This window comes from Mastigoproctus giganteus, chromosome 7 (genome assembly GCF_048544385.1).
Source record: "Mastigoproctus giganteus isolate SK-2022 chromosome 7, ASM4854438v1, whole genome shotgun sequence".
NCBI lineage: Eukaryota > Metazoa > Arthropoda > Arachnida > Uropygi > Thelyphonidae > Mastigoproctus > Mastigoproctus giganteus.
Window position 1 is genome coordinate 160,322,499 of NC_143581.1, and position 1,077,866 is coordinate 161,400,364.

Below are 1,077,866 nucleotides of genomic sequence, written 5' to 3' on the forward strand. Positions count from 1 at the left end.
ATTAAAATGTTAGTTATGGCATTAATGGTATTTTTATTTTAAAAATAAAAATACCATTAAAATGTTAGTTATGGCATTAATGGTATTTTTATTTTTATATATGTTTATAATTTATGGCTTATGTCATGGCATAGATTGATTTTTTCCAGGTCACGTTGGGTACCCGCCATGGTTTATGGTTTACCTGATAAGCTAGTATATCATATTTTACCTTTAAAAAACTCTTACCATTATTAAATTAACTCATATTCATACAGACCGATGTAATGTTTAATCGTCCTAGATGGCATTAATTGGTTATGTGACTACTTAATATTTATTATAATATTTATATTTATTATAACATTTAATATTTGCTTTGTTATACTTGGATATATATATATATATATATAGAGTACTCATTCATTCAGTGTACAAAACTGTAAGCAAAAATTATTACACGATACAAGATGGATTACAGGCAACAATCCTTACCAGTTCTCTTGCTTTTTCCAATTATGTTTTAATAGATAATTACTCATCAAAAGCTCTAAAATGCTCAGGAATGTCTCAGGGAAGAGACTATACAATATTTGGAATCTAAGAATGGCAATCACTCTAAGCACAATTAAAATACCAGCGTGGAAACTGAGAAGTCCCACATGTACTTGCAAACCCCAGGGGCTCACATCCGGTGAGTATCGGCTTGGCACACCCAGGGTCCTGAGCCGGATATCGTCATTCCTCTCTTTCTTGGTGATTCCCTTCTATTTCTGACTCTCAATCTCTCACTCACACAGGGTAACTCGGGAATTTTTTTGGCTGGTACAGCATAAGCCCCAGGCTTCCTTGCACCGTGTGGCTAATAATAATACACAAAAAAAAATTTGCAAAAAGGGATGTCAAACCTTTCCAATACTTTTCTTTAGCTGCTTCCTTATATGTTTGCCACTCTGTTATCCTTAATCCTATGCACATTCATACAAAGCCAAAATATTATGACCATCTACTTAACAGCATGTCGCACTGCCTTTCACTGTGATGCTTGGAGTCAATGCCACACCCTGTGTGGCACTGACTCTATGAGGCTTTGGAAGGTGTCCTCAAGTACCCTGGACCAGCTGGATAGAAGGACATACAAGAGTTTGGGAATGTAGCAAGGCATTGACGAATGAAGTATTCCACTGAATCCCACAAATGTTTGATGGGATTGGTGTCGGAGGAATTTTGTGGCCAGGGAGAGCTTGGGGAACTCAATTCCTGCACAATGCAGGCCTTGTGACCTGGGGCTTCATCTTACTAAAAGAGTCCAGTGCCACCTAGATACATGGTCACCTCATAGGGAAAAACTTGGTCTGAAACAATGTTGAAGTAGGATCTGATATTGGTAAAGGTGTGTGTTCATTGGGGATGATGGACCCCACCTGATGTCCATGAAAACACCCCAAATATCACCACTGCCACCGGCCTGTTTTTGTCCAACCATGCAGTCAGGTCACAGTTCACCTATTTTCTATCAAATACACACCTATTCATTGCAGTGATGGAGCTGGAACCTAGATATATCAGAGCAGGTGACTTGCATTTAACCAATGTCCAGGAATGATATGCTCCTGTGTCCACAGCAGGGGGGGGGGGGAGGTGTTGATGATGATCAGTCAACATCATCAACATCAACACCTGAACATGAACAGGTTGCCTACTCTATAGCCCTATCTGCAAGAGTGTCCACTGGATGGTGTGTGCTCAGAAATGTTTCTCTGTGCCATTCAGATTTATAAATAATCCTGGTTGTAGTCTGATACTGAGAGATCACGAGCTGTCTGTTTCTGTTGTTTCAGCCAGCAGGTGCGAACTGTCGTTCACCTCAACTGTCAACCAGTGGTGGTGGTTTCCCCATCCTGGCATGTTGGGTGGTTGCATGTCCCTCCTTCAAACCATTCCTTCACTAGAACAGCCTCTCAAATTTTTATCACTGGTCATTTGTAATTATCATGTTAGTATCACGAATGTTCATTTATAACTTTTTGAGTAAGGTTTTAAATTCTATGTGTAATGGTTGGGGCAAATCTGAGAGCCTTCACTCATTTTTCTATTTCAACTTGTTCAATACAGGATAACTGGTCAATTCCAATCTCAAATCTTCTATATATTCTGATTTCTTAAACTGTTTCTATAATGATATAGCCAATTATGCTTCCTCTATCCAAATGTGCCAAGATATATGCTTGGCACATTCACATGGAGGAAGAAAAACATAAAGTAACCTGGCAGTCAAAACATAGCAAAAATGGTGGTGCATCACCTGACAGGTACCAATTTTTTTTTTTTTTTTTTTAAATTCTGTTTACACAGTGCCAATATTCCATCTTTTCTTAATGGATTGCAATAATTATTTATGCCAAAACTTGCAAAAAATGTTTTATATATAAAATTACTGGTAACGTCAATCTCTTATTCTCTTCCATTTCCAGCTTTAAAGACTTATGTATATAAATATTATTTAAAAATTATGCAGATGTAACTAGTGGGAGAAGAAAAGTAACACAAAACTTTAAACAAACACAGCATTGGTCCAGTGTTATGTTATTCTTCAAGCAAAATGCCAAAAATAGTTGCAAAGATGGTGGAGTGTAACCTAACAGGTTCTTGAGTGCAATTTATATACGAAAACAATGAAAATGTCACTTCAGAAGCTATTGCAATAAAGTTTGACTTTGCTATTTCAAGAGTAACCTGTCAAGGTTACCCACCACTACCACCACATTAAGAATGCATGATATTCTAGTAGCCTTTTACCATTACCTTAAGACATTTTAGGTAATAAACATTTTAGTTATTTTAAATTTAATTTCCTACCCTCTCATTTAAATCACCAACTCAGATTACTCTTTCTTCATCATCAGTTTCTATAATATTTAGTGGAATCTTCCATTTCACTTTTTTTTGGAGCCACTTGCATAGACAAATTTCTATCTTAAATTCTGGCTGGCCAAATAACTCGACTTGATAATGCTAACCAGCCAATTAAACTTTCTTTCAAGAATAAATAAATTTATAATTGTTATTCAGCTGTGGCTCTTACTTGTATGCACCATCTTGTGATACTCACTATTTTGATATAAATTAGTTTTCCTAATTTCACTTGGATGTATAAGCTTCTAACATTCATAGTGCCTACCTTGATGGTTAGAGTATCAAGTTAGCATGGCGTGTTCTTGTTTCCTGACAAGCACAGTAGGACCATGCTGACCTAGGCAATGTACTAGCTTTAGTTAGTTTAGTCCCATACTGGCAGTCCATCCTCATTCATGCTATAGACATTGGATAAGGAGCCTAATCAGTTCCCTGAACAAGCCTACATTAAGAGATGTGGTGGTCTTCTCCAAGTTAGACAGCCTGAGACCCTTTCTTATTACAGTATTTATACAGTGGAGGGAAAACTGTACTTTTATTTATTTTTTGAGAAGTTCACTTCTTTTCATTTCTGAAAGGCAGACGTGTAGAATTTTTGTAGATAATTTTCCAAACATTTCCACAAAGGATATTGGCTATTGTCTGCAACTCAGGATTGTTTTGTCCTCCTAACATATTATTAGTGGATATTCTGGGTTTGGTTTGGTTTTTTTGGCGCATTAGCTACTAAGGCTATAATGCGCCAAGACCAGGTCATTTATAAAAAAATTTTTAAACTTTCAGTGACCTAATTAGTTAGGTCACTATGTCAAAATGTATAACAAATATATAAAAGAAAAATGTAAAAATTTTATATATGAGTAAAAATATTTATTGATTTTAAAAAGCTAAAAACAGCAGACACGTTGTCATTGTCAGATAAAATCTGACTGAGTGTATATGGCTCAGTCAGATGGTTAAAAGCGGTAAGACGGATATTGCTAAAATCTGAACATTCGATTAAAATGTGTCTAATTGATAAAACTGTGCCACAAGACTCACACATAGGAGGGTCATCAGCCCTCAGCAAAAAAGAATGTGTCAAATGACTATGTCCTATGCGGGTCCGGGCAAGAACAACTTCCTCCTTACGATTCCTGCGCAGACTAGACTGCCACGGTTCAATTACAGGCTTTATTTGATATAATTTATTCGCAGTCTGTCTATTCCACGAATCCTGCCATTGGGAATGTATTTTCTCGTGTATTATTTGCATGTAGTCTGTATAGGGGACTAACAGGCAGCGGTTTTTATTGGGAACTGCTGATTTCGCTGCGGCGTCAGCCAAATCATTTCCCCTAATCCCAATGTGGCTGGGAATCCAGCAGAAGCGGATGTCATATTCGCGTTCATGGAGAACGTGAATCTTCTGCTGAATGCTAGACAGAACTGGATGAGGATTATATCTCACAGATATTAAAGCCTGTAACATGCTAAGAGAGTCAGAATATAAAATGAACTGTTGGTATTGGTATTTACTAATATGATCCAAGGCTAACTCTACAGGGCGTGCAGCTCTGCAGTAAATATGCTGCATTCAGAGGGAATCTGCTCTGATATAGTGCTGTCTGTAAAGACAGCAGCAGATACCACATATGATTCCGACTTCGAACCGTCTGTGTAGACAGGCGCGAAGTCAGAATATTCAGTTCGGTGTGCTGAATGAAGCTGCAGGTAGACACATGATGGAGTGTCCGACTTTCCCCAGTTTCTAAGCGACAAGTCGCATGCCGGGACACGAGCATGCCAGGGTGGAAAGGGTTGCTTTGATGTTTGGGCAACCTTGTCTAGCTTGATATTAAGTTCTTTGAGTAGCTCAGGATATTCTGGGCAGTTGTTCAGTTGACTGATGATGTATATCAAATATAGGACTCTGTTGGAATGTCTGACATATCATGCTTCTGCTGCTCTTTATGATTATTTGTAATTCAGTTCCTGCAAAATATATTTTAGCCCCCCCTCCTTTGTTCTTGCTTTCCTCCCTGACATTATTTCACCATTCTTTAATTGTTTTTGCTGCTATGTATACATTAGTAGCCAAGACCATACCACGTGTATACACACACGCTATTTTTAGTAAACACCCGAAAGTTCAACTGGGTGGGGCCGCAAGGTTAGGATAGCAGAAAGTGCAGCCTGTCCACCTTTGCTGCAGTAAAGAACAAGGTTTCATCTTCAAAAGAGCAAAACATCCATGGAAAATTATGCAATGATGAAAGTCTAGCTAAAGTAATGGCTTTGTACAAATTCATATTATTTGGTTATGGAAAGATTAAATTTTCAGTGGAGTCAGCTTTGCTTGAGATAACTAGCTTATTTTTGTTTACGTAGTAGTGTCATCCCCCCCCCCCCTCCAGTGTATGAAAGGTTAATTTAATAAGTTACGTGAATAGCTGTCAGTACGTCTGAAACAGCTGAAGAATACCTCGAGAGCACTTTGTATTTCTATTGGATTCGAAGAACCAATGCTCAAAGTTAAGACCAACAATAAAGTGCAATCCAACTTACACAGCAAGCACAAGTTTTGATTACAACCCATAGTATGTTAATGTTGATCCAGGCAACTCAATTTAGCTATGTACTTTGAGATGCAAGTGTATGAAATATACTGCTATTTCAAAGGAGAAGTCTTTGCTTGACAAGCTATTTGGAAGTGTTATTTCTTTTTGGGCTAGAAAAGAACATGGAAGAAGTAGCTTTAGTATTAACTAATAAAACAGATTAAAGAAACTTGAATTAGAAAAATTTAGACAAATAAAACATTCTTTTAGCTAACGGCAAATTAATGTTGGATTATATTTTATCTGAATTTGAAGTGATTTAAAATGAAAAACTCTGATTTGCAAACCCATACCCAAATGCAGTTTACTGAAGTGTTGTATTAGCAAGACAGGAGTTATAATATAATATTTATTTCATAGTAATGTTGTCATTTTTGTTGTTAATAACGGTTTGAAGCAGTGATATGCTGCAGATTAACATAAACATTCATGGGGTAATATCTTCTTCTCTTTTCACTCCTTTCATCACAGGAAGGCTGAAACAACAGAATGTTGTTTCAGCTCTTTTGGGAAGATCCCACTCTCCAAACACTTCTTTCAATAAAGTTTTCTATTTGGTGGGTGTAACTAAAATTTGAATTTCTCTCCAACTGATTACTTTCAGTAGTCATGTTTTGGCCAAGTAGTTTCAACTAACATGTCTCCTAATTCAAACTTTTTAAATGACAAGAGATGTTCCTGTTATTGCCCCTTTTATTTTCTGAATTAGAAATAGTTTGTTTTGCTAGCAGGGACAGGGAGGTGATTGTCCCCTTGTATAAGGCAATGGTCAGGCCACACTTTAGGAATGATATAGAATTGCTGAAACGAGTACAGAGAAGGGCAACGAGATTGGTGAGGGGAACAATGGGTTGCTCTTTTGAAGAAAAGCTTAAGTTCTGCAAACTAGCATCTGGAAACTAGGAACCTGCAAGGTGATCTGATCAAGGTGTATAAGGCTTTGAATGGTTTGAGCAAGATTAATGCTGATGGGACATATATTCAAACTGAGGAAAGATGTGTGGAAATTTGCCTTTAGCCAGCGGGTGGTTGATAGGTGGAGCTGTTGTTATTATTTGGTTTTTAGGAGCATTAGCAACTAAGGCCATATTGCTCCGGGGATACGTGGTGGTCATTCCCTGACCTTTCCGCATCCTCCGTATTTGGTGGTCATGGGCTCGAACCCCGGTCTAATCAAGAAGCGTGTGCTACGCACTGCTGCTCCTGCCCACCTGGCTACGGAGGTGCCGATAGGTGGAGCAAACTTCCATCTGTTGTAGTGGAGGTAAACAACTTAAATAAGACAAACATATGGAGTGAATGGATGGGTGAAATGAGAAGGGGTTTTTTGGCTGATAATATATAAGCTTGCTTTCTTGCATCATGTGTTTGTACTAATGCTAATAGGAGGATGAATGATTAAGAATTTTAAAGCAGGGTGAGCACTTATGCTATTACTTTCAGTTTTATTATCAGTTTCTGCAGTGTGAAAAATTATGAATTTTTATGCTGACTGTCTACACCAGTGGTTCTCAACTTTTTTTGCTAGTGGCCCCCTTCTGAGTTTCATTCACCCCTGTATCCTCCATATTGTTTAATTATGATAAATGTAATATTTATAATAAATATGTACTTTATCAACTGTACTTTTTATTTATAAAAAGTATTATTTGTTTATAATATAAGGAATATTAATAATAAAAAAGTTAGTTTATTAACTACAATCTTTATTTATAATAGAATTTTTACTCATATAATACTTTGTTTATTCACAATAAAGAATTATGCTCCTAACAAAAATATTACAATAATATTATTGTTCCTTAGTTTTGGCCCCTGTTGAGAACCACTGGCCTAAACAGGATATCTGAATCAGGTGATACCTCAACAAGATTTATTTGTCCTACATAGGGAAATTCAAAATACAAGCATTAACTGCCACTTATTTTTTTTTGGGAGGCAAGAATTTAGTGTGCGTGCCTGTTGAGAGGACAGGCTCAGTGACAGGACTTATTTAGTACTCGAGCAAGTTCATACTCAAGTGCTGCAAATTTTGGTTGACATGTACAGCGTGTGCTTTATGTATAAAATATAAACTAGCAAAAACATTCAGCAGAAAAATTCCAATATACTAAAAGTCTAGCTATATGAAATCCCTGTATTCTCAACAGTGTACTCAATTAAACAAAATTATTATGTTATGAAATGATTGGATACGATCCCAAATTTCCAGTCAAAACTATACCGAGGTTTTATTTTGTAATGAATCCACTGCAGAGGCCCACCACAGTACTTTCTTATATTGTCTGACTTGAACATAACTCATATCTAAACAAAGCACATTCAATTCATATTATAAACTCTCCAGCTGCATGAACTTTTTTATAACTTACAAAACTTATTTTATTCTTGCAAAGAGATTACTGATTAGACTATTCATAATATATATATATTTTTTTTTAATTCAAAAAAACTTTATAAATAAATCTCAACATTTGAACACAACAAAAGCTGTATTGGCATATGAAATGGCAGTTGAAATCCAGCTGGCTGCTTAATATATAGGACAAGATAGTCCAATTTAATCTCTTTTTATTACTATTATCATAACAAAATTTATGAAAAATAAGGGCTCACCTTTAACATCAATAATCCAAAGAAGACTCACAAGCCACATATACACACAAACAATGCAAGAGCTTGAATAAATGACTTTTATTTGCTGCATTATTTGAATACACCTTCTCATTTAATTTCAAAATCCCCTTCAAGTCTACAGTTTTTTTTTTCTGCACCACATGTTTATATCCACATAGTCACCACTGTCTCTTGTCACTGGTGCATTATTTCATGTGAATTATCAGTTTCTGCCACTCATGGAACCCACAGGGAGAGATACCAGGATGACTAGCTGGCCAGAACTCTTCCCCCCCCTCATTTGAAATCCAAACAGCTTCATACCAGATTTTGGAATTATATCAACTACTAATTTTCATGATATATACTCAACTTCTATGGCGAACATGTTCGTGAAAGATGTACAGGGCCAAATGCAGAGTCACCAAAGTCTCCCTCCCCCCCCAAATTTAAACCTGGGCCTGTCCATAATCAGAGTTCATGTCAGGTTGGAGAATCCAAAAAGTAGGTTTAGTCTGGTGGGTTCCTTGTCCGAGTGACTAATTTAGGGCCACATTTATCTGGCCCAAAATAAAATGCTATTGAGCCTGGTATTGTTGCATAGGATAGGCACCAATCATTCCTGGTTGTTGCAGTCCTTGACCCATTGGGTTCTGAGCTGCTGCAGCTGCTGCCATCTGTGGTTGACCTGGAAGTCCTTGCCATGCCATTTGCATCCCCATTCTAAAGCACACAAAACAAAATAAAAGGATGTAATAAAGTGCTACTTGAAGAATTTAAATACATTTCATCACACACAAAGAAATAATAAAAAATAAATAAAGTTATTACACACACATGATTAATTTAAAATTTTTAATAAGGCAAATACAATGATGAGTAATGGTTATTATATGCTGTATTGTCAATATCATGACTAATTAATCTGAATTCAAGTTCTGTAACAACTGTCCTGATAAAATGATCCTCATTTTTATCAGGATTCTTGTTGCTGTGAATTTAATAATATTAAATACAGTCAAACGTCCCTATAACGAATTAGATAAATCCAGCAAAAAAATTTGTTATAGAGAAATTTCGTTATACAGAGAATATCTTTTTTATTAAAAATTGTTATTTAATTAGAAAATGAAAATGAAGCTACATTTATTTTTAATGTATTTTATTTCAAAAACACTTATTTAAATTATGTTTACAAAATTTTCGCCGGTAAGTATCACAATTAAAAAAAAAAAAGTGTAATTTTCGTTTGCACAGTACAATTAAAAAATGTCTGATTCTCAAAGAAAACCTCACATTTGTTCAGAGCATTAAGAACATTATCAGGAACATTTTCACAAAACTGTAGACCCATACGAACCGTTTTAAAAGCGTGAATCATTTTTTTCGCGAGTCAGCTTTGCTACGGGTTTTTCTGATGCATCTTCAGCGTCATCGTTAATTTCTTCGCGATCATGGTTGTGTCTAACACTGTTCAGCAGTATTTCATCTTCATTTGGATGTTCTGTTGTAGTCAGATCTTGATCTACATAAACATAACTATCCAGTGTTATTTCGTTTTCGATGTTTCCGGACGATTGTAATAATGTTCAAAAGTTTTTCAGTTGTGAAAGGGACAATTCATCTTGTTCATCCAGTTGTTGTTCGACTTCTGTATTCAATGCAAATCCTGCTTTCGAAAAACAATTTTGAATATTGTATTCAGTGACATCGTTTGTCCAAACTTTTGACAGTTCAGAGATGCAATCTCTAAGGTTAATTGTAACCTCCAAATTTCTATTTTCTGATAACGCACTGACAATCTTCATTATTATTCTCTTTCGATAATGAAATTTAAAATTTTTAATAATGCCTTGGTCCATTGGCTGGAGTTTTGTCGTCACGTTTGATGGTAAAAACAACTTCACACTTTTAAGTTTGGCAGAAATACTGGCAGGATGTGCCGGACATGTCAGTTACCAACATTATTTTCCTTTTAACCTTTGTTATACGCTTGTCTAGTTTTAATCTCCGGTCTTCAAAGATATCACTTGTCATCCATGCTTTTTTTTTATCAAAGGTGTAGTCAACTTTCAAAGATTTTGTGCCTCTAAAACATCATGGGTTTTTTGATTTTCCGATGACTAAAAGTCTTAATTTTTCACTTCCTGTCATATTTGCTCCAACTAGCACAGTGATTCTTTCTTTGCTTTGTTTTTCGCCAAAACATTTATCATCCTTAAAAGCAAGTGTTCTATTCGGTAAACATTTAAAGAATAAACCCATTTCATCAGCATTAAAAACATCCTTAGGTTCATATTCTTCCAAAATCTTCTTTAAGGTATTGTTCCTCCAACTGTTGCAATCTTCTTCACTTACATTAACAGTTTCTCCACAAATAACCTTTTCCACAATCCTGTGACGCTTCTTAAATTTATCTAGCCACCCAGTGCTCGCATTAAATTCTGTATGTCCAAGGGATGCAAATTTCAGAGCTTGTTGCTTAATTATTGGTATATTCTTTCACGTATTGTTTGCACCAATTTTAGAACAGCTTTATCAACATCCTTGTATATAACTTAATTAATATAACACAACTTAATTCGCTTCTTGTCTGCTCCTCCTTCAATTGATTCTCAATTTTTTAAAATTGTTGATAAGCTGCTTACAGGTATGTCATATTTCTCCGCAACATCTTTTTTCTTAAAACCCTGGTCACTATCATGAAGAATCTTTACCTTATCATTAATACTTATACACTTTCTCTTCGACATTGTTTCCGCAATTGTAAAAATTACTCGACTGCAGTGCTTACCGATACACACACCACATACTTTGCTGTGCTGGCCATATAGTGAATTGTTAGCACTGCCTACTCAATGACATTCACTTGCCAATTCAACAGTATCACGCGACCTTTCCTATCAATCACTTTGAAGAAATATACGACTTTGTGAATTTCTTTTATTCTGCTTTCATTCTTATATTAGAATGATAGAAAATTTATGGTTAATGTATGCTGTATGTTACTTTTCAGCAAAAAAAAAAAAAAAAAATACAAGAGTATATAGCCCACGTGATTGATAAAATTGTTCTAAAAGAAAGAAATTTAAAAAAAAAAAAAAAATCATGAAAACCATCTACAGTACTGGAAGTCCAGTTAGACGAGAACGGACATATCATATAATGATTGACAGGAAGGTCACATGGTACGGTTGAGGTGAACAGTGAATGTCACTCAGTAGGCATTACTAAAATCTGACCATGGTAGCTTTCTGTGTATTGCCGCCGCAGCACACTAAAGGTTTACCGCACCGAATTTCGTTTTCCCCTGAGCCAACATCAATTTACAAACCTACCCTATTTATTATAAAGTTTATGACCACTTTTAAGAAACCCATTTGGTTTTATAACTGTAACAAAAATGAAACAAAGACTGTCCTATGGGCGTCAATGGCCACAAGTATTCACTAAAAGGATGATTAATTCCAGATGCTAATGTGCAATTCGGAGGAAAATGGGATGTATAATTCGAGCAGCTGTTTAGCAGTAAATGCTTTAAAATCTTCAAAAATGCTTTTACTAATTTTTTTTTAAAAATTCGTTACAGAGAGACTAACGGCTCGCTATATGGGGTTAATTTTACATGTAATTTTGTTTCAAGGTACAATGTTTTGCAAAAAAATTCGAGAATGGAGTTTCTGTTCTAATATGTTAACTTCCTTAAATTTTCCATGCTGATTTTAAAATTGACACTTTTATTTATTTATTTTTTAAATTTTTCTTTTTTTTTGGTTAATGCAGAGATTTTCCACAAATAAAAACATCTTGATTTTATTTAATTAAATCTGTCCAAATAACAGTGTACTCTATTATAAAATGGACAAAACAATCAAAGTGCAGAAAACAAACATTTAAGGTGAATCTGTATACCATTATTATGGTATACCTAAGGGAGTATTAATATACCATAATAATGGTATACCCCTTAAATATTCTTCCACACACTTTAAAATGAAAGTGTATGGAAGTTGTGTATTTCTCCTTTAAGCGAAAATATCTTAGTTATGCACAAGAAAAACTTGAAAACAGATTGCAAAGATTCTTAAAAAGCAATAACCATGCTTATTGAAAGTCTTTAGCTTCATTAACCCTAATTTGATAATGGAGGTTAACTGGACTTTCAATGGATCCATCACTTTCATGTTCAATACTTTCTGAAACTAGTAGAAAGTTGTTTTTCTGCATGGACAGTGCTCCTTGTTCAAATGACTTCATGCTATGCTGTCTCATTCACATAGGAAACACAGCATTTTCAAATAGCACGACTACTCACTTGTGTGCGATTCAAGTCTCCACAAAGAGGCCTCTCATTTAACTTAATTAATAATTAGTTTGGGGTCTTCACACAGATCTTTAAATGATATTTGAACAAAAACAAATTCTCTTATGAAAAGTACATTTTAGGAGGAATCAATGAACTGTCTCATTCACTTGATTCATGTACTGTTGTTGTTGTTTTTTTGGTTTTTAGGAGCATTAGCAACTAAGGCCATATTGCTCCAGGATATGTGGTGGTCATTCCCTGACCTTTCCGCATCCTCCGTATTTGGTGGTGATGGGCTCGAACCCTGGTCTAATCAAGAAGCGTGTGCTACGCACTGCTGCTCCTTCCCACCTGGCTACGGAGGCGCCTGATTCATGTACTGGAACCCATCAACGCAGTCAATCTAAAAATACTAGTCCAATAGGCAAGTGAATCTTCCTTAGGAAGTACGTAATGCAGGGTTTCCCAAACTGTGTTCCGTGAGATGTGAACAAGTGTTCCAAAAAAAATCGAATTAATAATTAAAAGAATAAAATAAATAAGTTTTGCATATTTGTAGCATACACCACTTTTGTATCATTATAATTTTTAACATTATTTTTTTTTTGGTTATGAACCCCTTCCCGGAATATTTTTTTCCTGAAAATGTGCCACAACAGATCAACTTTTTTAATTTTACAGATTAAAAGTATGCATCATGCGAATACTCATTGTATAGTTTTTTTGTGTTTTTATAAATTTTTGAGTATAAAATACATGGGAGTAATTAAACCATTTGGGCTACCGAATTATCTTGTGTATGCCAAAAGTGTGCAAATTATACAGATTTTGTAAAATAAATTAGCGTTTGAGCTAAAAGAAAGAAACAGAAAAAACACAAAAAAAAAAAAAAAAAAACATGCAAACTTACTTTATTCCCTGAAAGACAAATTGCATTCCATAAAAAAAAAAAAAAAAAAAAAATTTTACTTGGTGTGGTAGGTCTTGAAGCAAGAAGTGATGCAAAGGCCAATTTCACATGTGGCGTGTCTCCTTTCGAATCTTCTTGCCATCTCTGTTCCACTTTTTGAAGCATACCTGACAAGTTCTAGTTGGAAAGTTCTTCGTTGGTGGAACCTCAATGGGGTAATGGCCTGGTGAATAGCGAGTGATATTTCTTGATAAATTCATCAATCAGGTTATTTTTTGACATTCAAGGGCGAAAGAGCTTTTTGGCCATCTGAAATTCTGGCTTTATACAGCAGAAATGAATTCCACACAGCTAGGTCCATTAGGTGAAAGAAAACCTTCCTGTAGTATTTTTTAATCCATTTCCAGGGCAGGGGATAGTTTACCAAATGCTGGTAAACTTTATCTACACCTCCCATGGAAAAGTTATAGTCACTACTTTGGGTCTCTTCACTACTCCTGTTCAAGTTTCTATTTCTTCTTGAGAAGGATTACGGACCGTAGATAACAACACTAAATTTTTTTTATCTTTCCAATGTAAGGCCACGACTTTCCCTCTTTGAAAAGCAAGCAGCAACCTCTTGCCTCTTCAGCATTTCGGGGATTTCCTTTCTGTTTAGTCTCACTGTACCATAAACATCAGTTTTCTTTGTGATGAGAATATCAGCTAATTGGGGACTGGTATAATAATTGTCAACTGCTGTGAGGCAATATCCTTATCCAAACAGAGGCTTTATGAGAGTCAAAACCACTTGTAGACACTGGAAGACCAATAAAGTCTGGATCCATTTCTGTACCTTTTCCTACATATATTATGAAAGTCCAAACATAGCCACTTTTGGATTCACACAGCATATAATACTTATGCCAAACCTTGAGCGCTTCAATGGCATGTACTGCACACAACCGAGTCTTCCTTTGTACATCATCAAGCTTTCACCTACTGTTATGTCTTTTAGGAAATTTAGAGACTTCTAAATTTATTTTCTAAGAAGCAATAGACATCATAAATCTTGTTTAGTTTTGGATTTGGGTACTTATTTGCATCATGACTCATCTGAGAAATGAAGGTATTGTTTTATCTTTTTATAACACCTAAGAGCCATTGTAGTTCCAAACGCTGGTGTCTCAAGTAATGGCTTTTTTGACCAGTGCATATATTCTTCAGGCCTTTTCACAATACTTTGCAGCATTTTCAGAGCAAAAAATACTCTTAACTCAGCATGCATCACTGGAGTCCAACTAGAATCACGAGCGTCACTTTTTCTGCAAATTTATTAGTCTCAGAACACACTAGATTGATTAGTTCTTCATCAAAAAATAAAGCAAAAAAGTCTATGGGAGTCATTTCATCTGTACTGCTTTCAACGCACAAACCTGGCTGTGCAGCAAATGGAAATCTTGGAGGTGGCAGGGGGAGGTCTTTAGTGCAGTCAATTTTGAACCACTGTCTAGCATCTAAAACACTGACATCACCATTTTCTTCATGTAAATCAAAACCTGAAACAGATTCATCAGAATTGGATTCAACAGAAGTTTCCAATTCACAATATGAATCTTCACTAATCCTTCTTCACTACTCATTATATAAATAAATTCAAAAAAATCAAGTGGATGGCACAAGCAGTAACCTCCTCCTGCCATTGCTGTACAATATAATTAAAATGAAAGCCAGTCGCCTGTTGCAAGGTGTAAGAAAATCCTGAGAAATTTCGGGATTTATTTGGCTAATGCAAAATTAGCCTGATAAATGCCTGAGAAAATACGTTTCAGTCTTAAATTTGGAGGTATTATTGTTTTTTATCCCGAGATTATTCATGAAGGGTTAATATACTGGCATAGACTAATAATCAAATAGACCGCGGAACACTTTATTTTGGAGGGCTTTGCATAGAAAACTATGCGTAGGAATAATAATATCTACGAAAAAGTAGCAATGTAGTGGTCTAATATGCCATTCGTATGCATTTTAGCCTGGAGTACATGGGTTGAAGGAAAGGGGAAGCGAATCAATATCACAGCTAAACCCACTTCCTTGTATAATTTATTTTTGATAATTATCAGTATTTTGAAATATTATTATTAAAATAAATGACCATGGATTTGTGGTTGAAAAAAGGAACTTTAAAACGAGAAGCAAGTACTTCTAGCATTACAACTGTGGTCGATGAAAACGAACATAATATTGTCACACTTCAAAGTGAGGATGAACAAACACAGCCATTTCCCCCCCAAAAATTCGAAGTGAAAAAACAGGAACCAACTAATAAATGACAAAAACGAAAGTATGATGACAGTTATTTGAATTTCGGCTTTGCATGTGTTGGAAATAAAGTGCTCCCAATGCACAGTGTGTTGTATGTAATAAAATGTTAGCAAATAGTTCTTTGGCCCCGCTAAACATCACACCTTCTGACCAAAATCAGGTTCTTAGCACTACCTTGCAGGCAAGTAGAAATATCCATAACCTTCAACAATATCTGGCCTCAATCAGATTACAGATTAATCAAGCAAAGACAGCTTGGACGTCTTTCGTATGGAAGAAGTCATGCAATGATATCAATCTTACCATCAACGGATCACCCATTCAGAAAGTAAAAGAACACAAAGATCTCGGATTAGTATGGGAAGAGGGGCTGACATTCCAGGCTCACCACCTGAACACAAAAACCAAAATGTACTCTGCTATGTGGGTGATCTGCCAGGAACTAATGGGATTCCATGACGCCGAACTGGTAAAGAAATATGTTGTCCAATGTCTCTATCCCATACCTCTCTATGCAGCAACTATGTGGTCCTCTGCTCCCACAACACCAACAAGTTCCTCAGTCTGGAATACTGGCTCCTGAAATAGCTCAACTGGCAGATGGGAAACCAATACACAATTTCTAGGGCCCAACTCTACATAAATCTCGAAGTCACACCATGGAAACAACAGATTCTGGCAGCAAACCTTCTTATACTTGCCAGACTAATCACAGGATGACCTGACACCACTGATCTGATAAAAACTCCTCGCATTGCCCGAAAATAACAACAAACGGACACAAGGCTCCCACTTAGGATCAGTTTCAACAACCTGAAAGGCTTGAGACGCATGTTCCCAGGCAACACAGTAGATTTGATCAACAATCTAGCAATCAACCTGGATAAATTCTGCCAGCAGCATATATATAGGAGTCAGAAGCTAATGGACACACATACAAATTTACAGTTATAACAGACCACAAGAAGGAAAATTGCCACGACAATGTTTCCCATGACACGATGAATAAAAAATAAAATAAAGTGACACCATCACTGGTCCCCTTTCTTGGCATCTATTACTCCAAAGACGCCTGGCTGTGAGCACTAAGACAGTCAAGATTGAAGAGATACCACGGGCAACAACCGGTGATGGACTGACTCAATCCTTTATATTTTTGTACATATTTGTCATGTTTATGCAATTTACAGCATTTTTGATAAAATAATATCCTTTAATTTGGGACACTTTGGTATCCCATAACTTTCAAGAATGTAAAATAATAAACACTATAAGCTCTGTACCTTTCAGGTACAGAGCTTATAGTGTTTATTATTCAGAGGTTATGGCAGGTACACATGTGCCTGCCACAACCTCTGAATATAAATATCACCCCCCTCCAGCTTGCTGCTGTCCAGGGGGTGGCTCTTGAGCATAGCAATAAACAGATTTAATAAATAAATAAAACTCGTATTTTGTAAGTGTTCGGTAAATATATTGTGAGATGAAGAGTGTTCTGATACTAAAAAAGTTTGGGGAAATGCTGACACAATGAATGCCCAGTGTTTTTATCAAGAAAATTACATGCCCCAAGAGAGAGCAGGATTTTAGTTTGGAGCATTGATCACAGGATTTCTGTAGAAGATTTTGAAGATTCAAATCTCACACCAAAGCATTTAGCTTGTTCTGTATGAATTGTTGCAATGCACATAACATTTTCATGCCAGGAACTGTCACCATCAACACCATGTGTGTTATATTCAGGATGTGATGTGTGTTATATTCAGGATGTGATGATGAAACTTTTGAGTTTCTGGTGGAGAAGGTCAGGGGAATTGACACTTCTGGAAAGTTCTCTGTGATTCATCAATCATGTAATAATGGAAAATAAATGGGCAAGTGTGGACTAATTTCAAACTTACTTCAAAAATGGCCTATTTCATATTTAGTTTGAAATAAGTGCCATTTTAAAGGTTATTTTCAGGAGGCATGAGTTGTCTTCATCATTTTCATTGGTCCTTGAAAAATTAGTACTAGCCATATGGTACAAGCAAGCCCCAACCTTTTGCTGCTTGGGGCTTCCTTGCGCCATATATATAAAGCAGAGCAATATAAATAGAAAGGAAATATCTATTTAATGTGATTGATATTAAAAACAAAAGTTATGGATGGATGGAAGATTTTGAAATAAAATATGGGAAATGGAAATTATGTTTATAAGTGCAAAGTAAAATACATGTTCACTTAAGAATGTACTGGAGGAAAGGGTGCAGTCTTCAGTACACGGGTTATCAAGCATAGAAAGCTAGAAAAGTAAGAGGCTGCGTTTCCACTCTTTGGATTGTTCATTTGTCTCTGCGTGAAAGTGATGCCTTACCCACGGTAACGAATGGTGCATTTTCTGGATCTGATCAAAAACCATGCAAATATTCATTTGACTTCTGTGCACCTTTGATCTGCTGTCAACAACTTTGGGAACCACCAAACTGACAACTTTAGCATAGCAAGAACCTCTTTTATTATGTGACGTCCAAGACTGCAGCAGTGTAGTAAACAGTTATTTGTCAAACACTCATCACCAGATCATTTACACCGCCAACAACTTCTGGAGTGATGGATGTTGTAGGTCTTCCACAGCATGTGTCATCTTCCAGGCTCTTCCTTCCTCGTTTAAATTCTGCTGCTCAATTCTTAACCATGGAATATGAGTGGAGGATATCCTCCCAAATGTTCTCACCATATCCCCATCAATTGTACTGCCTTAGGAATCATCCTTCCCACCCTCTCTTCCCCAAATATTGGATGACTGATTTTTCCCATTTTTCCTCATTCTCACACTTTTTTTTTTTTTTTTTTTTACTCTAGGGCCTGTAATTAGAAAGAGACATTATTGAAATTGCATGAAATCTGACGTGTTATACATTAAGTATAACACTTCAAATAATAAACAAAAAAAAATCTATACACTGTACTACTGCCCTTTCACACACAACCAAACTTTCCCATCCCCTTGTATTTTTATATGTAAACTGGAAATTAAACAATTTAATCACATATTTATATTGTTTATATTGTTAGATTAAATAGATTTAATATGATCTTTTACAAATATATAATTGTTGTTTTGAAAATCATCCTCACTAGTTTTACCAAATCTTATTAACAATATTTTAAAATGGAATCTATCTCTCAGATAGTTTTGCTTATATTGTGCCTGTTCATGAATTAGTTATTACTAATTTCATGTTATTATGATTAGATATAATAATACAAATTTACGCATTTTAAATACTGAAACAGTTCCTCCAAATTTGCTTTATTACCGAGAATATGTGATAAGGTTAAAGGTTCCTGTAAGTTGGATAGGTAGCTAAAGCTGGATTTTTGGTTCAGGACATTCAATGAGAATGTTTTATTGTTAGGTGCAACTGGCAAAAGAAACACCGAGAAGAATTCTCTCCCAGAAGCAAATACAGATGAGTTGGATGCGAAGCCTTGCCAGAATTACTTCTTGTCGTCTGCTTAACCAGAAACTAGATGACCACTGTTGTGGCTCTTTTTTAATCTGCAACAGTTTGATTTGAGTTTGCCAGAGATGAGACCATTGTTTTCTACATGTTTATTTTATAATGGATTTGCAGTCAGTGTAGGGCACTTTCAGTTGAGTGGAAAATTCAGAGTCGGGATGTTTAGCAGCTGCATCCGCAAGTTTGTTACCTGGGATGCTGACATGGATAGGGATCCAGCAGAAGGTAACTTTTTGGTTGTATCTTTGATAGTAAAATAATTTAGACCTGACCTCTAAGAATGAGGTGAGGGGGAGATAAGGTAGCTCGAATGGCAGTGATTGCGCTTAAGGAGTCTGTATACAGGAACTCCGTAAGGTTTACGTTTCAGTTACAGGACTTAAGTAAGGGTTAAGCTTCGCGGAACTCTACGTAATTTGGAATTTCCCCCATGCTTCGGCAGCACTCGCAACTGTGCTCACTGAATTGATTGAATCAAAAAATAAATGTTCGACAAGCATGTAAATAGAATTATTTAATGTATAAATTTTTTATCTCATACACAGGAAAAATTACAAAAGAAAGCAATTTAAAATTTCAAAATTATAGAATTACAAAAAACAGAGAGGAGACAGGCACAACATTAGTTTTACCTCTCGAGCATCACTGCCAGAATCGACGTCTGCAGCTGATAAGTACGCTGCTGTGAAAATTCAGGGCTATGGAGATTTAGAAAGGGTCAGCTGCTCAACCTTACGAAAGAACATATTAATGGTTGTTGTTATTTGGTTTTTAGGGGCATTAGCAACTAAGGCCATATTGCTCTGGGGATACGCGGTGGTCATTTCCTGACCTTTTCCGCATCCTCCGTATTTGGTGGGCACGGGCTTGAACCCTGGCCTAATCAAGAAGTGTGTGCTACGCACTGCTGCTCCTGCCCATCTGGCGCCACGTATTAATGGATGACTGGACGGAGTCTTTTTTTATTTTCATCGTAGATTTCTTTGTAGCAAGCAAGAATATCATTCACTGCTATGTTAACTTTTAAGAATCGTTCACTGTCAGAATCCATCTTCTCAAACCTCGCCATTGCTAATGAAATGTCTTTGTCAACTCTGTCGATGAAGCGTCTCAGCTCCTCATTTGGTTCATCTTGAGCATTATCAGCATTTTCTTCTTTCACTATCGCTGCCTGCAAGTCAATAAGTTTTTCATTAGATAATTCCTTCTCTTCATCCTCTAACCCTTCCACGTCTTTGGCATCAACCTCCAACTGAAGTAGCTGTGCCGATTTTGCAGCTGCAGAGCTGCAAAATATATAATCTTACAATATTTACCACGCCATCTTAAACATTAATAAGGCCTTGGCGGAATTCCAAAAGTCTCTTAACGTAAAATTTTTCTCACTATCTACTGCAGACGATGCCTGAGCAAATGTTGTGTGTATATAGTATGCTTTTAAATTCGAAACAACACTGAATTTCTCTGCAGCTGCAAAATCGGCACTGGTGACTTCAACGTATACTTTAAAGATGTGGAAATCAGCGCGATGCTTGAACCTATTATATCACCCATTGCTTGTCATGAACTTGGGTTGGGATTCGCCATACTTATCCTTAATATCTATATAAATAATTGTTGCTTTTGCTTGAATGGTCAGTAGATTCAAGGGCACTCACTTTCGAATCTGATTTTCCATCCATATTATTAATAGCTGTTCCATCTTTGACACGTTCTTTTATACACAAACTGTCTCTTAAAATAGTATTCACTGTTGAAGCAGCTAGACCTAATTCCCTGGCAATAGATGACAAACTTTGTCCTGCTTCGTACTTCTTAATCATTTTCATCTTCATTTCTAAATCAATCTTGTTCCATTTCCTAGCACTACCACCACTTGCATTTCCATCAGTCCCTTTCCCTTCATCATTGTAATACGTAAATAGGAATGAAGAGAAGTTTCTAAAAATTTGCTTTTTATGTGACTGAAGATTTCAGTGAAGGGGGAAACACATTTCACCTTAATAAGGTAAAAACGCACACAATTGAAGTTATCAGTATTATCACAAATGCAGTAAGATCAAGTTTACTATGTGTTTATAATTAGATGCACTAACAGAACATAAACAAGAACTTGCATATTGTTTTTTTAGTCGTGACCTCCAGAAACGTGCTTTAGAAAAACATCACAAAGGCAATTAAAATTGATTATTATAACCCAAACATATGATAATGATGAAAGGGTAGTGCAATTTCCATTATAAATATGACCTTTTAGAGAGATAAATAGCTTAGTAATATAGCGAAATTTTCAACTTCCAAGGGCTTGGAACGAATTAAAAAAAAAAAGTATTACAGGGTTCACATTATGATATTTTAATGATACCTCCATTTATTCCTATAGGAAGCAAAATACGTTTCCACGTATTTTGTCAAAATTCTGTAAGTGGGGGGGGATTTCCTGTTTATAACAGATTGCTTGATATGGTAGTTTATTTTATCTACAGCCAGTTTTATTGCAAATAATTCTGTGCTATAGATACATAGATAAGTAAAGAACTCTTTGTTGTTTTTTTTTTTTGCATTCATTGTTAAAGATTTCTCATAATCTGCATTTGCCAACATAACCTAATTTGTGACAATTACAAACTAGTGTATATCAGCTTCTGTGTTGCCTGATAATTTATATGCATCCCATGCATTTTTCTTCTCTGCCACGGAGCCTCATTACTTCATCTGACATTCATTTAGGCCTAAACCCTGAACAATATTTCTTAATCCGTATGAAAAGCTCAGTAGCTTCCACGATTAGTTGGTCCCACTGTATACTGAATTTAAAAACTGTCTGAGACCATTGTAGTCACCTTTACGAAAGCAAAAACCCTTCCCTTTATCCTGATGGTAGTTACATCTTTAAGTAAATCCCACATCAGTACAATGCGATCACTGCCACCTAGTGGTTCCTTTATCTGCAAATTCTTAATGCAAAAATAATCAAGAACATGTTAAAGGACCAATGCATTCAAGATAACCAATGATCACAAAACAGCGGTACGGTGCTATATCGAAGATGGAAAAGCTATTAATAATATGGATGGAAAATCAGATTCAGAAGCAAATGCCCCAGAGTCCAATGGCCATTCAAACAAGAGCAAGAAGTATTTATGAATATAATAATAATAATAACGGCGAAGCCAAGTTCGCGACAAAAAACAGGTAGTTTGATAGGTTCAAGCATCGTGCTGGTTTCCAAAACATTAGAATATGCAGTGAAGTCACTAGTTCTGATTCGACAGCTGCAGAGAAATTTTGTGATGTGTTGGACAGTTAATTCTGGCAACTGTGCTCGAAAGGTAAAACTTGCTGACATTATGCCTGTCTCCTCTCTCTTTTTGTAATTTTTCCTGCACGAGTTTAAAAAATTGAATAAATAATAATTATATTTAAATGTTCGTTGAACATTTCTCTTTTGCTTCAATCAAATTTAGCGAGTGTAGTTGCGAGTGCTGCATAAGCATTTAGGGAAATCCTACAGAGTTCCACAGAATGCAACCCTTACTGCCTCGATAGCATCAACAGATATTCTTGCACCCTTTCTATTTAAGAAAGGGTGCAAAACAAGGATGCATCACACCCCTGTAGAAGCAGTCACCCCTGTTAATAAGCACAGACTATGCTGAGAAAAATTCTACCCCATGAGCCTTGCACAATGTTTTCAGGGCTGAATTGATTGACAAGGCTCTCATCATATACCCCTTTCTATTGTGTCTGGGCAGAATTGCAGACACTTTCAAATTTAACCGTAACTCACAACTTGTTTTTCAGTATTGACCTATACTTGTTAAGTAAATCTGCAGATCCCTACTCTTAATGTCGTTAGTGCCAACGTGTACAACAATATCACCCTTTGTGTCCTTAAAAGATAATATCTGTTCTACAACATCAACTTTTGCTCCTGGCAGACATACTCTAGTCCTATTCCACATATCCTTTTTACACAATATATTTCCTGTCTCCCTGACAATAGAATCGGTGACTATTGTCAGGGAGACAGGTATTTAGTAACATTATGTCATAACTCACTTCACTGGCTACAATATTAGTTTTAGCCACCAGCTTTATTTTATCCCATCCCCAATCAATTTTTAGAAAAAGTATGAAAAATACATGGATAAATACTAGTGCTTTGGAGGTGTCTAACTTGTTAGAAATTCCAGGCATCTCTCATAAATTGCAGACAATAGCCACAGGTTAGCTGCACTGGAGAAAGAAGAGTATAAGATAGGCATGTCGACTATGCAGCATGAATAACCAAAAATCTGTACATTAGCTGACTATTTGGCTATCATCTTGCCCATGGGGGAAAAAGGTATATAATGTGACATGACACAAGAGCACTAGATTACTCTCTGTCTTACTAACAAAATAAAAATTGATTTGTGCACTCATGTTCTCGCAAGCTTTTTCTGGGGTGATCTGAATAATACTATCAACTCAGCAACCTACAGATTAGATTAATAAAGTCATTAACAGTATAAAATTTATTTGTAATTTAATCCGTGTATTGTGTACTACAAATATGTGCAAAATGTTGTATGCTCATAGCATAAGCATAATTTCTTTATTTTTAAAGCATAATACATTATTCATAATGTGTTATGCTTTAAAAATAAAGCCTAACACATGAATAATCAGTCAATTATAAATGTTATTTTCTGATTTATAACTGATTGATTATATAGAATTAAGAGAAACAAATATTTATATAAATATACAATTGAAGATACCCTATCTAGTATCGTGATGCAAGAGTTTACACAACTGATGGATTATATAGAATTGTGAGAAACGATTAATCATATAAATGTATAGTTGAAGATACCTTATCTTAAAGTTAAAAATATCAATAAAATGAAAATTAATACATTTTGTAAGTACATAAAGAAGACATACCCAAACCCTTGACCATAATATTGACCATATGGGTATTGTACACCCTGCATAAATTGCCCTTGCATCTGAGGATAACTCTGCGGATACCAATATCCCATCTGTTGGTAAGGATATGGATACTGTGCAGCTAAATTCTGTAACAGAAAATTTATTTTATTATTTCAATTTTCTCTCCTTTACATATCTGTTCTCTTTCAGCAGTGAGGCCACCAAATGCACATGGACTTGGGACAGTGAGTTGACAGAATTTATAAGTTCAGTAAAATTGTAAACATATATAAATATTCTTATTTTGACTTGATTACCCAATATTAAAGTGAAATTGCCAAAAATAAAATTATATCTGCAATAATAACTATTCAATCATGGTAGAGAAGAGGAAAAAAACTCACAGGGGGGGCTAGGTATGGCGAGTATGACATGACACACAGGGATTTGTTTTTTGCCTGCCCGCCCACACACACTGTTGAATGTTGCAATGCTGAACTCGCTCTGAAATTGCTTCAGTTGGCACGTGAGAGCAATGGCCTACTGTGATATGTACTATATGTTAAGCACACGTGAATACATCGCTATTGCAGCTGCTAGGAAATACCCATCGCCATTCAGATACGAATGTCACCTGGTAGCTTCACTATAGGTTGAGAGCAAAGGCTTATAAGCATTATACAGTGATGATTTCAGCTGCAAATAAATTGTCTGAATCACAGTACATGATGTAGAGTTGCAGCCTGTGCATAACCCTTGTCATTTGGCATTTTGTGATTGGTTGCTACAACAGGATAAAGCAGACCCAAACCTACTGGACCACATTCTTTGTACTAACAAGGTTAGCTGACCATTTCTTGAAAATTCATGAGAATTGATATCCTTTAACTTGCCAGAATGCACAGTTCAAAAATTAGGAATTACGTCAATCCATAAAGGCATTCTGAGCTTTTGAAAATAAAGAAAGAATAGCTCTAGCCTTGAAAGTTTTAACTTGAAGTAAAATTATCATAAAGTAAAGTAATTTGGTAATAATACCAGCTCTATCTGCCAAAACAGCTCTGGTCAGTCCTTGTAGCTATGAAAGTAGTCATATTTGGTAATTTTTGCAATTTTCCAGGAGCCAATAAAACAACAACTGTGACAAGCAATGTGTGAAACAGCCTGGCTATTTAACTACCCACCTTCGGTGGAGGCAACCATCTACATGGTGGTCCAGTAGGTTTGGGTCTGCTTTATCCTGTTGTAGCAACCATTCACAAAATGCCAAACGACAAGGGTTATGCAGAGGCTACAACTCTACATCATGTACTGTGATTCAGACAATTTTTATGCAGCTGAAATCATCAATGTGTAATGCTTATAAGCCTTCACTTTTTGAGAAGATATTTGACAATTTGTTTACACTGAAGCACCTCTTTTATTTATTTTTTTATTATTTTTTTTATGATCTCAGTGAGCAAGGGAGAGTGAAGAGCTTATGTACACAACCTTTTCAGATTTTAAATGAGAACTTCACTTTTTTGTAAAAATTAATGATGAATCTTGACATGCTGCTCTGTCACAGATGTTGTTACAAGGCATTCTGAAAGATCGTACTATTCTTTACTAGAAGAAAAGAAAAAATTAATGAAAAATATTTGTTTATTGTAACCCTATGTGCTTTTAAAGTCGAAGGTTTAAAAATCCACCTTTCTAAAAAAAAAAAAAAGCCAAGATATCAGTTTGATATGAGAATTATTTCAATCCTCATGCAACTAAAGGTTTTACAACAGCTGATGCATCTTCTATCACGTTAATATTCACAACAGATGAAAATGATCCAAAAACAATTGCCATGCCATCAGATTTTGTTCTCAATAACGTTTAGACTAAAAAAAAAAGAGAATGTCATTCGGCCCCATATGCTTTAACTGCCTACATATTGTTTCGGAAAACAATTTGATGACAGTTGCAACTGCATACTTCAGTTTGGAGATTTGCTGACTATGATTAAGACTTACTGAAAAATCACTTTAAAAAAATAAAGTGCTGCTGATTAATTTGTAGGACAAGAGATACATTCTGCTTAATTGTGAGCTTCTTATGCCCCCCGGTATCACAATTTTAATAATTCTCTGGATTGTTTTGCTTTGGGGACATTCAAAACAGCACCTTTGCTTTTTTTGCTTACATTTGCTGCTGCGAATGTTCCAAAAGCAAATGGAAACGCCATATGTAATCTTGCAAATGCTGCAAGATTACATGTGATCCTATCCATATACAATTATTGATTTGGATATGTTGCAACATATCCAAATCAATAATTGTATGTGGTTTGCTTGCAATGTTATGCAAAGTCGAGATTTAAAGACCATGTAGTAACTTAGTAGTGTCTGTCTTGCTCTTTATCCTGTTTCACACTAACAATCCTATTTTGCTTATAAATGCATATTTTGAAGTAGTACCCATTCCCTGTGTTACTGTTACCCATATACTATAACCCTATAGCAAAACAAAATGCCTCTAAAGTTCTTTTGAAGATGTAATAGTGATAAACAGATTAAAAATCTGTTGTTCTTAAACCCACAGATTTCAATCAGAAAATCATTATACAGGAGGTATTGATGCCATGGTTCTGATTAAACGTTGGTAGAGAGCTTGGACCAAGAATAGGAAGTGACAAAATTTTGTGGGGTATACATGAAAATGATGCCCTTAACATAAAAATGGCATACTACTTTTGCCTTATTTTTGCCTCAAGAATCCAGTCCATTTGGTTTTCATATGCCATAATTTTACACTCTGCATGTAGTACTGCTGAAAGGGTTAATATAATTTTCTTAAATAAATCTATACAGAAATAACAAGAAAAAATGTACAACTTAGACCTAAGCTGAACAGTGTCTCTTAGTTAATATAAAATGCCCAATTGCTTCCATGTTTGCTTTCAATTTAGAATTCGCTGTTGGTAACATCATCAGTTGGTCCCACTAGACAAAATTTAAAAACTGTCTAAGACCATTATAGTCAACTTTACAAAAGCCCTTTCCTCTGACATTGGTTGCATCTTTAAGTAAATCCCACATCGGTACAGTGCGATCACTGCCACCTAGTGGGTCGTTTTAAGACATTTGGATTCAAAAGCCAATTTGATATGTTCAATTATATCTCTATCATTTATCAATTCAACAATTGAACACCAGTGATGCTATTCCTATTTAACTGACCATTAGATCAATGAAATGCATTCTTTTGAAACAAGATCTGAGCAATGATGTAAAATTTACACTGGTGTTCAAAGAAAGTGCATCACCCCTTAAAATTGTAATTGTGGTCCGAATAACAGTATATGGCAATATTTTTCACAGACTGCATCCGCTGTTACTTTCAGTTATATAAGCATACTATTCAAGAGTTGCAGTCATTCCATACTTGTATCAGGATGGCGAGTTATGTGCAGTTGACACCACGAAGGAAGAGTACTATTGTTGCTTTACGTGAGGAAGGATGTACTTCCCGCCATATTGCTTATGGAGTGTCTTGTAATCAGTCAAAAGTGACTAGATGTCTTTCCAAACTCAAGAATACTGGTTCTGCTGACAGGAAAAAAAGGAACCAGACGTAAACAAGTCTCTACGGCAAAAGAGGACTGTGCTTTGAAGCGCTTATGCCTTAAAGACTGCAAAGTTTCTTCATCTGAGCTGAAAAGAGAATGGGAAGAACATACAGGAGTGGTAGCAAGTGCAGTAACAGTCAGAAGACACCTATTCAAAAATTGACTTGTAGCCCCCCCCCCCCAAAAAAAAGAAAAAAGGCACGATTAATTTGATGTAAGGAGAATGTCAAATGAATCCCCCCAAGCAGTGGAAGTCAGTTATTTTCTCACATGAGAAGAAATTCAACTGGCATGGCTCTGGTGGGATACAAACTATTCGCCGTAGACGGGGTGAAGAATACCATCCAGACTGTATGGTGTCTACAGTGAAATTCCCACCCAGCCAAATGACATGGGGGTGCATTTCGTATCGCAGAGTAGGTCACCTGCAGTTTATAAAAGGTTCCGTAAATGCCAATGGATTGGAAGGCAAATTGCTGCCAACCATTAGAGACCACTTCAACCTGCCAACTAACTGCATCTTTCAGGACAACTCTGTTTCTTGTCATCGGGCAAAAACTGTAAGTAGGCACTTCTGCATTAGAGGTTTGACAGTAATGTGTTTACAATTTTTACAGGTGAAAAAAATGGTTGGAAGAACGGTCCATTACAACTTTTAGCTGGCCAGGAAACAGCCCAGACCCGAATCCTACAGAGAACTGTTGGCATCGTATGTAATCTGCAGTTGCCAGAAAGAAACCAAAGACCCTTTGTGAACTTCAGGAAGCCATAATCAGTGTTTGGAACCACAAACTATCAGCTGATTATCTTCAGAAATTGATCTTGTCAAAGCCTCAACGGTGTGCTGCTGTCATCAGGGCCAGAGACAGTTCAACTAAATATTTGTTTGCACCTGGTGAACTTTTCATTTTGTTTTCCATTTAAAATGATAACTGAAGCAAATTGAGGGCTTCTGATAGCATTTCAGCCACAATTGTTGTATAAAGGTTGCAAATACTCATTTTGAAATATTTTGAGAGCACCTGTCAAATATTACTTAGCTTTGCCTTAATTATTAATAAATATCTTTTTTCGTTTATATTTCTATTTGTGATGCTATTCATTAATGTAAAATACCATCTTGAAAAAGGGTTAGAAATGTGAAATTCCTAGGTGATGCACTTTCTTTGAACACCAGCGTATATACAAAAATAGACACCTTCCCTATACTGCACTTGCAGATCCTGCCCTCATTTGGTCACATGCTGAAATCTCACCAGAAAATTATACATATTTTGCAATGTGAAAGAAATTTACACAATATTCATAACTGTGAAAAATTTTTTAATTTTTAAGGACCAAACTGAATTATGAGCAAGCTACATCCAAAACATACTTTCACTCACACACGCATGTGTTAAAAAAAAAAAAAAAAAAAAAAAAAAAATTGCATCACCTTATTTTTTAGGACAAACCACCCGGCTCGTCCTAAAAAATAAGGTGATGTTTGCACCTGGTGAACTTTTCATTTTGTTTTCCATTTAAAATGATAACTGAAGCAAATTGAGGGCTTCTGATAACATTTTAGCCACAATTGTTGTATAAAGGTTGCAATTGTTATTGTTGTAATAACAATACACATGAAACTATTAATTGCAGAAAACTTTACTCCTATGCTTATGTGTAAAAATACAATGAAATAAGTACTTTTCTTCAAAATAAAGTATGTTACTTATAGTTCACATAATAACAAAAATTCTAAAAGCATTCATTTCTTTCATCACTTGCTCATACTAGGAAGACAGCTATATATACAGTAGAATCTCATTAATACAAAGTTCAAGGGGGCTAAATTTTCATGTTTTGTAATAATGAGTCCTCCAAAAAAGTGTCAAGATTTTACCTTAATTTTTTTTGGTATATACTATATATATAAGGTTTTGATTTTAATAATATCAAACAAAAAAAAAATAATAATAAATAAATAAATAAATAAATAAAAAATAATAAAAACAAAAGCCTTTTCTAACAATACAGTAGGATCAACACACTTTTTAAAGATATTATTTTATTTGTAAGATAAACTAAGAGAAATGAAAATATTGTACAGTATATATATTTTGATATACAGGTGACCCGCGCTTAACGCTGATAATTCGTTCCAGAAAAACAGAGCGCTAAGTGAATCCACGGTAAGCAAGTGCAGCATTCCCATAAGGTAACATATGTATTTGTGAGTTGCGGTTGGTGCCATAGGATATTTCCTAATCAATAATAAATGGAAGTGAAAAGATGCACAAATGTTGGTAAAAATATTTAATATTCAAATATTTGTACATATAAAATATTCTGCATTGCATACGTATATAATTATGTGGTAACTACTTACATATCAAAATTAAACTAAAAATTCCAATTAAAATCATGAATTTAATTGATCTAAATTGATTTAATTTAATTGATGAAACTAACCATGAAAAATGTGTCGATTTTGGCCCTCTTCCTGGTAAACTAAAAGGGATTTTAATTTTAAATCCCCTGCAGCATTACCAACCGACAATAAAGTCAACTGATCCTTCACCACTTTGAAACCTGGCATGTTTTTTTCTTCTTTCGATATGAAACTTCTTTTAGGCATTCTTTTCCAAAAAAATCCTGCTTCATCTATGTTAAAAACATGTTGAGAAGTATAATACCCCTCTTTAATAATTTTAACAAGTTCTTGTTTGAAAGTTTCAGCTCCTTGATCTGCACTAGCGGCTTCTCCCTGGATTTCAAATCTATTCAACCAGCCCTTACTGGTTTTAAATGGTTCCACTTTTTTTTTTAGGTGAGTTTTCTTCAGATCATCATACAGGCTAATCTCTCTCTCTCTCTCTCTCTTTTTCTTTATAATATTTAACTTAACCGAATTCTGCATTGAATATTATCTTCAATAAAATTATTTAAAGTCTCTCCATTTAAATCCTAATAGCCAGCCTGGCCCTAGTTGCTTGCAGTGGAACAGCTGTCTTTCCTGCTGCTAAAATTAACTTTTTATTTTTTATAATTGTTCTTACAGTTAAACTTGCCAGTCTTAAATTATGGCACACATCTGCTTGCCGTTAACCAGAATCGATTCGCTTCAAAACGTCTAATTTAATTTTCAAACTCAGTCTTTTTCTTACATTTGCAGTCTTCGTACGACGTCCAGATATTGTTGCTTTTTCATTCTTATCCACCATTATTAACTTTTCGAAAATGTAACTGCGTTGGTTGTATTTAATTATGATACAATGTTCGAGTAAACTGTCCGTTACGCATGATGTCTAATATTGTACTGAGTGATGACTAGACTTTGGATAAATGTATATAACGCAAATATTACAAGCAATATACTTGATCATTTTTTAAAATGCTGATCTCAGAACTACGTAACAAGTTACCGCACTGCAATTAAATTAGCATGCGAGAAAATTTCTCAAGTCGGCATGGGAAATGTTTTAATGCTGTTTTGCTATTAATTTCAAGTTACTGACTCCATCAAATGAAACGATTTTGTTAAATATGCTAAAAGTGCAATCTGTAAAAGAATGGTATAGTGATTTGTGACAGCGTTATAGTCAGATATGGGTTATAATATAAGAACAGAGTTATAGCAAATCAGCATAAAGCGAACTGCGTTATAACGGGGGGGGGGGGGGGGGGGGGCTGCTGTATACAATATTTTAGTATCATACTAAAAGAATTAATGTTAATATAAATGGAGACATACAAATCCATTAACTTTTTGATAAATTAATTTAAAGAAAGAATACAATGTTGTCTGCACACTTTTTGTCCTAGCATTTTTAACTACAGCACAGACATTATAAAATGCAACTGTTTCTTTATCAACGTTACTGCAGGCCAACACATTCTCTATTATGCTCAATGCATTTTTGGCAGATTTTTTAGATGGTAGTGTGCACGCGCTTCTTCATTTTCGCTGGTGCTTAGTAGCTCTTCTGGTGTTGCATTGTTGTATTAGAAACTACACTCTTTAAATTCATCAACAAAATCCACAGCTCCTTCAAATTCCCCCATTCCTCAAATGTTATCACAATCGGCTGCTGGATCATGTTTTTCGATATTCTCGCCAAAGCCACTCTTTCTGAAGCAGTTGATTATTACACTTGATGCAATACTGTCCCAAGAAATAACAAGATTACAGATAGCACTCAAGACATTCCAATTTAGATGCAAATCGTTCCCTCCCCCCTCCTATGTTGAGGATCAAGTACCTTATCAGGCAGGCCCTATATGCTCCCTTGTGGTTATAAATAATGCCTTTGTCCAGTGGCTGAACTGGTGGTAAAATAAAATAAAAATATAAACTGCAGCCATATTACCACCCACTGCAAGATGGAAGCCTCCTCAACAATCATGTTGGGGGAAATAGACCTAATCTTCCATGATAGTCCAGTGCAAAATGCATATTGGCCATATTTAGTAGTCAGGAACTTGATCCCCGGTCTACTCAAAGAGCATGCACTACTGCATTCCCGCTCCCAGGTGACCACTCACCTACAGGTGGTAATAGGAGGTTAAAAAAACAGCCGTATATTTGTCAACTTAAGTGTCTCAGCAGAATGTGCTGTACAACGATCTAGGCTTGAAAAACTTACCAATCACCAGTGTGCATAATTATGTATTGCCATTTGAATTGCAGCATAGCAGAATAGTGAGTCTCTGTTTACTTAATTTACCATAACAACAAGATTCTCCTGGAACAGCGAACATTTTGTTTGGCAGCAAATTAAAAAATATACCTGTCTCATCAAGATTAAAAATATCCTATGCCTCATATTTTTCAAGAATGGACCATACAGAACACAACCAGTCTATAACCACTGCATATATAAATATACAGATCACTCAAGATATTTTGCATTGTTTCTGTATGTGCACGTGTGTGTGTGGGGGGGGGGGGAATGCTGGTTCTTCAGTCTGATTTTGCTGAAATTTGAAATGTTGTTAGTACACAAGAGCAACTAAGACCATACTGCACATGTTGTAAGCCAAAGGAGATGCATATATCACCTCCAGAGATCTATTCTTTAATACTAGTTTATATTCATAAGGCGTTAAAGAAAAATTTTCACCCAAACCTTGTCATGTTCAAGAACTTGTCGTATGGTCCGAGTCCATTACAAGTGAAAGAGAAGCTGTTTGTCGCCTCCTTTGAAATACAATGGAGAGTCAGGCTTAGATGACAGTGGCAGTTTGGATATTGCAGATGGCTGTTTTTGGTAAGCAAGTGAAAATAAATTAGATGGGCATGTCCAATGTGTATTCTACTGTGACTAATTTTTTTCCATCCTGTTTGTTCTTCAGCATGATATTCACTACTTAGTTTATATTTAATACAATTTTTTATTTACTTGATCCTGCCACAGTTTCAGCTATTATTATTTACGTATTCATTTGATGACAGGTTTGTAATACGGTGTCTTAAGGAGAGTGGGCGTCAATTTTTTTTTTTGCAGAATGTTGTTTGTTTGTTCGTTATTTGGTTTTTAGGAGCATTAGCAACTAAGGCCATATTGCTCCGGGATATGCGATGGTCATTCCCTGACCTTTCCGCATCTTCCGTATTTGGTGGTGACGGGCTCGAACCCCGGTCTAATCAAGAAGCGTGTGCTGCGCACTGCTGCCCCTTCCCAACTGGCTACGGAGGCGCCTTTTTTTTTAGCAGAATGACTAGCATGTTCATTCAATTTAATTCCTAATTCCAGCATATCCCAGAATCATGCAGAATCTGTCCACACTGTTTTCACTGAATTGTAACAAAACGATAATATAGCTATGTAGCCAAATCCCATCAGGATATTCATTTTAGGTTTGTTATAATATATATTTTCCCATTTAGGCGTACAGAGATATTACCACATTCGATACAGCAGCTATATAATTTAAATTATATAGCTTTGCTATATAATTTTTGTAGAGAAGTAAGTAGTAATATTAGAAAAGCAAAGTAAGTATCAGTATTAGACTAATCTAGTGAAATACAATACATACACTTCCAATGCAAACTGTATATCAGTATGATGAATTGGACTAGGCCACTCTAGGCTGCTTTGCATAGTTGAATCATAAATAGGAGCACCATAATCTACTTTTAATCCAATTAAAGCTGAATGTAAGTGGAAGCCTGATAATTAGCACCCCATGAAATAGCATACTGCTATGGGATGTCTTATGATCTCTAAGAAGTTTGCAGTCTAAGAGAATACAAAGAAACTTGATACAGTCAGTCCTTGTATAACACGTGTTTACACTACACGAATCCGATCAAACACGATTTATAAATATCGTGTATAACACGAACTGAATGCAACACGATAGCAATGAAGAGAAGATTCTGAAAATGTATTTATGTTTTTTATATCAGTGAAAGGGAAACAAATTTCACCATAATAACATAAAAACCCACCCAATTACAGATATCGGTATTATCACAAATGCAATTAGATCGAGTTTACTACCAGTTTATAACTGATTTCACTAGGAGGAATGCAACTGGAAATTGTTTTTATTGTTTTATGGTAGTAACCCCCAGAAATGTGCTTTAGTAAAATGTGCTTTAGTAAAATTTAGTGAGGTGTCAATAGTGTCTCTGCCTTTACAGTGTGTTTATTCAGTTGCTACATGTGCGCAGCTTTGTTTATGTGCTATGTTAAAGCGTGCCTCCTCATTTTGTAATTGTGCTTTATACCCTAAAAATGAGTAAAATACTTAAAAGCTGTGAAAAGGAAGCATCCTGGTGAAGACACTACAGATTCAGAGAGAAAAAGAAAAGCAATATCGATAGAAAGAGGTGGACTGGGTCAAAAATTCTTACCTGGGAAAATTTGTGGCGGCCTAATACTAGCATTTATGGCCAAAATCACACCGGCCTCCGGCCCACAGGGGGTTTCCCCGGTAAGGCTTATGGCCAGTCCGCCTAGGTGGATAGAGAAAAAATATAAAATTGTGAAATACTTTGAGCGAAATGAAAGACCATGTGATATTGCATGTGCTACAGGACTAAATGAGGCAATGCAGAGAATTAGAAAGAATGCAGAGAAAATAAAAACAACTTTAATAGCAGGAACAACTCAAAGTGTAATAAAATCCATTAGATCAAGACACAAAGAATTGGAAGAGATGGAACTGCTGTCATCTGTTTGGATCGGAAATCAAACAAAGAACAAGTTTGCTTACAATAGAAACAAAAGCAGTAGCAATGTTTTATTACGCAATAGTCATAATAAAATACTTACATATTTTATTACGACTATTTATTGTGTTTGGGAATGTTTTGGTTACAAATGTGTGTTCAATCTTGGGTGGTTGGCATCTAACCCTATTTTTTCCATAGGGTCTATTATTTATATTGCATGAGGGTTTCAAGGAACAACTATCGTGCTATATGAGGACTGACTGTACTAGAAATCAGAGGAATCCGCATTCAAATTCTGGATTAGAGTGCATTTTACAAAATACAAAATGGATTGCAGTTGTTTTCTGATCAGGTTAAACAACCATATTTTCAGTCTATATGTTTATTTTATTTACTGTACTTTGCCATTACCTTCCTATCATACACATAATTTGGCAATGGCAGTATTTGGTAAGGATAACCATAAGTAGTTAAACATCAACAGCATGAAGTCAGAACTAGTTTGAGCTGGTGTCCAAGTGGCACTCAAGCCTATTACTTGATACTGTATGGCCTGCAGTTATTATGTAATCAACTAAGTGTTGTGCATCCAAATTTAAAATTAACATTTCAAAGCAGAGTTTCACACTCTGAATTTTGAAAATATCCAATTACAGTAATAACTGATTTTTGTGTGTTGCTTTCTTATGATGTTTTCTTATCTTCTTTGGAATTTAACATTATTGTATAATCATATGTTATAAGGATATGTTAGTAGATAATAATTGTTGGATAAATATTCAATTACAGTAATATCTATTTCTGATAACAAAAATTAAATCTTTTTTTAAAAAAAATGTACAATTAATAATGGCAAACTGTTCATGCAGACTGCCAACTTTCAGAATTTTATCTGTTTTGGCTCCTACACCCCCAAAAAAAGGTTCGATGCCCCTTGGTTAATGCTCAAATCAAGAGGCATCCAACCTTTCAGATTTTCCAAGCTGTTAAATTTGAACTGCAAAGGATGTGGCATTACAAAAAGGAATTTGGAAGGGGCTCTTGCAACGCAAAACCAATCAAACCAAAATAATTCAAGCATCTTCAAACAGGCCTATGGGGGCTGGGAAATTCCATACTGCAATAATTAAAGACAAACACCAGGCAAGGAATAAAATTTTTTACTATAAAAATAATAAAACAATGTGATACACTATCGGAAGACTAAAATATTACAATAAATTACGATAAAATAAATAAACTACGACAAAACGTTAAAAATATACCGAAGCAATAAAATTATCTAAAATAAACTGGATTAAAAGCAATAAAACCTGAAGCTTTCGGAGACTGCTGTCAACTTCTTCAACAGTATACTATTACTGCAATGACACATCCTTAAGTAGCAGACCCATGGCACTCATGCATGTGGTCCATCAGACACATGGTCGGCATTCCCCATGTGCACATCGGAAAAGGAAGTGGCTCGGGAGCGTGTCAAACAGAACCGGTCATCCCGTCTGAGGACAACCGCCTCAAACAGGGGGTGTAAACGTGTCCCCCTGTCCCTGTTAATAGCATCGCGACTGGATGAACCGATTCGCAAGCTCTCGAGCCATTTGCGTTCCCAAAATCCATGGGCACGGTCCTTAATGACCGCGTCTTCAGGGGAGATCCGATGCTGCTTCTCCCAGAAATGCTCTGCCACAGCAGACCTCGCATAATTAGCAGTCTTAATAGCGGTCATGTGTTTTTTTTTTTTTTTTTTTTTTATAGTAAAAATTTTTATTCCTTGGCTGGTGTGTCTTTAATTATTGCAGTATAATTCAAGCAGTCTGCCTTGGTAAATTTGGTGAAATTAACAAGATGATTAAGGAAAAATGTGGGGATATGCATTCTGCTTCTTTTCTACATTTCTGCTGTTCTTTTTGCTTAGATAATATTTTTATTTACAGAGTTCACATAGTTCAATTCTGATTCCATGAAATTTATTAAATCCATCTCAGATATTATTCTGTTTTCAGTTTTCAAGGTAGTGAAAGAAGTGAATATTGTGGGGTTCCATCAAAAACTAGACATTCTGATCTCTTCAGTCATTACTCCTGTAGAAGTCTACCTATATTTAAGAAGCTATAAAAATTTTTAGATTTTTAAAAACAATTAATGAGGAATAATGGTTAAACCATATTTTTGGCTACTAACCTGCTGCTGTTGTTGATTATTTGGATCACCTGCTTCTTTGCCCCAAGAACACTTTACTATTTGTCCATTAATATCTGAGTTGTGTGTAGCTACAATAGCATGTGTTGCTGATTCCTTTGTTGAAAACCTATTTCATAAATAAAAAACCAAATACTCTATTAATAATGTCTTGCAATATAAAATAAACCAAAGCATAAACATATTATGTAATTCATTAAATATCTGTAGAAGAATAAGAGAAATTTACCTCAATATGATACTTACAACACTTTTGTATGATCTCGCCAGAAATTAAAACAAATAAAAGGTTTTTATTCGTAAAAAATAAATTGAAAACAATTAATTAAAATTCAAAAAACACAATTAAAAAGTTTAACATAAATTTTGAAAAATGATTTTCCTTCCTATGGACATCACAGCTCTGATATTCTATCGAATTCATATTTTAAACTCTTGTTGACTATTTCATTTACTTCCTTCCTCTCCATGCATAACTATCAATTTTGAATTTGATATATGTGCCACAAAATGTGCAAAATTTGAATATCATGCATATTGCTAACTCGCTATCCCAACAGAATATCCTTTTGTGTTTTCTATTCAGAAATATTTCAAAAATGTCATTTATGACCTTTAAAACCTGTAATACCTATAGATCATGTGGGAGAATTCTGTAATAACTAAAGATTGGACATACAATTGCAAAGCTTCAAAGTGTCAGTTATTGTTTATTTGCTTTTTAGGAGCATTAGCAACTAAGGCCGTATTGCTCCATGGATATGCGGTGGTCATTCCCTGACCTTTCCACATCCTCTGTATTTGGTGGGCACGGGCTCGAACCCCAGTCTAATCAAGAAGTGTGTGCTACGCACTGCTGCTCCTGCCCACCTGGCTATGGAGGCACCACCAAAGTGTCAGTACTGATTAGGTTCCCATGCCAGTGTTACTATGAGTTAAACACAATTTAATAACTTTTAGCCAACAATTTTTATATATATATATATATATAAAAAATGCTAGCTTACCTATATATATATATATATATATATATATCCAGTTTATAAGTAACATTTCTTAATGTAAGCAAAAATGGTTTGTGTGCATGTTGCAAAACACACACACAGCAGGCAACAACTTCTGACTTTCAAAAAGCTGGTGATGAAGGAAGCTGAAGGCAGGACTCAACTAGATTTTTTTTGGGGAAAAAAAAAAAAAAAAAAGGCTTTTAGCAAAATGCAGATCTTAAAAGAACAAGGAGGATAAACATTTTGGAAAACAAGCTGTTTTTTATAGTTCACAATGCACTAAAAATTGAACTTCACTGGCAACAAAGATATTTTTTATTTTAAAACACAATCATAGGATTGGCTACTAGTACATTATACCTTCAAATGCTAGCTTACCTATAAATTTTCTTTCTGTGGATTTCTGTTTGGGTTGTCTGTTAAACATCACACGATTCAACTTCTTCAAGAAAAACACTGTTGCAAACTTTGCTCTCTTCAGAAATGACGAGTCAGTTTTTTTTTTCACAACAAAGGCACGCCTGTTTAAATTTGGATCTCAAGCCATTTCCAAAATTTCACCAGGAAGAGATCAAGTTGGTTTATTTTTACCCACCTTGCTGAATATTTTCTCATGCTCAGCATCTCTATGATTAAATTGTTAAAATGCCAAGCATAAGTCTGGATAATCTGTCACATTTCAAGCCTTGTGCACTTGTGTGAATTGAAGGAACTGATACTATAAATATCTATTTATCTTCAATTATACTATAAAAGAGTTAGCAAAAGCTTAAGATGCCGAAGTTCATGACAAGAAATATGCATTTAGTCAAAGCTTAATAAAGAAATGGCACTCACCTCAATAATCCATTGTAGTTATATGAATCATGAAATGGTAGTGTGAGAAATCATTGGTTAAACTAAAAACGAAGTTTAAAGATCGCGATAAGGAAAGCGTAATTGAAAAACTTAGCCTAGAGAAGGAGGAGTGCCAAATTACAAAGCTATATAAATAAAATTTAAAAAAAAAAAAAAAAAAAGGAATAAGGCCAATAGTCGAGAACAGCGGACTTTCAATAGATTCATCCTCAGTTGGCGATAAAAAGAAGAGCGAAAGGGTTGATGCAGATCTTAAGTACCCGAAATGTTTTGCTGAACACGTGATAATTTAATTCGGATGAGATTCCAAATGGTAGACAAGGTAAACAGAAGTTGTGTTTAAGATGTCAAGATCGGTGTTGAGACTATACCATTCAACTAGGAGGATTTTATAATTTGAATTTAATTTGACGATGGTTGTTGTGGCATCAACTGACGGGTTGTGGTTATGAGTGTGTACATGCTGAGACAGTTCAGTATTTCCCTGATGTGTCAGAAACTTTTTGGACATGGTAGTAGGCGTGTGATGATCCAAATTTATTAGTAGTGCTTCCGATGTAACATATGTTACAGTCGGGTTGACATTTGATTAAATAAATTATGTTATTGATGTCTTTAGTGTCGTAAATGTGGGTTTCTTTATATTTGTTAAAAGGGGCTCCTAATTTATTATAGGTAGAAAAATTTTTTTAGAGACATCAGTGTTAGTGAAGCTGACGTAATCGTCTAGCGATTTGGCAGTGGTAAGGGAGAACAATGCAAATGTTGGACGGGTTGGATTTTTTATAACTGGGTTTAGAAACACTAAAACTACTAATCTTATTTTTAAAAGTTGAAATAATTTGTTGGATTAGTTTGACGGGTTATTTCCTGGCTGTAAATTTTTCAGTGAGATATTTTAGCTTGAAAGAGAGATCATCCTGTGATTGGCAGTATTTGAAGGCATTAAAAATTTGGTTGTAAAGAACTGATTTCTTTACACTAAGGGGGGGTGGTGTGAGAGAAAATGCAGATATTGGCCTGTGTTAGTTTTTTTCCTGTAATTTTCGTCTTTAGCCTGTTATTTTGTTTATATATGGTTAAAAATTGCTTGTGTTATTAGTTTCTAGTTCTAAGGTGTATTTTAATCTTGGATGTACCGAATTAAAACCGGTAAAAAGATTGTTGATGGTGTTTCACATCAGGTTTCTTAAAAAACAACGTAAGAAAATTTGAATTTTCACAAATTTTTATAAATTTTGCCAGAATCTGTGCACTGAAATTATAACAAAATCCTACTTTTACATTTAAACACATGTTGATTAAAAAGGGCAATGTGGTGAAAAGTCCACTAAACATTCACTTCTCATTTTAAAAACTGATCTATAATGGATCAAATTTTCATTTCTTTGATTTTCTTGCAGATTCTTCTATTTGCAGTTTCTCTTCAGCATTCAGCAATAGTCAGCCATCATGTTGACATTCCACCTTCCCTAATACCCCATCTCTATGTCTTTAATGTCTTGGTGAAACCTCTTACCCTGTTCTGCTCTAATGCTGTCTAGATTTTCTGGGAGGTAGTTGATGTGAGAGTGTAAAAAATGTCCCTTGACACTGTGTTGCTTCTTGAAGTTTGCCAACATATTTTCAAATATATTCTCGTAGGTCTGGAACTTTCTTGTTCCCTAAGAAATTCGAAACAATGGACCTGAAGCTAACCCAGCCTGTTTTTCTCTTTTATTCATAGTTCTCTCAAAATCTTGGTCCCTCATCAGTGTGCGATTTTGTTGTACACTCAGTGTACAACAAAAATACCTTGTTTTAGCTTATTTTGGGTGATCAATGGGAATTTAGGTAGCTGAAGCAGAGATCTTCCTGAGGTAAAACCATTATTTGCCTTTCATCACTTAACCAACTTTTTAGTCAATGGGACATCAATTCAAACAAAAGAACTAGGACAGGGATCAGAAACCTTAAAGTCTAAATACATGATACGATCAAAAAAGCACATAACTGTTTTTCAATCTAATAAACTTGACTACTCGAACAATTTTCCATTGGTTATAATACACAGGGTGATTCAAAAAGGACTTTACAACTTCGTAAGTGTATAGAAATTTATCCAGGTGACAATTTCTTGAACTGTAATATTGTAGCAAAAAACATCAAGTTTTACTGACATAGTGCTGTAGTACTGAATTCTGTCAGTGCAAGCGGCTTGCAGTTTTCAAAAATGGCTACTTTCACAGGTCGGTGGATTGGTCAAGCAGGGCTGTTAGCATGGCCATCTCGTTTCCCAGATTTGACACCTCTAGACTTTTTTTTCTATGGGGTTTCATCAAAGATAGAGTTTGGGAGGAAATTGAGTTCAGATGGAATGTCTCCTGTATCATAAATGGAAGTCACAGCAAAACAAAATGACTGTTCTAAGTAAAACTTTATGTTTTTTGCTACAACATGACAGTTTAATAAATTACGTCTCCTGAATTTCTATACACTTACGAAGTTGTAGAGTCCTTTTTGAATCACCCTGTGTAGTTATAAGTTGTGTTAAAACATTGAGGACTGAACTAATGTTTTGGAAATAAAGCTTTTTTTTTTTGGAATTGCTAATTCGTGTGTTCTGAATAATTTTCTTGCCAAATCTGAGACCTTTCCAGGTGGTTTTGAATGGGTGGGGGAATTACAGGGAGATAAATTTGGTGAGTATGGACATGCATGTTGTGTAGGGTGACTAATTATTAGTTCTACTCCACCGCAGTTCTCTGTGATGATACACTGCTCTGTAAAATAACCAGATGTGTAAAGTATAACGTTTACTTAGTTGTGTCTGCTGTTATGTTGGAAATGTTGTTACTGGCTACTTTGCCAGTACAAAAGTTTTTTCCCAGTACCCATCCATACCAAAATATGGCAGGCCACTTATTTCTCATAACTGTCTTATTTGCAGTTAAGAGCAAATCCTGCAAATACAGGCAGTAGTGGAAAACCTACAGAAGCCAGCAATCCCATAACACTGCACTAAAACAAAAAAGAGTGTTAGTCCCAGTTGCAGAAATCCAAAAACCCCGAGGATGCCAGCAACCCCTGCATCGGTGCGCAAACTAATAACACATGCAGAGAGCCTAATCCTGGAGGGTAGGATCTCTGCTGGTGGATCATTCCAGGGACAGACCAACTTTGATAACCAAGTCTAACCAGCAGTATGATTCTCTGTAAACCCCACCAGTTACCTCACCTCTGCCTGCATAGAACTCTCCTGTTGATCCTTGCTACCTCCCAGGGAGTGTGATCAATCTGCTGACTCACTCCTTTACTCCTCTGGCCTTCTTCCTTCCTTCTTCTTGGGAATGACTTCTCCTATCTTTCCTCCACCTGTCAGTAAATTCCCTCTCTACCAATACCGCAACTATACAATCTCCTACAATTTTTCAAGGGCTAGCCTCTTGCACCTCTTAATACAGGCAGGTGGTCCAGTAAAAGCTATGAAGTAGATGGTCCTCTTCCTTATAGCAAGGTTGGGTATCAGAAGCAACCTTCCAAGTGATACTTCCTAGTAGCTATTGCCACTCAGACAGGTGCTGATTCTCTTTAAAAATTACAGCTGTGAGTTACAGGCTCCGAAAAAGTGATAAGTGTTTGCCTTTTTATTTACATAATTGTTATTTTATATTGTACTTATTACGTAGTCTTATAGTTATAGTTACGCTGGTTATTTTTATTTTAATTTAGATAAAGAGTTTTTGTGGATTACTACTTAATATACATGAAACCATTATTTCGTTCGAATCTTGCAGCCATCGTTTTTGTATATAGTGGTAGGGAATTCAAATTTTTAATTGAGGTAGCTAGGTAGCTATAATGCGTAATTATATAGAGTAATACACTTCACTGTTTCTATTAGATAGTGTAGTATTGACATTTAATTAATTTAATTTATTGATCTTATTAATTTAAAATAGCATGCCCCAAACTAGAGCACCAAAGCACCGGGCACAAAGTGGCAGGAGTGCTGTGACTCGGGGAAGAACTGAGGGGGGCAATTCTCCAACGCATCACAGCCTAAAAAAATGTGCAACTTGTGAAATGTTTGCCGAACTCTCTGGAACGGAACATGATATTGCCATGGGGGATGTCTTTGTGTGTGCGCGGTGTAAAGAAATCAGGCGACAACTCAGCGTTGTTGTGGGCCTATATGAGAGTTTGAAGGACAGGGTGGATGCCCTCGAAAGATCTAAACTGAGGGGCCCATCAAGTTCTAAGCTGCCCTTTTCAACGCCAGAGCTTGCACTTGGTCATCACGCAACACAACAGCAACCCCCAAGGCAGAATGCGCTGGTCCCAAAGGAACTAGTAGTTGTTGGTGACTCTATTGTCAGGGAAACGGGTAACATGCTTTGTAAAAAGGATAGGTGGAACAGGACCAGGGTATGTCTGCCAGGGAGAAAGGTTGATGATGTTGTAGAGCGGATATCATCTTTTAAGGGCACAAAAGGTGATATGGTTGTACACATTGGCACTAATGATATTAAGAGTAGGTCATTATTGTTTTTTTTTGGTTTTTTAGGAGCATTAGCAACTAAGGCCATATTGCTCTGGGAATATGCGGTGGTCATTCCCTGACCTTTTTCGCATCCTCCGTATTTGGTGGTGATGGGCTCGAACCCCGGTCTAATCAAGAAGCTGTGTTATGCACTGTTGCTCCTTCCCATCTGGCTACGGAGGACCTTTAAGAGTAGGAGACCGGCAGAATTACTTAAGTACAGGTCACTGTTGAACAAAAGCCAAGAATTAGGGCTGAATTTGAAAGTGTCTGCAATTCTGCCCAGACACGATAGGAGGGAGTATATGATGAGAGCCTTGTCAATCAATTCGGCCCTGGAAAGATTGTGCAAGGCTCAAGGGATAGAATTTTTTTCAGCCTGGTCTGTACTTGTTAACAGGAGAGACTGCTTCTACAGGGATGGGATACACTTAAATAGAAAGGGTGCAAGAATATTTGCTGATGCTATCAAGGCAGTGTTAGGTGGGTCGGAAAACTGATAGCTTGGGGGGGATACAAAAACTAATAGTCTAACAGTAGCCGTAGGCAGAGGTGAAGGTGATTCTTGCACAACTTCTATTAGCATAAGTAGTGACCTGGAGCAAGGGGTGTTGGGGGTTTCAGGGATGGATGGCAGTCATCCTGAAACAGGTGGGTATATGGGATGTGTTAGGGTGAATAGGAATAGGAGTATGTATACAAATGCTAGAAGTATAGTAAATAAATTTGAAGTGTTCGTCAAGACATCAAAGGCGGATATTGTTGGGATAGCAGAGACGTGGTGTCACACAGATATAAGGAATGCAGAACTGGAATTTGGGGAGTACAATGTATACAGAAAGGATAGACAGGGAGGAGGTGTTATGCTGTTAATTAAGAAAAACCAAAATCAAAATAAGTGCACCCAGTAGATATAGATGAACAGTGCACTGTTGAGTCAGTTTGGTGTGACATAAGCACTGCAAAAGCAAAAATTAGAGTAGGAGTGTGTTATAGGCCTAATGCCTTGAATGAGTACAATGAACAATTGTACAGAGAAATAGAGTGGGCTAGTAAATCGGAATGTCTTATAATGGGGGATTTTAACTTCCCAGATATTGACTGGAACTTGTGAGTTGGTCACTCACACACTAGTCAGACTTTTGTGGATTTATTGGATGATTGTTTTCTGCAGCAGCATGTTCGAGAGGCAACCAGAGAAAGTAATACTCTTGATCTGGTTATCAGCAGTGATCATTCATGTATTAGGAATTTGCAGATAAAAGAACCACTAGGTGGCAGTGATCACAGTGTACTGACGTGGGGTTTACTTAAAGATTTAATTACCATCAGGGGTAAAGGAAAGGGTTTTTGCTTCCGTGAAGGCGAGTACAGTGGTCTCCGACAGTTTTTAAATTCTGTACAGTGGGATCAACTGACGACGTTACCAACAGTAAATTCTAAGTGGGAAGCATTCAAGGAATTAATCATGGAGGCTACTAAAAGTTTCATACCTATTAAGAAATATTGTTCAAGGTTTAGACCTAAATGGTTATCTAATGAACTAATGAGACTTGTAACAGGGAATAAAAATGCATGGGATGCATTTAAATTATCAAGCGACTCAGAAGCCTATGGCAGATAAAAGGTAGTCTGTAATCAGGTCACAAAGGAGGTTAGGCAGGCGAAGGCAGATTACGAGAAATCCTTGGCAAAAGATGCTAAGAAAAACAGCAAGGATTTCTTTACTTATATAAACTCTAAAAGGAAGGGGATGAATCTGATTGGTCCACTTGACATCGATGGTTCGACCGTTGATGATCCTGCTCAGATAGCAAACAAACTGAATGAGTATTTTGCATCTACATTCACACATGAGAAATTATTAAGGTTTGAAAATGGCAGAAGGTTATCAAATTGTAGCAGGATACTTAATGATTTTGTAATAACCAAGAGCAAAGTGGAGGAGAAATTGTTGAAGTTAAACATAAGAAAGGCACCTGGGGTGGATGGGATCTATCCAGTTATATTAAAGGAGGCAGCAAAGCAACTAAGCAAACCCTTAGCCATAATTATGAGAGCATCCTTGGACTCAGGGGAGGTTCCCACGGACTGGAGATGTGCAACTGTATACCCAATTCACAAAGGGGGATCGAAGGGTGACACGAGTAATTACAGACCAGTTAGTTTAACTTCTGTTCCGGGTAAAATAATGGAGTCACTGGTTAAAGATGCATTGCAGGATCATTTAGACAAGACTGCAGCAATAATTCAGACACAGCATGGGTTTGTTAAGGGAAAGTCTTGTCTGACAAATTTGATAGGATATTATGATGTGGTTACAAAGGAACTAGATGCAAAAAATAATTTTGATATCATATATTTGGATTTCAGGAAAGCTTTTGACACTGTTGAGAATGGAAGACTATTGTACAAATTGGAGCAGAATGGTATTAAGGGTAAGTTGTAAGGGTAAGGGTAAGTTGTAAGGTGTGTGCACGATGTAAGGAGTGCAAGGAAATCAGGCGACAACTCAGCGTTGTTATGGGCCTTTATGAGAGCTTGAAGGACAGGGTGGATGCCCTCGAAGGAAATAAATTGAGGGGCCCATCAAGCTCTCAGCTGCCCACATCAACGCCAGAGCTTGCACTTGGTCATCAGGCAACACAGAAGCAGCCCCCTAGGCAGAATGCGCTGGTCCCACAGGAACTAGTAGTTGTTGGTGACTCTATTGTCAGGGAAACGGGGAACATCCTTTGTAAAAAGGATAGGTGGAATAGGACCAGGGTATGTCTGCCAGGGGCAAAGGTTGATGACGTTGTAGAACGGATATCATCTTTTAAGGGCACAAAAGGTGATATAGTTGTACACGTTGGCACTAATGATATTAAGAGTAGGAGACCGGCGGAATTACTTAGCAAGTACAGGTCACTGTTGAAAAAAAGCCGTGAATTAGGGTTGAACTTGAAAGTGTCTGCAATTCTGCCCAGACACGATAGGAGGGAGTATATGATGAGAGCCTTGTCGATCAATTCGGCCCTGGAGGGATTGTGCAAGGCTCAAGGGGTAGAATTTTTTTCAGCCTGGACTGTACTTGTTAACAGGAGAGATTGCTTCTACAGGGATGGGATACACTTAAATAGAAAGGATGCAAGAATTTTTGCTGATGCTGTCGAGGCAGTGTTAGGTGGGTCGGAAAACTGCTAGTTGGGGGGGATACAAGGACTAATAGATTAACAGTAGCCAGTGGCAGAGGTGGAAGTGATTCTTGCACTGCTTCTATTGAAATGAGCAGAAGTCTGAAAAACAGGATGCAGGATATTTCAGAGACTGCTGGGAGTCATTGCGGTACAAGTAAACACATGGGTTGTGTTAGGGTAGCTAAGAATAGAAACAGGTGCATGTATACCTGCGTGTACACCAATGCTAGGAGTTTGGTAAATAAATTTGATGAATTTGAGGTATTGCTCAAAACATCAAAGGCAGATATTGTTGGGATATCAGAGACGTGGTGTCACACAGATATAAGTAATGCGGAACTGGAATTTGGGGAATACAATGTGTATAGAAAGGATAGACAGGACAGGAGGGGAGGAGGGGTTATGCTATTAATTAAGAAACACATAAAGTCCAAGGAAGTGAAGCCAGTCGACATCGATGGACAGGGCAGCGTCGAGTCAGTTTGGTGTGACATAAGCATAGGGAAATCAAAATTGAGAGTAGGAGTGTGCTATAGGCCTAATGACTCTGATGAGTATGATAAGATATTGTACAGGGAAATAGAGTGGGCCAGTAAATCAGAGAGTCTTATAATGGGGGACTTTAATTTCCCAGATATTGACTGGAATTTGTGGGTTGGTCACTCGCACACTAGCAAGGCTTTTGTGGATTTATTGGATGATTGTTTTCTACATCAGCATGTTCGTGAGGCAACGAGAGGGAGCAATACTCTTGATCTGATTATCAGTAGTGATTCCTCATGCATTAAGAACCTGCAGATAAATGAACCACTAGGTGGCAGTGATCACAGTGTGTTGAAGTGGGATTTACTCAAGGAGGTAACTACCATCAGAGGTAAAGGGAAGGGTTTTTGTTTTCGTAAAGGCGACTATGATGGTCTGAGACAGTATTTAAATTCTATACAGTGGGACCAACTGATGATGTTACCAACAGCAAACTCAAAATGGGAAGCATTCAAGGAACTAATCTTGGAGGCTACCAGGCTTTACATACCAACTAAGAAATATTGTTCAAGGTTTAGGCCTAAATGGTTGTCAGATGAACTAATGAGACATGTGGCAGAGAAGAAAACTGCATGGGATACATACAAATTAATGGGTGACATGGAAGCCTATGATAGATATAAGTTGGTCTGTAACCAAGTCACAAAGGAGATTAGGCAGGCAAAGGCAGACTATGAAAAATCCTTGGCAAAGGATGCAAAGAAAAACAGAAAAGAGTTCTTTACATACTTGAACTCGAAAAGGAAAGGGATGAATCAGATTGGTCCACTGGATATTGATGGTTCAACAGTTGAGGATCCTGCTCAGGTGGCTAACAATCTAAACGAGTATTTTGCATCTACATTCACGCATGAGGAGTTATTCAGGAAGGAGAATGATGTAGGTAAAGTAAACATTGGCAGTGAGCTGGATGATTTTGTAATAACTGAGAGGAAAGTGGAGGAGAGATTGTTGGGGATAAACATAAAAAAGGCACCTGGGGTGGATGGGATCTATCCAGTTATATTAAAGGAGGCAGCAAAGGAAGTAAGCAAACCCTTAGCCATAATTATGAGAGCTTCCTTGGACTCAGGGGAGGTACCTATGGACTGGAGATGTGCAAATGTGACCCCAATTCACAAAGGAGGTTCAAAGGCTGACACAAGTAATTATAGACCTGTTAGTTTAACTTCTGTTCCAGGTAAATTAATGGAGGCACTGGTTAAAGAAGCACTGCAGGATCATCTAGACAAGAATTCAGTTATAGCTCAGACGCAGCATGGTTTTGTTAAGGGCAGGTCTTGCCTGACCAATTTGATTGGATACTATGATGTAGTCACAAAAGAACTGGATGCAGGGAATAACTTTGATATTATATATTTGGATCTTAGAAAGGCTTTTGATACTGTTGCACATGGAAGACTGCTGCACAAATTGGAGCAGTGTGGCATTGGAGGCAAATTGCTGCTATGGATAAGGGGATGGTTGAGTGGCAGAAGACAGAGAGTGGTAATCAATGGACACTGCTCAACGTGGACTAATGTTATTAGTGGAGTTCCTCAAGGTTCAGTGTTGGGTCCGTTGTTGTTTTCGGTGTTTATGAATGATATTGATGATGGGATATCAAGTTTAATGTCCAAGTTTGCAGATGATACAAAGGTTGGCAGGGTCGTTAAGGACAATACTGACGCTATGCTGCTGCAACAGGATCTGGACAGGTTGAACAGATGGGCTGAGAGGTGGCAAATGAGGTTTAACATCGACAAATGTAAAGTGCTGCATATGGGAAACAGTAACCCCAGAGCAACGTATCAACTCTGCGGTACTACACTGACAGTGGTGGAGAATGAAAAGGACCTGGGGGTAATTGTGCAGGCAGATATGAAGTTCTCTGAGCAGTGCAGACGAGCTGCAAGAGTAGCTCATGGTGTCCTTGTCAATGATATACAGGAATTTTTCTAGCAGGGATAAGGAGGTGATTATTCCATTGTATAAGGCAATGGTAAGGCCACATCTTGAGTACTGTATACAGGTCTGGAGGCCTCATTTCAAGAAGGATGTAGAGCTGCTGGAACGGGTACAGAGAAGGGCAACAAGATTATAAATGGAACAAAGGGTTGCTCTTACGAAGAAAGGCTTAAGTTTTGCAAATTACAGAGTCTGGAGACTAGGCACCGGTGAGGTGATCTGATAGAGGTGTATAAGGCTTTGAATGGTTTGAGCATGCTCAATGCCAATGGGATTCTTCATCTTTCTCAGAATAATCACCTCAGAGGGCATAAATTCAAATTGAGGAAGGACGGATGTCGGATAGATGTGCGGAAATTTGCCTTTGGCCAGCGGGTGGTTGGTTGGTGGAACCGACTTCCATCACTGGTTGTTGAAGTTGATAGCCTAAACAAATTTAAAGCTCAACTGGACAGGTATTTCGAACGAACGGAGGGGTGAAATGGGAGTGGGTTTTTTTTTTTTTTTGTTTTTTTTTTGGCTGATGCTGAATAAGCTTGCTTTCTTGCATCATATGCCTCTGCTAATGCTAATGCTAAAGTTGCTACAATGGATAAAAGGATGGTTAAGTGGGAGAAGACAGAGGGTGGTAATCAATGAGTGCTGCTCTTCGTACACTATTAGCAGAGTCCCACAGGGTTCGGTGTTGGGTCCACTGTTGTTTTGTATATTTATCAATGATATTGATGAAGGTATATCAGGCTTAATGTTGAAGTTTGCAGATGATACAAAGGTTGGTAGGGTTGTTAATGACAGTAATGGCAGTGTGCTACTGCAACAGGATCTAGATAATTTGGGCAGATGGGCTAAGAAGTGGCAACTGAAGTTTAACCTTGACAAATGCAAAGTACTGCATATGGGTAGAAGTAACCCCAGAGAAACGTACCAACTGTGTGGTACTACACTTCAGGTGGTAGAAAATGAAAAAGACCTGGGAGTAATTGTGCAGGCAGATATGAAGTTTTCTGAGCAATGCAGACAGGCTGCCAGGGCAGGTCATGTGGTTTTGTCAATGATATATACGAATTTTGCTAGCAGGGAAAAGGAGGTGGTTATCCCTCTGTATAAGGCAATGGGCAGGCCACGCCTTGAGTACTGCATACAGGTGTGGAGGCCTCATTTTAGGAAGGATGTAGATATACTTGAGTGTGTACAGAGAAGGGCAACAATATTGGTGAGGGGAATGAAGGGATCCTCTTACCAGGAGAGGCTTATGTTCTCCAAATTGCAGTGGCTGGAGACTAGGCACCTGCGCGGTGATCTGATTGAGGTGTATAAGGCCTTGAATGGGTTGAGCACACTGAATTCTGATGGGATCCTTCCACTTGTTCAGATTATGAACCTAAGGGGGCATAAATTCAAATTACGAAAGGACAGATGTAGAATAGATGTGCGGAAATTTGCCTTTAGCCAGTGGATGGTTAATTGCTGGAACAAACTTCCATCAGTCGTTGCGGAAGTTGATAGGTTGAATAAATTTAAGGAGGAACTGGACAGGCATTTGGAGGGAATGGTGTGATTTTTTTTTTTTTTTTTTTTTGGCTGATGCTGCATAAGCTCATACACATGCTTTATTGCATCAGATGCCACTACTACTACTACTACTACAACAACAACATAATCACAGATCACAACACTACTCAAACAGGATGTCTGAGTGGTGTTCGGCTCTAGAGTACGTAAAGTTCGGCTTTAGGATCATCAAAATAGGAGAAACACACAAATTAGGAATGAATTAAGAAAGAAAGGATAACTGTTAGGGTGAAGCAAAAACATAGCATAAAAGGAGGAAAGGGAAAGACAGAAGAACACTATTTTAAAAATCAAATGCAGCAAATTCTAGCTGCAACTTAGTTGCCTAAAAGCAAAGATACCCTAACACTCACTCACACTCGTGTAGTTCTTCAGTATAGTCCAAAAATTTGAAACAAACTGCAGCCTGTTACTGTCATCACTGGATGGCAGTAACATACTGCAGTAAGCAACTGAACCGCTTACTGTGTGGAGGTATGGATAGGACATATATAAACGCATTTGTTTTGTGACAGCATGCACTGATATATCAACTCTGTGCAATAAGCATAATCTGGACATTTTTTGAACAGAGACCAAGATAAAATTATCTAGACTGCTAAGGTACTAAAAGCAATGATTCAAAACTAACCTTTAGCGAATACACTTGACACGTTCACTGCTGGCCTGACCTACAAGAACTGAATTCGTAAGATTAAGGGATTAGGGAGGAAAGACATTTTTGGGCTTTCTTTTGATTATGGCTGAATAAGCCAGCCACTGGTGAAGTTTGCTCAAGATAAATATAAGTTTTAATTCCATCAAATCAGGAAAAAAAGTTTCATGCAAGTGGATTTTAACCCCCCCCCCTTCACAGACATATACATCAACACAACAGACTTAAACACGAGCTAAAATGGCTCTGAAAAGACTAAACAATAGAAGCCCCTTAAGTTGTAAAACACCAAAGAGTATGAATACCCCCCACCCCAAAAAACACACACAAAAGGTAAGCTGACTTTAAAATAAGCACTCAAAATGTTTAGTATTGCAGGGCCTATAAATATATGTAACAGCTGCACATGTCATTTTCCTACTTCATACTTTGGAGAGAGATTAAAAAAAAAAAAAAAATCCTCCCTCAAATAAAAAGATTTCTGAATCCAAAATGTTTTTACTAAGAAAGACAAACCGCTTTTCAGTTGCAAATAGAATAAACCTCTTGCATGGAAGTTGTGTAGATTTGTAACGGAAGGTTCTTTAGAAGTCCAAAAAACCTTTTAGAAGTTCACTGCACTAGAAATTAAATTTCATTGAGAAAATACACATTTTATATCAAAATATAGCCATAGAATTGTTTACTAGTGCAGCATGCCTTTAAACATTAGACTACCTAACACTTTCTGTCTGTAGAATTCTGTGTGGACATTCTATTTATATCACCTGATACTGACTGTTCCAGGGTATATATTGTTGCAGATTTCACTCTCTTCAGAAATGCTGAATCAAATTTTGTTCATAACAATGACCTTGCTCTTACTTTGATGTCAGGAGCATCGAAGCTTCACCAGAAAGAAGATGTGAACTCAGTTTTCTTTTTTCTAACTGGTTGAATACTCTCTCTTTCTCTCACACTCAATACTGCTATAAGCAGGAATTGTTAAAATGCCAAGCACAACTTGGGATAATTTGTCATATTCCAAAACACTGCACAGCAATTGATTCTTCTTTCATAATACTATCTGGAAAGTTTATGCACTGAAACTGACAGAAATGATGCTGCAAAACATCTACTGCTTCATCTATTCCTTTATTTTTAAAGATACCAAGAAGTACTGGAAACTTGGTGACAAAAAAAAAAAAAAAAAAAAAAAATTCAAATTGAAATCCCCCCCCCCCCTCTGTTAGTTGTTGGCACATCAGCTTCTATGGCTATAGTGCACCTCCCAAAGTTTTTGCATTTTATTGTGATCCAAGCCAGAGGCGGGAATCGAACCTGTGACCTTTGGGTTGCCAGGCAAGCACTTTACCTACCTGGCTAGTCCGGTCAGCTAAACTGAAAATGATGCACTGCCAACTGATAAAATTTGTACTACCGCATTTATTAGGTAGTATAATTTTTCAGTGGAATGTTGTGTATCGTGCAGTCACTGGATACACAACAAGGTACTTAGTCACTAAACTAATGAACAGAATCTTCTGTTTTAGACTCCTCACAATCTTGGTAGAATAAATGCCTATGACCAAGTCTGAATCTTCCATCACATTTAGTCTGCAATGGTAATCTATTCCCAAAATGAAAGTAGAAGATTTATAAACTATTCAAAAATAAATCTGTACACAACATTCTTCAACATATCTAAGATGTAATAACTCGGAATGTGGATTTGAGGTACGCTGGATTGACTAGCTGTTTGGATTTTCAAATATTGGCATAAAAGAAACAGGCTATCTGAAAAAATGAGGATAACATGCTTGGATTTACCAACCTGTTTGGTCTGTTTTGATTGCTTCTATGAAAACTTCTCAATTCAGAAGTTCGTTTTCTTGAGTTAATCAAGAACATAAGGGTTTGCATACGAGTCAGACCTCTCACTAGAGATCGCTTGTTATACTTTAACTCTGAAACCTCTTCTTTCAACAAACTTGTTAAAATATAGCTACTTTTTTACCAGTCCAGTTATACAGTTAACCAGACAGCCCATGCTGCAGAAGCTTTTTTAATTCAGTGGCATACATCAGTTGAAATCTTTCTTTTTAGCACTTCTTTCTAGGAGAAGAGAATTAAGTTTCCATCAAATACTCATATACTTTCAGAGGAAGGAAGACAGTTCCCTTTTAAGCACAAATATTAATAGGATGACAATGATAGCCTACCACCACCAAGTACCCAATCTCCTCTTTTAATAATAACCTTGCTACTAAAGTTTGCAGGCCTACCATAATATGTACACTATCAACACTAAATCTCAGACAGTTCTTTAAAGAAATCGAACATATTTTTATTATTTTTTTAAAGGTCACAATAATGGGACTCTATCTGGGAATCACTTTGATTACTGCTATTTGTAGCTATAAAAAATGGACTATAACCACCTGTTCTTTCCCTACCTGTACAATTTCACTAACAATATGCCTGCACAATCAGCACAACTTGGAGTAAGATTATGTTCTATGACAAAAGAAGTAAATACAGTCGAAGCTCTACACAACCTCCCCCCGAAAGGGGAATGAGAAAAATGGATGTTATATCGATCATTCATAAATTCAGCAACAAGTAACAGCTTGAACATTTAACATAATTCTCCTAATACAATATAGTACAACCTCATTTATACCTTGATATGCACTACAGTAACAATTAAATTGTAAATTTCACTACATAGGCTACATACCTATGTGTTTCATACTTTAAAACAATCTTTCAAAACACTGTTCAGTGGTAGAAAAATTATTTTAAGAGAGAGTCATGAAGGGGCGAGATAGCAGGTATTTCACTTTCGTAGTTAGGCTGTGTGTGTGAGAGAGGAAGGAAAAAAAAAAAAAAAAAATCATGGATGTACAAGTTCTAATCCCTAATGAGTATCTTTTACTGAAACTTCTTGTTCAACCACAGTAGGCTCCTCATCTTCATCATTACAAATTTAGACGATCCCATTACGTCTTCATTGAGTTCCTCTTCCTTCGTGCATATCCTGAAACATTCAATGTCCCCATCTATTTCTGCATAATCGTTGAAGCTTAGGTGATGATGCCATGGTCAAATATTTCATCCCTATTATCAGACTGTTCTCATGCAATTAATAGAGGAAGAAGCATGCAAAACTTCACACATCTGCATCATTAGGCAGTAAATCTAGCATGTTGGAAGCAGTTGGCAATCACATTTTCATCAACTTCACCCAAGGTTGAAATACATAAATACATTGCCTTTAGGATGTTGATTTTGCACTGAATTTTGCTCTCAAAACATAGCACGATTTTGTGTAATAGCATTCTTTGGTAGTTTTTCTTAAAACTAACTGGATTACACCTTGATCAAGTGGCTGAAGAACTGATGTTATATTTGGTGGTAGGTACTTGACAGTGATTGCACGCAACTCATTTACTTGACAATGAGGGATGCAGTTATCCACAAACAGCAAATTTTTTCTTTTCTTCTCACTCATCCCGAAAACTAACTCTTTGACCCAGTTTCATAGATTTGTTGTGTCATCCATGCCTTTTTGCTTGCTTGATACATAGCCGGTAATTCCTTCAAACCTTTAAGGGAAAGAGGCCAGCCATGTTTGCTGATAGTGATTTGGTAATCTGTTGTCTGGCCTTTTTTCCACCACTACACTTCTTGCCTTTAAATGTGTTTTATCAGGTAGCAATTTAAGAGTCCAGGTACATCAGCACCGAAGATGTTATTGTGGTATGTTAGAAAAACATTTCTTAAACGATTTTCCTTCCATTTCTTTGTAGCATCAATGTCCATGGCTGCACTTTTGCCACACTTTTTTGAAAGATGGCCATGACAAATCTTAAATTTCTGGACCATCCACCCGAACCTTTATATTCTTCAAAACCCATTCTATGTGCAAACGATTCAGCCTAAGTCATTCCAAAGTACCCTTTCAAGATCTGGATATGTTGCCTTTTGTGCTCACATTCAACTAGAGTCAGCAGATTTCTTTAAATTTTTGATCTTTTCCCGATCTTTCAGAAAAGTGAACAGAGTACTCTTAGGAATGCCAAACTGATTGGCAATGTCCATCTTAGAATGCACACCATTATTTACCGCTTTTCTGGAGTCATTAATCTCTAGCTGATGTTCACTTCATTACCTCACTGCGATAAAAGAGTGGAAAATCGTAACAAATGAATTCTCAGTCAGGTTGCAAGCTCATCAATTACTTCAATATACTTGAAGCATTCTGTCATTTTTAAATGCGAATATTGTAATAAAAAAGCAAAAAGTCAGATTATTAAGAAGTAGAAATTTATGGCTGTTATAGATAAATCCTTTTATTTTCAATGTCATTATACTGAATGTAAAATAGCATTAAATTAATGAAAAATTAGCTAGGCTGAACTATGTGCAGGACGTTATAACACGATACATTAAAAAGTGAGTCACTCAAGAGAGCTTTAACTGTATAAACATTTGGCATGTACAATATCCTCATCATCGTGAAACACAACATCTATTTTTGCATTTATTTCTATGTATTGCTTGCTTGCAAATGTCTGATTACATTCATGTTTTCTACTATATGAAATTGAAATATTGCATCTACATAGGATATACAAGGGAAACGTATTATCTTTTTCAGACTGGCAGGTCTTCTAAAACCTTACAATTTATTTCTTTGGCATTTTACTGAAGATATTCTTAATTAGGTCTGCGTCATACATATCTAATGAAATTCACACATTAGTGAAAATAACAACAATAGTATGTTTCGATTTTGCAACATAGACTGACACTGTGCACTTCATGTCCAATTCATTGAGGAAATAAGAAATTTGCCAAATTAAAAAAAAAAAAAAAAAAAAAAGATGGTGAAAAACCGAGTTTCTTGTAAAAAGACAGAACCTTCTCCCCAACTATATTATGACACATGTGAGAAGGATGAAACTGATTAAAAAAGATGAATTCTCCATTGTAAATCTGGAAAGTTGCAAGCTATGCATGCTACTATTGGTCATGGGCCAACCAACAAAGGCTAACTTCACGAATCTCCTGCGTAATAGCAGAAGTTGATAAACATGTTAAACTGAGATGCTCTCACCTTGTATCTTTGTGCTGATAGCAAAAGTAATGCCATCACAGGAAGCTGTTATTCTAAGTCTAAGTTCACCATAAAAACTAGCACTAGTCCATGGTTCACAGGAAGTCCTGTGGACAAACACGCAATTCTCATTGAGATACCTTGCACCTTCTGCTTGAGAATGACATACCGCATTTTCTTTATTGCAAGGATATTGTCTAAATGAGAAATCAGCATAATTAATAGCATAATACCACCATCACATTAAAAATTTTCACATTTCATAACTTAATCCTTACCTGATAAAAGCATATCCCTTGTCCTTAAATACACGAATTTCTTGAATTGGGCCGAAAGGAGTGAAAGTTTTCTGCATTACTTCCTCTATTTAATTGGGGTAAAAAAAAAAAAAGAATTATTTTTTTTCTACACACACACGCGCACACGCACGGTGAACTCCCCCCCCCACCACCACAACATTCAGTGAAGCACAACCACATTAGCTACTAATAAAATATATTTTTTATATATACGTTATAGTAAAAACCCAAATTTTGCTACTGCCAGTAAAAACAACAAGCTCCCAACACATTCAAGAAACTAGTTTTTACTAGTAAGAACTAGAAACCACTGCACTTGCTAGTAAAAAATTGAATGCAAAGTATAACTCCAAGTATTTATTGGCATGTTTAGTAAAAACTAGTTCCTTCGAAACTGAAGTTAGCATAAACCAAAAGCACACTGAATAGAGGGGAGGGTTAAACTCTAGAATAAGACTCTACCCATGGATCTTGGCAAAAAGCAAATGATGGCCGAATCTAGCTCTGTCCACTGCTTCATGCTGATTGGGTGCTAATTAGCATAATTTTGTGTTAGTGTATGTCATTTTGCAAGAGAGTATAACCAGCAGGAATACAACAGACAAGAAATCTCACCTTTGTTTGTAGTAGGAGTTTTCTTAACAGACTTTCATTTCAACTAGTAAAAAAAAAAATAAATAAATAAAGGTCAGGTTAGTTAAAGCCACCAAAGTCTGTGAGGATTTAAGCCAAAAATGGTTCATACTTACATTTTGGACAGTTTTTCGCTAGAACCTGTCCTGAATTTGGTGGCATAAACTAACCTAACATTTTTTACAGCTTAACATGAAAGTCTAGTAAATTCACATTTCTAATTTTGAAAAAGCCTACTACTTGATTCTCACAACACAAGAATCATGCTTTCACCTCATCAACAAACTGCTTCACATAGAGAGTGGTCAATTTTATTTTATTCAATAATCAATTTTACAATGGTATTCAACTTAGCCAAAGAACTTTGAAATTAAATATACACCTAAGACGTAATGTAATAGAAAATAAGAATGGATTACCATTGGGAGAAGACCACAAAAAAATTGAAAACAGAAGAACCCTACTAAGCTTTCTGCTTTACATAATACTGAAACTGCAGTAACAACAGTAAAAGTAGAGGGGGCCAAACTTTCAAATTGAAAAGCCAGGCACTATTTGCAAATATACAAGAACCATGAATGCTATAAACAGAGCTGACTCACTATTCTGCTAGTTATTCGTTCAGTTGAAAATCGTTTCTTCTGTGATTCAGAAGTCTTAAATGCAAACAAGAAGGGCAACAAGATTGGTGAGGGGAATGAAGGGATCCTCTTACCAAGAGAGGCTTAAGACCTGCAAATTGCAGTGGCTGGAGACTAGGCACCTGCGCAGTGATCTGATTGAGGTATATAAGGCCTTGGATGGGTTGAGCACGCTGAATTCTGATGGGATCCTTCCACTTGTTCAGATTACGAACCTAAGGGGGCATAAATTCAAATTAAGAAAAGACAGATGTAGAATAGATGTGCGGAAATTTGCCTTTAGCCAGTGGGTGGTTAATTGCTGGAACAAACTTCCATCTGTCGTTGTGGAAGTTGATAGGTTGAATAAATTTGAGGAGGAGGCGGACAGACATTTGGAGGGAATGGTGTGATTTTTTTTTTTTTTTTTTTTGTCTGATGCTGCATAAGCTCATACACATGCTTTCTTGCATCACATGCCGCCACTACTACTACTATATATAGGTGGGGCAGGGTATAACAATCTGCGCCCACGTCATCCAGAGTGTATTCATTTTATTTGTGGAAGCAATTCATATAAGTTTAACATGATCTTGGAAGTTTAGCTTCTTGTCAAAAATGGGACCCAAGAGACGAATACTATTTATACTGATAAAGGATGGTTGGCTAAGTGTAGCTTGGGTACAGAATATATCCCGTGCTTGTTGCATAAAAGTATGGCCATAGAATGTGAGATAATCTGTATCCATTTTAAAGTTACGATTATTACAAGGATCTTATTGGCTGTGCTTAATGCATCTGTTTCATGAATAACAAATTCAGAAGTACATAAGTAGACCTGTCTCACATGCAGCCTCTGGGGAATATCTACTTGGATCTAAGGTTTGAAGTTCACTGTCTTGAAATTTTTATAGTACATCTGTGTTTTCAACAATACGTAGACAGTTTATAATAGATGGTAGCATGAGAACAGTTTTGAAAACCAGAAGAATGAACCAATTGACCTCAGTTGTCTGATTTGAGCTCACAAAAAGCCAAAAATGTAAAAAAAAAAACAATACATAAACAGATGTAGAGGACAACTTTGCATCAGAAAAGTAATGATAGAACTAATAAAAAAAACAAAACAAAAAAAACCACACTTATTTTTTTTAAGGTCCTGATTTGATTTTTGACAGCGTTTACCTATTTAGCCAATAAAGTCAAAATAAGAGAACACACAAATATTCTAAAGCATTTATCTACAAAATTTTAATTTTTACAAAAATACATACAAAGATAAAATTCAACACACACACACACACACACCCCGCAGAAAGAGAATGGGAGAATTTTACAGGAATATAAGAATTTACCAATTCTGCCATAACAGCATGGGTTGTGCTAACTATTATTCTGTCAATACAATACAGGTAACCCCTGTATAGCATGGTAGTTAGGTTCCAATAAAATCTCATATAATGCAAAACCATATTAAAAGGGACTAAGAACCAACGCAAAAATTTGTTAGCTCTTGGAACAAGAGCTAACAAATTTTAGCATAACAAAAATTAGCATAACGGAAACAGGCAAAATTGGTCGACTTTGAATGGTACCGGCAGTTAAACCGAGAAGTCCGACAGAGGATGAAAGTGGAGAGAGAAGCATACTGGAACCAAGTGGCAGACGATCTTGAAGAGGCAGCATCCAAGCACGAGTACCGCACTCTACTGTACCCTCTGAGGGGAAAGACCAAATTGACTAGTGACAACATCAAGAACGCTGATGGGACCTTCGTGCGATCACCGTCCGAACGCCTGCAACGGTAGAGTGAATTCTTTAAAGCATCGTATAATCACGACCTACCTCAGGGACCACCAGCAGCCGCACCACCGATCGATCTCCCTGAGGTCTCCATGGTCGATGTCGAGCCTACAGTAGAAGTGAAGGCAGCCATACAATCCCTAAAGAATGGCAGGGCACCAGGAGTGGACCACGTCACCACAGAAGCGATCAAAGCCGGGGGAGATGTACTGCTTCGCCGACTACACTCACTCCTCAAAACCATCTGGTGCACTGAACAAATTCCGCTAACATGGAGGAAAGCCATTATCGTGCCAATCCACAAGAAAGGTGATAATCGGGATTGCAAGAACTCCCGTGGCATCAGTCTCCTTTCCATCATTGGAAAGGTCCTTATGAAGATCATTCAGTCAAGGCTGAAAAACATCGCAAGCAAACCAGTCGAGAAGAACAGGCGGGATTTAGACCCGGGCGAGGATGCTGTGATCAAATCTTCGCCATCCGTCAACTGATGGAGGAGAGGATCCGGTGTGGACAGCAAACCGTCATTGTTTTTATTGACTTTAAGTCTGCTTTTGACTGTGTCCACCGACCCGCCTTATGGAAATTGCTAGAGGTCGAACATGTACCTCGAAAAGTCATCACACTCCTCCAAACTGCATACGATGGTTTAACCAGCCAGGTGCATATCCAGAACGATTTAGCTGAGGAATTTACCATCCAAGCTGGAGTCCGCCAAGGGGATGTGGCCTCCCCGTTGCTTTTTAACATTGGTGGTCGACGCCATTATGAGGCAAGCATTCAGCAACAGACGGGGTATACAATATGGCAAGGATCACTATGTGACTGACTTGATGATTGCCGACGATAGTGCTATCTTTGCTGGAAATGACGCTGAAGCCACAGACATCCTCTACAACATTGCCCGGCCATAAGGGTTGGAGATCAATGGCAATAAGACAAAGACCCTGACAACAGATGGGTCGCAAGCCATCATCTATCTTGAAGGCGTCCAGATCGAGCAAGTGCAGGACTTTAAATACCTTGGGTCGCTGGTCCAGGAGAAGAAAGTTGCATCCACAGCAGAATTGGACAGGCGGCCACTGCGTTCGCCTCGCTGTGGAAGAGGACCAACATTTCCTCAAAGACTAAAATCCGATTCTTCCGGACTTTGATCCTGCCCATTCTCCTTTACGGATCAGAAACATGGATTTGTCTCAAGCTAGATTTAAACAAACTTGAGGTATTCCAAATGGGCCTGCGGCAGATCCTGGGCATCTCACTTCGCGACCACATCACTAATGATACCATCTGCGCCAGATGCCAACAGCAACCAACCATCGCCAACCAAATCCAGAAGCAAAGGCTTAGATGGTTTGGCCACGTATGTAGAATGGGCGCGAATAGAATACCATCCACACTCCTTTGGAGACAACGACCCACCCAATGGAGCATTCAACGGACCGCGCCTAGGAAAACGTGGGCCTAGCAAGTGGAAAATGGCCTGAAGAGCCGACGTCTCGACCTTAATCAGGCCAATCTCAGTAAATCAGAGAGTCTTTTAATGGGAGATTTTAATTTCCCAGATATTGACTGGAATTTGGGGCTGGTTACTCATGCACTAGCAGGGCTTTTGTGGATTTAGTGGATGACTGTTTTCTACATCAGCATTTTCGGGAGGCAACTAGAGGGAGTAATACTCTTGATTTGATTATCAGCAGTGATTCTTCATGCATTAAGAATCTGCAGATAAATGAACCACTAGGTGGCAGTGATCACAGTGTGCTGAAGTGGGATTTACTCAAAGAGGTAACTACCATTAGGGGTAAAGGGAAGGGTTATTGCTTCCGTAAAGGCGACTACGATGGACTGAGACAGTATTTAAATTCTATACAGTGGGACCAACTGATGATGTTACCAACAGCAAATTCAAAATGGGAAGCATTCAAAGAACTTATCTTGGAAGCTACTAGGCTTTACATACCAACTAAGAAATATTGTTCAAGGTTTAGGCCAAAATGGATGTCAGATGAACTAATGAGGCATATGGCAGAGAAGAAAAATGCATGGGATACTTACAAATTAACACATGACAGAGAAGCCTATGATAGATACAAGTTGATATGCAACCAAGTTACAAAGGAGGTTAGGCAGGCGAAGGCAGATTACGAGAAATCCTTGGCAAGGGATGCAAAGAAAAACAGCAAAGAGTTCTTTACTTATGTAAACTCTAGAAGGAAGGGGATGAATCAGATTGGTCCACTTGATATTGATGGGTCAACTGTTGATGATCCTGCTCAGGTAGCTAACAAACTAAATGAATATTTTGCATCGACATTCACACATGAGGAGTTATTCAGCAAGGGGAATGCCAGAGGTGTATTCAACTCTAACAGTAAGCTAGAGAATCTTGAAATAACTGGGAGTAAAGTGGAGGAGAAACTGTTGAAGATAAACACAAGAAAGGCACCCGGGGTGGATGGGATCTATCCAGTTATATTAAAGGAGGCAGCAAAGGAAGTAAGCAAACCCTTAGTCATAATTATGAGAGCTTCCTTGGACTCAGGGGAGGTACCCATAGACTGGAAATGTGCAAATGTGATCCCAACTCACAAAGGAGGATCAAAGGCTGACACAAGTAATTATAGACCGGTGAGCTTAACTTCTGTTCCAGGAAAATTAATGGAGGCACTGGTTAAAGAAGCACTGCAGGATCATTTAGACAAGACTTCAGTTATAGCTCAGACACAGCATGGTTTTGTTAAGGGGAAGTCTTGCCTGACCAACTTGATTGGATACTATGATGCAGTCACAAAAGAACTGGATGCAGGGAATAACTTTGATATTATATACTTGGATCTTAGAAAGGCTTTTGATACTGTTGCACATGGAAGACTGCTACACAAATTGGAGCAGTGTGACATTGGAGGCAAATTGCTGCTATGGATAAAGGGGTGGTTGAGGGGGAGAAGACAGAGAGTGGTAATCAATGGACACTGCTCATCGTGGACTAATGTTATTAGTGGAGTCCCTCAGGGCTCAGTGTTGGGTCCATTATTGTTTTCTGTATTTATAAATGATATTGATGATGGTATATCAAGCTTAATGTCCAAGTTTGCAGACGATACAAAGGTTGGCAGGGTTGTCAAGGACACTACTGACACTATGCTGCTGCAACAGGATCTGGAAAGGTTGAGCAGATGGGCTGAGAGGTGGCAAATGAAGTTTATCATTGACAAATGTAAAGTACTACACATGGGAAACAGCAACCCCGGAGCAAGGTATCAACTCTGTGGTACTACACTGACAGTGGTAGAGAATGAAAGGGACTTGGGGGTGGTTGTGCAGGCAGATATGAAGTTCTCTGAGCAGTGCAGACGGGCTGCAAGAGTAGCTCATGGAGTATTGTCAATGATATACAGGAATTCTTCCAGCAGGGATAAGGAGGTGATTATTCCATTGTATAAGGCAATGGTCAGTCCACACCTAGAGTACTGTATACAGGTCTGGAGGCCTCATTTCAAGAAGGATGTAGAGCTGCTGGAACGAGTACAGAGAAGGGCAACAAGATTAGTGAATGGAACAAAGGGGTGCTCTTACGAAGAAAGGCTTAAGTTTTGCAAATTACAGTGTCTGGAGACTAGGCACCAGCGAGGTGATCTGATAGAGGTGTATAAAGCTTTGAATGGTTTAAGCATGCTCAATGCTGATGGGATTCTTCCTCTAGCTCCAAAAAATCACCTGAGAGGGCATAAATTCAAATTGAGGAAAGACAGATGTAGGATAGACGTGCGGAAATTTGCCTTTAGCCAGCGGGTGGTTGGTTGGTGGAACAGACTTCCATCCCTTGTGGTGGAGGTTGATAGCCTAAATAAGTTTAAGGCTCAGCTGGACAGGTATTTTGAACGAACAGAGGGGTGAAGTGGAAGTGGGTTTTTTTTTTTTTTGGCTGATGCCGCATAAGCTTGCTTTCTTGCATCAAATGCCTCTACTAATGTTAAAATGCTAATGCTAAAATGCTAAGGACTGACGCCATGGATCGTAAAGCATGGAAGAACATCACAGAGCAAGTCTGAAACCCTGCGGCACCTACAGCAGTGTACTGGTTGCATGGCCAACCGCCTCCTCCAGCCGTCAGCTAAGGACCAAAGAAGAAGCAGCAGCCGCATAACAAAGTTTATGCCTTCCCACATGCCTTTTTAGTGTAAAATTTGGAACTTCAGAATTTTCATCTGCACTCCCATCCTCTGAATTGGTTTGGTTCACTTCCAATGCCATTTCCACCAAATTTGCTTCACCAGCCTCTTTTTCTACCAGTAATTCTTGAACATCTTCAGTAGTCATATCATCAAAACCTTCCCCTCCTACTGACTAAACAAGTTCTACTATTGCACCGATTCTGTTTTCTGCTGGTTCAACCATATTTCCTGAATGAACTGACTATGGCCATATGTTTTTCCAACACAAATTTAATGTTGACACTTTTACTTGTTTGAGAGATAAAGCTATGATTCTGATACAGTCCACAATTGAAAAATGTTTCCATGCCTCCTCTATCATTTCAATGGATTTGAAATAATTTTTCCCCCACAAAATCCACCATAATTATTTTTTAATGTAATGAGTTTTAAAGGTAGACATAATGCCTTGATCTAATGGCTAAATTAAAGAAGTTGGATTAGGTGGTAGGAACATTACTTCAAGGTTTGGATGGCCTGATGCATTATCCAATAGCAATAAAACTTTGAAATCTAGATTTTCCACAGCTAGCATAAAACAATTGTGCTAGCTATGGAAAACTGTGTGAAACCATTCTTTAAATAAATTGGCAGTCACCCAAGCTTTATTTCCTTTCCTATACATCAGTAATGCATTTTTACTTACACTTTCACTGCAAGAGGATTAGAGGATCAAAACTAGCACATGTAATCTCCCGATGCATTACAGCACATAAGTAACGCTATGATCTTTTGATGCCATTTAACCTGGTGTTTCCCCCCTTTTTTTTGAAATAAACATTCTGTTGAGCATTTTTTTTTCAACCAAAGACCTGTCTCATTGGGACTGAAAACTTGCTGTTGTGTATCCGTGTGCTTCAATAAAGTTTTGAAATTCCTCTACATACTTCTTGGCAGCTCATTATCAGCTGATGCACTTTCCCCTTGAATTCTTATGTTATGTAATGAGAAGCAATTTTTAAATCACTGAAACCAACTTTTACTAGCAACAAACTACAGGTTAACAAAAGATTTTCCATTTTCTTTTAAAGAATTATAAATCTTTTAGTGCTTTCTGTTTTATTACATTGCTGTCTGATGGGATCCATTTTTTACTGCTATCTTCAATTCAAACTAATTACTTTTTCCACTTCTCAATTACTGTTGCTTGGGGATGAGCTGTCATATTTGTGGGAATGAAAGATATTGAAGCAACAGCAATTCTAATTTTCTGTTCATTTTTCTTTATGGTCCGGATTGTTGCTTAATTTAATTTTAAACTACAGGTAGCCCCCCCCCCCAACATAACACGGTACTTATATAACAAGGTTTCATTCTAACACGGTTTGAGAATTGCAGAAAATCTCGCACAACACAGTATTTTTGAGCTTTTGAGCTAGGAAACCCTGCTATTATCTTAGATGTAAATTTCAACGTTTCCATCCCTTTTTGTGAATCCCTGCTGTTGACTCCATAGTTATCGACTTCATGGTATTTTTATAAAGGACATTTCTGGAGGTCACTACCTTAAAACAATTTGCAGTTTCCGGTTTATTGGTCTTTTCCGTTAGTGTAATCAATTATAAACGGGTAGTAAACTTGATCTTCTTGCATTTGTTATAGCACCGATTGCTGTGGGTGGTTTTCACATTATTATAGTGAAACGTGTTTCCCCTTCCATGATATATTCAATTATATAAAAAATCATAATAAATGCTCAGAAACTCATTTCATTACAGTATTCCATATCTCACTTGTGCATATAGTGTTTGTAGCGACTTTGTGTGTGTCATGTTCTTTAATTAAATGAACATACATATCTGACATTGGTCCATTGTTGTTTTCTGTATTTATTGATACTGATGAAGGTACATAAGGTTGATATCTAAGTTTGCAGATAATACAAAAGTTGGCAAGGTGGGCAAGTAATTAGAGTAAGCTACTGCAACAAGATCTAGAAAAATTAAACAGATGGGCTGAGAAATGGCAGTAATCCTAGATTAACGTACCAACTGTGAGGTATTACAATATGGAGAAGTGAAAAATGAAAAAGATCAAGGAGTATCAAGGTTTCATATCTGACTGTCTGGACAGTCAGATGTTAAATTGTTTTAAGTAGTGCAGATAGGTTGCCAGGAACAGTTATGTGGTTTTGTTATTGATATAGTAATTTTGCTAGAGGGATAAGGAGGTGATCATCCTATTGTATTGCAAACAAGTCTGGAGGCCTGATTTCAGGAAAGATATAAATCTGCTGGAACACGTGTAGAGAAGGGCAACAAGATCGTAGAAGAGAAAGAAAGAGTGGCCTCACCAAGAAAAGTTTCAGTTCTGCAAATTTCAGCGTCTAGAGACTCAGAACTTGCAAGGTGATCTCTGATTGAGGTGTTTAAGGCTTTGAATGGATCGAGCAAGCTCAATGCTAATGCAGTCTTCCTCTTGCCTAGCCTACACAAATGAGGGGGCATAAATTCAAATTGAGGAAGGAAGAGTGCAGAAGTTTGCCTTTTGCCAGTGGTGGTTGATTAGTGGAACAATCTTCCACTCACTACTTTGAACTTTTACTTGATAAACTCCCCTGTCATTCCCAAAATCAAAGCAAGGGCATCCATTTTAAACAAAGTGTATCATGTTCCTTTTGAACATGCAGCATTCAATTATTAGTGAAAGCCAAAGAGAGCCAATAGTACCAATATTACTCATCAAATCAAAAGAAATCAATGGCAAGAAATATTGCTGCAAAGGTAAAAAATACACTACTCTTCACATATCTGATCATAGGCCATGAAACCCTCTATAAAACATACTGAGTTTGTATTGCATTAGTAATAATTACCTAACACCCCATGCAGCCAACTTTCCCCAGTAATACAGCCCATACATGTCTTGTCAAGGAACCAAGATGTTGCAGGGTGTTCTGTGGTAATGCTACCCATGCATTGCATGATGTGTTCAGTAATGCCTGCACATCGTCAGGTGGACTATTGTAGCAATGAATGTCCCTTTCCAATAGGCACAAGCATGCTCAACTAGTTGATAGTGGGAAATTGGGCAGCCGTGGGAGGACAGAGAATTCACTTAGCAATCTTCTGGGCCCTTGTGGCATGGCTGATAGGTACATTATACATACCTGCACTATGACTGTGCAGGGTTGTATAATGACAGACAGGTAAGCATTCCAGTTGAGCTGTTGATTAAATTCAATGGGATCTGATCAGAGGACCCATGGAATGCCATGAAAACAGTCCCCATATCATAACACCATTGCCTACAGGACCAATAGCCTCATGTTGCTTTCTCCAAATGTAGATTTGCCCATCATCAAGAGAGAGCTGAAAATATGATTCATCACACCAGGTGATAGATTTCCACAATGGTGCTGAAGAGTCTATACAAGGTGCAGCTTCTGGTATCTCAGAGTGAGAATGGCTATCTGACAGCTGTTGTCTGCTACAGTATGTGGATATTGGTCTTTCTATTTCCTAACTATACTACTCTACTCCCTAACTGTACAGGAGACACGACATTCACCAGAAATGTTTATTACATGTAGATGTCCTAGATGTGATTTTTGGCCACTTTTACCTGTTCTTTGACCACTTTTGAGCTAGTCACGGTTGACTCATGGCGGCACAGAATACTTACTTAACCGTGCTGGTTGTTGTCAAGATACAGCAACTGCATGCATGTCTTGCAGTTGCCCCCAAATCATTCCACATTTCAAGTCAGAGAGATTGACACCAACCTATTCTTCTTCTGAGACACTCAAAAACTGATCACCATGTATGTGTGTGCTACAATCTTATATCAGCCAATCGAAACTCTGAGCCTTCACCAGCACCAGACGAGCCCACTGTTGAGATACTGACACTTGCATAACTTGCTCCAACAATCAACCCACATTCAAGGTCAGCACGATCTTTGTGCCGACCCATTTGTTTCTAAGACACTCAAAAACCGATCACCATATGTGTGAACAATCATATGTCAGCCGATCCTGACTTGAGCCTTCATCAGCATCACAGACCAGTTCATTTTTACTAATCCAAAGCTAACTTGGGTATATATGCCTGTTCCTTAACTCTCAGACAGCTTATATAAATTCTTATCCCACAAGAAACAAGGCTTTGTAATCCACCTCTACCCTGCTTTAAGTCTACTCAAAAAACCTGAATATAAGCACTGCTAGAATCAATGACACCTCTGTTTACATCTGACATCACAATCAGTTTGCCTATCTCCTGTCCCAAACCAGCACTTCTTTTGACCTGACTGCTGATGATATTAGGTCAGAAAACTGCCTCAATGGCATCAGCAACTATTTTTCCACCCTTCTATTTTAGCATATCCTATTTCTATAAAAGTAATCCTTCTGTTAACAAGTTCAATATGTAGAGAATCCTCCCATCATGTCTGAGCAAATTCCAGACTTTTTCACTTCAGCACTAACTTGCAAGCCTTTTCTGATAATTGCCATGTAATCATTACATAAAACCCCAGTTTGCCAATTCTTAATATCATAGTGCCAATGTGGACAACAATATCAATTTTTGTCCTCTAACTACTGTTCTACATTCATTTTTGCCTCTGACAGGCAAACCCTAGTCCTGTTCGACCTATCATTTTTGCATGATACATTCTGTTTCAATGACAATTCAACACCCTTTTGTGGGACTAGAGCTTTCTGATACTACTCTCAAGTTGCGCTTAAAGATTAAGATTAATGAATGGAAATGTTTATTCATACCATGTAAGAAATGGTGTTTATTTATTTTAAGACAAAGATGATTATAATAACAGACACAACATTTCACATCAATTGCAAATTGATGTGATATGTGAAACCGCAGAGAAAATAGGTAAATGTTTCATTGAAAAGTGTATGTGCAAACAAATACATACATTTTACAAATGTGGTACTATAGATTGCATGTGTATGTACCATATTTACACATGGACTCCTGCAGTGTGAACATAAGTGCACATTTAGAAGTTTGTTTCAGATATCCATTTGTGTACAAATTCTTTGTATTTCTGATTTAGAAACTCCATGAAATTAAATGAGGTGATGCATAAATGTATGTATGTAAAGGATATTATTGTATCAAAAAAATGTAACATTAAGGCTATGCTTAAAGAAATAATATATATTTCATTAAGCATAGCCTAAACTAATATATACAACAGTATGACGTTTCAGGTATTTTGCCGATACCCATCATCAGACCGTGCTGCTGACTGCCTTCAGACCTGAAGAGGAATTCCCCAACTATATTAGAACTAGGTAGGTATGGACCAACCACTGTCCGTGGCCAGGAGCAGTAGTGCGTAGCACACGCTTCTTGATTAGACAGGGATTCGAGCCCGTGACCACCAAATACGGAGGATGAGCAAAGGTCAGGGAATGACCATCGCATATTCCCGGAGCAATATGGCCTTAGTTGCTAATAACAACAGCAACAACCACTGTCCGTCTTATCCGCAAATTAGAAAATATAAGCATAAAGGTATTCCCCAACTACATCAGAACTGGACTCTTATTATTTCATGACCCCCCCCCTCCCCATTATTGCGATAATTAAAAAATAATAAAAATAAAAAAACACAGAAATTTCGCCCTAATGTTGGATAGTTAAGTCAAATTAAGAACAAATCAATTTTAAAAACATTTCTGCACAAACTTTTCAATATTACAAACTTCAAAAGTCCATTTCTATCAGGAAAACTGACTACTACTACTATACACATGTATTCTAAGAACTGATCTCCATAGGCTCACATGAAAAAGGGTTAAGAATATAACCTTGAGCTGAACTTCTCTAGAGAAAAGAAATTCTTTGCAGAAACTGCCTCTCAAGTTTCTTCAACAAAATTATGGAAAACAATCATTTCTTATTCCGAATTAAATAATCTTACTTTTCTACCCATCTGTATCTGACCCACTAGGGTAGAAAGAAAAATGTCAGTAGAATGAGAAAAAAATAAAATAAGATATGACATGGCAGAACTAGGAAACAGTCCAACTCAGATCAATCCATTTACCCCCAGAATTCACAGATCCCACTACAGAAAAACAATCCAAAAGGACTATATAACACAGACTATGTTATAATGTCAAAGGAACTTTTTACTGGCAAGTGGTTGAATAGCACCCCCCGCCTTACTCTGCTTAATTTTACTTGAGATTCTTGTAAGGCAATCACAGTCAATTTACTCCACAACATCTAAGTTAGGGGTGCATCATTTCACCAAAGACTAGTGGAACTGTTTTGTGCTTGCTATATCAAAAATAAATACACTCACCAAGTTTCCATTTTATTCATATTTGATGAATAATTTCAGTTTTAACTATGGTTTAACAGTAGATCCTAACACCAGATTGTGTTGAAAATATTCTATGTGCTCTATACAGAATACATCCCAAGAAAAGACAATTGTTTGTAATAACAAGGTAATTTTTTTTTTTAAATAATAAATTTTTCTAAGATTTTAAATGAAATTTAAAAATAGATGTTTTACCTGTTAGTCCCTGCCACCACAATAAATAGAAATGTTTGTAATAACAAGGTAATTTTTTTTAATAATAAATTTTTCTAAGCTTTTAATTGAAATTTTACCTGTTAGTCCCTGCGTAATGCCACCACAATAAACTGTGCAATTTGTTGGGCTTGACTGATTATATACTTCATCAAATGTGAGCGGTTTGGAATTTGTTGACAGTAGATCTAGGTTGAAACAAAAATAAAAAGGTAGATAAATAAATTGCACAAAGGAAAAGGGGTTTTTTTTTTTTTTTGGAAATTTTTTAAAAGTAAAAGTTAATTAAAACATTCACAAACATAAGCATATCTCCTTACAGTCATTCTGAGTTCGGTTAGCAGGGGGTTTACGAGTAGCCCAGTTGGTTCTGATAGCTCGACTTCCTAACCACTGTCCATTCATTGTGAGTATTGCATTTTCAGCATCCTGTACAATAAAAACAATTATTAAAAAAATTATCAAAATTGCATTTACTAAAAACTTATAAAAGAACAAACTTATTCGTCAATGATGAAATTTTTTAGTATCTGTGTATCAAACAAGCAAAATGATTTGTTGGCAATGTCAAAAAAAAAAAAAAAAAAAGAAAAGAGAAAAAAAAGAAAAATCACGGTACTAAAATAAAAATCTATTTCTCAAGTTAAAGACTCAAAGAAAATTAAATAATACAGCGGAACATCATCATCAGTAATCTGGAATAATTTGGAAAGGCTGAATGGTATTATTTGAGACAAATGTTTATTATGCTACAAGGGTATTTTTGTCTGTTTTTTTTTTTTAATGTTGTATATCTGGTGAAATGTTCGATTAGGTCTAATGGGGTTTTCTTTGAAACCATGAGCGATAGAATTTAGTTATTCGCTTCTGTGAAACCAATTTTCGATGACATATTTTGTTCACTTTAGGTCCATATTCGGTAAGAATACAGTAACATCGGCCCGAAACTGCGATTTATTATTGAGCTCAGTTTTTTATGATAAAATGTCAACAAAAAGAAGCACCAATATAGGCAGAAAATTAGGAAGAATGCAATATAATCAAATTGATATTATTAAGGAATATGAGAGATTTAGCGGATAAAAAAATATATATGATCGAACATTATTTTAAAAAATTAATTTTTTTCCACATTTGCAGTAAAATACCTATCCGAATATACAATGTAAATTTTTATATATAAGTTATTATTATTATTTATTAACTAAACAAATGCTTTTTTTCCCCGATGCTATTTAAAGTCTTTTTCTTTTACTTTAATATATTATAACAGAATTTATTTAATTTTACCTTACATTCGATTATCCAGAAAATTTTGCTATCGGAAAGAGGTCTGACAATTATTCTGGATAACTGACACTCTACTGTAATATACATATGGTGGAAGAAAGTCCTAGACTTTTGCTGCATCAGCAAAAAAATAAAATAAAATAACATAAAAATAATTTAAAAATACCTATTTTGAATGTAGGTGTACAGCCAACTGATCTTTGAATTTCCCCAAGCTGTCAGCCCTAACTTCAAAGCTGACAGCTTGGAAATAAGTTACCCACACATGTAAATTATTTCTTTTAACATACTGGCTAAAAGAAAGCTTTCTGCTATTCAGTCAAAACTTCTTCCCAAGTAATTTAAATTTATGGCCCCTAGTTCTGGAATCATAATAGCAAAAATTCCACCCTCATTCATTTCACTTTCACCTCTCAGTGAACTATCCACTAGTTTCTAAGCTCTGTATACAGTTCACATATTTGAAGTCTTTTTTCATGTGAAAACCTTTTTGCCAATCTCACCAGCGGCATTACCTGACTTTGGATTCTTTCAAGCTATCTCTATTTGCAGGTGTGGTCTTGATACTTGAACACAGTATTCCAAGTTTGGTCTTACAATTGCTTTATACAGCAGGGTTATTACCTCCCTATCGCTAAGTATGATAAATTAAATCAATAGGAAATTATGGCTTCCTTGATTCCTGTCTACGCTGCTCAGAGAACTTGATGTCTGACTGCATTATAACCCCCAAATCTATTTTTTATCTCAACCCCAACACATGTATAAGTATTTGGTGTATTACTATTCCCGATGTGCAAGACCTTGCATTTTGCTGCATTAAAATATGCCTACACATGAAGTTTATCTAAGTGATCCTGTAGATGCTCTGTACAAAAGATACTGCTGCACTTTGCCCTCGTCAGAAATTCTGTCAAATTTGTGTTTATAACAGTGGCCCTGGCATCCAAACTTGGCTGTCTTCAGCTTTCCAAAGCTTCACCAGAAAGAGCAGAACTGAACTAAATTTTTGTTTATCACCTGACTGAATCATCTCTTGTTGTTAGCATTGTTATGAGGAATAGTTAAAATGCCAAGTAGTACTTGAGTTAACTTGTTATACTTCAAGCTTCTTTATGCCTTTGTCAGTTCCCCAAACTGACATCAGAAATCATCTACTGACCATTTCTTTCTTTTCAATGACAGCAAGAAGTAAGGGAAACTTGACCACTCAAATTTTCAAAATTGAAACCTATTCACTGCAAATTGAAGAAATTTATGCTACCCTGGCATTTATGAGAACATTTTTCAATAGTAACTTGTGCACCATGTAGCCATATTCAGCAATATTTCTCACCAAACAAAATAACAGAATCTGCTCTTCTGCTAAATTCTCAATGACTGTTGCAGTATAAATGCCCATGACTGGATCAGGTGACTGTTCTGAATCTGTTTAGTTCAGTAATCTACTTCTGAAATGGAAGTGGATTTAAAACATTTCCATAAGAAATTTATGCATTAGTCTTTGACATATTTAGAAGAAGTGATCTCATCACACAAGGTACAATTTAATGAAAGGTGCATTAAGATTTTCAAATGTTCACATAAAATTTAAAAGAAACAAGCAAACTGCTTTGTTCAGTTTGCTTGTTTTTATTCATGCAGTACTTTCTGCATGAATAAAAGTAACATGCCTAGAGTTATCAGCATGCTTAGCCAGTTTAGGGTTGCTTTAACGTGACGTTTGTGATTCAGAAGTTCATATTTTGGAGAGTTCATTAATTAACGCTCTTTTATAGATCATGAATTGAAATTGAACACGACTCAAAGCCATTAGTGACCACTTGTTCTTTCCAATTTGTCACTGAACTGTACATGACTTTTCTCACCACTTCTAACCTTTTTTTTTTTTTTTTTTTAATAGACTGTCAGAGGATGCTACTTTTCTAACAAACTACTTAAACATTTAGCTAAACACAGTTAATGTGTACAAACATGCTTTAAAATCTTTTCTACTTCAGTGACATGAATTAGTTGAAACTGTTCAAATCTGTCTTTCCTTTTAGCACTTCCTTCTAATCAGTAATAAAGATCCATCAAATATGCATCGACAGAGGGCTGCATGACTTTTACATGAAGGCATGCAGCTCATTAATTTGTTTGTTTTCATCAAATTAATGAGCTGACAAGGACAATCTATTATCATAAAGTACTCAATACCCTGTTTAATTATCCTTACTACCCAAGTTTTTAAAGACTGCCATAATGGGCAGAATAAACAAAACTAAGCTGCTTTCAGTTTCACAATGCTTTCTTTTTTATTTATTTTTTAAAGGTTATCACAATGGAATATAGCTTGGAAGCAGTTTCCTGCCACCTGTAGTAACTGAAAATCGCATATTACCTCTCTGTGCAATTTTACTAACAATACCTACTTTGTTTTCCAGAGCCACACTTTTTTTTGGCCATTTCACTATTAGCAAACATATTTGTGAATAACACATGCATTATTAGCACAACTACAAGAAAGATTGTCCTACAATTAATAATTGTGAAAAAATATTCAGGTTATATTACAATATGATTATCACTGAAATGCTAAATCTATTTTTGCATTACATTTTATAGGGTGGACATTATCCTTATGATTACTGTTTCAAATGTCTTCTGAAATCTCATTCCCTGCAACTTGAAATTTAAAAATAATATCTGCATGCAGAACAAAAAGTTACCCTTTTCTGATTTTTGTTAAATTACATTTAACTTCATTTAAGTTACATTTCTACTTTCCTTTTAAAATATTATTAATGATGTCTCTTGAAATTTAAAACTACAGGCAAGCCCTCGTATAATATGGTACTTCTACAACACGGGTTTGTTCTAAAACGGTCAGAGAACTGCAGCAAAACCTCGCATAACATGGTATTTTTGAGCTCTTGTGCAGAGAAAACCCTCTTATTATGTTGGGAGCAATTTTTCAACATTTCCATTATTTTTTTGTGAATCCCAGGTGTTGATTTACTAGTCGTTATGAAAAAAACAAAACCAGAAATCCTCCTGTTAGGTTCTGTGCTATTGAACTTGAGCTTGTTTGAGACCATAAAAAATTGTGACTTTGAAATGCACAATTCTTGACTTTTGTAAGGTTATTTTGGTTTTTGTTTGATCGTTCATACACTTTCCAGGTATGTATTACTAAACTTTGTTCTTAAGAATCGTATTGGAATCATTTCTTTGTTGCCTGGAATTAAATTCCAGACCTAAATCATGCCTAAGAAACTTAAGCATAATTTGGCTAACTACACATTTATTTAAAGAATGGTTTCTAAATTTTTTTGTGCCAGTAGAAAACTAAAGCGGAAAAAATGTAGATTTCTAAGTTTTATTACTATTGGATAATGCACCAGGCCATCCAAAAAATGTAAATCATCTAAAAGGTTGATGTTCATCATCATCATCCATCATTGTCAATCCACTGCAGGATGAAGGCCTCTCCAGCAACTTTCCAGTTCCTTCTGTTTTGTGCAATGGCCATCCATTTACTCCCCACAAACTCATAAATTTTATCTGTCCATCTCCGTTGTTGTCTTCGAGGTTTTCTCTTAGCTCCTCTTGGGTACCATTCTGTTATTTTCTTAGTCCATCTGTCATCATGTCTTCGAGCTATGTGTCCTGCCCAAGACTATTTCAGTTCTTTAGTTTTGATAAGAATGTCCTTTACTTGAGTTTGCTGCCTAAAAGGTTGATGTTCATCATCATCCACCATTGTCAATCCACTACAGGATGAAGGCCTCTCCAGCAACTTTCCAGTTCCTTCTATTTTGTGCAATGGCCATCCATTTACTACCAACAAACTCACGAATTTCATCTGTCCATCTCCGTTGTCTTCTTCCAGGTTTTCTCTTAGCTTCTCTTGGGTATCATTCTGTTATTTTCTTAGTCCATCTGTCAACATGTCTTCAAGCTGTGTCCTGCACAAGACCATTTTAGTTTTGATAAGAATGTCCTATTACTTGAGTTTGCTGCCTAATCCACGTGTTTCGCTTCTTATCTAACAGTCTGATTCCCAATATAATTAATTCCATTCTTCGTTGTGTTGTTCTCAACTTCTCTTCCATCCTTTTGGTGAGTGCCCAAGTTTCACTTCCATGTCATGGTGGGTAGTATACATTGGCTCATTATTTTACGTTTCAGACAAATTGGAATATTGCTCCTCAGTATGTGACTATATTTCCTGAATGCTATCCATCCAAAATTTATTCTTCTCTTGACCATCCATTTATCATTATTACAGCTAATGACTTGTCCCAGATAAGCATATGACTCCATCTTTTCAATTACTGCTCTTTCAAACATTATATCCCTTTCATTCATCTAACATTCATCTTTAGTCCAAAATCCTTACTAACTCTGCATAACTGATTAAGATTTTCCTCCAATTCTTTGGGATCGTGGCTTAGGAGAACAATGTCATCTGAAAATCGTAAATGGTTTAGGTACTCTCCATTCACACTGACTCCTTTCTGCTACCAATCTAATCTTCTGAAAGCTTCCTCAAGGGCAGCAGTAAACAACTTTGGAGAAATCGTGTCCCCTTGTCGAACTCTTTTCTCAATTTTAAATTTATTACTATCTTTGTCTAGTCTAATAAGGAGGTAGCATTCTCGTATATTTTCTTCAAAATCATAATATATGGGGTATCTATGCCTTGTCTTTCCAGTGCTCAAAACATTGCCTTATGCTGTCAAATGCCTTTTCATAATCCACAAATGCCAGGCATAATGGTGTTTTATATTCATTTGCATTCTCCATTAGCTGTGACATAATGTGAAGGTGATCCTTCCTAAAGCCAGCTTGCTCTTTCGGTTGATTCTCATCAAGTATTCTTTCTAATCCGTTAGTAATGTCCCTTGTGAACAATTTGTAGAAGTGGGATAATAAGCTAATTGGTTTATAATTTCCAATTTCTAATTTATCTCCTTTCTTATGCAGCAAAACTATGATTGCATTATTCCACTCCTTAGGTGCCACACCTTTTCTAATGTATTTTGTGAAGGGTCTTACCAGTTTTTGTGTCACGTCTCTTCCTCCCAATTTTAACAACTCTACAGTAACTTCATCTTCCCCTGGAGCTTTCTGATTCTTCATTATCTTCAACGCATGTTCTAGCTCATCAGGAAGGGTATTGGTTATGTCATATAACTTACTAATTTGCGATCCATCTTCCCCACTGCAGGCATCATTCCCTCGCTCCTTGTATAATTCAATATAGTAGTCTTCTGCTATTTGAATTATGCCTTCTCTGCTATTCATAAGTACACCATTGCTATTCTTCAGTTTCAGTATCATTTGTCTTTCTGTATTACTGCTGATTTAAATCCTTTGTTTTCCCTTAACGCTTGTTCTACTTTTGTGTTAAATTTTCTTATGTCCTCTCTAAGTCTCTTTCTAATGGCTTTGGATAACTCAGTATACTCAATTTTCTCCCTGTCAGTGTTTTTCTTGCTCTTCATTTGTCGTCTTCGGTTCATCCTGACAGGTGTTTCTTGGGCTTTATCACTTTCAGAAAGTTGTAATATTCCTTGTCGATATCTTGGTCCTGAACAGTCTGCAGAAGTTCAAACTTGTTCTTAAGTTCCAGTACATACTGCTTTTTCTCCTCTTCTGTTATCTCAAAAACCTTTGTATTATTTACTCAAGTCAAGTTTTTTTCCTTTCTTTTCTTACATCTATATCAAGTGTGCATCTTACCATTCTGTGATCACTTCCAAGATTTACCTTGTTCAGGACAGTAACATCATTCATGATATATCTTCTGTTAGTGAGGATGAATTTGATTTCATTAGTTGTTAATCTATTTGGGCTCTTCCATGTCCACTTTTTGTTCACCCTTTACTTGAAAAAAGTGTTCATTACTGACATTCCTCTAGACTCTGCAAATTCTACAAGTCTTTCACCAATTCCAAAATTTCCTATGGTTCCCCTTTCTGCACTGTTTTGTCTCTTTCCAACCTTAGCATTGAAGTCCACCATAATGTTAGTGTGGTGGATTTTCTGCTCAGTACATTTCTTCAACCTCTTCATCATTGTGGCTCGATGTTGGTGCATAAATCATTATAACCTTTAGCTTGTATCTCTTAGAAATCCTGAGTAGTAGTCTTGACACTTTTGGTGATGTACTTTTGAATTCCAAAATGTTTTTTTAATATCTTTATGGACCAGAAAGCCAATTCCACCTTCACTCCTTTCACTGTTTCCATTGGTGTACAAGCAGATTTCCACTTGATAAACTTTCATTTCACATGAAACAAGAAGAAGAAATGAAGTGATTCATTTCTTCTTCTTGTTTCATCCAAACCGATGATATTCCAATTTACATTTTCTAATTCCTTTTCCATCTTCACCAATGAGCGATCTTACGTCGTAACAGGCCAAGTTCAGTTTCTGTGCATGGCAGCCTTATCATACCCAGAATAATGTAGTAATGTTACTACCACCTAATACAACTTCTACTTTTAAAACTCATTACATCAGAAAATTGTTACAATAGATTCTCGAAAAATTTGATTCCGAATCCATTGAAGTGAGGTATGGAAACATTTTTAAATTGTGGATTGTATCGGAATCATAGCTTTATTGCTCAAAGATGTAAAACTGTCAACACATGTGTGTTAGAAAAAATGTATGGCCAGCATCAGTTCATTCAGGAAATATGGTCAAACTGGCAGAAAACAGAAGCAGTATGATAACAGAACTTACTAAGTTGGCAGGAGGAGAAGATTTTGATATGACTACTAAATATGTTCAAGAATTACTGGTAGCAAAAGAAGCTGGCAAAGTGGATTTGGTGGAAATGGCATTGGAAATAAACCAAATCAATTCAGAGGATGATAGTACAGATGAAAATTCTGAAGTTTCAAATTTTACACTAAAACCATACAGGGAACATTTAGCCAAGCAATTAGAATCTTATTTTTTGAATGCAGATAAACTTTTGAACTTTGTTCCTTTCAACTGAAAGGAACAAAGTTCAAAAGAGAGCTTCAAAAATGCTTAGCTCCATACCATGTAATTATCAAGACTGATTAAGAAAAAGCAAACAATCCCAGAATACTGATTTATTTTTAAAGACAGCAGAAGATACACAAAGTCTAGATATTGCAGAAGAAAATTAAATGAACGTACATTATCTGGTATATATGTATCACAGTTTGTAAGTTCAGTTATTTCTATGTTTAATGTAAATTAAGTTTCTGAGAGTTATAAAAATTGACATATTTTGTTAGCTTTTGGAACGTAACCCCCGCCCCCTGTGCTGGTCCTTGGTTCTTATAACACAGTTTCGCACTACACAAGATTTTATAGGAACCTAACTACCGTGTTATACTAGGGTTACCTGTATACCCAATTTTAGCGATCTCAGTATCTTTCCATTAATGTCATTAATTATTAACATACCATTAGATTCATTGCTTTAATTTAATTTCTCTATCAGGTATCTCAGTTGGGTGTACACTAATAGAATTTGTAAATTAATTAAAAAATAATTTTATCTGACTTTCACATAAAAACAACAATTGCTGATAAAAATTAAGAAAAAAAAAAATTAAGAAGTGATCTCTTTTCAGAATACTGTCAATGATGTCTGCTGATATTTTAAAACATATCCCTTTCCTTATCTCATTATATTTTCATTAGTATCAGTTAAAACAATTCGTAAAAGCTCTCTTAAGGTTAACTGCCTTACTCAATTCACCATTATCTGTTAGTTTCTTTTAAAGATTAGTCAATATCACTTCTCATTTCATCCTTTAAAAAGAAAGTCTCTTCAAAACTATTAAAGACTCGTCATTTCTCAATCAGTCAACATGATTTTTTGTATACTAACAGCATTTGTACATTGGTTGAAAAAACAAGTTATTGGATTTTACATAAAAACGATGACAACTATTGATAAAATTAAGACATAACAGCCCCTTAATAATAATATTAGGACTTACCCTTATTAATAATTAACTTTATATTAATTTGGATTGTACTATATAATTTTAGAGTCTAAAACTCAGCAACCAAATACAAAATTCAATTCTGAATTAAGAAATGAAGACACTTTCGATGATTTGTCAAACTAGGAAAAGTTTTTAATTTTAAATGTTTCCTACCAATTGCCACTAATAAAAAAAAAAAAACTTAGTAAAGTGTGATTTCTTAAAACTTCAATACAGTCAGTTCTCTTATAGCACGATAGTTGTGTTCCTAGAAACCCTCGTGCAATGCAAAATCATGCAATATAAATAACAGGCCCTATGGGAAAAACAGGGTTAAATGCTGACCACCCAAGATTGAACACACATTTGTAACCAAAACATTACCAAACACAATAAATAATCGTAATAAAAAAACTGTAATAAAATATTGCCAATGCTTTTGCTTTTATCGTAAGCAAACTTGTTCATTGTTTGATTTTCTATCCAAACAGATGACAGCCGTTCCATCTCTTCCAATTCTCTATGTCTTGATCTAATGGATTTTATTACACTTTGAGTTGTTCCTGCTATGAAAATTGTTTTTATTTTCTCTGCATTCTTTCTAATTCTTGGTGTTGCCTCATTTAGGCCTGTAGCACGTGCAACATCACATGGTCTTTCATTTCGCTCAGTGTTTCACAATTTAGTATTTTTTCTCTATTGATAGAGGTGGACTGACCATAAGGATTACCGGGGAAACCCCCGGTGGGCCAGAGGCCAGTGTGATTTTGGCTATAAATGCTAGTATGACGCCGCTACAAATTTTCCCAGGTATGAATTTTTGATCCAGTCCACCTCTGTCTATCAATATTGCTTTTCTTTTCCTCTCTGAATCTGTAGTGTTGCTTCCTTTTCACAACTTTTAAGCATTTTTAGAGAATAAAGCACAATTACAAACAAAATGAGAAGGCACGCTTAATATACATTAACAAAGCTGTGCGCTTGTAGCAACTGAATAAACAACACTGTAAAGGCAGAGACACTATAACACCTCATAGCTCACATTTTACTAAAGCACATTTCTGGGGGTTACCACCATAAAACAATAAAAACAATTTCCAGTTGCGTTTCTGCTAGTGGAATCTGTTATAAACTGGTAGTAAACTAGATCTAATTGCATTTGTGATAATACCGATAGCTGGAATTGTGTGGGTTTTTACGTTATTTTGGTGAGATGTGTTTCCCCTTCACTGATATAAAAAACACAAATACATTTTCCGAATCTTCTCTTCATTCCTATCGTGTTGCCTTCAGTTGGGGGTGATTCTGCGTTGGACTGCCATTTCTTGTAAACACAAAGGCGAATCCGGTTCGTGTTATATACAATATCGTTCCCCTATTTATAAATCGTGTACGATCAAATTTGTGTAGTGTAAACACGTGTTACATACGAGGACTGACTGTACTTCCATGTAATGGCCTTCTCCAACTTAAATAGAAAGTAAAAACTTTCACTAGGTGTATTTTTGCATTTACACAATTTACTTTCATATTAAATATATGGGATATGAAACTAAACTACATGGAAATGCAAAATTATATTGCTTGAAAAAAGGTTGCCACTTTACACAACAAACCAGTTTTTTTTCTCATCTTAACTCAGCAATGGTGGTATAAGAGTTTGATCTGCCATATATTTATAGTGCATTAAACAATTGTTTGATAATACTGGTTATTGCCTAAACATCTTTCTAAACATACAGTTTTGGCAGTGATGTGTTTATTGAACAGTTATTAATATGTTCTAATAGATGAGAAACAGCTGTTTCGATTACTATTTTTGCATTTGCTTTATGCTATCACTATCGCTTTTATAGTATATAAATAAATAAATTTCTTGCCAGAGAATACTGGAGGTTCTTTTGGTCTTTATTTTATGTTTAATTGCTGAGAAGAACAAGAATAGCCAGGGGCAGAAAAGGACTTAAGTTCTGTAAACTGCAGCATATGGAAACAAGGCACTTGCAAGGAGATACGACTGAAATCTTGAAGGCAAATGGGTTTAGTAAACTAACTTCCTTCCTCGGATGACACACGCATTGAGATATAAATTTAAATTGAAAGAGAAAGGTTGCCAGATAGATATGCAAAAATGTGCTATCAGCCAGAGGGTAACTGATTATCAGAACAAACCTCCATCTGGTGTTGTGGAAGTATGTAATTTGAATAAATTTAAACAATTAGACAAATTATAAGATGGGATGAGAAAATGATGTAGGTAGTTTTTCCTTCCCACCTCCAATGATGCTGTATAATCTTGCTTCCTTGCATCATTTCACCACTACTATTAATAATGATTACTACATATAAAACGGTTTGCTGTGTCATTTATGAACACAATTTCTTGTCTTAATTATTATTGTTTAATGGCAACACAGTAATACTTCCCCATCCATTAATTTGAATTGTTGCATACTTCAGGGTGTTATAATTTGTTTTTTCTCTACAACAGAATTAATTTAAAAATGATTCATCCCCACCCCCAGACATCAAAAAGAAAGTGGTGCTTCTTGCCAGGTAGTATGCTTATTGGAAAATAAGTACATTTTTACAGAGTCAAAATGTCTACAACCAACTGTTAAATGAACACTGTAAAGTTTTTGGCTAACAACATAACAATAAGTTATTAACTCTCCTGTCACATAAAAAACATTTTTACCATTATTAAAGGTTTCTCATTTTTGTTTGACATTATTTAAAAATAATATTTAAAAAATTACTATTATCAAATAAACAAAACAGCTAAATATTACTTTCTTATAAAATTGATAAACAAACAGGGTTTGACAAATGCCTGCCAGGGGCTAAAGTTTATGTTGATGCAGAGCAGTTATCTTTTTAATGCACAAAAAGCAATACTGTTGTACATGTTGATTTTAACAATATCAAGGGTAACAGGATCCAAGGATTTAATATAATGATTACAAGTAAATAGTCAAAAGTCAGAAAAGGCAATGCCAGGATTAAATTTTAGAGTATGTGTAATTCTGTGCAGACAGAACAGGAGGAAGTGCACGATGTGAATACTGTCAATCTAGAAAAGACTGCAAGGTCTATGGAGTAGAATTTTTCTCAGCATGGTCAATACTCATTAACAGGAGACACTGTTTTACAGGTATGGGATACATTTAAATAGAAGGGATGCAAGTATGTGTTGCCCTACAGATTAGAAGTTTTCCAACACACCTAACACTGCTTTGATAGCAAATATTCTTCGCATTAGTGTCAGAGATTTATGTGGCTGCCTGCTGTTCTTTACAGGACAGGCATATATGTGAGCTATGTTAAGCTTACTAAAAGCAAAAACAGGTGCACAAGTACTTGCATGTAGACTAATGATAGCAGTACAGTAAAAAAAAATTTGGATGTCACAGGGATATCAGAAACATGGTAAGTGCAATGTGACTTGAAAGGACAGGAGTTATGCTCTTAGTTAAGGAATACACAGAATCTAAGGTGGTACTCATCCATTTGATTGAAAAGCCAGTGCCATGTTCAGTCAGTTTGTGACATAAACAGTAGGAAAATAAAAATGAAAGGAGTGTGTGTTGTAACCCTAATGACTGTAATGAGTATAACAAATGATTACAGGTGAAAAGTGGGCCAAAAAAGATAAATATGGTAAAATGAAGGATTTTAACTTTCCTAATATTGACTAGAACTTGTTAGCTAGTCACACAATGAACAGGAATTTTGAGTATTTATAGGATGACTGATCACTATAACAGCATATTAGAGAAACAGTGAGAGAAAGCAATACCTTTAATCTGATTATCAAACTCTTGAGTACAAATCTGAAAATACAAGAACCACTAGGTGGATATGATCATAATATACTAGTGTGCAAAACTTAAGGACCAACACTATTTCTAAAGGTTACAACCACAAAATCTTTACTTAAGTACTCATTACTCATGAAAGTAGACTGAATCTCAGCAGTGATTGTGGACATCAACTAATCTGGTGAGAGGTTGGCACAGGGTTTCACCCAGCAAACATCACTGACAGGGATTGATATGGGGGTTGAGATGTTATCTTGGATGGATGTACACAACTCCAGAACTGGAAGGTGGTACTGTAACCGGTGCATGCTACCATACTGAGGTAATCCTTCCTCATGTGCATCAGTTCCGAGGTGCCATTCGCCCCGAGTTTGTGTTTATAGATGATAACACCACTACCCAATCGCACTGCAGCTGTTGATATGCTTTTGGAAAGTGAGGACATTGTTCGTATGGACTGGCCTGCCCGTTTCGCCCAATCTAAATCCCATCGAAAACACATGGGACGATCTGGGGAGACACCTGGCAGCATGTCTGCACCCACCAGAAAATGTTTACCAGCTGAAGATGGCACTGATAGAGGATGTTACTGCAAGAACTTATCGACAGCTTTGTTCTAAGTATGGACAGGCAGTGCAAAGCCTCCATCGACATTAGGAGTCACCATATCTCCTACTAAGGACCACCTCTTCCCTTTGTTCCATCTTTGGCAGTGATGCATCTGTATCATGGCAGCCAGTTCTATTTTGCCATTTTTGAATAAAGTCCCTCTTTTTGTTTCCATTGTTGTGTCGACATTGTTTCCTTCCTTACTTCTGTACCTCACAAGGTTCCTTTGGTATGCTTTTCTCATATCCAGGCCACTCCTATGAGAAGCTACAGGCGAAAACCTGAATGGTCCTTAAACTTTCACACCAGTATACATCAATGTGGGATTCACTTAAAAATATAACTACTGTTGATGGAAGGAAATTTTGGTTATAAAAAGGAATACAGTGGTCTCAGACTCTTTTTGAATTCCATCCCTTTCAGAGGCACCATCTGATGACAGTATCAACTGGAAATTCTATGTGGGCAGCATACAGTGCAGTAATCATATAAGCAATAAGGTTTTTACAAGAACTAAAAGATACTCTTCAAGGAATAAGATACCTTGCAGCAGAGAAGGAAAATGCACAGAACACTTATAAATTATCAGGTGACACAGAAACCTACATTAGTTATAAACTATTCTACAGTCAAGCCATGAAGGGAAGTTAGGCAAGCTAAGGGAGTTTATAAGAAATCTCAATCAAGGAATGCAACGTAAAGTAGCAAATACTTCCTTTCTTATATAAACACAAGGAATGGAAAAAAAATATATGAATGGTTTTTTTTTTTTGGTTTTTTTTTTGGTAGTAGTTGTTGGCGCATCGGCTTCTATAGCCATAATGCACCTCCCAAGATTTTTGCAGTACTTTGATCCAAGCCTGAGGCAGGATTCAAACCCACGACCTTTGGGTTGCTAGGTAGGCACTTTTACCACCCGGCTATCCCGGTCGGCATGAATGGTTTAACTGCTGATGATGCATTCAGGTTGTTGACAAACTGAATAGATATTTTGCATGACGATTTTTTTAGGGAAAGGAATGCCATAAGCGTATCAAATTCTAACAGGAATAAAAAGCATCTTGTGATAACACTGCCATTAGTAGAGGCACATGATGCAAGAAAGCAAGCCTATACAGAATCAACAAAAAAAAAAAAAAAAAACACATTCCCATTTTACCCATCTCTTCCTTAAATTCATTTAAGCTACCAACTCCCACAACAGACGGAAGTTTGCTCCAACAATCGCCACCTACTGGCAATTTCCCGCATGTTTTACAACTGCCCTTCCTCAATTTGAATGCACCCCCCTCAAGTGCTAGTCTGAGCAAGAGGCAGAATCCCATCGGCATTGAATTTGCTTAAACCATTCAAAGCCTTATACATCTCAATCAGCTCTACTTCCTTCCCAAAATGACACCTCCAGACCTGTAGGCCTCATTAGAGTTTGATTATGGCTCACGAGCAGCTAAGTGTGGCCTGACCATTGCCATGCACAAAGGATAATCACCTCCTTATCTTTGCTAGCAAAATTCCTGATTATCATTGACAAGGCCATATGAGCTGCTCTAGCAGCCTGTCTACACTGCTCAGAAAACTTCATGAGTGCACAATTACTCCCATGTCTTTTTCAATTCTCCAATACCCTCAGTGTAGTACGTACAGTTGGTATTTTACTCTGGTGTTACTGCTAGCCACAAGCAGTACTTTGCATTTGTCAAAGTTAAACTTCAGTTGCCACCTCACAGTCCATCTGCCCATCTTTTCTAGATCCTGTTGCAGTAGCATACTGTCATTAACAACCCTGCTAACCTTTATATCATCTGCAAATTTGGACAGTAAGGCTGATATACTTTCATCAATATGATTGAAAAATATACAAAACAGCAATGGGGCCCAACACCGAACCCTTGGGGCGCAACGGATAACATTAGTCCACTGATTACCAGTCTATCTTCTCCCACTCAACCATTGCTCCATCCTTTATTTATTCTTTTGTTTCATTTGTCAATATATGAGGCATGGATGGGATGAGAAAATGTTTCAGGCTATTATTTCTACTTTCTAAGTGGCAATTAGTATTGATTTATCATTTCCTTGTGGAAGCTGTTTATTTCCAATCCACAGTGTTTTTGTGAGTGACATGGCTATGAGAGTTAAATTAAAACAGTTTGTATTTTATTATTTAATTCTTTGTAGTTATTCAACCCATCATCAATCATGTCAAGTGCTGGAAAAAAAAAGTGTTGACAGTATCTGGATGAATATCTAGCTTGTGATTTCATTGAAATTCCATTCGACTCAAGTCTGTCTTATGTGTAATAGTTCTTTTTCAAATGAAGCTATGAAACCATAAAGACTTTTAGATCACTTAAAAAGGAAACATCCTGATAAAGTTGATACACACATCAAATATTTTTAAAATCTAAAACAGAATTTTGACCAACGTAACGCTTACTTCCTTATTTAGGATGAACACACAAATGATGGTATGATTGCGTTAATGAAGTCACATAGCAAATACGATCGCCTTTTCAGAAAATTTTGTTGATAATGAAGAACCATATGTCAGGCTTCTTTTACATTCAGAAGTCAGATGGCTTTCTAAAGGAAACTGTCTTAACAAGATTTGTAAACCTTTTTGACATGATTATTAGTTTTTAGAAGAAGATCAGTAAAGGAGATCAGCAAACACAAAAACAACATATACTATATGGCTTGGTTTTTGAAAACTTAATGAAATGTCACTTCAACTTCAAGGGAAATTAATTATAATGATAGACTGCACATGCATATTAAAAGCCTTCACAGAAAAACTGGAAATATTTGAAAGAAATGTAATGGGAAAACAATTTCATGGTATGCAAAGATTAGCTGAAATCAATGAATCTCTCACCGAGAATGATCTTAAGAATTATTCAGATCATTTGTGTTCTTTAAAAGGTGAAATTAAAAATGGATTTTCAGATTTATTTTCTTTATACAACCATGCGGTCTGATATGGCCATATAAAACAGAAAACAAAGAGTACTTCTTTTTCTGTTTTATATGGTTGAAAGTGGTTTTAGTTCAGTAAATAAAATATTAAAGGAAAGAAACAGAATTGATATATGTTCAAGAGGAGACATTAGAACTAAACTTACTAGCATCATACCGAACATTGAATTTTTAGCTAAAAACCTCAGCTCACGGAAGACATTTAGGAAAAAAACCCATTAGGAGACAGTAATTAAAAAAAAAAAAAAAGGTTGAGAAACACTGATTTAAGCCTAAGCATTGAACAATATTTCTCAGTTGGTATGAAAGGCCTAGAAGCTTCCAAGATTCCTTGAATGCTTCTCATCCAAAATTTGCTGTTGGTCTCACTATATAGAATTTAAAAACTGCATGAGACCACTGTAGCCACCTTTATGAAAGCAAAAACCCTTCCCTTTACCCCTGATGGCAGTTACATCTTTCAGTAAATCCCACATCAGTACACTGTAATAACTGCCACCTAGTGGTTTCTTTTTCTGCAGATTCTTAATGCATGAATAATCACCGTTGATAATCATTATCAATAGTATTATTCCTTCTGGCTGCCGCAAGAACATGATGAATTAGAAAACAATCATCCAATAAATCATATTATCTTGCTAGTCTGAATAATATCTGGAAATTTAAATCTCCCATTACAAGTAACCCAATTCTGTTTAGTGACCCACTATTTCTCTGTACAGCCGTTCACTGTACTCAGAGTCATTAGGCCTATAACACACTCCTACTCTCATTTTTGCTTTCCCAGTGCTATACAGAACTGACTCAACGTTGCATTGGCCACCGATGTCACCTAGATGCATAGTTTTAGATTTTGTTTCTTAACAAAAGCATAATCATCCCTCCTCCTATCCTATATGTCTTTTCTGTACACATTGTATTCCCCATATTCAAATTCTGCATCTATTATATGTGATTCAAATTCTGCATCTATTATGTGTGTGACATCTCTGATATCCCAACAATTTCTGCATTTGATGTCTTGACCAGCACTTAAAATTCATCAAATTTATTTACTATGCTCCTAGCATTGGTGTACATGCAAGTATACATGCATCTGTTCTTACTCTTAGAAACCCTAACACAACCCATGCATTTACTTGTTCCTTGATGGCTCTCAGCATTACTTGAAATCCCCAGCAACTTGCCTTACAGGCTGCTGTTCATTCCAATATAAGTGGTGCAAGAATCACTTTCACCTCTGCATGCAGTTTTGTTAATCTATTGATCTTTTTATCCCCCCCCCCACCAAATTAGTTTTCCAAACCAGCTAACACTGCCTCGATAGCATCAAGAAATATTCTTGCCCCCTTCCTATTTAAGTGTATCCCCATCCCTGTAGAAGCAGTCTCTCCTATTAACAAGCACACACCACGCTGAGAAAATTCTACCCTACGAGCCTTGCACACTCCAGGGCTGATATGATTGACAAGGCTCTCATCCTACAGTCCCTCCTATTGTGTATGAGCAGAATTGCGAACTTTAAATTTTAACCCAAACTTGCAATTTTTTTTCAACATTGACCTGTACTTGTTAAGTCTGCAGATCTCCTACTCAATGTCACTGGTACCAACAGGTACAACAATATCACCCTTTGTGCCCTTAAACCAGGAGTGTCAAACTCATTTGGGCCGTTTCCTGTATTAGTGTACCCCACATGACATACAAACCTTGCCACTGGTAAGCCTAAAGACCCTTTTTAATTGCTCAGTTGTTGCTAATTGATACTTGCAGCTGAGAATGCACTAATAACTAATTAAAGGAAATAAAAGTCTGAATAACCAATAACGAAAAGCAAGTTTATTCCTGGTAATAAAATATTTCAATGAGGGAATATAAATGAAATTAGATAATCTAGGCTTTATTGTCAGATATTTGACTCCATTTATTGTCAGATATTTGACTTGCAACCAAATCTCTGATTGCAAGCAAATGAGATTGAGTAGACACACCCTTCATTAGGGAAGACAGATTGGTGTTGGTTAGCCTTGATCTGTGAGCTGTTTTGCTAGCTTTCATATACGAAAACAGTTGTTCACATAAATGTGTTCCCAAAGCAACAGAATTTGTGCTGCTAACTTTCTTATCTCTGAGTACTTTCCCCTTAATACAAGGAGATTTTTGAGATCCCAAATTCTCGGTATTTCTCTTTTATAATTAAGTCATTCTGCTGATCACCCAGTTCCATTTGTATGGAAATGGGAGCTCTCTCAACATTAAAAGAAAAAAGGACCCATGAAGAGAAATCTTTAAAACGCCTATCAAATTTTGTCTTTATTCTTTTCTATTCTGTAACAATATTTTGAAAAGTTATAACTTTGACTAATTTTTTAACTGTTCACACATAGAAAAGTAAGTCATAGTACATTTTATTAATTGATTTTTCCACACAATCAACTTTTTTTTGACAAACTAGCTAGTGCATCATGCATGTCTGTTCTCAATTGATCTTTCCCTTGTAGTTTGATGTTTAGATGACCTGTAATATCTACTAGGAAGGCCAGATCTTGTACCCAAGACTGATCCTTCAGAAGCAATACATCCTGACCTTTCATTTCTAGGAACAGTATTATTTCTTCCAAAAGTAAAAAAAAAAAAAAAAAACTCTTTAGTACGTTGGGCAAGCTAACCAACCTCTGTGTAGTACGGCAGCCCTTCATATTCACAGTTTTGGCCACAGTCTTGAGCACATAGTCCATTTTCAGTATTTTCAAACACAGAACCGGCTGATGAATAATGCAGTGGAAAGATTGCAATTTTTGTTTGTCCAGATACTCATCCTTCAGTTTTGCTTCTAGTGTTGATAGAAATCTTTTGATACTGCCTGTCATCACTGGAGCACCATTGGTAGTCACAGCCACAATGAGGCTGTGACTACCAAAGCTTGTATTTCTCCAGGATGCTCCATACGACATCACAAATGTCTTCCCCAGTAGTAGTTCCATGGATGGGAATCATTTCCAAAAACTCTTTGGTTACTTTCAAATTGTCATTCCTGGCTTGAAGAAGCAGTGCAAATTGCACCACGTATTCAATAACGTTACTTTCATCATGTCCAATTGAAAAACATTGAAATGTTGTGGATGCTTCCTGCAGTTGTTCATGAAAGTTGTCTTTCTCTGTTATCCTTTCAGCCACTGTGTTTCTTGACAATGAAATTTCTTGGAACACTTTCACATTTCAGACGTTTTCAGCCACTTTTATCATGCATTCCTTAACCACAGAGCCTTCGCTGAAAGGTTTGGAATGTTTTGCCAGAAAATAGCTGAAAAAGAAGGCAGCGGCCTTCGTTAATTTTTGCAATTACATTTTGCTGCCTTTGAAGTGAGTTCTTCACATCCTTTAGTTTTTCTCTTAATTTACCCTTAGATCGGGAAAATTTTTCTTTGTGAATTGTATCATAGTGTTGTTTAATATTATACTCTTTGACGACACTAATTGATTCAGTGCAAATAATACACACAAAGTTACCTTTTACCTCCATGCAAAAGTAACTCAAGTCCTATCTTTCTTGGAATTGTCTCCCCTCGTTAACAACCTTTCTTTTTCTGGTTGGCTTGGAAAGCGATATCATTTGTATATAAGAGTCACAATGCAAAACTGTTTTCTTACTGGCTTTATTAAATAGAAACAGCAACACAAATATTAGCTCACTCACATTAAAACGTAACCGATTCAAACAGTATGAAATCTGCAGTAAAATTAACTGTCAGTGTGCGAAACGATCACTTAAATAGGCAATGGAAAATTCTGGAAATTGCGTGATAACAGAAAGCAGCAGACAGTAGTGGAAAGCGGTAGAAGCACATTTTAGAAATGTCACAATATTCCATGTATGTGATGCAGGACGAAAAAACCGTCACAGGCTGCCAGTTTGACACCCCTTGCCTTAAAAGATGATATTTGCTCTACAACATCAACTATTGCTCCCCGGCAGACATACCCCGGCCCTATTCCACCTTACCTTTTTGCACAATATATTTTCCATTTCCCTCCATTTCCCTGACAGTTGAGCCACCAACAACTAGCTCCAGTGGGACCTATGCATTCTGCCTTGCCACTCTGATCATGATCAAGTGCCAAGCTCTGGCTTTAATGGGCAGCTGAGAGCTTGATATTGCCCTCAAAATTTACATCCTTCGATGGCACCTACCCTGTTCTTCAAGCTCTCCTATAGGCTCATAACAGTGCTGATATCATCACACTCTTCATATCGAACACCAACAGGGACATTTCCCTAAGCAATACCATGTCCTGCTCCAGATAGTTCTGCAGACACTAAACAAGCAGCAAATTTCATAAAGCTGTGATTCAGTGGACAACTGCCACCTAATATCATCACACTCTTTACATCGAGCACCCACAGAGACATTCCCCTAAGCAATACCACGTCCTTTTCCAGATAGCTCTGCAGACACTAAACAAGCAGCATATTTCATAAAGCTGTGATTCAGAGGACAATTACCACCCTCAGTTCTCCCAATACCTTGAACCTTTTCCTTTGCTGCTTTGGTCTAATATATGGTTTCTGTTCAAATTCATTATAATTAAAAATACTACACTGAACTTATATACCTAATGCAGTAATAACACCTTACACCAGTTATGATATGAACATTACATTATTGAATACATATCAATATTGCAATACCAAGCTTACAGTATATACATTTTGTATCTCCTATCAAGTTTGTTCTGCATATTATGCTATACCGTTACGCTTTAAGTTTTGTGTAGTTATAATAGATAATAAATTTATGTAATTAATGCCAAAGTATGTGATTCAAACTTTCAAGTAGCTTATTTATTTTGATCAATAAAAAAATAATTCTGATATCACATACTTGGATTTCAGGTAAGCTACTGATGCGGTTGCATATAAAAGACTGCTGAATAGTTGGAGCAGCGTAGTATAAAGGGCAAATTGCTGCTATGGATAAAGGATGGTTGAGTGGCAGAAGACAGTTGTAATCAATGGACACTCCTCTTTGTGGACTAATGTTATTAGTGGAGTCCCCCAGAGTTTGGTGTTGGGCACATTTTTGTTTTCTATACCAATGATATTGATCAAGGCACATCAGGATTAATGACAACTGAAATTTAACATTCACAAATGCAACATCCTGCATATGGGCTGCAGTAACCTCAGAGTAATGTAGCAGCTATGTGATACTAGATTCAGAGTAGTGGAAAATGAAAAAGACATTGGGATTATTGTGCAGTCAGCAGAGCTCATTGGGTTTGTCAATGATATACCAGAATTTTGCCAGCAAGGATAAGGAGGTGATTATCCTGTTGTATAAGGCAATGGTCAGGCCACACCTTGAGTATGCATGCAGGTGTGGAGGCCTCATTTTATGAAGGATGTAGAGCAACTGGAACAAGTACAGAGAAGGGCAACAAGATTGGGAGGGGAACAAAGGGGTGCTCTTACCAAGGAAGGCTTTAGTTCAGTTCTACAAATTACAGAATCTGGAGACTAGGCACCTGTGAGGAGATTTGATTGAAACTTTTGGGGATTTGAATAGTTTGAGCAAGCAACGCTAATGAGATTCTTCCTCTTGCTCAGATTATGCATGTGAGAGGGCATAAATTCAAGTTGAGGAAGGGTGGTTTCAGAATAGATGTGCATAAGTTTGCTTTTAGTCAGCAAGTGGTTTATTGCTGGAACAAACTTCCATCTGATGTGAAAGTTGATAGCTTAAATAAATTCAAGGAAGAAGTATACAAACTATGGGAGGGAATGGATAGGTGAAATTAGAAGTGTTTTATTCCTCCCTCTGTTTTTGCTGATATAAGCTTACTGTCTTGCAGCATATGCCACTACTGCTGATATTGCTAACTCTACATAAGGAAGTGCTATAAGCAAAATAGGAACTCTATTTCATCTGCGCACAGCATTTTGTATTTCTCTCTATCATTTCAGATCTACTGAATGTATTGTCACATATATGCACTAGCCAAAAAATTAGAAACTGTTATTTAATACCTAGAAGGGCCACCTCTTGCCCAAATTACAGTCCATAGACACTGTGGCATAGATTTCAGTAGATGTCTAAGGGAAGGGGGTCTCCTGGAGTCTTGCTCTAGATTTGACCATTCTTCCCAGGATATTTCTCAGCTGCTGTACTGTGGTCAGTAGAGATTGCAAAGCTGAACTACTCTTTGAAACATACTGCAGACACTCTAATTGGATTATTATCTTGAGAATTAGGCAGCCAGGATAGATGTTGGAAATCTTGGGAATGTTCCTCAAATCACCCAGTCCAATATTTGCTCAATGGTGGTTTTCTCATCTTGAAAGAATCTAGGTAAAAATAAAGCACTGCAAGATGGTGGTGTTCTCATCTTGAAAGAATCTAGGTAAAAATTAAGTGCTGCAAGGTGAAATTGGTCCAATGTGACAGAAAGATTCATTGCAGGTAACATTACTTTCTAACAGTATGAGTGGTGGATATGAGCAGTCTTGGTTTCATGAGGCTCACACCACAACGGTGCAAAGAAGTGTAATGAATCTTTTTCCTGTTTCACGATTCAACCCTGGATTTAATGGCACACTATCACCCCAAGGAGGAAAAATTGCCTTTCATATGAAGGAAATGACTACCATATCCCACATTCATTAAATCCAGCCACACAGTTTGGTTAGAAACAGGTCTTTCTTTCTCTAAATTAAATTTTTTGGTCATTTGCTGGACACTGGACCATCTATTCTGACATCCAATTTCCTTTAAATTCCCAATCTTGTTCTTGAAGTATTGACTTTCTGTTACATTTCTTCCTTTTAGAACAGGGGTTCTTAATCTGCTGCTTGCGAGCACCATTGTGCTTTTTAAAAAATAAATTTTGCTCACAACCAATCCTAATATTGGAAATATTTGGCATGATTTGGTAATAGATAATAGTAGTGGAACTGGTGTAATTTGCTTATTAAGTCAGCAGTGTTTGGCTGGCTATCGGAGGTCGAATTCTGAAAGACATTACAAAACATGCCATAGGAATTTTCATGAAGCCTTTCCCAAATTTAGTGATATTAGAAAAGCTAAACTCCAAGAAGAAAAAAGGAAACTTGAAAGACAGAAAAATAGAAAGCAACCTTGATTAGCTCTGCCAGAAATATTCCTCTGAGTAATCATAGTTTCAAATCAAGTTCAAAGGAGACTTGATTGAGGTGTTTAAGGCTCTGAGAGGCATAAGCAAAATGAATAAGGACGAAATTTTCAGTTATATATGATTCTAGACTAAGGGGCCATAATTTCAAGTTACAGTGAGAGATGTTTAGACGGGTTAGAAGGAAGTTTTATTTTAGCCAGCGAGTTATAAATTACTGGAATAAGTTACCTACATGGGTGGTAGAGGCTGACAGTTTGGGGAAATTCAAAGGTCAGCTGGATAATTACCTAGAGGAGGAAGGAAATGCACAGACTGCATTTCCTTTTTATTATTTTATTTTGGCTGGTGTAGCATAAGCCGTAGGCTTCCTTACACCATGCGCCATTGCTAATACTAAATACTAAAACTATATTCTTTTTTTCATTTTCCACTTACTGTACAATTTTTTTTAGATGGCTGCATTGATTTCTTCTGTTTTTTCAATTGTGTCTCCTACTAAACATGCTTTCTTAAAATAATTATGGTCATAGGAAAAGTTACCCCAATTTGACCTAAGATTAAAGATGACCTTGGTATCAGGTAAATACCAAGGTATGCAAATGTATGTGATCATACCATACATTTAATTATCTATTGATGCTGACTGCAAAAAGTTTCTAATTTTTTACCCCGTCAGTGTACTTTCTTTTAGCAGATATTTAGAACAGGCTTCAGCTGTAGCACTTACTATTTTTTTTGAGGAGAGACTAATGTGTCCTTCCAGATAATGTTTACAGATGATATCTCAAGTTTTTGTCATTTATTTAAAAATTTTCTTTAGTAGTCTGCCATGTGTATTCTTGTTAACACTACAGGCAATTTTACAATGAATGCTTTCTTTGAGTTTTTTTGTAGTTAACAACATTATTATTTGTAGTAGTGGCTTATTATGCAGGAAGACAAGCTTGTTGATAATCAACCGGGGGAAAAAACAAGGGGGGGTGGCCTGACCATATACAATGAGATAATCACCACCTTATCCCTGTTCACGAAATTGCTGTATATCATTGACAAACCTTATGAGCTGTCTTGGCAGCCAGTCTGCTCAGAGAACTTCCTATCAGACTGCGCAATTATCCCCAGATCCTTTTCATTTTCCACTACTCTGATGTAGTATCACACAGTGGATACATTACTCTGGAATTACTGCTACCCATATTCAATACCTTGCATTTATCAATGTTAAACTTCAACTGCCATTTCTCAGCCCATCTGCCTAATTTTTCTAGATAGTTTTGCAATATCTTACCTTGCTTACTGTCATTAACCACCCACCAACCTTTGCTATCACCTGCAAACTTAAACCTGATATACCTTCTTCAATATTACTAATAAATCAAGAAAATAACAATGCGCTCAGCACTGAAACATGGAGGATTCCATTAATAACATTAGTCCATGAAGATCAGTATCCATCAATAACCATTTTCTTCTCACAATCATCCAAACCTTTCATCCAAAAAAGCAACTTGCTCTTAATGCCACACTGCTGCAATTTGTACAGCAGTCTTTTAGGTGCAACAGTATCAAAAGCTTTCCTGAAATCCAAGTAGATATTGAAATTATCTTTTGCATTCAGTTCCTCTTTTACTTCATCATACTATCCAATCAAACTGGTCAGACAAGCTCACTCCTTAATAAATCCGTGTTATGACTGATATATAACTGCACCACTGTGTAGATCATATGCTACTTCTATCACAAATGACTGTGATAAGTGAAAGGGAAGTGGAAGAGAAACTGCTGAACCTGAAAATAAAAAAAAGGCACCTAGTTGGATGGGATCTTTCTAATCATAATAAGGGAGTCAGCAAAATTCTGCAAACCTTAAGCCTGCGTTTCTCAAACTGTGTTCCTCCAAAAATCAAAATTACTAATTAAAAAAATAAAATAAATAAATTTTGCATATTTGTAGCATATACCATTTTTTTTTTATTATTTTGGTAGTTGTTGGGGCATAGATTCTGCAAACCCTAAGCCTGCGTTTCTCAAACTGTGTTCCTCGAAAAATCAAAATTACTAATTAAAAAAACTAAAATAAATAAATTTTGCATATTTGTAGCATATACCATTTTTTTATTATTTTGGTAGTTGTTGGCGCATAGACTTCTGTGGCCATAATGCCGTTCAATGTGGCCATAATACTGTTCAACTTCTGTAGATTGTAATTTTCAGGAAATACGTATGAAGGAAGGTTGTTCCAGAAAACAGCAGTTGAATGAATAAACGACAAAGATGAAAAGCTGGTTCTGTGGGTTTGAAGTTGGACAGTAAATGGATGTTGGCTGGTGGCGGCACGTGTTTGGACTGTTTTGAAAGAGAGAGCGGGAATTATAGAAGCCAATTCAGAAGAACAGTGCCCATGGAAGTATCTGTAGAAGAGGCATGCAGCAGAAACAGTACGTCTACGAGAAAGCAAGTGGAGAGACTCTGTTAGAGATGAATCGTTAATTAACCTAACTGCCTTCTTCTGAATGGAATCAAGAAGCCCGAGAGAGGTTTTGGAGGCACCACCCCAGATGTGGGAACAATATTCCATGGCAGGACGGATTTGCGATTTATACAGAGTGAGCAGCTGTTTGAAAGAAAAGTAACGCTGAGAGCGAAAGAGAAAACCAAGTTTTTTATATGCAGAGGAAGCAATATTTGTAATGTGCTTGTGCCAAGAGAGATTAGAAGTCAGGGTAATCCCCCAAAAGAGATATATCATTTTGCCTAGAAATCAGAGTGTCACTAAAGATAAGCATAGGAGCAGAAGAATCCTTTTTGCGAGATATAAAACAAGACTGGGTTTTAGAAGGGTTGAAATCAACTAAGTTGTCTTTGCCCCACTGGAGAATTACCTGAAGATCGGCATTTAAGGAATTGGTAGCAGTTTTCGAAAAGTTGAAGCTGATTCAGCAGGACAAGATTTCTCAAAATGGAAAGTGGAATGCAGTGTGCTATCATCGGCAAAACTATGGATAGGATTTCCAGTCAAATGGAAGGTCATTAATATACAAGAGGAAAAGAGTGGGGGAAAAGAACTGAACCTTGGGGAACACCGGCATTAGTGGAGAAGTTAGAAGACAGAGAGCCATCTATCATCACCCTCAGTAAGCGATCAGAGAGAAAACTGGATAACCAATTACTAAAAACAGTTGGCAAACCATAAGATGGAAGCTTGTTTAGAAGACCTTTATGCCAAACACGATCAAAAGCCTTTGAGACGTCAAGAGCAACTACTTGTGTTTCACCGAACCTTTCCATTGAATTAGTCCATAAATGGGTAACATAGGCCAGAATATAACCAGTGGATCGACACTGACGGAATCCCTACTGGCGATCGTTGATCAGACGGAAGGTTTCTAGGTAGTTTAAGAGTTGGCGGTTAATTGATTTCTCCATTACTTTAGAAAGAGTAGAAGTAATTGCAATGGGACGATAATTGGATGGGAGGGATTTGTCACCCTTTTTACAAACTGGCTGGATATGAGCAAATTTCCAAGCAGAAGGAAAAACACCTTTGGAATAAGAAAGTGAAAACAGGTGGCAAAGAATAGGAGTAAGTTCAGGAGCACAGGTTTTGAGACCAAGTGGAGAAATACAATCAGGACCTGGAGCTTCCTTAGCATCAAGATTCATCAAAATTCTTTTGATATAAGTGACAACAGAACCATCTGGTTTGGATAGAGATGGGCAAAAGTTGCGGCCAATAGCTTTGGCAAGAGACAAGAATGCTCGGCTACCATTAGGGCAAGAAGCAAGTTTTCTACTCTTAGCCTGTTCAAACTCTAGTTTGGACTGATTAATAACTGCTTTACAATTGTTGCGAGCTTTGGTGTAAGCAGAAAATGAAACTGAAGAATTAGAAACAAGCCAATTACGATATGCAACATTCTTCTCTTGAACAGCCTTAGCACATTTATTGAAAAACCAAGGTTTAGATAAAGGACGAGATTTTAAAGTGGAGTGCGGGATAAAGGATTCCATTCCTGCAAGAATAATTTCACTGACACGATCTGAGCAAACGTTGACAGCAGAAGTTTTTGAAACAGTAATCCGATCAAGGAAAAGAAGAAAAGAAGTCTCGCAGGTCATCCCCTTTTGCATTCTTGTAATGCCAAACAACACAAGGTTGAGAATAGCCATGAGATAAAGGTTCCATTGGAGAAGAGACAATCACCAAGTTGTGATCTGAAGTGCCTAAAGGACTTCTCACTTCGACCGTGTACTTAGAAGGGTTGTTTGTGAGAAAAAGATCAAGCGTACTGGCTGTATGATTAGGATTGTCCGGTATTCTTGTAGGTAAATGAAAAATCTGTGCTAGGTCATTAGTAATTGCAAAAGATTCAGCATCTCGACCCGCTGGGTTGGTGTGACTAGAAAACGGAAGCCAGCTCGAGTTGTGAACGTTAAAATCACCAAGGAAAATTACCTCACTGTTAGGAAAGTTGGACTGGAGAAAGTCAAGTTGTAAAGAGAGGAAGTCAAAGAGCTCCAAGTGATTAGTGGAGTTGGGAGAACGGTAGAGACAACAGATGAATTTGACACAATGAGGTAGAGAGATTTTAAGCCAGAGAAGATCAAAGAGAGGAGATTCCAAATTGCCAAGTCCTTTTGCCTCAAAGGCAGCACAAGTACCACCTTTGAGGCAAAAGGAATCATACAGCGAATAATTTGGGCATCTGAGATGAGCAGTAGTTGAATCAACCGATAACTGAGATTCTGTCAGAAAAAGTAAATGGGGTTTGGCAGACTGCAAGTGGAAATGGACATCGTTGAGATTACAATTGAGACCATGTATATTTGTGAAATGAATTAGGAAGTGTTGGCTGGTTTAGATCTTTTCGCAGATACGCCTACTCTATTAGTTTGACAATTCACGGTGTATTCAATAGTAAGAAAGTGGGTGGGACATGCTGTATGAAGTAATGAAATTTTTGGATATGGCATACACGTGGTAAGAATATACCCAGATCCTTGACATAACGTGGCCTCGACAATGCGCCCCGCATACACACACTACTCGGACTCCCTCCGGTCACTACCTGGCAGAGTAGAGGTAGCAAAATTATACACTAGCTGATCCGGAAGCCTCCTAGAGAGTTACCAATAGGTTCGGTCCGGTGTACTAACTAGCGGCCGGCCTGCGAACACCGTTTTAAAGCTGTACCCTCGAAAAGTAAGGAATGCTGGATCTCGCCACGACGTTCATCATAACCTCAAAAGTCATTGATCATACTGCATGATGGAAGAGATAGGGAAGGGTTAACCAGAACTTAGCTCTAGAGACTAAACATGGATTCCACCACTTCGAGCCTCTAATAAGCAAAGTGGTGGTATTTCACCGGTTGATGAGATTCATCTACCACCTAGTACTGCCTGGTAACATAGAGGGGCGGCGTTCCTCCACGTGGTGTGGGCACCACACCTCGACCCCTGCTTACGTTGGTTCACACCTGGGTGGTCACCCACCATGTACTTGTGCATGGAGGGTGATTATACCCAGGATTACTAACAGTCCCACCATCGTGAAGGTGCAAGCAGAGGATTTGGCTGTCACAGACCATACAGACTTCACCGAAATTGGGTCCACTTGACTTGAGTGTCACTCGAGTATCAGTTCCATCAGCGTTTTAGACTCCCAGGTAGCAAGTACAGCTTTACAGCAAGTACTTTAAAGATGACTTTAAAAGGCAGTTAACTATGTCCTGCACAAGAGGTTACTATATCTGAGGAAAGATCCTTACACTGATTGCAGAATGGCTACCAAACAGAAGAGGGTTGTGATAAACAACTATTCTTCAGATTGTGCTAATGTTAACAGTGAAGACAGTCAGGGATCATTCTGGGATTATAGCTGCTCACAATATTTTTTTCAATGATGCTGACAAAGGAATACAGTAATTAATGCCAGAATTTGCAGACAATATCAAGATGGGGACCGGTGCTGAGCAGCATTCCTCCAGAAACACATGGATAGGCTATAGGAATGGTAACAAACATGGCAGATACGTTTTAGTATTGCTAAGTCAAAGAATTTATAACTGGGTAGTAACAATTCCAAAGTAACTTATAAATTAGGAGAGGTACAGATAGTAGAGGAGGAGGAGAAAGATTTATGGACTAGAATCTAGACAGTTTTCACCCATTATTTCACACACAATAATGGGTTATCCATGCAGAATAGACAGGAAGCAAGGAAGGCTTGAATCCTATCAATGATTTATTGAGCATTTCAACAAAGAAAGATATCATAATTCCACTGTATTATGATAATCATGAGCCTGCATCTGGAATATCATGTCCAATTATAGAGATCACATCTGAGAGAGAGATCAATCTTATTGGAAAGCTTTATAGATGCACTATATACTTGGTAGAATTGGTAAAAGAGCAACCACATGAGGAAAGACTTCAATTAGCAAACTAAAAAGTTTGCTAACAAGACAAATCAGAGGGGACACTAAAATCAGAGTGAAATTTTTATGGTTTTATAAATGATATTACAACTAGGAAATACGTTTAGACCTGATTTCAGCTTTCTTTCTTTTGGCCAATCGGTTATAAATCACTGGCATAAGCTACCTCTATGGAAATTGAGACGACTGTCTAGGAAAGTTAAACAGTACGCTGGATCAGTACCTAGGTGAGAAAAGAAACACCATGCAGAAACCTAGCCTAGAGCTTCCGTGCACCACATGGCAAATACCAATACCAATACATAAGTTTACCTATATGCATAGATAATTTGTAATATGAAAGAAAAAATGTTTCTAGTTTTTTATATGATCATTTTAATGAAATCTTTTCCTTTGTTAAAAGATAAAACAGATTCCAGAGAATCTGGAATGTCTATGACTAAAATATGATACAAACTTGATCCTCCTCATTCAAGTCTGATGTCAATAACAAAAGACAATGAATTATAATCCCCAGTCCAAGCAAGAATCTGCACGAGAATGTCAGGCTAGAACCTGTCATAAAACCTCAGGTTTTATGACAGGTTCTAGCCTGACATTCTAATGCTGACTAATGCAGATTACTGCTTGTACTATATTTTTAGTATATCTTTAGATTTTAGAAGATTTTTAGTAACTATTTTTAGTAACTAGGAAAAAAATGCATACAAAGAAAAGGTAATTGCTTAGTTCTGCTAGATGCAGTTTTTTTAATTGTTAGTATACAGTAGATTCTTGATTTTCTGGGATAGATGGTAAAAAATAAATCCCAGATAACAGATTTCCAGGTTAATCCAAAACTACAGAAGTCCCCGATATATGTTCCAGGGCTTCTTACTTCGTCGAGTTTTATGTAACTCAGTAATGACCAATAACAATTGCTACTATATTATTATTGACAACTCTGAATTCAGCGCAATACTTGTTAATGTTTGACCATTTTCATACATCCTTATTAGTTTAAATTTCTGATCCAAATTGATCACTTTCCTTTTCTTGGTAGATTTACTAGTACAGCTGACACTTATTCTCTTAGTCTGCACCATGATAACGGTAAAAATGAAATTTTCTGTAAAGAACTTCACAGGGTTAAGGCAAAAACTCACTATTATCACCCTGCACGAGCTCACATTTTGTTAAGGCACATTTCTGGAGGTCACTACCATAAAACAATAAAAACAATTTGCATTTTTTGTGTTATTGGGCTTTTCTGTTCGTGCATCTAATTATAAATGGGTAGTAAACTCGATCTTATTGCATTTTCAAAAATACTGATAGCTGGAATTCTGTGGGTTTTTAAGTTATTATGGTGAAATGTGTGTCCCTTTCACTGAAATCTTCAGTCATATAAAAAAAAATAATAAATAAATTGTAAGAACCTTCTCTTCTTTCCTATTTCTTCGCACTTGTTACCCCATATCTCACTTGTGCAATTTGTGCGTGCCATGATCGCCATTATTGATTACTTATTTTATTTATTATTTTTGTTTGTTTTAAATATTACAATCCTAAAAAAAAAAAAAATTGAGTGAAATTTTTTTTATGTAAATCCGTAGTTGTGTAAGTCGGAGACTTACTGTATTGAAAAATGGTCAGCCACCTACATAAAAAATATGGCAATAGAGAAAAATATGAAAAAGCTTACCAAAGTACACTCACGCGCCCAATACGATGCTTCCCTTTATTTTTTTTTCCGTTGTCGATTTTAAGTCTAATAGTTTTCCTATTTTGTTTTAATTATATTTTTTAGGATGTTGCATATGGTTTGGTCACCAACATTATAATGGTGCATTAGAGATTTAATGGATGCACTGTCTTCAAACTTTTGAATAATTTCAAGTTTTTGTTTAACTGAAAACAAAAACAAAAAAAATAAATAAATTGACATCCCTGACATAAATAACGAAACAAAATTTGTCTTTTTGCAGTGCAACGGAACACAACGTACTAAAACAAACTAAACATTTGGTCTCTCTCTTTTCTTTTCTTTTCTTTTTTTTTTTTTTTCTGAGCGGCGGATGTGAAGACAGCGGGGGTTGCAAGATAATAGGTACACTAATCTCCCAACAACAACTTATGATGCCGCTTGTTGCTTATTTACGACTTGCAAAACATCTGTTTATACCTATTCCATTTATTACTTTAATTTTATGATTTCTGGTTGATTTTTTTTTTTTTTTTTTTAATTTGGAATCTTGAAGTGTCCTGGTTAATAGAGAGTCTGCTGTTTATTTTTAGTTACCCGGTTTGTTATATTTGGTTTTTAGGAGCAATAGCAACTAAGGCCATATTGCTCTGGGGGATGTGCAGTGGTCATTCCCTGACCTTTCCGCATCATCTGTATTTTGTAGACACGGGCTCAAACCAAGAAGCGTGTGATATGCACTGCTGTTCCTGCCTACGGAGGCGTCCGTTACACCTGGACAACCAGTTTACAGCCTGTACTAATATACCAACAAATGGGAATTATGCCAACCTGCACTGCCAAGGTATTTAATAAAGACTTTGTAGTTGCCTCTAACAGCAGTTGGTGAGCATCCAAATTAATTACTTCATCAATAATAATCAATAATTATTCCCTAATTGCTCTGCATTGGGGAGCATTGCAGAATCATTAAGGTATAATCAAGCGTCAGCTAACCAAATTTTCAGTTAGTTGTGATGCATTCCCAAATATTTGCTATCAAATATATATAAAAGAATTCTGAAGCAGACCCTATATAGGTATTCCAACTAACTGAATTTTGGGTGGTTGTTTTCTTATTGTTTGATATTTATTTTTATAGGCAGACCCACAATCCTATGAAGCTGGAGGTAAGGCTTTGATTTTATTATTTAAATAACAGAAGTTATTTAACAATGAAAAGAACATTGCGACTGTACTTGTCCAATCACTAAACTTGAAACATGACTGATCTCAGATAGTCACTGTCTGAAGTGTGTGTAATAGTGCAATAATCATGTGAGTCTGCAAATCCTGAATGGCTTAAATTCAAAAATGTATCAGGTTGGAGACTGCATTTATAAACCAGTAACCATTGCATTTGTAATAAAAATTCAAATAAATAATCTATTGGAAGTACTATATGTAGAATATGAATCCTTTGGCTAAAATTCAAATTTTATGAAATGAATAAATCGACTATTAACATAATTTCATAAAAGATTCCACTGTGATTCTGTAAAACAGGAGAAACTAACCAAAAAAAAAAAAAAAAAAATCAGATGACGGGTAAAGATTCTTAAGTAGTAGGTACATATATATATCATGTTTAATAATGCCAAAGTAGACAAAGCTGTGAAGAATGCTAAACACAGAACTATTATATTTGAAACAATAGTTTCATTTTGCTTGGTTGTTACAAGTACTAAAAGCATAATCAAATATATACAAAATTGGTAGTTTATTGTATAATAATTATTTGAAAACAATATTCAAATTTAACAGGTGGAAAAAAAATAAAGCTTAAATTTTGCTTTTCGTTTTTTAAATATTCCTTTAATTTAACTTTGATAGTGGTTAAATCATAAAAATACACATTCTCATATATATATATACACAGGATGTTTTCAATTCATGGGACCATTTTCTAACATTTTTATAAATAATGATAGATACAATACTATTCAGGTGATGAAGCTGGATATAGTACAGTATACCACTGTAATTTGATAAAAATACAATGCAAAATACTAATACTTTTATATTACAACTTCACTAAAGGAACAAACTCCCATTTGGATCAAATTCAAAATGAGGAACAAACAAGGACTATCTCAGAATAACACATAAAATGGGAACAAGTGTATAAAGATTACCAAGTTGTAACAAATAACCAGGGCCTTGCCATTTTCAGAAGTTGTATTTATAAAAATGTCCATGAATGGCAAAGTTCCGAGTTCTTTGAAGGGAGGAAATAGGGTTCTTGGTTTGTATGAAATCATTGATGTTTAATAGATTCCTGCAAAACCAAAATTAATGGGGGGGGGGGGGATTTCATCTCTTAAATTTCACCAAGAACTATTTAATAAATATATCACACTGCCAAAAGTATTATAAGTACAACTTCTAATGGGGAATCACCACAGCATACTATACTGGCAATCAATCTATCTATGCCACGTCAGCAAAACTGTAACACGAAATCATGGTGGCTAATGTAATCACCAATTGAAAATGTCATGGTGATTCTACTGCTAGGAAACATCTTGATAGACTCCAAAATAACAGTAAAGAGACTAGAGAGCACTAGGAAAAGGGGAATGTGAATTCTATAGCTATCAGGAGGCAGAATGCAGGACCTGACATCACAACAAGACAACATGTAGGTAATAACAGCACCAAACCAAAAGCAACAGCATGTGATACAGAGATGACCGTAATTGGTCCCTGCAATGTATAGATGTGTGAAAGTGTATTTATCCTAGAACATTTTCCTGGAATTTGAGGGACAAATAAGTACAAATCATTTACATATGCACAGGGAGGGTTGTTCAAATGAGCAGGGACTGCATCAATAATATGTACAAGCAAATTTCAAGGATAGAAAAATTGAAAATTTTACAACTTTACAAGGATAGTAAAGTTGTAAAAACAAATCTAGGCAATTGCTCTGAGTAAAAAACTTGTCTTTGGATTGTGACAACTGCACAATCAACAGTTGTACTGTCCAACAGCTCATTCATGTTACATCTTTTATTGATGGAAGTAAATTTTGCAACCTTTTGATCATTGCTACATGATCAAACAATCCCCTCATGTGAATAGCTTGCAACTGTCGCATGTTAGTCCAACAGCAAGCTGCTATTTTTTAATCAACTGCTACACTATTTTCAGGAGGTGGCAGATCATATAGATACGCACAATTTATTTGTATTTTTTAATTTATCTCCTGAACAAAACTTGAACTAACCACAAGGTCAGTGGATTCTGCCAAAAACCCTTGTAGTTCTGTTCCATTCAAGCTCATATCATTAAATCACAATCCATGCATATGCATCTTAAGATTCACCAACCAATTAAGGACATTTTTGGAAGCATAAAACTAAGTCTCAATTTTAATTAGGCCTTAATTTGATTTTGTAATTCAATATGTGTTCATCAAGTGGCTGAAATATTAAACCCACTAGACATTTCGGCAGAGGTAAAGAAAGCTAACATGAGAACGACGAGAAACGTCGGATAACTTATGTGAAAAATTAGTTTCCTGTACGGCACTCTAGCACTGCTCGCTCGGTAAACAGACAGGTGTTATCGGTCTGGGGCAAAGTTGAGAACGATATACTGATTGACAGGTAGGCGTGGCAAACGATGTGCCGACTGGTGTGTGAACACAACACGAGATCGGTTTAGTACCCCTCAGAAGCACTAATGGTAACTTGCCCTCATGAACGGTTTCCATAATGGTGAAAAAAGGTCAGGTCACCTCCACTTGAATTCCATGGGAGCTTGAACCCCTCCCAAAGTGGAGGGGATAACCTAACCTTTTTTTTCTCTTTAGAATCACAGTCATATTTAGAAATATATTCATAAAAAAATAAATTGTTTTATGACTATTTTTATTTTCTTCTTCAATAATATTACCTAATGGTGAAAAAATGTCATGGGTAACATAACCTTTTTTCTTTAGAATCATGGGTGGACTAGTGCATAAAATGTTTATTAACAAAATATTAATTTTTTATTACTGTACTTTTATTTTTAAAGACACTCATGCAGATACACAACACCTCAATAGCTATTCACTATATATATATATATATATATATATATATAAAGAATTTTTATCCTATTATTTCCTAACCTACCATTTAAGGTCAGTTTACGAAATACTGTATAACGAAAAATAAAGAAACCTTTTCCTTTTTTCGTAACCAAACCTAAATCAGCAATATATTATATATTATTATTAGTAGCCATAGGTGCAAGGAAACCGAGACTTATGGTGCACCAGGCAAAAAAAAAATAAAATATATATATATATATATATTCTGAATTACCCTGAGAGAGAGAGAGAGAGAGAGAGAAGTAGAAGGGAATCACCAAGATAAAGAACAATGACATCCAGCTCAGGACCCTGGGTGTGCCAAGCTCATACTCACCAGTATATGGGTGAACTCCAAAAATCTGATTTTAATAATGAGAAAAAAACATAACGAAGAACATAAAAATGAACGGAACGAAACTTTTATTAATTTAGTTTTCATCAAAAAATCAACCCGAACATTTTACTTTCTTACAAATTTCTTCCATCTCTAAAAGATTCATCACTGCTATTACCTTTTTACTGTTCATCACAAAACTATTATGCACCGTTCTTTACTCATAAATACATATAATGCCAACCAATGACTACATAGCTTTTGTCTGTCGTCCACCAATCATTTCATCATTTGCTACGCCTACCCATCAATCAATATATCCTTTTCGATTTCGGCTCCAGACCGATAACACCTAACATCTGTTTACCGAGCGAGCAGCACTAGAGTCTGGTGTCAGGAAACAAATTTTCCACGTAAGTTATCCGATGTTTCTTGTCGTTCTCGTGTTGGCTTTCTTTACCTTAGCCGACATTTCAAATGACTATTGGAAATATTTTCAATACTATAGGTGAAACGATCCTACTTTTCCATTGAGTGACACTGAAAGCACACACCTTATACACAGTTTTTTTTAAAAAAAAATCAAACTGTGTGTATAAGAGAGCACAACAACTACTTAATACACTTAAAAGGAATTTTAATCATTAATGCATGTCCATATTCTTGAATTCTACCAAATTCGCCAACAGATTCTTTGTAGATTTAATTTATATAACAGATCCAAATTTAATAAATAGGTTTTTATATATAGATTTTAATTTGATATTCTATTTAAATACCCTGTGAACTACAATTTATATTAGTGTATCATTTGATAATGTGAAGGACAATATGGCTGCTGAATGAAAACTAGATTGTGTACTTGAATTTTGATATGCGTATATCGTTTTGTTTTTCACTATGAGAGTGATTGCCTGGATTTGAGTCAATTTTGGAAAGCTTGTGGCTTGCCAAAATTGCTTATCTGAACAGCTCTATAACTGCACAGGTAAATACTCCATACACATTTGTTCCTGAGCAAATCCCAGTAAAATGGGTAAAAATGCACCTTTGTGGTGTAAAATAATTACAAAACATGAATTTTCTGTCTGATGACTATGTTGGGTCTGGTGACAGAATGTTATTTTCTAGATTGGGTTATCCCACATGTTAATATGTGGCAGAGTTGATGTTACCATCTCTGGTTTTTTTTATCTTGGTTTCGGCTCAACTAGTGGTTGTTGTTCCCGGAACAGCAAACGCAATACGGTACATTGTCGACCTACTGAACAATTCTGCTCTTTCTACACTGTGGCAGCAGTATGGGGAAGGTGCTATTCTTTTTCAGTATGAGAACGGGCCACGTTATACTGTACAGCTCATAGTGACTTTATATTAATCAAATATTCTCAGGGGTGAACCAAAACTGCCACTTTGGGCAAGGCCAACACATGCAATCATTGGCTGTATTGACCATTAGATTCAAGGAGAAAGAGATCAAAACACAGCATTCTTCTAATCAAAAATTGGTTCTGACATGTTATTAAATATTTTATTATCAATAAAAAAGTTTTTGAAACATTTCCCCCTAGTCCCCCTGATCATTAATAAACCAGCTGAATTATTTTTGATGAAATGCTTTTTTTTTTAAAATTGCTTTCCTTTTCAACTTAGTTATGCTTTTCTATTCTTTCACATTCAAGTAAATTAGTCTTGATAATCCAAAAGTAAATGAATGGTAGGTAACCTCTAAATCTCTATCAAAAATATTTGAAGGCTTAGATATTGCATCAGAAGATGCTAATGAATGACCTCAAAAAATCAAAAAATAAATAAAATAAAAATAAAATAATAAAAAAAAAATCAAAAACCCTATATTTAACACTTCAAAATGTGTGATGTGGATAATTAGAAAATAAATCACATATAATGCACAATACTTATTCTTAAAATAATTAGGACTTTTTTTTAAAAATGAAAACTCAACTATTAGAACCTATAGTATGTACTTCTATTATGTGCATTGAACATTAAAGAAGATACTTTGTTGACATTACACTTGAATTTCTGTAGATTGTAATTTTCAGGAAATATTTGAAGGAAGTCAGAAAATGGAAGTTGCACTGGCTTGCACGAGAGAGGAGGAATTATAAAACCAATTCAGAAGGACACTGCTAATAGAAGTATATATAGAGGAGGCATGCAGCAGAAACAAGGCTTCTATGAAACAGTGAAGCGATTTTGTAAAAGATGGGTCATTAATCTAGCTACCCCTTTTAAATGGTGTCTAGAAGTCTGAGAGACATTACAATAGCACCACCCCAGAGGTAGGAACAATATTCCATGGTAGGGTGAATTTGAGATTTATACAAAGTGAATAACTGCAAGAAAAATAATGGCAAAAAAGCAATATTTGCGAAGTGTATTTATGCCACTAGAGATTAGAAGTCAGGTAATCCCAAACAGAGATACAGAATCTTGTCTAGACATCCAGGTGTCACTTAACACAAGTACAGGAGCAGAAGAATCATTTTTTTGCAAGATATAAGACAGGATTGAGTTACAGAATGATTGAATTAACTAAGCTATCTTTGCCCCATTGGAAAATAACCTGGAGATTAGCATTTAAGGAACTAGTAGTGGATATTCTAGAAGTTAAAGGTTTTTGTGCAGGGCAAGGTTTCTCAAACTGGAATGCAACGTGCAATCAGCAAAACTATGGATAGGATTTCCAGTTAACGGAAGGTCATTAATATACAAGGGGAAAAGAGTAGGAGAAAGAAGTGAACTCTGAATAATACCAGCATTAGTGGAGTGGTTAGAAGAAAGAGAGCCACCTACCATCACCCACAGTGAATACTCAGAGAGAAAGCTAGATACTCAATTACAGACACCAGGCAATCCATAAGATGTAAGCTTATTCAGAAGACCCTTATGTCAACAACAGTCAAAAGCCTTTGAAATGTCAAGAGCAACTGCTCAAGTTTCACCAAACTTTTGCACTAAATTTATGATGATGATGACTGTTTTTGGACACAAGGGCAACTGGGGCCAAAATTATTAAATTTAGGTAGAGATGGTTAATAAAATAGATTATTTACCCACATCCGGCAATTTATCACCAGTGGATCTAATCTGACAGAATCCGATGACAATCACTGATCATCACTGTAGATAGTTAAGGAGCTGGATTTCTCCATTACTTTGGAAAGAATAGAAGTGCAATAGGAAGATAACTGGGTAGAGAGGGATTTATTGCCCTTTTTAGAAACTAGCCAGATAGGTACAATTTTCCAAGAAGAAAGTGTAAAAGGGGACATAGAGCAGGAATAAGCTCAGGAGCATAGGCTTTTTGGAGCTCTCCTGGCATCAAGATTGTTCAGAATTCTGATATTGTTTTCACTGAAAACCACAGGAGACACTGAGAAGAGCATACTGGGAATGATCAGAGGTGGTTGATCAAGATCGTCAACACAAGAGCTAGAAGAAAAGTTAGATACAAGCATATCAGTTTTATCTTTAGCTGAGATGGCAATAGAACCATGAGGTTTTATCAGAGATTGGAGTACAGATAGGAAAAAGTTGCATATAAAAGCAGTGACAAGAAAACGGAATGTTTGACCACCATTCGGACAAGAAACAAGGATTGGATTGGATTTTTAAGGTGCATTAGCAGTAGTGCCTACAAGAAACAAGCATTCTAATCACAGCATATTAAAAATTTAACTTGGACTGATTAATAGCTGCTTTACAATTATTGTGAGAATTGAAGACAAAAAAACCTGGAGAAATGGATGAAAGCCAATTACAATATGCGAACTTCTTACCTTGGACTTCATACCTAAAAGAATAATTTCACTCATGACCTAGGCATACATGCAAAACGAAGATTTAAAACAGTAATCCAACCAAGCAAAAGAACAGAAATCGCACATGTCATTCCCTTTTGCATTCTTGTAATGACAAACAACAAGAGGGTGATACTAGCCATGAGAGAAAGGCTGCACTAGAAAAGAGACATTACCAAATTATGATCTGAGGTGTCCAGAGGCTCAATCACCTCAACCTTGTACCTGGAAGGGTTTTTTGTGAGAAAAAGATCAAAAGTGTTGGTTGAATGGTTAGGATTGTCAGGTATTCTGATAGATAAATGAAGAATCTGTGTGGGATCACTAGTAATTGCAAAAGCCTTGGCAGCTCAACCAGCTGAGTCTGTGTGAATAGAAAATGGAAGCCAGCTGTAGTTGTGAACAGTAAAATCGCCAAGGAAAATTACTCCACTGTTAAGAAAGCTGGGATGGAGAAAGTAAAGTTTAAAAGAAAAGTTAGAGTTCTAAGTGATTAGTAGAGTTGAGAGAATGATAGAGTCAACAGATGAATCTTTTAGAATGGGGAAAAGAGGATTTTAAGCCGGAGAAAATTAAAAAGAGTAGATTCCAAATTAGTATGTCTCTGACAAAAAATATCAATGTGGACATATGCACAGTACCACCATTGAAGCAAGAGGAATCATACAAAGAATAAATAGGACAACAGAGATGAGCAGTGGTTAAACCAGTCGACAATTGGGATACTATTGAAAAAAAGTAAGTTGGGCTTCGCAGACTGTAAGTGGAAATCATTGAGACTTGAACCGAGATACTGTATATTTGTGAAATGAAGGAGGAAATTTTAGTTATTTTTGTAGATAAGTTTGTTCTATTGGTTTGACTATTCTTGATGTGTTAGGAGTAAGAAAAGGTGGGAAGAATACGATGTATAGTAATGACATTTTTTACATGGCATAAAAAGAAGTTCCTTTACATAACGTGGCCTTGACGACCCCCACATACACACTACTGTGACCTTCTCCGGTCACCATCTGACAAATTGGAGCCGGTGGGATAATACACTAGCTATTATCTAGTGGCTGGCCTGAAAACACCATTTTGGAGCTGTAACATCAAAATGTAAGGAAGATTAGATCTCGCCATGATGCTCATTGTAACCCCAAAAGACATCAAAATCATACTACATGATGGAAGAGATTTGGGGGGGGGGGGGGTAAACATGGGTTTCACCACTTGATGGGTCATTTACCACCTAGCATTGCCTGGTAACAGATGGGATGCATTTCACTGCGGTGTGGACTCCATACCTCGACCCCTGCTTATATTGGCTCACACCTGGGTTGTCACCCCCTAGTATACAAGGTGCCATATTTCAACAATTGCAATTGGGGGTTATCCCAGCATTACTAACAATCCTACCACTATGACAGTGCAAGCAGAGGATCTGGTTGTTGCAAAATGACAAGACTTCACTGAAATTTGGTCTACTTGAGTCAAATGTCACCCGAATAGCAGTTCAATCCGCATTTTTTAGATTCCCACAAGGAGAGCCATAGCTTGTCATACCCGAGAGAATGTGTGCGACAGCCTGACGGGCTCTGCAAAAAGGATTACAGATTACATTAAGGCTCCCAACAAGAAAAGATTCAAAAAAATTTTTCCTTGTTGGGGAGCTGTGGAACCCCAGGAATCAACATACGCTGGACAATACAGGATGTCTGAAATACCGTATTTCCCCATGTGTAAGACATACCTTTTTTCGAAAAATTTGGGGTCTAAAAACAGGGTGCGTCTTATACAGTGGGTGTAGAATTTTTTACTTGCATTTTCCGCTTTTTCGCGCTTGTTGTCTTTGCGCTCATTGTTTTGCATTTGTTACTGGTATATTAGGTAACGTTTTGCCACGTTCTGCCCAGAAATGGCTCAGAAAAGATTTTCGAACAGTGCTGAATTCAAGTTAAAAGTGATCCAGTTTGCAAAAGTAAATGGAAATCGTGCTGCTGAACGTAAGTTTTGTCTTCGTACAACTGAGAAAACAATCCGAGACTGGCTACAGGAAGAAGAAACCCTACTGAAAAGGCCATGAGAGGCAAGTCAGCAAAATGGCCTGATTTAGAGAGGGAACTGAAGATATGGATTGAAGAGCAAAGGGCAATTAGAATTCCTGTGTCCACAAAGGTTGTTCAGCATGAGGCAAGAAGAATTGCTGATGAAAAAGAAGTTACCGATTTCAAAGGAGGACACAATTGGTGCTTCAGGTTCATGAAATGGAATGGACTAAGCATGCGTACACGCACAAGACTTGCCCAAAAGATGCCTGAAAACTATGAGCAGAAGGTCCTTGAATTTTGTTGTTTTGTCATTCAATATCGGAAGACATCGGTTTCAGTTGGGACAGGTTGCAAATATGGATGAAGTCTCCCTTCAATTTGATGTCCCAAGTAACAGAACTGTTGATAAGAAGGGAGTGAAAACTGTAACTGTGAAGACAAGTGGACATGTAAAGAGCCATTATACAGTTGTTCTAGCTTGTTGTGCTGACGAAACCAAGCTGCCTTCTATGTTGATTTTCAAACGCAAAACAATGCCAAAAGAAGACATTCCTCGAGGAGTGATTGTCCATGTTCATGACAAGGGTTGGATGGATCAGGATGGGATTAAGATCTGGTTTGAGAAAGTTTGGAGCGGGAGACCAGGTGGGCTCTTATGCAAATCTGCCCTATTGGTGCTTGATCAGTTCAGGGCGCACACAACAAAAAAACACAAAGAAGATTGCGGTAGAGCAAAAAACAAAACTTGACGTCAAACCTGGAGGCTTGACATCCCAGCTCCAACCACTTGATGTCAGCATTAACAAACCCGTCAAAGCTTCCAAGAGAGACGAATGGAACCAATGGATGAAGCCTTCTGGGGACAATTTGACACCAGCAGGAAGAGTGAATAAACCAACTATAGGAGAAGTTTGTACCTGGGTGAAAAGATCCTGGGATAATATCAAGATTGAGATCATTGTCAAGTCATTTAAGAAGTGTGGCATTTCAAATGCCATAGATGGAACTGAGGATGAGGCAATATATGAAAACAGTGATTCGTCATCAGACACAGATGAGGACAAGCTAATGGATGGGAGTTTTGACAGTGATGAGGAGTTGTATGAATTTTATGATGAATAAAACTTGAGTTCAGTAATTTTATGTAATACATTTTTTTTCAAATTTCGGGCCCCAAAATTAAGATGCATCTTGTACATGGGGAAATAGGGTAAGTTACTTAGATCTGTCTCACTTATTTTTAGGTATAGGCTACTTTCTGTCTGGAGTTCTTCTGTCTTATTTGGGATGAAAATTCTGAATTTAATGATAAAATTGAACGAATCCCCCACATCTATTCTATCATGCAGTGTGGTTGACATCCTTTGAGGTTATGATGGAGATCATGGCAAGATCCAATCCAATCTTCATTTCATTTCGAGGGCACAGTTCTAAAACAGTGTTCGCAGACCAGCCACTAGATAGTCCAAGGAATCAAAAGTACTGGCAAGTGTCCAGGAGACTTCTGGATCAGCTAGTGTATAATCTCGTTGCCTCTATTGTGCCAGATAGTGACTGTAGGGAGTCCGAATAAAGTGAAGGCCATGGTATGTCAAGCAGCTGTGTATAATTTTCTTATGTATATGCCACATCCAAAAATTTCATTACTTCATACTTATCTTTTTACAGATAAGAACAAACTTATCTGTGAAAAGATAACCTCCCACACACTTCCTCGTTCATTTCACGAATATACATGGTCTCAGTTCTAATCTCAATGATGTTCATTTCCCATGTACTTTTTGACAGAATCCCAGTTATCAGTTGATTCAATTGCTGCTCATCTTAGTTGTACAGATTATTTGCTGTACGATTCCTTTTGTTTCAATGGTGGTACTTGTGCATGGGTGTTCTAATATTTCCTGTCAGAGACTTAGAAATTTAGAATCGTTTTTTGACCTGCTATGGCTTTAAATCTCTTTACCACATTTTGTCAAATTCACCTGTTGCCTCTATTGTTCTCCCAACTCCACTAATCACTTGGAACTCTTTGGCTTCCTCGATTTGAAACTTGACTTTCTTCAGGACAACTTTCCTAATAGTGAGGTAATTTTAATATTCACAACTCTGACTGGCTTCGGTTTTCTAGTCACACAATCCCAGCTTGTCAAGATGCTGAGCCTTTTGCAATTACTAATGACCTTGCACATATTGTTAATTTACCTACCAGAAATAACAGATAAGTCTAACCTGCAGCCAACATGATTGATCTCTTTCTCACAAACAACCCTTCTAAGTGTTTTTTTTTTTTTTTTTGGTAGTTGTTGGCGCATCGGCTTCTGTGGCCATAATGCACCTCCCAAGGTTTTTTTTCGGTATTCTGATCCAAGCCCGAGGCGGGATTCGAACCCGCGATCTTTGGGTTGCCAGGCAGGCACTTGGTACTTAGAAGGGTACCCACCTGGCCGTGTACTTAGAAGGGTACCCACCTGGCTACCCTTCTAAGTACACGGTCAAGGTGAGTGGTGCTCTAGGCACCTCGGATCACAACTTGGCAATGGTCTCTTCTCAAATGGAGCCTTCTCTCACATGGCAATTCTCAACCTCATTTTGTTTGGCATTACAAGAATGCAAAATGGGATGATCTGTGGGATTTCTTCTTTCCTTGGCCCTGTTACTGTTATAAATCTTTTGATGTTAATGTTTGTTCAGATCGTGTCAGTGAAATTATTCGCGTAGGAATGGAATCCTTTATTCTACATTCCACCTTAAAATCTTGTCATCTATCTAGCCTTGGTTTTCCAATAAATGTGCTAAGGCTATTACAGAGAAGACTGTTGCATACTGTAATTGGCTTGTATCCAAATCTCCAGGTTCATTTTCTGCCTAAACAAAGCTCACAATAATTTTAAAGCAGCTATTAATCAGTCCAAACTAGATTTCGAACAGGCTAAGAGTAGAAAACTTCTTGTCGAAATAGTAATCAAACAAACTGGTCTCTTGCCTAAGCTTTTGCCCATCTCTATTTCCACCTCTGTTAAATCCAGATGGTTCTGTTGCCACTTCAGCAAAAGATAAAGCTGACCTGCTAGCATCCTATTTTTCTTCCAACTCATGTACTGATGAGCTTGATAAACTCCCTCCCACCATTCCCAGTACACTCCATTCAATACTTCATGTGGTTTTCAGCCAATAGAATGTCAGAAGTATTTTGAACAATCTTGATGGTAAAAAGCTCCAGGCCCTGATGGTATTTCTCCACTAGTTCTCAAAAAACCTGTGCTTCTGAACTTACTCCTGTTCTATGTTGCCTTTTTTTCACTTTCTTATTCCAAAGGTCTTTTTCCTTCTGCTTGGAAGTTTGCCCATATATAGACAGTTCCTAAAAAGGATGACAAACCCATCCCATTCAATTATTGTCCCACTGCACTTACTTCTGCTCTTTCTAAAGTATTGGAGAAATCAATTAACTGCCAACTCTTAAATGATACAGAAACCTTCCATATGATCAATGATTGCCAGTGTGGATTCTGTCAGTGTCAATCCACCGATGAGTCTGGCTTGTTATCCAACTGTGGACAAATCAATGGAAAAGTTTGGTGAAACTCAAGCAGTTGCTAATGACATTTCAACGGCTATTGATCGTGTTTGGCATAAAGGTCTTCTAAATAAGACGACTCTCATCAACCGGTGCAATACCACCACTTTGCTTATTGGAAGCATGAAGTGGTGAAACCCGTGATTAGTCTCTAGAGCAAAGTTTTCGGCACCCCCCCCCCCCAATACTTCTCCTTCAACCCATGCACGGTACTAAGTACGACAGGTTTTGATACTTTTCGTGTTTGGGGTTTTCATAAAAAATAAGCTTCCATCTAATTGTTTGCCAACTGTTTTTTTAATGGGGTATCCAGTTTTCTCTTTGACTGCTCATTGCAGGTTATGGTAGATGGCTCTGTCTTCTAACTTCTCCACTAATGCTGGTGTTTCCCAAGGTTCAGTTCTCTCTCCCATTCTTTTTTTCTTGTATATTAATGACCTTTTCCATTGACCAGAAATCCTATCCATCATTGTGTTGATGGATAGGATTGCATTCCACCTTTCAACTTGAGAAACCTTGCCCTTTTTCTTAAAGCTTCAACTTCTTGAATATGCACGATCAATTCCTTAAATTCTGATCTACAGGTAATTCTCCAGTGGTGGCAAAGATAACTTAATTAATTTCAATCCTTCAAAAGTTGAGTCCCATATCACATTCTCCAAAAAGGATTTTTCTGCTCCTATGGTTATCTTTGATGACACTCTGATATCTGGGCAATTTCATATATCTCTATGGGAACTGACTTCTAATCTCTCGGCATAAGCACATTACGAATATTGCTTCCTCTTCATCTAAAAAACTTGGTTTTCTCTTTTTTTCCCTTCTTAGTGTTACTTTTCAAACAGCTGTTCACTCTGCCATAACATGGAATATGGTTCCAATACCTGCAGCAGTGCTCCTAAAACTTCTATCAGGCTGCTAGATTCCATTCAAAAGAACGGCAGCCAGGTTAATTAATGACTCATCTCTAACAGTCTCTCCACTCTGTTCCGTTGTTGTTGTTGTTATTTGGTTTATAGGAGCATTAGCAACTAAGGCCATATTTCTCCGGGGATATGCGGTGCGTCATTCCCTGACCTTTCCGCATTTGGTGGTCACGGGCTCGAACCCCGGTCTAATCAAGAAGCGTGTGTTATGCACTGCTGCTCCTGCCCACCTGGCTAAGGAGGCACCACTCTGTTCCGCTGCATGTGTCTTCTGCAGATACTTCCATGGGTACTGTTCTTCTGAATTTGCCCTCTTTTTCTCTTTCTCTTCCAAAGCAGTTCAAACGTGTACTGGAAATAATCAACATCCTTGTACTGCCCAACTTGAAACTCACAGAACCAATTTTTCTTCTTTTTCTTCTTCTTGTAGCATTCATTCAATTTCTATTTTCTGGAACAACCTTCCTTCATACATATTTCCTGAAATATCACAATTTACGGAAGTTCAAGTCTAATGTCAACAGGTATCTTCATTCATCTTCTTAACCTTCAACCCATGCATGGCACAAAGTACCATAGGTTCTAATACCTCTCGTGTTTGGGGTTTTCATAACAATATTACTCTTTAGATTTTATGATTTCTAAATTTAAATTTAAATTTGGTTCAATTTTTCTTTTCTTCTTCCCCCACCCCCTCAATGGGAAATGTGCTCCTTGCACTTGTTCTTAAAGGTGACTTCTGAATAATCTAAATTTTTTTTTTAACTTCTGAAACAAACAAACCGATCAGTTTGAAGGAAGGCAGGGGAAATATCAGTGGTTTAATGTAATATACACCCTTCAATACATGCATTTAACTGTAGAAGGTAGCTGGCTGTTCAAAAAGCTTGTGTTGTTTCTCCTCACACTGCTGATAGGTAATTTTATTTTTGTTCCAGTAAAATCAGTTTGTTTCAAAAGTATAACAATGGTATTTCCAGACTAAAGTGAGGAGGGGAATCACTTTCTCAATGAAAAAAATAGCAGCTGATAACACAAACCTTAAATTTAGAAATCTAAACCTTGTCTAATTTAAACATCACATTCAAATATTTGAGCTCAGACATGACAAAAAAGGGTTTGGACCACAACTTAGCCTAATCCTAAAAATGAGCAATATAGACCACGGTGCCATTTAATTGAAATACCGTGGATATGGATAAAACATCACAGGTGATGCCTCACAATGCATATATCAATATCACAAAATGCTCGTGTTATATACAGTTTAATATTAGAACACAATTAACCAGAATTGTATAGAAAATAAATACATTCACAACACAAAGACAGGTTGTCATGCAAAATCAGTATGTAATGTAATGAAAAGTAACAAGGGTCCAGACTGAAACTCACCTGATATTTGTACTAATTAATGCTAGGGCAAAGGGTTAAGTATCTAAAAGAATCTGACAATGGTAGATGGTGTTAGCTTCTCTCATAGAAGGTTAAAGATTAACTTGTAAGAATTCATTTCAACTTTAGAGTTCTTTTTATAATACTGCAAAGTATTTTTGCACAATTATCTCTGACAACATAAGTATTTCTGATAAAATACTTGGCATTGAGGTTTAAGTACTAATTCCTTATCAATTTTACTTAACTGCACCTGCAGTGGTAGATCACTAACTGTCAGTTCCTCCGAGTGCATTTCAATGAGTTTCTTAATTTCACTAGACTAATCCTCATATTCCCGACCCTGCTTCAACTTTTGCCTTCCTGATAACACTAATGATTTCTTCAGTAATGGAGTGAGAAATCTCACAGGTCTTTCTTGCCATCTTCCCATGATTTTATCAAATGAACAATAATAAGCAAGTGAGCATATATGCATACACATAGTAAAATTTCATTACCACCATGGTTGCAAGAGAGATGTCATATTTGGTAGCAAAAATATGCAACTCATTCCACAAGATATTCTTCAGATAACCTAGTACGTGTGGAGAATTACAAAATGGGAATTTTGTCTTTTTGTTGTAGGATCACACGAGTTTGTTTTGTGGCTCATACACAAAGAAAACCTGTCAATAAACAATTAAAAAATTACCTATACCCCTCTACCTTAATTCTCCAATAGACTGGCATTTTTGTCCTTTAGATGCATAGGGATTAAAAGAGTCTTCCAACACAATTTCATCATGAAGACTGCAGGGCCACTCAAGAAGAGGGGGATTATAAAAAAAATTAAAAAAAATAATAATAATAAATAATAAATAAATAAAAAAAAATAAATAAATAAAATAAAAAAAAAAAAAAAATAATAATAATAATAATAAAAATACAATTTCACTCTGCATAGCTAGGTGATAAAGGAGTTTACAACCCCAGTGTATCATTTTTTATTGCCTCCACTGTATAAGCACACGTTAACCAACCAGCCACACACATTTTGTGGTAGCATAAAGCCTATCTTAAAATGTTCAAATCCATGTCTGAATTCCTTGTGCCAGGAATCATAGCCACTCAGATCTTTAGTTGTTTTAAAGGAAGGTGCTGCTATCTTTGTAAAGAGAAATGTTCCAGTTGGTATCCTCAACTACAACTTTTCAATTTCTTTGTTCAAGACCTGGTACAATTTGTAGAATCTTCCCTAAACTATACTGATAATTTTGTCAAGAAATTCTTACTACAATTGAGAAGAGTTTAAAACTGAATACAGCTTCATAAATGGCATGTGACAATCAAGCTACCAACTTGGTACTACAAAGACTGAACATTTCCTTAAAATCACCTTTTGCTAATTTTAAGAAAATATTAACTGATGATACACTCAATACCACTCTTTCACAGTTGCAAAGTACAGTAGCAAAGCTTTGGATCACCGTTGACTGCCAAGGATTCCTCTATGACTGATTCCTTCACCCACAGCTTAGTGTCCTTTCTATCATTTACTTGGAAATTAAACACAACACTTTTGGCATTTTTTTTTTTTTTTTTCCCCAAAACACCTCACTGAAATAATCAATCATTCCATTTTAACCTTTCTTAACATATGATATATGAAATCTGCTTATGACAAAATGCCTGCCTACTAATGCATGCATATTCAACTTTTAAGTTTATCCACTAAGCTGCATTTTGTCAAAGACTCTACTCTATATCTCTTTATATCAGAATCTAAACCACCTGCCTTTCTCATACTGGCTATGGTTAGAAACTTAAAAAGGACACTACGTAAAACAAAAAAAAAAAAAAAAAATCAAAAGAATACTCACTGACTGCACAAACCAAGCTTACGTATTGGCAGCAAACAAACTTTGGCACGTGGCATCTGTGTACGTATTCTTTGGTTGCAATTTCATTGTGAACTACTGTAAAATGTTATAAATCATTTCACTTTATTCCAAATTAAATGAGGTTTTTAATAATAAATCTGTTTACCTAATGAAATAGAAATGACTGCTTACCGTCAAATGGATAAATTGTGAACTTATTTAGATTAACACTGCAGCGAAGTATTTTATATTGTAATTTTTGGAATATGATAATACATATCATCTGTACCCTCCAAAATCTGATTATGAATTTTTATTAAATATATTTGTTTATTTATTAAACAGCTTGCTTATTTTTTTAAAATATTGTGGTATAAAGTTCCAAAATAACACCGTGATTCAGAGATAGAGAGAAGCTGACATCATCTGCCCACAACCTACCATAATCTTAGCAGTTTAGCTTTACTATGAAATGTAATAAAAAAAAAAAAAAAAAAAAGTAATAATAATAGCAGATTGGTCTCAGTAGAAGGCTGTAACAGCATAGCAGCCATAATTATTCTGAGGATGAAAATTTCATTCTATGGTAAGTTACATAATAACTATTAAGTTACATTATCCGTATTATTGTAATATATCAAGAAATTAAGAAATTTATATTATGAAATTCTTTGTCTAACCAGATAGTCTTTTGAAAATTAATGTAAACAAAATGGAATATTTTTGTATATATATTGTCTTTTATCAACTATATCAATTGTTAATAGCTATTTATAACTGGATTTTCATATATATTTTTTGCAGGATTGTTTGATATCATTTAAAGTATTTTAAGGAAGAAATTAATTTTTTTTTTTTTTTATGAAAACCCCAAACACGAAAGGTATCAAAACCTATAGTACTTAGTACCGTGCATGGGTTGAAGGAGAAGTATGGGGGGGGATTGCCGGAAACTTTGCTCTAGAGACTACACATGGGTTTCGCCACTTCAAGCCTCCAATAAGCAAAGTGGTGGTATTTCACCGGTTGATGAAAGTCATCTACCACCTAGAAATGATAATTACACAGGGCAGTGCTTTATACAGAAATTCTGAGAAGTGCTTTAGTTTTGGTGTTCATATACAAAGGATACTAGGAAAGTTTTGCAATACAGCTTTGTTTATTTAATTTTTTCAAAGTAATTTCCTCTACATTCAATACACCTCTCCATCCTCCGAAACCAATCTTTAAACCAGTTCTGCCAAGTTTCACTAGGGAGTAAAGCACACTCGTTGTCCCAAGCCCGTAGAAGGTCCTCATCACTGGAGAACCGCCTCCCTTTTAGCTTCATTTTCACATGCGGGAACAGTGCAAAGTCGCAGGGAGTAAGGTCTGGCCTGTAGGGAGGGTGCTCGAGAAGTTTCAGTCCTGTCGTGGTCAAATATTCGGTGCAGGCTTTGGCGCGGTGAGCTGCAGCATTATCGTGATGGAGGTACCAGGTGTCCATTCTTGACTTTGGCCGCAGGTTCTTCATAGATCCAATGACTTTAGGCAGGCATTGTTCAGTATACCACTTAGCTGTGACTGTCTTCTGCGTGTCCAAAACGACACGTTCCACAATTCCACTCGATTTGAAAAATACAGCTACGGGTGTGTCGTCATCATCAAAGACCCAAACTTTGTTTTGAACCTTGGTTGGCAGATCGTAATAGTACAGCCAAGTCTCGTCACCTGTCACGATGTTGTTCACATACCGAGATTGTCCCTTATCAAACTTTTTTAACATCTCCCGGCACCAAGTCACACGTCGTGTCAACTGCTCTTCAGTCAGTTGATGCGGCACCCAGAGAGAACAAAGTTTCTTCACGTGCAAATGATCTTGCAGAATCGAACGAATTGCTGGTGCATTTAGGCCCAAAGTATCCTGTATCTGTTGGTAGGTCACTCGCCTGTTTTCGTCAAGCATTTTCCTCACAGCAGTAACGTTTTCCTCCGTAACTGACGTTCGTGGCCTTCCCGGCCTCTCAGAATCCTCCAGAGTGAAATTTCCCCTTTGGAATTCTCTATACCACCTGAATATCATTGTACGATGTGGACAATCATCATCTAGTGCAAGAGTCATTTCTTCTAAGCACTGGTCTATGGTTAAACCACGCACGAAATTATACCGCAAAACTGTCCTTATCTCATTTCGTGACCACGATGCCATCGCAAGCACTTTACACTCTCACTACTAATGAATAACTGCGCCCATCGACTTGGTGCGGCGGCTACCATGCACGTATGAACATGTCTCAACATGCAGCAACAAGCAGCTTCCTGTGATTCATTGTTGCGTCATATTGCAAAACTTTGTATCTAGTACCCTTTGTATCTTTCATTGCACACATATATTTGACTCCAGAAAATGATCTAAGAATATAAACTTAGATGCATATTTCCCTTACTGAGAGGGGGATAGCAGAATGGTATAAGGTAGTTTGGGAGCTGTTAGCCTAATAATCAAGCTGAAACATGAGAGTTGTTTCTAAATCATACTTCAAAGAAAAGAAGTGGAATGAAAAGAAGCACAACAGATCCTCGTTATAACCAATTCTGACTTAAAGTAGGATTTGGATGGATCTCATGTAAAAATACATCAACAGTCCATCACAGATATTTAAAGGTTAGCCAGAGAGCTAGTAATTCAATCAAGAATGGGAAAAAAAAGATGACTGGGCCATATGTATAAAGATCTGGACTAAAGTAAATTGGATAAAACTAGATTTTGTCTTTCTGGTGAAATCCATTTGGAGGTGCAGGTAATAATAATAATAATAATAATAACAGAAAAGGAGGTTAGACAGAAAAAGTGTATCTGCTAGGCATACGCACGCAATTAAAAATTTGAGTGACAATTACAAATATATACTAATTTTAGCAACAAAATGTTGTTAGAACTGAATAAGCAAGATGCAATTGGGAATGCTTTTTGTTCAGCAGGACATTGCTCCACATCATTCATCCAAATAAACCATGCAATTTTTTAAAAGAAACAACATAAAGGGCTTGGAATGCCTGGAAACTCTACTGGCCACAATCCAATTGAAAATCATTGGGCGATCAGTAGTCCAGCCCAAAATGGATGATACTACTATCATCCATGTTTTCCTGAATGGGTTTTAAAAAACAAGTTTTGTAAAATGCATTATTATCAAAAGGAACTGAAAAGCAGAATTGTATAAATGCAGAAAAGTATGTTATGCATTTAAATTCAAAGATACAAGAAAAAGTACAACTGACACAGATGATATCAAATATAATTTTATAGTGGAATCATGCAATTTGTTCAAGTTAAAATGGCACGAGACAAAAAAAAAAAAAAAAAAACACCCTTTTTTTAAAATGTGTGCGTGTGGTGTCTTGAATGAAGAAGTAAACAGTTTTGGAAATCTAAGAAAAACTTGAATAAAATGAGGTAACTGTTGTCATTTTGTGATTGACTACATATAGACCGATGTTGCATAAATAAAAATAGCAAATTGTACTGTTTAATGCATGACATGCACCCCTCACAAAGAGAACACTGTATTATTTCTTGTTGCATGCTAATGTTAAATTTATTTAGGAAGAACTTAATTTTTCATTTTTTTTCTTTAATTTATGCTTTTTTTACAATTTCATTTTTTTTTTTCCAAAATTCAGATTAACATGATAATTCATGTTGGGATATTCATGATGGGCATAATGAAGAGGACATAACTCATTCCATTATATACTAATATTACTTAAACCATAATATGCGCAACCTGGGGGAGAGGGGGCTACCAACATGTATCTGTTGGGGGCAGCCATACATCATTTAACAACTTTTCAAGAATTTTTTTATTTGCAAATTTTCTGTTAAACAGACAAGCTGAAATTACACTATCATTCAAATTTTGAATGAACTTGATTTTTAACAAATAAATATTCTGATTATTGAAATTCTCTCAATTACTGATTTTATTATGCATATCACCAGTGGAAACACAAGGTCTGATAAAAAAAAAACTCTAAGACACTATTTAGTACAAAAATAACTGTGCACGTAAAGGGCCAAGATCATGTGTAAGTGTAGGGGAAGGGCTACCACATTACACATGCAACAACTTCCCACTTCAAATATTAATGAGCAGCATGTGTTGAAATTCATGTCATAGGGCTTTGCTGAAATTGTAACAGATATGAAAGCAGAATTTTTGCATCAAGTTGTGTAAAAATACATGACAGAAATTCTCCAAATGTTAAGAACCACATCAGGCAATGCTTGTTTAACTCTTTCATGAGCAAACTTCCCAAATGTATGTGGGATCTGTAAGTTTTCCATATGGGTGAGCACGGTGGAACAATTTTATAAAAATAAAAACAAATGCTTATGCTTTCATAAATGTACATGAAGTCTTAAATATTAATTTCTTCTTATTTTGATTATTTCCGAGTATTACAGTAAAACTGGAAGTGAAAAGATAAATAATAATAAATAAACACACTATTACTCTTTTTGAAGTAACGACATCTCTACATCTGTTTATGTATGATATCGGCAGAGGATATTCAACTGACAGGTTGCGATCTGCCAACGTTCAAAATTATTTTCATGCTGGCAAAAGATAAGAAATGACAACATGTACTGGACAAATCAGAAACCATTCTGCATAAAAGCAGATGCATTATTTGAAATGTACTTGAAGTGAAAACTTGCAAAAACGTTTCTACAAATGCACTTGCACAAGCTCACATGTCAAATATACATCTGCATCTGCTCAAGAAAAGTAACATTTGATTTATCACTGTATGAAATCTTTAGTAAAGAAAAAAAAAAAAAAAAGATGCTGTCAAGGGTAACCAATGATCAGGCTACAAAGGTGACCAATGACCTATAAGAAATGATCAAATGGTTGTTAATATTCATCAAGTAATTAAATTAATATTAATAATTAAATATTAACAATGATTTGTAATTAATCATCCAAGAAATTGCTGAAGAACTGGCAACTTCCTGTGGAATAATGTCAGGTACTTTTGATTGAAAACCTTTGCATACACATACAAAGAGTGCCAGCAAAATTTGTTCCAAGACTGTTGAATGATAAACAAAGTACACCACGAGAACTGTACAAGAGCTAAATGGAAGGTTTGAAATGATCCTAATTTCACCTATTGCATTGTTATTAGTGATGAAACATGGATGTGCAGTTATGACACTGAAATAAAATTCTGGTCATCACAGCAGAAATTGCCAAGCATGCATTATATAAAAAAAAAAAAAAAAAAAAAAAAACAAGAGAGACAAATTCAGCGAAATGTGAAAACGATGTTGCTTGTTTTCGTCATTTAGGGTGTTATTCACTATTATCACATATCAAACGAGAATTATTATAAAGAAATTGATTTCAAGCAAAATGCTGATAAAATACATCTAGCTGTTTGAAATCATTGTTGATTTTTCCACCACCAAAATGCTCCTATAGTCATTTAGCGGCAAATGCCTGGAGTGTTCTGTTTCTCTAGTAGAAAAAAACACATTACAGTGCAAAACTTAAACTCATTCCTTGCACAGAGTAAATGCAGGAACATACTACAGCAAAAAGCAATGAAAAAGTTAATTTCCAAGAGGTTAAAAATTAATGTATTAATTTTCAACTTAAGATTAATATTAAACATATTAATCAAATTATAAAACCAAGCTAAAAGGGCTGTAAATTATCTCACTTATTTGGGAATAATTAGCTTACACGCTAGCAGTATCAAACTTTAGGTTCTGTGATGTCCGCCTCATTGTTTACAGTAGAGATAAACATTATGAGAGGCACTATAAAGCTGTTTAATTTTGCCAAGTTAACTGATATGATTTTAATTTATGGCAAGGTTCACATGAATATAGTAGTTGTTGCTTGCATATCTGACAAGAAATTGCAAACTTTTTTTTTTTTTTTGTTAGTTGTTGACACATCGCTTCTGTGGCTATAATGCACCTCCCAAAGTTTTTGCATTTTACTCTGATCCAAGCCTGAGGTGGGATTCGAACCTGCGACCTTTGGGTTGCCAGGCAGGCACTTTACCCACCTGGCTAGCCCGGTCAGCAAATTTACCAAGTACCAAATCAGAGAACATATGCTCCTGTGGAAAGACAACTGAGAGAAACACATTCTGAAACCATTATAAGTAAACACTGATAGAGAGAGAGACTGATTGTATCATTTCACAGTACAAAACTGTTGCCTCAAGGTATGGATAAATGCAGAAATTTTTTGGCAGCTCATTTTCTTTAGCCATGTTCTGGTCTTAAATGAATCATATTTTTTTGCGGGAATTCAACTCCCGAAAAACTGTAACACATGCAATTGTCAGTCCTCATTAACAACATATGTTTTCCTTTTGTGTGGCAGTTTTGGGAACAATTGGACTTTTTTATTATTTTTTTTTACCAGTACTGCTTTAAGGAATGGCAATATTTTCTGCAGAGCAATCTGTGGTAACTACGAAGATATATTGCTTTGAAATCTTAGAGGATTTGTTTTGAGCATGGGTGTGCCAGCCCCACTTTCTCTGTGATGTTCCTGATTTTTGGATTTTTTTTTTAAAACATATGGAGTGCCGTAACCAATAAACTAATTGGAACAGCCCTTTATAATGATCATCGTAATCAAAGCTCACTGTTTTGATTACTTTGATGGGGATAGCATGAAATCCTTGGTTTATTTTGTATTTTGGAAGCTTACACTATTAAGCATGGTCCTGAAATTAAGATATGCCAGAGAATCATGAATTCATCACACTGAAGAAAACAGAGGTTATTATAAGCAGTTGTTTTATGTACTTTGTAATTTATGCTTAATGTTTAATATATCAGAAATAAAGGCTTTTGAGAAATGTAAGAACTTTTTTCTTATTTCTAACTGTAGGATATACTATATTTGTTCCCCGTAATTCTGTAACACTGCTGAATACAACTGGATGAATCAACATCTGTATTAAAGAGAAAAAAAACTGTTTCTCTATGATATTTTGGCCAACAGAATAATGAAACTACAAACTGTTAAACTTTTTTAAATTAATTTTATGCATCTTAAAAAAAAGAGAAAAGATAATGCTATTTGACTTTACTAGAAATCAAAAGGAGTTTTGAAGACTGTCTTGTCCTTACATGTGTTTTTGCAACCAGCAGGATTTAAACTGCCTAGTCAATGCAGTGGGGTCTTAATTCAACAGAAAATTGAGCTGTCTTCACAATGTGTTGCCAACCTTAGAACAAATGGCATCTTGTGAATGTTAATTTGACCTAATGTGTTGCTGCTATAATCCCTGTTTGGAGATTGACTGATCCATCAGTAGCAGCCACTTTAAAATAAATGGAAGAATAATTTCTTCTAACACCCCCAGGGGCTCACATCTGGTGAGTATGTGCTTGGCACACCCAGGGTCCTGAGCTGGATATCATCATTCTTCTCTTTCTTGGTGATTCCCTTCTACTTGTGGGTTGGTCACTCACACACTAGTCGGACTTTTGTGGATTTATTGGATGTTTTCTGCAGCAGCATGTTCGAGAGGCAACCAGAGAAAGTAATACCCTTGATCTGGTTATCAGCAGTGATCATTCGTGTATTAAGAATTTGCAGATAAAGGAACCACTAGGTGGCAGTGATCACAGTGTACTGATGTCGGATTTACTTAAAGATTTAATTACCATCAGGGGTAAAGGAAAGGGATTTTGCTTCCGTAAGGGGGAGTACAGTGGTCTCCAACAGTTTTTAAATTCTGTACAGTGGGATCAACTGACGATGTTACCAACAGTAAATTCTAAGTGGGAAGCATTCAAGGAATTAATCGTGGATGCTACTAAAAGTTTCATACCTATTAAGAAATACTGTTCAAGGTTTAGACCTAAATGGTTATCTAATGAACTAATGAGACTCGTAACAGAGAAGAAAAATGCATGGGATGCATATAAATTATCAAGCGACTCAGAGGCCTATGGCAGATTACGAGAAATCCTTGGCAAAAGATGCTAAGAAAAAACAGCAAGGATTTCTTTACTTATATAAACTCTAAAAGGAAGGGGATGAATCTGATTGGTCCACTTGACATCGATGGTTCAACTGTTGATGATCCTGCTCAGATAGCAAACAAACTGAATGAGTATTTTGCATCTACATTCACACATGAGTAATTATAAAGGTTTGAAAATGGCAGGTTATCAAATTGTAGCAGGAAACTTAATGATTTTGTAATAACTGAAAGCAAAGTGCAGGAGAAATTGTTGAAGTTAAACATAAGAAAAGCACCTGGGGTGGATGGGATCTATCCAGTTATATTAAAGGAGGCAGCAAAGCAACTAAGCAAACCCTTAGCCATAACTATGAGAGCGTCCTTGGACTCAGGGGAGGTTCCCACGGACTGGAGATGTGCAAATGTATCCCCAATTCACAAAGGGGGATCGAAGGGTGACACGAGTAATTACAGACCAGTTAGTTTAACTTCTGTTCCGGGTAAAATAATGGAGTCACTGGTTAAAGATGCATTGCAGGATCATCTAGACAAGACTGCAGCAATAATTCAGACACAGCATGGGTTTGTTAAGGGAAAGTCTTGTCTGACAAATTTGATAGGATATTATAGTGTGGTTACAAAGGAACTGGATGCAAAAAATAATTTTGATATCATATATTTGTATTTCAGGAAAGCTTTTGACACTGTTGCGCATGGAAGACTACTGTACAAATTGGAGCAGAATGGTATTAAGGGTAAGTTCCTACAATGGATAAAAGGATGGTTAAGTGGGAGAAGACAGAGGGTGGTAATCAATGGGTGCTGCTCTTCGTGGACTAAAGTAATTAGTGGAGTCCCACAGGGTTCGGTGTTAGGTCCACTGTTGTTTTGTATATTTATCAATGATATTGATGAAGGTATATCAGGCTTAATGTCGAAGTTAGCAGATGACACAAAGGTTGGCAGGGTTGTTAATGACAGTATTGGCAGTGTGCTACTGCAACAGGATCTAGATAATTTGGGCAGATGGACTAAGAAGTGGCAACTGAAGTTTAACCTTGACAAATGCAAAGTACTGCATATGGGTAAGAGTAACCCCAGAGAAACGTACCAACTGTGTGGTACTACACTTAAGGTGGTAGAAAATGAAAAAGACCTGGGAGTAATTGTGCAGTCAGATATGAAGTTTTCTGAGCAACGCAGACAGGCTGCTAGGGCAGGTCATGGGGTTTTGTCAATGATATATAGGAATTTTGCTAGCAGGGAAAAGGAGGTGATTGTCCCTCTGTATAATGCAATGGTCAGGCCACGTCTTGAGTACTGCGTACAGGTCTGGAGGCCTCATTTTAGGAAGGATGTAGATTTACTTGAGGGTGTACAGAGAAGGGCAACAAGATTGGTGAGGGGAATGAAGGGATCCTCTTACCAAAAGAGGCTTAAGTTCTGCAAATTGCAGTGGCTGGAGACTAGGTACCTGCATGGTGATGTGACTGAGGTGTATAAGGCCTTGAATGGGTAAAGCACGCTGAATTCTGATGGGATCCTTCCACTTGTTCAGATTACGAACCTAAGGGGGCATAAATTCAAATTAAGAAAAGACAGAGGTAGAATAGATGTGCGGAAATTTGCCTTTAGCCAGCGGGTGGTTAATAACGACAAATGGAAGTTGACAGGTTAAATAAATTTAAGGAGGAACAGGCATTTGGAGGGAATGGTGTGATTTTTTATTTTTTTCTTTTGGCTGATGCTGCATAAGCTCATACACTTGCTTTCTTGCATCACATGCCACTACTACTACTACTACTTCTCACTTTCTCTCTCTCACTCGGAATTTTTTTTTGACTGGTGCAGCATAAGCCTCAGGCTTCCTTGCACTATGTGGCTAGTAGTAATAATAATAATGCGCACTGAACATAGTTCAATGCCACAAACTTTGTGAAGGCATATACACCTCATCCATTCATCCCCTCCAATAAAATAAATGTCTAATTCTTATTTATTCAGCTACCCACTCCCATAAAACCAGATGCAGTCTGTTCCAGCAATCGGTTACTCTCTAGCTGAAAGCATATATTCACACATCTATCCTGTACCCAACATTTTCTTATATGTCTCCACAAAATGGTGTGTGTGTTTTTTTAATAAGAATCAGAACACCATGTTTTGTTAATTCATTTAAAGCCTCAAACATTTCTAGTCTCCTCATCAGTGTCAAGTTTCTAAGCACTGTAATTTTTTTAAACTGAAATCTCTTGTGGTAAGAATACTCCTTTGTGTTCTTGACCTATCTAAAAAAAGACATCCAGACTTTTATGCTGTATTCAAGATGTGGCCTAACCATTGTCTTACATAATGGGATAATCCCATCCTCGTCCCTGCTAGCAAAGTTGCTCTGCATCACTGACAGAACCCCCACAAGCTGTTCTATCAGACTCTGCACAGCTCAAAAAACTTGATGTCAGAATATACAATTACCCAAGTCTTTTTCTAAAAATTCTCTACTACTTTGAGTATGGTTTCACCTAACTGGCAATGTTATTCTCGGATTACTGCTGCCCATGTGTAGTACCTTGTATTTATGAACATTAAACCTCAGTGGTCACTTCTCCATCATACTCCTTTTTCTAATTCTTCTTGCTGCAGTAGTATGCCTTCATTTGTGTCATTAACCACCCTGCCAACCTTTGTATTATCAATATGCTCAGACAAACTTGATATTCTTTTCTCAGTGTCCTTAATAAATATTGTATACACAGTAAGGGATCAAGCAGCGAACCCTGAGACACTCCACTAATAACATTAGTCCAAGAAGAATAGCTCATTTATGACCACACCTGTCGTCTACCTCTTAACCACAGCAGTATCTCGGTATTAATTTCACACTGTTCCAATTTGTACAACAGTCTTTTGTGTGGAACAGCATCAAAAGTTTTGCCGAAATCTAAATGTATGTCAAAATCATTATTTCTGTCCACTTTCTTTCTTACTATGTCATATTAGGTAATCAGATTGGTCACAAAAGATCCAAACTTAACAAATTCATGCTTCAATTTCCATTTCTGTTACGATGATCCTGCAATACTTCTTTATACAGTGACACCATAATTTTCCATGGATCAGAAGTCAACCTTACTGGTCTATAATTGCCCACTTCACTCTTTGATCTCCCCTTTGTGAATAGAAGACACATTTGCATACCTCCAATCTATAGGTACCAATATGACCAATATGACAAATTATGACCAATAGTTTGCTATTTTTTTTTTGCTAATTCTTTTAATATAACCTGGATAGATCCCATCAGCTTCAGTGCCTTATTTACTTTTAGCTTCAGCAATTATACTTACAATTTATTCTCAGTCACAACAAAATCAATTAGCTACCAGTTTTAAGTTAGTGTACTTCTGGTATGCCCATCCCTTAAAACTTCTTCATGCAAAAATGTAGATACAAAATAAATATTTACTAAGAAAAGGCAGTTTTTCTTAGTAAGAATTATGCACAGCAGATGAGGAGTCCTTTAAGGCAAAGGACACCTCATAATGTGTCTTAGCTTGCCTAACTCTCTTAATAACCTGTTTGCAAACTAATTTGTAGTAGGATTCGGAGTACCCCTCTTAATTTATAATCATCCGTACACATTTTTCTTTTTCTGCCACAAATCTCATGAGTTTATCTGACATCCATTTAGGTCAAAATCTTGAATTTGAATTTTTGTGGCACAAAAACAACAAGGTGTGCCACGAAAAGTTAAAATTCAAAAAATATGAGTTTGGTAACCTTTAAAAATGCTACCTCGTCAAAATTTTGTACATATACAGACATGTCAAAAAAATAAATAAAAAATCACCACAAGGGTAAAAATAAATTGTATATTTCATACGAATGTATATATTGAGGATTTAGTGTCAAACAATGTTAACTACAAAATCATTTTGTAGTAAACATTTTTGTAATTAACCAAGAAAAAGTTATTTGATATTTTCTTGGTTTACTGGAAATGTGCTTATAGCCCAAGCTAACTTGTAAAGCACTAGAGAAATACATCTGTGTGACATGATATGCATTGTTACTTGTATAAAGTAACACCAAAATTATCTCAAAACAAAAATGCAATTTTGTAGTTAATGTTGTTTGATACTAAACCATCGATATATTAATAGATTTTAAAAATTTAAACTGCTGACACATTGTCACTGTCATTTAAAAGCTGATCGAGTGTATATGGCTCAGTCAGATGGGAAAAAGCAATAAAACGAGCATTTTTAAAACTGGTACAATTGGATAAAATATGTTGAATGGATAAATTGGTGTTGCACATAGGTGGATCATCAGCTCTCAGCAAAAAGGACTGTGACAGATGAAGTGTCCTATGCATAGCCGAGCAAGAACAACTTCCTCTGTACAATCTCTGCGCAGACCAGAATGCCAAAGATGGATCACAGGCTTAATCCAATACAGTTTGTTTGTGACCAAATGATGCCTTTAATCTTGCCACTGATATAACTTGCTACTGATTACTTGCCTGTAGTCTGTATGGGGAACTTAGAGGTCAAGATTATTCATCAAGGCTGCCAATTTGGCTACCCTGTCAGCCAAATCGTTTCTTCTAATCCTGATGTGGCTGGCAATCCAGCAGAAGCGGATATCGAATCCACCTGCATAGAGAGTGTATATCATCTGCTGAATCCGAGACAGGGTTGGATGGATAATGCATGTCATCACTGTTAAATCGTTAGTGCGCTCAATGATTCTGTATATATAATACACCAGTGGTATCGGCGATTTCTTATGTGATCTGAAGCTAACTCTATAGCATGCAGCTATGCAGTGTATATGCTACATTCAAGAGGCATCTGCTCAGATATAGTATTATCTGGAAAAACAGCAGCAAATCCCACCGACAATTCAGACCTTGAACCATCTGTGTAAACTGGCAAGATGTCGGGATGTTCTAGACAGTGTTGTGAATAGAGCTGAAGGTAGAGAGAAGAGGAGGTATTAGAATTGATCGAATTCTTGAGCAAGAAGTCTCATGCTGGTATTTGAGCATGCCAGGCAAAATATTGAACAATATTTCTTATTTAGTATAAAAAGCTTGAATAGCTTCTATGATTACTTCCTTAAATGCCTCCCATTTAGAATTTACAGTTTGTAACATCTTCAGTTGCTCGTGCTGAAAAGAATATTAAACTGTCTATATCACCTTCAAAACAGAAAAATCCCTTTCCATTACTCTTGACAGCAGTTATATTTTTAAGTATATCTGACTTCAATACACAGTCCATTCCGGTTATTTGGGACACATCGGGACTGGTCACATTTTGGCCCGATTAAGCGGCTGCCCCAATTATCCGAAGTTTCACGTAAATAGTTAAAAATACAATGTACCCCCCCTCCTTTACAGTTGGTTCACTGTACAATAAAATCACGTTATGACGAACTCAACATAGCAAAGTACCGTTCACTATACGATGCAGTAAGTGTTGGTCATTGTGATCACGTTTGTGAATTGAATTTTAATTCTATTAAACAGCAATTCTAATCAGCAAAAATAGGAGGAATATTATCCACAGGCTATAAAAGCAAAGATATATTAAGCACAAATTTACCCTTTATTACCTTACCAATTAAAAAAATTAAATGAGATGTGAAAATCGGAAGAATATACGTGATAATCGGAATAATTAATATGTATTGTAATACATACATACGAACTAGTTGACATTTCTGTTCACCGACATTTGTGGGTGGGGATTAAAATTTAAAACAGTAAAAAGATAAGCAATCAATAACAAAGAACATGGCACACACAAATTGCAAGTAACATGATTACACGCAAGTGAGAACGGAGTAATGAGTTACAAAGCTTTAAAAATAGGAATGAAGAGAAGATCTGAAAATTAATCTAAATTTTCAGATCTTCAATCATATTTTTTATATGACTGAAAATTTCATGGAAGTGTAAACACATTTCACCATAATAACCCACAGAATTCCAGCTGCCGGTATTATCGCAAATTCAATAACATCGAGTTTACTGTCCATTTATGATAGATTTCACTAATAGAAAAGCCCAATAAACAGGTGACTGCTAATTGTTTTTATTGTTTTATGGCTGTGACCTCCAGAATTTCGAACGAACCACGTGGTACCGTCGGAGACAATCATAGGGTAATCTCCAGTGCTGCGGTCTCCTGCCCCAATTAAGCGAAGTAAACCCTGGCTATTTTCTCGATTGGTTTCTGTTTTTTTAAGATTAGCCCCAAATAAATGGCTGCCCCGATTAACCGGTGGCCCAAATAACCAGAATCCACTGTATTATGATCATTGCTACCTAGTGGTTTCTTTATGTGGATATTCTTAATGTATGACGAATCACTGCCGATAAACAGACGAAGAGTTTTTTTATTCGTTACCTCTCCAACATGCTGCTTCGGTTAAGCAACCAATAAATCCAGGAATTTCTGTTACTGCATGAGTGACCAACCCACAAGTTCCAGCCAATTTTCCCCAATTATAAGACATTCTGAAACCACTTTATTTGCCTGTATACTTGTTTGTTATCCTCATTACTATGATCAAACCTATAATGCATTCCTATTGTTTTGTTTACTCTGTACTAATATCAAACCAAATTGACTGAACATTGCACTGGCCACCCAAATCAACTGGTTGTACTGTCTTAGATTATGTGCTCCTTAACTAAGAAATTAAAAAGTTTAAAGCTTTTATAGGTAATACAACCTTGTTTGTAAGAATTAGGGGCACCACCACTGCCGGGTTAATATTTTAAAACTATAATTAACCTTTAACGTGTTCAGGCATTTTCGGGTATTCAACATTAAAACAGTAAAGATATGTATAGCAGGAGTGACCAACCTTATTCTGTAGCATGCTTCATATGTTGGAATTGCCTTGGGTGTTGCATAGGAATTGATGAAGAAGCTACCAGAATCAATAATCCCCACTGATCCACGCCTGGAGTCACTAAATATTTTTTTGTAACTACATCAAAGAATTTTTTAACCACTTAATAAAAAAAAATTAAAGCAATCTTATAATTTAGAGTTAATACAGATTAATGAATGAATAGGCTACCATACAGAATCCACATTACAAGCTGGTAATTAAACTTGCATTGAAATTGGATCATAATTTGTCTAAGAGTGAAATTTCAAGTGTTTAATCTTCAGTTCTCTAATCATTGGTGCCAATTGTGACTTTCAAAAAACAACAGATTTATGTAAAGTCCACATTGCACTAGAAATTAAATATCACTGACAACATAAAAATTTTATATTAAATTACACACAAAGGATTCCATATAATTTAATATAAATTGTCTAGAATTTTCTAGCACATGGATTTTTGTTTAGATATTCTATAAGACAACTGATTTTTATTTCTTCAAGGAAGATACTGCTGCAGACTTTACTGATGCTACAGACATCAAGAGTCAATATTTCTTTTCTTTACCCAAAACAATAGACCTAATGTCTAGACTTGGCTGTCAGAAGCATTTCCACACTTCACCTTTTGAACTGTTTTTGTTTTTCTAACCTGGCTAAATATTCTGTTAAAATTCCAAACATCTTGTCAGTTGTGCAACGAAGGCCCACTAAACATCAATTGTTTCTTTATTATAATAGCATCTGATAGATTCCCAAATTAAAACTAACAGAACTGATGCTGAAAAACATCCACCCCATCTATTTCCTTATTTCTAATAATATCGAGTACTAGAAACGTATCCACAAAAACTTGCAAAATTAAAAATGATGCGCTGCTGGAAATGAAATTTGTGCTAGTTAGCATTTATAAGAGCACAATTTTTAAATGTTAACGTGGGCACTATGTAGTCACATTCAGCAATAAAACACTTCCTCGAAGAAAACAATGGAACAGAATCTTCATCTTGTTTTAGACTCGACATGACTTTGACAGTTGAAATGCCTATGATTAAGTCAGAATCATCTTTCTGGTTCAGACTGCTGTAGTAATTAACTTCCATAATGGAAGTGGAGGATTTAAAAACTGTTAATTGCACAAAATATTCTTCAAGATATCTAGGAGTAATTACCTCAGTACATGGATGTTAGGTGCACTAGTTTGAAGAGCTATGCTCAGATTTTCGCATATTGCCATAACACAAAATAAAAGCAAACTGCTTTATTCAAGCCACAAAAGAGATGTTATGTTGTTATTTGGTTTTTAGGAGCATTAGCAACTAAGGCTATATTGCTCCGGGGATATGCAGTGGTCATTCTCTGACCTTTTCTGCATCCTCCGTATTTGGTGGTCACAGGCTTGAACCACGGTCTAATCAAGAAGCGTGTGCTGCGCACTGCTGCTCCTGCCTACGGAGGCGCCCCCACGAAAGAGAAACATCAACAGAGACTTTCACTTTCTGCATGACTGAGAATAACATGCTTAGAGTTATCAGTTTGCTAAGTTATTTGGTATTGCTCTCACCAGAAATTTGTAATTCAGAAGATCTGTTCCTTGGAGAGGAACAGACTGTTCCTTCATTCATTTGTCTTCTTTGAAAACTTCTTTCTGGTTATGAACTCTATTTGGATAGGAGCCATTGGCACTCTCATAGTGAGCAATTATTGAACTTTTCAATTTGGAAACCGAGAAGTAGTGATGGCTTTTCTCACCACTTTCAAGCCCTTCTTTAAATAGACATGTCAAAGGTCGCCATTGTTCTCGCCATTTAAAAAATTTTTTTTTTTTACCTTCAATGGCAGCACTTAGAGCAAGCTGCTTTCAAGACTCCCCCCTATACTCTTTACAAAAGGTTGCTACAATAGGATACAATTTGGGATCGCTGTGATTAATGCCTTCTCTAACAATCAAAAATGACTTATTTTTCAGAGCCATCACTACCCGTTCTTTCCATATCTGTGTAATAAGACAGTGTGTGCTGTGTTTCAATTCTATAACCATAATTTTTTTGCTTTCACTATCAGGAAATCGACTTTTGAATAACATGCCTGCACGACAGCACAACTCAAGGGAATGTTCTAGGACATAATATGTAAACAATCATTTGGTACCTATGACATTAAACTATGAAATACAATGTTCTTGCATTTCTTTTTATGTACTACATGCTGCCAGTACAGTTATTTCCTTGCATATGTCTAATTACATTACATTTCCTGTTGATTGAAAGCAAAAAATCACATCTACATATAGTATAGAAGGAAAATATATTACCATTTCTGATTTTACAATGCAAGCCAATGTAAGTTGATCACACAAACGTACAAAAACAGAAATTGTTTAAAGCCATAGTGAATAACAAAACTGTCAACTAATAATATAAGTGAAAGAAATTGCTTTTACCAACAGGTTTTAAGTAACGGCCACATTCAGGATGATCAAAACTGCACAAATGTTATTGGATAGGAGCCATTGGCACTCTAAATATCTAAATTGAATGAATGATTGGTATTGAAAAACTCTAAAACGTTTTTACCAGATCAATTCCTGTTACTTCTTCAGCTGATCCACTTCTGTAACAATAATAACAAAAAAAAACCCCAGAAATAACAAAGAACAAGAGAGGGGGACTTTCTTAATCTGTAAGACTTTAATCTTTAATCTTAGCAAATTTAAAAATTAATTATAATCAAATTATCAACACCATTTGAATATCTGTATTGATGATAGTATTACTGCATGGAAAGGAAGGCCGAAGACCAGGCAATATCTTCCTTCCAAGAAATCGTCATTTTGGACTGAAATTATTTCTGTTGCTGATGTACATTATTTTATCATATACGTATTTATTGTTTTTTTAGGAGCATTAGCAACTAAGGCCATATTGCTCCGGGGATATGCGGTGGTCATTCCCTGACCTTTCCGCATCCTGCGTATTTGGTGAGTATGGGCTCGAACCACGGTTAATCAAGAAGCGTGTGCTACGCACTGCTACTCCTGCCCACCTGGCTATGGAGACACTTATCATATACGTAAGTGCTACTATAAAAATCAAACACTATCCAGGTCTATAGGAATGAACCTGCAATTATAGAAAGGGCATTGTACTCTTTACTGTAATTGGGTATACTGTTCCACAACTTGTTGGAAAAAAAATAATAATAACTAAATATATATATATAAAGCCAAAAAGGAAGCAAGCCGAAAATAACAAAGAAAGGCACAAAGCGACTGAGGAAATTTTAATTGTGAAATGTTATTATTTGTTATTTAGTTTTTATGAGCATTAGCAACTAAGGCCATATTGCTCCGGAGATATGCGGTGGTCATTCCCTGACCTTTCCGCACCCTCCATATTTGGTGGTTACGGGCTCAAACCCCGGTCTAATCAAGAAGCGCCAGCTACGCACTGCCGCTCCTGCCTACCTGGCTACGGAGGCACAAATTGTGAAATGATATAATGGAAAAGTCCACACGTGACATATGACAGTTCACAAAGTAAATGATTAAAATAAATAACAGATCAAGTGGTGGTAAAAAAAATAAATGAAACCCGATTGTGTTAATACATTATCAAATATGCTTAAAAACAAAGCAAAAATTATTTAAGTAGTGTATATATATATATATATATATATATATACACAGCCACTCTCAGGCGTAATCCTGGAAACGTATTTTGCATCCCATAAGAATAAATGGATGTGTTGTGAAAACATCCATTTACTCATAATGTGAACCCAATAACACATTGTGTGTGTTTTTTTTTTGGTAATTTGTTCCAAGATGCCAGAAGTTGAAAATTTCACTATATTACTAAGCTATTTATCTCTGTAAAAGGTCATTTTTATAATGGAAATTGCACGACCCTTTCTTCGTTATCATATGTTCCATTATAAGAATCAATTTTGAACTCTTTATGATATTTTTCTAAAACACGTTTCAGGAGGGTCATTACCATAAGACAATAAAAACAATTTGCACTTTTCAGTTTATTGGGCTTTTCTGTTAGCACGATCTATTATAAATGAGTAGTAAACTCGATCTTATTGCATTTGCGATAATGCCGATAACAGGAATTCTGTGGGTTTTTACGTTATGGTATTATGGCAAAGTGAGTTCCCCTTCACTGAAATCTTCAATCACAGAAAAAACAAAGAAATGTTCAGAATCTTCTCTTCATTCCTATTTACTTATTGCAATGGTGAAAGGAAAGAAACCAACGGAAAGTGCAAGTGCTGGCAGTACTAAGAAACAAAAAATTGATTTAGAAATGAAGATGATTAAGAAGTACGAAGCAGGACAAAGTTTGTCATCTATTGCATGGAATTAGGTCTTGCTGCTTCAACAGTAAATACTATTGTAAAGGACAGTGCACATATAAAAGAATATGTTAAAGGATCAACAGTGATCACAAAACAGCATTCAGGTGCTATATTGAAAATAGAAAAGCTATTAATAATATGGATCGAAAATCAGATTCAGAAGCAAGTGCCCCTGAGTCCAATGGCCATTCAAGCAAAAGCAATAAGTATTCATGAAGATATTAAGGATAAGTACGGCGAACCCAAAGCCAAGTTCGTGGCATAGGTTCAAGAATTGTGCTGGTTTCCAAAACATTAAAGTATGTGGTAAAGTCGCCAATGCAATTTTGCAGCTGCAGAGTAATTGTGATGTGTCAGAAAAAAATCCCTTCTAAATCTCCACAGCGGCGTGCTTATCAGTTGGACAGTTAATTCTGGCAAAGGTGTTTGAAAGGTAAAACTCGCTGACGTTACGCCCCTCTCTCTTTTTTCGAAATTTCTTGTAATTTTTCCTGCGCATGAGATGAAAAAAATAATTCTATTAACAGTATGTTGTGACCCGCGTGGTCATATTCGGTCCCGGGGTGCCATTTATGCTGTGATACCCGTACAGCATGTTATTCTTATTTATCACAGCATAAATGGCACCCCGGGACCGAATATGACCACGTGGGACCCGTCTCTTCATAGCAATGGTCACTTAGCATACAATGCCGTCACACCACATGGGAGTAAAGAAGCAAATAACCAAAAACGTATAAACAATGAAAATATCGGGCTACACATGAAACAACTCAATTTCAAAAAATGCAACAGCAAACTCTGTAAAACCTGTCCCTACATGCACAGACACCATCTAAATTCTGAAGAAGCACCAACATTCTGTCACACCAAAAATGTAATCTACCTAATTACATGCGGGATATGTGGGATACAATACATCGGACAAACAGGTACAGAGCTCCACCTTCGTATGAACCTTCACAGATCACAAATAAACAGATTTGATGAAAACGCTGCAATAGACGCTCAAAACAGAACAGACAAATACAATAACGAAATCGAATACAGACACTTCAAAAAGCATGACTTCGCCAAAGTATCCATTGCCATTCTAACCATCATCGATAACAATACACAAAGAGGAATCATGGAAGATATGTTCATTCTTTTATATAAATCCCTATATCCCTATGGATTACACAATCGATTCAATGGAAGGAACTTCGCATTCACCAGCCCAGAAACATGTACTTACAACATCTTCCAGATCAGTAAAAACTGGCAATATAACGGGATTAAAAACGGAAAATTACAGGAATACAACAAAAACAACAACAAAATACCAATAAATATAAATGATTTCGAAAAACTATTAACAGAATGGGACACAAACCCCATAAACATCAAAAATATACACAACATACTTTTCTCTATTAAAATAAGCAAGCTTAAAGCACTTAACAAAATATACCAAAGGCAAAAGACACAGAATATACACCTCAACAATATACTTGAAGATATATTTAAATTCAGAATAGGCATAAATTTTAACGAACACAATAAAAAAGAGTACTGCATAATTAAATACCAAAACCGTTTATACGACACAGTTAATATAAGTAATATCATAAATAATAACAAATGTTACCTACCCATCAAAAACACACAAATAAATATTAGATACAGATACACCAAGCCAATAGGACTAACCATCTGCAATTACAAAAACACCATTAATAATATGAATGAAGGAGAACAACCTTGTCACTGCCAGGAAAGTAGATATAAAAAAATTCATCAATACACATTACAATCATATAGTAACAGGAGACCTCAATATCATCGAAGACAAAACGCTAAGAGAAACAATGAAAAAGGGTACAAAATTCAGACCCAACACCCCAATTAGATTGGAAAACATTAAAAAATCAATATACACAGATCTGTTACAATTTGCATTCCAAATCGCATACAAAAACAATGAACCCATAGAATCATTCCAATGTTGGATAAACGCCAATACTGAAAACATACTAGACCGTTTCAAGGAAAACTTAAAAAAACATCATATAAATAACAATCAATTAAATTTAAAAAATATCTACAATAAAATCAAAGAAATACAAAACAAATTTGTTATCACTAGAACCGACAAAGCAAACAATAATTTCAGTATCATTTGCAAAAGATTCTACATAGAAGCCATCAAAGAGGAATTGAACGACAATGAAACATACAAGTACATAGACTCCAATCCAAACAGCATCAGCAAAAAAGTATTGGCTATGCATAAAAAGCTTAAAATTAAAATAGACAAGATACAATACCCCTACATATATTGGATTCCAAAATATCACAAGATTCCTACGGGAAAAAGATTCATTACATCAGGCAAAAACAGCTATATCAAGTATACCAGCAAGATCATGGAAGACAAATTAAAAAACATCACCAAAGAAATTAAAAACACCAGAATTATCAACAACAACAAAGAATATTTGGATGTTATTAAAAAACAAAACAAAAATATTAAATGTATAAACACGTACGACTTCAAAAACCTCTTTACAAGCATAGCACACGACAACCTAATGGAAGTACTACAGATGTATTACCAAAAATATCACAGCATACTACAATGCAAAAAACAATATTGGAATGACCTTACTAAAATCAGTGTAAAAGGGAACTACATTCTAATGGGAGGCAAAGCGTATATACAATGCAGGGGTATAGCTATGGGATCCAGCAGTTCTTGCGCCATGGCTAACCTCTATCTGCACTATTATGAAAGTAACATTACGGACGATATAAAATTCTATAGATATATAGATGACGTAATTGTGTTCAACTATGACAACTTTATAAATGTAGCAAAGAACAATTACCCAGCAGACCTTAAAATTGAATGTACAAATCCGGACAACAACCAAAAAGCTGAAATCCACCCAGACAAAATATATACAAATCACTATGATAAAAGAGACCATTTTAATTTCGAAACAATAAAACTCACACACTGGGAAAGTAACATAGCAAAGCATGTACATGGTAATACCATAAGAAATCAGACAAACAGACTATTACAAATATGCAACAATATAAATAACGTAATTATAGCTATTAAAAAACTCATTATAACGCTGGATAGAAACAAAATTCCCAAACAATACAGCAGATATCACATAAAAACTGCCATATATGCAAGTAGTAGAAAACACCATCCCAATATAGACCCACATGCATTTATCAAAAGCCAGCTAAAAATATAATAGTATTTGCTCAGAAGAGTATCCCCTTATTTATTAGGTTTATTGCACTCAGGCGAGGCTCGTCGCCTGACTGCACTACGACCTATTGCCAAAATTCACCCCCCACCCATTGTAAGAGGCTGTATATATGCATATAACTTTGCCTCTGGACAATCAAGTGCTGTTACGCCTTGGAAAAGCGGTACTGGCACTGTCCGAGGTAAGGCATAAAATAAATGTAAAAATAAAAATAAATGTAAAAATTATGTAAATACACAACTAAATAAATTCATCGAAATCCAACTACAAAACCACCATAATAGACATTGGCCAATACACCATCGGCACACAACCTAATGGAAGTGAAACGTGAAACCTAATGGAAGTAACACATTGAAACGTCAATGCGACTGCGCAATAAAAATAGCCATCCTTAAAACAAGTTAAGGGCGGGAAACTTCCCTTTTTCGACTCTTCGACTTCCATTGAAACACATCAAGTAAGTAATGTTATTGCAATATATTAAATAAACTTACCCGTTGGGCTTTGTGTATTCTATCACAGTTGCTGTAGAAATTATGGGGAATTAATTTGGTTCATAATAAATTTTAATAAATAATACTGATTTAACTAATAACAATTAAGATAAACATGGGACCAAAAAATTAAAAATAGAAACTTAGAATTTAGTAATTGGATAAAATAGAAAAGCTGTGATAGATGCAAACAGAAACGGGTAAGTAAGTAATGCATTACATCGAATGGACCGTCAATCCGCTCAAAGCCCCCGATGAAGTAGGGGATTGACGTCCATGTGATGTAATACAAAAATGTATAAAAACGTATAAATATGTTTAATATTATATTATATTGTTTTAAAATAGTATTGCTACAGTTTTTCATCAATAATTGATATGACTTTTTTAGCAATACGTGACAAGTTGAAAAATCCTGAATGTATAGGCCATGGGAAATTAAGATAACCGAGATTAGGCTAGCTTAAAGACCAGTAATGTATTAACTATAATACCTATGTGTAGAAAATACCTGTAATTAAGAAAATGAACAAAGACGGAATAAACCACAATAGAAAGATAATACAAAAAGAATAACAATATGTACTCTGTTCGTACCCATGCATTGCTAAAAAAGCTACTGGGACAACAGAAAAAGCTAGAGATAGAAATAAATTAAGTAAAACTACTATAAAAGCATATTAAAAATAAAATACAACATGAATTATCATATTACAAAAGAATAATATATATATATATATATATATATATAGGAGAGAAGAAACACTTAAAATGAGCAAGATGTCCTGCTAATATTGAAAATCCCTATAGAATAACTGCAGTCATTTTACTAAACTTATAGCTGCCACAGAAAAGAAAAAGAATTCAATAAAATATGCCATGTATGCAAAAATAATTCTAGACTTCAGAAACATGAAGGATTTGTACTTGAATATGTAGATTATGTGGCTGGTTTATGCCTTCCCCATTCATTGAAATGTTTTTAAATTATTTTACCACACACACACACACACTACATACAGGGTGTTTTGTAACAAGTAAGCCACTTTCAGGATTGATTCAGAAACTGAAAAACAATAAAAGTGATGTCCAATTCTGATGATTACAGAGATTTCAATGATAAATGTTTATTCTATTCTACTATACGTATTCACTTGCCTATTTTTAATTTTTAACTGTTAAAAACTCCATAGCCATTTTTCAAAATTCACACCCATTCAGATTCAAACATGTCTACGTAAACTTTTTTTCACTGTTTCCAGATCCTGAAGGAAATCTCAGATATTATTTAACACCCTCTCCATGTGCATGCACAACAAGGGTGTTAAAATTATAGTTAGTGCTACATATCACAAGTAAAAATTTTATATAACCAGGTGCTCTGATTTGGAATGGTTAAGGAGATACAGCTGTTTGAATGTTAAAGAATAATAAAATAAAAATAAATACCAATAATAAATAAATACAGTGAAACTTCCCTTTAACGGACAGCCATGGGGAACGAAAATGTGTCCGCTAACAAGAAGTCTGAGGGAGAAAAAAAAAAATTAGAGAGAAGTGTCCACTAACAAGAAGTCTGAGGGAGAAAAAAAAAAAAAAAGAAAGAAAGAAAAATCGTTAAACGTTTAATGTAAAATTAAATTAAATTATATACAGATTTTGCACAATATTTTTGTAAATAATATACATACAATTGTGCTATGCATATTATGACTTTATCTTAAGAAAAATACATACAGTAATCACTTATTTTCTTCTGCACCTTCTTCCGGCTGATAATTTTGTTTTCAACATTTGTTTCGAGTGAAGAAACCATTGAAAGTCCTTCAGTATCTTCTTCAGCGGCGAAAAACATTTTTAAACGATTGATTTCTATGAGCGCTTCTTCTATTTTCATCGGTGGTTCGTCGTTAATACGTTCTTCGACAGAATGACCTCCTTCCATTTCTTCATCCTCATGAGGAACTTCTTGAAAAATATCGATGATAATGTCGTTAATATCTAGAGCACCATCTTCTGTAGTGAGTTTCGAGTCTATATCTTTGTAGCCAGGGTCACTTGCAGCGGAAGTATCGTACATTATCAAGATGTTGAAGTTCTTGTTCTTCTTGGTGCTCCACATTGCTGTTCACAACTTCAATTTTTGTGTTTGAGAAGCCAGACTTTACAAAACAGTTCACGACAGTTTGTTTTCTAATTGCGTTTACTGAAGAGGAAATCCACTGAATCGCATCTAGGATGCTGATTTTCTTTGCAAGGTCACTCGCACATGTTACATCGTTCATGTTTGCAATGAGATGTCTTAAAACACGTTTTCTGTAGTGAGTTTAAAATTTTTTATTATCCCTTGATCCAAGGGATGACACTCTGCAGATGTGTTTGGTGGTACAAAAATTATTTGAATGTTGGACAATTCAATGTGCGGGTGAGATGCAGCATTATCCATGAAAAGAATAATTTTTCTGTTTTGACGAATCATGTTTTGGTTAAAGTGACTTATCCATTCGCTCATGATATCTCGTGTCATCCACGCTTGTTTATTAGACTTCCAGTCAACATTCAAAAGATTCAACTTTCTGCCCTTGAAACAACGAGGATTTTGTGGTTTTCCTATAACAAGAGGTTGTTCAAAGTCTCCCAGCATATTTGTACACAATAGTACAGTCAAGCGTTCCTTAGAAATTTTTCCGCCCTGGCACTTTTCGTTTTTAAGACTCATTGTTTTTTCAGGAAGAGCTTTAAAAAAACAACCCTGTTTCGTCACAGTTGTAAATATCCTTAGCTTCAAAATCACGACATAAATCTTCCAATTTGACGGTCCACTCTGTTACAACCCCGGTATCAACAGATCCACCTTCACCACTTACGGTTTTCCAAGAAATTTTATGCCGAGTTTTGAACTTGTCTAGCCATCCCGCAGAAGCTTTGAACTCATTTACTCCCATAGATTTCACAACCTCCAAAGCCTTTTCCTTAATAATAGGCCCATTAATGGGAATTTTTTTAGCATGTGCGCGACAAATTTAAGTCCAACAATTTTTGGGAATGATTTTTGAACCTGATCATTTCCGTGTTGCCAAAATTGTTTGAGCAGTTCATTTTTTTTTTCTTTAGGATGTCGCTTACCTGCGTCCTCCCGATTTTGAATTTTGCAGTGAGATTGCGAACACTTTTTTTTTGCCGATCATGCGCATTAATGAGTTCGACTTTATCTTTTAAAGTTAAATGTTTACGAGAAGACATTGTGCACTTCACACGACACTGAAAAAAACTGAAAACTGAAACTGAAAAGACGAAAGGCCAACCATATCCCCACCCCCTGCACACACCGAATTCATCAGAAGTTTTACACGTGCCTTAAAATTCTTGAAAAAGGGTTTAGAACCTCAACGTAAACCTTGATAAAATTCAGAGAATTGGAAATAGAAAATAAACACACGACTGAGGCAATACGTGGAAGAAACGTTCCTAGAAAAAGGGCCGTGAGCTCGCCCGCTGTCCGTTATGAGGAGATCAAATTAAGTGCTAATCTAAACGAAATAGTGCAGATTGCCTGTCCGCGTCCGTTACAGAGAATGTCCACTAGACAGAAGCTGCAAATACGTTAAAACCAATAGAGGTGAGTTGGGGAATTTGAAAATGTCCGTTGTAGAGAGATGTCCGTTAGGAGAAGTTTCACTGTATAAGCAGCAAAATACCTAGTATGAATATACATTTTAGTAGTTATGTCTCCTTTTCTTCATCATTTTATTATTATTATTTTTTTTTTTTTTTTGCCATTCAAAATGCCACGGCATTTTTAAATTCCAACAGCCATAGATTTGTAACTGTTTGGATCCAGACATGTTTCTGTGAACTTTTTTGTTCTGGCATATAGAACAACAGTTCTTCTGCTGGTTATAATACAGGCATATAATAAAATATTCTTCTGTATTACAATAAGAATAAATAACTCTTTTATAAGGCAGTGACAAACAGTTTCATTTGTCAGAAAACTTCTTAATTCAATGAAACAACCTGCTCTACACAGTACCAAATGTACTCATCACTAAGACCAAACATTCTCTGCTAAAACTCACTGTTTTGAGGCACCATTTGGCCAGAAATTCACTTATGAAAGAGTTAAAGATACTGATCAGAGATGGCCACTGCTCTGCAAGTATAGCTCAATATTTACCTAAGACAGCCAAGAAATATAACTTATAAACTGTGTGGTGCTACACTCAGGGTACTGGAGTACAGAATGAAAGAGACCTGAGGTTAATTGTGCAATCAGACATGAAATTCTCTGAGCGGTGCAGCTCATGGGGGTTTTGTCAACGATACACAGAAACTTTGCTATAAGGCCATGGTTAGACTGCATCTTGCCTACTGTATATATATGAGTACTTGAGTCCTCACTTTAAGGAAGGATGTGAATCTGGTGTAACAGGTGCAAAGAAGGGCAACCAGATTGGTTGCCCTTCTTTGCACCTTTCTTTGCACAAGAGAACAAATAGGTTCTCTTACCTAGATGCAAATTGCAGCGTCTTGAGACTAGGACCTGCAGGGAGATCTAACCGAGGCGTTTAAAGCCTTGACTACATTGAGTAATCTGAATATTAATGGTATTCTTCCAATTGCTGAGACTACACTTGAGGGGCATAAATTCAAGTTGAGGAAGGATGGTTGCAGGACAGACGTACAGAAGCCAGTGGGTTGCTGATTGTTGGAACTGGCTTCCATCTGTTGTTGTGGATGTGGTTCAGTTGAATAAATTAAAGGAAGAACTAGACAAATTCTTGGAGGGTACAAATGGGTGAAGTGCTATTTTTTTTTCTTTTTCTTATGCTACATAAGCTTACTTTCCTATATAATTTGTCATTATTACTATCATGTTAACAAATGTTTCAAAATCTTTTTAACTTCATTAGCATGAATTAATGAATCTGTTTCAATGATTCCTTTTTTTTTAACGCTGATAGTAGCAGATGCCCACTAAATATCCATCCACTTTTAGAGGAAAGTTGACAATGACAGTATTATTACAAAGTGTTCGATCTCTTTCTACTCCAGTTTATTTAAGCCAATCATGCCAAGGGCATTTATCATAACTACCAAACTGATTTCTAAATAAGCCTCCCATGTGTTCAGATTAGTGACAAGATCATCATATCTTATAGTCAATGCTCTTAATTTGCTCCTTTTATTTATTTTTCGTTATTTTTTTAAGGAAACGTCACCACAACAGTAATCAAAAACTATTGGCAGCAATAAATAAATACATCACTGGGGACAGCACTTTTTTCAGTGTATCACCATTTCTTCCCTGTCTATTCAATTTCACTAATAACACCTACTGTCTCTGCTCTTATACATCCATATTTTTATGGCACTTCACTACTGGAAAGTAGTGAAATAAGTCTGTACTATCAAGACTGCGGTACGCTATATTTTATGGCCTTAGCTGCTCTCTTGGATTAAATGACAGGAACAATGTGCAATACGTTCCTAATGCTTATTTGCATTAGGAATGTCATAGAACACCCTCTGTTTTGTGCTGATCATTTAGGTACTTGTTCAGGTATAGTAATAGTGCTGAATTTTTGTTGTCTTTGAACCATCAGGGTATATTTTGGTGAAAATGGAAAATCAAAAAGAGTGAGTTGCATAGATTTTCTTAACACTGAAATCTGAACTACATACTTCCCCATTGTTTACTTAGTGAAGTAGTGTTTCACTAATACTGAGTAAACTGAGTGAAAAAGACCTGAGAGTAATTGTGCAGTCAGATATGAAGTTTTCTGAGCAGTGCAGACAGGCTACCAGATCAGATCATGAGGTATTGTCAGTGATATACAGAAATTTTGCTAGTAGGGAAAAGGAGGTGATTATCCCTTTGTATAAGGCAACGTTCAGGCCACGCATTGAGTACTGCATACAGGTCTGGAGGTGTCATTTTAGGAAGGATGTAGAGTTGCTTTGGAAAGTACAGTCAGTCCTCGTATAGCACAATAGTTGTGTTCCTAGAAACCCTCGTGCAATATAAACAACAGGCCCTATGGGAAAAACAGGGATAGGAGCCGACCACCCAGATTGAACACACATTTGTAACCAAAACATTATCAAACAGAATAAATAATCGTAATAAAATACATAAGTATTTTAATACGACTATTACATAATAAAACATTGCTATTGCTTTTGCTTCTATCGTAAGCAAACTAGTTTTTTGTTTGATTTTCTATCCAAACAGATGACAGCCGTTCCATCCCTTCCAATTCTTTGCGTCTTAATCTAATGGATTTTAATTACACTTTGAGTTGTTCCTGCTATAAAAGTTGTTTTTATTTTCTCTGCATTCTTTGTAATTCTACGCGTTGCCTCATTTAGGCCTGTAGCACGTGCAATATCACACGGTCTTTCATTTTGCTCAAAGCGTTTCGCAATTTCATATTTTTTCTCTATCGACAGAGGCGGACTGGCCATAAGCCTTACCAGGGAAACCACGGTGGGTCGGAGGCCGGTGTGATTTTGGCCATAAACGCTAGTATGAGGCCACTAGAAATTTTCCAGGGTAAGAATTTTTGACCCAGTCCACCTGTTTATCGATATTGCTTTTCTTTTTCTCTCTGAATCTGTAGTGTCTTCACCAGAACGCTTCCTTTTCACACCTTTTTAAGTATTTTACTCATTTTTAGGGAATAAAGCACAATTACAAAATGAGGAGGCACGCTTGATACACATAAACAAAGCTGTGCGGGTGTAGCAACTGAATAAACAACACCGTAAAGGGAGAGACAACTACCTCACTAGCTCACATATTACTAAAGCACATTTCTGGGGGATTACTACCATAAAACAATAAAAACAATTTCCAGTTGCGTTCCTGTTAGTGGAATCTGTTATAAACTGGTAGTAAACTCGATCTAATTGCATTTGCGAAAATACCGATAGCTGGAATTTTACGTTATTATGGTGAAATGCGTTTCCCCTTCACTGATATAAAATACATAAATACATTTTCAAAATCTTCTCTTCATTCCTATCATGTTGCGTTCACTTGGGGTGATTCCGCGTCCGACTGGCATTTCTTGTAAACACAAAGGCGAATCGTGCATAAGCGAATTCGGTTCGTGTTATATAAGATATCGTTCCCCTATTCATAAACCGTGTATGATTGAATTCGTGTAATGTAAACATGTGTTATAGGAGGACTGACTGTACAGAGAAGGCAACAAGATTGGTTAGGGGAATGAAGGGGTGGTCTTTACCAAGAAAGGCTTAAGTTCTATGAATTGCAGCTTCTGGAGACCAGGCACCTGCGATTGAGATGTATAAGCCCTTGAATGGGCTGAGCAGGCTCAATTCTGGTGGGATTCTTCCTTTGCTCAGATTACGAACCTGAGGGGGCATAAATTCAAACTGAGGAAAGACAGTTATAGATGTGCAGAAATTTGCCTTTAGCCAGCAGGCAGTGATTGCTGGAACAAACTTTCATCTGTTGTTGTGGAATTTGATAGCTTAAATAAATTCAAGGAGAAACTGGACAAACATTTAGAGGGAATAATGTGTGAAATGGTTTTTTTTTTTTTTTTTTTGGCTGATGCTACATAAGCTTGCATCACATGTCTCTACTACTGCTATACCGGAAAAAGTACCTAAATGAGCAGCACAATACAGCGGATGTTCTCTGATAACCCAAATAAGCATTAGGAAAGTATGGCAGATTGTTCTTGTCATTTAGTTCAAGAGAGCAACCATAAAATACAGCATACTGCAGTCTTCATAGTAGAGGCTTAATAAACAGCTGGATTCATATAAGATGGTATTTGTTTATCATTTTTAGAAAAGTGAAAGATCATTAATGTTCTTGTTGACCTCCCAGAAGCTGCTGTAACGTTGGTTGATCAGTGGAATACAAATGAGAAAAGAAAGCTAATCATCATTCTCTTAGGAATAATGGGAATTCAGTGATAAGATGCCTTACTGTGAGTTGGCTTTGACAGTTGCTGCATAGCAGAAGATCATCCCAAGTGAGTAGGAATCTATGAATTGGGTGGATATGCCCAAACTATAATCTGGCAAGTATAACGTCTTCCTTCCTGTTTTCTCTTAGGCTCAACAGTAGCCATTGCTTGTGACTGTTATTCATCTGGAACAATTTATTGTTTTTGTGCTCCTGCAAATGGATAACTACTTTATACCGGTATGATGTTTGTATTCGGTGTAAGGTATCTGGATGACTGGTGGTACAAGACTGTCATCCTTTGCAACAGTTTCCTTGTTCATTTCCCGTGAATCTGGCATCTAACAGAAGATTATTTTTTTTTGCCTGTTTTGTATAAAGCTGCAGTAACTTTATTCAAATTTCTGTAGCAAGGGATGAGTGTGTTAGAATATCTGAAGCCATCAGAATAGCATATAATTCCACAGTGTAAGTGCTATACTCCAAAGGGAGCTGCTAAGACGTAATGTTCAGCAGAACTACAATTGCACCAACTTTGCTGTCTTTGAACCATCATGGTATATTTCGGTGAAACTCTAAAATTAAAGAGTGAGTTGCATCGATTTTCTTAACATTGAAATCTGGAAGTACATTCTTTCTCCATTGTTGGAAACGATCATCAACATATACCAGCAGTATATGTTGTTGTTGTTGTTGTTATTTGGTTTTTAGGAGCATTAGCCACTAAGGCCATATTGCTCCAGGGATATGCGGTGGTCATTCCCTGACCTTTCCGCATCCTCCATATTTGGTGGTCACGGGCTCGAACTCCGGTCTAATCAGGAAGTGTGTGCTACGCACTGCTGCTGCTGTCCACCTGGCTACGGAGGGGCCACAGTATATGCCATGGTGATGTAGCTATGCTAGCATCTAGAATGACATTCATGTTTATTTAGTCTTAAATATACATTTAAGCTTTCTTTACATGGTTCATTCTGCAATGATTTATTTTGATACAAATTATCCATTTTGGTGGGAACGGGTATTGCCACATGGGAAACTTTTAATTTTAGCTGCAAAGTTTAATAGCAGAGCACGTTGACGAACGTGTAACAAAAGTTTGTGTGCAGCCGTTTAACAACTCTGAAATGGCAATGTACATAAAGTCTCCTAGCACGATTCATAATGCACTGTGATGTACAGGGTCAAGCCATTTTAATACACTTTATCCTTCTGAGGCATAAACAGGAGACCCAAAGTCCTATCCAAACCTAGTTAATGAATGGTATAGCACCATTTAACAATCTGAACCCACAACATAGCAGAAATTACTCTAATTATATTTAGTAGTAGAAAAGTTGTATGGATAGGCTTAACATGCCCCAGAAAAATTTTTTTTATCCAGTATTAGATCAAGAAATATAATACTATGCTGAAAAGGTACTTGATGAGAACCAAGTTGCAAGACTGGATCAGAATGTAAATTATATTTACAGCAAAAATGAATAGTGGTTCTTTGTTGATTTGAGGGTCAATAACCATTATTTTTTGTCCAATAGAACCCTGTTAATGGTGCCACAAGATTGCAAAATCACCTATACACAGGTATGTTTCAAATGGGTCAGGGATACATTCGGTAACTAAAATGATCCTGAAGGCAAAGAATATGGTATTATGCACAGAACCCTATAGAATTTCTTGTAAATGTTTGGGAGAGAGCAGAGTGAAAATGTACCTGAAAGGCCCATTGCTAAAAAAAATTATGGATAAATTTTGGAAGATTACATCAATTTGGATTCATATAGACCATGGATAAATTTTGGAAGATTACATCAATTTGGATTCATATAGACCATGAAAAATCCAATATCGGTTTATGAATGAACACCACCGAATATTCATTCATAAACAATGCATTTTGAATGTTTGCTTCAGCTCCGACCATGAGATCGGGTGTTGACCTAACTATTTTAAAACCATACTGATTTCAAATTAAAATGTTTCCAGTCTCTAGAAACCACATCAATCTGGCATTATTTTTTCCAATTTTTTTCCCCTGAACAACTACTTAAAGTGATAAGTCAATATTTGGTGAATCAGTGTGGTCCACCCTCAGCTTTGAGAATGATAATACAATTAATTGAATGACACCAGCTAACAGGGTAGGAATCCACATATTAGATTCTATTAAACAGCTATAGACAAGCAGCTAGTGACTCTTCACCCAAATATTCATTCATGGCATAATAAACTCCATCTGGGCCTGCAGCACTTCTCTGATTGTGGAAGTGCACTGAGTAATTCGGTGATGATAAGAGGTACATTATAATGGAAGACTGGGTGTAGTATTAAAATTCAAATTATATCTTGCTCTCCGTACTTTATAATCGAAAGGTTGGTTCATATTTAGTTGCAATTAAAAGATAAACTTTTCGCCAAAAGAACTGGCAACTACTTTTCCTTTAGAAGTAGTACTGGAATAGGCAGAGAAGGGTACTTCCCGTTAATTCTTCTGATTTATTCCAAATTGTCGTAATGTCTGCGGATCTGTTTATAGTGAAAACATATCAGGCCCATGCTTCTCTTATACTTATTTTTTGCACATGACAAGCTTTAACTCTTGTTTCCTTAAACTAAATTAGATTAACAGTAGTTGGGTGTTTGCAAAATAAATTCCAGTATTTATTCTCCTCTCTCTCTCTCTCTGTTTTGCATTGCAACATGCTTCGTTCTAAAATATTTTTGGGTGGTATGGTATATGGATAGTCAATTTAGGTATTGTGGTAAGTGATAGTTTACTGCAAAGTCAATGGGGAGAGACGTGATGGTTTGCACATCTAAATTGTGCTTTTTTTGATATTTTATCCAGTTAGCTTTGTCAAACTTCCAAACTGTTCTTAATTCAGTTTGAGGAGGAGAGTTAGTCCAGTATGTTCACATCACTGGGAAATGGTGTTATGAATGTTATCAATAATTAGTCTGAGTCGAAACAAATTTGTACAGCATACTAAAAGGTCAATTGTAAAGGATAATCCTGAAGAGAGATACGTGTATCTGTGAGTGCCATAGTTTAATGTTAAATTGTGCTTTAAGGAAGTTTACAATAATTTTCTTCTTTTATCAAGATCTTTCAAAGGAGCTCCCATAGGGTGAATGCCTGTTCCTGTCATCCAAGATACAAAAGGAGCAAGGGGTACCAACAGTGTAAAAAAATCATGCACATCAGCAAGATCATATAAATGAGGTATAAAGAAACTACTGTTATTGCTATCCCGATCAAAACACAAGCTGCAATTGCTTCTAAAGGTGTTCTGGAGTTAAATAATAATGCCACTTCTCTGTGATCTATATTAGAGCCATTCTTTTCCTTTCTATAAATTATGTGATGTTTTTACTATCATAGATATAGGGGGAAGGAACCAGATTCATTTCCTGTAGACAACAATTGATGGACTGATCAGGCCACATGTATTGCCCAAGATTGTTCAGAGTCCACAACAGTTCCACTAAAATCATATTTGGGTTTATCAGGTATGCCTGTTTGCTTATGGGTGAGTAGTTCGTTTCCACCTGTCTACTTTTGCTTTTATTTTTCCCCTTTTGATATTATTGGTTTGCCAATATCCATTTCCTCCTTGGCATGCATTTCAAGAAGTGTATCATCTTCATGTCTTTTTTCATCAATATCAGTAGTGGATTTTTGCTTATCTCTTTCAGAACTTCTCGCTTGTTCTGTTGGCTGCTACTGTACTTTTACCAGCCGGTACCATTAGTGGTTTACTTACTAAATGAGTTGCATGCTGGTGGGCATATTGTACTTTTAATGAGGAGAGGGCCTTGTTGATCAGATTCTGAAATGCTTGGGGGAAACAGAATGCTACATAATAATATAGAATTGCTCTTGGATAAGAGAAGCATATGAGGGCAATCAGTAGACACTAAAAACTGCCTCTTTGTTCAACTTTGTAGAAGTACCGTGTTATACGGCAACCCCCCCCCCCATAACACGGTACTTCTACAACATAGCTTCGCTCTAACACAACTGATAAATTGCGAAAATCCCTGCACAACATGGTACTTAAATAACACAGAGAATTGCAGCAAACCTCGCATAACACGCTATTTTTGAACATTTCCATTATTTTTTGTGAATCTTTACTGCTGACTCGTCAGTCATTATGCAAAGAAAAAGAAGAAAAAAAATTGGGAAATCCCCACATTAGTTCTGTGCTATTGAGCTTGTGCTCATTTCAAACCATAAAAATTTGTGACTTTGAAGCATGCAGTTCGTGACTTTTAAAGGATGTTATAAGGTTATTTTGGTTTTTATTCGATCATTTATAAATTTTTCCAGGTATGTATTACTATACTTTGCTTTATAAAAATATAAAGAACCATGTTGGAATAATTTCTTTGTTGTAAATTAAATTCCAGCCCAAATTTATGCATAATTTGGGTAACTGTTGATTTATTTAAAGGATGGTTTCTAAATTGTTTTGTGCCGGCTGTGGAAAACTATTTAAAGCAGAAAAATCTAGATTTCGAAGTTTTATTACTATTGGATAATGAACCAGGCCATCCAAAAGATTTAAGTCATCCAAAACATTGAAGTAATGCTCCTACAACCTAATACAACTTCTTTAATTCAGCCATCAGATAAAGGCATTATATCTACCTTTAAAACTCATTACATCAGAAAATTGTTACAATGGATTTTGGAAAAAAATGTTTTAGAATCTATTGAAGTGATGGAGATATGGAAGCATTTTTCAATTGTGGACTGTGTCGGCTTTATCACTCAAAGAAGTAAAATCATTAACATGTGCATTTTGTAAAAATGAATAGCCAGAGTCAGTTCATTCATGAAATACGGTCGAACTGCCAGAAAACAGAATCGGTGCGATAGCATAACTTGCTAAGATGGTAGGAGGGGAAGGTTTTGATGATAAGACTACTGAAGACTTACCTGGTAGAAAAGAGGCTGGCAAAGCAGATTTGGTGGAAATAGCATCAGTGGTAAATCAAACTAAGTCAGAGGATGATAGTGCAAATGAAAATTCTGAAGTTCCAAATTTTACACTAAAAAGCATACTGGAAGGCATGAACTTAGCTGGACAATTAGAATTTTATTTTTGTTTAATGCAGATTCTTTGACTGGAAGGAACACAAAGTTCAAAAGGGAGCTTCAAAAATGCTTAGCTCCATACCATGCTGCTGTTGTTGTTGTTATTTGGTTTTTAGGAGCATTAGCAACTAAGGCCATATTGCTCGGGGAATATGGGGTGGTCATTCCTCCGTATTTGGTGGTGACGGGCTCGAACCCTGGTCTAATTAAGAAGTGTGTGCTACGCACTGCTGCTCCTTCCCACCTGGATATGGAGGCGCCTCCATACCATGCAATTTGCAAAAACGTATCAAGCAAAAGCAAACAGAATACTGATATTTTAAAGAGAGCAGAAGATAGACAAATCTAGATGCTACAGAAGGAAGTTCAGAAGGTGAAGATATTCTGCAAAGGTGAAAACATTCTTGTTTCATTGTGCTTAGTAGTAATTAAGAGGAAGACAATTAAATGAATATACATTAAGTGACATATCAGTTTGTAAGACTGTTTGTTGCGTTATTACTATTTTTAATAAAAATTATGTTTCCGATAGTTATAAAAAAAAATGTATTTTTTTAATTAGCTTTTGGAACTTAACCCCCTTTTTTGTATTTTTTCTTAGTCCCGTATAACATGGTTTTGCACAACATGAGATTTTGTAGGAACCTAACTACCATGTTATACAAGGGTTACCTTGTACTTTAATTTTCTTTTCTCTCTTCCATTGGATGTATTCCTTTGCATATATCATATGATTTCCCTGACAGTCACTCACTGCAGTCTGTGAATAATGCTTGAGTGTTCAAATTTTGCATCTTAGATATCCAGCTTTTATGGTCAATGGCAGATTTGGTGTTGCAAATGACAAAATGATTGTCAGAGTAAGAGTGAGTATTCTATCTTTTGTGATAACTAATCCTTTTGTCATGTATTACAACTTGACTGCATCTCACTCGCCTATTACCCTTTTAGAGGATGGGTGGCAAGCAGAGCAACCTTTGTGGGAATCCCATCAAATATAGATGCTTGTCTTTCTGAGTGTTAATGTTCGCTCATCTCTAGTAGAAGACCCCCAAGATTGTTGTCTTCAAACCATTTTTGAAGTGCCACCAGATTTTCAAGACATTCCTCAATTAAAAATGGAATGGAAAGACCTGAATAGATGGCCTGTCAAAGAGTGCAGTATAGGGGAGGTGGGGGAACAGGGTTTCAGTTCTTTCCCCCCTCTGCATTAGATGCATTTATTTCATCCATCCACACACACAAGAAAAAGAAAAGTACATTTCCCTTCTGGGTTCTTACTTCAAATCTTTGAAGTACAGAACCACTTTAAGTGAACGACAGAAAATGGCACTAGAAAAGAAACAGGTCTGATTACACTGTTTCCAGCAACTTGAAACTGAAAAATCACATCTGTATAGAATATGCCCAGAAAGCAAGTAATGATTTAAGAAATGAGCATACTATGTTGCACTGATTAACACTAAATTGACATTTCAATTAATAACTATACATTTAGTAAAACCTTAATTTTTCAGAGCTCTGAAAACAGAGAGGTATATTTTAAAAAATGTTAATTAAAAATTTAGATATATAAAAGTAAACACCATATTTTCTCAAATAACTTGTGCACCTTAGAAATAGAGAGATAGGTGAGCAAATATATAAAAAATTTAGTAGCACATCTCATTTGAAAATTTAATCCAAAGCTTAGGATCTCTCCATGGGCTATGGCCAGATAAGCAAACGTCAATTAACACTGCTGTGATTAAAAAATGGTGAAGTTAATACATGCTAACAATGTGTATTAACTTCACTTTTTTATTTGCATGTCTCACTAGAGAAATTTTTCATATCATCTATATTTATTAAACATAATAAATTGCTGCATAAAAAGTTATTTTCTTTAAACGAGCAGTCTTGTCTTATCTTCTCGTAATGCAAAAGAATATTTAAAAGAAACAGATAATGGCAACGTTGGTTTTTTTTTATTGATGAGCAGAAATGAAAGATTGGGGATAATGGAATACATTCATTTGTCACTTTCCCTTCCCAATGACAGAAATTGCCTAGCTCACTTCATGTAAGTCAAAGTTAAGTTCTGTGTACCTTACTAGTGGATGTAACTGTAAGATGTTGCATATATGTTCTGCTAAGCATGATTACTTCAAAAGGCATATGGTTACTGTGTTTTGTGGTTGGTGTAAAAATGAAAACGATTCAAGAAGAAAAAATATCTAAAACCAGGCTGCTGGCAGAATATAAATTCCCATATTTTTTTTTTTTTTTTTTTTTTTTTCACCACAAAAAAGTGCACAGTTTATTCAAGAAAATTTCATAATAAAACCTATAAGAATTCACAGTACACATTCTGCAACTGATTAGATGATGCAACAGAGCTAGATGCTCAATATGTTCTACATTGTATTTTAATATTTGTAGAAGAATAAGAAAAATTTATCTCAATATAATACACAGAACCTTCCGTATGACACTCTCCAGCAATTAAAATAAATATAAAATTAACACAAAATGAGTAATCATTTTGTGTTAATTTTATATTAATTAGTAATTTTGTGTTAATTAGTAATAAAAATCAATTTAAAATTAAAAATTTTAACCTAAAATTTGAATAACAATTTCCCTTCCTGAAGCTGATGGAGCTTTTTTTACCATATATCTTGATCACAAGAATAGGAATAACATGGAGTATGCGTGAGTCAGAATGTTAAATAGAGAGATTATTTGTCTTCACGCATGTGTGCAAATGACCATGAATCAGAGATTAGATATGGATGGCGAACATTATTAGAATTCTCATGTAATTTATTTTAATGGTTTCTGCAAGTAACAGTCTAGTATAATTACGTTGGACACCAAGTAATTTGGATTAGTGCTGCAGTGTGCATTGAGTCAAGCCCTGATAAGACATGTCACAATCACTGCAAGGAATGTTGTATACCAGGTCATTTATTTGTGTTACAAAAGAGGAAAGGACTGAGCGATTGTTCAGTATAGTGTGTAATTTCTGTAGCCACAATTTTAAATTCGGAATCTTTAAAGAATCTGTTAAGCTGTTTGTCACTGTTCAATGTATGGGATGGAAAAAGCATTTTTCAATGTTCCTATTGTTGGTTGCTGTAGTCTTTTGTATCCTATCCATAGCCTGTACCCTAATTTGGTTTATTTAATCAAGAGGATAACCCCATGTTTAAGAATCCACTGGTTAATGTCTGTATCTCTGAGTCTAAAGCAGGTTCCGTCGTTGAATATTTATAGGCACTGAGAAATTGATTAAAAATAATAGACCTTTTGTAGGTGAACAGGTGATAACTGTTATAATGCAGCAACATATTAATGTTTGTCGGTTTACAATAGATGTTAACCTGGACTTTATTCGCATCTTGAGTAAGCGTGAAATTTAGAAAATTTAATGAATTTGTTTCAGTATTTTCCCTTTCCAATGTAAAATTGAGTCTAGGATGAATATTATTAAATGAATGTAAAACATCTTGAATGGTGCTACTATCAGTAATAACAAGAACATCATCTAAATACCTACCATAATATGTGATACAGGGGATAGAAAGGGCATTAAATGTATATGTTCAATCATTAGAGGTAGACCTCCGATATTAAGCTGCTTAGACTCAATCCCACTGGTAAACCAAAAATTTGTTTGTATACCTTGCTTTCAAAATTTACATTAATTTTTTAAATTGATTTTTATTACTGTAAGCATTTTCTGTTAATTTTATATTCGTTTTAATTGGAGAGTGTCATATAGAAGATTCTATGTGTATCATATTGAGGTAAATTTCTCTTATTCTTCTACAAATATTCTGCAATTACACCACATACATTTTTTGGTGCTGCTTTCGATTCCATGTAACAGCAATTTTCTTGGTTATGTGGGATTGTTCAGCAGAGATGAATATTAATATGATTGAGGTCCCCCCTCCTACCACAGACTTGGGGTTTACTGGTATTAAAAATGGTTTTCATTGATGGTATGGTACTAATGTCATTTTGGTACACATTATCCCTTCTTGTGTACTTGGCATATTTGTTGATCCCGACAATTTTACTTTTAAAATTGGTAAGATAACATGTTTGAAATGAGATGTCCTTCAGCCATCTCATTTCAAACATGTTATCTTACCCTGTTCAATTAGTGTTATTAGTTTTTCAAGTTAATTCATTATTTTTAAGATTGCCAGTATGGCCTGGATGGGGGTGGAAGATAGTGCACACCTTATATTATCCACTAGCAATAAAATTAATATACAGTGTTTTTAAAATTAATGTTATAGAAATCGCTCAATATACCAAAATAATTAAAAAACTCATATCTCCCAAAAAGCTTTTTTTCTCTCCCCCCCCATTCCTTCTCTCTAACTCTTTTTAAATTATATCTGTTTCTGTATTGGATTGATGGACAAAATCATCTTCATATATGTTTTAGAGGTAGCTCATTATACAAAAAAAAGAATGTGTCCTGAAAACCTTCATTTTCAAGTTACAGCTGGTTTTTATATTTTGAATAATGGTTAAAATCACTTGAAATTGGTGATTCTAACAGACAAAACTAATGTAATATGCATATAGCATGATTTCTGTCAAGATGCACATTAAGTCAAAATAGCAGGAGGAGCTGCATGCCATTTGCAAGCAGTCTGTGATATCTCCTTCAGCTTCAATCAGTGCACCTCAGCGAATTACTTCACTGCTCTCTTGCTTTGTGCTCTCCACTAGTATGAGTCTGTGTTTATATTACGATCAGATACATATTTACTGAGTTCACTGACATGAATCTTGTGTACAGTGCTGCAGAGTGTAATGAACATGTTACTGCACAATGATACTAAGAACATTTCACATATTGAAAAGCATCTCTGCCTGCATGGTTCTGTAGAGGTTAATACATCAATGTTGGATGGCTGAGGAACACACACACACACACACACGCACACACACACACACACACAGAGAGAGAGAGAGAGAGAGAGAGAGAGAGAGAGAGAGAGAGAGAGAGAGAGAGAGAGAGAGAGAGAGAGAGAGAGAGAGAGAGAGAGAGAGAGAGAGAAAGATTTGGAGGAAGACATACTGGACTTGATTGATGCTAACCCTTTAACCAGCATTTGTACACGTGTAGAAAAAGTGTACAAGTGGTGGTGAAAGTTGTATTGAAATGTTATTCTTTGTGTGTATTGCAGACATAAATTTGATACAACAATCTTCTTTAGTAAGATGCAAAGAAAATTGATGTAACATTGTTTAATAAGACAAACATTTCCACGTAAAGTAAACTGCATTAATAACACTCCCACTTGTAACACTATCTTGCTTTTAACACTATATCGTTTTGGTCTTGCATGGTCAATCCTATGAAGTTCCAAGCATTTTTTTTTTTTTTAGTTCCAAGAAAGAAAAAAATCCAGATATAAAATCCTCCTTTCTCTTGGGTTTTGGGAAAGAGTTAATAGAAAGAGAAGTCTATGAACTGTTTGTGATGCAGTTTATTTCATATTTAACTCAAAGCTTTTATATAGAAACGCTACCTCCTTACAACTCACAGCCTTCTCATTTATTACACCTACATGCTCTCTCCTTAGCATTTTTTAAAATTCCTCATTGTTCATAGTAATCAGTGTGCTCTTCATCAGCATTATTATTATTATGTAAAAAAAAAAAACAAAAAAAAAAAAAAACATATGCTTAATAATACCCAAAATGTTTGATTTAATTAAATGAAATCTTGTATTTTTTTATTTTTGTTAATAGCATTAAAAAAAAGCAAGCATCATAGTTTTAAGTGTGCACATTTTCAAGTAATAACCCATTGCTTTAAAAAAAAAAAAAAAACATCCATGAGAATATTGATGAAATATGAAAAATGGGTCCCAAACAGGTGACCCATTAAGCAAATTATAGTAAAAAGTAAACTGCTGCACAATAGAATTACTCAATAATCAGTGATATTTCTGGATTCCAGGTTAAATCCCACTGTCAGACCTAAATAGGAAAGATTTGACTGTTGTTACAAATTGTACAGGGTACAATGCTCTTCTTAATGATACTATTAAAATTAACAATTATCAAACCTGATACTTTTTTTGAAAACAACCATGTATATGTCAAAATTCACAAATGAAGAATGAACACCATTATCACTATTTTTTTTTTTTTTTTTTTTATGAAAATCCCAAACACGAAAGGTATCAAAACCTATAGTACTTAGTACTGTGCATGGGTTGAAGGAGAAGTATGGGGAGAGGGGGATGCCGGAAACTTTGCTCTAGAGACTAAACATGGGTTTCACCACTTCAGGCCTCCAAATAAGCAAAGTGGTGGTATTTCACCGGTTGATGAAAGTCATCTACCACCTACAATGACTAGGTTCTGACTGGTAAAGTTATATCAATGTGAGGAATACATCAATTTATATAAATTACTTGATATAATGGCATCCCAGGACAAATTTTTTTCCATTCAGCCACATAACAAGACAATGAAAAATTGCAGGGGTTCAACAAATAGTTTTGTGTGCATTATCAATATCACTAAAATCTTTGGTCTGGAATTCACTAGAAATGTAAGAATTCTCATTGGTTTTAATAAGATTGTCACTGTTCCGGAAGAATTCAAACCACTGTACTTCAAACTGTGAATGTTAATTCTTTGTGTAAAATCCATATATACAAGGATAAACTAGGACTACAGTATATGAAATCTACAACTGCTTCTGCTTGTTAGTATAAAATTCAAAATTTTTCTTTGCTGAACAACAGGGAAATTATGGACCACACACAAAGTGATCACTGAATTATGATCATCTACCTAATACAGTTTTTGCATGGCTGCTGTTCACTTAGGCATGGACTCCACTAGGTGTCTGAAGGCATCTACCGTCATGGTGCCTGGGCTATCCACAGTGTTGGAATAGATGAAAGTTGTGTGCCCATATGGCTCACTTCCCATTCCCAAACATCCCACAGATATTCAATTGGACTGAGGTCATACAAATTTAGAGGCCATTCAAGATGGATGATATCTTCAGTGTTCCTTGTACCACTCGTGGTGCAAATGCATGCTCAATGACATGGCACATTGTCTTGGAAGATTTAGTTTTGCTCCAGGAAAAAAATGCAACCTTGCAGAGCACATGGTCTCCTAAGATCTGGTGATAACCTCACCAGTGAAACACTGGCCCATACAGACTAGGGGTACTAGTTCTTGCCAGCAAGACATGCCATACATTCAGAAACCATCATGAACTGCTTGGAAAGTGAGTACCACATATGATGGGTCCATAGACTCATGTTGCACCAGGTATTTTGATTCCTCTGATCAGCACACACTTCAGTCCTCCAGTGTCAAACTAGCACGTTGCAGATGACATGGCATTCATCATTGAAAATGATGGGCGGTGAGGAGAGGGTGTCTCTTGAGCTGTCTGCAAGTGGAACCCTATACGCCTTAGTGTGGGACACATTGTAATTTTATATGTTGCTCTTCCATTCTCAAAACTGTATTGCAACAGTGACCTGCCATTCAGCCTGTACAACATGTTGCACCCTTCCTCACCACGAACATCCACTACAGGAGGTGGTTTCATCCATTCTTTGTACACATTGACTACTGTGGGTCGTGAGCAACTGACAAGTCATGCCATTTCCACTATGGAAGAATAGAATAAACAAGCTCCCACAATCATGCCCTTTTTTGAAACTCTAGAATATCTTCACTATGTTTATCAGAGTTTGAACAGTAGGGTAGATGCCCCCAAAGGAATAAAAACAAGGGACAATCAAGCTCTCAGCTGCCCAATGCAATGCCAGAGCTCACACTTTTGCATCAGGCAACATCAGGGAGAATGAGCAAGCCTCATGGAGTAGAATTTTCCCCATGGTCTATGACTGTTAACAGGAGAGACTGTTTTTAAAGGGACAGGATACACTTTAATAGAAGGGTGCAAGAATATTTGCCGATGTTATGGAGACAGTGATACGTAGGTCAGAAAACTCCTAGTTTGGGGAGGATACACAAACAAATAGATTAACGAGAGCCACAGGCAGAGGTGAGTGTGATTCTTTCACTGCTTCTATTAGAAAATGAAGCAGACAGGAAAGCAAGGTGTCGGGGATTTCACACCCTGCTTTGGGTCATCATGGAACTGGTGAGTAAAAGGATAACGAAGAGTAAGAATGTGCACATGTATACCTGCATGTAGACCAATGCTAGGAGTATTATAAATAATACTTGAAAAATTTGAAGTGCTAATTAAGTCATCAAATGCAGACAATGTAGGGTTTGTTTGTTTGTGTTTTGGTTTTTAGGAGCATTAGCAACTAAGGCCATATTGCTCCAGTGGGGTGGGGATATGCGGTGGTCATTCCCTGACCTTTCTGCATCCTCCATATTTGGTGGTCATGGAATTGAACCCCAGTCTAATCAAGAAGCGTGTGCTATGCACTGCTGCTCCTGCCCACCTGGCTACGGAGGCGCCAGACAGACAGACAATGTAGGGATATTGGAAATATGGTGTGACTAAGACAAGTGATGCTGAATTTGAATATGGGGAGTACAATGCATACAGGAAGGACAGGAGTGGTTATGCTCTTAGTTAAGAAGCATTTTAATTCTAAGGCAGTGCATCCAGTTGACATGGTTCAGTCAGTATGGTCTGATATAAGCACTGGGAAAACAAAACTGAAAGTAGTAGTGTTATAGGCCTAATGACGTTAATGAGTAAATTAAACAGATATACAAAGGAACAGTGGGACAGTAAATCAGAATGTCTTACAATTGGAGAATTTTAACTTTCCAGAAGTCGATTTTTGAAGTTGAAGAAGACTTTTGTAGATTTCTTGGATGACTGTTTTCTACAGCAGATTGTTAGAGAGGCAATAAGAGGAAGCAATTCCCTTGATCTGATTATTGCAATGATTCTATATGCATTAAGAATCAACAGGTAAAAGATATACTGGTTGGTAGCAAGCACAGTATACTAGTTTGTTTGTTTGTTATTTGGTTTTTAGGAGCATTAGCAACTAAGGCCATATTGCTCCGGGGATATGCGGTGGTCACTCCGTGACCTTTCCACATCCTCCGTATTTGGTGGTCACAGGCTCGAACCCCAGTCTAATCAAGAAGCGTGTGCTGTGCACTGCTGCTCCTGCCCACCTGGCTACGGAGGTGCCAGTATACTAGTGTGGAATTTAATTAGACTTAACTACTATCAAAGGTAAAGGCTTTTGCTTTCGAAAGGGTGACTACAGTGATCTCAGACAGTTTTTAAATTCTATGCAGTGGGACCAACTGACGATGTTACCAACAGCAAATTCTAAATGGGAAGCATTCAAGGAAGTACAGTAAACCCCCGCTATTCGCGGGGTTTACGTTCCTGAGAAATGCCGCGAATACCGAAAACGCGAATACTGAGTTATGGCTCCCATAGTAATAAAGGGGTTCCGTTCCAAAGTATGAAATATATAAGAAAAACTAGTCTAAGATTTTGTCTATGTATGTGTTATATGTACCTTCATAATATGACTATGTACATAGACAGTACATAGTAAAATGCAAGCATATGGCATCAAAATGAAAATAAGAAACAATTTAATATTAAATGTAATATTTATTAGAAATTTCAAACAAATCTTTCAAACCAGCGTCTTTGCTAGCTAAAAAACCTATCCCGCCAGTGCTATCACCAGTTTCGCTAAAGCGTTGATAAGGAGTTTTGCGTTTTCGCGAATGATGAGTGAATTTAACGGAATTTTATTTTGAGTTCGGTCTTCTATCCACAGATTTAAAGTTTTTTCCATTTTTTCTAATTTAACATCACGAGTTACAGAGCAAATTTTTGAAGCAATTAGCGCGTTTTCACGGACACTACGGCGGACTTTTTCTTCCGATTTCTTGATTGATCGTACCGTTGACTTATTGATTTTATAATGTTTTGCCACTGAGGAGACACTTTCACCATTAGAAATTTTATCTAATAACTTAATTTTATTTGCTAATGTCATCACCTTCTTTGATATTTTCACATTTCTCTTGTTATTCGTAGTCATATTTTTGTAGGGGTTAGAAAGAACTTGTCCACAATAAAGTCACTTTCTTCCGTTAACATACTCGAAAAAGTCTGTTTTACACTGCAAAACGGGAGATTTATCACTTTTGTAAGCATATCAATTTATAAATTGATAAATTTATAAGCATATAAATTAAAAGCAAACGACGAAACCTTCCATAACAAGCGCATAACACATATTGAACAAGGATTAGCGAGAAACATTCAGCTCGCGATTTTGTCACCACTCTTCCCCCACCCACTGAGCGCTGTTTTGACCGGGAAAGATAATTTTAGCCACGCCCATGTTTTTTTATGGCGGAAAATATTCACGGCGCTTTAAAATTCACATTTTTTAGGTTTCATTTTATATTAAATCGGCGATCGCGAATACGCGAAACCGCGAATAACGGGGGTTTACTGTAATCGCAAAAACTACTGGGCTTTTCATACCAATGAAGAAATACTGTTCAAGTCTTACATCTAAATAGCTGTCAGATAAATTATTGAGAAAAGTGTCAGAGAAGAAAAGTGTATGAGCTGCATAAAAATTAGTCTACAGGAAGTTAGGCAAGTTAAGGCAGATTAATATAAGCATAGACTTCTATGCTTATATTAATAGTAGAAGGAAGGGATTGAATCATATTGGGCAATTTGATGTCAATAGTTAATTGTTGATGACCCTGCTCTGATCACTGACAAATTTGAATAGGTATTTTGCATCTACATTCATACATGAGGAATTCTTTAGGAGAGGGGATGTCAGAAGTCAATCAAACTGCCTTTTTAAACTTCCAAGTGGATCGTTGATTAGGAGTTACACCTGTTTGTAAGGAGCAAATAAGCGGAAATGATCACTGTTAAAAGGATCGGTTAATACAGACCATGTCATGAATGGAAAGATGGATGGTGAGCAAATTGACAAGTCAATTTCAGAAGTAGATCCTGTAGAAAGGTGGATGTAGAGTTTAATGAATTCAGATCATTATAATTCATAAATTCCTCAATCAACTTGCCTCTTCTGTCCACTGTAGCTGATCCCCACAATGGGTGGTGTCCATTAAAGTCAATGAAAAGATAAACTGGAGTTGGTAGAGATGGTGGAATATAAATGGAAACAATGGTAACTGAAATACCAACTGCAATTCGAGCTGCCAGCCTCTAGGGTGGTTCTTAACTGAATCAGTCTGGATGATATGTTAGAATTTACAAGAATGGCTACTCCTCCATGGGCAGGAGACTGGATTCCTATCTCGTCTATACATCATATAATTTAAGAATTTCGGAAAAACTTGGGGTGGCAACAATGTTTTCTGTAAGCATCATGGGACTAATTGAGAGATTAAATCCCCCCTAAAGTCATCAGAATGGCTGCTTAGTCCTCTACAGTTCCACTGTACGATGTTAGGCATTATTTTGATTTGGCTGAGGATGATTTATCTGACATTTTTTTTTGGGAATAAGGGGCATCTAGTTTCCTTAATGTCATTGGCATGGAGTTCAAGGATAGGTTCTTCATAACCTGGGTGTATATCCACTTCCATAGTGTTGATAGGTGGTTCAGTTTCCTTACAGTTTAGTAGGTTTCAATTTTTCTGTGTCATTCGAGACCGTCAGGGTATCAGAGTAGATACTAATTGGGGTGTTGGTGGTTTTTAGTTTTAGGATTATCTTTTCCAGTGGCTGATAAAGTTGCTTTAACCCAATCAGCTAGTGAGATGTTCAGCACTATTGACACTTCTGTTTGAACAGCAGTTATATGAAAACTTCAGGTGCAAAAGGCATAAGATGGACTAGACATGGTCAACATTATTTGTCTGCATGTCTCAGGATGTGGCTTTATGTTCTACTTTGTATTTTTGGATTTTCCTACCTGCTTTCCACATTCCATATAATTTAGAAAAGGAAGGGTGACTGCCTTCGCAGCTGGGGCAAATGGGAACTGCAGCTAGACAATCTGCTTGTGTATGATCTTTTGATCCACAAATAGGACAGATGGTGTCACCTTTGCATGCCTGCTGTGAATGGCCATATTTCTGGCATTAAAAACAGCAAACAGGATTCGAAATGTATGGGCAAATTCGGCAGTTTAGATATCCAGTTTTTATTGAGGATGGAAAATCAGGAGTACTAAAAGTTAAAATGATGGAACGAGTGGGAATGAGATTTCCATTTTTTTTTTTTTTTTTTTTTTGTCATTCTTTTAGCACTAATTAGCTTTTGATTGCTAAGTTCTTGAACTAATTCCTCCTCAAACACAGTAATTAAGTTCCATTCTGTGATGATGCCTTTTGATGAATTTAAGGTATTGTGGAGAGAAACAGATACTGGCAACCCACCAAATATCGTTGTCTTTATGTTTGAAGGTTGCTGTTTCAATCAGGAGATCTCCAGATTGTAGTCACTTCACCATTTTTGGTGAGACTGAAATAGATTCCAGATGTCTTGGAATCATAAATGGTGATAACTGGTCCACAGGCTAGGTGGACAAAGAGTATCACCAGAAAATTAGGAAATGCCTGGACACTGTGCTTCTGTTCAAAGCCTTTTAGGTTGACTATTGTTATCATGACAGGATTCTTGTCTTGAAGGGTATGAGGTGGTTTATTAGAATCCATGATAGCTCCTTTTGGCCCTGGGGGTTTATCTTTACCACCCCCGGCCACAGGGAGGCAAGAGCAGTGCCACAAGCTGACCAAGAGGCTGAGTTAGTATAAATTAGTACTTATAGAAAAAAATAAAAAGGTGGTTTCCCTTTCTGGGCATCTGCCTACTTCTTGTAGAGCGAAAGTGCTACTCTGATATACAAATCAATTCAAGAAAACGGTTTTTGAAACAAAAAACAGAATATGTTCACTCAAATGCTCTTTGTAGAAAACGCTTGGCACCCAGGGTCAAAGAGTAATTACAGAACTGTTAGCTTAACATCTTTCCCAAAGAAAATAATGAAGTCACTTGTTAAAGAAGTAATGCAGGGCCACGTAGATAGGAATGCAATTATACTGCAATCACAGCATGGATTTAAGGGGAAGTCTTGTATGATCAATCTGATTGAATACCATGTTGTGGTTACAAAGGGAACTGGATGCAAAAAATAATTCTGATATCATATACTTGGATTTCAAAAGCTTTTGATACTGTTGCACATGAAAGACTGCTATACAAACTGGAGCAGTATGGCATTAACGGCAAGTTGCTGCTATGGACAGAAGGATGGTTGAGTGGTTATCAACAGGCACTACTCTTCATGGACTAATGTTATCAGTGGAGCCCCTCAGGGTTTAGTGCTGGGCCAATGTTTTCAATATTTATTAATGATATTGATGAAGGTATATCAGGCTTAATGCCAAAGTTTGCAGATGATACAGAGGTTGGCAGGGTGGTTAATGACAGTAATCAGGGTGAGCTAATGCAACAAGATCTAGGAACATTGGGTCAATGGGCTGAGAAATGGCTGTTAAAGTTTAACATTGACAAATTCAAGGTACTGCTTATGGGTAGCAGTAATCCCAGAGTAACTTATCAACTGTATGGTACTACACTTAGGGTAATGGAAAATAAAAAAAGACCTAGGTAATTGTGCAGTCGGATATAAAATTCTCAGAGCAGAGACATGCTGCCAGAACAGCTCACTGGGTTTTGTCAATGATATACAGAAACTTTGCTAGCAGGGATAAGGCAGTGATTATCCCTTTGTACAAGGCCATGGTTAGGTCACATCCTGAGTAATGTATAAAGGTCTAGAGGCCTCACTTTAGGAAGTGATGTAGAGCTGCTGTAACAAGTACAGAGAAGAGCAATGAGATTGCCGAGGGGGAAAAAAAGAGTTGCTCTTACCAAGAAAGGCTTAAGTTCTGCAAACTGCAGCATCTGGAGACTTAGGCACCTGCAAGGTGATCTGATTGAGGTGTATAAGGCTTTGAACGGATTGGGTAAGTTGAATGTGAATGGCATTCTTCCTCAGACTACGCATGTAAGCAGGGATAAATTTGTGTTGGGCAAGGATGGTTGAGGATATATGTGCGGAAGTTTGCTTTTAGTCAGCAGGTAGTTGATAAATTCTAGGATGAACTAAAATTCTTGGAGGGTATGAATGGGTGAAGTGCATAGTTTTTATTTTTTTTTTGTGAAGATGCTATATAACCTTGCTTTCTTGCATCATTTGCCACTACTACTACTATTTCTTCCCATAACTGCTATTTTATCAGTTTTACTTGTTCACACATATGCAAATTTGCACTCTTCTAGCGTACAAAGCTGTTCTGCTTTTTATATAGCAAGCTATGTGGCACAGTACATTACGAATGGGGTGGTCACAATTTAGTGATCACTGAGTGTGTGTAGAAAGAGATGAACACAGGAAGGCAAACAAACAATAAAAATTAGTTTAAAGGAATATAGAGTGTTGAAAATATCCAAAGATCATAAAATTGCGCCATAAGAAACAACTTGCAGTTTTACATACCCAGGCCCCTTGCTTCAGAATTATAAACTATATTTTAAAGTAGACAGAAAACTTTGAAATTATGCCAAAGAACATAAAATTGTACTATAAAAAACAATGCAATTTTACCCACCTAGGCCCAAAATTTGCTTCAAAATTAAAAATACATGGATTTGTCCCATGAATAAAAATCACCCTGTATATGTGGTGAGAGAGAATAGCACCAATAATATAGTTATACACAGTGGTATAATAATGCTTATTTTAACACCCTCCCCCCCCCCCTCCCCCCTACCAAGATATATTTCCATTTTTTTTTTTTTTAAAGAAAGCTTTTCTTTTATTTCCCCAGAACTTCATAAAGCAGTGAAGCGGCTTCAGGAACTGAAATGAACACACTAAATTAATATGTAATTTAATTTAATAATACTATTTAAAACTAATTCATATTAGAATATAAGTTATATATATATGTACACACTCAATACATATTTTCATTCCAGCTACAGATTCTAATTACATGAGAACTTATTTCAATTTCTGAAATATAATATTCAGTTATTGCTCCTTTCTATAAGACTAAATTTTCTAATCCTCTCTCTATTTTTTTTTTTTTATAATCTAAATTACCTTTTAAAGCCGGATAACTAAATCTTTCTCTCACTCTCTCCACTTTTTTTCTCACTTTTCTATGTGTAAATGCCATAAGCTAAACGGGAAATCAAAGAGTCACGAAGCCATCACATAATTACCCGCCACTGTGTTCCCGGTAGACTGCGCAACACCCTATCCCTGTTTGTAGCCTACCTTCCTCTCCTACTATAACACGTACCGCTTTTTTAACAAAAGACACAAACCCATAGCCCTTCGACTTGAGAGTCTGTGGATCTCGTACTACCCGGCAATCTCTGAAAGAAAAAAAAAATTTGAATACATATTAGAAGACCATATAACTTTTAGCAATTCTAAGCCTATAAACAAACACACACAAACAATCTATACACACAGAAGCAAATGGGGATGAATGTGAGTATGTAAAAAAAACATAAAAAATAAATAGAATAAAAATCAGAATTATCCTTCCACAGATATTTTTAACCCAGTGGTGGTGAGATCGGACTTTACAGGCCCACCACCTGAAAAATTTGCTGTGTATTTAACAGATTATAAACTCGTCTTCTGTGTAGCTTAGTGTCCTCCCTGGAGTCTTCCATTACAGCTTAGTTGGTATGATACATTGCCAATGCCACTTGTTTGTAGAGTTCCAGATTTTATTCCCAATGTCAACTGGAAGAAGTGATCTAAGTAAGTTTCTAATTTTTTACCGATCTTCATTGCTGCTTTTATACTTTTTTAAATAAAATCAATCAACAACAACAATAATTAAAAAGTCCTCTTCAACTGAGGCTGTAGTTATCTGATCCTTAAACTGAAAGAGTAGTCGTCCAGGGGTTTCAGCTTACACAACACGAAAACTGACCCAGACATGCACACTTGCTAAAAAAAAAGAAAAAAAAGAAAAGAAAAGAAAAAAAGAACACAAACAAAACACAGTACATGGATATGAGCAAAACTACTCTGGGTCCCATTAAAATAATAATTTGTTACTGTGCGTTTATATTTCATTTATATATTTCTTCCGTCTAGCTTTCTAAATACAGTTGAACCGATTATAACAAGTCCACTTACAATGAGTAAACTGAGATACTTTGTTTGGTCTCATTTAAAAACATAGCATTCAGTTCAGATGAGGGAACATACCAACATGTACAGCAAACCAAGTGCTTCTTGTCATCCTTTACAAACATTAAGGAAGTTCCTACTTGTTCTTCAAAAGAAAGTTTATAAAATTGCCTGTAAAATCTGCTGTCGATCAACGTCAAAGCAGCAAATGCTTTAAGCTCTCTAAGTCTGCTTTTATCTACTCTGTAGCAGCTAGCTATTGGTCATCAGAAACCAATCAGGGAGCTGTAAAACACACCCCATTTCTTTTGTGATGATCAATCACTGGCCGCTGCTGAACAGATAAAAGCAGTCCACCGTCCACCGGAGAGCTTAGATGCATTGACTGCTTTGACATTTATCGCTTCGGATAGTGGATTTCACAGAAAATTTTATAACCTGTCCTTTTAAGGACAAATTCTATTCTCACTGCTACAGGACAGTATGAGGAACTTGGTTTCAATCTCATAACCCGAAAATATCGAAGAGGAGAGCATTATCGGTGACGGAAAAGGCCAAAATGATTGAAGGAACACAGACTGGTCAGAACAACAGAGGTATGCAAGAATTACGGACTTTCTTCATCTACTGTTTCAAACCTGTAGAAAAATAGAGATGCAGTGTTGAAGGCCTGCGATGACGTCTAACAAATGTGAAAAGACTCAAGAAATGTGACAAAGATGACACTGATCAAGCTCTGGTGGAATGGTTCACTTCACAAAGAAATGCAGGTTTACCAATAAGCGGACCAATCTTAAAGGCTAAAGCAGAATTTGCACGACTTTTCAACTATGTAGGATTTTGTTGGTCAAATGGGTGGCTTGATCATTTTAACAATCAGCATAAAATTTAATATGGCAAAATCAGTGGAGAAGCCTCTGCAGTGGACATGGAAATAACATGCAAGTGTGACCACTTCATTCTCAAGGCTACAGTGACGATGACATCTACAATATGGATGAAGCTGGAATTTTCAATAAAATCACTCCTGTTAAACTTTAAAATTCCAGGGCAAAAAATGCATTGAACTCCGGGAAAACTTTAAAATTCCAGAGTGAAAAATGCGTTGAAGGAAAGTTGTAGAAAAATAGACTTACAGTGGCTATCTGTGCAAATGTCTGCGATGTATAAAAGAAGGCTTCTAGTGATTGGAAAGTATGCCAAACCAAGATGCTTCAAGAATGTGAAGCAACTTCCAGTAGCTTAAATACATTGAACAGAAAAGCTTGGATGACTTCAGATATTTTAACGGATTACCTCAAAAAGTGGGACAAATCTTTGTACAGAAAAACACAAAATTATACTTGTTGTAGATAATTGTCCTGCACATCCACAGAAAGTCAACAATCTAGGTCACACAATGCTCGTTTTCTTTGCCTCCAGACAATACAGCAGTGCTACAACCAATGGATCAAGGTGCAATCAGAAGTTTCAAAGCCTATGTTCGTCACAACTCAGTCCTTTTGCTCATTGACAGAATAGACAAGGGAACTGAAACAAAAATCTCAGTTTTTGATGCTATATGTTTTATGAGTGATGAGTGAAAATGTGTTGCATTCAAAACTATTTCAAGAAGGCTAGATTTCAGTCAAAGCAAGATAACGTTACCAGTGAGGAAGATCACATTCCATTATCTGAGTGGTTGCAAAAAAGGAGTCCAGAGTATTTGAATCAACTTACAAACATCAACAGTTGGGAGCATGGTGATGATGACGTTGTAACTTTGGGAGCTTTTACAACAGAAGACACTGTAGAAACTATCCAAGTAGCAGGTGAAGAAGTGGACGAAGGAAAACTCCATTCAGCTTCCATCATATGGAGCAGCTTTTGAAAGTGTAGAGAACCTTCACGTGTTCAGTGCTTTAAGTCTGATCAGAAGACCAGTCAAATGACCCTACATTCATTCCTGAAAATTGGAAAATCACTTTTCGAAACAATCTGCCCCTTTTAGAGCCACAAATAATTTCTATATGTAAGTTAATCTTTTACAGTTTGCAATTCACATTTGCCTCTGGTTCCTACACTTCTACTGTTCAGAATCACCTAACCTGGGTATAAGGAGCACTCCTTGCGGTCCAGAAAAACTCATTATAAACAAGTTCAACTGTATCACAAAGTTTTACCTCAGTAGTTTCAGAAGTTGTTTAGAACATGCAAATTGCCATTTGTAAACAACACATATAATTTCTAGTTGTTTAGAGTTAAGTGAAACTGACAAAATGTATTAATTAGCGCACTTGTGATAATCCAAATTTTTGCATGCATGATTCTTTTATGTATCTTGAAAATGGAAGTTTCTAATAGTTTCATGTTTGTATTTTAGGCGTGGTGTTTCCCCAAAATGGAAATAATTAATAAAAGTTACCCATTTACAAGTGTAAACAAAATATTTTTAAATTTTAAATTAAATTAAAAATTTTCAGTAAAAGATTACATTTAATGAGCAATGATATTCATTAGGAAAAGGGTCAAACAATGGTATGCTGCAAGGAGAATTTGAAAAATCACGAAACAGAAAATAATAAATAGGTGGGCCTGCTAGGCCCCACACCACCATGTTTGTTATGGCTGAAGGTGTCACCATTACCGGGTTAATATTTTAATAGTATTGCAAAATCTAGTACATACCAAATGGACACACCAGTCTGATATACCCGCTTAGTTTCTAATGTTTAAGAAAATATTCTGAAATATTTTTTAATATCATATGAAGGAAGAGTAAAAACATTTTATTACAAAAGGAATAATCTGTTATATAGTAATGGAACTAAAAATTATATGGAAACTCTCGAATGAAAGAGTTGCCTTAAAATAAACATCAGAAATTCATTACCAATAAAGTTCCTTCTGCCAGAGAAAGTTGTTCAAGTGGAACAGTTTCTGCCAACTGGAACCATAAGTTAATTTATCAAGTTATTAAGTCACTCAGTGTCTCTGTTAATTTATGCTAAAATTTATATAAAACAACCAGGAATAAATTATTAATCAGCAAAAATTCAGTTTTCTTATTTGATTCTTACATAAAAATATGAGAGGAACAACCAATATAAATAAGACTTGCAGTATTAATAAGCAATAAATAAATAATAAAACTATACTTGAAAGTCAAATTAACAAAGTTGCCTTAAAAGTGAAGCTGCTGATATAGCTTTTTTAACCTCTAACAGATGCAATTGGTATGTAACTGTGTGTGTGTATACACTGATGAGCCAAAACATTATGACCAGCAAGTCGTTATGCAAATGACATCATTTCCTAAATGACGCCAACTCAGTCACTGACATTGATTTGGTAGAGTAAGCAGCAGGTAGTAATATTATGCAAGAGTAAAATGCAGACTTTAATAAAATCTGCTTCTCAAGATTTTGATCAACCTGTTCAAAAATTTAAACTGTTTTACTCTAGTGCCACCATAGATGTTTCACATAAAATAAAACATCTTTCATGCGTACAAGGTACACGTGCTGCTTTTCTTTTTTTTTTTTTAATCAGATTGCAGGTCATCTCCAGCGATAAAGTATTATCACTGGAGATGACTTGCTAAATTAAGCTATTTAACAACTTTTAAAACTGATTTCATATACTACATGGCAACCAGATCAAATAACATCTTTATAACTGCTTTGTTTGCATGTCACTAGAGACCAACTTCTAGTAGCTGTCCAATGTGGGACCAGTTAGTTATGACATGAGCATGTTGTTGACAGCCTATCTTTTAAGCAAATGGCTAATCAGCCTTTTGTCAAAGCCATCTATTTGAAAGTAGTGCAATACCAGAAAACTCACTGTAATGGCAAATTTGCTTTGCTGTGAAAATTAAGACCATTACATTATCTATCAATTTAAATCTTGCTTGCCAGAAGGATTTAACAGATTAAAGGACAAGATAATCCTGTAAGAATGTTAAGATAGAAATGTCATCCATTTTTTTGTGGATTCTTAAAGACAAATGTGCTGAGGAGTACCAGATTGCTTTCTTAATGTTCCTGAATTGTGTGTACACATACAATTCAGGAACATTAAGAATATATATATATACCAATGAGCCAAAACATTATGATCAGCGAGTTGTTATGCAAATTGCAGCAACTGCAGATGTGAACTACGGCACATGCGAGGGTCTGGACACGGTATAAAAAAACACCTGATACTGAGCTCAGTTAATCAGTGTTACTTTTGTTCTTCAGATGAGAAAGGCAGCAGTTTGTTTTGTTGTTTGTTATTTGGTTTTTTAGGAGCATTAGCAACTAAGGCCATATTGCTCCGGGAATATGCGGTGGTCATTCCCTGACCTTTCCGCATCCTCCGTATTTGGTGGTGACGGCCTCAAACCCCGGTCTAATCAAGAAGCGTGTGCTACGCACTGCTGCTTCTTCCCACCTGGCTACGGAGGCGCCCGAAAGGCAGCAGACTTAAGTGATTTTGACAAAGGCCAAATTGTAATCACCACATGACTGGTGGTATGCTCACGGTCAGCCATGGTTAGAATCTACCGAAAGTGGTCCGAGGAGGGGAAACCCATGAACCTCTGGAGAGGTGTTGGACAACCACGGCTTATCAATGCTCGAGGTGAATGAAGGCTCTCCAGGTAGTACATGGCAACAGAAGGGCAACTGTGGCGCAACCCACCGGTAATTGGAATGTTGGTGACAGAAGTAATGTGTCACAACACACAGTACATCAAACCCTGCTGAAAATGGGGCTGCGTAGCCACAGGCCACACCGAGTGCCCATGCTAACCACGGTTCTATGGCGACAGCACCTACAATGGGCACACGAGCATCGAAACTGGACGAAGGTTGTCCGGTCCGATGAATCACGTTTTTTGCTGCACCATGTGGACGGCTGGGTATGTGTGTGTGTGTCGTTTACCCAGGGAAGTGATGGCACCTAGATGCAACTTGGGACGAACACAAGCCGGTGGCATGCTTTGGGTGATGTTCTTCTGGGATACCCTAGGTCCAGTCATTCATGTGCCAGGCACACTAATGTCTACCACCTACCTAAACATCATTGCTGACCAGGTACACCCTTTCATGGCAACGGTCCCCCCCACAGTGCCGTCGTTCAGCAGAATAATACACCATGCCACACTGCCCGGATTGTTCGAGACTGGCTCGCAGAACATGAGGAAGACTTATAGGTGCCCTGGCCTCAAAATTCCCTAGACATCAATCCCATCGAGCATCTGTGGTTTGTGTTGGAACAGCAATTTCGATCTACGGCGTCTCAACTACAGACATTACAGGAGTTAAAGGATCTGCCGGTTACATTTTGTACCAGACAATATAAGACATTTAAAAATCTTGTAGCATACATGCCTCGCTGTGTACGAACTGTTTTGGCTGCACGTGGGGGACTAACACCATATTAGGTAGGTGGTCAATAATGTTTTGGCTCATCAATGTATGTTAGAATTAGATCAATATGAATTTCTTCAACATTCCACAGTACAATATTCTCCTTAGATCTGCAATGTTAATTATTTTTTAATCTAAGGCGCATTTAGGGCTAGAGCCTCAAGCTGCGAACGAATTTAGACTATGTATATAAAGTGCTTAGCATCATAATACACAGCCATTTCTGAATAAACAGAGAATTTTTAAGGTGGCATCGTTTTAGGTTATATCTCATATTGTGAATGCCTTCACAACGAGTTGCCATGATATTGCACTACTTCGAATAAGTAACGCTTCACCTAAGGAGAAGACTAGTGTTACTTATTCTCAGATAGGTACCACCACCCAGACAGCACTGTTTCAGGGCTATTTGGCCCTTCGTCAGTGAGTGGGTAGGTACCCAAGTGATGCAATGATGGCAAAAACAGTTATGAAGTATAACTCCACAATATGAGAGATGCCTGATGGTGTATGATGTATTTAGACTAAGGCGCATTTAGGGCTAGAGCCTCAAGCTGCGAACGAATTTAGACTATGTATATAAAGTGCTTAGCATCATAATACACAGCCATTTCTGAATAAACAGAGAATTTTTGGGTACCTACCCACTCACTGACGAAGGGCCAAATAGCCCTGAAACAGTGCTGTCTGGGTGGTGGTACCTATCTGAGAATAAGTAACACTAGTCTTCTCCTTAGGTGAAGCGTTACTTATTCGAAGTAGTGCAATATCATGGCAACTCGTTGTGAAGGCATTCACAATATGAGATATAACCTAAAACGATGCCACCTTAAAAATGGCTGTGTATTATGATGCTAAGCACCTTATTTTTTAATGCAAAAATAGCTTTAAAAATTCTTTACAGTTCAGTGTGACTGATTTCAGCTTTGATTTCCATGCTCCTATTACTGAGTAGGGAAGAGGAGTATTTGGGATTTTTATTTTTAAATATTTTACTTTCTTTTATTTTTATAATCAGGTTGTTGTCAGCTAAATATATTATTCTTATTATCCAATATAATGTGAGTACACCATTTTGAAATATTTCTTAACTTTTATCCTGAAAAAATTGAATGGTGAGTAAAGTACAACCACATGCTTACTAGGTCAGTGGTTAACATGTAGGAGGAATAAATAACTTCATTAAAATAAGAACAGCAGCAGAACGGATGTCTATGTGTCATGGCTTAAATATGGAAGTAAAAATAGTTTGGTTACTGTGCAAAATATGATGTATGCAGAATTTAATGGTTTAACAAAGCTTTTTTACCTCCCACCTGACTCTATATTATAAGCTGCTGAGCTTAAGTGAAATTCACTGGAAAAGAATGAAATAAAAAAAAGATATCAATATCACTTCTTAATAAGTGAAAGAAAAATAGTTGTTGCATTTTTAGTTTAATCCATCCTCAGACTTCTAATGTGCAGGAGGAAACTCTGAATAAGATAAGAAACAAACACACAATGAGAAGGGCTCAATTCTGATTGGTTGAAAGAAATGGAATGTTTACTAGATTCCACGCATTGGAAATAGCCAAGGATAATTGCACATTAAGATTGTTTATGCCTTCAGATTGATATTTCTTAATATCCAATGTTTTCATTTATGTGGTTTATGGTCAATTGAAGTATACCTGAAATACTGCATTATCAGCATCCAGGTTATGGAAACTAATGATGGAAATAAACTAGTGTTTAATAAATTGGAATGACCGCATCTAGCAGAGGCGAAGCGATGTATTATTTATTATTACTATTTTTCCCCCCTTTCAATTTTATGTATTTAATATTGAGATATTATAGTCAGGTACTGATGTAGGTAGAACAGACATGCTTTCCCTGTTGTAAGTTTCTAAGTGTGGGACTTTTCTTCCAAAATATTTTCTGTCTATAAATTTTGACAAAAAAAGACAGCTTTAGTTATCATAACTGTTTAAACCTACCAGTTACCATTTTCTCCTATTTCTAGATAAAAGAAATCCAAGGTTCCACACATTTCATGAAACTGCAAGACAGTTTGCTGTGCAATGAACATTGATGTGCAAGCACACATTGTTGAAGTGTACTGCACAGTGGAATTCCAGTGATTAAGGAGAATGTGGATATCTCAACTCTACTGGATTATTTTTTATGGGAAATAATTAAAAAAGTGTATGCAGTCATTTAATTCAATATTTATACTACACCATAGATCTTTCAAGTAATCCTATAAAATCATTTCCTACCACAAGAAGGGGAAAGGGGAAGAAGTACAATTTCTTTTATATTAGTTGCCTGTAGACTGTAACAACGGACCACAAAACAAGCGTTAATTCAGGGTCACTAATGATTTGGCTGCCATGCCAATCCCTGATCCAAATGTGGCTGGAAATTCATCAAAAATCAAATTTTAATTTGAAAAGAGAATGTAATCTCTGATATGATGCAGTATGGGATGAGGATCATGCTTCATTGTAGATACAGCCTGCAATGCACTTAAAGAATTGATATATAGAGGGAGCCATATGTCAGTTTCCAAGAAGAGATACAATTTACCAAGGTGTAAATTACCAAAACCACTTTGGAAAATTCATTTAAAATGTTATAAAAACATTGTGTAAATATGATAATAGTAACAAGAGTACGAAATTGTATTTGAGGTTTAAACTGTACAAATTACTTCTCGGTAAAGTTACATATTGCCCACCCTGCATGTGTACACTATTGATGACGATAACTTTCTGTAAAATTCAAAACCAGCTGTGGTATTACTTAATTCAGAAAGCACATGGTCATACAAAGTAGTGCATGAAAAGAATACCAAATCCCACAGTTGATGCTGACTGACTCGCAATAACTCACAGTAGTCAATACTGTGCACTGAATGTGGTTTCAGGTATACAGAAAACTGAGTGGGGAAAAAAAAAAAAAAAAAAGATTATTTTTCCTTCTTGAACACTTGAATGTTGTCTCAATATAAAGGTAGCAATCTTCTGATCTGTTTGTATCCCTCAGAGAGAAGGGGACATTCCCTGATAATCTCCAATGATTAGTTCTCTTAATCAATAGAGATTATCAGCTAGGGACAATAACAGAATAATTCTGTCAATACAGATGGAAAAAAATAAATAAACCAGGGTTTCGTTCAGAAGCATTTCCAACCTGCTTGGTATTAGCAGAAGAGTTCAGATGAGTTGTTGGAAGTCTACCTGAATTTGATATGATTCTTGTAAACAAGCATAATACTTAGCTTCTTCTTCTTCTTCTCAACGTCTTACACTTCAATCTCTAAAGAAAGTCCATTTGCCAGTGTTACAATATTTTCTGTAATCATTTCAAGTTCATGTTCACTATCAAATTCATCAACAGTATTAACAAAACGCTGGACATAGTTTTTCCAGATTCCACTCATGCATTTCTTTGTCACAGCCTCCCATGCGGCCGCAATATTTTTGATGCATTTATAAATATCGCACTGTTTCCAAAACTCTAGCAAAAATAGTTCTGGGTCGGCGTCTGTTGCGGCTATAGCTTAGGCGAAAGTTGTTCGAAAATAGTGCGCCTTAAATGTGGAAATCGCCCCCTGGTCCATAGGCTGAATGAGTGGAGTTGTATTTGGTGGCAAATGAACAATTTTTACAACTGGATGGAGGTGGTCTAGGTGAGGTGGATGGCCAGGTGCATTATCTAAGATTAATACAATTTTGAAATGAATTTCTTTTGCGAAGCAATATTCACAAACTTGAGGTACAAAACAATTTAGAAACCAGTCTTTAAACAATGTTTGAGTCATCCAGGCTTTTCGGTTTGAACAGAAGTATATAAGCAGAGTGTGATTGTTTACATTCTTGAATGCACGGGGACTTTCAGAGTGATCAATTAAAAAAGGCTTCAGTTTAAAACCTGCGATGTTCCCGCCAAGGAGCAAAGTCAGCATATCTTTAAGTGCCTTAAAACCAGGCATGCTTTTGGCTTCTTGGTGAATGTAAGTGCATTCTGCATCCTTTTCCACAACAATCCAGTCTCATCCATGTTGAAAAGCTGCTCTGGTTGATACCCTTCTTCCGTAATTATTTCATCCAGAATTTTAACAAACACTTGAGCTCCTTACACATCCACACTTGCTGATTCTCCAGTGACTTGAACCCTATGAAGGTTGAATCTTCTTTTGAATCTTTTGAACCATCCTGTACTTGCTATAAATGTCTGAGTGTAATCTTTTCCGGCATGTTTCTTCAGCGTCTGAAAGAGACTTCTAGCTTTCGACTGCACTGTAAGAACGCTTCTGTATCTGATCTTCCATCCAAAGAAACAATAATTTTTCCATTTCATGGATGGGCCCTGTACGTTGTTTGGTTATCACTGCTGCTCGCATGGGTGCCGAACCTTTAACAACTTCACGAATCCTTTCTTTGTCTTTCAAAATCGTCGACACTGTAGAATGAGATAACTTAAAATCACGTGCGATCGTGTACACCTTCTTCGTGCTGCTTGATCACTTTCAATTTTGTATCTAAATCAATGGCCTTTCTTTCTTTCTTTCTTGAGAGGTCTAGGAGTAGACAAAGGCACTTTCCTCTTGGTTGACATGTTTAGGGGTTTTAAAAAAATGCTAATTGTAACACAAATATAACTGAACCAAAAACAGTGAACAAAAATAGAAACCAGTCCTGTTTACATACATTAGTGAACGTAATGTATGCAAACAGAGATCGAGACGCATGAATCACGACATACATACATCGGTAAGATGTTTTGTTCGACTGTGATGGAAAAGCTGACTAAACGGATTAAGACTAGCTTATTCGTGGCAAACACACGTTACTAGGAGGTGGGCTGACGCTATACGCACAACCGTTCCCATTAGGTTTTGGGGACCACACGGATAGGGTGTGTGAGTGTAGTAGAAAAATCTGAGAGCACTGCATTACGAGAGGGTTGACATGCGTATAGCATTCTACCTAGAAACAATCTTCTATGTATGCTCAGTTCAGACTGAAACTTGGAGCGAGATGCAGTAACAGTCGTAAGTCGATCAGTCGTAAAGTGCATAGGTCGTAAGTCGACGACTACCTGTATATGGAAAAGAAAAGATGATTAAACCAACTACAGGTCTTGGTTTTCAGTCATTAACCTATGATATTTGAAAACTGAGAGCGATGAGAACTTTTTAAGCGCATAACTGAATTTTTGAACATATTTCCTCAAAGAATCTGTCAAAATTATTTCAGGGAGAAAATTGATAACAACCAGTGTAATTTATTTTAAAAACAGAACTGTTGCTATTATATTCAAATGAACTATTTTATAAAAACCCAAGGTTAGTTTTTTTTAGCAGCTGTTGATGCAGGTGACCTCTAACATGTATATTTTGTAAAGAATAACAATTACTGATACTGATTGATAAAAAAATAATAAGCGATGAACAACAGAGTCAAGAAGCAAAGGGTGAAACAGCATTAGTAGCGGCACATGATGCAAGAAAGCAAGCTTGTAGAGTAGGGTGAGACAGTTTTATTCCCCTTTGACAGAGCATTTATGACGCATTATAGTCCATGTTCTCTTTCCTCATGTGCAAAGTAGAGGCCTACATGTACTGTGCAGCCAAACCTGTTACAGATACTAGAAACACACGTGAAGTACATTAAAACAAAACTAATTCCATACAGTTTGCATTATTTAATGTACCATGTATACATGTTTCTCACAACATGATAGTGCAATACACTGGTGTTCAAAGAAAGTGCATTACCCCTTAAAATTGTAATTGTCGCCCGAATAACTTAAGTATGCGGCAACATTTCTTACAGATTACATATGTAGGTGATGATGTTGTTGTTGTTGTTATTTGGTTTATAGGAGCATTAGCAACTAAGACCATATTGCTCCGAGGATATGCAGTGATCATTCCCTGACCTTAATGCATCCTCCATATTTGGTGGTCACGGGCTCGAACCCCGGTCTAATGAAGAAGCGTGTGCTACGCACTGCCGCTCCTGCCTACGGAGGCGACATAGGTGATGATGTAATATTGTGTCGGCTGTTACTTTCAGCTATGTAAGCATGCTCTGCAAGGGTTGCAATCATTGCTTGCTTGTGTCAGGATGCGAGTTACATGCAGTTGACGCCATGAAGAAGGAGTGCTATTGTTGCTTTACATGAGGAAGGATGTTCTTCCCATCATATTGCTTATAACTGAGTGTCTTGAAATCAGTTGACAGTGAGTAGATTTCTTTCCAAACTCAAGAATACTGGTTCTGCTGATAGGAAAAAAGGAACCAGATGCAAACGAGTCACTATGCCAAAACAGGACCGTGTTTTGAAACACTTATTTGTCTGAGCTGAAAACAGAATGGGAAGAACATACAGGAGTGGTAGCAAGTTCAGTAACCGTCAGAAAACGCCTCTTCAAAAATAGACTTGTAGCCAGTCGTCCTAAGAAGTCCCCTCCTCACACAAAAAAAGAAAAAGGCCTCATTAAATTGGTGTAAGGAGCATGTCAAATGGATCCCCGAGCAGTGAAAGTCAGTTATTTTATCGGATGAGAAGAAATAAAACCTGCATGGCTCTGATGGAAGACAAACGATTTGACGTAGACGTGGTGAAGAATACCAGGCTGTATGGTGTCTACAATGAAATTCCCTACCAGTCAAATGATATGGGGGTACATTTCGTATCGTGGAGTAGATCATCTGCAGTTTATAAAAGGTTCCGTAAATGCCAATGGGTACCTGGCTACACTGGAAGGCAAATTGCTGCCAGCCATTAGAGACCATTTCACCCTGCCAATAACTGCTTCTTTCAGGACAACTCTGCTCCGTGTCATCAGGCGAAAAGTGTAAGCAGGCACTTCTGTAGTTACTTTAGTTTCGTTTCTGCATTAGAGGTTCGACAGTAATGTGTTTAGATTTGGTACTGGTGAAAAAATGGTTGGAAGAATGGTCCATTACAACTCTTGGCTGGCCAGTAAACAAACAACCCAGACCCGAACTGTTGGCATCATGTGGAATCTGCAGTTGCAAGAAAGAAACTAAATTCTCTTCATGAACTTCAAGAAGCCATAATTCCTGTTTGGAACCACGAAATATCAGTTGATTATCTTTAGAAAATTGATCTTGTGAATGTTTCGACGGTGTGCTGCTGTCATCAGAACCAGAGGCGGTTCAACTAAATATTAGCTTGCCCCTGGTGAACTTCTTCCCCCATTTAAAATGATAAACTGAAGCAAACAGAGCTTCTGATAACATTTCAGCCATAATTGTTGTGTTTACCAAAACTGTTGTATAAAGGTTGCAAATGCTCATTTTGGAATATTTTAAGAGCACCTGTCGAATATTACTTAGCTTTGCCTTAACTATTAATAAATATCTTTTGTTTATATTTCTATTAGTGATGCTAGTCAATGTAACATACCATCATGAAAAAGGGTTAGAAATGTGAAATTCCTAGGTGATGCACTTTCTTTGAACATCAGTGTAGGTGGAAGTCACTCCCATATCTGGTGCAGGTATTTTTTGAATGTTTCTCATTGAATTTATTTTTAGTGTTTAATATCTATTTATTTTATACATATCTATTTTAATAGATAGATATTAAAATCGTTAGCAGTTAAACTATAATATCCATATTTTTTAATGGATTTCCTAATGTAAGTGGTTATACTATTATTTTTGCATCTGAACATTAATGTAATTTTTTTATTCTGCAACACTTGACACATATCCCAGTCACATGTACTTCCCCCTCCCACTTTTATATTGTAAATTTTTTTGCTTTATTAAGTGAACTATTTATGAAATTAAAATATTTTCACAGTGACAACAGTTATAAAAATCCTTCTCATATTCCGGTTTAATTGTTCATTACACGATGGCATTTACTATTACTTAATAAATTTCCTGTTTGAAAACATGACAGGTATTATAAACATATATAATCATATTTTAATTACAGCAGTTAAGTTTTCATAAATTTTGGAAATTGCCAAAATCTTACATTTGCATATTTAGCAGCTCATAAGCTGTCATGAATGCAAATTTCTTAAAAAATTTTTTATGCATCAATACAAATCTAAGTACTATAAAAATGCATTATCTTGTTCATAAACCAAATAGGTATTTTTATTCTTAATTTCATATTCTTATTGACTGCACTCAGTTGTCACTGAACTACAGCTTATATAATTATAATGTACCTGCAATAAAAATTTCACACTACTGTACTGATCTGCACCTTTTCCCCCCTAGTCAGTACAAACAATACTGAGCAATGTAAAAGTAAAATATCTTATTTGCACTACAAGTATTATTCCCCCTTCCCCACAGATAGTGAAGAGAATGAGGATGCTGTTCACAGCCAGCCTATTTACATCATTTTGCGCATGAAAATAACAGTCCAAATTTTAGGGAGAAACCGCGTTTCCAAGAAATTGGAAATACACTTCTTCATGTATTTCCATGTCACTTTTTTGGCACCACAATAATTTCACCAGCAGTCAAAACGGAGAAAAATTATGCCATTATTTCATGATCAATTAATGTGCTACAAAGAAAATGGAAGAGTACATCAGTAGAATTTCACTATTTAATGGAGCTGTAAAGGTCTTTTTATTTCATATTATAGGTTTCACTCTAATCATGTGCACTTTCTCACATGACATTGGAAATGCAAAGAAATTCATACTTTCTAAAGTATGATTAAAAAAAAATTTTTTTTTTTTTGCATTTGGTTTTAATCAGGGAGACTGAATAATCACTCTGAACAATCAAGGGAAACTGTTTCTGTTTGCTTATTTCTGAAAACAATCCAACATTCTATAGAATGTAATCACTTCCCCCCTCCCCCCTAAAAATTAAAATTGGAAGATTTTACAGAAAATGGATATAATGGCTATTAATGAATGTGAAATTATATATTTACAATGTCGTCGGGTACTGGGGCTTTATTCTGAAAAATTAAAAAATATATATTAATGAGTAGCCACATCATAAATGTCTGGAAAATCTACAATTATGAATATATATTTCATTTAAACAAAGCCTACAGTATTAAAGACCAATTTAAAAAAAAAAGGAAAGAAAAAACCCTTCCAGAATGCTGGTAAAAACAGAACGTTGTTTCACAGATTTTTCTTAGAATACAGCATTTATTTAAAGGGGTAAAAAAAATAAAATAAAATAACATAGTAGTGCTTCACTGTGATTTTATGGTATGCAGTTTGTGTAGGGGAGGAAAACAAATTAGAAAACTTACTAAGTGAGCTTTTATTTGACTCCATATCAAATAAAAGCTCACATGACTAATTACTGAAAGTGACTATCCTCATCAATATACAATAGCATACACATACGGAACAGATCATGACAGTCCCAGAAGGGAACAAGTCTGCTAAAAACACAGGAAATGCTCACTGTGTGATTTATTTTAATACTTAAACCATACAATATATTTATATTGACTTAGTGCTATTGTAATTAGACTAGAATGTAATTAGAATGCATCCTGATATTAGTGTAGTGAACTCTATTACTTGTTTTTCTGGGAACGAACAAAGTAATTATTCTGTTACTCATATACAGTTCACGTAATATGCTTTTATCTCGCCGATCTTTTCAGGAATGAATCTTCTGCAAGGGAGATATGTTCCTTAAAAGTATTGCATTTGGCAAACCACAGTTGGAAGACTGAGGTCCCATTTAAAATAGGAGGACATTAGGCAGAACAATACATATACCAATGATATATGGGGAGGGGAGGGACAGTAAACCCATTTTCAATTTATGCAAAATAAAAATATTGATAACTATCAAGTATAGTTATCTTCTGTTCCAAGGTCTTTCCTTGGTCTTTTCACATTTACTTGAAACACTTCTTGAATCATCAGAGACCATAATAAACAGTGAAATAAATGTTAATTCACAACAAAGCAATCTTAAAAGTATTGCAAAAACAAATCCAAAATATACAGAGGGGAAAAAACAAATAATAGTGGAAAAAAATTAACATCTACAGAGAAGATGTAGGGACATGTACACGTGCAACATTGTTTACCAGGTAATAACAAGTGTAAACTAACAATAAAGGCTAGAGCATGAACATATTCTGTCCCTCTACAATACCTTACAGCCAACCACTCACCTGACAAAGGTATGGAAGGCAGGAGGGGGCAACATTTTTACAAAGTTTCTAAAAAAAATTTTTCAAAGCAATGCTACTTAAATAGTCTCTTACTCTCTCTCTCTTTTTTAATCACATAGAGATCTGGTGTGAAAAATTTTTAAAAATATTAAAAGCAATACAATAAAAAGACTAGAAATGTAATCCCACTACTTTGTTTTAGTGTTATTAAAAAAAAAAAAAAAAAAAATATTTCACTTTAAATTGGAAGAAAATACATACAGGTACTTTACAATCTGCGGACTTGTAAGCAATTTCAAAGAAATCTGATTTGCAAAACATCTCTGAAATTATGAAATAGAAACATAAAGCAACAGAATCACTAGTGAAAGTGGAACTTTACCTGTGTTGTACTAATTAATAACCTTGGAAATTCAACCTAAAAGAATAAAATGTCATGGCTACTTTACTAAGCTTTATTACATAATTACAGGAATTTGATAATATAAACCAGAGTTATGAGGTTAAATACATTCTACATTGATTTCAATATTTGTAAAAGAATAAGAGAAGTTTACCTCAATATGATTTGTAGAACACTTACGTATGGTACTCTCCAGAAATTAAAACGAATATAACATTACAGTAAAAAATAAATGGAAAACAATTAAGAAAAATCAATTGAACACAATTAAAAATTAATAAAAGAATTTAAGGTCAATTTTGCAAAACGATTTTCCTTACTGAAGCTGACTTTGACCATATGTCATGATCACAGTAATGAAAATTACGGGATATGTGTGAGCACGAATCTTAAATAGGGTTATTTGTCTTTGCACATGCGTAAAAGACCACAAATCAGAGATTAGATATGGACATAAAACATTAACAGAATTCACAAGTACAGTAAACCCCCGTTATTCGCAGGGGTTACGTTCCAGAGAAATGTCGCAAATACCGAAAACGCGAATACTGATTTATGGCTCCCATAGTAATAAAGGGGTTCCGTTCCAAAGAATGAAATTTATAAGAAAAACTAGTCTAAAATTTTGTCTATGTATGTATTATATGTACCTTCATAATATGACTATGTACATAGACAGTACATAGTGAAATGCAAGCAGATGGCATCGAAATGAAAATAAGAAACAATTTAATATTAAATGTAATATTTATTAGAAATTTCAAACAAATCTTTCAAACGAGCCTTTGCTAGCAAAAAAAAAAAACTTATCCCGCCAGTGCTATCACCAGTTTCGCTAAAGTGTTGATAAAGGAGTTTTGCCTTTTCACGAAAGATGAGTGAACTTAACGGAATTTTATTTTGAGTTCGGTCTTCTATCCACAGGTTTAAAGCCTTTTCCATTTTTTCTAATTTAACATCACGAGTTACAGAGCAAATTTTTGAAGCAATTAGTGCGTTTTCACGGACACTGCGGTGGATTTTTTCTTCCGATTTTTGATTGATCGTACTGTTGACTCATTGATTTTATAATGTTTTGCCACTGAGGAGACACTTTCACCATTAGAAATTTTATCTAATAACTCAATTTTATTCGCTAATGTCATCACCTTCTTTGATATTTTCACATTTCTCTTGTTATTCGTAGCCATATTTTTGGTGGGGTTAGAAAGAACTTGTCCACAATAAAGTCACTTTCTTCGGTTAACACACTCGAAAAAGTGTTTTAAACTGCAAAACGGTAGATTTATCATTTTTGTAAGCATATAAATTTATAAACTGATAAATTCATTCAATTTTTAAGCATATAAATTAAAAGCAAACGACAAAATCTTCCATGACAAGCGCATAACACATACTGAACAAGGATTAGTGAGAAACATCCACGCTCGCGATTTTGTCACCCCTCTCCCCCCACCCACTGAGCGCTGTTTTGACCGGGAAAGATAATTTTAGCCACGCCAAGGTTTTTTTATGACGGAAAATATTCACGGCACTTTAAAATTCACATTTTTTAAAGTTTCAATTTATATTAAATCGGCGATCGCGAATACAGATACCACAGGAGTTTACTGTAATTTAATTTCGACAGTTTCTTCAATTAATAGTTTCATATAATTATGTTGGATACTAAGTATTTTGGCCTCGTTAAATAAAAATGTATGTTTTTTGTTAACAGCAAAGAAAGGCTACTTCTGACGCTGCTGAACAAGAAGCATGAACTGAGGTCGTATGTTGTTTAAAATGAAAATTCAGAGGGAACCGCATGGATCCTTGATAAAACAAGTTGCAATCGCTGTAAGAAATATATACCGGGTCATTTATTTGTGTTGCAAATGAGGAAAGGACTGAGCGATTGTTTAGTATAGTGAGTAATTTCCACATTGGTTTGGCCACAGTTTTCAATTCGGTATCTTTAAAGAATCTGTTTGTGCCACTGTTCAACATATGGGGGGGGGGTGCCTCCATAGCCAGGTGGGAAGGGGCAGCAGTGCGTAACACACGCTTCTTGATTAGACCGGGGTTCGAGCCCGTCACCACCAAATACGGAGGATGAGGAAAGGTCAGGAAATGACCACCGCATATCCCAGAGCAATATGGCCTTAGTTGCTAATGCTCCTAAAAACCAAATAACAAATCAACATATGGGACAGAAATAAAGTATTTTTTAATGCTATTATTGTTGTAGATTTTTGTATCCTGATTCGGTTTATTGTAACAAGGGTAACCCCTGTTTAAGAATCTGCTGGTTAATATCTGTATTTCTGAGCCCAAAGCAGAATCCGTCGTTGAATATTTACAGGCATTGAGAAATTGAAAGATTATAGACCTTTTGTAGGAGAACGGGTGATAGCTGTTATAATGCAGAAGCATACCGGTGTTTGTTGGTTTATGATAGACTTTAATTGGATTTTATTCGAGTCAAGTTTATTTTTTTGTTTTTAGTTGTTGGTACATCGGCTTCTGTGGCCATAATGCACCTCCCAAAGTTTTTGCATTTTACTCTGATCCAAGCCTGAGGTGGAATTCGAACCCGCAACCTTTGGGTTGCCAAGCAGGCACTTTACCCACCTGGCTAGCCGGGTTGGCGAGTTCAAAGTATCATGCGGAAGTGTTCTACGTATCATATTGAGGTAAACTTCTCTTATTCTTTAAGAACAATTACAGGAGTAGCTGCTTGCGGTTGAAAGTCAACCCGGGGAGTTTTAAATTTATTTTTTTCAAACGCAGTTAATTTAAAATGTGTGATGCTATTGGCTCTTATAATATGTGAAATAGGCATGTTATTGTGTTGACAGATTTGGCAGTTTAATTTTGTTTTCAATGAAGCATCTCAAATTAATCTGACTTAAAAGCGGCATAAATGTTTGATAAACAATAATGCATCCTAAAAAGTGGAAACAAAATTCCAAGGCCTACAGTATTAGAATACTTTTTTGTAATTTTAAAATAAACAAAATAAAATAAAAAGTGGTATCACTATATCCGTGTTTTTGTGATGTCAGAAATTGATGCCTGCAGTTAAGAGTTAAAAATTCTAAACCAAAAGTCTAAGGGCAACAATAATTCAAACCATTTGAGTTATATGGTACTGAATTCCACTAATGGTAACATCCCTAATTAGAAATAGCACAGGGTAACATCCCTGTACTATCCCTAATTTCTCCCCCAAGAACTAAATTACTGTTCTGCCACTTCTCCAAAATTCTAAATTAGTCCCTTGTGCTCTTTAAAAACCATTAAAAAAAAAAGTCCCACCCACAAACTCTTCACTCCTGCCATCCCTCTGTAATAGTCTTGGCAGTATGGTAATTTCATCAAAGAAGGCAAGCAATAATAGGTCCTAGTGAATCCTTGTTATAAATAACACTGCTTTTAACACTTGTTTCTTCTGGTCCCACTATGAAGTGCTATATATATTTTTAAATGGACACAGTGCTCCTATTCAAAAGCTTTCCTACTTTTAAGGTTTAAAAGGGACAAAACTGGACATAACCTTACCTCCTCTTGATTTGTGGCTTTGGAAAAGGTTTGATAAAGATTACATTTTACGAATCATTAATCGTAGCATTTACTTCATAGGTAGGTTCCCGGTGCTGATGACATTTGTTTCATATTTAACCAAACCCCTGAAGATAAATAGGTTTATTCTTTACAATTCAGTGTCTAGCTATCCACTGTTATATCCATATTCTCTTCTCAGTCTTCTTTTCTTTCCTAAAATTCAACATTATCTGTCCACCTTCCTTGCTGTGTCTTTTTGGTATATACATTTTAAACTTTTTCAGCCTTTTAAGAATAATAAGATTGAAGATGTCAAAAAAAGCAACAGTACTACATTAGGTGTACAACCTTTCAGCATAATATAAACCATTTCTTTATAAACACTATAAAAAAGCTAATAAAAAAATTAATATTATCTATGAAAGTTATCTTCCCTAATTTGATATATTGACAAAAAGTGAAAAATAACCTGCAAAAAAATGGGGGAAATAACACCGCCCTAGTGTTCTTGGAAGCCAATCTCCTTAAAAGTGCCCTAAATGAGAGCTTACTGTATACAGGGTGTCTCAAAAATATTGGTACAAACGTTTAGGGGAGGTAGCTAACATCTAAAGGAATGTGAATCGCATAGGAACCCATAACCGGAAACGTCACGGGAAAGTAGTAGCAGAAATGACACAAGACAGTAATTAGTGGCAAACATTTATTTGACATAATATTAACAATGGAGTATGAGATGGATGCATTTCATGATGTTACAACAGATGCTCGAAGGTTCCACCATGAGACGCGATGCATGCGTGACACATACGCAGCATGGATTGGCGGTGAAATAAGCCTCATCCATGACCAAAACAAAGGCTGGAAAATTCAAGTCTTGAACACTTTCTTGGAGAAACCACTGCACAAAAGCCAAAAAATCAAGCTTATACCCCAGCAGCCAATAAAAAAAAAAAAAAAAAAGCCAATTCACATATCCATGCTCTAATCATAATTTGTTGGATGGTTCCTTATATTTATTCAAACTACTCACTTCTACAAACAATACCAAATAGCAGTTTCTTCAAACAGTCAATTACCCTCTCAGAAAGCAGAGGTACTGTTCAACGTTTAGGCCTAAATGGATATCAGATGTCCTTTTATCTGTTTTTGCTGCCAGCAGAATTTAAATGACGTAGAAAATGCAATGGTCTCAGATTTCATAGTAGATTAAACTTATCTTTATAAGTTTATAAAGATAAGTTTTGCCCCATACTGCAGTACTTTCAAAGAGATGGCCTCACCGAGACGTTAATTAGCCATCTGTTTAAAATTTGATACACTGCTAAGACAGTGTTTCAAAACTGGTTTTTGATGTGAAAACACCTACAGCGACACTAGAGTAAAATCGATTCGTAACAAAATTTTCTCACGATAACGGATATGACGCAATTGATTGTTAATGAAATTTTTTAACGGAAATTATGCAATTGATGTCACTTCCTATTAGGTGACTGTTAGATTTTAAATGATGCAAATGACGTCACTTCCTAAATGGCACTAAACATGCTAGCCCAGTCACCAACATTGACTCGGTAGAGTAAGTTCATTCATAGGATATAGAAATGACATCACTTCCTAAATGATGGCAACTCAGTCACTAACGTTGATTCGGTAGAGTAAGTAGCAGGTAGTAATACTATGCAAGAATAAAATGCAGACTTCAATAAAATCTGCTTCAAGATTTTTATCAACCTGTTCAAAAATTTAAACTGTTTTACTCTAGGGCCGCACATAGATGTTTTCACATAAAATAAAACATCTTTCGTGTGTACAGGATACACATGCTGCTTTTTTTTCTTTTTTTTTTAAATATCAGATTGGAGGTCATCTCCAGTAATAATACTCAAACAGATGGCCTAAGCTATTTAACAACTTTTAAAACTGATTTCATATACTACATGGCAACCAGATCAAATAACATCTTTATAACTGCTTTGTTTGCATGTTGTCACTAAAGACAAACTTCTAGTAGCTGTCCAATGTGGGACAGCAGGGTTTAATGTACTTTGTGTTGTGACACATTACTCCCATCAGCAACATTCCAATTACCAGTGAGTTACGCCACAGACCAGTTAGTTATGACATAGGCTGTCAACAACATGCTCATCTTTAAAGAAAATGGATAATCAGCCTTTTGTCAAAGCCATCTCTTTGAAAGTAGTGCAATACCAGAAAACTCACTCTAATGGGAAATTTGCTTTGCTTTGCTGTGAAAATTAAGACCATTACATTATCTATCAATTTAAATCTTGCTTGCCAGAAGGATTTAACAGATTAAAGGACAAGATAATCCTCCAAGAATTTTAAGATAGAAATGTCACCCCCTTTTAGTGGATTCTTGAGAGTAGTACCAGTTTGCTTGCTTAATGTTCCTGAATTGTGTGCACGTGCCCACACACCAATAAGCCAAAACATTATGACCAGAGAGACGTTATGCAAATCGAAGCAACTGCAGGTGAACTACGGTGCATTCACGGGTCGGGACATGGTATAAAAAACACCTGATACTGAGCTCCATTACTCAGTGTTACCCTTGTTCTTCAGATGGGAAAGGCAGTGGACTTATGAAAGTTTGACAAAGGCCAAACTGTAATGGCCAGATGACTGGGTCAGAGCATATCCAAAACGGCACGGCTGGTGGGATGCTCACGGTCAACTGTGGTTAGTACCTACAAGTTGGTACATTGCAACCAACAGAAGGGCCACTGTGGTGCAACTCACCGGTAACTGGAATGTTGCTGACGGGAGCAATGTGTCACAACACACACAGTGCATTGAACCCTGCTGAAAATTGCAGAAACCAATACACCTTTTTTTTCTGGATCCACATTAAATCATTTGTTAAAATTCTTAATTAGCATTGTTGGGTGGGAGGCAATGATATCCCTAAATTGTAAAATGTCAATATAATTGCTATTAACAAAATCAGAAAAACATGGGGACATTTGAGTGTTATTACACTCAAATTCAGTTTTCCAAAGGTTAAGTTTATTTTTGAAAGCTTCTATTTCTTTCACTGAATTTTAATACATTTGTTCCCTCCTTGAAGGCTTACATTTAAATCCTTAAGTTTTTGAAATCTATCAACAAGGCAGCTAAGTTTTCAAGAAGCCATTTTTGATTTATAAATAGTTGAGCAAGATTCTGATCTGTATCTGATAAAAACAATTAAAATTCATGTTTGAGGCCAAAAACATGTCACAATTACCACTGGACAACCACCTCACTTTTGTATAGAAAAAGAAGCGCTTCATAAGTGGATCCCATTTCATTACAAAGGATAGTGAAAAGTCTGCTATTTAAGTTTCTACTTTCAATAAAGTTGTTCACACTTACTGCATCTTTCAAAACTTCGTGCATTTCAGTTTGCATTTCTTTTGCTACTAATGCTTCTCCATGTATAATGCAATGATTAAAATCTATAATCGAAGCAATTTCCTTTACTTTACCTTTTAAACCTTTATTTTCTACTGTTAATGCAGCCATCAGCGCAAATCGCAACACAGTTGTTCCATGTTAGATTGTTTGATTGAAAGAAAATATTTATAACATGAAAAATCTTATCGGCTGTCGTTCTTCCTTCCAAAGCTTTGCAAAATAGAAAATCCTCCAAAATATATCCCTCGTAGCATTATCCGACATATACAATAAGTTTAGCAAGTTTGGAAATACCGTATTTCCCCATGTATAAGACGCACCTTAATTTTAGGGACCGAAATTTGAAAGGGAAAAAAAAAAAAAAAAAAAATGTATTACATAAAGTTATTGAACTCAAGTTTTATTCATCATAAAATTTATACAACTCATCACTGTCAAAACTCCCATCCATTAGCTTGTCCTCATCTGTGTCTGATGACGAATCACTGTCTTCATATATTGCCTCGTCCTCAGTTCCATCTATGGCATTTGAAATGCCACACTTCTTAAAATGACTTGACAACGATCTCAATCTTGATATTATCCCAGGATCTTTTCACCCAGGTTCAAACTTCTCCTATAGTTGGTTTCTTCACTCTTCCTGCTGGTGGCAAATTGTCCCCAGAAGACTTCATCCATTGGTTCCATTCGTCTCTCATGGCAGCTTTGAAGGGTTTGTTAATGCTGACATCAAGTGGTTGGAGCTGGGATATCAAGCCTCCAGGTATTCCAATTGGCCTTTGCTCTTCAATCCATATCTTCAATTCCCTCTCTAAATCAGGCCATTTTGCTGACTTGCCTCTCATGGCCTTCTGCCATGGCGTTTTCAGTAGGGTTTCTTCTTCCCGTAGCAAGTCTCGGATTGTTTTCTCAGTTGGAGGAGGACCAAACTTACGTTCAGCAGCACGATTTCCATTTACTTTTGCGAACTGGATCACTTTTAACTTGAATTCAGCACTGTACGAAAATCTTTTCTGAGCAGAATGTGGCAAAGCGTAACCTAATATACTGGTAACAAGTGCGAAGCAATGGGCGCAAAGACAACAAGTGCGAAAAAGCGGGAAATGCAAGTAAAAAAATCTACAACCACTGTATAAGACGCACCCAGTTTTTAGACCCCAAATTTCTCGAAAAAAGGTGCGTCTTATACATGGGGAAATACGTATCTGTGGATATCAACAGATATTGGAAATACCTGTTCATCTAACTGTATTGGAAAAATTAGACTTTCTCTAAATCGATCTAATAAATTGAATTTTGTGTACTTTTGTCCGTGATAATTGTAATACACCGCAAGACTGTCTCTGGATAGAGGAATGGTATTTCGTTGCTGTACTTTTTTCTCCATGCACAATTAAAATAATTTTTAATGCAGCAAATTACAAAGCAGCATAAAGCTCGCATCCAACACTTGCTATATACATGTATATTTACTGCTACTACACATTTGCACCTCTGGCCTTTAGGCAATACAATACAGACAATTTAAGAATTTGTGCTGCTGTAAGAAGCACGAATTAAGAGCTAAAGGGATTGCCATAGAGGAATTAATTACATAGTACTTCTCAGCATTTGAGTAGTATTGAGAAGTATTAATATATACTGAGAGGTCAATTAGTCAGCTGTTTTCTTTGTGTCTATAGCCATTGAGCAAATTAAGGCGTATCCCCGACTCCGCAGGCAATAGAGTTTATTCATTTCTCAGACTTAGTTCGAGTAGCAAGAGCTATACACCTACAGTATTGAAAAATTAATTTTAACAACAGGTTTTTAGCTTTAATGTACAAAAAAATAAATTTATTTAAAAATTTCTGTGTCCCCTTTAATTTATCCTGCGACCCTTCTGGGGGGTCACACCCCACAGTTTGCACACCACTCACCTATATGGTTGATGACAAAATCTAAAAGAAGAAAATTTAAAAAATTTCTGAAAAACCATCTACCAGGAGTCCAGTTAGATGAAAACCATCATATGTATAATAATTGACAGGAAAGTCACATGGTACAGTTGAGGTGAGAAGAAAATGTCACTCACTAGGCGTTACTAAAAACAGACTACTAAAGCATTCTAGGTATTACCCTGCAGCGAATTTTGTTTACCCATAGTCAACATCAATTTACGAATCTACCCTATTTATTGCCAAGTTCATGACCACTTTTCAGAAAACCCATTTGGGTTTATCCCTGTAATAATCCATTCTAGACACACCATCATATCATGAATATATGGTAATCCAAACCCAATAACACAATACTTTTTGGTAATTAGTTCCAAGATTTCAGAAGTGGAAATTTTCGCTATATAAGTTAACTATTTATCTCTCTAAAAGACGATTTTTAAAATGGAAATTGCATATATTGATTAAAAAAATTCATCAAAACTAATCCTTTAAACAAAGTACAATGCAAAAAATGTCTTCAAATAAAGGATTCAAAAACAAACAAGTGGCCAGTGCATTTACAAATGCTGCTACTGTCTGAGAGGAAAAACCACAAGGTCCGGTTGGGAACAATCAGGGCCCATCCGGTCGTAAACTGAAATAAGTAGGCGCTGGTGAACATGATTGGGGGTTAATGTAATCAGCTGCTTTAATTTCAAAAAACCAATTCAAATCATTAAAATGCACTACACTTTCATTATTATCATATGTTCGGTTATAAGAATCAATTCTGAACGTTGTGATATTTTTCTAAAGCAAATTTCTGGTGGTCCTTACCATAAAACAGGAAAAAAACAATTTACAATTTCCAGTTTATTGGGCTTTTCTGTTAGTGCAATCTATAACAGATTATAAACAGGTAGTAAACTATCTTATTGCATTTGCGATAAAACCAATAGCTAGAATTCTGTAGGTTTTACGTTATTATGATGAAATGTGTATCCCCTTTACTAAAATCTACAATCATATAAAAAACAAATAAATTTTCAGAATCTTCTCTTCATCCCTATTTTTAAAGCTCCGTAAACTTGTTACTCGGTTGCAATTTGTGTGTGCCATGTTCTTTGTTATTGATTGCTTATCTTTTGTACTGTTTTAAATTTTACAACCCCCCTCCAAAAAAAAAAATTTTTTAGTGAACAGAAATGTCAACTAGTTAGTATATACACATTACAGTACTTATTAATTATACTATGTAGATAAGCGTAAATTTATTTTTATTTTGCTAACCTGCTAAAAATATTCTTACGATTTTCACATATTATATAATTTAGTTAATTGGTAAGGTAATAAAGTGTAAATTTATGATCTTTACTTTTATAGCCTGTGGATAATATTCCTCCTATTTTCACTTATTAGAATCGCCGTTTAATAGAATAAAAATTCAATTGGCAAACATGATCATTATAACCAGCTTACCATACCATATAGTGAATGATATTTTATTATGGACAGTCCATCGTAAAATGATTTGATTTTATAGTGACCCAATCGTAAAGCAAGGGCGAGTCCGCTGTATATATCTACATACACACTTTTTTGGTAAAATATGCCAGATTTTAAAGAATTCCATATCATAAAGTGCCATTTTACAAAGTTTACTATATAATTACAGAGTACTAAAAGTGATTTCGTAGAAGTTAAATAATTCGGGACAGAAAGAAGTTAACTGAATTTTAGAGTAGAACAAATAAAAACATAAGAGAATATAAGTTTTAATTTTTATGCAAGGATTTGTTGATCAAATTTTTGACTTAGAGATATGAAAAAGCATTAGTATTAGCAATGGCCACATGGTGCAAGGAAGCCTATGGCTTATACTGTGCCAGCCATAAAATAAAAATAAATAAATAAGAAAATTTAAAAAATAATAAAATAATTAATAAGAGAAAAGGAAATAGGCACCTGATGTGCTTCCCTTCTCCCGCAGGTAATTATCCAGTTGACCTTTGAATTTTCCCCAACTGTCAGCCTCTACCACCGATGTGGGTAACTTATTCCACTAATTTATAATTCACTGGATAAAATAAAACTTCCTGCAATCCAGTCTAAACATCTTCCCCCGTAACTTGAAATAATGGCCCCTAGTTCCAAAATCATTTATAACCGCGAAAATTTCATCCTCGTTCATTTTACTTATGCCTCTCGGAGCCGTAAACACCTCAATCAAGTCTCCTCTAAGGTGCCTAGTTTCCAAGCTCTATATTCGAAGTCTTTCCTCATGTGGATGCCCTTTTGCCGATCTCACCGGGTGAGTTACCCATCTTTAGACCCTGTCAAGAAGCACTATGTCTTTCTTTAGGGCGGTCTCCATACTTGAACACAGTATTCCAAGTGTGGTCTTAACAATAGCTTTATATAGTGGGATTATGACTTTGTTATCTCTAATAGCAAATGTTCAATAAACCATTGATAGGGCACCATGGGCCTTCCTTTCAACCAGTCTACAATGCTCAGAGAACTTCATGTCTGACTGTATTGTAACACCCAAGTCCCTTTCCTCCACTACTGGCTTTAGTTCAACTCCACCATTGATAGGGCACCATGGGCCTTCCTTTCAACCAGTCTACAATGCTCAGAGAACTTCATGTCTGACTGTATTGTAACACCCAAGTCCCTTTCCTCCACTACTGGCTTTAGTTCAACTCCACCAAGTGTATAAAGTTATTTTGGGGTTACTGTTCCCCAGGTGCAATACCTTACACTTTGCTGGATTAAAGCATAGCTGCCAATTTTCTTACCATCCCTGAAGTCTGTCTAGGTCACTCTGAAGAAGCTGTGCATGGCAGTGATCATTAACTACACTACAATCTTTACATCATGTGCAAATTTAGACATCACGCCCTCTATCCCTTCATCGATGTCATTTATAAAAATCAAAAACAACAGTGGTCCTAATAAGAAGTGGGGTTCCCCAAGGAACCCCACTTCTTAAATCAACCCTATCTCAGGAATAACCATTTAACACAACCCTCTGTCTCCTGCCCTGAAGCCATCCAGCTACCCCACCTACCCACCTAAGGACTTTTCCTGATTCCAACCTGTTCCAGCTTATAAAGTTACCGCTCATGCGGGACTGAGTCAAATGCTTTGCTGAAATCCAAATAAACAATGTCGAAATTTTTCCCTAAATCTAGCTCTTGAGTGACCCTGTTAAAATAGCTAACCAGATTAGTTAAACATGATTTTCCCTTTACAAAACCATGCTGAGTATCCTTCAGGATTCCATTTATATCTAAATGATTCTGAATTCCATCCTTGTGATAATTGTCTCCATGATTCTCCCTACTACTGAAGTTAGACTGACCGGCCGGTAATTTCCTACTTCACTCTTGAAACTGCCCTTGTATCGGAGATGGATTGGCATTTTTCCAATCCAACAGAATCACTCCCGAGTCCAGTAATATTCTCATAATTAGACTCAATGCAATCAACCCCAGAAGCTTTACCTGCCTGAAGGCTCGAATGTTTTTTCATTAAATAAACATGTGAAATTTCAACATCATTAATTACATTTTTTTCAACTTCACTCCCATAATTTCTCGTTGACACAAAGGGCTTTTCCTTCTGTAAATATCGATGCAAAGTAACTGTTCAGTTCATCTCCAATATCAGCTGGGTTATCTAATACTATCCCAGGTCCATTACATAAGAGTCCGATCTGGTTTGTCCTTCTCTTCTTTGCATTTACAAATATGAAGAATTCCTTATCACTACTCTTTGCCAGAGATTTCTCATAATCTGCCTTTACCAGCCTAACCTTTTCTATGGCACTATTACAGGTCAATTTGTAGCTGTTATAGGCTTCAGTATCTTATTGCTCTGTAACTTTTCCATGCAGTCTTTTTCTGTTCAAGTAATCTGGAATCTTCCTCAGTCACCCAACTTATACTCTTCCTCGTGGAGTATTTTTTTAATGGTATATAAGTATTCAAGACTTCTTTGTCTAAGGTTTTAAAGGTATACCATAATTCAACTGTATCCACTCTCTGTGCAATATCTACCCAGTTAATAGAAGCTATGTAGCACCTTCCGCCGTCGTAATTTCATTTCCTGAAATTATAACCCATTCCTTTGGCTTTAACTATTGCTCGCTCTCCCTCTCTCTCTCTCTGATCATCACTTCCTGCTATTGGTTCCTTTTCTGTCACCCTATGGTTCCATGGGTTATGATGAGGTCTAGAATATTCTTTTCCCTTGTACTTTCCCGGACACGTTGATCATCTAGTTGGCTTAAAAATTGTAATTCCTGTGGTTTGCCTCTAATTGATTGTAACTCCAATCAATTAGAGGCAAATTGAAATTACACATAAGACATTGATGCTTATTTGCCCATTCCAATTGCATGTAGAGGCTCTCATCATAATGTTCACAATCACCTGGCCTGGAGATTACTCTTGTTATACATTTGTTACCAACTATCTCACACCATACAGATTCTATAATAGCATGTTAAAAGTCTGAATTAGGGAAAGGTTTTGTCATGCTCAGACTACTTTCTTTAATAAATTAAATGGCAAAAGGCAAGTTTTTCTTAATGACTTAAATTTGTCCAAGTTTCAGTCTTTAAATTATTTTTTGACTACACTGTCTAATATTAAATCAGTTTCTGACCATACAAAATTCTCAAAATTAATTCATACAATCTTAACATTTACGCTGTTAAACAGCATTTTTCTAGTAATGGAAAATTTTTAAATGCACTTCTTATTTACAGCACATCAGATTTTTCAAAATTGTTTCCCTCTCACTTTTTTTTTTTTTTTTTTTTTTATATTAAAGCCGTATTTGTGTTCGGCATAACCAAAATATATACAGATAACATTATATATACATACATACATACAGGGTGTCTCAAAAATATTGTTACAAACGTTTAGGGGAGGTAGCTAACATCTAAAGGAATGTGAATCGCATAGGAACCCATAACCGGAAACGTCACGGGAAAGTAGTAGCAGAGGCACAAGAAGCAGAAATGACACAAGACAGTAATTAGTGGCAAACATTTATTTGACATAATATTAACAATGGAGTATGAGATGGATGCATTTCATGATGTTACAACAGATGCTCGAAGGTTCCACCATGAGACGCGATGCATGCGTGACACATACGCAGCATGGATTGGCGGTTAAATAAGCCTCATCCATGACCAAAACATAGGCTGGAAAATTCAAGTGTTGAACACTTTCTTGGAGAAACCACTGCACAAAAGCCACACGTGCAGGACGATCTTGGAGGAGCAGTAACTGAACCCTTTGGAGATGAAAGGGGTGTAAGGAATCGTCGTGCCAGACACGCTGTACACTGCAACGAGACACTCCTGAGGCAACGACACGTATGCTGGTAGTAGGATTATTCTGGAAGGCATTCAACACATTTTCTTCCACGGCGGGAGTTCGCATCAAACGTGGTCTGTCCGCACTACTCCTGTTACCTCTAAATGACCCATAATTGCACAAATTTTGTTGCACACGTACAAACAAAAGCCGGTCCGGTACATGACTGTCTGGGAAGCATTCTCCATAAATTCATTAAGGGCTCGTCCATTGTCCTCTGATAATCCATACACTAGGTGCATGTCTGCCAGCTCACAGTTCGTATATCGATGCATGCTCTTCGTGCGGCGACTACTGCTCGAATGAGTAAACTAGAAATTTTCCCTCTCACGAACTGATGAACAGCGCCGTGTGCCGACTTACTGTGACATTTCCGGTTCTAGGTTCCTATGCGATTCAAATTCCTTTATTTGTTACATACCTCCACTAAACGTTTGTACCAATATTTTTGAGACACCCTGTATATATACAGGGTGTCTCAAAAATATTGGTACAAACATTTAGGGAAGGTAGGTAACATCTAAAGGAATGTGAATCCCATAGGAACGTAGTAGCAGAGGCAGAAGAAGCAGAAATGACACAAGACAGTAATCAGTGGCAAACATTTATTTGACATAATATTAACAATGGAGTACGAAATGGATGCATTTCATGATGTTACAACAGATGCTCGAAGGTTCCAATGTGAGATGTGATGCATGCGTGACACCAATGCATGCATGCATTGGCGGACACGGTCGAACATACCTGGAGTTTCTTTGACAGTAGCAGCAGCGCAGAAGAATCTCGCCACGAGATCCAGTTCCGTCTCCACAGGCGATTCATACACGATAGATTTGTGGGGTCCCCCACAGAAAGAAATCAAGGCTCAATAAATCAGGTGAGTGTGGTGGCCAGGCAACAGGTCCACCACAGCCAATCCATCGACACCCAAAATGCCTGTTCAAATGGTCACGAACACACCTTCCATAATGGGCAGGCGCCCACTCACGTTGAAACCAAATGTTGCATCTCACATTTTCTGGAACATCGTCAAGTAATCCTGATAGAACTTGTTCAAGAAAGATCCGATATTTAGCGCAGTTCATGCGGGATGGTAACAGGTATGGGCCGAATAAGCAGTCACCGATCATACCTGCCCACACATTTATTGCGAAGCGATGTTGTGCCGCATGGGCGCACAGACCGTGTGGGTTGTTGTCAGCCCACACATGAGCATTGTGCTGATTGATAAGCCTTCCCGAGTCAAATAAGCCTTATACCATGAACAAAACATCGGCTGGAAAATTCAAGTCTTGAACACTTTCTTGGAGAAACCACTGCACAAAACCCACACGTGCAGGATGATCTTGGGGGAGCAGTAACTGAACCCTTTGGAGATGAAAGGGGCGTGAGGAATCGTTGTGCCAGACACTCTGTACACTGCAACAAGACACTCCTAAGGCAGAGGCAAAGGGACGTGTGCTGGTATTAAGATTATTCTGGACAGCATTCAACACACTTTCTTACATGGCGGGAGATCGCGTCGAACGTAGTCTGCCCACCCTAAATGACACATAATTGCACAAATTTTGATGCACACGCGCAAACAAACGGTGGTCCGGTACATGTCTGTCTGGGAAGTGTTCTCCATAAATTCGTTGAGCGGCTCATCCATTGCCCTCTGCTAATCCACACACTAGGTGCATGTCTGCCAGCTCACAGTTCGTATATCGATGCATGCTCTTTGTGCGGCGACTACTGCTTGAACGAGTAAACCAGAAATTTTCCCTCTCGTGAACTGATGAACAGCGCCGTGTACCGACTTACGGTGATGTTTCCGGTTATGGGTTCCTATGCGATTCACATTCCTTTAGATGTTACCTACCTCCCCTAAATGTTTGTACCATTTGTGAGACACCCTGTGTATATATATATATATATATATATATATATATATATATATATATATATATATATATAGAGAGAGAGAGAGAGAGAGAGAGAGAGAGACTTCATATTTGTTGTACCATGGTATATGATGAATAAGAAAACACTGCGGTCAAAGAGGAACTTCATATTTAAAAGCATGATAGAATAACTTTTCTTCTAGCTTGAAAGTCTAATTCACAGACTCAGCAGTACAAGCTGACTCTCTTTTCAGCAAATACACAGATCTAAGTTAAATGAGGTATTGCATTTAATTAGTTCTTAAAAATGTAATCTTAAAAAAAATAAAATAAAAACAGGCATCTGAATATATATATATATTTGCATTTAGTAACAAGTAAAATTAAGTGAACCTTGTATTTCATTATTTCCAACATTGTGATCCTCATTACAAAATACTAACTGGCAGAACTAATAAAATATTGCACAGAAAATTTTTTAAACAAGTACTCCATCATAATCATCAGTAATTCAGTCTTGTGACTGGTCAGTTTCTCTGATCAGCTGTTGCCGTCTTTGCCTGTCCTGTGCCGTTTGTTTTAGTTCCTAAAAATTTCGAAGTCCTGCTTCACCAAGCAATGTGCTGATGAAGATCTTTTTTGACCAACACATAAATAAGGGTTCTAATTTAGTCTAAATAAGAATTCTTATTAATACTAATATTGTCCAGTATTAATAAGGGTTCTAATTTAGTCTAAATAACAATTCTTAATAATACTAATATTGTCCAGTATTAATATGAATTATTATTACTGAGCAATGGGCCACCACAAAAAAATGTATAAATACATTTTTTTGTATTTATAAATACAAAAAGAGTTTCAATTTTATCTTACAACTACGAATTACAACACATGCAAGACTTTTATCAAATAACTATCTATCTGCTATTTTCAAGAAATATCATAGAAGTGAAAACTAACCATCGCTTGTTTTTTGTCAGTTCAACAATGTTGCTTTTAAAATTTTCTAGATCTTTTCAACAAAATCCTAATAAAAGATTGTTCTTCATACAGAATACCACCACTAAACGTGTGCTGGGGACCATCCACTTACACTTTCTAAACTCAAAATGTGAACATATTGCCTTCACTTTCACTCTATTCATATGGAAAACAATAACTAAATAAAAAATGTTTTTAAATTAAGTAACAAAGCAATGATAACCTTACAGATAGGAAGAAAGTTACTCCACTTCTGTTTGTAGATATTCTCTCAACTTCAACAAATAATATTAAACTATAAGCCTTCGGAACTATATTGTTTAAGAGACTTACGATATTTCTCCAAATGGTGCAAAGGCCTCTTTAAGTTGTTGTGTTTCTATTTCCGGACTAAGGTCTCCCACAAAAATATGATAGTGTTCTGTAAGATATTATATAAACAATTAGGAATAAAAAACTAAAAAAGGTGCTACTTAAGGATCCATGTATAAAATATTTATATATATATATATATATTTCTTTCAATAAGAATTAGAAGAGAATAAAATATCAATAGTTTCTTGGTTGCCCGTGTAGCCATGGGTAACCAAGAAACTCTTAATTTCAACCATTATAAACTAGGAATTTTTGACAGCCCACTTTTAGACTAAATAAGAATCTGCATAACAAGGATTCTTATTAATACTAATATTGCCCAGTATTAATACGAATTCTGATTATTACCAAGCACTGGGTCACCATGGCACCTAAGAAATCCATAACAGCACCCACCTATTTATTTATTTTTTTTTTTTTGGAACAAAATATCTCCATACACTAATTTTGGAAAACTGCTCTCAATTATGTGACAATCAAACAAATATGGAAGCAATAATAACTTCAGCTAGTATTTCTTAGTAATGTTTTAATTTCAAGGCAACTCATTACCAACTCTATCTGACCATGTTTGGGCATAGGCAGAAGTTTACAGACAGGTTTTAATTGAAAATGGCTTTGAATATCAGGTGAGGATTGTCCAATTGTCCCATGTGCTGGCCAATGTTCTCTGACTTTGGCTTAGCCAAAATTTTGAAGAGTTTAGATACAAAAATTGAAGTAATTCCAGCCCTCCCTTTTATTATTATGGTTTACTTTTTATAAATGTTACTATCATGACAAACAATAGAGCAAAAATAAATGTCCTCATAATCCTAGGGAGTAAAGTTCTTGCAATATGCCATACCTCCAGGTTGTATCAAAAGCCTTTTCAATATCCAAAAACTTACCATTACAAGATGTTCATTTTTTACATAAGCATTACGGGATATTAGTCTCTGCTTTCACCGTGAGATCCAAAGTGGTTCTATTTTGTCGGAATCCAAACTGATTGTTGCTTAGCAGCTTGTCAGTTTCAAGAACCCATGCTAGTCGTCTGTGTATCATCCTTTCTAGAGCCTTACCTAGACAACTGGTGAGGGAAATTGGTTGATAATTTTATGGGAGTGATTAATCCTTTCCTGGTTTGGGAAAGGCTAAAATAACAGAATGATGCCAGGTAGAGAGATATTTGCCCTCAAGAAAGATCTGGTCAAAGAAAGTTATCAGTAAATTCAAATCTGCATTGTTTAGATGTTTTAGCATTACATAAAAGATTCCATCAGCATTATCAGGTGATCTATTTAATGCTGTTTGGAGTTCAAGTAGACAAAAAGGTTGATTGCAGCAAGACTGAGTAGATTCAAAATTTATCTTGTACCTTTCTGCTAAAGCTTTGATTTGTAGAAAGGCAGCACAATAAGTTGTAATGTAGACATTTCAGAGAAAGTCTCTGCAAAGTTAAGATTGGAACAGAAACCAGTAGATATTTACCATTTAGTCGTTGAATTTTTTTCAAAATAATTAGACTGCTAGTATTCTTTGTGAGAGGAGGCAAACTGTATCCATGAATCTTTTTTGGCTTTTCTTCTGATTTGTCGTGCTTTTGCCTTAAGCCTTTTAAACTGAATTAGGTTGCTGGTGGTTGGAAACTTATGGAACAGATTAAAGGCTTTATTTCTTTCTCTTTTTGCTATGGTAAAAGCATCATTCCACCAGTGGTGTTTGTGTTTGAAAGCAAAGACTGGTATTGCTTCAGATGCTACTGCCAGTATTTTCTTAGTAATGTGCTCAGTTACATCGTCGATGGACGCTAGTCGTATCAATTTGCTATCAAAGGAGATGGAGGTAGAATACTTTTCCCAATCTGCTTTAGAGAATTTCCATATTACCAGATGATCAGGGCACAGCGTCTGCATTGTTTGAATTCTGCATATAATTGGGAAATGATCACTGTTGTGCAGATCATTTAAAACTGTCCAATCTATAACGGAAAATAATTGAGGGGTACAAATAGTTAAGTCAATTGCTGACATAGATCCCATGGCTGTTGTTATCTGGTTTTCAGGAGCATTAGCAACTGAGGCCATATTGCTCCGGGGATATGCGGTGGTCATTCCCTGACTTTTCCGCATCCTCTGTATTTGGTGGTCACGGGCTCGAACCATGGTCTAATCAAGAAGCGTGTGCTACGCACTGCTGCTCCTGCCCACCTGGCTACAGAGGTGCCCAGATCCTGTGGAGAAATGAGTGTAGGTGTTATGACCAGTGTTCAGCAATGTTAGGTTCAGTTGGTCTATGAGCTTATCTATCAAGTGTCCTCTATTATCCATGTGAGCAGATCCCATAGTGGATGATGCTCATTTAGGTCACCAAGAAGACAAAAAAGGAGATGGTAATTGTTTTATAAGATCTTTCAATCCTTTCAATCTGTAGATATTGTTAGGTGGAAGGTATAATGAGACTACAGTTATTGTTTGTCCCACTGCTATACGTACTGTATTAGCTAAGTGGTTTCTAGCTTGTATTTTACAATCCACTAGAATTGCAACATCTCCGTGTGCACAGCTTGAAGAATTTCTTTTCTGTAGACTGTATAATTTTTAATCATATAAGTTACCTGTGGATTAAAATTAGTCTCTTGTAAGCAAATGGTTATAGGGTTATATCGTGAGATCAAATCGTAGATATCAACGGTATTACTGCGTAAGCCTCTGCAATTCCTTTGTACAATGTGCTACATTATTTGGTTTTAGAGAGGGAAGATGAGTGTGTTTTGTGTGAGATGGAGCAGTTTGCTTTTGACGATCATATTTAGTATTTTCTTTCTAGGAAAGGACGGGCGTCCATAATCTGTACTCTATTCTACATCATCGGATCAAACAATCAGAAACTGTTTTCATAAAGCCAGGTGTTGTGATAAATATTGAAGAAAGCAGTGCAGTGCTAGAATATACCAGCAATTCATTTAATACTACATATTTCAATGAGTGGGTAAAAATTGATGAAAATATTCCAACAACAGGTAAAAACTGATGAGAATGTTCCAACAACAACAGGTAATCTGCTAGTAAAGGATACAGTCGATGGAATTACACCACATAAATCTGACACTGAGGAAAATGAAAATTCTCATATCAAAGACAGAGAATTACAGAAAGTACAGAGTACTTTGCCAATGACCACAGAAATTAGGAAATATTTTGAAGTGTTACACAGTGCACTAGAATTTAAGGGAGGGAAAGGTTGTTGTTATTTGGTTTTTATGAGCATTAGCAACTAAGGCCATATTGCTCCGGGCATATGCGGTGGTCAATTCCCTGACCTTTCCGCATTCTCCATATTTGGTGGCTCATGGGCTCGAACCCCGGTCTAATCAAGAAGCATGTGCTACGCACTGCTGCTCCTGCCCCACGTGGCTACGGAGAAGCCGGAGGGAAAAAGTGAAGACTACAAATTATTGTACAGGCTACAAAAACATATTTAAAATTTAACTGCTAAAGATTTAAAACAACAAACATTGGAAAAAAATTTTAAATAGGTATGTTTATGTGTTTTCGTATATATATATTTTTTTATTATTATTATTTTTAATTTCAACACTGAAACTGGTTGATATGTTTTTTATATTGTAGTTAATATTTAGAGTACTATATATACTGCACTGAATATTAATAAAAAAAATGGTAAGATAAACATCTTTTTATATTTCTTCAAAAATAATAAATAAAAAAATAAATACTTGAACCTCAATACAGTAATACCTCGACTTACGCCACCCCGACCTTATGCGAACTCAGAGTTACGCGGTTCTTGATTTTTTCGTTTGGTATATATCTAAAATTAGCTTACCAGTGATTTGGAAGTCAAATCATAAAGCTTGGGTGACAGCTTCCGTTTTTGAGGACTGGTTTGGTCACCATTTCATACCCGAAGTCGAACGTTATTGCAAGTCTAAACAGATGCCATTTAAAGTGAAGCTTCTTATTGACAATGCACCCGGTCACCCTCCTGCCACCCTAATTAATTTCGACCCACGTGTGTAAGTTGTGTTTTTGCCTCCAAACACAACTAGCTTGCTTCAACCGATGGACCAGAGGGTCATCAAAACATTCAAGGCTTACTACACGAGCCGTTAATTTGCACGTCTGAATGAAGCTATGAGACAAAATAGTGAGATATCTGTTAGACTTTTGGAAACAATTCAATCTTTTATATGCCGTAAGAATCATTGAAAAATCTTGGGATGAAATTCACAAAAAACATTGAATAGTGCCTGGAAGTAACTTTGTCCATTTTTTTTTCAAAACAGACGAAAACAATGCCAGAAACTGATCATGTCGCTCATGTGATAGAAGAAGTTGTTAATCTTGCCAGGAAATTAGATTTGGAAGTCAGTGGTGATGATGTCAACGAGCTGTTGGATTCACATAGTCAGGGGCTGACAATGAATGAGCTCATAGAGATGCGTGAGCACTGAAGTATCTGACACTTCAGACCCAGTTCCACCAGAAAAGCACATAAAGCACATGACAATTGCAAGCTTGACAGAAGGTCTCAGCTCAATTGAAGAATGCGTTATAGCTATATAGCAAGGAATAAAAAATTTATTAGCTTGCTACGAAGAAATTCTGCTTGAAAAAAAGAAGGCGCTGTGTCGTCAGACGAATTTGTCAGATTTTATGAAGCCATCGACATCGAAATAACTTTTTTACATAACTCATTTATTTTTTTAATACATATTTTTTATTAATATGTATAAAGAACTGCAATTTTATTAAATATTTTTCTTCTAAACTAGTGTTTTTGTTAGTCCTCGGTCCCAATTAAGCAAAATTTATATGTATTTATATGCAAAGTTGTACCCCGACTTACGCGAATTCGACTTAAGTGATTTTCGTGGGACCCACCTATCGCGTAACTTCGGGGTATTACTGTATAACGAAATCGACTGTTCACTTGAAAAAATTCCTTATAAAGAAATATGACCTTTTCAACAATGAAAAATACTGTAATTTAGAAATACAGTAAAACATGGGAAATAAATCAGAAATGAGTGGGAATAAATAAATTTTCTAACATTTTAAAACAATTAATTTATTAATACAAAAATGTTAAGAAATGACTACTTACATGATGCACACAATATATTAGTACACTTTTACGAATTATTTAGTTATATTTTGTTGTATGCTGGATTTTACTGTACGTTGTTCATAAAAATGTTTGCAATATCCTGAAAGAGGCCTCTGAGGTCGGGAAAACTCATGTCTAAAAAATATATAAATTCATACACCGACCATTGAATAAAATTTAAAATTTAATATGACTACAATCTTTACACAAAAATATTTACAATAAACTATTGCGGAATGCTAAAAACTGTAATAAAAGATCATTTACAAAAAAATTTGCTAAAACATAAACCATTAAAAGCGCTAAAAACCTGAAGCTTTCGGGAGCATCAGCTCCCTTCTTCAACAGTGACATGACTTCCTGCAACATCTCCTTAAGTAGCAGGCTCACGGTACCTCCACACGTGGTATTTCTCCACGTGGTTCAATCGGCACATGGTCAGAACTGGAAGCGGAAATGTCTCGGGAACGTGGCAAAGAAAATCGTTCATCCGACCTTAATATAATTGTTTCAAAGATAGGATTAATACCTATACCTCTATCTCTATTCATGGTATTCCTACTTGATGAACTAATCCGTAAACCCTCGAGCCATTTACGCTCCCAGTATCCATGTGCACGATCCAAAATAATAGCGTCCTCCGGGGAGATTTGATGCTGCTTCTCCCAAAAATGTTCGGCCACAGCAGACTTGTTGTATTCAGCGGTTCTTATGGCATTTAAATGTTCCCCCAGACGATCCCTGGGCCGTCGTTTTGTTTCCCCCACATAACACTCCCCACAATCCGGGCATTCTATTCTATAAACCACTCCACTACTAAGATCTTTTGGTATGCGGTCTTTGACCTGAGACACAGCTGTGCACAGTCTCCGCCCAGGAAGCTGTACACAGCGTGTCCCATAACCCCGTAAAATTCTTGCCAGATGTTCAGTAAGGCCCGGATAGTAGCTGGACAATACAAGAATAGTGTAGCAAAAGCTTTATTTGACAGAGTAAGATCTCACTGTACCACTTCTGAGGATAAAGAAAAAGAAATTAATCGTGTCACGGCAGAACTTAGAAAGTGCGGATACCCCCAGAGGATCCTGGATAGATATAGTAGAGGAGTGTCCGAACGTAGTGAGTCGTTCGTTCCGGTAGCCACCGCATACATCCCCTACTATCCGGGCCTTACTGAACATCTGGCAAGAATTTTACGGGGTTATGGGACACGCTGTGTACAGCTTCCTGGGCGGAGGCTGTGTACAGCTGTGTCTCAGGTCAAAGACCGCATACCAAAAGATCTTAGTAGTGGAGTGGTTTATAGAATAGAATGCCCGGATTGTGGGGAGTGTTATGTGGGGGAAACAAAACGACGGCCCAGGGATCGTCTGGGGGAACATTTAAATGCCATAAGAACCGCTGAATACAACAAGTCTGCTGTGGCCGAACATTTTTGGGAGAAGCAGCATCAAATCTCCCCGGAGGACGCTATTATTTTGGATCGTGCACATGGATACTGGGAGCGTAAATGGCTCGAGGGTTTACGGATTAGTTCATCAAGTAGGAATACCATGAATAGAGATAGAGGTATAGGTATTAATCCTATCTTTGAAACAATTATATTAAGGTCGGATGAACGATTTTCTTTGCCACGTTCCCGAGACATTTCCGCTTCCAGTTCTGACCATGTGCCGATTGAACCACGTGGAGAAATACCACGTGTGGAGGTACCGTGAGCCTGTTACTTAAGGAGATGTTGCAGGAAGTCATGTCACTGTTGAAGAAGGGAGCTGATGCTCCTGAAAGCTTCAGGTTTTTAGCACTTTTAATGGTTTATATTTTAGCAAATTTTTTTGTAAATGATCTTTTATTACAGTTTTTAGCATTCCGCAATAGTTTATTGTAAATATTTTTGTGTAAAGATTGTAGTCATATTAAATTTTAAATTTTATTCAATGGTCGGTGTATGAATTTATATATTTTTTAGACAAAAATGTTTGCATTTGTTTAAGAATTGAAATATATTTTCTGGCACATTTTCTTCACACTGAAGGCCTCGACTCAAAGCATCAAATGTTGCCAACATTTCATGTTTGGAAGGTTTAATATTGCCCTCATTTTCATCCTTTTTCATCTTTAAATACTTTAGAGAGTATTTTCATCTTTAAATACTCTCCAAAATGTCGGAGTCACTCGGATATTCAGCTACTATGACATCATTATCAACTCTTAAAAATTCTTCAAGAACAATTTCTCCACCCATCAAACCCCTCGCTTTCAGTTCTTCCCAACATTGCTCGATGTCTTGTAGCAGTTCATCCCTCTCATCACTGTTAATTGGCATTTTAGCAAAACCTGCATTTCCAAACTATTCTTAATCATTTTCCGTCACACCTTAACTCCACACTTTTGCCAACTCTGATATGCACATCCGCAAATATATAACAGAATCTATAGGTTGCTTGGTTTCTATTCTCAGTATAATTTTTTTCAGTACGCGCCTTTGGTAGTGCATTTTCAAATTCTTGATAATGCCTTGGCCCAGTGGCTGCAGTTTAGAAGAGGTATTCGGAGGGAAGAAAACAAGCTTTACACTTGTAAGTTTCGAAATTACTGAGTGAAGGTGGGCAGGGCAGTCGTCGACAATGAAATCAATTTCTTTCATCATCTTTCTATCGAAATTTAAAATCCACTGTTCAAAACAAACGACTATTCCTTTGAAACATCGGGGTTGTTTACTTTTGCCTATTACCAAAAGCTGTAGTTTTCCATTACCAGCCATATTTGCACCAACAAAGACTGCAATTCTCTCCTTACTATTTTTACCCCTTACACATTTAACCACCTTAAAAGTCAATGTCTTGTTCGGCAAACATTCTTTAAATGTTTGCCGAAGACCAGTTTCATCCTCTTTTCTTTTATCAATGGCCCTGATATCAGCATGTTTTGGTCTCGAATCAACTTCACCCACTTAAAATTAGCTTCATCTACATGTTCATACAGGCATAATTTTGCACCCTTCTGACTGGGTCCTGTTTCCTCAAACAGTTTGAGAATCAAAACACGGTTTTTCAGAATGGTTGATACACTACTGGCAGGGATAACAAATTTTAAAGTGATTTCTTTCTTCTTTTTTTTTTAATGCCCCGACCTACATTATTAAGCACTTCCACTTTTTCCACTACACTCAAGGATTTCCTCTTAGACAATGTAGGGTTACTTGCAGAGCAACTAAAACAAAACTGATTTGGGGATCACTTGTATCTACTATACAGAGACAGGTGAAATTTAGTGAAAGTGTGGATGACTCAAATCTGCAAAAAAAAAAAAAAAAAAAATGAATTTCTGGGTTAAAGGAAAATCACTCTCTCCTAATTCTTTAATAGGGTGCTTAGAATAGAAAACAGGTTGGCCAGAGCCAATGTCCATGTCGGGAATATGTCTTAATCTTTGCCAATATACTGTGGACACATAGGTAGCAGTTGAAAAGCGTGGCTTTTCAGTGCAGTAAAGGCTTTACAGACACCACTAAATTGTGGAATGCACTTATTTTCTTCATTATACGGAAAGTATTTTCAATGTAATGACCAGGGGGAAATCAAAAAAGTTCGCTACATAGAAAAATTTGTATATATGGAAGTTCGTTAAAGAGAGGTCCGACTGTAAATAAAATCCGTTTAATGTAATCAGCTGCTTAATGTTATCAATTTTCATAAACCAATGTACAATAATTAAAATAACTAATTATTTAATTAATCCATAGACCAATTCTCCTAAATTAGGTTGGAAGGGCTTTCCCATTTATGTGATTCCTGGAGGGGAGTTTCCCGGGAGTCAACTGAGCGAGGTGTTTATATAGGTCTCTAATAACGTTAACTTAAGAATTTACAGCTAAACAGAATTACTGCAACAAGAAATTGCAACCATAATAGCAATAGTTTTGAAAAACCAATAGACCAAATCATTGACAAAACAATGGCTTCAACCTTCATAAAAAAAAATAAGCCAAAGAACCAGATCATCATAACATACATTCCAGGAGTTAGCAGCAAAAACATTTAGCATACTTACATCCTATGCAGGAATCCAATCCCTAAAACAAAAGCTTTCCAAGAGTCACCATCAACCATCTAACCCTAGACACCCTATATGCAATGATCTGCAACTCAATCTACATCAGTTAATCATAGAAGACTAAAGAAAAGAATATAGGAACAAAAGACAGACACCCAACACAGCAGAATCCACAAGTCCAAAACAGCCACATATGCCCTTTTATGCAGAGGCACATAGGACTTCACTAACACCTTAGTACTTTGGGCAGATTCATCATACTCAAGAAAAACATTTCAAGGAAGTCTATTTCATAAAATGCTTCAGAAAGTCAGCAATAAGTAAGACCTGAGACTGTGCGAAGGCACAGTGCATATTATCTATTCCATGCAGAAATCCTAAAAAATCACTGCAAAAAGAAGATTCCAACAACCTTTTTTACTCTCCTACCTTAACCTCATATCATCACACCCAGATGTAAATCCTCATAACATATCCCGGTACCCCAAAACAACCATAATAATAATATATGCACTGTAATAATCTTCCATTGGCTAAATCAAAAATCAAGCCCATACAGTCAGTCCTCGTACAACACATTTACACTACACGAATTCGATCATACACAATTTATAAATAGGGAAACGATGTTGCATATAACACAAACCGAATTTGCTTATGCACGATTTGCCTTTTGTGTTTACAAGAAATGGCAATTGAACACAGCGGAATCAACCCAACTGAACACAACACAGTAGGAATGAAGAGAAGATTCTGAAAATTTATGTTTTTTACGATTGAATATTTCATGGATGGGGAAACACATTTCACATACTAACGTAAAAAACCCACAGAATTCCAGCTATTGGTATTATTGCAAATATAATTAGATAGACTTTTACTACCCGTTTATAACAGACTCCACTAGCAGGAACCCGCAATAAACCAGAAACTGCAAATTGGTTTTATTGTTTCATGGTAGTGACCTCCAGAAATGTGCTTTAGTAAAATGTGATGAGCATAGTGTGTTTCCACCTTCATGGCATTGTTTATTCAGTTTCTACGCGTGTGCTGCATCGTTTATTCAATTGCTACTTGTTCGCTGTGCGTTATGTGTATCAAGCTTGCCTCCTCATTTTTGTTCTTTTTATACTTGTGCCCTATTCTTAAAAAAATGAGTAAAATACTTGAAAAGTGTGAAAAGGAAGCGTTCTAGTGAAAATAATACAGGTTCAGAGAGAGAGGAAAAAAAAAAAGCAATATCGATAGAAGAAAAATATGAAATTGTGAAACGCTTTGGGTGGAATGAAAGAACATGTGATATTGTGCATGCTACAGGCCTAAATGAAGGAATGCTGAGAACAATTAGAAAGAATGAAGAAAAAATAAAAGCAACTTTCATAGCAGGAACAACTAAAAGTTGTAACAAAATCAATTAGATCAAGACACAAAGAACTGGAATAGATGGAATGTCTTTTATCTGTTTGGATAGAAGATCAAACAAAGAAGAGATCAGGAACAAGTTTGCTTACAATAAAAGCAAAGGCATTTGGCAATATTTGAAGACCTCAGAAATAAAGCTGAAAACCCTCAAGAAGTGCCTCCCTGCCAGTAGTGGATGGTTCAATAATTTCAGGAAACGTCATAATGTGAGATTATCAGGTGAAGCTGCAAGTGCAGATGAAGCAGCAGCAAAGGCATTTCCGCAGATACTGAAAAAACTAGTTGAGGAAGGGGGCTATACACTGGACCAAATTTTCAACTTTGGTGAAACCGGACTGTATTGGAAAAAAATATCTCAAGAGCAAAACGAACATATATCTCAAGAGAGGAAGCACGAGCTCCAGGTTTCAAGGATGCTAAGGATAGATTGACCGTTATGTTAGGAGCAAATGCAAGTGGTGACTTGAAACTGAAGCCTGTTGTTGTTTATCATGCAGCCAATCCACGAGCATTAAAAGGGATTGTTAAGAACTACCCTAGGTGTTTACTTTAGGAGCAGCAAAAGAGGGTGGATGACTGGGCAGATCTTCACTGATCTTCTACTAAATGTGTTTCGAAGCCACTGCAAGAAGAAAAATTTGGATTTTAAGATTTTAATTGTTTTGGACAGTGCAACAAGTCACCTCCAACCCTTGCTGAACTATCACCAAAGGTCAAAATCCTGTTTTTTATCCCCTAACACTTCAACCTTTTTTTTAATAATGGCACCCCTAAGTAATTTAATTTTATTTTATTTTGCGGCACCCCTACTCAATTTTCTGCCTGTTAGATCCGATTCTCTCCCTGTGTGTGTGTAATATTAAAAAATAAGAGGGATTTTTGATAAGTTTCGGATCTGACAAGGAAAAAAATTTCAATAGATAAATCCTTTTAGTATGTTGTTACCCAATGTCTCATAACATGTTGTGCAAAATTTCATTCATTTTCTGATAGCAGTAATTTTTTTACAGGTCTAAAACGACCATGGTGACACAAAGTGTGAGTTTTTCCAAAGGTGAGAAGAGAGCCGTCATCAAGCACCTCTTCTCCAAGAAAATGGGAGCCAAAGAAATTTATGATGAATTTAAACAAACAATGGCCAAGGGGAGTGCCCTTCATACAGCACAGTGAAATCGTGGGGGGGGGGCGATTTCAGGAGGGGAAAACAAGCGAAGATCAGGAAAGACCAGGAAGACCCAGGACCGTAGTGACCGTGGAAATTGTCGATAGTTTCCACAACCTGATCCTTGCAGACAGGAGGACCGGTCTGCAACGTGTAGCAGACACACTAGGCATCAGTTTGGAGCGGGTGCATTACATCGTGCCTGAGAAAACTGTCTGCCAAGTGCGTTCCCAAACTCTAGACATTTTTTTGACATTAGGGAAAGAAGGGACTGTGCGAAGGCACTTTTGGACCGTTTTTCAAGTAGTGCAAGCAATGTTATTCAACGAATAGTGACAGTTGATGAAACACCAAAGTATGTGTATGATTCTGAGACCAAAAATCAATCCATGCAGTGGTGCCATGTGGTTTTTTAGGTGGATTACCATGACCTAAAAAATTTCGCAGACAGAAATCCGCAGGGAAAGTGATGGGTGTGATATTTTGGAATTGTGAGGGGAATAATACTCAGCGAATACCAAGGGAAAAGGCACCACCTTGAATGTTGAACATTATGTGGTCATGTTGGTCAAATTGCATACTGTTTTGAAGGAAAAGTTGTCAAAACGCATCCTTTTCCTCCAAGGCAATGCTCCCTGCCACAAGGCCAGAACTTCAATGGAGAAAATTCATGACTTGCATTATGAAATCATTGAACACCCCCCCCCCCATTAACCAGACTTTTCTCCCTTTATTATCTGTTCCCAAACCTCAAAATGTACCTCAAAGGTATTACATTTAGGGACACAAGAGACATTATATCAGCAGTAGAGGGGTGGTTTGCAGACAAAGACAAAGACTTCTATTACCATGGAATAGAATTGCTGCAAGAACATTGCGCCAAATGTATCAACCTGGAAGGGAACTGTGTTGAATAAAATGACATTAATTTGCCACAGGCGTCATGTTTTCTTTCTGAGGCAGGAAACTTATCAAAACCCCCTCGTATATATGTCATATGATAGTTATTACAATAATATACAGGCATACCTCGGTTAACGTTACCTCTGATAACGAAGCTTCGATATAACGAAGTCCGCAATTTCAAGCCCCATTTAACATAAAAAAAAATATTCCAGTTTAATCACCTGAAATCTAAACAAACTGAAGAAATTACGGAAACCTTTGGGGCTTCTCGTGGTTGGTTCGAGAAATTTAAAAAACGGGCCAGGATTCATAGTGTAAAATTAACAGGAGAAACTGCAAATAAGTTTCCAGAAAAACTAAAGGAAATAACTGAACGTGAAAATTTTCCACCAAATTCGGTGTTCAGTGTTGACGAAAACGGTTTGTTCTGGAAACAGCTACCAACAAAAAGCTTCATTTCTATTGAAGAAAAATCAGCTGCTGGGTTCAAAGCAGCCAAAGACCGTTTAACGTTACTCTTTGGATCAAATGCCTCTGGCGATTATAAATTAAAATTGTTATTAGTTTACGATTCAGAAAATCCGAGGGCGTTAAAAGGTAACATAAAAATGAATTTACCTGTAATATGGAAAGCAAATAGAAAAGCTTGGGTTACCAAGAGTTATTTACTGATTGGTTTGTTAACCACTTTTGTCCTGAAGTAAAACGGTATTGTCAAAAAAACAACTTTGAAGAAAAAGCTCTTTTGTTGTTAGACAATGCTCCGGGACATCCTACTGATCTTCACACGTTGGACACATGCATTCCTGTCAAAGTTGTGTTTCTTCCAGCAAACACAACTTCCCTGATTCAGCCATTGGATCAGGGAGTAATAGCATCATTTAAAGCTTATTATCTGCGTCGAACATTAAGCAATTTAACTGAACTAGAGGATAAAGAGGAAATGACAGTAAAACTTTTTGGAAAAACTACACCATTAAAAACGCAATTGAAAACATTGATAGTTCTTGGAAAGAAGTCACTAAGAAATGCTTAAATGGAGTTTGGTGCAAAATATGGCCAGAAGTTGTACTAGAAGAAGAAAATAACATCCAAGAAATTAGAAATGAAGTTATCCAGATGGCTCAATCAATAGGTTTCGAAAATGTCGATGAAGAGGATGTTAGAAATTTATTGAATGCAGAAGATGATGGTTTTTCAGTGGAAGATTTAGAAAATCTTGTTAGCAACGAAGACAAAGATAATGAAGACGAAGTTAAAGAAGTTCCTGCCGAAAAAGTGTTAACAACCAAAGATTTAAAAAGGTGCTTAAATGACATTGAAAACGTTTTAAATTTTTTTAGTGAAAATGATCCTGATTTAGGAAGAAGTTTTATTGTTAAGCGATCAGTGTTAAATGCAATAACCCCGTATAGGCAATTGTTAAATGAAAGAGAAAAAAAAGCATAAGCAATCAACTTTAGACTCATATTTTAAAATGAGATTTCACTTTGTATGTAAGTTGACTGTTTATTTAATAAAACTTTTCTTTGTTCGAAAAAAAAGCTTTTCATTTTCTTTAAGTGGGAACGTATCCCTATTCTGGCCATAGTATTTTTACCTCTGAAAACGAAGTTTCGCTTAACGAAGTAATTTCGTGGAACGCATCCTATTCGTTATTCGAGGTATGCCTGTAGTTATAAAAATTACATATAAACAGTATATAATAATTTTATTCTTTATACAGATGTACTGAGTAAACATAAATTTAAAAAAAAAATAAGTTTAAATAACTTAAACCCAAATTACGTGGCACCCCGGTTGAAAACCACTGCCCTAACACAACATCTCTTATCCAGCCACTTGACCAAGGAGTAATTGCTTTTACAGTCTGTCCTCGTATAGCACGATAGTTGCGTTCCTAGAAACCCTCGTGCAATATAAACAACAGGCCCTATGGGAAAAGTAGGGTTAGGTGCCGACCACCCAAGATTGAACACACATTTTGAACCAAAACATTACCAAACACAATAAATAATCAGGTAATTTTAATCGTTATAAAATACTTACGTATTTTATAACGATTAAAATACGTAATAAAAATAATACGTATTTTATTCGTAAAAAATTTATTATATTAAATAAAATAGTCGTAATAAAATGCCTACGTATTTTATTATGACTATTACGTAATAAAATATTGCTAATGCTTTGCTTCTATCGTAAGCAAACTTGTTTTTTGTTTGATTTTGTTCCATCTCTTCCAATTCTTGTCTTAATCTAATGGATTTTAATTACACTTTGAGTTGTTCCCGCTATGAAAGTTGTTTTTATTTTCTCTGCATTCGTTGTAATGCTCCGCGTTGCCTCATTTAGGTCTGTAGCACGTGCAATATCACATGGTCTTTCATTTCGCTCAAAGCGTTTCACAATTTCATATTTTTTCTCTATCGACAGAAGCGGACTGGCTATAAGCCTTACGGGGGAAACCACGGTGGGCCGGAGGCCGGTGTGATTTTGGCCATAAACCGTAGTATGAGGCCACTACAAATTTTCCCGGGTAAGAATTTTTGACCCAGTCCGCCTCTGTTTATCGATATTGCTTCTTTTTTTTTCTCTCTGAATCTGCAGTGTCTTAGCCAGGACGCTTCCTTTTCACACCTTTTAAGTATTTTACTAATTTTTAGGGAATAAAGCACAATTACAAACGAGGTGGCACGCTTGATACACAGAAACAAAGCTGCGCGCGTGTAGCAACTGAATAAACAACACCGTAAAGGCAGAGATACACTATTAACACCTCACATTTTACTAAAGCACATTTCTGGGGGTTACTACCATAAAACAATAAAAACAATTTCCAGTTGCGTTTCTGCTAGTGGAATCTGTTATAAACTGGTAGTAAACTCCATCTAATTGCATTTGCGATTATATCGATAGCTGGAATTGTTGGTTTTTACGTTATTATGGTGAAACGTGTTTCCCCTTCACTGATATAAAACACAAATACATTTTCAGAATCTTCTTCGTTCCTATCGTGTTGCATTCAGTTGGGGTGATTCCGCATTCGACTGCCATTTCTTGTAAACACAAAGGCGAATCGTGTATAAGCGAATTCGGTTCGTGTTATATAAGATAACGTTCCCCTATTTATAAATCGTGTATGATCGAATTCGTGTAATGCAAACACGTGTTATACGAAGACCGACTGTAAGCACTATTACACAAGATGCACATTTAAGATGCTGATAGCAGAAACAGAGGGTGAAAATGCATCAACAGTTAAAGACTTCCAGAAGCGATTCAACATAAAGAATGCAATTTGCATAATTGTGGAGATTTTGAACGACGTGACAAAAGGAAGCTTCCATGGTGTTTGGCGGCCTCTTTTACCAGATTTTGTTCGTGATTTTAAAGGCTTTGATCCTGTAAATGAGTTTCCTAAATTAAAAGCACATTGTGTTGCCCTCGCAAAGCAGGTTGGCTTTGGGGAATTGGAGGAAGAAGATTTAGAAGAGTTGCTTCCATCTCATGAAGAACTTTCAACTGAAGAACTGCAACAACTTGTTGCTGGTGGGCAGGTGGAAGGCGAGGAAAATGACAATGTTGAATGCCTGAATGCCACCATAAAACAGCTTTCTACTTCAGAGAAAAGTATGCAATGGCTAGAAGTATGCAATGACTAGAAGGTAACAATTATAATGCAGAAAAGCACTTCATACAATTCGATCTGCTTTGGAGTCATATAAGCAGCTGCTTTGTGAAAGAAGGAAGATAGCAAAACAGAAACGATGTCTTTTTTATGAAAACACCCAAGAAAGAGACAGAAAATGAGCCACAGCCCTGTAGTTCTGGCGTGGCCACATTTTGTCCAAAGTCCTCATCTGCATCTTCTCCACCTCCCAGTTCTGATAATGACAACCTGCTGCCACTTTCCCCATAATTCTACTGCTTCAACCCTTTCCCTCAAGCTGTCTTCATTTATTTTTAAGGTAGGAATCTAAATTTAAATGATTAAATTTTTAATTTTACATTTTTCAACTGTGTAAGTGTTTTATTACGATTATTTATTGTTTGGTTACAAATGTGTGCCCAATCTTGGGTGGTCGGTACCTAACCCTATTTTCCCCATAAGGCCTGTTATTTATAATACTGGATTTTGCATTGCACGAGGGCTTCTAGGAACACAACTATCGTGTTATACGAGGACTGACTGTACTATATAAACATTGCTCAGTCCACTCCAAACACTCCCAAGAAACTTCACTCCAGAGATCACATAAACAGGTAAACTATTCCAAGATGGCAGCGCAAACTGGGAGATATTAAAACGTTAATAACTGCCTTATTTGAATAGTATATGAAATGACCTTGGAAAACAGGTACTACCCAGAACCAACAAACACAAAACATAAATTTACACATGAAAGAGTTAGTAACTAAGATTTTAATTATTATGGCAGTATAATCATCATTATAGTTTTCTAATATTAATGATTACATAAATAAATGACTTAAAAGCTTCCCCTAAACTTCTGTCAGGCTCTCTGAAATTAATATAGCTACAAACAGATTTCACGGAGGAAAAACATGTACTTGGCTGGAGAAAATTACAGTAAAGTTCTAAAGCAACACCAAACCATAGTGGGCAAGAAAAGACCCAATCTGAAACCAACTGAATGGCTGTTGCATCATAAGAAAAAAAAACTGTCAGATCTCCTTTGTGACTATTTCCTGAGCTCAAGAGTGAAGTCACCATTTTACTCTATACAGTATTTCAGCTAATAAATTTTCTAAATACAGCAGGTTTTCTGAATTATTTAGGAAATGGGTAGAAAGACTGACAAGCATACTGGCTCAGAATTATTTTGAAAAGAAATACCATATCCAGCATATAAATTGACCTCAATTTGTCTTGAATAGTCTTTACATAAGCATATTTGACACATAATTGACCTCTTTTTTACAGAAATCTTTTGCATCTAAGTATTGATGGTTACAATATAATTTGCATTAAGAATCAGTCCTTTAATTCAATTATTTCTGTACTTTCTTTTAAAAGTTTAGATTGCAACATTTTATTAGACTGCACAGGAACCTATAATGAAAGTGCATACTGCTTTCATTACACTTACACAGTATAATATACCACAAATCACATGTACACAGGTTTGTGTACATCTGAGGTTTTGATGTAGTAGTAGTAGTAGTAGTAGTGGCACTTGATGCAAGAAAGCAGGAGCTTATGCAGCATCAGCCAAAAAAAAAAAAAAAAAAAAATCACACCATTCCCTCCAATTGCCTGTCCAGTTCCTCCTTAAATTTATTTAACCTATCAACTTCCACAACGACAGATGGAAGTTTGTTCCAGCAATTAACCACCCGCTGGCTAAAGGCAAATTTCCGCACATCTATTCTACATCTATCCTTTCTTAATTTGAACTTATGTCCCCGTAGGTTCGTATTCTGAACAAGTGGGAGGATCCCATCAGAATTCAGCGTGCTCAACCCATTCAAGGCCTTATAGACCTCAATCAGATCACCGCGCAGGTGCCTAGTCTCCAGCCACTGCAATTTGCAGAACTTAAGCCTCTCTTGGTAAGAGGATCCCTTCATTCCCCTCACCAATCTTGTTGCCCTTCTCTGTACACGCTCAAGTAAATCTACATCCTTCCTAAAATGAGGCCTCCAGACCTGTACGCAGTACTCAAGGCGTGGCCTGACCATTGCCTTATACAGAGGGACAATCACCTCCTTTTCCCTGCTAGCAAAATTCCTATATATCATTGACAAAACCCCATGACCTGCCCTAGCAGCCTGTCTACATTGCCAAAACCTGATCAGACCATTTCTTGTTGCCTGTTTAGTGGTCCAAGGCAAGTTGATTTCTCTGTAAACAATGCCACAATATGGATGAGCATTTGTTATCTGAGGTTTTGATGTTGCCAAAACCTGATCAGACCATTTCTTGTTGCCTGTTTAGTGGTCCAAGGCAAGTTGATTTCTCTGTAAACAATGCCACAATATGGATGAGCATTTGTTACAATAAACTGACAACCACAAATCTTTATTTTTCTACAACTCACAAATTAAACCAGAAATGTCACTCACAACAAATTCTACAATATGTTTTATTAAAAAATATGAACTGTGGAGTTAAGGAGAGTAACAATGTACAGCAGGCCCCCGTTATAACGCGGTTCGCTTTATGCTGATTCGCTATAACGCCGTTCTTATATTATAACCCGTATCTGACTATAACGCTGTCTCAGATCACTATAACACCCTTTTACAGATTGGCATTTAGCAATCTGTAAAATCTGTAACAAAATCGTTTCATTTCATGGAGTCGATAGCTTGAAAATGAATATGAAAACAGCATTAAAACGTTTCCCATGCCGACTTGAGAAATTTTCCCACGCTCAGTGATATTTTCTCGCATGCTAATTTAATTGCAGTACAGTGACTTGTTACGTAGTTCCGAGATCAACATTTTAAAAAATGATCAAGTATATTGCTTGTAATATTTGTGTTATATGCATTTATCCGAAGTCTATTCATCACACAGTACAGTATTAGACATTGTGCGGAACTGACAGTTTACTCGAACATTGTACTGTAATTAATGCAACCTACGCAGATACATTTTCGAAGAGTCAATAATGGCAGATAAGAATGAAAAAGCAACAACGTCTGGACGCAGTACCAAGACTACAAATGTAAGAAAAAGACTGAATTTGAAAATTAAATTAGACGTTTTGAAGCGAATTGATTCCAGTCAAAGACAAGCGGATGTGTGCCATAATTTAGGACTTGCAAGTAAGAAAGTAAGAACAATTATAAAAAAAAAATAAGGAATTAATTTTAGCAGTGGGAAAGATAGCTGTTCCACTGCAAGCAACTAGGGCTAGGCTGGCTATTAGGATTGAAATGGAAAGACTAACTAATTTTATTGAAGATAATATCCAATGCAGAATTCAGTTAAGTTAAATATTATATATAAAAAAAAAAAAAAAAAAAAAAAAGAGAGAGAAAGAGAGAATGATTAGCCAGTATGATGATCTGAAGAAAACTCACCTAAAAAAAAAAAAAAAAAAAAAATGCGGAATCATTTAAAACTAGTAAGGGCTGGTTGAATAGATTTAAAATCCAGGGAGGAGCCGAAACTTTCAAAAAAGAACTTGTTTAAATTATTGAAGAGGGATATTATGTGTTATACTTCTCAACAATTTTTTAACATAGATAAGTACAGCTTTTTTTTTTGTTAGTGCATCAGCTTCTGTGGCCATAATGCACCTCCCAAAGTTTTTGCATTTTACTCTGATCCAAGCCCGAGGCGGGATTCGAACCCGCGACCTTTGGGTTGCCAGGCAGGCACTTTACCCACCTGGCTAGCCCGGTCAGCAACATAGATGAAGCAGGACTTTTGTGGAAACGAATGCCTAAAAGAAGTTTCATATTGAAAGAAGAAAAAAACATGCCAGGTTTCAAAGCGGCGAAGGATTGGTTGACTTTATTGTTGGGTGATAACTCTGTGGGGGATTTAAAATTAATACCCCTTTTAGTTTATTTGGAAGAGGGCCAAAGTTCAACCCAAAATCAACACATTTTTCTTGATTAAATTCATCAATTAAATTAAATCAATTTAGATCAATTAAATTCATGATTTTAATTGGAATTTTAAGTTTAATTTTGATGCGTAAGTAGTTACCACATAATTATATACGTATGTAATGCAGAATATTTTATATGTACAAATATTTGAATATTAAATATTTTGACCGACATTTGTGCATCAGTACCGTTTATTATTGATTAGGAAATATCCTATGGCACCGACGGCAACTCACAAATACCTATGTTACCTTATGGGAATATGGCGCTCGCTTAGCGCGGATTCACTTAGCGCTCGTTTTTCTGGAACGAATTATAAGCGTTAACGGGGGTCACCTGTATACTTAAGTCAAAATATATATATATATATATATATATATATATATATATTGTTATTAATTCATGTCATTTCAACTGTCTTGAATTCATGCTTAGGATTTTATACTAGACATAAATAAACTGACTTTAAAAATTTAGTACTTGTGTTTATAATAAAATAACATCACCCAGAAGATCAATCTGTTATTCACAAAAAACTTGAAAGCACTGCTATGATCATTTTTAGACCTATTTGGTTCTAATTAGACAACGGTAGCCTTGATTAATGGACGGATGTATCAAACCTAAATGGCCAGCCAAGAGGTGTTCAGAAAAAAAGGTCGTGATCAAAATTCTGAAATTGCTTCTTTTTGTTATCCTCAAGATATATCGTAGGTCCCTATTAGTAGGCTGAGTTGGCCCAATGCAGCAACCAAAGAAGTTAGGGTGCTATTTCAATAGTTTGAGAAAATGGCACATTTTTGGTAAAATTAATGGTTTTCCTGTCTTTACTGCCTGGAGACCATACTGTTCTTCCTGTAAAAATCTTGGGCTTCTTTAAATATGACCATAATTATCAACAAGCCTAAAGTATCTGATATCATTTTTAATTAAATAATGTTAATGGTTATTTTCTCAAACTATTTCAATACCCGCATCGAAATAACCCTATTTCTTTATTTGATCACTGCACTGAGCCAATGCTGCACAGCTGCAATGCCAATGCTGATCACTGCACAGCTTACTAATAGAGATTTATTACGCAATTAACAAAATTTATATTTTCAATTGGAAGTTTTCCTTCAGAACAACTTGGATGCTTGTTTCCAATGCATTAATTCGCTGCTAAACAAAATGTTGCTAACTGAGTCTACGTAATGTCTCACAAATGACCTTAAATATTAAAAAGCCAGAGTACATACTCTGGCTTTTTAATGAATAATGGATTCATTACTTTAGCTCAACTCATGGATAAATTTCATTTAAGAGCCCGGTCACCATCGCAGGAGGGGCAATATGGTTCCCAGACAATAAAGACTGAAAAAAACTTAACACACTGTTAACATTTTTTTTTAATTTAAACTATTCAATACCTGCAATGAAATAGTACCATGCTTCTTTGCTTAAAAAGGAGTTTTGGTTAACATCACTTCTCTATAATAGTTCTAGGCCAGTACAAGGCAATATCTGCCAATCTACACAAAAGTTGGACTGAGTTTGGCCAAACAGAGGAACTGCTTTGTGCAGTGGGCCACTACCTCAGATCTTTACAATTCTGAATACTGTTATGAATTTGTGTGAAAATGTCAGCCCAAAGTTTACAACACGACAAACTGACAAAGCTACATGTTTTTTAGTATCAGGTAATAAGAAATGGTTGTTTGAGGCATAGTAGCTTGATAACCTGAAATGGTTTCAGGTGTTACCAATTAATTAGGTTAAAAGATGTCAGGTATAAACTGAGTGTAAAGCCCATTTTGTCTGCAGGATAAAATATACTAGGAAAAATTACACTTCTAATTTTCAAAGGGCTAATTAAGGCCAACTTAAAGCAAACGTAGCTAGAGTTTACAGATATTATTTCTCCATCACCATCTAAACGTGTTGTACTATTTGGTTTACAGGGCAACTGATATAACACATTTATATTAAGATAGTACAACTGTTTTATCCTACTACAGTGAAAATGTTTTGTCTTATAATTCGTCAATCTGAAAAGGTTGGTCAAATAGTGGCAGCTGATCTTCATTTGTTCTTCAGTAGCTATATATCTCACTCCCTACTAAAAGTTATACCACAAGAAAGCAAGAAGTGGACATTGGGTCTGGCCCCAAGTCATTTCTCCTACAAGTCTAGCTTTAAGTGATATAATGATGTCCTACTCCTGGTTACAGAGCCTGTAAACTTGGAAAAACTACTACTATTTCAAGTTAAAAAATATATAGATAGCTGGTTTATCACAGCTGAGAAAATCCCCAAATAGAATGTCCTTGTCACCAGAGGACCAAATGCTTATTAAACAGCCACTTTTCATAGCCACCATTAATTGTGTTGTGACATAATGACAAAGATCATCTCCAAGTTCCTAATTTTAGTTCTGCAAAAAACATGCATTACAGATTCTACACTATGGAACTACCTATGCATTCTGATTAATGTCATTGCTGACAGGAATCAATTCATCTTCATTCTTCTCTATTACCAGAAATTAATTACCACTTCCTGAGGTTTGCTTATTTTCTGGGAAATTCTCTACTGTTTAATCCTCTCAAGAGTACATACATATATACACACGTTTTGAAGACTGTTTTAATGCAATATATAGCGCAGATTGCCTTAAAACTCTATAGGGACACGCTGTCATCTATTAATTGTTAATTGTGGTTAAAAATAAAAATAATAAGAGTAGAACTAATAACTTTAAATTTACAAGTTTCAAAAATTAGAATAGGTGGGCACAACCTTTCAATAAGATTTAAGACTATATGGGCTTACACAAACTGATACTGAATTCGGGGTCAGAAGTTTAATGAAATGTAATCTCACTCACACACACACACGATTTTTTTTTCTTTTTTTTCTTTTTACTTCTTATTTTTTAAAATTAAACTTTGATTTCATTTATTTTTGTCAACAATCTCACTCTACGATTAGAACGTAAAGTTAATATAGATAACATTTAAATGCAGTCCAGTACACACTCTTTTTTTAATATTTGCAAACTTGGAATTCCTTGAAAAGAATTGCTCCTGGTGGTTTATTCTGCCGGAAACTCATTCAAAAAAGAATTAAAGGTTAATTAATAAATAAAATAGCAAAACATAACCGAACATATAATGAAAAAGAGCAAAATACACTTGAACATAATGAAAGATAAGCAAAATTCAACTTACTGCTAGTATCTTGTTTAGGTGTGTTACTAGGTGATGTGGCCCAATTTACCTTCATCTCCTATTATATAATGATATCAAGACATTACTTATTGCATTAAAAACACCAAAAAATATAAACAAAAAAACACTGCTTAATACAGACCAATAAATTTTTAAGGGTTCATAAACCGATATAATTGTAACCTAATAAAAATCACCATACTAATATATACATAACAGAAATTTATGATTTTAATCACTTATTAAAAGCTTATTAGCTTAGTTTCTCATTATACAATGTACATAGCTTTTGTGACAGTCTTTTTACACTGCCCTTAGAAAAGACTATGAAACCACCTCAAGCTTTGATCCATTCATTTTGTGTTGATTATTCATTAGTGTCAGAAGAAATTAACATTCCTAATGCAGCTGTGCATAGCAAGATTTTTATCGATCAGCTTACCTTCTCCACTCAAACATCTGGCAATCACACCAAAAATAAAAAATAAAAAAAACCAACCATACAAATTCAAATGATACATCCAAATTTAGTCCAGAAAAATACCAACATCGCCTCAGTATTGCAGCACTACAAATAAATAGCACTTTATTACTGATAATAGGATTGCTATAAATTTCTAATATGGTGTCAACAACCATAAAGCTGCTGTAACAGTGCTATCATTTGATAAGACAGACAGGCACCAAATCAGTGCAACTAGCTTTATCACAAAACTGTGATAAATCTACAGTGTGAGAGATTGATTAGGTTGAGTAAATTATTAGCTGATCACATGGACATCATTAGAAGGTACAGACCATGTAAACATTCTATATGATCAAAGGACACCCATCCACGAATACTGTGTCAGAGTTCTCCAGTGCATACATATCAGTTCAGTTATATACCATTGTAAATCTCTCTTGTGCTGAAATAGTATTTGTGATGAGAGCTCTAACTTTCAACATAGTGGCTGGCTTAAAGATATATGGATATGTACAGTTGGGGCCATAATGTACCAGTATGCAAAGTTTAAATATATTCTGTTTATTAAAAAAAAAAAAAAAAAAAAAAAACCTGAAGGTCACTTGATATTGATAGGTGGTATCAAATTTCTACTTGAATAATTTTTTTTTTACTGTTCAGTGTGAGTTATGTCTTTTGCATTATGACAGAAAAACAACAAACCATCTTGTACTCTGTCCGTCACCTAAGAGCTGCTTAAGGGTGCATTGTAGAGGTTTCTAAAGGCATGCCAATGTTCTCTTTCAACAGATTGGAATTATTAACGAAATAGGTTGAATAGTTTGGATGGAGCTGTGGAATGAAACATCCTTTCTGAGTAAACAAGGGTGAGTAATTAATATACAAATGTTTTAAATGCAGCCTGGCTAGGCTAACTTTCCACATCTTCAGTTTCGTTCGCTTGTATTCCAAGATTCTATTTTCGGTTTTATCCGATACAATTTGTTCCTGGCCTTCTCATCATTTGCGACTATTTAAGATAGCAGTGTGGAGTTATTCACTTAGTCTGTATACAGAATTAAGAAGCCTTTAGCAAAAGGAGTAGTTGATTTTGCTGCTATGTTGGCCAACTCACTTCTGGGATTCCAACACAAATGGATATGTTATTTTCGAAAGAAATTCTGTTAGAATGTATTAAATCTGAGAAAGAAACAGATGAGAATAGATTTAATGTACTTCCTTCGCTTGTATATACAGGGTTATTACAAGGTATCTTGACTTGGTATGCTGATATCAGTTTATAGATAAAATAAATCGGGTATATGGTGGTAAGGAAAGATAGTCACAACAGTTTCTGAAATAGTAGTAGTGTCTGTTACCAGGAGTCCGAGAAGCAATCAACTGTTTCTCCCAGCAAACACAAACCCTGGTTTGGTCTACCTATTTTTATTACAAAAAAAATGTTACCTATTTCCCTGACAACAGGATCACCATAAATCTTCTTCAACCAGAGCACTATGCATTTCTTTATTTTTTTTTTTATGAAAACTCCAAACATCAGAAGTATTATAACCTACAGTATTTAGTACCGTGCTACGGTTGGAAGTTGGGAAAACGAAAGAAGATAATTGTTGACATTAGACATGAACTTCTGTCGACTGTAATTTTCAAGAAATATGTATGAAGGAAGATTGTTCGAGAAAACAGCAGTTGAATGAAGAAACAAGGAAGATGAAAAGTTGGTTTTGTGAGTTTGAAGTTGGACAGTAAATGGATGTTGGCAGCACGTGTTCGGACTGTTCTGGGGAGACAGAAAAAAAGAAAAAAAAAATGGGAATTATAGAAGCCAATTCAGAAGAACAGTGCCCATGGAAATATCTGTAGAAAATGCATGCAGCAGAAACAGTACGTCTGAGACAAAGTGGAGAGACTCTGTTAGAGAGGAGTAATTAATTAACCTAACTGACATTTTCTGAAGGGAATCTAGAAGCCTGAGAGAGGTTTTGGGGGCACAACCCCAGATGTGGGAACAATATTCCATGGCAGGGCGGATTTGCAATTTATACAGAGTGAACAGCAGTTTGGAAGAAAAGTAATTCCGAGAGCGAACGAAAGAAAAAACCAAGTTTTTAGATGCAGATGAAACAATATTTCTAATGTGCTTGTGCCAAGAGAGATTAGAAGTCAGGGTAATCCCCAATAGAGATATATCATTTTGCCTAGAAATCGGAGTGTCACCAAAGATAAGCATAGGAGCAGAAGAATTCTTTTTGTGAGATATAAGACAAGACAGTTTTTGAAGGATTGAAATCAAATAAGTTGTCTTTGCCCCACTGGAGAATTACCTGGATATCAGCATTTAAAGAACTGGTAGCAGATAAACGAGAAGTTGAAGCTGATTGAGCAGGACAAGGTTTCTCAAAATGGAAATTGGAATGCAGTGTGCTATCATCGGCAAAACTATGGATAGGATTTCCAGTCAATGGAAGAAGGTCATTAATATACAAGAGGAAAAGAGTGGGGGAAAGAACTGAACTTTGGGGGACACCAGCATTAGTGGAGAAGTTAGAAGACAGAGAACCACCTACCATCACCCTCAGTGAGTGATCAGACAGAAAACCGGATAACCAATTACAAAAACCAGTTGGCAAACCATAAGATGGAAGCTTGTTTAGAAGACCTTTATGCCAAACACGATCAAAAGCCTTTCAGATGTCAACAGCAAATGCTCGTGTTTCATCGAACTTGTCCATAAATGGGTAACATAAGCCAGAATATCACCAGTGGATCGACACTGACGGAATCCATATTGGCAATTGTTGATCAGACGGAAGGTTTCTAGGTAGTGTAAGAGTTGGCAATTAATTGATTTCTCCATTAGTTTAGAAACAGTAAAAGTAATTACAATGGGACGATAATTGGATGGGAGGGATTTGTCACCTTTTTAGGAACTGGCTGGATATGAGCAAATTTCCAAGCAAAAGGCAAAACACCTTAGGAATAAGAAAATGAAAAAAAGTGGCAAAGAACAGGCATAAGTTCAGGAGCATAGTTTTGGGAACAAGTGGAGAAATACCATTGGGACCTGGAGCTTTCTTAGCATCAAGATTTGTAAAAATCCTTCTGACATCCTTGTGATGGAAGACCACAGGAGGCATTGAATAGAGCATGTTCGGAATGGTGGGAGGTGTTTTACCAAGATCATTAATTCATGAGTTGGAAGAAAAATGGGATGCTAGCAGGTCAGCTTTATCCTTGGCTGAAGTGACAACAGAACCATCTGGTTTTGACAGAGATGGGCAAAAGTTGCAGACAATAGCTTTGGCAAAAGACCAGAATGCACAGCCACCATTAGAGCAAGAAGCAAGTTTTCTACTCTTAGCCTGTTCAAATTCTAGTTTGGAATGATAAATAACTGCTTTACAATTGTTTCAAGCGTTAGTGTAGGCAGAAAATGAAACTGAAGAATTGGAAACAAGCCAATTACGATATGCAACATTCTTCTCTTGAACAGCCTCAGCACATTTATTGGAAAACCAAGGTTTAGATAAAGGACGAGATTTTAAAGTGGAGTGTGGGATAAAGGATTCCATTTCTGCAAGAATAATTTCACTGACACGATCTGAGCAGACGATGACATCAGAAGTTTTGAAACAGTAATCCCACCACCAAGGAAAAGAAGTCTCGCAGGTCATCCCATTTTGCATTCTTGTAATGCTAAACACAACACGAGGTTGGGAATAGCCATGAGATAAAGGTTCCATTGGAGAAGAGACAATCACCAAGTTGTGATCTGAAGTGCCTAAAGAACCTCTCACTTCGACCGTGTGCTTAGAAGGGTTGTTTGTGAGAAAAAGATCAAGCCTATTGGCTGTATGATTAGGATTGTCCGGTATTCTTGTAGGTAAATGAACAATCTGTGCAAGGTCATTAGTAATTGCAAAAGACTCAGCATCTCGGCAGCTGGGTCGGTATGACTAGAAAACGGAAGCCAACTGGAGTTGTGAACATTAAAATCACCAAGGAAAATTACCTCACTGTTAGGAAAGTTAAACTGAAGAAAGTCAATTTGCAAAGTGAGGAAGTCAAAGAGTTCCAAGTGATTAGTGGAGTTGGGAGAACGGTAGAGACAACAGATGAATTTGACACAATGAGGTAGAGAGATTTTAAGCCAGAGAAGATCAAAGAGAGGAGATTCCAAATTGCCAAGTCTCTGACAGGGAATATCAGTAATACTTGTGCATACGGACATATGCACATGTACCACCTTTGAGGCGAAAGGAATCATACAGCGAATAATTTGGGCATCTGAGATGAACAGTAGTTGAATCAAACGATAACTGAGATTCTGTCAGAAAAAGTACATGGGGTTTGGCAGACTGCAAGTGGAAATGGACATCGTTGACATTAGAATTGAGACCACGTATATTTGTGAAATGAATTAGGAAGTGCTTGGGAGGTTTAGATCTTTTCGCAGATAAGCTTGCTCTATTAGTTTGACAATTCAGGGTGTATTCAATTTTAAGAAAAAGTGGGTGGGACATGCTGTATGAAGTAATGAAATTTTTGGATATGGCATACAGTATGCAAATAGCTGCCACCTCTTAGCTTCTGAAAAGTTAGAGATTTGATAATCTTAGGCAGGAGAAAAGAAAGAGATTTTTTAAAGTCCACATTGAACTTAAAATTAATCTCACTGACAATATATACATTTTATATTAGGATATGCCAAAGAATTGCTTACCAATAATGTTTTCAAACATCACCACACCTAATATTTTTCTGTCTGTGGATTTCTGTTTGGATTATAATTCTTCAAAAAAGATACTTTTGCAGAATTTGCTTGCTTCAGAAATGTTCAGTGTTCAGATTTGTTCATAACAACGTGTCTGCTATCTAGACACGGCTGTCAAGGACATTCCAAAGTTTCACCAGCGAGAGAGAGATATATATCTGAAATCAGTATTTTAACCTGGCTAAACATCCTCTCAGAATTAAATCTCTGCTATGAGGAACTATTACATAATTAAAAAAAATAGCGTAGCATTATGATCCCAAAATAGAATCATTCTAAACAGCTCTTATACTTCGAAACAATTGCTGGTAACTTCGTAAATGATAAACACCATAACATATAAAATTTATATATTGTGCTATTTTACCTGAATCAAATCATTAACCACTGTTCAATTTATTTTACATCGACAATCTTAAACTAACATTCAACAAATTTTACAAAAACGTTGCATACTAGTAATCTATAAATTCTGATCAATGACAATGTTTTTTCCTACCTTTCCTAAACATTGACGCTTATTCATTGCCAGAAGTGCAGCTCCAGCAGCCTGGTGGTCTGTGAACTCCACAAAACAATAAGGATCATTTCCTGGCTGTAAAAATAGAAAGCTATCTTATAATAGCATGCCACATAAGAAATAGCAAGGTAGTGGCAATGCACTATCATTACTCTCCCAAATACAGAAGGGGGGGGATTGACAAACTACTAATATTATACGGTATCCCACTTTTAATAGCAAAGTCCCCCTTAATATAATAACCACATATTGCATTTAGGAGCTATATGCACCTATTACTTTTGTTATACTTTGTTTTATTCATTCTTTTTACCTCTAAACTTCCAACCTAATAACAGGAGCACATCTAATACAAGACACTTTGTGCTAATATTTGGAACTATATTAAGGGAAATATAACCACAAAGTGGTTATAGTCACCCTTAATGCAATATCCGCACATTACATTTAGAAACCTATATGCACATATATAATATAAATTTTTTTAAATACTTTTACTCATTTTTTTCCCCTCTAAATTACAACCTAATAACAAGAGCATAGCTAATACAAGACACTTTGTGGTACAGTTGGCAAAAAACATTACAACTGTAGGGATTAGTTATCTCTCATTAAGACTCCACCCTGTGACATGATTACAAAAAATAATCATAGCACCCTGTGCTATTATTATTATTTGTTGATTACAAAAGTGTTCAGCAACACTGCTGCATACAATTCATATTTGCAATACATTAATAGAGACAGTGGAGTGAGGATTAATCTTGTTGTGGTGTGGTGTGGCAGTGGTGAAAGACAAGAAAATGGGGGAGGGGGTAGAGGTAACTGACAATAATAAATGTGAACATACTGGTGTTTCCAGATGTCACTAAGGGATGGAAGCGCATTGTTAGGACCAAACAATGTTCTGAACTGTTTAAGAAGAATCAGCTGAATTATTAACTTGATGATGACAGTACTCAGTTATCAAAACCTCTAATATAATTTGTTAGTGGAAATCTTATTAAGCTTTACTTTCAAATTTCCAACAGGTTTTAATCACATTTCACCTCAAGATATAGAGTAACCTTCTGATTTATGAACATTGTGCACTCTTGAAAAGCGACTTAAGGTCAAAATTTGTAAACTGAGTGCAGGTTCACTATAGATAAGCATTTTTTCCACCAAAAAATAATGAATGACACAAGAATGTTTTAACTTATGGGGAAAAAATAAACAAATAACTAATACTGACTCAACTGTTATACTGAACTATTACTGTAGTACAACAGTTTAGAGTTAGTACTGGTATTAAAATGACATAACGATATAAAGAAATGAACTTATTCTTTATCTATTGAGGGGGCAGGGACTTATTATTCTCATCTTCAAATGAAGTGCCTATCCAATTACTCCTTGAATTTTGCCAAACACCCTTCCATTCCTTGCAGGCAGCATATTTCAGTGTTCTATTCCATGCTGCCCATAAGTACACTGTTATTACCTGCATAATTTAAATGGAAATAAACTATTGCAAAACAAACAATTTTATAGTTGAAGCTTCGAATAGTTGCATATGTTGAAGCTTTATAGTTGCATTCAAATTGCAGAATGCCAAACCAAATGGAAACCCTTTGTCCTTTATAAAATAGCAACAAAATTATCGAAAAGCTGCTTATTTATCACTGAAAACATCAAATGATGTTTGGGCAATAATTAAATTATTTCACAGAACTCACTTTTATCACATGTTGCTTGATAGTACATTTTCAAAATCTTCATCTAAACAACGAGCTGCATTTTCAACTCAATTGTTAAATATTGAACTCTTCCCACTTTAAAAATGTGATGCTTTATGAAGTTGCAGAAAAGTCTCTAAGATTGAAATAAAGATTCATAAATTAATTGTCAAAACTTTTTGTTCATAAGACTAAAAGTTTGTAAATAGTATTTTTCATGAGTCCCAGTTTGATGTGGGGGGTGGAGAAATCAAAACTTTTATTTCAATCTATCTTCAATTCCAAGTGTCAATGATTTTCGTCGAGGCCAACTTCTCTTCTAGTAGTGCATATCCTTGGCACAACTATCCCACTAGCAGAGAAAACAACAATACTTAGGCCTTGAATGGGTTGAGCACACTGAATTCTGATGGGATCCTTCCACTTGTTCAGATTACGAACCTAAAGGGGCAGACATGTAGAATAGATGTGCGGAAATTTGCCTTTAGCCAGCGGATGGTTAATTGCTGGAACAAACTTCCATCTGTCGTTGTGGAAGTTGATAGGTTGAATAAATTTAAGGAGGAACTGGACATGCATTTGGAGGGAATGGTGTGTTTTTTTTGGCTGATGCTGCATAAGCTCATACACTTGCTTTCTTGCATCACATGCCACTACTACTACTAATCCTTTTGTAGCACTAATAAAATGGCGATTACCTTTAAATCACCACATATCAGCCACTCATACTTCTGTTGTGTACACCTAAGAGGATGTTTTCCATGTTTGCACGTTTATTTTTTGTGGGTGTCAAATGCAAGATGTACTGAAGACAGCATATTTCCATTGTGTAATAACACAGCCTTAAAGCTAACCTTAAGAGTCTATAAATAGTCGCCATTCTGTGGGAACGTACCTCATGTTCATTGCTGCCATTAAACCATCAACATTCTTACCAGTGAGTTCACCTTCTGTTTGATAAAATTTATCATAATCTTTATTTCGAGCATGAAATGTTGTCACTTTCACAGAATGATCTGGAAGATTCCACACAGTTGTAGCCTGGAGGCCAAAAGCTCTGCCCTATTCAGCAGCAGTTCGAAATCCCTGATGAGGTCATTAAGCTCACTTTCAGTGATCTTATGTGGTTCAGAAGGATAAAGGTTTGGACAATATGGTGGATCCCTTGACGTATACAGTTGCTGTACTTCATGAATATCAAGTTTATCTTCAGTGTCTTCATCTTCATCAGTGTACATAAAAACGATCGGGTGGTTCAAGAATAGGTAGTACTTCACCATGAGGCACAGGACGAATTGCAGAGGCTATATTTCAGTACATCACTGTCCACTTTTTCTTCATTGTCATCCCTTTTCTAATAAGAGGCACCATATAGAAGTAACAGTATGTGACAATTTGTTGGCTCCCTCCATATCGTGGGCACTGCAAAAGGCATAAAACAATTTTGATTCACTCACATGTTGAGTTCTGATAAACAGGTAGTGCGGCATATGTGTGGAGCCCAGTTCTTGTCCTGTTTGCCTATTTTACACCCAAAGTAAAAGTAGGCCTTTTTTATGGATCAAGTTAAGGGACACTTTTTTGAAGCTAACGTGACTTCTCCACATATGTAATAGAAGTCATCTGGACTATTCACACAATTATGGGGAATGTTAATCTTACACAACACAAATACTGCGTTAAAAATAGGAATCTCAGAGAAAACAGCCGTTAACTGAGAACAAATCACCCAGTACCTAGCCATATTCAAGGATTACTGCAACAGAGTTGAAGATACATTTGAGGTGACAACTTATCACATGATGCAGAGCAAGGCAAAAGTTGCCAATCACGTGATGAGTATGTTGGTACTGAAAAAAAAAACTGCAGCGTTGCCAAGAGCCGTAGTCGATAATGTAGAGTAACTCGTTAGTGAGGCCCCAACTGTAATTCAAAAACAGGATTCAATCAACAAATTTTAATGGGATTTTAGTGTTCACCAGCATGAAATTAGTCAAGATTGGGTATTTTCGTTTTCGTAACATTTTACGTGTTGACCAACATAACTTTACACGAAATTACTGTGAAGAACCCAAATGTACAACAAGGAATTAGTTCACAGCAATCTCATGTTAAGTTATAAACTTGGGAGCAGCACTGCCAGAGGTGAAGAGTATGGAACTTGTAGTACATCACATTCTGCCAGTGTTAAAGCCTAACTGCAATATTTTAAACCAATTTTTCGATTAGATTAAGTATTTTGGTTCTCATTAACAACACATACTTTGGTTCACATTAACAACCCCATCTTGCCCACCTTAATTTTATCAGCAAATTGACATAATCTACAATTGCATCATTTCAATAAAAATGAGAAACAAGGACATCTAAAAACAGAACCCTGAGGGAAGCTACTCATCACACTGGTACATCCGAAACACAACTCATTTATAATCAATAAATCTGTCTTCTACCACTTAATCACTGTTTCATCCACTGTAGCAATCTACCAACTTTTTTTTTTTTTTTGGTAGTTGTTGGCGCATAGGCTTCTGTGGCCATAATGCACCTCCCAAGGTTTTTGCAGTACACTGATCCAAGCCCAAGGCGAGAATCGAACCCGCGACCTTTGGGTTGTCAAGCAGGCACTTTACCCACCCGGCTAGTTTTTGGGAAATATTAGAGAGAAGGTGGTTCCAGAAGACACATGTAGATGAAATAAAAGGGGAAGAATAAAAATTGGTTGGAGTTAAGCAGTCAATGGATGTGGACAGCTAAAGTTCAACACCTCCAGCTCAGAATCGCCTATTAAGTTAGTTAAATATGATTTTCCCTTAACAAAACCATGTCATGTGTCCTTCAGAATGCCATATCTATCTAGATGTCCCTGAATTGCACTCTTAATCATTGCCTTGAAGATTTTTCCTACCACTGAAGTTGACTAACCAGTCTGTAGTTACCAACTTCTCTCTTAGAACCACTTTTATATACTAGCAATACATTTGCACTTCTCCAATCCAAAGGAATCTCTCTCAAACCCAAAGATGCCCTCATAATTAACCTCAAGGGTTCAATAGATTCCCTCCCTCCCTCCCTCCCTCTCACTCACTCACTCACTCACACACACACACTCACACACACACAAAACTACAGGGTATATGCTATCATCTCCAGAGCCTTACTTTTTTTATTTAATGAAATGGATATCAGACATATCTGCTGATCATCATAAATAACCAGATTCTGATTCTGAGAAGGCAATTATCACTTATCTACAGGATTATCTTCAATTACTTTAAAAAGCACATATCTGGGATATCTGTACAGTAGACTCTTGATTTTCTGGAATAGATGGTAAAAATAAAATCCCAGATAATCAAAAAATATTGAAAAATGTTGCGCACTATACCTAAAAAATATGGCGATAGATATAAAAAAAACCCTTACCACGCTGTTTTGAAACTTTTGAATAATTTAACGTTTTTCTTCAATTGAAAGCACAACTCTTTTGTATTTACTCATCATTTTTGCAATTTCTAAGCAAAAAAAAAAATTTCAATACTACTGACATAAATAACAAAACAAAATTTGTCTCTTTGCAGTGCGATGGAACACTACAATCCACACGACACATTAAAACAAACTAAACATTTGTTCTCGTATTGTTTTTTTGAGCAGTGGGTGTGAAGTCAGCGGGGGTTGCAGGATAATAGGTACATTCATCTCCCAATCATGACTTATAATGCCACCTCTTGTCACTTATTTATGACTTGCAAAACATCTGTTTATACCTATTCTATTTATTACTTGAATTTTATAATTTTAGTGGTTATATTTTTTTCTTTACGAGTCTTGAAGTGTCCTGGTTAATTGAGAGTCTGCTGTATATACGGTTTTTTTATTTTTTATTATTTTTTTTTTATGTACATGAAAGGTATTAGAATCTATAATACTGAAGGCTGTGAAGACAGAAGATACTTGTTCACATCAGACAACTTTAATTCCTGTAGATTGTAATTTTTCGGAAATATTAGAAGGTGGTTCCAGAAAACACAAGTAGATTAAATAAAGTGGAAGAATAAAAAGTTGGTTGGAGTTAAGCCGTGAATGGATGCTGACTGCTTGTAGCATGTGTTTGAAATTGAAAGTAAGTGAGGAAACTACAGATGCCAATTCAGAAGAACGGTACCCATGAAAGAATCTGTACAAAAGACATGCATCAGAAAATGAACATCTGTATGAGAGACAGAGTGCAAATGAGTAAATGGAAATTCTTAGGAGATGGACCATTTAAAAAATCTGACTACTCTGTTTTGAATGGAGTCTAGAAGTCAGAGGTTTTGGGGGCACCATCCCAGACATGAGAACAATATTCGACACAGTAGATTTGTACAGAGTAATTATTCAGAAGAAAAGTAACAGCTGAGAACAAAAAAAAAAAAAAAAAAAAAAAAAAGTTTTTTTTTTTATACGAAGGAAGTGATATATTTGTGATATGATTATGCCAAAAGAGTTTGAATATCAGGGTAAATCCTGATATTCAAATATGTGATCTTGTCTAGAAATCTAAATGTCATCAAGATGAACACAGGATCAGTCGCTTTTTTTTCTTTTATGAGAAATGAGACAGGACTGAGTTTAGAAGCATTGAAATTATCTAAGTTACCTTTGCCTCATTGGAAAATTACCTGATATCTGCATTTAAGAAGCTGAGGGTGTTTTTCTCAAAGTGGAAGGTTAAATGTAGTGCTACAATCCTGTTCTATTCATATTCACACATTTGCTAAAACAATGGATAGGATTTAGAGTCAGAAGAAAAAGGTCAAAATATGAAGAGGAAAAGAGTAAGAGGAAAAAACTGAACCTTGGAGAACACTTCCATTTATGGAGAGGTAAGAAGATAGTGCAGCAGTCTGGCATTACCCACAAATAACTTTTAAAGAGGATATTGGGTATCATCTCCATATACCCAATTGCAAAATACGGTCCACAGGGCATAAGATGGGAGTTTGTTTACAAGACATTTATGCCAGACAGACCAAAAACCTTAGAAATATAAAGAGAAACTGCTGGAGTTTGACCAAATTTTTCCATTGAATTTACACAGAGATGACTAGCATACACCACATATCAGTGGACTGACAGAATCATATTCTTTAGAAATTATGTACTGTCTTCTGTACAGGAAGTAGTAGAGTGTACTGGGTATCACAGGATTGTAGAGACAGGGGTTAGTTAGTAGAAAAACAAGAGGCTAATAAGTCAGCTCTGTCCACAAAAGAGCTGCATTGTCTTTCGAGGGTGTCTGACATTGCTTGATGGAATGTTTGTTGGGAGGGTGAAAAAGTTAGGTCTACCCACATAGTTGATACCTTGATCTAGAGGTATTAAATGGATTGAGTAAGCTAAATACTTATAGCATCCTTACTCTTTCACAGACAATATATATAAGGGGATAAACTTCAGACTTATCAGATATTCACTATGGTATGACATAGTGAAAGTGAATATCTATGTCATATGACTTTTATATCTACCATAGGCTTCTGTATCACTTCACGTTCATCTGGTATTAGCATTAATAGGATATATGATGCAAGAAAGCAAGCTTATATAGCATTAGCCCAAAAAAAAAAAAAAAAAAACACACACCCATCTATTCATATTCACTTCAAATGATTGTCTAGTTCTCCCTTGAACTTATTTAAGTTGCTGACCTGAACTACAACAGATTTTTTTGACTACAACAGATGGAAGTTTGTTCCAACTATCAACCACCCACTGGCTAAAGGCAAATTTCCACACATCTGTTCTACAACTGTCTTTCCTCAATTTGAATTTATACTCCCTCAGGTGAATAATCTGAGCAAGAGGAAAAATCCCATTAGCAATGAGCTTGCTCAATCCATCAAGGCTTTATACACCTCAATTATATCACCTTGCAGATGCCTAGTCTCCAGAAGCTGCAATTTGCAGAATTTAAGCCTTTCTTGGTAACAACAACCTTTTGTTCCACTCACCAATCGTGTTGCCCTTCTCTGTACTTGTTCCAGCAGCTCTACATCTTTCCTAAAATGAGGTCTCCAGACCTGTATCCAGTACCCAAGGTGTGGCCTGAACTGTTCCCTATACCTATACAAGGAACCCTACTTATCCCTGCTAGCAAAATTCCTGTATATCACTGGCAAGACACCATGAGCTACTATTGCAGCCTTTTTGCACCGTTCAGAAAACTTCATAGCTGACTGCACAATTACCCCCGGGTCCCTTTCATTCTCCACTACCCTGAGTGTAGTACCACCCGGTTGATACATTAATCTGGGGTTACTGCTACCCATATACAGTACTTTACATTTGTAAATGTTAAACTTTAGTTGCCACATCTCAGCCCATCTGCTCAACTTTTCCAGATCCTGTTGCAGTAGCATACTATCATTATTGTCATTAATAACCCTGCCAACCTTCATATCGTCTGCAAACTTACACATTAACCCCGACATACCTTCATCAATATCATTGATAAATACACAAAACAACAATGGGCCCAGCATCGAACCCTGGGAGGGGGGGGATTCCACTAATAACATTAGTCCACAAAGAGCAGTGTCCATTGATAACTATTCTGTCTTCTCCCACTCAACCATCCTTTTATCAATTGTAGCAACTTGTCCTTAATGCCATACTGCTCCAATTTGTACAGTAGTCTTCCATGTGCTACAGTATCAAAATCTTTCCTAAAATCCAAGTATATGATATCAAAATTACTCTTTGCACCTAATTTCTTTGTGACCACATCATTTTATCAGATCAAATTTGTCAGACAAGACATCCCCCTAACAAACCCATGCTGCGTCTGAACTATAACTGCAGTCTTGTCCAGATGATCCTGCATCGCATCCTTAACCGGTGACTCCATTATTTTCCCTCGAACAGAAGTTAGACTAACAGGTCTGTAATTGCTCATGTCAATTTTTGACCTCACCCTTTGGGTATTGAGGACACATTTACACATCTCCAGTCTGTGGGGGCCTCCCCTGAGTCCAAGGAAGCTTTCATAATTATGGCTAAGGGTTTGCTTACTTCCTTTGCTGTCTCCTTTAATATAACTTGTTAGTCCCATCCACCACAGGTGCCATTCTTATGTATAACTTCAACAATTTCTCCTTCACTTTGCTCTCATTTACAAAATCACTTAGCTCCCTGTTAGAGTTTGATAAACTTCTGGCTTTCCCTTATTGAATAACTCCTCATGTGTGAATATACAAGGTGCCTCAAAAATATTGGTACAAACGTTTAAGGGAGGTAGGTAACATCTAAAGGAATGTGAATCGCATAGGAACACATAACCGGAAATGTCACGGGAAAGTAGTAGCAGAGGCACAAGAAGCAGAAATGACACAAGACAGTAATTATTGGCAAACATTTATTTGAAATAATATTAACAATGGAGTATGAGATGGATGCATTTCATGATGTTACAACAGATACTCGAAGGTTCCACCATGAGATGTGATGCATGCGTGACACCGACGCAGCATGGACTGGTGGACACGGTCGAACACATCTCGAGTTTCTTTGACAGTAGCAGCAGCGCAGACGAGTCTTGCCACGAGATCCATTTTCATCTCCACAGGCGATTCATACACGATAGATTTGAGGGGCCCCCCACAGAAAGAAATCAAGGCTCGATAAATCAGGTGAGCGTGGGGGGCCAGGAAACGGGTCCACCACGGCCAATCCATCGCGCCCAAAACATTGTTCAAATGGTCATGAACACACCTTCCATAATGGGCAGGCGCCCCATCATGTTGAAACCAAACGTTGCGTCTCACATTTGCTGGAACATCATCAAGTAACCCTGGTAGAACTTGTTCAAGAAAGATCCGATATTTAGCAGAGTTCATGCGGGATGGTAACAGGTATGGGCTGACTAAGCAGTCACTGACCATACCTGCCCACACATTTATTGCGAAGCGATGTTGTTCTGCATGGGTTGTTGTGAGCCCACACATGAGCATTGTGCTGATTGAATAAGCCTTCCCCAGTGAAATAAGCCTCATCCATGAACAAAACATTAGGCTGAAAAATTCAAGTCTTGAACACTTTCTTGGATAAACCACTGCGCAAAAGCCTCACGTGCTGGATGATCTTGGGGGAGCAATAACTGAACCCTTTGGAGATGAAAGGGGTGTAAGGAATCGTCGTGCCAGACACGCTGTACACTGCAACGAGACACTCCTAAGGCAGAGGCAAAGTTGTAATGATATTCTTCACTGTCTGCTGGGAAAATATGGATTCATTTGTTGAAGGTTGTAGTGTGTATAAGGCATGATTGAGACTCTAAACCACAATTATTAACTCCAGCTACCATATTTGCTCCTGAGTCTCGCAATACCAGGAAGTTATTGTTTGTCAGCTTATAATCTTCAAGTGTTTTGCTTAACTGTTCACTGATTCTAACAGCTGTGTGGGAGCCAATAAAATTGTTGTTGTTATTTGGTTTTTAAGAGCATTAGCGGCGCTTCCGTAGCCAGGTGGGCAGGAGTGGTAGTGCGTAGCATACACTTGCTGATTAGACAGGGGTTCGAGCCCGTGACCACCAAATACGGAGGATGCGGAAAGGTCAGGGAATTACCACCGCATATCCCCGGAGCAATATGGCCTTAGTTGCTAATGCTCCTAAAACCCAAATAACAACAACAAGAGCATTAGCAACTAAGGCCATATTGCTCTGGGATATGCAGTGGTCATTCCCTGACCTTTCCCCATCCTCCGTATTTGTCGTGACGGGCTCGAACCCTGGCCCGTCGTCCAAAGTCATTTGAAAGCCAGTGACCTGTCACACCAAAAAAAAAGGGGAATTGTTTGTACTAACTGTCCAAATATCTGTGGTTAAAGAAATGCACTTGACTTTCTCAAGGGATATCTGAATTTTTGAAATATATCTGGTATAATTTTTTCAGTAAAATAATTTCTGCTTGGGATGTAGTAATTGGAACAGATCTTCTTTAATCTTTAATCATTTTTGAAATCCAATGTCTGATACCAAAGAATATGGTTGCAGATCAACAGCTTTCATTTCTCCAACTATATAGTAAATCTCTTTGGACTTATGATCATTAATATCCCATAACTTTTTCTTTGCTAATACAGTTTCCAAGGTAGGTTGTACTTTAGTAGGAGGCTCATAGGTGCCATCGCTTGTTCTTGAACCCATCTTCTGTATGTTTTTTTTCAATTTATTTGATTCTGTTTCCTTTGCTATTTCTTGAGGATGGAACTTCCTAAGATGATTCATCATGTTAGATGTTGTAAAGGTTTTAGTTATTTTTCCTCCCCTTCATATGCTAGCATCACACAAACTGCATATGCAGAGAGTTGTATCTTTTGGGTCTACCTTAAAAAACTTCCACACAATACTTAATGATCTGAAAAAATTTGATTACATTTACATTAGAATTTTAGAAAATGTTAGTTTTTAAATATTTTTAGGTACTCGACACGAAAACAGTGAACCTCTCGAATTAATATCTTCGAAACTATAACTCGGAGATATGCTGTTGCACTCTTTTCTTTTATAGCCAACGAAGTCCTCTATCATAATGCAAAATTTAATTTACACTTTACAGATTGTATTACAGCAAGGGAAGCGAAAAATGTGCTTCCTGATAACAGCCTCTTTGACAGCATTCTCATGATTGCACAACTGATTAAAAAAGGGACACAGATTTATTATCTCGTACAGGGAAGATCGATTTTAATATGAATTAATAATAGACATAGGAATAAAATAATCAAAAATTTATAAAATTATGTATTTTAGCGTAACTGATGTTCCTCTGAAAGACCACCCGTCCGCTTCCTATCTCGAATATCCTTTTAGTCGTAGAGTGCAATGATGCTAATTGCAGTTATTTTTTAAACTAGAAATTTAATGAAACATATTGCTTGCTATCTTGCATCAGATTTTGTCTCCTGTTTTCGCCAGAAGTGTCATCCCCAGTATATATCTACCCTGATTTTACTTATATAATGAAGAATCTAGAAAAAAATTGAGTCACAATAAGCACATATGAGTGCACTAATCATATAAACTAATGAACCACATGCGAAAGTCAATAATCAGCCGATAAGCTAAGGCCAATTAATCGGTAAATTTGCTTATTGGTGCATCCCTAGTTGAATCACGCTGTCCCAGTTGATGATGGCTTAACTGTTAATGATTCTCCCCAGGTTGCAGACAAACTGAATAGGTATTCTGCATCTACATTCATGCATGAAAAGTTTTATTGAGAGGAATTCCAGAAATTCATCCGAATCTAACAGGGAGATAAATACTTTTATAATTGAGATGAAAGTGGAAGAGGAATTGAAGCTCAACATATAAAAGGCATCTGAGGTGAATGGGATCTATCCAATTATATTAAGGGAGGCAGCAAAAGAGGTAAGCAAACCCTTAGCCATAGTTATGAGAGCATCTTTGAATTCAGAAGAGATCCCTGTGGACTGATAATGTGCAAATTATACCCAATTCACAAAGTGTGACATGAGTAATAACAGACTTGTTAGCTTAACTTCTGTTCGAGGAGTCATGAGGAGGTTTGCCTTTAGCTAGTTGTGTGTAGGAATAAACTTCCATCTGTGTTGTGGAGGTGGGCAGTTTAAATAAACTGAAGGAAAAACTGGATAAACTGTGTGTGTGTGTGTGTGGGGAGGGTGATGTGGGTAGTTTTTTTTTTTGATGGTTTATAAGCTTACATCATATGCCACTAATAATAATAATCCATCCTCATAGTTGGCATGGATTATTATGTAGATCCCAGCACTGAAGATCTAGAAAGTCAATCAGCCGGTGACAAACTTCATAGAAGCAATGATGGCAAAATGGAGTACCACCATTAAATGTCGAGAATATCACAACCAGACCGATCACCATTAGGAGAGGAATCTTTCAAGAAGATTGCCGGAGTCCATTGTGGCTCTGTCTAACACTCAATCTGCTGTCCACCCTGCTAAACAGTAGCTAGTATGGATATAACCTCAAAGAAGGAAGGAAGGCTGACCGGGCTAGCCGGGTGGGTAAAGTGCTTGCCTGGCAACCCAAAGGTTGCGGGTTTGAATCCCGCCTTGGGCTTGGATCAGAGTAGAAAATGCAATATGGCCACAGAAGTCGATGCGCCAACAACAAACAAAAAAAAAAAAAGGAAGGAAAGAAAAACCAATATAACCTCACCCACCTGATGTACAGGGATAACACCAAACTACACGGGAACCGAGTAGCAACTACTCCAGATAACCAAAGAATTCAGCAATGATATCAGGATGGAATTTGGTCTAGACAAATGCAAGATCCATGAACTGCACCAGGGGAAATTAGTTGGCCGAAACTACAATGAAGACTCAAACTGGGAATGATGTAGACTCAGCAGTTAAAGCACAAGGGAATCAAAAGTCTGCCCGACAAAAAAATACTACCAGACTCAGAAGCCTGCTGAAAGCAAAGTTGAATGAAGGGAACACAGTTGAAGCCATAAACACCTATGCAGTCCCAATGCTAACATACTCCTTCAGGATCATAGACTGGACTAACACCAAGCTGGAGGATATCATTAGGAAGACAAGGACAATGATGACCAAGAGCTGCCAACATCACCCAAAGTCAGCCATGGAGTGACTGACAATAGCTCAGAAAGAGGGAGGAAGGAGCCTGATAGACCTCATCGAGCAATAGAAAAGTGATAGCTAACCTGAAGGATTGCTTCCAGAAAAATGTAGCAGTACTCTATCAGGACATAAAAGAAAACAGACAAGCAGCATACCCCACTTAACCTAAGAAAGGAGTTCCCTCCCGCCCAGACGGCACAAACGAAGCTAGAAAGATGGTCAAAGACACTCCGGGACAGACACTACATGACCTCCATCAAGACCACGTAGATCAAATTGCTTCCAATGCATGGTTCAGGAGTGGGACGCTCTTCCTTGAGACTGAAGGATTCATGCTCACCATCCAAGACTAGGTAATCAACATCAGAAACTACATCCTGAAGGAGCATGGAGTGTCCAATTACACATGTCAACGATGCCACCTAGCCTCAGAAACGATTCAACACATCACTGCGGGATGCAAGGTGACCCAGACTGAGTACACTCATAGACACAACCAGGTAGCCAGGATAATACATCAGAAGATAGCAAGGAAATACCAGTTGATCGAAGAAAGTGTACCATATAAGTATGAACCCCATACAGTACTGGAAACCCCAACTCACAAGCTGTACTGAGACTGCTCCATAATAGCAGACAACACAATCCCACAGACCGGACATAACCATTGTCAACAAGAAGGAAGAAGGAAAAGGCTACCTATCTGACTGACACAGTGATGACCAACACTGGCAACCTCCAGAAAATACAGGAGGAAAAAAACTGGAAGTACACAAGCCTAAAACAGGAGATCAAAGAAATGTGGTGTATGCAACAAGTAACGACCAGCCCGATCATCGTGTCAACCACCGTTATGGTGCCAAAGACCCTGCATAACAGCCTAGCAGTAATAGCTCTCCCAGACAACACCTACAGTAATACCCCGAAGTTACGCGATAGGTGGGTCCGACGAAAATCGCGTAAGTCGAATTCGCGTAAGTCGGGGTAAAACTTTGCATATAAATACATATAAATTTTGCTTAATTGGGACCAAGGACTAACAAAAACACTAGTTTAGAAGAAAAATATTAATAAAATTGCAGTTCTTTATACATATTAATACAAAATATGTATTAAAAAAAACAAATGACTTACGTAAAAAAGTTATTTCGATGTCGATGGCTTCATAAAATCTAACAAATTCGTCTGACGACACAGCGCGTTCTTTTTTTCATGCAGAATTTCTTCGTAGCAAGCTAATAATTTTTTTTATTCCTTGCTTTGTAGCTATAACGCGTTCTTCGTTGGAGTCTATGTTTTCTAAAATTTTTAAGCCCTTTACAATTGAGCCCTTTTCAATTTTCAACCTGTCAAGTTTGCAATTGTCATGTGCTTTTCGCCGTTGCTTCATTTAGGCCTGTAGCACGTGCAATATCACATGGTCTTTCATTTCGCTCAAAGCGTTTCACAATTTCATATTTTTTCTCTATCGACAGAGGTGGACTGGCCATAAGCCTTACCGGGGAAACCCAGGTGGGCCAGTGTGAATTTGGCCATAAACCATAGTATGAGGCCACTATAAATTTCCCCGGGTAAGAATTTTTGACCCAGTCCGCCTCTGTTTATCGATAATTGCTTTTCTTTTTCTCTCTGAATCTGCAGTGTCTTCACCAGGACGCTTCCTTTTCACACCTTTTAATTAAGTATTTTACTCATTTTTAGGGAATAAAGCGCAATTACAAAACGAGGAGGCACGCTTGATACGCATAAACAAAGCTGCGCGCATGTAGCAACTGAATAAACAACACCATAAAGGCAGAGATACACTATTAACACCTCACATTTCTAGGGGTTACTACCATAAAACAATAAAAATCCAGTTGCGTTTCTGCTAGTGAAATCTGTTATAAACTGGTAGTAAACTCGATCTAATTGCATTTGCGATTATACCGATAGCTGGAATTGTGTTGGTTTTTACGTTATTATGGTGAAATGTGTTTCCCCTTCACTGATATAAAAAACATAAAAGCAACAAAGTTGAATTTTGTTCATCTTTCGCTCTCATTCTCCGCCGTCGCACCGTATATCGATAACATATGAAAAACGACCTTGAAGATAGTGGGCGGCAGCGTTGCCAAACGAAAAAAATCAAGAACCGCGTAACTCCGAGTTCGCGTAAGTCGGGGTAGCGTAAGTCGGGGTATTACTGTACAAGGAACTCCAGAAAGTCGCAATCCTTACATGTAGGACAGTCAGTGTTCCTCAACCAACAGCAACACCAGACATAACCACCATGCGTACTTGGTAGCAATACCTGTCACGGGGTAGAACCCCCCCCACAGTCAGGGAGAAATAATAAGTACGCATGGAGGTTAAATGATCCACAAAACTATATCATAATCTTTAAAAGTAAGCAATCGTTTACTACTAGGTAAATAACGCAGACAAAGATCATAACTGGCACAGCTCAATGATGCCACACATCGTCCCAATCACTTAATCCTTGGCTGGGGACCTTTTTTTCCCAATACAAAATTTTTTTTGTGCCCAATAATATAAATGCATATAAAAAAAAAAATCATTCTTTATTTAATCTTAAAACAAGGTCATTTATTTTTTGTAAACTTTATAGCTTTTATATAACTAAAAAGAGAGCTAATGTGAACATGATGCTTGGCATCTCATCAACTTTATACCAGGAGTAAAAGGGGATTTTATCTTTAAATACGGCTCAACATTCAATCTACAAAGTTGTAATTCTATACCTGTTTTTGAAGTAAAAAGAAAAATTAGTATCATTCATACCTGTATCAATATGACTTCCAGCAATCACAAATTTTGCAAAATATTATTTGGCTCATGCATGACTTGTATATTTTCGAAGTATTGGTATAGGGCCACAGACCAATGGAAAATTAATCCCAATAATGCTAGTTACTATCCTGTTGCAAACATATTTCTGAAAAAAAAAAGTATTGTAATGCAGTTGATTTCTCGTTCCTGTATTATAACACGGGAACGAGAAATCAATTGACGTGCACTCCATGTGGCGGATTCAGTTTGTAATTGGCATCATTGTAAGGTGTTTATCTGTTTTGGTGTTGATTACCACACAAACTTTTACGCATTATAATACGTAAATATATATATTTACGTAATTTAAGAATACGCAAAAGAATTTACCTTTATTGTCTCGTGGGAATTCTTCTTATCCTACTTTCCTATAATATCGAAAAAGCAAAAGATAATTTAAAACTCAAAATGCGTTCCTCACCATTAACCCACGAAAGATCCAATATCCCAGAATCACAGCCAAAGAACCCAACCCAACCCCAGATATAGCAAACTCAGTGTAACTTCTAGTGATGGAAGACATCATGTCAGAAAAAACGAGGCATTAAAAATACACGCTAAAATACGATAAAAATGTGTCAATAAAAATATAATCCACTAAATTTCCACCCTGAGGTGGACAGAAACTTTGACATTTGTCGTGCTCGCAGGTTGAAATAAAACTAACGAATGTTGTGTGTGTGTGTGTGTGTTACAATATTAATGGGAGATTAATTGTTAGTGTGCATGCATTCAAATGACCACGAATCGGAAATGAGAAAAGGTTGGCGGATGTTAATAGAATGAATGTGAATTTTTGTCCCCAAAGTGTCAGTAATTAATAATTTTATATAATTGTAATGCTGGATATTAAGTACCTTAGCTTCATTAAAAAGAAAAGTGCGATTTTCATTTATAGCATGAAATGCTAATTCCTAAGCATTGGCACGCAACGCTATTTACTGATTTAAAAGATCATAGAATTGGGGAAGAAGTAAAATTATTTTCATTAGATGTCACATGTTGTTGTTGTTGTTGTGTTTAACGACACATAGGCTGCTAGGGCCATATTGTGTCTTTCTAATAGTGAATATAACTATATTTTATGGTATATTCCTATACGATTTAGGAAAATAAATAGTTCTTTTTCATTAGAATCATCACCCAGAATCTGTAATAAATTTATTGATGACTGTGTATTAGCTATTGATTTAAAGGTGTTTAAGCGGATATTTTGAAAGTAGGGACAGTCCACTAACAAATGGCGAATGGTCAGTTGTACTTGACAGAATGTACATTGTGGAGCGCTGTCACTAGTTAATAGATATAGGTGAGTGAGGTGCGTATGCCCAATCCTTAGCCTTCCTAAAATTATTTCATCTCGCCTGTTTTTGCTGAAGCTGGATTGCCATAGCTTTGGTTCCGGTTTTATTTGGTAGAGTTTATTTCCTGAATAACCTTTCCAGATTAATGACCAACTGTTATAACATGCTTTACGGATAATGTATTTGTAATCTGTATATGGAACTTGAAAATTCTGCGAAGTGGTGGTTTCTGGTTGTTTGGCTGCATGATCCGCTCTTTCATTGCCAGCTATTCCAGAATGACCTGGGATCCAGCAGAATGTCACAGTTTGGTTTAATTCCTTACAGGCAAGTAGCTTAGAATGAATCTGTTTTATTACAGGGTGAGAAGAGTTGTTACCACTTATTATAGCAGTGACAGCACTGAGTGAGTCGGTGTATATTAAACTGGTTGTAATTAAAAATTCAGTTATCCGGTCGAGAGCTAAATTAATAGCATAAAGCTCAGCAGTAAAGATACTGCATTCTGTTGGTAATGAAACAGAAATGGTGAATGAAGGGAAGACTGCTGCAGCACCTACTTGAGTCTCAGTTTTTGATCCATCTGTATAGATTTTGTAGGCCTCTGAGTTAGAAGAGTGAGTTTCATGTAATTGTGCAATATTGGAGGGCGACAAGGTGTTCTTACCCCACTGTTGAAAATAACCGTCGTAATTAACAGAAATATTTGTCCAAGGCGGATCAGGAGGTGTCATGTCCTGAAATATATTGCTGATGTCTATATTCCATGCTTGAGTGAGTTCTCTAAGTCTAAGTGCAGCAGGTCGGTTTTCATTTGGCTTACTGTTGTAAAATGACTCCCATTCGGTATTATACAGATATTTCCAACTAGGGTGGGAGGGCAAACTGCGAATTTTTGCGGCAAACATCAAAAGTAATGTTTTCCTCCGAAGATGTAAAGGTGGCTCATGAGCTTCGATATAAAGGCTCTGAACAGGGGAGGTTCTGAAAGCTCCTAGAGAAACTCTCAGCGCACTGTGCTGGATCGTGTTTAATCGCTCTAAAGTAGTTCTTCTCGCAGAGTCATACACTGGAGAGCCATAGTCTAAGCGGGATCTGATGAGGGCTCGATAAAGATGGATCAGGGTATGTCGATCAGCACCCCATGACATAGATGACACACACCGGAGAATATTCAACTTTTTCAAGCAGATAGTTCTAAGATAAGATACATGTGCTTGAAAGTTCAGTTTCTTATCAAGTACGAGGCCAAGAACACGGACAGTGTGAACAAGAGGAATTGAAATGTTATTGATCTTTAGCTCAGGATCGGGATGCAGTGACCGTAATTTGCAAAAATGAGTAGTGGTGGATTTCTGCTCAGCTAGGCGGTATCCATTACGTAAGGTCCACGATTCTATTCTGGAAAGAGCAATTTGTAACTGTCTTTCAACAGTATTCATACTTTGTGACTGACAGGATATGGTGAGGTCATCTGCATACATGTATATTTGTATGGATTTTGGAAGTTCTTCCAATATGTGGTTGACCCGAATAGCAAATAGGGTAGCACTCAGTATGGAACCCTGAGGAACACCCTCTTCTTGAATGTGAGTTGCTGATAGCATGTTTTGGTATCGGACTTGAAAGGTGCGTAACCTTAAAAAGTTCTGGATGAATTGTGGAAGGTAGCCTCTCAACCCCAACTGATGTATATCTTTAATAATACCATGACGCCAAGTGGTATCAAATGCTTTCTGAATATCTAGGTTCACCATCACCAGATGTTGTCTCATGACAAAAGCGTTACGTATGTTAGATTCAATTTTGAGTAGTAAATCTAGGGTAGATCTGTTTTTACGGAAGCCATATTGGTGATCGGAAAGAACGTTTTGGGAGTCTAGCACCCACATGAGCCTCTTATGCACCATCCTTTCAAAGATTTTGCCCAAACAGCTTGTCAAGGATATTGGTCTGTAATTCTCAATTATGGAAGGATCTTTACTTGGTTTTAGAATAGCACAAATGTAGGAATGACGCCATGAGAGAGGATATGTATTTTCTGAGAAGATCCGGTTATAAAAGAGTAATAGTATGTAGAGATCGGCTTCACATAGATTCTTCAGCATACTATAGTGAATGCCGTCTGGTCCTGCTGCACTATTTGGAGATTTGCTCAAGGATTCTTTGAGTTCAGCTATAGAAAAGGGTTGATTATACGGAAGTGAGAGTCTAGTTGAAAAATTAAATTTATGACGTTCCTCAACAGATTTAATGCGTTGAAAGGAGGTGACATAAGAAGAGGAGGCGGAAATGTTATAGAAAGATTCTGCTAAAGCATTTGCAATGTCAGTAGAAGAGGATAGGTCCTGTCCATTCCATTGTATTATCGGGGACTGCTGCGGAGGAAATTTTCCATTGAGAGCTTGTATTTTTTTCCATATAATTCGTGTGTCAGTATTTTTGTTAATAGTTGATGCAAAGTTTATCCAGGAGTCACGTTTTGCTTTCATTCTAATTTGCCTTGCTTTTGCTCTGAGTTTTTTGTATAAAATTAGGTTGGCAGTAGTTGGGCATTTGCGGAACCGGTTCCAAGCACGGTTTTTTTCTACTTTAGCTTTAGAGCAATCCGTATTCCACCATTGGTTTTTGTGTACATGTTTGCATTGGTCTGATTTTGGGATGGAAATTTCTGCTGCATATAGGATTTGGCTGGTAATGTGGTCAGTTACGTCATCAATATGTTGATGTTGAACATATTGAGTGTCGAGAAGGACACAAGCTGAGTAGTTTACCCAGTCTGCTTTATAAAAATTCCAAGAAGTACGGCCTTTTGGACATGACACAGCTTGGGTTTCAATTGAATTGATAATAGGAAAATGGTCGCTGTGGAATGGATCATTCAACACTAACCATTTCATGCTTGCAAAAAGAGATGCTGAACAGATGGACAAGTCTATGGCTGAGGTTGTACCTGTAGGTAGTTGTATATAAGTTGGAGAGCCAGAATTCAGCAGAGTCAGGTTATGGTTATCCAGGAATGATTCAATTAATTGGCCTCTCCTATCCATGGTGGAAGATCCCCACAATGGATGGTGGCCGTTGAAATCGCCGAATAAGCAGACAGGAGGCGGCAGTTGTGCGATTAGATTGTCAAGTTCAGCCTGGGAGCAAGGATAATTGGGCGAGATATAAATGGATGCAAGCGTTAATGATATTCCCAATGCCATCCGAACTGCAACAACTTCTAAGGAAGTTTGTAGCTGGAGATGTTTTGACGGTATAGTAGATTTTACAAGAACAGCTACGCCCCCACGGGCAGGACCATCAGAATCTCTGTCTCGTCTAAACATGGTGTAATTTTTGAATCTGAGAGAGACTTTTGGTGATAGAAATGTTTCCTGTAGGCATACACCTACTGCATTTGTTTGAAAAAGTAAATCACTCAGGTCATCAAAATTACTACGTAATCCTCTACAATTCCATTGTATGAATTTATTCATTGTTTGGATTTGATTGAATAAGATTGATCTGACTGTTTTTTCTGAGAGGGTTTCAGTCTGCTTTGTTTTGATTTTTCATTCTTTGAAAAGGTTGGGCGTCCTGTTTCTATGGTATCATTAGCATATAATTCTAAAACTGACTCTTCATCCTCTGGTTGAATATCAATTTCCATTTTCCTATTGCATTGTTTCCCTTTTTCTTGGTCTTCAACATTTGCTGATTTTACTGTTTCGGGCAATGATGAGATAGCATCACTTGGGATACTAATTGGTGTATTGTTGGTCTCATTGACTGTAAGTTTCTTTTTGGATGTTAGCAGTGCAGTTTTGGCCCAGGTGGAAAAAGAACTGCTTGGTTCTATGGAGACATCTGTTTGTGTTGCAATTGAGCGGCTACTTCTGGTCACTGATGCGTATGATCTGCTAGGCATGGTTAACAGCACTTGCTTTCTTGCTTCAGGATATGTAACTTTATGCTCCACTTTATATTTCTGGATTTTTTTCCCTGTTTTCCAGAGGTCACATGCTTTAGAAAATGCAGGGTGGCTTTCTTTACAGTTTGGGCAAGTGGGAGTGGAAGCTGTACAGTCTCCTTGGGAATGCTCCTTGGAGCCACAAATAGGACACACAGCATCGCCTCTGCATGCAGTCTGTGCATGGCCGTACTTCTGGCACTTAAAACAGCGAATGGGATTCGGGATGTAAGGTCTAATCTTGCAGTTTAAATAACCTGCTTTGACAGAAGATGGAAGATTCGGAGTGCTGAACGTCAAAATAATGGACCTAGTTGGTAGTAGGTTGCCATCTTTTTTGGTCATTATTCTCCGTGCATGTGTCACCTTTTGTTCGCTAAGCTCTTGTACTATTTCTTCTTCAGAAACAGTTAATAGGTCCCATTCACTGATAACGCCTTTAGACGTGTTCAGGGTGTTATGGGGCGTAACTGACACTGGAATATTGTTGAATGTTGTTAAATTTAACAATTTTTCCGAATGAGATGTTTTTGAGGTTTCAATTAAAAGGTCTCCTGATTGGAGACGCTTCACCATTTTAGGGGATCCAACAACCGATTCTAAACATTTCTGTATCAGAAAAGGCGATAGCTTGCCGACAGGTTGTGTGGACAATGAGTGCATTATGAGAAATGCTGGCATATCTGAAATCTGTTTTTCCGTCCGAAGTCTCTTCGGACGATTGGACTCGTGTTCTGAGACAGAGTTAACAACTTTGCCACCTGTGGGCTCCAGAGATGGATATTCATTACAATCCATCGTTGCTCCTTTTAGCCCTGGAAGAGGGAAATCCTTCTCCCAGATTACCGGCCCCGCCACGTGGAGGCAGGAGCGGTGCCAACCAGTGACCAAGCGATCAGCAGAAGAGGAGAGCAGTACGTTGCTAGCGATAGCAGTGACGTTGCAAGCGGGGTTAGCAGTAACGTTGCTAGCGGTGAAGCAGTGACGTTGCTCAGCGAGGGAAGCAGTAACGTTGCGAGCGGTCAGCAGTAACGTTGCGAGCGGTGGAGGGATTATCAAAGCACTAGTACTCGCCCTAGGAAAATCGCTAGAAAATCGCACTAGAAAGATCGCTTGGGAACTATCGCTTGGCACTCGGGGCCTAGATGTCACATTGTTAATGTGTTATGTGCATTGGACATAATCTAGGATCTACTGAATAACAATACTATCAGCACTAATCATACCAAGTTACCAAGGAGGAAAATTTTTGAGTTCATTAAATTACTGATTGAGACAAATTACATTTCTTTTCAGGGTAAGATTTACAGACAGATTTTCGGGTTACCCATGGGCCTAAACCTAAATGGCCTTATCATGGAAATCTATCTAGATAGAATATAAAACATAAATTTAACGTCGTTTTTACCGAAAATTACATATTACAGTAGAGACCTAGATGATATTTTCATTATCAGAGATCATAACACTATGACTTAGGTTTTACACACCAATAATATTCACACTAGAGATAGAACTGGAAGCAACTAGGGGAGAAAACATGTTTTAGTATCTATCATAAACCTACAAACACAGGAACGTTTCTTCACCACAGTAGTTATCGTCTGTACTCTCATAAGAGTACAGGTGATAACTACACCCGTACAACTGCAAAGTGAACAGCATACTTCACGATGAATTAAATGTTGTTCTTAAAATGTAACAAATAACACTTTTAATAAATTTACAAATTTATTGCGAAGCAAAAAAAAAAAAAAAAAACCCTTTAACATGATTACTAATGATAAAATATTAATACTAAAAATTAATACAAATACTAAACTTCCAGAGCACAAGCAATAACAACAAAGATACAAAATAAAATAAGATATTTGCATATAAGCAGCAAGGGATGCATTATGTCAGAGGTGCAATAAACAGGATCCCTGTATCTGATAATTATCAAAAACAAGCTTGTTGTTATTTTCATTATTTGGTTTTTAGCATTAGCAACTAAGGCCATATTGCTCCGGGGATATGCGGTGGTCATTCCCCGACCTTTCTGCATCCTCCGTATTTGATGGTCACAGGCTCGAATGACGGTCTAATCAAGAAGCGTGTGCTACGCACTGCTGCTCCTGCCCACTTGGCCACTGAGGTGCCTTCAAAAACAAGCAAAAACTAGTTTATTATTAAACCATCACTAATTGCACGTGTTTGGGGCATGACTAGGGTTGCCAGATTTCTATGACTGGATTAAAGGACACTCAAAAATAATCAATGCTACCACTCTACAACTCTCACTCCACCCCCTCCCACCCCAAAAAAGGAAAATTGAATGATTTTTTAGTTAATAATTAAACATTTTGCTTATATTTTGGTTTAAAAATTATAGTTTTTATACAGACTATAAATATTTGAAAATTTCAGTTTAATTTAGAATTTAAAATATTTATTGGTAAACCATGGCTCTCTATGGGGAAGGATTGATGTATCAGGAAAACGAATGATATGGATGATTAAAAAGCAACTGATCCAAATACTTTAATGCAAGTTTAGTGCATTCACATTGGACATATTTTGTACTGCTTCGAGCAGCCTTAAGAACTTCACCATGTTTAATTTTTAAGATTACAGGAAACCCTTGATTAGTGCGGTTAATGAATCCTTGAAATATACCGCACATATTAAAACCGCACTAATCAAACTTAAGAAACAATGGGAATAATTATAATGAATCCTTGAAAATTATGAAATTGTAAAAACATTTTTTCTTACTCAATACGTACCTATAATGCACTGCATAGTTCTTAAATTATTAAGGAATAAATTTAAAAAAAGATAGTATGATTTAAATTTTATTTTTTGCAAAAAAACTTATCTAACTTCATTTGAACAGTGGTAGCTTTCTTCCTTTCCTCTATGATTTTGCGATAACAATCAATTTGCTTATCTAACCCTCGACGAACGTTCATGCTTCTCTCTGCATCTGGATCAATCTCTAGTACGAGTTCTTTTGCTCTTTAAAGTGTATTAAATAGTTCAAATTTTTTGAATGAAATTTCTTTGGGAGCAAATTGCTTTTCTTCTGCTTCATTTTCGTCTTCTTCCTCGTATGCATGTTGATGCTCAATTTCAAGATCGTCGTTACTTAAGTCTTTTGAATGCGATTCCAATAATTCTCCAACGTTTTCTGAATCTACTTCCTCAAAGCCGAAGTCTTTTCCAATTGTAGTAATTTCATCAATAACTTTGTTGACAGGATTAATGAAACCGCAAAAATCATTTGCGCATTCAAGCAAAAGATTCTGCCAGACTGCTCTCATGCAGCTGTTCGTCATTTCTTCCCACGATTTGTGTATGTTCTCAACTGCTTCTTTAATATCGTAATATTAAAGAAGTTTAATATTAATAATAAAAGAATATGAGTTACCAGAGCAAATTTCAATTTCAGAGTGGTATGGGGTGCTGCTGTCAAGCATTTCGGAGTCGATTCCCATGCATTTAAGTTAGAAGACCCTGGTGAGTGCGTGTCACGTATTTGCCGCTTCAGGCGCCGTTGTGAGTTGCCAAGTACCGCAAGAAAAAAACAGCGCACTAATCAAATTTGATAACGCATATATTAAGGGGATAGTATCAAAAAAATTTTGCGGACTAATTAAAATCGCATTGTTCAAAACCGCATTAATCAAGGGTTTCCTGTATTCTTAAGAACTTCGAAATTTTTAATTTTCTCAGAAAAATCTAAACAATTATCTTTAAAATTGATGTAGATCATTAGTTCGCTTTTTACACGTGAAGCTGAACATCTATTTCGCTCATCCCTCCACTTCGAGTTCATTACACTAAATATCATTTGTGAATTTGCCAAAGTCCCCGGCATTGAAAAAACATATGAAATGACCTTGAAATTACTGGAAAGCTTAAAAGCAACACTTTTCAAAATTAAATGCCATTGAATCAAAGTACTAGAACAAGTTTTAAATCTTTCAGAGGTTGACAGTTTCAGAATTTGTTTTCAGTACTGAAACCTCATGAAATAAATCATTCTGCCATTTCAACAAATGAGTCATAATTTTTAAAGCTTAAATTTTCAGAGTTTCAAAAAAAGGGGTATTTTCATTAAAATTACATTTCTTTCCTAAATATTTCAATGCAGCATTATAAAATGCTTTAAAATCATTTATTACTATGCTTTTAACTACAGGGTCTAATTTCTGAAAATGCTGATGAACTTGATACCCAAAAAATTCTTGATCTTCAGTGAATTTTTAGATCATTCATTATATAAAAAATATTCACTGGCACACGTTTCATTGTTTTCAAGCTTTTATTGCTTTGCAAATTATTTTGATCGCATAAATTGAGAAAAGAAAATATAATTCTATAATTATAGGGACCTCTGATGAATTTTCATTAATTTAAAGGATTTTAAAAAGCTGTTTGGTGTTGTTTGAGAGCTACTGGCACAAGAGCAGCTTAGGCTATAATGCGCCTAGTCTAGGTTAGAGAGTTTCATATTTCGACATTTTTCTTGATTTTCTTTAGAAAGCCAAGATTTTGTTTTATTATCACGTGGCTTTTTTCGTAAATGTTATACTATTAGTTTTTATATGTTTTGGTAGTATCTGATTAAACTTAAGGAAAAAGAAACAGTCATTAATATTTGGCTGGTCATCTAAAATTGGGGGCCAGGCAACGGGGTCCACCACAGCCAATCCATCGATGCCCAAAACGCCTGTTCAAATGGTCACGAACAGACCTTCCATAATGGGCAGGCACCCCGTCATGTTGAAACCAAATGTTGCGTCTCACATTTGCTGGAACATCGTCAAGTAACCCTGGTAGAACTTGTTCAAGAAAGATCCGATATTTAGCGCAGTTCACGCGGAATGGTAACAGGTATGGGCCAACTAAGCAGTCACCGACCATACCTGCCCACACATTTATTGCGAAATGATGTTGTGCCACATGGGGTGTACACCGTGTGGGTTGTCGTGAGCCCACACATGAGCATTGTGCTGATTGAATAAGCCTTCCCCCGTGAAATAAGCCTCATCCGTGACTAAAACATAGGCTGGAAAATCCAAGTCCTGAACACTTTCTTGGAGAAACCACTGCGCAAAAGCCTCACGTGCTGGACGATCATGGGGGAGCAGTAACTGAACCCTTTGGAGATGAAAGGGATTAAGGAATCGTCGTGCCAGACACTCTGTACACTGCAACGAGACACTCCTAAGGCAGAGGCAAAGGCACGTGTGCTAGTAGTAGGAATATTCTGGACAGTATTCAACACACTTTCTTCCATGGTGGGAGTTCGCGTCAAACGTGGTCTTCCCGCACTACTCCTGTTCCCTCTAAATGACCCATAATCGCACAAATTTTGATGCACACACACAAACAAACGGTGGTCCGGTACATGTCTGTCTGGGATGCGTTCTCCATAAATTTGTTGAGTGGCTCATCCATTGCCCTCTGCTAATCCATAACACTAGGTGCATGTCTGCCAGCTCACAGTTCGTATATCGATGTATGCTCTTCATGCGGAGACTACTGCTTGAACGAGTAAACTAGAAATTTTCCCTCTTGCGAACTGGTGAACAGTGCCGTCTACAGACTTACAGTAACGTTTCCGGTTATGGGTTCCTATGCGATTAACATTCCTTTAGATATTACCTACCTCCCCTAAACGTTTGTACCAATATTTCTGAGACACCCTGTGTGTGTGTGTGTGTGTGTGTGTGTGTGTGTGTGTGTGTGTGTGTGTGTGTGTGTATTTGGTAATTTGGAAATAATAAATAAATAATAAATAAAAAAACTAAACTTACCAGAAAAGAAAGACACTAAATTAAAAGATAACTTCCAATAAAAGAACCCCAGTTACAGTGCTAAGCATGGGATGGATACCTGTATACCTTCTCAATAAACAGAGTTTTTTTTTTTTTTTTGTCTAGGGACATTAGTCAATTTTTTGTTTTTTTAAGTGTGTCTTCTGGTATGGAAGGCTGTGACATCTAACAACTGGCATACCATCACCAGAATATAATTACATCTTTCAGTCATGGCCAGTCAATGCAAGTACTTAAATTTCAGGCAAAGCAAATCATAGGCCTTTTTGCTTCCTGAAAAGTTGTGTCGACAGACTTGCCACATTTTCCTGCATGATATCCTCCCAAATCTGCTGGAATACATCCCACTACATATGATCCAACATGGCATTGTTGTTGTTTTTTTTTAGGAGCATTAGCAACTAAGGCCATATTGCTCCGGGACATGCGGCGGTCATTCTCTGACCTTTCCGCATCCTCGGTATTTGGTGGTGATGGGCTCGAACCTCGGTCTAATCAAGAAGCATGTGCTACGCACTGCTGCTCCTTCCCACCTGGCTACGGAGGTGCCACAATCCACCATGGCAGAACCCAGCATAGATCATGAGATGGCTGTACACCACTTTAAATGCATACCATGACAGTAGAACCTATATACAATACAGTAAGCGCCGGTTATAGTGATCACTGGTTATTAGAATCAGCCACTCAATAGAATCAAATTTCAAAGAAACAATCCAAATCAATAAAATGCACTACACTTTCATCATTTACTAGAATCACATTTTCGGTTATAAGAATCAATTTTGAACACTTCTGTGATATTTTTCTAAAGCACATTCCTGGAGGTCACATTTATAGAAGTCACAACCATAAAACAATTTGCAGTTTCCAGTTTACTGGGCTTTTCTGTTAGTGCAATAAATGGATAGTAAACTCGACCTTATTCATTTGCGATAATAACAATAGCTGGAATTCTGTGTTTTCACGTTATGGTGAAATATGTTTGCCATTCGCTGGAATTTGCTCATTTCTACATCTAAACTTCATTTCACTTGCGTGTGACGTGTTAGTTCCAATTTATGTGTGCCGTATGCTTTGTTATTGATTGAAGATTATCTTTTTTACTGTGTTTTTAATTTTACTACAAAAAAAAAAAAAAAAAAAAGTCAGTGAACAGAAAGAGAGTGAATTTGAGTGTAAAAGAAAAGTTATGAATTATAGAAACGTACGATAAATTAAACTTAGGCAATATGTCTCAAAGGGAAGCGGCAGTAAAATTAGGAGTGCCTCAGTCATCCTTATCAAAATTGTTAAAAATCACGTCACACATTAAATACTAATGTAATTAATGAAACCAAAAAAAAAAAAGAAAGCATGAAGGGAAATGCCAAACAGTACATGAAGCTCTGTTCGTTTGGATGAAACAGGCCAGCTCATTTAATGCGCCAATCAATCATAGCATTCTTCTTCAAAAAGCTGAAAAACTACAGAGTTTAAGGCGACGGACAGATGGCTGACGAGGTGGAAGGAGAGGCATGATACTGTTTACAAAAACTTCACGGAGAAAAACAGGATTCCAATGGTTCTGCAGCTGACACACGGTTGGTTGAAACCTTTTGGCAAACTGTGTTAAGCACTTATAATCCTGAAGACATTTTTAATACAGTTGAAACAGGGTTGTACTACAGGGCTACCCCAGACCACTGCATGATTTTTAAAAATTCCTCTGCATCTCCAGGAAAGAAGATCAAGGACAGAATTAGTTCTTTTAACATGCAACATGACGGAAACAATTAAGAAGCCGTTTGTTAAATATGCCAATGCTTCAATGACAGCTTCTTTATTTGAAATTATCTTCATAAATGGGATTTGAAATTGGATAAGAAAAACAAAAAAATTGCATTGGTTTTGGACAATTGCCCAGCTCATCCAAAGTTGACTTTGAAAAACATTGAATTAGTTTTTCTACCTTCAAATACCACATCACCGATTCAACCTCTCGACCAGGGAATAATAAAAAACTTTAATAAGACCTTTTATTGATCGATTATGAGGCGAAGAATCAACCTGCCTGTACATATTTGGGAACATCATCCGACATCACAAAGCAGATAACTGTTCTAGATATACTTCATATGACAATGAATGTCTGGAATGAAGTTTCCGAAACATGCATTAGCAACTGTTTCAAAAAATGTGGATTAATTATTCATGATGGACAACTAAGTCACAATACGGATTACTTTGAAAAGCTTGAAGACATGGGTTAACAGAAGTTTAATGATTGGGTGGACATAAGATGGCGATCTAGAAGTAACTACAGCTTTAACAGATGAAGAAATTGCCCAGTTTGTTATTGATAATTTCACCAAGGAGGAAGAGGAAAATGAAGATGAACCCAAACGAATTCCAGTTACAAAACTGGCAAACTCATGAAGCTATAGCCGTCCTGAGGAGAGCATTGGAAGAAAACTGGTGCAAGTGATCTTGAATATAGACTTTTATACAATATTGAAAAATCTATAAATAGACTTTGTAGTGATAATTTAAAGCAATCTAAAATAAGTGACTATTTTAAATTATAATCAGATTACAAATTGTTATGTTTAATTAAGCTATGTACGTAAGAATAAATTTATTTTTATTTTGCTAACCTGTGGATAAATTTATTTTTATTTTGTTCAGAATGTAAAAATTGAAATATTCTTCCGATTTTTACGTATTATTTTAATTGGTAATAAAGTGTAAATTTGTGCTTTAAATCTTTATTTTTATAGCCTCTGGATAATATTTGTTGATTTTCGCTTATTAGCATTGCCATTTAGTAGAAGCAAAATTCAATTTGCAAATGTGATCACTATAACCGTGCTTACTGTATATATATATTCCTCCCCCACCAAAACAGAAATTCACATATAGATTACAAATGGGAGACTCTAGAAACTTACAAATGACACAGTTAACGACAGATAATTTATGTCACACTGATATATCCTGTCACCATTATATTATTACAATGTAGCGCATGCACACACATATAGGGTTATTCAAAATAATTAATAGAAATTTACATAAAATCGCCTTTCTCAAAAACATTTTTCAAAACTTTTCATTTTAACCCACATGCTTTTACACTTTAATTTGACTTAATTTAATTGTTTTATTTTAACTTCACACACTGCGTTGGAGGTTTTATTTTTATTCCCCCCCCCTTTTTTTGTATATTTCAGTTATATTTTAATAGTTCCTCCATCAACATGGGTTTGTATAGAAACAGTGTTTTGGTACACGATCAGGTGTCCCCTGATGAAATACCTGATTCATGTACCAATTTTAGCTTATTTATTTTTATCCAGTTTGCATCAAAATATACATTATATATTTTTCTTTTCACCCTCATTTTGATGCTCACTACATAATTTTACATTTATTAATTTATACTTCCCTTTCAGCTTTTGTACATATGATTGGCCTCTTAATTCAGCCATTAATTCTACATAATTCTACTTGTTTTTTTAGGTTCTTAATATTATCTCTTTTTTCTTCTTCTATTAGGCCTGGCACCTTGTGTTAATAACTTCTCCATCTTTTAGTATTTTCTATTAATTATTTTTAATTCTTATCTTTATATATTTGTATCCTGTTTTTGCTGCCTTGTGCATTCAGGTACACTTCACTTATTGTTTCTCTTTTCTTTTTCTTACATTTTATATATATATATATATATATATATATATATATATATATATAAAAATAACAGTGACAGGATACATCAGTGTGACATAAATTGTATTAACCAAGGAGAACATGCCCTGGAGTAAAATTTATCCACTGAATGCTGAAAAGTTCGAAATATGAGAGCACACAGCATTCCCCACTCAAAGTACTTTTCAAGAACAAACATTCCATTTATGACATACCAAGATTTCTTGAAACAATGGAGCTTGAAAACAATATCCTGTTCCTCTTTTGTGGAGACTAAAGATTTAAACTGCATTATTGTAATTATTTAATTAATTTATTTATTTTAATGCAATGCCTGTTGCAAAGTTTAACTTTACTTATATTATAAAAAAAAAAAAATCATCAATATACACTATTTGTTGCTTATTTCTGTGTTAATGCATATCTCTTCCCCATTAATATATTTTGTGGTTTACAGCTTATTAGCTTAATAATTACCACATTAACATATGAAAAAATGTTTACCTTACACACATGCCAAAATTTCAAATCTCACATGTTATAAGTAAAAAAATTCAAATTTTAAAAATATGAAAAGGATATGCTTAAAGTTTTCGAAGACTGAATTAATGTTATTAATAACAGCAAATCTACTATGATAAAACTTAATATTTGAAATATTATAGTCAATAAATCACATGACATTACAATAGAAACTTAAAGAGAAGTAGTCAAGAATATAGTTTGCATTATGTGATTTTACCTAGCCAGCAAAATTGCAGTTATTTTTTTATTTAGTTCATGAGAGGTCAATGCCTAGTTTTCTGCCACCACACAGAACACAGTACAGTAAACCCCTGCTATTCGCGGGGATTACGTTCCTGAGAAATGTCGTGACTACTGAGTTATGGCTCCCATAGTAATAAAAGGGTTCCGTTCCAAAGTATGAAATATATAAGAAAAACTAGTCTAAAATTTGGTCTATGTATGTATTATATGCACCTACATTATATTACTACATACATAGTGAAATAAAAGCATAAAGCATCGAAATGAAAATAAGAAACAATTTAAAATTAAATGTAATATTTATTAAAAATTTCAAAATCTTTCAAACCAGCCTTTGCTAGATAAAAAAAAAAAAAAAAAAAACTTATCCCCCGAGTGCTATCACCAGTCTCCCTAAAGTGTTGATAAATGTGTTTGCCTTTTCACGCATGATGAGTGAACTTGATGGAATTTTATTTTGAGTTCAGTCTTCTATCCACAGTTTTAAAGCCTTTTCCCATTTTTTCTAATTTAACATCACGAGTTATACAGCAAATCTTTGAAGCAATTAGCACATTTTCATGAATACTACAGCAGATTTTTTCTTCCAATTTCTTGATTGATCATACCGTTGACTCACTGATTTCATAATGTTTTGCCACTGACGAGACCATTAGAAATTGTCTAATAACTCAATTTTACTTGTTAATATCATCGCTTTCTTTGATCTTTCACAATTCCCTTGCTATTCATGGCCATATTTTTGTAGGGGTTAGAAAAGAACTTGTCCACAATAAAGTAACTTTCTTTTAACCTTTAACACACTCGAAAAAGTCTGTTTACACTAGCACACTTCAAAACGGTAGATTTTTCACTTTTGTAAGCATATCAATTAAAAGCAAACGATGAAAACTTCCATGACAAGCACATAACACATACTGAACAAGGATTAGCAGGGAACATCCATGCTTGTGATTTTGTCACTCTTCTCAACCCCCACCCACTGAAAGCTGTTTTTTGACCATGCAAGGTGATTTTTGCCACACTAATGTTTTTTATGGAGGAAAACGTTCACGGCACTTTAAAATTCACATTTTTTAGGTTTCATTTTATATTAAATCAGTGACCTCGAATATGCAAAACCGCAAATAGTCAGGGTTTTATTGTATAAACAGCTTATGGTAGCTTCCTGTTGCTTCTAATGCCTTGGAAGTGGGGTCGTCATTAATTAACATAAAATCACAATCCTCTTATTTTTACAAAGATGAAAAAGAGAGAGAGATAATTTTTATTGCCCTTCGCGGCCATAAAGCCAGGGGATAAAGCCAAGTGTCTACCTGAGCAAACCTGCTACTGTAAAATTACTTTGATAAAAATAATATCATATGATAAACAAGCCAATTATACTGTACAGCCTTGAACTTAAAAACCAATCAGCAAAGTGAAATATTGTCAAAGTACCACTTCTTAAAATTCTGTCATTTTTTAAACATGACATATGACTGATATTTAATTTAAAAAAAAAATCAAGTTATAAATAAAAGCCTACCTCCTGAATTATCTTACAGCCTTTGACTGGTCCTATTTGTCCAAACAGTGCCAAAATCAACTCTTCGGTAACTGATGGGTCTAAATTGCCAACGTACCTAAATAAACATTTCGGAAGACAAAACGACACGTTGAATATCACATGGTCACTTCAATCAGATAATGAACAAACCGGCAAACTGAAAAGGATTACAGACATAAATACACCAGATACTTACAATGTACGTGGTTGACTCTCGTTACCGAGGTCCTGCAAAAAAATAAACAACACTTAAAAAAACAAACCAAAATTATTAATAAAAATTTAAAAAGCCATCAAAAAAATTAACTACCTGGTAGGACATTATGGCGTCTATACATTAACGATAAAGACGCGTGCGCATCGCACAGTATTGTGGGATATTTACTGTCTCCCGCCAGAATTTAATGGCTGCACCGATTTAAGATATCAAAATTTAAGTGAAAAAATAGCATATTTAAAGCAACTTCCTCTTATATAAAAAACACGACGAGCGAAATTACTATACATACAAAATATATTTAAGAATTTAAAGTAGCAAAATGAACTGCTTTCTCCAAAACAATATCTGTACACCAATGAATACCTTATAAAATCATACATGGCTTTTCTAACACTAACAGATCCAACGCTCATATGATACACCTAATCCACGTCCTAAACCACATCAAATAGTTAGGTCTACAATGTTAATTAAAACTAATTACATAAAATAATGAAACATAAAGAAAAAGAAATAAATTCATTACATTCATCCAATGAGCAACCCGCGCTTGCATCTTCTTTATGAGTACAGCAAACTCCACAAAAAAAAAAAACGCTTCAACAATACTACCGGAAGCCAGTAACGTGGCTGTAATTCTGCGCAGACAGATCAAAATGGGGTTACTCTCGACCTCATTACAGTTCCAACACATATTACTTTTAATGCTTGAACACCGCCCCTCAAGTCAAACCTAATGTTATTGTTAAACACCAATAATCAAAAATACTTTTTTTTTTTTTTTATTGCGCTGTCATGAACAGCTGATACGGCCAGATCATCCTATGATTCTAAATTTTAAAAAAAATTACACCCAATTTTGATCAATAAATCGAGACAAACATGAATTATCAAATTCAAGCATAGGTAAATAGAACACAAGCATAATTTTTATACAGTATAAATATTTTAGTAAAAAATTTCAGAACGGCAAGGCTCAATAACTTCCACGATTTTTCAATATATTAAAAAAGTAAGAAATTACATCAATCTTTTTCGTGGAATGCTTCCAGCCAATTCTCTCCAAATGTAACAAATAAAATAAGATGAAAAAAAAAACGAATTAATGAATTTCCTCACTCATAGAGATATGACCAAATTCGACGCGCAACGGAATCGAAAGCAGAAAGCCCCAAACCGACCCCGAAACACATAAAACCACCGCAGCAAGACCATGAGTGTGAGAAGACATTGTGTCAGAATAAACAGTTAAAACTGCTTCCGATAATAAATAATTAAAATCACAATTAAAATTTGGATGAACGCTCAAATTAAACGAAGTGCACAGCCGTTTCCCTTCCTTAAACAGACCACGCTTTTCGGCTGATCGCTGTGTTAACAGGATGGGAATATCGCCAGGTGTTTGACACAATGTCTTCTCACAGTCATGGTCTTGATGGGGTGGTTTGATGTTTCGGGATCGGGTTGGGGCTCTCGGCTTTCGATTCCGTTGCGCGTCGAATTTGGTCGTATCTCTAAGAGTGACTGGAAGCAATTCACGAAAAAGATTGAGGTAATTAGTATTACTAATGGCCGCATGGTGCAAGAAAGCTTATGGCTTATGCTGCACCAGCCAAAAAAAAAAAAAAAAGGAATAAAACAATGATCTCTTACTTTTTTTAACAGTATAAAATAAATATATACAGTCGTACCTCACTTCTGCGAAGTTCCATATAGCGAATTTTTTTTATTCCCCCCTTGATCATTACATTGAAAATAGTTTCTGTATTATGAAGAGAATTTCCATAAAAAAAACTTTCGAGAGACCCAGGTACTCATTGTTCGCACCGCTGGCCTTTAAGCAATAGAGTTCACGCTGTAGAAAGCACGAATTAAGAGCTAAAGGAAATACGAATTAATAGCTTTAGGTTTTAAGAGATATCGGGATTAATTCAGCAAATTAAGAGCTAAAACATAATTAGTGGTACCCGAAAAACCGTGATGGAGGAACCTGGCCAATCACAGCGCGGGATAGAAAAATATGGAAGGTTTTGAGAGAGACCATTGCCCAGGAGTGGGTCAGGAATGCTAAAAAGAAGAAGTAAAACCTATACACACTCCGTCGCTCAATTAGTTGGTATCAGCCGTAGACAGCAAGATTTTGTCCAAAAAAAAAACTGGTTTTTCGTCCAGAAAAGCAGGCAAATCGACCAGAGAACACATGCAATTAACAGACACAAGACACACAGCACGGCAGAATAAGGTAATTATTCAGGTAGCTAAAAAATAATAGTATACATCCTATACAATATTGTACGGAGAAATAGCGCTGGTGTCCACAGCCATTGGTAAAGATGAAGGCATGTTCCTGATGCAGACATTGGGTGTGATTAACCTGTTTTCTACTATAAGCATCCTGTAAGGGAATTAGGAAATGTGATTTTCCTAATTCCACCAGAGTGAGTCGAACGCCCCAGCAAAGTCTATGGAAATAATCAGGAAATATTTTGTACTGGAGTTTGTGACAGTTGTGAGGATATTCTATATTCTCTAGTACATCAGCTGTTGAGCATCCTTTTTTGAAACCGTATTGGTTTGTAGAGGATAAATTTTCTGCAGTATACTGTACTGTAATTCTACTGTGTAGCAGGTATTCTAAAAGCTTGCTTAGCGCAGATAAAAGGGGAATGTACAAGATATTGACCAGCTGCATAACCAGGAAGATGTCATACCACTTGAAGAGACAGAACATAATGGCCGAACAGCAGAAAGGATGCAAGCGGCTGAGCAAAGGACGCAAGGATCATTTAACAATAGATGCCGCGGTTATGCAGCAAGCCTACAAGATGAGCCACAAAATATACACAGCCTACAACGATTACCGCAAGGCCTTCGTGTGAGCCTCATAGCTGGCTAATAGAGGCGCTGGACATTCACAAAGTCAATCCGATAGTGACAAACTTTTTATGAGAAACAATGGCGAAATGGAGTACCACCATTAAGTTCGAAAACATCACAACCAGGCCAATCCCCATCAGTAGAGGAATCTCTCAGGGAGATGCCCTGAGCCCACTGTGGTTCTGTCTAGCAGTTATACCGCTATCCACCATGCTCAACAGTAGCAAGTACGGATATAAACTCAAAGAAGAAAGGAAGAACCTGTACAACTCTCACCCATCTGATGTAAACGGATCACATCAAGCTCTAAGTGGGAACCGAGAAGCACTTCCAGCAACTACTCCAGATCACCGAAGAATTCGCCAATGACATTAGGATGGAATTTGGTCCAGATAAATTCAAGCCCACGGATTGCACAAGGGAAAATTAGTACAAAAAAAAAAAAAAAAAAAACTACAACTGCAGACTGGTAAAGAGATCGAAGCCATGACAGAGGGAGAAGCCTACAAATACTTGGGGATGATGCAGGCTCAGCAGTTACAGCGCAAGGAAATTAAGACTTGCCTGACCGAAAAATATCATCACAGATTCAGAAACCTGCTGAAAGCAAAGCTGAACGCAGAGTTAAAGCCATAAACAGCTATTCAGACCCAGTACTAACATACTCCCTCGAGGGTCGTAGAATGGTCTACCACCAAGCTGGAGGATACCGTGAGAAAGACAGGGATAATGATGACAAAGAGCCACCAACACCACCCGGAATCTGCCGTGGAGAGACTAACAATTGCACGGAAAGGAGGAGGACGGAATCTGATTGACCTCAATGAGCAACAGAAGACAGTGATAACTAACCTGAAGAATTACTTCCAGAAACACAAAGCAGCACTCCAGTAGGCCATAAGGAAGATAGACAAAGACGTATACCCCACTCAACCTAAGCGAGGAGCCCCCCCAACCAGGAGTTAAAAACGAAGCTAGGATGATGGGCAGAGAAAACACCAGGGAAGATACTACAATATTTTCCATCAATATCATATAAATAAAATTGCTTCCAATGCATGACTTACCAGCGGGAGGCTCTTCACCGAGACTGAAGGATTCATGCTCGCCATCCAAGACCAGTTAATTAATAATCAACACCAGGAACTACAGAAAATACATCGCCAACGAGCCCGGAGTGTGTGAAGACACATATTGACGATGGCACCTGGCCTCATATACGATCCAACACATCACCACGGGATGCGGGGTGATCAACCAGACTGAATACACTCAGAGCCACGACCAAGTAGCCAGTATAATACATCAGAAGCTACCAAGGAAATACCAGTTGATCGAAGAAAGTGTACCGTATTACAAGTACGAAACCAAAGCAGTACTTGAGACCCCAACGCACAAGCTGCACTGCTGGGACCGTGCCATAATAACCGATAGGACAATCGTGCACAACATACCGGACATAATCCTTTTTTACAAGTAGGAAAAGGCTAACTATTGGATTGACATAGCGGTATCCAACACTGGAAACTTGCAGAAAACCCATGGGGAAAAAATCAGGAAGTACACGAACTAAGACAGGAGATCAAAGAGATTTGGCAAATGCAGCATAGAACGTCCATCGCGATCATCCTGTCAACCACAGGTATAGTGTTAAAGACCCTGCGTAACAGCCTAGGAGCAATAGGTCTCCCAGCGGGCACCTACAAGGAACTCCAGAAGGTCAAAATCCTGAACACCTGTAGGATAGTCACAGAGTTCCTCGACCAATGGTAACACCAGACATAACAACATCCACACTGTGTACTTGGTAGCAGTACTTGTCTCGGAGTGGAATCCCCCAATCAGGGAGAAATAATATAAGAGCAACAATAACAATAATATAATATATCTATCTGTAAATTGCTTTTCTGTTGCTGGTCGAAAAATCCGAGTTTCCGGGAAAAAATATGCTTCCCTCCCCTGAGACCGACTAACAGCCACGTTGTGAAAAAGGCCGATAAAATTTCCTCTTGTCATCGACGGGACTATAACGCCGGTCTTTACCATCATGTGTGAGCTCAAAAGACAGTAACATGTTTTTTCTCCAGGAAACTAGGGTTTTTTGTCCAGAAAGTCGACAACAGAACACACCTAATTTAGAGACGAAATAGAAGGCACAACATGGTCTAAGACGCTAATTCCCTTAAAATATTTTATTACAACAATGACATGGTACAGTTTTTGCTGTCGTTATTCCCTGAAAGAAAGTCAATAGTCCTACTATACTGGCTGTATTACACTGAATGGAAAGAATTAGTGGGATAACTGGTTTCTGGGAAACTCAGCATTGTGACCCCACAAGCATTGGGTTCGTCCACTATTGAGTGGACGAACCCAATGCTTGGCAGGTATATAGGTACACTGCATCCATGTAGACGGTAATTCGATGTCAGTGTGGATAAATGTCGTCAGTTAACTGACTTTGAAAGAGAGATGATAGTGGGTGCTCGAAGCATGGATCACTTTATCAAAAAGGGGGTACGGAAATTGCACATTCCCGTTACATAAAGTGAAAATTGCACATTACGACAGTATCAAGAGTGTATCGGGAACACGCCATTTCCGGAATAACATCTCATTCTGGACAGCGCCGTGGGCAGAGAAAGGTGGTGGATGAACGTGGCCGTCGACGTCTGTCTCGAATTTTTTTAGCCAACCGGAGAGCGACAGTGGCATAAATCACCGTCGACTTCAACGAGGGAGGTGCCAGAAACGTCTCCACCATGTCCACCCACCGATCATTAGCCGCAATAGGTTATGGCAGACACGAACCTACAGAGTCCCATTGCTTACACCACAACACACGACTGTACCCTCAAGTGGGTGAAAGAAAATCGGCACTGGTGCTTGGATGATTGGAGACGGGTTCCTGGTCCTATGAGTCCCCTTTCCAGTTATTTAGAGCGGACGGGAGTGTGCGTATCTGGCGGAAACTGCACGAAACTATGCACCCGTGATGTCAAGAACGAACTGTTTAGGCAGGTGAACGGTCGGTAGTGGTGTGGCAGACCACTGCCGTGGTCTGCCAGACCACTACCGTAAAATGGCACACGTGGGAGGGACCTCTGGTACGTTTAGTCGTCTCTCTGAACTGTCCAGGTTACGTGTCCATCCTTGCAGAACATCGGCATCCCTTCATGGTCGTCGTGCACACACAGGCAACGGACTCTTCCAGTAAGACAGTCCTCCTCTCCACAGAGTCATTATGACTAGAGCATTCCGCAGATTTTACTACCAAGGAATGGACTCCCCGGTCACTGGACATGAACCCTGTGGAGCATCTTTGGGATGCTGTGGAAAGGTTCGTTCGAGCTTTAGATCCTCCACCCAGGAATGCGACGGAATTATGGACAGCGGTGCAGCAAGCCTAGAGGGAAATACCCGTGGAACACTTTCGTGAACTAGTGGAGTCAATGACTCATCGTGTGACTACTCTTATCAGGGCGAAAGGTGGGCCTACCGGTTACTAGGTAAGTATCCCATGCTTTCCGTCTACTCACGGTATATGTTCTGCACTATGCTCAATGCCGACGACCACACGCGCAAACTACATGGGTGCTTGACGTTGTCCGTAACCGTAACTTTGTCTTTCAATTTGTGCGTGTTGAGAAAGTGAATTCTGTTGTTCTTGGTGTACCATCTGTTATTAAATAATATAATAATCATTTTAATTATTTTGGTTACTATCGATGCTGTCCTGTAGTTAAACTAGTAGCGACTGTAATATTTGCATTTAAATTTTTGCTTTGTTATTAAGGCACATACAACTGGCCATCAAAACAATATTCCCCGTTTTCAAACGCGTTTAGTTTAAATACTTTTTTTTTTTTTTTTTACAAAGTTCGTCTTAGAAGCAAAGCGGCAAAAATTCTTACCGGCGAAAACTTGTAGCGCCCTCATATTAGTCTTTAAGGCCAAAATCACACTGGCCTCCATTTGTCTTTATTATCTGGCCCACCAGGGTTTCTCCAGTAAGTCTTCCGCATCTCCCTACAAACCATTAAGTTAGCACTAAATTTTTGGAGAGCAGATTTATAAGAAGTATACAGGCGAGCCTTTATGTTTCCTGAAAATTGATTTTTTATTTTGATTTCCATTTATTTTACATTTTACAGATATTTTCTGTTTTTTCAAGAACTTCTTTAGATTGATCCCAACAAATAAGTACAAAATGAAGCGAAATCGACCCAGCGGACTTCAATAGAGAAAAGCAAAGAAAGCATGAGAAGTTATTCATGCAATATCTGGATCATTGAAGAATTATGTTATATCTTTAGATATTCAATGGATATTCAGCGGAGAATATCCAATTCAATGGATATTTAGATGCAATAGATATTCAGCATGATATATCAGAAGAACAAGTATAAGAGTCATCTTTTTAAGATGACATAACAGAGAAAGTTATTCATCCAATAGCGCAGATGAAAGTTATTCATCCATTTTCATCCAATTTGGTAAAAATGAACACATGAGCAGAGAGGAAATTCTGAAAAGGAAGAGGGAATAAACATATTTTTAAAGTATTCCGACGTCGCTTTTTGGCCTATTACGGTACGAAGTAACTTAAGCATTTATTTTCTTAAGAAAGGCAGGAAATATTTTCAAAATAAGAGAAAAAAAAAAATATATACTGCGAGTACGCGTCACTGAAATGACAGAATTCTTGAGATACCTGGTTCCTGGGCAATGCAACGTTTTCACCCCTCTCGCTAGTGGACAAACCAACCGCTCGGCAGTTATATAGGTACATTGAATCACTGCATTCACGTAGACGGTAATTCGAGTCAGTATGGATATGAATAACAAACTTATTTCAACTAAATAAAAAAAAAAAAAAAAAACTTGTATACTAACTTTACCCGTAATCATTCTCATAAATTAGCGATTTTATTATGCATACAGCAATGCTCTCACTAAAAATGAATCGAAATATTTATTTGCTCGTATATAAATTATCTCTGTAATCAGAGGCGGACTGACCTATTACTAGATGTTTATTTTTGTTGTTTCACTTGCATTATTTCTCCCTGATTGGGGGTTTCCACTCCGTGACGGGTACTGCTACCAAGTACACAGGGTGGTTGTAATGTCTGATGTTACAGTTGGTCGAGGAATTCTCTGACTATCCTACAGGTGTTAAGGATTGCGACTTTCTGTAGTTCTTAGTAGGGAGACCTATTGCTGCTAGGCTGCTATGTAGAGTCTTTGGCACCATACCGGTGGTTGACACGGTGATCGAGATGGTCATTACTTCTTGCTTATGCCACATCTCCTTGACCTCATGTTTGTGTACTTAATTTTTTCCACATGGATTTTCTGGACATTGCTAGTGTTGGGTACCGCTATGTCAATCAGGTAGATAGCCTTTTCCATCGTGTCCACAAGGATTATGTCCGTCTGCAGTGCGGGATGGTCTTATCCGTTATTTTTGCGCGGTCCCAGTATAGCTTGTGAGTTGGAATCTCTAGTACTGCCTAGGGTTCGTACTTGTATTATGGTATACTTTCTTTGGTGAACTGGTATTTCCTCGCTGGCCTCTGATGTGTTATCCTGGCTACGTAGTTGTGTCTACGAGTGCACTCAGTCTGGGTGATCACCTTGCACCACCCCTGTGATGTGTTGGATCGTTACTGAGGCCAGGTGGCATCTTTCATCTGACATTCCGGGCTCCTTTGCGATGTATTTTCTATAGTTTCTGGTGTTCATTACGTGGTCTTGGATTGCCAACATAAATCCTTCAGTCTCAGCGACGAGCGTCCCGCTTGTGAGCCGTGCACTGGAACCAATGTTATCGCGGTGACCTTGATGGAGGTCTTTGTAGTGTCTGCCATGGAGTGTCTTCTTTGCCCATCTTTCTAGCTTTGTTTCTTGTGCCGTTTGGGTGGGAGGAGACTCCTCGCTTGAGTGGCGTATAAAACTTATCTATGTTCCTTATGGCCTGGTGCTGTTGTTCTCGATGTAATCCTTTAGGTTCACTATCGCTGTGTACTGTTGCTCTCATCTGCGCGGTAGCACAGTGGCTGCGTCACCGTCCTTCCCACACCGGGTGGAAAAGGACCGAGTTCGAATCACGTCGATGACGGAAGGAACTTTAATGGACTTTTTTCACTCCGTGGCTGAGTTAGTCGGTCTCTGGCATAGATAGCAAGGTTCTCCCCCCCCCAGAAACTGGGGTTTTTCGTCCAAGTAAACAGAGAAATCGACCATAGAACATACGCAATTAACAGATATAAGACACACAGCACGGCAGATGAATTTAATTATTCGCTGGCCTAAAAATTTAATAATAATAGTTTTCTTTTTGTACTGTTGCTCTATCAAGTCTATGAGGACCCTTCCTCCCTCTTTCTGAGTTATTGCTAGTCTCTCCACTGCTGATTTCGTGTGGTGTTGGCAGCTCTTGGTCATCATTGTCCTTGTCTCTTGGTCATCATTGTCCTTGTCTTTTTATGGATTTAACTGTTACCTCCATTCAATTTTGCTTTCAGCAGCCTTCTGAGTCTCTGATGATATTTTTCGCTCAGTCACTTCCAGATTTCCTTGTGTTTTAACCGCTGAGCATGCATCATCCCCAAGTATTTGAAAGTCTCTCCTTCTGTCATAGCTTCGATCTCTTTACCAGTCAGCAGCTAGTGGTTTCAGTCGCCTAATTTTAAATGGTGCAGTGCGTGGGCCTTGCGTTTTTCTAGACCAAATTCCATCTTGATGTCCTTGCTGACTTCTTCGATGATCCGGAGTAATTTCTGGATTTGCTTCTCGGTTGCCACGTAGAGTTTGATGTCTTCAGTGTACATCAGGTGGGCGAGGGTGTGTAAGTTCTTTCTTCCTTCTTTGAGGTTATATCCATACTTGCTGCCATTAAGCATGGTGGATAGCGGTATAACTGCTAGACAGAACCACAATGGGCTCAGAGCACATCCCTGAAAAATTCTTCTAATGGGGATTGGCCTGGTTGTGATGTTCTCGACCTTAATGGTGGTATTCCATTTCACCATTGTTGCTCCTAGGACGTTTGTCACTATCGACCTGACCTTGTAGACCTTCAGGGTCTCCATTAGCCAGCTATGACGTATGGAGTCGAAGGCCTTGTGGTAATCGATGTAGGCCGTGTATAGGTTGCGGTGATTCTTGTAGGCTTGCTCCATAACTGCGGCATCTATGGTTAATTGCTCCTTTCATCTTTTGCTCCTCTGCTTGCACCCTTTTTGCTGTTCGGCCATTAAGTTCTGACTCTCTAAGTGGTCTGATATGTCCTTGGTTTGATATATTCTTGCAGCTGGTCAGGATCTTGTACATCGTTGGGAGGCAGGTGATTGGCTTATATTTCGCCAGGTTTCTTGTATCTTCGTCTTTAGGCTTCAGATTTGTGACTTCTTCAGAGAAAAACGTCGGGATTGTGTCCAGGTGCATTGTCACTTGAGTGAACTGCTCTGCTAGGTGCTTGTGAACTTCTTGTACTAATAGTGGTGGATGAAATCAATTCCTGGGGTTCGCAAGTTGTAAGAATTCTTGATCATCTTTTACTTCTTCATGAATCTCCAACTATCTCATCTCTTGTATGTCCTTGGTTTTTTTGCGTTCTAGTTCTATCCAGCGGTTTCGGCTGTTAGGTCTTACTTCCGTGCTTCATAGTCTGCATGGTTAGCAGTGGTATCGTCACCGACCTCCCCACACTGGGTGAAAAAGGCCCGGGTTCGAATCCCGTTGATGACGCGAGGAACTTTAATGGGTTTTTTCACTCTGTGGCTGAGTTAGTCGGTCTCAGGCGTAGAAAGCAAGGTTTCCCCCCCAGAGACTGGGGTTTTTCATCCAGCAAAGAAGCAATTACAGACACATGACACAGCATGGCAGATGAATTTAATTACTCGGGTGGCCTAAATATAATAGTTTTTTCCCTGCTCCATAAGTTGCCCCAGAATTCCTCAATCATCTTCTACTCGGGTGGTCCGTTCACTTCTTTCCCGTCTTATTATTATTATTAGCCATATGGTGCAAGGAAGCCTGAGGCTTATGCTGCACCAGCCAAAAAAATAATAATAAAAAAAATTCCCGAGTTACCCTGAGAGAGAGAGTAGCAGAAAGGAATCACAAAGAAAGAGAAGAATGATGATATCCGGCTTAGGACCCTGGGTGTGCCAAGCCCATACTCACCAGATGTGAGCCCCGGGGCTTCTTATTGGAGACCGCTGCAGAAGCCTCTTTGGTCCTCATCAAAGATTCGGTTATTTTGCTGTGGGAGTTCTCTTTGTATCAGCATAGCCTCCTGCCGAGTGAGAGGAGTTTCTGCTTCAATGTGTACAAGTATTCTCCTATTCTCTGATTTCTGGTCTCATGTTTGCTGTGGACACTCTCTCTTTTGGATGCTCTTCACCTTTCCAATCAATTTCTTACTTCTATTACCCTGTTGGTACTGGGTCAACTGACCATATCTTGACTCTTAATTCTTCTATCTTCTGCTTAAGTCTTCTTTCCCAAAGTGGGAAAGAAGACTTAAGCTGAAGACTTTTTTAAGAAGAAGACTTTTTTCCATTAATCGTAGTAGCTGCTATAGCAGCACAGTATACGGCTGTGTGCATAGCCTCCAGGGTTGCGCCATTGTTGTCATGTAATGTGGTATAATATTCCGATTAAGGTGGTCTGTTACTCTCCACAGGTTTAATTTGGCCTCTGCTTAGGTATCACATGGGTTCTTGTGAGGTACATTTATTCAAATTGTATTAGGGCCTTCTTCCATTCGTTTTCTTTTCTGGATATCATGACTTCATCTCTTTCCACTTCAGCTACTCTGGGTTGTATTTCTTCTTGCTCTTTTTCCTCTGGTTCCATAGTGTGCTGTTCCTCCTCTGGTTCTGTTGTATGTTGTTCCTCCTCTGGTTCAATATTCACCATATTCTTTGTAGCTGATTGCTCACATCCTGCTTGATTTTTTCCAAAATGGCCATAGCTATTAGGTTCCTAACACCGATGGTCCTTCTTTAGTCTGCTAATCGGTGTTCAGTGACATGAATATCTGGGAATCATTCCAGCCCCTTGGTATGTAGTCTCGCCCTGTAAGTTGTCATATCGGTCTCTAGCTTATTTCGTAGTATCCTCACATGATGCCATCTGTGTACATCAGGAACCATATTCATTTGGATACTCCACTTCATACGTTGGCATCTGCTTCCTTCCTGGGTGATCACTAGTGCAGTTGCACAGGAAGCACTTTCAGTTGGTGAGGCTGGATGATCTTGTGGAAGCCATATCTTGAATGGTACTTTTTCACCATTCAATAATCCAATTAATAATCGCTAGAGAATTGAAACACTTATTAGAGTTAGCATTAGTAGAGGCATATGAGGCAAGAAAGCAATCTAATGCAGCATTAACCAAAAAAAATAAATAAAAAACACCCCCCCCCCCCGTTGTTTGAAATAACTGTCCAGCTGAGCCTTAAATTTATTTAGGCTACCAACTTCCACAAAACAAGGGATGGAAATCTTTTCCACCACCCAACTACCTGCTGGCTAAGGCAAACTTCCGCACATATATCCTACCTCTGTCTTTCCTCAATTTGAATTTATTCCCTCTCAGGTGATTATTCTGAGCAAGAGGAAGAATCCCATCAGCATTGAGCATGCTCAACCCATTCAAGGCTTTATATACCTCTATCAGATGACCTCACCGGTGCCTAGTCTCCAGGTCCTGAGCTGGATATCATCATTTTTCTCTTTCTTGGTGATTCCCTTCTACATCTCTCTCTCACTCTCAGGGTTACTCGGGAATTTTTTTTTTTTTTGGCTGGTGCAGCATAAGCCTCGGGCTTCCTTGCACCATACAGCTAATAATAATAATAATTTGCAAAACTTAAGCCTTTTTTTGTAAGAGCAACCCTTGGTTCCATTCATTAAACTTGTTGCCATTCTCTGCTGCTCTACATCCTTCTTGAAATGAGGCCTCCAGACCTGTATACAGTACTCAAGGTGTGGTCTGACCATTGCCTTATACAAGGAAATAATCACCTCCTTATCCCTGCTAGAAAAATTCCTCCTGTTTATCATTGACAAGACACCATAGCTACTCTTGAAGCTCGTCTGCACAGCTCAGAAAACTTCATATCTGCCTGCACAATTCCCATCAGGTCCTTTTCATTCTCTACCACTGTCAGTGTAGTACCACAGTTTTTTATTTATCATTTTAATATTATTATTATTGGCCATATGGTTCAAGGAGGCCTGAGGCTTATGCTGCACCAGCCAAAAAAAAAAAAAAAAAAAAAAATTGATATGTTACTCTGGGGTTACTGTTTCCCATATGTAGAACTTTACATTTGTCAATGTTAAACTTCATTTGCCACCTCTCAGCCCACCAGCTCAACCTTTCCAGATCCTGTTGCAGCAGCATACTGTCAGTAGTGACCTTAACAACCCTGCCAACTTTGTATCATCTGCAAACTTGGACATTAAGCTTGATATACTGTCATCAATATCATTTATAAATACAAAAAACAACAATGGACCCAACACTGAACCCTGAAGGACTCCACTAATAACATTAGTCCATAATGAGCAGTGTCCATTGATTACTACTCTGTCTTCTCCCCCTCAACCATCCCTTTATCCATAGCAGCAATTTCCCTCCAATGTCACACTGCTCCAATTTGAGCAGCAGTCTTCCATGTGCAACAGTATCAAAAGCCTTTCTAAGATCCAAATATATAATATCAAAGTTATTCCCTGCATCCAGTTCTTTTGTGACTGCATCATAGTATCCAATCAAATTGGTCAGGCAAGACTTTCCCTTAACAAGACCATGCTGTGTCTGAGCTATAACTGAAGTCTTGTCTAGATGATCCTGCAGTGCTTCTTTAACCAGTGCCTCCATTAATTTTCCTGGAACAGAAGTTAAACTCACAGGTCTATAATTACTTGTCAGCCTTTGATCCTCCTTTGTGAATTGGGGTCACATATGATTACTTCGAACCTGAGAAATTTTATTTGAGCTATCAGCACATGAAACAGTACAGTATATCGATAGTCAAAGCCCTGTATGTCTCCTCATGTGCAGTCTTATCAAGAGGAAGAACCCTTCAGCATTGAGTTTGCTCAGCCATTCAAAGCCTAAGATAGATATACTCTCATCAATATAATTAACAGATACAGAAAACAACAATGGACTCAGAACCAAACCCTGTGGCACTCTACTAATAACATTAGTCCATAAAAATCAGTGGCCACTGATAACCAATCTGTTTTCTCTACTCAACCATCCATTTATCCATAGCAGTAATTTTCCCTTAATGCCACACTAGAGCAATGTGGCATTAAAGGATGTAACTTCTATGATCATTCAGAGAAATGATCATAGAAGGTACTAGGCATTTAATAACAACTAAGAAATAGTTCAATACTCAGACCTAAATGGATGTCAGATTAACTATTGAGATATGTGGCAGAGAGAGGGCCCGACAAAGGTGTTCTCGCACCCCGGCCAGAATGATTATATCGGTGTCCATTTTCATATCTTAGAAATGTGTGTAAGGTTTTATAAAAAAAATTCTTCCCTTGCTCTTCAGCTTATGGTGCCTCCAGCGGTTGCCCTGCTAGCTCGTGCCTTAATCCGGCACTGGGCAGAGAAGAAAAATGCATGGGATGCATATAAATTATCAGGTAAACAGAAGCCTGTGGTAGATATAAACTAGTCTGTAATCAAGTCACATGGTGATTAGGCAAATCAAAATTATATCTGAGTGACAACAGTTAGTCTATAATCTTAAACATAAAGACTAACTTGTTGTAGTAATGCAGGATGTTGTTGACAGGAGATCTTGTGAGACCAATTTGATTGGATACTATGATACACTGACAAAGGAACTGCATACAAAAAATATTTTTGATATCATATACTTGATTTCAGGAAAGCTTTTAATATTGTTACAAATAAAAGACTGCCTGTACAAATTTCTGCAGTGTGGCATTAAGGGAAATTTTAATGCTTATTGGCAGTGGCATATGATGCAAGGAAGCAAGTTTATAAAGCATCAGTCAAAAAAAAAAAAAAAAAAAAAAACACAACAACAACAAAAACTCCCACATCACTTGTCTACCCCTCTCCAATAATTTGTATAAATTTTCCTTAAATATTTTCAAACTGTTCCAGCACTAAACCACCTGCTGGCTGAAGGCAAACCTCCTCACGGCTTTCTTACCCCCATCCTTCCTCAGTTTGAATTTATGCCTCCTCATGTGTAGCCCTAGAAGAGTAAAAAAGCCATTAGCATTAAGCTTGCTCAATCCATTCAAAGCTTTAAAAACCTTGATCAGATCATCTCACAGGTGGCTAGTTTCAAGATGCTGTAATTTGCAGAACTGAAGCTTGTCTTGGTAAGAGCATCCTTTCATTCCCTTCACAAATCCCATTGCCCTTTTCTGCACGTGTTCTAAAATTTACATCATATCAACACATTTACATCACTAATCTACATCCTTCCTAAAGTGAGGCCTCCACACCTGTCCATGCCTGTATGCAGGACTCAAGATGTGGCCTAATCATTGCCAATTGGATAATCATGTCCTTGTCCCTGCTAGAAAAGTTTCTGTATATCTATGCATATCATAGACAAAACTCTATCAGCTATCAGGGGTGATCGAGCGGTGCGGCCACACTGGGCGGCAAAATTTCAAGGGCGCAAAATGCCCTACAAATTCATTGATTTGCAGTAAATCTTTAGTCGATATGAAATCAATCTTAGAGATGGGGGGAGGATCACCAAGAAAGAGAAGAATGATGATATCCAGCTCAGGACCCTAGGTGTGCCAAGCCCAAACTCACCAAATGTGAGCCCCTGATAACATTAGTCCATGAAGGCAGTGTCCATTAATAACCATTCTCTGCCTGTCCCTTGTCCGTTCAATCAACTCTTTATCCAGAGCAGTAACATGCCCTTAATGGCACACTGCTACAATTAGTACAGCAGTCTTTTAAGTATCAAAAGCTTTTCTCAAATTCAAGTATACGATATAAAAGTTATTTTTTGCACCGCTTCCTTTGTTACTGCATTATAATATCCAATCAGATTGGAATGACAGGAGTGTCCCTTAACAAATCTATGCTGTGACTGCAGTATAAGTGCATTCATTCCAGTCTAGATGATCCTGCATTACTTCTTCTCCATTATTTTCTCCAGAACAGAAGTTAAGCCAACAGGTCTGTAATTACCTATCACCTTCTGATCCCCCTTTGTGAACTGTGGATACTTTTGAACATCTCCAGTCTATAGGGCCTCTCCTGAATCCAAAGATGCTCTTAATTTCAGCTAAGGGTTTGCTTACCTCATCAGTTTTTGCCTCTCTTAATATAACTGGGTAGATCCCATCCTCCCCAGGTACCTTTTTTATGTTGAGCTTCAAAAATTCCTCTTCCACATTCTGCTCAGTTATCACAAAATAATTTTGCTCCCTGTTGGATTCTGATGTTTTTCTCAGATTCCTCTCAATAAGAAAACTCCTAGTGCATGAATGTAGATACAAAATACCTATTCAGTTTGTTAGCAATCTGGGGAAGGATCATAAACCATCATCATCAAGTGGATCCATACGATTCAATCCCTTTTTCTACTGTTAATATAAGGGAAGAAGTCTTTGCATTTTTTGGCATTCTTTGCTAGAATTCTCATAATCTGCATTAGCTTGCTTCACCTTAACCTAAGGATGGGGATGAATCATATTAGTCCACTTGATATCAATGGTTCAACTGTTAATGATCCTGTTCAGGTTGCTGACAAGCTGAATAAGTATCTTGCTTATCACCAAAATCCTAATTCATAAAGTATCAGAAATTCTTCAGGCAATTGGATATACCAGAAGTTTATCAAACTCTAACTGGTAGCTAAATAAGTTTGTAATAACTGAGAGGAAAGTGGAAGAGAAATTGCTGAAGTTAAACATAAGAAAGGCACGTGTGGTAGGTGGGATCTATCCAATTATATTAAAGGAGGCAGAAAAGGAGGTATGCAAACCCTTAATCAAAATTACAAGGGCATCTTCAGATTCAGGGGAGGTCGCTCCCTTGGACTGGAGATGTGTGAATGTATCTCCAATAAACAAAATGGCATCAAAGAATGACACAAGTAATTACAAACCTGTTAGCTTATAACAGCGAACATTTCACAAAAGAACTGGTTACAAAAAATAATTTTAAATCATATACAGTAAACGCTCGCTAATCCGGATTAATTGGGGGGAGAGGTCATCCGGATTATGTGACAATCCGGATGAGTGAAGCAATAGATAGCCTTAAAAGAACGAAAACTTAGAATACAAATAAATGGAAAATTAAATAAATAAAATGTAGGTAGTGTTGATGAAAATAAATAACAAAAATATCACTGTAGAGTCTATTAAAAAACTATAAAAAGACAATACATTTATCAGGTGGTGCTCGCATTGCATGCTAACAAAACTTGATCGTTGCTGTGAATACCACTTAAATCAGCTTCTTTAAGCAACACTTCTTTTGGCTTTTTTAATGTCTGTCTATTTGATACATTGCTTTTATCACTTCCCACATCGAATTTTAAAACAAATGTCTTTATAGATTCGTTTTGTTTTTACTATTGAACAGTCTGTTGGCCAATACCAAATTCTTCAGCAATTTTTTTTCCAGGAACACCATTTTCAAGTTGTTCTATTACTTTAGCATTAGCTGAGGCATATGATGCAAGATAGCAAGCTTATACAGCATCAGTCAAAAAACAACAAACACCCCTTCCCATTTCGCTCATCCGTTTGTCTAGTTCAGCTTTAAATTTATTTAAGCTATCAACTTCAACAACAGATGGGGGTCTGTTCCAGCAATCAACTACCCGCTGGCTAAAGGTAAACTTCTGCACATCTATTCTACAACTGTCTTTCCTCAATTTGAATCTATGCCTCCTCAGGTTCTTGATCTGAGCAAGCGGAAGTATCCCATCAGCATTGAGCCTGCTCAAACCATTCAAGGCCTTATACACCTTGATCACATCACCTTGCAGGTGCCAAGTCCCCAGATGCTGCAACTTGCAGAACTTAAGCCTTTCTTTGTAAGCACACCCCTTTGTTCCCTCACCAATATTGTTGCCCTTCTTGGTACTCATTCTAGCAACTCTACATCCTTCCTAAAATGAGGCCTCCACACTTGTATACAGTACTCAAAGTGTGGCCTGACCATTGTCTTATACAAAGGGATAATCACAGTCTTGTCTCTGCTAGCAAATTCCTAAATATCATTGACAAAACTCCATGAACTGCTCAGAGAACTTCATATCTGACTGCACAATTATTCCCAGGTCTTTTTCATTCTCCACCTCTCTGAGGGTAGTACCACACAGTTGGTACTTTTCTCTTGGATTACTGCTACCCATATGGAGTACTTTGCATTTTCCAAGGTTAAACTTCAGTTGCAAATTTTCAGCCCATCTACATAACTTTTCTAGATCCTGTTCAGTATCACACTGTCTTTACTGTCATTAACAACGCTGCCAACCTTTGTATCATCTGCAAAGTTGGACATTTAGCCTGATATACCTTCATCGATATCATTGATAAACATACAAAGCAACAATGGCCCCAGCACTGAACCCTGGGGGACTCCGCTAATAACATTAGTCCACGTAGAGCAGTGTCCATTAATTACTACTCTCTGCCATCTCCCACTCAACCATCCCTTTATCCATTGCAGCAACTTGCCCTTAATGCCATACTGCTCCGATTTGTACAGCAGTCTTCCATGTGATACTGATACTGCCAAGGGGGATGTCTTTGTGTGTGCGCGATGCAAGGAGTGTATCGATATCAGGCAACAACTCGGCGTTCTTGTGGGCCTATATGAGAGCTTGAAGGACAGGGTAGATGCCCTCGAAGAAACTAAATTGAGGGGCCCATCAAGCTCTCAGCTGCCCACATCAACGCCAGAGCTTGCACTTGATCATCATGCAACACAGCGGCACCCCCCAAGGCAGAATGCGCTAGTCCCGAAGGAACTAGTAGTTGTTGGTGACTCTATTGTCAGGGAAACGGGGAACATGCTTTGTAAAAAAGATAGGTGGAACAGGACCAGGGTATGTCTGCCAGGGGCAAAGGTTGATGACGTAGAGCGAATATCATCTTTTAAGGGCACAAAAGGTGATATAGTTGTACACGTTGGCACTAATAATATTAAGAGTAGGAGACCGGCAGAATTACTTAACAAGTACAGGTCACTGTTGAACAAAGCCGAGAATTAGGGTTGAATTTGAAAGTGTCTGCAATTCTGCCCAGACACGATAGGAGGGAGTATATGATGAGAGCCTTGTCGATCAATTCGGCCCTGGAAAGATTGTGCAAGGCTCAAGGGGTAGAATTTTTTTCAGCCTGGACTGTACTTGTTAACAGGAGAGATTGCTTCTACAGGGATGGGATACACTTAAATAGAAAGGGTGCAAGAATATTTGCTGATGCTATCGAGGCAGTGTTAGGTGGGTCGGAAAACTGCTAGCTTGGGGGGAGACAAAGACCAATAGATTGACAGTAGCCACTGGCAGAGATGAAAGAGATTCTTGCACTGCTTCTATTAGAATGAGCAGAAGCCTGAAAAACAAGATGCATGGTATTTCAGAGACTGCTGGGAGCCATTGCGGTACAAGTAAACACATGGGTTGTGTTAGGGTAGCTAAGAATAGAAACAGGTGCAGGTATACTTGCGTGTACACCAATGCTAGGAGTTTATTAAATAAATTTGATGAATTTGAGGTATTGCTCAAAACATCAAAGGCAGATATTGTTGGGATATCAGAGACGTGGTGTCACAAATTGCAGTTCTGCATCCCTTATGTCACGTGATATAAGGGATGCAGAACTGCAATTTGGGGAGTACAACATCTACAGAAAGGATAGACAGGATAGGAAGGGGGAGGGGTTATGCTATTAGTTAAGAAACACATAAAAACCAAGGAAGTGAAGCCAGTCGACATCGCTGGACAGTGCAGTGTTGAGTCAGTTTGGTGTGACATAAGCATTGGGAGATCAAAATTGAGAGTAGGAGTGTGCTATAGGCCTAATGACTCTGATGAGTATAATAAGGAACTGTACAGGGAAATAGAGTGGGCCAGTAAATCAGAGAGTCTTATAATGGGAGATTTTAATTTCCCAGATATTGACTGAAATTTGGGGGCTGGTTACTCACACACTAGCAGGGCTTTTGTGGATTTATTGGATGATTGTTTTCTACATCAGCATGTTCGGGAGGCAACTAGAGGGAGTAATGCTCTTGATTTGATTATCAGCAGTGATTCTTCATGCATTAAGAATCTGCAGATAAATGAACCACTAGGTGGCAGTGATCACAGTGTGCTGAAGTGGGATTTACTGAAAGAGGTAACTACCATTAGGGGTAAAGGGAAGGGTTATTGCTTCCGTAAAGGCGACTACGATGGACTGAGACAGTATTTAAATTTTATACAGTGGGACCAACTGATGATGTTACCAACAGCAAATTCAAAATGGGAAGCATTCAAAGAACTTATCTTGGAAGCTACTAGGCTTTACATACCAACTAAGAAATATTAGCATTTAGCATTAGCATTAGTAGAGGCATTTGATGCAAGAAAGCAAGCTTATGCAGCATCAGCCAAAAAAAAAAAAAAAAAAAACCCACTTCCACTTCACCCCTCTGTTCGTTCAAAATACCTGTCCAGCTGAGCCTTAAACTTATTTAGGCTATCAACCTCCACCACAAGGGATGGCAGTCTGTTCCACCAACCAACCACCCGCTGGCTAAAGGCAAATTTCCGCACGTCTATCCTACATCTATCTTTCCTCAATTATAATTTATGCCCTCTCAGGTGATTTTTCTGAGCTAGAGGAAGAATCCCATCAGCATTGAGCATGCTTAAACCATTCAAGGCTTTATACACCTCTATCAGATCACCTAGCTGGTGCCTAGTCTCCAGACACTGTAATTTGCAAAACTTAAGCCTTCCTTCGTAAGAGCACCCCTTTGTTCCATTCACTAATCTTGTTGTCCTTCTCTGTACTCGTTCCAGCAGCTCTACATCCTTCTTGAAATGAGGCCTCCAGACCTGTATATTGTTCAAGGTTTAGGCCAAAATGGATGTCAGATGAACTAATGAGGCATATGGCAGAGAAGAAAAATGCATGGGATACTTACAAATTAACACATGACACAGAAGCCTATGATAGATACAAGTTGATATGCAACCAAGTTACAAAGGAGGTTAGGCAGGCGAAGGCAGATTACGAGAAATCCTTGGCAAGGGATGCAAAGAAAAACAGCAAAGAGTTCTTTACTTATGTAAACTCTAGAAGGAAGGGGATGAATCAGATTGGTCCACTTGATATTGATGGGTCAACTGTTGATGATCCTGCTCAGGTAGCTAACAAACTAAATGAATATTTTGCATCGACATTCACACATGAGGAGTTATTCAGCAAGGGGAATGCCAGAGGTGTATTCAACTCTAGCAGTAAGCTACAGAAGCTTGAAATAACTGGGAGTAAAGTGGAGGAGAAACTGTTGAAGATAAACACAAGAAAGGCACCCGGGGTGGATGGGATCTATCCAGTTATATTAACGGAGGCAGCAAAGGAAGTAAGCAAACCCTTAGCCATAATTATGAGAGCTTCCTTGGACTCAGGGGAGGTATCCATAGACTGGAAATGTGCAAATGTGACCCCAATTCACAAAGGAGGATCAAAGGCTGACACAAGTAATTATAGACCTGTGAGCTTAACTTCTGTTCCAGGAAAATTAATGGAGGCACTGGTTAAAGAAGCACTGCAGGATCATTTAGACAAGACTTCAGTTATAGCTCAGACACAGCATGGCTTTGTTAAGGGGAAGTCTTGCCTGACCAACTTGATTGGATACTATGATGCAGTCACAAAAGAACTGGATGCAGGGAATAACTTTGATATTATATACTTGGATCTTAGAAAGGCTTTTGATACTGTTGCACATGGAAGACTGCTACACAAATTGGAGCAGTGTGACATTGGAGGCAAATTGCTGCTATGGATAAAGGGGTGGTTGAGGGTAGAAGACAGAGAGTGGTAATCAATGGACACTGCTCATCGTGGACTAATGTTATTAGTGGAGTCCCTCAGGGCTCAGTGTTGGGTCCATTATTGTTTTCTGTATTTATAAATGATATTGATGATGGTATATCAAGCTTAATGTCCAAGTTTGCAGATGATACAAAGGTTGGCAGGGTTGTCAAGGACACTACTGACACTATGCTGCTGCAACAGGATCTGGAAAGGTTGAGCAGATGGGCTGAGAGGTGGCAAATGAAGTTTAACATTGACAAATGTAAAGTACTACACATGGGAAACAGCAACCCCAGAGCAACGTATCAACTCTGTGGTACTACACTGACAGTGGTAGAGAATGAAAGGGACTTGGGGGTGATTGTGCAGGCAGATATGAAGTTCTCTGAGCAGTGCAGACGGGCTGCAAGAGTAGCTCATGGAGTATTGTCAATGATATACAGGAATTTTTCCAGCAGGGATAAGGAGGTGATTATTCCATTGTATAAGACAATGGTCAGGCCACACCTAGAGTACTGTATACAGGTCTGGAGGCCTCATTTCAAGAAGGATGTAGAGCTGCTGGAACGAGTACAGAGAAGGGCAACAAGATTAGTGAATGGAACAAGGGGGTGCTCTTACGAAGAAAGGCTTAAGTTTTGCAAATTACAGTGTCTGGAGACTAGGCACCAGCGAGGTGATCTGATAGAGGTGTATAAAGCCTTGAATGGTTTAAGCATGCTCAATGCTGATGGGATTCTTCCTCTAGCTCAGAAAAATCACCTGAGAGGGCATAAATTCAAATTGAGGAAAGACAGATGTAGGATAGACGTGCGGAAATTTGCCTTTAGCCAGCGGGTGGTTGGTTGGTGGAACAGACTGCCATTCCTTGTGGTGGAGGTTGATAGCCTAAATAAGTTTAAGGCTCAGCTGGACAGGTATTTTGAACGAACAGAGGGGTGAAGTGGAAGTGGGTTTTTTTTTTTTTTTTTTTTTTTGGCTGATGCTGCATAAGCTTGCTTTCTTGCATCAAATGCCTCTACTAATGCTAATGCTAATGTGCAACAGTATCAAAAGATTTCCTGAAATTCAAGTATATTATGTTAAAATTATTTTTTGCATCCAGTTCCTCTATGACTACATCATAGTATCCAATAAAATTGGTGAGACAAGACTTCCCCTTAACAAACCCATGCTGTGTCTGAACTGTTTCTGATTGTCTAAGTGATCCTGCATTACTTCTTTAACCAGTGACTCCATTATTTTCCCCGAAACAGAAGACCTGTTAAACTAACAGGACATATAGACCTGTTAAACTAATAGGTCTATATTTATTTGCATCACCCTTTGTAGCCCCTTTGTGAATTAGGGATACATTTGCACAACTCCAGTCCATGGGGATCTCTCCTGAATCTAAGGATGCTCTCATAATTATGGCTAAGGGTTTGCTAACTTCCTGTGCTGCTTCCTTCAATATAATGATAGATTCCATCTGCCCCAGATGCCGTTTTTTATGTTTAACTTCAATTTCTAATTTCTCCTCCACTTTGCTCACAATTATTATAAAATCACTTAGCTCCCTGTTAAGGTTTGATAAACTTCTGGCACTGCTCTCCTTGAATAACTCCTTATGTGTGAATTTAGATGCAAAATACTCATTCAGTTTATCAGCTACTTGAGCAGGATCATCAATAGTCCAACCATCTATGTTAATTGGACGAATCTGATTCATCCCTTTCCTTCTAGAGTTTACATAAGTAAAGAACTCTTTGCTGTTTCTCCTTAGGTCCTTAGGCGCCTCCGTAGCCAGGTGGGCAGGAGCAGCAGTGCGTAGCACGTGCTTCTTGATTAGACCGGGGTTCGAGCCCGTGCCCACCAAATACGGAGGATGCGGAAAGGTCAGGGAATGACCACCGCATATCCCCGGAGCGATATGGCCTTAGTTGCTAATGCTCCAAAAAACCCAAAAGGAAACCTTAGGTCCTTTGCCAAAGATTTCTTGTAATCTACCTTCATCTTCCGAACCTCCTTTGTGACTTGTTTACAGACTAGCTTATATTTGCCATAAGCTTCTGTGTCACCTGATAATTTATATGCATCCCATGCATCTTTCTTCTCTGCCACGAGCCTGATTAATTCATCTAACATCCATTTAGGCTTGAACCTTGAACAGTATTTCTTAATTGGTATGAAAAGCCTAGTAGCCTCGAAGATTAAGTCCCCAAAGGCTTCTCATTTAGAATTCATCGTTGTTAACATCATCAGTTGATTCCACTGTATAGAATTTAAAAACTGTCTGAATCCACATAGTCACTTTTACGAAAACAAAAACCCTTCCCTTTACCCTTGATGGAAGTTACATCTTTAAGTAAATCCAACATCAGTACACTGTGATCATTGTCACCTAGATTTTCCTTTATCTGCAAATTCTTATGCATGAATTATCACTGCTGATAATCAGATCAAGGACATTACTCCTGCTTGTCCCTCGAACATGTTCCTGTAGAAAACAATCCTTCAATAAATCCACAAAAGTCTTGCGAGCATGCGAGTGACCAATCCACCAGTTCAGTGAATATCTGGAAAGTTAAATTCCCCCATTACAAGACATTCTGATTTACTGGCCCATTCTATGTTCATTGTACTCATCAGAGTCATTATGCCTATAACATACTCCCACTCTTATTTTTCCTTTCCCAGTGTTTATGTCACACCAAACAGACTCAAAATTGCACTGTCCACCCATGTCAACTGGATGCACTTCCTTAGATTTTGTTTCTTAACTAACAGCATAACCCCATCTCCCTTCCTCCCGTGTCTGTCCTTTCTGTACACATTGTACTCCCCAGATTCCAATTCTGCACTGCTTATATCCGTGCGACACCATGTCTCTGAAATCCCAACCATATCTGCCTTTGATGTCTTGATCAGCACTTCAAATTTGTCAATTTTATTTACTATACTTCTAGCATTAGAGTACATGCACTTGTTCTTACTCTTAGTTGCAGCCCATGTATTTACTTGTTCCATGATGACTCTCAGCAGCTCTTGAAGTCTCAACTTGCTCTGTAGACTGCTGCTCATTACAATAGAAGCAGTGCAAGAGTCACTTTCGCTTCTGCCCATGGCTACCGTTAATCTTTTAGTCTGTGAATCCCCCCAAACTAGCAGTTTTCAGACCCACCTAACACTGCCTCGACAGCATCAGCAAATATTCTTGCACCCTTTCTACTTAAGTGTATCCCATCCCTGTAGACGCAGTCTCTATTGTTAGTAAGCACAGACCATGCTGAAAAAAATTTTACCCCGTGAGTCTTGCCAACGTCTCCAGGGCCGAATTGATTGAAAAGGCTCTCATCATATACTCCTCCTATCATGTTTGGGCAGAATTGCAGACACTTTCAGATTTAACCCTAACTTGTGACTTTTATTCTGCACTGACCTGTACTTGTTAAGTAAATCTGCAGATCTCTTACTCTTAAGTTCATTAGTGCCGTGTACAACAATATCACCTTTTGTGCCCTTAGAAGATGATATCATCCTACAACATCATCAACATACCCCTGTTCTTGTTCCACCTATCCTTTTTGCACAATATATTCCCTGTCTTCCTGACAATAGAGTCACCGACAATAACTAGTTCCTGTGGGTCCAGTGCATTCTGCCTTAGAGATTGCCAATGTGTTGCCTGATGCACAGGAGTGAGCTCTGGCATTCAGTTGGGCAGCTGAGAGCTTGTTGGGCCCCCTCATTAATTTTTTTGAGGGCATTCATTTACCCTACACCTCAAACTCTCATAAATGCCCATCAGAATGCTGAGTTGGCACCTAATTTCTTCACAGTCTCTACACCTAGCATACACAAAGACATCCTCCTTGGCTAGAAAGTGCTGGTCTAGACAGGCCTGCAAACATTTCACATTTCGCGCATTGCTTTAGACTGTGACGCATTGGAGAATTGCCCCTTTCGGTTCTTCCGCAAGCCACAGCACTCTGGCTATTCTGTGAATGCTGCTTTTCTGCTCAACTGGATCATGATTCTGTTAAGTATAATTTAATTAACAATGAACTTTAATAAGATTAATAAATTTTACTGATTAATTGATAATACTATACTAATCTAACAGATTTCTAGTAATTATTAGTATACTATACTAATCTAACTTTGAGCTTGTTAAATAAAATATGTTAACTTATGTACATGAACACGTATAAAGAAGTACGCAAATGAAGCGATATAAGCAATAACATCTGTCCGACTCAGAGTCAACAATGATACTGAACAACATGCAAGACATTGTAATGTATGTTCTGTCTCTCTTTGCACACAGTCAGAGTGACTTATCTGACTAAATTCCATGTGTCTTTAAAACTACTCAACTGTAAGCAGATTTTCCATATATCGATCTGGATTAACTGTAACCAGATTAGCAAGGGTATACTGTACTTAGATTTTAGGAAACCTTTTGTTACTTTTCCACATAATAGACTGTTGTACAAATTTGAGGATGTGGCATTAAGGGTACATTACTGCTATGGATAAAGGGTTGGCTGAATGGGAGAAGAGAGAGAGTTGTTATCAATGAATACTATTCTTCTTATTATTTATTATTATTACTAGCCATATAGTGCAAGGAAGCCCGAGGCTTATACTGCACCAGCTAAAAAAAAAATTCCAAATTACCCTGAGTGAGAGAGAGAAAGAGAGAGAGAGAGAGAGAGAGAGAGAGAGAGAGAGAGAGAGAGAGAGAGAGAATCACCAAGAAAGAGAAGAATGATGATATTCAGCTCAGGACCCTGGGTGTGCCAAGCCCATACTCACCAGATGTGAGCCCCTGGGGTTTTCTTAGACCTATGTTATTGGTGGAGTAGTCCAGGGTTCAGTGCTGGGCCCATTGTTGTTTTCTGTTATTATTAATAATACTGATGAGGCTTAATGTCTGAGTTTGTAGATGATAAGAAAGTTGGCATTTGCTTTTCCAACGAGGACCAACAGGTCTTGAAATTCTGATACCTTGCTATCCAGGCTGCTGCATGTCCCAATATTAATGCAAGAATCACTTTAAGACTGATACACTTCTTACAACAGGTACAAAGGAGGGAATCATCAGTTGAGCTAAGAATATCTACCAGATTTCACTTGGAATATATGACACAGGCTGTACAAGCAATAACTCATTACCAACAAAGGAATTACCTGCAGCCACTGCCATCTAAGTCGTGACATCTTCTTGTGACAAAACATTTGATAGGTACCGTGCAGCAACCATTATTAACGTGAAAATTACACTTAAAAAACAATACACATATTAATTTAAAATATTATAGTAATTAAGCCAAAATTTTATCTACAACTTAAGTATTTAAACTTATGAGAGAAAATAAAACTTACAAAAGGTAAGAATTAACTTTACAAAATATTACAGAAACAACTTCACATAATAAGAAAATTAAATTTAAAAGATATTAAAGAAATTAAGCAAAACCAAAAATTAATGTCCTAAATTCAATCCAAAAATCTTACAATCCACCCAAACATTCAAAACACATGCACTCTCCCAACTGCCAGCTAACTTCCGTTATTTGCTCTCTTTAGCCTATGATTTCACTCATTTATTTCTATTACAGATCAATTTATAACTAATATATATGCATCATCATAAAACTGTCCTAAGCAATCTTTTTTAGCTCTATTAAAATAGTCACTTTCTTATTCATCTGCCTCAGCATCTTCCTTATACTATAATTTCTTGGTGGTATAGAGTGATTCCATAATTCACAGTATTGTGAATCATGACCCAGTTGATAGAGGCCATGTAGCATCATCTCAGACTGTCATTACCCAGATTTCAGAAATTAAAATCTATGCCTTTAGCTTTAAACAACTGAGATCTCAATCATTGCCATCCAACATTGTGCTCCCTGATCACCCAATGAAATAACAATAATCCAGTTCAGTTATAAATTGTCCCAAGGGTGGATTTCTTTCCAACTACTCTGATTAATTAGGGGAAGATTGAAATCTTCCATAACAAGGCACTTTCAACTGTTCACCCATTCCATTTTTGTGTAAATATTCAATCATTCTCTTCAATCTTCTAGTGTGTAGCTTATCCCCATTCACTCTTTGCTTTCTACTATTCTGCCCAGACACAACAGGAGGGATTATATGCTGAAAGCCTTGTGGATCAACTCGAGACTTCTTGTTTATTGTCACAATAGCCAACATTGGCAAGATGTTCTGAGGAGGGAAGGCAATGTTTCAAATGATTGAGAAGATAAAGCTAGCGAAACAAGCCGAAATAACTTCAAGGTGTATGTCTGGCACAATAATAAACTATAATAGAATTAGTTTTAACTATGTTTACAGTAATGTCAAGTGTTGTAAGTAAAATGATGAATTCCAACTCCTGGTTAAGACAACTAATACTGACATAATAGAACTAACAGCAACGTGGTGCCACCTGGAAATTAGAGATGACAAGTTACACTATGGTATGTATATGTATTTAGGAAAGACAAGGAAGATAGGAGGGGTGGTGTGGTCATGCTTTTTATCAAAAGCAGCCTGAGAACAAAAAGCACATTTGCTGAGTTTGAAGTTACATCTGCCAGCACAGAATCTGTGATGTGTGTTAGTTGGAAGCAAAGGAACAACGAGAGTGGGAGTAAACTACAAAAGAGCAGATTGTAATGAATATGACAAGAGTCTTAACATGCAGATGGAATAGCAAACAAGCGTGAAGGTCTTATTATGGGTGACTTTAATCTGCCCCAGATTCATTGGAATAAGTGGGGAGGGGAACTCACCAGGGGAAAAAACTTTTTAAAATAAATCAGATGATTATTATTTGTACCAGCACATTAGAGATAATACTAGGGGGAGAATATTTTTAACCTCATCATTATTCACCAACTAGATGACATCACAGGGTTCAAAATACAAGAATCACTGGCAGCTAGTGATAACACAGTCATCAGTTGGAAGATTAAGAAAGATGTTGCAGTAGTTGAAGGTAAAGGCATGGGTTTTAATTTCAGAAGAGGGGACTGACAGTTTAAGGTGTTATATGGCATCTATTAATTGGGTAGAATGCTGAGTGAGGGTGAATACATTTGAATTATGGAACACTTTTAAAGCAAAAATCCCAGAAGCCAGGAAAGCATACGTACCTCTAAGAAAATATTGCAGGAGGACGATGCTGAAATGGATGACTGTGGAGCTGGCTGGCCAAATAGAGCAGAAAAAGATAGCATGGAACGGTTATAGAGCAATCTTGAAAAGTACTGAAGCCTATAACAGGTACAAACTGATCTGTAATAGTACCACAAATGAGGTCAGGGAGGCAAAGGCTGTGTATGAGAAAGCATTGGCTAAGAGAGCAAAGAATAGGGACCAGGAATTTTTGATATATGTGAATACAAGGAAGGAAAAAGCAAATCAGATTGGACCCTTGTGCAGTGGGTGTGGGAAAGTCTCAGTTGATGTTGCGGACGAATTGAATAGGTACTTTGCATCAGTCTTTATTGATGAAAGTCCCTTCATGTTGAAACGAGGCTGAGCCGTATGAAATTAGTGATGTTGTAATTACAGATGACTGTTTATTAAAAAAAACTTTCAAGCATAAAGGCAAAGCTCTGGAGTTAATGGCATATACACTGTAGTTTTGAGAGAGAGCATGACGGAGTGCATTGAACAATTCAAGTTAATTATGAGGGCATTTTTGGACTTGAAAGAGATTCCTTTGAATTGGAGAAGTTCCAATGTAATGCCAGTATATAAAAGCAGTTCTAAGAGTGAAGTTGGTAACTACAGACTGGTTAGTCTGACTTCAGTTGTAAGAAAAATCTTAGAGGCAATAATTAAGAGTACATCCAGGGACATCTAGATAGATATGACATTCTGAAGGACACACAAAATGGTTTTGTTAAGGAAAAATCATGTTTAACTAACTTAATAGGGAATTCTGAGCTTTGTTTATTTGTTTTAGGGTTTTATGGCGCATTAGCATCTAAGGCTATAATGTGCCAAGTCAAGAGAATTCTGAGCTGGAGGTGCTGAACTTTAAATTCCAAACACACGCCACAAGCAGTCAGCATCCATTCACTGCTTAACTTTTATTCTTCGCCTTTTATTTCATCTACATGTGTCTTTTGGAACCACCTTCTCTCTAATATTTCCAAAAAATTACAATATACAGGAATTCAAGTTGTCTGAAAACAAGTATCTTCTGTTTTCACAGTTCATCACAAAGAAATCTGTAATAGAGCCACAGAAAAGGTTCAACAGGCAAAGGCAGTTTATGAGAAATTGCTAGCAAACAGAGCAAAGAGGGGATAAGGAATTCTTCACATATATAAATGCTAAGAAGAGCAGGGAAAACCAGATCGCAACTTTACATAAGGGAAAGGGGATAGTATTAAATATACCAGCTGCCATTGCAGTGAACTCAACAGTTATTTTTATCAATATTTACAGAAGAAAAACCTTTTGTGGCAATGGGAAATTGCGGGAGCGAAGTTGAAAAAAATGTAATTAATGATATTGAAATTTTGCAAGATTATTTAATGAAAAAACTTTCGAACCTACAGGCCAGTAAGGCTCATGGAGTTGATGGAATATACCCTATAATCTTAAGGGAGGCGACAAGTGAGTGCATTGAACCATTGAGGCTAATTATGCGAGCATCACTAGACTCTGGGGAGATTCCGTTGGATTGGAAAAGTGCCAATGTATCTCTCATACATAAGGGTGAAGTAGGAAATTATCGACCTGTCAGTCTGACTTCAGTGGTAGGGAAAATCATGGAGGCAATGATCAAGGGTGGAATTCAGGATCATTTGGATAGAACTGAAATTCTCAAGGATACTCAGCATGGTTTTGTAAAGGGAAAATCATGTTTAACAAATCTGGTTCGCTATTTTGAAAGGGTCACTCATGAGCTGGATTTAGGGAATAATTTCGACATTGTTTATTTAGATTTCAGCAAAGCTTTTGATTCAGTCCCACATGAGCGGTTGCTTTATAAGCTGGAACAGGTTGAAATCACTGGGAAAATCCTTAGATATATAGCAGGATGGCTTCAGGGCAGGAGGCAGAGGGTTTTGATAAATGGATATTTCTCAGATTGGGTTGATGTAAGAAGTGGGGTTCCCCAAGGATCAGTATTAGGACCACTGTTGTTTTTAATTTTCATAACTTCATAAACGATATTGACGAAGGGATAGAGGGCGTGATGTATAAATTTGCAGATGACGTTAAAATTGGTAGAGTAATTAATGATCACTGTCAAGCTGAGCTTCTTCAGAGAGACCTAGATGAACTTCAGGAATGGTCAGAAAAATGGCAACTATGCTTTAATCCAACAAAGTGTAAGGTATTACACCTGGGAAACAGTAATCCCAAAATAACTTATTCACTTGGTGAAGTTCAACCAAACCCAGTACTGGAGGAAAGGGACTTGGGTGTTACGATACGGTCAGACATGAAATTCTCTGAGTGTTGTAAACAGGTTGCAAGGAAGGCCCATGGTGTCTTATCGATGATCTATCGAACTTTCACAAGTAGAGATAGGGACGTGATAATCCCATTATATAAGGCTTTTGTTAGACCATACTTGGAATACTGAGTTCAAGTATGGAGACCACACCTAAAGAAAGACATTGAGCTTCTTGAAAGGGTGCAAAGACTGGTAACTCGCCTGGTGAGATCGGCAAAAGGGCGTCCTTATGAAGAAAGACTTCGAATATGTGGGTTGCAGAGTTTGGAAACTAGACACCTTAGAGGAGATTTGACTGAGGTGTTTATGGCTCTGAGAGGCATCAGTAAAACGAATGAGGACAAAATTTTCAAGATCATAAATGATGCTAGAACTAGGGGACATAAATTCAAGTTATGGGGGGAGATGTTTAGATTGGACTGCAGGAAGTTTAAAAGTTATAAATTGCTGGAATAAGTTGACTACATGGGTGGTAGAGGCTGACAGTTTGGAGAAATTCAAAGGTCATCTGGATAGATGACCTTTGAATTAACATAAAATAATGGGTGAGGGAAACGCATAGGATGATAGGTTTAATTTCCTTTTCTTTTATTAATTATTAGTTGTTTTTTTATCATTGTTTTATTCGGTTTTTTTAAATTTATTTTTATTTTTTTGGCTGGTGCAGCATAAGCCATAGGCTTTCTTGCATCAAGTGGCCATTACTAATACTAACACTATACTCAGTATTATAGGTTCTAATACCTTTCATGTTAGCTGTTTCATAAAAAACAACAACATAAAAAAAAATAATAAAAAAAGTGTAAAAACAGGTATCTCAGACTTGTGCCTTTTAAAGCAGTTAGAAAGATAATCCCTAAGATAAGCGATGATTGCCTTCTCAAAATTAGAATCTGGTTCTTTATGATGATTAGTAGGTGTCTGAAATCCATTTCATTAAAAAAAAAAAAAACATGAACTCTTTACAGCAAAAACATGAAGCAGCAATCCCAGATTAATGTGCATTCGGATATGAAGTTCTTTGGGTACTGCAGACAGCAAAAGTTCTGTATATAATTGACAAAACCACTCATGTGGGTTTTGTCAATTATATACAGGAATTTTGCTAGTAGGAATAGGGAGGTGATTATCCCTTTGTATAAGGCAATGGTTAGGCTACATCATGAGTATTGCATACAGGTTTGGAGGCCTCATATTTAGAAGGATGGTGATCTGTTGGAATGGGTGTAGAGACCAACAGGACTGGCAATGGGGAGGTAAAAGGTGCTCTTACCCCTAGGAAAGGCTTCAGTTTTAGAAATTGCAGTCCAGAGACCTGCGGGGAGATCTCTCATCTGTTTAATTTGTAGTTAAATACATTTTTTCTTATAATTGAGTGATCTAGGTTAAGGCCTCATTATTTACTGTATTTTTCCATTGCTCTGGAAATAGCATATAAGAGTAATATCCAAAAATAATGGTACTTTGGTAAAGGCATATATTTCTTTTGGAAGCTTTCTCAAATAGCTTGAGTAGCTTTGCTTACAGTATTGACTCAAGTGAAGTAAAATGAAAGTAAGGCAAAGGTACTATTGTCAAATATATGCTAAAAAATTAGGAATGATGAACAAAACGATATTTAAAATAAATTCACAACTGTCTACCCTTTTATTTGTTATTTAATTATACTGAGTGGGACATAGATTATCTTAACTAATTGGGCATTGCATTTTTATAAATTTCAGAGTTTTCTTCTATATTAGCTTTATTTTGGATGGCACCATATACAGTGAAACCTCATTAATTTGAAATTCCTGAACATCTTATGAAATTTTAACAATACAGTCAGTTCCTAAAAATCTTCATGTTATGGTATTTTGCACATTAAAAACAACAGGGCTTATGGGAAAAATAGAGATGGGGCAGAGCACTCAAAAAAAATGTTCAGTCTGGTAAGTAAAACACTAAAAAAAGTTAGAAACCCAATAAAATTGCTAACACAGGTTTAAACATCTTAAATTTCTAATAAATAAATATTACAGCAAATATAGCACTTTACCTTGACAATATACCTTCTATTGGTCAGAGACCATGTATGCTTATGTAGATAGCTTAATTAATACTGTAATATATGCATACCAATTGAATATTACAGTAAATATAGCACTTTACCTTAAAAGATACCTTGTATTGGTCAGACCATGTATGCTTATGTACATAGCTTAATTAATACTGTAATATATGCACACTAATTGATATTTCTGTTCGTTGAAATTTTTTTTTTTGGATTTTTGTAAAATTTAAAAGAGCAAAAAAGATAAGCAATCAATAATGACAAATACAGCATACACAATATGCACAAGTGACATACGGAGTAACGAGTTTACGAATCTTAAAAATCAGGCATGAAGAGAAGATTCTGAAAATTTGTTTTTTATATGATTTCAATGAAGGGAAAACTCATTTCACCAAAATAACATAAAAACCCACACAATTCCAGTTATCAATATTATTGCATATGCAATAAGATGGAGTTTACTACTAGTTGATAATTAGATTTCACTAACAGAAAAGCCCAATAATGGGACTGAAAAATTTTTTTTTTTTTTTAATGGTAGTGACCTCAAGAAATGTGCCCCTCTGCTCAGGCTATCCTGCTTCACAAAATTTCTGTTCAAACAGAAAAATGTGAGCTCCCAAAAACATGAGTTGGCCTACAATATCACTTGTTATCTTGTGAATACAGCGAATGACAACAGTGTTTCCAACCAATAAAACTACAGTAAATGGGAAATATAACTGTCACACATTTGACGTTTGACATTTTTTAAGCTTCATAAACTTATATGTATTGCTCCGCAGGTCACTACATTCAGCTCGGTGCCGGGTTTTGCATTCACCTGTGCCAATTGCAGATAAAATTGGCATGAGCCAACACGAAAATTGTGTTATACTCGCATTGTTCCCTAATATATCAGTCGCGTTGTGAAAATACGCAGTAAAGGAGAATTGTTAACCAAACAAATCTGAACACATCTGACCATAATTTGAGAATTGAAAGTATTAATGCCAAACAAATTAAATATAAATTAGCATTAGCATTAGTAGAGGCATTTGATGCAAGAAAGCAAGCTTATGCAGCATCAGCCAAAAAAAAAAAAAAAACCCACTTCACCCCTCTGTTCGTTCAAAATACCTGTCCAGCTGAGCCTTAAACTTATTTAGGCTATCAACCTCCACCACAAGGGATGGAAGTCTGTTCCACCAACCAACCACCCACTGGCTAAAGGCAAATTTCCGCACGTCTATCCTACATCTGTCTTTCCTCAATTTGAATTTATGCCCTCTCAGGTGATTTTTCTGAGCTAGAGGAAGAATCCCATCAGCATTGAGCATGCTTAAACCATTCAAGGCTTTATACACCTCTATCAGATCACCTCGCTGGTGCCTAGTCTCCAGACACTGTAATTTTAAAAATGTTTTGGAATTATCGATTTCAAAATTAAATGTGCAGCATAGCTGTGATTCCATGAATGTGTACCAGCATTGTATGTCTGATTGTGAGATTATGTATCTGCACTTGGGGCAGCGATGGTGGTTAGTAGCATGGTCGGAGTGAAAATAAAGCGGTTCTACCTGAGATGATAAAAGTATTTTTGTTTGAATCTGCAAGGCAGAACATTGGTATTTCCAGTGAGCCTCCTAGAACTTTTTCAGTATTTTTCATGTCTGCCATTACCCCAATTATTAATAAAGAAATGGAAGCTGCTTATTTGACAGGTTTAGTAGTAACTATAAGTGCTTTCTTATTCCACATCCAAAAGAATCTACTGTTGCAATCTCCATATAAAGACTTCAGATATTCATTACAGAGGGCTTTTTTTTTTTTTTCTTTTTTGTTTTCCCCATATCATGATTTTTGATGTTGACAGCTTGCACCCTTCATTTTGATTGTAAACAGTAAATTTTAACAGAAATATAAAGAAAAATATGGTATTTTTATATAATTTAAATCAGTTCTAATGTAAATTATATAAATTTATTTTTAATCTGCCAACTCGTGGTTTATGGCACACCCTTAGTTGTTGGTTGGCTTACATACAACTCTCATTTGTGTTTATTTTATGCTTATACCTCTACTTCTTTACAAGTGGTATTTTTCATGTTTTTTCTCCATTGGCATTCCAACTCAAATCAGTTGAAATATCTTTTGAATTTCTTTGAAACTAGACTCTACAGTCCCATTTTAAGTTCAACTGGCTTTGTTTTTTTAATTGTAAAGATCTAGTTATCAGTGATGCAATGGCTTTTGCAGTTTATTATTAATTTATTATTTTATGCTCGTTCATTTACCTACTTCAAAATCAGACAGTTGTAATCACATGATGGCTAATTCTCTCAATGATTTCCTCACTGGCAATCTGTCAAAGGACAGTGCTTTGAAGGGTTGAGAAGAGATACGTGTGTGTGTGTTATTGGTGTTTAATGGCTATAGTGTACCTGTCAGTAGAGATGTCTTGGGAAATAATTCAGAATTGAAGGCATTTCAATTTCATTTTAGAAAAACTATTCAGAATCGATGATACATTCCAATTTTTTTCAGAAAGCTGAAAAGTTCATTAATATTTGCTTGATCACCAATAATATGCTCTAGTGATCTTGGTTGTTGAAGATTTGTTAAAGAAAGCAGGACCGATGTTCTGTCCTCCGATGTTGATATGCTTTTGGAAAGTGAGGATATTGTTCATGTGGATTGGCCTGCCCGTTCCCTCGACCTAAATCCCATCGAATACATATGGGAAGCTCTGGGGAGACACCTAGCGGCATGTCCACACCCACCAGAAAATGTTCACCAGCTGAAGTTGGCGCTGACAGAGGAATGGACGATGTTACCACAAGAACTTATCAACAACATTGTTCTAAGTATAGACAGGTGGTGCAAGCCTGCATCGACATTAGGGGTGGCCATATCTCCTACTGTGGACCACCTATTCCCTTTGATCCATCTTTGGCAGTGATTCATCTGTATTATGGCAGCCAGTGCTATATTGCCATTTTTGAATAGTCCTTCTGTACCGTTTTGTTTCTGTTGTTGTGTTGGTGTTGTTTCCTGCATCATTTCTGTACCTCACGAGGTTCCTTTGGTATGCTTTTCCCATATCCAGGCCACTCCTGTGAGAAGCTACAGGTGAAAACCTGACTGGTCCTTAAATTTTGTACACCAGTGTAGATCGCTGTTCAGTGGTGTTCTTGATTTTCTGGAATTCCAGGGAATAGCTTGATGCCGCTGAGACTTGAGCAAATGCTTTTCCAAAGGCATTTGCTATAGCCAGATGAGCAGAGAGTTCTTGCCTATTCCAGGAAAGGATTGTGGAAGGGATGGTTGGAAACTTTCCAGAAAGCTGTCTAATTTTTTTCCATATTAATTTGGAGTCAGTGTTTCCATTTACAGTGGGTGCACTCTTGCCCTTAGTTTCTTAATTAGATTAACCGTTGTTGGTGATCGTCAAAATAATTCCATGCTTTATTTTTTTCCCCTCTTGGCTTTCGTGCATTCTTCATTCCACCAGTAGTTAATATGGTTTTGGGCCATAGGATTAGTCAATGGAACAGTTTTTAGCTGCTGATAACAAGTGGGATGTGATATATTCCGTTACTTCATCAATGGGCTGTAATCATATAATTTCCTCATCCAGGGTGACTGAAATTTGACCCAGCTGGCATGAGAGAATTTCCATTTCCTGCAGAGTTCAGCTAATGGTGGCTGTGCAGTGAGCATATTACAAATAATTGGGAAATGATCGCTGCCCATGGGATTATTCATAATAGACCATTCCATGACTGGAAACAGTACCGGGAACATATTGAGAGATAAATTGCAGTTGGCAGTTGTATGTGAGTAGGTTCACCTGTATTAAGAATGGTTATGTTTTGCCTATCCAGAAAGGTTTCAAACAGTTGGCCATGTGTTTCTAATTTAGGTCCCCATAAGGGGTGGCAACCATTGAAATCCCCTAACAAACAAATAGAGGAAGGTAACTGTATTAGGTTTTACAGATCTTGTTAAGAGAAGGTATGATTTGGTGGAAGATAGATTGAAACTAGTGTTATCGCAATCTGAGTAACAAAAGGTACAGCAACAGCTTCAATTTCTGTTTGAAGAACAATTTGCTTCATGGGATGTGTGAGTTGATCAAGATGGCCACACCACTACGGGCGGCATTTGATGTATTGCAATCTTTTCAATATATAGAGTAGTTCTCTACGGAAGTGGAAATTTGGGAAGTTAAATGGGTTTCTTACAAGCAGAAACCCACTGGAGAGTAGCGAAGAAGAAGAAGGTCATGGATATCGTCAATATTGCTGCGAAGTCCTCTACAATTCCACTGTAAAATATAATGCATTACTTGAGATGAGTACAAGGAGCTGTATCTGACTAATTTTCAGTATGGCAGTTTTATGTTGGTCTGACTTCTGTTTGTCTTTTTTTGGAAATATAGGCTGACCAGTGTCCATTTCTTCCTCCACACATATTTCTAAAATCGGGTCTTCCTGGTTGGATGAGTAATTAGTATCCATGGAGATGTCTTGGATATATTTTTTAATTAGAACTTTTACTATGTGATGCAGTAGCAATCACTGGTGGGGAAAAACATGTTGCTGGTACTGTAAGAGGAGTGTTACTTGCCTGGTCTAAGTACTTAGGGACACTGGACTGTTGCTGAGAGAGGACAGCTCGAACCCAGTTGGAGATTAACATGTTTATGGGGACTGGAACATCAGTTTGGGTGGACACTGTTTGTTGTTTTTGTGCAATAATGGATAGTAGGAGCAATTATTTTCTTTGATTCTTGATAACTTATCTTGTTCTCAACCTTATATTTAACAATTTTTTTCTCAGTCTTTCATCTGTCACAAGTTTTGGAATATGTAGGAAGGCTGCCTTTGCAATTGGAACAAGTCATTTCTGTTGACAAACATTCAGACTGAGTATGATCAGAATAACCACATTTCAGACAAACTGGGTTTTCTCTGCATGTCATCTGAGAGTGGCCATACTTTTGGCACATAACATTATTATTATTATTATTATTATTAGCCATATGGTGCAAGGAAGTCTGAGGCTTATGCTGCACCAGCCAAAAAAAAAAAAAATTCTGAGTTAAAGAGAGAGAGAGAGAGAGAGAGAAGAAGAAGAAGAAGAAGAAAGGAATCATCAAGAAAGAAAAGGATGGTATCCAGCTGAGGTCCCTGCGTGTGCCAAGCCCACACTCACCAGATGTAAGCCTCTGGGGTTAATCTCAAGGGATTGGGTATGTATGGACGAACATGGCAAAGAAGATAACCCGCTTTCCCTGATGATGGTAGGTTTGGGGAATTAAATGTAAGGGTAATATTCCTAGTTGGTGTAAGGTTATTGTCTTTTTTAATCATGATTCTTTTTGCCGCAATAACATTTTGATCCTGAAGTTCTTGAGTTATTTCATCCTCCATCACGTTCAACAGATCCCAGCTAGATATCACACCTTTAGATGTATTAAGAGTTTTATGGGGAGATACACCCACTGGTATACTTGCAAAATTTGAGTTTTAAAAGTTTCTCTGAATGTCTACAGTTTGCGGTTTCTAATAGGTCTCCAGATTGTAGCTTTTTTACAGTCTTAGAAGATCCAGCAATACTCTCCAGGTTTTTTCTGGATGAGGAAAGGAGATAACTTTCTGACAGGTTGGTCTGAAAGTGAGTACATAATTAGAAATTCAGGAAACTGGTGAATTAGTTTTCAACCTCTTGGGTTGTGAGATGTAAAAATCAGTATCATTCTCTGGCCAAGAGCTTGTCAGCTCTAGAGGTGGAAACACATTTTGCTTCATATTTGCTCCTTGACAGATGAGCTTTCCTGCCAAGATTCCCAGCCCTGTGATGGGGAGGCAGGAGTGACCTGGTGTGACCAAGCAAAAAGTAGTAGGGGGTTAGTAATAAAACTATGAGAAAAAAGAAAGGTGGCTTCCCTCTCTTGCTCTGTCAAGTTTTTTTTTTTTTTTTTTTTGTAGTTGTTGGCGCATAGGCTTCTGTGACCATAATGCACCTCCCAAGGTTTTTGCAGTACTTTGATCCAAGCCCGAGGCGGGAATCGAACCCGCGACCTTTGGGTTGCCAGGCAGGCACTTTACCCACCCGGCTAGCCCGGTCTGCGCTCAGTCAAGTACTTTTGTGACAAAAGCTGTTATTAAATAAATAGATTGCTTAACGAGAGGAACGTAAAAGAACTATATATCACTTTTAAGAAATCACTCTGAAAGTCACAGAGAAATCGCTCAGTCACAAACACTTGGCACCTGGGTCCTCTCTCAAGTAGTGCCTTCATCCCAAGGCACTTCATTCTTAGTTCTTGTCTTTTATCTAAACTATGGATTTTTAAAAAAAATATGCTGCAGCTGTTCAGACAGAATAGAGCATATTGCAGTTGGCTTGTATTCACGTATGTAGCATTATTTTCAGCCAAAACCTTACATTTTAAGCTAGTTATTCATAAATCCAAACTAATTTTTAAAATATTAAGATTAAGGAAATGTACATCTTGGCTTAAAGGTTGTTGAGTCTTTTGATCCCTTGCCAAAGCTGTTAGCAATGATCATTTCCATCTCCCTTTGATTTCACCTATTTCACATTGTGGTGGTCCTATTGCACCTTCATCTAAACGTAAAGTTGACTTGTGTAACTCTTGTATTGATCATCTTGGTAAATCTTTCTACCATAACAAATACATCCCATTCAGTGTGTGCTTATCTAGCTTTTCTGACATTAAAATAATCCTAGTAAGCACACCCTTATCATTCCCCCTTCACCAATCTTGGTTCTCTTCTCTGTACCTGCTCCAACAGAGCCACATCCTTCTGCAAATAAGACTTCCAGATCTGTATGTCAGTACTCATGATGTTGCCTGATCATTCCCTTATACAAAAGGATATTCACCTCCTTACTCCTACTGGCAAAATTCTTGTATATTATTGACAAAACCCCATGGGCTGTCCTAGCAGTCTGTCAGCACTGCTTGGAGAACTTTGTATCTGACTGCACAATTACCTATAGATCTTTTATCATTCTACACTATACTGAGTGTGGTACCATGACTTTTACCCAAATGAAGTACTTTGCATTTGTCAATGTTAAACTTCAAATCGACACTTCCCAGCCCATTAGTCTAATTCAGCATTTCTCAACCCGTGTGCCGTAAGTATGTGGAAAATGCAAATTTAAAAAAAAATTGTAAAAATTTAGAATGGGGTGCCACTCCAAAATGCCAATCCATCCTGAATTAGTGGTGTAACATAACCTTTTTCACTGTAGTGTTAATCACTACTAACTAATAATCCTTACTAATCTGTTTGTTAATTGTTAATTGGTTTTTAGGAGCATTAGCAACTAAGGCCATATTGCTCCGGGATATGCGGTGGTCATTCCCTGACCTTTCCGCATCCTCCGTATTTGGTGGTAATGGGCTCGAACCCCAGTCTAACCTTACTTATCATTAATTGGTTGAATCTGTCCCAAATTGGTGGCGTAACTAACATAACCTAACCTTTTTTTCCCCACTGGAGTGGCACCCTGTTCTAAATTTAGTCAAAAAATTTATAAATCAAAGTTTTATAATAAAAATTAATTCTATTTTTGTTTGTTTTTATATAATTATGCTAATTTTTTTACATATTTTCTTTTAAATTTCATGTTCAAAAAGAGGATATTAAAAGCATATTAAACAAATAATAAGTGCATTATTAAATATCCAACAGAAATAACTTCCCGTATGTGAATACAGGCATACCTCGAATAACGAATAGGATGCATTCCACAAAATTACTTCATTAAGCGAAACTTCGTTTTCAGAGGTAAAAATACTATGACCAGAATAGGGTTACGTTCTTACGTAAAGAAAATGAAAAGCTTTTTTTTCGGACAAAGAAAAGTTTTATTAAATAAACAGTCAACTTATATACAAAGTGAAATCACATTTTAAAATAAGAGTCTAAAGTTGATTGTTTATGCTCTTTTTCTCTTTCATTTAACAATTGCCTATACGGAGTTATTGCATTTAACACTGATCGCTTAACAATAATACTTCTTCCTAAATCAGGATCATTTTCACTAAAAAAATTTAACGTTTTCAATGTCATTTAAGCACCTTTTAAATCTTTGGTTGTTAACACTTTTTCGGCAGGAACTTCTTTAACTTCGTCTTCATTGCTAACAAGGTTTTCTAAATCTTCCACTGAAAAACCATTATCTTCTGCATTCAATAAATTTCTAACATCCTCTTCATTGACATTTTCGAAACCTATTGATTGAGCCATCTGGATAACTTCATTTCCAATTTCTTGGATGTTATTTTCTTCTTCTAGCACAACTTCTGGCCATATTTTGCGCCAAACTCCATTTAAGCATTTCTTAGTGACTTCTTTCCAAGAACTATCAATGTTTTCAATTGCGTTTTTAATGGTGTAGTTTTTCCAAAAGGTTTTAACTGTCATTTCCTCTTTATCCTCTAGTTCAGTTAAACTGCTTAATGTTCGACGCAGATAATAAGCTTTAAATGATGCTTTTTCTCCCTGATCCAATGGTTGAATCAGGGAAGTTGTGTTTGCTGGAAGAAACACAACTTTGACAGGAATGCAACGTGTTAAGATCAGTAGGATGTCCCGGAGCATTGTCTAACAACAAAAGAGCTTTTTCTTCAAAGTTGTTTTTTTGACAATACCGTTTTACTTCAGGACAAAAGTGGTTAACAAACCAATCAGTAAATAACTCCTTGGTAACCCACGCTTTTCTATTTGCTTTCCATATTACAGGTGAATTCATTTTTATGTTACCTTTTAACGCCCTCGGATTTTCTGAATGGTAAACTAATAACAATTTTAATTTATAATCACCAGAGGCATTTGATCCAAAGAGTAACGTTAAACGGTCTTTGGCTGCTTTGAACCCAGCAGCTGATTTTTCTTCAATAGATATGAAGCTTTTTGTTGGTAGCCGTTTCCAGAACAAACCGCTTTCGTCAACATTGAACACCAAATTTGGAAAATTTTCACGTTCAATTATTTCCTTTAGTTTTTTTGGAAACTTATTTGCAGCTTCTCCTGTTAATTTTACACTATGAATCCTGGCCCGTTTTTTAAATTTCTCGAACCAACCACGAGAAGCCCCAAAGGTTTCCGTAATTTCTTCAGTTTATTTAGATTTCAGGTGATTAAACTGGAATATATATTTTTTTAATGTTAAATGGGGCTTGAAATTGCCGACTTCGTTATATCGAAGCTTCGTTATCAGAGGTAACGTTAACCGAGGTATGCCTGTATATGAATATAGTAGAGTGTAGTGTGCAGCAAAATTTTAGCATCTTTAAATGTGTGTCAAAGCAACGAAAAGGTCGAGAAACACTGGTCTAATTTATATAGATCTTATTGCAGTTGCATACCCTAATTACTGTCATTAACCTCCCTGTCAACCTTAATATCATCTACAAACTTATACATTAGGCCTGGTTTGCCTTCAAGAATATCATTAATGTTTGTCCAAGACAAGCAGTACCCATTGATAACAACCTTGTCTTCTCCCACTGAACCATCCCTTTATCCATAGCAGTTATTTCCCTTAATGTGTTTAACCTGCTCCAATTTGTACAGCAGTCTTATTTTCAATTGTATCAAAAGCTTTTCCGAAACCCAAGTATATGATGTGAAAATCATTTTATACATCCATTCCCTTTATTGTTGAGTTATAGTATCCAATCATATTGATCAGACAAGACTGCACCTTAAATCCATGCTGTAACTGCAGTATATATGTATTCCTGTGTATATGGTACTGCATTGCTTTTTTTTTAACCAGTGACTCCATTATTTTGAATATAAGATGAACTAACAGGTCCTATTACTTATGCAACCCTTTGTTCCCCTTATGAATTGGGGATACATCAGCACATCTCTAGTCCATATGGACCTATCAAAATCAGGAACTGTCATAATTATGGCTAAAGATTTTATAACCTTTTTTGATGCCTCCCTTAATATAATTGGATATTTCCCATCCACCACAAGTGCTATTTTTACATTTACCACCAATTTCTCTTCTACTTTCCTCTAATTTATCACAAAATCATTTTACTCCCAGTTACATTTAATACACTTTTGGAATTCCCACCCCTAAAAAAATTTATGTGCATGTAGATTCAAAATACCTATTCAGTTTGTCAGCAGCCTGAGCAGGTTTATCAGCAGTTAAATCATTCACATCCAGTGGACCAACGTGATTTGTTGCCTTCTGCCCTTCTAGTGTTGACATAAATAAAGAAGGCTTTCCTGTTTATCTTTGCACTGTTTTCCAGAGACTTCTTGTAATCTGTCCTAGCTTGCCTAACTTCCTTTGTGACTTAATTGCAGACTAGTTTATATTTATTGTAGGAGGCCTGTGTCACTTGATAATTTATATGCATCCCATACATTCTTCTCTGCCGTGAGTCTCATCTGTACATCTGACATCCATTTGGGTCTTAGCTTTGAACAGTATATCTTAACTGTATAAAAAGCCTATTAGCTTCTACAATTACATCCCTGAATGATTGCCATTTAGAATTTCCTGTTGGTAGCTTCATCAGTTGGTCCTGCTGCACAGAATTTAAACTGTCTGAGACCACTGGTTACCTTCATGAGATTAAAAGCCCTTCCCTTGCCATTGACAGTACTGGTTACGTGATTAAGTAAATTCAATGTCAGTACACTATGATTGCTGCCACCTTTGTTTATTAGAAAAACTTTTGAGCATAAAAACAAGTAAGTCTACTGGAGTTGGCGTATACCCTGTAGTTTTAAGGGAGAGCATGAGGGAGTGTAATGAACCATTGAGGTTAGTCATGAGGGCATCTTTGAACTCAAAGTGATTCTTTTGGATTGGAGAAGTGCCAACATATTGCCAATATATAAAATCAGTTCTAGAGCAGAGTTGGTAACTACAGACTGGTTAGTCTGACTTCAGTGGTAGGAAAAATCTATCTTAGAGGAAGTGATTAAGTGTGTTATCCAGGAACGTTTTGATAGATAAGGCATTCTGAAGGACACACAACAAGGCTCTGTTAAGGGAAAATCATGCTTAACTAACTTAGTAGGCTATTTTGACAGTTAGTCATGAGCTGAATTTAGGGAATAATTTCAATATAGTTTATTTGGATTTTAGCAAAGCATTTGACTCGGTCCCTCTCATGAGAAGGACCAAGTCAAATTACTATATAAGCTTGAAAATGTTGGGATTACTGGTAAGATTCTAAGATGGATTGCTGGGTGGCTGCAGGGCAGAATACAGAGGGTTGTGACTAGTGGATATTCTTCAGATTGGAGTAATGTGGGGTTCCTCAAGGATCAGTTCAACTAGTGTTGTTTCTCATTTTCATAAATGACATCGAAAGGACAGAAGGCGTGATGTCAAAATTTGCAGATGACGTAAAGATTGGCAGAGTCGTTAATGATCAGTGCCAAGCAGTACTCCTTCAGGATGACCTGAATATACTTCAAAGATAGAAGAAGTGGCAGCTATGTTTTAATGCTGCTAAATGCAAGGTTCTCGTACTTGGAGAATAACAACCCACAAATAAATTATACACTTGGTAGGGTTGAATTAAAAACATTGGAGGAGGAAAGGGATCTGGAAGTTACAATATGAGCAGATATGAAGTTTACTGAATAGTGTAAACAGGCAGCAAGGAAAGCCCATGGCGTTCCCGTCAATGATTTATCGAACATTATCCTGTAGAGATAGGGAGGTCATACCATAATCCCACTGTATAAGGCAATTGTAAGACCACATTTGGAATACTGTATTCTAGTATGAAGATCTCACCTTAAAGAAGATACTGAGCTTCTTGAAAGGGTCAAAAGATATCCAACTTGAATTGTGAGATCAGCAGAAGGATGACCGTATGCGGAAATACTCTGATTATGTGGGCTGCAGAGCTTGGCAACCAGGCACCTCAGAGGCGACCTGATTGAAGTTTACAAGGCTCTGGCTTGAAAGGGTCAAAAGATATCTAACTTGAATTGTGAGATCAGCAGAAGGATGACTGTATGCGGAAATACTCCGATTGTGTGGGCTACAGAGCTTGGCAACCAGGTACCTCAGAGGCGACCTGATTGAAGTTTACAAGGCTCTGAGAGGGGTTAGTAAAATGAATTCTCACTGTTATAAAAATTCTGGAACTTGGGATCATAAATTTAAATTACAGGGCTTGAGTTTTAAATTAGATTGTAGGAAGTATAATTGTTATAATAGTCTCAAAAGGCATTATTTACACAATACGCAACTAGTTGCATATGAGGCAATTTTCAGAGGAAAACATATCATTTGTTGTTGTTTTTTATTTGGAGCATTGGCAACTAAGGCCACATTGCTCCGGGATATGCGGTGGTCATTCCCTGACCTTTCTGTATTTGGTGGTGACGGGCTAGAACCCTGGTCTAATCAAGAAGCGTGTGCTACACACTGCTGCTCCTTCCCACCTGGCTACGGAGGCGCCCAATAGAGGAAAACATTTAACCATGTATTTAAATTCAATCAATTAAGCATCAATTAAATAACAAACAAAAGAAATTTTATTCAGAAAACTACATCATGAGAAAATGCACTATGTTAGCAGTAGAAGAAAATGAATAAGTGATGTCTCATGCATATTATTCTTCAAAAATGCATGGCAGTAAAAAGTTATCACTCCAATAACAACCAAAACATAACACAATTTCTATTTTTTTGTTCCAGCTTTTGCATTTTTGTAAATCTCTGATGATTCTGAAATATGGTGTCTGCACAGAAGCTATAAATATCAACACCATACAAAAAAAGAAAAAAAAAAAAGAAAAAAAAAAGTGATGTATAAATGAAAAGAATTCAAATGATAATGTATATAAATATCACAGTGGAGTAGATCAAAACATATACATTATTTCAGCAAAATATTTTAGATTAAAAATACAAACATGCATTAACAATTATTAGATTACAATAATTCATTTTGTAACAAAAACTGTTGCTTATATCTAAATTATTCATATATTTTCTTCTGAGTCTGTACACTAACAGACTGCATACTTTACAACAATATGAAATGCAATATACAAAATTAAAACTACATCCATTAACTGTTTCTGTAAAAATACAATAAACAATTTAGGTCTATGCCACAAGCAGGCTACATTTTAAATAGAGAATAGGTTATTTTTAGTGGACATTTTATTTGCTTATTTTTTTCTCTGTACATAAATAATGATTCACAAAAAGAAAATTACTTATTTATATATGTACATATATACTTGTACAGGCTGGTGTGCATGTGGCGTGCACACACACACACACACACACACACACACACACACACACACACACACACACACACACACTTCTTAAACAGTAAACAAAATCCATGGTATCAAAATTGTTAATTACTGTATTTTATATTAATTTCCTAAGAGTTCTAAATTCATTGTTATTTGAGTTGACAGTATTATTTTTAAATATAATTTCTTATAAAACTGTTTTCACTTGTAGGGTGCCATTAATTTAATAAATAAATATTTTAATAAAAGTTTCCATTAAGCTAATATATTATCTAAAAATAATGAAAACCTGAATTATAATTCATTAAAGTACAGTTCTATAAGTTTTCAACAGACCTATTAAAAGAAAAAGTAAAACACTGCTTCATATAACATACCTGATTTATAATTTTCTAAATTGATCAAATTATTGGAATGAACATGTCATAATATTATATTTTACAAATATTTTTGTAAAATATAATGTACATGTATACATGGTTATCTGAAGTTATATATTTCAAAATATAGCATGACTTCTAAAGAGTAAAATAAACATAATTCACAGTAATTACATATCTGAACTGTTCAAAATAAATACTTTTCTTTTGTTTATTTATTTATTTTTTTTGTCCATTCCATTTTTGTGTTCACACAATGGCAAAAAGCATTAGCCTTATTTTCTTTAAATGAGTGCAGTCACAGAATAAAATGTTGAGCTAGATCCACTGCTGAGTTCAGAAGGAAGTGTATTTATGAAAATCACAGGGAGATGCAACCAATGATCACTATCACATGATAAAAAGAAAGAAAGAAGAAAAAAAAAATCTTTGGCCAGAGAATGGTCCTTGATGTCCACCTCGGTGCACAGCATTTGCCACATGTACATTAATGCTACAATCTTGTTTCATATGTGGCAATAATTCTTTGTTGTTCATTTAAAGTTATTCATGTATATGAGGAGTTTTTATTAGTCTACAGAAACAGCATGGAAAGATATCCCACAATATCCACATTGTGGAGGAAGGCAATCATCATGAATTTCCACTTATAGGACATTCTACATCAGGCTTGAGAATCTGATAACTTAGGAGGTATTCGGGATATGCCTAAAAAGTAAGAAAACCATAAATCATAGTTATTTGATAAATGCAGAGAATTTCAGTGAAATACCAACTGAGAATAAACTAACTTTTTACTGCCCAGTACTTTTGTTTATAGGAGCATATACTACATTATAGAAAAAATTAGAACAGTAACACTAATAAAAGAGGATGGATTATACATCCTATATATTCCATTTACAGGTGGATAATTCTGTATTTATCCAGCCATAATATATACTTGATAGGCTGGATTGGCATATCATATAACTGGCCATTGGCAACTAGCACAAGGACCTACTGATACTGATACAGTAAAAATTTAAATATTCATTTATTCAGATTAATTTTCTTAAGAAATGTTTATCAGTCATAGAGAGTCAGCAACCAGAAATTCAGGTTTTTAGGAGAGTGGTGCAAACAGCTTTATTCCTTTTGATCCCAATGAAAACAATACTGTGCACATCAAGTCTGACTGCAGCACTGGAAGCCTCATCATGTCTCCTGATGAAGTCACAGAGCAGGATATATAGGTTTGTGACACAGCAGCACTCTCAGTAACAAATATGCTAACTTCAGTTGCAGTAGTGTAGCTACCCTTTTTTGGGCCTGGAGGCAAAGAACATGTTCGGGCCCCTACTTAATGAAAATTGCAAAAACAGGAGACAGCCAAAGACGTCATGTAGGCAGGCAAGGCAATTGCCCCTGGGTCCGGGCCCTTTAGGGCCCCGGAGGCAATTGCCTTGCCTGCCTACATGGTAGCTACACCACTACTCATTTGATATTTTCTTAGGGTCATATGCAGTATATGCATACCAACACAGAACGTTAACATTTGAATAACACAACCTGAGGTTGATTCGAGGCATATGTTAAGTTGGTTAACTCAGCATTAGTGGTGTCTAAAATTCAGCAGAAATATGGCAGGTCACTAATAGTCCTTTCTTTTTAAATTTCTGTAAAATGTTTTGGGCGTTTTTGAATTCTGCTTAAACAGTGCCAAAATTTCATCTTTTCTTAATGGATTGCAGTGTATATTGTATGTACTTTAAAAGTTTTAAAAATTAATTAAAATTTTTAAAACATATAATAATAATTCTGTTTGAAAATTGCAAAAAAAAAATTCAGACAAAACAGAAACTTTAGTCTCTCAGCCTCTTCCATTTTACAGTTTAAAAGACTTAAGTGTGTGAAATTTCAAACATGCACAATATAATACATTTATTATTTATCATATTTCTGTTTCATGTCCATAAAAGACAACTGTTCTACAACATCATCAGGGTTGCGCACATAATGGCCGTCCGTGTTCAAAGGAAAAATATGCCGCCCCGGAACGTTGTAATCCCTCCCCCCAAATAAAATTTTTTTTGTAATAATATTTTATTGATATTAGAATTTATAAATGATATTTACATTTTTATTTTAATTCCTTATCACGCTTTATTCGTGCTACACATATTTGAACATGAAAAGGTAATATAAAATTAAGACGGCTTTGTGCAATAAATTTTATTGAAATTTGATATGTTTTAAATAATATCACTTTGTTTGAAAAAAAAATTAAGAAAACAGATATTAATAATAACCTTTATTTATAACTAAACATAATTACATGTATAAAGTTTAATTCATGTGTTATTACATATTTAACTTATAAAATAAATTGAAATAAAATGACTAGATATTAAACAAATTGAACTTTTCGGGCTTTCAGTTCTGAAATTTTTTTTTATCACATCGTGCATATCTAAACTTCCAGCTAAGTCGTGTTCTATCGAGACTAGTGCTAAATCATCCAATCTGTCTTGGGACATTGTACTACGAATATAATTTTTAATTACTTTTAATTTGGAATATGATCTTTCCCAGTAGCTACACTCACTGGCAATGTAAGAAGTATTCTTAGAGCAACCACTACGTTTGGTAAAGTGGTGCATAAATTGTTTTCAAAAATATACTCTAATACTTCTGTTACTCTCAAATCTGGTTTTGGAATATTTTTAAGTACTTTTAATTTGTCGGTCATGTCAATGGCATCGATATTCTTTTTGTTCTCGATATCGTCTGTTAATTCATTTTGCAAATCTTTACAACACTAGAATTTCTTGATTGGTTACATGATTTAAATTATGTATGTCATATAAAAAATTGAAATCATCACTATGTGTTCTTAATAAATTAAACCTCTCTTTATTTAATTGATCAAGCCAAGAATTTATATTCAATTTTGGATTTTGCATTGTTTTACATACTGCATTCAAATTATTTAATATTTCTTGCCAAATTACTATTGAACATATAAATTTAAATGATTTTAATTTAGAGGCTAAACATTTTGATTGGTGTAATGATATAATATCTTTATTCTTATCTTCCATTATTTCTAAAAGGGCATCATAAATTTTGCCAATTTCTTGTCTTAATGGCCTTATTGCATCTATACGACTTTCCCATCTTGTATCGCTTACTGGTTTTAAAAGTAATTTCGAAACATGTTTTTTCAAAATGTCCCAACGTCGCATGGATGAAGAAAAAAATATAAACAAATCTTGAACGGAGTTAAAAAAATCTACTGATTCAAAATTAATTTTGGAAGCATCATTAACCACCAAGTTGAGACTACGTGCAGTGCAGGGTACAAAAAAAGCATGGGGGTTGATATTTAAAATTTTTCTTTGCAAACCATTATATTTGCCCCTCATGTTAACTCTGTTGTCATAACCTTGCCCACGCATATCGTATATAAATAATATCAAGGCCTAATTCATTAAACTTATTTAAAAGCACTTAACCCTTCTCCTGTGGAATTAAATATATAATTTATAATAAACTTAATGCTGATAATATTTATTACATTTATTTTTTAATATTCTTATGTAATACACTGCACTTTATCATAAAACTATTAAATGCTAAATTTCAGTTCATTAACCTCTGTAAATTTTTTTTTGTTGTTGTTATTTTGGATTTTTAGGAGCATTAGCAACTAAGGCCATATTGCTCTGAGGCTATGCAGTGGTCATTCCCTGACCTTTCCGCATTCTCCGTATTTGGTGGTCATGGGCTCGAACCACGGTCTAATCAAGAAACGTGTGCTACGCACTGCTGCTCCTGCCCACCTGGCTAACCTCTGTAAATGATACTCGCTATAACGTAACTGAACAAAAGTTTTTAGTTGGTGGCGACTAGGTACGAACGAGTAATTCCCCTAAATTTGATCCAATTGTCTCAACGAATGCATCCCTATCGTTAAACAAGGAAATACTGTAAATGGGCTCTCAACAACTATTAATATATGAATGAAGAATCAACAAAGTTACAGGTTCACTATCTAATCATTTTTAAAAAGTTTACTGTGACAAGAATTTCTTTATTCAAATTATGCTTAGATTCTACGCCATTTCGGCTGCCCATGTTCATTGCACACTCGAACAGAGGGTTACTGCAGCCCTGAATATCATTAACTTTAGCCACTAGCACAAATACACTGGTCCCATTGCATAATATCTCTTTCCCGTTCCCCTGACAACAGCAATACCAACAATAGCTACTTCTCGTGGGACCAGTTTTCTGCCATTGGGGATTTCACTGTTACATAAGCAGAGGCTCAAATGCTGAGCTGAGGCTTGTTTTAATTCCTTTGAGAGCATCAAACCCTGTTCTTTGAATTCTCAATTATGTCTATCAGAAATGTTGAATTTGCACACACTCTCTGCATTGAAAACACACAACGGGACATGATACAATCCTTTGGCTGTATTTTCTCCCACTACAGATGCTTCCAAAACACATGTTGCAAGTACTGACAATAAAACTATGACTGGTGGGAGAATTGCTCTAAGCAGTTCCCCGACTTAGAGGCCAGAGCATTCCCACTATTTTGAGCTCTTTAATTTGAGACATGATTTTAGCTTATTATTATTATTATTAATATCCATATGATGCAAGGAAGCCTGAGGCTTACGCTGCACCAGGAAAAAAAAAGTTCCTGAGTAACCCTGCGAGAGAGAGTCAAAAGTAGAAGGGAATCACCAAGAAAGAGAAGAATGATGATATCCAGCTCAGGACCCTGGGTGTGCCAAGCCCATACTCACCAGATGTGAGCCCCCGGGGTTAATATTTAAATTAAAGATACGACACTAAACCAAGAGATATGCAAGTATAAAAAATAATGTTGCACCATTCCCAGGATATTCCAAAGCAAATAAGAATTGCATTACTATTTGTTGTTATTGTTGTTGTTTGTTATTTGGTTTTTAGGAGCATTAGCAACTAAGGCCATATTGCTCCAGGATATGTGGTGGTCATTCCCTGACCTTTCCGCATCCTCCATATTTGGTGGTTACGGGCTCGAACTCCGGTCTAATCAAGAAGCGTGTGCTACGCACTGCTGCTCCTTCCCACCTGGCTACAGAGGTGCCATTACTATTTGTAACAAAATGATAACAAAAACCAATAATAATAATTAAGTAATTATTTAAATAAAAAAGAGATATTTTCAAAAGCTGCTAATCTAGTTAGCAGCTTTTGAAAACGGCTCCCACTATGTAACCAGAACATGCCCAGTTTCAGTCTGTTTGTTTACTGGCACAGCTGCGACTAAGGCTATATTGCACCAAGACCATGCCATAAAAAGTATAAAAAATAAAAATTATAGTTAACTCCTTAAAGATTTAAGAGGTTACATCATCAAAAAATAAATGCTCAAAATTATATATAACCGTACAAATTAACATCTCATAATGTATTAGAAGACGTAATGCACAAGGCATAATTTCTTATGGGTTTAGATAATTAACTATATAATATCGGTATAGACACACCATAGTTTACCCATAAATTTGAACCACGTATGTAGTGTAAAGGCATCGTTTTAATTGTATCTCATATTGTGGGTGCCTTCACAATGAGATAGCTGGTATTGCACTATTTCAAATAAATAAAGCTTCTCTAGTCGACTATTGTTATTTATTTTCAGTGGATGACTTCGTCATCAGTGAGTTGGCAGGTACCAGGATACCTGCCCACTCATGATTACAAAGCCAACTAGCTTCGAAACGATCGTCTGGGTGGTGGTATCCACTGAAAATAAATAACAGTAGTCTTTCTCTGCTAGAGAAGCGTTATTTATTTGAAGTAGTGCAATACCAGCTATCATTGTGAAGGCACCCACAATATGAGATACAATTAAAATGATGCCTTTTACACTACATACGTAGCTGAAATTTAAGGTTAAACTATGGTGTATCTACACCAATATTATACGGTAAATTAATATCTGTAAAAACAGCTGACACATGGTCATTGTCTGAGAAAATTTAAAAGCATGTATAAAACTAAGTCAGATGGCTAAAAGTGGCAAAAAATAATATCAAGTACTAAGAAATTTGGCACAAAAATATATTGGATAGTTCACATGGTGTCCCAGAATTAGCACAGGAGGGGTTATCATCCCTCAACAGAAATGAATGTATAAGATGACAATGTCATATGACGGAAGCATGAACCATTTCCTCTTTATCATTCCTGTATAGACTAGAATGATCATTTTTTTTTTTTTTTTTTTAATTACAGGCTTAATCTATCTGGTATGATTTGTTAGTAGTCTGTCCATGCCACAAATTTTGCACAATGGGAATTTAGTGTGTTGCATATTATTTGCTTGCAGCTTGTATAGGAGAGTGACAAGTCAATTGAGGAGAAATGATATGGCTGCAGTATCAGCCAAATCATTTCTCCAAATGCCAATGTGGCTAAAAATCCAGCAGAATCAGATGTCAAATTCAAGTTCATAAAGAGAATTCATCATCTGCTAAACTAGAGGACCAAGTGGGTTGAATATCTTACTGCTGATAAAGCTTGTAACACACTCCACAATGTCATATCACTATGAAGAGTAAGATGATGTTGCAGGGATATAACAACTTATATTTCAGACTGCTTCAGTGCTAGCAGACTGCACAACAGAGGACAAATCCTTAATTCCTTTTGGCTCTGATATCAAACATAGTGCTCTTTGGCATATGCAAGTCTAAAGGTTTATGGGATTACGCATCTTCTAAACATCTCTCAAGCTTAGTTTTTAGCTTTTTCTGCTGAATAAGTCTTTATGTGAAAACTTGAGGAATTATTACAGTTTGAAAATGGAAGAAGGTTATCAAATTGTAGCAGTGTGCTTAATGATTTTGTAATAACTGAGAGCAAAGTGGAGGAGAAATTGTTGAAGTTAAACATAAGAAAGGCACCTGGGGTGGATGGGATCTATCCAGTTATTTTAAAGGAGGCGGCAAAGCAACTAAGCAAACCCTTAGCCATAATTATGAGAGCATCCTTGGACTCAGGGGAGGTTCCCACGGACTGGAGATGTGCAAATGTGTCCCCAATTCACAAAGGTGGATCGAAGGGTGACACGAGTAATTACAGACCAGTTAGTTTAACTTCTGTTCCGGGTAAAATAATGGAGTCACTGGTTAAAGATGCATTGCAGGATCATCTAGACAAGACTGCAGCAATAATTCAAACACAGCATGGGTTTGTTAAGGGAAAGTCTTGTCTGACAAATTTGATTGGTTATTATGATGTGGTCACAACTGGATGCAAAAAATAATTTTGATATCATATACTTGGATTTCAGGAAAGCTTTTGACACTGTTGCGCATGGAAGACTACTGTACAAATTGGAGCAGAATGGTATTAAGGGTAAGTTGCTACAATGGATAAAAGGATGGTTAAGTGGGAGAAGACAGAGGGTGGTAATCAATGGGTGCTGCTCTTCGTGGACTAATGTTATTAGTGGAGTCCCACAGGGTTCGGTGTTGGGTCCACTGTTGTTTTGTGTATTTATCAATGATATTGATGAAGGTATATCAGGCTTAATGTCGAAGTTTGCAGATGACACAAAGGTTGGCAGGGTTGTTAATGACAGTAATGGCAGTGTGCTACTGCAACAGGATCTAGATAATTTGGGCAGATGGGCTAAGAAGTGGCAACTGAAGTTCAACCTTGACAAATGCAAAGTACTGCATATGGGTAGAAGTAACCCCAGAGAAACGTACCAACTGTGTGGTACTACACTTAAGGTGGTAGAAAATGAAAAAGGCCTGGGAGTAATTGTGCAGTCAGATATGAAGTTTTCTGAGCAATGCAGACAGGCTGCTAGGGCAGGTCATGGGGTTTTGTCAATGATATATAGGAATTTTGCTAGCAGGGAAAAGGAGGTGATTGTCCCTCTGTATAAGGCAATGGTCAGGCCACGCCTTGAGTACTGCGTACAGGTCTGGAGGCCTCATTTTAGAAAGGATGTAGATTTGCTTGAGCATGTACAGAGAAGAGCAACACGATTGGTGAGGGGAATGAAGGGATTTTCTTACCAAGAGAGGCTTAAGTTCTGCAAATTGCAGTGGCTGGAGACTAGGCACCTGCGCGGTGATCTGATTGAGGTCTATAAGGCCTTGAATGGGTTGAGCATGCTGAATTCTGATGGGATCCTTCCACTTGTTCAGATTACGAACCTACGGGGACATAAGTTCAAATTAAGGAAGGACAGATGTAGAATAGATGTGCGGAAATTTGCCTTTAGCCAGCGGGTGGTTAATTGCTGGAACAAACTTCCATCTGTCGTTGTGGAAGTTGATAGGTTAAATAAATTTAAGGAGGAACTGGACAGGCATTTGGATGGAATGGTGTGATTTTTTTTTTTTTTTTTTTTGGCTGATACTGCATAAGCTCCTACACTTGCTTTCTTGCATCATGTGCCACTACTACTACTACTTTTTTGGCATTGCATGGTTCTGGAAGACCATTTCCAGATTAAAGGATGGAACTTCCCCTTAACGACAGAAGCATATATCATTTAATCACAGCTCTTCTCAACATCAGGGATCTACCTTTTGTCAATAAATTAAGGGGATTTATTGACAAAAGAAAGATATACACTCAGTGATCACAGAATAATTAGCATTAGCTAATTATTCTGTGATCACTGAGTGTATATCTATCTTTTGGTTTCACCAATTATTTCACCCATCTAGTCGCTCCAAACGTTTTTCAAGTTCTGCCTTGAATTTATTTAAGCTATCAACTTCTACAACAGAAGTAGATGGAAGTTTGTTCCAGCAATCAGCCACCCGCTGGCTAAAGACAAACTTCCGCACATATTTTCTACAACCGGTTTCCTCAATTTGAATTTATGCCCTCTCAGGCGATTATTCTGAGCAAGAGGAAGTTATTTGTTTGTTATTTGGTATTTTGGGAGCATTAGCAACTAAGGCCATATTGCTCTGGGATATGCGGTGGTCATTCCCTGACCTTTCCGTATCCTCCGTATTTGGTGGTGACGGGCTCGAACCCCAGTCTAATCAAGAAGCGTGTGCTACACACTGCTGCTCCTTCCAACCTGGCTATGGAGGTGCCAAGAGGAAGAATCCCATCAGCATTGAGCATGCTAAAACCATTCAAGGCTTTATACACCTCAATCAGATCACCTCGCAGGTGTCTAGTCTCCAGACACTGTAATTTGCAAAAACTTAAATCTTTCTTCATAAGAGCAACCCTTTGTTCCATTGACTAATCTTGTTGCCCTTCTCTGTACTAGCTCCAATAGCTCTACATTCTTCTTAAAATGAGGCCTCCAGACTTGTATACAGTATTCAAGGTGTGGCTTGACCATTGCCTTATACAAGGGGATAATCACCTCCTTATCCCTGCTAGAAAAATTCCTGTATATCACTGACAATACACCATGAGCTACTCTTGCAAACCATCTGCACTGCTCAGAAAACTTCATATCTGCCTGCACAATTACCCCCAGGTGATTTTCTTTCTCTACCACAGTTAGTGTAGTACAACACAGTTGATACGTTACTCTGAGGTTACTGCTTCCCATAAGTAGTACTTTACATTTGTCAATGTTAAACTTCATTTGCCACCTCTCTCAGCCCATCTGCTCAACTTTTCTAGATCCTGTTGCAGCAGTGTACTGTCATTAGTGTCATTAACAAACCCGCCAACCTTAGTATTGTCTGCAAACTTGGACATTAAGCCTGAAATACCATCATCAATATCATTTATAAATACAGAAAACAACAATGGACCAAACACTGAACCCTGAGGGACTCTACTAATAACATTAGTCCTCGAAAAGCAGTTCCGTTGATTACCACTCTGTCTTCACCCACTCAACCATCCCTTTATCCATAGCAGCAATTTGCCTTCAATGCCACATTACTCCAATTTGTGCAGCAGTATCAAAGGCCTTTCTAAGATCCAAATATATGATATCAAAGTTATTCTTTGCATCCAGTTCCTTTGTGACTACATCATAGTATCCAATCAAATTGGCCAGACAAGACTTCCCCTTAACAAACCCATGCTGTGTCCGAGCTATAACTGAAGTCTTCTATAGATGATCCTGCAATGCTTCTTTAACCAGTGCCTCCATTAATTTCCCTGGAACAGAAGTTAAACTAACAGGTCTGAAATTACCTGTGTCTCCCTTTGATCCTCCTTTGTGGATTGGGGTGACATTTTACTGTTTCAAAAGTTTACTGTTTCGGGATTACTGTTTCAAAAGTTCTGATGTCAACGTTTGATCAGGTCGTGTCAGTGAAATTATTCTTGCAGGAATGGAATCCTTTATTCCACACTCCACTTTAAAATCTCGTCCTTTATCTAAACCTTGGTTTTCCAATAAATGTGCTAAGGCTGTCCAAGAGAAGAATGTTGCATATCGTAATTGGCTTGTTTCTAATTCTTCAGTTTCATTTTCTGCCTACACCAAAGCTTGCAACAATTGTAAAGCAGTTATTAATCAGTCCAAACTAAAGTTTGGACTGATTAATAACAGGCTAAGAATAGAAAACTTGCTTCTTGCCCTAATGGTAGCCGAGCATTCTGGTCTCTTACCAAAGCTATTGGCCGCAATTTTTGCCCATCTCTGCTCCCACCTCTGGCCAAACCAGATGGTTCTGTTGTCACTTCAGCCAAGGATAAAGCTGACCTGCTAGCATCCCATTTTTCTTCCAGCTCATGTATTAATGATCTTGGTAAAACACCTCCCACCATTCCCAACATGCTCCATTCAATGCCTCCTGTGGTCTTCCGTCAAAAGGATATCAGAAGGATTTTGATGAATCTTGATGCTAAGCAAGCTCCAGGTCCCGATGGTATTTCTGCACTTGTTCTCAAAACCTGTGCTCCTGAACATACTCCTATTCTTTTCCGCCTTTTTTCACTTTCTTATTCCAAAGGTGTTTTTCCTTCTGCTTGGAAATTTGCTCATATCCAGCCAGTTCCTAAAAAGGGCGACAAATCTCTCCCATCCAATTATCGTCCCATTGCAATTACTTCTACTCTTTCTAAAGTAATGGAGAAATCAATTAACTGCCAACTCTTAAACTACCTAGAAACCTTCCGTCTGATCAACGATCGCCAGTATGGATTCCGACAGTGTCGATCCACTGGTGATATTCTGGCTTATGTTACCCATTTATGGACTAATTCAATGGAAAGGTTCAGTGAAACACAAGTAGTTGCTCTTGACATCTCAAAGGCTTTTGATCGTGTTTGGCATAAAGGTCTTCTAAACAAGCTTCCATCTTATGGTTTGCCAACTGTTTTTAGTAATTGTTTATCCAGTTTTCTCTCTGATCGCTCACTGAGGGTGATGGTAGATGGCTCTCTGTCTTCTAACTGCTCCGCTAATGCCGGTGTCCCCCAAGGTTCAGTTCTTTCCCCCACTCTTTTCCTCTTGTATATCAATGACCTTCTTCCATTGACTGGAAATCCTATCCATAGTTTTGTCGATGAGAGCACATTGCATTTAACTTTCCATTCTGAAAAACCTTGTCCTGCTCAATCAGCTTCAACTTCTCGAAAATCTGCTACCAATTCCTTAAATGCCGATCTTCAGGTAATTCTCCAGTGGGGCAAAGACAACTTAGTTGATTTCAACCCTTCTAAAACTCAGTCTTGTCTTATATCTCGCAAAAAGGATTCTTCTGATCCTATGCTTATCTTTAGTGACACTCCAATTTCTAGGCAAAATGATATATCTCTTTTGGGGATTACCGACTTCTAATCTCTCTTGGCACAAGCACATTACAAATATTGCTTCCTCTGCATCTAAAAAACTTGGTTTTCTCTTTCGCTCTTGCCGTTACTTTTCTTCCAAACAGCTACTCACTCTGTATAAATCGCAAATCCGCCCTGCCATGGAATATTGTTCCCACATTTGGGGTGGTGCCCCCAAAACCTCTCAGGCTTCTTGATTCCATTCAGAAGAGGGCAGTTAGATTAATTAATGATTCGTCTCTAACAGAGTCTCTCCACTGGCTTTCTCATAGACACACTGTTTCTGCTGCATGCCTCTTCTACAGATACTTCCATGGGCACTGTTCTTTTGAATTGGCTTCTATAATTCCAGCTCTCTCTTTCAAAACAGTCTGAACACGTGCCGCCACCAGCCAACATCCATTTACTGTCCAACTTCAAACCCACAGAACCAACTTTTCATCTTTCTCATTTATTCATTCAACTGCCGTTTTCTGGAACAACCTTCATATGTATTTCTTGAAAATTACAATCTACAGAAGTTCAAGTCCAATGTCAACAAATATCTTCTTTCATCTTCTCAACCTCCAACCCAAGCACGGTACTAAGTACTATAGGTTCTAATACCTCTCGTGTTTGGGGTTCACATAAAAAAAAAAAAAAAAAATTGGCCAGACAAGACTTCCCCTTAACAAACCCATGCTGTGTCCGAGCTATAACTGTAGTCTTCTCTAGATGATACTGCAACGCTTCTTTAACCAGTGCCTCCATTAATTTCCCTGGAACAGAAGTTAAACTAACAGGTCTGTATTACCTGTCTCCCCCTTTGATCCTCCTTTGTGGATTGGGGTGACATTTGCACATCTCCAGTCCATGGGTACTTCCCCTGAGTACAGGAAAACTCTCATAATTATGGCTAAGTGTTTGCTTACTTCCTTTGCTGCCTCCTTTAATATAACTGGATAGATTCCATCCATCCCAGGTGCCTTTCTTATGTTTATCTTCAACAATTTCTCCTCCTCTTTAATCTCAGTTATTACAAGATTATTTAGCTTACTGCTAGAGTTTAATACACCTCTGGCATTCCCCTCCCCGAATAACTCGTTATGTGTGAATGTAGATGCAAAATATTCATTTAGATTGTTAGCTAGCTGAGCAGGATCATCAACAGTTGAACCATCAATATCAAGTGGACCAATCTGATTCATCACTTCCTTCTAGAGTTTACATAAGTAAAGAACGCTTTGCTGTTTTTCTTTGCATCCTTTGCCAAAGATTTCTCGTAATATGCCTTTGCCTGACTACCTCCTGTGTGATTTATATGTATCCCATGCATTTTTCTTCTCTGCCACATGTCTAATTAGTTCATCTGACATCCATTTAAGCCTAAATCTTGAACAATATTTCTTAGTTGGTGTGAAAAGCCCAGTAGCTTTCAAGATTAATTCTTTGAATGCTTCCCATTTTGAATTTGCTGTTGGTAACATCATCAGTTGGTCCCACTGTATAGAATTTAAATACTGTCTCAGACCACCGTAGTCACCTTTACGAAAGCAAAAGTTCTTGCCAACAAAACATGCCCCATATTATGCAACCACTGTTACCTGCCTACGTGGGCACCATGCATGATGGGTCCATGGACTTGTGTTGCTTGTGCCACGCACAAAAGCAACACAAGTCTATGGATGTGTTATACCAGGTATTTAGACTCATCTGACCAGCACACTTGTTTTCAGTCTTCTAGTGTTCAACCAGCATATTGTTAACACCACAGAATTTGCCATCGTCAGTGATGAGCAGTGAGGAGAGGGTGTCTCTTGGGTTGTCCTGCTGTGGAACCCCATACATCTGAGTGTGCAGCACATTGTCATTTTGGATATTGTTCTTGAATTCCCCATATTGTATTGCAACATCAACTGTTGCACAAGATGAGTTGCCATTGAGCCTGTACAACTTCATTCATCACAAACATCCACCTTGCATAATCCTATACAGTTCTGTCGGTGGAATGTGGTCTGACCCATTCGACACTATTCTTTGTACACCTTAACACAGTGGGCCATGAGCAACCAACAAGACGTGCCATTTCCGATATGGAAGCACCTGACACATGATCTTCCCCACGATCATGCTCTTTTGAAACTCCACGATATCTTTACCATGTCCCACAACTGCTACTTTATCACTTTGACTTGCGCAACCAGATGCAAATTTCCAATGCTCTAGCGTATGAGGCTGTTTGGCTTTTCATACTATGAGATATGTGGTTTAGTCCTTTATGGATGGGGTGGTCACAATTCAGTGATCACTGAATGTAAGTTAAAAATATAACTCTTAACAATAATAAATTTTTATTGATTCACCCAAATTGAGTTCAAAGGTTGTTATCTATTGTATAATATCAGTTCCCTCAGAGATGCTGTATATATGAGGGAAACATGTGGAAACATGGAACTTCTCCTCCTCAATGATAATAAATTTAACAGAAATAAAAATTAAAATAACTTTGATCCTGTATAGGTTGCCAAAAAGAATAAATATTTTTCATTCATGAAGAAATTTTTAGAAAAGGGGAATAAGTGGCTGATACAGTCTATCCAATTATATTAAAAGTAATATGAGTAGCAAAAGACGAAATCAAACTTCCAGTTATAATAAGGGTGCCTGGATTTAGGGGAAGTCATTGATTGAAGATGTGCAAAATGTTTCTCTTATTCATAAAAGGTAATTCAAATGGTGATAACAACATACTTTTAAGTTTCACTCCTTTACCAAGGAAAATAATGGAATCAATAGTTAAAGAAGTTTGTTGTTTATTATTTGGTTTTTAGGAGCATTAGCAACTAAGACCATATTGCTCCGGGATATGCGGTGGTCATTCTCTGACCTTTCTGCATCCTCCGTATTTGGTGGTGATGGGCTCGAACTCTGGTCTAATCAAGAAGCGTGTGCTATGCACTGATGCTCCTTCCCACCTGGCTACGGAGGTGCCTAGTTAAAGTAGTAAAACAAGATCTTCCTCAAAGGAATGGAGCCATAAGGCAATCGCAACATGGATTTATTAAAGGGAGGGTATGTCTGACCAATCTAATTAGTTAATACGAGATTGTTACAAAGGAAATGAATGCAAAGAATAATCTTGGCATCATACACTTAGATTTCAGTAAAGTTTTTATATTGTTCAACGTGAAAGACTTTGTGGACATATCACAGCAGTGATATGTGCACAAATTGTGGGCAAGTTACTGCTCTTCATGAAATAATGTTATGGGCAAGGCCCCTCAGGGTCAGTGTTAAGGCTTCTTAACGTTTTTAATATTTACTGACAATACCGATGTGGGCATATCAAATTTAATATGCTAAGTTTTCTAATGATACAAAGATAGCAAACAACAGTAATCAAGGTATGCTAACCCAATAGGACTTGTATGAATTGAGGAAATGTATTGAAAAATGACAATTTAGGTTTAACATTGATAAATGTAAAGTATTCCATTTGGGTAGCGTAATTCCAGAATAACATACCATTTGAGTGGTGCCAGACTTGTTAGTAGAGAATGATGAACCTGGTGATAACTGTATGGTCTGACTTGAATTTATAAGCAGTGCAGGATAGGCTGCTATGACAATTCATACAGTTCTGTCAATGATATATAAGGATTTTTCCAACAAGGTCAAGGAAGTAATTACCCTGTTGTAGGCAAAGGTTAAGCCACATATTGAGTTCAACACTACAGATCCGGAGGCTTGATTTTAGGAAGGATGTCGATCTATTGGAATGGGTGTTGAAGAGAGTAATAAGATTGTCCTCTTTAAAGAAGCACAAAAGGGTACTCTCTCTCCCAAGAAAGACTTGATTTCTGCAAACTATAGCATTTGGAAACTAGCTACTGCAGTGAGACATGATTAAAATGTCTAAGATGGAGTGAGTAAATTAAATGCTGATGATATCATTACTCTTTTTCAGATGACTCATGTAAAGAGCATAAATTTAAACTCAAAATGAAACATAAATTTAAGGATAGAAATATGAAAATAAAGTGGATAATATTTATATATATATATTTTTTTAATGGTGATATTGTATAAAATTGCTTCCTTACATCATTCTAATAATACTAATAACTTGTGACAGATTACATAAAATGTTGGAAAGACTGGCTAACAGGCTTTAATTTTCCTTGTGCTAGTCATGGAGCAACAGGTACTTGTAGCGATTATCCATCTAGGAAGCGATGATGTTTTAAGTACTTTGAAGTGGAACTCAGTGATCTATTCTTCTAGTTGGTGGAAACTGTGATTACTTTTGCTATGTTACCCTTATAGTGTAGTGTATTACAGCATGATATAATGAGATAACAGTTATAATGAGCATGATATAACAGTTAGTATGCAATCAGTGTCATTAAGATTTTTGACTGCATATTCCTCCATTCTGGCAGCAGCTAAAGTGTACTGACATCATCATCAGCCATTTTAAATCCACTTCAGGATGAAAGCCTCTACAGCAACTTTCCAGTTCCTTTGTGCAATGGCCATTCATTTACTGCCCACGAACTCTTGAATTTCATCTGTCTATCTCCATTGTTGTATTCCAAGTTTTCTTTTAGCTCCTCTTGGGTACCAATCTGTTATTTTCTTAGTCCATCTGCCATCATGTCTTTGAGCTACGTGTTCTACCAAAGTCCATTTCAGTTCTTTAGTTTGATAAGAATGTCCTTTTATTTGAGTTTGCTGCCTAATCCATGTGTTTCTCTTCTAATCCAAAGTCTGATTCCTAATATAATTTGTTCCATTCTTTTGGTGACTGCCCAAGTTTCATTTCCATAAGTCATGGTGGGGAGTATACACTGGTTCATTATTTTACATTTCAGACAAATTGGGATATTTCTCCTTGGTATGTGACTATATTTCCTGGATGATATCCATCTGAAATTTATTCTTCTCTTGACTTCCAGCCATTCATCATTATTACAGTTAATGACTTGTCCAAGATAAATATATAAATCACCTTTTCAATTTCTACTCCTTCAATGATTAATCCTTTCTGTGGCATATTTGTTCATCATTACTTTTGTTTTAACCATATTCATCTCCAGTCCGAAATCTTTACTAACTTTGCATAACTGATTAATAATATTTTCCTGTAATTCTTCGGGATCGTGGCTTATGATCACAATGTCTCTGCAAATTGTAAATTGTTTCAGTACTCTCCATTCACATTGACTCCTTTCTGTGACCAGTTGAATCTTCTGAGATACAGGTGACCCCCGCTTAACGCTGATAATTCGTTCCAGAAAAACAGAGCGCAAAGTGAGTGTTGCATTCCCATAAGGGAACATATGTATTTGTGAGCTGTGGTCGGTGCCATAGATATTTTCTAATCAATAATAAACGGTAGTGAAAAGATGCACAAATGTCAGTCAAAATATTTAATATTCAAATATTTGTACATATAAAATATTCTGCATTACATACATATATAATTATGTGGTAACTACTTACATATCAAAATTAAACTTAAAATTCCAATTAAAATCATGAATTTAATTGATGAGTTTAATCATGAAAAATGTGTCGATTTTGGGCTGTACTTTGGCCCTCTTCCTGGTAAACTTTTAAATCCCCCGCAGCATTACCAACCAACAATAAAGTCAACTGATCCTTTGCCTCTTTGAAACGTGTTATGTTTTTTTCTTTTTCTTTCAATATGAAACTTCTTTTTGGAATTCGTTTCCAAGAAAGTCCTGCTTCATCTATGTTAAAAACTTCAGAAGTATAACACATAATACCCCTCTTCAATAATTTTAACAAGTTATTTTTTTGGAAGTTTCGGCTCCTTGATCTGCACTTGCGGCTTCTCCCTGGATCTATTCAACCAGCCCTTAGTAGTTTTAAATGGTTCTACATTTTTTTTTTTTTTTTTTTTTTTCTTTTTAAGGTAAGTTTTCTTCCGATCATCATATAGGCTAATCTCTCTCTCTCTCTTTTTTTTTATATAATATTTAACTTAACTGAATTCTGCATTGGATATTATCTTCAATAAAATTAGTAGGTCTCTCCATTTCAACCCTAATAGCCGGCCTAGCCCTAGTTGCTTGCAGTGGAACAGCTGTCTTTCATGCTGCTAAAATAATTGTTTATTTATTATAAGTGTTCTTACAGTTAAAACTTGCCAGTCCTAAATTATGGCACACATCCGCTTGTCATTGATCGGAATCGATTCACTTCAAAACGTCTAATTTAATTTTCAAATTCAGTCTTCTTCTTACGTTTATAGTCTTCGTAATGCATCCAGACCTTGTTGCTTTTTCATTCTTATCTGCCATTATTAACTCTTCAAAAATGTAACTGCGTTGGTTGCATTAATTATGATGCAATGTTCCAGTAAACTGTCCGCTCCGCACGATGTCTAATACTCTACTGAGTGATGACTAGACTTCGGATAAATGAATATAACGCAAATATTACAAGCAATATAGTTGATAATTTTTAAAAATGTTGATCTCCGAACTACGTAACAAGTCACTGTACTGCAATTAAATTATCGTGTGATAAAATTTCACTAAGCGTGGGAAAATTCTCAAGTTCTCAAGTCAGTGTGGGAAATGTTTTAATGCTGTTTTGCTATTCATTTTCAAGCTATCGACTTCATCAAATGAAACGATTTCATTAAATATGCAATCTGTAAAAAAGCGTTATAGTGATTTGTGACAGCGTTATAGTCAGATATGGGTTATAATATAAGAACAGCGTTATAGCGAATCAGCGTAAAGCCAACCGCATTATAACGAGGGCCTGCTGTATTGTGTCTCCTTGTCGAAATCCTTTCTCAATTTTAAATTTGCTACTGTGTTTGCCTAGTCTAATAAACGAGGTAGTGTTCTCATATATTTTCTTCAAAATCATAATGTGTAGGATGTCTGTGCCTTGTCTTTCCAGTTCCCAAAACATTTCCTTATGCTGTATGGAGTCAAATATCTTTTCATAATTCACAACTGCCAGGTATAATGGCGTTTTATATTCATTTGCTTTCTCCATTAGCTGTGATATTATTTGAAGGTTATCCGTAATTGAGAATCCCGCCCTAAAGTCAGCTTGTTTCGGTTAATTCTCATCAAGTATTCTTTCTAATCTGTTAGTAATGACCCTTGTGAACAACTTGTAGATGTGGGACAACAAGCTAATTGGCCTATAATTTCCAATTTCTCATTTATCTTTTTTCTTATGCAGTAAAATTACGATTGCATTATTCCACTCCTTAAGCATCACACCTTTCTTAACATGAAGAGCCTTGCCAGTTTGTGTCATGCCTCTTCCTCCTAATTTTAACAACTCTACGGTAACTTCATCTTCACCTGGGCTTTCTGATTCTTCATTTTCTTCAACGCATGTTCTACCTCATCGGCAAGGATATCAGGTATGTTGTATGTGTTGCTAATTTGTAATCCATCTTCCCCACTGCTGGCATCATTCTCTTGCTCCTTATATAATACTTTATAGTAGTTTTCTGCTATTTGAATTATGCCTTTTCTGCTATTTATAAGTAGACCATCACTATTCTTCAGATAGTATCATCTTTCAGTATACTCAATTTTGTCCTCGTCAGTGTTTATCTTGCTCTTCATTTGTCGCCTTCGGTTCATAACGATAAGTGTTTCTTGACTAATTTTTTCTTCTTTGGATTTCTTTTTACCTATAGGTTTCTTGGGTTTTATCACTTTCAGAAAGTTGTTATATATTACTTGTCAATATCTTGGTCCTGAGCAGTTTGCAGAAGCTCAAACTTGTTAAGTTCCAGTACATACTGCTTTTTCTCCTCTTCTGTTATCTCAAAGACCTTCATATTATTTATTCGAGTCAGTTTTTTTCTTTTCTTACATCTATATCAAGTGTGCATCTTAGCAATATGTGATCACTTCCAACATTTACCTTGTTTAGGACAGTAGCATCGTTCACAATATATCTTCTGTTAGTGAAGATGAAGTCAATTTCATTAGTTGTTAATCCATTTGGGCTCTTCCATGTCCACTTTCTGTTCACCCTTTACTGACCTAACACCATAAAAAAAAACAAAAAACCTTTGTTTAGTTATTAGTTATAGAGGTCCTAAAATCCGATATATTCAGATCTGATATATTGATTTGTGTGAAATCATATATAAGATATTGCCAATTTTTCATTTTACTCAGAGAAGTCAAATTTTTACAACAGAATGTTCTTGAATGAAGTCAGTACAATACTGCAATAAGATGGGGAAGGCTCAGAAGATTCCCATGCAACTAATGATGGATAAAAAATGTAATGTCATGATTGCATGCTTTGAGGATATGATTTTTGATGGCATAATTTCACACAATAGATTTTAAACTTCCCCTTCCAAAAAAAAAAAAAAATGAAATGAGGAGAGCAATTAAAAAAAAAAAAAAAAAATCTACTTACCTGCTCACCTCTATAGACTACATATTCAGGATATGACAAGCCCCCGACACTGGGTCGTCCAATAACTGAATGATGTCCAGGAGGTGCATGTGCCATCTTCATGGCACTAAACTGAAGAAATGATTTACCTAATGTCACTCGACAAAGTAGCATTTGTCTAAATTAAAAAAAAAAAAAAAGAAAAAAAAATCTATACTTAAATAAACATAGGTATGTGTGAGCACACGCACCCCCCCCCTAAATATTTTATCATTTTATGAACTTGCAGTGAGCATACAAGATACATTCAAAACATTCCTGGAATTTTACTATAAGAGTTTATTGAGTGACCAGTTGGGCATACTAACCTAATCACCCTCAAAGTACCTCCCTTCTGCATGCATGCTTGCTTCATTGATTTTCCCAAGATTTGAAACATTCTTTAAAATCATGTTTTTTTAGTGCATGTGAAGTGCACTTTGGCATTTTCTCTGATGTTATCCACTGTAGCAAAATGACAACCACAAAGCCCCATTTTCGGTTTAGAGACAGCCAGAAGTCAGATGGAGCAAGATTGGCAAAGGAAAGGAGGCTGCTGCACGACTGATTTTTTTCAAAGAACTGTTGAATTGCTATCACTGTGTGACTGGGAGCATTGTCATGGTGCAGGATCCAGCTATCCTTCCATTTTTGAGATTGTCTGCACCTCACATTCTCTCCTTAGTCACAAATTCGTGGTGCACTATGCCCTCATCATTGAAAAAAAAAGTATGACTTTGATGTTGGATTTTCTTGCACGAGACTTCTGGGGCTGTGGGGACATTTTTATGTGCCATTCAGATGATTCCACTTTGGTCTCAGGGTCATAATTGAATACCTAACTCCTCATTCACAGTGTCTACTTTTCTTAGGAAACTCAGATCTTGCATAGATTTTCAGACAAACCACTTGTGATGGCTTTCCTGCAGTCCATCTGTTTGCCTTACAGCAAGCATGGAACAAACTTTGCATACAAGTGATGCATCCCTAAACCTTACACCAGGATTGTGCATACTGAGCCTACAGACAGTTCAACTTCATGAGCAATCTCAACAAAAGTCATTATCATTGAGCATCAGTTCCTTCACTTTCTTAACATTTTCGTTGTTTTGTAAGGTTGAAGGGCATCCACTGTGTAGTTCATCATATGGTATTTGCTGTGTTTTTAAACCATTATTCTGTTTTCTTTAAAGCATAAACTTTCTGCAGGGTCTCTGCAGCACTTTTCCCAAGTTTAAAAGAGAACTTGATGTGAGCACTGTGCTCAAACTGGGACATCAGCTATGACACGAGTGAAATTTGTTGAACTAGTTTCCACTTGGCAGCATGTGTGCATACCAAGGTCAACATCAATGCTCCAGCCCCACCAGCCCCATGAAACTTTACAGCCATAGCACAAATCATTCAAACACCAGCATATGAGCAACTGCATGAATTTTTGAAAACTTTTCCAAAGACACTAGCATATTAGCATAAGCCAAGATATCATCAGTGAACTGACACTTATAACGAATCCATACTGATAACTGTTAATCAGCTGGAAGGTTTCAAGATAGTATAAAAGTCAAGATCAGAAGTGCCAGGGGAGATCAGCCCATAATCCTGGAGTGTGTATGTTGGGGAGGATTGCAGTCCTGGCAAAGATGTTTGCCCCCATGGGCCCATGCTGACTCACAATGCAATGATCAAATTAAGTGTATTAGAGAGAAACTGAAACTGACTGGATATAAGCAAATTTCTATGAAAAAGGGAAAACACTATTGGAATAAGACATTTCAAAACAGTTCACTCTGGATCACATTTTTCAGTAACAAATTGAAAAAAGCCATTAGCTTTTTTTTAGCCCCATTAGCCCCTGAGCCATTCAAAAATTTAATTAATGTTCTTCTACTGTTAGAGTCTTTTGTCATAAGAGGTTACCCTTCTATGCACCTATTCTAGAAATCTGCAATCAAGTAACAAAGAAAGTTAGGCAAACTAAGACAGATTAAGAGAAATCTCTAGCAAGAAATGCAAAGATGAACCTGACCATGTTGCTGACAAATCAAGTAGGCATTTTGGATCTATATTCACACACGAGGAATTCTTTAAGGAAGGAAATGGCAGAAGTTTATCACACGGGGAACTAAATAATTTTGTGATAACTGAGAGGAAAGTGAAAGAGAAATTATTGAAGAAAAACATAAAATAGGCACCCGGGGTGGTTGGAATCTACCCAATTATATTGTGGTAAGCAAGCACTCAAACATAATTATGAGAGCATTTTTAGATTCAGAGGAGGTCGCTATGGACTGTAGATGTGCGAATATATTCCCAATTCACAAAGGGATCAAAAGGTGACATCAGTAATTACAGACCTATTAGCTTGACTTCTATTACAGGGATAGTAATAGAGTCACTGGTTAAAGAAGTAATTCAGATTCATCTAGAAAGGAATACTTAAGATAGGAATACTGCCACGCCATACAAATTGGAGCAGTATGGCATTAAGGACAGCTACTGCTGTGGATAAAGGTTGTTGTTGTTATTTGGTTTTTAGGAGCATTAGCAACTAAGGCCATATTGCTCCGGGATATGCGGTGGTCATTCCCTGACCTTTCCGCATCCTCCGTATTTGGTGGTGTGTGGATAAAGGAATGGTTGAGTGGGAGAAGACAAAGTTGTTATCAATGGATACTGCTTTTCTGGGACAAATGTATTAGTGGAGTCCCCAAGGATTTAGTGCTGGGCCCATTCTTTTCAATATTTATTAATGATACTGATGAAGGCATACCAGACCTAATGTCTAAGTTTGCAGATGATATGAAGGTTGGCAGGGTGGCTAACGACTGTAATCAGGATATGCTACTGCAACAAGATCTAGATAAATTATACAGATGGGTTGAGGAGCAGAATTTCTGCTACCCATATGAAATATCTTTTGTCAAACCTTAATATTGACAAAAGATATTACATATGGGTAGCAGAAATCTGATTAACATACCAATCATGTGGTACCACACGCAGGGTAGTTGAGAATGAAAAATGATCTGGAATTAATTGTGACTTTAGACTTCAATGGGTGTCGGACTTCAGATATGAAGTTCTCTGGGAAGTGCAGACAGGCTGTCAGGGCAGCCTATGAGTCAGCAAGATATAAAGCATTTTGAAAGGTCTAAAGACAGAGGATTCATCTGGCAAGGGTAGTAAAGGAATGTCTAAATGAGGAGAGACTAAACTGGCTTAACTTACACCTGCAAATTATATACAGAATCCACTTACCTCATAATTAATGTTCAAAGAGATAAAAATCAGCCCGAGAATTTTTTTTTTTGCATAACTCCTTCTGTTTAAGGATGCAAACAATGAGAAAAAAAAAAAGAATTATCAAGACACTGTAGAACAGAGGAAGACTGGCTCTACAGCTGCAAGTTATGCGCTGCACAAACCTCTGAGCCTTGGGACAGTCTCATCCTTACACAGAAAGCACAGTGTAAGTTTTTAAGCTTGAAAAGAAATTACAGAGGAGAACCATGTCCTCAAAACATTTTTCATGTTGGCCATATTGTATTTCCTGCTTATTTTGATATAATTGGAGGCTATCCAATTATAATAAAAAAAGCAGTGAAAGAGGGATGAAAAATCTGATCACATTTATGCAAGATGCTTTAGATTCAGGGAAGGTCACTACACGTAGATGTGCAACGTATCCCCTATTTTCAAAGGGGGATCAAAGCCCAAACAAGTAATTACAGGACTGTAGGTTTGATTTCTGTTCCAGAAAAAATAATGTTAATGTTCCAGAAAAGTCAGTAGTTACAGAAGCAATGCAGTTATATGGCAATTGCATCATGGATTTGTTAAGGAGATCTTATTAGCTATTATGATGCAATAACAACGAACTGGATTCAAAAAAATAATTTTAACATCATATACTTATATTTCTGCACAGCTTTTCATACTCTTCCACATGAAAGACCTGTATAATTTGGAGCAGTATGGCATTTGGGGAAAGTTATTGCTATGTAGGTTGAGTGGAATAAAGACAGAGGGTGGTTATTAATGGGAACTGCCATTCTGGGACTAATGTTTTTGTGAAATCTCTCAGGATTCAGTGGTGGGGGCCCCTTACTGTTTTCAATATTTATTAATGATACTGATAAAGGCATATAAAGCTTAATATCTAAGTTTGGAAAGGTGATTATTGTCAGGAATAAAGTCATACTACACCAAGACCTAGAAAAATTAGGCAGATGGGCTGATAAGTGGCATTTAACACTGATGTGATGGATAGTAGTAACTGCAGAATAACATACCAATTGAGTTGTATCACACTCAAAATGGTGGTATGAAAAAAGACCTAGGGATACTTCTGAGACTCTCTTTAAGCAGTGCAGATGAATGCTGCTAGTCCAGCTCATGTGGTTCTGCTAATGAACCTACAGGAATTTCTGCTACAGGAATTTTTCCAGTGAGGATAAGGAGGTGACTATCCTGTTCCATAAGGCAATGGTTAGGCCATATCTTGAGTACTGTATACAGATCGGAAGTTGCCATTTTAGGAAGGATCCAAATCTGTTGGAATGGGTACAGCGAAGAACAAATTAGTGAGGACAAATTAGAAGAACAAAAAAGAGTACTTTTACCAATAAAGATTTCAGTTCTGCAAATGCAACAGCTGGTAACTAGACACCACCTGTGAAGAGAATTGACTGAAATGCTGATGGCATCCCTACTCTTTCTTGGACAACGAAAGATAAAGGGACATACATTTAATTGAAAGAAATAATTGCAGAATAGTTGTGTATAAATCTGCTTTCAGCCAAAGAAGTATTTTTTTTATTTTTTTATTTTTTTTTGAAAATCCCAAGCACAAGACATCTTAGAACCTATAGTACTTAGTACCATGCATGAGTTGAAGGTTGAGAAGATGAATGAAAGAAGATACTTGTTGACATTAGACTTGAATTTCTGTAGAGTGCAATTTTCAGAATACGTATAAAGGGAGGTTGTGCCAAAAAACAAAGTTGAAGGAATAAACGAGGAAGGAGAAAACTTGGCTCTGTGAGTTTGAAGATGGACAGTAAAAGGATGCTGACTGGTTGCAGCATGTGTTCAGACTGATTTGGAAGAGAGAGCAGGAATTATTGAAGCCAATTCAACAGTGCTCATGAAAGTATCTATAGAAAAGGCATGCAACAGAAACAGAACATCAATGAGACAGTGAGTAGAGAGACTTGTCAAATATGGATTCATTAATTAACCTAACTGCCCTCTTTTGAATGGAACCTAGAAGCCTGAGGGAGAGGTTCTGGGGCACATTTGCAATTTGTACAGAGTGAACAGCTGTCTAGATACTGAGGAAGCAATATTTGTGATCTAAAAGATATTTCTTGGCTAAATGCCGAAGAGTATGAAGGAGTTTACTTATGCATGGGTAATGCACATACATCAATTCTACTACCAAGGTAGTTTTAATGCATCGTTTTAATTATATCTCATATTGTGAATACCCTCACAAGTTGCCATGGTATTGCTCTACCTCGAATAAGTAACGCTTCACCTATGGAGAAGGCTAATGTTACTTATTCTCAGTGGATGTCACCACCCAGACGGGCACCCTGTTATTGCAACAACAGGGTACTTGCCCACCTACTGATGAGAAGCCAATAAGCTTCAAAAACAGTGCCTTACTCAGGAAGTAAACTCCTAAATTAAGGAGTTTACTTATGTCGGTGATCTTTCTAGAAATTGAGTGTCACTGAAGATAAGTATAGGAGCAGAAGAATCCTTTTTGTGAGATAAAAGACAGGACTGAGTTTTAGAAGGATTGAAATCAACTAAGTTGTCTTTGCCTCACTGGAAATTTACCCAGAGATCAGCATTTAGGGAACTAGTAGTGTATATTTGAGAAGTTGAAGCTGTTTGAGCAGGAAAGGTTTTCCAAAGTAGAAAGTGGAATGCATCATGCTACCATTAGCAAAACTATGGACAGGATTTCTGTTCAAGGGAAGAAGGGCATTAATATACAAGAGGAAAAGAGAGGGAGAAAGAACTCAACTTTGGAGAACACATGCATTAGTGGAGAAGTTAGAAGACAGAGAGCCATCTATTATGACTTGCAATGAGAGAGAAAAACTGGATACTCAGTTACAAAACACAGTTGGCAAACCATAAGATGGAAGCTTATTTAGAAGACCTTTATGCCAAATATGATTCAAAAGTCTTTGAAATATAAAAAAAAAAGGGCAACTGCTTGAGTTTCACTAAACTTTTTCCACTGAATTTGTTCATAGATGGGGAACATAAGCCAGAATATCACAAGTGGGTCGACACTGACTGAATCCAGTATGGACTCCATCAGTGTCAATCTAGAAACCTAGATCTAAAACAACCAAGAATCTAGATACCTTTCATCTGATCAATAATCAGGTGAAAGTAAAAACACATGGGTTGTGTTAGGGTAGCTAAGAATAGAAACAGATGCATGTATACTTGCGTGTACACTAATGCTAGGAGTTTAGTAAATAAATTTGATGAATTTGAGGTATTACTCAAAACATCAAAGGCAGATATTGTTGGGATATCAGAGACGTGGTGTCACACAGATATAAGGAATGCAGAACTGGAATTTGGGGAGTACAACGTCTACAGAAAGGATAGACAGGATAGGAAGGGAGGAGGGGTTATGCTATTAGTTAAAAAACACATAAAATCCAAGGAAGCGAAGCCAGTTGACATCGCTGGACAGTGCAGTGTTGAGTCAGTTTGGTGTGACATAAGCATAGGTAAATCAAAATTGAGAGTAGGAGTGTGCTATAGGCCTAATGACTCTGATGAGTATAATAAGACACTGTACAGGGAAATAGAATGGGCCAGTAAATCAGAGAGTCTTATAATGGGGGATTTTAATTTCCCAGATATTGACTGGAATTTGTGGGTTGGTCACTCACACACTAGCAAGGCTTTTGTGGATTTATTGGATGATTGTTTTCTACACCAGCATGTTCGTGAGGCAACAAGAGGGAGCAATACTCTTGATCTGATTATCAGTAGTGATTCTTCATGCATTAGGAATCTGCAGATAAATGAACCACTGGGTGGCCGTGATCACAGTGTGCTGAAGTGGGATTTACTCAAGGAGGTAACTACCATCAGAGGTAAAGGGAAGGGTTTTTGCTTTCGTAAAGGCGACTATGATGGTCTGAGACAGTATTTAAATTCTATACAGTGGGACCAACTGATGATGTTACCAACAGCAAATTAAAAATGGGAAGCATTCAAGGAACTAATCTTGGAAGCTACCAGGCTTTACATACCAACCAAGAAATATTGTTCAAGGTTCAGGCCTAAATGGTTGTCAGATGAACTAATGAGACATATGGCAGAGAAGAAAAATGCATGGGATACATACAAATTAATGGGTGACGTGGAAGCCTATGATAGATATAAGTTGGTCTGTAACCAAGTCACAAAGGAGATTAGGCAGGCAAAGGCAGATTATGAGAAATCCTTGGCAAAGGATGCAAAGAAAAACAGAAAAGAGTTCTTTACCTATTTAAACTCAAGAAGGAAAGGGATGAATCAGATTGGTCCACTGGATGTTGATGGTTCAACAGTTGAGGATCCAGCTCAGGTGGCTAACAATCTAAACGAGTATTTTGCATCTACATTCACACATGAGGAGTTATTCAGGAAGGGGAATGTCGTAGGTGAAGTAAACATTGGCAGTGAGCTAGATGATTTTCTAATAACTGAGAGGAAAGTGGAGGAGAAATTGTTGAGGATAAACATAAAAAAGGCACCCGGGGTGGATGGGATCTATCCAGTTATATTAAAGGAGGCAGCAAAGGAAGTAAGCAAACCCCTAGCCATAATTATGAGAGCTTCTTTGGACTCAGGGGAGGTACCCATGGACTGGAGATGTGCAAATGTAACCCCAATTCACAAAGGAGGATCAAAGGCTGACACAAGTAATTATAGACCTGTTAGTTTAACTTCGGTTCCAGGAAAATTAAGGGAGGCACTGGTTAAAGAAGCACTGCAGGATCATCTGGACAAGAATTCAGTTATAGCTCAGACACAGCATGGGTTTGTTAAGGGCAGGTCTTGTCTGACCAATTTGATTGGATACTATGATGTAGTCACAAAAGAACTGGATGCAGGGAATAACTTTGATATTATATATTTGGATCTTAGAAAGGCTTTTGATACTGTTGCGCATGGAAGACTGCTGCACAAATTGGAGAAGTGTGGCATTCGAGGCAAATTGCTGCTATGGATAAAGGGATGGTTGAGTGGCAGAAGACAGAGAGTGGTAATCAATGGACACTGCTCAACGTGGACTAATGTTATTAGTGGAGTTCCTCAGGGTTCAGTGTTGGGTCCATTGTTGTTTTCTGTATTTATAAATGATATTGATGATGGTGTATCAGGCTTAATGTCCAAGTTTGCCGACGATACAAAGGTTGGCAGGGTTGTTAAGGACACTACTGATACTATGCTGCTGCAACAGGATCTGGAAAGGTTGAGCAGATGGGCTGAGAGGTGGCAAATGAAGTTTAACATTGACAAATGTAAAGTACTACATATGGGAAACAGTAACCCCAGATCAACGTATCAACTCTGTGGTACTACGCTGACAGTGGTAGAGAATGAAAAGGACCTGGGGGTAATTGTGCAGGCAGATATGAAGTTCTCTGAGCAGTGCAGACGAGCTGCAAGGGTAGCTCATGGTGTCTTGTCAATGATATACAATAATTTTTCTAGCAGGGACAGGGATGTGATTATTCCCTTGTATAAGGCATTGGTCAGGCCACACCTTGAGTACTGTATACAGGTCTGGAGGCCTCATTTCAAGAAGGATGTAGAGCTGATGGAACGAGTACAGAGAAGGGCAACAAGATTAGTGAATGGAACAAAGGGTTGCTCTTACGAAGAAAGGCTTAAGTTTTGCAAATTACAGAGCCTGGAGACTAGGCATCGCCGAGGTGATCTGATAGAGGTGTACAAGGCTTTGAATGGCTTGAGCATGCTCAATGCCGATGGGATTCTTCCTCTTGCTCAGAATAATCACCTGAGAGGGCATAAATTCAAATTGAGGAAGGACGGATGTCGGATAGATGTGCGGAAATTCGCCTTTAGCCAGCGGGCAGTTGGTTTGTGGAATAGACTTCCATCGCTTGTTGTTGAAGTTGATAGCCTAAACAAATTTAAGGCTCAGCTGGACAGGTATTTCGAACGAATTGAGGGGTGAAATGGGAGTAGTGGTTGTTTTTTTTTTTTTTTTTTTTGGCTGATGCTGAATAGGCTTGCTTTCTTGCATCATATGCCTCTACTAATGCTAATGCTAATGCTAAAGGTTTCTAGATAGTTTAAGAGCTGGTGGTAGTAGTAGTATAGTTTAAGAGCTGGTGGTGGTAGTAGTAGTAGTGGCATGTAATGCAAGAAAGCAAGTGTATGAGCTTATGCAGCATCAGCCAAAAAAAAAAAAAAAATCACACGATTCCCTCCAAATGCCTGTCCAGTTCCTCCTTAAATTTATTCAACCTATCAACTTCCACAAGACAGATGGAAGTTTGTTCCAGCAATTAACCACCTGCTAGCTAAAGGCAAATTTCCGCACATCTATTCTACATATGTCCTTTCTTAATTTGAATTTATGTCCCCTTAGGTTTGTAATCTGAACAAGTGGAAGGATCCCATCAGAATTCAGTGTGCTCAACCCATTCAAGGCCTTATACACCTCAATGAGATCACCGCACAGGTGCCTAGTCTCCAGCCACTTCAATTTGTAGAACTTAAGCCTCTCTTGGTAAGAGGATCCCTTCATTCCCCTCACCAATCTTGTTGCCCTTCTCTGTACACGCTCAAGTAAATCTACATCCTTCCTAAAATGAGGCCTCCAGACCTGTATCCAGTACTCAAGGCGTGGCCTGACCATTGCCTTATACAGAGGGACAATCACCTTCTTCTCCCTGCTAGCAAAATTCCTATATATCATTGACAAAACCCCATGACCTGCCCTGGCAGCCTGTCTGCATAGATTTCTCCATTATTTTAGAAAGAGTAGAAGTAAGTGCAATGGGATGATAATTAGATGGGAGGGATATGTTACCCTTTTTAGGAACTGGCTGGATATGAGCAAATTTCCAAGCAGAAGGGAAAACACCTGTAGAATAAGAAAGTGAAAAAAAGAAATGCAGAACAAGAGCAAGTTCAGAAGCACAGGTTTTTGAGAACAAGTGAAGAAATACCATCAGGATCTTGCTCTTTCTTGGCATCAAGGCTGTTCAAAATTCTTCTGACATTCTTTTGACAGTAGACCACAGAAGGCATTGAATGGAGTGTATTGGGAATGGTAGGAGATAGTTTTCAAAGATTATCAATACACGAGTTAGAAGAAAAGTAGGATGCTAGCAGTCAGCTTTATCTTTGGCTGAAGTAGCAATAGAATTATCCAGTTTTGACAAGAGACCAGAATTCTGAACCACCATTTTGACAAGAAGCAAGTTTTCTACTCTTAGCCTATCCAAATCTAGTTTGGATTATTAATAACTGCTTCACAATTGTTGCAAACTTTGGAGTAGACAAAAAATGAACCTGGAGATCTGGATACATGCCAATTTCAATATGCAATATTCTTAACTTGCACAGTCTTAGCACATTTACTGGAAAACCAAGGTTTATAAAAAGGACAAGATTTTAAGGTGGAGTGTGGAATAAAGGATTCCATCCATACAAGAATAATTGAATAATTTCACACATGATCTGGGCAAACATTGACATCAGTAGATTTGAAACAGTAATCTGAACAAGGAAAAGAAGAAAATAATTTTGCATTCTTGTAATGCCAAACAATACAAGGTTGAGAATAGCCAAGAGAGATAAACTCCATTGGAGAAGAGACCATCACCAAGTTGTAATCTGAAGTGCTGCTTAGAGCACCACTCACGTCAACCTTGTACTCAGAAGGGTTGTTTGTGAGAAAAAGATCAAGTGTGTTGGCTGTATGGTTGGCATTGTCTGGTATTGGTATTCTAGTAGGTAAATGAACACTCTGTGTGAGGTCATAAGTAATTGCAAAAGCCTTGCCTTCCCGACCAACTGGGACCATCGCTTCTTGGCCTTCTGGCTTAGATCGTATTGTATTGACCAGCTGGGACTGTGTGACTAGAAAATGGAAGCCAGCTGGAGTTGTGAACAATAAAATCACCAAGGAAAATTACCCCACTGTTAGAAAAGTTGGACTGGAGACAGTCAAGTTGCAAAGAGAGGAAGGTTTTGAGTAATTAGTAGAGTTGGGAGACGATAGAGGCAACAAGTGAATTTGACAGAATGCAGTAGAGAGATTTTAAGCCACAGAAGGTCAAAAAGAGAAGATTTCAAATTACGAAGTCTCTGACAAGGAATATCAGAGTTGACATAAGCACAAGTAACACCGTTGAAGCAAAAGGAATCTTACAGTGAATAATTAGGACAATGGAGATGAGCAGAGAAATCAACTGATAACTGGATTTCTGTCAGAACAAGTATGTGGAGTTTGGCAGACTGTAAGTGGAAATGGATTGAGATCACATATATAAGTGAAATGAATGAAGAAGTGTTTGGGAGAGTTAGATCTTTATGCAGATAAGTTTGTTTTATTAGTTTGGGCATTCATGATTTATTTAGTAGTAATTAAAGGTGAGGAGGACAGGACATGATGTATGAAGTAATGAAATTTTTGGATATGGTGTACACATTAGTTAGTAGTGGCATATGATGCAAGAACGCATCCTTAGCTAGCATAGGAAAAAAAAATATATTTCTCATTTCACCCATCCATTTGCTCCAAAAGTCTGTCAAGTTGTTCTTTGAATTTTAAATTATCAACTTCCACAACGAGAGATGGAAGTTTATTCCAGCAATCAACTACCCACTGGCTAAAGGCAAATTTCTGCACATCTATTCTACACTGTCTTTCCTCAATTTGAGTTTATGCCCTCTCAGGTTTGTAATCTGAGTGAGAGGAAACATCCCATCAGCATTGAGCGTGCTCAAACCATTCAAGGCCTTATCACCTCGCAGGTGCCTAATCTCCATATGCTGGAATTTACAGAATTAAGCCTTTCTTGGTAAGAGAACCCATTTTGTTCCTCTTCTTTGTACATAGCAACTCTACATCCTTCCTGAAATGAGGCCTCCAAACTCATATGCAGTAATCAAAGTGTAGCCTGATCATTGCCTTATACAAAGGGGTAATCACCTCCTCATTCCTGCTATCAAATTCATGTTTGTTATGTTTGTTTGTTATCTGGTTTTTAGGAGCATTAGCAACTAAGGCCATATTGCTCCGGAGATATGCGGTGGTCATTCTCTGACCTTTCCGCATCCTCCGTATTTGGTGGGCACAGGCTCGAACCCCGGTCTAATCAAGAAGCGTGTGCTACGCACTGCTGCTCCTGCCCACCTGGCTACGGAGGCGCCCAAATTCATGTATATCATTGACAAGATCCCATGACTTGCTTTTCATATGTGACTGCACAATTACCCCCAGGTCTTTTTCATTCTCCACTACTCTGAGTGAAGTATCAAACAGTTGGTATATTTCTCTGGGGTTACTATTACCCATATGCAGTACTTTGCATTTGTTACAAACTTCAGTTGCTACTTCTCAGCCCATCTGCTCAACTTTACTAGATCCTGTTGCAGTAGCATACTGTCATTTACAACCCAGTCAACCTTTGTATCATCTGCAAACTTCGACATTAAGCCTGATATACCTTCATCAATATCACTGATATATATACATAAAACAACCATGGGCCCAACAATGGGTCCTGGGGGACTCCACCAATAACACTAGTCCATGAAGAGCAGTGTTCATTGATTACCACTCTCTGTCCACTGTGGAAACTTAACCACTGTTGCAACTTACCCATAATATCATACTGCTTCAATTTGTACAGTAGTCTTCCATGAGCAATATTATCAAAAGCTTTCCTAAAATCCAAGTATATGATATCAAAATTATTTTTTGCATCCAGTTCCTTTGTGACCACATCACAGTATCTAATCAAATTGGTCAGACAAGGCTCATGCTGTGTCTGAATTATTACTGCAGTCTTGTCTAAATGATCCTGCAGTGTTTCTTTAACCTGTAACTCCATTATTTTCCCCAGAACAGAAGTTAAACTAAGAGGTATGCAATTACTTGTGTTACATCTCCAGTCCATGGGGAGCTCTCGAGTCCAAGGATGCTCTCATAATTATGGCTAAGGGTTTGCTTACTTCCTTTGCCACTTCCTTTAATATAACTGGATAGATCCTATTCCCCCAAGGTGCCTTTCTTATGTTTAACTTTAACAATTTCTCCCCCACTTTGCTCTCAGTTATTACAAAATCATTTAGCTCCCTGTTACAGTTTCATAAGCTACTGTCCTCCACTTGCCTACAGAATTCTTCATGTGTGAATGTAGATGCAAAATACTCATTTAGTTTGTCAGCTATCTGAACAGGATCATCAACGGTCGAACCATCGACATCAAGTGGGCCAATCTGTTTCATTCTCTTCTTTCTAGAGTTTACATAAGTAAAGAAGTCTTGTCTTTGCATCCTTTGCAAAAGATTTCTCGTAATCTGCCTTCACTTGCCTAACCTCCTTTGTGACTTGATTGCAGACTAGCTTATATCTAACATAGACTTCTGTGCCACCTGATAATTTATATGCAAAACCTTAGATTTTATGTGTTTCTTGACTAACAGCATAACCGCTCTTCCCTTCCTACCCTGTCTATCATTTCTGTGCACACTGTACTTTCCAAGTTCCAATTCTGCATTCTTTATATCTGTGTGACACCACGTCTGTGATATCCCAACCCAGCTCCTTGGCATGACATGGCCTCAAAATGCTCCCCCCCAACATAAACACTACTCAGACTCCTTCCAGTCACTATCGTAGAGTACAGGTAGCGAGATTATACATTAGCTAATCCAGAAGCCTCCTAGAAAGTTACTAATAGGTTCAGTCTGGTGGACTATCTAGCAGCCAGCCTGCAAACGCCATTTTAGAATGTACCCTTGTAATGTAAGGAATGATTTATAATGATTTTGAAATGTAAGCAGTAATTTACTATTGGAATAAACTTCCATCTGATTTTGTGGAAGTGGGTAGTTTGAATAAATTTTAGGAAGGATTAGACAAATTGTTAGAATTCATATTCAGATGAATTGGTCATTGTTCCCCCCTCCCTTTTCTTTCTTGAACCATCTGGCACTAATGCTAATTTGCAAGTGATCTTCTGCTTTTGGATTTACAAATGTTTCCAAACGATTGTACAGCTCATTCTGTTAACATCATTTATTTGTCACCTTATCCTATCCACAGTTATGTATACAAAAATTTGAAGTCAGGCACAAAAAACTCACTCACAAACATGTTAAATTATTTCTCACTGGCTTCATTCCAGTTTATGATTGTCCCTGAGTGTATGTTGCATATTTTGATTTGTTATATATTTTATGCATAAAAATTTATGCAATACATAAGCTATAAAAATGAGTGAAGAGACAACAGTGTTTAAAAAAAGCTAAGCATTAAATATTGAAATAAAAATGGAGCTTTTAAAGTTTTGGCAAAAGTGGTTTCTGAAATGGATTCAAACAACACATGTTTTATATTTGAAAATAGGATAAATATTGATGATTTATAGCTATTCCTGTGTTATATGAAAATGTGTATGATGTAGCATGCATTTCTATCACCAGCCATTTCTCCTCCCCCAGAACACATCATGCATTATAGCAGGTGAGCTGTATTTTTATTCTAATTTTGAAAAGATAATGCTTAATGTTCTTATTCCTGTAATGTTATAAAAATGCTCTATTAATTTTAATTAAAAGAAAATCTTTTGAATGCAATGAAGCAGCCTGTGCTTTTATTTTGTACTTGGTCCAACCAGAGCCAGCAATAGAATAGGGAACCCACTTTACATAAAAATAGTAACACATATGACAATTGCTAATGTTGTGCTGTTTTTGTAGTCGTCAAAAAAAAAAAAAAAAAAAAAATGCTCATGCAAAAATGTGATTACATTTTTTTGCCCATCACATGGAGGCATATTAATTATAAAAATAAAACCATTAACTTGAGAAGCCTAAAGGATTCATAAGTTGGGATACAGGGCACTATTTTTCACTTCACTTACTTAGAGCAATAAGGAAAAAAAAGGAATAAGACCTCCATATTTAATTCATTAAATTTCATTATCAGCATCACATTTATTAAGAGACTTTGTAGTTTAGTTACTTATATGAATTACCTTTATAGCTTGGAAATAGGGAATGACCACCGCATATCCCGGAGCAATATGGCTTTAGTTGCTAATGCTCCTAAAAACCAAAAAAAAAAAATAGCTTGGAAATAGGCAACAGTTTACAGTTAGTTTTTTCCTAAGTTTTCCATATCCTTCTTATAATGAATTCTAAAAATGAATGAAACAATCCAAAACAATTGTTTAAGCCTGAATATTCCAGAAAGGAATGTGATTTATCCATATCACATGTAGCTGACAGCATATATAGGATTTTGGTTGGGAGGATGGGATTACAACTGAAATTAATCCCAAGTACAGTAACAAGGAAAAAGATTGATCACTGATTTTTTTCAAAAATATATTCCTTTTGCATAGTAATGCAAAAGTGAAATGTTGGATCTTGCCACTGGATTTCTCTTCCAGAAGTATAAAAACATTATTTGTACAAATTTTTACACTCCTCTTACAATGAAAGCATCAATTTCAAAAATCTGCCAATAAAATGTAATATATCCAGTTAAATGAAATGAACAATTATACTTTACTTAAATTATATTTCCAAACCTAAATGCTATTTTGATGAAATGAAATCAAGCAGATACTAACCTGTGGCAAACATAGCAAGATCGATCCTTGTGGACAGGACAACCAGTTCCTCCACCTATTCCATACACATACTGATTACTCTTTGACGAATTTTCAGCAAAATAAATACCTACACAAAAAAAAAAAAAAAAAAACAAATGGTAATGAAAACAGGATGTATTCATAGTAACTTTCAAGTACTCACTATTAACTGTTAATTTTTATCTGTATTAACCCTAACACTACTTTTACTGCATCTGTCAGAGACACCCATTTTTAAACCCAAAGTTATTTTTATGAATTTGGGAGGAAAATCATATTTTGTCATATATCTTTCCTCAACAATATCTCCAAATGATGTGCAGTATTATTTTCTGTTTTCACTTCCATTTATTGTAATTACAATGGGCATTCTACATTGGGCACACTATATCCATTTGTATATTTTTATCCAAAATTTCATTCTACAAATGGTATTCTGCTTGCAAAATGAAAAAGCCAGCAAATGACAGAAGTGAAGTATAACAAAGAACAAGTAAAAAACAATTTTTAGGTGACAAATGACAATTTACATTTTAAGGTTAGGATTACCAGATGTCTCCAGAACTGATTGTCTGACTGTTCCTGATTTTTAGAATATGTTGCCAGAGCAGTGACCACAAGAACTGAAAATCATTTCATACTTGATATGATTCCAGGTCAATATTCTGCACATTGCATAATAAGCTGTGAAAATTATCAATGATGATATATCTCCTTACCACTATTATGGCTGCACGTCAGTGGCATAAGTGGTTAAAAAAAATATCACCTCAAAACACAGAACATCATAATGTGTTGCCCTGGTATTGCTCTGCTTTTAAACATAATTGTATGAAATTATGTGGACAGTGCAACTAGCAGGTTTCAATATGGCATTAACATTGCCAACAGGTTAATTTGCAATTTAGCCATTGTCTAATCCAGTGGTTCCTAATCTTTTGTCACTCAAGTCACACTTTTAAGTTAAAAGACAAATATTAACGGCACACCGAAATAGCAATTGACATTGAACTCAATGGAATTTTTACTAATCTTGCGTCACACTTGAAAAGGGTTGTGGCACACCAATGTGCCGAGGTACAACGGCTGGGAACGACTGGTCTAATCTTTTACATAAATAGCAGATTAATCTTTCAACACAAATGTCATCGAAAAGGATATAATCTATTTGGAAGTAGCTGGTACTGATAATACAGGTACTTGTGAAGGCAAATTTTGTTCTGCTGTTATCATTAAGACCATTGTGCTAAGTAGTTTAAATTTTTCTGGCTGCAATAAACACACACACACGCACGCACGCACGCACGCACAAGGATAATCCTCCTTACTCCATATAATTTATTTTTATCTTTACTTTTATTTTATTTTTATAATATTAACATTAACTAAATTCATAATTTCACTTATTTAATAATTATAATTATTTAATTTCCTGGAAATACAGATAGCAGATGCTTATTTTCATATTCTTTATGAAGCCACTTTGTCCCAAGATTTGAAGAGAGCAAATATGGTAACTCTAATTTAACAAAATGTTAAAAATTACATTGATATTAAAAAAAAAAAAAAAAAAAAAATATACAGTCCAGTGAAATGAGAGCACAAACATGTTCCAACCTGTAATGGTTAAACATTTTATTGACTAACTATCAACCCCTTTTCTTGTTAGTACTTTAAACGTGCAATCATGAATTTTGGCTTAGCTTGGCTTTACTTGTCAATTGAGACAAATTTCACTGTGAACCTACTTAACAGCAACTTGCTTAATATTTCACTACTTATTATATTACATAATTAACTATCCCAAATGACTTCCTAGTGTTTATGAACAATCTGACTACGTATGTACATCTTAACTCTTTATCAAACAATTCTCAGGTGTTATGGGAAGTATATGCAATTCCTTCTTACTGTGTTTGTGCAGCAAATACTTCCAGGCATAAAGTTAATGAAATATTTCTTCTTCTGGCATTATAACCAAGGGTGGGTTTTAGCCTTCTCAACAATGGTTCCACCAGTAAGCCCTCCCAGAAGTCAAACTTCTACAATCTCTTATTCTCGTGATCTTTAAGTCCTCTTCTACATCATCCATCTATCTTTTCTGCGGTCTTCCTCTTGCTCTTCTACCGGTAGGTTTCCATTTCATTATCCTCTTAGTTGTTCTGCTGTCATCCATTCTCCCAACCAGGCAAGTCTCTGGCTCTTCACAAATCTGATGATGTCTGCACCCTGAATAAGGGTGCAGACATCAAGATTGTGGTTCATTCTGATCCTCTGGGATCCATCAACACCTTGTTGATGGATCCCAACATCTTTTTGCAAAATAATGAAATACAACTAATATAATATACATATTCAGTAATGTAGTATAAAAAAAAATAATAATAATATCAGGGTACTCAAAAGAAGAAGGGTATATTAATTAAATATATACGAACAATTTACTAACTGAGAATATTAACACAAATTACAGGTAAATAAATTGTACAGAAATATTAATTATTTATTATAATATAATTTTATAATTATATAAATTATAAGAAGAACAGGAGACCCATTCACAAATCTCACAAAGAGCCAGAATTTGAAGCTTTGCTGCTGGTTGTATATGTAAAAATTAAGGTTCATTTTAATTTCAGTGGTTAGTTTATTTAATCAGAAAATTTCCTTTCTGGCGATATGCTTTTTTAAAATTTATATCTCTCATTTATGTCACTTCATTCAATATCTGCCAAAAGAATAAAAAAAATAGTTAGTGGGGAAGGAGGACTGCCTACATCTGGATTTCATCAAGTATATTCGAAATAATAAAAACACCTGAAATTATTTTATCCATTACACTACCAATTCAACTTATCACTGTGCTTATAATATTCTGATTTACATTGTCAGTCATCTGTGTAAATGCATCAATTATTGGATTCCTTATTTAAATACTAGCTCAGTAAATTCTGATTAATATCGCAAACACAAATTGGTTGAGATTTTTTTTTCCAATGATGTATATGATTTCTCTTTGGAGATGCAAATATTGTGAATAAAAATATAGTCAAGAACAGTTTTAATAATATACAGGACTTCGCCCCCTGCTCACTGCACTTGCTTCTTTTGATAAAATGAAATAAAATACATACAGAAGCTTTCGACACGGTGTGTGTCTCTTCCTCAGCTCATCATCATCATCAGCCATTTTCAATCCACTGCAGGATGAAGGCCTCTCCAGCAACTTTCCAGTTCCTTCTGTTTTGAGCACTGGCCATCCATTTACTACTCAAAAACTCATGAATTTCATCTATCCATCTCCGCCTTTCTCTTCCAGGTTTTCTTCTAGCTCCTCTTGGGTACCATTCTGTTATTTTCTTAGTCCATCTGTCATCATGTCTTCGAGCTATGTGTCCTGCCCAAGACCATTTTAGTTCTTTAGTTTTCATAAGAATGTCCTTTACTTGAGTTTGCTGCCTAATCCATGTGTTTCTCTTCTTATCTAACAGTCTGATTCCCAATATAATTCGTTCCATTCTTCGCTGTGTAGTTCTTAGCTTCTCTTCCATTCTTTTGGTGAGTGCCCAAGTTTCACTTCCATAAGTCATGGTGGGGAGTATACATTGATTCATTATTTTACGTTTCAGACAAACTGGGATATTGCTCTTCAGTATGAGACTATATTTCCTGAATGCTATCCATCCAAAATTTATTCTTCTCTTGACTTCCAGCCATTTATCATTATTACAGCTAATAACTTGTCCCAGATAAGTATATGACTCCACCTTTTCAATTACTGCTCCATCAATCATTATTTCCCTTTCCGTGGCATACTTGTTCATCATTACTTTTGTTTTAGCCATATTCATCTTTAGTCCAAAATCCTTACTAACTGTGCATAACTGATTAAGATTTTCCTCTAATTCTTTGGGATCGTGGCTTATGACCACAATGTCATCTGCAAATCGTAAATGGTTTAGGTACTCTCCGTTCACATTGACTCCTTTCTGCGACCAGTCTAATCTTCTGAAAGCTTCCTCAAGGGCAGCAGTAAACAGCTTCGGAGATATTGTGTCTCCTTGTCGAACTCCTTTCTCGATTTTAAATTTGCTACTGTCTTTGTCTAGTCTAATAAAGGATGTAGCACTCTCATATATTTTCTTCAAAATCATAATATATGGAGTATCTATGCCTTGTCTTTCCAGTGCCCGAAACATTGCCTTATGCTGTATGGAGTCAAATGCCTTTTCATAATCCACAAATGCCAGGCATAATGGTGTTTTATATTCATTTGCTTTCTCCATTAGCTGTGATATTACGTGAAGGTGATCCATAGTTGAGAAACCCGTCCTAAAGCCAGCTTGCTCTTTCGGTTGATTCTCATCAAGTATTCTTTCTAATCTGTTAGTAATGACCCTTGTGAACAACTTGTAGATATGGGATAACATGCTAATTGGTCTATAATTTCCAATTTCTGATTTATCTCCTTTCTTATGCAGCAAAACTATGATTGCATTATTCCACTGCTTAGGCATCACACCTTTTCTAATGCACTTTGTGAAGAGCCTTGCCAGTTTTGGTGTTATGTCTCTTCCTCCCAATTTTAACAACTCTACAGTAACTTCATCTTCCCCCGGGGCTTTCCGATTCTTCATTTTCTTCAATGCATGTTCTACCTCATCAGGAAGAATATCGGGTATGTCGTATGTGTTGCTACTTTGCAATCCATCTTCCCCACTGCTGGTATCATTCCCTCGCTCCTTGTATAGTTCTCTATAGTAGTCTTCTGCTATTTGAATTATGCCTTCTCTGCTGTTTATAAGTACACCATCGCTATTCTTCAGTTTCAGTATCATTTGTCTTTCTGTATTACTGCTCATGGCTGCTGATTTAAATCCTTTGTTTTCCCTTAATGCTTGTTCTACTTTTCTTGTGTTAAATCTTCTTATGTCCTCTCTGAGTCTCTTTCTAATGGCTTTGTATAACTCAGTATACTCAATTTTCTCCCTGTCAGTGTTTTTCTTGCTCTTCATTTGTCGTCTTTGGTTCATCATGACAAGTGTTTCTTGACTAATTTTTTCTTCTTTGGATTTCTGTTTCCCTATAGGTTTCTTGGGCTTTATCACTTTCAGAAAGTTGTAATATTCCTCATCAATATCTTGGTCCTGAGCAGTCTGCAGAAGCTCAAACTTGTTCTTAAGTTCCAGTACATACTGCTTTTTCTCCTCCTCTGTTATTTCAAAGACCTTCGTATTATTTACTCGAGTCAGTTTTTTCCTTTCCTTTCCTACATCTATATCAAGTGTACATCTTACCATTCTGTGATCACTTCCAATATTTACCTTATTCAGGACGGTAACATCATTCACAATATATCTTCTGTTAGTGAGGATGAAGTCGATTTCATTAGTTGTTAATCCATTTGGACTCTTCCATGTCCACTTTCTGTTCACCCTTTTCTTGAAAAAAGTGTTCATTACTGACATTCCTTGAGATTCTGCAAATTCCACAAGTCTTTCACCTCTTTTATTTCTTTCACCAATTCCAAAATTTCCTATAGTTCCTCTTTCTGTGCTGTTTTGCCTTTTTCCAACCTTAGCATTGAAGTCCCCCATAATAATAGTGTAGTGGGTTTTCTGCTCATCTAGAAGTCTCTCAATTTCGGTGTACATTTCTTCAACCTCTTCATCATCATGGCTCGATGTTGGTGCATAAATCATTATAATCTTTAGCTTGTACCTCTTAGAAATCTTGAGTATTAGTCTTGACACCCTTGGTGATGTACTTTTGAATTCCAAAATGTTGTTTTTAAAATCTTTATGGACCAGAAACCCAACTCCACCTTCACTCCTTTCACTGTTTCCATTGGTGTACAGCAGATTTCCACTTGATAAACTTATAAGTGATTCATTTCTTCTTCTTGTTTCAGCCAAACCAATGATATTCCAATTCACATTTTCTAATTCCTTTTCCAGCTCTAATATCCTGTCTTCACCGATGAGTGATCGTACGTTATAACAGGCCAAGTTCAATTTCCGTGCATGGCAGCCTGGTCGTACCCAGAGATTCTTAGCACCCTCTGCTTCCACTCTGATCCTCTCGCTGCCGTAAGAGGGAGAGTGAAAGCTGCTGGGGACTGAGGGCCATTTGTATTGTTGTGCTCTCATTGCTGGAGGGTTTGGTCTTTTCCTCTTCACGCTGACCAGGCGTCTTGAAGAGAACCACTCTACACGTTCGTTGCCACCTAAGTGACGTAACAGGGCTTACCATCGAGAAGGTGTGCATGAGTGGATTTTAGGGAGGCAGGCCAACCGGACTTCTCCTAAATCTTCTGTAATAGAGAGATATTGGATCCATCAGTGTTTTAGGCAGAGTGTCAGATAACACACAGGATACCTGTTCCCCTCTAAGCCCCTCAGCTATGAATACATAAATATGTTACATATGGAAATTGAGAATGGTACCGTGTGGTCATGCTAGATAAACAAAGCACGTGCACAAGGTTTATGACCATGCTAAAACAGAAGCTTGTTTTACCACAGTAAAACAAGCTTCTATTAAGTATTACCGCATAACTTGTATCCCTCTCCTCTCCACTGGCCGAATACATATCACTAGGAGGAAAATTATTTTAATGTATAGAAATATATAATATATTAAGAAACTAATATAATACAGTGGATTCTGGTTATTTAAGCCACCGGTTAATTGGGGCAGCCGCTTATTTGGGGCAAATCTAAAAAACAGAAACCAATCGAGAAAATAGCCAGGGTTTACTTCGCTTAATTGGGACAGCATGCCGTTTAATTGGGGCAGGAGACTGCAGCACTGGAGATTACCCTACGATTGTCTCCAATGGTACCACGTGGTTCGGTCGAAATTCTGGAGGTCACAACCATAAAACAATTAGCAGTCACCTGTTTATTGGGCTTTTCTGTTAGTGAAATCTATCATAAATAGGCAGTAAACTCAATCTTATTGAATTTGCGAATTCAATAAGATCAGCTGGAATTCTGTGGGTTATTATGGTGAAATGTGTTTACACTTCCATGAAATCTACAATCATATAAAAAATTAATTTTCAGTTCTTCTCTTCATTCCTATTTTTAAAGCTTTGTAACTCGTTACTCCGTTCTCACTTGCGCATATCGTGTTACTTGCAATTTGTGTGTGTCGTGTTCTTTGTATTGATTGCTTATCTATTTTTTTACTGTTTTTAATTTTAACCCCCACCCACAAATGTCAGTGAACAGAAATATCAACTAGTTTGTATGTACATATTACAGTACGTATTAATTATTCCGATTTTCACGTATCATTTAATTTTTTTAATTGGTAAGGTAATAAAGGATAAATTTGTGCTTAATATATCTTTGCTTTTATAGCCTGTGGATAATATTTCTCCTATTTTCGCTAATTAGAATTGCTGTTTAATAGAATTAAAATTCAATTCACAAGCGTAATCACAATGACCAGCGCTTACTGCACATCGTATAGTGAACGGTACTTTACTATGTTGAGTTCGTTGTAATCTGATTTGATTGTACAGTGAACCAATTGTAAAGGGGGGGGGGGGAATACCTTGTATTGTTAACTATTTACGTGAAACTTCGGATAATTGGGGCAGCCGCTTAATTGGGCCAAAATGCACTAGTCCCGATGTGTCCCAGATAACCGGAATGGACTGTATAATATATTAAGAGACTAATAAGGACAATTTCACAACTGAGAGAATATGTGCCATGATCACATCAGGTACTTTAAGTTAAGTCAATTAAAACAATGTTGTTATTAACTTAATTAATATATGTAAACAATGCTATATTAAAAATTTTAGTATTTTAGTATTTATACGAGTCATTACATTGATGTATTGTTTTTATTATGAATAAATTTCCATTTATAATCTGACAATTGGGGCCACTGGAACTAATTGTAAGAGGAAAAACAGATACAGGAAACCTTTACTGTATCTGTTTTATTTAAGCTAATTTACAGGTGCAACAGTTAACAAAGGGTCATGCATTTTTTTACAGCGTGTGGGTTTGATCTTGCAACATGCATATGTTGATATAATTTATTTATTACAACAAACTGCCATGTTTTTATTTATTGCAATGAACTTTGTATGGAAAAATTATGAATTTCAAAAGTGAGAATGAAATTCATATATTTTAAATATGTAGCAAGTTTTCTAGCGCGCTCGAAATTTGAATCTTGTGACTCGAAAACAGCAATTGCTTTTTCTATGTGTCGAAAAGCTTTATCTGTTAAATCTTCTTTTTCCTCAGCTTCTTCACATTTTGCCATTTCAAGGTGGTCTTGATTTGAGCTCTCTATTGCGTGTTTGAAGCAGATCAGCGACGTTAGTTGTAGAAACCTCAAGCTGCAACTGGTTAGCAATATTAATGGCCACTTCTGTTTCATTTTGTACGATCTCTGCTGGTTCTTGAAATCCTTTAAAATTATCAATAAAATGATGACAGAGTTTATTTCAAACATCATGTTTTTCTCTGTAATTTTTTCCCACCCTCATTTTATTATTTTGATTGCATCTAAAATATGGAATTTTTTCCAAAATTCTTTAAAAGTTTTACCTCCCTCTTCATCTCTGCCTGATCAAATAAATGAATGTACAGTAGTAATGTATTGTATAGCTATGAATGTGGTTTGAAATGCCATATTTATGAATGTTTATCATTTATTTATTTATTTTCTAAATTAATGTTCATATTTTTGATTCTGTTGATACTTGATATTTGGATAAAAACTCGTAAAGTGGGAACTACCTGTTATAGTTATTCTTCAGGAATAATTATAACTAAATATGTGCAGTCCTTTATCAATTTACATGATATTTTTATTTTAATAATCTGAATTTCTCTGAAATAAACTGAATTTCTCACACATAATAACAAAGATTGCAAAGTTTAGTTTTTACCACCTTTATCATGCACATGATGAGCTATATGAAACCTTGGTTGTGTGGAATTAAATCTATTTTTTGTACACACGATGTCAGACTGGTCATTAGCTAGCTCATACCAGCACTGTATGACCAGCCACATAGCCGTCATTTGCAAGAGCAGTTTGTAGTAAGTTAACAATGCTTACTGAATAAATGACCTGTGTAAACATTATAATGGCACCAGAATAATACACCTGTCTTTAAGAAGCTATGCAAAAAATGTTGCCTTTTTTTGCATAAATTCTTAAAGATAAATGTGATTATTGGCATGGAAGCCAGATTGCTTCCTTACGATTTTGGGATTGCAAAATTATAATTTTTAAGTAAAAGTGCTGGATTTTATAGTTTCTTGTACAGTTGAAGTTCTATGTAATGAACACCCCCCCCCCAATGAAGGAGAAAAATGGTTGTTCTGTCGGAAGGACATTATATCAATAGTTCATAAAATCAGCAACAAAACAAGTAAAAGCTTGAACATTTAATGTAATTCTACTAATAATATGTAGTTAGTTAATTACTAATAATAAATAATATTATTTATAATATGTACTACGGTATTAAACAAGATAATTATGATTGTAAATTTCACTACATAGGCTACATACCTATCAAGACCTAACATGAGAATTGTTTCACACTTTAAAGTAATCTGTCAAGACATGCTGTTTCAATGGTAGAGCATGTTTTAAAAGAAAATTATGAATGTGTGCGATAGCAGTTATTCCACTTGGAATGGAGATGTGCAAATGTATCCTCGATTCACAAAAGGGGATTGAAGGGTGACATGAGTAATTACAGACCAGTTAGTTTAACTTCTGTTCCGGGTAAAATAATGGAGTCACTGGTTAAATATGCATTGTAGGATCATCTAGACAAGACTGCAAAAATAATTCAGACAGCATGGGTTTGTTAAGGGAAAGTCTTGTCTGACAAATTTGATTGGTTATTATGATGTGATTACAAAGCAACTGGATGCAAAAAATAATTTTGATATCATATACTTGGATTTCAGGAAAGCTTTTGACACTGTTACACATGGAAGACTATTGTACAAATTGGAGCAGAATGGTATTAAAGGTAAGTTGCTACAATGGATAAAAGGATGGTTGAGTGAGAGAAGACAGAGGGTGGTAATCAATGAGTGCTGCTCTTCGTGGACTAATGTTATTAGTGGAGTCCCACAGGATTCGGTGTTGGGTCCACTGTTGTTTTGTATATTTATCAATGATATTGATGAAGGTATATCAGGCTTAGTGTTGAAGTTTGCAGATGATACAAAGGTTGGCAGGGTTTTTAATTACAGTAATGGCAGTGTTCTACTGCAACAGGATCTGGAAAGGTTGAGCAGATGGGCTGAGAGGTGGCAACTGAAGTTTAACCTTGACAAATGCAAAGTACTGCATATGGGTAGAAGTAACCCCAGAGAAATGTACCAACTGTGTGGTACTACACTTAAGGTGGTAAAAAATGATAAAGACCTGGGAATAATTGTGCAGTTAGATACGAAGTTTTCTGAGCAATGCAGACAGGCTGCCAGGGCAGGTCATGGGGTTTTGTCAATGATATATAGGAATTTTGCTAGCAGGGAAAAGGAGGCGATTGTCCCTCTGTATAAGGCAATGGTCAGACCATGCTTTGAGTACTGCGTACAGGTCTGGAGGCCTCATTTTAGGAAGGATGTAGATTTGCTTGAGTGTGTACAGAGAAGGGCAACAAGATTGGTGAGGGGAATGAAGGGATCCTCTTATCAAGAGAGGCTTAAGTTCTGCAAATTGCAGTAGCTGGAGACTAGGCACCTGCACAGTGATCTGATTGAGGTGTATAAGGCCTTGAATGGGTTAAGCATGCTCAATTCTGATGGGATTCTTCCACTTGTTCAGATTCCGAACCTAAGGGGGCATAAATTGAAATTAAGGAAAGACAGATGTAGAATATATGTGCAGAAATTTGCCTTTAGCCAGCAGGTGGTTAATTGCTGGAACAAATTTCCATCTGTTGTTGTGGAAGTTGATAGGTTAAATAAATTTAAGGAGGAACTGGACAAACATTTAGAGGGAATGGTTGTGTGAAATTTTTTTTTTTTTTTTTTGGCTGATGCGGCATAAGCTCATACACTTGCTTTCTTGCATCACATGCCACTATTACTACTAGTACTTTCGCAGTTAGGCTGCACTTGAAAAAATGTACGTCAAGTTCTAATCCTTGATGGGCATCTTTCACTGAAACTTCTTGTTCAACCACAGTAGGTTCCTTATCTTCATCACTACCAATTTTAGATTCCATTATGCCTGCAATGAGTTCCTCTTCATTTGTGCATATCCCAAAACATTCAATGTCCGCATACACTTCTGTGTAATCTTTGAAGCTTAACGATGTGATCAGAACCTGATGCCGATGACCGTGCTATTGACAGGCTCCTGTTTCCCGATGCTACCAGAACCATACTGGTTCTGGTAGCATCGGCAAACAGGAGCCTGTCAATAGCATGGTCTGACGATGGGTACCAGTAAGATGCTGGGGGGGGGGGGGGTAAGAAGAAGAAGTAAACTGCAGTTCACTGTAATCAATCCACTGCAGGATGGAAGCCTCCTCAACAATTCATGTTGAGGGAAATGAACCATAATCTTCCATGCTGGTCCAGTGCAGGTTGGCAGATCAACCGTATTTTGCACTTATTGGCTTGAACCCTGGTCTACTCAAAAGTGCGTGTGCTATTGCACTACTGCTCCTGACCACTCAGCTACGGTACAGTGGTTTGAGAGTGGTATAAGATTGATTATTAAATACAGTAATTAATCTTCTTTGAAGCTTAAGTTTTCCTGTAAGTTTAGGTGATGATGCATATGCTCAAATATTTCTTCCCTATTATCAGACCATTCTTTGCAATTAATAGAGGAAGCATGTGAAACTTCACACATTGCATCATTGAAGCAATGGAGATTGCCAACTGTATCATTTTAAGCAGTTGGCAATTGCTTTTTCATCAACTTCAATCCCAGGCTGAAACGTGTAAATACATTGCTTGCAGGATGTTGATTTTGCACTGAATTTTTCTTTCAAGACATAGCACAATTTTGTTTAACAGCATTCTTTGCATTATTTGTTGGTAGTTTTCTTAAAACACTGGATTACACCCTGATCAGGTGGCGGAAGAACTGAAGTCCTATTTGGTGGTAAGTACTCGACAGTGATTGCACATAGGTCGTTTACTTGACAAATTTTCTATTCTTTTCATTCATTGTAGATTTGTGATGTCATCCATGCCTTTTGGTTTGTTCAATACATAGTCAGTAATGTCTTCAAATCTTTAAAGCATTGAGGCTCTGTGCCAGATATGTTTGCTGCTAGGAGAACAGTAATTCATTGTTTGGCCTTTTTGCCACCAATATATTTCTCGAGTTTAAATGCAAGTGTTTTATCTGGTAGCAATTTAAAAAAAGAGTCAAGTTTCATCAGCACTGAAGATGTCATTGTGGTTGTATGTGAGCAAAACATTTTTTAAATGATTTTTCTTACATTCCTTTGTAGTGTCAATGTCCACGGATGCACTTTCGCCACACACTTTTTTGAAAGACAGGCCATGATAAGTCTTAAATTTCTGGAACAATCCAGCCGAACTTTTAAATTCTTCAATATCTTCGATGCACAAATGATTCAGCCTCAGCTTTTAAAAGGTCACCATCCATGGGAATGTTTCTTGCATGTATCTTCATTAGCCATTCCAAAAGTACCATTTCAAGATCTAGATACTTTGCCTTTTGTAGTGCAGCAGATTTCTCTAAACTTTCAATCTTTTTCAATCTTTGAGAATAGCGAACAGAGTACTCTTAGGAATGCCAAACTGTTTGGCAATGTCAGTATTAGAAGGCATGCCATTATGTACAGCTTGTAAAATCCTAATTTTATCTGCGATTGGCAAAGAACCATACCAATAAACATACACTCTAACTAATGAAATTAATTTCTAGCTGATGTTTATTTCATTACCGCACTGTGAGAAAAGAGTGTGGGAAATCTTTACAAATGATTTCTCACAGTCAGTCTGTAAGCTTTTCAATTACTTCAATATATTTGATGTGTTCTGTCATTTTTAAATGCGAATATTGTAATAAAAAAGTAAAATATAATTAGGTTAATGAGAAATAGGCTGGGACCAACCACAATAGGGACATTATAACATGTTGGGATGTTAAAAAGAGGGTCACTATAAAGAGCTTTGATTGCATTTTATTTTTATTTGTATTGAAAGTGAATGAATAAAAAATGAATCAAAGGAAGTTTATAGAGATTTGGTGTTGCACCAATTTTTTATTATTTTTTTTTATTCAGGTCAGTGTTTCATTACTCAAGAAAAAAAAATAAAATAAATAAAAAAAGTTGTTTTTTTTATTTGAAGAAACAAATAAACTGAAGAAACAAGGTGCAGCTGTGGTGTATTTTTGTGCTATCAAATGCAGCATTAGCAAAGGAGAAAACACACTTGTCTGTTTTGTCAGTGTTTTTCAAAATATTATTTCAAAATCAATGCAGGATTGTTAAAATATTCAATTTGTAATCCCTATATCCATCTCTTTTGTCTTCATATTTTACTTAAGACACTCTTGGAAAAGCTAAACTAACACTTTAAAAATTCTTTCTGTCACATTCTTTCCCTAACAAAAAAAATAAATAAATAAAAACTGCCTTGCAACTTTTGGCTTTCATATTCAATCAGAAAACTTAACAGTTACCTTCAGAGATTTTTTTTTTTTTTTGTAAGAAAATACCTAACATGAAATATTAACAATATGCTAATCTGAGGATTAAGGTTTTTGAGGTTTTTGTTCCCAAAACTTTATCATTCCTTTATCTAAATTTTTTAAATTTATTGCACTTTACGTTCAAATTAAAAAATACTTACCTGCTCCAAACATTCCACCAATATATGCATGCCTCTCATCAAAACCTTTTTGAACTATTGCATTAATAAATGGAGACCCATGAAATAGCATTCGCTCATTGGATTGGCTGTGATTTTCCTCTGAAACTTCTCTTCTTCTATGGCAGTATCGCTCCCATAACTTCTTATTTCTCACTTTTTGTATCTATAAATAAATGAGTGCAATAATGTTTCTGGTCTTTACTGATCCATTTAAATTTTTAATAAAAATTTAGAATAAAAATTTTAATAAAAACGACAGATTCGGTCGGGACAGAGCAAAATAATACGTTAAATAACAAAAAAAAAATCCATATTTCCTTTCATTCCTTGAACTGAAGGTGTAAACAGTGGACCCTCAGAGTCTAATTAAATTTAGACTTATTAAACTCACCCAATAAATAATCCTGTTAAGAAATTACACCACTGTTACTGGTTTCTTCAGTGCTACTGTTCGTCAGCATGAAGTAAGTTCTAAAGCATTGTTTAAAAAGGGGTGTTTCACACTAGGGGGAGAAATCCCTCTATTCAAATCAGCACTCTATATACTGTGGTTATGCAAATTGATATTTATTCACTTTTGAATACAGAAAAAAAAAACCGATATGCCACAGAGATGTTTGGCAAATATAATTCTAAACTACTTCCTTAAAACAGGAGGTAGTTTTTGTAGCCAGATGGAACAATGGTCCCTAAACTGAAGAGGTAATTCAGAATATCAACAAAACATTGGTGAAGATTATTAGGTTCTTTCTTATATTCTGTATTAGGAAGAAACTACTGGTTTTCATAACCCGATATGCCACAGAGATGTTTGGCAAATATAATTCTAAACTACTTCCTTAAAACAGGAGGTAGTTTTTGTAGCCAGATGGAACAATGGTCCCTAAACTGAAGAGGTAATTCAGAATATCAACAAAACATTGGTGAAGATTATTAGGTTCTTTCTTATATTCTGTATTAGGAAGAAACTACTGGTTTTCATAACCCAAAGAATACAAGGTGTGCCTGAAAAGTTTTAGAACTATATTCATAAAAAATCAAAATCAAGGAAAAAATTTATTACTATTTAATCTTCACTGGTAATAAATTCTATGCTTGGTCATACAGCTTCTGGATGGCTCTGTGGAACTCTGTTTAAATCCTTTCACGCTGGTTTGGATCTCTGAAACACTGTTGAAATTGTGCCCCTTCAGGCAGGATTTCACTTCAGGGAACAGAAAATTATCAGCAGGAGCCAAATCCAGCACTGAGGGATGGTGAAGAACTATAATGCTTTTCTGTGCAAGAAACTGCTTCACAATTGTCGCATTGTGTGAAGGCACACTGTCGTGAAGCAAGAACCACTTACTTAACTAGGATGCATCCAGCCTAACATGCTGAATTCTTTTCAATGTTCAGTCCAATACTCCTCTACAAAATTCAGAGGAGGCTGTCTGTCCTTTTGGTACAAATTCTTTGTGCACAACTCCTTGCTAATCTAAAAAAAAAATCATGAACATCATTTTGGTTTGAGACTTTTGGAATGGGACTTTCTTTGGCTTTGGCAAATTCAAGAGTGAAGGAGAGATTTTTCTTTCACGCATAGTCACAGGTGATGAAACCTGGGTCCACCACTATGACCTTGAAACAAAGAGACAGTTGATATCTCAAGCACCATCAAAATTCATTGCCCAAGAAGTTCAAAAGACAATGTTCTGTCGATAAAGTCATGGCAACAGCGTTTTGGGACAAAGATGGGGTCTTGCTTATGGACTTCTTGGAGCATGGCAACTCAATCAACTCAGATCGATATGTGGAAACATTGAAAAAGTTGAAAGTCTGCATCTGTAGAATTTTACCGGACAAAAACCTTAATAAGGTTCTACTCCATGACAACGCACAACCCCATACCAGTCTACACACGATGGAGGTCATTGAAAAACTGGGGTACGCTGTTCTTTCTTGCCCCTCTCATAGTCTGGATCTTGTACCTTCTATCGCCTTTTTGGCCTGCTGAAGAACGCACTATGTGGAACCCATTTTTCAGATGACAACCAACTCAAACACAGTGTTCGCTAAGCCCTCCAGAGCTTGTTGTTATTGTTATTGACCACTGCATATCCCCACATTGCTCTGGGGATATGCAGTGGTCATTCCCTGACCTTTCTGCATTCTCCGTATTTGGTGGCTCACGGGCTCGAACTCCGGTCTAATCAAGAAGCATGTGCTACGCACTGCTGCTCCTGCCCACCTGGCTACGGAGGCGCCCAAGAGCAAGAGTAAGGCCTTTTATACGGCTCGAATACAGTGTCTGACTCAGAGATGGCAGAAGTGCATATCAAATGATGGTGACTTTGTGGAAAAATAAGTGTGTTTATTAATGATTAAGGATTAACTGACGTAAAAGGCATAGTTGTAGGAATAAAATTTTCTGATGAAAAAAAATAGGAGGCATTACTTTCATATTGGTCCTTGTAATTAAACATTCTGATGGATTACATGAGGGCATGAGGAACGGGATTGATGCCCGTGAAGAAATTAAAAAGAAGGACCGAGCAAGAACTCAGCCATCCAACACAACACTGGTGCATGACATGACACAACGAAATCCTCTACGTCAAAAATCACTTGTCCCACAGCAAGTAGCTATTGTCAGGGGAAACAAGAAATGCATTTTTTAAAAAAGATAGGTCGAACTGATCAGAGTTATGTTATGGCTGAGAGGAGAAAAAAGTTGATGACATTGCAGAGCATCTATCATCTTTTAAGAAAACAAAAGGTGACATTATTGTACACTTAGGTAGTAAAGATATTAACAGTAGATCTAAGGATTCATCTAACAAGTATGGAGAAATGCTGAGAAAAACCTGCGAGTTAGGATAAAATTTGTAAGTGTCTGGAAGTTCTGCCCAGACATGACAAAATGGAGTTTATGATGAGAACCTTGCCAATCAATTCATCCCTGGAGAGACTGTGCAAGGCTCATGGGGTAGAATTTTTCTCAATATGGTATGTGCTTGTTAACAGGAGAGGGGTGGATTTTTATAGGGATAGACATACTTAAATAGAAGGGGTGAAGGAATATTTGTTGATATTAATGAGGCAGTGTCAGCTGATCAGAAAAATGCTAGCATGGGTGTGGGAGAGATACACAGACTAACAGATTAACAATGGCTCCAAGCAGAGGTAGATGAAAGTGATTCTTGCACTGCTTCTATTGAGATGTGCTGCAGCCTGGAAAGCAAGGTGCTAGGGATTAAAAGGCCTGCTGGAACAGAGGGGGGGGGTCCTCATAGGAAAAGAAAATACAGGGGCTGTATCAGAATTACTAAGAGGAGAAATGGTTGCATATATATTTGCATGCACACTAATGCTAGAAGAACAGTAAATATATTTAATGAATCTGTAAGTAAAATGCGTACAGAAATGAGACACAGGGCAAGAACAGAAGTGGATGGAGGTTATGCTCTTGGTTAAGAAGCATACAGAGTTTAAAGCAGTACACCCAGTTGATGTGGAGGGAGCCAATGCACTGTTGAGTCAATTTGGTACAATATAAGCACTGGGAAAACAAAAATGAGAGGAGTGTGGCACACAATGACTGTGATAAGTATAATGACCAAGTATACAGATAAATAAAACGAGGCAGTATATATCAAAATGTCTTATAATCGGATATTTTAACTTTAAAGATATTGACTAACTTGCGGGTTGATCATGCACATAGAAGTTTCCTAAATTTATCAGATGACCGCTTTCTACACCAGAGTGTTAGAGGCAAAACGAGAAAGTAATGCTCTTAATCTGATCATCAGCAGGGACTCGTGATGCATTAAGAATATCCAGATAAAGGAACCACTAGGTGGCAGTGATCAAATATACTGATGTGGAATCTGCTTCAAGATATAACAGTCAAGGGTAAAGGGAAAGTATTTTGCTTTTGTAAAGGCAACTACACCTATGATAAACAATTTTAAAATTTCCTTGAATGGAACCAACTGATAATGTTATAAACTGCAAATTCTAACTGGGAAGTATTCCGGAAAGTAATCATAGCTATTAAGATTTTTATACCAACTATGAGATACTGTTCACGGTTTATGCCTAAATAGATGATTATAAATTATTAGAGGACACAGATACCTACAGTAAGTATGAAGTAGTCTGTATCAAGTCATTGATTTAGGAACACTATGGCCCATTATGAGAAATATTTGGCTAAAAATACAAGAAAAGTAGCAAACAAATCTTTGTTATCGGTTCAGGATGCTGACAAGCTAAATAAATATTTTGCATCTACATTCACCTGTAAAGAAGTTTTTAGGGATGGGAATAACATACACCAAGATATAGGTGTGGCGCTGTGGTCGCAGAGGTGAACAGTTGCATTTGTGCGACGCTACACTTGATGTAGACGGCAGACAGTGATCGTAGGACAACTCAGCTGAATTGTGTATTTTCCTCAAGCACTTAACATGGATCCCTTGATTCTTAAGGTAACCATAGATGAAGAGAAGTAATTTATTTGAGGTAAGAGTTTTGTTCTTGATAGTTCATATATATTTTTGTGTTTTGGAGTGTATTTCTGCATGGTGCGATCGCTATAGTGCTAGCGGTAACGATTTTACTATCAGAACCCTTGACTTGCCTATGCCTCAAGGGGCCCAAAATTCTTAACTATATTAGACAGAAGACAAGTTATATCAGGGTTATCTTTAACGGGGAACTTAGATCTAGTAATAGATTTAAGATATATTTAGTTTTCAAGATAGTTTCTTTTGATCAGGGTGATTTTCCTGCCCTGAACAAAGTTTATAACAGGTCTAATTTTGAACAGACACATCAAATTATTTCTCCCAACAGAAGAAACAATATAATATGGACAGAATGACTGAAAAGGACCTAAACATGGGGGGGGAGGGGAATGCAGAAACCAGGAGACAACCCTGACTTAAATATAGAGGATATCCCAGACTCAGATATCAGAGTTTTAAGGGAAAGAATCCCCAACAATAATGAGCAAATAAATAATGAAGACACTGAAGCATGTCCCTCAGGCCCCCTTGGTATGAAAAGGGCAAAGAAAAGGGAGAAATCAAACAGAAAATAAAGAGTACAAAGAAAAAGATAGCAATGAAAATACAGAGAACAAAACAGAAAGAGGAAATAAGGTTTGAAACCATTAACCAGATTCAAGATCCAATCAAACAAATTAAAGAGTTAAAACTATACCTAGAAGACTTTCTCCACAAGCAAACAAATAGAATAACGTCTGCAACAAGACTACAGATAGTCAACTGCTGGACAGTCTTGGAGCAAAGAGTCATAGAGTTGAACACAGAAAACAGAGTTTTAAAAACCAAAGTGGAAACTGTGACAAAAGAAAAAAAAATTATAAAGAGATCAACACATTAAGTTATGCCCAAGTAGCAAGGGCAAATAAAACAGTGGCTACACAGCCAAAAGAGGTTAACAAGACAAAGCAAACATCTAGAAATAAAGAAACAAACATTGTCATACTAAAAGCAATGTCAGACTCAGCCCACAAATCCAGTGAGGCTGTCAAAGAAACAGTGATGACACAACTAAAGCCCTACTTAAAGGACATAAAAATTAACAGTATGAGAAAAGTGAAAGAAAATGGGGTGCTACTGGAAGTAGCAAATAAAGAGGATTTAAAAAAGGTGGAGGCAATACCTGAAGTCACAAAACTTGGGCTTAAAACAGAAAAGCCAAAAGGAAAAAATCCTCACATTTTAATTTTTGATGTACCAGAGGCAACATTAGAAAAAGACCAAATGATGGATATATATTATAAAAACTTCAGTAGCATAATGACAATAGATGAACTTGCTGCTGAATTCCTTATAAAAATAGTAACCAAAAGCAAAAGAAATGGATTATTTAACATAATAGCAGAAATTACACCTAAAATTTGGAAGGCACTGCAGGAACAACAGAGAATCTATGCTGGCTGGACCAGCCATAGATTCAGAGAACATTTTCCCATACAAAAGTGTTTTATATGTCATAAGTATGGTCATACTTCTGGGACTGCAGTCAAAAAGAACCTGTCTGTGGTCACCGTGTAGTCACTGGCCATGAGTACAAAAACTGAAAAAATAAGTCTCAGCAGCCAAAATGTGCTACCTGCAAGGCAGCACGGCTGACTGACTATGCACACAGCATCAGGGATGACAAATGCCCCTGCTATAAAAAAAATGGAAAAACTTATACAATCTAGGACCAATTATGGGCCAGATTCAAAATATAAACATGACTAGGGCTCTAAATCTCATCCAATTGAATGCTCAAAGAGCAAGAGCTGTTGTAGATCAGTTCAAGCTCAAATTATAAGACAATGACATAGACATATCGGTACTCCAAGAACCACACACACACACACACACACACACACACACACACACACACACACACACACACACACACACACACACACACACACACACACACACACACGAATAGGGTTCAAGGATGCCCAAGAAACTACAAAATCATAGAATGCACCTCGGGTGTCCCTTCTACAGGAATAGTAGTGAAAAACACTGACCTTACAGTCACAAAGGTGGGTCACCTCTGCTCCCCAACAGCAGTGTATGCTCATATCACTAGTGTTGTGGGACAGTTCTATGTTATCTCACTTTATTCCAGACCTGGCAAAGATATAAATCTTACAATAGAATATTTACAAGCAGTTGTGGACTTGCTACCTACAGCAAATATCATAGTGTGTGCTGATGTCAACCGCCAGTCTTGCCTTATGGCATAGCCGTACAGAAGACATAGCTGGCACACACAATGGCCAGATATTATCAGATTTTATAGCCACCTCACCCTTTCAAGTGATAGATCAACCTAATAACTTACCAACTTTTAGAAGTACCATGTGGGAGAGTGACACTGATGTCACTCTTGCCACCAATTCAATAGCCTATAAAATTATGGACTGGTGCGTCCAGCCAGCCTGGACCACATCAGATCATAGAGCCATCACCTTCAAACTAAACAGGCAATTACAAATAACCCAGCACTCCTTGTTGGATACCAAAAAGTATAACCTCAAAAAGACAAACCGGCAGATTTTCGCAGAACATACAGCAGCTGAGCTGCAAAAACAGGAAAATGAGTGGTCTAGATAAGACAACTGTAGCCCGGACGAGCAAGCACTGACTATGACAAACATTTTAACAAAAACAGCAAACTTGTCTATCCCACGGAAAAAGCAGAGGAAGCAGGCAGGCTCCTGAATTGACTATACTCGGGAGAAGGGTGCACCAGGCTAGGAGAAAATTTCAAAGAGCCAGAACATCTTGGCCAAAAATGAGGTGGATGCACTGAGAGATTCTTATAGAACTTTCAGGAATCAGTATACAGCCCTCGTAAGAGACAAGAAAAAGGAATGCTGGAGGCACTTGGTGGGAACTACAGGAAACAATAACCCTTGGGGAGCTCTTTACAGAATAGTGACCAACAAGCTGCCAAGAGGAGATGTCTTGGAATTTACTGCCAAACCAGATGGAACCCCAACCCTGTGTTGGGTGGATTCTGTAAATAACATCCTAGACAGTATTATTCAGACTAAAACTGGGGAACATTCCCCCACCCAGCTAGACATTATAAAAGAAAACACTGAATATGACAATGCCAATATTGAACCTCTGTTTACTATACAAGACTTAGAAATAGCACTATCTAAAACCAAAAACAATAAATGCCCAGATTTTGACCTCTTAGAGGTTGAGATTATCAAAAAATTGGCGGAAAAAGCACCAGAAAAATTAATAGCACTATATAATAACCGTATGACAGAAGGTATATTCCCAAAAATATGGAAAAAAGCAGTTAAAATTAATTCTCAAAAACCCTGAGAAACTGCTTACTGATCCCAAATCCTATAGACCAATAGCCCTACTCCCTGTACTAGGGAAAATATATGAAAGACTTATATATAGTAGATTAGCTCGGTACTACATGGAAGCAGATTTACAGTGTGACAATCAGTATGGTTTTAAGCAGGGCAACTCTACGGAGAATGCCATGGACCACCTACTGACAACAGTTAAAAATTCAGAGGAAAAATATATACTGGCAGTCTCCATTGACTTTGCTGGGGCATTTGACTCATTCTGGTGGCCTAGTGTCCTTAGGACACTCCGCCAGGCAAATGCCCCACAAAGCCTCTATAAGGTAATAAACAGCTACCTTACAGACAGAAGTGTCTCAGTACGCACAAGGTTAGAGGAATTGACACAGCCTGTGAATAAAGGCTGCCGCAGGGTTCAATCCTCGGCCCTTTCTTCTGGAACATTGTTCTGGACGAATTTCTGGCCTTGGATCTGGGTCCCATAGAAAGCTTGGCCTTTGCATTTGACATGATTTTCCTTGTCAAAGGTAACATGCGAGTAGTTGTAGAGCAAATATCAAATGCTGCCCTCTTGCAGCTGCAGGAGTGGGTACAAATGTACATGCTCAAAATATCGCCTGAAAAAACCAAACAAATATTTTTAAAAGGCAATTTGGACATAAGAAGACATCCACAAATCAAAATTAACACAACCACTATAAAAATGTAACAGAACTAAAATATCTTGGAGTGGTCTTTGATTCGGAATTAACTTTTTACCCTCATTTGATCTACTTGGCGAAGAAAGTGAGAAATTATGCAGGTATGATTGCCAGGATCAATTGAGCAGACTGGGGGCTCAAAAGAAAGACCCTGGCAATCATATACCGTGCAATGTTCCTACCTGTTATCACCCATGGAGCCAGTGCGTGGTTCACCCACTAGGCCATAGTAAGAAATAGGAATAAATTAGAATCAATACAAAGGACAATACTACTCACTATTACCAGAGCATGTCGCACAGTAAGCACACCTGCACTACATTTGCTGGTGGGAGGTTTCCCACTTTACCTGGAAGTAGCCAAAAGAGGCTTATATTATAGATTTAAAAAAGGCACACCCACAGAATTTCTGGAGATAGCCCTTGATACAATCAACACCTTCAATGATGGAAAAAAAAAAAAAAAAAACAGAATAGCCACAAAGCTCCATGACCTATGGAAAACAAAGTGGGAGCAGAAAACCAGAGGTCTGGTTACCAAACAGTTTCTACCATGGGTGGCAATTGTTAGCCCAAAGCCACCTAAGTGGTATGCCCCTAGACTTTCTGCAACATTTATATTGACAGGTCACGGCTCCCTAAAGGCGAAACTAACCTCCTTAGGCCTGACTGATGACCCAAACTGCACCTGTGGGGAGAATGAAGACTGGGCACACATTCTATATAAATGTATAATATATGACATCCCCAGAACAGAGCTAATAGCACAGATTGGCCCTTCCCAGGAGAGAAGAACATCTGTTCATCATAGAAGAGTCAAATTATAAAGCCTTTACATCTTTCACACAGAAAGTATTCGAAATGTGCAGAACTATCCAAAGAATGGCAATTCAGCACCCCCAGCAATTAATCAATAGTTAAAACTGCCCAAGTTTCCCACCACGCCCAGACAATGACTTAAAAACTGTCAGGATAGCAGTATCCTGCACTCTGACAGAAACCTGACATGACAAACCTCCCCAGGACTACCTTGCCATGTGTAGGAACCTGGGGCCCCATACCAAATAAGTAACCACGTAGGGAGGGAGATGTACAGGCAGCCAGGGAAGCAGATTAGCTGAAAAATATCAGTAAGCTAGTACAAAAGGATGCAATGTAGAATGAAAGATAGAATGAATAGGCTGGGCATTGAGTGAACTAAGAATTATGGTAAAAGGGAATAAATGGCAGTTTTGGTGAAAGAAAGAGTGACCTAGCATGAGGGAAAGAGAGAGTGAATGGAAATGAGTGGAAGAGCAAATGTAATTGGCCGAAAAAATAGAGTTAAAAATAACTTACATTACTTTATATTTACTAACTACACAAACACTATGACTGCATTCTCCTCTAGCCTGCAAAAAACTTGCGGTTAGGCCAGCACCGCAAGTGAAGAATAATAGTAAGTTGAGGTGCCTAGAGAGGGCAGTGCAGAAAGATAGAGTCGAATAAATGAAAGTGTAAATGTGTGAGAAAAAGAACACAAACCATAAATGCTATAGTTTTAATTAGTTTAATTTAAATAATTATTTTTAATTAGTATGTAAATTTACATTACATATCATTGCATCCCCCCCCTGGTGTATGAGAAAAAGACGAGTGTGAATGAAAAAAAAAAATATATATATATATACACACATATACAGTAAATATAAAAATAGAATAACATAAAAGAATAGAATAAAAATAAAAGTAAAAGTAAAAATAGAATTCAGATTATGAATGAAGTAAACGTGTGTCTTTCCGACCCCTTTGCCTGGTGGGTTAACCACTGTCAACAAACATATCCCACCCCCAGAGCAGGATGGGCAGCTTGACTTTCCTACCGGTTTCGACAACGATGAAGACATTCTGTGGCGTTGTTGCCAACAGTGTGACAGGCGATCTGAACTGGGTACTCTAACCCGGTTCTCTTGAAAAACCCCATCCCTGGGCAGGGGAGGGAGGAGACAGGTCTCTGTCTCCTCTCCTCCCTGCCTACCCCCACAATAGCCCGGTGGGCTCGTCTCCACTGACCTCTTTGGGGATGCCTACTCTATCGTCCCTATTCTTCTATCTGTTTTCCCCCCAGTCTTCAGTCTCCCTTCTCACACTAAACTGACCGAGTACACCCCTTAACAATGCTGCCAATTCTAATCAACGTCTAAATTCTATGGTTTTCTTGTAAATCTCTTTTGGCCAAATTCTAGTGTCTACATCCCCCCTCCCCCTTTTTTTAGGCTTGCCACTGAAATCCTTGGAAATTAGGTGGTAGAGCCTGCCAGAGTACTTAAATAATCTACTGGGTGCCTGACCTGCCTCCTCGTGGCAAAGTGTGGGCAATGGTGTGTCCAAATAGGGGCCCAACAGCTAAATGGTCAGAGAAACAACAGAACATAATGCTACACAACAGACCACTCCTCACACACTTTTAAATCTCTGGCCACCACAGAGTTCTGTGTCACTCACAAAGAATACAACGCAGAGATGGAGGGAACCCCTGGTGCTGTCAGACAACTAACACACTTTACACCAAGATATAACCAGGAGCTAAATGATTTTGTAATAACTAAGAAGAGAATGGAAGATAAACTGTTAATGCTAAAAGTAAACAAGACACATGATGGGGTTTATTCAATTATATTAAAAGCAGCAGCAAAACAGGTAAACAAACCTTTAGCCATAATTATGAGTGTATCTTTAAATTTAGGGGAGATCCATATGGATTAGATGTGCAAATGTCTCCCCAATTCACAAATAGGATCAAAGGGTGAAGTGAGTAAGCTTCACCATCGGTTCCAGGAAAAATAACCATCATAATGTAATGCAAGAGCCATCTAGATAGAAGTGCAGTTATACTACAATCACATCATGGCTTTGTTAATGGGTGATCTTTTCTGATCAATCTGATTGGATACTATGATGCAATAAAAAAGGAACTGGATGCAAAAAAAAAAAAAAAAAAAAAAAAAGTAATTTTGACATCTTATACTTACATTTCAGAAAAGCTTTTGACATGAAAAAACTGCTGCACAAATTGGAGAAATGTGGCATTAGAGGCAAGCTGCTGCTATAGATAAAGGGATGGTAAGGGGAAACACACAGTGTTTATCAATGGCACGCCTCTTCTTGGACTAACATTATTTAGAGTTTCTCAGGACTCAATGCTTGGTTGCTTACTGTTGATATTTATTAATGATATTGAAGGCATATCAAGCTTACTGTCTAAATTTGTGGATGATACAAATATTGGCAGGGTGGTTAATAACAAGAATCAGGGCATACTACTACAGCAAGATCTAGAAAAATTAAGCAGATGGGCTGTTGTTTTTGTTTGAGAGCCATTGGAGCAAGAGCAGTTTAGGCTATAATGTGCCTAGTCTAGGTTAGATAGTTTCATATTTCAACATTTTTAATTTTTCCTGATGTTGTTTAGAAGGAAGCCAAGATTTTGTTTTATAATTTTGTAGCTTTTTCAAAAATGTTATGCTATTAATTTTTATATGTTTAGGTAGTATCCGATTAACTTAATGAAAAAGAAAATTTCAATATTTGGCATTCATCTAAAATTGTTTTAAGCATTAGGTTGTTTTGTACATTCATTGTTTGAAAGGCACTTATGTTCTCTATTAAATCTTGGACAGTTCACCATGAAGTAATGTACAGTGGGTGGAACTTGCCAGTTTTGGCATTGAGGAAGATCTTCACCTCTGAGTAGATAAGAATGAGTCATATGGGTATGTTTGATTCGAAATCGAGCAAGGATCACGTCTTCGTGCCTGTTGGATAGGCAACCAGTAGTCCATGGCCAAAGTGTTTGTTTAATTACGAAGTTTGTTGTTAGTTTCATCTTGCCAGTGTTGTTGCCATTGTTTTGAACTGCTTTGGTGGATTAATGAATTGTAATCGGTATATGGTATTGAGCGAAAGGCATAGCCAGAGGTAGCAGTTTTTCTTGCCGCTTTGTCTGCTCTTTCATTTCCATTTATTCCTGTGTGGCCTAGGATCCAGCAGAATCTGATCTTGTGATTACTTTGTAACAGCTTTGAATATTGGACCTGTTGTAAAACTGGGGTATTTTGGTACTGGCATTCTGCAAGTCAATGACAGAGCTAAGCAAGTCAATGAAAATTATGCTGTCTGCTATCTGTTTATGTTTAATTTTGTTTACGGCCATCAAAATGGCTTGTAATTCGGCTGTACAGATACTGCATTCTTTTGGAAGTTGTTGGATGAGAGCACAGTGAATCTTCGATTTAACAGACTAATAGGAAACAAGGGGCGTCCATTAATGCCGAAAGTCTTTTAAATCGAATGTAATGGGGAAGGGGGACATTTTTTATTGTTCTTAATGTAAAAAAGTATGTATTGTACAGTACCTACCCACCCTTCTTCGGTGGGTGGGTAGGTAGGTACTGTACAATATAAAATTATTAAATTATAATAAACAATATGTAATGTTTATTCACCTTTTTGACAGTGTAGTTGAAGAGTATTTTGCTGTGACCATAGTGTTAGTAGTACAGTAGTCGTTATTCAGTATCTGAAGGTAGAGGTGAAGGGGAATCCTCAGCTTCAGATTCATCTGAAATGTTCACAAATGGAGGCACTGGTGTCATCTGTTTGCTGTAGACGGTTCGGATGTACAAGCAGTTGGAGGTGAATAGGAGTGGGAGTCGGTGAAGTTCGCTTAAAGAAAGCATCTGGTTTCAGTTGTTTGCCACTCTGATGTTATTTCTTAATAATGATCACCCTGAACTACCGAAAATGTTCATAGTAAGGGACAATTTCAGGGTCAGAAGATGTCCCTATGTAGTGGATGGCGATGTCCATGAGATTTCTCAATTCAGACAGTGTAGGCCATGCTGGTGTAATTTGCTCTTCCTCAATGTCTTCTTCTTCCCTTGCCATATCGAACCTCATCCACAATTTCTTCTTCAGTGAGGACTTGGTAGCCAGGATCACCATCATTTTCAAGCCATTTCAGAACGTCATCTTCAGTTGTTTCCCAGTTGCCAGCATTTACAAAGGTGTGCCAAAAGTCATTTGCCTCAATCCTTCAAAATCCAAATCCGTTTCAATATTGTACAACTTCTTCCAACCGTTTGCCAAAGTCGTAGTCTTTATCTCCTTCCAAGCAGCTGCAATGTTAAAGAGCGCAGACTTGATGGTTAGGCTCATAGATTCTGAAGTTCCTGGCTCTTCTTCATCCTCCAACACAACCATTACTTCTTCCAAAAGTTCTTCTTATACAGCCTCTTGCAGGCTGCAATTATTCCCTGGTCCATTGGCTGAATAACTGAAGTTGTGTAAAGTGGCAAAAAAAAAAAATACATTTAATATTGCCATCCTTACTTAACTTCTCAGCACTAGGATGAGCAGGGGCATTGTCAAGAAACAACAATGCCTTTACATTATTGGGGAAATTTTCAGAACATCTGTCTGGAAGCACCTCACAACAGGAACAAAGTGGTTGAAGAACAAGTCAGAAAAAATCTCTGTGAAGTAAACCATGCATTCTTTGAGCTGGTGTAAATAACAGGCAATTGATTCATAATGTCTTTAAGAGTGTGTGGTTTCTTTGATTTCCCTACCACAATGAGCTTCTGGCGATGCAAGCCATCAGCATTTGCACAAAGTAAGGCAGAAATTCATTACTTACTTAACTTGTGACCAGGAGCGCTGTGTTCATGTTTGTAGGCCAGTGTATTTTTATGAACAGCATGATAGAACAGGCCAGTTTCATCAGCATTGTAAAACAAGGTCCTCAGATTTAATAAGTTCATTTATAAATTTTCTTAATGGCTCAACTTGTGAAGTGTCTGCACATAAAGATTTACCACAGGTTTTCTTGTTCACAATGCCATGCCTTTTTCTAAACTGCCACAGCCACCGTTCACTTGCCTTAACATTAAGTCCCGTGTGTTTTTCAAGAGTTTCACATGCAGATTTCAACTCAAAACTTTGTACATTAACACCACTAGATCTCTGTTGAACATACCACTTATACACAGATTCTTCTAAGTTTTTATCTTGCGCAACTTTCATGTGTTTTCTACTCCCCTCTGTAGAACCACATTTAGAGCTATCAATACTGTATTTTAAAGAAAATTGTTGCAATTTGGCCTTTGATTTACAGATATCAGAAACAGTTTGTTTTTTTAAGCTGTAAATTTCACAAACGTGCTACTGAGACGCCTTGTTCTAATTTCTCAATCAGCTTTAATTTCTGTGCCACATTTAAGTTCACACACTTTCTTTTAACTCCTCTATCACTTGATGCCATTTTAAATTGTAAGGGTTGCAAAATTATTTAAAAAATAAAGTCACAATTCAGAAATCACTCTGTTTGTAAAATAATAAGAGAAGTTTCCCTCAATATAATACGTAGAACACTTCCATATGATACTCTCCAGCAATTAAAACAAAAATCTTACATAACAGTAAAAAATAATTAAAAATCAATTGAACACAATTAAAAAATGAAATGAACACAATTAAAAAATCAAATGAACACAATTAAAAATTTAAATAGATTAATAAAAAAAAAAATTGCAAAATGATTTTCCTTCCTGAAGCTGACAATGCTATGCGACTGTATGTTGTGATCACAGGAACGAAAATTCCTGTGAGTGTTTTCAGCTTCACAAAGGAAAATCGTTTTGCATTTTTTTTTTGTTAAATTTTCTTTAATTGATCTATTTAAATTTTTGTGTTCTTTTGATTTTTTAATTGTGTTCTTTTGATTTTTTAATTATTTTTTACTGTTATGTAAGATTTTCGTTTTAATTGCTAGAGACTATCATATGGAAGTGTTCTACGTATTATATTGAGGTGAACTTCTCTTATTATTTTACAAATACTGATATCAACGTAGAATGTATTGAGCATTACAGCTCTGGTTCATACTATCAGAAACACTCTGTATACAATCTGACTGCATGATAGCTTGAGGCAGACTGAGACCGAAACAAAGAGAGTTGGTAGACCTGCAGTTTAGAATCCAGAGTCATGTTCAGCTCGCAAGTCACCGCCCGCTCTTATCTGTTATCTGGGAAGAGATGCCTGATGGTGTATGATGTATTTAGACTATAAAGCATTTAGGGCGTAAGCCTCAAGCTATGGAAAGTCTAAATACATCATACACCATCAGGCATCTCTCATATCGTGGAGTTATATATCATAACTGTTTTGCCATCATTGCATCACTCGGGTACCTACCCACCCCACCCACCGAAGAAGGGCCAAATAGCCCTGAAATGGTGCCGTCTGGGTGGTGATATCCATCTGAGATTAAGTAACATTAGTCTTCTCCTCAGGTGAAGCGTTACTTATTCGAAGTAGTGCAATATCATGGCAACTCGTTGTGAAGGTATTCACAATATGAGATATAACTTAAAACGATGCCGCTTTGTTAATATTCTGTTCATTCAGATTTGGCTATTGATGCTTTCGCACTATACTTATACAAAGTCTAGACTTTTCCATAGCTTGAGGTAAATGCCCTAAACACTTTATAGTCTAAATAATTACAGTATTGATTACGTAACTCCTATTTTTAACATTATGTCTATGGGAAATATATTCCCACTTTACGAGTTTTCACTTTACAAGCACGCACTAGGAATGAATTAACTCGTAAAGTCGGGAACCACCTGTATGTACATTACTGTATTATTAATTGTGCAGTCTGTTAAACTCGAAATCTGTTATATCGAGGTCTGTTAATTCGAGGATTTACTGTAGTCTTCCAAGTGAATTGCAGCTCCTACACAAGTCTCTCTTAGCAACCCATCTGTGTATATGGAAGTGTGATGTTCGTATTGTTCTTTGTATGCTGCATGTAGCTGGTGGTGGTTTGTTCTCGGGAGTTGTTTTCCCCCAGGGTTGAATTATAATCCACGGTGGAATGATCTGTGCAGTCATAGTAATTATGCTGTCATAATTAAGCTCTCAGCTTAACAGTAAATCTTTTAGATGAATGTTGGCAGGTCGGTTTGTTCATGGGTGGGCCTGGTACAAGTTTTCCCAATAAGATGAAAACAAACCCTGACTATTTGGATGATCGGTGATGGATTTTATCTTTATGGCATAGTGTAATAATAAATTCTGTCATCTAAGTTGTAGTAAAGGTTCATGGGCTTCTGCATATAGGCTTTGTACAGGTGAAGTGCGAAAAGCTCCAAGTGCTATACAGAGTGCACTGTGGTGTATGGGATCTAACTGCCTCAGTGCACTTGATTTTGTAGAGTCATAAACAGGTGCTCCATAATCCAGCTTGGACCTTACTATTGCTCGATAAAGTTTAAGTAGTGTATGTCAATCTGCACCCCAAGTTGTTGTGGAAAGAACTTTGAGTAGGTTTAACTTCTTGATGCACGAATGTCTTAGTTGCTTAATATGTTCAAGGAATGTCAGTTTCTTATTCAAGAGAAGCCCTAAGAATATTTTGCTTGGTACAACTGAGATCATATGTCCGTCCGGTTTAAGTTCAAGATCAGGGTGTAGATTTCGTTTCCTACAGAAGTGTATACATACAGTTTTTTGTGTGGAAAACCAGAAGCCATTTGTTTGCCGCTCATTTGCTTATTTTATTTATTGCTCCTTGTAGCTGCCGTTCTAAACTTGGCATATTCTGAGAGTGATAGGAAATACTGAAATTTTCAACATATTACCTCAGGGGCTCACATCTGGTGAGTATGGGCTTGGCACACCCAGGGTCCTGAGTTGGATATCATCATCATTCTCTCTTTTGGTGATTCTCTCTTTCTCTCTCTCAGGGTACTCAAATTTTTTTTTTGGCTGGTGCAGCATAAGCTTCAGGCTTCCTTGCACCATATGGTTAATAATAATATAAAGTGGTATCAAACAGGTTTTGGTATATGTTCAGTTATTAGCATTAGCATAGGCCAGTGGTGGGCATGCATGAGGTAAATGAGAGGCACATTCCGGTTTTTCATATATTATAAAGAGCCACACCATAGTTACATAGTATTAAATACACAAATTCAAATTTAATTTAATTTAATTAATATGATTACATATTCTACACAAGTCTTAAGTGCTATGTAAAGTATACATATATAAGAAAATATAATTAAGAGAAAGAAACTACAAAATAATTATTTCAAAATTTTAATAATAAAAATGCATTAATAAAAAGTATAACATTTAACGAAGATCTTTGGTCAAATCTTTAAAATTTGACGTAAAATTTGTTAAAGCCGTTCGCAGCAATTCAGTGAGATGATGATTGGTCAACTGTGAACGATATTTCGACTTCACGAACTTCATTGTGGAGTACAAAGATTCACAGCAATATGTTGTACCAAAAATTGAAATTAGACAGCAAGCAGCTTTCTTTAAATGTGAATATTTTCATTCTGGCACGAGTTTCCAGAACTCGTGCCAGATAGTGCTACATTTGTGCATTTGTGCTGCATTTGCAATGCCTGATCCTCTTTCATCTCTAATAACTCCAATTCTTCAGCCGCTTTTTCAACAAGTATTATTTCAGAAATTGGAAATTCATCTTCAATCAATAATATCACAAATAAATGGGTTCGCAAAACATGCAACTGTAGATTTCAAACTTTTCAAATCTTCAAACCTATGTTTGAAATATGCTTACAATTCTTCCAATTTTTGTTTGTATTCGTCTAACTTTTCTTCTTTGATATTAATTATATTTGCTTTTACTCATGGAAAATGATTAAATATTTTGTTCATAAGATCATACACAAAAAGGTGAAGTTTAGCTTCAAAACTAAATACAGTTTGTGACAAATCAATAATAATTTTTTCCTTTTCCTGGTAAAGCCAAATTAAGTGTTTGCAAATGTTCTATAATGTCTGTAAGGAACATTAAGTCAGAAAGCCAAGTTTCATTTTCTGGTTTGAGGACGAGGGTAGCCTGTGCGGACGTAGATTTTTGCCACTCCTGGAACAAAGAAGTTTTTTCTGATTTATTTTCTGTTTTATTAGCTTAAATTGGCATATTAACTTATTTTCTAGAATAGCTTTATATTCCTAATTACGATACTTAGTTTAAAGTAACTTAGAGATTTTGTAGGTATTACTTAGTATCGGTAAGGGTATCAAATCCACGTGTTTACCGTTCGTAATTTGCCGCCATTGTTACACGATACAAAATATCTCGAACTAGATAGCATAAGCTTAATATAGTATAGAATAGTAAATAATAATGTCAATTAATCAGTAAAATCTATTAATCTTGTTGAACTTTCATTGTCATTGAACTTTCATTAATTCATTGTCAATTAAATTGTACTTTTAACTATACATATAACGACTTAGGTTACGTAACATAAATAATTAGTAAAAATAAATAATTAATACTTAACTTGATACGGAAGTTATATAAAGGTATTTCGTAGATAACACACGATACTGAAACATAAATATAGCATTATAACTGTGTTGAGATACAAGTTTAGGGTTTTAATTTTGTACTGAAATTGAAATTTTATTGAAATTAAATCGAAATCATGACTCAGACCAGAGCAGCAAAGCAAAAGGCTCAAGCTAATGGGAGTGCTGTGGCTCAGGGGAGAACTGAGGGGGGCAGTTGCCCTCTGAATCACAGCCTATTAAAATGCACTACTTCCTTGATGTTTGTGAAGCAGTCGGGTACGGGACATGATACTGCCATGGGGAATGTTTTTGTGTGTGCGCGATGCAAGGAGTGTAAGGAAATCAGGCGACAACTCAGCATTGTTACGGGCTTATATGAGAGCTTGAAGGACAGGGTGGATGCCCTGGAAGGATTAAAAGTGAGGGGCCCATCAAGCTCTCAGCTGCCCACACCAATGCCAGAGCTTGCACTTGGTCATCACGCAACACAGCGGCAGCCCCCAAGGCAGAATGCGCTGGTCCCAAAGGAACTAGTAGTTGTTGGTGACTCTATTGTCAGGGAAACGGGAAACATGCTTTGTAAAAAGGATAGGTGGAACAGGACCAGGGTATGTCTGCCAGGGGCAAAGGTTGATGACGTTGTAGAGCGGATATCATCTTTTAAGGGCACAAAAGGTGATATAGTTGTACACGTTGGCACTAATGATATTAAGAGTAGGAGACCGGCGGAATTACTTAACAAGTACAGGTCACTGTTGAAAAAAGGCCGTGAATTACGGTTGAATTTGAAAGTGTCTGCAATTCTGCCCAGACACGATAGGAGGGAGTATATGATGAGAGCCCTGTCGATCAATTCGGCCCTGGAAAGATTGTGCAAGGCTCAAGGGGTAGAATTTTTTTCAGCCTGGTCTGTACTTGTTAACAGGAGAGACTGTTTCTACAGGGATGGGATACACTTAAATAGAAAGGGTGCAAGAATGTTTGCTGATGCTATCGAGGCAGTGTTAGGTGGGTCGGAAAACTGCTAGATTGGGGGGATACAAGGACTAATAGATTAACAGTAGCCACTGGCAGAGGTGAAAGTCATTCTTGCACTGCTTCTATTGGAATGAGCAGCAACCTGGAAAATAAGATGCAGGATATTTCAGAGAATGCTGGGAATCATAGGGGTACAAGTAAACACATAGGTTGTGTTAGGGCAGCTAAGAAAAAGAACAGGTCCATGTATACTTGCGTGTACACCAATGCTAGGAGTTTAGTAAACAAATTTGATGAATTTGAGGTATTGCTCAAAACATCAAAGGCAGATATTGTGAGCATTTCAGAGACGTGGTGTTACACAGATATAAGGAATGCAGAACTGGAATTTGGGAAGTATAACATCTACAGAAAGGATAGACAGGATAGGAAGGGAGGAGGGGTTATGCTATTAGTTAAGAAATACATAAAATCCAAGGAAGTGAAGCCAGTCGACATTGCTGGACAGTGCAGTGTCGAGTCAGTTTGGTGTGACATAAGCACTGGGAGATCAAAATTGAGAGTAGGAGTGGCTATAGGCCTAATCACTCTGATGAGTATAATAAGAAACTGTACAGGGAAATAGAGTTGGCCAGTAAATCAGAGAGTCTTATAATGGGGGATTTTAATTTCCCAGATATTGACTGGAATTTGGGGGCTGGTCACTCACACACTAGCAAGGGTTTTGTGGATTTATTGGATGACTGTTTTCTACATCAGCATGTTCGGGAGGCAACTAGAGGGAGTAATACTCTTGATTTGATTATCAGTAGTGATTCTTCATGCATTAAGAATCTGCAGGTAAATGAACCACTAGGTGGCAGTGATCACAGTGTGCTGAAGTGGGATTTACTCAAAGAGGTAACTACCATTAGGGGTAAAGGGAAGGGTTATTGCTTTTGTAAAGGCGACTACGATGGACTGAGACAGTATTTAAATTCTATACAGTGGGATCAACTGATGATGTTACGAACAGCAAATTCAAAATGGGAAGCATTCAAAGAACTTATCTTGGAAGCTACTAGGCTTTACTAGGCTACTAGGGGTAAAGGGAAGGGTTATTGCTTTTGTAAAGGCTACTACGATGGACTCAGACAGTATTTAAATTCTATACAGTGGGACAAACTGATGATGTTACGAACAGCAAATTCAAAATGAGAAGCATTCAAAGAACTTATCTTGGAAGCTACTAGGCTTTACATACCAACTAAGAAATATTGTTCAAGGTTTAGGCCTAAGTGGATGTCAGATGAACTAATGAGACATATGGCAGAGAAGAAAAATGCATGGGATACATACAAATTAACACGTGACACAGAAGCCTATGATAGATACAAGTTGATCTGTAACCAATTTACAAAGGAGGTTAGGCAGGGGAAGGGATGCAAAGAAAAACAGCAAAGAGTTCTTTACTTATGTAAACTCTAGAAGGAAGAGGATGAATCAGATTGGTCCACTTGATATCGATGGTTTAACTGTTGATGATCCTGCTCAGGTAGCTAACAAACTAAATGAATATTCTGCATCGACATTCACACATGAGGAGTTACTCAGCGAGGGGAATGCCAGAGGTGTATTCAACTCTGGCAGTAAGCTAGAGAATCTTGTAATAACTGAGAGTAAAGTGGAGGAGAAATTGTTGAAGATAAACACAAGAAAGGCACCTGGGGTGGATGGGATCTATCCAGTTATATTAAAGGAGGCAGCAAAGGAAGTAAGCAAACCCTTAGCCATAATTATGAGAGCTTCCTTGGACTCAGGGGGAGAAGTGCAAATGTGACCCCAATTCACAAAGGAGGATCAAAGGGCGACACAAGTAATTATAGACCTGTTAGTTTAACTTCTGTTCCCGGAAAATTAATGGAGGCACTGGTTAAAGAAGCACTGCAGGATCATCTAGACAAGACTTCAGTTATAGCTCGGACACAGCATGGTTTTGTTAAGGGGAAGTCTTGCCTGACCAATTTGATTGGATACTATGATGCAGTCACAAAAGAACTGGATGCAGGGAATAACTTTGATATTATATACTTGGATCTTAGAAAGGCTTTTGATACTGTTGCACATAGAAGACTGCTGCACAAATTGGAGCAGTGTGGAATTGGAGGCAAATTGCTGCTATGGATAGAGGGGTGGTTGAGGGGGAGAAGACAGAGAGTGGTAATCAATGGACACTGCTCATCGTGGACTAATGTTATTAGTGGAGTCCCTCAGGGTTCAGTATTGGGTCCATTATTGTTTTCTGTATTTATAAATGATATTGAAGATGGTATATCAAGCTTAATGTCCAAGTTTGCAGATGATACGAAGGTTGGCAGGGTTGTCAAGGACACTACTGACACTATGCTACTGCAACAAGATCTGGAAAGGTTGAGCAGATGGGCTGAGAGGTGGCAAATGAAGTTTAACATTGACAAATGTAAAGTACTACATATGGGAAACAGCAACCCCAGAGCAACGTATCAACTCTGTGGTACTACACTGACAGTGGTAGAGAATGAAAGGGACCTGGGGGTGGTGGTGCAGGCAGATATGAAGTTCTCTGAGCAGTGCAGATGGGCTGCAAGAGTAGCTCATGGTGTCTTATCAATGATATACAGGAATTTTTCTAGCAGGGATAAGGTGGTGATTATTCCCTTGTATAAGGCAATGGTCAGGCCACACCTTGATTACTGTATACAGGTCTGGAGGCCTCATTTCAAGAAGGATGTAGAGATGCTGGAACGAGTACAGAGAAGGGCAACAATTTTTTTTTTAGTTGTTGGCGCATCGGTTTCTGTGGCCATAATGCACCTCCCAAGGTTTTTGCACTACTCTGATCCAAGTCCGAAGCAGGATTCGAACCTGCGACCTTTGGGTTGCGAGGCAGGCACTTTACGAGAAGGGCAACAAGATTGGTGAATGGAACAAAGGGGTGCTCTTATGAAGAAAGGCTTAAGTTTTACAAATTACAGTGTCTGGAGACTAGGCACCAGCGAGGTGATCTGATAGAGGTGTATAAAGCCTTGAATGGTTTGAGCATGCTCAATGCTGATGGAATTCTTCCTCTTGCTCAGAATAATCACCTGAGATGGCATAAATTCAAATTTAGGAAAGACAGATGTAGGATAGACGTGAGGAAATTTGCCTTTAGCCAGCGGGTGGTTGGTTGGTGGAACAGACTTCCATCCCTTGTCGTGGTATTTCGAAAGAACAGAGGGGTGAAGTGGAAGTGGTTATTTTTTATTTATTTATTTTTTTTTTTTTGGCTGATGCTGCATAAGCTTGCTTTCTTGCATCAAATGCCTCTACTAATGCTAATGCTAATTCTGGGTATTTTTTTCCTTTTTCTTTTGTAAATGTTATGATAGGATTTAGAAGTTCCACAAAATGGCTCAAAACATTGTAAGTTGACAGCCATCTTACAACACACTATAGGGATAAATCTCTGGGAAATTCATCTGTTTTGTCATTCACTCACAACTCTTCTAAAAAGTTCTTAAATTGACAATGTGTTTTGGCATTTGTTCTAATTAAATTCACAATCTGCAAAACAATCTTGCACACATTTTCGTATTTGAAGTACTTCGCTATGAGATGCTCGTGGTGAATTATGCAGTGAAGCGGTAAGAAACGTGGAATTTTAGGATCGTTTAAAAGACCAATGAGACCTTGGTTTTTCCCTATCATTGCAGGTGCTCTGTCAGTCACAACACTTACAAGTTTATCACGAGACAATTCAAACCTGTTCATTACTTCATCAAGCGCATTTCTAAACATCGATACCGCGAGTTGTTTCAATAAGAGCTACAAGGTCTAACATTTCTTCCCTCACATTTACGTCTGCAGATATATAGCGGACAAAAACGGCCAATTGTGGAACATCCTGAATGTCTGTAGATTTGTCGAGAGCTAAACTAAATGCTGTACAGTTTTTCAAATCACACATCAAACTATTTTCAACATTTTTACTAATTGTACCAATATGACGCTCAGTTGTACAGCGTGACATAGGAACCTGTGCGATCAATTTATGCAGTTTTGTATTATCTGGATCCAAAACTTTAACCACTTCTTCCAAGTTTCTTTTAATAAATTCTCCTTCTCCATATGGACGTTTGGCACGAGCAATATTCAATTAAAAATTTAAAATTAAATTTTCTGTTTATACTCCAGCACGACAATCAAGTCAGTAGAGTTTACAATAAATCGTCAATACAAATATTTATCGTATTTAGTAGTCACGGGCTTGAACCCCAGTCCACTCAAGGAACGCATGCTCTGCACTCTCGCTCCTGACCACTCGGCTATGTCAGGCCTTAGTTCCAAGCTATCAAAAAACTAGCTTCGTTTGCTCTGTCGTCTTTGCGACTAAAAGATGACAAGGGTCCTTGTTGCTTATGAAGACCAGATTGCAAGGACTTAAGTTTCTCTGTTTGCAATTTTGAATTGAGTGGATATTGAGTTGAAAAGTGGGGATGACTTACTTCACAATGTCGACGTAAATTGCTTACTTTGTAGTTTGCAATTGTAACTTTACAAATAAGACACAACAATTTTCCATTATTGTCAATAAAAGCAAAATTTTCTACCCATTCTTCTTGAAAGATTCTATTTTCTTGTTCGTATTTTCGTTTTTTGATATTTTCTGAGGTCATGTTATCAAAAAATTTAAAAAAATTTAATTCAAAAGTCTGAAATTGAAACAAAATAAATTAATTTATGGTGCGGAAAAATTACACTCGTAATTTTTACACACAAGTCCGCTGATGGAGCCAGCAGTGTAAATGCGCACGGATTTATTTATAATCAAAATAAAAATAGCAAAATATCTAGACATAAAAAAATAAATAAAAACAATATAAAATCTGTATAACAAAATATTAGTTACTTAGTTAATTGAACAAGATTCGGTGAAAAAAAGTTCTGAAATAATAAAAAAAAAAAAAAAAAAAAAAAAAAAGATTGAAATTTTCAATGGGAGCCGCACTTAACTAAACGAAGAGCCGCATTTACCCACAGTTGGCATAGGCATATAATGCAAGAAAGCAAGCTTACGCAGCATCAGCCAAAAAAAAAAAAAAAAAAAAAACCGCTCCCATTTCACCCCTCCATTCATTCCAAATACCTGTCCAGCTCAGCCTTAAATTTATTTAGGCTAACAACTTCCACATAAAAGTACGGAAGTCTGTTCCACCAACCAACTACCTGCTGGCTAAAGGCAAACTTCTGCACATCTATCTTACATCTGTTTTTCCTCAATTTGAATTTATGTCCTCAGGTGATTATTCTGAGCAAGAGGAAGATTCCCATCAGCACTGAGCATGCTCAAACCATTCAAAGCTTTATACAACTCAATCAGATCACCTTGCAGGTGGCTAGTCTCCAGATACTGTAATTTGCAAAACTTAAGCCTTTCTTCGTAAGAGCAACCCTTTGTTCCATTCACTAATCTTGTTGCCCTTCTCTGTACTCGTTCCAAAAGCTCTACATCCTTCTTAAAATTAGGCCTCCAGACCTGTATACAGTACTCAAGGTGTGGCCTGACCATTGCCTTATACAAGGGGATAATCACCTCCTTATCCCTGCTAGAAAAATTCCTGTATATCATTGAAAAGACACTATGAGCTACTCTTGCAAACATCTGCACTGCTCAGAAAACTTCATATCTGCCTGCACAATTACCCCAGGTCCTTTTCGTTCTCTACCACTGTCAGTGTAGTACCACAGAGTTGATACGTCACTCTGCGGTTACTGTTTCCCATATGTAGTACTTTATATTTGTCAATGATAAGCTTCATTTGCCTCCTCTCAGCCCATCTGCTCAACTTTTCTAGATCCTGTTGCAGCAGTGTACTGTCATTAGTGTCATTAATAACCCTGCCAACCTTTGTATCGTCTGCAAACTTGGACATTAAGCTTGATATACCATCATCAATATCATTTATAAATACAGAAAACAAACAATGGACCCAACACAGAACCCTGAGGGACTTCACCAATAACATTAGTCCACGATAAGCAGTGTCCATTGATTACCACTCTGTCTTCTCCCACTCAACCATCCCCTTATCCATAGCAGCAATTTTCCTCCAATGCCACACTGCTACAATTTGTTCAGCAGTCTTCCATGTGCAATAGTATCAAAAGCCTTTCTAAGATCCAAATATATGATATCAAAGTTATTCCCTGTATCCAGTTCCTTTGTGACCAAAACATAGAATCCACTCAAATTGGCCAGGCAAGACTTTCCCTCAACAAAACCATGCTGTGTCTGAGCTACAAGTGAAGTTTTGTCTAGATCACGAGTGGCCAACTTAATTTGTGATGCAATCTACTTTTTTCCTTCAAAATGTGCCGCAATCTAAAATCTCAAAAATTTCATTGAACAAGATGCACAAATCAAGGGATGACATTATATTTAAAATTCCTCGTGATCAACCGAAATTAAATTCGCGATGGACTGGTTGGCCACCGCTGGTCTAGATGATCCTGCAGTGCTTCTTTAACCAGTGCCGCCATTAATTTTCCTGGAACAGAAGTTAAACAGGTCTATAACTACTTGTGTTGCTCTTTGTTCCTCCTTTGTGAATTGGGGTCACATTTGCACATTTCCACTCCATGGGTACCTCCCCTGAGTTCAAAGAAGCTCTCATAATTATGGCTAAGGGTTTGCTTACTTCCTTTGCTGCCTCCTTTAATATAACTGGATAGATCTCATCCACCCCAGGTGTCTTTCTTATGTTTATCTTCAACAATTTCTCCTCCACTTTCCTCTCAGTTATTACAAAATCATCTAGCTCACTGCCAGAGTTTAACTCACCTGTGGCATTCCCCTCCCTGAATAACTCCTTATGGGTGAATGCAGATGCTAACATCAACAGTTGAACCATCAATATCCAGTGGACCAATCTGAATCATCCCTTCCCTTCTAGAGTTTATATAGGTAAAGAACTCTTTGTTGTTTTTCTTTGCATCCTTTGCCAAAGATTTCTCATAATCTGCTTTTGCCTGCCTAATCTCCTTTGTGACTTAGTTACAGACCAGCTCATATCTAACATAGGCTTCCATGTCACCCATTAATTTATATGTATCCCATGCATTTTTCTTCTCTGCCATATGTCTCATTAGTTAATTTGACATCCATTTAGGCCTAAACCTTGAACAATATTTTTTAGTTTGCATGTAAAGCCTACTAGCTTCCAAGATAAATTCTTTGAATGTTCGCATTTTGAATTTGCTGTTGATATCATCAGCTGGTCCCACCGTATAGAATTTAAATTCTGTCTCAGACCACCATAGTCGCCTTTAGAAAAGCAAAAACCCTTCCCTTTACCCCTGATGGTAGTTACCTTTTTGAGTAAATCCCACTTCAGCACACTGTGATCACTGCCACCTAACTTAAAAAAAGTTAACTGCAGCCATTATCAACCCACTGCAGGATGGAAGCCTCCTCAACAATTCATGCTGAGGATAGTGGACCATAATGTACCATGCTGGTCCAGTGCGGGTTGGCAGATCGACCGTATTTAGCAGTCAGGGGCTTGAACCCCGGTCTACTCAAACAGCGTGTGCTACTCCACTCCAGATCCTGACCACTCAGCTACGGAGGCCGCTCACTGCCGCCTAGTGGTTCCTTTATCTGCAGATTCTTAATGCATGAAGAATCACTACTGGTAATCAGATCAAGAGTATTACTCCCTCTAGTTGCCTCTTGAACATGCTGATGTAGAAAACAATCATCCAAAAAATCCACAAAATCCTTGCTAATGTGTGAGTGACCAACCCACAAATTCCAGTCAATATCTGGGAAATTAAAATCCTCCATTATAAGACTCACTGATTTACTGGCCCACTCTATTTTACTGTACAATTTCTTATTATACTCATCAGAATCATTATGCCTATAACACACTCATACTTTTATGGAGTTTTTGATAGCAAAGAGTGTAGTGCGAAGCACGGGCCCCTGAGGCATGCCATCTTCTTTGGTGATGACTTTTGAAAGAGCATCCTGTAACCTAACTTGAAATCACCCATGGTGTAAGAAATTTTGAATAATTTAGGAAGATTTCCACGTAATCCAAAGTGATATAGGTTTTGGACAATTGTATAATGACATGCCATATCATAAGCTTTTTCTAAATCGAAACAGATCATTACCTGGTGATATTTTTGGATAAAGGTATTCTGCACACTGTTTTCTAATTTTATAAGTAAATCTAGCATTGAACAAATTTTCCCTGAAACCATGCTGTGCTGGATTCAGAAGGTTATTTCTGTTCAAAAACCATGTTAGATGCCTTTTTTAAAGGAATTATATTATGTAAATGATTTACTAATATTTTTTAAAGAATTAAGCAGGTTTTCATTGTACACAATTTTCAGTTTTTATTGTTGCATTGGATCTATCTTGACCTATATATGCAAAGGGACATTTTTGTTGGCTGTTGTTGTTGTTTGGTTTTTAAGAGCATTAGCAACTAAGGCCATATTGCTCCGGGATATGCGGTGGTCATTCCCTGACCTTTCCGCATCCTCCATATTTGGTGGTGACGGGCTTGAACCCCGGTCTAATCAAGAAGCGTGTGCTATGCACTGCTGCTCCTTCCCACCTGGCTACGGAGGCGCCTCATTTTTGTTGGTTCCTTGCTATTATACTTATCCATCAATCTATCTATCTAATTCACTGAAAAATAAACGCATTCCACCAATAAAATTCTTTACTACCCCCAACCAAACTGTACAATGTTGAGTTAAAATGGAAAACATTAAAATTAAAAATATAAATTTACACATAGTTAAGCATGTAAAATTTCATACGCATGAAACAGAATAAAATGAAAACGAGGATAACACAATCAGTAGCTTTCTATTCCAGAATGTCTCTATCAATCTTAAGGTGAAGATGCTAAAAGAAAATAAAGTGGATCAGAAAAATCATTTAATGGATTACTGCTCACACACTATCTTTTTATGCCATCCATTATCCTCCTGAGTATTGAATTTTTCAAAAATGAGTTTAATTCTCAGATCTCAGTTACAATTAAGGTAAGCAAGGTGTAAGTCATATAAAGTGATTCCAACCATTGACAATGATTTGGTGGATAGGCATGTTCAACTAAGTAACCTTACTGGACCAACAGCAGCAAAAGTGCATATACTAAATTCTAGAAATATTCATTAATGCTCAGTCAAAGGTCTGTACACCTCTCACAACTTGCAACCCAAACAGCAGTCAAATGCTCATCCATGTAGCACCACAGAGATACTGTTTAGTTTGACTGAAGTAACATTCACTGTTGGGACAGTCTAGATGATAGATAACAATCTGCACGAATAAAGGAAAGAGTGTTTTCATTTGCATCACCAGTTAAAAGATATTACAAACTGGAAGTTAGATACACCAAACACGCTTCATTCAAAAATTCCATTTGTTGACAAAGCATCTAGGTAGAATGGGATTAATACCAAATACCATGGACAGAGGATGCTGAGAATCCGAGTCAAGCTGGGAAGGGGAAGGGGAAAACTAATTTGTCCATAGGTGTCAAAAAATCCACACTTCAGTTGATCTCATTTAACTTAAATGATTTCTTCTTTCTAAACCTAGATATAACAAAACAGGTGGGACATGCTATTAATCCAGATCAAGTTTATGTGGTCAGTCTTGATGCCAATCACATCATGATGGTCGGAGTTACTTTATATCACAATTATCCCCACTTGTTTTGATCAAAACTTTGCCCTAAGGAAACTCCATTTCAGACAGGTCATTACTCGGATAACAGATAGATTAATAGGCCATTGAACAAGCAGTAACTCACCTATGTGATATTCCCACCATGCACTAGTACCTACTTTTTACCCATTTATGCTGTTTGCAACTTGCTGTTAGTAACAATGCTGCTAGTAACAATGCTATTTGTCAAGGTTGACAAAAATATTCCGAATTGTTGAAAACTATTAATTGTTTTCATTATACTCTATGTTAATCCTCAAAGTTTTTACATGTTACTGACCACGTGTAAATATATAAATATGGTTATGTCCTATTTTTGACTCAGGAAATTTCATCCATACTCATTTAACTGTTTCATCTTCCTCAAATTCAAAATGTACTAAAGTACTGATTGCACCATTTACCAATCCACTGACCACATCTATATTTGTAGTAATTATGTATGGCTTTCCTTTCAATAATGGTAGAATGAATGGAAGTCCTGCAGTTTCTTCCAGTCACTGACATTTTATGAATTTTATTTTGCAAATTTGCTAATTGTTCTTCAGAATGATATCCTTGGTATAAATCTTGTGCAACCACTTCATGGGTTTCATCTGCAACTAAAGCTTTGTATTATAGGCATTTACATCATCACTATTTCTTAAAAATATGTCGAATCCCTTGCAGACATAAATTAGTAGCACCTTCTTTGGTAACAAATCTCAATTCTATAATTTTAAGTTCATGTGGTAATAACATTTCTCCATTGCTTATTTTTGTAAGAATTTTAGAAAATGTACTACTGGACTTCGAACAACTTGTACTAATTCATGAAATTGTAGTGAATGCCATAATTCTGGAGCAATCAATGAGTGCTTCAGGTGTTTATATATAGGTGCAGCAAGCACTGGAGGCAATTGCCGTAAATCTCCAATGAAGTATATATTGCTACCTCCAAATGGTATTTCACGAACACCAGTTATCTGCTTTAAACACATATCTATAATCGATAATAGTTCTGCACTAATCATACTAATTTCATCGATTATAATAGTATGTACATGTTGAAATGCAGTTCTATATTGTTGAAGAATTTCATTACTAAGTTGAAGATTACTTGATAGACATATACAGAAAGCAGAATGCACTGTTGTACCATCGATTGCCACAGTGGTGTTGCCCATGGAGGCACAAGTAACACATGCATTGTGAATATGTGATACATTACAAAAGTGATTATACATGTCCATCAATAATTTAAGAGTAAATGTCTTTCCACAGCGAGCAGGTCCAGTGAGAAATACTTGTATCGGTTCATGTATCTGATTATCAGTTTGACAATAGATAACTTCAAGTAATAATGCACGTTGTTCTTTATTAGTACTACTCATCAAATGACAGTACTCTTCAGATGGTAAGACATTCTCTCGCTTCCAGATGATAATTTATCCATCATCGCCATTCTCATCTCCTCATCAATAGTTTTCTTGTCAGTAAAGATCTCATCCTCAATTTCTTTTGATTTAAGAAAGTCTTCATTTTTTCCCACCACCAGTCCATTTTCATCATTCTCATCAAGTTCAATACAAAGTTGCCTACAAATTGCTAGTGTCTTTTCAATATCAGATTCGAACTCTTCTTCTCAAGGTAATTATCTCGTTGTTGGTTTCATAAAGTTCAAAATATTTATTTTCATTCTCCTCATTGATAAATGGTATGTGTAAAGTTACCATTTCGTGTATATGTTCATGAAGACGTATTATAATTCCGATACCGAATTATTTTAGGAAATTGTCTTTTCACACATCCCCCATTTACTTTTTGATAATGAGCAGTAAATTGTGCAAGAGTTATATCTTTTAATGTTTCGTCCTGTTTTTCATATTTATCAAAAATATATGTGCATGTGGACATATGAGTAAATTCCCACTTATATTTCATATGGTCATTACATACAGAGGAATTTACAACTGTAACTGTTTTATTATATTAGGTAAACCAATATAACAGTAAATATTTGGCCGTGAATGTTTTTTTGACAGTGTATGGGTTTAGTCTTGTAATGTGGATACCTGTGTCCGTATATGATACCTCAAATCTACAATCAGACTTGCAAATCAAAATTTAAGGAGGTAGTGATGACTATTTTGGTAATTTTTGCAGTTCAAATCTGTCAAACAGGAAAGTGGAGTGTAATATTATCATTAGAAAAATTATGAACAGGATTTACAGTTTATATATATAAAAAGTTCACTGAAATAAAAAGGTAAGGAAAAAAAAAAAAGCTATGTGCATGTGGACTTCGTCAATGTTAAAATTCAATGCGTTTAAAGAAATTCACAACATAATATTTCCCAAAAGGACTATAGGTTTTCAATTTTAAAATTTTGAGTATACTCTCAACAATTTTATTAAAGTATATGGCACATGTTATGGGGTCTTCATTTATTAATGTAACTCTTTCCATGTAAGGTAGATCCATAGTTTTGTTGGTTGTAATTTCTCATTTATATCTGAAGTTGTATAACATACGTAGTAATACGGGCCATGCTGGTTCACACGCACTCAACATCAAGAACATTGTAGGTTTTCCTAATTGATGAATCATGGCAAACACATCTAGTTTACGTTGACTCCAATAATATGCTGAATTGGGAATTGATTTTAGAAATGCCAAGTTAGAAAAATAAATTTTTTCGATTCCAATACTAAACGAGTAATCTTAGCCGTCATTCCTACTGATTTAAATGCAACTTTCAAATTTTCTGTAGTACGCATTTGCATAATTTTCATTGCCATATATAGCAAATGTTGGGGAGTTACTCCACGACGATCAGATCTACGAATTTCCCTCAATGCCATCACATAAAGGGGGTAATTTTCAATTCACTTTTAAATTTTCGTGCATGTCCCAAATATATAGCTGGAAAAGAAAGTTCTGCATATATATCAAATATGAAACTTGTTCGAGATGATTTCTGACTCAGTGCTATACATAAATATTTATCTTCAGACCATAATAATGTTTGTTGTTGAATTTACAATAGTTCATCATCATTGTTGACAGGTTCTACAATTTCATCTGAATGTTCCTGTTCACTATCATCATTTGTCACCAAGAAATCATCACTCACTTTTATGCCCTAACCATATTTTCACTATTTTCTTCTGCACACATCCTTGTAGATATGATGATTTATATATGAGTCTTCATTTTATATGTACATTAATGACATAATCGTCATCTAATTCTCTAGGTAATTGATGAACCATCGTATTTATGTTAACTGGTACATTTATTACTTGTTCAATGATCCCACATTGTCCATGTTCATAACGTAAATGATGAATTTGCATAAAGGGTAATCATGATGATATCACACACTCAGTTACAACATCTAGTGGAGGCAAATGAGTAGGATACTCTGGATACATAAATCCATTTGATGACGTGACCATAGTTGGTATCGGTCCCTCTTTTAATAAAGTATGACATGTATTACACGTCATGAAAGTACTCACTTCTTGTAAATGGTAGTAGTAGTAGTAGTAGTAGTAGTGGCACATGATGCAAGAAAGCAAGTGTAGGAGCTTATGCAGCATCAGCCAAAAAAAAAAAAAAAAAAAAATCACACCATTCCCTCCAAATGCCTGTCCAGTTCCTCCTTAAATTTATTTAACCTATCAACTTCTACAACGACAGATGGAAGTTTGTTCCAGCAATTAACCACCCGCTGGCTAAAGGCAAATTTCCGCACATCTATTCTACATCTGTCCTTTCTTAATTTGAACTTATGTCCCCGTAGGTTGGTAATCTGAACAAGTGGAAGGATCCCATCAGAATTCAGCGTGCTCAACCCATTCAAGGCCTTATAGACCTCAATCAGATCACCGCGCAGGTGCCTAGTCTCCAGCCACTGCAATTTGCAGAACTTAAGCCTCTCTTGGTAAGAGAATCCCTTCATTCCCCTCACCAATCGTGTTGCTCTTCTCTGTACACGCTCAAGCAAATCTACATCCTTCCTAAAATGAGGCCTCCAGACCTGTACGCAGTACTCAAGGCGTGGCCTGACCATTGCCTTATACAGAGGGACAATCACCTCCTTTTCCCTGCTAGCAAAATTCCTATATATCATTGACAAAACCCCATGACCCGCCCTAGCAGCCTGTCTGCACTGCTCAGAAAACTTCATATCTGAATGCACAATTACTCCCAGGTCTTTTTCATTTTCTACCACCTTAAGTGTAGTACCACACAGTTGGTACGTTTCTCTGGGGTTATTTCTACCCATATGCAGTACTTTGCATTTGTCAAGGTTGAACTTCAGTTGCCACTTCTTAGCCCATCTGCCCAAATTATCTAGATCCTGTTGCAGTAGCACACTGCCATTACTGTCATTAACAACCCTGCCAACCTTTGTGTCATCTGCAAACTTCGACATTAAGCCTGATATACCTTCATCAATATCATTGATAAATACACAAAACAACAGTGGACCCAACACCGAACCCTGTGGGACTCCACTAATAACATCAGTCCACGAAGAGCAGCACCCATTGATTACCACCCTCTGTCTTCTCCCACTTAACCATCCTTTTATCCATTGTAGCAACTTACCCTTAATACCATTCTGCTCCAATTTGTACAGTAGTCTTCCATGCGCAACAGTGTCAAAAGCTTTCCTGAAATCCAAGTATATGATATCAAAATTATTTTTTGCATCCAGTTCCTTTGTGACCACATCATAATAACCAATCAAATTTGTCAGACAAGACTTTCCCTTAACAAACCCATGCTGTGTTTGAGTTATCGCTGCAGTCTTGTCTAGATGATCCTGCAATGCATCTTTAACCAGCGACTCCATTATTTTACCCGGAACAGAAGTTAAACTAACTGGTCTGTAATTACTCGTGTCACCCTTCGATCCACCTTTGTGAATTGGGGACACATTTGCACATCTCCAGTCCGTGGGAACCTCCCCTGAGTCCAAGGATGCTCTCATAATTATGGCTAAGGGTTTGCTTAGTTGCTTTGCCGCCTCCTTTAAAATAACTGGATAGATCCCATCCACCCCAGGTGCCTTTCTTATGTTTAACTTCAACAATTTCTCCTCCACTTTGCTCTCAGTTATTACAAAATCATTAAGCACACTGCTACAATTTGATAACCTTCTTCCATTTTCAAATTGTAATAATTCCAAATCTAATTGAAACCATAAACAATCACAAACATTACAACTAAATCCAAATGGGCTTTTGTACACTAGTTTTTCAAAATTACTGTTAGCTCGTGGTGACACTACAGGGATGTAATCAGGAATCTCATTAGCCATTTCTAATTTTGCTTTTTTTCATGCAAGATATTCCTTCATTTTGCTGGACTTTTAGATTTCTGCTGAAATTTTAGATTTTTGATAAGTATCAGGCATAGTAGAACTCTGTGGTTGAATTTCGTTATGATTTGGAATAGTTTGAATTTCTAATTTCCTTTTCTTCCGTTCATGATATTCCTTCATTATTTCAGCTTGAGTTTTTTTGGGTGCAGTTTGAGAAGTCCCAGGCATAATGAAACACTTGTTGAATTTCATCTGGATTCACATTTCCGTTCAATTTCCTTTTCTTTCTTTCATGATATTTCTTCATCTTTTGAGCTTGAGTTTTCTTTTGGGCAGTTTCAGAAGTTCCAGGCACAGTGGAACACAGTTGTTCAATTTCATCTGGATTTACATTTCTGTCCAACTTCCCTTTCTTTCTTTCACGATATTCCTTTGAAAGCTGGGCTGTAGATTTTGGCACAGTCACTTACGTATTAATCATTATGCTGATATAACGTAGCACGTCACTGCTCAATTGTACTTGTGTCACTGCACTTGTTGCGTACAATTGAGTTTTCTTGGGCGCATGCATTGTACTTGATGCATCACTGCATGCAACAAATACAATGCATGCACCCAAGAAAAGACGTTTTAATGTCAAGTACAATGCATGTGCATCAGGTTTTGTGACGATTTTATACAATGATTTCTAGGTAACATAACGCTTTTTTCCAAATAAAGCCGGTTATTTTTTAACGTTAAAAAAAAAAAAAAAAAAAAAAAGGGTGAAAATGGAAGATGGCAAGTGGGAGGGGGTTAAAGTGGTAGAGAAAAAAGAAAGAGGGCAGTAGTGTAGGCATCCTCCTGGTTGAAAGAGGACACAGTATACGGCCCATGGGAGTGGATGTCCATTTTTTTTTTTTTTTTTGTTAGTTAGTTGATGGCGCATTGGCTTCTGTGGCCATAATGCACCTCCCAAGGTTTTTGCATTTCACTCTGATCCAAGCCCAAGGCAGGATTCGAACCCGCGACTTTTGGGTTGCCAGGCAGGCACTTTACCCATCTGGCTAACCCCGTCGGCCGGATGTCCATCCTGCCCTGGGAGTGGGAGTTGACAGGTGGAGGTGGAGTTATCCAGCAGGTGGAAAGAGGGAGGGTCCACCCAAGTTGGAGGAGTGAGAGAACAACCAATCCAGGTGGTGGGAAAGAAATTTCATAGAGAAAGGGATCCCTATGTTGTAGCAAGAAATGTGTAAGATGGGTACATTCAATTCTCATTCTTGCCAAATACCACTTCCACTCATTTATTTCTCAGGAAGCCACATCTTCGAATTGTGTTTTATTTGGTAAAATTTGTTGCTGGTATTACTTTTTGATCAGAGACCAGTTATCATAACAGGCTTGAATTAGTAGTGTCAAATGATGCAAGGAAGCAAGCTTATATAGTAACAATCAAAACAGTTGTAAGGTCATAGGCCAATCCTTCCATAAATTTATTCAAACTATACAGAAACAAACTATACATTCATTCAAACTACATGGCTGTTTACTTAGTGCCACATTGAAGTTTGCACCAACAATCAATTACTCTCTAGCAAAAGTGAATTTTTGCACATCTATCCTGCAATCATCCTTTTTCAATTTAAATTTATGTCCTCTCATGTTATCTGAGCAAAGGTAAGGATGCATTCAACATTTAGTATAGTCAATACATTTAAAGCCTTAAACACTTCTATAAGGTCTCCTCACTGGTGCCTAGTTTCCAGACAATGCAATTTGCAAAACTGAAGTTTTTCATGGAGTACCCTTTTATGCTCCTAGTGTTCTTACTCTTCTCTACACTAGTTCCAACAGATTTTCATTCTTCTTAATATGATGCCTCCAGACCTGTAAGGCAGTACTCAAGATACAGCCCTAACCATTAGCTTATCAATGGAATAATCACCTCCTTGCCCCTGCTGACAAGGAGGTAATTATCCTGTTAATTACCTTTCGTGAATTACAGTTACCTTTAGTTTTTTTATACCTTCTGGTTTTTGAAAGACTTTATCATTAAAATATTTACTGAAAATTAAAAAATAAATTTATTAGAATTTGATTCTTAGGCAATACTTATAGTTTTATTACTTTTCACACACACACACATGGGTATGCACTGCGTGCGTGCGTGTGTGTGTGTGTGAAATTCGATTAATTAGCACAGTATACTCTGCATACGTAACATTCACAGAGTATACCTTCTGCTAATTTTATGACTACAGCACTGGGTACACCCAATTGGTATGTTATACCGTGTTTACTGCTATCCATATGCAGTATATCAGTTAGTGTAAGGTACCGAGAATGTTGGGAGAGTGGAATGAGATTGTTTAGCAGCAAGGTCGGTATATTCATTTCCAAGAATATCAAAATAGTCTGGGATCCGGCAAAATGTGACTGATTTGACCCTCTAGAAAGTAAATGAGAGCGGATAATTTTCATTTTAGGACGAGCAGAAGAGAAATTTCTCCTAATGGCAAAGACTGCACTGAGAAAGTAACTGTAAATTAGGGCATGCAAGGTCAACAACTTGGTCAAGCACTAATGTGATGGTATACATTTCTGCAGTGAAGACACTACTGGTAATGAGGCTGTAACACTACAGGAAAGAAAAATGGGTGCAATAACTACCAGAAAGTCAGTTTTCGATCTGACAGTGTATATTTTACAGGCATCAGATTTGAGAATAGCACGAGTTGCATGTAACCTTCTGATACTGCAGGGGGGGGTATATAACATTCCTCCATAGGGGGGTGTGAGGTGTGACTGGTAAAGTTGTGTCCTGAAAAATGTTATCACTAAGATCAACATTCCAAGTTTGAAAAGCTCTTTAAGCCTGAGTGAGGTAGATGGCTTTAAATGGCTTACTATTTTAGGAAGTCCACTGAATATTATACAGGTACAGATGTAATGTCTGAAATTTGGCAACCTTGGGATCTGGAAATTGCTGGTTTTTGGATATTAAATTTAAACAAACATGAAATGTCAAAATTCAAATACAGATAAAAGGAGAATGCACTAGCTGCAAAGCCATCTACTTTTTTGAAAATTTTTGTACACAGTTAAACTTATTTTTATTAATTATATTATTTTATTTTTATTTATTATTTTATCCCTTAGGCTGTTCATCAAAACTTGGAAATGAAAAACACGGAATCACAAAGTTACCAAAGTGATCACCAAAAAAATTGCTCCAGAAAAATACCATTTAAAAAGAATAAAATAATGAGGAGAAAAAAATAAAGCAGCAGCATAATACACAGGATACTTTTTACAAGATGACTTTTTAGGTAGGTCAGCATATATGCATAACAGATTGTTGCCTTCACCATGTCCATCAATAGGTCTATCTCTCTGTCCATCCATCTGCATGTAATAACTTGACTTTATATGGATGGATTTTCATAAAATTTTATATTTGGTTCTTTTAAAAAAAATTTGTCAAGCCCTCCCAAATTTCATTAAAATTGGATTAATAGAGATCCCAGAAATTATTACTTCTTTGTCCATCCTACCACATGTAATAACTCAACTAAAATTTTACATTTAGTTCTTTTAGAAAGATTTTCAAGCAATTACAAATTTCATTAAAATCAGACCAACAGAAATATGGCAATTGATATGTGTGGAATAATGTGTGTCCATTAGTTCACAATAATAACTTGACTCCCAATTGATGGATTCCATGAAATTTTATAGTTGGCTCTTTCAGAATGATTTTTCATGCCTTCTCAAATTTCATTAAAATCAGATCAACAGAAGCTGGCAATTTCTTCTTTCCCATCCCATACATATCACATACACTATCCACATACTGTATAGTGTCTATTGCTGTTTGCTAAACAGAGCAATAAATGAGCAATTTTGCAGAGACAAAATCTTATTAATCGTGAATAAAAGCTGTTGCTTTTAACTTTTTTTTTGTTATAAATCATGAATTATTATTTGCCAACATACTTGAAATGTAATGCACTGCATTAATTAACTTAACTTTTTTTAGGAATAATTAATAAATTCTTTTAGATCCTCTGTTCATGTAGTTGAACCAAACACTTTCCCACTGATTTGGATGTAATGGGAAAGTTTTCTCGCAACTATCGGAATGCCTTCAATGGCTTGAAATCAATGCAAAAAAAATTGTCACTGCAGAGAAGAAAATTCCCCAGAGCTGTGTTTGGATACCTTTTATTATTATTATTAGTGGGTTTTTTTGCGGATTCTCGGGTTCCCTCCATTCGCCGGCCGTTTGTGCGTAGTGTTGGAATATCTGAAGGTGTGATTTTTTGTGTGTGTGTGTGTGTGTGTGTTGAGTGGCTGGCGTCAGGCGATTTAGCAACCAGAGGGCAACAAACATAAGTTTGATCGCCTCCCGTCTCACATCTCTAGCTGGCCAGCGGCAGGCCAGATTCATCTTTTAGCTCCTGCTGGACATCTGCAGAAGTGATGGTCTGGGGAAGCCCGTGGAAATATAAGAAAGGAGAGTGGATGTATAGCAGGGAGAAGATAGGGAAGGAGGGACTGACGGAATATAGTGACAGAAAGATGGAGATGATAGTCAGAGACATCCACATAGAAGTAGGAAGGAGTTGTTAGTTAAAGTGATAGAGTAGAGCACTAGACACTAGGTCCAGGAATCCCACCCCTCAGTAGGGGTCAGCAGTGCAGACTGCACCCCCAGGTGGGGGGTCAGCAGCACAAATCCCAATCCTCAGTAGGGGTAAGCAGCGAAGATCTCTCCCGGGTGGGGGTCAGCAGGCAGCAAAGATCCTACTCCAGGTGGGAGTCAGCAGGCAGCAAAGATCCTACTCCAGGTGGGGTCAGCAGTGAAGATCCCAACCTAGGTGGGGGTCAGCAGCATAGATCCTGCCAGAGGCAGTGGTCAGCACAAAAGATGCCATCCTCGGAAGATCAGGATCTGCAGTGTTTTCTGCCAAGGTGTGGTTCTGTAGGCCAAGTGAAGTGTCCATCACTGGATATAACTATGAATGAAGGTGGGTAAGTCACAATCAAAGGACTGGTCCCATTAATGTCTGATCAATCTGATCTTGTTAGAGTTTACACGTCAGGATGTCATTGGGGTTCTTGAGTAATAGTTGTCCTACGCTTGAAGAGGGCATTAGCATACCTACAGAAGGCTGCATAGTTAGCCTGAGTTGCAATTAATTCCGGCACTTCATCCTGGGTATAGCAGCCAGTCTCAATTATAAGTTGTGTCAGGATGTCTACATACAGGTGACAATCATATATCAGGTGGCCCAAGATTCCCTGTTTCCACAGGTGCAATTTGGGGTGTCTGTGAGGCCCATACTGTGAAGTTTTTTGTTGAAGCTACCATGGCCCATTAACAAGAATAGGGCATGGAACCCTGGAGAAACCATTTAGTGTGGTTTTTGCTGTTCTCAGCTACCTCTGGTAAGAATTTATGGGTGATTGCTTCGTGCTGTGTGTTGTTCCATTTCTCCTGCCACCTGGAGACTAACAGCATTCTTATTCTATTCAGATCTTGTTTGGCAGGAATGGTGAGGTCTATCTGGATGTTGTGAGTATTGGCCTGTATGTTCCTTTTGCGAGAAACTTTATCTGGTGATAAACAACTTCCATATCAAGAGGAATCTTGCTGGTAAGGACCTGGAGTGTAAAGGTGGAGATTGTTCTGTAGGTCCTGGTCATTGCTAGGAGGGCAGTCCTTTGGGCCTGTAGTAGTTGATTTCTCACAGCCTGTATGTTGACTCTGTGCCCCCATGCACCTGCTCCATATGTTATTATTGGAAGCACAATACAATTGTAGTATAGATTTAGGGTTTGGGGTTTAAGGCCCCACTCCTTCTTAGTAATATTAATAATTCTTCTTATATATGTCTTGACTTTTTCTTTGACATCTTGACATGCTGGAGAAAAGAGAGCCTGCAATCAAAGATTACTCCAAGGTATTTTGTGCTGGCTACGTTTTTAATGGATTGGCCATTGTACCTAACAGTGGGTGGTATTGCTGGGTCTAATTTCCCCTTGAGGTCTATACTGTCTTGTGTGGGGAGATCTGTAGCTTATGCTGAGTAGTCCAGCCTTGGAGGTCTGTCATGATTGTATTGATCTGTTGTTCCATTTGGGCTCTGGAGTTTCCCTCTACCAGCATGGTAAGGGCATCTGCATATGCCAGGAAGGTGGTGTTTGGGTATTCTTTTCTCAGCCAGGTATCAAATACCATTGTCCAACACAGGAACCCCAGGATGGACCCCTGCAGGCAGCCTCTGCTAACAGGCCTACGAATTTCCAGTTGGTTAGACCTGACAAGAAGTAGCTGGTAAACAGCAGATAAAGCGGGTTTGCATGCCTATTTCACTTATGATAATATTAAACAGCTAGAGAATATGTAATATGAAAGGCAAGAGTAATGATTATGGTCATAATAAACACTTGGGAAAAGCTTTCCATAAGCTAGCAAACAATACGGCTCAGATAATTAAGAGAAGTTGGTGACGGATGAAGCACTCTACACTTTAAAAAACAGTAAAGATATAACTAATATAAATATTAATAAAAATTAATATCAATAAAAATGAATTTTAAAAGCAAATAAATACATGAAATGGCAACTTTTTAAGTTGCAATGCCAATAAATTGTAAGTTAAAAAATATGAACAAAAACACAACCCTCCAATATTAACAATGCAGTAAAGACTGCCTTCTCTGTCAACAACAATTATTAAAGAATAATGAGAGACATATGTATAGAGAGAGAGAAAGAGATTAAAAAAAAATTAAAAATATATAATAATAATAAGCAAATAAATGAATCTGGTAAACTGTGGACTGAATTAGCTCATCATTACTATTTAGAGAACAAGTTTTGCATGAAACTGGAATGGCCCAATTTTGCAAAAAAAAAAAATAATAAAATAAAAATTCTTAATGTTAGGATTTCAGGATATTCCAGTTTTTGGGCAACCAGATTTCAAACATTCTATCTGCACTTCCAACTAGGATTCAATGACAGACTCTTCTGGAGCTGGTAGTCAAAGTAATTATTAATGCCAGATGCCGCCGTAGCTGAATGGTCAGACGTATGGGTGCATAAGTACACGTGCCTTGAGTGACCGGGGTTCAAGCCCACGACTGCTAATTACGGTGCTGTTTCTTGTATTCTGTCTATTTTGTGAACTCCTCTGACCATTTGGTTGTCCCGTAGTATAAACAGAACATTTATTTATTATCTATCTTGGTGTAAGGCATACCATTGCTGGACCACAGACCAATGGAAAGCTGTGCTTTGGAGAGACACGCTAGGAGGGAGTATATGATGAGAGCCTTGTCAATCAGTTCAGCCCTGGATAGACTGTGCAAGGCTCATGGGGGTAGAATTTTTCTCACCATGGCCTGTGCTTGTTAACAGGAGAGACTGCTTCTACAGGGATGGGATACACTTAAATTGAAAGAACTGCTAGATTAGGAGGGGGGGATATACGGAATAATAGATTAACAGTAGCCACTGGCAGAAGTGAAAGTGATTCTTACACTGCTTCTATTGGAATGAGCAGCAGCCTGGAAAACAAGGTGCAAGGGATTTCAGAAACTGTTAGAAGTCATTGTGGAACAAGTAAATACATGGGCTGTGTTAGGGTGGGTAGTTAAAAATGAGAACAGGTGCATGTATACTTGTGTGTGCATCAATACTAGGATGTTAGTAAATAAATTTGATGAATTTGAGGTGCTGGTCAAAAACATCAAAGGCAGATACTATCGGGGTATCAGAGATGTGGTGTCACACAGATATAAGGAATGCAGAATTGGAATTTGAGGAGTACAATGTGTACAGGAAGGGATGAGAGGTTATGCTATTAGTTAAGAAACACAAAATCCAAGGAATTGGCAGCCAGTGTTGAGTCAGTTTGGTGTGACATAAGCAATGGAAATCAACATTAAGAGTAGAAGTGTGTTATAGGCCTAATAGCTGAATGAGTATATGAACAACTGTACAGAGAAACAGAATGGGCCAGTAAATCAGATTGTCTTATAATGGGGATTTTAATTTCCCAGATATTGACTGGAACTTGTTGATTGGTCATTCACACACCAGCAAGACTTTTGTGGATTTATTGGTTGATTGTTTTTTACATCACCATGTTCAGGAGGCAACCAAATGGAGTAATACTCTTGATCTGATTATCAGTATTGATTCTTCATGCATTAAGAACCTGCAGACAAAGGAACCACTAGGTGGCAGGATTTATTCAAAGAGGTAACTGCCATCGGGGGTAAAGGGGGGGGGAATCGCTGTTCACGCAAACTCCCGTTCAACGTCCTCTACCGCATGACAAAGGCATTACGGACCCTACAATGCTATGTGATTCCGATTAGTCTTTGTGCCCCCTACACCTCCTGCAAGTTTGTCGCACTGGTAGTGAATCACCCTGTATACACAGATAGAATCGGATTATTAAAAGGTCGAAAACCACTGCATTAGGTATTTCTTTTGGTGTAGAGGTGTCATGAAAAAATCACTGGGACACTAAGGGCGCCTTGAACCGAGAAAGTTTGGGAACCTCTGTGCTAGAAGGAAGGTGATGAATCAGATTGGTACACTTGGTATTGATGATCCTGCTCAGGTAGCTAAACTGAATGAGTATTTTTCATCTATATTCACACATGAGGAGTTATTCAAGGAGGGGAAAGCCAGACCAGTGCCGGCGCGAGGCAGGTTAAGTGCATTCCCAGGAATCCGGCCCCATGCTTTCTAAGGCATCGTGTTACAACTTACAAATACGTGTGCTTTTTCTGATGTTGTACTTCCCCGATGTTTCTGTGTCACTTAACGACTGGCAAAACGAACTCCCACCATTCAACCTACTAGAAAATCACTTCGCAACAGTATGTCGTTACATACGATCAGACGAACAAAATACTGTATTTTGTTCGTCATGCTATTTTAAATACACGACGTCGTGATGATCAGTTAAATATACAACTGAACAACTGGTCTTTTGAGCGCGTGCACTATGCATTACATTTTGCATTTATCATTATTCATTTCGTTAATTAGTAAGTTCTATTTTTACTAATAGAACTTACGGTAAGTCCTATTTTTATTTTTTAAATTAAATTGTAAATTATAATTTTTTTAGTATCCAGTTCCAGTATGGCTAGCAAAACGAACTCCCACCATTCAACCTACTAGAAAATCACTTCGCAACAGTATGTCGTTACATACGATCAGACGAACAAAATACTGTATTTTGTTCGTCATGCTATTTTAAATACATGACGTCGTGATGATCAGTTAAATATACAACTGAACAACTGGTCTTTTGAGCGCGTGCACTATGCATTACATGTTGCATTTATCATTATTCATTTCGTTAATTAGTAAGTTCTATTTTTACTAATAGAACTTACGGTAAGTCCTATTTTTATTTTTTAAATTAAATTGTAAATTATAATTTTTTTAGTATCCAGTTCCAGTATGGCTAGCAGAGATAGAGATCGTTGAAGAAAATACATGGGTGGAACTGAAAAATTGAAAAGAAAGAAGAAGCGAGATGATTATGTTAAGCATCAAACAAACAGTATTATGAAATACGTTACTGAAACAAAATGACCAAATGACGTTGAAGAACACTCGTATACATATCAAACAGATGAATTTGAAAACAACAGAAATGCAACACAATTTCCTATGAACGATTGTGTAACCCACCCTGAAGAAAAAATTGAAGACATCAATAATAGAGAAACAATCGAATTTTCCACCAACAATAGTTGTGAAAATACTGAAAACCGTCCTGAGGAAGGAGAAAACAGGAACCATTCTGACATTGATAATAAAGAAACAATCGAATTTACCACCAAAAATTGTGAAAACACTGGAAACCATTCTGAGGAAGAAAAAGATAGGAATTTTGACATTGAAGATCCTGTTATGTGGCCGATTGAAAGAACAAATAAAATAGTAAGTTTGATAGTTAAACATGGTCCTGTACAAGTCAGCCAATTTAACTTCCCTAAAAATGAAGTTTTTCTACAACATATTTTACAAGAACATTAGTGAATGGACAAAGAAAAACACTAAGATGGCTAATTTATTCTAAGTCTAAAGATAAGATATACTGTTTCGCTTGCAAATTATTTTCTACAGCGAATCACAATGCATGAACGATCTTCAATACATTTACAAACTATAAACAAATGGCTTCAAACAGAGCAAAATCTCTGCACTGATAATCTAATTGATAAAGAATTCGACAATTGTTTAAAACTGGAAACTGAACGTTGGAAATAAGTTGTTCGAAGAATAGTTGCATCTATTTTATATTTGGCCCAACATAATTTAGCTTTCCGAGGAACTTCCGATACTTTGTACTCGCCACACAGTGGCAATTTTTTGGGTTTAATTGAATTAATTGCTAAATTTGATCCAGTTTTAAATGATCATTTAAATAGAACAGCCATAAAAGGACACCATTATTTACCCCATTCAATTCAAAATGAATTAATAAGTGCAATGGCAAATAAAGTACAAACAGTAATTATAGATGCAATAAAGAAAGCAAAATATTATTAAATTTTATTGGATTGTACTCCAAATGTGAGCCACCAAGAACAATTGTCAGTTGTTCTTCGTTACGTCAGTATAACAGATGATGATGTTAAAATAAAAGAACGTTTTATTAAATTTGAAGTAGTCCACGATACAACAGGAAAAGGACTTTCCAAAACAATCAAGGTTATTTTGGGCAATATGGGATTAAATTTATTTGACTGTCGTGGTCAAGGATATGACAATGGCACCAACATGAGGGGAATATATCAGAGAGTACAAGTAAATATATTGCGTGAAAACTCAAGTTTTTATGTACCATGAGGAATTCATAATTTGAATTTGTTACTGGGAGATATCTTTTTTATTAGAAATTGTTATCTAATTAGAAAATGAAAAAGAATCTACATTTATTTTTAATGTATTTTATTTCAAAAACACTTATTTAAATTATGTTTACACAATTTTCGCCGGTAAGTATCACAAATTAAAAAACATCTGCAATTTTCGTTTGCACAGTACAATTAAAAAATTGTCTGATTCTCAAAGAAAACCTCACATTTATTCATAGCATTAAAAACATTATCAGGAACATTTTCACAAAACTGTAGCCCCAATCGAACCGTTTTAAAAGCGTTAATCATTTCTTTGCGAGTTGGCTTTTCTACGGGTTGTTCTGATGCGTCTTCAGTGTCATTGTTAATTTCTTCGTGATCATGGTTGCGTCTAACACTGTTCAGCAGTATTTCATCTTCATTTGGATGTTCTCTGTGATCTACATAAACATAACTATCCAGTGTTATTTCATTTTCGATGTTTCCAGACGATTCTAATAATGTTCAAAAGTTTTTCAGTTGTGAAAGGGGCAGTTCATCTTGTTCGTCCAGTCGTTGTTCGACTTCTGTATTCAATGCAAATCTCGCTTTCGAAAAACAATTTTGAATAGTGTATTCAGTGACATCATTTGTCCAAACTTTTGCCAGTTCAGAGATGCAATCTCTAAGGTTAATTTTAACCTCCAAGTTTCTATTTTCTGATAACGCATTGACAATCTTCATTATTATTCTCTTTCGATAATGAAATTTAAAATTTTTAATAATGCCTTGGTCCATTGGCTGAAGTTTTGATGTTGCGTTTGGGAGTAAAAACAACTTCACACTTTTAAGTTTGGCAGAAATATTGGCAGGATGTGCCGGACAGTTGTCAGTTACCAACACGATTTTCTTTTTTTCTTTTGTTATACGCTTGTCTAGTTTTAATATCCATTCTTCAAATATATCACTTGCCATCCATGCTTTTTTATTAAAAGGTGTAGTCAACTAACAAAGATTTTGTGCCTCTAAAACATCTTGGGTTTTTTGATATTCTGATGACTAAAAGTCTTAATTTTTCACTTCCTGTCATATTCGCTCCAACTAGCACAGTGATTCTTTCTTTGCTTTGTTTTCCGCCAAAACATTTATCATCCTTAAAAGCAAGTGTTCTATTCGGTAATCATTTAAAGAATAAAAAAAAAAAAAAGCCGTGAATTAGGGTTGAAATTGAAAGTGTCTGCAATTCTGCCCAGACACGATAGGAGGGAGTATATGATGAGAGCCCTGTCAATCAATTCGGCCCTGGAAAGATTGTGCAGGGCTCAAGGGGTAGAATTTTTTTCAGCCTGGTCTGTACTTGTTAACAGGAGAGACTGCTTCTACAGGGATGGGATACACTTAAATAGAAAGGGTGCAAGAATGTTTGCTGATGCTATCGAGGCAATGTTAGGTGGGTCGGAAAACTGCTAGATTGGGGGGATACAAGGACTAATAGATTAACAGTAGCCACTGGCAGAGGTGAAAGTGATTCTTGCACTGCTTCTATTGGAATGAGCCGCAGCCTGGAAAATAAGATGCAGGATATTTCAGAGACTGCTGGGAATCATTGGGGTACAAGTAAACACATGGGTTGTGTTAGGGTAGCTAAGAAAAAGAACAGGTGCATGTATACTTGTGTGTACACCAATGCTAGGAGTTTAGTAAATAAATTTGATGAATTTGAGGTATTGCTCAAAACATCAAAGGCAGATATTGTGGGGATTTCAGAGACGTGGTGTCACACAGATATAAGAAATGCAGAACTGGAATTTGGGGAGTACAATGTCTACAGAAAGGATAGACAGGATAGGAAGGGAGGAGGGGTTATGCTATTAGTTAAAAAACACATAAAATCCAAGGAAGTGAAGCCAGTCGACATCGCTGGACAGTGCAGTGTCGAGTCAGTTTGGTGTGACATAAGCATTGGGAGATCAAAATTGAGAGTAGGAGTGTGCTATAGGCCTAATGACTCTGATGAGTATAATAAGAAACTGTTCGGAGAAATAGAGTGGGCCAGTAAATCAGAGAGTCTTATAGTGGGGGATTTTAATTTCCCAGATATTGACTGGAATTTGGGGGCTGGTCACTCACACAGTAGCAAGGCTTTTGTTGATTTATTGGATGATTGTTTTCTACATCAGCATGTTCGGGAGGCAACTAGAGGGAGTAATACTCTTGATTTGATTATCAGTAGTGATTCTTCATGCATTAAGAATCTGCAGATAAATGAACCACTTGGTGGCAGTGATCACAGTGTGCTGAAGTGGGAGTTACTGAAAGAGGTAACTACCATTAGGGGTAAAGGGAAGGGGTATTGCTTTCGTAAAGGCGACTACAATGGACTGAGACAGTATTTAAATTCTATACAGTGGGATCAACTGATGATACTGCCAACAGCAAATTCAAAATGGGAAGCATTCAAAGAACTTATCGTGGAAGCTACTAGGCTTTACATACCAACTAAGAAATATTGTTCAAGGTTTAGGCCTAAATGGTTGTCAGATGAACTAATGAGGCATATGGCAGAGAAGAAAAATGCATGGGATACATACAAATTAACACGTGACACGGACGCCTATGATAGATACAAGTTGATCTGTAACCAAGTTACAAAGGAGGTTAGGCAGGCGAAGGCAGATTACGAGAGATCCTTGGCAAGGGATGCGAAGAAAAACAGCAAAGAGTTCTTTACTTATGTAAACTCTAGAAGGAAGGGGATGAATCAGATTGGTCCACTTGAGATCGATGGGTCAACTGTTGATGACCCTGCTCGGGTAGCTGACAAACTAAATGAATATTTTGCATCGACATTCACACATGAGGAGTTATTCAGCGAGGGGAATGCCAGAGGTGTATTCAACTCTAGCAGTAAGCTAGAGAATCTTGTAATAACTGAGAGCAAAGTGGAGGAGAAATTGTTGAAGATAAACACAAGAAAGGCACCTGGGGTGGATGGGATCTATCCAGTTATATTAAAGGAGGCAGCAAAGGAGGTAAGCAAACCCTTAGCCATAATTATGAGAGCTTCCTTGGACTCAGGGCAGGTACCCATTGACTGGAGATGTGCAAATGTGACCCCAATTCACAAAGGGGGATCAAAGGCTGACACAAGTAATTATAGACCTGTGAGTTTAACTTCTGTTCCCGGAAAATTAATGGAGGCACTGGTGAAAGAAGCACTGCAGGATCATCTAAACAAGACTTCAGTTATAGCTAGGACACAGCATGGTTTTGTTAAGGGGAAGTCTTGCCTGACCAATTTGATTGGATACTATGATGCAGTCACAAAAGAACTGGATGCAGGGAATAACTTTGATATTATATACTTGGATCTTAGAAAGGCTTTTGATACTGTTGCACATGGAAGACTGCTGCACAAATTGGAGCAGTGTGGCATTGGAGGCAAGTTGCTGCTATGGATAAAGGGGTGGTTGAGGGGGAGAAGACAGAGAGTGGTAATCAATGGACACTGCTCATCGTGGACTAATGTTATTAGTGGAGTCCCTCAGGGTTCAGTATTGGGGCCTTTATTGTTTTCTGTATTTATAAATGATATTGATGATGGTATATCAGGCTTAATGTCCAAGTTTGCAGACGATACGAAGGTTGGCAGGGTTGTCAAGGACACTACTGACACTATGCTGCTGCAACAGGATTTGGAAAGGTTGAGCAGATGGGCTTCGAGGTGGCAAATGAAGTTTAACATTGACAAATGTAAAGTACTACATATGGGAAACAGCAACCCCAGAGCAACGTATCAACTCTGTGGTACTACACTGACAGTGGTAGAGAATGAAAGGGACCTGGGGGTGGTGGTGCAGGCAGATATGAAGTTCTCTGAGCAGTGCAGACGAGCTGCAAGAGTAGCTCATGGTGTATTGTCAATGATATATAGGAATTTTTCTAGCAGGGATAAGGAGGTGATTATTCCCTTGTATAAGGCAATGGTCAGGCCACACCTAGAGTACTGTATACAGGCCTGGAGGCCTCATTTCAGGAAGGATGTAGAGCTGCTGGAACGAGTACAGAGAAGGGCAACTAGATTGGTGAATGGGACAAAGGGGTTCTCTTACGAAGAAAGGCTTAAGTTTTGCAAATTACAGTGTCTGGAAACTAGGCACCAGCGGGGTGATCTGATAGAGGTGTACAAAGCCTTGAATGGTTTGAGCATGCTCAATGCTGATGGGATTCTTCCTCTAGCTCAGAAAAATCACCTGAGAGGGCATAAATTCAAATTGAGGAAAGACAGATGTAGGATAGATGTGCGGAAATTTGCCTTTAGCCAGCGGGTGGTTGGTGGGTGGAACAGACTTCCATCCCTTGTCGTGGAAGTTGATAGCCTAAATAAGTTTAAGGCTCAGCTGGACAGGTATTTCAAACGAACAGAGGGGTGAAGTGGAAGTGGTTATTTTTATTTATTTATGTTACTTTTTTTTTTTTTTTTTTTTTTTGGCTGATGCTGCATAAGCTTGCTTTCTTGCATCAAATGCCTCTACTAATGCTAATGCTAATAAACCCATTTCGTCAGCATTAAAAACATCCTTACACTCATATTCTTCCAAAATCTTCTTTAAGGTATTGTTCCTCCAATTGTTGCAATCTTCTTCGCTTACATTAACACTTTCTCCACAAATAACCTTTTGCACAATTCTGTATGTCCAAGGGACTGTGCAAATTTCAGAACTTGTTGTTTAATTATTAGGCCCAATATTGGGATATTCTTTTCATGTATCATTTGCACCCATTTTAGAACAGCTTTATCAACATCTTCGTATATACACAACTTAATTCGCTTCTTGTCTGCTCCTCCTTCAATTGCATTTAAAATTGTAGATAAGATATGCCATATTTCTCCGCAACATCTTTTTTCTTAAAACCCTAGTCAGGGGCTCACACCTGGTGAGTATGGGCTTGGCACACCCAGGGTCCTGAGCTGGATATCATCATTCTTCTCTTTCTTGGTGATTCCTTTCTACTTCTCTCTCTCTCTTTCAGGGTAACTCGGGAATATTTTTGCTGGTGCAGTATAAGCCTCGGGCTTCCTTGCACCATATGGCTATTAATAATAATAATAATAATAATAATATCATAACAACCTTTGCTTTATCATTAATACTTAAACACTTTCTCTTCGACATTGTTTTCGCAATTGTAAAAATTACTGGACTGCAGCTCTTGCCGATACATACACCGCAAACTTCGCTGCGCTGGCCATATAGTGAATTGTTAGTACTGTACCGCCTACTCAATCACGTTCGCTTTCCAATTCGACAATATCACTCACTTGGAAGAAATATACGACTTTGTGAATTTCTTTTATTCCGCTTTCATTCATATATACACGAAAGAAAATTTATGATTAACATATGCTGTATGTTACTTTTCAGAAAAAAAAAAAAAAAAAACAAGAGCATATAGCCTATGTGATTGATGAAGAATGAAATAAAAAAAAAAAAAATTCATGAAAACCATCTACTGGGAGTCCAGTTAGACGAGAACAGACATATCATATAATGATTGACATGAAGGTCACGTGGTACAGTTGAGGTGAGAAGCGAATGTCACTCAGTAGACGTTACTAAAAACCGACTATGGTAGCATTCTACGTATTGCCGCCACAGCATGCTAAAGGATTACCGCAGCGAATTTCATTTTCCCCTGAGCCAACATCAATTTACAAATCTACCCTATTTATTGTAAAGTTTAGGGCCACTTTTAAGAAAACCCAATTGGTTTAATAACTGTAACAAAAATGAAACAAAGACCCTCCTACAGGCGTCGATGGCCACAAGTGTTCACTAAAAGGATGATTATTTAATTCCAGATGCTAATACGCAATTTCGGAAGGAAGGAGGCAGTATATTTGAGCGGCTGTTTAGCAGTAAATGCTTGAAAATCTTCAAAAATGCTTTTACTAATTTTTTAAAAATTCGTTATAGAGAGACTAACACTTCGTTATATGGGGTTAATTTTACATGTAATTTCGTTTCAAGGTGCAATGTTTTGCGAAAAAATTCGTAATATAGAGAAATTCGTTAAATAGAAGTTCATAATAGAGAAGTTCCACTGTATATTATAAAAAGCAATCTTTCAGAAGCATATTCCAATTTATTAATTGCCTTGCAAATAATGTTGACAACACCAGTAACAGTAGCTTCAGCCGAGCGTAGTAGCGTAGTGTTTCGTGGTTAAAATTAATTAAGAATTACCTTCGATCTGCAGTAAGCCAAGAACGTTTTACCTCTCTGGCTATTTTGTCTATCGAAAGCGAGGTAGCAAATTCCGTAAATTTTGATGGTGTAATTAAAGACTTTGCAACGAAAAAGGCCAGAAAAATTATTTAATAATATTCTGTGATCTTATATAAAATGTAATAATGTGTTTATAATAAATAATTTATTTAGGTGTTCTTTTTTTGGCCCAGCGCAAATTTTGAACCCGGCCCCGTGCCAGACGTTGATCAAACTCTAACAGGGAGCTAAGTAATTTTGTGAAAACTGAGAGCAAAGTAGAGGAGAAATTGTTGAAGTTAAACATAAAAAAAGGCACCTTTTTTATATTTAACTATAATTGATGTTTCAACAATCTAACAAGGAGTTTTAGTTTTCGTGGACTAATGTTATTAGTGGAGTCCCCCAGGGTTCAGTGTTGGGTCCACTGATGTTTTCTGTATTTATTAATGATATTGATGAAGGTATATCAAGAGTAGCTCATGGTATCAGTGATATACAGGAATTTTTCTAGCAGGGATAAGAAGGTGATTATCCCCTTTTTTTTTTTTTTTTTTTTTTTGATTTGGTAGTTGTTGGCGCATCGGCTTCTGCGGCCATATTGCACCTCCCAAGGTTTTTGCAGTACTTTGATCCAAGCCCGAGGCGGGAATCGAACCCGCGACCTTTGGGTTGCCGGGCAGGTACTTTACCCACTCGGCTAGCCCGGTCGGCGATTATCCCCTTGTATGAGGGGTATGGTCAGACCACACCTTGAGTACTGTATACAGGTCTGGAGGCCTCATTTTAGGAAGGATGTAGAGCTACTGGAACGAGTACTTAGAAGGGCAACAAGATTAGCGAATGGAACAAAGAGTTGTTTTTATGAAGAAAGGCTTAACTTTTGCAAATTACAGTGTTGGTGACTAGTCACCTGCGAGGTGATCTGATTGAGGTGTATAAGGCCCTGAATGTTTTGAGCAAGTTCACTGCTGATGGGATTCTTCCTCTTGCCCAGATTAAACACTCGAGGGGGACATAAATTCAAACCGACGAAAGACAGTTGTAGACTAGATGTCCGGAAATTAGCCTTTAGCCAGCAGGTGGTTGATTGCTGGAACAAACTTCCATCTGTCGGCTGTAGAAGTTGACAGCAGCTTAAATAAATTCAATGCAGAACTAGACAGACATAAGCTTGCTTTCTTTCATCATATGACTTTACTAATGCTAAAGCCACGGTCTGTTGCTTTGACGGTCATGCCAGGGTGTGGCAGATGCCCAGAGAAAGCTACCTGATGAATGCTACTGTCCTAATAATGAAGTCTTGCAGAGATAATGTGATAGGTTGGGCTGTTTTTCATGTTTTAGCTTGGGACCATTGGTTGTTTTGGAAAAAAAACAACCAAACCAACGGTCCCAATTGTCCAGAATGTCTAGACATCCTGGAAAATAATGCATTACCTACTTTATGGCAGCATTTTGGGGCAGGCCTATACCTGTATCAGCAGGACAATGCGCTATGTCATACTGCTCACAGTGTTGAATGGTTTGAGAACATAAGCACCGAAAAGTTGAACTGGCCAGCACAGAGCCCTATAGAGAACCTCTGGTATGAACTGGATTTTTGAGTGTATTGTAAGAATAGAATGCCCAAAAAAACAGAGCTAAACTCATTGCCACTTTGAAGGCTGAATGGCAGAAAATACCAGTGGACATTTACAAAAACTGGTGATGAGTGTTCCATGGAGACTAGAGGCTCTCATAAAAGCTAAAGGTTTCAGCACACATAAATACTTTCTCTGTAAATGAAGATTATTTGTAGATATGCAGGTGCCAGATAGTAACGATAGGGCAGGGCATATACATGAAGTAATTTGCATCTGTGCTATTAATACCATCTAACTAGTGGTAATGCCATACGTCTTATTTCCAAATAAAGGAAATGAATAAACTGGTAATATAGAAAAATGAATAAGGGACACTGACATACTTTTCTAACATTAAATGGGAAAGGGGAGGGAAGGGGTGGTGGAGAAAATCAAAACAGATTGTATTAGAAGTTTCAAAAAGAAAGGTGGGGTGTCATTTTTATAGCTATCCTTGTTTCTCTTATTAAATAATTCATGATGCATTAGGAAAAGAGTGGAAACATTATGAAATATGATGTAGCAAAATTTTATATATACTGTACATGTGACAGGGAGTGTATATACTGAATCATATCCAATCACCAAAAGCATGGCATCAGTTTTATCTGTTTTTAACCAAGGAAGAGTGTATATAACAGATTACATAATTCCAGGAACTGTGTGCTGGAATTATGTAGCTTCCTCTAATATACAGCATATAACTATGGGCAACCAAAGATCAAATAACAAATTTATAAGCTATATGATCAAAACACCATTATGAGATCACAAAGAGGGGATAGATTTTATTTAACAATCCACCAGAAATATTTGCCATTTAGAAACTAAAATTCCCTTTACAAAGTCTCTAACAATTAATCAGAATAATTCACCAGTAACTAATGACTAATAAATTCCCAATGACTAATAAATTAGTTTGCTAATTTCTGATCATAAGGAAATATTATTTTGCTGATAAATTCACTTGCTTTTCTACATACTCAATTTACTTTCTGTTTAAAAGCAACTTGGTCATTATATTGACACACGAATGATCATATTGAGAAGAATGACATACTTCTCAATATGAGTGAGTTGAAGCATAATGAAGTTCTGAAATATCCGTGGAAGGTAGCTTACCTTTATAATATGATACTTATTAAATATTCCACCAGCATGACCATTATCTCTATGCTCTCTTATTGTGGCTTGCATCTGGAATGGTTAAAAAGAAAATTTATAATACACAGAGATTAATTTCCTAATTACTTAGGAGTGTAATATAATGTAAATAAGTATATTAAACTAAAAACATTCACTTATTCTATACCTTGGTGATCCTTGCACAGCATCAACTCCTTATGTGGAAACCACGGATTCATGGGAGCAGAACCAAAGGAGAAATTTTCAGGAATGCACAAAGAGTGTGTAGTGAAGAAGCAAAATGTAATTCATGTAACAACAAAAGGGCATATAAGAGGGATCTCAGTGAGGTATATAAGACTGTGTGGATGGGGGAGGGGTAATAAAAAGAATGAAGGTGAAATTGTCACAGTATTAAGTGGCACGACAAACAGAAAACATAAATGCAAACTAAGGTGGAAGAATTACAGTCTGGAGAAAATTTTCCCTTACTCTGTAAGCTGTTAATCATCAGAATAAGCTGCTTTCATGGAACAGCTGAGACCAATGGCCTAGAAGAAATTCAAAGGTCTGATGAGAACCTATGTGAAAGAAAAAAACTTTCACTTTTGTTTGGGCTGGTAGAGCAAAGCCACTTGCTTTCTTGTGCCGAAGGGCCATTATGAATGCTAAAAGCATGTGGAAACCAAAACATCAGTTCTAGAGCAGGCAAAACTGAAGAATATGATATAATGGATGTATGTAAAAACAAAGGTGCAATTGCATCCTGTTGTATATTGGACTAGCTTATCCCTGCAGGAACAGTTTCTATGCATTGGCATGCATCAAGAAGTGTCTCAAGTTCACAGTGCAACATCTCCACTGGACTCTAGCAAAGATAACATCATGTTCTTGAGTATATCATATAATTCCAAAAAAAAAAAAAACAATCTCATGGTTCTCCCTGATTGATTGACTGACTGTGTTGTTATTACCTCAATTACACTACCTTTCCTATGAAATTAAATAATCTATAGTAATGCAATATCTTTGCATTATCTGTCCTTTGCAATATCTGTCATATTTTCAATGTGGCATTAAATTTGAATAAAATAATGTTTAGTTCATCTACCTAAAAATTTGCAGGTATCATGCTCACTGTTAAATAAGGCAGACTATGGCTCCTTAAAATAACCATAGGAACTCTTTATTCTCTAGAAATGTTTATAACATATACAGACTTCAAGAAAAATATACGTAGAAAAAGCACAGTGGATATGAAATTTGCAATTACGGACAATTTTTTCTTATGGGAGGGAAAACAGATTGTCGGTAACATGAGTTTTTCATCCTTCCTCTCTTAAATAAAAACTTTATTACAAATGTTTAATGGCATGTTACAATGCAATTTAAATAGCTAAACAAAAAATTATCATTCATTACCGGAAATGTGTGGACTCAGTCATTGTTGTAGAGTTTTAGGTACATCAGCAATTTAGGCCATATTGTGACCATACTGTATAAGGACATAGACCATTGCCTTATACAGAGGGACAATCACCTCCTTTTCCCTGCTAACAAAATTCCTGTATATCACTGACAACACTCCATGACCTGGCCTGGCAGCCTGTCTGCATTGCTCAGAAAACTTCATATCTGACTGCACAATTACTCCCAGGTCTTTTTCATTTTCTACCTCCTTAAGTGTAGTACCACACAGTTGGTACATTTCTCTGGGGTTACTTCTACACATATGCAGTACTTTGCATTTGTCAATGCTAAACTTCAGTTGCCACTTCTCAGCCCATCTGCCCAAATTTTCTAGATGCTGTTGCAGTAACACATTGTCATTACTGGCCTTAACAACCCTGCCAACCTTTGTATCATCTGCAAACTTCGATACTAAGCCTGATATATACCTTCATCAATATCATTGATAAATATACAAAACAACAGTGGACCCAACACTGAACCCTAAGGGACTCCAGTAATAACAGTCCACGAAGAGCAGCACCCATTGATTACCACCCTGTCTTCTCCCACTCAACCGTTCCTTTTATCCATTGTAGCAACTTACCCTTAATACCATTCTACTCCAATTTGTACAGTATTCTTCCATGCGCAACAGTGTCAAAAGCTTTCCTGAAATCCAAGTATATGATATCAAAATTATTTTTTACATCAAGTTCCTTTGTAACCACATCATAATATCCTATCAAATTTGTCAGACAAGACTTTCCCTTAACAAACCCATGTTGTGTCTGAATTATTGCTGCAGTCTTGTCTAGATGACCCTGCAATGCATCTTTAACCAGTCACTCCATTATTTACCCGGTCTAACTGGTCTGTAATTACTCATGTCACCCTTCGATCCCCCTTCGTGAATTGGGAATACATTTGCACATCTCCGGTCCGTGGGGACTTCCCCTGATTCTAAGGATGCTCTCATAATAATGGCTAAGGGTTTGCATATTTCCTTTGCTGCCTCTTTTAATACTGGAGAGATTCCATCCACCCCAGGTGCCTTTCTTATGTTTAACTTGAACAATTTCTCCTCCACTTTGTTCTCAGTTATTACAAAATCATTAAGCACCCTGTTACAATTTGATAACCTTGTGGCCAAACCTTAACTCCTCATGTGTGAATGTAGATGCAAAATACTCATTCAATTTGTTTGCTATCTGAGCAGGATCATCAACAGTCGAACCATCGATATCAAGTGGACCAATCAGAATCATCCCCTTCCTTTTAGAGTTTATATAAGTAAAGAAATCCTTGCTGTTTTTCTTAGCATCCTTTGCCAAAGATTTCTCGTAATCTGCCTTCGCCTGCCAAAATCTCCTTTGTGACTTGATTAGAGACTAGCTTACATATCATAGGCTTCTGTGTCGCCTGATAATTTATATGCATCCCATGCATTTTTCTTCTCTGTCATGAGTCTCATTAGTTCATTAGGCCTAACCCTTGAACAATATTTCTTAATAGGTATGAAATATTTAGTAGTTTCCACTATTCATTCCTTGAATGCTTCCCACTTAGGCGCCTCCGTAGCCAGGTGGGCAGAAGCAGCAGTGCGTAGCACACGCTTCTTGATTAGACCGGGGTTCGAGCCCGTGCCCACCAAATACGGAGGATGCGGAAAGGTCAAGAAATGACCACCGCATATCCTCGGAGCAATATGGCCTTAGTTGCTAATGCTCCTAAAAACCAAATAATAACAATAACAATAACAATAGCTTCCCACTTAGAATTTGCTGTTGGTAACATCATCAGTTGGTCCCACTGTACAGAATTTAAAAACTATCCAAGACCACTATAGTCACCTTTACAGAAGTAAAAATCCCTTCCTTTATCCCTGATGGTAATTATATCTTTAAGTAAATCCCACATCAGTACACTGTGATCACTGCCACCTAATGGTTCCTTTATCTGCAAATTCTTAATACACAAATGATCACTGCTGATAACCAGATCAAGAGTATTACCCTCTCTGGTTGCCTCTCGAACATGCTGCTGCAGAAAACAATCATCCAATAAATCCACAAAAGTTTTACTAGTGTGCGAGTGACCAACCCATAAGTTCCAGTCTATATCTGGGAAGTTAAAATCCCCCATTATAAGACATTGTGATTTACTAGCCCACTCTTTCTCTACACTTGTTCATTGTACTCATTCGAGTCATTAGGCCTATAACACACTCCTACTCTTATTTTTGCTTTCACAGTGCTTTTGCCACACCAAACTGACTCAACAGTACAATTTTCATCTATATCAACTGCATGCACTTCTTTTGATTTTATGTTTTTCTTAATTAACAGCATAACAACTCCTTCCTATCCTGTCTATCCTTTCTGTACACATACTCCCCAAATTCCAGTTCTGCATTCCTTATATCTGTGTGACACCACGTCTCTGCTATCCCAACAATATCCGCCTTTGATGTCTTGACCAAAATTTCAAATTTATCAAATTTATTTACAATACTTCTAACATTGGTATAAATGCAAGTATACATGTACCTATTTTTATTATTAGTTACCCTAACACATCCCATACACCCACCTGTTTCACAATGACTGCCATCAGTCCCCGAAGCCCCCAACACCTCTTGCTCCATGCCGCTGCTTATTCTAATAGAAGTAGTGCAAGAATCACCTTCACCTCTGCCTGCAGCTACTTTTAACCTTTTAGTTTGTGAATCCCCCAAGCTAGCAGTTTTCTGACTCACCTAACACTGCCTCAATAGCATCAGCAAATATCCTTGTACCCTTTCTATTTAAGTGTATCCCATCCCTGTAGAAGCAGTCTCTCCTGTTAACAAGCACAGACCAGGCTGAAAAAAATTTTACCCCTTGAGCCTTGCACATTTCCTCCAGGGCCGAATTGATTGACAAGGCTCTCATCATGTACTCCCTCCTATCATGTCTGGGCAGAATTGCAGACACTTTCAAATTTAACCCTAATTCATGACTTTTTTGCAACATTGACCTGTACTTGTTAAGTAAATCTGCAGATCTCCTACTCTTAATGTTATTGGTGCCAACGTGTACAACAATATCACCCTTTGTGCCCTTAAAAGATATATGCTTTACAACATCATCAACTTTTGTCCCTGGCAGACATACCCTGGTCCTATTCCATCTATCCTTTTTACACAATATATTCCCTGACAATAGAGTCACCGATGATAACTAACTCCTGTAGGACCAGCGCATTCTGCCTTGGAAGTTGCCACTGTGTTGGCTGATGCTCAAGAGTGAGCTCTGGCATTGAGTTGGGCAGCTGAGAGCTTGACGGGCCCCTCATATCGCATCTACACCTCAAGCTCAGCTCAGCGTCCATCAGAACGCTGAGCTGACGCCTAATTTATAGACACACTCTGCACCTGGCACACACAAAGACATCCTCCTTGGCTAGATCATGTTCCATTCCAGAGAGTTCGGCAAACATTTCACAAGTTGTACATTTTTTTAGGCTGCGATGCGTTGGAGAATCGCTCCCCTCAGTTCTCCCCCTAATCACAGCACTCCTGCCACTTTGTGCCCGTTGCTTTTCTGCTCTAGTCTGGGGCTTCGTATTTTAAATTAATAAGATCAATAAATTTAATTAATTAATTGTCAATACTACACTATCTAATAGAATACTAAATGCAGGGATGTGAATTATGCTATATAATTTTACGTTAGAGCTACCTAGTTACCACAATTAAAAATTTGAATTCCCTACTACTCTATACAAAAACAATGGCTGCAAGTTTCGAACGAAACAACAGTTTTACGTATATTAAGTAGTAATCTACAAAAACTCTTATCTAAATTAAAAATAACAATAACCAGCGTATCTAGAACTATACGGCTACTTATAAAGTTCAATATAAAATAACAAATAGGTAAATAAAATGGCAAACACTTATCGCTTTTTCAGATCCTGTAATTCACAGCGGTAAATTCTACTGTAATATTTTTATTTCTGAAATTTCTTGTTAGTCTGAAGTTTCTGAAAATATGCTTCCAGCTGACTGTGCTACTCTTGTTTACAATAATCTCCTCAAAACTACTACTCACTCTACTAAGAGGAAATCTAAAAAATGTCTTTATTTCCTCTCCTATTTTCTTTCAGTCCTTTCAGAATTTCTCATGCTTTGTCTTTCTTAAAAGACAACAGTTATTGCCTGAACTGTTTGTTTGTTATTTGCTTTTAGGAGCATTAGCAACTAAGGCCATATTGCTCCGGGGATATGCGGTGGTCATTCCCTGACCTTTCCGCATCATCCGCATTTGGTAGTCATGGGCTCGAACCCCACAGTCTAATCAAAAAGCGTGCTACGCATTGCTGCTTCTGCTCACCTGGCTACAGAGGCACCCTTGCCTGAACTAATAGAAAATCTAAAAAAAGTGTTACCACGCCTTGGTGGAACAGAGAATTGACAATCTTGCATTGTGCAGTTTTTCGTACCTGAAAAAATTATCAATGGCATAAACGCTCTTGGCCAGCTGATGACGTTAGCCAACTCCACACAATCTATCTTAGCAAAAAACATCAATATGTCAAACTCATTGCTAAATTCAAATTTGACGCACGGAAGAAAATTTGTTCATCATGTCAATTAAACTCCCTGGAACATTGTTTACAAAATTGCTAGAAATAAGCTGCATGCTCCTATTATCTATAATACTGAATCTCTTTCTTGGATAGATACTATTAATTCAATTCTGGCTGCTCTCTTCTTACCTGATGATGCCCTTTTAGATTTTCCCTGTCATAAAGGTATTCAATCACTTAAACTTAAGGCACCTCCGTAGCCAGGTGGGGCAGTGCGTAGCACACGCTTCTTGATTAGACCAGGGTTCGAGCCTGTCACCACCAAATACGGAGGATGCGGAAAGGTTAGGGAATGACCACCGCATATCCCAGAGCAATATGGCCTTAGTTGCTAATGCTCCTAAAAACCAAATACAAACAACAACTTAAACTTAATTATTTTACTTCCTCAGTTGCTGTTCCTTTTACTCCTGTTGATCTTCTGCCATTGCCAGAACTAAACCTAATTGGTGTCCTGGCGAAGATCTTATCGAAACTTATCCTGACTTTGCTTCACTTCAGGACACAGACAGCTATTCTAGTAATCAATATGGTTTTTGTTCTGGAGAAGGTGCAATGATGCAATTGTTACTCTTCTGAATTTCATTAATGAATCTTCTTCTAAATACATCTTGGCAATTTTTATAGACTTTGAGGGAACCTTTTGCTCTCTTTGGTGAGAGAGCACCCCTGAACATCTTAAAACGCTGAACTGCCTTACTAATCTATACAATCTTTTTAGGAATTATTTTTCAGATAGATCTGATAAGGTTACATCAAATTTTCATACCGTTTATCAAAAAATATTACTTTCCAAGAAAATGTGTCACAGAAAGTCAATGATTTAGTTCTTTTTCATTAGAAGAAAATGTAAATTCTGTCCTTCAACAACTTTCTGACTGGTTAACACTTAACAAACTTACTATTTCTCACAGTAAAACTTGTATGATGGCTTCAAAGGCACCCTTTCTCCAACTTGTTCTCTTCTCATAAAAAGTAATGGTAACTCTCTCCCTTTTGTAACTACCACAAAATTCCTTGGAGTACTGCTTGATAATTGCCTTACCTTTCTTCCCCATCTGTCTGACAAAGTGAGAAAATCTTTTTTTCAAATTGTTTGCATACACTATACAAAGCTGTTATTTTACCAATTACCACTTATGCTGCTGCTGCAACCTGGTTTAGATGCACTAAATTGCTTACAGTCAATTCAGCACAGTTTCTCTCTAGTACTGGTTAGACCATGTAGAACTGTCTCTATCTCTGCCCTACAAGTTCTGTCTGGTTCACTACTTTTAGACTTATATTTCATTTACCATGGACTACTTTTAGACTTATATTTCATTTACCATGAACTTTCTTACTTCGTTTGTAAAGGCCTCACTGCAGAGTTAAATGGAATTCAAATTGACATGTCCTCCAGTTGTAAACAAGAAAGACAATGAATTTTAAAAATTCCTCGTGACCATTGGCAACCTCAATGGTTTGATTCCAAAAATGTTTAATTAGAAAATTATTTATTCCAGAAGCTGCATTTGCTAATAAAAACACTCACAAATAGTTTTCTCTCAGCATGTTTTCTATCTTTCTTTTAACAGAACACTGTTTCCTTAAAATATTAAACTTGCCTATTTTCCATCTTTCCAATGCTGAATTTTGTCTTTGCGGTTCTGTCGAGTATTCTACCCACTTCTTTTCTTTTGTTCTATTTACAATGAATTTCACTGACAGTTACTGTCTCACTGGTCCTGTTACTCCCAACAGGAACCTATCTTCATTTCCTCTCCTACTTTCTTTCAGTCCTTTCAGAAGTTCTCATGCTCTGTCTTTCTTAAAAGATGACAGTTATTGCCTGCATTATAAACCTATTCTGTATTTATCGATCAATACCTATATTTAGCTTTCTTAAAATCCATATTTCCCAAATTATTTCAGAACTTCACCAAGCTTCTCCCCAAATTTGTTAAATTCTTAATTTTATGGAATGTATTCAAAAATTTACTTCTTGCTAGCAGCCTGGTAGCCCAGATTGTACAAACTCTGTAACTGTAACGTATACTTGGATTTTAGGAAAGCTTTTGATACTGTTGTTTGATACAAACTGGAGCACTGATGTGGTTACAAAGGAACTGGATGCAAAAAATAATTTTGATATCATATATTTGGATTTCAGGACAGCTTTTGACACTGTTGCGCATGGAAGACTATTGTACAAATTGGAGCAGAATGGTATTAAGGGTAAGTTGCTACAATGGATAAAAGGATGGTTGAGTGGGAGAAGACAGATGGTGGTACTCAATGGGTGCTGCTTTTCATGGACTAATATTATTAGTGGAGTCCCGCAGGGTTCGGTGTTGGGTCCTCTGTTGTTTTGTATATTTATCAATGATATCGATGAAGGTATATCAGGCTTAGTGTTGAAGTTTGCAGATGATACAAAGGTTGGCATGTTAATGACAGTAATGGCAGTGTGCTATTGCAACAGGATCTAGAAAATTTGGGTAGATGGGCTGAGAAGTGGAAACTGAAGTTTAACATTGACAAATGCAAAGTACTGCATATGGGTAGAAGTAACCCCAGAGGAACATACCAACTATATGATACTACAGGGTGGTAGAAAATGAAAAAGACTGGGGAGTGATTGTGCAGTCAGATATGAAGTTTTCTGAGCAATGCAGACATGCTGCCAGAGCAGGTCATGGGGTACTGTCCATGATATAAAGGAATTTTGCTAGCAGGGAAAAGGAAGTAATTATCTCTTCGTATAAGGCAATGGTCAGGCCACGCCTCGAGTACTGCATACAGGTCTGAAGGACTGATTTTAAGAAGGATGTAGAGCTGCTCAAACGAATACAGAGAAGGGCAACAAGATTAGTGAATGGAACAAAGAGTTGTTTTTACGAAGAAAGACTTACAGTGTTGGTGACTAGTCGCCTGCGAGGTGATCTGATTGAGGTGTATAAGGCCCTGAATGTTTTGAGCAAGTTCACTGCTGATGGGATTCTTCCTCTTGCCCAGATTAAACACCCGAGGGGGACATAAATTCAAACCGACAAAAGACAGTTGTAGACTAGATGTGCGGAAATTAGCCTTTAGCCAGCAGGTGGGTGATTTCTGGAACAAACTTCCATCTGTCATTGTGGCAGTTGATAGCTTAAATAAATTCAAGGAGGAACTAGACAAACTTTTAGAGGGAATGGTTGTGTGAATTTTTTTTTTTTTTTTCTGGCTGATGCTACATAAGCTCATTTGCTTGCTTTCTTGCATCACATGTCCCTATTATTACTACTAGTACTATTTGTCTGAACTGTATTCTCCATATTCTTTTCACTGTGAAATTTGACATTTTGTAAATATTGATTAAGTTGATATTTAAATAACATTTTTTTTTTTTCTTTTGATTTTGTAACATATGCTCTTTACCAACTTCACTGTTTGTTTGATTTTAATCAAAACCTGAATGTCGTGAACTTTCATGGGCAATAACATAACTTATGTCATTATTTTGTAAAATTCATTGCGTTGAATTCCCCCCCCCCACGTTTTTTTTGAATGTGTAATAATTTCTTTCGTTGCAAAGCAACTATTTGTCTAAGGTTGTATAATTTTCTATATAATTCCTCTTCTTGAAAACAGTTGAGTGGTGCTATTTGCTTAACTATTTCTGGTTATATCTCTATATGGTTCTCCTGTTCTTATGTTAAAGAAAATCTAACTCTAAATAAAATTTCCTTCAAACTGAATTCCTAATTTAACATGAAATGGTTTCTTTCATGTTTTCTTTTGTTTTTCTACCTACAAGCATATCCTCTATCACCACAGAGAAAAATGGCAGAGTTGAACTGACGTTCCAGGTGACATCATTCTTCAGACATATAATATAGTACGAAAACATTAAAAATATTAATCACAACAAAAAAGGCATTCATATGGCCTGCAGTGTATTTCTGTGATTATTTATAAATAAATATTCACAGAAATTTAACTTAACTTATTTTCTTATTAACAAAGTACATAATCATTGTACATCAGTGTATAACAGATTTGAGGTTATAGAAAAAATTATTTCAACTGTAATGCTTGTTTTGTCACCACAGAAATATGACATCAAATTTCATCATTGTATGCGGTCACGATAAAAAACAGATTAGACTACAAGGAAAGTCAACCTTATGTCTTTGGGAGGAAATAAGATACATCATCACTGAAACTGCACAGCAATACATCCAATACAAAAAATGTGCAAAATCAAGTAAGTGGCTGTCAGAAGGAACCATTGAAATTGCTGAAAAAGAGGAAGACTTAATGCAGAATTCCAAAGGGCAGCCAGAAAAGACAAGAAAAAATACTGGAACGAACGTTGCAAAGAAATGGAAGATAATAACAAAAAAGGGCACATGAGAGACCTCTTGATCTCTTTGCACAAATAAAGAATATGCGGACACAATTCACTGCTTGTAAGTGTTCACTAAAAGACAAAGATGGAAATGAACTGAATAATCAACAAGGAATTAGGAAAAGATGGCAGGAATACATGGAAGAACTGTACACAAAGAAAAACAAACATCAACAGATTGAAACGGAAGGGTAGAATGAACTAGAACTGGATATTTTAGAGGAAGAGGTAGTATAGGTGCTGCAACAACTGCCAAGGGGAAAAGACCCTGGAATTGATGGAATACCATCAGAATTTTTAACACTTTTGCCAATTACAGTTATCACAGCTGTGTGCTCAGAGATTTGGAAAAGCAATCTGTGGCTAAAAGACCAGAAGAGATCAGTGTTTATTCCAATCCCAAAGAAGGGAGACACTCAAAATGGCTTGGACTACCGTACAATAGCCTTGATATCACACACAAGCAAAATTCTATTGAAAATATCATTCAAGCACGATTGTATAGAATCATGGAAACAGAACTGCCTGATGTTCAAGCTGATTTCTGCGAAGGAAGAGGCATTTGTTGGATCATGGAAAAAAAACCCATGAATTTCACAAAGATGTATTCATTGACTATACCAAAGAATTTGATTGTGTTGAACACGAAAAATTGTGGAATTCTTTGATAGAATTGGGGACACCTGCACATTTGGTTGAGCTAGTAAGATCATTGTACACAAGTGTTTCTCAACCTTTTTTTTAATTATTGCCCCCTAGAGGGCTTTTTTAGACAATTTTTTCCCCCAAATGCCCCATGAAATTTTAAACAAGAAAATATTTTATACTTTCTCTTTTTATTCAATGGGAACCCTGAGCCTGATCTTCTTAGCTAAAAGTTCAATGCTCGGTATGATGTTGGTAAGTTTAATTCTAATGTCTCCTCTTCAACATATATCAATTCTGTTTCTTTCTTTTGTTAAAATTTTATTTACTGAACTAAAACCACTTTCAACCATATAAGACATTGGAAAACAAAGAAGTACTTTGGCCATTTCAGATCACATTGTTGGATAAAGAAGTTTAGTTCTTTTTGATCCCAACAACTCGGCCATTTCACCTTTTTCGAATTTACATTTGCATTCTTCTTTACAATTTAATTCAATGAGTTCTTCAATTTCTTCACAAGCAGACCAAGCATCACATCCAAGTGGATCTAACATCCAAGGCTTCACTTCAAAAGAAAATAAATCTGAAAATCTATTTTTCATTTCACCTTTTAAATAACACAAATGATCGGAATAATTCTTAAGATCATTCTCAGTGAATGATTCATTGATTTCAACTAACTCTCGCATATCATGAAATTAACCATTTAATTGCTTTCAAATATTTCCAGTTTCTCAGTGAAGACTTATTACAAATTTACAGCCCATCACTGTAATTAATTTCCCTTGAAGTGATACATCATTAAGTTTTCGAAAAATCCAAGCCATATAAGTATGTTATTTTTGTGTTTGCTGATCTCCTTAGTTAAATCTGTTTCTTTTGCTTTCTAAAAAACTAATTATTTTATCAAAAAGGTTTGTAAATCTTGTTAGACAGTATGTAAAAGCCTCACATACTTTCTTCATTATCAACACAAAACTTTCTGAAAAGGCGATGATATTTGCTATGTGACTTTATTTTATTGATTTAGCAATCTCTCAGTAATAACCATACTGACAGATTGATAAAGAACTGGACTAATATTTTTTGCAACCAGATGATGTCGATGCACAATGCAGTGTATTGTAACAACTGTTGCACACAGAAGACTACTGTACAAATTGGAGCAGTATGGAATTAAGGGAAAGTTGCTAGAATGGATAAAAGGAAGGTTGAGTGAGAGAAGACAGAGTGGAAATCAGTGGACACTGCTCTTCGTGGACTAATGTTATTAGTGGAGTCCTCAGGGTTCAGTGTTTGGCCCAGTGTTGTTTTCTGTATTTATCAATGATACTGATGAAGGTATATCTGGGTTAATGTCTAAGTTTGCAGACGATATGAAGGTTGGCAGGGTTGTTAATAACAGTAACGATAGCATACTACTGCAACACGATCTAGAAAAGTTGAGCAGATGGGCTGAAAGGTGGCAACTGAAGTTTAACATTGATAAATGTAAAGTACTGCATATGGGTAGCAGTAACCTCCGAGTAACATACTAACTGTGTGTTCCTACACTCAGGGTAGTAGAGAATGAAAAGAACCTGGGGTTAATTGTGCAATCAGATATGAAGTTTTTTAAGCAGTGCAGACAGGCTGCAAGAGTTGGCTCATGATATCTTGTCAATGATATACAGAAATTTTTCTAGCAGGGATAAGGAGATGATCGTCCCCTTGTGAAGGGGACGATCCGAAGGCTGCATTTTAGAAAGGATGTAGAGCTGCTGGAACGAGTACAGAGAAGGGCAATGAGATTGGTAAGTGGAACAAAGGGTTGGTGTTATCAAGAAAGACTTAAGTTCTGCAAACTGCAGTGTCTGGAGACTAGGCAAGGTGATCTAATTGAGGTGTATAAGGCCTTGAATGGTTTAAGCAAGCTCAATGCTGATGGGATTCTTCCTCTTGCTCAGATTACTCACCTGAGGGGACATAAATTGAAATTGAGGAAAGACAATTGTAGAATAATGTGCAGATATTTGCCTTTAGCCAGCGGGTGGGTGATAGCTGGAACAAACTTCCATCAGTCGTAGTGGAGGGCAAAAACATAAATAAGTTCAAGGCAGAACTAGACAAGCCTTTGGAGTGAATGGATGGGTGAAATGGGAAGGGTTTTTTTTGGCTGATGCTATATAAGCTTGCTTTCTTGCATCATATGCTTCTACTAATACTAACTTCGCGATATACTTCCTTTAGGTAGCAGCATCAGTGGCACAGGAGATCAAATTTTCCAATGATACTTGTTTTTCATCAAACCATGTTTTTATAGCAGCAAAAATGGATGCTCCAGTACAGTCAGATTTTATAGATTTTACAAACATCTCTTCTTGCAAGTCAATCATCATCGAAATAACTAATGTATGCCATTAGTAGGGCCTTATTGTCAGTAACTATGGATTCTTCAATCTGAATAGAAACTTTTCTCATTTTTAGTTTGTCAGTTAACTGCTCTTCAGTATTAACTGACATCTTATAAACTGTCATTCATCTTCAAATCAAATCGTTGCTCAATGGCAATGCTTTTAAAATACTGGAAAGAATTGGATGCATCACTGTTGAAATTACAGTCTCTAATGTGGGTCAAATACACTACCAGTTTTTGCAATGATTTCTGCAATTTTATAAGATGCAATCATTCCATGGTCATTTATTATTATTATTATTAGCTGCATGGTGCAAGGAAGCCTGAGACTTATGCTGCACCAGCCAAAAAAAAAAAAAAATTCCAGACTTATCCTGTGTGTGTATGAGAGAGAGAGAGAGAGAGAGAGAGAGAGAGAGAGAGAGAGAGAGAGAGAGAGTCAAAAGTAGAAGGGAATCACCAAGAAAGAGAAGAATGATGGTATCCAGCTCAGGATCCTGGGTATGCCAAGCCCATACTAACCAGATGTGAGCCCCTGGGGAAGTTTTTGTTTGTGTGTTCTTCTTAAATAAGGCAGTAACGGTGTTACTGTTTCTCAAAATTCTGTTTTAAAATTTTAAAATATTCAATATGTTTACCAACTTTATCAGGATGTTTCCTTTTTTAGTGATCTAAAATTCTTGATAGTTTCATAGCCTCATTTGAAAAAGACTATTACACATAAGACATGGGCTGTTTAGAGTCAAATGGGCTCAATAAAACCAATTTCTAGATAGTCATCCAGTTACTGTTAACACTTTTTCTTTTCAGTATGGGATATGACTGATGATGGGATGAATAACTACAAAGAATTAAATAATAAAATATAAACTATTTTTACTTAACTCTCACAGCCCACGTCACTCACAAAAGAACTATGGATCAAAAATAAACAATTTCCACAAGAAAACAATAAATCAATATTAATTGTCGCTTAGAAAGTAGAAACAATAGACTGAAACATTTCTTGATCCCATGCATGCTTCATATGAAACCAATGAAACAAAAAAATAAATAAATAAACCACACCCACCACACAACCATCAAGGTTGAGCTGTCAGAAAGGTGCAAACATCAAGAATTGTGGAGACTACCTCTGGAAGCATCTAGTTATTTAATGCCTATGAAGAGTAAAGGTGGTTGAATTAAATCAAGCCACTATCTTCCTTTTATCAACAGTGTCTCCGTAGCCAGGTGGGCAGGAGCAGCAGTGCGTAGCATATGCTTCTTGATTAGACTGGGGTTCGAGCCCGTGAGCCATCAAATACGGAGGATGTGGGAATGCCAGGGAATGACCACCGCATATCCCCGGAGCAATATGGCCTTAGTTGTTAATGCTCCTAAAAAACCAAATAACAACCTTTTATCAAAATTTGTCACTCACTCCTAATATAATATACCTATAATTTAAAAATCAGTTGCCTCAGAGGAAAAGAAAATCCAATGAGAGAAATTAAAAATTAAGAAATAAGATGTTGTCAGGTAGGGTTAAACTTTGGAGGGCCACATACCATTGTAATTCCATGATTTTTTGCCCCCAAAAACAAATCAAGAAGCAACTGTGAGAACAAAATTTGGAGATACAGAGTGGTTTGAAATCAGAAAAGGTGTGTGACAGTGCTGTATTTTATCCCCATTTCTATTTAATTTGTATACCAAATCGGTTATGAGAAAATTGCATTTGGACGAGTCAGAAATTGGAGTGAAAATTGGTGGCAGAAACATCAACAATTAAATATATGGATGTCGATGCAACTCTGCTTTCAAAAAATGAGGAAGATCAAATACAATTGATCTTAATGGTTAAAGATGAGAGTGAAAAAGTGAGACTTAACATCAAGAAAAGAAAAATTACAACAGCTGGGACAGGAGACGTTAAAATTAACAATGAAGAGGTCGAATCTGTCCCTGAAATTAAAAGAAGAATTTCACTTGGATGCAGTACAATTGATGAGCATGGAAAAGATCTGGAAAGACAAAGATGTCAGCCTTACAATGAAGATCAGAATGGATAATGCTATAGTGTTTCCCATGAGAACTTATGGGTGTGAAAGCTGGACAATGAAAAAAGCAGACAGAAGATAAACTGACGATTCTGAACTCTGGTGCTGGAGAACGCTACTTCACATACCATGGACAGCGAAAGTTACGAACAGAGAGGTTTTGGATTGCATCAAGCCAGAAACATCATTGGAAGCCAAGGTCACCAAGCTACAATTGATGTATTTCGATCACGTAATACGATCCAATTCACTGGAAAAACTGATAATGCTAGGAAAGATCAGTGGAACAAGAAGAAGAGGTTGGCAAAAAACACGCTAACTCAACAGCATCAAGGGTTACACTGGCATGAGCATGAAAGACTTGAAAGAAGCTGTTGAAGACCAGACAGCATGGAGGCAGCTCGCTAATAGTCTCCGAAAGTCGGCTGTGACTGAATGGATGAAAACAACAACAATTCTTGTTTTGGGAGAACATTTACAGTGATTCAATTTATGTGGCTGCCATTGAATATTAACGACCTTCTGCTAACTGAAAATCCTGGCCACAGTTTTGCTCATGACAGCACACTGCCTTCCAGGCTCCAGTTTGAAAAACCTTGCCGTGCATATACAGCCTCAACTTCTCGAATATAAACCAATTCCTTAAATGCCAATCTCCAGGACATTATATAATGGGGTGAAGAAACCTTGATATCTTTGACCCTACTAAAGCCCTCTCCTTTCTTACTTCTCACAAAAAAGAATTATTCATCAAATTATTTATCAGTTAACTGAAATAGGGCCAACTTTGTATATACAGGGTGTCTCAAAAATTTTGGTACAAACGTTTAGGGAAGAGGTAGGTAACATCTAAAGGAATGTGAATCGCATAGGAACCCATAACAGGAAAAAACGTCACCATAAGTCGGTAGATGGCGCTGTTCATCAGTTTGCGAGAGGGAAAATTTCTGGTTTACTCATTCAAGCAGTAGTTGCCGCATGAAGGGCATGCTCACAGAAGAGCATGTCTGTCAGCTCACAGTTTGATATACGAACTGTGAGCTGGCAGACATGCACCTAGTGTATGGATTAGCAGAGGGCAACGGATGAGCCGCTCAGCAAAATTATGGAGAACGCTTCCCAGACAGACATGTACCGGACCACCACCGTTTGTTTGCACATGTGCATCAAAATTTGTGCGATTATGGGTCATTTAGAGGTAACAGGAGTAGTGCGGTCAGACCACGTTCGATGCGAACTCTCCCCATGGAAGTAAGTGTGTTGAATACTGTCCAGAATAATCCTACTACTAGCACATGTGCCGTTGCCTCTGCCTTAGGAGTGTCTCGTTGCAGTGTACAGCGTGTCTGGCACAACGATTCCTTACACCCCTTACATCTCCAAAGGGTTCAGTTACTGCTCCCCCAAGATCATCCTGCACGTGTGGTTTCTCCAAGAAAGTGTTCAACAAGACTTGAATTTTCCAGCCTATGTTTTGGTCACGGATGAGGCTTATTTCACTTGAGACGGCTTATTCAATAGCACAATGATCATGTGTGGGCTCACGACAACCCACACGGTGTGCGCACAAAATCGCTTCGCAATAAATGTGTGGGCAGGTATGGTCGGTGACTGCTTAGTCGGCCCATACCTGTTACCATCCCGCACGAACTCCACTAAATATCGGATCTTTCTTGAACACGTTCTACCAGGGTTACTTGACGATGTTCCAGCAAATGTGAGACGCAACATTTGGTTTCAACATGACGGGGCGCCTGCCCATTATGGAAGGTGTGTTCGTGACCATTTGAACAGACGTTTTGGGCATCGATGGATTGGTCGTGGTGGACCTGTTGGCCCCCGCCACCTGATTTATCGAGCCTTAATTTCTTTCTGTGGGGGCCCTCAAATCTATCGTGTATGAATCACCTGCGGAGACGGAAATGGATCTTGTGGCGAAACTCGTCCGCTGCTGCAACTGTCAAAGAAATTCCAGGTGTGTTCGACCATGCCCGCCAATCCATGCTGCATCGGTGTGATGCATGCATCGCGTCTCATTGTGGAACCTTCGAGCATCTGTTGTAACATCATGAAATGCATCCATCTCGTACTCCATTGTTAATATTATGTCAAATAAATGTTTGCCACTAATTACTATCTTGTGTCATTTCTGCTTCTTGTGCCTCTGCTACTACTTTCCTGTGACGTTTCCAGTTATGGGTTCCTATGCGATTCACATTCCTTTAGATGTTACCTACCTCCCCTAAAAGTTTGTACCAATATTTTTGAGACACCCTGTATATATTAGTGATTGACTGATTAACTTATGATTCTCTGTTTTTTGATCTAATTGTTGCATGATGTTGATTCTTGCCCATGAAGAATCAACAAAAGATTTAGTAGGTAGTTATGACATTATAACCATGTCTATTGACCAATATGCTGGAATTTATTAAATATCTATTTTCCTCTAAATTGCTCGGTGAATACTTCAGAGCTGTTGAGACTTATTGGCATGTGAGCCTCCAGATCAAACTGGGACTATTTATTATTTATTTGCAGCAAATTATTTTATAATATTGTGATGTTTAAAGCTATCGGACATTTAAAAAAACAGCATATTTCATCAGGATCTGAGTCATTACTAAGTATGTGTGACAGCTTTAACAATTCCTGCAAGTTAGATGGTTGTTGTTGTTATTTGGTTTTTAGGAGCATTAGCAACTAAGGCCATATTGTTCCGGGGATATGCGGTGGTCATTCCCTGACCTTTCCGCATCCTCTGTATTTGGTGGTCATGGGCTCGAACACCAATCTAATCAAGGAGCGTGTGCTATGCACTGCTGCTCCTGCCCACCTGGCTACGGAGGCGCCAAGTTAGATGGAGACATGAAACTGGCTTTTCAGACAATCAATGAGTACGTGTTTAATTGTTAGTCTGGTTTATATATATAAAGAACACACCTGCAGTGAGAAGGACTTTCTCTCATAAGTAAAATAAACATGTGTTGGTTAGGAATTACAAATATAGATTACTGCCTGTTCTAGCAGTAGAGTACAGTGAAATTGAAATAAACTGGCGCAATACCTACAGCTTTACATGTTTTGAACCAACACTATAAAAATGCATTTTATGTAAGTTTTCCGGGTGATGTGCTGCATGAGTAATAGCATGAGTCTAGCATCATGCATTTTTTTTAATGTTTTAAATTAAATGTTAAACACTTAACGTTTCCTTACTTTACATTAACATAACTGAATTTGCCAATTCATCATCCAGTTGTACTATTTGGAGAACAAATTTTTGGTATCATCGAAACAGCTGGTTTGGGTTGGGGGGGGGATTTAATCTTAAAAATGTTTTTATTTTTTGGTCAGTTGGAAATTTAACATTCTACCAGTATTATTACTATGACCCTTGACTTTACATTTCTGTTGGCTGTATTTCACTCACTGAGATTGCACTTTCAAATTAAGTACAACCTGACTTGATTCAAAGGTTTGCACTTCACAAAGAAAATTTAATGGCAATACAGCAAAGAGCTGGCTTTCTTTTGATTACTTATATTTACTTTTTTTTTTTTTTGAGTGTTTCGATATGACATTTGGAGAATTTTTTGATTTTATTTGTAATGGGATACACACGACTTCTTGTGGCTTGTTTGACAGGACAGGGTATTTCCATTTTGCCAGTGGGCAGTGGGGAAGCTGTTGCTTGTTTTCTGATCAACCTCTGCTTGGTCACTGAGTGACTTTGTTGAGGGAATTGTTATGCAACAAAGAAGTAGCGATGGTCATTGTAATAGTTGAGGTAGTAAATATCTGTGATGTCAAACTTCTTTTTTGAAACATCTAGACAGCCTCAGTAATGTGGTAATTAACAACGATGCCAACCTTGCACAAAAGTTAAGCCCAAGCTGTGAGAAAGACGGCCAGGAACTGAACCATCATAAAAGGCAAAAGATTTCCATTCAGTCAAACTGTATGTTTTCAAATCACAGGATTTTAAACATTTTCAGATTTCTAAATGTCATGCAATATGAATTTTTTGGTGTGTTTAATAATAATAATAGAAGAAAAAGATGATGAAAAATTCACTTACTCCAAAATTTATCATAAATTTCCCAATATACTAATTTATCATGTTTGAAATGAGTATTTCTTTCAGCAGTTTTTCAAAAATCCAAAGATGCATTTTCAGTGATATAACGTTGGGCTGAAAAAATAATACTTCTTAGTTCCTCCCTGATTCTTAACAATTGGCGTTACGCTATAAAAAAGGCTGTAGAACAAAATTTTCTTGACAGCTAAATTCTTGCTGGTGTTTATTATGTTTGTTACTCTTGCCTTTTAATCAGTTACTCCAAAGCTGTTACCAAATCAATCCAAAATTATCAAACTAAACTGACTTACCAAATTAATCTCTACGCAATAAAAATTATTAAAGGTAGCTGAGCATAGCTATGGAGCATTTCATTTCTGATTTTTGCTGCCACCACCACTATTCAAGAACACCCAGGGTGCTGAGCTGGATATCATCATTCTTCTCTTTCATGGTGATTCCCTTCTATTTCTGACCCCCCCCCCTTCTCTCTCTCTCTCTCTCTCTCTCTCTCTCTCTCTCTCTCTCAGGGGTAACTCAGAATTTTTTTTTTGGCTGGTGCACCAAAAGCCTCAGGCTTCCTTGCACCATATGGCTAATTATAATAATAATAATAATAATAATAATACAACTGGCTGATGATACATCAGAGGGTACTGTACAAGCATTGTTCAGAAAACTGTAAAAGTTATTTCATCCATATCTCAAGATTTCAGGATAAATTGTTTGACGTCTGCATTCCTTGGACTCAGGGAAAGTTCCCACAGACTGGAGATGTGCAAATGTATCCGCAATTCACAAAGGGCGTTCAAAGGGTGACACAAATAATTATAGACCTGTTAGTTTAATTTTTGTTCTGGGGAAAATAATGGAGTCACTGGTTAAAGAGGGGATACAGGATCACCTAAACAAGACTGTAGTAATAGTTCAGACACAGCATGGGTTTGTTAATGGGAAGTCTTGTCTGACCAATATGATTGTGTACTACAATTTGGTTACAAAGGAACTGGAAGCAAAAAATAATTCTGATATCACATACTTGGATTACAGGAAAACTTTTGACACTGTCGCACATGGAAGACTATTGTACAAATTGGAGCAGTATGGCATTAAGGGCAAGTTGCTACAATGGATAAAAGAATGGTTGAGTGAGAGAAGACAAAGAGTGGTAATCAATGGATACTGCTCTTCGTGGGCTAATGTTATTAGTGGTGTCCCCTAGGGTTCAGTGTTGGACCCATTGTTGTCCTGTATATTTATTGATGAAAATATATCAAGCTTAATGTCAAAGTTTTCAGATGATACAAAGGTTGGCAGGGTTGTTAATAACAATGACAGTATGCTGCTGCAACAGGATCTGGAAAAGTTGGGCTGAGAAGTGGCAACTGAAGTTTAACATTGACAAATACAAAGTACTGCATATGGGTAGCAGTAACCCCAAAGAAATGAACCAACTGGGTGGTGTCACACTCAGGGTAATGGAGAATGAAAGAGACCTGGGGGTATTTGTGCAGTCAGATATGAAGCTTTCTGAGCAGAGCAGACAAGCTGCCAGAGTAGGTCATGGGGTCTTGTCAATGATACACAGGAATTTTGCAAACAGGGATAGGGACGTAATTATCCCTTTGTATAAGGCAATGGCCAGGCCACACCTTGAGTACTGCATACAGGTCTGGAAGCCTCATTTTAGGAAGGATGTAGAGTTGCTATAACGAGTACAGAGAAGGGCAACAAGGCTGGTGAGGGGGGAACATGGGGTGCTCTTATGAAGGAAGGCTTAAGTTCTGTAAATTGCAGCTTCTGGAGACGGAGCACCTCCGAGGTGATCTGATGGAGGTGTATAAGGCCTTGAATGGATTGAGTACTCTCAATGCTGATGGGATTCTGTCTCTTGCTCAGATTACGCACCCGAGAGGGCACAGATTCAAACTGAGGAAAGACAGTTGTAGAATAGATATGCAAAAATTTGCCTTTAGCCAACATGTAGTTGATTGCTGGAACAAACTTCCATCTGTTCTTGTGGAAGCTGATAGCTTAAATAAATTCAAGGCAGAACTAGAAAAACATTTGGAACGAATGGATCAGTGAATTGGGAAGGGTTATTTTTTTGGCTGATGCTGTATAAGCTCGCTTTCTTGCATCTTGTGCCTCTACTAATGCTAATGCATATCAAAAGATTGTGATTACTCTGCATTCTTAATAAAACATACAAGCAATGTCAAATTAAAATAATGTATTAATGTGTTTTCCTCTGTAGAGTGATTGTGTGTTTTTTTACATTACTGTAGGGCAGGGGTAGGCAACAGTCGGCCCGCGGGCCACATCCGGCCCGCGACGATGTTGAATCCAGCCCCCTCGGTAAATGCATAAATATAGAAAATCCATACCTGACTACATTCGCCATAAACGTTCGGCTTAATTCGGTTCAATCGGGAATTGCGGCCAGTACAACAGTAACCAAGTGATTCTACGCAGCGTCAAAGAGTTATTTCCTAATTATTATTGTAGCATCGATCGAACGAAGTTCCTTTGGGTTTGACTTCTTATTGAAAAAAATAATATTGGTGCGACATATTTTATGTTTTATGCCTTTTCTAATTATTACAGTTTTTAATTTAATATAATTTATAGCCCATAAAATGAGCCAATTAAAAAAAAAAGAAAAAGTGATGCCGAATGCCGCATTTTCAATGATAATTGGACATTCAGATATTTAATTGCAAATATAGACGATAAAGCTGTTTGTTTGGTTTGTAACGAAACTATTTCCGTTTTTAAAGAATTTAATCTAAAAAGGCATTTTTCAAAAAAAAAAACATTTCGTAAAATATAAGCTATTTTCACTGGAACAAATGAAAATTGAAGCAGAAAATTTAAAATGTGGTTTGCGTAAGCAACAAAATACTTTGAAAATTTTGTCAAAACAGATAGAGCTCTGACAAATTTAAATATTGTATTTACTTTTTTTAAAAATACATTAATAATTTGGTAATTCAAGTAATATAACATTTTTTACGTTCTGATTTTTTTTATTAAATCGTTCAATCTATTCCGGAAATCAACTAAGTTGTCTTTGCCCCACTGGAGAATTACCTGAAGATCGGCATTTAAGGAATTGGCAGCAGATTTTCGAGAACTTGAAGCTGATTGAGCAGGACACAAGGTTTCTCAAAATGGAAAGTTGAATGCAATGTGCTATCATCGGCAAAACTATGGATAGGATTTCCAGTCAATGGAAGAAGGTCATTGATATACAAGAGGAAAAGAGTGGGGGAATGAACTGAACCTTGGGGGACACCTGCATTAGTGGAAAAGTTAGAAGACAGAGAGCTATCTACCATCACCCTCAGTGAGCGATCAGAGAGAAAACTGGATAACCAATTACTAAAAACAGTTGGCAAACCATAAGATGGAAGCTTGTTTAGAAGACCTTTATGCCAAACACGATCAAAAGCCTTTGAGATGTCAAGAGCAACTACTTGTGTTTCACCGAACCTTTCCATTGAATTAGTCCATAAATGGGTATCATAAGCCAGAATATCTCCAGTGGATCGACACTGACGGAATCTATACTGGCGATTGTTGATCAGACGGAAGGTTTCTAGGTAGTTTAAGAGTTGGCGGTTAATTGATTTCTCCATTACTTTAGAAAGAGTAGAAGTAATTGCAATGGGACAATAATTGGATGGGAGGGATTTGTCATCCTTTTTAGGAACTCGCTAGATATGAGCAAATTTCCAAGCAGAAGGAAAAACACCTTTGGAATAAGAAAGTGAAAAAAGGCGGCAAAGAATAGGAGTAACTTCAGGAGCACAGGTTTTGAGAACAAGTGGAGAAATACCATCAGGAACTGGAGCTTTCTTAGCATCAAGATTCATCAAAATCCTTCTGATATCCTTTTAACGGAAGACCACAGGAGGCATTGAATGGAGCTTGCTAGGAATGGTGGGAGGTGTTTTACCAAGATCATTAATACATGAGCTGGAAGAAAAATGGGATGCTAGCATGTCAGCTTTATCCTTGGCTGAAGTGACAACAGAACCATCTGGTTTGGACAGAGGTGGGAGCAGAGATGGGCAAAAGTTGCGGCCAATAGCTTTGGCAAGAGACCAGAATGCTCGGCTACCATTAGGGCAAGAAGCAAGTTTTCTATTCTTAGCCTGTTATTAATCAGTCCAAACTTTAGTTTGGACTGATTAATAACTGCTTTACAATTGTTGCAAGCTTTGGTGTAGGCAGAAAATGAAACTGAAGAATTAGAAACAAGCCAATTACGATATGCAACATTCTTCCCTTGGACAGCCTTAGCACATTTATTGGAAAACCAAGGTTTAGATAAAGGACGAGATTTTAAAGTGGAGTGTGGAAAAAAGGATTCCATTCCTGCAAGAATAATTTCACTGAAACAATCTGAGCAAACGTTGACATCAGAAGTTTTGAAACAGTAATCAGACCAAGGAAAAGAAGAAAAGAAGTCTCGCAGGTCATCCCATTTTGCATTCTGGTAATGCCAAACAATACGAGGTTCGGAATAGCCATGAGATAAAGGTTCCATTGGAGAAGAGACAATCACCAAGTTGTGATCTAAAGTGCCTAAAGGACCTCTCACTTCGACCTTGTACTTAGAAGGGTTGTTTGTGAGAAAAAGATCAAGCGCATTGGCTGTATGATTAGGATTGTCCGGTATTCTTGTAGGTAAATGAACAATCTGTGCTAGGTCATTAGTAATTGCAAAAGCCTCAGCATCTCGACCTGCTGGGTCGGTGTGACTAGAAAACGGAAGCCAGCTGGAGTTGTGAACGTTAAAATCACCAAGGAAAATTACCTCACTGTTAGGAAAGTTGGACTGGAGAAAGTCAAGTTGCAAAGAGAGGAAGTCAAAGAGCTCCAAGTGATTAGTGGAGTTGGTAGAACGGTAGAGACAACAGATGAATTTGACACAATGAGCTAGAGACATTTTAAGCCCGAAAGATCAAAGAGAGGAGATTCCAAATTGCCAAGTCTCTGACAGGGAATATCAGAACAGACATATGCACAAATACCACCTTTGAGGCGAAATGAATCATACAGCAAATAATTTGGACATCTGAGATGAGCAGTAGTTGAATCAACTAATAACTGAGATTCAGTCAGAAAAAGTACATGGGGTTTGGAAGACTGCAGGTGGAAATGGACATCGTTGAGATTGGAATTGAGACCACGTATATTTGTGAAATGAATTAGGAAGTCCTTGGGAGGTTTAGATCTTTTCGCAGATAAGCTTGCTCTATTATTTTGACAATTCATGGTGTATTCAATAGTAAGAAAAAGTGGGCGGGACATGCTGCATGAAGTAATGAAATTTTTGGATATGGCGTACATGTGGTAAGAATATACCCAGATCCTTGACATAACGTGGCCTCGACAATGCTCCCCGCATACACACTACTCGGACTCCCTCCAGTCACTATCTGGCAGAGTAGAGGTAGCAAGATTATACACTAGCTGATCCGGAAGCCTCCTAGAGAGTTACCAATAGGTTTGGTCCGGTGTACTATCCAGCGGCCGGCCTGCGAACACCGTTTTAGAGCTGTACTCTCGAAATGTAAGGAATATTGGATCTCACCACGACATTCCATCATAACCTCAAAAATCATCAATCATACTGCATGATGGAAGAGATAGGGAAGGGTTGGCCGGAACTTAGCTCTAGAGACTAAACATGGGTTCCACCACTTCAAGCCTCCAATAAGCAAAGTGGTGGTATTTCACCGGTTGATGAGAGTCATCTACCACCCAGTACTGCCTGGTAACGTAGAGGGGCGGCGTTCCTCCATGTGGTGTGGGCGCCACACCTCGACCCCTGCTTACGTTGGTTCACACCTGGGTGGTCACCCACCATGTACTTGTGCATGGAGGTTATACCCGGGATTACTAACAGTCCCACCATCGTGAAGGTGCAAGCAGAGGATTTGGCTGTCATAGACCGTCCGGACTTCGCCGAAATTGGGTTCACTTGACTTGAGTGTCACCCGAATATCAGTTCCATCAGCGTTTTAGACTCCCAGGTAGCAAGAACAGTTTGTCTGTGACAACCTCAAGGACCAGAGTTCCTCTCACCAATCTTGTTTCCCTTCATTGTACTCGTTCTAAGAACTCTACATCTTCCCTAATGAGGACACCAGCCTGTATACAGTACTCAAGGTGTGGCTTCACCATTGCCTCATACAAAAGGATAATCACCTCCTTGTCTCTGCTAGCAAAATTCCTATATATCATTGACAACATTCCATGACCTGCTCTGGCAGCCCATCTGCACTGCTCAGAGAACTTCATATCTGACTGCACAATTACACCCAGGTCGGCCTTTTTCATTCTCCACCTCCCAAGTGTACTACCACACAGGTGGTGCATTTTTCTTTGGTTACTGCTACCCATACGCAGTACTTTACATTTTTCAATGTTAAACTTCAGTTGCCACCTCTCAGCCCATCTGCCTAACTTGTCTAGATCCTGTTACAATAGCATACTGTCTTTAGTGTCATTAACAACCCTGCCAACCTTTATATCATCTGCAAACTTGGACATTAAGCCTGATATACCTTTATCGATATCATTGATAAATACATAAAACAACAATGGGTCCAGCACTGAAACCTGCAGAACTCCGCTAATAACATTAGTCCACGTAGAGCAGTGTCCATTTATTACCACTCTCTGCTGTCTCCCACTCAACCATCCCTTTATTCATTGCAGTAACTGCCCTTAATGCCATACCTCTCCAATTTGTACAGCAATTTGTACAATTTGTACGTCCGTGTGTAACAATATAAAAATCTTTCTTGAAATCCAAGTATATGATATCAAAATTATTTTTTTGCATCCAGTTTCTTTGTGACCACATCGTAGTATCCAGTCAAACTGGTCAGCCAAGACTTTCCCATAACAAACCCATGCTGTGTCTGAACTACTGCTGCTGTCTTGTCCAGGTGATCCAATATCACCTCTTTAACCAGAACAGAAGTTAAACTAACAGGTCTATAATTATTTATGTCACCCTTTGAACCCCCTTTGTGAACTAGGGATACATTTGCACATTTCCAGTCCATGGGGACCTCCCCTTTCTCAAAGGATGCTCTCATAATTATGGCCAAGGGTTTGCTTCCTTCCCTAGCTGCCTTGTTCATTATAACTGGATAGATTCCATCTGCCCCAGGTGCCTTTTGTATGTTTAACTTCAACAATTTCTCCTGCACTTTGCTGTCAGTTATCACAAAATCACTTAACTCCCTGTTAGTTTGATAAACATCTGGCATTCCCTCCTTGAATAATTCCTCATGTGTGAATGTGGATGCAAAATACCCATTCAGTTTATCAGCTACTTGAGCGGGATCACAAATAGTCAAACCATCTATTTTAAGTGGACCAAATCTGATTCATCCCCTTTCTTCTAGAGTTTAGATAAGTAAAGAACTCTTTTTTTTTTCCCTTTGCATCCTTTGCCAAAGATTTCTTCTAATCTGCCTTTGCCTGCCTAACCTCCTTTGTGACTTCATTACAGACTAGCTTATATCTGCCATAGGCTTCTCTGTTGCCTGATAATTTATATGCATCCCATGCATTTTTCTTCTCTGCCACGAGCCTGATTAATTCATCTCACAGCCATTTAGGCCTGAACCTTGAAAAGTATTTCTTAGTTGGTATGAAAAGTCTAGTAGCCTCCAAAATTACTTCCCTGAAGGCTTCCCATTTAGAATTCATCATTGATAACATCATCAGATGATACCGCTCTATAGAATTTAAAAACTATCTGAGACCGCTGTACTCACCTTTACGAAAACAAAAAGCCTTCCCTTTACTCTTGATGGTAGTTTCATCTTTAAGTAAATTCCACATCAGCACACTGTGATCACTGTCACCGAGTGTTTCCTTTATCTGCAAATTCTAAATGCATGAATGATCACTGCTGATAATCAGATCAAAGGTATTACTCCCTCTGGTTGCCCCTTGAACATGTTACTGTAGAAAACAATCCTCCAATAAATCCACAAAAGTCTTGCTAGCGTGCGAGTGACCAACCACAAGTTCCAGTCAATAATTGGAAAGTTAAAATCCCCCATTACAATACATTCTGATTTACTGGCCCATTCTATTTCTCTGCACAACTTTTCATTGTACTGATCAGAGTCAATTAAGCCTATAACATACTCCTACTCTCATTTTCCCTTTCCCAGTGTTTAAGTCACACCAAACAGATTCAGCATTGCACTGTCCACCCGTGTCAACTGGATGCACTTCCTTAGATTTTATGTGTTTCTTAACTAACAGCATAACTCCTCCTCCCTTCCTACCCTGTCCATCTTTTCTGTACACATTGTACTTGCCAAATTCCAATTCTGCACTGCTTATACCTGTGAGACATCATGTATCTGATATCCCAATAATATCTGCCTTTGATGTCTTGATCAGCACTTCAAATTCATCAATTTTATTTACTGTCCTTCTAGCATCAGTGTACATGTAAGTATACATGTACTTGTTTTTACTCTTAGTTACCCTAACACAGGTTAGTTACCCTAATTATTCTCCCACTTGTTCCATGATGACTCCCAGTAGTTCTTGAAATCACCAGCAACTTGCTCTCTATGCTGCTGCTCATTACAATAGAAGCAGTGCAAGAATCACTTTTGCTTCTGTCTGTGGCTAATACTGTTAATCTTTTAGTCTGTGAATCCCCCCCCCACAAACAAGCAGTTTTCCGACCCACCTAACATTGCCTCAATAGCATCAGCAAATATTCTTGCACCCTTTCTATTTAAATGTATCCCATCCCATTAGAAGCAGTCTCACCTGTTTACAAGCACAGAACACACTGAAAAAAATTCTACCCCATGACCCTTGCACAATCTTTCCAGAGACGAACTGATTGACAAGGCTCTCTTCATATACTCCCTCCTTTCGTGTCTGGGCAGAATTGCAGACACTTTCAAGTTTAACCCAACTCGCAACTTTTTTTCAGCATTGATCTGTACTTGTTAAGTAAATCTGTAGATCTCTTACTCTTAAGGTCATTTGTGCCAACATGTACAACAATATCACTTTCTGTGCCCTGAAAAGATGATATCTGTTCTACAGCGTCATCAACTTTTGCCCCTGGCAGAAATACCCTGGTCTTTTTCATGATTTATTGTTGAAATAAATCATGGACATTTCATAATCATGGACATTTCATAATTTATTTGAAAATGTGGAAAAATTCAAAAACATTGCATCTATAATATCATTTAGTATAAAAAGCAAGGTCCACTTACCTCTTCTTCTACAGCTAAGTATTCTTTATCCTCACAACCAAGATCTACTAATACTGTTCCAGGGGTGTTCAACACAAAAAACGTTGATGCTATTAAAAAGAAAAGTAACTATAATGATGATAATTAACAGTGGCATCTAGTCACAAACATAAATACAATGAAATTAAATTCAAAGTGTGATCAAAGAGTTCAGGAATTGAACTAATACATGAGAAATAGGAAAGCTTATTCAGATGGATCTCAATAATAGTGGCTATTTAGACAAATCTTCCTAAAGTTGTCTCGTTGACAATACTGGATACATTGATTTCAATGCTTCTGCCTCTTTTGGAAGCATTTTTGATAGACTTCTTTTGCAATTTCTAAAGTTCCTGTGTCACCTTATAAATAAGTTACTCAGTCGTTGCAAATTCAAGGATATCCACATATTACGTGAAGAATTCTGAGCTACTGAGTACAGTTCTAAGTATTTGAAAAATTTTGTCATTTTATTGACATACTTAGCATATTAAACCATATTCTATAAATAGCTAAATTTATTTTAAAATTTATCTAGAGATTTTGCATGTTACAACTTAACATACGCGGAACTTCTGTATCAGTGATTTGTTGCAAATATCATATTTTGTAACTTTGTACTGTAGTGCACAATAGATATCTTGAAAATTTAAATCATGTAAGCTGACATTAATAGATAGTTTTATTAGTTATTAAAATTAACTTATAACTTTAAAGGCATAACAGTATAACATAAACTTGATAACTTAAACCTGATAGCATAATAAGTATTACTGCTACATAACCAGCACATAGTATTATTATTGCATTTAAGTATAACTTTAGTATAGTATTCTACATCAAATTGAATTTGAATGGAAATCATGCCACAGAGCAGAGCAGCAAAGCAAAGTAGCAGGAGTGCAGTGGCTCAGGAGAAAAATAGGAGGAAGGGGGATTTCCTCTGAATCACAACCTCACAAAATTTACTACCTGTTTGACGTTTGTGGATCCAGCTGGAATGGGATATAATATAATACAGCCAAGGTGGATGTCTTTATATGTGCTCAATGTACAGAATGTGAGGATATTAAGCACCAAATCAGCATTCTGATGAGCGTTTATGAGAGCTTAAAGATGGTGGATGCCATGGATAGAATTAAGTTGTGAGTTCCATCATCCTCAGCTGCCCACCCCAGTGCCAGAGTTTTCATTTGTACATCAGGCAACACAGCAGCAACCCTCAAGGCAGAATGTGCTGATCTCATGGGAGGTAGCTACTGATGATTACTCTATTGTGAGGGAAATGGGAAAAAAAAAAGATAGGTGGAACCAGACCAGGGCACACCTACCAGGTCCTAAGGTTGATGATGACGTACAGCAGATATTCTCTTTTAAGGACAAAAAGGGTGATGTTGTACATGTTGGGAATAATAACGTTAAGAGTAGGTGACGTGAGGACTTACTTAACAAGTAGAGAGCAATGTTGAGAAAAAGTCAGGAGTTAGGTTTAAATTTGAAAGTGTCTACGATTCTGCCCAGACACGATAAGATGGAAGGAGTATATGATGAGAACCTTATCAATCAATTCGGCTCTGGAGAGATTGTGCAAGGCTCAAGGGTAGAATTTTTTTCAAGGGTAGATTCTGCCCAGACACGATAAGATGGAAGGAGTATATGATGAGAACCTTATCAATCAATTCGGCTCTGGAGAGATTGTGCAAGGCTCAAGGGTAGAATTTTTTTCAGCGTGGTCTGTGCTTACTAACAGGAGAGACTGCTTCTACAGGGATGGGATAAATAGAAAGGGTGCAAGAATATTTGCTGATGCTATCGAGGCAGTGTTAGGTGGGTCGAAAAACTGCTAGATTGGGGGATTCACAGACTAAAGATTAATGGTAGCCGCAGGCAGAGGCAAAAGTGATTCTTGCACGGCTTCTATTGTAATGAGCAGCAATCTAGAGGGCGGGCTGCTAGGGAATTCAAGAGCTGCTGGGAGTCATCATGGAACAAGTAAATACACAGGCTGTGTTAGGGTAACTAAGAGTAAGAACAAGTGCATGTATTCACCAATGAGCCAAAACTGTGACCAGAGAGTCGTTGTGCAAATCGAAGCGACTGCAGGTGAACTATGGTGAGTGCGCAGGTCGGGACATGGTATAAAAAACACCTGATACTGAGTTCTGATAATCAGTGTTACTCTTGTTCTTCAGATGGGAAAGCAGCGGATTTAAGCAAGCTTGACAAAGGCCAAATTGTAAAGGCCAGACGACTGAGTCAGAGCCTATCCAAAACGGTAAGGCTGGTGGCATGCTCATGGTCAGCTGTGGTTAATACCTAGTGAAAGTGGTCCAAGGAGGGGGAACCTACGAACTGCCGATGAGGTGTTGGACGACCACAGCTCATTGATGCTCAAGATGAGCAGAGGCGCTCCCGGATGGTACGTGGCAACAGAAGGCTACTATGGCACAACTCACCAGTAACTGGAATGTTGCTGATGGGAGTAATGTGTCACAACACACAGTACATCGAACCCTGCTGAAAGCCACAGGCCGCTCCGAGTGCCCATGCTAACCATGGTTCACCGGCGACAGCGCCTACAATGGGCACACGAGAATCAAAACTGGACCTTGAGTGACTGGAAGAAGGTCATCTGGTCCAATGAATCACATTTCCTGTTGCATCATGTGGACGGCCAGGTACGCGTGCGTCGTTTACCTGGGAAAGTGATAACAGCTGAATGCACCATGGGATGAAAACAAGCTGGTGGTGGCAGTGTCATGCTTTGCCGATGTTCTGCTGTGACACCCTTGGTCCTGTCATCCATGTGCTGGGCACTCTGACCTCTACCACCTACCTAAACATCATTGCTGAACAGATACTCCCTTTCATGGCAACAGTTTTCCCCTTTGGCAGTACCATCTTTCAGCAGGATAATGCGCCATGCCACACTGCCCGGATTGTTCAAGACTGGTTCGCAGAACATGAGGAAGACTTCCAGGTATTGCCCTGGCCTCCAAATTCCCAATATATCAATCCCATTGAGCATCTGTAGATTGTGTTGGAACAGCAACTCCAATCTGCAGCGTCTCAACCATGGACTTTACAGAAGTTAAAGGATCTGCTGGTTATGCGTTGGTACCAGATACCACAAGACACATTTAGAAATCTTGTAGCATCCATGCCTGGGTACCAGCTGTTTTGGCTGCATGTGGAGGATCAATATCATATTAAGTTGGTGGTCATAATGTTTTGGCTCATCGGTGTACTTGCATATACACTAATGCTAGAAGTATAGTAAATAAAATTGAAGAATTTGAAGTGCTGATCAAGACATCAAATATCAGAGACGTGGTGTCACACAGATATAAGCACTACAGTATTGGAATTTGGGGAGTACAATGTGTACAGAAAGGGCAGACAGGGTAGGAAGGGAGGAGGGGTTATGCTGTTAGTTAAGAAACACACAAAATCTAAGGAAGTGCATCCAGTTGACACAGGTGGATAGTGCAATGTTGAATCTGTTTGGTGTGACATAAACACTGGGAAAGGGAAAATGAGAGTAGGAGTATGTTATAGGCCTAATGACTCTGATGAGTACAATGAACAGTTGTGCAGAGAAATAGATTGGGCCAGTAAAGAATGTATGGTAATGGAGGATTTTAACTTTCCAGATATTGACTGGAACTTGTGGGTTGGTCACACGCACGCTAGCAAGACTTTTGTGGATTTATTGGGGGATTGTTTTCTACAGCAACATGTTTGAAGGGCAACCAGAGGGAGTAATACCCTATATCTGATTATCAGCAGTGATTATTCATGCATTAAGAATTTGCAGATAAAGGAACCACTAGGTTCCTTTATCTGCAAACCACAGTAATCACAGTGTACCGATGTGGGATTTACTTAAAGATGTAACTACCATCAAGGGTAAAGGGGAAGGGTTTTTGTTTTCGTAAAGGTGACTACAGTGGTCTCAGACAGTTTTTAAATTCTATACAGTGGGATCAACTGATGACATTACCAACGGTGAATTCTAAATGGAATTCAGGAACTTAATCTAAAGAGCCTTCAGGGACTTAATCTTGGAGACTACTATGCTTTTCATACCAACTAAGAAATACTGTTCAAGGTTCAGGCCTAAATGGCCGTTGGATGAATTAATGAGGCTCGTGGCAGAGAAGAAAAATGCATGGGATTCATATAAATTATCAGGCGACACAGAAGCCTATGGTAGATATAAGCTGGTCTGTAATCAAGTCACAAAAAGGTTATGCAGGCAAAGGCAGATTACAAGAAATCTTTGGCAAAGGAAGCAACTAAAAACAGCAAAGAGTTCTTTACTTATGTAAACTCTAGAAGGAAGGGGATGAATCAGATTGGTCCACTTAACATAGATGGTTTGACTATTTATGATCCCACTCAAGTAGCTGATAAACTGAATCAGTATTTTGCATCTACATTCACACATGAGGAGTTATTCAAGGAGGGGAATTCCAAGAGTTTATCAAACTATAACAGGGAGCTAAGTGATTTTGTAATAACTGAGAGCAAAGTGGAAGAGAAATCGAACATAAAAACAATTGAACATGAAGTTAAACATAAAAAAGCCACCTGGGGCATATGGAATCTATCCAGTTATAATGAAGGAGGCAGCAAGGGAAGTAAGCAAATCCTTAGCCAAAATTATGAATCCTTAGAGTCATGGGAGGTCCCCATGGACCGGAGATGTGCAAATGTATCCCTAATTCATAAAGGGGGTTCAAAGGTTTGTTATTTGGTTTTTAGGAGCATTAGCAACTAAGGCCATATTGCTCCGGGAATATGCGGTGGTCATTCCCTGACCTTTCCGCATCCTCCGTATTTGGTGGTGACAGGATCGAACCCTGGTCTAATCAAGAAGCGTGTGTTACGCACTGCTGCTCCTTCCCACCTGGCTACGGAGGCGCCGGGGTTCAAAGAGTGACAAATAATTATAGACCTGTTAGTTTAACTTCTGTTCTGGGGGAAATAATGGAGTCACTGGTTAAAGAGATGATATACAATCACCTAGACAAGACAGCAGCAATAATTGAGATACAGCATGGGTTTGTGAAACGGAAGTCTTGTTTGACCCATTTCATTAGATACTACGATGTGGTCACAAAGGAACTGGATGCAAAAAATAATTTTGATATCATATACTTGGATTTCAGGAAAGCTTTTGATACTGTTGCACATGGGAAGACTGCTGCATAAATTGGAGAGGTATGGCATTAAGGGCAAGTTACTGCAATGGATAAAGGGATGATTGAGTGTGAAACGGCAGAGAATGGTAATAAATGGACTCTATGTGAACTTATGTTATTAGCCGAGTCCCCCAGGGTTCGGTGCTTGGCCCATTGTTGTTTTGTGTATTTATCAATGATCGATGAAGGTATATCAGGCTTAATGTCCAAGTTTGCAGATGATACAAAGGTTGGCAGGGTTGATAATGACACTAAAGACAGTATGCTACTGCAACAGAATCTAGAAAAGTTAGGCAGATGGGCTGAGAAGTGGCAACTGAAGTTAACATGATAAATGCAAAGTACTGCATATGAGTAGCAGTAACCCAAGAGAAATGCACCAACTGTGTGGTATTACACTTAGGGAGGTGGAGAATGAAAAATAACTGGGGTAATTGTGCAGTCGGATATGAAGTTCTCTGAGCACTGCAGATGGGCTGCCAAAGCAGGTCGCAGAGTGTTGTCAATGATATATAGGAATTTTGCTAGCAGAGACAAGGAGGTGATTATCCCTTTGTATAAGACAATGGTCAAACTACACTGTGTACTGCGGACAGGTCTGGAGGCCTCATTTTAGGAAGGATGTAGAATTGCTAGAATGAGTACAGAGAAGGGAAACAAGATTGCTGAGAGGAACAAAGGGGTGTGGTGCTTAGTAAAAAAGGCTTGAGTTCTGCAAGTTGCAGCATCTGGAGACTAGGCACCTGCAAGGTGATATGATTGAGGTGTATAAGTCCTTGAATGGTTTGAGCAGGCTCAATGCTGACGGGATATTTCCACTTGCTCAGATTAAGAACCTGAAGGGGCACAGATTTAAACTGAGGAAAGACAGTTGTAAAATAGATGTGCAGAAATTTGCGTTTAGCCAGCGGGTAGTTGATTGCTGGAACAGACTTCCATCTGTTGTTGTCGAAATTGACAGCTTAAATAAATTTATGGCTGAACTAGACAAACATTTGGAGTGACTGGATGGGTAAAATGGGAAGGGTTTTTTTTCGGCTGATGCTATATAAGCTTTTTTTCTTGCATCATATGCCTCAACTAATGCTAATGTGTAGGTAACCTGTCCTTACTGCCAGTGGAATGACAGTAAACTAAAAGTGAGAATAAGAATCTTGTAGGAGTGAGAGCCCATTCTTCTTTGTCATTTCCTTTATTTCCTATACCATCTCTTCTTCAGTTATTTGTTATTTGGTTTTTAGGAGCATTAGCAACTATGGCCATATTGCTCCGTGAATATGTGGTGATCATTCCCTGACCTTTCCGCATCCTCCGTATTTGGTGGTGACGGGCTCGAACCCCGGTCTAATCAAGAAGCGTGCGCTACGCACTGCTGCTCCTTCCCACTTGGCTACGGAGACGCTTCTCTTCTTCAGTGGCAGTTACCAAATCTCATTCTGCAATCACCCCTTAGATGTATTTACGGAGTTATGTGGGATTATTGACACAGATAGGTGTGCAAATTTTGTTACCGTTTCAGAGTGTAATTTCTTTATCAACTGAGGGAAGTCCTGCTATTGTCTCTATGCTTTCTTGTATAAGAAACAGAGACATTTGCCTAAAGTTTGATATTAAACAATATTATAAGACAGACTGATATGTTAGGAAGGAGTCATATTTTGACTTTTCCCTGACTAATTATCATGGATAAATAAGAAGCACATTATTCAGAATCATCACTACCTCTACTTCCCTTCTCTGAAACGTCATTTTATAATTTGTTTTCGTAATGAAATTTTACTAACAGTGTCTGCTGTTTTTCTTCTTCCACAACTGCATTTTTTTGTAATTTCACTATCGGGAGATATATTTCTGAAAATGTGGGATTTTGTGATTTTTCAATTTTAAGGAAACATAATGTAATCAAAGATTTGCAAACAAATAAGAATAAAGATAGTGAGCAGAGCACAGAAAGAAATACAAAAACAGATGTGATATTTCACAGTGACAGTGGTGTCACATTTGCTGTTTATTCACATAATTTAATATAGAACATAATTCTTTCTTTCTTTCTTTCAGTTGTGTGCTAATCACAAAATACACAGAATACACAAAACAAAATTTTTCGACAATTTACAATACATAGAAAATATTGCATATATGTTGAGTGAGATTTTACATTGTATTTCTTTGGCAAGTTTACTGAAGGAAACTGTTAATTAGCTTTGCACTACCCAAGTGTGATGAAAAGGTGACACATTAGAGAGAACAATGCTGTTAGCATGCATTCAAATTTTGGTCCACACACTAGCACATCTGACTGCCAATATAATAACGATGGAGATAAAAGATTTCCACTTGATTATTTTGATAATGCAGTATACAATTCTCTGATGATTCAAGCTGCACACAGCTCACCTTAGTGATTTTCATGATGACTGTGAAAATTGCTGCAACACTATCAGAATTTTCCTCACTGCTGATGAGCAGGATCTCCTAGACCTCTGCCTGGTCAAATCTTGCACTGTACATCTCAAATATACCACAAATTCTTGAATTGTTGTACATGATTGTGGTTTGTGGCAAATTCACATCTCTACTGTCTTTGAGCTTTACACTCATTCTGGATTTCCAGTACTCCTTTAAAACTACTGTGTAAAATGTCCAGTCGCCATGTTGTTTAAACTTTGCATTATGGGGTATCATTTCACTTTTTATTTTTAACAACTAATGCCATCTTTTATCAGAGAAATGTAACAATCAAAGATGAAAAAATAATTCAATTATAAATACATGAAAATATGTGTACATCTTTTTGAGACACTTGGATAAAGGATGAACCAGTTCATGGATGATGGGGAGGGGGGGACCATAGGAGAAATTAGTAAAACGTGTTTCTTGGAGAACTTGAGTTTAAAGTCAATTGAGTGAATAAGTAACATGTTGCTGCATGCCTTGTGTTTCTGGAAGGGGGGACCCTTTTCCAACACGAAATCTGCCACAGCATGAAAAATGTTCACAGAAATTCCTCCCATCTTCATGGAATTCAGACCTAGGCCTTTCTCCACATATTGTGCAATGATAACAATCATAACCACTATGCTCCCCACAAAGACTAAAATGTATGCGTGTGTACCTAGAAGTCCAATATACTCTGCGTCAAGGGCAATTAAGAGTATGCCAGGTTAAAAATTCCAGTTCTTCCTATCACTGTCATGAATGAAATCTTAGACCTGTTACTCGGCAAACACATCATTACCAACTAAAATAGCAGACGTTTGGATAGGTGGGAGTAGATAGAAAATAAAGATAATCTACTTACTGTTGCCTGCACATAGCTTTTCAATTCCCTTAATTAATTTGTGCCTATGTCCATATGCATTAACTCCAATCTGCTTTAATTCTTCATGCCCCATCTCAGCCAATATATCCAGTGTGATCTAAAGTGGGAGAAACCCCATCCCATTAAAAATAACCAATGGTAGAATATCAAAAAAAGCAATTTATTAAATATTAGTTTCTCTTAATAGAAAATGGAAAAAATATTCAAATACCAAAATTAAATACCTTTTCCATAAAGAAAATTATATAGAACTGGAAACTGAAAAATTATATTTTTCTTTTAAGTATATTATGGTATTAAATTTCAACTGTGTCAGTTGAAATTTAATACCATAATATACTTAAAAGAAAAAGTGACCGAAAATGAAAATTTCAGCTACTTTTCCCTTTAAATAATTGAATAATTTTAAATTTAATTGTTTACAAGAAAAAAATGGTTGAAATTCTTTTCACTAGGATTTAAATTATCTAAATTTTACACAGAGTATTTTAATTCCATTTTTCTCTTAGACCTCTTAGACAACTAACAAATTAAAAATACAATTCTTCCATCTCTTTTACACATGATAATCTTTAAAACTCTTGTATAAATGGTAACACCACTCTGCATAGTTTTCGATGTTTGTAAACTATTTTTAACTCAGTTTTTTATGCTGATTTCAGAAATTTATATTTTTTTTCCAGTCAGGTACCATTTTATTCACAAATCACTTCAGTTTATGTCATCAGTTGTATTATTGAATGTATTAAGTTAGGAGTAAATGCTGGGAATTTATAAACTAAATTTTCACTTGTTGGAAACAGTGCCTTCAGCCATTTGTTTCTTGATGTTGAGAGCTCCATGCAGCAGTGTTTATCACTGTGAGCTGTTTATTTATGAGGTTATCCTGTCAAACGTGCTGCAAAGTCTTTTGCTTAATTAATGTCGAGGGATACAATGCAAAGATTAAGAAGTGCAATGTGTACCCTAATATGACATCTGACATTAGACAAGTCCCACATGGAGATGACTTGCTGATTCCATGCCCTTCACTTATAATGGAGAATGTAGCAACAGAGAATGCTAAAAGTGAAACTTCTGAAGATTAAATTAAAGTCTACATGCCTGGAGACATTTAGCCCAGCCCTCAAATGTTTTCGCAGCATGAATTCAATGATGTGGTAAGAGATTTAAATTTACCACAGGAATCTGCAGAACTCCTTGGTTCTCAACTTAAGTCAAAAAAATCTTCTAACACATGGTATGTTTTTTCATTGTACAGACTTTGAGAATGAGAACTAGTTCCCCTACTTTTCTGAGAATGATTCTATGGTTTTTTGCAGTAATATAAATGACTTAATGAATTATTTAGTTACAATCCTGCACAGTGGAGACTTTTTATTAACTCATCAAAGAGGAGTGTTGTTCCACAGTGGAAATAAATATGGGTCATTCCAGTAGCTCACTCTGTGTATTTGAAAAAAACATATGAGAACTTGAAGTTGTTGACAAATATGAACTATGAAGAACATAGTTGGTTGGTCTGTCTGACTTTAAAGCGACAGGCATGCTACTTGGTCAGCAATCTGGCTACACAAAAATGTCTTGCTGTTTGTGTCAGTGAGAAAGTCTGGCAAGGAGTAAGCACTAGGATATCAAGGTCTGGCCAAAGAGGAGCAGTTTGTTACCTGGATCATGAAATATGGTTCGTAAACTGCTGGTAGACCTACAACTGCTCTCCTTCCACCCTTGCACATCAAACTGGATTCAATGAAACAGTCTGTGAAAGCTTTACCTCAGGAAGTTCTCTGCTTCAACTACTTTTGTACTAAATTCCCACTAATCACACAAGAGAAGCTAAAACAAGGTATTTTTGTTGGACCTCAAATTTGCAAATTGATGAGAGACTAAAATTTTGAGGGAACTATGGCTAAAAGAGAAAAATAGGCATGGATTAGCCTCAGGTCTGTTGTTGAGAACTTCTTAGGGAACAAGGATCCAGAATACAAGAATAAAGTTTACTACTACTACTACATGTTGGCAAACTTTCAGAAGTTAGGCTGCAACATAAGTGTCAAGGGACATTTTTTATACTCCCACAACAACTTCTTCCCAGAAAATCTAGGAAGTGTTAGTGTAGAAGAGAATGAGAGGTTTCACCAGGCCATTAAAGACATGGAGATGAGGTACTAGGGGAAGTGAAATGTCAACACGATGGCCGACTATTGTTGGATGCTGAAGAGGGATCGTAAAGTAGAAGAATCAGCAAGAAAATCAAAGAAACAAAATGACCTATTGTAGATCAGTTTTTAAAATGAGAGGTGAGTGTTTAGCAGACTTTTTACCACACTGCCCTTTTTAATAGTTTTCAACATGTATTTAAATATATAGAAGTCTGGTAAAAGTAGCATTTTGTTATAATTTCAGTGTACAAATTCCGCTAAAATTGATAAATATTTGTGAAAAATCAAATTTTTTTCAAGATTTTTGAATAAACCTGAAATGATGAAAATAAATGGAAGTCATTTTTGCAATAAGCATTTGAAAATGACTCAGAAACACCCTTTTCTGGGAAAAGGGTGACGTTTTTTCTTCACAATGTAGAGTAGCATAATCTTTACAACTGTTGTACTCACTTTTTTGCTTATTTTGCTCCTCTTTAATCCTGTAATTGATCATTTGGTTGGTGAGGGAGTCAGTGGGAGACTCACCCACCGACTCTCCCTCTCCTACCAACTTAGGGAATATGATTAAATTTTTCTTGGATATGATTACTCTGACAGTCCACGTTAGAGACAGAACTTTGGAATCTCCTCGTCTCAATCTTTTCTGGCTTAAAATCTCTTTACATCATTCTATCAAATTCATCTGCTGCCTCTATCATTCTCCCAACTCTACTAATCACTTGTTATACTTTGACTTCCTTTCTTTGAAACTTGACTTTCTCCAGTGAGGTAATTTTCCTTGGCAATTTTAACATTCCCAACTCCAACTGGCTTCAGTTTTATAGTCAGGTGAAACCAGCTGGTCAAGATGTTAAAGCTTTTGCAATTACTGATGACCTTGCACAGATTGATCTGTTACCTATCAGAATACCAGCAAATCCCAATGACACCCCCTTGATATTTTCCTCACAAACATGGTTGAGGTGAGTGGTCCTCTAAGCATCTCATATTGCAACTTGGTGATTGTCCCTTCTCCAATGGAGCCCTTCTTTACATGGTAATTCTCAGCCTTGCATTGTTTGGCATTATAAGAATATGAAATGGGATGACCCGTGAGAGATCTATTCTTTTTTTTCCCTCTTGGCTAAATCTTGTGATGTCAATGTTTACTCGAACTATGTTAGTGCAATTATTCTTGTAAGGATGAAATCCTTTACTTCACACTTCACCTTAAAATCTCATCCTTTATCTAAACCTTGGGTTTTTAATAAGTACGTTAAGACTGTTCAAGATAAGAACATTCGCATATCACACAAATGGCTCGCATACAAATCTCTAGGCTCATTCTCCAAATACACTAAGGCTTGTAACAATAGTAAAGTAATTATTAATCAGTCCAAATTAAATTCTGTATTGGCTTTAAGTAGAAAAAAAAAATTGTTTCTTGTCTAAACAATCGTGCAGCATTTTAGTCTCTTAACAAAGCCATTGGACACAACGTTTGCCAGTCTATAATTCCAACTCTGTTAAAATCTGATGGTTCTATTGCTGCATCAGCTAAAGATAAAGCTGATTTATTAGCATACTACTTTGCTTCTAACTCTTGTATTGACAATCTTGGTAAATCATCTCCTACCATTTCCATTAAATGCAACTCAATACCTCATCTGGCCTTCTGTCAAAAGGACATCAGAAGAATTTTGAACAGTCGATGCCAAGAAAGCTGCAGGTCTTGATGGTATTTCACCATTTGTTTTCAAAACCTGTGCTCCTGAACTAGCTCCTGTTCTGTGTTGCCTTTTTACATTTTCTAATTCGACTGGTGTTTTTTTTTCCTGCATGGAAATTTGCTCATATCGAGCCAGATCCAAAAAAAGGGTGACAAATCCCTCCAATCTAATTATCCTCCCATTGCACTCACTCCTACTCTTTCTAAAGTAGTGGAGAAATCTTTTATCTGCCAAACTTCTAAACTATCTAGAAACCTTCCATCTGATCAATGATCACCAATATGGATTCTAGCAATGTTGGGCAATATTTTTGCTTATGTTAACCATCTATGGATACCTTCAATGGAAAAGTTTGGTGAAGTCAAGGGGTTGATCTTCACATTTCTAAGACCTTTGATCATGTTTGGAATGAAGACCTAAACAAACTTCCATCTTATGGATTTCCAACTGTTTTTTTGCAACTGAGTATCCAGTTCTCTCTTTGAACACTCACCTGATTTTTTTTGATTTGGTTGTTGTTGGCACATCGGCTTCTGTGGCCATATTGCACCTCCCAAGGTTTTTGCAGTACTTTGATCCAAGCCCGAGGCGGGAATCGAACCCGCAACCTTTGGGTTGCCGGGCAGGTACTTTACCCACTCGGCTAGCCCGGTCGGCCCTGAACACTCACCTGCAGGTGAGTGGTCAGAGAGAGAACTGGAACCAGCGTTAGTGTAGAACTTTGAAGATAGATAAGAGAACTTCAAAAATAGATAGGTATCTATCTTTGAAGTTCTCCACTAATGCCGGTGTTCCACAAGTTTCAGGTTACTCCTCCACCCTTTTCTCTTCTATATTAAACTTCCACAGAATGGAAATCCTGTTCATAGTTTTGCTGCCGACAGCACATTGCATTCCATCTTCTAGTCTGAGAATTTTGAGCTGATGGGAGCAGATGAAGTTTCTGAAAACTTTTATAGTTTTATTGGCCTAATTAGCATATTAAATTGTATTCTAAAAATAGCTTTCTTGTCCTAGTCACATTCATTAGTTTATTTTTAAATTTTAGGTAGAGATTCTGTAAATTACTACTTAATATATGTAGAACCTTTGTATCGATGATTTGATGCGAATATTGTACCTCATAACATTAGTGCGTGACTAAAGTTATGAGGTACGATAACTTAAAAAAAGTTACTAGACTTAAAAAAAAAAGTTATTAGAATTCCCCTATCTTAATTTTGCTAAGTAGGTATCTCGAAAGATTGAATCACACAGGTTGGTGTTAACAGATAATTTTATTAGCTATTATAATTAACTTATAACTTTACATGCATAATGGTATAGCATAAACTTGATAATGTAATATATATTTAATAATGTAAAGTTGATAACTTAATACATATCATTGCTGCACAACTGGTGCAGCACTATTATTGCATTTAAATAGATTACTTTAGTATAGTATTCTCAATTAAATTGAATTTGAGCAGAAATCATGCCTCAGATCAGAGCAGCAAAGCAAAGGGCTCAAGTTAGCAGGAGTGCTGTGGTTTTGGGGGAGAAAGTGGAGCAGTTGTCCTTTGAATTACAGCCTCACGAAAAGTACTGCTTGTTTGATGTTTGCAGGGTGGATGCCCTGGTAGCAATTAAGTTGTGGGCTCCATCGGGCTCACAAATGATCCCACAGGAGGTAGCTACTGTTGGTAAATGTACTGTGTAGGGAAATGGGAAATATATTGTGGAAAAAGGATAGGTGTAATAGGAGTAGGGTACATCTATCAGGGGCAAAGGTTAGGATTGTACAGCAGATATCCCCCTTTAAGGGCACAAAGGGTGATGTTGTACACATTGGTAATAATAACATTAAGCCCAGGAGATATAAGGACTTACTTAACAAGGAGAGAGCAATGTTGAAAAAAAGTCATGAGTTAGGGTAGGTGTAATAGGAGTAGGGTACATCTATCAGGGGCAAAGGTTAGGATTGTACAGCAGATATCCCCCTTTAAGGGCACAAAGGGTGATGTTGTACACATTGGTAATAATAACATTAAGCCCAGGAGATGTAAGGACTTACTTAACAAGGAGAGAGCAATGTTGAAAAAAAGTCATGAGTTAGGGTTAAATATGAAATTGCCTGCAATTCTCCCCACACATGACAGGAGGCAGCACATGACAAGAGCTTTGTCAATCAATTTAGCCATGAACAGATTGTGCAAGGCTCGTGGGGTTGAATTTTTCTCGGTGTGGTCTTTTTTAACAGGAGAGAGACTGCTTCTACAGTGATGGTATACACTTAAACAGAAAGGGTGCAAGAATATTTGTCGATGCTATTGAGGCAGTGTTAGGTGGATTGGAAAACTCCTAGCTTGGGGGACACACAGACTAATAGATTAACAACAGTCCCAGGCAGAAGTGAAAGTGATTCTTGCACTGCTTCTAATGGAACATGCTGAAGCCTGAAAAGCAAGTCACTGGAGATTTCAAGGACTGCTACAGGTTACCATGGAAAAAGAAATACATGGGCAGTGTTAGGCTAACTAAGAGCAAGAACAGGTGCATGTATTCTTGCATGCATACCAATGATAGCAGCAGAATATATAAATTTGATGATTTTGAAGTGCTCGCCAAGTCATTAAATGAAGACATGGGAATTCAGAGACGTGGTGTTATTCAGAAATAAGAGATGCAGAATACAGGGACTTCAATGTATATATACAGAAAGGACATAATGTATAGTGTTATTTGTAATGCAGTTCCGGGATTCCCCCCAACTCCGCTTCAGGCGATGTAATGAATACAAAACTCTGTAAAGACCAGGTAGGTTAGTGAGTGTAGTATTAGTTTGGGGTTCTGCTGGTTGTTGTTCATCTGCCCTCAACCTATGAGATGTGTTTTCAAACAAAAACCTCTAGTTTACCATCCAATGCCATGAGGTGGCCAAGCAGCAGGAAATGTAAAGCACCAGCAGGGCAAACCCTGTGGCAGCAAAAGCTACAGACAGGGAGAGCCTGGTATAAAAAAAAGAAAAAAGAAAAAGAAAAAAAGATGAAGGTAGGAGTGGGATGACAGGAAGTGGGGTGGGGGTTTAAAGTAGTAGAGAGAGAAAGTGAGGGGCAATAGTGAAGATGCCCACCTGGATGAAAGGGGCAGAAGAAGAGCACCACAGGAATGGATGTCCATCCTTCCTTGGGAGATAGGAGTAGACAGGGTGGCAGGGTTACCTACCAGGAGAAGGGAGCCATACAGGTTGGGAGGAGGGGAGTGAGTGTGTGTGTGTATTCATGTAAGAGGTGGCTCCTAGGCAATTGCCCATCTCCACCTTGGACATATGTGATGGAAGTAGATTCTCTACATAGTGGGTCTGAAAAAAGTACATAAAAATAAAACTTAGAAGTCTGAATGTGTTTTGTTGTGTCAGGCCACTTTGCCACCAGAGAGCAGCTAACACCTGGGTAGCTGCTTCTTGGTGTCCATCCCTAGGCACGACGAGCCGGACCTGGGTCTACTATCACTGTAGAGCACGTTAAGCTCTCAAGATTGCACACACTCAATGGAGGTAGTGCAATACTGGAGGGTGCCAGCATATCCTGCTCCCTGATTGTCCAAACCTGGGAGCCAGCAATAAAAAAAAAAAAAAAAAAAGTTGGTTGTTCTCACTCCCCATCCTTATAGGATGTGGAGTGAGAACAACCAACCCATGTGATAGGAATGATAATAAGTAAAGGGATCCCTATGTTGAGCACCTGGGTTGGTGCTCTATCCCACACTAGCTGGGGGGGGGGGGGTAAGCCATACTGCCCAGTGTCAGCATCCCACACCACACTGGTTAAGTAGCCATGGCATGATATCTGCTAGGGGCCATCTGCCTACTGGGGGGGGGAAGGAATGATACAGGGCAGGCAGTTTTGTTCACTCATAACTGCTCTCATTCTGGTTGTATAATTTTTCTTATATTTTATACTGATTTGTACTTTTTTCTACCTTTCTGTTAAGTTATAAACTTTTTTTTCCCACATCCATCTCCTTTCTTACACCAACAAGGTAGGGGAATGCAATGGTGTGTAATGTACTTAATATACTAAATATCTAGTAATATTTAATTTCTACATCTAATAATCTACACCGATATTATATAGTAATATTTAATAGAGGATAGAGAATAAAGACTAAGGTTTAGTAAATAATTAACTTAATCAATGTGGTTTGCGCCCTTTCACACTCACAGACATACCCCCATTTCTGCCCCACTTCTGGCATTTATCTCATTTACTCACTTCTTTCTTGCTGCAGATCTTGCAAGCTGGGGGGTGGGGTACAGTGCATGTTGTTAGTATATAGTTGAAATTGTGTTAGTACTTCTAAATAATTATATTACTGTTAACTATGTGTTCTTGCAGCCAATTACATTCATTCCTTCACTCACTCCCATTTACCATTAGACAATCACTCTCTCCTGCTCTCTTACTGGTCACTCTCTTTCACCAAAACTAAATTTGTTCCCTCTTACCACAACTCCTGTTTCACTGCTACCATTCGGTGCCCAGCACATTCACTCAGTCTGTCACACTCTTTCATTCATCCTTCTTTCATTCTGCATTACATCCCCTTGCTACTTGCTTACCAATATTTCTCAGGAAAGCTGCTTCCCTGGCTGCCTGTAGATCTCCCTCCCCTACATTTACTTATTTGGTAGGGACTCCCCATAGGGGCAGGGTAATGCTATGGGGGGGGGCCCTAGTCAATCTGGTTCATTCAGATTTGGGTATTAGTTGGGTTCTTGGTATATCATTTTTTTTTTTTTTTTTTTATGAAAACCCCAAACACGAAAGGTATCAAAACCTATAGTACTTAGTACCGTGCATGGGTTGAAGGAGAAGTATGGGGGGAGGGGGGGATGCCGGAAACTTTGCTCTAGAGACTAAACATAGATTTCACCACTTCAAGCCTCCAATAAGCAAAGTGGTGGTATTTCACCGTTTAATGAAAGTCATCTACCACCTGTGCCCACTCTTCACTTTCGCCACAGGTACAGTTTGGGTCATCAGTCAGCCTTAAAGAAGTTAATTCAGCCTTTAGGGAGCCGTGACCTGTCAACTCTAGAAGGAAGGGGATGAATCAGATTGGTCCACTTGATATCGATGGGTCAACTGTTGATGATCCTGCTCAGGTAGCTAACAAACTAAATGAATATTTTGCATCGACATTCACACATGAGGAGTTATTCAGCGAGGGGAATGCCAGAGGTGTATTGAACTCTAGCAGTCAGCTACAGATTCTTGAAATAACTGGGAGTAAAGTGGAGGAGAAACTGTTGAAGATAAACACAAGAAAGGCACCCGGGGTGGATGGGATCTATCCAGTTATTTTAAAGGAGGCAGCAAAGGAAGTAAGCAAACCCTTAGCCATAATTATGAGAGCTTCCTTGGACTCAGGGGAGGTACCCATAGACTGGAAATGTGCAAATGTGACCCCAATTCACAAAGGAGGATCAAAGGCTGACACAAGTAATTATAGACCTGTGAGCTTAACTTCTGTTCCAGGAAAATTAATGGAGGCACTGGTTAAAGACGCACTGCAGGATCATTTAGACAAGACTTCAGTTATAGCTCAGACACAGCATGGTTTTGTTAAGGGGAAGTCTTGCCTGACCAACTTGATTGGATACTATGATGCAGTCACAAAAGAACTGGATGCAGGGAATAACTTTGATATTATATACTTGGATCTTAGAAAGGCTTTTGATACTGTTGCACATAGAAGACTGCTACACAAATTGGAGCAGTGTGACATTGGAGGCAAATTGCTGCTATGGATAAAGGGGTGGTTGAGGGGGAGAAGACAGAGAGTGGTAATCAATGGACACTGCTCATCGTGGACTAATGTTATTAGTGGAGTCCCTCAGGGCTCAGTGTTGGGTCCATTATTGTTTTCTGTATTTATAAATGATATTGATGATGGTATATCAAGCTTAATGTCCAAGTTTGCAGATGATACAAAGGTTGGCAGGGTTGTCAAGGACACTACTGACACTATGCTGCTGCAACAGGATCTGGAAAGGTTGAGCAGATGGGCTGAGAGGTGGCAAATGAAGTTTAACATTGACAAATGTAAAGTACTACACATGGGAAACAGCAACCCCAGAGCAACGTATCAACTCTGTGGTACTACGCTGACAGTGGTAGAGAATGAAAGGTACTTGGGGGTGATTGTGCAGGCAGATATGAAGTTCTCTGAGCAGTGTAGACGGGCTGCAAGAATAGCTCATGGAGTATTGTCAATGATATACAGGAATTTTTCCAGCAGGGATAAGGAGGTGATTATTCCATTGTATAAGGCAATGGTCAGGCCACACCTAGAGTACTGTATACAGGTCTGGAGGCCTCATTTCAAGAAGGATGTAGAGCTGCTGGAACGAGTACAGAGAAGGGCAACAAGATTAGTGAATGGAACAAAGGGGTGCTCTTACGAAGAAAGGCTTAAGTTTTGCAAATTACAGTGTCTGGAGACTAGGCACCAGCGAGGTGATCTGATAGAGGTGTATAAAGCCTTGAATGGTTTAAGCATGCTCAATGCGGATGGGATTCTTCCTCTAGCTCAGAAAAATCACCTGAGAGGGCATAAATTCAAATTGAGGAAAGACAGATGTAGGATAGACGTGCGGAAATTTGCCTTTAGCCAGCGGGTGGTTGGTTGGTGGAACAGACTGCCATCCCTTGTGGTGGAGGTTGATAGCCTAAATAAGTTTAAGGCTCAGCTGGACAGGTATTTTGAACGAACAGAGGGGTGAAGTGGAAGTGGGTTTTTTTTTTTTTTTTTTTTGGCTGATGTTGCATAAGCTTGCTTTCTTGCATCAAATGCCTCTACTAATGCTAATGCTAATCTGTCAGGGAGCTGGATACAGCAACCCTATCTGTTAAAATGTCATCATCTGGGCATGGTAAGAGACATGGACACTTTGTTTATAGATTGTTGTTTTGCTATGGAGGCTGTAAGGGTAATGCTACGGGGTTAGTAAATACTTATACTGCCTCTGGATATTTCTCTGTATTTCGAATACCTTTTGCATAAAGCTTGTGAAGGCTTTATAATTATTTTCTTCTATTATAAATAAATGTTCTTGCCACCTAGGTAGGGGACCAATTTCTGCTATTAGTTGGGTTCTTGGTATATCATACATTATATATTCATATAGAATGTGTGCCCAGTCTTCACTTTCGCCACAGGTACAGTTTGGGTCATCAGTCAGCCCTAAAGAAGTTAATTTAGCCTTTAGGGAGCCGTGACCTGTCAATTATTATTATTATTAGCCATATGGTGCAAGGAAGCCTGAGGCTTATGCTGCACCGGCCAAAAAAAATTCCCTATTACCCTGAGAGAGAGAGAGAGAGAGAGAGAGAGAAGTAGAAAGGAATCACCAAGAAAGGGAAGAATGATAATATCCAGCTCAGGACCCTGGGTGTGCCAAGCCCAAACTCACCAGATATGAGCCCCTGGGGATAATATAAACGTTGTGAAAAGTAAAGAGTCATACCATTTTGGTGGCTTGGGATAACCACTGCCACCTGTGTCAAGGGCTATCCCCAGAATTTATGTGGGTATGCTCTTCTTAAGTCTGTGTACAAGCCTCTTTTGGCTATTTCCAAGTAAGTAAAGTTGAAGAGCACCAGCCAGCATCTACAGTGCTGGTGTGCTTATAGTGCAACATGCTCTGGTGATAGTGAGAAGTATCGTTCAATGAATTGTCTCTAATTTGTTCCTATTTCTGACTATGGCTGTGTGGGTAAATCATGCACCGGCTCCATAGGTGATGACAGACAAGAACATTACTCGGTATACGATTGCCAGGGTCCTTCTTTTGAGCCCCCAGTCAGCCCGACTGATCCCGGCAATCATGCCTGCGTAGTTTCTCACTTTTTTTTTTTTTTTTTTTTTGCCAAGTATGCCAAATGGAGATAAAAAGTTAATTCTGAATCAAAAACAACCCCTAGGTATTTTAGTTCTGATACCATTAATTTTAATTTGAGTGCTCTCCTTAGGTTTTCTTTCAAAAGTATGGGTTTAGTTTTTTCAGGTGATATCCGGAGCATGTGCATTTGTGCCAACTCCTGCAGTTGCACAAGGGTTGCATTTGATCTTTGCTCTATAACCACTCTTGTGTTTCCTTTTACAAGGAGAATCAAATTGTCCACAGAGGCTAGGCTTTCTGCTGGGCCAGAAATTTATCTAGAACAATTGTCTAGAAGAAAGGGCTTGAGCCCTGCAGGCAACCTTTGTTCACAGGGCATGTCAATTCCTGGAACCTTGTGTGAACTGAGATACTTCTGTCTTTATGGTAGCTGTTTATAACCTTATAGAGGTTTTATGGGACATTTGCCTGGCAGAGTCTCCAACGGACACTATGCCATCAGAGTGAATCAAATGTCCCAGCAAACTCTATAGAAATTGCCAACATGTACTTTTCCTCTGTATTTTTTTACTTTGTCCACAGTGCAGGTAATGATAATCCTTGGGGTCTTATTTATAAGATAGTTCGTAATAAGATTGACTCTAGATGTTTACAGGACTATCAAGGAAGATTTACTGGAGACTACTGATTGGATGAATATAGTTAATGTTATTCTTGACAGACTATTCCAGGTTGATGATCTAACTACTGATTCTGTTGTACATTCAAATATTCGAGTTGCAAATTCGCTTTATACCACCAATATCCAGACAAAAGAATTTACCGCTGATGAGTTAACCTCTGTTGCTAAAAAGATTAATATTAAGAAATGTCCAGGGATAGACCTTGTTGAAAATATATTTGTTTTGTGATTATTGAAATTGCATCCACAAGTGCTACTTTTGCTTTTTAATAAATGTCTCCAAGAAGTATGGATTTGGTCTCATACCTGATATGTGGAAAATTGCACTTTTAAAAAAAAAGATAAATAAACATTAAATCCTAGATCTTATAGGCCTATTGCACTTTTTCCAAATCGTGGGAAGTTGCTAGAGCATCTAATGCAGGCCTGGAAAAACTTTTGGGCTGAAGGGCCACAACAGGACTTCAAAAAGAAGGCGGGCCGCACGTAAAGTACTATTTTTAGATATATATTATTTGTTATCATGAAGAAGAAATATAACATAAAAAAATTATTCTCTAACAACCAAGAATTTAATGAGATGAACAGAACTGTTTTACATCTTTTAACTTTTTTTTTTTAAATTTCGGGTATTAATTTTGTAGTTGAGATTCTTAAAACTGCTTGTAAATGCTCATCGGTGATGCATGATCGTAAAGAATTTTTATTTAGATTCATGATGGAAAATGTTTGTTCACATATGTAGGTTGATCCAAAAATAACCAACATTTTTCGGGCAAAATCTTTAAGTTCATCGAATTTGTCAGAATTAAGAGTATTATAAAATTTACAGATTTCCTCAAGACGGTGCAATTCCCTTAAATCGGTATCACACTGCAGATCTATAATCTGAAGTTGTGGTTCACTTGGTGCACTATCAATTTCTATTGAAAATGGGTCGCGCACTATTGCCAAACTTGTCTCAATTTTTCGGAAGTCGCCAAATCTTCGTGAAAAGTCGTCATTCAAAGCGTTAATAATTTCACAATATTTTTCAAATTTACTTTCTGGAATCTTCAGCAACTTCATGGTTGGAAAGTGGAAATTGGAGAGACAAAGAACAATTGGAGTTTTAATTGAAATCCATTCAAACTTTTTACCATATCATGGGCGTATAAATTTTTCCCTTGTAAAACGGCGTTGAAAGTATTTAAGTGTGTAACGATGTTCAGGGTAAACACAAATCCAATTATTATCAGTTAATTCGGGAAAGTCCATAATATTTTTCAGTTTTAAAAATAGAATGATGTCACCTTTAATATCCCATACTTGCCGAAGAACTTTTCCTAAGCGAAGCCATCGAATTTGGCTATGATAAGGAATATCTGTGTACTCGGATTTAGTATCTTGAAGAAATTCGTTAATTTCTTCAAGATTAACGAATTAACGTTAATTAACGAATTGTCTGTTTCAGGCCCCTCGACAGTATTAAATTTACTAGTAAATAAACTTTTACTAGTTAAATTTTACTAGAATTACTAAATTTTACTAGTTAATTTACTAATATAAGATGTGACATGTTCAACTTTTAACACATTTTTACATAACACTTGTTGATGTATAATACAATGAATTGTAATTAAATTATAATCAGGATAATTTTCACAAATTTTATCCTGAATTGTCTTTAACGCTCCAACATTTTTACATGTCAAACTTGGTGCTCCGTCAGTTGTTATGCTTACCATTTTGTTCCATTTTAAATTATATCTTGTTAAGCATTTTTCAACTTTTTCAAATATATCAGCTCCCGTTGTTGGGTCTTTAAGAGATTCCACTGAAAGAAGCTCTTCGATAATTTCAAAATTAAAGGTACATCCACGTATGAAAATTAATAACTGCGCAGTATTCTTTTGGTCGTTACTTTTGTCGAAAGCTATCAAGTACCATGTTATGGATTTTAATACTGATAATAATTGCTCATTCAAATTTGTATCAATACATTCAATTCTTCTTACTACAGTTCGCCGAGATAAACTTATATTCTCAAATTTGTGTTTAATGTCAGGACATATAATTCCACAAGCTTCAGTCATACATTCTTTAATATAGTCTCCATCAGAAAAAGACCCGTTGATTTTTGCAATTATATGAGAATTAACAACTTGCCTCTACAGTAGCTTCTTGTTCCTTAGTTACCTGCGTAAACACATTTTGTTGTGTAGATAAATTTTGAATCAATCCATCAGCAGTTTTCTTTCTCGGTTCCGGAGTTAAATTGGCACCATATTTGGAATGTTTAGTAGTGAAATGTCTTTTAATATTGTACTCTTTTAACACTGAGACACTCTCCCTGCAGATGAGATAAATAGTCTCGTTATTTATGTTAGCAAAAAAAATATTTGTGTTCCACTCTTCATTGAAGACACGATGCTCTTGTTGAATTTTTCGTTTTTTATTCATTTTTAATAGGGCGTAAATTACTTTTTATCGCTACTGGCACCAAGATCATAACCAAAGATAACGCAAAAAATCTAACTGTGGGATGACCGTCAGAGAAAACATATTGGAACTGTGGCCGGTCAGCAGTCCTATCCTATTACTCTGCCACCGCAGCAAAGCCGTTGTCGTCGTCACCGGTTGTCTGTTACCGTAGTTTCGCGCGGTTAGTTTATAATCGCAAATTATATCATTATAAAAGCGGCCGTTGGCGTCTATGGCTGGACCTGCAAGCATAAATTCTCTGTTGTCCTTGCAATGCATTCCATATTTGGGGTTAAAACCTCTGCTATTATATTTAGCTGTTAGGTTTTTTTCTCTGCAATTTTTTTATAATAAATATCAGTCATTAACTCCCTTTCAGGAGTTGATTCTATTATGTCAAATATTAGTTATTAGCATTACTAGAGGAAAATGATGTAAGAAAGCAAGCTTATTATTATCATCATTAGCCATATGGTGTAAGGAAGCCTGAGGCTCATGCTGCACCAGCCACAAAAAAAAAAAAAAAACATTTCTCAATTACCCTGAGAGAGAGAGAGAGAGAGAGAGAGAGAAAACAAGGGTCAGAAGTAAGTAGAAGGGAATCGTCAAGAAGAGAAGAATGAGTGCCAAGCCCATACTCACCAGATACAAGCCCCTGGGGCTTATACAGCATCAGCAACCCCCCCAATTCATCAATCCATCTGCTCCAAATGTTTATCTAGTTCTGCCTTGAATTTATTTAAGCCGTCTACTACAACGACAGATAGAAGTTTGTTCCAGAAATCAACCACCCGCTGGCTAAAGGCAGATTTCCGCGCGTATTCTATAACTGTCCTTCCTCAATTTCAATTTATGTCCCCTCAGGCAATTAATCTGGGTAAGAGGAAGAATCCCATCAGTATTGAACTTGCTCAAACCATTCAATGCCAATACCTCAATCAGATCGCCTTGCAGGTGCCTAGTCTCCAGACATTGTAATTTGCATGACCTAAGCCTTTCTTCACAACAGCAACCCATTGTTCCATTCACTAATCTTGTCCTTCTCTGCACTCACTGCAGCAGCTCTACATCCTTCCTAAAATGAGGCCTCCAAACCTGTATATAGTACTCAAGGTATGGCCTGACCATTGCTTTATACAAGGGGATAATCACGTCCTTATCCCTGCTAGAAAAATTCACCATTACCCCCAGGTCCTTTTCTCTACCACCCTGAGTGTAGTACCACACAGTTGATACATAACTATGGGGTTACTGCTACCAATATGCAGTACTTTACATTTGTCAACGTTAAACTTCAGATACCACCTCTCAGCCCATCTGCTCAACTTTTCTAGACCCTGTTGCAGTAGCGTACTCTCATTAACAACCCTGACAACCTTCATATTGTCTGCAAACTTAGACATTAAGACTGCTATACCTTCATCAATATCATTAATAAATACAGAAAACAACAATGAACCCTGGGGGACTCCACTAATAACATTAGCCCATATTTGGTCTTCTCCTGGGTTTTTCAGTTTTTAACCTTAGCTTTATCTCAAGGTGATTTTCTACTTTGATTAAATCTTCCTTGTCAGCCACTTCAATAATAATGTCATTATTCCTAGGTTACAAATTGTTAACCTTGTTTTTCTTAAATTGTTAACCTTGACATCCTTCAGCTTTAATGTGGCTTTAATTTGGTTATTACTGTTTTGTTGACTGCTTCGCTTGTAATCAAAGCAGAGTCTTCATTTGGTTTTAGGATGACAATATTCCCTTCCTTGATAACTCCTTGTTTTGTTGGTACTTGCTTTGGTTTATTAGTTTCATCCTATTTCCAGTCTTGGTTGCCTGCAACATAAGTCATAGCATTCATTTGCTTATAGTTATTTTTTGATGCTCTTGTCATTTCTTAGTTTTGAGAACCTGGTTCTCTACATTTATCTCTATTAGTCTTTGTTCTAATATTGTCCAGCAATTTACAATTTGCAACCTAATAGCAGAAGAAATTCTACTGGTTTGATTGTGCATGAAGTTTCCAAGAACAATCGAACCTTCTTAGGCTGTTTTACAGGATCTGTTATATTGTTCAAAATTCAAGTTTTTTCCATTCTTCAGTTTTCTGGAGTTCAATCTCATTTTCCTCGTGGTCTTTAGTTTCTTCCTGAGCTTTTTCTTTTTTTGCTTTCTTAACACTAAGGGGAGCGGGGGACAATTTTCCAGTTGACATTTATATCGTCATTGTTGGGAGTTTTCTCCCCGAAAGAATTCTAACTTCAGTTTCAGGAGTTCCTCCAAGTCATTCATGTTCTGATCATTGTTAGTTTTTCCCATTTTGTTTGATATTACCACTTGTCCTTGCAATACTGTGTACTTTTCATTGTGATTGGTTCAACAATACCTTATTTGTGATATTTAAAGCTATTAGAATTCAAATTTGTGGTGATATCCGTTTTGGCGGGAAAATGTTTGTTAACAAAGAAAAGTACCTTTAAATCTAATAATATGTTAAACTGAGGGTCAAACACAGGTTCTACGTCCAAAATAACAAGTACTCAGCTATTTTCTATCCTTCAATGATCAAATTTGTTGGACTTTTGAGCTGTTGAAAAATCATTGATTATGCCAGTATGATCGCCACTGCTAGCACTGTAGTGATTGCACTGAGCAAAAACATGTTCAAAAGTACAAAAATTGGTAAAAATAAGTACAAATAATAATATTACCTGAGTATTACTGGATATACCTGTAATAGACCAGAGATGTTCAAAATTCATAGTTGAAAAGCAGGAAAAACCCAAAAGTTTTTGAAGTCATAGTTAATCACGGTGCACCATTTACCATCAAGCAAAAACTGTACGAGCACATCTGTTCTCCTCTACGATCACAATGAGGTGGCACTGTGGTCATAGAGAAAAGGACAATGTCAATATGTCTTATGAACTTGTATGCAGTCTCGAGGGTTCTTCCATTCGCTGCTGTGTCATCTGTACTTGGCAGCTGCCAATGCCAGCTGTGTAGCTGAAGTGTGAGTTTGTGAGAAGTGTGGTAAAGGGTGGTGTTGGAATGTTGTAGGATTTAGCAGTCGGGGCAACAAATACCCTGTTGGTTGGCCCCTCCCATCCTTGCCACAAGGAGGTGCACCAGGTAATGCACATAAGGTCTCTTGCTGGGTTTTCCAAAAGGTTCTAGGAAAGCCCGGGTGAAATATTGAAAAAAGCAGGAACGAAAGCAGGAGTTTGGGTAAAGGTTGGGGAGGAATGAATGAAGCATCCCCTTGGAAATTGGAAGATATAAGTCAGGTGCGAAGTAAAGTTGAAAGAACAAGAAGGATGAGTTGTCTATTAACCCTCACAGGGGTTTAGCATATTCAAGCTATGAGTTTGGAAAAATCCCACCCTAGAAGACCAGGGTTCACTATTTCCTTCCACAACGGGGTTAGTAAACACCTGCTCTGAGAATGCCTTTAGAGCGATCAGAGGCAAAGATATCTCACAGTGTGATGCTGGGTTACCAAACAGTTCAATGTGTCAAGAATAGAATGTAAACTCAAACACCGGCAATAAGTTGAGTCTGGTTATTCAGTGGTAAGGAAAGTTAAGTTTGACGCCAGCAAAGGTTTTGTCATATGGACAAGTCAGTCATTGATGGGGTCATCATAAATTGGCAGTTGATCCTGTATGAGTAGATTCCACTGTAGTCTGAAGACAGCAACAGGTTAGGGAAAGATGAGCTAGTCTAGCCTCTGGATTCGAGTTCTTCTCTTGAAGACTTTATTAACAAATTGAGAGAATGTGCCAGGAAGTTCTCTCAAGTGGCGATCAAGGAAGGAATATCCTCTGTGGTGGGAAATCCAGTTTGAACGTGGAAGTTGAAATGCAGTAGAATGGGCAATTGTGTGTGTGTGTGTGTGTGTGTGTCCCAAGATTTCCAGTTGGTCACATTTGGAGTTTGCAGTTGGAGAGAGCCCGATTTTGTGAAGTTTTGTATTCATGCTGCCATGTCTGGAGATGAAGTATGTGACATGAAGTCCTGGGTTGAATCACTTGAGATGGTGTTTACTAAACTCCTGCACTTTTGGAAGAAGCCCGAAGGTAGTCCTGCCCAGAATATTCAGATTCCAAGCCTGCTGCCAGAATTTCAGAAGCTCATTTCTGATTCTGGTTTTCTCTATTTGAATTGAGTTGTTCAGGTCCAAGATGATGCCATCAAATTCTTTATGGATATCCTTTCTGTGATGGTATTACAGGCGATGAAAGTAATATCATGCTCAATTGACAGCTTTCTGCATAAGACCTGCAGGGCCGAGGTGCAAGCTGTCCTGCAGGCCCTAGAAATTTGAGGAAGATAATTCTCTGAGTCTGGGTCAGTCTTTGCTGGAGAGCGGAAGCCTTGATTCAGTGCACCCACACACCAGCACATGTTGTAATAGGGAGAAATATACACTGCTAGTATAATTTTAGCAAGGGTCCCTTCAAACCCCAGTCCTGAATGACTTGAGCTATTATGGTAAGAAATATTTATCATCTAGGAGGACTCCGAGGTATTTGTAAGGGCTCTCATATTTAATTTTTTGTCCTCTGTATTTGGAGGGGGTCTTAGAATGTTCAAGGATCCTTTGAGGAGCATCAGTCTTGTTTTCATTGTGGAGACTTTCAGCTTATTCTTATCACACTATTCAGCAAGGTCTTCAAAACTTGGTAATAATGGCCAAGTCATCTGCATATGCCAGCTGGATGATGTTCAGGAGCTCCTTTGCAAGCCAGGTGATGAACAGCACATTCCAGTAGAGAGAATCAAGAGCTGACCCCTGGGGACAACTCCTAGCGACCTGCCTAGTTATCTGGCAATTGCTGAATTGCATAGTGAGTCTTCTATCATTGAAGTAACTGGAGATCAGCTTATACACTGGATTTGACATATCAGCCTCCCCGAATCTCTCCAATACACTTTGCCACCAAAGGGTGTCAAAAGGCCCTCTGAAGTCAATGAAGAGGCCAAGAGCATATTTCTTCTGAGTTTCACATACTATGGTGAAGACTTTGATGGAGTTCTCAATGAACAGTCTCTTTTTAAATCCATACTAGTTGGGTGATTCCAGACCTTTAACTATTGTATGCATCAGTAAATTTGGTGGCAATTAGTTTCTTGACCATTTTTTCAATTACGAAGAGTAAGGCAATGTGCTGGTATGAGCATGAGATGTCTCGCAACTTGTTACTTTTCAGCAGAATTTTGAGAATAGCACATTTCCACGAGCAAGGAAAGATCTCCACCAATGCAGGCATGAGTTGTAGACATTCTGTAGGAGATCTAGGAAGACAGCCCAGACCCTTCTGATGACATCAACTTCAAGCAAATGTGAAACAGGGCATTTGTCCGATCTGGTGAAGGCAATGGCCAGACCAATCTCATCAGTATTGAACTGTCGTTCATTTGTGTTTCCTTGATGCATGATGTGACACAAGCATCTCTATCTGAAAAGTGGATTCTGGAGTATGGGAATCTTGGAGGACAATGGAGTCGAGGATCGTGTTAAATGATTGTTCGCAGAAGACCTCCTGGCCATTTGAATCACTGATAGAAGAGATGATCTTGTCCATTATAAGACTATGGGTTAGCCCTCAAGGATCGGCATTCCCGCATCTGTTGACAAGTTTTTCCTAAGTGTTTCGCTTCTAATAGTATATCATTTTGTGATATATCCATCTATTCTCTTTGTAGATATCTTGAAGCCTGCATCCGGTTATGGACTGCGATTTGTCTTTGCTGCTGAAACTGTTTTCTGGACTGTCTTATCAGGTTTCTAAGGTTGGTAAGGATCTATGTCTAACAAGGTACACGATTTGGTCTTCTTTTCCAATTAGGGATCGAAGCATCACAAGCTGTAGTGATGAGCTTATGGACTCCTTTGGCTTGTTGTTCAGTTGGGAATTGTACCAGTCTGCTGTTCAGGTTATCACTGGTAGTATGGTATCTGATATGTAGTCAAAGACATCCCATTCTGCTCTTCTAGTGTTGCATCTTCTGTTCTGCTGTTCTGCGGTAATGCTGAATGTGATCAGGTTGTGGTCGCCTGAGCATCAGGAAGTTTGGACCTTCCAGTTTTTAATTCTGTTGCTGATGGTTCTATTAGATACTATAATGTCATGTAGGATCTGTCAATAGCAGTAGCACAGGTGGGAGGATGAGCTGGTGTGTTTATGATTTTAAGGTCATTTGTACTGATTAGTGCTTCAAAGAGTTTTTTTTTATGTAAACCCCAAACACAAGAGGTATTAGAACCTATAGTACTTAGTACCGTGCTTGGGTTGAAGGTTGAGAACACAAAAGAAGATATTTGTTGACATTGGACTTGAACTTCTGTAGACTGTAATTTTCAGGAAATACATATGAAGGAAAGTTGTTCCAGAAAACAGCAGTTGAATGAATAAACGAGAAAGATGAAAAGTTGGTTCTGCGAGTTTGAAGTTGCACAGTAAATGGATGTTGGCTGGTGGCGGCACGTGTTCAGACTGTTTTGAAAGGCAGAGTGGGAATTATAGAAGCCAATTCAAAAGAACAGTGCCCATGGAAGTATCTGTAGAAGAGGCATGCAGCAGAAACAGTATGTCTATGAGACAGCAAGTGGAGAGACTCTGTTAGAGATGAATCATTAATTAACCTAACTGCCCTCTTCTGAATGGAATCAAGAAGCCAGAGAGAGGTTTTGGGGGCACCACCCCAGATGTGGGAACAATATTCCATGACAGGGCACATTTGCGATTTATACAGAGTGAGCAGCTGTTTGGAAGAAAAGTAACGGCAAGAGCGAAAGAGAAAACCAAGTTTTTAGATGTAGAGGAAGCAATATTTGTAATGTGCTTGTGCCAAGAGAGAGAGATTAGAAGTGAGGGTAATCCCCAAAAGAGATATATCATTTTTCCTAGAAATCGGAGTGTCACTAAAGATAAGCATAGGAGCAGAAGAATCATTTTTGCAAGATATAAGACAAGACTGAGTTTTAGAAGGGTTGAAATCAACTAAGTTGTCTTTGCCCCACTGGAGAATTACCTGAAGATCGGCATTTAAGGAATTGGTAGCAGATTTTCGAGAAGTTGAAGCTGATTGAGCAGGACAAAGTTTCTCAGAATGGAAAGTTAAATGCAATGTGCTCTCATCGGCAAAACTATGGATAGGATTTCCAGTCAATGGAAGAAGGTCATTGATATACAAGAGGAAAAGAGTGGGGGAAAGAACTGAACCTTGGGGGACACCGGCATTAGCGGAGCAGTTAGAAGACAGAGAGCCATCTACCATCACCCTCAGTGAGCGATCAGAGAGAAAACTGGATAACCAATTACTAAAAACAGTTGGCAAACCATAAGATGGAAGCTTGTTTAGAAGACCTTTATGCCAAACATGATCAAAAGCCTTTGAGATGTCAAGAGCAACTACTTGTGTTTCACCGAACCTTTCCATTGAATTAGTCCATAAATGGGTAACATAAGCCAGAATATCACCAGTGGATCGACACTGATGGAATCCTTACTAGTGATCGTTGATCAGATGGAAGGTTTCTAGGTAGTTTAAGAGTTTACGGTTAATTGATTTCTCCATTACTTTAGAAAGAGTAGAAGTAATTGCAATGGGACGATAATTGGATGGGAGGGATTTGTCACCCTTTTTAGGAACTGGCTGGATATGAGCAAATTTCCAAGCAGAAGGAAAAACACCTTTGGAAAAGTGAAAAAAGGCGGCAAAGAATAGGATTAAGTTCGGGAGCACAGGTTTTGAGAACAAGTGGAGAAATACCATCGGGACCTGGAGCTTTCTTATCCTTGGCTGAAGTGACAACAGAACCATCTGGTTTGGACAGAGGTGGGAGCAGAGATGGGCAAAAGTTGCGGCCAATAGCTTTGGCAAGAGACCAGAATGTTCGGCTACTATTAGGGCAAGAAGCAAGTTTTCTACTCTTAGCCTGTTCAAACTCTAGTTTGGACTAATTAACAATTGCTTTACAATTGTTGCGAGCTTTGGTGTACGCATAAAATGAAACTGAAGAATTAGAAACGAGTCAATTACGATATGCAACATTCTTCTCTTGAACAGCTTTAGCACATTTATTGGAAAACCAAGGTTTAGATAAAGGACGAGATTTGAAAGTGGAGTGTGGGATAAAGGATTCCATTCCTGCAAGAATAATTTCACTGATACGATCTGAGCAAACGTTGACATCAGAAGTTTTGAAACAGTAATCCGACAAGGGAAAAGAAGTCTCGCAGGTCATCCCATTTTGCATTCTTGTAATGCCAAATAACACGAGGTTGGGAATAGCCATGGGATAAAGGTTCCATTGGAGAAGAGACAATCACCAAGTTGTGATCTGAAGTGCCAAAAGGACCTCTCACTTTGACCGTGTACCTAGAAGGGTTGTTTGTGAGAAAAAGATCAAGCGTATTGGCTGTATGATTAGGATTGTCCGGTATTCTTGTAGGTAAATTAACAATCTGTGCAAGGTCATTAGTAATTGCAAAAGCCTCAGCACATCGACCTGCTGGGTCGGTGTGACTAGAAAACGGAAGCCAGCTGGAGTTGTGAACGTTAAAATCACCAAGGAAAATTACCTCACTGTTAGGAAAGTTGGACTGGAGAAAGTCAAGTTGCAAAGAGAGGAAGTCAAAGAGCTCCAAGTGATTAGTGGAGTTGGGAGAACGGTAGAGACAACAGATGAATTTGACACAATGAGCTAGAGAGATTTTAAGCCAGAGAAGATCAAAGAGAGGAGATTCCAAATTGCCAAGTCTCTGACAGGGAATATCAGAACGGACATATGCACAAGTACCACCTTTGAGGCGAAAGGAATCATACAGCAAATAATTTGGACATCTGAGATGAGCAGTAGTTGAATCAACTGATAACTGAGATTCAGTCAGAAAAAGTACATGGGGTTTGGCAGACTGCAAGTGGAAATGGACATCGTTGACATTAGAATTGAGACCACGTATATTTGTGAAATGAATTAGGAAGTCCTTGGGAGGTTTAGATCTTTTCGCAGATAAGCTTGCTCTATTATTTTGACAATTCATGGTGTATTCAATAGTAAGAAAAAGTGGGTGGGACATGCTGCATGAAGTAATGAAATTTTTGGATATGGCGTACATGTGGTGAGAATCCCAGATCCCTGACATAACGTGGCCTCGACAATGCTCCCCGCATACACACTACTTGGACTCCCTCCAATCACTATCTGGCAGAGTAGAGGTAGCAAGATTATATACTAGCTGATCCGGAAGCCTCCCAGAGAGTGACCAATAGGTTCGGTCCGGTGTACTAACTAGCGGCCGGCCTGCGAATACAATTTTAGAGCTGTACCCTCGAAATGTAAGGAATACTGGATATCCCCACGATGTTCATCATAACCTCAAAAGTCATCAATCATACTGCATGATGGAAGAGATAGGGAAGGGTTGAACGGAACTTGTTTGCCTTTAGGTCTGTTCCATGGGGGGGGGAAACTTGAACTAACATCGGCAGGCATCAAGATATTCTTTCCACTGAGCTTGCAAAACGTGGCCTCCAAAAACTGCAGTAAGGGCTGAGAAAATATAGATATGGTCACAGGTATCCTGTGACAAAGGTGATGTCCAATGTTTAAAGTGAGGAATAATGCATGGACTAGTGTTGAAACAAACTGGATATGTACTTTGATCCAATCAAAGAATACTATTACATTTTCATTTTTCAATTATTCTAGTCAATTTTACCAATGAGCATTTTTTTAACATCAATAAAAAAAATATAAGCTTAATTTTTTAGTTAACACACAACAGTATCCTTCAACTGCTAAGAAAAGTCTATCCTCCTGCTGACAGATGTAAATGTCATTTATCAGGTTTCCAGTTTTATTTTAGTTTCCTGCAGAATTAAATTCATGTTGAAAATAGGGATAGTATAAAGGGGACAAAAATAAACTCTACCTGTTCTTTTTCAAACAAATCTCTGAGATGTTCTAAACTCAATCCATTGAGAAAACTGGTGATGGTCATATCCTGAAAAACGGGCTCTGATGGCTCTGTCTTATCAAAGTCGACACAACCATCTCCATGTTGAGGAGTTGAAGGTGCAGATGACTTCTTTGAATTGAGCAAATTTACAGCCGGTGGTATTTCTCCATCGATCCTCAAATTTGCTAAAGATGGAATAGATGATGGCAGAGTGGGAACACTAAAGGAATGGATGGAAAAAAGTAATATATATATATATATATATATAAAAATATTAAAAAATATATTATAATGAATGTTTGCAATAAGTTAAAGTGCATTTTTATATATTCTGATGCTTGGTAATGTAAACTACAAGAGTTTATAAAAATTTCATACTGGTGTAAGATTAATATCTGCAGAACTAGGAATTTTTATAGGCTTGTAAACTTAATAAAAATAAGCTCTATTACTTAGAATTTCTATTACTTTAGTTCAGTTCTTTAAGACCAGCACAATATAAGATACCAACTTGACATCTCCAACACTGCATATTATATTTTGCATATTGCATTGCACTAATGGGAAACTCGCACTCAATAGAGGTAGTAATACCATCAACATTCCTATTCAGGATGGCATGTTGGCAGTTATGGCCGTACTATAGTAGTACTATCACTATTAATACAGGAACTCCCCGACTTCAGAATACTCGACTTTATGTAAGTTTTTGCCAGCCGGTGCAAACTTAAAAAAAATTGTGGAAATGTATTTCGCATCCCATAGAATTTGCACTTTCCAGTTTATTGGACTTTTCTGTTAGTGCATCTAATTACAAATTTGTATAAATGGGTAGTAAACTCGATCTTATTGCATTTGTGATAATACTGATAACTGCAATTGTGTGGGTTTTTACACTATTATGGTGAAATATGTTTCCCTTCACTGAAATCTTCAATCATATAAAAAACAAATTTTCAGAAACCTCTCTTCATTCCTGTTTAAGTATTACAATGACGAAGGAAAATCGACAAGTGCAAGTGCAATTGGTGGTAGTGCCAGGAAATGAAACAAAATTGATTTATGCAATAGACAAAGTTTGTCATCTATTGCAAGGGAATTAGGTCTCGCTGCTTTAACAGTGAATACTATTTTAAAGGACAGTGCACATATAAAAGAACACGTCAAAGGATCAAGGCACTTAAGATATCAACAGTTTTTACAAAACAGTGTTCAGGTGCTATATTGAAGATGGAACAGCTGTTAATTATATGGATGGAAAATCAGATTCAGAAGCAAGTGCCCCTGAGTCTAATTACCATTCAACCAAAAGCAACAAGTATTTATAAAGATATTAAAGATAAGTACTGCAAACCCCAACCCAAGTTTGTGGCAAGAAACGGGTGGTTTAATAGGTTCAAGTACCGCGCTGGTTTCCACAACGTAAAAGTATGCGGTGAAGTCGCCACTGCAGATTCTGCAGATGCAGAAAATTTGTGATGTGTTGGAAAAAAATTATTGATGAAGGCGGTTATTCAAAGCAGCAAATTTTTAACATTGACAAGACTGCTCTGTATTGGAAAAAAATGCCAAAGCCAAATCAAACATACATTGCCGAAGATGAAAATACAATGGCGGATTTCAAGGCATCAAAAGATAGGGCTTGGGGCTAATGCAGCGGGAGATTACAGATTAAAACCACTGCTGGTGTACCATTCTAGAAATCCTCGTGCACTTAAGGGCATCAATAAAGTCACCCTACATGTGCATTTTCAATCAAACCAGAGAGCATGGATAACAATATCTCTCTCTCTGAGGACTGGTTTAAATGCTGCTTCATTCCCGAGGTTGAAAAATATTGTAAAGACAACGACGTTCGTTTCAAGATTTTGCTTCTATTAGATAATGCTCCTGGACATTCCACACATCTAGATGATTTCAATTCGAACGTGAGAGTCATATTTCTACCGCCAAACACTACTTCACTCATCCAACCTATGGATCAGTGTGTTATTTTTGAATTTAAAAGCATACTATTTATGCATAACATTTGCTCAGGCATTGTCTGCAGTAGACAATGAGAAAAATTTTACGTTAAGAGACTTGGAAATCTTACAATATTTACCACGCCATCTTAAACATTAATAAGGCCTAAAAGTTGTTTAAATGGCGGATGGAAGAAAATATGCCCACGGCACGTAAAAGGTTTCGAAGGATTTGAAAAAGACGAATCATGTGAAGAGGTTACAGATAAGATTGTAAAGGTTGCACAGCTACTTCAGTTGGGGGTTGATGCCAAAGACGAGGAGTTAATAGAGGAAGAAGAAAAGGAATTATCTAACGAAGAACTTATTGACTTCCAGGCAGCAATAGTGAAAGAAGAAAATGCTGACGAAGCTCAAGATGAACCGAATGAGCAGCCAAGATGCATCATCACAAGAGAGATGGCAATGGCATTTCATGAAATTGCATTGGCAATGACAAGGTTTGAGAAGACGGATCCTGACAGCAAACGATTCTTAAATGTTAACAGAGGGGTGAATTATATGCTTGTTTGCTACAAATAAATCTACGATAAAAAGCCACCATCCAGTCATCCATTAATATGTTCTTTCATAAGGTTGAGAGGCCGACCCCTTCTAAATCTCCACAGCCATCAACCACTGCAGCGGTGTACTTATCAGTTCAAGACGTCAATTCTGGCAACAATGCTCAAGAGGTAAAACTTACTGACGTTATGCCTGTCTCCTCTCTTTTTTTTGTAATTTTATAATTTAAAATTTTTTTTAAATTGCACGCTTTTGTAATTTTTCCTGTGCATGAGATAAAAAATTGAATAAATACAATAAATAATTCTATTTACATGTTCGTTGAACATTTATTTTTTGATTCAATCAATTCAGCGAACACAGCTGCGAGTGCTGCACAAGCACGGGGGAAATTCCGACTTATGTAGCGTTATGCGGAATGCAACCCTTACGTAAGTCAAGGAGTTCCTGTATTAACTATAGGTACAAGGAAATCCTAGGCTTTTGTTGCACCAGCCAAAAAATAAAATAAATGAATAAAATAATATAAGAATGAACTACCTATTCGTATCCCTCAATCACACATCTGAACATCCCACACATCTAGATGCACAAATAATTATCCAGCTGACCTTTGAATTTCCCCATGCTGTCAGTCTCAACTACCCATTGAGGTAATTTATTCCAGTAATTAACAAGTTTCTAGCTAAAAGAAAACTTACTACAATTCAGTCTAAACCAAACCCCCATAATTTGAATTTATATTTCCCAGTTATGGAATCATAACAGTGAATTACACCCTCATTTATTTTAATTTCTCCTATCAGAGGAATTAAAAGCCTGATAAACCTCAATTAGGTTCGCCTTAAGATAGCCTGATAAACCTCAATTAGGTTCACCTTATGGTGCCCAGTTAACAAACTCAGAATTCTTTCCTTATATGGATGTGCCCTTTTTTGCCAATCTCATCAAGCATGTTGCCAGCCTTTGGATCATTTCAAGAAGCCCAATGTCTTTTATTAAGTGTGGTTTCCACATTAAATTACAAAACAGCAAGTACTTGAGTGTGCAAAACTAATGAAGAACAAAAAATCAACAGGCCTGGGAAACAGCGATAGAACTAATTAAATATGGACCACAAATCTAATTGATCTGATAGCACATCTGAGAAAAATACCAGAAGAATGGAAAGCTATATTTCATCCATATATAAAGAGGGAGATAAGCAGGATCCTGGAAAATATACAGAGGCCGAAGTGTAAACTGCACCCCATCCAGGCTGTACTCTTAAGGTACTTCAGCTAAAATTACGAGAGGAGGTAAATATAAGATAAGCGAAGAACAAAGTGGATTCAGGTCAGGTCACTCATATGTGGACAATTTGTTTATTCTGCAAAAACTAGTGGAGAAAAGTAAAGCAAAGAATCAAGATACCTACTTTTCTTTCATCTGGAAAAGGCTTATGACCACTGAAAGAAAGGAATTATGGAAAGCCTTTCAAAATATCATTTTTAAATTTTAATCATATCATTACAAAACAGCAAGTACTTGAGTGTGCAAAACTAATGAAGAACAAAAAATCAACAGGCCTGGGAAACAGCGATAGAACTAATTAAATATGGACCACAAATCTAATTGATCTGATAGCACAGCTGAGATTTTTTTTTTTTTTTTTTTTTTTGATTTGGTAGTTGTTGGCGCATCGGCTTCAGTGGCCATATTGCACCTCCCAAGGTTTTTGCAGTACTTTGATCCAAGCCCGAGGCGGGAATCGAACCCGCGACCTTTGGGTTGCCGGGCAGGTACTTTACCCACTCGGCTAGCCCGGTCGGCGCACAGCTGAGAAAAATACCAGAAGAATGGAAAGCTATATTTCATCCATATATAAAGAGGGAGATAAGCAGGATCCTGGAAAATATACAGAGGCCGAAGTGTAAACTGCACCACATCCAGGCTGTACTCTTAAGGTACTTCAGCTAAAATTACGAGAGGAGGTAAATATAAGATAAGCGAAGAACAAAGTGGATTCAGGTCAGGTCACTCATATGTGGACAATTTGTTTATTCTGCAAAAACTAGTGGAGAAAAATAAAGCAAAGAATCAAGATACCTACTTTTCTTTCATCTGGAAAAGGCTTATGACCATTGAAAGAAAGGAATTATGGAAAGCCTTTCAAAATATGTCAAAATATGATCCAGAACTTGTAGTACTGATAAGGGAATTATACAATAATAATGTGGCATATATCAAAGTTGGGAATACTCTTTCTAACTCAATCTATCCAACAAAGAGGCTGAGACAAAAATGTAGTTTATCACCTCTACTGTTTAATGTTTTCTTGGAATGTGCCTTACAAGAATGGAAAAGAACTTGTTGTGGAATGGGAGTACCAATTAATGATAGATATCTTTGGAATCTTAATTTTTCCGATGATCAAGATATCATTGCTCAAGAAGCTTATGATTTAGAATATATAATAAAGAACTGCATCTGACATATAACCAATGGGGCCTCAATATCAATTTAACAAAAACAAACAATCAAAAAACAATCTATCCATCTAAAACCTGTTTACTTTTTTCAAAGACTAGGATGTAGTATAACTAAGAACGGATTGGGGAAAGAAGAAGTTCACATATGAATTCATCAAAGTAGGAAGATTCTTAGTGCCCTCAATACTATATGGTGGGGCAAAAAACAATATCTCCCTTAGAACTAAAAAAAACATATCGGACAGTTGTTAGTGGAATTGGTACTTTGCTATGGCGGTGTGAACATTGAAAAAGGGGAGGCACAAAAAAAGAAGCTTAGGGCACTAGAGATGGACTATCTGCATTGGAGTGCTAGAGTTTCTAGGCTAGAGAGGATTACGAATGAGGAAATATGAAGATGTATGCATGCAGAGGATGATATTACAGAATGAATAAAAAAGAGGAGGCTGAGATGGTTTGGACGTCTTCTCTGCATGAATGAAGAGAGATGGCCTAAAAGAATTTGAGTGGACACCACAAGGGAAGAGAAGACGAGGATGCCCTAGAAAAACATGGAAGGAAGGTGTGCTATCTGTCATGAGAGAGAGAGAAATTTTAAAGTTGACAATGCCCAATCCCAGCAACTTTGAATAATGGGAATGAAAAGGCAACGATCTGTCATATTAAGTTGAACATAGATAGGTCTCCCCAGTATTGCAAGTGTAGTATTACAATTGCCTTATTTAGTGTGAATAAGGCAACTGTAATACTGCACCATCTCTATAAGCAAATGTTTGATTAATTATTGAGAGAACACCACTGGGCCTACCTGCTGCCTGTTTACACAGCATGAAGAACTTCATGTCCACCCATATTGCATTGCAGTCCCAAATCCTTTTCTTCCTATACTATTTTTAAATTAATCCCACCAAAGTATAAGTTAATCTGGAGCTGCCATTCCACACGTGTAAGAATTTTGCTGCATTAAAATATAGCTATCACTTTTTTGGCCATTCCTTGAACACTATCTAAGCTGTCCTTAAGGAGCACTCCTTGGCACTGATTGTTTGTTTTTTTTGTTATTTGGTTTTTAGGAGCATTAGCAACTAAGGCCATATTGCTCTGGGAATATATGTGGTGGTCATTCCCTGACCTTTCCGCATCCTCCGTATTTGGTGGTGACAGGCTCGAACCTAGCTTCCCACCCGGCTATGGAGGCATCTTGGCACTGATTATTAATCACTCTCCCAATCTTGACATCACACCCCTATCCCTTTGTTGTCATTTAAGCAAATCAAAAAGCAACAGTGGTCCCAGTACCAATCCTAGGGGACCTCCGCTTCTAACTTTTATATGTCTTATATTCTATATATATTGTACTCTTTATCATTGCTTATATAATTTTTCCCCTAACACAAGTCAGACTCACCATTCTGTAGTTATGAACTTTGCTCTTAATGCCTTGATGTAGTGGCGGTATGTTGGCACAACTCTAATCCAAAGGAACTTTTCCCAGTTCAATGATGTCCTCATAATTAACCTTAATGGTTCAATGCACTCTCTCACTGCCTCCCTCAAAATTGCTGGATTTATGCCATCAACTCTAGGAGCCTTGCTTGTCTTTAGGCTTGAAAGTTTCAACTTCTGTAATTTTGATACCTCTAATTTCATATCTCTGCCTCACTCAGACAGCCTTTCTCCACTATGAAGAGAATTTCTATCTACAAAGATCAATGCTAAGTACCTGATGAATTCCTTGCTCTCTTGGCCACTGACCTTTCATAGTCAGCCTTTACCAGACTAATAGTGATGACTAGTGAGTCAGTGAGTTGATTCAGTGACTCAAATCACTAAGCAATAGCTATCTGTCATTATGCCAATGACCCAAAATAAAAAAATAAAATAAATAAATAAATCAAATAAAGAAGTGAACTACTTATGTATGTTTTGCTCATCACTGGGTAGGTATCTATCAAGTTGACCTCTAGCGATCAGTGCTCCAGTTACAACAAAAGGACCACATTCATCCCAAGCTTCAAAATAGTAAACAAATGTAACTCAATTTGGTGGTAAATTGCTCTTTGATATTCCCCACACTGTCAGGTAATTCTATTGTGGCACATCCTCTAGGTATAAAAATCCTACCTAGAGAATCCAGCATTGTTGAAATGGAACTACAGTTAATTAAATATTAACCCCTTTTGTCAAAACACAAAAATCCACTGAATTGACGGAAAGAAAACAGAACCATTTATTCCAGGCTTTTTGAATTAGACTACAGCAGATTTTTCATAATTGTAACTTCATTTCCAAGGAGAAAGAATTTTTTTGAAGAAGTACCAAAGTTTTCTGAGAAGCACAGCAGTTTGACAAATGACAAGGTGTCTAAAATTATTTTTCTTAATTTGAATCTGAAGTTATCTCTTTTTTATTTATTTTACTTTATTTATCTTTTTTGCTGTTTGTGTTCTATAGAACATATATTGCACATTATGTATCTTTGTAATTTGGTGTGAATTTTATCACAATGCATTAAGAAATAAAATACTAAATTAAAATACAGATATTTTTCTCTATATAAATGTGCAATAATACATGAAATAAGCAAGTTCTGGTGTGTGTGTGTGTGGGGGAGGGGGGAAGAATAGTTGCAAATTAAACACTATTTATAATAATATTATATTAAAATTAATATAATTGAAATATCTGCACTAGTTGCTAGCATTCATGGCCACATATCAGAAAGTTGTGGATTTGGGCCAGTATACAGCTACAAAAATTGCATGGCACTGTGACTCTTGCACCTGAAGATCCTGGTTACCCTCAGTTCAATATGTATATAATAAAAGTGAATAAGTAAGCACTTCTGGCCTCAGCCATCTCAAGAAAAAAACAGAAATTTATTTTATTTTATATTTTAAAATGTTTTATTTTCTATCCTGTTACATGCCCCACCAATAACATGAAAGCTGGATCCATCCTTGGGAATACCTAACTGGATTCCCAACAAACAGTGTGAATGCTCCAGGAACAGTCTACAGTGATAAGGATGGGGGAAACCTGCCAAAACAGATATTGAATGATCATTCTTTGTTATTCTAATCAATCAAACAATTATTTTGGTGGGTGGTTTCTACCAGAGTACAGAGTGAGCTAACAATGAATGTACTGAAGAAATGCAGCTTTAATCACTTATTATTCATTCACAATTGTTTCCAACACAGTTGATAATTTTCATTTGATTGTGCTCGGTCAATCCTGTTGTGCAGAGTAAGTCTGCAGTATGATAATTATTTACCTAATATGTAGACCAATTTTGATCTATGCCCAGACACAATGGATTATATGATGAAAGTCAGCGTAGTGTTGAAAATCTAGTGACCTGCAAAGTGATGCACCCTCAAACAAGGTGCATCACTCGGCAGGTCATTAGATACTTTGACTCTCTGATGAATCCCCAGTTTTATTTGTCTCTAGGGAATCTAACTGTTTCTTCAGTAATTGAATTATCACATTATAACCTAAATTGCAGCCTTGTTTTCAGCATGTCTTATTTTTGTTGTTGTTGTGGATTTAGTGGCACATTGGCAAATACAGTCATAGTTGCCAATATGCTGATATCAGTCTTTATAAAGTACATGTGTTCCTTAAGGAACAAAAAGTGCCAAATACATTATATTTGATTGTTTTTAGAAAGGTAAATAGCTCTACACCATCCTGCCTCTCCCCTGGTACATGCAGCAATGTTAAAGAGTCATGAAGATTTCGAAGAAAGATGGAGTCTGCTTTCACTCTTTTTCATAGATTGAGTAGTCTATTATGAAACGAACCAAATTGCATTTGGAAATTCTAATTTTCCATGTGCTATGGAGAGTTATCATTTGCGAGAAGGTAGTAGTGAGTAAGGTATGTGGGTCCAATACAGATTTGGGTAAGGGTGACTTCTTTTATACTGGATCTTAAACTAGATATCCATTGCTCAGGTTTTTGTTTGATCCTAAACAGTTTGTTAGAAGTCTATGCTCCCCACCCACTGTTTTTTGTGCGTCATTTTAAAAAAGTATTTATAGTCAATGTATAAAACTTTAGAGGTGAAATTGGATCAGCAGCATTTTTGATATTATAATTGGAGCATTCATTTTCAGGAATTCCTATATGTCCCCAGCAGAATTTCATTAGCTGATTGCAGCTTTATAGCTGCATTAATATGGTTTGGATTTTCTGCAAAAAGGGTGAATGGAAAAATATGCATACTAAATTGCAAAAATGGCACTGTAAGAGTCCGTACATAATGTTTTTTTTAAAACAAAAGTTCTTTAATATTCTTCAAAGCTAGAAATATGGCATATAATTCTAACACGTGCACACTGCATTGCAATGGGAGTTGTTAGAAGGCCAGAGTATCTCCAACTAATACTGCTCTCCATTTTGGAGTCATCAGTATGTACATTCGTAAAATTGCAAAAAAGGGCAGAATGGACTACAGGTAACTGCGAGTTCTATAAGAATACCTCAGTGCATCCACCTCATCTTGGCCACAAAATGAGGTGGATGCACTGAGAGATTCTTATAGAACTTTCAGGTATACAGCCCTCATAGGAGACAAGAAAAAGGAATGCTGGAGGCACTTGGTGGGAACTACTGGAAACAATAACCCTTGGGGAGTTGTCTACAGAATAGTGACCAACAAGCTGCCAAGAGGAGATGTCTTGGAAACTACTAACAAACCAGATGGAACCCCAACCCTGTGTTGGGTGGATTCTGTAAATAACATCCTAGACAGTATTATTCAGACTAAAACTGGGGAACATTCCCCCACCCAGCTAGACATTATAAAAGAAAACACTGAATATGACAATGCCAATATCGAACCTCTGTTTACTATACAAGACTTAGAAATAGCACTATCTAAAACCAAAAACAATAAATGCCCAGATTTTGACCTCTTAGAGGTTGAGATTATCAAAAAATTAGCGGAAAAAGCACCAGAAAAATTAATAGCACTATATAATAACTGTATGACAGAAGGTATATTCCCAAAAATATGGAAAAAAGCTGTTAAGATTAATTCTCAAAAACCCCGAGAAACTGCCTACTGATCCCAAATCCTATAGACCAATAGCCCTACTTCCTGTACTAGGGAAAATATATGAAAGACTAATATATAGTAGATTAGCTCGGTACTACATGGAAGCAGATTTACAGTGTGACAATCAGTATGGTTTTAAGCAGGGCAACTCTACGGAGGATGCCATGGACCACCTACTGACAACAGTTAAAAATTCAGAGGAAAAATATATACTGGCAGTCTCCATTGACTTTGCTGGGGCATTTGACTCCCTCTGGTGGCCTAGTGTCCTTAGGAGACTCCGCCAGGCAAATGCCCCCACAAAGCCTCTATAAGGTAATAAACAGCTACCTTACAGACAGAAGTGTCTCAGTACGCACAAGGTTAGAGGAATTGACACAGCCTGTGAATAATGGCTGCCGCAGGGTTCAATCCTCGGCCCTTTCTTCTGGAACATTGTTCTGGCCTTGGATCTGGGTCCCATAGAAAGCTTTGCCTTTGCAGGTGACATGATTTTCCTTGTTAAAGGTAACATGAGAGTGGTTGTAGAGCAAAGATCAAATGCTGCCCTCTTGCAGCTGCAGGATTGGGCACAAATGCACATGCTCAAAATATCGCCTGAAAAAACCAAACAAATACTTCTAAAAAGGCAATTTGGACATAAGACGTCCACAAATCAAAATTAACACAACCACTATAAAAATGGTAACAGAACTAAAATATCTTGGAGTGGTCTTTGATTCAAAATTAACTTTTTACCCCTATTTCATCTACTTGGCAAAGAAAGTGAGAAATTATGCAGGTATGATTGCCAGGATCAGTCGAGCAGACTGGGGACTCAAAAGAAAGACCCTGGCAATCGTATACCGTGCAATGTTCCTACCTGTTATTACCTATGGAGTCTGTGCGTGGTTCATCCGCTCGTCCATAGTAAGAAATAGGAATAAATTAGAATCGATACAAAGGACAATACTACTCACTATTACCAGAGCATGTCGCACAGTAAGCACACCTGCACTACAGTTGCTGGCCGGAACTCTCCCACTTTACCTGGAAGTAGCCAAAAGAGGCTTATATTATAGATTTAAAAAGGGCATACCCACAGAATTTCTGGGGATAGCCCTTGATACAACCAACACCTTCAATGATGAAAGAAAAAGAATAGCCACAAAGCTCCACGAGCTCCGGCAAACAAAGTGGGAGCAGGAAACAAGAGGTCTGGTTATCAAACGGTTTCTGCCACAGGTGTCAATGGTTAGCCCAAAGCAACCTAAGTGGTATGCTCCTGGACTTTTTACAACATTTATATTGACAAGTCACGGCTCCCTAAAGGCGAAACTAACCTCCTTTGGCCTGCCCAATGACCCAAACTGCACCTGTGGCGAAAGTGAAGACTGGGCACACATTCTATATATGACATCGCCAGAACAGAGATAATAGCACAGATTGGTCCCCTTCCCAGGGAAAAAGAACATCTGTTCATCACAGAAGGGCAAAATTATAAAGCTTTTACATCTTTCACACAGAAAGTATTCGAAATGCGCAGAGCAATGCAAAGAATGGCAATTCAGCCCCCCAGCAATTAAACAATAATCAATAGTAAAATTGCCCAAGTTTCCCACCACGCCCAGACGATGAGTTAAAAACTGTTAGGATAGCAGTATTCTGCACCCTGAGAGAAACCTGACATCACAAAACTCCCCAGGACTACCCTGCCATGTGTAGGAACCTGGGGCCCCACACCAAATAAGTAACCATGTAGGGGAGGGAGATGCACAGGCAGCCAGGGAAGCAGATTAACTGAAAAATATCAGTAAGCTAGTAGCAAGGGGATGCAATGTTGAATGAAAATGAAAGATAGAATGAATAGGCTGGGCACTGAGTGAACTAGGAATTATGGTAAAAGGGAATAAATGGCAGTTTTGGTGAAAGAAAAAAAGAGTGACCTAGCATGAGGGAAAGAGAGATTGAATGAGTGGAAGAGCAAATGTAATTGGCCGAAAGAATACAGAGTTAAAAATAACTTACATTACTTTATATATACTGTACCAACAAACATTTACTAACCACATAAACACTATCACTGAATTCTCCCCTGGCCTGCAAAAAAAAAAAAAAAAAAAACTTGTGGCTAGGCCTGCACCACAACTGAAGAATAACAGTAAGTTGAGGTGCCCAGAGAGTGCAGTGCAGAAAGTAAGAGTCGAATAAATGAGATGAGATAATGAACCAATGTATACTCCCCACCATGACTTATGGAAGTGAAACTTGGGCAATCACCAAAAGAATGGAAGAGAAGCTAAGAACTACACAGCAAAGAATGGAACGAATTATATTGGGAATCAGACTATTAGATAAGAGAAACACATGGATTAGGCAGCAAACTCAAGTAAAGGACATTCTTATCAAAACTAAAGAACTAAAATGGTCTTGGGCAGGACACATAGCTCGAAGACATGATGACAGATGGACTAAGAAAATAACAGAATGGTACCCAAGAGGAGCTAGAAGAAAACCTGGAAGACAAAGGCGGAGATGGATAGATGAAATTCATGAGTCTTTGAGTAGTAAATGGATGGCCAGTGCTCAAAACAGAAGGAACTGGAAAGTTGCTGGAGAGGCCTTCATCCTGCAGTGGATTGAAAATGGATGATGATGATGAAATGAGATGAGAGCTAGAAGAATGAATAAAAGTGTAAGCGTGTGAGAAAAAGAACAAACCATAAATGCTACAGTTAAGTACACACTAACTCTAGTTTTAATTAGTATTTAAATTTACACTACACATCATTGCATCCCCTCCTGGTGTGTGAGAAAAAGATGAATGAGTTGAGTGAAAAAAAAAAACTAATAATAAAATAATATATATATATATATATATATATAAATATACAAGTGTTTTATAAATATATATATATATTTATAAAACACTTGAAAAAAAAAATAAAATAAGAAAAAAGTATTTAAAAAAAAAAAATGCAAGTAGAGTGAGAATGCAGATTATGAATGAAGTAAATGTGTCTGTCTCCCACCCCTTTGCCTGGTGGGTTCCCCACTGCCAGCTAAAATATCCCACCCTCGGAGCGGGATGGGCAGCTTGACCTTCATACCGGATTCGACACTCCTTGGACATGACACCGACGAAGACATTCTGCGGCTTTGCTGCCAACACGCCATTGCCGATCTGAACTGGGTACTCTAACCTGGTTCCCTTTAAAACTCCATCCCCAGGAAGGGGAGGGAGGAGATGGATCTCTGTCTCCTCTCCTCCCTGCCTACCCCCCATACTTCACCTGGTGGGGCTCGTCTCCACTGACCTCTTTAGGGATACCTACTCTATCATCCCTATTCTTCTATCTGTTTCCCCCCCAGTCTTCAGTCTCCCCCTTCTCTCACTAAATTGACCGAGTACAACCTTAACAATGCCGCCAAATTATAATCAACATTTAAATTCTACCGGTTTTGTGTAAATCTCTAAGACAACTAACACTATTAGCTTTTATCTAGCGTATAGCCTCACATGTCTAAATTTAATAACATCAAAATTTTGCCCGACCTATTTGGCCTTTAACACATCTCTTCAGCGTTCAACCCCAACCAGCAATTTCCTAACAGCAATCCCACTAAGCATTAATGTCAAACGCATAATTTTTTTTTTTTTTTTTTAATAGGTCCTAGCCACTGAAATCCCAGGAAACTAGGTGGCAGGACCTGCCAGAGCAATTTGTTGTGATAATGGATACACCCGGCTAGCCTCCACGTGGCAGGGTATAGGCAACGTTGGGCCACACTAGGGACCTGGCGGCCAATAAGCCGGATAAACAATGGGCACAACATATCACACTGCACAGACACGGCCCACACACTTTCAAGCCTCTGGCTTGACAGTGTACTGTCCTCAATACAGCAAAACACACGCAGAGATGGGAGAAATCCTAGCCGTCTGACACAAACATACCTTATACAGGTAACTGCTTGATGTTTATGATCAGGATGTCATTTTAACTCCACTGGTTAAAGAAACTGTAGAAATCTGTAAGAGTTTGTCATGGTGGATAAGTTGTCTTGATTTCTGGAAGTACATTACTGAAATCCATGCCCCACTGTGTGGTTAGATTTTGTAGATGAATGCCCACTGGTTTTTTCAGAGATTGGTTTGTTTCAAACGTAGGTTTTCCCATCGAGGCTGGAAGAGGTACTGCCATAGTGGATGGTTTGGAAGACTACTTAATTTGGCTATATAACCCAGGAGGAGTGTTTTCCAGTGGAGATAGCAGGGGTTCACAGACTCTTAGCAAGGATTATGGTGTATAGGGTCAAGGCATTTCAACACATTTTCTGTGATTTAGACAAACCAGAGCACCATAATCTGGTTTGGGTCTGATTAGGGTACAGGATAAAAGCAGCAGCATGTAATGATATGCACTCCACACCAAAGAAGATATTGTTCTGAAGGGATTAAAAGATTGTCAGTATAAAAATATGCTTCAACTGTAAACAGTAAGAAATAACTGTAAAGAGTGTGGCACTAAGGATAGAACCCCTTATCCTGTATATATGTTTTTAAAATCAGACTTTAAAGGATTTATTATTTAAGAAGTCCTGGATGAATTCTGGAAGGTGGCCTTGTAAGTCAAGCCTATGTCCTGAAGGAATCTTTATCACCAAGTGGTATTATAGGCCTTTTCAATGTCAGAGGAAATCATAACTAGACGACTATTTCGAAAAAAGGAATTTTGAATGTTTGTTTCTGCTTTAACCAAAAGGTCATGCATCAATGTGTTCTTGTGGATATGGTCTATGAAAACTTTACTCACTTTACTTAATAAGTGGTGGGGTTCAATGATATGCCATGAGAGTTGAAAGTTGATTACTTCTTCTAGAATTTTTCTTAAATAACTAGTAAAAGAGCTAAAGGATGGTAGTTTGTAGGGTCAGCATGATCCTTTCCTGGTTTTGGAAAGGTCACAACAATAGTGTGGTGCTAGATGTTAGAGCAGAAGTTTTCTAAAATTAACTTGTATTATATAACTGTAATAACATGGTGAGCAAGTCTCCACTTAAATTTTCAATCATGAAATAAAATATTCCATCATGACCTGCAGCACTCTTTCTTGATTGAATAAGAATAAATCTTAATTCAAACATGGTTAAAGGCAGATGATAGAAAACTGAGTGGAATTGAAATTTAGTTTCAATTTCTCTGTTTAAGATTTACAAGTTTGAAAAGAAAGTTTAAATTTTAAATTTAAAATTTTAGATGGTCAGAGGAGTTCACAAGACAGAGAGAATATAACAAACAGCATCATATTTAGCAGTTACAAGCCTGAACAAGGCATGTGTGCTTATGCACCCTCATGCCTGACCACTTGGCTATGGTGGTTCGTAATTGGTTATAATCAGTGGTGAGCTGTGAATATTTTAACAATGGGCCCACAGTTTTTCGGACTTCTACCGAGTAAATTTGATCGGTCATGGAAGTGATGTCATCTGCAGCTTCCACTAGAGGTGCTTCCCATTTTTCGTGACCAGTATGATTTCTTGAGTCAGGAGTGGATTTCAGGGGTGGACAATGCAGCTTATTACCCCCTTAACCATGCATATAAGTGAATGTGTAAAACGTTCCTAGGTCTATCTGGAAAAAAAAAAAAAAAAAAACAACACTTAAAAATCTGGTTGTCATGCCTCACCTTATGATAACTGGATATGACAGTGTCTGGAGTTCTAACTTTTCAGAATTTTTGTATAGCATGACGTCACAATCATGCTTCCTGAAGTTACTACTGCGGTAAGTATGATTGCAACAATACAAATATTTGTCAAAAGTTTCTTTTTTTGTCTCGCATTTTCATTACATTCCATTGTTAGGGTCCCCTAACAGCTGCGTATGTCGCTTCAACTACAAGATCAGTACATTAATCGGTGATGTTTTACAGAGATATTTAGATACGTTGCACTCGCAAGTATACATCTCTTACTTTAGTTATCATAAATCCATTGTACCTTGTCTTTCAGAAATTATGAAAATCTGTGAACGATTAATAAAATATTTACAATAAAAAAGCTCTTTTATTTCATAATCAATATATACAAATCAAAATACTTAAACGAAATGCGAAGGATGTTTCACATAAACCATCTACCGCGCGTGCTCGGCACATGCGCAACTTTTTTTATTCGTCATTTTTTTTTAAACTAGGGAAATATAATAGATACATTTTTTTTTCACGATAAAATTTTAATATTGTGAATAAAAAATAACATGAAATATTTCCCATAATCACAAATAACATGAAATATTTCCCATAATCACAAATAACATAAATTCTACAATATAAAAACAAATATTACATAAAAAAAACAAACTTTCTAGAAAAAGTAAACAAAAAATCACAGATTACATGAAAAAAAAAAAAAATTTCGCAAATATTAAAAAAAAAATTTATTCTAAAAATTGCCATATAGAATTTACTTCTTTATTAATATTTGTTGTTGATCTACTGCTTTGCTCAATTGCTGAGCGATGATTTGATGTAACGATCCGGATCAAATTGAAGCAATGGTCTTTCCATTTAGATGTATGGTCTTCATAATCTGCAACGTGTTTAATTGTCACAATATTATTCATTAGGCTGAAAGCTGAACTCAGCTTCAGCACTGCTAATCACAATGGTTTTAAAGATGTTTTCTGGCTTTCTTAAATGAAAAGGTAATTTCAATTTATTTTAAAGATAAACTGTCTTCGACAAAATCTCTAAAATCATTAATTTTTATTTCATATTTTATCAGAAAACTTAAATTTCTTATTCGGTTTTCACTGCCATGCCATCAAGATGAAAGTTCTTTCACATTCCAGGATTTTGGGTAACACATGTTTAAAATTTCTTTCAATGGTATCGTTATTTTCTTTATTTAATTTAAAATCTCCCTGTTGCATTAATAATTTATTCTTTTAAGATAAAACAATGTATTTAATAACTTGTCACAAGGTAATTTTTTTACTTTCGATTTTGATTCCTTCAAATTATTTCCACTTCAACATGCTCTCAATTTTAGCTTCATAATTTCCTACAGAATTTTTCAAATTAGCAATAGCACTGATAGTTTGAATAATTAATTTATAAGCATTTACAATGGTGATTCTGTAAAGCTTCTGAAAGGTAACAAAGCTCCTTCAGGATGTCAAATCCTGAAGGAGCTCTGTTACCTTTAATGCTAAAAGGTTAAGCTAAATGGTTAAGAAATCCCAAATTTAAAAGTCGATTTAATAATCCGGAATATTTTACTTCTGCTTCAAAATGTTTGCACAAAGTGGGATAATTCCTCTAACCCACAATTGCCGTCTGCAAGCAGACGTGGCCCAAACACACAACCGATCTTTATAGTTTCCACATCAAGTTCTTTAGCAATCATCCTTAATTCGTGCTAGTTTTTTGGAGATTGGTAATACAGTTTTTTTTTTAATTAATGCCTGTATGCTATTATATTTTAGAACATTTTCTACACAGTGAAAGGCTTGACAAAGTTTCAAAATCTGCCAACATTTCATCTTCTTAAAGTTTATATAATATCTTAGTTGCTTCAATCCACACCCCCCTCTACGTTGCTACTCTCATTAGTTCTTCGAATACAGTGCAAAAAGTCAGAATCACATGGATATTCAGCTACTGTGCCCACGTAAACATAGACAGGAGAAATTTACTGGAAGGCATGGATCACTCACTTCTCCGAAAAATATATGCCCTTTTGTCGGAGTAAAGGGGAACCACAATACAGGTTGAACAGAGGCTGTAATCTGTGTCGAGAATCTTCTTAATCCTCTGACTAGCTATGGAAAGCATATTGACTAGCGTGACTTCTCGGTATGTGACTGCACAGGTTTTACGGACATTGTGACTAACATTGTGAAACGATAATCCCTTTCATCCTTAACTTGCACTTTCTAATTACCGAAATTGTCTCAAGGCCAGAGGTGAGAACAATGCATACAAAGTTGTCTCTTAACCCATTCATTACATGGAAATTTTCTTTGTTCAACGGAAACTATTTTAAATGTAATTGCCATGGGGAATCAAAAAATTCACTATAAAGAAGTTCGTTAAACAGGTCTGACTGTAATTAAATCAAAAATGAAGCAATTTTAAAATACATAATCAATCGAGTGCACCATTAAAATGCTGGGAATGGGGCCCCGCTCGCCCCACCGTAGTTTCGGCTCTGGATACTCAATAACTGCATTCAGGATTTCATTTGTAAAATAAATGATCGTCTCAACAATGGGCTCGCAAATTTAAAAAAAATAATAACAATGGGCTCTCGCGAGCCCACTATAGCTCACCACTGGTTATAGTTAAAAGGATCTGACATAGCCCAGTGGTCAGGAGCGATAGTGCATAGCACACGTTCCTAGAGTGGACCAGGGTTCAAGCCCGTGACTACTAAATATGATAAATATTTGCATTGGCGATTTATTGTAAACTCTACTGACTTGGTTGTCATGCCAGAGTATAAACGGAAAATTTATTTTATTTGATCTTAAAAGATACTGCTAAGGTATTGACAATATCAATAAGTTCAGAAATCTAATGTTCTTTGCAGCATAGCATCGGGGTTGTGACGGCAGAGTATTTGAAATTTAGCTTCCCGATCTTATCCCAGAATGAACCTATGTTGATGGATCTATTAATGATTGAGACATACTGAGCTCAAATGGGGCTTTAGCTCCTGCCTTCTTATGCTGGTTAAAGTAGCAGATGTGGAATGTTTGTGAAACATATTCCAGAGTTTTTTTTTTTTTTCCTCCTTTCTTTCTTTGCAGTATTGTTGGCTTCTTACCACTAAGTCTTAGGGTGATGGCAAATTTTAATGAAAAATTTTGTTATAGTATGTTCAGCAGTTGCTATTATTTGATGAGTTACACAATCAATCGAGAGGGTCTGAATATTTCTTTCATCTAAATGACCTCATTTATATTCTATCCAGTTGACTCTGTTGAATTTCCAAGTAATTTTTATTTCATTTTGTGTGGGGAGAGTTGGTTGATAACGTATGCTTTACTGGAAAATTGTCATTATTTTGGGATTGTCCAAAACTGCCCAATCAAAAAGTGAAAATGAAATTGGGGAATATAAAGGTAAATCGATCGCTGAGCTGGATCTGTTACTGTTATTTTCAATAACAGTTTTTCAATTAACTGCCCTCTCCTGTCCAAATGTAAAGAGCCCACAGAGGATGGTGTCCATTCATGTGACCCAGGGAACAAATTTGGGGGCGGGGGTTTAACTAAACCATCAAGTTAAATAAATAAATTTTATATTTATATTCTGGGACAATCACAAGGTCAGAGGAGTTCACAAGGTAAAGAGAATACAAGAAACAACACTGTATTTAGCAGTCACAGGCATGAACCCCAGTCACTCAAGGCACATGTACTTATGCACCCTTGCACTTTAAGTGGAATAATAAGTGTAAAAAGGTGACACAAACAAATGTAAGATCAGGAGCACAGGTTTTGGGTACAAGAAGAAAAAAAACTCAATCAGGATCTGCTGCTTTCTTGGTCCAAGATTGTTCATAATTCTAAAATCCTGGACCATGGGAAACAACGAACAGAGTGTTTGGTACAGAAGTAGGCGATTTGCAAAGATCATCAATACAAGGGTTAGAAGAAAAGCAGGATACCAATGAATCAGCTTTATCTTTAACTAAGGATACAACTGAATGATAAAGTCGTAAGAGAGGTATAAGTATAAATGAATAGAAGGGGCAGCCAATAACTATAGCAAAAGACCAGAAGTTTCACTGCTACTTGGACAAGAAACAGGTTTTCTACACTTCACCTGTATAAATCAAGTTTGGCTTGATTAGTAATTTTTTTCACAATTATTGTATACTTTAGTGTAGGCAGAAATGAAGCTGTAGATTTGAATACAAGACAATTTGGGATTGAGGCTATATTATCATCATCATCATCAGCCATTTTCAATCCACTGCAGGATGAAGGCCTCTCCAGCAACTTTCCAGTTCCTTCTGTTCCTTCTGTTGCTGGCCATCCATTTACTACCCAAAAACTCATGAATTTCATCTATCCATCTCCGCCTTTGTCTTCCAGGTTTTCTTCTAGCTCCTCTTGGGTACCATTCTGTTATTTTCTTAGTCCATCTGTCATGTCTTCAAGCTATGTGTCCTGCCCAAGACCATTTTAGTTCTTTAGTTTTGATAAGAATGTCCTTTACTTGAGTTAGCTGCCTAATCCATGTGTTTCTCTTCTTATCTAAGAGTCTGATTCCCAATATAATTCGTTCCATTCTTCGCTGTGTAGTTCTCAGCTTCTCTTCCATTCTTTTGGTGAGTGCCCAAGTTTCACTTTCATAAGTCATGGTGGGGAGTATACATTGATTCATTATTTTACGTTTCAGACAAACTGGGATATTGCTCTTCAGTATGTGACTATATTTCCTGAATGCTATCCATCCAAAATTTATGCTTCTCTTGACTTCCAGCCATTTATCATTATTACAGCTAATAACTTGTCCCAGATAAGTATATGACTCCACCTTTTCAATTACTGCTCCTTCAATCATTATTTCCCTTTCCGTTGCATACTTGTTCATCATTACTTTTGTTTTAGTCATATTCATCTTTAGTCCAAAATCCTTACTAACTGTGCATAACTGATTAAGATTTTCCTCTAATTCTTTGGGATCATGGCTTATGACCACAATGTCATCTGCAAATCGTAAATGGCTTAGGTACTCTCCATTCACATTGACTCCTTTCTGCGACCAGTCTAATCTTCTGAAAGCTTCCTCAAAGGCAGCAGTAAACAGATTCGGAGATATTGTGTCTCCTTGTTGAACTCCTTTCTCGATTTTAAATTTGCTACTGTCGTTGTCTAGTCTAATAAAGGAGGTAGCACTCTCATATATTTTCTTCAAAATCATAATATATGGGGTAGCTATGCCTTGTCTTTCCAGTGCCCGAAACATTGCCTTATGCTGTATGGAGTCAAATGTCTTTTCTTAATCCACAAATGCCAGGTATAATGGTGTTTTATATTCATTTGCTTTCTCCATTAGCTGTGACATTACGTGAAGGTGATCCATAGTTGAGAATCCTGTCCTAAAGCCAGCTTGCTCTTTCGGTTGATTCTCATCAAGTATTCTTTCTAATCTGTTAGTAATGACCCTTGTGAACAACTTGTAGATATGGGATAACAAGCTAATTGGTCTATAATTTCCAATTTCTGATTTATCTCCTTTCTTATGCAGCAAAACTATGATTGCATTATTCCACTGCTTAGGCGTCACACCTTTTCTAATGCACTTTGTGAAGAGCCTTGCCAGTTTTTGTGTTGTCTCTTCCTCCCAATTTTAACAACTCTAGAGTAACTTCATCTTCCCCCGGGGCTTTCCGATTCTTCATTTTCTTTAATGCATGTTCTACCTCATCAGGAAGAATATCGGGTATGTCGTATGTGTTGCTACTTTGCAATCCATCTTCCCCACTGCTGGTATCATTCCCTCGCTCCTTGTATAATTCTCTATAGTAGTCTTCTGCTATTTGAATTATGTCTTCTCTGCTGTTTATAAGAACACCATCGGTATTCTTCAGTTTCAGTATCATTTGTCTTTCTGTATTACTGCTCATGGCTGCTGATTTAAATCCTTTGTTTTCCCTTAATGCTTTTTCTACTTTTCTTTTGTTAAATCTTCTTATGTCCTCTCTGAGTCTCTTTCTAATGGCTTTGCATAACTCAGTATACTCAATTTTCTCCCTGTCAGTGTTTTTCTTGCTTTTCATTTGTTGTCTTCGGTTCATCATGACAAGTGTTTCTTGACTAATTTTTTCTTCTTTGGATTTCTTTTTCCCTATAGGTTTCTTGGGCTTTATCACTTTCAGAAAGTTGTAATATTCCTCGTCGATATCTTGGTCCTGAGCAGTCTGCAGAAGCTCAAACTTGTTCTTAAGTTCCAGTACATACTGCTTTTTCTCCTCCTCCGTTATCTCAAAGACTTTTGTATTATTTACTCGAGTCAGTTTTTTCCTTTCCTTTCCTACATCTATATCAAGTGTACATCTTACCATTCTGTGATCACTTCCAACATCTACCTTATTCAGGACGGTAACATCATTCACAATATATCTTCTGTTAGTGAGGATGAAGTCTATTTCATTAGTTGTTAATCCATTTGGACTCTTCCATGTCCACTTTCTGTTCACCCTTTTCATGAAAAAAGTGTTCATTACTGACACTCCTTGAGATCCTGCAAATTCCACAAGTCCTTCACCTCTTTTATTTCTTTCACCAATTCCAAAATTTCCTACAGTTCCTCTTTCTGCGCTGTTTTGCCTTTTTCCAACCTTAGCATTGAAGTCCCCCATGATAATAGTGTAGTGGGTTTTCTGCTCATCTAGAAGACTCTCAATTTCGGTGTACATTTCTTCAACCTCTTCATCATCATGACTCGATGTTGGTGCATAAATCATTATAATCTTTAGCTTGTACCTCTTTGAAATCTTGAGTATTATTCTTGACACCCTTGGTGATGTACTTTTAAATTCCAAAATGTTGTTTTTAAAATCTTTATGATATGCCAATCTTTATGATATACTTCATATTATCAAGTGGAAATCTGCTGTACATTGGTGTACAGCAGATTTCCACTTGATAAACTTATAAGTGATTCATTTCTTCTTCTTGTTTCAGCCAAACCGAAGGCTATACTATATGGCTGGCAAATTTGTAAGCCAATAAAAATACGTTCATTTTTGAAATTTTGAGGGTTTTTTTTTATTCAATTAACACGCTAAATTTTTTTTTTTTTTTTTTTTTTTGTTAGTTGTTGGGGCTTCAGCTTCTGTGGCCATAATGCACACCTCCCATAGATTTTGCACTACTCTGATCCAAGCCCGAGGCGGTATTCAAACCCGCAACCTTTGGGTTGCCAGGCAGGTACTTTAACCACCCGGCTAGCCTGGTCGGCCATTAAATTGTAGTTACTAAATAGTTTTAATTGCACTGATCACACAGATTAGCTTAGTTTTGTGTTCAGTTAAGTATTTAATAAGATATGGTTTAATATTCATTAGAGCCTTTGTTATTCAATAATTTTGGAAGGAACTAGTAAATTGTAGTTGAATAAAAAACATACATATGGTAATTAACTAGTGCTCTTCTGAACTTATAGTCAGATATTTTTTTAATTTTAAATTATATTTAAAGGAGATATATGGATTCACCAACAAAAGATAGTCAGTCATACTATGATTTTTTAGTGTTTTTCACCAACCATTCAAGTAAAAACGAAAGACGAAAAACCAAATTCTTAAAATTTTAATATTTACAATAAATTTATTTACAGACAAAACAAAATACCATATTACTGATGATAGCAATTTTAAAATAAGACAACTGTGATATACAGTAAATATACAAGGTGATAATACAGATACCGAATTTAAAATACAATAAAATATACTAGGTTAAAAGCGCTAAAATACTAACTGAAGCTTTCAAAGGCTTCTGCCTTCTTTCTCAACAGTGTACTTCTATTCTGCGGTGCATCATTAAATACCAGCAGGTTCACGGTGCATTTCACGTAAACGTATACTGTTCCCGTCAGAACCAGAAGTGGCCCGGGAGCGTTTCAGGCAAAAACGTTCATCCCCTCCAGGGATTACCGCCTCAAAGAGGGGATGAATACGTATGCCCCTATCTCTATTTATATTATTCTCAATAGAACTAATTCGTAAGCTCTCGAGCCACTTGCGGTCCCAAAATCGTTTACGTGAAATGCACCGTGAACCTGCTGGTATTTAATGATGCACCGCAGAATAGAAGTACACTGTTGAGAAAGAAGGCAGAAGCCTTTGAAAGCTTCAGTTAGTATTTTAGCGCTTTTAACCTAGTATATTTATTGTATTTTAAATTCAGTATCTGTATTATCACCTTGTATATTTACTGTATATCACAGTTGTCTTATTTTAAAATTGCTATCATCAGTAATATGGTATTTTGTTTTGTCTGTAAATAAATTTATTGTAAATATTAAAATTTTAAGAATTTGGTTTTTCGTCTTTCGTTTTTACTTCAATGGTTGGTGAAAAACACTAAAAAATCATAGTATGAATATACCCAACCCCAGAGGCATATTTGAAGAAAAGATAGTCTTATCTGCCAAACGACATCACAATTGATGGCAAAATTGCCAACAGTGATTCTCCTGTGAAATATAGCTTTTTATTGCTTGCACTTGTCTTATGTATGCTGAGATTTCGCTAGTTGGTGGTGAATCATTTCTTTGCGCAAGGTGTGACTGAGACTTTGAGGATGTGAGTTCATGGCCTGGAGAAAATTCAGCCTGGGGACTTGTCAGAGATTCAAATGTCAGATGTTACATTGTGTGATACTCTCAAATGGATCGACAGGCACAGAATGCTTTGGTTCTTCAGAAGATAATCTTAACTGGGGGGACTGAATTATAGGGAAGACAGGCAACATATTCTGTAAGAAAAGTGGATGGCATAGAACCAAAGCATGATACAGAGTTCAAAAAATGATGATGTTCATTATTTTGATGTTCATCAAAAACTGATGATGTTCCCACTATTTATCAGTTAGTAATGGTTCAAGTTTTATATATTATATAATAGTATACTGTCAACTGTATTATATAAGATTATGTAATAGTATACTGTCAACTGTCTTATGTAATATAATATATTAGTATACTGTCAACAGGAATTGTACCAAAGCAATGACTAACATCAGAAATAATTTTAATTCACAAAAAAGGAGATAGATACAAATAATTATAGACCAATAAGTCTGATACAACATAATTACTATTCTAATGAAAATATTCATTAGAATCTCCGATCAACTTGATGTAAACAAACCGTATGATCAAGCACGGTGCAGGAAAAACTTCTCAACCATCGACCATCTCCACATCATTAATCAGGTCATTGAAAAGTATTAAGAATATAACCTATCACTTTACATAGCTTTCATAGACTTCTAAAAGGTATTTGACTCAGTTGAAGACCAACTTCTTATGATAGCTTGACAAAAACAAGGAACAGACTACAATTCCCCGGATCTGGTGAGTATGGCCATGGCAGACCCAGGGTCCTGAGCTAGATATCACAATCATTCTTCTCTCTCTTGGTGATTCCCTATTTTCTCTCTCTCTCTCTCTCTCTCTCTCTCTCTCTCTCTCTCTCTCTCTCTCTCTCTCTCTCTCAGGGTGGCTCAGGAATTTTTTTTTGGCTGGTGCAGCATAAGCCTCAGGCTTCCTTGCACCATATAGCTAATAATAATATTAGTAAATTAATAAGAGGAGAGATTAGAAGTGATAAGAGGAGAGGAATTAAATTGATTATTTAATTATTTATATTTTACTTTAATTATTTAATTATTTATATTTTACTTTAATGTACCCGGTTAAGTTCTCGATTTTTTCGTTTTTTCCGTTTTAATTTCTGGAGGGTATTATACGGAAGTGTTCCACGTACTATATTGAGGTATACTCCTCTTATTAATTTACTAATATTATTATCAACGTAGAACATATTGAGTATTACAGCTCTGATTCATACTATCTAATAATAATAATAATAATAACATCAGACTACTCCAAAATATCAACAGCAACAGCAATGCAGCCATCAAGCTGGAGCAAATAGGACATAAATTCAAAATAGAAAGGGGGAGAAAAACAAGGTGACCCAATAGCACCAAAGCTCACTTCAGTACGTCAGATGGTATTCAGAAAACTAGACTGGAGTGATACAGGCATACACATCTTAGGCAGGCAACTAACCAACCTCTGTTTCGCAGATGACATAACCCTCTTCTCTGAAAGCAGTTCACAACTGGAACGAATGATCAAAGATCTAAACCTCAAAAGCAAAGAAGATGGCCTAAATATTAACAAAACAAAAATAATGACCAATCATGCAGTCTCACCCATCAACATTGGATTCAAAACACTAAACTACGAAGAGCAGTTCAAATATGTAGGCCAAATAATATCCGTCACCAGTAGAATGGACAAAGAAATAGAATTCAGAATCAACTCTTGGAGAAGCTGATGGAGTATGAAAGAATGGATGAAAGGAGATTTGCCTATGAACCTAAAAAGAAAGTTATACAAAATAATAATACCCACTATAACATATGCAGCCAACATGGTCATTGACAAGACAGCAAAACAAGTAAATAAACTTAGAATATGCCAATGAGTAATGGAAAGAAGTATGCTGGGTATAACCAAAAAAAAAAAATAAATAAAATAAAATCTACTTCTATCAGACAAAAAACTAAAATCAATGATGCACTCAAGACATCCAAGTCCTGGCGAGATGTCCTGCCAAGACATCTCGCCAGGAAACAAGAGGACTCGTGGGGTAAACTCACGACTGTTTGGCTACCAAAAGAAGGAAAAAGAAATAGAGGAAGACAGAAAACCAGGTGGAGAGATCAGTTAACATCCCCTATGGGCCCCACATGGATGAAACTGGCATTGAACCGAGAAGAGTGGAGAGACTCGGGGGAGGCCTTTGCCCAGCAGTGGGATTCTACAGGCTAACACAACACAACAATGATTCAAGTGGGTGTATGGTAAAAGATTTGAGGACCAATGATTTAAAGCTGAAATGAACTGATTATGAAATACACTGTCTTACCATTAATATCTGGATACCCTTCCATGGATGGGAGTAACAGGTCCTATGCATGCAACATGTCACAGAACCTGCTATAAATATGCACACTGGGCTTCAAACAGACAACTGCAAAAGTGGACATGCAAGGTGACACGTTCCACAGAATTAACAGACTTCCAACATGGAATGATAGTAGGATTGCCATACAAGCAAGCATCCGTACAAGACATCGCAGTCACTCCGGGGATCCCTAGAGTTGACGGTTAGTGACGTCATATGCAAATGGAAGAGGAATGAGCTGAATCTGCAAAAAAACAGCCTGGTAAATCCCTAAAACTAACAGAATGGGACAAGGGAATTCTGCAAAGGACTGTGCGCCAAATCGTAATTTGCCATTGTCTCAAGTCACACAAACCCTCTGTGAGAATATTGGGACTAATGTCAGCACAATACAAAGGACACTCCATGATATGGGTTACAATGGTCGTGCAGCTGTTCACAAGCCACTGATCACCTCAACAAATGCTAGAAGCCGATTAACATGGTGTAAGGAGTGCAAATCCTGGACTGCAGAGCAGTGGAAAACAGTCCTATGGACAGATGAGTCAAGGTTCACACTCTGTCAGTCTGATGGTCGTTCTTGGGGGTGGCCAATGCCGGGGAACAGTTCCTTCTTGATTGTATCCTCCCAACAATGAAGTTTGGTGGAGGCAGTGTCATGGCATATGGCTGCTTTTCATGGTTTGGCTTGGGCCCATTAGTCATTATCGACAAAACCATGAATGCTGTGCAATACCAGGACATCCTGGACAATTATGCACATTCAACATTATGGCAATACTTCAGGGAAGGTCCATACCAGTATCAGCAAGACAATGCGCCATGCCAAACTGCTCAGGTCATAACAGAGTGCTTTGAGGACATGGGTGTAGAAAAGTTGGAATGGCTGGTCCATCTGATCTGAACCCTATCGAGCATATTTGGGATGTATTGGATTCTCGGGTATGTGCAAGTCGAGATCACCCAAAGAACAAGGCCGAACTGGTGGGTGCATTAAAGGCTGAGTAGAGGAACACATCACCTAACATTTATAAAAAGCTGTTGAGAGTGTGCCGTGAAGATTGAAGGCCATCATAAAAGCAAAAGGTTTCAGCACAAAATATTAAATGACAAAATAAAAGATTTTTTTTTTTGTCTAAAGGCAGGCGTCCGGATATTAATGGTAAGGCAGTACATATATAAGTAATGTTAAAAAGTGTTGTGAGATAGGACAAAATGTTTTTGTCTGAATTTCAAGAGGGATGTCACAGTGAAAACCTTGTGGATTAACACTAAGCTTGAGAGGCTCTGCAAAGGTTATTCTGGAAATTTTAGGTTTATAGTAGTCCCATAATAAAGCTAGAAAATTCTTGCTATTATGTGAGCGACCAACTCACAAGTTCTAGTCAATATTGAGAAAATTAAAATCTTCCATTATAAGACATTCTGATTTACCAGCTTGCTCTATTTGCTTGTACAGCTGTTTGTAATACTCATCACAGTCATTTGGCCCATCATGCACTCCTAAATGTTGAGAAAAGTCTCCCAAATATGAGATGAAGAATTTTATTTTGATGAATGCTGTGTATTCCTGAGAGAGAGAGAGAGAGAGAGAGAGGGTAGGACAAAGGGGCAGGTAAGTCAGTGTGGTGTGAAATAACTTTGGTAAAGGGAAGATGATAGCTGGAAAGTGTCTCAAGTCAAAAGACTGAGGAGTATGACAAAAATCTCTTCAGGTAGATTGAATGAACTACTGTCACATTACTGGTGACTTTTAACTACCTCTTATCGACTGGAATAAATGAACTGTATATTCTCTATATGACAAGAGTTTTTCTGTCAACAAACACAATGACTGTTAGTCATCCTGTTTGTTCTCCAGTTAACCCAATAGCTACCAACAAGGTGTTCAGCCAAATACATCAGATCAACTTACATCAGGTATGGTCGCTCTGATATATCAAATACATGTGCTATTTTCAGAAGTACAGCATACGTACTGGAAATGGAATTGCAGAACTTACAACATACACACAACCACAATTATATAATGCTGAAATACTAATTAAATAAATAAAAAAAAAAAAAAAAACAATTATAAACTTTGTACTGTGGAAGCATTCACTATAATGAAATATAAATTAAGAAATTTAAACATTCAAAAACAAGATCTCTCATTTTTTGAGATTTCTCCTAATCTTTAAAAAAAAAAAAAAAAAATTACCTTCCACACATGCATTACATAATATGGAATGAGCTTCAAAAAGATAAGTTCTCTCCTTGCTATTACTCTTATTTGAGAATCAATATATATTCAGTTTTATATTCTGTTGCCAGTTGGCAAGTTTTAACACACTCAGCGGAATGCACTTCAAGGAGGTAGCATTTTTATGGTTTCAACTTATTAGTCTTTCTTTTAATTTAGCCAAGAACAATTCATCATATAAAGAGGTGAGTTGTTTTCTGAAGCTATTTCTAATCAATTACTACTGGACTTCAACAAAACACAGTCCTAAAACATTGAACAAATGGTATAATTTTTTATTTATATATTTAGTAAAGTGATGAGCTATTCAAAATCAGCAATTTTCATATGTGTGGTCTTTAACATTCACTGCTCGTTGTATGTGTGGGAGTTTTCACCATATGGATGAAAAACCACCTGACTTTAAGCTCCATTTTCTTCTGAGTTGACAGGAAAAAAAACTGGATATTTCTGCAATCAACCATCAACAGCATATGACTAATTCAGCTATAGCGAAAAGCCCAAAGGTATTTCTACAATCCAGACTGACTCGATCCCATGATTTTCGAATTCAGTTCATATCAAATACATGTGCTATTTTCAGAAGTACAGAATATATACTGGAAATGGAAGTCAAGCCAGCAGCAAACATGTTAAACTGAAAACTTTCCCTTTCTGCAGATTTGCCATAATGCCCAATCATTCTTCCAATAAGCACATGGCAGCAAAACATACAATATATGGATAACCTGTGTAACATGGAAAAAAATAATAATAATAACTGCCATATTTTAATAAAATTTTGGATGGCTCAAAATAACTTTCTAAAAGAGCCAAATATAAAATTTCAAAAAAATCTGTCCACAAGGAGTCAAGTTGTTACATGCAGATGGACACAGTGAAGACAACTGGTGCCTTACCCATATTTAAAAGTATCTAAAAAGCCTGATGCACAACTGAAACGAGGCCAACTTTTTTAGATTATGGTGGCAGGCAGATGGACACATGATTGTGCTCTTTTATTTTCAAGTGCTGGAAGTACCTAGAGGAGCTGATTAGTCTTGTGAACTAGACTGTGGTTGCTGTGTTGGTGGTTAAGTTTGTATTGCTTCGGAAGCTGAGTTTCCTGAGGAATAGTGGAATAGACTGGCCGATTCCCCATTTGAAATATCACATGGCCATAACCAATCAAAATTAACCATCGTTCGTATGCACGCACACATCACGACTGAGAGTTTAGTTACCATTAGTATTTGTATAGCAGTATACGAGTAAAAAAAAAAAAAAAAAAAAAAAGGTAAACTGCAACCATTATCAACCATATCACTGCAGGATGGAAGCCTCCTCAACAATTCATGTTGAGGAAAATGGACCATAATCTGCCACGCTGGTTGGCAGATCGACTGTATTTAGCAGTCATGGGCTTGAACTCCGGTCTACCCAAGGAGCGTATGCTACTGCACTCCCACTCCTGACCACTCGGCTACAAAGACCTCGGTTACTCAGTATACAAGTACATATACCTAATTATATGGTTAAAGTAGCTGTTGGAGTTGGTGAGAATATATTTTTCAATAAATTTATTATTGTTATTTTAACAAAACTAAGATTTTTTTTTTGTACAGAAAAATACTATTCTTTCTCTTTTTATATTTTTTAGCTTTTAACGTAATTATTTTTAATTTGAATTGGTTTCTTGATCTTTTTGTGTAATTTTTACAGTGAGTACTAAATTCTTGAATTTTTAGATCTATACTTATTTCTTTATAATTGTATGTAACAGTAATTATGTAATTATGTAGTATGTAAACGTAATTATACAGGGTGTTTCAGTTAAACGTTTCAGAACTTCTAAGAGGGGTAGGGTACATCCTGACAACTCGAAATCATATAGCAATGTGGGGTCGGAAATGCTTTCCTGAAGCGGTGTTGTACACAGAAGCACCATAAAAAGAAAAGAGACCGTAAGTGAGAAATCGTTTTAATAATACATGAAAAGAAGCAAAAAGGTACATGGATTAAAGTAAGTGTTCGAAGTTTCTTCAACCTCGTATTGCTTTCGCACAGTGGTACCTTGGAAAATGTGCTACAAATCCCCTTTTTCCTGCTGAAGTGTTGTTTTCCGATGAGGCATCCTTCACAAGGGAAGGAATTTTCAACACGCATAACGACCATATCTGGGCGGTCGAGAACCCGCATGCAATACGACGTCGTGCAGCACAGATTCGATTTTCGGTCAATGTATGGGCCGGTATTATGGGAGATCACCTCATCGGACCTTACCTGTTACCGTGTCGTCTAACCAGACCTATCTACTTGATCTTTCTGCAGCAAGTATTGCCACAACTTTTGAGAGATGAACAGATTTCTGCATCGACGCAACAGACAATGTGGTTCCAACACGATGGAGCCCCTGCCCATTATAGCGGAGATGTTCGTAACTACCTGGATGTCACACTTGGTCAACAGTGGATCGGACGTGGTGGTCCCGTGCGTTGGCCTGCTCGGTCACCCGACCTATCATGTCTTGATTTTTATTTCTGGGGTCATATGAAATCGCTAGTTTATGACACCCCTGTTGACAATGCTGAGGAGCTGGTTGCAAGAATCGCAATAGCTGCCGAAGAAATTCGAAATTCGCCTGGAGTATTCCAGAATGTTCGGATGTCCATGCGTCGGAGATGTGAGACGTGCATTGTAGCCCGTGGAAGAAACTTCGAACACTTACTTTAATCCATGTACCTTTTGCTTCTTTTCATGTATTATTAAAACGATTTCTCACTTACGGTCTCTTTTCTTTTTATGGTGCTTCTGTGTACAACACCGCTTCAGGAAAGCATTTCCGACCCCACATTGCTATATGATTTCGAGTTGTCAGGATGTACCCTCCCCCTCTTAGAAGTTCTGAAACGTTTAACTGAAACACCCTGTATATATGTGTCATATTTTGTACTGTTTTCTATGTGCACAACATAAATAGAATAAACATGAGTGTCATACAAACAAACTTTACTGACCATGGATCCCTTTCAGTTTCTAGCTTAACCAAAAAAAAAAAAAAATTGCAGCCATTATCAACCCACTGCAGGATGGAAGCCTCCTCAACAATTCATGCTGAGGGAAATGGACCATAATCTGCCATGCTGGTCCACTGCAGGTTGGCAGATCGACTGTATTTAGCAGTCAGGGGCTTGAACCCCGGTCTACTCAAAGAGCATGTACTACTTCACTTCCGCTCATAACCACTCGGCTACGGAGGCCCGTTACAAACTGAACCCCGAAATTAAATATCACTTGGTTTTATTTATCTCAATAATATAACACAATGTTGGCAAAAAAAAAAAAAAAAAAAAAAATTCTAACCCAATTTCAAAATTTGCCCTCCAAAACATGCAAATCTAAAAAATAAAATACACTGGCCTACCCATACACTAGCACTCGCATCTCTTTCCTGAAATGTCAGAGGGGATAAGTCGCAACTTACATTTCAGACCTTGTATATTTTTGGTATGTAACTCATTCATGACACACACACACCACCTTTTCATCTCCAGATGTGTCAGCAAACCAGTTTGTATACCACTCATATAAACAATAAATATATATACTTATTTATTTTAATGAGCCAACTTTAAAATATCTATCTTATATTTCAATTTAGCACATCTACTAGGATTTCAAGCAACATTTTAACACCTCTAAACTAGCATATATTTACATATTACCTGATTATATTAGAGTTTATAGATTTACCTTAATGAAGGCAAGGGAGATGAATTTCCTGTGACAGAACTGCTTTTAGTTGTTGGCAGAAAAGTAGTTGGAGGCATTGCATCTATAAGTAAGCACCGCACATCCTCTGCCTGAAATATATTGCGGATTATAAATATCAACAGAAACATAACCTTGCTATATTCTGAATACCTGAAAAGTGTACTTCTACACAATATATTTTTAGTGATGATGCCTGCACAGCTGCCAACTTTTGACTTTCAAAAATCTGGACATTAGGTATTTGTGGGCAGAGGGAAACAGGAGATTTTTCAGATAAAGCAGGATTTTTTTTTTTTTTTTTTTTAAGTCCAAAACCACACCATAAAATAAATCTTGTGGACAACATACATATTTTATATGAAAAAAAAAAACGCATCATGTGTACCCTGTATGCACAAAAGTTATTTTATTTTATGTGAAAACATCCTTTGCTTGGATGAGGTTAAAGGGTTTTAGGAATGAAAAGATTCCAAACAGGTTTAACATTTTAATGCATTTATTTTTTTCGACAATTCCATCAATTTGAGATTGCAATACATGTTCGATATGTCATTTACTTTACAATGGGTTTGATAGCTAAAATATGATATATACACTTGAAATTGTAAAGAGTGGAGATTGAAGTTTGATATTACCAGAGGCTTTTGAAATAGAAATGAGCTGATTTATCATAGCCATCGTTGCATTCATACCGTTTCACATAGGTTCTTTAGGAGCATTACCAAGCCATGAATGAATGTGAGCATGTGGACAGCATGATGTTGAAATTCAATCAATTTAAAATAGTTGACAACGTAATATTGTCGAAATGGACTGAAATTCTTAGACTGAAGTAAAGTTAAAATACAATCCACAAGTTTATTAAAATGAACTGCACATGTTACAGCATCTTCATTGGCTAATGTCGCCTTTCCAATAAAATGAAGAGCTTCTGCTCGCTTGTCAGGGATATCATCACATGTTAGGAGCATCATTGTGTTCCATGTCTTTATTGAAGAATGCTTCGTCAATCTTGATATCATACAGACCATACAAAGGAGTTAAATACAGCAATACCTCGCTTAGTACGGATTTCACTATAACACGGTTTTTAATTAAGTTTAAACTGAAAATTTACTGTACATATTAAAACTCATTCAATAGCCTAGGTACACGTACATATATGCTGTGGTGCCAACTCTATTGTCTCACATGTACACATGCCAATAGCTCCTACATGCAGCTTTCTTGATCTTTTTGTGTAATTTTTACAGTGAGTACTAAATTCTTGAATTTTTAGATCTATACTTATTTCTTTATAATTGTATGTAACAGTAATTATGTAATTATGTAGTATGTAAACGTAATTATACAGGGTGTTTCAGTTAAACGTTTCAGAACTTCTAAGAGGGGTAGGGGTAGGTATGGAATTAAGAATACTGAACATGTGTTCAGTATTCTTAATTCCATCCTGATGAGGCAACGTTGATAGCTTTTCAAACTTTTCATTTCACAATTTATTTTTTACCCCTTTAAATACGATTGAAAATATATTTGCATCTTGGCTAGAAATCACTGCCAACAACATGTGTTCTGTTTGGAAGCATGTTTTGCCCCATTTGGCAAATGATTTCACTGGTTTTGAATCGCAAATCTGGACAATTTCCAAAGATGTAGTAGTAGTAGTAGTGGCATGTGATGCAAGAAAGCAACTGCATGAGCTCATGCAGCATCAGCCAAAAAAATAAAATAAAATAAAAAAAAATCACACCATTCCTTCCAAATGCCTGTCCAGTTCCTCCTTAAATTTATTTAACCTGTCAACTTCCACAACGACAGATGGAAGTTTGTTCCAGCATTTAACCACCTGCTGGCTAAAGGCAAATTCCCACACATCTATTCTACATCTGTCTTTTCTTAATTTGAATTTATGCCCCCTTAGGTTCGTAATCTGAACAAGGGGAAGGATCCCATCAGAATTCAGCGTGCCCAACCCATTCAAGGCCTTATATACCTCAATCAGATCACCGCAAAGGTGCCTAGTCTCCAGCCACTGCAATTTGCAGAATTTAAGCCTCTCTTGGTAAGAGGATCCCTTCATTCCCCTCACCAATCTTGTTGCCCTTCTCTGTACATGCTCAAGTAAATCTACATCCTTCCTAAAATGAGGCCTCCAGACCTGTAACACAGTACTCAAGGCGTGGCCTGACCATTGCCTTATACAGAGAGACAATCACCTCCTTCTCCCTGCTAACAAAATTCCTATATATCATTGACAAAACCCCAATGACCTGCCCTGGCAGTCTGTCTGCATTGCTCAGAAAACTTCATATCTGACTGCACAATTACTCCCATGTCTTTTTCAGTTTCTACAACCTTAAGTGTAGTACCACACAGTTGGTACATTTCTCTGGGGTTACTTCTACCCATATGCAGTACTTTGCATTTGTCAAGGTTAAACTTCAGTTGCCACTTCTTAGCCCATCTGCCCAAATTATCTAGATCCTGTTGCAGTAGCACACTGCCATTACTGTCATTAACAACCCTGCCAACCTTTGTATCATCTGCAAACTTCGACATTAAGCCTGATATACCTTCATCAATATCATTGATAAATATACAAAACAACAGTGGACCTAACACCAAACCCTGTGGGACTCCACTAATAACATTAGTCCAAGAAGAGCAGCACCCATTGATTACCACCCTCTGTCCTCTCCCACTTAACCATCCTTTTATCCATTGTAGCAACTTACCCTTAATACCATTCTGCTCGTACAATAGTACAATAGTCTTCCATGCGCAACAGTGTCAAAAGCTTTCCTGAAATCCAAATATATGATATCAAAATTATTTTTTGCATCCAGTTCCTTTGTAACCACATCATAATATCCTATCAAATTTGTCAGACAAGACTTTCCCTTAACAAACCCATGCTGTGTCTGAATTATTGCTGCAGTCTTGTCTAGATGATCCTGCAATGCATCTTTAACCAGTGATTCCATTATTTTACCCGGAACAGAAGTTAAACTAACTGGTCTGTAATTACTCGTGTCACCCTTCGATCCCCCTTTGTGAATTGGGGAAACATTTGCACATCTCCAGTGCGTGGGGACCTCCCCTGAATCCAAGGATGCTCTCATAATTATGGCTAAGGGTTTGCTTAGTTGCTCTGCCGCCTCCTTTAATATAACTGGATAGATCCCATCCACCCCAGGTGCTTTTCTTATGTTTAACTTCAACAATTTCTCCTCCACTTTGCTTTCAGTTATTCCAAAATCATTAAGTATCTTGCTACAATTTGATAACCTTCTGCCATTTTCAAACCTTAATAATTCCTCATGTGTGAATGTAGATGCAAAATACTCATTCAGTTTGTTTGCTATCTGAGCAGGATCACCAACAGTCCAACCATCGATGCCAATTGGACCAATCAGATTCATCCCCTTCCTTTTAGAGTTTATATAAATAAAGAAATCCTTGCTGTTTTTCTTAGCATCTTTTGCCAAGGATTTCTCGTAATCTGCCTTCACCTGCCTAACCTCCTTTGTCACCTGATTACAGACTAGCTTATATCTGCCATAGGCTTCTGAGTCGCTTGATAATTTATATGCATCCCATGCATTTTTCTTCTCTATTACGAGTCTCATTAGTTCATTAGATAACAATTTAGGCCTAAACCTTGAACAATATTTCTTAATAGGTATGAAACTTTTAGTAGCATCCACGATTAATTCCTTGAATGCTTCCCACTTAGAATTTATTGTTGGTAACATCGTCAGTTGATCCCACTGTACTGAATTTAAAAACTGTCGGAGACCACTGTACTCACCTTTACGGAAGCAAAAACCCTTTCCTTTACCCCTGATGGTAATTAAATCTTTAAGTAAATCCCACATCAGTACGCATGTTGTAAAGATTGGAAAAGACTTCGGATTCAAAACTTTGGACACTGCCAATGTATGTGTCAGCATTGACTCACCTGCAAATCACTTAGATGATGCAACTCTCCTTGAAATTGATAAGCAAACTGCATATGAAGAAGAGGAAAACAATTCTGAAGTGGATAACACTGTAGTAGCACCAAAAGAATTTTCAACATATGAAATAGAGAAAGTTTTTCAGGGGGTTTACATGGCCTGTGAGGCAATTATGAATGGAGATTCAGATGTTGAACGTAGCATTAAGATACAGCAAATTTTACAAGATGGGATTCGATTCTAAAAAGACTTGTACGTTGAGAAAAAGAAGAGACAACTTCAGACTTTATTATTGAAATACCTAAATGAACAATAAAAGTTTTTTCTCATCTCTCATGATGTTACCTTTTCATTAATAAAATTTTGCAATTTTTTTTTTATTTAAAATCCCTTTAATTGGCTATAACAAAGCACAAATTGTTTATAGATTTATTATAATTTGTTTATAGACTGTTTCTCTGGTACTCATTCAGTTAAAACCCATTATAATTATAGCCCAATCAGCACGGTTTCATATAACATGGAACAGTTTCAGTACAAATTATCAGTGCTATGCGAGGTACCGCTGTAGATATTTTAACAAAACCTTAACATCTGTGTCGCCTGATAATTTATATTATCAAGCGACACAAGTCTATGGCAGATATAAGCTAGTCTGTAATCAAATCACAAAGGAGGTTAGGCAGGTGAAGACAGATTACGAGAAATCTTTGGCAAAGGATCCAAAGAAAAACAGCAAGGATTTCTTTACTTATATAAACTCTAAAAGGAATGATGAATCTGATTGGTCCACTTGATATCGATGGTTCGACTGGTGATGATCCTGCGCAGATAGCAAACAAACTGAATAAGTATTTTGCATCTACATTGGCACATGAGGAGCTAAGGTTTGAAAATGCCACAAGGTTATCAAATTGTAGCAGGGTGCTTAATGATTTTGTAATAACTGAGAGCAAAGTGGAGGAGAAATTGTTGAAGTTAAACATAAGAAAGGCACCTGGGGTGGATGGGATCTATCCAGTTATATTAAAGGAGGTGGCAAAGCAACTAAGCAAGCTCTTAGCCATAATTATGAGGGCATACTTATACTCAGAGGAAGTCCCCACGGACTTGAGATGTGCAAATGTATCTCCAATTCACAAAGGAGGATCGAAGGGTGACACAAGTAATTACAGACCAGTTAGTTTAACTTCTGTTCCAGGTAAAATAATGGAATCACTGGTTAAAGATGCATTGCAGGCTCATCTAGACAAGACTGCAGCAATAATTCAGACACAGCATGGGTTTGTTAAGGGAAAGTCTTGTCTTACAAATTTGACTGGTTATGATGTGGTTACAAAGCAACTGGAGGCAAAAAATAATTTTGATATCATATAATTGGATTTCAGGAAAGCTTTTGACACTGTTGCACATGGAAGACTATTGTACAAATTGGAGCAGAATGGTATTAAGGGTAAATTGCTAAAATGTATAAAAGGATGGTTGAGTGAGAAAAGACAGAGGGCGGTAATCAATGGGTGCTGCTCTTCTTGGACTAATGTTATTAGTGGAGTCCGACAGGGTTCAGTGTTGGGTCCACTACTGTTTTGTTTATTTATCAATGATATTGATGAAGGTATATCAGGCTTATTGTTGAAGTTTGCAGATGATTCAAAGGTTGGCAGGGTTGTTAATGACAGTAATGGCAGTGTGCTATTGCAACAGGATCTAGAAAATTTGGGCAGATGGGCTGAGAGGTGGCAACTGAAGTTTAACCTTGACAAATGCAAAGTACTGCATATGGGTAGAAGTAACCCCAGAGAAACGTACCAACTGTGTGTGTGTGGTACTACACTTAAGGTTGTAGAAACTGAAAAAGACATGGGAGTAATTGTGCAGTCAGATATGAAGTTTTCTGAGCAATGCAGACAGGCTGCCAGGACAGGTCATAGGGTTCTGTCAATGATATATAGGAATTTTGCTAGCAGGGAAAAGGAGGTGATTGTCCCTCTGTATAAGGCAATGGTCAGGCCATGCCTTGAGTACTGCGCACAGGTCTGGAGGCCTCATTTTAGGAAGGATGTAGATTTGCTTGAACGTGTACAGAGAAGGGCAACAAGATTGGTGAGGGGAATGAACGGATCCTCGTACCAAGAGAGGATTAAGTTCTGCAAATTGCAATGGCTGGAGATAGGCACCTGCATGGTGATCTGATCAAGGTATACAAAGCCTTGAATGGGTTGAGCACACCGAATTCTTATAGGATTCTTCCACTTGTTCAGATTACGAACCTAAGGGGGCATAAATTGAAATTAAGGAAAGACAGATGTAGAATAGATGTGCAGAAATTTGCCTTTAGCCAGCGGGTGGTTAATTGCCGGAACAAACTTCCATCTGTCATTGTGGAAGTTGATAGGTTAAATAAATTTAAGGAGGAACTGGACAAACATTTAGCGGGAATGTTTGTGTGAATTTTTTTTTTTTTTTGGCTGATGCTGCATAAGCTCATACACTGCTTTCTTCCATCACATGCGACTACTGCTACTAGTATCTCATTTACAAAACCAAGCCCGTCAAATAACTCAATTTGTGACTTTTCTTACATTTGATATGAACATTAATGCAATAATTGCCATCTATACTCCGAAGCAAATGACTGACCATTGAATTAACATTTTACAGGAACATTTATAATTTGGCCAAAAATTCTGTGTTTTCTGAAATCATGTCTTAGTCTTCTAATTTGCATGAATGGTATACGAGGAGAAATGAGCTGCTCAGTCAGTACATCCAATCGAGGCAAATGAAGTGGAATAGCAGGATAAATGTAACTGTTGCTCTTTGAAAATGTTAGAATGCATTTACATCATTTTCATACCATAATCGATCACAGATATCACAAACAGCTCCAAATGTGTTTTTCTGAAATTGTCATTCAAATTCTTTATAGGAGTTACAGTCATGTTAAACGTTCTTGTAAATGATTTCATGTTAAAGTTAACTAGCATACAAGTTAGTACAATGCAATTGCAACATTAAGTATATCTCATATTGTGAATACCTTCACAATGAGTTACCATGATATTGCACTACCTTGAATAAGTAATGCTTCACCATAGGAGAAGATAAATTCTCAGCAGATACCATCACCCATATGGCACAGTTTCGGAGCTTATTGGCTCCTCATCAGTGGGTGGGCAGGTACCCTGGCGTTGCAGTGATGACAACCCAGTTGTGAAGTATAACTCCACAATATGAGAGATGTCTGATAGTGTGGAGTAATCTGAATTACAGTATTAGTTTAGGGCTAAAGCCTCAGGTTACGTAGGGAGCTGACTAGCATACAAGTTAGTGCAATTGCATCATTTCTGTAGGTAGCCAACTACTCAAGTACAGCAGGCCCCCATTATAACGCGGTTCGCTTTACGCTGATTCGCTATAACGCTGTTCTTATATTATAACCTGTATCTGACTATAACGCTGTCACAGATCACTATAACGCTCTTTTACAGATTACATTTTTGACATATTTAACGAAATCGTTTCATTTGATGGAGTCGATAGCTTGAAAATGAATAGCAAAACAGCATTAAAACGTTTCCCACGCCGACTTGAGAAATTTTTCCAAGCTCAGTGAAATTTTCTCGCACGCTAATTTAATTTCAGTACAGTGACTTGTTACGTAGTTCCGAGATCAACATTTTAAAAAATGATCAGGTATATTGCTTGTAATATTTGCATTATATTCATTTATCCGAAGTCTAGTCATCACTCAGTACCATATTAGACATCATGCGAAATGGACAGTTTACTTGAACATTGGATCACAATTAATTCAACCAATGCAGTTACATTTTTGAAGAGCTAATAATGACCGATAGGAATGAAAAAGCAACAACGTCTGGGCGCAGTACGAAGACTATAAATGTAAGAAATAGACTGAATTTGAAAATTAAATTAGACGTTTTGAAGCGAATCGATTCTGGTCAACGACAAGCGGATGTGCACCATAATTTAGGACCTGCAACTTTAATTGTAAGAACAATTATAAAAAAATAAAGAATTAATTTTTGCAGCGGGAAAGATAGCTGTTCCACTGCAAGCAACTAGGACTAGGCCGGCTATTAGGATTGAAATGGAAAGACTTTAATTTTATTGAAGATTCCAATGCAGAATTCAGTTAAGTTAAATATTAAAAAAAAAAGAGAGAGAGAGAAAGAGATTAGCCAATATGATGATCTGAAGAAAACTCGGCTAAAAAAAAAAAAAAAAAAAGTGGAACCATTTAAAACTGGTAAGGGCTGGTAAAATAGATTTAAAATCCAGGGAGTGCAGATCAAGGAGCCGAAACTTTCAAAAAAGAACTTGTTAAAATTATCGAAGAGGGATATTATGTGTTATACTTCTCAACAAGTTTTTAACATAGATGAAGCAGGACTTTTGTGGAAAAGAATGCCTAAAAGAAGTTTCATATTGAAAGAAGGAAAAACATGCCAAGTTTCAAAGCAGCGAAGGATCAGTTGACTTTATTGTTGGGTGGTAACACTGCGGGCCATTTAAAATTAATACCCCTTTTAGTTTATTTGGAAGAGGGCCAAAGTTCAACTCAAAATCCACACATTTTTAATGATTAAATTCATCCATTAAATTAAATCAATTAAATTCAGTATTTTTATTGGAATTTTAAGTTTACTTTTGATACGCAAGTAGTTACCACATAATTATACGTATGTAATGCAGAATATTTTATATGTGCAAATATTTGAATATTAAATATTTTGACCGACATTTATGCATCTTTTCATTACTGTTTATTATTGATTAGGAAATATCCTATGGCACCGACCGCAGCTCACAAATACATATGTTACCTTATGGGAAATAGGCGCTCGCTTAGTGCGGATTCACTTAGCGCTCTGTTTTTCCGGAACGAATGATCAGCGTTAAGCGGGAGTCACCTGTAGTTATAATTTGCAACACCAGGGTACCTGGCAACCCACTGATGAAGAGCCAATAAGCTCTGAAACAGTGCCGTATAGGTGATGGTATCTGCTGAGAATAAGTAACAAGTGTTCTCCTGTGGTGAAGCGTTACTTAATCGAGGTAGTGCAATATCATGGCAACTCATTGCGAAGGTATTCACAATATGAGATACATTTAATGATGCAATTGCACTAACTTGTATGCTAGTCAGCTCCCTACATAACCTGAGGCTTTAGCCCTAAACTATAAACTATATTATTTAACTTTAACATATTCATATTAAAGTTAAATAATATTTAACTTAATGGTTCCAATAACTTAGCTGGGAAAATTTCTATCTATGAATTCTGTTTGGAACTAGCAAGCTTTTGACTGCTATAAACACACACTGGTCTTAGGAATTCATCCTATGGTTTTAAGTTTTACCACATGAACCTGTTTTGACATTCAACGTGTATTGTCTCTGCACTTGACTCTGTTCTGTTATAATTGTGATTGATAAGGAAGGCAGGTTTTATGAATTTACTTAGAGGAGGATGGTATTTTGGCTTGTATTTCAACATTATTGGTAATGCGAATAGAAGTTAAAACATGTATATTATTTTCTGTGCAAATAAATCTTTAGTTATATTAGTTTTTAATAAACTTTTAAATTCTTTTATTAATCTTTATTACTTTCTAAACTGAAGGAAGGGTAACATCCCTGGGGTTTATTGTATGTGTTGCATTGGAAATTAAAACCTCAGAATAAAGTTTGCTTTTTTCTTTTTTATTTATGACTAAGAATTTCCCAAACTTTTATACCTTATGCCCAGCTTAAAATATTTCACAGATTTCATGCTCTGATCTTCCTCCCAAATTTAATGCCTCCTCAAATTAAAGGTCAAATTAAGTCAAATGACAGATTCTCTGTTGTAAATCTGGAGAGTTGACAGCTATGCATTTGAATTTATGGTGTGTAAAATGGCTTACCACATCAAGTAAATATAACAATCTTAAATTTGAAAAAATTTTCTACTAATGGAAATGCAACTTTATGAGTGTTTACATAATAAATAAGTCTTTGTTGCTTATCTTTGAATTCTTTGCCAAAAGATTTCTTGTAATCTGCCTTAGCTTGCCAAACCACCTTTGTGACTTGACTGCTGACTAGTTTATATCTACTGTAGGCCTCTGTATCATCTGATAATTCACATGCATTCCACGCATTTTTATTTTTTGCCACTAGTCTCACATGTTTATCTAACATACATTTAGGTGTAAACCTTAAACATAATCTCTTAGTATAAAATGGGAATTTGCTGTTGATAACTTCATCAGTTGATCTCACTGCATAGAATTTAAAAACTGTCACAAACTACTGTAATAGTCACCTTTATGAGAGAAAAAGCCTTTCTCCTGGCCTTTGATATATTTACATCTTTAAGTAAATCCCACATCAATACACTGTGATCACTACCATCTACTGGGTCTTTTACCTGCAGATTCTTTACATGCATGAAGGGTCGCTGCTGATAATCAGGTCAAGAGTATTGCATTTTCTTGTTACCTCTCTAACATGCTGGTTTAGAAAGCAGCCATACAATAAACCCACAAAACCCTTGTTACTGTGTGTGAGCAACCCACAAGGCCCGCTCAAATATCCTGAAAGATAAAGTCCCCCATTATAAGATATTCCGATTTACTGATCCAGTCAATATGTATATACACATGTTCATTATACTCAGTACAGTTACTAGGCCTATAACACATTCCTGGTTATGTCACTGGCACCAAACTAACTCAACATTGTGCTGGCCATTCATGCCAACTGGATGAACCCCCCTCCCTCTCATCCAGTCATTTCTGTACACATTGTACTCCCTATATTCAAATTCTGAATCTCTTACACCTTCAGCAACACTACAACTCCATATTCCCACAATGTCTGAATTTGATGATCTGACAGTACTTCAAATTCACCAAATTGATTTACTATGCTCCTAGCATTAGTGTACACACAAGTATACATGCATCTGTTTTTATTCTTAGTACCTAACATGGCCCCAGTATTTGCTTGTTTCATTAGAACCGCCAGTAGGCCTTGATATCCCCAACACCTTACACTGTTTCATATTCCAAATGATGCAGTGCAAGATGTCAGGGATTTCAGACCCTTTACTTTTGCCTAAATTAACATCTTTTTATTGCAAGTATGTATAGAATGTGGCTCTTATTCATAAATATTTGTTCTAGCTACTATTGTAGCTAGAACAGATATATACGAATTATTGATAACACTGGTCAACACATAAAATGTTATGAAAATAAAAATACCCAACCTTGACTAATTTTATGCTGCTGAACACGAAAATCATGTTAAAATTTGTCAGCTCTTGTTTTTGAATTACAGTTGGGGTCTCACGTTAACGAGTTACTCTACATTACGCTACTATACTACAGCTCTCGGAAAAATGCATGGCAATGCTGCAGTTTCAGTACCATCACGCTCTTATCATGTGATTGGCATCTGTTGCCTCACTTTGCATCACGTGATAAGTTGTTGCTCAAATGCATCTCTGACTCTTACTTCTACATCTTACTGCCATATACATTAAAAATACATTGTTTAAATATAAAAACTACTTTTTTTCAAAAACAAGAGCCAATCTGCCATTTTAAGCCCTATTTCTGTGCTTGGCACCCCAAAATGTATAAAGTATACTACTTTCATGCCCGTAACAAGATATGACCCAAAATTTGTTGTTGACTACTGGCTTTTCTATTTAGGTCACACTGTAACTGGTAGATAACAAGATAAACACAGCTTCTGCTGATTATTATTTGGATATATCGAATGATGCTATGCTCTGTGCATGCACATGTGTGGCTTTCTCTTTGATTTAGTTCATGCCACTTTTACCCTCTTTCCCCACTGTAACTGACTAGCTAACTTCTTTTTCATTCCTACTAGAGCTTACTGTTTGTTTCATTTATTTTTCCATGTATCCTTCTCACAGAGCTCTACATACCCCAATTATCTAATTTTTGATAATTGGGGCCACTGAATTGTGACCACTCTATCCGTAATGGACTATGCCACATAGTCACAGTATAAAAAGCTGAAGAGCTTTTTATACACTTTTTGTACACTACAGCAGTGGCAATTTGCAACTGGTTGTGCAAATTAGAGTGATAAAGTAGCAGTTATGGGACGTAGTAAGACATCACAGAGTTTCAAAAGGACACGACATTGAAGTCCACCTGACGGTTGCTTCCATATCAGAAACGGCACATCTTGTCAGTTGCTTATGGCCCGCTGTGGTTAAGGTTAAGGATAGTGTCGAATGGGTCAAACCACCACCTGTTGATAGAACCATAAAGGATTATATAAGGATGTTCATGCTGAGTGAAAGGTGCAGCATGTTGTACGGACACAATAGCAGATCACCATGCGACAGTTGACATCGCAACAAAATATGGGGAATGCAAGAAACCACACACTCAGCCATATGAGGTTTCAGAGCATATAACAAAGAGTCACCTTCTCCTAACTAATGATCACTTTCAACGATGAATGTGGCAGCGTGAACAACACACCAGTTGGAGACTGGACTGGAAATGAATGAGTTTCTGGTTGGATAAGTTCATGGACTCGTGTTGCTTATGCCATATACGTGGGAGTCCATCAGCATGTTGTACCAGGTATTTGAACTCATCCAAATCATGCATAGTGCCCACTGTCCAGGCAGGTGGCAGTAGTTGCTTAATATGGGACATGTTTTCGTTTGAAAGAACTAGGACCCCCTAGTGCCTATGGACCAACGTTTCATTGATGAGGTCTCCAGCAGCTCTTAGGAGATCACGTGCACCCTGCAAGTTATAAGGACCATGTGTAAGTCTGTAGAAAAACTAGGAGCAATGATGGCGTAAGGTGTAACATTACTGACAGAGTGGATTAACAGTACAATTAAAGAGCATGGCAATACAAAGGAGAAGGAACAAAAATTAACAAGGAAAAAAACTTTCAGGCCATAAACTATAAACTGTTCATTTAAAAGCTTGTGAAATAAATTACTTAGCAAGAAAGAAATCTATTATAGAAAATTTGAATGCTACCTTGCAATCAAAACAGAATGATACAACATGCAAAGTTTTAAGAACGGCCTCTCACATTGCTAAGACAAATCTGCCTTTTTTCCAATTTTTCAGCATTAATTGTTCTTCAAGTTGCTAATGGTTTACACATAGGGCAAATACTACAATCTGGTCTTTCTTGCACAGATATTATACATCACACTGCAAGTGAAATATGCAAGGAACTGGTGAAATACATTCTGGACCTAAAGTAGACTTTTTATTGATGAATCTACCAATGTAAGTAAAAAGATTGCATTAGTTGTATGCCTTTGTGTAACATTGCCTGAAACGATAGATGCTGACACTACTGTGAAGACATTTCTGAATATTCTTCATACAATTATTTGAAAATAATTGTATGAAGAATATATGCTTGGTAAGTATGCTGGGGTAGCTAATAAACTTTTAGACCAATTCCCTGATGTCATACTTTGGCATTGCAGAAATCACTGATTTAATTATGTATTCAGTGAAATTTTGGCATTTTGACATATGAGAATGTTTTTTGACAAACTTTATGCCATACACAGTGCATCTCCAAAAAACAGAGTTAAACTTCAATCTGCTGCACAAGAATTGGGTGTTACTCGAAGCTCAATAGGGTGCATTCCTGGAACAAGATGGATATCTTCAAGAGCAACGTCTATCAAAGCCATTTGGAATAATTATAAAGCTATGAACCAACACCTTCACAAAGCCTCTCTTGAGCAGGGGTGTACAAAAATATCAATGTCAATATGCAGGAATTAAAAAAAAATTAAATGATACAAATTTTGTTCTTAACATGGGAGTAATGCTTGATGCATTAATGGAATTTGAACATCTTTCAAAAAAAATTACAAGATAGACAAGTTACATTACCAGAAACTCATCATCTTGTTGACTTAAAGTTCCATGTTTTTAAGTCATTGGTATGAACTTCAAGTGAATTTTATGAAGCAGCAAAAATGCATGTAGAAAATTGGAATTCCATGGAATCAAGTTAGAGCATCGGTAAGTACCTGAAATTAATCAACAGCAATTTTTTTTTTTTTAAGTTGAGTTATAGAATAAGTAATCAAACATTTACAATAAAAACTTTGTGCATTTCATCTTCATTTGAAATGGACAAACAAATAAACAGTGATAAAAAAAAAAAAAAAAATACACTGAACTAAAGAAAACGAGTGTAGCCTGTGCAGACGTGATTTTTGCCGCTCCTGGAACAGAGAAGTTTTTTCTGATTTATTTTCTGTTTTATTAGCTTAAATTAGCATATTAACTTATTTTCTAGAGTAGCTTTATATTCCTATTTACGATACTTAGTTTAAAGTAACTTAGATAGAGATTTTGTAGGTATTACTTAGTATCGGTAAGGGTATCAAATCCACGTGTTTACCGTTCGTAATTTGCCGCCATTGATACATGATACAAAATATCTCGAACTAGATAGCATAAGCTTAATATAGTATAGAATAGTAAATAATATTGTCAATTAATCAGTAAAATCTATTAATCTTGTGGAACTTCATTGTCAATTAAATTGTACTTTTAACTATACATATAACGACTTACGTTACGTAACATAAATAATTAGTAAAAATAAATAATTAATACTTCACTTGATACGGAAGTTATATGAAGAGATTTCGTAGATAACACTCGATACTGAAACATAAATATAGCGCTATAACTGTGTTGGGATACAAGTTTAGGGTTTCAATTTTGGACTGAATTGAAATTTTATTGAAATTAAATCGAAATCATGACTCAGACCAGAGCAGCAAAGCAAAAGGCTCAAGCTAATGGGAGTGCTGTTGCTCAGGGGAGAACTGAGGGGGGCAGTTGCCCTCTGAATCACAGCCTTTTAAAATGCACTACTTGCTTGATGTTTGTGGAGCAGTCGAGTACGGGACATGATACTGCCATGGGGAATGTTTTTGTGTGTGCGCGATGCAAGGAGTGTAAGGAAATCAGGCGACAACTCAGCATTGTTACGGGCTTATATGAGAGCTTGATGGACAGGGTGGATGCCCTCGAAGGATTAAAAGTGAGGGGCCCATCAAGCTCTCAGCTGCCCACACCAATACCAGAGCTTGCACTTGGTCATCACGCAACACAGCGGCAGCCCCCAAGGCAGAATGCGCTGGTCCCAAAGGAACTAGTAGTTGTTGGTGACTCTATTGTCAGGGAAACGGGAAACATGCTTTGTAAAAAGGATAGGTGGAACAGGACCAGGGTATGTCTGCCAGGGGCAGAGGGTGATCACATTGTAGAGTGGATATTATCTTTTAGGGGCACGAAAGGTGATATAGTTGTACACGTTGGCATTAATGATATTAAGAGTAGGAGACCGGCAGAATTACTAACAAGTACAGGTCACTGTTGAAAAAAAGCCGTGAATTAGGGTTGAATTTGAAAGTGTCTGCAATTCTGCCCAAACATGATAGGAGGGAGTATATGATGAGAGCCCTGTCGATCAATTCGGCCCTGGAAAGATTGTGCAAGGCTCAAGGGGTAGAATTTTTTTTCCAGCCTGGTCTGTACTTGTTAAAAGGAGAGACTGCTTCTACAGGGATGGGATACACTTAAATAGAAAGGGTGCAAGAATGTTTGCTGATGCTATCAAGGCAGTGTTAGGTGGGTCAGAAAACTGCTAGATTGGGGGGGAATACAAGGACTAATAGATTAACAGTAGACACTGGCAGAGGTGAAATTGATTCTTGCACGGCTTCTATTGGGATGAGCAGCAGCCTGGAAAATAAGATGCAGGATATTTCAGAGACTGCTGGGAATCATTGGGGTACAAGGAAACACATGGGTAGCTAAGAAAAAGAACAGGTGCATGTATACTTGCATGTACACCAATGCTAGGAGTTTAGTAAATAAATTGGATGAATTTGAGGTATTGCTCAAAACATCAAAGGCAGATATTGTTGGGATTTCAGAGACGTGGCGTCACGCAGATATAAGGAATGCAGAACTGAAATTTGGGGAGTACAATGTTTACAGAAAGGATAGACAGGATAGGAAGGGAGGAGGGGTTATGCTATTAGTTAAAAAACACATAAAATCCAAGGAAGTGAAGCCAGTCGACATCGCTGGACAGTGCAGTGTCGAGTCAGTTTGGTGTGACATAAGCATTGGGAGATCAAAATTGAGAGTAGGAGTGTGTTATAGGCCTAATGACTCTGATGAGTATAATAAGAAACTGTACAAGGAAATAGAGTTGGCCAGTAAATCAGAGAGTCTTATTAATGGGAGATTTTAATTTCCCAGATATTGACTGGAATTTGGGGGCTGGTCACTCACACACTAGCAAGGGTTTTGTGGATTTATTGGATGACTGTTTTCTAAATCAGCATGTTAGGGAGGCAACTAGAAGGAGTAATACTCTTGATTTGATTATCAGTAGTGATTCTTCATGCATTAAGAATCTACTGATAAATGAACCACTAGGTGGCAGTGATCACAGTGTGCTGAAGTGGGATTTACTCAAATAGGTAACTACCACTAGGGGTGAAGGGAAGGGTTATTGCTATCGTAAAGGCAACTACGATGGACTGAGGCAGTATTTAAATTCTATACAGTGGGACCAACTGATGATGTTACGAACAGCAAATTCAAAATGGGAAGCATTCAAAGAACTTATCTTGGAATGCTACTAGGCTTTACATACCAACTAAGAAACACTGTTCAAGGTTTAGGCCTAAATGGATGTCAGTTGAACTAATGAGACATATGGCAGAGAAGAAAAATGCATGGGATACATAAAAATTAACACGTTACACAGAAGCATATGATAGATACAAGTTGATCTGTAACCAAGTTACAAAGGAGGTTAGGCAGGCGAAGGCAGATTATGAGAAATCCTTGGCTAGGGATGCAAAGAAAAACAGCAAAGAGTTCTTTACTTATGTAAACTCTAGAAGGAAGGGGATGAATCAGATTGGTCCACTTGATATCGATGGGTCAACTGTTGATGATCCTGCTCAGGTAGCTAAAAACTAAATGAATATTTTGCATCGACATTCACACATGAGGAGTTATTCAGGGAGGGAAATGCCAGGGATGTATTCAACTCTGGCAGTAAGCTAGAGAATATTGTAATAACTGAGAGTAAAGTGGAGGAGAAATTGTTGAAGATAAACACAAGAAAGGCACCTGGGGTGGATGGGATCTATCCAGTTATATTAAAGGAAGCAGCAAAGGAAGTACGCAAACCCTTAGCCATAATTATGAGAGCTTCCTTGGACTCAGGATAGGTACCCATAGACTGGAGATGTGCAAATGTGACCCCAATTCACAAAGGAGGATCAAAGGCTGACACAAGTAATTATAGACCTGTGAGTTTAACTTCTGTTCCAGGAAAAGTAATGGAAGCACTGGTTAAAGAAGCACTACAGGATCATCCAGACAAGACTTCAGTTATAGCTCGGACACAGCATGGTTTTGTTAAGGGGAAGTCTTGTCTGACCAATTTGATTGGATACTATGATATGGTCACAAAGGAACTGGATGCAGGGAATAACTTTGATATTATATACTTGGATCTTAGAAAGGCTTTTGATACTGTTGCACATGGAAGACTGCTGCACAAATTGGAGCAGTGTGGCATTGGAGGCAAATTGCTGCTATGGATAAAGGGGTGGTTGAGGGGGGAGAAGACAGAGTGGTAATCAATGGACACTGCTCATCGTGGACTAATGTTATCAGTGGAGTCCCTCAGGATTCAGTATTGGGTTCATTATTGTTCTCTGTATTTATAAATGATACTGATGATGGTATATCAAGCTTAATGTCCAAGTTTGCAGACGATATGAAGATTGGCAGGGTTGTCAAGGAGACTACTGACACTATGCTGCTGCAACAAGATCTGGAAAGGTTGAGCAGATGGGCTGAGAGGTGGCAAATGAAGTTTAACATTGACAAATGTAAAGTACTACATATGGGAAACAGCAACCCCAGAGCAACGTATCAACTCTGTGGTACTACACTGACAGTGGTAGAGAATCAAAGGGACCTGGGGTGGTTGTGCAGGTAGATATGAAGTTCTCTGAGCAGTGCAGACAGGCTGCAAGAGTAGCTCATGGTGTATTGTTGATGATATATAGGAATTTTTCTAGCAGGGATAAGGAGGTGATTATTCCCTTGTATAAGGCAATGGTCAGGCCACACCTAGAGTACTGTATACAGGTCTGGAGGTCTCGTTTCAAGAAGGATGTAGAGCTACTGGAACGAGTACAGAGAAGGGCAACAAGATTAGTGAATGGAACAAAGGGGTGCTCTTATGAAGAAAGGCTTAAGTTTTGCAAATTACAGTGTCTGGCAAATTACAGTAGGCAACAGCGAGGTGATCTGATAGAGGTGTATAAAGCCTTGAATGGTTTGAGCATGCTCAATGCTGATGGGATTCTTCCTCTTGCTCAGAATAATCACCTGAGAGGGCATAAATTCAAATTGAGGAAAGACAGATGTAGGATAGACGTGCAGAAATGTGCCTTTTTCGAGCGGGTGGTTGGTTGGTGGAACAGACTTCCATCCCTTGTCGTGGAAGTTGATAGCCTAAATAAGTTTAAGGCTCAGCTGGACAGGTATTTCGAACGAACAGAGGGGTGAAGTGGAAGTGGTTATTTTTATTTATTTATGTTACTTTTTTTTTTTTTTTTTTTTTTTTGGCTGATGCTGCATAAGCTTGCTTTCTTGCATCAAATGCCTCTACTAATGCTAACAGTTTGAAAATTTTCAATAATTCTTAATGGCCCAACAAAGACTCAATCCCTGTTTTGGGGAAAAGCAAGTTCGAGAGCTTTCCAAGGTATTCAATGTCTGTGAAAGTAATTCAGTCCAGGGGCTCTGAGAACTTGTATTATTTAATAGCAATATTAATAACATACCAAATGATCTGACAACACTAAAAGCTGCAATAAACACTTTATAATATATGAACAGCAGAATGCGAGCAAGCATTTAGCAAGATGAATATTATTATCTCTTCTATGTGAAATTCAATGCAATTGAAAACTGCATTGAGTCTGATGTTTATCTCAAGGAATGGACCACCAATGAATGGTTTCATCTGAAAATTATGTTAAATCATGGTTACAAAAAAAGAGTTGCTGAGATGCAGACTGTAGTAACTGTCAAGTGCCTATTAGCATTAGCAGATGCATATGATGCAAGAAAGCAAGCTTATATAACATCAGCCAAAAAAAAAACTCCCTTCCCATTTCACCCATCCATTCACGCCAAATGGTTGTCTAGTTCTTCCTTGAACTTATTTAAGTTGTTGACCCCACTACAACATATGGAAGTTTGTTCCAACTATCAACCATCTGCTGGCTAAAGGCAAATTTCCACACATCTATTCCACAATTGTCTTTATGTTCCTCTGAACAAGAGGAAGAATCCCATCAGCACTGAGCTTGCTCAAACCATTCAAGTCTTTATCCACCTCAATTAGATCACCACTCAGGTGCCTAGTCTCCAGAAGCTGTAATTTGCAGAACTTAAGCCTTTTTTGAAAGCAGCAACCCTTTGTTCCACTCACCAACCTCGTCCTTCTCTGTACTCATTCCAGCAGCTCTAATTTCAAATCTTTCCTAAAATGAGGCCTCCAGACCCGTAAACAATACTCAAGGCGTGACCTGACTACTGCCCACTATACAAGGAGACAATCACCTGATCCCTTCTAGCAAAGTTCCTGTATATCATTGACAAGGCACCATGAGTTACTCTTGCTGCCTCTCTGCACTGCACAGAAAAATTTCTGTGCAGAGAGGCAGCACAGAAAAATTTCTATCCGACAGCACAATCACCCCCCCCCCCCCACCCAGGTCCTTTTCATTCTCCACTATATTGAGTGTATTACCACCCAGTTGATACGTTACTCTGGGGTTACTGCTACCCATATGCCGTACTTTACATTTATCATGTTAAACTTCAGTTGCCACCTGTCAATCCATTTGCTCAACTTTTCCAGATCCTGCTGCTGTAGAATACTATTATTAATGTCATTAATAACCTAATTATTAATGACATTAATAATCTATGTTATTAATAAACTAATAACATAGCACTCATAATATCTGAAACTCTTTTGAAGATACATGTCCATTTATATAATGTGTCACGAGTCATAATAAATGATTTTTACTTTTAGTTCTACTTTTAATAACAATATCAATGATAATTGGTTTTTACCGCACAATAAACTCCTATAGAATTTAAACATTGCTTACGTTTCCATATAAAATTGAGTCCTATATAAGCTTAATACCTGTACAATGCTAAAAACCCACATTAGGAATTTAATAGCAGTTCCACTACCATTTTTTCCAATTTTGAACACTATATATATGGCTTGCTATCATCTCAGTACCTTTTTTTTTCTTCCACTTCAAGCATTACCAATATGATTATATTTAAGTTAAAGTTTAATATTTAATTTGATGCTTCCAAAACCTTAGTTGGGAACTTGCTATCTACGGATGCTACTTGAAGCTGGCAAACATTTGACTGCCATCAAGAAACAAGCTTAGGTCTTAGGAACTAATAACAGAAAGTTATTTGGCCACCAAACGACGGACACGATTTACAAAATCCCACAGTAAGTTTCCTCATCTAACAAAATGTTACATACCATATTAATTTCATTATAACAGAATGAAAAATTTTAAATCAAACACTAAATTAAGATGTACAATTTACTCACTGTAGCAAGATCAAGTGGTGTCTGACCTTCATGATTTCTCATAGTTGGATCTGCACCATGAGCTAACTGTATTAATAAGAAAGATGGCAATTAGTGTAATCAATAATTTATCAATTTTCAGAAATGAAAGAAAAAAGATGCATCAATATAATTACAAAAATAACCATAATTTTATGCAATTTGTGCATCTATATTCAAATGCAGAAACTGCACACCTGTGGCATTGGGGTTTTCATAAAAAAAATAATAAATAAAATAAAATTTTACTATATAAATACAGCCAAAGTGCTGTATAGTTATTGTTGTAAAGTCGTATTGTAACAGGAGAGACGGCTTCTACAGGGTAGGATAAGCTTAAATATAAAGGGTGCAAGAATATTTGATGATGCTATCAAGGCAGTGTTAGGTGGGTCGGAAAACTGCTAGCTTGAGGGTTTCACAAACTAACAGATTAACAGTAGCTGCAGGCAGAAGAGAAAGTGATTCTTGCACAGCTTTTATTGGAATGAGCAAGAGCTGGAAAATTAAGGTGCTGGGGATAGTAAGGACTGCTGGGAGTCATCATGGAAATACATGGGCTGTGTTAGAGTAACTAAGAGTAAGAACACGCGCATCTATACTTGCATGTACACCAATGCCAGGAATATAGTAAATAAATTTCATGAATTTGAAGTGCTGGTCAAGACATCAAAGTCTAATATTGTTGGGACATCAGAGAGGCGGTTTCACACAGATATAAGGAATGCAGAATTGGAATTTGAGGAGTACAATACATACATAAAGGATAGACAGGATAGGAGGGGTTATGCTGTTAGTTAAGAAACACACAAAATCTAAGGAAGTGCATCCAGTTTACATGGGTGGACAGTGAAATGGTGAGTCAGTTTGGTGTGACATAAGCACTTAGAAATCAAAATTAAGAGCAGGAGCATGTTATAGGCCTAATGACTCTGGTGAATACAACGAACAACTGTACAGAGAAAGAGTGGGACAGTAAATCAAAATGTGTAATAATGGAGGATTTTAACTTCCCAGATATTAACTGGAACTTGTGGGTTTGTCACTCCCACTAGCAAGATTTCTGTGAATTTCTTCGATGATTTGTTTCTGAGAGCAGCATGTTCGAGAGAAAACCACAGCGAGTAATACTCTTGATTTGATTATCAGCAGTGATTATTCATGCATTAAGAATCTACAGATAAAAGTACCACTAGGGGGGAGTAATCAGTGTACTGGTGTCGGATTTACTTGTAACTACCATCAGGAGTTAGGAAAGGGTTTTTGCTTTAGTAAAGGTGACTACAGTGGTCTCAGAGATTTTTAAACTTTTATACATTGGGACCAACTGATGTTACCAACAGCAAATTCTAAATGGCAAGCATTGAAGGAATTAATCTTGGGAGCCACTTGACTTTTCATACCAACTAAGAAATACTGTTCAAGGTTTAGGCCTAAATGGATGTCAGATGAACTAATGACACTTGTAGCAGAGAAGAAAAATGCATGGGATGCATATAAAGTATCAGGCGACGCAGAAGCCTATGGTAGATATAAACTAGTCTGTGATCAAAACAAAACACAAAGGAGGTAAGACAAGCAAAGGCAGATTATGAGAAGCCTTTGGCAAAGGATGCAAAGAAAAACAGCAAATACTTCTTTAGTTTTGTAAACTGTAGAAAGAAGGGGATAAATAAGATTGGTCCACTTCATAGTAGTAGTAGTAGAATTAGTGGAGGCATGTGATGCAAGAAAGCAAGCGTACGGGCTTATGTAGCATTAACAACAAAAAAAAAACCAATTTCACATATCCTTTCCCTCTAAAAGTTTTTCCAGTTCCTCCTGTGATTTATTTAACCTGTCAACTTCTACAATGACAGATGGAAGTTTGTTCCAGCAATTAATCACCCGCTGGCTAAAGGAAAATTTCCGCACATCTATTCCACAACTGTCTTTCCTCAATTTGAATTTATGCCCCACTTCAGGTTTGTACTCTGAGTAAGGGAACAATCCCATCAGAATTCAGCATGCTCAAACCATTCAAGGCCTTATACACCTCAATTAGATCACCTCACTGGTGCCTAGTCTCCAGACACTGTAATTTGCAAAACTTAAGCCTTTCTTCGTAAGAGAACCCCTTTGTTCCCTTCACCAGTCTTGTTGCCCTTCTCTGTACACACTCAAGCAACCCTACGTCCTTCCTAAAATGAGGCCTGCAGACCTATATGCAGTACTCAAGGTATGGCAGGACCATTGCCTTCTACAAAGGGATAATCACCTCCTCTTCCCTACTAAAAAAAATCCTGTATATCATTGACAATACTTCGTGACCTTCTCTGGCAGCGTGTCAGCATTGCTCAGAAAACTTCATATCTGAGCAATGCAGACATGCTGCCAGAGCAGGTCCTCACAGGAACGTATCACCCTAAGTGTAGTACCATAGAGTTGGTATGTTTCTGTGGGGTTACTTCTACCCATATGCAGTACTTTGCATTTGTCAATGTTAAACTTCAGTGGCCACTTCTCAGTCCATCTGCCCAAATTTTCTAGATCCTGCTGCAGTAGCACACTGCCATTACTGTCATTAACCACCCTGCCAACATTTGTATTATCAGCAAACTTCGACATTAAGCCTGATATACCTTCATCAATATCATTGATAAATATACAAAACAACACTGAACCCAACATCGAAAATTGGGGGACTCTACTAATAACATTAGTCCACGAAGAGCAGCATCAATTGATTACCACTATCTTCTCCCACCCATCCACCATTTTATCCATTGTAGCAACTTACCCTTAATACCATACTGCTCTAATTTGTACAGTAGTCCTCCATGTGCAACAGTGTCAAAAGCTTTCCTGAAATCCAAGCATATGATACCAAAATTATTTTTTTCATCGAGTTCCTTTTTAACCACGTCATAATATCCTATCAAATTTGTCAGACAACACTTTCCCTTAACAAACCCATGCTGTGTCTAAATTATTGCTGCAGTCTTGTCTAGATGATCCTGCAATGCATCTTTAACCAGTGACTCCATTATTTTACCCGGAACAGAAGTTAATACTGGTCTGTAATTACTCGTGTCAGCCTTAGATTAGTGCAAATGTATCCCCCTTTGTGAATTGGGGATACATTTGCACATCTCCAGTCAGTGGGGACTTCCCCTGAGTCCAAAAATACTCTCAAAATTATGATATTAATGGTCAGCTATCTGAGCAGAATGTTGATTCTGCTCAGGTAGCTGACAAACTGAATTAATATTTTGGATCTACATTCACACATGAGGAATTCTGTAGGGAAGCGGAGGCCAGAAGTTTATCAAACTCTAACAGGGAGCTAAATGATGGAGAAATTGTTGAAGTTAAACATAAGAAAGGCACCTGGGATTGGATGGAATCAATAGAGTTATATTAAAGGAGGAAGCAAAGGAAGTAAGCCAACCTGTAGCCATAATTATGAGAACATCCTTGAATTCAGGGGTGGTCTGACGGACTGGAGATGTGCAAATGTATCACCAATTCACAAAGAGGAATCAATGGGTGACACGACCAATTACAGACCTGTTAGTTTAACTTCTGTTAAGAAAATAATGGAGGTACTGGTTAAAGAAGCACTTTAGGATCCACTAGATAAGACTGCAGTTATAGTTCAGACACAGAATGGGTTTGTGAAAGGGAAGTCTTGTCTGACAAATTTGATTGGATACTATGATTTGGTCACAAAGGAACTGGGTGCAAAAAATCATTTTAATATCATATACTTGGATTTTAGTAAAGATTTTGATACTGTTGCACATGGAAGACTACTATACAAATCGGAGCAGTATGGCATTAAGAGCAAGTTGCTGCTATAGATAAAATGATAGTTGAGTAGTAGAAGACAAAGGTGGTAATCAATGGACACTGGTCTTCATGGGCTAATGTTATTCATAGAGTTCCCCAGCGTTCGGTGTTGGGCCCATTGTTGTTTTCTGCATTTATCAATGATATTGATGAAGGTTTGGCAAGCTTAATGTCCAAATTTGCAGACAATACGAAGGGGCAGGGTTGTTAATGACAACAATGACAGTATGCTACTGCAACAGGATCTATCAAAGCTGAGCAGATGGACTGAGAGGTGGCAACTGAAGTTTAACCTTGACAAATGCAAAGTACTGCATATGGATAGCAGTAACCTCAGGGTAATGTATCAACTATGTGGTACTATATTCAGGGCGGGCCCTAGGCTGGACGTCGCCCACCGGCAAAACTAAAATGGGTGCCCCTGCATTGCAAGGCGGGCAACCCCAAACATACTAAACTCCATACTAACACTTTGAAATGGCACCCACCTTGTAGTGGCACCCACCTGCAATGCAGGCCCTGCAGGCCCGCTTCCACTGGTCCTGACTATACTCAGTGTAGTGGAGAATGAAAAAGACCTGGGAGTAATTGTTCCATCATATATCAAATTTTCTGAGCAGTGCAGACGGACTGCAAGATTAACTCATGGGATCTTGTCAATGATATACAGGAAGTTTGCTAGCAGGCATAAGGAGGTGATTATCCTCTTGTATAAGGCAATGGTCAGGCCATTCTTTGAGTACTGCATACAGGTCTGGAGGCCACATTTTAGAAAAGATATAAAACTGCAGGAATGCATACAGAGAAGGGCAAAGAGATTGGTGGGTGAAACAAAGGATTTCTCTTACCAATAAAAGCTTAAGTTCTGCAAACTGTAGATCTGGTGACTAAGCACCTGTGAGGTGATCTGATTGAAGTGTATAAGGTCTTGAATGGTTTGAGCAAGCTAAATGCTGATGGGATTCTTCCACTTTCTCAGATTATATATATCTGAGTGGACATAAATTCACACCTGAGGAAAGACTGAGGTAGAATAGATGTGTGGAAATTTGCCTTTAGCCAGTGGGGATTGCTCTCAGAAACAAACTTCCATCTGTAGTTGTGGAAATTAACAGTGTAAATAAATTCAAGGCAGAACTAGACAAAATTTTGGAGTGAATGGATGAGAGAAAGCAAGTATATGAGCTTATGTAGCACCAGCCAAAAAAAAAAAAATTTCACACAAACATTCCCTCTAAAAGTTTGTTCAGTCCCTCCTTGAATTTATTTAAGCTAAGATGATTTAAGATGATGATGAACAAATATTGTATTTCACAAATAAATTCGCCCTACATTTCATGGAGAAATAACTTAAAGCGACAAATTTATGTTAATTTAATATTAGCTGTTATTAGAATATGTATGTTAGCTCTATGTAATATATCATATGATTCTGTGTGATGAAAGTTATAAAAATCCTGCAAGCATATAGCTTTGATATGGGAATTACACTTTATTACAATGTACATTACACATCTGGGTAACATAACCCTCCTCACCTTATTCGTTGGGACTTTAATTGTATATATGTACACACACACACATTAACTTATAAATAATTACATAAATTAAGAAAATAACAATAAATAGCTCGGACGGACAGACAGAGAGAGAGATCTAAATCAATGAAGGTCAACAGCAGTTACAATTTAATTTTAATTAACTCTTATCCCAGCACTTGGGATAAGGAAAAATTAAACACAACCAACAGATTAGGCACATAATGTTTAACTCAGCTCACAGCTGGCATTTATACAGCATATACAATGGAATATCATATTTTACAGGCGATTTGCATTTAGGCAAAGCTGGGATGACAGAGATTTGTATATTTCTAACACCTTTGTTGTTATCTCTTCTTGTTTGCTTATGATTTATATTTACTTTGTGTGAATTGTATTATTATTATAGTAATCCATTTTAGTATTATTATTTCTTATTATTGTATTTATTATTATTTTTATTTACTTTGTTTATTGAATCCATAAATATTACATATTTATTATATTATTATTTAAGTAATCATTTATTCTCATTTTCTAATTAACTGATTGTAGTACCTTTGCAATTCTTTTTTGATATTAATTTCTTCAACTAGAATATCAATGTTGAATTCGTTTAGCAACCTTGCAGTTCTATTGAAATAGTTGAATTTAAGATTATCAGTTCTGAACGGATCTAGTGCCAGCATATATTGTGTTTTCTCAGGGCTCTTGGAGGGCAGCTAAAGTTGATGAGGTAGAGCAGCTCAGGGGCATCCAGCCACTAGATGCATCAGGAATTTGCAGTCTGCCACAGCCCTTCTTTGAGGAAATGGTACCATCCCGAAGTGAGTGCACCCATCATAATAAGATTTTGTGTCCATTTCCAACCAAGACTTGTTTTTTTTTTTTTTTTTTTTTTTTGTTTGGTTTTTAGGAGCATTAGCAACTAAGGCCATATTGCTCCGGGATATGCAGTGGTCATTCCCTGACCTTTCCGCATCCTCCATATTTGGTGGTGACGGGCTCGAACCCCGGTCTAATCAAGAAGCGTGTGCTATGCAGTGCTGCTCCTTCCCACCTGGCTACGGAGGCGCCCACCAAGACTTGTACATCAGGAATCTGACTATGGATTTCTGAATATGTTCCAGTTGTTTTATTAGAATTTTGGTGTGAGGATTCCAGATCTGTGAGGAATATTCTAGTATAGGGTTAATGATCATTATGCATGCTGTTTTTATGAGTTGTAATGTTGGAAAAGTCAAAGCAGATTCTTTTAAGCAGTTCAAGAGATTTGGAGGCCTTTGCTGTAGTCTTGTTTATATATATGTTGAAGTTTCCCTCGGCAGAAAATCACACTCCCAGATCACACTCATAGAATTAATTATGGGATAATTAATTTTATGTTTTTTTATGATAGTCTGCAATAGATATAATGCAGCATTTGTCTAGGTTGAGTGATAGGCCATTATTTTTAATCCACAGGATGATAGTGTCTAATCCATTTTCCAGTATTTCACAATCTTGTATTGATTTGATGGTTTTGTATATTTTCAGGTCATCTGCATATGACAGCACTTTGATGTCTTCGTGTTGCATACAATCTTGTTTGTTATTCATGTATATTGCGAATAATAGCGGTCCAAGATGAGAACCCTGAGGGACTCCCCTTTGGATAGGAAAGGTGGAGGAGTAACTTCCATCAAAAAGAACTCTGCTGCTCTTCCTGTTGTAGAAGAAGTTTAACATAAGTGATAAGGCATTACTTGATATACCTATGTGTTTTAATTTGAGGTAAAGCAGATTGTGTGATACCAAATCAAAGGCTTTTTGTAGGTCAAGATATAAAATGTCTATCTGGTTGTTATTGTCAAGACTATGTTTGATATCATGTTCTAAGGAAAGTCGGTTGGTCACTGTTGACCTGCCCATAAGGAAGCCATGATGAATGTGGCTGAATCTGTTTTTCATAAAGCAACAAAGCTGCGAATATAAGATCTCAATGATCTTACTAAGGGGGGTTGGCTTTGGGTATGGGTTGAAAGCAGGCAGGGCTGTCTTTTGCACCCTTTTTAAATAGTGGTGTAATGGCGATTTCTTTTAATCTTGCGGGTAGTGATCCCTTTTTGAAAAATGGCCTTTATGAGATGTAAAAGTTGTTGCAGGACAACAAAGCAGTGTTTCCAGAGGGCCATGGGAAGACTATTAGTGTTTGTATCATAGCTTAAATTGAATTTGTTAAGAGTATTCAATAGAATATTTGGATTGACTTCAAATTGTGTCAGGATATCACTGACATATGAGGAGGAGGTGTTATCCAGCTTCCTATTGTGATCAGATTTTTCAGTATATAGGTCACTGTAATATTCTGCAAATTCTTCTAATTTAATGGTCTCCATTTTGTTCACATGTTTATGGTTTTTATTTGGTTTGGTTATTTGGTTTTTTTTTTTTTTAGGAGCATTAGCAACTAAGGCCATATTGCTCCGAGGATATGCGATGGTCATTCCCTTACCTTTCCGCATCCTCCGTATTTGGTGGTGACGGGCTCAAACTCCGGTCTAATCAAGAAGCGTGTGCTACGCACTGCCACTCCTGCCCACCTGGCTACGGAGGCACCTATGGTTTTTATAACCCATTTTCGAATGCCTCCAGAATGGACCCATATCATGCCGGTTTAGCATTGCATTTTGAAGATTGGCTAAGTAATTTTTGTAGGCCAAATTGATATTGTTTTTTATCTGACTTCTTAGGTTAGAGGATTGGATATAGTTGTCATGTCTCTGTGTGTTTTTGTATTTGATGAAAATTCCCCCCCCCCCTTAATTATCTGATTTTTTTTTTTTTTTTTTTGTGAACCACAACAGGAAATTTTATGGTGTTTGACTTGGTAAGGCTCATGGGTGTATAATTTTTGATAACTGACTATGTTGTTATACAGCACATCCAAAATTGAGTTGGGATCTTGACTACTAAATAAGGATTGCCAATTAGCATTTGAGATTTCATTTCTGATTTTGTCCCAGGGGGTTCTCCTAAAGTTATAGGAGCATTGCCTGACTTTATTTATGATATGTCTGGTTTTGAGATCAAAGTCAAGCAGTAATGTTAGATGATCCGAGTAAAAATAACTGAATATAATCAATATTTTTATGTCAAAGTTTGTAAAGGTAGATTCCTACCACTGCACTGTTAAGTTGCCAACTTTAGGTTTGATATAAATGCCCTCAATATCTTCTAAGGATATGATATCAGAGATGACTATTTTTTGGTGGAGTAGTAAAATCATTACTCCTCCCCCTTTCTAGTTTACCTTATCTTTTCTGATAATTTGAAAGTTTGGGGGACAAATTTCTGAATCTAAGATGTCAGGGATTAGCCAGGTCACAGTTAGGACCCAAATATCGAAGTCAGAGTGTCTTACTTCTGTATTAAGTTTATTGAGCTTTTCAATGATGCTTCTACAGTTTTGGAGGTATATATTTATGAAAATTCTTTTCTCTATGTATTTGCCTTGAGTATTATTATTATTAGTCGATTGTTATTTATCATGGTTAGTTTCAACCTTTCCAAGGCCATTTTTATTGTAGAGGGTAATGTGCTTAATAAGTTTGTTGTCCTTAGTGTTTTCTGAACCTAAAGGCTTGAACTGTAACCCCATCAGGGAAGTTATGTTTAGATCTCATTAGTTCTACATCCTTGTGATCAAAGCTGATTTTAAAGAAGGAGTATATTTCGGGATAAAGTGATTTAATTTTCTCAGCTGATATATTAACGTTAATTGTTTTCTTGAAGTAGCATTCAAGGTCAGCCTCCTCCATGAAGGGTGCCAACCTGGAGACATGCCAGCAAATCTTTTTAGGAACAACTAAAAGATTTTCTCTATCCCCCTTTCCAATGAATGTGATTTTGCTATCGTTGGGCTTGTTGAGAGATCCATGATCAGTATTAACCTCGACCTGGTGAGGTTTCATTTCATCACCACCTATCCCCTTCTCCTTTCCCCTATCAGTGAATTTGACTTTGTTCTTTTTAAATATATTCAGAAATCCATCATCAGGAGTGTCATTAGTGCGATTAGGTTTCGACTTATCATCCTGTGTCTTAGTATTGAATCTGTGTTGATTACTAGGACCCTTTGATGTTGGGGCTGTTGACTGACTGGAGTGAGTGAGCAATGCAGTACCAGGTTGTACATCCTTCTCACTTTGAGAAGAGTTTTTCATATTCTTCAGTGGATGAGAAGGACCATAATTCTGTGAAATGTACCTGGGGTCAGATTTGATGGCTTTGTTCACAAGTTCTGGGATATTGCTGCTCTTTGGGATGGCACCTAGGGTTATATCACAGGCAGTCTGAGTTTGCTTGTCGACAGTCAATGATGAAGCTACAATGTGTGTTTGGGTTGAGGCATATTTTTTTATTACGGTTGTGGTTGTACTCAGTATTGGTTTCTTTGTGAGTACACCTTACTGTTTACTTGTAAGTTCACACTTGATTTAAACTGAGAGTTTCCCAGGGTGGAGTTACTGGTTCTTTCTTCCAACATTGGCTCCTTGTTTTTTCTCCTTTCACTATCCTTTCCTGCTTGGTAGGAGTTAAAGTATGCATCATGCAGTGGGCCAACCAAGCGTGACAGGTCTATTAGCTCTTGTTAAGATTTTTGAATTCTTTATTTATATTGTTATTTAGGGTGGCAAGACTTGCCTTGAGTTCCTGAATCTCCAAGAATGAGTGGGATTCTGAATTGTGCATTTTCTCACCTTTGGGAGTTGGAAATTCAGAGCAGCTGTACCAAAACCTTTTGGGAAGGGGGCAGCAATGCTCGAGGAGATCCCTGATCATAGGAATTATTCATCAGAGATATCAGGGTTGTCAGGTGTTGGGCTAAGAACTCATCCCTATTTTCCAGTCGATGAAACCCCTTTTCCACCGTCAGTTTTAGTTTAGAGATTTCAGCGATAAAGTGTCTGTTTTGGGCATTCAGAATGCTTTTGAGTTTCAACCATATACGCGGGATTTTTAAATTGTTGTCAGGAGATTCCTCAGTGCCTGAGCATACTTCATCAAAGTCCAGGGCAGAAAATGGTGGTATATATGAGGTTTGCACATCTGTGATAGATTGTTTTAGAAGTAAGTTTATCTCTGCTGGTATGCAATTCAGTGAGTTCATGATGTTGGCACCGTCGCAGGTTTTACATAGATGATTTAATGTTGGGACACCTTTACTACAGTAAGGCTTACTGTAGATGAAACAGGAGGCTAAATTAGATTTTGAATCTAGACAATAGTTGCATAAACTAATATTATACGGGCTACCTTGGACTGACAAATTAATCCTTCCGTCCGGAGTTCCTTTATCACCACTGCTCCAGGGTATGTGCTTCTGCACGTACTTCCTGTTTCGTAGTTTGTAGCTGCCATCTTAGTTAGCTTCGTAATGTTCAAATAGAGACAAGCACGTGCTAGTAAGATATAAATAGCTGTTAATGGGAGAGTGTTCCAGTAGGTAAAATGCAATTATTATAGATTAAGAGCACCACTTAATTTCTAGAACACCGTTTTTCAGGCTGCACTGGTACAAGGACTACTTTCTTGAGCATTTTTCCTGGGTTTTCCAGCTTCCGTGCTGTTTAAGTATTTCACATTAGGAAGCCACCATCTTGGCAAGCTCGTATCATTGAAACCGAAACAGCCTTAACTAATAAAAAATAAATACCTGCGTGAGTGGAAGGGAGTGCCCGTAGATGTTATTTCACTTCCAGAGTGGGCAGAATGCACTTGTAAAAGAATCAAAGCACAATTTAATATCAGGAGTTCACTTTTTAAACAGCACTAAAGACAGTGTGCCTCTGTATGCAAACAGCACCAGCGCCTGGCATCGCATACCAATAAATAAATCTACAAGCAAGCTTTATCTGCAGAATCTAGCACAGTGGCACATTGAAAACACTTAGCAATCTAAGTGGTTTTTTAACTTTATGTTTATAATAATTTGTTTCATAAGCTAGATATCAGACAATGAAACAAAGCCAAAAATGAATGAACTTATGGGAAAAAAAAAACTAGTTATGCAGAACAGAATTTCTTTATATTCACTGATATGACCATAGCTTTTTATGTGGTCTCACCCATAACACATACTATAATTTATGCTCAAAAAGGAAGAGTTCAGCAACCCACTGCCTGTATGTTGTATCTATCATAAACTTTCATAAATTACAAAATGTAATTTGAGGTCTGAACCCTTGGTACGCCCCTCAAACATATCAAGAGGTAGTAGTAGAGGCATGTGATGCAAGAAAGCAAGTGTATGAGCTTATGTAGCATTGGCCAAAAAAAAAAAAAAAAAAAAATTCACACAACCATCCCCTCTAAAAGTTTGTCCAGTTCCTCCTTGAATTTATTTAAGCTATCAACTTCCACAACGACAGATGAAAGTTTGTTCCAGCAATCAACTACTCACTGGCTAAAGGCAAATTTCCACACATCCATTCTACAACTGTCTTTTCTCAATTTGAATTTATGCCCCATCAAGTTCATAATATGAGCAAGCTGAAGAATGCCATCAGAATTGAGCCTGCTCAACCCATTAAAGGCCTTACACACCTCAGTCAGATCACCTTGCAGTTGCCTAATCTCCAGATGCTGCAATTTGCAGAACTTAAGTCTTTTTTGGTAGGAGGACCCCCCTTTGTTCCCTTCACCAATCTTATTGCCCTTCTCTGTACTCGCTCAAGCAACTCTACATTCTTCCTAAAATGAGGCCTCCAGACCTGTATGGAGTACTCAAGGCATGACCATTGCCTTATACAAAGGGATAATCACCTCCTTTTCCCTACTAGCAAAATTCCTGTATATCATTGACAATACCCCATGACATGCTCTGGCAGCCTGTCTGCAATGCTCAGAAAACTTCATATTGAACTGCACAATTACTCCCAGGTCTTTTTCATTTTGTACCACCCTAAGTATAGAACCACACAGTTGGTACTACACTTAGGGTCATACTACTGATTGCAATGTATGAAGTTATCACACAGTTTTAGCCTATAGAGTGCTGAAAGCAACAGGAGTGAATTTCAGTCAGTACATTGTGTATATCATATCTTTGCAGCTCCTAAAGATCCTCTCAACTCCAAAGTCTGCCAATATGGTGATGCAAGGCAGTCATGTGAATAGCGGAGGTTCTTAAGTATAGTGTGTAATATGTTGTTAGTGTTGTCTGACTAGCCTCTTGGTCATCATGAAATTGCAATCACTTAGAAGACATTGCCCTGCTAGTACTTGTCCCTGGCACACGAAACTGGGTATCTGCTACATAAGCACTAGCAGGGGAACCTCTAACCTTGCCTAGATGAGAGGGGAGCCTTTGAGGATTTTAGAGAAAGGAGAAGATGATAGTCAAAGACTTGGTATGGGTACCATTACAGTAGCAAGGTGAACAGGTGTGTGTGTGGTATTACTCCAAAAACAAGGAATGAAGAAGCAAAGCAAAGAGAGAAAGGAGAAAGAGAAAGGATGGTCAATTTCATGAGCCACTAATGACCTGTGATCCCATGCTAAGAAGGTACTACAACATCAGCAAGGCAGCTTCTGCAAGAGGAGCATGGATTTTGGAAGCATACACTTAGAAGAAGGCAACTATATTAAAAAAAGTTCCCTCGTGTGTGCAGCAATGCATTTTAGTGCTGTGTTGGGTGTTAAAAAACATACTGTTGAAAACAAACTACCATGATGAATCCTATATCAGAAGACTCCTTTTAGTACGAGGAACCTGTTGGCAGAAGTAACTTCTAACTCGATCTGACAGATAAATTTTTATTTTTCTGGGTGATAATGTAGCTAACCAGAGAAGTTGTATCACTACGATGTTAAATCATACCCTAAATAAGGTGAAAATTGTCCATTTGGAAACCTCCCAAAGTTAAGGTCACCACTCAATAGTCGTAATTTAATGCCTCAATCACTTAGGGTGGTTAATTTCCTAGCCTTCTGGTAAGAAGTTACAAACAGGAATAAAATCTGGTTACTCTCACTGTAGTGAATTTTCTCAAAAGTAACTTGAATTCTGAACATTCCATATAAAACACACTATCCACTTTCACTAATTTGTAAAAGATATTGTGAATTAAATATGCCAAGCTCAATACATAAAAAAGCCAGGAGAGCCATAAAAGACCACATGCCAGTTTCAGAAGCCTCCTTTTCCTTACTCTTCATTGTGTGAGTGGCTTATCTTATCTTAGGGCCATTTTGCATTAATAAATTGTCAGAATTGTCAATTCCAAAAAGAAAATCTTAGCTATATCAAGCATACAAAATACAGTCAGTCCTCGTATAGCACGATAGTTGTGTTCCTATGGGAAAAATAGGATTAGGTGCTGACCACCCAAGGTTGAACACACATTTGTAACCAAAATATTACCAAACACAATAAATAATCGTAATAAAATACTTAGGTATTTTATTATGACTATTTTGTAATAAAATATTGCTAATGCTTTTGCTTCTATCGTAAGAAAACTTGTTCTTTGTTTGATTTTCTATCCAAACAGATGACAGCCGTTCCATCTCTTCCAATTCTTTGTGTCTTGATGTAATGGATTTTATTACACTTTGAGTTGTTCCTGCTATGAAAGTTGTTTTTATTTTCTCTGCATTTTTTCTAATTCTCGGCGTTGCCTCATTTAGGCCTGTAGCACCTGCAATATCACATGTTCTTTCATTTTGCTCAAAGCATTTCAGAATTTCATATTTTTTTCTCTATGGACAGAGGCAGACTGGCTATAAACCTTAACCGGGAAACCACGGTGGGCTGGAGGCCAGAAGACGATGGAGGTCAGTGTCATTTTGGCCATAAACGCTAGTATGAGGCCACTACAAATTTTCCCCGATAAGAATATTTGACCCAGTCCACCTCTGTCTATCCATTTGGCTTTTCTTTTTCTCTCTGAATCTGCAGTGTCTTTACCAGGACACTTCCTTTTCACACCTTATCCATTTGGCTTTTCTTTTTCTCTCTGAATCTGCAGTGTCTTTACCAGGACACTTCCTTTTCACACCTTTTAAGTATTTTACTCATTTTTAAGGAATAAAGCACAATTACAAAATGAGGAGGCATGGTTAATACACATAAACAAAACTGCACATGTGTAGCAACTGAATAAACAACACCGTAAAGGCAAAAACACATTATTAACACCTCACTAGTTCACATTTTACTAAAGCACATTTCTGGAGGTCACTACCATAAAACAATAAAAACAACTTCCAGTTGTGTTTCTGCTAGTGGAATCTGTTATAAACTTGATCTAATTGCATTTGCGATAATACAAATTGCTGGAATTGTGCCAGTTTTTATGTTATTATGGTGAAATGTGTTTCCCTTCCCTGATATAAAAAACAAAAATACATTTTCAGAATCTTCTCTTCATTCCTATCGTGTTGTGTTCAGATGGGGTGATTCCGCATTGGACTATAATTCCTTGTAAACACAAAGGCAAATCGTGCATAAGCAAATTCGGTTCATGTTATATATGATATCGTTCCCCTATTTATAAATTGTGTATAATTAAATTCATGTAGTGTAAACACGTGTTATACGAGGACTGACTGTACATGAACCAAGACAGTTCCTTTAAATTAAGTGATTAAATCTAAAGGAAAGATAACTGAATAACCTCTCTGTTAATGCCATTAACAGAGAGGCTAACTGCTTCAACCACAACTAGATACAAGGGCTGCAAACTAGCTTGAAAGGCACATCTAGTAAAAGCAATATTGACAGAAATGATCCAAACATGTGCATGCTAATGATACATAGATTAAGAATGCCACGTGGTGCCATGCATGGCAAAACTGTCACCCATGAAGAAGAAGAAATTACCCAAACGTGCGTACTAGCAGATAAAGAGATTAAGAATGCTGGAAAAACTGTTGCACAAGAAGCTCTCTGGTAACAAAGTATGATAAAATAAATCATAAAGTTTCCTTTAAACCAATGCAAATGCTGATGGAAGAACTGTGTATGCAAACTTGTCAAGGAACAATAGCAGAGTTTATGAATCAACTCACTGCCCAATTTCTTGAAATTGGAGAAGTGTTAAATGAACAATGCATTGATCTCAGAGACACTTGGTTAAATAGCATTTGAAGTTACATAACTGAGAACACAAATGGAAGAAATGAAAGATGAGATTGCTTATTTGAAGGGGAAAGAGCATGGCAGCCTCTCTCATGCTTGGGGTTTTATTTAATTATATTGAATTAAAACATACATTTGATAATATAGTAATTGCAAACTGATGCTTATCTGAGAAGATAATCAAAAGAAGAGATGTGGGGAACCCCACAAGCCAATAAGGGGTAAGGAAGGAATTAATCTCCCTCCCAAAGAACATGAAGAAGAAAATGTCCAACAAATTGCAATGGAAATGTATGTGCTATGATCCCTCTGCCTAACTATTGTGATAGTGAAGTTGATCACAATACCAACACAAATCAATCACTAGAATACATACCAATCAGCAAAGTAACCCCTCAAGTGAATTTCACGGTCTCTGAACCCCGCCCCCCCTACCTATGCAAGAGTCACTGCTATTTGTCTATATAACAATCAATATTCTGAAAATGGCCAATTTAAAGATATTACGATGTCACAACAATGCCAGAACAAGAAGCTTGTGCCAAATTCTCCTAACCAACACCCTTCTATTAGCTCAATCTCCTCTCATTTAAATCATTCTACTCTCTTACCCCAACACTGACTCCTTTCTGCGACCAGTCTAATCTTCTGAAAGCTTCCTCAAGGGCAGCAGTAAACAACTTCGGAGATATTGTGTCTCCTTGTTGAACTCCTTTCTCAATTTTAAATTTACTACTGTCTTTGTCTAGTCTAATAAAGGAGATAGCATTCTCATATATTTTCTTCAAAATCATAATATATGGGGTAGCTATGCCTTGTCTTTCCAGTGCCCAAAACATTGCCTTATGCTGTATGGAGTCAAATGTCTTTTCTTAATCCACAAATGCCAGGTATAATGGTGTTTTATATTCATTTGCTTTCTCCATTAGCTGTGACATTACGTGAAGGTGATGCATAGTTGAGAATCCTGTCCTAAAGCCAGCTTACTCTTTCGGTAGATTTTCATCAAGTATTCTTTCTAATCTGTTAGTAATGACCCTTGTGAACAACTTGTAGATGTGGGATAACAAGCTAATTGGTCTATAATTTCCAATTTCTGATTTATCTCCTTTCTTATGCAGCAAAACTATGATTGCATTATTCCACTGCTTAGGCGTCACACCTTTTCTAATGTATTTTGTGAAGAGCCTTGCCAGTTTTTGTGTCATGTCTCTTCCTCCCAATTTTAACAACCCTACAGTAACTTCATCTTTCTCGGGGCTTTCTGATTCTTCATTTTCTTCAATGCATGTTCTACCTGATCAGGAAGGATATCAGGTATGTTGTACGTGTTACTAATTTGCAATCAATCTTCCCCACTGCTGGCATCATTCCCTCGCTCCTTGTATAACTCCTTATAGTAGTCTTCTGCTATTTGAATCATGTCTTCTCTGCTATTTATAAGTACACCATCGCTATTCTTCAGTTTCAGTGTGATTTGTCTTTCTGTATTACTGCTCATGGCTGCTGATTTAAATCCTTTGTTTTGCCCTAATGCTTGTTCTACTTTTCTTGTGTTAAATTTTCTTATGTCCTCTCTGAGTCTCTTTCTAACTTTTTTTAAAAAAGTTAGAAAGTTAAAATAGCACAGTAGCAACTTCTTTGGCCTGGCCTTCATATTTCAATATACGAGAGCAATTTATAATTTCCTGACATTTTGTGAATTTTATCATATACTACTTTAGCAATGGTCGAATGGGTTATTGATGAAGTTAAGTGAATCTGGGAATCTCTTTTGCATTGGCATCTTTTACTTTTACTTCGCTGGGGCATGTTTAAGCAACATCAGGGTTCCGTGGTAGGATAATGTTGAAATTTTCTCTGAGAATTTTTATTTTCAACTTTTCTTGCTTCGGTACATTCAGCAGACCACAATGATTTTCGATATCTTGGAAAACATGTTGAAATATTTGGGATTATGAATTTGCAGCACATAAAATTTTGCTGTGAAATGTTTTATGACTTCGTTTATTGATTTATGATATTTGGATCAAATTGAACTAATTTACTAAAAATATCCCACTTTGTCCTTACTGTCTAGTTTCCATTTTGGAATTTTTGTTAGTTATGCAAGGTCTTTTTGTAATTAAGGTAGAAATCATTGACAGATTATTTTCCAGGTAGTTACTGGGATTAGAGAGGAGAACAAAATAAATAAATCCAACGCTGTATTAGAGCAAGTGGGGAAATGAAAATAGGCATTTGTTTAATTTTTACGAATAGAGAAATTATGTTGGACTAATACTTTTTTTCTATCATTTGACCAAGAACATTTGTTTTAAAACTTCTCCATATGATCATTAAAATTAAATTAAATGACATAAGGGATAAGGTAGTTGAAAGATAAGGAACTCAAGCTCATTATGAATAATTTCCTTATTCATAATGAGGAAATTATTCATAACTGACAATTAAACACCAAATAATTGGTGTTTAATTGTCAGTTCATGGTGGGAGGTAAATGCAACATACTATTATCAGAAAACCAACTGTCATGCAAACTGCTACAGCTTCCTACTAAAAGGTAAACTGCAGTCATTATCAACCCACTGCAGGATGGAAGCCTCCTCAACAATTCATGTTGAGGTAAATGGACCAAAATCTGCCATGCTACTCCAGTGCGGATTGGCAGATTGACCATATTTAGAAGTCAGGGGCTTGAACCCCGGCCTATTCAAGCAGCGTGTGCTACTGCACTCCCGCTCCTGACCACTTGGCTACGGAGGCCTTAGCTCCTACTACTTTCCACCAAATATTTGTTGGGTTGAAAAGTAGTTATTATCCATGATTGCAACAACACAACATGCTGAATTATCACCTAGATGTACCTTTACAGAATGGTGTATAGTGTCACATGTTTAGGTCATATTGAGGTTTCAGATAGTTTTCCTGCAGACAGAGACAAACCAACTTATAGAGTGAATGTCAGTTAATATTATCACTGGTTTTTGTTATCAACTGCTTATTATAATCAAAAATGAAAATCCAAAACCACTGATATTATAATATATGTAAATTTTGCCACTTTATATGATCATACTGCCATCTGTTATAATTTTTTGTTTCTGTTATGAGAAATATGCCTTCCAGAACACCTAAAATTGTATATGTCAGATTTTTGATTATTTACAGCGCTGACCAGGTCAAATAATGTTTACAACTTCATTCCTTTTCATACTGCCAAAGTGGTACCTTTTAACTTCTAATCCTTTCCAGATGTCTGTAACTTTCAGGAAAAGCAGGAGAGTGTCTGTAAACAAAAGCAAGTGAATAATCAAAAAAATTATGCTTTTGATACTGGGCTATATGGCTGGGGGAAAGGAGTGATCTAATCCATTACTGTAAAGTTTTACAATTATATATATATGACAAGTTATTGGGGTTTAATTACACCGTCCAGACATTCAAAGTTTTCCCCCAAGTGACCACGTGCAGTAGTGTATCTGCTTTCCTTGAAGACTTGAGTTCAGTTTGCAACTGACATCCACCAAGAATTGAACTGAAATTTATTTTTTCTTAGAATAGAAATGTTGCAAAAATGCAGAGATTCAAATTTGAGTGAAAAGAACAAAATTCCAAGTGCTCATGATGCCTTAGCTAAGTGTAGTCAGAGAGAAGCTGCTTAAAACTCGGTTTTTAACAGCCTGTTTGCGTAAACTTTTAAAGAACAGAAAATTGCATAAATTAGGAGTGACTGAGAATGACAATCTGTGAAGAGGAAAGGAAAAAGACATGGAAAGAATTCTCGTCTCAGTATAAACACTGAATGAAAATAATGCTGCTATCAGTATAAACATTGAATGCAAAAAGTTGAAGGAATGTAGTAGTGGTGGCATGTGATGCAAAAAAGCAAGCGTATGACCTTATGCAGCATCAGCCAAAAAAAAAAAAACCACACCATTCCCTCCAAAGGCCTGTCCAGTACCTCCTTAAATTTATTTAACCTATCCACTTCCACAACAACAGATAGAAGTTTGTTCCAGCAATTAGCCACCCATTGGCTAAAGGCAAATTTCTGCACATCTTTTCTACACCTGTCTTTTCTTAATTTGAATTTATGACCCCTTAGGTTCATAATCTGAACAAGTGGAAGGATCCCATCAGAATTCAGTGTGCTCAACTCATTCAAGGCCTTATATACCTCAATCAGATCACCGCGCAGGTGCCTAGTCTCCAGCCACTGCAATTTGCAGAACTTAAGCCTCTCTCTCTTGGTAAGAGGATCCCTTCATTCCCCTCACCAATCTTGTTGCCCTTCTCTGTACACGCTCAAGCAAATCTACATCCAAAAATGAGGCCTCCAGACCTGTATGCAGTACTCAAGGTGTGGCCTGACCATTGCCTTATACAGAGGGACAATCACCTCCTTTTCCCTGCTAGCAAAATTCCTATATATATATATATATATATATATATATATATCAATGACAAAACCCCATGACCTGCCCTGGCAGCCTGTCTGAACTGCTCAGAAACTTCATATCTGACTGCACAATTACTCCAAGGTCTTTTTCATTTTCTACCACCTTAAGTGTAGTACCACACAGTTGGTACATTTCTCTGGGGTTACTTCTACCCATATGCATGGGTAACTTCTACCCATATGTATGGGTAGAAGTAACCCATACCCATATTCATTTACATCCATGTGTAAATGAATTTGGTGTAAATGATTTTAAGCATAGAGATGAGTGGTTAATCAGGTGGAAGAAGAAACACAACAGTGTGTACAAAACTTCATGGAGAAAAATTACTTGGATACAGGTTCAGCACAAACATGGGTGGAAAACGTCTTGCTTAATTTATTGGAAGAATTTTGTCCCGATGTACTTTCAACACTGACGAAACTGGTGTTTATTTTATAGCAATGCCTGAGCATACTTTATTATTCAAAAATGAACATTCGACAGCTGGAAAAAAGCAAAAAGAAAGAAGTGACCGCACTGAAAAAAAACTTTTTGCAATTGGGAAAAGTAAATATCCACTTGTCTTCAGAGTTACAAAAAACCTACCAGTTGAATATAAGAGCAACTCATGGATGACATCTCAAAATTTCACAGACTTCTTCAAGAAATGAGACAGAGAATTATCACAAGTCAGTAAAAAAAAAACTGTGCTTAACTTAAATAACTGTACAACTCATTCAAATGTGCAGTTGCACAAAAAAAAAAAAAAAAAAAACTCTATTTCTTCAAGTGAATACATTATGTCCATAGTGCAACTTTCAGATCAAGGAATCAAAGGTTTTCAAAACATTGTACAGGAGTGCAATACAAAGAAAAATTAGTGCAGAAATTGAAGAAAGCAATGATTCTCAAGCTAAGGAAATAGCAAAAAGAATTAACTTATTGGATGTAGTGCATATGATGGCTAGTGCTAGGGATTTAATTTTTGAACAAACAATCAAAAACTGTTTTTGTAAACAGTTTTTGATTGTTTGATTGGCTGAATTTATTCAGCCAGGTGTTGTGATAAATATTTAAGAAAGTAGTGCAGTGCTAACAGAGTATACCCGTAATTCATAATTAGGAAATATTTTGAAGGGTTACTGAATGCATTAGAACTTAAGTGAGAGAAAAGTGATGATTACAAATTCTTGTACAGGTTACAAGTACTGAAGATTTACCTGCTAAGAGTTTAAAATAACAAACATTAGAGAAATTTTCTAAATAGTTCGGTATGTTTATATTTCAGTTATGTATGTAGAGTACTATATATACTGGACTAGATAACAAAAAAAAAAAAAAAAAAAAAATCTGGTTAAGATATAACCTCAGTATAAAGGAAGTTATTGTGAAATAACTTTATGATCATGAGATGTAAAGGCAAAAAACTAGGCGTTTCATTGAAAGGAGTACAAACTACCATTCGACAATTCAAGGAGACTGGCAGTTGAAAGGACAAGCCATGATCAGGACAACCATCGATTACAAGAAGCACAAGATAAGACCATAACACTGATTTCTAAATGCAAACGACGGCTTACTACACCTAAACTGAATTCAAAAGGAACAGAAAAACTGCCTTGTCTAAATCCACTGTAAAACTTCGTCTTAAACAGGCAAAACGTGTAGTGATCCAAAAACCCTTATGAAAACAGGAAAATTGAAAAAAAAAAAAAAAAAACCAGCTGGCTTGGCAGAGCCATCAAAATTGGACAACTGAAGAGAGGAAAAACATACTGTGAATGGATGAATCCAAATTTTAATTTAAATTTTGGAATCCAAGCATAGAGTTTATGAGACTTGCAACTGAAGAAAAATGGTCCTACATTGTTTAGTGCCTACATTCAAGCACAGTTTTGGTTCCATCATGATCTGGGGTTGCTTCTGTTTTTCTGGAGTGGGAAAAATCATCAATATTGAAATAATTTTAAGAAAGGAAGACTATAAAAACATTCTTGGGCATAAAGCAATATAACAACAGGAGGGGGTATTGCAAATTATGGCGTGGCTTCCCAATTATCAATGTTAGATTTGTTTCGAGGGCCGCACAGAGTAATTCGAGAAAAAATTGTCACATTTTCTATATCTTGTTACTCGTAAAAGGAAGTTCAATTTTCACATTACCCTTTTTTTCTATTCAAGCTATATACAAAAATATGCAAATTCCCAGCACTTTTATGAGCAACAAATCTATGTCAGCGATTTATTTTTTAGATTTTATTAAAATTATAAAAATATGACTTACTTTTTTTTTAAATACTTTACTTTTGTTTCTGTTTGAAATACTTCACTTTTGTTTTAAAAAAATACTTTACTTTTGCTTTAAATGCTCATTATTAAGTAAACATTTACTGGACAAAACTTAACATTTAATGAGATGAGCTGATTGGGCTGGATATTTTTAAATAATTGTTCAAAATTTAGTTGCAAATTTGTGACACCAATCTCAATACATAATGAAGATTACGTCCTGATGGTATTTCTGCGCTCCTGAACTTACTCCTGTTCTATGCACCTTTATTCACTTTCTTATTCCAAAGGTGTTTTCCCTTCTGCTTGGAAATTTGCTCATATCCAGTCAGTTCCTAAAAGGAGTGACAAATCCCTCCCATCCAATTACTTCTACTCTTTCTAAAGTAATGGAAAAAGCACTTAACCATCAACTCTTAAACTATTTAGAAACCTTCCTTTTGATCAACGATTGCCAGTACAGATTCCGTCAGTGTCGATCCACAGGTGATATTCTAAGTTATGTTACCAATTTATGGACAAATCCAATGGAAAAGTTCGGTGAAACACAAGCAGTTGCTCTCGACATCTCAAAGGCTTTCGATCATATTTGACATAAAGATCTTCTAAACAAGCTTCCATCTTATGGTTTGCCAACTGTTTTTTTTTTGTAATTGGTTATCCAGTTTTCTCTCTGACCGCTCACGGAGGGTGATGGTAGATGACTCTCTGTCTTCTAACTTCACTACTAATGCTGGTGTCCCTGAAACTTTAGTTCTTTCCCTCTTGTATATTAATGACCTTCTTTCATTGATTGGAAATCCTATCCATAGTTTTGATGATGATAGCACATTGCATTTCACTTTCCAGTTTGAGAAACTTTTCCGTGCTCAATCAGCTTCAACTTCTCGAATATCCGCAACCAATTCTTTAAATGTCGATCTCCAGATGATGCCCCAGTGGGGCAAAGACAACTTAGTTGATTTCAATCCTTCTAAAACTCAGTCCTGTCTTATATCTCGCAAAAAGAATTCTTCTGCTCCTATGCTTATCTTTGGTGACACTACGATTTCTAGGCAAGATGATATATCTCTTTTGGGGATTACCCTGACTTCTAATCTCTCTTGGCACAAACACATTACAAATATTGCTTCCTCTGCATCTAAAAAAAACTTGGTTTTCTCTTTCGCTCTCGGAGTTACTTTTCTTCCAAACAGTTGCTCACTCTGTATAAATCGCAAATCCGCTACCTGCCATGGAATATTGTTCCCACATCTGGGGCAGTGCCCCCAAAACCTCTCTCAGGCTTCTTGATTCCATTGAGGGCAGTTAGATTAATTAATGACTCATCTCTAACTCTGTTAGAGATGAGTCATTAATGCTGCATGCCTTTTCTACAGATACTTTCACGGGCACTGTTCTTCTGAATTTGTTTCTATAATTCCCGCTCTCTTTCAAAACAGTGTGAACACATGCCACCACCAATCAACGTCCATTTACTGTGCAACTCTAAACTCACAGAACCAACTTTTCATCTTCCTCGTTTATTCATCCAACTTCCGTTTTTTGGAACAACCTTCCTTCATAACATCAACAAATATCTTCTTTTGTCTTCTCAACCTCCAACCCATGCACAGTACTATAGGTTCTAATACCTCTCGTGTTTGGGGTTTTCATAAAAAAAAAAAAAAAAAAAAAAAATGCTCATCTGTTATTCTGTTTCGTTTTAAATATTTATTTGATTTTACGAGTGAAAAAAATCTGTTTGCATACATACGTTTATCTGAACAAAGTAACCATTTTCATTTATTAGCGGAAAATATTCAGATGGGAAAACCTTGTAGAATTCAAATAGTTATATTTTTGCAGTCTATATACTTATTTTTTCATATTAAATCATATTTTGGCTTGAAGATCAATAATTTCAAGTTGCAATCTGGGATTGTAGTTTTCAGCCATAGAAGTGAACGGGTTCTCAAACAAAAGCTTTATGTTTTTTCATGGGATTTTATATCAGAAAATCGACTTTCAAACTTGTCAAAAAGTAATGGTAATAACGAAAGGCAACGATTCTTTGGAAATGTGTTTCTCCCTTAGCTCAGTACAACATTCAAAAGGAAATAAATTGTCTTGCTCAACTGGGATTTAAATAATAACAACTTATTCTGATATGATTTTATGTCACCAAACAAATCAGACCAATTTTCCTTTCCCTTGTAATTTAAAAAGGTTAAAAGAATTTTCCTTTCCCTTGTAATTTAAAAAGGTTAAAAGAAAATTTACACTAGAGATAGAACAGGAAGAAACTAGGACCATCATTTTATTATCATATAAAAGGTCCATCACGTTGAACCAGTTCTTAAATGTGCATAAATATTCAACTACACAACTTGCCGTACAAATAGAAATAGATGAATTGACTAAAAGGTTTCTAAATAGAGGATACCCTCTTGCCTCTATTAATATTATTAAATTGGAGGCTAAAGATAAAATAATTAACACTAGACAAAGACAGGATCAATAAAAAATATTTTATTACAATTCTGTATATTGAACACTGGTACAGACAGCTTAACAATCTTTTTAGAGGCACTGAAATTAAAATAGTAGCTAAACTGACACACAAATTACATTCGATATTAACAAATCACTCAGTATTATCTTCTTCCAAACAGTCACAAGACCTCATTTACATTTCTTGTAGGGACCATGACTTTGCTTCCGCTGGATCAACCAGACACGCATTAAATCTTAAAGTTAAACAGCACAAAGCATCTGTTCATGCATCATGTGCCAATGCTTCGGAACTAGCACTTGATGTGATAAACAAAAATCGCAAGTTTCTTTTTAATGAAGGTAAAATTTTGAATATTCAGCATAATCATACTAAGTTGTTAATTGCCAAAACTTTAGTGATGAAACTACAAAGTAATTCTATTAACATCTGTCATAATTCTATTAACTACCATTTCTCATATCTGATTCGTGGTCGTTCAAACTCATACATGCTAAAGATTAATCTCCTATTAATAATGTAACACACACACAATATTTGTCAGTTTTATTTCAACCATTGTGAGCATGACACAGGTTGAAAAGCTTTGGTCCACTTCAGGGAGGAAATTTAGTGGATTTTATATTTTATTTTTCATCATATTTTAACATATTTTTAACCCACATTTTTTCTTACATAATGTCTTCCATCACTAGAAGTTACATGGCTTTTGATATTCCTGGGCAGAGCAGTGCTGAGGGTGAGGCGAAAAAGGCAAGAGCCTTTTTCGCCTCACCCTCAAAGGTTAAAAGCTTAAAGGGGTGCCAAGAGGAAGATTAAATAATTGCTAACGTTGTCATCATTAACAGTAGGGTGCAATTTTCCAATCTTGCCTCGGGTACTAAAATGACTCGGCACGGCCCTGTTCCTGGGGTCCGGTTGGGATCTAATGCTGCGATCCTGGGGTATTGAATTACCATTCGTAATTTAACAGCATTTTAGGAGAGTTGGATAAGAAGTCCTATAGACAGAATAAAGGTAATTTCTTTGTTTATTCTTGAAATGCTAATATAACGTAGGATAAAATGAACCTATGGAAGCTCTTACTTAGTTTATGGAGTGACAGATTATTCTGATGATGACACAGTCACATCTATTTCTATTCCTATAGAGTACCATTTGGTTGTAATTTTGGAATATGAAAGTATATCTTGAACGTGTTTTCAAATATATTGTTCTGCTTTTCAACATTGCATGCCTTTTACTTGTTTCTTGTTTGGCATGTTTTTTAAAAAACTGTTCTCCAATGCAGTTTGGACAGGTTGTTTTGGTGGCTGAGGTATTGTGAGATTTTGGCCTTCAACAAGCATAAATAGATATTCTTCTACAGGCTATTTACATACGTCCATATTTTTGATACTTGAAATATTTTAATGGATTTGGTATAAATGTAAATGCTCTAATTTTACAATTTAAGTAGCTTGCTTTGTTTCTCTTTTGTGGTCTAAGCATACCACAGATAAGGATTCTGGTTGGGATTATGTTGCCCTCTCTTTTAACTACAGTCTGTCCTCGTATAGCACGATAGTTATGTTCCTAGAAACCCTCGTGCAATGCAAAATCGTGCAATATAAACAACAGGCCCTATGGGAAAAGTGGGGTTAGGTGCCGACCTCCCAAGATTGAACACACATTTGGAACCAAAACATTACCAAACACAATAAATAATCGGGTAATTTTAATCGTTATAAAATACTTACGTATTTTATAACGATTAAAATACGTAATAAAAATATAATATATTTTTTATTATAATATAATAAAAAATAAATATTATTTATTATTTATTATATTATAATAAAGTATTTTTAACGAATAAAATACGTATTTTATTCGTAAAAAATTTATTATATTAAATAAAATAGTCGTAATAAAATGCTTACGTATTTTATTACGACTATTACGTAATAAAATATTGCTAATGCTTTTGCTTCTATCGTAAGCAAACTTGTTTTTTGTTTGATTTTCTATCCAAACAGATGACAGCCGTTCCATCTCTTCCAATTCTTGTGTTTTAATCTAATGGATTTTAATTACACTTTGAGTTGTTCCCGCTATGAAAGTTGTTTTTATTTTCTCCGCATTCTTTGTAATTCTCAGCGTTGCCTCATTTAGGTCTGTAGCACGTGCAATATCACATGGTCTTTCATTTCGCTCAAAGCGTTTCACAATTTCATATTTTTTTTCTCTATCGACAGAGGCGGACTGGCCATAAGCCTTACCCAGGAAATCCCGGTGGGCCGGAGGCCGGTGTGATTTTGGCCATAAACCGTAGTATGAGGCCACTATAAATTTTCCCTGGTAAGAATTTTTGATCCAGTCCGCCTCTGTTTATCGATGTTTTGCTTTTATTTTTCTCTCTGAATATGCAGTGTCTTCACCAGGATGCTTCCTTTTCACACCTTTTAAGTATTTTACTAATTTTTAGGGAATAAAGCGCAATTACAAAAAGAGGAGGCACGCTTGATACATATAAACAAAGCTGAGCGCATGTAGCAACTGAATAAACAACACTGTAAAGGCCGAGATACATTATTAACACCCCACATTTTACTAAAGCACATTTCTGGGGGTTACTACCATAAAACAATAAAAACAATTTCCAGTTTCGTTTCTGCTAGTGGAATCTGTTATAAACTGGTAGTAAACTCCATCTAATTGCATTTGTGATTATATCGATAGCTGGAATTGTGTTGGTTTTCACGTTATTATGGTGAAATGTGTTTCCCCTTCACTGATATAAATCACAAATACATTTTCAGAATCTTCTTCATTCCTATCGTGTTGCGTTCATTTGGGGTGATTCCATGTTCGACTGCCATTTCTTGTAAACACACAGACGAATCGTGCTTAAGCGAATTCGGTTCGTGTTATATAAGATAACGTTCCCCTATTTATAAATCGTGTATGATCGAATTCGTGTAATGTAAACACGTGTTATACGACGACCGACTGTATTTATAAATTTTATTAATTTGTAACCTCTGGTTCTTTTAATTCACTATATATCTCTATATACCTGCTCTATATCTCCAAAATACATGGAGCAGGTCCCATTCTGATATTTCACTTCTTGGGGTGTTTAGGGTGGTATGAGGAATTATTTTAGTGGGAATTGCTCTGAAGTGCTTTGCTCGTAGAGTAATTCTACGAGCAAAGGAACTTGGAACAATGTCGTCTCAACCAGTACATTATTAGAATGTAATCTCTTCACAATTTTTGGGGATCCAGCCAAGCCTTCTAAGCCTTTGTTGTAGGAAAAAAGGAGGCACCCTTACTGAGTGTTTGTTCACTTGTGAAATGGATTATGAGAAAAAGAGGTACATTCTGTGAACTTGTTTTTTATCTGTTCTTTTGACTTGGCTATATTTTCCAGGTATCTGACAATTTAGGTAGCTTGAATTTTCGATAGGTTGGATGTTTAATGAAGGCCCCGAAGAAGGAGAATTTGGGTTACTCTTGTTTGCTCTTTTAGCCCCGCAATGGTAACTTTCTCAGATTTACAGCTGTGCTGCACGGAGGCAAGAGCTTAAATCACCTCTAACCTTTTAATGTACACAATTAAATTTACAGTGTGCTTATAAAATCTGATCCATGTCCAATCATCCTACTTGGCCAGCAATATTTGCATCAAAATTGGGAAACCTAAACAGGGTCCAAGTGCAAATAAACCCCTTAGTATCCAAATTCCAATACTAGTTCAGTAAGGATTTTCACACTTTTGCCACTTATTTGATTCATGGTTGCTAGTTATCTGTTGAAGTTTTAACAGAAAAATCAAAAATCGGACTGGTCTTGAAAAGTAGTGAAGATATATCTGAGTTGCCATCTTCAATGAACTGCAGGAATTTCACTGGTAATCTATAAAACATTTGTATGCCTGATTGTGTTGATTCTCTTAATTTAAAACAGTGATAAAGTCATCGCAGTTAAATAACTGAAAAATGATATTAAAACAATTAACAAGATATAATGATTTACTATGAGATAAAGTTTACATGCCAAGGTACAGAAATTAAAACAAAAACAAGCAGTTATATGAATTCATCTGTATTCATTATAAAAAGAAGTCAACAGTTATAAAGAAAAAAGATAAACTCACTAAGAGAGCACAAAGCTGAGTTCTTCCTTTCTGGGCTGCTTCATGCAGGGGTGTAAAACCCCATCGATCTGTAGCATTTACAATGGTGCTATATTTTATGAGCAGAGCTGCAATATCTAAATGCTGAATTATAAAACAATTGAAAAATTTATGTTAATAAAATAGAACCTGAAAAATGTTTTAGATTATAGTAGGTACTAAATTAATATAAAATAAATATCAACTAATTTTAAACAGCAACTTTTAAGCTGATTAAATTACTGCATTAGGGATGATCAAGTAATACATATTTTGACCTTGAGGGTTCAACATACACTAAAACTCACTCAAATCATTCATAATTAACAATTTTCCAGCAGAAAATTTAGGTAGGTAATTTAATGTTCAGAGGAGTGTGTTTTCAGAAAAATATGCGGGCTTAATGAGTTTCCTCAATACGAGCTGGCTTTGTGGGCAACGTTCTTCAAGGAATTTTGAAATTTTTAAAAATAAATAAGACTTTGTACATACATGTTCTTAAATATTACTTTTTTCTTATTTTGGCTTTATACCCATTTCAGTAGATCTACATCCTTAAAATGAGGCCTACAGATGTATGCCGAACTCAAGATGCAGTCTAACCAATGCCTCGTACAATGGGATAATCATCTCCTTATTTCTGCTGGAAAAATTACTGTATCTCATTGACAAAACACCATGAGCAGTACAGATATTCTGTTCTGGCAGCCTGTTTGCACTGTCAGAAAAATTCATATCTCACTACACAATTACCACTATGTCTTTTTTATTTTCCACTGCTGAGTGTAATAACACACAGTTGGTAATTTAATCTGAGATTACAGGTAACTATATGCAGTATCTTGCAAATATCAATGTAAAACTTCAACTGCCATTTCTCAGCCCATCTACCTAATTTTTTAAGATCTTATTGCAGCAGATTACTCCCATTAACCACCCTGTCAACCTTTGTATCATCTGCAGACTTAGACATTAAACCTGATATATTGTCATCAATATTATTAATAAATACAGTAAACAATAACCGGCCCAGCACTGAACCCCCAGGGGACTCCACCAACAACATTAGTCCAGGAAAAGCAGTGTCCATTAACAACAACTGTCTTCACCCACTCAATCATCCCTTTATCCAGAGTAGTATCTTGCTCTTAATGCTACACTATTCCAATTTGTACGGCAGTCTTTTATGTGCATCAGTATCAAAAGCTTTTCTGAAATCCAAGTATGTGATATCAAAATTATTTTAGCATCCAGTTCCTTTGTTACTGCAACACAATATCCAGATTGATCAGACAAGTTCACCCATAAACAAATCCATGCTATGACTGAAGTATAATTCACTCCTGTCTAGACGTTCCAGTATTACTTCTTTAACCAGTGACTCCAACACCGACTGGTCTTTACCAGACAAAGTATCTTCACAATTTACACTGGTGTGCACAGTTCATTTGAGGCCATGACACAAAATAAATAAATAAATTTAAAAAAATAAAAAAAAAGTCCCTTCCGTATGGTCCAGATGCCAATGGTTTTGACATGTGTTTGGTTTTTGGCAATATTCTGCTCTTTTAAGGCAATTGTAACACCAAATTTGGAATACTGTGTTCAGGCATGGAGCGGAGACGTCATCTGAAAAAAAGACACCCAGCTTCTTGAAAGGGTCCAAAGAGGGACAACTTGAATAGTGAGATTGGCAGAAGGACAACTGTATGAGGAAGGACTCCAATTATGTGGTCTAAAGAGCTTGGCAGGGGAAATTAGAGTTGACCTGACTAAGGTTTATAAGGCTCTGAGAGAGATTAGTAAAATGAATAAGATGGAATTTTCACTGTTATAAAGCAAGTCACATTGCTGGAATGAGTTCCCCTCACAGGCAGGGTTTTTTTTTTTTTTTTTTTTTTTACGTAAACCCCAAACACGAGAGGTATTAGAACCTATAGTACTTAGTACCGTGCTTGGGTTGGAGGTTGAGAAGACGAAAGAAGATATTTGTTGATATTGGACTTGAACTTCTGTAGACTGTAATTTTCAGGATATACATATGAAGGAAGGTTGTTCCAGAAAACAGCAGTTGAATGAATAAATGAGGAAGATGAAAAGTTGGTTCTGTGAGTTTGAAATTGAACAGTAAATGGATGTTGGTGGCTGAATGTGTTCAGACTGTTTCGAAAGAGAGAGCTGGAATTATAGAAGCCAATTCAGAAGAACAGTGCCTATGGAAATTTCTGCAGAAGAGGCATGCAGCAGAAACAGTATGTCCATGAGACAGCGAGTGGAGAGACTCTGTTAGAGATGAATCATTAATTAACCTAACTGCCCTCTTCTGAATGGAATCAGGAAGTTTGAGAGAGGTTTTGGGGACATCACCACAAATGTGGGAACAATATTCCATGGTAGGGTGGATTTGTGATTTATACAGAGTCAGCAGCTGTTTGGAATAAAAGTAACGCCAAGAGTGGAAGAGAAAACCAAGTTTTTTAGATGCAGAGGAAGCAATATTTGTAATGTGCTTGTGCCAAGAGAAATTAGAAGTCAGGGTAATCCCCAAAAGAGATATATTATTCTGCCTATAAATCGGAGTGTCACCAAAGATAAGCATAGGAGCAGAAGAATCCTTTTTGCAAGATATAAGACAAGACTGAGTTTTAGAAGGATTGAAATCAACTAAGTTGTCTTTGCCCCATTGGAGAAATACCTGAAGATCCACATTTAAGGAATTGGTAGCAAATTTTTGAGAAGTTGAAGCTGACTGAGAAGGGCAAGGTTTCTCAAAATAGAAAGTGGAATGCAATGTGCTATCATCAGCAAAACTATGGATAGGATTTCCAGTCAATTGAAGAAGGTTATTAATATACAAGAGGAAAAGAGTGGGGGAAAGAACTGAACCTTAGGGGACACCGGTGGAGAAGTTAGAAGACAGAGAGCCATCTATCATCACTGAGGGTGATGGCAGATGGCTCTCAGTCTCAATTATTTTATTTCTCCATTTCTTTAGAAAGAGTAGAAGTAATTGCAATGGGACGATAATTGGAAATGGGAGGGATTTGTCACCCTTTTTAGTAACTGGCTGAATATGAGCAAATTTCCAAGCAGAAGGAAAAACACCTTTTGAATAAGAAAATGAAAAAAGGTGGCAAAGAATAGGAGTAAGTTCAAGAGCACAGGTTTTGAGAACAAGTGGAGAAATACCATCAGGTCTTGGAGCTTTCTTAGCATCAAGATTCGTCAAAATCCTTCTGACATACTTTTGACGGAAGACCACAGGAGGCATTGAATGGAGCATGTTGGGAATGGTGGGAGGTGTTTTAACAAGATCATTAATACAGGAGTTGGAAGAAAAATGGGATGCTATCAGGTCAGCTTTATCCTTTGGCTGAAGTGACAACCGAACCATCTGGTTTGGACAGAGGTGGGAACTGAGATGGGCAAAAGTTGCGGCCAATAGCTTTGGCAAGAGACCAGAATGCTCTGCTACCATTAGGGCAAGAAGCAAGTTTTCTACTCTTAACCTGTTCAAACTCTAGTTTGGACTGATTAATAACTGCTTTACAATCGTTGCAAACTTTGGTGTAGGCAGAAAATGAAACTGAAGAATTAGAAACAAGCCAATTACAATATACAACGGTCTTCACTTACACAGCCTTAGCATATTTATTGGAAAACCAAGGTTTAGATAAAGGACAAGATTTTAAAGTGGAGTGTGGAATAAAGGATTCCATTCTCGCAAGAATAATTTCACTGATACGATCTGAGCAAATGTTGATATCAGAAGTTTTGAAACAGTAATCCGACCAAGGAAAAGAAGAAAAGAAATCTCGCAGGTTATCCAATTTTGCATTCTTGTAATGCCAAACAACACGAGGTTGGGAACAGCCATGAGATAAAGGCTCCATTGGAGAAGCGACAATCACTAAGTTGTGATCAGAAGTGCCTAAAGGACCTCTCATTTCGACCGTGTACTTAGGTTGTTTGTGAGAAAAACATCAAGCATGTTGGCTGTATGATTTGGGATTGTCCTGTATTCTTGTAGGTAAATGAACAATCTGTACAAGGTCATTAGTAATTGCGAAAGCTTCAGCATCTCAACTCGACCACCTGGGTCGGTGTAACTAGAAAACGGAAGCCAAATGGAGTTGTGAACATTAAAATCACCAAGGAAAATTACCTCACTGTTAGGAAAGTTGGATTGGAGAAAGTCAAGTTGCAAAGAGAGGAAGTTAAAGAGCTCCAAGTGATTAGTGGAGTTGGGAGAACAGTAGAGACAACAGATGAATTTGACACAATGAGGTAGAGAGATTTTAATCCAGAGAAGATCGAAGAGAGGATATTCCAAATTACCACATCTCTGACAGGGAATATCAAAATGGAAATATGCACAAGTACCACCTTTGAGGAGAAAGGAATCATATAGCGAATAATTTGGGCATCTGAGATGAGCAGTATTTGAATCAACTGATAACTGAGATTCTTTCAGAAACAGTACATGGGGTTTGGCAGACTGCAATGGACAGACAATGGCAGACTGGAAATGGACATCGTTGAGATTAGAATTGAGACCACATATATTTGTGAAATGAATTAGGAAGTGTTTGGGAGGTTTAGATCTTTTTGCAGATAAGCTTGCTCTAGTTTGACAATTCATGGTGTATTCAATAGTAAGAAAAAGTGGGCGGGACATGCTGTATGAAGTAATGAAATTTTTGGATATGGCATACACATAGTAAGAACCCAGATCCTTGATATAACATGGCCTCGACAATGCCCCCCGCATACACACTACTCGGACTACCTCCAGTCACTATCTCATAGAGTAGAGGTAGCAAGATTATACACTAGCTGATCAGAAGCCGCCTAGAGAGTTACCAATAGGTTCAGTCCGGTGTACTAACTAGTGGCTGGCCTGTGAACACTGTTTTAGAGCTGTACCCTCAAAATGTAAGGAACAATAGATCTCGCAACGATGTTCATCATAACCTCAAAATTCATCAATCGTACTGCACGAAGGAAGAGATGGGGAAGGGTTGACCGGAACTTAGCTCTAGTCTAAACATGGGTTCCACCACTTCAAGCCTCCAATAAGCAAAGTGGTGGTATTGCACCGGTTGATGGGAGTCATCTACCACCTAGTACTGCCTGGTAACATAGAGGGGCTGCATTCCTCCATGTGGCGTAGGCGCCACATCTCGACCCCTGCTTATGTTGGTTCACACCTGGGTAGTCACCCACCATGTACTTGTGCATGGAGGTTATACCCAGGATTACTAACAGTCCCACCATCGTGAAGGTGCAAGCAGAGGATTTGGCTGTCGCAGACCATTCGGACTTTGCCGAAATTGGGTCCAATTGACTTGAATGTCACCTGTATTATCAGTTCCATCAGCGTTTTAGACTCCCGGGTAGCAAGTACAGCTTGTCTGGCATATCTGAGAAAATTTCTGTGACAACCTCACGGACCTAGTTGAGGCTGATAGTTTGAATAAATTCAAAGGTCAACTGGATAGTTACCTATGTGGGGGGGGGGGAGCATACAATCTGCAATTTCTTATCTACTTGGACTTTTATTTTATTTTTTTGCCTGTGCAGCAAACACCTGTGGTTTCCTTGTACTATATGCAAATACTATTACTATTTTGTACCAAATGTCCTTGCTTTTTTCCCCAAGGGTCAACCCACAGAAGAAACTTCACTTCCTGTAGTATGGTCCATGCACTTGGGGGGGGGATTCTCCCAGCCCAGAAGAAACTAATTTAGATCCATTTTCTAAATTCTGTGTTGGATTTTGTTTACTTTGTTTGGTTATTTACTTCGATCAGCCCTTGTTCGTCTGGTTAACATTATTAATATGTTTGAGTTATTGTTAGTGTTATATTAGTATTATATCAAGACAGAAGAAAATAATTTTGATATATGATATCAAAATTAATTTATCGAAAATTATCAAAAGCTTTCCTGAAACCCAAGTATATGATATCAAAATAATTTTGATATCATATACTTGGGTTTCAGGAAAGCTTTTGATACTGTTGCACATGGAAGACTGCTATACAAATTGGAGAGGTTTGGCATTAAGGGTAAGTTGCTACAATGGATAAATGGATAGTTGAGTGGGAGATGACACAGAGAGTGGTAATCAATGGACACTGCCCTTCATGGACAAATTATGATAGTGGAGTTCCCCAGGGTTCGGTGTTGGGCCCATTGTTGTTTTGTATATATTTATCAATGATATTGATGAAAGTATATCAGGTTTAATGTCCAAGTTTGCAGCTGATATACAAAGGTTGGCGGGATTGTTAACGACAGTAAAGACAGTATGCTACACCAACTGGATCTAGATAAGTTGGGAAAATGGGCTGAGAAGTGGCAACTGAAGTTTAACATTGACAAATGCAAAGTCCTGCATATGGGTAGCGATAACCAAAGAGAAATGTACCAACTTTGTGCTGAAAAATATGTGCAGAAGTTTGCCTTTAGCCAGCGGGTAGTTGGTTGGTTGGTGGAACAGACCTCCATCTTTTGTTGTAGAAGTTGATAGCCTAATTAAATTTAAGGCTGAGCTGAACAGGTATTTGGAATGAATAGAGAGGTGAAATGGGAGAGTTTTTTTTTTTTGGCTGATTATGCATAAGCTGGCTTTCTTGCATCATATGCCTCTACTAATTGTGGTACTACACTCAGGGAAGTGGAAAGTGAAAAAGACCTGGGGGTAATTGTACAGTCAAATATGAAGTTCACTGAGCAGTGCAGATGGATTGCCAGGGCAAGTCATGGAGTCTTGTTAATGATATACAGGAAGTTTGCTAGCAGGGATAAGGAGGTGATTATCCTCTTGTATAAGGCAATGGTCAGGAGGCATCATTTTAGGAAGGATGTGGAGTTACTAGAATGAGTACAAAGAAGGGCAACAAGATTGGTGAGGGGAAGGGGTGCACTTACCAAGAAAGGCTTAAGTTCTACAAACTTCAGTGCCTGGAGGGTAGGCACCTGTTAGGTGATCTGATTCTTCCTCCTGCTCAGACTAAGAACCTGAGGGGGCACAGTTTCAAATTGAGGATAGATCTGCGGAAATTTGCCTTTAGCCAGCGGGTAGTTGATTGGTGGAACAGGCTTCCATCTTTTGTTGTGGAAGCTAATAGCCTAAATAAATTTAAGGCTGAGCTGGACATGAATGGGAGCGTTTTTTTTCTTTCTTTTTTTGGCTGATGCTGCATAGACTTGCATTATATGCCTCTACTAATGCTAACTTCTGTACCTGGAACAGTATCGAATAATGCCTTGTAGGTTTTTTACCACTGGACTTATATATTGCTTACCGCAGCTTGCTGTATAATCTATGAAAATGCATCCTGTGAATATGTTAGATTGTCATCCTTCTCTTTCTTGGTGATTTTGCCCCCCCCCCCCACTCTCTCTCAGGGTAACTCGGGAAATTTTTTTGGCCGGGGCAGGATAAGCCTCAGGCTTCCTTGCATCATATGGTTAATAATAATGATAATAATAAGTGATTAGCTTATTATTATCATTACAGACTAGCTTATAGCTTATATCTGCCATAGGCTTCTGTGTCTCCTGACAATTGATATACATCCCATGCATTTATCTTCTCTGCCATAGGCCTGACATCCATTTAGATGTAAATCTTGAACAGTATTTCTTAGTTGGTATGAAAAGCCTGGTAGCTTCCAAAATTAATTCTTTGAAGGCTTCCCATTTAGAATTCACTGTTTTTAACATCATCAGTTGATACCATTGTAGTCACCTTTATAAAAACAAAAACCCTTCCCTTTTCGCTTGATGGTAGTTACATCTTTTAAGTATATCCGACATCAGTACACCATGATCACTGTCAACTAGTGGTTCCTTTATCTGCAAATTCTTAATGCATGAATAATCACAGCTGATAATCAGATCAAGAATATTACTCCCTCTGGTTGCCCCTCAAACACGTTGCAGTAGAAAACAATCCTCCAATAAATCCACAAAAGTCTTGCTGGCATGCGAGTGACCAACCCACAAATTCCAGTCAATATCTGGGAAGTTAAAATCCCCCATTACAAGACTTTCTGATTTACTGGCCCATTCTATTTCTCTGCACAACTGTTCATTCTATTCATGAGATTCATTAGGCTCCTAACACACTCCTACCCTCATTTTCCCTTTCTTAGTGTTTATGTCAGACCAAACAGACTCAACATTGCACTGTCCACCAATGTCAACTGGATGCACTTCCTTAGATTTTGTTTCTTAACTAACAGCATAACCCCTTCTCCCTTCCTACCCTGTCTATCCTTTCTGTACACATATGTACTCTCCAAATTCCAATTCTGCAATGCTTATATCTGTGTGACACCATGTCTCTGATATCCCAACAATATCTGCCTTTGATGCCTTGATCAGCACTTCAAATTTATTTACCATACTTCTAGCATTGATTTACATGCAAGTATACATGCACCTGTTCTTACTCTTAGTTACCCTAACACAGCCGATGTATTTACTTGTTCCACTATGACTCCCAGCAGTCCTGAAAATCCCCATTGCCTTGTTTTCTAGGCTGCTGTTCATTCCAATAGAGCAGTGCAAGAGTCACTTTCACCTCTGCCTGTGGCTACTGGTGAATCCTCCCAAGCTAGCAGTTTTCCAACCTACCGAACACGGCCTTGATAGCATCAGCAAATATTCTTGCACCTTTTCTATTTAAGTGTAACCCATCCCTGTAGAAGCAGTCTCTCCTGTTACCAAGCACAGAACACACTGAAAAAAATTCGAACCCATGGGCCTTAAACAATCTCTCCAGAGCCGAACTGATTGACAAGGCTCTCATCATATACACCCTCCTATCATGTCTGGACAGAATTGTAGGCACTTTCAAATTTAACACTAACTCGTAACTTTTTTTCAACCTTGACCTGTACTTGTTAAGTAAATCTGCAGATCTCTTACTCTTAAGGTCATTAGTCCAAACGTGTATAACAATATCACCTTTTGTGCCCTTAATGATTAAATTTGCTCTATATCATCAACTTTTGCACTGGAAGACATACCCTGGTCCTGTTCCACCTATCCTTTTTGCATAATATATTCCCAATCTCGCTGACAATAGTCACTGACAATAATTAGCTCCTGTGGGACTAAGTCAAAGTATGAAGTGGTCCAATGCATGGAAAAATTACTGGAGAAGCGTCACTATTGTATTAAAATACATCATGATATTCTTGTGCCAGATTTCACTACAGTTTCAAAACTTTCAGACAAATATTCATTTCAACAGGAATATTGAACACGTTGAAATCCCTAGAATGACCAACCAGCAGACTAATTCCATAGGGGATTCCCTATATGCACTTCATGGAATTTTTTCTGTGTGGATAGGTAAAAGATACTATTTATCAGAAACTCATCCTTCAAATACAGAGGTTTCTTTTCCCTGGATAACATATGCCATCACCTCAGTAACACTTAATATCTTATACAACGGCATACCCCAGTTTATCAAACATGCCATGCACTGCAACTTCCTCTCATATTGAGGTATACTGGCACATCACAAAAACGTTTTGAGTTCAACTCTGAAGTCATGTGAATTAGTTCACCTTTCTTTTGGATTCACATACTTTTTTAAATAAAAAAGACTCTTGTTTGGCAATTCCATATAATCTGAATTCTTAATTGGATTTCTAGTTCACTTTAATCTATATAAATTTTAAAACAAAAAATGTTTAATATTTGTTTGAAATTATCATTAAATTATCCAAGAATGCTCAGGCTTTTTCATGTTGTGGCTACATGAAGGAGTTGGCTTTTTTTTTTTTTATTTAGCTTCTTTATAATATACAGGATCATCACAAAACAGCATGAACGAAAAAAACTAGGCACCACAACTTCCCCCCATGCTGAGGCATACCCATATGTCATATAAACATTTTGAGTTGAACTTCAACAACATGAAAGAAACAAGTGAAACAAACAGATTTCACTAATTATCTCTGACTAATGTAATTTTAAGTAGTGTTTTGGAATGATGACAGAATTCCAGATATGAATTCAAAAAACAAAACCTATAAACATTAAACTGAGTCAATTGATTGTAATGGTGTGGCTGCTGAAGATACGTCTATTATACTCCGATTTTATAATTCAATAAATTTGTAGTGAGAGAAGGAGATTACATGGTTGTTCATAACACGATGTGCAATGAATATGATAGGCATGTTTCTTCCTTATTTCCACTACATGTAGTCTTGTACCAGTGCAAATTCCATTTTTTATATCTAAGTTTCTTAAAACCATAACAATTTCATTTACCTTTAAAAGTAGTTTATGTACAGGTAAACCTGAAGACTCCAGAGAATAAAGTGTTTCGGGTGTTACAGAGTCTATTCTTCAGCATTACAACTATCTGGCATAATTTGGTCTTATGAATAAACTATTATCAATTCTCCTGGAATCTTAATTTCAGATAAAATTTTTTCATTCAGCGAACAGTATTATTTGTTGTGGCTAAATTGAAACTTTTCTTCCACAGGAGTTTTGATACTTCCAAAAACGTCATGTAGTAAATTTCCTGAACTGCAAATATTTTCAGAAATCTTTATTTGATCATTTGTTTTTTACAACTTTATCATTTTTTTCCTCTTTTATCAACGATTGGAGTTTCAGTAGACTATCAACAATTTGTGATTTTTTTTTTTGCTCTTTTCATATCTTTCCTTTCTTAATTGTGAAGCCTTTAACTTATTATAATCGCTTTGTTTTCTTTGATATCAGGATTTTTAAGTGCTGCTTCATACTCTTCAATATCTTTTCTTTTCTTCTCAGCCTTTCTGATATGATCTTTCTCTTTTCTATTACTGCCATTATCATTAACAACATTGCTAATAGCTGAAGCAACTTTTGAAAAAATTGAATCGTTGCCTTGGGACATGTAGAATTCTAAAATTAAACGTCACAATTAAAAACGGCCGAACTGTCAACACTGTGTGATGTCATAACACTACTAAACACTATCTAGTAATGAGTCATCGCTGTGGTATATGCAGCTTAATTTAAGAGTCATGGGCCTAAGCGTGGTCTTTGAGACAGACCTGTCAATCACTTTTGTAGTATGATGCAATAGCATTTAGCCCTGCCTTGCAGAAAGTGTACACATGAAAAAGCACTATTTTCCAAAATATTCTTTTATATATAGATTATAAAAACTAAATTTACAAACTATTACAAGAAAAAACTTATATCAAAGTAACCTTTAAAATATATTAAATTAATTAAAAGCAATTATCTAAGCTCTCCCTGCACTTTAGACTTAAGAGCACTATGAAAACACGTCCTCTCACTACGAATGACAACAATAGACTGGAAGTTAAACTCACACACACAACAGAACTACTTAACAACTACTGATGTTTCTAGATTCCATATTGAATCTTGTCATCAAGCCTAATAAAGAAGGACTGAAAGACAGAACAAACTGTACAATCTAGAGTCTATTCCATCTTTTAGAGTAGAAAACTACTGCTAATAAACTTTTTTCATAACTTTATTAATTCCCATGTTATGCTGTCAGCACAAATAAATAAAAAAGGAACCATTTTAAATCTATATATTTCTTAATTATATTAAATTATACAAATCAAGTATTTTTCATCAGGAAAAAAATATGTAGGCTATATAGAACTTTGGATGCTGATTCCAAATTTATTTTTGGTTACCCTTAACACATTTAGTTTTTGTGATGACTAATTATACCACTCACACACCTAGTTAAGCCAACCTACATGAATATAATTATTTGAATACATCTATATCCTTGTTATTTCATAATTTAATTATTTGATTATAAATTGTTTCAGTTAAGATCTGGTACATTACTGAAATCGATTTGTTGTCATGCCTTGAAAGTGTAAACATCACCCCAACAATTTTTGCTATGTTAGAATTTGTTGGGGGTGATTCTCTTTCCTAATTAATCACAACAGTGTACAATTATAACAGATAATCAGAAAATTTATCAGTTATACTTTGGCTGTCTTTTAGGAGTGCACAATATAGGGTGGGCAACATGTTATTTGTACTGATTGTTTAAATGCATTATGTGACTGGTTTAATAAAACGTCAATGCCAGTTGCAATACCAATTGTTACTTTTGTGATATGAATGTAATTGGATTCTCAGTTATGAAGAATTGTTTATCTGAACCTGGAAACAGCAACAAGACCAATCCCATATGATAACAGTATGCCAAATGCTACCCGCACAGCATAGACAAGATTTTAGGAGATGAAATGGAATGCAATGAAGGTGTGGTGTGATTGGCAGAAACCTAAGAACTTCAGCTAACCCTGAGTTTACAACCAATTAAGAGACATTGGAGCCAGAGAAAAGAAACTAAGTTTTGCCAACATTCTTTAGAGTAAACAGTCTGCTCTCCTATTGCCACAATATGAATGATTATTTTAGGAAACTGTCACAAGTACATACTACACCTTAACGGCACCTCTTCATCAACTCCCCAGAGAAAAGTTTGAAAGCAGGAACTTAACTAACCATCTCCATTGCCCACTCTATTCATCTGAAGGAGACATGCTATTACATGAAGATACTACTTGAAGCAATTCCATACAACATTCATCAATGGAATATATGCAGCAATTTGAAAGACATTGCCATTAATGAGCATGCAAGGAAGATTGACAAAAAAATTGTAGTTTCCTAAGCCTATGAGACATCTGTTCTACTGCAGATAATTACATCAGATGTGATCAGCCTCAAAGCACATATGAGCCAGGAAAAAGTAGCGTACTATGTTCCATAAGTTGATTCAATGCAGATTTCCCTCTAATCCTGAACTTGGCCTAAGGAAGAGTTTTATGAAAGTGATGGATAAGATGAATTCGAGAGGATTTCATCCACTTAACTGAAACATTTCTAAAGATCAATTGCACAAAAGTGAAAGAGAGAATCTCTGTGGAGCCCTCAAATCAGAAAGTTTCTGTAGGAGGAAAGCTTTGAAAAATGCCTCATAAAAGTATAGCAAGCTTTTAGATTGCTTTGTGGAACCTTTTTTGGGTAACTATAAGTATCCTGCATACAAAGATGAAATTCAGAAACTGCTGAATGAATACAGAAGTGGGATATCATATGTCAATGATTCTTCATTTCTTGCATTTGCATCTATGCTTCATTCCAGAAAATCCTGATATGGTGAGTGACAAGCAGGAAAACTGAATCAAGACATTAAGTTATTTCAAAGGAAAATTGTGACCAAGATTTCTGGAATGAATGTACTTTGGCAGAGTACCATTGGCTATTGTACTGCAACATTCTAAACAAAGCAAACCAAAGGAAATCATCTGCACAACATTTTTTAACTGTCCATATCTTTTTTTTTTTACAATAGTATACTGTACCTTTTTTTTTAACTATGTGTATAAAGTGTATTGGGTTGAAGCTGTAATAGTAATAAAATATAACTGTCTTATGTGTTTTATAATTAACTGATGTGGGATTTACTTAAAGATGTAACTACCATCAGGGGCAAGAGGAAGGGTTTTTGCTTTCGTAAAGGTGACTACAGTGATCTCAGAGTTTTTAAATTCTATACAGTGGGATCAACTGATTATGTTACCAATGGTGAATTCTATATGGGAAGCCTTCAGGGACTTAATCTTGGAGAGTACTAGGCTTTTCATACCAACTAAGAAATACTGTTTGCGGTTTAGGCCTAAATGGATATCAGATGAATTAATGCGGCTTGTGGAAGAGAAGAAAAATACATGGACTGCATATAAATTATCAGGTGACATAGAAGCCTATGGCAAATATAAGCTAGTCTGTAATCAAGTCACAAAGGAGGTTAAGCAGGTGAAGGCAGATTACAAGAAATCTTTGACAAAGGATGCAAAAAAAACCAGCAAAGAGTTCTTTACTTATGTAAACTCTAGACGGAAAGGGATGAATCAGATTGGTACACTTAACAGTGATGATTTGAGTATTGATGATCATGCTCAAGTAGCTGATGTTTTGTTTGTTTTGTTTGTTATTTGGTTTTTAGGAGCATTAGCAACTAAGGCCATATTGCTCCGGGAATATGCGGTAGTCATTCCCTGACCTTTCCGCATCCTCCGTATTTGGTGGTGACGGGCTCGAACCCCGGTCTAATCAAGAAGCGTGTGCTACGCACTGCTGCTCCTTCCCACCTGGCTACGGAGGCGCCCACAAGTAGCTGATAAACTGAATGAGTATTATGCATCTACATTCACACATGGAGTTATTTAGTGAGAGGAATGCCAGACATTCATCAAATTCTAACAGGGAGCTAAAATAAAGTGATTTTGTAATAACTGAGAGCAAAGTGGAGGAGAAATTGTTGTAGTTAAACATAAGGACGGCACTTGGGGTGGATGGAATCTATCCAATTATATTAAAGGAAGCAGCAAAGGAAGTAAACAAACCTTTAGCCATAATTATAAAAGCTTCCTTGAACTCAGGGGAGGTCCATATGAACTGGAGATGTGCAAATGTGTCCCAAATTCACGAAGTGGGATCAAAGGGTGACACGGGTAATTACATGACTGTTAGTCTAGCTTCTGTTCCAGGGAAAATAATGGAGTCACTGGTTAAGGAAGTCATGCAGGATCACTAAACAAGACTGTAGTTATAGTTCAGACACAGCATGGGTTTGTTAAGGGAAAGTCTTGTCTGACAAATTTGACTGGATACTATTATGTGGTCACAAAGAAACTGGATACAAAAAATAATTTTGATATCATATACTTGGATTTTAGGAAAGCTTTTGATACTGTGGTACATGGAAGGATACTGTACAAATTGGAGCATTAAGGGCATATTGCTACAATGGATAAAAGGATGGTTGAGTGGAAGAACACAGAGAGTGGTTATCAATGGACATTGCTCTTCAAGGACTAATGTTATTAGTTGAGTCCCCCAAGGTTCGGTGTTGGGCCCATTGTTTTCAGTAGATATTTATCAATGATACTGATGAATGTATATAATGGTTAATGTTTAAGTTTGCAGACAATACGAAGGTCGCCAGGGTTGTTAATGACAGTATGCTACTGCATACTGAAGTTTAACATTGACAAATGTAAAATTCTGCATATGGGTAGCAGTAACCCCAGAGTAACATATCAACTGTGTGGTACTGCACTCGGGGTAGTGAAGAATGAAAAGGACCTGGGGTGCAGTCAGATATGAAGTTTTCTGAGCAGTGCAAAAAGGCTGCAACAGTAGCTCATGGTGTCTTGTCGATGATATACAAGAATTTTGCTAGCAGGGATAAGGGTGTGATTGTCCCCTTGTATAAGGCAATGGTCAGGCCACACCCTGTGCATACTGTATACAGGTCTAGAGGTCTTATTTTAGGAAAGACAGAGCTGCTTAGACAAGTCCAGAGAAGGGCAACGAGATTGGTGAGTGGAACAAAGGGTTGGTGTTACCAAATTAACCCTGGGGGGGGGGGATCACATCTGGTGAGTATGGGCTTGGCACACCCAGGGTCCTGAGCTGGATATCATCATTCTTCTCTTTCTTGGTGATTCCCTTTCTACTTTTGACTCTCTCTCTCTCTCTCTCTCTCTCTCTCAGGGTAACTCGGGAACTTTTTTTTTTTCTTGGTGTGGTGCAGCATAAGCCTCAGGCTTCCTTGTATCATATGGCTATTAATAATAATAATAAAAGAAAGGCTTAAATTCTGCAAATTGCAGCTTCTGGAGACTAGGCACCTGTGAGGTTATCTAATTAAGGTGTATAAGGCCCTGAATGGATTGAGTAAGCTCAATGCTAATGGGATTCTTCTTCTTGCTCAGATTACTCACCTGAGAGGATATAAATTCCAACTGAGATAAGACAATTGCAGAATAGATGTGCAGAAATTTGCCTTTAGCCAGCAGGTTGTTGATAGTTGGAACAAACTTCCATCTGTTGTAGTGGAGGTCAGCAATTTAAATAAGTTCAAGGCAGAACTAGACAAACATTTGGAGTGAAGGGTGGGTTTTTTTTTTTTTTTTTGGCTGATGCTATATAAGCTTTCTTTCTTGCATCATATGCCCTACTAATGCTAATGCTAACTTGTACTGATATTATTAGCAGTTGTATTACAAACTGCTGATAATACCACTGCACTTGCTAGAAAAAAAGTCAGAACATATTTGAAATGAGCATGCAAAATTGATTTTTTTTGCACGCTCGTTTTTTTTCTCCCATCAAAAACATTTTTGATGTGGAAAAAAAAAAAAGTTTAATTTTGTCGACCAGTGTTATTTATTCTTGATATTTTAAGGTTTATCTGCCCTAAAAAAAAAAAAAATTGTATTTAACGAATAATCTAGATAATTCTTACCATCTTTTGAAACTAACTGCCACTGCACAATTTCCCAGATACAACCCTTTTAACCCAAATAATGACATGTAATATCTTCAAAGAACACCTTTCAGTATAAATTTTTAACAAATGATGCCCATACTACAAAATATCAATCCATTTTCAACTCATTTAAAAGATCAGTTGGTAGCAGATCATGTATTTCAGGTTTTATAGATAAGAATAACTTATTTCCTTCACAGAAAATGCAAAGATGCATTCTTATGAAAACAAGAAAGAGAAAGGGGGGAAAAAAGAGAGACATGATTGCTACTATCATAGAAAAACCTAATACAGTACTGACACGAAAAATTTAACTGTAAAAAAAAAAAATAAATAAAATAATATATAAAATAAACTACAAATAAATAAAAAAATTCTAACATAGCAAGCTGTTACTTACCCCATAAGAAGAGGCATTATGAAGAGGTATAAGACCACCTTTATCCTGAGCATTCACATCTGCACCATGTTCTAACAAAAATTCTGCTACTTCTAAATTGTTATAGCCAGCTATAATAGAATAATTGTCAATCTTAAATAATTTCTGAGATGCGATGTTGGCACATGAATCCTTAAATGAAATATACGTTGTATTAAACTTTTCTGAAAAATTCTCTTGCTTCAATAAGCAACCATCTTCGAAAACATAAGTGCTTTTAACAAAGTAGCTTATAAAATGCTAAGAGTAATGCTGTTTACTTCAATTGGTAGAATAATATTAATGATTAATTACATTGGCCAATGTAATTTTTACCTCCACGAATGTATATGAACTGTTTACAGTCACCTTTTTGCATAGATTTAAGATTTATTTTCCAGGAAAATAAATCTTAAATTTAAGATTTATTTTCCTGGAAAATAAATCTTAAAATTTCACGACACAATTTCTACATATACAGAGCGTCTCAAAAATACATGGCATAACTTCAGGAATGAGTTCCTCATATGTAGACAATAAAAATATTTTATATCAACATAGTTCCGAAAATGCTTGGTTTCCGAGTTTTGAAGGTCTGTCTATGACACTTAACTGTTCACATCACCTTATAGTAACTGTTCAAAATGTCCACCTTCTGACTGAATACAGGCCTCAACATCGATGTCTCATGGACTCGTGAAGACGATGCCAAATTCCTGGCACATTTCGTATTGTCTTACATCCTGCCACAATTCGATTGCGGAGAGTTTCCACATCAGCTACTGGAGTCAAATACACCAATGACTTTAAATGTCCCCACAAGAAGAAATCTAGTGGGATTAAATCAGATGAGCATGGAGGCCAGCCAGTTGGTCCGCCTCTGCCTATCCACCGACCAGGAAATCTCTGATTTACGTAATTGCGGGCTAGGTGGCCGAAATGTGCAGCAGCGCCACTGTGCATGAAGTGTGCTTGTTGACAAATGATCAGTGGCATGTCGTACAAGAAATCAGACATGTTTTCCAGAAAGTTTCTGTACGCCTGTCCTGTGAGTTTGTTTGGATGTACATGGGGCCCAAATAACTTATCACCAAAAATACCTGCCCAGGTGTTAAGACTGAACCGCTGTTGGTGATGTGAAGGAAGAATTGTATGTGGGTTTTCCTCATGCTGATTGTGAAAGTTTTGAATTCTGTCTCGTGTGAACTGTGCTTTATCTGTGAATATCACTAAGGCAGGAAAGTGAGGAGTTGTACCACACTGCTGCAAGAACCACTGGCAGAACATTACTCGTGCAGAGTAATCTGCTGGTAACAAGGTCTGTACTCGTTGCAGAAGGTAAGAATACAGTTGGTGTTCTTGCAACACTCTCCAAATAGTCAAACGTTGAACAGCCAGTTGCATTGCTATTCTGTGTGTGTTGATTCCAGGAGTGGCATGCACAACATCCAAAATCTCCTCCTCTCTTCAGGAGTCATAGATCTTGGTCGTCCTCTGTCGGCAGCACGAGGTGTATATGTCCCATGTTCACAAAGGTGGCGATGGATACCTTCAAACATTTTCCTGTCTGGACATCATCGTTCTGAGAACCTTTCGTGGTACAAACGACGAGCCTCAAGAGCATTGCTGTCCGCCAAACCATACATAAAGTGCATATTCGCTTGCTTGATTTGAGTACATGGTCGGAATGGAAAACCACCAGATTCGGTGATAAGACATTCTGGTTAATAACTCAGGAACCAAGCATTTCCTGAACTATGTTGATATAAAATATTTTTATTGTCTACATATGAGGAACTCATTCCTGAAGTTATGCCGTGTATTTTTGAGACACCCTGTCTAGGTTTCTGCATTTACCCATAATATATATTTTACTATAATTTAGGAAAGTTGATATGACATTGATCTGCTCTACTGCCTGCAAATAATAATGTTCACATGTGCTCAGAGATGGCAGTAACATTGGAGAGGTTTAACATGTTCAATATTGTCTGTCTACCTCTCACTATTCTCTTCCAGTAATGGAAAAACAGTTGGTGTGAATACAAGTACAGTTTATCTTCATATCAACTGCATATTGTTTGTTTCTTGTGTTTTGCTTATTATTGTATTCTTAAAATGTTTAAGCAGAAGCAAAGGAAGTGTCTGAATCACCCTAACAATTTCTGCCATGAACACCTAATCATCTTGTGGAGAATGTCATCTGCATGAATAAACAATTTCCAAGTGTAAGCTGCTGATCTTAATGATGGTTCTTCTTCTTCTTCTTTGGTCCTTAGCTGGCAGCTGGGGGAGGCGGTTGGCCACGCAACCAGTATGCTGCTGTAGGTGCCGCAGGGTTTCGGACTTGCTCTGTGATGTTCTTCCATACCTTACGATCCATGGCTTCAGTCCTGGCCTGGTTAAGGTCGAGACGTCGGCTCTTCAAGTCATCTTCCACTTGCTTGGCCCACGTTTTCCTAGGCGCGGTCCGTTGGATGCTCCATTGGGTGGGTCGTTGTCTCCAAAGGAGTGTGGATGGTATTCTGTTCGTGCCCATTCTACATACGTGGCCAAACCATCTGAGCCTTCGCTTCTGGATTTGGTCGGCAATGGTTGGTTGCTGTTGGCATCTGGCGCGGATGGTATCATTAGTGATGCGATGATGGTTATTTCTTGTAGGTTGTCAAAAAGTAGTTTATTTGTGTGTATCACATTCGGTTCAAATAAATCACGCATAGTAATGCCAGTTTCGTTAATATAAGATTTGATTTAACCAATGTGAATCGTATGTAATGTTTATTTCAATTTTTACTTCGGCATTTAAAAATTGTGTGCTTCCAATTTTGATAACTTATATTAGAATACAATATGGGCTTAGAGCTGCCCAGTGCACTGTTTTCTGTATTATAATTTTAGATGCTTAAGTACAAACATAATTAAATTCAACCAATTCCAGGCACAGGATGATGTGCAAAGAAAAATCAAGCACAAAGAGGAAACTTCTGAGTATAAATGAAAAGTTGTTCTGAATCAAGTAAAAAGCAAATTGAGTCTAGTAGAAATTTATGAAAAAGAATAAGCAAAACAACAACAGGTCTATATATGTTTAAATTTCTTTGTTACTACTATTTTTTGTTACACTTAAATGTAATAGTAATTAATTCCATATACAATTCTGTTATACAATAAACACACAAATAAATATTGTGCCCTTAAAATTGTGCTAAAGGGGTAAAATAAAAAGTAATATATAAAATTGGTAAAATTTGACACAGACATACACACTATCTACTTATAAAGTTGACTGACAGTTAAAATGTCTTAGGAAAATCCTTAAACTTTAAAATATTATTGAAGTGCTAATACTATTACTTTTTAAATTTGTATTTTCAATGTCTATGTGTAATATATGCATGACCAACTTAATATACAGCAAAGCCTTGATATAACATGAGTGTCAGGTGACAACTTTGATACCCGAGTTATAAGTAAAGCTCATTATAGCCAAAAAAAAGTGACTATTTTTTTCTCCAGTTTTTTTAATATAAAATATTTATTTACATTAGTATATAAATATTTTATGTATTAATGTTTTAGGTGTATACAGACTAAAAGATTTCCCCCTTTTAGACTAAAATATTTTCCCCCTACATTCTACGAATAAACACAATGCTATTATGAATTACATTTTATGCATCCATTCTGAAATAGTCATGTAATTTAATCAGGAACTGATAACAGCATTTTTTTTCAGTACATAATTTTCAGATGCAATAAATGATGATATTCACTATGATTCTGACATTCAAAACATGCCATCACCTCATTAATGTTTTCAAGCACTTTATTAATTTCAGGTGCTTTTTCCTTACACAAATCATCCACATAATCTTCTGAATCACTCCCTATGTCACTGCCCTTCTGTTTGTCCACTGAGGCTATGATTTCTTCCTCAATCATGTAATGCACAATTAGAGCTTCTGCTTTCACCTCAATCCAAGCAGCCAGGTCATTTCCTCCAAAACTGCTACCAAGTAAGTTACAAGCAGCCTTTGGTTCTTGTTCTGAAAATGCTGCTAATTCAAGGTTATTATTAGTGATCTTGTCCTTTCCAATACATTTTGTCCAGCAGTTTTCAATTGCTGTTGATCTTACTTTTCCCATGATAATACAATATTGTATGCAACATTTTTCAGTGTTAGTTTTCAAAAATTCTAGAACTTGAATTTCTGAGTTCACAACACCAGCAAGTAGCTCACCATGATGGCAGGCTCTGAAGGCTCGAATAATGCCCCGATCCATGGGCTGAATTAGTGCACTTGTACTCCTTGGCAAAAACACAACTCTGATCTTGCTATCTTTCAATTTCAGGAGTTCAGCCAAAGTTTGAGCTGGACAGTGACCCAACAGTAACAGAGCTTTTTCTCAAAGTTTCTTGGAATGCACAACAGCATCTTGCCAATGGCGAAAACTCACTTTCAAACCATGAGGTGAAACTATCACTTGTCGTCCAAGCATTGGAGCTATTTTTATAAATTACAGGTAGAGATTTCATGTACTAGCATGCTTAAAACACCAGGGACTTAGACTTTTACCAATACACAATGGCTTTGGCTTGTGATTTCCAGTCTTTTTTGCACAAAGTAACAGTAATTTTCTCACTTTATTAGTTTTATGCTTGCTTTGTTGGGCTTTTTAATATCCAGGGACTTGTAAGGGAGAAGTTTATGGTACAGTGCTGTTTTGTCACAGTTGTACAACTATTCATCTGTGAATTCACAATCTTGAATCACATTATGCAGAAATTCAGGAAATGCTTTTGCTGTAATGTCACCAAATGCAGATGTGCATACAAGGCTAAGCTGGGATATCCCATGACAAGCCTTCCACCTCCAAAGTCAACCTTCAGAAGCTTTAATTGTGTCACCATCTCCAAGTAGCATATGAAATTTAAGTGTCTGTGCTTTCAAAATGACTCCACTTATCAGTGCTCCTCCACTATGCTTCTGGAGAAACCATTTGTATAAGCATTTGTATATATTGGTCCACATCACTGTTTTCACAAAGTCTAGTTTTCTTTCTATGGAGGCCTACTTCAATCTTTAATGGAGTCTAATGAATGCAATTTTTCTTCCCCTTTCATCCAATCACAGATCATCCCCCCCCCAATGGAATTCCACACTCGCAAATATACTGCATTTTGTTACACCACTCTTAACTCTTTTCAATAATCTTTAACTTTTCTTCAAATGTATAATTTTTTTCTTTTGGTGGCCATTGCTTCAGTCCTATTGATTTACTCATTTTTCTGTGTATTTATTTATGATGCCCTAGAATTTACTGTGTTCTGAGAAAACTAAATCAAAACCAAACTGTCTGGCCTATCATAGTAATCAAGTGAATTAACGTGATTTCTTCATAATTCACTTGTCAGTTCACGGCAGTTTTCACTAATTTAAGTGTAACTTCTAATGCAACATACTTGATGAATGGTAGCCATATTCCTCACCAGAGGTGGCTGTTTGCTATCAGTGTTCCACTGATGTAGTCTTTTATTGCATCTCTATCTGAGGGGAGAAACTGGATATCTACAATAATTAGTCTCTGATGAGTCCTGTTGTTTATAAAAATCTCTGCAATTGAATATATCAAAGCAAATATACAGCCAATTTTTTTGCTAATTAGATTCTAATTTTAAGCTTTTAATTTTCTTTAGTTTAGATTCTAAATTTAAGCTTTTACCATAAATGGTCAGATTTTGATTTTTATGTCTATGAAAGCCTAATTTATATGAAGATTAAGCCGGCTCTAGTGCAGTAATAATATAAAGCCCACGGCGACATATGATGCTGTTTTGTTACATGTGAACCATCTAATGATTATATAAAGTAACATTTTACCAATACAAGATAAATTTTTATCCAGTCACATGAACATTACTCATTCAAGAGCTTTGAACAGTTAATATTCAAATGCAATGAATAAAATTATTTTAAACATATACATTTCTGTTAACTTGATCCAGCATTATTCAGTTACACTTTATTACAACTTCACCTTATTTTGATTTTACAATTTTGTATGCAAGAAACCATATTACAGCAAACTGGAGTAAGGAAACAAAGACCTACATATATGCATATCACATTAAGCTGATCACTTCACTTATTCCAACCTATTCCTATTACTACAGCAGGTCACAGAGATAAAATTGCAAATTTTTGAAAAATCACAGCTTTAAAAGTGTTATATAACCTGCTCTTTGGCATGTAATAATGATAAGTACAGTCAGTTCTCGTATAACATGTGTTTACATTACACGAATTCAATCATACACGATTTATAAATAGGGGAACGATATCATATATAATACAAACCGAATTCGCTTATGCACGATTCGCCTTTGTGTTTAAAAGAAATGGCAGTCGAACACAGAATCATCCCAACTGAACGCAATGCGATAGGAATGAAGAGAAGATTCTGAAAATGTATGTGTTTCTTATATCAGTGAAGGGAAAACACATTTCACCATAATAACTTTGGTCATTGAGAATATCACAGACATTCTCTCAGATATGCCAGACAAGCTGTACTGGCTACCTGGGAGTCGAAAAAGCTGATGGAACTGATATTCAGGTGATATTCAAGTCAAGTAGACCCAAGTTTCAGTTTCAGTCAAGTTTCAGTGAAGTCCGGACAGTCTGTGACAGCCAAATCCTCTGCTTGCACCTTCACGATGGTGGGACTGTTAGTAATCCTGGGTATAACCTCCATGCACAAGTACATGGTGGGTGACTACCCAGGTGTGAACCAACGTAAGCAGGGGTCGAGATGTAGCAACCACACCACATGGAGGAATTTGCTGTTGGTAACATCATCAGTTGGTCCCACTGAATAGAATTTAAATACTGTCTCAGTCCATCGTAGTCGCCTTTACGAAAGCAATAACCCTTCCCTTTACCCTTAATGGTAGTTACCTCTTTGAGTGAATCCCACTTCAGCACACTGTGATCACTGCCACCTAGTGGTTCCTCTATCTGCAGATTCTTAATGCATGAAGAATCACTACTGATAATCAAATCAAGAGTATTACTCCCTCTAGTTGCCTTCTGAACATGCTGATGTAGAAAACAATCATCCAATAAATCCACAAAAGCCTTGCTAGTGTGTGAGTGACCAGCCCCCAAATTCCCGTCAATATCTGGGAAATTAAAATCCCCCATTATAAGACTCTCTGATTTACTGGCCCACTCTATTTCCCTGTACAGTTTCTTATTATACTCAGGGTAATGGAGAAATCGATTAACTGCCAACTCAAACTACCCAGAAACCTTCCATCTGATCAACGATCGCCAGTATGGATTCCGTCAGTGTTGATCCACTGGTGATATTCTGGCTTATGTTACCCATTTATGGACAAATTCAAAGGAAAAGTTTGGTGAAACACAAACAGTTGCTCTTGACATATCAAAAGCTTTCGATCATGTTTGGCTTAAAGATCTTCTAAACAGGATTCCATCTTATGGTTTGCCAACTGTTTTTTGTAATTGGTTATCCAGTTTTCTCTCTGATCGCTCATTGAGGGTGATGGCTCTCTGTTTTCTAACCTCGACTACTGCTAGTGTTCCTCAAGGTTCAGTTCTTTCCCCCACTCTTTTCCTCTTGTATGTTAATGATCTTCTTCCATGATAGCACATTGAATTCCACTTTCCATTTTGAGAAACCTTACCCTGCTCAATCAGCTTCAACTTCTCGAAAATTTGCTACCAATTCCTTAAATGCTGATCTTCAGGTAATTCCCCAGTGGGGCAAAGACAACTTAGTTGATTTCAATCCTTCTAAAACTCAGTTTTGTCTTATATCTTGCAAAAAGGATTCTTCTGCTCCTATGCTTATCTTTAGTGACACCGATTTCTAGGCAAAATAATATATCTCTTTTGGGAATTACCCTGACTACTAATCTCTCTTGCCACAAGCACATTACAAATATTGCTTCCTCTGCATCTAAAAAACTTGTTTTTCTCTTTCGCTCTCAGTGTTACTTTTTTCCCAAACAGCTGTTCACTCTGTAGAAATCACAAATCCACCCTTCCATGGAATATTGTTCCCACATCTGGGATGGTGCCCCCAAAACCTCTCTCAGGCTTCTAGATTCCATTCAGAAGAAGGCAGTTAAATTAATTAATGACTCCTCTCTAACAGTCTCACCACTCTCTGTCTCACAGACGTACTGTTTCTGCTGCATGCCTTTTCTACAGATACTTCCATGGGCACTGTTCTTCTGAATTGGCTTCTGTAATTCCTGCTCTCTCATTCAAAACAATCCGAACGTGCCGCCACCAGTCAACATCCATTTACTGTCCAACTTCAAACTCACAGAACCAACTTTTCGTTTATTCATTCAACTGTCATTTTCTGGAATAACCTTCCTTCATATGTATTTCCTGAAAATTATAGTCTACAGAAGTTCTACAGAAGTTCAATGTCAACAAATATCTTCTTTCGTTTTCTCAACCTTCAACTCAAGTACGGTACTAAGTACTATAGGTTCTAACACCTCTCGTTTTTGGGGTTTTCATAAAAAAAAAGGTAAAAACCCACACAATTCAAGCTTTCGATATTATCGCAAATGCAATTAGATCGTGTTTACTACCAGTTCATAACAGATTCCACTAGCAGAAATGCAACTGGAAATTGTTTTTATTTTTTTATGGTAGTTTTGTTTTTTTTGTTATTTGGTTTTTAGGAGCATTAGCAACTAAGGCCATATTGCTCCGGGATATGTGGTGGTCATTTCCTGACCTTTCCGCATCTTCCATATTTGGTGGTGACGGGCTCGAACCCCAGTCTAATCAAGAAGCGTGTGCTACGCACTGCTGCTCCTTCCCACTTTTATGGTAGTAACCCCCAGAATTGTGCTTTAGTAAAATGTCAGCTAATGAGATGATAATAGTGTCTCTGCCTTTACAGTGTTGTTTATTCAGTTGCTACATGTGCACAGCTTTGTTTATGTGTATCAAGCGTGCCTCCTCATTTTGTAATTGTGCTTTACTCCCTAAAAATGAGTAAAATTCTTAAACGGTGTGAAAAGGAAGTGTCCTGGTGAAGATACTACAGCTTCAGAGAGAAAAAGAAAAGCAATATCGATAGACAGAGGAAGACTGGGTCAAAAATTCTTACCCGGGAAAATTTGTAGCAGCCTCATACTAGTGTTTATGGCCAGTCCGCCTCTGTCGACAGAGAAAAAATATGAAATTGTGAAGCACTTGGAGCAAAATGAAAGGCCATGTGATATTGCAGGTGCTACAGGCCTAAATGAGGCAACGCCGAGAATTAGAAAGAATGCAGAGAAAATAAAAACAACTTTCATGGCAGGAACAACTCAAAGTGTAATAAAATCCATTAGATCAAGACACAGAATTGGAAGTGATGGAATGGCTGTCATCTGTTTGGATAGAAGATCAAATAAAGAACAAGTTTACTTATGATAGAAGCAAAAGCATTAGCAATATTTTATTACATAATAGTCTTAATTAAATACCTAAGTATTTTATTACGATTATTTATTGTTTTTGGTAATGTTTTGGTTACAAATATGTGTTCAGCAACTAACCCTATTTTACCCATAGGGTCTGTTATTTATATTGCATGAGGATTTCTAGGAAAACTACTATCGTTCTATACGAGGACTGAGAAATTTTTTTTTTTTTTTTTTAATTATAATTATTTTGAACTTTAGCCATCAATGTTATTTATCTGAATTTAAATGAAATTTACTATAATCAAAGTGAAAGTTAAACAATTGAGGAATTATTATTATGTAAAATTTTAAGGTCAAGGATTAAGATATGATAATTAAATTAAAGTTAAATTTACAGCTACACTAATGATATGATGACATTAAAGAATATTTAATGGTTAATATATTTAATTGTTAATTAATATTAAAATTTAATGTTATTATTAATTCAAATCAAAGGAAGTCAATTAAAGTATATTATTTCAAGTGCTAATGAAGTTTTAAGTACTGTCGAATGTTTAAGTTAAAGGTGAATGTTTTCGTATAGCAAGACAGCAGTGACTGTTTTGGTGTAAGGAAACAATGGTGACTGTGGTGGCAAATACCAAGTCAGGCTAATTAGACAAAAATATGAAGGCTAATCAGCCTTCATATTTTTGTGTATAAATATTGATCAATTTTGATAATTTTGTGAAGCTTTTAGATGTCAGTACTAACAAATATCAAGCCCTATATGGAAGCAATCAATTCCTTAAATGCTATTTCATAACTGGTCCATAATATGTCTCAGCTTCAATAGCTACATCTGTATGATATTTTACGACCTGTAACGGTATACTATTATTTCAACTTGCATTTTAAACTGGTCAGGTTACTGATTAGGTGTATATTATTACCGCATATGCTAATTTGTCTATAATTTATGATATTTTACAACTCCTAGGGATATTTGTTGTTGTTGTTGTTGTTGTGGGGGTTTCATGGCGCATAAGCAACTTTGGCTATAATGCGCCTATTCATTTATGAGAAAGAATCGTACTGCCTGAAATGTCCTTAATCAGAATAGATTAAAAATTCTAATTTGCTTCAGAAAACGGAAGAATTCCGGTATATTTGCCTTGTCGCCTATCAAATTCTCTAGGGTTATTGGTTGTTGGAAGATAACCAGTGATTGCAGGGTGGAAATTCTGTCTTGTTTATAATGGGGGCAGTCAATGAGAATGTGTTTAACAGTCATATTTATATAGCAATGTGGACATTGTGGTGGATCATCTCCTGTGAGTAAATGAAAATGGGTTAGATAAGTATGACCTATTCTTACTCTTGAAAGAATTACTTCTTCTCGTCTTGATGTCCGGACACTGGAGGGCCAGATTTTCGGAACCTGTTTAATCTGAAAGAGTTTATTATTCGTTTGGGAATGCCATAGTGCTGTCCATTCTGTTAGGCATGCAGCATGAATCATTAGCGTATAGTCTGAGGCTGGGACAGGGATATTGGTGAAATCTAAGCTGGTTGGGTTTTTTGCAGCTTTATCAGCCTGTTCATTGCCTAAAATACCAGAATGTGCTGGTATCCAGCAGAAGGCGACCAGTTGGTGACGTTCTTTAATCTTTAGTAATAATTTTCTAATTTCAATTATAACAGGGTGAAATTTATCTGAAGAACTACACAAAGCGTTGATTGAGCTGAGGGAATCCGTGTAAATAACTGATTTTAATGAGCAGTCAGGAGGGAGATTTTTTAAAGCTAGTTTAATTGCGAATAACTCAGCTGAGAAGATACTGAAATCAGGAGGAAGGGCTGCTGATACAATTGTATTCGGAAACACTGCAGCTGCTCCAACTTTTGAATTTGATTTAGAGCCATCTGTGTATATTGGTAAAAAATCAATATACTTTTGAGTGTGAACAGCATGAACTTGTCTGATATTTGATGATTGCAAAATATTCTTTCCCCACTGACAGAGGTAAGTGTCACAGGTCGGTATAGGAGTTTGAACCCATGGTGGTTGGGTACAAGCGGCTACTTGTTGTACAGAATGGATGGATATATTCCAAACCTGCAGTAGTTCTAGAAGGCGATGACCAGCTGGTTTTACTATGCTAGGTTTATTTCTGTACAGATTTTCTAACGGTGGATTGAAAAGATATGGCTGAATGGGATGCGAGGCACAACTTTGTATCTTGACAGAATACTTTAGCAATAGCAATTTCCTACGTAAAGATAGTGGCGGCTCATTAGCATCGATGTAAAGGCTATGAGCTGGCGATGTTCTGAATGCGCCAAGTGCAATCCTCAGTGCACTGTGTTGTACTGGATCAAGCCAGCGTAAAGCACTCTTTCTGGCAGAGTCATAAATGGGAGCTCCATAATCAAGACGGGATCTAATTAATGCCCTGTATAATCGAAGAAGGCAGGTACGGTCTGCACCCCACGTTTGTGCAGATAAAGATCTGAGTATGTTTATCTTTTTTAAGCAGGCAGTACGTACTTTTTTAATGTGCTCTATAAAATTTAGCTTGTTGTCCATGATTAAACCTAGAAATCTAATGTTACTAGTGACCGGAATGGAAATATTAGAGATGTGAAGTTCAGGATCCAGATGGAATTTGCGTTGTCTACAAAAATGGATAGCAACTGTTTTCTGTTGTGATAGCCTATAGCCGTTAAGGCTGGCCCATTGCTGTATTTTATTTAAGGATATCTGAAGCTGTCGTTCAATAGATCTCATATTTTGGGAATGACAGGAGATAGCAAGGTCGTCCGCATAAAGGTAAGGTTCTACAGTATTTGGAAGTTGTTTAGTGATAGAATCTATTCTTAGGGCAAAAAGAGTGGCACTCAGTACTGATCCCTGTGGGACACCTTCTTCCTGAATGTAAGTTGCAGAGAGGGCATGTTGGTATCGAACTTGAAAAGATCTAGTGTGTAGAAAATGCTTTATAAATATAGGAAGGTTGCCCCGCAGACCAAGAGAGTAAAGGTCTCTTAGTATGCCATGCCGCCAGGTGGTATCAAAAGCCTTCTCTATATCTATGGAAACCATTACTAGATGTTCATGCTTAATAAAGGCATTACGAATGGCAAATTCAGCCTTAACCATAAGGTCCAGGCATGACCTGTTTTGACGAAAGCCATACTGACTATTGCTCATTAACTGTTCTGACTCAATGATCCAGACGAGTCTACAGTGGACAATTTTTTCTAGAATTTTGCTGAGGCAGCTTGAGAGGGATATTGGTCTATAGCTATGGGGATTGGTTGGATCTTTTCCAGCTTTTAGGAATGCCAAAACAGTAGAATGATGCCAAGAAGTTGGATAGACATTTTCTAGAAAAATACGATTGTAAAAGAGCAGAAGGAAATGCAAAGCTCTGTCATCAAGATGTTGTAGCATGACGTAATAGATTCCGTCTGGTCCGGCAGCACCATTGTGGGCTGTTCTGATAGCATGCAAGAGTTCGGAATATTGTAGGGGTTTGTTATACGGCAGAAGGAGAGCAGTTTGGAAGTTAACAGAGTGCTGTTCTGCAGTGTTTTTAATTCTCTGGAAAAGTGGAGTATAAGCTTCTGTCGCTGAGATTTCAGCAAATGTGTTGCCCAAAGCGTTTGCGATATCTAAAGGATTAGATAGATCTTGCCCATTACAGGACAGAATTGGTGAAGGTACGGTTGGAAACTTACCAGAAAGCTGTCTAATTTTTTTCCATATTATTTTGGTGTCAGTGTTTTTGTTAATGCTTGATGCAAAACGAATCCAGGATTCTTTCTTGGCTTGCCTTTGTATGAAGCGTGCTTTTGCTTTTGACTTCTTATAATTTATTAGATTGGGTGTTGTTGGATATTGCCGAAACAAATTCCAGGCTTTATTTTTGGCTTTTTTGGCTTTTGTGCATTGCTCATTCCACCAATAATTATAATGCTTACGAACCGAAGGATTTGATAGTGGTATTGTTTCTTTAGCCACATTTAGGAGATGTGACGTGATGTATTGTGTCACATCATCAATAGGCTGGAGACGGATTTTTTCCTCATCAAAAGATATTGATGACCGGAATTTTGCCCAGTTTGCTCGGGCAAATTTCCATTTTCTACATGGTTGAGCTGGAGGAGCCTGTGCTATTAATAGGTTGCATACGATTGGGAAGTGATCACTACCCATTATATCATTTAAAACATACCACTCTATGGTCGGGACCAGTAATGGAGAACAAATGGAGAGATCTATGGCTGAGGTATGTCCATTTGGGAGCTGAACGTGAGTGTGTGTGCCAGTATTGAGTATAGTGAGGTTTGCTGCCTCTATTAGACTCTCAATGAGTCTACCTCGTCTATCTAATTTAGGATCGCCCCATAAGGGGTGGTGCCCGTTGAAGTCCCCTAATATACAAAAAGGTGGAGGTATCTGTATAAGGAGATTTTCAAGATCTTTTAAACAGTAGGTACGGTTTGGCTGTAAGTAGATTGATACTAATGTTATTTCAATATGGAGCATTATACGCACAGCAACAGCTTCTATGTCAGTTTGAAGTGGAATATGTTTAGCTGGGATCACTGAATTTATCAGGATTGCTACACCACCATGGGCAGCATTTGCTGTATTACGATCCCTTCGATAAAGGCAATAGTTCTTTATCGAAGGAGAAATTTGCAAAGTTAAGTAAGTTTCCTGAAGACAAAGGGCAACTGGAGAAAATCGATTTATTAGATCTTGGATATCGACTGTATTGCAACGAAAGCCTCTGCAGTTCCATTGTAAAATACAAGGCATTATTTGTGTTTAGTTGATGGAGATGATTCTGACTGCTTTTTGAAAGTGATTGGTTTATGGCGTTCCAATTTGTGTTTCTCTTTTTTTTGGAAGACTGGCCGACCAGTGTCCATTTCTTCTTCTTCGGCATGGATTTCTAAAAGAGGATCTTCCTCTATAGATGTTCCATCTGTGTCCATGGTTGTGTCTCGATTATTTTTGATTATATTTGAATTTGTAATACATGGTGTGGTAGCACTCATTGGAGGAGGAGATTCTGCTGGTATTGTAAGAGGAGTATTATTTTCTTGGTCTGAGAGTTTGGGTTGTTGTTTAGGTACGTTTGTTTTTTCCACAGAGAGGACAGTTCTAGCCCAATCTGAAATTGAAATATTAGTAGGAACTGTAACATTAGTTTGAGTAGAGACTGTTTGGTATTTTTTAACTGCATTAGCATAGGAAATATTTTTATTCACAGTAGGTGCCACTAGTCTTCTCGCTTCTGGGTAACTCAATTTGTTCTCGACCTTGTATTTTACAATTTTTTTCTCCGTTTTCCATTTTTCACAAGTTCTAGAATAGGCAGGATGATCACCTTTGCAATTTGGACATGTCATTTTAGTAGTCGTACAGTCACTTTGTATGTGATCCGGGGAACCACAGTTGGGACAGACAGGAACTCCTCTGCATACAGTTTGTGAGTGGCCATACTTTTGACATTTAAAACATCTTAAAGGATTGGGAATGTACGGGCGGATACGGCAAAGTAAATAACCTGCTTTTACAGAGGACGGTAAGTTGGGCGTATTGAACGTGAGAATAATGTTTCTAGTTGGGATAAGTTGATTATCTTTTTTTGTCATTATACGTTTGGCTTGAATTACATTTTGTCCCTGCAGCTCTTGGGTAATTTCTTCCTCTGTGACATTTAACAGGTCCCAACTGGATATGACACCCTTAGATGAATTCAGGGTTGCGTGAGGAGATATTTTTACCGGAATGCCCGCAAAGTTTGTTAACTGTAAGAGTTTCTCCGAATGCCTGTGGTTCGTAGTTTCCACTAGCAGGTCTCCTGATTGTAATCTCTTGACAGTCTTAGGAGATCCTGCAATACCTTCGAGATGTTTTTGTATTACGAAGGGAGACAGTTTGCTCATTGGCTGACTAGTAAGGGAGTGGAAAATTAAAAAGGATGGGCAGGGTTGCTCCATCTGCTTAGTCTTCTGTCTCTTTGGACGATCATTTTCTAAGTCGTGATTGGGGTCATGATTGTCTGTTCTTGAGCTCGAAGGCTCTAACGGTGGATAATTATTTTTATCCATAATGGCTCCTTTTCGCCCTGGGGGTTTGTCCTTACCGCCCAGGTTACCGGCCCCGCCACGGGGAGGCAGGAGCAGTGCCGCTTTGTGGCCAAGCGTAGAGTTAGTACAGTTAGTAAATCTAAATTAAAGAAAAAGGTGATTTCCTTCTTCTGGGCTCTCTTCTTATTTCTTATAAGAGACTAGAGCTACTTAACAGAAAATTTAATAATTGCAAGAGAAAACAAAGAAAAACTTAGTCGCTGGGAAGAAAAACGCTTGATAGACGCACAATAATCACTTGGCCACGGAAACGCTTGGCACCCGGGGCCTCCTAGGGATATACTATTATAAACTGGTATATTAGGTGTATACAATTACTGTATATGCTAATTTGCCTATAATTTTGCATTCATATGATATTAGCATGTTCTTATTTGATATATTGGAATTCCAGTTTATAAGGCTAATAGTCTTAAATTCTTTTTTGTTTGTCACACACCTTTGCATGTGTTTCAATATTTATAATGTCTATTTCTAAGTCAAGATATGTTGTTACATTCTATTTCTAAATTGAAGATATGTTCCATTAGTAATTATCACAATCAAATAAAAGGTCACCTAAAAAATGGAAAATTTTTATGCTGTGATCAGTATTTCTTTAATAATAATGGCAGTGTAAGTTTCACAGCTATGAGAACTGCTGTTCCTCTATTTCTAAGTCAAGATTTCTTTGCTACATTCTATTTCTAAATCACGAGGACATGTTCCATTAGTAATTTCTTAAAAATTATCATAAACAAATAAATGATAATTTATAAAATGTAAAATTTTTATGCTATGACCAGTATTTCTTTCATAATAATGCAAGTGTAAGTTTGCAAGGTTATGAAAAATGGTAGCCCCCACTGCAATATCTCTACTTTGTACACAGATGTTATTATTACCAAACTTTATATAATTGTTTCCTAAACACAGTGCAATATTAGTTCATTCAACAGGCCCTTCTACATCTTATGATATCAAAATATTTGCAAAAGTTAATTTGAACAAAATTATGATGGAAACGATGCAATAAGTGCCACTAAAGCAAGTTAAAGTATGCATAAGACATAGCTATACTAAACCTATCAGACTAGCCCTATGTAACTATAAAATAATAGTTAAAACAAAAAGAGTCAGAATGCAACTAACCATGTCCGTTTAAGAAAGAAAATTACACTATATTTATTGACTCCCGTTATAAACATATACTAATGGATGACTTTAATATAGTAAAGGATGGCGAGGCAAAAAAAACATATATATGCAAAAGGCATTAAATTTTAAACCAGGTACCAAAAATAACACACACTAGGTTAAAATATGGTGACACAATTTCTGAAATTTGCCTATAAAATGGCCTCTAAATATTAGGTAATTATCCAGTAGAAACCTTCTATAATTGGATCATAAACATGAAATATAAAAGGGTTATCCAAAGGGATATCCAAATATCATGTATGCAAACTGCATACATGCTCCTCACTCCATACGATTGCACAACTGACATTATCTGGATAAAAATTTGAAGTTTAACCTCAATTTCAGTGTGCTTGAAACAGAGTTCCTGCATAGAATGTTTGTGCAGAGGTTCTTAAAAATGGATGATGATATTCCTTGAGGTCACATTAATTTCAGATGAAAGACCATTTATCAAAATTAAAACTTTACATGGTCTCAATTGCAACTTTACAATTTCAGGTTGGTATCAAGTTTCATCAAGTTCAGACCAGTGTTGAAGACAAGCAACGCTCAGACTAAGAACATCTATGGACAACACATTCGTAGTCATTATTAGCACCATTCTGGAGGAAGACAGATATATGACCTATGAAGAAAAAGTCAATGCATCTGGAATACTGAAATAATCTGTTCACTTAATTTTAACTGAGGTAACATGACATGCAACTCTGAATCTGAACTGAAGTTGCAAATCAACCCGGTGGAAGCACCCATCTTCACCATTCTCCATGCCCTTCTAAATATTGCCAACAACAATCAAAGAGGAAATTAATGGTCATCGTGGCCTATGATATGAGTATGAGAGCATTACTGCCACCAATCATGTATCACTTGGAAGATCAGTAACTGGAAGCCAATGTAACACTTCAGCAGAAATTATATCCAAAAATTTGTCATAAGCAGCCATAGACGTTGCAAGCTAGTGAGCTTGTACTTTATGATGTTGCAAGGCCTGTACAGCTTGTGTTTTCACTGATAAGTGAGATGCACTATCCCCCCCCCCCACAGCCTTGATATGAGTCCTGGCAATTATAAATAAATATGATCTTTACTGAACAGTGCATAGGACATGCTGCAAACTTTACAAAACCGTTCATAGCACCATGCTAGGGGTGAACAAGCAGCAGAGAAACATCTTGCGGAAAATATAATTCAAGGTAAGTACAATAAAACAGCTTTAATGAGATTAAATTATGTATAAAAAAAAAAAAAAACAAGAGAACATTATTAGTATTAGTAATGGCCACATGGTGCAAGGAAGCCTATGGCTTATGCTGCACCAGCCAAATAATAATAATAAGAAGAAGAAGAATAATAAAATAAAATAACAAAAAATACATAAAATAAAATAAGAATAAAAACAAATTAATAATAATAAGAAGAAAATTAAAAAAATAATAATAAAAAAGGCAATGGACAACCTATGCATTTCCCTCCTCCCTTAGGTAATTATCCAGCTGACCTTTGAATTTCCCCAGACTGTCAGCATCTACCACCCATATGTAGGTAACTTATTCCAGTAATTTATAACTCACTGGCTAAAATAAAACTTCCTGCAATCCAGTCTGAAAAACTCCCCCTGTAACTTGAAATTATGGCCCCTTATCTAGAATCATTTATAACCATGAAAATTTCATCCTTATTCATTTTTCTTATGCCTCTCAGAACCTTAAACACCTCAATCAAGTCCCCTCTAAGGCGCCTAGTTTCCAAGCTTTGCAACCCACATATTTGAAGTCTTTCCTCATATGGACACCCTTTTGCTGATCTCACCAGAAGAGTTACCAGTCTTTGGATCCTTTAAAGAAGAACAATGTCTTTCTTTAGGAGAGGTCTCCATAGTTGATTACAGTATCCCAAGTGTGGGCTAACATTAGCCTCATATATATTGGGATTATGACATCCTTATCTCTACTAGTGATTGTTCAATAAATCATCGATAGGACAGCATGGGCTCTCCTTGCAACCAGTCTACAATGCTTAGAGTACTTCATATCTGACTGTATCGTAATATCCAAGTCCCTTTCCTCCACAACTGGCATTAGTTCAACTCTGCCAAGTGTATAAGTTATTTTGGAGTTACTATTCCCCAGGTGCAAACCTTACACTATGCTGGATTGGATTAAAGCATAGCTGCCATTTTTCTTACCATCTCTGAAGTCTATCTAGGTTATTCTGAAGAAGCTCTGCTTAGCTGCAATCATTAACTGCTCTACCAATCTTTACATCATCTGCAAATTTAGACATCATGCCCTCTATCCCTTCATCAACATCATTTATGAAAATCAAAAACAACAATGGTCCTAATACTGATTCTTGGGGAACCCCACTTCTTACATCAACCCAATTTGGGGAATAACCATTTATCACAACTTTCCGCCTCCTGCCCGGAAGCCACCCTGCTATCCATCTAAGGATTTTCCCTGTGATTCCAACCTGTTCCAGCTTATAAATTAACCGCTCATATGGGACCGAGTCAAATGCTTTGTTGAAATCCAAATAAACAACATCGAAATTATTTCCTATGTCCAGCTCTTGAGTGACCCTGTCAAAATAGCTAACTAGATTAGTTAAACATGATTTTCCCTTTACAAAACCATGCTGAGTATCCTTCAGAATTCCATTTCTATCTAAGTGATCCTTAATTCCACCCTTGATCGTATATTGTCTCCATGATTTTCCCTACTACTGAAGTTAGACTAACCAGCTTTGTCTTTTGCTTCATCGGTAGAATTTATTTTTGTTAAGATTTTTAAATCATCCGCATATGGTATCATATCTGTTCTACTGTGTATTAGCAGGTTATTGACAGCTGTAAAAAGATCTTGTGGCACGCCTGCTTGTATTTTTCTAGTATACATTTAATTTCCTTTAGACATTTGCTTGATTCTGTTCTGAAGAAGGGATGTCAGAAACTTCAATACTTGGCCTATGATGTGATAGTAATTTTGAAGGAGCATATGCAAGGCTGCGATGTTGAAACTGTTGAATGCAGTTTGTAGCTCTTTAAAACCATTGAGTGCAGTCATGACCCAATGCATCAGAGAGTATAACTTTGGCAGGCAATTAATCGGCATTCAAAAATTACCCAAATTACATCAGAAAACAATCATAAAGACATGGAGACTACACTGAAGGTTAATATAAATTATGTTATTAAACACATTCATTTTAAATTAACTGCTCCAAGTCTGCACCCCCCCCCAGGGGGGTTCTCCCCACACTTTGGGAATGTCTGGTCTAGCTTATACTAATTGGGAGTTGAATGATTGGATATGATAACTGAGAACTGACTAGAAGTGAAATTATTTCAATTAAAAGCAAACAAGGCAGGTTGTGAAAAGTGTTAAGCACAGAATGCAAAGAAAAGTATCAAAGAATTCTTTGCATATGTTAACACTAGAAGGAAAGTAAAAAGCTTTGTTGGTCCACAGGATGTGAATGGCATAACTAATAATGAGCATCTTCAGGTTGCAGACAAAATGAACAAATATTTTGCATTGGCATTCCTGCATGAAGAAGTTCATAGGGATGGGGATACTAGAAGTATACTTAATTCTAATTGGAACTAAATGATTTTGTGATAATTGAGAGGAACGTGGAAGAGAAGTTGCGGAAGCTAAATGTAAATAACATTTAAGGCTTGTGAAATTTACCCAATTATATTAAAAGCAGTAGGAAAAGATGTAAGCAAACCTTTTGCCACAATTATGAGACCATCCTTGGAATCAGGTTCAGTCCCTATATATTGGAGATGTTTAAATGTCTCTCCTAGTCATATAGAGGAATTAAGAGGCAACGTGAGCAATTACAGAACCGTAAGCTTGCCTTCTTTTCCAAGGAAAATAATAGTCAGTGGGTTAAGGAAGTAATGCAGGATCAACGTGGCAGGAATACAGTTATGTTGCACAGATTTGTTAAGAGGAGATCTTGTCTGACCAATCTGATTATTGCGGACACAGAGCAAAATGGAGACAGAATAAATAATGACAAGTTTAATATTAATTGGAAAACACATATATACAGTAGATTCCGGTTAATTGGGACACATCAGGACTAGTGCATTTTGGCCCGATTAAGCGGCTGCCCCAATTATCCGAAGTTCCACGTAAAAAAAGTTAAAAATACAATGGATCCCCGCTTTACAATCGGTTCACCGTACAATCAAATCACACTACGATAAAGTACCATTCACTGTACGATGTGTAGTAAGCGCTGGTCATTGTGATCACGTTTGTGAATTGAATTTTAATTCTATTAAACAGCGATTATAATTAGTGAAAATAGAAGTAATATTATCCACAGGCTATAAAAGTAAAGATATATTAAGCACAAATTTACCCTTTCTTACCTTACCAATTAAAAAAATTAAATGATACGTGAAAATTGGAATATATGTGATAATCGGAATAATTAATACGTACTGTAATATGTACATACTAACTAGTTGACATTTCTGTTCACTGACATTTGTGGTTGGGGGTTAAAATTTAAAACAGTAAAATGATAAGCAATCAATGATAAAGAACACGGCACACACAAATTGCAAGTAGCGCGATATGCACAAGTGAGAATGGAGTAACAGTTTTACAAAGCTTTAAAAATAGGAATGAAGAGAAGATTCTGAAAATTAATTATTTTATATGATTGAAGATTCCATGGAAGTGTAAACACATTTCACCATAATAACCCACAGAATTCCACCTCTCGATATTATCGCAAATTCAATAAGATCAAGGTTACTATTCTTTTATGATAGACTGCACTAACAGAAAAGCCCAATAAACAGATGACTGCTAATTGTTTTTATTGTTTTATGGTTGTAACCTCCAGAAATCTGACCGAACCATGTGGTACGGTCAGAGAAAGTTGTAGGGTAATCTCCAGCGCTGCAGTCTCCTGCCTCGATTAAACGGCATGTTGTCCAAATTAAGCGAAGTAAACCCTGGCTATTTTCTCGAATGGGTTCTGTTTTTTTAAGATTTGCCCTGATTAACCGGTGGCCCAAATAACAGGAATCTACTGTATTAAATCAGATACATACAATAGCTTTCGGTTAGTTTGTAACCTTCATCAGTCAAATTGACAGTTAAGAGTGTGGAACATGAGGTACATGCCCTCATGCTCCACACTCTTAACTGTCAATTTGACTGATGAAGGTCTTGCATATGAACTGCATGATGGAATGGTTAATTGTTGGACATTGAGGCCTGTGGCTGTGACGCATGTGAACGTTGCCAACGTTTGTCATTCATCAAATGGTTGCTTCAATGATAGGGTGGACAAGACATCCACTGCTACTGATGACTGAGGTATTAGAACATGTGATGTTCAATGACTCCAACCAGGTGTGTCGCCAGTAGTGGCGAGACTTATCTATAATCACGACATCGCGGTGTGGGTCATTGTCGTGGTGGGTTGACCAGACGTGTTCGGCAATGGCCGAGTGTTCTATGTCCGCTAAGTGGATGGCTCTTTCATGTTCCGAAAGACGTTTTCCAAGCCGTCTCCCAGTTTCCCCGATGTAGCAGCTAGTGCAGTTACGGCAAGAGATGCGGTAGAGTAGACTAATTTGTAGTAAGGTTCGAAATGGTGTTTTCACTTTAGAGATGAGGGATCCTAACTTTCTGCCTGGAAGTTGTACGTATTTTATTGCATGTGATTTTAGAACCCTAGAAACCTGTTGTGATAGTTTGGGTAATATGGGATAAAGGTGCTAGCGGTTGAGTCATTACCTTAGGTGTTCCTGTTGGTCGCTACGCGGTCATGTGCCTGTAGGTCACACCTGTCAAGGGTACTGGTGGGATAGCCACACCTTGCAAGATCCACCCAGACTTTAGAAATCTTGGTGCACCTCTCATCTACAGAATTAGAGTGGGTCCAGGCACGGGTTAACAAGGTTCATGCAGTGGCAAGAAGATGGCTGCACGCGTGTGCTGACCAGAAGTTGGTAAATTGGCCGGTACACATTGGTTTACGATAGTTGTCTTCAAATGCGTGCCCTCACGTTGGACAAGGGTGTCTAAGTATGTTATGGTATTGTTCGATTCTAACTCGATGGTGAATTTTATAAAAGGGGACAAAGGGGACTCAGTCACACGAATTTCTTGGAATAACACAAACACATCATCCATGTAGCGACACAAAAAGGTAATGGGATCTGGTACATTCGTAAATGCATGACCCTCTAATTCTTCCATTGCGATATTTGCAGTGACCAAACTAACTGGGGAACCCACGGCTGTGCCGTGCACCTGTTGGTAAATGGAGTCGTTGAACATAATTGCACCACAAGTTAAACACAGTCTGAGGGCATTGGAGATATCGTCTGGTGTTAGTTCGGTCCTGCTGCCAAGGGTTTGGTCGTTATCCAAGAGTTCCTTTGCACACGTGATGGCAAGTTCCACTGGGATGGAGGTGAAAAGCGACACTACATCAAATGATGCCAAGATTTGATTTTCTGAGATGGATGGGGTTCGGATCCATTCTATAAATTCACTGCTGTTGGAGACGGTGTTGGTGGTCTTGCCTACTAGGGGAGCAAGGAGCCTTGAGACAAACTTTGCTAATTCATAACTCGGCGAGCCACAACAGGAGACAATGAGTCTTAACGGCATACCTTCTTTGTGAACCTTCGGTAGTCCGCAGGATTGTGGAATCTGGCAGCCAGAAGCATGGAGGCAATTACATGTGGATTCTGTTACTTTTCTTCTGTTTAAACCAACTGTTGACGAGGAGTTTACTTTCAACTCCCATCGTTCCAAGGCTTTGATGGGAGGAACGGTTAGGGGTTGGTAAACAGAAGTGTCCTGCAGGAGCAGAAGGGCTTTCGTCTCGTAATCTATGCGATTCAATATGACTGTTCGACGTCCTTTATCTGCTGGTAGGATGCCGATGGACGAGTCTTGTTTCAATGCTTTAAGGACAGAAATTTGTTTGCGATTCAGATTGGAAGAAGCAGGGCGAGCATGATGCAAAATTGCTGCAGTTTTTAGCAAATTGTGTTTGCCATTTCTTCATGGAAACGTGTTAAACACACTTCTACACCTAAAGCAATATCAGTGATTGGTGGGTTTCTTGGGAGAACAGTGAATTTCATAATTTCATATCCACAGTCAACAGATCTACTTGTTCTGTAGATAACTGTTTGTTGCTTAAGTTCAATACAAATTGTGTGCAATTTGTGGAAGCGGTACTATGCTCATGACGAGATTCACGGGACTCACCAATTAAAGCAGCTAACTTACGTTTTTGGTGTGTACAGTAGTGTTCAGATTCTCTGATGGCTTTGGAGCAACAAGGTATGGACTATATTGGTGTAAACAGGATCAGGAACTAAACTTCTATGTTCAACTAGATTTGATTGTTTGTTTTAGAGTTTTATGGCGCATTAGCATCTAAGGCTAGTTCAACTAGAAGGGCTGCTTTACTCGTTGAAGCATTTTGTAAGTCTCGATGAAGGCAGCTGATCCAAATATTGAGGGTCTTGTAGTTAAAGTTTTGACAGGCATTTGCATACATTCGTTAGGAAATGGAGGTTTGTAGAGAAATCCTTTCGGGATGAAGTTGTTTGATTTACACCTGTGAGTAAATCTGGGATGTGTCTACCATGGGCTATACACCTATGAGCAAATCTGAGATGATGTCTACCATGGGCTATACACCTGTGAGCAAATCTGAGATGTTGTCTACCACGGGCTATAAAAATGAAGTTCTTCTGCAGTTTCACAACTATGTTTGTTGGCGAAGAACAATTCGAATATGATTAAAGAGGCCTGTGCGCTCTGGATTCATTATTACTATTGTGGATTATTGTGGACAGAGCGAAATGGAGACAGAATAAATAATGACAAGTTTAACATTAAACTTGTCAACATGTTTAATATTAAACATGTTCCACACTCTTAACTACCAGTTTGACCGATAAAGGTTAACAAACTAACCAAAAGCTTTTGTAGGTATCTGATTTAATATATGTGTTTTCCAATTAATTTAAACTTGTCATTATTTATTGTCTCCATTTCGCTCTGTGTCTGCAATAATCCATAAAAGTAATTATTATTATTATTATTTTTGATATGTTTGGCACTTATGAAACTTTTGATACTTATTATTAATATATTTGGCAGTACATATGCCATATTTACAAAACAAAGAAACAGAATGTCTTACATTAAAGGAGAGGAGGAAAAGAAATTAATACTAACCTGCTAAATGCAGAGGTGTAGAATTACGACCCTGAGAGTCTCTGCAGTTAATATTTTCTGAAGTCACCAATTTCATAACACGAGCTAAGTTACCCTTTTTTGCTGCATCAAGTACAGCTGCATCTCCTACAGAACAATGTCCTTTTTTAGTAATACAGTAAGGCAAAGAAAGTCAGTAATACAAACATACACAAATTTATTATTCATTATCAAAGCTGTTCTCAAATAGAATTCAAAAATATGAATGTGTAGATTCTAGATGGATAAGAATAAAACAAACAAGGCATGTCCAGAAATTAAAGATCCAACGCATGCAGCAAACTTACAAACAAGTGGGGGTTTGCTATGATATATATTAGCTGATGCTGTGCATCAAGCTACACACAGCATCAGCTAATATATCGGTTTAGTTACTGTAAATGCAGTGTATTTACTCAGAACAGGTTAACAACTAGCATGCCTATTGCAAATCCTGCCAAATGTGAGATCTGTTGAATTTGTGGGGCAAGAGAAAATAATAACACACACCGACCCACCCACCCACCATATGAAGAGCATTCAAAAGGTTCTGTCAAACACATACTCTAGATTTATGTACAAATAAGCATAGTAATAGGAGACAATCTTAGTAGTACCTAAACAAAATTTAAACCATATAATTATTCTGTTTCTTTTTGGCAGGTTAATTCCAACATCTGCTGATTGTCAAGCAAAAATTGAAAAAATTTAAGCAGTTATAAAATTCCTAACAAAACAGAACTTGTGAAATTACCTGAAATCATTCAACATTTGAACAATATATATGGAAAAAAATCTACTCCATCAGAGCATACAATCTGGAGGTGGCTTACTGAATTTAAGCAAGGCCAGAGAGCATTCAAAGATGATCCAAGGCCAAGGCAGATTCAGATGTCTAGTATCACTGTTGCGGGCTCCAGGGGTTCCCTGAGTCCTCTGTACTGGGCATAGCCCAAGCTGTTATTTCTGGCCCAACAACAGAACATGTTCTGCTGTTGGCCAGACCCAACAGGCATACAGCAACCAGGGTGCACCAGACACTAGGTCTAGCACCCCCTAACCCTAGCTGCATGGAGGCACACCAGGTTCTACTCTCAATGACTCTTTACTGGGGTCCCAGGATAGCTGGGGTTTGTTTGTTTGTTATTTGGTTTTTAGGAGCATTAGCAACTAAGGCCATATTGCTCCGGGATATGCGGTGGTCATTTCCCTGACCTTTCCGCATCCTCCGTATTTGGTGGTGACGGGCTTGAACCCCGGTCTAATCAAGAAGCGTGTGCTATGCAGTGCTGCTCCTTCCCACCTGGCTACGGAGTCGCCCTGATAGCTGGGGGGCCCAAGTAGTAAGTGAAAGGAGTTTGTGATAGTGGGAGAAGTTTGGGATGTTAGAATGGGTGGGGGTAAAAAAGGATAGTAAGTTGGGAATGGGGCTTAGAGGGGAACAGGCATTCTGTGTGTTATCAGACACAGCCTAAAACACTGATGGACACAATATCTTTCTATTTTAAAAGATTTAGGAAAAGTTCGGTTGACCTGCCTCCGTAACACTACACACTTTCTCAATGGCAAGCTCTGTTATGTCACTTTGGTGGAAACAAATGTGTAGAGTGGTTCTCTTCAAGATGCCTGGTCAGTGTGAAGAGGAAAAGACCAAACCCACCAGTACATGACAAAACAATGAAACAAATGGCCCTCAGTGCCTAGCAGCTTTCACTCTCACTCATATGGCAGCGAGAGGATCAGAATGGAAGCAGAGGGTTCTAAGTTTCTGGGTACAACCAGGCTGCCATGCACGGAAACTGAACTTGGCCTTTTACAATGTAAAATCGCTCATCAGTGAGACAGAATATTAGAACTGGAAAAGGAATTAGAAAATGTGAATTGGAATATCATTGGCTTGGCTGAAACAACAAGAAGAAATGAATCATTTATAACTTTATCAAGTGGAAATCTGCTGTACACCAATGGAAACAGTGAAAAGAGCGAAGGTGGAGTTGGACATAAAAAACAACATATTCGAATTTAAAGGTACATCACAAAGGGTGTCAAGACTAATACTCAGGATTTCTAAGAGGTACAAACTAAAGGTTATAATGATATATGTACCAACATTAAGCCATGAGAAGAAGAGGTTGAAGAAATGTACACCGAAATTGAGAGACTTACAGTTGAACAGAAAACTTGCTACACCATTATTATGGGGGACTTCAATGTAAGGTTGGAAAGAAACAAAAACAGTTCGTTTGTTTGTTATTTGGTTTTTAGGAGCATTAGCAACTAAGGCCATAATGCTCCGGGAATATGTGTTAGTCATTCCCTGACCTTTCTGCATCCTCCGTATTTGGTGGTGACGGGATCGAACCCCGGTCTAATCAAGAAGCGTGTGTTATGCACTGCTGCTCCTTCCCACCTGGCTACGGAGGCACTTTGTAGTAGTGTAATTGGTGTCAGCAGAGAATCATAAACTATAAATTATAGCACTGCTTACGTGTTTTAATAATTTAACTTGTCACGTAGACATAACATATGACAATAATAATATTAGTAGAGCTTTTAGAAGCGGCGATTTGACATACATATGGGATCGAACCCCGGTCTAATCAAGAAGCGTGTGCTATGCACTGCTGTTCCTGCTCACCTGGCTACGGAGTCGCTAACAAAACAGTATAGAAAGAAAACTACAGAAAATTTTGGAATTGGTGAAAGACTTGTGGAAATCTGCAGAATTTCGAGGTATGTCAGCAATGAACACTTTTTTCAAGAAAAGGGTGAACATAAAGTAACATGGAAGAGACAAATGGATTAACAACTAATGAAATCAACTTCATCCTCACTAACAGAAGATATATCGTGAATGACTTTATATTCCTGAACAAGGTAAATGTTGGAAGTGATCACAGAACAGTAAGATGCACACTTGATATAAATGTAAGCTAACAATGGAAAAAACTGACTTGAATAAATAATATAGGTTTTTGAGATAACAGACAAAGCAAAAAAGCAGTATGTACTGGAAGTTAACAACAAGTTTGATCTTCTGAAGACCTTTCAGGACTAAGATATTTACGAGGAATCAAACAATTTTCTGAAAGTGATAAAGCCCAAGAAACCTATAGGTAAAAAGAAATCCAAAGAAGAAAAAATTAGTCAAGAAACATTTATCATTATGAACTGAAGACAAATGAAGAGCAAGATAAATACCGACAAGGACTAAATTGAGTATATTGAGTTATGCAAAGCCATTAGAGAGAGACTCAGAGAGGACATTAGAATATTTAACACAAGAAAATTAGAACAAACATTAAGGGAAAACAAAGGACTTAAATCAGCAGCCATGAGCAGTAACACAGAAAGAAAAATGATACAGAAACGGAAGATAGCAATGGTGTACTTATATATAGCAGAAGACTGCTACTATAAAGAAGTCTACTATAAAGAAAAGAATTAGAAGTCTACTATAAAGAATTGCAAAATTGACATCGCCTTCCCCATGAATTATTAGCGAGTTGGACAAGGAGAGTTGGAAAAGAAGCTTCCTATATCAAAAAATAAAGGTAAGCCCTGTCGATTCATAATATAATAGAATATAGGAATTATCGAGCACGTAATAGCTCTCTAGTATCAAATCTATAAAGAATTATATAAGGAGCGAGGAAATGATGCAAGCAATGGGGAACATGGATCACAAATTAGCAAAACATACAACATTCCCTTCTTGATGAGGTAGTATATGCATTGAAGAAAACGAAGAATCAGAAAGTTCCAGGTAAAGATGAAGTTACTGTAAAGTTTTTAAAATTGGGAGGAAGAGACATGACGCCTAAGGAGTGGAATAAACTTCCATCTGTCATTGTGGAAGTTGATAGGTTAAATAAATTTAAGGAGGAATTGGACAGGCATTTGGAGGGAATGGTGTGATTTTTTTTTTTTTTTTTTGGCTGATGCTGCTTAAGCTCATACACTTGCTTTCTTGCATCACATGCCCCTACTACTACTACTACTACTACTACTACTACTAATAATAATAATAATAATAATAATGCAATCATAATTTTGCTGCATAAGAAAAGAAATAAATCTGATATTGGAAATGACAGACCAATTAGCTTGTTGTCCCGTATATCTACAAGATCACATGGGTCATTACTAACAGGTTAGAAAGAATACTTGACGAGAATCAATCAGAAGAGCAAATTGGCTTTAGAACAGGATTCTCAACTGTGGATCACCTTAACATAATATATTAGTTAATAGAAAAAGAAAATGAATATAAAACACCATTATGCCTGGCATTTGTGAATTATGAAAAGGCATTTGACTCCATACAGCATAAGGCAATGTTTCAGGCACTGGAAAGACAAGGCATAGGCACCCCATACATTATGATTTTGAAGAAGATATATGAGAATGCTATCTCCTTAATTAGACTAGACAAAGACAGTACCAAATTTAAAATTGAGAAAGGAGTTCGACAAGGAGAGGCAATATCTCCGAAGTTGTTTATTGCTGCCCTTGAAGTTTTCAGTAGATTGGACTGGTCGCAGAAAGGAGTCAATATGAATGGAGAGTACCTAAACAATTTACAATTTTCAGATGACATTATGATCATAAGCCATGATCCCAAAGAATTAGAGGAAAATTAGAGGTTATTCATGCAGAGTTAGTAAAGATTTTGGATTAAATATGAATATGGCTAAAACAAAAGTAATGATGAACAAGTATTCCACAAAAAAGGGATATAATCATTAGAGCAGTAATTGAAAAGGTGAATTCATATACAGTGGATTCCGTTTATTTGGGCCACCAGTTAATCGAGGCATCCGTTTATTTGGGGCAAATCTTAAAAACAGAACCCAATCAAGAAAATAGCCAGGGTTTACTTCGCTTAACTGGGACAACATGCCGTTTAATCGGGGCAGGAGACCGCAGCACTGGAGATTACCCTACGATTTTCTCCGACCTTACCACATGGTTCGTCAGATTTCTGGAGGTTACAACCATAAAAACAATTAGCAGTCACCTGTTTATTGGGCTTTTCTGTTAGTGCAATCTATCATAAAAGAATAGTAAACTCGATCTTATTGAATTTGCGATAATATCGAGAGGTGGAATTCTGTGGGTTATTACGGTGAAACGTGTTTACACTTACATGGAATCTTCAATCATATAAAAAAATTAATTTTCAGAATCTTCTCTTCATCCTATTTTTAAAGCTTCGTAGCTTGTTACTCCATTCTCACTTGCGTGTATCGTGTTACTTGCAATTTGTGTGTATTGTGTTCTTTGTTATTGATTGCTTATCTTTTTACTGTTTTATATTTTAATCCCACCCACAAATGTCAGTGAACAGAAATGTCAACTAGTTAGTATGTACATATTACAGTACGTATTAATTATTCAGATTATCACGTATATTCTCTCAATTTTCACATATCATTTAATTTTTTAATTGGTAAGGTAATAAAGGGTAAATTTGTGCTTAATATATCATTACTTTTCTAGCCTGTGGATAATATTACTCCCATTTTCACTAATTAGAATCGCTGTTTAATAGAATTAAAATTCAATTCACAAACGTGATCACAATGACCGGCACTTACTACACATCGTAGAGTGAACGGTGGTGGTTGTTGTTTTGGTTTTTAGGAGCATTAGCAACTAAGGCCATATTGTCCCGGGGATATGCGGTGGTCATTCCCTGACCTTTCCGCATCCTCTGTATTTGGTGGTCCAGGGCTCAAACCCCGGTCTAATCAATACAGTGAACGGTACTTTACTGTGGTGACTTCATCGTAACATGATTTGATTGTACAGTGAACCAATTGTGAAGTGGGGATCCATTGTAATTTTAACTTTTTTTACGTGAAACTTCGGACAATTGGTGCAGCTGCTGAATTGGGCCAAAATGCACTAGTCCCAATGTGTCTCAAATAACTGAAATCGACTGTACTTATCTGGGACAAGTCATTAGCTGTAATAATGATAAATGGCTGGAAGTCAAGAGAAGAATAAATTTCAGCTGGTAGCATTCAGCAATATTCCAATTTGTCTGAAATGTATAATAATGAACTAATGTATACTCCCCACCAGGACCTATGGAAGTGAAACTTTGGCACTCACCAAAAGAATGGAAGAGAAGCTGAAAACTACACAGAATGGAATGAATTATATTAGGAATCAGACTGTTGGATAAGAAGAGAAATACATGGATTAGGCAGCAAACAAAATTAAAGGACATTCTTATCAAAACTAAAGAACCGAAATGGTCTTGGGCAGAACACATAGCTTGAAGACATGATGACAGATGGACTTAGAAAATCTACAGGCCAGAGAGGTTACCAATTCTTTAAAGTCTAAAAGAAACTGTCAAAAAAGGGGTTAAAATCAAAAGGATACAAAAGTTTTTTTTTTTTTTAACGAAAACCCCAAACACGAGAGGCATTAGAACCTATAGTACTCAGTACTGTGCTTGGGTTGGAGGTTGAGAAGAAATTTGTTGACATTAGACTTGAACTTCTTTAGACTGTAATTTTCAGGAAATACAGTATGAAGGAAGGTTGTTCCAGAAAATGGCAGTTGAATGAATAAACAAGGAAGATAAAAAGTTGGTTCTGTTCTGTGAGTTTGAAGTTGGAGAGTAAATGGATGTTGGTGGCAACACGTGTTCGGACTGTTTTGAAAGAGAGAACGAGAAATCATAGAAGCCAATTCAGAAGAACAGTACCCATGGAAGAATCTGTAGAAAAGGCATGCAGCAGAAAGAGTACGTCTATGAGAAAGCGAGTGGAGAGACTATGTTAGAGATGAATCATTAGTTAACCTAACTGCGCTCTTCTGAATGGAATCTAGAAGCCTGAGAGAGGTTTTGGGGGCACGGCCCTAGATGTGGGAACAATATTAAATGAAGTGGCCTATAATTGAACTTTAATGAAGAAAATCTTTAATGCCTTTCTTCTGTCACACTCTAAAATTTTGCAAGTTATAATACTTAAGATTAATATGATTTTAAATCTAGATATACATTGAAGCTTTGCATCTAAAATGCCCACCCAACATGTTAAAAGATATAGTTTTTTTTAGAATGTACACATTTATATACTATGTATTTCTTTGGAAAACAGGCCTTGAGCTTTGGGTTACATATCATACACATGAATTTACTTCTACTGCCTACATCCCTTATTATCTGGGCATATCAGGACATCTTATTAGGATTTTGCATCTCCATCATATACGATGTAACTTCCGGAGAGGAAATTACAGTGTATTATTTCTAAGGTGAAAGCACCTGTTTCTCCTCTCCTATAGAGTCGTTCTGTATACCACATTACATGTCCAGATTGTGTGTGTGTGGGGGGGGGGTTTGTAGGTCAGTCCAGCAGAAGACTGAAAGATCAGGTTTCTGACCACGAGGTGGCTCTTCGAACTGCTAATTTTGAACACTCTGTGGTTGCTGAGCATTACTGGGTTGAGCAGCACAGTCTTGATATCCAATGGGATATTAAGATCGACTATTCACATGATTACCACCAGCACTCATGGCTTGAGGCACTGCACATAGCTAGCAGTAATAGTACCATGAATCGCACCAGGGCAGTGCACTTGCACCTAATTATGGAATGTACTCTTTTGCAGTGCGAGCGCTGGCAATCATCACGTGTTCACAATTCTGTTCTACCGACACCAGACTTGTAATGCATGGTCATGCTCAGCTGACTTTTGATGTTGTAACCAACAACATATACTGGAGTACACCATTTACCAACTAAGATGATGAAGAGGCACTTCGTCTCGAAAGCTACTGTGTATTTTAATGCTTTTATCATATTGTATTTTAACACTTTTTATCTTATTGTATTTTAACGCTTTTATTTTATTTTATATTTTATCTCTGTTTTAGTATTTTATGTACATATTTATTTCAATAAATTTATTTTAACTCAGTTTGTCAGTCATCACTAGAAAATTGTATATGTATTTCTTTGTTTATACAGTAAACCCCCGCTATTCGCGGGGGTTACGTTCCTGAGAAATGCCGCGAATACTGAGTTATGGCTCCCATAGTAATAAAGGGGTTCCGTTCCAAAGTATGAAATATATAAAAAAAACTAGTCCAAAATTTTGTCTATGTACGTATTATATGTACCTTCATAATATGACTATGTACATAGACAAGTACGTAGTGAAATGCAAGCATATAGCATCGAAATGAAAATAAGAAACAATTTAATATTAAATGTAATACTGTATTTATTAGAAATTTCAAACAAATCTTTCAAACCAGTGCCTTTGCTAGCTAAAAAACTTATCCCACCAGTTTCGCTAAAGTGTTTATAAAGGAGTTTTGCCTTTTCACGAATGATGAGTGAACTTAACGTAATTGTATTTTGAGTTCGGTCTTCTATCACAGATTTAAAGCCTTTTCCATTTTTTCTAATTTAACATCACAAGTTATAGAGTAAATTTTTGAAGCAATTAGCGCGTTTTCACAGACACTACGTCGGATTTTTTCTTCCGATTTTTTGATGGATCGTACTGTTGACTCATTGATTTTATGTTTTGCCACTTTCACCATTAGAAATTTTGTCTAATAACTCAATTTTATTCCTAATGTCATCACCTTCTTTGATATTTTCACATTTCCCTCGTTATTTGTAGCCATATTTTTGTAAGGGTTAGAAAGAACTTGTCCACAATAAAGTCACTTCCTTCCGTTAACTCGACGTTGACACTCGAAAAAGTCTGTTTTACACTGCAAAACGGTAGATTTATCATTTTTGTAAGCATATCAATTTATAAATTGATAAATTTATTCAATTTATAAGCATATAAATTAGAAACAAACATGACTTCCATGACAAGTGCATAGCACATACTGATTAGCGAGAAACATCCACACCGCGATTTTGTCACCCCTCTTCCCCCACCCACTGAGCGCTGTTTTGACCGGGAAAGATAATTTTAGCCACGTCCATGTTTTTTTATGGCGGAAAATGTTCACGGTGCTTTAAAATTCACATTTTTTTAGGTTTCATATTTATTAAATCAGCGACCGCGAATACAGATACCGCGAATAGCGGGGGTTTACTGTATATCAAACATTGTAAATAATATGTATCAAAATATATTCTCTTTACTTTTTAAAGAAGGTTGTTTTTATACATAAAGAAAAAGGGCACTACACAATTAATGAAAATAAATCTTTCCAAAGGATATTAAAGTTCCTTGATTTGTGCATTCATCAAGGGAAGGTAGTTTTGACCAGACTAAACAATTTCCTACAACCATTTAGAAATACCCTTCCTTAATTTTTAAGGTTAAATGAGGCAGAGACATTTTTGGAGAAAGAAAGAAAGTTGTCAAAGGTTACTTTAAACAACTGCATAATGTGGATCTGTTGGAATAGGCACAGAAAAGAGCAATAAGATTATTCAGGTTCTCAAAAGGGTACTTTTACCAAGAAGGACTTCAAGTTCTGTGAACTGCAGCATCTGGAAATCACTTACCTGTGAGGAGACCAGACTGAAGTATTATGTCTTTAAATAGATTGAATAAACTAAATGCTGATGGCATCCTTAGGTTTATAATATCATATATTTTTCCACACAAACACTGCCCTAATTGGTTGAAGAAATTTAATAAAGACAGAATTCATCAAACATAGGCCTTTGCTGGTCTCACAGGAAAGATTGTCAGAGGTCCTAGAAACTGCTAGTTTAGAGAAAGGGATTATAGAGGGGGGTAACTGGAAAACTATGTTACATTTGCACCTCCTCCTCAATAGCAATTTTACACTACCTCAAAATACCAGTGCATGAAAAGAGATGACAGAATAGTCAATAATTACTAGTAGTTACATTCCCGGGGGGGGGGGGGGACTTTGTTTAATTGGATATAAGTAATGTATCAGAAAATTAAAAAAATAATAAATAATAAAAATTAACCTGTCTACATAGATGTTGTTGTTATTTGGTTTTTAGGAGCATTAGCAACTACAGCCATATTGCTCTGGGGATACGCGGTGGTCATTCCTGACCTTTCCGCATCCTCCGTATTTGGTGGTCACGGGTTCGAACCCCAGTCTAATCAAGAAGCGTGTGCTACGCACTGCTGCTCTTGCCCAGCTGGCTATGGAGGTGCCCTGTCTACATAGAAACATCAGGAGAAGAGATCAACAATTTCATTATGACGAATGATAAACAGAAACCAGAGGGAAGCAGGGGAACAGGTTAGATATGATAAAAAAAAAAAAACTCTTAGGCAACTTGAATGGACAAACAAGTGTAATTTCCTTGTTATAGGTGACTTTTAACTTACCTTTCACAAACTGAAAATTGTGAACTAGCAAACCATGATCAACTATCTGAATCAGATGACTTATTTATTCTAGCATATCAGAGAAAAGTACAACTGGCACGAATGTACTCAAAAAGCATCCAAGCAGTACCAAAAATATGAAAATACCTTATATTTTCATATTTTTGATACTGCTTGGATCCTTTTGTATACTTTAATGATGGTTGGTGATCACAATGCCATAAAATTGATAGTAACCAAATAAATTTTGGTAGTTAGAAGAAACTGATCATCACTATATTTACTATTATGAAAAATGCTTAACGGATTTCTGGAAACCAATCAATGAAAAAGTGGGGATGGTATAACAAAAGAAGGATGCCAAAATGGATAAGAGAGCTGACATTTTTTAGAATAAAAAGAAAATGCACAGAATATTTATTACCCGTTATGAGATACCAGATTCTTATTCTTGCATCTGCAAACAAAAATGAAAATCAAGCTGATCTTTGCCATCATCTAAGAAACCAACAGACAAATATGTAAAAAGGCCTCTCTTGCTCCCCTAATTCCTTTTAACAACCAATTAAGAACTGATAGCAAGCCCAAATTAATATTTAGAGATAATTTATTTTATTTTAATCTAGTATTGTAAATTGTATACTTTACATGGCAATCATTGAAATTCAATTGCTTTCTTCAGTTTAACAGTAAGCTCCACTGAGTCCTCTGAGAGTTATTTTGTGTTTTTCATGTGATCTTTCCCATTCATGTAATGCCGTGTTTTTTTTTTTTTTTTTTTTTATCACAGTTTACCTTGCATTCTATCATGTCCTTCAACACTTATATCAGATATAAAGTAACCAAGCACATTAGCTTGAATCCCTTATTATTTTGTAAGTGTTTATTTAAAGACATAAAAGAATAATTAAACTGGGAGAAAAAATCATTTACCTCTTAACAAATCTGCTACATCTTGATCACCTTCTTTTACAAGATCAAGAGGTGTGTGCCCATCACGATTTCTTTTGCTAGGATCTGCTCCATTCTGTAAGTAATTAAATTAAGAAGTAAGTTAATGAGATACACTGAAATGTTGAGAAAAATGAACACAGGTGCTACTCAAATAAAATTTGCTGTTTTTCAAACTGAATCCCTGTTTCATTACATATGCAAAATCTGTACTATATATTTTCAAGGAATAACTTAACTTCATTACTAAATCAATAAAATGCATATTGGACATATGCGCAGAGACAACATCAGTTGGCTTTGTGCATATGTCCAATAAAATTAACTGAATGGACACAAAAAATTGTTCATGCTCATTTAGCTGAGCTGGGAAGAACTGACAGAAAAAATTCATATTACCACTTGTGTATAAAAACACAACACTGATTTTTAAAAAATTTCAATATTCTGGAAAAAGACTGGCACAAAAAAGAATGGGGGGTGGGGGGAGAATTAAAATAAGGTTTTTTAATTTGAGTCAATTAAAAACCTAATGAAACAAACTAGGGCATGCCAATCAACTACAATGTGGATGAGTATTTTAAAACCCTCCTAAAAAAATTTTGAATCTGAGATAATACAGCTTAGACCTTCACAGATTAGGAAGCCTTCTAGCTTGTTCCCAACTCCACACAAACCCTATAAGAACATGTAGTGAAGGACAGAATACAATTTAAAATGTTTCATTTGCAATTTCAATTTTAAATTTGGGTCGGTTTTTATTTATTAATAGCAAAAACAACAGAAATATAATAGTTTTAATAAAAAGACTGCACAGATACTACACGGATCATATAAATCTATCAAATTAGAATTTAGAGTTATGGTGTAAAGGAAGATACTCAAAGTTCCAAGAAATAAATATCTCCTCTATAAAATTACATATTAAAGACTGAAACTCGCAAACAAAATCTAGGGTTATTCAAGTTGTCAGATTATGTTCCAACAAGTTTCTTAATTCAATCAGCAACTCCACTGCAGCCATGAGATGTACGAGTAAAACCTTTCACGAACAAGAGAAATGTGCAACTTTTTTCTTGAATGTGTTATTGCACCTATGCCTTTTGCCAGTGATAGTGAGACATTTCTTTGTGCAAGCTGTCAGAAATGACTGAATCTCTAAAGAAGCATGGTGATGACTTGGAGCAAATTCAGTTTGGGGGGTAGTCAGAAACTCAAGTGTCTGATGCTAAATCAGGTGATGCATTCCTGAATCTGGCCCATATGGCTCTGCTGGTGCAAAATACTTTGGTAGTCTTAATTTTGGACTTAATTAAAACAGAGACATGTAATTTATTATACAAGAAAGCCAGATGGCATAGATGTGAAAAAATTAATAATGTAAGAAATAATTTGTCAGCTGTGGGACTATTGGGTGCATGGTAATATACGTAGGGATTAATCATTTAATGATTAAATGAACTGGTGAAATGGTTAGGAAATATAAGGTCATGTTGAAAAATTGTTGCGATAGAACAAAATGTTTTTTTTTTTTCCCTGCCCAGAGAAGACAGGAGGGATATCACGATAAAGCCTTATGGAATAAATCTAAATTAAAAAGACTTTGCAAGGCTTATGAGGAGGATATTTCTCATCACAACCAGCCTTAGTTGGTATATGAAATTTATTTTGTAAAGATGGTATTCATTTAAACAGAGGAGATGCAAGAGTTTGTGTTATTGCCATTAAAGGGTCAGGGAAACTGCTAATTCAGGTGGGGGTTATCATTGGCATAGGACAAAATTATTTGTACCCTCTCTGACAGCTTTTGTGTGCAACCATTAATAACCTTAAACACTAAAAGGAAATGTGCTATAGCAAAATCGATCAGCAGTTGAAGGCCACATGGAAAAACTTTAAACTATAAAAGGTGCATCAGGGTTATCAAAAGCAATAAAGCAGAAAATTTAATTTGTCTATACAGAAATGCCAGGAGTACCATATAGAGAAATAAAATTAATTTTAACTTTTCACTAAGTCAAATAATGCTGAAGTAGATGGACTTAAAAAGATGCAGTGGAACTCAGAGATACAAGGTGAAGAATTTCATTTCAGCAAATACTGTGTGTTAGGATAAGATTCACTCATATCAAACTTTTAACTTTTGCAGACTTTCTTTCAGTTTCACTGAGCTTGTTACATATAATTCCTTTATTAAAGCCACATTTAATTATTTCATATGCTATTATTATCATTTAATATATGTAAACCCTTCTAGCTTGGCTGTATCAAGGTATTGGCTTTACTTTCCTGAATGGCAAAGTAGAAAAGGATAGACAGAAAGATAGACATAAAGGTGTACGATAGGGAAAGAACATAAAAAAACATAAATGATACAAGGAATTATATGAAATTAGAAGCCAAATTAATAAGCCAATTAGAAGGAAAGAAGCAATAAGGGGGGAAAATTATTTTTCACAACAAACAGGAGGTGTGAAAGAAAAATAAAGGTTGAAATATTTGAGGCATGTTAAAAAAGATTGATACATAATGCAGGTATTTCATCGTGAGACTACACCTGACCAGATATCAATAAACTGTGTTTCTATGCATTACGTATAGTTATGGAAGAAAAATATTAAAAGGAACCAAATATACTCTAAATTTTGTGTATTTATCAATGATATTGATGAAGGTATATATCAGGCTTGATGTCTAAGTTTGCAGATTAGCATTAACATTTAGCATCAGTAGAGGCATATAATGCCAGAAAGCAAGCTTACGCAGCATCAGCCCAAAAAAAAAAAAAAAAAAAAAAACCCCTCCGTTCGTTCCAAATACCTGTCCAGCTCAGCCTTAAATCTATTTAGGCTATCAACTTCAACAACAAAAAATGGAAGTCTGTTCCACCAACCAACTACACGCTGACTAAAGGCAAACTTTCTGCACATCTATCCTTCATCTGTCTTTCCTAAATTTGAATTTATGCCCTCACAGGTGATTATTCTCAGCAACAGGAAGAATCCCATCAGTATTAAGCATGATCAAACCAATTTATACACCTCAACCAGATCACCTCACAGGTGCCTAGTCTCCAGACACTGTAATTTGCAAAATTTAAGCCTTTCTTCGTAAGAACAACCCTTTGTTCCATTCACTAATCTTGTTGTCCTTCTCTGTACTCATTCAACAACTCTACATCCTTCTTAAAATGAGGCCTCCAGACCTGTATACAGTACTCAAGGTGGGGCCTGACCATTGCCTTATACAAGGGGATAATCACCTCATTATCCTTGGTAGAAAAATTCCTGTTTATCATTGACAAGACACCGTGAGCTACTCTTGCAGACCGTCTGCACTGCCAGAAAATTTTATATCTGCCTGCACAATTACCCCGAGGTCCTTTTCGTTCTCTACCACTGTCAGTGTAGTACCACAGAGTTGATACGTCACTCTGGGGTTACTGCCTCCCATACGTAGTACTTTACATTTGTCAAGGTTAAACTTCATTTGATACCTCTCATCCCATTTGCTCAACTTTTCTAGATCCTGTTTCAGTAGCGTACTGTCATTAGTGTCATTAATAACCCTGCCAACCTTTGTATCGTCTGCAAACTTGGACATTAAGCTTGATATACCATCATCAATATCATTTATAAATACAGAAAACAACAATGGACCCAACACTGAACTCTGCGGGATTCCACTAATAACATTAGTTCACGATGAGCAGTGTCCATTGATTACCACTCTCTGTCTTCTCCCACTCAACCATCCCTTTATCCATAGCAGCAATTTGCCTCCAATGCCACACTGCTCCAATTTGTGCAGCAGTCTTCCATGTGCAACAGTATCAAAAACCTTTCTAAGATCCAAATATATGATATCAAAGTTATTCCCTGCATCCAGTTCCTTTGTGACCATATCATAGTATCCAATCAAATTGGTCAGGAAAGACTTTCCCTTAACAAAACCATGCTGTGTCCGAGCTATAACCGAAGTCTTGTCTAGATGATCCAGCAGTGCTTCTTTAACCAGTGCCTCCATTAATTTTCCTGGAACAGAAGTTAAACTAACAGGTCTATAATTATTTATGTCGCCCGTTGATCCTCCTTTGTAAATTGTTGTTGAATCCACCCCTGGTGCCTATTTTAGGTTTATCTTCAACAATTTCTCCTCCACTTTCTTCTCAGTTATTACAAAATCATCTAGCTCACTGCCAGAGTTTAACTCACCTCTGGCATTCCCCTCCCTGAATAACTATTCATGGGTGAATGTAGATGCAAAATATTCATTTAGATTGCTAGCAACCTGAGCCGGATCATCAACAGTTGAACTATCAATATCCAGTGGTCCAATCTGATTCATCCCTTTCCTTCTAGAGTTTACATAAGTAAAGAACTCTTTGCATCCTTTGCCAAGGATTTCTCATAATCGGCCCTTCGCCTGCCTAATCGCCTTTGTGACTTGGTTACAGACCAGCTTATATCTAACATAGCCTTCCAAGTCACCCATTAATTTATACGTATCCCATGCATTTTTCTTCTCTGCCATATGTCTCATTAGTTCATCTGACATCCATTTAGGCCTAAACCTTGAAAAATATTTTTTAGTTGGTATGTAAAGCCTAGTAGCTTCGAAGATAAATTCTTTGAATGCTTCCCATTTTGAATGATACAAAAGTTGGCAGGAATTTGGAGAGATGGGTTGAGAAATGGCAACTGAAGTTTAACATTGACATGGCGGTAATTGTGCAGTCAGATATGAAGTTTTCTAAGCAGTGTAGACAGGCTGAGAGATCAGGGTTCTTGTCAAGGATATACAGGAATTTTGCTGATGGGAAAAAGGAGGTGATTATCCCTTTGCATAAGGCAATGGTCAGACCACATCTCGAGTACTGCATACAGGTATGGAGTCCTCATTTTAGGAATGATGTAGAGATGCTAGAATGAGTACAGAGAACAGCAACAAGATTGATGAGTTGAATGAAGGGTACTCTTATCAAGAAAGGATTAAGTTTTGCAAATTACAGCATCTGCAGACTAGGCATCTGAGAGGTGATCTGATTGAGGTGTATAAGGCCTAGAATGGTTAGATGGCAAGCTCAATGCCAAAGGTATTCTTCCTCTTTTGCATTAGCATTGACACATGATGAAAGAAAGCAAGCTTATATAGCATCAGCCAAATCCCCCCCTTACTCATTTCACTCATCCAACTGCTCCAAATGTTTGTCTAGTTCTACCTTGAATCTGTTTAAGCTATCAACATCTACAATGACGGAAGTTTGTTCCAGCAATCAACCACCCGCTGGCTAAAGGCAAACTTACGCACATCTATCCTACAGCTGTGCTTCCTCAAATTGAAATTATGCCCTCTCAGGCGATTATTCTAAGCAAGAGGAAGAATCCCATCAGAACTGAGCATGCTCAAACCATTGAAGGCTTTATATACCTCAATCAGATAATCTCGCAGGTGGCTAGTCTCCAGACACTGTAATTTGGAAAACTTAAGCCTTTCTTCGTAAGAGCAACCCTCTGTTCCATTCACTAATCTTGTTGCCCTTCTCTATACTCATTCCGACAGTTCTATATTCTTCTTAAAATGAGGCCTCCAGACCTGTATACAGTACTCAATGTGTGGACTGACCATTGCCTTATACAAGGGGATAATCACCACATTATCCTTGGTATAAAAATTTCTGTATATCATTGACAATACACCGTGGGCTACTTTTGCAGACCATCTGCACTGCTCAGAAAACTTCATATCTGCCTGCACAATTACCCCAGGTCCTTTTCACTATGTATCTCTGTCAGTGTAGTACCACACAGTTGATACATTACTCTGGGGTTACTGCTTCCCATATGCAGTACTTGACATTTGTCAATGTTAAACTTCAGTTGCCACCTCTCAGCCCATCTACTCAACTTTTCTAGATCCTGTTGCAGCAGCGTACTCTCATTAGTGTCAACCCTGCCAAACTTCGTATTGTCTCAAAACTTGGACCTTAAGCCTGATATACCATCATCAATATCATTAATGAATACAGAAAACAACAATGGACCCAACACTGAACTCTGGGGGACTTCACTAATAACATTAGTCCATGAAAAGCAGTGTCCATTGATTACCACTCTCTGTCTTCTCCTACTCAATCATCCCTTTATGCATAGCAGTAATTTCTCTCCAATGCCACACACTCCAATTTGTGCAGCAGTATCAAAAGCTTTTCTAAGATACAAATATACAGGGTGTCTCAAAAATATTGGTACAAACGTTTAGGGGAGGTAGGTATCTTCTAAAGGAATGTGAATTGCATAGGAACCCATAACCGGAAATGTCACAGGAAAGTAGTGGCAGAAGCACAAGAAGCAGAAATGACACAAGACAGTAATTATTGGCAAACATTTATTTGACATAATATTAACAATGGAGTACGAGATGGATGCATTTCATGATTTTACAATAGATGCTCGAAGGTTCCACCATGAGACGCGATGCATGCGTGACACCGAAGCAGCATGGATTGGTGGACACGGTCGAACATACCTGGAGTTTCTTTGACAGTAGCAGCAGCAGCAGCGCAGATGAGTCCCGCCACAAGATCCATTTCCGTCTCCACTGGCGATTCATACACGATAGATTTGAGGGCCCCCCACAGTAAGAAAGCAAGGCTCGATAAATCAAGTGAGCGTGAGGTCCAGGCAATGGGTCCACCACAGCCAATCCACCGATACCCAAAACTTCTGTTCAAATGGTCACGAACACACCTTCCACTATGGGCAAGCGCCCCGTCATGTTGAAACCAAATGTTGCATCTCACATTTGCTGGAACCATCATAAAGTAACCCTGGTAGAACTTGTTCAAGATAGAACCAATATTTAGCGGAGTTCATGCGGGATGGTAACAAGTATGGGCCGACTAAGCAGTCACCGACAATACCTGCCCACAAATTTATTGCAAAGCGATGTTGTGCTGCAAACCGTGTGGGTTGTTGTGAGCCCACACATGAGCATCGTGCTGATTGAATAAGCCTTCCCGAGTGAAATAAGCCTCATTAGTGAACAAAACATATGCTGGAAAATTCAAGTCTTGAACACTTTCTTGGAGAAACCACTGCGCAAAAAACTACACATGCAGGATGGTCTTGGGGAGCACTAACTGAACCCTCTGGAGATGAAAGGGGCGTAAGGAATCGTCGTGCCAGACACGCTGTACACTGTAACGAGACACTCCTAAGGCAGGGGCAATGGCACATGTGCTGGTAGTAGGATTATTCTGGAAGGCATTCAACACACTTTCTTCCACGGTGGGAGTTTGTGTCGAACGTGGTCTCCCCTGCACTACTCCTGTCATCTCTAAATGATCCATAATTGCACAAATTTTGATGCACACGTGCAAACAAATGGTGGTCTGTCTGGGATGCGTTCTCCATAAATTCGTTGAGTGGTTCATCCATTGCCCTCTGCTAATCCATACACTAGGTGCAAGTCTGCCAGCTCACAGTTCGTATATCGAATCATGCTCTTCGTGCGGCGACTACTCCTTGAATGAGTAAACCAGAAATTTTCCCTCTCGCGAACTAATGAATAGCACCGTGTACCGATTTACGGTGATGTTTCCGGTTATGGGTTCCTATGCGATTCACATTCCTTTAGATGTTACCTATCTCCCCTAAACGTTTGTACCAATATTTTTGAGACATCCCGTATAATATCAAAATTATTCGTTGCATCCATTTCCTTCATGACTACATCATAGTATCCAATCAAATTGGTCAGACAAGACTTCCCCTTAACAAACCCATGCTGTGTCCGAGGTATAACTGAAGTCTTGTCTAGATGATCCTGCAGTGCTTCTTTAACCATTGCCTCCATTAATTTCCCTGGAACAGAAGTTACACTAACAGGTCTGTAATTACCTGTGTCTCCCTTTGATCTACCTTTGTGGATTGGGGTCACATTTGCACATCTTTTCCAACTAAGAAATACTGTTCAAGGTTTAAGCCTAAGTGGATGTCAGATGAATTAATGAAGTTCGTGGCAGAGAAGAATGTATGTAATGCATATAAAGTATCAGGTTACACAGAAGCCTACGCAGGTATAAACTAGTCTGTAATCAAGTCACAAAGGAGGTTAGGCAGGCGAAGGCAGATTACGAGAAATCTTTGTAAGGATGCAAAGAAAAATAGCAAAGAGTTCTTTACTTATGTAAACTCTAGAAGGAAAGGAATGAATCAAATTGGACCACTTAACATTGATGGGTTGACTATTGATGATCGTGCTCAGGTAGCTGATAAACTGAAGGAGAATTTTGCATCTACATTCACAAACGTCTGGCACATCTCTCATTGATTGAGGGGAGTGCCAGAAGTTTATCAAATGCTAACAGGGAGCTAAGTGATTTTGTAATAACTGAGAGCAAAGTGGAGGAGAAATTGTTGTAGTTAAACGTAAGGAAGGCACCTGGGGTGGACAGGATCTATCCAGTTATATTAAAGGAGGCAGCAAAGGAAGTAAGCAAACCTTTAGCTATAATTATGAGAGCTTCCTTGGACTCAAGGGAGGCTCCCATGGACTGGAGGTGTGCAAATGTATCACCAATTCACAAAGAGGTTTCAAGAAGTGACACTATAACTACAGACCTGTTAGTTTAACTTGTGTTCTGGGGAAAATAATGGAATCACTTGTTAAAGAAGCACTGCAAGATCATCTAGACAACACTGCAGTAATAGTAGTAGTAGTGGCACATGATGCAAGTGTAGGAGCTTATGCAGCATCAGCCAAAAAAAAAAAAAAAAAAACACACCATTCCCTCCAAATGCCTGTCCAGTTCCTCCTTAAATTTATTTAACCTATCAACTTCCACAACGACAGATGGAAGTTTGTTCCAGCAATTAACCACCCGCTGGCTAAAGGCAAATTTCCGCACATCTATTCTACATCTGTCCTTTCTTAATTTGAACTTATGTCCCCATAGGTTCGTAATCTGAACAAGTGGAAGGATCCCATCAGAATTCAGCGTGCTCAACCCATTCAAGGCCTTATAGACCTCAATCAGATCACCGCGCAGGTGCCTAAGTCTCCAGCCACTGCAATTTGCAGAACTTAAGCCTCTCTTGGTAAGAGAATCCCTTCATTCCCCTCACCAATTGTGTTGCTCTTCTCTGTACACGCTCAAGCAAATCTACATCCTTCCTAAAATGAGGCCTCCAGACCTGTACGCAGTACTCAAGGCGTGGCCTGACCATTGCCTTATACAGAGGGATAATCACCTCCTTTTCCCTGCTAGCAAAATTCCTATATATCATTGACAAAACCCCATGACCTGCCCTAGCAGCCTGTCTGCATTGCTCAGAAAACTTCATATCTGACTGCACAATTACTCCCAGGTCTTTTTCATTTTCTACCACCTTAAGGGTAGTACCACACAGTTGGTACGTTTCTCTGGAGTTACTTCTACCCATATGCAGTACTTTGCATTTGTCAAGGTTGAACTTCAGTTGCCACTTCTTAGTCCATCTGCCCAAATTATCTAGATCCTGTTGCAGTAGCACACTGCCATTAATGTCATTAACAACCCTGCCAACCTTTGTGTCATCTGCAAACTTCGACATTAAGCCTGATATACCTTCATCAATATCATTGATAAATACACAAAACAACAGTGGACCCAACACCGAACCCTGTGGGACTCCACTAATAACATTAGTCCACGAAGAGCAGCACCCATTGATTACCACCCTCTGTCTTCTCCCACTTAACCATCCTTTTATCCATTGTAGCAACTTACCCTTAATACCATTCTGCTCCAATTTGTACAGTAGTCTTCCATGCGCAACAGTGTCAAAAGCTTTCCTGAAATCCAAGTATATGATATCAAAATTATTTTTTGCATCCAGTTCCTTTGTGTCCACATCATAATAACCAATCAAATTTGTCAGACAAGACTTTCCCTTAACAAACCCATGCTGTGTTTGAATTATTGCTGCAGTCTTGTCTAGATGATCCTGCAATGCATCTTTAACCAGTGACTCCATTATTTTATCCGGAACAGAAGTTAAACTAACTGGTCTGTAATTACTCGTGTCACCCTTCGATCCACCTTTGTGAATTGGGGACACATTTGCACATCTCCAGTCCGTGGGAACCTCCCCTGAGTCCAAGGATGCTCTCATAATTATGGCTAAGGGTTTGCTTAGTTGCTTTGCCGCCTCCTTTAAAATAACTGGATAGATCCCATCCACCCCAGGTGCCTTTCTTATGTTTAACTTCAACAATTTCTCCTCCACTTTGCTCTCAGTTATTACAAAATCATTAAGCACACTGCTACAATTTGATAACCTTCTTCCATTTTCAAACTGTAATAATTCCTCACGTGTGAATGTAGATGCAAAATACTCATTCAGTTTGTTTGCTATCTGAGCAGGATCATCAACAGTCGAACCATCGATGTCAAGTGGACCAATCATATTCATTCCGTTCCTTTTAGAGTTTATATAAGTAAAGAAATCCCTGCTGTTTTTCTTAGCATCTTTTGCCAAAGATTTCTCGTAATCCGCCTTCGCCTGCCGAACCTCCTTTGTGACCTGATTACAGACTAGCTTATATCTGCCACAGGCTTCTGCGTCACTTGATAATTTATATGCATCCCATGCATTTTTCTTCTCTGTCACGAGTCTCATTAGTTCATTTGATAACCATTTAGGCCTAAACCTTGAACGATATTTCTTAATCGGTATATAAAGTCTAGTAGCTTCCACAATTAATTCCTTGAATGCTTCCCACTTAGAATTTACTGTTTGTAACATCGTCAGTTGATCCCACTGTACAGAATTTAAAAACTGTCTGAGAGCACTGTACTCCCCTTTACGGAAGCAAAAACCCTTTCCTTTACCCCTGACGGTAGTTACCTCTTTGAGTAAATCCCACTTCAGCACACTGTGATCACTGCCACCTAGTGGTTCCTTTATCTGCAAATTCTTAATACACGAATGATCACTGCTGATAACCAGATCAAAAGTGTTACTTTCTCTGGTTGCCTCTCGAACATGCTGCTGCAGAAAACAATTGTTTTCTGTAGCAAAGACAGAAAAGACAGTATGCTACTCCAACTGGATCTAGATAAGTTGGGAAAATGGGCTGAGAAGTGGCAATAGTTGACACAGCATGGGTTTGTTTAAGTGAGGTCTTGTTTGACCAATTTGATAGGATACTATGATATCGTCAAAAAGGAACTGAATGCCAGAAATAATTTTAATATAATATACTTGGATTTCAGGAACGCTTTTGATACTGTTGCACATGAAGACTGCTGTACAAATTGGAGAGGTATAACATTAAGAGAAGTTGCTACAATGGATAAAGTAATGGTTGAGTGGTTGACGATAGAGAGTGGTAATCAATGGACACTGCTCTTCATGGACAAATGTTATTAGTGGAGTTCCCTAGGGTTTGGTGTTGGCACCATTGTTGTTTTATATATTTATCAATGATATTGATGAAGGTATATCAGGCTTAATGTCCAAGTTTGCAGATGATACAAAGGTTGGGAGGGTTGTTAACGACAGAAAAGACAGTATGCTACTCCAACTGGATCTAGATAAGTTGGGAAAATGGGCTGAGAAGTGGCAACTGAAGTTTAACATTGACGAATGCAAAGTAATGCATATGGATAGCAAAAACAGAAAAGAAACATTAACTGTGTGTTACTACACTCAAGAAGTGGAAAGTGAAAAAGACCTAGGGATACTTGTGGAATCAAATACGAAGTTCGGTGAGCAGTGTATATGGGCTGCCAGGGCAGGTCATGGAATCTTCTCAATGATGTATAGGAATTTTACTAGCAGGGACGGAGAGGTGATTATCCCGTTATACAAGCCAATGGTCAGGCCACACCTAGAATACTGTGTACAGGTCTGGAGGCCTCGTTTTAGGAAGGATGTAGAGTTGCTAGAATGAGTACAAAAAAGGGCAACAAGATTGGTGAGGGGAACAAAGGGGATGCTCTTACCAAGAAAGGCTTAATTCTGCAAACTGCAGCGCCTGGAGACTAGGCACCTGCGAGGTGATCTGATTGAGATGTATAAGGCCTTGAATGGGTTGAGCAAGCTGAATGCTGATGGGATTCTTCCTCTTGCTCAGACTAAGAACCTGAGGGGGAAACAGTTTCAAATTGAGGAAAGATAGTTGTAGAATAGATGTGCGGAAATTTGCCTTTAGCCAGCAGGTAGTTGATTGGTGGAACAGGCTTCCATCTTTTGTTGTGGAATCTAATAGCCTAAATAAATTTAAGGCTGAGTTGGATAGGCATTTGGAACGAATGGAGAGGTGAAGTGGGAGGGGTTTTTTTGGCTGATGCTGCATAAACTTGCTTTCTTGCATCGTATGCCTCTATCAATGCTAATGCGAATCTCCAGTCCATGGGTACCCCTGAGTCCAAGGAAGCTCTCATAATTATGGCTAAGGGTTTGCTTACTTTCTTTGCTGCCTCCTTTAATAAAACTGGATAGATTCCACAGGTGCCTTTCTTATGTTTATCTTTAACAATTTCTTCTCCACTTTACTCTCAGTTATTACAAGATTATCTAGCTTACTGCCAGAGTTTAATACACCTCTGGCATTTCCCTCTCTGAATAACTCCACATGTGTGAATGTAGATGGAAAATACTGATTTAGTTTGTTAGTTACCAGAGCAGGATCATATGGTGGATCAACAGTTGAACCATCCATATCCCGTCAACCAATCTGATTCATCCTCTTCCTTCTAGAGTTTACATAAGTACAGAACTCTTTGCTGTTTTTCTTTGCATCCTTTGCCAAAGATTTCTCGTAATCTGCCTTTGCCTGCCTAACCTCCTTGGTTACTTGGTTACAGACCAGCTTACATCTATCGTAGCCTTCCATGTCACCCATTAAAGTGGCAACTGAAGTTTAACATTGACAAATGCAAAGTACTGCATATGGGTAGCAGTAACCTCAGGCAATGTAGCAATTGTGTGGTGTTACACTCAGGGTAATGGAGAATGAAATAGACCTGGGGGTAATTGTACAGTCTGATATGAAGTTTTTTAAGCAATGCAGACAGGCTGCTATAGAAGGTCATGGGGTCTTGTCAAATGATATACAGGAATTTTTCTAGCAGGGTTAGGGAGGTGATTATCCCCTTGTACAAGGCAATGGTCAGGCCACACCTTGAGTTCTGTGTACAGGTATGGAAGCCTCATTTTAGGAAGGATGTAGAATTGTAGAACGAGTACAGAGAAGAGCAACAGGGGAACAAAGGGGTGCTCTTACGAAGAAAGGCTTAAGTTCTGCAATTGCAGCATCCGGAGACCAGGCAACTGCGATGTGATCTGATTGAGGTGTATATGGCCTTGAATGGATTGAACAGGCTCATTGCTCATGGGATTGCTCAGAAACCTGAGGGGGCATAAACTAAAATTGAGAAAAGGCAGTTGTCAAATTGATGTATAAAAATTTGCCTTTAGCCAGCAAGTAGTTAATTGGTGGAACAACATTCCATCTGTCGTGGAAGTTGATAGTTTAAATAAATTCAAGGAAGTGGACAAACTTTTGGAGTGAATGAATGGGTGAAATGGATTTTTTTTTTTTTTTTTTTTTTTTTTTGGTAGATGCTGTATAAGCTTGCTGTCTTGTATCATATCACTATACTAATGCTATCTCATTATGGGTTACCTCAACATATCTCTTATTGTTTGTTTGTTTGTTTGTTAGAAGCATTAGCAACTAAGGCCATATTGCTTCGGGAATATGCGGTGGTCATTCCCTTAACCTTTCCATATCCTCCGTATTTGGTGGTGATGGGCTCAAACCCCGGTCTAATCAAGAAGCATGTACTACGCACTGCTGCTCCTTCCCAGCTGGCTACGGAGGCACCTTATATCTCTCATAGACTGGAATACATGGACCATAAATTCCCTATATGGTACCAGTTTTTTTGAACAAGCAGGATGATTGCTACATACTGCAATATGTTCAAGGAGATCTAATATCCTGGATCTGGTTATAAGGATCCTAACTGTATCAAAAACTTGACAGTGGGGAAACATTAGCAGGCAGTGACCACAACATCATAAAATGAACTGCATCTACAGGAACCTATGTAAAAAAAAAAAAAAATATCAATCCTGTTTGTTCAGGTTAGGGGTCAGTCACATTGATCTAATGCTTGTCGTTCCTCGTGGTTACATGTCTGCCCGAATTTTTAGAAGACAGCTGGCCAAGCCTGACATGCTTGGTTTTTTTTATTTTAGTGTTTCCTTTACCAAACCAAAGGAACCTGTGTAGTCAATGGTGAAGACGAGAGATTCAACTTCAAGAGAGGGAAGTTTGTTTGTTTTATTAACTCATTAACCTCAGCTGCCAATGCGGCATTTAATTGCACATTGGCAGCTGAGGCCATAAAGTGCCAAGTAAACAAGAGAAGGAAGTACAATGGAATGAGCTATTTCTTGGACTGATTTAACTGGAGTAACTACTAATTATTAATGAAAACTTCCTGCAATTTCCAATCAACAATTCACTGGCTAAAGTTGCAAGTTGTTGATTACTAGAATAAGCTGCCTCCACGGGTAGTTGAGGCTGACAATCTGTGAAGATTCAAAGGTCAGTTGTATACCTAATGAAGACGGAGTCTAATAAATAGTTCATTTATTCTATTTTATTTCTTTATTTTATTTTGCAGCCTAATACACAGAAAAGACAGAATTCATGGGATACCTGGTTCGTGGGAAACGTAACGCTGTCATCCCTCTCACTAGTAGACGAATCCACTGTTTGGCAGGTATACAGGTACACTGCATTCACGTAGACAGTAATTCGATGTCAGTAAGAATAAAAGTCGTGCGTTAACAGACTTTGAATGAGGGATGATAGTGGGTTCCTGACACATGGGTCTCACTCTATCGTGGAGGTGGTACAGAAATTGCACTATCCCCATTCGACAGTATCAAGATTGTACTAATGATCGCCTGGTGATGTTTCTGGCACCTCCGTCATTCAAGTTGGCAGTGATTTGTGCCACTGTCGCTCGCCGGTTGGCTGAAACAATGCGAGACCATGTTAACCGCCACGTTCGTCCACCACCTTTCTTCCCCCACAGCTCTGTCCACGATGAGATGTTATTCCGGATATAACTGGAAATGAGTCCCATTTCCAGTTATTACGAGCAGACAGGAAGACCCATATCTGGCGGAAACTGCACGAAGCTATGCACCCATCATGTCAAGAAGGAACTGTTCAAGCAGGTGGATGGTCGGTAATGATCTGGGGCATATTCAAATGGCACACATTGGGACCTCTGGTATGTCTAGACACATCTCTGAATGGGTCCAGGTTACATGTCCATCCTTACAGACTATCTGCATCCCTTCAAGGTCATCATGCACCGATGGGCAATGGACTTTTCCAGCAGGACAATGCTCCTTCCCAAAGAGCCGTGGTAACTAGAACATGGTTCGAAGAGCATTCCGCAGATTTTACCACCATGGAATGGCCTCCCTGCTCAACGAACATGAACCCTGTGGAGAATCTTTGGGATGCTGTGGAAAGGTCTGTTCATGCTTTGGATCCTCCACCCAAGAATGTGGCGGAATTATGGAGATTGGTACAGCAAGCATGGGTGGAAATACCTGTGGAATGCTGTCGTGAACTAGTGGACAATGCCTCGCTGTGTAACTGCCCTTACCCAGGCGAAAGGTGGGCCCTACCTGTTACTAGGAAGGTATCCCATCCCATGATTTCTGTCCACTCAGTGTACTAATATTATTATAGTGTTATTCACTTAATAAAATATAAAACCAACCAACCTTTAGAAGTAATTTAACAATTTCATATTTTCCTTTTGCAGCAGCTTCATGAAGTGGAGTGAATTTCCATAGATCTGCTACATTCACATTGGCACCATGCTAAAAGTCAAACAGATGAAGATATTTTTAAAACAACAATAAATATGACATATAATGATTTCTGCAAGTTATATCTTATTTTAACATTTTAATAATTTCTAAGCCTTTCTAATGATTTTCCATCTGTTTATTTATTTGTACAATGATAAAAAAATATATATTTCCTAATTGTTTCTGAATATTTGCATTTCTGATGGTTAAAATTAATTAACTGTTCACATTAAGTTTCCTGTATATCATTAAATAGTTTTGTAATCAATTAAATTGAATTAAAATGTACTTGATGGCAGAATGATGAACTAATTCATTATCATTCCTGTCAACAGGCTGTTCACTGTTACTTAAGGCATTTAAGAAAATTATCTAATTGCAGTTTTAGGCTATTTCTTTCATTAAAGTTGTTAATGAATATAGGACCCCCCCCCCCATATTTGCTTTACATAATATCACTCACGATAAATTAAGATCCTTGTAATACTTACTAGGTATAATACATGAATGACCAAAGTCACAAATTCATTTTATTTTTAAATAAAAGCAACTTCTATATATAAATTAGCCTATTTTTAAAATCAGCAAGATAAAGCAATACTATTTTCAGACTACTTATCAAAAATTAAAATATCTATCAGAAGATATAATTAAAATATTAAATTAAAAAATTCAAATATCTATCAGAAAAATTAAAATAATAAAGCTATCAGAATAATTTTAAGACACTTGGAGAAAGTGTCTTGAAAGTATTCTTTCCCCTCTGCCACCCCCAACTGTCTAGCGTCATGCTTCATGTTCCTTCCTGTATTAGTCTTTCAGGTGTTTGTTACAATACAAGAATAATACTATTCCTTTATTTGAGAACAAAATTTGAAGTACATAAATTGACACAGAGGGGATATTTACACCCTCTGAGCCAAGGCAAAATGGATTCACAAGAATGAATGTTCTAGTAAAATAAGGTTCCAGCCCTGTTGTTATATTCAAAAAAATATAAATAACAGTAATAAAAATATAAGAAGGCATGATGATTTTAAATACCCCAACTAAACAATAACTTTTTATTGCTGAGAAATTGATAGATCTACCCATGATTTTCATTGGTCTAAGGCATCCAATGATATCTATTTACATAACCATTAGGCAAAAGTACATTCCATCATTCATGAACAGTAAAGTGTAAAGTGTGTTAATTGTCTGATGGCACCAGAGGTTCCCCATCTCCGCATCGTGTACTCTGTTTTTGTAACACAGAACTCTGCGGAGGCCAGAGATTTAAAAAGTGTGTGGGAAGTGGAATGTTATGTAGTGTTATGTTCTGTTGCTTCTCTGACCATTTAGCCGTTGGGTCTCTATTGGGACCCACCATTGCCCACACTTTGCCACAAGGAGGCAGGGCAGGCACCAGTAGATTATTTAAGTACTTTGGCAGGCCCTGCCACCCAATTTTCAAGATTTCAGTGAAAAGGCCTAGATACATAAAAGGGGGGAGGGATGAACATTAGAATTTGGAAATGCCAAAAGCTTTTCGAGAAAGCAGTTGAATTTAGACATTGAGTAGAATTTGGTGGCATTGTTAAGGGGGCATACTCAGTCGGTAGAGTGGGAGGAAACAGGTAGAAGGGTGGGGACAATAGAGTAGGCATCCCCAAAGAGGTCAGTGGGGACGAGCCCCACTAGGAGAAGCATGGAGGGAGACAGAGACCTGTCTCCCCTCTGCCTGGGGATGTGATTTTAAAGGGAACTGGGTTTGAGTACCCAGTTCAGATCACCAAATGGTGTATTGTGTTGATTCCAGCAGGATGGTCAAACTGCCCATCCTGCTCTGGTGGTAGGATATGTTAGCTGACAGTGGAGAGTGGGAGAGACAGACATTTACTTCATTAATAATCATAAATGTATATATGATTATATATACACCTAATTCTGTTTTTACACGATAGATACGTTCCTGAAAAATACGTGTAAAAAAATACATTGTATTTATGGAAGAAAAGAAGATTGGTTCCGGATCTAAAAAATCAGTAAAAATAATTAAAAAAAAAACACATAAAAATATTATTTTTAAGCTTATTATTTTATTTCAACAAAATACACATGTAATAATATGTAATGAAAATGTATTAAAGTAAATTTGTATGCATATGAAATGAATTCTTCATGAATAAAAAAAATCTGTTTTACACATAACAAAATTTTATTCATTTTCACTTTCTGATAATAAACGGCGCATACGTTTGCGTACGACTGGAATATCACTAGAAATGTTGTGGACATCGTCTTCTTCCTCTATCAATCAAATTCTTTCTGTGATCTCTTGAGCAAAATCAGCATGAGTCTCCTCTGGTGGTGATGTTTCACCGGTTTTTCGAACGAATTCAGTTATTAATCGTTGTGTTCGTGTTTTGGTTAGGCCGTTATATAATTCTCTGTAAGAGGCTGTCAACGATTTCAGTTCACGTTGAAACTTCTCAGAGCGTTCCTCATTAGGGTCACGTTTGACAAAATGATTACCTAATTTTCTGGCCAGTTCCAGACCTTCTTTTATTAAATCTGCATTTAGAACAGGATCATTTTCTTCATTATCACTACGTTCTGTGAGATAAGGAGTCCCGAGGACAAGCTCTAATATTTCATCTTCGCTTAGGGCTTTGTCGGTTAACAATTCATCAATATCTTCAAACGATAGATCATCGAATCCTTCTCCACCAATTTTGTGTGTTGTCATTGTAATGATGTTGGGAAATTCGGTCGTATTAAGGATGATGGCATCTTTGCTTTTTATACATTGTGGCCAAACCGCTTTCCAACACGCATTTAAAGTTGCTGGTTTTAATTCAGTTAACGCTAATCCAACTTGATTGATACAATCCATAATTGAGAATTTCTTCCACACATCAATGACTGTTAGTGTTTCATCATTCAGTTTGTCCAAAACGTGTTGGAATGTTCGTTTTACGTAGTATGTTTTAATTGTCGCAATTATACCTTGGTCTAGCGGTTGTATCAAAGATGTAGTATTAGGTGGCAGAAATAAAATTTGTACGTTTGGGTGTTCCAAGACAGGATGGCCGGGTGCATTGTCAAGAATCAGAAGAACTTTATATTCGAGACCTTTCAAATTCATATAACGTCTGACTTCTGGGATGAAACATTTGTTGAACCATTCTGTAAAGATAGCAGTAGTCACCCAGGCCTTCTTGTTTGCCATCCAGTAAACAGGCAGTTTATTGATATCTACACCTTTCATTGAACGTGGCTTTAGGGCTCGATTTATCAGCAGTGGTTTCAACATACGATCTCCTGAAGCGTTGGAGGAAAATAATAAGGTCACACGATCCTTAGCTACCTTAAAACCACCAGCAGTTTTCTGCGATTTGGCTACATACGTTCTGTTCGGCATTCGTTTCAGGAAGAAACCAGTTTCATCTGCATTCCACACTTGATCAGGAGTGTATCCTCCATCTTCAATAATTTTTGCAAGTTCCTGCGGGAATACTTTAGCAGCCAATTCATCTGCAGATGCAGTTTCACCTTTAATTTTTATATTATGAAGAGTATTCCTTTTAAGAAACCCTGTCATCCAACCTGTACTCGCAGAAAATTCATACTTTCTGTTTAATTGAGATGAAGTGCTTGGCTCCTTTTCTTTAATCTGTCTGTAAATTCTTAGTGCTGTTTGCTTGATGGCATTTCCATCTACTGGTACTCTTTTTTGTGACTGGTCTTCTATCCATATTACCAGAGCCTTTTCCATTTTTTCCTTGACAATATCTCTTGTATATGATGATGAATTAACACTTACTTTTGTTCCAGAACATACCGACTTCCTAACTGCAGCTTCATTTTTCTTAATAGTTCTTACGGTAGCTTCATGTACACCAAAATGCTTTCCTACAGACATAGCCCCTTGTCCAGTTGCAAGACGATCTAAAATTTAAATTTTAAGTTCCAAAGAAATCGCTTTCCTTTTCATTTTGGTAATAGGCGAATTATTCGACATTATATAAGGGCTACCGAAAAATATCTCAGTTATAATTAATAAAAAAAGGTATGAAAAATTTGTAAACTTACAATTTATTGACTATCGGCAAAATTAATAAATTTTTATGTGCACAAATTTCACTAAAGATTCTTTCACTTTGAAATAGAGCGTACTACTAAATGTCTTCCGAAGATACAATGCACGAATACCGTAGATGTGCACCAAATTCAATAAAAGCGTTGACAATTCATAGATACCTAGACGTACACATTGGTAAACAAAAGCACGCGTTTCAAAACGCACACAGTAGCTGTTATCCAATCTATTGGTGCGTGTAAAATAGAAATGATACTAATATGCCACAAATTAAAAAAAAAATTTTCTTAGAATTTAGGCAAAAAAAATTAATTGAAATCGTGTTAAATCAAAATGACTCGCGTAAAAAGAGAATGAAATTTTTATTTTGAATTCGTGTTAAATCAAATTCTTGTAAAAAAAGTTCGTGCAAAAACAGAATTAGGTGTGTATATATATATATAATTAAATTAAAACGACAGTAACTGTAAATATGTAAATAATATTTATGAGTCAATGCAGTTGCAAGCAATCATGCAAAGCACCCATAATGTCTATAATATTACAGATAATAGAAAGAATAAGCAAATAAATCCAACAATAATACCATCAGGGACCTAAGATAACGCAAAAAAAAAAAAAAAAAAAAAAAAATATCGCTTTTTACCGACAATCTAGATGACGTCAACTGGGGCCAACCACCCAGAATGAAGGCAAAAAACGACAAGAGGTTCTCTGTTTCTGTGATGATTAATATATGCTAAGTAATTTAAATCTAAACCAAATGTAAACCACTATAGGCCTAAAGTAAATCGAATATAAAACGAAAGATGATAATAAAAATTTTAGCAATATTAGAATCAAAGGTAGGAAATATAAGTAAAATATAAATGTAAGCATATATTAATCATCGTTGACCCGACAGAGAACGTAATTTAATGATTAAAATAAGATTAAATATATAATACATACTACATATTGACCGTATCTAGGACATAATGTAATAGTCGTCAAAATAATATGTGGTGCCCCCTATGTGATGGATACGGTAAAAATAATTAATTAAATTAAATTAACGCATTGAGAAACATGCAGATAGTAAGAAGAAAAACTAAAGGAGTAGGAATAATAGAACCTGAACTCCACAAAGGCGAAAAATAGTGGTATAGATAAGAAATAGTTTGTCCTACGTCCTCGGATTGCCCTAATAATTTCGGAGAAATAAAAATAAAGAGTGTAGGACAGTTTAAAGACATTACAAGATATAAGTTGTGGCTCGGGTATGCCCGGGATCAAAGATATAAAGATATAAGTTGTGGCTCGGGCATACCCGAGCCACAACTTATATCTTGTAATGTCTTTAAACTGTCCTACACTCTTTATTTTTATTTCTCCGAAATTATTAGGGCAATCCGAGGACGTAGGAGAAACTATTTCTTATCTATACCACTATTTTTCGCCTTTGTGGAGTTCAGGTTCTATTATTCCTACTCCTTTAGTTTTTCTTCTTACTATCTGCATGTTTCTCAATGCGTTAATTTAATTTAATTAATTATTTTTACCGTATCCATCACATAGGGGGCACCACATATTATTTTGACGACTATTACATTATGTCCTAGATACGGTCAATATGTAGTATGTATTATATATTTAATCTTATTTTAATCATTAAATTACGTTCTCTGTCGGGTCAACGATGATTAATATATGCTTACATTTATATTTTACTTATATTTCCTACCTTTGATTCTAATATTGCTAAAATTTTTATTATCATCTTTCGTTTTATATTCGATTTACTTTAGGCCTATAGTGGTTTACATTTGGTTTAGATTTAAATTACTTAGCATATATTAATCATCACAGAAACAGAGAACCTCTTGTCGTTTTTTGCCTTCATTCTGGGTGGTTGGCCCCAGTTGACGTCATCTAGATTGTCGGTAAAAAGCGATATTTTTTTTTTTTTTTTTTTTTGCGTTATCTTAGGTCCCTGATGGTATTATTGTTGGATTTATTTGCTTATTCTTTCTATTATCTGTAATATTATATATATATATATATATATATATATATATCATTCATGATTATTAGCAAGAAGCACACCTTCTTCAGCAAACTATGTGGGAAATGAGCTTGTGATAAGCAATAGCATTACTGATAAGTTGTATCTGCTGAACCAGCTGAATTTTATAGGAAAAACAATTCAAATCTTTTTTGATAATCCTTCTTAAAGACCTTTCAGTAAAAATTTAAAAAAGTTTCAAAGACTGCTTTGTACTGATGCTTTTGGACGGTTGAATACTTCATGTACTTGTCTATTTTTCTTGGTTCTGGAAGAGCATGGTCAAATCCATTCATTGTGCATTTACATGTATACTACTGCATCAGAGATACTATACATATAGAATCAGAAAATCGGATGAATTTTTAGACATTTAGAGGGGGCCATCATTAATATGAAACTTCTCTAGAAATGTTTGTGCACCATGACAGTGGATCGATTTTAGCATTAGCATTAGTAGAGGCATTTGATGCAAGAAAGCAAGCTTATGCAGCATCAGCCAAAAAAAAAAATAAATAAATAAATAAAATAAATAAATAAATAAATAAAAAATAACCACTTCCACTTCACCCCTCTGTTCGTTCGAATACCTGTCCAGCTGAGCCTTAAACTTATTTAGGCTATCAACTTCCATGACAATGGATGGAAGTCTGTTCCACCAACGAACCACACGCTGGCTAAAGGCAAATTTCCGCACATCTATCCTACATCTGTCTTTCCTCAATTTGAATTTATGCCCTGTCGGGTGATTATTCTGAGCAAGAGGAAAAATCCCATCAGCATTGAGCATGCTCAAACCATTCAAGGCTTTATACACCTCTATCAGATCACCTCGCTGGTGCCTAGTCTTCAGATACTGTAATTTGCAAAACTGAAGCCTTTCTTCGTAAGAGCACCCCTTTGTTCCATTCACTAATCTTGTTGCCCTTCTCTGTACTCGTTCCAGCAGCTCTACATCCTTCTTGAAATGAGGTCTCCAGACATGTATACAGTACTCTAAGTGTGGCCTGACCATTGCCTTATACAAGGGAGTAATCACCTCCTTATCCCTGCTAGAAAAATTCCTATATATCACTGACAATACACCATGAGCTACTCTTGCAGCCTGTCTACACTGTCAGAGAACTTCATATCTGCCTGCACAACCACCCCCAGGTCCCTTTCATTCTCTACCACTGTCAGTGTAGTACCACAGATTTGATACATTGCTCTGGGGTTGCTGTTTCGCATATGTAGTACTTTACATTTGTCAATGTTAAACTTCATTTGCCACCTCGAAGCACATCTGCTCAACCTTTCCAGATCCTGTTGCAGCAGCAGTGTCAGTAGTGTCCTTGACAACCCTGCCAACCTTCGTATCGTCTGCAAACTTGGACATTAAGCTTGATATACCATCATCAATATCATTTATAAATACAGAAAACAATAATGGACCCAATACTGAACCCTGAGGGACTCCACTAATAACATTTGTCCACGATGAGCAATGTCCATTGATTACCACTCTGTCTTCTCCCACTCAACCACCCCTTTATCCATAGCAGCAATTTGCCTCCAATTCCACACTGCTCCAATTTGTACAACAGTCTTCCAGGTGCAACAGTATCAAAAGCCTTTCTAAGATCTAAGTATATAATATCAAAGTTATTCCCTGCATCCAGTTCTTTTGTGACTGCATCATAGTATCCAATCAAATTGGTCAGGCAAGACTTCCCCTTAACAAAACCATGCTGTGTCCGAGCTATAACTGAAGTCTTGTCTAGATGATCCTGTAGTGCTTCTTTAACCAGTGCTTCCATTAATTTTTCGGGAACAGAAGTTAAACTCACAGGTCTATAATTACTTGTGTCAGCCTTTGATCCTCCTTTGTGAATTGGGGTCACATTTGCACTTCTCCAGTCTATGGGTACCTATCCTGAGTCCAAGGACGCTCTCATAATTATGGCTAAGGGTTTGCTTACTTCCTTTGCTGCCTTCTTTAATATAACTGGATAGATCCTATCCACCCCAGGTGCCTTTCTTGTGTTTACCTTCAACGATTTCTCCTCCACTTTACTCTCAGTTATTACAAGATTCTCGAGCTTACTGCCAGAGTTGAATACACCTCTGGCATTCCCCTCGCTGAATAACTCCTCATGTGTGAATGTCGATGCAAAATATTCATTTAGTTTGTTAGCTACCTGAGCAGGATCATCAACAGTTGAACCAGCGATATCAAGTAGACCAATCTGATTCATCCCCTTCCTTCTAGAGTTTACATAAGAAAAGAACTCTGCTTTTTTCTTTGCATCCCTTGCCAAAGATTTCTCGTAATCTGCCTTCGCCTGCTTAACCTCCTTTGTAACTTGGTTACAGATCAACTTATATCTATCATAGGCTTCTGTGTTAATTCCATGTTAATTTACATGTATCCCAAGCATTTTATTTCTCTGCCATATGTCTCATAAGTTCATCTGACATCCATTTAGGCCTAAATCTTGAACAATATTTCTTAGTTGGTATGTAAAGCCTAGTAGCTTCCAAGATAAGTTCTTTTAAATGCTTCCCATTTGGAATTTGCTGTTGGTAACATCATCAGTTGGTCCCAGTTGGGACCAACTGATGATGTTACCAACAGCAAATTCCAAATGGGAAGCATTTAAATTTAAGAATTTAAGTACTTAAATTTAAGAATTTAAGTACTGTGTCAAACTATCATAGTCGCCTTTACGAAAGCAATAACCCTTCCCTTTACCCCTGATGGTAGTTACCTATATCAGTGTGCTGAAGTGAGATTTACTCTGGAGTAAATCCCACTTCAGCACACTGATCACTGCCACCTAGTGGTTCCTCTATCTGCAGATTCTTAATGCATGAAGAATCACTACTGATAATCAAATCAGGAGTATTACTCCCTCTAGTTGCCTCCCTAACATGCTGATGTAGAAAACAATCATCCAATAAATCCACAAAACCCTTACTAGTGTGTGAGTGACCAACCCACAAATTGCAGTCAATACCTGGGAAATTAAAATCCCCCATTATAAGACTCTCTGATTTACTGGCCCACTCTATTTCCCTGTACAGTTTCTTATTATACTCATCAGAGTCATTAGGCCTATAGCACACTCCTACTCTCAATTTTGATCTCCCAGTGCTTATGTCACACCGAACTGACTCGACACTGCACTGTCCAGCAATGTCGACTGCTTCACTTCCTTGGATTTTATGTATTTCTTAACTAATAGCATAACCCCTCCTCCCTTTCTGTCCTTTCTGTAGATGTTGTTCTCCCCAAATTCCAGTTCTGCATTCCTTATCTGTGTGACACCACGTGTCTGATATCCCAACAATATCCGGCTTTGATGCTTTGAGCAATACCTCAAATTCATCAAATTTATTTACCAAACTCCTAGCATTGGTGTACACGCAAGTATACATGCACCTGTTCTTTTTCTTGGATATCCTAACACAACCCATGTGTTACTTGTACCACAATGACTCCCAGCAGGCTCTGAAATATCCTGCATCTTGTTTTCCAGGCTTCTGCTCATTCCAATAGAAGCAGTGCAAGAATCACTTTCACCTCTGCCAGTGGCTACTGTTAATCTATTAGTCCTTGTATCTCCCCAAGCTAGCAGTTTTCTGACCCACCTAACACTGCCTCGATAGCATCAGCAAATATTCTTGCACCCTTTCTATTTAAGTGTATCCTATCCCTGTAGAAGCAGTCCCTTCTGTTAACATCTTGGGCCTTGCACAATCTTTCCAGGGCCGAATTGATCGACAAGGCTCTCATCATATACTCCCTCCTATCCTGTCTGGGCAGAATTACAGACACTTTCAAATTCAACCCTAATTCCAGACTTTTTTTCAACAGTGACCTGTACTTGTTAAGTAATTCTGCCGGTCTTCTACTCTTAATATCATTAGTGCCAACGTGTACAACTATATCACCTTTTGTGCCCTTGAAAGATGATATCCGCTCTACGTCATCAATCTTTGCCTCTGGCAGACATACCCTGGTACTGTTTCATCTATCCTTTTTACAAAGCATGTTCCCCTCCCTGACAATAGAGTCACCAACAACTACTAGTTCCTTTGGGACCAGCGCATTCTGCCTTGGGGGTTGCCACGGTGTTGCGTTATGACCAAGTGCAAGCTCTGGCATTGATGTGATCAGCTGAGAGCTTCATGGGTCCCCTCACTTTAAATCCTTCGAGTGCATCCCCCCTGTCCTTCAAGCTCTCATATAGGCCCATAACAACGCTGAGTTGTCGCCTGATTTTGTTACACTCCTTGAATCGCGCACACAAAGACATCCCCCATGGCAATATCATGTCTCGTACCCAATTGCTCCACAAACATGCAAGCAGTGCATTTTAAAAGGCTGTGATTCAGAGGGCAACTGCCCACCTCAGTTCTCCTCTGAGCTACAGCACACCCATTAGCTTAAGCCTTTTGCTTTGTTGCTCTGGTCTGAGTCATGATTTCAATTTAATTTCAATAAAATTTCAATTTCAGTACAAATTTATAACCCTAAACTTGTATTCCAACACAGTTATAACGCTATATATATTTTTCAGTATCAAATATTATCTACGAGTTCTGTTTATATAACTTCCGTATCAAGTTATGTATTAATTAATTATGTTTCATTTGTAATCTAAGTCATTATATGTGTTTAGTTAAAAGTGCAATTTAATTGACAACGAAGTTTAACAAAATTAGTAGATTTTGCTGATTAATTGACAATATTATATTATATACTATACTAACGCTATCTTGTTCGGGATATAACGTATCGTATAATAATGGCGCAAGTTACAAACGGTAAATCTACGGACACTTAAGTATTAATTAACTTCCAAATCTCGCTGTCTCAATTCAGAATAAACTAACGATCCTGACTAGGTCTATACGCTACTTATAGAAAATAATTTGATGCAACAATTGGTCAATAAAGCGGCTAAATAGGGCTAAAAAAAGTTCTCATTCAGCGAAATGCAACTCGTAACACGTGGATATGATACCCTTACCGATACTATTATGCAATTACAGAAATTGCTAGATGGGAGGGTATAGAAAATTATGTAGTGATAAGCATCAAGATTACACCTGCATTCATCTTGAGGATAACTGTGAGAGTCCTAAAAGTAACACACAAACACAGACACACTCGAATGAAACTTAAGCAGTTTTAATGTAGCTATCAGTCTAGCAAAATGTAAACAATTTAACCTGATTAGTATTATAATGGACATATACCAGGGGCCATAAATCCAAATTATGGGTTAGTTAGTTAGTTATTTGGTTTTTAGGAGCATTAGCAACTAAGGCCATATTGCTCCGGGATATGCGGTGGTCATTCCCTGACCTTTCCGTATCCTCCGTATTTGGTGGTGATGGGCTCGAACCCCGGTCTAATCAAGAAGCGTGTGCTACGCACTGCTGCTCCTTCCAACCTGGCTACGGAGGCGCCTCAAATTACGGGAGCAGCAGTTTAAACTGGACTACAGGAAGGTCTTCTTTCAGCCAGTGAGTTGATTACTGGTCAAGATATCAGCCTCAACCACCCACGATTGAGGCTGACATCTTGGGGAGATTCAAAAATCAGTTGGATAGGCACTAATTTGGGGAGGGAGTTAAATAGGTGGTTTGTTTTATTCATTTTATTTTATTTTATTATTTATCTTCCCTTTTAACTTTATATGATGCAAGAGGGAGGACTTTTCTGCATCTGCCAAAAAAAAGCAAAGGAATAAAATGGTGCTGGCTAATGATTGTATTGGAGATAAAAATCTTAATTTGAATGGGCTAGCAAGAAAGAGTGAATTCCTTATTATGGGTGAATTTAACTTTTTTCATATATACATTGAAATTCACAGACAAGCAATATACCACTTAAGAATCAGATTTTTGAACCACATGGATGGCTCTTATTTATTTCATCCTGTCAGGGAAAACACAAGGAGCACAAATATTTCTGACTTGGTTCTCATCTAATATTATTAGTGGAGTCCCCCAGGGTTCAGTGTTGGGACCATTGTTGTTTTCTGTATTTATTAATGATATTGATGACGGTATATCAGGTTTAATGTCCAAGTTTGCACACAATATGAAGGTCGGCAGGGTTGTTAATGACAGTACACTGCTGCAACAGGATCTAGAAAAGTTGAACAGATGGGCTGAGAGGTGGCAACTGAAGTTTAACACTGACAAATGTAAAGTACTGCATATGGGAAGCAGTAACCCCAAAGTAGTGTATCAACTGTGTGGTACTACACTGACAGTGGTAGAGAATGAAAAGGACCTGGAGGTAATTGTGCAAGCAGATATGAAGTTTTCTGAGCAGTGCAGACAGCCTGCAATGATATACAAGAATTTTTCTAGTAGGGATAAAGAGGTCATTATCCCCTTGTATAAGGCAATAGTGAGGCCACACCTTGAATACTGTATACAGGTCTGGAGGCCTCATTTTAAGAAGGACGTAGAGCTGCTGGAACGGGTATAGAGACGGGCAGCAAGATTAGTGAAAGGAACAAAGGTTTGCTCTTATGAAGAAAGGCTTAAGTTTTGCAAATTACAGCATCTGGAGACTAGGCACCTGCGAGGTGGTTGTTGTTATTGTTATTTGGTTTTTAGGAGCATTGGCAACTAAGGCCAGATTGTTCCGGGGATATGCGGTGGTCATTCCCTGACCTTCCCACATCCTCCGTATTTGGTGATCACGGGCACCTGCGAGGTGATCCGACTGAGGTGTATAAAGCCTTAAATGGTTTGAGTATGCGTAATGCCAATGAGATTCTTCCTCTTGCTCAGAATAATTGCCTGAGAGGGCATAGATTCAAATTGATGAAAGACAGTTGTAGGATAGATGTGCGGAAGTTTGCCTTTAGCAAGCGGGTGGTTGATTGCCGGAACAAACGTCATCTGTCTTTGTAGAAGTTGATAGCTTAAACAGATTCAAAACAGAACTAGGGTATATAAGCTTGCTTTCTTGAATCATGTGCCTTTAATAATGCCAGTGCTAAAAGGAATCCAAGAAGTATCAAAAATAATAGTATAGAACTATTAGAAGTCTGTGACACCACAATGTCATAAAATGAATACTGTCCAAGGAAATTTCTGTGGTCAGAGGCAAAGAGGAGGTCTTCAAGTTTTAAGATGGGGTGGGGAGGATAATGGCAGTTTAAACTTTTTATATCCTACCAAGTGAGGTGGCAATTACAGGTCACTAGATAAAAACATTCTGTGGAAAATTAAGGGAATTACCATTGAAGCCCCAAACTTATTTGGTCCAGTGGTAAAGCATCTCAAATGAATGATCCCAAAGTAGATTACAAGAAGGTTGGCAAGTCTTATACAGCTAAAGAAGAAAGCATGGGACAATTACAGTCTAATGTACAACAATTTTGTATATAAACAGGTATGCAACAATACTACAGATTTGGTAAGAAAAGTGACATTTGAAAAATCACTAGCAAAAAGAGCTAAGAACAGGGACAAATTCTTGTAGAACTCCTTGTCCAGTAAAGATGAATGCAAAAAAGAAGACAGTAAATAACTAGTTAAGTCCTTTCCAGATGCAAAATTTTGAAATCATATACAATCCAGCTGAGCTGCAAAATTAGTTAAATAGATATTTTTGGATCCGATTTTGCAATGTAATGCAAGCACACCAGGAAACAGAGAAGAGTCAAGTTGCTATAAGATTAGTGATATAACAATATCTGAGAAGTGCTGATCAGAAGACCTGTTGAAGCTGAGAAAGGTTAAGGTATCTGGAGTGGATGAGAGATGCTTAACTGGATCATTATTATATGTGGATTATTATGCTGTTAAACAGTAGCTTCCAAGACCTTCAAGAATCTATGAATAATTTATATATAGGTTGAAAGCAATTTACCATAAAAATCAGTTAAGTAAAAGATACGAAAGCTGGAAGAAATAAAGAAAATTTCAAAGTGCGAAATAAATAATCAAAAATTGAGACCAGTTAGTAATTTTATTTATCTAGGAACAGTTTTTAATGAAGGTGGAGGATTAGACATGGAAATAATCAAAAGTAAGTAAAACACAAAATGTGAAAAATCAGTAAAACCAGTTAGACAAATTCCTTAAGGGCAGCAGTTCTTAAACTTTAGTGATATAAGGACCCCCTTTTAGTTTGAAAACTTTTTTTATAGGCCCGTTTTAGTTGAAAATGTTTTTTCATACAACACACTTAAGAATATTCTTGCTATGTTTTAAATTTTTTCAGTTTTTAGATATTAATACAAATTTCAGACATTATCTGTACACCCCCTGCAGATTCTCTACAGACCCAAGAAACTCACGAACCAACAACAGTTTAAGAAACACTCATTTAGAGCAAAAGAAAAATATTATCCAAAAAAATAAAAACACAAGCTATTATAAATAGCTAATTTTTCCAGAAATAAGTTTTCAGAAAAATAAATGTAACTAACAGATGGAAGCAATGGCAAGACCACAATATGAATGAGGAAATAAAGAATTCTGGTAAAAAATATCTAGTCAAAGGTAAGTGAAACAAAACTTAAGATAGCATGTAGAAAGAACAGAAGAAGAGAAATCAGCTAAACAATAATATGAAAAGCAGGATTACTCTGACTACAACAGCGTATATCTAATATAAAGTATAATAGTAAAGACAGAAGAAAACAGTTAATGTAAGAATGATAGTCCAAAAGGACTATCTGTACTATCAATTACACCAAATGTATATAACAGATTTGAATGGTGGTGGTGATATTTGCTTCAAAGTGTAATCTGAAAAGTTGTCACTCATTGCATTAGGCTCTATAGGCTTAAAAAATTTCAATGATCATATAAGAATTTTGTGGGACTCACAAAAAAAGTGATCACGTTAGACAACTGATCACTATATGCAATAAAGGTAGCCTCTTTGCAATGGTGATATAATTTTTTTATACAAAAATACTTGTACATTTTTGTAGCCTTTTAAAACCCAAGAATTTGTTCATCATCTTCATCAAATTAAAATATTTTATGAAATTCATTAGGAGCTGTTTTTGGGTTCACTTTTCAAGTTCTTGAAAAATAATCTTTCGAGATTTTACACTTTCTCATAGCAAGCGTTCTCCAATTTTATAGAACTGTTTAAGTAAAAACCAATTTTCATTATAGTTCTAAACAAGCAACAGGGAATGGATGCCTCATGTACACATATCGCAGGCACCTCTGTAGCCAGGTGGGCAGGAGTAGCAGTACGTAGCAAACACTTCTTGATAAGACGGTTGTGCAAGCCCATGACCACCAAATACAGAGAATGCGGAAAGGTCAGGGAATGACCACCGCATATCCCCGTAGCAATATGGCCTTAGTTGCTAATGCTCCTAAAAACCAAATAACAACCAAACAACACATATAGCACCAATAAGAGCAATGCTGCATCATCCCACATGCCTGTGAGTTTGGGTTTTTTACCATTCTATATAAGGAAGTACTGTATACGCTTACTGCTTTCTCTATATGGTTTAAAGTGCAACATAAAAAAAAAGCCATAATGTATTAATAATAATCTTATAATGTAAGCCTAAAAAGTGGACAATGGTTCTTAATATGCATTTTAGCATTAGCAAGGGGCACATGATGCAAGAAAGCAAGCTTATATAGCATCAGCCAACCCCCCCCCTCTCATTTCACTTATCCAACCACTCCAAATGTTTGTCCAGTTCTGCTTTGAATCTGTTTAAGCTATCAACTTCTACAAGGACAGATGGAAGTTTGTTCCAGCAATCAACCACCCACTGGCTAAAGGCAAACTTACGCACATCTATCCTACAGCTGTGTTTCCACAATTTGAATTTATGCCCTCTCAGGCAATTATTCTAAGCAAGAGGAAAAATCCCATCAGCATTGAGAATGCTCAAACCATTCAAGACTTTATATAACTCAATCAGATAACCTCACAGGTGGCTAAGTCTCCAGACACTGTAATTTGAAAAACTTAAGCCTTTCTCCATAAGAGCAACACTTTGTTCCATTCACTAATCTTGTTGCCCTTCCAACAGCTCTACATTCCTCTTAAAATGAGGCCTCCAGACCTGTATACAGTACTTAATGTGTGGCCTGACCATTGCCTTATACAAGGGGATAATCACCTCCTTATCCTTTGTACAAAAATTCCTGTATATCATTGACAAGACACCGTGGGCTACTCTTGCAGACCATCTGCACTGCTCCGAAAACTTCATATCTGCCTGCACAATTACCTCAAGGTCCTTTTCACTCTGTACCTCTGTCAGTGTAGTACCACACAGTTGATTCATTACTCTGGGGTTACTGTTTCCCATATGCAGTACTTTACATTTGTCAATGTTAAACTTCAGTTGCCACCTCAGCCCATCTACTCAACTTTTCTAGATCCTGTTGCAGCAGTGTACTGTCATTAGTGTCATTAACAACCCTGCCAACCTTCTTATCATCTGCAAACTTGGATATTAAGCCTGATATACCATCATCAATATCATTAATGAATACAGAAAACAACAATGGACCCAACACTGAACTCTGGGGTACTCCACTAATAATATTAGTCCACAAAGAGCAGCGTCCATTGATTACCACTCTCTGTCTTTTCCCACTCAACCATCCCTTTATCAATAGAAGCAAACACTGCTCCAATTTGTACAGCAGTCTTCATGTGCAACAGTATCAAAAGCCTTCCTGAAATCCAAATATATGATATCAAAATTATTCTTTGCATCCAGTTCTTTGTGACTACATCATAGTATCCAATCAAATTGGTCAGACAAGACAAAGACTTTCTCTTAACAAACCCATGCTGTGTCCGAGCTATAACTGAAGTCCTGTCTAGATGATCCTGCAATGCTTCTTTACCGGTGCCTCCATTAATTTCCCTGGAACAGAAGTTACTAACAGGTCTGTAATTAGTTGTGCTGCTCTTCGATCCTCCTTTGTGAATTGGGGTCACATTTCCACATCTCCAGTCTATGGGTTCCTAACCTGTTCCAAGGAAGTTCTCATAATTATGGTTAAGGGTTTGCTTACTTCCTTTGTTGCCTCCTTTAATATAACTGGATAGATTCCATCCACCCCAGGTGCCTTTCTTATGTTTATTTTCAACAATTTTTCCTCCACTTTATTCTCAGATATTGCTGCCAGAATTTAATACACTTCTGGCTTTCCCCTCCCTGAATAACTCCTCATGTGTGAATGTAGATGCAAAATATTCATTTAGTTTGTTAGTTACCTGAGCAGTATCATCAACAGTTGAACCATCGATATCAAGTGGGCCAATTTGATTCATCCACTTCCTTCTAGAGTTTACATAAGTAAAGAACTGTTTGCTGTTTTCCTTTGCATCCTTTGCCAAAGATTTCTTGTAATTTGCCTTTGCCTGCCTAACCTCCGTTGTGACTTTGTTACAGACCAGCTTATATCTATCATAGGCTTCTGTGTTACCTGTTAATTTATATGTATCCCATGAACTTTTCTTCTCTGCCACATATCTAATTAGTTTTTCTGACATCCATTTAGGCCTAAATCTTGAACAATATTTGTTAGTTGGTATGAAAAGCCTAGTAGCCTCCAAAATTATTTCTGCAACCCCAAAAAGTGTACATGTTAATTTGGGTTGTTACTCTCCAAATGTAAGGCCTTGCATTTTTCTGCATTAAAAGATAACTGCCACCAGCGGTTCACAAGCTGTGCACTGCAGCGAACTCACAGGAGTTTTTGAGGGAACCACATCGATACTAAACATCTGTCGGACACCGAGCGAACTACTAGCTCGAGGTAGTTCACAGGTTCAACAATACTTATTAAGTTGACTGGACCTAACTACTTAAGAAACAAAACCATTGGGTATTTCTTTTGGCCTAGGGGCATCGTGAAAAAATTGCTTTGAAACTAAGGGCACCGTGAACTGAGAAAGTTCGGGAACCTCTCGCTGCCACTTTTCTGATCATCTCTGAAATCTATCTAAATTGCTATCAGGGAAGCTGTATTTGACACCAATCATTAACTACTCTACCTATCTCAATATCATCTGCAAATTTTGATGACCCTCTATCCCATCATAAATATAATTTAAGAAAATCAAAAACAAGAGTTGTTCCAGTACTGATTCTTGGAGAACCTGCTTCTTATGTTACCCTAAACTGGAGAATAATCATTACTCACAATGTTCTCTGCAGCCACCTGAAAACCACCTAAGGATTTTCCCTGTGACTCCAACATGTTCCGCCTTATGCAGTAACCTCTCATGCAGAACTGAGTCAAATGCTTTGTTGAAATCTAAGTAAACAATGTCGAAATTATTTCCTACATCCAGCTCATGAGCACCTGTCAAAATAGCTAAGCAAGGTGGTTAAACATGATTTTTCCTTTACAAAGCCATGCCATGTTTCCTTTAGGATTTTATTTCTATCCAAATGATTCTGTAATGCACTCTTGAACATTGCCACCGTGATTTTCTCTACCACTAGAGTCAGAGTGACTGGCCAGTAGTTACCCACTTCACTCTTACAGCCACCTCAATATACTGGTGATACACAGGCACTTCTCTGATCCGATGGACTAACTCCTGAGATCTGGTGATAACCTCAGAATTAACCTTAATGGTTCAATGCACTCTTGCCAGCTCCCTCAAAATTACTGGGTAGATGTCATCAATTCTAGGCCTTACTTGCCTTTAGGAATGACAGTTTTCCTAATAAATAATGATCTGAAATTTCAATATCACCAAATTCATACTTTCCAGCTTTTCTCCTACAAATATCAGTACAAAGTATCTGTTCAATTCACCTGCAACATTAGCAGGGTTATCAATAACTTTCTTGCATTCATTATGCAAAGGTCCAAACTGATTTGCCCTTTTTTTCATAGTATTCATTTATCCATGAGAAAACTCCTTGTCACTATTCTTCGCTCTCTTAGGCAGTACTCCTTATCTGCCTTTGCCAGGCTAATCTTTTCTGTGGAATTGTTATACATCAATCTGTATCTTTTATATGTTTCAGTACTTTCTGTTGCTCATAACTTTTCCATATTACCTTTTTTGTGCTCTATTAAACCAGCTAGTTCATTATTCATCCATCTCAGAATTCTCATACTATATGTTCTCAATGGTATATACACTTTCAAGGCTTTAAGACAGCTTGTTTTACAAGTTTAAATTTAAATGGGTAAAATTAAAATTTTGGTGGAATAAAATTAATAACAAGTGTGCAGTCGTGGTTCCAAAGTGTGACACTTGAAGACTTTTAGGCAATGGCCTTGTATCTGAGATTAAGAGTTCCTGAGGGGTTGTTTTAGGGCAGGTGCAGGACACAGGGTTTAGCATGACAGAATTCATATGACAGTTGACAGTTAGCGATGATGCGGAGAAGACCATGGGTATTGGCGGCCAGAAATAAAGAGAATGTTCTGAAAGTTGTTTTGACAAATGGGACTGGAAATGATTGTTACTTGATTGTTTGCCTTATCGATTATTAAACTACTGAACTCATGGTCACAATATTATATCTTTGCTAGTTATTAGGCAAGTATTATAATTTCTTATAAGATGTTTTTTTTAAATAAATAAATAAATAAATATATATATATATATATACTAAATAGATACGTTATAGTGTAAAGTTAATATCTTTAAAGTTTGAAAATCCATATAGCCATAGTCCTGCCATATCTCCAGTATACATGAAAACCAAAATATAAATCATATTAAGTAAATTAATAAAATAATAAAATAATAAGCCCAACACAGGAAAATTATTTTGCAAGGAACTTTGTCGAGGGCTAAACCCTTACAAAATAACCAACCCATGCTAGACTGAGCCATCGGTTTCTGTTATCATCTGCCTGTATACTAAAGCCAAAATAATATAATAGTGGAAATGTGGAATAATTTAGTATAACATTAACGTAAGATTTGAGACAAATGTAAGTCTAGAATGCCAAAACAACAAGTGTCGTACCGTAATACATAACAACAATTTATAAATGATACAGGCTGGATGATATTTAGCCCGACCGATCGCTACCACATTATAAGCACAACTGAGTAATTATTAAAATTTTTGCTGAACACAATTTAGCATAAAATTTTGCAGAAAATAGCTAATAAAGCTAACCGAAGGAGAACGGAAAAATGTATAGTAGAGCAATAGTACCTCACTCCCCCTCGAATTACTCTAATAGTTCGCGAGGTATGAAAAATAAGGCAAGAGGAAAGCTAAAAGCAAAAAGAAAGAAAAGGTCAATTTATCGATAGTACATCGGATATTAACCGGGAGCGTAACTTCCCGACCCTAAAAGTAGGGATCCTGGTTAGGTAGTAAAGGCCTGTAAAAATATATCAATCGAATAAAAAGAAAAAGAAGAAAAAGAAAAAGGAAAAAACGGAATGGCTAATTCCTAATAATTCCTTATCTGACATTATTTATGTCATACTTAAAGTAAACTTTATTAGGAATTAGCCATTCCGTTTTTTCCTTTTTCTTTTTCTTCTTTTTCTTTTTATTCGATTGATATATTTTTACAGGCCTTTACTACCTAACCAGGATCCCTACTTTTAGGGTCGGGAAGTTACGCTCCCGGTTAATATCCGATGTACTATCGATAAATTGACCTTTTCTTTCTTTTTGCTTTTAGCTTTCCTCTTGCCTTATTTTTCATACCTCGCGAATTATTAGAGTAATTCGAGGGGGAGTGAGGTACTATTGCTCTACTATACATTTTTCCGTTCTCCTTCGGTTAGCTTTATTAGCTATTTTCTGCAAAATTTTATGCTAAATTGTGTTCAGCAAAAATTTTAATAATTACTCAGTTGTGCTTATAATGTGGTAGCGATCGGTCGGGCTAAATATCATCCAGCCTGTATCATTTATAAATTGTTGTTATGTATTACGGTACGACACTTGTTGTTTTGGCATTCTAGACTTACATTTGTCTCAAATCTTACGTTAATGTTATACTAAATTATTCCACATTTCCACTATTATATTATTTTGGCTTTAGTATACAGGCAGATGATAACAGAAACCGATGGCTCAGTCTAGCATGGGTTGGTTATTTTGTAAGGGTTTAGCCCTCGACAAAGTTCCTTGCAAAATAATTTTCCTGTGTTGGGCTTATTATTTTATTATTTTATTAATTTACTTAATATGATTTATATTTTGGTTTTCATGTATACTGGAGATATGGCAGGACTATGGCTATATGGATTTTCAAACTTTAAAGATATTAACTTTACACTATAACGTATCTATTTAGTATATACATAACGTCCGATGTAATGTTCGATCGTTTGATGGCATTAATTGGGTGTTCTATATATTACACTTTAACTATAATTTTACATCTTTACAACCTAAACTCAGTAATATTATGGATGCTTTATATATATATATATATATATATAAAAATGGGTTTTTAATGTAACTCTTTAAAAGAAAAGTTTAAAGGGTCACATAGAAAAGAGGTAAACAGTAGATGAAATGAGTTGGTTTCGGTGAAAGCAAGATTAATAAATTAGGTATAACAGACGCAAGAGTATATGTAATTTGTATTAATATTAAATTAAGTAAGTATAAATGGATGTGAAAGTTACACAAGGTGCCAGTAATTATAAGGGTGAGGAAAGTAGAAAACGAAGAGTAGTAGATTAGTGAAAGAATGTTAATATCTTAGAGGTTATGATGAATTAAATAAATTATGGGCTGAATTGAATTGCCAAACCAATATAAAGTGGGGGAACTGTAAAGTAAAATTAGTAACAAAATATTAATAAATTGCAAATAAAAATGAAAATAAGGTACAGCTGTCATCAGATATGGGGGTAAAACAATTTTAGTAAAAGGTCTAATACAGGTAATACAAAAAATGCTTGATCTGATGTCAGCAGAAATAGATACTGATACATGATCAGGTATTTCATCAGAGGACTACACCTGACCATATATCAGGAAATGCATTTCTATACTTGTCCATAGTAGTATAAGAAAAGTGAAAGGCCAAAAAGGAATTAAATGAAATTAGCACTTTTTAATACAGAATTGAAAAGGTAGTCTCAACACAGTGTAATTTATTCAGGTAAAAATAAGCATTGCGTTGGGATAAAAATGGTTAATATGAATATGTTTAATAAAAACATTGAGTTGGGATAAAAATGGTTAATATCAATGTTTAATATAAATATGTGGAATTTGTTTAGATTTAATTTTGTATAGATAAGAAATCAGTGTATTTTAAAAATAAATTTGGAACAAGCTTATGATATAAAGGTGAGATATTAAATTGAGGATGGGGAAGGGAAAAGGAGTATTTTAAATATAAGATGAAAAATAGCAATAGAAATAAAAGAGTAGGAACGTTCGTTTCACCCTCGTATTACACTAATAGTTTAACGAACAGGAAGAAATTTAGAATTAGACAGCAGAAAGATAAAAAAAATATAGAAAAAGTTATTAAATAACACTAAGCTTGCTGGTGTTGTGAAGCCCAAGTTTGTAGTAAGGACTCTGGCATTTGTAAGCGTTAGTATAAAAAGGAGCTAATACCAAATGCTTGTATTGGAAGGAAAAATATGAGTTGAGACATGCTGAGAAAACGAATCTAAAACGAAACCGAAAGTAAGATAAGACAGTGAAAGTGTACGATACCTGGAGTATTTCAAGAAATGCAAGGAGAAAATGAGCTGGCGGGAAAAATAAAGGTGGGGAGCTGAGATGCACAAATTCAATCGTGTAGATGATGTATGCAGGCTTAAACCAAATGAGCAATATATCTACATAAGAAAGCAATTTATAGCAGCGAAGCGGATTTAATAGTAAGCTGTGAAGAAATTCAAAACAGCAGGAAAATAGACTTCTATAGTCGTATTTAGAATACAAGTGCATGGAGATAATTTATAATTGGCATTGAAAAAGGAAAAGAAAAAGAAATGCGGTTGGAATAGTAGGGCTTTACAGTGATACAGTCATACAAAATTAAACATTACCATTAATATATAAAGAATTATACGGTGGCAAAAAACATACACACATAGACCAAATGATGGGGCTATGTTATAATAATCTGAAAAGTAAACACATAACAGTATGGTAAATAAGAATCATCAAATATTTTGAGAAATAAATAAATTAATAATTATAATCTATCCAAATTTGCATGAAAGTGCATCCAAGGAGAAATAACGTTAAAACCCAATGAAATTTATAGTACAGGAAATGTTTACTGTACTATAAATGTTTCATTGGAATTGTTTCATATACATAGACTTTTACATGTTATTTCATATTCCTTTATGTCATGTTCTTTTATAATCGATTCCATAAAATGCACTCCTTTGGATCTCTTGTCACCATGTTACTTATTTCGTTGGATATTAATCAGTTCTTTCTCCTTGGATGCACTTTCATGCAAATTTGAATAGATAATGATGACAGCTATACTATTTTCATTTTTATTTGTAATTTATTAATATTTTGTTGTACTAATTTTACTTTACAGTTCCTCCACTTTATATGGCTTGACAATTCAGCCCATAATTTACTTAATTCATCATAACCTCTAGGATATTAACTTTCTTTCACCTTTCACTAACCTACTACTCTTCATTTTCTACTTTTCTCACCCTTATAATTACTGGCACCTTGTGCAACTTTCACATCCATTTATACTTAATTTAATTTAATATTAATACAAATTATATATATATATATATATATATATATAAACCTGCAAAGTTGCTTGGTCGTGTTCCTAATTATTGTAAATGTCATTCCACTCTTCCAATTTTTTTTATTTTATTTTTTTATTATTTATTTATTTTTTTTTTTTTTTAATGCTGGCAGTTGAGATGTGGACTTATGGGATCGCTGGCACCCACTGGTATGGCACTAGTTCCACTTGGTGCGGGATTTGTCTGCTCTTGAACTGCTTGAGTATAATTAGTCCACCTCCATGTTGTTTGGGATAGAAGCTGGGAGGCAACTTTTCTGGCGATAGCTACTTCCTGGCAGCTACATTACTTGCTAACTTGTGGCCCACCTCCTTATGGTGTAGATGGGAGTTGGGCAGACTTTGCAGGCGGTTGCCTTCCTGGTGGCAAACTGGCCAGAAAACAACACTTACACCACACAAACATAACCTTACACACATTTCTGGAACTGCTTGAGTAGAATTAGCCCACCTCCATGTTGTTTGGGATAGAAGCTGGGAGGCAGCTTTTCTAGTGATGAATACAGAATTTTTACAGAGTTCTCTATTCATCACAGAGTACCAAGAGGGAGTTAGCTGACATTCAGTGCTGCCCTACATAAAATACTATACACATCAAATGGGAATGGAACACATTGTAGGAGAGAGTTTTGATCTGGTTGATTTCAGTGTATAAGGCAAAAATGAGAAGTTGAAAGAAAATATATAAGTAAATTTTCATGTGGGAAAAATAGAATGAGTGGTAGAGAGAGAGAGAGAGGTGACTGGAACCTGGAAAGATGGATCTGATAAGAAGTCTTGAAAGGGAAAAAAATAGTATAGTTTTAAGATACTTAATCCTATTTTAACTGTCCATGCTGCTGTAAACCTGTCAAGAATAAAACAAACAAACAAAAAAAAAGCTAAAAAAAAAGTATACAAGTGCTTTCTTGTCTTTGAAGTTAGTTCAGTCACTGGAGTGCAGGTCTCGGAACAGCCAGTGACACTCCACTTCAGTAGAGGCAATTTAAAACTGGAGAACTGTTTTTTTTAATTAGAAGATGTGCCAGGAACATCACAATATAAAGAAGTCTTGTATTACAGGGAGAAAAGGATTTGTGAAGTCCTCAGATCAGTCAATTTCAAAACAGTATTGTACTAGAACTAATTTAAAAGAGAAAAAAATAATAAAAACAAGAATGAAACTGGCTAGTTTATGTTTGAGAGCAAATAATGGATATGGAAGTTAGGTAAAATAGAGTAACATGAGTGATATAAAAAAATAAGTAAGTAATAAGAATGAGATAGTGTAATAATAAAAGGAATTAAAAGGGACAAGGAATAATTGTACCTGGATAGAATGGCTAGAGAGCTTAGAGGAAGTTTAGTTCATGAAGTTAAATTGGAAATGAATTGTATGTAAAAAAAATAATAAATATTTGTTTGTAATAATAAATGTGACAAAGAATTTAGATGGGTAATTGATGATAGTAGCTCTGAGAATGGATTATGATTGATTTAAATTAGTAATGAGTGGCACTGAAGTCCAATTACAATTTTTTGTGAAAGAAAGAAAGAGAAGATATCACTGAAAATTTAAATGAGGAAGGAAACTGAAAATTTAAATGAGGAAGGAAACTGAAAATTTAAATGAGGAAGGAAACTGAAAATTTAATTGTAAGGATTACCAGTTTAGTATAAATAGTCGTTAGTATAATAACTGTTTTATTCTGTATCCATCTCATTGCTTATGAGATAAACACACCCTGCCCAGCCATAGCATTACTTAAGAAGATTCCCCCGCCCCCAAAGCTGTAGCTTTGGGAGCGGGGGAATTTTCTTAAGTAATGAATTGGTACTGTCTGAGCTGTTTCCCCAGTTGATTCAAGGCACCTTAAATTGTCACAATCGCCGTTCCTAAAACTGAAACACATTCCTTTGACTTGAACAATTGCTACCTCTCTCCACATCAAACTTTAAACTCTGTGATTACTTCTGGCTAATCATTCCTGTATTATCAGCTCTATGATGGCATCTGGTTCGTGGGAGATGAGCAGGTCTAGAATATTTTTTCCCCTAGTACTTTTCCTAACATGCTGATACAAATAACATGTATCTGGTTGGTTCCCCAAGGTGAGGTCCCCCAACCCATTTGCTCCAATCAATTATGGGCAAATTGAAATCACCTATAATAAGACATTCACACCTGCCTACCTATTCCATTTTGAAATCACCTATAATAAGACATTCACACTTGCCTGCCTATTCCATTTACACAATAGGCTCTTATAATAATCTTCTGATTTGTAGATGATGCCTACTCTCATCATACCTTTGCTTCCAGCTAACTCACACCACACAGATTCTGTACTACCATGTACGACTTCTGAATTTGAGACAGCTTTTGTCCCTATCCTTCCTAAATGTGTACTACATATCACAGTGCAATTCACCATCCCCTATTTCTATGTGGTACTACATTTCCATTAACCTATTATGTCAGCATTAGTTGTCCTAACCAGGAGTTCAAATTCACTCATTTTATTGACAAAACTCCTGATATTACTGTATACATGGTTAATTAGTATTAAGCATTCTTGTATAATTCACTACCCTGACACGCCCCCTGAAGTCATTTAAACTTTTTACCCCTAGCGTGAGCTTTCCATTAATTTAAAATGTCAGTATCCTCCGAATAACTTACCAAATGTGTGGTACCATGCTCAGTGTAGATGAAAATGAAAAAGACTTGGGGGCAGTGGTGTGCTGGAGCTGGCTCGCAGGAGGCGGTTTCTAAATTTTCAAGAATTCTGCGAGCGGGTTGTTAAACTGACAATGGCTATAAACTGTAGAGTGGCACGCACTTCAATCCACAATGGATAGCAATAAGCTTGTGTATGGTGACACGGAAAATCCAGCTGGGGCACACTCATTTCGGCACCTTTTTTGCTTCCTTTCCCTACACAGCAGCCTGTGTAGGGATTATCTTGGCTATCAATTTTACATGAATATTATTTCCAACAAACACCTGGCTTCAGTCCCGTCCAGTTTTCAAGCATTATTTTCCGCTGGGGTGAAAATTAACTAATTATTTCCGAAATTTCTATTCTATCTATAAAATTGATACTCTCAATATACATAAACAGAAGTGTGTTCTTTGATGTCTTAACTTTAAAATTCAGAAAAATCTATTAAGTAATGCACAAATAGCAAAAATATACATTCAAATATGCATTTTCTAAATTCCAGAGAAAAACAATCAGGCGATGACCTTGATTAAAGAATGTCACTGAATTTCCCATGTGTGTGCTCAGCCACTGACTAAAGTGAATAAAGTTACACGGAGCAGTGAGTGACACGGAAGGCTCATCACTCATGAATGTGATACAGGAAAAAAAAAGATCACACAACCATTTCTTGGCATAAGAAACATAACCAAAAAAATTGCAACAAATTGTTTTTGAAAAATGAAAAGATCGTACTTCCTTTCTTCAATGTGTATTGCATCTACTAACACACAAAATCAAGGAAATTCATCTATTCAAAGGGAAAAACTAGGGTAAAACTGATAACACTACAATGTGCATTTGATAAAAGAAAAGTTTGCTTTATTGCAATTGTTTTTAGGAAACAATATTGATACAATGCGTTTTCTGGGCATATATTTGATCTTCTAATGAAATTTCCAGAAAATACTTCTATTGATAGCTGCATTATAAACTTCGAAAACTTGTGTCAAACGAGCTTCTCACAAACATTCTTAAAATCAAACAGTAGCATTGGCGTAACCAGAAAAAAAAAAAAAAAAAAGGCACCAACTGCCTAATGCTAATCTATCTGTTATTTCTGGTTTAAATAAGAGGTGCCTAAATATCTGTATATGCCTATATTATAAAAACTTGTTAAACATGTAAATGATAACAACAAACTATTTTATAAACGATTATTAATATATTCAGTAAATTTTTTTTATTCATTACTTATCTATGATATGTTATATAAAATATAAGCAGTACCTATACAATTACGAAAATAAACATATGAAACAAAATGAACTTCGAAAATAATACATAAAATTATAGATATAAAAATTAAATATTTTTAAAAACATTGAATAAATACTTAAGTTGCACAATGTATATTGCGGTATTACTTTTCTAAAAATGCGCCACAATACCAGATTTCAGTATCAGGACGGTACAACGTACCTGCTGACCCTATCCTCACTATGCCACTGAACAGTGGCATAGCGTCCTTTATTGCACGGAAAGTAATCTATTACAGTATGGGTAGTAAACATTTTCTACTTCAAGTGGATGGAAAGTACTTGTCAATATTCCATCTGGAAATAATGTCAAGTGTCGTGAAGACAGTAACAAGAGGTGTTTTATTCTGATAAGTTCCTTGCAGTAAAATCAAACAGGAAGTTGCCCTTTACATTACCGAAAGTCAAGGCGGCCGCTAGGGCTGCGCAAATGAGGCATTTGCCACAGGTGCTGCACTGTTAATACAATATGCTTTACATCCAACATTCAATATCAAATTTCTACTTTCTCTCTATCCCAAATACAAAATATCTTTTGTTATTTATTGTACTGTTAGGTTTTCACTATCTACAATTATACCACAATGACAGGCTCAGTCAGTACTTTTTTGGGATGGTACACAATGGTACAGTGTACGGGAACCTTTATTAACAGTGATGTGTGACATTTAGATGCAGTACATTTCGAAATTTGTAATATTCAGTAAATTTTTTCACACATTTACCTACTATTCAAATAACCCTAGAGTTATTTAACTAAATTTGCATTTTTCACTGTCTATTGTTATATAGCAAATTATGCAATTTGCTATATAAAACTTTATAACCATTTTTAGATAAATTACTCAATCGAACCTCTGTTTAACAAATTCCTTTACAGCTAATTTTTCTATTTAGCGAATTTTTTTCAATTTCCCCTTGGTAATTACATTTAAAATAGTTTCCACTGAGCAAAGAAAATTTTCATATAACGAACTGATTAGGAGAGACTTAAGGGTACGCACTGTTCACACTTCTGGCCTTCAGGCAATTAGTGCTGCTGCTGCTAAGCACGAAGTAAAAGAGCTAAAGGGATTACCATTCTACAACTTAGTGGTACTCATAAAACTTATCTGAACACCTGTCCCACATACTGATAAGTTGCGCTGGTGAACAGTGAGCAGATCAAGGAGTATTCCCAAATTCTCTAAAAGGGCAATACTGTAAAGGCACTGTTAGAGAATTAGGAGAGAAAAAGTATCCTTTGAAAAGCTGTCATAGGTTTTACTAGAGGAGCTGTCCATCTTTAATAACATCACAATTACTTCAATGTCATGAGGTGGAATTTGAAAATGTTTGCATACTGCAAACAAGTGATGAACAATACTAAAAGACTTCATACGTGAAATGAAATAAAGAATGGAGTGTCCTCATAATGGTATATTATCTGAATTGAGAACTTCATTTTTAGTAAAGTTCTGTGCACATTGATATTGTTTCTTTAGTATTCAAATAAAAGACTTTTATTCATTAAAACTGTCTTTAATGAAGATTTTCTGATTTTAACCAGAATAATATGAACATTATAATTACAGCCTGGAAATTACGATGTTTACCTTATAATTTTCAGACATGGGTATTTATTTTCAAACTTTAACCACGGTCTAGAAATTTCATTTAACTTTTAATTTCACCATAGAACTTAAATTCATCTCACTGAAATCAATTCCAAAACTTTATAATTTCACATAGTATTCCCGTTTAGGTTACATGCCCATGAAGCTCACAGATCTCAGTTTGAATCCCACCAAATGAAATTATTTTTATGAAGAAAACATGTGATGTCATCCAGCAGCAAAATTTTAAATAAAAAAAAATAATAACAGAGTCTGGCCTGCACAAAGGATTGTGGGATGCAGCCATCAGAAAAAATATCGGGACAGAGTGGAGAGTCACGTGTTGCACAAAGGATCATGGAAAGCAGCCAGCACCCCTGCTCACAAAAACACACAAGAGGCTGGGAGGTGAGTCACATGATCAATGATATCATCTGCACAAAAGGATCACATGGGAGACAGGTGGCAACACCTAGCGGCAGTGTCCACAATTAAAATCAGTTCAAATCATCAGTACCTTTACTTTCTTTTGGAGAGCCGGTTGTTAAAAATTTACTGGAACACCCTTGCTTGGGGGGTAATTGTGTAGTCAGATATGAAATTGTATGAGCAGCGAAGACAGGCTGCCCGAATGGCTCATGGGGCTTTGTCAGTAATATACAGGAATTTTTCCAGTAGAATAAGGAAGTCATTATCCCATTCTGTAAGCCATCATTTTAGGAAGGATATGGATCTGCTGCAATGGGTGCAGAAAAGGAGAATGAGATTGGAGAGGGGAACAAAAGGATGCTCTTACCAGGAAAAGTAAGAGGATTCTTTTGTTCAGTTCTGCAAATTGCAGGATGTGGACTCTTGGCACACGGGAGGCGATCTAACTGATGTGTTTATGGCTTTGATTGGATTAAGCAAGCTGAGTGCTGATGGCATTCTTTTTGATGGCAATCCTGTCCTAATGCCATGTATGTTTTAATCTAATTTATTCACGGCTGCTTTGTAGTGGCTAGTCAAGATTGGTCAGATGCAATTTCAACTTCAAGAAAATCCATACTGTGATGGAAGTTATCTGCATTCCTGACAGAATGAACTTTCACTATAGAAGTTGGGCTTACAACTTCTATAGTGAAATAATTAAAAAACACTGACTCAACTCTATAAAATGCCTTTATTATAATAATGTAAAAATAAAAAATATAAAATAACATAAAAATTATATGCATACTGATTGTATAAACTGTATATTAAAATAATAATAAAATAAAATAAAGTATAACAAGAATAAAATGCGATAAAATATAAAGTTAAAAGGACTAAAAAAGATGTTTAAAATCACTAAGAACCACTAAAACAGGAGCTTTCAGCAGCAGCCACTTTCAGTAGCAATAATAGTTACAGGCTATCCAACAATCTATGTATATTAGCATTAGTAGAGGCATACGATGCAAGAAAGCAAGCTTATGTAGCATCAGACAAAAAAAAACCTGATGGTTGATTGGTGGAACCTATTCCACCAATCAACCATCAGCTGGCTAACGGCAAACCTCTGAACATCTATTTTACAAACCATCCTTCCTCAATTTGAAACTGTGTCCCCCTCAGGTTCTTAGTCTGCGTAAGAGGAAGAATCCCATCAGCATTCAGCTTGCTCAACCCATTTAAGGCCTTATACACCTCAATAAGATCACCTCGCAGGTGCCTACTCTCTCCAAGCACTGCAATTTGCATAACTTAAGCCTTTCTTGGTATGAGCATCCCTTTGTACCCCTCACCAATCTTGTTGTCCTTCTTTGTACTCATTCTAGCAACTCTACATCCTTCCTAAACTGAGGCCTCCAGACCTGTACACAGTACTCTACATGTGGCCTGACATATATACTTATATCTCAGCAGGTCCGCAACATGAACTATGGCATCTGCACACAGTTCACTTCTCGTGCATTGGAACCAGAAATTGGATGGGCCACTCTAAACCGTTCGTCTCTTCTTAGGATAAGGACTTCAAATAGTGGATGAATACGACAGCCCTTATCCCTATTAAGACTAGTGTTCTGACAAACATATCCTTAAACTCTCTAGCCATTTCCGGTTCCACAAGCCATGTGCTCTATCCAGGATCACAGCTTCTTTAGTTATAATACCATGCCCAGTTTCCCAGGCATGTTCGGCTACGGCTGAACCTCTGTAATTGGCAGTCTTGAGGGCTCTATTGTGTTCCTCCAGGCGATCTCGCTGTCTGCATTTCATTTCCCCCCACAATCAGGACACTTAATTTCATATATTACATATATTACTAGACTTTACAGCTTGTCTAAAGTGCACAAGGGTGGGGCACCTCTCAGACCCATTGTTTCATTCGTGGGCCGTCCGACACATGCACAATCCAGATTTTTAGCCGAACTTGCATCCCCCATAGTAGGAAACTCAGATTATATCATTTAAAACAGCAGGGAATTTGTGCAGTTCGTCCATGCTCAGGAGGTAGAAGAGGGTGAGATTATGGCATCTTTCGATGTCGCTTCACGTGTATATCCATCAAACATGGCTTGGATTGTGTATGGAATGCTTTGAGTAGGGATGGCACCTTGAAAGATAGGACAGCCCTAAGTGGCGAGGATATTTGTGAAGGTGTTAGCTTATGTTTATCTAGTACTACCATGTTATTTCAAAGGGTTATGAACCAGCAGTTCTGCGGAGTGGCCTTGGGTTCATCTATTAGTGCAATTATAGCTAACTTAACCTTGGAGGAGTTAGAAGGCAGTATATGTTGGGGAGCTCTAGTCCTCCTCCATTACGGGCATGGAAGGGATATGCAGATGACATGTTCACGGTAACACGAAGAGAATACGAAACAGAAATACTCAATTGGTTAAATAACAGTTAGCCCTATATTTGGTTTACCTCGGGGGTTTGAATGGGGGGTACCCTTCTGTTCGTAGATGTGTGTGTATATACAGAGAAGGCCGACACTTGAAAACTAAGGTTTACAGAAAACCTGTGTGTTGTAGCCAATACACACACTTTAAATACACACTCAGGCCAGCTGCCACAAAAATAGTGTGGTCAAGGACTTAATGGAAAGGGTGGGGTCCGAATGCTCCTCATCTGAAGAAAGAGGCGATGAGATTAAACGGGTTATGGCTGACCTAGTAACGTGCGGTTACCCCCAGAGCATTATTGAGAGGTGTTTAAGAGGTATGAGTAACATCTGCAGGGATGCTTCTACACCTGTTACCACTGCATACATTCCCTGATATCCGGCATTTCGGAACCCATTACCCGTATCTTACGTTCGTGTAAGATCCACTGTGTGCAGCTGGCAGGACGGAGACTGCACACAGTAGTGTCCACAACCAAAGATCCTATTGCGGGTTATAACACTAGCGGGGTCATATATGAAATGAGTGTCCTGATTGTGGGGAGAAACGAAATGCAGAATGCAAGAACATGCTAGAACTCTCAAGACTGTCAATTACAGAGGTTCAGCCGTAGCCAAACATGCCTGGGAAACTGAGAATGGAATTACAACTATAGAAGCCGTGATCGTGGATAGAACACATGGCTTTTGGAACCTGAAATGGCTAGAGAGTTAAAGGAAATTTTTGTCCGAAAGCTACAGTCTTGATAGGGATAAGGGCTGTCGCATTCATCCACTCTTTGAAGCCCTTATCCGAAGAAGAGATGAACGGTTTAGAGTGGCCCATCCAATTTCCAGTTCCAATGCACGAGAAGTGAACTATGCGCAGATGCCATAGTTCGTGTCGCAGACCTGCTGAGATGTATGTATATATATGTATGTATGTATATATACACCATATACATATATATATGTGTGTGTGTATATATATATATATATATATATATATTGTCGGATAGCCTGTAACCATTATTGCTGATGAAGAAGGCTGCTGCTGCCGAAAGCTCCTGTTCCAGTGGTTCTTAGAGACTTTAAACATTTTTTTTAGCGCTTTTAACTTTATATTTTATCGCATTTTATTCTTGTTATATATCATTTTATTTTATTTTATTTTATTATTATTTTAATATATAGTTTATATGATCAGTACGCATATAATTTTTATGTTATTTTATATTTTTATTTTTACATTATAATAAAGGCATTTTATAGAGTTGAGTCAGCGTTTTCCAGTAGCATCATAGATGAATTATAGAGTTACTAACTCCAGAGGCCTCTTCAATGTATACTTGAATGCAATGTTAGGAGTATAGTAAATAAATTTAATGAACTTGAAGTGCTGGTCAAGACATCAAAAGCAGACATTGTTGGGTTATCAGAGATGTGGTGTCACACAGATATACACAGTGCAGAATTGAAAATTGGGGAGTGTGATGTGTACAGAGAGGATAGACAGGATAGGAAGGGAGAAGAGGTTATACTGTTAGTTAAGAAACACAAAATCTAAGGAAGTGCGTCCAGTTGACATGGGTGGACAGTGCAATGTGGAATAAGTTTGGTGTGACATAAGCACTGGAAAAACAAAAATGAGAGGAGTGTGTTATAGGCCTAATGAATCTGATGAGTACAATGAACAGCAGTACAGAGAAATAGAGTGAGTCAGTAAATCAGAAAGTCTTATAATGGGGGATTTTAATTTTCCAAATACTGAATGGAACTTGTGGGTTGCTCACTCGCATACTAGCAAGACTTTTGTGAATTTATTGGATGATTGTTTTCTATAATACAAAAGGTACTATGAAAGTTTTGCAATATGACGCAACAATGAATCACAGGAAGCTGCTTGTTGCTGCATGTTGAGACATGTTCATACGTGCATAGTAGCCGCCGCGCCAAGTCGATGGGCTCAGTTATTCATTAGTAGTGAGAGTGTAAAGTGCTTGCGATGGCATCGTGGTCACGAAATGAGATAAGGACAGTTTTGCGGTATAATTTCGTGCGTGGTTTAACCATAGACCAGTGCTTAGAAGAAATGACTCTTGCACTAGATGATGATTGTCCACATCGTACAACGATATTCAGGTGGTATAGAGAATTCCAAAGGGGAAATTTCACTCTGGAGGATTCTGAGAGGCCGGGAAGGCCACGAACGTCAGTTACGGAGGAAAACGTTACTGCTGTGAGGAAAATGCTTGACGAAAACAGGCGAGTGACCTACCAACAGATAGAGGATACTTTGGGCCTAAATGCACCAGCAATTCGTTCGATTCTGCAAGATCATTTGCACGTGAAGAAACTTTGTTCTCTCTGGGTGCCGCATCAACTGACTGAAGAGCAGATGACACGACGTGTGACTTGGTGCCAGGAGATGTTAAAAAAGTTTGATAAGGGACAATCTCGGTATGTGAACAACATCGTGACAGGTGACGAGACTCGGCTGTACTATTACGATCTGCCGACCAAGGCTTAAAACAAAGTTTGGGTCTTTGATGATGACGACACACCCGTAATTGTCAGAAAAGCCCGATCTGTAAAGAAGAAAATGATAGCTGTATTTTTCAAATCGAGTGGAATTGTGGAACGTGTCGTTTTGGACACGCAGAAGACAGTCACAGCTAAGTGGTATACTGAACAATGGCTGCCTAAAGTCATTGGATCTATGAAGAACCTGCGGCCAAAGTCAAGAATGGACACCTGATACCTCCATCACGATAATGCTCCAGCTCACCGCGCCAAAGCCTGCACCGAATATTTGACGACAGGACTGAAACTTCTCGAGCACCCTCCCTACAGTCCAGACCTTGCTCCCTGCGACTTTACACTGTTCCCGCATGTGAAAATGAAGCTAAAAGGGAGGCGGTTTTCCAGTGATGAGGACCTTCTACGGGCTTGGGACAACGAGTGTGCTTTACTCCCTAGTGAAACTTGGCAGAACTGGTTTAAAAATTGGTTTCGGAGGATGGAGAGGTGTATTGAATGTAGAGGAAATTACTTTGAAAAAATTAAATAAACAAAGCAGTATTGCAAAACTTTCCTAGTACCCTTTGTAGCATGGAAATCTTGATGAACTATGGCATCAAGAGGCAACCAGAGGAAGTAATACTCTTGATCTGGTTATCAGCAGTGATTATTCATGCATTAAAAATTTGCAGATAAAAGAACCACTAAGTAGCAGTGATCACAATGTACTAATGTGGGATTTACTTAAAGGTGTAACTACTATTAGGGATAAAAGGAAGGGTTTTTGCATTCGTAAAGATGACTGTTTTATATTCCATACAGTGGGAACAACTGATGATCTCACCAACAGCAAATTATAAATGGGAAGCATTCGAGGAATTAATCTTGCAAGCTACTAGGCTTTTCATACCAACTAAGAAATACTGTTCAAGGTTTATGCCTAAAGGATGCCAGCTGAACTAATGAGACCTGTGGCAGAGAAGAAAATTGCATGGGATGCATATAAATTATCAGGCGACACAGAAGCCTACAGTAGATATAAACTGGTCTGTAATCAAGTCACAAAGAAGGTTAGGTAAATAAAGGCAGGTTATGAGATATCTTTGGAAAAGGATGCAAAGAAAAACAATGACTCCTTTACTTATATAAACTCTAGAAAAGAAGGGAATGAATCAGATTTGTCCACTTGACAAATATTGATGGTTCGACTGTTGATGATCCTGCTCAGATAGCTGACAAACTGAATGAGTATTTTGCATCTATCTTCAAACATGAGTAGTTCTGTAGGGAAGAGGACAGATTTTTATTAAACTCTAATAGGGAACTAAATGATTTTGTAATAACTGAGAGCAAAGTAGAGGAGAAATTATTGAAGATAAATATAAGAAAGGCACCTGGGGTGGTTGGGATGTATCCAGTAATATTAAAGGATATTAGCAGTCCCTCAGCCGTGATTGTGACAGCATCCTTGTATTCGGGGGAGGTCCCCATGGACTGGGGATGTGCAGTTGTATCCCCAATTTGCAAAAGGGGATCAAAGGGTGACACAAGTAGTTACAGACCTGTTAGTTTGACTTCTGTTCCAGGGAAAATAATGGAGTCACTGGTTAAAGAAGCATTGCAAGATCATCTAGACAAGACTGTAGTAATAATTCAGATGCAAGCATGGGTTTGTTGGGAGAAATCTTGTCTGGCCAGTTTGATTGGAAGCTGTGATATGGTCACAAAGGAACTGGAAGCAAAAAATAATTTTGATATCATACACTTGAACTCAGGAAAGCCTCTGATACTGTTGCACATGAAAGACTACTGTACAAATTGGAGCAGTATGGCATTAATGGCAAATTGCTACAATGGATAAAGGGATGGTTGAGTGGGAGATGGAGAATGTTAGTCGGTGGACACTGTTCTTCGTGGACTAATGTTATTAGTGTATTTACCAGTGATACTGATGAGAATGTGTCTGGTTGGTAAATGTTAGTTTGCCAGTGATAAAAAAGGTTGGCGGGGTTGTTGGTGACAGTAATGGCTGTGTACTACTGCAGCAGGATCTGGGAGGGTTGGGCGAATGGACTGAGAATTGGCAGATGGGGTTTGGAGGTTTGGCATTGATGGGTGCAAGGTGCTGCATATGGGTAGCAGTTACCCCTGAGAAACGTACCAACTGTGTGGTACTATACTCAGGTTAATAGAGAATGAAAAATACCTCAGGGTAATTGTGCAGTCAGATATGAAGTTCTCTGACAGTACAGACAGACCGCAAGAGCAGGTCATGGGGTCTTGTCAATGATATACAGGAAAGGTATATCATTGCTAGCGAGGATAAGAAGGTGATTATTCCTTTGTATAAGGCAATGGTCAGGCCACACCTTGAGTACTGCATACAGGTCTGGAAGCCTTATTTTAGGAAGGATGTAGAATTGCTAGAACCAGTACAGAAAAATGTAAAAAGATTGGTGAGGGGAAGAAAGAGGTGCTCTTTCCAAGAAATGCTTAAGTTCTGCAAATTGCAGCATCAGAAGACTAAGCACCTGTGAGGTGATCTGATTGAGGTGTATAACACTTGAATGATTTGAGCAGGCTCAATGCTCAAATCATTGGTCAATTTGATCAATCCCATCAGCATTTGAACAATGCTGATGGGATTCTTGCTCAGATTACAAACCTGTGGGGGCAGCAGGCATAAATTCAAATTGAGGAAAGACAGTTGTAGAATAGATGTGCAAAAATTTGCCATTAGTCACAAGTGGTTGATTGCTGGAACAAATTTCATCTGCCATTGTGGAAGTTGATAGCTTAAATAGATTCGAAAAAGATCTGGACAAGCTTTTGGAGTGAATGGTTGGTGAAATGATAAGTTTTGTTGTATTTTTTTTTTTTTTTTTTTTTTTTTATTGGCTGATGCTGTATAAGCTTGCTTTCTTGCATCATATGCCTCTACTAATGCTAATATCAGCTGCTGTGGCAACAACTAAAAATTCTTAGGATGTGTGCAAATGTTATTTTTACCCATTGATGGGTGCAATATCTATTTTATCCCTATAACCCTGCAACTGCCCCAGGGGCTAATTTGGAGACTTGACTAAGTGACTTATCAGAAGTGTAATTAGTGAAGTTTGATTGAAATTTCTTTTTTGATTTGTTACTTTTTCAAGTTTTCTGTTGCACGAAGTGCATTGATTAGCTGCCCTACGTTCTCGACGTCTGGGGTGAGCGGTTAGGGGTTCATCCCCCTGACCGGCTAAACGGGTATTGAGTTGATGGGGCAGATAGAATTTAGTTAAAATTGCACTTGGTGCCCTCAAGTTTAAAAGCTTTTGGGACCCCCACTCGTTTCACTTGAGTGTGGGGTGTTTTTAAATAGGTTTCTAAATAGATTTTTGGATTCTTGTGTTTTGTTGTTGTTATTTGGTTTTTAGGAGCATTAGCAACTAAGGCCATATTGCTCCGGTGCGGTGGTCATTCCCTGACCTTTCCGCATGCTCCGTATTTGGTGGTGACGGGCTCGAACCCTGGTCTAATCAAGAAGCGTGTGCTACGCACTGGTGCTCCTTCCCACCTGGCTACGGAGGCACCTTGTGTTTTGAGTTGAAGTTGTGTTGGGTCTTAAAGACTCTTGTATTATAAAGTTAAAGTTGTAAATAGTTGGCAATTACAGCCTTTTAATATGTCCGGTAGAAAGTCGAGCGCTAGCTCTCTTTCCAAGAAAGAAGGAGATATTGAGATGGAAACAGATAGTGATTCAGAAATTTCAGAGAGTGAAAGCTCTGAGGTTCAGGTAGACGGAATGACCTTGGATGAGGTGGAAGATATAGTTCTTGAAGAAGTGAAGCAAAAAACTGCTATTGCTGGGAAATCACAAGATATAGCTCGTAAAGGAAAAAAGCAAGTTATCAAGAGTGGTGCCATAAATAAGAATGCTAGGAGCAACCAGACAGCAGAACAATCAAGTGAAAGTACTGCTGTGGTCACCGGAAAAGAAAATAGAAACAATAAATTCTATGAAGATTTTGTTGAGCTCCATGGCCAAAAGCCCGGAACAAGGGCCTGTGTTAACTGGACTAGATAAAATAGTGAAGGCACGAGGGAGATTAAGGGCTCTCCTACTGCAAAGAGAAAATCGGGTAACTGGCAATGTAGCAACCAAGATTATGGAAATATGGGATGATCTAGAAATGGCCATAGTAGAGCTGGAGATAGACTTACAAGTCAGTAGATCTGAAAAGAAAGATATCCAAGAACAATATAAAAAGGAATATGCAACTGTGGTAAAAGAAAAGTGTGTTGCAAAACCCAGAGTGGCAATCATTACTACCAAGAAAAGTAAACATAAATGCAGTGAAGATATCAAAAAAGATTTAATTAGTAACGTGAGACCTGAACTACAGAATGTTAAAGTAAGAAACTTAAGAGCTGTACAGGATAAGAAGATCGTCCTTGAAGTAGAGTCGGAAAAGGATATAGATATGCTCGTTGATTGTCCAAAGTTTAAAGAATTAAAATTGTGTGTGGATAAGGTAAAGAAGCGAAATCCTGAAGTTCTGATTTATGATGTGGAACTAGATGTGAATAAAGATGAGTTGAAAGAACAATTATGGATTAAGAACTTGAAAGATTATGGAGTAAACCAAGAAGTATTCCAAGAAAGCTTCAACGTGATATCTGTGAATAAAGCAAAGAGCAAGAATCTGAATAACTGGATTGTGCAGGTAGCCGGTCAGGTCCATAAACAGCTGACTAGAATAGGTCAAGTGTTTGTGAATTGGTCTGCCTGTCGGGTTCGTGACATTGTCACGGTGACCCAATGTTACAGATGCATGGCTTTTGGCCATATTGCAAAGTTCTGTAAAGTAAAAGCATTTTGCGGATATTGTTCCACCGAAGGACATTCCTATAAAGATTGTGTAAACAAGGAAAAGCCACCTTGTTGTATAAATTGCAAACGCAGAAAAGTAACAGCAGAACATAATGCTGTAGACCATACTTGTCCCGAGTATGAAAAAGGCAATGGTCTTGAGTCGGAAAAGAACAGATTATGATTAATATTTGTTATGTGATGTTGTCAGTGGTTATGGGTCTGTATATGAAGGTGCCGTGGCCTTGTCATTGGCCTGGTAGGTAAGGCTTCAATGAGATAGTGCTAAGCTTGGAAAGAGACTCATTGTGAGACTACAGTTTAAAACATTTTATAAAGTTAAATAATTTTAACTTCCATACGAGTAGAGGTCTTCCTCCTCGAGGAAGGGGCGGTAACTGTGGTCACACGGGATATTTACTTATCTCTGTGTGACCACAGGCTAAGGACCGATATAACGAGTCATTTAATCAACAGAAATGTTTAGAATAATTTTGGCCTGATAACTATTGCAGTGATGATAAATCACATAAAATATAATTGCAATAAAATAAAAGAATAAGACTTTTGTGCATATGGGCACATTTGCCTAGGAGGCGCACTGGAGGTTCTGTTGCTTATATGATATGATAACCCTGCAACTAATAGTTTACCTGAATCCATATGGTATCCTCAATGATACTGGCAAAAACCTTGCACCACCATCACTACCTTTGTTCAAGTGTATCCTGTCTCTACAAAACAGATTCCTACCTACAAGTGCAGACCATGCTGATAAAAATTTTCCCCCTAAAGCCATGCAGAGTCCCTCATGTCGAGAGTTAATCCACAAGGCTTTTGGCATAGAGTTATTATTATTATTATTATTAGCCATATGGTGCAAGGAAGCCTGAAGCTTATGCTGGACAGTCAAAAAAAAAAAAAAAAAAATTTCTGAACTACCCCAAGAGACAGAGAGAGAAATAAAAGGGAATCACCAAGGAAGAGAAGAATGATGATATCCAGCTCAGGACCCTGGGTGTGCCAAGCCCATACTCACCAGATGTGAAACCCTGGAGTTCCTCTTATTGTGCCTGAGCCGACATGCACACATATACTTTGGGATCAGCATGATGTAATACCAACACATTGTCTTCAAACGGGCTGTTCTGTGACAGCAAAGTCCTGATCTAACACACAGTATTTTTTAGTATTGTCCTATATGTTTTCTAACAAATCGTCAGTCTATGTGTGCTTATTATCATTAGTCCTCAGATGAATAATAATGCTCTCTTTACTCCTCTTAAACACTGACAATCCGCTGATAGCATCATTAACTGTTGCTTCCTGCAGATACACCCTGGTTCTAATCCATCCAATATTTTTTACTAAAAATGTCACCCATTTTCCTGACACTGAAATCTTGAGTCCCTGAAGAGCACACAGTTGCATTTTTCTCTAGGGAAAGCACCTGTTTTTCGGTGTCTGAAATTTTTCTAGCAATGCACCACAAGTTTTAATTTTAGTTTTCAGCACTCCTTGCAATTGGAACAAAGAAAGGAATCATCACTTGAACTATGTTTAACAACTAGATCAAACCTTGAATATATTCCACAGGAAATGCAAGCAATGAATCTATGGCTAACCCAGATCATTTGGCCATTTCCACCTGTCTCACAATAGCCTCTGACGATGTACTCAAAGTTGACCTTGTAACAACCATCATTAAATTTACAAGATATTGCAGAAAGTAACTTCTATAAAAATTAAAATTTATAAAATATCACAGAAAATAACTTTTATCACATTTAAATTTAAAATATATTAAAGAAATTAAGTAAAAGCAAAAAGTAATCAAAAACCGCTAATCCTTTAGCCCTTAATCCACTGGTAAATGGAGCCCAGATAGAAGTGACTGATCTGTAACTGCCAACTCAAGAATCATCACAATGATCACTACAAACAGAAGGCTCTTATCCAACAAAAGGTAGCCATTCATAGTGATCCTATTGTTGCAAAATGGGTAACATTTTATGCTATAAGTGGAACAGTACCAGAGTATGCCTAAGGGAGAAAAAAAAAGTTAGTGCCCAGTGTAGAACAGCTATGATGATTCAAGGATCAGCCATCTACCAGAAAATTAATGTATTCAATTATTGGAAAAGGAAGGAGACTATTCTTGTAGATTTCCTGTAAAACAGGGGCAATTCTGCTCGCTATAGTGAAGAATGAAAAAGCTAACGACATATCCCCAGGGGATCACATCTGGTGAGTATGGGCTTGGCACACCCAGGGTCCCCAGCTGGATATCACCATTCTTCTCTTTCTTGGTGATTCCCTTCTACTTCTCTCTCTCTCTCTCTCTCAGGGTAATTCAGAAATTTTTTTTTTTTTTTTTTTTTTTGGCTGGTGCAGCATAAGCCTCAGGATTCCTTGCACCCTATGGCTAATAATAATAATATATTGCATTGTAAGAGCAGCACCAGAGAAAAAAAGGAAAATTTATCTTTGGGAATGACTGGGTGAGAACCCATACCGGAACGCTCGTCGATTAAATCCAAATAGTTACATCCGCTTTTTTCATTTGCAAAAATAAATAAGTCAAAGATTAGAATAGTTGTTCAGTATTTATTTATAAGCATTAAATAAAAATTTCAAAAATAAAAAACAGAGATTTTAAAATTTTTTAAAATTAGAAAATAAAAAAACAAAAACTCCAAAATAATATAAAAAATACTGTTCAGAAGAATCATAGAAATTCCCATACAGGATCGATTACGTATTCTTGTGTGACTGCCCTTTTTGTTTGTCGGTCAACAGCAACCAAGTTCGGATATAAAAATTTGGATTCCAAAATTCTAATGGTGGACCATGTGGTTTAATTAACAACAAACATGCCACATGTTTGACAAGAATACAGGATCTTTTCTCAGTTAATATTAAATTCATACTGCTGAAGTCACACTTGCATTCAGAACTGCAAGCTATAATTTTGGAATAAATTTTTAAATGTTCCAAATCTGTGGGCACGCTACAACCACCATTAGCTAAATAATCCCTGTAGGCATTCAAACATTTTATGAAAGATAAATTAAAACATTTACAGAGAGATTCTATTCATTTTCTCAAAATCCAAGATCAATTTCAGATGGCCATTTGCTTGGTTCAAGAATTCGCAACTCTTTTATAATGTCTAAAGTTGAAATTCCTTCAGTAAATTCAGTAGAATCTGTACTAATGCTCAGCCTATATGCTTCATATTATTAATAATACTGTTTAGAAATTGATTTCTATGAATTAATGTTATTTTGTTATTGTCAATTAATGTTACTGAAAACATTTGCATTTTTTTCAATAGCATCTGAGACTTCTAACAACTTTTTTCTTTTTTGAGGATCTTTTAAAAATTCCAAGTAACGAATTGTATGACAAATCAATTTTTCTGCATATACTATTGTCATAACTCTTTTTTGCAATGACTCTGAAAGAATCGATAGCTTAAACAATACATCGTACATCACGGCTAAATTTAGAACAAACTGTTTGGATGAAATTCGTTTATATAATCCGTTGAACATGGATTGTTCAGTTTCGTTCTGGTTGTTATCTTTACTGGCATTTTCAAAATGATGGCATAAAGATGCAAAATTTTACCCAACTGCTGATGCTGTCGTAAAGGAGCTGGCCACCCACCGCACATTAAATACCCGTCCAATACTTTTAATTTCTTTGCCGATGCTGGTAGTGCATGCTTCTATTTCTCTCTGTTTTTTTTTTGAGATTGACTGTACAGAGTGTACAGCTTGTCCATAAATATTTGAAAATGGTTAATTCCATGAACTTCTGATATTGCATCTCCAACCAATGGTTTAAACAATGCCATATGATCAAATTTGGATATGTTTCTAATAATTTATTTCCAACTCCAGATTTTTTGCCCAACACTTGCCCCATCCCTCGTAAAAGAAATTAAAGTGTTTTAAATAATTGTCGTCAAATCTGTATTTTTCAAGACATTTTAAGAGACACTGTTATTGTGAAATCTGTTTGATCTGGCAATTCGATTAAATCAAGAAGCAAGCAATGTAGAACTTTCATTTTATTGGTTTCACATTTTAAATAAATAATCAGAGTAGATTTCTTGCTTAGAGTGGTAGACTCATCAATGAGAATTGATAAGTTTCCACTTATGTCCACAATTTGTTGGCACAATTTTAATTTCATTTGCCTTGCGACATGCTCTATTATATTAGTAGCACTTAATCTTGAACGCAAACCGTGAGCAATAACAGTGCCATTCAATTCTTGAAGTTGTAACAACTCAAAATGGTCAGAATATGGTTGATCATGTTTCACAATATAATATGCAGTTCTAAATACCTTACATGTGCTAAAAATTTCAGAGTCATTCATTTGATCAATTACCGCTTCTAAATGTTATTCATTTGCAAGATTTTTTCAGCCTGTATATGTGAAGTACTTTTTGAATGTTCATAAATTTTCTTACACAAAGATGTCAATTGTGCACTTCTATCTTTGCCATAAGATGATATACCACTACCAAACTCCATTCCTTTGAAATGCTAACTCCCTGCGTTTTAGACGGTCCTAATTTTTTTACATCAGCACAAGTCAAACATCCTAATTTTCCGGCATCGCATGTAAGCCAAAGATATGCTTTTTTCTTCTCAGTCCACATGTCAGCATTCCAAACGTGGGGCCAATTAAATTTTAATTCTGTGTCACTGTTTCTCTCATCTTTAGATCTTGAGGGAAAAGAAGAGGTCATGTCGTTATCGTTTCCACATGTTTGTACATTTTCTTGCACAGCATTCAGTTTTTTTTATCAAGAAATCTATTTAATGTTGTTTTCTTGAATTTTTCGCTCATTTTGTATTTAATGAAAATTTCTTCTTTTAATTTTCAAATACTGAAATTACGTAAATTTAAATTTATATATTTAATCCCATAAAAATTTTCACGTTAGAAGAAACGGTAATAAATAAATTAATTAATCTAAATAGTAGAGATCGGTCATAAACTCATACGTATATTTTATATATACGTATATTTTATATATATATATATATATATATAAATAAGCGGAACAAATTCAGGCTAAATATTTGTTTTGTTTCTGTTCTTCATAATTTGCCCCAAATAAGCGGCTGCCCCGATTAGAGGATGCCCCAGTTAACTGGAACGCATTGTATTATATATATATATATATATATATAATACACACTGGAACCGGAACGCACTGTATTATATAATACACACTGGAACTGGAACGCACTGTATTATATATATATATATATATATATATATATATCAGTGTTTTGATACACCATAGACACTCTTAAAAAAACTACTAATAGCCTTCTCTATTAGTGAAGCGTTACTTATTCGAGGTAGTGCAGCATCATGGCAACTCGTCGTGAAGGCAGAGCACAATATGAGAAAGAGCAAATGATGCCCACAACAACTACTTTGTAGTTTTTTTAAGAGTGTCTATGGTGTATCAAAACACTGATATTATATAGATACTAAACTCTTAAAGTATTATGCCATGTGCATTTATTTATTTTAAATATATATATATATATATATATATATAATACAGTGCGTTCCAGTTAACTGGGGCATCGGTTAATCGGGGCAGCCGCTTATTTGGGGCAAATTATGAAGAACAGAAACAAAACAAATATTTAGCCTGAATTTGTTCCGCTTATTTGGGCCAACTCGCCGCTTAACTGGGGGCAATGAAAGTCTTGAGTGAACTTTATTTTATGTAACCCTCCCTCCCCAACAAATAAAAAAAGTGATTAAGATTTGGTGTAGGTTAAATTGAAAAAAAAAAAAAAAAAAAAAAAAAGCTATTCGACCACTCACAGACAGTTATTCTCCAATGAATAAATAATTCATGAAATTATAATTTGCATTTTCTCTTCACATTTGAGTTATTTAAAAATAATTCTTAAAAAAAATACTTAGATTTTAAATAAATCTTTTCTAAAAAGGTACCAACCCTCTGATTCAACTGTTTTAACAGAAGAAATAATAGCTTAAGTTTAATTCAACTATTACTTTTACATCAATAGACAGTACACAGTAAAATATTTATCTTGTGTAATAAGATTTTTATTTTTTTTCCAGATTCAAATATAAACTGGAAGGGATTAAAATAATGTACAAAACAATATCACAGGAAATTATTACTAGTGGGTACTATATTGTCAAATTAACTACTATTAAAATATTGTGGACAATTAGTTTACAAATAAAGTAAACGTACACTTGTAAATATGAAAATATTTGAAAGTGTTGACCTTTTAAAATATCGTAAATTTTATTTCATGGATAATTTGAGTTATGGATCATTTTAAGAAAACAAATCAAGGTGATTTAGATGGCTAAAAAGTGTGAGTCAATAAAAAATAACACTCAGAACATAACTTACTTTAACCAAAAGCTCAGCAACCTCATAATGTCCATAGGAACAAGCATTATGTAGAGGAACTAAACCCCTAGAAAATAAAAGGATCAAATCACTAACTAATTTCAGACATGCTGGTTAATTATAAAAGTAAAAAAAAAGGAGGAAATCATAAAAATTTTTACATTATATGCATACGGTCCTGATTATAATAACACTGATAAAATAAAAAAAAAGATTAATGGCTTTGTTTGCTCTAATAAGTTAATGATATTAGCAATGTATCTCATGAGATGACGTATGTGTTCAGCCTAGTTTGGAGGAGAGAGAGGTGGAATTAGAAATATCAATTCAGAACAGTGCCAATGAAAATAGTTGAAAAAAAAAAAGCATGCAACACAAAATGAATGTCAGTGAGATATAGTGTAGAGAAAATTTGTGAGATATACAGTAGAGAAAATCTGTGCAATATGGAACACTGATTAACTTGACTGCTCTCTTTTGAACAGTTAAGGAGACTAAAATAGCTTTTGGAGTGCCATACCAAATTTGGGAACAATAATTCATGGTAAGAAAGAGTTATAGAGTAGCTGTAGAGTATCAGCAACTGTTTAAAAGAAAAGTAACACAGAGAAAACCTAGTGTTTCAATTCAGAGGAAGCAATATTTGTAACGTGCTTATGTCATAAGAGATTACAATTTGGATTAATCCCCAATAACAATATGTGAGCTTGTCTATAAACCCAAGTCTTATTGAAGATGAGAATGGGAACGTCAAAACCTTTTTTGCTAGAAATAAGACAGAACTGAGTTTTAAAAGGATTGAAGTTAATTTACAAGTTAATACATAGCTAAGATGTTTAAAGAAGGCATAGTTTGCATGTAAAACATCATTACAGAATTCTCACCATTTACCAACAGCTGAGGAAAAAGGAGTGAAACAAGGTAAGAAAGTCATAAACATGAGGAAATTATATAAACTAAGAAAACAAAGGGAAAAAAAGGGGTTTTTTTTCACGAAATTTATAATCCAAGTGATGTATAGATCTGACACCAGCTTTGTTCTAATTTCCTAACCAAGATACAAAATCTTTTTTTTTTTTTTTTTTTTACCATTAAAAAAAAAAAAAATGAAACTCGCACAAATAAATTGAAAAAATTAAGGAAAAAAGTAGCAAAAATTTTGACTGGGATCAATACTGATTTTGCCTAGAATGCAGAAGGTTAAGTAGCTTCATACTTTTGTTACAGCCTATGTTTTGGTCACGAATGAGGCTTATTTCACTCGGGAAGGCTTATTCAATCAGCACAATGCTCATGTGTGGGCTCACAACAACTCACAGTGTGCACCCCCATGCGACAGAACATCACTTCGCAACAAATGTGTGGGCAGGTATGGTCGGTGACTGCTTAGTCGGCCCATACCTGTTACCATCCCGCATGAACTCCGCTAAATATCAGATCTTTTTTGAAAAGGTTCTACCAGGGTTACTTGACAATGGTTCCAGCAAATGTGAGACGCAACATTCGGTTTCAACATGACGAGGCGCCTGCCAATTATGGAAGGTGTGTTTGTGACCATTTGAACAGGCGTTTTGGGCGTCGATGGATTGGCCGTGGTGGACCCATTGCCTGGCCCCCACGCTCACCTGATTTATCGAGCCTTGATTTATTTCTGTGTGGGGGGGGCCTCAAATCTATCGTGTATGAATCGCCTGTGGAGATGGAAATGGATCTCGTGGCGAGACTCGTCTGCGCTGCTGCTACTGTCAAAAAAACTCCAGGTGTGTTCGACCATGTCCGCCAATCCATGCTGAGTCAGTGTCATGCATGCATCGCGTCTCATGGTGGAACCTTCGAGCATCTGTTGTAACGTCATGAAATGCATCCATCTTGTACTCCATTGCTAATATTATGTCAAATAACTGTTTGCCACTAATTACTGTCTTGTGTCATTTCTGCTACTACTTTCCTGTGACGTTTCTGGTTATGGGTTCCTATGCGATTCACATTCCTTTAGATGTTACCTACCTTCCCTAAGCGTTTGTACCAATATTTTTGAGACACCCTGCATATATAGGATCATTTGACACAATGATTTTAACTGCATCAAGAATAGCATTCAAAATGATTGGCAAAAGTGTCAGCATTTCATGGTTCACAGTTTAAATATTCAATTATTGCTATCATTATTACAAATTTAAATCTTTATGCAGCAGGAGGGAAATTTTTCCAATAAAACTAATTCTGAAAAGCTCTCAACTTAGCTTTCACATCTTCTATCAACAGTTGAATATGACTATAAGGACTATCATCCTTTGTCATATTTCTTCAATCAACAAGATGCACAGTATAGCAGAATACATTTGATAGTTTTTAATATCCATACTAAAACAAATAGCAACAGCAAACAAAAAATTCACAGTTCAACCTCATAACTGCTAGATTGGCATCTAAATTTCTAGTTATCGGGCCAGATTTCTTAGCTGCCATGACATGAGACTGTTTTCACAGGAATGGGCTACAACTGAATTGAAGGGGTACACTAATATTTGCTGATGTTATCGATAGGTGGGTTGGAAAACTATTAGCTTGGGGAGATACAGACTAATAGCTAAATTAGAGCCGAAGGCAGGCAGAGGCAAAAGTGATTCATGCATTGCTACTACTGGTACATGCGAAAGCCTGGAAAGCAAAGTGTCTGGGACTTCAGGCCCTACTGTGGGTTATCAAGGAACAAATAAATACATGGGCTGTATTAGGGTAACTAAGAGTAAGAACATGTCCATATATACTTGCACATACACTAATGCTAGGAGCAATGGAAATAAATTTGATGATTTTGAAGTATTAATCAAGTCATCAAATGCAGACATTGTAGGAATAGCAGAAACATGGTGACATTCAGACATAATGTCTGAATGTCACCATGTAATGCTGAATCATTAGAATATGGGGAGTACAATGTATACAAGTGAGGAGAAGGTGGTGTTCTGCTTTTAGTTAAGAAGCATATTAAATCTAAGGTAGTGCATCCAGTTGACGTGGGTGATGAGTGCAATGTTGAGTCAGCTTAGTTGATATGAACACTGTGAAAACAAAATTGAGAGTTAGGAATATGTTATAGACCTAATGACTGTGATGAATATACCAAACAGCTATACAGAGAAACAGAGTAAGCCAGCAAATGTCTCATAATGGGGAATTTCTTTCCAGATGTACACTATAATTTGTGGGTTGGTCACTCACTCACTCACACACACTAGCAACATTTCTGTGGATTTCTTGGATGACTGTTTCCTATAGAAGCATGTTAGAGAGGCAACGAAAAGAAAAAAAGTTGTGTGCCAGGCATGCATATAGGAAGTTAAGTGAAACTTCTTTAGGGGAACATTTATCACTTGACCAAGGATCCCGTACTAACTATGAATGCCACTGGTGACGAATCTGCATGTTGTTGTTGTTTGTTATTTGGAGCATTAGAAACTAAGGCCATATTGCTCCGGGATATGCGGTGGTCATTCCCTGACCTTTCCACATTCTCCGTATTTGGTGGTGACGGGCTCGAACCCCGGTCTAATCAAGAAGCGTGTGCTATTCAACACTTCTGTGGATTTCTTGGATGACTGTTTCCTATAGAAGCATGTTAGAGAGGTAACGAAAAGAAAAAAAGTTGTGTGTGCCAGGCATGCATAGAGGAAGTTAAGTGAAACTTCTTTAGGGGAACATTTATCACTTGACCAAGGATCCCATACTAACTATGAATGCCACTGGTGACGAATCTGCATGTTGTTGTTGTTTGTTATTTGGAGAATTAGCGACTAAGGCCATATTGCTCCGGGATATGCGGTGGTCATTCCCTGACCTTTCCGCATTCTCCGTATTTGGTGGTGACGGGCTCGAACCCCGGTCTGATCAAGAAGCATGTGCTATGCACTGCTGCTCCTTCCCACCTGGCTACGGAGTAGCCAAATCTGCACGAATCAGAGCCTTGGAGATATGACGTTCCATTACCCAATCTAGTTTCGGCAAGTGCTTTGGAATTGGATGATATTTAAAACCAATTGACTTTGATGGAGCTGGAATCACTTTGTTCTTGAGAGAGCCACAACAGCTGTTGCATTCGACTTACATCCTTATTTGGAAGTGCTGTTTGAAGAAGACCATGATCTTGAGCTGCTACAATCTTCACATCTTGAACAAAGCTGATCACACATGGAACAGACTGAACCAAAATCCAGGAATGTACGTTTAAGACTGTGTGTGGATGCTTCGGTGTTTCTTAAAATCCTATTACTTACACTCACTACATGTTGGACGAGTTGATGGAGTGCTTCTAGCAGTCGGTTTTGGCTTCTTCGCTTTTCGTTTACAACTAGGCTTCAAGGACTCTTCATCGTTTTAATTTGCAGTATCAACTTCCATGACTCCTTCCAAATTCACCTTTAACATTTCTGTGGAGATGTAAGGCTCTGAAGATGTGGATGGGCCTTCTCCTACTTCTTTGTTTAACTTCATCACATGCTGTAATTTCTTCCCCTGTCAAAATAGCTTAGATCTCTCCTTTTTATTTAATGGTGGTGGTTTCAGTGGTTGCATTGCACGTATAAGTGCTCTATATGCCTTATAACGCTCATTATGAGTCATCGACGTGTTAAATCCCCTGGCATTTTCTACTGTGAAGGGAATTTGCCAATTTGCCACTTACCAATGTACACCTATATTTATATTTTGTAGGGCAAATAAAGATTTATTTATAACATTTTTTTCCATTGAAATTTTTAATTAAATACGGTGGAGAATGATAAAACAAACAACATAATGCAAGCAGTAGGGGCACTGACTGGGTCTTGTGCTGTTCGTGCCTAGTACGGAGAAACAGCATGATGCAAGCAGTAGGGGTACTGATTGGGTCTTGTGTCGCTCGTGCCTGGTACGGAGTAGTACAATGGTGGGTGGGATGAACCATTTCATGTGCATTTTCTTGGCGATTTTTATCAATCCCCTGGGTGCATTGCACGTGCACTAATACCCAATCAGGGTATTACAACAATCAAACATCCCTTACAACACTAAAAACAGTTGATCCCCGCTTTATGATTGGTTCACTGTACAATCAAATCATTTTACGATGGACTCTCCATAACAAAATACAGTTCACTATGACGCCTCCGTAGCCAGGTGGGAAGGAGCAGCAGTGCGTAGCACACGCTGCTTGATTAGACCGGGGTTTGAGCCTGTCACCACCAAATAAGGAGGATGCGGAAAGGTCAGGGAATGACAACTGCATATCCCCGGAGCAACATAGCCTTAGTTGCTAATGCTCCTAAAAACCAAATAACTAACTAACTAACAGTTCACTATACGATATGTAGTAAGTGCCGGTCATTGTGATCACGTTTATGAATTCAATTTTAATTCGATTAACAGCGATTCTAATAAGTGAAAATAGGAGGAATATTATCTGCAGATTATAAAAGTAAAGATATAAAGCACAGATTTACACTTTATTACCTTACCAATTAACAAAATGAAATAATACGTGAAAATCGGAAGAATATTTTCCCATGGGTTAACAAAAAAAAGGAAAGCAAAAAGTCAATTACACCAGGTATTCCCAAGTGGTCACCCTTCCAATTACTAACTGGGCCTAACGCTGCTTAACTTTGGTGATTGCATGAGAACTAGTACAATAGTTGGCTGTTCAGTGTGCCTGTAATGCATTTACTTATGGCAACAGTCGCATTTTCGTAGAGTTTTTTGCCAATCCGCAAATGCAAGTTACTCCCATCTGAAAACTGCCTGGAGTGAACCTAAAGAAATTTCACTTCAAAACACTCTTGATCTGGTTATCATCAGCAATTCTTCTTGCATTAAGAATCTGCAGGTAAAACACACACTGGGTGGTAGCAATCACAGTATACTAATGTGGAATTTAATTAAAGACATAACACTACTGTCAAGGTTAAAGGGAATGCTTTTGCAAGAGTGATAACAGTGATCTCAGACAGTTTTTAAATTCTGTGCAGTGGGACCAAGTGACGATTTTACCAACAGCAAATTCTAAATGGGAAGTAATCAAAGAAGCTACTAGGCTTTTCATACCAATGAAGAAATACTGTTCGAGGCTTAGACAACCCCAGGGGCTCACATCTGGTGAGTATGGGCTTGGCACACCCAGGGTCCTGAGCTGGATATCATCATTCTTTCATTTCTTGGTGATTCCCTTCTACTTTCACTCTCTCTCAGGGTAACTTGGGAATTTTTTTTTTTGGCTGGTGCAGCATAAGCCTCAGGCTTCCTTGCACCATATAGCTGCTAATAATAATAATAAATGGATGTGAGGTGAACTATTGAGATATGTGACAGAGAAGAAAAGTGTATGGGATGCATATATATTATCAGGCGACAGAAGCCTATGATAGATATAAATTAATCTGTAATCAAGTTGCAAAGGATGTTAGGCAAGCTAAGGCAGAATGTGAGAAGTCTCTGGGAGAAAAAAAAAAAAAAAAAAAAGAACTCAGCAAAAACTTCAGTGCTTATATTAACAGTAGAAGGAAGGAGCTGAATCACATTGGATGACTTGATGTCTAAAGGTTAACTGTTGATGACCCTGCTCTGGTTGCGGACAAACTGAATAGGTGGTCTACACCTGCATTTGAACATGAGGAATTCTTTAGGAAGGAGGAAGCCAGAAGTTTATCATAGTCTAAAGAAGAAATAAATGACTTTGTGATAACTGAAAGGAAAGTGAAGCAGAAATTGTTGAAGATGGACATAAAAAAGGCACCTGGGGTGGATGGAATCTATCCAATTATATTGGGTGAGGCAGCAAGCCCTTAGCCATAATTATGAGAGTATTCTTGGGTTTAGGAGAGGTCCCGATGGACTGGAGATATGTGAATGTATACCCAATTCATAAAGTGGGAATCAAAATGAGACACGAGTAATTACAGACATGTTAGCTTAACAGCTGTTCCAGGGAAAATAAAAGAATCAATGTTTAAGTAATGCATGAAATTTTACTACAATCACAGCATGGATCTGTTAATGGGTGGTCAAGTCTAACCAATCTGATAAGTTACAATGATGCAGCAATCAAGGAATGAAATGCAAAAAATAATTTTGACATCCTATACTTGGATTTCAGGAATGCTTTTGATAATGTTGCACATAAAAGACTGTAGTACAAACTGGAGCAATGTGGTATTAAGGGCAAGTTACTGCTATGGATATAGGGATGGTTAATTGGAAGGAGACAGAGTGGTTATCACCGGACACTGCACTTCGTGGACTAATGTTATTAGTGGAGTTCCCCCGAATTTACCTATTGTTGTTATCAATATTTATTAATGACACTGATGAAGATATATCAGTACGGTTTTAGATGATACAAAGGTAGGCAGGGTGGTTAACGACAGTCATCAGGGTGAGTTACTGCAACAAGTTGTAGGAAAACTAGGTGAATGGGCTGAGAAATGGCAGATAAATTTAACATTGACAAATGCAAGGTACTGCACACGGGTAGCAGTAACCCCTGAATAACTCACAAACTATGCTATGTGGTAGTACACTCAGGGTAGGGGAGAATGAAAAAAATGCGAGGGTAACTGTGCAGTCAGATATGAAATTCTCTGAGCAGTGCAGACATGCTACCAGGAGAGCTCACAGGGTTTTGTGAATGATATACAGAAACTTTGCTAACAGGTATAAGGAGGTGATTAGCCCTTTGTATAAGGCCAAGGTTAGGCCGCATCTTGAGTACCGTATACAGGTCTGGAGGCTTCACTTTAAGAAGGATGTAGATCTGCTCGAACGAGTGCAAAGAAGGGTACCCAGACTGGTTCAGGGAACAAAAGGGTGTCCTTATCTTAAAAAAAAAAGGTCAGTTCTGCAAACTGCAGCATCTTCAGCCTAGGCACCTGAGGGAAGATCTGATTGAGGTGTTTAAAGCCTTGAATGGATTGAGCAGCGAGTGCAGAGAAGGTCAACAAGGTTGCTGAGGGGAACAAAGGTGTCCTCTTACTAAGAAAGGCTTAAGTTCTGCAAACTGCAGCATCTTCAGACTAGGCACCTAAGGGAAGATCTGATTGAGGTGTTTAAAGCCTTGAATGGATTGAGTAGCGAGTGCAGAGAAGGTCAACAAGGTTGCTGAGGGGAACAAAGGTGTCCTCTTACTAAGAAAGGCTTAAGTTCTGCAAACTGCAGCATCTTCAGACTAGGCACCTGAGGGAAGATCTGATTGAGGTGTTTAAAGCCTTGAATGGATTGAGTAGCGAGTGCAGAGGAGGTCAACAAGGTTGCTGAGGGGAACAAAGGTGTCCTCTTACTAAGAAAGGCTTAAGTTCTGCAAATTGCAGCATCTGGAAACTAGATACATGCAAGGTGATCTGACTGAGGTGTATAAGGCCTTGAATGGGTTGAGCAGACTCAATTCTGATGGTATTCTTCTGCTTGATCAGTTTACGAACCTGAAAGGGTTCGTAAAATTCAATTAAAATTGAGGAAAGGCAGTTGTAGAATAGATGTGCGGAAATTTGCCTTTAGCCAGCGAGTAGTTGATTGCTAGAACAAACTTCCAGCTGTTGTTGGGGAAGTTGATAGCTTAAATAAATTCAAGGAGGAACTTTTAGAGAGGTTTTTTTTTTTTTTTTTGGCTGAAGCTATATAAGCTTGCTTTCTAGCATCACATACCTCTACTACTACTATCTTTTGTTGTGGAAATGGACGGGTTGAATAAATTCAAGGAAGAACTAGATAAAATTGTTAGAGAGTATGGATGGGTGAAGTATGTAGGGTTTTTATTTTTTTTTTTGTGTCACAGTGCAGAATTGGAATTTGCTACATTTGTCATTACTACTACAACTGATCACCTGTATTTTCAAGCTTTGGCACAGTTTCCATACACAATTTACAGAATCCCAGCCTTTCTTAATTAGTATATATCCACTTGTGCCCCCCCAACCAACTGTTTTGTTCTTCTCTGCATGCTTGACCTATTTCCTTCCTAAAATGGTGTTTCCAAACCTTCATGCAGTATTCAACTTATGGCCTGACCATTACCTTATACCAGTGGTTTTCAACTGGGGTGCCGCAGCATTTGGGTTAAAGTTACTTATTTTAAAGTTATTATTTTGAAATTTATATATTTATTTCATTATAAAAAGGGTACAATATCCATTGTACCATATCTTTTTAATTTTGTGGTGATCTATAATTGATCTTTATTTAGTATCTCTATATAAACAATAAAATTATTTTATATAAGTATATATTAAAAGGTCGAAAACCACTGTGTTAGGCATTTCTTCTGGCCTAGGGGTGCCGTGAAAAAATTACTGGGACAGTAAGGGCGCCGTGAACCGAGAAAGGTTGAGAACCTTTGCCTTATACAATGGGATAAGCATCTCTTTATATCTACAGGGCAAAGTTTCTATATATCACTGGCAGAAATCCATGAGCTGTTCTAGCAATCTGCTTGCACTGCACTCTTATTTTCATATCAGCCTGAACTGTTACCCTTAGGTGTTTTTCATTTTTCACTTTCTTTAGTGTGTTGTATCACTCAAATGGTATAATATTCTGAAATTACTGTTACAAATGCAGAAACTTGCATATATAAGTGTTAAAACTTAAATCGCTATTTTTCAGACCACTGCCTAGTTCATCTAGATTTTCTGCAATCAGCATACCCTGATAATTAACACTGATCATCTCTGTAACAACATCAAACCTGAAACACCTACATCTATGTCATTAATCAATATTACAAACAGCAAGGGAGTGAACGCCAACTCCTGTACTACTAACTTATAACCTTTGTCTACAAAAAGTAGTGGCCATTTATGATCATGCTTTGTCTCCTGCTGAATTACCACCCTATATACCATAGCAGCAATTTGCCTCTAATGCCACCATTGGTCCCATTTATACAATTATACATACGGTACAGTAACAGGGGCTTTATACAATATCAAAATTATTCTTTGCACCCGGTCCCATAGTGACAATCCCATAACTAATCAGGCTGACCGGGCTAGCTGGGTGGGTAAAGTGCCTGCCTGACAACCCAAAGGTCGCGGGTTCGAATCCCGCCTCGGGCTTGGATCAGAGTACTGCAAAAACCTTGGGAGGTGCATTATAGCCACAGAAGCCAATGTGCCAACAACTAACTAAAACAAACAAACAAAATAACTAATCAGATTGACCAGGCATGATCCGTCTTTAGCAAATCCATGTATGATTTCCTTATAGCTCCACTCCTGTAAAATGATTTTGCATTATCTCTTTAATTCCATTATTTTCCATGGCACATAAATCAAACTAAAGGTCTTTATTTACCCAATTCACCTTTTGAACCATTCTTAAGAACAGCAAAATATTTACACAAATCTCAAAACTGTAGTAATTACTAGTGAATCTAAGGATGCCCTCATTATTATGGCTAAAGGTTTGTCTGCCTCTTTTGCTGCTTCTGTAATATAATTGGATAGATTCCATCAACACAAATGCAAGGTGGAAGAAAAACTTCTGCAGCTAAAAGTGAACAAAGCTGCACCAATTTCTCTTCTGTGTTCCTTTAATTTATTATAAAATCAATTAACTGCTGTTTGATATTAGATATACATCTCCTTTATCATCATCAGCCATATTAAATCCACTGCAGGATGAAGGACTCTCCAGCAACTTTCCAGTTCCTTCTGTTTTGTGCAATAGCCATTCATTTACTGCCCACGAACGTTTCAATTTCATCTGTCGATCTCTATTGTTGTCTTCCAGGTTTTCTTTTAGCTCCTCTTGGTTACCATCTGTTATTTTCTTAGTGCATCTGCCACCATGTCTTCCAGCTATGTGTTCTGCCTAAGTGCATTTCAGTTCTTTAGTTTCATAAGAATGTACTTTACTTGGGTTTACTGCCTAATCGGCGCCTCCGTAGCCAGGTGGGTAGGATTTCATGTGTAGTGAGCCTTTGACTGCATTTAGAAATCAATGTTATGGTCTTATCTTGGGCTTCCATGATTATGGGTGGTCGTTTTGATCATGGTTTGTCCTTTAAACTGCCAGCCTCCTTGAATTGACGAATGGTGGAGTATACTCCTTTAAATGAAATGCCTTCTTTTTTCAATGCTCAATTCCTGGTTTTTGCCATGTTTATCACAAAACACAAAACTTACAGCACATGCTCTTTCTGAATGACAGGTCTTTGATTTTATAAGTTACAACTTTTACTTCTCAATTTATATTATTGCAAAACACTCTAGAATCATCTGCAATCATCTATAATATTGAAACAATACTCCTACTTTCTAGAATATTCTAGAATTATCTACAATGTTCTACCACATTCAGGAATCTTCTACAACTTTCTGGAATATTTTTGAATATTCTAGAAATTTCAATATTTCTTAAATATCATTTTAGTTTTTTGTTTTTATACATAACAGAAAATATTTTAATAAAAACTGATAAACAAGTTGGTCCTGTTTTAATAAAAATTTTGAAAATTAAGAAAATTGAAACATGATTTGAAACTTGTAGGCAGGAGTGTATCTGTTTAACAATTTCGCTAACATTTGGACCTAGGACACCCTGCTCTCATTCCACTTATTCTTATTGCATGAAATATTCCCCATTTCCTGAGGTGCATAATAGCCACTGTCGCTAATGTGGCACAAAATGCTAACTTTCTGTAAAATTTCCTCTCCTTCCCTAGCAGACACAGAGGAATCACCTGTGGTACATTCAGCTAATCTCTTTCTCACACACACACACACACACACACACACACACACACACACACACACACAGAGGGAGAGCAATAAGGCCTTAATTCAAGAACTGTGTTCAGCAGCCACGTTCTTCCCACCTTGCTGTCCCTAGACCAAGGTATAATATTTCAGTTAAAAAATTAAATCAGACCTACAGCCTTAAAACAATGTTATAGTGCTGTATTAGGTTACAGTAACACTATTCTCAACTTTCATAGCAATATTATATATATTTTTAAGCTGCAGTTTAGTGTGCACATGCGTGCACGTGCGTGTGTGTGCCTACATATAAGGATGATAGGTTGAGGTATTTACTGTGCAGGATGCCAATATAATTAAGGAGATTAAGGGAAGAAAAGTAGAAATATAAGGAAAGAAGAGCCAGAGGGACATTAAAAAATAGTAAGTTATGCAAGCAATATGAGAAAAATAATATCTACACAGTATAAAAATGTATGTTGGTATTTATGTTTTAAGTTTTTTAGTAAATAAGTTGTAGTGAGGAAATATTTAATATAAAGCTCATATAATACAGTGGATTCCGGTCATTTGGGCCACTGGTTAATCGGGTCAGCCGTTTATTTGGGGAAATCTTAAAAAACAGAACCCAATCGAGAAAATAGCCAGGGTTTACTTCGCTTAATTGGGACAACATACCGTTTAATCGGGGCAGGAAATGCATTACCCTATGATTGTCTCCGACCGAACCACGTAGTACGGTCGGATTTCTGGAGGTCACAACCATAAAACAATAAGCAGCCACCTGTATATTTCCTGTTTATTGGGCTTTTCTGTTAGTGCAATCTATCTATCATAAACAGATAGTAAACTCGATCTTATTGAATTTGCGATAATACCGACATCTGGAATTCTGTGCGTTATTATGGTGAAACGTGTTTACACTTCCATGTCATCAATCGTATACAAAAATTAATTTTCAGAATCTTCTCTTCATTCCTATTTTTAAAGCTTCGTAATTTGTTACTCCGTTCTCACTTGCGCATATCGTGTTATTTGCAATTTGTGTGTATTGTGTTCTTTGTTATTGATTGCTTATCTTTTTACTGTTTTAAATTTTAATCCCACCCACAAATGTCAGTGAACTGAAATGTCAACTAGTTAGTATGTACATATTACAGTACGTATTAATTATTCCAATTATCACGTATATTCTTCCGATTTTCATATATCATTTAATTTTTTAATTGGTAAGGTAATAAAGGGTAAATTTGGGCTTAATGTATCTTTACAGATACATTAAGCCCAAACTTTTTAACAGAATTAAAATTCAATTCACTAACATGATCACAATGACCGGCGCTTATTACACATCGTATAGAGAGCGGTACTTTAAAGGGGGGGGTCCATTGTATTTTTAACTATTTACGTGAAACTTCAGGTAATTGGGGCAGCTGCTTAATCGGGCCAAAACGCAGTTATTTGGGATTTGTCCCAAATAACCGGTATCAACTGTATTTAATATGAAGGAAAATAAACATGCAAAATTTTTAGATTTTGACATAACAGTAACAGATGTTTACGATCAAATATCATTGGTTTATATGATAAAAGAGAGGAATATAACTTTTTATAACAGTTAATAACAGTAGTCTTCTCTATTAGAGAAGCATTATTTATTTGAAGTAGGGCAATACCAGCTATCTCGTTGTGAAGACAGCCACGATATAAGAATCAATTAAAACGATGCCTTTACACTACATACATAGCTTAAATTTATGGGTAAACTATGGTGTATCTATACCAATATTATATAGTTATTTACCTAAATTGATATGAAATTATGCCTTGTGCATTTCATTTTTTAATATTCTTATTTATTTAGCTTAATTATTATGTATTAGTATATTAAATTACACACCATTGGTATATTAAATCAATTTCTTCTTTCTCATTTATTTGTTCAACTTCAGTTTTCTGGAACAACCTTCCTTCGTATGTATTTCCTGAAAATTACAATCTATCTGCCGCTACTGTTTTGGTGGCGTTGATTGCAGAATCAGCTGTTGGCGTGAACTTGTAAACACTGGCAAGCCATTCCTACTTGTTTTTCTGCATTTATTATTATAACCTGCTATTATTTAGCCCTAGCCATGGTTCCAATGCATAAAGGAAGTGCTTCTCGTGGTGTAAAGTTCAAACACCATACATTGTCCATAACAGATAAAGCTGAAGTTTAGAAAAAACTCAACAGCGGTGTATCTGTGAGAAGTTTAACTCTGCTTAGTTGTAAATTCCAGCAATTTCTCTCAGTTCCTCTTATTTTAGTCATTTTCTTTTTAGATTTTTTTTTTTTACAACACACTTTTACCCAACTTGTGGAAAAACAGAACACAATAGGATAGATATAACAGTGTGCTAACAAACTTGTTTTCACAAAATCTCTAACAATACTAACGAACTTATTGGGACGTTTGAGAGTTTATTTTATCCCAATTAGTTGTATTGCAGGGGTCAACACACGTGCAATACACTAATCACAAATGACCTTCATATGTATGCCGTAATAGCGTCACACATATGTGGCCGACATGGCTTCTCAAGAAATAAAGTAACCTACTGGGCCATGTCAGCCACATACATGCGACACAAAAAAAGACTTTTTTGATATTTTAAGTGAAAAAACGACAACACTGACATTACAATATTTATTTTAGAATTACTATTCAAATTATTTCCTAATTATTTTTTGCCCCAGGGAATTTTTTTTCTTAAACTAGTTTGGCAGTCAACGTGTTAAAGGTAGGATGAGGTGGTTGGCTGTTGGGTAAACTGTATGTGCTAATCTAACCACCAGTGATCCAGCAAACTCACTAATCTGGCACCCCAGAGGTCAGTCAACCTGTAGAGAATTTTCCTTTTTAATTTACTTTCAGCTGGCATCCTGTACAATGAACACCTAATTCTATCAAGCTTATATACAGGGTGTATAATAACTTGTGGAACCCACTTCAGGGATAGATTTACTAATGATATTAAGAGTAGGAGACCGGCAGAATTACTTAACAACAGGTCACTGTTGAACAAAAGCCGAGAATTAGGGTTGAATTTGAAAGTGTCTGCAATTCTGCCTAGACACGATAGGAGGGAGTATATGATGAGAGCTTTGTCGATCAATTCGGCCCTGGAAAGATTGTGCAAGGCTCAAGGGGTAGAATTTTTTTCAGCCTGGACTGTACTTGTTAACAGGAGAGATTGCTTCTACAGGGACGGGATACACTTAAATAGAAAGGGTGCAAGAATATTTGCTGATGCTATCGGGGCAGTGTTAGGTGGGTCGGAAAACTGCTAGCTTGGGGGGAGACAAAGACCAATAGATTGAGTAGCCACTGGCAGAGGTGAAAGATTCTTGCACTGCTTCTATTAGAATGAGCAGAAGCCTGAAAAACAAGATGCATGATATTTCAGAGACTGCTGGGAGCCATTGCGGTACAAGTAAACACATGGGTTGTGTTAGGGTAGCTAAGAATAGAAACAGGTGCAGGTATAATTGCGTGTACACCAATGCTAGGAGTTTAGTAAATAAATTTGATGAATTTGAGGTATTGCTCAAAACATCAAAGGCAGATATTGTTGGGATATCAGAGACGTGGTGTCACACAGATATAAGGGATGCAGAACTGCAATTTGGGGAGTACAACGTCTACAGAAAGGATAGACAGGATAGGAAGGGGGAGGGGTTATGCTATTAGTTAAAAAACACAAAAACCAAGGAAGTGAAGCCAGTCGACATCGCTGGACAGTGCAGTGTTGAGTCAGTTTGGTGTGACATAAGCATTGGGAGATCAAAATTGAGAGTAGGAGTGTGCTATAGGCCTAATGACTCTGATGAGTATAATAAGAAACTGTACAGAGAAATAGAGTGGGCCAGTAAATCAGAGAGTCTTATAATGGGAGATTTTAATTTCCCAGATATTGACTGGAATTTGGGGGCTGGTCACTCACACACTAGCAGGGCTTTTGTGGATTTATTGGATGATTGTTTTCTACATCAGCATGTTCGGGAGGCAACTAGAGGGAGTAATACTCTTGATTTGATTATCTGTAGTGATTCTTAATGCATGAAGAATCACTAGAGGGAGTAATACTCTTGATTTGATTATCTGTAGTGATTCTTCATGCATTAAGAATCTGCAAATAAATGAACCACTAGGTGGCAGTGATCACAGTGTGCTGAAGTGGGATTTACTCAAAGAGGTAACTACCATTAGGGGTAAAGGGAAGGGTTATTGCTTCCGTAAAGGCGACTATGATGGACTGAGACAGTATTTAAATTCTATACAGTGGGACCAACTGATGATGTTACCAACAGCAAATTCAAAATTGGAAGCATTCAAAGAATTAATCTTGGAAGCTACTAGGCTTTACATACCAACTAAGAAATATTGTTCAAGGTTTAGGCCAAAATGGATGTCAGATGAACTAATGAAGCATATGGCAGAGAAGAAAAATGCATGGGATACTTACAAATTAACACGACACTTCTGCCTATGATAGATACAAGTTGATATGCAACCAAGTTACAAAGGAGGTTAGGCAGGCGAAGGCAGATTACGAGAAATCCTTGGCAAGGGATGCAAAGAAAAACAGCAAAGAGTTCTTTACTTATGTAAACTCTAGAAGGAAGGGGATGAATCAGATTGGTCCACTTGATATTGATGGGTCAACTGTTGATGACCCTGATCAGGTAGCTAACAAACTAAATGAATATTTTGCATCGACATTCACACATGAGGAGTTATTCAGCGAGGGGAATGCCAGAGGTGTATTCAACTCTAGCAGTAAGCTACAGAATCTTGAAATAACTGGGAGTAAAGTGGAGGAGAAACTGTTGAAGATAAACACAAGAAAGGCAACCAGGGTGGATGGGATCTATCCAGTTATATTAAAGGAGGCAGCAAAGGAAGTAAGCAAACCCTTAGCCATAATTATGAGAGCTTCCTTGGACTCAGGGGAGGTACCCATAGACTGTAAATGTGCAAATGGGACCCCAATTCACAAAGGAGGATCAAAGGCTGACACAAGTAATTATAGACCTGTGAGCTTAACTTCTGTTCCAGGAAAATGAATGGAGTCACTGGTTAAAGAAGCACTGCAGGATCATTTAGACAAGACTTCAGTTATAGCTCGGACACAGCATGGTTTTGTTAAGGGGAAGTCTTGCCTTACCAATTTGATTGGATATTATGATGCAGTCACAAAAGAACTGGATGCAGGGAATAGCTTTGATATTATATACTTGGAACTTAAGTATAAAGCCTTGAATGGTTTGAGCATGCTCAATGCTGATGGGATTCTTCCTCTAGCTCAGAATAATCACCTGAGAGGGCATAAATTCAAATTGAGGAAAGACAGATGTAGGATAGACGTGCGGAAATTTGCCTTTAGCCAGCGGGTAGTTGGTTGGTGGAACAGACTTCCATCCCTTGTAGTGGAGGTTGATAGCCTAAATAAGTTTAAGGCTCAGCTGGATAGGTATTTTGAACGAACAGAGGGGTGAAGTGGAAGTGGGTTTTTTTTTTTTTTTTTTTTGGCTGATGCTGCATAAGCTTGCTTTCTTGCATCAAATGCCTCTACAAATGCTAATGCTAATTCAGGACACAAAAACAATAAAAAAAAAATAAAAAAAGTTAATGTAAACGTATGATTTCGCCTTATTTCCGAGTAACAGCCATTTTTGTGTTCCAGCGATTCTTTCCACAAACTGAGTTAGCATAGCTGACTCCATTCAACTGTTTATAAACAATGCTCGATATCTCAAAGAAAGACTTGCTAACAGTTATTTAATAAAGATCCTGTGGTGTTCTTTGAGTGATTTCAGTTAGTTCTCCTGACAAGGGCAGCACATTTGGAGCTTGTTATTAACATTTAGATACTGTGCATTTGCTCTGAAATAGAGACTTATTCAAATGAAGACTGCTCTATGTGGACTAATGTTATTAGTGGAGTCCTTCAGGGTTCAGTGCTGGGCCCATTATGTATTTATTAATGATATCGATGAAGGTGTATCAAGCTTAATGTCCAAGTTTGTAGATGATACAAAGGTTGGGAAGGTTGTTAAACAACCACAGGGGCTCACATCTGGTGAGTATGGGCTTGGAACACCTGGGGTCCTGAGCTGGATATCATCATTCTTCTCTTTCTTGGTGATTCCCTTCTACTTTTGTTTCTCTCTCTCTCTCTCTCTCTCTCTCTCTCTCTCTCTCTCTTAGGGTAACTTGGAAATTTTTTTTTTGGCTGGTGCAGCATAAGCCTCGGGCCTCCTTGCACCATATAGCTAATAATAATAATAACATTAAAGACAGTATGCTACTGCAGCAGGATCTAGAAAAGTTAGGTAGATGGGCTGAAAAGTGCACTGAAGTTTAATATTGACAAATGCAAAGTACTGTATATGGGTAGCAGTAACCCAAAAGAAACATATCAACTGTGTAGTACTATACTCAGGGAGGTGGAGAATAAAAAAGACCTGGGGGTAACTGTGCAGTTGGATATGAATTTCTCTGAGCAGTGCAGATGGGCTGCCAGAGCAGGTCATGGAGTTTTGTCAATGATATATAGGAATTTTGCTAGCAGAGCAAGGAGGTGGTTATACCTTTGTATAAGGCAATGATCAGACCACACCTTGAATACTATATACAGGTCTGGAGGCCTCGTTTTAGGAAAGATGTAGAGTTGCTAGAAAGAGTACAGAGAAGGGCAATAAGATTGGTGAGAGGAACAAGGGGGGGGGTTCTCTTGCAAGGAGAGGCTTAAATTCTGTCAATTGCAGCATCTGGAGACTAGCCATCTGCAAGGTGATCTGATTGAGATGTACAAGGCCTTGAATGGTTTGTGCAGGCTCAATGCTGATGGGATATTCCATTTGCTGAGATTAAGAATCTGAGGGGGAATAGATCCAAATTGAAGAAAGACAGTTGTAGAATAGATGTGCAGAAGTTTGCTTTTAGCTAGCAGGTAGTTGATTGCTGGAACAGATTTCCATCTGTTGTTGTGGAAGTTGATAGCTTAAATAAATTTAAGGCTGAACTCGACAAACATTTGGAGTGACTGGATGGGTGAAATGGGAAGGGTTTTTTTTTTTTTTTTTTGGGGCTGATGCTCTATAAGCTTGCTTTCATGCATCATATGCCTCAACAAATGCTGATGCTAAATCAAGACAGATGCCATGCAACCATAGCAAGATGTCTGTATGCAGAAAACTTCCCTAGTCATCACGTCCCAAAGAAGAAGACCTTTCAGGGAATACATGAATGCCTTGTGTAAACTGGTTCATTCAGAAAACAGGTTTCAGATGGTGGTAGACCCATCAGCACCAGAACATCAAATATGATAGACACGTGGAACTTTTGAGCAGGTGAGAAGGTCTATGATGCGGCATTTGCAGGTTTGTATTCAGGCACATGGTGGTCATTTTGAGCATTTCCTGTAAATGTAAGCAGATAATTCTGAAATACAGAAATGGCTGTAACTCGGACACAAAGCAAAATCAGAGCTTTTTTTTTTTTTATTGTTTTTAGGTTCTAAATCTATCGCTGAAGTGTATCCCACATATAATGATGCAGTGTGTGTGTGTAATACTACAATTTGCTATTTCCAACCTTAAAAAATTTTTATTCTTAAACTTATTTGCAATTCTTTTCCTTTATCTTATTCATATTATTATTTTCATAAAGTTCTAGATCGTATGTATAGCTTAGCTTAAAGTTCATATAGTTCATAACATAAAATTGTTTTTTTCAAAATCCATTAACTAGTAGAGATTTCTCCCTCTTTTTTATTTATTTATTATTTTTTTTTTTTTCACATTATATATGCTTATATCGCACTTTATCACCTTATTTCACATTTTTTACTCTAGGCTTGTACATTATGTTGTTGTTATTTGGTTTTTAGGAGCATTAGCAACTAAAGCCATATTGCTCCGGGATATACGGTGGTCATTCCCTGACCTTTCCGCATCCTCCGTATTTGGTGGTAACAGGCTCGAACCCCGGTCTAATCAAGAAGCGTGTGCTACGCACTGCTGCTCCTTCCCACCTGGCTACGGAGGCGCCTGCTTGTACATTATGTATATAGTATACATTAAACAGATTATAACTACATTTAGTATGTCTCTATGCAATGTATGCATTTCTCTCTCTCTCTTTTTATATGGTGTTTACCTTTTTCAGGTTACCATGTGGCACTATATATCATTTACAATTTCTATATTCTAGTTTTGAAAATTTTTATCACTAGGTGCCACTGTCATATAACTTTATGTTTATGATTTCATTAGTGCATGTTTTTAGTTTATCTTGTATACAGTTTTTTTTGTATTTTTTTCCAGTCTTATGATCAGTTAACATGTTTTTTACTCTTAGAAATTTCTAGATTTTGGATGCAAATTTATTTCCAAGTTCCACTATTGTTTAGTTTTATATCTATATTTCAATTTTTCTGCAAGCTATTGCTTGTATCTTTGCCTAAGTGTTATCTCAAGTCTCTTTCTCTCTTCTTAGGTCTTGCTTTTTACTATGCTTTCAAATCTCTTTACCTTAACTTGTATTAAATAAATATAATAAAAAATGAAAATAAAATTTTGTTTACAAAATTTTATTCTCATTTTTATTAATGTTTATGCTTTTACCATTTGGCTTGTGATTTACATCACAAATGAAGACACATGTTGCTTGCAATGCTGGCTGTTCACACCTGATTAGAGGCAGTTTTGTAAGTTGTGGCAACTTCCTTATTGTCAATTTATTTGTTATTATGTATATTTTATTAGTTATCGTCTATCTCCAATCTATCACTCCATCTCACTCACTTTCCCCCCCAACTTTATTGTCCATGCTTTGCTTAGATTTTGACTGCACTAGGGTACTTCCCCATTTTTATATCTTCTTAATTCAATTTTTCTATGATCTTATTTCCTATTTCTTGTTATTTTATATAAACATTTAACTTATTTATATACAGTATCATTACTTTTTATAATTAATTTTGGTACTACTTGGGAGCATCAGATTTGTAGTGACCCCAACCAATCCACTATTTATATATAAATCTAACCCTGGTATGAAAAGCCTAATATACCATGATACATATAAATGTAAAAACAACAAAATTAATGTAAAATTTAAAAAAGATTAGAGACATTTACAGAAAATTGTGGAAAATTAGAGAATACTGGAGAAATTGGAGAAAATTAGCAAAAATTAATCCTCCCTTATGGCCAAATATTGCTACTTCCTCAGGGGTTTTGAGCAGACATAACCATACTAGAAGAATGTATTATACAGTCTGTCCTCGTATAGCACGATAGTTGCGTTCCTAGAAACCCTCGTGCAATGCAAAATCGTGCAATATAAACAACAGGCCCTATGGGAAAAGTAGGGTTAGGTGCCGACCACCCAAGATTGAACACACATTTGGAACCAAAACATTACCAAACACAATAAATAATCGGGTAATTTTAATTGTTATAAAATACGTAAGTATTTTATAACGATTAAAATACGTAATAAAAATAATATTATATTATAATAAAGTATTTTTAGTATTTTTTAATACTAAAAAAGTATTTTTTACGGATGAAATACGTATTTTATTCGTAAAAAATTTATGAAATTAAATAAAATAGTCGTAATAAAATACTTACGTAGTTTATAATACGTAAGTATAAATTATAATACGTAAGTCGTAATAAAATATTGCTAATGCTTTTGCTTCTATCGTAAGCAAACTTGCTTTTTGTTTTATTTTCTATCCAAAGAGATGACAGCCGTTCCATCTCTTCCAATTCTTTGTGTCTTAATCTAATGGATTTTAATTACACTTTGAGTTGTTCCCGCTATGAAAGTTGTTTTTATTTTCTCTGCATTCTTTGTAATTCTCCGCGTTGCCTCATTTAGGTCTGTAGCACGTGCAATATCACATGGTCTTTCATTTCGCTCAAAGCTTTTCACAATTTCATATTTTTTCTCTATCGACAGAAGCGGACTGGCCATAAGCCTTACGGGGGAAACCACGGTGGGCCGGAGGCCGGTGTGATTTTGGCCATAAACCGTAGTATGAGGCCACTACAAATTTTCCCGGGTAAGAATTTTTGACGCAGTCCGCCTCTGTTTATCGATATTGCTTCTCTTTTTTTTCTCTCTGAATCTGCAGTGTCTTAGCCAGGACGCTTCCTTTTCACACCTTTTAAGTATTTTGCTAATTTTTAGGGAATAAAGCACAATTACAAACGAGGTGGCACGCTTGATACACAGAAACAAAGCGGCGCGCGTGTAGCAACTGAATAAACAACACCGTAGAGGCAGAGATACACTATTAACACCTCACATTTTACTAAAGCACATTTCTGGGGGTTACTACCATAAAACAATAAAAACAATTTCCAGTTGCGTTTCAGCTAGTGGAATCTGTTATAAACTGGTAGTAAACTCCATCTAATTGCATTTGCGATTATATCGATAGCTGGAATGGTGTTGGTTTTTACGTTATTATGGTGAAATGTGTTTCCCCCTTCACTGATATAAAACACAAATACATTTTCAGAATCTTCTTCGTTCCTATCGTGTTGCGTTCAGTTGGGGGTGATTCCGCATTCGACTGCCATTTCTTGTAAACACAAAGGCGAATCGTGTATAAGCAAATTCGGTTCGTGTTATATAAGATAACATTCCCCTATTTATAAATCGTGTATGATCGAATTCGTGTAATGCAAACACGTGTTATACGAGGACCGACTGTACATACCTGTTTCTGTAATCTCTATACCAATTTTGCTCAGTTAACTTTAGGTAATTACTTGGTGAATAATTTAGAATAAATAGAGTAATTTTTTAAATATATGAACTTAATTCTTAAATAAACAGGGTGGTTTACATATATGACAGCAAACTGTGATAGGAGATTCAAAGCCCTATGGGTATGTATCAGATTAAAATATCATTGTACCTCAACCTCCAGATCCTGTGGTGGTCAGACTGAAAATGTTCAATTTTCACACCTTCTTTAGATTTTGTGTGTAGCACTATTTATTGCGTAGACCTACCAGGTTTTATCCATGGCGTGATAGTTAACTTGCCGTAGGCAAAATCTAATGCTCTGCATTCCTGAGAGTGGACTGGATTTTAAATTATAATTTTAAAGCTTGGGACAATTGTATATTTTCGCTTGTTTTATTGTAGGAAGCAGATACAATATGATTTTAATTTTTATATTTATGTTTAATGCTTTAAATTAAACTAAAAATTAGAAATAACAGAAATAAATTGACAAGATAGATATTAAAATTAATTATGTTATCCGTAGGGGCGTGGACCGGCAATGCTTTTCTAAAGCATGACAGCCCTGTATGTGCCCTTGGGGATAACTATTTACAAATATATACAGCGTCCATTGTGAATCTGTCAATCTTAACCCTGTGGTTTCTTGTTATATTCCGTGTTTGTAAATAAATCTTGTTTTTGCATTGATGCTGTAATAATTAATTCTATATGTTAGCTTTTGTGGAATGCAATATACCTTCATAGTGATGATGACCAGTGCATTTACATTCATGTTGTTAATAACTCTGCTAGTGGGGATTTGAATTTGGACATGCAGGTACCGTGCGGATAGGTGACGAGCCTCACCTATTTGCAATTAACCTGGGGTTCAAATGGTAGCCAATTTTCATCTCTAATTTGAGCATTTATGTTCCGTGGAAAAGATTTTTTTTCTGTGATTCTATTAGGATTAATGTTAGTTGGTTGCTGTTCGAATTTCGGATGTGTGGCTGAGTTTATAAGGTGTCTGATGTAATTGTCAAGTATTTTGTTATTGATGAGGGTATTTTTTAGTTTATTTTAAAGCTTCCATCATGTTTTCTAGGTTATTACATATGTGTATAATTCTGTTGGTCTGGTTTCTGATCACATTTCTATGTATATTCTTGGCAAAATTAGTTTCCCAGTTTTTTTAGTTCAATAGCTGGGAAGCTAAACTTGTTTCTTTTGTCTGGTGTATACGAAATCATTTGCTAGTGTGATTTGACTGTCTAGGTAGGTGGCTTGCAGGTTTCTTTCTGTCTTGGTTCTTTCTATAGTCAGTTCTTTGGGATAAATTTTCTTATCCATGTTGTCGAAATCTGCATAGTTGATGACAAGTATATCGTCAGTGTACCTGTAGTATGTGATATTTTCTTTAATCTTATTTTCATAAAAGTGCAAATAGAGGTTGGCTATGGAGCAAGAACTACTTGCAATCATAGCCACACCTCTTATTTGCACGTAGATGCTATTACCCATCTGTATGTAGTTATTTTTCACACTAAGGTTGATAAGGTCTAGCCAGTACAGTTTTTTACATCCTAGTTTATCTTGATATTCTTTGTAATATTCAGATAGTACTTTTATCAAATTGTCGTGTGATATGCTGGTGAACAGGTTTTTGAAGTCATATGTGTACAATTTGTTAATATGGTTGTTTCTAATATATTCAATGCACTGCCTGTTATTGGAGATGAATCTTGTGTTTGTGAGATTGCTAGTTATTATATTTAATTTGGCTTCCATTATTTTTCTAGATGTTTTGTTGTAGCTGTTCCTGCATGTGGTGATGAACCTTTTCCCTGTTGAGATTTTGTAGAATTTGGGAATCCAATAAATGTTTGGGTATTGGGTGTTATCTATTTTTAATTTAATTTTCTTGTATAATGCTATTAGCTTTTTTTAGTAATTGTGTTAGAGGTAGAATTGATGAACTTATAAGTGTCACTGTGGTCCAATTCCTGTTTTAGGGTGTCTATATAGAATCTCTTACAAATGATGCTGAAGTTGTTATTAGCTTTGTCTGTGTTGGTGATTACGAACTTATTTTGTAGGTTTTTGATTTTTTGTTTATTACTTTTTATATTAGTAAATAAATAAGAGGAGTTAACCTCAATATAGTACGTGGAACACTTCCGTATGATACCCTCCAGAAATTAAAACGGAAAAAACGAAAAAATCGACAACTTACCGGAACATTAAAGTAAAATATAAATAATTAAATAATCAATTTAACACAATTCAAAATCAATTTAAAACAATTAAAATTCAAATTAACGCAATTAAAAGAATCTAACGAAAATATTCAAAACGATTTTCCTTCCTTGAAGCTGACAATGCTTTTCGACCGACTGTCGTGATCACAGGAACGAAAATTACCGAATCAGGCTAAACCTGCAACTTAAATAGTGATTATATGTCTTCGCGCATGCGCGTAAAGGTCCACGCATCGGAGATCAAATATGGCCGCCGAACATTAACAGAATTCTCATGTAATTTAATTTCAACGGTTTCTGCAATTAATAGTCGCGTATAATTACGTTGAACATTAAGTATTTTGGCCTCGTTAAATAAAAAAGTATGTTTTTCGTTAATGGCATGAAAGGCTAATTCTGACGCTGCTGAACGAGAAGCACGAACAGAGGCTTCGTGTTGATTAACACGGATATTAAGAGAAAACCGGGTCGAACCCTGGTAAGACGAGTCGCAATCACCGCAAGAAATGTTGTATACTAGATCATTGATTTCTGTTGCGAACGCGGAAAGAACCGAGCGATTGTTCAGTATAGTGTGTAACTTCCGTATGGGCCTAGCTATAATTTTAAATTCGGTATCTTTAAAGAATCTGTTAAGCTGTTTGTGCCACTGTTCAACATATGGGACAGAAATAAAGTATTTTTTGATATTTCTATTGTTGATTGGTGTAGTATTTTGTATCCTATCCTTAGCTTGTACCCTAATTCGATTTATTGTGTTAATGGGATAACCCCTGTTTAAGAATCTGCTAGTTAATATTTGTATTTCTGAGTCCAAAGCAGAATCCGTCGTTGAATATTTATAGGCATTTAGAAATTGATTAAAGATAATCGATCTTTTGTAGGTGAACGGGTGGTAGCTATCATAATGTAGAAGCATACCGGTGTTTGTGGGTTTTCGATAGATGCTAAATTGTATTTTGTTCGAGTCCCGGGTAAGCGTGAAATTTAGAAAGTTTAATGACTTTGTATCCGTATCTTCCCTTTCCAATGTAAATTTGAGTCTAGAATGAATATTATTAAACGAATGTAAAATGTCTTGGATAGTAGTACTATCGGTAATAACTAGAACATCGTCCAAATACCTCCCATAGTATGTGATACGGGGACGAAAAGGTGTCAAATGTATCTGTTCAATCGTTGAGAGATAGATCTCTGACATTAAGCCACTCAGGCTCAAACCCATTGGTAATCCAAAAATTTGTTTGTACACCTTGTCTCGAAAGGTGATGTAGTTAGCTTCAACTAACAGTTTAATTAAGTGAAAAATTTCCTTAATAGGCAGCTTCGTATAATTAATCGGTGTCGAGTTTTTATTTAACATATCCCAAATAATATCTAATGTGTATTCAACGTTTACATTCGTATATAATGAGGTAACATCTAATGAGAATAAATTGTCGTTGTCGCCGAGTCTACAGTCTTTCAGATTATTAAATAATGTATCGTAATTCTTAATCCCAAATTGTATAACCTGTCTAAAAGGTTTTATAATGTTATATACATGTGTGGCTATGGTTGAAAATGCCGAGTTCCTGTAGGAAACAATAGGTCGAATCGGAAATCCAGGCTTGTGTAATTTTACCTGACCGAAAAGTGCAGGAATATTGTATGTTCTGGACTTCAATTCCTTCAACTGAACCATAGTAATGTAGTCGTTTTTACGATATGTGGTTAACGTTTTATTGTATTGATTTACCAAATTGGTAAACAGTGCCTGGTCCACTTCACGATAAGTGGAGGTATCAGACACAACTGAATCTAACTTATTAATATAATCATGTTTATCTAGTATTACCACTGTATCTCCTTTATCTGCCCTCTGTATAATAATGTCCTTATTTTCTCGAAGTTCTCGTAAAGCTGAACTTTCATGTATATTCAATTTAGGAAGTCGCGTTTCTTTTATGTTATTTACTACTTGGTTAACTTGTTGAATAAATACATCTTTTTGTGGAACGCTACGAAGTCCAAATTCAATATCAATTACGCATTGTTTTTTTGGCAGCTTTCGAGGTGGTAAATTATAATTTAATCCTTTGGATAAAAGTGAAATCTGGTCCTGCGATAGTGTACACGAGGAAAGATTTGTAACCTGTTGATATGTCGGTTCATTGGATACTGGGTGAGGGGGTGTTCGTGAACTAGCCGACATATTCTGAGGTAGTGCGTTATGTGTCTGTGGGGGGGATGTCACCCAACTCGTGTGAACTTGGTCGCAGGCTCGCGACAATGTGTTAGAATTCGCATAAACGTGTCTTGAACTATTCGATAATGTTTGCAACTTATTAACGTGTCTGTTTTTTTATTTCTGAGGCTTGTGCTTCCCGTCGCAAATCTATGGAGGTCTTCAATACAGACCAATCATTCGGGCGTAGATAATTTAGGAAGGAAAATCGTTTTGAATATTTTCGTTAGATTCTTTTAATTGCGTTAATTTGAATTTTAATTGTTTTAAATTGATTTTGAATTGTGTTAAATTGATTATTTAATTATTTATATTTTACTTTAATGTTCCGGTAAGTTGTCGATTTTTTCGTTTTTTCCGTTTTAATTTCTGGAGGGTATCATACGGAAGTGTTCCACGTACTATATTGAGGTTAACTCCTCTTATTTATTTATTTACTAATATTATTATCAACGTAGAACATATTGAGTTATTACAGCTCTGATTCATACTATCTAACTTTTTATATTGTATATCTTGTGATCATATTGGTATGTCATGATGTCTCTGAATCTAGTTAAGATAAACTTTGTGTTAATATTAATCCATCTTTGAAATGCTTCCACTGGGGTGTTTTGTATTTTTGTATTTTGCTTGAGAGAAACAGGGTTGATCTGCAGTGTCCATATTGGCTACTGTGTTTTTATAGTTATAGTCATACCTATGGGTCTGTCATATCTAAAATCGCCATTAGCAGAGTTATTAACACCATGAATATAAATACACTGGTCATCATCACTATACAGCTATATTGCATTCCACAAAAGCTAACATATAGAATTAATTATTACAGCCTTAATGCAAAATGCTGTTTTGTAAGCAAATTGCAATAGATCCATATTAATGGAGTTGTGTAATGTTTTTAAGCAAATTTTGGAGTTGGGTCTGAATTTTGTTCCTTTGCGCATCACTTCTTGTAGGGTATTGTCTTCAATTATTTTAAGTTCGCCGGTAAGTATGTGGATCTATAAAATTTTTGTATTTTGCTTGAGAGAAACAGGGTTGATCTGCAGTGTCCATATTGGCTACTGTGTTTTTATAGTTATAGTCATACCTATGGGTCTGTCATATCTAAAATCACCATTAGCACAGATATTAACACCATGAATATAAATACACTGGTCATCATCACTATACAGCTATATTGCATTCCGCAAAAGTTAACATATAGAATTAATTATTACAGCCTTAATGCAAAAACGAAATTTATTTACAAACACGGAATATAACAAGGAACCACAGGGTTAAGATTCACAGATTTACAATGGACGCTGTATATATTTGTACATAGTTATCCCCAAGGGCACATACATGGCCATCATACCTTAGAAAAGCATTGTTGGTCAACGCCCTACGGATAACATGATTAATTTTAATATCTATCATGTAAATTTATTATGTTAATTTTCACTAACTTTTGCTAATTTTCTCCAATTTCTCCAGTATTCTCTAATTTTCTTCATTATTCTCCAATTTTCTCTAAATGTCTCTAATCTTCTTTATATATATATATATATAGTGCTTTCTTTGGGATGGTACGTAATGGTACGGCATACTGGCACCTTTATTAACAGCGTGTGACATTTGCATGCAGTACATTTTGAAATTTGAAATACAGCAGACTCCCGATTTACTGGGATCAGAGTAACCAGGACACTTCAAGATTCCAAATTAAAAAAAAAAAAAAGAAAAAATCAACCAAAAATCTTATATAAAATTCAAGTAATAAATATAAAGGTATAAACAGATGTTTTGCAAGCCATAAATAAGTGACAAGATACGGTGTTATAAGTCATCATTGGGAGATTAGTGTACCTATTATCTTGCAACCCCTCACCGTCTTCACACCCGCAGCTCAAAAACAAGAGACCAAATGTTTAGTTTGTTTTAGTGCGTCATCGATTGTTGTGTTCCATTACACCGCAAAAGGCCATATTTTGTTTTGTTATTTATGTCAGGGATGTCGGAATTTTTTTTTTTTTTATAGTAACTTTTTTTTTTTGTTCAGAAATCACAAAAATGGACAAACGCAAGAGTTTTGCTTTCAATTAAACAAAAACTTGAAATTATTCAAAAGTTTGAAAACGGTGCATCCGTTAAATCTCTACAGCACCATTATAAAGTTGGTGACCAAACCATACGCAGCATTGTAAAAAATAAAGGAAGCATTGTATTGGACATGTGAGTAGTGCGTGGTAGGTTTTTCATTTTTTTTATCTCTTGCCGTACTTTTTACGTAGCTTACTGAAGATTTTTCGATACAGTAAATCGCCGACTTACATTACGTTATTTACATATTTTTAATAACATTGAAGATTTCAGCGAAGGAGACACATTTCACCACGATAACCCACAGAATTACAGCTATTGGTATTATTGCAAATGCAATAAGATCGAGTTTGCTACCCGTTTATACTGAATCGCACTAACAGAAAAGTCAATAACCCAGAAAGTGCAAATTGTTTTTATTGTTTTATAGCAGCGACCTCCCGAAATGTGCTTTAGTAAAATGTGAGCTTGGCGATAATAGTGAATTTTCGCCTTTACCCTGTGAAGTTCTTTTCAGAAAATTAAATTTTGCCTGTTATCATGGTGCTGACTAAGAGAATAAGTGACAGCGGTACTAGTAAATCTATTAAGAAAAAGAAAGCAATCGAGTTGGATCAGAAAATTAAAATAATAACGATGTATGAAAATGGTCAAACATTAACAAGTATCATGCGGAATTCAGATTTGTCAGTGGTAACAGTGAACACAATAAAGGAGAAAGACAGAATACAAGAAGCGGTGAAGTGATCGGCACCAATGAAGTAACTATAATAACCAAGGATACGAAATACAAATCGGCTTTTACAGTACAAGGCTACGAAATACAAATCGGTTTTTACAGTACAATAACATGCGTTTTTTGTTCCTTTTATGTTTTTTTTTTTCTTATGTGCCACTCCAGCTACTTCACTGCCATCCCAGGATAAAGTTTTTAATTGAACTATTTTTCTTCATTCTTCTGAGGATATTATGTGGTTTTTGTAATTTTGGCATATCAGGGATATAGTAGTAATATTTTATTAGTCATTCCCAAGTTATGTAAAATTCGACTTACGTAAGAAGTCCTGGAACGTATCTCTTACACGTTGGGGACTTACTGTATTTTTCGATTAACTGGGAAATCGAGTATCCGGGTATTTTTTTTTACCAACTATCCCGGAAAATCAAGGGTCTACCGTATTCAGAAAAAAAAATTTTTTTTTTTTTCATATGTTTAACCATTATTCAAATACATACATTTAGTTAAAGTTATTTAACTAAATTTGTATCTTTCACTGTCTATTATTAAGATATTTTCTATATAAAATTTTATAACCATTTTTGAAATTTTAAATTACTCAGTCGGACCTCTCTTTAACGAACTTAAAATAGTTTCGGTTGAGTGAAAAATATTTTTATATAACGAACAGATTAGAAGAGACTCGGCACACACTTTTTGCACTTCTGGCCTTTAGGCAATTAGGGCTGCTGCACGAATTAAGAGAGCTAAAAGGATTACACTTAGTGATACTCGTAAATCCTATCGGACCGCCTGTCCCACATACAGAGAACTTGTGCTGGTCGAGGGGTATTCCCAATGCGAACAATGGGCTCTGGTCAACTTTCTACTGTAAGCGACCTCTTCGGGAATTAGGAGAGAGTGGTTTTCTTTACAAATAATCAAATGTTGTTTTGCAGAAGTGTGTCTTTTCCTGTAAATTTTTATGTAAAATTTCCATATCTCTATTTACATGGTTACAGTACCTCAATAAATTCAAATTGAGGAAGGACGGATGTCAGATAGATGTGCGGAAATTTGCCTTTAGCCAGCGGGTGGTTGGTAGGTGGAACAGACTTCCATCCCTTGTCGTGGAAGTTGATAGCCTAAATAAGTTTAAGGCTCAGCTGGACAGGTATTTCGAAAGAACAGAGGGGTGAAGTGGAAGTGGTTATTTTTATTTATGTTACTTTTTTTTTTTTTTTTTTGGCTGATGTTGCATAAGCTTGCTTTCTTGCATCAAATGCCTCTGCTAATGCTAAGACTTCAGTTATAGCTCGAACACAGCATGATTTTGTTAAGGGAAAGTCTTGCCTGACCAATTTGATTGGATACTATGATGCAGTCACAAAAGAACTGGATGCAGGGAATAACTTTGATACTATATATTTGGATCTTAGAAAGGCTTTTGATACTGTTGCACATGGAAGACTGCTGCACAAATTGGAGCAATGTGGTATTGGAGACAAATTGCTGCTATGGATAAAGGGATGGTTGAGGGGGAGAAGACAGAGAGTGGTAATCAATGGACACTTCTCATCGTGGACTAATATTATTAGTGGAGTTCCTCAGGGTTCAGTGTTGGGTCCATTGTTGTTTTCTGTATTTATAAATGATATTGATGATGGTATATCAAGCTTTCCAAGTTTGCAGATGATACAAAGTTTGGCAGGGTTGTTAAGGACACTACTGACACTATGCTGCTGCAACAGGATCTGGAAAGGTTGAGCAGATGGGCTGAGAGGTGGCAAATGAAGTTTAACATTCACAAATGTAAAGTACTACTTATGGGAAACAGTAACCCCAGAGCAACGTATCAACTCTGTGGTACTACACTGACAGTGGTAGAGAATGAAAAGGACCTGGGGGTAATTGTACAGGCAGATATGAAGTTCTCTGAGCAGTGCAGATGGGCTGCAAGAGTAGCTCATGGTGTCTTGTCAATGATATACAGGAATTTTTCTAGCAGGGATAAGGAGGTGATTATTGCCTTGTATAAGGCAATGGTCAGGCCATTGCTGTATACAGGTCTGGAGGCCTCATTTCAAGAAGGATGTAGAACTGCTGGAAAATACAGAGAAGGGAACAAGATTAGTGAATGGAACAAAGGGTTGCTCTTACAAAGAAACGCTTAAGTTTTGCAAATTACACTGTCTGGAGACTAGGCACCGGTGAGGTGATCTGACAGAGGTGTATAAAGCCCTGAATGGTTTGAGCATGCTCAATGCTGATGGGATTCTGCCTCTTGCTCAGAATAATCACCTGAGAGGGCATAAATTCAGATTAAGGAAAGACAGATGTAGGATAGATGTGCGGAAATTTGCCTTTAGCCAGCGGGTTGTTGGTTGGTGGAACAGACTTCCATCCCTTGTTGTGGAAGAAGTTGATAGCCTAAATAAATTTAAGGCTCAGCTGGACAGGTATTTCAAAAGAACAGAGGGGTGAAGTGGGAGTGGTTTTTATTTATTTTTTTTTGGCTGATGCTGCATAAGCTTTCTTTCTTGCATCATATGCCTCTACTAATGCTAATGCTAACTCTAATAAGTGTTTCAATTCTCTAGTGATTATTAATTGGATGTATTGAATGGTGAAAAAGTGTATCCTATTTTGAACGAACAGAGGGGTGAAGTGGAAGTGGGTTTTTTTTTTTTTTTTTTGGCTGATGGTGCATAAGCTTGCTTTCTTGCATCAAATGCCATCAATAATTAGCCTCGTAATCATTTCATTTTACTGACTGTGTACTGTAATACAGTGTGTATAACAACACTCTGTGCATTGCCTTATAAACTTGATATTTATATAGACCTCGGAAGAGTGTTCTAAAACTTAAATCAGGAGTGCATCCCCTGTCATGTCACTAGTTATTTGAGTCTTTGAATAATTCCTATCTTCACATGTTTCTAGGATGTCCATTCAATTCTTCGGTGATTCAGTTTCGTCTGGTAAAGCACCAAATTTGATTTAAGATTGGTACATTTCTTGCTTTAGGAATGAAGAAAAGATTCATCAGTTGAGGTTGGATTATCTACTGGAAATCACAGATAGAAATTATCTACATACATAACCATAGGTTTCAATGGTTTCTATATGCTTTTTTTATAGTTATGCAGTTTTAACTAAAAATAAAGTAAAAGAATGAGCAGAAGTTTGGAAGTGAGGCACAGATATCCTTACAAAAACATGCCATTTTCCTTGACTTAAATAAGTTAATGTGCAGAAATTATCACTATTTACAAGAAAATGCTTATACTTGTTCTTTTCAGAATTTTACTGCAATTAACATTTTCCGGTGCTTAGAATAAAAATTTGGCATTGTAATGATTTGTTTTTAAATTATTCAATTAATTTCTTAACTTTATTTTCAACATATTTATTAGCAATGTTCAACAGTCCAAATTAAATCCTAAGGACAACTGCAAACAATTTAGTTGGCTAAATAACTTTTAATGACTCCACATTTTAGTTAAAACCTACCTTTAGCACCAATTGTTTATAACAGCATGCTATATACAAAATATTTACCATATTATTTTAATAATCCTGATTTAGCAGTTTCTGTGAACCAGCAACACAGGCATATAATTATCAGAAATCGTGATATAATTAAAAGAGCTGAGTTCAAATCAGCAATATATGAAGACCTCAAATTCACACTTAAAACAACAGACCAAATTTCAGGAATTTAAAAAAAACTAAAACAGGCATATATAATAAAGCAACTTATATAATTTTGTTTTAAATTAGCTTTTAAATTCAATACACCAATAGGGGCTTATCAAATGTGAATTAGTACTTTTTTTCAATATCATTAAAGACACTCTGGCACACTCAATAACATGTGCATATGAATATGGCAATATCACATCAATTAAAATAAGATTAGAGACAAAATTTTTGCTATCACTTAGTGTCAATGAAACTTCAAACAGATCCACAATATACTAAAAATTTTATATTGATATTATCAAAAATGTCTGATATCCTAAAAATGTTTGGTTCAAAGCAATATGGCAAGATGCCATATTGCTTTGAACTAACCACTACTTTGGGAATGAGCTGAAAAAAGGATATTTATTTTTTTGTTATTTTTGGTTTTTAGGAGCATTAGCAACTAAGGCCATATTGCTCCGGGATATGCAGTGGTCATTCCCTGAATGACCTTTCCGCATCCTCCGTATTTGGTGGTGACAGGCTCGAACCCCGGTCTAATCAAGAAGCGTGTGATACGCACTGCTGCTCCTTCCCACCTGGCTACGGAGGCGCCCATTGAAAAAAGGTTGTTATTGTTGTTGTTATTTGGTTTTTAGGAGCATTAGCAACTAAGGCCATATTGCTCCGGGATATGCGGTGGTCATTTCCTGACCTTTCCGCATCCTCCGTATTTGGTGGTGACGGGCTCGAACCCCGGTCTAATCAAGAAACATGTGCTACGCACTGCTGCTCCTTCCCACCTGGCTACGGAGGCACCATTGAAAAAAGGAACAAAAGAAATTAAAGGTCATAATGGCTATGTCAGATATTAAAATTTGCTTTTCTCAACATTTTCTTCTCTTGGTATCTCAACACAGATTGTGTATATGAGCATATATATAAGCATCACCTACAAAAATAAAGTTTACATTTGAGTTGAAAATTCTAATCTGGAAATGTGTTCATGTTAACATACTTCAGACTAAAAGAAGGAATTCTGGGTCATCCAAATTGTTAGTAACCAGTTAAACAGTAAAATACAGTTAAATAGAATACAGCAAAAACTTTGTTATTCAGTATGCATGGGGATTTATTGTGTTCTGGTTATCTGGTCATCCCAACCAACTAGGAAAAACCAATGGAAAACAATAGTAAAAAAATAATAATAACTAAAAGTTGAATATGTATCGATGTAAACTGCATTTTAATAAAAATGCACTGTACAAATCAAAACAAGTAAATTTAATCTAATTATATAAATTTTAAGACAATTCTAAGTTTAATTTTATTTTTTAATTCCAATTCTAATTTTGAGACAATCAAAACAAATAAATTTAATCTAATTTTACTAAGAAAACACTATAATTATTGTACAGTACTGTAACATCATTTCAAAATAAACATTTACTCATTCTTTAGGTTAATATTACTGGTAATGGAGAAGGTGCAAATCAGCACAAGCTATAGAAGCCATTGCATATAATATTAATATTAATCCGCCTACTTAGAGTCTTGCTGTCTCTTTTGCATAAATGCCTGCATAACATCTTGAGATAAAAAAAAAAAAAAGCACAATTTCACTCAGAAAATTTGACTGAAGTTGAAAAACCTAAACTTGCATCAGCCCAGGAAGTTTCACATTCAGCCACAGGCTGAAGATAAAATTTCAGCTTGAGACTTTCACCGCAAATTATGTCTATTTCAGCCTGTTCTTCATCAGAATCTATTTCAATTGGTAGAGTTCACAATCATATCTATAGTATCAGAATTTCCAGGGCTATAAATCACTTCTGCATTGTTGTGCATATTATCCAATTCTTCAACCTCAGCTTGTTTGAGATTACTGAGTGGATCTTCAGGCTTAGCTTGATTCAGTATTTCACTGATTTCTCTAACTTCATTCTTCTTTCTTTTGAAATTACACTTTAAAATATTCTTCTTCCTCAGAAGATAGTCTAGAAGATTGGGATCACTTATAATGGGAGATTTTAATTTCCCAGATATTGACTGGAATTTGGGGGCTGGTTATTCACGCACTAGCAAGGCTTTTGTGGATTTATTGGATGATTGTTTTCTACATCAGCATGTTCGGGAGGCAACTAGAGGGAGTAATACTCTTGATTTGATTATCAGCAGTGATTCTTCATGCATTAAGAATCTGCAGATAAATGAACCACTAGGTGGCAGTGATCACAGTGTGCTGAAGTGGGATTTACTCAAAGAGGTAACTACCATTAGGGGTAAAGGGAAGGGTTATTGCTTCCATAAAGGCGACTACGATGGACTGAGACAGTATTTAAATTCTATACAGTGGGACCAACTGATGATGGTACCAACAGCAAATTCAAAATGGGAAGCATTCAAAGAACTTATCTTGGAAGCTACTAGGCTTTACATACCAACTAAGAAATATTGTTCAAGGTTTAGGCCAAAATGGATGTCAGATGAACTAATGAGGCATATGGCAGAGAAGAAAAATGCATGGGATAGTTACAAATTAACACATGACACAGAAGCCTATGATAGATACAAGTTGATATACAACCAAGTTACAAAGGAGGTTAGGCAGGCGAAGGCAGATTACAAGAAATCCTTGGCAAAGGATGCAAAGAAAAACAGCAAAGAGTTCTTTACTTATGTAAGCTCTAGAAGGAAGGCGATGAATCAGATTGGTCCACTTGATATTGATCGGTCAACTGTTGATGATCCTGCTCAGGTAGCTAACAAACTAAATGAATATTTTGCATCGACATTCACACATGAGGAGTTATTCAGCAAGGGGAATGCCAGAGGTGTATTCAACTCTAGCAGTAAGCTACAGAATCTTGAAATAACTGGGAGTAAAGTGGAGGAGAAACTGTTGAAGATAAACACAAGAAAGGCACCCGGGGTGGATGGGATCTATCCAGTTATATTAAAGGAGGCAGCAAAGGAAGTAAGCAAACCCTTAGCCATAATTATGAGAGCTTCTTTGGACTCAGGGGAGGTACCCATAGACTGGAAATGTGCAAATGTGACCCCAATTCACAAAGGAGGATCAAAGGCTGACACAAGTAATTATAGACCTGTGAGCTTAACTTCTGTTCCAGGAAAATTAATGGAGGCACTGGTTAAAGAAGCACTGCAGGATCATTTAGACAAGACTTCAGTTATAGCTCAGACACAGCATGGTTTTGTTAAGGGGAAGTCTTGCCTGACCAACTTGATTGGATACTATGATGCAGTCACAAAAGAACTGGATGCAGGGAATAACTTTGATATTATATACTTAGATCTTAGAAAGCTTTTGATACTGTTGCACATGGAAGACTGCTACACAAATTGGAGCAGTGTGACATTGGAGGCAAATTGCTGCTATGGATAAAGGGGTGGTTGAGGGGGAGAAGACAGAGAGTGGTAATCAATGGACACTGCTCATCGTGGACTAATGTTATTAGTGGAGTCCCTCAGGGCTCAGTGTTGGGTCCATTATTGTTTTCTGTATTTATAAATGATATTGATGATGGTATATCAAGCTTAATGTCCAAGTTTGCAGACGACACAAAGGTTGGCAGGGTTGTCAAGGACACTACTGACACTATGCTGCTGCAACAGGATCTGGAAAGGTTGAGCAGATGGGCTGAGAGGTGGCAAATGAAGTTTAACATTGACAAATGTAAAGTACTACACATGGGAAACAGCAACCCCAGAGCAACGTATCAACTCTGTGGTACTACACTGACAGTGGTAGAGAATGAAAGGGACTTGGGGGTGGTTGTGCAGGCAGATATGAAGTTCTCTGAGCAGTGCAGACGGGCTGCAAGAGTAGCTCATGGAGTATTGTCAATGATATACAGGAATTTTTCCAGCAGGGATAAGGAGGTGATTATTCCATTGTATAAGGCAATGGTCAGGCCACACCTAGAGTACTGTATACAGGTCTGGAGGCCTCATTTCAAGAAGGATGTAGAGCTGCTGGAACGAGTACAGAGAAGGGCAACAAGATTAGTGAATGGAACAAAGGGGTGCTCTTATGAAGAAAGGCTTAAGTTTTGCAAATTACAGTGTCTGGAGACTAGGCACCAGCGAGGTGATCTGATAGAGGTGTATAAAGCCTTGAATGGTTTAAGCATGCTCAATGCTGACGGGATTCTTCCTCTAGCTCAGAAAAATCACCTGAGAGGGCATAAATTCAAATTGAGGAAAGACAGATGTAGGATAGACGTGCGGAAATTTGCCTTTAGCCAGCGGGTGGTTGGTTGGTGGAACAGACTTCCATCCCTTGTGGTGGAGGTTGATAGCCTAAATAAGTTTAAGGCTCAGCTGGACAGGTATTTTGAACGAACAGAGGGGTGAAGTGGAAGTGGGTTTTTTTTTTTTTTTTGGCTGATGCTGCATAAGCTTGCTTTCTTGCACCAAATGCCTCTACTAATGCTAATACTTCCTAGAAGACCTCCTTAAAGTATAATTCTTAGTGGCATAAAAATGGCCTGTTTTATGGTGTACTGTGATTAAGATTCCTTAATGGTGTTTTTATAGCGAATCAACTGATGCATGAAATCTTTCTTGTAAATAGACTTGAGATTTTGAATAATTCCTTGATTTATTGATTAAATAAACTATATTACATTTGGAGGAAGAATCTGTAAAAAAGTCCTTGAAACCAAATATAATTCAAAACGGCATGCTTGGTAGTCGAGAGGAAGGATGACATGACTAATTTTCTAATTTGCTTAATTTTCTTAAATTCATTAAAAAGGAAAGGCTGATTACCACAAAACAAGTTAATGCTACAATTGTTCTGGAAAGGTGGTATATCACTATTAGTATACCAAGACACGCCACCAATATTAAAATAAAATCATAAAATAAGAAAAAAATAATAATAATAAAATAAAACTCTCCCTCAATAGTAAGGTGCTTGAGGTTCTCACAGACATTCTCTCAGATAGGCCAGACAAGCTGCACTTGCTACTTGGGAGTCTAAAATGCTGAGGGAACTGATATACAGGTGACACTCAAGTCAATTGGACCCAATTTCGGCAAAGTCTGGATGGTCTGTGACAGCCAAATCCTCTGCTTGCATCTTCACGATGGTGGCACGATTAGTAATCATGGTTTAACCTCCACGCAGAAGTACATGGTGAGTGACCACCCAGGTGTGAACCAACGTAAGCGGGGGTCGAGGTGTGGTGCCCACACCACATGGAGGAATGCCATCCCTCTATGTTACCAGGCAGTACTAGGTGGTAGATGATTCTCATCAACCGGTGCAATACCACCACTTTGCTTATTGGAGGCTTGAAGTGGTGGAACCCATGTTTAGTCTCTAGAGCTAAGTTCTGGTCAACCCTTCCCATCTCTTCCTTCATGCAGTACGATTGATGAATTTTGAGGTTATGATGAACATCGTGGCGAGATCCAATATTGCTTACATTTCGAGGGGACAGCTCTAAAACGGTGTTCGCAGGCCAGTTGCTAGTTAGTACACCGGACCGAACCTATTGGTAACTCTCTAGGAGGCTTCCGGATCAGCTAGTGTATAATCTTGCTACTTCTACTCTGCCAGATAGTGACTGGAGGGAGTCCGAGTAGTGTGTATACGGGGAGCGTTGTCGAGGCCACGTTATGTCAAGGATCTGGGTATATTCTTACCATGTGTATGCCATATCAAAAATTTCATTACTTCGTACAGCATGTTCCGCCCACTTTTTCTTACTATTGAATACACCATGAATTGTCAAACTAATAGAGCAAGTTTATCTGCGAAAAAATCTAAACCCCCCAAGCACTTCCTAATTCATTTCACAAATATATGTGGTCTCAATTCTAATCTCAACGATGTCCATTTCCACTTGCAATCTTCCAATCCCCACGTACTTTTTCTGACAGAATCTCAGTTATCAGTTGATTCAACTACCGCTCATCTCAGATTCCCAAATTATTTGCTGTATGATTCCTTTTGCCTCAAAGGTGCTACTTGTGCATATGTCCGTTCTGATATTCCCTGTCAGAGACTTGGCAATTTGGAATCTCCTCTCTTTGATCTTCTCTGGTTTAAAATCTCTCTACCTCATTGTGTAAAATTCATCTGTTGTCTCTACCGTTCTCCCAACTCCACTAATCACTTGGAGCTCTTTGACTTCCTCGCTTTGCAACTTGACTTTCTCCAGTCCAACTTTCCTAACGGTGAGGTAATTTTCCTTGGTGATTTTAATGTTCACAACTCCAGCTGGCTTCCATTTTCTAGTCACACCGACCCAGCTGGTCGAGATGCTGAGGCTTTTGCAATTGCTAATGACCTTCCACAAATTGTCTGGTAAATTGTTCATTTACCAGACAATCCTAATCATACAGCCAATACGCTTGATCTTTTTCTCACAAACAACCCTTCTAAGTACCCGGTCGAAGTGAGGGGTCCTTTAGGCACTTCAGATCACAACTTGGTGATTGTCTCTTCTCCAATGGAGCCTTTATCTCATGGCTATTCCCAACCTCGTGTTGTTTGGCATTACAAGAATGCAAAATGGGATGACCTGCAAGACTTCTTTTCCCTGGTCCAATTACTGTTTCAAAACTTCTGATGTCAACATTTGCTCAGATCGTGTCAGTGAAATTATTCTTGCAGGAATGGAATCCTTTATCCCACACTCCACTTTAAAATCTCGCCCTTTATCTAAACCTTGGTTTTCCAATAAATGTGCTAAGGCTGTTCAAGAGAAGAATGCTGCATATCGTAATTGGCTTGTTTCTAATTCTTCAGTTTCATTTTCTGCCTACACCAAAGCTTGCAACAATTGTAAAGCAGTTATTAATCATTCCAAACTAGAATTTGAACAGGCTAAGAGTAGAAAACTTGCTTCTTGCCCTAATGGTAGCCGAGCATTCTGGTCCCTTGCCAAAGCTATTGGCTGCAACTTTTGCCCATCTCTGCTCCCACCTCTGTCCAAACCAGATGGTTCTGTTGTCACTTCAGCCAAGGATAAAGCTAACCTGCTAGCATCCCATTTTTCTTCCAACTCATATATTAATGATCTTGGTAAAACACCTCCCACCATTCCCAACACGCTCCATTCAATGCGTCCTGTGGTCTTCCGCCAAACGGATGTCAGAAGGATTTTGACGAACCTTGAAGCTAAGAAAGCTCCAGGTCCGATGGTATTTCTCCACTTGTTCTCAAAACCTGTGCTCCTGAACTTACTCCTATTCTTTGCCACCTTTTTCCACTTTCTTATTCCAAAGGTGTTTTTCCTTCTGCTTGGAAATTTTCTCATATCCAGCCAGTTCCTAAAAAGGGTGACAAATCCCTCCCATCCAATTATCGTCCCATTGCAATTACTTCTACTCTTTCTAAAATAAGATAGAAATCAATTAACCGCCAACTCTTAAACTACCTAGAAACCTTCCGTGTGATCAACGATCGCAAGTATGGATTCCGTCAGTGTTGATCCACTGGTGATGGATTATGTTACACATTTATGGACTAATTCAATGGAAAGGTTCGGTGAAACACAAGTAGTTGCTCTTGACATCTCAAAGGCTTTCAATCGTATTTGGCATAAAGGTCTTCTAAAAAAGCTTCCATCTTATGGTTTGCCAACTGTTTTTAGTAATTGGTTATCCAGTTTTCTCTCTGATCGCTCCCTGAGGGTGATGGTAGATGGCTCTCTGTCTTCTAACTTCTCCACTAATGCCGGTGTCCCCCAAGGTTTAGTTCTTTCCCCCACTCTTTTCCTCTTGTATATTAATGACCTTCTTCCATTGACTGGAAATGCTATCCATAGTTTTGCCGATGATAGCATATTGCATTCCACTTTCCATTGAGAAACCTTGCCCTGTTCAATCAGCTTCAACTTCTCAAAAATCTGCTACCAATTCCTTAAATGCTGATCTTCAAGTAATTCTATAGTGGGGCAAAGCCGAATTAGTTGATTTCAACCCTTCTAAAACTCAGTATTGTCTTATACCTTGCAAAAAGGATTCTTCTGCTCCTATGCTTATCTTTGGTGACACTACGATTTCTAGGCAAGATGATATATCTCTTTTGGGGATTACCCTGACTTCTAATCTCTCTTGGCACAAGCACATTACAAATATTGCTTCCTCTGCATCTAAAAAACTTGGTTTTCTCTTTCGCTCTGGGCGTTACTTTTCTTTCAAACAGCTGCTCACTCTGTATAAATCGCAAATCCGCCCTGCCATGGAATATTGTTCCCACATCTGGGTGGTGCCCCCAAAACCTTTCTCAGGCTTCTTGATTCCATTCAGAAGAAGGCAGTTAGGTTAATTAATGATTCATCTTTAACAGAGTCTCTCCACTCGCTGTCTCATAGACGTACTGTTTCTGCTGCATGCCTCTTCTACAGATATTTCCATGGGCACTGTTCTTCTGAATTGGCTTCTATAATTCCCGCACTCTCTTTCAAAACAGTCCGAACACGTGCCCCACAGCCAACATCCATTTACTGTCCAACTTCAAACTCACAGAACCAACTTTTCATCTTCTTCGTTTGTTCATTCAACTGCCGTTTTCTGGAACAACCTTCCTCCATACGAATTTCCTGAAAATTACAGTCTATAGAAGTTCAAGTCCAATGTCAACAAATATCTTCTTTCGTCTTCTCAACCTCCAACCCAAGCACGGTACTATACTATAGGTTCTAATACCTCTCGTGTTTGGGGTTTACATAAAAAAAAAAAGGTACATGACCTTTCACCCAAGGAGATATGCCCTACAACCACTAAAGTATGAGTGCCAATTCCAAATTAATATTAATTCAATTTAAGAAACTCACAAGCACAATCTCTTCAAAAAAAAAAACAGAAAAAAAAACAGCAGCACTTGTGAACTCCAAAAAGGACCATACTTCAGTCTTTGACCACTAGCTAGCCAAATAACAGTTATTTCTTTTTTTGTACTTGGATCATTGCTGAAGGACTGATATATTATATTTTCACTTTCATCTAAACAATTTATAATGTTCAATTTTTGACTAAGGATCAAAATAATTCTTTTTCTTTTTTCAAAACTATTTCTGGATGGGTTAAATTTCGGGATATAAAATGCAAACAACTACAGTATTCGATTCCCATAAGTCAAATGGAATGCCCAAATCACAACGGAAATTTTTTTATATAGCAGGAGCAACCAAGTTAGAAATGATTATTTTATTTTCGGTTTGCATTTCTGTTAATTCCCTTAATTAAACCTGTGGCATTTAAAAAAAAATCAATCATACATTACACTGAATTCATTTTTCGATGTTATAATAAGTAGTGGTCTATAATAAAAGGAAGTAAAAATATGTTATCAAAATATTTACTTGACATTTTATTAATTTTATAGCAAAAAAGGATCTGGGTCACACTGAGCTATGCTTTTGCTAATACAGTGGATTCCAGTTAACTGGGGCAGCCGTTTATTTGGGGCAAATCTTAAAAAACAGAACCCAATCGAGAAAATAGCCAGGGTTTACTTCGCTTAATTGGGACAACATGCCGTTTAATCAGGAAAGAAGACCGCAGCACTGGAGTCAATCCTACAATTGTCTCCAAACGTACTACGTGGTTCGGTCCGATTTCTGGAGGTCACAACCATAAAGCAATAAAAACAATTAGCAGTCACCTGTTTATTGGGCTTTTCTGTTAGCGCAATCATAAACGGATAGTAAACTCGATCTTATTGAATTTGAGATAATATCGAAGCTGGAATTCTGTGGGTTGTTATGGTAAAATGTGTTTACACTTACATGAAATCTTCAATCATATAAAAAAATTAATATTCATAATCTTCTCTTCATTCCTATTTTTAAAGATTCGTAACTTGTTATTCTGTTCTCACTTGCACATATCGTATTACTTGCAATTTGTGTGTGCCATGTTCTTTGTTATTGATTGCTTATCTTTTTACTGTTTTGAATTTTAACCCCCACCCACAAATGTCAGCGAACAGAAATGTCAACTAGTTAGCATGTACATATTACATGCTAACTAGTTAGCATGTACATATTACAGTAAGTATTAATTCCGATTTTCATGTATCATTTAATTTTTTAATTGGTAAGGTAATAAAGGGTAAATTTGTGCTTAATATATCTTTACTTTTATAGCCTGTGTATAATATTCCTCCTATTTTCGCTAATTAGAATCCCTGTTTAATAGAACCAAAATTCAATTCACAAACGTGATCACAATGAACAGCGCTTACTACACATCGTATAGCGAACGGTACTTTACTTAGGTGACTCCATCATAACGTGATTTGATTGTATAGTGAACCAATTGTAAAGCAGGGGTCCATTTTATTTTTAACCTTTTTTTTACGTGAAACTTTGGATAATTGCGGCAGCCGCTTAATCGGGCCAAAATGCACTAGTCCCGATGTGTCCCAATTAACCGGAATCAACTGTATGAACTGCAAAAAAAAAAAACTTCTGTAAATGGTGATCTCTATTCTAGAATATAAATAAAGAATATAAATAGTAGAGCTTTCTGGTTATATAAGTAATGGATAACAAATTTCGATGATAATGGATAACCATTATCATCGAAAAGATTTTCTATCCTCCATTAATAATTTGGATTATTGACATTCATAACTGTAACTATTTCAAATTAAATGAAACGTATACAATTTACCCCTTATCTTTAGCATGAACGTCAGCTCCATGTTGCAAAAGATATTCAACAACTGTCACACGATTATATCCTGCAGCAAAATGGAGAGGTGTTGATTGCCTTCCATCAACATCACGGCAATTTACAACAGAAGCATGAGTAGATAATATTTTCTGCAAAACATAATTTTAAACTAATTACTGAACAGCATATTCACCAAATAAAAAACTATACTTTCAATTCAGGCAACCCACCTAGTGAAGTGAAGTAGGTCAAACTATCTATATGCAAATTATAAAAGATATCAAGGCAGATATTAGCAGTAATCAACATGAGTTGCTGTGTAAACCTTATAGTTTTAGAGAGAGGGGGGGGGGAATCTTTGATGACAATTATATTATCACAGTTGTTTCTGAAAAGTCGTAAATGAAGCTACATCTGTGCAGAACTACAGGCTTGGTTTCCATTGCAGAATTGAAATTCAGAAGCCCAACATAAAACAAATGAATGCCAAAATTTTTCTTCAAGTGCTGTGACAGCCAATTAATGTAGAAATTTAGAATGATGGAAAGAGGCCCTATTCAGGTTAGATGGTTGAGTACAGGTTTGGAGAATACTACTTATGGCTGAAATCTAAGATGTCAGTTTCTAGAACTCTTTATGATTATATCATCATATAATTAAGTTTTGAACAATTAACCATGGGGCCAGGAAAATAGACCTTGACAACAACATCACAATAATGCACTCAGTCACAAAGCCAGGTTTGCAGACACATGGTTTGAGGAAAATGATATGGAAAAATCAGTCTGGCCCACACAGATACCAAGTTGAATCCACAAATATCTTAAGAATAATTTAATTTAACCTCCACCTCCCCTTTCGTAGTATGCCCAATCAAGTTCTGTGATTTGCTATATATTTAAACTCAATAGTATTAATATTGGAAAATGATACAAGGAAGTAATCTTATACAGTGTCAGCAAAAAAATAAATAATAAACTTCCCACAACATCTGCAAATTCCCTCTAACAATGTCTAATCCTTCCTTAAATTTATTCAAACTAGCCACTTCCACAACACCAAATGGAAGTTTATTCCAAAAGTCGACTACCCCTCACTGAAAGCAATTTCTGCACATTCATTCTACAAACATCCTTTCTCGGTTGAAATTTATGTCCATTCATCTGTTGTTTTCTGGGACTCTATCATTTAGGATGCCATCAACATTTAGTTTACTCAATACATTCATAACCTTAAACACATCAATCATATCTCCTTGCAGCAGCCTAGTTTCCAGATGCAATTTGCAGAACTGAAGTCTTTCTTGGTAAAAGTATCCTTCTGTGTTCCTAATCTCATTGCTCATCTCTGCACTTGTTCCAACAGTATCCACACCCTTCCTAAAATGAGGTTTCCAGACCTGTATGCAGCAATCAAGATGTGGCCTTACCATCACCTTATACATCAGAATAATTACTTCCTTATCCTTGCTGGCAAAATTCCTGCATATCACTGACAAAATCCTATGAGCTATCCTAACAGTCTTCACTGGTCAGAGAGCTTCATGTCTGACTGCATAATTACCCCAGGTTCTTTTTCATTCTTTACTACCTTGAGTGTGGTACTGCACAATTGGTATGTTACTCTGGTATTGCTAATGCCACACCACTCCATTTTGTTGGTTGTTGCTGCTGCTTAAGGGTTTTATGACACAAGGGTATCAAAGGCCAGATATGTCTTTTCTAGGTTTCTTAATATAACTCATGTTTTGTTCATTTGTTTATCAGAGCAGATTTGTATGAAAGAAAACACTTAGCATTAGCAGAGGCATATGATAATGCTAATGATTAGTGTTTTCCTCCTCTTGATTTTCAGAGTTACCTAATATCTGTTAAAGAACAGGTGGATTACATTTTACTTCATGCAGAGGTTTCCCTTCTGGTCTTAATGACACTATGATCCTTTTGGGATTCTTTTGACCAATTTATGGCAGTAGATGTCTGAAATTTTGATACACACCTTCAAAGTAGTTGTCAGCTATACAGTTAAAGAGAGGTATATTCTTTGATACAATATTCCAGCTTTTATAAAGATAATAAAGGTTGTAGGGTTATATTTTAACATACACATTAAAATAATTCAATACAGTATGCATCTCTTCTGCTTTCAATTTTCTGACTTGGGGACACTCTGGTCTTTCCAATGATGGCAATCAGCCTTAGTTTTATGCTCACTTTATTGGCAATATTGTTATATGTGAGTTAACCTAAATTGCTATTATTTTATTAAATGAAATGTCATCACTGGAAGAGGCAAATCCATTATTGATGAATTATTTAACACTTTCCAACCAATCTAAAACTCATAGCATAGCATAGCATAGCAGATACCATGCTTTGAGTTTTAGATTGTTTGATAATTTATATGCATCCCATTTATTTTTCTTCATTAGTTCAACATTAGTCTCATTAGTTCAAAACCTGGAATGGTATTTCTTAGTTGGTATTAAAAGCCTAGTAAGTTCTATGATTACTTCCCTGAATGCTTCCTATTTAGGATTTGCTGTTGGTAACATCATCTGTTGGTCAGAGAGTACAGAATTTAAAAATCTGTCTGAAACTATTGTAGTCATCTTTCCAAAAGCAAAAGCTCTTCCCTCCACCCTAGACAGTAGTAACATCTTTATGTAAATGCTACATTAGTACACTGCAATCACTGCCACCTAGAAACCTCTAGGTGGCAGTGATTGCAGATTATTAATGCATGAAGGGTCATTGTTGAAAATCAGATAAAGAGCACTGCTTTGTCTTGTTGCCTCTCTAATAAATTTACAAAAGGCTTACTACTATGTGAATGACTTAACCGACAAGTTGCAGTCAATATCTGGAAAGTTAAAATTCCAATTATAAGACATTCTGATTTATTTGTCCACTCTATTTGTCTGTACAGCTGTTTATTATACTTTTAGTTTAGTCATTTAGTTTAATTTAGTCATTTAGTTTAATTTATCTGTACAGCTGTTTATTATACTCATCACAGTCATTTAGTTTAATTTAACCCCCACCTCCCCTTTTGTAGTATGCCCAATCAAGTTCTGTGATTTGCTACATATTTCAACTCAATAGTTTTACTGAGTTGAACCATTCCAACTCTCATTGTTTTCAGTGCTTATCACATCAGATTCAACACTGCACTGGCAACTCATGTCAACTGGATACACTGACTTAGAATTTATGTGATTCTTTACTGAGAGCATAACTGCCCCCCTCCCACCTTCCTGTCCAGTCTGTACAAATTTTACTTCCCATGTTCAAATTGTGCATGTCATATGTCTGAGTGATACCATGTCTTCAATATCCCTACATTGTCTGCATCTGATGACTTAATCAGTGCTTCAAATTTATCACATGTATTCACTATGCTCCTAGAATTACTGACAAGTATACATGCACCCGTTTTTGCTATTAGTAACCTAACACAACCTATGACTTCTCACGACTTCCACCTAGCTTCTTCAGTTTGATGTATGTTCAAATATAAGCAATGCAAGAATCACTTACACCTCTGGCTGCAGCCAGAGGTGTAAGTGTTAATTATTAGTCTGTGTGTACCCCCTCCTGAGCTACACAGTTTTCTGATCCATTTAATCGATAGCATCAGCAAATATTCTTGCATCCCTTCTACTTAAGTGTATCCCATCCATGTAAAAACAATCTTTCCTGGCAACAAGTACAGCCCACAAAAAGAAAAATTCTACCCCATGAGTCACGTACAGTATCTCCAGGGCCAAAGTGATTGCCAAAGCTAACATCATGGTCAGCGAAAGGTTGAAGTTAGAGGTGAGCACCGAGTCCGACGACTCATACAGGCACAGCACTGTTTAAGAGTTGACTACCCAATACAACATGGGCCAACCCAGAACAATACCTACCTTTTCCCAAATGGAAATGGTGTCTTCCAAGATGACAATGCGGTGAGCCATCAGGCACTTGTTGTGCAGGAATGGTTTGAGAAACACAGTTCTGACTTCCAGCATATCGATTGGCCTCCAAACTCCCCCAATTTCAATCCCATAGAGCACTTGTGGGACACTATGGAAAGACATATCAGGCATCTGGATACACCAATCACCTCATTACCTGCATTGCTAGCCACATTACACACAGCTTGGTTGGCCATACCTCCCAAATTCTTCCGACATTTGTTGAATCAATGCCACGTTGGATAGCTGCTGTACTGAGGACAAAAGGGGACCTATGAAGTATTAGGTAGGTGGTCATAATTCAGTGATCACTTTGTGTATATGCTGCATTGTTGTAGCCTAGATATGTGTACATATATGCTGCAGTGCCAACTCAATTGTCTTACATGCACATGTGCCAATAGTCTCTTCATGCAGTCAGTGGCAACATGTAACAGTGTTCAGTATTCTTAATTCCATCCTGATGAGATGATGTGACAGCTTTTCAAACTTTTCATTTCATTATTTTTTTACCCTTTAAATACGATCGAAAATATATCTGCATCTTGGCTAGAAATCACTGCCAACAACATGTTCTGTTTAGCATGTTTTGCCCCATTTTGCAAATTATTTCACTGCTTTTGATGTTTGTTTGTTATTTGGTTTTTAGGAGCATTAGCAACTAAGGCTATATTGCTCCGGGGATATGTGGTGGTCATTCCCTGACCTTTCCGCATCCTCCATATTTGGTGATCATGGGCCCAAACCCCGGTCTAATCAAGAAGCATGTGCTATGCACTGCTGCTCCTGCCCACCTGGCTACGGAGGTGCCAATCGGAAAAGACTTGGGATTTGAAACTTTGAACACTGCCAATGTACGTGACTGCACTGATTCACACGCAAATGACTTAGATGATGCAAATCTTCTTGAGTGGCATCAAAAGAATTTTCAACAGAAGAATTGGAGTAAGGTTTTGGGGGGGGGGGGTTTACATGGCCTGGTGGCAATTATGAATGGAGATCCGAACATTAAACGTAGCATCACAATATGGCAAATTTTACAAGATGGGATTCGATGCTACAAAGACTTGTATGGCAAGAAAAAGAAGAGACGACTTCGCCAGACTTCATTATTGAAATACCTATATAAACAATAAAGTTTTTTTTCTCATCTCTCATGATGTTATCTTTTCATTAATAAAAATTTTGCAATATTTTTTATTTCAAATCTTTTTAATTGGCTATCAAGTGCAAAGTGTTTATAGATTTATTATTATAATTTGCTTATAGACTGTTTCTCTGGTACGCATTCAGTTAAAACCTACTATAATTATACCTCAATCAACATTGTTTCACATAGCACGGAACAGTTTCAGTGCTATGCAGGGTATTGCTGTATATATAGATATGTAGAAAAAAGATACAAACAATTTCAAGGCTATGTTGCTAACAAAGAGATTTTTCTTACAATTGTATTTTAACTAAGTTAAAATATAACTGAGAATTTAATTTAATTTAAACTATATATATATATACGCAAGTATGGTATGAGATGTTCACTGTGCAGGATGCCAGACTAAAGGAACTTAATACAGGAAAGTATATATAAGAAAACAAGATTTTGAAAGCTGAAAGATAAATAAATAATAATAATAATACTAACACTGTATATAATCAAGATTAGAAAGATAATATGTACAAAATTACATATTATTAGTATTAATATTAGTAATGGCCATACGGTGCAAGGAAGTCTAGGGCTTATGCTGCACCAGCCAAAAAAAATAATAATAATAAAAAATAAAATAATAATAAAATAAAATAACAGAAAAGGAATAGGAAATAGACAACCTTTGCATCCCCCCCCCCGTAGTAACTATCCAGCTGCCCTTTGAAGTTCTTCCAAACTGTCAGTCTCTACCACCCAGGTAGATAACTTATTTGAGTAATTTATAAGTTGCTGGCAAAAATAAAACTTCCAACAATCCAGACTAAACATCTCTTCACATAACTTGATTTTATGGCCCCTAGTTCTAGAATCATTTATAACCATGAAAATTTCATCCTTATTCATTTTACTATTGCCTCTCATGTCATGGCCTTAAACACCTCAATCAAGTTGCCTCTAAGGTGCCTAGTTTCCCACAACCCACATATGCAAACCCATTATATAAGACTTTGAATATGTGCAACCCACATATTCAAAGTCTTATATAATGGGATTATGACATCCATATCTCTTCTAGAAAATGTTTAATAAATCGATAGGACACCATGGGCCTTCATTGCAAAATCGATAGGACACCATGGGCCTTCATTGCAACCTGTCTATAATGCTAGGAGAACTTCATGTCTGACTGTATCATAACTCCAAAGTCCCTTTCTTCCACTACTGACTTTAGTTCAACTCCATCAAGTATATAAGTTATTTTGGGGTTATTGTTCCCCAGGTATAAGACTTTCACTTTGCTGGATTAAAGCATAGCTGCTACTTTTCTGACCATCCTGAAGTCTATCTAGATCACTTTGAAGAAGCTCTGCTTGGCAGTGATCATTAACTACTCCACCAATCTTTACATCATCTGCAAATTTTGGCATCAATGTCATTTAAGAAAATGGAAAAAAAAAAAAAAAAAAAACAATAGTCCCAATACTGATCCCTGGGGAACCACACTGCTTACATTAACCCAATTATCGGTAATGATGCTTGGGTTTTTTAGCAAATAATACAGAATTATTACATATGTATGACCAATGTAAGGAGTAAAATGAACTCAAAACATCAATATTGAAAAATAGTAAGATGAAATTCAACAGCAAACTTTGTCTGGGTAAAACTCTGTGGAACTGGAAATTTTCAAATAAACATCTCTTACCCCAGCTGTGATAAACCATCTTGCCCGTAGCATTTCAGAGATCTAAATCAGTGCAAATAAACCAGAAAGCAAAATTGTAGTAATAGCAATAACAATAAAAGTAATAATAAAGAGCATTGCAAAAAAAGTATAAATTTATAAAATCTACATACCAGATGTAAAAATATCAATAACCAATAAACTGGAATGTACAATATATATTAAGTCAAAATTAACAGATATTTTTGTGAATAAATTTTAAAAAAGTGAATTTTTAAAAATAAACATTTCAGTGGTCCAAAAAGCATATCCACAATGTAATGCTAAACTGAGAATTTAGTTAATAAGAAACAGTTACTGCCAAAGAAGACAAAAGCATAACAAACTAATATAAATGTTGTGTGTGTGTGTGTGTGTGTGTGTGTGTGTGTGTGTGTGTGTGTGTGTGTGTGTGTATAAAAGGTAACCACCAGTAGCTGGCAAATAAACTGAAGAATAGAATTGGAGCAACAATGCTAACTATCATATTTAAATATTTAGCATTAATATTTAGTAACATTTGATGCTATTTAGCATTACTGCCTCAACTATTTCTGGTGGTTACCTTTTATCCCTCTCCACACACACTGAACAATTAGTCCTTTATGCTTTTGTCTCCTTTGACAATATCTGTTCTTCATTAACTAAACTATCAATTCACCATTACATTATTTGACATTCATTTTTGGGCCAATGACCTGTTCACTTTAAAAAAATTGACAAAATATATACTTTTTTTTTTTTTAAATTCACAAAAAAAATCTCTAAATTTTGATTTAATATAAACTGTACATTCCAACATATTTGCATGTGGTATATAGCATTGGGACTAACATCTTTACCAATGCATTTTCTAAATTCATAATTTTGTTGAAATTCTTTTTATTATAACTTTTATTATCAGTATTATTACCACTATTTCCTTTGTGATTTACTTGCATTGATCAGTGATATTCAAACTGGGTTCTACTGAACCATGGGGTTCTGTGAGACATTTTCTGAAGTTTCACAATAATTATAATTTTTGACAATGTTTTATATTATTTAAAAAATTTATTAAAATAGCACTTACACTTGAGAAAAAATATATCGTGACAACAAAAATTTCTGCAACATAATTTTAAAGAACTATTTGTTTTCTATATAAATTATGTATTACCGGGAGCCTTAATCGGAAACACTTCGCTACCGCTTACTGTAAATTTGGCTGTGGGTTTGATTGGCGCGTATTAGTATTTACAGAATGGTATAAGCAATTGCAGAAATATTGTGCAATGCTTGATTAGAGTTGAGTATTATTATTGGTTTTCTGATAATGCTAAGAAAATATATACTTCGTTTTCTTATTTACACATAATATGTATATTAGTACACTTATTTACACATATGTATATTAGTACACAGAAATAAAATTAAAAAACAACTATACACTACAGTTTTCAAGTTAATGCTATGCGTTCAGTCAAGCATATATATAATTAATATACAGGCAATTCTCGCTTCATGAGTTTTCGCTTTATGAGTTCCCGGGTTTACGAGTTTTTTTCCCCCAAGTATCAAGTATCAACAAAATCAGAAATACGAACATTTAATTGCAAAAAATGAATGTTAAACATTCATAAATACTGCATTCCAAACCACGTGCGTAGTTATACAATACAGTGTACCCTGCTTTACAATATTAATCAGTTCCAGAGACACCATCATATTCAAAATATCGTAATGTGAACCCAATAACACATTGTTTTTTGATAAATTGTTTCAAGATCTCAGAAGTTGAAATTTTCGATGTATAACTAAGCTATTCATCTCTCTAAAATGTTATTTTTAAGGTCACGAGCATGACCTTAAAGTCATATAAAAGGTTGTGAGAGCGTGGTTTGTAAACTGTATTAGTTACCAATTCAAATTATTAAAATGCACTACACTTCCATTGTTATCATATGTTCCATTATAAGAAGCAATTTTAAATGCCCTTGTGATATTTTTCTAAAGCACGTTTCTGGAGGTCACTACCATAAAACAATAAAAATAATTTGCACTTTCCGGTTTATTGGGCTTTTCTGTTACTGCAAGCAATTATAAACGGGTAGTAAACTCAATTTTATTGCATTTTCCAAAATAACAATAGCTGGAATTGTGTGGCTTTTTTATGCTATTATGGTGAAATGTGTTTCCCCCCTTACTGAAATCTTCAATCGTATAAAAAACATAAATAAATTTTCAGAATCTTCTCTTCATTCCTTTTTTTAAGCTTCGTAAACTTGTTATTCCACACGAATCATGTTAGTTGCAATTTATGTGTGCCATTAAAAAATGCTTATGAATGATATTATGAAATTTATAAAGAAAATAGAAGATTATCTTAGAAACAAACGCCTCTTGAAACATTTCTGAAGAAGACGACTCCTTGTGCAACAAACCAACGATGAGTGATCAACGAGTGTGCATTTAGTCGATGATGATGAAGAATAAACATTCTTTAACATTTGTAAGTCGTAAATAATTTCTCTATTATTATATTATATAATTATTATTATTATTATTATTATTGCGAGTCTGCTGACAAGGCTGGTGGGAGCCAGATGTGTTCAAAGCCGCTAAGTGGATTTTCTTATTTATTGATTTAAAATTATCGTTTTTCTAAAACTTTTGATTTAAATTTAGTAGTATAGCATTATTTTGTGTTTTTCTGATTAATCTGGTGTATTTGTTCTTTACTCGGCCTTGTAATTGCATAAAAGTATCGGTAAGGGTATCATATCGACGTGTTACAAGTTGCACTCTGCTGAATAAGAAGTTTTTAGCCATATTTGGCCACTTTATTGACCAATTGATACATCAAATTATTTTCTATAAGTAGCTTATAGACCTAGTCAGGATCGTTAGTTTATTCTGAATTGAGACAGCGAGATTTAATTAATACTTAAGTGTCCATAGATTTACCGTTCGTAACTTGCGCCATTGTTATACGATACGTTATATACTGAATTAGATAGCATTAGTATAGTATAGTATATAATATAATATAATATTGTCAATTAATCATCAAAATCTACCAATTTTGTTAAACTTCGTTTGTAATTTTGTACTGAAATTGAAATTTTATTGAAATTAAATCGAAATCATGACTCAGACCAGAGCGGCAAAGCAAAAGGCCAAAGCTAATGGGAGTGCTATAGCTCAGAGGAGAACTGGGGGGGGGGGGCAGTTGCCCTCTGAATCACAGCCTTTTAAAATGCACTGCTTGCATGATGTTTGTGGAGCAATCAGGTACAGGACATGATACTGCCATGGTGGATGTCTTTGTGTGCGCACGATGCAAGGAGTGTAACAAAATCAGGCGACAACTCAGCATTGTTATGGGCCTATATGAGAGCTTGAAGGACAGGGTGAATTCCCTCAAAGGATTTAAAGTGAGGGGCCCATCAAGCTCTCAGCTGCCCACATCAATGCCAGAGCTTGAACTTGCTCATCATGCAACACAGCGGCAACCCCCAAGGCAGAATGCACTGGTCCCACAGGAACTAGTAATTGTTGGTGACTCTATTATCAGGGAAATGGGGAACATGCTTTGTAAAAAGGAAAGATGGAACAGGACCAGGGTATGTCTGCCAGTGGCAAAGGTTGATGACGTTGTACACGTTGGCACTAATGATATTAAGAGTAGGAGACCGGCAGAATTACTTAACAAGTAGAGGTCACTGGTGAAAAAAAGCCGTGAATTAGGGTTGAATTTGAAAGTGTCTGCAATTCTGCCCAGACACGATAGGAGGGAGTATATGATGAGAGCCTTGTCGATCAATTCGGCCCTGGAAAGACTGTGCAAGGCTCAAGGGGTAGAAATTTTTTTCAGCCTGGTCTGTACTTGTTAACAGAAGGGACTGTTTCTACAGGGATGGGATACACTTAAATAGAAAGGGTGCAAGAATGTTTGCTGATGCTATCGAGGCAGTGTTAGGTGGGTCGGAAAACTGCTAGCTTGGGGGGGGATACAAGGACTAATAGATTAACAGTAGCCACTGGCAGAGGTGAAAGTGATTCTTGCACTGCTTCTATTGGAATGAGCAGAAGCCTGGAAAACAAGATGCAGGGTATTTCAGAGACTGCTGGAAGTCACTGCGGTACAAGTAAGCACACGGGCTGTGTTAGGGTAGCTAAGAAAAAGAACAGGTCCATGTATACTTGCATGTACACCAATGCTAGGAGTTTGGTAAATAAATTTGATGAATTTGAGGTATTGCTCAAAGCATCAAAAGCGGATATTGTTGGGATATCAGAGACATGGTGTCACACAGATATAAGGGATGCAGAACTGGAATTTGGGGAGTACAACGTCTACAGAAAGGACAGACAGGACAGAAAGGAAGGAGGGGTTATGCTATTAGTTAAGAAATACATAAAAACCAAGGAAGTGAAGCCACTCGACATTGCTGGACAGTGCAGTGTCGAGTCAGTTTGGTGTGACATAAGCACTGGAAGATCAAAACTGAGAGTAGGAGTGTGCTATAGGCCTAATGACTCTGATGAGTATGATAAGGAACTGTTCAGGAAAATAGAGTGGGCCAGTAAATCAGAGAGTCTTATAATGGGGGATTTTAATTTCCCAGATAATGACTGGAATTTGTGGGTTGGTCATTCACACACTAGCAATGCTTTTGTAGATTTATTGGATGATTGTTTTCTACATCAGCATGTTAGGGAGGCAACTAGAGGGAGTAATACTCTTGATTTAATTATCAGTAGTGATTCTTCATGCATTCTTCTGCAGATAGAGGAACCACTAGGTTGCAGTGATCACAGTGTGCTGAAGTGGGATTTACTCAAAGAGGTAACTACCATCAGGGGCAAAGGGAAGGGTTATTGCTTTCGTAAAGGCGATTACGATGGTCTGGGACAGTATTTAAATTCTATATAGTGGGGACCAACTGATGATGTTACCAACAGCAAATTCAAAAAGGGAAGCATTCAAAGAACTTATATTGGAAGCTACTAGGCTTTACATACCAACTAAGAAATATTGTTCAAGGTTTAGGCCTAAATGGATGGCAGATGAACTAATGAGACATATGGCAGAAGAGAAAAATGCATGGGATACATATAAATTAACACTTGACACAGAAGCCTATGATAGATATAAGTTTATCTGTAACCAAGTTAAAAGGAGGTTAGACAGGCAAAGGCAGATTACGAGAAATCTTTGGCAAGGGATGCAAAGAAAAACAGCAAAGAGTTCTTTACTTATGTAAACTCTAGAAGGAAGGGGATGAATCGGATTGGTCCACTTGATATCGATGGTTCAACTGTTGATGATCCTGCTCGGGTAGCTAACAAACTAAATGAATATTTTGTATCGACATTCACACATGGAGTTATTCAGAGAGGGGAATGCCAGAGGTGTATTCAACTCTGGCAGTAAGCTAGATAATCTTGTAATAACTGAGAGTAAAGTGGAGGAGAAATTATTGAAGATAAACACAAGAAAGGCACCTGGGGTAGATGGGATCTATCCAGTTATATTAAAGGAGGCAGCAAAGGAAGTAAGCAAACCCTTAGCCATAATTATGAGAGCTTCCTTGGACTCAGGGGAGGTACCCACACACTGGAGATGTGCAAATGTGACCCCAATTCACAAAGGAGGATCAAAGGCTGACAAAAGTAATTTTAGTCCTGTGAGTTTATCTTCTGTTCCTCAGGGTTCAGTGTTGGGTCCATTATTGTTTTCTGTATTTATAAATAATATTGATGACGGTATATCAAGCTTAATGTCCAAGTTTTCAGACGATACAAAGGTTGGCAGGATTGTTAAGGACACTACTGACACTATGCTGCTGCAACAGGATCTGGAAAGGTTGAGCAGATGGGCTGAGAGGTGGAAATGAAGTTTAACCTTGACAATTGTAAAGTACTAAATATGGGAAACAGCAACCCCAGAGCAACATATCAACTCTGTGGTACTACACTGACAATGGTAGAGAATTAAAAGGACCTGGGGGTAATTATGCAGGCAGATATGAAGTTCTCTGAGCAGTGCAGATGGGCTGCAAGAGTAGCTCATGGTGTCTTATCAATGATATACAGGAATTTTTCCAGCAGGGATAAGGAGGTGATTATTCCATTGTATAAGGCAATGGTCAGGCCACACCTAGAGTACTGTATACAGGTCTGGAGGCATTTCAAGAAGGATGTAGAGCTGCTGGAACGAGTACAGAGAAGGGCAACAAGATTAGTGAATGGAACAAAGGGGTGCTCTTATGAAGAAAGGCTTAAGTTTTGCAAATTACAGTGTCTGGAGACTAGGCACCAGCGACGTGATCTGATAGAGGTGTATAAAGCCTTGAATGGTTTGAGCATGCTCAATTCTGATGGGATTTCGCCTCTTGCTCAGAATAATCACCTGAGAGGGCATAAATTCAGATTAAGGAAAGATAGATGTATGATAGATGTGCGGAAATTTGCCTTTAGCCAGCGGGTAGTTGGTTGGTGGAATAGACTTCCATCCCTTGTTGTGGAAGTTGATAGCCTAAATAAATTTAAGGCTCAGCTGGACATGTATTTCAAACGAACGGAGGGGTGAAGTGGAAGTTTTTTTGTTTTTTTTCCCCTCTGGCTGATGCTGCATAAGCTTGGTTTCTTGCATCATATGCCTTTACTAATGCTAATGCTAATATACTTTGCTTGATTTTACAGGCAACATTTTTATTTCTTTCAATAAATCAATCATTGTTTAAACAAACTAATTAGCTAACTAATTTCATTGTTGAGAATGTAACCTCTATTTTTAACCTTATGTCTATGGGAAATAAATTCCCACTTTTTATGAGTGCACGCTAGGAACGAATTAATTCGTAAAGTCAAGAACTACCTGTATATCATAATAAATTTATTAATGGGTTAATCTTTAAATTAGTATTTCTAGTTATTTATTCAGTAGGCTAGTCCATTATCAATACCCACATTTCTAATTAATTCTTTTTGTTTATTTGCATTTACGAATATTACAATTTATTTTTCATTTCGTTTGTAGGTATTTCTGCTTCATATGTGAAGCCCCAATAATGGAGAATTGGTTAAAAACAGAAAATTAAAATCTATTAGGTGTAATCAATGTCTCTGCTTTCTACTTCTGTGTCACTTGAATCAAGTACAAAGCAGCACAGGAAGACAAATTTCTACAAATGTAAATGCTTGTAAGAAGCAAAAATATGATGACAGTTATGTAAGCTTTGGATTAATGTTTATTATTATTATTAGCTATACGGTGCAAATAAGCCTGAGGCTTATGCTGCACCAGCCAAAAAAAAAAAAAAAAATTCCCGAGTTACCCTGAGAGAGAGAGAGAGGGGGGGGGAGTCAAAAGTAGAAGGGAATCACTAAGAAAGAGAAAAATGATGATATCCAGCTCAGGACCCTGGGTGTGCCAAGCCCATACTCACCAGATATGTGGACTGGAAATGAAAATGAACCAAATGGATTGTGGTGCTGAATGCAAAAAAGAGGTGAAGAATGGCAGTTTGAATCCTGTAAAATTGCAAACACATCTGGAAAATAATCACCCACATTCAAAGGATAAAAATATTGAATATTTTAAGCACAAATGTGAGGAGCTGAAAAGTTGAAAATGTTTTCTAAGTATATTTATTCTCAAAATAAAGCACCACTGGAAGCATCTTACCATGTTAGCTATTGACTTGCCAAAGCAGGCGAGGCTTACACAATTGGGGAAAAATTAATTAAGCTTTGTACAAAAAATTTAATTATTTGTATGATTGGTGAAAAATATTCTAAAGAAATTGAGAGCGCTCCCTTTTCCAATACAACCATGGCTTGGCACATAAAGACATGTCCCATTTTTGTGAAGAATTAATGTTATTTGGTTGGTTTTTAGAAGCATTAGCAACTAGGGCCATATTGCTCGGGGGATATGCAGTGGTCATTCCCTGACCTTTCCGCATCCTCCGTATTTGGTGGCTCAAGGGCTCGAACCCCGGTCTAATCAAGAAGCATGTGCTACACACTGCTGATCCTACCCACCTGGCTACGGAGGCACCTGAAAAATTAATAAGATGTTTAAAAAATTCATTACATGGCTTTATGTTACAATTTGATGAGTTGACTGATGTTGCTGGCTTTGCAATATTACTCATACTTGTACATTATATTTTTGATTCAACTCTTCAAGAGGATATTCTTATTTGTAAACCTCTTCCAGACAGGATCAAGGGGAAATATTTTTGAAATTATCGACACATACATGGTTGGTTGTTATTTGGTTGGTTTTTAGGAGCATTAGCAACTAAGGCCATATTGCTCGGGGGATATGCAGTGGTCATTCCCTGACCTTTCCGCATCCTCCGTATTTGGTGGCTCAAGGGCTCGAACCCCGGTCTAATCAAGAAGCATGTGCTACACACTGCTGATCCTACCCACCTGTCTACGGAGGCACCTGAAAAATTAATAAGATGTTTAAAAAATTCATTACATGGCTTTATGTTACAATTTGATGAGTCGACTGATGTTGCTGGCTTTGCAATATTACTCATACTTGTACATTATATTTTTGATTCAACTCTTCAAGAGGATATTCTTATTTGTAAACCTCTTCCAGACAGGATCAAGGGGAAATATTTTTGAAATTATCGACACATACATGAAAAAATTAATTATCTTGGAATATGTGTTTGCACATTTGTACTGCGGGGGCAAAGTCCATAGTAGGAGCAAATAAAGGTGCTATATCACGAATAAAAATCAAAGCTCCTCATATTCAGCATTCACATTGCTGTCTTAATCACCATGTTTTAGCTGTGAAATGAATGACAGATCAGTTAAAAGAAGTACTCAACAGTAGTTAAAATCGTTAATTTTATTAAATCAAGAGAATAGAATTCGTGATTATTTACATTACTTTGCGAGGAATTATCTGGTGTTCATACTGAGGTCCAATGGTTATCATGTGGAAAAGTTAAGTCGATTTTATGAATTGAGGGATGGGGTAAAAAAAAATTTATCTCAACAAAATCATGACTTTGCATCCAAGTTAAAAGGATGAAATTTGGATGCAAATTATGGCATATCTTGCCGATATATTTTCTCTTTTGAATGAGTTGATTGCAAGGAACAAAAATACATATATTTAGAGTTAACAACAAAATCGAAACAATGATTTTGAAGCTGGATCTTTGGAGAAAGTAGATACAAAAAAGAGATGTGCAATGTTTTGAAAAGTTGAACATTTTTTTAGCATTCAACAAAATGAGTCTTAATAAGACTGTACAAAAATACACAGCTTCATGAAACATTCCGAGAATGTTTTCCAATCCGAAAACAGTCATATAACTGGGTTCAAAATTCATTTCGTGAATCCGAAGAAACCGATATTTACAACTGAAGGGGGTGGGGAGAGAACAACTGATCGATTTATCAACTGATATGATATTAAAAGTGAAGTATGAAGGAAAAGAGCTACTTGATTTTTGGCTTTGTGTGTACAAGGAATACCTAGAAATTTCTAACCAAGCAATAGAATTTCTTTTGCCTTTCATTAAGACTTATCTTTGCAAAAGATCCTTTTCCACGTATACAACTACAAAAACCACGTACAGAAACAAATTAGATGCCAAACCAGAAATGCATTTGCAAGTAACCTCAATAACTCCAAATTTTGACGATCTTTGAAAACAAATGCAAGCACAGCCAACCCATTAATTTGAGTATATTGTTGTGAACAATGACCAATTACTAATTTTAGATGGTAATAAAAATTTCACAGTTTCCAATAGAGCATATAATCATTATTTATTGATTTTGTATTCTATATTGCCAATTATTATTATACTGAATAAATTTACTGAAGTCTTTATTTTTGTACTATTGTTTCCAGTTGGCTTTTATGCAGGTTCAGTTGTTATTGCCATACAGACCCTTTCTACTTCTTCTCCTTACCATAATAATAATTAATGTTTTAGTAAAGTACATATTATGATACTAAAATATTTTTTAGTCATTTATGTACCTAAAAATACTTATTAACTGAGTAAGATTCCACAGAAATAATATTTAGAGACAAGGGTCTGTAGATGTTGAAAGTTTGAAGACCACTGGTTTAGCTGTATGAAAACACTACAGCCCAGATTGCTTATCACAGTTGTGGTCCTCTGATAAAGTTTTCTGTGATATTCCATCTTACTATTTTTCAGTATTGATGTTTTGAATTCATTTTACACCTTTTCTTGGTCATACATATTTAATAATTGCATATTATTTGCTAAAAAAACTTAAGCATCAATGGTAATAATATGAAATTTTGTAGATGTTTATCCTTTTCATATTAATTATATAGATTATTAGTATTACAGGTGACCCCCGCTTAACACTGATAATTCGTTCCGTAAAAACAGAGCACTAAGTGAATCCGCGTTAAGCGAGCGCCGCATTTCCATAAGGTAACATATGTATTTGTGAGTTGCAGTCGGTGCCATAGGATATTTCCTAATCAACAATAAACGATAGTGAAAAGATGCACAAATGTCGGTCAAAATATTTAATATTCAAATATTTGTACATATAAAATATTCTGAATTACATACGTATATAATTATGTGGTAACTACTTACGTATCAAAATTAAACTTAAAATTCCAATTAAAATCATGAATTTAATTGATCTAAATTGGTTTAATTTAATTGATGAATTTAATCATGAAAAATGTGTCGATTTTGGGTTGAACTTTGGCCATCTTCCAAATAAACGAAAAGGGGTATTAATTTTAAATCCCCTGCAGCGTTGCCACCCAACAATAAAGTCAACCGATCCTTCTCCGCTTTGAAACCTGGCATGTTTTTTTCTTCTTTCAATATGAAACTTCTTTTAGGCATTCGTTTCCACAAAAGCCCTGCTTCATCTATGTTAAAAACTTGTTAAGAAGTATAACACATAACATCCCTCTTCAATAATTTTAACAAGTTCTTTTTTGAAAGTTTCAGCTCCTTCTGCAATTGCGGCTTCTCCCTGGATTTTAAATCTATTCAACCAGCCCTTACTAGTTTTAAATGGTCCCACATTTTTTTTTTTTTTTTCTTCAGATCATCATATTGGCTAATCTCTCTCTCTCTCTCTCTCTCTCTCTCTCTCTCTCTATATTTTTTTTTTTTTTTTTTATAATATTTAACTAAATTCAAAAATAGAAAAAGCTTAAATTTGACATTTAGAAGTTATAGTATGTCTTAAAGTACTGTTTTATTGGACTAAATTCAAAAATAGCAGAATTCAGTTAAGTTAATTAATATTTAACTTAACTGAATTCAGTATTGGATATTATCTTCAATAAAATTAGTTAAGTCTTTGCATTTCAATCCTAATAGCCGGCCTAGCCTTAGTTGCTCGCAGTGGAACAGCTATCTTTCCCGCTGCTAAAATTAATTTTTTTTTTTTTTATAATTGTTCTTACAATTAAACTTGCAGGTCTTAAATTATAGCACACATCCGCTTGTCTTTGACCGGAATTGATTCGCTTCAAAACGTCTAATTTAATTTTCAAATTCAGTCTTTTTTTCTTACATTTATAGTCTTCGTACTGCACTCAGTTGCTTTTTCCTTCTTATCGGCCATTATTAACTCTTCAAAAATGTAACTGCGTTGGTTGCATTAATTATAATACAATGTTTGAGTAAACTGTCCATTACGCACAATGTCTAATACTGTACTGAGTGATGACTAGACTTCGGATAAATGCATATAATGCAAATATTACAAGCAATATACTTGATAATTTTTTTAAAATGTTGATCTCGGAACTACGTAACAAGTCACTGTACTGCAATTAAATTAGCGTGTGGGAAAATTTCTCAAGTCGGCTTGGGAAACGTTTTAATTTTGTTTCGGTATTCATTTTCAAGCTATCGACTCCATCAAATGAAACGATTTTGTTAAATATATCAAAAATGAAATCTGTAAAAGAGCGTTATAGTGATCTGTGACAGCGTTATAGTCAGATACGGGTTATAATGTAAGAATAGCGTTATAGCGAATCAGCATAAAGCGATCCGCGTTATAACGGGGGCCTGCTTTATTATTATTTTTTCACCTTCCTTCAGTTTTCAAAATCTTTTCTTTTCTTAAATTTCAAATTTTTTTTCCCTTTAAGTTGCAATTTGCACATTACTTTTCAATTTTTTTTATTGTATTTTTAATTAATACAATTATCTAACATTATGTACTTTTATCATTGTGTATTCAGAATCCTGCACTATTATGGTACTGCTCTGGGGATTTGGGAATTTTCAAAAAACATCTCCTCACCTTAACGACTTCATTATCACCTGCCTTTGCTGCCTCTAGAAGTTGATATTCAACATCTACACCTCCTAGTAATGGATCTATAAAAATTATAAAATAAAAAAAATTTCAGCAGCATAAAGAATTTTGTAAAAAATAAAAAATTTTTAATGTAAAAGGATGACTTTCATGCACCGAGAATCTGCAGATAAAAGACCACTAGGTGGCAGTGATCACAGCATACTAATGTGGGATTTCCTTAAAGGTGTAACTACTGTCAAAAGCATAGGGAAGGGCGTTTGCTTTTGGAAAGGTGATTACAATTGTTTTAGACAGTTTTTAAATTCTATGCACTGGGAACAATTGAAAATGTTACAACAGCAAATTCTAAATAGGAAGAATTCAGAGAAGTAATCATGGAAGCTACTAGACTTTTTCTCCCAACTAGAGATACTGTTCAATGCTTAGGCCTAAATGGATGTTAGATGAACTAATGAAACTTGTGGAAGAAAAGACATGCATGGGATGCATATAAACTATCATGTGATATAGAAGCCTACAGCAGATAAAATCTAGTCTACGATAAAGTCACAAAGGGGGTTAGGCACGATAAAGCAGATTACAAGAAGTGTCTGGGAAAGAATGCAAAGAAAAGAAGCAGTTTTTCTTGTGTAAAAACTAGAAGGAACAGGATGAATCACAGTAGTCCAACAGGTATGAATGGTTTACTTGTTGATGATTCTGCTCAGGTTATACTGACAAACTAAGCAGATATCTTGCATGTACGTTCACATATGAGGAATTTTTTAGAGTAGTGATACTGGAATTTTATCAAATTCTAACAGAGCTAAATGATTTTGAGATTAACCCAGTATTCAATCCACCTAAATATTCAATCCACTTGAATTCCCCATTAGTCTCCAGAAAGAAGTTCTTACCCATGATAAAAAAGAAAATGGTGATCATAATAAACAATTATAATTATAAACATAATAAACAATTATAATTATAAACATAATAAACAGATGTGAATGCCAAAACATTATTTTTGGCATTCACAAAGGAACTGAATGCCAAAAATAATTTTGGCATTCAGTTCCATGTGCAACAGTATCAAAAGCTTTCATGAAATCCAAGTATTATATACTTGGATTTCATGAAAGCTTTTGATACTGTTGCACATGGAAGACTGCTGTACAAATTGGAGAGGTATAACATTAAGAGTAAGTTGCTACAATGGATAAAGGGATGGTTGAGTGGGAGACAACAGAGTGGTAATCAATGGACATTGCTGTTCGTGGACAAATGTTATTAGTAGAGTTCCCCAGTGTTCGGTGTTGGGCCCATTGTTGTTTTGTATATTTATCAATGATACTGATGAAGGTATATCAGGTTTAATGTCCAAGTTTGCAGATGATACAAAGATTGGCAGGGTTGTTAACGACAGTAAAGACAGTATGCTACTCCAACTGGATCTAGATGTTGGGAAAATGGGCTGAGAAGTGGCAACTGAAGTTTAACATTGACAAATGCAAAGTACTGCATATGGGTAGCAATAACTGAAGAGAAACGTACCAACTGTACTACACTTAGGGAAGTGAAAAAGACCTGGGGATAATTGTGCAGTCAAATATTAAGTTCGCAGCAGTCCAGATGGGGTGCCAGGGCAGGTCATGGAGTCTTGTCAATGATATATAGGAATTTTGCTAGCAGGGACAGGGAGGTGATTATCCCGTTATACAAGGCAATGGTCAGGTCACACCTAGAGTACTTTATACAGGTCTGGCAGTCTCATTTTAGAAAGTATGTAGTGTTGCTAGAACGAAGAGGTGCTCTTACCAAGAAAGGCTTAAGTTCTGCAAATTGCAGCACCTGGAGAGTAGGTGATCTGATTGAGATGTATAAGGCCTTGAATGGGTTGAGCAAGCTGAATGCCGATGGGATTCTTCCTCTTGCTCACATTAAGAACCTGAGGGGCACAGTTTCAAATTGAGGAAAGATGCACTGTTTGTTGTTTAGTTTTTAGGAGCATTAGCAACTAAGGCCATATTGCTCCGGGATATGCGGTGGTCATTCCCTGACCTTTCCGTATCCTCTGTATTTGGTGGTGACGGGCTTGAACCCCGGTCTAATCAAGAAGCGTATGCTATGCACTGCTGCTCCTTCCCACCTGGCTACGGAGGCGCCTTTGAGGAAAGATAGATGTAGAATAGATGTGCGGAAATTTGCTTTTAGCCAGTGGGTAGTTGATTGGTGGAACAGGTTTCCATCTTTTGTTGTGGAAGCTAACAGCCTAAATAAATTTAAGGCTGAGCTGGACAGGCATTCGGAATGAATGGAGGGGTGAAATGGGAGGTGTTTTTTTTTTTTTTTGGCTGATGCTGCATAAACTTGCTTTCTTGCATTGCATGCCTCTACTAATGCTAATCTACCACCTACTTTTCACAATTGATTTTATGGGCTAATTTTCCCTTAATGCACATCCAAATGGAATTGTTTACTTTTTCTTGATCATAAGTTATATAATGTTCAACCCCTGATTCTAAGTTTGCCTTAATCTAAGTATGAAAGAGCAGGTATGGAGTTTATGGATTTAACTGTTAAGAAATAATCCTTAAAAATTTGAATATCTAAATAAATATCTCTTTATACTCTGGACAGCCAAGGCCAGATGAGTTTATCACTTCATTATAACTATTTTATTGCACGTGACATAACAGCACTGCAGCTAACAATGTGCTGTGCATTTTTTGTGGCAGTGTAAAGGCTCAATCTCACAATGTGTGAATTTGCGTCTGTGCAATTACTCCAGGATAACAGCAGAGAAATAGAGAGAATGATGTTGTTTAGACTATCTTCTTTTCTAAAAAAAAAAAAAAAAAAGTAGGATTTTCCAGGATATAGTTAGTTAGTTAGTTATTTGGTTTTTAGGAGCATTAGCAACTAAGGCCATATTGCTCCGGGATATGCGGTGGTCATTCCCTGACCTTTCCGCATCCTCCGTATTTGGTGGCGACGGGCTCGAACCACGGTCTAATCAAGAAGCGTGTGCTACGCACTGCTTCCTTCCCACCTGGCTATGGAGGTGCCCAGGATATAGTCTTGAGTACTTAAGGATAATTCATTCTTAATAGTCAGGGTTATAATCAATGATTAAATGACCTTCTTGTAGAACCCAATCTTTCTACACCCAGGAGAAAATCCGATAGTCCATTTGGAAAGATTTAAATATGTGCTGAATTCTCTTCCAGATAACTACAAACTAACTAAACTCGTTCAACCAGATAAATTCCATCAGCTCAAACCACACAACATAAACTTCTCTTTTGCACTACAAAAAAAAAAAAAAAAAAAAAAATCACAGGAAAGGTTTCCAGCTGGCTCTAATATTAGTTTATGTCTGCTAAGAGCAACAGGTTTGTTGGTTAAAATTCTGTCAGTCTCCATTCCTAGAGATCTTTACTTTGTTTTCACAGCTTTATCATTCATCATAAGTCTTTGCCATATTGCACCTTAGCTATGTAAACTGGAGACTCTCATTAGCATTCAAATTCACTCATTAGCATCTTTGTTAATAACAAAGATGCTAATGAGTGAATATATAGAATTGCGTTCACAACATTCCTTTGTTGGCCCTCTCTTTCATTGGCGTGTATTAGTATTTACAGTATGATGCAAGAAAGCCCTGGACTTCTGGTGCACTGACCAAAATAAATAAATAAATACTTATTTGATTCCCTCCTCACATAGGTATCTATCATTAATTTCCTCAAGCTGTCAACCTCAACCACCCATGGAGAAAACTTATTCCAATAACCAATTTATATCAATGCTGGAATCATTTATAACAGTAATAATTATTCGTAACAACTTCTGGAATGCTTATAAGGGTCAAAATTTAATCTCAATAAATTTTTGGGGAGACAAGAAGCCTGATGTCTTTTTTTTCAGTGTGGTCTCAATACCTGGACTTAGTATTCCAAGTGTAGTCTTACAACTGCCTTATACAGAAATATTATGACTCTGTATAATACAGTCCCTGTCTCTACAAGCAAAGTTCAATATAGCGTGTAAAGATACGACAGGCCCTCCTTGCCACCTGCTATTCTTCTCAGAAAACTACATGTCAAGCTATATAATAACTCAAAAAATTTGGGAGTTATGATATAGTTATGCTGGCAGTGCTAGGAAACAAAACAAATCTGATTTAGAAATGAAGATGATTAATTAAGAAGTACGAAACAGGGCAAAAGTTTATCATCTATTGCACAGAATTAGGTCTCGCTTCTTCAACAGTGAATACTATTTTAAGGGGCAGTGCACATATAAAAGAACATGTTAAAAGATCGTTGCATTTAAGATCAACAGTGATGAAAAACAGCATTCAGGTGCTATATCGAAGATAGAAAAGCTATTAATAATATGGACGGAAAATCAGATTCAGAAGCAAGTGACCCTGAGTCCAATGGCCATTCAAGCAAAAGCAAGAAGTATTTATTGAAGATATTAAGGATAAGTAGGGTGAACCTCAAGCCAAGTTCGTGGCAAGCAACGGGTGGTTTAATAGGTTCAAGCATCATGCTAGTTTCCACAACATTAAAGTATGTGAAGTCGCCAGTGCATGTTCTACAGCTGCAGAGAAATTTTGTGATGGGCTGAAAAAACCCCCTTATAAATCTCCACAGCCCTCAACTTCCACAGTGGTGTGCTTATCAGCTGGCAAGTTAATTCTGACAATGATGCTCAAAAGGTAAAAATTGCTGGAGTTATGAGTCTCTTCTCTCTTTTTGTAATTTTAAAATTTTGAAATTTTTGTAATTTTTCCTGTGCATGAGATAAAAAAATTGAATAAATAATTCTATTTACATGTTTGTCGAACATTTCTTTTTTGCTTCAATCAAATTTGCGAGTGCTGCATAGGCATTTAGGGAAATTCCGACTTACGTAGAGTTCTGTGGAACGCAACCCTTACATAAATCAGGGAGTGGCTGTACAGTAATACCCCGAAGTTACGCGATAGGTGGGTCCGACGAAAATCGCATAAGTCGAATTCGTGTAAGTCGGGGTACAACTTTGCATATAAATACATATAAATTTTGCTTAATTGGGACCAAGGACTAACAAAAACACTAGTTTAGAATAAAAATATTAATAAAATTGCAGTTCTTTATACATATTAATACAAAATATGTATTAAAAAAACAAATGACTTACGTAAAAATGTTATTTCGATGTCGATGGCTTCATAAAATCTAACAAATTCGTCTGCCGACACAGCGCCTTCTTTTTTTCACGCAGAATTTCGTCGTAGCAAGCTAATAATTTTTTTTATTCCTTGCTTTGTAGCTATAACGCGTTCTTCGTTGGAGTCGATGTTTTCTAAAATTTTTAAACCCTTTACAATTGAGCCCTTTTCAATTTTCAACCTGTCAAGTTTGCAATTGTCATGTGCTTTTCGCCGTTGCTTCATTTAGGCCTGTAGCACGTGCAATATCACATGGTCTTTCATTTCGCTCAAAGCGTTTCACAATTTCATATTTTTTCTCTATCGACAGAGGCGGACTGGCCATAAGCCTTACCGGGGAAACCCCGGTGGGCCAGTGTGATTTTGGCCATAAACCATAGTATGAGGCCACTATAAATTTTCCCGGGTAAGAATTTTTGATCCTGTCCGCCTCTGTTTATCGATAATTGCTTTTCTTTTTCTCTCTGAATCTGCAGTGTCTTCACCAGGACGCTTCCTTTTCACACCTTTTAATTAAGTATTTTACTAATTTTTAGGGAATAAAGCACAATTACAAAATGAGGAGGCACGCTTGATACGCATAAACTAAGCTGCGCGCATGTAGCAACTGAATAAACAACACCATAAAGGCACAGATACACTATTAACACCTCACATTTCTAGGGGTTACTACCATAAAACAATAAAAATCCAGTTGCGTTTCTGCTAGTGAAATCTGTTATAAACTGGTAGTAAACTCGATCTAATTGCATTTGCGATTATACCGATAGCTGGAATTGTATTGGTTTTTACGTTATTATGGTGAAATGTGTTTCCCCTTCACTGATATAAAAAACATAAAAGCAGCAAAGTTGAATTTTGTTCATCTTTCGCTTTCATTCTCCGCCGTCGCACCGTATATCGATAACATATGAAAAACGACCTTGAAGATAGTGAGCGGCAGCGTTGCCAAACGAAAAAATCAAGAACCGCGTAACTCCGAGTTCGCGTAAGTCGGGGTATTACTGTACTTGTACATAGTTAAAAAAAAAAAAAAAATGGATTGAAGAAACCGAAAAATGAGGCAATTATTTTATTAGACATTTTTATATTATAATCTGTTGAACAATGTAATTAAATTAAGTAAAATTTATTGAAGTTACACTATATTTTAGTTTTATCTGAATCCAAAGCTAGGTTTTTTTTTTTTTTTTTTTGCCATATTTTTTCTGATAAAATTGTGATGTAGCATTTGGTTATGTCTTTAATTTCACGCTTAACTTTTGCTGCACGATCATGTTCTTACAAAAATATTGACAAAAATATTGGTCAATTTTCTCTGGGCTTCCTTTAATTTTCAAATCTTTATCCTTGGGTGATTCCATCACATCATCATTTTTGGCTTCCTCTTCTTCTGTGTGTAGTTGGTCTAATTCTGCTAGCTCCTCATTTGTAAGCAGTTTTGCACTTGATTCAAGCAATGTGCAATATTCCCATCATCAACTTCATGGAATCCCACTTTTTTTTGCAAGACTTACAATTCTGTAACCCAGTCACACCGCATTCTTCATATTCATGAACAGCATCAGGGTATAACTTTTTCCATGAGCTATTCATTAATCTACACGAAATTTCTTTCCAAGCTTCTCCACTAATTTTTATACTATGTAGAATATTAAAACTTTTCCAAAAATCATCCTCGTTATTTGCATTGCTTGTATCGGTTTCAGAAATTAATCCTCGTAACTGTGGGAACTTAAATAATGAATACTCAGATACCAGGGTCCCCTGTATTTGTGTAGTTTTCAGGTGTCTATGAAAGTAAAGTTTGTTGCAAGAATATTTGCTCATCTTTTGAGGCAGTGATAGATGGGTGGGAAAACTGCTAATGTGGGAGGATACACAGAGTAATAGTTTAAGTAGAACTACAGGTAGAGGTGAAATTTATTCTTGTAGTGCTACTACTACTGGTACATGCAGCATCGTGGAAAACAAGATGTCTGGGATTTCGGGCTCTACTGTGGTTAATAATGGAACAAATGAATATGTGGGATGTGTTAGGGTAATAAGAGTAAGAACACGTGCATGTATACTTGCATGTACATTAATGCTAGGAGCATCGTAAATAAATTTGAATTATTAATCAAGTCATCAAATGCAAACAGTGTAGGAGTAGCAGAAACATGTTGGCACTCAGACACAAGCGATGCTGAATTTAAATATGGGGAGTACAGCATATATGGGAAGGACAGGAGAGGTGAATTTGTTATGCTCTTAGTTAAGAAGCATATTAAATCTAAGGCAGTGCATCCAGTTGATATGGGTGACCAGTGCAATGTTGAGTTAGTTTGGTATCATATAAACACTGGGAAAACAAAATTGAGAGTAGGAGTGTGTTATAGACCTAATGACTGTGATGAGTATACCAAACAGCTATATAGGGAAACAGAGTGGCCAGCAAATCAGAATGTCTCGTAATGGGGGATTTTAACTTTCCAAATGTTGAACTGGAATTTGTGGATTGGTCACTCACACACTAGCAAGACTTTTGTGGACTTCTTGGATGACTGTTTTCTACAGCAGCATTTTAGAGAGGAACAAGAGGAATACTCTTGATCTCGTTATCAGCAGTGATTCTTTGTGCATTAAGAACCTGCAGGTAAGAGACTCACTGGGTGGCAGTGATCACAGTGTATTATCTATATAAGTATATGTGGAATTTAATTAACGACATAACGACTTTTCTTTTACTCAAGGATAAAAACCGTTTCCAAACTTTGTTTCATAAGAATGACTACAGAAGTCTCAGACAGCTTTTAAACTGTGTGCAGTGGGACCAACTGGTGATGTTAACAACAGCAAATTCTAAATTGGAAGTATTCAGGAAAGTAATCAGAGCTACTAGGCTTTTCATGCCAACAAAGAAATACTGTTAAAGGATTAGACCTAAATTGATGTCAGATGAACTATTGAGACATATGTTTGTTTGTTTGTTTGTTTATTTGGTTTTTAGGAGCATTAGGGATACCGCATATTCCGGTGGTCAGGGAATGACCACCGGAATATGCGGTGGTCATTCCCTGACCTTTCCGCATCCTCCGTATTTGGTGGTGACGGGCTCGAACCCTGGTCTAATCAAGAAGCGTGTGCTACGCACTGCTGCTGCTCCTTCCCTCTTGGCTACGAAGGCACCCCTATTGAGACATGTGGCAGAGAAGAAAAGTGCATGGGATGCATATAAATAATCAGGTAATACAGAAGAGTCTACATTAGATATAAATTAGTCTGTAATCAAGTCGCAAAGGATGTTAAGCAAACTAAGGGAGATCATGAGACGTCTCTGGAAACAAATGCAAAAAAAAACAAGCAAGTAATTCAGTGCTTATATTAAGAGTAGAAGGGGTTAAATCACATTGGGTGACGATGTCTATGAGTTAGATGTTGATGACCATGTTCAGATCATGGACAAATTGAATAGGTATCCTGCATCTGCATTCGCACATGAGGAATTCTTTAGGGAAGGGGATGTCAGAAGGTTATCAAACTCTAATGAGGAGCTAAATGACTACAATAACTGAAAGGAAAGTATAAGAGAAATTGTTGAGGATGGAAGTAAAAAAAGGCACCTGGGATAGATGTAATCAATCTAATTACATTAGGAGAAGCAGCAAAGGAGATAAGTAAACCCTTAGCCTTAATTATGAGTGCATCCTTGGGTTCATCCCCAATGGACTGGAGATGTGCAAACATATCCCAAATTCATAAAGGAGATCAAAAGGTGACATGAGTAATTAAGACATGTCCAGGGAAAATAATGGAATCAATGGTTAAAGTAGTAATGCAGGACCATTTGGACAGGGATGCAATTATACTGCAATCATAGCATGGATTTGTCGATGGGCTGTTTTGTCTAATCAATCTGATAAGTTACTATGATGCAATAATCAAGGAACTGAATGAAAAAAAATTATTTTCACATCATATATTTGGATTTCAGGAAGGCTTTTGATACTGTTGCACATAAAAGACTACTGTACAAACAGGAGCAATGCAGCATTACAGGGAATTTACTGCTATAGATAAAGGGATGGATAAGTGGAAGAATACATAGTGGTTATCAATGGGCACGATTCTTCGTGGATTAATGTTATTAGTGGAATTCCCAGGTTTCAGTGCTGGGTCCATTGTTGTTTTCAATATTTATCAATGATAATGAAGGTATATCAGGCTTAAAGTCTATGTTTGCAGATGATACAAAGTTTGGAAGGGTGGTTAACAACAGTCATCATACAGGTCTGGTGTTCTCACTTTAGGAAGGATGTAGATATGCTGGAACGGGTGCAGAGAAAAGCAACCAGATTAGTAAAGGGAACAAAACAGAGCTCTTACCTAGAAAGGCTTCATTCTGAAAATTGCAGCATCTTGAGACCCGACACCTGCAGGAGATTTGATTGAGGCATTCAAAGTCACAAATGGATTGAGTAAGCTGAATGTTGATGGCATTCTTCCACTTGCCGATACTACACACGAGGCTGCATAAATTCAAGTTGAGGAAGGATGGTTGCTTTCAGCCAGTAGGTGACTGATTGTGGGAACAGGCTTCCATCTGTTGTTGTGGAGGTTCCCATCTGATTACCCATCCGTACCCTTAAAATTCTTGAAGGGTACGGATGGGCAAACTGTGTAGGGGGTTTGGCTAATGCTATATCAGTTTGCTTTCTTGCTTCATTTGTCATTACTACTCCTACTACTAATAGTACATTACTATAGTATACCATTTCCAATCAGCAGAAAAAGAAAGTTGTGTCCTTTTATTTTTTCTTGTACACCTGTGATCGATATGCAAACAAAATAGTCTATGAAATAACAGAACAGAGTGTATGAAACAACAAAGCCGTAATCTACTACAGCAGTGGCTGAAAAGTTGAGAAGACAGCAAACAATCTACTAACACAGTTGCATGCAGTCAGAAAGGAAAGTGACTACCCAATTAAAAGCAGCAGACAGATTACATAATGGGAACTTGTTTAGTAGCAGTTACCAAACTATATGCAGCTTTTCAAGTGGTACGCAAAAACATATAAAAACTGTTGGGATAACTGTAGCTATTTAATTTCTATTGGTTCTATCCTAATCTGGCCAACAGAGAAAAATGGACAGTAATTAACTATAGTTGTGATGGAGAACTCCGCTGCAAGTTCAAGAAATTGGAACTCAGAAGTTTTTGACTGACAGGAAGAAATTACTAACCTAAGTTTCAGTCAGGGCTGTGAAATTTCTGATTCTTACTTATGTGAATTATGATTTTCAGCTAAATCAGAAATGTCAGAAAAAGAATGCATCCTACAAGTGTTTAAACCTATCAGCTGGATCTGAACATAGGGAATCAAAACCATTGGTCAAAGCTAAATCTGACAGAAATCTCATAAAGTTAATCACTACCAAATGAAATACGAAAGCTTCTTGATCATATAATCAGCTGTCATGACTTTCACACCATAATAAAACAAGCATGGTGTAACTTGCGTAGTCTGATGGTATTTATTAACAGTTAAAATATTTTCAAATTATAGTGGGGGTTCCCACCATCACCTTCCATTAGCTTGCAGAATGCTTCAGTCATCAGTAGTTAGCCTTGCTGTTGTTGTTGTTTATGATGATGATTATTTTTAGCAACCTAGAACATAATGCTCTGCTGTGTATGTGTCTGTATAAGTATGTATTCAATGGCCAATTTGTGCTTGCCTGCCCATTCCATCTGTATGTAGAGACTTCTCATACTTTTCACAATTTTCTGGTCTGTAGTTTACTCCCAATCTCATTATACCTTTGCTTCCAGCTAACTCACACCACATAGATTCTATGCTAGCAGACATAACTGCAGATTCAGCAAAAGCTCTTTTCGTGCTTAGGTTGCTTTTGATAAGATTATAGGATTGACACCACCACCACCACCCCCCCTTCTATCTTCCCTATCTTTCCTAAATACATTATTATACATACCACAGTGGAACTTGTCATCCCCAATTTCCAGGTGGCACCACATTTCTGTTAGCCCTATTATGTCAACATTAGTTGTCCTAAGCAGGAGTTTATATTATGTCATGCTTTAATCTGTTTTTATGGCCAGAAGTATTTAAACTGCATTGGTAATACAGTGATCTTAATTTTCATAGCAGAACAAATTTTACTTTGTAAAAAGTTGCTGTGGTGTTGCACTACTTTAAAACAGATTGACTTGCCAAAGTTTTAATTGCTAATTTGTTTAAAAGATGATATTGCTATGATGGACTATTTCAGGTTCTTCATCAGAAAGCAGGTGATCTCTCTAGAGAAACACTTAGACAAAAGCTTTAGCTATATTACAACACTGAAAACTAAATCTTCATGTACTGCATGGCAGCTTCCATCAAGTAACTTCTTTACAGCTGTTTTGTCTACATGAATTTTACAGTTTACTGTATCAGAGTTGACTGTAGTTTGACTCACATGACTGCTAAATACAGTTAATTATAATATTTGTTTTAAAGTGAATAGTTATAAAGTCTTCTGACCTATATGGCCATGCTGAATTATAAACATAAGCCATTTAAAAAATACTGCTTAGTAAAGCTTCATTTGTTATACTAACTAGCACTTACCACTAAGCAATTTTTGCACACTTTCACTTGCAACCTGGGATGCCGTGTATCCTTGTAAACTAACAATTGCTGGATCAACACCATAAGAAAGCAAAATTCTACATGCTTGGACGTTTTCCTCTCGAGCACATCTGTGAAGTGATGTTTGTCCTAAACCGTCTAATGCATTAACCTGAAATACAATTCATATATGCTAATGAAAAGATGTTTATTAAATTTGGTAGTAATTATAATATTTTCAATATAAAGGAAATATTAGCATGTGCAAAATTCACATGTAAAGAAGGTGGTTCATTGATTTGCAGGATGGGAAAAAAAAAAAAAAAAAAAAAAAAAACATCTCATGTCCACATAAGTTAAAAATACTCAACTTCATTTGAAAATTACTCAATAAGATATTTCCCCCTGACAGGATTAGAACTTTGACCTTATCAACCTGGTCACAAGTAACAAATCCACTTGCTGCTACAGGATTTTAACTTGCTGGCAGATCTGGGAATCATTTTGACCTAAATTTTTTATAGCTCTTTTTATTATGCTCTAAATCTACCTGCTCAATCAATAGTAACACAACCTTCCATAAAAATATTGACACCTGGCACAATGAGTTCACTGATTCATAGTACCACCATATCCTGATCCTGCTGTTAGCATACAGTCTGTCCTCGTATAGCAAGATAGTTGTGTTCCTGGAAACCCTCGTGCAATGCAAAATCGTGCAATATAAACAACAGGCCCTATGGGAAAAGTAGGGTTAGGTGCCGGCCACCCAAGATTGAACACACATTTGTTACCAAAACATTACCAAACACAATAAATAATCGTAATAAAATACTTACGTATTTTATTATGATTAAAATACGTAATAAAAATATTATAATTTTTTATTATTATTTTATTATAATATAATATAAAATACTTACATATTTTATTACGACTATTACGTAATAAAATATTGCTAATGCTTTTGCTTCTATCGTAAGCAAACTTGATTTTTGTTTGATTTTCTATCCAAACAGATGACAGCCGTTCCATCTCTTCCAATTCTTTGTGTCTTAATCTAATGGATTTTAATTACACTGAGTTGTTCTGTTCCTGCTATGAAATTTTTTATTTTCTCTGCATTCTTTGTAATTCTCGGCGTTGCCTCATTTAGGTCTGAAAGCACGTGCAATATCACATGGTCTTTCATTTCGCTCAAAGCGTTTCACAATTTAATATTTTTTCTCTATCGACAGAGGCGGACTGGCCATAAGCCTGACCGGGGAAACCCCGGTGGGCCAGAGACCGGTGTGATTTTGGCCATAAACGCTAGTATGAGGCCACTATAAATTTTCCCGGGTAAGAATTAGATCCAGTCCGCCTCTGTTTATCGATATTGCTTTTCTTTTTTCTCTCTGAATCTGTAGTGTCTTCACCAGGACGCTTCCTTTTCACACCTTTTAAGTATTTTACTCATTTTTAGGGAATAAAGCACAATTACAAAATGAGGAGGCACGCTTGATACACATAAACAAAGCTGTGCGCGTGTAGCAACTGAATAAACAACACCGTAAAGGCAGAGATACACTATTAACACCTCACATTTTACTAAAACACATTTCTAGGGGTGACTACCATAAAACAATAAAAACAATTTCCAGTTGCGTTTCGGCTAGTGGAATCTGTTATAAACTGATAGTAAACTCAATCTAATTGCATTTGCGATTATACCGATAGCTGGAATTGTGTTGGTTTTACGTTATTATGGTGAAATGTGTTTCCCCTTCACTGATATAAAAAACAAATACATTTTCAGAATCTTCTCTTAATTCTATCGTGTTGCGTTCGGTTGGGGTGACTGTGCGTTCGACTGCCATTTCTTGTAAACACGAAGGCGAATCATGCATAAGCGAATTCGGTTCGTGTTATATAAGATATCGTTCCCCTATTTATAAATCATGTATGATCGAATTCGTGTAATATAAACACGTGTTATACGAGGACCGACTGTACAATGACTTAAATCAGGATTCATCATATCAGGGTGACCTTTTCATGATCCTTGAAGTCCAGTCAGAATATGCCACTCGCACCCACTGCACTTATATCCCATCAACAATAAGGTCCAATGCACTGTCTTTTGATATATCCCCTTGCACACTACCATTGTTCTGCAGTGTGAAATGACTGTGGCTTATCTGTTAAGACTACGTGATTCTTTTTTCCCCATGGTTCCACTCGCATCTACAAGCTGTCTCCAGCCACAGTAGTGATGTTATTCAGATGCCTCCTGGCTGCTAAACTAAACTCAGTACACTCCAACAGGACAGCAGGATCCGTAACATCTGCAGCAGCATATCTAGTACAGACTATAATTGGAATTTGGGGAGTAAAATGTGTACAGAAAAGATAGACAGGATAAGAAAGGGGGGAGGAGGGGTTATGCTGTTAATTAAGAAAAACATAAAATCAAAAGAAGTGCATCCAGTTGATAGAGATGGACAGTGCACTGTTGAGTCAGTTTGGTGTGACATAAGCACAGCGAAAGCAAAAATAAAGAGTAGGAGTGTGTTATAGGCCTAATGACTCGAATGAGTATAATGAACAATTGTACAGAGAAATAGAGTGGGCTATTAAATCAGGATGTCTTATAATGGGGGATTTTAACTTCCCAGATATGGACTGGAATTTGTGGGTTGGTGATAGTACTAGTAGTGGCATGTGATGCAAGAAAGCAAGTGTATGAGCTTATGTAGTATCAGCAAAAAAAAAAAAAAAAAAATCACACCATTCCCTCCAAATGCCTGTCCAGTTCCTCCTTAAATTTATTTAACCTATCAACTTCCACAATGAAAGATGGAAGTTTATTCCAGCAATTAACTACCTGCTTGGCTAAAGGCAAATTTCCACACATCTATTCTACATCTGTCTTTTCTTAATTTGAATTTATGCCCCCATAGGGTCACAATCTAAACAAATGGAAGGATCCCATCAGAATTCAGCGTGCTCAACCCATTCAAGGTCACTCACACACTAGTAAGACTTTTGTGTATTTAATGGGTGATTGTTTTCTGCAGCAGCATATTCGGGAGGCAACCAGAGAGGGTAATACTCTTGACCTGGTTATCAGCAGTGATCATTTGTGTATCAGGAATTTGCAGATAAAGGAACCACTAAGTGGCAGTGATACCACTCTACTGATGTGGGATTTGCTTAAAGATATAATTACAATCAGGGATAAAGGAAAGGGTTTTTGCTTCTGTAAAGGTGACTACAGTGGTCTCAGACAGTTTTTAAATTCTGCACAGTTGGATCAACTGATGACGTTACCAACAGCAAATCTAAGTGGGAAGCATTCAAGGAATTAAACGTGGAAGCTACTAAAAGTTTCATACCTATTAAGAAATATTGTTCAAGGTTTAGACCTAAATGGTTGTCAAATGAACTGAGACTCATGGCAGACAAGAAAAATGCATGGGATGCATTTAAATTATCAGGCAACAAAGAAGCCTATGGAAGATATAAGCTAGTCTGTTATCAAGTCACAAAGGCAGTTAGGCAGGTGAAGGCAGATAATGAGAAATCTTTGGCAAAGGATGCTAAGAAAAACAGCAAGGATTTCTTTACTTATATAAACTCTAAGAGGAAGGGGATGAATCTGATTGGTCCAATTGATAAATGGTTCGAATGTTGATGATCCTGCTCAGATAGCAAATAAACTAAACTGAATGAGTATTTTGTATCTACATTCACACATGACGAGTTATTAAGGATTGAGAATGCCAGAAGGTTATCAAATTGTAGCAGGGTGCTTAATTATTTTGTAATAACTGAGAGGAAAGTGGAGAAGAAATTGTTGAAGTTAAACATAAGAAAAACACTTTGGGTGGATGGGATCTATCCAGTTATATTAAAGGAGGCAGCAAAGGAAGTAAGCAAACCTTTAGCCATAATTATGAGAGCATCTTTGGACTAAAGGGAGGTCCCTATGGACTGGAGATGTACAGATGTATTCCCAATTCACAAAGGGGGATCGAAGGGTGACATGAGTAATTACAGACCAGTTAGTTTAACTTCTGTTCCGGGAAAAATAATGGAGTCACTGGTTAAAGATGCATTGCAGGATCATTTAGACAAGACTGCAGCAATAATTCAGACAAAGTATAGGTTTGTTAAGGGAAAGTCTTGTCTTACAAACTTGATTGGATATTATGATGTGGTTACAAAGGAACTAGATGCAAAAAATAATTTTGATATCATATACTTGGATTTCAGGAAAGCTTTTCACACTGTTGCACATGGAAGACTACTGTACAAATTGGAGCAGAATGGTATTAAGGGGAAGTTGCTACAATGGATAAAAGGATGGTTGAGTGGGAGAAGACAGAGAGTGGTAATCAATGGGTGCTGCTATTCGTGGACTAATGTTATTAGTGGAGTCCCACAGGATTCGGTGTTGGGTCCACTGTTGTTTTGTATATTTATAAATGATATTGGTGAAGATATATCAGGCTTAATGTCGAGGTTTGCAAATGATACAAAGGTTGGCAGGGTTGTTAATGACAGTAATGGCAGTGTGCTACTGCAACAGGATCTAGAAAATTTGGGCAGATGGGCTGAGAAGTGGCAACTGAAGTTTAATATTGACAAATGCAAAGTACTGCATATGGGTAGAAGTAACCCCAGAGGAACATACCAACTGTGTGGTACTACACTTAAGGTGGTAGAAAATGAAAGACCTGGGGGGAATGAAAGATGCTGCATGAAGTTTAATATTGACAAATGCAAAGTACTGCATATGGGTAGAAGTAACCCCAGAGGAACATACCAACTGTGTGGTACTACACTTAAGGTGGTAGAAAATGAAAGACCTGGGAGTAATTGTGCAGTCAGATATGAAGTTTTTCGGACAATGCAGACAGGCTGCCAGAGCAGGTCATGAGATTTTGTCAATGATAAATAGGAATTTTGCTAGCAGGGAAAAGAAGGTGATTGTCCCTCTGTAAAAGGCAATGGGCAGGCCACACCTTGAGTACTGTGTACAGGTCTGGAGGTCTCATTTTAGGAAGGATGTAGATTTGCTTGAGCATGTATAGAGAAGGGCAACAAGATTGGTGAGGGGAATGAAGGGATCCTCTTGCCAAAAGAGGCTTAAGTTCTGTAAATTGCAGCGGATGGAGACTAGGCACCTGCGAGAAGATGATTGATGTGTATATGGCCTTGAATGGTTTGAGCATGCTAAATTCTGATGGGATTTTTCCATTTGTTCAGATTACGAACCCAAGGGGGCATAAATTCAAATTGAGGAAAGACAGATGTAGAATAGATGTGCGGAAATTTGCCTCTAGCCAGCAGGTGGTTAATTTTTGGACAAACTTCCATCTGTCATTGTGGAAGTTGATAGGTTAAATAAATTTAAGGAGGAACTGGATAAGCATTTAGAGGGAATGGTCGTGTTAATTTTTTTTTTTTTTTGACTGATGCTGCATAAGCTCATATGCTTGCTTTCTTGCATCACATGCCACTATTACTACTACTACCCCACTCAAAGTCAGTTAGGTCATGGTTGGCTCATTCTCTCATTAAATTGCACACACAATCCCTTGGTATTTGGTAACCTGTCTTATACAGGGTGATTCACTACCAGTGCAACAAACTTGCAGGAGGTGTAGGGGGCACAAAGACGAATCAGAATCACATAGCATTGCAGGGTCCAAAATGCCTTCATCATGCGTAGAGGACATTGAATGGGAGGTCGCGTGAACAGTGATCCCGCTGGAAGTCAGCATTTGCGAACCAGTTCCCGAGGTAGTAGGATGGACGAGTATTCAAACGTTGAACTGGCTGACATACACCTCGCGTATGGAGCTGCGGAGTGTAACGGGCACGCCGCTCTGTGCTTGTACCAGGAATGTTTCCCGCACAGGCGTGCTCCTCATCATACGATTTTCGCACGTGTGTACAGAAGGTTATGTGAGACTTGTTGTTTCACGAGAGGTACCATGAATCGAGAGTGAACAACGTGGATGCCAGACAATTAGGAGAATTTCCTACGTCTTGCAGAAGGCAATCCGAGTACGAGTATACTTGAGCGATAGGCCAACGATTGGGTATTTCCCAATTCACTGTATGGAGGATACTGTCAACAAACCAAATGAGTTCATATCATCTGCAATGGTCCAATCATTGGAGCCTGCGGATTATCCACTCCGGAGGACTTTTGCTACTTGGTTTCTTCAACAGAAACGGTTCGCAAATGCTGACTTCCAGCGGGATCGCTGTTCACACGACCTCCCGTTCAACGTCCTCTACCGCATGACGAAGGCATTTCGGACCCTTCAATGCTATGTGATTCCGATTTGTCTTTGTGCCCCCTACACCTCCTGCAAGTTTGTCGCACTGGTAGTGAATCATCCTGTATAACATGACACGGAAATATTCAAATTATTATGTAAATTACTGGGGCTTGTTCATATCTGTATGTGAACTTGTTTGTAGAAGTGAGTTCAGAGGCCACTTCGCATGTTGTGCAGTTTAAAAACCTCATGAAACTTATCAAGGAAAATTCCTACCCCTTCTGCCTGAGAAGAGCTAACTACAGCTTCAATTAAAAAAAAAAAGGCTTCAAAATTCTTCAGCTGTTGCCAGGACTGAACCCAGACAGATCCAAACAAGCAGCAGACAGCAATGTATCGTGCTGACTAGGCTACCATGGAAGACCTCAGGAAATATCCCTGCATCTGGGTTGTTTGTTGTTGTTTGGTTTTTAGGAGCATTGGCAACTAAGGCCATATTGCTCTGGGGATATGCGGTGGTCATTCCCTGACCTTTCCGCATCCTCCGCATTTGGTAGTCACCTGCTCGAACCCTGGTCTAATCAAGAAGCGTGTGCTACACACTTCTGCTACTGCCCACCTGTCCCCAGCCTGGGATGGACGTGTGTAAGTACATGCTGCTTTGTTAGAGTGGTTCCAAAAGATTCCTTTGAGCCTGCCTCATGTCTTTGTGTTGAACATCTCTGCAAACTCAGTCGTGTAGGCTGTGTTGGTTTGTGAACTTAATGATGTGTTGTATGAGTGGCCTATTAGCAACAGCTAGCAAAAGGTCACCCGGAAATCTGCTGGTTGGTTGGTCGGTTCCCATCCTTGTTGCATGGAGGCAGGCCATCTCCTGTACACAATCAATTAAATCATGATTTTTGAGCCTCTTGCACAACCCTGGAGTTGCAGTGAGTGTGCCCAGTAAAGGAAAGGAGACAAGAGGGAGGGGATGGATAGATGCTTAAAAAAAAAAAAAAAAAAGTGCCTCAATCATAATAAAATATAATCAAATAAAAAACAAAAAAGAAAATAAAAAAATATATAAAACAAATTTTAAAAGATGCAATATACAAGGAATGAAAAAATATTTCAGAAGATAGAAATTATATTTAATACTATTGGGGATGGGGGGGAGAGTAGAAGTTAACAGATGACAGAGGAGGCAGAGGAATGTTAACAGATGACAGAGGAGGCATCTCCTATCCAAGAAAAACTGCAGGGTTAGCACTAGTGGGAACTACGCTCTACACATGCTGTCTGACATGGGCTGTTTAATAGTCACTGCTATGCAGATATGAACTGGAGTCATGCCACGTTCAGAAAAGGCTGCAATCAATTCCCCAGGTGGCCAGAGTTTGGATAGGAGCAAGTGTTCTGTCCAACCCTCGTTCACAGCTTGGGTGGCAGCCAGGAGTGGTCTGTCATGAGCAGGGGAGAGATGTTAACAAAATGACGGTTGTGCTATAATTATACTATTATGTTGTTAGGAAGGGGAAGACACTCGGTTAGTACAAGGACCAGTGTGAAAGTAATGCCTACTAATTTTTTGCTTTCAAATGTGCCATCGTAGATCATTTCGCATGCTGCTGAGTGGTCACCAGAGGTCTCTAGTTTCACTACACCAAGTGGTGCTGTAATTGGTCTCGTGAGTGCAGCATATGGATAGTTCAAAATGGTGGATGTTACAGATATACGTATCAAAAAACGAGTGGTAACTGAATTTTTTACCAAGGAAGAAGTGACACCCATCAAAATCCATACGTGTCTCAAAAACGTTTATGGTGACAATACTGTAGGTGTGAGTACAGTTAGACATTGGGTAAGACATTTTAAGAGTGGAGAAAGTGACATTGCTGACAAGCCCAAAAGTGGCCGGCCAGTAATGTCAGTGACAACAGACAAGAGCCAGATTGATGTGCTCATCAAAGAGGACTGCCGAATCACATGCAAATTGTGTGATGCAGTAGGTATAGGGAAACCTGCTGTGATAGCCATCATAAAGGGACTAGGCAACAACAAGGTTTGCACTCAGTGGGTAAAAAAAAATGCTGACACATGAGAACAAAGAAGCCTGGAAAGTCACCTGCACAGAACTTCTCCAGTGCTACAAGAGTGAAGAGGAGGTTTTTCTTTCACCCATAGTCACGGGTAATGAAACCCTCACTATTATAACCCTGAAACAAAGTGACAGTCAATGGAGTGGCACTATCAAAATTCACCAAGCAAGAAGTTCAAAAGACAGCCTTCTGTTGGTAAAGTCATGGCAACAGTGTTTTGGGACAAAGATGGGGTTTTGCTTGTTGACTTCTTAGGGTGTGGCACCACAATCACCTCAGATCGATATGTGGAAATGAAAAAGTTGAAAATCTGCATCCATAAAGTTTGATCGGACAAACCTTAATTAAGTTCTTCTTCTCCATGACAATGCACAACCCCACACCAGTCTACACACAGAGAGACCATTGCAAAAGTGGGGTGTATTGTTCTTCCTCACCCCTCTCATAGCCTGGATCTTACAACTTCTGATTATCACCTCTTCAGCCTGCTGAAGAATGCACTCCGTGGAACCCATTTTTCGGATGACAACCAGCTCAAGCACAGTGTTTGTGAAGCCCTCCAGAGCAAGAGTACAGGATTGGAATACAGATTTTGACTCAGAGAAGCTGTATTCCAAATTGCATAAAAACGATGGTAACTTTGTGAAAAAATAAGTCAGCTTCTGACTCAGAGATGCTGTATTCCAAATTGCATAGAAAATGGTGACTTTGTGAAAAAATAAGTGTTTATTAATGAGGATTAATTGATGTAAAAGGCATAGTTGTAGGAATTAAATTTTCTGAGAAAAAAATATAGGAGGCATTACTTTCATATTGCTCCACATAGATGGTGAGAAGGTGTTTCCACAGTCCAACACCATAAGGAAGGGTGTGAGACAATGGAAATGCATGTAATACTGTATGCTATCTACCTACGAGAATCATAACGGTTGGCATGGATTTGCCAGACAAGCTGTCAGGATAGTTTAAAGTCTAAAATAACTCCTAAGTGCTTTAGAGCCATAACATTAGGTATGGTATTGAGGGATCTCGATACTTTATCAATGGGCACCGGCTCGAATTAATTTTCATTGACATAGTTTTGGTTTTGTTTGGGGAAACTGCTAGTTTATATGTCATACACTACATAGAAATTCTTTCAAAACCTCATTTGAGCTTTTTCTATATATGTTGAGAAATTTCCAGGAACAAGGAACATCAAATTATCTGTATATGTGACCATGCTGGTATTAGCAAATTTTTTATAACACCATTCGTCAAGCACTAGATTCCAACGGCTGATGCAAAGCAGAGCCCTGAGAACAATACCTGGTGGTAGTTCTTCCAATTTATGATACACAATTATTTTTTTTTTACAATTATTTGGAATACAGTGAAATATAACTGCCAGGTGCTCAACATCTGGTAAGTACGGTCCTGGCACCTCCAAGATCCTGAGCTGGATATCATCATTCTTCTCTTTCTTGGTGATTCCCTTCTACTCCTGACTCTTGGTTTTGCACTCTCTCTCTCTCTCTCTCTCTCTCTCTCTCTCCCAAAGTAACTCAGAAATTTTTTTTGGCTGGTGCAGCATAAGCCTCAGGCTTCCTTACACCATATAGCTAATAATAATAATATTCCTGAAAAGTTTTGTAAACTCCCACTGAATGATAATTCTCTCATAGGCACTGAAGGCATTATCCCACCACAGCTGGTCAAATGCACCTTTGAATTAAATGAAAATGCATAATACATATTTTTGTGTTTTGTTGCAGGCCAGTTCCAAGGTCTTGTATATAAGGCATGCTCAGCCTGACCTCATCTAAAGCCAAATTGATTAGGGGCCTGAGTACCTTGAGTCAAAAGAGTTTCTGTTCTTCTTTGGGTTACATATATTTTTTGAGCACTGGGAAAAAGCCAATCAGCTGAAATGAGCCAGGATCAGTTTTTGGTTTGTCATGCCTTTTCTGTATAATTTTGATTTGAGTGGTGCTTTGCATCAGATTTTTGGGAAGTTGCCTTCAGAAATGTTTCGCTATGGAATAATTTGTGTAAACTTTTCACCATCTCACCCTCAATCACCTCGGCAGATGTTGTTTCTGACTTTGCTGATTGCTCCATCCATTGTTTGTTAAGTAACTTCCAGTACTATTTGTGAGGTGTTATAATTCTAATTTTACTGATGAGCTGATTTACATTCATCAGTTATGTTTTCTTTATCATCTTTAGCTATGTTTTCATCTTCATCTGTTTAATATTTTATCTATAGAGTCTTCCTCAGGCAGTCAGTAGTTTCCTGGGAGTCTGCATGCTATGTGAAACTAAATATTACTCCAGGCTGAATCTATTGGTGGAAAATCTGTATCCCAGACCCCAGGTTCACCATTCACTGGCATTGTGACTAATTTTCTCCAAGTATTTTTGCTTTTGTAGCTCTACTGCTTTTGTGACCCATGGAGTTCTACTGGGGGAGACAATTCTCGTACACCTGTTTTCTGAGATTGGCTTTTTCATTTTTCCACCATGGGAAAATGTGTCGGTGGTGTTCCGAGCTCTCATTCCATCAATAACAAGGATGAGTGTGTAATCTTTGTATACGTATCATAACAGTTCAGTTTTGATATAAATTTACAGAATATAAAAATATTTACAGATGATTGCAAAATTGCAAAATAAAACCTACTAGTAAAATTGTGGGATTACAAATCAATTTGCTTGTAATGTTCTCAAAAACATGAATCACTCTGCAACTACAAAATTTATGGATAATTCTTTGCAGTTATTAGGCCTAGATGGAGAATTAACATACAGTGAAAAATTACATTTTTGTTAGTTACACTGCTCTGCTTATGATAAAAGTAGCCTCTGCATTACAAGGTTCCCTATCCAAACCCAATCCCCATTATTTGCTTAGCTCATGACTTACACAGGCATGTAGAAACAGTTCAGGAGAATTCAAACAAAGTTAATAAAGTTAATTCTTGTATAAAAAAGATCTTTGTAAAAGCCCCTATATATGGAGCTATTCAGAGATATACAAACTAGTGTGTCACTTCTGCAAGTCTATTTTGACAAGGCAGGGAATATGGTTATACAGGACGCTGTTTTAAGTCAAAACTTTTGATTCTATAAAAAAAAGTGTCGATGCTTTAGATACTGCAGCTAATGGTGCAACAAAGGAAATTCTATCCAATTCTTCAGTTAGAAAACACTAAAACTCATTCTGTTTAGTTACCAGAATGTTTAGAGTTTGGCTATAGAATTATGGAAAAAACTCAATGTGGAGACATTCTTTGAGAAGTGTAAATGAAGAAGCAGGAAGAGTTCAGTTAGAAATTAAACCATTCCTGGAGATATAAGAGAGAAAATAAGAAATAAATTTGATAAAATTTTATAAAATAACTGTGATTTCTGCTGATTACGAAAACCATGCTCTAGCCTAGTGGTTTTCAACCAGGGTGCTGCAACAGCATTCCAGGGGTGCCACGTAATTTGGGTTTAAGTTACTTAAATTTTTTTTTTTTTTTTTTAATTTATATGTTTATTTCATTATAAAAAGGTGTACAGTATCTTTTTAATTTTGTGGTGATCTATAATAAATGTTTACTTAGTACCTCTGTATAAAGAATAAAATTATTATATATATATATTATATATATTTGTATTATGAATTGTAATTTTGTTTATAGTTATATTATTGTAATAACTATCATATAACTTATATATATATATATATATACAGTGAAACTTCCCTTTAACGGACAGCCATGGGGAACGAAAATGTGTCCGTTAGAGAGAAGTGTCCGCTAACAAGAAGTCTGAGGGAGAAAAAAAAAAAAAAGAAAGAAAAATCGTTAAACATTTAATGTAAAATTAAATTAAAATATATACAGATTTTGCACAATATTTTTGTAAATAATATACATACAATTATGCTATGCATATTATGACTTTATCTTAAGAAAAATGCATGCAGTAATCACTTATTTTCTTCAGCACCTTCTTCCGGCTGATAATTTTGTTTTCAACATTTGTTTGGAGTGAAGAAACCATCGAAAGTCCTTCAGTATCTTCTTCAGCGGCGAAAAATATTTTTAAACGTTTGATTTGTATGAGCGCTTCTTCTATTTTCATCGGTGGTTCGTCGTTAATATGTTCTTCGACAGAATGACCTCCTTCCATTTCTTCATCCTCGTGAGGAACTTCTTGAAAAATATCGATGATAATGTCATTGATATCTAGAGCACCATCTTCTGTAGTGAGGTTTGAGTCTATATCTTTGTAGCCAGGGTCACTTGTAGCGGAAATATCGTACATTATCAATAGATGTTGAAGTTCTTGCTCTTCTTGGTGCTCCACATTGCTGTTCACAACTTCAATTTTTGCATTTGAGAAGCCAGACTTTACAAAACAGTTCACGACAGTTTGTTTTCTAATTGCGTTTACTGAAGAGGAAATCCACTGAATCGCATCTAGGATGCTGATTTTCTTTGCAAGGTCACTCGCACATGTTACATCGTTCATGTTTGGAATGAGATGTCTTAAAACACGTTTTCTGTAGTGAAGTTTAAAATTTTTTATTATCCCTTGATCCAAGGGCTGACACACTGCAGATGTGTTTGGTGGCAGAAAACGATTTGAATTTTGGACAGTTCAATGTGCGGGTGAGATGCAGCATTATCCATGAAAAGAATAATTTTTCTGTTTTGACGAATCACGTTTCGGTTAAAGTGACTTATCCATTCGCTCATGATATCTCGTGTCTTCCACACTTTTTTATTAGACTTCCAGTCAACATTATGCCCTTGAAACAACGAGGATTGTGGTTTTCCTATAACAAGAGGTTGTTCAAAGTCTCCCAGCATATTTGTACACAATAGTACAGTCAAGTACTATTGTGTACACAATACTAAGTCAAGCGTTCCTTAGAAATTTTTCCGCACTGGCACTTTTCATTTTTTAGACTCATTGATTTTTCAGGAAGAGCTTTAAAAAACAACCCTGTTTCGTCGCAGTTGTAAATATCCTTAGCTTCAAAATCATGACAAATCTTCAAATTTAACGGTCCACCCTGTTACAACTCCAGTATCAACAGATCCACCTTTACCACTTACGGTTTTCCAAGAAATTTTATGCCGAGTTTTGAACTTGTCTAGCCATCCCACAGAAGCTTTGAACTCATTTACTCCCATAGATTTCGCAACCTCTAAAGCCTTTTCCCTAATAATAGGCCCATTAATGGGAATTTTTTTAGCATGTGCGCGACAAAACCACTCATACGTAACATTGTCAATTTGAAGTCCAACAGTTTTCGGGAATGATTTTTTAACCTGATCATTTACGTGTTGCCAAAATTGTTTGAGCAGTTCATTTTTTTTTTTTTTTTTTTTTTTTTTTTTTAGGATGTTGCTTACCTGCGTCTTCCCGATTTTGAATTTTGCAGCGAGATTGGGAACACTATTTTTTTGCCGATCATACGCATTAATGAGTTCGACTTTATCTTTTAAAGTTAAATGTTTACGAGAAGACATTGTGCACTTCACACGACACTGAACAAAACTGAAACTGAAAAGACAAAAGGCCGACCATATTCTACCCCCCCCCTGCACACACCGAATTCATCAGAAGTTTTACACGTGCCTTAAAATTCTTGAAAAAGGGTTTAGAACCGCGACGTAAACCTTGATAAAATTCAGAATCGGAAATAGAAAATAAACACACGATTGAGGCAATATGTGGAAGAAAAAGTTCCTAGAAAAAGGGCCGTGAGCTCTCCCGCAGTCCGTTATGGGGAGATCAAATTAAGTGCTAATCTAAACAAAACAGTGCAGATTGCCTGTCCGCGTCCGTTACAGAGAATGTCCGCTAGACAGAAGCTGCAAACACATTAAAACCAATGGAGGTGAGTTGGGGAATTTGAAAATGTCTGTTGTAGAGAGATGTCCGTTAGCGAGAGGTGTCCGTTAGGAGAAGTTTCACTGTATATATAAGCTAAATTAAAATAGAATATTGCCAGTAGCATGGCAAACCAGCAGAGTGAAAATGAACTAACCAAATAAAATAACAATAACAGAAAAATATGGGAGGGGGGAGGTAAAGAAGAAAAGGCTTCCGTAGCCGAGTGGTCAGGAGCAGAAATGCACTAGCACACACTCTTTGAGTAGACTGGGGTTCAAGCCCCTGACTTCTAAATACGGTCGATTTGCCAACTCGCACTGGACCAGCATGGCAGATTACGGTCCATTTCCCTCAGCATGAATTGTTGAGGAGGCTTCCACCCTGCAGTGGGTTGATAATGGCTGCAATTTTTAAAGAAGAAAAGAGTAGTGTTGAAGCAACGTTCCTAAAATAATTTAAAAAGTTAAGCCAATTAAAAGAAATTTAGCGGTGCCCCGATGGCACCTGTTTCCGAATTATGTGAAATCTCGCTAAGGTGGAAACGTAAACTAACAACATTACATGATCAAATAAACTAAAAATTAATAAAATAAAATAAAATAGACTGACCATTATGCCCCATCTCGACAGAGGACCACGAGGCCAATAATAGTCAGGGAAATGCAGTAATTCAGGGAATTACTGCATTTCAAACGCTAAACAAACTCATGCAACGACAGGACGATACTAAGATCGAACTGCCGATGCAATACATTTGCATAGCGATGGTCCTTATGCAGCGAAAAATAATAAAACAGAAAGCCTAGTACTCGCATGGCCAAACCACACCCACTGACAAAACAATAGTTGAACTGAAAATACAGTCGAACTTCCCTATAACAAATTCGATAAATCCAGCGAAAACATTCGTTATACAGAGAATATCTTTTTTATTAGAAATTTAATTTAATTTTTATCTAATTAGAAAATGAAAACGAATCTACATTTATTTTTAATGTATTTTATTTCAAAAACACTTATTTAAATTACGTTTACACAATTTTCGTCGGCAAGTATCACAAATGTTAAAAAAATCTGTAATTTTCATTTGCACAGTACAATTAAAAAATTGTCTGATTCTCAAAGAAAACCTCACATTTGTTCAGAGCATTAAAAACATTATCAGGAACATTTTCACAAAACTGTAGACTCAAACGAACCGTTAATTTCTTCATGATCATGGTTGCGTCTGACACTGTTCAGCAGTATTTCATCTTCATTTGGATGTTCTGCTGTAGTCAGATCTTGATCTACATAAACATAACTATCCAGTGTTATTTCATTTTCAATGTTTCCGGATGATTCTAATAATGTCCAAAAGTTTTTCAGTTGTGAAAGGGGTAGTTCATCTTGTTCGACTTCTGTATTCAATGCAAATCCCGCTTTTGAAAAACAATTTTGAATAGTGTATTTGGTGACATCGTTTGTCCAAACTTTTGCCAGTTCAGAGATGCAATCTCTAAGGTTAATAGTAACCTCCAAGTTTCTATTGATAATTGATTGACAATCTTCATTATATTGATTGACGCATTGACAAGCTTCATTATTATTCTCTTTCGATGATGAAATTTAAAGTTTTCAATAATGCCTTGGTCCACTGGCTGGAGTTTTGACGTTACGTTTGGTGGTTAAAACAACTTCACACTTTTAAGTTTGGCAGAAATACTGGCAGGATGTGCCGGACAGTTGTCAGTTACCAACACGATTTTCCTTTTTTCTTTTGTTATACGCTTGTCTAGTTTTATATCCATTCTTCAAAAATATCACTTGTCATCCATGCTTTTTTTATTAAAGGTGTAGTCAACTTCCAAAGATTTTGTGCCTCTAAAACATCTTGGGTTTTTTAATATTCCAATGACTAAAAGCCTTAATTTTTCACTTCCTGTCATATTTGCTCCAACTAGCACAGTGATTCTTTCTTTGCTTTGTTTTCCGCCAAAACATTTATCATCCTTAAAAGCAAGTGTTCTATTTGGTAAACATTTAAAGAATATACTGATTTCGTCAGCATTAAAAACATCTTACGCTCATATTCTTCCAAAATCTTCTTTAAGGTATTGTTCCTCCAACTGTTGCAATCTTCTTCGCTTACATTAACACTTTCTCCACAAATAACCTTTTCCACAATTCTGTGGTGCTTCTTAAATTTATCTAGCCACCCAGTGATCGCTTTAAATTCTGTATGTCCAAGGGACAGTGCAAATTTCAGAGCTTGCTGCTTAATTATTAGGCCCAATATTGGGATATTCTTTTCACGTATCATTTGCACCCATTTTAGAACAGCTTTATCAACATCTTCGTATATACACAACTTAATTCGCTTCTTGTCTGCTCCTCCTTCAATTGCATTTAAAACTGATTCTCGATTTTTTTTAAAATCGTAGATAAACTGCTTGCAGGTATGCCATATTTCTCCGCAACATCTTTTTTCTTAAAACCCTGTCTTAACAATCTTTGCTTTATCATTAATACTTAAACACTTTCTCTTCGACATTGTTTCCTCAAATTTAAAAATTACTCGACTGCAGCTCTTTCCAATACATACACCGCAAACTTCGCTGCGCTGGCCATATAGTGAATTGTTAGTACCGCCTACTCATTGATGTTCGCTTGGAAATTCAACAGTATCATGTGACCTTTCCTATCAATCACTTTGAAGAAATATACAACTTTGTGAATTTCTTTTATTCTGCCTTCATTCATACGTACACAAAAGAAAATTTATGATTAATGTATGCTGTATGTTACTTTTTTAGAAAAAAAAAAATACAAGAGCATATAGCCTATGTGACTGATGATGAACGAAATAAAAAAAATTCATGAAAACCATCTACAGGGAGTCCAGTTAGATGAGAACAGACATATCATATAATGATTGACAGGAAGGTCATGTGGTACAGTTGAGATGAGAAGCAAATGTCACTCAGTAGGCGTTATTAAAACCGACTATGGTAGCATTCTATGTATTGCCACCGCAGCATGCTAAAGGTTTACCGCAGCAAATTTCGTTTTCCCCTGAGCCAACATCAATTTACAAATCTACCCTATTTATTGTAAAGTTTAAGACCACTTTTAAGAAAACCCATTTGGTTTAATAACTGTAACAAAAATGAAACAAAGATCCTCCTACGGGCATCAATGGCCACATGTGTTCACTAAAAGGATGATTATTTAATTCCAGATGCTAATGCGCAATTTCGGAAGGAGGCAGTATATTTGAGTGGCTGTTTAGCAGTAAATGCTTGAAAATCTTCAAAAATGCTTTCACTAATTTTTTTAAAAATTCGTTATAGAAACACTTCGCTATATGGGGTTAATTTTACATGTAATTTCGTTTTAAGGTGCAATGTTTTGCAAAAAAATTCATAATATAGAGAAATTCATTAAATAGAAAGTTCATAATAGAGAAGTTCCACTCTATATAGCAACTAATTAGGCTATAGACGTCGGTACAAGTGCAGCATTAGCCATACTATTGGCAATATTCTATTTTAATTTAGCATATTATACACAACATGTGGCAGATTGTGTTTTTCTGCTGCCACTGATGGATGATAGCTTTTTCTATAATTTTTGTTATTTATTTTAATATATATTTCAGTAATTTTTATTTCTCTTTTTAATTTTTGGATTAATTTGATCATATATATATATATATGAGAGAGAGAAAATCAGATATAACAAGCAGAAAATTGAGAAAAAAGCGCCACAAAACAAAATAAATTACTTAGGGGTGCCGTTATTAAAAAAAGGTCGAAAACCACTGCGCTCTAGCCTTTAAAATGATTTTAGATAATAAAACCAGATTTACTATGGAAAATTGTTGTCTACTATAACAATGTTATTCATGTGCAAGTTGTAAAATGATCCACATTCTAAAACTTTTCAACAACATTTTTTCTACGTTTAAATGTTCAACACAAATAAACTGTAATTATATACAATTTGTTTTTTTTTTCTTCAATTTTTTTTTAAATTTGCACCAGCTGGTGCAAACTTAAAAAAAATCGTGGAAACGTATTTTGCATCCTGTAGGAATAAATGCAGGTATCGTGAAAATATCGTAAGATGAACCCAATACACATTGGGTTTTTTTTTTTTTTTTGTAATTCGTTCCAAGTCCTTGAAAGTTGAAAACTTTGCTATATTACTTATTTCGATTCAAAAATTTTTGAATTTTATAGCACATATTGCCTATTTTTTAGTGCATATAATCCAATGGCTAGTCATAAGCATATGGTAATTTATTTAAAAATTACAACCCTATACTACTGCATAACCTCACAATTCTACATCATTATATGTTATTTGTTAGCAGCAGAACCACTTTCACTAATATTTTTTCTTTATCATGATCGGTGATATTTTAATGGTGAAACTGAAAACTGAACTACTAAGGGCCAAGCATCACTTTAGCCAAACCAAAACAATGCTAGCCTAGGAAAAGTTATTAAGTAATCCTTTGTTTTTATGGGAGAGCACTTATTTTACATTTTGTAGAGCAATTACGCATGCCAATATTATTAAAACAGTCATTGCATATTTCTTTCTTTCTTTTTTTTTTTTTTACACGTAAAAAGTGTGTGGTCATTAAATAATGAGACTGCATGCACAGTCACTACACACCAAGCACCACCTGTGCAACAAAGGCACAGCAGTTGACCTTGAACCTTTCCCTAGTTGTCTGCCACATCAAATTCCAACAAGCTCATCTGCTCTGCAGTGAGACAAGTTTTAATTACCATGTGCTTTTCAGTTGTCCAGAAAAATTACAGACAAAAGAATCAAAGGATCAATCTCAAATTTTTAACAAAACTAAAGAAAACACCAACTGAAGATTGAATTATTACATTAATTTTATGAGGAAGATATTAGGTCATGAACGCATGTGTTTGAATAGCATAAAAGATTTTTAGAAGAAAGAGAATGTGGAAGGTGATAAATGAACAGGCCATACAGTATCCATGAAAACTATGTGAACCAGTTAAGGATATTGATTAGAAGTGATCATCATTTAAGCATTAGAGTGGTTGAATCAGAACTTGATATGGGCAAAGAAACAGGCATATTTTAAATGAAAATTTAGGCATGAGGAAAGTGTGTGTGCACGTGCGCACACCAAGGTGGTGCCAAAAAAAATTTTTGAATGAAGGTGAAAGAATGAGAAGATGTCAAGTGCCAAGTATGATGTTTTGATAAAAACTGAAGATCCAGACTTTCCGAGTACAGTAATTACTTGAGATAAAAATTAGCTATTCCAAGTACAGAAAGAAACTAAAAGACAATCAATGCAATGGAAGACAAAACAATCCCCCAGACCTGTTAAAATAAAAATGAAATGGGTTTCTTCGATATTTCTTCGATTTAGGAATTATTATGGCTGAATCCCAACAACTCAAATCAAACTGCCAATCAAGCATATTACACTGAGGTTCTGACAAGACTAAATACAGGAACTCCCCGACTTACGAAAATTCGACTTTACGCAAGTTTTTGCCGGCCAGTGCAAATTTAAAAAACTCGTGGAAACGTATTTTGCGTCCTGTAGGAATAAATGGAGGTATCGTGAAAATATCGTAAGGTGAACCCAATACACATTGGGGTTTTTTTTTGTAATTCGTTCCAGGTCCTTTAAAGTTGAAAATTTCGCTATATTACTAAGCTATTTATCTCTCTAAAAGGTCATTTTTATAATGGAAACTGCACTATCCTTTCATTGTTATAATATGTTCCCATTACAAGAATCAATTTTGAACGCCTTTGTGATATTTTTCTAAAGCAGGTTTCTGGAGGTCACGACCAAAAAAATAATAAAAACAATTTGCACTTTCCGGTTTATTGGGCTTTTCTGTTAGTGCATATAATTATAAATGGGTAGTAAACACATCTTACCGCATTTGCAATAATACCAATAACTGCAATTGTGTGGGTTTTTATGCTATTATGGTGAAATGTGTTCCCCATCACTGAAATCTTCAATCATATAAAAAACAAATTTTCAGAACTTCTCTTCATTCCTATTTATTTATTACAATGATGAAGGGAAAGCAACCAACGAAAAGTGCAAGTGGTGGAAGTACCAGGAAACGAAACAAAATTGATTTAGAAATGAAGGTGAAAATGTTTAAGAAGTATGAAGCAGGACAAATTTGTCATCTATTGCAAGGGAATTAGGTCTCGTTGCTTCAACAGTAAATACTATTTTAAGGGATAGTACACGTATAAAAGAACATGTCAAAGGATCAACGCACTTAAGATCAACAGTGATCACCAAACAGTGTTCAGGTGCTATATCGAAGATGGAACAGCTGTTAATAATATGGATGGAAAATCAAATTCAGACACAAGTGCCCCTGAGTCCAATGGCCATTCAAGCAAAAGCAACAAGTATTTATAAAGATATTAAGGATAAGTACTGCGAACCCCAACTCAAGTTCGTGGCAAGCAATGGTTGGTTTAATGGGTTCAAGCATTGCACTGATCCACAACGTTAAAGTATGTGGTGAAGTCACCAGTGCCGATTCTGCAGCTGTACAGAAATTTTGTGATGTGTTGGAAAAAATTATTGATGAAGGCAGCAAATTTTTAAAGTTGTATTGGAAAAAAATGCCAGATCAAACATACATTGCTCAAGAGGAAAATACAATGCCAGGTTTCAAGGTGTCAAAAGATAGGGCCCCACTCTTGCTTGGGGCTAATGCAGCGGGAGATTATAGATTAAAACCACTTCTTGTGTATCATTCTGGAAATCCTTGTGCATTTAAGGACATCAATAAAGCCACCCTACCCGTGCATTTCCGATCAAACCAGAGAGCATGGATAACAATATCTCTCTTTGAGGATTGGTTTAAATGCTGCTTCATTACCGTGGTTGAAAAATATTGTAAAGACAACGATATTCCTTTCAAGATTTTGCTCCTATTAGATAATAATCCTGGACATCCTACACATCTAATTGATTTCAATTTGAAAGTGAGAGTCATATTTCTAACACCAAACACGACTTAACTCATCCAACCTATGGATCAGGGTGTTATTTTGAATTTAAAAGATACTATTTACGCATAACATTTGCTCAGGCATTGTCTGCAGTAGACGGCGAGAAAAATTTTATGTTAAGAGACTTTTGGAAATCTTACAATATTTACCACACCATCTTAAACATTAATAAGGCCTGGGTGGAAATTACTAAAAGTTGTTTAAATGGCACATGGAAGAAAATATGCCCACGTCATGTAAAAGGCTTCGAAGGATTTGAAAAAGAAGAATCATATGAAGAGGTTACAGATAAGATTGTAAAGCAGAGCTACCTCAGCTGGAGGCTGATGCCAAAGACGTGGAGGAGTTCATAGAGGAAGAAGAGAAAGAATTATCTAATGAACAACTTATTGATTTGCAGGTAGCAATAGTGAAAGAATAAAATGCTGACGAAGTTTAAGATGAACCAAATGAGGAGCCAAGATGCTTCATCACCAGAGAGATGGAAATGGCATTTCATGAAACTGCATCGACAATGGCAAGGTTTGAAAATATGGATCCTGACAGTGAATGAGCGGCTGACCCCTTCTAAATCTCTGCAGCGGCATACTTATCAGCTGTAGACGTCGATTTTGCCAACGATGCTCGAGAGGTAAAACTTACTGACGTTATGCCTGTCTCTTCTCTTTTTTTTGTGATTTTATAATTTTTAAATTGCACGCTTTCATAATTTTTCCTGCTCGTGAGATAAAGAATTGAATAAATACAATAAATAATTCTATTTACATGTTCATCAAACATTTTTTTTTTGATTCAATCAATTCAGCGTGCACAGTTGCAAGTGCTGCACAAGCATGAGGGAAATTCCAACTTATGTAAAATCCTACTTACATAGCGTTCCACATGGACACAACCTTTACATAAGTTGAGGAGTTCCTGTAATTTTAAAGAAGAGACACGAATATTCTGGATGGATGGTTGGATGCTCCATCAAAACAATGCTCCAGCACACAACGCACTCTCTGTTTGCCAGTTTATCGCCAAAAAACAAATCTCTATGTGTGAACATGCACCTTACTCACCAGACCAATCCCTTGTGACTTTTTTCTCTTAATAATCTGAAAAGTGTACTTAAGGAAACCCATTTTCAGTCCACTGAAGTGTTAAAAGGGCTTACAGAAATATTTCTGTGCTTTCAATAAGTGTATGGAACAGTGTGTGCAAGCCCAAGGCAATTATTTTGAAGGGGATAACTTGTAAGGTACAAAATATTTCATATTTATTTTACTGCAGAAGTCTCATTAGTTTAATAGCAACTTCTCGTAATATACGGTGTGATAATTTTAGATAAATATAGCGCATGACCACGCTTAAACAGAAGCTTGTGTTATATATTTTAGTATTTGTTATATATTACCACAATTAACCCGCATCTCTCTCTCTCTCTCTCTCTCTCTCTCCTCCCATTGGCTGAATAAATATCACTAGGAGAAAAATTATTTTAATGTATAGTAAGATATTTTTATATTACAAATAATTTTATAGGCACACACAATATCTACCTGTATATACAGTGTTCTTTATTTTACAGCAAATAAAAACGTAATCACAGTATTTAATGAAAATAAAGTAATTATACCAAAAACTGTACAGACATTTGAAATGTTTTAAATATTTTCTGGCTCAACTTAATGTCCAGAATATCAACTCATGATATCCCCCACAAATGAAAACAAAACCTGGTTTGAAAACAATGAATATAGGAAATAAAACAAGTTAGAAATGTAACGTACACAACAATAAAAATGAAATGTATGTGGTGCATTACATTTCAGGGCCTTGGCAAATAGTAATTCATGATTTATAATCAAAAAACAAGCAAAAAGCAATGACTTATGTGCAAACCAAGAAATGTTTGCCCTGCACATCCTCCATTGCCCATTCATTCCTCCAACCAGAGAATGGCAACAAACATAATAACCAGTGCTTCTGCTACAATATACAGCATATGGATAACCTATGTGATGTGTATAAAAAAATAAATAACTGTTAGTTTTCCATTGGTCTGATTTTAGTGAAATTTGGGAAAGATTAACAAATTGTTCTAGAAGAACAAAATATAACCTTTCATTAAAATCCACCCACTGTGATTGGCGTTATTACATATGGAGGGATTGACAATAAAATAATAATTGTCGGTTTCCTACTGTATATTTTTAATGGAATTTGGGAATGATCAACAAATTGTTCTAGAACAGCAGAATATAAAATTTCATGAAAATTCTTCCACTGGGAGTCGAGTTATTACATCATGATAGAAAAATAAATAAATAACTAAAAAGAAATAATAACTACCAGATTTCTATTGCTGTGATTTTAATGGAATTTGGAGTGGCTCAGAAGACCCTTTTAAAAATCCAAAATATAAAATTTAATGAAAATCCATCTGCTGGAAGTCAAGTTGTTCCATGCGAACTAATGGACATGGTGAAGGCAATATGTGCATTATGCACATATGCTAAAACACCAAAAAAAAAAGGAAACAAGTAAGCAAAATTACAATCAGAGAACACTATAATTGAAGGGGATACTTGAACATCATAATACACTGTAAAAGTAACAATAAACAATCATTAAAACATAAGTTATATGAATAACTGCAAATATCGACACTGTGGTTATGCCATAAAAATGAAATAATACTGTATACAAGTCACTAACCTTAGCACCATGTTTTAATAACACATCCACCACATCCAAATTAGATTTGTCTGCTGCCACATGAAGAGGAGTAAGAAATCTATGAAATATTTTTGATAAAATTAGAAATATCCCATTATTAATACCAAAGGACTAATGTATTTAACTAAAAGTTAACATAATTAAATGAACCTCAAATATGAAAGGTATTAAATATATTATCTCAATACAGGCACTCTATGACTTACGTAATATTCAAGTTACGTAAGTTTCTGCCAGCCGATGCAAACTGAAAAAAAAAAAAAAAATAATAATAAAAAAATAACGTATTTTGCATCCTGTAGGAATAAATGGAGGTATTGAGAAAATATCATAATGTGAACATAATAACATAGTTTTTTTTTTTTTTTTAAGTAATTCGTTCCAAGACCTCAGAAGTTGAAATTTTTGCTATATAACTAAGCTATTTAACTCTATATGGTCATTTTTATAATGAAAATTGTGTTAGTTTTATATAATTTTATGTCAAATAAGCACAGCACAAAAATCACTATTAACTAAAGGATGCAAAAATAAAACATGTGGCAAACACGTTTACAAATACTACTATTGGCTGAGAGGAACAGCTAAGTGGTCCAGCCAGAGACTGCACTACACTTTCATGGTTATCATATGTTCTGTTATAAGAATCAATTTAATGCCTTTGTGATATTTTTCTAAAGCAAATTTCTGGAGGTTATGACCATAAAACAATAAAAACAATTTGCACTTTTCAGTTTATTTGGCTTTTCTGTTACTGCAATCTATTATAAATGGGTAGTAGACTCAAATCTTATTGCATTTGCAATAATACAGTAACTGGAATTGTGTGGGTTTTTACGTTATAATGGTGAAATATGTTTCCCCCTTCCATGAAATCTTCAATTATATAAAAAATATAAATAATTTTCAGACTCTTCTCTTCATTCCTATTTACTTATTACAATGATGAAGGGAAAGCGACTAACGAAAAGTACAAGTGCTGGCAGTGCTAGGAAACGAAACAAAATTGATTTAGAAATGAAGATGAAAATGTTTAAGAAGTATGAAGTAGGACAAATTTGTCATCTATTGCAAGGGAATTAGGTCTCGTTACTTCAACAGTGAATACTATTTTAAGGAATAGTGCATGTATAAAAGAACATGTCAAAGGATCAACGCACTTAAGATCAACAGTGATCACCAAACAGTGTTCAGGTGCTATATCGAAGATGGAACAGCTGCTAATAATATGAATGGAAAATCAAATTCAAAAGCAAGTGCCCCTGAGACTAATGGCCATTTAAGCAAAAGCAAGACGTATTTATGAATATGTTCAAGACAAGTACGGCGAACCCAAGCCAAGTTCGTGGCAAGCAAAAGTGGTTTAATAGGTTGAAGCATTGCACTGGCTTCCACAAAGTTAAAGTAAAATTTTTGTAATTGCACACTTTTGTAATTTTGTACCCTTTTAAAGTTTTTCCTGCACATGAGATAAAAAAAATAATTTATTGCAAATAATGCTATTTACATTTCGTCGAACATTTTAGTTTTTGCTTCAATCAAATTCAGTGCACATAATTGCAAGTGCTGCATAAGCCTTTAAGGAAATTCCGACTTATGCAGAACGCAACCCTTACCTAAGTCGGGGAGTTATAAAATAAGTTTTCCTATTCAGGAGACCTTAGTGTCAAAACGGTTTGAATAAATGCTGTGAAAATCGGTGGGTATGTCATTTAGGGTACGGGGAAGTGATTTGTAGAAGAAATTATATTAGTTCAAATTTCCACCACCAGGGGGAAACGGTGCTGCACATATGTAAAAGTTGTCATTTACTTCAAGACACACTGCTTATGTAAATGACATCCTGTTAGATAAAAGCAGTGCCAATGCCACTGTCAATAACCATTATGGCTCTTACAAAAAAGAAACATGCTCTTTTAGTAAAACTGTTCAACCAGAATAATACTAATGCAGCTCTATGTGAATATTGAAACTTAAATGTTTGCATAAAGGACCTTTGACATTGTCAGTGGGACTTCGAAAACTAATAAAGAAATTTGAAGCGACCGACCGGGGAGCTAGGTGCAATCCCAGGCAGGGGACAACCACGTATCGGAACGGAGGTAGTGGATGAAGTGGTGGTTGCAATGGTCAGAATGCGAAACTCTACCAGTCAGTAGTGCCAGAGGTGTGTCAAGAGACTCAAACCTTCCTTGGTCTACTGTACGTAAAGTGCTTTGAATAATTTTATGCTGGTTCCCGTACAAGATTCACATAGTGCACGAACTAGTCTTGTGATCAGCAACAACGAATAGACTTTGCTCTGTGATTTCTGGCTCGTATGGAACTTGACGATACATGGACTCTAATGATTTTGTGGTCTGATGAGGCACATTTCCCTCTTTGTGGGGCTGTAAATGAACAAAACTGCCAAATATAACCTCTCGTCAACCTTCTGTGGATGAAAAACCACTACAAAGTCCATACATTACAGTACGGTGTGGATTCACAACAGAGTTTATAATCGGACCATTTTTCTTTGAAGAGTCTACAGCTCATGGCACCATAAGGTGTTCAGTAACTAGTGCATGGTACTGCACTCTTCCCATTCTACAAGAAAGGCAATGCTTGGAGACAGTAGTGTTCGTGCAAGATGGTGCCCCTCCGCACACTGGTCGACAAGTGAAGAAACTGCTCTGTTCAACATTCGGAAATGGTCACATCATTTCTAGAGACTTTCCACAGTTCTGGCCAGCCCGATCATCAGATCTCAATCCCTGTGATTTCTGGCTATGAGGAAACCTGAAAGACAGAGTTTACCGTGGTGGCATACAGATGCTTGTCGATTTGAAAGCAAGCATTAAACAGCATGTAGCCAACATCGCCAATGAGATGCTATGCAAAACTGCGTCACAAGCAGTCCTCCATTTTCAGAATGTCATCTCGAGTGAAGGAAAGCATATAGAACAATATCTGTAGATTTCTAAGTTCTGATATTAAAATCTAATCCTAAGTTAAGTATTCCATCTCATGTTTACAGTGCCTATTTTTCCCCTGGTTCTGGAAATTTGAACTAATTTTTTTTCTTCTACAAATTGCTTCCTCATACCCTAAATGACATACCCACCAATTTTCACATCACTATCTCTAACCGTTTTGACACTAGGGTCACCTGAATAGGGAAACATTTTATAACTACCTGTTATACATATTGAGATAATTACTAAGTAAATAAATGCACGAGGCATAATACATTATGAATTGGGAATTTACTATAGGACATTTGGTAAAATACACACCATTCTTTGTATATAATTGCAAATTTCAATGAATGGCATTGATTTAATTGCATTTCGTATTGTGACTGCCTTTACGAGTTACCATGTATTGCACTACGCTTCTCCAATGAAGAAGACTATTGTTTCTTATTCTCAGCAGATACCACCACCCAGACAGCACCTGATATCTGGATGTTGCTATTATGGACAAAGAATGGTGTGTATTTCGCTGAATGTTCTATAGTAAATTCCCAATTCATAATGTATTGCCTCGTGCATTTATTTACTTAGTAAATATTACTATGTACACCCTTTCACATCTCTCATATTGTGGAGTTATACTTGATAACTGGGTTGGCATGATTGCAACACCAGGCTACCTGCCCACCCACCGATGACAGGCCAATAAGCCTTGAAACAGTGGCATCTGAGTGGTGGTATCGCTAAGAATAAGTAACAATAGTCTTCTTCATTGGAGAAGCGTTGCTTATTCCAGGAAGTGCAATACATAGTAACTCATTGTGAAGGCAGTTGCAATATGACATACAATTAAATCGACGCCATTTATTGCAATTTGCTATTATGAAAAAAGAATGGTGTGTATTTCACTATGTTCTATAGATATTGAGATAATATATTTTATTAAATGATAAAAATAAAATTATAGACGATAATACATTATCAATATATTATATGCGCATATATCAATATAAACTGATGCATAATTGATATTATATATTGCTATATTAAACAATGTGTGGATATATGATATCAATATATTTGTTACAGGGACAGAGACAGTTAGCTACAAAGACAACATATTAATTTATGTATAACAATATAATATTCATAATTTTTTTTGTAATTTTTGCTATTAACCTTAAGAATCAACATAGTTTTAAAGCATGCAACGATTTTATGATTGATATATCTACAATGTCCAGGCCTGTCGCTAACTTTGATGGAAAATTATGCACTGATAAAACCAGAGTACAAACTTTACAGGTTTTCATTCATTATATATATAGAGGGTGTCTCAAAAATATTGGTACAAATGTTTAAGTTTTGTTATTTGGTTTTTAGGAGCATTAGCAACTAAGGCCATATTGCTCCGGGATATGCGGTGGTCATTCCCCGACCTTTCCGCATCCTCCGTATTTGGTGGTGACTGGGTTGAACCGCGGTCTAATCAAGAAGCGTGTGCTACGCACTGCTGCTCCTTCCCATCTGGCTATGGAGGCACCTCACAAATGTTTAATGGAGGTAGGTAACATCAAGGAATGTGAATCGGATAGGAACCCATAACCGGAAATGTCACCATAAGTCGGTACACAGTGCTGTTCATCAGTTCGCGAGAGGGAAAATTTCTGGTTTACTCATTCAAGCAGTAGTCGCCGCACGAAGAGCATGCATCAATATATGAACTGTGAGCTGGCAGACATGCATCTAGTGTATGGATTAGCAGAATGCAATGGACGAGCCACTCAATGAATTTATGGAGAACGCATCTCAGACAGACATGTACCGGACCACCATTTCTTTGCACGTGTGCATCAAAATTTGTGCAATGATGGGTCATTTAGAGATAACAGGAGTAGTGCGGGCAGACCACGTTCGACGCGAACTCCCACCATGAAATAAAGTGTGTTGAATGCCGTCCAGAATAATCCTACTACCAGCACACGTGCCGTTGCTCAGGACTGTCTGTTGCAGTGTACAGTGTGTCTGCCATGACGATTCCTTACATCCCTTTTATCTCCACAGGGTTCAGTTACTGCTCCCCCAAGATTATCCTGCATGTGTGGCTTTTGCGCAGTGGTTTCTCCAAGAAAGTGCTCAAGATTTAATTTTCCAGCCTCGCAATAAATGTGTGGGCAGGTATGGTTGGTGACTGCTTAGTCGGCACATACCTGTTACCATCCTGCATGAACTCCGCTAAATATTGGATCTTTCTTGAACAAGTTCTACCAGGGTTACTTGACGATGTTCCAGCAAATGTGAGACGCAACGTTTGGTTTCAACACTACGGGGCACCTGCCCATTATGGAAGGTGTGTTCGTGACCATTTGAACAGGCATTTTGGGCATCGATCGATTGGCCGTGGTGAACCCGTTGCCTGGCCTCCACGCTCACCTGATTTATCAAGCCTTGATTTCTTTCTGTGGGGGGCCCTCAAATCTATCGGGTATGAATCGCCTGTGGAGACGGAAATGGATCTCGTGGCGAGACTCATCTGTGCTGCTGCTATTGTCAAAGAAACTCCAGATGTGTCGACCGTGTCCGCCAATCCATGCTGCGTCGGTGTCACACATGCATCACGTCTCATGGTGGAACCTTCAAGCATCTGTTGTAACATCATGAAATGCATCCATCTCGTACTCCATTGTTAATATTATGTCAAATAAATGTTTGCCACTAATTACTGCCTTGTGTCATTTCTGCTTCTTGTGCCTCTGTTACTACTTTCCTGTGACGTTTCCGGTTATGGGTTCCTATGCGATTCACATTCCTTTAGATGTTACACACCTCCCCTAAATGTTTGTACCAATATTTTTAAAACACCCTGTATATATAATTAAAAGTCAGACATTGTGTTCAGTGTTGAGAAATTACAGACCAGTTAGTTTAACTTCTGTTCTGGGTAAAATAATGAAGGCACTGGTTAAAGATGCATTGCAGGATCATCTAGACAAGACTGCAGCAATAATTCAGACACAGCATGGGTTTGTTAAGGGAAAGTCTTGTCTGACAAATTTGATTGAATATTATGATGTGGTTAGAAAGGAACTGGATGCAAAAAATAATTTTGATATCATATACTTGGATTTCAGGAAAGCTATTGACACTGTTGCACATGGAAGACTACTGTACATATTAGAGTAGAATGGTATTAAGAGTAAATTGCTACAATGGATAAAAGGATGGTTGAGTGGAAGAAGACAGAGGTTGTAATCAATTGGTGCTACTCTTCATGGACTAATGTTATTAGTGGAGTTCCACAGAGTTCAGTGTTGGGTGCACTGTTGTTTTGTATATTTATCAATGATATTGATGAAGGTATATCAGGCTTTGTGTCGAAGTTTGAAGATGATAAAGATTAGCAGGATTGTTAATGACAGTAATGGCAGTGTGCTACTGCAACAGGATCTAGAAAATTTTGGCAGATGGGCTGAGAAGTGGCAACGGAAGTTTAACATTGCCAAATGCAAAGTACTGCATATGGGTTGAAGTAACCCCAGAGAAATGTACCAACTGTGTGGTACTACACCTAAGGTGGTAGAAAATTAAAAAGATCTGGGAGTAATTGTGCAGTCAGATATGAAGTTTTCTGAGCAATGCAGACAGGCTGTTAGGACAGGTCATGGAGTTTTGTCAATGATACAGGTGACCCCTGCTTAGCGCTGATAATTCATTCCAGAAAAACAGAGCGCTAAGAGAAGCCGCGCTAAGCGCGCATTCCCATAAGGTAGCATATGTATTTTTGAGTTGCGGTCGGTGCCGTAGGATATTTCCTAACCAATAATAAATGGTAGTGAAAAGATGCATAAACGTCGGTCAATTATTTAATATTCAAATATTTGTACATATAAAATATTCTGCATTGCATACGTATATAATTATGTGGTAACTACTTACGTATCAAAATTAAACTTAAAATTCCAATTAAAATCATAAATTTAATTGATCTAAATTGATTATAATTGAATTAATTTAAATGATGAATTTAATCATGAAAAATGTGTCAATTTTGGGTTGTACTTTGGCCCTCTTCCTGGTAAACTGAAAGTGGTTTTAATTTTAAATCCACCGCAGCATTACGACCCAACAATAAAGTCAACCGATCCTTCACCACTTTGAAACCTGGCATGTTTTTTTCTTCTTTCAATATGAAACTTTTTTTCCAAATTTTCGTTTCCAAAAAAGTCCTGCCTCATCTAAGAAGAAGAAGAAGAAATGAATCACTTATAAATTTATCAAGTGGAAATCTGCTGTACACGAAAGGAAACAGAGAAACGAGTGAAGGTGGAGTTGGCTTTCTGGTCCATAAAGATATAAAAAACAATATTTTGGAATTCAAAAGTACATCAACAAGGGTGTCAAGACTAATACTCAAAATTTCTAAGAGGTACAAGCTAAAGGTTATAATTATTTATGCACCAACATCGAGCCATGATGATGAAGAGGCTGAAGAAATGTACACCAAAATTGAGTCTTCTAGATGAGCAGAAAACCCACTATACTATTATTATGGGGGACATCAATGCTAAGGTTGGAAAAACACAAAGCAGCACAGAAAGGGGAACTATAGGAAATTTTGGAATTGGTGAAAGAAATGAAAGACTTGTGGAATTTGGAGAATCTCAAGGATTGTCAGTAACGAACACAATTTTCAAGAAAAAGGTGAATAGAAAGTGGACACGGAAGAGTCCAAACGGATTAACAACTAATGAAATTGACTTCATCCTCACTAACAGAAGACATATCGTGAATGATGTTACTGTCCTGAATAAGGTAAATGTTGGAAGTGATAACAGATTGGTAAGATGCACACTTGATATAGATGTAGGAAAGGAAAGAAAAACTGACTCGAGTAAATAATATGAGGGTCTTGGAGATAACAAAAGAGGAGAAAGTGCAGTATGAACTGGAACTTAAGAACAAGTTTGAGCTTCTGCAGACTGCTCAGGACCAAGATATCGACGAGGAATATTACAACTTTCTAAAAGTGATAAAGCCCAAGAAACCTATAGAAAAAGAAATCCAAAGAAGAAAAAATTAGTCAAGAAACACTTGTTATGATGAACCGAAGGCAACAAATGAAGAGCAAGATAAACAAGGACAACACTGAATATACTGAGTTATGCAAAGCCATTAGAAAGAGACTCAGAGAGGACATAAGATTTAACACAAGAAAAGTAGAACAAGCATTAAGGGAAAACAAAGGATTTAAATCAGCAGCCATGAGCAGTAATACTGAAAGACAAATGATACTGAAACTGAAGAACAGCGATGGTGTACTTATAAATAGCAGAGTAGACATAATTCAAATAGCAGAAGATTACTATTGGGAATTATACAAGGAGAGAGGGAATGATGCCAGCAGTGGAGAAGGTGGATCGCAAATTAGTAACACACACGACATACCGATATCCTTCCTGATGAGATACACCATGTGTTGAAGAAAATGAAGAATCAGAAAGCCCCAGGAGAAGATGAAGTTACTGTAGAATTGTTAAAATTGGGAGGAAGAGACATGATACAAAAACTGGCAAGGCTCTTCACAAAATGCATTAGAAAAGGTGTGATGCCTAAGCAGTGGAATAATGCAATCATTGTTCTGAAGCATAAGAAAGGAGATAAATCAGAAATTGGAAATTATAGACCAATTAGCTTGTTATCCCACATCTACAAGTTGTTCACAAGGGTCATTACTAACAGATTAGAAAGAATACTTGATGAGAATCAACCGAAAGAGCAAGCTGGCTTTATGACAGGATTCTCAACTATGGCTTACCTTCACGTAATGTCACAGCTAATGGAGAAACCAAATGAATATAAAACACCATTATACCTGGCATTTGTGGATTAAGAAAAGACATTTGACTCCATACAGCATAAGGCAATGTTTCAGGCACTGGAAAGACAAGGCATGGATACCCCATATATTATGATCTTGAAGAAAATATATGAGAACACTACCTCCTTTATTAGACTAGACAAAGACAGTAGCAAATTTAAAATCGAGAAAGGAGTTCGACAAGGAGACACAATATCTCCGAAGTTGTTTACTGCCACCCTTCAGTAAGTTTTCAGAAGATTAGACTGGTCGCAGAAAGGAGTGAATGTGAATGAAGAGTACCTAAACCATTTATGATTTGCAGATGACATTGTGGTCATAAGCCACGATCCCAAAGAATTAGAGGAAAATCTTATCAGTTATGCAGAGTTAGTAAGGATTTTGGACTAAAGATGAATATGTCTAAAACAAAAGTAAGCCACAGAAAAGGATAAAATCATTAAAGGAGCAGTAACTGAAAAGGTAGAGTCATATACTTATCTGGGACAAGTCATCAGTTGTAATAATGATAAATGGCTGAAAGTCAGGAGGAGAATAAATTTTGGATGGATAGCATTCAGGAAATATAGTCATATACTGAGGAGCAATATCCCAATTTGTCTGAAACATAAAATAATGAACCAATGTATACGCCCCACTATGACTTATGGAAGTGAAACTTGGGCACTCAACAAAAGAATGGAAGAGAAGCTGCAAATTTGATGATGTTGTAGAGCAGATATCATCTTTTAAGGCACAAACGGTGATACCGTTGTACACGTTGGCACTAATGACATTAAGAGTAGAGAACAGTGGAATTCCTTAACAAGTTAAGGTCAATGTTGAAAAAAAGTCGCAAGCAAGGGTTAAATTTGAAAGTGTCTATCTATCTACCTACCCAAATGCGATAAGAGACAGTATATGATGACAGCCTTGTCAATAAATTCAGCCCTGGAGAGATTGTGGTGTAGAAAAATTTGGGGTAGGTAAATTTGATGAACCTTTTCTCAGCCTGGTTTGTGCTTGTTAACAGGAAAGACCGCTTCTACTGGGATGCAATACACTTAAATAGAAAGGGTGCAAGAATACTTGCTGATGCTATTAAGGCAGTGTTAGGTGGGTCGGAAAACTGCAAGCTTGGAGGGATACATAGACTAATAGATTAACAGTAGCCACTGGCAGAGGTGAAAGTTATTTTTGCACTGCTTCTATTGGAATGAGCAGCAGCCTAGAAAACAAGTTACTGGGGATTTCAGGGTCTGCCAGGAGTCATCATGGAACAAGTAAATACATGGGCTGTGTTAGGGTAGCTAAGGAATAAGAACAAGTATACTTGCGTGTACACCAATGTTAGGAGTTTAGTAAATAAATTTGATGAATTTGAAGTGCTGGTAAACACATCAAAGGCAGATAATGTTGTGATATCAGAGATGTGGTGTCACACAGATATAAGGAATGCAGAAGTGGAATCTGGGGAATACAATGTGCATAGAAGGATAAGAAGAGAGGAGGGGTTATGCTTTGTTAAGAAACACAAAATCTAACTAAGTGCTTTCAGTTTTACATGGGTGGACAGTGCAATGTTGAGTCAGTTTGGTGTGACAAACACTGGGAGAGGGAATTTGAGAGTAGGCGTGTGCTATAGGCCTAATGACTCTGATGAGTACAATGAATTATTCTACAGAGAAATGGAGTGGGAGAGTAAATCAGAATGTCTTATGGGAGAAAGGGTTTTTGCTTTCGTAAAGGTGACTAGGGTGGTCCAGAAATATTGTTCAATGTTTAAGCCTAAATGGATCTCAGGTGAACTAATGGGACTCTTGGCAGAGAAGAAAAAATGCATAAGATGCATATAAATTATCAAGAGACACAGATGCCTATGATAGATATAAGATAGTCTGTAATCAAGTCACAAGGGTGGTTAGGAAAGCAAAGGCAGATTACGAGAAATCTTTGGCAAAGGATGCAAAGAAAAACAGTGAAGAGTTCTTTACTTATGTACACTCTAGAAGGAAGGAGATGAATCAGGTTGGTCCACTCAGTATTGATCATTCAACTATTGATGATCCTGCTCAGGTAGCTGACAAACCGAATGAGTATTTTGCATCTATATTCACGCATAAGGAGTTATGCAAAGAAGAGAATGCCAGAAGTTTATCAAACTCTTGACATGGAGCCAAATGATTTTGTAATAACTGGGAGCAAAGTGGAGAAGGAATTGTTGAAGTCAAATTGTTGAAGTTAATGGATGTGGTGGATGGGATCTATCCAGTTATATTAATGGAAGCAGCAAATGAAGTAAGTAAGCAAACTCTTAGCCATAATTATGAGAGCTTCCTTGGAGTCAGGGGAGGTCCCCATGGACTGGTGATGGGCAAATGAGACCACAATTCACAAAGGAGGATCAAAGGGTGACACAAATAATTACAGACCTCTTGGTTTAACTATAGTTCAGGGAAATTAATGGAGGCACTGGTTAAAGAAGCACTGCAGGATCATCTAGACAAGACTGCAGTTATAGTTCAGACACAGCATTAGTTTGTTAAGGGGAAGTGTTGTCGGACCAATTTGATTGGATATCATGATGTGAATTGTTGAGGAGGCTTCCATCCTGCAGTGGGTTGATAATGGCTGCACTTTATCTTTTTTTATGATGTAGTCACAAAGGAACTGGATGCAAAAAATAATTTTGGCATCATATACAGGCACTCCCCAGCTTATGTAATACTCGACTTATGGAAATTCAACTTTACGTAAGTTTTTACCGGCCAGTGAAAACTTTAAAAAATTGTGGATATGTATTTTGCATCCCATAGGAATAAATGGAGATATCATGAAAATATCGTAATGTGAACCCAATAACCACATTGTTTTTTTGTTTTTTTTTTGGTCATTCGTTGGACCTTAGAAGTTGAAATTTTCACTATACAGGGTGATTCACTACCAGTGCAACAAACTTGCAGGAAGTGTAGGGGGCACAAAGACGAATCACATAGCATTGCAGGGTCCGAAATGCCTTCGTCATGAGGTAGAGGACGTTGAATGGGAGGTCGCATGAACAGTGATCCCGATGGAAGTCAGCATTTGCGAACCAGTTCCCGAGGCAGTAGGATGGACGAGTATTCAAACGCTGAACTGGCCGACATGCACCTCGCGTATGGAGCTGCGGACTGTAATGGGTGCGCCACTCTGCGCTTGTACCAGGAACGTTTCCCACAGACGTGCTCCTCATCATACAATTTTCGCACATGTGCACAGAAGGTTACGCAAGACTGGTTGTTTCACGAGAGGTACCGTGAATCAAGAGCGAACAACGAGGACGCCAGACAATGAGGAGAATGTCCTACATCTTGCAGAAGGCAATCCGAGTACGAGTACTTGAGCGACAGGCCAACAATTTGGTATTTACCAATCCACTGTATGGAGGATACTGTCAACAAACCAAATGAGTTCATACCTTCTGCAATGCGTCCAATCATTGGAGCCTGCGGATTATCCACTCCGGAGGACTTTTGCTACTTGGTTTCTTCAACAGAAACGGTTCGCAAATGCTGACTTCCAGCGGGATCGCTGTTCACGCGACCTCCCGTTCAACGTCTTCTACCGCATGACGAAGGCATTTCGGACCCTGCAATGCTATGTGATTCCGATTCGTCTTCGTGTCCCCTACACCTCCTGCAAGTTTGTCACACTGGTAGTGAATCACCCTATATAACTAAACTATTTATCTCTCTAAAAGGTATTTTTATAATGGAAATTGTACTACACTTTCATCGTTATCATATTTCCATTATAAGAATCGATTTTGAAAGCCTTTGTGATATTTTTCTAAAACACATTTCTGGAGGTCACTGCCATAAAACAATAAAAACAATCTACATTTCTGGTTTACTGAACTTTTCTGTTAGCGTAATCTATTATAAACTGGTAGTAAACTCGAGCTTATTGTATTTGCGATAATCCTCATAACTGGAATCCTGTGGATTTTTATGTTACAGTATTATGGTGAAACGTTCATTTCAGTGAAGTGGATCTTCTATAACAGAAAAAAACATATAGTACTGCATAAGCATTACTGAAATTCCGAATTATGTAAAATTCCGATTTACACACAGTTCCATGGAACACAACACTTATGTAAGTCGGGGAGTGGTTGTATTTGGATTTCAGTATCAAAAAATCTTTTGATACTGTTGCACATCAAAGACTACTATACAAGTTGGAGCAGTATAGCATTAAGAGCAAGCTGCTACAATGGATAAAGGGATGGCTGATTGGGAGAAGACATAGTGGTAATCAATGGACAATGCTCTTCATGAACTAATATTAGTGGAGTCCTCCAGGGTTCGGTGCTAGATCCATTATTGTTTTCTGTATCTATTAATGATATCGATGAAGGTATATCAGGCTTAACATACAAGTTTGCAGACAATACAAAGGTTGGCAGGGTTGTTAATGAAACTAATGATAGTAAGTTACTGCAACAGGATCTAGAAAAGTTGAGCAGATGGGCTGAGAAGGGGCAACTGACGTTGAACACTGACATATGTAAAGTACTGCACACGGATAGCAGTAACCCCAGAGTAACGTATCAACTGTATGGTACTACACTCGGGATGGTTGAGAATGAAAAAGACCTGGGGTAAATGTCCAGTGAGATATGAACTTTTCTGAACAGTGCAGACAGTACTTTGCATTTGTCAGTAGTAACTGAAGTTTAACTTTGACAAATGCAAAGTACTGCATATGGGTAGCAGTAACCCCCAGAGGAACATATCAACTTAGTAACCACCTGCTGGCCTTTAGCCAGCGGGTAGTTAATTGCTGGAACAAATTTCCATCTCTCATTGTGCAAGTTGATAGCTTAAATAAATCAAGGAGGAACTGAGCAAACTTTTAGAGGGAATGGTTGTGTGATTTTTATTTATTTATTTTTTTGACTGATGCTATATAAACTCATACGCTTGCTTTCTTGCATCACCAGCCTCTATTACTATTACAGTCCACAAGAGAAGGTCATGGTGTCTTGTCAATGATATACAGAAATTTTTCTAAAAGGGATAAGGAGGTGATTATCCCCCTGTATAAGGCAATGGTCACGGCACACCTTGAGTAGTGTATACAGGTCTGAAGGCCTCATTTTAGGAAAGATGTAGAGCTGCTGGAACATCGATATTGGTGAATGGAACAAAGGGTTGCTCTTGAGAAGAGCAACTTAAGTTCTGCAAATTGCAGCGTATGGAGACTAGGTACCTGTAATGTGATCTGATTGAGGTGTATAAGGCCTTGAATGGTTTGAGCAAACTCAATGCTGATGAGATTCTTCCTCTTGCCCAGATGAATTGCCTCAAGGGACATAAATTCAAATAGAGGAAAGACAGCTGTGGAACAGATGTGTGGAAATTTGCCTTTAGCCAGCGAGTGGTTGATTGCTGGAACAAACTTCAACTGTCGTAGAAGTTGACAGCTAAATAAATTCAAGGCAGAACTAGGCAAATATTTGGAGTGAATGGATGGATGAAATAGGAAGGGTTTTTTTTTTTTTTTTTTTGACTGATGCTTTATAAGCTTGCTTTCTTGCATTATATGCCTCTACTAATGCTAACTCAGCAGTATCTACAATGTTATCACTTTCAGTTATTGCAAGTGAATAGTAAATTAAAATGAATTTGCCCTATATTTAATTAAGATATTCAAATAAATTTTCTCTTAATTCTTTTGTACATTTAACATGAGTTTGAGAATACAGACCTCAACAGTTTTTCTCTTATTTGGGCATACTTTCTCAATTATGGCTACGATACATTGTTTCATAAATTCAGAGTCAGTAAAGGTCCATATCTTTTTTGCAATTATTTCACCCACTATTCAAAATGATTCATTTCGAATGCATCGTTTCTTGCACATATTTTTCTTACAAGAGAGGTTTTCAAATTTCTTCACTGGATTGTTTCATTGGCAAAACGTTTTCTAAGTTTCACCTGTGAAGTAATCAAATTTGGTTTTATGTTCATCCTTGTAATGATGGTTGATATTGTAGTTTTTCACTACAATATCACTACAATATACTACAAAGAGGGTTTTTTTGTAGACAAGCAGCTTTAATCTTACTTTCAGTAAAGGTAGTATTCACTAGTCCAGTCTTCCTTGAAACCCCTACCTTCACCTCAAACTTTGCATTTTCTTGATGCCATGATTCAGAAAACACAGCAGAACCTCATAAATTTGGCATCCTTGGGATTCGGCACAAGCTGGAGATTGAAAATTCTGATATTTTGAAAATTATGCTCGTATCTTAGATATTCAGGGATAATTCATTATTTTTATTATTTAGTGCAGTAGCTCTGATAATTTCCTATAATTTCCACAGAATGATAATTGTCACCATTAAGACAAAATGAATATTCCCCCATACTTTCAAATTGGTCCAATGAGTAACATACTTGCCCAAGAAATAAAAGTTGTGGATTCAAATGCTGCTCCCCAGTATGGATGGCGCAATTGTCCAATAATTTTTAATTTGAATTACAAATTGCAATATGATTTCAGCAATCGAATCGCTTAAAACTAAATACATACTATACCAAGAACTAGAATGTTTTGCAAAATGAATGACTTTAGACATTGCAAATGCATAATAATAATGACATAAGTCTAAGAAATAATGGAAAGAATCTGGTGTCAGAAAATTATTAATGAATAATAATGCATAAATGCATTACCTGCAAATGCTTTTTATTTTTTTAAAGTATGGCTGGCATATTTCCCCTCTGCCTTATACGATCAACTACGCTCGGAGAAATATTCAAAGATGCCAGATTTCTGAAAATTCCGAATTTTTGAATATTGGATTTTTGAGGTTATACTGTAAAATCATTTTATATCACTTATGAGAAAAGAACATGTAAATCTCCTTTTAACAGTTATATGGACCCTTCTGAGCAGATAATAAAACTGAATGACTCCTTAAAAGTCCTGCTCACTTTTAGAACCCTGCGGAAATTTCCATATTTTCCTGAAATAACATTCTTTAATTTAGCATAGAAGAAATGTTATTTACTTACTCCATGTTCACTTCTACTCAATAGTATGTGACAAATTCTTTGACTGCTGCTTTCCACTACATTCAGTTTATATTTAATACAAACAAACCCTTATCAACTTTCTTTCTCATTACTTTTTCCCTTCTGATTTATCAAAAGTTTTTCCACTTCTGGTTTATCAAAATTCATAGATGGGCAGCATTTTCTCTTATTGGTCAAACTGAGAGATAAAAATTAATCAAAATATATATTAATAACAAGAAAAAATATTTATATATATTAAAACAAATAAGAAAAAATAGTAGAAAAGCTAACATCAGTGGCACCACAAAATCACAATCCACTACATGTTGCTTTATAATAAGCTAAAATAGGATATTTGCCAGCAGCATGGCAAACCAATAGAGTGAAAAAGAACTCAACCAAACAAAATAACAAAAATAAAAATAACAGAAAAATATTTAGGGGGGGATAAAGAAGAAAACAGTAATGTTGAAGCAATGTTCCTAAAATAATTTAGAAAATTAATTTAACTTCAACAATTTCTCCTGCACTTTGCTCTCAGTTATTACAAAATCACTTAGCTCCCTGTTAGTTTGATAAACATCTGGCATTCCTCTTCTTGAATAACTCCTTATGTGTGAATGTAGATGCAAAATACTCATTCAGTTTATCAGCTACCTGAGCATGATCATCAATACTCAAATCAACTATGTTAAATGGACCAATCCAATTCATCCCTTTCCTTCCAGAGTTTACAAAGTAAAGCATTCTTTGCATCCTTTGCCAAAAATTTCTTGTAATCTGCCTTCACCTGCCTAACCTGTTTTGTGACTTGATTACAGACTAGCTTATATCTGCCATATGCTTCTCTGTTGCCTGATAATTTATACGCATCCCATAAATTTTCCCTCTCTGCTACAAGTCTTATTAGTTCATGTGACATCCATTTAAGTCTAAATTTTGAACAGCAGTTCTTGGTTGTTACGAAAAGCCAAGTAGCTTCCAAGAGTAATTCCTTGAAGGTGAACAAAACAAAAACCCTTCCCTTTACCCTTGATGGTAGTTACATCTTTAAGTAAATCCCATATCAGTACACTGTGATCACTGTCACCTAGTGGTTCCTTTATCTTCAAGTTCTTAATGCATGAATAATCATTGCTGATAATAAAATCAAGAGTATTACTCCCTCTGGTTGCCTCTCGCACATGTTGCTGTAGAAAACATGTCATCCAATAAATCCACAAAAGGCTTGCTACTGTGCAAGTGACCAACTCAAGTCTCAGTCAATATCCAGAAAATTAAGATCCCCCATTATAAGACATTTTGATTTACTGGCCCACTCTATTTTTTCTCTGCACAATTGCTCATTATATTCATCAGGCCTATAACACATATCTACTCTCATTTTCCCTTTCCCAGTGCTCTTGTCACACCACACTGACTCAACACTGCATTATCCACCAATGTCAACTGGATGCACTTGCCTAGATTTTGTGTTTCTTAACTAACAGTATAACCCCTCCTCACTTCCTGTCCTGTCTATCCTTTCTGTACACATTATACTTTCCAAATTCCAATTCTGCACTGCTTATATCTGTGTGACACCATATCTCTGATATCCCAACAATATCTGCCTTTGATGTCTTTACCAGCACTTCAAACCCATCAAATTTAATAACTATACTTCTAGCATTGGTGTACATGCAAGTATACATGCACATGTTCCTACTCTTAGTTATCCTAACACAGCCCATGTATTTACTTGTTTCATTATGACTCCCAGCAGTCCTGGAAATCCCCAGCACCTTGCTTTCCAGGCTCCTGCTCATTTTAATAAAATGTGGTGCAACACAATCACTTTCACCTCTGCCTGTGGCCACTGTTAATATTTTAGTCTGTGTATCTCCCCAAGCTAGCAGTTTTCCAACCCACCTAATACTGCCTTGATAGCATCAGGAAATATTCTTGCACTCTGCTGTTTAAGTATACCCCATCCCTGTAGAAGCAGTCTCTCCTGTTAACAAGCACAGACCATGGTGAAAAAAATTCTACCCCATGAGCCTGGTACAATCTCTCCATGGCCAAATTGAGTGATAAGGCTCTCATCATATACTCCCTCCTATCATGTCTGGCCAGAATTACAGACATTTTCAAATTCAACCATAACTCGTGACTTTTTTTCAACATTGACCTGTACTTGTTAATTAAATCTGCAGATCTCTTACTCTTAATGTCTTTAGTGCCAACGTGTACAAAAATATCACCTTTTGTTTCCTTAAAATATGAAATCTGCTCTACAACATCATCAGACATACAATATGTACAAATGTGAGTGCAAGTAAAGTCAATTATGTAAACTGTGCAGTGGCCGGGTGAATATAGTTGTGATGAGTCAAAAAATAAATTTTGAAGGTCATGACTGTTGTGTTCATTTAGGTGGTACCTCTGTCCTGTTCGAGTGCATGATGACGTATGAAAAGAGACACATTAGTGTGTAATTGTTGTCCAGCGTTACTTGCCAGTCTGCCCCTAAATGATTGATAATAATAAAAATAATAATTTTAAAAAAAGAAGAAGTGTGTATACATGTGTATCTGTAAGAGTAGAAGGTGTGTATAGGATTTGGGTGTATGTAGTATTCTGGCAGGCCCTCCCCTACTTGGACTGTAGTGGGGATAACCCACAGGGAACCCTCTCTCCCTTGCTGATGCCATGCATCCTCTCTTTTGAGGCATGGCATGAGAACTGCTGACACTGGCAACAGGCAATCTGGCTGGCTGGTGTGGGATTTCATGCAAAGTTGCACTGTTTATCTATAGAGCAGACTGTGGGAAGGTCTGTGTATCCATAGACTTCCTCACAAAGAGCACTCTAATCCTATGACTTTCTTCCCCCACACACTCCCATCCCCCTTACCCAACCCAACTTTTCACCTGGTGAATCCTATTACCACAAACCTTTTACATTTCCTTAACAGCCCCCACCATGTAAGGAGGGAGCCTTCCATCATGTAAGGATGGGGACCCCACAGGAATGTCCCTCTATCCCTTTAACTTCCTTATTTCCAGGTAGACAGCCTCCCTATTGTTCACCTTAATTTTCTTCATCTGTTCCTTCCCTCTTCACTGTCACCCCTTTCACATTTTCCTCTTCTAGCATTTTGTTCCCTAGGGCCCTCCTCGGCAAGCTCAGGTGCAGTCCACAGTTCACCCCTGCCAGCCAACTTTCTACCTGTACTTCACCCGGCTGCCTCCCCAAGGCAAGGACAGGCAACAGACCCCCATTAGGGGTCGCCAGCTAAATGCCAGAGAAACAACAGACAAACGCTACACTATTAGCATTTTATAGCATTAGCATTAGTAGAGGCATTTGATGCAAGAAAGCAAGCTTATGCAGCATCAGCCAAAAAAAAAAAACCCACTTCCACTTCACCCCTCTGTTCGTTCAAAATACCTCTCCAGCTGAGCCTTAAACTTATTTAGGCTATCAACCTCCACCACAAGGGATGGGAGTCTGTTCCACCAACCAACCACCTGCTGGCTAAAGGCAAATTTCCGCACGTCTATCCTACATCTGTCTTTCCTCAATTTGAATTTAGCCCTCTCAGGTGATTTTTCTGAGCTAGAGGAAGAATCCCATCAGCATTGAGCATGCTTAAACCATTCAAGGCTTTATACACCTCTATCAGATCACCTCGCTGGTGCCTAGTCTCCAGACACTGTAATTTGCAAAACTTAAGCCTTTCTTCGTAAGAGCACCCCTTTGTTCCATTCACTAATCTTGTTGCCCTTCTCTGTACTCGTTCCAGCAGCTCCATCCTTCTTGAAATGAGGCCTCCAGACCTGTATACAGTACTCTAGGTATGGCCTGACCATTGCCTGTGCAAATTATGCAAATTAACACTGCAAATTAACATTAAAACTTACACTATCTCTGGCATTTACAGAGTTTGTAGCATCACAATGTATAATATGGAGTTTGTAGGGGAAACACCTGATGCCCTGACAATATACACAATGTGCTTCCTGCATACACTGTACTCCTCTAATTCAAATTCTGCATCTCTTATATCTGAGTGACACTACATCTCTGTTATGCCAAGATATGCATTGATGACTTGGTCAGCACTTCATATTCATCAAATTTATTTACTATGCTCCTAGCACTGATGTACAGCAAGTATACATGGACCTGTTCTAACTCACAGTTACACTAACACAGCTCATGTATTTACTTGTTTCATGATGACTCACAGCAGGCCTTGAAATCCCCCACCACCTTGCCTTCCATGCTGCTGCACATTTCAATAGAAGTAGTGCAAGAATCCCTTTCACCTTTCCTTGGGGCTATTGTTAATCTATTTGTCTGTGTATCCCCCTCATGCAAGCAGCAGTTTTCTGACCCACCTAAGCCTACCTTGATAGCATCAGGAAATATTCTTGCACCTTTTCTATTTAAGTGTATCCCATCCCTGTAGAAGCAGTCTCTCCTGTTAACAAGCACAGATCAAGCTGAGAAATTTCTACTGCATAAGTTTTGCACAATCTCTTTAGGGCCACACTGATTGATAAGGCTCTCATCGTGTACTCCCTCGGACCATGTCTGGGCAGAATTGCAGACACTTTCAAATTCAGTCCTAACTCATGGACTTTTCCCAACATTGCCCTATATTTGTTAAGTCATTCCTCAGATCTCCAAATCTTAATATTGTTTGTGCCAATGTACACAACAATATCACCTTTTGTGCCCTTAAAAGATATATGCTGTACAACATCAACTTTTGTCCCTGACAGACCACACCTTAGTCCTATTCTACCTATCCTTTTTGCACAATATATTTCCCATTTCCCTGACAATAGTCACCAACAATATATAACTCCTGTGGGACCGGTACATTCTGCCTTGGGGCTGCCGGTGTATTGCCTGATGCTCAAGTGAAGATAAATTCCTGAAGCTGAGAGCTTGATGGATTCCCCAATTTAATTCCTTCAAGGGCATACAACAAGCTGCATAACTTTTCTATAGATACTTCAATTGTTCTTCTGAATTAGCTTCTGCAATTCCCCCACACTCTTTCAAATGTGTCTGAATCCATGCCGTAAGCAGTTAGCATCCATTCGCTGCCCAACTCCAAACTCACAGAATAAAGTTTTCCTCTTTCTTGTTTAACTCTTCTTCCATGACTCTTTAACTCTTCTTCTATCAGGGAAGAAGAGTATATGGTGCATGGGTTTAAAGCTGGAATAACCTTCGCTGACATGTTTCCCGGAAAACACGTCAGGAAAGGTTATTCCAGCTTTAAACCCATGCATCGTATTAAGTACAATAAACTCTCATACCTTTTGTGCATGAAATTTTCACACACACACACACAGACAGACAGACAGACAGACAGAGAGAGAGAGAGATGGCATGCTTTAGCAATAAGTACCATCCATTTTACCACAAAAACAAGCTCATCCTGGTCAGATGGCAAGCCTGCACACCTATGCCTGTTCCCCACACCAAACGAGCACAAGGTCACTGATATGCCACATACATTCCAAAGTCACAAGGAATTTAGCCAAAATTCATCAATGCAAAACAAATTTTTGTATCGTAAACAAAATATCAATGCATAGAAAAAAACAAAACAGATTGGTGAGGGAAACAAAGGGATGCTCTTACGAAGAAAGGCTCAAGTTCTGCAAATTGCAGCACCTGGAGAGTAGGCACCTGTGAGGTGATCTGATTGAGGTGTATAAGGCCTTGAATTGGTTGAGCAAGCTGAATGCTGATGGGATTCTTCCTCTTGCTCAGACTAAGAACCTGAGGTGACACAGTTTCAAACTGAGCAAAGATAGTTGTAGAATATATGTGTGGAAATTTGCCTTTAGCCAGCGGGTAGTTGATTGGTGGAACAGGCTTCCATCTTTTGTTGTGGAAGCTAATAACATAAATAAATTTAAGACTGAGCTGGAGAAGCATTTGGAAAGAATGGAGGGGTGAATTGGGAGGGGTTTTTTTTTTGGCTGATGCTGCATAAACTTGCTTTCTTGCATCGTATGCCTCTAATAATGCTAAATCATGAATGAAGAGAGAACTACAAAATCAACTTTATGGCACTAATGACACAGACTCTTACTGGCCTTTGTTATTTTCCTGTTGTTATTTCAACAGCATCATTTTGATTTAATTTAATGTATAGCGTTCTTTTATTATAAAACATCTAGCATAATTTTCTTAAAGAACATAATATTTGTATAGGACCATGCTTAATAGAAATGTTTTGTTTCTTTAAAAAATACCAAAATATTTTTGTATTCTTTAAAATAAACTTGGGGGGGGGGGGGTGGAGCTTAGAGGGAAACAGGCATTGTGTGTTATCAGACACTTAGTCTACACTGACAGATGCAATATCTTTCTATTTCAGAAGATTTAGGAGAAGCCCGGCTAGCCTGCCTCCCTAAAATCCACTCACGCACACCTTCTCGATGGTAGGCCCTGTTACATCACTTAGGTGACAATGAACGTGTAGAGTGGTTCTCTTCAAGATGACTGGTAAGCTTGAAGAGGAAAAGGCCAAACCCTCCAGCACATGCCAGCACGATGAAACAAATAGTCCTGTCCCCAGCACTTTCATTCTCCCTCTTATGGCAGCGAGAAGATCCGAGTGGAGGCAGAGGGTGCAAGAATCTCTGGGTACAACCAGGCTGCCATGCACGGAAACTGAACTTGGCCTGTTACAATGTAAGATTGCTCATCGGTGAAGACAGGGGATTAGAGCCGGAAAAGGAATTAGAAAATGTGAATTGGAATATCATCGGTTTGGCTGAAACAATAAGAAATTAATCACTTATAAGTGTATCAAGTGGAAATCTGTTGTCATCATCATCCATTTTCAATCCACTGCAGGATGAAGGCCTCTCCTTCCAGTTCCTTCTGTTTCGAGCACTGGCCATCCATTTACTACTCACAAACTCATGAATTTCATCTATCCATCTCCGGCTTTGTCTTCCAGGTTTTCTTCTAGCTCCTCTTGGATACCTTTCTGTTATTTTCTTAGTCCATCTGTCATCATGTCGTCGAGCTATGTGTCCTGCCCAAGACCATTTTAGTTCTTTAGTTTTGATAAGAATGTCCTTTACTTGAGTTTGCTGCCTAATCCATTTGTTTCTCTTCTTATCTAACAGTCTGATTCCCAATATAATTTGTTCCATTCTTCGCTGTGTAGTTCTCAGCTTCTCTTCCATTCTTTTGGTGAGTGCCCAAGTTCACTTCCATAAGCCATGGTGGGGAGTATACATTGGTTCATTATTTTACGTTTCAGACAAAGTGGGATATTGCTCTTCAGTATGTGACTATATTTCCTGAATGCTATCCATCCAAAATTTATTCTTCTCTTGACTTCCAGCCATTTATCATTATTACAGCTAATAACTTGTTCCAGATAAGTATATGACTCCACCTTTTCGAATACTTTTTTTTTTTTTTTTTTATGAGAACCCCAAACATGAGAGATATTAGAACCTATAGTACTTAGTACCATGCTTGGGTTGGAGGTTGAGAAGACGAAAGAAGATATTTGTTGATATTGGACTTGAACTTCTGTAGATTGTAATTTTCAAGAAATATATATGAAGGAAGGTTGTTCCAGAAAACGGCAGTTGAATGAATAAATGAGGAAGATGAAAAGTTGGTTCTGTGGGTTTGAAGTTGGACAGTAAATGGATGTTGGCGGGTGGCGGCACGTGTTCGGACTGTTTTGAAAGAGAGAGCGGGAATTATAGAAACCAATTCAGAAGAACAGTGCCCATGGATGTATCTGTAGAAGAGGCATGCAGCAGAAACAATGCGTCTATGAGAAAGCGAGTGGAGAGACTCTGTTAGAGATGAATCATTAATTAACCTAACTGCCCTCTTCTGAATGGAATCAAGAAGCCTGAGAGAGGTTTTGGGGGCACCACCCAAGATGTGGGAACAATATTCCATGGCAGGGCGGATTTGCAATTTATACAGAGTGAGCAGCTGTTTGGAAGAAAAGTAACGCCGAGAGCAAAAGAGAAAACCAAGTTTTTTAGATGCAGAGGAAGCAATATTTGTAATGTGCTTGTGCCAAGAGAAATTAGAAGTCAGGGTAATCCCCAAAAGAGATATATCATTTTGCCTAGAAATCGGAGTGTCACTAAAGATAAGCATAGGAGCAGAAGAATCCTTTTTTCGAGATATAAGACAAGACTGAGTTTTAGAAGGGTTGAAATCAACTAAGTTGTCTTTGCCCCACTGGAGAATTACCTGAAGATCGGCATTTAAGGAATTGGCAGCAGATTTTCGAGAATTTAAGCTGATTGAGCAGGACAAGGTTTCTCAAAATGGAAAGTTGAATGCAATGTGCTATCATCGGCAAAACTATGGATAGCATTTCCAGTCAATGGAAGAAGGTCATTAATATACAAGAGGAAAATAGTGGGGGAAAGAACTGAACCTTGGGGGACACCGGCATTAGTGGAGAAGTTAGAAGACAGAGAGCCATCTACCATCACCCTCAGGGAGCGATCAGAGAGAAAACTGGATAACCAATTACTAAAAACAGTTGGCAAACCATAAGATGGAAGCTTTTTTAGAAGACCTTTATGCCAAATACGATTGAAAGCCTTTGAGATGTCAAGAGCAACTACTTGTGTTTCACCGAACCTTTCCATTGATTTAGTCCATAAATGTGTAACATAATCAATCACCAGTGAATCGACACTGAAGGAATCCATACTGGCGATCGTTGATCACACGGAAGGTTTCTAGGTAGTTTAAGAGTTGGCGGTTAATTGATTTCTCCATTATTTTAGAAAGAGTAGAAGTAATTGCAATGGGACGATAATTGGATGGGAGGGATTTGTCACCCTTTTTAGGAACTGCCGGATAAGAGCAAATTTCCAAGCAGAAGGAAAGACACCTTTGGAATAAGAAAGTGAAAAAAGGCGGCAAAGAATAGGAGTAAGTTCAGGAGCACAGGTTTTGAGAACAAGTGGAGAAATACCATCAGGACCTGGAGCTTTCTTAGCATCAAGATTCATCAAAATCCTTCTGATATCCTTTTCACAGAAGACAACAGGAGGCATTGAATGGAGCGTGTTAGGAATGGTGGGAGGTGTTTTACCAAGATCATTAATACATGAGCTGGAAGCAAAATGGGATGCTAGCAGGTCAGCTTTATCCTTGGCTGAAGTGACAACAGAACCATCTGGTTTGGACAGAGATGGGAGCAGAGATGGGCAAAAGTTGCGGCCAATAGCTTTGGCAAGAGACCAGAATGCTCGGCTACCATTAGGGCAAGAAGCAAGTTTTCTACTCTTAGCCTGTTCAAACTCTAGTTCGGACTGATTAATAACTGCTTTACAATTGTTGCGAGCTTTGGTGTAGGCAGAAAATGAAACTGAATAATTAGAAACAAGCCAATTACGATATACAACATTCTTCTCTTGGACAGCCTTAGCACATTTATTGGAAAACCAAGGTTTAGATAAAGGACGAGATTTTAAAGTGGAGTGTGGGATAAAGGATTCCATTCCTGCAAAAATAATTTCACTGACACGATCTGAGCAAACATTGACATCAGAAGTTTTGAAACAGTAATCAGACCAAGGAAAAGAAGAAAAGAAGTCTCGCAGGTCATCCCATTTTGCATTCTTGTAATGCCAAACAATACGAGGTTGGGAATAGCCCTGAGATAAAGGTTCCACTGGAGAAGAGACAATCACCAAGCTGTGATCTGAAGTGCCTAAAGGACCTCTCACTTCGACCTTGTACTTAGAAGGGTTGTTTGTGAGAAAAAGATCAAGTGTATTGGCTGTATGATTAGGATTGTCCGGTATTCTTGTAGGTAAATGAACAATCTGTGCTAGGTCATTAGTAATTGCAAAAGCCTCAGCATCTCGACCTGCTGGGTCGGTGTGACTAGAAAACGGAAGCCAGCTGGAGTTGTGAACGCTAAAATCACCAAGGAAAATTACCTCACTGTTAGGAAAGGTGGACTGGAGAAAGTCAAGTTGCAAAGAAAGGAAGTCAAAGAGCTCCAAGTGATTAGTGGAGTTGAAAGAACGGTAGAGACAACAGATGAATTTGACACAATGAGGTAGAGAGATTTTAAGCCAGAGAAGATCAAAGAGAGGAGATTCCAAATTGCCAAGTCTCTGACAGGGAATATCAGAACGGACATATCCACAAGTACCACCTTTGAGGCGAAATGAATCATACAGCAAATAATTTGGACATCTGAGATGAGCAGTAGTTGAATCAACTGATAACTGAGATTCAGTCAGAAAAAGTACATGGGGTTTGGAAGACTGCAGGTGGAAATAGACATCGTTGAGATTGGAATTGAGACCACGTATATTTGTGAAATGAATTAGGAAGTCCTTGGGAGGTTTAGATCTTTTCGCAGATAAGCTTGCTCTATTATTTTGACAATTCGTGGTGAATTCAATAGTAAGAAAAAGTGGGTGGGACATGCTTCATGAAGTAATGAAATTTTGGATATGGCGTACATGTGGTAAGAATATACCCAGAGCCTTAACATAACGTGGCCTCGACAATGCTCCACGCATACACACTACTCGGACTCCCTCCAGTCACTATCTGGCTGAGTAGAGGTAGCAAGATTATACACTAGCTGATCCGGAAGCCTCCTAGAGAGAGCTACCAATAGGTTTGGTCCAGTGTACTATCTAGCGGCCGGCCTGCGAACACTGTTTTAGAGCTGTACCCTCGAAATGTAAGGAATATTGGATCTCGCCACGACATTCGTCATAACTTCAAAAATCATCAATCATACTGCATGATGGAAGAGATAGGGAAGGGTTGGCTGGAACTTAGCTCTAGAGACTAAACATGGGTTCCACCACTTCAAGCCTCCAATAAGCAAAGTGGTGGTATTTCACCGGTTGATGAGAGTCATCTACCACCTAGTACTGCCTGGTAACATAGAGGGGCGGCGTTCCTCCATGTGGTGTGGTCGGCACACCTCAACCCCTGCTTATGTTGGTTCACACCTGGGTGGTCACCCACCATGTACTTGTTCTTGGAGGTTATACCCAGGATTACTAACAGTCCCACCAACGTGAAGGTGCAAGCAGAGGATTTGGCTGTCATAGACCGTCCGGACTTCGCCGAAATTGGGTCCATTACTGCTCCTTCAATCATTATTTCCCTTTCTATGCCATACTTTTTCATCATTACTTTTGTTTTAGCCATGTTCATCTTTAGTCCAAAATCCTTACTAACTGTGCATAACTGATTAAGGTTTTCCTCTAATTCTTTGGGATCGTGGCTTATGACCAAATTGTCATCTGCAAATCGTAAATGGTTTAGGTACTCTCCATTCACACTGACTCCTTTCTGCGACCAGTCTAATCTTCTGAAAGCTTCCTCAAGGGCAGTAGTAAACAGCTTCAGAGATATTGTGTCTCCTTGTCGAACTCCTTTCTCAATTTTAAATTTCCTAATGTCTTTGTCTAGTCTAATAAAGGTGGTAGCACTCTCATATATTTTCTTCAAAATCATAATATATGGGGTATCTATGCCTTGTCTTTGCAGTGCCCGAAACATTGCCTTATGCTGTATGGAGTCAAATATCTTTTCATAATCCACAAATGCCAGGCATAATGGTGTTTTATATTCATTTGCTTTCTCCATTAGCTGTGATATTACGTGAAGGTGATCCATAGTTGAGAATCCTGTCCTAAAGCCAGCTTGCTCTTTCGATTGATTCTCATCAAGTATTCTTTCAAATCCATTAGTAATGACCCTTGTGAACAACTTGTAGATGTGGGATAACAAGCTAATTGGTCTATAATTTCCAATTACTGTTTTATCTCCTTTCTTATGCAGCAAAACTATGACTGCATTATTCCACTGCTTAGGCGTTAATCTGTTGTACACCAATGGAAACAGTGAAAGGATTGAAGGTGGAGTTGACTTTCTGGTCCATAAAGATGTAAAAAACAACATTTTGGAATTGAAAAGTACATCACAAATGGTGTCAAGACTACTACTCAGGATTTCTAAGAGGTACAAGCTAAAGGTTATAATAATTTATGGACCAACATCCAGCCATGATGATGAAAAGGTTGAAGAAATGTACACCGAAATTGAGTGACTTCAAGATGAGCAGAAAACACACTACACTATTATTATGGGAAACTTCAATGCTACGGTTGAAAAGAGACAAAACAGCACAGAAAGAGGAACTATAGGAAATTTTGGAATTGGTGAAAGAAACGAAAGAGGTGAAAGACTTGTGGCATTTGCAGAATCTCAAGGAATGTCAATAATGAACACCATTTTCAAGAAAAGGGTGAACAGAAAGTGGACATGGAAGAGTCCAAATGGATTAACAACTAATGAAATCGACTTCATCCTCACTAACAGAAGATATATTGTGAATGATGTTACCGTGCTGAACAAGGTAAACGTTTGAAGTGATTACAGAATGGTAAGATGCACACTTGATATAGATGTAGGAAAGGAAAAAACTGACTCGAGTAAATAATACAAAGGTCTTTGAGATAACAGAAGAGGAGAAAAAGCAGTATGTACTGGAACTTAAAAACAAGTTTGAGCTTCTGCAGACTGCTCAGGACCAAGATATCGACGAGGAATATTACAACTTTCTAAAAGTGATAAAGCCCAAGAAACCTATAGAAAAAGAAATCCAAAGAAGAAAAAATTAGTCAAGAAACACTTGTTATGATGAACTGAAGGCAACAAATGAAGAGCAAGATAAACAAGGACAACATTGAATATACTGAGTTATGCAAAGCCATTAGAAAGAGACTCAGAGAGGACATAAGATTTAACACAAGAAAAGTAGAACAAGCATTAAGGGAAAACAAAGGAGTTAAATCAGCAGCCATGAGCAGTAATACTGAAAGACAAATGATACTGAAACTGAAGAATAGTGATGGTTTACTTATAAATAGCAGAGTAGACATAATTCAAATAGCAGAAGATTACTATTGAGAATTATACAAGGAGAGAGGGAATGATGCCAGCAGTGAGAAAGATGGATCGCAGATTAGTAACACATACAACATACCTGATATCCTTCCTGATGAGGTACAACATGCGTTAAAGAAAATGAAGAATCAGAAAGCCCTGGAGGAAGATGAAGTTACTGTAGAGTTATTAAAATTGAGAGGAAAAGATATGACACAAAAACTGGCAAGACTTTTCACAAAATGCGTTACAAAAGGTGTGACGCTTAAGGAGTGGAACAATGCAATCATAGTTTTGCTACATAAGAAAGGAGATAAATCAGAAATTGGAAATTACAGACCAATTAGCTTGTTATCCCACATCTACAAGTTGTTCACAAGGGTCATTACTAACAGATTAGAAAGAATACTTGATGAGAATCAACCGAAAGAGCAAGCTGGCTTTAGGACAGGATTGTCAACTATGGCTCACCTTCACGTAATGTCACAGCTAATGGAGAAAGCAAATGAATATAAAACACCATTATACCTGGAATTTGTGGATTATGAAAAGGCATTTGACTCCAAAAAGCATAAGGCAATGTTTTGGGTACTGGAAAGACAAGGCATAGATACCCGACATATTATGATTTTGAAGAAAATATATGAGAATGCTAACTCCTTTATTAGACTACACAACGACAGTAGGAAATTTAAAATCGAGAAAGGAATTCGACAAGGGGACACAATATCTCTGAAGCTGTTTACTGCTACCCTTGAGAAAGCTTTCAGAAGATTAGACTGGTTGCAGAAAGGAGTCAATGTGAATGGAGAATATGGAGAAAGGAGATAAATCAGAAATTGGAAATTACAGACCAATTAGCTTGTTATCCCACATCTACAAGTTGTTCACAAGGGTCATTACTAACAGATTAGAAAGAATACTTGATGAGAATCAACCGAAAGAGCAAGCTGGCTTTAGGACAGGATTGTCAACTATGGCTCACCTTCACGTAATGTCACAGCTAATGGAGAAAGCAAATGAATATAAAACACCATTATACCTGGAATTTGTGGATTATGAAAAGGCATTTGACTCCAAAAAGCATAAGGCAATGTTTTGGGTACTGGAAAGACAAGGCATAGATACCCGACATATTATGATTTTGAAGAAAATATATGAGAATGCTAACTCCTTTATTAGACTACACAACGACAGTAGGAAATTTAAAATCGAGAAAGGAATTCGACAAGGGGACACAATATCTCTGAAGCTGTTTACTGCTACCCTTGAGAAAGCTTTCAGAAGATTAGACTGGTTGCAGAAAGGAGTCAATGTGAATGGAGAATATCTAAAACCTTTACGATTTGCAGATAACATTTTGGTCATAAGCCACGATCCCAAAGATATAGAGGAAAATCTTAATCAGTTATACAGAGTTAGTAAGGATTTTGGACTAAAGATGAATATGACTAAAACAAAAGTAACGATGAACAAGTATGCCATAGATTGGGATATAATCGTTGAAGGAGCATTAATTGAAAAGGTGGAGTCATATACTTATCTGGGACAAGTCATTAGCTGTAATAAAGATAAATGGCTGGAAGTCAAGAAAAGAATAAATTTTGGATGGATAACATTCGATCATATACTGAGGAGCAATATCCCAATTTGTCTGAAACGTAAAATAATGAATCAATGTATACACCCCACTATGACTTATGGAAGTGAAACTTGGGCACTCACCGAAAGAATGGAAGAGAAGCTAAGAACTACATAGCGAAGAATGGAACGAATTATATTGGAAATCAAACTGTTAGATATAGAAGAGAAACACGTGGATTAGGCAGCAAACTGAAGGGTTTTTATTTTTTGTTTTATGTAAACCCCAAACACAAGAGGTATTAGAACCTATAGTACTTAGTACAGTACAAGGGTTGCAGGTTGAGAAGACGAAAGAAGATATTTGTTGACATTGGACTTGAACTTATATAGACTGTAATTTTTAGGAAATGAGTATGAAGGAAGGTTGTTCCACAAAATGGCAGTTGAATGAATAAACGAGGAAGATGAAAAGTTAGTTCTGTGAGTTTGAAGTTGGGCAGCCAATGGCTGGTGCCGCCACCAGTCAATGTTTAATCATTAATTAAACATTGGCTGGTGGCGGCACGTGTTCGGACTGTTTCGAAAGAGAGAGCGAGAATTATAGAAGCCAATTCAGAAGAACAGTGCCCATGGAAGTATCTGTAGAAGAGGCATGCAGCAGAAACAGTACATCTATGAGACAGCAAGTGGAGAGACTCTGTTAGAGATGAATCATTAATTAACCTAACTGCCCTCTTCTGGATGGAATCAAGAAGCCTGAGAGAGGTTTTGGGGGCACCACCCCAGATGTGGGAACAATATTCCATGGCAGGGCGGATTTGCGATTTATACAGAGTGAGCAGCTGTTTGGAAGAAATGTAACGCTGAGAGCGAAAGAGAAAACCAAGTTTTTTAGATGCAGAGGAAGCAATATTTGTAATGTGCTTGTGCCAAGGGAGATTAGAAGTCACGGTAATCCCCAAAAGAAATATATCATTTTGCCTAGAAATCAGAGTTGACGTCACTAAAGATAAGCATAGGAGCAGAAGAATCCTTTTTGCGAGATATAAGATAAGACTGAGTTTTAGAAGGGTTGAAATCAACTAAGTTGTCTTTGCCCCACTGGAGAATTACCTGAAGATCAGCATTTAAGGAATTAGTAGCAGATTTTCGAGAAGTTGAAGCTGATTGAGCAGGACATGGTTTCTCAAAATGGAAAATGGAATGCAATGTGCTATCATTGGCAAAACTATGGATAGGATTTCCAGTCAATGGAAGAAGATCGTTAATATACAAGTGGAAAAGAGTGGGGTAAAGAACTGAACCTTGGGAGACACCAGCATTAGTGGAGAAGTTAGAAGACAGAGAGCCATCTACCATCACCCTCAGTGAGCAATCAGAGAGAAAACCGGATAACCAATTACTAAAAACAGTTGGCAAACCATAAGATGGAAGCTTGTTTAGAAGACCTTTATGCCAAATATGATCGAAAGCCTTTGAGATGTCAAGAGCAACTAATTGTGTTTCACGGAACATTTCCTTTGAATTAGTGCATAAATGTGTAACATAAGCCAGAACATCACCAGTGGATCGACACTGACGGAATCCATACAGGCAATCGTTGATCAGACGGAAGGTTTCTAGGTAGTTTAAGAGTTGGCGGTTAATTGATTTCTCCATTACTTTAGAAAGAGTAGAAGTAATTGCAATGGGACGATAATTGTATGGGAGGGATTTGTCACCCCTTTTAGGAACTGGCTGGATAGAAGCAAATTTCTAAGCAGAAGGAAAAACACCTTTGGAATAAGAAAGTAAATAAAGGTGGCATAGAATAGGAGTAATAGTTTCTTAGCATCAAGATTCGTCAAAATTCTTCTGACATCCTTTTGACGGAAGACCACAGGAGGCATTGAATGGAGTGTGTTGGGAATGGTGTGAGGTGTTTTACCAAGATCATTAATACATGAGTTGGAAGAAAAAAGGGATGCTAGCAGGTCAGCTTTATCCTTGGCTGAAGTGACAACAGAACCATCTGGTTTGGACAGAGGTGGGAGCAGAGATGGGCAAACGTTGCGGTCAATAACTTTGGCAAGAGACCAGAATGCTCGGCTACCATTAGGGCAAGAAGCAAGTTTTCTACTCTTAGACTGTTCAAACTCTAGTTCGGACTGATTAATAACTGCTTTACAATTGTTGCGAGCTTTGGTGTAGGCAGAAAATGAAACTGAATAATTAGAAACAAGCCAATTACGATATGCAACATTCTTCTCTTGGACAGCCTTAGCACATTTATTGGAAAACAAAGGTTTAGATAAAGGACGAGATTTTAAAGTGGAGTGTGGGATAAAGGATTCCATTCCTGCAAGAATAATTTCACTGAAAAGATCTGAGCAAACGTTGACATCAGAAGTTTTGAAACAGTAACCCGACCAAGGAAAAGAAGAAAAGAAATCTAGCAGGTCATCCCATTTTGCATTCTTGTAATGCCAAATAACGAGGTTGGGAATAGCCATATGATGAAAGCTCCATTGGAGAACAGACAATCACCAAGTTGTGATCTGAAGTGCCTAAAGGACCCCTCACTTCGACCGTGTACTTAGAAGGGTTGTTTGTGAGAAAAAGATCAAGCGTGTTGGCTGTATGATTAGGACTGTCTGGTATTATTGTAGGTAAATGAACAATCTGTGCAAGGTCATTAGTAATTGCAAAAGCCTCAGCATCTCGATCAGCTGGGTCGGTGTGACAACAGAACGGAAGCCAGCTGGTGTTATGAACATTAAAATCACCAGGGAAAATTACCTCACTGTTAGGAAAGTTGGACTGGAGAAAGTCAAATTGCAAAAAGAGGAAGTCAAAGAGCTCCAAGTGATTAGTGGAGTTGGGAGAACGGTAGAGACAACAAATGAATTTGACACAATGAGGTAGAGAGATTTTAAGCCAGAGAAGATCAAAGAGAGGTGATTCCAAATATCCTAGTCTCTGACAGTAAATATCAGAACAGACATATGCACAAGTACCACCTTTGAGGCGAAAGGAATCATGCAGCGAATAATTTGGGCATCTGAGATGAGCAGTAGTTGAATCAACTGATAACTGAGATTCTGTCAGAAAAAGTACATGGGGTTTGGCAGACTGCAAGTGGAAATGGACATCGTTGAGATTAGAATTGAGACCACGTATATTTGTGACAAAAGGATATTCTTGCCAAGAACGGAGTTCTGTGAATTGCAGTCCCTGAAAATTAGACATCTGCATGGTGATTTAATTGAAATGTATAAGGCTTTAAAATAATTAATAATTGGAATTGTCAGAATAAACTTCCATCCAGTGTTGTGGATAGTTTGAATAAATTTATGGAAGATTTCAACAAAAATTTTAGAATGGGCAAATTAAGTGTTCTCCCCCCCCCCCTTTTTTTTTTTTTTTGTTTCTGGCTGGTAATATATAGGTAATCAGTTAAATCTATTAAATTGTATTGGTATTGGTGGTTTTGGGCACAAGGGCAACTGGGGCCAAAATGCGCCTATTCCTAAAATCTATTAAAGCTTTGCTTCCCGGTATCATTTTGCCTGTTGCCAATATTAATTTGGAAATAATTATAGGAATCTGCTTCTGCTGTAGTAGGAGCAACTTCCTACTATTACAATAGAAGCTCTTTATAGTGCTTCAAGTTATAGTTAATTCAAGACCAAAACCTCAATCAAATCACCTCACTAGTGTCTAGTCTCCAGATGCTGCAACTTACAGAAATTAAGCCTTTCTTGATAAGAGCACCCCTTTGTTCCTCTCACCAATCTTGTTGCCCATCATTGTACTCGTTCTAGCAACTCTACATCCTTCCTAAAATGAGGCCTCCAGACCTGCATGCAGTACTTGAAGCGTGGCCTGACCATTGCCTTATGCAAAGGGATAATCACCTCCTCATCTCTGCTAGCAAAATTCCTATATATCATTAACAAGACTCCATGTCCTGCTCTGGCAGTCAGTCTGTACTACTCAGAGAACTTCATATCTGACTGCACAATTACTCCCAGGTCTTTTACATTCTCCACTTCCCTGTGGTATTAAACATACTACACATTTGGTATGTTTCTCTTGGGTTACTGCTACCCATATGCAGTAATTTCTATTTATCAATGTTAAACTTCAGTTGCCACTTCTCAGCCCATCTGCCTAACTTTTCTAAATCCTGTTGCTCCAGCATACTGTCTTACTGTTATTAACAACCCTGCCAACATTTGTATCATCTGCAAGCATGGACATTACAACTGATATACCTTCATAAATATCACTGATAAATACACAAAACAGCAATGGGCTCAGCACCAAACCCTGGGGTACTCCACCACTAATAACATTAGTCCACGAACAGCAATGATCATTTATTACCACTCTGTCATCTCCCACTCAACTATCCCTTTATCCATATTAGCAACTTTCCCTTAATGCCATACCGCTCCAAATTGTACAGCAGTCTTCTACGTGCAATGGTATTCTCAAAATTATTTTTTGCATCCAGTTCCTTTGTGACCACATCATAGTATCCAATCAAATTGGCCAGACAAGGCCTCTTCTTATGCTGTGTTTGAACTATTACTGCAGTCATATCTAGATGGTCCTATAACATTTCTTTAACCAGTGACTCCATCATTTTTCCCAGAAGAGAAGTTAAACAAACAGGTATATAATTATCTGTCACCCTTTTTGAACCTTCTTTGTGAATCGGCGATAGATTTGCACATCTCCAGTCCATGGGATATGCACGAATGAAGAGGAGCTCATTGCAGACGCAATAGAATCTTCTGAAATTTGTTGAAGATGAGGAACCTACTGTGGTTGAACAAGTTTCAGTGAAAGATGCTCATCAAGGATTAGAATTTGTACATCAATTTTTTCAAGCGCAGCCTAACTGCAAAAGTGAAATAACTGCTATCATGCACTTTCATAATTCTCTTTTAAAACATGCTCTACCAATGAAACAGTGTGTTTTGACAACTTATTTTAAAGTATGAAACAATTCTCTTGTTAGGTCTTGATAAGTATGTAGCCTATGTAGTGAAATTGACAATTTAACTGTAAACTTACTGCACTCTACTATAAATACAAAATTTACAATCATAATTTACACTTTTTAATACTGTAGTACATATCATAAATAAGATTATACTACAGGGTAATTCAAAAATGACTTTACAACTTCGTAAGTGTATAGAAATTTATTCAGAAGACTTATATAATTTATTGAACTGTCATATCATAGCAAAAAACATCAAGTTTACAGAGAACAGTCATTTTGGTTCAATGTGACTGCCAATGGTAATATGGCAGACATCCAATCTGAACTCAATTTCCTCCCAAATGAGAAGTAACATATCCGGTGTAAGTTCTGTGACTGCGGTGGTGATTTTAATTTTGAGCTCGGCAAGATTGGTAGGTAAGGATGGAACAAACACTCGATCTTTAATGAAACCCCATAGAAAAAAGTCTGGAGGTGTCAAATCTGGGGAACGAGGTGGCCATGCTAACGGCCCTGCTTGACCAATCCACTGACCTGGGAAACAGTTATTGAGGAATTCCCTTACCTCCATCAGGTAGTGAGGAGGCACTCCGTCTTGCTGAAAGTGTCCTTTGTGATCATCTTCATCATACTGTGGAATGAGAAAATTTTCCAGCATATCCATATACGCAATACCGTTGATGGTTGTCTCATGGAAAAAAAGGGTCCGTAAACTTTTACTTTGCTGAGGGCGCAAAAGACATTCACCTTTGGGCTGTCACGAACATGTTCCAGATGTGCACACGGGTTTTCGCCAGCCCAAATCCTTCAGTTGTGGGTGTTAACCCTACCACTAACATGAAATTTTGATTCATCACTAAAGATTATGTTGTCCAGTAATGTATCATCTTCCTCTATTCGATGTAATATGTCTGCACAGAATTCCTGACGAGCAGCCTTATCTGAGTGAGCAATTTATTGCACTATGGTAAACCAGTATGGCTACAAGTGTAAATGTCTTCGTAACACATGCCAAATGGTCAGTTGTGAAACGCCAGTCTCACAGGACGTACGTCGCATTGATTTCACAGGACGTACGTCGCATTGATTTCACAGGACTCCAAACAAATCTCTCCCTCACCTTTTTTCTGACAGCATCAGAAACAAGTGGGCATCCTGCAGATTTGTCATGGCAAACAGAACAGAACAACCTGTCTCAACAAAATTCTTGTGCCATGAGTACATTGTAGGTCTACTGGGAGACTCCTTTCCATACTTGGTGTGAAAATTCTGTTGCACCGTTGTCGCAGATTTCATTTTTTCAAAACAAAACACACACCGAGCATGCTCAGCTTCTGTGAAAGTGGGCATTTTTGAAATGCAAGCCACTGGCACTCGCAGTGACGGAATTCAGGACTACTACGTCAGTAAAACTTGATGTTTTTTGCTACAATGTGACAGTTCAATAAATTATATAAGACTCCTGAATAAATTTCTATACACTTACGAAGTTGTAAAGTCCTTTTTGAATCACCCTGTATATTGTATTAGTAGAATTATATTAAATGTTCAAACTTTTACTTGTTTTGTTGATTTTATGAACGATTGATATAATGCCCTTCCGATATAAAAACAGTTTTTCTCATTCCCTTGGTGGGTCGTTACATAGAGCTTCGACTGTAATTCCAAACTTTTCATTGCAACTCGCAAAAGCAGTACACAATATACTAACTGTAAACTTTAGAAACAGAACCATTTCTAAATGAGACCACCAGTTCTCAACACTGAAAACTTCAATATATAATCAATAAAGTATTAATTTTAATCCTTTTATTTATGTCAACTTAAGATTATACAAAATATATGGAAATTTTAAATAGTATGAACCAGAGCTGTAATGCTCAATATGTTCTACATTGATATCAATATTTGTAAAATAATAAGAGAAGTTTACTTCAATATAGTACGTAGAACACATCCGTATGATACTCTCCAGAAATTAAAATGAAAAAAATTGAAAAACTTACATTGGAGTAACAAATAATTTAAAAAAATAATTAAACATCAATTTAACACAATTAAAAATAAGAAAATTAATTAAAAGAATTTAACGAAAAAAAATTGCAAAATTCATTTATAATTGGAAATTAATTGAATGAAGTATGCTTTTTTTTTTTTTTTTTTTTTTTTTTTAAATGATGAATGTCATTTATGCAAGAAGTTAAAAGAGCAACAACTCTGAATCAAAAATTTTAATTAACTTACTCTTTGTTTTTATCATTCAGATTGGCACCTTTTCTAATAAGAGCTTCTGCTACATGTTTGCGTTTCGGATATGCAGAACTAACAGCACAATGCTATATAAGTAAATATAAGAAAGATCAAAATCAGAGCACCTTATATATATATATATATATATATATATCTGATAATTAAAATAAATATGATATTTAAAATAAAAACATCAGCCAGTAGTACGGCAATAATGCAGAGCGAAACGAAACACAAAATAATATAAGATAAACAAACAGGGAAGGGAAAGTAGAGATAGTAGGACGAAAAGGTAGTCGATAATCCCCTGCATAATTTAGTCAGTTAAGTCATTAAACCCAATTAATAAAACATGATGTAAATTTAAAATAATGCCAATTATACATAATTTAGCGGAACCCCTACCTTCGAGGGGGTTCCGCTAAATTATGTATAATTGGCATTATTTTAAATTTACATCATGTTTTATTAATTGGGTTTAATGACTTAACTGACTAAATTATGCAGGGGATTATCGACTACCTTTTCGTCCTACTATCTCTACTTTCCCTTCCCTGTTTGTTTATCTTATATTATTTTGCGTTTCGTTTCGCTCTGCATTATTGCCGTACTACTGGCTGATGTTTTTATTTTAAATATCATATTTATTTTAATTATCAGATATAATTAGGCATCATGTGGAGGATGTGCATTTGCTGCCTCTAATGATAGCTACATAGCCATATTTATTTATTTTTATTACTTTTGCCTAACTTTTACCTCACATAATATATATATATATCTATATATATATATATATAAAATGAATTTTCTACCATATTTGTTAAATATAATAGTAAATTCAAATAAACTGCTAAACAGTACAAGACCAAAATGTCACTCATCCAGTTAAGATAAAAAAAAATAATAATAAATAAATAAATAAATAAACATCCAATTAAAAGCACGATGAAAATGGAATACTTGGAAAACTTATTATAATTCAGCATATATTAATAGTAGCAGAAGAGCAGGAGAACCGCAGAAATATTGTTAAATTTAATGTTAAACCAAGAAATATTGTTCAAGGTTCAGGCCTAAATGGTTGTCAGATGAACTAATGAGACATATGGCAGAGAAGAAAAATGCATGGGATACATACAAATTAATGGGTGACATGGAAGCCTATGATAGATATAAGTTGGTCTGTAACCAAGTCACAAAGGAGATTAGGCAGGCAAAGGCAGATTATGAGAAATCCTTGGCAAAGGATGCAAAGAAAAACAGAAAAGAGTTCTTTACCTATTTAAACTCAAGAAGGAAAGGGATGAATCAGATTGGTCCACTGGATGTTGATGGTTCAACAGTTGAGGATCCAGCTCAGGTGGCTAACAATCTAACGAGTATTTTGCATCTACATTCACACATGAGGAGTTATTCAGGAAGGGCAATGTCGTAGGTGAAGTAAACATTGGCAGTAAGCTAGATGATTTTCTAATAACTGAGAGGAAAGTGGAGGAGAAATTGTTGAGGATAAACATAAAAAAGGCACCCAGGGTGGATGGGATCTATCCAGTTATATTAAAGGAGGCAGCAAAGGAAGTAAGCAAACCCCTAGCCATAATTATGAGAGCTTCTTTGGACTCAGGGGAGGTACCCATGGACTGGAGATGTGCAAATGTAACCCCAATTCACAAAGGAGGATCAAAGGCTGACACAAGTAATTATAGACCTGTTAGTTTAACTTCGGTTCCAGGAAAATGAATGGAGGCACTGGTTAAAGAAGCACTGCAGGATCATCTGGACAAGAATTCAGTTATAGCTCAGACACAGCATGGTTTTGTTAAGGGCAGGTCTTGTCTGACCAATTTGATTGGATACTATGATGTAGTCACAAAAGAACTGGATGCAGGGAATAACTTTGATATTGTATATTTGGATCTTAGAAAGGCTTTTGATACTGTTGCGCATGGAAGACTGCTGCACAAATTGGAGAAGTTGTGGCATTGGAGGCAAATTGCTGCTATGGATAAAGGGATGGTTGAGTGGCAGAAGACAGAGAGTGGTAATCAATGGACACTGCTCAACGTGGACTAATGTTATTAGTGGAGTTCCTCAGGGTTCAGTGTTGGGTCCATTGTTGTTTTCTGTATTTATAAATGATATTGATGATGGTGTATCAGGCTTAATGTCCAAGTTTGCAGACGATACCAAGGTTGGCAGGGTTGTTAAGGACACTACTGATACTATGCTGCTGCAACAAGATCTGGAAAGGTTGAGCAGATGGGCTGAGAGGTGGCAAATGAAGTTTAACATTGACAAATGTAAAGTACTACATATGGGAAACAGTAACCCCAGATCAACGTATCAACTCTGTGGTACTACGCTGACAGTGGTAGAGAATGAAAAGGACCTGGGGGTAATTGTGCAGGCAGATATGAAGTTCTCAGAGCAGTGCAGACGAGCTGCAAGAGTAGCTCATGGTGTCTTGTCAATGATATACAGGAATTTTTCTAGCAGGGACAGGGATGTGATTATTCCCTTGTATAAGGCATTGGTCAGGCCACACCTTGAGTACTGTATACAGGTCTGGAGGCCTCATTTCAAGAAGGATGTAGAGCTGCTAGAACGAGTACAGAGAAGGGCAACAAGATTAGTGAATGGAACAAAGGGTTGCTCTTATGAAGAAAGGCTTAAGTTTTGCAAATTACAGAGCCTGGAGACTAGGCATCGGCGAGGTGATCTGATAGAGGTGTATAAGGCTTTGAATGGCTTGAGCATGCTCAATGCCGATGGGATTCTTCCTCTTGCTCAGAATAATCACCTGAGAGGGCATAAATTCAAATTGAGGAAGGACGGATGTCGGATAGATGTGCGGAAATTTGCCTTTAGCCAGCGGGCAGTTGGTTTATGGAATAGACTCCCATCGCTTGTTGTTGAAGTTGATAGCCTAAACAAATTTAAGGCTCAGCTGGACAGGTATTTCGAACGAACGGAGGGGAGTAGTGGTTTTTTTTTTTTTTTTTTTTTTTTTCTTTTGGCTGATGCTGAATAAGCTTGCTTTCTTGCATCATATGCCTCTACTAATGCTAATGCTAATATACATTTGCTCCCTAAACGTGACAATGTAAAACAGTAATAGAATTTTTTTTTCTACAATAGTCCAATATAACCTTATGCTTGGTTACTGTTTTAATTTTCTTGTGTTTAAAGAAACAGCAAGAGCTCTGTAATATTAAATACTATTAAAATTTTTGTCAATAATTTGATTATGCCCAATAAAGAAAAAAATTAAAAAGGAAAGAAAAATGTATGGACGTATTGTGTACTCTTGTGAAGAAGCACATGTCCAGTTAAAATGTGTAAAGAAAATTAAAGAGACAGTGGAACAGAAAAAAAATACACATAATGGTAGTTATAAGCAGCGCCAGCAAGAAGAAACAACATAATTCACAGTATGAAAATCAAATGCATAATTATGTAAAAATAGAAGTCAGTAGCACAAGAAAATGAACAGGCAAGGGGCACAAGTTAACTAGCTGCAGAGTATATGTGAGTTTACTCACAAATGTTAGTAATATCACAAATGTGAGTAAACTCACAAAGCGAGTTTACTCACAAATGTTATATATATTGTGAGAAATGAATTAAAAAAAAAAGGATTAGACAAGTTATTAAAAAGGTATGGGCACATACCTTTCATTTATACACATACATACATTTCATTTGGAAATTGATAGCCTAAATAAATTTAAGGCTCAGCTGGACAGGTATTTCGAACAGAGGGGTGAAGTGAAAGGGGTTTTTTTTTTTTTTTGGCTGATGCTGCATAAGTTTGCTTTCTTGCATCATATGCCTCTACTAGTGCTAATGCTAATTTAAGTGAATAGTGTTTTTTTTTAATAGCTGATGCCATATAAGCTTACTTCCTTGCATCGTTCTGCCAGTACTAATATTATCCTAAACCAGTAATTAAAAAATCCAAGCAATTATTCAGATGACAAACTACTCTAATATTACTGTTTTTGAGCAGACACAAATGAAAACTGTCAATTATTAAGAAAGATAGCAGAAAAATTACTTTTATAAGCATTTATTTTAAATAATATCTACACTAATACAGGATTCATCTTTATTATGGCAAAATGTCTCCTGTTAATCTAGAGATTAACACACAAAATAATACAAACTAATCACTGTCAACTTCTATTACAATATATTCAAGTAGATAAACAAAAAAAAAAAAAAAAAAAAAAGTTACAAAAATCTCTTCCGCACCTAAATTTTCATAGAGATCACATAACAGAACTGTATCATATGTTTTACCAATTATATCTCATTGCAACACAAATCTAGAAAATGTCAATGAGAAATTAGGGTTGCATGATATCCTCAACAGAGCAGCAGCTACATACAAGGAGCATTTAAAAAGTTTGTAGCCTGAGTAAGAAAGTGAAGTGTTACAGTGTTAAAAATTTCTGTACTTAAATGTATAACACTTTAAATAGTAACCCACTAAGTTTCATGTAGCAATGATGACTTTTTAATTATAGGTACTGAAGTCAACAAAGCTGTGTGAATGAGGAAAGACGGACAAAATCAGCCACCATGCGGTCATCCAACATTTGGTAAAAAAGGGACTAATGGTAAAGGCAATTGGCTCGTCAAAGACACTTGCATGACCACTGGAACTCCCTTTTCCACTTTTTTACAGTGTCATAGGATAGACAATGCTACCCATACACAGCTTTCATTTCTTCATAAATTTCCTGAGCTTTCTTGCCCTGCAAATGCAAGAACTTGATCACTGCTCCATATTCCCCTTTGTCAACCATAGCATCCTTCATCAGATTCCGGGATCCACCTCTGGCATACAATCACCTACAAGAATGAAATTTCACATGTTAGTTATTGAATATGTACACAACTCATATTAAAAACAGCATCTTCCTACTGATGTTTTATCTAGGTCAGGGTACACACTTTTTGATACCCCCTTGTATATACACACCTCTTTACACACCCAAAGCAAAAACAACACACTGCCCCACTGCTTCAGTTGCCTTCTCACTGGTTTGTGATATCTGTTTTTTAACACACTGTTTTTTATCATCTGTTTTTTAACACACTTCCAGGTGGACCTGGAAGTGTGTTAAAAAAACAGATGATTTAGCAATATCAATTTCATCAATACATTTATAAATTCGGTCAAGAAAATTCCCAAAGTTCTTTTTTAAGGGTAGTTTCTCCCTCTGTTTGTCTTCTTGAAATGAACGTCGTAACTTTCCATAATGATGCTATTCCATAAAAGTTTAAATAAATAAATAAAGAAATATTATGCTCATACTCTGGGATACTACACAATCAGAGAAGTTCACAAGACAAAATATAAGAAACAGCACTATATTTAAATGCTTCTATAAATGTACAGATTGCATTAAAAATTAGCAAACCTTCATTCCTAGCAGCTTATTCTTACTAATTTTTGCACATGGCAGTAGAGTAACAATATACCATTTTCCCTTGCCTCTCTGAATTTGGTAACCATATGCTTCCCTGATTTGCTTCCTCCCTCTTTCATGAATGCAACAATCTGATGAACTTGTCTAGAGCAATCTTGCACTTGCAGTTGCAGCCATTGTCTCCTTCCTTCTAGCCTTATATATATTTTCTATTTTTTTGGGTAAATTGATCCTCAATGTTTTGCTACCGAATTTTGGCAGGAGAAAAATTGATAAGAACTAGAGCTGCTTTGTTGACTGCTTTCTAGACTAGTACCTCCCTAATGTTTCTTAAGAATCAAAAATGTCACTGACAGCATCAGACTCACACAACAAGTGTAGCGTTTCCTTCATATCAGCCAGTTACACATACCATAAAATCACATTCGAAGTAAGCTATTTGTCCATGGTGCTTAGCTCCACACTCACCCGCACTTAGTTACTTCCTATTCAGGAGCCCTATGAGAGTGTACAGATCATACATATATCTCCCATGCATTTTATTCCAATCATCTAACAGTATGGTCTTCATCTCATAGTCCACATCAAAATAAGTATATTATTCTTCATTGGCTCTCCATACCTCTTTATATGCTCAAAGAACTTTCCTGAAGGAGCCTCAGGTATTTCTCAAATGGAATGAGCTGTGATATTCTGGAATCTCTTGTTATGTATTAATTACCGTATTTCCCCATGTATAAGACACACCTTAATTTTCGGGCCCGAAATTTGAAAAAAAATGTATTACATAAAGTTATTGAACTCAAGTTTTATTCATCATAAAATTCATACAACTCATCACTGTCAAAACTCCCATCCATTAGCTTGTCCTCATCTGTGTCTGATGACGAATCACTGTCTTCATATATTGCCTCGTCCTCAGTTCCAACTATGGCATTTGAAATGCCACACTTCTTAAATGACTTGACAACGATCTCAATCTTGATATTATCCCAGGATCTTTTCACCTAGGGACAAACTTCTCTTATAGTTGGTTTCTTCACCCTTCCTGCTGGTGTCAAATTGTCCCCAGAAGACTTCATCCGTTGGTTCCATTCGTCTCTCATGGCAGCTTTGAAGGGTTTGTTAATGCTGACATCAAGTGGTTGGAGCTGAGATGTCAAGCCTCCAGGTATGACAGTGTTTTGTTTTTTGCTCTGCAGCAGTCTTCTTTGTATTTTTTGTTATGTGTGCCCTAAACTGATCAAGCACCAATAGGGCAGGTTGGCATATGAGCCCACCTGGTCTCCTGCTCCAAACTTTCTCAAACCAGATCTTCATCCCATCCTGATCTATCCAACCCTTGTCATGAACATGGACAATCACTCCTCGAGGAATGTCTTCTTTTGGCATTGTTTTGCGTTTGAAAATCAGCATAGGAGACAACTTGGTTCCGTTGGCACAACAAGCTAGAACAACCATATAATGGCACTTTTCCTGTCCACTTGTCTTCACAGTTAGTTTTCACCCCCTTCTTATCAACAGTTCTGTTACTTGGGACATCAAATTGAAGGGAGACTTTGTCCATATTTGCAATCGGTCCCAACTCAAACTGATGTGTCTTCCGACATTGAATGACAAAACGATGAAATTCAAGGACCTTCTGCTCATAGCTTTCAGGCATCTTTTGGGCAAGTCTGGTGCGTGTACGCATGCTTAGTCCATTCCGTTTCATGAACCTGAAGCACCAATTGTGTTCTCCTTTGAAATCAGTAACTTCTTTTTCATCAGCAATTCTTCTTGCCTCATGCTGAACCATCTTTGTGGACACAGGAGTTCCAATTGCCCTTTGCTCCTCAATCCATATCTTCAATTCCCTCTCTAAATCAGGCCATTTTTGCTGACTAACCTCTAATGGCCTTCTTCTGCCGTGGCGTTTTCAGTAGGGTTTCTTCTTCCTGTAGCCAGTCTCGGATTGTTTTCTCAGTTGGAGGAGGACCAAACTTACGTTCAGCAGCACGATTTCCATTCACTTTTGCAAACTGGATCACTTTTAACTTGAATTCAGCACTATACAAAATCTTTTCTGAGCCATTTCTGGGCAGAACATAACCTAATATACCAGTAACAAGTGCGAAACAATGAGCGCAAAGACAACAAGTGCGAAAAAGCGGGAAATGCAAGTAAAAAAAATCTACAACCACTGTATAAGACGCGCCCAGTTTTTAGACCCCAAATTTTTCAAAAAAAGGTGCGTCTTATACATGGGGAAATACGGTAATTCCTTCCACATACACAAGATGTCTAAAAATATCTCAAATATTTTGAAAATTCCATTTATTTTAACATTACCTGATCATAAACATTCCTAATTGACAATTTTTTTTTAACAAACCCACACAAAATGTCCTAACAAGAAAGGTGGATGACTTTGTAATAATACTTCTAAAAACTTTTACGATTTTTATTTACTTGAACTTTAACCACAACTGGATGAATTTGTACAGCCATTTTCCCACACTTTGAGCTATATAACTTTAGTTGTGAACAACTGTGAAACAAAGGCTATCACATCTTGTCATATTTTTCCATTTGCAACTCATTAAGAAAGCTTCATCCTAATCTCACTCTGGTCTGTCATGGCCTTCCACCATAAGAAATAAGCCAAAAGCAATTTCAAGGCAGATAAAAACTGTTGTGCTATAATCAAATAAAAAATCTGCATCTGAGAGCATTTCGACTCTTACTCTGTAAGACACTAGATGCTCTCAGGCAGAATACTGAAGATTAAGTGTATTAAATTACTGGGAAAATAAAAGAAATAAAGGAGAGACAAAAAAAAAAAAAGAAAGATGGCCAACAATGTCTAATCTCCTCAAAGAAGGGCCACTAGATACTGGTATTGTCAAACCCATAATATTTTGATGACCATTTAAAGCAAAATGAATTGTTGCCAACAACCAGGATTTTTTCAGGTTTTGTTTTAATTTGTTCATTTCATTTTAATTGGTATTTCCATCTTACTTTTTTAATTTACTTTTCAAGGTGCACACTGTGAACTAGGAACCCAAAAAAGGTTACCAAATGCAGTAATCTCAATTTTGTTACATAAATATTTTTGTTTTATGGAGTGCAATTGTCAAATTTACAAGTTAACCTGCATATTTCTTTGGTATACATATCAGCAGTCTCCTGTATATTATATAGCTCTTATGAATTTCACCTTTTATAAATTTGTTTGCAATATTTCCAAGGAAAAATAATGATAAAAACTGAGAATGGACAAGTTCTCTTGTACTCAAGGAAGATTAAATTTATTATAACTCACATTCAATAATTTAAATTATATTAGAGCAAATTTCAGATGTATACATCAGCCTTCTTCAGTGCTTTAAAATTACAACATGACACTGTTATAAAAAAAAAAAAAAATTACTAAATAAGGGCCTTGAAATGAAGCACACTAGAAAAGTTACCTGGGACACAAAAGTCTCTTCCATGGTAATGAGCTGTGATACAGTGACCTAGAGGTCACATGTTTATTCTGAAATGAGAAGTTATTACGCTTCTTAAACATCAGCTTTGCATATGTTCTCTAGAGCTGTCTGAAAGGCGTTGCTTTCATTCTCAAGTTAGTAATCAAACAACTTACGTTTAAATGGATACACTCCAAAATAAAGATTGTTGTTATTATTCGGTTTAACGTCACAAGAGCTACTAAGGCCAAATTGTGTCTGTGAGAAGTTAAATTATATGCTTAAAAGAAAGCTTACTATGTTCACAATTAGTTAAGGAGATTATCCAATTCTGATCTCACAACCTTTCAGAGAATTTGGACCACCAAGAGGATCCATAATTTTCAAAACTGTAAGTTCAAATCAGTCAGCAAAATGCATAAGAAGCCACAGAACAAATGTTAACTTAATAATTATTAAGTTATTAATCACTACAAACTAATATTATCCAATAAATTGGATGAAAATAACTTTAAAATCAACAGAACATGCATAGAACTGTAATAAATGCATAAACTACTATATATCTTAGTAATTTGTCACTGGTGGAACCCTCACAGTTATAGTGAAGTAAGTGTAGTAGGTACAGTAAATAGAAATAAGAGTAACACAATTTTGAAAAGAAAAAATATTATTTAATGAAAAGTTTCAGTATATTAAAACAATGTTGTGCAGAGTATTTAAATAAAATAATCCTTTATTCTTTTTTGAACACAGTACTTCATTCTATTTTTATCTCCAAAGCAGAAATCATTCCAAATTCTTTGTCATTAATAACAACTGTCACTAAGTAATTTCTAATTGTTTAGAGTATATTAACTGCATCATTTCTACCAATGGATGATTCTGTTTTTGTCTTCATCTTTACCCTCTTCCCACAAAACATTTTGTGAACTGACAACTTTGTTTATGTTGTCAACAATTGCCATGTGAGACAAAACCACGGTGTCATTTTCAACAGATTTGTAATTCTTTTGCACTTTCCTCTATAGGATAGTATGCATTCTGATACGATATATGAAATAAAGCACTAGATGATTTATGTCCTTTGTCATTCTCCATGAAATCTTCATTTGGACTTGTTTCATTTTTCTGCTACAAAAGAAAATATTTAAAACAATTTGCAATCATTTCACTTGTCACTTGATTCCAACTTTTGTGGATGTAGTGAATAACACCATACAGAGTTATCTGAAGCTGCCATTTGGGTTTCACAGCAGCTACTAGATCATCCATTCACCACTTGTGGTAGAAACATTCGAAGTTTTGTGACTCCTTGTTATGGTGGTTGTAAAGATGTCTTGTTTGCTAGTAAAATTAAACATGTTATATTAACATTTAAAGTGATTCTAACAAACTCCAAGAAACTTTGAGACAAGTTTCTCCTAATTTTTTAGCATATCCTAGAGAAGACATCTCTTTGAGGAGTGGGCCAGATGTTGGAAGGTTCTATAAACTTTTTTTTTTTTTTTTTCAAACTTAATTAATGGTCCCATTTTCACTTTGTCATAATCATAATTTTGCATTCTTTTACATTTCGATGGGCAAGGTGCCATTACATGAATGCCTTTTTCCGGCAAATAAATGCTACGCAAAGTCATCTATGGATATTTTGATCTTTGGAAAAAGAGACTTTAACCACGAATTTAAAAACTTCTCTCTTATTTCTTGCTTGCCTGATAAGGATGGCAATCAATACTTTTTCTTTGACATAACCCAGGACACTTTCACTATTACAACTTACGATACTTTTGCAGATCGTATTAAATTGCAAAGTGTACACAAGTACACTTTGCAATACATAAGTAATACAACACAAAACAGTCTCTGAAGAATAATACTGCTTTCATAATTAAATCACCTCATTGGTGCTCTTAAGTTTTATTTTGGAAGTAGCATTATTATTTGAAGGGCAACAAATTGTTTAGGCTAAATGTCGTATGGAGGATTTTAAAAAAGGTGATGAATTAAGTGGAAAAGACAAATTAACAACAGACAAATTTAAAGTAACAGAAATTTATACAAACCAAAGAAGGGGAAATCAGGAATTTTAAAGATTACAAAATAAGCACCATGACCCATGACAAATTGCTGATATTATACTGTCCCAACAAGTCTAAATAATAGTAGTAGTAGTGGCATATGATGCAAGAAAGCAAGTGTATGAGCTTATGCAGCATCAGCCAAAAAAAAAAAAAAAAAAAATCACACCATTCCCTCCAAATGCCTGTCCAGTTCTTCCTTAAATTTATTCAACCTGTCAACTTCCACAACGACAGATGGAAGTTTGTTCCAGCAATTAACCACCCGCTGACTAAAGGCAAATTTCCGCACATCTATTCTACATCTGTCTTTTCTTAATTTGAATTTATGCCCCCATAGGTTCGTATTCTGAACAAGTGGAAGGATCCCATCAAAATTCAGCGTGCTCAACCCATTCAAGGCCTTATATACCTCAATCAGATCACCGTGCAGGTGCCTAGTCTCCAGCCACTGCAATTTGCAGAACTTAAGCCTCTCTTTGTAAGAGGATCCCTTCATTCCCCTCACCAATCTTGTTGCCCTTCTCTGTACACGCTCAAGTAAATCTACATCCTTCCTAAAATGAGGCCTCCAGACCTGTACGCAGAACTCAAGGCGTGGCCTGACCATTGCCTTATACAGAGGGACAATCACCTCCTACCTGCTAGCAAAATTCCTATATATCATTGACAAAACCCCATGACCTGCCCTGGCAGCCTGTCTGCATTGCTCAGAAAACTTCATATCTGACTGCACAATTACTCCCAGGTCTTTTTCATTTTCTACCACCTTAAGTGTAGTACCACACAGTTGGTACATTTCTCTGGGGTTACTTTTACCCATATGCAGTACTTTGCATTTGTCAAGGTTAAACTTCAGTTGCCACTTCTTAGCCCATCTGCCCAAATTATCTAGATCCTGTTGCAGTAGCACACTGCCATTAACAACCCTGCCAACCTTTGTATCATCTGCAAACTTCGACATTAAGCCTGATATACCTTCATCAATATCGTTGATAAATATACAAAACAACAGTGGACCTAGCACCTAATGTACAAGACAGCAAACTTATTACTTATTTATGTGAACCAATGTTCTAACAGATTTCTCGATCTACTGCTTTGATTTTGGAAGAATCATGAAGCCACAAATCATAGCATGGATGGAGTTTTCATGCTGTTTTAAATAAATACTATGGAAAGGAAGAGAAGTCTTGGTCTCCACACCTTCATATAAGTAATTTTGGATCACAGCATTCAAATAGGAGTAAAACAATTTTCTGTAGCACGAGACAATGGTTTTTTTCTCAAGAGTGGCTGCCAATTTTTAAATAAACAGTTATGCTGCCCTTTGGACCAACTTTACACAACTGCTTGCAAACAGTTATGTGTAAAGTTGTTTTCAGAATGAATGAAGGTGTAAAGTTTGTTTGCAGAATGAATGAATGAATGAATGAATGAATATTTTCTTAACTGCTATAGTTACTATATAGCTGCTAACTTTTGATGTTTGAAAAGCTGGAGATCAGACAACTGTACACAGGCAGAAAACAAGATTTTTCAGGAAAAAAATATAGTGCAGTGTGGACTTTTTCAAGTCCACACTGCACTATAAATTAAATTTTACTCATAATATATGTATTTTATATTAGAATACAGTGACTAGACTGTTTACTAGTATAATATGCTTTTAAACATTAGCTAACCTAGGAATTTTCTGTCTGCAAATTTTTTGGATTGTCTCTTAGACATTGGGTGATTATGACCACTTCAAGAAAGATTATATTGCAGATTTAAGAAATATAGTGTCAAATTTTTAATTATAACAATGGCATTGCTGTTTAGACTTGATTGCCACAAGCATTTCTAAAACTTCACCAGAATTAGATCAATTTGTCCCCCCCAGCTTGGTTAAATATTCTCTGACACTAAGCATGAGGAATTATTCAAATGCCAAAAATGACAGAATAATTTGTTATGTTTCATGCTTCCATGTGCATTTGTCAATTCCCCAAACAAAGACCACTGTACATCAGTTCTTTCTTTCATAGCATCTGATAGGTTCTTACACTAAAAGTGACATAACCGATGTTGTAAAACATCTATTTATTTGCTTCATCTATTTTTTTATCTTCAATGACACTAAGAAATACTAAATACTTATTAACAAAAATTGTAAATGATGCACTGCCAAATTGATGAAAATTGTGCTATCTTGGCATTCAACATAAGAACATTATTTTTCAATGGAGACTTATGCATCATACAGTCATATGCAGCAATAAAGTACTTCCTCACTGAACAAAATAACAATATCTTCACCACTTGTTCTAGACTCTCCATGACCTTAGCAGTAGAAGCACCTATGACTAAGTAATAAACATCCCTCTGGTTTAGTCTGCTGTGGTAATCAACTTTTCAAAGCAGAAGTGGAAAATTTTAAAAACTGTTGGTATAATTAATTTGCACAATAACATGCTTAAGCATATCTAGGAGTAATGACCTTAGCACATAGATGTGAGGTAAGTTTGATCAAAGAGCTATATTTGGAGTTTAAAATATTAACAAACATTTAAAATAAACAAGCAAATTGATTTATTCAAGCCAAAAGAAAGGAACATGAATGGTTTTTCTGCACAAATAAGGATAATATGCCTATAATTAATAACTTTCTTGGCCTGTTTAGGACTGCCTTCACCAGAAATTTGTCATTTGGAAGTTCATCAATTTGTCTTCTTTCGGAGCTTTTGGATCACGAACTTGACTGAGAATGAGTCAGTGGTGCTTTCACTAGTAACTGCCTGTTGTACTTTTCAATTTGTTAGCTCTGAAAAGTGCTTATATGAGCATTTCTCACCACTATGGGCACTTCTAACACCTTCAAAGAAACCAGTCAAAGGTTGCCACTGTATGAGTCAAGTTACATTTAACCAAAGAAAGAAAATGTTTGCACACATATACTTCAAAATCTTCTTTTTTTTTTTAAATTTGGTGACATGCATCAATTGGTATTGTCTAAATCTATCTTTCCTTTTAGCACTTCTTTCTAGATAGCAGTAAATGTCCAAATATTCATCCACTTTCACAAGAAACCATGTAGTCCTCTTTTCAGTACAAATTAATGTGACAGGGGCACCCAATTAATATCAAGTGGTCAATAACCTTGCTACTGCAGTTTTCAGGCCTTCCATAACATGCAAATTACCAATAGTAAGTGCCAGACAGTTTTTCTGAAGGAATGCCAATTGCTTTCAGATTGTAAGCACCTGGGGTGGATGGAATCAATCCAATTATATTATGGGAGGCAGCAAAGGAGGCAAGCAAACTCTTAGCCATTTATGAGAGCATCCTTGAATTCAGGGGAGGTCCCTATGAGCTGGAGAAGTGCAAATATATCCCCAATTCACAAAGGGGGATCGAAAGTGACGTCAGTAATTAAGCTAACACCTGTTAGCTTAACATTAACATTACTTCTTTAACCAGTGATCATTACTTCTTTAATCACTGGTTAAAGAAGTAATGCAAACCATTTGGACAAACATGTAATTATACTGCAATCATACCATGGATTTGTCAAGGAGCAGTCTTGCCTAACCAATCTGATAGGTTACTGTGATGCAATGACCAAAGAAATGGATGCAAAAAATAATTTTGACATGATATACTTGGATTTCAGGAAGGCATTTGATACTACTGCACATAAAAGACTGCTGTACAACCTGGGACAATGCGGCATTGAGGGCAAGTTACTGCTATGGATAATGGGATGGTTAAGTGGAAGAGGACAGAGAGTGGTTATCAATGGCACTTCTCTTCATGGAACACAGTTATATTAGTGGAGTTCCCCAGGATTCAGTGCTGGGTCCATTGTTGTTTTCAATATTTATCAACGATACTGATGAAGGTATAACGGGCTTAATGTCTAAATTTGCAGATGATCTGCGGTTGGCAGGGTGATTAAGGACAGTCATCAGGGCAAGCTACTGTAGCAAATGGCAGTTGAAGTTTAACATTGACAAAAGCAGCAGGGTACTGCACATGGGCAGCATTAACCCCAGAATAAATTATTTATTAACTGTGTGTTATTACACTGAGGGTAGTGGAGAATGAAAAAGACCTGGAGCACAAGAAATTCTCTGAGCAGTGCACCCAAGCGGCCAGGACACACAAGCTGCATGGTGTTTTGTCAATGATATACAGAAACATTGCTAACAGGGATAAGGAGGTGATTATCCCTTTGTATAAGACCATGGTTAATAACCTTGCTACTTGTTGCATCTTGAGTACTGTATACAGGTATCGAACTGATGGAATTGAAATGAAAATCCAGTGTAAAAATGGACTTGTTTACCGATTGGTTTGTCAACTATTTTTGTCCTGATGTCCAACATTATTGTGAACAAAATAATTTCAAACCCAAGGCACTTTTGCTACTGGACAATGCTTCAAACCTTGACTCACGTTAAAGATGTATTCCCATTGAAATGATGTTTCTCTAGCCAAACAACTTCGCTACTACAACCAATGGACCAAGCCGTTATAGCAGCTTTTAAAGTCTACTATCTGAGATGCACTTTTAGTCAATTGCTTGAAGCTAATGATGGTCAATAACAATTGGTCAAAGACTTCTCAAAAAATCACATTATGAAAGCAATCAGCAACAACAAAGAGGCCTGAAATGAAGTGAGAGATTAGTGTCTTAATTGAGTTTGGTGATAAGTGTGGCCCAATGTTGTTAAAGAATATGATGGAGCAGAATGTGAAATTCCTGCAATTAATGCAGAAATTGTTCAAATGGCACAGGCAATAGGCTTTGAAGAAGTCAACATAGCTGACATTCAGTATTTACTGAATGACTATAATGAGACCCTAATGAATGAGGAACTCCAAGAGTTAACGGAGCAAAAAGTAAGCAGTTCAGAAAATGACAGAGGTTCAGCCAGAGAGGATGTTAGAACAGAGATCTTGTCTAATTCTTTATAGGATGTAACTCGTGCCTTACATGTCTTATCCAAGAAATGATTCCGATTTTGGATGAAGCTGCATAGTGAAGAGACAGTTCTGTCGTCTGGTCAACAGCAGCAGCCTTTAAATTGTTATAACAAGATGCTACATGATTGTAAGAAAAAAGCAAGACAATCAACCTTAGATGCATTTCTGAAGAAGCCTTCAAGTGAGCAATAGTGTGGTTCAGTGTTATTTTTCATAATAGATTTTGAATTTGTTTTTCTTGACTTTTGCATTTTCTTTTACAGACATGACAATGTTTCTTAATAGGTATGCAACTTTTGGTAGCTTCCACGATTAATTTGCTGAATGCTTCCCACTTAGAATTTGCTGTTGGTTCCATCATCAGTTGATCCCACTGTACAGAATTTAAAAACTGTCTGAGACCACTGTACTCACCTTTACGGAAGCAAAAATGCTTTCCTTTACACCTGATGGTAATTATATCTTTAAGTAAATCCCACATCAGTACACAGTGATCAAATTCTTAATATACGAATGATCACTGCTGACAAGAGTATTACCCTCTCTGGTTGCCTCTGTGCAGAAAACAATCATCCAATAAATCCACAAAAGTCTTACTAGTGTGCAAGTGACCAATCCACAAGTCAATATCTGGGAAGTTAAAATCCCCCATTATAAGACATTGATTTACTAGCCTACACTATTTCTCTGTACAACTGTTCATTGTACTCATTCAAGTCATTAAGCCTATAACACACTCCTAGTCTTATTTTTCCTTTTGCAGCAAAAATGATGATGATGATGTCATCATCATCATCAGCCATTTTCAATCCACTGCAAGATGAAGGCCTCTCCAGCAACTTTCCAGTTCCTTCTGTTTTGTGCAATCATTATATCCTTTTCTGTGGCATACTTGTTCATCATTACTTTTGTTTTAGCCATATTCATCTTTAGTCCAAAATTCTTACTAACTCTGCATAACTGATTAAGATTTTCCTCTAATTCTTTGGGATCATGGCTTATGACCACAATGTCATCTGCAAATCGTAAATGCTTTAGGTACTCTCCATTCACATCGACTCCTTTCTGCGACCAGCCTAATCTTCTGAAAGCTTCCTCAAGGGCAGCAGTATTCAACTTCGGATATATTGTGCCTCCTTGTCAAACTCCTTTCTCAATTTTAAATTTACTACTGTCTTTGTCTAGTCTAATAAAGGAGATAGCATTCTCATATATTTTCTTCAAAATCATAATATATGGGGTATCTATGCCTTGTCTTTCCAGTGCCCAAAACATTGCCTTATGCTTTATGGAGTCAAATGCCTTTTCATAATCCACAAATGTCAGGTATAATGGTGTTTTATATTCATTTGTTTTCTCCATTAGCTGTGACATTACGTGAAGGTGATCCATAGTTGAGAATCCTGTCCTAAAGCCAGCTTGCTCTTTCGGTTGATTCTCCTCAAGTACTCTTTCTAATCTGTTAGTAATGACCGTTGTGAACAAACTGTAGATGTGGTGTAGCAAGCTAATTGGTCTATAATTTCCAATTTCTGATTTATCTCCTTTCTTATGCAGCAAAACTATGGTTGCATTATTCCACTCCTTAGGCATCACACCTCTTCTAATGCATTTTGTGAAGAGTCTTGCCAGTTTTTCTGTGTCATGTCTCTTCCTCCCAATTTTAACGACTCTACAGTAACTTCATCTTCTTCCAGGGCTTTCTGATACTTCATTTTTTTCAATGCATGTTCTACCTCATCAGGAAGGATATCAGGTATGTGTTACTAATTTGCGATCCATTTTCCCCACTGCTGGCATCATTCCCTCGCTCCTTGTATAACTCTTTATAGTAGTCTTCTGCTATTTGAATTATGCCTTCTCTGCTATTTATAAGTACACCATTGCCATTCTTCAGTTCCAATATCATTTGTCTTTCTGTATTACTGCTCATGGCTGCTGATTTAAATCCTTTGTTTTCCCTTAATGCTTGTTCTACTTTTGTTGTGTTAAATTTTCTTATATCCTCTCTGAGCCGCTTTCTAATTGGCTGTGCATAACTCAGTATACTCAATTTTCTCCTGTCAGTGTTTTTCTTGCTCTTCATTTGTCATCTTCGGTTCATCATGAGAAGTGTTTCATGACTAAATTTTTCTTCTTTGGATTTATTTTTACCTACAGGTTTCTTGGGCTTTATCACTTTCAGAAAGTTTTAATATTCCTCGTTTATATCATGGTCCTGAGCAGTCTGCAGAAGCTCAAACTTGTTCTTAAGTTCCAGTACATACTGCTTTTTCTCCTCTTCTGTTATCTCAAAGACCTTTGTATTATTTACTCAAGTCAGTTTTTTCCTTTCTTTTCTTACATCTATATCAAGTGTGCATCTTACCATTCTGTGATCACTTCCAACATTTACCTTGTTCGGGACAGTAACATCATTCACAATATATTTAGTATTTAGTATTAGTAACGGGCACATGGTGCAAGAAAGCCTATGGCTTATGCTGCACCAACCAAAAAAAAAAAATCCGAACAAAACAATGATAAAAACAAAAAATAAATAAATAAATAAAATAAATAACTAAATAATAATAATTAATAAATAAAAAAAAATAATAAAATAAAATATAAATAAAAAGGAAATTAAACCTATCATCCTATGCGCTTCCCTTATCCGAAAGTACTATCCAGATGACCGTTGAATTTCCCAAAACTGTCGGCCTCCACCACCCATGAAGGCAACTTATTCCAGTAATTTATAACTCGCTGGCTAAAATAAAACTTCCTGCAGTCCAATCTAAACATTTCCCCCCCGTAACTTGAATTTATGTTCCTTAGTTCTAGCATCATTTATAATCTTGAAAATTTTGTCCTCATTCATTTTACTGATGCCTCTCACAGCCTTAAACACCTCAATCAAATCTCCTCTAAGGTGTCTAGTTTCCAAACTCTGCAACCCACATATTCGAAGTCTTTCTTCATAAGGACGCCCTTTTGCCAATCTCACCAGGCGAGTTACCCTTCTTTGCACCCTTTCAAGAAGCTCAATGTCTTTCTTTAGGTGCGGTCTCCATACTTGAACACAGTATTCCAAGTGTGGTCTAACATAAGCCTTATATAATGGGATTATCACGTCGCTATCTCTACTTGCAAAAGTTCGATAGATCATCGATAGAACACCATGGGCCTTCCTTGCAACCTGTTTACAATGCTCAGAGAATTTCATGTCTGACCGTATCGTAACACCCAAGTCCCTTTCCTCCAGTACTGGGTTTAGTTGAACTCCACCAAGTGAATAAGTTTTTTTGGGATTACTGTTTCCCAGGTGTAATACCTTACACTTTGTTGGATTAAAGCACAGCTGCCATTTTTCTGACCATTCTTGAAGTCTATCTAGGTCTCTCTGAAGAAGCTCAGCTTGACAGTGATCATTAACTACTCTACCAATTTTAACATCATCTGCAAATTTAGACATCACGCCCTCTATCCCTTCATCAATGTCGTTTATGAAAATTAAAAACAACAGTGGTCCTAATACTGATCCTTGGGGAACCCCACTTCTTACATCAACCCAATCTGAGGAATAGCCATTTATCACAACCCTCTGCCTCCTGTCCTGAAGCCATCCTTCTATCCATCTAAGGATTTTCCCAGTGATTCCAACCTGTTCCAGCTTATAAAGCAACCGCTCATGTGGGACTGAGTCAAAAGCTTTGCTGAAATCTAAATAAACAATGTCGAAATTATTCCCTAAATCCAGCTCGTGAGTGACCCTTTCGAAATAGCAAACCAGATTTGTTAAACATGATTTTCCCTTTACAAAACCATGCTGAGTATCCTTGAGAATTTCAATTCGATCCAAATGATCCTGAATTCCACGCTTGATCACTGCCTCCATGATTTTCCCTACTACTGAAGTCAGACTGACAGGTCGATGATTTCCAACTTCACTTTTAGAGCCACCCTTATGTATGGGAGATACATTTGCACTTTTCCAATCCAAGGGAATCTCCCCAGAGTCTAGTGATGCTCGCATAATTAGCCTCAATGGTTCAATGCACTCGCTTGCCGCCTCTCTCTTAAGATTATAGGGTATATTCCATCAACTCCAGGAGCCTTACTGGTCTGTAGGCTCGAAAGTTTTTTCATTAAATAATCTTGCGAAATTTCAATATCATTAATTACATATTTTTTAACTTCTCTCCCACAATTTCCCATTGCCACAAAAGGCTTTTCATTTGTAAATATCGATGCAAAATAACTGTTGAGTTCATCTGCAACGGCAGCTGGTGTATTTATTACTATCACCTTTCCCTTACGTAATGGTCCGATCTGGTTTGTCCTGCTCTTCTTGGCATTTATGTATGTGAAGAATTCTTTATCCCCCCTCTTTGCTCTGTTTGCTAGTGATTTCTCATAATTTTCTGTGGCTCTATTACAGATCACCTTGTAGCTGTTATAGGCTTCAGTACTTTTTATTGCTCTGTAACCTTTCCTGCCACCTTTTTCTGCTCAAGTAATGTGGCAACTTCACTATTCATCCAACTTGGAACCCTTCTCGTGGAGTATTTTTTTAATGGTATATACGCATTCAAGGCATCTGTGATTAATGTTTTAAAAGCGTACCACAGTTCAACTGTATTCATTCTCAGCACGATATCTACCCAGTTAATAGAGGCCATGTAGTACCTTAAGGCATCGTAATTTCCTTTTCTGAAATTAAAACCCATTCCTTTGCCTTTTACTTCTGCTACCTCTCTCTCGTCATCATCCACCGTAGAACTCCGTGATCACTTCCTGCTACTGGTTCCTCTACTGTCGGCCCTGTTATGTCATCTGATTCATGTGTGATGATGAGGTCTAGGATATTCTTTTCTCTAGTACTTTCCCTGACATGTTGATACAAATAACAGTCATCTAGTTGATTTAAAAATTTTGTTCCCCATGTCGAGTTTCCTTCCCATTTACTCCAATCAATTAGAGGCAAATTGAAATCACCCATAATAAGGCATTGACGCTTACTTGCCCATTCCATTTGCATGTAGAGGCTTTTGTCATAATCTTCACAATCACCTGGTCTGTAGATTACTCCTACTCGCATTATACCTTTGTTTCCAACTATCTCACACCATACAGACTCTATACTAGCATGTGAAATGTCTGAATCCAGGAAAGCTATCATCGCACTCAGGCTGCTTCTGATAAGAAGCATTACCCCACCACCCCTTCTATCTAACCTATCCTTCCTAAATAAATTATACAAGCCGTACTGAAACTCATCATCCCCAATTTCCGGGTGGCACCACGTCTCTGTAAGCCCTATTATCTCTGCGTTACTTGTTTTAACCAGCAGTTCAAATTCGCTCATTTTATTGACAACACTTCTAACGTTACTGTATAAACAATTAAGATTTACTGTTCTTGTATATTTAACAACCCTAACACAACCCTTGAAGTTTTTTAGGCTCTCTTCCCTGATATTAGCTACCCGCTCACGTGAAACGTCTTTGCCCCCAGAACATCTAGATAATACGTCCAGTTGGGGTAACAGATAAGAACTCTTAAGGTATGTGCAAGAGTTACATTGACCAATATTATCAGATAAACGCGTGTCAGTATTACCCACATCCCCCCTAACTAGCAGTTTCCCTGAACCTTTAAGGTATCCTCAATAATACTGGCAAAAACTTTTGCACCACCTTTGTTTAAGTGTATCCCGTCTCTACAAATCAAATTCCTTCTACCTACAAGTGTGGGCCATGCTGATAGAAATTTACCCCCTAAAGCCCTGCAGATTCCTTCAAGTCTTGAGTTAATCCACAAGGCATAACATATCTTCTGTTAGTGAGGATGAAGTCGATTTCATTAGTTGTTAATCCATTTGAGCTCTTCCATGTCCACTTCCTGTTCCCCCTTTTCTTGAAAAAAGTGTTCATTACTGACATTCCTCGAGATTCTGCAAATTCCACAAGTCTTTCACCTCTTTCATTTCTTTCACCAATTCCAAAATTTCCTATAGTTCCCCTTTCTTCAGTGTTTTTTCTCTTTCCAACCTTGGGCATTGAAGTCCCCAATAATGATAGTGTAGTGAGTTTTCTGTTCATCTAGAAGACTCAATTAAAAGCACGAGCAGAGGGTGAGAAAATCATGAATAAATACCAATATATTTCGAATTATACGTATATAAACTTTTATGCAAATATACATCACTGCGCACCTTTTAAAACCCAAGAATCTGTTCATCTTCTACTTCATACAAAAACATTTCACAAAATTTGTTGGGAATTATGTTTTCAGGTTTACTTTTCACATTCTCAAAAAAGTAATCTCCTGGATTTCTGGAGTACATTTCTTCAACCTCTTTGTCATCATGGCTCGATGTTGGTGCATAAATCATTATAACCTTTAGATTATACCTCTTAGAAATCCTGAGTAGTAGTCTTGACACCCTTGGTGATGTACTTTTCAATTCCAAAATTGTTGTTTTTTATATCTTTATGGACCAGAAACCTAACTCCACCTTCACTCCTTTCACAGTTTCCATTGGTGTACAGCAGACTTCCACTTGATAAACTTATAAGTGATTAATTTCTTCTTGTTTCAGCCAAACCGATGATATTCCAATTCACATTTTCTAATTCCTTTTCCAGCTCTAATCTCCTGTCTTCACCGATGAGCAATCTTACATTGTAACAGGCCAAGTTCAGTTTCCGTGCATGTCAGCCTGGTTGTACCCAAAGATTCTTAGCACCCTCTGCCTCCACTCAGATATTCTAGCTGCCATAAGAGGGAGAACAAAAGTGCTGTGGACTAAGGACCATTTGTTTCATCTTACTCTCATGTGCTGGAGGGTTTGGTCTTTTCCTCTTCATGCTGACCAGGCATCTTGAAGTGAAAACCACTCTAGACGTTCATTGTCACCTAAGTGATATAACAGGGCATACCATCGAGGTGTGCATGAGTGGACTTTAGGGAAGCAAGCCAACCGGACTTCACCTAAATCTTCTGAAATAGAAAGATATTGGATCCATCAGTGTTTTAGACTAAGTGTCTGATAACACACAGAATGCCTGTTTCCCTCTAAGCCCCAGAATGCCTGTTCCCTCAAGGTATATTGTGCTCCCTTACCACAAGTTTCATTTAAGTTTCACTTCATTCCTTAAAATTTGACCATTCAGTACAATCAACTTGGGCAAAAAGTTTGGAGATTAATGAAATGGATTATTTACAAATTACAAATTAATATAATATATTCCTTAAAAAAAGAAAATCATTAATATTCATGTGTATACACACCTGCATACAAACACTATACAATCAGAAATAAAATATTTTCAGATATAAGATATTTCTGCTAGAGGTGTATACATACATACACAAAAAATATTACATAGATCTATTATTACAAAATTTTCTAATTCAACAAATATATATATTACATACCAGAGGTGTGTCGCCTGTAAAGGAGTGTTTGAAATTTACAACATCTAAGGATAAAAATTTTTTCATTTTTGCTGGATCAGCTTGTCGTGCAGCTTCAAGTAAGCAATGTCCTTTAAATTCATCTACAGTATATTGATAACAAAAAAAAAAAAAATCAGACTAGAACCTATTTCTCAAAGAAATTAGCACATTATCACTATTCTATTTAATGATTATATTTGGTAAGAATTATCAGAGATGGCCCATATATTTTTCAGATTCTCTACAACCTAAAATATTCAAAATACACAGCACATTAATGATTTTATACTGATATATATGATTTTATACTATTCAAAATACACAGCACATTAATGATTTTATACTATATGATTTTATACTATTCAAAATACACAGCACATTAATGATTTTATACTGATATATACTGATATTTAATGACTTAAAATTGTATAGTTCATGAAGCTATCCTAAAACCTTTCAAACAGATGACAAGGTGAAAAATGGAATCAAAAGTGCTATACAGAAAATAGTTCTACAAAATTAACGAAAACAGTTTATTAAATTAAATTTCTTTATTGCTACTAAGTACAGTAGAGGTACTAGGAACAATAATACTCATCACAGCGACATGGCCAGGAGTTATTATTATTATTGTTGTTGCTCTTCTATTATTTCTTCCTGATTGGGGGATTCCACTCCATGACGGGTACTACTACCAAGTACACAGGGTGGTTGTAATGTCTGGTGTTACTGTCGATCAAGGAAATCTCTGACTATCCTACAGATGTTCAGGATTGCGACTTTCTGGAGTTCCTTGTAGGTGTTCTCCGGGAGACCTATTGCTGCTAGGCTGCTATGTAGAGTCTTTGGTACCAAAGTAGTGGTTGACACTGATTGGGATGGTTGATACTTCTTGCATATGCCACATCTCCTTGATCTTATGTCTCAAGTTCATGTACTTCCTAATTTTTTCCTCATGGGTTTTCTGGACATTGCTAGTGTTCGGCACCGCTATGTCAATCAGATAGGGAGCCTTTTCTATCTTGTCACACAAGGGTTATGTCCAGTCTGTTGTGCAGGATGGTCTTATTCATTATTATGGCACAGTCCCAGTACAGCTTGTGGGTTTCGATCTCTAGTACTGCTTGGGGTTCGTACTTGTAGTATGGTACACTTTCTTTGGTCAACTGGTATTTCCTCGCTAGCTTCTGATGTATTATCCGGGCTACCTGGTTGTGTCTATGAGTGTACTCAGTCTGGGTGATCACCTTGCACCCCGCAGTGATGTGTTGGATCATTTCAGAGGCCAGGTGGCATCGTCGACATGTGTCATCTGACATTCCGAGCTCCTTTGCGATGTATTTTCTATAGCTCTGGTGTTGATTACCTGGTCTTGGATGGCCAGCATGAATCCTTCAGTCTCGGGTTGTTGTTGTTATTTGGTTTTTAGGAGCATTAGCAACTAAGGCCATATTGCTCCGGGGATATGCGGTGGTCATTCCCTGACCTTTCCGCATCCTCCGTATTTGGTGGTCATGGGCTCAAACCCCAGTCTAATCAAGAAGAGTGTGCTACGCACTGCTACTCCTGCCCACCTGGCTGCGGAGGCGCCTTCAAGTCTTGGGGAAGAGCGTCCCACCTGTGAACCATGCATTGGAAGCAATGTTATCGATGTGATCTTGATAGAGGTCATTGTAGTGTCTGCCATGGAGTGTCTTCTTTGCCCATCTTTCTATCTTTGTTTCTTGTACTGTTTGGGTAGGAGGGGTTTCCTCACTTAGGTTGAGTGGGGTATACCACTTATCTATCTTCCTTATGGCCTGGTGGAGTGGTGCTGTGTTGTTCTCAAAGTAATCCTTCAGGTTAACTATCGCTGTTTTCTGTTGTTCTGTCAGGTCTATCAGGCCCCTTCCTCCCTCTTTCTGAGGTATTGTTATTCTCTCCACTGCTGACTTCGGGTGGTGTTGGGAACTCTTCGTCATCATTGTCCTTGTCTTTCGCATGATATCTTCTAGCCCGGTGCTAGTCCAATCTATGACCCTGAAGGTGTATGTTATTACTGGAGCTGCATAGGTGTTTATGGCTTTAACTGTGTTCCCTCTGTTCAATTTTGCTTTCAGCAGGCTTCTGAGTCTCTGATGATATTTTTTGGTTCAGGAACTTCTTGATTTCTTTGTGTTCCAACTGCTCAGCCTGCACCATCCCTAGGTATTTGTTGGTCTCTCCTTCTGTCATAGCTTTGATCTCTTTACCAGTCAGCAGCTGGTAGTTTCGGCCAACTAATTTTCCCTGGTGCAGTGTGTGGGTCTTGCATTTTTCTAGACCAAATTCCATCCTGATGTCCTTGCTGAATTCTTTGGTGATCCAGAGTAGTTGCTGGAGTTGCTTCTCGGTTGCCGCGTAGAGCTTGATGGCTTCCATGTACATCAGGTGAGTGAGGGTGTACAGGTTCTTTCTTCCTACTTTCAGGTTATATCCATAATTGCTGCCATTGAGCATGGTGGATAGCGGGTTGAGTGCTAGCCAGAACCATAGTGGGCTCAGAGCATCTCCCTGAAAGATTCTTCTTGTAATGGGGATCGGCCTGGTTGTGATGTTCTCGACCTTAATGGTGGTACTCCATTTCCCCATTGTTGCTACTAGGAAGTTTGTCACTATCCGATTGACCTTGTAGATCTGCAGGTCTTTTCCTGAAGATCTACAAGGTAAATTAGCCAGCTATGCAGTTGAAGGCCTTGCAGTAATCGATGTAGGCCGTGTAAAGGTTGCAGTGAGTGCTTCTTGAAGGCTTGCTCCATAACTGCAGCATCTATGGTTAATTGCTTCTTGCATCCTTTCTGCTGTTCAGCCATTATGTTCTGACTCTCTGAGTGGTCTGATATCTTCTTAGTTATGCAGCTGGTCAGGATCTTGTACTTCATTGGGAGGCATGTGATTGGCCTGTATTTCGCCGGGTTTCTTGTATCTTCATCTTTAGGCTTCAGATATGTGACTCCTTCAGTGAGAAACTTTAGGATTGTCTCCGGGTGCCTTATCATTCGAGTGAACTGCTCTGCTAGGTGCTTGTGTGTGCAGGTGAGCTTCTTGTACCAGTAGTTGTGGATGTTATCAATTCCCGGTGTTCGCCAGTTGTGGGTGTTCCTGATCGACTGTTTTCTTCTTCTCAAATATCCCACTCTCTCATCTCTTGTACGTCCTTTGTTTTCTTCCATTCTACTTCTATCCAGGGTGCTTTGCTGTTATGTCTTACTTCACTGCTCCATATATTTCCCCAGAACGCTTTGATTGTCTTCTTCTCGGGTGGTCCATTTCCTGCTTTCTCATCTTCACTCAGTTTCCTGTAGAAGGCTCTTAGGTCCTCATCAAAGATTTGGTTGTTTATTTTCCTCTGGGAGCTCTCTTTGTATCAGCGTAGTCTCTTGCTGAGTGCGAGGAGATTCTGCTTCAGTGTGTCTAAGTATTCTCCTATTCTCTGATTTCTGGTCTCATGTTTGCTGTGGGCGCTGTTTCTCTCTTGAAGATGCTCTTCACCTTTCCAATCAATTTCTTACTTCTATTACCCTGTTGGTACTGGGTCAACTGACCTATCTTGACTCTTAATTCTTCTATCTTCTGCTGAAGTCTTCTTTCCCAAGCTGGCAGTTCCTTCTGTTTTCGGTTCTTCTGCTGCTGGTCTCTTGTTTCTTTTCCATTAATCCTAGTGGCTGCTATGGCACCACAGTATACGGCTGTGTTGATAGCCTCCAGCGTTGCACCATTGTTGTCAAGGAAATGTGGCATTATTTGCCAAGTGAGATGGTCGGTTACTCTCCACAGGATTTTATTTGGCCTCTGCTTAGGTATCACGTGGGTTCTTGTGGGGTCCATTCCTTCGAATTCTGTTAGGGCTTTCTTACACTCGTCTTCTATTCTGGATAGCATGACTTCATTTCTTTCCACTTCAGCTACTCTGGGTTGTATTTCTTCTTGCTGTTCCTCCTCTGGTTCCATATTGACCATATTCTTTGTGCTTTGTAGCAGATCGCTGACATCCTGCTTGATTTTTTCCAAGATGGCAAGAGCTATTAGGTTCTTCGTGACGATGGTCCTTCTTTGGTCTGCCAATCGCTGCTCGGTGACCTGAATATCCAGGTATCATTCCAACCACTTGGTATGTAGTTGCGATCTGTACATTGTCATATCGGTCTCTAGCCTAGTTATTTCATAGTATGCTCACATGATGTATGTATTCATTTCAATGCTCCACTTCATGCGTTGGCGTTTTCTTCCTTCCTGGGTGGTCACTAGTGCAGTTGCACAGGAAACACTTCCAGTTGGTGGGAATGGATGGTCTTGCTCTTCTCTTGTGGTAGCCTTACCAGGGACGGTGCCACTTGCTCCACTGTCTTGCTTGGGAGAGTCTCCAACTTTTCAAACTGACCCCTCTGTCTAAGGCCTGGATGTGAGTGACTTTATCCTGTGACACACTCGATGCAGTATAAATAATATTTATCTGCGACATCATCCATCTATGGAGGTGGACTTGTTTATCTTCGGCTATGTCCAGTGGTTTATTTATTTAGTTCTCGCAAGTGGCACCAGATGGCGCCACTATCTGCCCCAGCCGTCACTCCGCCCTAGGGGAAGGTAAGTCCATTGGGGTAACTTTCGCGATGGTTTTTTATTTTTTTTTTATCATTTAATATTATTATTATTATTGTCACATCAGTCTCCCAGCGTAATAGAGCTGCGTTCGCTTCCATCAATGTGGGATTTGAGCCCAGGTCCATCAGGCTGGTAGTCCAGTGTCTTAACCACTGGGCCATCATGCCCCTGATTATTATTATTAACCATGTGGTACAAGGAAGCCTGAGGTTTTTTTTTCCAGGCAAAAAAAAAATTTCTGAGTTACCCAGAGAGAGAGAAGCAGAAGGGAATCGCCAAGAAAGAGAATAATAATAATATCCAGCTCAGGACCCTGGGTGTACCAAGCCCATACTCACCAGATGTGAGCAGTTAAAACAGAAAAGTTACATAAGGAATTATAAGTTACAAAAATTAAAATTAATTAAATTAAAGCATATATAAAGAATGAATTATAAAAAAATAATAATAATAAATTAAAAATAAAATATGAATATCGTAGCACAAGTCGAGAATATGTAAAACAATGGCAGGGAAGTTGAATCAAATCAAGCCATGGATTGTTGTTGTCAATGAAATACAGCACAGTACGAATTGGAGAGATGGATGGCAGGCGTTGATGCTCAGTTATCTGATGCAGTTTTAGCCACAAGGTTTGGAAAAGTTCATTCCAGTTGAACAGATGCGATCCACTCTAGGAGAATGTGACGGTATTTGCAGGTCAACTCTAATATGAAGCAGTGCCTGTATTTTAGGGAGTGGCTGGGCAGGTATGATTACAAAGTTTCAGATGCTTATATTTCAGGATTAGTGTAGGGTGAGACCTCAAGGTTAGCAGAGGGTTGTGACACAGATAGAAATCCCAGATGTTTGGGGCATTTATCACTCCTGTAAACATTTTTACTGTAGTCATTAAATGCCTGCTGCCAATTAACTTAGGAAGCCTGGGTACATTTAGCAGCTTAGCCATGTCAGTGGTTCTCAACTTGGGGGGGGGGGGGTTTCAGCGGTGCTTATTTATGGCCCATTTCAGGGTCCAATATTCACATGTGAACACTGGTTTTTGAATTGAGGCCAAAGCAGATGACCAAATTTCAGATGCATATAAAATAACTGGTTAAACGGTGGTTTGAAGATATCTGGAAGTGGTTGTGGCATCATTGGAATGAAGTAGGTGTTGCTTTGCTCTCCAGCATAAGCTGATAAATTGCTTCCGGAGGTATTCTGTGTGAGCATCAAATCTCAAATTTTCAGCTCTTGAAAGTTGGCAAGTTCACTAAAAAAAAATAAAATATTAATAATAAGAAAAAAATACACCAATCTGCTATACACTGAGGTTAGTGCTATCAGTGTATGGCAGTGGCTATTTTTTTATTTAAAAAGGTCAAAAAAATGTGATCTCCTTTAGGATGAAATTTTAGACTTTTTTTTTTTTTTTTATTATTATGAAAACTCCAAAACAAGAAAGACATTAAAACCTCTAGTACTTAATACCATGCATGGGCTGAAGGCTGAGAAAAGTGAACATACTTGTTAACATTATACTTGAATTTCTGCAGATTATAATTTTTTGTTATAATGCAGATTATAGTGTGAAGGGAAGGTTGTTCCAGAAAACAGAATCTAAAGGGATGCATGAAGAAGAAAAGTTTGTTCTATGAGTTTCAGTTTGGACAATAAATGGTAGTTAATTGGCTGTGGCATGCATTCAGACTGGGTTGGAAAAGAGTGGGGGAATCAGAGATGCTATTCAGAAGAATAGTGCCCAAAGAGGTATCTACAGAAAAGGCACACTGCAGAAATTGAACATCTCTGAAAGAATGGAGAGACGTCATAATACAAGTCATTAACTGACTTCACTCTTTTGAATGGAATCTAAATGCTTGAGAGAAAGAGGTTTTGGGCACACCACCCCATTTGCAGAGACAATACTCCTGAGATTATGGGCTTGGTACACCCAGGGTCCTGAGCTGGATATCATCATTCTTCTCTTTCTTGGTGATTCCTTTCTACTTTCTCTCAGGGTAACTCGGGAAAATTTTTTTTTTTTTTTTTGGCTGATGCAGCATAAGCCTCAGGCTTCCTTGTACCATATGGCTAATAATAATAATAGAGTGGATTTGGAATTTGTCAGAGTATGCATCTGTTTAGAAGAAAAGTAATGTCGAGAGTGAAAAAGAAAACCCAGTTTTTTTAGAAGCAGAGAAAGCAATATTTGTGGTGCTTATACCAAGAAAGATTATAAATCAGGGCAATCACTAATAGAAATATGTGATCTTGTCTAGAAATATGAGTGTCATTGATGATAAGCATATGAGCAGTACTGTTTTGCAAGATATAAGACCGAATGAGTTTTTGAAGGTTGAAATTAACTAAGTTCTCTTTGTCTCACTGGAAAAATACCTGGAGAAGAACATTTCAGGAATTGGTGGTGGATATTCGAGAAGTTGAAGCTGTTTGTGTAGGGCAAGGTTTCTCAAACTGGAAGGTGGAATGCAATGTGCTATCTAAATGCTTGAGAGAAAGAGGTTTTGGGCACACCACCCCATTTGCAGAGACAATACTCCTGAGATTATGGGCTTGACACACCCAGGGTCCTGAGCTGGATATCATCATTCTTCTCTTTCTCGAGAAGTTGAAGCTGTTTCTGCAGGGCAAGGTTTCTCAAACTGGAAGGTGGAATGCAATGTGCTATCATCATCAGCAAAACTATGGTTAGCATTTTCCAGTCAGTGGAAGATCATTAATATAAAAGAAAATGATGGAAGAAACAAAGAAACCTTGCAGAACACCAACGATTGTGGAAGAAATAAAGAAACTTGCGGAACACCAATGATAACGAGAAGTTAGAAGATGGAGAACCACTTACCATCCCCCAGCAGAGAGCAGTTCAGAGAGAAAACTAGATACTCAATTGCAAAAAACATTCAGCAATTCAAAACATGGAAGCTTGTTTAGATCTTTATGGAAAACATGATCAAAAGCTTTAGAAATGCCAAGAGCAACTGCTTGAATTTCACCAAACTTTTCCATAAATGGATAACATTAGTCAATATATCCCTGGTAGATTGACACTAATGGAATTAATATTGGTGAACACTGACCAGGTGGAAAGTTTCAAGATAATTCAGGAGTTGGCAGGTTTCTCCATTACTTTGGATAGAGTAGCAGTAAGTGCAATGGATAGGAGAAATATGTCACCCTTTTTTTTTTTTTTTTTTAAGGTACCAGCTGCATATGTATATATTTCCAAGCAGAAAGAAAAAACCAGAAAAGTGTAAAAAAGTGACATGGCAACATAAAAAAAGTGCAGTAGGCTATACCTCAGGGTGTGCTTCATAATCTTGTGAATCCACGTCTCAGTGCTAAGAGAGTAATTTATACTTCGTGAGATCCAACATGGTAACATTTCAATGACTACTATGCACAATGTTCTCCCCAGGACCTATCGAATGGGCGCAACGCTGGGCTAAAATTAAGCGATTCTCACAGTACCATATGGTACTGCTCACTGAGCTCAATCAACATTAATTCGAACATACTATGCAATCAAGGTCAATGCAACAGGAGCATATAATGTAAAATTATGCAATTAATTTTTGCTCTGGATTTCATATTTATAAATAACAGTAAATTTTATAATATTCCAAAGTATTACACTTCCCCACACAGCGACTTCATAATGTCACCCGGCTGGCAAAATTTTCTGGGGAGAACACTGGTGCATATAAGCACAATAAAATAAAATACATTAAAACCCTGCCAAATGCATGCATGCATGTCATTATTGTCAGAAAAAATTTAGATATATCTTAATCATCAAGAACCAGGTGTACAATCATTTGCATACAACCACAGAACTGACCTCTAGCTCACTGAGAAAACATACTCTGTTTCAGGCAAATATAAATATGCAGACCACAATGAGCATGGAGATCTATACAGATATTCAAGCAGGGTTTAATGTACGAACAAATGGCACAAGTGTGTATTGTTAATTTCACTTTAAAAAACACAATTTCGTTTCACATACAGGGTTGTTGAAATTAAAGTATCCCTATGTAGGGGGTTCTGGAGCGAGTTCTAAGGCTCGTACTGAAGAGAAATTTGGACAACAGGTACAATAAAGAATGAGCTTGCCATTTATTGGAAAAAAAAATTAGTTACAAAATTTGTCATTATATGGCGCTGTGGCAATACAAATCACTTGAACAGCGCTCAATTGTTCAATGTGTCCTCCATTTTGGTCAACAACAGCTTCCATCCAAACAACAGCATTTTCTACAGCAGAACGTAACATGTCAACTGGAATAGCCAGCACATGACGTCTAATGCTGTCCTTCAGATCTGCCAGAGCTGACATCCTTCCCGATATACCTGGTTCTTCAAAAAACCCCACAACCAGAAGTCGCATGGAGTGAGGTCTGGTGATCAGGGTGGCCAAAATGTGTGGAAACAACGGCTGATGACCCGTTCATCTGTAAAGTGTTGCCTTAGCAATCTTTGGACACAACAGTGGATGTGGGGTGGTGCACCATCTTGCATGAATATGGTATCCTGAAGGCACCCACATCATTGCAGCTCTGGTATTGCAAAATTTTCCAACACTTCATAATATCGCTGTCCAGTGATGGAACAGGTGCGGGGTCCAGTAGTGTTACCTGTTCAAAAAAATATGGCCCAATCATGAATGTGGCCATAAATCCACACCACACTGTCACTTTTGGAGAATGCAGTAGAACCTCTTGGATAACTCGAGGGTTTTCTGTTGCCTAAATGTGACAATTGTGCGTATTCACTTGTCCATTTAAGCAGAAGTGGGCTTTATCATTCCAAAGGATGTTCCATAGCCAAGTGATATCCACTGTCATTCGTGCCAGAAACTAAAGTACATATACGAAACGAATATCTGCATCACCATGCTTTAGCTGCTGTAGCATGTGCATCTTGTAAGGATAGTACTGCAACACCTGACGCATTACTAGCCTTACAGTGGAATACGGCATGTCCAGCTGACTGGGCTAGCCAGGTGGGTAAAGTGCCTGCCTGGCAACCCAAAGGTCATGGGTTCGAATCCTGCCTCTGGCTTGGATCAGAGTAAAATGCAAAAACCTTGGGAGGTGCATTATGGCCACAGAAACCAATGCGCTAACAACTAACACAAAAAAAAAAAAAAAAAACACGGCATGTCCACTTCACAAGAAACAGCTGGCACACTTGCGCTACCACATGGACTTTGACTTGATAAATCCACAGCAGCCACAGCCACGTATTCAACACAAGAGGAGTCCACTTGTTTTCGACCTCTACCTGGCTGAACACCAAGATGTCCTGCCGCTTCAAATTTCGCAATCATTTTGCGGACAATACAAACAGCCATCAATCCATGCCTTATGCGCTTCTGATGCTGGAATTCTCTGATAGCCACAGCTGCATTGTTGCTGTTCTGATAGTACAGCTTCACCAATAGCACCTTTTCCTGCAACGTTGTTGACATTGCTGCTGTAGTGCAGGAAAACATCTACTCTATGACTTTGAAGAGACTGCTTTGCTTTTATACAATACAGTAGAGCTGAGTAGTGGCACTGTGGCAATAACTTAGGATTATGCAAATAATGTAAGTTATTTGCATAATTGTAACTAAGATAGTTACGTGCCATACAATGAAATTTTGTGACTAATTTTTTTTTCCAATAAATGACGAGCGCATTCTTTATTGTACCTGTTGTCCAAATTTCTCTTCAGTATGAGCCTTAGAACTCACTACAAACACCTCTACATAGGGATACTTTATTTTTAACAACCCTGTATTTTATTTACTTATTATAAAAAACACATTACACAAGTTACATTCCTAGATAGTACACAAAAATTTAAAACAAAATTCCAAAATATGAGTAATTTTGAAATTATTCCAAGTATTCATCAATTATAAGGTTCTCTTAACTACCAAATGAATAAGGTCTCTTAACTGCCAAGGTACTAAATGTGTGCAACAAAACAGTTAAAAGTCTGCTTACATAAACTTTTACAGAAGCTGATAAGTTTACTGAAAAACATTGAAATTCCATATGCTTTGGTCAGGTTATGATAAATAAAATTCAGTTAGATATCCCAATACTGCTTCCACAATAGGAGCTTCAAATAAGTGATTAAATTTATTATGATGTAAAAAATTAAATAGCTGCTAATAAAATAGCAATTAATCCTATTTTTTTCACAAGATAATTTTATACAGCTATTTAATATGTTATCTTCAGTTAATGTTTTCTCACAGCACTTTTAGCGCAGTGGGATGTACAATGATATATAGTGTAAAACTTAGTGTGAAACGAATACAATGAATCTCCACTATTGAATGCTGTTTGCTGAAATAAATAATCCCGACAAATGGACTATGTTTGCAAATATACGATCCTGAACTTGCAATTAATGGTTATAAAAATTGTATTGTAAATATGGATATAATTAAGTTCAGGGCTTTTGCCCTGAACTTTACTTATTGAACCATCTTGCATCTCACATATTGTGGATATAGTATTAGCAGTAATAGAGGCATTACTTTGTATAATCAGCAAACTAAGGCAAACTTAATATGGCTCATCAATATCATTAATAAACAGTAAAAAGAGCAATGGGTCCAGTAGTGAAACTTGGGGCACTCCACTAATAAAATTAGTCTGAGAAGAGCAATGATCATTGATAATCACTCCCTGTCTTCTCACCCAACCCTCTATTCATAACTTGCAACTAATGTCACAATGCTCCAATTTGTACTATAGTCTTTCATGTGGAACAACAAAGAGTATCATATCAACCAACAAAGAGAACTTAAACACACCGAAAGGTAAAGAATGTCATATTCTGACCAATAACACAAGACACAAAAAGTTTCAGAAAGAAAGACTGAAGAAAAAGATACATGGGAAGGGAATATACAAGGGCATTCAATAAGTTATCTATCTTGCCTATAAATATGCATGATACATAAAAAAATAATAATAAAAAAACTAGCTTTATCATACTTTAATAAATGTCTGTATTATCTTATTTGCACAAGTCCAATTCAATACAGGGAAGTGCAGAAAAAGAGATTTAGGTAGTCAACCAAAAGGAAAAAACAGATTCAAGAAACTGAAGAACAGATTCATCAACCAATTTTTGACAAAAGTGAATGGATCAACTATTCAGGAATGCACAAAGCTGTATACAGCGATGCTGTCCCTTCTGAATATTGAATAAAATTTGGTCTAAGCAATTTAAATAGGACTGAAAATCCACAGAAGGTGACACTGCTTGAGGAAACCAATGGAAGTGAAAGAAATGTGTCAAAAACTGAAGATCAAGGTTATGCAGGACAGACATATTAAAGTGTCTATAATTGTCAGAGTGTAATATTTCTGACAGGTGGGTACTAACCTCTTCCATAAACCTGACCATCGGTACTAACTAACTTCCACTTGATCAAGTCACAGATCTGTTCCTGTTGGGTTCCAAGAATGCTCACACCTATTTAGAAACAGTATGAGGCTCAAACCTGTGAGGAAAATTTACAAATGCACGATGCAGATCTACAAGGATTTCATTCACGAACTGGAACAGATGATAAAACACGGACACATCACTGGAATCTGGAAACAAAACGGGAGTCTATGCAATGGAAATGCCATGGGCCACCATCACCCAAACATTTCAAGACTCAATCCTCTACCAGGAAGATCACAGCTGCCATTTTTGAGATATGGAGCAATTCTTTTGATAAACTATATGCCACATAAAAAAACAATCACCTGGAAGAGATGCTTATGCTGCTATTTTCAAAAATTTAATTGGGACTGTAAAAGGAAAAGAGAAGAGGGGAAACTGACACAATGTACCTTGATTCTTTGTGACAATGCTCCTAGACACAAGGCTTATAAAGCAATTGCTGCTCTAAGAGATTACAGATTCCAGGAGTTAAAACAACCCTCCCTACAATCCAGAACTGGCCCCCAGAATTGTTTTCTCTTCAGAAATCAGGAGTGGGTATCAATTTTCAAATGATGTGATCTCAAGGAAGCCTATAAATTGCTTTTTTTAGAGACCAGAACTGATTTCCTTTTTTTGTGTATTTCCTCTTTACCCTCAGAATGGAGGACAAGTATTGAAAAGTAATTTTCTACATGACCATCATATACACTGAGGCACCTCCGTAGCCAGGTAGGAAGGAGCAGCAGTGCGTAGCACACACTTCTTGATTAGACCGCGGTTCGAGCCCATCACCACCAAATACAGAGGATGCAGAAAGGTCAGGGAATGACCACCGCATATTCCCGGAGCAATATGGCCTTAGTTGCTAATGCTTCTAAAAACCAAATAACAACAACAACATATACACTGCTTTGTGAATAGAAAGAGAAAAACCTGAACCATATAGGTAGAACAGATCTACAATGACAGATTAAAGTTTTATGCCATAGTTGTCAGCCTCTGGGACAGAAATTTAATCGTTAAACTTCCATGATTCTGTTGATCCATTAATATTAAATCTTCAGCAGATCAAATATAAATTGATCAAAAGAAAATTATTGGGTTATTTTGAAATATTACTAAGGCAACTCACGCCACAAGGCATAAACATGTGATCCAAAAACAGCTGTGATCCAAGGTAAGTTCTTCAGTTTATGAGATAAAATTGTGGGGACCTTACCTGCACCTTAGCCTGGCTATTTCAGTGTCTCCTAAAAAGAACAATAAATTTATTGCATTATTAAGAGGATTTTAATATGGACCTTTTCAAGCAAGTGACAGATAATGCAGCCACTATCTTGCAGCGGAGGCCGTCTATAGAGAAAACCTGTGAATAAAAAGGAAGTCGTAAGCAGAAAATGCAAACTTACATGATAATCTTTCTTGAAGTTCTCTGGTTGATGCTACATCAATGGCACTCTTTGAATGGCAATTCAGAAAAGTGGGATCTGCTCCATGGCTGAGCAGTAAGGAACAAACTTCCACTCGAGATTTTGAAGCAGCTTCATGGAGGGGAGTGAACTGCCAAAGATCCATGGCATTCACATTTGCACCATGCTATTAGACAAAATAATTTTGTTAAGATAAAAAAAAAAAAAAGCCATATGAATTTTTATTTATACATAATATTATTATTTTAATATTATGTATAAAATAAGATAAGAAAAACAACTATGTAAATGAAATTAAGAATAAACTAATTTTTGAATAAAATATGTCCCACCAATTTTAATTTCTTTATTCACACATAAAAAAAAATAATATATTCTTATACACTTCAATTATATATTCTGTACAACATATCAGAGAGAAAATCAAAATTATGGAATCGTAGAAAAATACAGACTTGCACTACATCAAAAAATAGGCTTTAATTAAACTAGAACGTAATCTTACTTACACTATAATTGGATCTTAATGTTCACATCAGATTCCTGTACCAACCTTCTGAAGCATCAAAATAACTATATAAGAAACTTAACAGTAAAACTATGAATGATAGCTTTATAATAAAGTTCCTAATTAAGTTTTATAGTTAAATATGAATGGAAGGATTATTCTGCAGAGCAAACTGATGACAGTGGCCCAAAGCAACAGAACCAGTACCATACATCCTGATTAAATATTACTTACTTATTTGTTAGAAAATAAACTATTTGGTAATTAAACAAATTTGTTAACTGACAGGAATTAAAACAAGTATATCCAAACACAATAACCAGAGGCCATCTAGCTCAATTTCAAACCTTGTGAGTTTGTGGAATTGGGTCAGTTTTTGTGATATTATTCTGGTATTTTAATTTGTAGAAAAGGAAGTTTTAAGCAACCTAATCACCTTAATGTAACTTTCTTTATTTTTCTATTTGATATAAATATTTTTTAAATATTTTTATAAATATTTTAAAAAGTTATGGATGAACATACATTTTTACAGGAACATTTAAGTCACAAGTAAAAATTCCCTTGTTATAGAACTTTATTTAGTATACTAACCAGAATTAGAATTCATATTAAAAGTGCTGTAGTTTATGACAGTGGTGTCCAACCTTTTCCCATATGGGGGCCATATTCAAAGTTAGATTTGTTTTGCGGGCCACACAGTGATTCAAGAAAAAAATTTGTCACATTTTCTATATCTTGTTACTCGTAAAAGCAGGTTTCTATTTTCATGTTACTGTTTTTTCTTTTCAAGTTATATATAAAAAAATGCAAATTCCCAGCACTTTTATGTGCAACAAATCTATGTCAGTGATTTATTTTTTAGATTTTATTGAAATTATAAAAATATGACTTACTTTTGTTTCTGTATGAAATACTTCACTTTTGTTTAAAAAAAAAATACTTTACTTTTGCTTGTAAATGCTCATTTTAGAAAGTTTACAACCTGAAAAAGATCACTGCTTTTCAATATTAAGGTGAACAAATAAATATAATGATAAACCTAAAATTGAAATATTCAAAAATTTTATTAAGTACAATACACAATAACATTTATTGGACAAAACTTATCATTTAATGAGATGACTGAAGCTGGATATTTTTAAATAATTGTTCAAAATTTGGTTGCAAATTTGTGACGCCAATCTCAATACATAATGAAGATTATATCCTGATGGTATTTCTCGATGGAGCTCCAGGTACTAATGGTATTTCTCCACTTGTTCTCAAAACCTGCACTCCTGAATTTACTCCTATTCTATGCCACCTTTTTCACTTTCTTATTCCAAAGGTGTTTTTCCTTCTGCTTGGAAATTTGCTCATATCCAGCCAGTTCCTAAAAAGGGTGACAAATCCCTCACATCCAATTACTTCTACTCTTTCTAAAGTAATGGAGAAATCACTTAACCGTCAACTCTTGAACTATCTAGAAACCTTCCGTATGATCAACGGTTGCCAGTATGGATTCCATCAGTGTCGATCTACAGGTGATATTCTGGCTTATGTTACCAATTTCTTATTCCAAAGTTTTGGTGAAATACGTGCAGTTGCTCTTGACATTTCAAAGGCTTTCAATCGTATTTGGCATAAAGATCTTCTAACCAAGCTTCCATCTTATGGTTTGCCAAGTGTTTTTTTTGTAATTGGTTATCCAGTTTTCTCTCTGACCAGTCACGCAGGGTGATGGTAGATGGTTCTCTGTCTTCTAACTTCACTACTATTGCTGGTGTCCCCCAAGATTCAGTTCTTTCCCGCCATTCTTTTACTCTTGTATATTAATGGCCTTCTTTCATTGATCGGAAATCCTATCCATAGTTTTATTGATGATAGCACATTGCATTGCATTTTCCAGTTTGAGAAACTTTGCCCTGCTCAATCAGCTTCAACTTCTCGAATATCCACAATCAATTCCGGAAATGTCAATCTCCAGTGGGGCAAAGACAACTTAGTTGATTTCAATCCTTCTAAAACTCAGTCCTGTCTTATATCTCACAAAAAGGATTCTTCTGCTCCTATGCTTATCTTTGGTGACACTTCGATTTCTAGGCTAGATGTTATATCTCTCTTTTGGGGATTACCCTGAAATTCTAATCTCTCTTAGCACAAGCACATTACAAATATTGTTTCCTCTGCATCTAAAAAAATTGGCTTTCTCTTTTGCTCTCGACGTTACTTTTCTTCCAAACAGCTGTTCACTCTGTACAAATCGGAAATATGCCTTACCATGGAGTATTGTTCCCACATCTGGGGTGGTGCCCACAAAACCTCTCTCAGGCTTCTAGATTCCATTCAGAAGTGGGCAGTTAGATTAATTAATGACTCATCTCTAACAGTTAGATATGAGTCATTAATGCTGCATGCCTTTTCTACAGATGTTTCTGCGGCATGCCTTTTCTACAGATACTTTCATGGGCACTGTTCTTCTGAATTTGCTTCTATAATTCCCGCTCTCTCTTTCAAAACAATCCGAACACATGCCACCACCAACCAACATCCATTTACTGTCCAACTTCAAACTCACAGAACCAACTTTTCATCTTCCTAATTTATTCATTCAACTTCTGCTTTTTGGAACAACCTTCCTTCACAATGTCAACCAATACTTTCTTTTGTCTTCTCAACCTTTCTAATACTTCTCATGTTTGGGGTTCTCATTAAAAAAAAAAAAAAAATGCTCATCTGTTATTTTGTTTCTTTTTAAATATTTTTTACGAGTGAAAAAAATCTGCTTGCAAACATACGTTGATCTGAACAAAGTAGCCATTTTCATGGCATTTCCTTTTATTAGTGGAAAATATTCAGATGGGAAAGCCTTGTAGAATTCAAATAGTTTATTTTTGCAGTCTATATACTTATTTTTGAATCATATTTCGGCTTGAAGATCAATAATTTAAAGTTGCAATCTAGGATTGTAGTTTTCAGCCATAGAATTACATAAATGGGTTCTCAAACAAAAGCTTATGTTTTTTCATGGTGTTTTATATTAAAAAATCGACTTTCAAACTTGTCAAAAAGTAATGGTAATAACGAAAGGCAACGATTCTTTGGAAATGTGTTTCTCCCTTAGCTCAGTACCACATTCAAAATGAAATAAATTGTCTTGCTCAACTGGGATTAAAATAATAACAACTGAGATTAAAATATTCTGATAATGATTTGATGTCACCAAACAAATCAGACCAATTTTCCTTTCTCTTGTAGTTTTAAACTAAGAGCATTTAAATGACTAGAAATGTATGTATGAATTACAAGATCAAACAGCCGCTCCATACTTGATAGTTGTTTTATTGGTTTCCCTTTTTCTGTGTTGAAACATTCAGTGATGTCTGAAAGCCACTTTAAGGACATGTGATCTTGTAAAATTTACAGCTGAAATAATCACATTCATAAAGTGTTGGAGATCCAATACTTTCCCATAAAGAGCTTCTTGATGCACAATGCAGTGAATTCCAATCGGAGTTTCAGCTCCAATATCTATCATTTTCTTGGTTATTCTACCCATAAGCCCAATGTTTTTACCAATCATATTTTTCGCACCGCCAGTTGTGACTCGTACCAGGTTTTAAATATTTAATCCTAACTTTTCGACAGATTGGCAAAAATTTTCAAAAAGATTTTCACCTGTAGTTGTTCCGCGCATACTCTGTAGATCAGTTAAATCTTCAACTGGTACAAAATTATCATTAATTCCACGTATGAAGGAGTTGGGCTGTGTCGTTTACATCAGTATTGTCATCCAGTGCCACACTAAAATATTTCATTTGTTTTATGTTTTCCAAAAGTTGTTCGGACAAATTCTTTCCAATATCTTCTACTCTTCGAATAACTGTTTGTCGAGACAAACTAATATCTTGTATCATTGTTCGTTTCTCCGGACAAATTCTTCCACAACTTTTAACAAACAACGCTTAACAAATTCACCATCATTGAATGGTTTACTTTCAAAAGTGATCAAATGTGCAACTTGATATCTGGCATGTACAGCAGATAAATTTCTTGACTGATACGTTTTCAGTATGTTTTATTGTTTTCTTAATTCATTTTGTAACTTTGAACATTTTCTTTTTGCAGTACTCCTTTATGTTGATCAAAAGATTTATGATTGGAATCAGTGTCGTTTTAAATTATATTCTTTTAAAAACTCACATAGTCTCCTGACACACCAAACACACTGCTTTTTCGTGGTAATCAATGAAGAAATAGACTTCCGTCCACCTTGAATCAAAAACACGACACTCCAAATCGATTTTCCCTTTGGGAACATTTTGAAGAATGACTTTTTTTAAATTCAATACAAATTAATAATTAATTCAATGCAATGAACAAGTTATATCAAAATACATAACTGTATTTAGTGCACATATGACTGTACTGAACCACATGTACATGTTTGATACAGTCGAGCTGGACGCTTGCATGCCTGTACACACGGTGGCGATCGGTGCTGTTTTGGTTCATTTTCCGCATGGGCCTTATAAAAATTATTTGCGGGCCAGATCTGGCCCGCGAATAATTTTTATAAGGCCCACGTGGAAAGTGAACTAAAACATCATTGATGCTTGTTAATGCTAAATTCATATAATGTCAAATTCCCAAAGCAGCTGATATCAATAAAACTTAACATTATGATACTTGATGGTCTGTTAATAATTAAACTCTGTGAAGATTAAAAGCATTTATATTTATTTATGTGAGTAACTATGATCCATGTGTAAAATTAATTATGAAATATAAATTAGTCAGTACCAGCATATCGGAGCAACAAAACTTGAGAAACCACAATTGGTGAAAAATTACCAGATCACTCCCCAAATTACAAACACTAGACTGACAACCATTGTGCATGCAAACAAAGTTCTGTAAAATCAACAGTGTAATGGATTTCAAGAATGAACAGTCTTCAAGAACATACTTCAAATATTTATTTGAACTGAACATTCTTCAAATATGTATTTTCCCCTCTAATCAAATCAGATAGATAAATGCTGTTGCCAGTTTGGTATTCATATATCAAAAGCCACACCACTCCTTAAAAAGATACAAATTACAGCGATTATAAAAAAAAGAACTTACAATTCAACCTCACAGCCTACACTGAACTGTAAAATATTGGTCACCAGGCTGAAGTTTTAAGTTGCCAACAGTAAACAGATAACATGACTTGTTTCTGTATCCCCTCTGATAATTTATAATCGTCTCATGCATTTTTTCCTCTGTCACCCATCTCATGGCCTTGAATGGCTTGAGCATGCTCAATGCCGATGGGATTCTTCCTCTTGCTCATAATAATCACCTGAGAGGGCATAAATTCAAATTGAGCAAGGACGGATGTCGGACAGATGTGCGGAAATTTGCCTTTAGCCAGCGGGCAGTTGGTTTGTGGAATAGACTTCCATCACTTGTTGTTGAAGTTGATAGCCTAAACAAATTTAAGGCTCAGCTGGACAGGTATTTCGAATGAACGGAGGGGTGAAATGGGAGTAGTGGTTGTGTTTTTTTTTTTTTTTTTTTTTGGCTGATGCTGAATAAGCTTGCTTTCTTGCATCATATGCCTCTACTAATGCTAATGCTAAAATACAATTACTTTCCCAAATGCTTCCCATTTAGAATTTGCAATTGATAACATTATCAGTTGGTGCCACTGAAAAGAATTTAAAAACTGTCTAAGGCTACTGAAGCCACCTTGACAAAAAGCAAAATCCCTTCCCTTTACAGTAGTTACATCATTACATAAATCCCACACTGATACGTTGTGATCACTGTCATACAGTGATTATTTAATCTTCAAGTTTTTAATGCATGACGAGTCACTACTGATAATTAGATCAAGAGTGCTGCTTCCTCTTGTTGCCTCTCCAACATGCTGGTGTAAAAAGCAGTCATCTAATAAAACCAGAAAGGTTCTGCTATTGTGCAAGTGACCAACAAACAAGTTCCAGTCAATATCTTTCGAAAGTTAAAGTCCCCATTATAAGACATTTTGGTTTACAAACCCACTCTATTTGTTGGTATAGTTATTTGTTATACTCATCACAATCATTTAGACTATAACAAACTCCGACTTTCATTTTTGTTTTCCTAGTGGTGAGGTCACACCAAACTGACTCAATGTTACACTGTCCACAATGTCAACTAGGTGCACTGCCTTTGAGTCTATATGCTTCTTAACCAAGAGCATAACTCCTCCCCCAATCCTGTCTGTCCTTCCTGTAAATGTACAGATACATTTATAGGAAGAATTAGAATTTGAATATGGAGTTATGCTCCATATTCAAATTCTGCAATCCCTTCATCTGAGTGGCACCATGTTTCTGATATTCCTACCATGTCCACATTTGATGACCTGACCAATACTTCAAATGTCTCAAATTTATTTACTATAGTCCTAGCATTAGTGTACAATACAAGTATATGTGCACCTGTTTTTACTCCTAATAACCGCAACACCTCCCATGTAATTGCTTATCCCATGAGGGCCACTACCAGGCCTTGTAATTACAAACCTTGCTTTCTTTGTTGCTGTGAATCCCAATAGAAGCAGCACAAGAATCAATTTCATCTCTGCATGCAGCTGCTGTAAAACTATTAGAATGTTTATCATCCCCAAAGCAGCAGCCTTCTGACCCACCAAAACTGCCTCAATACATTAGCAAATATTCTTGCACCCCTTCTATTCAAGTGTATCCCATCCCTGTAAAAACAGTCTCTCCTGTTAACAAGTACAGATCATGATGAGAAAAATTTTATCTCATGTGCACAGTCTCTCCAAGGGCTGAACTGATTGATAAGGCTCTTACTGTGTACGCCTTGCTATCATGTCTAGAAAATTAAAACACTTTCAACTTTTATCCGAACTTGCAACTTTTTCACAATATTACACTGTACTTGTTTAAGTTTGTCCTCAAATCTCCTACCCTTAATATCATTACTAGCAATGTGTACAAGAATATCACCTTTTGTGCCCTTAAAAGATAATAGCTGCTCTACAACATCAACAACACCAATAAAATAGGACAACGAGAGATATACTCTCGTGGTCCTATTTCACCTATACTTTTTTGCACAACACATTTCCTGTTTCCTTGACAATGGAGTCACCAACAATAGCTACCTCCTGTGGAAGATAGCTTACACATATTTTAACCCTGACAGGAATGCCAGACTCATGTCATACTGTATTGTAATCATTACATGGATTTAAGAGTAAGAATGTAGAGGGGAGACTTCTCCTATAACAACTGAGAATTTAAATACACTGATAGAAAATATCAATAAAAATTATTTTAAGTTTTAATGATTTTGTTGAGAGCATCTCTGAAAGAAAAGCATGAATGGTTAGCTAGTAGTATACCCATCTCTTCAAAGGTAATCTTGTGCATTTAATACTTATTCCCTACCCAAGGGATAAGTGGTGCTTTCTTCTCTTTGAGATTATTTTTGTTTATTGTTTGATGACTATATTGCACTTTAGTAACTACAGTTAAATTTTTCTGTAAAGATTTGTGAGTTATGAAATAATGAAAATTATATCATTTTATCTGCAGTTTTATTTTAAAAAAGTAATAATTAATAAATAAAAATGCATACATCATTAATGAGACCTGACTGATTTTTTTTTTCCCCAATGACCATACTTCTCAAATTTTAACACAAATAAATGCAGATCAAAAGTCAAAACAATCATTAAGGAATATTAAAATTGACATAGTCATGACTTAAATGAATTAAGTTGGTTTTTTTTCCTACAGATAATTTTCACTAACTTGCCCAATTAATATAAAAAGTGAAAACAGCCCAAGAAAAAAGTAATAAATTATAAGTTATGTTGTTTGTTATTTGGTTTTTAGCAACTAAGGCCATATTGCTCCGGGGATATGTGGTGGTCATTCCCTGACCTTTCCACATCCTCCGTATTTGGTGGTCATGGGCTCGAACTCCAGTCTAATCAAGAAGTGTGTGCTACGCACTGCTGCTCCTGCCCAACTGGCTACGGAGACGCAATGATAAGTTATATTAATCATTGAAAAAAAATATTCCACTAGCTAATACTAACCACTCAAACTGGCATAAAAAAATATAACAAAGAATAGATCACCATATGGAAATTGCAAAGGATTTTGCATTCTTTGGGACTACTCTGGTACTATATGCAACAATGTAATACTAAAATTCTATAAAAATTAAGTAATGCATATTTATTAATAAAAATACAGTAATGTACATTTATTAATTCATTCATTATCTCTTACGTATTACTATGTATTAATTTTAAGACCGTGTATTCTATGGGTTGCGCAAGCACTCTTATTATACTTGGTACCCTTCCCCCTGCAACTCAGCAATAATTATATTATGTATTTATGGCCAATATGTATTACACTTATAGCCAAGTATGTTACACAACCCAGCCGCACACATTTATACATTTGTTATCACACATTTGTGTATAACAAATGTGTATGACATACACATTTGTTATATATGATATAATATAAACATAATACTTCTCTGGATGTCTAATTAATTTTTAAGATAAAAACAAAGTCACTACACCTAGTGCTTTCCACTGGATGTCTACTACGTGTTACCTCAGAAAATGATTAAATAAGATAGGCAATAGTGAAATTATAGTAACCTTATAATACCGTGATAAATCTGACTAAAAAATGAATAGCAAATGCTTAGAAACCGGTACTCACCTTGTATAAATCTGCAATAAAATTTTTTTGGTAGATGGTGGTTAAATTTAGGTTGGAAGAAGCATTAAAAAGAACTAAGGCGGGGAATGGGGTGAAAATATTTTAAACAGATTTTAAAATGAGTGCAAGGAAGTAGAAATGCAGATCTCCAATCCTTGGTCATAAAGAGGTTAAAGACAAATACTCGCATAGTTCTCCCTTACCATAGTGAACTCGCAGCACAATTCCGACGTACATTCAAAGATACCGACATCTCCCTCACCTTCTCTACTTACAATAAACTAGGTTCCCTATTTAATTCTTACAAAGATACACACAAATATCCCATCAGTGATCTCAATAACTTAATATATCTCATAAAATGCCAACCGAACTGCGACACCTGTTACATCGGCAGCACTACCACCAAATTCGGTTCCTCCACAACTTCCAATACCCGCGCACACTACCACTTCAACAGTTTCAAGACAAGTCAATCCTGCACTGAGTTAACAACCCATGCTCAAACCCACAACCACACCCCCCTTGTTGACTCTGCCATCACTATTATTAAACTTAGATCGAGCTACAGAATTCTTCAATATGAAGCCCTCACCATCGAATGGTACCGACACCATTCTGATCTCAACATTATTAACGCTAAACTTTCCTTCAACCTTTCACCGGCTTGGAACCTCTGGCGGCTAAAGTTCCCACGTGTCAAAAAGAGCATCATGGGAGTTTAGATAACTTTAAATACAACACGCACTCACTTCTCTTCCATTTGCCAACTGATGACGGTTTACTCACGAAAGTCCCTCGTAACGACTATTGGCACCACCGGTCTTCTCTTTTTTTTCGTTTACATTTTTTAACCTCTTTATGACAACCAAGGAATTGGAGATCTGCATTTCTACTTCCTTGCGCTCATTTTAAAATCTGTTTAAAATATTTTCACCCCATTCCCCGCCTTAGTTCTTTTTAATGCTTCTTCCAACCTAAATTTAACCACCATCTACCAAAAAAAAATTTTATTGCAGATTTATACAAGGTGAGTACCGGTTTCTAAGCATTTGCTATTCATTTTTTAAATAAGATAGGTTACCAGAATGCATAAAATAGATTAATTAAAAAATTCCCTAAAAGTAGAGTGATCCTGATGAAACTCATGACTGTGTAAAACACCTAAATTAGCCCCAAATTGTGACTCCTGCTCAGGGCCGCAAAAGCCATGAGCTTCTTCCAGTTCAGCCATTAGTTCTACTTAATTTCTTTAGTTATTTTATTCATTATAGTAACCTATCTCATTTAGATGAGATTGCATACTTTTCTTTCTTTTTTTTCTCACTACATAGCTTTCATCAATTACTAAGATATCCACCTCTAAACATTCAACTTATTCTTCCACTTCTAAGGGCTGATGGACCACCCAACTTTCTTTGGCCTTTAAAAATAAACACAAATTATACAGGGTATATAGGAACTCATCAGCTAAAACGGCCTATTTACCCTTCTCATTAGTTTGGACAGAATTTACCAAACTAAAAAGAGTCACTATTGCATATCTTTACAAGAATCAACCAAATATATAAAAATCAATCAATAGTATAGCAATTATCGGTAATTATCGGTGCTCACAGATGAGTACCAATAATTAAGCAATTGCTATACTATTGATTGAACATTAAAACAACACAGTACTTTAAGATTCACTATAAAAATCTTGTCACCATTAAGCTTTGACATCAAACTCTGGCTTGCACATTTAGGTAGGTTTAATCAAACCCCTTCATTCATGTGGTATTTTGATATAATTCCTACTTGTCTGCTAAGCACAGTTCATGTGTTTAAGTCTCTTAAACACATGAACTGAGTTATAAAAATAACTAATTCACCACTCCATATATAAAACTGAAGTTGATAACATTCCCTGTTTTATTCTCAAAATATCAGTGTCTACATTCTTGATTTTCTTCTGCACTGCTTCAATTTGGCAACATTAGTTCTGCTGTTTCGTTGCTCACATTAGGCCTATCAGTTTTCTTACCATCACACAACACTCACTTAGTATAAAAACTCCTGTGCAATTCATACGTAGAGTATCTGTAAAGAGGATTCCCATTAGAGCATGCAAGAAACCCTTGCTACACTTGCTCTGCTAGCTTTGTTTAGTGTCAGCAAAGGCACATGATGCAAGAAAGCAAGCTTATATAGCATCAGCCAAAAAAAAAAAAATCTTCTAATTTCACCCATCCACCGGGTCCAAATGTTTGTCTAGTTCTGCCTTGAATCTATTTAAGCTATCAACTTCTACAATGACAGATGGAAGTTTGTTCCAGAAATCAACCACCCGCTGGCTAAAAGGAAACTTCCGTACATCTATCCTATAACTGTCTTTCCTCAATTTGAATTTATGCCCTCTTGGGCGATTATTCTGAGCAAGAGGAAGAATCCCATCAGCATTGAGCATGCTCAAACCATTCAAGGCTTTATACACCTCTATCAGATCATCTCGCAGGTGCCTAGTCTCCAGACACTGTAATTTGCAAAACTTAAGCCTTTCTTTGTAAGAGCACCCCTTTGTTCCATTCACTAATCTTGTTGCCCTTATCTGTACTCATTCCTGTACTCATTCCAACAGCTCTATATCCTTCTTAAAATGAGGCCTCCAGACTTGTATACAGTACTGAAGGTGTGGCCTGACCATTGCCTTATACAAGGGGATAATCACCTCCTTATCCCTGCTAGAAAAATTCCTGAAACAAAAACACACATTTCCTCTTGTGGACATACAAACAAAACTACAAAATAATGAAAACTAAATTTATGTACCTCTCTTCACTGTCATTCATTCTCCTTTTGCATAACAAATATTCTTTATAAATGTCTGAATTTGTAAAGCTACTTTGTAATTATCCATTATTATTAAAATTTTGACATTAGTATATTCTTAACAGATGACTGTTAATTAGGTTAATTCAGGTGTAATTACTCAGTGTTACAAAAACAAATAAAAGTATGTTGTCAATTTTTAATTTTAGACATCATGTTCAAGAGCCTACCTTGATGAGCATTTCTGTCACTTCAAAATGACCATATGAACAAGCATTATGCAAAGGTACAAGACCACTGAAATATCAATAAAGAAAAACATTTTTAAAAATAATTTTAAATTTTTCAGTAATAAGCTTCATAAATAAGAAAAACATTTTTAAAAATAATTTTACATTTTTCATTAATAAGCTTGGTAAATAAATCAAGCCTCCATAGCTGAGTGGTCAGGAGCGGGAGTGCAGTAGCACACGCTCTTTGAGTAGATCGGGGTTCAAGCCCCTGCCTGCTGAATACAGTCGATCTGCCAACCCACACTCGACCAGCGTGGCAGATTATGGTCCATTTCCCTCAGCATGAATTGTTGAGGAGGGATCCATCCTGTAGTGGGTTGATAATGGCTGCACTTTACTTTAAATAAATCAAAACAAGTATGCACCTAAAAGTTCATTTAAAAACAACATAAGAGCAAACATCCAAACTTAAGAAGATAGTTACAACCTGTAAATAGGGAGAAAAAAAAAAAAAAAAAAAAAAATGGCAGTATTCCAATGGATACAATGAAAAGTAAATGGGTCATTACTGCAATCTGGATGGTAGCAATATCTCTGATGTAACAAGATTTACTGAATGAAAATTACATGCACACAAGTATCATTAGTTGCATTGCAGGAGCAACTCCTCAATCTTAAATTATGACAAAGTGAAACAGCTAGAAGCTTTTTTATAACAAATAATAATAAATGCTGTGTGAAAATTAAATTAACTAAAAGGGGTTGGATACTGCAAAAATACTGTAAATATCCCTATAGAAAAAAATAGGGAACATTCCACCAAAATGAATTTTTTTAATGACCAAAAAAAAAGCTAAAATACACTCTTTTTATTACAGAAATTATGGTAAATTACAGTATAGTTTAAAGAATATTACAATACAGTAGATTATCTTATGATCACCTCTTACTTGGAAATGGAAACAACAGAAGCTTCTTAGCCATTTTATTGACTTAATTGTTATATTAAATTATTTTCTATAAGTAGCTTATAGATCTAGTCAAGCTCTTCTCTTCTTCTATTTCCAGTCACATCTGGGGAGCTGTTATGGCTACTAACAAATTTCTCCAACTGCATCGATTATGTGCTATACGAGCGGCATCGCCAAATGTTATGCCCGAAAGTTCACTGATTCCATCCTTTCACATAGTTGCAGGTCTTCCTTTAACAGCAGTTTATGGAGTTGGTTTTGTTATGGTCTATTAGAATAAGTAGCAACCTGGAGCGTGGGGTGTTGGGGGTTTCAGGGACGGATGGCAGTCATCCTGAAATACGTGGGTATATGGGATGTGTTAGGGTAACTAGGAATAGGAGTAGGAGCATGTATGCTTGCATGTATACCAATGCTAGAAGTATAGTAAATTAATTTGATGAATTTGAAGTGTTGGTCAAGACATCAAAGGCAGATATTGTTGGGATAGCAGAGACGTGGTGTCACACAGATATAAGGAAGGCTGAACTGGAATTTGGGGAGTACAATATGTACAGAAAGGATAGACAGGATAGAAAGGGAGAGGTGTTATGCTGTTAATTAAGAAAAACATAAAATCAAAAGAAGTGCATCCAGTTGAAATAGATGAACAGTGCACTGTTCAGTCAGTTTGGTGTGACATAAGCACTGCAAAAGCAAAAATAAGAGTAGGAGTGTGTTATAGGCCTAATGACTCGAATGAGTACAATGAACAGTTGTACAGAGAAATAGAGTGGGCTAGTAAATCGGAATTTCTTATAATGGGGGATTTTAACTTCCCAAATATTGACTGGAACTTGTAGGTTGGTCACTCACACACTAGTCAGACTTTTGTGGATTTATTGGATGATTGATTTCTGCAGCAGCATGTTCGAGAGGCAACCAGAGAAAGTAATACTCTTGATCTGGTTATCAGCAATGATCATTCCTGTATTAAGAATTTACAGATAAAGGAACCACTAGGTGGCAGTGATCACAGTGTACTGATGTGGGATTTACTTAAAGATATAATTACCATCAGGGGTTAAGGAAAGGGTTTTTGCTTCCGTGAAGGTGAGTACAGTGGTCTCCGACAGTTTTTAAATTCTGTACAGTGGGATAAACTGACGATGTTACCAACAGTAAATTCTAAGTGGGAAGCATTCAAGGAATTAATCGTGGATGCCACTAAAAGTTTCATACCTATTAAGAAATATTGTTCAAGGTTTAGGCCTAAATGGTTATCAAATGAACTAATGAGACTCGTAACAGAGAAGAAAAATGCACGGGATGCATATAAATTATCAAGTGGCCCAGAAGCCTATGGCAGATATAAGCTAGTCTGTAATCAGGTCACAAAGGAGGTTAGGCAGGCGAAGGCAGATTACGAGAAATCCTTGGCAAAAGATGCTAAGAAAAACAGCAAGGATTTCTTTATTTATATAAACTCTAAAAGGAAGGGGATGAATCTGATTGGTCCAATTGGCATCGATGGTTGGACTGTTGGTGATCCTGCTCAGATAGCAAACAAACTGAATGAGTATTTTGCATCTACATTCACACATGAGGAATTATTAAGGTTTGAAAATGGCAGAAGGTTATCAAATTGTAGCAGGGTGCTTAATGATTTTGTAATAACTGAGAGCAAAGTGGAGGAGAAATTGTTGAAGTTAAACATAAGAAAAGCACCTGGGGTAGATGGGATCTATCCAGTTATATTAAAGGAGGCGGCAAAGCAACTAAGCAAACCCTTAGCCATAATTATGAGAGCATCCTTGGACTCAGGGGAGGTTCCCACGGACTGGAGATGTGCAAATGTATCCCCAATTCACAAAGGGCAGACCAGTTAGTTTAACTTCTGTTTCGGGTAAAATAATGGAGTCACTGGTTAAAGATGCATTGCAGGATCATCTAGACAAGACTGCAGCAATAATTCAGACACAGCATGGGTTTGTTAAGGGAAAGTCTTGTCTGACAAATTTGATAGGATATTATGATGTGGTTACAAAGGAACTGGATGCAAAAAATAATTTTGATATCATATATTTGGATTTCAGGAAAGCTTTTGACACTGTTCCACATGGAAGACTATTGTACAAATTGGAGCAGGATGGTATTAAGGGTAAGTTGCCACAATGGATAAAAGGATGGTTAAGTGGGAGAAGACAGAGGGTGGTAATCAATGGGTGCTGCTCTTCTTGGACTAATGTTATTAGTGGAGTCCCACAGGGTTTGGTGTTAGGTCCACTGTTGTTTTGTATATTTATCAATGATATTGATGAAGGCATATCAGGCTTAATGTCGAAGTTTGCAGATGATACAAAAGTTGGCAGGGTTGTTAATGACAGTAATGGCAGTGTGCTACTGCAACAGGATCTAGATAATTTGGGCAGATGGGCTAAGAAGTGGCAACTGAAGTTTAACCTTGACAAATGCAAAGTACTGCATATGGGTAGAAGTAACCCCAGAGAAACGTATCAATTGTGTGGTACTTCCCTGACAGTGGTAGAGAATGAAAGACCCGGGGGTAACTGTGCAGGCAAATATGAAATTTTCTGAGCAGTGCAGACAGTCTGCAAGAGTAGCACATGGTGTCTTGTCAATGATATACAGGAGTTTTTCTAGCAGGAATAAGGAGATGTTTATCCCCATGTATATGGCAATAGTCAGGCTACACTTTGAGTATTGTATACAGGTCTGAAGGCCTCATTTTAAGAAGGATGTAGAGCTGCTGGAACAAGTACAGAGAAGGGCAACAAGATAAGTGAATGGAACAAAGGGTTGCTCTTACGAAGAAAAGCTTAAGTTTTCCAAATTAGTGTCTGGAGACTAGTCACCTGCGAGGTGATCTGATTAAGGTGTATAAAGCCTTGAATGGATTGATCATGCTCAATGCTGATGGGATTCTTCCTCTTGCTCAAATAATTGCCTGAGAGGGCATAAATTCAAAATTGAGGAAAGACAGTTGTGGTATGGATGTGCGGAACTTTGCCTTTAGCCAGCGGGTGGTTGATTGCTAGAAAAAACTTCCATCTGTCGTTGTTGAAGTTGATAGCTTAAATGCACCGATGAGCCAAAACATTATGACCAACTACTGAATACAATGTAGGTCCTCCACATGCAGCCCAAACAGCTTGTACCCGACAAGGCATGGATGCTACAAGATTTCTAAATGTGTCTTGTGGTATCTAGTACCAACACGTAACCGGCAGATTCTTTAATTCTTGTAATGTCCGTGGTTGAGACGCCGCAGATCGGAGTTGCTGTTCCAACACAATTCACAGATGCTTGATGGGAGTGATGTCTGGGGAATTTGGAGTCCAGAGCAATACTTGGAAGTCTTCCTCATGTTCCGAGAACCAGTCTCGAACAAGCCTGGCATTGGTAGCATGGTGCATTATACCGCTGAAAGACGGCACCACCAATGGAGAAGACCGTTGCCATGAAAGGGTGTACCTGGTCAGCAATGATGTTTAGGTAGGTGGTACATGGATGACTGGACCCAGGCTATCCCAGGAGAACACTGCCCAAAGCATGACACCGCCGCCACCAGCTTGTTTTCGTCCCACAGTGCATCTAGGTACCATCACTTCCCCAAGTAAACAACGCACACGTACCCGGCCATCCACATGGTGCAACAGGAAACATGATTCATCGGACCAGACGACCTTCTTCCAATCACTCAAGGTCCAGTTTCGATGCTCTTGTGCCCATTGTAGGTGCTGTCACTGGTGAATTGTGATTAGAATGGGCACTCAGAATAGCCTGCAGCTACACAGCCCCATTTTCAGCAGGTTTCAATGTTCTGTGTGTTGTGACGCATTACTCCCATCACTAGCATTCCAATTACTGGCAAGTTGCAGCACGGTCACCCGTCTGTTGCCACGTACCATTTGGGAGAGCCTTCGCTCACCTCGAGTATTGATGAGCTGTGGTCGCCCAACACCTCGCTGGCGGTTCGTGGGTTTCCCCTCCTCAGACCACTTTTGGTAGGTACTAACCACGGCTGACCATGAGCACCCTAGCTGTGCCATTTCAGATATGCTCTGACTCAGTCGTCTGGCCTTTACAATTTGGCCTTTGTCAAACTCTAAGTCCGCTGCCTTTCCCATCTGAAGAACAAGAGTAACACATTAACAGAGCTCAGTATCGGGTGTTTTTTACACCATGTCCTGACCTGCACACGTGTCGTAGTTCACCTGTAGTTGCTTCAATTTGCATAACAACTTGCTGGTCATAATGTTTTCGCTCATTGGTGTAGACTCGAGGCAGAACTAGACAAACATTTGGATTGAGTGGATGGGTGAAATAAAAAGAGGGTTTTTTTTTTTTTTTTTGGCTGATGTTATATAAGCTTGCTTTCTTGCATCATGTGCCTTTACTAATGCTAAAGCTAAATACCATACTACAACCTATCTAACACTTGAGCAGAAAACTCAAGCTAAATAAGTCGCAGTGTTTTCACTTTCTTCCCTCTTTCTGGTAAAATGGAGGTGAATAAAGTAGGAAGATAACCATACAGATAACTAAAAGGATACATAATCCAAAAGTAAAATATGTATAAAGAAAATGCTACACAACAACTCAATTTAAAAATGGTAATTACACCATATAAAGAGAGAAATTGGGATCAATTTGGTTTATGTTTTATTGATGCATCAGCAAAAGAGGCTATATGTGCCAAATAAAGAGAAATTGGGATACTTTCCAGGCAGATGCCTGATGGTCCAGTGCAAATGACATTATTATTTTATCTAAATGAAACATTACTGTGATTTTTAAAGAATGAACAAATAACTTTCACAAATATAGGTCATTACTCACTGAAGAAATCACTTGGGAAATTAAAAAATATGCTGAAAAAATGCCACGAGCTAAGTCAGAATGTGCATGTGTATCTTTATTTATTCTGTTGAGATTTGTTTTGGTTTGCTTTGGGTTTTATTGGTACATTAGCAACTGAAGCCATAATACGCCAAAACCAGGCCATAAAAGTACACAATTATTTCTGTAGAGACTGTATTCATTTAAACAAAGGTAAGGTGGTGCAAAGGTGTTTGCCAGTATCACTGAGAATACCCTAGAAGTTCAGGGAAACTGCTAGTTAAAGGTGAGAGTGAATGAAAGAAAAATGAAGGAAAAGTGAAGTGACATACATTTATCTAATGATATGGGTCAAAGTAATGCTTACACATGTCAAAAACATTGTTCACTGCTGCAACAGCTGAGGGCAAGTTTTCCTAAAGGTGCCAATGTTTTAAATGAGCAGAAAGATAGAACTAGGGAAACAAATTTAAATAACTTCAAGGGATGTATCAGGGTAGTAAACTACAGAAGACTACTTAGTCATAACTGTGTCTACAGTAATCAACAAAATGGATAAATTCAAACTCCTGGTTAGAACAACTAATGCTGACATAATAGGGATAATGGAAACATGTTGCCATCCGGAAATTGGGGATGACAAGTTCCATTATCATATGTATAATGTATTTAAGAAAGACAGGGAAGGTAGAAGGGGTAGTGCAGTCGTGCTTCTTATCAAAAGCAACCTGAGCACAAAAAGAGCTGCTTTTTCTGACTCAGAAGATACGTCTGCCAGCACAGAATCTGTGTGATGTAAATTAGTTGGAAGCATAATGAGAGTGGGAGTAATCTACAGAACAGAAGATTGTGAACAGTACGACGAGAGTCTCAACATGCACATGGAATGGGCAAATGAGTGTGAATGTCTTATTAAGGACGACTTTAATGTACTTAACTGACTGGAATAAATGGGAGGGAAATTCACCATGTGAAACAAAATTTTTAAATAAACTAAATGATTATTTGTAACAGCATGTTACAGAAAATAACAGCGGTAAGAATATTCTTGATCTCATCATTACTCACGAATCAGATGACATCACAGGAATTAAAGTGATGACATCACAGGAATTAAATCAGACTGCTAGAGCATGTCATGGGGTATATCGTCAATGATATACAGGAATTTTTCTAGCAAGGATAAGGAGGTGATTAGCTCTTTCTGTAAGGCAATGGTCCGGCCACACCTTATTGGAGGCTTGAAGTGGTGAAACCCATGTTTAGTCTCTAGAGCAAAGTTTCCGGCATCCCCCTCCCCCCATACTTCTCCTTTAACCCATGCACGGTACTAAGTACTATAGGCTTTGATACCTTTCGTGTTTGGGGTTTTCATGAAAAAAAAAAAAAAATACAGGTCTGGAGGTCTCACTTTAAAAATGTAGAGTGGCTAGAACAAGTACAGAGAAGGGCAACGAGATTGGTGAGGGAAACAAAGAGGTGCTCTTACCAAAAAATGCTAAAGTTGTGCAAATTGCAGCATCTGGAGACTAGACACCTATGAGATGATCTGATTGAGGTGTATAAGGCCTTGTATGGTTTGAGGGCTCAATGCTGTGGGGATTCTTCCTCTTGTTCAGATTATGAACCCGAGGGGCATAAATTCAAATTAAGATTAATAATGTTAATGTTTTAGCTTAGATTAATAATATTAATATGGCAAAATAGATATGCAGAAATTTGCCTTTAGCCAGCAGGTAGTTGATTGCTGGGACAAACTTCCATCTGTCATTTTGGAAGTTGATAGCTTGAATAAATTCAGAACTGGACAAACTCTTGGAGCGACTGGATTGGTGAAGTGGGAAGGGGTTTTTCCCCTTTTTCGCTGATGCCGTATAAGCTTGCTTTCTTGCATCAAATGCCTATGCTAATACTATGTCATGTCATGTCATGTCATCTCCAGCACTACAAAAAAGCAAAAGTTGTGGCTTCTGCAAAAAAGATTATGATCATCTCTTTTTGTGATATTCAAGGAATGGTTTACCAGTATGTCGTGACACATCACAAGACTGTTACGGAACCTTACTAAAAAACTGTACTGCACACTTTGCAGGATCACATTTGTTGTAAGCAACCAGAACTGCATGCAGGTGGGTGGATGCTGCCTAACGAAAACGTGAGACCTCACATTGTTCACACTGTCATCGAGTACTCAGCAAGCATTAATGTTAAATGTGTTCCTCATCCACCCTACAAGCCCTAACAATGCACCCTGCAATTTTTTTATTTTCAAAGTTAAAGACGAAACTGCAAAGAAAATGTTTCCGGTCATCAGTTGAAGTTGTAAAGACATCAGAGGCATTTCTCAAATGCATATCAAAAAATGGCTTCCACCATGTTTTTGAATAATGGCAGAAAAATTGGAGTAAGTGTATTCCATCAAATGAAAATATTTTGAAAAGACCATCAAAATATGGATAATTAATTTAAAAATTATGATCAATTCTTAATTGAGCAACCCTCATACTTGTTTAAACATTACTTAAAGTAGGAACAAAAAATATTATTTTAACATTCTGTTAATAATTAATAAAGAGGGAACACAAAATTTCTAAAAACTTTTAAGAGGGGGATATAATGTAAAAGTTTGGGAACTCCTGGATTAGATTGTAGGAAGTTTTCTTTTAGTCAGCAAGTTGTTCATTACTGGAACGAGTTGTCTCTGCAAGTTCTCTTTGAACGAGTTGTCTCTTTGCTTTTTAATTTTGCATTTTCTTATCTACTTTTAACATTTTTTTTTGCTTGTGCGGCAAAAGCCTGTGGTTTCTTGCACTATATGGCTAATACTAACACTATTAGTCTGTATATCTCCAAGCTAGCAGTTTTCTGTCCCACTTATCATTGCCTCACTAGCACCAACTTGCACTCCTATTCAAGCATTATCCCATCCCCATTAGAACTTTCTCTACTGTTAACAAACACAGACCAAACTGAGGAAAATCTATATGTACATTACATGAATAATTTCTGTTTCTATACGACAAAAATTCTACCTCACAAGCTTTGCAGTCACTCCAAGATGAAGTGATTAACAAGACTAATCGTTTACTCCCTCCTATCATGTCTAAGTAAAATTCTAAACACTTTTAACTGTAAGTTAATTCTCAGACTGCGTATTCTTAATATCATCAGTTCTAATATGTACAGCAATTATCACCTTCTATGTCCTCATAATAAATGTTCTAACATTATTAACTTTTGCAACTGACAGAGGTGCCTCCGTAGCCAGGTGGGAAGGAGCAGCACTACGTAGCACACGCCTCTTGATTAGACCGAGGTTCGAGCCCATCACCACCAAATACGGAGGATGCGGAAAGGTCAGGGAATGACCACCGCATATTCCCGGAGCAATATGGCCTTAGTTGCTAATGCTCCTAAAAACCAAATAACAACAGCAACTGACAGACATACTTTGATCCTATTCCACCCATTCATTTTTTTTTTTTTTTTTTGTTTTTCCTGTTTCCCTAACAGAGTCACTGACAATAGCTAATTTGCTGTTTCATGGAAAAGTGTAAGCTCTAGTGTTGAGTTGGCAGCTGGGAGCTTGATGGGTCCCTTCTAATTCCTTCGAATGGAAGGACCCTGTTCTTTAAGGTCTTATATTTTCCTATTAGGATGTTTAGTTTCCACTTAATCTCTTCACTCTCTGCATTGAAAACACACAAAGGCATCCTCTTTGGCTGAATCATGTCCCATTAGATGGTTGTTCTGCAAATATGACAGAAGAAGCACGTTTTAAAGACCTGATTTGTAGAACTGCCCTTGGTAGTTCCAATTTTAAAAAGGCAGCAAATCTTGTCAACATCATCTTACTAAATCTGCTTAGTAAATACTGAGTGTAATTAGGCACATTTTTATATATATGCCTAATCATAAGCACCAACTGTCCCTATGTTAGTCTGCCTGTCTGCACGTAACAATAACTCCATAGCCAGATTTACATGAAATTTTATATTTAGTTCTCTAGAAAGAATTTTTGAGCCATCACAAATTCCACTGAAATCAAACAAACAGAAATCTGGCTTTTTTTGTTTTTTCTCAATACAGTTTGTATGAAAAAAAAAAAGAGTGGTTTTAATGCAGTATTATATATATAAGAATTGAAAATTCTGATAAAGTTTGCATAGATAGAAGTGAAAAATACATAAGGTGCCAAGTATTAGAAGGGTGAGGAGGGCAGAAAAAAAAAGTAATGTAGGTTTGTAAAAAGAGAAAGAATGTGAATATCCTATAAGTTATGATGAATTAAGAGAATTATAGGCTGAATTGCAAAGCCAATTAGAGGTGAGGGAACTGCAAAGTAAAATGATTAATACCAAATGATTAAACAAATAAAATAAAAGGTGGGATAGCTGTCATCAGAAATCGGTGGGCAAATTTAGTTATAAGTCGAATATAGGGATAGCAAAAATTTGATGTAAGTTGAAGTAAATATTGATACACGGTCAGGTATTTCATCAGGGGACTACACCTGACCATTTATCAGGAACTGTGTTACTATACTTGTCCATAACAGTGGGAGAGAGAGGCAAAATAAAGTAAAAAGATTAAAATCAGCACATTCTCTCACAGTATGGACAAGGTAGTTCCAATGCAGTGTCAATGATATAAAAAATTAAGGTAAAAATAAGGATAAAGGTAAAATAAAATGTGTTTTCAGATAGGAAAAAAGGTTTTTGAATTTAATGTGTTTTAAGTAAATTTGGAAAAAAAAAATTTTTCCAACTAAAGCTCTAACTATCCTCATTCTATCACTATTTTCATGTTTATTTAATTACTATTTTATCACTTCTCCATCCTCAATTTAATACCTTTCTCTATACCACATGCTTGTTCTAAATTCTAATTTTAATTCATCTAATTTCTAAAAAATTTCAACATTAAAATTTTTTTTTTCCAAATTCACTTAAAACCTACATTAAATTCAAAAACCTTTTTTCCTACTCTGAAAACACATTTTATTTTACCTTTATCCTTATTTTTACCTTAATTTTTTATATCATTGACACTGCATTGGCACTACCTTGTCCATACTGTGAGAGAATGTGCTGATTTTAATCTTTTTGCTTTATTTTGCCTCTCTCCCACTGTTATGGACAAGTATAGTAATGCAGTCCCTGATAAATGGTCAGGTGTAGTCCTCTGATGAAATACCTGACCATGTATCAATATTTACTTCAGCTTGCATCAAATTTTTTTCATTTTTGCTATCCCTATATTCGACTTAACTAAATTTGCCCACCGATTTCTTATGACAGCTATCCCACCTTTTATTTTATTTGTTTAATCATTTGGTATTAATCATTTTACTTTGCAGTTCCTGCACGTCTAATTCAGACTATAATTCTCTTAATTCATCATATCTTATAGGATATTCATGTTCTTTCTCCTTTTACAACCTACATTACTTATTTTTTCTGCTATCCTCATCACCCTTCTAGTACTTGGCACTTTGTGTATTTTTCACTTCCATCTATGCAAACTCTATCAGACTTTTCAAAATTCTTACATACTTATATAAATTCAAAACTTTTGCATTCTTTACTGCTGCTTTGCATGTTTTGGTGCATCTCCGTCATACCTTATGACAGAGATGCACCAAATATGTTTATTTATGTTTATCCATCAAATGAAACTACATGTTTAATACTCATGATTTTATATTACATTTAATATATATACGTGTGTGTGTGTGTGTGTGTGTAATATTATACAGTTGTACCTGAACAGAAGTGGCGCCTCCGTAGCCAGGTGGGAAGGAGCATCAGTGCGTAGCACACGCTTCTTGATTAGACCGGGGTTCGAGCCCGTCACCGCCAAATACAGAGGTTGCGGAAAGGTCAGGGAATGACCACCACATATTCCTGGAGCAATATGGCCTTAGTTGCTAATGCTCCTAAAAACCAAAATAACTAACTAACCTGAACAGAATGGCTAAGTTAAGAAAATGTAAAACTATTCAGTTTTATTAAGCGTTCTTATAAAAGTTATGATCTTAATAATTAACTGAATTTACTTTTCATTTCTATTAATCATAGAAAAAGAATTCAATTAATTTAAGAATTTTTCTTTATATGCTAGAAATGTAAAGCACCATGTACATTTACCTATTGTTTTTTAATTGATTTTGCATGACATCTAATAAACAAATTCAGTCAGAAGCAAATTCCTTAAATTTTTCTACTTTTGGTATGCAAACATTAAAATATATTAAAATTAAATAAATGGTGTCGAACAAGTTATGATGTCTAATTTTTGTGCTTCATATATCTAATAATCAGAGGGCAGTATTTGCATCGGTACATTGGAAAAGACAGCCTCTGTAACCGAGTGGTAAGAAGCAGGAGTGTAACAAGCAGTCTCTTTTCGTAGGTCGGAGTTCAAGCCCCGACTACCAAATACAGTCGATCTGCATTTAGTATCTGCCAACCTGCACTGGACCAGCATAGCAGATTATGGTCCATTCCTTCAACATGACTTGTGAGGAGGCCTCCATCTAGAGTGGAGTGACATTTTTTTTATTTATATTGGAAAATGTATAACATGGTCCCTCAGTGGTTTTTAATTGTTGGATGCATCATAAAACATTACATGAATGGGAATCCAGTTCACTTTATCTGCCCATTGAAATTTTGTCAATAACATTAAGTAACATTATAATGATTCAATAAAATGTTATTATAAAGTTAAACTAGGGGGCATCAGTCCCCTGCTCACTTTGCTTGCCAAACCCCTGGGCATGCTTTTCTATGTAATATGCAGAGGTATGACAAAGGGGCTTAGAGGGGAACAGGTATCCTGTGTGTTATCAGACACTCAGCCTAAAGCACTGATGGATCCAATATCTCTCTATTACAGAAGATTTAGGAGAAGTCCGGTTGGCCTGCCTCCCTAAAATCCACTCATGCACACCTTCTCGATGGTAAGCACTGTTATGTCACAGGTAGCAACGAACATGTAGAGTGGTTCTCTTCAAGATGCCTGGTCAGCGTGAAGAGGAAAAGACCAAACCCTCCAGCATATGAGAGCACAACAATACAAATGGCCCTCGGTCCCCAGCAGCTTTCGCTCTCCCTCTTACGGCAGCGAGAGGATCAGAGTGGAAGCAGAGGGTGCTAAGAATCTCTGGGTACGACCAGGCTGCCATGCACAGAAACTGAACTTGGCCTGTTATAACGTATGATCACTCATCGGTGAAGACAGGATATTAGAGCTGGAAAAGGAATTAGAAAATGTGAATTGGAATATCATCGGTTTGGCTGAAACAAGAAGAAGAAGAAGAAACGAATCACTTATAAGTTTATCAAGTGGAAATCTGCTGTACACCAATGAAAACAGTGAAAGGAGTGAAGGTGGAGTTGGGTTTCTGGTCCATAAAGATTTTAAAAACAACATTTTGGAATTCAAAAGTACATCGCCAAGGGTGCCAAGACTAATACTCAAGATTTCTAAGAGGTACAAGCTAAAGATTATAATGATTTATGCACCAACATCGAGCCATGATGATGAAGAGGTTGAAGAAATGTACACCGAATGATGATGAAGAGGTTGAAGAAATGTACACCGAAATTGAGTCTTCTAGATGAGCAGAAAACCCACTACACTATTATTATGGGGGACTTCAATGCTAAGGTTGGAAAAAGGCAAAACAGCACAGAAAGGGGAACTATAGGAAATTTTGGAATTGGTGAAAAAAATAAAAGAGGTGAAAGACTTGTGGAATTTGCAGAACCTCAAGGACTGTCAGTAATGAACACTTTTTTCAAGAAAAGGGTGAACAGAAAGTGGACATGGAAGAGTCCAAATGGATTAACAACTAATGAAATCGACTTCATCCTCACTAACAGAAGATATATCGTGAATGATGTTACCGTCCTGAATAAGGTAAATGTTGGAAGTGATCACAGAATGGTAAGATGTACACTTGATATAGATGCAGGAAAGGAAAGGAAAAAACTGATTCGAGTAAATAATACAAAGGTCTTTGAGATAACAGAGGAGGAGAAAAAGCAGTATGTACTGGAACTTAAGAACAAGTTTGAGCTTCTGCAGAATATTGACGAGGAATATTACAACTTTCTGAAAGTGATAAAACCAAGAAACCTATAGGGAAACAGAAATCCAAAGAAGAAAAAATTAGTCAAGAAACACTTGTCATGATGAACCGAAGACGACAAATGAAGAGCAAGAAAAACACTGACAGAGAGAAAATTGAGTATACTGAGTTATGCAAAGCCATTAGAAAGAGACTCAGAGAGGACATAAGAAGATTTAACACAAGAAAAGTAGAACAAGCATTAAGGGAAAACAAAGGATTTAAATCAGCAGCCATGAGCAGTAATCTAGAAAGACAAATGATACTGAAACTGAAGAATAGCAATGGTGTACTTATAAACAGCAGAGAAGGCATAATTCAAATAGCAGAAGACTAGAGAATTATACAAGGAACGAGGGAATGATACCACCAGTGGGGAAGATGGATTGCAAAGTAGCAACTCATACGACATACCCGATATTCTTCCTGATGAGGTAGAACATGCATTGAAGAAAATAAAAAATCGGAAAGCCCCGGGGGAAGATGAAGTTACTGTAGAGTTGTTAAAATTGGGAGGAAGAGACATAACACAAAAACTGGCAAGGCTCTTCACAAAGTGCATTAGAAAAGGTGTGCCACCTAAGCAGTGGAATAATGCAATCATAGTTTTGCTGCATAAGAAAAGAGATAAATCAGAAATTGGAAATTATAGACCAATTATCTTGTTATCCCACATCTCTACAAGTTGTTCACAAGGGTCATTACTAACAGATTAGAAAGAATACTTCATGAGAATCAACCGAAAGAGCAAACTGGCTTTAGGACAGGATTCTCAACTATGGATCACCTTCACGTAATATCACAGCTAATGGAGAAAGCAAATGAATATAAAACACCATTATGCCTGGCATTTGTGGATTATGAAAAGGCATTTGACTCCATACAGCATGAGGCAATGTTTCGGGCACTGCAAAGACAAGGCATAGATACCCCATATATTATGATTTTGAAGAAAATATATGAGAGTGCTACATCCTTTATTAGACTAGACAAAGACAGTAGCAAATTTAAAATTGAGAAAGGAGTTCGACAAGGAGACACAATATCTCCGAAGCTGTTTACTGCTGCCCTTGAGGAAGCTTTCAGAAAATTAGACTGGTCGCAGAAAGGAGTCAATGTGAACGGAGAGTACCTAAACTATTTACGATTTGCAGATGACATTGTGGTCATAAGCCACGATCCCAAAGAATTAGAGGAAAATCTTAATCAGTTATGCACAGTTAGTAAGGATTTTGGACTAAAGATGAATATGGCTAAAACAAAAGTAATGATGAACAAGTATGACACGGAAAGGGAAATAATGATTGAAGGAGCAGTAATTGAAAAGGTGGAGTCATATACTTATCTGGGACAAGTTATTAGCTGTAATAATGATAAATGGCTGGAAGTCAAGAGAAGAATAAATTTTGGATGGATAGCATTCAGGAAATATAGTCACATACTGAAGAGCAATATCCCAGTTTGTCTGAAACGTAAAATAATGAATCAATGTATACTCCCCACCATGACTTATGGAAGTGAAACTTGGACACTCACCAAAAGAATGAAAGAGAAGCTGAGAACTACACAGCGAAGAATGGAACGAATTATATTGGGAATCAGATTGTTAGATAAGAAGAGAAACACATGGATTAGGCAGCAAACTCAAGTAAAGGACATTCTTATCAAAACTAAAGAACTAAAATGTTCTTGGGCAGGACACATAGCTCGAAGTCATGATGACAGATGGACTAAGAAAATAACAGAATGGTACCCAAGAGGAGCTAGAAGAAAACCTGGAAGACAAAGGCGGAGATGGATAGATGAAATTCATGAGTTTTTGGGTAGTAAATGGATGGCCAGTGCTCAAAACAGAAGGAACTGGAAAGTTGCTGGAGAGGCCTTCATCCTGCAGTGGATTGAAAATGGCTGATGATGATGACAAAGTAAGTCAAATCTTTTCTACGTAAAAGACACACCTGTCAAAACGCACTAATCAATATCCAATCTAATATATAAAAGAAAATAGAAAGTATAAGAAAAAACTATAAAAAGTAAAATTTTGTAAATGTTGAGTCAATAAAAGTTATTAATTGCATGTTCTATCTTAGCCTCTTCACCGAACAGACTGATGGCTATGCAGGCCCTCGGAGATCTCATGGTTATCCAAGCTGACACCATGCTGTAGCTTTTCCTAGTGTCAGCATCCCATGGTGTGGGATGCTGACACTGGCCATTAGGGTAACCCCCAGGCCAGTGTGGGACAGAGCTGCAAAAAGCAGGCTCCACCATAGGAATCTCTTTCCCTATGTTCTTTTATTCCTGCCACCTGGGGTTGAGTCTCCTTCCCCCACCCTGTATGGCCCATACCCCCCTTTTGCCTGGTGGCTCACCCCACCACCCAATTTCAACTCCCACCCTCTGTACCAGGATGGGCATCCTGTACCAGGGGTTCCCTTACAGTACCCCCTTTTAAATCAGGCGAGTGTCTTAACACTCGCCCCTCTGTTCCGACCGCTTTTATCCCACCCTCTCCCCATCCCATCTCCCCAATATCTCCTTTTCAATATTTTTTTTTTTTTTTTTTTGGTCTCTCCTTGGATGCCTAGGCTACCCCAAGGTTCACCCCACCAGAGCTTTCTTCTCTCCTAATGTGTCCTGGCCCACCTCTCCACAGCCCCCCAGGCTAAGTGACCAGAGGAACAACACAACCAACCCTAATACTTCACCACGCTAATGTAGAGTATTGTATTCTACACAGAGTAAAAACGCAGAGTTGGGGGAAACCTCCAGTGCCGCCAAACAAAAAAACACTGTGTCACTGTGATCGATATCTAAACAGGAAATGACCTATGTAATTATTTACCTGTGCATTTGCAGTGCAGCATTTTCAAGGAGGAATAAATATCAATATGTAATTGTTTACCTGCATTCACATAGTTCACTTACGCAAAGGCCTTTTGTTTTTGGTTTCCACAATGCATGAGGAATATTGTTGCATCTGAAAGAGCAGGACTAAAATGTTTAACTAAAGTATTTACAAATATGCAATATTCATTGATATACAAAAAACGTTACAACGAAACATCAAATGTGAAGCATGTGTACAAGACAGTGAAGCATGTGTACAAGGTTGGTGAACATTATGGAGGCAGTTGTCAATAATTAATTGAATTTGTAGTGATCTAATTGCCTCGCTCTCCTCTCCCATTGGCTCAAATAAAATCAATAGGATGAAAACATTTTTTAATGTACAGAGAGATAATCAAAAATGGAATTTTTGTTACGTTACTGACTACATAATGATCTGACACAATACTGCATCCCTATAATAAACATACAAGGAGATATATTCTTACCCTTTATCCTTAGCGTGTACATCAGCTCCATGCTGCAGAAGCAATTGCACAATTCGTATTCTGTTATATCCTGAAGCTAAATGTAATGGTGTAGACTGAGACGGAAAAAAATAATAAGATTAATGTTTACAGATAAAAAATTATACAATAATGACTGTGTCGAGGCCTTATTGCTATATGAATGTGGCAAATTGACACATTCATATAGCAACAAAAATTAAAAAAACATAGATATATAATGACCTCACAAAAAAAAAAACTTTCTCTTAGTCTCTTATGACATCTAATCTACAAATCTATACAAAAATATATAGTAATTATATAATGATAATTCTGTGCAAACTAATAAGGAATTATCAATACTGTACCAGTTTAATTATCAACATATAGTAATGATGTGCTTGACTCTGTCCAACTCCAAAACCAACAGGAAGTTCATAAAAATTGTACAAACTTTGAAAGAGTAGGTGTGTATCAACAAAGTAAAGAAATCTTAAAATTTCCAAACTTTTAAACCCAATTGCACTATAAATTCAATACTGTTATAAACTTCTCTTGCATAATATTACTTGAACAGGTATTTAAAAAGTCCCAACAGAAAGGAATATGATATCTGCATATCACAATACTAAAAACTGAAGATCTGACAGGCTATGTAAAAGGCTGAACAAGAAAAGAAACTATACTACTTTCTATATATCAAAGTTTTGAGAAAAAAACAACACTTCACTGCTGTGTACAGATTAAACATTTGATTAATTAACAGCTTCCTGTACATTCAGAGTGACAATTATATAATAATAATAACAGACTATTGGTTATGAATACCTATCTTGGGCACATCATCAGTAGTATGAGATGATGTGAATATTTAGTTATATTGATTTATAATTTTATAAGGTCTTATTCATAGTTATGATACACTGAGGGAAAAAAGTAGAGAGTAAAGGCTCAATGGAAAAGTGTCTAAGTTTATCTAGGCACTATGGCAGTGAGTTCATTATACAAGCCTCATCACAATTCTAAACTGGAGAGATTGTGTAAGCAGGCATTTACTGACAAGAGGAAAAGCTTATCTAAAGAGGCAACACACATTTAGCATTAATAGGGACATATGAAGCAAGAAAGCAAGCTTATACAGCATCAGCCAAAAAAAAAAAAAAAAAACGCCCTTCCCATTTCACCCATCCATTCACTCCAAATGTTTATCTAGTTCTGCCTTAAACTTATTCAAGTTGCTGACCTCCACTACAACAGATGGAAGTTTGTTCCAACTGCCAACCACAAACTGGCTAAAGGCAAATTTCCGCACATCTATTCTACAATTGTCTTTCCTCAATTTGAATTTATGCCCCCTCAGGTGAGTAATCAGAGCAGGAGGAAGAATCCCATTAGCACTGAGCTTGCTCAATCCATTCAAGGCTTTATATATCTCAATTAGATCACCTTGCAGATACCTAGTCTCCAGAATCTGCAATTTACAGAATTTAAGCCTTTCTTGGTAACACCAACCTTTTCATCCATTCACCAATCTCGTTGCTCTTCTCTATACTCATTCCGGTAGCTACACATCTTTCCTAAAATGAGGCCTGCAGTCCAGACCCTGTATACAGTAATCAAGGTGTGGCCTGAGCGTTGCCTTATACAAGGGGACAATCGTGCCCTTATTCCTGGCAACAAAATTCCTGTATATCATTGATAAGACACCATGAGCTACTCTTGCAGCCTTTTTGCACTGCTCAGAAAACTTGATATCTGACTGCACAATTACCCTCATGTCCTTTTCATTCTCCACTACCCTGAGTGTAGTACCAACCAGTTGATACATTACTCTGTGGTTACTGCTACCCATATGCAGTACTTTACATTTGTCAATGTTAAACTTTAGTTGCTACATCACAGCCGATCTCCTGAACTTTTCCAGATCCTGTTGCAGTAGTGCACTGCCATTACTGTCATTGACAACCCTGCCAACCTTCATATCATCTGAAAACTTAGACATTAACCCTGATATACCTTCATCAATATCATTGATAAATACCGAAAACAACAATGGTCCCAACACTGAACCCTGGTTTGTTTTTGTTATTTGGTTTTTAGGAGCATTACACCATGAGCTACTCTTGCAGCCTTTTTGCACTGCTCAGAAAACTTGATATCTGACTGCACAATTACCCTCATGTCCTTTTCATTCTCCACTACCCTGGGTGTAGTACCAACCAGTTGATACATTACTCTGTGGTTACTGCTACCCATATGCAGTACTTTACATTTGTCAATGTTAAACTTTAGTTGCTACATCACAGCCGATCTCCTGAACTTTTCCAGATCCTGTTGCAGTAGTGCACTGCCATTACTGTCATTGACAACCCTGCCAACCTTCATATCATCTGAAAACTTAGACATTAACCCTGATATACCTTCATCAATATCATTGATAAATACCGAAAACAACAATGGTCCCAACACTGAACCCTGGTTTGTTTTTGTTATTTGGTTTTTAGGAGCATTAGCAACTAAGGCCATATTGCTCCTGGGATATGAGGTGGTCATTCCCTGACCTTTCCACATCCTCCGTATTTGGTGGGCATGGGCTCGAACCCCGGTCTAATCAAGAAGCTTGTGCTATGCACTGCTGCTCCTGCCCACCTGGCTACAGAGGCACCCTGAACCCTGGGGGACTCCACTAATAACATTAGTCCATGAAGGGCAGTGTCCATTGATAACCCTCTCTGTCTTCTTCCACTCAACCAACCTTTTATTAATTGTAGCAACTTGCCCTTAACATCATACTGCTCCAATTTGTACAGTAGTCTTCCATGTGCCACAGTATCAAAAGCTTTGCTAAATTCCTGTATATGATATCAAAATTATTCTTTGCATCCAACTGCTTTGTGACCCCATCATAGTACCAATTGAAATTTGTCAGACAAGACTTCCCCTTAACAAACCCATGCTGCGTCTGAATAACTGCAGTCTTGTCTAGATGATCCTACATCACTTCCTTAACCAGTGACTCTATTATTTTCCCTGGAACAGAAGTTAGACTAACAGGTCTGTAATTACCTGTGTCACACTTTATCCCCCTTTGTGAACTGGGGACACATTTGCACATCTCCAGTCCATGGGTACCTCCCCTGAGTCCAAGGAAGCTTTCATACTTATGGCTAAGGGTTTGCTTACTACCTTTCCTGCCTCCTTTAATACAACTGGATAGATCCCATCCATCCCAGGTGCCTTCGTTATGTTTAACTTCAACAATTTCTCCTCCACTTTGCTCTAAGTTATTACAAAATCACTTAGCTCCCTGTTAGAGTTTGATAAACTTCTGGCATTCCCCTCCTTGAATAACTCCTCATGTGTGAATGTAGATGCAAAATACTCATTCAGCTTATCAGCTACCTGAGCATGATCATCAATAGTCAAACCAACTATGTTAAGTGGACCAATCTGATTCATCCCTTCTAGTTTACATAAGTAAAGAAATCTTATACCTACCATAGGCATCTGTGTCTCCTGATCATTTATATGCATTCCATACATTTTTCTTCTCTGTCACGAGCCACATTAATTCATCTGATATCCATTTAGGCTTAAACCTTGAACAGTATTTCTTAGTTGGTATGAAAAGCCTAGTACCCTCCAAGATTAAGGCCCTGACGACCTCCCATTTAGAATTCACCATTGGTAACATCATCAACTGATCCCACTGTACAGAATTTAAAAACTCTCTGAGACCACTGTAGTCACCTTTCTGAAAGCAAAAACCCTTCCCCTTACCTGATGGTATTATCTCTTTAAGTAAATCCCACATCAGTACACTGTGATCGCTGCCACCTAGTAGTTCCTTTATCTGAAGATTCTTAAAGCATGAAGAATCACTGCTTCAATGCAGAGATTCACCACTACACTTAGAAGACATGGTTGCACAATTTATTTAAAATAATAAGGCACTAATAAACTCAGGAAATTATTAAAATTTAAGGCACAGCTCACAACATGTGCAAACTGGCAGACGAGGAGAAAGCAACTGACATTGACACTAGTGCTGTCTAGGTACCCACTTCCAGTGTTGCATTTACGCTTGAGCTTTCAAATTTTCTTTTTAATATACAGTTAGTCCTCATATAACATGTGCTTACAATACGAATTCGATCATACACAATTTATAAATAGGGGAACGATATCATATATAACATGAACCGAATTCGCTTATGCATGATTCGCCTTTGTGTTTACAAGAAATGGCAGTCAAACGCAGAATCACCCCAACTGAACGCACCACGATAGGAATGAAGAGAAGATTCTGAAAATCTATTTATGTTTCTTATATCAGTGAAGGGGAAACACATTCCACCATAACGTAAAAACCTACACAATTCCAGCTATTGGTATTATCGCAAATGCAATTAGATCGAGTTTACTACCAGTTTATAACGGATTCCACTAGCAGAAACGCAACTGGAAATTGTTTTATGGTAGTAACCCCCAGAAATATGCTTTAGTAAAATGTGAGCTAATGAGGTTAATAGTGTGTCTCTGCCTTGACAGTGTTGTTTATTCAGTTGCTACACGTGCACAGCTTTGTTTATGTGTATCAAGTGTGCCTCCTCATTTTGTAATTGTGCTTTATTCCCTAAAAATAAGTAAAATACTTAAAAGGTGTGAAAAGGAAGCATCCTGGTGAAGGCACTACATATTCAGAGAAAAAGAAAAGCAATATCGATAGACAGGCGGACTGGGTCAAAAATTCTTAGCCAGGAAAATTTGTAGTGGCCTCATATAGTGTTATGGCCAAAATCACACTTCTGGCCTAGGGCCCACTAGGGTTTACCCAATAAGGCTTATGGCCAGTCCACCTGTTACAGAAAAAAATATGAAACTGTGAAACACTTTGAGCAAAATGAAAGAACATGTGATGTTGCACGTGCTACAGGTCTAAATGAGGCAACGCCAAGAATTAGAAAGAATGCAGAGAAAATAAAAACAACTTTCATAGCAGGAACAACTCAAAGTGTAATAAAATCCATTAGATCAAGACACAAAGAATAGGAAGAGATGGAACAGCTGTCATCTGTTTGAATAGAAAATGAAACAAAGAATAAGTTTGCTTATGATAGAAGCAAAAGCATTATCAATATTTTATTATGTAATAAAATACGTATTTTACTATGATTATTTATTGTGTTTGGTAATGTTTTGGTTACAAATGTGTTCAATCTTGGGTGGTTCGCACCTAACGCTAAGTTTCCCATAGGGCCTGTTATTGCACAAGGGTTTCTAGGAACACAACTATCGTGCTATACAAGGACTGTGTGTGTGTGTGTGTGTGTGTGTGTGTGTGTGTGTGTGTGTGTGTGTGTGTGTGTGTGTGTGTGTGTGTGTGTTTTATTATTATTTTTTTTTTTTTTTCATTATTATTTTAAAAGGGTGTTAATTAGAAACAGCATAAATTGAAGCATCATAAAGCATGGCCTAGCTGTATACTGAAATGTTAATAATAAAGTTAACAGATCTCATGACTTTCAAGTATCACTTAAATCAACAAATGCATGAATACTAAAAATATTAGTTTGAGTTCTGACAAGTGCAGGCAAAGAAATTTGAACTATTGGAAACAGTTAAGTTCTTTGAAAATTTTTAACTTATTAATTTGTGTTTGAAACACAATTTAATAGTCCTAGTCATATTTCATTAGCATATTTTTAAATTGATGCTAGAGGTTTCATAAGTGTCTTATTATTAAGTTATGACTTAATATAACACACTAATATTTAATATAATAAAGACTACTAAAATTATACAGACTAATAGATTAACAATAGCTGCAAACAGAGGTGAAAGTGATTCATGCACTGCTTCCATTGGAACAAGGAGCAACCCTGAAAACAAGGTGCTGGGGATTTCAAGGATTGCTGGGAGTCGTCATGAAATAAGTAAATACATGGGCTGTGTTAGTGTAACTAAGAATTAGAGCAGGTGCATGTATACTTGCATGTAAACCAATGCTAGGAGTATAGTAAATAAATATGATGAATTTGAAGTGCTGGTCAAGTGTATAAACAAAAACAATGCAGATATTGTTTTGTTTATATACCGGCACGACCACCAGGTCAGTGGAGTTCATAGTAAATCATCAATACAAATGTTAATTGTATTTAGCAGTCACAGGCTTGAACCCCAGTCCACTCAAAGATTGCATGATACTGCACTCACGTTGCTGACCACTCAGCTTAGTCAGGCCTGGGATTTCAGAGACATGGTGTCACTCAGATATAACGGATGCAGAATTTGAATATGGGGAGTACAATGTATACAGAAAGGACAAACAGACTACAAGGGGGAGGGAGTTATGCTCTTAGTTAAGAAGCACATAATATCAAAGGCAGTGCATCCAGTTGACATAGTTGGGCAGTACAATGTTGAGTCAGTTTGGTGTGACATAAGCACTGGAGAAGAAAAATTGAGAGTACGAGTGTGTTATAGGCCTAATTACTCTGATGAGTTCAATGAACCGCTGTACAGAGAAATAGAGTAGGCCAGTAAATCAGAATGTCTTATAATGGGGAATTTTAACTTTCCAGATATTGACTGGAACTTGTAGATTGGTCATTAACAGAGTAGCAAGACTTTTGTAGATTTATAGGATGACTGTTTTCTACAACATGTTAAGAGATAAATAAGAGAGAATCATATTCTTGATCTGATTACACTGAACAACAAATTTTTTGAGTCATATTGTTACAGGCATAAAAGTAGCCTTTATAGATTTTTGGTTGCTAAACATGGAAATAGTGCTTAAAATGGCAGATTGGCTCTTGTTTTTGAAAAAAGTAGTTTATAATATTTATACAAGGTATTTTTTATTTATATGGCAGTAAGATGTAGCTACAAACATACCTGTATCAAACATGGGACCTTTTCGCCATTCACTTGTATACAACTTCGGGAGCATCCCTTTTCACCATCCAACAATAATCAGCTAACATGGCGGCACTCCATTAGCTTTTGTATCTTTGTTCCATCACTGCAATGTCTCGATGGAAGCACTCACCATGTTCATCCCTGACGACACCACAGTTTGGCAGGAAGAAATCCAGGTGTGAGTGCAAGAAATGCTTCTTCGATGGCATGTTGCACCTCAGTTTTTCATAAGAAGTACTGAGATCTTCCACAAGTTGCCTGTAGTTGCTGACATTAACATTTCCTAGAAAACCAGTCGAAAAAATTTTGAAAGGCTTTACACGCTGATTTCTCGCTATCATTAAGGACACATTCAAACTGTTAGTCTTTGAAAAGTTGCCATATTTGGGGACCAATGAAAATGCCTGCCAAAATCTTCTCTATACTAAGTATTGGGAATTTCTCTTACAAGTATGTGAATGAAGGACCACCATTCACTTCCAAAGCTTCCACAAAATTTTTCATGAGCCCCAGTTCAAATGCTATGTTCTTCGTTGCAGGTGTTAATGATTTTCGTTGAGGCCAACTCCTCTTCTCATAGTGCATATCCTTGGCATGACTATTTCACTCATGGAGAAAGCAACAATACTTAGTGTAACCCTTTTGTAGTCCTAATAAAATGGCAATTACCTTTAAATAGCCACATATCTGCCCCTCATACTTCTGATCACCATCATCATCAGCCATTTTCAATCCACTGCAGGATGAAGGCCTCCAGCAACTTTCCAGTTCCTTCTGTTTTGTGCAATGGCCATCCATTTACTACCCACAAACTCATGAATTTCATCTATCCATCTCTGCCATTGTCTTCCAGGTTTTCTTCTAGCTCCTCTTGGGCACCATTCTGTTATTTTCTTAGTCCATCTGTCATCATGTCTTCGAGCTATGTGTCCTGCCCAAGACCATTTTAGTTCTTTAGTTTTGATAAGAATGTCCTTTACTTGAGTTTGCTGCCTAATCCATGTGTTTCTCTTCTTATCTAACAGTCTGATTCCCAATATAATTTGTTCCATTCTTCGCTGTGTAGTTCTCAGCTTCTCTTCCATTCTTTTGGTGAGTGCGTACGTTTCATTTGCCCAAGTTGTGTCATGTCTCTTCCTCCCAATTTTAACAACTCTACAGTAACTTCATCTTCCCCCAGGACTTTCTTATTCTTAATTTTATTCAGTGCATGTTTTAACTCATCAGGAAGGATATGGGTATGTCATGTGATACTAATTTGCGATCCATCTTCCCTACTGCTGGCATCATTCCCTCACTCCTTGTCTACAGTAGTCTTCTGCTATTTGAATTATGCCTTCACTGCTATTTATAAGTATACCATGGCTATTCCTCAGTTTCAGTATCATTTGTCTTTCTGTATTACTGTTCATGGCTGCTGATTTAAGTCCTTTGTTTTCCCTTAATGCTTATTCTACTTTTCTTGTGTTAAATTTTCTTATGTCCTCTCTGAGTCTCTTTCTAATGGCTTTGCATAACCAACCTAACCTCTGTTTTTAATTCAACCCCATCAAGTGTATAATTTATTTGGGGGTTGCTATTCTCCAAATAGAGGCTTCCATAGCCAAGTGATCAGGAGCAGGAGTGCAGTAGCACAAGCTCTTTTAGTAGACCGGGGTTCAAGCCTCTGACTGCTAAATACGGTCAATCTGCTAACCCACACTGGACCAGCATGGCAGATTATGGTCCATTTCCCTCAACATGAATCGTTGAGGAGGCTCCCATCCTGCAGTGGATTGATAATGGCTGAAGTTTACTTTTTTTTACTTATTTTATAAACACAGTGCAGTAGCATATGCAGGAGTGATCTATGGTTCAAGCCCAAATGACTGTTAAATACAATTAACGATTTTATTCATGGTTTATTGTAAGCTCCTCTGACCTGTTGGTCAAGCTGGAGTATAAACAAGGATTTTTTTTTTTTTTTTTTTTATTAATATTGCTGAAACAGTTAGTGCATACCAGGCCTAACTCTCACCTGTCCAAAATACCTGCACAAACTATATCCTTTAATAGAACTAAATGTACATTTTATTCTGACTAGAAATTGTATATATAAAGTATTACAGGTGCACAACCACATGAAAATTTATCTACGGTTTAATACTCACAATATTTAGGTTATATGGTTAGAACTGATTTCCTTGAAATCTTTTATATATCCATTCATCCATTTAAGCCAGAAGTTACTCTATTAAATATTTCATTGCTAACTTTTCTGCATTGTATTGTGATTTTATCTTCTGACTGGATGATTATCCAAAGTCTCCTTTGATAAATGACTGACTGCAAATATCTCCACAAGAGGTGATGAATCAGGGCTTTGGGGCATTGATTCAACTTCCTATCTAACTGCCACTGATGTGCTTATCTAACCATATTCTGAACATATGGGTGAAATGAGGGTAATGCATCATTTTGCAACCAGAAACAGTATCTAGCTGTTAAAGGTATTTTATTAATGTAACATTTCAATATCATAATGAAATGTTTATCAAATTTCAGCCATAATAAACAGATCCATAAAAAAGTATGAATTATAATCATTTCTACATAACCATTTTCATTTTGTTAGGGCAGGAAACAATAACAGATTTGAGAAATGTAATATTTTAAAATTTAAAAAAAGTATTTAATAATCATTTCATTAAACAAAAATGCAACTTAAGAAGTTTGGAAACTATTTAAAGTTTGGATTTCTACCTTTCGTCCATCACTGGCATGGCAATTAACATTCAAAGGTGTTAGCAATGATAATAATTTTTCCTCATTTCCACTTCTAGCAGCTTCTAATAATTCATCTTTCCTATATTCTCCTGTCAAAACTGCTCTAGCTGATGGATCTGCGAGATCATGAGGTATTTTTCCATCTGTATTTCGAATAGATGAGTCTGCACCATGCTGAAGAAGAACTGAAAGGGCATAAACAAAGTGGTTATAATCATTTTGTGGATTAAAAGGTATTAAGCAATAGCAAAAAAAATTTAAACATGACAGATGATGAAAGGACTAGTACATGTATACTGTAGTAAAATTAATTGTGCACATAGTACACCTTGATTCCTGTCTTTAGCAACCCTGCCAACCTTATGTATTTTACTATAAAAACCTGAAATCCAGTAAATCTTAAGATTTCCCAATTTACTTTGACAAAAGTTTTAAATTTAGACTTTTACAAGAAAATTTTATAATAAAAATCAGAATATTTTCCACATTATCTGACTGAAATATTGTATATTAAGACCAAAATTTCAGCATATTTCAGACTTTTTCTGCTTTGAAAATGCTACTATTTAACAGTTTGCATTAGTAAAATGCCCACCTGATAATCACATTTTTGCAAATTTTGCAAATTCTTTCCATTATCTAAATGAAGTTCTGTATATTAGTTGCTCTGAATATGTTATCCAGGCAACTTTTCAAGGATAATAGCAGTTTTTTTTTTTTTTTTTTTTTAAGAAAAGCCCAAACACAAAAGGTATCAAAACCTAGAGTACTTTATTACCATGCATGGGTTGAAGATGGGGGGGGGGGATGCCGGAAACTTTGCTCTCAAGACTAAACCTGGGTTTCACCATTGCCTCCAATAAGCAAAGTGGGGAGATTGCACCAGTTGATGAGAGTCATCTGCCATCTAGTGTTAGCATCTGGTTGCTTTAATATTACTATTAAAGTATAATATTATTATTAGTATTATATATATATTAGCAGTGGGCTTAGAGGAGAACAGGCATTCTACGTGTTATCAGACACTCAGTCTAAAACACTGATGTATCCAATATCTTCCTATTTTAGAAGATGTGGAGAAGTCCAGTTGGCCTGCCTCCCTAAAATCCATTCATGCACACCTTCTCAATGGTAAGCCCTGTTACATCACTTTGGTTGCAACGAATGTGTGGAGTGGTTCTCTTCAAGATGGCTGGTCAGCATGAAGAGGAAAAAACCAAACCCTCCAGCACATGACAACACAATGAAATAAATGGTCCTCAGTCCCCAACGGCTTTCATTCTCCCTCTTATGGCAGCGAGAGGATTGGAGTGGAGGCAAAAGCTCTAGGTATGACGAGGTCATACTAGTCATAATGTCAACTAGTTCATATGTACATATTACAGTATGTATTAATTATTCCGATTATCACGTATATCACGTATATCAATAATGATATTAAGAGTAGGAGACCAGCGGAATTACTTAGCAAGTACAGGTCACTGTTGAAAAAAAGCCGTGAATTAGGGTTGAATTTGAAAGTGTCTGCAATTCTGCCAAAACACGATAGGAGGGAGTATATGATGAGAGCCTTGTCGATCAATTCGGCCCTGGAAAGATTGTGCAAGGCTCAAGGGGTAGAATTTTTTTCAGCCTGGACTGTACTTGTTAACAGGAGAGATTGCTTCTACAGGGATGGGATACACTTAAATACAAAGAGTGCAAGAATATTTACTTATGCTATCGAGGCAGTGTTAGGTGGGTCGGAAACCTGCTAGCTTGGGGGGAGACAAAGACCAATAGATTGACAGTAGCCACTGGCAGAGGTGAAAGAGATTCTTGCATTGCTTCTATTAGAATGACCAGAAGCCTGAAAAACAAGGTGCATGGTATTTCAGAGACTGCTGGGAGCCATTGCGGTACAAGTAAACACATGCGTTGTGTTAGGGTAGCTAAGAATAGAAACAGGTGCAGGTATACTTGTGTGTACACCAATGCTAGGAGTTTAGTAAATAAATTTGATGAATTTGAGGTATTGCTCAAAACATCAAAGGCAGATATTGTTGGGATATCAGAGATGTGGTGTCAAACAGATATAAGGGATGCAGAACTGCAATTTGGGGAGTACAATGTCTACAGAAAGGATAGACAGGATAGGAAGGGGGGGAGGGGTTATGCTATTAGTTAAGAAACACATAAAAACCAAGGAAGTGAAGCCAGTCAACATCGCTGGACGGTGCAGTGTTGAGTCAGTTTGGTGTGACATAAGCATTGGGAGATCAAAATTGAGAGTAGGAGTGTGCTATAGGCCTAATGACTCTGATGAGTATAATAAGGAACTGTACAGGGAAATAGAGTGGGCCAGTAAATCAGAGTCTTATAATGGGAGATTTTAATTTCCCAGATATTGACTGGAATTTGGGGGCTGGTTACTCACGCACTAGCAGGGCTTTTGTGGATTTATTGGATGATGGTTTTCTACATCAGCATGTTCAGGAGGCAACTAGAGGGAGTAATACTCTTGATTTGATTATCAGCAGTGATTCTTCATGCATTAAGAATCTGCAGATAAATGAACCACTAGGTGGCAGTGATCACAGTGTGCTGAAGTGGGATTTACTCAAAGGGGTAACTACCAACTGATGATGTTACCAACAGCAAATTCAAAATGGGAAGCATTCAAAGAACTTATCTTGGAAGCTACTAGGCTTTACATACCAACTAAGAGATATTGTTCAAGGTTTAGGCCAAAATGGATGTCAGATGAACTAATGAGGTATATGGCAGAGAAGAAAAATGCATGGGATACTTACAAATTAACACATGACACAGAAGCCTATGATAGATACAAGTTGATATGCAACCAAGTTACAAAAGAGGTTAGGCAGGCGAAGGCAGATTACGAGAAATCCTTGGCAAGGGATGCAAAGAAAAACAGCAAAGAGTTCTTTACTTATGTAAACTCTAGAAGGAAGGGGATGAATCAGATTGGTCCACTTGATATTGATCGGTCAACTGTTGATGATCCTGCTCAGGTAGCTAACAAACTAAATGAATATTTTGCATCGACATTCACACATGAGGAGTTATTCAGCAAGGGGAATGCCAGAGGTGTATTCAACTCTAGCAGTAAGCTACAGAATCTTGAAATAACTGGGAGTAAAGTGGAGGAGAAACTGTTGAAGATAAACACAAGAAAGGCACCCGGGGTGGATGGGATCTATCCAGTTATATTAAAAGAGGCAGCAAAGGAAGTAAGCAAACCCTTAGCCATAATTATGAGAGCTTCCTTGAACTCAGGGGAGGTACCCATAGACTGGAAATGTGCAAATGTGACCCCAATTCACAAAGGAGGATCAAAGGCTGACACAAGTAATTATAGACTTGTGAGCTTAACTTCTGTTCCAGGAAAATTAATGGAGGCACTGGTTAAAGAAGCACTGCAGGATCATTTAGACAAGACTTCAGTTATAGCTCAGACACAGCATGGTTTTGTTAAGGGGAGGTCTTGCCTGACCAACTTGATTGGATACTATGATGCAGTCACAAAAGAACTGGATGCAGGGAATAACTCTGATATTATATACTTGGATCTTAGAAAGGCTTTTGATACTGTTGCACGTGGAAGACTGCTACACAAATTGGAGCAGTGTGACATTGGAGGCAAATTGCTGCTATGGATAAAGGGGTGGTTGAGGGGGAGAAGACAGAGTGGTAATCAATGGACACTGCTCATCGTGGACTAATGTTATTAGTGGAGTCCCTCAGGGCTCAGTGTTGGGTCCATTATTGTTTTCTGTATTTATAAATGATATTGATGATGGTATATCAAGCTTAATGTCCAAGTTTGCAGACGATACAAAGGTTGGCAGGGTTGTCAAGGACACTACTGACACTATGCTGCTGCAACAGGATCTGGAAAGGTTGAGCAGATGGGCTGAGAGGTGGCAAATGAAGTTTAACATTGACAAATGTAAAGTACTACACATGGGAAACAGCAACCCCAGAGCAACGTATCAACTCTGTGGTACTACACTGACAGTGGTAGAGAATGAAAGGGACTTGGGGGTGGTTGTGCAGGCAGATATGAAGTTCTCTGAGCAGTGCAGACGGGCTGCAAGAGTAGCTCATGGAGTATTGTCAATGATATACAGGAATTTTTCCAGCAGGGATAAGGAGGTGATTATTCCATTGTATAAGGCAATGGTCAGGCCACACCTAGAGTACTGTATACAGGTCTGGAGGCATTTCAAGAAGGATGTAGAGCTGCTGGAACGAGTACAGAGAAGGGCAACAAGATTAGTGAATGGAACAAAGGGGTGCTCTTACGAAGAAAGGCTTAAGTTTTGCAAATTACAGTGTGTGGAGACTAGGCACCAGCGAGGTGATCTGATAGAGGTGTATAAAGCCTTGAATGGTTTAAGCATGCTCAATGCTGATGGGATTCTTCCTCTAGCTCAGAAAAATCACCTGAGAGGGCATAAATTCAAATTGAGGAAAGACAGATGTAGGATAGACGTGCGGAAATTTGCCTTTAGCCAGCGGGTGGTTGGTTGGTGGAACAGAGTTCCATCCCTTGTGGTGGAGGTTGATAGCCTAAATAAGTTTAAGGCTCAGCTGGACAGGTATTTTGAACGAACAGAGGGGTGAAGTGGAAGTGGGTTTTTTTTTTTTTTTTTTGGCTGATGCTGCATAAGCTTGCTTTCTTGCATCAAATGCCTCTACTAATGCTAATGCTAATCTTCGAAGTTATTTACTGCTACCCTTGAAGAAGCTTTCAGAAGATTGGACTGGTCACAGAAAGAAGTCAATGTGAATGGAAAGTACCAAACCATTTACGATTCGCAGAAGACATTGTGATCATAAGCCATGATCCAAAGAATTAGAGGAAAATCGCAATCAGTTATTTCACAGTTAGTAAGGATTTTGGACTAAAGATGAATATGGCTAAAACAAAAGTAAGCCACAGAAAGGGATAAAATCATTAAAGGAGCAGTAATTGAAAAGGTGTATTCATATACTTATCTGGGACACGTCATTAGCTGTAATAATGATAATGTTTTTTTTTTTTATGAAATCCCCAAACACGAGAGGTATTAGATCCTATAGTACTTAGTACCATGCTTGGGTTGGAGGTTGAGAAGATGAAAGAAGATATTTGTTGACATTAGACTTGAACTTCTGTAGACTGTAATTTTCAGGAAATACGTACGAAGGAAGGTTGTTCCAGAAAACGGCAGTTGAATGAATAAACGAGGAAGACGAAAAGTTGGTTCTGCGGGTTTGAAGTTGGACAGTAAATGGATGTTAGCTGGTGGCAGCACATGTTCGGACTGTTTTGAAAGAGAGAGCAGTACTTATAGAAGCATAATAAAAGGCACAAATTATTCCATTTTATTTACTTAGATACATGACTATATAAACAACTTTAATTATGTCTTATATTTTTTCAGCAGCGCCACACCAACAATGAAGTCATTACAGATGTATTTCCCAACTTGGTAGGCCAAACATTAAACTAATAAACACTTTCCCAAGTGAAAAAAAAAATTATTTATTGTTAGCTGGTCTAAGGAGATTATAATAAACAATTTTAGAATTCAGAAATAAACTAAAAAAATTTGAAAACAAAATTTGTGACCTGGCCCTACAATTCTTTGTCAATGGCTAAACAGTGGCCTTGCATATTTTCCCTGCCTATGAACTCTCAGTAACTAGCAAAGTGCCTTGGGATTGAAAGCTCTTTATATCAATGGTATAGCTGTCTTGCTGGAGTTGCAAAGTACACTGGTGGTAGTACTGATGGGAGGTTGCTGTTGGCTAGGAACTTGCTCTGGTTTTATTATTTTTAATAGTGTAATCCTTAAAATCTTAAATAACATGAAAGCCTCAGGTACTTTCACAATATTTAAGGCCTTGGAAGTACCCAAAAATTTGGCTCAGCATCAGTTCAGATGGGGATTAGAGTTAGAACAGATTACAATCCTCTACCATCTTTGGTTCCCATTATAAACTTTAAGCCTTCTCACTCAAGAGATTCATTACACAATCTTTTTGTTGTTGTTATTTGGTTTTTAGGAGCATTAGCAACTAAGGCCATATTGCCCCGGGGATATGCGGTGGTCATTCCTTGACCTTTCCGCATCCTCCGTATTTGGTGGTCATGGGCTCGAACCCCGGTCTAATCAAGAAGCATGTGCAACGCACTGCTGCTCTTGCCCACCTGGCTAAGGAGGCACTTACACAATCCGCAAGGTCAATTGTACAAAAGTAAAAATCAGGAAACATTTCAAAGATACCAGAGTGGTAAACATGGTGGGGGGGAAGACCAACAGCATCCATTCCAATTATAGTGGTGAGTAGAAATTTCTGCAAAAGCAGCCAACCTAAACATTTGAACATTACAGCCAACCAGACTTCCAAACAAGTAACCAAGCTCACAATCAGCTCTGGGCATGATGTCAATCTAACCAATACCCAGTTAGTGAGCAGAACGACTCAGCAACAGACCCAGAAAACAGGAGAACCTAAGCATTAATATTAACCATTTCTCTTATACATAAAGGGTCTAATTGCAAAAATTCTTAGACTATTTGTTTCGACAAAAAAATAAAAAAATTGTGCAGTGTGTGTTGTTTAGTTGTTTCTGGCCACTCTGCCACAAGGAAGGCAATCACCTGGAAAGCCTGCCCAGTACCTATCTACCCAACAAGAGGGTGGGCCACAATTATGCATGTACCAGAGTCAAGCTTGAAAACCTATGTTCTACAGCTCTTACTGCCCTAACAATAGAGCAAAAAAATATATTAAAATAAAAAAAATCCAGTACCCATTAGAGGAAGTGCAAGTGAGTAACATCAAAATAATCCCGTACTTGCGCAGCCCAAACTCAACTTTTTTTTGCTGGTACCTTCTTAATTCAAGGTACCAGCAAAAAAACAAAAATGGATAGTGAACATCTAACTAAAATATTTAAAAAAATAAGAAAAGCCTAGAGACTGACTTTGTTGGCAGAAAAAACATAAGTGGAACCATTAGACCAGTGTTTCTCAACCTCTTTTTTAATTATCACCCCCCAAAGGGCTTTTTTAGACAATTTTTTTTCCTAATCAGCCCCCCCCCCCATGAAATTTTAAACAAGAAAATACTTAATACTAGCTCTTCTTATTCAATGGGATCCCTGAGCCTGATGCTTCTTAGCTAAAAGTTCAATGTTCAGTATGATGTTAGCAAGTTTAATTCTAATGTCTCCTCTTGAACATATGTCAATTCTATTTCTTTCCTTTGTTAATATTTTATTTACTGAACTAAAACCACTTTCAACCATATAAGACGTTGAAAAAAAAAGGGGTACTTTGGCCATTTCAGACAACATTGTTGGATAAAGAAGTTCGGTTGTTTTTGATCCCCACAAATCAGCCATTCCACCTTTTTCGAATTTATGTTTGCATTCTTTGTTACATTTTAATTCAATGAGTTCTTCTGGAATTTCTTCACTAGCAGACCTGGCATTGCATCCAATTGGATCTAACATCCATGGCTTCACTTCAAAAGAAAATAAATCTGAAAATCTATTTTTCATTTCATCTTTTAAAGAACACAAATAAGCTGAATAATTCTTATCATTCTCAGTGAGAGATTCATTGATTTAAGCTAACTCTTGCATACCATGAAATTGTTTTCTCATTAAATTGCTTTCAACTACTGTATTTCCAGTGAAGGCTTTTAATAAGCGTTTGCAGTCAATGTAATTAATTTCCCATGAAGTTGACGTGATACTTCATTGTTTGCGAAAAATCCAAGCCATATAGTATATGTTGTTTTTGTGTTTGCTGATCTCCTTTGCTAAATCTGTCTCCTTCGCTTTCTAAAAAAAACTAATTATCTTATCAAAAAAAGGTTTACAAATCTTGTTAGACAGTTTCTTTTAGAAAGCCATATTACTTATTACTTCTGTATGTAAAAGAAGCCTCGCATACTGTTCTTCATTATCAACACAAAATGTTCTGAAAAGGTGATCATATTTACTATGTGACTTTATTTTATTGATGGTTTTAATAGCTATACTCAGAGATTGATCAAGAACTGGACTAATATTTTTTGCAACCAAATGATGTTGGTGTACAATGCAGTGTACTGCAAGAACTTCAGGATATACTTAATTTAGGTGGGCTATAAAACCTCTGTCTTCCAACAATGGAAGTAGCACCATCAGTGGCACAGGATACCAAATTTTCCAATGGTGCTTGTTTTTCATCAAACCATGTTTTTTCAGCAGCAAAAATGGATGCTCCAGTACAGCCAGTTCCAATAGATTTTACAAACAATATCGCTTCTTGCAATTTACAATCATCAGCGAAATAATGACAGTATGCCATTATAAGAGCCTTATTGTCAGTAACTGTGGATTCATCAATCTGAATAGAAAATTTTCCCGTTTTTAGTTTGTCGATTAGTTGCTCTTCAATGTTAACTGACATCTCATCGATTTGTATTCAAATTGAATCATTGTTCGATGGCAATGCTCTTAAAATACTGGAAGGATTTTGATGCATCACTGTTGAAATTAGTCTCTAATGCAAGCTGTATAACAGTCTCAGCAACTGTATGAGCACTACCAGTTTTTGCAATGATTTCTGCAATTTTATAAGATGCAATCATTCCATCGTCATTTGTTTGTGTTCTTCTTAAATAAGGAAGTAACAGTGTTATGTTGCTCAAAATTCTGTTTTAAATTTTTTAAATATTTGATATATGTACCAACTTTACCAGGATGTTTCCTTTTTAAGTGATCTAAAAGTCTTGATGATTTCATAGCCTAATCTGAAAAAGAACTATTACACATAAGACATATGGGCTGTCTTGAGTCGAATGGACTTTCAATAAAACCATAAGTTAGATATTCATACAGATACTGTCGACACTTTTTTCTTTTCAGCACCACTTGAAATGATTGATGATGGATTGAATAACTACAAAGAATTAAATAATAAAATATAAACAATTTTTATTTAACTCTAATAGCTCGTATCATTCACAAAAGCACTGTGGATCAAAAATAAACAGCTTCCACAAAGAAACAAAAAATCAATACTATGTGTGGCTTAGAAAGAAGAAGCAATAAACTGAAACATTTCCTCATCCCATCCATGCCTCATATATTGAACAATGAAACAAAAGAATAAAAAAATAAACCATGCCCACCATGCCATGGCCAAGGTCGCAGCTGTTGGAAAGGAACGAACACCAAGGATTGAGGAGACATTACGTCTGAAAGTACTTAGGCATTTTTAATGCCTATGAAAAGCAAAGGTAGTTGAATTAAACCACACCTACTACCTTCCTTTTATCAAAATTTCTCACTCGCTCCTAAAATAATATATGTTAAAAATCAGTTGTCTCAGGAGAAAAGAAAACCCAATGAGAAAAATTAAATATTAAGGAATAGGATTTTGTTCGCTAGGGCTGAACTTTTGAGGGCCACAAACCATTGTAATACCCATGATTTTTCTGGCCCCAAAAACCAATTTTTGCCCCCATTTCGTGTATATGTTTACCAAATATAGCATATATTTTTACGTTTCTATACTTATATATTTACTTACTAAGTATATATAAATTTTTTATTTTTTTATGTAAACCCCAAACACGAGAGATATTAGAACCTATAGTACTTAGCACCATGATTGAGTTGGAGGTTGAGAAGACGAAAGAAGATATTTGTTGACATTGGACTTGAACTTCTGTAGACTGTAATTTTCAGGAAATACGTATGAAGGAAGGTTGTTCCAGAAAACGGCAGTTGAATGAATAAACGAGGAAGATGAAAAGTTGGTTCTGTAAGTTTGAAGTTGGACAGTAAATGGATGTTGGCTGGTGGCGGCACGTGTTCGGACTGTTTTGAAAGGCAGAGTGGGAATTATAGAAGCCAATTCAGAAGAACAGAGCCCATGGAAGTATCTGTAGAAGAGGCATACAGCAGAAACAGTATGTCTATGAGACAGCAAGTGGAGAGACTCTGTTAGAGATGAATCATTAATTAACCTAACTGCCCTCTTCTGAATGGAATCAAGAAGCCTGAGAGAGGTTTTGGGGGCACCACCCCAGATGTGGGAACAATATTCCATGGCAAGGCACATTTGCGATTTATACAGAGTGAGCAGCTGTTTCGAAGAAAAGTAACGCCGAGAGCGAAAGACAAAACCAAGTTTTTTAGATGCAGAAGAAGCAATATTTGTAACGTGCTTGTGCTAAGAGAGATTAGAAGTCAGGGTAATCCCCAAAAGAGATATATCATTTTGCCTAGAAATCGGAGTGTCACTAAAGATAAGCATAGGAGCAGAATCCTTTTTGTGAGATATAAGACAAGACTGAGTTTTAGAAGGATTGAAATCAACTAAGTTGTCTTTGGCCCAACTGGAGAATTACCTGAAGATCAGCATTTAAGGAATTGGTAGCAGATTTTTGAGAAGTTGAAGCTGACTGAGCAGGACAAGGGTTCTCAAAATGGAATGTGGAATGCAATGTGCTTTCATCGGCAATACTATGGATAAGATTTCCAGTCAATGGAAGAAGGTCATTAATATACAAGAGGGAAAGAGTGGGGGAAAGAATTGAACCTTGGGGGACACGGGCATTAGCGGAGAAGTTAGAAGACAGAGAGCCATCTACCATCACCCTCAGAGAGCAATCGGAGAGAAAACAGTTGGCAAACCATAAGATGGAAGCTTATTTAGAAGACCTTTAGGCCAAACAGGATCGAAAGCCTTTGAGATATTAAGAGCAACTACTTGTGTTTCACCGAACCTTTCCATTGAATTAGTCCATAACTGGGTAACATAAGCCAGAATATCACCAGTGGATCAACACTGACAGAATCCATACTGGCGATAGTTGATCAGATGGAAGGTTTCTAGGTAGTTCAAGAGTTGGCGGTTAATTGATTTCTACATTACTTTATAAAAAGTAGAAGTAATTGCAATGGGACGATAATTGGATGGGAGATTTGTCACCCTTTTTAGGAACTGGCTGGATATGAGCAAATTTCCAAGCAAAAGGAAAAACACCTTTGGAATAAGAAAGTGAAAAAAGGCGGCAAAGAATAGGAGTAAGTTCAGGAGCACAGGTTTTGAGAACAAGTGGAGAAATACCATCGGGACCTGGAGCTTTCTTAGCATCAAGATTCATCAAAATCCTCCTGAAATCCTTTTGACGGAAAACCACAAGAGGCATTGAATGAAGTGTGCTGGGAATAGTGGGAGGTGTTTTAGCAAGATCATTAATACATGAGTTGAAAGAAAAATGGGATGCTAGCATGTCAGCTTTATCCTTGGCAGAAGTGACAACAGAACCATCTGGTTTGGACAGAGGTGGGAGCAGAGATGGGCAAACGTTACGGTCAATAACTTTGGCAAGAGACCAGAATGCTCGGCTACCATTAGGGCAAGAAGCAAGTTTTTTACTCTTAGCCTGTTCAAACTCTAGTTTGGACCGATTAATAACTGCTTTACAATTGTTGTGAGCTTTGGTGTAGGCAGGAAATGAAACTGAAGAATTAGAAACAAGCCAATTACGATATGCAACATTCTTCTCTTGAACAGCCTTAGCACATTTATCGGAAAATCAAGGTTTAGATAAAGGACGAGATTTTAAAGTGGAGTGTGGGATAAAGGATTCCATTCTGCAAGAATAATTTCACTGACACGATCTGAGCAAACGTTGACATCAGAAGTTTTGAAACAGTAATCAGACCAAGGAAAAGAAGAAAAGAAGTCTCGCAGGTCATCCCATTTTGCATTCTTGTAATGCCAAACAACACGAGGTTAGGAATAGCCATGAGATAAAAGGTCCATTGGAGAAGAGACAATCACCAAGTTGTGATCTGAAGTGCCTAAAGGACCTCTCACTTCGACCGTGTACTTAAAAGGGTTGTTTGTGAGAAAAAGATCAAGCGTATTGGCTGTATGATTAGGATTGTCCGGTATTCTTGTAGGTAAATGAACAATCTGTGCAAGGTCATTAGTAATTGCAAAAGCCTCAGCATCTCGACCAGCTGGGTCGGTGTGACTAGAAAACGGAAGCCAGCTGGAGTTGTGAACATTAAAATCGCCAAGGAAAATTACCTCACTGTTAGGAAAGTTGGACTGGAGAAAGTCAAGTTGCAAAGAGAGGAAGTCAAAGAGCTCCAAGTGATTAGTGGTGTTAGGAGAACGGTAGAGACAACATTTGAATTTGACACAATGAGGTAGAGAGATTTTAAGCCAGAGAAGATCAAAGAGAGGAGATTCCAAATTGCTAAGTCTATGAGAGGGAATATCAGAACGGACATATGCACAAGTACCACCTTTGAGGCGAAAGGAATCATACAGCGTATAATTTGGGCATCTGAGATGAGCAGTAGTTGAATCAAACGATAACTAAGATTCTGTCAGAAAAAGTACATGGCGTTTGGCAGACTGCAAGTGGAAATGGACATTGTTGAGATTAGAATTGAGACCACGTATATTTGTGAAATGAATTAGGAAGTGCTTGGGAGGTTTAGATCTTTTCGCAGATAAGCTTGCTCTATTAGTTTGACAATTCATGGTGTATTCAATAGTAAGAAAAAGTGGGTGGGACATGCTGTATAAAGTAATGAAATTTTTGGATATGGCATACACATGGTAAGAATATACCCAGATCCTTGACATAACGAGGCCTCGACAATGCTCCCCGCATACACACTACTTGGACTCCCTCCAGTCACTATCTGGTAGAGTAGAGATAGCAAGATCCGGAAGCCTCCTAGAGAGTTACCAATAGGTTCAGTCCAGTGTACTAACTAGCGGCCGGCCAGCAAACACTGTTTTAGAGCTGTACCCTCGAAACGTAAGGAATATTGGATCTCGCCACGATGTTCATCATAACCTCAAAAGTCATCAATCATACTGCATGATGGAAGAGATAGGAAAGGGTTGACCGGAACTTAGCTCTGAAGACTAAACATGGGTTCCACCACTTCAAGCCTCCAATAAGCAAAGTGGTGGTATTGCACCGGTTGATGAGAGTCATCTACCACCTAGTACTGCCTGGTAACATAGAGGGGCGGCATTCCTCCATGTGGTGTGGGCACCACACCTTGACCCCTGCTTACGTTGGTTCACATCTGGGTGGTCACCCACCATGTACTTGTGCATGGATGTTATACCCAGGATTACTAACAATCCCACCATCGTGAAGGTGCAAGCAGAGCATTTTCGCTATCACAGACCATCCGGACTTCACCGAAATTGGGTCCACTTGACTTGAGTGTCACCCGAATATCAGTTCCATCAGTGTTTCAGACTCCCAGGTAGCAGGTACAGCTTGTCTGACATATCTGAGAGAGGGAATTGTAAAAAGATCAAAGGTGATGACACTAGCGAGTAAAATTCAGTTATTAGGCAAAATTTTTAATGGTGAAAGTGTCTCGTTAGTCACAAAACATTATAAAATCAATTAGTCAACGGTACGATCAATCAAGAAATCGGAAGAAAAAATCCGCCATAGTGTCCATGAAAACGCGCTAATTGCTTCAAAAATTTGCTGTAAAAAGCTTTAAATCTGTGGATAGAAGACCAAACTCAAAATAAAATTCCGTTAAGTTCACTCATCATTTGTGAAAAGGCAAAACACCTTTATTAACACTTGAGAGAAACTGGTGATAGCACTGCCGGGATAAGTTTTTTAGCTATAGCAAAGGCACTGGATTGAAAGATTTGTGTGAAATTTCTAATAAATATTACATTAATATTAAATTGTTTCTTATTTTCTTTTCGATGCCTTATGCTTGCATTTCACTATGTACTGTCTATGTACATAGTCATATTATGAAGATACATATAATATATACATAGACAAAATTTTAGACTAGTTTTTTTTATATATTTCATACTTTGGAACGGAACCCCTTTATTACTATGGGAGCCATAACTCAGTATTCACGCTTTCAGTATTCGCGGCATTTCTCAGGAACATAACCCCCGCGAATAGCGGGGGTTTACTGTATATTTATTTAATTATTAGATATATACACTATATGTACAGGGTGGGCCAAAAGTAGGCATACAGTACTGATCAGGGCATGGTATTTTTATTATTCATTATTATTTCTTTTTAGTTTACAGGTAATAAGAAGGATATTTTAAAATTTTAAACGCAGAATAGAGCAGATCTACAAAAATCAACTTCAGTGGTTTGGACATGTGAACCGGATGAAACAACACAGGCTGCCTAATGTAGTACTGACAGGAAGAATTGGAGATAAGAGACAACCAGGAAGACCCAAAAGAGAATGGCTCCAACACCTAAAGGAAAACACAGGCTTTCAGAGCTATCAACAAATGATGCAAGATTCAAGAGATCGACAACAATGGAAGACCATATCTAAATAGGGACTCAACCCATGCCAAACAGAAGAGTAGAATGATGATGATGATTATGATGATTTCTTTTATTTTACAGGTATTGAGAACGATGGCAGGGAGTCTGGGTGAAGAACAAAGAAAGTGGATTCTGAAGCAGTATTGGAAGACTGAAAATGCCGAAAAGGTGTGCAGAGCGTGGCAAGAGGCATGTCTGACAATTTATCATATCAGAGATAAATTTGATGCAACAGGTTCATTGTTTAATGCACCAAAATCTGAACATCCTCGGACATCTGTGACAGAGGAGAATGAAATGAGAGTCAACCTGACATTTGTGAACAGTCCAAAAAAGTCCACGTGACGTGCATCTCAGGAGCTATCCATACCAAGAACATCCTTGTGACGTTTAATGCATAAATTGAAATTGAAGCCGTACCATCCAAGACTCTTACACAGCCTTTTGGAGGATGATTCAGACAGTCGGTTGCAATTCTGTGAGATGATGCATAACCAAATTTCTGACCAACCAGACTTTCTTGATAAGATCAACTGGTCAGATGAAGCCTGTTTCGAGTAGTCAGGCCACGTGAACAGGCATAATTGTGTGTACTGAGTAAATGAAAATCCTCATGTGACTATCACAACTGAACTGAACCAGCCAGGCAACACTGTGTGGGGTGGACTGTCCAGCGATGGTGTCATGGGGCCAGTTTTTTTCGATACAATTGTGGATGGTAACAACTACCTAAACATGTTGCACAACATGGTGGTGCCACAACTCGCAATGAGGGCTGACTTCGCCAAACTGTTCTTTCAACAAGATGGGGCCCCTCATTTTGCTTTGACAGTATGTATCTACCTTGACACGATCTTCCCACAACGTTGGATCGGGCGATGTGGCAGCATTGAATGGCAGCCACGTTCACCCGACTTGACACCTATGGACTTCTTTTTTTGAGGCATAGAAGGGGTTTTTGAGAGGAATCCCCACACAGTAGATGAATTGAAGGAGTTCATCTCTCAAGCATTAATCAACATTGGTGCTAACCAGAATTTGTGTGTTACTGTGTGTCACAGTGTTGGGGACAAGTTCCAGGAATGTTGCAACGTTAATAGAGGACATTTTGAGCACCTATGAGACTAAACCTGACCCGATCAGTACTGTATACCTACTTTTGGCCCACTCTGTATTTACAAATATATACACTAAAAACTTTTTCATTAGGGTTTTACTGAATTTAAAAAAAAAAAAAAAAAAATCAAGCCACTTGAGAAATATAACCTAAAATATGAGGGGTGTTCAATGAATTATCTACCTGAGGTACTTCCCATAGTTATATTTCAATGATTAATGATTTATCATGTTCCTACATATATCAACTTGAATCATACTAATTTTGATCCCACTATATTTTTTGGTTGTGCTGTTTTAACAGTAAGAAGGTTTTTTTTTTATTTTATTTTATTTTTTTTTTTTTTTAGGAGCATTAGCAACTAAAGCCATATTGCTCCGAGGATATACAGTGATCATTGCCCGACCTTTCCGCATCCTCCGTATTTGGTAGTCACGGGCTCGAACTCCGGTCTAATCAAGAAGGGTGTGCTACGCACTGCTGCTCCTGCCCACCTGGCTTACGGAGGCGCCACAGTAAGAAGGAAGACACCTGTACCAAATCATGGACTGCTGAAATTGGATCACCATTCAATCATTAAGTTTCTCACCAAAGAAGGAAATGGGCCAAAGGCTATTCATGTAAGGATGGTGGCTGCATATGACAACAGTGCACCTTTAGAGTACCAGGTAAAATTCTGGTCAAAACAATTCAAGTGGGGTAGAGAGTCCATCAAAAATGATCCACATCCAAGAAGGCCTGTGACAGTGACCACTACAGAAATGTACCAAGTAGAGAAAACCCTTGTGCTGAATGACAGATGTTTAAAGGTGTCCCAAATCTCTAGGGAATGTGACATATCTGAGGGAGCAGTTATTGAACATCTCCATGAACATTTGGGGATGAGTAAAGTCAGTGCAGGGTGGGTCCATGGATTTATGACCCCCTGTGCAGAAGCAATTCAGAGTACAGTGTTGTGAAAAGAATTTAGAGCTTTATGGAAGGAATTCTGAAACTTACATCCCCTTTTATGGGTGATGAAACATGGGTTCATCACTGGGATCCTGAGACCAAGCAAGAATCACCCCCACCCAAAATATTTCAGACAACCTTCAACTGGCAAGATTATGGCCACCATTTTTTTGTGATGCTGAGGGAATTTTGTACATTCACTACTTGGAACACAAGCAGACAGTCACTAGGGAGTCATATGCATCCCAACTGTACAACCTAAGGAATGTCATAAAAGAAAAATGCCATGGAAAACTTTCAAGAGATGTGCTGCTTATTCACAACAACGCACCAGTGCACAGGTCGCATGCTGTTGCTGCTGCTGCCTTGAAGGATTGTGACTTTACAGAACTTACATGTCCACCTTACAGGGCAGATCTGGCCCCCAGTGACTATTTCCTGTTTCAACACCTCAAGAAAAACGTACGTGGACACCGCTTTGTTGATGATAATGAACTGAAGTCTGCTGTTTCTGCATTCTTTAATGGACAGGACAAAGAATTTTATTTGTCTGGTATTTCCTCGCTGCCAACAAAATGGAACAAGTGTATTGAAGTTCAGGAAAGTTGCATTGAAAAATAACAACAGATTTTTGCCTCTATCATATTTCCTTCATGGGTAGGTAGGTAGATAATTTATTGAACGCCACTCATAGTTACACAAGAACATATCCAACTGTTTACAAAAATCAGTTCAAATAAGTATTTGCATCACATTACATTAACGACAGTGTTAATCAGTGACAACAGTTCATGACAAGAAAAACAGTCAATTAAAGTCCAAATATATTGGTCCATAGAGTTCACTACTGAACTGAAAAATTCAAAACTGTCCATAAAAGTTCAAGTCAGTTTTAGTTTTTATTCAAGGCCAATAGCAAAAAGAGATAATAACATTAAAACAATCCAAAAAATTTAAGATAAAAAGTACTGTTTTCATATGAAACAAACAATTTAGACAATATGTGAACATATATATAAATAACATTACATAATAAAGTATTATCGGCATAACAAGATTTATTTTATGAATCGGAGCTTTTTGATCAGACCTCATATATAAGCATCAAAATAAGTAAGACCTCGTTTTCTTTACCACTTACAAAGACCCAAATAACCAATGAAAGACTAAGTCATAATGAATGGATGGCCTAATTTCGAAATTTTCTTACTTTATTTCTAAATTCTAAATTTGTTATGTTAACATAAACTTAAGCAGTTAACAATACATTATAATTTTTACTCATATCGAGAAGTTGATTACTTAAAGTAAAAAAGGTCATCCAAATAAAAACTATAAAAGTTATATAAAATTTGTATTTCATAAACAAGGAAACTATTCATATCAATCTTCAGCATAGTCCCCATTACATTTAACATATTTCCTCCACTGCTGCACTAATGCCTGGATTCCTTCAGAAGTTTTATGCATGTTGAAGCCATTCATATACACAACTGCCTTAGATTCTTCATCTAATGAGAACTAATGCAGTGAATATGAAATAATCGTATGGAGCTAAGTCTGGTGAATATGAAGGGTGGGATAATACCTCAGACTTCATCCACTGTATCTCATTCACTATAGAATAAGCAGTGTAAGGAAGAGTAGCATTATCATGCAGATACACACCTGAGGGCAACAAACCAAGATGTTACTTTCAAATTGCTAGCTTTAATTGGTTCAGGAGCAAATCACAATATTTGTCACTCATCACCCTTTCTTCCCTCTACACAATTTTCCAGAATCACTATTTTATGATTCCAGAATACAGTGAATAATACTTTCTTCTGTTGATGTGAGCCAATACACTGGCAGTAGGAACTTGCAAAATTGCTTTTTGGTATGTAATAATGCCCCAAGGATTCATCTATGGTCACTATGTGTTCTAAGAAAACATTTTCTTTGTGCTCTTACCATTCAAGAAGCACAATATGCATATTAAGTGGTAATTCCTTTAGTTTTGATTTTACATGTCATGGAATCCACTGACCACATACTTTTTCAAAACTGCAACTCCTTGATAATGATAGTATGCACTGAACCAACACTAATCTTGCATGCTACAACTATTTCCTCATACAAGTTCCTCCTCTGTGAGTATGACTTCTGGTGCCACAACATAACGTGCTTGCTCTGGTCTAAGAAAATCTTCAACACATTGAATACCATTCTTAAAATTATTTACCCACATGGATTTGCCATCGACTCATGTACACTTCACCATACTGAGCCAACATTCTACAATAAAATTTAATTTAATTTGTTCCTTCTACACTCAAAATTGGATTACTGATTGCACTTCTGCTTTGGTGTATGACTGCAAGGAGTGCCACCATCTTGAAAATTAATGGCTGTTTACAAATAATGCCAATAATGCAACAAATGGTGTCATGGTCGCTTAGTATTTCCAACAGGCTTCGATCAATAATCTAACACAAGATTATCTTCAGCTTTTGCATGATATGCATTTTATGTTGGTGGTGTTGCAGTTTCATTGAAATGACCTTTGAATGAAGCCTGGGATAACCTACACACTCAAAGTTTCAATGCTTGCAAGGATGCTCTCCAAAAATGATTACTTCCAGAATATGAGCAACAAAATTATCCAACAGTGAGCAAGTTCTTCATCAACATCACTTCACATAATATACAGTAGCTTGTTAAATATTGAACAATTTTATTGCACTTGATCATTGCTGACAAGTAAATCAGGATTAAAATCTAAATTATTCTAAACAATAATAAATGCAAGACTGTGCCCACCTATACAGACATCTGTTTTCCCTTTAATAGCTGCTTCGTGTAAGGGAGTGTAATTCCAGTTGTCACGTGCATTAGGATCTGCATCATGTTTCAACAGCAATTGAACTACTTCAGCATGCCCAAAAGAACATGCATTATGTAAAGGAATCAGGCCACCATCATCTTTGGCATGCACGTTGGCCCCATTTTGTAATAAATGTTCCACCACATCCCTTCTACCAAATCCTATGAAAATAAAAACAGAGAATATTTCATCTACATCACAGAGAAAAAGTTCTTCCCATAATTAATATTAAAAATTGGTCTTAATAATCTATTTTAGAGCTAATATAAATAAGTAACATAAAAAAGTTACCTGATTTGATGAAATTTAAAAATAAAATAAATAAAGCAGTATGTAACAGCATAGCTGCCAACCTTTACTTTTCAAAAAAACAATGAATTTTGTAATTTTTAACAGTAAAAAAGCAGCAGAAGCAAAATTTTTTGTAAAATCCATACTGTATACCTACACAAGCAGAACAGTGTCATAAGGTTACACTTACATGAACTCATCTTACATGAACTGAAATTACATTCCACTAACAACATACACATTTCATATTAAGATACAGCCATGGAAATGCTTATTAGTGCAATATGCTTTCAAACATCAATACACCTAGGATTTCTCTATGTGGATTTCTGTCATGAATTTTCTGTTAGATTGTCAAATGATTGGTCACTGTGTCATGGAAGCTACTAACACAGACTTTATCCTCTTCAGAAATGTGGAGTAAAAGTTTTGTTTATAATAATAGCCCTGATAGACTTGACTGCTGAGAGCATTTCCAGAGTTTCATCATAAAAAGATCTGAAGTGAGGGCTTTTTTTTTTTTTTTTTTTTTCAAAACTTGACTGAAGATCTCACATTTGGCACTCTTATGAGGAATTTTTAAGATCGAAAGCAGACTTCCGATAATTTTTTATACATAGTACTTAGAAATGCATGCAACCCAAATGAAATAGCTAATTTCTCATTTTGTGGTTGGTTGGTGGAACAGACTTCCATCCCTTGTGGTGGAGGTTGATAGCCTAAATAGCAATTCTTACATAACCTCGCTGTGGCAAAACGGTATACCTCTGCATACAGAACTATGCAGTTCTGTATGCAACTGCATACTGGTTGTAATACTTACTCACTTAAAATTCGTCCATAAAAGTATAATACTGGTTGCAATACTTACTCACTTAAAATTCGTCCATAAAAGTTCATTCATATTCTCTGTCTGAACATGTGCTTATATTTGAACAATACTTTTGTTCAAAATTATATGTGAATGGCAAAGCTGAATTTCAAGAAACATCCAAAGAATTTCTACACATATTCAACATTTATTATAATGTATTCATTATCATTACAGTTATTATAATTACTAATAATTGGGTTATAAAAATTTTGAATAATCCTTTATTTCAAGTTTGCTTCTGTATTTGTTAGCTCCCAATCAAGGACCACTGTACACAGATTTTCTTTCTCCTAGTAACTTCTGGTAGATTCACATATTGAAATTGACAGAAACCTAATAGTGCAAATGAACTGCTGATTCATTTGTTTTCTTTTCTTCAATGACACTGAGAAATACTAAAAATTTAAAATTTAAAAATGATACCCTTCCAATTCATGAAATTTGTGCTACTTCAACATTTATAAGAACATTTTTCATTGGGAACTTTTGCAACATATAGTCATATGCAACAATAAAGTGCTTCCTTACACAAAAAAATAAAATAAAATAATATTTTCTTCTAGATTTAGACTTTCCATGACCTTTGCAGTTACAGCTGCCTATAAATCAGAATCATCCTTCTGATTTAGTCTGCTATGGTACTCAACTTCCAAAAAAGAAGTTGAAGATTTAACAGCTGTTGTTCTATGAAATTTACTTTTTAAATAAATAAATGCACGAGGCATAATACTTTAACAGTTTGGTATCTATATAATATCGGTGTTTAGATACACCATAGATAACTCTTAAGAAACTACAAAGTAGTTGTGGTAGGCAATCATTTGCTTTTTCTCATATTGTGCTCTGCCTTCACGACGAGTTGCCATGATATTGCACTACTTCGAATAAGTAACGCTTCACTAATAGAGAAGACTATTGTTACTTATTCTCGGTTGAGTACCACCACCCAGACAGCACTGTTTCACGGCTATTGGCCGATCATCAGTGGGTGGGCAGGTACCCTGGTATTGCAGACATGACGACCTAGTTGTGAAGATAATCACACAATATGAGAGATGCCAAGAGGTGTAGATGTGAATATTTTAAATAAATAAATGCACGAGGCATAATACTTTAACAGTTTGGTATCTATATAATATCGGTGTTTAGATACACCATAGATAACTCTTAAGAAACTACAAAGTAGTTGTGGTAGGCATCATTTGCTTTTTCTCATATTGTGCTCTGCCTTCACGACGAGTTGCCATGATATTGCACTACTTCGAATAAGTAACGCTTCACTAATAGAGAAGACTATTGTTACTTATTTTCGGTTGAGTACCACCACCCAGACAGCACTGTTTCACGGCTATTGGCCGATCATCAGTGGGTGGGCAGGTACCCTGGTATTGCAGACATGACGACCCAGTTGTGAAGATAATCACACAATATGAGAGATGCCAAGAGGTATAGATGTGAATATTTTAAATAAATAAATGCACGAGGCATAATACTTTAACAGTTTGGTATCTATATAATATCGGTGTTTAGATACACCATAGATAACTCTTAAGAAACTACAAAGTAGTTGTGGTAGGCATCATTTGCTTTTTCTCATATTGTGCTCTGCCTTTACCTGCCCACCCACTGATGATCGGCCAATAGCCGTGCAACAGTTGCGACGAGTTGCCATGATATTGCACTACTTCGAATAAGTAACGCTTCACTAATAGAGAAGACTATTGTTACTTATTCTCGGTTGAGTACCACCACCCAGACAGCACTGTTTAACGGCTATTGGCCGATCATCAGTGGGTGGGCAGGTAAAGGCAGAGCACAATATGAGAAAAAGCAAATGATGCCTACCACAACAGAGAGTGGTAATCAATGGACACTGCTCATCGTGGACTGATGTTATTAGTGGAGTCCCTCAGGGCTCAGTGTTGGGTCCATTATTGTTTTCTGTATTTATAAATGATATTGATGATGGTATATCGGGATTAATGTCCAAGTTTGCAGACGATACAAAGGTTGGCAGGGTTGTCAAGGACACTACTGACACTATGCTGCTGCAACAGGATCTGGAAAGGTTGAGCAGATGGGCTGAGAGGTGGCAAATGAAGTTTAACATTGACAAATGTAAAGTACTACACATGGGAAACAGCAACCCCAGAGCAACGTATCAACTCTGTGGTACAACACTGACAGTGGTAGAGAATGAAAGGGACCTGGGGGTGGTTGTGCAGGCAGATATGAAGTTCTCTGAGCAGTGCAGACGGGCTGCAAGAGTAGCTCATTGAGTATTGTCAATGATATACAGGAATTTTTCCAGCAGGGATAAGGAGGTGATTATTCCATTGTATAAGGCGATGGTCAGGCCACACCTAGAGTACTGTATACAGGTCTGGAGGCCTCATTTCAAGAAGGATGTAGAGCTGCTGGAACGAGTACAGAGAAGGGCAACAAGATTAGTGAATGGAACAAAGGGGTGCTCTTACGAAGAAAGGCTTAAGTTTTGCAAATTACAGTGTCTGGAGACTAGGCACCAGCGAGGTGATCTGATAGAGGTGTATAAAGCCTTGAATCGTTTAAGCATGCTCAATGCTGATGGGATTCTTCCTCTAGCTCAGAATAATCACGTGAGAGGGCATAAATTCAAATTGAGGAAAGACAGATGTAGGATAGACGTGCGGAAATTTGCCTTTAGCCAGCGTGTGGTTGGTTGGTGGAACAGACTTACATCCCTTGTGGTGGAGGTTGATAGCCTAAATAAGTTTAAGGCTCAGCTGGACAGGTATTTTGAACGAACAGAGGGGTGAAGTGGAAGTGGTTTTTTTTTTTTTTTTTTTTTTTGGCTGATACTGCATAAGCTTGCTTTCTTGCATCAAATGCCTCTACTAATGCTAATGCTAACTACTTTGTAGTTTCTTAAGAGTTATCTATGGTGTATCTAAACACCGATATTATATAGATACCAAACTGTTAAAGTATTATGCCTCGTGCATTTATTTATTTAAAATATTCACATCTACACCTCTTGGCATCTCTCATATTGTGTGATTATCTTCACAACTGGGTCGTCATGTCTGCAATACCAGGGTACCTGCCCACCCACTGATGATCGGCCAATAGCCGTGAAACAGTGCTGTCTGGGTGGTGGTACTCAACCGAGAATAAGTAACAATAGTCTTCTCTATTAGTGAAGCGTTACTTATTCAAAGTAGTGCAATATCATGGCAACTCGTCGTGAAGGCAGAGCACAATATGAGAAAAAGCAAATGATGCCTACCACAACTACTTTGTAGTTTCTTAAGAGTTATCTATGGTGTATCTAAACACCGATATTATATAGATACCAAACTGTTAAAGTATTATGCCTCGTGCATTTATTTATTTAAAATATTCACATCTACACCTCTTGGCATCTCTCATATTGTGTGATTATCTTCACAACTGGGTCGTCATGTCTGCAATACCAGGGTACCTGCCCACCCACTGATGATCGGCCAATAGCCGTGAAACAGTGCTGTCTGGGTGGTGGTACTCAACCGAGAATAAGTAACAATAGTCTTCTCTATTAGTGAAGCGTTACTTATTCGAAGTAGTGCAATATCATGGCAACTCGTCGTGAAGGCAGAGCACAATATGAGAAAAAGCAAATGATGCCTACCACAACTACTTTGTAGTTTCTTAAGAGTTATCTATGGTGTATCTAAACACCGATATTATATATGAAATTTACATATAACATTCTCAACACAGCAACAAATAAAGACCTCACTAAACAGATGTGCAATACATCTGGCTGAAGAACTATATTAAGATATTAAAACTTTGACATAGCATTTAAAATAAAAAAGAAAAATGCTTTATTCAAACCATAAGAAAGGAACCTGAACCTTTCTGCAAATAAGAGGATAACCTGACTACACTTATTAGCTCTTGGACTGTTCCAACAGTGAGTTTTGTTTATAATAATAGCCCTGATAGACTTTGCTGAGGGCATTTCCAGAGTTTCACCAAAAAGAGATCTGAAGTGAGGGTTTTTTTTTTTTTTTTTTTTTCAAAACTTGACTGAAGATCTCACATTTGGCACTCTTATGAGGAATTTTTAAGATCAAAAGCAGACTTAGGATAATTTTTTATACATAGTACTTAGAGGAAGGCATGCTTCATCTACTCCATCCACATAGCTGAAACTCCTAATAACTGTTTTTGAAAATGTTTTCTTTGAATTCCCTGCAGAAATTTTCCAGAATATCTGTTAATTATTGCATAATTAGAAAAAAATCATGATTTAAGTTAAACCTAATTATACACACATGTTGATTGACATATGTCATGTTCAGTTATTGATAGAATACTCTCTTCACTGCCACACAATTTCCTCCAAATTGGTAATGCTCTCTGGCTTCATGATATTGATGCATCATCTGGAATAAAACTGTTGATGCATGTGTTTTACATTTCATGAAGTGAGCACTCCTGTTCCTGTTACTGACAAACTTGCTTCTAATCAGTGTTCCCTAAATGATGCAGTTTTTAAATTTGCACTTTTGCAAATACCTGTTTGCTTGCCAACAATGTTAAAGGGAATTTTAATTTTCAAAATTTAATTAAAAATTTGTGTGTTTAATATAAAACTTGAATGAATTTTTCACAGTTGTATTCATGAAAAGACTGAAAATATAGGGATCATCAAAAAAATTAACAACATGAACAATTATGAATTATTTTTTGCTGATTTTTAAAATTTTTCAACACAGAGGAATTTCAAACTTTCCTGCAACTAGTTGCAGGTTAAACCTTATTTTTACTTGGGTAACGTATATTAATTGAAATTTTTTCAATGCATGTTTCCTTTTTTGCACTTCCTTCTAAATGATAGTAAATATCCACCAAATATTCATTTACTTTCAGAAGAAGGCATGCAGCATTCTTTTCAGCACAAAAATTAATCAGAAGACAAGAATGTCCTGTATCATCAAGTGCTCAATCTCCCCTTTTAATTATAATAAAAAAATTAAAATGATCCATTTATACTCCAGGATGAAAACATAGGAGTCAACAACTAGTTATTTTATTTTTACAAGATTATTACCGTTAACCAGACTTAGTGGTCATGTGGAATCGAACGACAATCAATCCAATTACTTCTGTGATGACCATTCAGCAACATAACTTGCAACTGCAGATTTCATGACTACCATAACAGGGGCAGTATGAAGACTAGTATGTGTACCAGAAAGTTTTTGAAAGGAATTCCCCCTTAATTTCAGGTTGGTTAGAAGATGATAGCTAATACCGTAACAAGTAGAGCCATCTTCCAAAACTATAGCAATGAAAACAAGCTGATTTTGATTTCACATTTTCGTATGAGTGCATTTGTGTGCATGTTAAAAAAAGTCACCAAAATAGGATCCATCTGAAGGAATATCAGGCTTAATGTATAAGTTTGGAGATGATACGAAGGTTGGCAGGGTGGTTAATGATAGTAATGATTATATGCTTGTACAACAAGATCTAAAAAAATTAGGCAGTTAGGTTGAGATATGGAATGAGGTTTAACATTGACAAATGCAAAGTACTACATATGGATATTACATCAGTAATTTCAGATTAACGCACCAACTGTGGGCACTTCCGTAGCCAGGCGAGAAGGAGCGGCAGTGCGTAGCATACGCTTCTTGATTAGACCAGAGTTCGAGCCAGTCACCACCAAATACGGAGGATGCGGAAAGGTTAGGGAATGACCACCGCATATTCCAGAGCAATATGGCCTTAGTTGCTAATGCTCCTAAAAACCAAATAACAACAACAACTGTGTGGTACTATATTCAGGGTAGTGGAAAAGAAAGACCTGGGATAATTGTGCAGTCAAATAGAAAATTCTCTGAACAGTGTAGACAGGCTGCCAGGATAGCACATGGGGTTTTGTCAATGATATATAGGAATTTTTCTAGCAGGGATAAGAAGTTCATTATTCCGTTGTATAAGGCAATGGATAGGCTACATCTTGAATACTGTATATAGGTCTGGAGGTCTCATTTCAGGAAGGATTTAGAGCTGTTGGAGTGGTACAGAGAAGGGCAACAAGATTCATAAAGGTAACATAGGGGTGCTCTTACCAAGAAAGGCGTAATTTCTGCAAATTGCAGTGTCTGGTGACTAAACACCTGTGAGGTAATCTGATTGAGATATTTAAGGCTTTGAATGGATTGAGTAAACTCAATATTGATGGGATTCTTCCTCTTGCTAAGACTATGCACATAATGGGGAGATATAAATTCAAATTAAGGAAGGAGGGTTACAGAATAGATGTGCAGCAGTTTGCCTTTAGCCAATGGGTGGTTGAGTTTAAACAAACTTCCAGCAGACATGAAGTGGATAGTTTGAATAAATTCAAGGAAGAAATAGACTGTTGGAGGGTATGGATAGGTGAAATGAAAAGTTTTTTCTTGCTGATGCTGTATAAACTTGCTTCCTTGCATCATTTGACACTATAAATAAGAGGACCCATGATTTTTAACAACAAAAAACAGAAAATTCTGTAACAAGAAATAGAAAATTCCACAGTACAGGACGAAATACTACAGCTGTGGGAAATCAAAACCAAAAAAAAAAAACATTTTATTTATTAACAAATATTTGCAATAAAACTACTAATTAAATGCTTTTACTGTTAAAAAACTTCTTGAAAACTTCTTAAAAAAACTTGTCTAAAAAGATCTTCAATTATGTTCAAAGATTCTTTTCATACAAGCATCAATGTAAAGGAGACAGCACAGATCCATATGAATTGTTTTTTTAATTTTCTTTTTAAATATATATATATATTTAAGTGTGTGTGCGTGCGTGCACCATAGCACGTAACAAGAACAATGAATGGGAAAATAAATCAAAATCAAACCATGAATTTTGATCAAACAGATCAGAAACAATTGCTGTTGCAGGTCAAAAACACAGCACAGCACGAATTGGCAGGGTGGATGGCTGGTGTCATTTAGTAATCATGCACAGTTTAAGCAACTTATACAGCATCAACCAAAAAACAATCTAGTTCTTCCTTGAGTTTAATCAACCCATCCACTTCCACAATGACAGATGGAAGCCTGTTCCAACAATCAACCACCAGCTGGCAAAAGGCAAACTACTGCACACCTATCCTACAACCATCCTTCCTCAACTTGAATTTATGTCCCCTCTTATGTGTAGCCTCAGCAAGTGGAAGAATGCCATTAACATTCAGCTTACGTAATCCATTCAAGGCTTTAAACATCTCAATCAAATCTCCCCGCAGTACCTAGTCTCAAGTTGCTGCAATTTGCAAAACTGAAGTCTTTCTAGGTAAGCGTACTCGTTTGTTCCCTTCACCAATCTAGTTTTCCTCAGCACCCATTCCAGCATATATCTACATCCTTCCTAAAGTGAGGGCTGCAGACCTGTATACAGTACTAAAGATGTGGCCTAACCATGGCCTTATAAAAAGGGATAATCACCTCCTTATCCCTTCAAGCAAAGTTTCTGGTTTGGTTTGGTTTTTATGGTGCATCGGCAACTAAGGCCATTATGCACCAAGTCCAGCAAAGTTTCTGGATATCATTGACAAAAATCCCATGAGCTGTCCTGGCAGCATTTTTGCAATGCTCAGAGAATTTCATGTTTGACAGCACAATTACCCCCCCCCAGGTCTTTTCATTCTCCACTACCCTGAGTGTAGTACCATACAGTTGAAAAGCTACTCCAGGGTTACTGCCACCCATATGCAGTATCTTGCATTTGTCAATGTTAAACTTGATCACAGTTCCGTTCGCCCTTTGTTCTCCATAACCAGCGTTACCAGTCAAGTAACGTTAGCACATTGCCCTTCACGACTACTAACTTAAATATATATATATATATATATATATATATATATATATATATATATATATATATATATACAGACCGATGAGCCAAAACATTATGACCAGCGAGTCGTTATGGGGCGGGGATGATGCGTCTTCCTGAAGGTGGCAAGAATGTTAAATCGGATTAAGGTAATATGGATGTTGTAGTGTAGCGTGAAATGACTTATATAAGGGGATAATCACCTCCTTATCCCTGCTAGAAAAATTTATGGAAAAAAAAGGTAGGGGAGGAAAGAAATAATGATTGCTGGAAACTCCAGACATCATCAGGCTCCCCTTTGTGCCGTTTCAGGGCTATTTAGTCCTTCTTCGGTGGATGGGTAGGTACCCAAGTGATGGAATGATGGCAAAACAGTCAACTGCCATTTCTCAGTCCCTTGACCCAATTTTCTAGATCTTGTTGCAGTAGAACACCCTGATGACTGCCGTTAACCACCCTGTCAACCTTTGTATTATCTGCAAACTTAGACATTAAGTCTGATATACCTTCATCAATATCATTGATAAATATTCAAAACAATGGACCCAGCACTGAATCGTGAGGAACTCAACTAATAACATTAGTCTACGAAGAGCAGCGTCCATTGATAACCACTCTGTCTTCTTCCACTTAACCATTCCTTTATCCATAGCAGTAACTTGCCCTTAATGCCACACTGCTCCAGTTTGTACAGCAGCCTTTTATGTCCAGCAGTATCAAAAGCCTTCCTGACATCCAAATATGTGATGTCAACATTATTTTTTGCATCCAGTTCCTTAGTCACCACATCATAGTAACCTATCAGATTGGTTAGAAAAGACTGCCCCTTAACAAATACATGCTATGATTGCAATATAATTGCATTCCTGTCCAGAGGGTTCTGCATTACTTCTATGAATTCCAGTCCATAGAGACCACCCCTGAATCCAAAGATGCTCTCATAATTATGGCTACGTTTAATATAATTCAGTGGTGTAGCCAGGGTAGGGTTAGCAGGTACATTGTACCCCCTGACACTGAAATCTGGTGTTGTGGCACTTTTTAGCATTAGGCAATTGGCATCTATTTTTGTAAATGTACCTGCAGACAAAAAATTCTAGATCGCTACTGATATAACTTATTAGATTCCATTTGTCCCAAGAGCCTTTTTTGATGTCCATCTTCAACAATTTCTCCTCCACTTTCCTTTCAGTTATCACAGTCATTTAGATCCTCGTTAGAGTTTGATAAACTTCTGGAATCCCCGTCCCTACAGAATTCCTCATGTGTGAATGTAGATGCCAAAATACCTATTCAATTTGTCAGCAACCTGAGCAGGGTCATCAACAGTTAACTCATAGACATGAAGTGGCCCACTGTGATTAAACCCCTTCATTCTACTGCTAATATAAGCATAGACGTCTTTGCTGTTTTTCTTTGCATTCTTTGCTAGAAACTTCTCATAATCTACCTTATCTTGCCTACCTTCTTTTGTGACTTGATTACAGACTAATTTATATCTACTATAGGTTTCTGTAACACCTGATAATTTATATGGAACCTATGGACCTTTCTTCTCTGTCACGTCTCAATAGTTCATCTGAGATCCATTTAGGTCTATGCCTTGAATAGTATTTCTTTGATGGTATGGAAAGCCTAGTAGTATCACTGACTACTTCCCATTTAAAATTTGCTGTTGGTAACATTACTTGGTCCCACTGCATAGAATTTAAAAACTGTCTGACCACTGTAGTCACCATTATGAAAATAAAAGCCTTCCTCTTTACCCTTGAAAGTAGTTATGTCTTTAATTAAATTCCACATTAGTGAACTGTGATTGCTGCCACCCAACTGGTCCTTTAACTTCAGATTCTTAATGCATGAAGAATCACTGCTGATAACCAGATCAAGAGATATTGCTTCCTCTTGTTGCATCTTTAACATGCTGCTATAGAAAGCAATCGTCCAAGAAATCCACAAAAGCCTTGACAGTGTGTGAATAATCAACCCACAAATTCCAGTCAGCATCTGGAAAGTTAAAATCCCCTATTATAAGACATTCTGATTTACTCGCTCACTCTATTTCTCTGTATTAGTCATTAGGCCTAAAACACACTCCTACTCTCAATTTTGTTTTCCCAGTGTTTATATCACACCAAACTGATGCAACATTGCACAGATCACCCATGTCAACAGGATGCATTGCCTTAGATTTAATATGCTGCTTCTTAACTAAGAGCAGAACCACTCCACCTCTCCTATCCTGTCTGTCCTTCCTGTATACACTGTATTCCCCATATTCAAATTCAGCATCACTTATCTGCGTGCCACCCTGTTTCTGCTATTCTTACAATGTCTGCATTTGATGACTTGATCAATATCTCAAATTCATCAAATTTATTTACAATGCTCCTAGCATTAGTGTACATGCAAGTATACATGCATGTGTTCTTACTCTTAGTTACCCTAACACAGGCCATGTATTCATTTGTTCCATTATGAACCACAGCAGGCCTGAAATTCCAGAAACATTACCTTTCAGGCTGTTGCATGTACAGTAGTAGCAATGCAAGAATCACTTCCGCCTCTGACTGCAGTTCTAGTTAAACTATTAGTCTGTGTATCCCTTCCCCATAAGCTAGCAGTTTTCTGAGTCACCTATCACTGCCTCGACAGCATTGCACCCCTTCTATTCAAGCGTATCCCATTCCTGTAAAAATAGTCTCTCCTGTTAGCAAGCACGGTTTAAGCTGAGAAAAATTCTAACACATTCTACCACATTAGTGTGGAGTTAGACTCAAGGATGGTAGAGGCTGACAGAAATCCCTGATATTTGGGACATTTATAAGAATAATAATAAAAAAATAATAATTTATCACTCGTGAACAATTTTACCATAGTCATTACACATCCGAAATAAATTAACTTTGGGAGCCTTGGTGCATTTGCTGCTCAGCCATGTCAGTGGATCTCAATTTATAAGTTTATGATGCTTATTTGTGGTCCATTTCAGGATCCAGCATTCACATGCAAAAACTGGTTTTTGAATTGAGGCCAAAGCAAATGCCTAAATTTCAGCAGCATATATAATAACCCCATAAACAGTAGTTTGTAGATATCTGGTATACAGATGACCCCCGCTTAACACATAATTCGTTCCGGAAAAACAGAGCGCTAAGTGAATCGGGGCTAAGCGAGTGCCGTATTCCCATGTATTTATGAATTGCGGGTCTATTCCATAGGATATTTCCTAATCGATAATAAATGGTAGTGAAAAGATTAACAAATGTCGATCAAAATATTTAATATTCAAATTTTTGTATATATAAAATATTCTACATTACATATGTATATAATTATGTGGTAACTAGTTGCACCCAGCATAACATACACCATCTTTTGAATTATGGCATAAATAGTTTAATCTAGATCAGGGGTGGGCAACAGTCGGCCCGCGGGCCACATCCGGCCCGCGACGATGTTGAATCCGGCCCCCTCGGTAAATGCATAAATATAGAAAATCCATACCTGACTATACTCGCCGTAAACGTTCGGCTTAATTCGGTTCAATCGGGAATCACGGCCAGTACAACAGTAACCAAGTGATTCTACGCAGCGTCAAAGAGTTATTTCCTAATTATTATTGTAGCATCGATCGAACGAAGTTCCTTTGGGTTTGACTTCTTATTGAAAAAAAATAATATTGGTGCGAGATATTTTATGTTTTATGCCTTTTCTAATTATTACAATTTTTAATTTAATATAATTTATAGCCCATAAAATGAGCCAATTAAAAAAAAAAGAAAAATTGATGCCGAATGTCGCATTTTCAATGATAATTGGACATTCAGATATTTTTTTAAAAAATACATTAATAATTTGGTAATTCAAGTAATATAACATTTTTTAGGTTCTGATTTTTTTTATTAAATCGTTCAATCTATTCCGGCCCGCATCACGATGCGAAAATTTCATTCGGCCCGCTGACGAAAAAAATTGCCCACCCCTGATCTAGATCATAGGTTCCCAAACTTATTTGTCCTACTGCCCCCTTTTCAGAAAAAAAATTACTCGGCACCCCCCTGGAAATCTACCTTCTTTAAGCGAACAAACAGAAAGATATAGTAAAAAAATTTGCATTTTTTATGTATCTATATATCTACCTACGTCTTAAAACATAGTAAATAAAGATGTTGTAAATAAGACACCTTCAAGCTTGAAATTATAAATTATTTATTAAAATCAACCATAGTAACATTCGTATTACACACAGAAAATTAAGATAAGGAAGGATAATATGAAAATAAAAATTACAAATAACTTTAAAATTATCCTAATGAGAAGGATGAACCTGGTGCGCTGCTTTCAATGTATTAATTTTGTCAGCAGTATTCTTAAATCACCGTGATTCGTTATTTGCAGTCGGTTTCTTTTTTTTGTTAACAAATTTGTGACCGCACTAAACCCACATTCCACTAAATATGATGAAGGAAATGCAATCAAAAACTTTTGTATTATAGCCCATAATCCAGGATAAACTGTAGGTATCTGCTTTTGCAGCCAGAATTGTTGGTAGCCGTCTTTGAATTTAAATTTCAATTCTTCATTTGTTGTTACATCTATCAGTTCTTGTAATTTGAGGTTCTTCTGTGTTTGTACTTGAAAAAGGATTCAGAACCCAATCAAGTATGTTCATTTTTAAAATATCTTCAAATCGTTGATTGAAGTCAGAATGGAGAGCATCCAAGTGCTGACAATAGGTAAGTAAGTCATCATCATATTTTTCTACTCTTGATAAATTTGGAAACTGGCTGAATTCCCCACATCCTAAATTTTGTTTGTACAGAAGAAGTTTTGCCACAAACGCAGAAATAACAGCTTTTGTTTTTATTAAATTCAGCTCATCACCTTGAAGTTGTAGATTTGTTTCATTAAATTTGTTAAACAAGTCTGTCAAATAAGCTATGTCATTTTTGGAATCAATCAAGTTGGCTTGTAAAGCATCATCTTTGTTTTCTAGAAACTCTAGCATGGAGTTAAAGAGATTATAAAACCGATTCAAACAGGTACCTTTTGATAGCCAACGAACTTCTGCATGAAGCAGCAGGCGATTGAATTCTTCATCGTTTTCAATACAAAGTTGTCTAAACAATCTGTCATTCAATGAATTGATTCTGATTTTGTTGATTGCTTTAATGACATAATCTAATGACCTATGTAGGCATTCACTCAGGTTTTTGCCAACTAAATGTTCACGATGGATGACAGTGTACAGCGAATGCATTCGGCACCGCCTTTTTTAAACATGCAAGAAACTCCCTATAGCGCCCTATCATCGCTGGAGCACCATCAGTAGCAAATGACAAGATATTACTCAGGGGTATTTCTTTTTCTTTAAAAAAAACTCTTCCAATGCATGAAATATCGATTCTCCTTTAGTATCAGTTTTCAAATTTTTAGCAAATAATAATTCTTCGCAAATTTGTTCTTCTTTTATGAATCGCACATATGCTAAAAGTAAGGCTTCATTTCCTGGAAAAGTTGACTCATCAAGCTGTATAGAGAACTGGGATGTTTTTAAATACTCACAGAATGAGTCTTCAACATCTTGAGCCATTTCATCAATTCTTCTTTGCACTGTATTATTGCTCAAAGAAATTTTATTGATAATATCAGACGCTGGCATGTGCAGCATAGTGCGTATTTCCTCACTTACAGCTGGTACAATTAGTTCTTCACCAATAGTATGCGGTTTTCCCATTTTAGCAATCAGTAATGAAATGTTGTAAGAAGCACGCAACCCATTGTCATCTTGTTTGAATGCTGTTGAAAAGAGTTTTACCCATATCGATTGTTTCAAACGTTTTTCTTTAAGTGCTTGAAAATAAAATAAATCCTTATCTTTTATATCAGCATGAACTTTTGTCAAATGTTCTCGTAGTCTTGAAGGTTTCATAGCTTCATTTGATAAAACTTTCGCAAATCAAACACATTGGTAAAGCCATAGTTCACATATTCAATACTATATTGTCTATATTTTTTCTTAGATTCGGCCATAATATTATCTGTAGAAAAAAATTATATAATTAATATTTCTCTAGTCGAAACCAGAATTCTTTGCAATAGTTGTGTTATACTTATTAGAATAGTGTCCACAACATGAATGGTTTTTGTGTAAGATGGCAAAAGACAAACAAACTAAAATACTAATGAAACTAATAAACCAGGTTTTGTTCTTTGCTCAGCATTAGATATATTTATTTGATATTAAATTGTCAAATATTAAACTAAATTAATCAAGAAATAATTAATTAAAAAAAAACATTAATATGCAATTAAGAATTGGTTAATAGTTTTTATTCAATTTTCCGTTATTTATATGATTGTTCCTTATTAACACACACCTTGTTTACCAATTAACATGGATGATTCAATAGATAGAAATAAATATTAATGGTTAACAGTTTTTTTTATGATTTCACTCCTCTGATTTCATTAATAATGAATAAAAATATTTTATTATTAGTAAACACTAGAAGCCATAGAAACGTACAGTAGATATGTAAGAAAATGTATAAAAATACTCACATGTAAATTGCTGTTTTATTGAAACAATAATAATACAATTTGCTTTGTATGTGATCCATAATCCGTAAATATCGAAGTTATCGAATATGAATTAAAATTTTTGAATTGAATACTATTACACTTGCAATAACTGCTTATCACACAATTCAAAAACAATCTAAACTAGATTTCATACATGACATCTATTTATAGTAACGTATTCTCAACAAGTCATTACACGCACATATTCTTGCTGATGTAAACTGGACTCACCGACAATGCCCGACATGCCGCCTACCTGTACTTGCTTGTTAAGACCTGTCGGCGAACTTGACCGCCGATCGGTTAACTTTCATTTTGTGTGTTTACCTGGAAAATAATGTTACACTATGTTACACAACAGGTGAAACATGTACGAATAGTTTTTCTAAATTGTCTTAGGCTTTCACAGCCCCATTATTTTTATTAAACGTCCCCAAAAATGCACCCGAGGCTACTATCCCCTAGGGGGCGGTATCGCCCACTTTGGGAAGCAGTGATCTAGATCCTTCAGTCTTCACTATTCTTGTTTAGCAGTGAGATACAATTCTACAGTAGTCACCTGTGGGATATATGTCTCTATTTGCAGGTGGTTTCCCCGTCTTCTCCAACAAATATTGCAGCAACCTCCGTTTTGGATGTGGGTTATTATATCGCCTCTCATCTAAATCCAGGTCTTCTATAAATGCCATGTGCACATTTACTGTTGGATTGGCCTGGTTAGTTTGATGCATTTGTTTATATGACTCAGCAAACGGGTTAACTTGTCGCAGCATCTCATCCAATTGTTGCATTACTTCAGCCATACACCCTTGGTTTGATTGTTTTTCAAGCCGTTTTGTTGTTGCTTCAGCAGAATCGAAAATATAAAGTTGTCCATATCCCGGCTTATTTGCCTAATTTGGATATAGCAGTCAGACCAAATGGTAAATCTGGCCATGTATTCTAAAACAGTATAGACCATTTCCAGGCAGTGATTTAATCTCTGCGCCCATTGGTGCAAACGCCACTGCTGAGTTGTACTCTTGTGCATGTTCTCTGTAGTTATTTGCTTCACGTGTATTCCCTGTAACCGGCTCTAGTAATAGAGTAGGTATCTCAGACAAGTGAAACCTTTCCTTCATGACAGCATTTAGGATATTTATTTGATGCGTTTAACTCATGTCCCCAATATCTTGCATTGCAATACTCACAGTTGGTTGTTTTTTTGTTTGTTTTTTTTTTGTTAGTTGTTGGCGCATCAGCTTCTGTGACCATAATGAACCTCTCCCAAGGTTTTTTTTTTGCATTTTACTGTGATCCAAGCCCGAGGTGGGATTCGAACCCGCAACCTTTGGGTTGCCAGGTAGGCACTTTACCCACCTGGCCAGCCCGGTCGGCACTCACAGTTGCAACACATTTCCTATGTCGTGCTCTTCCACATTAATTACAGCTTTTTGATTATCACATCCAGTACTTCTATTTGATTAGTCCTACGGCATTTCGCCCTTCTTCTCATTTCAAATTTTGCTTCTCTTTCTTCAATGTTTTCTGTCCATCTTCATATTCATAGAATCTCGTTTTGGTCTCTTAGTCCAGTGGTGTGTAAACTATGTGATGTGACCTCTCTGGTGGTCATGGGATAAATTAAAGAGGTTGTTGCAATTTTTAAATAAAATTAGTTATTGTGTACATAAAAGCTAAAAAACAAACAGTATTGAAAAATGACAGTATTGAAAAAGTAATTTTGTTAAAATTACTTTTTTTTTACTACTCGAACAAACTCTGAGATACGAATGAACCCTATTGCCACTATTTTTCAGGGTGGTTTCACATGTGATGCAGGTGACTTTCTTACTTATTGTCCTTGTGGGTAATACACCTTAATTTGCTTATTGGCTACAGACACACAGAAAGCAGTTGACTAGTGTGACTTCTCAGTACTACTCAATTGCTGAACCACAATCCCTTTAGCTCTTAATTCGTGCTTCCTACAGCAAAAATTTCTGAAATTTCCTAAAGGCCAGGGGTGCGAATGTGCAGTAGCAGTAAATAGCAAGTCTGTTACATGCATGCTTTATTCTGCTTCGTAATTCAGTGCTTTCACATCAACTTGGATGTGTTTTTCATTCTTCTGCTACTTTTTATATTATCGTTGTTTTAAGTTTTTTTATTATCTTTGTTTGCCTCGTTGTTTTAACTTTTTATATTATCTTTGTTTAAACTTTTTATATTATCTTTGTTTAAACTTTTTATGTTATCTTTGTTTTTAAGAAGAAAAAAATATATATTTTTATGTTTTGCAATGTACAATTCGGTAATCAAAACAAAACGGTCGAGGAATGATGACAATAATGTTGCTACAGATACTTCAGAAGCTGAAAGCGTAAGAAATGTATCAAATTCGTTCTTGACGTTGTCAAGTTCCAGTCAAACCTTCCCTATCTCTTCCATCATGCAGTATGATTGACGACTTTTGAGAGATATTCTCTCAGATATGCCAGACAAGCTGTACTTCCTACCTGGGAGTCTAAAACGCTGATGGAACTGATATTCAGGTGACACTCAAGTCAAGTGGACCCAATTTCGGCGAAGTGCGGACAGTCTGTGACAGCCAAATCCTCTGCTTGCACATTTCACGATGGTGGGACTGTTAGTAATCCTGGGTATAACCTCCATGCATAAGTACATGGTGGGTGACCACCCAGGTGTGAACCAACGTAAGCAGGGGTCGAGGTGTGGCACCCACACACCACATGGAGGAACGCTGCCCCTCTACGTTACCAGGCAGTACTAGGTGGTAGATGACTCTCATCAACCGGTGAAATACCACCACTTTGCTTATTGGAGGCTTGAAGTGGTGGAACCCATGTTTAGTCTCTAGAGCTAAGTTCCGGTCAACCCTTCCCTATCTCTTCCATCATGCAGTATGATTGATGACTTTTGAGGTTATGATGAACGTCGTGGCGAGATTCAATATTCCTTACATTTCGAGGGTACAGCTCTAAAACGGTGTTCGCAGGCCGGCCGCTAGTTAGTACACCGGACCGAACCTATTGGTAAGTCTCTAGGAGGCTTCCGGATCAGCTAGTGTATAATCTTGCTACCTCTACTCTGCCAGATAGTGACTGGAGGGAGTCCGAGTAGTGTGTATGCGGGGAGCATTGTCGAGGCCACATTATGTCAAGGATCTGGGTATATTCTTACCACATGTATGCCATATGGCATACATGTGGTAAGAATATACCCAGATATACCCAGAATATACCCAGATATATCCAAAAATTTCATTACTTCATACAGCATGTCCCACCCACTTTTTCTTACTATTGAATACACCATCAATTGTCAAACTAATAGAGCAAGCTTACCTGCGAAAAGATCTAAAATTCCCAAGCACTTCCTAATTCATTTCACAAATAAACGTGGTCTCAATTCTAATCTCAACAATGTCCATTTATACTTGCAGTCTGCCAAACGCCATGTACTTTTTCTGACAGAATCTCAGTTATCGGTTAATTCAACTACTGCTCATGTCAGATGCCCAATTATTCGCTGTATGATTCCTTTCGCCTCAAAGGTGGTACTTGTGCATATATCCATTCTGATATTCCCTGTCAGAGACTTGGCAATTTGGAATCTCCTCTCTTTGATCTTCTCTGGCTTAAAATCTCTCTACCACATTGTGTCAAATTCATCTGTTGTCTCTACCATTCTCCCAACTCCACTAATCACTTGGAGCTCTTTGCAACTTGACTTTCTCCAGTCCAACTTTCCTAACAGTGAGGTAATTTTCATTTTCCTTGATGATTTTAATGTTCACAACTCCAGTTGGCTTCCGTTTTCTAGTCACACCGACCCAGCAGGTCGAGATGCTGAGGCTTTTGCAATTACTAATGACCTAGCACAGATTCTTCATTTACCTACAAGAATACCGGACAATCCTAATCATACAGCCAATACCCTTGATTTTTTTCTAGCAAACAACCCTTCTAAGTACACGGTCAAAGTGAGAGGTCCTTTAGGCACTTCAGATCACAACTTGGTGATTGTCTCTTCTCCAATGGAACCTTTATCTCATGGCTATTCCCAACCTTGTGTTGTTTGGCATTACAAGAATGCAAAATGGGATGACCTGCGAGACTTCTTTTCTTCTTTTCCTTGGTGGGATTACTGTTTCAAAACTTCTGATGTCAACGTCTGCTCAGATCGTGTCAGTGAAATTATTCTTGCAGAAATGGAATCCTTTATCCCACACTCCACTTTAAAATCTCGTCCTTTATCTAAACCTTGGTTTTCCAATAAATGTGCTAAGGCTGTCCAAGAGAAGAATGTTGCATATCGTAATTGGCTTGTTTCTAATTCTTCAGTTTCATTTTCTGCCTACACCAAAGCTCGCAACAACTGTAAAGCAGTTATTAATCAGTCCAAACTAGAGTTTGAACAGGCTAAGAGTAAAAAACTTACTTCTTGCCCTAATGGTAGCCGAGCATTCTGGTCTCTTGCCAAAGCTATTCGCCGCAACTTTTGCCCATTTCTGCTGCCACCTCTGTCCAAACCAGATGGTTCTGTTGTCACTTCATCCAAGGATAAAGCTGACCTGCTAGCATCCCATTTTTCTTCCAGCTCATGTATTAATGATCTTGGTAAAAACACCTCCCACCATTCCCAACACGCTCCATTCAATGCCTCCTGTGGTCTTCCGTCAAAAGGATATCAAAAGGATTTTGATGAATCTTGATGCTAAGAAAGCTCCAGGTCCTGATGGTATTTCTCCACTTGTTCTCAAAATCTGTGCTCCCGAACTTAATCCTATTCTTTGCCGCCTTTTTTCACTTTCTTATTCCAAAGGTGTTTTTCCTTCTGCTTGGAAATTTGCTCATATCCAGCCAGTTCCTAAAAAGGGTGACAAATACCTCCCATCCAATTATCGTCCCATTGCAATTACTTCTACTCTTTCTAAAGTAATGGAGAAATCAATTAATCGCCAACTCTTAAACTACCTAGAAACCTTCCGTCTGATCAACGATCGCCAGTATGGATTCCGTCAGTGTCGATCCACTGGTGATATTCTGGCTTATGTTACCCATTTATGGACTAATTCAATGGAAAAATTCGGTGAAACACAAGTAGTTGCTCTTGACATTTCAAAGGCTTTTGATCGTGTTTGGCATAAAGGTCTTCTAAACAAACATCCATCTTATGGTTTGCCAACTGTTTTTAGTAATTGGTTATCAGTTTTCTCTCTGATCGCTCACTGAGGGTGATGGTAGATGGCTCTCTGTCTTCTAACTGCTCCACTAATGCCAGTGTCCCCCAAGGTTCAGTTCTTTCCCCCACTCTTTTCCTCTTGTATATCAATGGCCTTCTTCCACTGACTGGAAATCCTATCCATAGTTTTGCCGATGTTAGCACATTGCATTCAACTTTCCATTTTGAGAAACCTTGTCCTGCTCAATCAGCTTCAACTTCTCGGAAATCTGCTACCAATTCCTTAAATGCCGATCTTCAGGTAATTCTCCAGTTCGGCAAAGACAACTTAGTTGATTTCAACCCTTCTAAAACTCAGTCTTGTCTTATATCTCGCAAAAAGGATTCTTCTGCTCCTATGATTATCTTTAGTGACACTCCAATTTCTAGGCAAAATGATATATCGCTTTTGAGGATTACCCTGACTTCTAATTTCTCTTGGCCAAGCACATTACAAATATTGCTTCCTCTGCATCTAAAAAACTTGGTTTTCTCTTTCGCTCTCGGCGTTACTTTTCTTCCAAACAGCTGCTCACTCTGTATAAATCGCAAATGTGCCCTGCCATGGAATATTGTTCCCACATCTGGGGTGGTGCCCCCAAAACCTCTCTCAAGCTTCTTGATTCCATTCAGAAGAGGGCAGTTAGGTTAATTAATGATTCATCTCTAACAGAGTCTCTCCACTCGCTTTCTCATAGATGCACTGTTTCTGCTGCATGCCTCTTCTACAGATACTTCTCCATGGGCACTGTTCTTCTGAATTGGCTTCTATAATTCCTGCTCTCTCTTTCAAAACAGTCCGAACACGTGCGGCCACCAGCCAACATCCATTTACTGTCCAACTTCAAACCCACAGAACCAACTTTTCATCTTCCTCATTTATTCATTCAACTGCCGTTTTCTGGAACAACCTTCCTTCATACGTATTTCCTGAAAATTACAATCTACAGAAATTCAAGTCCAATGTCAACAAATATCTTCTTTCGTCTTCTCAACCTCCAACCCAAGCACGGTACTAAGTACTATAGGTTCTAATACCTCTCGTGTTTGGGGTTCACATTAAAAAAAAAAAAAAAAATGAAAATTTGGACACTAACGTTATAAGTGCAACCACCAATTTCTGGTAGAGAGCCATCATATTCCAAAAAAAAATGAAAAAAAATAGAGAATATCAAGAAGAATTTATGAAGTACTGCTTTACTTACAGTGTTGTTGATGATGGGCAACGTCCTTTGTGCGTAATATGTTACGAAAAACTGGCTAACGAAAGCATGAAACCTATTAAATAAAAAAGACGCATACGAAACATCCAGAGATGATGAAAAATACCGAAACCTTTTCAAAAGACACGCCGACGCCATACAAGGTCTGAAATCTTTCATGAAGAAACATACGGCAGTTTCTAGTAAAGCTTTAAGAGCATCGTTGGAAGTTTCATATTTAATAGGAAAAAATTTGAAATCACATACTATTGCTGAATCTCTCGTTCTCCCTACTGCTATAAAAATGATTTCAATTATGCATGGAGAAAAGTACAGCAATGATTTAAATACCATTCTTCTATCCAGGGACACAGTCTCATAGCATATTACAGTTATCATGGACAACATAAAATTCAATTTATTAAATTGGTTGAGAGAAAGTCCAAATTTTGCAATACAGTTAGACGAATTCACAGATATTTAAAACCTTGCTCACCTTATTGTATATGCAAGATACTGCTATGAGGGAAATATTTTAGAGAATTTTCTATTTTGCAAAGCTTTGGAAAGAAGAACGACGGGCAAGATTTTTGATGTTATAAATATTTTCTTTCAAACAAATAATCTAACGTGTAAAAACTGCTCTGCGATTTGTACTGATGGTGCAGCTGCATTAACAGCATAAAATAAAGGTTTAAAAGGCAAAGTAAAGGAAATTGCTCCAAATATAGTTTTGAATCATTGCATTATACAGTACGTAGGAAAGCATTAATAGCAAAGAAAATGCAAATTGATTTGCTCGAAGTTTTTGAAAGATGCGATAAGTGTGATCAACTTAATTAAAAAGTAAAAACTTAAATAACAGACTTTTCACAATGCTTTGTAATGAAATGGGATGAAACGCTTCTTTTGTATATGAAAGTGAAGTGGTTGTCCGGTGGTAAAGTATTGCGATGTCTTTTTGACCTCAAACATGAAGTTTTGTTTTTATCAGGTAGAAATCTGAACTTTGCTCGATTGTTTACAAATCAAAAATGGCTTGGAAAACTTAGTTCCCTTGCTGATATATTTGAAAAACTTAATGATTTAAATTTAAGTCTTCAAGGATATTGGAACAAATATATTAATACTCAGTGATAAAATAGAAACTTTCAAAGGGAAGCTTAATCTTTGGAAAACTGAATTTGAGCATAATAATATCGAAATGCTCCTATGCTTTTCTGATTTTGTTATAATATTGACATTTTACAATTTAGGGATATCATTGCCACCCACCTAGCAATGCTAATTAAGAATTTTTCCAAAAAGTTGTATTGGATTTGTGATCCCTTTGCTTCTGACATTTCTTAATGTCCCAAAATGCAAAAGGCAGATCTTATCGACTTGTTGTCTGACAAAGCATTACAATCTTTTCCAAGACTATTTTGAAAAAATTTTGGCTTTCTCTTCATGACAAGTATCCAGAATTATCAAAAATGGCGATACAAACATTGCTACCTTTCGGGTCTACATATTTATGTGAGGTTCATTTCTCAAAATTAACAGTTATAAAAACAAAAAAGCATTCCAGACTTGATCCAAAAGATGACATGAGATTAGTAATTTCAAACATTGTGCCAAATATGGACAAAATATTATTGGTTATCCAGGCTCTTCCTTCTCATTAATTGGTTTTGTTTTGTAATTGTTCCGTTTTTATTGTTTTGTAATCTTAATTGAGGAATAAGAATTTGATTTGTTGTTTTTGCTGTATTCAATTAAAATATTAAACAATTATTTTAATATGCAAATTAAAATGGAAACAATTTTTTTATTCCTTTCTCAGTACTCGAATAAAATTTCCCACTACATAATTTATAAAATTCTGTTTTTCTTATCTAAAAATCTGGTCATCCTACCTCGGAGTCGCGTCAATTTTATATTTATTAAAGGAGGTCGCAAGTGAAATAAGTTTGCACGCCGCTGTCTTAGTCTATTATATCTCTCCTCTAATGTTTCATTAGCATTTATTCTACATTTTCTCAAAGTTCTTACACACTTTTCAGCCATTTTTACGCTTCTTAAAACTTAGAATGGTTTATTAAAATTGAAGACAGATAAAATAAACAGTTCAAACAAACATACATCGATAGCTTTCAGGCATAGGTTGCCTTTCTTCAGTTGAAAAACATTAGTACAAAAATTAATAAAGAATGCCAGGTATGGTGGTCATGAAAGGTGAACCACGTGAACATGTGTTGGCAACAATTAGCAGTTGAAAAATCATGAATTTATTAATCTGACGGCCTTGTGCCCTCGAGTTTTCGTATCTTCGGACTGAAAAATGTGTCGATTTTGGATTGTGCCTTGACCCTCTTCCTCTCGTTGTACAACATCATGTAGGGATTCATTTCTTATTACCTTGGCACCTCGTTGCATGTCAGGGTCTTTATCCCAGAAATGATCACACATTTTTTCAAAGTGTTCAATAGCTTCACCAAGTCCTTTTGCAGTCAGTAACTTCATTGGTTCTTCATCTGTAGAATCTTGATCATCATCTCCCTCAATTACAAGCTCTTCTTTAATCATTTCCATTAGGTCTTCATTAGAGAGGCCATACCTGTCATTGTAGATCATCTCTTGTACGTTGTCATCATCAATTTCGTCTAATCCTGCTTCTTTTCCGAGCTCAGCAATTTGCTGTTTTAACATTTTCAATAGAATCATCAGGTTCTTGGGAATCCTTTATGCAATTCTTCCAAACTTTCCTCCACAATCCATTCATGGTTTTCTGGGTTACTTTGACCCAGGTACTTGAAATGTAGATGGCAGTTTTAATGTTATAGGATTTCAAAACTCCTTTAGGCTCGGTACATTTTCAGTGTTGATGGCTTTAACAGCTTGGGAAAAGGTGTTCCTTATGTAGTACGCTTTAAATGTAGCAATTACACCTTGGTCCATTGGTTGGATCAGAGATGTAGTATTTGGAGGCATGTAAAAAATTTTTATATCATTGTTAAAAGTCTTCTAAGTTCTCTTTGCTTGGATGTCCTGGTGGCATTGTCCATGACCAGAATTACTTTGTAAACAAGGTTTTTTTGGCATGATATCTTTCCACTGCAGGACAGAAGAATTCAGCATACCAATCAATGAAAAGAGGCCTGGTTACTCAAGAATTACAGATTTTAACTAAATTACAGGTTTTAACTAAAAATCCCCCACAGCGTTACCACCCAACAATAAAGTCAACCGATCCTTCGCTGCTTTGAAGCCTGACATATTTTTCTTCTTTCAATATGAAACTTCTTTTAGGAATTCATTTCCAAAAATGACCTGTTTCATCTATGATAAAAACTTGTTGAGCAGTATAACATGAGAAGGGCGCTCTGGTTGCGGAGGAGAACAGTCGGTGGATTTTTGGCTGGTGTAAAGAGATAAGTATTTTGATAGTTTTACCGTATTCTTCGTTAATTAACATACTATTGTGTTTTACAAAGATATTAAATAGGTTTAGTAGCATTCGTTAGCTTCTTATTTTGAATTTAACTAGTGATTTTTGAAAGTTACAACACCCAGTGTTGACGCCAATATTGTTGAACTAGCCGCCATATTGTAATCAATAAGAAATAGCACAACGTATATATCTCGAACTGATAGCGTAAGGTATAACGTAAAACTAGATAACATAATACGAAGCACTGTATTAGTAATCTGTTAGCTTAGTATAGTATAGTATTATCAATTAATCAAAAATATTTATTAATCTTATTAAATTCCATTGTTAATTAAACTGTATTTAAACGGAAATCATGATCCAGACTACAGCTACGAAGCAAAGATCACAGACTAGCAGAGTGCTGTGACTTGGGAGAGAAACGAAGGGGGGAGATTCTCCAATGCATCGCAGACTCAAAAAATGTGTGAAGTGTTTGCTGAACTTTCTAAAACGGGCCACGATCTAGCCAAGGAGGATGTCTTTGTGTGTGCAAGATGCCTAGAGTGTCAAGAAATTTGGCGGCAACTCAGCATTCTGATGGGTGTCTATGAGAGCTTAAGGCATAGGGTAAATGCCGTTGAAGAAATTAATGAGAGGCCCATCAAGCTCTCAGCTGCCCAGCTCAATGGCAGAGCTGACTCCTGTGTATCAGGCAATACAGAGACAATCTGAAAGGCAGAATATCTTGGTCTTAAAGAAACTAGTTATTGTTGGTGACTCTACTTGTCAGGAAGATGGGGAATATAATATGCAAGGATAGGTTGAAGAGGACCAAGGTATGTCTGCCAGGGGCAACAGTTGATGACCATGTAGAGCAAATATCTCTTAAGGGCACAAAAGGTAATATTATTGTACATGTTGGAACTAATGACATAAGGTAAGAGATCTGCGGATTTAATCAACAAGTACAGGTCAATTTGGAAAAAAGGCACGAGTTAGGGCTGAATGTGAAGGTGTCTGCAATTCTGTCCAGATACGATAGGAGGGAGTATATGATATGAGAGCCTTGTCGATCAATTTGGCCCTAGAGAGATTGTGCAAGGCTCGGTGGTAGAATTTTTTTCAGCCTGGTCTGTGCTTCTGAACAGGAGAGACTGCTTCTACAGGGGTGGGGTACATTTAAATACAAAGAGTGCAAGAATATTTGCTGATGCTATCGAAGCAGTGTTAGCTTGGGGATGGAGGATACAGAGACTAAAAGGTTACCAGTGGCTGCAGGCAGAAGCAAAAGTGATTCTTGCGTTGCTTCCATGGAAATGAGCAGCAGAATGGAAAGCAAGGCAATAGAGATTTCCGGGACTGTTGGGAGTCATAGCAAATAATAATAACAATAATAAGAGGAACAAATAAATACATGGGTTGTGTTAGGGTAACTAAAAGTATAAACAGGTGCATGTATACTTCCATGTACACCAATGCTAGCAGTATAGTTAATAAATTTGATGAGCTTGAAGTGCTAGTCAAGACATCAAAGACAGATATTGTTGAGATATCAGAGACATGGTGTCACAAAGATATAAGCAATGCAGAATTGGAATTTGGGGAGTACAATGTGTACAGAAAGGATAGACAGGACAGGAAGGGATGAGAGGTTATGCTGTTAGTTAAGAAACACAAAAACTAAGGAAGTGCATCCAATTGATGTTGGCGGACAATGCACTGTTGAGTCTGTATGGGGTAACATAAGCACTGAGAAAGGAAAATTAATGAGTAGGTGTGTGTGTTATAGGCCTAATGAATCAGATGAGTATAATGAGCAATTGTGCAGAGAAATAGAGTTGTGCAGAGAAACAGAGTTGGCCAGTAAATCAGAACGTCTTATAATGGGGGATTTTAACTTTCCAGATACTGACTGGAACTCGTGGATTGGTCACTTGCACACTAGCAAGACTTTTTTGGATGTATTGGATGACTGTAGAAAATAGTCATCCAATACATCCAAAAATGTCTGATTATCAGCAGTGATTATTCATGCATTAAGAATTCGCAGATAAGGGAAACACTGAGTGACAGTGATCACAATGTACTAATATGGGAATTACTTAAAGATGTAACTACCATCAAGGCTAAAGGGAAGGGCTTTTGCTTTCGTAAAGGTGACTAGAGGGGGTCTCAGACAGTTTTTAAATTCTTTACAGTGGGATCAACTGGTGATGTTACAAACGTTGAATTATAAATGGGAACCTTCAGGGACTTAATCTTGGAGGCTATAGGCTTTTCATTCCAACTAAGAAATACTGTTCAAGGTTCACGATTAGCATTAGCAGAGGCATTTGATGCAAGAAAGCAAGCTTATGCAGCATCAGCCAAAAAATAAAATAATAAATAAAAAATAACCACTTCCACTTCACCCCTCTGTTCGTTCGAAATACCTGTCCAGCTGAGCCTTAAACTTATTTAGGCTATCAACTTCCACGACAAGGGATGGAAGTCTGTTCCACCAACCAACCACCTGCTGGCTAAAGGCAAATTTCCTCACGTCTATCCTACATCTGTCTTTCCTCAATTTGAATTTATGCCCTCTCAGGTGATTATTCTGAGCAAGAGGAAGTATCCCATCAGCATTGAGCATGCTCAAACCATTCAAGGCTTTATACACCTCTATCAGATCACCTCGCTGATGCTTAGTCTCCAGACACTGTAATTTGCAAAACTTAATCCTTCCTTCGTAAAAGCACCCCTTTGTTCCATTCACTAATCTTGTTGCCATTCTCGGTACTCGTTCCAGCAGCTCTACATCCTTCTTGAAATGAGGCCTCCAGACCTGTATACAGTACTCTAGGTGTGGCCTGACCATTGCCTTATACAAGGGAATAATCACCTCCTTATCCCTGCTAGAAAAATTACTGTATATCATTGATAAGACACCATGAGCTACTCTTGCAGCCCGTCTGCACTGCTCAGAGAACTTCATATCTGCCTGCACAATTACCCCCAGATCCTTTTCATTCTCTACCACTGTCAGTGTAGTACCACAGAGTTGATATGTTGCTCTGGGGTTGCTGTTTCCCATATGTAGTACTTTACATTTGTCAATGTTAAACTTCATTTGCCACCTCTCAGCCCATCTGCTCAACCTTTCCAGATCCTGTTGCAGCAGCATAGCGTCAGTAGTGTCCTTAACAACCCTGCCAACCTTTGTATCATCTGCAAACTTGGACATTAAGCTTGATATACCATCATCAATATTATTTATAAATACAGAAAACAACAATGGACCCAACACTGAACCCTAAGGGACTCCACTAATAACATTAGTCCACGATGAGCAGTGTCCATTGATTACCACTCTGTCTTCTCCCCCTCAACCACCCCTTTATCCATAGCAGCAATTTGCCTCCAATGCCACACTGCTCCAATTTATGCAGCAGTCTTCCATGTGCAACAGTATCAAAAGCCTTTCTAAGATCCAAGTATATAATATCAAAGTTATTCCCTGCATCCAGTTCTTTTGTGACTGCATCATAGTATCCAATCAAATTGGTCGGGCAAGACTTCCCCGTAACAAAACCATGCTTTGTCCGAGCTATAACTGAAGCCTTGTCTAGATGATCCTGCAATGCTTCTTTAACCAGTGCTTCCATTAATTTTCGTGGAACAGAAGTTAAACTCACAGGTCTATAATTACTTGTGTCAGCCTTTGATTTTCCTTTGTGAATTGGGGTCACATTTGCACATCTCCAGTCTATGGGTACCTCCCCTGAGTCCAAAGAAGCTCTCATAATTATGGCTAAGGGTTTGCTTGCTTCCTTTGCTGACTTTTAATACACTGCCTCCTTTAATATAACTGGATAGATCCCATCCACCCCAGGTGCCTTTCTTGTGTTTATCTTCAACAATTTCTCCTCCACTTTATTCTCAGTTATTACAAGATTTTCTAGCTTACTGCCAGAGTTGAATATGTCACTCTCTTCCTAAAGAGAGTGACAGAGTAGAAGCTGTGCTCAACAATGACAATAACACCAATGACTGTGATGATGATATGATGGCAAGTGAATCAAAATCAGTGCCAACAATCTCACAAGCTAATGGTGCAATGGATACAGTCAATTTTTTTGAAGGAACTGAGGCAAGTAATGAGACTTTTAATGCATTGAATGTTTTAAGGGGAAACTTAAGAAATATCAAAGTGAAATTTTTAAAACAAACATCAATTTTAAGATTCATAAATAAAGACTAATTGAAATCGTGTTTATTATTAATTAGTATTATTTTTAATTACAGAGTAATAAATTGTGTTTAGTATTAAGTGTATGGTTTTAAAATTACAGACAAAAAAAATTTTGTTTAATATTAAGTGTATTGTAGTTTATACAAGCATATTAATATAAATAATATGTATGTATTTACTTATATTATTTTTTTCTCTCTAATATTTCTTTTGTTTTTTGAGTCTATCTTTTTATCAAGTTATTCAGAATTTTAAAAAATAGGAGGTAGATTTAACTCATCACTGATATATATGTTCATTGTATAATGGCTCCAGGGATTTCCCCATCTCTGCTATCAAAGATGTAGCAAGTATTGGTTATAACGAGGAAATTTGTCGGTTCCTTGATACTCGTTATAACTAAGTTCGTCTATATATATATACACAGTCGGACCTCTCTTTAACAAACTTCCATATAGCGAATTTTTCTATGTAGCGAACTTTTGATTTTTCCTTGGTAATTACATTGAAAATAGTTTCCGTAAAACAAACTGATTTCGAGAGGCCCAGGTACGCATTGTTTGCACCTCTGGCATTTAGGCAATAAAGCTGATGCTGTATAAAGCACGAATGAAGAGCTAAAAGAATTAAGAATTAATCCCTTCAGCACTTAAGTGCTAAAGAGATTAATTCCACGAATTAAGAGCTAAAATATTGTACAATTTAGTGGTTCCTGTAAAACGCTGCAGGAGGAAACTTGCCAACCACTGTGTGAGATGGAAAAAGATTTTGGTAGAGACTTTTGCCCAGCAGTGGGTCAGCAATGGCTAAAAAAGAAGATGTAATACTTATATGTTACTGTATTGAGAAGTCACGCTTATCAACTGCTACTGAGTCCAGAGCCATTGGTAAAGATTAAGGCATATTCCCGACGTGGACTTTGGCTCCGGTCAACCTGTTTTCTACTGTAAGCATTCTATTAGAGAATTAGGAGAGAGTGTTGTTATTTTGGTTTTTAGGAGCATTAGCTGTTGTTGTTTGTTTGTTATTTGGTTTTTAGGAGCATTAGCAACTAAGGCCATATTGCTCCGGGGATATGCGGTGGTCATTCCCTGACCTTTCCGCATCCTCCGTATTTGGCGGGCATGGGCTCGAACTCCGGTCTAATCAAGAAGCATGTGCTATGCATTGCCGCTCCTGCCCACCTGGCTATGGAGGTGCCACGAGCATTAGCAACTAAGGCCATACTGCTTCGGGAATATGTGGTGGTCATTCCCTGACCTTTCCACATCCTCCGTATTTGGCAGTCACGGGCTCGAACCCTGGTCTAATCAAAAAGTGTGTGCTACGCACTGCTGCTCCTGCCCACCTGGCTACGGAGGTGCCTAGGAGAGAGTGATATTCCTTTATCCCGGAAATTCATCTGTTGTTTTGAAGAAATGAGTCATCCACACTCACTAAATTTAACCTATCTCTGTTTACATGATAGGTACAAGTGGTCCCTAAATCAGTTTGTTTTAGTTGGCTGTGCAAGTAACCTTACAGTGTCTAAGAGGAAATCCTTGAATGTAGTGTGAAAAAGTGGAAGTGCTTAATAGTGTAGATAGGGTGTTAGAAAAAAACAGAAAAAAAAAAAAAAAAAAGAAAATGCTTTAAAATTTTTATTCCTGCTAGTAGTGTGTTAACCATTCTGAAAAACTGTTTTGATTTTCAAACTGTTTGAGGCAACAGGACCCAGTCAGAATCATGCAAAATTATGCCTTTGTGAAGATATAGGATGAAGCAGTTTTTAAGTGAAGTTGATTAGAGATCAAAACAAGCCGATATCAGGGCCATTAATAAAAAAAAAGGAGAGTACACATCTTTTCTTTTGCCTCCGTAGCCAGGTGGGAAGGAGCACAGTGCATAGCACACGCTTCTTGATTAGGCCGGGGTTCGAGCCCGTCACCACCAAATACGGAGGATGCGGAAAGGTCAGGGAATGACCACCGCATATTCCCGGAGCAATATGGCCTTAGTTGCTAATGCTCCTAAAAACCAAATAAACAAACAAACAACTAACAAACATCTTTTCTATGAGATAAAACATTCCAAACCAGTTTGATGAGTGGAAAAATTTCTATGGGATAAAACATTCTAAGCGAAGTTTGATCAGTGGAAAAACTGTTCTTGACGAATTTTTAGGAGTTGATAATGATGTCATAGTAGCTGAATATCCAAGGGATTCCAACATTTTGGAGCGTATTTAAAGAACTAGTGACAATATCGACAATGGTTAGGTGAAAATGAGGGGAACAAAGGGAATGAGGGCAATATTAAATCTCCCAAACATGAAATGTTGGCAGCATTTGAAACTTTGTGCCGAGACCTTTAGTGAGAATAAAACATGCCAGAAAATATATTGCAGTGCTTAAACAAATACAAACATTTTTATGAACAATGTGCAGTAAAATCCAGTGCACAACAAAAAATAACCAAATATTTTACAAAATAATTCTTAAAAGTATACTAATACATTGTGCATGTCATGTAAGCAGTCATTTCTTAATATGTGTGTATTAATAAATTAATTGTTTAAAATGGTAGAGAATTTATTCATACCCACTTATTTCTGATTTATTTCCCATCTTTTACAATATTTCTGAATTTACAGTATTTTTCATTGTTGAAAAGGTCATATTTCTTTATAAAGTAATTTCTGTATAACGAATTTTTTCAAGGGAACCATCGATTCATTACATGGAGGTTCGACTGTATATCTGTATGAGGTTTATTAACTTTAGGAGCCATAGTGAGGGGTCTGTAATTTAAAATGAAGTAAAACAGCAGTTTTAACCTGTGATATCAGTACAGCATTTACTTTTAAAATGGCAAAGGTAAACAAATATATAGTAATCACTTGACTTGCCATTTTTCAGCACTGCAAGACATCTACGCTGTATGTAAACATCCAATCTCAATGTGCTGTTAGCTCAAATGTTCTGTTATTTGTGGTACCATTATTTTGGCAATGTACTATAAATTGGAAAAGGGTGGCTGTAACACTGTAACATCAAAACTGCAGTCACCCTTTTTCAATTTATATCCCCTTGATATATTATCTGAGAATGAGTAAGGATTACAACAGCATTTAGTTTACTCAACCCATTTAAAATCTTAAACATTTCAATCAGGTCTCCTTGCAAATGCATGGTTCCCAGATATTTAAATATTTCTTGATAAAAGTAACCTTTTGCCCTCTAACTTTTTTGTTCTCTCCAGCAATTCCAAAAGATTTCCATCTTTCCTAAAATCAAGTTTCCTAACCTGTGTACAATAATATATGGTCACCAAACCATTGCTTAAACAACAGGATAACAACTTGTTTGTCCCTACTTGAAAAAATCCTGTATATCAGTGAATGAAATATTTCTGCAATTTGCAGAAATATTTCATTTCTACAAATTGCAGAATCTGGGAACTATGCATTTGCATGGAGACCTGAATGAAATCTTTATAAGATTTTTCAAAATTGCCATTTTTAAAACTATCTAATTTATCCATTTTATTGAAGTAGCACACCCTGCTTACTATCATTATCCACCCTGTCCAACTTTGTATCATCATAAAACTAAAAAACTTGATAAATCGATATCATTAATAAACATTAGCAGTAAAAGGCCCAGCACCAAACTCTGATGGGCCCTACTGATAACATTAGTTCATGGAGGGCACTGGCCTTTAATAGACGCTCTGTCTTCTACCACTCAACCAACCCAATATCCACAGCAGCATGGGCATCCACAGAAAATTTTCAGGGGGGGGGGGGGCAAAGCTTGGAGACAAATAATTACATCAATAAATTTTTATTTAATTTTTTAAATAATTATTTAATTAGCATTAGCATTAGTAGAGGCATTTGATGCAAGAAAGCAAGCTTATGCAGCATCAGCCAAAAAAAAAAAAAAACCACTTCCACTTCACCCCTCTGTTCGTTCAAAATACCTGTCCAGCTGAGCCTTAAACTTATTTAGGCTATCAACCTCCACCACAAGGGATGGAAGTCTGTTCCACCAACCAACCACCCGCTGGCTAAAGGCAAATTTCTGCACGTCTATCCTACATCTGTCTTTCCTCAATTTGAATTTATGCCCTCTCAGGTGATTTTTCTGAGCTAGAGGAAGAATCCCATCAGCATTGAGCATGCTTAAACCATTCAAGGCTTTATACACCTCTATCAGATCACCTCACTGGTGCCTAGTCTCCACACACTGTAATTTGCAAAACTTAAGCCTTTCTTCGTAAGAGCACCCCTTTGTTCCATTCACTAATCTTGTTGCCCTTCTCTGTACTCGTTCCAGCAGCTCTACATCCTTCTTGAAATGCCTCCAGACCTGTATACAGTACTCTAGGTGTGGCCTGACCATTCCTTATACAATGGAATAATCACCTCCTTATCCCTGCTGGAAAAATTCCTGTATATCATTGACAATACTCCATGAGCTACTCTTGCAGCCCGTCTGCACTGCTCAGAGAACTTCATATCTGCCTGCACAACCACCACCAAGTCCCTTTCATTCTCTACCACTGTCAGTGTAGTACCACAGAGTTGATACGTTGCTCTGGGGTTGCTGTTTCCCATGTGTAGTACTTTACATTTGTCAATGTTAAACTTCATTTGCCACCTCTCAGCCCATCTGCTCAACCTTTCCAGATCCTGTTGCAGCAGCATAGTGTCAGTAGTGTCCTTGACAACCCTGCCAACCTTTGTATCGTCTGCAAACTTGGACATTAAGCTTGATATACCATCATCAATATCATTTATAAATACAGAAAACAATAATGGACCCAACAATGAGCCCTGAGGGACTCCACTAATAACATTAGTCCACGATGAGCAGTGTCCATTGATTACCACTCTCTGTCTTCTCCCCCTCAACCACCCCTTTATCCATAGCAGCAATTTGCCTCCAATGTCACACTGCTCCAATTTGTGTAGCAGTCTTCCATGTGCAACAGTATCAAAAGCTTTCTAAGATCCAAGTATATAATATCAAAGTTATTCCCTGCATCCAGTTCTTTTGTGACTGCATCATAGTATCCAATCAAGTTGGTCAGGCAAGACTTCCCCTTAACAAAACCATGCTGTGTCTGAGCTATAACTGAAGTCTTGTCTAAATGATCCTGCAGTGCTTCTTTAACCAGTGCCTCCATTAATTTTCCTGGAACAGAAGTTAAGCTCACAGGTCTATAATTACTTGTGTCAGCCTTTGATCCTCCTTTGTGAATTGGGGTTACATTTGCACATTTCCAGTCTATGGGTACCTCCCCTGAGTCCAAGGAAGCTCTCATAATTATGGCTAAGGGTTTGCTTACTTCCTTTGCTGCCTCCTTTAATATAACTGGATAGATCCCATCCACCCCGGGTGCCTTTCTTGTGTTTATCTTCAACAGTTTCTCCTCCACTTTACTCCCAGTTATTTCAAGATTCTGTAGCTTACTGCCAGAGTTGAATACACCTCTGGTATTCCCCTTGCTGAATAACTCCTCATGTGTGAACGTCGATGCAAAATATTCATTTAGTTTGTTAGCTACCTGAGCAGGATCATCAACAGTTGACCGATCAATATCAAGTGGACCAATCTGATTCATCCCCTTCCTTCTAGAGTTTACATAAGTAAAGAACTCTTTGCTGTTTTTCTTTGCAGAATCTAATTAAACAAATAGATTATAGAATACAGTATTGCATCAATACAAAAACACATACATAATGTATATAAATTTACAATATAAAGGAAACAAGAATTAATTAATATATATATATAAATAACAGTTTTTTTAGTTAATTATAATACCAACTAGATAAATTGGAGAATTTAGCATAAAAGTATTAGGGATGCAAACAGAAACAGATAGCTTCAGCTAATTATTGATGGGATATATTGAGTGGAGCTAGCCTTAACGTTCCATTCAATGTATCCATATATCTATAATTAGCTATATTATCATTTTAATTTTACTATTTTATATTATTTTATTTTGTGTGTTTATTTATAGGGTACAACAAAGAAGTCCAACTTAGGTTACCTAAACTTGGCTCTTTGAACTAATGAGTATAGTTTGCACCCCTAATACATTTATGCTAAATTCTCCAATTTAGCATAAATTGGAGATTCAATTGGCAATTAACTAAAAAAATTGTTATATACAGACAATGTAATGTACAATCATAAATTTGATGCATTAATCTGTTCTGTCACTCTTTCTCCTTTTCTATTTCTTATATTCTTTTACATAACTTCATATATATATAGATAATAATTTCAATTATCATGTATCGTATAAGAATTGTATTCTCCGTCAATAGCTTGCAAACCTATTGATGACATTTTCAATAAATTTCTTCTTTACCGCTTCCTCTTCTAGTTTCTTCCTGTGCACACTAATCATACATAAACCTTAAAGGTGAGTTTCTGAGATAGTGGACACTTTAACCATGTTTTCACACATCTCAAGGTGCTGAAACTTCTTTCAATGGTACAGGTCGTAACAGGTAATGTCATACCAATAGTTATTGCCGAATCAATATAAGGGAAATAGTTGCAATGTTCCAAAACTTCTGGTAAAATTTGGGGAATATCAGTCGATGAACCAAAAACAGGAACTTTTGTTTTATTTCTGCAATAGATGAAACACGTGTTCTATGGTTACTCCGCCGAGGGCCGAAACCGTCCAACCTGTAATAAAATTTTAAGGCAGACAAAGCGTCCCATAGTCGAGGGTATAGGGTTGCATATCTCAATCACTTTTACGATTATAATTTGTGGAATTTTTTACTCTATCCCAGGGAGGAGCAAGTGCCCCGTTTGCCTCCCTCTGCGGACGCCCATGCACAGCAGTAACTTGCTCTAATGCCACATTACTCCAATATGTACAGCAGTCATTCATGTGGAACAATATCAAAAGCTTTACTGAAATCTATATATATATGATTTCAAATTTATTTTTTGCATCCAATTCCTTCACAGTAACTAATCAGACTGGCTAGACAAGATTTCTCCTTAACAAATCCATGTTGTGATTCCAACAAAACTGGTTCCTGTTCTGATGATCCTGAATTACTCCATTAATCACGGACTTTTATTTTCTGTGGCACGAAAGTCAAGCTTATTTAGGTCTTTATTATTATAAATAAAGGTTTGCTTGCCTCTTTTGCTTCTTCTTTTAATATAATTGGATAGGTTTCATCAGCTCCAGGCATATTATTTGTTTTTAGCTTCAACAATTTCTCTCCACTTTCCTCTCAGTTATCACAAAATCAATAGCACCCAGTTAAAACCCAGTATACGTCTGATATTCCCATCCTTAAAAACTTTTTCACCTGTGAATGCAGATGCAAAATATTCATTCAGCTTGTCAGCAACCTGTCCATTCATATTCTGTGGACCAACGTGGTTCTTCCCTTCCCATCTAGTGCAAACATAACCAAAGAATTCATAGTTACATTTCTTTGCATTCTGAGCCAGAAGCTTTTCATAATTTGCCTTAGCATACACTAATCCCCCCCCACCCCTTAGTAACTGGATTGGAGACTAGTTCATAGCTGATATATGCTTCTGTTTCCCTTGATAATTTAGTATTATCCTATGCATTCTCCTCTTCTGCCACCAGTTTCAGGTCACCTGACTTCCAATCAAGTCTAAACCTTGACAGAAAGTATCCCTCCACTGATATAAAAAATTGATGCAATTACACTGCTGAACATTTAGCACTGCCATATGTTGAAACCAGTTGATTCAACTGAAAAAAAAATTTAAACTATCTAAGACCACTGTAATCTCCTTTGTGAAAGAAAATTCCCTCCCCTCTGCCTTAGAAGTAAACTATATATTCAATACTTCTGATTATTCCCTTGTATAAGGCATTGGTCAGGCCACACCTTGAGTACTGTATACAGGTCTGGAGGCCTCATTTCAAGAAGGATGTAGAGCTGCTGGAACGAGTACAGAGAAGGGCAACAAGATTAGTGAATGGAACAAAGGGTTGCTCTTACGAAGAAAGGCTTAAGTTTTGCAAATTACAGAGCCTGGAGACTAGGCATCGCCGAGGTGATCTGATAGAGGTGTACAAGGCTTTGAATGGCTTGAGCATGCTCAATGCCGATGGGATTCTTCCTCTTGCTCAGAATAATCACCTGAGAGGGCATAAATTCAAATTGAGGAAGGACAGATGTCGGATAGATGTGCGGAAATTCGCCTTTAGCCAGCGGGCAGTTGGTTTGTGGAATAGACTTCCATCGCTTGTTGTTGAAGTTGATAGCCTAAACAAATTTAAGGCTCAGCTGGACAGGTATTTCGAACGAATTGAGGGGTGAAATGGGAGTAGTGGTTGTTTTTTTTTTTTTTTTGGCTGATGCTGAATAAGCTTGCTTTCTTGCATCATATGCCTCTACTAATGCTAATGCTAATACACTATGACCACCGCAACTTGGAATTTCCTAAACCTAAAGATTCTTAATATGTGAAAATTCACTGATAAGCAGATCAAGAGTATTGATTCTTTTGTTTTTTTTGGAATTAATGTACAAACATCACTCATTCAGCAACCTAATAGCATAGCTATCCCAATTGCCTATTATAATTTGACTCTTTATACCCATCATGTATTTTGTAAAAACTGCTTTTTTGATGGTGGGTGAATACTAGAAACTGTCAAAATTGTGTGTGTGTGGTTTGGAGTATAAATAGAAGACAAGTAAACAACACACAAAGCACACGAAATTTCCTGCAATAAGAAGTGGGATAAATTATGTGAATCAACAAACAAAAAAAGAGAAAAATAAATTAAGATAAAGATAAAAAAATATATATAAAAAAAAACTATAAAATAAAATAAATTTTCGGTTTATACTCCGGCACAACAACCAAGTCAGTAGAGTTTACAATAAATCGTCAATACAAATATTTATCGAATTTAGTAGTCACTAGCTTGAACACCGGTCCACTCAAGGAACACGTGCTATGCACTCTCGCTCCTGACCACTGGGCTACATCAGATTGGTACAGTTCCTAATTTCAATAGTGAAAGTGCATTCCACATTGAAGTGTATGAATGAACTGATTTACAAATTTAAAACTGAGATTAGGTAAACCCAGAAGTGTGCTGTCAATTGTTAATAAGGGGCTCACTTGAGAATTTCAGCTGTCATCGCCAGTTAAAATTCTTGAATCTTATCAAGCTAATTTTTTATAACAAAGTGGTCATAAATAAAAGACAAATTTTAGAAAGAGCTTGAACATGCCAGCTTTAACCCCAAACTCCTCCAGCACATTCCTGGATAAACTCCATGTTGCCAAAATGTTTACAATTTTTAGTCCTTTGTAAAATTAAATAATGAATTTTGGTGAGAAAACAAAAAAAAATCTTATTAAGATGGCAAAATAATAATGAATGTGAATGCCCTTTGCCATATACATATTCATTTTGTCAATAATATACAGGAATTTTGCTAGCAGGGAAAATGAGGTGATTATCCCCTTGTATAAGGCAATGGTCAGGCCACACTTTGAGTACTGCATACAGGTCTGGAGGCCTCATTTTAGGAAGGATGTAGATTTGCTTGAGAATGTACAGAGAAGGGCAACAAGACTAGTGAGGGGAATAAAGGGATGCCCTTACCAAGAGAGGCTTAAGTTCTGCAAATTGCAGCAGCTGGAAACTAGGCACTTGCGAGGTGTAAAAGGCCTTGAATGGGTTAAGCATGCTGAATTCTGATGGGATTCTTCCACTTGCTCAGATTATGAACCTAAGGAGGCATAAATTCAAATTAAGTAAAGACAGCTGTAGAATAGATGTGCAGAAATTTGCCTTTAGAGCGGGTGGTTAATGGTTGGAACAAACTTCCATCTGTTGTTGTGGAAGTTGATAGCTTAAATAAATTCAAAGAGGAACTGGACAAACGTTTTGGGGGAATGGTTGTGTGATTTTTTTTTTTTTTTTTTTGGCTGATGCTACATAAGCTCATATGCTTGCTTTCTTGCATCACATGCCACTATTACATATACAATTCTTTGGCTTTAGTTACCTCAGGAGCATATTCGGAGGGCCATATGCCCCTTTAACCATGCGTATAATGTATGCATATAAGTGTTCTTAAACCTATAAAAAAAAAAAAATCTCAAAAACCTGGTCGTTATTCCCCACCTTACGATAGTGGTTAACCCTCCAAGTAGACGGTTTGGCAAGTTTATTTGTATTCTGCTGTATGCCAATTAATTGCCAAGGTTCTGCTATTACCTCATCAAGACTATAATGATAATTTTGCTATAACCTTAGGTTAGAACTGAAATGGATGTAACTTCTCAAACAATTACGTCGGAACGTCCTCCTTTAGTTTCTCTCATTTCTTGGAAATACAAGAACTCGAAAAATGTTTGAAATTAGTTATCAACAAATATTCAAGCTTAAAATAAAAAATAAATAGCCTGCTAATAACATTTAAAGAGCCAAACTTACAGAGATTATTTAGCCCAGTTTTAACTAACCTGCAGCAAAATGCAGTGGAGTAGACTTCCTTCCGGCTGCATCCCTTGAATTAACATTTTGAGGATTTACTAATTTCTTAACTCTGGAAATATCTCCGTTTCTACATGCTTCAAATAATTCCCTTCCTACATCAGATAAACCATGTGAATATTCGTTTGCTATTACACTGGGAAAGGCAACTCGACGCGTCGCCATCGTCCATCATTGTTTCGTTTACAAACTTTAGGATTCAGCCCTCTTCTGACATTCTGAAATAGGTATGAATGAGACACAAAAAAGGGCAATAATATGTCACAAACATAAAAAGATCAGTGCACACTAATAATTTTTTTTACAATTAATACAAAAATAATAAATTAATAAATAAATTACATAAAAGTATTCTCTACTTCCCGATCATCGTGTACTTCCACCTAAAAAAGTTTGGAGTCATGTTTTATTTTTCTTGATTTTCAAAGTTTTTATTAAAATAGAACCAACTGAGTGGCCAATTTTTATTAAAATATTTTCCATTATGTATAAAAATGAAAAAACTAAAATAATAATTAAGAAATTCCAAGAATATTCCAGAAAGGTGTAAATATCCTTGAATGAAGAAGAACATCGTACACAATTCCTGAATGTGGGAGAATGTTGTAGTTGATTTTAGAATATTCTAGAAAGTAGGAACATCGTTTCAATATTGTAGAAAAAAGTAGAAAATCAGTGCTTTGCAATAAAATAAATTGAGGAATAAAAGCTATAACTAATAAAATAATTCTTGGAAATACAAGAACTCGAAAAATGTTTGAAAAAATTAAGTTTGAAATCATTAAGTATGGGTGTTTGGTGTAAGTTTTGTGCATAAAGAAAAGAATGATGATATCCAGCTCAGGACCCTGGGTATGGGCTTGGCAAGCCAAGGGTCCTGAGTTGGATATTAAAGTGCTATTATAATTCTATGTAAAGAAAGTTACTCGATGAGAACAAATGATTGGCCAAAAAATTAGATGTTGCATTACAATGAGTACAAACTATCATTCAACGATTTGGGGAGACCAGCAAATCACGATCAGGACGACCGCCGGTAAAAAACGAAAGCACAAGATAAGACAGTAAAGCAGTCGATTTCTAAACGAAATCGACAACTTTCTTCACCTGAAATCTGAGCTGAGTTCAATAGGAACGGAAAAATTTCCGTGTCAACCTCCATTGTAAGATTTCATCTTAAACAAGCAGGACTTTGTGTTCGTGTAGTTATCTAAAAATCGTTATTAAAATTATAAAATCGAAATAACTGGTTGTCTTCGATTAAGAATCACCAACACTGGACAACTGAAGAGTGGAAAAACACACTAAAATATAAGGAAGTGTATCCAGTTATAGGCCTAAAAACTCTGATCAATTCAACGGACAACTGAACAGAGAAATAGAGTGGGCCAGTAAAGTAGAATGTTTATAATGGAGGATTCTGACTTTCAGGATATTAAATGGAACTTGTAGTTTAGTCACTCATAGACTACCAAAACATTTATGGATTTATTGGATGACTGTTTTCTACAGCAGCATGCAGTGGCGTAGCCAGGGTAGGGTCAGCAGGTACATTGAACCCCCTGACGCTAAAATCTGGTATTGTAGCGGTTTTTTTAGAAAGCAAATGGCGCCTTTTTTGTGAATTGCAATTGGGGCCTTTTTTGTGAATGTACCTGCTGACAAAATATCCTAGTTATGCACTGCTGCTAACACTAGCAGCATGTTAGAGAGGCAACAAAAGGGAATAATACTCTTTCTATGATTATCAGCAGCGATTATTCATGCATTAAGAATTTACAGATAACTGAACCACTAGGTGGCAGTGATCACAATGTATTGATTTAGGGTTTATTCAAAGATTCAACTAACAGTAAGGAAAAAGGAAAGGATTTTTGCTTTCGTAAAGGTGACTATGTTGGTCTCAGAGAGTTTTTAAAATCTATAGAGTGGGACCAACTAACGATGTTAACACCAGAAAATTCTAAATGAGAAGCATAACATTCAAGGAATTAATCATAGAAGCTACTATGCATTTCATATCAACTAAAAACATTCTTGAAGATATAGGCCTAAATATACACTGATGAGCCAAAAGATTATGACCACCTACCTAATATGATGTTGGTCCTACATGTGCCGCCAAAACAGTTTATACCCGGCGAGGCATGAACGCTACAAGATTTCTAAATGTGTCTTGTGGTATCTGGTACCAACACGTAACTAGCAGATCCTTTAACTCCTGTAAGGTCCACGGTTCAGACGCCGCAGATCGGAGTTACTGTTCCAACACAAACCACAGATGCTCAGTGGGATTGGTGTCTGAGGAATTTGGAGGAATCTGGAAGCCTTCCTCATAGTCCGCAAACCAGTCTTGAACAATCATGGTAGTGTGACATGACGCATTATCCTGCTGAAAGGTGGCACCACCACAGGGGAAAACTATGGCCATAAAAGGGTGTACCTGATCAGCAATGATGTTTTGGTGGGTGGTAGACGTTAGAGTGCACGGCACATAGATGACTGGATCCAGGGTATCCCGGCAGAACATTGCTCGAAGCATGACACCACCGCCACCGGCCTGCTTTCGTCCCACGATGCATCCAGGCACCATCACTTCCCCAGGTAAACGACGCACACGCACCCGGCTGTCCACATGGTGCAACAGGAAGCCTGATTCATAGGACCAGACAACCTTCTTCCAATCACTCACGGTCCAGTTTCGATGCTCGCTTGCCCATTATAGGTGCTGTAGCCAGTCAACCGTGGTTAGCATGGGCACTTGGAGTAGCCTGCAGCTACACAGCCCCATTTTCAGCAGGGTTCGATGTACTGTGTTTTGTGTGACACATTACTCCTGTCACCAGCATTGCAATTACTGGCGAGTTGCGTCACAATTGCCCTTCTGTTGCCATGTACCATCCGGGTGAGCTTCGCTGACCTTGAGCATCGATGAACTGTAGTCATCGAACACCTCGCGGCGGTTCGTGGGTTCCCCCTCCTCCGACCACTTTCGGTAGGTACTAACCACGGCTGACTGTAAGCATCCCACCAGCCATGCCATTTCGGATATGCTCTGACCTAGTCGTCTGGCCATTGCAATTTGGCCTTTGTCAAACTCGCTTAAGCCGCTGCCTTTCCCATCTGAAGAACAAGAATAACACTGATAAAGGAGCTCAGTATTAGGTGTTTTTTTTTTTTTTTTTTTTTGTACCGTGTCCCGACCCGCGCACGCGCCATAGTTCAGCTGTAGTTTCTTCGATTTGAATAACTGCTCGCTGGTCATAATGTTTTGGCTCATTGGTATATATCAGACTAACTGATGAGACTCGTAGCATAATAGAAAAATTATTACGGGATAAAGAAGCCTATTGCAGAAAAATACCAGTCTGTAATAAAATCACAAAGGATGTTAGGCAAGTGAAGGCAGATTACGAGAAATCTTTGGCGAGAGTTGTCAAGAAAAACAGCAAAGACTTCTTTACTTGTGTAAACAATGGAAGTAAGGGGATGAATCAAACTGAATAAGTATTTTACACATCTACATTCACATATGAGGAATTCTTTAGAGAAGCGGATGCCAGAAGTTTATGAAACTAAAACAGACAGCTAAAATATTTTGAAATAGGGACGAAATTGGAAGAATTCTTGAAGCACCTGGGATCGATGGGATCTATCCAATTATATTAACGTAGGCAGCAAACAGAACAGGGACCAGGTCTATCAGCACTCTGCGCAAGATTTTTTTTTTGTTGCGCCCTCTCCCACTTGAAATTTACAGCGTATCAGTGAATTTTGGGGGCATTTTGTACTCCCTAAATTTTGGCGCCCTCTTTGGGGGAACGGATCGATAGTGCCTTAAGCAGGCCCTGGCAGCAAAGGAATTAATCAAACACTTAACCATAATTATGAGAGCATCCTTGGTTTCAGAGGGGTGTCCTCGCCGCCTGGAGATTTGTGAATGTATCCGTAATTCACAGTGGAATAAAAGGATGACACAAGTAATTACATACCCGTCAGTTTACTTCTTTTCGAAGGAAAATAATAGAGTCACTGATTAAAGAAATAATGCATTATCAACCAAGGCTTCAATTATAATTCAGACGCAGCATGGGTTTATTAAGGGGAAATCTTGGCTAACCAATTTGATTGGATACTACAGTGTGGTCACAAAGGGACTGGATGCAAAAAATAATTTTGATATCATATACTTGGATTTCAGGAAAGCTTTTGGTAATGTTGCACATAAAAGACTCCTCGACAAATTGGAGCAATGTGGCATTAAGGGAAAGTTGATGCTATGGATAAAGGAATGGTTGAATTGCAGAAGACAGAGAGTTGTAATCAATGGACACTGTTCTTCGTGGACTGATGTTATTAGTGGAATCCCTCAAGGTTCGGTGTTGGGACCCACAGTTGTTTTCTATTATTATCAACAATGATGATGAGGGTATATGAGACTTAATGTCCAAGTTTTCAGACGAAACGAATGTTGGAAAATGGGATGAAAAGTGGCAATTGAAATTTAACTTTGAAAAATGCAACGTACTGCATATGAGTAACATAACAACTGTATGATGATAAACTCAGGGCAGTGGAAAATGAAAAATACCTGGGAGAAATTGTGCAGTCAGATATGAAGCTCTCTGAGCAATGCAAATAGGCTGCCAGGACGGCTCGTCAATGATATACAAGAAGTTTGCAAGCAGGAACTAGGAGGTATTTATCGCACTATATAAATCAATGGTCAGACTACATCTTCTGCAGTGCATACAGATCTAGAGGCCTTATTTTAGGAAGGATGTAGAGCTGCTGGAACAAGTGCAGAGAAGGGCAACGAGATGAGTGAGGGAAACAAAGGGGTACTCTTATCAAGAAGACTAAGTTCTGCAAATTGCAGCGTCCAGAGAGTAGATACCTGCGAAGTGATCTAATTGAGGTGTTTAAGGCTTTGAACACATTGAGCAAACTCAATGCTGATTGGATTCCTCTCTCTTTCTCAGACTATGCACGTGAGAAGGCATAGATTGAAACTGTGGGAAGAAAGTTGTAGAATAGGTGTTCGGAAGTTTAGTTTTAGCCAGAATGGTTGATTGCTGGAAAATTTTCCATCTGTTGTTGTTGTTGTGGAAGTTGATAGCTTAAACAGATTCAAGGAAAAACTAAACAGACTATTGGAAAGAATGAATAGGTGAAATGGGAGGAGTTTTTTAAGTTGACGCTGTATAACCTTGCTTTCTTGCATCGTTTGCCACTACTAATACTGTGGACAGATGAACTCAAATTTGAAATTATGGGATAGAAGCGTGGAATTGATGGGAGATACTCGTCTGAAGAAAATAGTGTGTCACATTGTTTAGTGCCTACAGTCAATCATGGTTATAGTTTCATCATGATCGGGGGTTGTTTCCGTTTTTCTGGAGTTGGTGATATCGTCAGAATAAAAGGAATTTTAAGAAAAGACACCATCAACAGTGGACAATTGAAGGGTGGAAAAATATACTGTGGACGGACGAATCCAAATTTAAAATTTTTGGAGCCAAAGATGGAATTTATGTGCGACAGTCAACTGAAGAAAAAATATTGCCACATTGTTTACTTCCTACAATCAAGCATGGTAGTAGTTCCATCATGGTTGTTTTCATTTTTCTGGAGTGGGGGATATCGTCAGAATTTTAAGAAAAGGCGAATTATTGGAATTCGTTTTCTTGAAAGTAGGAGTTTACATTGCTTGCTGAATGGGCTGGAGCGTTATCATTTAGGAACAAGAAGGGGATCACATTTCGATTGGACTAGAAAATTTTAGACACAAAAGAATCGTCAAGGACGAGAGTGGACGATTCGGCACTAGTGGCTTTTGCCACTCAAACCACTAAACCGAGTTCGACCACGAGGAGCCCATACCATAACCCAGCTTCCTTTGATTGTACTCAAAAAGAATTTCATTGTGAGTACAATTCACTGTGGTGTGGTAGGTGATGTTTCTCATTGATTTCCCAAACATATGTGCACGCACTCGTGCACCAGATATGAAAATTCTGTAATGCGACTATTGGAGAGACGAGTCGCAATACAGAGTTTTCTTTTCAGTGTTCTATGGCACAAGAAGTTTAGGCTTCTTGGCGTAGCTTAGGCACTACCCTATTGCATTGGTGTCTAGTGTTCATTAGGGAAATGTGTGGCTTGTGAGAAGGTTTAACCATGAAAATCCATAACATGAATCTCCACATGGACCTTGGCACCCCCCTGTAGACATCTGAAATTTAAAAATAATGTTTTCCAAGGAGTTGCTCGGTTCGCTCTCACTAGTCTATAGGGATCAGCGATTCTCCGTTAGTTTCTTTCTTTTTTTTTTTTCTTTTATCTTGCCTACTCTACTGTAAACACACGCCTATGTTGCCCTCATTCTTCCATCTTTTCACTACATAGGCTACGGACGAAGCTCAAACGCATGGCTATCGCATATAGTGACAAATTGCTGATATAGCATTTGGAGATTAAGCCAAGTTGAAGAATAACCGCCTTTCGGGACTCCTACTTGTTTACGATAACTCTGCTAATTAAGCTTTCAAACTTGTTCGTGATTTGCATACATCTAGTTCACACCATTCACTAAATTGGGAGGGGTGTATGAATACCTTTGTTAGTGCATATAATTTTTGATAATACCTCGATAAGTGATGTTAGCATTAGTATTAGTAGAGGCATATGATGCAAGAAAGCAAGCTTATACAGCCAAAAAAAAAAAAAAAAAAAAAAAAAATCCCATTTCACTCATCCATTCACTCCAAACGTTTGTCTTATTCTGCCTTGAATTTATTTAAGCTGTCCACTTCCACAACAACAGACGGAAGTTTGCTCCCGCAACCAACCACCCGCTGGCTAAAGGCAAATTTCTGCACATCCATTCTACAACTGTCTTTCCTCAATTTGAATTTGTGCCCCCTCAGCTGCGTAATTTGAGAAAGAAAAAGAATTCCATTAGCATTAAGCTTGCTCAAACCATTCAAAGCCTCATACACCTCAATCAGATCACATCGCAGGTCTGCAGACGTTGCAATTTGCTGCACATAAGCCTTTTTTTGGTAAGAGCATCCCTTTTGTCCCATTCACCAATCTCGTTACTCTTCTCTGTACTCGTTCCAGCAGCTCTAGATCTATATAAATAAACTACATCTATATAAATCATCTATATCTATATAAATCTATATAAATAAATAAATAAAATACAATATAAAAAAACTACATCTATATAAATAAAGAACCCAAATCTTGTTTTTACAGTGTCTGCAGTTTGTACGAAGAGAAAGTATTATCGTTTTGTTTCCATTACTCAAAAGATTCAAATCAATTAAAAGCAATTTTAAAAGGACGGTCCTCTTCGTTTCTTCCGTTGTGCTAATCTCCATACTAAGCTCAGTGCAGTCGCGGTTTCGAAAATTTTCTTAATGGTGAGAGGGCGACCTGCAAACGATCACGCTAAATGCGGTGCAATTCAGGATCACGATCTCACGACTTTTAAAATGAGGTTTCTCGTTTGTTTTTCTACTAATATATTTTTCTATTGTGTTAAACAGGAAAGGCTCCAAGTTTTCCAAAGAAAATGGTAATAAGTAAAGATACATGAAGAAGAAATTAGTCTTGGGTGTCAGACCATTATTATCGAATTTCCACATAAACGTTTATTTTCTCAGAACATATGAACCCAATTTTTTAGTATTTGGCGATATATATTTTCTAAGAAAAAGCTGTTTAATGACAACTTATTTGAAAACTTGGATAAAAAAAATAAACTTATAACTATAGAAAAACTATAATCACGAAGCTTTCGGGATGTCTGTGCTGGTCGACCTACATCTGCTTGAAAAAGGGATGTCATAGATCGCGGAAGTTTCTTGATTAATATTCCTATCATATTCTTTCTACAGTTACATATAGCTAGAAGACAGAATAATGGAAACCTACTAAAATTCAATCAATATAGTGTTGTGCCACCATATATGGCCAGTAGGACTTGATACGGCATTGAACAGACTATACAAGATTCCGAAGGGAATCTTGTGTAGTCTGTTCAACAGGGCTTCGCACCATTCGTCTACAATAAACTTCAATTTCCACAGCTGAATGGCGGTGGAAATCTATACCGCAATCATCACTACATAAATTCCCTCAAATGTACTATAATATTGATGTGAAATGATTGCATGGGCCATGACAGTTGAGTAAATTCATCCTCGTGATCTTTCAATTCGAATGAGCACTATTCATTTGTTTTTAATTAGTCATGCCAGTAAAGGTAGATTTTATTAAATGAGGTCAGAAACTTTTAAGGTTAATGAACTTTGAAATCTTCTGTGACACTTCTAAAGGAAAAATTCGAAATAAAGAGCCATTCACCTAAAGAAAAGTTGCCAATTGTTATGTATTTGTTATATTTTTTCTTATTATTTATGTTATTTTTTTAAATAACTGTTGGTTACATAAATAGCAGTTTTAATTAAAGATACCTGGGATTATTATATCTTATCCATGTGAAATTTACAGTCTGTAGAAATATGTTTTTGTTTTTTTCGGAATCGCCAAAAGTACAAGCTGTGTACACTGTTGCACCCCAGCTATAATTATGTGTTTGATACCCACTGACCAAAATATATTGAGTTCAAATTAACTCAAGGCCGAGAAGATAAGCGATGGTGACAATGAGTCGGTTCCTAAGGTAACCTTAAATTTGGCCATCTCGTTTAGGATCATATTTTTCCCCTTGAAAATTTCCTTTCCTAAAAGTTGCAGCTAAGACCATATATCGTATAGTCTGTTACCCGAGTTAGCAAATATGTCGATAAGCTAGGGGCTGTTTTTAAACATTCGCCTAAATAGTATTGTAAATATTTCAATGCGCGTAGCAATTTGGATATTTCTAAAAAGTTTCAATTGTTGAAGTTTGGCTAGATTTCATAAATATAACTATCAAAAATTAGTTAATGGACGCAGTGGGTTTCATTTCAGGTGCGTTAGAAGATATTAACAATTCACAATTTATAACAAAATAAGTCAAATCATATAATGGGTTGAATTATTTTTAAATGAATCATATCTCCTGTGACAAATTTACAGCTATATTTCTCTAAGTGTAATTGGAATGCTATGAAATCTGAATTGAACTTAGAACTGTGTAAATAGCGGTATTTCCACCATTCATCTGCCTTTAAGCTATCCAATACTTTTTCTCTGTATATAGGGAGTACGAAACACAATACCGCACTTATCGGCGTTCCTTTCCTCCTAGAGCGCACGCCTCTCTGGCACAACATTAAGTAAAGTCAGTAATTTTGATGCAGTCCCACCTCTATTAGATGGGTCACGGGTGGACAAGGCCCGGGTTCGGATCCCGTCGATGACGCGAGGAACTTTAATGGGCTTTTTTCACTCCGTGGCTGAGTTAGTCGGTCTCATGCATAGATAGCAAAGTTTTTTCCCCAGGAAACGGGTTTTTTCGTCCAGCAAAACAGGCAAATCGTCCAGAAAACACAGGCAATTTACAGTCATGATACATATACGGGTATACGTAAGAGATTACGGGTGGCCCTAAAATAATAATTTGAATTTGGATTTTTTGGGTCACGGCACAACAGGAGGCCGTAACTTCTCAGTTTCTGACCATTATGATAGATGGAAAGTGCAGATAACAAAGAGGTGCTTCATTATCATTATCGGATAAGGAGGAGTTATGACAGTTAGAAACAGACTTTAAAAGGTAACCCGAATATTATAACTGAGGAATAAATTGTGTCAGGCAGTCCCGTTTGCAGGAATTGGATTTCCGAGTTCAGAGATCAGGAATTCTCACCCCAAACAAATATGAGTTTCATTTTCATATTGATGTAACTCCTTTTTTTGCTGTTCTTTGTACCCCAGATATCAGCCCTGGAAATTTAGATTCCCCACTAAAACGAACTCCGGACCAATGGGAGCATGAAAAGTGTAAAAAGGGGAGGGGACATATATATATATACTCAGGTGAGAATAAAAGCGAGATTAACTTGGGACTGAGATTTAGATTTCTTGACAGTTTTGGCTTGCTAGTTTTCTTTTTGTTTGCTCGCTCTTCTGCTACGTTTTGCTCATGTTCTAGATTGATTGAAGAATTGCCCGGAAACTTAGAGAAACCCCGTTCTCCAGACTGATTATCGTTACCTCTACCAATTGCCACTCCTTGACTTGTTTATTGAATCCGAGAGTCATCTCCATGTCAAACCCTTACTCCTAAGATTGAAGAAGACGTAACCGCTGTTACCCAGAATCTTCACTGCCCGAAGACCTCCTAGCTGAAGTTTCCAGTAGAACGTAACAGGACGAAAGTGATACAGTCGCTGTTACAGATACAGATGGACCGAATCTTTTATCATACTGGTAAGTTTTACTTCCTTTTCCCTCTTTCATTAGTACATAAGCATCCCTCCTCATTAATTCATTTATTGATGTAACACGTAATGATACATTGTTTATAAATTAAGTTTAACTTGTCTAGTTAATCTATTACTGTTAATGTGGTTATGCAAACCCAGATTGTCACACAAGATTTAGCGCAGTACATGTATGTTTATATACCTGTAACTCTTGTGAGATGAAGATCGTAAACTGGAGTACGAGCAAGATACTACCGGAGGACCACACGAAGATCATAAACAATTCACTAAGCCCATATCACCTGCTAGAGATATACACAAAGTGAATGCGACCCCGTTGACCACATGAGATACCAGAGTGCGGAGTTAGTCGACCTACGTAGCATAGATAAAGTGTCAGTGGTTCTATAGGTAATAAAATCTCGAGCGTGATGGATAAAAGGAAGGATTTATCGGACTTTGATAAAGGAAAGATTGTGGATGCTCGACGAGCTGGTGCCTCGCTTTCCCAAACGGCTGAATTGGTGGGGTATTTAAGAGCCGCCGTAGTTAAAGTGTACCAGGACTGGCGTCAAATTGGTCAAACCTGATGGAAAAACTGCAACGGTCAGCGAAAGGTTGATGTTAGAGGTGAGCGCCGGGTCCGACGGCTCATACAGGCGAACAGGCACAGCACTGTTAAAGAGTTGACTACCCAATACAACATGGAATGTTGTATTGGGTAGTCAACAATATCTGCCATGACCATGCATCGCACGCATGGGCTATACCAGCAGACGACCCCTAAGGCATCCACTTCTAATCAAGGTTCATCGGCGTAAGACTCGCTTGGTGCAAAGAGCATGCAATTGGACGTTAGAAGACTGAAAGAAGGTGTACTGTCGGATGAATCACGTTATTTACTCAGCACCGTGGATGGTCATGTGCTGATTTGGCGTCAACAACATGAGGCTCTTCAACCATCATGCATGGTATCAAAAGTGCAGGCGGGTGGAGGTGGTTGTATGGTATGGGGCATGTTTCACTGGCAGGAACTTGGACCCCTGGTGCATGTGGAACAACGTATCAGTGGTCTCCGCTATTGTCAACTGCTTGCTGACCGTGAACACCCCGCTATGTTACACTTTTTCCCAAATGGCAATGGCGTCTTCCAAGGTGACAATGCGCCGAGCCATCTGGCACTTATTGTGCAGGAATGTTTTGCGGAACACAGTTCTGACTTCCAGCATATCGATTGGCCTCTGATCTCCCCCGATATCAATCCCATAGAGCACTTGTTGGACACTATGGAAAGGCATATCAGGCGTCTGGATACACCAATCACCTTCATACCTGCATTGCTGACCGCATTACATACAGCTTGGTTGGCCATACCTCCCAAACGCTTCCCTCATCTTGTTGAATCAATGCCACGTTGGATAGCTGCTGTACTGAGGGTACAAGGAGGACCTACGAAGTATTAGGTAGGTGGTCATAATTCAGTGATCACTCAGTGTATAAAGTATCATCTCTATTTATGTTAGTGTGAGGAAAAGACAATCTGTCCATAAATATATTATATGTACATTTCTGACGTAGTATTAACAATAAATTATGTTTTGTTTGAGTATCCTTGCCTCTTACCTGTTCCCTTGCTACACGTTATCCATAGCACAAGTTTTATAGTACAGGAACCATTATTTGCGGCACTCCAAGTTCTGGCTATAATAGATAGGGTCATGGAGTGAAAAATACAACGCTGATCCAAGCTGAAAGTTCTATTTACCACGTCGCTGAATAGATCTTTGGGGCATAGAGGTCATTGTACTATCATAAAAACTACTAGACAATCGCCTAAGTTCATTGGCGCTTTCTCAGACATCTTTTATTGAGGTTTAGTAACATCCAAACCATTCCCGGAAATTAGGCAGTGCACAACACATATTAAGTAATTCAGAATATTAAAGCCCAGCCCAGCAGAACACAGATGCCCAGAAAATCATAATGCAACAGAACCATCCCAGGGACCATATTCGAAAATTTAATAAAAATCCGCATTTTTCTTATCGATTAATGCGAAAACATACTTTCATTTATGACGATTTTTGTAGGAAGGTTGGGAACGCTGCGAAATCGTAAATGGACCTGAAATTTTCCCAGGGAACCAAGAGAATTTTAACCAATACAGGTTAAAAGTCGCCTCGATTCAACTTTTCGTTCAATAGTAATACGCGAAATATATTTTCATTTATATGAATAAATTTCATTGGTCTGGGGGGAGGGAGAACTATAACTGATCCTCCAAGCTTTCTAAGAGACTAATGAGGCCTAAGCTAAAAACGTGATGTCAAATGAACTTCTTATTAAGTAATGTCTATACTTCCATTACAAGTTAGGTAATGCAGGCAGTATGTTACATTTCAGGTGTATTCTGTTTTTTTTAGTAAAAATTAATCTTTTTTTCTGTAATTAATAGTTAACTACTTATCAATTATTACTAAGATTATAACTTTATAGAACACTTAATAAAACTATAGTTTTACGTTCTTGAAACTTAGCCATTCATTTTAATTACAACTCTATATTTATTGTTCTTTCCCATATACTTTTCTCGTTTCTCTGGGTATATATGTATCTCTTCATAAGCGATGCCACATTCACAAGTCTCGCATATCAATACACGTGAAGTGTATTACGGACTCTCTAAAGTAAATTGTATTGCGTTAAAACTGTATGTTATCAATTAATTTCTTTTTCCAGTACAAATTGTACGGAAAAAAGAAATAATAATTGCTGGATTACTATTTGTTTGATTTTAATAAATTTTATATATATCCCAACAAATCTTTCTAAATGAACCAAATATAAAATTTCATGAAAATTCGTCCACTGGGATTTCTTCTGTTACATACGTACAGACAGAAAGGCAGAGAGAAACAGACAGACGGAGAGACATGGTGAAGACAATAGGTGCTTATGCATATATGCTAACGCTCCTAAAAATATGATCGGCATAAACAATTTTTTGAGAGATTAAGAGGCACCGCACCCAGTGATAAAAAAAAAAAAAAGCTTATCTCCAAGAAATTGTTCAGGCATCGGGTCAAATGGAATTCTACATCTAACACAATCTGTGTTTTGGTGCGAGGAGAACAGAAAGTATACTGGTTAAACGTTTTATTTTTAATTAAATTGTTTTAATCCGAATCTTTTGAAAATGTACTTTTGTTTTGACGTGAATACGTCTTTAAATTCGGTCCGGTATAGGGGAGGTCTCTACGAAAACTCTAGCGACAAAAAAATGACAAAATTTGTCGCGCTTATATCTCGTAAACTATAAATGATAATCTAATGATTTAAATTTTGTTGGATAGAGGGTTTATGTCCGTATCTAAAATGGTGGGTAGTGGGGGTGTGCAGCGGTGAGGGGTAGCGCTTGCGCGTGAACACTGAAAATAGCGACGCCGCGCGGTGTTTGGGGCTGGGCAGTGTAACTTTGGATTGCGAAGAGATATGACGTTGAAATTGGTGTCGATTTGTAGAGAATAACAGGATCTACAATATTATTTAGCAATAATAACCGATAAAATAAAATTTGTAAAGTTATAAGCCGATAAGTGTGCTGAGTTGAAGAAAATTTTCATAATGTCGAAAAAATTGCAAAGGAAATATGAACAGAAATGTAAGAAACGTATATCATTGGAAAGAAAAATTCAAAAGTTCAACGTGAAGTACATTTCTACACCGCCGACTACTCTGGGCACACTTGTATAGCTTTAACCTTTGTAAGAAACATCGATGTCAATACTATGCCATATCTTACTTCTCCTATCATCGGCCTTTGATAAATAAAATTGTACTTCACTTATAACCACCAAGGCTTCATTCATTTACATCTTACCCTTCCTCTAATAACACAAAGACAGATTCACACCTTAAACGATTGCGGTTGTGTTCCCGTACACAACCCACCCCAATTTTTTATTTAAATTCGATTTAAACCGATTTTATGTAGCCCAATAACTACCTCAGAATGCCATTTTATTTTTTACCTGAAAAATCAACGCCAGCTTACAAAAAAAAAAAAAACTAAAGCATATAAAGATGCCAGTACAGTACTAAGCATCACGGCAACAGACTGGAAAGTCAAAAGTAACATATGTCTATGGCCGACTAGGGAGCAGTGAGCCAAACAATTTACAAAGATGCAAATATATTAAAATCACAGTTAAGGAGCTTCATGCACAGGAAAAGTTCAGAAAATCGGCATACTGGTGGTACGGTAGTACAACCGACATCTGCTGTATCTTACAGCAAATAATAATGCCAATCATGATAGACTAAATGTCAGTACTGGGCGGAGTTATTTTTTATACAGTGTATAGTTCTGATTGTCAGCGTAGTAGGACACAGTGGCGTGTCCAGTTTTCGTCGTAAGGAGGGGCATGGCAACCAGGTTCAGGTATCATCTTAAGGGGGCATGGCGACCAGACTTTTGAGAGTTTTTTTTTATTATTTTTTTCAGAACGCCTCCTGCTTTCTTTTTCTTTAATTTAAAATTTTTGGTTAAAGAGAAACTACGAAAAAAAAATGAAACCAATCAAGATATGAAACAAACAGATTATGAAACGTTATCACATGATACTAACAAATTATGAAATGTTATCGCATTATGAAACATTATCAAATTTTGGAATGAATTTATCACAAAAAGAATCTATATAATTATTTGCTTATGTCCCTGTGCGGAACCCTCTTAGAACCTGAATAATTCAAAGGCTAAACCAACTTTTGACCTGATTCTTTTTTGTAACAGGTTTCATTTAGCAGTAAAATTTGTGTAGGGGGATGGGATTCCAAAAAATGTTTCGACTCATTTTCTAATTCCGAGAATTGATTTTCCAGTGATACTAAACTTGCTGTTTGATTTGAAGAGAAGACAATTTCTTAGCTTTTGTCATCACAGTCAACAAATCTCAGTTTCAGACTTTTAACAAGTTGGCGTTTTTGCCCATGAACCAGTTTTAGCAGTTTCCAGGTCCAGATGATTTTTGTGCAATAATTGTAATTATTTTAAAGGATGATATAGTCATACGTGTAAAAAATGATCAAACTGCATTTTTACCCGAGTCCGTCCCACTGACCTTAGTTAACAGCGAAAGGAAAGGCTCTTGTAATTAATTTGATATTAATTTTTTCTTCTTATCTGAAAAAGTTTTGGGAAATATTCGCCACTAGTATTCTAGTAATATAAATGATCGCAAATGTTGAGCTCAGAGAATCTGAGGTTTTCTGATTCCAACCTAATACGAAGGGGTGGGATCGGCTTTCTCGGAGTTGGATCCCGTATAGGAGCGCCAGTTTTTAGCGCAAAGTTGCTTTCCCCAACATTGCAGCTAGAGAGTCAATTATTCTCTGACTTTAAATTTGCAAGCCAGAGAATAATTGATTGTTGGAAGAAACTTCCATCTGGAGGGCGCCTCCGTAGCCAGGTGAGGAGCAGCAGTGCGTAGCACACGCTTCTTGATTAGACCGGGGTTCGAGCCCGTCACCACCAAATATGGAGGATGCGGAAAGGTCAGGGAATGACCACCTCATATCCCGGAGCAGTATGGCCTTAGTTGCTAGTGCTCCTAAAAACCAAATAACAACAACATAACAACTTCCATCTGGTGTTGTGGAAATGAGTAGTTTGAATACATGTAAGGAAGAATTAGACATATTGTTAGAGCGGATGTACTGAAGAGGTGGGACTTTTTTTTTTTTTTTTTTTTTTTTTGTTTGGTGTGGCGTAAGCGTGCAACTCTGCATCATTTACAACTGCTAAATCGGCAAGACTTGTACAGACACACTTGTGAAAACAAAATACATGCGGATTCAAAGCATAAAAATCGAAACATCTAACGACTCTTGTTTATTCATAGTGAATATGAAGGGAAGGCTAATATTATTAGCCTATACTGTATATTCATTAAAGGACATTGATTTTGTATGGGGTATGTTTGATCATCAGGCCGAACCGATTAGTCATCATCTTATTAAAAAAAAACAAAAAAAACCGCTTCTAATGTGTTTTTTGTTTTTTTGTAATATCAAGAATATTTCACCGCTTTACCAAACATTTTTAATAATTAAAAATTAATGGACATAGTAATAACGTAATAAACATTAATGGATATAGTTATGAAGTAATAATCATAGATGAATATAATTATAATGTAATAATCATTAATGGATATTGTGAAATAGCCATAACCTAAAGCAAATATAATCTGGAGATGAGTTGAAATACTCATCACAAAAATAAAATAACCAAAATATAAAAGAAATAAAAATATTTAGAAATTCCATTTCTAGTTTGTAGACAACTCTCATCAACCGGTGCAACACCACCACTTTGCTTATGTGGTCAAACTCGTGTTAGTCTCCAGAGCAAAGTTTCTGGCACCTCCTCTCCTCCCAAATCTTCAACCCATGCACGGTGTTAAATTCTATAGGTTTTCGTGTTTGGGGTTTTCATAGGGGGAAAAAAAAAAGAAGAAATTTTATTTCTTCCAAATAAAATAAATGACGTGTTTTGGAACATGCAACGCTTTTCTCCTGATGACGTCGTATATGTTGCTTTTCTGTCTTGTTTTATTTTCCTATTGATTCCATTTCTGTGTTGAATATTTTAACTTATCTTTCTTCAGATTATGTTTCTAGAATATTTATTTTAAAATACAGTAGTGACTAATGATTAAAATAAAGAAAATACTGGGAAAAATCAAATAATTTTCCTATAACTTGTACAGTGCTATGCTGTTCTGCAGGTGGTACATGGGAGTTTGGTAGAATCAGTTGATAAAAAAATCCTGAATAAGACGAACCTGTTGATTCTTTTTATATAATTATAAATAAATATTGTTTTCTGTTCATTTCCAAGACGGTCACACTGGGTCACAAGGGTGTACAAGACACAGAGGTATAAGAACATCAAAGTATTTAGCAATCAAGCAAGATTGAACAGTGGTCAATTGGAACGCGCATATAACGTGTTTGATCACTCGGATTGAGTCTCAGGTAGGTCTGAGCGTTAGCTTAACTTCGTGGTACACTGTAATGATACGTACCTTCGTAAAATGGCCAGAAATCAATATAGCGATGTTTGTGCAATGTATTAGTATTAGCAATGGCCACATGGTGCAAGGAAGCCTATGGCTTATGCTACACCAGCCAAAAAAAAAAAAAAAAAAACACTCAGAACACTCATACGCAAAACAGAAGAATACAGTACAATAATAACAAGAAAAAAATTTTAAAAATAATTAATTAATAAAAGAAAAAGACAGTCTATCCAGCTGACCTTTGAAAAACTGTCAGTTTCTACCACTGATGTAGGTAACTTATTCCAGTAATTTATAACTCGCCGGCTAAAATAAAACTTCCTGCAATCCAGTCTAAATATCTCCCCCGTAACTTGAATTTATACCCCCTAGTTCTAGAATCATTTATAACTGTGAAAATTTCTCTCACATTCATTTTACTTAAGGCTCTCGGAGCCTTATACGCCTCAGTCAAGTCTCCTCTAAGGTGCCTAGTTTCCAAGCTCTGCAACCCACATATTCGAAGTCTTTCTGCGTATGGACGCCCTTTTGTCTATCTCACCAGGCGAGTTACCAGTCTTTGGACCCTTTCAAGAAGCTCAATGTCTCTTTAGGTGCAGTCTCCACAGTATTTCAACTGTGGTCTAACAATAGCCTTATCTCTACTAGCAATTGTTTGATAAATCATTGATAGGACACCATGGGCCTTCCTTGCAACTTGTCTACAATGCTCGGAGAACTTCATGTCTGACCGTACCGTAATAACAAAGTCCCTTTCCTCCACTACTGGCTTTAGTTCAACTCCACAGTGTATACATTATTTTGGGATTGCTGTTCCCCAGGTGACCTTACACTTTGCTGGATTAAAGCATAGCTGCCATTTTTCTTACCATCCCTGAAGTCTATCTAGGTCACTCTTGAAGAAAATCTGCTTGGTGGTGATCATTAACTACTCTACCAATCTTTACATCATCTGCAACTTTAGACGTCACGCCCTCTATTCTTTTAACGATGTCATTTAAGAAAATCAAAAACAGTAGTGGTCCTAATACTGATCCTTGGGGAATCCCAAGGGATTTTCTTCTGTAAATATCGATGCAAAGTAACTGTTGAGTTCATCTGCAACATCAGCTGGGGTATCTAATATTATCCCATGTCTATTACATAAGGGTCCAATCTTGTTTGTTCTTTTCTTCCTTGCATTTATATATGTGAAGAATTCCTTATACCCACTCTTTGCCAGTGAAAAAGTTACTAAGGGCCGTCCGGAATTTGAACCCGAGACCGCTCGTACCCAAAGCGAGAATCATACCCCTAGACCAACGGCCGTAACAGTTTGTGTGTGTGTGTTTAGTTTTTTCTGGGCACTTAGCGGAAACTGCCACGAAGGCAACTTCAGTGCCGTCCACGTGCCAGGTGGCAGATCGCAACCATACATGTACTGTCCTTAGCGAATTAAATCAGCACCTATAGGGAGTAGTATAAATCCTATGGTTGCGTAATTCTGCTGGTACAATTTTTATGTAATTTTGTGGCCCAAATAATGGTATTAGCAAGATATCCCGCTCCACGACGAGGTCAGAGAGGAGGGGAGTATGAAGAATAAGAGAACAGATTAAAGAAAGAATTACGAGAGGACCCGTTAGATCCAATTTTTTTCCCCAATAGTACTGATCCAAAGTTTGCGTGGGTAGCACAGTAGTATCGTCACCGTCCTCCTCACACAGGGTGGAAAAGGCTCGGGTTCGAATCCCATCGATGACGCGAGGAACTTTAATGGGCTTTTTTTTTTCACTCCGTGGCTGAGTTAGTCGGTCTCAGGCATAGATAGCAAGGTTTTCCCCCCAGAAACTAGGGGAAAACAGACAAATCGACCAGAGAACATACGCAATTAACAGACATAAGACACACAGCACAGTAGATGAATTTAATTATTTGGGTGATCTAAAAAAAAAAAAAAAAAAGTACTGATCCAAACATAACAGCTTCTTTTTGTAGAAGGATAATAACTGAACGAGTTACCTATGATAAACTGTCCCATCTTGGGTAACTCATAAACAGCAGAATAAACAGAAAAGTGAAAGTTTTTGCGCTTGTTAATTTGGGCAACGGCCATATAAAAAATACATACACACACACACACACACACATATATATATATATATATATATATATATATATATATATATATATATATATATATATATATATATATATATATATATATATATAGAATACAGTACCGTATATACAAAGTAATTTAAAACAACAGAAAAAAGGGGAAGAAAATTGGTATAGCAAGCATAATCTCAGCGGCTCACATCTGGTGAGTATGGGTTTGGCACACCCAGGGTTCTGAGCTGGATATCATCATACTTTTCTTTCTTGATGATTCCCCCCCTCTCTCAAGGTAACTCACAATTTTTTTTTTTTGGCTGGTGCCGCATAAGCCTCAGGCTTCATTGCACCATATGGCTAATAATAATAATTATTATTATTATCATTATTTATGGCTGCAGTGCATTATCCACTACATGCTGCTTATAATAAAATATAAATAAATAAAACAGATGCCAGCAGCATGGCAAACCAGTAGAACGAATACTAAACTAAACCCATACATAATAAAATAATAAGAAGGGGAGTATGAAGATAAGGATGTTGTAGAAGGAACGGTACAAATTAATCTAGAAAAGGCCGAAACATACATACAGTACCAAATATCAGAAATTTAGAAATGCCAATTCAAATAAATTTAGTGGCGCCCAGATTTCACCTGGTCCGAATTATGGAAAATATCACTATAGGGAAGCGAAAACCAAACTACAAATACGACCAACTAAAAATGCAGTGATTCCCTGACCATTATTGGTCAGGGAATCACTGCATTTCTAACCTTAATCAAATCCAAGCATTATCGAACCGATATGTCGATCGAACCGAAAATACGATGGATTTGAATAATTGTGGCCCTTATGCAGTGAAAAATCATAATATAACAAATCCTAGCAATCCTTTAACTACACCACTAACAAAGCCACTGTTAAACTAGAATATATAAAGAAAAAGAAAACAGGATATAGATGGCAGCATTAGCATTTACCCCAGGGGCTCACATCTGGTGAGTTATGGGCTTGGCAAACCCAGGGTCCTGAGCTGGATATCATCATTCTTCTTTCTTGCTTTCTTGGTGATTCCCTTCTACTTCTCTCTCTCTCTCTCTCTCTCTCTCTCTCTCTCTCTCTCTCTCTCTCTCTCTCTCTCTCTCTCTCAGTGTAACACGGGATTTTTTTTTTGTTTTTTGGCTAGTGCAGCATAAGCCTCAGGCTTGCTTGCACCTCATGGCTAATAATAATAATAATAATAATAATAATAATAATAATATCATCTCACTACTGACATGTAAAATAAATTAACAAAATATATAGTAAGGTAAAAGAACAGAAAAATAGGAAGAAAAAGAGGAAGAAAATTAGTATAGCAAGCATTGGTGGCTGCAGTGCAGTATCCACTACATGTTGCTTATAATAAAATATAAATAAATAAAACAGATGCCAACAACAGCATGGCTAACCAGCAGAGCGAATACTAAATTAAACCCATACATAATAAAATTATAAGAAGAAGGGGAATGAGTCCCTGATCATTATGGTCCTCCGTCGAGATGGGGCATAATGGTCAGTCTAGTTTATATTTTATTTTGTTATGTATGGGTTTAATTTAGTATTCGCTGTACCGGTTTTCCATGCTGCTAGCATCTGTTTTATTTATTTATTTATATTTTATTATACGCAACATGTAGTGGATACAGTGAGTGTGTGGTTATTAAATATACATTTTTAATTTTAAAAATTCTCAGGAAATTTTTATACCGATAGTTTACAAATACTAATCGGTGTCATCGAAGAGGTTCATGCAGGGCCGCTACGACTCTGTGTTCCGCCGTTAAGCGAAATCAAATTTCCCTCCCCAAAATATTTGGATTAAAAAATAAAATAAGGCGTAAATAATTATATTCATTTATTGAAAAAGAAAGGAATTACAACATATTTCACATATAATATAATGAAACAACAAACAAAAATAACAAAATCATTCTGAAATTCTGGAAATAAACTTTAAATTCTAAATCAGAGTAATCATACTCAATCACAATAATAAAATAAAAGGAAAATTATACAAATTTATGTTTCCTTGCTTTAAGAGATGCGAATTTGTTAATTATTTCATTTATTTTTATTTTTTTCAAACGATCATTTTCTATTGAAATTATTGCCAGATTAGAGAGTCGTTGTTGAGACATTGTCCATCGTAAATAATTTTTGATTAATTTTAATTTTGAAAAACTCCGTTCACCTGAGGCAACTGAAACCTAAAATTGAAGGCTCGTGTGACAGGCGCATTGTCAAATATTCCTATCATATGGTCAAATAGCATTCTGATTCATTATCTTCCTGCGTTTGTTAATGATCTCAGTTCTTTCGATTTATCCGAAAAAGCTCGAAACAGGAGTGTTTTTGTTTCATAAATTTTGAGTGGCATGTTTTTGAATGTTCTGTATTATTCATCAGCTTTTGTTTTCTTTCATTAACGAAACTTTTAATTTACATTGCAAATATATTTTACAAAAAACCAAGTATGTGTGTAGATGAAGTCATAATAAGTGAGGCTAATTAAGAGGAAAAAAACAAAAAACAAAAAAAAATATTAATAATAAAAAGAAAAATCTTGTTGACCTGTGTTAAGTTATCGCTGTAATATTCAATTACGAAATATGAATTTACATAATTGTTGTTCTCTACCTAATTATACACTCAGTCGACATTAGAGGAGATCAGAAACATCACTGTATAGTAACGAAGGCGTAAATAATTACTAAGATGACCTCAACAACCAACTTTGATAACACCGTGATATCATGGTGACCTTTATATAAGCTCTTCCTGTTTCGGGTAACCTGCCTTCGGTTCCATCTTCACGCTATGAGAACGGTGTTCTTTTCCTATCCATTATCTTGCTATCCGCTTATTGCTATTCGTACTTGGTGATTTGGGTACATTAATCTTAATGGAACGCCGAGGCGGCTTGTCTTTCATCGGCACATGGCAGATTGCCCAAACACAGAAAACCAACAGTGCGCAGCTTCAGTATATGCACAAATATTTACATAAATAGTAAGAAAATCTTTTTTGCATAATAAGAAAGGGAAACACAGATTATCGTCTAAAATCTTGTAGCATATCAGTATATACTTGGTACGAATACACTTATACGTTAAAATAGTACATGACCCAATTATGTATAAGTTCATTTATTGCTAAGCAAGGAATGGGTTGCAGCAGAGTGAGGTTATAAGCCCAATATACAAATTTTAAAATACTTGTGGTAAAAACAATAACAATATGATGCATTATACAGTATTTTCAGATCGGTAGTATTAAAGATTACAATAATAATAATAGCATATAAAAATACTCATTTTGTACTTTAATGATTGACATTGCTTTGCTACATCATCTTGTGATATTAATAACAACTGCATTCCCTCGTTCTGCTCTACCAAGAGCGTATTCAGGGGTGGGTAGAGGGGCATATGCCTCCCTTAAAACAAGAATCTGAAATTGAAAACTATTGAGTTACTATGTTATACTTTACCAACTTTTTTAATACCTGAACATGTATAATAGTAACAGCACAATACTGAACAATCATTGGCTTTATTCCAATCTGGATAATAAATTAGCATTAGCAGAGGCATTTGGTGTCAAGAAAGCCAGCTTATATAACATTAGCCAAAAAAAAAAAAAAAAAAAAAAAAAACTTCGAATTTTACCAAAAGTTTGTCTAGTTCTTCCTTGAATTTATTTAAGCTATCAACTTACACAACGACAGATGGAAGTTTGTTCCCGCAATCAACTGCTCACTGGCTAAAGACAAATTTCCGCACATCGATTCTACAACTGTCTTTCCTCAATTTCAGTGTATATCCCTTCAGATTTGTAATCTGAGCAAGAGGAAGAATCCCATCAGCATTGAGCCTGCTCAAACCATACAATCAACTGCTCACTGGCTAAAGGCAAATTTCCGCACATCTATTCTACAACTGTCTTTCCTCAATTTCAGTGTATACCCCTTCAGGTTTGTAATCTGAGCAAGAGGAAGAATCCCATCAGCATTGAGCCTGCTCAAACCATACAAGGCCTTATACACCTCAATCAGATCATTTTGCAGGTGCCTAGTCTACAGAAGCTGCAATTTTAAGCACTTGCGCCTTTCTTCGTAACAGCAACCCTTTGTTCCACTCACCTGTCTTGCTGCCCTTCTCTGTACTCTTTCAAGCAACTCTACATCCTTCCTAAAATGAGGCCGCCAGACTTGCCTTATAGAAAGGGATAATCACTCCTTATCCCTGCTAGCAAAATTCCTGTATATCGTTGACAAGACCCCATTGGCCTGCTCTGACAGCCTGCCTGCAAACTGGCGACATTCAATTTTCCCTCCAACTCTTTTGGAGTGAAGAAGCTATGGCAGCCATAATACTCAACCTAATACACATAGTTAAAAATAATATTTACAACGTTCACTGATCTCTTCTCAATGGTTTAACCTATTTTGGAACCCAGTATACGACAAGAAAGATAAAATTATTCTCTCTGTAGTCTTCTACATTTCTTTTTCTACTGAACGGTCAGGGATTTGTAACAACTCTAAGTTTAAAATAATATTTATTCATCAGCCATTACAAACTGTCTAATAATGGCTGCCTATGTAAACCTATGGAAGAAGTTTTCCATTGTAGTCTATGGCACAATGTTTGTTTTCAATAACGTTCAGAAAACCACAAATTTCTTACTAATCCCTGCAAGAATCGCGGCGAAACTTATCTTTATGTACTCACCTAAAGTGAAGTTACAGATCCAATGGTATCCTATTTGCATAATTAATCCAAGAGTATCCACAGTAATAAGCACAATATTAGGAGCACTATATTAGCACATATACACAAGTCAACAGGCGAGTCCACTCTCTGCATAGAGTGGGCATGTGGACATGTGTTTTTGTAAAGGGCGGCTCCTAGAACGTGAGTTCATCTCCGCCTCGTATCTCTGTGAAGAACAGTATCACTACAAATGGGCCAGATGTGTGTGACGTCGGTTTGTGTGTATTATGTGTGTGTTCTGTTCTGGCCTCTTGGCTACCCAGAAGCATCAGTCACCTGGACAGATGATTCTGGGTACTCGTCCACACCACGGGAAGGTGGGCCAGTCCCAATGGAGCACGTACTGTCTCGATACGAGACTCTGAACCACCTGATGTTGCCAAAAGGTGGGCCAGATTTCTCTGGGGGCCCACTCCAGAGAGGGAAAAAAAATAAATAAATAAAATAAAAAATAATAAATAAAAGTAAATAAACTAAAAACAAAAACAAAATATATTTCCCGTGGTGCAAAAAAAAAAATAATAATAATAATAATAATAACTAAAAAAGAAAAAATATATAAAAAAAATATAATAATAATAAACAAATAATTATAATAATTCCCCGTGGTGAAAAAGAAAATATATTAAATAAATGAATAAAAAAATAAATAATAATAATAATAATAAATAAAATAAATAAATAAATTCCTTGTGATAAAAAAAAAAAAAAAGAGAGAGAGAGAGAGAGAGCTATCTGGCAGCAATGATAGCCCACATCCCAGGTGTCAGAACAGAGTGCGAGTAAAAAAAAAAAAAAAAAAGTGAAACTAAGTAAATGTAAAAAAAAATCATAATTACAGAATAAATAAATAATTTTAATCCCACAGTGAAAAGGAAGATGTAAGTCGGGGTGCCAGCAGAGAGAGAATAAGGGGGGGGGGGGAAATGGGAGAGTGGTTATCTGTCCTGCACACAGTGAGAAAGAAGAAAAGGTGAGCCAAGGCTGCTCCTAGTTCTAGGGTAGGACCCGAAAACAGTGCAGAACGGAGGTTAGGAAAAAAAAAAAAAAAAAAAAAAAAAAAAGAATAGTCAGTAGAAGGAGTGACTTTCAGTTGGCATGGAATTATTAATGATCGGCATTTCCACGTCAGTGATTGGCGATCAGTGTCCTCCTCCAGGCAAATACCTCAGCTGCAAAGGTCTGGAAGGCTTCGAGGTTGTTCTGGGTTCATATCAGTTGATGCAGATCTGCTGGTGGGAAGTCCTGGATCTTATTCTGGAGACGGTTTCTGATGTCGTTGTAATGTACGCACTCCAGAAGCAAGTGTTTCCAACTTTCACTTTGTCCGCAAAAGCAGTAAGGAGTGTCGACGAGTCCTAGTGTATGCAGTTTCTCATTTAGAGAACCGTATCCGGTAATGAGAAAGGAAGATTCGAAGCTGACGGAGAACCATCGGGCGTTATTTTTAGTGTTTGCAAAGGTTACCTCCGGAAGAAAACTCCGAGTTACAACCCCTACAGTATAAGAATCCCATCTGGTCTGCCATACATTGAAGAGTTTATTGAGACATCGATATTTCTCCTGCTTTATATCCGTAATTAGTGAGAGTTCTATATCCAGGATCGTTGCCGGAATACCTTTTTTAATTCGATAGCAGAGCCCCTTGTAGATTGTGTAAAGGTCGAGAGGGAGGGTGCCTGGTATAACTTGGAGAGCTGCTGTAGAGACTGTACGGCAGATTCGATGGGTCGCCAGTAACATAGCTGTTTGTATAGAGTTTAGCTTTTCTTTCATCTTAACGATGGGAACTCTGTGAAACCAGACCCCTGCAGCATAGGTTACTATTGGGAGAAAGACAGCTTTATAATAAAGAAGAAGGGTTCGTTTTGATAGTCCCCACTCACTTCTTGCGATCCGTATAATTGCGGCGGAGAACTTTTTGGTCTTGGAACTTAGATGCTGTAGATGGGGGAAGAAAGACAGGCGGTTGTCTATTACTACTCCCAGGACTTTTGTCTGTTCTATGAAGGTTAGCTGGGTTCCATTGATTTTGACTTGGGGAAGCCTTCGTAAGTCGAGTCGGTTTTTAAACACCATCCTCTTAGTTTTGGCAGGGTTAATTTGCAATTTGTTGATTTTTGTCCAGATGGAGAGATGGTTGAGTACTCGCTGTGCTGTGGATTCGAGGGCTGCTCTGGAATGACCAGCGACCACGATGGTGAGGTCGTCGGCGAATGCTATGATTTTCGTTTTTTCAAAACTGTTACTGAGCCAGCTCTGGAGCACCATATTCCACGCCAAGGGCCCCAGGACAGAGCCCTGGGGACACCCACGGTGGATGGGTTTAAGGACGGCGATATTTTGACTACGCATAGAGTGGGCAGAGAAAGGTGGTGAATGAACGTAGCCGTCGAGGTCTGTCTCGCATTGTTTCAGTCAACCGGAGAGGGACAGTGGCACAAAGTACCGCCGACTTCAATGAGGGAGGTGCCAGAAACGTCTCCACTAAGACCACCGACTATCATTAGCCGCAAGAGGTTACAGGAGCCGCCGACCCACCAGAGTCCCTCTGCTAACACCACCACCACACAGGACTCTACCTCTTAACTGGGCGAAAGAACATCGGCACTGGAACGTGGATGATTGGCGTCGTGGTCCGATGAGTCCCGTTTCCACTCATTTCGAGCGGACGAGAGGGCGCGTATCTGGCGGAAAGTGCACGAAGCTATGCATCCGTCATGTCAACAAGGAACTGTTCGGGCAAGTGCACAGTCGGTAATGGCCTGGGGCGTGTTCAACTGGCACACATTGGGACCTCTGGTACGTCTAGACGCATCACTGAACGGTCCAGGTCACTTGCAGACCATCTGCATCCCTTCATGGTCATCGTGCACGCACAGGGTAATGGACTGTTCCAGCAAGACGATGCGCCTCCCCACAGAGCCGTGGTGACTAGAACATAGTTCGAAGAGCATCCCACAGATTTTACCACCGTGGAATGGCCTCCCCGTTCTCTGGACATGAACCCTGTGGAGCATCTTTGGGATAATATCGAAAGGTCCGTTCGAGCTTTGGCTCCTCCACCCAGGAATGCGACAGAATTATGGACAGCGGTGCAGCAAGCATGGATGGAAATACCTGTAGAACGCTTTCGTGAACTAGTGGACTGAATGCCTCGCCGTGTGACTGCCCTTATCCGGGCCAAAGGTGGTCCTACCCTTTACTAGGTTGGTATCCCAAAATTTCTGTCTACTCAGTGTGCAACAATAGCCGCAAGTTTCGAACGGTACACGCTTCTACTTATAGCAAGTAGTAACCTACAAAATCTCTATCTGAATTCAAATTGAATTGTCCAACCTAGAGTGACTGGCTACCCAAATTAGGAAATGTAAGACACTAAACTTTTTTTTTTTTTTTTTTTTTGTTCATAAAATCGTTATACATTAGATATCTTACGTACAAGTTAGTGTAATTACATCATTTTTTCACGCAGCCAACTACTAAGTAGTTAAAAATTGGTGTCATTTAAGTATATCTCATATTGTGAACACAACGAGTTACTATGATATTGCACTACCTCGAATCATGCAATATATCATGGTAATCGTTGTGAAGGTATTCACAATATGCGATATACTTAAATGATGCCAATTTTTATCTATTTAGTAGTTGGCTGCGTGCAGAAATTATGTGATTACACTAATTTGTTCGTAAGCTAACTTCTTTCGGAACCTGAGGCTATAGCCCTAAATTTGCGTTGAGATTAGTTATCTGCAATTTTTTTTAACCAAATATAAATAATTTGGTAACAAATCGGAACGATTTTAAACTTACTCTTTAATTATGATTTTTAAAGTTAATCAGATCATCTTACCCTTATTGTAACTCGCAGAAGAACAAACGTTGTGAGTAAATATTTAATTTTTTGTAGTCTACAGCTGTCAGTAGGGATGGTGGTTAATTCCCAACAATAATTTATTGGGGAATATTCTTAATAATATCCTAATTTCAGAAAAATTTAGGAAATTATGCTTCGCTCTCTATCTAGTTGTCAGTAAATTTCTACAATAGGTTATTGTGTGCGTGTAGCACATAGTAAGACTTGTCTAATTCTAACGCAGTACTGTAAAAACCTTAAGAACTTAAGCAGGAATTATCATGCTTTCAAATTTCTAATAAAAGTCATTTTGTTACCAAAAGGCCTCCGTAACCGAGTGATCAGGCCCGAGGGCATAAAAGTGCACGCGCTTTGGGTCACCGTGATTCAACCCGGTTACTGCTAAATAAGGTATAATGTTCTTGTATTCTCTCTATGTTTTAAACTTCTCTGGTCGTCGAGAATAAAAAGTGATGGGATCCAAGTCTGGCCGCTCTAAACGTCTTTCCCTTGTACCCTTCTTGCTAGATCCTGCAAATAGATATTCGTATACAGTAGGTTATCCAGTTTGAAATAACCTTAGGTACGGAACATTGAATTTTGTTTATTTAATAACATCTAAATAAGCGCTGATTTAACTTCAAAAACGAAAATATTATAGGCTACTATTGGAAGTATACACAAGAATTATATATTAATGTTTTTGTATCAATCTTATTTATTAGGTACGTTATGAAATTAATCAATTAGAAGTGAAGAACATATTAGTTCATAGCAGGTCCTGCGAGGTCATGATTCACACCATACTTCCTTGTAGACTGTAGGGAACCAGACATGAAAAATTTAAACTTGATGATCACGTTTCGAAGGGAAGGTGAAGATTATTAAGTTCTTCATTTCAAAATACAATAACAGCCATATCCTTCGTTGATAATAAATTTTGATATTGTTTCGGATAAACTCTGAAAAATAAGTTTAATTTTCAGTGCAAAGTATTGTTCACATTGTTATTCGCATATCATTTCGCATAATGGCCAGCAGAATTTTTTTTTTTAAATAGTGTGAATAAACACTTCGCAAACCCTTTATAAAACATAATTATTCAAGTCCTCGTACGTCAAACATCAGATTTTGTTTTAAACTGATCTGAGACATTATGTATATATATATTTTTTCTCTTTATACTCCGGGACGACCAAACAGTCAGAGGAGTTAACAAGATAGAGAGAATACAAGAAACAGCACCGTATTCAGCAGTCACGGGCTTGAACCCCGGTCGCTCAAGGCACGTGTACTTATGCACCCGCGCGCCTGACCACTAGGCTACGGTGGCCCAGAAGAGTTTAATTAAAAGAAAAAATACACAATACTAGCCATATATACTTCTTAATATGAATTATTGCTCATTACAAGGAGTCATAGATCACAATTTCATGTGACAGCATCGCGGCAAGTATTTTCTCTTCGCATGCAAAGGCTTATTGCTCTAGGCATTTAACCTATTTTTTTATGGTTAGAGATTTGCAAAATTAAATTAATGCTGAAACACATGATCAGTCTCTTTCACAACCTTCTCTGCTTCTTGGATAGTTGGCAAATATTAAGTTTTATTTTGTATTATGCATGGTGTTATTAAAATTAGGCCCATTCAAAAGTGGCCCAAATTATTACCCAGCAGGTGTGATCGTTGAGGACCGAGTTAGATGGTCCCCACCCCATAACCCTCCCATAGTCTTTCATTGTACTCAAAATTTGAAAGCGGCATGTGATTATTTCTTATAGAAAATATGAAGGAATAATTCACTCAGTAAAAGAAATGAAAGTTGAAATTGAAACTACTGTGAAAAGTCCCTGAAGAGACATGACAGTTGTGTCCAAAAGTTAAGTTATACCACGTTTTTGTTTATTTTTTTTTTTAATAAAAAAAAAGGTAAAGTGCAGCTATTATCAACCCACTGCAGGATGGAAGCCTCCTCAACAATTCATGCTGAGGGAAATGGACCATAATCTGCCACGCTGGTTCAGTGGTGGTTGGCAGATCGACCGTATTCAGTAGTCGGGGGCTTGAACCCCCGTCTACTCAAAGAGCGTGTGCTACTGCACTCCCGCTCCTGTCCACTCAGCTACGGAGGCATGAATTGTGTAAATTTTTACATGAAATTTGGCATCGCGGTAGAGCAGGTATCTGATTAGATTTTTTTTCTTTCTGCAGAATGCACCGCACACGTTTAGAAGGTTCAGGGTGGCGGAAGTCTACTTGCAGAATAGTCGCAAGCAGAAGTGCCCAGAATCTTAAACATGTAAACAATGGTAATTTCAAGATAGGCAATAACAGCAGGAGCGGCGTCTCAAAGGCAAGTTCAAGGTTGACCAAAAGTTACACAATACAGGGATACCGACAAATATCTACTCCTAACAGCGAGATGCCATTTGAAGATGACATGCAAACAACACTCAGCGACTAGTTTCAAGACAAAATGTACACAAAGTCCCAGAAATGGGACTTTTTGTACATTTTGTCTTGAACTATCTGTGTGCGAGAAGCCAATGGTTTATACTCCTCTCACTCCCCCTTCACATCATAGCAGAGCTCGTCTGACTCAGCGTAGACAACATTTATTAATCCACAAATACCGTAAGAGCAAAAATTCACAACAGATGAAATCGGACGAACGACCAGACCACTTTTTAGGAAAAAGCTCCGGAAAGTATTTTGTCATTCGGGGCTCAAACTGGACGGAAGCCTAAACTTCATGTCACATTTGGAGCATTTAAGAATAAAACTTAAAGCTTACCGATATTATTAAGCAACATATTCCAAGATGTTATATCCATCCTACTCTACACATCTGAAAGTTGGTCCTGTGCCCCCCCCCCCATCCCCGGAAAGTAGTATTAAAGCCTCCCCCTCCCTTGGATTATAATGTCGGTTCTTGGGTGGTTAAGAATCATTATACAGCTGGGGCTATTTTATGTGCTAATCTTGATGTTACACTATGGAAACGTTCTTATAACAGGAGACTAGATTCGCCAAAATCGAAAATTGGGCGATAAGCCTCTGCGTGAAGCAAAGAAAAAGCTAAAGAACCACTACTCAGAAGTGCAGTCAAGCAGGTGGAAAGTCTGCAGAGATTTTTTTAGTCCACCGCTCTCAGCATCTACAACTACCTCCTCGTGGAACCAGAAAGGTTATCCACAGATAAAAATTGCAGAGTTACAGGAACTACAGAAGATTTTCAAAATGCATATCCCAAGACCACTTTTTAAATGCAGTTCATCACGTGATTAAGTGGAGCATGTAGAAGAAATCTGACCGCTGAAAGCAGTAAAACTATAAAGACATTGTTTTCATTATACTGTATTAATGTATTGCATTATACTGTACTAGCTGCCATTACAATATTTTATTGTAAGCATTGTTGTTTATGTAAATATAATTAAATATTGCATTCAGTCCTGTCAAACATAAGTTATGTTTATGACAAAAAATATCATAACAACAACAAATGACTGTAATAAATGTATCAATGTTAATCATTTATAAGCCACCTAAATGAGGATTGTAAGCAATTTATGGCTGCTCTAATATAATATGTATATACGAATATACTGTATATGTATACATACTGATGTTTATTTTATTCACCTCCAAGAAACGTCCGACATGTCCCTAACTTTCATATCCAGAGTTTAAATACAGTAGTCGAAAAATACCACTTCCAGCATCTCCAGCGATGCAAACAAACTCAGCATTGACTTTTTTTTATCTTCCTTTGCCCCAGAAAATTCGTCCAGAGAACACGGACGAAACCTATTAACGTACTAAGTCTTACTAGTGCTGATAAACTTCTGCTGCTCTGTCCTTTCTTTCAAAAAAGTTGTTTATTTTTTATATTAATTTTTTTTTTTCAGTAACTCCTTCGCGATTTTCATCTTAATATATTCACTGTCATTACCTCTAACTGTTTCACTGTTATTTTACATGCATTATGACTTGTTAATATAAATTAAAAACAAGTTCTAATGACCACACTCTACTACAACTATTCAGTCACGACCTGTGAAAGGGATGATGATTAATTAATTAATTTTCTGTTTATACTCCGGGACGACCAAACGGTCAGAGGAGTTCACAAGATAGACAGAATACAAGAAACAGCACCGTATTCAGTAGTCACGGGCTTGAACCCCAGTCACTCAAGGCACGTGTACTTATGCACCCGCGCGCCTAACCACTAGGCTACGGCGCTCAAGTGACAGTTGTGTGTGTGTGTTTTTTTTTTTTTTTTTTTTTTTTTTGTTTTGTTTTCTTTTTTGCTATGCCTCAAAGAGATTCAGCATGCAATCAAGGCAAAAAGCTTGAGAACCGGTTTCAAAAATAGATTCATATTTTCCAGTTCTCTGTATAATTCATTTCACTAAATGTTTGTAATCTGACTGACAGTTGCACTGAACCCACGTACATAAAATGCATTGAAAACATTTTATCTAAAATACTTCAGCGCATTCTAGGTACCTAGAAATTTTTCTAAAATGAATTTTGTGTGGATTGGGTAAAATGACCTTAGTTATCTCGGTGCGATTAGCTGGGGGGGGGGGAGTGCCCTTTTGATATTGGAGTGTCTTGTTTGTTAAAATCGCTTGGTTGTGTCTGATTACTGGCGAACTTAATGTGAAGGTCACAGCCATCAACACAACCTTGTGTAGAAGCAAGATTTACTTCTATTCACGGTTCATTCGTCAACCTGAACCCAAACAAATTCAGTTATCACCCACCAGTTGATAAATGAAAACGAAGTTTCACCGATTAGAAACCTCTTTCAAAACAAAAATGCTAAGACATGGCAAACTTCATTTGGGCCAGAAAGAATTGAATAAAAATTTGGTAAATTAGCAATCGAAGAAAAGATTCAAAGGTATAGTAGCGTTTTGCTATGATACGTACAGAAAATGGTGAAATTACCATGCCAACAGGTCCACCACCACGGTGAGCTTGAAGAACCAAGAGAACCCTGCGGTTAGTATGGATGCTAAAAATGATCACGGTGGGACGTACGGACAACTTGGCAGGAGTCGTAAAGCCATACTTTTTAGTTTTACTTCTGGTACAGAATACAGCTAATCGGGCCATCCTCAGTTCTGCTGATACTCTATATTTAAACAGTCTAGTTCATGCGATTTTATCGTATTATGCTCGGTACAAGTAGCATGGTTGTTTCAGCACGTTGTACGAGCATGGTTGTTTCAGCACGTTGTACGAGCATGGTTGTTTCAGCACGTTGTACGAGCATGGTTGTTTCAGCACGTTGTACGAGCATATTGTACGAGCTGAAAACCCCGATGTTATGTAGAAGTTTGTCTGTTCACAGAAAATAACTATTTAGCACACATGTACAAAACAGATCTTAATTTACAAATCAACTGCACAGAATAACAGTTGCTGATTTTTCCGAGCATCTGTTAATAAAATTTTGCTTACAAATACACCATAACTTTTCTCCACTTTGCTCACTGTTAAATTAAAATTTTATTTATAACTTTCAGCATTAAATATATACCAACAGTCTTATTAAGATTGTTGTTGACTATTAAGTAAGTGCCTAGTTTATTTTTGTCTTTGATTAGCATACTCATTATTTCCAGTCTGGTAAGGCAGAACGAATATTTCGCTAATTTCAATATCCTAATTTCACTACAAAACCAAGGGGGAAATACTAATATCTCAACAAATAATTATACATCATTGCGTTTACTTGTAATTGAGGAAAGTGTAAATATTTACATTAAATTTCATTTCTGTTTATTTTTTAGGACGTCTGCGATATTCAACAGTTGACCCAAATCCAACAACCGAAGTAGATGTATACTTCTAATGATAAATGGATATTAATAATCATCACTTATTCGCCGATAAAAAGATATTGCCTGATCGTGATAAGTTCACACTTATTGATAGGGTTAGGCAATTATAACAAAGTACACTTCAGCAACCGTTGCATCAGAATAACACGTTACCGAATATCGATAACATTTTGTGCCTAGTCCTTTTCTCTCAAGAAGATAATATATACTTATACTTCAGAGAAGCAGCCATCTTCAAATTAAAGAAATAATATTTTTATACTCTTACTGGTACTATTGTACTGAAATAATCGTAGACGATCTCAGTCCATATTTTCTAGGCTTCGAACTTTTTTAGCAAAAATAGTTAAGTATTTCATTAATTTCCGACTCAAGTTCATCTTTTAAAATCTCATTGGAGTCAGGCAATTTCTTATTTTGGAAAGAATTTGCGGAACACTGATATTCTGTTCCATGTTGGTCTTCCATGGTTGAATTATGTTCATCATTTTCTGAAGGAAAAAGACGTTTTATAGCATAAATTATGTTCATCATTTTCTGAAGCAGAAAGACGTTTTATAGTATCTTTACTGAATCTAGGAGAGAACAAAGAGTGGGGATAAGGAATAAAGTAGAGAGCAAAGAGTGCAGTTAAGGAATTCTTCACATATATAAATGCAAAGAACAGAAGGACAAATCAGATTGGACCCTTATGCAATATACGTGGACAGTATTAGATAATACAGCTGAAGTTGCAGATGAACCCAGGAGTTACTTTGCATCGATATTTACATTAAAAAACCTTTTGTGTCAATGAGATATTATGGAAGTGAAGTTGAAAAAATGTAATTCATGATGTTGAAATTTCAAATGATAATGTAATGAGAACTTTCGCGCCTACAGGCGAGTAAGGCTCCTGTGGTTGATGGCATATACCCTATAATCGAGGAGGCGGCAAGTGAGTGCATTGAACCATTAAAATTCCGTTGGATTGGTGTAAATTGGAACATAAAGGCGGTTCTAGGAGTGTAATAACGGGAAATTACCGACCGACCAGTCTAACTTCAGTAGTAGGGACAATTATGGAGGCAATGATCAAGGGTGGAATTCAGGATCATTTAGATGGAAATGTAATTCTGCAGGCCACAGCATGGTTTTGTAAAGGGAAAATCATGTTTAACAAATCTGGTTAGCCATTTTGACAGGTCACTCGTGAGTTTGCTTTAGGGAATAATTTCGACATTGTTTCCTTGGATTTCAGCAAAGCATTTGACTCAGTCCCACATGAGTGGTTACTTTATAAGCTGGAGCAGGCTGTAATCATAGGGAATATCCTTAGATGGATAGCACGATGGCTTGAGGGCACCTGGCAGAGGGTTGGGATAAATGGTTATTCCTCAGATTGGGTTAATGTAAGAAGTGGGGTTCCCCAGGGATCAGTATTGGGACCACTGTTGTTTTTGATTATCTTAAATGACATATGAAGGTATGGAGGGCGTGAGGTCTAAACTTGCAGATGATGCAAAGATCAGTAGAGTATTTAATGATCGCCGCCAAGCAGAGCGATCAGAGTGACCTAGATAGACTTCCGGGATGGTCAAAAAAGTGGCAGCTATGCTTTAATTCAACAAAATGCAAGGTCTTACACAGAAGCGGATTAATGTCGGTTGAGGCCCCGGGCGCAGAAGAAAATATTGGGCCCCTTAAAAAAAAGAGAGAGACAGGGAAAATAAAAATACATGTTAACCATTTTTTAAAATAAATAAAAAATATTGTGTACTATTAATGTTTTATTTCCAATAAAATTTGAATATAATATATGTATTATATTATATTCGCGTCTTTTTTTAATTTATCTTTTTTCGGCCCCTGATAGATGTCGTTTCATTTTTCTAGCTACCATTGGTAGCCTACCAATGAAAAGAAAAATATAAAATTTAATAGTCTGAATGATTAGAATACTAGAGAAGAGATTTTTCGTTATAGTGCAATAAATTAATGATTAATTAAAATTCAAAAAATATTCATAAACTACGAAAATCCAGGCGCTGATGTAACGACAGGAATTAATTTTATCTTAATATAATTTCAACAATATACGATATACGTGTATTTGCGTATATCGTAAGTCTGCACAGCAGGAGAACCTTTGTAAGTACAAAGTAGAAAATACGATTCTATTGCTCCGATGAGCGGTAGCGCAGCCGCGCGGGGCCTATGTAGCGTAGCATGTGTATAGTATGCAGTGTAGTAATGAAGGCCGCCGTAGCCTAGTGGTCAGGCGCGCGGGTGCATAAGTACACGTGCCTTGAGTGACCGGGGTTCAAGCCCGTGACTGCTGAATACGGTGCTGTTTCTTGTATTCTGTATATCTTGTGAACTCCTCTGACCGTTTGGTCGTCCCGGAGTATAAACAGAAAATTTATTTATTTATTTAAATAATGAAAATAAGCGAATATAAACATACTATAGGGTTTCACCGCCGATTATAAACTTGTACATAATTAAAATTGCACATATGAAACCAAACTTCGTGTCATTAGAAAAAAGTGTAAAGTTGGGGTTTTGGGGGACCCTTCAGAAGTCGGGGCCCAGGGCGCGCGCCCGGTGCGCCCGCCGTTAAATCAATCCTCCTGTGGTCTTACACCTGGGAAACAGCAATCGCAAAATAACTTATGCACTTGGTGGAGTTGAACTAAAGTCAGTACTGGAAGAACGGGACTTGGGAGTTACAATACGGTCAGACATGAAGTTGTCCGAGAATTGTGGACAGGTTGCAATGTTGTATGGTGTCCAATCGATGATTTTTCGTACATTTGCTAGTAGGGATAACGACGTCATAATCACATAAAGGTGATTTTATAACCTTTACGTGATTAAATTATAAACAATTATTTTTTTTAAATTAGTACCGAAAAACCGGTATTTTTTGTATTAATACCGGTATTTCAATACCGGAAAAAAAAAATAATCGGGATCCCAGTATTCGAGATCCCGGTATTGTAAGCCCTATTAATATTGGCTGTTGCAGCAACAAACAAGTACTCTTGAGGTGTGTGTGTGTGTGTGTGTGTGTGTGTGTGTGTGTGTGTGTGTGTGTGTGTGTGTGTGTGTGTGTGTGTGTGTGTGTGTGCAAGCGTTACTTTGACCCATATCATCAGATAAACGTGTATCTATATTAACCCTGTCCCCCCCCCAAATAGCAGTTCCCTCCTGAACCCTTAAAGTACCATCAATAACACTCGTAAAAGCTCTTGCACCACCTTTGTTCACATGTGTCCCATCTCTACAAAATAGATTATTCTACCTAAAAGTGCGGTTGGCCAAGTGATAAAGAATTTCTTCTGAAGCTTGCAGAGTCCCTCAATCTTGAGTTAATCCACAAGACTTTCAGCATACAGTTCCTCCTGTCGCGACGGGGCAGAATTACAGACACATAAACATCCTTAGCTACTCGCACCACTTTTCCAGCATTGCCTTATATTTGTCTAACTAATAGTTGTGTATTCTTAATATCATTAGTCCTCAGAAGAATAATAATACCCTCTTTATCCGCTTAAAAATTGACAATCTGCTGGTGACATCAAAATTTGTTGCTCCTGGCAGACATGCCCTGGCCCTGGTCCTATCCTTTTACATTCCCCTGACAATGAAATTCCCATTGGAACTAAATCCTTCTGAACCATTGTACAGGGTAGCCACTGAAAGACTGAAGGGTTTGAAAAAGCCATAACTTGTTCATTTTTAATCTTTTTTATTTTCTTTTTTTTTTTTACAAGTTATAGAGCATCCCTTGGAGATTAAAATGGCTACGTATGATGTCAAGCAACGAGTAAAACTCGTTGGGTTTTTATATTCCAGTGAAAGATCAATTATTGAAACTCAGAGAAAATACCGGCAACATTTTAAAGTCCTCCTAGCGATAACATGATTCGGAACCTAATCGCCCGGTTTGAAAGAACTGGATCAGTCGGCGATCTTCAGGGAAGAGGTCCTAAGCGCACTGTGCGCACTAACGCAGCGGTGGAAGCTGTACGGTAGAGTGTCCTTGAGGATCCATCTGCCTCTACCCGTCGTCGCTCTGCTCAACTAGGCATCGCCAGAACATCGCTTCAGAAGATTCTGAAAGGCTGGTCAGTCTTTCAGTGGCCACATTTTAATCTCCAATGGATGCTCTATAACCTGTAAAAAGAGAAAATAAAAAAAAGATTAAAAATGAACAAATTATGACTTTTTCAAACCCTTCAGTCTTTCAGTGGCCACCCTATATTTGATTATTTTGTTCTGGGATCCGAATCGGAGGTGCATCACTTGGCAGATAACCAGAATTTTTAATCCCTGACGAACTCCCAATTACATTTGTCTTTAGGGCAAGCACCCGTTTCTTCAACGACTCAAATTCGTCTAGTACTGCACCAAATTTAAATTTGAGATGGGTACACTCTACATCGGGAATGAAGCAAATAATCGTCAGTGAGCTATGATTAGCAACTAGATCGACCTTTGAATACATGGAATCGTGTATTCGACCTTTGAATACAATGAAATCGTGATTCACACGGAATTGCCTACCGTCCGAGTCACAATATCACAGGAACTAACTTTTATCAAAATTTAATTTATAATATTATAGAAATTATATTTACAAAATATCACAGAAAATGTTCGCAATTATCAAAATTAAATTTACAATTTATTATTAATTATAATTAAATTACTAATATAATTATAGTTAAATTTACAATAAACTTTTATCAAAATTAAGTTTCCAATGTATAAAAGCAAATATTAATCTACTGAATTCTTTATCCACACCGCTAGTCCCTTAATTCCCCTTGGATTAAAGTTACAAAGTGCTTTACAATGACGGATCTAAATGGGGACCGTCTTAAAAACTTACGATTTCCGGTATTATGCAATCGACAAAAAAAAAAAAATAAAAATTGAAATATCGAAGAATTATCAAATTAGAAAGAATCGTAACCAGGTTTAAGAACTTAGAGTTGGTAACAATATCCAAACTGTTCTTCTTTTTATTTGACTAAGTTCTGCACTGTAAGGCCTAACCTGGCGGTGGCTCGTGTCTCGAGGACTGTGGACATGTGTTTAGGTAAGGGGCGGCTCCTAGAACGTCAGTTCAACTCCGCCTCGTATCTCTGTGAAGAACAGTACCACTACAAATGGGCCAGATATGTGTGTGACGTAGGTTTGTGTGTATTATGTGTGTTCTGTTCTGGCCTCTTGGCTACCCAGAAGCATCAGTCACCTGGACAGATGATTCTGGGTACTCGTCCACACCACGGGAAGGTGGGCCAGTTCCAGTAGATGGGACACCTATGGTCTCAGAGTATGAGACTACAAAAAAAAAAATAATAATAATAAAATAAAATAAATAAATAAAAATAAAAATATTTTTTTTTTTTTTTTTAATTTTCCTTCTCTGGGGCCCACTCCAGAGGGGGAAAAAAACCGAAAGGAAGAGAAATAAAAGAATAATAAAAATAATTAACTAAGATAACAAAAAAAAAAAAAAAAATAAATATATATACAGTACTTAATATATATATATATATATCGGTTTTTAGTATATATACAAACTTACATATATACATAAAAATATACATACACACACATACAAACATATACAGTATACCAAAAACCGAAAGGGAGAAAATCGAAAGAGGGGAAGAGAGAGAGAGAGATAAAGAAAAGAAGAGTAGATCTTCCAGTTGTGAACGGCAGCATCAAAACACTTCTATGCCTCCAGCTAGATGGATTTGATCAACCTCGTATCACTGGAATCACACTTTTCCTTAGTTCGAACACTTCTTTAGCAAATACCTGGAGCATCTGAAACTTACTACAGTCTCTTAAAAATATAGCTTCTTCTCCTGGAGCTATACTCTCAAGAACGTCACGTATCGCTGTCCTGGAATTTTCATATATTTCGTGTCTCGAGGACTGTAAAGTGTGTGTGTGTGTGTGTGTTTAGGGTCTAACGGCACCAGGGGTTTCCCCCATCTCCGTGTAGCCTACATTGTCGTGTGTTATAGAACACTGTAAAGGCCAGAGATTTAAAAGTGTATGGATATTGTTGGATGTAGTAGTAGTAGTAGTAGTAGTAGTGGCACATGATGCAAGAAAGCAAGTGTAGGAGCTTATGCAGCATCAGCCAAAAAAAAAAAAAAAAAAAAATCATCACGCCATTCCCTCCAAATGCCTGTCCAGTTCCTCCTTAAATTTATTTAACCTATCAACTTCCACAACGACAGATGGACGTTTGTTCCAGCAATTAACCACCCGCTGGCTAAAGGCAAATTTCCGCACATCTATTCTACATCTGTCCTTTCTTAATTTGAACTTATGTCCCCGTAGGTTCGTAATCTGAACAAGTGGAAGGATCCCATCAGAATTCAGCGTGCTCAACCCATTCAAGGCCTTATAGACCTCAATCAGATCACCGCGCAGGTGCCTAGTCTCCAGCCACTGCAATTTGCAGAACTTAAGCCTCTCTTGGTAAGAGAATCCCTTCATTCCCCTCACCAATCGTGTTGCTCTTCTCTGTACACGCTCAAGCAAATCTACATCCTTCCTAAAATGAGGCCTCCAGACCTGTACGCAGTACTCAAGGCGTGGCCTGACCATTGCCTTATACAGAGGGACAATCACCTCCTTTTCCCTGCTAGCAAAATTCCTATATATCATTGACAAAACCCCATGACCTGCCCTAGCAGCCTGTCTGCATTGCTCAGAAAACTTCATATCTGACTGCACAATTACTCCCAGGTCTTTTTCATTTTCTACCACCTTAAGTGTAGTACCACACAGTTGGTACGTTTCTCTGGGGTTACTTCTACCCATATGCAGTACTTTGCATTTGTCAAGGTTGAACTTCAGTTGCCACTTCTTAGCCCATCTGCCCAAATTATCTAGATCCTGTTGCAGTAGCACACTGCCATTACTGTCATTAACAACCCTGCCAACCTTTGTGTCATCTGCAAACTTCGACATTAAGCCTGATATACCTTCATCAATATCATTGATAAATACACAAAACAACAGTGGACCCAACACCGAACCCTGTGGGACTCCACTAATAACATTAGTCCATGAAGAGCAGCACCCATTGATTACCACCCTCTGTCTTCTCCCACTTAACCATCCTTTTATCCATTGTAGCAACTTACCCTTAATACCATTCTGCTCCAATTTGTACAGTAGTCTTTCATGCGCAACAGTGTCAAAAGCTTTCCTGAAATCCAAGTATATGATATCAAAATTATTTTTCGCATCCAGTTCCTTTGTGACCACATCATAATAACCAATCAAATTTGTCAGACAAGACTTTCCCTTAACAAACCCATGCTGTGTTTGAATTATTGCTGCAGTCTTGTCTAGATGATCCTGCAATGCATCTTTAACCAGTGACTCCATTATTTTACCCGGAACAGAAGTTAAACTAACTGGTCTGTAATTACTCGTGTCACCCTTCGATCCACCTTTGTGAATTGGGGACACATTTGCACATCTCCAGTCCGTGGGAACCTCCCCTGAGTCCAAGGATGCTCTCATAATTATGGCTAAGGGTTTGCTTAGTTGCTTTGCCGCCTCCTTTAAAATAACTGGATAGATCCCATCCACCCCAGGTGCCTTTCTTATGTTTAACTTCAACAATTTCTCCTCCACTTTGCTCTCAGTTATTACAAAATCATTAAGCACACTGCTACAATTTGATAACCTTCTTCCATTTTCAAACTGTAATAATTCCTCACGTGTGAATGTAGATGCAAAATACTCATTCAGTTTGTTTGCTATCTGAGCAGGATCATCAACAGTCGAACCATCGATGTCAAGTGGACCAATCATATTCATCCCCTTCCTTTTAGAGTTTATATAAGTAAAGAAATCCTTGCTGTTTTTCTTAGCATCCTTTGCCAAAGATTTCTCGTAATCCGCCTTCGCCTGCCGAACCTCCTTTGTGACCTGATTACAGACTAGCTTATATCTGCCACAGGCTTCTGCGTCACCTGATAATTTATATGCATCCCATGCATTTTTCTTCTCTGTCACGAGTCTCATTAGTTCATTTGATAACCATTTAGGCCTAAACCTTGAACGATATTTCTTAATCGGTATATAAAGTCTAGTAGCTTCCACGATTAATTCCTTGAATGCTTCCCACTTAGAATTTACTGTTGGTAACATCGTCAGTTGATCCCACTGTACAGAATTTAAAAACTGTCTGAGACCACTGTACTCCCCTTTACGGAAGCAAAAACCCTTTCCTTTACCCCTGACGGTAGTTACCTCTTTGAGTAAATCCCACTTCAGCACACTGTGATCACTGCCACCTAGTGGTTCCTTTATCTGCAAATTCTTAATACACGAATGATCACTGTTGATAACCAGATCAAGAGTGTTACTTTCTCTGGTTGCCTCTCGAACATGCTGCTGCAGAAAACAATCATCCAATAAATCCACAAAAGTCTGACTGGTGTGTGAGTGACCAACCCACAAGTTCCAGTCAATATCTGGGAAGTTAAAATCCCCCATTATAAGACATTCAGATTTACTGGCCCACTCTATTTCTCTGTACAATTGTTCATTGTACTCATTCAAGTCATTAGGCCTATAACACACTCCTACCCTTATTTTTCCTTTCGCAGTGCTTATCTCGCACCAAACTGACTCAACAGAGCACTGTTCATCTATATTAACTGGGTGCACTTCCTTTGATTTTATGTTTTTCTTAATTAACAGCATAACACCCCCTCCCTTTCTGTCCTGTCTATCCTTTCTGTACACATTGTACTCCCCAAATTCCAGTTCTGCATTCCTTATATCTTTGTGACACCACGTCTCTGCTATCCCAACAATATCCGCCTTTGATGTCTTGACCAACACTTCAAATTCATCAAATTTATTTACTATACTTCTAGCATTGGTATACATGCAAGCATACATGCTCCTATGCCTATTCCTGGTTACCCTAACACATCCCATATACCCAACTATTCCATGATGACTGCCATCCGTCCCTGAAACCCCCAACACCCCTCGCTCCAGGTCGCTTCTTATTCTAATAGAAGTTGTGCAAGAATCGCCTTCACCTCTGCCTGCGGTTACTGTTAAACTATTAGTCTTTGTATCCCCCCAAACTAGCAGTTTTCCGACCCACCTAACACTGCCTCGATAGCATCAGCAAATATTCTTGCACCCTTTCTATTTAAGTGTATCCCATCCCTGTAGAAGCAATCTCTCCTATTAACAAGTACAGTCCAGGCTGAAAAAAATTCTACCCCTTGAGCCTTGCACAATCTTTCCAGGGCCGAATTGATCGACAAGGCTCTCATCATATACTCCCTCCTATCGTGTCTGGGCAGAATTGCAGACACTTTCAAATTCAACCCTATTTCACGGCTTTTTTTCAACAGTGACCTGTACTTGTTGAGTAATTCTGCCGGTCTCCTACTCTTAATATCATTAGTGCCAACGTGTACAACTATATAGTGTCGTGTACCGTTGTTCATCTGGCCTGTCTCGAGGACTAGTAAGTGTAAGTGTGTGTTGTTGTCTTACGGCACCAGAGGTTTCCCCCATCTCCGGGTTGCTTTCATTGTGGTGAACCAGTTCACTGGGAAATGCCAGAGATTTAAAAGTGTGTGGGAATTGTTCATGTGGTGTGTTCTGTACCGTTGTTCATCTGGTCATTTAGCCGTTGGACTGGTCGACATTTGCCGACTTCGTCGGGGGTTAGATGTTATTTTACTGAATTATTTTTCATCGCATTGCTGAAGTAACGCTCATGCGCCGCACTACAACTCATGAATAACATTGTTGTGTTGCCCTAATAACACATGAATTATTTTCCATAAGTAGAACTTGCTTGAACTGGAATTATATCAGTTAGGCTTAGTAGAACAATTAGCAATGACTCCACAGCGTTAGTTAGCCAAATGGAATTAAGAAGTTAACTTCCAAAACTATTGAAATTAGTTTAAAATTTGTAACAAGAAAAGGACTGACTTACTGCAGATTGTTACGGAATAACTGAAAAATAACTAAAACTCTAATCAATTTAATACTCTTGAAACTCTAACAGCATGCTGAAAACAGTGACCATATGCGAACAGAACAACTGGCGACACCCTTTGATAATTAAAAAATAAAATCAGAAAACATAAATGGTTAGTGAAATTTTATTTCACTATTTTATGGTGAAAAAAAATCGTTGGCTGTTTTCATTATGTTTCCAAAATGATTTTTATTTTGTTTCGAAATTTTTTTTTCTTAACTTTTCGGTTTCTTTTCTTTTCTTTTCTTTCTTTTTTTTTTTTTTTTTTTTTCAAATTTAATTGACAGTAATAATAAATTGTCTTAGGAATCCAAATTTTGTAACACAAAAACATATACAAAACTTATTCAGTATAAAAACGGAGAGCAGAAAAGTATATTTAATTTGATTTGATCGCTGCCTTTATAATAACACAAATGTTTATTTTACATTTTCCGTTTAAATATGCAAATATTTATATGCATTTTATTCACATTTATTTTTTATATTTTTACTTCGTTTTAATTTCGTAATAATTAGTGTTTAATGTACGAAGACTATACATACGGATTAATATCAAATTTTCTGAGAAACGCAAGTAGTCAACTGATTTCCAAATTAAGGGTAAAGGGACAAAGGGAATCAATTCAGAGTCGTGAAGCATGAAAAAAAAAAAAAAAAAGAAGAAGACATATATTAATGCAGAGAATGTGTTACGTCAAAAGTCAGAATGTGATACGTCAAAGGTTAGGTTAGTCTGTACAAAGAGTATCAGACTTTAGCCACTCCGTTTTATCAGTTAGAACCCCCCCCCCCCCGGAAATTCAAGTTTACCGTCCAGCTAAACAGGCAAATCGACCAGAGAACACAGACAATTGACAGGCACAATACACTTGGGTAGATGAAATAACTTTCCAGGCGACCCTAATGAAATATTTTTCAACCTACACCTGTAGTATATTGCGTCTGTAAATTTCGTCCATTCTTTGTTCAGTATGCCTGTTTGCCAGATGAACAAAAAAAAAAAAAAAGCTGACTTTACAGGAGAAAAGGAATGCATCTCTCCCTCGAGACAGATTAACTCTGCCACGGTGTATATATATATATATAAGGCGCCTCCGTAGCCAGGTGGGAAGGAGCAGCAGTGCATAGCACACGCTTCTTGATTAGACCGGGTTTCGAGCCCGTCACCACCAAATACGGAGAATGCGGAAAGGTCAGGGAATGACCACCGCATATCCCGGAGCAATATGGCCTTAGTTGCTAATGCTCCTAAAAACTAAATAACAAACAACAAACAAACAAACCACGGTGTATAAAAAGTCCATTAAAGTTCTTCACGTCGGCAGGACTCAAACCCAGACCTTTTTCATACAGTGTAGAAGATGGATGATGTTTCTTAAAATTTTCTCATTTTTTCACTGTTTCTGATCGAAAAATTTCTCAGAATACTTTTCCCTTATTACTCCTCGATGAATCGAATTCTACAGTTTCTTAGTTCGTGTACATACTGTATACCAGTATTAACTATATTCAGATATTGCTGCTACATATATATATACAGCAAATGAAATTTTATAAAATTCTGTAGATATCAGTGTGATACATAAAATAGTAGCACGTAATTGCATGCTACTAATTAGTAAATTGTGTATGTTAAGTGTAACGACAAGTAGCTATAAATTAAAATGATAAATATAAGAACCAGCATTTTTTTTATAATTTCAAAAAAATATATTTTAATATTCATAGATTATATTAAGTAAATGATATAGAATTAGAATGGAATGGAGCAAATATTTGCAATTTTTACAATTTTTTTATCATATTCATAACAGACATTTCAGTATATCTAAGTCCCAGTTTTAAAAATTTCCAATGCAGGCATGATTTTAATCTATTATGAACGTTCAGCATTTAGCCTTGTTAGTTTAGACCAGGAGTTCACAAAGTGCGACCAGTGAGCTTTTTATATGTGGCCCACAGCCATTTTTATGATGCTATATATAAGTGTTAAGAAAGTATTTGTTCAAATTTTAGTCATAATATTTGAGGAAACTACAGTAGAAACCGGTTAATACGAAATGCGCAAGACTTTCACAAATATTTCTTGTTAACTGAATTTAGTGGTAAAAATTTTGATGATCGATTCCAAGTATGGAGAAAAGCGAAGTCATCTAGGTGAGGATTGGTTCGCAGAAAATAATTAGTTGACGAATCAGTAATGCGAAAATCCTAACTAGTCGAGATAACAAGAACCATCTGACTGTCCACCTCAGTGGTCAATCCACTGAGGTGGACAGTCAGATGGTTCAGTCATGATGCGAACGTGTGTCAAAGCAAGTCCTTTATCATCTTTCTTTCGATAATGATATCACAGCATTAACCCGATATACGGCCCACCCACAATTTTTAATGGTCGTATTTTCATCCATATTTGTCAGCTGATGAAAAAGTTTGAGAACCGCTGGTTCTCAAATCAATTTGACTTGGTAGCATTTTGACATCAGAACAAGCGGTATAACCCTCGTGGGTAGCACAGTTGGTATAATCACCATCCTCCCACACCCGGTGGAAAACACCTGAGTTCGAACACCGTCAATGACGCAAGGAATTTGTATAGACCTTTATCACGACGTGGCTGAGTTAGTCGGTCTCGGCAGAGGGTAGCATAGTTTTTTTCTACCGGAAACGAGGATATTTCATCCAGCAAATCAGCCATAGAATACACGCAATTTACAGACATATTATATATACGGTGCAATATGGCCTAAGTTTCTGATGCTCGTACAACAACTAACCAAACAACCAACCAACAATTTGCATTTCGATAACTTCAATGTAACATATCCATGTGAAACAGGAAACTTATATTATGTTTCGAGATAAAATGCCGATGTTGACTTACAGTATATGGTTTTCGGTTTTTTAGAATTCACTTTCCTACATTTTCATTTTAAAATTTACAATTTTAAAAGAGATCATATGTTCTGGCACACATATGATTTTAAGGGAATTATAGTTGCTACCTCTCGTGGATTTAATCCATTGTAGACATGTCCCTCCAACCCAGCTTCCTGTGGTAAATGTTAACAGATAATTATTAATATTATTACAATTTGTGAAAATAAAATTAAGACTAAATATGCATAATATGTTTGATAATATAAAAAATAAAACCAGCATCACACTGTTCACATAAACTTATTTACTTTTTATCTTAAAAAAATCTTCCGGATTTTTTTTTTTTTTTTTTGCCAAGAATAAATCTTTCGGAATTAACTATCCACGAGATAACTCTTCCCACAATGCTCCGCAAGTTCGTCTAATTATTTATAATTTTAGACCCCAGAACACGAAATTTTCAGACATATATATATATATACGATGTAATGTGGCCTAAGTTGCTGATGCTTTTACAACAACCAAAAAGCCAACCAACAATTTGCATTTCGATTACTTTAATGTAATTTATCCATGTGGCACATACCGTATTTCTCCATATATAACACGCACCTTCTTTCGAAAAATTCGGGGTCTAAAAACTGGGTGCATCTTATACAGTGGTTGTAGATTTTTTTTACTTACATTTCCCACTTACTGTCTTTGCGCTCATTGTTTCGCACTTGTTACCGGTATATTAGGTTACGTTTTGCCACGTTCTGCCCAGAAATGGCTCAGAAAAGATTTTCATACAGTGCTGAATTCAAGTTAAAAGTGATCCAGTTTGCAAGAGTGAATGGAAATCGTGCTGCTGAACGTAAGTTTCGTCCGCCTCCAACTGAGAAAACAATCCGAGACTGGCTACGGAAAGAAGAAACTCTATTGAGAACGCCAAGTCAGCAAAATGGCCTGATTTAGAGAGGGAATTGAAGACATGGATTGAAGAGCAAAGGGCAATTGGAACTCCTGTGTCCACAAAGATGGTTCAGCATGAGGCAAGAAGAATTGCTGATGAAAAAGAAGTTACTGATTTCAAAGGAGGACACAATTAGTGCTTCAGGTTCATGAAACGGAATGGACTAAGAATGCATACACGCACTAGACTTGTCCAAAAGATGCCTGAAAGCTATGAGCAGAAGGTCCTTGAATTTCATCGTTTTGTCATTCAATGTCGGAAGACACATCAGTTTGAGTTGGGACAGATTGCAAATATGGACGAAGTCCCCCTTCAATTTGATGTCCCAAGTAACAGAACTGTTGATAAGAAGGGGGTGAAAACTGTAACTGTGAAAACAAGTGGACATGAAAAGAGCCATTGTAGTTATTCTAGCTTGTTGTGCCGACGGAACCAAGCTGCCTCCTATGCTGATTTTCAAACGCAAAACAATGCCAAAAGAAGACATTCCTCGAGGAGTGATTGTTCACGTTCATGACAAGGGTTGGACGGATCAGGATGGGATGAAGATCTGGTTTGAGAAAGTTTGGAGCAGGAGACCAGGTGGGCTCTTACGCAAACCTGCCCTATTGGTGCTTGATCAGTTCAGGGCACACATAACAAAAAACACAAAAGAAGATTGCTGCAGAGCAAAAAACAAAACTTGCCGTCATACCTGGAGGCTTGACATCCCAGCTCCAACCACTTGATGTCAGCATTAACAAACCCTTCAAAGCTGCCATGAGAGACGAATGGAACCAATGGATGAAGTCTTCTGGGGACAATTTGACACCAGCAGGAAGAGTGAAGAAACCAACTATAGGAGAAGTTTGTACTACCGGGGTGAAAAGATCCTGGGATAATATCAAGATTGAGATCGTTGTCAAGTCATTTAAGAAGTGTGGCATTTCAAATGCCATAGATGGAACTGAAGACAGTGATTCGTCATCAGACACAGATGAGGACAAGCTAATTAATGGGAGTTTTGACAGTGATAAAGAGTTATATGAATTTTATGATGAATAAAACTTGAGTTCAATAACTTTATGTAATACATTTTTTTTTTTTTTTTTTCAAATTTCGGGCACCAAAATTAAGGTGCGTCTTATTCGTGGGAGCGTCTTATACATGGAGAAATACGGTATATTACTTTTCGTGATAAAAAGTCGATATTGATTGGTTTCTAGGTTCGTCGAAAGAATTTTTATTTTCGGCACCAGTAAATAGAGAATGAAAAACGTTTAGGTTGGTATACAAACTTAATAGTTGGTCGGGGTGGTAAATTTGTAATTAATTACACTGAAGAGATCAGACAAGACGCTATACTACACATATTTATTTACATAAAAGTTACAATATCATATTTCTTTTTTATGTGAGCTGCAGTCTACAATCATTGTTTTGAACAATACTTTTCGGTATTTTTTTTTTTATCAAGTATTCTGAAAACAATAAAAAATATATTCTTCATCATATCTACGAGTATGTATAATTAACGTATTATGTTAAATGAATAAAGTAATACTGAATTGTAAATATTCAACAGCCACATGAGCACTAGAAAATTAAAGGATTTAGGATTCAACCCAGAACTTTTGAAATGAAGTAAAGCAATTTCTGTATTTTTCATTTCACACCAGAAGATTTAAAATCCAGAAGGCCTCTCGTTTTATTTTCAATCATAATAAAATAAAACTTCTTCCAGATAACACAGCATATCCATATACAGTGTACATACAATATATATATATATATATATATATTTATTTATTTATATATTTTTTTAATATTCCATATTAAGAAATCATGTGCATCTGTAGATTCCTATGGGACCCTTCAGCTGTACATCATTCTTCAAATTCAGTCACTAGATTTGAAGTTTAACTATAAGTTGTTCTTTTAATGGCAAGGTGAGCAGGTAAATAAATCGAAATGGAGAATAGTAAAAATCTAAGCATTTCAACCTAAACAAAATGTAATGTTTTTAATTTCTTAGGGTACTACAAATTATTCTTTGGGTTTCACGGTACTTTCTGTATCACGAGACATCTTTAAAGATATTAGTCCTGCAATTAGACCCAGATTTTATTTTATAATTAAGCTATAACTTAATTTATATTACAATGTAATAAAAATTATGAAAAACAAAGGCGCATTTCTGATATCTGGCAATACGCGCAAAAAATCCTAGTTGCAATACTGCTCTTATCCAATTAGAAGTGCTCGTAAAAAAGCGTAACACTGTAATACTGAAACTATAGTTTTGTTAAATAACAACCAGATTATTTTCATCTGCACTCCACTTTATTTGGCATACAGTATCCATTGTCGAATTTTAAGCAACTAACTTTTTAAAATTGATTATATACATCCTGATATTACTCTGATATAGTCCTAATTTTTCCTAACTCTTGTCCTAACTTGATATGACTCACTGAGTCCTAACACATTAAATCTAACAAATATATGAAAAATTTGATGTCATCATTAGAGTTTTTAAGAAAGTTTTATAGCTTCACAATCTATCTAAAACTTTAAAGACACTTTAATAACTGCGCAAGTCATACTGTAAATAAAAATAAAAAAAGGGTAACAAATACTATAGGTTTTGTGTGGAAATCAGTTTTAGATTTCCACACAAAATTTTTTAGAGCATGAATTCAGTTTCATGCTCGTTCACATTATTTGATTATAACATATCGTAACTAAATGATATGTTATAATCAAATATCATCCACTTCTCTTATTATTTAAGATTATTTTAAGAGTATTACCTAATACAAATACCAGACAGCACTCTTGTTAAAAAAAACTTTTTATCCAACTCTAAACGCATAAAATTGTCTTAAAAAAACCTGAATAATCTTTGTATCAATGGAAAAAGCTATTAAAAAGGTATCCATAACATAAAGCTGACAATATGGGAGTGACATTATAACAAGAGGTCTACCGAGTCTAAACAGAACTATGTATGGCTCAAGTTGAAAGGGAAACAGTAGATCGACTTGCTAATACAATAAGGATTCTTTGTTCTACGTAATTAAATTAATATTAGCAATATCAAATTCTAGGGAAGATTTATCATTGATACATATTGGTCGTAGGCGAATTTTTTATGATTAAAAAAATAATTCTTTATACTTATTTAGAAATAAATAAAATTATTAATAGAAAATTGTTGCACAAAGAATTTAATACTGGAAAATATCTGTTTCAGCTAAAATTACTTTCAGTTGTAAAGAAATACATAAGATTTTCGCATGCAGAATTTCACTACGCAGTAACTAATTATGGAATCAGTCCTTTATCAAAATGAGTAGCACCGTTAGTTACCTAAATAACAACTACTGCATGTTTATTTTTTTAAAGAAATAGAGAATATTTACTGCAGTTTTGAATCAGTTTCAAAGCTAGGACTAATAAGCAAATATAAAATCAAGAAGGTTATCTCTGTTCGAACATTTTAAAGTATAATTGAATTAAGCACATGTGAGCTGTTTTACTTGTAAATAGAGGCAACTGCCAAATAAGTTCGAATTCCATTAGCGTGCCCAGACGACGACGAGAAACGGCAGCCGCACAGCACAAGGAGTCAGAACAGTGACACACAAAAATCATGGCTCGCGTCACTTTAGGAGTCCACGGACAAGTCCATGAAAATCCATCAGAAGGTAGGCTGTTTGCTCATTATGTGCACCACAAACGAGTTACATAGGGAAAAGGATACAAGCTCGCAGGACACTAATTCTGCAGGTAAGTAGTTTGCGATTTCTCCTCTAGCATTTCTGGAACTTAATATATAAGCGGTTACAGTAGATATTGAGCAGACTGCGTAAAGGTATACAGATTTAAATCTGCTTGCAGTACTCTGACACGTGGAAGGGAAAAGGGCTCGCTAGAAATATTTTTGTTTGTTGATCACAGTACTATAGTTATCGAGAACAACAAAATAAAATGATATTTTAGTTTTGGGGTGCGCCAGTAAAGCTAGGAATCAAAATGGCCTCGGGCAACATTCGAAAAAGTTTGCGTGACACAAAGAACATTAGCTTTTATTTATTGTTCCGTTTCACACCGCTAATCATGTACTAGCCTATTGCCTAACGACAAATCATCATTTTACTGTTGGAATTGTTATGGGCAAGGGAAATAGTGGTCGCTTGTAATTTATGGTTCATGCATATGAACATAAACTGGACCTTTTACTAATGGAAGAAAATATTTTTTAAAAGCTGTTGCTAGCAGCTTTTGGAAGCACAAAACTCGTGTTACCATTTCAGGTATACCACACAGTGGTTACTAAATATAACTAAGGGGTATCACTATTTTGTGCTCAGAACATACAGTGATTTCACTTAGTAAAGAATATTGATTCATAGCTGAGAATCACATTCACATTGTAGTAAAAATACTTAATGTTCTCTAAATTTAAAGAATACCAAAACGAGATAAAAAAAAAAATTGCTGAACGTATTTTCTAATCCCTACAATGTGTATAATAACCTTCTAATTAGGGTTTTCTGTTATGATCGAAAAGTCTCTCCGTGGTAGCTATTTGACATGCACTTATAAAATATTTATCGTTCTTTTTAATTCAGCAATATTTTTGGATCCTCTGAGTCAAGAAATCGGCGGACAGCTTTCCGCACTTACTCTAAACATAGTGCATGCAGCGTTTGTAAATATTGTATAAAATGTTTGCCAATAAAATGAATATTATATGTATAGCGCTACTGCGGAGAAACTTTTTGATCGCCCTGTAGTGTCACCTTATTGCTGCCATAATGTGCAGGGTGGCCAACTCTGAGATACATTAATACACTCATTTGAGTTGATCATGATTCGAGCCCATATGACCGCTAAATATGACATGTTCTTGTATCCTCTATCTTGTAAACTCCTCTGATCCTATGTGGCCGACCAGAAGTATAAACAGAAAATAAATAGCAGTTATCTAATAACGGGATGATTTTAATTGGACATTAAGTGTTCCAGCGTTCAGGGAACATTCAGCCGTAGGGACTAAGGGAAAATATCCCCCTGGGTCAAACGAGTCGCCGTTTTCCACTTTTCCTCCCAAAAAATATGACAAATTATATACTACTGAAACAAAGTAAAAGTTTTATAAAAGTAATTTTAACACAGTTGATACAGATTGTTAGCTGGACTATTTCACAATATTAGCTATATACCAACAATAAACCAAAAAATTGGCTGTACGTTGAGGATAGCGGGCAACTACAGTGCTGGTAATGATCACCAAGCAACAACAAAATATAGGACAGTATATAAACGGTAAAAGTGACATTAATTTCTATATGGCTAGCACAACTGTAGCATGATTACTACTGTCAATAGGCCATTAAAAGGTCGCTGTTAGGCAATTGCGCACATGGCCAGGTAGTACTGGAAATCAGTGCTTTGTCGTCGCCAGCGACGTAGCAAGCGGGAAGAATACCCAGTGTATCAAAATCAAGGGAGCACTGCAACCAAAGAGACACTCTAATTATGTAGTATTATGTGGGGGAGGGGGGGTCTTGGCAAACTCATAGTTTAAGGGACGGTGTTTATCGATCTTACCCGTGTACCAAATTCTTTGATATAACACTGGCGTTGCTAGTGCTGATAAAACATGAAAAATGAAAGCTTGCATAAGTATATAAAAAATCACTAAAAACGTAAATTCAAATAAAATTGAACATTGTTCATATGAGATTTTCAAGATTTTAATGCTAGCAAAGGGTTACTAAAGTTAGAGTTCTTGAATTCTGCAACATACCCTTTTTCTCTGAGAGAGAGAGAGAGAGAGAGAGAGAGAGAGAGAGAGAGAGAATAAATACTGAACGCACTGGAAGCGAAGTAATCTCGAAATATGTCAAATCAAATGTTAATTAATCTGACGACATTAACTTTCAAATCGCATAGCCTTTGTTTTATTTCTACCATACAAGACATACAAGATGATGCTAATTATATAAGAACTTCCTTTTATTTATAATGATGTGAAGGGGAGAATATCTATTTATATAATCTCTGTAGGTTGCATAAAGAAACGAGAGCAATATTGCTCATGGAGATATATTATAATGGGGAAATTTTCAAAGAAAAAAAAAATTTGTACTATATAATATGTAATCAACACAAATGAAGAGATAAAAATACTTCGCTTACTGTACATATTTGTGATATATAAGTAACAGGAAACTTTGAATTACGGAACGAACAACGCAAAGCATCTATTTGCTTTGCATATCCGATCGTTATTGGTTTCATAGTAAAATGGAAGCGTAAAAGTCAACAGTCAAATGGAAGTTGTCACTTATTCTTAAATATAAATACAAAATAAGCATATATTCACTTTATCCGTTACTTTACGTGATCGAATATGTACAAACTAAGTTAATTCTTATTTAGTATAGCGTGAAAAAATTTCGAATGCATCATTTACAAAAACTCAACCAATTTATTCTGTTGCGCGCTAATTTCGTCTATAAATATTTGACCTCACATTTTATTAGTCCGTGCCATGATTATTAGCACACAAAGCTGAGTAATCTTTCATCTTCGAGACATCTGCTCAAATCCAATCAAAATGAAATGACCGACGGACAATCACTAGTGTCCTTGTATTAACACACGAGCAAAGAATCCCAGTGTCACAAACTTTTCATCCCGGAATAATTTATTTCAATGAAGGGCAAGCACCTGAAAGAGAACGTGACAATATATTAATCTAACAGATATTTCAGCGCACAGTATGAATAAACAAACATACAAACAACAAAAAAAAAACATAAATAGCAACCAGTGTTTGGTAAAATTGTTTTAATGTTTATAGATTGATAAATTTGGCCTATTTCGTTGATGAAACTTGATACCAAACACAATACATGCAAATGCGCCTAATAAGTATAGCACTAGCTCATTTACTAATTTACCAGGAAATATTCTCAAATAGCTTTCAATAAAGTGCAATTTTCAAAAATATTTTATCACCAATTAAAGATACGAACAATTCTCTTTTAACAAATCCATATTCAAGGCAGTACTTTATATTACTTTACACCTTGCGGTACGTTGGGTTTGGTCATCATGTATGCCTACATTTGTGTTGTTTTATTGTTATAATTATGATTAAATGTCTGTTAATCAGAAACGTCTGTTACGTTATATATATGTGATTAAGCAATCATTTGTTACGTTACGTTTTTAAACAGTCACACTTAATATATTTAAAAAAAAAATGTAAGGACTTATAATCGCTTGTCTACAATGTAACGAAAAATGCTTGTCAGCTGCTCACACTGTAATTCGTGTATCAGTTTGAGAATGGGCATCTTCTACCCACCGAATAAACTTATCGCACTACTACCGGTAATCGTATTTGTAAACAGTTTCAATGGAATTGAAATGGAAGCGTGTTTTATCATTAAACAGACGTCTAAGAGAATTTTCGGTACAGTATACTGTATACAACTTCTGTCATTGTCATCTCTGTATAGTTCTTAAACTGCAGCATTTTTGAACTCACCAAGTAGAATTAGTTCAATGTAAACTTATGGCTCTTGGTCATCGTGAGATGTGATGGATGGCAAGCATCCCATGCACAACACTCTAAGCACTGTTGCGTGCAGAGGGCATTCAGGGGATGCTGAGTATTCCGCCTGACGTAGCCGAGTGGTCAATTCGATAGTGCAGTAGCACACGCTTTGAGTTGACCGTGTTTCGAGCCTACATGACTGCTAAATACATAACTGTATTTAGCAATCATTAAATACAGTTCAGAACAGAACTGTATTTAGTTTTACTGTTAGTATATAACAGAGCTGTGATGCTCAATACGTTCTGCGTTGATTTAAATATTTGTAGAAGAATAAGAGAAGTTTACCTCAATATGACACGCAGAACACTTCCATATGATACCCTTCAGAAATTAAAACGAATAAAAGATTAACGAAAAGTGATTATAATAAAAAATCAATTGAAAACAATTAAAAGTTGAACGTAAATTTTTTAACGTAACATAAAAATAATTTTTTCAAATTTTACGTTAAACTTTTCAAATAATTTTTTAATTGATTTTTTACTATAATCATTTTGCGTTAATCTTTTATTTGTTTTAATTTCTGGAGGCTATCATACGGAAGTGTTTTACGTAACATATTGAGCTAAATTTCTCTTTTTCTTCTACAAATATTAGTGTAATGTATGTAGAAGTAAAACAATTCTGTTTAAACTTCGGTACGACTTAAATAGTCGTACCGAAGTTTAAACAGAACTTTTTTAAATAGATAATTGCGCTATGTACAGCTATAAGCATGATCCTCACCAACGGGTGAAAAATTTTACCATAGGACAATTAGAATGTCATCCAATATCAAATTTTTCTGTTTTTGTAAATTTCCTCTTATGTAAGTTATATGTTTTATTAATGAATACATACTTTTATTTGAATCAGACATAGTTTTCTTTAATTAGAATAGTACACTGTTTTATCGACCTATGAGGTTTTATTTCTTGTCCTTTCTTGTTTTCTATTTTTTTTTCGGCATCATAAAACTAAGTTTCTCAATAAGAGTCCCCGCGAATTACTGCTACATACGAATTCACTATCTCTTGCTGAAGATCTGAAAAGTATGGTTTTTAAAAAAGTATTTAACTGAACTTTCTCTTAGTATTCATTCTTTCGGTGTCGGTTCAACCTGATTTCCAAGGTTAGATACCGAAATGATATTTAATATTAGGTCAGCCGGAAGCAGGTTTTTCCAGTAAGACAGCTCAATCGCCTTCCGAATGTGTGTCGCACTGATGAAGAAATAAACTGCTATAAACGGAGAATAATTAAAATTTTCTCTTTAATTTGTATTAAAGAACTGAATTTTTCTGTATATGTCATCTAATGAACGAATGAACGCAGACAAAATCCCTTAGGTATTACACAGTAATGAGAAGCCTGATTCCCACTGGCCTCTAACAGGTGCGAAAACATACATATGTAAAGAAGTTTTCATTACATGTAAGCATGTAATGAAGGGCAAAAGCATTTCAAATGAAGATCAGACTCTGGAACGGAGAAAATACGAGTGGTTTAGTGCTTCCAGCTTCATTATGAAATTACTTTGACGAATTTAATTTTTTTTTATTCCAGTACATGTGTAAATTATCCCAATAACAACATCCGGAAAATCTATTAGCCTTGAGACTGTCCAGGAGTGTCGTTCTTTAAATCATTTTATTCATGCGAATAAACTGATTTTTAATAATAATAATAATAATTCTCCTGATTGGGGATTCCACCTCATGACGGGTATTGCTACCAAGTACACAGGATGGTTGTTGTTATGTCTGGTGTTACTGTTGGTCGAGGAACTCTCTGACTATCCTACAGGTGTTCAGGATTGCGACTTTCTGGAATTTCTTGTACAATAATAATAATAATAATAATAATTACCACCCTGTGTACTTGGTAGCAATACTCGTCACGAGGTGGAACCCCCAATCAGGGAGAAATAATATAAAGAGCAATAATAATAATAATAAACCATCCCGATCATCCTGTCAACCACCGGTATGGTACATAGCAGCCTAGCAGCAAAAAGTCTCCCAGAGAACACCTACAAGAAACTCCAGAAAGTCGCAATCCTGAACACCTACAGGACAGTCAGAGAGTTCCTCGACCAGCAGTAACACCACCCTGTGTAATCTGTAGTAGTACCCGTCACGGGGTGAAACCCCCCCAATCAGGAAGAAATAATAATAATACAATACAATTTATTCATTAAAAAAAAATGTTTAAAATATATACAATTAATAACAATAATAATTACTGCCAGGAAAACACAGCGCCAATCTACCAAGCCATAAGAAAGATAAATGAACGGCATATAACACTGAACTTCAACAAGGGGACCACACTCGCACAGACAGAAGAAACAAAGACAGAAACATGAGCAAAGAAGACATTCCATGGCAGACACTACAATAACCTCCATCAAGACGACATCAAAATGGCTTCGGACAATATCCGAAAAGGTTGTGTTATACAAACAGGGCATTCGCTTTTAATTTATTGTTCTGATATACACCGTAACGGAAGGCTCTTCTCCGAGACCGAAGGATTCATGCTCACCATTCAAGACCAGGTAATCAATACCAGGAACTACAAACCAAAACCAAACTATTATATTAGGGTAACCCGGTAATTCCTTACATATACTCATGTGCATTGTGTCTGTAAATTGCGTGTGTTCTCTGGACGATTTGCCTGTTTTGCTGGACGTAAAAAACCCCAGTTTCTTGGGGGGATCTTGCTATCTACTCCTGAGACCGACTAACTCAGCCACTGAGAGAAAAAGCCCAGGTTCGAATCCTGTCATTGACGGGATTCGAATCTGAGCCTTTTTTCAACCGGTGTGGGGAGGACAGTGACGATAACATTGTGCTACAAGCGCAGACACCAGGAACTACAGGAAATATATTGCCAAAGACTCCGGAGTAACAGATGACACATGTTGACGATGTCAACTGGCCCCAGAAACAATTCAGCACATCACCGCAGGATGCAGTGTGATCACCCAGACGGAGTACACTCGCAAACACGACCAGGTGGCCAGGATAACACATCAGAAGCTAGCGCAAAATTACCAGCTGATCAAAGAAAGTTTACCGTATTACAAGTACGGGCCGTACTAGAAACCTCTGCTCTTAAACTATAGTGGGACCGTGCCATCATAACGGACAAAACGAACCCGCACAACAGACCAGACATAACTCTTACTGACAAGAAGGTTATTGTTATTTGGTTTTTAGGAGCATTAGCAACTAAGGCCATATTGATTAGACCGGGCTCGAAACCCAGTCTAATCAAGAAGCATGTGCTACGCACTGCTGCTCTTGCCCAGTTGGCTACGGAGGTGCCTGACAAGAAGGAAATTATTACATACCTGATTGACATAGCAGTGTCCAACACGGGCAACCTGCAGAATACATACGAGGAAAAGATCAGGAAGTATTTAGACCTAAGACCTAAGTATTTAGGAAGTCAAAGATATGGGCATATGACCATCCCGTTCATCGTGTTAACTACCGGTGCCAAAGAGCCTCCTAAGAACCTAGCAACAATAGGCCCCCTAGAGAACACTTACATGGAAGTCTAGAACGCCACGATCCTGAACACGTGTAGGACAGTAAGAGAGTTCCTCGACCAACAATAACAGCCACCCCATGGTACCAACCGCCATTTGGTACCAGTACCCGTCAAGGGGCGGAAAAATCCCATAAAAAGAAGAAAAGGTTTTATAATAATAATAGAAACAATCCAGCACATCATCGTGGGAGTAGGTGATCACCCAGACGCAGTATACTGATAGACACAATCAAGTCGCAGGATAATACATCAGCTAGAGAAGAAATATCAGTTGATCAGAGAAAGTATACCGTATTACAAATACGAATCTCAGGCTGTATTAGAGGCCTCTACCCACAAGTTGTACTGGAACCGTGCTATCAGAACGGACAAGGATCCCTCACAACAGACCGAATATAATCCTCGCTGACAAGAAGGAAAAGACTTTCCACCTGATCGATACAGCGGGGTCCAACACTGGCAACCTCCAGAAAACCAAGGAGGAAAAAATCAGAAAGAATGTGGCATATACAACAAGTAACGACTATCCCGATCATTGTGTCAACCACGGTATGGTGCCAAAGACCCTACATAACAGCCTAGCAGCAATAGGTCTCCCAGAGAACACCTAAAAGGAACTCCAGTAAGTCGCAATCCTGAACACCTATAGGACAGTCAGAGAGTTCCTCGACCAACCGCAACACCAGACATAACAACCACCCTGTGTACTTGGTAGCAATACCTGTCACTGGGTTGAATCATCCCCACCATCAATTAGGGAGAATAATATAATAATAACATCATTTCGAAGCTAAAAAAAATGATGCTACAATAACGGAAAATGCATCAATTATATGCATTAAAATTTGCATCAATTATATGTATTAAAATTTGTATCAATTATATGTATTTTATTTACTCGAATACCGTATTCTATCGTAGGAAACACAACCAGTGTTTTTTGAAGTATGATTTACAGAAAAGTAGGAGAGGATGATTTTCCTTAAATAGTGAGAACTGTTCACTAGAACCTAATCGAATAAGGCTTGTCTTCTCTTTTTATTTATTTATTTATTTATTTAAATAGTATCACTAAAGAAGTGGTTACTTTATCAGCATTCTTAACACATCGAAAACAAGGAATTTGCACCAGAATCATTCCTATTAGATAATACCATATAGGCAGGGTGTACTTGCATCTAGTTGCTGTATACTCTATATTACGGCGTATAAGTCGACCTCTGCAGCATTAGAAATTCGTCTAAAATTTCAGGGTTAGCTTACACGTCGAGTATAAAATCGCAAACTTGAAAGGCACCTTCTTAAGGCTGGAAAGACAAATTAATACCGATGTACTTACAATTTATTAAATATGTTTTGGCAATGTATACATAAATTTGCATTGTGTACATTGCTAAGTCTGAAGTATTTGTTCATCATCTTCATCAAACAAAATCACTTCATGGAATCCGTCAGCAGATATGTTTTTGGATTTACTTTTCGAGGTTGCCAATTTCTTAATAGCAAACATGCTTTCATATTCAGGCATTGTTTACAATCCAGAAACCAATTTACTGTACCGTATAAATTCCTTCACAACAAGGGACAGCTCGGTTACATAATCAAAGCCTCCCTTGTGCATATGTAGCAATAAGAGCAATGTCATCGCCTCGTCACCAGAACCGTGCAATGGTATTTGGAGATTCCGGCGTAGGGCTTCGAATCGAGTTAAACTATGTTTTAACCATTCAAGAAACAGTTTGGGGGGATCCCATGCCGAGTCGGGGCGCCAGGTGCATCGCAACCAATATCCCCTCCTCCCCATTTTACACGACACTACCTATACCTGTAAATTTGCTTTCGTGACCTTCTATTTTAAAGGTAGTAACGCTGTATACACTTACCGCTCTCTACAGTTTACTGTGCAGGGTAAATGTAGAAATGTAAACTTTTAAAATAAAGAGAGGAAATAGTTGAATTAAAAAGTGAAAAATGGTGCTTAATTTAGATTTTACTCCGATACACTATTATGCAAGATGCGAAATATAACTATAAAAGATGAAGTCGATTTACACAGTGAATTGATTAAACACGAATTTTCGAGGAAATAAAATTTAGAGTTCAACGTGTGAGCAAGAATATATGGTAACACACATTCAAGAAAACAGCTTTGCTCGGGAAATTACATAAAAGGTTACAAAGCATTAATCTTTTAAATGCTGTAGCTAACTGAGAAAGCTGGAAATAATATGCTTAGCCTTAATTTTGTATTGCGAGGGCTAAAGAATGAGCATAGTTTTTCATGAATAACTACTTGCAGTTTCTAGCTGAGCTGCGGGATTTAAGACCAAACCAAGCTGCATCCTTCACATAGCAACTGCACAGTTGACTCGAATGTACAGTGTGACCTTGCCGTTCAGTCGCGTTTATGCCCGTTCAGTTTTGCTTACGTACCAATGGACGTGACACGCGAGGAACAGTACGCAGCTCTCAAATTTTGTTTCCTTCTCAAGAAAATCACCCTGAAGTGTATGAAATGTTAAAAGAGGCTTACGGTGAATCTATGTTTCCATATAGCACAGTTCGCAGGTGGTTTAGAATATGATGGATGTGATTCAACCATAAAAATCGGCGGTCCTGGAGCTCCAACCACTAAAGTAACCACAGAAACCATAAACACTGCGTCTTTAATTGCGAGAGAAGATTGTACACTGCTTTCCAAGCACTAAGGAAAGCCGACTCTATATATCATAGCTCCCCGTCTTTGTTCTACTTGACAGTAATGATAATAACTCTTATTACGATAATAATAGCGCGTGGTGACATTATATGCTGATAATTTATTTACAAGTTAGTGCATATTTGCTTATTGGAGGCTTGAAGTGGTGAAACCCATGTTTAGTCTCTAGAGCAAAGTTTCCGGCATCCCCCTCCCCCCATCTTCTCCTTCAACCCATGCAAGGTACTAAGTACTATAGGTTTTGATACCTTTCGGGTTTGGGGTTTTCATAAAAAAAAAAAAAAAAAAAAAAAAAGCAATGGTTCAATTTATAAAATTTATATAATTTCATACAACAGGCTTACTTACTTTTAAATTCTTCACTTCCTTAATGAATTTTATCCAACTAAAAGTAATGGCGAATAATCCGTCCGGTCACTCATGCACACATTCACATCGAAATACAGCATCATAAGTAAGCCCTAGAAGAATCTATCACAAAATAGAGGCAGCCAAAATCGGCTGCATGCTGCATTATATCTTTATGGCACCAAAGTTTTCGAATCGTGATAAAATATATACAAAGTATATTGGAAGCTACAAACTTTACTATTTCCTCATTCACCAGTACGGACCTTCCATGACTAAGTGATTCCAGCTTGCAAATTCAGTCCAAGAGTCAAAGTCGGCTTTGACGGCATCATTGAACTGTCTGGACAAAGGAGGTCGGACTTTTTTGCTAGCTACCACCAGCCTATAGTTGATGCCATTGTTATTGTCCCAGTGTTCCTTTCCGTTGCATTTAAAACATACGCAGAACTCCACAACTTGAAATTTAATTGCTGATGGGGGGATACTAAATGAAAATGAAAATGTATCGTATTGAGAAGTTCCTTCCACGCCGCTAGGAACGAATGTGGCTTCAACATCCTTATGAGTCAACCATCTGTCATACGTGACACGTAAGAATACTTCTTTTCCAAAAGCGACATTCTTCACCTTCACAGTGCCATTTACGATGTCATCGTCTCCCTTAATGATAATATTTTCTAGGGAGACGAAGTTCCGGTCTATTCGTTTACGGAATTCTATGTAATCCGAAGCGGGTTGGGCAAACAAAGGATCCCATCGATGTTCTGATGTCACGTGCGGTTTGATTCCTTGAGTTACCTGTTCTAAGAATTGGTCAGTCCACTGAGGTGGACAGTCAGATGGTTCAGTCATGATGCGAACGTGTGTCAAAGCAAGTCCTTTATCATCAGCAAAACATACTCTCTTCTTATGACGACTGTTTCTTTCATCTGAGTCATCAAGAATATCTTCCTTAACTAAACACGACGGCATCTCCAAAATACGTGTTCGAATACCATTCAGCGTATTTAAGGCATTACTAAACTTTTCTCGGTTTCCATTGGGATAGTGAAAATCTGTAATCGCCGAATGGCTGAATATAGGCGGAGAGGTTGACAAGATCATCTCGTAGTCAACTGGCATGGCTGATTCCAACGTACGATTACCTGCAATGTAATAATGCAAATTAACCAGGCTCAGAATAAATACATAAGTACACAGCATATCATTCAGATTAGCAATATTGTATTTATATATCAAAATAATGTTAATGTTAATGTTAATAATTTTTCATTATCAGTGCTGTAACAATAAGTCAGTCTCCGGATGAAAATCTGGAAAATCCAGCCCTCAAACTGGCATGTGCCAGAATTTTACACTACGAGGGCCTGATACGTTAGTAAATAAAGTATGTACATACTATATATCTCTATTGGCTTGGTGCCATCATTGCTTGTGCGCTAGAGGCGGTCGTCCATCTCGCCGATCTTGCTACGTCGCTGATTGTGATGACGATGATTATGTTTCGGTTTTAATTTCATCATGTCCAGAGACAAGTGACAGCGATACAAAATTGTAAAACAGCGTATCTATTATAAGACACTTATTAGGAGGATAAAGTCTCCTTACAAATGTTACAAACAGTTTTATGATAATATTGTGATATCAAATCAAATTTTGTTGTCCACATATTGTTTTAACTATAAATAACAAGCACAGTCTCTTGTGGGAATTGCCATTTGTGACTCCGTTGGCCTTCGCCGTAGCACCGTTGATATAAGCACCGTACTCTCCACACAGGATGGAAAAGACCTGAGTTCAAATTCGGTCAAAGACGCGAGGAATTTTTATGGGCATTTTTCACAACGTGGCTGAGTTAGTCGGTTTCAGGCAAGAGTAGCGGGTCCTTTTCTCACGGACACTCTGTTTTTAAGTCCAGGAAACAGGCAAATAGACTCACAACACACGCGAATTATAGACACAATATTTACGTCGCAATATGGTCTAAGTCGCTAATGCGCCTAAAACCATATAACAACTGATTTTGAGTTACGGCTGTTTCCTTTGCACAAACCTGTTGCGTGTATACAGACCCGGCACAAGGATTTCATGCGCCCTTGCCGAGACTTAAATTTTGCGCCCCAGTTGTATTCTGTACCATCCATCCGCCTATCTATCCATCCATCACCCTGCCTACCAACAAGCCTACCTATTCTCACCCATTCATCTGTCTATCCCTTCATCTATAATATTATCCCTTCTTCCCTACCTCTTCTATTAATAGTTTCGGAAGCTTTTAATTGGCCGGCTCTGCGTGTATGCCGAACTGTTGCTGGCTGATGGAGATAATTTCTGTTTCAAGGTGTAGGAAATGCAATGATCTTAAGTCAGAATTTATCTTACTAATGAACGAGATTGATTCTCTGAAACAGCGGTTGGTTGCCTTGTAAAGTAACAAATATGAGGGCTAAGCTTTTATTGAAGTGTAAAATACTAAGCCAAGGGAAGCTCGCTGATTGTGATGATTGGAATCAGGATTGGGCGTCAAGAATGGATCATCAGATGGAGAGTACTTTGGTTCCGAGTATGTTGGTGGGTGATTGAATTTTTAGTGAAACTAGAATCGTATTCTGTAATCAAGACAGATGGAAAAGAACCAAGGTGTGTCTACCAGGAGTTAAAACTGAGGAACCTACTAACCTTGTTAGTTCTTAGGGAAACTAAAGGGCGTATGGTTACTCATGTCAGAACTAATAACTAAAAAAAAGAAAAAAGACTACTGGTCAAGAAATATAAGATCATGCTGGAAAAATGCCGTACGATAGGTCAAAATGTCGTTTCGGCAATTGAGCACAGACAGAATAAGAGGGATTAACTCGAGACTTCAGGGACTTTGCGAGGCTTATGTATGGAGAAAGTTTTTCTCTGGTTGATTAATAGAAAGGAATGATTTTGTTCATCCCTTCTATTTATCTGATTAATAGAACGGATTTATTTTGTAAGGATGGAGTCGACTTGAACAGGAGAGGTGTGAAGATCTTTGCCATAGGTGATGCCATAGGGAGGCCTAAGCGAAATTGCTAATTGGGAAGATAAAGAAATTCCTTGTAAGCAGATTAAAGGTATCGAGAAAACTTACACTTTTATCCTCCTCGACAGTATGTGTGGGATACTTCGAGCTCTATAAACACGTTGTGTGTGTGTGTGTGGTAATAGCCCAAGTAACTAAGGACATGAGGTATCAGAGTACTGCATCTATAAATTGCATATATTCTGTGGCTAATTTGCTTGATGAAAAAAACCCAAGTTTCCAGACAAAACATCATGCAAACCTCATTTGAGACCGATCAACTAAGTCACTTTGTAACCGAGTCGATCGGTTTAAGTCACTTTCTAAAAAAAAAAAAAAAAAAATCGTAAAAATTCCTCGCATTATTGAAGGAATTCGGATCCATGCCGTTCCCACACGGTGGGGGAGGGCAGTGATTATAACCACTGCGGTATCCGTGATATCAATGAATTAAACACCGTCTCCACCAATAACATGCCACAGATTTGGGTAAATTAAAATAAGGATTGTATTAAGGTAATAAAAAAATACAGAACAACCTGTTTGTAAAGTAATGTTAGGAGCATTGTACAGTAAATAAATTGAGTGATCTTGAGCCCCCGGTCAGCTCAAATTAGCATTAACATTAGCAAGGGCACATGATGCAAGAAAGCAAGCTTATATAGCATCAGCAAAAAAAAAAAAAAAAAACCTTATTTCACTCATCCCCTCGCTCCAAATGTTTGTCAAGTTCTGCCTTGAATCTATTTAAGCTATCAACTTCTACAACGACAGATGGAAGTTTGTCCCAGCAATCAACCACCCGCTGGCTAAAGGCAAACTTCCGCACATCTATCCTACAACCATCTTTCCTCAATTTGAATTTATGCTATCTCAGGCGATTATTCTGAGCAAGAAGAAGAATCTCATCACCATTGAGCATGCTCAAACCATTCAAGGCTTTATACACCTCAATCAAATCACCTCGCAGGTGCCCAGTCTCCAGACACTGTAATTTGCAAAACTTAAGCCTTTCTTCGTAAGAGCAACCCTTTGTTCTGTTCACTAATCTTGTTGCCCTTCTCTGTACTCGTTCCAGCAGCTCTACATCCTTCTTGAAATGAGGCCTCCAGACCTATATACAGTATTCAAGGTGTGGCATGACTATTGCCTTATACAAGGGAATAATCACCTCCTTATCCCTGCTAGAAAAATTCCTGTATATCATTGACAAGACACCATGAGCTACTCTTGCAGACCGCCTGCACTGCTCAGAAAACTTCATATCTGCCTGCTTCATATCTAATATTATTCACCAATATTTGGTGAATAATATTAGATGTCTGAGGTAGAACATTTATTGAACGGTTATCGTGAGAACAGTTTTTGAAATTTAGTGAAAACAGTTAAGTCAGACACGATTTGTTTTAAATCTTTACCAATAGTTAAGTAAAAACACAAACATTTAACTTATTTTTTTAATAACTTTAAATCTATCTTTGCATCTCCAAAAATAATTCATATATCCTTCGAAAAGTCTCAACCTTTTGGAATCTAGTTTATGACAAATAAACCAGAATTTAATAAATTTTTAATAAACAATTGGTATAAAGTTATAAAAGGAAATTTTACAGATTTCCTTTTGTAACTTTATCCAATTGTTTCTTTAAAAAATGATAAAACGTTTTAAAGAAACGATAATAAAAATGGAAAAAAATGGAAACAACTGCCTTAAGACTACCCGATTTTGTCAACGAAGTTTGCTTATTTTGGCACACACAAAACATACAGAATGTCAACAATCTGTTCATACTAGATGAAGACTTGCATTCACACCAACAAAATAGGACTGTCACTTATTTTTTCTATTTAGATGAAGACTTGCATTCACACCAACAAAATAGGACTGTCACTTATTTTTTCTATCTGCCGATTGGAATTTTCGTGTAAATAAATACGGCTAATGAGTTTAATACCTTCTGCCCCAGTTTAGCAATCGCTTCAGTTTTATTTGGAGAGGGTCGCATCAAGGTCGTACATATATATGACATTTGCTAAAGCGGAAAGCCTAGTGATGATGTAGTCGCACGGGTCACTGCTGCATTCCAAATTGTGGCTGGCGTCCAGGATCATTTGCACAGCGACTGTCCATATAATTCAATAATGGATGTCCAGTTATTGTGCGAAATCCCTCTGAGAATTTCGCAACACTTGTATATATATATATATATATATATATTATTTTTTTTTGCATATTGGTATGAACGCTTTAAACATATGTAAGCAGTTTATCTAATATAATTTAATATTAGTCCAACTGTTAAATGATGCTGAAATTGCTGACATAATATTATTATATACAATAGGCGATTGCCATTCATGGTTTAATCATTTCGAAAAAAAATATATATACAGTATGTATATATATATGAAGGATGGACAAAATAATGGAAACAGCTGTTGTGAAAGTAGTAGTTTCTGAAGTGGCTGTACGACGTGAATATGCAGTGATGATTTTCTTTCTTTCTTTTTTCTTCTTTTGTTTTGTTTCTTTCTTGCATGTAGTACTGCTAAGTACTACATACAAGAAATAAAAACTGATGTTTATTTACAAGTGACATAAAAAGGTACATGAAGAAATGACCGATTTGGAATTCAGAAATGAATGTCTGAATTCCAAAGAGGTCAAATCGTTGGTGCACGTTTAACAGGAACATCAATGACTAAAACTGCTGATCTATTGAATATATCCAGAGATGGATATATTCAATAGATCAACAGAGGAACCGTATCGAAAGTGATGTCTGTATTCGCCAAGTACGGAAAAACAAAATCTGATGAAAAAACTGTGGTAGAAAATCGAAGCTAATTGAGAGGCCGCCGGATACTGATTAGGATTGTAGTCCGAAAACGTTAAACTATTGGCTCAAACATAACTGCAGAATTTAATGTGAATATCAGCAATCCAGTTTCTATAGTTCGGCGGGAACTTTATAAAGCTGAAATTTATGGAAATAAATTTCAGATTTGTAAATTGAATAATTTGATAAATTTGAAACGTTCCTCCATAAAGACTGGTCCAATATTCCTTTTAAGGTAGTTCAAGACTTGTTGGAATCCATTCCACAATAGAATACAAGCTGTTTTAAAAGCATAGGGTGATCCAACAGCATATTAGGGAATATCTGTAACACTTATCACAGGTGTTTTCATTATTTTGTCCACCCCCTATATATCCACATCATACCTCGCAAATTGCAGCTAAACTCGGAGGACACCAGCATTAGTGAAGAAGTTAGAAGGACAGAGAGCCATCTACCATCTCCCTCAGTGAGCGATCAGAGAGAAAATTCGATAACCAATTACAAAAAACGTCAAACCATAAGATGGAAGCTTGTTTAGAGCAACTGCTTGTGTTTCATCGAACTTTTCCCTTGAATTTGTCCATAAATGGGTAACATAAGCAAAAATATCACCAGTGGATCGACACTGACGGAATTCATACTGGCGATCATTGATCAGAAGGAAGGTTTCTAGGTAGTTTAAAAGTTGGCGGTTAACTGAATTTCTCCATTACTTTAGAAAGAGTAGAAGTAATTGCAATGGGACAAGATTTGGATGGGAAGGATTTGTCACCCTTTTTAGGAACTGGCTGGATATGAGAAAATTTCCAAGCAGAAGGAAAAACACCTTTGGAATAAGAAAGCAAAAAAAGGCGGCAAAGAACAGGAGTAAGATCAGGAGCAAGGTTTTGAGAACAAGTGGAGAAATACCATCAGGACTTGGAGCTTTAGCATCAAGATTCATCAAAATCCTTCTGACATCCTTTTGACGGAAGACCACAGGAGGCATTGAATGGAGTGTACTGGGAATGGTTTGAGGTGATTTACCAAGATCATCAATACATGAGTTGGAAGGAAAATGGGATGCTAGTAGGTCAGCTTTATCCTTGGCTGATGTGACAACAGAACCATCTGGTTTTGACAGAGGTGGAAGCAGAGATGGGCAAAAGTTGCGGCCAATAGCTTTGGCAAGAGACCAAAATGCTCGGCTACCATTAGGGCAAGAAGCAAGTTTTCTACTCTTAGCCTGTTCGAAATCTAATTTAGATTGATTAATAGCTGCCTTACAATTGTTGCAAGCTCTGGTGTAGACAGAAAATGAAACCGAAAGAATTGAAAACAAGCCAATTACGATATGCAACATTCTTCTCTTGAACAGCCTTAGCACATTTATTGGAAAACCAAGGTTTAGATAAAGGACGAGATTTTAAAGTGGAGTGTGGAATAAATGATTCCATTCCTACAAGAATACACGGACACGTGAACATGTATTTATGTAAGGGGCGGCTCCTAGAACGTCAGTTCAACTCCGCCTCGTATCTCCGTGAAGAACTGTATCACTACAAATGGGCTAGATATGTGTGTGACATAGGTTTGTGTGTATTATGCGTGTGTTCTGTTGTAATGTTCTGACCGCTTGGCTACCCAGAAGCATTACCTGGACAGATGATTCTGGGTACTCGTCCACACCACGAGAAGCCGTCCCGTTCTTGTAGATGGGACACCTATGGTCTCAGAGTATGAGACAAAAAAAAAAAAAAAACAGAAAGGAAGAGAAAGAAAAGAATAAAAATAAATAAATAAATAACTAAGATAAAAAAATATATATATATATAATAAAAACCGAAAGGAAAAAAAAAAGAGAGAGATAAATAAAAGAAGAGTAGATCTTCCAGTTGTGCAACCATTAAGAACGGTAGCATCAAAACACTTCAATTCCTCCTGCCAGATGGATTTGATTAACCTCGTATCACTGGAATCATACTTTTCCTTAGTTCAAACACTTCTTTAGCAAATACTTGGAGCATTTGAAACTTACTACGGTCTCTTAAAAATATAGCTTCTTCTCCTAGAGCTATACTCTCAAGAATTTCACGTATCGCTATCCTGGTTCTCAAAACCTTGCTCCTGAGCTTACTCCTGTTCTTTGCCGCCTTTTTTTGCTTTCTTATTCCATATATTCGATAATCATATAGTATGTGCTGCCAGCCTTCTATGGCCCAGCAAAAAACAAAGGTCCGTGTTACTTAGTCCTAAAGCCTATAATTTCTCATTCATTGACCCGTGCCCTGTTAACAAAAATGACGACTGTAACTATGTGTAAACCAATTGCGAACTTTTTTTTCATTGAGAAAAGTCACGTTCGGGATAAACAAGTTGGTCACTCTTCCAGTAGGTATGGTGTCCCATCTTGTCTGCCATAAATTAATTACTTCATTCATACATCTTTTCTTTTCGCCTCTGCAGTCAGAGCGAATATTGATCTTTATACCAAAACGTTTTGTAGGAATTTCCCTCTTAATACGGTAGCAACAACCACGATACAACAAATGTAGATCCAAGGGTAGCGCTCCGGCCAACACCTGCAGAGCGGCAGTGGACACCGTTCTGCACACTCTTAGAATACCAAGAAGCATGGTGTGCTGTATGGAATTTAGTTTAGCCCGAAACGTAGCTATTTTAACTTTATGGAACCAGGCTATTCGACACCGTTTTAGAGCTGTACCCTCGAAATGTAAGGAAGATTGGATCTCACCATGATGTCCATCATAACCTCAAACTTCATCAGTCATACTGCATGATGGAAGAGATGGAGAAGATGGAGAGATGTGTTAAAGGTCTTGAAGTTACTTTCTGTTGCAATCAGGTTTTCTTTATTCATTGGCTATACCCTCCTGTCCACCTCCTGTCTGAGGTCTTGATAGTAATAACATTCATCGAGGATGCCGTCAGTTGTTTCTATTTCACCACAATAGCAGTGCAGTACTTGAGCCAGTCCTAGTTGATGCAGTTTGGCATTTATGCTAATGTCCCGTCATAAGGATTGTTGCATGTAGGCCTGGTGCCATCCACAGCTTTTCTTCCTTGGTAAATTCCCTTGCTTCCGGGATGTAGCGCCTAGTCATATTCCCCACTTCAGCCATGGACCATATTTCCTGCCATCTCTCCCTCAGTTTATTTCTTATCCTTGTTAGTTCCTCTTTCTTTTCTGCTTGTAGGTTGATGGTGATGTCATCCAAGGTGGTGAGTATATTCTTTCTTAGCCTGTATTTAAGATACCGATATTGTATTTCCAGATAGGTTGGCATCTTCCCAAGCAGTGCCTGTAGGACCATAGTAGAAGTTGTCCGGCAGGCTCTGGACATAGTTAGTAGAGCTAGCCGTTGCGCTTGATTCAGCTGCTTAATCAGAGCCACCTTGTTCACTCTATAAGCTTGGCAACGTAGGAGACAGTTGTGAGAAAAATGCAGTTGTAATAGAGCCTTAGTGTGTGAGCTTTAAGGCCCCACTCTCGTTTGGTTATCTGTTTTAGAGCAAACAAGAATGTTTTGGTTTTTTCTTTTCTATATTTAAAGTGAGGGAGGAAGCTGAGTGTCTCATCTATTATTATTCTCAAGTTATCTGTTTGGGTATACTTGATCATTTGATCCATATATTTAATTGCTGGCGGTCGCTCCCTGTCAAGCTTAACTTTGATGAGCATTTGTGCTGTCTTCTTTGTCGACACTTTTAGTTTGTTGTTTTCTGTCCATGTAGTGAGTTCCTTGAGAATTAAGTTTGTCCTGTTCTCAATTTCTCTCCTAGAGTTACCAGCCGTGAGTATAGTGAGATCATCTGCATAGGCAATGAAGGTAGGTAATTGAAAGGTTTTCCCAGCCAGGAGTCAAACACCAGGTTCCAGAATAAGGTAAAGTGTGTGTATCTAGGGTCAAACGGCACCAGGGGTTTCCCCCATCTCCGCGTAGTTTACTTTGTGTGGTGATACAGTTCACTGTAAAGGCCAGAGATTTAAAAGTGTATGGATCTTGAAATGTGTGGTGTCATGTACCGTTGTTCTTCTGGCCATTTAGCCGCCAGGTCCCTGCTGAGGCCTCCAGCATAAGGTAGGTGGTAGACATCGTAGTGCCCAGCACATGGATGACTGGACACAGGGCATCTCAGCAGAACATTGCCCAAAGCATGACACCGCCGCCACCGGCTTGTTTTCATCCCACAGTGCATCCAGGCACCATCACTTCCCCAGGTAAATGACGCACACATACTTGGCCATCCACATTGTGCATCATCATTATTATTATTATTATTTTAGGGTTACCCGTAATTAAATACATTAACCCGTATTTGTGTCTGTAAATTGCGTATGTTCTATGGTTGATTTGCCTGTTTTGCTGAACGAAAAAACCCCAGTTACTGGGGAGAAAACCTTGCTATCTACGCCTGAGACCAACTAACTCAGCCACGGAGTGAAAAAAGCCCATTAAAGTTCCTCGCGTCATCGACGGGATTCGAACCCAGGCCTTTTCCACCCGGTGTGGGGAGGACGGTGACGATACCACTGTGCTACCCGCGCAGACTCAACATGGTGCAACAAGAAATGTGATTCATCAGACCAGCAACCTTCTTCCAATCACTCAAGGTCGAGTTTCGATGCTCGCGTGCCCATTTTAGGCGCTGTCACCAGTAAACTGTGGTTAACTTGGATACTCAGAGCAGCCTGCGACTACGCAGCTCCATTTTTATAGTGGTTCGATGTACTGTGTGTTGTGACATTACTCCCGTCACCAGCATTCCAATTACCGGCGAGTTGCGCCACAGTCACCCTTATGTTGCCACGTACCATTCAGGAGAGCCTTTGCTCACCTCGAGCATCAATGAGTCCTGGTCGTCCAACCCCTCGCTGGCAGTTTGTGGGTTTTTCCTCCTCGGACCAATTTCGGTATGTACTAACTACGGCTGACCATGAGCACGCCAGGCCATGCCGTTTCAGATGTGCGAGCTTTTCAGCGGTAATTACACCGGTACAGGATGACTGTTGACCCAGGCCCGGTGCTAGGGAGGGGCACCAGGCAGCAGCTGCACATACGTTGGCTGCACCCTGGTGGCGTCTGCGTGGTAGCACAGTGGTATCGTCACCGTCCTCTCTACACCGGGTGGAAAAAGGCCTGAGTTCGAATCCCGTCGATGACGCGAGGAACTTTAATGGGCTTTTTTCACTCAGTGGCTGAGTTAGTTGGTCTCAGGCGTAGATAGCAAGATTTTTCTCCCCAGTAACTGGGGTTTTTTCGTCCAGCAAAACAGGCAAATCAACCATAGAACATACGCAATTTACAGACACAAATATGGGTTAATGTATTTAATTACGGGCAACCCTAAAATAATAATTTGATTTTTTTTTTTTGCACCCTGGTGGCATAATAGCCTGACACAAACAAAACAACACACATTAATATTGCACACATACACTGACACTTTTCAGGCCCATTATGCAGAGTTTCTACACCATAACAGAGTACAAAGGTGGAGATGGGCTAACGCCTAGGAGCCACTCTGATATAAGAACACACACACAGTACCTTGATTACCATTATATAGAATGTATATATATATATATGATAATGAGTGTAAAACTGTATATAATCTTGTATATAAATTGTTTATATCATGAGAATGTACATAAAATTGTATGTGTAAATAAATAGAAAAAAATAAGCTCTGACCCAAAGGCTAAGGCTAAAAAGACAAAGGCTAAATTGTAATGGCCAGACGACTGGGCCAGAACATATTGGGTACATACCCAATACCTAATATGCTCTGACTCAATCGTCTGGCCATTACAATTTAGCCTTTGTCAAACTCGCTTAAGTCCGCTGCCTTTCCCATCTGAAGGAGAACGGTAACACTGATTATCGGAGATCAGTATCAGGTGTTTTTTATAGTGTCCCGATCCGCACAAATGCCGTAGTTCACCTGCAGTTGCTTCGATTTGCATAACGACTCGTCGTGGTTTGGCTCTTCGGTGTGTATATATATATATATATATATATATGTACACTGAATAGCCAAAACATTATTACCACCTACCTAATGATATTGGTCCTCCGCATGCAGCCAAAACAGCTCGTAGCCAGCAAGGCATGGACGCTACAAGATTTCTAACTGTGTCTTGTGGTCTCTGGTACCAACACGTTACCAGAAGGTCCATTAACTCCTGTAAGGTCTATGGTTCAGACGCTGAAGATCGGAGTTGCTGTTCCAACACAAACCACAGATGTTCGATGGGATTGATGTCTGGGGAAATTGGAGGTCGTCTGGCCATTACAATTTAGCCTTTGTCAAACTCGCTTAAGTTTGACAAAGGCGCCTTTCCCATCTGAAGGAGAACAGTAACACTGATTATCGGAGATCAGTATCAGGTGTTTTTTATAGTGTCCCGATCCGCACACATGCCGTAGTTCACCTGCAGTTGCTTCGATTTGCTTAACGACTCGTCATGGTTTGGCTCATCAGTGTATATATATATATACTATCATTGAATTATATTAAATATTAACATAAATTAAATTATAATAAAGTGAATAAATAAATAAATAATTAGGCGTTCATTAGAGGCAGCGACATGCAATTCCTCCATATGAAGCTAAAATACATCCAATATTTTAAATTAAATAAAATAAAACATAAGCCAGTAGTATGGCAAAAACTGTAGAGCGAAAATTAACATAAAAATAACCCAAATAAACAAACGAGCGAAAAAAAATAGACATAATAGTAGCCCGATAACCCTTGTATAATTTCGAGTTTTAAATCCGATTAATAAAAACTATACAAATTTTAGGATAATGCCAATTATATAATTTAGCGGTACCCCCCCCCCGAGAGGTACCAGTTCCGAAAGACGTGAAATATCACCAAAAGAGGGTTAAAGGAACTACCAAACGATAACAAAATCAAAATGAATTAAAATAAATATAGACTGACCATCATGCCCCATACCGACAGAGGACCACGAGGCCAATAATGGTCATGGAATCGCTGCATTTCAATAGCTATAGAAATCGTCGCCATGTATAGCGTTGTATAGCGATTGAACAATCGCTATACAATCCGGGCAGTGTGGAATGGTGCATTATCCTGTTGAAAGACGGCACCATTAGAGTGGATACGGACCGTTGCCATGACAGGGAGTACCTGGTCAGCAATGATGTTGAGGTAGGTGGAAAACATCAGAATGCCTAGCACATGGATGAAAGGTTAGGGTATCCCAACAGAACGTTGACGAAAGCATGACACCGCTGTCACCGGCATGTTTTCATTCCATGGTGCATCCAGGCGCCATCACTTGCCCAGGTAAACGATGCAGATGTACCCGGCCATCCACATGGTGCAACAGAAACATGATTCCTCAGACCAAATGACCTTCTTCCAAACATGCCAGGTCCAGTTTCGATGCTCGCGTGCCAATTGTAAGCACTGTCACTGGGAACTGTGGTTAGTATGGGCGCTCAGAGTAGCCTGTGGCTACGCAGTCCCATTTTCTGCAGGGTTTGATGTTCTGTTGTTTTGACACATTAGTCCCATCACCAGTATTCCAATTACCGGTGTGGTGCACCACAGTTGCCGTTCTGTTGCGACGTATCATCTGGCAGAGGCTTCACTCACCTCAAGCATCGATGAGATGTGGTCGTCCAACACCTCACCGGCAGTTCGTGGGTTTTCCCTCCTCAGACCATTGTTTTCCTTTCCCGGGATCTGGAAAAGTGGCTCCTCGCATTTCGCCTCCCACATTTCGCCCCTGACACATTTCGCCTCCTTTAGATATTGAGTAGGCTACAGAAATGTAAATGATACACCTAATTTTTTAATAATTCTAATTTATTTTGTTTTAATAGAATAAATGCACATTATTATTGTTTAAAACTCAAAGTTGTATGCAATGCCTCTAAGGTAATCAATCACATTACGATTTTGAAAAACTTGGACTATTGTTTTGATTCTAGCAGAAATTGCAGCATACATCTTGTTTTTTCTTTGATTGCCTGAATTACCGGTAATTAGTTGTGTAATTTCGAAATTGTGTAGCCCTTGTTGTTTCTTTAAAGAATCAATGAATCGGTAAATATTTGGGAATAAAGTAGAACAAGTTACCTGAAATCACCTGTGCCACCCCCTCCACGCCGTTGTTGGTATGTTGCTGATCATTCAGTGTTCGTGTGTAAACATTCCACAATTCGATGGCAAAAATGGGTAATTGCCGGCCTCTCTGCTGTCTTCTTCCAATATATGTATCTTCAAAGTAGTTTGCAATCACCATAGCTTCAATGGGGAAGTCATCAGCCTCAACTAAATCTTCAAATGCTTGAATGACGTTAGCAGGAGGAATAAATGCCAATGCCGGAATCATTCGGATCCAACGAGCAAATTCATGGTCTTGTTCGTATCGGGCTTTTAAACCTTCATTATGTACCTTTCGCCAAACGCTTTGGGAAAGATGAAAAAAAACAACTGGTACTTACAATACCAGGAAATTCTTCTTGGAAGGCTTGCATGGCACTGTGTTCGAAATCTGTAATATGTCGCTGGAGTTGGAGACCCGGTTGTAGATTTTTAACTTCTTGAAGCAATTTGACGTATGTGGCACAAGTTTTGTTTGGTAGAAGCGCGTAGACCACTGGAATAACTGCATTGAATTGAACCACATGAATTGTATAAAGCTGCTGGAAATGCGTGCGTACTGTGCTAAAAGTTCCATCAAAAAACCACTCCTGGCTACGTGCCAATAACTGAAGATTGTTACTAGTGGAAAAAATAAGCATGCGACCCGGGAGCAGTTCGTCCTGAGAATCATACATCAAAAACTGTTGTACATTGCCATCGATGATAATTTCTTGATAATTTTGTGGAATTACTAGGTCCTGGAGATTGCTTGGTAAAGCAGGAGTACCATTGTTTCATCGAACATGACGAATGGTTCGTTTAAGCGAATCCTTTTTAGGAAGTCATGCCGTGACATTGGCATGAGCCTCTGAAATTACTGATGCAACAATTTGCTGTGGCCGTTCGTTCGTGGTTATTGCATGTTGCCGTATTTAACCAATCAATTGCAATGCTTCAGACCTTGCAGCTTGAGCTGCATGGTTATATTTAGTTACGACTTTTACAACTGGGTCTTCCAAACCCTCTGTCCAAACATGCCCTTTGCAGGTGGAACGTTTTTCACAAACCCAGATTCCATGTTTTTCATCTAGAGTTCTCTTTGAAAACACGTAAATGTGGTTGTCATCATCTACCAATTTTCTTTTGCCTCTTATTGACGAAACACTTTTTTCCGTTGTACACACAGGATTAATCAATCAAGATGCAAAAATAATATGCAGATATTGCACTGCCTGCGACACTCAGCTTGTTCACGCGATGCACCACCGATAATGAGATGGCGAAAACAGCAAATGCGCGCTGTCCACCGTGCCAGGAAATGTGAGGAGAGCCAGATGCAGGAACTTTTATTGTTTGAATCTAGACAAATCAGAACAAGATTCACTTGTTACTGAAAAGACTCCTATAAGATTAGTCACTGTTCCCTCCCCCATGTCTGTCACTAACCACGTGACTATCGCCCTCATGGTTGAGTATGTATTCTTTCCATTGTGAAAGGATTAACAGTTCCAGTTAATCCTTTTACAATGGAAAGAGAACTCCGAAGACATACAAAAAAAGGGGAGAAATTAGTTTGAAGGCTACATGACAATTTGTACACGAATTATCAATTCATGTACAATTTCAAGTTCAGTTCGAGTAATCGAGAGAGTTTAATATTGAATCTCCACTAAAGGAACTGGGACTTCAATAAAAATTCGAGTTATCGAGAATTGACTGTATTTACATTTTTGTAACCTACTCATTATCTACTGGGGGCGAAATGTGCTGAGGGCAAGATGCGATGGGCTACTTTTCCGTAAAGCGTTTTTCCACCTCAGTGCCATTTCGGATATGCTCTGACCCAGTCGTCTGGCCATTACAATTTGGCCTTTGTCAAACTCGCTTAAGTCCACTGCCTTTCGCATCTGAAGAACAAGAGTAACATTGACTAACGAAGCTCGGTATCAGGTGTTTTCTTTTACTGTGTCCTGACCCGCGCATGCGCCGTAGTTCACATGCAGTTGCTTCGATTTGCATAATGAATCTCTGGTCTTAATGTTTTGGCTCATTGGTGTATATAGGGATTTTGCAATATTTTTTTATTTTTGAAGAGGTCTGTAAACTTTTTTTGATTTTTGAAAAGGTCCATAGATCTCAGTAGTTTGGTAACCACTGATATAAGTGTTGCAGTCGACGGCCATCAAGGGTACCCACGTTCACTGTGGGTCACATAAAACTGTGCCTTGCATATTTTCCATGTCAGCGGTCCAGTATTAGTGCTGGACCTCCGACATGGGAAATATGTTCTCTGGTCTGATGAATCATGTTTCCAACTCCATCATGTTGATGGGCGTATCCGTATTTGAAGAAAGCCTCGTGAGGCCGTGAGACCTGTGTGCACTGTTGGTATTCAGCCGGCTGGAAGTAGTGTTACAGTGTGTCATTGTGTTTGGCTCTGGCAAGGTTTATGAACTCTGGCTTGGCAGTGGCGTTATGGTAAAGTGTAAAGTATGTTGATTCCGAACGGCACTAGGGGTTCTCCCATATCCACATTGCTTTTATTGTAGATGAGCCAGTTGACTGGGAAGGCCAGAGATTTAAAAGTGCATGGATATTGTAAATGTGTAATGTCGTGTACCATTGTTCCTCTGGCCATTTAGCTGCTGGACCCCTGCTGAGGCCCAACATTGCCCGCATTTCACTGCGTGGTGGCAGAGCAGGTACACCAGTATTTTAAGTAAGTACTCTGGTAGGTCCTGCCGCCTACTTTCCTGAGATTTCAGAGGCTAGGACCTACAAAAAAATTATCGATTGCTTTGGGGCATTGCTTGAAATGAATAGGCCGAGATTGGGCAAAACTGTAAATTGGAGGAGATTAGATTGGATCTGTGGGTCGTTCGCTTGTGTGCAGATAGTGGGGAAAGACAGGTGGAAGACTGCGGGTATAGGCAGAATAATGGGGACGATAGAGATGTCCCCAGATGGTGTTCTGGTATGTTCGTGTCTGCCCAATCTCGGCCTATTTCAAGCAACGCCCCAATGCAATCGATAATGTTGTTTTTTTTTTTTGTTTGTTGTGGCATGCCCTGGGTCCTCTGCTCACCGTTAATCAATGGTTCGATTGGAACGTCTACCTTGTTATTGTCGCTGATCAGGTACACTCCTTCATGATGACAGTGTGTCCACACGACGCCATAGGAGGACGGAGAATTCATTGTCATGTTCATGCCACAAGCTCAACAGGTTGCTAACTGGTATCAGGAACATAACAATGAATTCTCCATCCTCCTATGGCTGCCCAACTCATCCAATCTCAACCCTATTTGAGCATGTTTAGGATTTACTGGAAAAAGAAATTTCATGCTACGGCCACCCACTTGATAATGTGCGATCATTACCAGACACACTTGCACCGCATGAGTAGCACTATCACTAGACACACTATAACACTTTGTGGAGTCAATGCCAAGGAGTGTACGAGCGAAAGGTGATCCCACGAAATATTAGGTTGGCGTTGCTAATGCAAGGCCAACTCAGTGTATAATACTCTGCCATGGTACATTCTACCACGGCAGAGTATTTGTGTGCGTTGTTTAGTTTTTTCTGGCCACTTTGCTATGTGGTAGCAAAGTGGCCAGAAAAAGTGCTGCCAGGAAGTAAAGTGTAAAGTGTGTTTAGGGTAAAACGGCACCAGGGGTTTCCCCCATCTCCACATACTTCCTGCCAGGAAGTAAAGTGTAAAGTGTGTTTAGCATCAAACGGTACCAGAGGTTTCCCCCATCTCCACATACTTCCTGCCAGGAAGTAAAGTGTAAAGTGTGTTTAGGGTCAAACGGCACCAGAAGTTTCCCCCCATCTCCGCGTTGTTTTCATTATGGGTGCACCAGTTTGCTGGGAAATGCCAGCGCTTCCAGGAAGTAAAGTGTACTTAGTGTCAAACAGGAACAGGGGTTTCCCCCATCTCCACATACTTCCTGCCAGGAAGTAAAGTGTAAAGCAGGCTTGTCCAAGACGCGGCCCAACAAAAAATTGTAAACTTACAAACTTTATGAGATTGCAACTAAAAATACCATTAATAATACTACAAATACAATTTTAACATGCTATTAATTTATAAGCGATGAACTTTTGAATTTAACACGTTCTTTAGCAATGAGAGATTCATAAAATCATCCTCAAATAATTGTAAACATGCTGCGAAATTTAGTGCGTATCAAGGAATGTGTCGTAAAGACAAAACAGCGGAACTGAAAAAAAGTCTATCCTCTCAACAAAGTTTTTTTAAAAAAACAACACAAATGGATTCTATTGTAAAAGCTAGTTATGTGGTTGCAAACCTGATAGCAAAAAAAATCAAAACCGTATGCCGGTGGTGAGTTTATTAAGCAATGTATGGGAAGCGTGGCAGATAAAATTTGCCCCGATAAAAAAGGGGATTTTTCTAAAATTAGTTTGTCTCACCAGACTATAGCCAGGCGAATTGATGAAATAGGAAAATCTATCGAAAAAGGTTTGGAGACTAGAGCTGCTAATTTTAAATTCTATACTTTGGCGATAGACGAAAGTATTGATGCTACTAATACAGCTCAATTGGCAATTTTTATTAGAGGTATTGATGACGAATATAATATCACTGAAGAAATGTCTTCTTTAGTGCCATTAAAAGACACAACTAAATCAAGAGATTTATACGAAGCAGTGAAAAATACGTTAAAGCGATTTTCTTTGTCCATTGTGAACATATCTGGTATAGCTACTGATGGTGCCCCGGCGATGATAGGTAAAAGAGATGGACTTGTAAAATTAATAGAAGACGCTGCAATTAATTGCCTCCCAAAATTTACGTATGATGAAATATCACTGCATAATACACCAAGAAAATTTATGCGCAAAAGCTTTAAAGATGGATAACGTCATGCAGATTGTCATCAAGGCTGTAAATTTCATATGGGCCAAGGGATTGAATCATCGCCAATTCCAGGAATTCCTTAAATTTATGGATGCACTATGGGGATATCATTTACTTTTCGGAAGTAAGATGGTTAAGTCGAGGTAAAATGTTGAAAAGATTTTATGATTTGTGAAATGAAATCAAGTCGTTTATGGAATCAAAAACAAAATTTGTGCCAGAACCTGACGATGAAAACTGGCTCACAGATTTGGCATTTTTAGTAGACTTGACCGCTCATTTAAATGAGTTAAACGTGCGTCTTCAAGATGAAAACCAACTGATCAATACAATGTTTCAAACTATAACAGCGTTCGAAATTAAACAAACTATGGCAATCTCAAATTAAGGCAAACAATTTTATGCATTTCGACATGTTGGCTAAACACGGTCCTGTGAAGAACGAAAAATATTCAGCCTTGCTTTTCGATTTAATACAGCAATTTGAGAACAGGTTTCAAGATTTCCGGAAAAATCATCAATCTTTTGGTATATCTGCGACTCCATTTTCAGTCGACATAAACATATTACCTGCCAATTTTCAAATGGAATGCATAGAGCAACAATATGACATTCAAGTTAAAGAAAAATTTGATCATGTCTCTTTACTGGACTTCTGTAAGATATATCTTCCCAGTGAAAAATATCCCTCGCTTCACAATCATGCCTTATTCATATCATCGCTATTTGGAAGCACCTACATTTGTGAGCAGCTATTTTCAAGGATGAAGCACACGAAGAATAAAACTAGAACCAAAATATCCGATGAGCACCTTGAGATCTCACTGAGAATTGCAACTACTTCCATCGAACCAAATATCGAAGCATTAGTGTCCCAAAAACAATGTCAAACATATCTCACTAATTTCATATTGCTGTCTTGTCTTTTACTTTTATAATAAAAAATTCATGAATTAATGAAGTTTAAATTACTTAAATATGTTAACTATATATTCTACGTTTTTTTGCTCATCAGCTGTTGTTAGTGTTAGTGTATTTTATGTGTGGCCAAAAATAACTGGTCTTCTTTCAGTGTGGCCAGGGAAGCTAAAAGGTTGGACATCCCTGGTGTAAAGTGTGTTTAGGGTCAAACAGCACCAGGGGTTTCCCCCATCTCTGCGTTGTTTTCATTGTGGGTGAACCAGTTCGCTGGGAAATGGCCAGCCCTGCCAGGAAGTAAAGTATAAAGTGTGTTTAGTGTCAAACGGCACCAGAGGTTTCCCCCGATCTCCGCATACTTCCTGCCAGGAAGTAAAGTGCAAAGTGTGTTTAGGGTCAAACGGCACCAGGAGTTTCCCCACTGGAAATGCAGATATTTAAAAGTGTGCGGATATTATATTCATGTAGTGTCCTGTACCGTTGTTCTTCTGGTCGTTTAGCCGCTGGACCCCTGCTGAGGCCCAACGTTGCTCCACTTTTGTCCCATGGAGGCAGACCAGTAAACACCAGTAGACTAAGATTTACTCTGACAGGTCCTGCTGCTTAATTTCCTGAGATTTCGGCGGCTAGGACCAAAAAAAAAAAAAAGAAAAAAAGAAAGGGAATAACCGCGTATTGGGGATAGCGTTAGGATTTGAAAGGCCGGAAATATTAAATAGGCGAATGTAATTTAGATTAATGTACAAATTAGGTTTGGAAAGTGTGGGCATTCGCTTGCATCAGATAGAGTGAGAGAGGGAGATAGACAGAAATATTGGAGTCAACAGGCAAGACGACTCCAGATTTCGGTGGGGCATGCCCATATCCCACCAGAAAGGAAAGTGGGTGTGGCGGGGAGGGGAGGAAACAGGAAGACTGTCTACTTCCCCCCTGCTGGGGAAAGGGAAGGAAAGGTGGGCCAGGCAAGGGTGCTGGCTCAGACCGCCAACATGGCTTGTGTCATCAGTCGGTGGGTCACTCATGGGACAGTATCCCAACCAAGGTATCCAAAGGTCGAATTTATTTAGTAGTCATTCATGGGACTAGTACCGTCCATATCGTCTTCATTTCTTGCTTTTTGTACTCACTACAGTTGAAGCTGGCGGAGGTGTAGTCTGTTTGCGAGCAGTTTATGCTGTTCGGGGTTATGTTGGTATCAGGTCCATGCCGTAGTTTGCCATAGTGTATGCCAGTAGACTCTCTATGGCTGCAGTTGTGGATGTGGGAACATCCTTCTTCTTGTAAAGAGACCTTGTGCAAACTCGGTGAAAGCATTGTAGGTGTCTTGTTCAGTTAGTAGGAGATGCTCCTGGTCTTGTAATATTAGTTGGGTGTTGGTTATGAGTCAGCAGCGGAGGTCTTCGTACAGTTGGCAGTCGTACATTAGGTGTCTCCCCGTTTCCCGTTGGCCACAATGGAATAAGGGGGTATCTCTAAGTCCGAATCCTTGGAGTTTGTTTCTTATATCGCCGTGTCCAGATAGCAGATAGTTCGCCGCGTCCAGTTAGCAGATAGTTTGCGGTGTCCAGGTAACAAGGAGTCCTGGAGAGAGCCAAGGTGGATAATTTAGGAATACTAGTTGTATATTGGGTATAAATTTTCTAGTAATTTCACCCTTGCTTGTTGCTTGCCAGCGGTTTTGCCAAACCTGCTGGAGGTATATGGAGAGACGTTTACGTTCTGATTTGGAAGTCGTTTGCAGGGTCCACAATGAAGTCCAAGTGGGTAGCTCCTCATCCTTTGGAGAGTTGGTATAATAGACCATAGTAGGCAATCTACAGGTCGAGAGGAAGAGCCCCCGTTAGGGCCTGGAGCGCATGTGTGCTTACGGTGTGCAAGTTCTTGAGATTGTGAGTTTTGTAGAATAATTTGAGGGTTCCCCTTCGCAGGCCCCAGTCCCTGTGGAGGACTCTCGCAAGTAGGGCAGAGTATCCTCTAATCTTTCATTGAATGTAGATCAGGTGGGGTGTAAATGAAAGGTTCTTGTCCAATATGACACCGAGATGTTTTAGTTCCTTTGTGAGCTTTATGGTGGTTCCACGAATGCGGATTTGAGGAGGTCTCCTTATATCTAAGGTTCCTTTTAGTAGTATCGAACTGGTTTTGGTAGAGGATATGCAAAGGTTATTATTGTCGGCCCACTCCTATAGGACACTAATGGCATGGGTACCTGAAGCTTCCAGCATGGCTCTGGAATCCTCCCTCAGTACAGGATTAGGTCATCTGCATACGCCTGAGATGTGACGCCACCAAGGTCCAGGTTCAGAAACCCGTCGAGGATCATATTCCAGAGGAGCGGTCCCAAGACAGCCCTGAGGGCAGCCTCCGAAAATCTGTCTAGTAATGGAGCAGTATGGGGCCTCAACGGCGACCGATCTGTTAGTGAGGTACGTCCTTATGCATTGGAAGATGTTTGCTGGGATGTTAGCCTTCCGGAGTCGGCCGAGGATGCTTGGCCACCACAAGGTGTCAAATGCCCTAGCAAAATCTATTGCTTTTATCAGAAGGTATTTTTGGTTAGTTGTCTCTTCAGTTCTAGTAATGTTTTCCAGGGCATCCTGGGTGGATCAGCCCCCGCCTGAAACCAAACTGATTTTGTGACTGCAGACCTATAAATCAATAAAGGTCATCATATCCAGGGCCAGTCATACAGTTCAGGAGATACGGGTGGAAGAAATGATGTTCAGGAAAAGGGTGATAATGAGCTCTTGTTTGGAGTGAGAGGGGGTTCCCCTCTTCACAGGTTGTTCGGATACGAGGTCCTTTTCAATGAAAGACCTGGGTGCGCTGTACTCTCCCTGATGTCTGGTTAGTATCTTGTTACGACTACATCACAACTAGTCCAAAAAAAGCACTATACTTAGATTTAAACTCCTTTGCCTTTATGTGGTCGTCAAATATAAACAAAATTCACTTCATTTTTAATTCATTATTCCATTTTTAACTCATTACAAAAGTAGTATTCTTAGTTATAATCTGATGTAAGGTCAAGATACGATCTGTATCTCAGCGAAATCCAACACCCTTCACTAAGTGACAGTGAAAAATGCCATTATACGCTGTTATTTGCAAATAGGACGACAATCGAGTCAGTCAACTGAACATTCAAACAATAGTGAATGAATTCTGAACTTCTGTAATATGAGAGCAACCAGAAGTTAGGTTACGAAAAGTTGGACAATGACTCTATTAAAGTCTTAACTTAAGAAGCTTTATAACTGTTCTCCAAGTATCTAAGTCTTATAGAGTTGAGATCTATAAAGTCTTTATAAAGACTCTATAAATACTGCACTTTAATGAAAACACGGGTAATAACAAGGACTAAAAACGTTTTTAAATATTAAAAAATGTTTTCTCTCATTCGATCAATGAAAATGTTTTTCATAGAGTATCTTCCGTTTCATCAATGAAATAATGCCAATTACATTACAAGATCAAAAACTTGACGCACTGCTGCTGTAGCCGACTGGTCAAACGCGAAAGTACTTCTTCAATTCCAGGGGCTCACATCTGGTGAGTATGGGCTTGGCACACCCAGGGTCCTGAGCTGTATATCATCATTCTTCTCTTTCTTGGTGATTCCCTTCTACTTATCTCTCTCTCACGGTAACTCGGGAATTTTTTTTTTTTTTTTGGGTGGGTTACCACGTAGTATCTGCGATTGAGTTGACCGTGGTTCCAACTCACCTGACTGCTAAATACGGCGATGTTTTTGTATTCTCTCTATTTCTCTTGTAACTTCTCTGACTCTATTTGGCCGTCCCAAAGCATAAACAGAAAATTTATTTAAATTAGGCAATAACATACAGTCACAAGCAAACAAGGTACACAGGACAGATCATAAGTTCGGGCATTATGTGGATGTGACATGCATAAGTTCTTTTCACTAGCTTTGAGAAGATATGCACAGAGGCATCTATATTAAGAAAAATATATAAAAAATCTCAATAAGTCTATGAGCTCATATTTTATTTTAAGTTAGAGGTTTCCAAACTTTTATACCTTGACTCCCCTTCAAATTTTTCATAAATTCCACGCGCTCGCCCAAGTTCCAGAACAAGTAGAAATAAACACATTTGACCTACAATTTAGCTATGAATATATATACTTTTATAAAATGATATATACTTCAATAGATTTAATCTTAAGTAAATAAAATACGCTTCGTATCTGGATTAGTGGGATGGTTTTTCCATACTGTATTTCATTAAAAAAGTGCTTCATGAAAACAAAGCACCCCCACAAAAAAAACCAAGTGTGCCCCCCAGGGGAGCGCACCATACTTTGGGAATCCCTGTCCTAGGTAATTCCAAAGGGAAAAAGTTTAAAATAATACCCGTGATCTTGGTTGCTACAGAAACCAAATGGAAATGGTATAATTTTCATTAATTTGTACTACGAAAGGAAATTGTGTCATTAATTCTTATTCTGTATTTAACACTTCCTTTAAAAAATAAACAATTAAAAAGAAAATTAGTAACAACGCTAAGATCACATAGAACAAACTTTAAATTTAAAGACGTGTAAGGTTCCCCATGAAATTTGAATGGATTTTCAACAGTCCATGCTTCTTTCCTGCCGATTACGGAGGGGGAGCAGAATGGTTTGAGATGATATGGTTGTTTGTGGGGGAAGAGAAGGGGTTTTGACACATTCAAACATCTTTCGGAGGGCCCAAAGGAGTCTCCTTTGCTAGGTGTCGTTGTAGTTAGGAGTCTGTTTCAGTGCTTCATATGTTATTAATTTTGACGACTTATATTTGGCTACTTGATCCACCAATAAAAATAAAAATAAAACATATCCAAGGTATTTATACTACTTCGAATGAAATGTTAGCGCATTCTGGCAGTCTAAATTTAAACGTGAGATAATGTCATGTTTAAAAATAAATGCCTGTTGCACTTGTTAAAAAGTCATCTTTGGTATACAAGTCACTACTTAAATGACACAGACTCTGGACTAGTCAAAGCCATGCGCACAGTCCCATGCTCTTCTTGAATTCTCGGTGGGTTGCCACGTAGGAATCACTAATGTGATCCTTATGAAAGTGATTCAAAAAGTAACAGGAATTTTATCATAAAAAAAAAAATACATTATATAATTAATATGAACAAATATATTCTTTTATTACGTTTCAGGCGCCTCCATAGTCAGGTGAGCAGGAGTGGCAGTGCGTAGCACACGCTTCTTGATTAGACCAGGGTTCGAGCCCGTGACCACCAAATACAGAGGATGCGGAAAGGTCAGGGAACGACCACCGCATATCTCCGGAGCAATATGGTTTTAGTTGCTAATGCTCCTAAAAAACAACAACAACCAAATTAAGTTTCAGATGACCTCCGTACTTTTCATTACCACAGTCCCAATAATTTACGAGCATTTTCATTTTCTGTAAAGAACTGTTTCCACTACATGTCTATCCAAGTTGCACCACTTTTATCAATTACTAATAAAACGAGAGCCCTTTAAACCACTTTTTTTTACATGTCCTTGCATTTAAGGCAAATTTAGTGCCACTTGAGTTCATACCCCTAATTTTTATGGGACACAGTCGTTATCTGAATTTTAGTTAGTGCCACCGGCGTTCTTGTTTTTGCCAATATGGTCTAAGGAAATGGACATATATCTCAGAAAGACTGCCAGCATTTCTCGCAATATGGATTATATGGTGGGAATAGGCTGAGAACCGAGTGAACTAGGAATTATGGTAAAAGGGAATAAATGGCAGTTTAGGTGAAAGAAAGAGTGACCTAGCATGACGGAAAGAGAGAGTGAATGGGAATGAGTGGAAGAGCAAATGTAATTGGCCGAAAGAATACAAAGTTAAAAATAACTTACATTACTTTATATATACTGTATCAACAACCATTTACTAACCACATCAACACGATCACTGCATTCTCCCCTGGCCTGCAAAAAAAAAAAAAAAAACTTGCGGCTAGGCCTGCACCACAACTGAAGAATAACAGTAAGTTGAGGTGCCCAGAGAGTGCGGTGCAGAAAGTAACAGTCGAATAAATGAGATGAGAGCTAGAAGAATGAATAAAAGTGTAAGTTAATATTTAAACTTACACTACACATCATTGCATCCCCTCCTAGTGTGTGAGAAAAAGATGAATGAGTTGAGTGAAAAAAAATATATATATACATATATATATATATATAAAAAACTTGGAAAAAAAATAATTATAAATAAGAAAAAAGTACTTAAAAAAAGTACTTAGAAAACAAAATAAATAAATAAAATAAATAAATAAAAAAAAAGAAAGAATGCAAATAGAGTGAGAATGCAGATTATGAATGAAGTAAATGTGTGTCTCTCCCACCCCCTCGCGGGATGGGCAGCTTAACCTTCATACCGGATTCGACACTCCTTGGACATGACACCGACGAAGACATTCTGCGGCTTTGCTGCCAACGCGCCATTCGCGATCTGAACTGGGTACTCTAACCTGGTTCCCTTTAAAACCCCATCCCCAGGCAGGAGAGGAGACAGATCTCTGTCTCCTCTCCTCCCTGCCTATCCCCCATACTTCGCCTGGTGGGGCTCGTCTCCACTGACCTCTTTAGGGATGCCTACTCTATTGTCCCTATTCTTCTATCTGTTTTTCTCCTAGTCTTCAGTCTCCCTCCCTCTCTCACTAAATCGACCGAGTACACCCTTAACAATGCCGCCAAATTCTAATCAACGTCTGAATTCTACCGGTTTTCTGTAAATCGCTAAGACAACTAACACTATTAGCTTTTATCTGGCATATAGCCTCACATGTCTAAATTTAATAACATCAAAATTTTGCCCGACCTATTTGGCCTTTAACACATCTCTTTAGCGTTCAACCCCAACCAGCGATTTCCTAACAGCAATCCCATTAAGCATTAATGTCAAACGCAATTTTTTTTTTTTTTAAATAGGTCCTAGCCACTGAAATCCCAGGAAAACTAGGTGGCAGGACCTGCCAGAGCAATTTGTTGTGATACTGGATACACCCGGCTAGCCTCCACGTGGCAGGGTATGGGCAACGTCGGGCCCCACTAGGGGCCTGGCGGCCAATAAGCCGGATAAACAATGGGCACAACATATCAGACTGCGCAGACACGGCCCACACACTTTCAAGTCTCTAGCTTGACAGTGTACTGTCCTCGATACAGCGAAATACACGCGGAGATTAGAGAAATCCCAGGTGCCGTCTGACACGAACATACCTTATACCTTATGGATTATATGGTTTGCCAGTTTGGCAAACAAAACTCATTAAAAGAAGCGTTTTACTCTTTTAAGTATACCTGCTGAATTGTTTAGCGTGTTATGAAAAATTATAAGCGAATTGTTAATCTACAGGATTTATAAGTGTAACAGGACAGCCGACTGAAAGAATCATAATGGCCTTACTCTTAAACATGGAAAATGCTATATAACTTCCTCCCATAAAGCTCATAAAAATCGCTTATAAATTTTAACCACACAGTATATATACACTCTCCCCGTTCATAGATTAAAGGTTAATTAAAAATCTTGGAGTGCCTTTTATTTAAACACTCAGCTGTTCTACTCATAACAAATATTGTTAAGGTTGTAGCCAGAATCTTTGATCCTTGTGATCATCAAGACCCTGGCTGAGAAAACTTTATGCCTCTAAAAATATACTGAAATTCTCTCCGAGGATAAGACATACAGGAGGAAGACAACGAACGAGAATACTCCTTGACACAACTTTGATTCACAAGCAAACGTGAAGAAATTTGTTTACCACCTCACGAAACTGAAAGGAAAGGAAGAAAGGCATCCGACTCGCCATTAACCAATCTCCTGGCCTAAGGTGAAGATCGAATAAGTTTAACTGATGTAGCACCTCTATATGCCATGAAACTAGATTCACTATATCTTATTGATCTTTGTGATTATAAAGATTATCAACGACTACAATTAATATAAATTATTTACATTGAAATCTCTTCATAACTAATAACGAGGATTAAAAATATGCATTGGAGAAGTAGAACAAACAGGTCCCAAATGGGCTTTTGAAAGCTCTGGCACATTTCTGACAAAATCTAACACTGTAAGGTTGATTAACATATGAATGCTCACGTATGAACGATAAGGCTATTTACAAATAATAAATAAACTCTAACAGCTTTGATGTATTGAGTGTAAATAGCTTTGTAATCCTACAGAGTATAGCATATAAACTTAACTTTATTAAGTTAAGTTTATATGCTCTGAAAAAATCAAGGCTATGAAGCGTCAAGACATTGAAACAGCCGTTCAACGTTCTCTCCCATCCTCCTATCGAGAGGGATTCAAAGCGATGCCTTTTCCAGACGTGTGGCAAGACAATGAATTCTCATAACTTGCACAGTCATTGTTCACTCATACTTTTTCTTTCTTTTCTATTTTCGTTGACTGAATAATAATCAATTTCATTTTCGGAACTCTAAATATATAGACTGAAAAAATCTCGTAAATGCACTTGTTTTAAATTAATCTATATTAATTTTAATATTCTCTTTCAAAATTTTAGAAAATATGTTTACGTTTAAAATAAAGTACAATCATACGTTTAACTTTTTTACCTGCATTTTGGCAGCAAAAAACACCTTCACCTCTGAAGAAGGACTTCTCCAGTTTGCAGCCCGAAACGATAACACTGATTTTTCAATACTAATCTATCACGTCGTTTAAACAAACCAACCATGTGCGCATATCACCTCGGAAGCATGATCACAATTGTTATCGCATTATTTATCAGCAAGGATTTTTTGCAAAAGTGCTTCGATTATTAAGTGTTATCCTTCACCTATAGTTTTAGCAGCTCAGAATTTTAATGGAATTATAAATGAGCAACAAAATCCGCTCTAAAAAGGACCTTTACGACAATAAAAATACCGCTAAATACTTAGCAATTGCTTTAAGCTGGCTTTAGGAATTTGTAACTGGTATAGCTGCATCGGATCTCGTCCAATCAATAAATTTGTATAAATTTAGAAGAATTAATTCATTTCTTATAAATCTGATTTCTTTAATCGTAAAACTTTGTAATGTAGTTAACAAACTTCAAACCTTATTCTTAAAGCGAACATCCGAAGATTTGGTTTGATTAATATAAAAGCTGAACCAGTTCTCGTGACGTTTCAGGCTAGCACTGATTACGTCATAAAACGATAGTCATTTATACCGTATACTGAGACTTTTTCGAATCACTCGAAACGAAATCAAGTGTCGTAAAATACCGTATATACACTAGTGGACGAAAGTTTCGGCATATGACAAAAATGCAGTGGCTTACAAAATAACTGATACACAGAGCTGGATTTTGGTGTTTGTAGGCCCTAGGCACTTTTATTCCGAAATGTGCTAAAAAAGGGGGTAAACTGTTTCTTCTATTTTAACACTGACTGTGAATCATGTCAATTAACGCGACTCAAGTTTCACTATAATAAATGATAAATCACCTCAATTGACAGAGGGACCATCACTTCGAATCTTCTAGTTTCGAGAACAGTCGGTAGATAGCGTATGCGTATTGAATTGGAGCTCCTAGAGCCGATTGCGCACATGTTTTCTGAACTCGTTTTTCGCTAGTCACAGTGAAAAGAGTGAACTGTTTTTTTTTTTTAATTGTTTTTTTTTTTTTTTTTTGTTTTTTAACGAAAGTTCAAGTCTTAGAGTTTTATTCTTAATGAAGATTTTAATTATCACACTTCAACATGGCAGCCATCATTGTTGACTGATTCGGGGTCTCCCAGATCGTGGTTTGTCATTAACTGATCCAGTTTCTTTAAAATTTTTCCGTCCAACTACTTACTGACTTTTTATGGGGCGCATCTTTTTTTAATAAGTAGTGAACTTTCTTCTCACAGCTGTTATTGATTTAAAGCAAGCCATTGCACGCAGTTAACTTTTTCTTCAACTGTCGCTATTTGGGGTCATTCAATATCTACAAATAAAAGAGAAATTGATAAAATATAAATACTGTACAACAAAAGAAAAATCAGATTTACATGGATGAGATTATTATATAAAAAACTTTAGGATTTGAAATTTCATATAATTTTTACTAAATGGTTCTATCATTTGTATAACTAGTTATTAAAATTTAAAACCGGTGCAGGACTTTATGACCACCCTGTATAATCAAAAAAAAAAAAAAAAAATAATAATAATAAATAAATAAATTTAAAAAAATAAAGGATCAGACAGCCGTAAGTAAAGTAAGGTGGTAAGTTGCCAGTGGCGTAAGTGCGATCAATGATATCCCTCGAGGACTGCTTGTATATGCATTGCACATTGTACTCATTCAGACCACCTCCTTACGAGTTAGTTTCGGGTTTCTCTCTCTCTCTCTCTCTCTCTCTCTCTCTCTCTCTCTCTCTCTCTCTCCTTCTCTCAAAATACGCAGAGAATCGGAATACAGACTGAATATAAATTCAGCCATATTCGGTTTTAATTAACTACCACCATATTCTCGAACCAGTTGAAACGGACTCTTTCTGTGATTAGGTCAGAGGGACAAAAATTATGGAACGTTTTGCATACATCTCTCTTCCGCAGACTAAGTGATATAGTCCGACAGGGGTATTCCCGTGTTGAGGCAATTGAAAACTTGGATAAGAAACTGCATTTCTTTCTTCATCTGGCTGTTAGGGCCAAGAATCAGCCATCTACTAATGTTGTGACCCTTGGCCAACAGGATAGAACTCTTGAGGTGCTTATCTTTAATCCTAGAATCGCGGATTATCGCTTTTAGTTGGCCATTCACGACTTTTTCTATCCCCGCCTGAGAGTGGCTCGTTTTTTACAAGGCAAGAAATCACTCATGCAGTATCTCTGTACCATGGAATGTTACCAAAACGTCCTTGGTATCCTTGCACAATCGAACTGAGGGACGCACGGTTAGACCGCTCTATTTTAAACCATCTATATTTGCATATTAGAACGATTTGATTCATGTGTGTAGTCTGCCTTTGCTCCCAATTTATAGAGAGAGATTTCTGATAAACATCAAAAATTAGTAAGCGCAAAATCAGTAACCGGAATTTTGTATTTTCCCTTAACAGAGATATATTCCAAGTTTGTCCAAGTTTGCAGATGATACAAAGGTTGGCAGGGTTGTTAATGGCATTAAAGACAGTATGCTACTCCAACTGAATCGAGATAAGTTGGGAAAATGGACTGAGAAGAGGCAACTGAAGTTTAACATTGACAAATGCAAAGTACTACATATGGGTAGCAATAACCGAAGAGAAACGTACCAATTGTGTGGTACTACACATAGGGAAGTGGAAAGTGAAAAAGACCTGGGAGTAATTGTGGAGTCAAATATGAAGTTCGCTGAGCAGTGCAGACGGGCTGCCAGGACAGAACATGGAGTAATGTCGATGATATATAGCAATTTTGCTAGCAGGGACGGGGAGGTGATTATCCCGTTATACAAGGCAATGGTCAGGCCACACCTAGAGTACTACAGGTCTGGAGGCCTCATTTTAGGAAGGATGTAGAGTTGCTAGAACGAGTACAAAGAAGGGCAACAAGATTGGTGAGGGGAACAAAGGGGTACTCTTACCAAGAAAGGCTTACGTTCTGCAAATGGCAGCACCTGGAGAGTAGGCACCTGCGAGATGATCTGATTGAGGTGTATAAGGCCTTCAATGGGTTGAGCAAGCTGAATGCTGATGGGATTCTTCCTCTTGCTCAGACTAAGAACCTGAGGGGGCACAGTTTCAAATTAGGAAAGATAGTTGTAGAATCGATGTGCGGAAATGTGCCTTTAGCCAGCGGGTAGTTGATTGGTGGAACAGGCTTCCATCTTTTGTTATGGAAGCTAATAACCTAAATAAATTTAAGGCTGAGCCGGGCAGGCATTTGGAAAGCTTTCTTTCTTTCTTTCTTGCATCGTATGCCTCTACTAGTGCTAATATGAAAATCAGGTAAAAACAGAAATGGCTAATTGTAAGCACGGCCCCGCTTAGTTAATGTGGCACCTGGGACGAACAGTTCATATTTCGATATAAAATTTAAAATTTATTTCATTTTTTAGCCCCTATAGGAAATTCAGTAGGAGCGAACGCCCATCCTTCCATGCCTTGGAATGTCATATTATTCCATATAGTAACATTATTACAAGATTAAACGGCTTGCATATCATCATATGATTATAAGTGTGATCATATAGTACTTTAAAAATAATTTACAAGATGGCACATTTTACAAAATTAATAAAATTCACCTCCATGCACGAATGGAGTTTTTAATTTTCTTTTTATTTTCATTATTTGAAATTAAAGGCTTTAATAGTAAAATATGGAAATGAGTTAATTGTTAGTTTATAAATCTTCTTATGGGCAGACGTACCCCTTAAAAAACAGAAGGGGGATGCGTGGGAGAAAACAATAATAAAAGCGATCGTTTGTGGTGAAAAAGTTAGGAACCACTGTTCTAGGACATGTTCGCAAACTTTATTTGTTTATTTATTTTCCATTATCGACCACTTTCCTAGCCTCACTATTCATCATTCAGCAACAAATTTTTATCTCGCATTTTTTTTTTTTTTTTTTCAATAGCAAAAAGAAGAGAATTTCACATATTTTTTTTATAACTTTTATATTTCCATGGAGTACATTTCATCTTGAAAATCACTTCCTGGGGGTTAATGGACCAGTCTGTGAGCCACTACGCTAAGATATTTCAGAAAATATAATTTGACCGAGTCATTCTACTGTATACAGTAGAATGAATATAGTAATGCAAGGAACCATCTCATATCATCTTCAAATAAATTTCGAATATAGTTATTTCACACTTAAAAAAAAAAAAAACTCATGTATATATATATATATATATATATACATACATATATATATACATATATATAGAAGATAAAACAACATATTGCATTATGGACGATTATCGATTTATTGTGCTGTTAACCACCAAAATCCTCCATTTATTTGCGACCAGAATATTAAATACTGTTCATTTTCTTTTGATATGTGACTAGGTGAGCAAGACTCTACGTGTGACATAAGCTGTAAAACATTTTTAATGCGTAGAAATTTTGTTTACTTACGTTGCAGCAAACATAACATTGGATGTTGTTCGAATGATCAATACATGTGGAAGTAAATTGCACACATATATACGAACTGACAACATGCACCTATTTTAACTGGATTTACATGTCACTCATGGAAGGGGGATCGGGTCGAACTATTTAAACGATATCAAATTACTTGAACGCAGTTTACAGCCGGTACACGAACGACGCTTATCTCACTATCACATCTTATTCCATTAGCAAAAGAAGCAGCACTCTTACGCCGGGCACTTCCTGTTCACGTGCATCCTACAGCTTGACCAATAACGTTACGGAGTGTCTGTGTGATCCTTAGCAGCATCGTCGTGTTTTCATCCGCGACTCGAAAGAGCAACTGCCTTTCTGCTCTGCAAATAGACATATCAGTGTGCGTGTGTACTAGGTGCAGGGAGTACGTCTGCAAAATCGGAAAGTTTTGTTTCGGTCCATTTTCTAGTAATTGAGAATATTCAATTAATTTTATAATAGATAAAGCGATGTTGCAACGTTTTAACTAGATACCGGTATTCGAACGGTATCTAGTTAAATTTCTGAAGTTAGCCTGTAATTTCTGAAGTTAAACCGAGTTACTGAATTTAAGAATCAATTATTGGGTTTACATGCGTCGGTACAATTTCTGTAAGAAAAAGAATCTCCAGGGAGCCCTAACAAAATTAAAATCTCTGTTTTGAATTTGAGTTATTCTGCAAACTCGAAATTTTACAAAACAAAGTTGCTGTCTCATTAAGTTGATTCACAAAAAGCTGGCAAAAAAAAAAAAAAAATAGATTAAAAGAAAGACCAAGAAATGAATTATTTAATTAATAACAGCTTATAATAATGGTGGCTTAGATACATAGCGAAATTTGAAAATCTCTAGTATTTAAAACGATAATTCGTTACATTTCAGGAGCGTCGGATTTCTTAAACTAATTGAATGCTTTTTATGTTATTAATGAAGTTAAAATAAATAGCAAATTATCTTGTTACCAATTAATCACCAATTGATTAACTAATAATATATAAAAGTAACCGTATTCACTTCAATGTAACAAACATAATATCCATTGCTTCAGCTGCAATATACAGCACATGGCTAGTCTACGATGTATGGAAAAATAATAATAAAATAAAAATATAAAATAATAATAATAATAGCCAGACTTCTATCGGTCCGATTTTAATGAAATTTGCGATGGCTCTACAAATTTTTCTAAAACACCAAAATATAAAATTTAAAAAAAATCCACCCACTGGGAGTTCCGTTATTACATGCAGACGGATGGACATGGTGAAGACATTAGGCGCTTTACGCCTATATGCTTTAACGCACCTAAAAAGAAAGAAATATATGGAAGAGAGGCAGCCGAGAAACATTATTGGAATTCCATTCACATATAAAGACTAAAATTGAAGAATATATACAATAAATGACTTGAGAGGAAAACATGGACAGTCGTGGAAGTGAACTTGTCAAGAGGGTTTATGGGCAATCATATACTAGGAACGCTACTGTGCATCCACAGGATGAGCCAGAAAATAGACTCAAAGCCACATTTTATACCAAAGGTTGTTCGTCTCTGAACTTAATACCCCAAAGAAAATAAAACCAGATTATTTAAACGGTACAGGAGCTTGTTGCTCATATCCACATTATTAGGTCCGTTAACAAATTTGCGTAAAGCGCCTATTTGTCTTCACCACATTCGTCCGTCCGATGTAATAACTTCGGACGTTTGTAAAGTCATCCCAAATTTTTAGGATGAAAATTTGGGTCAATTGCGCCATTAAAAAGTCGCACTAGGGTTCAAGGATCTGTTCGTGCATCCACAGGATGAGCCAGAAAATAGACTCAAAGCCACCTTTTATACCAAAGGTTGTTCGTCTCTGAACTTAATACCCCAAAGAAAATAAAACCAGATTATTTAAACGGTACAGGAGCTTGTTGCTCATATCCACATTATTAGGTCCGTTAACAAATTTGCGTAAAGCGCCTATTTGTCTTCACCACATTCGTCCGTCCGATGTAATAACTTCGGACGTTTGTAAAGTCATCCCAAATTTTTAGGATGAAAATTTGGGTCAATTGCGCCATTAAAAAGTCGCACTAGGGTTCAAGGATCTGTTCGTGCATCCACAGGATGAGCCAGAAAATAGACTCAAAGCCACCTTTTATACCAAAGGTTGTTCGTCTCTGAACTTAATACCCCAAAGAAAATAAAACCAGATTATTTAAACGGTACAGGAGCTTGTTGCTCATATCCACATTATTAGGTCCGTTAACAAATTTGCGTAAAGCGCCTATTTGTCTTCACCACATTCGTCCGTCCGATGTAATAACTTCGGACGTTTGTAAAGTCATCCCAAATTTTTAGGATGAAAATTTGGGTCAATTGCGCCATTAAAAAGTCGCACTAGGGTTCAAGGATCTGTTCTTGCTATCTCTGCGCAATTACGGTACCCCTATCAAAAACATGAAGAGGAGTGCGGCCGTTGATCATTGTTCCGCCAAACACGAGAACCGCCTCCACCATAAGTGCCCCTTTCTCTGATATTAGAGGGATGGTGCCACATTCCTCGTTGTCTCCAAATCAAATAGTGTCTAGAATCTGTTTGAAGGCTAATACAGGACTCATCAGAACTGTACTGCATTTGGCAGGGTTCCAAGTCATATGTTCATAGTACTGGTTTCGACGAGCTCTACGGTGGTTTGGGGGTTAATAGGATATAAACCACTGGCTTCCTTGCGTAGAGTCCACTTGAATTGACCCTTCTTAACACAGTCTGGTTGGGAATATTTTCGCCTGTGACTGCAGCAATCTCAAGAGACAGTTGATGACAAGATATCGTAGGGTATCTTCTTGCTGTTAGAGCCAGATAGCGGTTTGTTCTGGTTTACTAGCCTTCTGGCGACCTTGGCCAGCTCTTCTTGTAATGATTTGTCTCCTGAAACTGCTTCCATAGTGCCGAAACGACACTGCGTGCCACATTAAGCCAATGGGACCGTCCACCTGTGACTGCCCGGCTTCAAGTAGTCCAATGGCCAGCCATCTAAAATAATCATCTAATTGACGATAATTTGCTGTCTTGAGTACTGAAAATGTGGCTATCCCACTGAACAAGCCAAAAAAAAAAAAAAAAAAAAAACGGAATGAAGTGATGTCGCAACCCGCGTTTTTATAGGCATAAATAATTTGCGGCACTGTAAGGTGGTAGATAGATTTCTATTGGATACTTGGAATTTGCAGGATGCCTATTGTATCAAATATTCGCCTTCGACGACACCATTCACCACAATAAAATATTCATGAAAAACATTTTGTTCTGTAAATTTTGTTCAGCAGTGTAATTCTGTAATATTTGATAGAGAGCAGAACAATTGAGCAGAAGACTGAAGTGTTGCTTTTTTTTTTCGCTGAAACAGTTTAATAAATTCATTGTTACGCTGTTTCAGCGAAGTATTGTGGGGGCTTACTTTTTTTTTGATTTATTTAATTTTAATATTAAATATCTTGTTTTGTTCCCTAATAAATATATAAACCCCTTGTCTTATATCCCCACTTACACATCTGACTATGGATTCACAGGAGAATTCAGGTTCAAGGTAACTTCTCAATTATGTAAAATTCCCCCCGGAGAGGCTGAGTGTTCAAAAATAACAAACTTACCAATTAATAAATAACATAGTTTATTTACATATAAATACAACATGATAAAGTTATCATAACTTAGGCACATACTAATATTATCCAAATTTGCCTATGTAGCATCAGATATATATGCAATTAAGTATTTAGTATTAGTATTAGTATTAGTAACGGCCGCATGGTGCAAGAAAGCCTATGGCTTATGCTGCACCAGCCAAAAAAAAAAAAAAAAAAAAAAAAAACAATGATAAAAACAAAAAATAAATAAATAACTAAATAATAATAATTAATAAATAAAAAAAAATAATAAATAAAAAAAAATAATAAATAAAAAGGAAATTAAACCTATCCTCCTATGCGCTTCCCTTACCTGAAAGTACTATCCAGATGACCTTTGAATTTCCCCAAACTGTCGGCCTCTACCACCCATGAAGGCAACTTATTCCAGTAATTTATAACTCGCTGGCTAAAATAAAACTTCTTGCAGTCCAATCTAAACATTTCCCCCCGTAACTTGAATTTATGTACATTAAGTACATTGGGTTTACACTAGAAGGGTTATTTCTTTCTACACAACATAATTAATATCCTTACAGAAAACTGCTAAAGTTTCTTCTTTCATCACACATGATCAATAAATACTTAAGAGGTTTAGTTAACACCCTTTCTCCTACGTAAGTCAAATTCTTACTTTATAAATTGATTTAGGAATTTCACTCTTAACTTCTGATTTATTTAGTGCCCCCTTTTTGTCTTAGGGAATATAATTTCACAAACTTTCTCTAATCAAGATAAATCGTACATTTGACATCAATTTCTGGACTAATGCTTGTCCCAAAGGTTAGCTACATCCAGAAGGCTATTCCTTTCTCTGTATTTTGAAGTGTATAAGGCCTTGAATGGGTTAATTGCTGGAACAAACTTCCATCTGTCGTTGTGGAAGTTGATAGGTTGAATAAATTTAAGGAGGAACTGGACAGGCATTTGGAGGGAATGGTGTGATTTTTTTTTTTTTTTTTTTGGCTGATGCTGCATAAGCTCATACACTTGCTTTCTTGCATCACATGCCACTACTACTACTACTACTACTACTACTACTACTATTTCTCTACCCTTCCCTTCCATAATTTATCATACATATATGTTAGACAATAACTAATAAAAAATATCAAATTTCTCTCCTTTACCTTTCTAATTATACATTAATCAAAACCATAACTATCGTCTGACTTATCCCTATCTTTCTAAACTTCTACTAATCTGATATTAGGGTTCCTACAGTCCTTTAGGGGTAAGTGAGAATACTATATAACTAGTCACTTACTTAATTTTACGAATCGGACTTCTCTGTTTTGGGGCCTTCTGCTCCTTGTTTGGGACTGTCATCATCGTTTGCCAAGGGCATTCATCTCTGGACTTCCAGAGGATTTTCGTGCGGGTCATAGTTCTGCTACTCTGCTTAAACTCACTGTTCCATCTGGTCTTGGCTGGCTCTTTGACGTACGGTCCTACTCCGTCGTTACGGGGACTGCTATCTTTCCTTCTGCTTTGCTCAGTCCGCTCTAGGCTGGCACTTTGCCTTCACCGCCTGTTAGTTTCGATACAGAGGCTGCTTCATACCGTCTGGGACATTGGAACTCGATGCCTTCATCGAAAGGGGCTTCCTCCTTTTCCAGGCACTTTTGCCTTCGCTGATTTATATCATTCTGTCCTTTACCTTCTCCGTTACTTTTCTCTCTCTCCCACTTCTCGGCTCCACCTTTTCTTTAAAAACTGATTCACAAGAAGAAAATTTCACAGTGCGCTTCTCTCACTCTGGTTCTCTCTTTTTGTTCGTCTCAATTCCGTACCGCCCCTATATTCCAGGCCCGCCCTAGTTCCGAGTCTTAATCAATCTTCTCATTCTGTCAAACCTTTCTCTCTGTCCTATTCACCGATGTTATCCTTTCCCATGCTGTCCCTTCAGTGCTCGATCCAACCTCTCATTTTAATAAATTTGTAAATTTCCCAGGCTGTCTGCCCCTTTGAAGTCGGTCGCCATTTCCACAACCACCTCGTTATTCTTAGCATCTTTACTTCACAAGATCCACAAAACTTGCCATCACTGACAGCCAGACGTCACAGTCTTATTCTAATCCGAGCATTTGTCAAGTATTTACTTCTCGTCCCCATCTCGTCTCCCAGTGTTTCCGATCAAAGGAATGCTCCAACAATATGGTCCTCTGCACTATTGTTCCTCCAGAGCCACCCCTTTTCACACCTATTCCCCAACAGCCGCTGCTACCTGTTCCCGTTGTTTTGGTTTATTCTCGTGTACTCAGAGCTGAAGTGTACCCCATCTGCTACTAGTCTTTCTCATGCTTACCTCTCCCTTCTTGTAACCTTGTCTAATTTAATCCCTAGCGAGTGACCCATTATCTTAAATAATATTTGTGACTGGTAAGGTTTCGCCGCCCCATATTGTTATACACAAGCTTTACTTTTAATTAATCTCTCGTGTGCATAAAATTTTTCCTTGTAAGATTTTATATCTTACAGTATAGTGTTTCTTGAACACTTGCAGTAAACACGATACTTCGATTTTCTCATCAGTTTTAAGAGGAAGGATGTCAGGGGAACGAAAATAACTGGAGCGCCCAGAAAATATTAGTTTTCCGAGATGTAATACAGTGTAGACCAGGAGAGTTAGATTAGATGAGGTTAGGTGTTTTAAGCGCCAAAGTAACCAAGACTGTGATAATGTCTGCAACTGCATATATTCTTCAGTTAGTGTTTGTTGGAAGAAAAACCCGCCCGACTTTCTTTCTGGGAGAAAAAACACGGACCTACGTCTAAGATTAAATCAACTGCAAAAAAGGCCATAAAAATTCCTTGCGTAATTTAAGGGATTAGAACTCAGGCCTTTAACACCCATCGTGGTAGGAAGCAATTATAACCGCTGTGTTACTGGTGAGAGCTTCCCAAAAGGCTACTGGTGAGAGCTTCCCTTTAACACCCATCGTGGTAGGAAGCAATTATAACCGCTGTGTTACTGGTGAGAGCTTCCCAAAAGGCATCATAAAAAGTAATTTGCGAACTTAGAAAATTTGTGTTCTTTTTAACGAATGCTTCGAATGGATTTGAAAATGTTCCCATAGAATATTAGTGTTCCATTAATTTTCCAAAAATGATAATCAGAGGAGATTTCAATTTGGCGCATGGGCAGAGGGAAGAAATGCAATGTTACTCAACACCTCAGTTTTCAGATGAAGTTTAATTTCATCTCTGAACGAGTAGAACTTACTCTGCAGCTTGATGGGAAAAGCAACCACAAAGGAAGCGCGACCGTGTGGGTGGTCCTGGAAAGTCATGGTTTCATTGGACCTTACTTCTTCAAAGAAGCTGTTGAAGAATCTTTTCAAAGAATCTCAACATGTAATGCATAATGTTTGTAATAATTAATGAATAAATGTGTTCCTTAGGAAACATTTATATTACTCCCAGGAGCTCACATCTGGTGACATCCAGGATCCTGAGTTGGATATCATCATTCTTCTCTTTCTTTGTGATTCCCTTCTACTTCTGACTCTTGTTCTCTCTTTCTCTCTCTCTCAGGGTTACTCAGAATATAATTTTTTTTTTTTTTTTTGGCTGATGCAGCAAAAGCCTCAGGCTTCCATATGGATAATAATAATAATAATAACAATAAGAAGAAGAAGAAGAAGAAGAAGAAGAAGAAGAACATTGTGGAGAGTCACAGACTACCTGAACCAGCAAATTATACCGCATTACCTTGACAGCAATGGTGCAACACTGGAGGCAATCCACACAGCCGTGTATTGTGCTGTGGTAGCAGCCACGAGGATTAATGGAAGAGAAGCGAGAGACCAGCAGCAGAAGAACCGAAAACAGAAGGAACCACCAGCTTGGGAAAGAAGACTTCAACAGAAGATAGAAGAATTAAGAGTTAAGATAGGCCAATTGACCCAGTACCAATGTGGTAATAGAAGTAAGAAATTGATTGGAAAAGTGAAGAGCATCCTCAAGAGAGACAGCGTCCACAGCAAACATGAAACAAAGAATGAGAGAATAGGGGAGTACTTGTATACATTGAAGCAGAACCTCCTTGCACTCAACAAGAGACTATGCAGATACAAAGAGAGCACTTAGAGCAAAATAAACAACCGAATCTTCGAGGAGGATCAAAGAGGCTTCCACAGGAATCTTGGAGAAGACCGGAAAGAAGGGAACGGACCACCGGAGAAGAAGACAATTGAGGAATTCTGGGGAAACATATGGAACAGGGAAGTAACACATAACAGCCGAGCAACCTGGATAGAAGTAGAACGCAAGAAAGCCAAGGACGTACAAGAAATGAGAGGATGGGAGATTCGGGAAGAAGAAATAAAACAGACGATCAAGAACTCTCACAACTGGCAAACTCCAGGACTAGATAACGTCCACAACTACTGGTACAAGAAGCTCACTTGCACACACAAGCACCCGGCAGAGCAGTTCACCTGAATGATAAGGCACCCAGAGACAGTTCCGAAGTTTCTCACTCAAGGAATCATATATCTAAAGCCTAAAGACGAAGATACAAGAAACCCAGCGAAATATAAGACAATCACCTGCCTCCCAAAAATGTACAAGATCAATACCAGCTGCATAACCAGAAAGATATCAGACCACTTGGAGAGCCAGAACATAATGGCAGAACAGCAGAAAGGATGCAAGCGGCTGAGCAAAGGATGCAAGGAGCAATTAACCATAGATGCCGCGGTTATGGAGCAAGCCTACAAGAAGCGCCGCAACATGTACACAGCCTGCATCGATTACCGCAAGGCCTTCGACTCCGTGCCTCATAGCTGGCTAATAGAGGCGCTGAACATCTACAAAGTCAATCCGACAGTGACAAACTTCCTAAGTGAAACGATGACGAAATGGAGTACCACCATTAAGGTCGGAAACATCACAACCAGGCTAATCCCCCATCAGGAGAGGAATCTTTCAAGGAGATGCCCTAAGCCCATTGTGGTTCTGTCTAGCACTTAACCCGCTATCCACCATGCTCAACAGTAGAAAGTACGGATATAACCTAAAAGAAGGAAGGAAGAACTTGTACACCCTCACCCACCTGACGTATATGTATGACATCAAGCTCTACGTGGGAACCGAGAAGCACATTCAGCAACTACCCAGATCACCGAAGAATTCAGAAGGATATTAGGATGGAATTTGGTGCAGACAAATTCAAGACCCACGGCTGCGTCAGGGAAAATTGGTCAACCGAAACTACCAGCTGCAGAGTGGTAAAGAGATCGAAGCCATGGCAGAAAAGGAGAGGCCTGCAAATACTTGGGGATGATGCAGGCTCAGCAGTTACAGCACAAAGAAATTAAGGTCTGCCTGACCGAAAAATACCATCAGAGACTCAGAAGCCTGCTGAAAGCAAAATTGAACGGAGTGAACACAGTTAAAGCTATAAACACCTATGCAGTCCCAGTGCTAACATACTCCTTCGGGGTCATAGATTGGACTAACAGTGAGCTGGAGGATATCATGAGAAAGACAAGGAAAATGATGACCAAGAGCCGCCAACACCACCCGAGAACTGCCGTGGAGAGACTGACAATTGCCTGGGAAGAAGGAGGAAGGGGCCTGATAGACCTCATTGAGCAACAGAAGACAGCGATAGTTAACCTGAAGGATTACTTCCAGAAACACACAGAAGCACTCCACCAGGCCTAAGGAAGATAGACAAGTGGTATACCCCACTCAACCTAAGCGAGGAGTTTCCCCCCCAACCAGGAGGTACAGACGAAGCTAGAAAGATGGGTATAGAAGACACTCCATGGCAGACACTACAATGATCTCCATCAGGGTCACATAGATAAAATAGCTTCCAATGCATGGCTCACGAGCGGGACGCTCTTCCCCGAGACTGAAGGATTCAAGCTTGCCATCCAAGACCAGGTAATCAACACCAGGAATTATAGAAAATACATCGCCAAGGAGCCTGGAGTGTTAGATGACACATGTCGACGATGCCACCTGGCCTCAGAAACTATCCAACACATCACCGCGGGATGCAAGGTGATCACACAGACTGAGTACACTCATAGACACGACCAGGTAGCCAGGATAATACATCAGAAGCTAGCAAGGAAATACCAGTTGATCGAATAAAGTGTACCGTACTATAAGTACGAACCCCAGGCAGTACTCGAGACCCCAACCCACAAGCTGTACTGGGACCACGCCATAATAACGGATAGGACAATTCCGCACAACAGACCGGACATAACCCTTGTGGACAAGAAGGAAAAGGCTACATATCTGATTAACATAGCGGTACCCAACAATGGCAACCTGCAGAAAACCCATGGGAAAAAATCAGGAAGTACATGAACCTAAGACAGGAGATCAAAGAGATGTGGCATATGCCACATCTCTTTGATCTCCTGTTCATTCGAGTGTTGGCATTCGAGGTGAGCGGACGCGCTTCGTCAGGGCTCCTCAGTTAAGTGGATTGGATTACTGTTGATTAGTGCTTTTAAATATTTGAGTTATTTAGATATTGTTGGATTATTTTGTTATAGGTTTTCCTATAATAGTTTGATTTTAATAATATTATAGATATAATTTTTTCAAGTTAATTTTCATTGTTATTTAGCTAATTTTATAATGGTAGTTACGAGATCTGCCTTAAACACGTCACAGTGTATCGTGACTCACATGGAAATAGCCGAAGGCGATTTACGGGTGAGTCATGATTTAATCCGTTGCGGAACCTGTGGAATGTTTTCCAGGGTCGATCTGGTGACTAATCATAGGTCACCTAGGGATTCTTTTCTTTGTGATCGATGTAAGGAGTGCACCGATCTTAAATTACAATTTGGTGCACTGATGGAACAATTTGAGTCCCTGAAAAAACGGGTGCTTGCTCTCGAGAATAATGCATCTGGGAGCTCGTAAGGGACTCAAGACTCCAGCAATCTACCAAGTGATGCACACCCGATTCGGGCCTCAAAACAGAAAACCTAAGTGCAAACTACTGTATTTAAAAAGCACATTGTTTTATTAGGGGACTCTATTGTCAGGGAAACGGGGAATATTTTTTGTAATAAGAATAGGTGGAGTACAACCAGAGTATGTCTGCCGGAAGCAACTATTAATGATGTCACCAACAGATTGTCAGATTTTAAGGGGTGTAAAGAGAATATTATTATTCATGTGGGGACTAATGACATTAAACATACGCGATCTGACGATTTGTTGTTGGAAAAATACAGGACCATGCTGATGAGATGCGGCGAGCTAGGCCACAATGTCTATGTGTCTGCAATTCTGCCCAGACCCGATAGGAGGGATTATATGTTAAAAGCCTTGTGGATTAACTCAAGACTTGAAGGACTCTGCAAGGCTTTAGGTGGGAAATTTCTATCAGCATGGCCCACACTTGTAGGTAGTAGGAATTTGTTCGTAGAGACGGGATACACTTAAACAAAGGTGGTGCAAAAGTTTTTGCCAGTATTATTTAGGATACCTTAAAGGTTCCGGGAAACTGCTAGTTAGGGGGAGATGTGGGTAATACTAACACGCGTTTATCTGATAATTTGGTCAAAGTAACTCTTGCACATACCTCAAGAGTTCTTATCTGTTACCCCAACTGGACATATTATCTAGATGTTCTGGGGGCAGAAACGTTTCAAGTGAGCGGGTAGCTAATGCCAGGGAAGAGAGCCTAAAAAACTTCAAGGGTTGTTAGGGTTGTTAAATATACAAGAACAGTGTCTTAATTGTTTATATAGTAATGTTAGAAGTGTTGTCAATAAAATGAGCGAATTCGAACTGCTGGTTAAAACAAGTAACGCAGACATAATAGGGCTTATGGAGACGTAGCGCCACCCGGAAATTGGGGATGATGAATTTCAGTACGGCTTGTATAATGTATTTAGGAAGGATAGGGTAGATAGAAGGGGTGGTGGGGTAATGCTTCTTATCAAAAGCAGCCTGAGTGCGACGATAGCTTTCCCAGATTCAGACGTTTCACGTGCTAGTATAGAATCTGTATGGTGTGAGATAGTTGGAAACAAAGGTACAAATTTGTATAATGCGAGTAGGAGTAATCTACAGACCAGGTGATTGTGAATATTATGACGAAAGCCTCTACATGCAAATGGAATGGGCAAGTAACCGTCAATGTCTTATTATGGGTGATTTCAATTTGCCTTTAATTGATTGGAGTAAATGGGAAGGAAACTCGACATGAGGAACAAAATTTTTAAATCAACTAGATGACTGTTATTTGTATCAACATGTCAAGGAAAGTACTAGAGAAAAGAATATTCAATCAGATGACATAACAGGGCTGACAGTACAGGAACCAGTAGCAGGAAGTGATCACGAAGTTCTACGGTGGATGATGATGAGACAGGTAACAGCAGTAAAAGGCAAAGGAATGGGTTTTAATTTCAGAAAAGGAAATTACGATGCCTTAAGGTACTACATGGCCTCTATTAACTGGATAGATATGGCACACAGAAGGAATACATTTGAACTGTGGTATGCTTTTGAAACATTAATCACAGATGCCTTGAATGCGTATTAACCATTAAAAAGATACTCCACGAGGAGGGTTACAAGTTGGATGAATATTGAAGTTGCCACACTACTTGAGAAGAAAAAGGTGGCATGGAAAGGTTACAGAGCAATAAAAAGTACTGAAGCCTATAACAGCTACAAGATGATCTGCAATAGAGCCACAGAAAAGGTTCGACAGGCAAAGGCAGTTTATGAGAAATCACTAGCAAACAGAGCAGCGAGGGGGGATAAGGAATTCTTCACATATATAAATGCCAAGAAGAGCAAGACAAACCAGATCGGACCTTTACGTAAGGGAAAGGGGATAGTATTAAATACACCAGCTGCCGTTGCAGATGAATTCAACAGTTATTTTGCATCGATATTTACAAATGAAAAACCTTTTGTGGCAATGGTAAATTGTGGGAGGGAAGTTGAAAAATATGTAATTAATGATATTGAAATTTCGAGCCTACAGGCCAGTAAGGCTCCTGGAGTTGACGGAATATACCCTATAATCTTAAGAGAGGCGGCAAGTGAGTGCATTGAATCATTGAGGCTAGTTATGCAAGCATCACTGGACTTTGAGGAGATTCCCTTGGATTGGAAGAGTGTCAATGTATCTCCCATACATAAGGGTGGCTCTAAGAGTGAAGTGGGAATTATCGACCTGTCAGTCTGACTTCAGTGGTAGGGAAAATCATGGAGGCAATGATCAAGGGTGGAATTCAGGATCATTTGGATCGAATTGAAATTCTCAAGGATACTCAGCATGGTTTTGTAAAGGAAAAATCATGTTTAACAAATCTGGTTCATTATTTTGAAAGGGTCACTCACGAGCTGGATTTAGGGAATAATTTCGACATTGTTTATTTAGATTTCAGCAAAGCTTTTGACTCAGTCCCACATGAGCGGTTACTTTATAAGCTGGAACAGGTTGGAATCACTGGGAAAATCCTTAGATGGATAGCAGGATGGCTTCAGGGCAGGAGGCAGAGGGTTGTGAAAAATGGTTGTTCCTCAGATTGGGTTGATGTAAGAAGAGGTGTTCCCTAAGGATCAGTATTAGTACCCCTGTTGTTTTTAATTTTCATAAACGACATCGATGAAGGGACAGAGGGCGTGATGTCTAAATTTGCAGATGATGTTAAAATTGGTAGAGTAGTTAACGATCACTGTCAAGCTGGGCTTCTTCAGAGAGATCTAGAAAGACTTCAGAAATGGTCAGAAAAATGGCAGCTATGCTTTAATTCAACAAAGTGTAAGGTATTACACCTGAGAAACAGTAATCCCAAAATAACTTATTCACCTGGAGGAGTTCAACTAAACCCAGTACTGGAGGAAAGGGACTTGGGTGTTACGATACGGTCCGACATGAAATTCTCTGAGCATTGTAAACAGGTTGCAAGGAAGGCCCATGGTGTCCTATCGATGATCTATCAAACTTTTTCAAGTAGAGATAGGGACGTGATAATTCCATTATATAAGGCTCTTGTTAGACCACACTTGGAATACTGTGTTCAAGTATGGAGACCGCACCTAAAGAAAGACATCGAGCTTCTTGAAAGGATGAAAGACGGGTAACTCGCCTGGTGAGATCGGCAAAAGGGCGTCCTTATGAAGAAAGACTTCGAATATGTGGGTGATAGAGTTTGGAAACTAGACACCTTAGAGGAGATTTCATTGAGGTGTTTAAGGCTCTGAGAGGCATCAGTAAAATGAATGAGGACGAAATTTTCAAGATTATAAATGATGCTAGAACTAGGGGACATAAATTCAAATTACGGGGGGGGGGGAAATGTTTAGATTGGACTACAGGAAGTTTTATTTTAGCCAGCGAGTTATAAATTACTGGAATAAGTTGCCTACATAGGTAGTAGAGGCCGATGGTTTGGGGAAATTCAAAGGTCATCTAAATAGTACCTTCGGGTCAGGGAAGCGTATAGGACGATAGGTTCAATTTCCTTTTCTTTTAATTATTATTATTGTTATTTTTTTATCATTGTTTTATTCGTTTTTTTTTTTGGCTGGTGCAGCATAAGCCATAGGCTTTCTTGCACCATGCGGCCATTACTAATACTAATACTAATATGCAACAAGTAACGACCATCCCGTTCATCATGTCAAACATAGGTATGGTGCCAAACACCTTACATAACAGCCTAGCAGCAATAGGTCTCCCACCGAACATCTACAAGGAACTCCAGAAAGTAGCAATCCTGAACACTTGTAGGATAGTCAGAGAGTCCTTCGACCAACAGTAAAATCAGACATAACAACAACCACCCTGTGTACTTGGTAAAAATACCCGTCACAAGGTGAAACCCCCAGTCAGGGAGAAATAATATACGAGCAGCAATAATAATAATAATAATAATAATAATATGCAAGAAGTATCAACCATTTCGATCATCGTGTCAACGATGGTATGGTACCAAAGACGCTACATAGCAGCCTAGCAGCAATAGGTGGTAGATGACTCTCTTCAACCGGTGAAATACCACCACTTTGCTTATTGGAGGCTTGAAGTGGTGGAACCCATGTTTAGTCTCTAGAGCTAAGTTCCGGTCAACCCTTCCCTATCTCTTCCATCATGCAGTATGATTGATGACTTTTGAGGTTATGATGAACGTCGTGGCGAGATCCAATATTCCTTACATTTCGAGGGTACAGCTCTAAAACGGTGTTCGCAGGCCGGCCGCTAGTTAGTACACCGGACCGAACCTATTGGTAACTCTCTAGGAGGCCTCCGGATCAGCTAGTGTATAATCTTGCTACCTGTACTCTGCCAGATAGTGACTGGAGGGAGTCCGAATCGTGTGTATGTGGGGAGCATTGTCGAGGCCACGTTATATCAAGGATCTGGGTATATTCTTACAACGTGTACGCCATATCCAAAAATTTGATTACTTCATACGGTAATGTATGAAGCAATGAAATTTTTCTTACTATTGAATACACCATGAATTGTCAAAATAATAGGGCAAGCTTATCTGCGAAAAGATCTAAACCTCCCAAGCACTTCCTAATTCATTTCACAAATATACGTAGTCTCAATTTTAATCTCAACGATGTCCATTTCCACTTGCAGTCTGCCAAACCCCATGTACTTTTTCTGACAGAATCTCAGTTATCGGTTGATTCAACTACTGCTCATCTCAGTTGCCAAAATTATTCGCTGTATGATTCCTTTCGCCTCAAAAGTGGTACTTGTGCATATGTCCGTTCTGATCTTCCCCATCAGAAACTTGGCAATTTGGAATCTCCTCTCTTTGATCTTCTCTGGCTTAAAATCTCTCTACCTAATTGTGTCAAATTCATCTGTTGTCACTTGGAGCTCTTTGACTTCCTCTCTTTGCAACTTGACTTTCTTCAGTCCAACTTTCCTAACAGTGAGGTAATTTTCCTTGGTGATTTTAATGTTCACAACTCCAGTTGGCTTCCGTTTTCTAGTCACACCGACCCAGCAGGTCGAGATGTTGAGGCTTTTGCAATTACTAATGACCTAGCACAGATTGTTCATTTACCTACAAGCATACCGGACAATCCTAATCATACAGCCAATACGCTTGATCTTTTTCTCACAAACAACCCTTCTAAGTACACGGTTGAAGTGAGAGGTCCTTTAGGCACTTCAGATCAAAACTTGGTGATTGTCTCTTCTCCAATGGAATTTATCTCATGGCTATTCCCAACCTCGTGTTGTTTGGCATTACAAGAATGCAAAATGGGATGACCTGCGAAACTTCTTTTCTTCTTTTCCTTGGTCTGATTACTGTTTCAAAACTTCTGATGTCAACGTTTGCTCATATCGTGTCAGTGAAATTATTCTTGCAGGAATGGAATCCTTTATCCCACACTCCACTTTAAAATCTCGTCCTTCATCTAAACCTTGGTGTTCCAATAAATGTGCTAAGGCTGTTCAAGAAAAGAATGTTACATTTCGTAATTGCCTTGTGTCTAATTCTTCAGTATCATTTTCTGCCTACACCCAAGCTCGAAACAATTGTAAAGCAGTTATTAATCAGTCCAAACTAGAGTTTGAACAGGCTAAGAGTAGAAAACTTGCTTCTTGCCCTAATGGTAGCCGAGCATTCTGGTCTCTTGCCAAAGCTATTGGCCGCAACTTTTGCCCATCTCTGCTCCCACCTCTGTCCAAACCAGATGGTTCTGTTGTCACTTTAGCCAAGGATAAAGCTGACCTGCTAGCATCCCATTTTTCTTCCAGCTCATGTATTAATGATCTTGGTAAAACACCTCCCACCATTCCCAACACGCTCCATTCAATGCCTCCTGTGGTCTTCTGTCAAAAGGATATCAGGATTTTCACGAATCTTGATGATAAGAAAGCTCCAGGTCCCGATGGTATTTCTCCACTTGTTCTCAAAACCTGTGCTCCTGAACTTATTCCTGTTCTTTGCCGCCTTTTTTCACTTTCTTATTCCAAAGGTGTTTTTCCTTCTGCTTGGAAATTTGCTCATATCCAGCCAGTTCCAAAAAAGGGTGACAAATCCCTCCCATCCAATTATCGTCCCATTGCAATTACTTCGACTCTTTCTAAAGTAATGGAGAAATCAATTAACCGCCAACTTTTAAACTACCTAGAAACCTTCCGTCAGATCAACGATCGCCAGTATGGATTCAGTCAATGTCGATCCACTGGTGATATTCTGGACTTAATTCTCCATTGAATTAGTCCATTTATGGACTAATTAAATGGAAAGGTTCGGTGAAACACAAGTAGTTGTCTTGAAATTTCAAAGGCTTTTGATCGTGTTTGGCATAAAGGTCTTCTAAACAAGCTTCCATCTTATGGTTTGCCAACTGTTTTTAGTAATTGGTTATCCAGTTTTCTCTCTGATCGCTCAATGAGGGTGATGGTGGAGGATGGCTCTCTGTCTTCTAACTGCTCCACTAATGCCGGTGTCCCCCAAAGTTCAGTTCTTTCCCCTACTCTTTTCCTCTTGTATATTAATGACCTTCTTCCATTGACAGGAAATCCTATCCATAGTTTTGCCGATGATAGCACAGTGCATTCAACTTTCCATTTTGAGAAACCTTGTCCTGCTCAATCAGCTTCAACTTCTCGAAAATCTGCTACCAATTCCTTAAATGCCGATCTTCAGGTAATTCTCCAGTGGGGCAAAGACAACTTAGTTGATTTCAACCCTTCTAAAACTCAGTCTTGTCTTATATCTCGCAAAAAGGATTCTTCTGCTCCTATGCTTATCTTTAGTGACACTCCGATTTCTAGGTAAAATGATATATCTCTTTTGGGGATTACCCTGACTTCTAATCTCTCTTGGCACAAGCACATTACAAATATTGCTTCCTCTGCATCTAAAAAACTTGGTTTTCTCTTTCGCTCTCGGCGTTACTTTTCTTCCAAACAGCTGCTCACTCTGTATAAATCGCAAATGTGCCCTGCCATGGAATATTGTTCCCACATCTGGGGTGGTGCCCCCAAAACCTCTCTCAGGCTTCTTGATTCCATTCAGAAGAGGGCAGTTAGGTTAATTAATGATTCATCTCTAACAGGGTCTCTCCACTCGCTTTCTCATAGACGTACTGTTTCTTCTGCATGCCTCTTCTACAGATACTTCCATGGGCACTGTTCTTCTGAATTGGCTTCTATAATTCCTGCTCTCTCTTTCAAAACAGTCCGAACACGTGCGGCCACCAGCCAACATCCATTTACTGTCCAACTTCAAACCCACAGAACCAACTTTTCATCTTCCTCATTTAATCATTCAACTGCCGTTTCCTAGAACAACCTTCCTTCATACGTATTTCCTGAAAATTACAATCTACAGAACTTCAAGTCCAATGTCAACAAATATCTTCTTTCGTTTTCTCAACCTCCAACCCAATTACAGTACTAATACCTCTCGTGTTTGGGGTTCACATAAAAAAAAAAAAATAAAATAGGTCTCCCAGAGAACACTTACAAGGAACTCCAGAAAGTCGCAATCCTGAACACCTGTAGGATAGTCAGAGATTTCCTCCACCAAGTAACCCATACATTACAACCAACCACCCTGTGTACTTGTTAGCATCACGGAGTGGAATCCCCCAATCAGGGAGAAATAATATAATAGCAACAACAACAATAATAATAATAATAAAAATAGTGTTCCATACTACAAGTACGAACCCCAGGCAGTACCAGAGACCCGAACCCACCCACTGTACTGGGACAGCGGCATAATAATGGATAAGACCATCCCACACAACAGACCGAACATAACCCTTGTGGACAAGATTGAAAAGGCTACCTACCTGATTGACATAGTGGTGGCCAACACTAGCAATGACCAGAAAACTCATGAGGAAAAAATTAGGAAGTACACGAACCTGAGACAATAGGTCAAGATGTGGCATATGCAAGAAGTAACCACCATCCCGGTCATCGTGTCATCCACCGGTATGGTGCCAAAGACCCTACATAGCAGCCTAGGAGCAATAGGTCTCGCAGAGAACACTTACAAGAAACTCCAGAAAGTCACAATCCTGAACACCTGTAGGTTAGTCAGAGAGTTCCTCGAACAACAGTAACACCAGACATTCAACCACCCTGTGTACTTGGTAGCAGTCACGGAGAGGAACCCCCAATCAAGGAGAATTAATATAAGAGCAATAATAATAATAATAATAATGTCAACAGTGGCACTATTTTACGCATTTACATTCTCACTGCATGTTGTTTCCGACAGAATAGAGTGCTATTAACTGAAATCGAAGGTTTTAAATGCTTTAGGATGATTTCTGCTGCAGCCTGTTGCATCCCAGTGAATTATGGCATCGCAGCGAATGTCTGCATTTTTTTTTTTTTTTTGGAATTTTTGGCCCTCGTGAACCGTCATCATCACAACTGTAGGTATTTCGATAACTTCCGAGTTCAGACTTGAACCCATGACACTTTTATTTTGGATTTCTTGAAAGAGAAGAAAATTCAGCAGAAAATATGCTACGCCATTGGCATTTGGAGCCATTTTTGTCTGGAAATTGCATCATTGCAACCATTGGTGTACACCCTCAGGCTCTTGTTCGTCTAAATGGAAGACATAAAGTACTGAATCCATGAAAGTAAGAATGTTTTCCAAGGATCTGAGCAGTAAAATTTATATTTATAACAATTAATGAATAAATGAGTTTCTTGGGAAACATTTAAATATATGAATATTTAGTGTGATCCTCTGTATATATGGACACTGCTTTACATATTTTCACTGCAAGTTTTCCCGAGTTAATAGCTCACTGGGCAACGTGAAATCGTGAGTTCCTCATTTTAGCCTGATTGGTTGTTAGCGCCGTAATTAAAAACGTCAGTTCTTTAACGATAAAATTAAAGTTCCTTGCGTCATCGATGGGATTCGAATTCAGGTTTTTTCCACCCGGTGTGTGGAGGACGGCGGTTCTACCAATTGTGCTACCAGTAAACACACTAGTTTACATCTATTTCTGTATTATACTCCTGATAATTTATATGCATCCCATATATTTTGTCTGGGCGGTAGCACAGTGGTATCGTTACTGACTTCCACACACTGGGTGGAAAAGACCTGGGTTCGAATCCCATCGATGACGCAAGGAACTTAAATTGGCTTTTTTCACTCCGTGGCTGAGTTAGTCGGTCTCAGGCGTAGATAGCAAGATTTTTCTCCTCAGAAACTGAGATTTTTTCGTTCAGCAAAACAGGCAAATCGACCAAAGAACACACGCAATTTACAGACACAAATACGGGTTAATATATTCAATTACGGGCAACCCTAAAATAATAATAAATCGTATATATTTTCCTTCTCTGCCACGAGTCTTATCAGTACATTTGCCATCTATTTAGATCTATGCTTTGAACAGTATCTCTCAGTTGTAATAAAGTCTAGTAACTTCTACAATTAGTTCCCTGAATGCTTGTCATTTAGAATTTTCTCTTTGGTAACATCGTTGGCTGGTACCAATGCTTAGAATTTAAAAACTGTCAGAGAACACCGTAGTCACTCCCACGAAAGAAAAAAAAAGCCTTTTCTTTCCTTTATAGTAATTACATATTTAAGTAAATCTCTCATCAATTCACTGTAATCACTAGCACCTAGTGGGTCTTTGATCTGCAGATTCTTAATGGATAAAGTCCCTGCTGATAACCAGATCAAAAGTATTGCTTTCTCTTTACCATTCTGGTGCAAAATCGGTCATCCAATAAATTCACAAAACCTTGCTAATGCATGAGTGACCAAAACACAATTTCTAGTCAAAACTGAATAGTTAAAATCCTCTATTATAAGATATTCTAATTTACTGGCCCAGTTTATTTGTCTGCATTGTTCTTTCTTATAGCCATCATGGTTATTAAGCCTATAACATAATCTTACTAGCATTTTCGTTTTCCCAGCACCACATTGCACTGGCTGCCCACATCAGCTGGACGACCTGCCTTAGATTTTATGTGGTTCTTAACTATCCGGGACAGTAAATTGGAATCTTCTCTGGCTGAAAATCTGACTCTTCTGTAAAATTTATTTGTTGCCTCTATCGATTTCCCAATTCTACTAATCACTTGGAAATCTTTGACTTCCTTTCTGTGAAGCTCGACGTTCTCCAGTGCAACTTTCCTAACAGTGGAGTAACTTTACTTGGCGATTTTAATGTGCACAGCACTATCTGGCTTGTTTTGTGGTCACATGGACTTGGCTGGTTGAGATGCTCAGGTTTTTGCAATTACTAATGACTTCAAGCTCTCTGAAAAGATAGCACAGTGGTATTATCACCGTCCTCCCCACACTGGGTGGAAGAATCCTGGCGATGACGCAAGGAACTCTTATGGGCTTTTTTTTTCACTCTGTGGCTGAGTTGGTTGGTCTCAGGCGTAGACAGCAAGGTTTTCTCGCCGGAACCCGGTTTTTTTTTTTTTTTTTTTTGTCCAGCAAAGCAAGCAAATCGACAAGCGAACACAAGCAATTTACAGATACAATACACTTGGTGGATGAAATGACTTTCCGGGAGACCCTAATAAATTGTAATGACTTCACACAAAATATTTATTTACATACAAGGATTCCAGACAATCCTAACCACACAACCAAACACTCTCGATCTTTATGTTGGGAACAACCCTTTTAAATATGCAGCTGAGGTGAATGGTTCTATACGCACCTCAGATCACAATGTGGTGATAGTCTTTTCTCCCACGGGAACCTTCTCTTGCACTGTTCTCAGCCTCGTGTTGTTTGGCATTACAAGAATGCAAAATAGGGTGATCTGCAAAATTTCTAATCTTTTTCTAGGTTGGATTACTGTTTTAAACCCTCCAATGTCAATGCTTACTCTATTTTGAACGGGTTAAGTATAGAAAACTTGCTGCATCTCCAAAGAGTAGGCGAACATCCTGTCTCTTGTTAAGGTTATTGGCCACATCTTTTGTACATCTATATCAAAACCGAATGGTTCCATTTCCTCTCCAGATAAAGCCGACTTATTAGCATCTTTCTCTATTAACTCTTGTATCGATGATCTAGATAAACCACTTCCTACCATTCTAGCATATTCCACTGAAAGCCTCCTGTGGGCTTTCATCAAATGCGTGTGAGAAGAATTTTGAACAGTCTTGATGGTGGGTGGTTGTTGTAGGATTTTAGGCGCATCAAACTTATTTAATATGCCCATAAATTGCGTGTGTTCTGTGGTTGATTTGCTGTTTGATGAACGAAAAACTTGTTTCCGGGAGAGAAAAAAAAAAAAAACTATGCTACCCTCGGCTGAGATCGACTAACTCAGTCACGTTGTGAAAGATCCATAAAAATTACTCATTGACGGGACTCTGGTCTTTATCACCCGGTGTGCGATTATATCAACTGTGCAACACACGAGGGCCAATCTTGAAGCCAAGAAAGCTCCAGGTCCTGATGGAATTTCTCCAATGGCTCTCAAAATCTGTGTTCTTGCACTTATTTCTGTTCTCTGTCGATTTTTTACTTTCCTGTTCCACCGGAGTTTTTCCTTCAGCTTGGAAATTTACTCATATCGAGGAAGTTCCTAAAAAGGGTAACAACCTCCCATCTAGTTATCGCCTAACTATACTCACTTTCGCTCTTTCTAAAATAATGGAGAAATCCATTAACCGCCAACTCCGATATCTTGAAACCTGATCATTGATGGCCAATATGGATTCCATTAGTGACGATCCATTGGCTTACTGTATGTTACACATATACGGGCAAATTTGGTGAAAGGCAAGTAGTTGCTCTTCCTATATCAATTTTTTTTTTTGTTCATGTCTGGCATAATTGTTTCCTAAATAAGCTTCCATCTTATGGATTGCATTTTTTTTTTTTTTTTTTTGTAACTGGGCATCTCCTTTCATCTTCTGAAAGTTCAACCCTCTCACGGATCTAATCCCTTCGTGTTTGGGGGTTTCATAAAAAAAAAACTAAGAGTATAACTACTTTCTCTGCTACTGTCTTTCCCCTGTAGCAGTCCACGCACATAGCAGTGGGCCGGATTCGAATCCCTCCAATGAATTATTGGCTTTTTTTCACTTTGTATCTAATCAGTCAGTTTCAGAAGTAGAAAGCAAGGTTTTCTTCGCCAGAAACTCAGGTTTTTAGTCCAGCAAAACATGCAAATTGCACACAGAACACACCAAGTTTATAGACAAAATACACATGGGCAGATGAATTAGTTTCCAGGTTGGCCTAATATACTTTACTTTCTCTACCTCTCCATACCGATGTAAAATGCCCGTTTGAAACTTGTAAATGACGCAAGGAATTGTTTTCGGTTCTTTTCTCCATGGCTGAGTTAATCAGTCTCAGGAGTAGGCAGAAAGGGTGTTTCCTCAGAAACTCGGCTGTTTCTAGCATTAGCAGAGGCACACGATGCAAATAAGCAAGCTTATGCAGCAACAGCCAAAAAAAAAAAAAAAAACTCCGATTTCACCCCTCCATTAGTTCCAAATACCTGTCCAGCTCAGCCTTAAATTTATTTAAGCTATCAACTTCCACAACAAAAGATGGAAAAGTCTACTCCACCAATCAACTACCCACTGGCTAAAGGCAAACTTCCGCACGTCTTTCCTCAATTTGAATTTATGCTTTGTTTGTTTGTTTGGGTTTTATTGGCGCATCAGCAACTGAGGCTATAATGCGCCAAATACCGGTCATATTATAAAAGTTAAAACATTCAGTGACCTAAATAGTTAGGCCACCATGTCCAGATATATAATAACACGTATATAACAAATAAACCAATAAAGAGATAACAATAACAAATTTTAAATATGATTAAAAACTTTTATTGATTTAAAATAGTTAAAAACAGCAGACACGTTGTCATTGTCACATAAAATCTGACTGAGTGTATAAGGTTCAGTCAGATGATTAAAAGCGGTAAAACGGGTGCTGCTAAAATCTGGACAGTCAATTAAAAGGTGTCTAATCGTTAAGATTGTGCCACAGGACACACACATAGGAGGGTCATCAGCCCTCAGCAGAAACGAAAGAGTTAAATGACTGTGTCCTATGCGGGTCCGGGCAAGAACAACTTCCTCCTTACGATTCCTGCGCAGACTAGACTGCCACGGTTCAATTACAGGCTTTGTATGATATAATTTATTCGCAGTCTGTCTATTCCACGAATCCTGCCATTGGGAATGTATTTTCTCGTGCATTATTTGCCTGTAGTCTGTATAGGGGACTGACAGGCAGCAGTTATTATTGGGAATTGCTGATTTGGCTGCGGCGTCAGCCAAATCATTTCCCCTAATCCCAATGTGGCTGGGAATCCAGCAGAAGCGGATATCATATTCACGTCCACGGAGGAAGTGAATCTTCTGCTGAATACTAGACAGAACTGGATGAGGATCATACCTCACAGATATTAAAGCCTGTAACATGCTAAGAGAGTCGGAATATAAAATGAACCGTAGGTATTGGCATTTACTAATGTGCTCCAAGGCTAACTCAATTGCGTGCAGCTCTGCAGTAAATATGCTGCATTCAGAGGGAATCTGCTCCGATGTAGTGCTGTCTGTAAAGACAGCAGCAGATCCCACATATGATTCTGACTTCGAACCGTCTGTGTAAACTGGCGCGAAGTCAGAATGTTCAGCTCGGTGTGCTGAATGAAGCTGCAGGTAGACAGATGATGGAGTGTCCGACTTTCCCCAATTCCGAAGGGACAAATCACATTTCGGGACATGAGCATGCCACGGTGGAAGGGGTTTCTTAGGTGTTTGGGCAACCTTGTGTACCTTGATATTAAGTTCTATGAGTAGATCTTGGAGACGAATACCAAAAGGACGATTGGCATTGAATTTATGCACTCTCAGGTGATTATTCTGAGCAAGAGGAAGAATCTCATCAGCAGAGCATGCTCAAACTATTCGAACTTAAGATCTCACCTCTGCAGGTGATATCTCAAGTTCACATAACTATGACATTGGAGCATGGCATGTCTTCCTATCTTAGCCCCACATTCACACAAGCCAGAGTCTGCAAAACCAAACTGACATAACCTGGACCTTAGAGCATGCCCGATCAACTGGAATTGGGTGCACAGGCCAAACTGTAACCAAGATTGTAATTTACTGTTCTGCCAGATTTCCAATTTATCATTAATTCTTCTCCTCTCAATTACGAAATGCTACCGGCTGTGCACCCCCCCCCCATCTTCCAGATAAGACAGAATGCCCTGGTGGGGAAGACTTTTTATTTTTTTCTCAAATCTATTGTTTTATGCAGCCCCAACCAAACCATGGCATTTCCATGTGTTTATGCATAGATACCACACAGATAAAAGCCAATCATGTAATGTCGGGTTACATTCATGTTGAACAACGTAATGAACTGAAGCGAGCTGCAGCAACTAGTTTCCATTCTTGGTATGTGGAGCCATGCCAGGGATCTGCTAGCTAGTACTGATATTTGCATACCAGGCTTGTCAACATTCTGATGATACTACAGCAGTGAGAAGAAAAGTATAGCAAGGACAGAAAATATGAAAGAGAAAACAAGAAGACTAGACAGAAGGAAAAGAATACAAAGATAGTGATTATGCTAACTGTGCTACCCCTGAGGGCAGAGAATCATCAGGTTGTAATAGAGGTGGAGCAGATGGACAGAAGTTGCAGCAAACAGCTTTGGCAGAATGCTTGGTTTGTATAAGAAGAAAGTTTCTATTCTTCGAAACAGTTTAGATTGATTAATAACTGTTTTACAATTGTTGGGTTGTTGTTATTTGGTTTTTAGGAGCATTAGCAACTAAGGCCATATTGCTCCGGGAATATGCGGTGGTCATTCCCTGACCTTTCCGCATCCTCCGTATTTGGTGGTGACGGGCTTGAACCCGTCTAACCAAGAAGCGTGTGCTACGCACTGCTGCTCCTTCCCACCTGGCCAACTGTTGTGAGCTTTAGCGTAAGCACATAATGAAGCTGGAGATTTCAACACATACTAACTATGATATGGTACAGTTGCAGACAAAAAAAAACAGCATCACTTGTGAATTTTGGAAATAATGTTTTGTGCTGAATTGTGGGTTGCAGAAATGTTCAAAATGCATTTGTTAGAAGGGATATATATCTCTGTAAATGAAATCCAATTAAAAAACTCCACCATATATACCTAATTGCCAGCAATATCTTCCCAAAGGGTAAAATGCGTAATTAATGGAAATATGAGAAATCATGCAAATGGCAATCATGACAACTAAACATACATTTTATTGCCTTTACGTGTACAAACTGAAATGACAAGTTAACATAACAGTATTATGTACTGTGAATCAGCAGAATAAGTCCTCAATATTTTGTTGTTCCTCCTCGAGCTGCAATTACAGCCTTGCAATGATCTGGCATAGAGTAAATCAACATCTGGAGATATATGGTTGCCCAATTTCGTGGAACCGCACCCTTACAATGCTCTCCTGTAGTTGAATCTTACTTGTTGGCTTCTTCTGAGCAATTTTAGATGACATTATGTACCAGCAATATTCAATAGGGTTCAAATCTAGACTGTTGCAGCACCAGTCCAACACTGTAATGCCAGCACCTTAAGGGAGAAAAACAAGGGAAAACATCGGTGTATGTTTTAAGCCTTGTGAGACAAGACAACAAACTTGTCATTAAATCTAAATAGCATAAAACTTACCAATTTTGCTATGTGGCAAGGTGCTAGTCCTGTTGAAAAATGCAGTTTTGGATGTCTGTGTGGTGATCCCTAATAACGGGTTTCAGGCACTCCTCCTAGATAGCAGTGTAGTTTTCTGCATTCACTGTTCTGTTAATAAACTTAATTCACCCTACCCCTTTGCTTGTTATGCATCCCCAGACCATCTGACCAGAGGGGAATTTTACAGTGATTATGCAGTCAGGATGGTATGCCTCTGATTTTCATCTGACATATCGCTTCCCATCTGAGCCATGCAGGTTGAATTTCGATTCAAAGAAAAGATGGTGTCCCATTGCTCTTTTGTCCGTGAAACATGCATTTTAGTCCAAGCAAGTCGCTTCTTCCTCATTTGTTGCATCAACAAAGGGCCAATAGGCATGCAGACCACATTCTGAAAGCAGTCTTTGGATAGTTCATGCACTTGTTTCAACACCAGAGGCCATATAAAAGTTCAGTTTTAGATCAGGAGCACTAGCATGGCAATTAAAAAGGCATAGACATTTCAAATATTGATCTTGGGAAGGTGAAGTCACTCTCTTACGGCCTGATCCAGGTCTTGTTGACTGGTGGCAGCCTATTTTATCAGCGATAGCACGCATAGAAAGCCCTTCCTGGGACAGAGCAACAGCTACATTTTTTCTTGGTGTCAACTGAACATATGGAGCCATGCTTACACCTCCGCAAAACAGAACCTTACTTGTTGGTTTCTTCTGAGCAATTGTAGATGAAATTATGTACCAGCGATTTTCAATAGGGTTCAAATCTGGATTGTTGCCATGCCAGTCCAATACTGTAATGCCAGCATTTCTGAGGTATGACTGCACCTTAAGGGAGAAAAACGAGGGAAAACACCCTTCTAAAGATGTATTTACAGAACTGGCTGATGTAATAGAAGCGCGTTTTGTGATGCAATACCTTTGCTTTGTGGCAAACAAAATGATTGTAATCAAACAATATCTTATACGTTTCACTACAAATGTTACTTTTTTTTAAGGTGATGCATTTTTTTTGTCCATCACAGTATACATTTTTATCTTGAACACCCTTAACACATTTATTGGAAAACCCAAGTTTTGATAAAGGATGAAATTTTAGGGTAGAATGCAGAATAAAGGATTTCATCCCAATAAGAATAATTTCACTGACATTATCTAAGCAAACACTGAGATCAGGATATTTAACACAGTAATCCAACCAAAAAAAAAGAATATCATACAGATTATCCCAATTTGCAATGCTGTAATGCTAAACAACACATGGCCGTGAATGGACATTAAGAGAGAGAGAGAAAGAAAGAGAGAGAGAGAGAGAGAAAGAAAGAAAGAGAGAGAGAGAAGCACCATTTGTGAAGAGACCATCACCAAGCTCTGACGTGAGGTGCCAGAGAACCACTAATCAGACTGTGCATTTTGTAGAATTGCTGGTGAGAAAAAAGATAAAGTGCTCGGTATGTAGTTAGAACTGTTTGGTATTCTGGTAAGTAAATGAACCTGTGTGAGGGTATTGGTAATAGAAAAGCCTTGGCATCTCAGCTGGGTCAGTTAGCAAGGTCATCTGAAGAGAGTCAAGTTTCAAAGGAAGTCAGAGAGTCTGAGTAATTAGTGGAATTGGGAGAACAATAGAGGCAACAGATAAATTTGTCAGAATGGGACATAGAGATTTCGTACCAGATGAGATCAAAGTGAGGAGATCCCAATTAGGAAGTTTCTGACACGGAATATGAGTAAACACTGCACAAATACCACTGCCGAAGCAAAAGGAATCACAGAGAGAATAATTAGGACAACTCAGATGGGTAGTGTTTGAGACAACTTACAACCGGCATTCTGCCAGAAAAGTGAACTTGGTAGATAGTAGATGGAAATGGACATCGCAGATCAGAACTGAAATTTGTATATTTCTGAGATGCGAGATAGATAAAGTTTTTGGAAGGTTTAGATTTTTTTGCAGACGTTTCTTCTATTCATGATGTATTCAGTATAAAGTAAAAGTGGAGGAGAGGAATATGTACTAATTAATGAAAATTTTGGATATGGCATACACACACAGCAAGAATATACCTAGATCCTTAACATAACTTGCTTATTCTAACAAATTTGCACATTATATTCTTCAACATATTAGGAAGTAATAACCACAGTAAATGGATTTTTGCATGAGGAATATTTAAAAATTAGCATAACATTTAAAAGAAACAAGCAAAATGCTTTATTCAAGCCAGAAGAGAAGAAGAGCATTCTGAACATGTGTGGATAACCTGCCTAGATCCCAATTAGGACGTTTCTGACAGGGAATATGAGTAAACACTGCACAAATACCACTGCTGAAGCAAAAGGAATCACAGAGAGAATAATTAGGACAACTCAGATGGGTAGTGTTTGAGACAACTTACAACCGGAATTATCACAGGCTTCTGATACAAGCTTGCTTGTACTAGAAGCTTGTGATAAGAAGTTCAATTCCTTGAGTAGTTCATTAATTTGTCTTTTTCAAAAAAATTCTTTTTTGAATCACACACTGGATTCAGACATACGTTCGGGCCACTCACTAGAGATTGCTTGTTGTACTTATTAATTTGTTAACTTTGAAAAGTGTTCATATGGGTTTTCTTCTAACACTTCTAATCTTTCCTTTAAATAAAGATGTCAGACATAACTATTCCAAGGCATTTTGTAGGTACAAACTTAGCACTGATAGTAAGGGCCAAATTATACTATGCTGTTAAAAAGCAATAATTTAATTATCAGTGCTTTTGTAAATATAAATAAAAAGTATATTTAAATGTCTTCAAATAGTCAGTAATGCTTTTATTAACATTACTTTTATTTTTTTATTTATATTTATTTAATT

At 37.2% G+C, this 1,077,866-nt stretch overlaps 3 protein-coding genes across 7 annotated transcripts; all 3 read right to left on the reverse strand.

Annotated features, from left to right (window-relative positions):
• Nucleotides 1-8,182: 8,182 nt before the first annotated feature.
• On the reverse strand, nt 8,183-269,595 carry LOC150083290 (nucleolysin TIAR-like). 3 transcript variants are annotated; one of them, XM_090377152.1, is made up of 13 exons: nt 269,523-269,595; nt 268,973-269,004; nt 268,756-268,852; nt 235,472-235,567; nt 229,733-229,790; nt 206,225-206,312; nt 171,930-172,005; nt 70,812-70,920; nt 70,572-70,679; nt 56,682-56,766; nt 37,002-37,128; nt 24,070-24,203; nt 8,183-8,834 (listed from the first exon to the last, which is right to left on the reverse strand). In XM_090377152.1, exons 1-13 carry the CDS (start codon nt 269,550-269,552, stop codon nt 8,690-8,692), a joined length of 1,185 nt encoding a protein of 394 aa, XP_090233278.1. In that variant the 5' UTR covers nt 269,553-269,595; the 3' UTR covers nt 8,183-8,689. The 3 variants fall into 3 exon arrangements, with proteins under 3 accessions (XP_090233278.1, XP_090233279.1, XP_090233280.1); XM_090377153.1 differs by lacking the exon at nt 269,523-269,595 and adding an exon at nt 269,087-269,112; XM_090377154.1 differs by lacking the exon at nt 269,523-269,595 and adding an exon at nt 269,360-269,384 and having other exon boundaries at nt 8,184-8,834.
• A 46,829-nt stretch (nt 269,596-316,424) lies between these two features.
• Nucleotides 316,425-953,642, reverse strand: Tnks (tankyrase). 3 transcript variants are annotated; one of them, XM_090377953.1, is made up of 28 exons: nt 953,427-953,642; nt 913,165-913,389; nt 893,892-894,100; nt 884,226-884,320; nt 866,935-867,001; nt 854,627-854,813; nt 841,125-841,246; nt 817,749-817,840; nt 780,075-780,153; nt 756,101-756,272; nt 744,260-744,336; nt 725,123-725,274; nt 680,961-681,027; nt 634,747-634,845; nt 618,920-619,013; nt 607,652-607,777; nt 582,590-582,699; nt 565,791-565,913; nt 536,906-536,971; nt 516,152-516,261; nt 483,371-483,617; nt 458,502-458,619; nt 449,976-450,064; nt 421,061-421,135; nt 366,152-366,335; nt 352,281-352,389; nt 336,390-336,538; nt 316,425-316,893 (listed from the first exon to the last, which is right to left on the reverse strand). In XM_090377953.1, the coding sequence occupies exons 1-28, from the start codon at nt 953,620-953,622 to the stop codon at nt 316,850-316,852; spliced, it is 3,483 nt and encodes a 1,160-aa protein (XP_090234079.1). In that variant the 5' UTR covers nt 953,623-953,642; the 3' UTR covers nt 316,425-316,849. The 3 variants fall into 3 exon arrangements, with proteins under 3 accessions (XP_090234079.1, XP_090234078.1, XP_090234080.1); XM_090377952.1 differs by having other exon boundaries at nt 336,382-336,538; XM_090377954.1 differs by lacking the exon at nt 316,425-316,893 and having other exon boundaries at nt 336,402-336,492.
• Nucleotides 953,643-1,007,677: 54,035 nt separating this feature from the next.
• Nucleotides 1,007,678-1,048,976, reverse strand: LOC150083292 (protein phosphatase 1 regulatory subunit 3C-like). Its single transcript, XM_090377155.1, has 3 exons — nt 1,048,634-1,048,976; nt 1,015,691-1,016,838; nt 1,007,678-1,008,182 (listed from the first exon to the last, which is right to left on the reverse strand). The coding sequence occupies exons 1-2, from the start codon at nt 1,048,650-1,048,652 to the stop codon at nt 1,015,943-1,015,945; spliced, it is 915 nt and encodes a 304-aa protein (XP_090233281.1). The 5' UTR covers nt 1,048,653-1,048,976; the 3' UTR covers nt 1,007,678-1,008,182; nt 1,015,691-1,015,942.
• Nucleotides 1,048,977-1,077,866: the final 28,890 nt, after the last annotated feature.

Bases quoted from the DNA above. Each gene is read 5' to 3' on its own strand.
- LOC150083290 (XM_090377152.1), bottom strand. From the start codon at position 269,552: ATGCAAGCGCGGGTTGCTCATTGGATGAAT. The intron at 235,568-268,755 runs GTAGGCTTTTAT...CTATTTTTACAG, and splicing joins GCTGTAAGATAATTCAGGAG to CCAGGAAATGATCCTTATTG. The intron at 56,767-70,571 runs GTAAAATTTCAA...CCAATTAAATAG, and splicing joins CATTACGCAGGGACTAACAG to AGGAAGTAATGCAGAAAACT.
- Tnks (XM_090377952.1), bottom strand. From the start codon at position 953,622: ATGGCGACGCGTCGAGTTGCCTTTCCCAGTGTAATAGCAAACGAATAT. The intron at 817,841-841,124 runs GTATGTAATATA...TTACTTATATAG, and splicing joins TTACAGGCGACACACCTCTG to CATTGTGCTGTTAGTTCTGC. The intron at 681,028-725,122 runs GTAAATTGTATA...TTTATTTTCTAG, and splicing joins GTTCATGCTAAAGATAAGGG to GGGTTTAGTTCCTCTACATA.